The sequence below is a fragment of the Phyllostomus hastatus genome, unplaced genomic scaffold (assembly GCF_019186645.2).
Source record: "Phyllostomus hastatus isolate PE091 unplaced genomic scaffold, TTU_PhHast_1.1 phas_scaffold_46, whole genome shotgun sequence".
NCBI lineage: Eukaryota > Metazoa > Chordata > Mammalia > Chiroptera > Phyllostomidae > Phyllostomus > Phyllostomus hastatus.
The window spans coordinates 44,682,570-45,712,425 of NW_025334032.1; the positions used below are offsets into that span (position 1 = coordinate 44,682,570).

A 1,029,856-nucleotide genomic window follows, 5' to 3' on the forward strand; every position below is an offset into this window, starting at 1 on the left:
TTTATATAAGCTGAGAATTATATTTTAAGAATTTGGTTCCATGCTAATGCTTGAGAGTATGAAAACAGGAAAAATGCACTTTCTTAGAGAAGCATTATATTTTTTTAATTCCTGAAAGTCAACAGGGAAGGAATCCTACAGGGTTGCAGGGGCTAACAATCCCGTACCCGCCATTCATGCACCAGCCTGCAAAACGGTCACCGGTAAAACGTGGACTGAGAAAGGAGCTCGTGAAATAGCATCCGACAGGGCCAAAGGGCTCGTTGTTTTACGAACTGGAAACAATGCTGTTGTTGGAAAGCTCCCGCCAGACGTGATGTGGCTGTGTTCACGCGGTCGCTGTGCTCGGAAGTGCGTCGCCGAGCGAGCCCCCCGGATGCGGAGGGCGGGCTTCTGTGTGGTGATCACGGAGGAAGTTCTTATGACGGACAGCCAGCCCCCCTCACACTGGGGGGTGTGTCTGTCCCGTGGGCGAGGCCCAGGACTGAGCACTGTGTGCGGGGTGGTGGAGACCTGAACTGCAGTGCTGGGGGACAACCTTGAACCCCTGAAATGGCCCTGAGTTGTAAGTGGAGGTAGATTACTCTTAAGGTAGCAGAGAGCTAAGAGAAATGGAGGAGGGTGAAATGGAAGAGGTGCATTCACGTCCCGAGGTGAAGGGCACCGCCCTGGGGGAGGGCTGTCTGGGTGGGGTGCTTGGGGGGGGGCCCTGCACACCCCGAGAGGGTGGCCTCAGGCCAGCCTGGCCCTGAGTGCAGTAGGAGAGGCTCTGCCCAGGAGCACACGTCACTGAGCGCATTCCTCTGTGACGGGTCGAACTTGCCCCGCTCCCGCCCCTGGCCTCGGCCGTCCCGAGAGCCCCGGTGCAGAGGCGAGGCTGGTGTCTTCTGAGCTGAGGCCGTGTTGAGATCTAAACATCTTAATGCATTCTCTTATTATCCATAGGGTGCAATTATTAATGTTTGCTCATATTGAGAAATTTTTCTGCGATGATTTTTGAGTGTACCTTTATTATGCATATATCAGATATATTTTAGAACATTCCATAATTTAAGAATAACAAGATACTTTTAACTCCTGGTGATTTTTTTCTTTTTTTAAAAATTTATTGTTGTTCAGTTATAGTTGTCCCTCCTTTTCCCCCATTGCTCTCTCCTGCCCCATCCTCCATCCCCACAGTCACCCCCTGCCCCGGTCGTCCATGCCCAGGGGTCCTCTGTCCATGTTCCTTGGCTCGCCCCTCCCCCTTCTTCCCCCCATCATCCCCTCGCCCCTCCCCTCCAGCCACTGTCAGTTTGTTCTTTATCCCCATGTCTCTGGTTCTATGATCCTCATCTGCTTGTTTTGTCGGTTAGGTTCCACTTAGAGGTGAGATCAGGTGGTGGTTGTCTTTTGCCGCCTGGCTTCCTTCATTTAGCACAAAGCTCTCCGGTCCATCCACGCTGCCTCGAAGGGTAGGAGCTCTTTCTCTCTTTCTGCTGCGTGGTATTGATTACTTCAGTAATTTTGTGGCACGAACAAGGACTTGTTTACAACACGTCAAAGTAGCATAGAGGAGAAACAGTTTTGTGTGAGAGAGAAACTTCCGACTTTAGAATTACGACAGCGGTGTTTGTTATGATCTAATGATAGTGGGACTGGACAATGGTGCTTTTCTCTAAGCCTGATTAAGGGGAGGCCAATGAACTGTGTGTGCATCGCTCGAGTCTTCCAGCACCAGTGGCCTCCCGACAACCCCGTGATGCCCGTGCCCTCGAAGGACCGCGCACGCAGAGCGATGGGGAAGCTCCAGGAACTGGGGAAAACGACAGGACGCCGTTTGTGAGGAGTGGACGTTGTTACTCCTCACATCTTAAACATTAGTGCTGAATTGTTCAAGCCGGGGTATTGGGTTCCAGTGAATTATTTTCTGTGTATTTCTTTATGCTTCTTTTCACAAGAAAGAGCAAACAATGGGGACATGCTTAATAGGTACTGATAATTTGTTATGTTTATTTCAAAACTTTCCATGTAAAATGAGGCCGTTTGTCAGGAAGGTATTAAGAAGCGTCACGTCTCGGAGTAGAAAGTGGAATAAAGCTCCCCCCGTGGGATGACCCGTCCGGAGGCCTCCGGGAGAGGGCGCTGCGCCTGTGTCTGGCACAGCTGCCTGAGAGAAGAGCTGCAACTCCTGCGTCAGGTTCTCGCTCGCCCTTTGCACGCCCCGAGAGCTCCTCAGAGTCACCATGGGTGCGGCGCGCACTGCCTCCCATCATGGGGCTTGTTCTGCCCTCTGACACTAATACAAATGAGTCCAAATGTCTGTTTCCCCCACCATAACCTTGCCCATAATTGGAGACAGAAAGTTGACTTCTCTCACCCCAAGGTCTGCTTTGCTCTGAACGCATCCCACTGGGTCCGTCTTCCCGGACTCATCAAAGCTTCGGAAGCAGAACAGCAACTCCGCACAGACCGGGCTGCACCTGCCTCATGCTAAATCCTGTATTTCTGCCATAAAGCCTCGGATGAAAATACCTTTTTCCGATAGCTACATCCCAACACTAGCTCACATTGGGTTTGGCTTTGTTTTTTAATGAAAAAGTCCTACACTCTTGCCAACTTATGTTGAAGCCGGGTCTTCCATCCCATCCTTCTAAAGGGTTTATTGTTAGTCGTTTTTTCCTTGAGTTCCCGGGCATAAACTTAAGTGCAGAAAGACACTCCTCCTGTGAACTTGAGCTCATTGCGCTGACCTTACAAAAACTGGGGGACTCATATTTCCTACCAAACAGAGTCATAAGCTCTCCTTTCCCCGTGTGAAGGAAATCTCACCCTGGTACAGCCCAGAGTCAAGGAAGCATAATTGTTTTCATTGAAAAAATGGGCTCCCCCACCTGTGAAATGACCACACACAGCATCTGGGATCCCTGCGTCTCCGAGAGCTCTCCAAGTTCCACTGCATCTTATGGAAGTCCAGGCGCACACCTGAGCGCTCGTGGAGCAGAGGTGGTGAACAGGTGACACGCGCTGACCTGCCTTCTCAGGGAACAGGCGGTGGGCGTGGCAGACTGGGCGGGAGACAGACAGGGAGCAGCTGGGAGAAACACATCTATTCTTCACGTCTAAGTTCAGCTTGTGTGGACTGGTTGTTCCTCATATTTTAAACAGCAGGGAAAACACAAACTAGATCTTACGTGTCAACAAACTCTATATTTTTCAGACCATTTTGAAACCATTCAACTCTAGAAAATCTGTGTTTATCTTTCAGTAATACCGCAGATTAAGTAAGTCAGGACCGAGCTCCACCGAGACCTTCACTCACTCACACACACACGCACACACACACACACGCACACACAAACCGGCCTGTACTGGAGGGTGTGCAGTGTGATCCACCGACTAGGATGTCAGTTCTGGAGGGGCTCGTCCGTTCTGATGGGTAAAATTAATATTTTTTCTCATTATAATGCTATAAGGCCTGAAACTTGAATAACACCAATGAAACCCCTTCCTGGAATTTTGGATAAAAAGGAAATGGCATAGTTTATATATAATTTTCTAGCAATCTAAAAGATAAATAGAATCAATTTTCCATTTTTGAACACTAAAAACAGATCGACATGTTTTATTGTAAGTATACCAGAAAGTCAAATGATGACGTCACTCAATAATCCGACTGTCTTCTGTCTGAACTTCACCTTAGTGCGGCCAACAGGCCTCCGGCCGAGGGGACGGAAAGTCATGTTGGTGTTTGTAGAGGTGATTGACCCTCCTGTCTCTGGCTCCTCATCTTAGCTGCCAGGTGAGGCTCTGGCAGTGCGTTCACGTGTCAGGCAGCGTGGTGAAATGTAACGTACTTAGATACCGAAACTGGAAACGGTTGAGACCACCGGCTCTTCCCAGTCCGGCTTCCCCATCACCCTCCACCTCGTTCCGAGTGGCCAGGGGCTGCGCCGCGGGGCTGCGTGGGCTGGCGTCTCCTGGGCAGTGCGGCCGGGGTGCTCAGGGGCAGCACCCACAGGGAAGGCTCTGCCGGGTGCCCGGGGCGCAGGCGGCTCCCAGGAGCCCTGGTCCTCGGCCGGGTCGACAGGCCCGAACGCACAGAGCCTGGGGCTGCGGCGCGGGGGGCGTGGCCTCCAGGCTCCGGCTGCGGTGGGGCCTGCACGGAGCAGAGACCGGACTCGGGTCTGCGGAGCCAGAAGCCGGTCTGGGGAACCCTTCTGGCCAGCCAGCAGCCAGAAAACGATAAGCTGTCAGAGATGTACTTGATTATGGGTCACGTGTGATTATAAACGCAGTATAACTTTTTCTTTTGTGTGTGTGTATAATGACACTTTTGATATTTCTCCAGTACGAATGATAGTAGCTATAATGACACTCACAAATCCATCTTATTGGCGATTTGGGAAGAGGCTACGGGACATTCCGGTAAATCAGAGGAACAGCTGTCCGTTGGGTGGCTGGGAGAGGACCCCCTTTCTCATCGTCAGAACGAAACGTATTTACTAGAGAACAGAACAGTCAAGTGTCACTAAGATGGATAGACACCAGTGTCTAAATCAATGAAAATTATTTTTAGATCGAGAAGTAAATAATGATAAAAAGTTAAGTTACACAAAATCAAAGTTTCCTTAAGAAGAGATACGTTTTGAAAGGGAGAAAGCAGCAGGCTCCTGTATCGTTAAACCAACAACAAAGGGGAGTGAATTACACGCCTGAAAGGTATTTCAATTTATTGCAGAGTTAGCTTAAAATACGTAAAAATAATAACAGTATTTGAAATACATTACAAAGACATCAGCCAAATTGCCATCAATAAGCGTCACGGAGTATTCACGATTAATCATCCTACAGAGGAGCTTGAAAAACCCTAAAATAAATGAAATATTAAAGCATGAAACCCTAGAATAGTACGAAAATAAAGCTGTGAGAGATCCTCCCCAATCTGACAACGTAAAGAAGTTGTCGCCCTAGTGTGGGACGCCCCCTCTCCCCCCTGCGGAGCTGTCCCTCCCCCTCCCGCGCAGATGCTGACAGGAGACGGTTTGCTGTGTCCTCCGTCATCGTGCACGTTGGGGGTTGGGGTGCAGACACTCTCAGCACCCCCAGCAGCGCTTCACGTGCCCCCAAACGGGAGTGTCCTCCTCAGCAGCCCCGCGCGTGAGGGTCCCGTCCAAAGCCCAGCCCTTAGGAGAAGCGGAACGCGGGCGGCCAACAGCGCCGGCCGGCAGGGTCAGAGGGCATCGGGGTCTAGCGCAGCTCCCACCACGGAGCAGCGTGAAGGCCCCGGGACCGGCGGTCTCTGGCGGTTCGCAGTCCGCGCGCTCCTACGCAGCGCCTTGGCCTCGTTTCCGTCGCGGGAGGGAGGAAAGAGACCGTGAACCAGGGGCCGTCTGGCGGCGCTGCAAAGGCAGCTGGAGTGTCGGAAGTGCTGACTGTCTCCGTTTAACCCCTTCCTTAGCGCGCGTGGCTCCCTCTGTCCCCGCGCCGACTGCGCTCTGAGCCTGGCAGCTCCTTTGGGAAGCCGCCCTCTGCGTGCGGGTGCAGAGTGACTGTCCAGGGGTAGATTCCCGCCCACGTTCAGGGGGGGTGCCTTGGAGACACTAACTTCGCCCCTCCCCCCAGGAGTGCTCAGTCTGGGCCTGCCAGCCCCCAGCCTCCTGGGTGCGAGGCTTTGCCTGGAGTGCGGGCTGCCCGCGTGGCCGAGGGCCGTGGCCCCCGGGAAGGGACCCCTAACCATTGATTTTTCCTTCCGCGCAGGGTTTGTGTTGTTTTTCCAGCAGTAGAACGTATTGGGTTTGCTAAATGTCCTCGGTGGACTGTCCTTTCTTGGGCTGTAGGGTTCAGGTTTTTATTTTCACTTTCACGTTTGGTCTCTCCAGCACTGTTCCTCGGTGTGAGCCGAAGGACGGCCGGAGGCCGGGTGGGAGGGAGGGAGGAATGGGACGGAGTGCCTTCTTCTATTTCTGATGATGTAGCTTCAAATCGACTCTTTAAATACCAGAGTGTCTCTAATTATTTTCACTTGGGCACGGTTTTTCCTTTTCAAGGGGCGTGGTGGGCGTTGGAAAGGCGCAGGGAGACCCGGAGTTGGGGGAGCCGCTGGGGCCTCTTCCCCGGGTGGGTCTGCACCCCGGCTGCCTCTCCAGGCTGCGTCTCCCGCGGGCACAGGGGTCTGGGGCCCCCTAAACGTCGCTGAAGCCTGCCTGGCGTCCCTGAATCCTGGGGGACTGGGGCACAGTTGGAGCCGAGAAATGGCTGCTCAGTTTCCAAGGCGCCAGGGGCTGAACCCACACACATGCGGAAGGGACTCCATTGCGTGGGAGCGGGCACTCAGCCTGCAGGTGCTGCGCACATGGGATGTGACTCTCAGGGGCGGGACTTGCCGGCTTCTCTTTCCGGGGGCGGTGGGGCGGGGGTGGCCAGGGGAGCAGGCCGCCCGGACGGGTCTCTTTCCGGCAGCACAAATGAAACCCAACAGCACTGCGAGGCCTGAATTGGCAAAGTTATCTCATAATGAATGGGCTATCAAGGGGAAGCTTGCATAGGCCCTGCCCGCGTGCACCTGCAAGGCCCGGTGAGGGCCTGGCGTCTGCACCCCTGGAGTGTCCAGGCCAGGAAAGGCTCCAGAAAATTCGCACGGTGACTCCTAGGGCGTTTTCATGTGGCACGGAGGGTTCTGGAAGCTAGGGAGGAGGTGTTCGGGTGTTCGGGAGGCGGTGTGCTGCAGAGCTCCATCTGCAAGTCTGACCAGTCCGAGTGTTTCCTGGGTTCTGCTGCCTGACACTGTCGCAGGCTGGGTGCTGGGCGCCCTCCTGGGGTCTCTGACCCCCGGACTCCTGCTGTGCTGGGTGAGGTGGAGAAGGGGGTGTGCACAGCCCCCAGAGGACGTGGGCAGCTCCAGGAGCCAGCAGGCTGCCCGAGCTTCCCTTCTGCTTTGCCCTGTGTTCCCCTCCCGGCCCCGCCTTCCTCTGAGTGTGGTCAGTGTTAATATCCTTATTAGCATTGCTGTTGTGGTTTCTCTTACTCTTGATAGCTTTTTTTTGGGGGGGGGAGGGGGGCTCGCAAAGCATGTCACGTTACAAGAAAAGTTAAGAAACAATGCAGTACCGAAGTCCCACAGTCAGGACACCCTGTGGGGTGGGCCGCACCCCAGGAACACTGAACCCCTCACAGAGGTCCTGTCACTGTGTGTCCTGGGCCGCCGCCCCCGGGCCTGGGGAACTCACCAGCAGCAGGGATGGGCTGACTGTGTTTCCTGCTTTATCCCTCACACCGATCAAAACATTCATTAAAAATGTATTGAATGAGAGGATGAACCCAGGGATGAGTGGGTGGGTTGAATCTATAATGTGATAATAGCCAAATGGGTATTTTTCCCCTTTCAAAGGTAGGCTGCCTCAGTGAATCTGCGAATTTTAAACGACTAAAGTGCCCTCTGCAGTGGGAAAGATGAAAACTGCAGAGTGCCCCAGGCACGGAAACGCGAGGACACGCGGCGGCTCCAGTCCTCGAACAGGGGGCAACCCGTCCCGGGAAGAAAGATGCGAGGAGGGTCCCAAAGAGGGAGGGTGGCGAGTGACCCGGCCCAGCACCAGAGACACGGCGGGGGGGGGGGCTGACCACTCTCACTGAGGCAGGCGCTGCCCCCACTTCGCAGCCACACTTGGAGGGGACAGCCCCCCCCCTCAGCCACAGGACACTCTGTCCCGTAAACAGACCGCAGCCCGGTCACCAGGAGCCAGGGCTGACGGGGCAGGACCTCGGGCGAGTCCCCGGCAGGGCAGACCCCTGATTCTTCGTTGATGGGGGTCTTGAGCCCAAGCGCTCAAACCAAGGACGAACACGCCAACACTCTCCCAAGTGACTAAAACCCAGCCGTCCCCCAGGTGAGAGCGGCCGCCCCGCTCCATCCAGAGACGCCCGACGACCGAGCCTGAGCCCGCCCCAGAAGGCCTTTCCGGCGAGGTCCGCGCCCCACCAGGCCCTCCCTCCGGCCGAGGGCTGCGTGCGGCGTCGGGCGCGGGAACGACGGACCTCGGCAGTTGCCCGTCCACTCCCTGCTCCCCGGCCTCTGAATCTTGGAGCCCTTGGAGCTGCCCCGTCTCCCTCAACTCCTTTCTATCCTCGAAGTTGGAATTGATTGTAAATGCATTTTCATCTTCCCCAGCTCTTCTGCACAGCCCCACATATTTCTATCGGGTTTGGTTTGTCTCCTGATGGATGACACGTCTCCAGAACCGTCCTGGGCTCTTCCTCCAGAGGAAGTGTCCCTCCCGATCTCCCTGTCCCCTCCCCTCCCTCTCCGCACGGCGGCCGAGCTCGGGTGCTCTGGGAACCCATCCAAGTAATTTCAGATGCTTGGAAACGAGGGGGGGAGGGGTGATGAAGATGTCATCCAGTGCTTTCTGCTCAAGGGCCATCAGGAGGGTAGTTAAAGACACGAGTACGGCAGCGACTCCCGTCGGCAGCCTGTGGTTCAGAGCGTGAATCTCTGGGGGTGGGGGGGGGGGGGCTCACCAGGCACCGCCCAGAGCTCACGCCCAGGAGGCAACATCTGAAACACAGGAGTCAGAGCCCCAGCCCGAGTCTCAGAGGCCGAGGAGGATTTCAGGCTAGGACTTCTGAAAACGGCTCAGCGTGCAAGGTCTCAGGTGTTCACTGTGACTGCTCGGGACACGCAGCCCTCTGTGAGCTGTCCTAGGTTTCGTGTTGTACGTCAGTTATGAACCCACCCCCCACAGTTGTGTGGGGAGCTCGGGGGGAGCCAGCGCTGACGAAGCCAGTGGACTGGGAGACCAGTGGTCAGTGCTGTGTTTTCAGACAGACGTGTAGGCAGGTGTGCATGAGTGTCGGTGTTCTGGGGTCTGGGGTCGGTGTTCGGGACTGAGGTCTGTTTTCTCTTTCGGAAGATGGATCATTGTCAACAGCTGTAAAACATGTGGGTGTTCCCCCATTGCAAGGTAGACGTCCCCCCCGTGGACACCTCCCCTCGGCTGCCATCCTTGGCTCCGCGCCCCCCTCTTGCGGCGCTGGGAGGGGCGGGTCAGTGGTGGCTCTTCCCCTCGCTTTCTCCTTCCTGCGCCCTCGCTGCTGGCCTGGCCCTTCCCGGAAACCGCCCCCAAGGGGACCGCCAGTGACCCATTCTCTGTGCTTACCTCCTTTCCTTTCCCGCAGAGTGGGACCGAGTTGGAACCCCTCTTTCTTTGACAGTGTCTTCATTCTGTCCCCTGCGTCCCCGCATTCTCGCCCTGCTGCGTCTGCCGCACAGAGTTCCCATGGCTGAGTCTCCCTCTGCGTCCCGGTTCCCCACGCGGGAACGCCGGAGGCCGTGTAGTCACCTCTGCTCTGCCGACATCCCTCTCATGGGCGGTGGTCACCCAGGTCCCCACCGACGGGCTGGCTCCTTCCACCCACGGTCACAGCCCCAGGCCCACCTCAAGCCTGAGCCCAGCCGCCCCCAGAACCCCCGCCTGGGCGGCAGGCAGCCCGGTGCCCTCCTCAAACTCCCCCTTTTGACACCAACACCCCGGTTCTCCACGCGGCCGTCCCCGCCCCCCACTCTGTTCCCCTTGCCCTCGGGGAACTCGGGCCCCTTGTCCCCCAGCGATTCGCCCTGGAGCAGCCTGACTGTCTTCAGTGGCCAGCGAACTCCCAGTGTTCTGTCCGGGAGACGTCTGGAAACCTTCACCGAGCACTTACCTAAACTTGCCCCGAACAGAACCGTGTAAACCAGCGACCCGGAAGAATCTGCTACCTGGGAAGGTAGTGAAGTCGTAACCAGTTGTGACTCCCTAAACCAGACCGGTCTTGAACTCTGCTTAGGAGTGGGGAGGGCGCACGGCGCACGGGGCACTGTTCCAGGAGCAGAAGGGTGTGGAGACCTGGGCGCTCTCACCAAGCCGGTGATCGGGACTCGCCCGTTCGTGCAGCGCCCGAAGGTTCAGTGAGCACTTACTGCGTGCCGGCTCCGGCTGCACGCTGCCACCCAGCCGGGAGCGAGGCCTCCGCGGCTTCGGCCCTCAGCGGCTCGCGCCCTGGCGGCCTCGAGGCAGAGGAGGCGCAGGCGTCTCGTGTACACGGTAACAGGGGCCGAGGCAGTTCAGCAAACAAATGTTCTGGAAGAGAGAGTCGCAAACCTGTGTACAACACCAATATTTTATTTTAACCTGAAGCAAACATATGCAGGGATGTTGATCCCGCTGTCTTAAACAGAGGGCCACAGACAGGGCACACGCCGGGTGCAGAAGCTCAGCCACTCAGGGCACTTGGAGGGAAGGGCGGGCGTTAGCTGTGGGGAGGAAGGAGGGAGGGGGGACTCCTGCAGGGAGAGCTCAGGGAGGTGGCTTTGAGCCTGTCTCCTCGTCTCCTCGGGTGGGGGGGACCTCCCCGCAGGGGTTCACTGGGCAGCAGCACTGGGGGATTGGGGTGGGGCGTGAAAACCCGACCCCCGGGCAGGTGTTAGCACTTGGATGGAGCTCAACAAACAACACATCTGTGCATGGGGGGTCGGCGTCGTTTTTGGCCAAAACCACCCCCACGGCGCGTCACTCCAAGTCGTGATTAACGGGCCCAGTCCTCCTGCACTCTCGTCATTTCCCTCTGTCTTCCAGACTTACCTCTCTCCTGGGCCAGGGGTTATTTATACGTGGGATACACACAGGATGATCCCCAAGGCTTTCGGAGTAGAGGGTTACTGTTGGTTTGAAAGTGTTCTTTCCCGTCCTCAGTCCCTGGGTGTCTACAGCACTCGATTCGATTACTTAACCAGAGACACAAACCTGACCGGGGCGACAGGGTTACCGCGGGAGCTGAGGGGCCCAGGTGGGCTGTGGGGTGGCTGCCCCCCGCACATCAGCCGTTTTCTGGGGACGGCGAGGGCGCCGGCCTGCGGGCCGAGGCGCAATCGGTAAAGAAGCTTCCGGTGGGAGGGCCGGTGGGTGGCCGTGGGGCCGGCTCCCTGGCCTTCGTCAGGGACTAGCCAGCTCTGTCGGATGTTAACCCAAACTGCTCCTCTCAGAAATTCAGTCGCGTGCCTCCCTGCGGCTGTTCCAGGGCGCCCCGAGGTGGGGGCTGGTTTCCCCTCTCTGCCTCACCATTCTGTCCTTCTAAACACACACGTGCCGTTCTCAGGGGAAGTTCACGAAACGCCCTTTGCTCCAGGTCTTTATATTTACAATACCGACTTGAAACTCGGCGTTTTCCCAGGGTCTCCCGTGCCTCGGCCCTCCCAGGTCCACCGCTGCGTGACTGTCACTGTGAACACAGGGCGGGCAGGACTGGGGCAAGAAAATGTGCCCCCATGGCTGCCCATGCTGAAGGGCCAGTCCCAGGGGCCCGGTGCAGACCGGGGGGTGGGGGGGGGGCAGGAGCGGGGGGGGGGGGCCGGATGCTGGAGCACCAGGAAGTACTGGTCCCGGGTTCCTGTTTTAGGGAGGTGTGGGTGGCCAGTCCCCCTACGCCTCACCTGTCAGGGATGGGAATGACCCTGCCCTTCTGGTCAGCATTGCCCAGACCCCCCTGGAGGCGCTGCCCCTCCCACGGGGTCTCACTGGAGGAAGGCGGTGAAGACGCGAGAGGGTCGCGGACCCCGGGGAGCGGGAGCTGCCGTGCCAAGGCGGGCGCTCTATTTTTAGTGGCTCAGAGAGCGCAAGCTTTTGGTCATCACAGCCATCTTCGGGGAGTACGAAAGGCTATTTTTAAAAGAACACACTACCACTTCGTTCCTATTTCCACAAAGGGTCGAAGAAGGCAGAAAGCACGGCAGGGACACGGAGACCTCTTCTGAGCTGAATGCTGGCGCTGGGGCCGCAGCTGGTGCAGCCGCAGCTGGGGACCTCTGGCCGGCGGTCAGACCGGTGCTCGGTGCTCCTCGGCCGGGAGCCAAGGGCCGGCCGGACGCCCCCGCCCCCTCCCCAGTCTCTGGCCTCCTCACCCCCGCCGTCTGTGCACTCTGTGTGTGTTTAATCTGCGCCAGCCCCTGGTCGGGCCGTGAACTGGCAGTGTGCGGGACAAACCAGCAACCACAAGTCTCTCCCGAAGGAGGCTCCGGGGACTTACCCGATGTCAAAGCTGATGCTCAGTGGCCGTCACTCCTGGGTGAAGCATGCCGTGGGCCCTTTTGTTTTTACCACCGAGTGGAAAGGACCCTCTGGGGGAGGCGCCCGGCTCCGCACCGGAGTCTGGAGAGGCGGGGCTGGAACTCCCCTCAGCGACGTCTTGAAAATGCCCCTCCGTTCCAGCCAGCCACCTAGAGGAAAATTCAGTGCAAAATCTGTGTAACAAACTTTTAAAACACATATTACATACCTCAGGACAAACTGTTGCTGAATTATTTTGCATAAAGGCAGATGTTTTCTTCACTACCAAAACTAAGTTTGGAGTTTCCATGAGAACACAAAACCTGCGCCTCTCGGCTGCATCCACTCCAGGGGGCTCCCCTGGAGAGCTGGACGTCTCAGAGGCCCGCCTGCCACGTCGCTTCTGAAGTTCGAGGCGCCCGGTGCATCAGCTGTTGCCAGAAACCTACTGGAAAGGGAAACATCCAATGGAAACCTCTTTGGACATTCCACTCAGTGTATGAGCTCCCATGACTACGTTTACTTCTGATCTATTTTTTTTTAATAGCAGAGCAACAATAAATACTGTACTTTGCCTATATTATTGTAGATTCATAGGCAAAAAAACTCATGATCTCCGTCATCTCCATCGTTGACTTTGCTTGGACGTCCCAGAACGTGATGGCACCACGAGTGTGAGACGCAGGGAGAGCTGGCGGAGAGGGGAGGGGGGTACAGCAGTCCCGGCCACTCGGGGCAAACCACACACCAAGGACTGGCACTCACGACTCTCAACAGCTTGCAACGGATTCTTTAAATTAATCTTCTAATCGTTGTTCTCTTGTTTTCACGTTCATTCTGTATGTTTTTGTCACCTTTATAAAATGAAGAGTACTTCGCAGATGAGCATTTAATTCAAAAAGTCAGAATCGCAAGTAGCAAAACCCACCGATTTCCTCTTCTGTGTTTCCAGTAGCGAGTGCAGACAGGCTCATAGGTTCTTCCGACAATTCTCCTTCATCCAGCGTTTTATGGACGTCAGCTTAGACGCAAGTCATTTCTATAGCGGTCATCACCTTATTTGCTCATCTACAGAATTATTGTTCCGCTTGTGTTACATCGGGAGTTCTACCAATAAAGTTCACTATTGTCAGATTTCAGGTGACACGAGCCGGCTTTTCCCCACTTGCGCACATAACGTGATTCAGACGACAGACTTCACTTGCTCTGTATCTGAACTTCAGCCACGTGCCGAGAACGCGAAAACCCGGTCCTTGCTGCATTGTGTCTGGACAGCTCAGTTTAGAACAGTGTCCAACAATGTTAACTAAAAACACCAGCCACTAAGTCTTTGTGTGAAGCCGACATTTATTTTCATTTTTCCAAGCCACCTCACGTGGTGGGTGGCTGCTGTGACGGACTCTCCAGGCAGACGGCCAGGTCCCCGCCAGGACCTCAGTGGCAAAGAGGGGCCACAGCCACTCCGTCTGAGACCATCACTTCCTCATCCCCGTCTCATTTTCCATGAACGTGTCCCCCACATGGCCCAAAACAGGAAACATTCTCGTATCAGAAAGATCATCCTGAGTTTTCCACCTCGTCAGCGGTTCTCTCGGTCTTGACGATAAATATGCACAACGTGATTCGGACTTCGCTTTTTAAAAATGACTCATGTATTGGTATTGATTTTCCAACCTGAAATTGCTATTTTTACAGCTGCCGAGTCAAATATTTTGTGTGAGATGGTGGTAATTGTCCCAAGAATCATGAAATGACTTCTGAAACATGCATCTTTTATTTTTTCCCAAGAGGAAGTCTTATAGGAGAACACTGAACTGTGGCGCCTCCCTGAAATGCAGATAGATTTTTTCCCCTATCTTAGGCCCTATGAAAACGATTCACTGGCACACCTCGCCTGAGGCCTGGTACAGCAGTCGAGTGTCAAAAGCACGACCCCCTCGCTCTCCGAGCCCGGAGGCCTCACCGTCCCTCCCCGGGCAGTCCCTGAGGCCTTCCTGGACACGGCTGCACAACCAGGAGCAACCCCATCCCCGCACCTGCTCGGGAAGACGGGTGCGCTTTGACGCCTCACAGGCCAGCGGTGAGGCGCTCACCACTTTTCTGGATTCTGTAGCATGTTTTATACTTGGGGCTTAGATTCTTACAAGAATCACAAAAATTCTTTGGTGACTTTGAACTATGTGTATTTGGTGGGCGTGTTCATTAGGGTTATAGAAATACGTGGTAAAAACAGATATTTCACCATTCGCTAAGCAACCTGCTAAAGCAATTATTATTTGTTTTTCAGATTCTCTTTTTTCATAAAATGTTTAACATTAAGCATTTATTTAGGACTAAATAAAACGCATCCCATCATACACGGGCATGGGTCCTACAAATACAGAATGGACAGTTTGCGAGGTAACCCCTTGCGTGTGCTGAGTCACGGGAAAAGCGCATTTCACATACTTGTCTGCTCCAAAACACTACACTCGTGTTTTCAGAAACGGCAGTGAGCTTTCGTGAGTTCAGCCGGTCGGTCACCCGGTTTGGGGACCCACCCCACCCCTGCACTCGATTCTGCGCATTGCAGATGTCATAATTGGATCGCCCCCAGTTAGCCAGCGAGGATGAGCTCACAGCACCGCTCGGAAATTGCCTGGATGCCTTTAAGAGTAGCCGTCCGCAGAATTACCTCCTAGCATGAGACCCTGTAATGGATTCCATCTCCACTAATGCGCTCGAGCAGGCTTAATGGTGTCGGGCGTGCGTGCCGGAGGAGAGGAGGCTGCCCCTGTCCGCTGCTGAGAGCCGACCGATGCCGGTGCCGGCGTGCCGGAAAGCTCACCGCGGCGTCCCGGGACTCTCCCGGGGAAAGGGGCCGGTCCCCGCACTTCGGGCTGAGGTCCCCCGAGCCCGCGTCTGTGAGGATCGGCTGAGCACACGGAAGAGAGCACAGCGGGTCACTGTGTGCAACAAAGGACGCGTCCTTGACTGTCCATTGTCCTTGGCGGAGATGGCCGAGGCACTGCTGAGGCAGCAGTAGCCGCCAGGCGGTCCCAAGGTGGGAGAATGAGAGCGTGTCTGGGGGAGGAAAGTCGTTGACCTTGAGTTTCATTTTCCTGGCGGAGGACCCACTGCCAGGTTTTCATTGTTGTTGTTGTTGCTGTTCTGTGAAATGACCACTTCGTCACACTCAAGTTAAGAAGGTTCCTTCCCAGCAAGAACAGCAATGAGCTATGGAGACCATCACCCACATTCCTCTGGGCTCCTGTACCCTGGGTCTGGGCTTCTTCCAGAAAGGGGGACTAACTTCTAAGTATTAAGTGTTGTTTGGAAAATCCCCCCAAGTCTGGGGGTCCTGCCGAGGAACCCCCGATCCTCGCATGTCCTAGTGGAAGTGGGACAGTGACTCAGGACGTGGGGAGGGACAGGAGGCATTTTCCCGCCTTTGAAAGAGAGGACGGCGTTTTTAACGCAGTCTGGACGTGAACAGCATCGTGAGGACAACTGGGTTTAGATACTTTTCTCTGGGTAAAATTAAAACCTGTAAACGTGTTAATATACCAGGTGACCTTCTGTCCATCAAAAATCCTACGTATTCCCCAAGGTGGTTCAAAGTCCGAGCGCATCAGAGTAGTCAGAGACACACTGGTTTCCACCGGATCTCACTTGGCCCCTTGATGTTCTCAGCTCTAAGCAACAAAATAAGGATAGGGTGTTTCTATTCATCTCAACCACCCAAACTTTGGGTTAGATAATGACGAAACCAAATGCACCTCTTTCTTCATTCAGTCTGTTGAATCTGACTCTCGACACTGAGACACATGAGTAACGAAAACACCATCCTGTGCCTGAGTGGTTTACGTTTGCGGGGCCAGCGATACAGATTTCCATGTGCAGTCCAGTAGGATTTGTGCCGCAGGCCTGCATGTGTGAGTGGCATGTGTGAGACTCCAGTATCTCGTCCAGACTTCCCATCTCAGTCTAGTGTCGATGCAGAGGGGAGGTTTGTTATACTATGGGTGCATAGGCGAGCTTACACACTGCAAGGTGTGACTGTATACTTGCATTCAGTTCCAACAAAAGTAGCCTTCCTGTTCTCGCAGGCAGGGGAGGCCATGCCCCCAGGGCGTGGGGCTGTCACCACGCTGGAGGAAGGCCACTGGGTGTCACAGATGACACGGTCTCCCGTTGGGCTCTGCGTGCTCTTCCTGCCGCCCTACACGGCCCCTTGTTCATTTGTAATAAAATTCTAAGTCACACAGTGCTGGCCAGAATGACTGTTCAGAAAGGTCGGTTTATAAGGACTGCAGCTAAGGGGATTCATTTAATATGATACGCCAGGTAAGCAGTGACAGCTGCTGGCTCTGCATTTAACTTCCTCTCCCCTGTTCTCTTTAAGATAACGTATGGTACCGTGTTCCTCCAGTGGCATGAGGGTTTGGCTTTGAGAACCCAAAATCCAACAGTCCGAAGCATAAACCAAGAGGTGGTACTTTGCACTAAAAAAGATTTTTTTTTTTCGTTTTATAAGAAGGTCCACCCCAGGACTTCTTTCTTTAGAAGGTTTAAGGATCTGACAATAAGCATTTGAACTCGGTGAGAACAGCTCATTATTTTTCAGGTAAAATATGGAAGACGGCCGTTTCCAGAGGAGGCGCCCATAGGGCTCCGCGGCCGGAGCAGCCGGGCCTCCGGCGTCGAGCGTGTCCCTGCAAGCATGTCCCTGCGAGGTGCGTGTCCCTGCGAGCGTGTCCCTGCGAGGGGCGTGTGCGCGCGCAGGCGGCCTCTTCCGTGCTTCGAGTCACTTTAATGAGACACAGTTTTATTTACAGACGTGGAAGGCAGAACTTCAAGGCTTGGCAGGCAAACAGTAATTTAGCCTTTCAGAATAACAAACGTACACCGGGACGGCTTCAGGTGATTTAAAATTCCCTAGCTTTCACTGAAATTCATAAATCAATCTGCTTTTACCTGGGAGTACAAAATAAGTGGAAAGTTAGTTTCTCATTTTGGAATAAAATGAGAAAAGGAGCCAAATTTTTCTTTGCCTTAGCCCTCAAAAAGCAAACTTGTCCCAGAACTCTAGAATATCTTGGAAATGTTCCATATTTCTTGAAAATCATTAAGGACATTGTTTGGTAGTTGTTGTTTTTTTGTTTGTTTGTTTTGTGTTTTTTTTTTGAGGGCACACTTAAACACATTTGAAAGAAATGAAAGACCCAGGTTCAGAAGAAATGAAACAATGCATGCAGAATTCTCATAAGAACACTCTTAGGGAATTAGAAAGAGGCGGCAGAGGTGGGGAGAGAGACACCGAGGGAGAAGGAGAAACTAATATCACAGAGTCAACATTTTTATTAAAACTCGCTGATGTATTTCTTCAGTCATGGCAGTGACATGCACAAAATCTAAAATTGTCCATTTAAAAATGAGTGCAGTGCTGTCTCTTTCCCATCCCCCCATCTCCCCCACCGCTTCTCGGGGTAGTTGTGACCGAGGGGCCCCAGGCACCCACCGGCACGTCCCTGTGGGCAACCCAACGAAATCGGCACCTCGTTGTTCCTGTGACCATTTCTCCCCCTTCACCACCCCCACCGGCCCCCGAAATCACCACACTGCTGTCCACGCCCGTGAGTCCTTTTTCCAAGCTCCTTGCTTCACAGATAACATAAGACAAACTTCCTCTTTACTGCTTGTTTTCCTCACTAACAACTCATCTGGAAAGCATTCTCAGTATTGGTATTAGTGAACACCCTTGTTCTTTTTATAAAGTTTCCGGAAAATGTCTCTTCCTTCATTTATGTCCTGACATCTGTAGGGAGCATTTTAAAATGTCCTTAAGTCAGCCTTGTGTGAGTCTCGTTAAGTTTATCGCTTCCTATTTTAAGTTTTTATAGCTGTTGTAAATAGATTCTGGTTTTCCATGGAATCTTCTAAACTGGCGGTTGTTATTTGTTGAAAGCTAAAATTCTTTTAAAATAATTTAGTCCCCTTTTTCTTGTTAATTTTTTTCTTAATTTATCATAGCTATTTTAAAAATTGATTTTATTTGCCTCTTCAGTATATAATCATACCATAAGCAAACAGAGATATATATATTGATCTTCTCATCTTCATGGTTTATAAAGTTTACTTATTTTTGTCTATATTTGCCTTGACTAGCAATTTTTGTAAAGTGTTAAGCAACACTGGAGATATTAGCCACCCTCGTCTAATCACTGTGCCGGCGCTGAGGCCTCTGAGCGCGCTCTCCAGCAGGCGACGGGATGTGGGGGTGAGCTAGGTGCCCTTGGCCTTGTTAAAGAAGGGTCCACTATGAAAACTTGAGTTTTAGCAACAACAATTACGGAATTTTTAAAATATAAGAAGTAAACCCATACATCTGTCATGAATTTGATCGCTCTATAAACTTTACCACTTCCCTACCCTTTTGCTTACACTACTTCACATCGATACTGAGCAGAACCACTTGTGACTAAGATGCGAGTGGACAGGGGCTGGACGCCCTTGGACCTCCGGGGCCCGGCGGGTCCTGGAGGAGTGGGCTGAGCCTTGGGAGAGCCGGTCGTCCAGGTCCCTGGTTCTTCTCCATCTGAAGACGCTCTTCCTCTCGGGAGACCAGCGGCTCCCTCCAATAACACCTGCTCTGGTGAACCTGAGACCACCGACACCTTCTGGACCCAATGGAACCGTGCGACCAACGTTTCAAATCCCCTGTTCCTTCACCATCATGGAACGGGAGCTGCTTTCCCCCCCCGATGGCCCCTCCCCCCACACACACGTGTGTCTGTTTCCTGGCACTTCCTGTGGCCGCTGTTGGGGCATCTCAGCACTCTGCACGTGTCCCCTCCTTATTTCCCCCCGTCCGCACGTTTGCCCCCTGGAGATTACGTGCCTGTGTTGTGGCGGAAATTGCATTTTGAGGCAGAGAGGTGACAGGGTAAGTTTTCTTTTTCTTGCTGATTTTTATGGCGCTCAGGATTAAACAGAAGGCCGGTCTCCGTCAGCCTTGCTCATATCCCAGAAGTCTTCATTTTCATTATCTGAGTTTTTAAATAATTTTTTTGACCAATTGAATCTCATTTTTACAATCTAGATGCTAATTTTTCTTCCACGTTCCTAAAGAATTGATTCCAATCTATACTCACAATATTTGTTTGTTGGTTTTTTTTTTTGACATTTACGAGCGGCTAAGAGATGCCCAGAAATGGCGCAGAGCAGCCAGCCTGACCTTCTCCCTCGGTTCCTCGGACCGCACCCAGCGAGGGTCCGTTCTCCCGCGAGGACAGGCTCCGCTCGCCCTGAGTGACTGTGCTGACCGCGTGTGAATTTACCGCCCTTTCCTCACACAGGGACTAGACCAAGACTTCAGCAGACTTTATGCTAATCCTTGTTCCGCTCGCTGCTCCTTGGCTGTAAGAATACGATGCATTGATGCATTGTAGCACCCAAGGAGTCCGACTTAGAATTTTCTTTCGTCTTCTGGACTCCCTTGTTGCTTCTCATTCTGTGTGCATTGTCTCTCCTCGCGCTCGTGTGCGTGTCCGTGCGGCGTTGACTAACACGCCTTCTCTCATGGCCGCCCCCCCCCCCCCGGGGCTGGGTGACAACGGCCTGGACTTCTTCACAAAGACCCTTGGACTCCGTGACGCAGTGAGCGCTGACTCGCTGCCCACTGCAGGGAAGAACGGCCCCTCCCGGCTCTGAAGGCCACAGCGTCTGCTGCCGGAGGATGCGAACGCCTTCCGCGCCGACCGAGGAATGCAGACTCCCTGAGACGGGGGACTGGTCCAGGGGACGCCCGAGACCCCGCTGGGGGCTCCTTTGGCCTCTGCTCTCTTCTCGGAGCGGCTTCTAGGACGTTCTGGGGCCACGACCCTCCTTAGGGGGCCTGAGTGTTCAGGAGCGCTGCCTTCCCCACCTCGGGAGGCTTGGGGGGGCGGTCAAGGAGAGTCTTGCAGAGGAAAAGGGCTCGCTCACGGGTTTAGGCCCTAAACTGGTGTGTGTGTGTGTGTGTGTGTGTGTGTGGAGGGAGGGGTGGCCCAGCGGATCCCTGGCCCCTGGGACACAGAGCTGGGGTTCACCCCAGGAGACCTGGCGCCCCTGGAGGAGCCCAGGTCTAAGTCTCACGTCCGCCCACACTAGCGGCTTCTGCTCCACCTCAGCATGTGGGGGGAAGCGGGCAAGGGAGTGCGTGGCCACTCGCATACCTAAATGTTACGGTTTTCAAAACGCGTTTCTCAGAGCACTGCTTGTGGAGGTACTGCACAAACCACGTGGGGCGTTGGGGAGCAGGCAGGCACTGAGAGCTCCCAGCCCTGGCCTCTGTTTTGACAAATTCTACTTTTTTATATTCTTTTGTGAAAATGTTACAGACAAAATCTACTGACTAACAAAAAGACGGAAGCCGCTGGGAGACCTCGGTTCTTTGAGCCCCCCAGTTCTCTGCAAACCAGCTGAAGCTAGCCTCGCCTGCCTGGCATGCTTTCTGTGCTGTGCTTTAAGTAATTGGCTAATAAATCTGAAACTAATTTAGACTAAAGTGTTAATAGCTGATAATGATTTAATGTGTTTCCCCACTCAGGGAACACATTTGCATTTTAATAGAGGTCTTACTGGTGATTTTCTTAACTCAAACCAAAGCCTTTAATGGTGGGCTTTTGAGGTGCAGCTGGGACCCATCTCGGAGGAACGTTCTGTACCCTCACGTCGCACCATGTGGTTCGGGCAGCGCAACGTCCCTGCGCTGATAACGCCAGCGGACTCGCCCTCGTGGGGAGCGGTGCCGCTTTCCAGAGCCTTGCATGTAGGTCAAGAGCGGTTTCTGAGAGTCAAGTTCGCTCCTCCGTGACGCGGGCAGTCGTTAATCTACATCCGCGTCAGACCTCGCCGAAGTACACTCGTGGGAAGTTCCGTCGCGCGTGCGCCTCCGCGCAGGAGCAAGGGCCAGCCGTCCTGAAAGATGGGCAGGAGCAAAGCACGTTGGCCGTTACAAGTTAAAACAGAGGGAGGCGTCGGCTATCAGTCATTGTATTCCTTTGTGAGATTTGACTAGTTGCTGGATTAGAGATAGAATTCCGTATACCTCCTTCTCGGAAATAAAGAATTTCGTGTTCTGAGTGGGTTAGTGTCCGGAGCCGGTCCCGCCTGTTCGCTTCCATTCTCTCTGCCTCACTCCCATCCCGCAAACTGGCCCCGCCCCCGCCCCCAGCAACAGGCCACCTCCGATTTGACATGGGGGGAAAAAGATGAATTAACGCTTCAGAGTGAGAGCGGGTCGTCTTTGCCGCCCTCCGCTTGTATTCTCACTTGGAGATTGTTAGGCGGTTCCCCTCCCGTGAGGGTCTCCTGGCGGCCCTTGAATGTTGGAAGCGCCCACCGTGCAAGGCCGGTCCTGGCACTCAAGTGCACTCCCGCCGTGGGGTGTGCTCAGCTGGTTCTGAGCAACGAGGTGGTGCTGGGAACCGCGAGGTCAAGGGCGAATGGCCTGGCAGGTCGCCAAGCCCGAAGAAATGAAATGGGGGAGAGTCCGTGGCCCAACCAGCAACCGCGGTCACGGCCAGCCCCGCTACATGGCTTCCAAGGAGTCGGTAATTTCCTTTTTATGGCTCTTCACATGCATCTCCTAGCATTTCTCGTGGGAAAGTGTCCTCCGCGGCACCTTAGTGAGTCACGTGTTGTATACCGCTGCCTCGGGCTGGGGTCGCTGCCTCCAACGAGCGGATGCGCGATGCGCCGGTGGGCCACTCACCTCGCCACCGTCTGGGTAGTCGTTCCCAGGGCCACTGCTGGGGCGGGCGGGGCCCAGCCCCGGGCCCAGGTGCGAGCTCAGGTGTCTGATACTGTCCTGCAGGGTGGGTGCGGGGGAGAGGGGGTTGAAGAAAATTCTAGGAGAACTTTTTTTTAAATGTTTCTAGGCTCCAAGCCTGCACCCGAACTAAAAGAGAAAATACTACCCTCAGTGGCCACAGAGGTATTAACAACGGTCTTTCCTGCAATAAAAATATTGAGTGATATTTTCCATTTCAAATTTAGTACTCATTTTTTTTCACATTTTTCTTGGTTGACACATTATCACATTTTCCTCTTGGAACCATTTTGGAATGGTTGTCTCAAAAACAGCTTCTCTGGTAGTTGATTTTGCTTTCCCAATGCAAAGCCCTATCTGCTTCTCTGCGTGAACAGTACAGCTGAGACCAAGACCCCCTTTACCCAAGAACAAGCGATAATGGAACGAGGCCCCTTGTCCTCAGTGACAGTCAAAACAGAGGTCCCTAGGTCCCTTTGGCCTTCACTTTGTAGGACAAACAGAAGATGCCGTGAGTGAGTATTATTTCATGAGAGTAGTTGTTCGGGCAACCTCACTTGATGTGCATGTTTGACTTCCGGCTCGGCTTTTGGGACATGGCGAATAAGAGGGCCGTCCTTGCTACCGCTGAGCTGAACTTGACCCGCTTCCCGAAGAAACGCCTCGTACAGTAGTGGGCCATCGAAACAAAATTGTTTCCTGACGCTCCTCACCATCACTCTCCATCGTTTTCTCTTCTCCAGTGGCTGATGAGCCCCGTGCCTGAGGCACCCTCACCCAGCATGCTCTGTGTCGTTCAAGTTCACATCCACCGTCTTCCAGACCTGGCAGGCATTTCAATACAGGGAAATGGGCCATTTCACGGCTATAATCAATTTTTTTGGCCATTTTATCATTGCATATTGCTTCCCCCTTGATATTTCCCTAGCACACTTATCAGGTATATTTAGAAATTGCTCATTTTAGCCTCCAAGTCTTCTACATGATTTTAAAAAGTATTTTCTATCTTGGTTATGGTGTTTGGGGCATGTATTTTGTGTGCTTTTCTCAAATTTTTTCCAAATCCCTATTTTTCTAGTCAGCTTAATTGTCTATCCAAATTACCCAAGGATATTTTTACTTAATTAGCTATGTTTTCATTGCTAGGATTACTAAATTATTATGGTATTCTCTTAGGTGGCTTTGTTTATTCTTACGGTTTTGAGTCTTTCAAGGCTTCAGCAATTTCAAGTGTGTCTATTTTTAACTTCTGTTCAGCTTTCCCTGTTGTTTCTGGCTTGTGCTGTTGCTTGTGGCCTGCGTGGACAGTGCCGTTCTTTTCCCACCTGCCACCTCCCACGCCTGGTCAGGGCACGCAGGGCTCACCTGCCACAGGTGTCTGGCTGGGTGCCCCACTCGTACGTGCCGTAGCCTGCGGCCTGGCACTAGTGTAGGGGAAGTGTTCACCTTCTTTGGGTCTCCAGGTGCTCTTTGTCTCTGGTCTTCGTATTTATTTCATGCCTTTGGCTCTCTGCTTCTAGAAACTACTGCAGATTCAGACTCCACACTCACAGCTAGCCCCAGCGCGGGCCCCTGCTGCCCTTCTCCTTGCGCCCGAGGACTGAGGTAAACCTCCTCACCGCACCCCCGAACAGAGTTCTTCAAGCTCCTGATCGAGGTCGAGCTACTCTGACTGACCTGAGAATGTATGGGGGTCCGGCGGCTCCACATTGCTGTGCTATTAGGGTCTACAGCCTAGACCCCCCCACAGAGGCCACAGATCCAACCCCCCCTTTCAACACTCCCCTGCACCCACAGGGACGCAGTGAGCTCATGCGGTTTAGCTGCCGTCCGGTCTGCACGTCTGAGTTGTCTCCTTGTCCCACCAGCTCGCTGTGCCTCCTCTCGATTGTGACCCCAGCTGGGCCTCACATGTGACACTGCTTTATTTTGCTCAGAACTCCCTTGAGATTAGAGTGCGAAGACATTCCTTCCAGGTGGATTCAGTCTGCCACGCGGGTGGGGGTGCCTGTTTCGTTGGGCGGCCATAAAAAAGCATCACAGACCGGGACTTCACGGACAGAAGTTATTCTCTCCCCCTTCGGAGAGCAAGGAGTCCAAGGTCAAGGTGCCAGCGGGATTGGTTTCTTCCGAGACCTCCTTCCTTGGCTTGTAGGTGGCACCTTCCCTCTGTGACTTCATACCGTGTCCCCTCTGTCTGTGGCTGTGTCTCATTCCCTCTTCTTACAAGGACATCTGTCCTGTTGGACGAGGGCCCTACCTCATGACCTCATTTAAACTGAGTCACCTCCTTAAAGTCCTTTCCCCAAATAGAGTCACGTGCAGGGCCCGGCGGCAATAATGCCCCTCAGTGCGGCAGGTAGGGCACGCGAATGTCTCGCAGGAGATGGACAGCAATTTGTCCATCAGCTTGAACAGTTCACCTAAAATGTCCTGTGGTGTGCTTGAGGGTGAAATTGTTATGTTACAGAATTGCATGTTTATGATTTTGTAATAAAATATTTTTTGTGTAATAAAAAGGGGATGCTATTTGTGCTGGACCCTATACTTACGTACTGAGTGCTAGAACCTCAACATACGAATTGTGGGGGAACACAGTTCATTACCTGAGCAGTCTACCCAAGAAGTCTGTATCTCACACTTAAACATAATCGACCTTGCTAAGATGGTTTCCATAATAACAATAATATTAAACCCTGGGAATTTAATCATCCAGTAAACCCTTTTGGATGGCCTACCAAATCCAGGTCGCTCAGAGACGGAACATTATGTGGTCGGTAATCCGTGTCCTTTGACTTCACTTTTAAGAAGGCAGGTCCAGATGGGTGACGCGTGGTGCCACAGCAAGGTGGCAGTCCCCCTCCTCATCGCTCCCATGGGGCCCAGGGGTCTGCCTCAGGGCCCCAGGGATCAAGGAGCTCACGACCCACAGGCAGGAGAGGGAATGCGTGTTTACCCACCGTAGTCTGCACTCGGAAGGGAAGAAAGCATCAGGTCCAAACCTGTGCTTTCTGAGGAAGTCGTTGCGACCCGGGGCTGGGCAAAGCCTCCCTAGACGTGCTCCCGAGAGCACACGCACACGTATGCAGAGGTTTGCTGGGGGACCCCTGAGCTCAGTAGGAGGCCCTGCCCCCACACGGGGTCCCAGCCGCCCAGCGGAGCTGGCGCTGCACCGGTGGGCCCGGGGGTCGCTGGGCCTCAGCGTGCTCCCGGGTGATGTGGACGCAGCCGGCGCGTGCGGCCAAGTTTCTCCCAGGGCCAGGCGCTCTCCCGGGGGGAGCTCGTCAGTTCTTAGTTCCAGTCACCTTCTGAAACATTAGTTTTAACAGACTGCAGATTGCGTAACTTTCAAAACAAAGCGTGCACTTGTGTGAAATCATGCGGCACTTGTCCTTCTCTGACTGGCTTGTTTGTGGCATCTAATGAGCAAAATGAACTGACGAGCAAAGAGAGAGACTCATAGCTGGAGAGCAGGCTGCCAGCTGTGGGGGGTGTTGGGGACTTGGTGGGGGTTGAAGGACTGAGCAGAAAAGAACAAAAAAGGAGAAAAAAACTCACAGACACAGACAGGAGTGTGGTGACAGCCCGAGGGGAGGGGGTGGCGGGGTAAGGGGGGGAGTGGTGACGGACGGACACCTGCCTTGGGGGGCTGGGCACGCACCACAGTGCGCAGGTGCTGTGTTGTGGAACTGTGCGCCGGAAACCTGTGTCATTCCGCTAACCAGTGTCACCCCGACAAATTCAATAAAAAGCAAAAAAAACCTGGAATCTTATGAATAAGATATTTTTTCAATCAAATACTTTGTGATTGAAAGCACGAGGCACCACATCCAAACGAAGTAAGTAAATAAACGAAGAAGATTCTCGCTGATTGCAGTAAGTGCTGTAATCAAGGCCCAATTATTAGGTGTGAGACTTTGAGTGGGTATTCAGGAAGGTGTCAGTTCACTTAGTGAGTAATAGTTGATCACCGAGAGAATAGAGTAAGATACCACGTGCTGCGCAGGCTGGAAAAGAAGCAAAGATCTCCGTCTCCCAGGCCTGCTGCAGACAGCACAGGGTTACGAGTGGGAAGTAGTTGGGTGACGTCATGAGGCGCTACTGACATGTTACATGAGACCAGTAGGTCCGTTGTAAGTGCTCTGAGGGCTGTGGTGGGAGGTGATACTGGGGACTGGGGCTTGGGCGCCCGGCCAAGGGTCAGCCCACTTCTTACCCTAACTGACACCTTCTTGTGTTTGCACGCAGGGACTGTGCGTAGCACTGCCTTGAAGTGTGGTTAGGCGATCTTTTACATCAAGGATGTGGAAAACCTAAGTCTGCCGTTACTGATCCTTACGATTTACTTCTCTGGAAATACACAGACACCCCCAGCCCGGAATGACTAAAATACCGCCTGGACGCCACATATTTAACACTGCCTTTTGTGATTGCACCTGACTTCTAACTCACTTCCGAGTGAATAAAAGGAGGTGTGCACCTTAATAACTCCAGTGCAGTGCAGGTGTTCGAACTAAGTATAACCCCCCACCCCACCCCGCGCCCTGCGTGGTGCTGGCTGCGGGACAGGTGGTGGCTGCACAGTCTGAGTGATGGATTGAAGGGGACTGGAGGTGGTTTCGCTCACGTCTCCTCTTCTTCCCTGGCCGGTGGGGACAGGCAGGTCCCTGCAGAAGGGGTGTGGGCGAGGTGACCTGGCAGTGGCCTCTCGGTGCCGTGGGCGACTCTGCACACACACCCTCCACGGCCCCCCCACACCCGTCCCCTCCTGCGCCCGCGCGGGAGGGCCGCGGGATCGCATCTGGTAGGCAGGAGGGTAAAACTCTGAGTTTCTCAAAGAAATGTCAAATCCCTTGTAATGGATGTGTACGAGAATTTTTTCCTGCCAGATGTTAGCATTCAATCGAGATTTTTTAATGTGGCACATCAGTCAGATGCAAATTATAAAGGATATAAGATGATTCAGATACTCATAATATGTGCCCATCGGAAATAAAAATGTCACCAGATTTTTTTTCAAAATTTCAAATAAGCATTTAGTTTTAGAAGCATGTCTTTTAAAAAAACGTATTTTGAGACACTAGGGTAAATTTTGTATTTTAAAATATTTTTAAAACTGTACAATCTATGATGGAAATGAAGAATTAACTTTCAAGGTACTTTCTACTGACAATAATAAAGTTGTTTCAATACTGCCAATTATAGTGCCAAAATGGACGAGGATATGATGAATCCCTAAATGATTACTCAACTTGCTCCCTGCCATTTCTTTTTTCTGGAAATGACACTCTGTCTTTCATCCCGCAGAGTGGACAACAAATTCTGTATGAAAGAATTTTGAGTGGTTCGCTTAAGAAATAGGGTGGAGTAGCAGCCACTAACGAAGTGCCCTGGAGACGCTTATTTGTGATTCTGAATTTGTTGTTGCCCGGCAGTGAGGCCCGTTTTGTAACGGGCAGAGCGACCTCATGCTAAATCTGTCCCCTGAGTCATAATTCATGAGTGTTCTGCGGCATTTCAGGCCCATAAATATGTTTATTTTTCATGCCACTAAAACGAACTGTTCCGACTGAATTTGGATCGCTCCAGTCTGGCCTGCAAGACGGCGTCTTCCTCAGGACAGTGGTGCATGGCTCTTTACTAAGAAGCGGCCCTTAGAATGGTTTCTTCGCGCTGGAGATCTCGGATGCCAATCAGATGGCCCGTGGCCAACCAGGTCTGAAAAGCAATGACGCCCACTGATTCTTGGTAGAGTTTTCTGGGTTTTTAATCCAGAGGAGAATAGGAGATTATCTGTTTTAACTAAGTCTTAACCCAATGTTTACTAAAATTCATTGCAAGAAACTAATAGTAAGATGTACTTAGAAAAAAAAAACTCTTCTGAATTACCAACACCATCCACTTTTTTTTTTTGAGGAAAAAGGGGGGACTCGCAAGGGAAATAGGCAGATGTCATGGAGTTGTGGTATACCGTGTGATATTCTCTTGAAGAAAAGACAACCAAACAAAATAAACCAAAAACGTCTACAGATTGAGAAAGTAGTTTTTATTTAACATTTTTGGAGCTTTTAAATATGTTGATCAAACCATTACAATTTCATAATGTTGTTTCTTCTATATGCACATTAAACATTCAGCACAAATTAAAGATGGTAATGAATACTTAGATTGAAGAGGCTCTGTTTACCTTGGCGTGGGCCAAAACTTTAAGTGTGATTGGCTGTCGAAATTATTCTGAAATTAGGAATATTCTTTCACATCTTCCACAAGACGCTGCAAACTATTAAGCTGTTTACTAATTAGGGAATGGAAGCTGAGTGTTCGCTGCGTGTGGCATGTTCGTGGCGTGTGGCGTGTTCGTGGTGTGTGGCGTGTTCGTGGCGTGTGGCGTGTTCGCTGCGTGTGGCGCGTTCACGGCGTGTGGCGTGTCACCGCGGCTGCACTTCGTCACGGGTTACATGCCAAGTACTAGTCCTCCCGTTCGCACTCGGAGCCGGTAAGCAACGCCCACGTCTCAGAACGCTCGTGTCCAGGGATTAACACCGCCCAGGGAGACAAGGCCACCAGCCGCTGCTATTGTCCCTGTTCAACTGCCTTTGGTGTCATAATCTGAACTTTCCAGCTGGGCCCGAGTCAGCGGTCCCGGGGATCACTGAGTAGTTCTGATCAGCGTTCCCTGCCCCTGAACAAATGGCGCAGCACAGAGCGTTCCTTCCGCCGCCGATTGCTCTGCACCCCTGGACTTGCCTTGCTCTCGAGGTGGTCGTGCTAAGTGCTGAAGCCAGCTCACCGGCCCGAGGGACCCAGCCAGCGTGCGTGTGCTGGGGGTGGCGACAGCCTCAGGAGTGTTTGTCAGAACCCAGAGTTTGTCTGCCTGCTACAAGCCTTTTTGGTAGGTTTGTTTTCCAATTCTCAGTTTCCAGAATGAGGTCTTCAGTTCTGTTTGTGGTGGTGCTTTGTGACATTTATGGAGTGTGACACGGGGCATTTCCGGACAGCCACGGGTTCGGGGACGTGGCCCCTCGTCTGGGGGCACAGTGGCGTTCCCGGAGGCCAGCCCCTGCCCTGGGCACTGGCGCGAGAGCACAGGGGAGTCCCTGACCCCGTGGTTCCACTTCCTATTGGGGCGGAGTGAGAGAACAGGAAAAGACACTCCGAAGAAAGGGGCACGTGGTGGAGAGTGCCGTGTGGACCGCCGAGGAGAGACGCAAGGAAGGGCGTTGCGCTCTCGCCTCTGCACGCGCCCCGAGCTTCCACCCCCGCCACCAGGGAGTCGGGCTGGCCCGGGCAGGCGCATTTCCCTGCAGGGGTCTCTGGCGACGCCGCTCTCTCTTTCTGCCAGTGCACACGTGCCGTGGACCCCGAGTTAGCCACACGGGGGCAGGCGGCTGTCGGGTGACGGACTCAGTGCAGATCCTCTGTCGCAGAGTCAGGCTTCCGGGCGGAGTGGGTGGGCTGAGCAATGACCTCTGTCTTTGACCTCCACCATTGTTACCAGATCTTTCCCCCAGGGGACGCACTGAATTGTTCTTGGTCTCCTTTGGAATTATCAAATCCTTACGTCCCTCTTGTATTTATCACACCCCTGGACTGAAAATAATTCACCACCCCTAGACGCACCGATATTTGAATTCACTGAGGGACTGGCGTGGACCAAGAACGGTGCCTGCATCATTCTTCATTAAAGCCTCGTGACTGGCCGTGAGGTGGGCACTGTTACACTCTCCGTTTTCGAGGTGGGAACTCCTTACCTCGCCGAGGTCACAGGGCTAACAGGTAACGACCATGATCGAACGCAGGGACTTGCCTCTGGAACCCGAGTCCTTAGCCACTCACCTGCGTCCACAGGGATCCTCTTGAAACGTTCTCAAATCTAATGCGTCTGAGGGGGCTCTGATGCTCAGAAGACTTGGAGGCCGCCAGTCCGGATGACCCCTTGATGGTCGTTTTAAAAATAAGAGATCCAGGCAAAAACATTTTAGGAAATAAGTAGTGAAAAGTATCAGGCCCACGTGAGATATGGTCAGATGTCACGGACCATCCATGAGTAACTGAGACGGACACATCAGACACTTGGTGTGTGCCTCGCCGCGTGAACGGACAGCAGAGACGAGGGAGATCAGCCTGCGGACAGGCCGTCTCAGCCCTTCCGGCGGAAACCGCTGCAGCCGGGCAGAGCGAGACGGTCCCGGGGCTGGTGGGCCGGCCACAGAGTGCCCCCAGAAGTCACGGGGAGACTCTCCCCGCACTTGGCAGACACGCGGGAGGACGGACGCGATGCCGAGGAAGAAAGCGGAAATGTGTCCGGCGTGAAAAGGAGAGCCCTGACATCCCAGAGGGCCAGAGTGAAGGCCCTCTGTTCAGGCTTGGTGAGGAAGCCAGCTGGTGGCACGGGTGGTCTCTAAAGGAGGGTCCGAGGTGGCCAAGCTGGAGAACGTGGACGAGAGGCTCATTATGGGCTGCACCTGGGCCAGGGCACCCTGACAGCTTGCAGACACCTGAGCTCGGAGACGGGGCGAGGGCCGCGAGGGCTGCAGAGAAGGCGTTCTGGCTTCCGACCGGGGGCGCCTTGCGGTGCGGAAGCTCTGGAAGGCGAGACTGTGGCCGAGAGGCCAGCCTAAACACTGCGTGTGTGCGGCGGCACAGGCAGTGGAGAAATCATGGGTGACCCTTGAGAAAAACTGTGAACCCTTTTATTAGCGTGGGAAGCAAGGCCAGACAGCAGAGGGTTTGAAAGGAGTAAGTGCTGGGAAATGGACCCTAATGTGAAGGATCACACATTGAGAAGCTGTAACAGGAAAAAAAAAACCCCATACGTTTTATGACCTCAGTTCCATTCTCACGAAAGATGTCTCAAGACCTGGGTGTGTCTAAGATGAGTGTAACAGTATCAGTGACATCACAGACGGTGGCCGAAGGAAATGAAGAAGAGGGGGGCCATAGGACCGGTGTCCCCGCGGAGTGAGTGGAGGAGAAGGGGCCACAGGGCTTGGGGTGTCGGGGTCAGCGAGGCCACCCCGACCAGGGCGAGCTGGGAAAAGTCCTGGGCCCCGTGTTCTCCCCTCCCCTGGGCTCGTGCACCCATTACCTCTAGCCCACTGGGCCCCCTTTTCTGGGTTTTGCTCCTTCCTTTCCCCCTCCTGTCCACCGCCCGACGAACGTGACCTTGCTGTCGGCCGGGAGGTGTTCTTGCTCATCCGCGTGCTCCGGGACTGCACGCAGTGTCTCACGCTTCAGTGCCCAGAGCCTTGCTACGGAATGAACCAGAGGGGCTCCAGGGCAGCGCAACCCTGAGTCCAGAAGTTTCTAGTGGAAATCGGGAACTCCTGAGAAAACACGTGAGGAAATGCACGTGGTGCGGTCACACCACCAAGGACAGGTCTGTGCTGGACAGACGTCTCCGCGGCTGGCGCCCAGGGGAAGCCCTCGTCCCCAGGGACCACGGGGGCAAGAAGACGGGGACCCAGCAGAGACTGGTTCAGGACCCACGGAGCTGGGCTGTGGGACTGGGGGAGTGTGCAAGCACTCGGCTGAGGCGATCACTGCGGAGCCTTTCCTGGCAAGGAGCATGCCCACGAGTGAGTGGTTCAGGGTGGCTGCGGTGGACACTTGGAGACCTGCAGTGCCCAGGAGGGACTGTTTAATAAGAGTCGAAAGGACGTAATGTGTTTGCTGTGAGGTCATCCTGGTCAGTGTGTTACTGAGGGCTTTGAAACGGGCACAGTCCCAGGCAAACAGGACAGTCGGGAACCAGGTGTCTGCTTGGCCCCACTGGCCCCATGTGACTCTTCGCTGCTCTGCCTAGGAGCCCGGGGCACACTCATCCCACGCTCCCCTCCTCCTCCTGGCCTCCCTTCCCCCTGGCTGCCTTTGACTTTTTCCCTCTTATGAACTCCCTCCACTCCCATGCCCCCGGGACAGCCATCCGTGCCAAAGGAAAGTTTCATGACTTAGAACTTAGCCAGAAAAAGCAACAAGGGTTTGTGTTCAGGAAGGAGAATCGGAGATTGTTTTTTCAGTACTTCATCCTCCTATGTGTTCTTCAGATTTCCCTTAACGAGTTTCTCACAGTGGTGCTCTTACTTTTGTTCTTCAAAATGGACAAGAAATTCTACACTGACTAATTTTTAGTGGCTAGCGTAAGACATATGGCTGTGTGAGAGTCTATGAAGAATGTTTCTGGAAAATCCATGTCGGTGACTCTGCATTTGTCGTTGTCCAGCTGTGAGGTCCATCTTGTGGTGAGCGGGAGGACCTCCCAGGGCAGGGGTCCAGTGGGACAATGATTCAGGGGTTCATCACATCCTCTCTTTGGTCTAGAGTGTTAACTGGTGGCTTATTAAACCAAGTCATTACTGGGTTTAAGCCTCATTAACGTGTGTGTATACTAAAGCTTGACTTTTGGGAGCAGCCTCCAGGGACTTGGTTATGGTCAGTCAGCTTGATGCCCCACGAAGGGTCAAGGCCAGGGGCTGCCAGCTTCCGGGGGGAGAAAGGTGCTCCACAGGTGAGACCGCTGGGCAGGAAGGCAGACCAGGTCTGAGGACTGACTGTGCGCCTCAGGGGGCCGTCTCCAGGACGGTGTCACTACACCCCAGTGGGCCACAGGCCACTGTGGGTGGACTTAGGAGATGGCAGAAGATGACAGTGGCAGTTTGTTTGTCGTAATCTGATGATGGGGAGTGAGGAGAGAAGGCCCTCCAATCGGAGCTCCTGCTTTCTGCCAGTTTACTAGGACGTGTGTGAGAAACCTGGAGACGCTGGCTGGCTGATTGAAAACCTCTCTGACTTCGTGTGTGGTGGTCAGAGCTGAACAGTGATTTAAATGTCAGACCCTCAATACTCCAACCTGGGCTCAGGCCCAACACTATGGTGTGTGTCGTCCTCGTGTAGAACGAGGGGGAGAAAGAGCAGAACGGACTTCTGCTGGGCCCTGCGTCGCTGGGAGTGTGTGGCTGGTCCGCGCATTCTTTTGGTAACATTCTTCGAGTCCTTGTTTCCCTTGAGCCCCAGGCACAAGGCCTTTGTACCCCAAAGCCAGGTAGCATGCCCTTCCATGCTGTCACAAAGATGGGAAATGTTTGTTTAAACACATCCAGGTTCAGTTTTAAAGGTGCATGTTTCGTAGTGTAATAGAACAATGATTTCAAGATTTCAGATCTGTATAAAAGTACAGCCATCTAATTATGTAGTCTATAAAGTGCAATTGCAGATGCTGGACTGGTTCTCTGCTAAGTGTATTTACATCATTCATAGACACGTGCATTTCTGCAAATAGAAAATCCCTTGAGCTAGACTTCACCCTGCTTCTGGAACTCACTATCAGAACACAGATACAATTTTCCAAAAAATGTCAGACAAAAATCCTCCTGTATTAACCAGCAGAAAGTTTAAAAATAAAGATTCTGGCATCTCCTCAAAGTCTGCAGCCCTTTGGTCTCTCTCCCCACGTAGAATGCCGAATGTGCTAAGCACACTCCCCAGTTCAGGAGTTGCTCAGAAGTAACAACAGTAAAAAGGAACCAGTGTTAGTGTCCATGCTGCTTTTTACTTTAGTAGCTGAAAAGGTGCTGAAGGTTCTTTTCTGGGAACGGGCAAGGGGCATCTCTGTTGGTACTCACGCTTTTCTTACCGGACTGCAAATTCTGACACATCCCAAAGTTGAGGAAAACCCGAGTGTGTTGCCCAACAGACGCACTGCAACAGTCGCCTTCAGCGAGGAGTGTGGCGGGACGGGCTTTGCCGTGTGATGCCGTCCTCCGAGACGGAGTGGCGACCCCGGAAGGCTCTTGGTCCGCTCTGTGGTGGTTCACGGTGCATCGTGCTCGCTCTGTCCGCTGAGCCCCTTGCTTGTGTTTATGTGTTTTCAGTGTGTTTGCAGGACGTTTAATGTGGTTATTAATAAACCCCACTTCCTGGACGGGGGGAGGTGACGACATTTGTAGCTAGCCCTGGAATGGAGGCTTTCCTTTCATTCTTACCAACTTAGGATGATTGAGGGAATGCAGGAGCCGCGAAAGGCCCTAGGGGGTCTCCATAGACGGATTCCGTGGGGAACCAGCTTGAAACCACTAACAGGTTAACGGGAGACCGCTGTGAAGTGGACAGGTCCCTGTGGCAAACAGGCACGGTGCCATGTCCTGTGGCCAAGATGCCCGAGAAAGGCATTTGTCAAAAAAAAAAAAAAGGATTGCTTTGCTTTGTAACACCAAGCCCGTTATTTCTCTTACACCTTTTTCTCTCCTGAACGACAAAGGATCATACTGAGTGTGTCCTTCAGCTTTTCAAAACATGTATTCAAAACATGACTGTGAATATTCATTATAACGCAGATGGTTCTTTAAACATTGCCGAAGAATATGTCTGGGAAACATCTCAGAAAGAAAAGCCTTTCTTCTTAAAAAAAATTATTTATTTATTTTTAGAGAGGGAAGGGAGGGAGAGAGAGAGAGAGAGAGAGACATCAATGTGCGGTTGCTGCGGACCATGGCCTGCAACCCAGGCATGTGCCCTGACTGGGAATCGAACCTGTGACACTTTGGTTTGCAGCCCACACTCAATCCACTTAGCTATGCCAGCCAGAGCTAGAAAGGCCTTTCTTAACCAAACCTATTCTATTATAATTTATATTGAGTAAAACAGGCTTTCTAGTGTCTTACGGAATGTGTACACAAGTTAAAACTGACACCATGGCTCTTCAAAGTTTAAAAAAAAATTGCCCAGGGAAGTGAGTATCGTTGATATCAAATCTTAAACTAGCAATGCCCACATTTTCTTTTCTAAACATCCAAAGCTGAGAAGCTGGCAAACTACGGTTGTGTGGACGCTGTTATCATCAGTAGAACATGCGCAAAATGCCCCGACCATGGGGCATCAGAAGAAAGCGCACCCATACTGAAGTGTCCAGACTCAGAACCTGCCACGTACACTTGCTGAATCCAGGAATAATGAGATTAATAAATTTTCTTGAGTTTAGGGCAGATTCATCAATGCCCACTGAATGCATTCATTTGCTACTTCAAAAGGAATTATGCTGTGGACACCAGAGTATTGCATTCATGTGTTCAGGTCATTTAGTCCCATAATTTACCATTGGCCATTGATGTCAGAGTCAGCAAAGGGCTATTTCCTGAAAAATTGGAATGTGAATGCTTGAATGGGCAACCATTTGTGTGTGCATGTGTGTGTGCTGTTAAACAGTGTTGTAAGTCAAAGAATGTGTACCAAACTGTATTTCCCATCCAAGACCCATGCCATACTGGACCACTGCGGTGCTGAGACAGCACCAGCCTCACAGAGGACAGGACAGGAAGTTCTGGGTCCTGAGCCCCACCCCAGCCCCTCACCTGACGGGCTGTGCGAGGTAACAGATGGTATTTGTAAGGCGACGCCCGCATCTGCCATGACAAGAGCTAGGTGCATAGGAGGCGTTGTTGCTGGTGGAAGCCCTCCCCCGCCATCAGCTTCCCAGTCAACGTGACATTCAGCTGAACGCAGTGTAAGGAAGGTTCATATTTTGACTGCTGCTTAGCTGGGGACCATTTAATTAAGAACCCTTTTGGAGGACTTTCCTTGTTGTTTTAATGAAATTCAGCGGATCCCGCTTGTTATCACAGTGCCCATGCTCATCCCCGCCGGTGACACGGGACACGGGCGATCGCCAGTCCTTGGGATGGCCCAGCCGGGGCCTGTGGTTAGAGCAGAATCAATGCCACCTGCAGCCTCGTGGACAGGGACAGCCTCTCAGACTGCCTCTGGGCCCCCGGCCCAAGTCCAAGTCCACGTTCATTCATCCGCCCTGGGAGAGGTGTTCTCTGTCAGGCCAGCGCGCGCCCGGGAGGGGGCGTCTGAGGCTGAGAATGAAGCTTTGAGCACTGACGTTTCAGATCCAAAGAACAAAGGCCCTTCGGGTAAACGGGGAGCCTACTTCAGGAGTCAAGGGCCTGGGAAAGAATAGGACAGTCCCTCAGCTTCTGTGACATTCTTAGAAGACCGTGGAGCTGGGGAAGCAAGTGAACAAAATCTCAGGGTACTGAGTAACCAACTACATGTCTTCTAACAATGGGGCCGTGTTTTGAAAGGCACGCCGGAGGAAACCAGGCAGAAGTGAACAACAGCTGTGGACGAGCAGACGTATGTCATCAGGGTGGGAAACATCGGCCATCCCATCTCACGGAAGACCCCCACGGATCCAGGGGGCCCCCTGCCACCAGGCCTCCCGACAGGGGACAGGGTGTGTGTGTGTGTGTGTGCGTGCATGCATACTGAAGACATCTGCACAGAGGCGAGGACCAGCCGAGGGAGCCAGACAGGGCAGAAGAGCCCACAGTGGAGAGGGCAGGAGGTGTCTCAGGACGTGACTCCCCGAAGCAGCAGGGAGGGCAGCGATGCCCTGCCTGCCTACACCTGCCCCCCCGCTGAGGGGCATCTTAGCCATGTGCCGAGAAAGCGGTCACAGATCAGGCACCTCTCTCACTCATTTCTCACACTGCGTGTGTAAGACGGGTGCAGACTTTATTCCAAATAACCCCAAACATGGTGCCAGCACTCGTGACGTCTGGTGTATCCTCCACAGTTCGCTTCTAAATTGACTGTAAATCATCAAATTTGTATGAAGGTCCTTTATTTCCTTTCAGTTTGAATTGGCCTCTTGTTCTGGGACCTTTACCGGATACAGCCTATCACGTACTCCAGTCGAGTCCAGTTAACTCTGGTTTCACCAGCACCCCACCATCCCCATCCCCCTGCCTAATAGTTTGCACACAAGTCTTTAGTGAGGTGCCCCCGACCCCTGTGCCTTTGGTCGTGCAAACATCTCGGGGGGCCGGGCTGGCCCGGGGCTGCAGACGGCCTGTCTTGGTCCCTGATACTCCGCCAACGGCCGCTGCCTGCTGGTTGTCAGGGCGCTCATTCCCGCTGGCCTGCATCGTCTGCCGCTACAGGAACTCTCACAGAGCCGAGAGTCGGCCTTCTCCGGAGCTGGGCCACCTGACGCTCAGGCACAGCAAACACTTCCCACGAGTGCAGAGGATCCTAGCAGTGAGCCACGTGCCAGGCCCACGGGTGGACTGCCACCTCCTCAGGTGCTGTCCAGGACAGGACGCGGGTGGCCCCTGCCTCCCAGGGCCTCTCCGTCACCCCAGTGTTGGACGGCACCCTCTCCTCTGGGCCCAGGGTCCCCTCAAGTGTGCTCTGCCCCCCACATTCATCCGCATGGAGGCTGCCGCAGTGCTGGCCTCCCAAAGAGCACAGAGCCAGGAGGGGCGTTTCTGTCGGTGCGTACCTGTTACCGGGCCGCTGCAGAGAAAGACTTCACTGTCTCCTTGTACCTGGAGAAAGGAAGAACTGAGACACTCCCGTCGGAGAGGTTTTACTGAGTCTGTGGGCACAGAAGAGAGGACGTAGCCTCGACTGTCTGTCCTCGAGAGCACAGCAAAAACAACCCTCTGCCTCCTCAGTTGTTCTGCCGCAAGACACCGCGCGGAAAGGTGCGGGCGACTGCTGGAGTCCCCCAGGCGTGATGGAGTCGCCAATCAGTCCCCTTCGGAAATGAACAGGGTGAAATTGGATTGGAAACATAAGGTCGAGAAATAAAGTCTTTACGGCCTTAATTCTTATTTATGACAAGCGCAACCCTGTTGAAGATGACGTTATCAGATCGCTCCAGACAGCTCTGCTCTCCGGGAGACAAAGTACCCGCAGCCCGGAGAGAAATCAGCCTCTTACCAAACCTATAAATAAGTGTGTGATTCTCGCCAACGGATTTGAAATACGATTTTTAAAAGATGTGTTTCAGAATTTTCGTTAGGATTCCACTTCCTTTTACTAAATTTAAAAAGGTAGTTGGTTCTGTCATCTTCTCTCAAAAAACATCATTGACCAGACTGTCATTATGTGACGTTCACGTCGCCATGTTGTTGCCATGGTGCGCGAGTCTGCTTACTTCCTTCTGCCCACTAATTCCCTAATGGCTTGTGATCCTCGTTGCGATTCCCTGTGCCTTTCGTCTCCCGCTAAGTGTGTTCCCGACATACACTGTAAGTTTCTGCCTTCCCCTTGGTGCGCTTTTCTGTCACTGATCTCGGAAGGCGAGGATGTGTCCGTCACCAGAAGGAGGCGTGCGGACTCACGTGTGAGGCCACTGCTGTCTGCCTGACTTCTCAGTCCCCTGCTCTCCCTGCGTTAGCTCCTCAGTGTTCCCCACTGGGGGGCGGGGGGGGCAGTCTTCCCCCCTCAGAAGTTGGAAGTAATTGATAAAATTTAAAAGGCATCATTACTGCTCAATTTTATAATTTTGTTGAGTAATGTAAGACGAAAACTGGAGGATTGTTATATTTTACAAATGGATGAGCAATTAATCCTTTTTTTTCCACTTAATGTTTTCAAGAACTGAAAATGCAACACCAACTTAGGGACACTTTATGGTTATTTACAGGTCGAGGTAATTTTACACCATCCCTCCTCTTCTTATGAAAGCAGGAACTAATGTTGACGATACTTCACATACATCCTTTTACTTCATTGCGTTAGCAATCCTTAGGCCCTGGTAAAAATTGTCCTCAATTTACACAAAAGTGTCCCAGTAGACCAAAGATGAGCTGGGACAAAGCGCCAGGCGTGTCCGCGGTGAAGCCTGGGTCTGGGGGTCATCGCTCTCTCCGTACAGATGGCTCCTCCTTTCAAAAACCGTTGCAAAATGCCCTGGCTGGCATAGCTCAGTGGATTGAGCGCGAGCTGTGAACCAAAGCGTCACAGGTTCGATTCCCAGTCAGGGCACATGCCTGAGTTGCAGGCCACGGGCCCCCAGCAACTGCACATTGATGTTTCTCTCTATCTCCCTCCCTTCCCTCTCTAAAAATAAATAAATAAAATCTTAAAAAAAAAAACGTTGCAAACTAACCTGATCCTCAGAGAAGATCATTGCATGTGATCTAAATAATGAACAACGCACAGGCTGTGGTACGAACGTACGTACCCACCTGTACGAGCCAGGTGCCGCTGTGTGCCTCGGAAATGTGTAGACTGGGTGGGGAAAGAAGATGGGGTGCCGGCTGCGAGACAAACAAAAAACCCATTTTTGCCAAGCCGTCTCTCCTATTTTTTTTATCAAAAATCAATACACACTTTTTATAGAAAGCTTTTCAAACTGTTAAGAAGAAAACAAATGGTTTCTGCTTGTTCTTCCTCAGAAGTGAGTTGCTGTCATGTAAGCTTGTTGCGTTCCTTTATTTCCTGGTACCTGTGTGTGCGTGAAAAAGTTTATATTCTGTGTTTTCACTTACGCAAATTTTCCAGATTTTAAATGGTTTTTAAAGAATTCTTTTAAAACTAATAAAATGCTCTCCTGTCGATGTTTAATCATGCATTTGGCCTATATCTAGTCAGTAGCATTGAGTATCTCCTGGAACTTACTGCGACGAGTAACCCTTTCTGCAAAAACTCCCCTGTGCACGCCCCTCCGCCCGCATTGCCGGTTATTTCCCCGGTGAGACTGACAACCCCAAAGGCACAGACTCCTGGTCGGGTGGTGGGTCGCTGCTTGCTCCCCTTTGTGTTGTTGTTTTGTGAGAGCGTCAGTCAGCTCAGCGTCTAGAGAAATGCGGCAGTAGAAACACGTCCGAGCTCATTGCACGGAAACCAGGGCCTCCGCCTCTCGGTGGAACCTGTCTCGGTGACCTCCGATGGGCAGGGGCCAGCTTCAGGTGGCTGGCGGGGCGGCGGGAAGTTTGCGGGTGTTGCCTTGACTCCTGGAGGAAAGGCTGTGTCTGCCTGGCCGTGAATGGTCAGCGGGGCGACACACCCTTCGTGCGTGGCCACACGCGCCCTCCCCACTCAGGCGCCAAGGGAAGTCTGCGGGGCTGTGGGGCCTGGACTCCTCCCTCCGGGGGTGGCTCGGGACAGACCCAGCTGCGTCAGCTGTGTCCCTCCATCCTCGTCACACGTGTTCAGTGTGCAGACACGGGAGTGCACTCCGGGCAGGACAGGGGGGCAGTGTGGGCTTCCAAGGTGCCTCCCATGCCCCGTTCCTCTCGCAGGGTGTGCACGAGCCATCCCCTCTGCTTTGGATTCTGCCTTTTCTGTGAAGCACGAATATTGTACCTGCCTGCATGGCGGTGAACGGATCGTGTGCTCTTTGGATGCGTTCCCTGAGAAGGAAATCAAGATTGTCAGACTATTTTTAGTAGCACTCTTTTTCACGGGCATCTCATCCTGAGAATAAACAAATGTTGCTGAAACATATTAATGGATCAGAAATAGGAATCTTCAAGCATTGGTTTTTGGTCCCATGCCCATGAAAAGCACTACAGATGGATTGAAAACTTTGGTTTGTTTCTAACTTTTGTCCCGCACGGAGGAATTGAGCGATGTGACCGTCTTATACCTGATCGGAGCTGAGAGGTCCTGAGGGTGTATAATATGTGTAAGAGTCTGCGTACACTAAACCACACTTAATTTTCTAGGAGAAATGGAACTTTCTCTGAATACTTGCCAAAGTTATTAGACACAGAATGAAAGAGGCATTTAATATTTATTAGACTTTAAATAGAATATTTTAATCTATTTGGCACGGTACGAAATCATTATTATTATACACATTATTCATTTACATGCTTTTATGGAACCGTTAGAACCACTGTTTTCAAGAACACAGCATGAACTGAACCGATATTACCAAATTCAGGCACTCTTTTGTCGGCGTAAAAAGCTGCACACCGTTGTGACCTGTCGTGTCCTGAAGGCCGGAATTAAGAATCCTTTCTGAAAGCCTTTCCACTTGTATGGGGCTTGACAGGTAGCATATGCTCATGTACAGTATCTTATCTGCTTTTCACGTTTCCCAGATAGTAAGCACACAAACAAGCATGCGGAAGAAGTGGTTCTAATTTGACAGGCACCGCACGTGTGACTGTCGTAAGTGTAGGAGCACGTAATTTCCTCCATGCTGACTCATCCCAGACGTGCCCAGCAGGGATGCAGTGTCGCCAGTCCCAGGCCCCTGGTGGAGCTTCCGCTGAGCAGCAGGCAGCCTGGGGCAGAGGCCCCAAGACCTTCTCGGAGTCACTGACACAGGTCGATACCACCTGTCCATCTGTCCCACGGACACTGCTTTTCCCACAGTGCTCTCCCACTCCTCTTTGCTATTCTGCCCTCAAGGTTGCTTATTTGGTTTGGGGAGGGGGAGGGAGTCATCAGGCAGGATTGATCTACAGGCCCAAGGAGGTGGCATCGTCATCGTAGGCCACCCTGTCACTGGTGCTGTGCTCAGTGGCAAGGATCAGAAGTCGCACCTAAAATCGGCTCAACCCGCAAAGGCAGTCCGGTGGCTTATGCGACACCCGGGACTCGGACATGGCCGGAGCCCAAGGCCCATGGTTTCTTCCGGGCTGTGGCTCTGTCTCTCTGGGGCCCCTTCGACGCTGCCCTCTGTGTCAGCGGAGAGTGTCTCCGCGGGCCTGGCTCAGGGTGGAGCAAGGGCTGCTGGGAGCTCCAAGAACCACAGGGCATCGCGCACACAGGCGCAGGGGGCGAGAACTCTTCTCTGCAGCCAGCGGACACTGGCCGTGGGCTCCCCGTGGGGGGACCTGCTCAGGCCCCACTCCTCGTCACGTGGACACCCAAGCACCACAGTCGAGAGTGTGGCGACTCGGTTGGACAGAGGCCACATCACAGCGCCGTGGGAAGGCGCGGCTCCCCTTAGCTCTGCTCTGCCTGTCCGTGGCACCCGGGAGGCTCACGTCACTCATTTCGCCGAACCCACGGACTGGAGGGGCTGGAAGGAGAGAAGAGGGGCTGCCTGCAGGGGAGGTCGCAATGACACCCCTGAGATCGCGAGTCACGCTGGCGGCTCCGCCTGTTCCCGAGTCAAACGTCGTCGCACCTCTCGACAAATTGGAGAATGTGAAGTCGGAGCGGAGGGTGAACCAGGGCAGATTCACCCATCAAGACATGCAGGGTCTTCGTCAGCATTGTGTTACCTCTCAATCCTAACCACAGCTTCGTCGTCAAGGGCGGGTTCGGTTTTGAAGAACCCGTATGGGCAGCCCACACCTCCGTCAAAAAACCGTGTGTTTCCAGATGAGATTTCCTTTACCTCGATCACATGGTCACAGCACAAGGGGGTGTTTCTGAATTTAAAGAACAAACACACACACACACTTGGAACATGTGTGTGTGTTCCTGGGTCCACTTTGAAAGGAGATCTGAACCCATGCTGGCCCCTGTCCCGCCGGCTCACCGCCCATGCTGTGATGGAACTCATTTGCCCAGAAACGTCGGGTGTGTTGGCGTGATGACGAGGAACACGGTTTCGCACCGCACGGCACTCCCGAGGGCAAAGGGAAAATGCACAGCCAAGTGCGTTCGTGTTGGAAAAGAACAGGAGGAGGGAGTGGCTCGAGGTTCAGACTCACGTTACTTTCCAGCCTCATTTGGCGAAGCGGCTGTCTCCTTGGGAACCTGCGTGACGCGGTGACATCTGTTTTTCAGACTCAGCCCAGCGACTGGACACGCAGCCTGCGTGTCTGCGATGCGCAGATGGAGGCGAATCCATGCTGAGCTCGGCACAGGTTCGGCACCCCACACATCGGGTCGTCGTGGGGTTGTCATGGGGTCGTCCTGGTACCCAACACCCTGCGGCTTCCAGTGATTCAAAAAATAGAGTCGTCGTTTGAATGGCGTGTTATTTTACTCACACCATTTGCAGAGGCTGTCAACGTGGGAAGGGCTGAAGACTCTTCAAAACAGCTTATAAGCTGTTTTATGTACAATTCAAGAAGTGAGATTTGAACCCTACACTTTGAACCGACATTTTTATATATTAAAATAAGCAGTGGCTAATTTGAGAAATGGCCATCTACTCTTGAAATCAAGAAATAGGCCTTTCAGCTTCAGACGCATTTTATATCATTTATGCACACATTATTTATCCCTACAGCTCCCTTTAAAGAAATCAAATGGTTAAGGGAATCAGTGCATTTCTGGCCCGGCAAACGTTTCCTGCGCATCTGGGCCCTTCTAGGTAGTCCCCCACTGCACCCTCTGAACTCCTTAGTGAGACGTCTCCTTGCAGGAGGATTGTCGCTGGAGAAGCAGGAAGATCAGGAGGCTTACAGCAGTTGGCTTAGTGCGAGCACACTCTCTCTGCTCCACAATTAGAGTTTGGGGCCTGCTGTCAGAAGAAAATTCTAGAATAGCGCCGGGTACGTGTGGGAGGCGAGGAAGGGTGGTCTAAAAATAAACAGAGTTGAATTCCTTTGATTGGTTAGCAAGCACGACATCTTCTGCATGTTACATTTCAACAACACTCAGGGAAGGCTTGATATTTCGGTGCTGATCCAAAGGGAGGATGAGCTAAAGCGGGTTTGGAGGCACGGGCGAGGAAGAGAGTTGCTTCTAGTGTGAAAACCGCCCACTCGGAAAGCGTGTGCGTCCCTACATGGGCGGCCGCCCCCCCGGGCAGGGGTCTGGGACCTGCCCCTGCCCTCACCTGCCCCTGCCCTCACCCACCACGCACTGAGGGCTGCCTCTTTGCTTCGCCCTGCGATTTCGCGGTGGGGTGCATGTGTCCCGAGAGACCCCTGCAAAGGACCGTGAATGCGAGGCCACCTGGGTGGTACTCGGTCTGTCCCAGGTCTGGGGGTGGGGTTGGAGCCGTGCCGACCCCCGTCACCTTGGCTGGTTTGGCTGGGGCCACCTGGGTCCCTGCCATTCATTCCTTCCCTGAGCGTCACCGGTCTTCGCTGCCCTTGATGACAGGATTGGACACGCTGGGCCAGGACTCGGGCACGCCCGGAGCAAACTGGACCCTTGTCACATACCTATCACGGGTTACTGGTAAAAATTGGATAAGGAGACAGCCTTGCTATTGACGTTGTTCTGAATTAGCTTGCGTTGTGAACAACGGGCTTCCTCAGCGAGCTTCGGCTTCAGATGCCCGGTGTTGCCCTGTCGTCACGCCACCTGTTCCGCAGAGAACGTGCGGACAGCCCACCTCTGCGCTGTGCGCCCTGTGTTTCATGTATCTCCCCACTTTAGCTCCTGGCCGTATTATCAGATCCCTCCGACACAGAGCCTCTTCCTAAAGTTCGCTGATCGTGAACTCCACCGTAGCATAAAAACCGCCATGCAGAGCTGTCTGGCTCATAAGCAATACTAAATACGCGAGAGTTCTTACATGGTGACGCCACGCGACTTGGCAAAACAGCTTATTTAGTTTGAGCGTGTGTATACTGTCACTAGTATAGTTACCGTGCACTCCTACAGCCATTTAGTTATCATTGTCACTGGTTGCCAAAAAGTGGAAGGATTGTGTCCCTCTCGTTGTATCGTCCCGAGTGCTCTATGCCCAGAAAGCCGATGCACGGTTTCGTCAATCTCATAGTTCCTTTGCAACATCGAGATGATACGTTTTAATAAATTTATCATTTTAGAGACTCTTTAATTTCTTCCCTTTCTCCCTCTTTTCTTTCTATCCTTCTTCCTCCCTTCCTTCTTTCCTTGCATTTCTCCCTCCTTCCCTCCCTCCCTTCCTCCTTTCTTCCTTCCCTCCTGCCTCCCTTCCTCCTTCCCTTCCTTCATTCCCTCCTTCTCTCCCCACCCCCCACAAGAACTTAAGGGGCACCCATCACCTGCCAAGAACTGTAATGGGGCTCAGGAGCACCATGGTGATTAAAAGCAGAACTCATGCAATTTGCAGTCTGGTTGGAGAGAGACGTTGATTCACGGTCCCAGGGAGGAGTGTGAATCACTGGAGTGTGATCACTGCGGCAGCGAGCACTGTCACGGAGACAGACCAAGGGGGCCCCGCGAGGGCCTGCCAGGGGGTCTGCTCGGTGGAGCCTGGGTACAGCGAGGACCTTCGCTCGGGACGCGTGGACTGTGGGAAGGAGGGTGGGGGGAGTCGGAGGGAGATGGGGCGGGGTGGAGGGGGGAGAGTCGGAGGGAGATGGGGCGGGGTGGAGCGGGGGAGACCCAGGGAGGGAGATGGGGCAGCCCCACGTTTGAAGGCATTTGAAACGGCGAACACTGTGCTTAAAAACAAAAGAGGTTCTTCGTGGCTAGAGAACCGCGACCCCAGGGAGGAAGCGTGGGGGACAGACGGGGGCGTGGGAGGCGGAACGGCCGCGATGGGCTGGGTGGCCTGTGAGGACACACTGTGCGCTCGTCCTCGGGCTGTGGCTCGGACCGGAGGGCGTGCGGGGGTGGGGCAGGTGTGGCCCGCAACTGTCTCCTGTCCATCCTCCCGAGTCCGCCCTCACTTTGGGAACGCTGACAGGCTCGCCCCTCCTTTACTGCCCGCCCCCCAGTCCCAGCTGGTCCCCACCCACCTCGCAGCTTGGAGCCTCAGTCCGGGGACAAGCACTGGGGAAGTTTGCATCTGAGAGATCAAAGATTCCCGAAACCTGCTCTGATTGAGGAGGTTCCAGCACAGCTGCAATGTCCCCTTGAGGCTGCCGTCCGTCTCCCTTCCTGGAGCCCCGGGACCCCGGGCCAGTGGGGGCCCGGCAGGGGCCACCCAGGGGGCCTGCTGTCTGGGTCCTCGTGGCGCCGGGGGACCAGCCCCCAGACCCGTGTGCTGCAGGAGCCTGGTCCTTTCAGGGACGCTTTGTCTCCCACGCAACAAGGAGGCCGCCCCGCCCTGGGTAAGCGGAGAACTGAATCGCGCCCCCAGATCCACGAGTCAGAGCCCTGGCCCCTCTGTGTGACAGTGTTCAGAGGAGGAGCCTTTGGGTGGTCATTACCTTCAGACAAAGTCCTGGAGACGGAGCCCTCCTGGTGGGAGCGCAGTCCTTGGAGGAAGATTCTTTCTGTGTGTGTGTGTGTGTGTGTGTGTGTGTGTGTGTGCGCGCGCGTGCGTGTGTGCGTGTGTGTGTGCACGTGCATGTGTGCATGTGTGTCTGTGTGTACATGTGTGTGTGTGTGCGTGTGTGTGCGTGTGCATGTGTGTGTGTGTGTGTGTGTGTGGTGTGAGGGCACAGCAGGGAGGTGCCATCAGGAAGCGAGGGAACGCGTCCTCATGAGGGAACCAAATTGGCTGGCACCTTGACCTTGGGCTCCCAGCCCCCAGGACTGGGGGAAGTGACTTTGTCCAAACCACCCCACCGGCGGTGTTTGGTCGTCCCAGCCCTCACCAAGACAGCGGGTTTGCTTCTTGACTGTCCCCGACACACAGTTCCCAGCCCACTGCATCCCTTACCTGGAGGGAACGGGTCCCACTTTTGTCGGCCGCCATCGTGGTCAGAAGAAAGTCTGCCACTCAGCGGGGCCACGGGCATGGACGGCAGCACAGCGGCCAGTGAGAGCCGCGGCGGCGGTGGGGTGAGGTCCACGCCTGTTCTAAGTTAGTGACGTGAGTGACAGGGGACGCGGTGGCGGAGATACGGGGGGAGGGGCTCTCGGCAGAGGACACCGCCGTGCGGTGGGTGCAGCGCGGGACACGGAGTGGGCCTCTGACGGTGTGCAGTCTCCGCGGAAAGAGCTCCAGAGAACAGGCTCCTCTGGCCTGGCTCAGCGCACGGCGGACCGGGCGCAGCTGCTGCTGCTCAGCGTCTCCGATGCTTGTGAATCTTCCAACCCCGGACTCGCACGGACGAAGGAGCGCAGGACACGTGGGCCCTGTCTCTCCTGTCTCTCCTGTCCCTTCTGGAAGCCTCAGGGGCCCAGGGAGATTCTGTGACTTGGCCTCGTGTCCACATTTCTGCCCGGATGCCCTTCCAAGTGTTTCCGTTTGAACTCTCCTCCTTCAGGAAAACCACTGCAGGGCCCCCACCTCCCACCCTAAGAAGATGAAAAGAAAAAACTCTATAAAGATAGTTTCATAAAATAAACGGGAGGCATGTTCAAGTCAAAAAATAATTGACAGCTTCATACCCTAAGTTTTTAAAAACTTAGTTCACAAATGAAAGGTTCCCCACAAATGCGTGCGTTGTGTCTGCCGTGTGCTTCTGGGGCGCTGGGGCGAGCTGGCCAGCGAGGGAGGCTGACGGAAGAGGGGACGTCTCGGGAGACGCATTAGAAGTGACGCCAACTCAGTTCGGAAATGGCAGGCGCAGGAGAAGAGCGGAGTCAGAGGAGCGGCGTTCGCGGGGTGAGGACCGAGAAGCAGCCGCCGAGGTGCTGGGAAAGACAGGGACGAGCACGGGCGAGAGGGAGGGCGTGGGCCGCGGCGGGCCTGCCGAGGGGCCCTGGGAAGCGTATCTCAGTGCCCTCTAAATGTCCCCGCGGTGATGCACAGATGACGAGCTCTCCCAGGCGACTCCGAGCTCCTCTCTTCTCGTCCTCCGGTGCAAGCGACAGGGTGGGGGAGCCCTGGCAGGGCCAGACGGAGGGCAGCTCTTGGTCACAGCGGGGCTGCTCCCCGACGGAGCCCCGCGGGCAGCAGACACGGCCAGGCTCACGCCCGGGAGCCACTGTCCCCGGCCCGGGCCCCCCTGGCCGAGCCGCTGCGGTCCGGTCAAGGGGTGCGGTGGAGGAGCCTGTCAGCTGGCCCCGGGCCGGTTCTGTTGGCTTGTGCGCCGGTGTTTCTGGCCCAGGCAAGGGGCCCGGTGCGGTTCCGAGGCCCAGGGGTTCCCTCGGAGAAGGGGAACGCTCCCGCGCTCCCCAGAAATGGTCGCTCTGCCCCTTCACTCTTAAAGTGAGGGGCTCTCCTCGGCGTTGCAACTGTACTTAGGACGTGGGTAACGCACGAAAAGGTGCTTCACTGACGACAGCGTACAGACGGAGAACAGGCCCGTGAGACGGTGCCTGACGTCACTGGCTGCGAGGGAGAGACGGACCCACAGGACCACACCGCTCCCCATCTACGGTCGGTGAGAAGTGCAGTCCCCCCCGCCCAGTAAAGAGAGGGTTTTGTCTAGGAGGTTCCCCGTGCTGCAGTTGTGGTGTGTGTACACTGGGTCGGCCGAAAAATTTGTTTTTCCGTAAGAGTTCTCTAGTAGTGTTTAGTTGTCTTTAACTTCATTCAGAACAATTTCATCAGATTGTATTGTGACAGCTGTCGTATCAATGTGCACTTCAAAAAAAACTTACCAAAATCGGTGTATTTTTGTGTCGCCATTTCAATATTGACGATGGAAGAAAATATGCAAACATTGTTCGCATAGTATGCTTTATTATTTCAAGAAAGGTAAAAATGCAACGGAAATGCAAAAAAGACTTGTGCAGTGCGTGGAGGAGGTGCTGGGACTGAGCGAGTGTGTCAGAGGTGGTTTGTCACGCTCCACGCTGGAGACTTCTTGTTGGACGAGGCTCCGCGGCCGGGTGTCCACCTGCAGTTGATAGCGATCCGATCAGGACATTAATTGAGAACAATCAACATCATGCCGTGCAGGAGAGACCCCACAGGCTCAAAACATCCAGATCAATCGAGTTATTGATGAAAATGAAAAATGTCTTTTATTTTAAGGAAAAAACCATATGGACTTTTTGGTCAACCCAACAGATCATAAATAATGAGAAGTAAAAATAAGGCAGGGATAATGTGGTCAAGGCTGGCCTCACCAAGACCAGGTTCTGCAGGGTCGCATGGAGTCTGCAGTGGGCATCAGCACAGTGGCCTTTGTCCGCATGCCCCCCCCCGCCTCTCCCCCTGCCCTGTAGCCGGCAGCTGGGCGGGCTGTGCTGTTCAAGGTCACCCCAGTATTCCGGAATGAAGCACAAATACTCAGAGAGAGAGAGGGAGAGAGAGAGAGAGATGGAAGGAAGGAAGGAAGGAAGGAAGGAAGGAAGGAAAAAGAAAGGAAAGAAAGAAAAAGAAAGGAAGAAAGGAAGAAAGAAAGGAAGGAAAGAAAGAAGGAAAAAGGAAAGAAAGAAAGAAAAGAAAAAGAAAGAAAGAAAAAGAAAGAAAGAAAGAAAGAAGGAAATAGAAAGAAAAAGAAAGAGAAAGAAAAAGAAAGAAAAAGAAATGCCTTCTCTACGTGGAGCAGGAAATAACGTGGAGTGAGATTCCTGGTGGGCGCCTTCTTTGCCGTGCTTTGTTCTCTCGCTGTGGGATGCACACTGTCGCCTGGGTTCCGGCGCCCGAAGGAGTGGCCCAGAGCAGTGCACGATCACACACGCAGGGCCACAGTCCTGTCAGGAGTGGGGGCCTCCGGGGAGGGGCGGCGCGCACTCCCCCGGGGAATACGCGGCAGGTGGGCTGGCGTGGAACCTGACAGCGCGGCGTGGAGGGTCCCTGACCACAGCTCACCGAGAGAGAGGAGTGACTGCTGAAAGGCAGCTGGTATTCCTGGGAGCGCCACGTGAGAGACACTGTCGGGCGAGAATGGCATCTCCGCATTGGCGTTCACCAGGGGCACCCCCGACAGTGCCTGCGACAGCAGATGGGCTCTAAACTGGGGCCGGCCCCGGGCTGCAGCGACAGAGTGCTTCGCTGAGAAAAGAGAAAGAAATGAGTGTCGTTCAAAGAAGAGTGTGCCAATGCAGTCTTTTCGTGAAACCTAATCCTTTCCCTCGGCAATTTGCAGAACAGTGCACGTTCCTGAAGACTGTCCCCCGTGTCTTCCCTTATTTCCCCCGCGTGATGCAGCCTCTTATTTTTAGAAACCCCTTATTTGTCTACCAAGTAAGGTTTATTAAATTTGCTATCAATTATCAAAGAAAATTATTCCAGTGTGACGTTGAAAGCATGCCAAGTTATTAGAAACTATTTATGGGTTTGTTGGAGGGATGTTATTTCCTTTGCAATGTACACATGTCATCTCGGTTTATTGGAAAATTCAGGAAGTTTAATTTGTGTGCGGTGTGTCTCCGCCCCCACATTTCTCTTCGGTAAAGTCTGAACACACTTGCTCGTTGGACCTGCACGTCAACGACGGTTGGTTAGTGAGACGTGAGCTGACCAGACAGGGAGGGTGTGGTGAGTACATCGCAGTAACCCTCTGCGCTGGTAGGACTAACCGTATCAGTGGACGCGTGTGAGTTCGTTCTTACTGAAACACACGCTCTCTCTCCACGTCGGTGCTAACATTGGATTCAGACCGTTTGTGGTGCCCTCTACCAATACATTCTCACATCTAATGTGTGTTTTGGGGGACTTAGGATGACCAGAATTTAATATTCTTATGAGAAAGAACTTTGCCTTAGTCTGTCTATACTTTCCTCGTTTTTTATCTGGAGGTAGATGAGATTCACCCGCAGTTACAAAAATTAACGCAGATGTGTCTCCCTGGCCTTTCCTCAGTTTCCCCCGATGCCGACGTCTTCAAAAGCCACGTGCAGTGTTGCCGCCAGGGTACTAGGGGCAGCACAGCCAGGGCGTGGAATGTTCCTGTCCCCACTGAGACCACAGACCCACACCCACGATCCTCCCGAGCCCATTCCCACCTCGCCCAGGGTGACTGCCCACCTGTTCCTCATTTCCACCATTTTTAAAAATCTCAGAATGCTACATGAATTAAACCACGAGGATGTAACCTTCTGGGATTTTTCCACGCAGCACAGTTTGCTGGGAATGCTCCCAGGTGGACGCAGGGGAGTCAGCGGTCAATTCGTTTCCATTGCCGCGTGCTGCCACCCGCTGCGGATGCACCACCATTTACTTAACCTTTTACTGTTTACGGTTCCTCGGGGTTCCAGCTCCTGTCTGTCTGCAGTGGAGCCGCTGTAACCTTGGTGTGCAGGTGTGCGTGTGAGCCTGCCTGCGCATCACCAGGCATTCCGGGTCCTTCGCTTGTCCTGTGTGTGGTACAGTGCTGTTGCCTGTAGGTAAAGAAAGTCGTGCTGGGATCCCTAAAGGGATTTTGTTAAACCTACCTGTTAATGTTGGGAGAATTGATATTTTGACTACACTGAGTGTTCCGACAAGGCCTGTGCCTCCGTTTACTCACGTTCCTCTCATTTCACCACGTCTTGTGTTTTCTTGGGTTTCCACCCGATTATTTTGGATGACTTTAAGTGGCACCGCCTCTAAGAGTTGTCCTGTTCATGCTGCAGCCTTGCTAAGCATATAGACTCCTCCCAGGAGGTCCGTCGCTGTTGTTGCTGATTCCTTGGGTTTCTCTGCGGAGACAGCCAGGTCATCGCCGAATATGGACGCTTGCACTTCTCCACTTTCTCCATTTCTTACCCGCCTCACTTTAATTTGTTTTTTTTTTTTTTGCCTTATTCCACTGGTTGAGGACGTCTGTCAGTATGTTGAATGAGGGTGACAAGAGTGGATATACCTCCTTTATTCTGATTTTAGGAGGATTTTAAGAAATGGTCTTTCACCATTAAGTATAATTATAATGATACATTTTTTATAGAAGCTCTTTATCAATTAGAAGAAGTGCCCCTTGCTTCCTCAGGTGGTTTTATCCTGAATATATGTTGAATTGCATAAAATGGGGGTTTTTTTGCATTCATAGATATGATTTTATGATTTATGTGATTTTCATACTTTAGCCTTTTAATATAGTAAGTTAAACTGACTGATTTTTTAAAAAAATTCTTTAACTTAAATACACACAGAACACATGTGCCATTGAAGGCAGACTCTACACATTTGCTGAATGCGGTCATGAATCCTAGCCATCGTTGTAATCCCGATACTAGGAGCCCAGCTCCACCCCGAAACGCCCCCCCAGCGACACACTCTGGAGAGAGTGGCTGCCGGGATCCTTTGACAGGGAGCCACGTGAGAAACTCCAGTCCCCCGAGCAGAGCTCGGCACTTGACAACACCTGCTATTTGAGAACGCTTGAGTCCAACTTCAAAACGATATTCGGCGTGCTTTGGGGTGCCAGTGAAATGTGTCTGAAAACAGATTTCCCTCCGGTGTTTCCTTCTTGCCACTTGTGCTGTGATTCTTTTCAGCCTGGGGCACCTTGACTGCCCAAGTGTCATACTGAGATCAGAGCCCCCCGCGGTGGCCCCGGCGCCGCTGAGTGGCTATCTAGGTCTATTGTAATGCTCGTCATAAATCACAACGAGAAGTTTCTATTCTGCCGCCAGTAGACACACTCATGAACGCGGGTTGCTGAGGTCTACTTCACAAGCTCTCCTTCCTGCATTTGCTTCGTTGAAAGCTCAGATTGTAGAACTTGCCCAGAGAGGAAAATAACAAGTTACTATTGTGAATTAAGCCACGAGAACGCAATTTTCAGTAGCAGAGAATAAATGCTGCATTTCCTGTGCTCTTGCTGTTGCCTGAGAAGAACCATTAAGCTTCTTAATAATCTACTAATAGCGACACTTTTCATTTACCTGTGCATTAGCGATGGCCGCTCAGCGGCAGGGTTTCCTTAGCAGTGGATCGCAGTATCTCCCCCCTAGGCGGAGCTCTGCGGAGCAGAGAAGTCGCTTCACGTCTAACACCGTCAGATGGCCGCCCCCCCGGTGGCTCGTCTGCTCTGGGAAGTCCTATCAGCCCGCCTCGCGTGTGGTGGTGAGGACGGGGCTCTGTGTCCTGTGAGCGAGCCCTGGATCTCTGGGTCTTGCGGGGTGATGGCGGCAGCCTGCCCGCTCCCCTGGGCTCGGTCGGCGCTCAGCCCCACCCGCCGGGAAAACTCCTTCTTTCCTTGGGGGGCGGAGGGGGTGGGCCCTGCCAGCCCGCTCGGTGGCCGTCCCCAGCTCCCGCCTCACCAGAGAGGAACAGGCAGCTGAGCCGGAAGGGAAGGCTCACGGTCATAGCCAAACCCTGACTGATCCGAAGAAGTCAGAACAGCAAGGCCACACTGTGCTTCCCAGTCACCCTGGTCTCCAAGTATAACAGAGGTTGGTTTTGTTTTCTGGCAGCTTTCATTTTCTTGTATCTTCTTTTGAAGACTCTTATCCATGCAATTCCTTAATTCTTTATTATTGGGACCAGAGTCGGTCGCTTCTCCCCCATGCCTCCCCTCGTCCCCTCTGCGAAAGGGGACGCTTCTAAGGCTTCCTCCAGGACGTGCTGCCCCTGGGAACTGCCTGAAGACGTCAGTCCTGAAACGCCCTCACGCTGCGGGAAGGGCCCTGCAAGCCCGGGTCCGTCTGCAGTCAATCGCTCTCCGGGTAATGCGGAGCCTGGAGTAGCTGATGGATGAGACCTCGAGGACAACGCAAGGTGCCCTGCGTCTCTGGTGTGTCTGCCGCTCCACGCGGCGCCGCCCTGAGCGGGAGACGCCCGCTCCCACCAGCAGACTTGAGGGGTCCTGACGCTGACCTTCTGGACCCCCCTACACGCAGGTGCTGCTCCTCTGTCCCTAAAGAGAACGAACGGTGCGAGTGGAGACCACGGTGCCCCGGCCGCAGTCAAGTCTCCTTCCGTCACCACGTGTGGGGCCCCCGTGCCCTGTACCCCCGCCCCCTTCCCTCTGGCCACCACCCTACTGCTGTCTGTGCCCGTGAGTTTTATTCGTTTTTCTCATTTGTTCAGTTGTTGCTCTCAGTTTTATCTCCCGCGTAGGAGGGAGACCACGTGGTCCTTGTCTGACTTGCTGCCCGTAGCGTGGTATTCTCCAGGTCCAGCCACGTGGTCGCAAACGGCAGTATTTCTCCTCTTCTCGTGGCTGAGCAGGGTCCCAGGGTGTATACGCACCACACCACGACTGACTTTCAAGGACAAGTATGCGACATGTTCACGGAACAGCGGAAGGGGGCGTGGCACAGGACAGGATGACCCCTGTGGTTCCCGAAACCTGTCACACAGCCTGGTGGGGGGGGGGGGGCCGTGTGTGCCCACCAGGAGCCCTGCTGCTCACTGAGATTCAGGTCGTCCCGGGTCTCCTCGCCAGGCAGGGCGACCTCCTGACCCTCCCCGAACAAAGAGCGGTACCGGCCGAGCGAGTGAGACACGGCCTCGGCCCGGTTCCTGTGCGGGCTGGCAGCCTGAGGTGTGGGAGCACGCCGCCCACCCATCACACCTCAGCCCACACGGCGTCCCGTGAAGAGCGTGAAGTGTGGACTAGGAAAGTGGTCGGAAGGTGACGGCAACATTGTCTTCGGCCACGGGGTTGTGAGTGGTTCTTACGTTTGCGGATGCTGCTTCGTGTACCCTTTTCCCCGCGTGGCATCGATTCGTTACAAAGAAGGGCCGGGGCTAGAGTCCCGGGATCTCTGGGGCCGTCGCCGCCTTGCGGGGTGGTGGGAGTGGGTCACTGCGATGATGGGCGCCGGGATCGGGAAGTCCTTGCAGCGGCGGACAGTGTGCCGCGGGCCGCACGGTGCTCGCCGCTGGTGCTGCGGCTGTGACCTGGAGGGACGGACAGTTTTGCTCGGTGTCAGAAGATCCCCCTCACTTCCAAGTTCATTTCCACACCCATGAAATCACGCGGACCTGCTGTCACGGGCGACTGAGACTCCGTGTGAAAACGTGTGTGACAACACCCCCTCCTCGCGCCAGAAGTCGATGACAGACTGGAAGTGACACGTGATGGCTGGAACCCTCTGTGCGGACGTGGGGTGCTGGGGTGTCTGGTCCGGGGGGCATCAACACTGAGTCAGCCCTGTGGGTCCCCGAGTGGAACGTTCTGCTCACTGCTGCAGGTTCAGACCAAGTATCTCAGGAGGCCTAACTCCGCTGCTAGGTGGTTTAGCCATCAGTCCCCAGGTTCACGGAGACGGAATCGATATATAACATCACCGTACGCCGCTTCCTAAAAATTACAGCGTGCCCTGAACTGTGTGATGGTGGTTTGTGTGAATTACAGAAAAGAAAAACAACTGTGTGTACATTTGCATGTGTTTGTTTCCGTTTGATGTGGGTTTATGGTGTACATGCAATCTACATGTATGCTACTTACACACTGACCAGCAGGAGGAAGGCCGGCCTGAGTGTGGTTGGCAGGGTAACAAATAATACGGGCGCAACAGTTTATCGTTGTAATTTGAACATTTCACCTACAGTGGCATAGGGTATGCCTGAATGTGATACTGCGATGCCACAGAATTACTGCTTATGACTTTATAATACAAGGTTTTGTCATTAAAGGGGTGTTACTTGTGCCAGGCTGTGTATGGGGGTGCTTCCGATTCTCTCACTGGCTGTGGTGTTTGGAGGTAACTACCGTCATCGGTCCCTGTGGAAAGACCCTCAGACGTTTTCTTCGGCAATAATTGCATTTTCAACCCTGTAAGGATAACAGAGCATTCACTAGCAGATCAAAATGACCGCCCAAACCCCGTGGGTTCGTTCACCGCCCTCGGGAAACACAACTTACAGACGCCCTCACAGCCAGCTCCCGCGGAGCAGTATGTTGATGTGTGACTGTACTTGCAGGATTTAAAAGTCTGTTCACTGGCATCGCTTCCAGTTCAAACCCTCTGCTGCTCTGACGCTCCGCCCGAGGCTGACGCTGACATCCAGCGCAGATGTGAGCCGCTGACAAAGAAACCCTTAGTAGAGCGTTCGCGAGCGCTCCGTCCCAGGCCGGCGCCCCGCAGGGTGGGCGCCCGGAGGCGGAGGCCCCCCAGGGCAGGTGGGCTCGGGTCTCCGCTGGGGACGGTGTTCGAGGGGAGGTTGACACTTCGGCGTGCGCTGTGGGGGTTGGGGGCGGCAAGCCCCGAGCTCTGTCGTCACGGGAGAGCGCGGGAGCGACCCGACAGTGCGCACCGATGCCGTCTGCCACCTGTGCACCCTCACCCACGGACGCACTTCATTCAGCTGGAAGTCCTCGCCGCCCCGAAGCCGTCTGTATTCCAGACAGAGGGCGAGCAGGGTGCCTGGACTCAGGCGTGGTGCCGATGGGGAGCAGAGGCGGTCCACCGTTGACACACACCCATCAGAATCACTGTGCAGCTTGGGGTTTCGTTCGGAGACAGCTGTAATTCAGCAGTACGTGGCATCGACCTTGACTGCTGCGAGTGCGTTAGGGAGCGTGAAGCCGGTGCGGACCCTGAGAAGCCGAGACCCAGGGCTCCGGGGGCGCGGTCACTCAGCGGGCGCCCTCCAGCGCGGCGTTGGCACAGAGGTCACACGGTGCTGCTACCCTGCGGCGCGCTGGGCAGTGCCGCTGTGGGGCCATCGCTCATGCAGGCGGTTGTTTTCATACGGGGTGTTTTTGACTGAAATCAAGGCGTTTTCATAAGGCTGGAGATACTGACTAAATAGCAGAACTGTTGCACGTTCCTGGTGGGACCGAGCGTGGCAGGGGGTGAACGGGCGTTAGGAGGTGGGGGCTTGTTCCTAAAAAGAGGGACCAAAGAAATCGGTTTTGTTTTCTTTTGTCTCAAGCTGCTCTTTCCTTCCAGCTGCAGGACAGGGGAGGGCAGCCGGCCCCGGCCCGGGGACGGGGGTCAGAGCTGCAGGGTCGTGCCTCCCCCCTCCACGGCCGGCCGGGCCCTTCCCAGCAGAGGAACATGCTCCTTTGACCCCGGATCTCCAGCCGCCCGTGACCAGCGTCTGCCCGGGTGTTCCCTCATTCTTACTGACTCGGGGGTTTTCTTCGCCGTGTCACAAATACGTCACTCGTTGAACATGCGCGTGGTAAATACGCCCTGTTTTCCGGAGTGCCTCACCACCCGTTACCTTTATTGTTTTGTTTACTTTTATGTATTGCCTTCTTTCCTTTTACAGTGACTCTGGGTGTTCCGTCGGAGACACCCTTGCTCACTGCACAGCGGCGGAGGTGTTTTTCCCGTTGTTTCTGTCCGGAAGTGCCGCCGTTTCACACCTTACGGGAAGGTGTGCGTTCATCGGGGACGGAGGTCCGTGCGCACTGGGGGGGTCCTGACGCCTCTTCCACCCGGCTGGTGATCGGCAGCCCCGTGTGTCGGGAAGACCCCTGTCCCCCCGTGCGGGTATGTCTGTGGGGCTCTCTGCTCCGTCCCCTCAGCTCTCCGTCTAGGGTCGCACGGACGGGACACCGCCTGGGTTACTGTGGCCTTAGAGTAACTCGTGCTGTTAAGTGGCATGAAGTCTTCCATTTCGCCCTGGCTGGCGTAGCTCAGTGGATTAAGCGCAGGCTGCAAACCAAAGTGTCACAGGTTCGATTCCCAGTCAGGGCACATACCTGGGTTGCAGGCCACGGCCCCCAGCAACTACACATTGATGTTTCTCTCCCTCTCTCTCTTTCTCCCTCCTTTCCCTCTCTAAAAATAAATAAATAAAATCCTAACAAAAAAGCCTCCTGTTTCATTCTCCCTCCACGCTGTCTCGGGTGTCTCTGGCTCAGCCCATCCACATCACAGTGTTCCTCAGGAATCGATCCTTCAGAAACTCCTGGGCTCACTGCCACATGCAGTCTCCCCGGACCTGTCAGGGGACTTTTGAGATGTTCGAACGTTTTTAACGGGGCCTGTGCAGAAGTCCATCCAGGGATCAGAAGTGACTCATCCTGCAAAACGCGCTGTGCTAATTGGTCCCCAAACACCGCCTGGATGTTATTCCTCGGAGAACATGTCCGTTTCTGCTCGTCTGTCACACCATGACGGGTCCACAGCAGTGCGTGCTTTCCACCTGACACTTCTTCTGTTGAATTTGTTTATTTTTTTCCTCCAATGTATAAAATCAAAGCTTCAGTTTTTGATTTACAGTGAAGCGAGAATTGCTAGATAAACCAGGAAAGCTGTTTCTTTTTTTAAAGACCTTTCAAAATCCCACAGCTTTAATATCCACTTGTTACAGGGTTATTCTTAGACTTAAATTCAGTGGAAAATGGGGTTATTAGTTCTTGGGTTTTAAACTCATAAATCCCTTTCATTAAGCCTTTTTTTATGAAGATTTAGCACGCCCCCACCAACGTTTGATAATATTACTGCGAACAAGTTGCACTCACTGAGAGCTACTACTGTGAAAAATTTTTAAGTGTAAAATGCAGGTGGAAATGATTTTATATTTCCAATAATAAAGGCTGGGATAATACACGTGTTCGGGTACATACATTGCATGCAGTAATCTGCATGTCCCTGGGTTTCTTAAAAACTTTCTTATTATTCTTATTATTATTGTTAAAACATTTAAGTTCAGGTCCTTTGCCCATTTTTTAATGAATTTGTTTCGTCTCTTTGGTGTTGCATTGAGTAAGTTCTTTACAAATGTTGGCTATGAACCACAAAGCAACCCGAAACCCTGGTTTGGGGGGGTACATGCGCCCCTGTGTTTAGCGCAGCGTTGTTTACAACGGCCAGGGTTTGGAAGCACCCACGGGCCCATCGGCAGCTGAGTGAATAAAAAAGCTGTGGTCCATCCACACGATGAAACACGACCACACGTCCGCAAAATGAAGGGAACCTCACCTTTTGCAGCAGCACGGATGGGCCCGGAGGGCGTCCTGCTAAGCAACGAGAAAGACGAACACCACGTGCTTTCCCGGGCATGAGGACCCTCGTGAACAAAATGAACTGACAGAGTAGAAATAGACTCAGAGATAAACAGGACAGCTGTCAGGAGGGAGGGGCTTCGGGGGGTGCTGAAGAAGATGAAGGGGTTGAGAAAACGGAACTCACAGACACAGACGGAAGTCTGGTGGCCGCCAGACGGGAGGGGGGCGGGGCGGTAGGAGGGGGTAAAGGGGACGCGTGGTGACAGAAGGGGACTGGACTTGGGGCGGTGAGCGCACAGCACAACCTACGGGTGATGTGTAATAGAATCGTATGCCTGAAACCTGCGTAATGTTATTAACCAGCGTCACCCCAATACATGAATGATTTTTTTAATTAAAACAATAAAATCAAACAGAACATGTAGATTCGCGTAAGCCCGCTGGTGGGCAGCGGCCAGGCGAGGAAGCAGTGAAGCATTGCAAACGGGGTTTGGGGCCCCTCGGGGCCCACCTCGGACACACTCATGCTGGGACGATCAGACGGGGTTCCTTTGTCCCCTCTCACGGGGGCAATATTTGTAGTTCACGGGACTCAAGTGCGTTCCTGCGGGCAGTTCGGATGATCCACCCGTCTCGATCTTGGTCCCTGCTCCTCTTTGTCAGCCTGGGTGACGCAGCGGTGGCCGCGGCAGGCCCACTGTGAGGGGCAGCAGTGGGATGGAGCGGGCTCCAGCACAGGAGGGTCCAGATCAGCGTGTCCCTGGGCATATCTGCAGGGAGGAGCCCCTGGGGCGGGGAGGCAGGTGGCAGAGCGGCGGAAGCAGGCAGGTGGAGGACGGAGGCGGAAGGGAGGCGGGTGGGTGGGTTGGGAAGGCGGGGCTTTAGAGTGTGTCTCGGGGTTGGAGTGCAGTTGGGGGGCCCGGTGCGTGGCTCTTGCGAATCTCCCGGGTGCCCACCTTTCCGCAGGAGATCCTCGTAGGAGTTCTGTGATTTACCAGAAAGGTCCCGCTCCAATATGACCTTGCAAATGTCCTACATGCTCCTTCTCTGTCCTCTCGGCACTCTTGTGTTGTTGTTGTTCTCTGTCTTTTAGTCCTGGAGGAGACTACTGCGCTTTACCGTTCAGTGCGGTGGGCCAGCAGTGGGGAGGCAGTGGCGACTGTGGAAAGTAATGCGGTGATTAGTCAGCACTGGGACAAGAGTAAACTGCTCTGCACACTCACAACTGGGAACCCACTATTGCCCGCCCCCCGCCATGAAGGACCACAAAATACGTCATCGTAAAGACTGGAAAACTAGTTGGAAAATATTTTTAAAATCATAGATTAACAATAGCCAAAATACTGTGCCGATGTTTGACCGATTTTCGCGTGTGTGTTCGTTGTTTCCAGGTCAGAGCTGCGGGGGGCTGGTCCAGGGCCCCAACGGCACCATCGAGAGCCCCGGGTTCCCGCACGGCTACCCCAACTACGCCAACTGCACCTGGATCGTCCTCACCGGGGAGCGCAACCGCATCCAGCTGTCCTTCCACACCTTCGCGCTGGAGGAGGACTTCGACATCCTGTCCGTGTACGACGGCCAGCTGCAGCAGGGCAACCTGAAAGTGAGGTGAGTGTCCGTGCTCCACCCCCGCGCGGAGGCCGGAGCCCTGTTTGACTTAGATTCCGAGGCGTCGCTGGAGCTGGTATTTTGAATTTCATTGGAAGGAAAGAACATTTTCTCTAGCCCCTGTAAAAGAAAAAGCCGTAGGTGCGCACGCCATCCTTCAATGGTTAAAAACGTAACTTCTCCCTGAAAGCGATGGTGGACTTCGCTGGCGAACACCAGAGTGTTCGGGGTCCACCGCGCGGCGTCGTCAAGGTAATTGCAGCAACATGATCAGGTCCCATTGTTTTTAAGCCACGGTGGCTTGGCGAGAAATGACACAAAGACAAATGAGTCCGGCTGAGTACTCAGAGCACAATTCAGGAAAAAACAAAAGCAGCCTTTGTGTTCGAGAAAACATTCAATGACAACAACACAGGAGGTGGGAGAGACATGAAAGACGGCGGCGGTCCTGGGAGAATTTTTGTTTTACTCAGTGCATGATGTATGCCGTTCCCCCTTAGTTTTCTCTATTGATCTATGATTTTCACCCTGAAGAAAGAAAAATGTGTTCTGGATGGGTTTTAAGTTACGTGTTTTATTTGTCAATGTGAGAAATTGCACCTGTACAACTATTCTTTTTTTTTATTTTGCAAAAGAAAAAGGACTATCTTTTCCAAGAAATCAGAGTTTCTCAGCTAACCTGATGAACATATTTAAGTATATACATACTTGCAAATAAAGCCTTATGCTCTGGTGTTAACATTTAGCGTTGACTAGAAACGAAGTTTGGGGCTGTATGGTGTCACGTAGAAAAGTTGACAGTGGGCAGGAGAAACTACTGTTCGGATAAAGGAAATGACGGAGATGCCAGGGTTGGCGCCAATGCACACAGAACAGGAATTTTGGTCGTAACTGTGGAGACTGAGAAAAACCTCCAACTCTAAGGCTGTATAATGATATCTGTACACTTACCTAATATAGAAATATGTATTTATTGTTTATTTAGGGTGTTGAATATATTAGCACATTCCAAGCATGCTTTATTTGCATTTTATTTATGGTGTCAAACACCTTCTAGTGTGTTCTGGATCACCCCCCGGCGAACGCCCGCCATCCGTGTGTAGACGTGCTTCTCCGCCGGCCCTTGCTCCTGCGCCGCGTGGCACGCAGCTGGCCCCCGGAGCCCCTGGGGAAGCTGGCTCTCCCCGGCGAAGGTGCACGGCCCTGCACGTGGGCGTTTGTTTGCACACGCTGGCTGCGTAGCTGCCCTCGCTCCTGCCGCGCAGGCGTTCCTGTCCTCTCGGCCGCTCTGCTGAGGACCAGTCGCTTGTGCGCCTTTATTCCAAATAAGCGATGCTGCTGGGGACAGCGGTCCGTTGTGATGATACAGAGAATTGTATTAGGAACTGCCGAGAGCGATGGCAAAAAGGAGAATACAGTTTATTCGCAGGTCAAGCCACGTGACCTCGTGTTAGAAGGAGCTCTCTCTCTTTCCGGTGTGAAAAAAGGCCTAACAAACAAGTCCTCTTAAAAACCTCTTCTCGTTTCCAGGTCCTTTCATTCTATCCTCCTCTAGAGGAACCTTCTCTGAAATATTAACGGGATAGACTACCTGTTTTTGGACAGCCTACTGTCCTCTTATATTCTTACGGTGACATGACGTTCCCTTTCTGGGTTAGTGAGAGCGACAAAGCGTAGGGACCAGCCCCCTGCCCGGCTGGGGAGGTGCCGGCGTCAGCACCGGGTGCACTAAGGTCGGAAGGCTGGGACTGGGCGCACGTCGCCTGAGGCCCCGTGAACGGTGTCTGAACCGACACCTGTGCCCCAGGGAGCTCCGTGAGCGTTGGTGAGTCTCACGGGTGCCGCCACACTCCCAACACTCACCGATATTTGCACCGGGGAAAGCAGGGGAGGCTGACAAGAGAGAAACGTTTTAGGTCCATGCACTGTTACGTCTAGTTTATTCATCTGGGGCAGAGGACCAATAGGCCACACTTCTGCCCAGTTCTTGTCCTTAAAGCACAGGTGTCCAACCTGTGGCCCAGGATGGCTGTGAATGCAGCCCAACACAAAATTGTAATTTAATTAAAACGTGATGAGATTTTTTGTGATTACGTGTCACAATGTATTTATTTAATGTGAGGCCCAAGACAACTCTTCTTCGTCCAGTGTGGCCCAGAGACGCCCAAAGTTTGGACACCCCTGCGAGGTGAGGGAGATGCTCCTACCCCCCACGAAACTGCACCACCTCCCCCCTGTCACTGCGCTCAGCACGCCTCGCTGCATGGGTGCTCTGTGAGTGTGTGGGGACCGCTCCGTACCCAGACGCCACTGGCCCGGGTAGGGGCCACAGAGGCGGGCGGGGCCCGTGGGAAACAGGCTTCCTCCAGGGGCCGCTGGGCGCTGTGGGTCTCACTCCTACAAGACGGAATAAACGAGGACGGGGAGTAAGAGCCGGCGTGTTGCTGGAGCCGACACTGAGAAGGTTGCAACCTTTCCACAGCAGCTGACGGGTGGAAGAGTTAGAATTAGCAGTAAATTCTCCTTACAGGGAGACTCTGACGTTATTTGTTTCCTGTTGAACCTTGGGCCGGTGGTTGACTTCCCCCACACAGTTAACATGCAACACTCACAGGAGGTCTGGGGTTCGAATGAAGGACCCCTTTGTCTGAGGGTTCAAGCGCCAGCTGCTGATGCGCCGTCCCACCCCGGCGGTTGCCGCCAACGCTGTCCTGGGCTCTGTGGTCTCGCTGTCGCCCAGAGGTGCCTTCAGAGGCAGAAGGTGCACCAGCAAAAAAATCAATAGCTGTTCTTTTGAAACAACTTGAGCATTTTATTATAAAGAAATTTCTTTTGTTTAGCCACAATAAGAAATAGTTTTCTAAATAGCTTAAGACTTAGATTTAATCCCAAAATAGCAAAACATAGAATTTGGAGGCTAGCAGTGTTGATGGTTACATCGTAACTTGCTCTCTAATGCAGCATGTATTATTCACTCTATTAAAGATTCTTTGACGGGAGAGAGATAATGCACAATTTGTGTTATCATCTTGGACTATTATATTAAAAATACACAAACACATAAGTGACTTTTGCCTCCATCAGCAAATTGAAATTTAACATGTAGATTTTGAGACGTAAGGGAAGACTTCTCTTAAGCACAAGAAAAAAGATGTGGCTCACAGTGAGGAATCGAACTCCGTTGAGTTTCCTGGAGTTAAAGCCACTCCCGTTCGAGAGCCGTCATGTCCCTGCTGCGTTTCTGTCCCCGGCCTTTGCCGACCCTGCCTCTCCCCTTGCTTCCCACACGGGGGTGTGGGAAGCCTTGTGGTCGCAAAACCCTGCCCTCTGGACCTTGCATCGTCTGGTCATTAGCTGCGACCTGTTGCAGCCCTCGCAGAACATGCCCCCGGTCCCTGGCAGGCGGGCCGCCCCTCGACTAGGACCCCAGTGCCCTGCCCTCCCTGCCCGAGCTCGCCCCTCTCTGACCGGAGACGTCTGTCCCAGTTCCGTGCCCCTCCTGCTCTGACAGTGAGGTGGACAGTTCAAGGACACACCCCTCTGATATCCAGGGGGCTCTGCAATTTGACTGCGAACTACGTGCTCCCTTCCACCTTCCCCATTTCCTCCCCCCGAGTCTCAGCCCGGTTCGGCATCTCAGCAGACGCCGCGGTCTGGGGAGGGGAGGTTGGGGCTCACAGACATCTCTGCCCCGGTCCTGGAGGCCGGAAGTCCAAGAGGGCCTTCGTCTTGGCTCCCAGGTGGCGGCCTCTCACTGCGTCTTCACAGGACTCCTGGGGCCAGTCCCCCCACTGGTGAGGACCCCGCCCTCACGGCCCAGCACCTCCCAAAGGCCCCACCTTGAAATTCCATCACACGGTGGGGGGGGGGGGTAGGGCGTCTCTAGTATGGGGGTAGTATTGTGCGTGTGCTGCGCGGTCATTCCCACGGCTTCCTTCCGAGGTGTCGGTGAAAATCTTCCAGTGACACACAGTACGTGTTACGGATAGCTTCTCCCAGATTCCTCTCTTGAATGGTGCACTTTGAATGGTACCTGTTTTTAATCCAGTCTGAGTCTAATCTATCAGTGTTTTTATTTTTGTTTTATGGTTTTCTGCAAAATGTCAGAAATGCGTGCGGACCCCGAGGTCCCAGATATTTTCCTCTATGTTTTGTTCTAGAAGTCGGTAGTCCAGCCCCTCATCGTAGGTCCGTGTTGCCTTTTGAGCTAATTTTTTACATAGTGGGAATTAAGGTTATACATTTTTGTCTTTGCATGTGGATACCCATTTGTCTTGGAACCATTTTTGACAATGCTTCGATTCTTATAAGGTTGATTTTTTGTGTGAGACAAGTGTTGACGCCCATGTTTTTAACATCCCGGCGATCTGACCGCATTTGTTGAAAAGAGTTTCTCTTTCTCATCTGACTGACATGGCACCGTGGTCAAACCCAGCTCCCGGTGCCCGTGAGGAAGGACTTCTGCACACTTTTCTGTCTCATCGGTCTGCGTGTCTTCTTGCTGGATTGACTGTGGTAGCTACAGACGCACACCTACTCAGCGGTCAAGGTTGTAAGAAGTAAAAACGAGCACATGTAAAAACAAACTCATATGTTCCTGCCTACTCACACACAGTCATGCTTGTCCAAACCAAGTCTGCAAAGAATGCTGCTTACAAATCACTCTGCGTTAACTTCTCCCTGTTCCAGTGGCCGCTCTGCTCCCTGTCTCCCGGCCCGATCTTGCCTGACGCTTCGCCGTCACGATACATTTTTCATAAATGTTCTCGCTCCGTTTGGGAAAGTTCTCGAGTTTTGAAATCACGTAGAGTAGCTCCTGCAACTTGCTTCTTTCGTGCATGTGTTTGGGTTATTCTAGCCCCCTGGCATTTTGAATAATTTAGAACCAGCCTGTCAATGTCTATAAAAATCTGGTTTTCAGTGGGATGGCTTTGAGTCTATGAATTTGGGAAAAAAATTACCATTTCAACAATAGAATTTTCCAACATGTATCTGTAAAATCTCTCTCCCTTTATTTCGGTCTTCCTTCATTTCTCTCAGAAAATGTTCAATTAGATTCATTCCTTATAACTTTTAGTTTTTAGTTTCTATTATAAAAGCCATTGTTTTTCGAATTTCATTTTAGTCGTTTATTAAAATTTCATTGCAATTGTTTACAAAAGTACAAGTCACCTGTCTTATGTTAACGTAGTACCCCGAAACGCTTCTAAATGCAGTGCTTCGTTCTAGTGGCAGTTTTGATGACCCCGTGGGGACTCTTTGGAAGCGAGAACAGTCCTATCTGCGAAGGGGGCCGGCCGTCTCTCTTGGGGCCGTGTCGGGATGACGGGCACCCGCAGGACAGCGCTGCGGAGAGGCGGACATGGTGTCTCTGCCTCGGGTCGGGACACCGGGCAGTGCTGACTGTTAGGGACGATGAGCTGTGGCGCAGGCAGCCAGTGTCACCTCCCGGCTCCGCCTCTGCCCTTGACCCCCACTGCGTGAAACTGGTGGTGCCCCCTGCGAGCCACGCCCCCTTTGCTGCAGCGGGCGTGGGGGGTGGGGGGGCCTCCCCGCTTCGGTGCCACTCGGCTGTCAGCCCTGTGGGACACCCGGGGGCCTCACGTTCGCTCTGCAGCTTAGCGGGGTCCCCTGGGGCGGTTTTCCAGGAAGGTCAACAGCACGCAGGCAGACCCAGCCCTGCTGGACCTCTGGACCGGGACCCTCGCTGCCCCTCCCCCGCAGGCCGGACGGTGGTGGGCGGGGCTGCCCTCTCTATCATCACCCACCCACCCTGGGCACCTCTCAGCCTCAGAGGCGTGGCTGCCCTCAACTTCTGCTGTTCCTGTGTTCAGGTTTCTGCGTATTTTATAATTTCTCTTTGTGGTTTATTCTCTGCACATGCGTTTCCCCCCTTCTTGTCTCAAAATTAAAAGATGCCGTCAGGTAAGGCCCTGAGTTCTTCGAGTTCAGAGGATGGTTGTTAAAGACTCAGACCTGTTCGGGCTGGCGTGGAATAAAACTATGGAACATCACACTTTTTGTTTTTCTGCCTGCCAGCACCACGTAACGCTCAGCCAAGGTGTGCTGGGAGAAGCACACCTGGGGAACCGGTCTTCGCGGTCACTTTTCCCATCCAGGTGGCGGCTGTGGCAGAAACCTGACCCGACCTTGGCTGGTGCACTGACTGTGTGCATTTTCCGTGAACGTTCTTTATCAGTTTGAGAGCGTTTTCTGCCATTACCAGTTCGCTGAGGGCTTTATTACCAATACAGCTAATTTTGTGAACTGGTTTTCCTGCCTCCCTTTAAATCATGATCTCTTTTATTTTTTCCTAGTAATATGGTCAGTTACATTCTTTAGTATTTTCGATGTGAATCTAAACTTGCTTTCTAGGATAAAGTGTACTTGGTCATCAGATATTATTTTCTATGTCATTGGGTTGAACTTGTTATATTTTATTAAGAATCTCTGTATGCACCCGAGTGATTTGGGTGTGTGGTTTTTCTGTAATCTCTTCTGGGTTTTGCTCTAAGAGTTGGGGTGATCTCAGAAAATGGGGTACAGCCGTGTTCCCCTCTCCTCCATGGCTTGAAAATTTGTATGATGTCGCTGTTATTTTTTTTTTGACAAATTTCAACAGAGAAACATCTCTCAATTTAGTGCTATTTAGATTTTCTATTTCGTCTGGTGTCAGTTTTGGTAAATTGCATTTTTAAAGATACTTAGCCACTTAATCGGTTTCATCAAATGTGTTGGTAAAAAGTTGTTAATAGTGTTATTTAAATCCTCTTAAGGTCCATAGAGCCTGTGGTAATAAATTATTTTTCATTTTAATATTGGTGATTTATATTCCCTTCCTCTTTTTTTTTTCTTTCTAGCTAAGGGCATATAAATTTTCTTGATTTTTCGAAGTCCAAACTTTGGCTTTGTTATATTCCCAGTTATCTATTTTCTATTTTAGTCATTTTTTTTCTTATTTCCCTCCTTCTGTCCATTCTGGTTGATTCTGCTCTTCTTTTTCCGAGCACTTCAAGGCAGAATGTGAGGTCACTGAGTTAGCTCTTGCTTCTTCTATAAGATCAATAGTTAAAGCTATAAGCTTCCCTCTGTGTACTACTTGACCTGTGTTCCACTGTCTTGCACTAATTTAACAGGGCACACTTTTTTTTTATTTCGTCTTATGATTTTATCTCCGACATACGGCGTACTAAGGAGAACGCGTTGACCATGTGGAGTTCCCGGCAATTCTGTGTCAGCTCCTCCCTCATTTGACACTATCGTCTTCAGAGGATGCACCCTGTGTGACCTTGACCCTCTTTTGTGCCACCGGAGTGTGCTGTGTGTCTTCCATCAGCTCTCCCACACCTGCGCCGTTATTGCATTGCAGAAAGCACCACCCAGACCATCCTCCAGATTTTAGACTTCATGCAAGGCACTTAACTTTCCAAAGTACATAATATGTAGGAATATTTGTTGTATATGTGTATATATATATGAGCTATATACATATAGACATATTCTATATTTCTTAAAGCAGAATAGATGTTTATTAGAGTAGTTGTCATTCACATATTTAATTTTACTTAGTAGTTGGTGTTTCAAACATTCCTGGGCTCTGCCTAAAATCACCTTCTGGACACCAGGCGCAGCTGACCCGGAACCGCAGAGACCTGCTGTCACAAAAGGGAAATCCCACGTTCCCATCACTGAAAACACGACTCAGCAAACAGCAACACTTCTTATTTTATTAATTCACCCATAGTCATTACAATTTAATGAAAGGTGTAGGGGAAAATCAGTGTTTGTGAACTCTCCATAATTATACCTCTTTTAGCCATCTATTCAAATTTCCCAGTATATAAACATAATTCTATTCTTCTTATGGAACGTTTTTATCTTACTAGCTTAGTAAGAGTTATGCTATCCATATAATTTGTCTCAAAATAATGAAGCAAATGACTTGCTTTGTTATGGAATTATTTAACCCCTGACAGAACATGTTCCGCACCTGACCGGTGACATGGAGTTCCATGTGACGGCACCCAGGTGACGGAACCCAGGTGACCGAACCCAGGTGACAGAATCGCCTGGCTCGCCCGGAGCTCCCTCTTGGGAAGGGAGTGGAGAAGGATGTGCCATCGAGGCAGGAGGACCACCGTCCCCAGACTGTTTATCAACGTGTCCCTCTTACCTGGTCACCGGGGAGCCCCCTGTGACAGGGACGCTGAGTGCATGCAGGGACAGGGGAGGAGTTAGGAGTGGATGACTCCCAGGCGCCTGGATGCTGGCTCCAGCTGCGGGGGCGGGGCTCAGAGGGCAGTTCAGGCCGCAGGTAGGGCGGTGGCTTGTGATTGACACACCCAGTGGGCTCTCCCCGTGAGCCCGAGTTAGTCCTTCCACGGGGAGAGCAGAAGCCCACTCCGAACTGAAAGCCAGTGCTGGCGCTACGCTGTCGGTCCCCGAGCAAGCACCTGCGATGGCCTTCGTCTGCGGCATGCCGTGCGGCATTAAACTCACCATTTCATCCAGTCGAGAACGTTATAACGTATCGATAGCCCAACATGTCCCAGTCTAAAAAATGAACAATTAACCTCGGGAAAACGGATAATCTGGACATTCTGCCTTCGCTCCCAGAGGAGAAGCAAGGGGCCACTGGTGGTTTCCTTCTGTGCCTTGAACCCAGAACAGAAGGCGATCAAAACCCCAAGGGCCATGTGTCGTTGAGTGTGTGGCCGGCACCGCTGTGAGGAGGGCGCCCTGGAGCAGGGAGGTGCGTCGGGAGACGCATTTGGAAACAGAACGGCATCACTCACCCTCCCTCCGACACCACCGACACGTGCGCCGGGTCTGCTAGAAATAAACCCCGGGGACTTGCTCCCGCAGCGCCCTTCGTGAGGGCTGGGCTCCAGCCCCGGCATCTCTCTCGGCGCGTGCACGCTCTGTTTTAAACGCCGTCGACTCTCTGTGAGGTCACGGGGAACACTCTGATTGATACTTTCTCAGAAAAGCCATGTCGGAGATACACCTGGGGCTTCTCTGCGACCCCAGGAAGCTCGTGACGACGCCCCCCCCCAGTTCTGAGTGTGAGGTGTGCTCCATGGCTGCGTTTGGGCCTCCTCCCTAGCTGCAGGCACGCCCGGCTGAGATCTAGCAAGTACTTTACCTGCTTCCCGAGGCGGTGCTTCCAGCCAGGGGGCTCAGCAGACCGTCAAAAATGTGCGTCTGTTGGCTGTAAAAGTTAATAAGAATTGGGGAAAAAATGCACACAGAACTTCCCTGAGATTCTGGCCCAGCTCCCCAACCAGTATATAAAATAAGCTCTAGCCCTGGCTGGTGTGGCTCAGTGGGTTGAGTGCTGGCCTGCCGTGGCAAGGGGTCCCTGGTTCTATTCCCAGTCAGGGCATAGGCCTAGGTTGTGGGCCAGGTCCCCAGTAGGGGGCGCACGAGAGGCAACCATGCATTGATGTTTCTCTCCCCTCTTTTTCTCCCTTCCCCTCTAAAAATAAATAAATAAAATCTTTAAGAAAATAAGCTCTAGCATAGAAATAACACTATATCTGAGTCTTGGACACTTTTCTGCTAAAGTCTTCTGGAAGTCTGTCTGCCTTTTCGAGGCGGCCTCATTGCAGACCACCTGGCTAGACCTGTCCCCCCAGTGACGCCAGGGCCCCCGAAGTTCCTACTTCTCAGGAGATCCCTAGACTCCTCAGGCTCAGCCGTGTCCCCAGAAGGGTGGCTAGGGAAGGCTGTTCACAAGAGCTGGACTTGAGTCCTGTAAGACGAATCTTTCTGGATCGGGGAGGGGGTCCAGTCGGTCACAGAGAAGACAACTGTGGTGGTCTGCAGTCCTTCGTTTTGTCATAGTGGACAGGAGCCTCTCCCATGGCCCTTGGCAGTGGGGCAGTCTGTGAAACATCAAGTCCAGGGGCATGTGGTGGTGACCTTGTCGTCGGTGAATCAGCATATTCTGAACGGTTTCTATAGATCCCGGACACTGTTCGAAGACACACTGACCGAGAGTAAGCCTACAGAAATAAGAAGCCACCAAATTATGAACCTTTTAAAAGATCGGTGCTGGTTTTTTATCCAGTTAACACACATTGACTTGTGACCAGTTTTGCTGGCGATGGTCTAGGGGGTTGGGGTGGGCTCTTATTAGCTGCTAGGCCCTGTTTCTGACACCTTAGAATTTTGTTTAACTGTAGTCCCCTGAACATAGCCTGTGAAAACTCCCTTTTATCACAAACAGTGGTAACACAGTGATATCACAAACATTCCCTGCAGCAATGAGAGGAGCTTTTCCACTTGGTGAGTGTAGCTCAGGTCTTCGATACAGAGGGTGCATAAGAAAGACTGGTTCGTAACCACCTCAAAATGATGATGTTTTTGCATGAGAATTAAGTGGCCGGCGCCCTTGGGCTGCAGGGAACATGGGCGGTTGTCTCGCCCACTCCCATCAGCTGTGTGACCGCCAGGGGCAGCGGAGGGATGGGCGGCGGGCAGCAGCTCTGCTCCTTCCGGGACGGGGCGTCCCCTAGAAGTTCGGGGTGAGCATGTGGGAGGATCGGCCGTGCTGGTGCTGTTTCCGGCGCACAGCCCTCACCTGTCTGGGGGGGTGGGGCCTGACCACGGAAACAAGGCATCCCGGAGGGCTGGCTTCGGAGTCTCTCTCCACTGCCAACAGAGGGAGCCCTTTGCAGGATGCCTTCCAGGCCCCCGGGGCTCTGACCAGCCACACTGGGAGCAAGAACCCTCCAGACCGTGGGGTAGAATTCCATTTCTTTCGTTCCAAGATTGTTTCAGGGATTGTCAGAACAAAGAGTGATGTGTAAACACACACACACACACACGTTTACATCGCCATTTGGAAATACGTGAGGTTAGATCCCCCGTGTAAGCTTAGAAAGGCGAGAGAGACACGTTCCGAGGGACTGTGGATCCACCGGGCGCAGCCCAGCAAGCACCCTTTCAAAACACGAGACGCGTCAGCGAGGGGGCGGCCGGTGTGTCAGCGGGGACACGGCCGAAACACGCGAGTGCGGAGCGCTGGGAGGGGGTCGCATTTCCTCGTGAAGCTCCTGGCAGCACGGGACTGACGGTGTCACGGAATCAGCAGCGGTGCGGCCGCGGAGCGCGCCCGAGTGACGCGGTGGCGTCTCCCAGCCCTGCCGGCCGTGCGCGCGCTCAGGGCTCTGGTGCTCCTCTGGACCCGAGTGAAGTTCCCGCCCGCGGTGTGCGAAGCCCCACAGTTAGCGCTCGAAGACTCCCCGTCTGTTGACCAAGAGAAAGTGGCTGGACAATCTAAGTGACCCCATAGTATTTTGGTGACCTTATAATTAAGGATTGGAGACTTCCAAGCAGCCGCATGGCTGTGACCTGCTAACTGAGGAAACTGGTCTGCGTGTCTAAGAAACTGTCGCATGTGGTGCCGCCGGTGAGTACCGCCGCTGTCACGGGCTACGTGTGTCTGCGTGCCGACGCAGCCTTTGGGGGAGACGCTGCGTGTGTCTGATGCGAAGAGACCGTTTAGTGATACGTTAGCTTCTGTGCTGAGCTGTATATGCTCGTGTATGTATGTGCCCACAGGTAGGTGTGCAAATGCACGCTTGTGCACACACACACACACACACATCACTTCAGTGTCCCTCCTTGCACCGAGGGTCCGGACGCAGTCGTGGATTTGGGATAGGGAAGTGCGTTCCTCTCTGCTGCGCCCCGGGGAGTGGTGCCTCGTGGGGCTGTGGGGGCGCGGGCAGCGTGCAGATTGCACGGGTTTGCGGGTCTGCGGTGAATAGGCCCTCGTTCTTATCTGGAAACAAGTGTGAAGTCATCACAGTCCACCAGGGCTAACGTTCGGGCTAAATTACTTTGTGCCGCAAGTATGATGGCTCTACAGATAAATCAGAGGAAATTAGAACCGTTTTAGGACACTAACTGAGATTGGACAGTTTGTACCTTAATGAAAATATTTAGCCCTTAGTTTCCATGTAAGACAAAATTATTGTTTTAAAAGAAAGCTCATTATTTGATTTTTAGTAAGATGAATGCATTGTAAATGCTGTAGGTAGGTTGTATTTTAAAATATCCTCTTAGGGGAGAAACTGTATTCTTCCAGCTCCATTGAATATTTTTCTAAATCCTCACTGGAGGGTATGTTTTATTGGTTTTAGAGAGAGAGGCAGGGGGAGAGAGAAGCATCCACCAGTTGCCTCCCGTATGCTGCTCCCCAACTGGGGATCGAACCCACAGCCTTCGGGTGTACGGGACAACGCTCCAGCCAACTGGACCGCTCAGCTAGGGCTCTGCTGAGTATTTCGGGAAAGTGTGGGCCTTACTCTCTGGGACTGGGTGTGTGAGCGAGTGTGCACGTGTGTGCGAGTCACGTTCAGCTCACTCTCGGCTGGCGGTTTCTAGGGTCGGTGTTTCTATGTTCTAGACTCTTCCACGTGAGTCATCTTACCCAGCAATGAGGGGCTCAGGCTCGGGGGGGGAGGGGGAATTCAGTTACGAGCCTGTGGGCAAGGAGCGAGGGAGGCGGCTCCTGGTCCCGGGCGCCGGGGCCTGTCCCTCGCCCACCAAGCCCCCTCTCCAGGGGGCGTGCTGCCCGCAGGGTGGGGGGCGGTGCCTGCAAGAAAGGGTTTTCTGCCAGGTGTCAGCCTCTGACTCAGTCTGCTGGGGCCCCAACTCGAAGGTAAACAAAGCCAGCCTTCGGCCCATCGGCAGCGCCCCCGGCTCTTCCCTGGGGCCCGGTCTCCTTCTGAACAAGGTGTTTCTCGTGGAGCCGATCTCCTGTTACTTTTGGAACTTACGGGTTTATGACCCTCACTGCCTCTCACAGAGGCCAGCAGTAAAAATCCGTGCTCTGTGCATCAGCTATAAATGTTCGTGTACAGCTTTAGGGTTTTCCCTCCTTGTTTCCCGTGAGGACGTTTGACGGTTGGAGCCTGTGATGCAAACAGAGTGCCGCAGGCACAGCAGTGGGCTGCTGGAGGGCGTCTGTGGGAGGAGGCAGGCGTCGGCCTTCCAAAGCAGCTCCCCGTTCTCCCGCGCCCCGCAGAAGCCCCCCCTCCCCCCGACTCCGTGTGGCCCTCCTGCCGGGGGAGCACGGCCAGCGGAGGGCCCACCGCTCACTCCCCTCCACTTTCCGCTTGCGAGTGACTCCCTGGGGCCGTGGGACAGAAAACGGCCCCCAATGAGTGGGGTTCATCCCGGGGCCCCAGCAGCCTCGCTCAACTCGCCTCGCCCCAGGACACCGGGAGCAACCCCCGGCAGGGCTGCGGGTGGTCCGTGTGCATGTGAATGCGTGTGGAGTGCACGCAAGTCCTCGGGCGACACGCGGTACGTTTGGGCGAAGGGCAGAAACCTGCCCCAGCGGGCGGTGGACCCAGGGTCCCGGTCTGTCTGTTTAGCACAGGGTGGGCCTCGCCTCTCCTGACTCCTCGCTCGCTGGGTTGCCTCTCTGTGTCGGCGTGCCGGGGTCTCGGCAGCCAAAAGGCTGCCAGGGTGACTCTTCGCGGGTGTGGCTGCTCGGGAAAAGGGGTGCGCACCTTTCGCAGTTGCCTCCCTGAGGTTCTCATTCTCCCAGGCGAGGGGCAGTGGGCTCGCCTGTGTGTCTCCCACTGTGAGACGGGCCTGCGAAAGTAACGGCCACCCCCGCCCGACATGCCAGGTGGCCAGCCCACACACGGATGACGGGGGGGGGGCGGTTCAAGGGAGCCCGTTGGGGTGATGAGCACACTTTTGAAGTGGGACCTTCAGCCCCTCCGCGGGGCATCAGCGCTGCGCCCCAGACACGCCCTGTGCCCCGCCCCACGCAGGAAACGGCGGGCTGAGGGTCTCGTGGGCCCCACGTCAGCCAGACCCGTGAGCTGTCTAGCCTCTTAAACGGTGCCCAAGACAGGAGGGGTCACTTACTCATCGTCCGAGCCCCTGCCAGTGGCCACGGCAAAACACCCAAACCGAGGGCCCCGGCCCTCGCTGCTTCCGGTCGGAGTGGCTGACCGGGGTCCGAGTGTCGCTCACGCAGCCGGCGTCACCCCCTCCCCCAGCGCGGGGACAGCGGGGCTGGGGCCGCAGGGCTGGAGAGGGCCTGGCCGAGGCAGCAGGTGCCCCCAGTCCCCGCGGGACTTCCCGGGAGGTCTGAGGCCTCTGCACCAGGGGCGGGGGGCGCAGCACCCAGCACCCCAGTGGGAGGGGTCTCACGGCCTTGCCTGTCATGTCCACCGGCGTCGCGATGGACTTGGGGGAAACGGGCATTCTTTCCATTCTCATTAGATTATTGAAACGTTACTTTTTCGGAACTGAGCATGCCGAGGGAGAAGAAAGGCAAATTATGCCAAATTCAGGACTACGCTCACAGGCAATTTGTTAAGAATGTGAAATGAGAACCGATTTCGGTCGACATGGAGGCTGCAGAGGCAGCGTGGGAGGTTTTCTGGGGCCGGCTGCTGCGGCGTCACCGCTTCAGCCTGGAACTGGGTTAGGCTGTTGGCGCAGAGCAGAAGGGACCACTGAGGGCTTCCGCTGCCCTTCGGGAGGAGAACAGACGAATGAGGGAACGGGACACTGTGAATAATGTAAAATACGGCCTCTTCCGTTCTGATGGACACGCGCCTTAAGTGGCTATGAGACGGCCTTTTTCCCTTAACGAAATGATGTGCGTGCCTCACAGGTGACCGGGAGGGCGACGGTCCTGCAGGGGCCTGGGGAGGGTGTGGGCCCCTCAGGGGGCCCTTGGCGACAGGTCCGAATGCGCGTGGTGAGTTTACGCAGAAGTGTGCTCCGCACCAGGGGGGGCGAGAAGGGCTGTGTTCAGGCCCCACCCCCTTCAGTGCTGTCGTGAACATTAAATTAAATCTGTGTCAACACACCGGACAGTGTGGTGTCCTTGGGCCAAAGGGGGTGCAGTTTCACCTGTAAGACTGAGAAACCTCATAGTCATCAACGTGAAATGATTTTCACCACACATTGCTAGGGAGCAGTGAATTAGCACATCATACCTGCAGTGCCATTCCCTTCGTATTTAAAACTCACATGTGTGTACATGTGTGGACACACACACGGATGCACGGACAGAAATCTAGAAGGCCACGCCACCAAATATCAGCAGTGCAACAAAGCTTCTGGGGACGGCAGGGCATCCGGCCAGCTGTCATGCCTCTCGCACTTACCTGACCTTTGTCATGAGGTGGAATAAGGGGGCCTGGAACTCACGTTCAGGAGCTCCAGTCACCTGCCACCTCCTCCACAGAACCTCTCCTGACCACACTGCCCATCAGCACCTGCCCCTGTCCCTCACGCCCTAAACCCCACATGCCGACATGCACACCGACATGTCCTCAAAGACAGTCCTCTGCTCTGCATTCCTTCTGTGTGTGCCCCTGATCGACCAGCAGAACGACGTTGTCCTGACTCGTTTGCTGACCACCCACCTGCCCCCCCTCCGGCTGCCTCTGGGAGCCAGGCTCTCTGGGTGCAGGGCCTGTCCCCTCCTTTCGCGGAGTCCCAGGGCCCACAGAGCGCCGGAAGCCCGGGGAGCCATCCCCGACCACCCAGATGGGGGTGGGGGGCATTCTTTTCTGCATTCTAGAGACCGAAGGGGAAAAAACCATGGGTGAAAACACAATAAGAAACATTTTGAAAGCATCTGTGAGGGCAGGGAATGTCACGGTTGGATTCCGTGGGCTATGAAATTGTCCGTGTTGCTGCTGACCCCCGCTGGGGGAGGCGTCGTTAGGCCGCGTGTGACGGCAGCTTTTCCGTGGCCGCTGTGTGGCCCCAGCTTCACTGTGCAGACCTCCCGGGGGCTTAGGAGGGCTGACAGCGGGGCCCGAGGTGAGCATGAGTGACCGCAGCCAGGACTGTACCGGGCCCTGCGGGCCCACTCCCCGTCCAGGGCGCTCTTCCCGGTTCTGGTCGGCAGGGCCGGGCGTGCGGGGCTCAGCCCGAACTTGGCTCTCGGCCTCGGACGTTCGGCGTGAGCACAGACGTGGGGACCACAAAGCCGTCCACAGGCGTCCTTCCGTTCCCTGCAGCCCGCGCCTGGCCTGGCGGAGGGGCTCTTCCCCCGGGGGCGGGGGGGACCGACTTATTAGCGCAGACACGGCGGCCGCGAGGAGCAGCTGGCGACGGCAGGTGCTCTGGACTGAGAGCAGGTGTCATGGGTTCTCACGCTGACCTTCGTCTCATTTTTCTTAATTTGTGAGGGCCTCTGACAGAGCCCACCACGAGGTAACCGGCTCCGGGCGCAGAGGATCCTGCACGGGTTCGCTGCTTACGGAGAGCCGGCCCTGTGAAGACAGCCGTTCGTTTTCTGTTTTAAAGCAAGCTCTGCTGGGCGGACATTATTGGTTGGGGCCCCGGGCCCTGTTCATGAGGTTGGCATGCCCACGGTGGCTGGTTTTAAATTCACAGTGCGTTTGTGAGGGTTCTCGCTTTGTCCTCTGAAAATCGTGACGCCACGGGTAGGACACGTATCTCAGTCATTAAACATGCATGCATAAATATTTGCACATGTCAGGATTCATGCGCACGTGTGGCCGAGGCCCGCGTTAGCTGAGCAGGAGGGAGCGGGGCTTTGGGGCCAGCCACCGAACGCGATGCAGGTGGTTACTTAAGCGTTCCAGACAGCCCCGCGGGGGCCCCCACTCGTCTCTGGCACACAGCCCAGAGGACACAGTGCGTGTTTGGCCAACAGACTGGCAAGCGTGGCCATGACCGTGAGCCCCAAACACCATCGAGAGTCCATCTTGCATGACTTCCGTTTGCTATCAAGGATGTCCTGTTCTTAACGTACTGTTGGCTGGAAAAAAAGAGACATATAACTAATTGCCGATGAAGGACTTCAGAGAGGCAGCTGCAAACAGGGGTTTGTGCCCAGGTGTTCCTGTGAAACGCGCGCACTGTCATCGATCCCAAGTCTGAGTCATCCTTCGGAAGGATGACAGCTGGGTGGGCTGTTAACGGTCTTTCCAAGACACAGGACTTTAGTTCCGCTGACAAACAAATAGGACGCCGTCTAGAGCATGCTTAGGGTGCACGCAAGCGAGGTTTTCTGTGGCCAAGTTGAAGGTCGAAAGACTTTCATGTGCTTACAGCTGTTGTGGTCAGGGTCAGGCAGAAGAAGCCAGTAACCGGGAGAAACGGACCCCACGAAGGTGGTGCAGGAGCCCGTGACCTTGCCCATCGTCCGCCGCCCAGAGGGACGGACTAGGCTTCAGCCCCGCCGCGACCTCTCACGCGCGAAGGGTATTCGGTGCAGGTGCTTGCCCTGCACACAGGCAGCAGGGCCGGCCGCCCTTGGCCTCCCTGTGCACTTGAGACGCGGATACTAGGGAAGCGCAGCCGAGCGCCTCAAGGGCAAAGCGCCCCCGTCCGCTGCTCTGATGATCTGAGGACGTCGGCACCCGTTTGCCGCCGGGAAGCTGAATTTTGAATATAAACCCAAGTACAAAGAAAACAATAAAAATCATTTCTATACCCATGACCCAAAGTTAACAACTGTCAGTAAATGGATATGTGGCCTTCTGGTTTCTAAAAAAAAGTTATATAGTTAATAGATTATAAAATGTGCTTTGTAAATGGTTCAGAAACACACACACATCTGCAATAGCATTATTTCAGGGAATCTGGTCACTTTGGAAACTCAGTGATGTCCACCGTTCTCAAAAGCAGGTCCTGTCATGCACAACCGCTCCCCTGCACGGGTGTTGGATGTGTGGGTTTTCTGTCAAACGTAAGACGTCGTCGCGTTTCAGGCTGCTGTCACCAGCAGCCAGCGTCATCCCTGGTCTTCTGACGAGCACGCTTCCTGAGGAGCACCCTCACCGGTGTTCAGAAACTGGGAAAAATGACAGTATTTGATGCCAAAAACGTTTTGAGGTGATTTTGACCGAAGTGATTTTTTTCATTTCATTTTTCTATTTTGCACTAAATTGCAAAGCTAACTTGCTAAATGGTGAGGGCTCTTAACTTTATTTTTTCCTTACCCACCGAGTTCCTTACGAAACTGGGATAGGCTTGCCTTTGTCATTTAGGCAGAACTTCTAGGGGTCAGACACGTAGCTCTGGTGCATTCTGAATGGAGGTTTGCCTTTATGGATAAGGTTTTAGTAACAGTTTTTAAAAGGCTGACGCATCCGAATTTTAAAAATAAAATGAATGCAAAAACAGTTGATCAAAATATAAAAATAAAGTGAAAACTAAAAAGTACAGTGGTCAGCAGGTCAGGACCGAGGGCTTCCCTCTGCCCTGGGGTACGAGTCGGTATTTCACGGCCCGTGGTTGGAGTCCATGTTGGTTTCACTGCATAAATGCAATTAGAATTGATTTGGTTTCCATTCGTAAGTGTAGCAATGTTTCCGTAAAAAAATTTGAGTTCAGATTGGTCTTACCATGTGTAAATTCTTAGTCCTTCGTTACTTAGAGTTATACACATGGTCAGTCCTTTAGCATTTCAACTTTAGAACCAGCAACATTTAATTATTGAAATACGTCATTTAGCTTTTAAATATTTCCAGTATCCTCGTGGTGCTTGCTCTCCCATCCGTCTTTGTAATTCTCACCGTAATGAAAGATGATTCTTCTCGTCATCCTCCGTGGACGCAGGACAGAGGCAACACCTCTACACCACAGCGGTGGCTGCAGGGGATCAACCGGAAAACGCTCACTCTGGGTTTCCCTGCAGCCGCCGCTCTCTGAGTGCCGGCCACTCCCTTGTGGGCCGCAGGAGCAATAAACATATCAAACCCAGACATTCCAAATCAAGAGGTCGTCCCATGAAAATGAAGGAGATCTTCCAATGTCTCTGAGCTTCGTATACGCGTCTTTCCTCGGGAAGTTTGTCTCTAGCCTATCCCAAGAACCCCAGCGACAGATGCACCCCTAAATATTCAGAGTGCTCTCAGTCACGTGCCTCAGGGCCCCGTCGTGCTCCCGACCTCTCTGCTGTACTAATTAAGGCCTCACCGTGTGCCCGGCGAGCACAGCAACAATCTGTTCCTGTGTCCGCTCCTTGAGACCACAGATCAATAGCCAGTTTCTGCTTCTTGGTGATCATTTGCTCTGGCAGGAGGCATCTTCAGCGCCTCCTCGTCCGGCACCGCTTTCTTCTGCCCTAGTGAGAATCTTCACCCCAAGGAGCAGCCGCCCAGGACATCTCCCTGGGGTGGGGGGAGGTAGGGTCCCCAGGCAGGCAGTGAGGAGGGTCAGTGTACAGCGAGGAGCCAGCTCTCCCTCAGGAGCAATGGGGTGACAGCCCTCTCCCGAGGCCCTCATCCCGGCGGAGGCAGTCGGTCCCCTGGCCGCTGCGTGTTCTTGATCTGTGTCTCCTTCCCGGCCTCTTGGGGAGTGCCTGCCGGCCAAGGTCGCTGTGAAGGGGAGCAGCTGCTGGAGGCCCTGCCCTTCCACCTGTGGAACCGGCTTCCCCAACCCTCCCGTGTTGCTCCCGGGTTGTGTGGTGTGACCCTGGGGGGGCCGCGTCCTGCTCCACAGACTCGGCCTTCAGAACCGGGGAGCGAGCACTGCCCAGCCCTGGAGTCCAGACCTGGGGTACGCCCTTCTCACCTGGGCCCCGCCGCTGCCCAGGCAGAGGCTCAGAGGCCACGCGTGAGCAGAATCTCAGAATGCGCCTCGTGGGTTTTGCTCAGACGTGGGTAAACCAGGCCGCCCCCCTGCAGGGGGCAAGGCCAAAGGGCACGCGTGCCTCTTCAGCCTCCAGGAGGGGCTGTGGGCCCCACCCCCAAGGGCAGGCTGTTGTCCCTCCACCGGGGCGGGCGCGGAGAGGCAAGGGGGACGAGCTCACACTTTGTATTCCAGCCACGCTGAGCTCGGGTGACACAGGGGTGACACAGGGGTGACCTCGGCCTCAGCAAGGTTATCAGCTGATGGCCGCATGATGTCCCTTCACCCCCCTGCCCCTCCTTCTCCTCTTCTGCAAAGTCACGCTTGTCCCGCCGAGTAGCCGGGGCAGGACAAGGGGGATGGTGGTGGAGGAGAGGGTCAGCGGCTGCGAATCAGGGGAACGCCCACGCGCGCTTGCCGGGACTTGCGCACTCGCTGGCCAGTCGCCGCGTGAGTCTGGGACCCAGAGACCGGCTGTCCCTGAAGCGCGGCCAGTCAAATGCGCCCAAGACGCAGGTGCGGCCATCCCGCGCACCCGAGGGGCAGTTTAACCCGGGCACCTGTGCCTCTCGGAGCCAAGCGCCGACTCTGCCTTGTGAGGCTTGGTGGGGCTCCCCCAAAGCACCCCCAGCTTCTGATGTACCGTTTCTCCCTGCGCTGCCCTCGTGGCTTTGTCCACTTAAGAGGGAGACTGTCTTGGGAAACATTTGCATGTTGCCAAGATTTTTTTTCTTATTAGGAGAGACTCCTCAAAATTAAGTTATGAGTGGTAATAAGGACATATTTTGCTTAAAAGTGAGATAGACTATTTTTTCAGACATGTAAACTGGCTAATTTGGAGAACATTTTTGCCCTAAAATTTGAGGCTACCATCAGCTTACCTTATGCATGAATTTCCATAAAGAGCAGATACATCTACACTTTTATCTCTCTATGAATAGAGGAAATTGTATGAATTTCTTTAAAGAGCAGATAAGTCTACACTTTTATCTTCCTGTGAATAGAAGAAAATATATGAATTTCCATAAAGAGCAGATAAGTCTACACTTTTATCTTCCGATGAATAGAAAAAAGTGTCAGTCCCCCCATCTTGGCGAAATAGATTTGTCAACCTCTCGTTCGGTTTACGGTAATGTTTGGTATTTAATTTGACAAACACCGTTTGATGTTGAATTCCACCCATAGAACTGCTTTCTTCAGGATGAAGAGCACATTGGGAAACAGTTCTAGTCCACGGACTTTGCCAGAACGCACACGCGGAAATGGGTGTGATATGTGTTTGGCGCATTAGATCCGGTAACGGGGTTTAGGAAAAGGCACGGCCGACCCGCTGAATTTCCTTCGGAAAGCAGGGAACGCGCCCATTAATAGCCTCCCCTTGTGCTGGTGCTGACGCCGATGGCTGTGCATTACAGCCACGTTGTGCTGCCTCTCTCTCGCTGTGACTGAATCTGTGTCTGTAGCCATTACTAGGTCATCCAGGTAGAACTTCAGAATAGTCCTGCAGGTAGAATCCAGCTGCCAGAAAGGAAGGGGCAGGGGTGGTGTGCCACTTGGAAGGTTGGTGTGGCTAGTTATGGACGGGGCTGTCACTCCCCCCCCACCACCACCGCTGGCCTTCCCTCAGCCCCATGGCCCCAACAAAGCCGGGAGCACCTGAAAACGCAGCCCTCCGCAGGCTCAGGGGACAAGCCAGCGACAGGTCCCGGTGACCTCCGCTCCACGGGCCAACACCCCCACGTCCGCTTCCAGTTCATGCACGCGAACGCCTCCGTCCAGGGGAGCGAGGGGTGGCCAGGAGCCCGTGCAGGTGTAGGACCTCGTGCAGGTGTAGGACCTCGTGCAGGTGCAGGACCTCGTGCAGGTGCAGGACCTGAAGACAGCTGGGCTCGTACCCTGAAGCCACCACCCGCTGGTTGCCTTGGGAAGTCCATGCACAGTCAACTGAACGTAAGTGAAGTCTCCCGAAAAGGCGTGTATTTGGTGCACTTGGTGGGGGGGTGCCGTGGTGGATGCTGGATTAAAAGCACCTCGCCCTCGGCATCCACTCTGCAGACAGTGACGACACTGAGCAGTGCTGCCGTCTGCCAGGGAGGGACATGCAGCCCGTCTCAGCCTCTGCCAGGATGGCACAGGGGGACCCGGCGGTCCGGGCTCTCAGGGTCCCTGCGCGGGCCGGCTGGCGGCCAGGACCATGGCTGTCCCTCCCTCAAGTAACCGTATACATGAACAAGCACAGGCATGGAGCTCTGACGAAGGAGCCTCCATTGTATCTCCACTGACCGAATTTCTCAACGAGTTCTTAAAAACTACGGACTGACTACCTTGCCGACCTCCAGTGTGAAAACATCAGTGTTCCCGCTGAAACTTGCGCTCCCCTCTTCCTTCTGCAGGTGATGTGGCTTCTACTTCCCCTCGGAATGCTGGGTCCCCCCCAGGGTCCCCGGGCTGCCCTTGCTCGCGGCCTCTGTCATTCCTGGTGAGCAGGCGGCCCACCGGGTCCGTGCCCAGTCTGTCTCCCCGCGGTGGCACCAGGCGGACCTCCTAACCTCACTCTTTCCCTCTGACTCATCTAGACCTTCCACTATTGTAAATTTTACCATCTCCCTGAAGATTTATTCCTCTCTTTTAGACGACCGTCCTCAGGAATGTTCTTTCCTTCCTAACCCCGACACGAGAGCTTGCTGAGAATTAGGGCATCTCTGATGGACTCCCTAGACATAAATACAAACTGTGATAAATTTAAAAATTATTGTAGGATGTATCTGGCAGATTTATAATCTGCTTGCAAGACTAATTCATTGAGATGAAATTTGGGTTACATCCAACTGGCATTATGGCTTATTTGAAGATCTTCATCGAATCTCAGAAACAAGGCGTTTTCTTCCACCAGCAATGGTGAGAGCTATCCCTCATTTAGACGAACGGCACTCTTCCTAGTTCAGAGTCACCTGGTGACAAATACTCTGGCTGGACTCCTGTTTTGTTTAGTCGCTGCAAAGCTATGTTGGTGTCCCGCCCATGTCTGGGCTGGCTGTCCGCATGTGGCAGGCACCGTGGAAGAGGGTGGCTGGATCCGTAGCCCGGTTAATTTTTGTTTGAGATCATTCAACATGGCAAGAAGTAGATTCAAGGCAGATCTCGTATAGTCTTCAACGACTTTAAAGTTCCCCTGGAGTGTCATCGGCAGATGCGTAGGGATCAGAGTCGAGGTGCCGTCCGTGGTGCCGTCCGTGGTCATGATGCAGCCACCCCCACGGGACAGCTCCAGGTTCACAGCCTTGCTGACGGTGGGGACCTCTGTCTTCCCACATCACCGGGCGGCAGGCGCCTGCGGGGGCCGATGGTCCCGCACGGGGGACCACGGAACTCCAGGGCTGTTTCCAGCCCTCGGTCCTGCCGGGGCTCGGAGCAGCGATCGTGGTTAGGGCAGAGGATGCCGGGCGTCGCTGTGGGGGGCAGGGTGGGTGCGGCGTGAGTCAGACGGGAGCGCTCGGGCGTCTCCACAGTGACCTCTGCTGGGACAACCCCGTTCTGCAGCAGCCGTGGTACCCAACGTGCGTTTCAACTGGGAGTGGATGGGCAGGCAGGGCGACGTGGGGAAATTTGAGTGAGCCTTTTCCTAGTTTACTTCTTTTTGTGTGCTGTGTCCGTAAGGTTTAATAAACACAAGAGGGTTCCATAAAGACCTTGTAGAGTTCCACACACACGTACAGGATGGGGCAGAGTGGGCGTACAGTGGTGAGTGTGCAAAACAGACCTCACTCTTAGAGGATCATTTGTTATTATCGCATTATTTCCCATACAAACACCATAAACCTACTTTTGCCCCCCTGCATATTGTATAATTTTACAACAATAAGTTAATTGTGTTATTAAAAGTGGTCAGAGACGCCGTGACCGATGTGGCCCAGTGGGTTGGACGTCGTCCTGCGAGGCGAGAGGTCCCGGTCCCGTCCCCGTCAGGAAATGTGCCTGGGGCGCGGGTTCAGTTCCCTGTCGGGACGTGTATGGGAGGCAACTGAGCGATGTTTCTCTCTCACATCAATGCTTCTCCCCCTCTCTTTCTCCCTTTCTCCCCTTCTCTCTAAAAATAAATAGGTAAGGGCCCTGGCTGGCGTAGCTCAGTGGATTGAGCGCGGGCTGCAAACCAAAGTGTCACAGGTTCGATTCCCAGTCAGGGTACATGCCTGGGTTGCAGGCCATGACCCCTAGTGACCGCACATTGATGTTTCTCTCTCTCTCTATCTCCTTCCCTTCCCTCTCAAAAAATAAATAAATAAAATCTTTAAAAAAATAAATAGGTGAACTCTTTCAAAAATAGATAAAATGAGATAAACATGATCAGGGCTGACCCTGGCTTTGCTCCACGAGCCCCTGTAATGTTGGTAGGTGCTCCGTCCCCCACACAGTGGGGTCTGTTTGTCTCGCTCACGAGACCGCCAGCTGCGGGTGGTCAGGGGCCTGCAGGCCCGTCTCCGTAGCCCGAGTGGCAGAGCTCGCTGATTGGCTTGTTGGGGCTGGCCAGTAATCTCTCTACTGAAACAGGGGAAAAGCTCAAGCACATAATTTTTCGTGTGATTATACCATGATGGTGCAGAGAAGTTAATGGCACGCTTTAAGCAAAATGAGTGTTCTGGCTGTGCAGATACAGTGTGCTGAAAATATAAGAAGTACGTAATTTTGATCCAAATTGTACTTTTTGTCATTTCTGTATTTTATTTCACTCTTAGTTGCGTGATTTGGCAGAGGGGAGTTCTACTTCAAATAGAATTGAAAGGTAGGAACTCAGAAAATGCCTGAGCATATTTTTAGAAGAGAAATAATGTAAATTAGGGGAAATCAATTAGAAGAAGTGGTTTCCATGAGAACAGAGGAGGAGCAGGTTTTGGGGTGCCACGCATAGCATCCGTCAGGGCGGTACCCCCCCACCCCACGGCTGCGGGTCTGTGCCGGGGAGGCCATCTCCTGGCTGTTGGGAGGGGAGTGCTGTGTACGGAGGGCCCAGGAAGACGCCCCGCCCCCACGTGGTTCTCCGGTTAGGGGGCTGCTGTTTTCCGTGTCACCACCGTCGGTGGACGTCATGTGTCCATCACACTGTTCAACGAGCACGGCCCCTTCACTGACGGCACAGGTCCACCGAGGAGAGGGAGCAGCTGGTCGTAGCGCCCGAGTGCCGGAGACGCGTGTGTGAGTGTCTCTCGGGCGCTGCTCGCCGGTCCTCTCGCAGTGGGCTTCCTGGGGAAGAGCGGCAGCTGGACCCGGCCGAGAACCAGCAGAAGTCAGCATGATAAAGAGGGAACAACAATAATCGCAAGGAGTTAGCCGAAAAATGCCACGTGGACTCTGGAAGAAAGTATCCATTTCAGAGAATTTCTAATTTTTGAAAAAATATTTTAAAGGCAGGTCAATATTTTGCTTGATGACAAAATGATGAGTGTTAAGCAATGATGTTCTATGTGTTATGCATAAGATTTTAAGTGTTATAACTAGACAAAGGAGAAAAATCTCCATATTTGTTTAGCCGTGAACAGAAACGCGTCCGTCAGGATTCCTTCCAGACGTCCCTTCTGCAGAAGGCTCCCTGGGGCCCTTTCCTTCCTCCCTCTGTCTTCTGTCTCCGGAGTGTGGCGTCACCGCTAACTCCAGCCGCGTGAGTTAGCGCTGTTCCCCTGCACCTCCACGCGGGCCTGCTCCAGCGGCTAATTAATGACCCCCGTGACCGCGGAAGCTAAACGGGCGCCGTCAGAATTCCTCGGGCTCTGGCAATGCCGGCTCCGCTAAAGCTGTAAGACCGCCACGCCGCTGCGCCCCGGGTCCCTGATCTCCGTGCAGGGGTCCCAGCGACGCATCGCGGGACAGACGCCACCACAATGGCAGGACAGACACCACCATGCGCCCCCCTCATCTTACTCCTTTGGCATCTAGTTTCAAAGAGAACCCATCACTGAATTATAATGTACATGTCAACATTCAAATTACTGGATGTGCTGGAATCATTTGCGTTTTTGTCAGATAACCAGTTCTATTCAGCGCGATCCATCGTCACTAAAAGCGGTGCCCTAGGCACTGAGGTACCGCGAGGAGGCTCCGATCGTACCTGAGGCGATGCACCTGGCTGGAGATGCCCGGAGCCTGGGAGGGAAGCCGGCCAAGTGAGCAGGCATTTAACGCCTTCAAATGTTGAGGTGCAAGGCACACACACACACACACAGACTTTATGATGAGTGTGTGTCACGGGCAGCAGAGCAAAATGCAGGCTTTGAAGTTGAAAGAACAGGTTCAAATATACATTTGCTTCTTATCATCTCTTTGGGTTGGATTCCATCCCCCCTAAAACAATGTGTGTGGAAGCCCGGACACCCAGGGGCTCGGAATGGGGTCTTACGGGGAAACAGGTCTTGAGGAGGTCATCGTGTGAACTCGAGGTTGGGAGGCCAGGCCGTCGGCCAGGGGGCTGGGGTCGTGGGAATCGGGGGCCGACAGGCGCGGAGGGAGGCTGGCCAGGCGAGGCTGGTGGAGTGTGGTGACGCACCTACTACGTGCCATGGCCGCCGCGGGGCGCAGGCAACCACCAGACAGGAGCTGGAAGAGGCAGACCTGCCGTCAGAGCGAGTGTGTCCCTGCGGGCACTTTGGCTCGAACTTGGCTCCTGTGGTCTGAAGCCAGCTGGCCCGAGGCTCTCGGTCGCCGTGGCGGCCCAGCCCAGGGGTGCAGGTGGGCCGGGAGAACCCGCGTGTACGAGAGAGCCAGGGCGCGTCCGGGGTTCATTCACCAAGGTCATGACCCAGGAGCTGTCCCAGGGAGACCTGCTCAGAGCTCTGAGAATCCCGACCACAGGAACTCAGGAAATGTTTTTGCCGTGTGTGACTTTGTGTTCCATTATGAAGGGAAGTGTGATTATACATAAACTTTAATTGCTGCAAATAGTCACTTTACAAGCTATTTATAATTGACAATTAACCGGAGACTCTAAAAGCCTTCTCTTTTATTTTGCACTTCCATTAAATAACCATTTTCCTATGCTTGAGGATATTTCTATTGAGATGACACAGGATGCCAAAGACACATAATTAGCACCAAAATTATTACACTCGTTTTTTCATCAGGACAATGGCAAAACTTGAGCAATACCTTGGCGGCACTTAGTTGATTTGCTACATACCTGTGAAAAGGAGGGGAAGAGATGGGAAAACCATAGTCATGCTCATGCTTCTGCAGGAATTCTGTTCACCTCGCTCCCAGCAGCGGTGACGCAGCAGGTTTTGGGTGCCCATTTGCATTCATGGGGAGCGATCCCCTGCCTCTCCCGGTGGTGGTGGAGCTGCTCCCCGACAAATGTAATAAGACCCAGGACTGGCCTGGATGAATTATTTAAGACACCCAAGGATGCTAAAACCTCCTCCAGCATATCAACCAAGTAAAATGATTTTCTAAATAAAATTTCTGAATTTTACACTTATAAAAAACCTTAGAAAAGACATATAAAAGGGGAACTATAGCAAATCTCACATATAAATGCTGGTTCAAAATATCTAAGTAAATATTAATACACAATTTGGGAGCACATTAAAAGATTAATGGACATAAGGTAGAAGAGTCTCATTTTAAACAATGACAATGGATTCAATGTTAGAAAATTAAATATATCATTAGATTATAAAAGCCATATTATTTATCTTTACGAAACTTAAAGACAGTAAATACAATTTAGCACTCATTTCTGACTTTTATAAACTTAGTCAAGCAGATACTTTTTAAAAAATTAGCACCATTTTAATGGAAGACTTTCAATGCACTCTCACTAAATGAAATAAACCATTTTTGCTGCTATGATGGAATAATGATCCAGAAATCTTAGTTATGGCAACCAATAGGAGAATAAAATGCATTGCTACTCTGCATACCTGAACAGACTTAGGGATTACTGTTGGCCCTGGCTGGTGTAGCTCAGTGGACTGAGCGAGGTCTGGGAAACAAAGGGTCACCGGTTCAATTCCCAGTCAGGGCACAAGCCTGGGTTGCGGGGCAGGTCCCCAGTAGGGGGCGCCCAAGAGGCAACCACACACTGATGTTTCTCTCCCTCTTTCTCCTTCCCTTCCCCTCTCTCTAAAAATAAATAAAATCTTTAAAAAACTAAAAAGAATCCGTTTTGGGCGACTTTGGTTCCGTCACTTTGATGTAATGAGCCCGAAGTGCTTTCAGGACGTTGAAGCGATGCCTGAACAGTCAAGCGCGGGAACTTACCGTGTTCTGGGCGGGACTGGGTTTCATTCGCTCCTCTCCGCCCCCCGGGGTGGCCCTGTGACTGCGGCCACTGCCTCGTGTGGTCAGGCGGCCCTGGCCAAGCACCGCTGGCGGGGGCGGCGGGGGGCCGCTAAACAACAAGCACCTGTTGATGCTCGTGGTCCTGGACACTGGGAAGCCCCAGACCGTGGCCCCGACACACTTGGAGTCTGCTGAAATCCAGCTGTCTACGTGGCCGTCGCTTTGCCGGGTGCCCACGGGGTGCGGGGGAGATGGAGAGTGCCCTGGGGTCCCTCCATGAAGACACTCACTCCATTCATGGGGCCCCATCCTATGACCTCATCACCCCCCCCTCAAGGCCCCGCCTCTGAACAGCGTCACACTGAGGGCTAGCGCTCCGGCGCCCACTGCAGCAGGGTCGCGGGCATGACCGGTAACAGTCCCTAGGATGACTGGGGATGGTCCCTGCGGTCTCCGGATGGCCCGGGAGAGCTTCCTCGGCAAGACACAGGGTAGGTTAGTTATCTCGGTCTCCTCTCAGGAAGAAAACGGCCTCAACAGCAGCGGTGAGAAAGAGGCGCTGGTATCACGGAAAAGACGTGTGACTGTAGAGGCACCCGCGAGACTCGCAGTGACCACACGTTCCCAGACGGGCGGTTGCCATGGACACAGCGTGAAGACAGGGACACGCACTTGCCGACGCCCGGGCGCCTGCAAGAGAAGGCATGCCAAGCCTCCGGTCGGCCAGGGGCCTCGCGGGCAGGCGAAGCGCGGTGGCGGGCCACAGCCACCGACTTGGGTGACGTCCCGACCCAGAGGCGACCTGGCGCCTCCAGGCCCCGGTCACATCCCAAAGTCGTCCCTACGCTGCACCCCAGGACCTGGGAGCACATTCTTGGTGCCCGCCGATGCCAAAGACGGATTTTCTTCCATGTTGGCAATGACATTGTTTTCTTCTTCGCCATCGTGTCTGCCCTTTAAAAGTCCCGTATTTGTGACTGCAGTCCGTACGTGGTGCAGGTGCTGTTCATGCCCCGTGTTCTCAGTGGGAGCACACCTGCCCCCCACGTGGGGCGGTGAACACACTCATCACGTCGTGAGGGACGAGCTAGTGGCCAATGGTGCATTGAAAGTCTCGTGATAAAGGCAACTTCGGTCCCCAGTCACGCACTCGGTGACCTGAGGACTGGCCGGTGACGTGTGCGGCTCCGGTTCTTTCCCGGGCGCTAGAGAGCAGATGGTTGATCACCTTTCATGAATCCCATTCGTGTTCAATACTGGACAAAAGTAGGGGCCCTCCTGCTCACCGTCAGTGATTTTTTTTCCTCTTCCAAGAGCCTCAGAGTAAGACGTTATGGTTAATAGTTTGAATTAGGCATAGTTGGAAAAAACATGTATAAGAAAAATGAGTAAGTGCTTTTATTGGCATAGTACATGCAGAGGGGAAAATATCCACTTAGAAATACACAAATTTTGCTCACATCTAATTATAGACAAATTTCCTTCTTTCGGATTATTACAGTTAGGCTATTGCCATTTTCCTTGTTGCTGCGTCCTTTCTTTCTTCTGTGAGAGCAATGACAAATTCCAGGTTCTCTTTCTTGTAAAAACACTTATCAATCAGTGATAGTGTCGGGACCGTATACTTTCTATTTGTTTTTGCGCTGACAGCACCTGATGCCCTTGACCACACTGTTATGCATAGATGGGAAATGGGGGGCTGTGGCGGGTGGGGCATGTACTTCACAAGAAAGAAGACACCCTGGACCATCAATAGCCACCCCCCCCAACTCTGTGCAAACAGGGGCCGCCCCCAGAGGAGAGAAGGAAGCTTCCGGAAGGGCGGCCGTGACTCTACCCACATGGGAGGGGCCCGAGGAGCTCTTTCTGCTCTGTATTCCGGTCGGTGGTCCGACGTGCTGCTGCTTTCTCCTTTTTGGCTCTATCGGCATGTAGTTGAGCCACGGAACCCCTGCCTCCTCGGGGTGGTCACGCATGGTCCCAAGTGCAATACAGTCCGTCTTCCTCTAAAGCCGATGGGCACGGCTGTCGTGACAGTGCCCTCAGCTCGGCGGACTTTCAGAGGAGCTCGGCTTCAGAGTCCTGTCTCGGTACATGGGCAGGCCCTCGTTTATTCACTCATCAAACCGCGTGCAGGAAGCCCCGCTGTGGAATCGCGTGCCTGGCACCCTACGCGTGAAGTCGTAAACCGCGCCCTGGTCCCAGAGCGAGACAGGCCTGCGCGCAGAGCACCTGCAGCGCATCACCGCCGTGGAGATGCGCGTGAGGAGTCACGGCAAACGCGGCTCTCCAAGGGGTGTCCGTCACGGGCCCGGGCCCGGGGCTCTGGTGCGGGGTGTCCAGTGGGAGTGCCGGTCAGTGTCGGAAGGGGTTTTGGTGATGTGTGTGGGTGACGTGAATCGTCAGGGGAGAAGACTGTCCATCCGAAAGTCCTGGGGGGAAGGAAACGTGAAACAAGACACTGAAAGGTGCACCCCGGAGGTCTTCCTGAAGAATCACGAAGCTGTCGTTCCAGCTTCGACAGAGGACTTGGGTGTGACTTTGATCATGAACACAGCGGGTCCCACGTTCCCGTGGGGGCTCGTGGCTGAGCATGTGGTCAAGGACAGGGTGCCGGCGTGTAAGGAGAAGGTACACGTGTTCCTTGGTGGGTTACGCATTTTATAACTCTTATATACACACCCCTGTCTCTCTCTCTCTCTCTCTCTCTCTCTCTCTCTCAGTCACCTGTTTTTATGTAGGAATCGTTGATGGAATATGAAGCACAGAGACCGTAGAGAGAACGTAAGGACCGCGCCTATATTCTCAAGCTGCCACACAATCTCAGGAGAGCGTATAGGAGAGGGCCTCTGAGACTCAGGTCCGTGCGGTGTGGTGTGAGCACGGTGTAAAATCAGTCCGAATTTATACACGAAACGAATAAAAGTCACGAGCAGACAGTCTTCACAGTTTGCTGAATTCAGTGTTAATTATCTGTTCACATGTTTCTACCCGCAAACATGAATTTCGTCATTGCGTAGACTAAAGATGCACTCACGTTTAGCCATCACCTTATTACCTGTTCCCCCCTCCTTTCCGAATCTCCCGCCATTGCTTTTCTTCTCCCTGAAAGGAACCACCAGGGTTTTGTGTCTGTGGATCGGAAGATGTCTTCATTTTTTAAAGGTATTTTCCCAGGGGCGGGCTTCTACCCTGGCAGTCATTTTCTTACCGTCCTTAAAAACACCCGTCTTGAGCGTCTCCCTTCCACGTTTCTGCGGAGAAACCCGCCGTTGGTTTCATCGTGCCTCTCCTGACTGTGTTTTCTGTGACTGATTTGCAGATTGCACTCTGAAATTGGATTTTCTCTGTATGTGTCCTACCTTTTCGCTTTTGTGACTTGATGGCTTTAATCAATTATGACAAATTACCTGCCGCTGTCTCTTCAAATACTGCCTTTGCTCCATTTTCCTCGTCTCCTTATGGAGAAGCGTTGTTTGCTGTCCCCCCCAGGAGCCCTCGTCTCTCTGACAGCCACCCTCCAGCTCCGACGGTTCTCTCTCTGTTTCTGTGCTCACCTGCCCTCCCTTCGGGTGCGGGCACGATGTCGGGGGTCCGCGAGGTGGCCTCACCAGGCTGCCGGTGTGCCGCGTCAGGGGTCCCCCACCTTCCCGCGCCTCCGTTTCCTCTCCTGCACAGTAAGGGCATCGGGACCTGCCACTCAGGGTCACGGCAGGAGCTAAAGTAGTGCCTGGTGCACAGTAGGCGCCATGTAAGAGTTCGGTGAATGTTGAGGAAGAAGCTGAACATGTAGCGTATCCAGTCTCTCTGTCTTCACACACGACACCCCGCCCCCACCCGAACTACGAGATTCCTGTGGTGATCTATGACAGATGGCAAGGATGCAGCCGTCACAATTTAAAAAACAAAAAATAATGTGTACTTTCACAAATACAGACATAAAAGACATGGAATAGAACAAGGCAGCCAGAGTTACACACTTACCATCAGCAAACGTACACAGATTAATGCCAATCCCGCCGTCGGGGGAGTTAACCGAGGCCCGGGGTCGGACGGAGAAGCCGACCTGGGGCCGAGGCTGGGGCTCAGGCCGTGGGCCCCCCAACAGCCCCTGCAGGGATGAGGCCTCTGGGTTCAAACGTGAACACCCACACCGTCTGGAAGCCTCACCTTCAGGACACCGGCCTGGCCCCTTCCCCGACCCGCCCTCTGTGGACTTCCCTGTGCCTGTTCCCTCCTCGCCGGCCAGAGGCCCTCCTACATGTTCTCTGTGGACCGTTGGAATGGAAATCTCCACCGTGCCTCACTCGCGGCAAACATGGAAATCTGTTTTTCCTGTGGCGTTCATGAGAAGATGCTATTTTAGGTGAATCGTGTAATTAAATGCACTGACTTAATATTTTTTCCATAAAGCAGCTTCCACGTGATAGTTTAAAAATGAGGACCTAGTGAAATACGCTTTCTGCCTGTCTCCGTGCCTGGCTGTAGAGACAGACTTTATAACGGCAGAAGCAGGACATTAAAAACCCCTCTGAGGGCCTGTGGGGAGGTTTATGGCGCTGTAACGGGCGCCGGAGGGCACGCGCTGGGCAGTCCCTTTAAAGTGCTCCTGTTCCCCTCATTATCGCATGTGAGAAACTTCGGACACGGAGGGGCAAACGGGGGCGATCACAGTTGGACTGGGGGCGCTGGCCACGTACGCTGTCGCTGATGAGCAGTCTGTTTCAGAGCCAAGGTCCTGGCGTTACACCCACGGGTGGTCCCCCCACGTTCACGTGTTTCCGGGGACGGGGTCTGCCCGCAGCTCTCCGGCCGCCACCCACCGTGGCTGAACGGAGGTCTGCTGCTCGCGACTTGAAAAGCTTATACTCACTCGTCACGCGGTTATCGGGGCCTGCCCCGGGCCAAGACTTTGCGAGGTCAGGGCGCGGAGCTCTAAGGGAGGCCCATTCTTGGTTCTCCCCGAGCCCCCGAAGTCGAGTGCAGGCGCGGGAAGAGCAGAGAGGCGCCGTGGGGGCCTGCTGCCGACCGGGCCACACGCGCGCTTTGAAGCGGCAGTTGGTCCTGTCTGCGTCCGGGGAGGCTTTCGGGGCGGGGGGGGGGGGGGGGGCGGCGAAGTGCCTGGGGTGAGACTAATGAGTCTCAGGCTGCTGGGAGGGGAGGGCGGCGGGCTCCCGCCCGAGGGGAGAGAAGGCTGGGTCGGCAGGCCGCGTCGGAGCTTGGACGGGCGTGGACGGCCCGCTGGCCCCCTTGGCAGCCGGGCAGGGTGTGGGGAGGGGCCCAGTGCCTCCGTGGATCCCGAAGAGTTCGGAGGACGGGTCGCTGAGCGCAGTGCGTCTGGGTCCGACCCGAAACCTGCCCCGGAGACGGAAGGCCCCCTGCTCGGAGGAGAGTTAAGGAAAGGCAGCCCACACTGAGAGGTGGTTCTGAAACAAACACTCCAAATCACGGGGCGGGGGTGGGGGGGGCATCTCATTATTATAATAAATCACAGGGTCTTCCGAGAGGGCGGCCGAAAAGTCAGCCGACTCGGAGAGCTTAAGAGGGTATTACATGAATTTGTTTCCTCTCACCTCATATATTTGACTTGGAGACATTTAAAAAAATTAAAGAAGTGAAAAGCAGGTAAGTACAAGAGAAAACAAGGAAAAGTTAGACAGTATGTTTTACGAATGCTGGATGCAAAATACAAAGTCTCCTGTAATTCTTGATGCCCCCCGTTCGTAACAATCAAAGCAATCCCAAAGAAATGGCACCCGTGAGCCGATGTCTGTCGCCATGGAGACGGGTCCACACGGGACCACTGAGCTGGAAAGCCCAGGCAGAGCTTGGAGATGCATGCATGCGTAGGTCTGAGTCATCCTCCTTTAGTTCTTGAGTCTTTAATCACAGCGGAAATTGGACTCCAAACATGGGGAAGCGTGAAATAAGAGTAGATTGTTTTGAGTATCAACATTTAAGTAAGTTTCTACAGGCACCTCGATGTCACTTGAGCTGGGGTGTATTTGGATAGATAGCAACCTATTTGTACATATGGGAGAGAGATACCTCTGGGGAACTAGTTTTCAGTCTCCTGGCTATTGTACTTACACTTGAAAGCAATTGTTTTATGTACTTTGCTTTTATTTAGTGAGCAGTATTTATTGAGCACCTACTGTGTAAGGTTGACACTCAACCCTGACATCCAGTGACCCCGCGTCCCCGCGGCCACCACGGGCTGGCCTGTTGGACGGGGTCCGGGTGTCCAGGGAGAGTGGGGGAGGACCACTGGTCGGAGCCTGTGAGGGAAAACACGGACTCTCCGGCCGTGGGGAGGGCTGTGGGGGGAGCGCTGCGAGGAGATTTGCCAGGAAGAACTCCTCGACCCTGGGCGGTGGGGGGGGGGGGCGGTGGGGGGGTCTCTCCCTGCCAGGGGTCCCGGGGGGCTTTGGACGGGAGCAGGGGCACCAGTGAGCACAGGAGGAAGACACCAGGAGGCCGACTCCACGTGGGCCAGACCCCGCGGAGGCAGACGCTGGCACGTTTGCAGACAAACCCGAGAGGCGTCTGGGCGCAGGTGGTGGCGAGCTGCACCGTGGGCAGCAGCCTAGGGAGCCAGGAAGGGCCCGCGCAGCTTCTACCGAGCTCCGGGGTCCTCGGGACCCGCATTCCAAGACCAGTGATGGGAGGGACCGCCGTGAAGGGGAGAGACTGCATCACGGAGAACTAATCAGAGAACGGAGTGGCTGAGGGAAGATCGGTGACGGATGACCCCAGGTGTCCACCCCGGAGGTGACCGCAGCTGGACTGGAGAGGCGAAGGCGGAGGTGGGCGGGAGTGGACAGATTTGGGCACCGACCTGGTGAGGTGGGCAGGGACACTGGGATGGTGACGTTTCGAAGCCCTCTGTGGCTGAGATGCAGTGACATACAGAGGTGCAGCTCTGGGCCACGCTGGTTCGGAGCAGGTGCTCGTAAGCATTACTGACTGAACACGTGGACAGTGCATCTCAGGGTTTCTTGCATCCTGGCCACGTCCCGCCTTACGATGAATTGTGAGCAAACTTTAAAGAACTCGTTTTCCAGGGGCCATTTTTTTCCCCATGGTTACCAATAGTGCACAATGTTAAAACACAGTTCCATTTAACTAATATAGTAGCAGTCACAGAGAATTGCTTATGTAGATTAGATACTCACCTGATATTCTGAAAGTGTATACATTATTGTATCATAGAAAAGAGTCTTGTAGATTGCACTTGGGACCAAGAGGCACTTGGATGTTGACAGGGCTGGGTGTTTCTGCTGGAATGTTCTCGACGGCACCATGGAGAGGCCGCAGGTCTTGTTTCTGCAGTGATCCCCAGTGTATTCGTGAGGACGGCCGTGCCTTGGTTAGCTTTGAAAGGAAGGTGCTTTCCCCCCAAATCTGGAGGAGCTAGTGGTGTGAGCTCATCGGGTATCTGCAATTCTCTCTCCCATTAATGCCTTCCCAAGTCCAGAAGTAAGAAACACAGCGCGTCTGGAAGGGGAGCAGGCTTTTGCCCATGAATATTTTATTTATTAAGTGAATGTTTGCTTCTTATACACTAGCACTCGGGTAAGGGGCCCGTTTGGAATGGGCTCTTGGAAGAACTCTGCACCTAAAGTTGAGTAAGAGCCCTGTGCTCAGGGACTCTCCGCTGGAAATCAAAGTGTCATTTCGGGCCATTGAACAGTGGAACACATTAAACATTAATAGGATAAAAACTCTTACTAAGCGCTTTCATGTAGCATCTGGAGTGATGGCAGTGGCTAATTGGCCTCTGTAGTCTCCTTCCTCCCCCTTTGCTGGGGTCCAGGAATTTCACGACCAGCAGTATGTTTCAATAAGTGCCGTGTAGGTCACCCATGCTGTTAGCAGTGTGACCCTCCCCGCTCAGCGGTGCCAGGCGGTCACGGGCTGCCCAGAGGGGCCGTCGTGGTTCCTGGGGACAGCACAGGGACAGAGGCCCCCAGTAGCTGCCGAAGGCCTCTTTCTGTGGGGTTGTGAGCTCCGTTAAGTGATGAATGTAGACACTCGGTTGAGATTAAAGGTGTGTTTTCACAGCCTGCCTGCTGCGGTAGGCGTCGGTGAGAGATGCAGTAAGTGGGCACCGCTCCTGTCCCCTCCAAGAATGGGGGGCGTGGGGAGGGTGAGGACCCCGCCTCATCCCCACGTCTGACACCAGCGTGTCTCATGTCTGGGGTGGCGCAGGTCTCTTCCAAATAACTGCTTACCGAGCTCTTGTTTCTTTTCCTTTCTCTTTTAATAAATATTGTGTGATTTTATAAGCACTGTGAAATGACACAGTTATCTACTGTCCTTAGTAAAGTAATCGGTTTATTCACTTACCTGTTCACCACCTCGGTGACTTGGTGCATCGTGCAATAACTACAAAGCACCTGTAGGAATACGCCTGTAAGCAGTCATTAACCACTCTGCGTACGGCCATGATGCCGGGGTCTACTTAAAACCATCTATTTGTAAGTATTGGTTAAGTAAGATTTTTCCTAATAATTTGACCATGAGGTTACCTTTTAGTTGCTTGAATAATACATCCAGGGTTTGACTTGGGAAAACCATGCTTTTTCTGTGGTTTTCTTGAGTCTTGCTTTCGCTCGAGTCAGCTTAAAGTTTTAGATATCACCAAAATTGCTTTTTTCTGAAGGGGAATTTCTAGGCCAGTTGATATTTGTGAAGAAATTATTGAGCCATGTTGAAATAATAAGACCCAGTGATATATTTAATGACATAATCTGCAAAGAAATTTATAACCAGATTTTAAAAAATGAATTTGTTATATTTATTAAATTGTATGTTTCACCCAAAGTATTTGGACTAGCGCTTTTCAATATTAAAACTGTTTAACACTGAAGTTAAATTTCTTACAAAAGAGTCCACTTCGATGGATTCTTATCATTCTTTTGATAACATATGCCCTGTTTTGGTTTTAGAGAACCCAGTTTGTCATGATCTTACTAGGCAGTGCCAGCTCTCAGTGCTTGAGTGGCGGGGTCCCTACCTGTGCTGTGGGGAATCTGTGTATACACTAGAAGGTTCTAGTGCAGGAGAATTCACAGTGTCACTCAAGGAACAATTGCAAAGTGCTGCTTACGTTCAGGTAATGTAATGTGTACTCTTAGAAATCGTAATTTTCGGTAATTACCTGAAAGAACATTCAAGTTAACATAAATAGTAGGCAGAATAACAGTTTTCCTAACATTTCTACACGGAAGTTAGCATTAAAATTCAGAGTTGGATAGACCCAAATATAGACTATACTATGAAAAATTAGAAACTTTAACGAGTAATAATTTCCTACCCAAAGTAACAATGGCACTATTTCTCATAGGAAAAATTAGTATGCCTTCCTACAGAAGAAGAAATTCTAGGATGACTCAATTAGGTTCTAAATCTTTGCTTTGCCCGGAAAGGGCCCGCTGGACTGGACGGCGCCCACCGCCGCCGCGGAGGGTGCGGAGGGCGGTGCGGGAAGCGCAGCCCTGCGGCCGCGTCACCGCCCCTTGCAGGCGGGCAGGGTCCCGCGGCTGCCGAGGCCGGTTTAGGAAAGTACAGGCCCGCGCTTGCGCACGCTCCGTGTTCTGCAAAAACCCCGCGAACGAGCTGTTCTCTGTTTAATTCCCCTGAAACCACTACGGAGGACATAGGTGAGAAAGCAATGGCCACCCCTGCCCTTTGCATCATGGACGTAAGTCAAATCGAGACAGGGTGCTGAGGAGTTGTGCTTAGGGTGAAAATTGGAACTAAGGAGGTCTGGGGGCAGGAAACACTCCAAGGAAGCTCTTCTTGAGTGCACTTCTTGAACACGGGCCTCAGAGTCCGTTTTCCTGAAGACGGAAAACATCTGTCCTTATAGTAACCCCAAGACTTCCTGTGTGAGCGCACACTGTTGGGGCGGGCGTCTCTGAAGTGCATGAAAACGTGAGAATGTGGCCATTAGCCGCAACAGAGAGAGAGGAATAAATTAAGCTACATGAAGAAAAGACAAAAAATCGTAAACAGCAAGCAATTGTTGGGTCCATTGTAAATGAAGAAAAGCCAAAATATTTTAGCTTCTCAGTGCTGGTAGAAATTATTCTGTGACAGTTTTCAAGTGCTTTGTTGGTTTTTTTTTTTTTTTTGGTTGTCCTCACATTGTACTGTCATATTCAGATATGTCAAAATGCCCTTCGGATCAGTACTGTATGCTTGTGTTTTTAAAGCCCAATCAAGTGACACAAGACTTAAAATTAGAGGCTTCCCTGGGACACTTGTCTCATTCAAGCGAAACCGACCGGCTCCCGGGAACGCAATGGGTCGTTACCTGCAGGTCCGCACCGTGCTCTTCCTGTGGACCACAGCTCTCTGCCCTTCTAAAATGTGAAATATCTGTATTTCCAGTATCAAATACAATAAAACATAAATACTATAAAGTGGTCGCTGCATATATGCAGACTTAACAGATTTTAAAAGTTAGAAAAATATTGTCTCTGAGGATTGCTATTGTTTTGTTTTCAAAAACCTGCAGACTATGAGACTGTAACAAGTTTATTAAAAATGAACAAAATTATGAATCTTCCTATACCTCAGGTGTTTTTATTATCTTCACGAGGTCATTTTTAAGTGCTTGTAAATAACAATATAATGGTTAATTTATATGGGAGATAATAAATTAAAAATGGTGACAACAAAATGTACAAAAAGTAGTTTCTAATTATCAAAGACATTGATTGATTGATTTTTCTTTTTTTTTTTGGATTATTCATGCACTTATTTAAACTTTCATGTCACCGTTTTCTCGGTGACGTGTCGGGGGGAGTAGGTGAAGCCAGGCGATGCAAAGGGTCACAAGGCTTCATCTTCCAGGCCTTCCCTGCATGTTCATCTCGTGTACACAGGAGTCCAGAAGGTCCGTCCGGGCATCTCACACGTGCTGGCCACACACGGGATGCAGCAGGCAGGTTGGGAGATCGGGGGCACGCCTCCCGGTTTGCTCGGGAAGCCGCAGAGCGCTGCCGGCTGAACCCACGGAGTGCGTTCGCCGCTCCTCTGGACTCCGACGGTGGCGGTGCGCGGCAGAAGAAACATTTTTGGGGAAATCGCTCTTCTTCTTCGTTCCTCCCCGACTCCAAGGCTCCTCGGCAGGGACCCCAGACAGTCTCACCCTTGGTCACATTCAGGAGTGGGCCTCCCACTCTGAGCCTGCAGGGGTGGCGTGGGGGTGGTCACACGTGCACACGTCACGCTTTCTACAGCCGTGGCGCACGCGTGAAAGAAGGAAGCGTTCCCTCCGAAGCTGGCGCCATGCAGCTCTTTCTACCTATTGTCAGGTTTTCTGTCTTGAGCAAAGAAAGCTTTGTTCTCAGGAAATGTTTCGTTGATGTTAGCTCGTTTCTAAGCGGCCCGGCAGGTTCAGGGTGAGGACAGAGGGCGAACCAGGAGGGGTGGGGCGGCGACGTGCAGGAGTGGGTGCCGCGCTGGAGCTCCTGGGGCTGCTGTGACTGTGTGCGAGATGCCGCCACTGACCAAGGGGCTCCAGAACTCTGGACTCGTTTGGAAAGCCCCCCAGATTCAAGCTGGCCAGACCAGATCAAGCGGTGTTCACAAGGCCAAAGGAGGCGTCACTGTGCAGGCTACAGGGACCGTGTTGGCGGGACAGGCTTTGCCCACGTGTGGGTCCCTCTGCAAAGACAGTAGCGTTGATTTCTCCGTGTGCGTGTATTTTCACTGTGAAGGAAGGTGGGCAGCTTGTCCTGCTTTTCTTGGGCCCTTGGGAGGGCACACAGGTGCGTTCTGAGGGTCTCAGGGAATGGTCTGTGCGAGCTACGCCCCCGGATGGAGCCGATGGGAGGAAGAGTCGGCGGCTGCCTGCCTGCCGATCAGGGTCAGGGGCAGGCGCACTGCACCCTCGCAGTCCTCTTCCGGGGCTGGGTGCCGACAGGTCTCACCTTCTGCGCCCGGCATCTCTGGCATGCCCTCAGCTCCTTAAACTGAGCTTGTTGTAAAGTATTGTTTTTAGCTCTGGCTGCTGTGGCTCAGCGGGTTGAGTGCAGGCCTGCGAAGCAAGAGGTTGCTGGTTCGATTCTTAGTCAGGGCACATGCCTGGGTTGCAGGCCAGGTCACCAGTAGGGGGTGCTGGAGAGGCAACCACATATTGATGTTTCTCTCCCTCTCTTTCTCCTTCCCTTCCGCTCTTTCTAAAAATAAATAAATGAGTAAAATCTTTTTTAAAAGTATTATTTTAATAATCAAGATATGTACTTTTTTGTTCCATTTTAATAATGCATTTGCCCCTTGCTTGCTAAGTGACTCATCCTATAGCTGCTAAGGGAATATGCAGATTTTGAAGGAAGCCCATTTAGGTGTGAGTTGAATTATGGCCTCAGGTTCTTCCCGTGAAAGAGTTAAGGTAACCCACCCATTCCGTGGATTTGGTGCTAGTCTGACGTCTCAGCCACAGGCTTCCGGTTCGTCTTCTTCCTGCTTTTATCCCCGTCTCCTCAGGGCCCCATGGGTCTCACGGATGTTCCCACAGCAGTGGGCTGGCAGGCGGCGTTTCTCTGGCCGCGCGCATGGTGACCGACTTCCTCCGTGGTGGCCCCCAGGGCCCCCCAGCGCCCAGCTTTGCTCCCCTGCCGCCTGCACCCGCACCTCTCCCCGCCCTTCCTGCTCTGCTGGGGGACGTCCCCAGCCCCCCAAAGCACTGGCCTCTCCTTTCAGAATGCGCTGACTACTTATGGCCGGTCCATTGTCCCGTGAGTTCAAGCATCTCTAAGTCCCTGCGTTCACAAGGGGGCAGCTGGGAGGGGCAGGCGGCTGTGCAGGGGCCCGGCATTGGTGCACGAAGGGTGCTCATACGTCGTCGTCGGCTGCGTGGCTGAGAGCAACCCCGAGTCTCTCGCTGCCCGGGTCCCACCATCGGTGGGGGAACAGGGCATGCTCAGGATGACTGACGCCCGCCGCGCTCGCTCAGACGTGAGAGTGCAGGTGATGCGTCTGAAAACAGTTCGCACTTGGCGTTTGCCGTTGATACTATCATTTATATTGTCGCACAGTCATTGGTGACTCATGCGCACAGTGTGAGTTGAGTGTATATTGCGCACAGGGCCCTGCATTAAGGCGCGGGAAGTGCAAATTAAGAAGAGAGGGCAGCACACTTAATCTCAGGCCCCCCGAGAGCCAGGCCGCAGGAGGAGGTCGGACGAGCCAGCTGGCGCCCACTGGGGAAGACAGTGGGGAGGGAACCGCAGCGGGGTGGGCGGTGGGGGGAGCCTGGGACTCCGTGTGGGTCTGACGCGTGTCCCAGGACAGAGAAGAGGGAGGCCTGGGTGACAGATGTCTCCACCCCAGCGCGGTCCTGAGAAACCCGGTCAGAGCCACGGGGCTCCCTGAGCCAGCGCCGTGCTCAGAAGGGGTCCATCCGCCGTCCCTGGCTGGAGGTGACTCGGGGGACAGCGGCCTCAGGGGGCAAGCTTGGCAGACCCACGCGGGTGGCAGGGGAGGGTGTGTCCATCAAGGACGGTCCCACGGTGGGTTCTGTTGAAGATGAGCCCCCCTGGTTGAGACAGACGTCGCCACAAAAATGGCTGGTGGTCTGTGATCGAGGAACCCGGGGCGAGAGGGAGCGGCGTTCCTCCCGGGGCGCAGGGGAAAATTCCCCTGAGGTGGGGGTAAGTGGAGAAGGGGCAGAGAAAGAGCATTCGTGTCCTGAGGGAAAATACAGTCACGGGTGTCTCTGCCGAGAGTGAGCAAGGGGGAGTGACGGTCGGGGCCCTCAGGCCGGGCCGGGACCCTGAAGGCTTTGACAGGCTTGTGTCGGGGGGCCGGGGGGAGCAGGAACGGGAGGGACAGACCGGGAGGAAGTCTGGGGGGCGGGGGGCAGGCCGTGCGGGGTTGGCAAACCACCTGGAAGGCTTCACACTGGAACGAGGCCAGGGAGGGAGGCCGGGCCGGGGTTCATCTCTGAGGCTCGGGGGTGACTTGGTTTGTAAAGGCTTTTTCCAGGGAGGAGCGGGTGGGTCAGAGAGGGCTAAGACCATGTGGCCGGTGCGGGCTCCCAGGTGGTGACGGTGGCTAGTCCTGCGTGCTGGAGTTAGGCAGACAGACTGAGATAAATTGTGTTGGGTTCGTCGTTGGAGTCTGTGCCCTGAGGAGGGGGGAACTGTGAGGTCCAGGCGGCCCTGCCAGGGGTGCTGGTCCTCCCGGTGAGAAGGGCCAGGTCCCCAGCTGTGGCAGTGGGTGCCCATCATGCCGGCTAGCTCCTCATGGGGGACAGAGCATGACGGGATGTCCCCCCCCCAGCATCTGTGTGTGTTGATGTTGCCGACCTTCCTGTCCAGGCGACGCAGATGGGAATTATTTATAACCTGGTGACATCCTTGGGCTTGGAGGGTGTGACCTTTCGACAACATGGAGGTCATTCTGCAACTTCCTACCGGTGGCTTAACAAAGAAAACAACTTTCCCAACAAAACTGGATATAATTTTCCGGGAACTTAATATGAGCTCTCATCTTCCACCTTCATAGAGGTATTTTCTCTCTTGTTTTTTCCCAGGCTCGCGTGCTTAGCCCCTTCTGTATGAATATGACCTCACACCCGCTGTATTTTATCATGTTGATATAAGACAGTGTAAGGGTTTAAAAAATCATTTTGTGACATAACCAAAGAGTGGGAAGCAGGTGACAAAAAATAGATAATCTATAATTTCACAATTCAGCTTAAAACTGTGGTTTCTAAGTACTGTTTTAGACCCCCCCCCCCCGCTGTAAATGTGCCCACTGTGAGACCGGAACAGGCTACGGCCGCGTGCCGGCAATGCGGGGGCCGTCTCCGTCAGAAGGGAGTACCTGCATAGAGACTCCCTCCCAGGAAGTGCCCACCTGCACAGGTGGGATGAAGCACGACTGCTCTCTGCCTCCCACGTGTGAGGTGAGGCCTCACCGTGGGGTGGGGGCAGGGGGCGCACACGTCACTCTAAGGTGCCTGCACGTTAAGTCAGGAAACAGCACCATCCCCATACATTAGCTGAACTTGGGCCGGGCTCCAACGGCGGTGCCCCCGGAGGGGCCGCCAGCATGGGCTGGCTCTCCAAGGCCAGGCGGGCTCGCGGGCAGGTGGTGCCTGCGTCACGGCATTTCGGGTGCCGACTGCAGTGGCGTCTCCCGCGATGAATCTGCGTCCTGACTGGGTATTTCTACCAGCTTGCCACCTTCTCCTAAGCCAAGTCTTAGGTTAAAAAAGGAGAGGTTTTGAAGTCGCTATCTGTGTTTCATAAACAGTTCGATGGACAGTGGGGAGTCAGGAGACTGTGGGGTCACGCACGCAGGGGGAGACGCCCCACTGGGTGTCTCCGTGCGCCCAGCCCCCCGCGTCAGGACTGAGGCCAGCTCACCGTGTCCGCGGCTGAGGCCGGCCCTCGCCACCTCGTGCCCCCACCCTGATTCTGGGGCAGCCCCTCGCCGAGCACCAGATAGCATCCTCCGTGTCTCGGCCATAGGAGGTTTTCAGCAAGTGTTTGCTGAAATAGCTGACTGCTCACTCCGTCGGTACGGTAACAGTCTCGCTAGCTTCCGCTCGGAGATCTGAATTTTGAGTCAGCGACCGGCCGCTGGTCCCTGGAGTAAGGCTCCGGCCTCCTTATCGGCGATCGGCTCCCTGAACACAGTTCCTACCTCTGGTTTCTAAAGCAGGAAGGGAGCCGTAGAAGACCAGATGTGGGTCCCGATCGCATTATGTGCCCCCCCCCCCCCGCTAACACACTGAACATAAAGCAGGACTAGGGGACGTGGTGAGGAATGGGGGGATGGGGAAACACAGGCCATCTAGTGGGGTCTGTGCGATTTTACATACAAATATCTCTGAACCTGACTCCCTGGTGTACGGAGATGGATTCAATCTCCCCCCCTTCCCCTCCCCGCCTCCCGCCCAGCATCCCCTCCCCCCCTCCCCCTCAGTCTGGCCCCCCCGCCCCCCCCCCCACCCCAGACCATCCGGCATCACAGCGCCGTCACTGTCTGGCTCCATCTCCATGTCGAGACAGACACAGTGCCCCTCCGCACAGAGCACTTCTGCGACGAGTTAGGTGACAGCACAGACGCGCCTTTTAGGAACACGAGTCGTCTCGTTTCAGAATGGGTTCCGGGAGGCTCACTCGACGCACCTGGCGTTCCGTGGCGGCGCGCCGTGGGTTTCCTGTAACTTGTGTAGAGCCTGGAGCCTGTCGACTCTCATTGACACGAGTGTGGAGAACTTGACGGCTGCCGCTTCGAAGGGCTAGGAAGCCACAGGAACGGCGTAGAGTGGCGTGTGTCCCCCGTCAGGGTCCAACTCAAGACCCCAGACGCACCCCCAAGCTCCAGGCGGGCGAGTTAACCAGGAAAGGGGCATCGAAACGGACCTTCCCTCGCCGCTGCCCGGGGCGTGACAGAGATCGCGCTGTGGCAGCATCTCCTACGTCGTGCGCGTGTCTGGACCCACCCGTGACCGTGAAAAAACGGTCGGTGCACGGAGGTGAAATGCGGAAAAGGCTGCATCGTCGGGTCCAGGTTTGGAGACCGTCCTGCGCGCTGGCTTATGGGAGGCTGCAGAAAACAAACACAAGCTTGTCTGCCGCGGTAATTGGTTACACAGCCTCAGGGGCAGCGTGCTACTCGTTTGCACTTCACCAGGAGCGTCCTGTGCAATGCATTCTGGGGGAAAATGAACAGGACGAATTCACCGGACAGTGCTTCTGTGCTCTACCCCCAGTCGAGCAGGCATTCCTCTAGTTTCCAGAGAAGCACAGAGCTTGCAGCACCACACAGTTGCTCAGGGTGTCCCTAGGTCCCAGGTCCCCAGGTCCCCAGGTCCCCAGGTCCCAGGGAGCAGGCCAGGTGAGCGGAGACGGGTGCGACCTCCCCGCCCCCTCCACGGGCTCCCCCGGGTCTCTGATCCTCTGTCAAGAGGTTTTAAATTGTTACAAAAATCATTCTCGACCTTTTTCCTGACCTCCAGTGTTATTTTAAACAAGTTATTATAAGCTATTTTACTATTGAAATTTTTGAAGATGGCCAAGATTCCTTTTGAGAGAAAAGTGTGGCATAATGAGTTCTATTTCCCAAGAGAAATCATAACTTTGCCGTGACTTGGGGAAAAAAGCATGTGTGATAAAATGCCCCAAATTCAAAAGAATGAATAAAAAATTAGCTTTCTAGATAACACGCTAACTCGAACTAAATGTGTTTTTCCCTTTTCTGAGTTGAACGTGCCCTAGGTACAATAGGCAGATGATTTTAATTTCAATATATTTTAATCCATTGACTCTTAATGGAAACATTTTGAAGTCTGAAAAAATATACTGTGGCCTAGAAAGGAACTAGCTTCATATACTGAGCACAGATTTTCCTTTTTAAAAGTAGGGAGCCTTTAAAAATTTGCCTCTTGGTTCACATAAGTCCCCTGCCCCCTCCATCCGCATCTGAGGTCTTCAGGTGCACTGGGTCCTTCCACCTCCCACTAGGCTGGCTGCCCCACCCCGCCCACGGGGGTGGGGTCCTTCGTTTCTTTTTTAAAAGATTTTATTTGTGTGTTTTTAGAGAGAGGGGAAAGGAGAGACAGGGAGAGAAACATCAATGTGTGGTTGCCTCTCGCACCCCCCCCCCAAGTGAGGATCTGACCTACAACCCAGGCATGCGCCCTGCCTGGGAATCGAACCAGCAACCCTTTGTTTCACAGGCTGGTGCTCAATCCATTGAGCCACACCAGCCGGGGGATTTCTGATAATTCCCTTTCCTGGAGCAGAGCCCCCCACACCCACGGACACGTGCACGCCGCCATCACCTCTGAGCTCCTTGCGGTTTCTGCCCGGCTTCCGGGCCCCTGAGGACGTATTCAGGGCAGACCAGCCGCCCCCTGGACGGGCTGGGTCAGGACATGCAGCTGGCTCACAGGCTGTGTCAGCAACAGGTGGCACCGGACAGATCTCAAATAAATAATTTTTATAAAGCCTTGAGGACCCAATATCCCCGTGTTTACAGTGACCATATACAAGTACATGCACAGTGCGTTCACCACTGAAGGCGAGTGTCGAATATTGATTTCTGCATACGGTACAGCCGACACACACGGAGAACTGCATGTGCGCTATGTCTGCGGTGCCTTTTAACTGTTGTCATTGACGGGTATTTTTCTAAAGCCTCACAGCAGTATGTAAAAAGGGAACTTTATTCCGGGTCCTCAACTTATGCCAATAATACATAACAATATAGAAACAGTAGCACCCAATGATCAAAATGGAACGTTTTACTGAAAGCTGACTGAGAAAATAGCGTCCAGAAGCCACTGGTAACCGTAACTGCCAAGAAGGACGCCGTGTCGTGGACCCATGAAACCTGAGCGCGGCCGCACGGCAGCGACCCCACGGCAGCGACCCCAGCAGCAGCAGCAGCAGCACCGCGAGCAGCCCCGCCCGGTTGCCTGGTTGCCTCCAACGAGGACTGGCCCCCGCGGGCAGACTGGCCGACCGACAGCGGCCCAAGGGACTGGGTGACGCTGAGGTCACTTCCAGCTGAGCCCCTCGTCTGATTCTGCCCGCTGGCTCCTGGCAGCTCGGTCTGGTTCGTGCTGCCGGAGCCCGGCAGGCCGCCAGCGCGCCGGGCGAGCCCCTCGGGAAGCTCCCGAGCTGGGGCCCAGGAGCCACAGTGCAGGAGGGGGACGGAGGCGGAAGGTGTTACCCGGAGCAGAGCGCGGGGCACCGTCTGCGCAGTGACGGCGCCGCGGTGAGGCCAGCCCGTCACTCCGCGCGCGCCGGGGCAGTGGGCGTGGCCTCAGAGGCGCTGCGGTCTGCACCAGAGGGGGCGCCTTGGTTTCTAAGGAGACCAAGGAGAAATAATCCCGTCTCAGAGGTTGAGTGTGCTCTTCCTTGGAGAGCCGGGAGACTCATCGCAAGGAGACGAGCGGAGTTCTCGTTTTCTCTCTCTGCCTCTCTCCCGCTCGCACTTTTGAACAGCCCGGTGCGCCTTGCGGGGTTTTCCAGAAATTGGTTTGCCGCGTTCCAGGGCCTCCTGTATCGTTCGTGGGGACAATAGTGCGGCAGGTGTGCCCGCAGCTGGCAGGCGGCTCGGACGTGGAGCGCGGGGCTGAGCGTGCGGGGCGGAAGGACCTGCGGCCCTGGGGACGCGGCCGGCACTGGCCCGGCGTGCAGAGTGGCACAGCGCAGCGATCTCAGTCGGAGCAGCGGGGAGGGCGGCAGCACAGACCTGGACACCCCTGGGCACTCTCTGTGGGCAGAGGGTGGAGAGGCATTTGTGTGGGACGGGAGACAGGGATGCCCTCGGGACTGGACAGCGGACCACCCCATGCCTTGGCAGCCGGCCACCTGTGCAGGTGCGGACCCGGAGGACACGTCGCTGGGCGGCCCCTCCAGGTGAGAGCCGGCCTGGAGCCGGCTGTCACTCAAGGAGCTTAGAAGCCGCACGAAGGACTGGAAACCTTAGTGTCGGGGCAGTGACAGCATTTCAGAGAGGGATTCTTCCAGGCCTTTCCAGGCCAAAAACAGGGCAGTTGCATCGCTCACCTGGAAGGAGGGAGGTCTAGTCAGATGTGATCTTACCGTGGGCATCGCAAGACTTAAAAATAACGACAATGATTTCTGAACCCCAAGTGCCTCCCGAGGTGCAGCGTCCGTTTCCGTGGGAACGAGGCCGCTGGGACACCTCCTTCCAGCATGGACCCGCGGGGACAGCGAGGCGTGAGCTGAACCGCTGAGGCTTCCTCCCAGCCTCTTCTGCTGCCAGCAGACGTGCCCGAGAGACTCCGGCCGGACCCTGTCCTGGGGGCGGGGGGCCCCTCCAGTGAAAGATCTATAGTCACAAGTCCGTCTCTGTCCCCGTCAGGCCCGAGAGGTCCGCAGGGTCTGTGGGGATCTGAGAAAAGGCATAGCAAAGGCTTGTGGTCCGCGTGGCCTTGGTGGGCAGGAAAGCTGAGGGACCCCACCCCACCGGCTCCCGAAGCCAGAGGACCCCGGAAGGGAAGGGGCTGGATCGCACCGGGGTGCGGAGGAGCCTGAGCCAACTCCGTTCCGCGTGTGCGGAGGCGGCGGGGCTGTGGGTGGCGGCCCTGTCCAGTGGAACAGGCGTGCGGCCACGGGCATTCGTGGAGTGCCGGGGACGGAAGGCACCCGCCTGCAGAGCCACATGCGGCCAGAGGTTTCTCCAGGTGATTCCAGCCACATTCTAAGAACATTCCCCCAACGGAACCTGGTAGCCTTGAGAGTTTGTTCCCAAGAGCTACTTTCAAAAGTCCGGGTTTTACGGATGGAGCTATAAATCCCCACGGGCGTGGTTCAGCCGGTCTCTCTCCTGTGATCACACGCCGGATGTCCTCACGTTCAGAAGCTCGGGCAACTGCCTGGACGGAGCTCCCGGCTGCCTCCCTCTCTGGTGTGACGTGGCGAGATCAGACTGTGTCCGGGAGGGCTGGAGCCCCAATTTCTGCACCTGCCGCGGCCCGAGCTGAGCACCGTGGTGAAGCTGCCTTGGGCTCCGAGGGGAGGATTGTCCGGATCGATTTGAAGGATTTGACCCCGTGGGCAGGATAATGGGAAAGGAGGGAGGAAGAGTGTGCTATATATGGGCTGCCCTGGGTTAGGTAACCTATGAGACTCCCTTTTCAGTCCATGTATCTGTGGGCTTTCACTCTGACACAAAAATGCCCCCAAAATTAAAATAACTGTATCCTGCAAAAATAGTAGAAGTTTTTAGTTGACACCTCTCTCTTCACTGGTATCTGAGCGAAACTAACTTATCAAAGAGAACAAAAAAAATACAGTGGCTTCCGTTTATTTTTCCTTTAAACAATGCTGCAGACGTGAGCCATGCCAGGCTGGTGGGGTGTGGGTGCTCGTCCCAGGGGGCCGTCCAGCACCCGGGGTCCTCTTGGTTTGCGTTTCTTCAGTTCCCAAAGGGTGCTGTATTCAAATGCATGGCCGGAGCTGGCTCCCCAGACTGTGTCCGTAGAAGTGGGAAGAAAGGAATCCTGAAGGCCAAGCTATATAAACAGCCCTTCCGTTGGCGTCCTGCTGGCGATGCCTCAGCCCTAGGGCCAGGCCCGGCAGAAGAGAAGAGCTGGCTGGGAAACACGACTTGCTAGCGGGTGGCCTGTGGCCCGTCCAACCTCGGAGACCTCCTGCCACTGGAGAGTGGCAGGAAAGGGTGTCCCAGCCGCCCTTGGCTCCCCCCTCGGGCTGGGTCAACACGGACGCACGGCTCCAGAGCCACCGTTGCCAGAGTGTGCGGTCACCGCCCCTTTAAGGCGGGTTCCTGTCTCCCCGTGAGGCCCAGAGGCGCACGGGCAGAGCCGGCTGTCTTCTCGGGGAGGTGGGTGGACATGCTCCTCTGTAGATGGGGCAGCTGTTGGAGTGTGGCCGCCGGGAGCCTCATGATAAGAACAAGGCTTCGTTTTTCTTATTTTGAGAATGATTTCTCCCTCCTCCTTCCCTTTCCTTCTCTCCCAAAGACCTTTGATGTTTGGTCTTCCTTTTTTTGGAGGGGGGTAGGGGTGGGGGGTATGGAAAGATACCAATCGATGAAATCGCATTGCTGCCAGGAGGACACTTGTCAAATGTCCAGCCCGCTCAGCGGTCCCCTCCTGACTCACTCCGCGGAGGACGGCATCGGGGACAGGTTTAATTTCTCTAACTTCATTCACTTTTATTAAACCACAAGTTCAGGGCAAGTTACAAAACGTTTTTCAAAACTTAAGGCTGTTAGTAGAGTGGGAAAGAGCAAAACCGACTTAATGACTCATCACAAACCTGAAAACACAAAGTAAAATGGTGTCTTAAAGCTTCCTGCAAAATGAATGCACGGGGGTCAAGCCTGGGCTAGACCAATTTTCCGGCGTCGCGGGAGCTGCGTGGCTGTCTAAGGTCAGAGCAGGCGCTCTCTCCCGCGGGCCCCGGGATCTCACGGGAACCGACAGGGACACACCTGGAAACACACCTGCTTTCCAATCGGGCCTGAGATGACACAATCGGGGATCAGCTGAAACAGGGAAGTGCTTTTGTAGCTGGGTAGATGGGAAATCAGATACCTAATTGCAATGATTTTTTAAATCATTCAGTGGGAAAAAAGCCATTTGCATCTATTAGGAATCTAATCACATTTAATTATCTTATATATTTAACCAGACGAGCTTGTGCCTCGAGTTCAGCGCGAAAGGGAAGGCACCCGTGCCTCTCGCGCATTTCCATCCTGCGGGCCCGTCTCTTCCTTTCTGTGAACGCAATTAGATTGATTCTGTGTTTATATGGAAGTTGGGAATGTTATAGCATAACAGAATAATAGACTGACTGCATCTCAGCGAACAACATAAATATTCAGCGAACAAGGGAAAATGAGAGGGAGCTGGTGTCTCGTGGTGGGATCGTTAAAATGAAGACGAGAGAGGTGCAGGAGTAAACAGGAACGTGCCTCTCCCTCAGTGGTTTTCACCGACGGAATTGGTGGTTTTTGTGCTCAGCAGAAAGCATTTATTAAGCACCAGTTTTGCAGGGTGGTATTAGACCCAACACTAGCTCTCTTAGGAGTTACGATCCTAGTGGTTCAGCACGTTCCAGTACACTATTGTCAAAGCAAATAAGCTGAGAATAGTTCCAGTTCTTTCTCTAAACTGTGCCTTTTGTTGAATGAATGGCGCCACTAGGCCACGATTCCTGGAGTTTTAGGCAGGGAGCGGTGCACTGCTTGGGAGTGTGTGGCCCGCCTTTGCTCGATCGATGTAATTGCTGCTGCTCTGTTTCCCAGGCCCCACACCAAAGTCTTTGCAGGCCCTGGCGTTGCCCCGACTGAACAGCCGTCTCAGGGTCCTGCTGGAGAGCCAGCCCGCTTTTCCACCCGGTGGCCACGGCCCGACAAAGCAGAACATGCGCGTTTCTCCTTCTCCGCTGCCCTGCTGGCGCCGTCCCTTACGGAAGGTGGGGGTCTGGTGTGTCGCCTGCTTCGTGTCTGGACCTCTTTTATTTGAACCGCCTGCCGGGAGCCCCCACTCCAGAGAAGGTGCCTTTTCTGCGCCATTTCTGGAACAGAACGCAGTCACTCATTCCACAACCACTCCTGGAGTGTATATAACACGTCCAAGAATTTCTTTTTTCTTTTTACCCCTGGAGAAAGCGGGGTGAGCGGACCTGGCGCCGTCCGAGAGGCCGCCATTGGTCCGGGGTCTGACAGCAGCCCCAGCCACCACCGACTGCAGAGGAGCGAGCAGGTATCCTCCGCCCCGGCGGCGCGAAGGTGCCAGCGGGACGCAGGACACGGGCTCCTCAGTTACCCTGGGAAACAGGTGTTACCCAGCAGTCACCGGCCCATAGGCAGCAGGCAGGTGAGGCTTCCAGGTGTCAGCCGTGGCCGTGTGGGAGGGGGACAGGAGGAAGATGCAGGGGAGGAAGGCGCCCTGTGGGCGGTCAGTGGCGAAGCACGTGAAAAGCAGCCGTGTGGGGCACTCAGGGAGGAGTGTGGGGACGCGGCCCCTGAGGCAACAGGAAGGGCCTGCTGGGCCGGGGCTGTCCTGCCCGCAGGTACATGGCTTGGGGCAGAGACAAGTGACAGTGGCAGCTTTGACGGTGTCATTTCGAAATGGGCGAAGGGGGCCCCTATGTTGAGTCTTCCGTGACTACGACGTGTACACACGGACGACCCCCAGCGGAAACGGGACGTGAGTTTGGAGCTCAGGGGGGAGGGGGGGAGGCCTCACGTGGAACACGGACACTGAGTGAGTGCAGGCGAGCGGGTGCCGCTTCCCGGGCTGGGTGGGGGGCGCTGCTGCGGGGGTGCAGCTGCGAGGGGTCGTACGAGCACTCACGGTGCCTCCAGAAAGTCTTGTGTGAGCTCGGGAAGTGTCAGTGGGACAGGGGACTCTGGTCCCAGAGAACGGGGGAGAGGAGGGGGGGAGCAGGGGCAGGGGAGGGGCCGTCAGAGGGGAGGCCGGGGACCTGGGAGACGTCCCCATCCTGAGAAGGGGTGGGTGCGAATGCACCGCGGGTGGGGAGGGGAGAGGGCGGAGCCGAGCACAGCAGAGGGACGCCTGGTGGAGGGAGCTTCCCAGGAACCTCGCCCGGTGTGGTCCAGACAGCGGTGGGCGTTTGCACGGACTAGAGGGGGCACGGCGCCACCCTGAATCGGGTCTGAAGGTGGTGGCTGGTGCTAGGGACTCGTACGTCTTTCAGGGAACGACTGAGGCTTTGAGGCTCTTCCCATGTGTCGGCATGGGTTTTACTGGGGAAAATAGAAAGTGTCCCGCAGGGCAGGGCTGGGGTCCCCACAGGTGTCCTGTCCTGAGCCTCGGACCACACACCCCCTGCCTGTCCCCAGAAGCTGTTACGAGCGTCACTCTGGCCCAGAGAGCCTCTCGTCTCTGCGGTCCACTTCATAAGGCCCCCCACCCGCTCACACTGAAAATACCTTGACGGACAGGTGCTAGTGTCCTCCCTTCCATCTTCAAAGAGCTTCTAATATTCAGCACTCTGGCTAAGCCGTGCATCCATTGACGATTCAGTGCTTGGAAAGCCCGTGTTCGGGGGAGAATGACACGAAGAATACTTAGTTATGAAGAGCTGTCCAGGCGCTGGACACTGTTGAGCCGGAATGCAACAAGCATTTCATTTTGAACTCACGGTAACCCTGGGCCGTAACCACGCATTTCCCTTCCTCTGACAGCCAACGGAACTCCAGCTCAGTTACCCCGGCTCAGCAGCTGTCACTTGCAAGTAGGATTTAAGCACAAGTCAGTCTGGCCTTAAAACCCCTGCCAGACTCTCTGACCACAACATAAGCTTTTATACATGTCACACACGCTTGGGTCCAGACAGAGCTTTAGCGTGTGTATGCACCCACGTACACGTGGGCATGAAGACTGTGCATTGAGTAAACACATTCCATGTACGCTTATAGTCCATCAATGACAGATCATGATGTCAAACTTTTAATTTGGTTTCTGAATCTCAAGGCGGAACGTGCAAGGCCCATGGAGTGGTTCTGATCCTTGCTACTTACCTAATGCCACCCCCCCAATGCCGGAGGCGATGGAGCACCACTGTGTCACCGGTGGTCCGGCGCGGGTCCGGAGTCCGCGTGGGAAGAGCGATGCAGTGGGTTCCCTTCAAAAACGGATTCGCTCTGTCCCGCGAGCCTACGACCCAGCACGAGGTTAAAGGGTGCCCTGCAATGCATCCTGTTCCGGGTCAGACAACGGACATAGGAATTCATTTTGCCACGTGTAACGAAGGTGCATTCTTTCATTCCTAAAAAGAGATTTGTATAACTGTTTTTTCAAGGATGGACATACATGGTTTTTTCTGCTCTTACGCTCTGAAATCTGTAAGCCAGTTTTAAAGACCTTCGGTTGACCACAGTGTAATATATATTCACAGAAATTGAAGACAATTTCTTTTGTTGAATTGCAAGGGGGAAAATCGGGTTACGGATTGTCAGAATGCCACAATTACAACTCCAGGGAGTCAGGTGCACCAGTAAAACGCTAGAAAAATGCGTGAATGCGCTACCTTTGTGTTGGGATTTTAGAAATACTCGCGGTCCTGTTGTTTCTTACGTTGCTAATGTTCGGTACAAGGATCCTGGTGTAGCTCTGAAACACTTAGGAAGTGGCTACAGCTGCCAGATTTGACCTTGTGCTTTATTTTCCTCACAACCAACCACTGAATTGTTTCTAATAGGAACACGTACTTGCTTATTTCTAACGGGCCCCCATTGTGTTCCATCAGGTAAAATACCGCTGGTCCATCATGACTTATTTATCCTCCCCCTCTCTGCTTGGAGCAGAGTGAAAGAAAGTCGCTGAGAAATAGCATTGGTAATAACACATACAGCACTGGGCTGAGTCAACACCGTCCTTCTGCACTGACTGCAGAAACACGCCGTCCTGAAAGACTTGTTGAGATCTCTGTCTCAGGGAGAGACTTTGAAGCCGTGGTTGGACAGATCGTGGTGGGCGATCTAGTCAGTGTCTGCTTTTCCCCCATGAGCGCCGTGGGGCGTTTCCCGGGCCATCGTCCACCACACGGAGACAGCGTTAACAGTGAGTGTTCTGGAAGCAAAAGCAGTTGGACTTTTCCTGAAGCGTAGACATGCGCATCCTCTCCTGGAGAGTGACCCTTCATGGCCCCGTGTTCACGGCTCTGCTTGACCTGGGTCAGCATTCCTGCACAACCTAGCGAGGTCCTTACCCGGGGACGAGCGTGTGTTTCGGAGGGAGAGAAAGTGGAGAGTGCCCGCCGCAGTGTCCCAGGTGTGACCCAGCAGGCAGGCGTGTCAGCAGCTGTAGTCGCCCACTCGTCATTGCCCCACTCACCACCATCCATCCGTCTCATCAGAGCAGGTGGAGTGTGGCTTGTTGCTGTCCCGCCCTCATGCTGCTGCCGCCTGTGTGGCTTTGCGAGTTTTACTGAGAATGACGCTGACATCTGTCACAGCGGTGATGGGAAAGCCATTTGTTCCAGCAGGTGGCCGCTTGGCCCCTGTAACGCCCTTGGTGGTGCGGGGGGTCAGGCATGACGTTATTGAGGAAGGATTAAGGGCACGGCCACACGCATCACAGAACTGAGGGCTGCAAGGGCTCCCAACGTCACTGCTACAGCACACACAGGGCGCCCCAGCCATCCCGCCCTGGTTTCCGTCCACGGCGTTGAGCGGGTGCCACGGCGGGCTCCTCTGGGTGGCTGCAAGTCAGCTCCCGTACATCTCAGCCCTCCAGGGAGCCGCAGTCTGTGCTACCCCACGTGTAGAACGTGTTATGTCGTGCAAAGCTTTTAAGGAGTTTTTGCTGTCCCGGTGTCAGGTCCCCGGGACCTCCCGGGAGTGGCCAGGGCCACCACGTGTGGGGACTGCACCTGCTGCTGCCTTCAGATGCGAGCGCGGTCCCGTCGGAGGCCGGGCAGCACACGGGGCGACGCACAGTCGGGCCCCGGCGTCTCTGCGTTTCGGGCAAGTCCTCCCTCGGTCGGCCGAGTCTCAGCATCCGTCGCGGGGATGGTCACAACACCGACCGCGCCGGGCTGCGGGATGGAGTGCGGGGAAAGGACACACGTGGCACCAGCCTGTGACAAGTGACCGACTCGTGTCAGCAGCTGCGGCGGACGCAGGGTGGTCCAGAAACCGCGGGGAGCCGTTTCTGGTCTCCCGGTGTCGTGATTTGCCCCCTGTGTCGGCTCGCCGACGGCAACGTTCTCGCGTTCATAGGACGGAACGCTCCTTGCCTTCCCCTCAGCGCGAGCTGGTTCCCTCTCTGCCCTGCGCCTTCCCATTTGGGAAGTCTCCGGTTCAGGGATCAAATCCCACTCCCTGTTCCGCCGGAACGTTCCGTACTGTCTGCCAGGAGCCGAGGCTGGACACCTGTCACTTCCTGTCACACTCGTCCTGCCCCCGACTTGGGCTCGGGCGCCCCAGCCGCCCGCCCGACCACCCCCGGCATTTGTGCGCTGGCCGGCGCGGAGGCGGAGATCCCGGGAAAGCGCACGAGAGGGTGTCCCGTGCGTCTCCCCCTCCTGGGTGAGCATCTCTGGAGGGAGCCCGGGCTTCTGTGCCATTTCTGCTGCGTGACTCGTGTAACGATGCAGTGAATCTTGTCAACATGCCTATTGTTTTTGCCTCCGTTCGGGTGTCAGCCTTGTATTTTTTTAAGAACCGAGGCCGAGAAGCGTCGGCATGAAAAATCGCCCTCTGCCTGGGACCCTGGAGCGCGCACAGGCCGTGCCCGCTGCCAGGCCGGGGCGGGGGGACGGGGAGCCGCACTTGTCGGCAGAAATGCGCACAGTCGCCGAACTGCCCAACCCTGGACGGTGTCACCAGTGTCACGGGGCTGGGACGGGTGCCGCCTAGGGAAGTATGGGCACACACAAATTGTGACGTTGTAAGGAACAGCTCCCCTGGTCTGAATTTGCTGTACCCTTCCTGTCAGGTTCAGAGATATAGAGCGCATTCGCCTGTTAGGGCTGCTGTCAGAAAGTCCGCCAGGATGGAATTGCTTAGACATTAGGGATGGATGCATCTCCTCGCTGCTTCCGAGGCTGGAAATCTAAGCACAAGGTGTGGGCAGGGCGGGTTTCTCCTGAGGCTCCGCCCTGGCTCAGGACAGCCGCCCCCTCGCCGCGTCTGCCCGAGGCCTGTCCTCTGTGCAAGCACTCGGTGCGTGCATGCTCTCTCTCTCTCTCTCCTTACAAGAGCACCAGCCAACCAGACTGGATCAGGGCCCGCCAACGGGCTTCATGTAAACTCATTCACCTCTCTGAGGGCCTTATCTCCAAAGAGAGCCTGGTTTTGAGGTCCTGAGCGTTGGGGCTTCCCCATATGAATTTAGGGGGTCACGCGACTCAGCCCATCGCACAGAGTTTGGTGCACGAAAGTCAAATTCTTATGTTACTTTTACCAGGAGAAAATTAATACTTTACACAGGAACTTGGCCGTTTGGGGGTTGTGGTCGTCGTGAAGGCTTTCACAACATATATTCATTTATGCAAACGTTTTTGATTGCGTGACCACTCTCAGGGGCCGAGGAGGATGTACGGAGAGGTAAACTGTCGGTCCTCACCGTCAGCAACCTTCTTCCGGCCGAGCAGGCGCTGGTATGTACATGGTACACGTGACTGTGAGAGGCGAGAGGTACGCCACCTTGGGGTGCAGGTAGCGGGATTGCAGGGTGCAGGGAAGAGCTCTCTCTGGGGGGTTGGGGACGGGACAGGGAACGTGTAAGTGGAGTGGGGTCTTAACGAACGGTGAGACCTCCGTGTGTGAGTATTTAGTGGAAAGGTACTAGAGTATAGAGGCAAGAGACATAGATAGGATACGAGGGACCAAGAGCACATTTCCTAAGGACAGGGAAGTAGTCTCGTTTGGCCAGAGTTTGTGAGGAGACGTTGCTGAAAATTCCAGGTTGACCCAGATGGAGGAAGAGTTGGGTATCCACGGGAAGGAGTGTGAAGGGTGCTTGTTAGACAACATGACGTTTCTGAAGATTTAAAGCCGAACGTTGGTACGGACCCAAGAGCTCGGGTGTGGGAACCTGGGCTGCAAGGGTCCCGCACTCCCGGCCTCCCTCTGTGGCCCACAGCCTGGGGCCCGAGTCAGCCGCCTTTTAGAACCGTAACCTTTCCAAGTCTGATACGTGTAACCCTGAACCCGCATGGGGAACCAACTGGATCAAAAGCATCCCCAGATACTGTAGGTTAACTGTCTAAAGATAAAAACTCTGTCCCCTAAAATCTCAATCATTCCGGGAGAGAGTGAGGTCGTTTTTCCCTGTAAGTGACTTAATAAGCAGCAGGCTTGACGATTTAATCGTTTATATTTACTCTGCACTTTGGATGTATCAGCTCGATCAGCTCGGCGTTCTTAAGTCTCTCTAGCACAATTAGCTGGTGTATTGTCAAGCAGATGAGGTTGGCCACACATTCTCCCTCCCCGAGGCTAATAACGCACCTGACATTTTACTGGTAGCAAAGTTGAGGGGAAGTTACTTGCTGACATTTTTCGCACACCTTTGCAGACGAAGGAAGTTTCAGAGGCTGATGACAAATGTCACCCGTCCCGCAGGAGAGGGCGTTCCTACGGGCACGCTCCCTGAGCTCCGCCGCCCTCCACGGGCCTCGCCGCGGGGATGTGATGTGCACGTCTGTCTTTAGTCTGAAAATGTCTCAAGGTGTGCCTTCCGTCCCGTGTACGCACACCACCTCCCCCAGACGCTGCAGGTGAAAACACAGTGCAATGGTTAGTGCCTGGTGACACGGCACTGGCGAACCTCAACCGCAGAAACACGGCCAAATAACTCCGACCGCACGCTCACGCACAGGAAATCCGTGTTTGCTTTCTTTTCAGAGAATACACGAAGCTAAAGGTCATCATATAACATTTCCTAAAAGAAAAAAAAAGCCAAATATTTCTCTGGCACCTAGACACTTGTCAGTCATAGAGGACAACAAGGGTGTCTGCGCAGGGAGCAGGCTCTTGTATTTATTCTAGCTGGATTTAGAACCGGAGCCAGAATTATTAGCTTTTTTTTTATATCTGGGCAAGGAAAGCTTTCTATATTCAATATAAATTTTCAGATCCAAGTATAATTTAAACATAAAGGGTAGCTCTGGTAACTGGCAGACGTGCATTAGGAAGTCATTCCACTTCCTTCCTAGCTAAGTAATGTGAATTGAGTCACTTTTTTGAGCCTTAACAATCTTATCTTTCTTTAAAAATTCCAGCTGATTTTATTCAACCTTTTCCCATCACCGTTTATCCCCCCGTACCCTCTCCCACCCCCGTCTACCCCCACCCTTCACGATTACCACACTGTTGTCTGTGTCCCTGAGGTTTTTTTCCCTTTTTTGTTCAATCCCTCCAGCACCCCCAGCCCCTGAACCAGAGCTGTTGGCTTTATGTTTAAACTGTGGACGAAAATAACCACGGAACTGCTGGGGAGAGTAACTGATAGGGTGCGTGTTTAGTGTGTGAGCCAGGGGCTGGCCCAGGGTCATGGCCGCTGCTGCCTTGTCTGTAGTTCAGGCCGCGGAGACCGCCCCAGCCCAGGGAGCTGTGGCGTGAGCGGTGCTGTGGTCGTCGGGTCAGGAGGCGACCTCGGAGCAAGCGGGGCAGAGAAGGGTGAGGACACTGGGCAAATCAAGGTGCCAAATAACAAGGTAAAGACCAAGAAATGGAGCCACCGCTGAGGGGGGCACCAGAGCCCTCAGCTCCCTGGGCCGAATGGCCACACACCGGGCTCCTGGTCATTTTACTGAAGATGTATTGGTAGGTAGCAAAAGCCCTTTGCAGCATCACCGGAACAAGGAGGCGATTGACAGCTGTCATGCATTCATCCTCAGCGATACGGTTCAGATGAAAGGCGTGACTGGGGCGCCGCGTCTGCCCGCGAGCACAGCTGTTACAAGCAATGGGGTCTGCCAAGGCGAGGGGGTGAACTCCAGGCCTTTCTCACAAAATAGCCAACAAGAAAATGAGCGTCCTGGGTTCTCCGCGATGCAGCCCTGAGAGGCAGAAGCTCCGCGCAGCCGGCACTGTCGGGCAGACGCAGCCTGGAGCGTGAGCACGGCCCGGCCCGCGGTTCCTGCCCGGTCACCTCTTCTTCCCCGCGTGCCTGCAGCTGTGCTCCGTGGCCGGTGCCTCTGTCCAAACGGAAGCTGCCGGCGGCCTCCGGGGACAGGGGCGGTGGGGCACACACACCCACGTCTCGCTGCAGATGCGCACGGGGCAGGAGGGACGCGGTCCGAGGATGGCCCAGGCAGCACGTCCTCAGCAGGATCTGGAAACGGAATATTTCATCAGAGAGAACAAAACAATTTTCTGAGTTCGCGTACAGTCGTTCTGGAAAGTGCAACTATTGTCCGTATACAACATAATAAGAACATTGCAAGCAATAACAGTGACAAGAAGAGTCATAATACAAAAGCAGAAAATCTATAGAATATATTGCATTGTCCTCCAGAAATAGGATGAAGTTTCTTACCTCAATATTCTGGGTTTCACACACTTGCAGACCCTATCAACACTGGCGTGCGTAAAGGTGTAAGCGAGGTACTGTACACGCTACTGCATTTTCATAAGCACATGCTGCATGTATGCTGAGTTGCCTCCAAACCAAATGTCTTCCAGTGAATTAAAATTTCCCTAGATTATTATGATTAAATAATGAAGTTTTACTTTTGAAAAGTACAATAGGACCCACAGTATAATAAAATGCTATCTACAAATAAATGCACATTTAAAAATGTCATATTTCTTTGTTTCCATTAAACTGTCTTTCTTTGCCATGTCTGGTTGAAATAATCCACTCCTGTTTCTTAAAGAACTCATCAAAAAGCATATAGTCCATTAAGGGAAATGCCAGTTGAGATGGACAGGTGATTTCTTGCTCACCGGATTGGCAACGACACAGGTTGCCAACATACTCTGCTGGTCAGGTTCTAGAAACCCGAGCCCTCAGACGTGGCTGTTGAGCCTAACAAACACCACACCCCCGTGAGAGGAGGTGGGGCCACCCCTTCCAAACTGCACCAGCGTCATGCTCCGACACAGCCAGCTCTCGGGAACCTGCACCCAGGTGTATCCCGGTGAAGGTAAAGCTGATATGTACGCACGGCTTTCCCTCCCAGCCCTGTTTATGAGCGTGCAATAGAGATCGGCCAGTAAGTAACCCGACCAGATTCTAAATACCCGCTCAGAGAGCCAGCAACCTGGAGTGCGCCCGTGATGGCGCGATGTGGGGAGTTCTCCTTTACAGCAAGGAGAGCCTCCCCAACACGGGCTGTGTCGTGGGTGTGCTCCCGGGTAGTGAAGAACTGCTTTTCACGGTATGCGGCTATAAAAAGACACATGGAATATATCTACCGTGCCGTGACAGTCAAGACTCGTTCCCTGAAGCAGACAAGAGGGGAATGCTGTGTACGGGATGAGTCTGCAAGTCGATGAGGGTGAGGGGGTGCCCATTGCCTGTCCCCATTCCCACTCTGGTATCTGTCAACATCCTTATCCGGACCTGGGTCCGTGTGGATTGAAGTATAACGTCGGATGGATAAACAAAACCAGCCACAGGAACAAGTGTTTCCTGCGGGGGACGGATGAAGGCTGGATTTGCCTCCGCAGGCGATGCTCCGTGGCTCTGATGGGGCCCCTCGTGGGTCATTTCACGTGCTCATCACATGCCCGCGTGTCGGGCGGGGCGGCCGCCTGCCCTGTCGCCCTGAGGGACGGCCCAGACGGAAGGTCCTGGTCTCCGAAGTCCAGGCGTGGCCAGCTGACCGGGCTTCCCGGTGACTCCTCCTCTTCCTGTCGTTTCAGCCCCCAAGCCCCCACGGATGCCATTTTGAGGCAGTTGAGTGACAGATTCAGGTTATAATCATCTCTGTCTCTGCACGTCCGCATCCCCCTGTTCACTCAGGTCCTCAGACAGCCCTTGAGATCGACTTCCAGAAGCTCCAGTCCCGGCACTTGTACTAGAAGGTTCGCCCTAAGGAACAGAGGAGACTAACATTTTGGAGACATCAAACCCCGACAAGCTGCATCTTTCTCTAAGCTACAGCGAACGAGCAGAGGACCAGGAGATGGAGAGCGACAGGAGCACACGCAGTGCGCTGCTGCAAGGACCAGGAGATGGAGAGCGACAGGAGCACACGCAGTGCGCTGCTGCAAGGACCAGGAGATGGAGAGCGACAGGAGCACACGCAGTGCGCTGCTGCAAGGACCAGGAGATGGAGAGCGACAGGAGCACACGCAGTGCGCTGCTGCAAGGACCAGGAGATGGAGAGCGACGGGAGCACACGCAGTGCGCTGCAGCAAGGACCAGGAGATGGAGAGCGACGGGAGCACACGCAGTGCGCTGCAGCAAGGACCAGGAGATGGAGAGCGACGGGAGCACACGCAGTGCGCTGCAGCAAGTGAGCCCAGGGAGGGTGCTGTCCCCGCCGCCGGTGTCCTCCGTTTCCCCGCGGTGGATGCTGCAGCGGACCAGGCGGTTCAGTTCTGGAGCCTGCGGCCAACGCACTGCGTGCGGCACAGGTTCACCTTCCTCTAGGTAGTCCGCCACCCTAGTCGGCCCGCCTTCCCGACACCCCTGCTCGGACTCGCTGCCCGTTTCAGGGAAACGGCGGAAAGGGGCCCCGTTTCCTGCCCGCTGCAGGTGGAGAGCCGTGGAAGGCTGGGTGTTACGCCCGTCTAGTCAAAGGTGAACGAGGGAATGTCTTTCTCTAGACTGCAAAGTGAAGTGCCAAGTTCATTGACAGTCATCTGTAGTAAATCTCTCTCAGGGAGAGTTGTATGGAACTTAAACTTCAGGAGTATCGTTTGGCAGGGACGCCCACGAAAAGTCCCAAACGCCTGGATGAAATAGGAAAGCGGACAGTTGTCCCTGGGCGTCCACGTGAATACGGAACCCGGGCCGGGCTGAATGATTGCCAGCTCTACAATTTCACTGCTTTAGATGAACGTGAAAATGAAGGCCCCAGCCTCATGTGCAAGTGGGATTTATTTTAAACTTATCTAAAAGAAAAATTTTGAGTGCCAAAGTATAGAATGCATTCTAATTCACTTGTAGGCATTCTCTTTATTATTTCCATGACAACCTTTGTTGGAATGAAAAACGTGCAGACAAAAAATGGATACAGTGGGAGGGAAGACACATCTGCCCGGCACCGTCCGCCCCGAGATCTGAATCCTCCCGGTCGGCCCCGCGGAGTCGTCTGCCCTGCGCTCCGCTCGGCCCTGGGAAGCAGAGGCCCCTCCCCTCCCCCGTGCCCGCCCAGCACCTTGTGGCAGCTGCTTCTGACGCATTGCGCATGGATTGGTTCCGTGTGCGTACTTGTCTCCATGCATTGCTCTTGCTCTTGTTCATTTTTATTATTTCCGTTCATAGTGTCTTCGCCCCCGAACCCCGAGCTGGCTCTCCGTGCTCTGCTGTGCTCCCCCACTCAAGAGATGCGCTCTGGAGCTGGTGCGATCTAGCAGGCAGGCCCTGGGCGCGCATGGCGTAGTGAGACAGACTCTTCCCTGGCCTTCCAGGGACTGATAATTGATCGGGGCACCCTGATGGTCAAGATGTGAATACCTGAACACATTAATGTTACAACACATCAGCCACGATGGACGTTAGAAATGAGGTTCTGGGCGAGGACCAGGGTGAAGAGCCCGCCCAGGCAGAAAGTGAAGATGGGCTCTTGCGTTCAGAAAGATGGGAAAGGTTACCCATAGGGGATATTTACCCCCCAAAATGGGTTACAGTTTGGCAAGAGAGAAAGTGGGGCGCTTCTTGCTAATAAGGAAATGAATACTGTTAACTCTAAGCAAAAACATTCTTTAACTCTTTTATTGTGGACTTAGGAAGTTGGCTTGAAGATTTTGGAGAGTGAGAGCTTTCCTCCCTCCCCTGCAGACGGCGCTGAGTGGCCGTCTCTCGTTTACATAGTTTTGTTTGGATATGAAAAGGTTAGTGGTGTTTTCATCTCATGAGATTTATCTTTTTCTTTCCATCGGATTTATCTGCTTTCCTGTCAGAAAGCGGCAGTGCGATGCGGTGTTCATGCATCTGTTTAGAGAGTCCCAGGTCGCCAGGCAAAGCCTCTCCTTTGCAGTGAGGGTTTCAGCTTTGCCGCCTCTGGCACCGCCACCCGCCATCTCCTGGGGCACCGGCTGTGCTCCGCGTCGGGGGGAGTGAGCAGGGGAGGCTGGCTGTGCCCGCAGGGACACCGTCGGTGCCGCTCCCTGGCTTCTTGTCTTGTGGCAGCTCACGGTTCCTCAAAGACGTAGGACTGTAAATGAGAAGTTTTCAGCAGACTTTTGCATGATTTTAGATGTTTACAAATTCTAATGCGATTTCCAGTGTGCCCTGCAGCATTCCCTTTCTTAGACGGGCTATGTAGCCATTTCATAGAAACACACGGAATGCAGGACTGGGGTGTTACAGTAGCAACTCAACGAACACGCATGAGAACACGCAAGCAACATGAATAACCTTAGGATGCGAATAAGCCCCCCACTCAATGCAAGTTTTATGAATTAGGCAATATATGTGCTTTTTATTTAACAGTTAATGAATATATATTTCAATAGTCACTTTAGAACTCAATTTTTATAGTGTAGAGTAAATTCAGCTTTGATGAGAAGTTCACTGGAGCACTGGGATTCTTTCTGTGTTGCATAAGGCTGCCATTTAAGGATGGGAGCCCTGAGTGTGCTATATTTGTGACACCTATTCACTCCAGTGTATTCCGTTTGAGTAACACGCTGGCCCCTTGGGTGTGTAAGAGCTCACTCGTGTTGAATATGATACATGTTCGGGGCCCGCTCTGTAAACTGGAAATGCTTTGGAGCAAGTGAGGGAAGGGAGGTAGAAATCAGTATTGGTTAAGCACTTCTCATGCCCCGGTTACCGTTTTCAAGGGCCTCGCCTCTGCACCCGCGGGGATTCTCACAGGTGCGTGGCGGGGCGCACTGTGTTGCTGCGTGGTGCGCACCGTGCGCGGGAGGAAGCCGGGCTCGGGGACTGACTGTCCAGCCCGCGGTCACACCGACCGGAAGTCCGTCCCGCGGGAGAGCAGGACCCCGGGCGGCGTGGGCGTCACGCTGGAAGACGTGCCGTCCGCACCCGTGCGTTCATCTAAAATGACGTCGTGACCGAACGTTTCACCACTCGCGTGCAGGGCCTTGTTCCGTTCCTCCGTCACGACGTTCCCCGAGCCACAAGCTTTCTTTTTTTATATTCAACAATACTTTATTTTGTTTATTTTTTAACTCATTTTTATTGCTGATAGTTGTCCCAGTTTCCCCCCTTTGCCCTCCCCCACCCACCCCATCCCACCCCTCAGTCCACCCCACTCTGTTGCCCACGACCGTGGGCACGCGTACATTTCTTCGACCAGCCCCTCCCCCTCTTTCCCCCGTCACCCCTTCCCCCACCGCTCTGGTCGCCGTCGGCCTGTTTTTTGTCTCTATGTCTCTGGTTCTATTTTGTATGATGGTTTATTTTATTCATTAGGTTCCTCTTATAGGTGAGATCATATGGTATTTGTCCCTCACCGCCTGGCTTGTTTCACTCAGCACAATGCTCTCCAGCTCCACCCACGCAGTCACACAGGGTAGGGGCTCCTCCTTCCTTTCTGCTGCACAGAGTTCCATTGTGTAAATGTGCCACAGTTTTCTGATCCACTCCTTTACTGATGGGCCAGGTTCCAGCACCTGGCTACTGTAAATTGTGCTGCTGTGAACACTGGGGTGCATGGGCTCTTTTGAATTGCTGTTTCGGGATTCTTAACATATATTCCCAGCAGTGGAATTGCTGGGTCAAAAGGCATTTTCATTTTTAGTTTTTTGAGGAAATCCCTGCTGTTTCCCACGGTGGCCACGCCAGTCTGCATTCCCACCAGCAGGGCACCAGGGTTCCCTTTTCTCCGCAGCCTCGCCAGCACTTGCTGTTTGCTGACTTATTAATGATAGCCATTCTGACAGACGTTTTCTTATATGAATTACTTCATTTAATGAACTATGTGGTCATCCATTTTTTTCTTAATTTTATTTTGGCAGTCTTTCAGAAAAGCCCAAATCATACCCTGAATTTCTACGTTCACAATAAAATGGGGAAAAAAGAATGTGGATGCTCAGCATTCAGAACCCCTGGCTGTATCAGACATACTCTGTTTTGCTTTTCTTGGATTTTCATTTTCCGTCAGGAAGAGCAGCAGTAGACTGAATGAATAAGTCTGTGTCATGAGATTCAAATTCATATAAAAATGTTATATTCGTACTCACCCTGGAGCTACTATAAAGGGAAGGATTTTGCTACATCTTGCTGAAAATACCCAGAGCAAATGCATTTAATAAATATACTCTGGCTTGACCCACAACACATTTGCATGAATTTGTGCAAATGCACAGGTACCTGGTTGGTCGTGTGACACTCATTTGCACAGATGGCAGACAGTGCGTAGGGAGTGTGAGGGATTTGGGGCTGACCAGAGGAAAAGGGGTGGCCCGAGAGGCCATCCTGGGCACAGCCTTCAGTTAATGCTCAGACCGAGTGGTGGCCTGGAGACCCGCACCTCGTGATTCTGTCCACGGCCAACGGCAGTGACGAGGGGGGAGACCCAGACAGGGAAGAGCGTGAGGGATTCCTGGAGCGAAGGACAATGGAGGTGCTTACATGTCCGGGTGGTGCCCCGCAGTCTTCAGAATGGGTTGTCCGTCTGTAGTGTGACCGTGATGGGTCTCGGTCATGAGTGACGGACGGTCCCAGACTGACCCAGCCCGGGCCCCAGAGGGTCATCAGGGTTTGCGTCTTCAGGCTGCATGTCCTCAGGAGGGACGGCAGACACAGGGACCTCGTGGGCACATCCACAGAAGCCAAGGCAAACTGCCCACCGCTGTGCTAGACTCCGACCTCACTGCTCACCCCGCCCGAGTCCGGAGCGGGGTTCCCTCTCACAGGACTCGATGCCGTGTCCCGCTGGTGCAGAGGGGGTGGGGGCGGGGGGTGTCCACCCTTGTTCCTGAGTCCTGGCTCACCGAGCAGCCTCCCCTCATCTCTGGGACGTCCTCTCCTCTCAGCACGGCAGGTGACAGACACCCCCGTCTAGGCTGAACCCCAGCAGCCTGAAGTCGTTGTAGCTCTTCCTTTCCATCCAGCCTCCTAAACAGGGCTGTGCGTTGTTCCGCTGAACCTCATTTTCCAGGACGTGTCTCCTCCTTTTCCTCCGCTTCCGTGTCCACCGTCCTCTCCTGCCCCACGGAGCCCCTCCCCTTGTCCGGCTTCTCGTCTCGCCTCCCCACCCTCGTCCCCTCCCCTGGACCCGCCATGTGCAGGGCTCACACGGGACCAGCCTGTCCGCTAAGCAGGCCGTTCCCCCTGCAGAGTCTCTGCGGAATGGGAGGGCCACGGCTTCTCCTGTAGCTGGGTCATCGGGGCCTGGCTGGGGGAGGACCCCGCACCCATGCCGGATCGTCCGGATCCCTGTGGGCCACGGGCAGGCCCCTGAGAAGCTCTTAGACCCGCCTGCAGGTGACCTTTACGCCGTCCTGTGGGGCGTGCTCCCCAGGTCCCCTCTTGGCATCTGGGCGTAGTCTTTAACACAGAGATGCTTCTGAAAGCCCCCACGAAGCTTTGCATTCCTAAAACCACTGAAAGCACAAGTTAATATATTTAAACAGTGGACATAGGATGGCTCACTGTTTCGACGTCCCACTGACATCATTTGTGATGGTTTACATTTTATATTTATATCGGATTACATCTGATCCCTGTGTGACGCAGCTACACCACCGTTCCAGACCCAGCGCCAGCTGTCATGGGAATAAGGATCCTCCTTTCGGGGTGGGGACTGCGGGCCTCTCCCAATCTCTGGTTTGCTTGTTTCTGAAAGACGGCCTGTCCCTCAGTGCTCCAACCTCATTAATGCACAGCTGAATGCAGCTTGCAAACCTACAGGGCTTGGGTCATATTGCCAAAAAAGGAAGAAAGTATTATGGGATGACATTCTAAAGTAAGACTTTTTTACTTATTTTATTGGCATTGAATTGGGTTCCTTTGACTTTGAAGCATAGCAAAGTATTCTATGTATGACTCTGTATCAAAATCAGGAACACTGGTGTTTGAGCCGAGAGGGAGTGACACCCTGCACAATCTTGTCGCTTCCTTGGGGACCAAGCCTTCTGTTGTCCCCCTCCGTCTGCCCCCAGAGCACGTGACAAACAGATGCACACAGCTGACGGACAATGGACACTTGTTACACGCACTGCGTTTAAGCGGTAGCTGAGAGGCTATGAAAACGACGCATCCTAGGAAGTGACCACAGAAAATTCATTTATTTTCCACTGCCTTCTAGATTTGCAGTGTCACGGTGTGCGCCCCCCCCTCACCCCCACCCCGGACAGCTCTCCACCTGCAGACGGCTTTTCCACGGAGGCAGCTAAGGTCCCTGTGTGACCGAGAACAGTGCAGAGTCACACGGACGCTGGGTCTTCAGCCCTCCCTCCGTCCCGAAGGCACCCCGATCGCTAAGACAAACGGTCGCACATGGAAGTCCTGTCCTGTCCTGTCCTGTCGCCGCGTGTGCTGATGACGCTCACGGTGTCTCGGGACAGGAGGGTCCCTGCCTCTCAGCGTGAACGCGCCTCCTCCTCCTCCTCCTCCTCTCCCGCCCGGCAAATACGTGCCTGTGTCCGCTGCCCTGCCCAGCCGCACGCGGGCACCGCACGCACACTGGGTGCCTCGGCACAACACAAAGGTGCCCTGTCACCGCCGGGAAGCCGGAACCTCGAGATCGTGGTGTCGTCAGGACCCCTCGCCCTCTGACAGGTCAAGAGGGGGTCTTCCCTCCCTGGTCCCAGCGTCTGGTCCCAGCCATCCGTCCTGGGCCCCCCTTGCCTGTGGGCATCTCACCGCAGTCTCCGTCTGCGTCTCCCCATGGCTTCCTCCCCGGGCAGGCGTCTCTGCGTCTTCTCTGCTCTCCCCGGAGACACGGGCCTAAGGACCATCCAGCACGACTGCACCTTAACCACACCCGTGGAGGCTGTGATTCCACGTGAGGCCCCAGGGGAAGTACTGCCGGCGAGGACGCCCACCAGTCTTCGTTTGGAGGCCCAGTGGGGCGGGCCGGGGCGGGGGCCTGCAGACACAGGCTCAGCGCCCTCAGCCTTGGTGGGCAGCTGCGCTGTGCACAGACCCGCGGGCACGACGCACACTCAGGGGGCCAGCGGACATGTGACCAGTGCTCACTGAATTGTCTGTTTTCTCCTCCAGTTTTCAGAGGGGTCGCTTTGCATTTGTCGAATTTTCATGACATCCTCAAATGATTTTGACGTATTGTCTTCTTGTTAAAATTTCCAGAGAATTCTCATGGGATTTGGTGCAACATTAAATATAACAGAAATATCAATTGCTGGCCGATCCGTTGATATTGATGCCACGCTGGTCTTTTGCGTGGTTCACAGGCACGGCTAACAGCTAATGGAGTGTGTGCTGTGGTCTCACTGTCCCCAACGGGTCACACTCTTCTGTCACATTGTCCCCGGTTTCTCGCTCTTTTCACTCTTCCCTCCCTTCAGCATCCTGACCCTTCCCTCCTCCCACTTTTCTGTTTCCTTTCCATCTCTACCATGTGTGTATACCTGCATTTGTTTTTCCTTTCTGCCAATTCATACTTAACAATGGGAATTTTAAGCTTTTCTTTCCATATTTCTGGTAAAATTGTTACCTACTTTGTCTTTGGTTCCTGAATGTATTCTGTTTCCTCTGAGCTGTAGAAAGAAACATTCACCCTAGAGAATAGGTAATCAGGGAGACAATGCATGCATCGTTCTCGCATATTTAACCCAACTGATTGGGATTCGACAAATTTATTTTTTTATATAGTAGGAATAGTGATGAGGTTTTCAAGTAATGTGACTGTGAATAAAGTAAACTTTCTTTTAGAAACTGTATTTTAATGCAATTTCTGAAGTTTTGCCAACTTCTCATATTTTTAAGCCGTAGCCCAGATAAGTCTCCAATAATGTCTAGTGGGTTGGAGTAATTTATTTTGATAAAATCTGGAGAGACCTGTCTTCCAGTGAAAGCAGCGATAACCTTGTACACTGACATGTGCCACAAGCTAATCTTAGGGAGCCCGGCTTGCGTCTGTTGAAAATGAAAGCCTTTTGCATTCCGCACTGAAGAGTCTAACACTGAACCGGGCAGTCTATGCTGGGTGTGCCCGGAGCCCCGGACCTACCTGCCTGGGTGCGGGGAAGCTGCGGGAAGAGAAGAAATGGCATTTTCCTTCCTGTTTGTTTCGTTTGCCCTGAATCCCCTTTGGGGTGGGAAGTCCCACCCCAAAGCTGGTTCCTTAACACGCACGCGGGGACGGGAACATTCTCTCCAGGAGCTACGTGTGGTCCCCCAAGGTTCCGACTCCCCAGCTCCCCCCCCCCCGCCCTACTCCCCGCCTTCCCGACCCCCGGCTGGACCCTGGCTCCACGGACCGCACCCAGGGTGGCGGTCCCCTTTCTGCTCCCACGGGCTCTGACGTCTCCTCTCGTACCTGCACCTGCTGGGGGCAACTTTAGACTTAGTTAAAGGGGCACACAGAATCAAGTGGACTTATTTTCTGACCTACCAAAATAATTGTTAAAGATCAAGTCCGCTTGTCATGTCTGTTAGTGGCGTTTCTTGGTCAGGGGCCCTGTGCATGGCATTCAGGACACAGGGTAGTTAGTCCCTGAGCGCAAAATGAGTCCTGTTCTGAGACATGTTGTTTAGTGGGGCCTCCTGAGCTCAGGGACATGCTCTTCGTGGCACAGCAAGTTCTGTTTACACTGTCTGTGAGGCTCTCCAAGGTGTTTGTGTCAGCCAATGCACATTAGCAGACAGACCCCCCACTATCCGTCAGGTGAACACACCCACCCCCCCCCACACACACACATGCACACTCAGGCACACTTAAGATTTCTAGATCAACTCAGAAAATGTATAATGGCGATTACTTGTCAAAGCAATTTTAAACAGGCTTTATTTATTGTATCTTTGCACATCAAATGAAGGTATATAGTTATTACTGCACGAGCCAAGAAATATTATCGCTATTCTTCAAAAAAAAATCCCACATTCCTGTCACAGCACCGGCCTGCCTCTCCCTGCATACGGACGGTTCTGTGTGCTTCTGTAGCAACTTAATCTCAGAACCAAAATACTGGATATTGATCTCGCTGCCTCTGGCCTTTATTCTGACACAACTCTGATCTTAAGATTGTGGCTGTGTGTTAAGCCTTGACTAGATGAAAATCAATTTTTAATAAGAGTCTTCACTGTTGGCGACAGTTTCTCCTAATTGGTAGCACAGGCCCGTATTACAGGAAACGTGTTTGCAGGCGTGTTCTCTGTAGCGGAGCACGTGTCAGTGGCCGGGATTGGACTGGATCCCCACGCGTGCTGAGTGGGGATCGGGGGCCCCTGGGGAAAGAGCTTCAGGCCACACAGGTGTGTGTGCACAGCACGGGGTCTGCCGGCCGTTCTCGGGGGTCTGCACGTGCCCCGTTCTCAGAACCCTCGTCACCTCTCCACGGCCTCGGTCTTGGTTGCACATAACTGCAAAAGCAAAGTGCCTGGTGGGCACCGTTATACAAAAGCATGTAATCCTCCTATTAAAATGCTTGATTATTTTCCTTTCGCAGAAAGGCAATAGAAGCAGATCGTGTGGGGAATTACTGAAAGAGGGTCGATATTATAATTACCCGACTCAGTTAAAAAAGAAAGACATCAACCTGCCACATCTCCGGGGAGAGCTGAGCTCATTCACGTCCGTGCTGTGGAATAAAACGGGAACTCGTCTTTCTGCCCTGCTGCCTTCTCCAAAATGTCACGTGGCTGGACTCACACGGTCTCTGTTCATCTGGAAAACTACATGTAAGCTTCCTCCACATCGTCTGGTGGCCAGAGGGCTCACTCCATTTGTTGAGCCGAGTGGTATCCCACTGTTCGGCTTTCCCATGCTTTGTGTATCCATTCACCTGGGTCACCTCCAGTTTTGGACAATCAGGAAGAAAACTGCTACAGACATTTTGGTGCAGATGGTGCGGGCACATCATCTGCGGCCGATTTGGGGACAGGCCCGGGAGTGTGATCGCTGGACCCTCCGGCCAGATTCTGCGGAGCTCGATCGGACACCGCCCCACTGACCTCCAACGCGGCGGCACCGTCTGCACCCCCGCCCGCAGGGGCCGAGGGTGCCCGTGGCTCCACGTCGCCGCCAGCATCGGGCGTTGTCCCCGTTTTGTGTTTTCGGCATGCCAAGGGCTCTGTCACTGCGCGCTGCTGAGCATCTGTCCGTAGGTGTATCTGCCACCTGCGTGTCTCTCTCTCGAGGTGTCTGCTGAGGTCTGTCGCCCCCTGTTGGTGAAACGTTGCTTTGCTGTTGGAAAGAGCAGAGAAGCGGGCGGACCCGGTGGCTCACCGGAGAAAATCTGTAGCTGCTTAACAGTCCTTTGCACAGGCAGTGTGCAGATCTTATCCCAGGCGGGACACCGGGTTAATTACATTGTACGTTTAAGGCTGAAATCAGTGAAAAAGCGTCGCTGAGAAAAGCCGAGACAGGGGCATCTCGACTTGTCTGCTTCCAGATAAAGCCACATTCCGTGACACATCAGCCACGGCCTCCGGGCGCCTTCCCCTGACCCCGTTCCAGACAGCGCTGTGGCAGGTCCGTGCGCGCTCCTGCGTCCGTCCGTGCGCGCTCCTGCGTCCGTGCTCGCTCCTGCGTCCATCCGTGCGCGCTCCTGCGTCCATACGTGCGCGCTCCTGAGTCCGTGCTGGCTCCTGCGTCCGTCCGTGCGCGCTCCTGCGTCCGTGCGCGCTCCTGCGTCCGTGCCACTGCGCCCGCTGTCTCCCCGGAAGTGGCAGGATGGGCGGTCCCACTGGAGAGGCGGGGGGCAGGTCAGAGCCCGTGGTTCGCACTTGTCGCCCCGTGTGATGGCGCGGTCCCCGGCTTCCTTGGCTGGAGGATGGAAGGAAGTCCCTTGCTGCCGGCTGGTTTGTGTGACGGCTCAGGGACTTGAATCTGCGGAGAAACAGTCCGCTCGCAATGTGTGCCTCCGCCACTCCTTGTTGCGTGTGTGCTTAGATCAGCTGCTTCGCATCAGCCTTCCACGGGATGGGAGAAATGATCCCCCAAAACAGTTAGTACAAAGACTAAACGAGCTGCTCTGCGTGAAGAATTTAGACAGTACTTAGCTTGTGTTAAGCTCTGTACAAATGTTAGCTACCTGCATGGTTGTTTTAAGTAAAAGTCTTCCACCAGGCATTTCAGTCCATGGGGCTTTCTGGTTTTTGTTTCATTCACATCCACGTGGGCACTCCGAGCATGAAGGGTCTGACTTTATGGTAAATGGAGATCTGTGCTCTGCCTCGCTACGTCTATGTTGCGTAAGTTAATTATTTCGGTGAGTGTACTGAGGGCCTGCATCTTTTTAGAGTCATACGGAGGTGAGGCTGAGTGTAGTTATTTTCACATTTTTTGGACAGGTCCTTTCAGACGATTTTTAAAATTGATTTAATCCCTGAAAAAAAAAAAACCTGTTCTAAAACAAAATCATGGTTTGCCTTATTTCAACTTTAATTTGGAAGCGCGCATCTTTATGTTTTTATTATACCTATGTTACACAGTTCCTTGTGCAATCTTCCCTGAGGCTAAAATGGCCAGAAAATGTCCAGCTTAATTAGAAAGGGGGAGTGCATTAAAATTTCCTTCTGTGGGGTTTTCTGAGGCACCTCAACCCATCAACAGAGGAGCTACAGGAGGTCAAGTAGGAGCAGCCATTAGCTGCGGCATCTCTTTCGGAGCCACGGGGGAGGGCCCCGCCCACTGGACACGCTGTAATTAAACACTTCCTCCCTTGGAGGCAGCACTGTGAGCTTGGAGTGTAGTGGACAACAATGTCCAGGCAAAACTCGGGCTGCATCTTCCCAGGTAGGCAAGGGGAGCTTTAGGAGCATCCACGACTCTGGTTCCTTGTGTCGGAGTCTGCTTTCGTCCATGCGTGCGATTTCCTCTGGACTGCTTGCTTTGAGTTGCGATGTTTTTCTTAATTCTACCGTGTCTAAGCTGCGGTTTCCCGGTCTTCAGTTCCTTCACAACGTTCAGATCACAGAGTTGCCTTTCCTCGACCCCAGTCCCGAGAAGAATGGCTGGTGACTTATATATGCATTGCTGGTCCTTTAATATGCTGCCTGCAAAACAAGATTTTAAAGTGAACATGTACAAAAACATAAAAGCATAACTTTTAAAATGAATGTCCATGTTTAAGAAGAAAAATTTTAAACGCATATGATACAATTCTTTTATAAAGAATATAACTTTTGTGTGTGTGTGTGGCTCCTGGAAGTGAAGTGGGCGGGTTAGACCCGAGACACCAGCCAGAATCGCATCAAACTACCGTCTGTGTAACTCGACAGAAGTGTGCATGCATGTGAGAGAGCAAAACATTTAATATTTGGGTATTATTACTTGGCCAAATCAGGATTGTTAGAAATCAACAATTATACTTCATCACAAAGTCATTCAGAAGTAGAATTTCCAATGCCTATCAATACCAGGGGGAGGAATTCTGTGGCTACAAAAAGCAAACAAAAAACTTCGAAAGACATTCTTGGCGGGCAGGAAGTCAGTGTTTTCCTGTTGGTCAGAGAGAAATATCACCCCAATGAGGATTTTACACTTGTGTGTATACTTGACCACCTTTTAGAATTTGTTTTCTTTTACCGCCAGCAGATGTGTGTATAACATTAACCCCCACACACACAGTCATAAATCTCCAAGTTTGGAAGCACAGAACTAGCGAAGTACTCGGGACAGGGATCATGGACTTCGTGTTAGAAGCTGCTAATTTGTCAGCACCCTGATGGCCGTCGGCCTCAGTGGTCCCGGCCGTGCAGTCGCTCACAGATTCATGCCGGCGGGACAGAGGAAACGTCAGACCCCCAGGAAGGGCACCCCCCCCGCGGGAGGGCAGGTGCGGGGAGCAGAGACAGAGCAACCTGGGTGCAGGGACGGGAGACGTTCTCTGGCTGGTGCGAGAGCGAGAGTGGGCGCCGCCCAGCCTGGACTTGCACGCGAAAAACTCGTGGAACAAGGACAGATTGTTCGAGAAGCTGGTTTGGCAAAACTGTTAACCGGGGATACATCTAGCGAATTTCTAAATCTTACCGTTGGCCCGGTTTGCGGAGATGCTTTGTTCACGTGCCGCAGTGCGGGGTGCGGGGGCGGGGGTCCGGGAATGGCTTCCTCAGGGAGGAGGGTGTAACTGATACCCTGCGCTTAAGGGATTAAAGCCCAGCAACCTCGGGGAGCGGGGAGGAGCTGTTAGAGGCAGTCTCCCATCTGCAGACACAGCAAATCTAAAAGAACAAGGTCCGGTCCGGGCTCACACCCGTTTGGAAATACCCCGTGGGACCAACTGTGCGTACAGGAATCAGTGGAAGACGAGGAGGGGAGGCCCTGCCGTCGGGCCCTCTGCTCACCTGCCTGCCTGCGCAGAGCTGCCGGGGGAAGGCCCTGTCCTTCCCTCTGGCGACTGCCTTAGCGGCTGGCACCTCGGCCACGAGGCCCGTCACTGCGCCAATGGGTGGCACGTCCGCTCACTCAGAGACACTCCAGAGACGGGCGCTGGTTGAGGAGAACCGTGACAATTTGCTTAAGAGCCCTTTGTTCTGTTTTGTTCCTCCTTGAGGTTATCTCTGGCAAAGGAGAAAGAAGAAGGAGGGAGGAAGGAAGGAAGGGAGGGAGGGAGGGAGGGAGGAAGGAAGGAAGGAAGGAAGGGAGGGAGGGAGGAAGGAAAACTTGAAATCCTTATGATGATTTTTGGCTGTGATACATTTAGTGAAACAGAGATTATTCTATTAAATAAGTAACAGTAATTATATTTTTAGTTACTAAAACTACTCTTTACTTTTCTTACCGTGTGTTAAAGTTTTAAGAATTCCACAGACTTTACACACAGAACCTACGGGGACAGAAGGACACTCCCTCTGTTTGCATGGATATTAGGAGCAAAGTTGCCCACAAGAAGCGGGGCTCCTTCCCTGACCTTGACCTCCGTCCAGCCTCTCTGGGAGGAGCCGAGATGCAGGCTGCAGACCCCCGGTCGTACTGGTGGGACCCCAGGCCCTGGCTCCTCCAGGTCCACACCCTCTCACCAGAACTGACAGGGAGGCAGCTCGGGGCAGCCCGGGAAGCGCACGCCAGGCCCAGGGGTTCCCGCTGGGGGCACTGGGCCGGACGGAGTGGGCGTGCCAGCTGCAACTGCAGCCCCCGGAGTTCCTGCGGGACCGCTCGGGTCAGCCCCAGTGCGCCCCAGTCCTGCCCACAACCAGCAGCTCGCTTGCACCGATTTTCCGTTCACCCTCACGGTCGCACGTGTCTAGACAACATTTCTGACATTCTCTGAAGTTTCTGGACATTCTCACAAAACCACGGGACCACATTATTGAAGATTTAAATGCTAAAGCAATTACCCGCTATTTCTTTTCTTCAAGAGCATCTGCTGGGACTGCGTGATCCTTTCTGTCTCTTTCTCCATGACAACCCAGATCGGTTTGTTTTCAGGTAAAAAACGTGTGAGATGTCTCCTTCAGCCCATTAATCATATTTCATTGTTGGAAATTAGTCTCGTCTCCACCCCGCGCTCCTCTCGAAAATGAGGTGACACTTCGATTTCAATATTCATGATGGAAACAATGATCAGTTTAGTTCTCCTCGTTACACACGTTTTATGATTGTATCTCTTGCATTAGTGTTTTAATGGCTAGAAGTTTGTTATATTAAAGAATTAATTTTTAATGGCAATTGTTTTGTCTTCATATGTAATCAACTAACATTAGAACACACAACATTAATTAAAATACTTTATTTACTGCGGAAATTCTTACCTGATTCTTCTAAGTATTGTTATTGCCATTATTTACGATGCCATTAAATTACCATACTATTACCATGCTGTTGAAAGCAGCAAAGAAACACTGTATTCGGACATTTTCCTGACAATGATGTTGTTCCTTTCATGAGAGTGAAAAGAAGTAGCAAGTCACGACTCTTGTCATTGGCCGATTTACATCAGCTGACAGTGCGGACAGGTGGGCAGTCACCCCTGCCCGGAGCGACCCCGCCGGGCAGCTGGCGGGGGACTCTGGGCACAGCTCTACTGATGAAGGCCGAGCAGTGTGGTGGCCTGGAGCGTGCATCCCATAGCTGGCCTCCCTGCGCTTTGTCACCTCCTGCAAATCCGTCTTTTCATGCCGTGACGTCCTCACTTCTGAAACAGGGGTCGGTGACCACCAGTCAGTCCCATCTGTCAGGCGATCAGAGCAGTGCCGGCCTGCAGGGGGCGCCGTGCCCCGCTGTGCACCTTCGGGCAGTCAGAGTCCGCGGCATCCCTGGGGGGAAGCCCAGCCCCGCGGGCGCACTGGGCCTTGACTGGCGCAGCCACAACCCCTGCGGCCTTCGGTCCCCAACGCCCCTGCATTTTGGTGCGCCGGGTCGCTGAAACGCTGCTTGCGGCAGATGATAGATAGGACCCGGGAGGGGGGTGGGTGGAGGAGTCACCACAGCAAAGCAGGAGCAAAGCAGGCTGACGCCTTCTCTCTTCAAAGCAGCCAGTGGCGATTGGATCAAAGCGAAGGTGTCTTCTGTGCTGGAGAACATCGTTATTTTATCGCCCATACCGAAAAACAAACAAACAAACAAAAAGCGCTGCCCATTAAACTCTGGCCCAGCGTTTTCCTGACCCCGAGATCTGTCACTTATATTGATTGCAATGACTTTCTCAGATCACGACGTAGACTTGAGTGTGTTATTTTTGCACAGACGTAAAAGAGTGAAAGGCGGCAGCCCCTTCGGGCAGCACGTTGGGGAAACTCACAGCCACGCCCAAACGAAAACCTGGGCCTGTGGTTGGTAGCCTTGAACTCTGCGGGCGAGCAGGCAGGGCCAGAAAGCACAGCGCACGGCCGCCCAGACCTGGTGCCCGTCCTGACCCTCTCAGGTGCGTCCCCGAGCTGCAGAAGCCCGTGTTGGCGAAGGCTGAAGGGGACCGGGAGTCCTTCATTCAGGGCACACGTGTGTACACTCCGTCCACTCGGCCTGCCGGGACAGAACGCCTCCGCCCGGCCGGCGTAGGGATGGCAGAGACGCATCTCCCCCCCATTTCTGCGGCTGAAGCCCAGGCTCAGGGTGCAGGGGGGTCCCTGACGGTGAGAATGGGCTTCCCGGCCCACGGCGGCGTCTTCTCGCTGTGGCCTCACACGGTGAAGGGGGCGGGAGCTGTCTGTGGCCTCATGACTTTGTAAGGACACCGATCCCCGGCCTGAAGGCTGCGCCCCCGTGAGCTGACCCCGCCAGCGGCCTCAGGGACGCAGAGCTGAAGTGGGGCTTCGTTCCAGAGATCGGGGTGAGGCTCTGGGAGTCTGGGGTCCTGCTTTTTCTACGGCGGGAATTTGCTGCTTGCGTTTTTGAGACAACCGTATACTCTCCCAGCATCGGACGAATGCTGGGTTAGAGCATTCGGTCGCCGTGGAAAGCGCAGGGCAGCCTGTGCGTGGGCGGGCCCAGCTCTGGACCCGTCCCCGAGGGCCCGCCAGGCGCACCCGGGGCAGGATGAGCCGGGGCGTGTGACCTCGGCCGTGTCCCTGGCCAGCTGTGTGTTCTCCTGGCTCTTCGGAGAGGAGACCCGGCACCACAGCAGTGTCTCTTCTGTAATTCTTCTCCTGCCGGTACTGGTGAGATGCCTTTACTGTGACTCATCGAACGTTGTCAGCGTTTCCAAAATTGGGACTATCTTGTCGAGGTCTTGTGACAATATATTTTTAATATTGTAAGATTAAAAGAAAAATAAATTCGCCCTAAGCCAAGCCCCAAACATGGAGTTGAATGCCCCCTTAACGCTGTGTGTCCCTTCCGTCTCCCAGGGAACACCGTTGGCTCAGTAAGGTGAGAGACCGCTTTTGCAGGCAGAGGGCAAGCGGGTGACGGTGATGCACGTTATCAGATTATTACCATGAAAACCGACACCAGTTTTTCCCTGGTGGCGTATCGGTCACTGGGCTCATTGATGCCCCATCGTGTTTAGAAAAAAGGATGTTTCAGTTTCCTTAGCAAGCAACCAAGATTAAATTTACTGCATAATATTAAATTTTTTTCTTAATTTAAAAATTCTGGTATTTTAAAAAGACCAATTGGAGTCCTTGGAACCCTTTTTATTTTATTCAATTATTCTTTGTGTTACTGCCTTGCAATGTTGTAATAAATCTGTAATAAAGAAAGAAATACAACCTTACAGTGAAATTGGGCCCTGGCTGGTGTAGTTCCGTGGACTGAGTGCCGGCCTGCGAACCAGAGGGTCACGGGTTCAATCCCCAGTCAGGATACACGCCTGGGTTGTGGGTCAGGTCCCCAGTCGGGGGTGCATGAGAAGCAACCACGCATCGATGTCTCTCTCCCTCATTCTCTCTCCCTCCCCCCTCTCTAAACATAAATAATAAAACCTTTAAAAAGTGGGATTGATAACTGTTGGAATGGCACACTGCTGCCAGGCCAGGAGAGTGCAGACTAACCCTGACACACGCATGTGTCTTTCCTTCCTTACACGCGGATTGCCAGGTAGCAGGAGTTAGATATTTCCAACTATTAGAGAAGACAGTATTTCAGGCTGTGCAAAAACGTAATTAAACACTAAGTGCTTTATTGTACTTTAGATAACCTGAGATTTTCCACGTAGAAGAGGCAAATGCTATCTAGTGGGATGACAGTGTAGGGAAATCTTAACCGAGGGCGACCCTTCACCACGATTCGCCAGCGCTGAGGGCGCAGGAACGGTCTTTCAAAGCCATTAGCTCCTGGCTGCGTGGAACAGGTTCTCCGGTTCAGTGTCAGACCCGCGTGGCGTGTCCGATGCTTGTGTCTGGAACACTCGGGGGAGACGCTGGTCTTCGGGGTGGTGGAGACCGCCCTGCGCCTGGGGGAGAACTCCCCCGCGCGGGTTGCTCCTGTCTGAAGGCCGGGTGCAGGGGTCTGGTGTCGCTCTGCACGGGAAAGGGTGTTAGGTTCCCATCACGGGGACGCTGTCCCCCTGTCCCCCTGTCCCCCTGTCCCCTGCTCCGAGTTCACCCCGACTCTCCCAATGGTTCCTTTCCTCCCCCGCCCCAGGCAGCAACGCAGCTTTCCAGCCGGATCACGTTTTCCCGACGTCCCCGGCTCCCTCCACTCTCGGGGGAGCCTTGCCAGGTCCTTCCGTTACTTCCCTTGTAATCAGGGCCCGGCCCTCGAGGGCCCCCTCCCGGACCATCGCCGCGGCCCCCTCTGAACAGGCCGTCTTCACTAGAGCCACCCTTCTGCACTCTGGTCCCAGGGAACCGAGCCACCCTGCGCCCCTCCGGCCCCTCGGCCGCGTCCCCTGCCTCTGCACGGGCCGTCAAGTGGCTGTGGGCCGGCTGCCTGTCGTTCTCGGGCCGGCCCGTCTGGGGACCTTCCCCAACAGTGAGCGACTGCCTGGCCCGGGTGTGGCTGAGAGACCAGCTTCCTCTCGGCCACCACGGTCCCCTCCCCGGGCTGCTCCTAGTGACGCGGTGACTTTTGGGACAAGGCATTGTCCCTCGTTGACTGAAGTAGGACACTGCTTTTGTGAGCCCGGGGACACACGGCTCTGTTGCTTGGGCTCTGTTTCTGTGGGGCATTGCTGGGGTCAAATCGTGTGACATCTGTCCTGTGAGACAGGTGCAGTGCTGTTCGCAGGTAATTTTAAAAATAATGTGTGACCACGCTTTTAGACAGACATAAAATGAATGTGCCCAAGAGCTTATTAATGGGTGGACAAGATGTTTTAAATTATTCAAATGAGAGTTAAAAGAACCAGCGGTATATAAGCAGGAGGTACTGCTGCACTAAATCACAAACATATACGAAACCGGTTTGTTACGGGACAGAGAGCGAGGACCCGTGAGGGCATCTGTGTGTGTGTGTGTGGAACAGAGTCACCCGCGTGGTTAGGATTTGTCCACAGTTGGACATTGCTCGAAGCAACGACAGGATCGGTCCCAGGGGCCCCAGGGACTCCGAGCAGCCAGCAAGGCTGGCGCGGATGGCCGCGGACGGAGGGCTGTCCCTGCGTCCACATTAGTCATCTACAGTTTTTCTCTCATTTCACCTCTGGTGGTTTGACCCTTCCTCTTCCACCCTGTTATTCCCTGCGGTTCTCCCAAGCGAGCGGTCTCGTGACTCACTCGGTCCGTGGTTGGGAGCGCAGTTGGTGAGCTGTTGCCTGTGCTCCAGTGCGGACCTCTGTATCCGTGCCTGGTTCAGCGCATGCTCTCCGCGCTTTGGAATGTGACCTTTAAGTCTGCATGGCCTTCCTTTCGCTTGGCGCAATTCACTGGTTTCCGGGGGACTGGTTTCCGGGGGAGCAGGGTCCTGACTCCATCCACTCGTGCTTCCATTCACTCGTTGTACCAGTAAGGGCTTACGGAGGGCCCACTGTGCATCTTGTGTGTCTAAAACATGGCACTTCTCATCTTTCGGGGGGATTATTCTCAGGCAACAGTTCTGCAGAGAGAAAAGCCCCAGCAAAGGCTGACTTAAACCCGGCCGTCAGGGGAGGCCGTGCCGTTTGGAGGAGCCGCCGCGGACCACAGGGGGCCGCAGACGAGGGGGCACGTGGTCTGCGCGCGGAGGAGCGGGGCCGTGGGAGGCACGGCCTCACCCGAAGAAGCGTGTGCCGGGCGGGGCTGGGACAGATCCAGGGGGCCAGAGGCCTGGGCGGGAAGGACGGGGGAGACCGATGAGCCGAGACAGGGAAAACCAAGGGCCAGATCGTACGGGCGCCGTGAGTTGCTCCGAGGACGTGGGTTCAGCCCCGCGGGATGCAGGAGGCAGCGCCACGATCCCGTGCGTTTGCGGGGATGTCCTGAGTATACTTCCGTGCATCCTCTGTGAAGGGCAACGACACAGGGACAGACCGGCCCTCTGACGACGGTGCTCACCTCAGGTTGACAGCGGTGGGGGGGGGGGGGCGGCGAGAAGCCAGACCCTGATGATAGATTTGAGATACCAGGGAACAGGGTCACGGGTGACTTCCAGGTTTCCCGCACGCGGTGGCGGACTGCGTTGCCCTGGCTGGGAGGGGAGCCTGCAGGGGGGAGGGGGTGGGAGCTGCCTCAGGCTGCTCGCCTGTCCTGATCTGAACTTGCTCTCAGCGTAGCCAAAGCCACAGTGTTCAACCCCCAGATGGCCCCCGGACCTGATACCGTGGCAGGATCGGGAACCAGCCTTGTTGCTTTCTCCCTCACGGTCACGACCCTTACCTCCAGCACAGCGTCACCACCCCTCTTCAACCCCACTGCCTGGCCGGCCCCACAGGCTCCGTCTCACCCTCCTTCCCAGGCTCTCAGAGGGCGTGCCCCCTTCTCCCTGGGCACTGCGGACGGGTCCCCGGCCTCTTCCGGACTGGTTTCCGGGGGAGCAGGGCCCTTCCCCCTGGGGCCAGCAGCCTGGGCCCCTGAGAGAGCTCTGGAGGGGGGGAATGGCGTCCCCATCGGCTGAAACAGGCCATCCCTCTCTTCTCTGTAAGAAGCAGCCGTGGTTGCACCATGGCCGAGCCAGGTATCGTCTGCTCCGCCTCCCTCTCCGCCAGAGTCTCTGCCTGGAGCTCCTCGCCCCCGTGGCACCCAGACCCTTCTCCTCGCGTTCCAGGACTCACCTGATTGGCCCAAGCATCCTGCCCCATTAGCCAAGACGCCCCAAACCCCTTATCCTGTTCTAGTTTATAACTAGCTCAATTGATAATTGAGTTACCCATTGGGCTAAACTCAATTCAATAACGATTGATTATTCATTATGTGCAGAACACAGGACATGCTAACGTGATTAGGACACAGCAGGAGCCTCGCGGGGGCCTCCCCCAAGGCGGGGCTCTCAAAGCCCTGTCAGCGCCATTGTCACAAGTCCCACGACGACGGGGCAGGCGGTGGAGGAAGAAGCATGCATTCACCGTTAGAAACCTATGAACCGATTTTATTTTTTGCTTTTTCTTCAGATTTAGTCTGGAAAAGTCATTGGTGGCCGCATGAATGAATGAGAGAAATAGGATTTAGCTGGAGGGTGGGAAGAGCGGCTAAGTGCGTTCCCGTAGGAAGGGCGAGAGTGATCCCCCCGTGCTCAGAGGATACCAATCAGTCCCCCAGATCTTAAAGCGACGGGTTTGAATTTCAGCTGGAGCCTGATCAAAGCAGGTCTAGCCTGCTGCGCGGAAGACTTCAGAAAGTCTCTTGTTCTTTAATGATTTTTAAATGCTTTTGTGTAACTTGATAATGCCTTAAAAGGGAACCGTGACCCAATTAATAGCAGAGGAGATCCTGTCTCCGGCTCCCCTGCAGGAAGGCCGCCCGTCTCTTCCTGGCCCCGGGCTCCATCCGCGCAGCCTCCGCACTCCCCGGGCCTCCTGGGGGGTGCCGGGCGCAGAAGGTGGGGAGCAGGACTGCCCGGGAGAGGGCCGCCCTGGACAGATGGGCGCCCTAGGTGGTTGTTTTGAGCCCGGTTTGAGTCACGGAGCAGGGTGCGGAGCCAGCCGAGACCAGAGGCCGGGCAGGAGCGCGCAGGAGAGATGGAGTTCGCACCAGACACTCTCGGCCCAGAGTCCGCCGTCCGGCCTTGCGCCCTCGTCCTTTAGCGCAGGAGCTCGGTGCCTGCCGCCCTGGCTCCAAGTCAGAGTCCAGTCGGCCACACCCTCCTGCTTTCCGGGCCGCTTTTCCTTGCTTCCTCTCCAGCTCCTTTCCAACGCGTGCAAACACAGCTGTATAGGCGGAGGGAATGTCCGAAAATGTATAAAATACTAATATGTGTGTGTGTGTGTGTGTGTGTGTGTGTGTATATTGAAGCACCAGGCTTGAGATATTAAAGCATAAACCCAAGTTTGCCCAGATCTACCATGTTTTCCTTTGTACCTGGTTTGGCCACTGTGGACGGGAAATGTGAAATGACAGGATAGTTCAGAAAACAGGAGAGAATTGCCCATGAACGGGCTGAGGAAGGAGAAAAGGGCTTTAAAGGTAGTTTCTCAGTGGGTTTGGGGTGTGAACCGAGGAAGAAGTTGTCCTCCGCGAGGCGGAGCTCTGTCCCCCTGGGTGGGGCCCAGTGACCCGCTGGCACGCACAGCTGGACTGGGAGCCCGGAGGAGCCCCGCACAGGCGTGGGGAGGGGCGAGGGAGGGGCCGGCAGGGAGCGGGACGGCTGATCTGCTCCAGGTGCGGGAATCAGACGTTCACCGATGGGTCAATTAAATAATCTGTGCAGTGACTCCTTGTTTCCTTGCCATGAATTGGTTTAATTGAATATGAACTGAGGTTGATCATTAGCTGGAACTGACTCCCAGGAGCTCTGCGCAGACACGTGGAAATCGGCAAGGACCTCCAGCACTGTTTACAGAGGGACTTGTGAAGATTTCTTTTTTTTTTTTTTTTACTAAGTGTCTGGGGCAAGAATAGGTAGAAATGTGAGAGGAAATCAAAGCTAATCACTTTCTTCTTTCCACTCTCCTGCCAAGAGACAGACTTTTTGTCGCCTTTCAAGGCCAGTGGAGGGATGTTCAGAAATCACTCACAGCTGAACGTTTCCTAATGGCTAAGGGACGGCGGAAGTTGTCACGGGAAATTCTGGTTTCAGTGATGTGAAAACATCCTGTGAAGTTTCATTAGAATTAAAAAAATAACCTCAGAACATCTCATTGCTGAAGTAATCTTGAAATAATATTTCTACTGTGCAAAATGTGTTCTTTGGATTTACATTTTGAATGGCTAGTTAGTTTTCTACAGATTTTAATTTACTTGAATTAATGGTTATTTCATTACTATAATTTAACATGTGATGTTAACTTCGCACATGATATAATTTTATATGATGTTAAATATAGTAGAACTATGGGATATTTGTTACACTCAGTATAAAAATTTTTTAAATGTTTACTGCATATCAGATTATCACATTAGAAAGGTAATTTGTAATACTGACACTAGGAAACAGTCTATCATTTTAATAGATATTTATTATCAGCTATGTGACCGTTAATGTTTGGTACATCTGTTTACCAGAGTTCCTCTCCCGCCGAGTGTACTTCTGAAAGCCTCGTGCCTGGTATGTAAAAGCAGTGTTTGCACAGGCTACCGTTAGTGCAGCATTAGTGCCAGACACAGCAGCCTTGGATAATAGAAGCGGCAGACCTCTTACAATGAAACCGATTGTTTGAATGCCCTTTACAGAGAGAGAAAACCGAAAATTGGGAAGAAACTTTCAGCCTATTCACAGCTCGGGGAATAGTGTATTTTGCACATTTTAATAAGATCATACAGTAAAAGCAAAAAGGGCCATTGTGTGTCACCTTTCACCCTGACGCTTACATTTATGTGATGATCTGGAAGTCTTCCTGATATTAGCGCCTCCAGAATGCAGTTTTTTGAGCTCCTACAGGAAGAGTTGGCAGAAAAAAAAATGGGTTTACATTATTTCCGTCATTGGTTTTCTGTGATCCAGTCTGGCGTCAAAGCTATCCTTATAGCAAAGTGAAGCAAAAAAAAACTGACTTTCTTCGAGACCATCGCAATGAAGGAGAGAGGCCGGCACACACTCACGAGCCGCGTGAGGACCGGACACCTTCTGCGGGTGGCGTCTTTGGGCGAGTTCACGGTCGTACCGGCCGTGCAGAGGCGCGAGCGCACTGCCAGGCGGTCCCGTGCGCCGCCCGCTCCTGGTGCAGCCTCCGCGCCCGGGCTGCGGGCCGGTCGCTGCGCAAACCTCCCGAGTTGACTCCGAGCAGGAGAGAAAATGCTGTGACAGACACAGACGCACGCAGCTCCCACCAAAGAAACGGAACACGGCTGAGCGGCAGACTTGTTCACCAGTGGGAGGGGCGCACTCCACAGGGACGATGAAGAGTGCGATGCAGCACGTGCGCGAGCCGGCACCGTCCTTGTGGTCGAGTCTGATGTAAGGAGCACAGCTGTTCACGCGGTTCTTTATCCGCCCGCAGCGCGGCGTCCCCGCAGACCCGTGGGTCACCGGTTGCTCTGTGACGTTGTGATAATTAGTGATTAAGAGGCCATTAGGTGATAGGACGCTGCCAGCTCCACTGTTGCCTTCTGGGGCCACCGTTGTGCGTGTGGCCCGATTCATGCCCCGCCGAACATCACCAGGCCCTCACCTCCCCGCGGGGGCCCTATCCTTGGTGATGGCATTTCAAGAGAGGAACTCCCAGGCCTTGGAGAGAAACCTCCCTGGTTACAAAACTGACAAGAGGCCTTCGGAGTCCTTCAGTCTTCCTGAACCTGTTCCCCTGCTGAATCAGGAGGTGGGGTGCCTTCCCCCACAACGGGTCTGGCTTTTCATATCAAGTGGTCACAGAAATGATAATTGGTCGCTCTAAATGTCTTCATACGTTACAAGTGCCGACAGCCTGGAGGGAGTGGATGCAGGAGCCACGGAAACCGTGGCTGTCGACCTGGCCGTTGACCATTCACCTGCCTGCACACGGTCCGTCTGTGTGGTCGTGCACACGTGCGGGCGGGCGGGCGGGGCAGCCCAGGAAGAGCGGAGGCAGAGGGGGCGCACTCTGGGCAGGATCGGGGTGGGGGCGGGGGCTGGGGAAGAGTCCCCTAAGTGAAGTGGGCGGATGAGGAACTCTGGGTGGAGGGGCAAGCTCGCCGTTTGAAAATGTTCCTTTGGAAAACCAAAAAAAAAAAAATGGGCCTTTTCCAGTCTTCTGGCCATTTTTCTTCCTTCATTCCCCTGCAAAGTGTTGCAGCCGTTGTCACTCATTTCCTTTCATCCTCACACTCAACTACCGCGGGTGTGGTTCAGCGCCGGTGTTCTGTGACCCGCGGTGGCGCGGAGCTGGAGTCTCAGTGCTCCCCATTACTGTCGGTTCTGCCGCCAGAGCTGGTTTTCCAGGTAGTAACCACCACGCTGAAATCCCACCCACACCACAAAGTCCGCCCATTTAAAGCGCACAAATCGATGTTGGGTAACACAGCCCCAGAGTCACACAGCCATCAGGGCGCTCGGTTCTAGAGCATTCCCATCACCTCAGCGCCCATGCGCAACCGCTCCCCGGTCCACGCCGACCCCCTCCAACCCTGGCCGGGGACTGCCCTCCCTACTGTCCCTGGATCAGTTCACGTACATGCAGTCACACAAAGCACGGTCTTTTGTAACTCGCTTCTTTCATTAGCCTAACGTGTTCAAGGCTAATGAATAAGTAGTTTTTCTGTGTGTTTCTGAATAGCGTTCAATTTTATGGCATGTGCCCCATTTGCTCACCTGTCAGTGGATGTTTGGGTTGTTTCCACTTTTTGCAATTATGCATAATGCCGCCCTGAACAGGTGTGCGCACGCTTTTGTGTGGGTGTAGCCCCCCCCCCCGGGAGTCAGTCTAGGAGGAGTGGACCCGCTGGGTCCCATGGCGATGCTTGGAGGAACTTCCACAGCGTTTTCCAAAATCCTATTCCCACCAGCTCCGTGTTCGTGTTCCAGTCTCTCCACATCCTCGCCAACACTCCTTAGTAACCATCGCTTTGACTGGAACTACTCTAGTGTATGTGGACTAGTATCCAATCAGGGGCTTGACTTGCATCTCCGTGATAGCTAACGGTAGTGGGCGCTTTTCCTGTGCCCGTTGAATTCCTTCTTCGGAGCCCTGTCTATTCAGATGTTTTGCCCCCTTTTTAGCTGAGTAATTTGCCCTTTTATTAATGTGTTGTAAGTGATCTTCGTATACTGGGGTATAAGCCTGTTATAAATCATAGGGTTTGCAAAAAAAATGTTCTTCAGTGGAGTGTGTTTTTATTTTTGATGTTATTCTTTGAAACACAGAGTCCTTCATTTTGAAGAGGTCCAATTAATTTGTTTTGTTTGTTATTATGCTTTTGATGTTATGTCTAGGAAGACAGTTAATTTGAGGCTACAGGGTTTGCTTGTGCGCTTGTCTCGGAGAGTGGGCAGCCGTACTCCTTGCGGTCCAGCCGGTGACTGACCGCACGCTCTGGCTTCCTCCGGTGCGCGGGGGGCCGGGCCTCACTCTTTCTCCCGTGGGTGCCCACCAGTCCCGGGAACATTTGTGAGTAAGACCCTCTTTCTCCACGAAACAGTTTCGGCACCCTTGTCAAATCAAGTGACTGTTAACGGGAGGCTCTATTTTTGAGCGCTAAATCTACTTACTAGTCCACACATCCGTTCTTCTGCCAGTAGAATATGGCCTTGATTACCTCGGCCGTTTGGAAGGCGTTAAAACAGAGAGGTGCGCTCCACCATCTCTTCTCCGTGTTTTCGGAGAAGAGATGTTGTTTGGACTGTCCTGGGGCCTCCGTGTGTGTGCGTGACTTTCAGGGTCATCTTGCCTCGTTCTGCAAATAAGCCAGCTTTTCTCGATTAAGTGTTTCTCCTTCTGCTGCATGTTTACAAGACGATTTCCGGGCACTTTTACAAATATTTTCCTCATCCTTTTCACCCGTGGCTGTGGGCCGATATCCTGTGCGCCTGCAGTGTTCTAAGGCTGTTAAAGCGAGCGAAGTGCCCCCCCATCACACGTAAACACGTGTGGGGTAATCGCTCCTCGGCCTCTGGGCTGCGCTGGAGCGGAGTGAGCGCACACAGGGACGCGCACGCAGGGTAGCTCTGCAGGTGGCGAAGGCCGTGCACGCCCGCGTCCGGGGCACAGCTCACATCCACGGCTGGGAAAGACCCGTCATGACGTTAGAAAGTGTGTGGCTCACGCCGAAAGAGTAAACATGTAAAAACACTGACCATCATTTAATCTTGCTCTGTGCTGGGGGTCTGGCGCTTCGCCCCCCCCCCCCCCCCGCCACCCCAGCCCTGGGAATCAGCGGTTACCACGTGGATGTTGACGCAGCTCCTAGAAACCTCCTGAAAGAAGAGGAGTTGCCTGGCTCAGCATGAGGGGCTGGTGGTGGGAAGAAGTTTCAAGGGGGGGGGTCTGCCCACTCTGACATCCTTGGCCACGAGCCCGGCGGTCAGGACGTATCCAGCCGGCACCCACGGGGACCGCCTTCCCACTTAAGAAGGTGGTCAACTACCCCAGCCTTGAGTTAGCTCCACCCCCATAGTCCTGTCCCCTCCCCCAGCGAGCCCTGCTGGGGGTGAACAGGCTGGCCAGCAGGGGGCGCCGGGTCCCTCTCGCCGCTGGGCTCCGGGCTCCAGGCCCCAGGCGGCTTGCTGGGCGGGGTCCCGCTGTCCCCTGACGGAAGTTAAACATCTCAGCTCCCAGGTTCGCAGTTTGCTACAAGCCAGCTCTGCTTTTGCTTCTGTCCAAAGCAATGCAGCTACAGAACCGCCCACCTTACGGACTCACTGAAAACCCCTGCTTTCCAAGGGCTACGCCCAATAAGGGTAGACGGTTATTATTATTATTGTTTTTAATTAAAAAGTGTTTCATTGGATGTTTTAACGGTATCCTTATGGGTGACAGGGTCACAGAGCTTGCCATGCCACCCTGTGCACCCTCCACCCAGCCCCCCCACGCCCCCCCCGGCCGTCCCCACTCTGTGCCGTCTGTGGTCGTGGGGCACGCGTCCACGCGCTCTGGCCGGTCCCTTCCCCTGCTGGTGACAACTGCCTCCGGGTGAAAGAAGGCAACTGCTGTTTTACCACCCTCGCTGTGCTCACCAGCCAAGAGTGAGCAAGGGTTTGCACTGAGTTCCTCTTTCATCCTCGGTTCTATCCACTCGGTTAGGGGCAGATAGAATGTTTGCACCCGGAGTTCCAACTCCATGACGCAGAGAATTTTTTTTTTTTTGGTATTAATGGAGTCTTTCTAAAAGTAGGCCTCCAGCTGTGCGTGCGTGAAACACGGCTTATTCTCGTCTTGTCGTGTACTCATAGCGGCATTGTTTTCCATGCGACCCACTGTAAACCCGCTTTGGCCCCAGCCCGCGCTGTCTGCAGCTCCTACACCACGAGCCCCGCCCTCCCGGGGCCCCGCTGACTCGGCGTTTCAGGCAGCTTTGCTGAGAGAGCAGCCCCGAGCTCCACAGTCCCACGGAGTGCGGAGCCGCCCCCTTCAGAGACAGGGGCGCAGCCTCTCGGCTCCTGGAGGTGTGCCCCGCCCACCGCATGCCCCGCCCACCGCGAGCCCTTCACATTTCAGAAGAACCCACTAGAAACCCGTGAAGGGCCAGATCTGGTGAGGGAGGGAGCGGCACCCAACCCGCTCTGCAGCCCGGTGGGCTGTCTCCAAAACGGGGGCGCCCTCCCCTGAACCCAGGGCCCCAGGGGAGCCGCTGGGGGCGGGTTGCCACGTCCTGGTTGGACCCGATGCAGTGGCCGGGAGGGGTGACCGTGAGCTCTTGGACATAAGGCCGTGTTCGGGCTGGGGGGACCCCTGAGTTTTTAATCCGTGGTTGCACCGGCTCAAGGGGCTGGTGTGGCCGAGCGCGGCCTCTGACGGCGGTCACCCTGTGGGGCCGCCCTGCGCAGGGGTCTGAGCAAAGCTGGTCGTTCAGTCCAGCTGGACATCGAGTTGGCACTCCTGTACACACGGCAGGGACCGCCTGTCCCGTTTTGCCTGGAATGTTCCTGCTTTCAGCACCGAGTTCTGCACCAGAAACCCCGAGTTCCCCGGGAAACCAGGGCAGCTGGTCCCCGGTGGAGGTAGTTCCCGCTTCAGTGTGTGCGAGGGTGGGAGCCCCCTCCTGCTCCCCACTGGACGGACCCCCGTAGATGGTGGGACCAACGTGCCCGGGACTCAGAATCACGTCCCGCCCTCTCTCCCTGCTGTCTGCCGTGGGGATGGGGGCGGTCCCCGAGAATCAGCAACGTGATATTAGTTTATCTCCACATGTTACTCTTCGGGGGACTGTGAGAAACTGTGGGCGCGACTACAGGACTGAACGTTCAAATCGGAAACGCACGTCGTTCGGTGACGGTGGAAAGGCAGCCCGCAGCCCGCGTCCTGGTTTCTCTCTTCCACGCCCTTTGCTGCTTGGCCTGGTCCCCACTCTCAGTGGGTTCGACTGTGGTTCACTGCCCCCTGCCCGCACCCGGCCAGGGGTTGGGAAGGAGGAGGGGACGAGTCGGCAGAGCCCAGGAGACTCTGAAGGCAGTGGTAACACGTCCTGTCGCTGTACGGTGGACGTGTCATTACATGGTCACACGAGGCCACACGCCCACTGTGAACCCCAACAGAGCGGTGGACTTCGGTGACCGTGACGCGTCGATGTGGGTTCATCAGCTGTAGCCAGCGCACCGTCTGGGGGGCATGTGGGTGTCTGGGCAGGATTTACGTGTGTGTATAGATGGGGAAGGGGTCTGCCTTTGCCGTGAACCTAAAACTACCCTGAAAAAGTACTTTTGTGAAACACACACACACAAAATACGACATTTCCCACCCATCATCGTCCACTCTAGGCGCCCACGGTGTGAACGGTCGTGGTCCACCTGGACGCCAGTGCGGGGATGGGCCTCGGCGCCCTCGGCCTCCGGCCGTCAGGGGAACGGTCGTCGCTCCGAGGTCGTTGGGGCCGATCTGGTCCCGCTGGCTCTCCGCGTCCTCCCCGGCCTTCCCGGCGGCTTCCTGCCGCCCTCGGGCCCTGCAGAGGCCGAGTTCGCAGTCTCCTCTGCGAAAATGCGGGGGAGCACGGCGCCCGCCCCAGTGCTGTCGGCGGGCTCCCAACACGCACACACCAGCTTTTCCCTCCGACTCGGCCCTGACTCGGCCCTCTCACAGGGCTGCCCAGGCCCACGCCCTCGTGTGTGTGCAGAGCGTGTGGGGCGGGCCGCTCAGAACTTGGAAGACAGTGACTGAGAGGTGCTGGCGTGGGGGACAGATGGGAAGGAAGGGAGACAGGAGGCGTGGGGATCACTGGAGACACGGGGTTGGTCCCGGGACAGGAGGCCCTGGCTTTGCAGGGGAGACGCGTGGAGGAGGTCAGGCCCAGGGAGCGTGGGCGTGGACAGGGGCGAGCGGAGCCGCAGTGGGTGGGGCGGGTGACTTCTGCCTGCTGGGGACGGCGGTGCCCCCCGCCCAGGGTTCTCCATCTGGTCCGGAGGCTGCGGTCGGTGTCTGAGTAAAGAAGTCAGGAGCCATGAAGTCACTCACTGAGACCGGCGGTGTAGGACGCACAGACTCGGAGGATGCATTACGTAAACTGCAAACATAGCTGCTCCCCACTTCCCGCCACCCTTGCTTCTCTCCCTCCCCCCATCCCTGTCTCTCTCTCTCCAACCCTCCCCCCTCCTATTCCCTTATTTCTTCCTCCCCCCTTGCTCTTCCTCTCCCTCTCCCCCCAAGCCTCTCCTCTTGGTGATTATCTCCATGACTTATGCAGATGGCTCCGAGAGAGATGTACTCTGGCCACAGCTGTGACGGTGGGTGACGTCTGTCAGGCAAATGGCTTGATGATTCCAGGAGGGGCCGCCCTGGCCACGCCCCAGGGCCTTAGACGGGAAGCCTGAGGGAGAACCTGACGACTGGCCCAGGTCACGTTGCACTTGGTCACGGCTTAATGGCCGGATTGTAAGTAAAAATAGAAAAGGTCGTGAACCTGTGTGCACTTATGCTACAGGCATTCACAGCATCCTTATTTTCTAATAGGGCCAGAAATGTTCTAAAAGGAAAATGTGGGGGAGGGGCCGAAAGCCGGTGAGGCACAAGCCCATTGGACCGTTCCCCTGCCGTTTTCTGGAGAAATGCCTCTGAGCTCGCTCCCCATAGTTACAGCCCCAGCTTGAAAAGGCATATTTTCTCTTTGTAATTCGGAGGAAATGGAAGAAAACTCTGTTGTGAAAGAACATACTTCTTTGCAGGGTCTGAATAGACTTCATCAGCTTGTGGCTGTTTTTTTCCTTTTTTTTTTTTGTAAATCCCTTATAAAGGATTCAACCTCTTTAGAAGAAGGTTTACAATATCCCCACCACAGCCCCTTTTAGTTGAGAGCCGTAAATTAAACTAAATGTACACAAGGAAATCACACAGACTAAAATCAATTTATGGCTTAAGATCCAGAGGAGAAAAAGGGAAACCAGTCATTTATCAGTGAGTTTTAAAATCATACGAATGAGCCAGGTATTTCTGCGAGTGTTTACAAGTAAACAAGAAAATGAGAGCCTCTCAGGCCGAGGGGGGCGCCACCCTTTGCGCCGTCCCGACGTCCGGTTTGTGCCTCCCCCTGTCACTCGTGGACGACAGCCCCCGAAGGCTCAAACGGGGCTGTCGGCACGCCGCCGAGGAGGAAGACCCAGGGGTGGCATCCAGGTGGCAGGAGCTGCGGGAACGTCAGCCACCGTGTGCATCAGCTCTCGCACCTGGAGGGGGAGCTGCGCGGGCGGCGACAGACGTGGGAGGCGGAGCCCGGCGATCGAAGGGGGCGGGATGAGTCACGTTCTTCACCAGCTGCTACACTTGTCGGTTGAAGGGTACCAGGACTTTAAATTATAAGATGCACAAAAGGGAAAATGTCAGAGGTCTGGAAGGACTATTTGCATGATTGGAATGTTGTTATTGGAATTATGTGTACCTGAGCTTTAACAAAATGAGTAAGGTCCCTGCGAGCTGTTGTCTGAACAATTAAGTCACACAAAATAACCCCCAAGTGGAAATCTCCTTCAACCTGTCGTAAGGAAGGCACGCAGAGTCCCTCACAGTGGGAGGCCGTCCCAGCGACTCAGCTGCACACGCAGGCGGCGCGAGCTTAGACTCTGTGCTGAGGGCGGCGTGACTGCTCTTTCCTGAGCTGCGGGGGGGCCGGACCACTCCTCCCCGAGTGAGTCTCCGTGTTCCCCAGAACGGCACGCCATGTCTCCAAGCATGAAGTACCCCCCCCCCGCCCCGCTGAGCGCCGGGTCACCGGTCTCTCCCCCAGGTCTGGTCCTGATGGATGCAGCACACAGGGAAACCTCGGGACGAGAAGAAAAGATCGGCCCTCATGACATCCCGCAACCCAGCATGAGGGAATGACGAGACAGCGTTGCCGCGATCTTCTTGGAAGAGCATTTGGCTCCCTTCGTTATAAAATGAAACCCACCCTTTAGGCGAAGGCCAGTGTGTGTGCGTAGTGACGGTGGACTTCAGCTAACTTCACTGACTTTACTTTCCAGTAAATGCCAACCTTCCGAACAGAGAGAGACATCTGTGCTGGTGCCTGGGCACAAACTGGTCTTGGTTCCCGTATCAGTTACACGTTCACGGTGACCCCCTGTCCGTGATGCATCTGGGAAAGATCACCGCCCTGAGAATCCTACGCTTCAGACCAAGAAATAAGATACCGGTGCCGCACTGGCCATCCCTTCCCACCATCCTTCCATATCCTTAGTTATCGGCATCCCTAGTTATTGGCAATAACTAAGGGCCAATTCTACCTAAGGTGTTTTTTCAAATAATCTTATACTCCAAATGAGAACTGAAACAAGAAGCTGTGGGTTTCAGAGGGTGGAAAGGCCGGCTCAGCGACAGGACTTTGGAGATATTCACGAAGCTGCGTGTCCGTTGCTACCCGGCAGAGCGGGCAGGCACGTCTTGGCGTCATCCAGTACCAACAGCTGTGCCCCTTTATGGCCTCCGTTCAGCTCACGGAAAGAACAGCAACGGATACATTCCGGTTTCAGAAATTAACTTCAACAAGTTACTTGGATTATGTGCGAACATAACATATCCACTCAGCCTGGTACCAGAAAAGACAGTTTTTAGGGGACTGCCTTTTCATGACACTGAATAAGGGGACACCAACTGGGTTATAAAAATACCTGAGCGTCCGCAGGAGAGCAGTGGGCTACCTTTCTAGTAACGTCGGGGAGGAGCTGCAGGTGAAGTGAAATGAAACATCGTTAGGTGCATCCATTGGTTGGAGCTGGTCTTCTTGGTCAGCATGGGACACGCTTCTGCACAAGCGTGTGAGCACACGTATTGACTGCAATGAGCTGTGCGTGCACACCCGTGCACGGACCTCAGAGCTCTGACACACGGCTGGTATGAGGACTCCGCAGCCGGCGTGGGTGTGGGGCCGATTCTGAAGAACTTCCACCTCGTACTCTGTGCCTGTTAGTGCTCTAACTCTGTGAAGTTTTGTAGTACCCTTATAAAAATAAAGAAGGAGCTGTACCACGTTTTGTTAATGCACTTGGAAATGGTCCCAACTCTGCATATGATGTCATACATGACAAAGAAGGCACATCACAGCGCCGGCTTCCCATGCTTGCTCGGGGCTGTGACCCAGGCACCTCAGCTGGATGGGGACAGCAGAGAAAAACGTGGAAAGATAAAGAATGTAGGTGCACGCCTCAGTCTCTCAAACTCTTGTCAGTTTATGAACAAAACGGTTTTCCAGAGCCTCCTCGAAAGAGGATGGTCCAGGGCAAACTCTCGCTCTGGCTTTTATCCTTTTGTCGAAGACTTACTTTGCTACCGAGTTTGCCCGCGCACCTGCGGATTACGTCAGAGGCTGAAAACAGGACTTAGAAAGACATTCCCTACCTCGAACAAAATGGCTGGCGACGACTCGGGGGGCCCCCCCGCCCCGGGTTTTCTGCTTTCCCCCTTGTCCCTGGTGATGCCTCGTCTTCGGCCCGCGATGGAGCACGGCTGCCGGCCGAACGTGGGAGAGGCTCCGAGCGAGCCAGTGGAATGGGAGGCGCCGCAATATCTGAATAAAATGCTGTTTTCCTTTAATATGCCTTTGATGTTTTAATTAGTATTTTAATAAGTCTTCTAAATAGTTTATTTTAGAGCAAATTGTGACTTGCCTGAGAGACAAAATTAAATATGTAGGTAATGAAGAACTTTAACAACATTATCCAGGGCATTACATAGAAATTGCTTACATAAACTGCATAGAAATTGGAGTAGTTTTATGTTCCCATCAACGTTGCGACAGTTAAATTAAAAGAGTTTTTCATAATGCTAAGCCGCATTCTCCTCCTTGCTAAGTAGCTCGTGTGTAATCAGTGGCAAGGCATCTGTCATCATGATAAGGAAATCATCTTAAAGATAGCTTGTGTTCCGCATAGTCACATGGTCACAAAAATTTTAAAGTATTGCACATAGTAAAATTTAAATTAGATACATATTTGGTGCATATTTTTAAATACTCAGTTTTTAAAGTAATGCATTCACATGATGAACTTTTTCACAAGTGGCAAGAAATGAGTACAACACCATTGTGTTTCCCAGGGCGCCCGCTACCACCTTCTTCACTTCAGAGCCAATCGCTGGCTGGTGAGAGTGTTCAGCAGCTCCCTGAACTGTACACACGAGTGTGTCCTGGCCATGATTCATGCGTGTGCAAATGGCACTTCTGCAAGAAGGAGTGTCTCTTTTCCAACTTCCTCGTTCACACGGCGTCGGGAGCTGTTGGGCAGTGCTACTGCAGACATCTTGTCTTCCCACTGAAATTTCTGAGTCTTGTAAAAATAAAAACGGGCAGAAACATCGAGCGTTGCTGAAGAAGTGCCCGTCGCTGCGTATCAGTTCGTTTATGGAAACTTCCAAGTGCGTGTTCTTGCTCACTGCGTTTGCTAATCGTTTTGCATTTTTCCTACAATCTTAATATATGGCTTTATTGTCTTTAAGAGAGGGTAGCCTCTGAGTGCTTTCCCTCCTGCGGCCCGGATTCACAGCTCTGGTCCGAGTCGGTGTAGGGCTCCAGGCTGTTCCGTCGGTGAGCACGCCGCTTTGTGCCGCCCCTGGCGCCCCAACGGGGACGTGGGCTTCAGGCTGCGGCCTGCCTTTAGTGGGTCGGTCTTTGGGATGCGCAGTTCGGCACAGCTCCTACTCCGGCTTGCCTTACAAACGCTGCCTTTCCTTTACCTTGAAGTAGGTAAATACAGAAATACACATTTCTTCTTGTTAAAGATTTTATTTACTTATTTTTAGAGAAGGGGAAGGGAGAACGAGAGGGAGAGAAACGTCGATGTGTCATTGCCTCTCACACGCCCCCTACTGGGGACCTGGCCCACAACCCAGGCGTGTGCCCTGACTGGGAATCAAACAGGCAACCCTTTGGTTCACAGGCCAGTGCTCAATGCACTGAGTCTCACCAGCCAGGGCAGAAATGCGTATTTCTTTATAATGAAAATATAGAGAAGAAAGATACATTCTTTTCAATATTTGCATGTGTATAGACAGGTACTTCCAGTGTACCCTTGAAATGGGTGCACGTGTGTGCAACCCTGTGCACGGCAGTCTCGGATCAGGGCAGACAGACCCGGGAGGTGCTGCGGGTGGGGTTCCGGGCCGCCACAACGGAGTGCCGCAGTGAAGTGAGCCATAAACCGTGGGCTGGTGGGAGTCTGGCCTCCAGTTTGTAAAACACACAATGTGTGTGGGGCAATAAAGCAAGGCAGCCGGTTTCAGATGTGAGAAAACGGAAACATTGACAAGAGCGTTAGAAAGAAATTAGATGAAAAGCATCACTGGACTATTAAAAATTTTAAGTAATGAAGTTGTGTGAAATAATTTAGTCATCCATAAAGGTGTATAGTAGTATTATTTTTATAACTTTTGTAATTTGGGAAAAAATTACATGTGGATTCTTTTTGTTAAATTTGGCACCGAGAAAGGTTATTTTCACATTTTAATTTGTGGAAGAAAAATTATATAATTCAAACAACCCTGAAATATGATTTTATTAAGTGACTTAAAAACTCTTAGCCAAGCAGAAAGGAGGGGATGTACATGAAGAATTGATCGTGTGACTGATTAATTAGCGTGACGCACCCCGCACTGAGGTAATGAGGATGGCACCAGAACGGCCCGGAGGAGCCAAGATCCCCACGCGGGATGTCATCTGTGATGTAGCACCAGGATGAAAATGGCCCTCCAGCCCCTGGGGCTGACGGAGCGAGCGCCCGGGCCGGCGCAGCCACTCGCGGATGCAGACTCCTGAGCGTGCATGGCCCCTCATGCATACCGAAACGGGGCTCGAACAAGTGTTTGCTGCTTTAATGCTTTTAAGAGACTATAGATCCAGATAATGCATCCTTTAATTTAATTTCAGAAACGAGGCCTTGAATAGTAAGCGTGCCTTTCTGATCCTCCAAATGCCTCGAGAAGGAGGGCAGATTATGTGAATGGTTTCATTTGTCGCCAGATATCGGCGGCTAATTGCAGGCCGTCTCGCCGGAGCGTTAAGGCCGGGGGAGCTGGCGAGGTGGCTCAGCCCCCGGGAGCTCCGCGCAAACAGCGGCGGCCCGAGGGGATAGTGCGGGTCTGAACTGACGGCGGGTGGAGCGATCACCCACCGTGCCACTCCGCAGGGCTCCCCAAACTCCTTTCTGCTCGGGGACCTGAGTGCAATGCGTGAAACAGGCTGGAGCGTCCGCCTGCCTCTTCCCGGGGCTGGTGCGGGCCGGCCTGGTGTCCTGCTGCTGCTGCTGCTGCTGCTGGCCGGCTGTGCGGGGTGGATTGTGCGAGGATCTGCCGCCGGCGTGAACGGTGCCGGCCACTCGGCAGCGTGTCCCAGCGGGAAGGGGCGATGCGGGAAGGGACCCTTGGGCCGGAGACCGGGGCTGTCTCGGGTGCCGAGGCTGGGAGCATCTAGGCACATGACGGGCCCTGAAATCCCAGGGGAACCGAGGGGACAGCGGCATAAAAAATGAGGCTGTGGAGCAAGACTGTGTCCGGAGTTCCCTGGTCACCTGGCCGAATGTCCATGGCGTGCCCGCTTTATGGACTAGCAGCATCGGAACGGACCGGTCCCTGCGCCGCCGTTTGCGGCGGAAGGCCGGCCCACCCCACCGGGGTTCCGGGAGGTCGTCAGGGACATCGTCCGGGAAGGAGTCGGAGCGTTAGTCCGGGCAGGCTGGCGTCCAGCCGGCGGCCGCGGGGCTCTCAGGCGAGGCTGGGTGAGCTGCAGCATGTTGGGTGGGCTGCACCCGCACCCCTGCTCCAGGAGGCCCCGACCCCTCGGCACGGCTGGTCCGAGGAAGAGATGGGACCCGAATCGCGTGTAAAGTTGTAGAATAGGACTGCGTTTGAGGCTATTCTGCTCAGCATTTAGAATATGTGCATTGATCTGGGTCCAGTAAACCTGAGAGGAAAATGTTCGTATTATTTACTTTATCAGGAACAGGTGTCCAAATGTTACGGCTAATTCAATCCTGACGACAAAATGTGGCTGAATTACTGCACTGTTTACTCCTAGGGTTTCCAGAAGACACCTTACAATATAGTTCCTTTTAAAAAATCCAATTAAGCCCTGGCTGGCGTAGCTCAGTGGATTGTGCATGGGCTGCGAACCAAAGTGTCACAGGTTCGATTCCCAGTCAGGGCACATGCCTGGGTTGCAGGCCATGGCCCCTAGCAACGGCACATTGATGTCTGTCTGTCTGTCTGTCTGTCTCTCTCTCTCTCTCTCTCTCTTCCCTCTCTAAAAATAAATAAAATCTTTAAAAAATTTTTAAAAATTAAAAATCCACTTAGATTTTTCTCTCAAACCTTCATAATCCAGTTACCTGAAAGAAAGATGAACTTTCCTTCCTGTTTTGAGAAACATTTCTTCCATTTAGATGCTGGCCAGTCATTCATTTTGATTTGTTTTGCTGAGAGAGCAAAGTCTTGCTTTGTTTTGTTCACTTGTTTGTGCCAAATAAGATATTTATTTTATCTCCTGAATAAAATACCAAAAAGAACCCTTCAGGGTGGAAACTCTAACGTTATTTTTTCTACAATTAGCCCTTTCCTAGAATGTCATGTCTAAAGACCCTGAGGAGGAAGCCCTAGGCCCAGGCCGGTGTGGCTCAGTGGGTCGGAGCATCGTCCTGTAAACTGCAAGGTCATGGGTTCGATTCCTGGTCAGGGCACATGCCTGGGTGGCGGGTTTGGTCCCTGACCGGGGTGTGTACGAGACACAACTGATCGGTATTTCCCTCCCACACCGATGTCTCTCCCCACCTCCCCCTCCCTCCCCCTCTCCCAAAGTCAGTGAGCGTGTCCCCAGGTGAGGACAAAGGATAAACAAAGCAGCCCTGAGACTCGTGCCCGGGAGAACGGGAGAACGCTGGGCCCAGAGCCGGGTGGCGTGGATGTGAACAGGGAAGTGAGAAGCCTGTCTTCTGTCCACAGCCAGACCCAGGCCAGACCCAGGCCGGGCAGCGGCTTTGACGACCCCAGCGATCAGCTCTGTGCATGCGCAGAGAGGGTGACCGTGTCACCGCACGCCAGCAGAGGCCGCTGGCACGCAGGTGCCCCCCTAACACAGCCTCGTGCAGGGGGACCATAGGATGACCGGGCGCAGGAGGGGCCTCATCAGCGAAAGCCAGTCTTGTGCAGCGGTGGCGTCCGGACATTAAACCTCTCCGTGTCCGTGGCACCCGTCCCTGGAGTCCCGGAATGAAGAGCACGTCCTCCCTCGGTGGGGCGTGCCGTGGCTCCCCTGGCCGGCGGGACGCATCTGTGCACGATCTCCGTCGGAACTTATCTTTCAAGAAGCTGTCACAGGCGGTGCTCACGCAATGTTCCTGGTGACAGAAAAAAGGGAAATGGGAGATGGTGGTACGCGGGACTCAGGGCGAGGAAATGATAGATTTCGGGTAAAGTTCCCAGCGTTTCTTACCACGCCTACCTCTGGCACGTGCTTTCCTTGAAGGGAGGGCCTCACCAGTTAAACTGCCCCCCCCCCCAGTGATATGGACTGTGGGGTAAGGCACGAGCCCCAAGGGGGGTCTGGACATGGGTGGTATCTCCTGACCCGTTTGGTGCCCCAAGAGTGTGGAGACACACCCACCATGCCATGGAGACATGCGATGTCCCTTCAGCAGCCATCAGCTGCCCCGCTGTCCCCTCCCACACAGCCCCCACCCCAGGGCGAGCCCCCCCTCATCCTCCGCTGGTGCAGGGCGGGTGGTTGATGGAGCCACCTGCCAGACACGGGCAGTGGGGCTGGTGCCCCAGCCCAAGGGGGGCAGCGGGAGAAGTCAAGGGGGAAGGTGCTGAGGATTCGCACCCCACACGAGGCGTCCCCGAGATTTTCTGCGGGTGCCGGGATGACGCCAGCAAGATAAACGAACCGCAGATTCTCGCCTCCCTCGGGTCGCTGCGGGTCCTCCCAGTGGGCACCGTGGGTCTCACTCACGGGCGTCCCGGGGCCGAGACGGGTCTGAGACGGCCCTCGGCGGGCGTGCAGGTGGATCCAGCAAGTTTCTCATAGAGGGTACACTATTTCAAGGTTTATTTTTCCAGCAATCAGAGCGGCTGATATTTGCCCATTCGTGTACACCCTGTACTGGAGTCCTGGTCCCTTCTTCAACGCGAATAGGTCACCCATTTGAAAAAACTCATTGTTCCTTCTTATTTCCAGCACCTACAGTTCTGTACACCCACAAAATATTAATAGAACATGATCTCAATTACACTTATGTGTAAAGGGCCCTTAAATTTCTTCAGGAATAGATGAAAGTGTGAAAAAACGGGTGCTTAGAATATATAGGTTTTTCGAGGGGAAACCGGTGGTTTGAACATCTGGAGTCATTTTTCAGCATGCAGAGTGACATGGCAGAAACAACAACGCGTTTCCTCGAGGAAACAGCCTGTCTCCCCACCCCCACCCCCCACCACTGCCCTGGAGAGCGGCCTGTGCCACGGGGGCCCTGGCGCATGCGCACGCGGCCGGCCGAGGCGGTGGGGGAGGGTGTGTCGGGAGTGTAGCCCCCAGAGCGCGGGCCGAGCGTCTCGGGAGCCTGCGCCTCCGCTGTGACCCGGTCCGCACCGTCCGACCAGAGACCAGCCCGGTACGTTCCACGGGGCCTCCGCGCTGCTGCCTTCTCCACCCGGGGGTGCTGCGCCGTGCGCCCAGGCTCCCCGGGCACCCGGGGCCTCCGCCCTCCCGGGGCGGCGCAGCGAGGGCCCCTCTCACACCCGGGTCACAGCGTGGGTGAGGGGTTCCCCCTGCAGGGGTGACTTCTTTCCGTGGGAGGCGTGGCCACGTCACGGCCGTGGGCAGTGTTCCTCTCTTGGAGTAACTGCGTCGTTGTTTGATGACGGGGACGACGCGCCTCTGTTTCAACGTTTCCGCGTCGGCCTTTGTGACTTGGGGGCCGCGCCTTCCGTTCGGGGTGGGGGGGAGGGGGGAGGGGGGAGGGGGAGGGGGAGGGGAGGGGGGAGGGGTGGGAGGGGAAGAAACTTTGTCCCCAGATGCCACCCCTGCGCTCCTTCCCCTCCAACACGACCGCGGAAGGGAGGGGATGGAGGAATCCTCAGCTGGCGGGAATGTTCAAAGCCTTTCAGGAGCTCTGCGTGACCCCCCGCCCCACCCCCACCCCCACCCCCACCCAAGCCGGAGGGCAGCAGGTAGAAGAGCTTCCAGGAGACTTCCCTGGGAATCATCCTGATCGACTTCCTTCCAGAATCTTCCCTGTCGTTCCACTTCGCTGTCGTTCCCTGTCGTTCTACTGGCTTCCACTTTACACCGAATTCCTTGAACGCATGACACGTATTAGTCATTAACACATCGTTTAACAGACGCCCAGTAAATACTTGGAATGGATGAAAGGTGAATTCTGATTATCCAGTATAAAAAGTCAGGCCCAAAGAGAGCACCGAGAGAGACCACGGTGTTCCTAAAATTGTAATAACAGCCATGAAATACAGAGTTTTTGAAAAACAGTAAGTCCCGTATTTTACTCCACGGCCTGGAAACTCGTGCGGGCACACGCGCGGGCCTGACGCCTGAGCACACGCAGAGCTGGTCCCTGAACGTCTCCGTTAGCAGGGAACCAGCGGAGCCGCGGACTGCCTGGCGCTCCCCGCGGTTCAGCCCCGGGAGCACGCGCACAGCCCAGGGCGGCGGCTTCCGGACTCGCTCGCGGAGGAGACTGCTGTGATGGTGGAAGATGGGGCGATTGAACACCCCCGCTACCTCCACGGGCACGACTCTACTCTCACTCGTGATGCTAGGCTGAGCCACTTCATACGCTCTCATGTAACGGTACCAGCATTAGCGTGAGGTATGAAGCCGTGCTATTAAACACTGAGTATTAACGTGAGTTGGGCAATATTTGGCTCTACAGCGATTTCTTTTAAAGCAATTAGTTCACTGGCGTAAGATTTAACTTAGTGATTTTTTTTCCTAATTTACTTAAAATGTACACTTGACATTTTAACTGAACCGCAGCTGTAACGACGTCTGACATTTTACGATCACCAGCGCTGCAGATGATGCAGTGTGTGCAGCGAGGAAGAGGGCGCTCTGTGTAATGGGATTAGACCTTCCCCGGCCGTTCCTGTGATGTGCACCGCGCTCCCGCCGGCCCCCCGCCCCCGGGTCTGCGCGGCTGTCCCCGAGTGCCTTCCCACCTTTCCTTCCGCACTCCCGTTTGCAGTAGCGAGATGGTCGCACTGGTGTCAGGGCCTGGAGCGTCTGGAAGGACGGCGCCGTGGGAACCTCCCAGGAGCCTTTTCTCAGCGCAGCTCACCCGGGGCGTTTCTGGGGACCCAGGGAAGGAGGAGCGCGCTCCGTCCCGAAACTCATGTCTCCGCCGGATGACCCGGGCCCGAGAATGTGGACGTGCTCCGTGCTGGCCCTGCTTTGCTAGTGATCACTCCCTTTGGCAGGTCTGCCCTCGCGTCCACCTGGACTGCCTCCTCCGGCAGAAAATACGGTCCACGGGAGTCGATGGGACCCCGGGGATGCCACCGGGGGGGGGCGGGGACGGGAGGGCGCGATGGACAGACGGAACTGCGGCTCGTTTCTGCTGTCCTCAAACTCCACTGCCCTTTCCAAACAGCCCCCTCTCCCTCCCGCCCATAATGCAGGGAGGGTGTCAGGTGGCGCCCTAACACTCTGCATACAGTAAAATAGGGCTGTTTTCTACGGGGAGACCATAACCGCGGGCCAGGCGCGCAGACGCAGCTCTGGGGTAAAACAGACCCCTCTTCCAGCTCAGCCTTCGGCGCCAGCGGCCGCCCCAGTCGCCCGACCACTTGGGGACCCCGGCTTCGTTTTGTAGGCCGTATTGTTGGAGAAAACACATGGTAAACGGCTACACGTGTCTCTGTGGCTTGGTTTTTACCCCGGTCATCTCCAGGCGGGTTAAAGATGTTATCACCTTCCTCCAAGACCTCAGTGCCGCTCGGGTCGACGGAGAGAAGTGGGGGGCCGGCAGCCGCCTGCGTTTTCTCTCCGTCTTGTTTTTTTCCGCCCGCTTTGCCGACACCCTGGCTGGTGGTGCCCGGGACAGGGCGGCTCCCGGGGACACGAAGGCCCGAGCACTCCGCCAGGCCGGTATCGGCAGGGACGCAAAGTGTGGAAGCTGGGGCTGCTCTAGGTGTTCCCACGTCGCCCGGGAAAAGCCAGCCACGCGGGTGTACGTCTTCTCGCAGTCGACACCGAGAGATGTGGGCAGCACCGTGAGTTACGGGGGTCACAGACAGGCCCGTGTTCCTAAGAATGGGTTTTCCTGGAAGGAAGTCCGGGGCCGTAACGTGTGTCCCCAGGGTCCCCGGGGGAAGCACGTGAGTGATGCAGCGCAGAGCACCTTGGGCGGCACATCCGCAGACACCGGACGTGTGTACCAGGTTCCCCGGCTCTCGGGCGGACAGGGTGAGGCTGTGACGCCCGCCTGGAGCTGCACAGGCTCCGCCCTCCGCGCTGCGCCCCTCCGCCCGCCCCTGCGCCCTGCTCGTGCAGGCCGCACCCCGCGGTTCCCGGCTCAGCCGGGAAGGAGACCCGTGAGCAGGCCAGCAGTGCGGATTTCGTCTGCGGTTGTGCGCGCTGGAGCAGACCGCCCCACCGCTCGTCCGCCGCCCTGTAGCGGGGATTTAGGGCTTCTAACACCGTGTCTCTCTTCTTAACCACGATTCTTTAGGAAACACCTAAATTAAAAGAAACATGATGAATTTGCGTTGCAAGTGCTCTCCCATTATTTGATGCATACACTTACGCTAATAAATATTTGAAGCTTCAAAACAGATGATTGCTAAATAAAATGAATGTCAACCATTTTTGTTCCACTTACTTATGGACCCCGAGGGAATGTTTTGATATGAAATACTGTTTTTTTGTTTTTTCTACTGATTGTAGGTTTACACCAAGTTGTAAGAAAGAGACAGATTCCGGGTACTCTTGGCCCGGTGTCCCCAAAGGTGGCATCTGGCAAAACTGTCCAACAAGGACTGGCTGGGGTGTTGACATTGGGACAGAAGGGATACAGAACGTTTTCTGTTGCCACGACAACACCTCCCGTGGTCCTTTTATAGCCACGCCCACTTCCCTCCTGTGCTCACCCCCTCCTTAACCCCTGGTCGCAAAATATCCGTTCCCCTTTCCAACAACCTTGCCATTTCAAGAATGCTAAGAACATCTGGTTGCACAGCACGCAGCCTTCCAGGGCTGACCTTCCCGTGAGGCCCAGTTCTCTGCAGAGTCACGGGGCGGGGGCGGGGGGGGGCGGGTGCACAGGGGCACTCCGCTGTCCTAGCGGCTGAGAGGCACCTGGCGTGGGAGTGCCACGGCTGGTGAGCCACTCACCCCTCACGGGGGTGAGTTATTTCTAGTTTTGTTACAGAGCACAAGGGGCCAAGGGGGATGGAGGGCAATCTACTATTACCGAAAGGAACCCCCCAGTTTTGTTAAGTCGGCCGCCTCATAGGAAAGACGTCTCTCAATGCCAGAGAGTCATGAAAAGGAAAGGAAATGTTTATTTAATGCTTTACAGACTTAAAGTAGTGACCCAATGTCTTCATCAAAATCCCAAAGTCCCTAAAACACCCACAAACACACACCGTCCTTCCTTAGCCCCTCTGTCCAGTCTGGGGTGCCGTATCTCAGGGAAAGAAATAGAAGTCCGTGGCTCAGGCAGCCCCCAGTTCTTCCCAGTGATCCGTGCTAGGCTGGTAGGCCTCCCTCGGTTCCCAGCACCATCAGCTGTGTCGCCGGGACCTCTGCTAAAGCTGGGTGGTGGTTCCCCCTTCTAAAGCTGCGGGGGTCCCCACTCTGGCAAAGCTGCGTGGTCCTCTCTCTGCAATGGCTGCCGTGTTTGGGTTTAAATCCCCGCGCCAATCTTCCTCTGCAGCCCCATTTCCGTCTCCTCCCACAATCGGCTCCACCTGCCAGCACTCTCATACGCTTCCAGCTTTCCTGGGCTGCCATGGTGAGTCTGGGCAGGTGTGGCCCCATGGCGAGGAGCCAATCTTCTCCAAGTTCCCACACAGGTGCTGTAACTCGGGGTACCTGCCCCCCAGTCATGTCTTGGTGGGGAAGTTACTTCCATTCCCCTGGCTCAGAGCATGGCCACAGCTATGTAACATGTCTGTGCAACCAGTTAAAGGTTACAGATGTGTTAAATGACCACACTGAGGTCAGCTGCAAAGCTGCTGCTATGCAAAACAGCTCTCAGTGGCCTGTTCCATGTGTCCCTTCCCCCAACCCACACCTGTGTGGGGGCAGGACGGGAAGTGAGGACATCCTAATATTTCGTGGACACCCTGAGTTCTGGGCCCCATTCCAAATCCCTACTTGGGGCCCCCCTCTTGGCTGCACCCTGTCACAGTTTCTTTGTTATTATTGAGACTAGAGCTGTCACGGACATTCGTATCCAGATGCCATGTGGCCGTGTGGCTGACGCGCATTCCGTTTTTTAAGGAACCGCCCAGCTGTTTTCCAGAGGGGCGGGCCCCCTCTCCTCTGCACGTTCTGCCAGTGCTGGGCGTTGTCACTGACGGTCACTCCAGCCATTCTGCATAGGAGTGCCACGCTGTTTCTTTGTGGTTTCCTGTGCATCTCCCTGCCAGCTCACGATGTGGACCGTGTCTTCTGGTGCTAATTTGCTGTCTGTGTTGCAACAGTTTCTGTGCCTTCTGCCTGTTTTCTAACCGGGCTGTCTGGTCTTCTACTGCTGAGTGTTTCAAGGTCTTCACGTGCCCTAGACGCTTGTCCTGGGTCAGATGTGAGGTTTGCCAATGTTCCCACCGTCCGCAGTGTGCCTTTTCGTCCTCCTCATGGGGTCTTCCGCAGAGCAAACTCTTCCAATCTTCATGAAATCTGATACATCCATTTTTTTTTGCTCTAATGGGCTGGGCTTTTGCTGTTTAGTCTGGAAGCTCTTCGGCCCTAAACCCTAAAGATGCCCCCCCTCTGTTTTTTTCCTCTGAAAGTGTGAGTTACATTTCACGTTTCTGTCTGCGATCCATGAGGAGTTAATTATCTTATGCTGACTCGGAGCTGAGCTCATTTTTGCCGGTCTTTGCCGACATTCGGGCGTTCCGGCGCCGTGTGCTGGGAGCCTGCCTTCCCTCCACGGGCTGCCCTCGTGCCCTGCCCACAGCGGGGCGTCTTCATCCGGGTCCCTCTCTGGGTTCTCCGTCCTGGTCCACTGGGGTGTGGCCTATTCCTCTGCCCAAACCGTCCCATGGTCTTAACTTCCGTAGCTATAAAGTAAACCTTAAAATTGGATAGACCGATTCTACCTAGTTATTTTTAATTAAACTATTCTTCCTTCCTTCCTTCCCTCCCTTTTTTTTTTACTTTTCATATAAATTTTAGGAGAATCGTTATGTCAGCAAAAAAATAGCTGGGATTTTAATGAAAATTCTTAAACCTGTATGTGAATTTGAGGAAAATAGACATGTTTACAATGCTGAACCTTCCACTCTATTAGCACGGTGTATTTCTCTATTTAGTAGTGTACTGGTTTCTTTCTTCAGCATGTCTGACATTTTCAGGGTATATTCTGCACCAGTGTTGTTCCTGCTAAGCGTCTTATTTTGTTTTTTCGCCAATCACGAAAGGCACCGTGTCTTCCGTCCTGGCGTCCGTGAGTTCAGTGCGAGTCTGCACAGCAGAGAGACAGGGGCACTTTCATGTTCACGGCGTTTCCTGTGCACCTGCTGCTTTCACGGCTTAGCTCCGGGGGTGCCCCTACAGACCTGCTGACACAAGTCACGTGCCCGGGTGTGTCACCCGCAAACGGGCCCTTGTAATCCACCCTTTCTGGCCGGTACGCGCCTGCGGTCGTTTCTCAGCCTGTGGCACCGCCACGTCTTCCCGCCCAGCGCTGATGAAAGTGGGGAGCCCCGGCCTGTGCCTCCTTCTCCGTCTTTGGGGAGCACTCAGTGTTTCCCCACCGAGCATGTGTCAGCTGGGGGTGCTTCGTGGGCACGCACCGCCGCGCTGGGGAAGTTCTCCTCCACTCGCATCTCCCTGAAAGGTTCTTTTCATGACTGGATGGTTACATTTGTCAAATGCCGTTTTTTTTGACATAGATTATTACAACCTTTGAGTTTACTCTTTAGCCTGTTATTATGGCCATTACATGGATTGATTTTTCAAATATGGAGCCATTTTTACATGCCCAGAATAAACAACACTCGGTCATTTAACGAACTCTCATTACACGTTGCTTGCTGCTGTTTTCTTTGGTTTTGTTAAGGATGTTTGCACCTGCATGTGTGAAGGATATTGGTTTATTCGTACTTTTTTAGCACCGTTGTTGTCTGGCCTCCGCATCAGAGGTCTCAGTCGGCTCGTCTGCTGCCACGAAACACCGTGGACCGGGAGCCTCAACAGCAGACACTCACGTCCTCGCAGTCCGGGGCCGGGACACCTGATGCCCGGGTGTGGGGTGCTCAAGTGTGGGTGAGGGCTCTGTCCGCTGGCGCACACCTGCACGCCGGGGGCTCATGTGACCTCCGCTTGGTGCGTGTATGGGGGTGCAAGAGAGAGGTCTCCTCCTCCTCTTCCTCCTCCCTCACGGCCACCAGTGTCACTGGGTCAGCCGCCCGCCCTCACGGCCTTCTTTGGCCTCGTTGGCCCTCTCCCAGCCCCAGGTTCAAATGCAGCTACATCGGGAGTCAGGGCGTCACCGTGTGGGTTCGGGGCAGCAACTCCGTGCATAGGGTGACATCCGTGCCGCGGAACACGCAGGGGGTGCTCCACCCACTCCCACTCCCCTGGGAGGCTCCCTGTGAGGTTGGAGCCCATTGTGTAAAGGTTCGGTAGACGTCTCAGTGCACATGGGTAGTTGTCTTGGTGCCTTTGACAGACGCCAGAGACCACTGTCGGGCTGCAAACAGTAGAAACGTATCCGTTCCTCCCACTTCTCAGGGCTGGGGAGTTCCAGACCGACGGGCCAGTGACGCAGTGTCTCGGAGGGTGTCTTCCTCTTTCACCGGGGGCGTCTCCTTGCTGTGTCCCCCTGTGCCAGAAGGGCGCTCTCTGGGGTCCGTTCCAGAAAGGTGCCCATCCCATTCACATTCACGAGGACAAGGCCCTGGGGACCTCATCCCCTCCCGGTGCCCCACCCTGGGGGTCTCATCAGGTGAATTCCGAGGGAACACACACACTCAGTCTACGGTGGCAGAATCCTCCTGTGGAACTCTTGGGCTGGAGATCTCCTCGGGGGCAGTTTAATAGTCATGGGGTCAGTCCCGTCTCCTGTGTCCTGCTAGGTGACCTGTGGTCGTGTGCTTTTAAAGGAGGCAGCCCCTTCAGGTCAGATGGACAAGTTTACGTGAGCAGTCGGGCCGCACGCCCGAGTTTGTTTTGTGTCTGTGGTCCCCTAGTAATGTTCGCCGCCGTGCGCCTGCCAGCAGGCGTCTGTAGCTCCTCCCAGCCCTTTGTTGTTTTGTCAATCCTTTCCAAAGACTTAGCTCCTCTCCAAAAAATTGTTTTTCTCTGTTGTTTCCCTGCTTTCAATGTGTAATGATTTCTGCATTTATCTTTTATTTCGTGCTTTCTGTTTGCTTCAGATTGATTTTCTTCTTTCTTTTCTGAGTTCCTGAAATGAGGCTGGGGTGATTAAGATGAAATTTTCTTCTTTTCTGATGTATTTTTGGTGCTATTAATTTTTCTCTCAGCACTGCTCAGCCGAGTCCCAATTTTGACATCTTGTATTTTAAAGTTTATTTAGTTCAGTGTATATTTTTTTTACTTCCCTTGAGACTTTCTCTTTGATGCATGGGTGATTTAGAAGTGTGCTGTTTAGTGATTGGTGATTGTTCTTTCATTTTTTCTTGTTAGTTTCTATTTTGACTCTGCAACCTACAGAGACTGTAATTAAGTTCAATGCCATAGACTAACCGGCAGGCCAAAATCTCTCCTGTGGGGAATGAGCGTTCAGGCTGACATATTCTGGCATCGGAGGCTTGTGCTCAGACTAAATTAAACCACACATCTGTAGACAAACTGCCTAATTAGCAAACTTCGGGTAAAATACAAATTGACAAAGCATCTCTTTGACCTTTTCGAAAGCTGTTAGTCATTCAAGTATTATGCATATTATTATACTGGTTTACGCATTCGGAGTTCTGACTTCACCATCATTAAAGTTTGTAAATAGACCCAAGCCCAGTGATACGTGAAAAACACCTTTAAAATTCAAAGTGTGTGTCATGAAATCCAAACACTAAAATCAATGTATTCGACCTCTGCTCAAGGTCATGATTGATTTTTGGTCCCTCCTCTGTGACTGGCGTGTCTTCAAGAGGAACCGTGGTTTACTGTAGGGACACGACACCAGTACGCAGGTTAGCTACGCGCTGTGGCCACCGGCCATCACACAATTCAGGAGGAAGATCGTAAACGCAAGAGCAGACGCAGCAGCGTCTGGGTTCGTGCAGCACCTGCGGGGAGACTCCCCGCCGTCTGCCGTCCCGCGTGCTCCCTTTAAGACAGCGGCGTGTTGTCCGCTTCCTTCAAGGAACAGCGTTCCCAGAACTTGTTCAAGGGAGCAGACTCTGATGGCCGAAGTCGCTCAATTGGCCGGCGACACCTTGCGCACGGCCGGGTCACCCTCCAATGCCCTGTCGCAAACAAGCGACCCACCGTGACAAGAGGAGTCACGGGTGTTTATCAGACTAGCTTCAGCAACACATCCCTGCTTTTTAACCGTCTTCGTGTTTTGTTTTGTTTTTTAACCCAGGCTGTCGGGATTTCAGCTGCCCTCCTCCATCGTCAGCACGGGCTCCATCCTCACCCTGTGGTTCACCACCGACTTCGCCGTGAGCGCCCAGGGCTTCCGAGCGCTGTACGAAGGTAGGCCCCTCGCTGTGTTTGCACGCCCGCTGTGGGCGCTGCGCCCGCCCTCTGGGTCCGCGCGCACCGCTGCCCGCTTGCGGGCGCTCCGGGTTAAAGGCGTCAGTGTGCGCGCAAGCTGCCGATCCGCCGGTGCGCGGGGGCGGGGACGTTCGACCCTCGCTCGAGTGGCGCAGCGGCGGTGGGAGAGCGCTATTGGCTGTCGTCGCCAAACGTTCTAGCGCAAGACGTGTGTTCTCGACTCTCCTCGACTGGTAGAGCTCTTTGTATTGGAAGAGGGGTCTGTCTTCGGACGTCCGGCAGGGAAGTTTGGAGGACTTCGAATACCAGGCGCCGGCGCTTTCTCTCTGTGAAGGATTCATCCCAAGGCAGATGGGCTTTGCTGGGAATTGGGTCGGGCGATGACGCCGGCCGCGCTTAAGCGAAAGGCGTTCTGTGAAATGAGCGTCTGTGTCACGGCTGAAGCCGTTCACTGAGACGACTCCCTTGATCCCACTGCCCCGCCCCTGCGAGGCCTCGGGGTTGCGCTTTGGTTGTTTCTGGGTTTGGGCGTTTGCGTCTAGGAGGTAACTTGGGGGTCGTGCTATCGGTTTTGAACCACGTTGGAGCGAACATTTAAACAGATAAAAGAGGGTCCAGCCTCGGAGAGGAAAGGCGACACAGATGGTCACGCCAAGCACGTGGCGCTCAGAAATGACGAGAGTCACACGGTAAGTGCAAACGCCGGGGCGTGTCTATTTTGGTCTTTTTTTTTCACTTAGACGCCCTAACGTTTATTCCACGTGCGACACGGAGGCTGTGATCGTGGACACAAATAAACTCCGCAGTTAGCAGAGTTTGCAGAGCACTTGGTGAAAGACTGGGTCGGGGTTTAGGGCCCTCCCTGTCGCCAACACACGCCTGGGACGGTGGGTGTCCCCGGGTGGGAGTCTTACCCGTGCGTCCTTGTTCCGGGTACTCGGCGCCCTCGGGCAAAACCCCTTGTGCAGAACTGGGTCTCCAGGCGCCGTGCGCCCCTGAACGGAGCTGCTGTGCGGTCGCGGAAAGGGTCAGGATGGGCCGTCCTCTCTGCACGCGTCCAGACAGACCAGCCGGCCCTTCCATTGCCAGTCTCGCGCGCAGTGATCCTCAGGGCGGTCCAGGGTCCTGACTCCGGTGGCGGCGAGGCCGCGGTGTTTCCGTGGCAACCAGCGTCGCTGGCCTGCGAGGGTGAATCACCGTCAAGTCCGGCATTGACCGTGGGGAGTCACTTAACGTCTGGAGAGTAACAGGCTCCTTTAGGATCCCCAAGTGCTGTTCTCTCTCAGATCCTCTTGTACCTGCCACTTCCTATGTACCTTAACTTCACACAATCTCCTTTTAACAATAAAAAGGGGGTTTCTAAGGCAGCCTGCCCCAGTGAGCAGTGTCACTTGTGAGATACCATCACGTGGGGCCTGTGCGGAGAAGGCGGTGACGCTGCCCCATTTGCCTGACCCCCCCCCCGCCCCCCCCCCCACGGGAGGCTGGTGCTTGAGTAGCGTGTCTGCTGGGTGTCCCGGGACCCCGCTGTGGGGACACTGCCGAGGGGTGGTTGGCTGCCAAAGGAGCGATTCTATCCAATCTCCTCGCCGAGCTGTCGCTGTAGGTGTGGCCGCTCACCATGGCGACACAGCAGGGACAATCGGGGGCATTATCTCTGTCGGGCAAATATCGATCCGTTTCCTAAAAACATTAGAAAACCGACTTGAATAGTGAAGAGGAGTGTACGTACGTGAAAGGTGCGGCGTTCCCAGCGTTGGCCCTTGGAAGCGCTTTCAGTTTGAAACTTATGTTTAAATAGGGACATTCAAAGACAGTCTGTGTGCAAGCAAATGCAAACCTTTGTTTTCAAAGGGAAAGAGCTAATCACAAAAGTGCTCCATCAGCAACACCAAAGTTGTTTACAATGTTTAATATTGGCATTAAGGTATTTCTTGATTAGCTTAAAGGTCTCCTGAGAAAATGGGTTTGTACTCTCTGGAGAAAAACAGTAATTATCGTCTGAACAGAAGATGAAAGACTGGAGAATTTATCCAGAAGAGTGTAAAACTTTCATCCTAAGCACAGCGGTTTATGTACAGCGGTCCCCGGAGTGAGTTTAGATACAACTCCAAGCACCAAGGCGATGCCGCTGGAGAAAGTGAGACATCATTATAAGCCACATGTATGAAATATGTGAAATAATCATTAAACATAACATAAAGCAGCCCCGATGACCGTCGTCAGAAGGACGCCTGTCATTCTTTTGGCACCGAGGCGCCGAGTCATGGGGACAACTCAGGTCCCCCCCCCCTCACATCAGGTGTCACTGGGACGGGACCGCCCACCGACCACTACCATGAGCTAAATAGTGCAACGGAAGGTTGCTCCTGCACCCCAGACACCAGGGGGAAATTTAATTTGTAGAGAGAATACTAAATCAGCATGTACAAATGTATGTGATTTACTCCTTGATCTAGCATTGTTTTCTTCCAATTAAAGTTAGAATTTGTTTAATATCATCGGATTGATACCTAATTTTTTCATTTAAATTTATTAGCCTGACTTGGAGAAAAGCTTCCAAACTGCCAATCTGTCTGAACACTATAACCTTGGTAACAAACTTAATCTGCGCACGGGCCTTTTCAGATTTCCGGCAGTGCTTTGGAATTGTTATTATTTACATGAATTATTGTTGACTCGTGGAAAATTAATCTGCATGATGAGCATGAAAACAATAAAATATTCTAATAAGTGTATTCATTGAATTTACCCCTGGAAATCAAAGGGGAACATTTGTAAATTTCACACTACCTTACTAAATATGGGGCCCTTCAGGGTCTTACCGAGTAAGTTCATAGATTGTTGGTGAAAGGAACGTAGGAATAATGACATTGAAGCTACTAACCTGACAGTGTTTTGTATTAATTTACATACTGGCTCCACCACTAAACATTCTTCTCCACGACAGACCAAAGAAGTGGCAACATTTCCTTGGAAAGTTTATAAAAGAAAATACTGATGAGTAGGCATAATTTCCAATAAGACAGGGTGCTACCGAAATTCCTGTATCTGCCCGACATTAAAGTGCAATGGATATGAATAGCATATATTCCCGTACTTCTATTTGCTGGCCCTCTCTCCTCAAGATCTAAGTTATGAAAAAGTGATTTTTGTTTATCGAGCTCATGAGACTGAAAAATCACGTGGGTCGGAACGTTGGCGTGGCGTGCCAGCCCTGGCAAGCGTCCTCATAACAAGTGCGCACAACAAGGCGCGGCAGCCGGCACGCCGGGGCACAGGTGCGCTTGGGGCACGTGATCATTTAGAGGTCGTGCCCCGAAGAGCCCGTCGCTCCGTTCTCTCCATTTCTTCACTTTTACAAAGAGAATCCCTCGATTTCCCGGTCAGTTTTCTCACTGGTGAAACAGTGAGCTGCATGTTAGAAACACCGGTGAGTGTCGGACGGAATCTCTGCAGCTTCAAGTTTCAGCGACTCTGGCTCTGACGTCCGATTGGCTTTCAGAGGATATTTACTGTGTTAACTCATATCACTGCGTTGGTCCTGAGCATCGTTTCAGATGCCTCATAAACGATGCGGTGGTCCTTACACATTGACCTTTAGTAAGACTTGGTTATATTTTAAACATTTAGTTTACAAGAATTGTTTGCCATAATTTAGTGGACTACTTAGACTTTTTTCAGGTGAAACAACTTTGCTTTGACACTGATTGAATTTTTTTCACACAGTACTTTGTGTGAAGTGTAATTTTCGTACACAATACACCTGCGGGCACAGACAGCACCAGCTCTGGGAGACAGGTAACAGGTCCCCGGTGCCTTCGCCAGGACCAGCACTCTCTGCATACAGAGCGTTTCTCAGCAGCGTGGGGGGCAGGCCGTGCGTGGGGAGCCAGACTGTCTTTGAACGCCCACCGAAGGCGTTATCCGTGGAATAACAGGTTTTATAAGGAAATTGGAGTGAAAATCATATGCATATTTCAACATAAATATTCACTTTTGCAGTAATTGTTTGGCAGGGCAGAAGGAAGGTTAATTAGATTATTAAGACAAAGCTGATAAGAAAAAAGAAACCTATTCTCTTTAAAATGTCTTTTAAAATGCTGGCAGACACGATAGTTAGAAAGGGAGAAAATAATTTTTTTTAAAAAGGAAGAAATTTTAGCCGCATGTGTAGCAGTCAAGTATGTTGATCAGAAAAGACTAATTGCACACCCTCAACATTTATCTCAGGCCTCCCAGGCGCCATCTTTGGTGACATGGCCTCACATTCTGTGCGTGAGATCTGCCGGAACGTGGGAGCGTTGGACCCTGTTCTAACGGGGGAGAAGGCGCACTGGGGGCGCCCTGAGGGGCACTGGGCACTCCCGGCGGCAGCGGAGCGCTGCCCGTGGCCGGAAGTTGCGCCCCACGCACAGCAGCTCATTAGCTGGAGAGAGAAAAGCAATTGCCCGTGAAGAGGCCCGGGAGACTCCCCGGGGTTACAGATGCTCTGCAACACATTTTTGTCTCTCCAGTGCGTCTTTTTTTAATCTTAGAATCATGCACTCCATCAGTCACGGCATTATGTTCTGCTTGCTAAGGCATGCGTATCTTTGTGGGTGAGAAATACAGAGATGGATGGATAGATAGATGTGCCTAGAATGATATGAAATCCTGTTTACATTTTGTCGCTAAATCCTCCCTCACAAGATTTCTGTAAGTGAAGTGAAAGCAGCTAATACTGCCAGCTGGAGGAAGTGAGGGAGCGACTTTGCCGTGACCTAACTGGCCGGGAGCTCACAGCTAGTAAACAGTGAAAGGAGAAATCACACCCGAAGTCGTCTGTCTTCTTCTCCAGAAGTCGTCATTCTTGCCCAGTCAATCACTCTGTGTCTCCTTACATACCTCAGTGCACTGGTGTATGCGCAGACACGCAGTGCAGAGATACACACACCCGCGTGCACACGGGCGTATGCCCAGGGAACTGCGTGCACACGCAGGGTGGGTGTGGTGATGCAGGGAACACCCCGCCCTTCTCTCCTCGGAGCGCCTCCCGGGGACCCAGCGCCGAGCTCCGCGCTGCTGGGCACGGAGAGGCCGGCGGTGCCCGTCCCGAAGGGCTGGGGGCAAGGGCAGGCTTCCCTGGGCTCGGGGCCCCCACCTCTGGGCCGGCGGTCACGGAAAGGCTGACCCCCCGGGTGACTGGACCAGCGAACGGCAGGCGGCGTTTTAGGTTGCGCATCTTCCATTTTACAATTCCGCCCCCTTTTGACCTTTGGAATCGCGGTGTGGCGTCGGAAATGTAGACAGAGATGGCTGGGGGCGGGGACTCCCCGGCTGGAGTGGCTTCTGAGTCCTCTGCGCTCTGAGGCCCGGCCTTCCTGGTTTTCCTGCTGCAGACGAGCCCCCCCCCCACCCCAGGTCGCTCTCCTCCCCCCCACCCCCCGGAGCGCAGGGACCGGCTCCGGGAAAACATCGAACCCTTGGCATCTGGCACAAAGCAAATACTCAAAAGCATTTTTTGATTAAAAAGAAAATCTGCTCTCGGCCTCAAATTACTTTCGTCCAGGAGTTGGTATGTCTTCCCTGAAAACCTAAAAGGAACACTGCTCATAAGTGCCACCTCTCGCTAATGCGAGGAGGACTCTTCTCTCTGGTTAATAGCCCCTCCCATCCAGAAGTTTCCCCCAAAAAGCACTAAAATTCACTCAAAACAAAGAGGTTGTGTGATCCACAATATGTGTCCGCTGCCTCTCTGCAAAAATAACGGGCTCTGTGCAGGTCATTAAGTTAAACCCGTAAAAACCTGAAATGCACCAATCTCACCGATGACACATTTTCCCTGTGCAAGCGAATGGCTCACGTTCCCTCCGGCGCAGGGCGCGTGAGTCTGGTCCACGGGCAGACCTTGGCTAAGCAGCGACCGACCGCGGGGGCGGGGCGGGGGCGGGGGCGGGCGGTGAGCACCTCCCCCAGGAGCGGGTTCGCCTCGCTGGGTGTGTTTGGCATTTCCCGCTGACACATCTCACGGGCGGAATTTTCGTTCCTTTCCCACCCAGGGCTGTGGATTTAAAAAGAGCAGCGAGATGATTACCCTTCAAGCTCCAGGCTTTATTTAGAATGTCAGCACCGGTTTATTTCTCCCTTGAGGTGATTATCCAAACTCAGCCTGAATTAAGCCGGGCGGCGCGGGAGGGACCCACCTGGCGGGGCGGCGCTCCCTCCCGAGGGCAGTGAGGACGGCGACGGGGAAGGGGCAGCGGGCGGCTGTCCACCAGAGACCGCGCTGACACGCTGAGACACGCTGAGTTCACCCTTTGTCTGGGCAGCACGCCAGTGCACACCCGTGTACTCCGATCCTGTTGTAGCGCAACCATTTGGAAAGGGATGCTTGCGTAGGTACGTAGACACACACAGGTGTGTGCACGCACGTGCACAGCACACACACGTAGAGATTACAGAAGTGCTCTGAAGAGCACTGAGGGCTACCTCGGGTGTTCATACGTGTCACTTTGGGGAAGAGCTGCCGCGGCCGGGACGAAGGGTCACCGGGTGCTGCCCTGTGAAATTGCGTCGTTTAGCCGGTTGCTACGAGCACGAAAGACCCAAGTAACCAACACCCTAAAGAGAGACATCTCTGAAGATGGCGGGGCACTTAGTGCTCGTCGGCGGAGCTCGGCCCTTCCCCAGAGACTGAGAAGCGACGCCAGGGGATGAGAAGTCCCCAGTGTCCTTCCGCATGGCTGTGTGTGGGCTCTGCGGCCAGCACCGCCGCTGAGAATAACAGGAGACTGCGCGTGTCCACCAGACATCGCCTCAAGAAAACGGCAGCCCGACTCCATGGAATGGAGTCCACGGGCAAGTTAATTCCACGGAAAAGGCGTCTTCAAGATCTTTGTGCAGCAACAACACACGTGCTGGTCGACGTTTGTCCTTGGAAGTCATTCCCAAACCAAGTCCGGCCACCCCTCGGGACTCGCCGGCTTCGGAACCCGTCAGACCCTGTACTCACTGCATTTTGACGAGAATAAAAATGTTTCCGCCTGCGGTGCTTGCTGGGGGCTCGTCGCACTCGCTAGAACTTCCGCGGGTCACGGTGACGCCGCGCAGGACAAAACGCTCCATCGCCAGGTGCTCGTCGCGATCCGGAACGAGTGCCACAGTGAGTCAGCAGGGCCGGCCCCTGAGTCCCGGACCGGGGGCTCCAGAACCTGTCACGAGTGGTACGGGGGTGCCACTGTAATCGGAGTTGAATTTCCTAAAACATTTCCTCTGGACCATCACTCAAGTGTTATCCTTTGTACCTACTCCTCTCCCAAGACTGTTTTGTTACTTTTCATTGATTTTTGTTTCTTAAAACTATCTTGTGTCCTAGACAGACTGCTCCGAGTTCATAAGTGTATGCCTTTGGTAATAAGTGTTCTCAGGTGATGTTTGGAAATAAACGTTGGCTGTTCCTCCAAGAGAACTTCTGTGGGCAAAAGCCACGAGACGCGGTGACTGTGTGGGCCCCTCCTCTCCTCTCGGCTGCCACACCCCCTCCACGGAGCACTCTCCATCGAGCCCCAGCGACCTCGGCGGTCCACCGTGCGGGGGCCAGGAGTGACAGTGTCGGGGGCGTGAGTGATCCCAGTGTGTGCGTGGGCACCAGGGCGTGGTCCGAGTCCCCATGATCCGGCCCTCTGTCACTATGCCCTCGACCCCGGGGACGTCACTCCATGTCTGTTGCATGGTGTCCCTCCCTGTAAAAGGAGGGAGGCACAGCCCCCCGCCCCGAGCTGTTAGGGTCCCACAGCGCATCGGTGGCTGCAACCGCTGGGCTCCGTACCTGGTGCTTACACTTCGAACGTGTTCTTCTGGCTCCGCGGCGCTGGCCCAGGCAGCGGCGGCGTGAAGCCTGGCGTCTGGCTCTTCCCGCCCGCCCCCTCGAGAGTCACCGGGCGCTCGTCTTGGACGCCGACACCCCTCAGTGGGTGCTGACGTCCCCTTTGCCGTCTCACTCCCGGGACACCTGTGTCTGCCTGCCTCCAGCCCACTTTCTCTGTGCTTTGGGTCGCTTCGTCTTTTTATGTCGTTAAAAAAAATGACAAATCCTGGATGAATCTGTGCTTTGCCAAGTGAGCATGCCAAAAAGAAAGAAAAAAGGTCCATCCCGGCTCACAACGTGTGCGTGGAACTCGGTGGGTCATCGCGAGCTGGCACGCTGCTCGTGCGCTGCGGCCAGTGTGACTTCGTCTGTTCCTCAAGTCTCAGCGCGTGCGAGGAGGCGCTTTTTCTGCTGTTTGGTCTTTGATTTATTCGTCCTTTATTCCAACACAACAAGCCTGCAGGACAGCGCTCACTGAGGGGAGGGAAATTACATTCCTTACCCTGGCTCCCCGTTATAGATGGGTCCTTGGAGGCGAGGCAGGGACAAGTGACAGATGAGGTGGACGGGGACGGGGGGAGGGGGCGGTGCTGGGGGGGGCAGAAACACGGGCGTCGGCGGGGGCCGGAGTGCGAAGGACCCGAGAACCCTGGAAGCGAACGTGAGCGATTTAAATCTTTAAATCAGGACAAAAATATAGCGCAATTGGGCAGATAAATCCAAGTTGTTTCAGTTTTGGAGAATCGGAGAAACACCTCTCCTCCTCAGGCCTTTTGGGGGAGATGGGTCCCTCCCGTGAAACCAGCCCGTCCGCAGCCAGATGGAGTGAGTGACGTTTTAGCAAACACTTCACCCTGAGCAGTGAGATCAGGGCCAGATGATAGAGAGAGAGATGAAAATGACAGAGAGAGAGAGAGAGACGGATGAAAATGACAGAGAGAGAGACGGATGAAAATGATAGAGAGAGAGACAGATAGAAATGACAGAGAGAGAGAGAGAGAGAGAGAGAGACGGATGGAAATGACAGAGAGAGAGAGAGAGAGACGGATGGAAATGACAGAGAGAGAGAGACGGATGAAAATGATAGAGAGAGAGACAGATGGAAATGACAGAGAGAGAGAGAGAGAGACGGATGGAAATGACAGAGAGAGAGACGGATGAAAATGATAGAGAGAGAGACGGATGGAAATGACAGAGAGAGAGAGAGAGAGAGAGAGACGGATGGAAATGACAGAGAGAGAGAGAGACGGATGGAAATGACAGAGAGAGGAGATCCAGATGTTTGGTCTTCTGCGGAGTTCTCGCATCTGTCTGCAGGAGACTCCGAGCTCATTTTCATCCCCAACTTTGCACTCAGTATCTCAAAACTAAATCTGCACACGCATGCACCGCCATCCCCGATACTCTTGCCGCCGAAGGTCAGTGGGTCACTCAAGGTCAAACAGGCATCCGTGTTGCTAAATCGAAGCTTATGTTCAGAGGGCCCATTAGTCTAAAAAGTTTCCAAACTTCTCAGGTAGTTTTTTTCTCCTTTCCCTTTTATTGTTTTCTTTAACTGTGGCCAGAAAACAGCCGTCTCCCGTCTGTCTTGAATAACAGGTGTGGCGCTGACCCTGTGGGGTCCGTGACCTGGGAGACAGACGGTCCATCACGGGTTTATTCTCATTTCCAACAGAACGAGACATTGGTTTTATCGATGACCTGGAAAAGGCATCCCGTGGACTTGCACTGTGAGTCTGCCTCTTCTATAATCAGTGACTTCGTATCATTTCGATGGCTTATTTCCCTCTATATTTGTCAGTGCTAATCAGAGCAATGTAGACCGAACTAGGAAACACCTCTCCTTGTGTCCGAGCGTTGACCAGAGTAATGACGCTCGGAGGTGACACTGAACTTGCGAACAAAGAAAACTAACGTCCGTGCCTTGGTGCCTTGGTCTGCGTCCTCCCTAGTCTTCTCTCTAAAAGCCAACAGCCGAGGGTCAGAGCTGCCGCAGCGCCCCCTCGTGGCCGCAGAGCACGGGGCGCCCGTACGGGGCGCCCGTTCCGGGCGGCCTCTCGGCTGGTGTCCCCAGCTTCCCCCCAGAATCTCTGGCCTCGGTTCTCTCAGAATATCGCCTTCTCCTTCTTTCCATCCCCGACGAAACGGAGGAGACACCGTTTACCGAGAGGAGAGGGGCCTGCGGGGGGCTGTGGACGGGCCACGGGCATTCGTTCGCGTCCGATGGAGTTCCAGCGGTCGTTGTAATCCTACGTGTTTGTTTCCAGCGGACATGTATTTTGTTTCCTACAGTGCGCTCCTGCATGCTAGACTCGTGGGCCAGAAGCCGCCCTGGGGAAGGTGGGGGAGCCGACAGCTGGGGTGCGGGGCCTCGGTTTTGGGAATCGGCAGAGCAGCCGTGGCTTCTCACCTGAGGGCCGTGACGAGAAACCACCGTCGTGTTATTTTATGTTCCCCGAGTGGAAGGGACTAGCTAACGTGTGTTCACATGGAATCCTATACAGTGCACTTACCGCCGGAGTTCCTGAACCCTTAAACGAGGTGTCGCTTCCTTTGTGAGCTACCGCATAGAATTAGCACAAACTGTTTTCGATCTCGGTGTAAACAGCGGGTGGGACACAACATCACGCTGCAGCATCACAGGCACTAACGTGTCGTAACGGACTTGAGGCGGCATTGGAGCCGCATTTAATTCTATTCTTCCGGTTCTCAACAACCTCGGTGCAAGGTGCCATCTGAGCCCGTTAAACCGGGACGCCCGGTTAACACTCGGCGACAGGAAAGACTTCAGCGTGCATTCACTCTCCTGGGACCCTTCAAACTGTACAAGCAGGTGCTTCCTCCGTGCAGCGCTGCCCAGGCGGCGAGGCGGCTGTCCCGAGGTCAGCGCGCTGCCCTGTGGGAGCTGCACCCAGGTGTGGTGTCGCCGCAGAGATCAGACCGGCTTTTCCTGTAAGGACCCGGATGGTGACCACCTGTGTCTCTGCAGCGCCTGCTCCTTCGGCGTGAAAAACAGCCCGAGACGGTGCTCAGGCGACCGAGCGAGCTGTGTTCCAATAAAACTTTATTGACAAGGGCAGACGTCCGCTCCTCCAGAGGCAGCCCCTCCGCGGGATCTGTCATCCTCTGTGGTCTGGTGCACAGTCGGAACAGCAGGTGCACGGGGGCGGGGGGGGGGGGGAAGGGGCCGACACTCCTGCTGTCACCGAGTCCCACACCCGGCGACTCGGGCGTGTCGGGGAACGAAATCACTTTCCAGCCGGCGGTCAGCACGGTCCGTGCTGTTACCTACGCACAGAGTCCCCTTCAGACGTGCCCTTTGCGTCCGTGTGGCCGGCACTGCCACGGAGCGCGCACTCCCCGCCTGCGCCCACCCGGTCCCAGGCGTCCCTTGCTCTCTGACCTCGGCGCCCAGGCACTCCTTAAACTCTCAGTTTAACCTGGAACGCCAGCCACCTGGCCCGGGTCCCTATTTCCACCTGCCCATGCCCAGGGAGCGGGCAGCCGGCGATTTATCACCAAGACGTGGCTGCTGAGATACAATTTTTATATGGTTGGAAGGAAAAAAGGAGTTGAGCATCAGGAATAATTTCCATAGAACATGTACTTGTCCCCACTTAACTGTCCCCGCCTTGTGTCACTTGGAGTGCGGTGACGAGGCCCCCGGGGGCCCAGCTGCGGGCAGCGAGTGTGGTCACTGGTTGTGTCCCCTGAGGACAGAGGCACCGTGGGCGTCACCGGCTGCGTCTGCCGGGGACGCGGAGCACTTTCCAGTCCGAGCGGAGCCCGCGGAGGAGCCCGCTCAGCAGAACTCGGCTGCAACCGGCCCGGCCGCCACCTGACAGCTGTTTGGCTCCTGGGCAATGGATCAGCGCCCCCATTTCACTAACAGGCCACAAATAGGATCGCTGGCGCCGGCTCCAGCCACGTTCTGACAGAACCCGCCAAGCGGCCGGCGCTGTCCCGGTCCCGGCCACGCCTGCCCAGGCCGGGCGGACGAGACCCAGGCTCGCGGAGGAAGCCGAGTGCTCCCGGGCATGGACCCGACTCAGGCCCCACGGAAAACCAGCAGCCACGGCCCCCTCGCCGAGCCCACTCGGGAGAAGGGCCGCGTGTCTCCCACAGGAACAGGGCCACACGGTGCCAAGCCAAGTTACGGCTTTTGATCGTGAACGAAAAGGACGGATGTTTTGTGTAGAATGATCTGAAGCCAGGGAGGTGGTGCCGTGACGTTTACGTTACAGTCACTCACTAGTCTGCGCGGTGCGCTGCACACCTCGCGTCACCCTTGTGAGCACACCAGCGTCCGCGGGCAGTGCGCTCCGCATTTCGCACGAGGAGCTGCAGCGAAACGACTTGTTTGTGCTCACACCGCCTGCGGGCGGCCGGCGCCCAAGTGTGTAATCACTGCTGCTCCGAGAAAACGGAGAAACAAAAGGACACATGCAGTCTAAAATTAGGCGACATTCCTCCAATCTGGTAAGGTCATTATTATTTCCCTGTTTCCCTTTTCCAAGCCCAGCATGGTCGGCTCGTGCAAAGCCATCCCTTCAGATAACCGAAGGACCGGAACGCCCCTTTGGGTCAAGTGCGCCGTGTCCGTGGGTCTTGTCTCTTGTACAAATGCCTTTGAAACACAAACCTTAGAATGTTACTGAACATGAAGTCCGACGCCGTCCTCCGCACCCAGCATCTCACGGTGCAAGAGTCAGGCACCTGGTCAGTCCATCCTCCTGCCGTGAAACGAAACTGTACTTCAGGGGACCTGAGAACCTTTTAAAAGCATTTGCACATCAAGACATTTTTAAAAAGACAAAAATCCGCAAACTCTGTATCAGAGAGGTGCTCACAGAACAAAGTCTCCATTAAGAAATCAGAATAAGAGGCAGATTAGTCTGAACCAGCCGACAAGATGGGTGACATTAAATTTCTTTTTTTTCTTTTTTAACATTTCTTATTGTTGCTCTTTTACAGTTGCCCCAGTTTTCCCCTTCGCCCTCCTGCGCCCATCCCCCCGACTCCCACGGCCCAGCCCCACCCTGTTGTCCGTGTCCGGGGGTCACGCATGCATGTTCTTCGACCGGCCCCTCCCCTTCTTTCCCCCGTGACCCCCTCCCCCCCCCCCGCCCGGTCGCCCTCACTCTGTTCCGAGTTTCCCGGCCTCCCGGTCTGTTGTGCTCGTTAGTGTATCTTACTTACCAGATTCCTCCTACGGGTGAGATCACATGGTGTTTGCCGTTCACCGACCGGCCTGTCTCCCTCGGCATCACGCTCTCCGGTTCCGTCCACGCCGCAGCGGGGGGCCACGACTCCGGCCCACACAGGCCGGGCTGGATGCCAGCCGGGAGCCACCTGCACCGGCTCTGGTGAAGGTGACCGCTGACGTGGCCCCATGCCCTGCGTGGGAGCAGACCGAGGCCCTGGTAGTGACCGCATCTGGGCCTGTAGAGTTTGGGCCTGAGAGTTTACCGGGATGAAGGACGGGGTCTAGACCGCACGTACGTGTGTGTGTGTGTGAGCACACGTGCTCGGGACGGCGTGCACAGCGTGAGAGCACGGAAGGAAACCGTCAGGAAGCTCTGGCACACCTAGAGCGAGGCGTGTGCACTGGTCTTGATGGGACCAGTGGATCCCAATCCGGTTGTATGTTGCTTATTTTAATTTAATTCCTATTGTAATGCCTAGAACCGGGGAGACGTAACTCTGTCCCTGCCCTCACCCTCCCCACTGCTGTCCTTCTAAGCAGCATGGCGACGGGGCTGTGACCAAGGTACTGCCCCCAGCACGGCGGTGGGCTCCCCGGGTACAAGTCATGCCGGTGCCACGTGGTGCTGCCACATGCTTGAGTCCTTTATGTGGTCGCCTGTCTGTCTGCACTGCGTGGTGTGGGAAGCCCACTGCGTGGTGTGGGAAGTCCACCGGGAAGGCAAGCTCGCCAGCTGGGCGCTCTGGTCCCTGGCACAGAGATCTGTGCTGGGGGGCGAGGCCGGCTCACCCGCCCACAAGGCCGACCGAGGAGCCAGGCCTCAGCCGGGGAGATGCCTATCCAGGCCAGTCCCCGCGCCTCCTTGACTGGACAAACATCCTTTGACCGCCTACTGAATGCTTTCACCTTTTCAACACAGACTCGTTCTAGCAAACGTCAAAACCCAAAGCACAAAGCGAGGATGACAGTCCGTCACTTTACAGTGAGACACACGATGGTCCCAGGGTCTCCAGCCCTCGCTTCTCCCGCGCCAGCAGACAGCACCGCCGGTCCGAGACGCAGATGTGAGCGGCGCTGGGAGCCCAGGTCTCGTGAACCGGAGTGAGCAGAATGTGGCCAGCCGACGGGGCAGGGCTGTGTTTGAGAAAAAGAATACAGTCATGACTCTAAAGTAACCCATTAGCGTGAGAAAAGTCACAACAGGAAGCACATTTTAAAGAGCAAACCAATAGCAAAGTCATCAGAAGCAACATCACACACAGGAAATAAAAACCCAGTAATTTTATTAACTATAATACTTTGAAAATTGTGTCCTTTTCACAGTGTTTCTGCGCCCGGGCCCTGGGCCCTGGGCCCTGCCCCCTGGGGTGGGTTTGTCCCCCGGGCAGAACTGAGGCTCCCTGGTCAGCTGTGGGGTCGCTGTCATTGTCCTCGTGGGTGTGGGGAGGGGTCCCCCGCAGGAAGGGACGCGCCAGGCTGGGCCCTTCATGGCCACGACTCGTCAGGCTCCGTAATAATAATAACAGTTCTCGGCTTAGGCTCTCTCCCTGTTGGAGACGAAGAGCCTCTAGGAGTCTGAGAATTTACGGAGCGAGATAAAAGTCGGGGGCTGGAAGGTGTTAGCCCCCGCTCCCCACAGCAAACCCTCTAAGGAGTGCAGGGATTCGGTGCTCAGCCAACACTGGTGGCCATGCCTGAGGGAAGCTGTTTAAAAAATGTCCCCCAGAATGCATTGTGTAGCTTTGCAAATGCTTCTGCGACCTGGAGACTTTGCTTTGATAAGAATGCCAGTCTTAATGTTCTGAAGTTTCCAAACTCCACACAGAGAGACTCTCAGATGGAAGAGAGCCCCGTGCAAGGCAGATTCACGGGTGAGAAGTCTATGCAAATCATGGGCTGAATAAGTGAGAAACTGAGCAACAACTCTGTTAGGACTCGCTGGGAAAAGATAGCTAAATGTTGCAGCAAGACATTTTTCAAAAGAGGCAGCCGAGAGAGTTCGGGAGCTGCCAGTCCTGCCCAGCGCCGGAGGCCTCTGCCAGGAGCAGGGCAACGTCCAGCGGTGGGAGACCCGCTGACCTCACGGGAGCATGAGTCCCTTTCTTGGTGGTGGCTCCGCCCTCCTTGAGGTTGGCCGCCTCCATCCGACCTCCCTGGGCCTGGAACCCAGAACCTGCTGCTGCCCCCACGCAGCCAGATGGGGAACGAGGAGCAGGAGGATTGCAGACCCCTGGTCTGAGTGACGCTGACACTGCCAGTAGGTACTTGATAGTTCCAGGAAGATCCCAAGTCACAGACCACCAGCAGTCTGTGTGACAATTGGCCAGGGCTGGGACCGTTCCCTACACTGTCCCCGACATTCCGGGGGCCGGTGACAATCCCTTCTTCCCGCTGTAGGGTGTTCTAAAGAGTCTCCTTAACACAGGGGCACGTTACAGCATTAGCTGCCTTTATACTACTGAAAGGAAACTTCTCTTGTTAGAAAAAGCATTCTGACATTATTTCGTGATTATGAGTATCACACGACTCCATGTAATGTCTAGATACATGTGATCACTAAAGGTTTTTTCATTCATCTATTTGCTAAGTATTCTAAAACGTTTCCTTTCTACCGGTGTCCCTAGCGTCTGCTGTGCTTAATGAAATTATCTTTCTTTTTATATTTGGATTGAGTTATTAATTTGAAAAAGTGTTCGTATCTGTTTCTTCATTTTATCGTGGCACAATTCTGAGCATAATTGTAGGAGGAGTGATGTATTGTGTTTCTGGTTTATTGCAAGAAAGTGAGTCTTCCACAAGCACTGCCTTTGCACACGTACACGCGGGGGCGGGCGAAAACACCAGGACCGGACCCGCACACCCCGATCCCCGGTCTAGTGAGAGTTCCTTTCTGCCAGTGTGCCCAGCGTCTGCTGCACTTAATGAAATTATCTCTCTTTTTATTGAACATGATCTATCTGTAGATTTTCTGTTCTATGGGCAAATAATCTGCAGTAGAATATACTGACAGGTAGACTTAGAATATAATAATTTAGCACGAAAGCCATTCACGCTCGGTTTTTACGACTGAGTCCTCAATGCAGAGTAAATGCAACATCGACGCCATTCTCACTTAGCACTGAGTGATTTTTACATTCAGTTGATTGTGGTTGTTATTGTGGAAGCCGACATTCGCAAAGTTAGCGCAGATGGAGACGGCCGGTCGAAGACAGGAGTGAGTAACCGTTGACAACCTGATGGCAGATTCCCGGCCGTGTTCCATACAGCCCGCGGCAACATTCACGGTCAGACGTCGCTTCATCGTAAATTCTCAGAAGATAGCCAAAACCGTCTGTCTAAGGAATGATGTAACTGGGTGAGTTTCATCGTTTTCCAGGTGGCAAGGTTGGGAAAACTGGGAAGGAATTCCTTTCAATTGCACTTATTTTTGACGGAGTATTATTTGGACCCTGATTTTAATGCTTTTTAGCTCTACTGGCTAATGAAAGACTTTTTTTCCTTTATGCTACCATTTTCTAAGTTAATGTATGTGTCTGCATTGAAGCTAGACCTGTTCTCTCTCTCTCTCTCACACACACACACACACACACACACACACACAAACTGGACTGTGGTCTGTTTTTCCTGTCACCACATTTTCAACAAACGTGCACACGGCACACTCGCTCGTGCTGGTTAATTCTCTCTGCGCCCGGTGCCTTGCTGGTCCGCACGTCTGCACCGCTGTGCCTGCTGCACGCAGGCAGGGCTCCTCGTCCCAGCGTTCCAATGTGGGCAGTCCTGCCATGAGGACGGCATTTTAAATTTTCTCCTGGAATTACTTTCGGGGGAAGGACGGAGAGAGGAGATGAGAAACAGCGTTTGCAGGAGACTGTCCATCCAGCGTGTGACTTCCTCTACCTCCGGCCGAGAGGGGAGGCGTCCTGTTCGGAACTTGAACGGAAAGCTCTGTCCAGCACAGCGTGGGGACTGTGCCTCAGAGACCCCTCCCCTCGTGCGTTCCTGCACGGCAGCCTTCCACGCCCCTGCCCCAGGGGCACCGTGACTGGGTGGGAAGGACGTCACAGCCAAGGTGGCCATGGGCTCCCTGGTGCAGAGGCCAGAGGGCCCGGCAGGGCCCCAGGATGCTCACAAGGCCATTGGAGATCAGGGGCAGCTGAGTCAGCAGGGAGAGGCTGATGGGTCTCCGCTGAGTCCGGAGAAACCTGGAGATGGCCTGTGGCTGTCCTCCAGAGCCCAGAGCAACGGTGGCCGCCGGCCAAATGCCCAGGGGAATGCGGGGGGACCAGAGACACTCCGCCGGTATCACGGGATTCCCTGGCCTCGGGGACACGGGTAACTGCCCGGAAGCTACACAGGGACGCGTCAAAGGACAGTGGCTGGACCAAAGCCCGTTGCCCCAGGCAGGGAGCTCAGACTGGAGGAGGACCTGAGACTTTCCCAGCCGCGACCAGACCTGCTCAGAATCTATGAGAACTCAGCAGCTCTCCCCGCCGATGGCAGAGGCCCCCACAGGTGGCCTCCAGGACGACGACGGCGTTTCTCTCGTCCCGGTCTTGGGGCTCACCAAGAAGCCAGCAGCACTCGGTGCCCGTCAAAGTGACTGTGTTCTCTCCTCAAATCAGAGTTCAGGAGGGTGAACATTGTACCTATATCATTACGTACGGCAGGGTTTTGTTTTTTTTAATAATTGAGTTTTTCTTTAGCACTGAGAGAGAGAAAATAGAAGTAGGATGTCTTTTCGGAACCAGGGACCCCTCTCCTCGCGAATCACGCAGCCCGTCCATGTGCACCTGACGGCCCTTCACACTGACCCGCTCTCAGGCCCCGGTGCGGGTGCGCCGTTCGGGAACCTCACCTCCGGGGCGCCCTGGGGTCGGGAAGTTTGCTTTGACGTTCAGGAGGGGGCGGCTGCCGGGCCGGCCCTCCGTCGGGAGCTCCATGAGAATGGGTGGCCCGTTTCGTTGCTCTGTCACCGGGCAAACCGGTGGTCACGTGTTCCGAGCTCCGCCCTGTGATCCGGGCAGCACCCGGCAACTTCACGAGAAGAAGCAAAGGGGCAAGTTACGTTTCGTGGTCTGCGGTGGCTTTGCCCGTGGTGTCTGGTGGAGAGTGGGGCGCGTCTAACTGTCGAAAGGGACAGAACCTGAGAGAGCACGGGGCCCACAGACACCCCCCAAGGTGCCAGGCTCATCCGCTTTCTGAGGCCATCGATGTCCCTTGAGGACACGGTGTGGGGGTGGCTTCTCAGCCTGCCCTGGAGTCCCAAGCTCTCGGTGAACCGTGTCCGTGTCAATGTCTGGCCACCAGCAATGGACTCAAACCTTGGCCTTTATCAGCTTGGGCCACTGGAGAAGCTGGGAGCGAGTGTCCCCCTGGTGGCCAGCCAAGAAGTCGGTGCAGCCCGAGTCCAGCGGGCCTCCCGGATGAGCTAAGTTTGCTGAGACCTGTCACCCCCACATCAACACACGCGGAATATTTACGAAACGGCATCTCTGTTCTTTGGTTTCCCTCCACAAATCAGTGACTTTACTACCATCAGTGGATTCATGCTTCAGTTCCTTTGCCTTTGCATTTCAGAAAAAGCGTCATTTGATTCTTCTAATGCCCTCTGTTACTCATTTTTCTTTCACTTCTAATAAGTCCCCTAATAAAAAGCTTCTTTTATGTTTGTCTCACCACCTATTCCATTGATAGAAAGTGCATTCTAATTTGCTTGGGAGCAATTTCTACAAGTTTTCATCTCTGAAGTTACTAGTGACATTCTGACTAATACTTCTCTCTCTGGGTTTTCCTTTTATGTGGGGAAATATTTTGTTGGGGATAATGTAATAATGTTTAATGAAGTTATAAAACTCCAAATAATTAAAATATAAAATTGGGTGCATCAGAATTTTCAAATTAAGTCAGAAGACAATATAAAACAGATTATATAAAGAGACAAATGACATTCTATGATATTTCATTTGCAATGTATATTTATTGTATATTGCATATATTATGTGTTATATATGTGTGTACATATATATATATATAATGTAAATAACTACAAGTCAGTGAGCCATGTTATATTCCAGTATAAAAATGAATAAAGAACAAGGCGCAGAACGAGAGCCCGACTGATAAAAACACGGCTAAACCTTCCCGACTGAGCACGTGCAGACTTGGAAGGGGCAGGGAGGGCGGGAAAGGTGGAGGGAGGGGTGTGGCCCACGGAACTGCGGTATCCACATTCCGTGGGTATGAATACTGTTGCCGTAATGTGGACCCACAACTAACGTGATATTGCAGACTAACGATCCCTAAACAAGCCACGAGAGAACGTTTCATCAACACCAAACTGGCAAACATTAAATACGTGGGACGACGGAGTCCCCGGTGTTTAGGCGGAATGCGTGGGGGGGGGGCAGGGTAACTTCCCCAGCCGCCCACGCGAGTGCAGGTTAGTTCAGCACCTTGGAAAGCAGCTCGGCGCTGCCCACCTGCGCCAACCGGGGGCCTCCTCGCTGGGAGGGGGGCGGGGTCGCTCGTCCAGGCACCGCGGGCGGTGGTGAGAGATCGCAAGCACCGCCCCCCCCACGTCTGTGGCCAGGCTGGAGGTCTGTAAATCCCCTAACACTTGTGTGCACCTGCTTTGGAGCCGTGGAAGTAAGGAGTTGCGCAGCTTTCCGTTTGAGTAGATTTCAAAAAAGGATTAAAAGTGGCAGGACAATCTGTGGACTGTTGCGAATGTTAGGAATGAAACCGTAGATGCTCAGGAGACACTTGCGCCCCCGGTGGACAACAGCACGGTCCCTGCGCCTGCCCCGGTTCAGGGAGGGAAGGTGGGGGGGAGGATTTGCAGAAGGGGAGGCTGGCGCGCTTGACCCCCCCCCTCGAGTATGCTTGCCTCCCAGGGAGAACCTGGCTCCTCTGGTGGGAAGGGAGCATTTAAGTTTCTTCTTCTGAGTGTGTGAGCGATGTAAGGAGCTTCCCGTTTTCTGGTTAACTCTCTTCTCTGCGAAGGACGTTTTTCTTGTTTTCTCTGCGACACTTGACTTTGTGTCCTCCGCTCTAGTTCTGGGGACCTCGGTGACGGTTACTTTCAGACGCCTGACCAGGCGACAAGGAAACTGGGTCCCTGGTCCCCGGCGGGGGTCGCACCCCCACCTGGCCCACCGCACTCCGTGACAGAGACCCCGGACACAGTCGCGTGTGGGGGTTGGCGACAGGCGCTATAGGAAGGGGGCGAGGCCTTTGAGCAACCCGCTTGACGGACGGGGCCGGGTGGGGAAGAGACCCTCCAGCCGTCTTGGAAGCTGTGCGTGGTTCTGGGGCCAAAGCCGGGCTCGCGCGCCGCGGGTGTCGGACACCGCCGGGGGCGGCCGGGGCCTTGAGCGCGCAGGAAGGCCGGGCTCTGATTCGCGGAGGGAGGGCTCCTCCATCCCCACGTTCAGCTGTGCACACACTGAGGCCGCCCGGCGTGGGAAGGTCCGGGTTTGGTGCCTGTGACTTCCCCTTCTCGTCTCAGGTTCCAAACTTCTCATTTGCCAGACAAAATCCAGGCACGTCGCTCGCTCGTGTAGTTTGTGCTTTATCTAACCCCGGCAGATAGGATTTGGAATGAGAGCATTAAAGAGGTTTTGCTGGCAGCTGTCACCGACGACTATGAAAAGGAACCCGCCGTTTTTGAAGTACATATTCAAAGCCCTTCTCTTTAATTCTTGTAAGCTTTCAGATACCCTTCCAGATAAGTTGAATAAATACACCCAGTTTGGCTGAAGCGCGTGCTGTTGCCTCCAAGGTGCCTCGTGGGGAAATATTTTAATTGATGTAGGTTTTTATTTTTAGTCGCCGCGAATAGTGTTTCACATTAAATCCTTGAAAAATACTACCAAACATTCCATTTTTTTTTACCGGCTTGTATTTATAGCCTCTCCCGCGTGTTGTAAAAGGTGAACTCGCGTGGAAAGATCTTCAGTGAGCGCCCGTGCGAATGTGGTCATAAAGGAGGCAGTTTTCTCATTATGGAAATCAAACACATCCTGGCGTTTAGCTTTGAATCACAAATGAACCGCTGTAAAGTGTTTTTGAAGTATTATTTGGCAAAAACCATGGGGGAAACTTGTACCGTTGAACATAGGCTAATACACCGTGCATTATACATTTTTTAAAGAGTCCACACCAAACATTGGAGCTGCTCCATTAGACAAGAATCTCCTCGCACCGCGTGGACAAATAAGAACTGAAACCCACGTCATTTAAATGTGTTCAGACGCAGCGACCCACCCTGCTGCCGCCTGCCTTCCCGACGGCCTCCTGTCCGTTCCCGTCCCTCACCGAGCTCTCTCCCTGCTGCCTGTTCCGCAAAAGTCTGCGGTTCATGCTGAACCCAGCACGTGCATCTTTCATTTCGCCCAGCCATGCTGTCTTTGGAACAGCTGCCCCGCCGGCATCTTGAACACAGCTCCGGCAGGCGGAGCCTGTCCCAGCCCTCCGCTCCCGGAGGCCCCCCGCAGTCACCCTGCACGGGTTTGTTTCTGTTCATGGTGCCGCGCGCCCGGGAGGTGCCTGTTCACATGAATGAGTCCATCTTTCTCTGGGCCAACCAGGACTCAGAATTGGATTCCACCTTGCCTTTTTCTTCAACTCCAAGAGCCCTGGAGATTTCTTTAATTCCAGCCCGGCTGTTTTTGCCCTCCTGAAAACCTTCTTTAACTCTTCCCGTCTAACCAGCCTCCTCGCCCGGGCCCCTTGTCTGAAACAGACGTCAGAGGCCGCCAGGGGCGTCTCCCTAAAAGGCTCCGAACCGCCCCCCCCCCACCCCCGGTCTCCGGTGTCTCCGACTGGATGCAAACTGCCTGCCACGTCCTGTCTCTCTCTGTCGTGAGCCCAGTTCCCCCCCTCCCACCCCAGACTTGTCTTGGGGTTCCTCTGCAGAGCAGGCGGCCTGGGGTGGAGAGGCCAGGTCGGACTCGCAGGGACCAGTGGGTCTGATGGCCATGCGCCGAGTGAGTGGGGGGCGGTGGGGGGGGTGTTGTTTTAGTGGGAGGGCAGTCTATGATGAGAACGTGCCGACCCCCTGGGCAGAAACCCAGGTTGTCCCTGAGGCCAGAGAGCGGCCGGCAGAACAAAGTGTCCCAGAGAAGCCAGGACAGAGGGGGCGACTGGCTGTCTGTCGGCCGTGGGGCCAGACCTCGAGGAGCCGCTGTGACCTCGGAAGGCGAGGAAGGTCATGGGGCCGGCGAGCTGTGAGGAGAGAGGGCGGGGTCAGAGGGGGCGTCTGGGCTTGGGAAGGGAGGGGGTGCACTTCGGAGCTGCAGGACCCGGCTGAGAGCAGGGTGCGTGCACCTCTGAGGGGCCTCGCCTCCCCAGCGTGGGCGGCTCCGCTGTGTGCAGGTGCAGCCGAGACCGGGTTGGCGAGTGTGGGGGTGGACACACCGTTTGTTCCGTCTGTGCTGGACAGAGGAGGTCACTTTGAGGACAGCACACGTCCGTCCACCGCAGGCTAAGGTGGCCCTCAGGGGTCAGTGGGCGAAGCTGCGTGAACAGGACGCCCCCCCCCGCCTAGAGAGCGGCTTCCTCCAAGAAAACGTGTTTCTCTCCACAGAGTCACTTTAATAAAGAGACGAGGGTCTGAAACGGGCTCAGGAAGCGATCTGCCTTTTGAAATTCTGTCCACGTCCGCACTGCTGTTTCTAAGTCCCGCTTTTGCAAATACTTGGTATTAACACGTTTGACTTTTGGAAAAACAGTGATTTATCCCCGAGAAGACCATCGCCTGTCCTGCCCAGGCTGGGTCTCTCCTGGGGTCTGGTATTTTCTCGACTTCCCACAATGCAGCGTTTCAGTTTCTCTGGGCGACACGTCTGCGCACTGGAAACACGGAGCTGGCTCCCGCCCACCTCACGCGGCGAACACCCACTGAATCCATCCCCTTGTCCGGGCCATCTCCCGGGACCGGAGGTGCATCAGTGTTCTCAGTGCTCTCGGTGCCGGGGCCCCTGGGCCGTCAGCCGTGCCTTCCGGGTGCCCTGGGGTCACATTACGGACGACTCGTCGCTCCAGTCTAAGTGACATCAGGAACTGCTGGTGAGTGCGTGGTCTCTGGGTAGACTTCCTGAGACGGAGGCGTGGATATCTCAGACGTCACCCCCAGGGGGACAGCCTGAGCCACACGGCCCGTGAGGAAGAAAAGGAATCATCTCTCACTGCAGACGGTCCATCTTCCCGGCGGTGACTCCCCCTCGCCTACCCTCAAAGTCTCTTTCCCTTTGAAGGGCATACGGCCTTTATAGGACTTTGGAGTTTGGAAAGCTTTTCCACGGCCACCGTTAACACACCACACCCATGTCAGAATCGTACAGCCCTGCGTGCCACCTGGACCCAAAACGAGGTGTTAGGGAACGAAGGAAGCATCGGAGCGTCCAGTTCAATCACACGGAGACACACAAGGGCAGGCGGTAGCATCGACTAGTCACGGAGCAGGCGCTACCCCAGAACTACGCGTAGTCAGGGTCCAGAACTTTCCCTGGGTCTCCCTGCAGCCGCCGGGGGCACACGGATGCTGGGGACCCCTCTGGCCTGTGTACGAGGCTCTGTGTGTGCAGTTTCAGTGATCAAACGTAGGCTGGACCGTTCACTAACGGTGTGGTCTCAAACGACTCCCGTGGTCTTCCTGAGCCGTGCGCTCCTCACGGGCGAGCGTGTGAGCCTGCCGTGAGGACTTGCCGAGGTCCCCTCGGAGGCACCTGGCACCCAGGAGCCTTCCTTTACACCCAGGAAGTGTGCGGACCCGACGGTGTCTAACGACAAAAAACGGTAAATTCAGATCAGTTTTAATTTATGCATGCATGCTAAGAGCTGACGCCGAGATTTCTGTTTCCACACTTAAAAACAATGGCAGGTAACATCCTTAAGGTTGAGTAGGCACCTGAGTTTTCCAACTTTATCCGTCAAGGAGTGTCTGTGCTCAAAGCCGTTTTATCCTGATTCTCGCAGCGCCACCCCAACGGCGGGCTGTGAGCAGGGAGTGGGGGCGTGGTCTGGGGGTGGGGGTACGGGGTCTGGGCTGGGGGGATGAGGTCGGACCCATCACTGCTCCGTGGGTCCCCATCGGGCTTTCTGGATGAAGAACGCTGTGTGCCCCAGTGCTCCTAAGTCAATAACTCACATCTTTGGTAACATTTGTTTAACGGAATTGAGTTTCCGTTTGAGGGACGTTTTCGTTGTTCCCAGTGACACCACAGAATGGCACCAGAAACACGTCCTCCCCTTTCACCAGCGTGCTCTGGACCCCCGACCTTACGCTAATTGTCGTGCCGTTGGTCGGGAGAGACAGTGCAGGCCCGGGCCCGGGGTCAGGAACTCAAACCCCGGTTTCCTTTTCCTCCCCCTTCTGCTGGGGGGTGTCGGGGAGGTAACCCCATCCTGCGCTGGTGTCTGTGCAGGGGAGTGTCTGTGCGTACACTTACACGTCCTTCCTCTCGCACGGGGACCGCGAGGCCCCGCACCGCCCAGTCAGGGCTCCACAGAGTCAGTGGGGCTGGGCCCGCCCTCCCGGCGACAGGCAGGGGAGTGCGGGGCGCTGGCGGGGCGGGAGGGGGAACGTGGGGCTCATGCACCCCAGAAGAAGACCAACCGGAAACACTCAGTGTCACGGCCAGTGCTGGACGCGACACCCGCGCGTGTCGACTCTGGAAACGTGGGCGTGGCCTGCTGCCCACCAACACAACTGCGGGACCGGGGTCCCGGAGGGACTGACGGGGGCAGGGTGGGTCCGGGGAAAGGAGCAGCAGGGGGTGTGGACGGTGAACGGTGGCATCTCCTTAGGCAGAGGACTTGCAGCGGAGTCCCCACAAATACGGCCTCTTCCCCTGCCCGCCTGGGAGCAGCGACCCCAGGAGGGCTGGGTCACGGCCCTAGCAGGGCGGGGGCGGGAGCAGGAGCTGTCCCCCCCGCCGGGTCCCCCTCAGGGAGCTTCCCTGACACTCACGGGCACAGAGTCCCGGGTTCGCCACCCGCCGGTCCTCAGCCACAGACATGGCCGCCCACCCCCGCCCACCCCCAGCAGCAGTGGGGACGGTTACCCCGGAACCCGGACGGCGGTTCCGCCTCCCCAGCCTCCCAGCCCGCAACCGCCCTGAGGGGCGAGCTGCCACCAGGCCCCCGGTTCCACCAAACCCTCACAGAGTCAGGGGGCACGTGAAACCTAGACTCTGCACCCGTAAGCCACTGACACTTCAGGACCCCAAGTGCTCACTGCCGCTCAGAGTTAACCCTAGGTGGTCAGGTGTGTAGTGGCTGAAGTGCGTAATAGCAATCCATGAACGCCTGATCAATGTGATATTAACGACAATGTATGAATACATTGGTGAAATTATAGTCTGTAAATTAACACATCCGTTCATTCAAGCTGTTATACAGTAACAATACTGATATACTACTAAATCAAGTCTTAAACATAGAGTAGCACTCTAAGTAAACGTGGCTTCCCAGATCTAGTTTCTCAAATAAACTTTTTCTTTCGAATCTCTTACAAAACGTTGTGAGGACCAGACAGAGCGTCCGCCAAGAGCTCACGGCCAGTTCCCCCGCCAGCTCGTCCCACGTTAGACCAGCACCTTCCCCCCCTCCTGAACCGGCGCCGGCCCCCTGGGGTTCCCTGAGGTCCGTGCCGACACCCCCGGTCCCCAGCAGACGCCCCCTTCGGGTCTGGGGCCCCACCGCGCGTCCCCGGTCCCCAGGCTCTTCCTGGCTAAGACTCTCCTCCTGGTCGGCGGCGACCTGGACAGACTTGAGGCGCACGGGTCGGGTCTTCCGTGGACTGTGTCTCAGCGGCGATCTGTCCGACTCTCCTCTCATGGCTGCACGTGGGAGTCGTGTGGGGGGAGAAGACCCCAGAGGGAATGCCCCCTTCCGAGCACACCCCCCCTGGGGGGCATCCCAGCGGCAGACTCACCGCTGTCGGTGTGGGCCCGGGTCCCCTGCCCGAGGGGGAGCTAGCCCCGTGTCCCCGCGGTGCAGCTCCTCCCCGTCCGCCCTGCCCGGCTGTGGTCCCCGGGAGGAGGCGGGTGCCGCGAGCGGGGGTGGGGTGGCGAGCACCCGGGGTGGGGTCCCTGTAAGTCCCCAGGAGTGCGTCCGCACGGGGCGCCTCTCTCCCCTCCCGATTACTGTCCAGTCACTCATTTCTACCCGCGTGGGTGCACAGGGAGTTGTTCTGTGCCTCGGGCCCCGGATTCCGTCCCCGTCCTCCCCGTGTCCACACCGACACGGACGCCCTCCCGACTGTCTCCCCCAAAGCCGCGGCCCTTCCCTCCCAGCTGCACGGCGGGCATCTGCGGGTCAAGGTCGCTGCGGTGGGCACCGCGGTCCCCCAGACGGACGCACGTAAACACCGTGGTGTCCCGGCAGGGACCACAGCCCAGGAGGGCGGCACTTAGCCGACACAGGGCGGTTGGCTGTGTGTCCCGAGGGCCTGGGCCTGCTCTCCTGGTCGGGGATGGGGGGCTCACCGGCGTCCCCGGCCACCCCACCCCTGGGCCCTTGTCCTCCTTCCCGGCCCCCGGCACAGGTCCCCACAGACCCACGGTCACTCCAGACGCGCTACGTCTCCGGCCTCAGCAGTGCGTTACTCGTGAAGTTTCCATCTGAGACAGCCCACACGACCTTCGCCCTCTTCCCTCCAGAGCCGACCGCGCAGGTAACCAGGCTGCAAGCGTCAGAAGGAAGACATTAGTGTCAACACGAAATCATGACTTAAATGTGGGGAGTCCCCCAGATTTCCCACCGTCACGTTCCTGCCCCAGAATTCCTCCCACCCAGGCAGGGCCATCGCGTCTCCGTGGGCTCCCGCCTGGGGACGCGTCTCGGTCTTTCCTCGGCTGTCGTGACCGTGACGATTTGGAGGGTCGTGGCTGTTCTGTGCCGTGTCTGTTGGACTGGGCCTGGCTGGTGTGTTTTCTCCAGGTCTGTCTGACGCACACACTCTGGGGGCAGAGCGCCGCGGCATGGGGAGCCCTTTCTAGCGCAACTCACGGGGGACGGGACCTGGCGGTGCCGTGGCCGGCGGTGTTGGACGTGTCTCTTGTGAAGTCACTCGTGTTACTTTGAAATCGATGAACGTCTAGAGGGAGATACACTTCATTACTGTGCATGTATCCTGTTTGTCTTCAACCTTTTCTCTTAGCATTGAAAAAAGATTTTATTTAGAGGGAAAAGGAGGGAGAAAGAGAAGCAGAGAAACGTCGATTGGTTGCCTCTTACTTGTTCCCTGACCAGGAATCGAACTGGTGACCTTTCGCTTTGCAGGACCACAGAAAGAGAGAGAGAGAGAGAGAATAATTTTTCCCAGGAATTTCTCCAAATGATGCTACATTTAAGCTTATGTTTTAGATCAACGTGTAGGCAAATTATGCAACTAATTTCTCGTGGTTACATGTCACCTTATGTTCACTAAACAGGTAATATGTAAATGATCACTGAGTAATTTATAGCAGCTACATTGTGCATGGCCTACACGGCATAGAGGTTTTGGAACAAACAATCTGCTTACCAATGTGAACAGTGAGCAGAGGACACCGTAAAAATAAAATCTCGGCACGTAACCCAGGGACTCTCGGAAGCCGATCAGAATCCCATGCCATCCAGCAGGTCTGCACCCAGCGACACCTGTGGCACCCACAGAGGTGGGCCCCTGCATTTTGCATCCACCGCCCCCCCGCCCCCGCAGGGTGAGTGATGGGATGCGTGGTGGGAGTTACACTTTCCTGGAGCTTCGAGAGAGTGAGAACGAGGGAATTACAAAGGTGTTTAAACGTTGCCGAGAGTGCGGCTCCGCTATCAGCATTCGCCACTACCCGCGTTGTGAGAGAGTCATTAAGTGCTTTTCTCTTTAACGTGATACAAAGTAATGCATGATAATTTGGGTATTTCATCCGGCCCTAACCACAGCTGCAGAAGTGTCCTAATAGGGGCCACGACCCCCATTCACGTAGATGGACCGTGTTGTAAAACTTAGATTTTAGTCGCTGCCAAACTCCCCTTTTCCCTGATAGCTCTGTGGTTATTATGGGCCACCTGAGAAGTGTTATAACTCAAAATTATGGAGTGGGTGGAATTTTTAAAAGCTCGGTGGAAGGACTAGGAGGTGGGGGAGGGTGAGTAGGGCGGGGTACATGGCGGTGGGCGGAGACTGACGTGGGTGTGAACCCACGATGCAGTGTCCAGAGGCTGTGCACCTGGAGGTCGTGCAACGGTGCACCTGAAACCCGTTTACGGTACAAAATTAATGCACACATTGGCTGCACTGGTGAGCCAGTCTCACCCCAATAGATTCAGTGACAAGGGAAACACTGATTTTTTTATTTATTTGTTATTGTTGTTCAAGTGCAGCTGTCTCCATTTTTCCCCACCCCCATCCCCTGCTCGTCCCCGCCTCCCACCCCCACCCCCACCCCCTTCGGCTTTGCCCAGGTGTGCAAAGGGAGAACATTTGAAAAATAAATGAAAGCTTAGTAGAACGACACGCAGACACTCAGCTAATCTTCTAGATAATTTCCTCATGCTCTTAGATTTGCAGATAGTGGAGCAGAAGTGCTGAGAGTATACCTGGCCCGTCCCCGGAGTGACTGGCTGATCACGCAGCGGGTGCCCCGTGTGCGGGCACCTGTGGGACAGACTCGGGCGGACCCCTTCCCGGGGGCCGGGGGTGTCGCTTCCCCGCTCCCTCTGCCAGGCAGACCAAAGTGGGTTCGGAGTAGCTTCGATACAACCATGAAACGGAGAGATAAGGAACAAAGCCACTAAAAGCGGAGTGGAATGTGCCGCGCCCACCACCCACTGGGACAGTCCCTGCGGGAGGTGCACCCTCTCCAGGCTCCAGCTCCCACCAGGCCCCCTTCCCTGTGCCCCCAGCCCCCGCCGCCCAGGGTCGCCCCCCTCCCCCGCTGCAGCCCCAGGGGCGGGAGCTGCCTCCTGCCGCCACTGGTCTCTGGTCTGTTCTCCCTCTGGCTCCCCGGGCCCTTCCGGAAGACAGGCAGCCGATTCCGCGCTTTAACACCCGCCCGCCCTTTCAAGCCCGTGACTCGGCGAAGGGAAAAGGGAGCCCCTCTGGCCCGGAACATGGAAGGGAGACGAGGTAAAGGCGCGAGCGCAGCAGACTCAGCGGTCGGAGGAGAGGGCTGTGGCAGGACCTGGTGCAGCCCGCCCCTCCCTGACCTCTCCAACCCGCAGGATGCCCCACACCCCACCCGTGGGTGCCCAGAGGCTGGTGTACACCGAGGGAGCTCCGTACGAATCCACGCGGCAGCCGGGAAACCTGAACAAAGTCAAAGTCACTGCAGACGGGGGGGACGCACCGGCCCAGATGACACGCTGCGTCCCCCAAACCGCTCTGCAGATACCGGGCATTCCGTAGTGCAGGCGGCCCCTGAACTGGCTCCTCCAGGACCTGCCGTCGGGAACCCGGAGCGTGTCCTTGCCTCACGGGGGGACTCCCTTCTGTGCCGCCGTGTTTTCAGTGCAGGGAGGGTTTGACGGCCTCGTGCGAGTCTTAAACCCTCTGGCTGCACTACCGCCCGCCGTGCCCGGGCGCCGTCTGCGAGGGGCTCGCCGCAGTGACCTCGCCTGAAGATGGGTGGGTCACACAGCCACTGCCCCGCCTCTCTCCCCTTCTCCCCCGGTTCCCCCGCCGCCCCAGACCCGCAGGCCAATCCCGCCTCCAGCTCCGCCCGCTCTGGCCCTCCCCCGGCTTCTCCACTGCGTCTGGTTCTCTCCCTCCCGGCCCCACGGCGGCCAGCCCAGCCCGGGCTGCCCCCGATCAGAGGAGAATCCTCAGCAGCCTTTCGCCTTCCCACCGGCTCCGCTCCCCCCTCCCACTGACCCGCGATCTCACTGTCACGTAGAACCACCTCCGCCCTCCAGCCCCTGCTCCGAAGCGTTCAGGGTGACGGCTGCCCTCCCTTGCCCGGCTCCCCAGCCCCTCCGCCTGCCCCCCCTGTGTTTTCTCACACCAGGACAGCAGCGCCCCTCGGGCCAGGCCCAGCAGCCCTGTGTGTCTGGACTTGCTGGGGTCCTGGCCACCGCGGTCAGCCCAGCCAGCTGGCCCTCGGCCCCTCCTGCTTTCTGCCCCGACTCCCCCCCCCCAAAGGGTTCCGGTGGCCCCAGCCCCGCGGGCACGTCCTGTCGTTCACCCCAATGCCCAGCGGTGGGCGCCGCAAGAACGTGCTCCTCTCCGGCTCTGGCCTCTGGGCTGTGTCAGGGTTTGTCTTGTGTCTCCCTCTCCATGAGAAAAGGGGGTGATTCGCACGTCGCAGCAGGGCCGGTGCTGGGGGCCTCTGTCCTGTTGGCCGTACACTCCAGCGGATGGGGGAGGGGCAGAAGGAGCCAGGGAGGGGACACCGAGTAGCCGAGGTGTTGCTTCAGTCACCCGCGCCGTGCGCTCGGAGATCGGTTGGGTTGCGCCCGTCACACGCAGCCGGCCGCGCCTCTCCGCCGAGGCTGCTTCTGGGATTCTCGCCGAGAGGGTCGGCGTCTGCCCCCATGGTATGTGTCAAGTATGTCGAGAAGGGATATCAGAGTCCTCTAAATAAACACAGAAACGGAGAGTTCCCTCCTTAATGCCTCAGTAACAGTTTCTGACTCAGAACACAAGAAGAACACTTGCATGTGTGTGTAAAGGAAATATCCTTCAGCGAGGCGCACTTCCAGGGTTTCTGACGACAGCAGATTCATCAAAGACGGGGACGAGACGAGGGCCCCAGGAAAATCCCGCCAGCCATCCCCTCCCTGCGGGGGGAAGAAGAGAAGTGTTTCCTTCTGACTTAATTGAAATGAAATGTCCTATTAAACTTTCATGGCTCTGCAATATGTTTAGACAAGAAACACTTGCTATGTCCATGAATCACTCGTGTACACAGGAAAATTAAATAAGATGAAATTCAATGATAATAGTACTTAATAGAAGGGGGCAGGCTGTGGCGTAGTTCTGGAAGTTTGTATTTTCAGTCGACATTTTTTAGGACAGTGTTGGGTTTACGCCTTGCACCAGGGCTGGTGTTGGAGGTGCCTCGGTCCTGTCCCGCCCTGTACTCTAGCTTACGGGGGTGGGGGGGGGGCCCAAACAGAGCAGAGGAAGGGGACATGTTTGCAGCCAAAGCTTCGTTTTCCAGAGAACTGCACAGACATGCAGAGACTTTGTCCTGGCTGGTGCGGCTCAGTGGGTTGAGTGCCGGCCTGCGAACCAGAGGGTCGCCGGTTCAATTCCCAGTCAGGGCACAGGCCTGGGCTGTGGGCCAGGTCCTAGGTGAGGGGCATGCTTCTCCCCGCCTTCCTCCCTTCCTTCCCCTCTCTCTAAGAAATAAAGAAAATCTTTAAAGAAACATAAAAAAGATAGTGCAGAGGTTTTATATGCGCCCCCTGTTCCTTGTCCCCCACTAACTTCTCACGTCAGCACTGAATACCCCACATACCCGCACACCACTGTCACTGGGGCCCCCTTTCCCCAGCGCCCCTCCCCTCCCCAGCACCCATCCCGGTGGTCACACCGCCCCCCCGCCACCACTCCCCCCGGGGCCGCCCTGGACTGTCTCCGTCTCCCAGACTCGCCTTGTCCTCGGGCGGCGGGCACTGTGGGAGAGGGGCGTGGGGCCCCTGCGGAACGTCCCTAGATGAGGGTTTGTCTGGCGTGTTCGTTGTGGTGAGTCTGGGGTCGAGGACTCGGGAGGGGGGGCGCCCGCAGGGGTAAAGCGCTGCCTTGGTGCCGCGAGAGCGCCCAGTCCACCGGAGGCAGCGCGGCGGTCGGCCAGCGCCGCCTCACCTGGCGGAGGTGCGTTCAGTCCCCTCTGCTTCTTCCCTCCCGACCCTCACAGGCATCTCCCCCGATCTCTCCGCCCGCCCACCCCTCTCCTGAAGCCCTCACTGCCCCCCTGGGCCTGTCTGGCTGCCCCGCACGCGCAGGGTGCCCGCGTGGGGGGGGGGGGGGGCGGACATCTGACATCAGCCTCGTAGGCAGCCACAAAGCGCAGGCCTTTGAAAAAGGCACACACACACGAACAAACATACACAATTTTGAAAATCACACCGTTGTAATTCTATTAACTTTAAGGTACAAGAAAGACAATAATCTCATTTGCCCGATAGCATGCTTTTTTTATGAAGAGTTAAAAATAAACACATTCAGCCTGTGGGCGAAAGATGCATTGTTTCAACAATTTGTGGCGGGCCCTTCCTTGTCGAACAAAGTGTCTCGTATCTAAACATTGTGGCTTTTCCCCCACGTGCATCCTGCTCCAATTTCCTCCACAAAAGCCCCAAACTTCGTTCATCCAACAAGTAAAAAGACATTGAAAACAAAATGTAGCAAAAGGCCGGTTAGAATCTCCCACGTAAAGCACTAAAGGAAAAGGACCGGGCGCCAAACAAAACTACCACGCCCGTAGATTGTTAGGGACACCGACCTGACAAAGCCCAGGAGGGAGGGATCCGCGTGGGGGCCCACAGGACCACGAGGAGGGCCGTGGGAAGCCCGGCCCCTGGAAGCGGAGGTTCCACCCCAAGCCTCCGCCCGCGCCGCCGGCCCAGGAGGGCGGGGCCCCGTGGGATGCGGGGGTCGCTCAGGATTCCCCGTGGGGGCCTGCGCTCCCTCTCCCCTGTGTTCAGGGCGAGCAGAGGCAATAGGGAAACGAGTGTGCCCACCTGACACCTTCACCGGGAGGCGAGGTGGCAAGTAGCCGGTGCCCCAGGGAGCTCAGCGGGAAAGCCGGGCCGTACAGACCCGAGCCCCCACCTCGAGGGGAGAGTCAGAAGCCGCCCACACGAGAGTCGCCCTCTCTCCTTCCTCCCCAGGCCCCAGCCGGCAGAGATCGAATGTTAAAGAGAAGCCCAGAGTAGAGGGACACGGGGAAGAAAGGGTGCACGGTTTTGATCACCCGGGTGGTGACTAGCTGTGCAGTCTTCGAGGGCTGGGTATAGCCCTAACTGTACGTGGACGTGTTGCTCTTCTCTGAGGAAGCCCAGTTAACGTCCGCACTGCTTACGGCGTAGAGCATCAACGACACTCATTTCTTTGCATTTGCACACAAGGGGCAAAGGGGGTCCTCGGAGCCCAGGTCCTGGGTCGGAGATGAGCGGTGAACAGCCCGCGCTCAGGTCCGCTTCCTCTTCCTGGAACCAGGGAAAATGCCGGGTTCTTCCTGCAACTTCCTGAAGCCACCGGTCACGATGGAAAACGTCCTCCCACCGGAAAGAGGGCGATTGCCAGTTTCACAGCCCGGGACCGCCTTTCGGAAGAACTCGGGCGCCCCCCCCCCTTGAAATGCGACCGTCCAGGGAGGTGCGGCCACTGTCCACCAGGACTCCCTGGCGGTCCGGCGACCCCACTCCTGCGTCTGTATCCGAAGGACACGAAAGCAGGACACAGACGCGATGTGTGCACTCCCGTGTGCGCTGCGGCATCGGTCACACCCGCCGCGACACGGAAGCCACGTGGTTGTCCGCCGGCAGGTGGGTGCGGGAAGAAGGTGTGGTCCAGAGCACCGTGGGGTGTTGTCGGCCAGCCACGAGGACGGAAGCGTGCCCTTTGCCACAGCGTGGACGGACCCCGAGGGCCTCAGGCCAAGTGAGCTGCGCCGGAGAAGGACGGACACTGGGCGCCGTCACTCCGCTGTGGGAGCTAAAGGCCCGGCTCACCCCCTCGGAGCAGACCGCCGGTTTCCAGGGCCGGCACGCGGGGCGGACGAGGCGGCGTGGGTCCCCACGGACGAGGTCCCAGGCTCCGACGTGCCCCGCGGCGCCTGCAGTTCACGGCACCGCGTCCTCGACAGCGGTGAGGAGAGCGGACCTGAGATGGTCTCGCCGCCGCCAGAATAGGAGCGGTCACTAGGTGCCGTGATGGAGGCGCCAGCGACCCCGGGGCGGACGGCGTCTCACAGTACATACGTGTGTCGGGTCAGCGTGGTGCACGTCTCGGACTCACACAAGGAGGTGTGCCAAGTACATGCCCGTGAAGGTGGAAGCATGTTTGAAGCACAGATACACACGGTATCTGTCCGTGAACGGTGATGCCCGTGAACACTGATGCTGCATTTATGCGGCATTACGGCTCCATGGGGGGGGGGGGGTAGGAAAGCACGTCTGAGGAGACCCCGTACTGCGGCGACAGACAAGGAGCTGGAGAGAGAGATGGAGAACCGCTGGCCTGGGTCACCCTGACAGACGGGGTTCTGCCGGGGCCTGTCGGAAGCGCCCTCTCACCTTCCGTGTCCTCTAGACACACGGAAACGAGGACGCCGACCCGCCCCGGGGTGCGGGCAGAGCCCACGGCCCCGCGGAGGAACCCGGATTCTCCGCTCTCCGCGCCAGGGGGAGCAAACCTGTGCCATCCTGGCGACGCCTACAGGGCGCTGCGGGGCCGCCTGGTCTAGTTTTCAGAGGCTCCGTTTAAATGGCACGATCACGCCTCGGCTGATGGTTTCAGAAACGGGGCTCCGCGCGTGAGCATTTGACATCGTTTCTGTCACTGTTCTGAGCCGTGGGTTTTAGACCTTGACGCCCGCGTTTGGCCGCGGGGAGAGATCTCTCATCTCGTAAACTCAACGCGCCAAACAATGCCTTTCCATTGTAAAGTTCGGCTTCAAAGCCTGTAAATGCGTGTCTCTTTCCATTGAACACATGTGCGTGACGGCTTCCCCTCAAGTGGGAAGGCTCACACGCTCAGTAGGGGAAAACCGGTTACAGAACCACACCAGGAAGCCGGTTGTCCTTTCGAAAATGCCCGCCACTCTGTGACCTCCTTGTCTTGCGTTTCCTCTGTTTCTACTGGGGGCGGGGAGGCGAGGACCGCAGAGTGGGGCTAGGAAGGGCATTTATGGAGCCCCCGCTGTATGCCCGGCACACGGCTGCGCCGCCGGCTTCCACAGTAACTCCGAGTCGTGCTCGTTTCAGTGGACACACTGGAGAGCAAACAAAGGAAACGGAAGACCACCCCAACGGGAACGGCGGTATATGCTCAGCTCGTGCCCTTTCCGGGGCCGCCAGCCCCTCCCCCCCCCCCCCCCGGCGGGGAGCCCAGCCTGGCCCTCTGGCTGGGGACCGCGGACCAAGGCCCCCGGGAGCCGAGTCCGTGCCTGAACCCGGGCCCGTTTTAGGCCCCGGTGTTTGAGTATTCGTCATCTCCGAAGAGGCTGGGACGCAGAGGGTTTAATAAAGGCTTTATGAGTGCACATTAGGGAGATAAACTAACTTTTTCAGAGCAGTAGAGCTATGATTTCTGAAACTTTACGGTGGCCTAAGAATAATTTCCTCAAGTGCCAGAAGGACTTGAGATCCCTTTTTTCTTAAGGTGCTATTAGGATGGCTTCACGGTGTCTGGGAGCGCAAGCTAGTAGTCAAGGCACGGTGCCCCGAGCTTACCCTCTCTGCCTCACGCCTGTTGCTGCTCGGTGAGTGGGACGCCGCGTCTGGAAGCCCCGCCTTCTCGTCCTCGGGTCCCGTGCTAACGGGGCACGGTCGCTCGCTGAGCCTCGCCCGGCCCTGCAGGCTTTCCAGTCCTGGTGTTTAACAGGCGTCTTTGGACGTCCCATGGAGTTTCGTTCTCCAAGGCCGCACCCCAGGGCCGGGCTTCCCTGCGGAGGAGGGCAGCGTGAGCAAGTGGCTTGCGGGGCACCGCCCTGAGCCTTCCAGACGTGAAGGGGACTCCGCCTCCTCCCTGCGTTTTCCGGGAAGCACTGGCGTGTTCTCCGCATGGCAGGCGGTACGTTGTCATGGTCTGGGCGGCCATCACGTCAGCCCTGATCACGAGAGAAGGAGGTTTTGAAATCACGCGTGAGCGAGATCAGCACACGCAGAGTTCAGGCAGTCAGAAATGGGGCTGATAACCCTCCGTTTTAAGGAATTCGAAGCAACCCTCGTATTGTCACGGCAAGTGCACATGTGTACTTACACACAGACACACACATGACCACATACACGCGTCAGTGCTCAGCTGTCCATCACGTGGTTGGCTGCAGACATGGGGGATGGGGGTAGGGCCACTGTCCCATCCCCTGAATGCACACTGTTCGGTGCTCATTCGTTATTATCGTTAGGAAATCAGCACTGTTATTATAAAATCACTATCGAGTTTATGTATAAAGGGGAAGCAGTACATATTCTCTCACAAACATGAGTGCAAGTGGAAAAGTAGTTAAATTCCATTTGACCCGGAAATGTCGGCGTTGAAATGGGTGTTAGACACCGTCTAGGTCAAGCCCTCAGTGGCCCACAGACACGGAGCGTGGGACGCGCTGTATCAAGGTGACCGAGGTTTTCTCTTGGTTTTCTCCGTTGTTGCACATTAAATGTTGCGACCCTCTCCCCATGACTTGACTTTCCAAACGTCATCAGTATGAGCACGCTCCGTCAGGAGTAAAGGGACGGGCCGTGCGGACGCAGCTCACCAGGGGCTCATCCTTCTCGGGGACAGAGGGTCAGTCTCAGGGCCGTCCGCACAAGTTTCATTCTTTTCAGCGACGACGCAGCGCCTTTCCAGAGAGTGCCCACCCCTCCCCCTCCCCTTCGGCAACACCAGCTTGTTCTCTGCATCTGGGGCTGCGTTCCTGTTTTGTTTATCCGTTTGTTTGTATTTTTTCTTAATTCCACATACATGAGATCCTACGATATTTGTGTTTGTCTGACTAATCTTATTTGGCAGGATCTAGGTATACGGGCCCATCCGTGTTGTTGCAAACGGTAAGATTTTATTCTTTTTCGTGGCTGAGTAACATTCCACCGCGCAGATGCGCCCCATCGTCTGTACCCACCGTCCCAGTGGCGGGCACTCGGGCTGCCTGCGCACCCCGGCCGCTGTGAGTGGTGCTGCAGGGAACATGGGGGGGCACGCATCTTTCTGAGTTAATGTTTTTGTTTTCTTTCGATAAATGCCCGGGAGTAGAGTTGCTGGACCACGGGGTAGCTCCATTTTTAATTTTTTGAGGAGCCGCCTTCCTGTCTTGCAGAGCTTACTTTTCGCCTTGGTCGCGGAGGGTGTGACTTCCTCCCCTACAACATCTGTCCTCTGTTCGCTCATTCCCCCTACGTGCTGGGTTCAAGGCCCCGAGCACCAAACGTCTCCCACAACACGCTGGATGTGCATCTCGACATCGCACGTGAAAGACCCTCCCCTAGCGGTGGGACTGGCTGCTTCACACGTTTGAGCCTGAAACATGCCGCTTTGACACACGACTTTGTTCTAAAAAAAAATACGAGGAAAACAGGGATGCGGTTGCCGGCGCCATGGCAACTTGCCTCGCGCAGACTCCAGTCCCCGAATATAGACGGTCCCGCCCACCCGTTCAGAATGTGTAGCTGGGCCTGTTACCTAGGCAACAGTGCCCTGGAGAGGAGGCATCGGCGTTCCCGCAGATTTTTCCTCCCAGTGTTACCTTTCACCTCGCTTTCGAGTGTGCATTGTCACGTGGTGTGTATAATTTTCAGAAAAATAGGGGGACCAGGACAAGCATGAAGTCTGTCCGTGTGAAACAAAACCCGCGTGTACAGACTAGGCCCGCCCAGGCCCAGAAACCTCGCCTTCTGATTTGCCCTTTGAGCTGCAGACTGTGCTGGTTAGGAGCTCACCCCAAACCTAGCCGTCAAATCAGAAGCCAAATCACCGAGACTTCAGAAATGCAGGTAGAATGAGGGAGATTTTCCCCCATAAGTGACTGCTATCACGTTGAGTGACAGCCGTCAGATTCAGGACTGGCGCAGGCGACAAAGAAGAGCACTGATGTGGACAGAGTTCATCTCTGAGAGTTTGTGCAAACTTCCCCTCAGGGGTCTGATCTTCCATCTGACCGCCCTTCCGGTCAAAGAGTCCGATGACGCCCTTGCCACAGGGCCCGCGTGACCTTCCCTCTCCTCTGTGTCGCTCGTGCTTGCGGCCGGCTGCCCGGGCTTCCTCGGCGTCACTGCCCAGACTCTGACCTGGGCTGCGCGGGGGAGACGGGCCCCCACCATCGTGAACCAGCCGTGGCTGACGGCCGTGGCCTTGAGCTCGCTGTGGCCCCTGATGGAACAGTGAAGACCTGGGCGGAGCTCTGCGTGTCCCGGCGAGAGGCAAGCACGCGTCTGTCCAGGGTCCTGGCGTGTCCTCGGCGAGTGCCCCGGGCTGCGGGCGAGCAATATGTAACGTTTGTCAAAGGGGTCGACGGCAGAACCGTCCGAGGGCTGGCAATTCTGGGGCCAGAGCAGCCACGCCGAGTTCTCCGAGTCTCTCCCTGGCCGCTCCTCCGCCACCGAGCCTTGTGGGCTCTGAGAAGGAGTCTTATCCGAGTCCCGGGGGGGGGGGGGCAGACCCGGGGGGGGGGAGACCCGGGGAGGAGCTCTGTAAACAAACACGCCAGCATCTCGTGACCAAGGGGGGGCTCGTTTCCAAACCCGAGGATCACAGAGGAGCCGTCGGGATGGGAGTGAGACGCTCACACGACGTTACTATGACAACTTCTTCCTGCCTCTAAGCCAAGTGCCTGGGAGGGGGGGATCTCTGCTGTCATGAGGAACGCAGAACGTCTTTGCTTCACTTCGCGTGTGTGACGGACGTGACGTGCTCCTTCCTCTCCCCGGGCCCTGCGAGGTGCAAGGGACCCGGCTCCTCACGGCCCCCTCCGCCCTCCTGGAGCTCAGGCGGCCTGGGGGAGGGACCGGGAACACCGCCGGCTGGAAACCCGGAGACGTCTCTCCCCCCTCCGTGTTAACTCCCTTCCAGTTCCCCGTCTTCTCCGCATCTCACACCTTCCTCTGCTCTCTCGCTGTCTCGCTCACTCAAGCCTGGAGAACGACCTGCCGTCCGCGTATAACGTGTCGAAGGTTCTGGTCAGTGTTCTCCTAATCAGGTGGCGAATCATCGCCCCAGATCCCCAGACTGCCCTCCGCTCCCCGGTGACACAGCCGAAGTGGCCCGAGAAGTCGCCCTTCGTCCTCACAAGTGTAGGACGGAGGGCGACGTCCTATCCGTTTAAACTGGGCCCCCGCCAGGCTCCGAGCTCCTGCTGCCCCTGGGCCCTGCAGCTGATGCCCACAGCAGGCTCCCGTGGCGCTCATTTGCATGAGAGAGAGCCGGCTCCTAGATTAGCACAGGGCAGGACGAGATAAAAAATAGATCCATTCTGTGACCAGCTGAGGGCCCTGCCAGGAGAGCCTGTGAATGTAAATCACAGAGTGGCGCACGCTGGAAGGGTTCGCAGTAGTTATCAGCTCTCTGCCTTTGTCTCCAGGCGCGGCCGCGGCTCAATTATTTCCCGTAGATGACGGCCCGCGGCGCTCCTGCGGCTCTCACTCTCGGAGGAGATAAAGCCTGGCTTGGAAATCCATCCCTCGGCCGATAACCCTCGGGGGTCGAGTGCTGCTCTTGGAGGGACAGGAGCTCTTCGGCGAGCGGTGGGAGCCCCGCCCCCACGCGGGAGCAGGGGCTCCTGATAGGGGGTTTCGGGACTCTGAGGCGCGGCCTTAATTGAGTTCGCTTCCCGCCCCCCAGTCTCAAAGCGGTTTTTAATAGTTTATTGCCCTTGCATTTCCTCCTGTCACCACTCATCCCCTCACACCACACCCACACCCTCGCCCCCAAAACCACCACCTCGCTGTCCGTGCCCGTGAGTCCTCTCTCCCTCTCTGGGTCAATCCCTCCGCCCCCAGAGCTGTCCGCCTGCCGTCCGTCTGGGAGTCTGTCTCGGTTTTGCTGGTCAGTTCAGTTTGTTCTCTAGAGTCTACATAGGAGTGAAATCGTATGGTATTTGTCGTTCTCTGGCTTATTTCACTTAGGATAATACTCTCCAGGTCCCTCCATGCTGTTGCAAAGGGTGAGATCTTCTTCTTTTTAGTGCTGAGCAGTATCCCCCTGGGTAGATGTCTCACAGTTGTTTCACCCGCTCACCTGCCGGTGGACACGCGGGCTGCTTCCGTGTCTTGCCCCCGTACACAACGCTGCCGTGGACATGGGGTGCTCACGGTCTTTCAGACCCGTGTGGGGGGTTCCTGCGCATAGACTCCCAGAAGTGGAATTGCTTTTTGACCGCTGACTGTGTGACCAGAGCTAAATTCAGACAGATGTTTACTTTGTACCGTTGTATCACACCCCGGCGTCCAGCGCAGGGAAGCTAAGCACTGAGACGGTGCAAGACGCTGCAGCCCAGAGAGAATGTAAACACGGTTTAATTGGGTTTCAGGAGGTTTAATATTTGGCTGCGGATTAGGAGGGAAGGAAGCTGAGGCGCGCAGTCCCTCTGGGCTGCCGAGGGGGGAGCCGGCGCCCTTGGGCAGCTGCGTTCACGACGCCCGTCCCCCCGGCGTTGCACCTCTGTCTGTTGTTCCTGCTGGCGTTCACCAGAGGCCGCGTCAAACCCCGGCATGCGCCGTGAGGACAGGACAGCCTGGGAGAAGTGGGGGGCTTCGGGGGTACGAGCGCGGCCCCCGAGAGGCCCTGCGCCAGGCCTGCTTGGGACCCTTTGCACCGTGACATGTTTTTGTGTCCCTCCTCCTTGGGAGAGGGGCCGAGTGCTCCCAACGTGTGATGCGTGTGTATGGATAACGCCACTCAAGTTTCCCCTTCAAATATCACAGTTATGCAATGATAGACTATTACGACTGTTTCTATGCAGTGTTGAAACATACAGGAAGCACATTTCATGCACACACACACGTGTGTGTGTGTGTGTGTGTGTGTGTGTGTGCAGGTTTCTAACGCCGCTTTCAGCACTGGTTAGTACTACACTGTTGTCACCCCCACTGCCGTACAGCGGGGTGGCAGTGATAGTGACTCTCGGGGTAACTGCGGACCCCAGTTAAACGCGGACGTGCATGCAGGGAAGGAACTAATTTGATCACCGAAGCCGACGATTTCCCTAAATTCTCCCGTCTAACACTCAGAAGGCCTCTGTTTGGTGGGAACGGCCAAAACGACCATTTTTGTTTGAATTCACCTAGGAAGCGCTTGTGTTCATTGAAGTGTCGGAAATAGCTGGCACGCCTTACAGTTCTGCCGTGTGCGCCGGCTCTCGTAGTTTGATGTGTTTGGTTTTGTTTTCTTGAGGAGAGGGGCTGCCCTGCGCACCCCCTCCCTGCCCCCCAAGATCTGGTGTAGACAACAAAACATCCTCGGCAGCGGACCTTACTGATCACTCGGTGCCCCCCGAGAGCAGCTCTGTCTGCACAGAGCCCCCACGCCTCTGCCACCCTTGGGTGTCGAGGCCTGGGCACGCACACCCCACACTCGCACACCCGCGTCACTCACACGCCCGCGTCACTCCCCGCCTCCAGTCAGTGACGGTGTTTTCTGTGCCCTGTGACCACACGTTTGCTCCTCCCCCAGAATCCAGTTTCTGGGGAGCGGACGTTTTTTTGTTCGTTTCTTTGCTCGCATTTGTCCTGTTCTCTCTGATGCGAGTGAAAGGCACGGTTTGGAAAAGAAAAGGTGCCTGATTTTATGAAGGACAGAATGGGTCAAAAAATGAGAAAAAAACGTCCGTGTTCCTCACTCTGTGAGCCTATGACAAAGACGTTTTACTCAGGAAAAAAGGAAAATGCCCTTTCAAAGGCGAGGCCAAAGCGGTTTTCTCTGTCGGAGGGAGCGGCCGAGGCTGGGAGGCTGTGGGCCGGGACAGCCCGCTGGACAGGACGGGCTGTGGGCTCCGGCGGGTGCTGGGCCGGGTTGCGTGGCCCCGGGGGAGGGAGCGGCCAGGGCCGGGCTCACACACACTTGGTCCTGGTGGGTCGGCGGGAGCCCACAGCTGGCCCAGCCGTCCGTGGGGCCTGGAGCGGGAACTCGGAGGGTCTGCCTGCCGCCGGGCCGATGCACAACCAGACAGGCCGGGTGAGCCCCGTCTAGCTGACTCGGGGAGTGTGGTTCGTGGCCATAAGCCGCTCCTAGACACAAAAGGCATGGGGACACGTGTCACCTGTCCGCTGTCCCCGGGCCCCGAGAGCTCTGGTAAAGCCTAAGGTCACCAGTAGACGCTCTGGGACTCGGGGCGGGGGGGGGGGGGGCGGTAACAGGCGTCAGCCTTCCCGCCATCAGCGTATGCGCATAAGCGCCTCTGCGCTGCGGTTGCAGGGGGCCCTCCCGCGTCTGCGGCAGTCAAGGCTTCCACCCTCGCCCCTACGTGTCCGCTCCCTCCTCTCCGGAGCCACCGCCGGTGCCACGGAGCGTCCTCGACGCGGGGCTGCTGTCGGGGACAAGGCCGCCCCCCGCGGCCCGCGGGGCTGCCGGCGGACAGCCGCCCGCGGCTCCCCCACCTGGAGCGGGGAGCGGGTCTTCCCCCCTCCCTTCAGCGGTGGCGCCTCGCGCCCATCTCGCGCTGTGGTCGCCCGTGGGGGCTCTTGGGGCTCAAGCCCCCGCCCCCCCAGCCGCCGCTGCCCGGCCCGGCCTGCCTCCCCAGGTGAACGAACGCTGGGCGTCCTCTCGGCTCCGTTCCGGGGCCTGGAAGTGGCCGGTCTCGCCGCGCCCTAACGTGTCCATGAGTTCTGGCCTTCCCTTTTGGGGAGCAAGTTGATAAAGGGGCTTGCCGCACTTGGGGTTAAAAAAGGAAACTCTGTTTCAAAGTAGATTCTAGTGCACATTTGTAGGGCGTCCCCTTGGCACTCCGCACTGTTTTGTCCGGAGTCCGCAGACCCCCAGCGCCAGGCGCACCTCCTCAAGCGAGCAGCCCCCACCCCGTGTCGGTGGTGAGCCCCGCTCGGGCAACGTGGGCACGCCCCGGTCCCACACCGCGGCTGCCCCCACCATCCAGGCATCAGTTTCAAAAGAAGAAAGCCAGCATCCTGTGAAAAGGGGTGGCCCCATCACTCCACTCGACATTAACATGATGGGCACTTTTGGTGGGTTAAGAGGCTCTTTTCGTCAAATCCTGGAGGGAATAAGGTGAAGTAGAGGCTGAAGAAAAAGAGCCACGTGATTTCCGCAAGGCTGATCAAGACCAAGTTGTGGGTGCAGATACTATTGAATTGTATTGTTGTCCACTACAATATTATTCACTTATTCAATATCCACTTATTGAATAAACGCAAAATGTTCATTTATTGACCACGTATGCAGTGTTTTACAATGTCATTCATCGGACACACACTATTTTCCAGAGAGTCCGATGGAATCTCCCGGTGGAGATGTTTGTTCGCTTCAAGCCGGAGAGGTTTCCCAGCTGACAGGTGCACGGCCTGGGTGTGCCCGACAATCAGAGGGATCTATTTCTACACACAAAGAGGACGTGTGATTGAAAGGGAAAGTAACACTCATGCGAAGCCCCTGAAATTACACGGATAAAACCAAACTTGAACCAGGACGTGCCCACCTGTTAGCAGGGTCACGCGGAGAAAGCCCTCGAGTGGGGGGCGTGCCTTCTCCGTCCGTAGCACCGCGGCGATGGCAAGGGCTCCCGTCGCTGCACGAGCTGACCATGACCACTGGGATGCGTTAAGAAGTAAGTTCAACACGGAAAGTCAATAGCTTGTGTGATACATTCCAAAGTGTACGTGATCCCACTAATGAAGAAAAACCTCTGAACTTGGCGGCTCGCAAGGCCCTTCGTAACTAGGTTACGGCCGGTGTAAAGCGGATGCTCACCCAGCTGGGCCGTCTCCTGAGCGGGAGCTGGTGCACGTCCTGCCTGTTGGGAAGTTCAGGTCACAGCTCCCATCGTGGTTTAGAGCGGGGGTGGGGGAGGGGCAGGCCAGCCAGGGGGCCCTCAGGTCTCCCCCTGGGCTCTCTGCCACCCTTCCCCACTCCCTCACGGACGCAGCGTCCGTTCAGGACCATAGAGGGACAAGGGGGTAACGGGGAGGCATGGAGGCGTGCCAGCAGGCGCCTCCCTGCGCCTGCAACGGGACACCCATCGTCATCGACCCAGGAGCGTTCTCCTCATGTCACACGTGGTCACCGCAGAGGCAGGGCAGGCTGAGCGGGCTCCTGTCTCACGGGTTCAGGGACAGACAGAGGCGGCCAGCGTGTGAAAGGTGCCGGGAACCACAGGGGTCAGCGTCGGAACGCAGTGAGGGCGTCTTGCTCGGTGGGTGATTTATTTTACGTCATCGACAAATCCCTTAAGGATTTTTGGCCTCTGTGGTAAGATGCTAATTTTTGCCGCCCTTTCTGAAAATGTTTTCCCGGTCCCTAACTATGACTAAGCAAATGTTATCAATATTGCCTGTAAATAACTATTTCCTCCAAGTGGAAACCTCAAATCTGGAAGCACGGGGCCTTTGCTAATGCGCCCACGAGTGCGGCCCAGGGCATCCGGAGCCTGTGTCACCTGGAGAGAAGCGTCTGTGTCCTAGAGAGTCTCACGGTGTCCTCTCATTCTTTTTAAATCACTCAGAGCTGTGCGACATGACATAATAGCTCATACCAGCCTCCTTTTATTCCGTCCATCCATCATAAAAATCCCCCCTTCATCATGCTCTTGGACTTGGAGTACACTTGACTGCACTTGGTGGCGAGGTTCTGGAAATATGAACATCCATCAACAGAGCGTCTTTCTTCTCCCCCTGGAAAGAAAACCCGCCCGTCCATCTGAGCGGCGCGTCGGCCTGAGACCAACAGCCTCACAGCTGGGCCCGCCGCCTGCCCTGACCTGGCACCGGCGGGACCCGGTGGGTCACGGTCCAGCTTGTGGACAGCAGGTGGTGGCTGCTCTGTGTGGAATCCTCTGGGGCTGCATCTGACGGTCAGCAAGAAGCTGCGCGATCTAGCAAGAGGAGGACGGGGAACGCCCGGCACCCGCGAGCCAGCACAGTGGGGGTGAGTGTCCGTGGGCGCTGACTGGCTGCTGGTGTTGACCTTGGAGTCAGACGACCCCGTGACGGACAGAGCGGAGGGGTTCTTTGGGTCCTCAGTCATTTGACTTCTCACCTTCCTTTGCTAACGCAGTCTTCTGATCCGCTACGTTTTTGGCCGGCGGTGAATGTCACTCACAAAGCAGCGCACAGCCATTGTCAGCGTCTGGGACGGCACGCTCGGATGCCGGCCTTGACCTGGCACAATGGACCCGGGACCCTCTGAAACGCGGGACCCCTCGCAGCTGGCGGGTCCTCACCAACACCAGGGTGGCGGAGTGGCGTCCCCACACACAGGAGGTCCGCAGCGGCTTCAGGGTGGCACTGAGACCGGAGCCCAAAGCGGTCAGATCCCCAAACCCCCCGTGACTCTCGATGTGACACATTCGTTCTCAGCGTCAAAGAACGGGAGTCACCACTGGACACCGGGAATCAGCCGGCGGGCCCTCCGGCCGAGGGGGTCCCAAGGGTGTGAACGTGGCGCTCGCTCACTCTCGTGGCTCGCCAGGCTGAACGGACCACGCCGGAGGGGCGCACCGCCGTGTCCCGTCTCCCTCTGAGGGTCCTCCGGGTCAAAGAGGCTTTCTTCGCGTCGCACCGAGTTACCGGGCTCTGCTTCCCTGCGGCCCGGGTAACTTCGGAGCTGTCCACGTCATTAATGGCTCCTAGACCTTCAGAATATTTTCACGCGACTCTTTTTATCTAATTCCAGTCAGTATTTCCGTGGCCCGCAGTGCCCCGGAGCACCCCCCACCCCGTCTCCTCTGTCTCTGCTTCCTAAAGCTCGCCGTCCCCGCCCCTCCCCCCCTCCGTGCCGGTCCCCTCCTCACTCCCCCCCTCTCCCACGCGAGGCTCTCTAGTCTAATCACTTGGGTGTGTATCCTTGGGTAATTCCATCCTCTAGACGACGAGTGTCGTGACATCAGCTTTTTAAAAAAGACCGAGAGTCTAGAACAGACCCGCTGCGAATCCAGCCCTCCATAAGTATTTCTGCACGGACGCGTTCATGATGCCTCGTCCTCACCCCCCGCCAGCGGAAGGCTGTGATTTGGGAGTCTTTAGAGCCGTCACAACACACCCACCGGGGTGTGAGCCCTCGGGACACCGCCGACACTTCTCCATCCTTGTCTTCCCGGCTCCCAGCCGGGGGTCTGGCACGTATTAGTAAAATTATAGCTATTTGCTCGCTCAATGAATCCTGCTAAAAAGAATCCAATTTACCTGCTTTTTATAAATAGTAATTCCTCCGTCCTCCGCATAATGAACAGTGAATGATTCTCAGCAGCAATAACGAATCTCTTTCGGAAAAGAGATTATTTAAAATGTTTGAATATTTCACCTTTGGCCAGGACGCCAGACGCCATGCAATTTCACGCCCTGGCGACAGCCCTCCGTTTCCGATCGCTGTTGGGCTTGGGGAGAAGCCGCGGGGCCTTCAGGAGTTCCCACGCACCTTCACAGCGGGAGGCACCTGAGCCGTGCGTGTGATCTGTAACCGGTCGGACGCCCGCCACTTCCTGCCGTGGCAACTTCTGGCACCGGGGGCCTGAATCCTCGATAGATCCTAGTCCCTGGGTGGGGTTCCCAAAGGGATCTGGCTGGGGGCGGGGCGGGGGGGCGGCGCTGCAGACCTCGCACTGGGGAGAAAAGAGCGGGGTGGCCCCGAGTTTTGGTAAAGACCCCTCTTCTTGCAAAGGGGAGAGGGACAAACACCCCATTTGAAGGGCGTCTCGATGTGGGTGGCAGACTAGCTGCCCTTGTGTGATTCCCGGAGGACGGTGTCTTCCGTCTGGAGGGCGCCTGGAGTCTCCACGGTGGGAGGTAGGTGCGGTGGGCAGGGGCGAGGCGGCGGCTGTGTGACTGTTGGGGTCCCAGACCAGGGAGGGGGGGCGGGAGCCGCACCTTGGGCTGGGCAAGGGGGAGGCGCGGGGCTGAGACGAGAGGGGAGAAGGGCCCCCGGCACCGTGTCCGAGAGAAGTCGGGATTCGCTGTGGGTTCTCCCTGCGCAGACCTGCGACAGGCCCCCCGGCGGGGGGAGGGTGGGGGGAGGAAAGAAGGGCCGGTGGGTCTTCTGGAATCATTAGACCTCACCGAGTCACCGTTGATGATCAGCTATATTTTTTCAGGGTTTTACTTTACCAGTGCTTATTACAGATAAACAGTGTTATGAAGTTACATGGTTACAGTAGGAGAAATATCCAGCTTCTTTGCTTATAGGCAAACTAAGCTGAAACAGAGGGTCTTATTAAAATAACCTAAAATTTTAGTATTCTAAGAACTAGAAATATAAATTCCTGTCGTGTCGTTCTGAAAAGTCTATCAGGCGTGGTTCCCAGTTTTAATTTTGTCTGCGACGGGGTGAGCTCGGACAAGTTTTTCTCCCCCTCGTTGGCCAAACGGAGGCGACAGCGATAGCTCAGCACGTGTGACGAGGACCCCGAGACAGGACACGGCAAGGACGTGGACCCGCGCCCGCCACAGAGAGTCCTCAGTGGGCGTCCCCACCCTCACCGCCCGCCATCGGGGGGGAATGGAACCCGCTCCACCCTCTGGAGTTCTGGCTTTGTAGCCTTAGGTCCGTTTGCAAAAACGGCTGTGAGATTACCACGCACCGCCAGGGGACGGGGCGCCCAGACCTCTGTCGGAGCACAAATGGTTTGCGACGCGCTGTTTCGTCCGCCTGAGACGCACAGCCTGTCTCAGGTGCTGACCCCCGGAAGGCGGGTGCTGACTCTCCGTGGCACTGCCCTGTTCCAGGTGGCACATGGCACCCGGAGGGCGAGGGTCATTGCCAGGCGACTCCTGGGGGCAGAGCCAGGAAATCGGCCACGGCCGTTCCGGAAGGACCTGAATCCCGATTGTCCTCCAAGAACGCCCCACCCACACCGTTGGTCCAGGTCCAGGGGACGGAGCACCGGCATTCGCAGAGGGTGTCCAGGGCTCTGGGAACCTACCCGGGAGACCGCGCAGGGCGTCCCTCTATCCGGGGTCAGCCCTCCAAAGCCCCTCGGGTCCCCAGGGATCGCGCTGAGCCTGCCAGCGGCAGGAAAGCTCGGAACCCTGACTGTAAAGATGACTTAGGGATCCCTGTTTGCTTTGCTTAGATTCTTCTAAGTTGCATATTCTCAGAACAAATGCGTAGTGAAAACTCTCTATGTGGATATTGATGGAAGGCCTCCTTTAAAATATAGGGCAGAATTCTGAATAATCAGTGACCGTTATAATCTATTTTATGGGTGATACATTTAAAAATGCACCTTATCGTCCAAGTACAATATTGCAGCATTGCTTAGATCTGGACAGACTCCTTGATTATCTCTAATTTGGAAAATTATAAGTCTGTTTTTTTCGGATTGTGTTCTTTAAAATTACAGCAAGAAAAAAGAATGTTTAGACATATAAATACTAATTTCTAAGTATTTGTATAATTAATTCATTTGGAAATTTCCTGGCCCTCACTCTGGCTAACGGTGTAGGAGTTTTGCAGTTGCTCAGCGTGGTCAGGTCTGGTCTGTTAATTGTGAATCAGGGGTTTCCCCAGAAGTAATGTCAGCGGGGCGCGTTTGTCGGGGGGCTGGCCGATTTCCGTCCTCCACCTCTCGCCTGCGCTGTGTCCTCTGCGGCCTGGGGAAGTGGCCTTCGGGACGGCATCAGCATGCACGCTGCTTCCTGGCCGGTGGGCCTCAATGGGGGCTGGGAGGTGCTGGGCCGAAGTTGACGTTGGGGAGCCCCCCGTCCAGCCCCTCCCCACCTGGGTGCAGGCCAGGTGCGGCTGTGGCCGTGGACACGGCTCTCGCTGAGCAGACCCCCTTGGGGGCAGGTGGACCGCTCCCCACCCCGCTCTGGCCGTAAAAGGAGTAGAGTGCCCCCCCTCTGCTCAGCAGGGCGCCCTCGGCCCTTCGCTGGGTTTCCTCAAACCTGTCCACACAGTTGCAGAATTAATACATTAATTATGTTGAAAAAGTCACCAACCAAGATGTCTTCAGTGGGTGACGGACAGACAAACGCGGTCCCTACAGACAGCGGGACGGTGTCAGCACTAAGGACAGAGGAGCTCTCGAGCTGGGAGGAGATGTGGGGGGACCTGACACGCGTGTGACTGAGTGAAGGAGCCGGTCTGGAAAGGCCACACGCTGTGAGCCCAGCCCCGGGACATCCTGGAGAAGGTGAGACTGTGGGGGCGGGGACAGATCGGGGGTTCTCCTGGGGCTCACAGCACAGGGGAGCCCAGAGGGTCTGGGGCAGGGAGTCTGCTCTGTGAGACGCTGTGATGGTGGACACGTGTCATCATGCATTTGTCCGAACCCACAGAATGTGCAACCCCCAGAGTGACCGCATGTCACTGGTGGACTCGGGTGACAAGGACGTGCCAGTTCAGGTTCACCAGCTGTGACACATGCCTCGTCTGCTGGGGGCGCTGATGGTGGTGGGGGCTGAGGGTGTGCGGGCGGCCTCCGTCCCTTCACCTCGAGTTGGCTCTGAACCTACGACTGCGCCTAAATAGTCGTCTCAGGTTGGAAAGTCCCCTTGAGTGAACCCGCTGGAGCTTCTCTCTGCGCTCTGCAGGGCGCTGGCTCAGAGAGTCTGCCTCTGCGGTGCCCGTGTCTCCCTTCGGCGTCACTTTCGTGGGGTGACAAAGGCCGCGGCTCAGCATCCAGCGTCACCTGGGCCAGTTTGGTCTTGACGTGTTATCATTACAACAGCTGCAATTAGCGTTGGAAGATCAGTCTGAACAGTGACAACAGTGCTCAGAGGCCGGACCTTAGGTCTACAATGGAGAAGAACAGACTAGGACATGTTTTTTCAGTTGACATGTCCCTCTATAGAAATGGGTGCTTGTGCACAGGAGTTATTGGAAGCAATTCCATCAGAAGTTCTCTCTGGCTGGCGTAGCTCAGTGGATTGAGCGCGGGCTGTGAACCGAAGTGTCGCAGGTTCGATTCCCAGCCAGGGCACATGCCTGGGTTGCAGGCCACGGCCCCCAGCAACCGCACATTGGTGTTTCTCTCTCTCTCTCTCTCTCTCTCTCTCTCCCTCCCTCCCTCCTCTAAAAATAAATAAATAAAATCTTTAAAAAGAAAAAGAAGTTCCCTGAGAAGCAAGGCACAGGGGCCCGCACCCCCGACTCAGGGGCCTGCTGAGAGGGTGACGCTTGCAGACTCCGAGGCCACTGGGGTGCAGGGCACCCGGCCCCCCTTCATCCAGGGCAGCCCCCCGGCGGCCTCTCGCCCGGTCGGGTCCCCACCCCTGCCCCCGACCAAGGAGCGGCGGGTTCACGGGAGAAACGCCGCGTCCCCCTCGGGGTGGGGTCCCTCTTCCCGGACCCGGCTGCCGGCACGCTTTCCCACGGGCGGCAGAGAGTCCGTCCCTGTTCGGGGCGAACACCAGAACGGCCAAGTCCAGCGGACATCAGGCTTTTAGATGCAAATGACGGAAGTGGTTCCGAAATGATTTCCAACTTTGGAATTATCTCAGAATTACTTTGCAAAGGACGTAGAAAGTGTAAGAAGTCAATATTACTTCATTCTGTTTTATTACTTAAAGGTAATAGTCTAACAGTCTCTATCTCACCCTGTGATTAATCCGGCAGGGCTAATGAATTTCATGACCCAATAGATAAAGAATCCATTCATATTAAAATAAAAATATTTTGCATTTCAGAAGAAAATACATCATAGCGGAAAGGAGCAAAGAAGTAAAACATTGCTTTTAGCTTTATTAAATTTCTGCATTGAAGCTATTTTCTTTTATAAATAAAATGTGTATTATACTTCATTTTTAAAAAATAATGATTAAAATACAGCGTGTGGAAAGGAGTGGGAAACAGGGAAACCCTACCCTTCCACTCCGCCCATCCAAAGGGCACCACGAACTAGAGGGCTTCTTTTCACTGTGGAGAGTTCCTACATGGTTTTAAGAACACATTCATATGCTGGTTTTGTAGTTAACATTGAACAGAAGTGGGGAACTATCATGTCCATCACCTTCAGTTTTTGATTCTTTATTTCTTTATCAGTCGCAGGTGATATGCCGTATTGTATTGATTTGGGATGTGGAGGTGAGGATGCGACCCTCACACAACTTACAAGGGGATCACCTCCGTCGGGCCCATGTGACACCACACGCAGTCGTCACCGTGTCACCGACTGTACCCCCTCCGCCCTGCTCCACGTCTCCGTCACTGTCCCCTAGCCGCCATGCGAACACTTCTCCGTCCTCGGCTTCTCCTCTGTTGACCTTTAATCCGTATTTATCGCGTTAATCATTCATTCCTTCACAGCCTAGCGTAAACCTGTTTCTAAGTATTTCAACGTTCCTTTTTTTAAATGAAGACCCCAGTAACATAGTTGACAGCCACACTAACCAGAATTTAGATAATCTCCAAACCATGTTCATTGAAAGAGTATAGAGTCCTATGGTAGCAACACTTAGGAGTTGGCTTTTTATCACATAGAACAAAATGTGAAATCCACTTGCCATTCCGATCACGTTTTGGACCAAGACACAAGTAGGCTCTTATTTTGACACTGGGACATGTCGGTTGAGCGGGCACTGCAGAGAGGTGGACCTTCATCCCTGTGGCCCCCCGGGGCGGCGGGGCGTGATGGGCGGCCCGGTGGGACCCCAGCCTCCGGGGGCGGGGCCCAGAGGACAGAAACGCAGCGCCCGCCCCTGGCCGCAGAGCTCACGCGGATGGGTGTTTCCTCTTTGTTTTACCATCTTCTTCTTTAATTACAAACACAGTTTTCTGCCACAGATAACTCTGAGCTGACAGGAGAGAAACCTAAAAGAAACTATAGATACGTAGATAAAGCTAATGAGCGGCGCCTGCATCCTGTGCTCGTTATTCGCTCATTGAAGTTGCTATTTAAACCCGGGTGATAATTGCGGATATAATTCTGCCAAAGAAAACGTTCCCAAACACGGTCTCCGCCTGCTCTTGGCAAACTGTCAGGGAGGCAGGCGGCAGAAGAGTCGTTAGGGTCTCCCTTAATCTTTGCTTCTGCTTTCACGAAACCCAGGGACAGCGAAAACAGAAATCGTTTCTGGTAGGGATAGAAAGTCCTGGGGTACACGTTTCCATGCTGTAAAGGATGCTTTCTGGAATCCTCAGAAATCAATTTGCTTGCTGGATTTTTTTTGCCCTGTAGCACAGTGTCCGAGCTCAGACCTCAGGTGGGACACCTGTCTACTCCGGCCACTCCCCCGCCTCAGCCCCGCCCGCCCCACGCGGAAGTCCCAGAGCGGGGCTGTGGGGTGACTCCTCCCACAGGCCTGTCTCGGACGCCTGGCACCTGTGCTCCTGAGGACGAAACTCACGCTTTTCTTCTCACAAATGCCACCCGCAGGCACAAACAGGTGTGTTTTTGCGGGTAGACACACGCGTTTTCTCAGGTCGTTGTGAGCTTCCACTGGCCCCCACTTTGCCAGACAGGCTGCCCTGTGTCTCCCCTGGGCGCACCGGATGCCCCTCCCCTGGGCCCCCCGCAGAGGGGGCTCCGGCACCGCTGTGCACAGCCTCGGTGGCCCGCGTGGGCCTCCGTGGCCCACTGAGACGTCGCAGTCTCGGGGAGTGCGGGGTCTGGCGAGCACGTGTTCCTTACACGCCAGGAGACGGCTCGGCCCCGGTGCAGAGCGGAGGGTTCCGGTCACCCACGGGACCGGAGCGCGGCTGGGCTCACTCTCCGCTGGCCTGGCCTTTCTGTCGCGAACAGCGGGTGGCTCCCGTGCAGGCATCAGCGGGTCATCGAGCCCGTGTCCCCGGAGTCGGAATGGATGGCTTCAGTCCCTTGCAGAGCTTCTCCGCGGCTGCTCTGCCCAAGAGAACCGGCTTTGTTCTCGCCCTCAGCGCGTGGTCCAGGCCGCAGCCGTTGGGCCCGGAGCTGAGAGCGGCCCGCGTCTCTGATTTACATCTGCGCGCGCCTCCCCGTCCCACACCCACGCCCGGTGCGTGCGATTGATCCCCACGCGTGCACCGGGGGCTCTGCGGCTGCTTGCCCGCGCGACAGCGACAGCGACAGCAGCAGCAGGAGGCCCGGGGAGCCCGGCTGCCCCCTCCCCCCCGCCTCCCCCACCCCAGCGAGGGCACGCGAGCGGGCGGGGCCGGAAACCGAGCGGGAATGGGGAACCGGGCAGAACCGAGTCTCTTCCCCCGGGGTCTGCTCCAGGCCGCTGCCTGCACAGAACGGCGGGGGGGGGGGGAACAGTAAGAAACGGGGGTTTGCGGGGAGAGCCAGCGGGTGGGCAGAGGGCGCGCGCGGTGGTCGGCTCTGGGGCGGCTCTCCGCACCAGCAGGGCCCCAGAGTCCCTCTCCGGACCTCTGTGTGGACACACTCGGGGACGGAAGGCGCCGCGTGACCCTGGGCAGAAACGGGGCGCGGGAGGAAACCACACACTGATGTTTTTCTCCCTCTTTCTCCCTCCCTTCCCCTCTCTCTAAAAGTAAATAAATGAAATCTTTAAACAAAAACAAATGGTAGCGTCTCCCCTCGGATTCATCCACTGACCACCGGTATCGTCAGCTGTTCTCCTTGAAAGAGCAGGTTCATTTCCAAGGAAACACCTGTCAAACCCCCAGGCCCCAGTCGCCCGGGCTTGTCCGTTCTTCCTGCGAACCAGCAGGGGGCCGTCCCACGGGGGCCGTCCCTGGAGACCACCGCAGGTGCCCTGGGCATAGGCGCAGGCACACACCCGGTGTTGTCTGTCCCACCCTGACTGACGAGATGGGCCACGAGGACCACCACCCCCCGCCCTGGCCGAGCGGTCAGGGCCCCTCCTGCTCTCCTCTCTGCTCCTGCGTCTGGATGCCTGCGAAGGCCCCAGATGCGGGACCCACGGCTGCTTTCGCAACGTCAGCGTCGGTGTCCTCGTGGAGACGTGGGGACGATGTCTCAGTGTCGCCACGGAAACAGTGTCGACCTTTGGTGCCACTGAGAGTGCCCTGGGGCCCCTCGGACAGCTGCTGCCCCAGCGTCCACCATCTCCTTGGCGTGAGAAGGTCAACGGTGTCGTGCGGGCTGCCGGACACACGTACACACGTCGGGCTTGGGAGTTCGGCCAGAGAGTGCGTTTCCGTCCTGGGCGGACACAGCACACAAAGGCAGCGCGTGGTGACCACGCAGCACTCTGGGCTGTCTCTCTTCTGCCAGCCCCCGTGTCTCGTTAAAGATCACGTTATTCTTAACAAGGGGGCGCCGAGATTTGCCAGAGCTCGGGGGTGAAAGTGTACGCAAACACTTCGGGGACGGCCTGGATGTCGTCGGGGTGTCCGACTGCCAGCGGTGTTTCTGGGAAGAGGGGGATTTTGTAGGTGAATAGAATGGAGGCTTTTTTTTATTTATGATTCTCCTTTTTCATTCTTGTCCGGAACTTTAATCGGATAAAATGTGCCTTGGATGCTTTTTAAAATCGAAGTGCTTCTCGAAAACCTCAGAGAAGTGCACACCAGCTGAGACGTGCCCCTGGGTTGTTGTCGTGGGGTCGCCGTGGGTCTCCGAGCAACTCACGTGTCCTCTCCAGAGTGTCCGGATCTGTGTGTGGAGGGTTTTGAACGAAGTAGGACACCCGTTGTTCTAGAAAAAAGTGTCGTTCTTAGGTATGAAAACCGGCAAAGTGCATTTATGCAGAGCGGGAGGGGAATGCACTTTTGGGAAGCGGCACCCGGGAGAAGGGCCCGGCTCCTGCACCGGATTCCCTGCAGGGCACGCCTGCAGGCCGGTGGCCCGGGCGTCTGCGTGCGCACGCCGAGAATCCAGACGCCGGCTGCCAGGGAAGCCCCCACCTCGGGCGCAGTTCAGGGTGGACAACTCGCATTAAAATTTTCCATCTAAACAGGTTGCCCAAGGTGTGCCTTCAAACTCAATTTAGAAGGAAAAATCATTGTTCAGGAATAATTCACATGCTAATGTTTTGAAAAGGCTCACGGCATTCTTCCCCTCAGCCAGCCATTTAGTATTTTCATCCCTGATGACGGTGAGCAATTTGCAAAGTCTGCTAAACACAGGACACGGCCATTAAAAAACAGCCCGTTTTTACCTGTGGAGCACTTAGAAAACGGACACGTGGTGGAAGAGAAACTGCGAGAGGGCGCGAGCCCCCGGCAGGAGATGTGGTGGGGCTTTTGCGGTCCGAGACGGGAGGGAGGGCCGAGTCCCCAGTGTGTACGCGGCACCGGTGGGACCGACCGCAGGAAGCTCAGGCGTCCGCGTGGAACGTCATCACTGTCTTTCGGAAACGGAAACGCCCGTCAGGCTCCAAGAGAAGCTGCAGCGAGTCCATGTACTTGACCCCGTTATGAAGAGTAATTAGTACAAAAGCTTTCAAAACACCGCTGTTTAAACAAACTACCCCCCGAAGTAATCAAAAGTGCTTCCCTCACACAGACTGTCAACGAGGTGTTGTTACAATGCCGTCACCTTCCACCTGATTCTGAGCGGCGCCCAAGTGCGTGAGCCCTAACCCACCACCGCTGACCCAAGATCCGTGTCCCTCGCTCTCCCTCTGGCTACGGCCAGCCGAGAGCGACCCGTTCGATGGTATTTGTACGGTGGTGCTCCGTAAGAAACAAAAGGGTTGGTTTCCCCGCTGACACAAAACGCAAAGTAGGGAGATCACTGTCTCAAAGTACACAGAACAGCAGAAATGGGCGTCACTTGCCCTCTGAACTAGGAACTGGCTGGAAAAGAAGGCACCCTTGGGGCGTCCAGGGGCTCCAGCACCCAAGGCAAGCAGGCAGGGAGCACCCTCCTCCGCAGCCCCCCCGCCCCGCCCCCTGCTCGGAGGGGACAAGTGCAAAGAGACGGCATTTGCGCTTCTGTGCAGCCCTGCGGCCCCCCTCCTGTTTCTACTGCAGAAGCAAACCATTGCTCTGTGGATCCAAACAGGTAACCTCTAAACAAATCCACTTTAAAGCAGTACTCGAACACGATGTTTTTAAAGGCTTACCCCGTTTCAGTAACAGCGAGCTTCTCCTTGTCCTGGCTGCTGGGTGTCGCTGTGGGGAGCTGGGCCGGGCCCTGAGCGCCGGGCTTGGCGGCCGCTGCCCCCCCCGCGGGTCACTCAAGCTTCCTGAGCCTTCACTTCGCCACTTGCCAACAAGGTCGTATGCGTGTCGGCTGTCTCCGTGAGGCTGTCACCGCAAATCAGCATCTTATACTTTTAAGAACATTAAATTAAGCTTCATATGATTATCGTTTCATTTTTCCATGAAGTGTTTTTAAGGCAAAGTGGGGACATTCATGTTATGGCATTAGAGGTTAACGCATAGACATTACATGTATATGTACAGCATATACACACACACACACACACACACACACATATATAGCAGGTAGCTGTTATACAGAATTACATATCAAGTGAGAAAGTCCATGCATGAATTACAAGCTCAAACTTCCGGCTTAAACTATTTTTTAGATTTGAAAAAATGCTATAGAAAATAAACACATTCGTCTAAGGACACACTTTCAAAGGCCCTTGATACGAGCGTTAATGAGGAAACTACTTCAATGAACTGCAAGCTGGACCCGACAAATTCACAGCCTCGCAGGGGAAGCTTCTGCTCTCCGGTGCCCCCCGCCCCCCCGCTGAGACTCCCCCGCCCCCCCCCCCACCGTCTCTGCGGTGCGAAGCTTCACGCTGCGGCTCTGCACTCGTCTCTGGTTCGGGACCCGGGGCCCATCAAACCCCGTGGAGTGGGCTCTCTCTGGGTTCCCAGCCGGTTCTTCCTTCAGTCGCCCTGCGTCCTCCATGTCTTCATTCTCAAACCTGCTCTGGAGAGACGGACGGTGGTAACTCCCTGAGGCCCACTCCAGCCGCCAAGTCTCGCCCACCCTCACTTCCACAGGCGGGCTGCATTCAGTTCACCCCAAAACAGCCTGGTCTGGGGCTCCCCTCAAACCTGGCACCACCCAGGGACCAGGCAGGGGCACCCCAGTCCCTCCCCGCGCTGGCCTGTGGGCTGAGCCGCGGTCCAGGCCCAGAGGGCTGCTGAGCACTTAAAATGCAGCTCAGGAAACTGCAGCACGGAATTTTTGATTTAATTGCATTTTAATCCGTTCGAAATTTTAAAAGCCGGTACTTGACTCCATCACTGTCGATTTTTAATTGTGTTTGGACAAACGTGGGTATGCGGATCTACCTTACCAATCGCAAAGTTTATGGAATCTGAGTATTTCCATGAAAATTTAGATGCGCCGTGGGCACGCAGGCCAGAAAGGGAATGTAACACACACACACACACACCAGTCAGTATTTAGCGTGTGGGTTGTAGTGTGAAATGATAATATTCAATATATGGTGTGTTAAATGTTATCAATATCAATGTCATCGCTTTTTAGATTTTTTTCTTGCGGCTTTAAGAAAATTCTATTTACATCGGTGGCCACACCGCCTCACCATGGAGCTTGTTTGGGCTGTTTCCGCCATCGGTGACCTGTTTCGTGCAAAGCCTAGAAATTTATCTCCCAAATTGCTGTCAGGTGTGTCTACGGTCCCAAGAACCCGCCTGCCCCGCAGTGGTCCAGTCTGGGCTTTGAGGTGGGTTACATGCAAGCTCAACAACCGTAAATAATTTTCCTGTGCATCTTTATTTTTCCCACTAAGATATGGAGAGTTTAATGAAGCAGTGACGTATCGGCAATGCAAGTGCCGAACTTGGTTTATGTTCCCACTCATTTTAAACTTAGATTTTATTTTCAGGTTCTCGGAGGCTGCAGAGACACTGTGTCCCGTGTACTAAATAGTTACGTACTGGAAGCCAACTTTTTTTGGTAGAATGTTTACATTCAAAAGGCTTGTATTATATATCAAGTCGTGAAAAACTGTGATAGGATTAAATATGCACTATGTGAAGCTAAATGTATTCCCAAAGGAGAAAGTAACCCTTGCCTAGTTTGCTGTGAAGAGATAGCAGCCTATCTTAAGTTCTTTCAATCAGTTTCAAAACAACGAAGAAGAATTTTAGAGGTAAAGTCATTGCCGGAAGGAGGAGAGCGCGCAGAACACGGGAACCCGGTCTGGTCCAGGTGGATGCTCAGGTTCCGAGCGGCCAGGTCACTTGCGTGTTAGACAGGACAGGGCGCTCCAGCCGGCCTGGGTGTGGGAGTGAACTGCGGCTCCCGGCGACGTGTCCTGCACCGATGTCCTGCACCGGTCCGTGTCGTTGCTTAACGGAGGCACGAAGAGGGGCCACCGGCCGTTGACGCCATCGGCATCCGCTTCAGACTCACTGTCACTGACAGCCGGTCATTGCCGGAAAACTCAGTCTTTTCATCATCGAAACTCGCAGCCCCGTACTTGTGGCCTCCTTCTCGACCTCAGACAGGAGGGTTTTTTGTTGTTTTTTTTTAAAGAAATGCTGCATTGAAATCTGACGCGCGTGACAGAGAGAATAAAATGTTTGTCCAGAGATGCCTAAGACCGTGGTCCTGATGCGTCCGTCTTACCTCTCGGTTCTCGGTGTGCATTTGGGGGTGGGGGGTGGCAGCAGCCTCGCACAGGAAGCAGTTTGGAGGGGGGTCAGTTCAAGTCGTGCCCCTGGCCCCGCACTGACGCTCAGTGACAACTCCCCCCCATTCCTGCTTTTGGAGAAACGCTGGAAGCGGCCCCCAGCCTCACGGTGCTCAAGGCCGACGCTGCCGAGAGTTCCAGAACTTCCCATTTCAGTGTGATCAACACCCAGCACGAAACCTGACCTTCAGTTGGAAGGCCCGTCTGCCCTCCCTGTCTCCCTGGTCCGGCGTGATCCTCTGGGACCCGTTTGCAGCGCTCGTCGGTGGGCGTTGCCTTTGGAAGTGTCTCCGAGCAGGGCCCGGGCCTCCGCGGCGCCGACCCCCCGCCTCGGGGGGCGGGGGAGGGAGCGCTGAGTCGCCTCGCGTCTTCCCGTCCTGCCTGCACGCCGACACGCTCAGACGTGGGAAAGTCTTCGTGTGAAGACTTTCCGTAGGAAAACGTTAGAGCAGGAAGACCCCTGAGAGGTGCCGGTGGGCAGGAGCCTGTCCCGCACTCGGGTCCAGCAGCGGGCAGTGGGCAGTGACGTCACCGCACCCCCTGACTTCGCGGGGGGCAGAGTTTTAGCACCCAACACGGCGTGGGCCGGGAGTGGGCGCTGCCTCTTTCGGGGCGGCGCCACAGGGACTTGCTTTTCCCCCGACGAGGCTGAAGTTAGGAATGGGGCTTAAAATCATCCGTCCCTTGAAGAGTCTAGGAGCCAGTTTGTGAATGCCGGAGATCACCGGTGCCGTGATCAGCACGCCGTGCTCCCGCGCCCAGGGTGCGGTCGCAGGTCCCGATCGTGCCGGCTGGAGGCTGCCCTGTGGGCGGGTGGGCGGATGGGCGAGCCGGGGCGGCCGGCGGTTCTCCCAGTCAGTCAAAAGCTACTCTGTTCACGTTAAATGTATAGAGCATTGTAGGATTCCTCGTGCATGATTTTATTTAGTCTTTTCCCAGAAATGGCCACAATTTTCTAACATCACCTTTTGTTTTACAAGTCTATTGCCAATCTACTGCTTTCATTTTTCAGGACATGATATTTTATACGTGTGTATGCTTGCCTCGCATTTAATTCCACTTCGTGAGCCAATGTATATCCACATGTTGTCACTGAGTAGATCAGTTCACTTACTGATTTGGAGTCACCTGTCAGCCACATTGCAGATTATTAGACGTTTTCACCGGCTTCTCAACACTCGTGAAACTCCAAGCTCCGCTCCCTGAAAACAAAGCTGGGTCTTAGTCATCACACACGACCCTGAGCACTCGGCCGGCCCAGAGCCCCGTGGGCACTGGGGCGACAGGCAAACCGTGCAATGTCGCCTGAAAGTCAAGACCGTGTTATGTCCTTGGGGAAGCTGTCTGAGCTTTAAGAGAAATGGACCCAGCCAGGACCCCATCAATGCAAGATTTAAGCTGTTATACAGTTGGTCGTGGCAAAGGTGTGATCAACCGTGTCAGCGCTCTAAGTGTGAGCGTTCCTGGGACTCGCTGGTGTGTAAATCCGCGCGCGCCACAAGCGAGCTTGCTCAGCGGAAACTGGGAATGAAGTGAGGCCGCGCGGTGGCCACCTGATGACCCATGTCACCCCGGCAGCCAGTGGCCTCGGGTTCCAGGCCTGCAGTTTCAAGGGCATTGTCCGGATATAAATGGGAAATGTGGCCAAGAAGGAAAGTGAAACATGCCTGTTGAAAAGAGCGCCTTCCGTTTGAGACGTGATGGAGAGAATGACGGAGAAATGACGGAAACACGTTCTGATGGGGGCGGGGGCGGGGTTGGGGGGGCGGGCAGCTGGCCGAGGTGAGCCAGGGCAGGTGGAGAAAGAACCCCGGTTTCAGCGCCCCCTGGGGGTTGCCCTCTCACGTGGTAGAGGAGCTATCCTCATCTGCCTAGTGATCCCGTCTCTTTCTTTGGATTTTCCTCTTCTTTTCTGTTATTTTTTAAATTAAAATCATTGGGCGACATCGGTTGATGGGATCATACCGGTTCCCAGTGTGCGTTTCTGTGGTCCGTGTCCGCATATTGCACCGTGAGCCCGCCGCCCAGAATCCAGTCCCCTTCCCTCACCATCTATCCCCCCCCACCCCCGTCCACCTCCCCCCACCCCCCTCCGGTCCCCACCCCCCCCTCCCGTCCCCACCCCCCTCCGGTCCCCACCCCCCGCCGTCGGTGCCGGAGCTCTCTCTGTGGCTCTCCTTCACGCACTTGCTGCTTCCAGTTTTCTGTCCCACGTGTGAGTGAGATCGTCTGAGTCCTGACTTTCTCCGCCCACTTGTTTCTCGGAGCGTGATATTCTCCAGGTCCATCCGCGTTGCCGCCAGCGGCAGCGTTTCACCTTTCCTGGGGGGGGGTGTCCCACTGTATAGACACCCCGAGTCCTCTTCATCCAACCCTCTGTCGACGGGGGCTCTTCCTTCGGCCGTCTCCCTGCCGCGGCCACCGGGAGCGATGCCGCAGTGAACACAGGGGCGCATGCGTCTTTGCGAGGAAATATTTTCGTATCTTTGGGCAGGTACTCCGAGGAGGGGTTCCTGGGTCCTGTGTCATATATTCAGGATACTGTTGAACAGCGCTTTGGAGATATTAACCCAGATATATACGGATAGAGAGAGGTTGGATACAGATATAATGATACATTCAACTGTGACTCTTTCTAGTAGTGTTTATAGAGGAAACAATGTTTTAAACACGGCCAGTATCACCATACACCATGGTACAAAGTGGATTTTCTGACAGCGTCTCGGTAATATTTTGAACTTTCTTTAACTTTTAAATCTATCGAGGATTCATGTTTCTCAAACGCCGGTTTTTGCGCTCATCTGTCACTCGGAGAAAATACCCTGCAGGCTGCTCCGACACGAGTTCCGGTTCTCCGTTCCCGAGTCTCAGTTCATTAGAGATGTTAATGCTTTAAATTAAATCATTTCCTGATTAGGAAGGTAAAACTTATCGATGTTATTTTTTAGCAGAGATTTAGTACCCAGCGAAAACCACGGCTACTTTGTGAAAGGTCACTTTCTTTCAAAGTTATTTTTTCCTGTGTATACAGACACGAGACATACACACATCCCTCTTTGGTCATTCATTTATTTAGTTTTATTTTTAACCATGCCCAGGGATGTTTTTTGTTATTGATTTTAGAGAGAGAGAGGAAGGGAGACAGAAAAACATGGATGTGAGAGAGAAACATCAACCGGTTGCCTCCCCCGGACACAGCCTGACCGGGGGTCCGACCCGCCGTCTAGGTGTGCGCCCCAACTGGGAAAGAACCCCGTAGCCCTTTGGGCACCGGAAGATGCCCCAGCCCACTGAGCCACCCAGCCAGAACTCCCTGTTTATTTTTTGAAGATTGGTTTCACACTGTACTTAAAGACTTTGTCTTACTATTTTTACTTAAAATTGTATCAGGATCATTTTCTTATCTTATTACACATTGATAAAATTATTTTCACCAACTAGTTAAAGTTTCATTTTGTGTGAATTGGCATTTAAATAATCCTCCATCGCCATGCACCAGGCTAATTTGTGATTTTTAAATTATATCTGATGCTTTGTGGAATGGAATGTCTGACTTCATTAGTATAGATCTTTAAAAATGTCAAAGGTTAGAGCGCTTCAGGGTTCTTAGTTCTGCGGCTCAAGTGTTTTCCGAAGAGTGTGTCCAAATTCATACTCTTCCCGGCAGTGAGTGAAAGCAGAACGAGTATTATCGTAGAAAAAGCTTTGTGAATTGAGACAAAGATGTTTATCGAGTTTCCTTTTACCTGCATTTTTACCAGGTTTTCTGTGTGATTTGTTTGTTTGTTTGTTTTGCACCCTGAGGTGTAAAGTGTGACGTTACTCTCACCTGGAGGTGAACGCGGACACCCAGAAGTTCCGGGAGCTCAGGGCCGCGTGGCCGTGGCGGTGCTGGTGCCGGTGCAGGTGTCTGCCCGCAGCGCACCCCTCCCTGCCGGCGTCTCCAACGGTAGGTGAGGGCCGGTCCATCCAGCAACGCATGTGTCCACTCTGCCGTCCTTCACGGAACGTGGACAGACGACTCCTCTCGTCTTGGCGTGGAACTTCTTCGAGCAAAAACACAGCACGCAGGCCTGCACTGTCCAGTCTTCCTCATTCCGCTTTTTGATAAAATGTGAAGGAGAGGTGGTCATCTTCACCTCCTTTCACCCCCCCGTGTCTGCTGATCCACAGCATCCGCAGGGAGTAAACCAGACAAGGGTTTCATGTAAATCTTGAGGGAAATGAAACAACCAGACGACAGAGCTACGCCCCAGCATCCGATCTTCTGTTGACTGTGCTCTGCCAGCTTCTGAGACCGGGGACATTTCATTCATCGTGTGACCTCGCTGCTCAGCGTTTCAGGAAGGGTCTGGATCAGGTGGCATTATGGACCCCCGATGCCGACACCCCCCCGTCCATGTGTGTGACCTGCACCGTGACCCCCGAGATAGCTGGCGCCCCCACCGGGGGAGCGGCCCGCCCAGGGGGAGCCCTGTGTGCAAACCTCTCCGGCTCTGACTCCGGGAGGATGACGTCTGGGAGGGTGACATCAGGGAGGGTGACGTCAGGGAGGGTGACGTCAGGGAGGGTGACGTCAGGGAGGGTGACGTCAGGGAGGGTGACGGCGGTGAGACAGTTTGCATAGCGAGGCAGACGGAAGGCCCGCGGAGGGCGCAGCGTTCCCCCGTCCACAAACACCCTGATCACCTCCAGCGCCCGTTACGGAGGCAGTTCCGCGGCACAAGGGACGGAGCGTTACGTGTGGACGTCAGACGGGGAACCTGAAAATGGGTCTCGGGTTGGTTTGGAAGCGGCGGCGCGTGGACCCCTGCTCCACAGTCGGGGGAGAGCCGCCGCCGGGAGGGGAGACCTGCCCTGGAACACGGACCCGGCGCTCGGGTCCGGGAGCCGGACAGGCGCGAGTTCGAAGAACGGTTATGTGCTCGGGTGGTTTGCTGATACCATGTGCTTGCAGTGGATCAAGAACGCGTTGCAGTTCAGGGCACCAGAGAACCTCGAACGTGTTATGAATGCTTCAAATTCTGACCTCCTGGTCACCGTTTAAAAGACTGAAGAGTATAAAAACACACCCTTGTGTTATTCCCACACCCACCAGGTGGGCGGTTTCCCTGGCCCGTGCCTGGTGGTAGGCGCCAGAAGGGTGGTAGGACCGGAACAGCACTCGTGCAGCATTGATGATTTCAGGGCTCCGGACTTCCAGATATTTCCTCCTCTTCCCATGCTGGCGCCCAGTTCAACTCCGCGGAAAACCCGCTAGTCTGAATGAGAGTAGCTCCTACAATGACGGAGGAGGCACTATTCGAGACGTTCGACACAGTCACGAAGTGTGCGCAGAATAAAGTCACGATTTCAGGCTTCCCCTCCAAAACTGCTGCCCAGCGACAAGTCGAGGGCACAATGGGAAGTGCGTGCAGTTGTCTGCGGCAGCGAGAAGTATCCTTTCACGGGCCCGAGTGCCGCTGAAGGACCTTCTGTGGCAGCGGAACTACGGTAACGACAGCAGTCGGCACTTGCCTTTGCTGAGTGCCCGAGTGCATGTCAGTGCTTCGTCTTCTCAAGACACGAAGGGGCGAAGGGCTGATGCTGGTGCCGCTTCACGCCTGCACGAACTGCGGCTCAGAGATCCGTTCGCCTGGCCCAGGCGTCAGGCTCGGGACCCCGGGGTCCGGCCCAGGCCCAGGCCCCGCCTCCTGCAGGGACACTGGCTGTGGCACTGTCTCGTGGAAAGCCGTTTCCCGAGAATTGTCGTGGGTTTCTAGGATTGCCAGATCAAATTTAGACAAACAAGGAATGGCAAATACTTACCTTAAAAATTCGTCGCTTGTCTGATAATTCGATTCAATTTCTTATTTGCTACTTAATTTTCAAGACAAGTTAGGCCATGAGTATAACTCCCCTATTAATAAAGACAAAGCAGTTGAAGATGGCTAGTCTCGTGTGAAATCCGGAAGCCTGCCCATGTGTTTACGACCCCTAAATATCAGTCAGCGCAAAGATGTTATTTCATGACTTCCGATATTAAAGAAGAAAAACAACACATGTAGGCATACTTCTGTGTGTGTGTGCACGGACACAAATACCCTAATCACATTTTTACAAACTCTTCTTTTTTTGTGCACAACCGCCATATTTTCAAGGTCACGTTCTTCCTACCACGTGTCGTTCAGATCTCTCTTTAAAGGGTGGGGGAAAGGGAAAACGGTCATTCTTCCCTGGCACTGAGTTCTCTCCGGTGTGCTCATGGGTGTGTTTCACGCACACTCTCCTAGCACAGTCAAATGAGTGCGGCGTTGAGATCGCCGATCATTTTAGGGGGTGGGTGATGTTTAGAACCTACCTGCACCTGGGTTGCTTCTCGGTGGGAAATGAAAGACAGTACCGGCTACTGACTTTATTTCTCACCAAACACCTTTCGTTTGGCTTCTGAATGTAAAAGAATTCAACTGCTTAAGGACGTTTTCTCCATCAGCCGTGTCTGTCTCTGTGCAGACGGATGCGTGAGCGACATGGCTGTGAACAGAGACGCGACGTGTGGGAGGCGGGGCCGTCGCCCCGATGCCGGTCTCACTTCGCCTACTGAGCGTTTATGGCAGAATTATCAATTGCAAACTGAATTTCACGCAAAGAAATTTTATATGAATCCACAATAATTTGGAAGTGTAATGAAGAGTGTCTTTATTTCTGGCCTAATTTAGCTGAAACACAATAGACTATCCTGACGTCATCAAGGCTATAAGTAAATCACCAATAATACCAACCTGAAACTAGCGATTTGACAGGCATGTGGTTTCTATGCATTATTTTAAAAATACATTAACTCTGGTCCCGGCCAGGGGGCTCAGCGGGCTAGAGTGTCGTCGCAATGCGTCCGGCTTGTGGGTCTGATCCTCGATCAGCGCTCCTATAAGAACCCACCCGTGAGTGACAGACGTGAGAGCAGCTAATCGATGCCTCTCTCCCCCTTTCCTCCGCTCTCGGCCTCTAAGATCGGTGAGTGCAGGAATCCTGCAGTCCTTGGGTCTGCGCTCAGGTGCTCTCGGAAGCCTGACTGTAACTGGCTTCCCCCGGTGAGTAGTGAAACACGCTCGGACTCCGCAGGTTCAGGGCGTGTTGGTGCGTGTGTTCGCACGGAAGGGCAGAGACACGTGTGTCGCGTGCTGCGAACAGTGTGACTTGTATCTGGAAATCGTGTGTGAGGTCATCGCCAGAAGGGCGATGATGATGATGATGATAACAATTCATTGTCCATTTTCATGCTCTTATAAGAGGATTGCTTTTGAGTTTCCGCCGGGGCACGAGAATGGATTCCCCTTTACTCCTTCCACACTTTAAAAGTGGAGCTTCCCAGCAGTTCCCTGGTGTGAGCGTTTGACTCTCCTTTGTGTGCCGACTACCCACAGAATGGGGACAGCGTAGAAACAGGCACCGTGTGTCTTCCGTTTCCGCACAAATCCCACAGATACGGCATGTCCCACCCGGTACACACTGCGGCGTCCGTGACGTTTCCTCTTCGTCCAGGAAAAAAGACTCGCAGGAGGCTGAGACCTCCGCCCCCACTGGGTCACGGGGTCGCTTATCGGACGCTCCCCTTCCCAGCGGGTCCTGCACATTTCCTGGGGGGGGGAAGTGGCCCCGGTCCTGAGAAGACGTTCGGAACCAACCCAGCCACGTGGTGTGTCCCTCCCCCCCTCTGGGCCCGAGGGGAAACCATGCATGGCTCTCGGGAGATGCTCGTTGTCCAGTCAAAGACGGGCACCCTGGTGCTCAGGGTGCCACCTGCTAGTCTACAAGGTCCCCGGGGGCTGGAATGACGGCATGAAGGCAGCGGGTAGGACAGTAACTGGGGGGTGGTTTCTAACCACGCAGAAACACGTGCCTAAGTGCTCATGTTCGGTGTGGAGAGCTCTCTGCTCGAGAACCCGGGCTGTGGCCTCAGTATTGCTCTGACACAGCAGGAGGTCCTGGGCGGCGGGGCCAGTGTCGGTCGTGCTTGCGACACGGAGACGTTTAGATCCGGGAGCACCTGCATCTCATTCACGTAAGCCGTTTGTACTCCTCGGAGTGGAGGTTTATCATTTTCTTCCCAGAAGTCTTTTCCTCTCAAGTTTATTACTGGGGCTTTGTCTTAATCCTAATTGCTACTTCTTAATCCTCATTGCTACTGCATGAGATTTTTCTTTTTTGCATTATATTTCCTAAATGCTTTTGGCTAATGTATGTTAAAATAGAATTTATTTTCTTACTAGCAACTTTGCAAAACTCATTTCTAGTGAGCAATTGTTCAATGATTCTTTTGTCTCACGGAATCAATGAGTATATTTTTGCTTTAAATACTTATTTGAAATAAATACTTCATTTTCTTAATGAAGTAATACTTATTTCATTATTACTTATGCATTTATGTATAAGTATTGAAATGAGCATTTCAATACTTATTTCTTAATACTTAATGAAATAATTACTTGATGAAATACTTATTTCATTTTCTTCTCTAATTGCACTGGAAAGCACTTTCAGAAAAAAGAAGGAGTTAAATAATGTGAATGGAAGTAGGCACCTTATTTGGGGATCTTTCCTAGGAATGCTTTCTGTTTCATTGTTAAGTGTGACACTGACTTCTGTTTTGTAAAATTCACATGCAGCATTATTTTCTTATATTTCTGCACTTCTTGATAATAATCAAGAATGGATATTAAATTTTACTGAATGTCTTTGATTACTACTTCATATATAACTTAAATTTTTTCTCCTCCATATTAACTTATTGAATTAAACTATTTCCAAATGTGGACATGTAGTTCCCATATTGGAATAAATGCAACGTATTCGTGATGCATTATGTCAAGTGTTGTCGAGAGTCTGTGTTCATAGGCACATGACCTGCAAATTGGTCACCTAATTTATAAGAAAGACTGGTGTCTACAAATTTTTTGATAACGTGTTTTTCTAAGATAGGATGTTTTAGGAATATATCCTAAAACGGTGAATGGAAAGGCTCAGAGCGGGGCCGGGTCATTTAGGTTCTCGCGGGAACACAGTGTGTGATCACGGCGTGTTCGCAGTCGCTTTTCTTGAGGAGGATCGCGAGGGTGAAAGTCATTTATTTTTAAATTGGGTGGACTCCTCTTCATAATCATATTTTTTATATTTGGCTTCTGTCTCATCAGTTATCAATATATATTTTCACATTGGTTGTCCATGATACTGAAAAAATGTATTTTCCCCCAAGTAAATTGTTCCTAAGACCTAAGTGGTTTTTTTTTAATAGAATAAGAACTTTACAAAGCTGTCTTACGTATTAATTATTTTGTCCACGTTGTAGGAATCTGCTACTACTCTTTCCATAAAGCGTAACACGGAAAGCTCTCCTCCGTGTGCCGAGTAGCCCCGGAACTGTGGTGCTCGCGCAGCTGAAACGGAACAGTGCTCGCGGGGACGATCTCTGAGCAGTCCCTGCCGGCCGGCCGGCCGGCCCCCGGCGCCTCACCCCCAGGAGAGCGGGTGGTTCTGGCGAGACCAGTGACGCTCCCGGGAGACAGACAGACGTGGGGCCCAACCAGCACCACGGCTCCCCGTCCCCGGGCCCTGGGGCGGGATTATCACTTCACGGTTCATTCTGAGCCCGCCCCGAGGTCTGTGTCCGTGGAGGGACGGTGGAGGTGTATGAACAGCCGTCTTCACGGTGGCCTTGGCGGCGCCCAAAAGGCGTGCGTGGGCTTGTCGAGGTCACTGTCACGTCGGGAGACCTCAGCCCTCACTTCCTGTGTTTGCGGTGACCCAGCGAACTGCGCGATTCCGTCACCGCCTCCTAAGCGTCACAGGCCTGTCCCTGCACTCCAGGGCCGGGCCGGGCATTCAGATGCCGGGAGAAGTGCTTGGTCTTTCTCTCCCACCTAAAACGTTACTTTTTATCTTATTATTTTTAAATAATAGTTATTTTATGCCACCAATACTACAGAAGTACACGTTCATAGTCCATAAAGAAACGGATACAATTTTGGAATTTCCACTCCGATTTTTGAACCGCTCTACGGTTTCTTTGTCTGATGGTAGTGATGGTCCCACCGAGTGAGAGGCGGTTTTCCGCTGGACACCTAAGAACCCCAAACACCGTGTGACTCTCGCTGAGAAGCAGCTTTGGGTCCCAGCGCCTCTGGGAGAGCCCTGTCTCCCACGGAGCCCTGAAGGGGACTGCCGGACCGCTGCCGGTCACAGTTTATTTATTCTTTTTCCCGACACGCAGGTAAGTGCTCCCCGGGACACCTGCTTCCGCGCCTTGTGAACTCCAGGTGAGGCCCGTGCCGACCCAGCCGCCCATTCCGCCCTGCTCCCAGTGTGGGGGCCAGCCCGTGAGCGTGTCCACGGGACTCACACCCACGCCCGTGTTCTCGCTCGGGTGCCGGGCAGGGTGGACCTTCAGGTGGCAGCCGAGGCACAGGGAAGGTGCCCGCTCACCACGGTCCGTGAAGCCATCTCGGCCAAGGGGGGTTCTGGGTGTCACCGAAAGTGTCACCCACTCCCGGGCTGCTGGCCGGCCTCAGTGTTAAGACGGCGGCTGCCTTGTTTGGGGAAGACGGGCCTGGGCAGAGACGGCTCTCGTAGGCCAGGGCAGGAGAGAAGGGATATAAAATCCCCACGGGCGTCTCTCCAAGCACCCGAAGGGCCCTGTTTTCTGGAGTGAAGCCGAGCTTGAAAAGCATAGAGCTTTAAAAAAATAGGAATTCTCGAATTCGGGGCACTGCCTATTCGTCTCAGAACTACACCTACGAGACGGAGCTGTCGTCTGGAACTTTTGTACCACTGGTGATTTTGTTACACCGGATGGAGACATACAATAACCTTCAGAAGTTCCCTGTGTCACTTTTTAAACGGTGACGGGGCAGGGACAGGGCCTCGCTGCAGACACCGTCAATGCAACCGAGTGCCTGGGGTGCGAACTGAGACACGGAGGGACACGCAGAGCGCGGAGCACGAACCAACTCAGGACGCACCCCCGGGGCCGCAGCCCCCGCAGCCCAGGCACGAACCCCCACGCTGCGTTCCGTGAACCACAAGCCCCACTTCTCACCTAGTTTTTTTTTTAAACTGCCAGGAACATTTTCATAAGCCTCTAATCTCTGATCTTGAAAACGCCACCGAAGGCACTTTGTGCATATCTGCATTCCGACAGGGCTCAGAAATATTAACATTGCCAGAAGTATATGCATTCTGAAAACTGTTAGAGAAGGAATGCTTAATTAATTTAAGGAGAGGAAGGGGGTGCAAATCCGTGATGATACAGAAGATGAAGAAAAATGGTAATATTTAATTTTCTAAAAGAGAAAGCTATTCAGCCCTTGAGTGGGTGGTTAAAAATAGTTATCATTTAACACTGTGCGTTGAGAAAATGAGCTGTGACAGAAAGGGCACCGTAGGACCAGTATAATAAAATTAAAATACACGGCAGAATGATATTAGCCTCTTTCCATAAAACTTCTCATGCTTAAAAACGCGGTTCCATCATTTGTAACTCAAGGTCAAACTTGCAGTCATTTGCCCTCAAGTTACAGATGTAGTGCGTATGGCTCACCCGTAGCACGGAGAACGTGGCATTGAAAAGTTCTAAGAGAGGGTCCATTTCAAGTTGATGACACAGGCAGATTTCCTAGGTGGCTGCGCCCCAGTGGCTTGTGCCCCTTGGGAATGACCTGCCTCTTCCAGAGGGAATGCCTGCAGCCCACACTGGGGGCGCGGGTGGGGGCGGGGGGGACCGCCTCCTCCAGTCCTAACCGCTCCTCTTTACTCGACCTTGGCCTTCGTGTCCAATGTGTCCTTTCCCCACAAGTGTGTTATGGAAGGTGCTAACTCGTCAGCTCCTGTCTCGACTTCCTGGAGGACACAATTGCTGCGGTGTCCCCTCTGCCCGTGAGCACGCCTGGAACCCTACTCCTGGAGAGGCGGCGAGGCGCAGCCGGCCCTGGGGTTTCCCTGGGGTCACGGCATCCGAGCATCCCCGAGACACCCGCTGGTCTCACCGAACCTCAGTGCGGTTTTCTCTAAAGGGGAGGTGACCCCTTTCCCCACTTGGTCTATAGATGGAAGTCAGTGGGGTTCTGTGTTCAACTGACACGTTCACTCCTAGTCATTTATTTTGGACTCTGGGCACCTCCCCTTTGGCAGCTCTGGGTTAAGGCGTTTCCACGGGTCATCTCGTTTAGTCCTCGCGGCGCTGTGCTTTCCAGAGGGAATGGAGACCTAGGCGGCTGAGCGATTTGTGCAAGCTCGGACACTCGGGCTGGAAACTGGCGCGGAGGCGTACGCGCAAGTCCGTCTGCTGAGTCGTGCGTTTCGCCCCCAAGTATCCGCGAGGCCAAACCTGGAGCATGATGCGAGGTATCCAGTGAAGGTCGGTTTCAGGCATCCTGTGGTTACAGTAACAGCTCAGCAGCGATAAAGCAACCTTTGCATAAGAAACACAACGGCCTACAGGTTACCTGTGTCCACTGTGATGCTCAGCAGGCTCCGTGCGGAACAACAACGTGAGGGCGTCCAGAGAGCCTCCAGGCGCGCCTAAGATGCGCGGAGCTGCCCGCCCCCCTTGTCCCCGAAAGGTAGCCTTCTTTCCAGGCAGGGGTGCGAAGCGACCCCTGCCCTGCTCCCTGTGCTTTCACTTCCGGCTGCGGGGCCCGGCTGGCGCTCAGAACCACTGTGCACCCCGTGCGGGTGGGTTTGCGCGCGGTTGGGTTTGCGCGCGGTTGGCGGGCACCTGGGCAGCGCCATCTGCACATGCGCGCCGCGAGAAAAATGAGCGCCACAGCAGCCGGCGCAGTGTAGGCCCGGAACGAACTCGGGCTTTGTTTAAGTGGCTGTGATTTATGAAAATAAGAAAGAAAGAAAGAAAGAAAAACCACCTTAGGTTTAAGTCTGTGCTGAGGATATATATTATAAGCCATCCAAATAACTTACAGCGTCTACGGCTGTTCCGCTATCTTCCTCTCAATGTCTTTGTCCGCAGTAATTGCAAAGTCCGAGATAAGCGATGCGCTGTGATCTCCTCGTTGATAAAAGCGAGTGTAACCACTTCTGCACGAAGCTCGCGCCGAGCGGGGAGCCCGTCCGGAAGACACAAAGAGCAGTGATGGATCGTTCCACCCAGGTTGAATTCGGGCGTGGGACTTTCTGTAACGAGCAAATCTGCATCGAATCGTTTTAATGTCATTACTTCGAATTAAGTGGAAAACGGTCAATTTGTGCTTGCCGCGTGCTGTGCCCTACTTCCTTTATTGCTCGCGTTCGGGCTCCAGGCTGAACAATGATCGCGTCTCCCAGCCGCTCTGTTCTCCCCGGACGTACCGAACAAGAGGCCTTTGGTAATTAAGGTGCGATAAAGAACCTATTCACAGCATTAAAAATTAAAATAATAACCACTGGGAAAAAGCGAGCCAGTGGAAATGAACCGCCGCCCACTGTGGCTCGGCCAGCCCTGCCCCAGCGGCCTCTGCCCCCTGCTCTGGGACAGGCGGGGGCTGGGTTGGCAGGGCCCTAGGGTCCCGCAGCGGTCAGTGCAGTGGCGGGGCCAGTGCTCTGGGACCAAAGTCCGGTCTGCAGAATGCAGGCCACCGAGAGCTGAGTCCCTGCCCCTGTAGTCGGAGGGAAGGCACGTACACAGGCTGACCGGCTCTGTCGGCCCGGCAGGGACAGAGGAAGAGGGCAGGGCGGGAGGACCGTGGTGCCAGCCGCGCGAGGGCGAGGAGACGCGCCGGAGACCGGGCCCGCCGGGTTGTTATGTCAGGGAGACACGGGTGACGAGGAGGAGGGTGGGGATGAGGGTTTGTCCCGCACACAGAGGCAGCGTTTCCACGAGCTTATTGTTTTTGGCTTCCACCCACGCAAGAATGTGGGTCACAAAGTTGACTGAAGGGTTAAGACGCACCGAGGAGGCAGACGGTGCCCTGCAGAACCCAGGACTGTTCAGGACGGCGGTGTGCGAGCTTGGCCACGCCCCCTCACCTCCGACCCCCACAGGCCACACCCCGACCGGCTCTAATTCTGATTCTAACTCCACCGGCCCTGTCCCGCCTCTGCTCCCCTGCAGGGGGCGCGCATTTTCTCTCCCGCAGAACTACTTGCCGGAGTCCTGCTTTCGAACCCCCTTTTCCCCGTGGATACTGCTCATCTTCTCATTCCACTGGTCTGAGTCACCCCAAACTGCGCGTTCACCGAGAGTAGCTATCCCCCCCTCCGTGCCCGGAACCCCAGAGCCCGCCCAGTGCCTGGTGCGTGGGGAGAGCCTTCGCCCGTCGGACCTGCGCGTCTTAGGGTTTGGCTGTAGCATCTCAGCTGTGCAGGCGCTGGGAACACCGGGCGACGGAAGTGCGAGCCTGTGGCTCGGAGGACTAATGAAGCAGACGTAAGTGCATGCACATACACACGCACTTAACCAGGACGCAGGGTGGCGGCAGGGCCATGGCAGGGAGGGGTGGAGCCCCGTGTTCGTCCCAGGGCGCGCCCTGCGTCGTGGTGAGCAAGGGGGCGGGGTGGGGGGAGGTGTGCCGGTTCGGAGCCCGGGAAGGCACCGCAGGCAGGTGGAACGCGGCCCGCCGGCTCCGTCCTTTCAGAAGATATTTACTCCGTGTCTCTGCGGTGCCAGACACAAGGCTCCGGCGTCTGGCAGAGCGTCTTTCTCCCCAGAGCCTGCAGTCTCGTCCTCATGGGGCGTGGATGCACAGGAAGTTTCGTTCGGGGCCTGGGAGCCGGCGCCTGACAGCGGCTCAGACGCTCGAGGGCTGTCCTCACAAGTGAGCTCCGGCTCTGGGGAGTTGCTGCCGCTGGTTGAGGGGCTCAGCGGGTCCGGGCCGGGCCCTGCGGCTCTCTCTGCCGTTCCTTCACGGTCCAGTGAGGGCCGCTGCCCGTCCCATCGTCCTTGACGTGCCCTTGGCCTTGGCCGGAGGGAATTGTCAGAAGAAAAGGCCGAAGTGTCACGCCGTGTCTGCCTGCCATGCAGGTCCCCCTAGAGCATTTCCACAATCGCACCGACGCATGCACCGTCCGATGGTGTCTCGCTGGCCCACCCGCACCACACGGGGTCCGCTTAGTGGGCGAGCTGGGTGTCACGTCCCCGAGTGCAGCCGTGCTCCGTTATCCAGAACCCAGCGTCGGCCCTGACTGCCGTGTCTCAGAGGGTCGTCCCGCACACCAAAAGGTTGCCAGTTCGATTCCTGGGGAGGGCGCAAGCCCGGGTGGAGGGTCTGGTGCCCGGTTGGGGCTGTGAGCGAGGCAGCCGATCGGTGTTCCTCTCCCACACCGATTTCCCCTCCCTCCCTTTCTCCCTCCCTTCCCCCTCTCCAAAAATAAATAAAATATTCCAAAAATAATAAAACACCATAAAACAGAACGGAACACCATAAAAAGTGTCTCCAAACTTTTGAGACGGGCTATTGGGTGGACAACTAGCAATTTCGGACAAGGGCTGAAACCGGGGAGCACGTTTCTGGCGGACGGCGAGGGGGGACCTGCTGCCGGCTTGTCGCGAGCCAGGCCCGGCTGCCCCTCCGGCGGACTTTCTCACCGAGTCCCCGCGACTCTGCTCCTGCCGGGCCTCGGCCTCCGCTTCCGTAGCTGGGGAGCGGAATGCGTGACTTTGGCCCCTGTTGCGTGCGAAGGCCGGGCATACACACACACACACGCCTTACACGGCCCACTGCAGAAACGGTGTGCCGCGGGAACGCTGGGACGCGGGGCCCCTTCAGCGCCGAGACCCGCGGCCGGCCGGCCGCCGCCCAGGAAGCAGAGGGCGCGCCTGCACTCGGGCGCCCGCGCGCTCCTCCTCCCCGCCTCCCCGCCTCTACGCCGCGCAAACCAGAACCTCCGCCCGCGTATCTGCCGCCTTCCGGACTATCCCCCGCCCACCGACCCCGGGGTCGGTGCGGACGGCCGTCTCCTGAGTGCCGCACACCCGTGGCGCGTCGGTCAGTGAGGTCTCTGGGCCCCAGCCTCCTCCCCCCTCCGACCTGCTCGCCTGGGCGACACCTCTCTGCCCTCCCCCTCCCTGCCCATCCCCCCCCCCCCCACTTAACCGTCCACGGTGCACACCCCTGCTATTCCCCAGCACCGCTGTGTGTGCGGCAAGCGTGCCAGCTGGAGAAGGAAGCCCTGTCGCTTACTTCTGGGCTGGGACAGACAGGGGGCTTTGGAACCGTGCCCCGATGACATGTGCTGGGGACCTTTGGGACCATCAACGCCCCACACCCGCTGTGTCCCCTGTGTGGGCGCCTGGGCCCCTCCGGGCCCTGGGGCCGCAGGGATCCCATTGGCTTTGGGGTCTGTTCTGGTGCGCGAGCTTTAGGGGGATACCCCTCAACACTAAAGCAATCCTTCTAACTTCTTGTGACGTGTGCATTAAACACGCAGGGGGGTTGTAAAAACTGTGGTTGTAAGCCAGAAAGATGCCTGCAAACCAGTGCATGTAATATAATTAGAAATAGGCATTCCATGTCCCCTTGTGCATATGGAGTGCACCCCCAGCCGGGGCACTTTTCGCTCATTGCAAACTCACCGATTCTTTTCTTCTGTTCTATGTTCTCTTCTCTGCTGGCCTCGGACACTGTTACTCTGTTCTCTTCTACTTAAAATTGATGCGTAGGTAGCCCTCCGCACACTGGCGGGGCACTGGTGAGCACAGCTTTCCAGCAGCACCTGTGTGTCCCTGGCTTGAATTTGTGTCCAGCCGCTGAAAACGCGCTCGCCGTTAGCTGTGGTTCAAGCACCATCGGTCGGTGTCTCATCCGCTCCGCCGCCCACATTCAGGGAAGGAGGGCGAGTGGCGGAAATACACACACTGTCCCCGGTCTGGTTCACTGTTTGAACATGGATCACACAGGTGACGTTTTTGCCGTAACGTGTAGGACAGACGTGCCCCCTGCTCTCGGGCGGAGAAATCCAGCCCGAGAGGCCAGGTGACTTACCGAGGTCAGGTGTGAACCTGGGCTGAGATTCCGAGCCTCGCAGGTCTGCAAGTCTCCGCAGTGTCGCTGCCCCTGGTGACCGGTGGCCTCTCCCTCCTGGTCCTGGCAGGTCCCCTCAGGGAACAGCCTGCCTTGGACTCGGACGGTGGAGCCCACACCCCGCGGGCTCACAAGCACCCGAGCTCTGCTAGTCTTCCCCGCCCTCCGCTCCAGCTGCCCTGCAGCCAGTGGGGTTACCTTGGGGAGACGCCTTAGAGGAGGCTTCTTGTTTCTGCTTGGTCTCCGGGGAGCGGGGAGCAGATGACCCCGGTGCGCGGTGAGAGTGTGACGAGAGCCGCGTGGTGACCTCGAAGTCAAAGATGACGCACCCCAGGGACCGTGACTGGGAGAAGACGGACAGTCTGAAGAATCGTAGGATGGAGGAGTAAATTGGGGGGGGGGGGCGCGTACAGAATGCCGTTAATGAAAACGCCATATATTTTTATTAAAAAAAACATGACTGCAAAACTGCTCAAGTGAGAGGCGCACATGAAGTAAAAGTTAAAAAATATATAAAAATGTATGTCAGTCGCATTTTCACCGGCTTTATTCCCATCTGCGTGGAGTCCTTAGCGGTCTGGAGAAGCCCCCCGGTTTCGTCTCAGGAATCCTTTCTCGGACTGAGAGAGAGAGAACCAGGAGCTCTTTGGAAACCAGAAGTCTGAGGGTCTGAAAGCATCTTGGGACATGTCGCACAAATGCTAACCACCGGTTTTACAGGGCGGACTTTATTAACCAGCATAATTGAGCAAATAGCCTAATTAATCACATGTCCAAAAAAGTGCATGCATGGTTCTACCGCCCTGAGAACAGTGCAAGTCTAACGAGCCTTCGACGGGAGGCGATTAGAGGAAGGCTTGCGTCGCGGGCGTCGGCGTGGGAGGGGCGTCGGCGGCATGCGGAGTGCTGGGCCGGGAGCTGCCTGCACTCGGGCCGGTCACCCGGGTTCGCCGCCTGTGGGTCCCCTCGTCCCGGCCATGGCGGGGAATTGGGAAGAGCTTGTCCCAGGCTCCAGGGGCCGCCCAAGTTCACAGACATACACCACCTGTACAGCAACTTAAACATCCATGACGATTAGAAGGGGCCCCTGGATCTTGGAATAATCGGTCCATAACGTTAATTCAAAACTGCCTAGAATTGTCCCTTGCACTCACTGAGCCGGACGCTGCGACTCCTTTCTGGGAAAGGGGAGGGGCCTGTGTTCTCACAACCCTCGCTGGCTGGCAGAGCAACACACACACACACACACACACACACACACACACGCATGATGTTCTGACGTGTCGGAGACTGAAGAGCACAAGAGAATGACAGGACTGTACTATGGACGCCGTTATCGCTGTGATGTAGATTGGTAGGCTTGTAACACGTCTTGTTATGAAAACATAAGGTGCTCATTCAGTCAACAGCTACTTACTGATTGTCACCACCAGCCCCCCTGTTTCCATTGCTGGGGACAGAGCACAGAGCAGACACACAGTCCCTGCCTTCTTAGCAGTTACATTCTTCTCCGGAAAGAAGGGGAAACAATATCGTGGTGACTGTTATGCTTGATAGAATCACAGTAGCACAGTTGGGGGTTGGCCCAGCCCAGGGCAGTGGGTCACCTCCTGTATCAGGTGGTGAGAAGAGACCTCTCTGGGCAGGTGGCAGGTTAGGGGAAAACAGGGGAGGTAGGGGGGGCGGGAGGGAGGGAGGGAAGGACAGAGGAAGGAAGGAAGGGAGGGAGGGAGGGAGGGAGGGAGGGAGGGAGGGAGGAAGGAAGGAAGGAAGGAAGGAAGGGCGGGCAAAAAGCCTGAGCGGCATTGTGGGTGGTTTTCTGGCTCAGACCTGCCCTCTGTGACCAAAGTCCCTTCCTGGCGGTTTCCTTCCCAGGGAGACATCTGACCCCGGAATCAGCGGTGCTGCCCCAGGGTCCCCCGCTCCCGTGTCTGGGTGAGCTCAGACTCCTGTCTCCTGCAGGGGTGACAGTGTTATCTGCGCCCTGTTACATCTTAAGAACTGTGCTTTTCCAAACTAAAGTAAAACTTCTAGCCTGAGTAAAAAACAAAAACTTTGAATCCCCACAGTCCTAATTACTCTTCCTCTGCAAACCCGAGTTCGGCACAGACTACGTGGGCACGGACCCTGCGGTCCACCCGGCGCCTTCTCCGTCGGCGCTGAGAGAGGCCAGCTTCCCACCGGCACCTGTCTGTCATTCGGGCCCGGCGCCGTGCCAGCCAGGTGCCGGACGCTGGAAGCATTTCAGGGGAGCTCATCTTCCCGTCTCCGTAACTTCAGTGTTATTCTCATTAGTGGAGCACGGGACGCTACAAGATGTGGGTGCAAAAACGCAACCCTGCTTAGAAGTCACTTGTTTCCCACCTACAGGGCCCACGGCCGAGCAGACCACCCCCCACCGCAGGTTCTGTTGTCATCGCCCTGCGAGATGCCCAGAGGACAGACATGCATGTTCTCTGACGTGCTTGTCTGCTGAACGAACCCTGTGTGTTTCATTGCATGTCTGCACCGTTTAGGAAGCATAGAGTTGTATGTGTAAGATGCTCTGTCGGAGAGAGACACATACTTTTAAACAGTATTTAGGGACCGACTCTCCCTGGAAGGTTGACGAATCTTCCACCTGAAGACGGAACCGCATGTAACCGCATCGATTCTCTGGTGGCGCCTTGTTGCCGGTTTCTGCCGAGACTGCCGAGCGCGCGGGGGCAGCTGCGGGTGTTTCTCCTTCGGGGGCTGAGGCCGAGATGCCCACTGATGGGAACGTGGGTGGCAGTGTCCGTGTGTCCTTCCGCTGTGACGCCAGGTCACCTGAGCAGGTGGAGGAGAAACACCCGCAGCCCACGTCTCTGGAGCTGAGATTCAACCGGAAAGGGAACTGGACCACGAGAACGGACCCCCGCACTGGGCAGGCACTGGGATTTCCACTGGACGCACACGCCCGCGCACGGACAGTTTTCTGTCGGGGCTGGTCGCCCCGCGCAGCGGCTTCCAGGGGCAGAGTGTCCCCGGAGCGCCCTGGGGAGACCTGGCCCTGAGAGACTGTCACCTAGTGGCGGTGTGTCACCATAGCACCCTTCCCGGGCGCTGCTGCCTCTGTCCCCACCTGGATGCCGGACAACTCCCGACAGACGGGAGGTGCCCAGCGGCATGTGACGCCCCCAGTGGGGCTCACGGGCGGCGTCTCCGTCACCGACGACCGGCTAGAGCAGGGACAAAACGAAAATAAGTCGCTCAGAGAGGAGTGGATGTGCATACACTTATATATAGATTGTAAGCATTTTTGGTGTTGTATCATTATTCTTGAACACGGAGTGATCACGGTGAAAGGCAAAACCAGCTCTCCCCGGAAGCCCGGAGGCCACACGTGCATAAGTCACACGAGGCATGTGAGGTGGCCTGCGCTGGGCCGAGTGTTCACATGGGACGAAGGCCTCTCTGCCGGTGATTCAGCGGAACGTGTCGAACGTGGCCGACCCGTGAAGTTTACCTCGGTTTCTCCTCTGCCGTAGCCCGGCTCCGCTCACAGCGCAGGCCCTGAACTACGGCGTGGGTCCTCGCCTCGAAGACGGGAGTTTCCCCAGCACTGGCAAAGGCCACGAAGGGCAGCTCCGGAAGGCTAACCACCCACGGGCTCCTGCCTCGGGAACCCCGTTTGCACACGCCTGCACGTGGCTGGGAGCTGGGCGGGCCCCGGGGCGCGCCTCACGGGTGGGATGCCCAGCTCCCGGGGCGAGCGGCAGCGTGGCAGTGAGGTGTCTCCGTGCGTTGGGAGTGGAGGGCTGGGGGAGAGGGGGCTGCGTCACATCCCCTGCTCGCCGTGGCTGGGCGCCGGCTGAAGTGACAGCCATTCCAGGGTGCTGGGTGGTGCTCCAGGGGTCCCCGGGGGCTCCCTCTGCAGGCAGGGAGCAAGGCGGCTTGTACATGCCGGCCTTCCACGGACGCTGCCACGTGGGGCCGAGGAGTCCTAGTGACCGTTCCTCAGCGTGGGCCTGGGACCGGCTTTCCAGAAACGACTCAGCTTCTTCAGAGACTCTCTGAGGCTGAGCTGGCGCCGGGACGCCCAGGGGTCGACGGTGTAAATTTACTCGGGGCCACAGAAACACCCACTGAACACGGCCAGAGGGCCGCCTCTTCGTCATCAGCGTTTTGCGGAAATAGTGGCACCGGCGGGGAGCTGGCTGCGTGGGCCAGGGGCGCGGCTCCCGTGATAAGCGTCTGTGTGGGGCTACCAGTGGGGCGGAAAGACTGTAGAGAATTTCCTGGAAAGGCTCCCCCAGTGGCCGGGCTGGCATGGGGCCGCTCGGGGGTGCAGCGACAGGAGGGAATGGAGAATGTCTGCAGGGACACACATTTGCGGGGGACACCGAGGAGCACTGCCATGCCGAGTTCCCCTCGGGGACCCCGGGGACCTTTAAACGCCCGTCCCCACCGTCTGCAAGGGGAGAAAGCGCACTCTCCCTGGGCCCCTGGCCTGGGCGCCCGTTGCTGTGCCTCGGACCGGTGCCTGGGCTGGGAGTGCTCTGCAGGTCGAACCCTAGCTGCTCACTTTCCAGACAGACGAACAAAAGACGCTGGGTGACCCCTCAGAGAGCAGGGCCGGAGGGGCTGGGACCGCACAGCCCGGCTCCTGGACAGGTCCCCTCCCTGCCGGTTCGTTCTTCTCCACCTGTCTCTGTGTTGGTGCAGGTGCAGGTGCAGATTCGGGAGACCCGGGGCCTGCCTGGCAGGTCTCGCTTCCCTGATGCTGACCCACGAGCGGCCGTGTGCACTGTGAAGCCGCGTCCCCAGTTTCCCTGGGCAGCCACCGGGTCCCCAGTTTCCCTGGTCAGCCACCAGGTCCCCAGTTTCCCTGGGCAGCCAGGCCGCCACCCCGGTGCCCGGGAGGCCTGGGTGTCAGTGCCTCTGGCAGCAAGCCCGTCCCCACTCCCCTGCACGGCCGTGGAGCTCCCTCTCCGGCCGGATGACGGATCGGAGCGTAGACTCCCCGCCGAAGCGAGCAACAGTGTCTCTCCCGCGCTCCCACCGATTTGGAGGTGGATGCCGAGGGGAAGAGCATGGACGCCCAGGGTGTCAGTCGGGAGACAGAGATAGATGTCCAAGGGACCAGAACTGTGTTTGCAGCTCTCGCACTCCCGGGTGGAGAGGTTAATTTACTGACTCCCAGGAGCTCCTCGGGCGGGGGAGGGGCCCTACAGAGCTGGAGGTGTCCACACCACAGGGGGCCGGGGACAACGGGGAGGGGAGGGGCCTGCTCTGCGTGGTGCCGGGTGCCCGGTGCCCGGAGCCTGCCGTCTGAGTGCTTCAGCTCACCCTCCCCTTCTGAAAGCCCGGACGTGTTCCGGACGGCGGGAAGGAGACTCCCTGCAGGGGGAGGGGGGTGACGGTCAGAGTGGAAGGCTGGCTGTGAGAGGCAGGGGACAGACACGTGCCCTGTCCCTGTGGGGCCGAAGGGGGACACACAGGAGAGCGATCTGACCGCCGCTGGAAGTAGTGACTGCCACTGGGAGGCACGCCTCTCCCCGTGAGAGGACACGTGTCCACACGCCTCTGCCCGTGAGAGGACACGTGTCCACCAAGCCGGGCCTCCCGCAGGTCCTGCCGCCCAGGGCTCCAGCGGCGTGTGTGTGTGTGACCCCGTGAACGGGAGCTGAACGTTCAGTAAGGGCAGATACGGTCGTCACTTCGGGCAGCAGGGACAATTGTCCTTGACCTGGAGGGGAACAGAGCTGAATAGCAGTTTAGGGAAATAAAGCAAAAGCCATTTATTGGGCAATGATGTTATTAAAAGGGCGGGGGGGGGGGGTCCAGGTTCCCGTGGAGACTATGCCCCGAAGCAGCGTAAACATATGCGCGGGATATAAAGTCACTCTGGCATCGAGAGAGTGGCAACTCAAAAACGAAATGGTTAGAAATGGCCCCGCGACATGCAGAGTTCCGGCACTCTGGCTCGAGGCACAGGCGCAGAGTTCCGTCTGGGAACAGCAAACTTGCCCGGGTCTCTGAGCTCGCGTGAGCCGGAGAAACGGCTGCACCTCGGCCGTCGCCGTGGCCAAACTCTGACTCATCGGCAAACCCGCACCAGGACCAAGGAACGGGCATGGATCCGGCGTGTCCGGTGCCGCTCTGCCGCGCCGACCCCTCCGACCCTGTGCTCCCCCGCCTCCCTCTCCCTCTCCACCCTCGGGGAGCCCCCCCCCACGCCCTCTGTCTCCCTTCCCCTTCACGGTTCGCCCTGCCCCCCGCCGTTGCGCAGGGAAGCCCGGCTGGGAGGGTGAGGTGTCCCCTGGGCCCCCAGCCCCGGGCTCTGGCTCACGACGCCGTCCTGGGAGTCGGAGGAGGAGGAGGGTTGGCCGACTGGGCCCCCACTGGGCTTTTCTCCCGGGCGGAGGGGGAAAGGGGAGCGGAGCCAGCCTCGTGGTCCCTTCGGGCTGGGCGCTGCCTGAAAACTGGGGGCTCGGGGGCGACTCGCAGAGCTCAGGGCGGCACCGGGCACACAGCGGGCGCTCAGCGCTTGCACGGGCGCGGCGCGCGCTGACGTCTTGCGCACACCCCAGACTCCGTACCCGAGTGGGTGTGTTTGGTTTCGTCACGAAGGGGAATTGTTGCTGCCTGCGCCCTCCCATTCACAAAGGAAACCCGGGGGTGAGGGGGTCCGCCGGAGTTCCCACGCGTCTCTCCCGCAGGAAGCCCCGGAGAGCAGCTTCACGCCCGTGGCGCTGGCGTGCCCACGTCTGGTTACCGGGTGTACTGGGCACGCGTGGGACCGCCCCGGCGAGTGGGCTGCGGGATGTAACCTCCCAGAGAAGCTGGTCGGTGCCAGGGAAAGCCACCCTTGCGCCGGGGACGTTTCTGTGTCGGGAGCTTTGCAGAGGGTCCCTCGGGGCCCTGGGCCGAGAGGAGGGCCCGGCAGCCGGGGCTGGGTGGGGGGTCGGGTGGGGGGCTCTGCCAGGGCCTGTGCTCCGGGACGCTGGCTTCCTCTCACACGTGTTCCGTGGGATCCACGCGGACGGCCGGTCTGGAGGCTTTTCCGTACAGAGAACAAAGTCTTAAAGGTGTTGACACCTGCGGGACGTGGGCCCGCTGCCCCCCCAGGAGGCCGGCGGCGGCAGGAAATGGCCTCGTTGTCACCAGCTCAGCCTCGCACCGCCACGCGGGATCCTCAGACCTGCCGCCCGTCCCGCCATCGCGGCGCCCACGGGGGTCTCTGCCAGCTCCCCGAGACCCTCCGGGGAGGGGCACTGTGACCTGGGGGACCCTTGGTCCAGTGGGGGTCACGCAGGGCAGACGTGTCCTTGCTGTTCCGTGGGCGTGCGACTGGGTGAAAGGCGGTGACATCGGCCAGAGAGGACACCCATGGCCGGAGACCCGAGCGGTGGTTCAGGAAAGACGGAGAGAAGTGGGCAGGGCAGGAGAGAAGTGGGCGGGGCAAACAGCGGGAGGAGCGGAGGGCTGGTGGGCGGGGCCGTGGGCGGGGCCGAGGAGGTGGGCGGGGCCGGCAGGGGTGACGGACAGGCTCGAAGAAGCCGCAGGGGTCACGGATACGCGCGTGCCCTCCCACACACAGACACACACAGGAAATGGGGTCACGCAGGAGATGGGGTCACCCCCGCCACGTGGCGGCCCCCAGCGGAGGAGCCCGGCGCGCCGAGGACAGTCCCGCGGCCCTGCCTCCCTGCCTGCGGGCTGCCGGGCGGCTCGGCGGCCGCCAGGAGTCCGAGGAGCTGGCTTCCGGCGGCCCAAACGGCCGCTCTACCCGAGGTCCAGTCCAGAGCAGCCCCCGGCGGGACCCGCGGCCTCAGCCCTGCGCGGGCCGCTGCCTTTGCTCTTCTGCACCAGGCTGTCTTGTGCGGGTCCGGCTCCGGCTCCGCCGGGGGCTGCTCTGCAGCGGGGCTGACCGCGCACACGCCAGCCCCCCCCCCGCCCCCTCCTCGGAGCGCGAGCCCCGGGGTGGGGGGGGGGGGCAGCAGGTGTGTGTCACCGAGAAGGGGAGCGTGCTCTCAAGGGGAGGGGCAGGAAGGGTCACCGTGGACATCTGTCGTGCCCCACAGCATGTTAAGGACTCCGGGGGGGGGGGCGGGGGGGTGCTGTGTTCTGGAACTCCGTTGAATGCCCTTACGTGTCTTTTCAGTCTCCGCATAATCCGAACTTCCCTGGGTCCTAAACATTATTAGTATTATTATGTATTATTTCGTGTGTGTGCGCGCCGTGTACAAACTGCAAGGGAAGAGCTGCCCCCTGCGGGAGACCTTGGGTTCTTGGAAGGAGAAGCTCTCTGCCTCTTTGCAGAAGCTCCGAGGCCCTGGGATCCTCTCCTCAGTGCAGAATATCCTAGAAGCGCTGGCTCTTTTATGGAAATAACGATGCAGAGAGGTGCCTTCGCCTGGATGCATTATTCATGTCTTAACTAAAAAGTTTCCAGAAAACTGCACTTCTGAAGGGAGAGGGGGTGAGGGAGGGTGTTCTTGAAGGTTCGGGTTGGGGCCGAGGCGGAGCCAAGTGAGGAACTGAGAGGGAGTGTCCCCCCCCCCCCAGGGCCGCAGGCGGCTGAGCCCGGGGCGGGGCCCTGCTCTGGGAGTCTGGGGTGCCCTGTGTCCCCGGAGGCCGGCACCCTGAGGGCTGACGCCTGGTCACGTGCTCGGTGGAGTGACGCCCCACTCTCCAGCCGGCCCGCACGGCGGGTTTGCGCCTCCTGTGTGAGACGTGCACCCCTTCGAGTCACTGCACGTGGGCCCCAGACAGGGCGTGCTGTTAAAATTCAAAACATGACATTTTAAGAAAGTGCAATTTAAGCCTGACGGCTGCAGTTTTTCTGGAGAATGTGTTTTTATTGCGTGAGCTTCTGTGGAGTGTGTACTGTATGTGAAATCCACGGCCCATGTGCATAGCACACAGATGGAAGTGTGGCACGTATGTGGCTATAAAGTTCCCTGCAATCTCTGTACACACACACACGTGTGTTCACATGCATGTACACACACAGTTCACATAAACACACTCACAAAATCTGTGCTCGAAACTCTAGCAAAGACTCCCCTCACTCCTAAAACTCCCCAAAAGCAAGCCTCGCTTCCACGCCAGCCCACTCACCGCGTCGCCGTGTGCTGGCGTCTGTCTCGGGGAGGGTGCGGGGCAGACGGCAGGGTGCAGCTCGGAGACCCGAGAGGCTCCAAGTCCCAGCTCCGCCACGCGGTCGGGGGGCTGGACTCCGGGGGGTTCGTGGGTCGGACAGCTACGTGTCACTTTCCTGCTTCTCTGTTGCCCATGGGCACTTCCAACACCAGAGCTCTGCCCTTTCTTTCCATGTATCTGTCTATTAAATATACAGTGGTTCCTTTGTCACCCATGACTATTTAAATAATAATTCATTTATCTATCCATTCATTCATTTGGGAAATATCGAGGGGCTGCCCCTGGAATTTTATAGAACATGTGTTGCCTGATTTTATAGGTTTTTAAAAAATTTATCTATTTATTTTTAGATAGAGGAGAAAGGCAGGGGGAGAAAGAGAGGGAGAGAAACATCACTGTGTGGTTGCCTTTTGCTCGCCCCCTACTGGGGACCTGGCCCGCAACCCAAGCCTGTGCCGTGACCAGTGACCCTTTGGTTCATAGGCTGGTGCTCAATCTAATATTGATGTATAGATGTATTAGAATAAATAAATAAAAAGAAAAACAAAATAAAAAATTGACCTTGGCTCATTCCAGGAACGAGCAGTTAGTTTGGGGTCTCTCACTGGTGCCTCCTACCTGCCCTTCCTTCCGTGTGCTCTCCCCAGGCCAGGGGCCAGGCGGCCCCCCAGGCGGCCCGCATCCCGAAGCCCTGTGCTGCCCCCCGGGGCCTGGCCCGGGTGACGGCAGCAGCAAGCTGCACGTCTCTCAGCACGGAGCCACGCAGGGGCCGCCTGCTCCTCATGGCCCCACCGCCCGGACCAGCCCGGACCAGCCCACATGTTTGCTGCTTTGGTAGAACACAGGGGTGCCAAATAAATATCAACACAGAGCGCATGGAATGTAGGGTTTTAAGAGTTTACGTAGAAACGAGTGTTAACCTTTCGGCTTTTAAACGAAGACAGGCGTTGCCTCTGGGCTGATAGGGAAATGCCGGAAAGTGCAGCACAGAAAAGTCCGGGTCCGCGTCTCTGCTGTTGATCTTAAGAAAAGTCACCGACGGGCAGAAGCTGTGACGCGTGGTCCTGAGTGGGTGTGTCTCGTGGCCTCCAGTCCTCGCCCGACTCTCACGCACAACTGTTTCCTTCCGTGGACAGATGCTTGGGGCAATGATTTGCATGACTTGCCATATTCCCTCTGTAACATGTTGTTGTGAGAGTGGGGACATTTTTCAAAAATGGTGAAGTGGACTTGGGAGGTGATGGCAGGAGAACAAGGAAAACGTGAAGGGAGACAAGAGATTCTCGGAAGCAGCCGAACCAACTCATTAAGGGAACAGGAGGTGGCCGAGAGCGGCCCTGGTGCCCGCAGGTACGAACCGATGAGTGATGTGGCCGCGTGTGGCTTCCAGGCCAGCAGTCTGCGGACGCACACCTGCAGAGGGAGCGCCACGCCGCCCACAAAGCGTCCACGCCGCCCCACCAGCCTGGGCGCAAAGCGGAGCCGAACCAAACCAGCTCTCCCCGCGGTGGCTTCCAGCTACCGGTTCTAAGTGACGCCCGCGTGGCACGGCGCGGGCTGCTCCGGCTGCCCGGAACGGCCTTCCCTTCGCTCCCGGTCGACCCTCTGCCTTCCCGCCCCCGCCTGCAGGCAGCTGCCACGCCGGCTGCCGCCAGAGAGGCTGAGGCGGTCTCCTCTGGACTCTGGCACCCTGTGGGGTCTCCAGCCTCTCACACGCAGCTCCTCTGACCGCCGGCCACAGCACTGGGGTGTGAGACGGTCACCCCGCTTGTTTCTCCCCGTCCGACCACCTGGGCAGCCCCGTCCCTCCCCAGGAACTGCCAGGACATGCCATCTCAGCAGGGCGAGCCTGCTGCCCCCCCCCCACACCGCCCCAAACCCACACAGACACCCCAGCGCCGCTCCTCGCACAGCCCAGGCCTGTGTTCGTCTCGGTTGCCAAGCAACAGCTCTCCTTCAAGTTTTAAAATTCATTAAAAACAGAGAGAGCTGGCGCTTTATTTCTCTTTCCACTTGTAAGAGGGGAGGCAGGCAAATGTCTCTTATTTCCAGACACTGCACCCTGTGTTTCTATCTCAATGCCACACTCGGTGTGACTTCACACGCCTCCCCGTCCCGGGAATTGGACAGTGCCCCCCCGCCCCCGCACCCCGTGCCCCGACGAGGTGAGGACGAGGTGTTGCCGGGGCCTGTCCTGGGGTCTGTGGCGCGGGCTGGAGCATTCTGACTCCAGACGAAGGGCTGCTTTGCCCAGGGCCCCCGAGAAGCGTTCCGGAACCCCCCACTGGAGCATGTCGGAGTGGTGCCGATGGGCCGACCCGACGGGACCCACGACCGTGGCTGACGGGACCCCCGAGTGGCCCACCTGGTTCACAGACCACAGGTCCCGTTGGTGACATGAGACCCGCACTCTGGCTTGGGTTCCCCCTCTGGTCTGCACCCCAGTGAGGGGGTTCCCGGTGTCATTCCGGGTGCACCTGTGCCCGGCTGCGGGGAGGGTCCACACCCCTCCTTGTCAGGGCCTGGGGAGCTAAGAGCGACCTCAGACCGAGTCTCAGACCAGCAACACCCGGTTTAGGACGAAGAGAACAAAGGCGCAGGGAGCAGGACTGGGCTGTGAGTCCCTGAGTGGGAGGAGGAACCGCCCCGGGACAGTGGGGAGGCCTCCTGTTCTGTCTGCCCCACCCCTCACCTCTCACCGGGGTGCGAGGGGGGCTCCCAGACCCCGTGGGCAAACCACCCCGTGGCCAGCATGTGCCCCCGCCGCCTGGGGGACGCAGGAGGTGAACGGGGTGATTTCTACGACCTTTCATATACATTCGTGTTGTTCTGCAAAACAGCGATGACTTTTGCTCTTATGCAAGTGTTTGTTCTTCTTTAACGAATGGTGGCGGTGGCAGCAGTGGAGGGCGTCACTGTTTGGGGGACACTCCGCACCGACTGTGTCGGGCCCTGGCTTATTTTCTTACGTTTTGGGAAAAAACCACATTCCATGAAATATAAAACATCCCGACTCTCTAATCTGCATGCACAGCAAGGTCTCTCACGTCTCCCACATTCCATGTCCATTTTTACTGTTTTCTCGAGTTCCGGGAACACGGATGTCGTTGCGTGGAAAGCAGAGCTCACTATTACGTGCGTCGTGCTCGATGCATGTGCTTTCCCACCTTAGTGAGATCCCCCGTGGTAGAGTGTTGTAACGCGCCGACACGTCCCAGACGTTATTTAATTATCTGCAGACCTGTGTGCCTGGGGGGGGGGGTCTCGGGTAGAAATGGCCTCAGCGGGGAGTGGGGACAGAAAGTGCGTTCACAGGGGGAGGGAGGTACCCACGTAACTGAAGGGCGTGGAGCGAAATAAAGACCCGCCCACGCACACTCCTCGAGGGCCCGGCTGGTAGGTTCATCAGACAACACCCGAGTTTCTTGTAATTGGACAGGAGCTTGTCACTTTATTGTTTTACAGCTGGCCGTTTTAAACAGAAGATAAACTGCGAAAATCTCTCCAAAAACAAGGGTGGACTTTCCTCCTCTCTGCTTCAAATGGTGTATTCTTGGTGGTGTTGGGGACTGTTCTCTGTGGGTCAGGTGTTTGGCTGTGGAGGCGGGTGAGTGGGTGGGGGCTGTGACCTTCACCCCCCGCTGAACGCCGTCGGGGCCCAGACACTCAGAGGCACAGAGGGAGGCGGTTCGGGGAGGAGGCGGTTTGGGGAGGAGGCGCGGGCCGCGAGGCCCTTCGTGCCCCCCCACCCCACTGGCAAAGTCACTTCGCTGCGAGTTCAGTTTGCCTCAGACCTTCCTTACAAAGTGGCGATGCTGCCGTTTTGGGGGAGTTTGAGGTAATAGGAGGGATGCTGCTCTTTGGAAGCAATTTATGGATTATCTTTTGCCCATTGAACAGAGCTTCTTTCTCCCCAATTTAGCGAAACTTTCCTTTGAATGCCCCAGAGTGTGCAGGAGATAAAAATGAAAACAAGTGCATCCAAACAGGAAGTAACATTTCCGAAAAGCTCCCAACCCTTCTTACATGTTATGAGGGGCTCAGTGTGTGGTGATTTGATGACCGTGATACTGTGACCTTGATTTAGGTAAAATGGCCACTTGCATTACTTTAATACTACAAAGAAACAGGGAATAAAGAAAGTTAAACGGACTTGAAAGTATGATGTAATGATAGTGGGTAAAAGACAAGAGGAAAAAAAGGTATGAATTTTTGGATTTTCTTCAATTAAAAAAATCTTCTGTACTTAATTCATGTTGGCTACGAAATGCGCAGTTTTTTCTGTAACCTATTCAGTAATTGGCACGTTTGGTTGAGGAATAAATTAAAACAAGCCGATGTTCAGGGTCTAAGTAATAATTCCATGTGGATATGAACTTCTTAGAGCAGGAAATGCATCGCCACGTTCACATGGCGGTGACCCTGTCACGTAGGCCGGGGCTGGGGCCCGTCTGTAGCAGTATTTCCTGCGGGGACTCTTCCCGTCTGGGGGGCCAGCCCGAGGCAGGCCGAGGCGTCCGTGTACCGGAGGGTCAGCCAGCCCCCCTTGCAGGAAGGGGTATCGGGGGGCAGCACGTGCGGCTCTGGGGAGCCGGTGCTCCAGTGGACACGCCCCACGCCCCTTTGCCCCTTCGCACTCCGACAGTGGTCACACCGACAGTGGTGACAGTGGTGAGGTCTCGGAGCCTCGCAGGTCACTGAGCCGCTGGCTGCTCACTAATGGAGCCGGAAAGGTCTCCCCACACTCAGTATGTCACGGAGCTACCGACCGCTGCTGCCCTAAGTCCCCCGGTGAACTGAGCTTGCACACGAACCAGCAAACTGACGTGGAAAAGGGCCTTATTCAGGCAAACATGGTGTTCTGGGCCACTGAAAAAATTAATAGGATGTTACTTAATTTCCTACTGATTTGTTTCCCTCTAACTCTTCTAGAAACCCAATCAGATACACATTAGGCTTCCCGTTTGTACGTTTATGAACTCTAAAGGCAAACCGGTATTTGTGATGGTCAGTAACGGAAGAAAACTCTTGCTAACTAATGTGTTTACAGTAGAAAGTTTGAAACGACTGCTTAAAATGACCGAGCTAAGAGTCGTCAGCGTCTGCAATGACGTAACCAGCAGGGCTTGGGTTTGAGTGCGGGGACCCGGGTTCCAGTCTGTCTGTGGCGCTGCGGATGCAAACGGGAAGCAGAAGAACGAACACAGAGCAACCCCCCTCCATCCCTCGATGGAGCGGCACCCGGCGGGCCAGCATCGGCGGGGGTGATGGGGAAGCGGCCGGCAGCTGGGGGGCAGCACCGGGTGTCCCGGGAGGCGTGACCAAGGGGTGCCTTCTCCAGGAGGGACGAGAGTCTGGGAGGAAGGAAGGCCGATGGAGGAGCCGCCGCCAGGGGGCGGCCGAGGCATCCGCGCCGCTCACGGCACCCACAGGAGAGGCGGCAAGTGGGTCAGTGGTAAGAAGATAGACACGAGGGGGGCAGGGGGGCAGCCTAGGAAACCCCGGGCGTGACTTGAGGAGGAGGTGACAGTCCGTCACAACACTGTGGAGGACGCAGCAGGGTCCCAGCGTTAAGCGATGGGACCGTATTTGCCCATGGGCACTCTCTCTGCAGGCAAGACTGGGGGGCTGGGGGGCCTCACAGCTGGGGAGCAAGGCCAAGCAAAGCGTGGAAGGAGGGAAGGAGCCCCGTGCATTTCAGGGACTCAGGCAACCGTTCATTCCAGGCCCGAGGCACGAAGCTGCATCTGGAAGGGACCCCGGGGTTAAACTTAGGGAAACCTGGACAGGGGCCTGTAGGGTGACCCACCGGAGGGCGAGCTTGAGGAGAGAAGGGAAGCAAACCCCAGAGCAGGGGGCTGGGGGCGATGGGGGACCGCGGTTTGCAGCTGGGGATGCAGCAGCTCTCACTCGTGGGTGTTCTGCCCTCTGCTGTGCAGTGGGAAAGGTGGCGTTTTCGTCCACACGTCGGCGCGGCGCGTGGGCAGAGAGATTCAGAACCGTCCGCCCTCTCCGGTGGTTCGAATGGGAACTTGACGCTGCTGTCCTTTCGCAACCTCAGAGTCAAAGTCATCGGCCGTGCCCCGGGGCAGCTTTCCGGACAGTCTTTCTCTCGCCTCCCTGATGTAACTTGTCCGCCGGTCTAATGTCCCAGTCTCCCCTGCTGTCTCCCTCCTCGGTTCTGGTATGTTTTTAGCCATGTCCTGACTCACGGTAATCTTTCTCAGAATTGGTTTTATCTCATTCCGTTGCAGATAGCCTGGGTTTTATGACTCAGCCTTCATTTTCTAAAGATCATTTTCAGTAAGTGAAAAACACAGAATGAGTCAAATCAATCTGATGCCGAAGTTAAAACATAATCCACTCTTACAGTTCATCTTAGAGGGCTAAACCTCAGAAGGCCAATGAATGGAAACATCCATTATCAGCCTTCTGTAGCCACGAAGAATTCTGAAAACAGGCATAATAGAGTTTTAATAACAAGGTAATTATAACAGGCCAGCAACTCAAATTCTTGGGGGAAATGCTCTTCTGGAAACGATTCCAATAAGACCTAGTTCGTTTTTATTTCCTCCCTGCCTTTCTTTCTCGATCGCTCTTCCTTCTCGTCCTCTGGGTATTTGACTGTGAGAGCAGTTACAACAGCCGCGTTTGCTTTGGAAAGGAAGAAGTTATATCTCTGCTTGATTGCTCTATCTATTTCCGTTTCCGAAACTCTCCACCCATGCATTTAGATATTTTACATTAATGAGGTCGTCAGGTGCCTTGACATTCATATTCTGACATCATGCTCAATATATAAGACACCTATTTTTAAGTATGGAAAAAACTCCCTTGCCCTGAAATACTGTCATGTGGTGATGAACCATTTCCCTGTGGTTTGGATTTTAGCTTAGGTTTTCTACTTTTCTCCATTTAAATATCATGCCGTAATAAAGTCTAAAGATAAATTTCTAGGGATGGAAAAATCAGACTAATCAGTATGAACATAATAGCTTTCTTGCCCCATTCTGACCTGTTGCTCTCACATATGAATTAATTCCTACCTAACCTCCTTACGCCTGAGAGTGCATCTGTTTCAGCATAATTGTCTTAGCCTTTAGCATTATCAATTTCAGCGGTTTATTATTCTAGAGGATTATGAAGTGTTACATTATCTGGATTGATTTTTACTTATTAATACATTCATTGTAAAAAGAGTTTTTTTATTCGACGCCAAGATGTGAATATTTAATAATTTCTGTAGCAATACATAAAAATCTCTAGTTCATAATAAAAATGTTGTTTCATAATTTTCAATTGAAGAAGTACTAATGGCGAGACAACAGTTTTAGATTAGGAAATGGAATGTAATTAACTTCTAGGTAGAGTTCGATTTCTAAAACAGCTGCATGAAAGTTGATCAAAGAGAGAATATGATTTACTTTTCAAAATACCCCTCGAGTGTGCGGAAAAGTCAAAACTGCCGATCTGCTTTGCTGGGCGCCAGGAGCCTGCCCCACCCACAGGCTGAAGTCGGCAGGGCTCGGGCTGGCAGTGACTGCGGAGTTCCCTTCTATCGTCTGAAAATTACAGTGATGCTAGCTGTGTTCGTTCATTATGTAGCTTTGATTTGTATCTATCTGATTCTGTAATTTTGTATCTATCACTGTATAGATACATTATTTTTGCCAATTGTACTGAGATCAAGAAAAATGAGAAAATGCTTTATGAACCTAGGGTCAATAGTCTACCTCTTCTAAATGTGAAAAAATAGAAATACATATTTGGAAAAGGGATAGTGTATGTCTTAATATCCAATAGTGCATCTTTTTTTCTGTTCGTTTGTTTTATTTTTATTTTTGTATTTTTTATTGAGGTAAAATTAACATGTTAGTTTCAGGCATACAACACAATGATTCGATATTTGTATATATTACAAAATGGTCATCACAGTAACTCTAGTTCAACATCCATGACCTCACTTTTTCCTCCCATCCCTCCCGCCCACCCTCGATCCTACCCCATTTGGCTTTGTCCATGAGTCCCTCACCCACGTTCTTTGATGACCTTCCCCTTTTCCCCCACGGTCCCCTCCCCCCTCTCCCCCCAGGTACTGTCAGTGTGGCTGTAATTTCAGTGTCTCTGGTCACATTTTGCTTGCCTGGTTGTTTTGAGGATTAGGTTGCACTTACAGGTGAGATCATACGGTATTTGTCTTTCACCACCTGCCTCATTTCACTTACATAATGCTCTCCAGCTCCCTCCATGCTCCCGTAAGGCATTTTTAAAGGGCATTAATTTTATAAATTTACGGCTTGGCCCATGTCTGTATAAAATACTGCTCCTTCTCTCATTTCAGAGGAGACAGTAATCTGCCAGAATCTAAAGTATAACCCGTGTAGTTTTTATAACTTTGGAAAATATTGTCACAGGTGATTTTGCTCTCGAATCACATGAAGTGTCATTCAAAACTCACAAACGTTTGTACAACTTACGAATAACCAACCCTCGTTTTCAAAGTGGTGCTGTTTTCTTGCAAAGAGTCGGAGATCCCAGCTTTTCTGAGCATATCGGCCTGCAGTAGGAAAGCGGCAGGAGAGACAGCTGGACTCCTCTCTCTCTCCCTTCCGGCTCGCTCTCCTCTGCTCTGCGGACCGGCCGGCGGTGCCGGGGAGGGAAGAAGTGAGGACACACTCAGTGAAGAGCAGGGAGCACAAACGGCCCCCTGGGTGGACCGGCCAGGAGGGCGGGGCCGGGGAACGGAAGGCCGTGGTTGTCGTCGGCACAGGACTGGGGCGGGGAGGGGCCCCCAGGAGGCTCAGAGGTGCCTCTGAGAGCCCCGGCGGAGGTGGAGGCAGCTCTCCGGGCTTTACCTGTGGGGGTGTGCCCCCAGCGAAGGATGTTCTGTCCTCGTGCGAGCAACACTGGGCACAGGCTTCTCCTTCTCTCCTTTCCCCTTCAAAATAAAAAGACAGCCGTGTAGCTGACACTCATCATCCTATCAGTTTTCCGTAGACAACGCCGCGACTCAAAATGTACGTGTGCCCGTGCAGCTCACACTGCCGTCCCCACGAGACTACCCACCGCCTGCCACACACTGCACAGGGTCGTTACGGAACTATGGACCGTACCCCTGTGCCGCCGTGTGTACATCACGCACACCCCGTTAGATTCCTGCTAGAGCCGGGAGGTCCCGCTTCTTCACCCCCTTCTCCCGGTCCACGCCTGCCCCCCGCCCCCCGCGCGGGCGGCCCCTCCTGTGCCCCGCGTCTCCGCCTCTGCTTCCACGCGCTGGCTCCCTGGCTCAGGCCGCCCACGCCGCCCGTCGCCCGCGCGCCTCCAGCCGACCGTCCCCGCGCGGGAGCCGCCAGCCGGTCCGCGCCGACACACCCGTCAACATCCCGTTCCCTCTATGGCTGCTGTGAACAGCGCCCCGGGGAGCCGGGGTGGCCGGACTGTCCTGAATCGGCGCATTCGGTTTCTCGGGACACACACGCAGAGTGGAACTGCTGGTTCGTCCGGCGGCTCGCTCTGCGTTTTTGAGGAGGTGCCGCGCCGTTTGCTCTGCGCCCTGCCCAGCCCTCGCTGGTTCTTGGGTCACTCTGACCATCGCCACCGTGAGCGACAGGCGCCCGCCGGCCGCCCGCAGGTGTTCCCTGGTAAGACGCCTGTTCACGCACGTCCTCTGCCGCCTTTTCACCGGGTGGCCAGTTTTCTGTGTGACGTTGGGTAAGTTCTCTGTGCAGGTCGGATATCAGCCCCCGTCAGATGTACCATCTGCAAACATTCTGCTCCATTCCATGGTCCACCTTCTCGTTTTGTGGGCAGTCTGCTTTGCTGTGCAGACGCCCCTCGGTTCCACCCCTCCCCTTGCTTGGTTTCTCCCCCGTTGCCCTCGCCCGCCCGGGGAGGCTGGCCCGAGAAGCACTGATGGGGAGACGCCGGGGAAGTCGCCGCCTGCTGATCCTCGAGGGTCCCTGGGGTGGCCGGCCTTCTGCTCACGTCCTCCGCCCATCCGACTCTGTCTCCAGAGGTGGGCTGGGGCAGCGCTCCTGTCCTGTCCGGCCAGAAGGTCTGCTTCCATCACGGTGGCTGGTGGGTTCAGCCGGAGCAAACAGCAGCGTTTCAGTTTCTTCCCCCGCCAAGTGGCTTACCAATAATTACCTCAGTTGGGTAGTTTGGGTAGCGACGCTGCATTTATAAGCAAAGAATCTATAATAGACTCTTCAAAAAAATTAGTTTGATGATATCGAACTAATTAAAAAGGGACGAGGCCAATGTCAAAGCTAAAATGATGTTTGCAGCTTGTGCCTAATAAATTTACCTGAACTTTTCATCTTTAATCTAAAATATTTTTGTAATAGAGTACATAAAATCCTCTGACAGGGACTATTTAAAAACTAATTGAGCAGAAAAGATATTAATTATTATAAATACTATTTTACTTAGGGTTTCACCAAATTGAAATATGAAATGGGATTTTTTCTTTTTTTTTTATAAGAGGCAGAAAGAGATGGAGAGAAACATCGATGTGTGGTTGCCTTTCATGGGCCCCCTACTGGGGACCTGGCCTGCAGCCCAGGCCTGTGCCCTGATGCGGACTCGAACCTGCGACCCTTTGGTTCCCAGGCCTGTGCTCAGTCCACCGAGCCACACCAGCCAGGGCCGAAATGGGATTTCTCTAAATCAAAGCATTTCTTCGCCAAATCCTCTATTCCAGTCAGCACACTCTCACCGCCGTCAAAGGCTAGCGGAGACTTCAGTCTTCAGTTCTAGTTCGTCTCACGTTACCACATCCCCACGCACGTGTGTGTGGCGCCTCTGTCCATCCGTCCATCCGTCCACCCCTCTCCTGCCCCCTCCCCTCGCTCTACGGAGAGGAGACCCAGGCTGGAGCGTGGAGCTGCTGTACACACGTGTCTGACCCCAAGTCCCCAGCTCCGGCCACGGCGGCGATCTCCGGGCACGGCCCAGCTGCCCCCGTAGCACGAGGGACTGTGGCCCACGGACGGTGGGCTCCTCCCCCTGCGCCCCGTGCCAACGCGCTCCCTCCGCGGTGGAAAGCAGGGGCGTGCGTTCCCCGGGGCTGCCGCCCTGAATCACCGCACACTCGGCGGATCCCCAGGCACCGGCAGGGACGCGTTTACTCACCGTTCCGTCGGAAGGTTAGCAGCCCGACACGGACTCGCCGCGCTGCGCTGCAGGCGTCGCAGGGCCGGCCGAGTTACCTTCCGAAGGAAACGGAAGAACCCGCGGCCTCTCCGGGCCCTGCGGCGGCCCACCTCCGCGTGCTCCGGGCCCTCGCCCCCCCCCCCCCGTCAGAGCTAGCAGCTGGCCGGGCGACCTTGCCCTCCCCACTGGGGCTGCCTCCCGTGACCGACCACCGCTGGGGAAGGCCCCCGGTTCACGAGCCCTGCGGCAGGCAGCGTTGGGCCCTCCCGGGTGGCCCGGGACAAGGTCCCCGCGTCCAGACCCTCAGCTCTCACGGCCGCCAGGCCCTTGGGCCGGGTCAGTCCACCCGGGTTCAGGGGTCAGGGCGTGGCCTGTCTGCTGGACGGTGTCCCTGGGCCCCACCGATGCTGGACGGCGGTGCAGGGCCCGGTCCCTCTGGTCCCTCTGGTCCCTCTGGTCCCTCTGGTCCCGGGGCGCTCCCAGGGGCCGCGCCCGCGCTGCAGACGTTTGTGCTGGTCCGCCCACCGGAGTGCAGCGAGCCAGCCTGCCAGCCCCTCTTCACGGGCACCGTCTGGCGTGCCGGCCCTCGCCTGTGTAACTGCCCGCCCCCCCCCCCGCCCCGTATCGCCCACCGCGTGATGATGAATCCAGTGCTCACTAACTGCGGCCTTCGTCTGGCGCCGCCCTCCCCACCGTGCCAGGGGCTCCTGGGGGTCGCCGGGCCCTCCCCGCTTCACGGCCCTCCCGGGACGCTCTGCCGTCCTCGTCCTTGGGGAGACCAACAGCTGCCTGTGCGCCAGCGCGCCGGCCGCGTGCTGAAGGCCATGTGCTGACAAAAACGTCAGTTTTCCATTTCCGTGTAAAAGTGAGATTTGCCGTGGAAGACCTCACTAAATCCACTCCACAAAACATTTCTAACATTCCCATGACCTCCATGTCTTTTTATCCTGGTGAAAACGGAACTTAAGAATGAAGTGCGAACATTGAAACGGATACGCAGAAAGACAGAGGAAGCCACTAAAATGCCGCAGCGTCCCGGAGCCCTGGAGAAGCAGGCAGGCGGCCTGATGCTCCGCGTTCTGAGGCACCTCCCGGGGGAGGAACGCCCCGAACTACCCCGGGGAGAAAGGGCCTCGTCCCTCCCGCGCTGGCACCTCCCTGCGCTGCGTCGTCACGGGAGCGAAGGTCCGGTCTCCCGCAGCCGGCCAGCCCCCCAACCCCCACCCTGGGGAGGCCTGAGTGAAGCCGTTTCCTCCGGAGGGAGAAGGCGCTTCACCCTGAACTTGAGAGGCGGCAGTAAGAGCCGTCCCAGCGGGAGCCGCTCCTTCCGGGGCCTCTGTTTCTTCCTTCCCCGAGTGGGGTCACCTAGATGTGAATGGGGGCTTTTACCCCTGTGTCGGAATTGCTCAGGCTGGCACAGATGAAACATCACCGAGCGAGGTGGGGGTGGGCAGGGGGCTGCGGCCTCCCCCCGACCCCCACGTGGGGTGCGGGTTTCCTCGGACAGTCCTCCCGTCGGAGGCACTCGAAGACGTGCAGGGACCCCTGCAGGGATTCTGAGCATCACATATACACACTCTTGTGTTGAAAGTCATTCTTCTTTGACCTTCCATTTTTGATATGCAGTTTGGTCAAATCTGAGAAAATTAGAGGCACGAATGGTCAATGGCTAATAAGGCCTCATTTTTAATTAGGATTGCAAATTATTCTACAGTTGTTTATTGCGTTCTATTTTTTTCAGAGTTTATTTCTTTTTAGAGAGGGACGGGGCAGAGAGGGAGAGAGAGAGAGAGAACATCAATGTGCGGTTGCTGGGGGTCATGGCCTGCAACCCAGGAATGTACCCTGGCTGGGAATTGAACCTGCGACACTTTGGTTCGCACCCCACGCTCAATCCACTGAGCTACGCCAGCCATGGCTATGGCATTGTATTTTGTGTTTGTTTCTTTGCTTCATTTGTTTGTCAGTTTAACTCACAGGACAAAGGAGAACACCTACCAATGTGTCTGTTTTCCCAGATCCTGAGCTGCTTACTCTGCACCAGTAACATTACTTCACCCTTGCATCAATCATCTGGATCATGAAAGACAATCTATTATTTATGTGTAAAGACTCATTTGCTCGTTAGGCACTGCCTCAAGGTCAAGTACATGGAAGGGAGTGGGCGGAATTTAAATTCCTCTATCTCTGAGTTCATCGGAATGTCTTAGATCCGGAGCAGTCAGTGCATTTCCCTGGACAGCATTAAATTCATTCTGTTCCGGCGGTTGGAGGGAAACACTGGAGCCCTGGCCGGGCAGCTCAGCTGCTTCCGGTGTGGCCCAGATGCGCCACGGCTGTGGGTTCGACCCCTGGTCGGGGCATGTACAAGGAGCAACCAAGGGATGCACAAATAAGTAGAATAATAAGTTATTGTCTCTCTCTCTAAAATTAATAAATAAAAACTTTTTTAAAAAGAGGATTATGTGAAGTCTCAGGCTCCTACACTAATAGAGGAAGCAAATCTCATTGAGGTGGTCTGGCTTAAAATAAATTATTACCAGAAAAATCATGATGATGATGATTTGTAGGTACACGGACTTAATTATTTTCCAGGTTTCACGGCATATCAAGACAATTTCCCAGACACGCAGAGCCCTTGAAATGTTAACAGTCACCATGTTTCCTTCAGCTTATTTCTTTCCCACTGTTTGGAAGTCACAGCCAGCATGCCTTGGTCATCAAATTTACATTTTATCTTGTGCTGAGGGCTTCAGATTTTGTCACCGCGAGACATGGTTGAGCAGAAACTTCTTTTTTTGTCCTCTAGTGACACATTAAAAAAACCCATCCAATTTCCTGCTCAAGTGCAGTGTCGCCTGCGAGCCTTGAATCTGTGGAAATGTTTTAAGAGGATCTAAGGGCCTGATCCTCGGAAATAGCATTGGATTAGCGACATTCCACCTGACTGGACGTGACTCTCTCCTGCTTCACGCGCGGAACACGGGCTGAGTCCTCGATTTATTCAAAGCACCGCTCGAGGCTTTGTGGGAGAACCAGGAACTAATTGGCGGGTCTGTCCTCAGCAGCGCGGTGCGGAGCAGGGAGGGGGCGATAGCGGCGAGAGCTGGTACTTGAACGGCACCTGGTGCTCAAGCACGTATTTTCACTTGATACTTTTCTGCAAGACCATACGCCACACAAGCGTGACAATGGGCCTGCACGGCCTCTGTCTCTGCCTTCGGTCTGAAACGACGTCCTTCCCCGTCACGTCCCCGGTGCGCTCGGGAAGCAGCTTGGGTCTGGCTCTCCAACGAACAAACGTCTCCCGGGAAACTGTTCCCGGGTCGGCGCCCAACGCAGGAATCGTGTGAATGTCACGCTCTCACACCTTAAACGCCGCCTCCTGTGCGGCGTTGCCACTGGGCGGGGTCGTCCTTCCTGCGGGCTCCTGCCGAGTGTTTTATAAGGTGCCTCCCCCTGGAGACCCCACACGGACGGGGGAGGGGGGCGCTTTCCGGAAGAGGGCCGACCCCGGGGAGGCCAGACACCGGCCTGACCCTCAGGACAAACTGTGTGTGTGTGTGTGTCAGAGCCGGGGGTGCGCGCCACCCCCGCCGGGCCCCCACCCGAGTGAACCGCACACGCCGCCAGCCCACGGGTGTGTCCAGCACTGTGGGGGCGGAGTTGCCTACAGGACAGGGGTTGAATTCGTTGGTTGGAGAAAGGGCCGCAGGAGGGAGCGGACAGCCCCTTGCACAAATGGGACGCGTGAGCACACGTCCACAGTCCTGGAGGGCGGCGAGGGAGAGACAGCTTTGACTAAAGAAAAGGAGGAGAAACGGGTGATACCCTGGTGCGTGTCCATGTAGAACTACGATTCCGTGCCCTGGGCCTCGAACGCGGCCCCTAACCCAGTGACGTCCGACCGTGAGCTCTCGCTCAGAGCCCCGTGTCCCGGGGCACGCAGAAACATGGGTCGCCAGGAAGGCGAGCCGTCTGGAATCACTCTGGCAGGCAGGCTGCTGTGGGGTCCAGAGCCCGGTCCGGGAACGGCAGCCCCGTGGCGAACGGGAACGTGACCCGCGCAGCCGTGGCCGGAGAGACTCACTGTGCTGGACCCCAGCAGCTGCAGGCTTACTTACGACGTTTCCTGGAAGACTCACTTCTCCACACGGGGAACGGGCTGCACTTTTCTTACTCCAAAATTCACATTCTGCTGAATCCCAGGTGTGTGTGGTTCATGCACGGTGCCGATCTGACCACCCGGGCAATTTGTGAATCCTCGGCGCCCCCTGCCGGGGGAGGGGGTGGGGACAAAAGCAAGGACGGTACTGTGCATTCGGTGCCGTTTCAGTGACAATACAGATGTGTCGCCAGATGCTTCCCGGCACTGCTGTCAGGGTCACTGGGATGAGGGGACAGACAGACGCGGCTCTCACGAGGACCTGTGTTTCCGTCCTTTACACATTTTTCCGTCCTTTTACACATAGAGCTGGACGTGCCCATCATCTCGCGGCCAAAGCCAACACGAGCGCCACCAGGGTGTGCCACTGAGGGTCTTCTCAAGTCTCGAAGTTCATTCTGTACAAGTGACCTGGTGGGGGTTGCATCTCCTTAATTAGAGTTTCTATACTCGCTCCTAGCTCTCCATGCTTATTGCTGGGCGAAATTCAGTCATTGGTGCCAGATGTTGAAATGCATCAACTTGCGGTTGTTGGACTTAGTTTTCAGCATCACTGGATGCAGGGCCACCGTGGGAGTCCCTGGGGCACACAGAGTGACTGACAGCAGAGCGACAGCACAGGGTGGTCCACGGTAGACGACTCTGGCGGGAACCTCATTAATTTAAGCGCACTCAAAGGCTGGTGTTGAGTTCCAGACCCCACTGCCTTTGGTTTGCAGGGCGCTCAAACGCGATGCCATGGGGGCGGGGGACAGCAGCGCGGGCGCAGAGCCCCGCCCCCCCCGCCCCCCCGAGTGAGGGAGGCGCCCGGCCTGCAGGGTGCGGCCGGGAGGGAAGAGGGCTCCCAGACGGGGCGTGGCGCGTGTGAGTGTCGGGGGCTCGCCTCGGCCGCGCTGCAGGGGCCGGTGCTCCGTGAGCGGGGTGCACCGGAGAGCAAACAGGGCTCCCTCGAGTGCAGGGGTGGAAACCACCACCACGCAGCGCGCACGTGCTCCTCCACACCCGACTCTGTTAGGGGCGGAGTCCGGAGTCCGGGGTCCAGGCTGCGGGGGCGGGGCCCGGGGCTGCCTGGCTTACAGACAGACCCCGGTTTCTCTCGGGTCGGAGGCCGGGCTCTGGTGAGGCCCCTCTCCTCCGGGCCGTGACTCCTGACTCGTTCTATCTTCACTTGGCGGAACGTGGGGGGCTCTCCTGGCCCCAATCCCGTTCACGGGGGGCTCCATCCCCACGGCCCAGTCACCTCCGAGGTCATCACCTCCCAGCGTCAAGACCCGGGGTGTGGTCCCAGCCCGTGTCTGGTCTGCGCTGCACCCAGTCCCCGCATTGCGAACGTTCCTGTTCCCCTAAAGTCACGCGGGGGGACGTGGGGTTCAGGCGGTGGCCTGCTGATACCCCAGGGACAACGCAGTCACAAGAGCCAGAGAAACTCGTCCTCAAAGACACCCCGATTCGCTGAACTGAGCCCCTTCCCAAGGCGGGGGAGGGGCGACTGCATGGAGGGCGCCGTGAGGCCGTGTTCGAGTGCATCGTCCCGACGGAGCGGCCGTGCCCAGGGCCGACGGTGTGAACCAGCCGTATCCCCACCGGGACCGCCCGCCGTTGCCACTTCAGTCGGGTTCTCAGCCACCTGCGGTGACTCAGCCGAGTGCCCTGCTCACGCGAAGACTCATCTTCAGCGCACCGCCCCCTTCTCGGGTCCGCTTGGGTCCAGGGGCTGTTGAGCTGAAAGCGCAAACCCCTTTGTTCCGGGAGACCCCGAGCCAGCGGGAAGCCGGAGGGCCCCCTCCCACCCGGCTGCCCCTCGGGGCCTGGGCGGGGCCTGTGCAGGGGCCTGGGCGGGGCCTGGGCGGGGCCTGTGCAGGGGGCCTGGGCGGGGCCTGGGCGGGGCCTGTGCAGGTGGCCTGGGCGGGGCCTGTGCAGGGGGCCTGGGCGGGGCCTGGGCGGGGCCTGTGCAGGTGGCCTGGGCGGGGCCTGTGCAGGGGGCCTGGGCGGGGCCTGGGCGGGGCCTGGGCAGGGGGCCTGGGCGGGGCCTGGGCGGGCCGGAGGAGCAGAGGGTGCCAGGAAGCTGGGCTGTTCCCGAGCTCCTGTTCTCCGCTCTTCTTTGGATCGGTGTCGGGTCTCGATGCCCCGAGGTCTGGAAACTCCGCGTGGGTGTTGCCGACTCACATCCCCAGCCGTCTGGTGGCACACGCGGTCGGCTCGACCTTGGACTCCGAGTGAACGGAACCGCCGTGGAAATGAAACGGCCCTCTGCGCGCGCTCACGCGGGAGCCAGCGCCTTTGGCTCCGGCGTACGGACCGACGTCAGCCCCGGGAAGGTGTCCCACGGCTCTTCATTTCCTTTCAGCTCACCTGAGCTGCTGTTCTCTCAGCGTCGGAGGCTTCCGGGGCGGAGGACCGTGATTCCTGGCCGGAGTACCAGCGTCCTTTTCGGTTCGGTCTGGGCAAGAGGCGTGCTTTGGGGACCAGCCCCCCACCCTCGGGCCCGCCCTGGAAACAGAGGGAGGGCAGCGCTCTCATCTTTAACTTGTCTGAGGGGTTAACTGTAGCTGCCCGTGGGGCTGCTCGCTACTTTCCCGTGCGTGTTTGTTCACGAGTTGTCACGGACACTCCCTCTGGCTACGAAGCCGAAGCTTGCAGACCCGCTCAGCCTCCAGCGAACGGCCCTGTGTGTGTCCCACCTCGTGCCGCTGCCCCGTCACGGAGAACTCGGGCGCAGGGGGTCTCCAGCCTCCCAGGTCAAAAGGCTGACCCTTCAAGGTGCACGTTCGGGTATTAACTTGTGTTTCCAATTGTATCGTTTTGCTTGTGGCGCTTACACAGTGTCCTGGGTGCGTCGGGCTCCAATCGAGGGCCTATGCCCGAGCGTCATGTCGTTAAGTGCCACCGCCGCTCTGCCAGGCAGCCGGGTTTTATGGGTGGGGAAACTGAGGCTCGGAGGGGGCCGCTTGCCCGAGCCAAACAGCCGTGCGGGTGGGAGAGATCGTCCTGCCTAGTGAGAGCCATCAGGTCGCCGTTCTGAGCCGTCGCACCAGGGGCCTTGTCTTCTGTCCGGAGAAGAAAAACAAGGAAGGGTTTCTTGACATGGCCAGACTTAACACTCCCGCGCTGCTTCAAGGCTGTAGATCACGCACCGACTGCACTGTAATATCTTAAAGAGCTGTGCTCTTTAATTGGTTCCACCCTCATATCTGGCAACATGATGGATTTTTTTCTCTGTGCGCCAGTTTCGGTTTAATGATGTATCAGCGTATTTTTCTTAATGTTATGAGTGGTAATTGGGAGACGCATAGAAATGACCATTAAACAGTGATCCCATGATAACGCACCGCGTTATGAGTAAGGGTCCGGGGCCTCGCCGCCCCTCCTGATGAAAGCGTGCGTGTTTTCCCTTTCTCTGCGTCATCTGAGTCGTTCATCCATTACATTTTATCTATTTTCCCTCTTGTTTATAATGGCTAGAGAGTTTAAAAACCATGTTTTGAAGAGTTTTATTTTCTGGGTTGGCTGAAAAGGATCTTACCCAGAAACTCCGAAGTTCACAGGGCAGAGCTCATGGAGCCAAAGTTCCCACCTAGTTCTGCCTGCATCGCAAAAAAACAGCCTCAAGCTTTTTGCAAAAACAAAATACAGAAACAAGCCAAGCAACCCCTAAGGAAACCCTGTCCTGACCAAGTTTAACGATAATTAATACCAAGACTCTCTTCCAGAATACAGCCCCTCATGCTTTACTCCAAACCTGTGTTTGCAAAACTCACCTCTGGCCACGTGCTGAGGTTTCCGCCTGGCCGGCCGGGAAGCAGGTGGAGGCAGGCCGCCCCGAGCACACCCCTCCCCTGGGCGCGGGAAACGCCAGAGCAGGGCGGGGAGCTTCCAGTACACGTGCTGGGGCAGGAGCGGCAGCCCAGGGTTCCCTGGCCGCCTTCTCTCTGGTCCTCAGAGTCGAGCCGCACTTACATCAGACTGCCCGATCTGCCGACATCGTCTCTAAAGGAGTTACGTGCCGTTTACACACTTGGAGATTGATGTGGCCATGTCTTAGAGCGTACATTTTTAATTAAATGTCGCGCATGCTGCCAGCGATCACATTCTGATTTGCGCTCAATCACCTGTGTGACCAGGAGATTTTTTTTTAATCTTTTAGCATCAGAGGAAATAAAGTGCCAGGAGCAAAAGCCCCAAGGGGTGGCGCTTACCACTTGTAATAAGAACTGTTTGTGTCTAACGAGCGAGCGCGGAGCAGCACCGTCACCAAGTGGGTCGAGGCCCCCGGACAGAAGACCCCCGTCTGAGACGGCTGCTTTCAGGGGATCAGCCCTGTCTCCATGTGTGACTGCCAAGGGGCCCTGCTCCACACACTGAACATTTATTGAGGTTCCCAAGAGCTTCCCCACTTAAATTTCTGATGAAGAGCAAACGATTTGTGTGCATGTGTGTGTAAGAGTGCCCTAAAGACTGCAGGGGACACGTGGTTTGTGTGCACGTGTGTGTAAATGTGCCCTAAAGACTGCAGGGGACACACCCCACTGAGACGTGCTCGGCTGGGACGTGACATGCGAACGGAGCTGGTTGTCCTGTGTTGTCCTTTGCTAAGGCTGACGCCCCTGAACCTGCTGCCCAGCCCTGCCCCCCGCCATGCTCCGGTTAGCAGAAGTGAGGCTCTGGGTCCGGCCCGTGGTCAACAGAGGTGGGTCAGAGAAGGCGGGGAAGGCCGGGGGTGGGGGCCCTGCTGCTGTGGATCTTCACCAGAGCCAGACCCCACGGGGGCTGGGGGTGCTGCTGGGCCCCGAGCCATCGGCCATTGCTGTCTCCGCCCGGTGAGGGGACAGTGCGGGCGGTGCCTGGGAGCTGAGCGAACGCAGCTGGGGCGTCCAGTGTGCAAACCACTGGACACATGGGCTGTTTGGACTTAAAATGTATTAAAAATTAAATTAAATCAGAAATGCGTGTTCTCATCAGTCACATTAGCCATCTTCCAAATGCTCCGCAGCCCCCTGTGCCCGGGACCCCCTGCGCCACCCAGTGCAGCTGCGGAGCCTCCTGGCATCCTTCTGGACACAGCCGATGGGGATCCCATTAGCTTGGTCCAGCACTGTAGCTTAGAGGGAGCAGCATTGTTTTTTAATTTATTGACTTTCGAGAGAAAGAGGAAAGAGAAACATTGATTTCCTGTTCCATGAACTGACGTATGCATTGGCTGACTCTTGTGTGTGCCCTGACGGGGGATCAAACCTGCGGCCTTGCTGTATTGGGATGATGTTTTAACCAACTGAGCTACCTGGCCCGGGCAGAGCCACGTTTTTCTCATTAGGAGGCACATGTACGTCTTCTATGCTCACCTTTTTGTACCTTAGGTAGCCGCTCGCCTCCTAAAATGCTGTGCCTGACAAACTGTCCCTGGTGAACCCACCCCAGAGAGGAGGCATCAAACATTGTCTACTTCTTTGGTGGTGTTAACTGTGAAATCCAAATACAGGACGCTGATTGTCATATTGTGCAGAAAAGAACACAAAGTCTAGTGTTTGCATGCCCCATAATTTATGTAAAAACATGCAGACATTGCATTGGAGTATTGATGTAAGTAATGAGAGAGTCACACATAATAGGCATTTTTAATAAATTAAGATTTAGTTGATTTGTCTCATGAATGAAGTTACTCAAGCAAATTGGACTGTGAGCAAACGCAATTAAAAAGATAACGCGGGGAGATGGAGATTTCAGAGGCTCAGCACACGAATACCGAGACAAACACCCAACTTGGCTGTAACTACCCCACCAAGGTGTCTGCAGGGGAAAGTGTCCTTGACTTGGGGGCGTGGTTTCGTGAACGCCGGCGGGAGTTTCCCGTAAGTGAGGAGGTGCTTGTGGGCGCTGTATCGCTCTGCATCCGGATTGCGGCAGGTGAGTGCATGTGCCCACGCCCACGAAAGTCACGGTGTGCGGGGTGCGCCGTCCGTCAGACATGGATCTGCTCTTACCCATCCCCCGGTTCGGTTCGGAAGGGAGCAGGAGCCCTGCCCGACGCGGTCAGTGGCCACGGCGCAGACGAGAAAGCGGGCCATGTGGCCTCGCCTCGTGATGTCTGCTGCGGGGGCGTGGGGGGGGGGTGCAGGGAACGCGGGCTCCAGGAGGGCGGGGGGTTGTTTTTCAACCCGCGGTGACACGGCGCCTGGAACACGGCCACGTCTACCACACGGCCACGGGAAGCACAGGACTCCACGGCACATCACGGCGTTTTTCTTTTCTTTTAAGATTTTATTTATTTATTTTTAGAGAGGGAAGGGAGGGAGATAGAGAGAGAGAGAGAAACATCAATGTGCGGTTGCTGGGGGTCATGGCCTGCAACCCAGGCATGTGCCCTGACTGGGAATCGAACCTGCGACGCTTTGGTTTGCAGCCCGCACTCAGTCCACTGAGCTACGCCAGCCAGGGCTACCACGGGCGTTTTTATAAAGTAAACTCTCAGTTACAGTCGGTCCTTCGCGTGCAGACGATTCTTCACGTTCAGCGGGTCACAGACCCTGACACCTTCCTGACGTAGCCAGGCTGCCGCTTCCGGACAGGCTGCTGACCCCGGGCCTCACGCGACACCACCACTCCCAACACACGTCTTCCCGCAGCCGAGTGTTCGCTGTTGGTTTGGGGAGAAAACAGGCCTCATGCGAGGCAGGGGCGTGCGAGTAAATCTTAGGAAATGTTAGATGCTCGCTTTTCTTAGCAGGGCCTCTCTGTCCCCAGGGTTTTCACCCCAGCGTCCGCAGAACGCTCACCTCTGGCCTGTGACGTTTCAGACAGGACCGTGTGTAAACTGCAGTCACCTGGCGACGTCACAGAGACGCACCGAGACGCCTCCGCCGGCACCAAAGGCCGTTCCCCAGGGAACCCGGCCCGGTATTCGGTGGAGACAGACAGTGATGTGCGGCACTGGGGCTTCCAGGCTGCGAGGGAAACCGAATTGTCTCCCGAATTGAAGGAAGCCTTTCCCCAGAACCAGGGGTTTAGGGGTTCCAAGCAGGGGGCCTCTGGAGAGACGCCCCCCCCCCCACCAGTTGAGGGTGAAGTGATGGGTGGGCAGGGACTCTGGCTCACGCGCGAACTTCAGTGTCTCGTGCGGACGTGCCGCTACGTCAGAGTGGCCTCTGCCCTCTCTCCTGGGTCCCCACCGCTCACCCACCTTGTCCTGGAGAACACCGAGTCGCCGCACTCACACCCGCCTGGGGGTGGACAGGCCACATTCCTTCCGGAAGGTGCTCTTCAGTATCCCAGCCACGAGGCTCCCGGGGCAACCGAGCTCTGGAAAGGAAACTAGTGGAACCAAGGAACTGCGTCTTGAATTCTACTCAACTCTTTTGGACTATAAGGCACACTCCCCCTGCCCCCCGCCCAAGTTTGGGAGGGAAATGGGGGTGCGTCTCATAGTCCGAACACAGCTTCCCTGGCTCGCTGGAGGGGGGAGGGAGCGGTGCAGTGGGGTCACAGGTTATTAAACATTTTAACACATTTTTTGCTTCAAATTTTTTTTTCTTATTTTCCTCCTCCAAAACCTAGGTGTGTCTTATGGTCTGGTGCGTCTTACAGTCCTAAAAATACAGTAGATAGATTTATGTTTAAAAAGAAATGCACTGTAAAATATTCTACCATTTGAACACGGTCGGTCATTTCAGTGGGACGACAGTTCACTTCGGTTGTGTAAAAGGTAGTGTCCAAATGCAATGTGCCACACTCCCACGTCACGTGTGCGGTGTTAAAGGCCTGCTGTGAGAAAAAGAACGTAAAGTATCTCGCTGGTAAATTTTTATATTGTGATATACTGAAATGGAAACATTCTGGATATAGTGGGTTAATTCAAGTGTATCATTAAAGTTAGTGTTTTCTTTTTTGCCCTCACTTTTCAGTGAGACAAGGGCAGCTTTGAAGCGGTGTAAAGTAGGGGCTCCCGTGTGGTCAGTGGGCACCGCCGCTCTGCACATCACCGTGAGGTGTGTAGTTAGCAGAGGACTCGGTGCCCAGGCAGCAGGACCTGCGCGGAAGCACGAGGCAGGGAGAGCGGGTGTCGGGACACACGGACCAAGGGAACCGCCGTTTGTCTCAATGATCGACATCAAAGTTAGCGATGACAGTTTGCACGGTTGTGTTTCCACTGAGTGTGTGTGTGTGTGTGTGTGTGTGAATCCGCTTGTGGGCGACCTCAGCCTGGGGCGCCATGGAGGCTGGGGCCCCGCAGGGGAGCAGGGAAGAGGCTCTTACCCGTTGGGGGCGCTCTGGGTGGGGGGGGCTGCTCCTGCAGCGGTCACCTGCGGCCCTCGGGTCCCAGAACCCCCGACCTGGACGTGTCTCCGGTCTCCCGCCACAGGTGGTCCACGACCTCCGTGACGAAATGAGTTTACGGATGTGTTTCCGGGCGGTCTGTCCCTACCATTTTTATGCATTTGGCTCAAAACTTCTGTTTTTCTACCTGCTCTCAAATGTCAAATATTTGGGCTTTTTCTTAACATGTTTGCTTCTAAAAAGGTGTATTAATTATTTAAAGTCATACAATAATTTTAAATATTTAAACTATAAAGTTTAACTTAGGATATAAAATATTAAAAATATTCTTCCTCATACTATATATACTTAACATATTTTGTTTTATTACTTATTTTGTTTCTGTCTTACATATATTTTATTAAATGCATTTGGGTAATATTAGTGAATAATATTGTATACATTTCAGGTGCACAACCTCATAGTAAAGCATCTGTGCCCTCCACCGTGTGCTCAGCACCAAAGTCCCGTCTCCTTCCGTCACCAAGGATTTGACCCCCTTTATCCTCCTGCGGCAACGGTGTTAGATTTCCGAGAATCAGACTGGTTTAAAGATTTTTGTAAGGCTGGAATTCACCTTTCACTCTACTCATTAACATCCTATCAACTATACTACATTCTCCAAGATGGCCTTTCCAGATAGCACTGAGGATATTTGCAGACCGTGGAAATTTATTTAACTAGCATAAACAAAATGTTGTTTGTAGTAATGCACATTCGTTAAACTCTGCTGAGTTTTATTAACCAAACATTATTATTGGAAAAGCTTCTGCAGTTTATCGAGGGATGTTTCTTAGATGCATACTGATAAAGTAGTGATTAAACACCACATACGGAGTTCTGGAAAGAAAATTTACTCAAAGCAGGTCCTGAAACTGATCGGGAGGTCCTCACTGGCTTAGTTTATTTAGAATCATTTGGCCATGTATTCCTTCAGTGTTTGAATGTTGCCTTAATGCTGGCTTGTTCATCGGGGTTGACATTAAAGAAAATTGCTTCCTTGATCGGAGCTGGACGCAGATGCACAGCAGGGAGTCAGATGCACAAGGCCGCCGTAGAGAAATTACCTCTACCGGCACGTCCTGTGCCGTGGCTGCTGGATGTTTAAATCCAGGGAGTGCAGTCTGATGAAGCCTTACGTTGATGGAGCGTTGTGAGTGACAGCTTCCAAAAATAAAGGCCAAAGGATTAAATGCCGCAGATAAATGACAGTGACGCATCTCCTAATAAACAGGTAGAAAACAAAACTCCTCCGTGTGACCCAGCTCAGACCTGGGATTTACGTGCTTGACAGTAACACCAGAATCAGTGCAGAGCACCGTGCCCACAGGTTTCCCTGTGGTGCCCCGGAGACCTCGCCTGCAAAATCGTAGTGGTTTGCATCGCTGCTGTGCTCATTGGGAGGAGTCTGTTAGGATTACCGACGTTTCCGAGCTGGGTGTGAACTTCCAGGCACCCTTGGGTGATGCCCCTTCAGGGGAGCGTGCAGAGGGGGAGGGGCGTACCCCAGAACAGGACGTTCAGCCTGAATCCTGTTCCTTTTCTTTCTCCGAGCCGAACAACGGCATGACCTTGAGCAAGCCATTTAACGTTTCTTCACTTTCGATTTCCTCCTCTCCGAAATTAAGGAGGAATGACAAGGTTACCGCTACGGCTCCTTCCAGTTCGCGGCTCCCAGCCCACATTCTTACAGTGCAGGAGCCCGGGTGTGAGTCCCGATGCCGCCAGTGAGCCCGCGTGTGCACGGAGAGTCCCGTTCCTGCGCTGGCTCATCTCCAGCCTCGGGCGTTGTTAGTGTCCGCCTCGCAGGGCTGTGGGTGGAAGGAAGTGAGGTGTGGGACAGGTCCCATTGTGGGCACTTCTCAGGCTTGTCCTCTGGGACCAAGGTCACCTGCCACGTCCTGGACACTCCTGGGAGGCTGGGACACTCAGGGTTCCAGCAGGGCTGTGATTTCCTGCACATGGGAAGGACCACGGGAGGGAGTGGAGCTTTGTGGGGGAGGGCAAAGGCTGTGTCTCCGTTCCTGCGCAGGGCGGTCCGTCTCGCGCGCACACCTACGATTCGGGCAGCGAAGTCGCGCCGTCCGCGGGGTCTCCCGTGGAACACCGTTGCGGTGCGATCTTTCTCAGAACTTCTGTGACAGACGGTACTTGACACGAGAAGTCCTGATCTTCTTATCCAGGTCGACGCGATCCCGCCAGCCTTCTATTACAGTCAGACTGATTTAGCTCCGTACTGGGCTGTGGAAAGTAATCGTGGCTCCCTGCCCACGTCAGAAACGCCCAGCCCCGTGGGGGGTTTTTACGAGAACTCATCTGAGCCAACAGAGGGCACGCCTGGAAGCAGGATCTCAACGGGCCGAGAGAAATGCCCCCGGAACTGGGCCACCGGGCTCCGGCCTGCATCGGGCTCCTTGGGTGGGTGTCACCGGCCGGCCATGGTGGTCCGGTGGACCCAGGGTGCAGACGCAGAGCCCCTAGGCCCGCACCCCACCCACCCGCTCGCCCCCGCGGCTGTCGGGGACACAGGGCCTTCTGGAGTGGCACTTCCAGTTTTGTCCCGTTTTACACGATTGCATTTAATTTGCAGCCTTGTCTGTTGCCATTTGTGGTTCTTAAGACGCAATCTGGGGCCGTGGGCCGGTGACGGATGAGAGCCGACACAAAGGGATGCCGGCTGGCGCCCCGACACGGCAGCCCCACCTCGAGCGGGAATTAGCCGCAGACTCCCTCCCGGCCGCTGCGACGCGCATTATGAACGGTCTAGCCAAGACCGCTAGGAAGTCAGATCTTGTCTTTACGGGCACGGCGACTGAGATGGCGAAGACAGAACATTCATTACGGGAGGCGGCGCACGACTTATTTATTTTTTAACCGTCTAAGCTTTGCAATTAAGACTGGTATTTGCCTCCCATTAACTAGCAGCATGCAATTATTAATCATATTTTCGTTTCCCCACCGAGGCCCCTGACAGGTGGAGGGGGTTTCTAATTAAAAAATGCAGCCGCCGGGCCCACGGCGGAGGGGCGGAGGGGGTGTGGCCGAGGCACTGAGCGGCCGGGGCCCATCCAGGCAGCAGGCCTGGAGTCTGGGGGGGCCGGGACGTGGCCCTGGGAGCTCAGATCCCTGGTCTCCGCCCCACACTGCACCCCATCACTGTGGCCACCCTCCAGCGGGCCTCGGGCCCCGTTGCCCGTTGCGGAGAGGACACCACGGGGCACGTTCCTGAACCAGGTCCTGCCTCTTCCTCTGGCGCAGGGGACAGCGGGTCTCGTGTGTGTGGCCTCTGTGAGGGCGGCAGGGACTGGTGCCCACACGCCCTGGACGCAGCAGCGAATGCCCTTGAGCGCCCCGCGCTGGGACCGGGGCTCTCCCCACAGACGGGTGCAGAGGGCTTCCCAGAGCGGCGCCGGGCCGTCCCTGAACCCCCAGCACGATCGATCGTGGGGGTGCTGTCTGTGGTGAACAGACTCGGGATTCGGAGCCGTGTCTCAGTCTCCCTCCTGTGGGTGTGCGCTGGGGCGCTCTCTCCGGCGGGAGCCCGCGAACCAGGGGCCGCCCCTCGGGCTGGGGCTGGGGCTGGGGCTGGGGTGGTGTCCCGTTGCCCGCCTCGCAGCCCCCGTCTGACCCCCTCCGTGCACGGCGCGTCCAGGCCTCCCCTGCGGGGCGTGCCGGGGGGAGCGCTGCACACAGGGTCTCCCTCACCCTTTCCATGGGGGGGGCCCTCGGGGGTCCGGGATGGAGCCACGGACTGAACACAGTCCTGGGGGGGGGGGTGACACGCACCCTCCGCAGCTCAGACTGGACCGCGGGGGACGCGCCCTTCACGGCCCAGCGGAGAGCTTCGTCCTCCCGTCCCGCTGTCCCCGCCGGGCCCCGCCTGCACGCATGTCTGGGGTTCTGCTGGCCCGCTGCCCTGCAGAGGGGCCCCGTGACCGGAAGGTCTGCGAGGCAGGAGGCCGGCGCCTGCGGAACGCCACCACGTTCATCCCACTCACTCGTTCCAGCGTCCCCGGCCGTGGCCCGCCACCTCGTGCTTCGTGCTCCGCACTTGACTCCGAGGCCGGGAGCGGAAGCAGGGGTCTCCTCGCTGAGCACCCCGTCATCTTCCAAACGCGCCCCCGAAACAGGTGCATCTGCTGAGCGTTCTCACGCACAGCGGCGGCACGTGCTGGGTATCTTCCGCTGATCCGTCGGCGTCTCCGACTTCTCTCCCCGGGGCCGACCCCCGTTTAAGTGGCAGCGGAGCCTCCTGCTGGTTGCAACCCGAGGTCTCAGCAGAACCCCGAGGGGCCGGTCACCGGTCATCAGGGTGGGCTCAGGTCGGCGTCCTCACACGTTTGACTGGCAGAGAGGGGGCACGATTCAGTGGGCGTTGTACCCGCCGGTGCGCAGCGAACCCTCCCTTGCCCGTGGCCAGGCACGCGGCACGGCCAGGTGGCTCCCTGCGGTGCTCCGGCTCCAGCGATTTGGAAGATATCTCCGTGGAAACTGAGCGTCACTAAAGGCCTTTTCTCTGTAGTGCGGGGCCGCCCCCCGCCCGTCCCCTGGGCACAGGCCTGGGACCGCTCCACAGCCAGAAGGACCGCTGCCCCCCCCCCCCGGCACGCCCCCCGTGGGGACAGGGGTTTGGATCTGGCGACAGTTCACAAAGGGCTTTTGTCCTTGGTAAACCCGTACGTCACTGAGCGTTTTCAGTCAAGACGAGAGTCACCGTTGCAAATAGAGCTGAAGATCGTTTTCTTCGCCTTTGTATACAGGCACCATTTTAACTTCTGCCGAAGTCTGTGGCAGCTATTACTTAGAATAGTTTCACTAGAGCAGATTGTGCCTTCAATGAATGGAAACTGCACTGACGCTTTTAAGTCAGTGAGTCTGCGATCTTTTCTTCACATCTGCGTGTGGAGTTGTGAAAGGCTGACACATAGGCCTTCCGATACGGGACCCAGCACAGGCGGTGCGGGAGGTCCAGACGGCAGTGGCTGACCCCGGGAAGCTGTGCTAGTGTGACCCGGTCCCGGGGGCTCTGGTGCCCTCCGACCCCTGCAGAGCAGGTCCGCCCGTGAAGAGTGCTCTCTGGCCCTTTGCTCCCGGGAAAGGCCCAGAGGCCCCGGCGGTCGGGATAGTCGGTCTCACGACCGTGGAGCTCACACGCAGAAGGGGGCAGCCAGAAACAAGCCAGACCTGCGGTCTGTGCCGCACCCTCTGTGCCGGTTAGGGATCTCCAGGGGAGAAGAACCAATGGTGTGTGTGTGTGTGTGTGTGCGCACACGTGTGTATCCACACGGAGGGCTCGGTTCAGGCATGCCCCTGGACCCATGGGGGCCGAGCGGTCCCGTGATCGGCCGCTCACACTGGAGCCCCAGGAGAGCTGGGGGTGCAGCTCCTTCCAGTCCACAGGTGGGGACCGGCGATGTCGGGGGGCGGTGTGAGTTCTGTCCAAGGGCAGGGCAAGGTGAGATGAGGTGCCCCAGCTCTGCCAGTGTGATGGGGAAGGGGCAGATCCCCCCTCCCCTCCCCCGCCATGGGTCCCTATGGGACCCTCACCTGGCGGCCGGTGCGCACCGGCTTCGGGGACGGGATCCGCCTACTGAGGCCCCGATTCAAGGGCTCCTCGCGTCCAGACCCCCCCTCTCAGCCACACCTAGAGACTGACCTGATCTGGGCGCCCCGTGGCCAGTCAAGATGACCCTTAAAACTGACCACCCCACTCCCGTGTGCTCATCCACGCACGGGACACGGGCTTCCCTCGTGGGGTCCGGGCACGGGCTCTAGGAGCCACCCCGGCACCAAGGGGAGTGCTGCTCCGCCCTGCATCCAGGCCGCTGAGCTCCCCCCCCGCCCCCCGCCTCCCGGGCCAGGGACCTTTCCAGGGGGTGTCGCGTTAGTTAGTGTGTGGGCTCGGAGTCCCGCGTGCGGACTGGGCCGAGCGGCGGACCCTCCAGGACTTGCCCAAGCCCTTACGTCCTGAGATCACCAACATCTGTACCTGCACAGTGGCCACGATGACGCTGTACGCGTCAGAAGAACAACGCAGCTTCAGATGAGTCAGTGTTCACAGTCAATCTCACACACGCCCTGAAACAGGGCAGGTGACACAGATCAGTTATTTTTATCGTCGCTGCTCCTGGGAAACAGGTTTATAAATTACTGGGAAAACACCGGGGGCGGGGGGCTACAGGGGAGCCAGGTAGTCCTGCAGGGCTTCCCAAGGAGAAGTGGAATTTTCCAGAAGGAGAGGACAGTGCGGGGGAGGGAGGGTGAGGACTGAGGCCTGTGCTGCATGGCGGGGGGCCGGGGGGTGGGGGGCAGTGAGAGGCGGGAAGGGGGGCTGGTGGCGGCCTTGCCTGTCTCACCGCACGCGCAGGTGACGAGAACCCCCGGGGGATTTTGAGCAGGGGAGCAGCCAGCCTGCACGGGTGTCTCGGTGTGTGTTGTGGCAGCCCCGGAGAGGGCTGGGGGAGGCCGGGCGAGCAGGGGCGGCGTGCCAGGGGGACGTGGGAAGGTCCTGGGCTGGAAAGGGAAGGGGTCAAGCAGCAGAGCTGGCTCAAGTCGGGGCAGACGGATTCTGGGAGGGAGGGGACGGGAAGTGCAGGACACCCTCTCCAAACTCCGGTGTCTGGGTGCGGGCATCCAGAAAATGGCGCCTCACTCGCTGGAGTTCGGGCGTTCCGGCTGCATAGCGCACATGACGCCCACCCTCACCCCTGAGCTGTGCAAACAGCACAGGAGAGTCAGCATTACACCGTCCGCTGAGCCACGCCCTGGGGGCGGGTCTCTGGGCCCCCTGGTCCATGCTGTCAGCAAGCCGGCTCCAGGTGGCGCTGACCCGGCGGGCCCCTCTGACTCTCTCCGCCACAGGGAGCTCGGGGAACGGGGACGGATGTCTGCCCTGCGGGACCTGTGGCTCCCACAGGTGGCCCTTCCTGTGTGGGTCTGGCCCTTCAGACGGGCTTTCGGAAGTCCCACATTTCCAAACCACACGGCCCTTCTTCTGCGGTGATGACAGCTGACGGCCCCACAGACCCGCGGCTCTGAACTCCCCTCCACAGGACACAGGGGAGGGTGGCCTTCATGCTCAGCCGCTGACCAGGATCTGGGATGAGGGCGTCTGAGGACGCCGAGGCCCTGGGCGGTCCAGGTCACCACTCCCGTTCCCTCTGCACAGCACGAGGCCACGCGGGGTCTGCATCTCCGAGCATATGTCCCCAGACAGACCTGCTGGGTGGTCTTTGGGAAGTTCCTCCTAAGCTCTTCTTAAAACCCATAGCAGCTCCTTCCACAGAATAAAAAAGGAAGAACCGGGACGTTCTCAAAAGAAAACATCACTAGTCTCTCTCTCTCTGCGGGCTCCGGTTAGAGCGATTTAAGCCATTTCCTCCCAATTTAGCACGAAACCACCCGCTCACAATGCCCACACTTAACGGTGCGGTGGGGTTTAGCCGAGATGCGCCTTCATGACACGTGTGTTAACTGTCACATCTGCCAAGTGCCGTCACATGCTCACGCGAGTTACTCACGCCCTTAAAGTGTTCTATTTCTGAGACACTTACGCTTTTTTCCCTAAAGGGGAGAAGTGGAGAGAGCAGGTTTTTCCTACTTGAGAGGATGCAGAGGACCCCGTCTCAGACGGCCCGAGTGGCCGTTCCCCCGTGGGGTTCTCAGATGCGGTGTCGGAGCTTCCCAGACTCCCTCGCTCACGCCCCGGCACGGGCGGGAGGCCCGGTCCTCGGGTCCCAGGAAACCGCACCCGCTGCCACCACCGTCACCTCCCGTCCCTGGAGTGGGTGGGCGCAGCTCCCCGCGCCCGCGGGCCTGCGGATGAAGTTACGGCCACGAGCCTTCTGCTGCTGCCACCTGCGCAGTCCGTCCGCCCTCCTCCTAGCACCCCGAGCAGGCTCTGGGCAGGCGGGGAGGCTCCGTGGGCAGAGCTGCGCGGGCTCCTCCTGAGTCACCATCCTCGCAGGCGGGGCACAGGTGACCCTCCGAGTTGGTTCCGTTTCAGAAACCTCAGCCCCTGTGCCGGCCTGCAGGCTGTGCACCCCCTGCCCTCCTCTCTCCGCCTCTCGGCCTCCCATCTCACGCCCGACCTCCGGGGGCCATCCACTCCCAGGCCCCTCGCCTCTTCCGGCCGCCTGGCCTGGTGCTCACTCGGGAACCTGTTTGGTTGCTCGCCCGGACGGATGTCTCATCACCCCCAGACCTCAGACGACTCCCTGGACCATGCTGGGTGTTCCCTTGCTTGTACCTGGGAAGACCTGCGCTCTCGGTCAAGTCTGCGATTCGCTCTGTGTGCTGCTCTGGTTCACAAACTGTCCCTCAGGATGAAGGGGGAGCGGGAAGTCCTGAGGTTCAGTGGCATCGCTGGCGGCACTGCCTGTCTACAGGGGGCCGGCCACGCCTGTGCCCCTCCCCGCCCCGCAGCCCCTCCCACTACCCGGAGCTCCCCTCACGCCCCCTCATGAACCCCACCCTCTTCCCTTGAACACCCCGACTCCCCCTCCACCCTCACCCCGAGGGAGACGCCCGTCCTGCGTGGAGCCAGCCCTCCCACCCGGGCCGCTGAGCAGGGCGGCCAGCCACCAGGTGAACCGTGGTCTGACTCCTTCCTTTCTCTCTGCAAAGTCCAGGACACAAAGCGTGGCGTTCAGACGCCCCAGGGCCCGCCTCGCTGAGCCCTTCATTCTCGCCACCCCATGGCTGCCCGGGGCCTCCCACCAACCCCCTATGCTGCGGGTCTCACGTCTCGCCCGTCGAATCCTCCTGCGTTCGTGTCCCGGTCCCTCTTTCTCAAAGGTCCCTGCACTGTCCTCCACCTGCAAATGCAGGCGAGTGACAGCCCCCCATCCATCCGTGTGGGCCTGTCTCCCCAGACCCCCCGCGCCTCCCGGGCAGCGATGGCGGCTCTTCATTTCCAGACCCCCAGCGCTGAGCACCGCGAAGGGGGTCCTCAGCCCCCGCGACGCGCCTGCTTGTCCCCCCGGGAGACACGATGCTGCATCTGTGATAACGTTCCCGAGTCCGCACGACAGCAGCCAGCACACCCACGGCTTCCGGTGTGCCGAAGCGGTAGGCGTGGAAGTCGGTGCAGATAAGGATGTACGTTCGGAAAAATCAGGAAGAATCCTTTAAACAGTAACCCTTAAAGACGTTCTCTGCAATTTCCTGGGAGTCCGTGGGCTGTTCCAGGGGAATTCTTTCTTAGTTTAAACGGCACTGACTTCCCCAAAATGTGTTTTTGAGGAGTTCGCACATGTGCACGCTCCGGCACGGAGCCCGTGGAGACGCCGGCTCCTCCCACACCCCCATGTTTCATGGGACACGCCTGTGGGGCTCGGCTCCCGGGACTGGAGGTGACTGCGGCCCGGACAGGGCACCCGGGGTGTGAGGGCGCCGGTCCACTCGGCCGTCAGCTGCGCGGTCTGTGCTCCTGAAACCTGCTGCGTCCTCAGCTGCGGCAGAGCCGGGAGTCGAAGACGTGCCCATCACCTGAGGTTTGAAAATCAGTCCCTAACGTAAGGCGTCAAAGGTAAACTTGCAAAATTAAATCTTTGTTGCACCACGTGAAGAAGAAAGGAATCTTGATGACAGAGCTTGGATTTTCAGTGGAAAGTTTATAAAATAATACTTTCATATAAAGTACAAAACCGTGCATTTCAGTGTCTTTATCAGTGTGATCGATGACCTTACTGATCTATAAGTGATTACTTTATCATCAGAATGAAGTTAAATTGAGGCAACTTGTAAAATGTGGATTCTTCATATTTGCGTTTTACTCATTTTTCTTCCTTATAGTTTAACCAATACCGCTGTCCTCCAACCTTGCCTCCCTCGGAGAGAAACTACTACAGATGAAATATGGAAACCACCCTAAAACATGTCAAAGGAAAACAGTGGTATTTTCCCAATAACTACTTTTCATAATCCTTAGTTTGACACCATACTGAGCTGAGCTATTATTATACTCAACGAGTAACTTTGGTCTCTGTCTGTTCTTCGTGGGGCCACTCAGCATCAGAACCCGGGGGTCCCTTCTGAGCAGGGCTGAGACTCCTCGGAAAGTGGGCCTCCGGGTCAGCAGCGAGGCTCAGCTCGCCGGGACCCGACGCTGCGTCTGTCACACGGCCCCCCGGCTGGGTGGGAAAGGGGCCTCCCTGAGCGAGAACTCCAGAGCGCCCTCTCCGGGCGAGATCAGCCTAAGGCTATTGGTAGGAGGAGATGCACGGGCCAGTGTGGCGTCTGCTGCAGGCGGACCATTTTCCCGTTCCATTTTTTCCCAAATAAGTGCGCAACCATGGGTAACAGGGTGGCGCGTCCCAGCCCGGAAGGGCGGCTGGTCACAGTCTGACAGCTGGTGTCAGAACAGCGCGGCCCCTGGGTTCGTCACTGACGCCTCGTTCATTCTGGGCCGGGCTTCTTGTCCAGTCAGCGCTGACAGGGTGGCCGTGGCCCTGGCTGCTGTGTCGTCATCTGTCTGCAGACGACCGATCCCGGACCAAAGCCCTTGGTCAGCAGACGCTGAGCTGGAAGGCTTCCTTGACGAGCTTAAAAGTCAGCGCAGACGGAGGTGATGAAACTCAGAGAGTCTGTGTGGACACGGCTCCTGGGGTGGCGTCCGGGCGTCCGTGGGGTTGCGAGGGGGCACGGGAAACGCGGCTGCTAACCTCCGCGGAAAGGGTTTGGCTTTGAACGGCTCCCCGCACCTGGGTCTTCCGACACGTCGTACGTGTGAGGCGTTTTCAGTTCTTTTGCTGCCCAGGAGTATCCTGTTTCCATGGGGGCCCTTATAATAACGTCTACCTACCTGGTTGGCCAGTGCACAGAGACCGGCTCTAAAGGGGACGCGTGGTGGGGACCAGCTGTACGTCACCCGTCCCACACGCCATCCCAGCGGTTTGTAGGTGGACAGCCTCCTTTCCCCTCAGCCGTGAGGGTTTTGTAATAACCGACGCATCAAGGTGCTGGTAGGATCTGGGGCTAAAGACACGGTCATTACTTGTCTCCGACTTTCTTCAACCTGCAAGTTAACAAGCGCGCTCCGAAGGTTCATCTGTGTATTTTTGACCGATTTCTGAATTCACATAATTTTTTGTGCATAGTATCTTTTCTAAGAAAATGATAGGGTTGGAGATTCTCTTGCTGAGGGGCTCTGTGCAAAGTTTTTACTGTGTATTTTCTGAGACAATTCACTATTTCTACAGAGTTCCATTTTAAATTCTGCTTTGGCTTTGGCCAAGAATTTAAAAGATACGCACCGAGTAGTTGATGAAAATGCCTGTAACTGTCAAAAGAATTGATTTAGAACCATTGGCTTAAAAAGTCTAATGAACAGCATAAGAAATATAGTCAATAATATTGTAATAGCTATTTATAATCTCTAGAACATTGTTAACTGTTTTTTCTTAGCCTTTTCTAAAATTTTGGTTTTATATTTTTGAAAAAATTTTTAAGGGATATTTATTTTGCTTCTGATCATTTCACTTCTTCTCTTTTTTCTCTCCTTCCATCCTTGCTTTTTTCCATTTTTAAATTTCTAACTCACAAACTCTGATGGTTGTTAAGAAAGACATCAGCTGTGGGGAAAGACTTCCCCTCAGGAGGCACGACTCTGCACAGCGTCAGAGCTGAGGGTCAGACAGACGCTGCAGCCTCCCCACGCCTTTCCCTCTGCTTCCGGTCACGTTTTCAGCGTGATTGCGCCTTCACACGACAGCGTTTTGTGTGACTCAGAAACACGTGTGCCGGTCTTCATTGAAAAATGTTATATTGGGGGGCTACTATGTGAAGGCACTGCGTCGATAACTTGAGAATTGGCCTCCCCGCATCAAATGGGGTCCCGGTGGGCTCCCGCCACAGGGCCAGGGGCATGTGTAGACCCCGAGGTGAGCACCCCCAGAAGTGAGTGTGGGGGGCTGGTGTCGAGGAGCAAGACAAAGAATAAATTAAATAGTGGCAGATCATTCCAAGTCTGCCGAGGTGCTTGGGGAGCTACCCCAGGAGTTGGAAGCGAGCAGCGGAACTCAGATAGTCTAGTTCAAGGGTAAAACTCAGATGAAATCGGCGGCTCTGACCGCCCTGCTGAGAATGGCTCCAAGGCGGGAGGGTCAGTGGGGGGGCTGGGGACTGACTCGGGAGGGGACAGCGGAGCAGAGTCACTGAAGCCAGTGCCGTGGCCCGTGACAGCTCTATTTTAGAGGCAGAATCAGAGAACCTGGTGGCGCGCGTGTAGGCTTCCCAGTTGGGAGGTGTGTGACCAAGAGGCACCTGTCACCTTCTGGTTCTAGAGGCCGGGAGTCTCCGATGGGGGTGTTGGGGGGTGGGCCCTCTGGAGACCACCCTCCTGGGCCTGCGGGGGCCTGTCTTCCGGCTGCGTCCAGGTGTGTCTGTGTCCAAACTCCCCTTGTTTAGGGGGACCGCCATACCAGGGTGCACCCTAAAGACCTCTTTTTAACTTAGTTACTTTGAAAAAAATCCCTGTTTCAAAATGGTCACATGTCTCCATTTCTCGGTCCTGAAGGTGAGAACTTCAACGTGTGACTTGGGGGGCGGGGCCACAATTCACCCTATGACAGTGGTGACCTGTCAACTACATGGAAACTACATGTAGTTTCCTGTGAACTACATGGAAAGAAGTGAACCTGACACGCATACAGTTAGTTTGTAAGTTAATTAGGGCCATAAATTCAGGTTGGAGATCTAACATCTGCAGTAATAATGATGGTAAGAATGGTAAGCTTCATTATAATATTAGCAATTATTCTTTACTAATGGGTAATCCTATTTAAATCTCCTTCAAATTATGCTCAGGTGTTCTGCCCCTTATTTTCTGTGTAAGCACCCTGAAGCGGAAGAGAGTTCGGTAAATTGGACACTCAAGCTGGAAAATGGAAAGGTCAAGATTCTGCTTTGTTTCCCCAGAGAACCACTTAGGTGAGATCTCTTATAAACTTCGGCACGTAGCACTGGTCCTAAGGGTGACACATGTTTCAAGCCTGTGATGAAAGACTCTCTCTGGAGTTCCGAAACGTCGCCTGGGCTATTCGACGGCGTGGACACGGCACTTGATGTGTTGCGATGTGACAAGACTTTACACGTCCGTCCCCGCACTCCCCTGGGGGCACGGGCCGTCTTTGTCGGCCCCGCACCCGGGATGCGTGAGCCCCCCAGGGCGCCCCCAACCCCCGGCCTCCTCCCCCGGCGATGAGGAGGGAGCGGGTGGGGAGGCAGGGGCACCGGGCGGGCTGTCCCTCTGCACCAGCTGCGGCGGTGCCCGGCGGTGCCGAAACCCTGTGTTTGGTAAATAGCACGTTCCCATAAATTCCCGTGAGGGGCATGCCACTGGGGCGGGGGGGCGTCCTGCCTGCTGCGGAGGGACCTTCGCCGAGTCCGGGAGGTGCCCGCTCCGCCAAGAAGCCAGGCCCAGCTGGACCCCGAGGCAAACCGGGGTCTGGGAAACTCTTAGCAACAGTGCTGGGCGTTCACCATGCTCCAAAGTTGTCGTGGCTACGGAGTGATTTTACAGAAATATAAAAATATATATTCCGTTATTCCGTATATTTTAGTTATATGTATATATGGCTTTTATATCTAAATCTACATCTGTATCTATCATCTATCTATTATCTACCATCTCTATTGTCTTCTATTTATATCAATCTATCACCTATCTATATCTGTCTATATCCATTGTATCCATCCATCCATCCATCCATCCATTGCTTCTTTATACTCATACCTGCTGTATTCTGTGCCTTCCCGAACCACTCACACAGCATCAACAGTTACCTCTGTCCATGTTTTGATTCCGAGCGGACGGCCGGTGAACACGGGAGGCCCAAGTCCAGGCAACGGCCGCCCGGGTGCCGTGAGGTGTGACAGGGAAATGTTTACCTCGCTCGGGGGTGAGCGCCAACATCCCTGCCGCCGTCGACTGTAAGGCACGGGTCATGCCAGAGCACACAGGGACTCACTCACTGTCATCTCTACGTGTTCAAATTCTACCCAGTGCCGGAGACGCACACAACAGAAGGGACTCAGCTACCCATGTCTTGTTAAAAGTGAAAATTAATCAGTGGCCTTTTGCTTTTTTAAATAACGGTTCCCTTAAATAGACATCATTCTCAGGCGCCGTACTGGAGAATGAGCATGAAGAACTGGCTTATTTTACAAGAAACACAGAAAAGGTTGTTTATATTCTCCTTAGCGTCGTAATCTGACTGTACCTTGAACGACTGAGCAGCGCCTGGGTGGCGGTTTCGTCGTCCAGCAGGAGAGGGTGTCAGAAGCCGTCCTTCCTCCTGGGAGAGAAACCGGGCGCTGGTTTCATTCAGCTACGTCGGCGGACAGGAAGCGGGCGGTTTGCAGAAGCCCTGCTGAGCGTCCTGCAGGCGCCAGGGACCACAGGTGACACGTGGCCCTGCTGGTCTGTGACCCGGCCGGCTGCCTCTCCCTTTCTGCGCCATCCCGGGGGAGACGGAGTGTCTGCTCCATGGGGCGTCTGTGTGCGTGCGTCTGCTCATAGGGGGAGAGTCCTGGTTGCTTATATACTATTTATATGGATCTAGCGTATCTACGTTCTAACCAAATCTCCCCATGTGTACGAAGAAGTGTGAAAGTCTGCAAACACGGCCCATCTTTGCAAACACAGGCACATTTGATTGTAAGGGAAAAAATAACCACGGGAAATGTCCTGGTTTGAGGTGACAGGTGCCACACTCCCTTTTATCTCCACCTACCGACCACTTCTTCCCCTGAACCCCATCACAGCTGCGGGTCTGATCAGGGAAGGACCGTGAGTTAAAGTCTCAAACCCACAAGGACAAGTGCAAGGGCAGAGGCGAGGAGTGTGATACAGTTGTACAGCTTAGCAGACAATGTCAAGGGTAATTGACTCAGTCCCAAGATTCAGGAAATCGGAATCCTATTCCGGTAGCTGAGAAAGTCTAGAGGCAAACCGATTCGCCCCAGGGAATCGCAGCAGGCGGGGAAATCAGCGGAACCAGACGCTCTGAGGGTGGGGAGGAAGGGGGGCGGGACCGAGTGGGAGAGCTGACTGAAGGAACATCTTATGAGGAGTTAGGGCTCCCCTGGGCGCCCCAAGCAGCCAGGTGGCTGGCCCTGTCACAGCTCAGGAAAAGCTAGGGGTTTATTCTGCGGTGCAGGTGGGAGAGAGGGTCTTTGGAAGAGAGACCCCGGGCACAGAGGAGGACCGCACTGGAGTGACAGCCTTGAAAGGCAAGTTCACCCCTTCCAAGGCGTAGACCTTCGGGCAGGAGGGGGCTCTGAGCAACCCTGGGGGAGAGTCAGCGCAGGACACCGGCTCCCCTTCCCCGAAGTGGACCCGCCGGGCCGCCCGCGCGGCGCCACTGCCGGGTCCTTCCCCCAGCGGGACAGCCGCGGCCCTCACGGAGCTTCGCGGGGCGGGCTGGCGTTTCCGTGACTGGACACGGGGGGCCGTGTTGCCGGAATCCAGGTCCCGCCTCACCACTTCCTGGAAGTGACCCATTTCCTCTATCGATCATAAGCAATAAAAATAGCAATCACACCACCTACTTTATACAGTCAGTGGGGGTTAACTGACACGAAACACGTGAACTCTTCAGAGCTGGCACATAGTAAATGCTTAATATTCCCTGTACTTACCGTCAGGTGAGGCCATAGAAGGTGCTGGAACTCACCGAGCTGTGTATGAACATAAACACGGTGCGGAGAGGGGGTTGACTCGGGACGCCTGCTGGGGGGAAGGGGAGGAGCCCGTGGGAAACCGAAGGAGCTCTGCAGGAGTGACGCACCCACGGGGCCGGGAGCGTGACTTTTCAGCAGCGCCTGCGAAACCAAGGGCGGCTTCCCCCAAGGCGTGTGGCTGCGTCTCCAGGTCGGAGACTTTGCCGGGCAGCTGTGGGTGAAGGAAATGGAGGAAGGGGGTCGCAGGTGCTGGCGAGAGGGAAGCATGTCCAGAACGTGACGTCTCAGGGGACAGGGAAGGGCTTGAACATGACCCGGGCTGGCGGGGGTGAGCGCTTGTCCCTGTGGCTGTGGGTGGGGGTCCTGCCCCGGGGACCCTGGGGAGACGGTCTGCGTCCAGCCCCGCCGCCGCAGCCTGAGAGAGGTCCCAGGTGGCCCAGGGAAGCCTGTCTCTGGGTGAGCCAGGTAACCAGGGGATTGATCGGATCAATAACAACGCCTGGGCGCACACTGAGTTCTGCCCAGCATGCATCTCTCCCTTGAACCCCGATGTCTAGAGCCAGACCATGGCAGCGGCTCCGCCAGTGGTCCCCAGACTCCAGTGTGCATCTGGGTCGCTGTTGTGGACACCTTGGGTCCCACGCTCCCCCCCACCCCGCCACCGGGTCTGCAGTGGGGCCCAGACTCTGGTGTGCAGCTGGGTCGCTGCTGTGGACGCCTTGGGTCCCACGCTCCCCCCTCCCCCCCCCACCACCGGGTCTGCAGCGGGGCCCTCACTCGGCTGCTCTGACGTTTCCCTGGGCAACGCCCACGCTCCCACAGGACTAGTTTGCGAGGGTCTTGAGGTGGACGTGCCCCACCTGGGCAGCACCCTTCAGAGCCCACGGGTGCGAGGGTGGAGGCCACTGCGTCCGGCAGGGAGGGGAGTTTGTTTGCTCGTATGTTGGTTTTTTGGCAGGAAAGGTGCGCCTCCGGGAGAGTGAGGGGTTGGATGGGTGATAAACAGACATGGAAACCGTGGCAAGGAGAGAGAAGAAAATGAAATACAAAATGTCCCCAAAGAGCTGGTCATCAGAAACTGGTGGATGAGACAGAGGGGACACGGATGGCCCCGTCCTGTGTCCCTGAGGCCGGCGCACGCTCCCTCCGGGTCTGGCCACCCGACCAGCCCCCCCACCCATCCCGGGGACTCATCAGGGGGCCTGGTGGAGGGGCACAGCAGGTGGGGGTGCTGAGAAACCCACTCCCCGCCCTTGGCTCTGTTTCCAGCCCATCCCGGGCACCGTCAGAGGAGGGGGCGCTGGCTGTGTGCGCCCCAGAGTTGGGGGGGGCCCTCTCCCCGAGAGGGACAGAGCTCGGACTGGCCCGTGTGCTCAGGGGGCCCCGGAGAACTCCAACGGGCTTCCTGTTCGAGGGTACACCCAGGGGCTCCTCGCCGGTCCCCTGCACGGAGACGAACCGCGGCGGGTTGGACCCGTCCCATCTCGGCCCCATCTGGGGACGGAGGCAAAGGACGAGTCCCCGCCCCCTTGTTTCATGGGAAAACAATCCCATGTGCAGGGGAAGGAACCCTTCTGTTCTGAGCCCGACTGAACAGAGGGTGAATGTGGAACCACGGCCTTGAAAGCCAACAGGACACGAATTCGCAGACCTAATGCGCTCGTGGGCAGTGACCCCAGCCCCCCACGCCCGGCCCTGCGGGCTGGCCTTCCCCGCCAGGCTCATTGCCCTCCCCAGTCCCCGGTCCCTGCAGGCCAGTGTCCCAGCACCAGCCCCCACCCAGCAGGCGGTGGAGAGGCCCATCCACCTGCCCCCCCCTTCCCCTGAGTTTCTCTGTGTCTGTGACAGTGTACGTTGTCTGTCTTGTTCTATAACACTATGCAGGAGGAAAAAATGTTAGACGATCCAGTAATATTTCATTTTTATTATTTGTTGGTAAATCAGAAAGTTCTCTTTAGGAGATAATAAAATCTTTATTTTCTAGGTGCACACGCAATCCAGTTATGTCTAATTTTTCGAATGTTAAGAATGCCCCAGATACTGCAGTTTCTTGCTGAAACTTAATTTTCTGTTGCATCTTGTTTCTGGGTCTCATGTGCTCAGCATTTGTAAATAAATACAAAATATGACAGCACAAACATCATATTCTAATGGTCAATGATATTCCTTTTTAAAATGCAGTAAAACCATAGAAATGAACATAGGATCTCCCCACTATAAGCGTTAGCAGTCCCGATTTCCAATATCACTCATCTAATAGATCCCCTACGGAAATTAACATGCGCTGATTTACTCAGAGCAGTTTTTCCACGTTAAACATAAACTACCTGGAAGAGATGTAAGTCTAATGGGTTCAGACGCCCAGAGGAGGGTCAGAGAGTCGAGTTGTGGGCGGTGCTCACCAGGCCCTCGCTGGCTTTGCCTTCCTCTTCCCTCCTCCTCCTCCTCCTCCTTTTTTTCTCTTAGATCAGAGTCTCCCTGAGATTATCAGCTGGGACACGTCTGCTCCGGGTGTTGACCTGGAGCAGTGTCTGTGCTGTGAAACAGTTACGAATTCTATACGCCCTAAAAGGTGGAGAAGGGGCAAGCGGCGAAAGCAGGGGGCAGGGAGGGGGGCAGAAAGGGGGAAAGAGGGGGAGCTTTGACGTGCGTGTGTGTGCGGGTGTGTGTGTGCGGGTGGGCGTGTTTGGACGCAGACGCGCCGAGCTGAGGTCAGAAGGGGCCAGGGTATCAGAGGCTGAGGGGAGAGACAGGGGAGGACATAAAGCTGGGAGGGACAGGAAGACATCTGTCACCTGCGTGCTTACCTCTGCCAATGCTGTTCCGTTTGTGAACACAGCCTCTCTCTGCTCCCACGACTTGGGGATCTCCACTCGCCACCAGCACGCAGGTGTGGGGTCACCCCTAGAAACCCTCCGCAGGCCCCCAGACCAATGCCGTTCATGCCCCCACGTTGGACCCAGGACCTACGTCTTATGTTGCACTTAGGAATGCTCCCACGCAATCAAACACCTGTCTCCTCCACCGGTGCCGGCCCTTGGACCCCCGCCCCCCCGGGCACGGAGTCCATGCACCTGTGTCGCCCCAGCTCTGGGTTTGGGCCATGGGCTGTATGATGAGTTAAACAAATCCACGCGAGTTCTTGCCTCAGGGAAGACTGCAGAGCAGTTTTGCCCTTCCCTGGGTTAGACCAGCTCCTGGTACAGGCTCCGCCTCCTGGCTGCTTCTAGGTTGACGTCTTGGATGTGAGTGAGTGAGTGGGCGAACGGCATGGACAATGGCCTTGAAAATCAGAAGAGCCCGTCTGTCGTGACGTTCTCGTCCCGTCAGGAATGGTCCCGACTGGAGCAGTGTCTGAAAGGGGAGAGCGTTGCGGGCAGGTGTACCGAACGGACACACCTGGGGATGGAGCGCAGGTAGGAAAATCGACCCCGGCCCGCAGAGAAGCCGGGCGTGTCACGACCCTCACTTCTTTGACCCTCTTGCGCGGAGGGTGTGGGGCTCCCCGCCTTCACGCCCGAGCAGCGGACTCCGGAGTCCACGACCTCGGGTGATGGGCTTCACAGAGGAGCACCCGCCCCCAGAGCAAGCCCAGAACCTAGAAACTTTCACAGCACAGCGAGACGTGAGGCACGTCCCGCCCGTCACAGTGTGTGACCCTGGGTGGGGGTAAGCTGGTTTAGGAAGAACCAACTTCCGTAGGCAAAGGAATTACGAGTATCAGAGTATTGTGAGCCACGTCATGTCTTGGTGTGACTCTTGAGAGAAAGCTTCGTTGTCTCAGAATGTCTTGCATGTGTTCTGCAACGCCGCTCCGTCCGAAACACTCTGTCCTTATTTTAATATAATTAGATTCTATTCAGAGTGCGTGTACGGAATCCTGTCGAAATGAGCTTCATTCTGAAGCGGCAAAACACAGCATTCTCACTTGTAAGCATGCGGTGTGGAATCCGATTAGTTAAAGAGACTCTTACTCCTGCCTTTGCTGGGGAGGTCTCTTATTTCACTGCAACTCCCAGGAGGCGTCGTGTGTCCTGGGTGGACACTAACTGGCCGCCTAGGAGCCCCCGCCTCATGGCACGCGGGCCCACCCGATTTACTGGTTGTCACGAAAAGAACGTCCCGTGGTCAAGCTACAAGTAACGTTTACCTTCAGATGATGCTTCTGGCTCTCAACATTTCAATCGATGAACTCCCGGGGGGAGGGACAAAGTCACACGCCGTTGTCACAGCACGGTGTACTGCGTACGACGGGCGGGCGGTTGCGGCCCGGACACAAGACGCCCAGCCGTGCGAACGCTGAGGTGCGTGTTTGCCCAGAGGCTGATAACCCCCTTGACTTTTCCTGACTCCTGGTCTTGGGTTGGGCGGGCTCGCTTCCTGCCAGGGGCCAGCTTCCTTGTACTTAGGATCCTCTTCTCCCTGGGGTGAGCTCATCAATATGTGTTATCGGGACTGCATTACACTGACTACTCTTCTAATTCACTCTGTCTTCAGCTTCGAATTTGGCTCACCGGGAGTGATAGTCGTTACAAGGGGATCTGAACCTTTTTTTAATCAGCGTGAGTCATCGCAGCGGCTTCTAATAAGAACCACTGCGTGTGGCATTCACTCATTCATGCCCCTTCCCGTGTGAGCTGCGTTAGCTCCTGTAACGGCGCGGTGAGGAGAGCAGCAGCCCTCGTTTCATCACAGACACGAGGCGAGCACGAACAACCAGATCAGCTTCACTGGGTTTTAAGAGATACACCGGGCCCGAAATCGCCTCCCCTGGCCCCAAGCTCGGTGCACAGAAAGGGGTGCTTTGCCGTGCTGACCGCTCCCCACGAGAGCGCGTGGTCTCCATTAGCAGCTCCCGACTGAGAGCATACCACGTCCCGAGACGCAGCCAGAAGCACAGGAGGAAGACGCGATTGCGTGGACTGCCGCCGCGCAGGGCTCAGGGAGGGACAGCTGCGGCTTCGCTTATCTCTTTTTCACGTGTTTGATGGCCTCCAGTTTTCGTGTTTGAGAGTCCCAGCAAAACTGGGAGGAGGGTACGGAGACCCCCCCCTTATCCCCCCTGCCTCCCACGTGCTCAGCACCCCCCCCCCGGCTACCAACACCCCCACCAGAGGGGCCTTGGTGGGAACTGGTGAGCCTCCACACAGGCGTCCCTGTGCCCCGAAGTCTGCAGCTTTCCCTCCGATGGGACCCGTTCTCTGGACTGAGCACACACGGTGGCCTGTGTCCGTTACTGAAGTGTCACACTGAGTGCTTTCACTGACCTACGGTTTTCCTGTGTCCCACCCCTGCCCACCCCCGCAGCCCCTGACCTGCCGCCGTCCCCCTGGCTTTCCTTTTCCGGAGCGCCCTGGAGTTGGGCTCGCACGGCGGACACCCTTGTCGACGGGCTCCCTCACTCGGGCCCATGACGCTCTCGGGGTCACCCTGCGTCTCTTCGCGGCTCGGTGAGACACTTCCATGTAGCCGGACGGCGCCCACTGTCTGGGTCTGTCACGGGGTGCCGGCCCGGCACCCGGGGAGGGCGTGCTGGCCGCTCCGGGTTCGGCCACCGTGGACACAGCGGACACACGCACATCTGCGCGTCGGTTTTGGGGGGGATGTCAGCTGTCAGCGCCTTCCCGTAAATACCAAGGAGCGTGATGAACGGCCGCCTGGCTGCTCTACGTGGTAATTAGGCAGTATCGGCTCATGAATAACAAGTTTTAACCCACTCACTTAATTAAAAAAAAAGATGGAGGATGGAAAAATAATCACCAGATGTTTCATGTCTGTCCATTTCTTTGGATTGATACATTGGCTCTTGCGTATAAATTATGTTCAGTGCGGGGGCTTTTTCTCTGCAACCATCGGTAAAAGTGCAGTCACTGAGGACGTTTGGTAGTGCTGGGTGACACTGGACCAACGGCTCACCCGAGACACGGGGCACCCACCGTCCAGTGTGTTAACGATGGCCAGTCTGTCGAGGTGCCACCAGGGGGCACCGCAGACCCCCCTCCTGGTGACAGAGAAGGACCCTGTGCAGGGCCCTCGTCCCGTGGCCGGGTGATTGACTCGGGGGGTGGCGGCGTTTCCAGGGCCCGGAGCGGTTGGAGGTACAGGTGAAGATTCTAAAAGTGTCTGTGGCTTTTATATTGTCCCATTCCAACACAGAGCAAGAAAAGTTGCTCTCCGATGATGTTCAAGACCAGACCTTAGGAGAGGATTTAAAATGCGAACTTTCGGGTCACTGCTGGGCTTGCATCCAGAGCCTGTCTCCGTGAAACCGGGAGGGACACCGGTGGGTGTTGGGGCTGCCTGTCACTGCCACACCCAGTGAGCAGTGACAGCGACTGAATCTTTATGGGCGCTTTTTTCAGATGGCCGGCGACCTGAGAAGATCGCGGGTTCATGCCCTAACAGACCATCTTGTCTTTGCTTCCCAGGACAAGATTTGTTTTCTTTTTAAATAATTTTATTTATTTATTTTTTTTAGAGAGAGTGGAAGGGAAAGAGAAAGCGAGGGAGGGAAACATCAACGTGTGGTTGTCTCTCGCACGCCCCCTACTGGAGACCTGGGCTACAACCCAGGCATGTGCCCTGACTGGGAATCGAACCAGCAACCTTTTGGTTCCCAGGCCAGCACTCAGTCTACTGAGCCACACCAGCCAGGGCTCCAGCCAAGGTTTTTACCGCAGGGAATAAACAAGGTGCGGTGAGGGGGGTTGAAGTTCAGGGAGGGTCAGGGTAGAAGAAACTGCAACATTCCTGTCCTGGGCGGCTAGCTGCTCCCAGGGGCGGGTGGTCATTTGCCCCTCCTGGAACACCGTGGCCCGGATGCCTCCAGTTGTCCCCAGGCGGTCATCTCTAGCAGCGCCCCAGGAGGTCGGCTGTTCTCCCAGGAGCCAGGATGGGCCTTACCTGTAGTTCCTGAAACAAAGCTTTAACGTATGCATTACTTGCTAGGCTTGTGACTGTCTACCTTAAACCAAGATTCTCCACATCTTCAGTCCCCTGTCATCCGCGGCTGCCTCGGCGGTTCCTGCTCCCCAGGCGGCGCTCCCCTGCTCTCCCGCCCCCCCCCCCCCGCCCACCCTGCATGCCTCGGGCCTGGTCTGCAGCCACAGGCGGCCCGTGCACCGATTCGGGAGCTGCCCGGGAGGATGCGGACCGTCCGGGCCTGGCGGGTCCGGCTCTGAGAGCGAATGTGGGATCTCAGCGACACCGCAGTCCCCAAGGGCCTGGCCTCCGCCACCCCCGTCCTCGCCACTGCCTCAGGGAGGGTCTGGGACCAACTCACCAGGGTTTGTCCCAGCGGCTCCCTTCTGAGGAGACGAGATCGGGCCCTTCTCGGCCGGCAGCAGAGCCAGGCCCGAGGCCGCCCTGCAGGACCTGCCCAGTGGCCTCCTCCTCATTCACGTTGCCTCTGACACTGCCGTTTCGGGGGAGAAACGTCTCTTTTCTCCTTTAACGCACCCCGTCTTAGCAACCCCACGCTCACGGTCCTGAAGCGAAGCACGCGGATTCGATGGCGCGATCCTGTGGCCCGTGGCTCAGCTCTCGGCAGGTTTGAGCTCTCGGTCGGTTCCAGCACAGACACAGGCAAACACACACTCATGCGCACACACTCGTGTGCACACACACCACCTTCCGTCGGACTCTCCCCCCGGGACCGCCGCTCCGGAGAATCACACAGCTCAGGAGAGGAAGCACGGGTGCACCTCACTGTCACGAGCTCTCAGTTCCACTTCCTGGGGCCCTCCACGGTTGAGTGGGGGCGGCCCCCCTTTCTCCTGCCCCACGGCACAGACACATCATATTTGATTTTCAGGTTCCTTGGACTCTTCCAAATTAGGCTGTTCTCAACGCTTTCAAAATGCACCTTTTCTTTAATACTAGCTGAGGAAGGGGGTGCACTTCTTTATCTCCAAATTCCAGAAAACAGAAACTAAACCGCAAGAGGGAAGGACGGAGGACGGGTAGACACTGAGTTTGAACCGGAGGCCCGTCGCTGCCGTCTGCGCCATGCCGGCGTTTTGCTCGTCTGTGTGTGACTTCCACACCAGCCACGGGCGTGCGCCCGAAGGCAGGCGGTTACAGCAGGGTTGGTATCAGCACCGAGACATTCTCATCCTCTGGGAGGAGACTGGGAGCCTGAGTGACCAGCCTGTGTCGGGGACCCGACAGCGTCGCACGCGAGCTAGTCTGTGTGACTGGGGTGTCCTCGGCCCGAGTCCGTTCACCCTCACGTCGGCGCCCCTTCCGGTCCCAGCACCAGTCCCTCGATCCCTCTCACTGCGCTTCCTGTGTCACCGCGTCAGCCCGAACTCTCGGTGACGCCTGTCTCTTCTCTCCACGTCGCTCTGCCTGTCGCTGTGCTGTGACAGGGCACTGTCTCCCCCACACTCCGCTCCAGCCTGGGCACCCGTCCCAGCCTGTGCAGCACCCCCCGCCCCCACACCCCGCTGGCCTCCTAAGCCCCAGAACACTTTGCCCAGGGCTCTTCACGTCATCCGCCCACCAACCCCCAGCACCCCCAGGCCTGCCTCTCGGGGCTCGTCCCCCAGCGTCAGCCCAGCACCTCGCTCTCCCCGTCTCCCGGCCGGAAGGAGACCCTTACCCACCCCTGAACGCCCCGAGGAGCCAGCTCTCTGTCCTGTGTCCAAAATGCATCTGTGCTTGGCGACTGCCACTGACGCGTCCCGACGTGTGGACTTCCTCCCCGGCTGCACTTGCACTTCGCCGTGCCTGGCGGACGTTTCCCGGGAGTGTCTGCCCCCCAGATGCCTCGGGGACGTGTCCAACCTGGTGTTTTCAGGTCCCCAGCCTGTGCTGTTGCTGCGCCCCGGAACCCAGACATCAGCTGGGGTCCCTCCGGCTGGCCCTTCCCCACAGCACATCCACCAGCCTGCCTGTCCCTCCGGCCTGGGTCTCAAACCCATTGCACCCCTCCGTAAGCCCTGTCACCTGTCACCCTGCCACCGGAGGGAAGGTAGCAGCCAGGCAGGCCTGGGTGACTTAGCACAGGAGGCTGCAGAGCCCTGCCCTCCTTGTCACCAGCACCCCCACGGCGTCACCCTGACTCCAGAGCGTTCCCTTGCCTCAGTGAAAATGGCCAGCGGTGCAGCGTGGACTCACAGCCCGACTTGTCCTCAGAGATGACAGCCCACCCTTGGTGGGACGCCCCCCCTCCACCAGATGAGGTGGAGACACGTGCACACTCCAGTGGCCCCAACACTCCCCGACACCCCTGTCTCACAGCCCCTCCCCGGGCTCCCCCGGTCCTCGCCGCCCAAGTTCGAACTTGAACTGCAGTGCCGCTCCCCTGTCTGCCCTGTGTGCCTTCTCCAACGGGGTCTTCGGATTCCGCAGTCGTGACCTCCAGCAGCATAAAGAATGTTCCCCCATCACCCTCCGACACTCCAGCTAACCGGCAAATCGATGTCGTTTTTCCGTTTACTTTCTCAATTCAAATTCAAGGGGATTCCGTCAAACGTGCCTCCATTTGTTGACTTCAAATAATTAATTTACCTTTCTAAACATCTTGTTAAATACGAAACTTAACGTTCACTATTACATTTGTATTTACCTCGGGGAAATTAAAAGCTGATTAATTTATATTGTGTAGGATAAATAATCACTTCTATGTAAATGCGACTTAATTTAATTAGGAACACATTATGCAAATGTATGTAAATTGCACTTTACATATTTACATAATGTGAAATTTAAAAGGTTCTATTTATTTGTTAAGGTAAGCCTGGGAACAGTCAATACGGCTTGCATAATTGATGGCTGGGGACTGTGGGGACAAGGGCATTCGTATTAATTATGTGGTTAAAACATTCGAAGGGGAATTTGCGCAAATGGCTGTGTGTGCGCCTTGGGCAGGCGCCGTAGACGGGACGCGGTCCGAGGGCCGCCGCGGAGTGGTCCTTCCTGTGAGTCCGCCCCGCCTGCGCTCCTCGGGGGCCCTCGCCCTGGAGCGGGGACGGGAGGGAGGGGCCCGGATGTAGCGGAACCCTGAAGTTTGGGAAGTCGGAATAATGACACGGGATTTACTTGGGAAGATCACCCAACCCCCCAAAGGGTGTCCATCAGAATAAACGTCAAAGAATGGTTTTTTGTTAGAGAAGGACTTCATGGTGACACAGTGAAATGGCAAGAGGTCGGCCTGAGGGTGGTGTAGGCGCTCACGAAGTTCTCTTGAGTTCAGTTTTAGAAACTGGGTTAGAGCAGAAGTCCCTAGAAAAAGTAGCAAGGGAATTATTGGTGGGCTTTATAAAATGATTTAATACAGCCCGTAGCCAACCCACTCTTCCCATAATTCCTTAAGACTTTATGCTAATTAGTAGCAGTATTGAGAACTACAAATCACATTAAAAAAATAACTCTCCAGAACGAAGCGAGTGTGTCTAATGATCATTTTGCCGAAGACAAGAGTGAAAACTCTGAGGTCTAACCCTCCCTCCTGTGACGACCAGTAGGAGACGTGGGGATTCCGGGGAGGGACCCCCCGGCAGTCAGGCCCCCGTGGGCCGGGGCTGACCTCCCCTCGAAGACCAGCCAGGTGGCCAGAGGACGGAGGAACGGGGGTCCCTGCCTTGGGCGTGTCATCCACGAGCTGGAACAAATTCGTGATGGGCCCCGTTTGTCCCTCCCCCGCCCCTCAGAGCGGCTGGGAAGCCTCATCAGGACGGGCCTGCTAATTCCTGGCGTGTGGGAATCGTCCTCTTTGCTGAAATCCGCACCGTGCTGCCCGGGGAGACGGTTTCCCTCACAGGGAGATCAGGGTCTTGTCTGTGCTCAGCCTCCAGGGGCGGCGAGCTGGAGATCAGCCCGTGCCCCGGGAAACACGCCGACCCCATTCTGCGGCTCCGCCCCTGCAGACGCACGCAGCCTGCCGGGCAGAGTGGACACAGATCCTCTCCCTGCGTGGCGTCTCTGGACGCAGAGCCAGGCATGTGGGGGTGTTTGCAAGCCTGCAGCTGTCCCAGGCCCGAGTCCCGCTCCGTGGTAATCCTGTTATTTCCTGCTCCATGAACACCCGCTCCGTCTGGGGAATGAGGCCCTTCCATGACCGCAGGCCGAAGGGTCGGAAACGAAACACCACCACATCGCACACATGAGCACGCCAGGGACAGCGTGTGCGCTGTCAGGGTTCACGAGTGTTCACAGGTGCCAGCGAGGGTCGCCTCGCGAAGAGCTGGGCGCGGGGCTCACTTCTGTCCTGGTGTCCGCGCATCGCCCTGAGTGCGGTGAGCGCCTGCCACCGCCGATGGTGGGTGGGCCCGCGGCGGCCCACGCTCGGGGTCCTCAGGGACCCTCCGGTGACCAGTCGCCGCCCGGCGCTGCGCACAGGCGGAGGCTCTCGGCCCCGTCGGTTCCTCTTGCACAAGGGTTTGCACTCGGAAGCAAACTTGCAGATGAAACGTGGCAGCACCTCGAACACTGACTGGTTTTGGGACGGTGGACCCGTCCTCCGTGGCCCCTTTCAGGATCTAGCGACGGAATTACTATTTTTCTCAGGCAAGTGAACATGGACCGAATCAGAAATGCACGGTAAATTCTGTAAAATCCTCCTTCATTCCTGTGCTTCTGTTCTCGCCGTGCCCTCACCACAGCGCCCCCACCGTCAGCTCAATGGCGACGACATTCCCCCCCAACGGCTCCTGTGTCGTCGTCCCACTTAGGGAACTTGATCTTCAAGCATCCCGCAGGGAGCGACGAATGACAATCCACTGTTACACACTCTTTAAACATGTGTTGCCCTAATCGTGGAAGAAACCTGATGTCCAGAACTCTGCTGGACACGGCCGGAGGGAACCCCCAGATGGGGAGGTCAGGCGCTCTCCCGTCCCCCGGTTCCCACTGAGAGCCGCCCACCCACCCAGCCAGCGAGGGGCCTGCCCGGGAGCCCTGGCGGCAGCCTGTGACTCGGACCTGAAGTCCATTCAGGTCTGCGCCCCGACGGCTCTTGGCTCGGGTTACAAAGAAGCGTGTTGCCGACGCCGAAGGGGCCTCCGAAGCGCTCCGTCGTGTGCCAGGAGCTGTTGTTTCTGGCCGTTCTGCGCGTTGTTCGCTGGTTCAGAGCCTCCTCGTTCTCCTTCCTGAGAAACCAAACCCCTTCCATCAAGGGCTGGGTGTTGATTGAAGCGGAGAGAGGAGGAAAGTCCGACAGTAATTCATTTCTAATGCGTGGTAGATCATGACTCGTGTTCGTTGAAAGCAACAAACAGCCTTACCTGGCTGCTGGAAGCGTCCCTGGTTAACGTGTGAGCTCAGTGCGAGGGGAGGCCCCACTCACAGCAGAGCCGCGCCCGTGCCGTGCGTGACCGACTGCCGACGCACATGCCCACACACTTCAGTTTGGCTGTGCTTCCCTAGAACCACCCCCCCCCATTTTCCACTGCACGTCAGTGTCACCTGTCATTCCTCCTCATGGAGGCGGGAGCGGAGGTCAGTGTCGGGGCACTGCGTGCCTGAGCCCCAGCGGGGCGTTAAGCAGCGTCTTGCGAGCAGACGCTGTGGACGACCGGTAACGGTGCCCCGAGCCGGTGGGCGACCCCGTGTCACCTCAGCACACCTTGCGCGGATCTTGGGGCGTCCTTCGGGGAAAGGCTGCTCCCAAGGCAGAACAAGAACGGGGACCGAATGCACACCTCGGTGAAGACTCTGCGTGCCCGCGAGGGCCTCTGAGGCCGCACGCGACGGCCGCTCTCGGGCAGGCGTGCTGGGGGCGGACCCACAATCCGGGCCTCTCTGCCGCATGGCACGTGCCGGCCGGCTGGCCTCTTCGGCCCCCGCCGCCCCCGCGCGAGTGGGAAGGGTGCCTACAGACCAGGCACTTTCCGTCGGAGCCAGGGCCACCGCGGTCTCACAATTTAGCAGGCGAAATGAGCAAGGGTCACCAGAAGGCTTGTAACCTCTTGACCTTGTAACTGTTGGCCAGTAGCTGGTTGCTTAAGAAAGGGGAGCTCCGGGGAGAGGAAGGTGCCCACCCTCTGTCACCTTCCCGGGGACAGACTCTTAGGCACAACAGCTCCCGCCCCCTTCTAACGCGGGAAATGCACCTGGAGACAGTGGTGATTCTCTCAGCGCTAGCGACCTGTCCCGTCGACGTGGGTGTCTAGTCCCGTGGCAGCTACTGCACAGAGAGTGCGGGGACGACAGAACCCGTTTCCCTGGAGAAGAGGCCGCACACAAGGGCTGACACGGCCACAGTGAGGCAGACACCTCGTTTCACCTCTAGTGCCCCCGCTCCCCCAGCGGTGAGCCTGGCCCTCCCACAGGCCCGAGTCCCCCACGGGTGCGAGTCCCCCACGGGCGTTCAACCAGCAGATGTCAGGCCTGGGGCCGGAGCTTGGGAGGCAGTGTGGTCTCCGTCACTGGCAGACACGCCGCGCCTGCGGCCGCTGGGTCACTGAGGGTCCCGGACGGTGCGCAAACAGCGAAGGGAAACCCTTAAGTACGTGCAGCTTCCTTCCACGGGGCGGCGTCCGCGCTGCTGCTGAGAACGGCGGCTCCCACGGGGCCGCCGACGTCCCGTAATTGTTTGCTGGACTGAGCTGACCCCGGTCCGCTCAAGGCCAGGGACAGAGCGACTTCTCAAACCAAGGTGTGCTGCGGCCGCATCAGAACAGGGGCAGCTGCCCCGGGGGCAGGCAAGCGGCCGGGGGCTCACAGAACACAGCACTCTCGGCGTGTGCGGAAAACGAGGCGCCGGCTCAGCCCGCAGGTCCCCTGAAACAGCCGAGGAGCTGAGCACAGCCGCCCACTGCGGCACAGAAGTCCGTCTCCCGGACGACCCTTTCCTGGGCGCACTGAACCGCTGCGCCTGCGGCCGAGGGAAGCGCAGGGTGAACGCGGAGATGGGGTGCAGGCTGGGCTGCGGGGGGACCTGACGGCAGGGAGGGACGGACAAGCGCGGTCACGCTGACCCAGACAGGGACCCGTGGCGGGAGCCGTGGTGGGAAACGAGCAGACGTGAGACATGGTGTCACGGAGGAGCCTCCTCGCGGCGACGCCTCCCTTCGCGCCCCAGTCACGCCCCGGTTTCCCACGTGACTTGCCCTGGGAAGTCGAGCTGGACCGCAGGGCTCTCCGACCCCACCGCTCCTGCGGCTGTAAACCCCCCCTTCCCGGCCCCCGTGGCAAACACCCACCCCTTTTTCAGCGTTCGACCTGATGTTTCGTGACCTTCCTGGAGACACGTCCTTTCGGTGGCCAAGAAGAAACGGTTGGGTTCTCGTCTGAGAGCCTGTGTCCGGCAGCACGTGTGACACGTGGCGGTCGGTCCGCACTCTTTCAGAGAACGACTCTTCGTGGAAGCGTCTCGGTTGTGAGTGGGCGCTGATTCGAACTTGAGGTCCCCACTCCCCCCCACGGTGGCCAGTCACTCGTGCTTTCCCTCCGTCTTCTGCCTCAGTGATGACTGTCTCAGTCCAGCGGGTTCCCGTCCCAGCATCCCCGCGGCACTGCCCCGCAGGCCCTGACAAACACGGGGACCTGCTTCTCACAGCCATACCCCGGGCCCAGCGCCGTCGGGCTGGGGTGAGGACCCTCTTTGGGGTGTAGACAAGCCACTCCCTGCTGTGTCTCCACGTGGCAGAGGGAGATTTCCCTTCGGGGCTCTTATCCAGTGCTCCTCACCTTCGTCGGGGCGCCCCCGCCCGGCCCGGTCACCTCCCAGGTCCCCGTGTAATGCTGAGTGCTGCTACCAGCAAGAAGCCGTAAGCCCAACCAGCAGAACAGCAGCCTCTGACCTGGGCCTGGCCACCCCTGACCTTCAGGACGCGGCTGCCGCAGTCGAACCGCTGGAAGGAGAACACATGTTTTTAATTGCGTCAGCTTCTCTCCGTGGGTCAGAACGAGCCCGTCGCTCTAGCCGCCCTGTGGAAGGCAAGCGAGGGTCTGCCAGGACGGAGCTGATGGAAGCCCACGTGACGCGGCTCTGCCCGTGCGGAAGACCCCGCGCACAAGAGGGGAGCCGCCTGGTGGCGCTCCGCTGAGACGGACGTCGGGAAGCCGAGCGGAACGCCGGGCGCCGTGGGCTACGGAGAACAGGCTTTAACCCGGCGGAGGGGGGCTGTCTGTTCACATCTGATGCGTCTGCTTATGACCCAGGTCCTAACAGAGCCCCACACTTCGCTGCACCCTTCATTCTGCGCGTCCCACCAGCAAGGGGACCCGATCCATAGCAGCCAGTGGCTCCTTATGTGAACGCCGGGCGTCCTCCCCTTTTAAGGTTCGGTAGCTGAGTTGCATGGCCTCGGACGCCACCTGGTTACGGCTCACCGTGGACACAGAGTGTGTGGGGCCGGCCCCCGAGTGGCCACACCCCAGAAACGAGGCATGTGACACGATGTCACGGTGGCTTCCGTCTTCAGGGAGACACTCCAGTCACTCCTGGGAGATCTTCAAAGGACTGAAATGTAAGCATGTGTCTTGCTCCAAAGCCATCCAGCAAATAGAAATCATTTAAAAACATCATCTCTGAGCAGGGAGGATGGCTATTTATTTTTCAAAAGTGTAGTTAGAAAGAAGTACGTGTGAAATATGGGGAAAAACTGAAACTACTGTATTTCACATATACGATTTTCTGTTAAAAATTTAATATCAAACTCCTTATGACAAAGCTACATGTAAGGTTATTAATTCATGGTTCGATTACGTAGTAAACGGAAATGTGTAGGAAAAATTACTAAATGGAAGCAAAAGTGCAACTAACCGAGGGTTGAGAATATTAACCTGAATTGCCCTTGGAAACGTGAAAGCTGCTTTTAAAGCCATTAGAGCACCTTCCGTGTCCATTATTTGAACGTTCCTCTTTTCGGCATGGAGTCACTTGTCACAGACGTATTTTTTCCTGCTCCCTGCAGGGGGTAGCGTCCCCTGAAACAGCACCATTTCTTCTCAGGGAGAAGGGAGAGGAACCCGAGAGCGAGGGGGACAGTGCGGGGTGACGCGCCCCAGAGAGGTGCTGGGACGAGGGCGGGGTCTCCTCTCTCTACGGGGAGTCAGTTCCCAGCCAGAGGGCAGGGGGCCCTCCGGGCTCCATCCGGTGTATGTCGCCGGGGACGCGTGTGGAACGGGGTGAGGCTGAGCTTGGGACGGGCCGAGCTTGGGACGGGGGGCTCTCTGCTCCGGGAGCAGAGGGTGAAGAGCACACTCGGGGCTTCTGAGAAGCAAGGATTCAACTCCGTGGCTTAGGCAGTGACGACGTGGGGAGGTCAGACCCAGCCCACTCTGTGGCCCAGGCGCCCCGAGGGGTCAGCAGTCCCGCGGCAGAGACGAGCGGTGGCCACGTGGGGGTGTTCGTTTTGTTTGACCCGGTGACTTCGATGGACGGCCGGAAGGTGGGCGAAAGTGCTGGGAGGCGGTCATCGTGATGCACCCAATTGCCAGCCGTGATAAGGAGCAGATGACCCGTCCAATGGCCAGGCGCTTCTGTCGCTGTTAAGAATCAGGAGCCACTGGGAGTCACCTGTGACGAAAACACTGAAATTCTGCAGCTGCACGTGGCGGGTGCCCCATGGCTTCTACGCAGGAGATCACCACCCGTGGGCCAACGTGGGCAGATGGGGGCCCTGGGCGCTCCAGCCCTTGGGGGCAGCTGTCCCCCACTCTGCGTGGCTGGACACGCTGGCCAGCTTGCTGGAGGCCACCAGACTCACACTGGATTGAAGTGGCGGCCTAAAACACCTGGGCGGCCTTCGGCCCGTTCGCCCGGAGGAGCAGGGCTGTTGGCCGCTCAGCAGAGAAGGGTGTGAGCGTGTGAGCGGCAGTGCGCCGCGGGCTGGCTGGGCTCGGGTCCCCAGCACTGTCATCACCCAGGGGCCACGGCGGTGCGGCGGTGAGACCTTCCAGCAAAGAGAGCTCTAGGGCCAGCCAGCTCTGTCGCAGTTTGTGCGTATGTTGGGGTGCACAGTTAGGCAGCTGACGTTTCTCTGCCAACCAGAACAAGTGGTGGCAGAGGACCTGGGACAGAGCAGCACCTCCCGAGGGGGAGTGAAGGCCAAGGCGGCCGTGTCCAGTCTGTCGGGCGGCGTTCTCAGCCGGTGCTGGGCTGGGGCTGGGGAGCAGCCTGGGTGGTGGCTCTGTATGGCCCCCGGCCGTGTGGGGTGGGCTGGGCAGAGCCCGGTTAGGACATGCTCTCATCAGGGGGTCGGCTTCAGGGGTCCTGCAAATGATAACGTGTGGGGGAGGGGGTGTGTTGGGAGCTCTCTTCACCCGTCGTTTTAGCTATTTGTGCCTGGGGGGTTCCTTCCGGGCTCCGTGCATTCATAAGTGTCTGTGTTCCTAACCGTCAGTTCTAGAACCTCACGCTTCGCCACTGTTAAAGCCCTGGCATCTCAGTCAGCTTGAGTCGCTACAACAACAAATGGCACATGAGCTGGCGGCAGCCATAAACCACAGGTGCTCCGGTGCCACAGACCCCGAGGCTGGCGGTCCCGGCTCAGGTGCCAGCTCATCGCGTTCCCGGAGCCCCTCTTCCTCGCCGTGGGCCACTGAGGACCCTCGTGCGCTTGCAGTGGGCGGGGGGGGGGAGCAGAGGCCAGGCCAGGAGGGAGCTCCCCATGGCTCCAGCGAGGGCACCCCCATTCCCAGGGCTCCACGCTCACCACAGACCCTGTCTGACCCCAACACCTCCCCGGGGCCCCACCACCTCACCCCCTCACCCCGTCACCCCATCATGCCAGGAGTGGCTCTCAGCCTCAGGACTTTGGACGGACTCAAACAGGCAGCGCCTAGCAGGAGTCTTCAGTGAACCAGGGGAATCTGTGCCTCCCTCTCCGCAATGCTGTCGGGCCTAAAGAGCCCCAGCCCCGGCAGAGAGCAAACCGTCACACAGTTTAGAGTGATAGGATGCTGGTTTATGTTCTTCACAGTATATACACGGGGCGATACATAATCCGCATTTCAACGCGTGGCCGAGAGCCGGCAGGGGCTGGGCGGCTCCTGGGGGGCGGCCTCGCTGCCTCGCCCTGGGAATAAAGGGCTGGACCCCCGCCAGCTCCTGGGAAAATGGGCAGCCAGGGGCCCCTCCACACAGACCACCGGGCACCTGCAAAGGGAACCCGGGGCTTTCAAATGCCCCCGGGACTGAGCTCATCCCCCTCATGCAGTGCGAGCTCCGCCGCAGCAGCAGACTCGCGTCGCCCTGGAAAGAGGAAATCCCCGTGTAATACCCCACCAACCACCCACGTTCTCCGAGGGGACGCCTGGCATCGTGAGCTCCCCGTGCCCACATGACTCTGCAGCCCCTTCATTTGATCCACCGCAGATTTTTGCTCAAACAGTGTACATGAGTAACTGTTAGTAGCTGTGAAACTCATTCTGGTGTTAGAAATAATAGAGATTTGCCCTGGCTGGCGCAGCTCAGTGGATTGAGCACGGGCTGCGAACCAAAATGTCGCAGGTTCGATTCCCAGTCAGGGCACATGCCTGGGTTGCAGGCCACGACCCCCAGCAACCGCACATTGATGTTTCTCTCTCTCTCTCTCTCTCTCTCTCTCTCTCTCTCTCTCTCTCTCTCTCTCTCCCTCTCCCCCCTCTCTCTCTCCCTCCCTTCCCTCTCTAAAAATAAATAAATAAAATCTTTAAAAAAAAGAATTAAGTGGCATGCAGATTTAGGTAGCGGCTGCAGAAAAGATCTGCAGCTGAGCTAAAACGTTATGCCCAACGCTTAGCCGGCCTTCCCTCTCTGCTCCTTGGGGCTCCCGAACGAAGTGTGTGTGTCTGACGATTCTGAGGCGCTTCTCGGCCCCCTGGGACGGGTTACTCACACAACATGCATACGGCGCTCGTTGGGATGGGTGGAAAACCAGCGTTGCCTCCTCTCGGGGAGACAGCGGTCTTGGAGGAGAGAAGGACGCCGGGTGTCTCGGAGAAGCAGACGTGACCAGAAAGTGTGGTGCTCCCGGGCCGGCGGGGAGGGAGAGAAGCGCAGAGAAACGTCCCTCGGAGAGAGCCAGGGGGCCCACCAGCGACTCCTCAGACCGCGGTCTTCCTTACATCACGGCCATTCAAGGGGCCGGGGCCCTGAGGTCTCCCTTCCCGCAGAATCTGAACCGGGAAGGGCCTGAGAGTGTCACGTTAAGGCCAAGCTCTCGCGGGCAGAACGGTCCTTTGAGATGATTTCTAGCTGAGGAGTGTAGTCAGATCTCTTGGCACCCCGGGGAATACTTCTTTACCCTGTCCTCAAATACCGCATTCCACAAAGTTCCCAGTTTTAGATTTGTGCAATGGGGCATCAGCAGGGTTTCTGGACAAATGGCGTTTACAGAGTAAATAATCGTGTGCAGTTCTGATGGCCGGCCGTGAAAAATCCAGCCGTGGTTTCCTGGCTGAGTACGGAATTTTCTATTCAGATGCTGACTTTCGTCCATCCGTCTTCTTCATTTTCTTATGTTGGAGGGCTCAGCGTCATAACTTTCTTCATAAAGACGTTGGTTTTTGCTTTTAGTGGGCCAACAATGTGGCGAAAGTATTTTATAATTTGACAGAATGACATATACCAATTGAACCAAGGAAGGTATACATTATGTCTGTATACACGTACGGTTGGCATGAGTAACTTAGAATCCATCTAGGCAGACTTAATAAATTGTTTTGTAGAATTGTTCTGCTACTTATCAAGGCCATAACAAAATTAAATATGCAAGGGTAGAAACTACAAATGCATCTTTCTTTTATGTTTTTAAAACTTTGCAAAGCCATCAGTGCACATTTTACTGTAGTGAGTTATCAAAGAAAACAATATCAAAAGTATTTCTTACATATTAAGACTACTTCAAATATTTGTGTAGGGCTAGATTTCATGCTGACTATGTGACTGAATTCAAACACTTTTAAAATACAAACTATTAATAACCAGGCATTTTAAAACCAATTAATAGTAAAATAAACCATGTAGCATATATTTTTATTGGGGTTAAGTTTCAAGTTTATAGATTGCTTGGAAAATGGAAAATAGGGCAGTGTATGTGCAAATCAGTATTTGTGCATTAATAACTTAATTATAAATCATCTAAACATAACTATACTTCAAAGAATCCATTCCTCAAATACATTCATTAAAACCCAACCCCTTTCATTTTCACCATTTGCCCGACAACTGAAACGTGGCTCTTTCCTTCCCTCACACTGGAGGGCAGCCCCAGGGGGCGTTTGCGCATCTGGGTCGGTGGGAGCCGCGTGGCGGGGCGGCGTCTGGGAGAGGGTGGGACGAGGGTGGCCAGGCAGGAGGAGAGACCAAGGCCTCAGTGAGACAGCCACACGGAACAGCAAGTAGTTCCCCAGTCTCCCCCAGCTTCCTCTAAACTCACTGTGTCTTAGCCTCATCAAGTACGGCCTCGCTCTGAGGGGGCTGAGACCCACCAGTTGTCACAACGCTGCGTTTTGTGTCACTTCAGCCAAACGTCCTGCCCCTCTTCACGTCTCATGTGGGCCTGTTCCATGTTCTCATCATGCAGTGTTCCTCGTATTTTATCTTTAACTGAAGCAGTTGTGGTGAGTTCTTTGCAGTGTTCAGTCTCAGCTTCTTCTAGAACCGATGGGACTGGACTGTCCCGCACGCCGTACCAGCTCCCACCAGAACGGTGATGACAACCAGAAAGGAGACACAGCTGGTAGATACTAAAGCGAACTGAGGGGACATTGACCCTATTGCTGCACCGCACTGACAGGCGGGGACTCCTTCGGGACTCGTGCAGAGTGCCCCGCGTCATCGCAGGCAGCGCTAGACGTCGTGGGCAACACTGACAGGGTCCTCAAAGAGTTTGCTGAGCGAGACGTTCACCAAGACCCCGTTGATGCGACTCTGTCCCCTGCAGAAGCGTCCGGGGTCGTGCGGAAGCGTGTGAATTACGGTGGTGGAAAACAGGGCTCTCAGGTGGCCCCCGCCCCCCATGCGGGTCACCCCATGCGACTGCACGTCACTGCAGACCTCTGCGTCACAGCAAGCTCGCGAGGACCTGCCCGCAGGGGGCCCGGTACACACGCCCCAGCCACCTCTGGGCCCTGTTCCCCGCCAGGCACCGGCTCCCGGAGGGCCCAGAAGGAGCGCCCCTGCCCGTCGCTGGGGCGGGCGCCCACCAGGGCACACCCAGACCCGCACACGCGCACGTGTGCACACGCAGGACGACGCACACGGGGCTTCACGTCTGACGACGCCCGTCCTCCCTGCAGCTTTCAGGAACCGTGCGGACTGTGGTTTAATTTTCTTCTCTACAAATTTGAATGTATAAAGCCTACGGTGTTTCCCAAAGTAATTAAGAATTAAAATGGTATAATTACCGAACACAATTGCCTCCTAGAATACAAACATAAAAATAAAGTGACTATTCTTAAAAACTAACATTTGTGTCAGGTGTAAGCAAATACCTGAGGCAAAGCAAAACTGTTTGTCCTAAAAATGCAGTTCGGGATATTGCAGATAAACTCCAACCTTGAACCGACCCTTCTGTCATTGCAGCTATGGATGAAATGTCAAAATAAATAAACTAAAGGGAAAAAAATCCCTGGTATCCTGGAGATTAGAAAAAGCAGGCAGGTGGTGGAGGCCCTGGGTCAGAACCGCTGATGGAGACGACAGCCTGTGGTGAGGCGACCTCCCGCTGCACTTCTGTCTCCTGCCTCTCGGGGTCAGTGCTGGGCGAGACGGGAAACTCCGGGGGAAACTCCATGCTCCTTCCGAACTGCAGACCCGGCGGACGGGCCGTGGAGCCCCCACAGTCCTTGGAGAGAAAGGGAGGGGTCCCAGAGATGAGAGACCCAGGACAGAGACCCCAAGCTGCGGTTCCGGTTCTCCCCAAGACGCACAGGCCGCAGACTCCCCACGGGACAACTGAGGACACAAGAACCGAGCTGAGACTGGCCCGCCGCCCGAGAGGCAGGTGGTTCAGTCTGAGTCCCGCCAGGTTAATTGCCTCCTGTAAAGAAAAAAAAATCAAACAAACAAACAAAAGAAAACCAATAAAATGTATCAGTGATTTCTGGAAGAATATATAATGGAATCCAGGGTTTCCAAATCTTTTTCACAATCCAAAAATAATAAAAAGTTACCAAAAATATTAAGTTTTAAGAAAAGAGGGGTGGTTTTAGCCAATTTTAGAAAGAGAACTACTGAGAGAGAGAGAGAGAGAGAGAGAGAGAGAGAGAGAGACTACTTAGGTGAAGCTCACTGGAAGCCAGGACATGGGAGGGGCTAGCGGACGAGGATCTGAAGCAGCTGCTAAGACCGGGCTGAAGGAAGTGAAGGGAACAAAGCTATTTATGGGGGGAAAATCTTTGAAATCTCAGCAGATTTAAAATAAAATAAGAACCGAATGAAAATTCGAGCTTTGAAGAGTGCAATATCTGAAATAAAAAATGTACAGTTCACTGGAGGGCTTCCCAGGATGGAAGTGACAGGACAGCCCGGCAAGTTCAAGTCGGACAGTAGAGATGACGAACCTGAGCAAAGAAGACGGACGCAACCAAACAAAAGCCCAGACTCCCTGCACACGGCCCCGGGGCCCTGGGGACCACAAGGGGCTGTCTGACTCGGTTTTAATCGGAGCGCCGGAAGTGGCGGGGGGTGGGGGGGGGACTGAAGCAGAAAGTCCCTTTGCAGTGATCACGCCTGGAATTGTCTAAACTTGGACAAAAATTGGAAACTCATCACGCTCAGTGAACCGAGGAAGGGTAAAGGAAAAGAACCACCGCAGGCACGCCGAGGTCAAACTGCTCAAAATGAGAGCGCGAGGAAGTGGCCGGCGGGCGGCCGGCGGGAAACGACACGTCCCAGGCCGGGGGGGGGGGGGGCGGGTGCAGGGGGGGTCCCTGGGCAGCAGCGTCCCCCAGGGCGGGGGGCGCAGCCAAGGACGGGATAACTGTCACCCCAGACTCCCACGCCATGTGACAAGAACCCCGTGGGATGGGACGGCAGAAAGAGAAACCCAGAAAGTCTTAGGGGACTTGTCCCCCGCAGAGCCGCGGCACACGACATGCTCAAAGGGAACGCCTGGCTTAGGGGAAGCAACATGGGCGACACTGGAACCCTCAATGAAGACTGAAAAGTCATGTGATTGGTAAACCCTTTAGGTAAGACAAAAGCATTTTCTCTTAATTTCTTTGAAGGACAAGAGATTTTTAAAGCAACGAGGACTACGTTCGTCGTCCAGGGTTGGTCACACGTTCAGCTGTAACGTCTGTGACCCCGCAGCAGAGGAGAGGGGCGGGGTCACGGCCTGCACACCTGCGTTCTTTCTACGGCCGGGACACAGTGGCACGGCGTCACCTCCACCACGAGGGACAACCGGGGTGTGCGTCGCAATCCCTAGAGCAAAACTAAGGTCATAAAGCAAGCGAATGCCGTTAAAAGAGCAATAAATGAATCGATGTGGAGCCGTAGCAAATCCATTCAAACACCCCAAAAGGAGGCAGGAAACGAAGAACCGAGGAACAGAAACTGGGTACAAAAAGAAAAGAAAATAAAAGACACGTGTCTGTGTAAGGTGGTAGCGAAACATCACCACCGACTGGAGCGGGTTTTCGCGGATGCCCTGCCTCTGCGCTCATCCGAGAAGACTTTCCCGAGTGTTTGCTCTCGCGCCGGCTCTGTCGTAGGGACCGGGAACATAAGAAGGGAGTGGACGGTGTCCCCGTCCTCCAGGAGAGCAGAGTTTAGTGCAGAGGACGAACATAAGCAAAAGGCGACAACGTCATGGAGTGAGTCCAGCTGTCCCGCAGAGGAGGTGCCGCAGGGGCGGGCGCGGGGCCGGCGGCCAGGGAGCGCGAACCGGACCTGCTCTCCTGGGCCCGCGGCTCCCAGGCTGCGGCCCCGGTCGGCGCTGGGGAGGGACAGGCCGTAAGAACAGGCGGTCGATACTAGCAAGTGCCACGCTGTCTGTGCAAATACTCGGAAATCGTCCTGAGTGTCAGGGATGTCTCTCTATGAACTGACTTAGAAATAACCTGTGGAAAACAAAACTGTACTCCATGTTTAAAACACGCATGCTCACTAGAGAAAACGCAGAAGACAGATCAAAGTGTAACGTGAACACCCTCCGTGGCCTCACCACCCAGAGATGAGCATTAAAACTGCCTTCACTTCCGCCAGGACGCACCAGTGATCAGCAGATCGCGGCCTTGTGCTGGACTTGGGGGTCTGCTTCCGTGTGTGTTTCTTCCAAGAACCCATGTGACTTTACCAAAGTCACTGCCCTCCTGTGCGAGGATTTCACAGGCTGTCTCGGCCCGAGGAGGACCCGGGCACCGTGAACATGCACACACGGCGACCTCGGCAGCGGTGCCCCCTTCTCCTGAAGCAAGTCCACACGGGGTCCGTGGCAGCTCCTCCTGGGACCGTTTTAGGGAGAAGGAAACCGTCCACAGGACAGGCGTGGCGGGTGGGAGACGGGGAGATCCACAGTTATCTTTCCGAAACGGTTCGTGCTGGAAGGAGGGAGGACTGTCGTCGTCAATCTTGCAGAACCGGCTCTCAGCAACGCAATAACCGTTTGCTGGTTCGTTGTGCGCGTGTTATTGCATGTGCATCTCCGTGCGGTGACGCCCGTCTCTGCCGCAGTAACTCACCTGCCGCCTTCACTGCGCGGTGCGGTCTCACCCGGGCAGGCGGCCAGCCCTGCCTCGTGAGTAACTACACACTACGGGGAGAGACGCGCTTCTTCCCACACTGGGTAATTTAGACAGCCTTTCGAAATGGGCTGGTTCTTATCTTTTCTGTCTTTTTTTTATCTTTACAAACTCGTAATTACTCTGCTCGTGTACGCTTATGTGAGCTGGATGTTTGCTAGCACCATTGCAAGCACCTAATCTAAGAACTCTCATGACTCCTGGAGGGGACGTTTTAGGTTCTGTATTTTGGTCTTTTAAAAAACAAAACCTGTGCTGTTTCTGGGATGGTGCTTTGTATCCGGATTCGCCGTCACCATAGCCTTCTCTCTGAAACACACATCTGATCTTGTGTGCCCACTGCTCTTCAGTGCTTCTCTGCCTCGGATCCCCAGTGCTCCCCACCCTGGCCGGACAAACGGCATCTTCGGGACTTGAACCCAGGCCTCACCGTGGCCTCTCAGCTCTTCCTACTTGTGTCCCTCATGACACAGCAAGCCCCTCCCCACACAGAATGCGGGAGCCTCTCGGAGTTGTCCCTCCACTTCCTCCTGCCCGTCGCCCTGCTCGGAAGAGCTTTCCTGCCCCCTGCTACCCCTTTCGGAAGGAAATCCTCTACGCCTTTCTGGGAACCCCCTCTGCCTCTCCAAGAGTAAAGGGTCACTCCTATATCCATCTGTAACGATTCTATTCATAGGAAAATGCGCATGTAATCAATGACCCGAACAACTGCGTGTAGCTTCACCTAAATTAGATGTTGCCTAGCCCTGGACGGCTGGCTCAGTTGGTTGGAGTGCTGTCCTGTGCACCAAAGGGTTGTGGGTTCGATTCCGGGTCAGGGCTCACACCTGGGTTACACGTTCAGTCCCCGGTCGGGACACCTACGGGAGACAACTGGTCAGTGTTCGGCTTGCTCTCTCCCCGCTCCACTTTCTCTCAGATCAATAAACATATCCTCGGGTGAAGATTAAAAATAATTAGACATTATCTAGTTTCTCAAATGTGGAGGAACTTTAGGATCCACATAATCATGTGCCATAGCTCGAGGTATTTATGAAATATAAGTGGCCCTTGTCACTTGTTTTAAAATACAATGCTGTTGCAGTCATTTTTGACCTGTGAGGCCCGGGGTCAAAGTCATTGCCTCCGAGGGCAGCCTTGTGTGCGGCCGCCTTTCTGTCGCTCAGCCTCTCTGCTCCTTTCCTTGCTTGCTCGAAGTCCAGGCCGCGTCTGAAGGGTGAAGGTCCCCTGTGAGGAGATGGGTGAGCCTGGTTCTTCTCATGCAGTCGGTCCATTTTGCATGGACAAGTGAATGAATACATTAATTAATAAATGGTAATGCTACAGTTGAAAATTATTCATGATTTATTCACATGTAAAGTTCTCCAATAAAATAGCTTAAAATGCATTCAATAACTGTAACCATTTGAAATAGAAAAAACCTTTTTTTATATATAAAGAAAGACGAGAGTAAAATTTTATAACAATATTAACCTCGGGAAATATTCGTTAGTTTCAAAAACACTACCTTTCTATCAAAATCTACTTTAATTCAATAATCACTTTCCAATCCCCTGCAGTAACCCTAGCTTGAAACCCTCATTGAGTACAACGCCGTGTGCAGGGAGTTGAAACGGGTCTTTCTGGCCGGGATCCTACTTGTCGTGATTCCCGGTCTTGCACGTCATCCTTCCCGCGGGAACACGGTGGTGCCAGGTGGAAGGACAGCGTTCTGGCGTTCTCTTCAGTGGCACGTGAAGCGAATCCACGGAGACACGGGCCGGGAAGGGGCCTTTGTCATCTTCACCTAAAATTGTATATCTGCCTTTAAGATACCTGAGCCCATGACAGTTGGATTTCACGAGAGTAAAGCAAACTTCACAGCCCGAGTTGCCTCCTTTCTCCAACGTGGAGGAACTTCAGGATTCGCTGAACTCTATTTCCTGCCTCAGGGAGTTTATAACATGTAAACAGCACTTATCAAGGGTTTTAAAATACGATGCGGTCACAGCCCCACACACCCCGTGAGGCCCTGTGTTGAACCGACTGCGGCGGAGGGCGGTTTCTGGCGCGTCCTGTCTCTTGGTGAGCAGACGGGACGTTAATTTTCCTCGTGGCCCCTTTCCCCGTTTGCTTGAATTTCAGCCCACGCCGCCACCTTCTCCTTTCCTCCGATCGAAAGACGCTGCCACGTATTTTCAGGTTAGAAAGAACAGAAACGAACGTCCTTGGTTTGACGAACGGTGAGCTCATTCACAAAGAGTTGTTCGTGGTCACTAATGCAGTAAATTTCCCTTCTGGGCGTACTTACATTAGAAAAGACGATCGCCACCTCCTGTGATGAATGTGTAATGGTACAAATTCAGGTAGACGGCTGGAGGGGTGCACACAGGACGCTGGCCGTGTGGCCAGTGGGTCCATTAACGATCGAATCATTCACTGGACCAGGCGCTCTGCCCGGCCCTGTGAAGTCACAGGGGCGCGGAGGCTCCTCCTGCCCACGGTACATTTAGAAATATGCACATGCCTGGACATACGAGGTGGAAAACAAAACCGTCCGGGTCTCCGGTGAACTAGGACACGGGAGAGAGAGGGGTGAGGCTCAGGGGTGGAGGGAGCTGGCGATGAAGGAGGCAGGGGCGGGCTCCACGTTGGAGCCCAGCTGCTAAAGAGAGGTCACGTGCCCGTGGGGAAAGGCCAACGCCATGCCGGTTGTGGAGGCCGCAGAGCCCAGAACCGTCCCAGCCGTGTGCTGGCGAGCGGACCCTCCGGCAAGCGGACCGGAGGTTTCCGTTGCCCTGCGGGGTCTCACTCTGACTCGACCCGAGGGTAGACAGGGAGGAACCCCCACGCGGAGGAAGACGGGCCCCCACGGGAGCCACCAGCCTGATGGAGGGCGGAGTCCCCGGCCCCTTCGTGCGTCACCGGCGCCGGGGGACAGAGAGGCACCTCCAGCTCTTCCTGGCTCCGGGTCATCGGCGGGCACCCTCACTGCCCTCCGTGTACCAGGGGCCGACAGTGAAGGAAGGGAGTTTCCATAGTAATACTTGAACACAGTTTGCTGGGCAGATACACCCTGAAGCGGCCCTGTAGTTTCGGGGGTCCCTACTTGCTTTACTCCCCCGGTCTTTCCTGTCCGTGCGGTCCGTGCGGTCCGTGTGGTCCGTGCGGTCAGGCCCGGGCTGGCCTCCCCTCCGCTGGGCGCTGCGGCTTCAGAGCCCCGAGTGCAGGTCCGCTCACTGCGCCTCCGAACGGGACGACCGGCTTCGTTCCCGGGGGCTCCCTTCCCGCTGCAGCTCATCGGACCCTCCCAGGGGTGCGCGGTCGTTTCTCTGGCCACACGCAGGACCGTGGGCGGGGACTGTCCCGACCCTCGGAGCACAAAGCCCGGGAGCTCGAGTTCGGCTTCTTCCGGAACCACAGGGAGAAAAGTGCTGCTTAACCAGCCTCCCCTGGGTGTCCCGGGCACTTCCTACTGCGGGGGGGCGGGCGGGCGGGCGCCCCCAAAACCCCGTCCTCGGGGACCGCTGTCCTCTGTAGCGCCGGAGCCGGGACACGGCGCTGTGTGACGCGTGCGCCCCGCCGCCCGCGGCACGGAAGCCGGCGCACAGCTGGCGGCGGCGAAACCGAGCTGCCGTCCAGCGACCCACAGCGCGCGTGAGCGCAGCCTGAAGCGACGGTGCGACCTTTGCACGGATAAGGCTCACTCAGCGAAACAAAAGCAAGCTTCTCTCTTGCATCCATCCAATTAGTCTCTCGCAGTTTTGCCAAACAAAAGGTGGTTAGTGGCTGAGGGCCATAAACCCTTCCCAACTGTGCGTGGCGTGGGCGAGCACTAGCCGTGTTCTGGTTGAGGGTCAAAGTCCCATCAGCCACGGAGAATTGTTCCCAAGAAGAGTCGACCGCCCTCGCCTCATCTATGTGTTTCGGGCTGTTGCTTTTCATGACATGCTTCCAGTGATTTCTGTCACTGGGGTGTTTTTTGTAAATAAATAGTGTCAGCAGAGTGGAATTTTAAAAGAAAAGAAAATCTGGAACTTTAAACTGCTTAAACCAGGGAGCAGCATTTAAAAACCGTCATTGCGTTCAGGTTTTGGACTATGACCGTCACTGTTTTTCTGGTGTGTTTTGATCGTCATTCCAGAGGGTCGTTTCTTTGTCTGTTTTTGGGTTTTTGGTGGCTGGCGTTCGTGTCTACCGAGTCACCACGTGGATTTGAGGCAAACTGAGCGGAAGTGTGTGGCTCTGTGGCCTGGGAGCCGGGACAGGAGGGAAGATTCCCGGTCGGCCCGGCTCTCGGCGGACAGAGGCCCCTGGGAGGGGCTGGGGGCTCGGCCACCGCGCACGGCCTGCAGGTGGCCGTGGCCGTGGCCGTGGCTGGGAGTGAGGAAGCTGGGTCCCACGCAGGCCCGGCATCCTCCTAGCGGAGGCACTCACCGCTCTGAGTGTAAAGCGGGGTCAGAACTTTGTGGGTGACAGGCGGGCTGAACAGGCCGTGGCCGTGGCCGTGGCCGTGGAGCGTGGAGAAACACGGTGCAGGAGGCTGCAGGGGCTGGGCTGGGGACTCCCCCTCTGCAGCCGCGGCCGCGAAGGCGAGTGCACGTGGGGGAGAAGAGGCCTGTCCCTGGGCACCTCCTTCCTCACGACCGTCACTCTGAGCTCTTCAACCCAGGGCTGTCCCTGGGCTCAGTGCGGCCCGGGGTGGCGCACCCGGGGAAAACACATCTTCCCACACTTGGATCTGGATGGGCTCTGGCCCGTCTGGCCTGCACCGTCCGGGGGTCCCTGCCTGCGGGCCCAGGAGGGCAGGGTGGGTCCTCCCGCTGTCCTTCCCCGTGATACCAGAGTCCCTGCTCACTCACTCCCCTGGCCTCCTGGGAGAACCGGCTCTCAGCGCCCTCTCGTCTAGTTCACTGACGTCACCCCGACCTTCCCGCCCTTCTCCCTGCTCTGCGTGCGGTGGCCTCCGCGTGCATGGTTGTGCCCAGCCGGCCCCGGGACTCTCGATAAGTGGCATTCCGTTGTCGCCACGGGACCCCGTGAGGGTGGCCTTGCCACGCGGCTCGGGGTTGGAGGCTGGCGCCTGCACAGGGGACATCCCTCGGGACAGAGGGGCCCGGGGTGTGAGGGCTCCTCTGCCTTCCAGACCGTCCTGGGTCGCCTGGTCCATGGGCGCAAGAAAACTTACTGTGAGTCCGACCCAAAACTAGAGGAAATGGCGGAGGGGGGCAGGGAGAGAAAGACCGAGTTGGGGGAGAGAAAGAGAGAAGGAGCACACGAAAGGGAGGCGGGTCTGGGGGGGTCTGCTCGGGGAGACCAGGGCCCAGGCAGCAGGATTCTTGTCGGCTGGAGAAGCAAGTCCGTGTTTCGTTCTGCATGCCTGCAGCTTATACCCGCTGCAGCAGAAATTAAACAGTTCTGGACAAAAACAATTTATATTAAAAGGTACGTCTGGCTGTAGAGAGAGGTTATAAAAGCAGAGAGATTTACTGTAGCTTTCCACGTTGTAACCACTCAGCATCACCCAGAACTGACTCCGGGCTCACGCATCCAGTGACAGGGTGTGTAACTTGATAGAAGACACAGCAACTTTTAAGATGCATTTGCTTATTACATACACTACATTTTGTGTAATATACCTTGTATTTTTTCTCAGAAAAGGCCTCTGAAATTAGACCTCCCATGACAAAATGCAGTTGTTTTAGAGAACTTCACTCACTGTTTGTCTTAGTCATGTAAATGCAGGAGATAAATTAAAACCCCGCCGTGTGAGGACCAGCCCCTGCCATCCTCCACTGCCTTTCAGTGTTTTAGAGCTGTGCCCCCTTTCCTAAATACCCTGAACATTCTCCGGGGGACGCAGTGTAAACCAGCAATCCCTCCGGTCTGAAGGATTTCAGTCTTTGAAAGCTGGCATTTCCTTTGGCCGCCTGGTGCCCTTGCCCAGGTGGGTCCCCTGCAGCAGGCCCAGGTGCCCACAGGAGAGCCGCTGGCTGTGGCCACCCCCGACCAGCGTCCCTTTGATGTGAGCCATGCGGCAACCTCCAGCCAACGGCCATTTCAGTCCACCACGCTCTCAAACGAGGGTAAACCCCAAGGCCCGCCCACGGGGCACCTCCGTGTCCTCCCACGCCGAGGTCAGGAAGCGCCGCCCTCCTCTGCCCCGCCCCTGAGTTGTGTGCTGTTCTGCCAGGTGCTGGGTCAGCTGACCACACACATTTTCTGCCTCCTTGAGGTGGAGGAGAGGACACCCCCTCATAGGACAAAGTGACGCAGGTAACTCAGCACACGAGCCACACAGAGATGGCATTTGCTCCGCGCTAGTTAATCACAACGGGCGTTGCGGAATTAATTTCCACTTTCGCTTTGCTTTTCCACAGACACCTGTCTTATCTCTCCCCTCCACACTGCGGGGAGAAGCTTATGTTTTGTCTCGTTATCGCGAGTGTTAGACACTCCGAGAGGGAGCGGGGGGGGGTTGGCATGTCTTCCCGTCTGGTGCCCTCACTGAAGGATGGGTGATCGGCGACTGTCTGTGGTCTGTCACCGTCCCCTGCCCACCCTCTCGGTCTCGGAGCCCAGCGTGGTCCCGGGGAGACAGAGTAATGCGGGCGGCCGTGATGCTGCGAGTTTCGCTTGCGTTTCTCTTCGGAGGGGTGAGTGCTTCCCTGTGTCCTCACTCACGGCGCCCGACCACGTGGCCGCAGGCACGGTGCCAGCTCTCGCCTTGGGGACGCCACCCCCCCACACCTGCCCGGCGAGAGGCCCGGTCCAGATGCCTGGGTGACGTCCTCGAGTTTCCTTTCCTTCGTCACCACGGCCGCCCTCGCCCCTTCCCAGACGCCCTCCCCCTGGGTCCTTCTCTCCCCGAGACCCAGCTTCTTCCTCTCCGGCCAACGGCAGAAGTGTCAGCAGTTCTCCCGTTCCGGAATGGAGACCTCTCGGTTGAGGACATTCTCCTCCCCAAAACCAGGGCAGCCGGGACGGGAGGCTGGCGGGAGGAGGGGCTCCAGGCCCAAAGGGGCCGCACCTCTGCAGGTTCTTATGGAAAGGCTGACGCGTTGCTAACCCTGCTGGCCACCTCCCTGGCTGCACACGCACCCACACGCGTCACTTTGCACTCGTCGCGTCTGAAACCACGGAGCGCGGCGCCAGGCTGTTGTCTGAACAACTCCCCTCTGCCCGTTCAATGCTGCGTCTGATGCAACGTCACGGAGGTGCAGAGTGACACGCGTGGGGCACTCTGTGTTTGCACGAGGCTTTTAACCGCCCCAGCCGTCCAGCCCGGCCGCCCCCCTCCACTAGATGAGGCCACGGGATGTGGTCAGCCCTCCGGCTGTTTCAAGAAATGGCATCCACGGTCTGACCGTGCCCTGTCCTGTCTGACGCTCGGAGGCGGACGAGTCTCGGTGTGGACCTTTGAAGCCGCGCGGCCGTCTCTGGAGGCGCTGCGGTCCCACGAGGCTCTCCCCTCGGGGGGCCCGCAGCTCTCCGCGCGGCCTCTCCGCAGGACCCCCGCCCGAGGCTCCTTCTCCCCTTGTCTGTCCCCTCGCTCTCCCTCCCTCTCGGTAAGACGCCAGGACTCAGGCCCTCGTGCTCCGACTCCTGCTGGGGGGCGGGGGGGTGTTCTGCAGGCCCCCGACTCCAGGGTGGCTCACGTCCTTCCCTCCACGTCCGTCTCCGCCCCCCCGGCCCCCCGAGCTCATGAGAGCTGCCTGCTGACACGGTGCGGATCGGCTGAGCACTCCCTCCCGGAAAGGCGGGCTGCGGTCCAGTCCTGGGCTGTGGGCGACTCTCTGCGGGAGGCGGGGCCTTTCCCGAAAGACGTGTTACGATTGGGCGTTTCAGGTAAAGTCTCCGAACTCCACGTCTGGGGGACTCAGGCTTCCCGACCCAAGGCCCCTGTGTGCGTCCATCCACGTGTTCTTCCGTGGGCCCTTTCCCTGCTGCGCAGGTTCCGGGGCCTGCGCCCCACACGGAGCTCCGCGGCAGCTGCCCGGGGGCGGGGGGGGTGAGTCAGAGCCGCACCTTCTGCTCCTTGCCAGCTGCGTCCCAGGGGGAGGGGCAGCCATTAGCCGGCCCACAGAAGGTCTCAAAATAGGAGCAGCCCCAGAGAGAAACCGTGCCGTGACGGGGCAGAAAGTGCCAGAAGGCAGGAAGGGGGTTATTTCAGGTCAGCTGAGCAGCAGAGGCATCTAAGAGGTGAGACAATGGGCCTGAGACGGGAGCCATAGGTAGTCGTGCTGCGGTCTAGGGGGCCTGCAGACGGGCGTCATCCAAGCTGAGGGGGCCAGGTGGTGGTGGGTGGGGTGGGCGGCTCCGTGTCCTCTGCAAGGGCGCTGGAGGCAGCCCGCGCAGCTGAGGCCCCGGCACCTCCCAGGGCCGGCGTTCGGGGAGGGGCCGGGGGTAAAAGCCCCGCGGGCACTGCACCCCCTGTAAGGCGTGTGGGTTGCGTGGTGTGCATCCCAGATGCAACAGGGGGCCGCGGCATTCTCACCGGGGAAGCGCCCACCCGCCCGGACCTGAGCTGTGCAACGCACCCCCACCCCCCAGGCTGTGCAGGAAGCGCATGGTCAAGTGCACAGGAAGAGGGATCAGGAGAGGAGCGCCGAAGGGGCTGTCACCACGGATTAGGGAAGATGGGGTGGCATGAATTCAAGGTCACAGCCAAAGACGTGCCGAGAAGGGGCTGGGCAGAAGGCACGGTTCTGCCTGATTTCAGAAAGGAGCAGCGTCTGTGAGGCTCTCGGGGCGCGGAATCCTACAAAGGCCATGAGCTCCGGCTGACGAGCCGTTTGTGTTCCCCCCACGGGGGTCCCGTCAGCTGTGCGGAGACCCCGCTGCGCCTGTGCGGGGAGAAAACACTGGGGTTGACCACGGCGGTGCTGGGAGCCAGGTCTGTCCCTGGACAAGCAGGAGGTGACAGGTGAGCAGGGAGAGGAGCCTGCCGTGACCGAGTGAGTGGTTACGGGCTGGAGTTGGAGACGTCCTGAACTCCCGTTCGGGTTACGGTGCTGACGCCCACCTATAGAAACACCTAGAGATACACCTGCTCGCTGAAGGTGGCGAATGCACGGATGTCCTCCCTGCTCTGTTATCTGCGACTCCTGAGAAGCCACGGCTCCCGGGAGCCATGGGCACGCCCAGCTTCCAGGCCTCGGTTGCTAATGCTGTCACAAGAGGAACCAGGGGTCCTCGGAGATGTGGCTGGTTCCGGGATGGCGCAAGAAATACCTACAACATGAGCCGGGCTCACCTTGTTGTACAGAAAGTTGGCAAGTGCCCAAGGAAGGAAGGGAGGGAGGGAGGGAGGAGGGAAGGAAGGAAGGAAGGAAGGAAGGAAGGGAGGGAGGGAGGAAAGAGGAAAGGAAAGAAAGGGAGATGACCACAGTGATGAAGGCACGTCAAAGGGACACAGAAGACGACTGAATGGAGACACGTCCTCACACTCCTTACGTGCGGCTGCCTGCAGTTGCTTCTGCCCGAAGGGGACAGGACAGAAAGAAGGAGGAAGGGTCACCGCACGGTGGGGACGCCTGACAAGCACTCCCCAAGTCGTCACCACCGGAGCCCTTTCCCACTGGTGACCTGTCCCCTGACTGTGCTGTGCTGAGCACGGCCCTCTGTGTCTGCAGTCTGCCTCCCAGCCCCCCGCCCCCCCCCCGTGGCCTCGCTCCACCAACAGGAAAACACCACACAACGTCCAGTCACTGGCACGTCTGCGAAACACCCGACAGTCCCACTCAGGCCATCAAGGCCTTCAAACACCAGGGCGTCCAGGAAACACTCACGGCCAGGAGACGCCAGCAGAGAGGGGACCGACAACGCACCGGGGTGTCCTGGGGGGGTCACGACGCAGAAAGAGGCGTCAGGTGAACACTGGGAAAACGCAACTGGACTTGAGCTAATGATGACGTCTGGGGATTTTTTCCCGGAATGTTTCCCGCATGTGCAAGATTGTTCTGCGAGCACGGGAAGGGCCCTTCCCAAGGGCTGTGGACCGAGGACCCTACTGTGCGCAGACCGTGCCGTCCTGGGTCTCCCTGGCCTCCTCACTTCCATGCCTGGTGCCCGGCGCCCGGCACCACTGTTCCGGTTGTTTCCGATGGACATTCGTGACGGGGTGAACCTCGACCCGATTGCTGCCAAGCAGCGGGCAGTGGGCAGCGGGCAGCGGGCAGCGGGCAGTGGGCAGGCCACCTGTGTCCCACCAGGAGGTCACAGTACAGACACAGGCTGCCCTCACGTGAGCGGGGGCTCCAGCTGCGGCCAGGGTCTGAGAGTCCGTTCTCAAAGCGTAGGGACTTCTAGATTAAAGGACATTTAACTCTGTTTCCGTGGACCCCAGGTGTTCCTCTGTTTGTCAGCTCTAGAGCCAAACAAGACCCATCGGGGGGACTTTCCCGCACGAGGGTACGGCTCAGGGTCTTCGCGGGACGAGGCAGGGCTGGCCAGCAGCCGCCGTCTCGGGCCGACCCCTCCTCCCCTCCTCCCCTCTGCCTCGTCGCCAGCGCTGCAGCTGCAGGATCCAATCAGAATCCAGTGACGCAGCATGGAAATGTACTACAGGTAGAGTTGCTCGCCTCCTCCCCGGTCTGAGAGCTGAGAAGTTTAAATATATATAGATGAACACACACACACACACACACACACAGAGGAAGATTTTTGAACAAAACAGAACAAACCTTCATCTTATAAGTCAATTTTCTACATACCCGCGTCCCTTGCTACAAGAGATTTGTTTAGCACCAACAGTCGGTCTTCGGGAAGTAGAACAAGCGGAGTCTACAAACTGTCAGCTTTGCTGGTACATGACAGAGAAGCATGCTGTACCCTTCGCAAAGGACTGTCTCTTTTTACTAAAGCTTGAGCCATTTGCGTGCATTCAATCACGGGAAAAGCGTTTAGGTTCCAATGAATACAAAAACCATAAATTAGTGATAGGCCCACGCCTGGTAAACTTACACTGCTTGTGGCCATAACTTTAATTCAAGACTATTTTTGGAAGGTAACCGCCCGCCCCGAGAAGAAAAATGGCATCAGGACAGGCTGAGTGGCAGCCGAGAACCTATTAATTAGAAAAAAGATAACGCCGCATGACTTTTATAAATTGTTGAACTCCTTTTATCATTTTCTGTACAAATATGCCTGAAAATCAGAAGCGGTGTTGAAGTTAACATCAGTTATACATCGAAATAAAGTGATGGAACCGTTTTGTCGGATGATACGCACTTTCCCGTACAGGAATCTAACACACCAGGTCTGAATTACTCACGTGTGCATTTTCCCATGCGATTGCTAAGACATACACACACGTGTGAGTACTGTACGCGTGTGTACCTGAGTACAGGCCAAATATCCCAATCGTTTGAAACCCAGCGGAGTGAGCAGAGCGCACCCCGCGAAGGGAAGTGGGGTGCAGACGCCGGCGAGCCGGCGCTCAGGGCGTCTGGAAGTCGCCTCCCGCGAGCGGCCGAGTCTCCGTGCGGATCGGGCCCCCCGTGAGTCCTGTTTTGTTCAGTCTTTGACCCCACAGAGGCGGCTCGAGTCCTGGGTCCCCTCTTCAAGGTTGCTGCTGCGCTCATGCGCTTCCTGGAGGCCGTCTGCCCTTGACCCGGTGCCCACTGAGAGCGCGGATGCTCTTGGGTTTGGTTCCTCTGAGGACCTGCTCGCTGAGGGTGCCGGGTGCCCGACACTGCTGCCTGGGGCCCGGGGCCTGCGGGCCGGCGGGGCCCTCACCTCTGCAGCTCCACCCGGGGCCACAGCTGTCACCGCCGCCCGGAGATCGGCTGGGAGGGGCGGGCGCAGATTCAACGCCAGCGTCCTGGGAACACATCCCGTCACTCACGGCCGACGCTCTTCGTGCCCGGCCAGCCCAGCCCAGCCCAGCCAGGACCTTCTCCCTCGGGCGCAGCTGGGAGAAGTGAGGCTTCTCGTCGCCCCTGCTGCTTCTAACCCCAGGGGACAAGGGGGGCACCCCGCTCCAGCCCGCCGCGTGGCCACGGCCGGGCCACAGGGACAGTGGCGGGTGTCACACAGAAAGGCCCCCACTCCCCCCACTGCCGACCGCCTTTCTGTCACCCCTCCCCGGCACGCGGAGTGCAGAGATTTTTCACGACAGCTTTTCTTGTAAGCCTGCAGGCTTAGGCACAATGGTGGAATCGTTACCCGGGAAATCAAAATGAACAGTGCGTGAACTCGATGGTCAATGGGAGTGATCTCAGATCCCATGGAGAGAAGGAGAAAAAGAGATCAGCGTCCAGCTCACACAGGGTCCGCTCACCTGACACCTTCTGCGGGGACCTCCGTGGCCAGGGAGAGGGACCGTGTCTAAGGCAGCATCGGTGCAGGCATCTGACAAGGGGGGGCCGTGCTGCTGGGGAGGCTGTAGCCTCTCTAGGTCAGGGCAACCCAGGGGCCACCCTGAGCCCAGCGCCCTGCAGAAGGCTGGGGCTTCTGCCATGGCTGCGGTCCACGGCCTCTGTCCCCTCCCTCCCCCCTCCCTGTCCCCGGCCCGTCCCGAGGCCGGGGACCTCTGCACCCAGATCTCCGTGTGAGGAGGCCCTCCCCAGGGGCCGTCCCTGGAGAGGAAGCTGACACCTGAGCGGAGCGACATTCCCAGGGCTCAGCCCACCCGTGGTCCCGCCACAGGGCGCGTGGCCTGACCGCCCAGAGCCCCTGTCCTGCCCCCAGAGGGCTGCGCCCCTCGACGGTCACCTGCACCCCTCAGCAGTCAAGAGTCTCTGAGGGTGGGGACAGGGGAGGTGCCGGGCACCTCGGGGAAGCCCGTCTGTGAGCCGCTCTCAGGGGCCGCGTCCCGACACCGCCTGGCGGCCAGTGCTCCCAGGGCCTCCTTGTCTTCAGTCGGACGTGTTTCAGCTTTTCTAACGCGGGAGGGCAGACCCACTCCCTGATACTGCAACGTGGCCGGGAGAAACAGGGTGACAGTGAGTGGGTCCTTTTGTTTGTTTGTTTGTTTGTTTGTTTGATTTTTATTTTATTTTTTAACCCGATCTGCCACCTCGGCCCTGATGAGGAAAGAGTTCAGAAGTGTTTCCTGGATTCCATCGAACTTGGTTTGCGCCCGGCCCCCGGCGGTGGTGGGCCGAGGTGCTGTCCCACTTCGGGAGTGGACGGTGCCGGCCTCGGGGCCGGAAGGCCGTGCTGCAGAGCACAGGCGGCACACACGAGGCCCGCGGGCCGAACCCGGCCTCTCCCTGGTTGTATCTGGCCCGGCACCTGGTTTCCACCCGGCGGCGGCGGCGCCCAGCTCCGTGCCCCTGGTTAAGGAGCGGTTCTGTGTGCACAGCCCTGAAGTCCCATCCGGCCCTCTGCAGGCAGCCGCGAGGCCAACGCGGCCCCGGGGAGCAGGAGTCCGGCGCCCGGGCCTCGGGGGGAGGGCCTGCAGCACGCTGGGGCCCTTCTGCGTGGTCCCGGCTCCCTCATTCTGGTCCATGCGCTGCCCTCCAGGGGGCTCTCCTCGGGGTGTTTAACCCTCCCCTTCAGATTTTAGAAACGTGTCCCCTTCTCTCTTTACAAACACCGAGACCCAGGCAGTCACCTGGACACCGGTTTGTCGAGCAGGGAGGTCACGTCTGAAGAGAAGGGGGAAGGGGGGACACAAACACCTTCACGGCCGACCCGCCCACCGCTCCCGGCGCAGCCCGCAGCCCACCGTGCGGCCGAGCAGGTGTCCCTGGGGCCACGCGGGTGCGGGCACCTTCGCTGCCCGGGCAGCTTGCCTCGCTGTCCCCCCTTGCGGCGCCCGTCCCGGGGTGGGGGGGGCACCCCTCACACGGGGGGGGGTTGGGTTGTTCGTCTGCCCGTGACGTCGCTGCACCCACGCTTCCACGTGTCCTCTCAGTGAGCTCCCGGCTCCCCGTTCGCCCTCGCCCTCCACTGTTCAGCCATTTTTCTGTTTTACTTACTGATCCCCCTCCCCCATTAAATTCACGTGCACCGGGAGATGTAAATCTGGGCTCTCGGTTTCTTTTATGAAGTTTTACGTTGACCCCACGGACACACTCCCAGCCGGCGGGGTCTGGGCAGGCCTTCCGGTCCTCGGCTCTCGTCTCGTTCGCTCCAGGACGCGCCCACGGAGAGGAACGCTTCCAACGAACTGTGTCCCCGCGTGTCAGGGTCCGTCTCAGCGGTGTGGGCCCACTCTCTCCCCCCCCCACCCCCCGGCACCGTCTCTCGGTTCCCCCCCAGGCTGCGCTTTCCATGCCTCGGCCGCCTCCCGGTGCCTCACCTCCTGTTCCTGTCGAGGTTTGGCCATCAGCTCGCGTCTGGACTGACGCCTGCGGTGTCTGAGCTGGCAGAGGCCAGCTGCCCCGCACGGCTCCGCACGGTCACGGCCAAGTCTGCCGCCTACACGCAGAACCAAGTCCCCGGAAGGATCAGCTGGAGCAGGGGACATGCAAGACCGCGGGGCTCCCCGCCGGCCGCGACTGCGCTGCTGCTTACCCTCCCCCCGCCCCCGGTCACTCCCCACCGTCAAAACCATTTTGCCCCCAGCAGGTGTGACTCCCCGCTTCTCCGAGCTGGCCATGCCCGCGGCTGCCACTCAGAATCTTTGGGAAATCTGGTCTACAGATTTCCAATCCTTCTGCCAGCTGGCCTTCTGGCTGATGTTAACTTCGTTGCCCCGTCTCTCCCGATGCCTCTCTCCCGACCTGCAAATCACCTGCAGGGCGTGAAACGTATTTTTTTAGGAATCAGGTGACCCTTTTGCCCTCAGATTTACACGAGATAATACCCCAGTCCTCCCAAAGCCTTAGATCAGAGCTCTCGTGAGAACACTGGAGATCTGATGGCATCTTATTATTATATCTTTTGATGCCGATAATCCTTTCATAAACGTTTTTACTGTGGTGTGAAGACGGACACGCTGGGTGTGCCCTGCCCAGTCCTGCCGGCAGTGCCCACCAGCTGCACGGTCGTGGGGACACTGCCCAGCCTCTTTGTGCACCAGTGACTTCTTCTCTGGAAAGGGGGTTGCATTCCTACTTACTTGCATTGCATTGATGGGCAGACACCACGGAAAACGAGGTCGAGACCAGAACACGGCGTGCGTGTCCCTCGCTGTCACCACCGTAGAACAGGACGGACAAGGTGGCCGGAGAGAGAACCCAGCTCCCCCCCCCCCTGCTCCCATCTTACTAACCGTCCCAGTGGGAGTGATGCTATTGGTGCTGACGGGCTTGCTTCGGTTTTATTGTTTTCGGAAGCTGGCGTATGTTAGAACAGTATCCCTTTATATATATATTTTTCACACGTGCATGACTGTCTGGTGGTTGTCGTGGTGCTCAGGCACCGGAGGGAGGAAGAATCTGAAGCCGGCTCGTGCGTACCGGCCCGCACTCCGTTCCAAGAGCCCTGCTCGCGGCGCCGTCTGCGTCATCTCGTTCGTGCCCCACAGCAGGACGGTCTGTGTGGGGCTTCGAGTCCCCGTCCCCGTGGCGGGACGCAGGCTCGCGGGTTGAAGGAGTCTGCCCGGTAGTTTTCAGGCCGTCTCCGGCGCGGGGACCCGCCTGTGTGACCCCCGCCTGAGCTGCTCTGGGCCTTTCTGTCGGCACTGGCCACCGTTTTGTCCCTCCTGCAAAACCCGCCGGTCCCTCTGCAGCTGGCCGGGGCTGTGGCTTTTCCCGTTTGAGCACACGTGGGGCTCGCCTGCCCTTGCAGCGGCCCTGCCCCGTGACTCTCCAGACAGCGGTGCTCTCCCCGTTCCTCCAGCTGGGGGCGGGTGAGAACAGACTCAGGAGGGTGGCGCCGGGGGCCTGGCGCCCACTGGGAAACCCTCGCTGCTTCCTCACGGACCCCTGCCGTCTCGGCCTCTCCCGCACCCACCGGCACTCTCTGCGTCAGTCGGAGAACAGCTGTCGGGTTTCAGCACGTGAAAATCTGATTCCTACCGTGTTCCCAAAGCCCCACCGTCGGATCTCTCTAGTTCCCGCCAAGGGGGGGGGGTGGGGGGGGTGGGGAACACAGCTGTGGCAGACGCCCATGGGCGAGCAGGGCTCGAGCGCCCAGCGCCACGCGGGCCTGCGAGCTCTTGTTTCCTTGAGCTGCCGGGAGACCCACGGAGAGTGTGGCACTCGCCCTGGGGACCCGGATTCCCGACCGGCCGTGGAGATGCTGTGCTCCTTCCTCTTCGGGGAAATCCGGGCTTCCGTTCGCTCACCTTTCGTCCCGTTTCGTGATGCGTATTAACGCCGCATTTTACTTCAGTTTCGTGTTTTCCGTTTCTCCCGGAAAAGGAGTGGATACGACAGCCTTTTCATGTGCCATCAGATGACACATGAAAAGATATGTCATCTTTTCATATGACAGCCTTTCAGTCGACTTCAGCAGTCGGGCTGGGGGCTTGTGAGGCCGCAGCCTGGTTCCGCCCCGGAGCTGTGACCCTGGCACTCGCCCCGTCCCAGTGAGTGTCGGGGTGGGCGGCGGCGGGGCGGGAGCTATGAGCATGTAATCGGAATGACAGCCGCGGCGGGAGCCCTGGTGCCCGGGCTCGGCCCCCTGAGGCCGGCTGGAAACCTGCCCGCCCCCTGCGTCCCCTTCCAGAAACCCTTCCGCACGAGCACACACCAGCTCTGGGCGCGGCAGCCCCGGCCCAGAGAGAATCCCTTTCCCGGAGCGTTGGTGGGAGGGGGGGTGTGACGTCAGGGGAGGGTGAGGGACACTAACAGTCCAGTGCAAGTCCGTGCTGCGAGCGTTTGCGAAACACTTAACGTGCGGACACAGAGGGAGAGCCCCCAACCTCAGGGAACGGGTTAGAAAAGTGCTACTTGAGATGAGATCGGCAGAGATGACAGTTGGGTGGAATTTATTCATTTTAAATGACTTTTTCCAGCCACTGAGTCTCACACTTTGGTAACACTCACGTCTGGACGTCCATCTGGACATAGACCTACACCCATTTTCATGTTTTTCACGACGGAGGGTGTTCTGGTCATTTTAAAAATAAATCTGCTGCTGCTTTCATAATATTGTGGGCATATTTGCTATTTTCTTTTTGCTACTGAAAATTAGTATTTTCATTTATTCTTGTTATTTCTTTTTGCTTGTTGACATCGATCCCATTAAAAGTTTAATTTTTTCCTAAAAAAATTGGTTGAAAAGAAAAATCTTCATTGCCTAAATCATAAATATCTCTTTCTGCTAACAACCAGTGATTTCGAACTTTACACATTAATTTTTAATCACTTCCCCATTTGTTAAATTATTTTACTTTTAAAATTATTAAATTCTTTCTAAGCCTCAGAAGCCTGTTTACAGTTTTAGCCAAATGTGGGGGTTGGGGGGGAGAGGAACGCGACTGAAAGTTATAATTTGTTACTGATTCATTGTTTCCAAAATGTGGATTCTGTCCCACTGTCTTTTGAAAAGCTTTTTTGATTTTCTCTGTGCCCACCCGGCTATTAAACATGTAAATCTTAATCACACACACACTCTCTCTAGACTACACATCACCCTTTCCATGAATATCTGTCGTGGTCATTCAGCTGATGTGTGTTGAGCGAGGCCTTGCTCAGAGCTGGACGCTGTTCCGGACGTGGTGGAGACAGAAATGAACATGTACCCCCCCCCACCAGACCCCGTGAGCAGCTCAGGGGTAGACCAGAGGCCATGCCTGCAGTGCCCCCCCGAGGACAGGGTGACACAGAGCGGATATCGGGACACCTGTGTCCTCCCCTCCCGTGCGCCCACCACACCGTGGGGAGTGAGTACCGACGAGGACCCGCTTTCAGTAAGTGAGCGGAGCCACGGGTGGGGGGCGGTCAAAGAGGAGTCTTGGATCCCGGTCCTTCCGTCCAATACCGCTGGCCGCTGGCAGTGAGGCCGTCCTAAAGGCGCTAAGTATGGGGTCAGGGTTCTTCAAATTGTAACGGAATTGTCCGGATGTCGAGGTAAAGACCAGCCTGTGGACAGGAGCGGAGCAGGGGGCCTTTCCCTGGGCCGAGAAGCCAGGGGTGGTGTGCGGAGGAAGGGGGGGCGGAGGAAGGGGGCCCCGGAAACAGAGATGGCCGCCACCGCCGCCGCGGGGGCTTGCTGGGCGGGGAGGGGGCGCGGGGCTGCTGATCGCCGTCCCGGGCGGAGCCCACCGCTGCCCCTGGAGGAGGGTTCCTGTGTCGTCGACGACCGTCTGAGGTACGACGGTAGCCGCAGGCGCAGGCGGACTCCCCAGCCCTCGCTGGTTGCTCGTTGGCACCGTCGATTTTAAACTCTGCCGCGTTTCCCGTTGAGGGCGGCTCTCCTGGCTTCATGGCGCAGGACGGCAGGGTCCTGTTGCTTTCTGAATTCCCCGTGGTCTGCGTTCCCAAACATGGCAGTCAACTCTGCTCGGAGTTTTAAGACATGGATTCCCCCCCACCCCCCAAAAGGCTTATCCTACTCGGGGGGACCCTTGTTTTCAGAAATGACATTTTCTTCTCAAAAGTTTGGAAGTCAGTGCAGTTTACCGCTTCCTGGCAATAGCGCCGCAGAGTTAGATTTTACTAATTGTCTATCCTTCGCTCTTTTTCAAGCGTATTAAACAGGCCGAAGATGACACAGTGAGATGTTGGTCCACGTACCGCCGGTAACTCGTGACCTGTTTCGTATCTCGTGTTTTTGCTGTGACGAGCTTTCTGCAGGCCAGCCTGTGCTAAAGACAGATAATTTTTTAAAAGCCAGTTCTTTCCATTTTCAATAGGAAAGCGGATAGGAAAGCTCTGCAGGCTTCGCTCGGTCTCCAGATCGCTCCTTTGTTTATCCCGTTACGAGGGCAAGTCCTTGCCGTGATCATCAAGAGCAGGTTGTGAGATATTTCACAGACGTGCACTGAGAACGCTCGTCTGTGGGGAAACTTACCTGGACACAGAGCAGAGTGAGGTGTCCTTTCAGATAAGAAGTATTACGAATAGCTCATGAAAGGGAATAAAGGCCCTTACAAAAGGGGAGGGGCTCTCCATTCCACATGCTCCCAGACAAGGGAGAAAAGCACCAAAGGCCTCCAACCCCGGGCGTCTGCCCGCGCCCCAGCCGCCCCGCCGCCCCGCCGGCCTCTCTCCACTCTCCGGCGCGCGATGGGAAGGCAGCAGCTGCGCGTCTCGGACCAGAGATCTGAAGCTCTGGCTGAGCCCGAAAAGCAACTGATCCCCAGGCAGAGCTGGAACTCTCTCTGCTGGGGAGATCATAGGCAGTTAAAGGTGAAAACGCTTAAAATGTTCCTGAATGGCATTTTTAAAAGACTTCTTGACTTAGAAATGATGAATACGGGGTTGAACAAAGAACTCCTTTTATCAAAGAAGAAAGGATGATTGTAAACCAAACTCAACTATTTTCTACTGCGTCTCAAACAGGTTTTTGCTGACTGTGTTCAGACATCATTTTTTTAAAAAACAGAACTGAACACCCTTTGGCTACGTAAATGGTGGTTTTGTCGATGTGTCAATGATACTCAGCGTCTAAACGGTAGCACAGTTTTGTTCTCTGCGTTTCTACAGAGCTGGCTTTGTTCGTAATTAATGGCACAATAAAATAATCTTAGAAGTGCTGAGCTTCCCTCTCGTTCCACTGGGAAAGGTCTGTCCCTTCCTCAGTTTGTAAACAAACAAAACAAATTGCACCATATTACACGTATATATCCAGCTACACTCGGTACCCATGTGAACAATTGGGTTTGGGTAAAACATAATTTAGTGTTATTCACTTGGAAATACTTCTGTGCTTGGAAGTCACTTCTTTTTTAAATGGTGGGATCCTTCGTTTGTTTGAATCCTACGTGACAGCTGCCGATGTACTGGGGACAGGCTGGATTTGAACCAGGAACGTGGGGGCAATGTCTCACGATCATCACCTCTCTCTTTATCACCTCTGCGCATCCATTAGGTTGAAAATTATGTTTTCTGAGTGGGGGTGGTGTATCGATTAGGTTTCAAGGTCATTGACGTAGGCAGAGAATCACAGCAGCACGAAAGGCGAGGCAGTGAGGAAGGGCCGGATTCACGGCCGTCTCCCCAGAATGCAGGTGAACGCAGTGTCTGGTGGTTAAACCTGGTGGTTGAAACTCAGTTGTGAATCGGACACTAGACACGCACAGAACCCTACAGATAAAATAGGGGGGCACTTTTATTAAAAGCTGATAGATGAGTGAATGGTCTTTCATCGACTCTTCCTGCTGTTTGTCCATCAAACACCCTTGACGACGCACTGGTTGGTGGTGGGCACCAGGCTGTGCTGGTCCGGAGTCGATGCAGCGTGGACGCCCATCGATGCTTCTCGCCTGTTCGGGTCACCTACGCCCTGCTCCGTTACAGGGGGCGGGGTGCTCGGGCCGCAGACTCTCACCACCAGAAAAGTAACCTGGACTGGGGCACTGAATCTATGCAGAACGGTGTCTTTCCCTCTCATCAAAATGCATCATGTATACTTTAAAAATGTTTTTACCAAAGTGCTGAACTGCTGATGTAAAACATGAATACATTTCTCTGTTCAATTTTCAGGCTAAATTAAACGACTTCGGTGCTGCACTCACTAGCTTTACTACTTCACAGGCGGGGCATGGGTTGTGCCGTGGAGTGCTGTGGACAGAACACCGTCCTTATCTTCTCCTTCCTTTCTTGTCCCCGCAGTGCTGCCGAGCCACACCTGCGGGAACCCTGGGGAAATACTGAAGGGAGTCCTCCACGGAACAAGGTTCAACATCGGAGACAAAATCCGGTACAGCTGTCTGTCCGGCTACGTCTTGGAAGGCCACGCGATCCTGACCTGCATCGTGAGCCCGGGGAACGGCGCGTCCTGGGACTTCCCGGCCCCGTTCTGCAGAGGTAGGCGCTGCGCAGGGGGTGCCCGGGACCGCACACCTGCTCCAGGTGCCTGGCTCGGGAGCTGACCTCGCGCGTTTCCCGGTGGTGACACAGGGGCCGTCCTGCTGGGTCTTCCCAGACCAGCTCATCCTGTTCCCAAAGGGCGCACTCGGTGCCTCCAGCGGAACAAGTGTAGATACGTGGTCCTTAAGTAGCCAAACCTGCCTCCGTTCTAGTCCTCAGACGCCGTGAACCGCTGCACCTCTCGTCGAACTCGTCCACGTTTTAATATACACCTTTATGTCCATCTTGATTTGATCGTTGCTGTTCTTCTTTTTCTCATTAGCAATGACAAATACCCCTGATAATTAAAATTCACGTTTTAAGGACCCTTTCAACCCTCTTAGCCTTCTGAAATAAAGCAGTCGGGAGGGAACGGGCTGTTACGTGAAGCGCTCAGCGTCTGAGTTGGGATACGGTTAGAATGACTGCTCCCAACGCCCCGTGTGTTTCAGCCTCTCCTATAATGTTAATTTTACTGATCAAAAAACTCTAAGAAAGAGCTTGCTTTGGGTCTTAGATTTTGGATTTATTAAGAAAAGTTCATCTTACAGTTTCAGAATTGTTTTCCAGATACCTAGTAGCGAAAAGTGTTCCAAAGTCCACACTTCCGTCCCATTTCCCATGTCTTTCCGTAGATTCCCTCAACGAATCGATCCTATTTACGGTCACCACCACGGGCAGGTCCTGCGTGCACCTGCCTTCCCTATCCCCACCAGCGTCTCCTCGGCGGCCCCAGCCCCCCTGGAGAGGCAGGGGAGTTAGTCCCCTTGGCTGCATTCCCCACTGTTGCCCACGTGTGACCTCTCCTTTCCCGGGGCCTCACGCCCACCCCCACCCCCACCCCCGTGTTCCGTTCGGTTACCCGTTTCCTCCCCCCACACCTCCTCTGGGTGGGTTACCCGCGCTCCACGTCGGGACCCTCAGCTCCCGGTTCGTTGTCCCCCCCACACCTCCATCAGGACCCCTCCTCTCTCCAGCAGACGGCACCAGCGACTCACCGCGAATTCAGTGCACGCGCGTCCCCGTGGCCCCGGACGTGCCCCGGAGCGGGGGCTCACCTGCGCTGGCTTCCCCTGCACCCCGCCCCTCTGCCGTCCCTGCGTCCCGGGCCCCTTCTGCGGGCAGGTGTCCACACCGCAGACGTGCGCAAACCCCGCCCGGGAGGAGGTCCGTGCTGTCTGCTCTTCCCTGAGAGCCCTCCGCCAGCGCGCCACGGCGCCCGCCTACCGACTCCCGCCCTCTCGTCCTGCCAGCGCTGTGGACCTTTCCCCTCGAGCCACAGATCTTACACGTCTGTCACCTTCGCTCTGACCTCCGAATTCAGTCCTTTCTTACCCGGGCGGCCCTTTCTTACACGTTATCTGTAACAAAAGGGTCCTTCGGTTTAAATCGTTCACGTCGTTGCTACTTGAGATTTTACCTTCATGTCTCAGAGCTCCCCGTACAGTGGGTGGCCCGGCAGCAGACAACGCGCCGTCATGGAAACGTCATTCCCGCGCCCCCGACGCCTCTCCCTGTGACACGGGGCCTAACCTGCAGGTGTCCCTACCGCCCCCCACCCCCCGCCCGTCCGGAAACAGAGACGCGGCGGGCGCGGGGCGTCAGATCACGAGTCACAGACTTGAAAATGCAAAAATAAACATCGACAGCAAGTAGGACAGCATCCTCCTTTTTAACTCTTTTTTGTAATAATTATTTAGTGTTTTTAGAGAGGGGGGAATGCAGAGAGAGAGAGAGAGGAGTGGAAAGACAGACAAAGAGACAGAAAGAGACATTAATTTCTTCTTCCACTTACGGACGCATCATTGGGTGACTCCCGTGTGAGCCCTGGCCGGGGATCAAACTGGCGGCCCTGGTGCACGGGGATGGCGCTCCCGCCAGCTGAGCCGCCGGCCGGGGCTACCACAGCTTCTCTTCTGCTCAGACTTCCCCCGGAGTCTTCTCCTTAACGGGTCAACCTTTCCTCATCCCGCTGTTATAAACCTTACAGAGCCAAAGTGTGGATAACACCACGGTCCCCATCTTTCCTGTTCTGTCACCAGTTTATTACATCTCAACTGTATCAAGATGCTTTGGTCCTGATATTTTTTCTTCTCTATGACAGCTTATGAAACTTATGCTTAAATATTGCTTTATCTAATGCTTGGGCTAGATTACCAAGGATGTTACATCAGACATAATTATTTCATGGAACTAAGTTGAAAGCTGCACCATTGTTACTCCCCGATTTGGGTGACTGGATCATAAAGGAAAAAATCACTGGTCTCGTTTTTGTAAATGCACAGATGCGGCTTGCTTACAGGAGACATAAATGAATTTCAGCAATATAGGCTTAGATGTTTTACAGAAATGAAATGAGTGAATTTCCTGTTCTCCCACGAGCCAGTGCCTCAGGTCCAGGGATCGCACGAGGTTTCTTCTCAGTGGCGTCCGCGACAGGAACGCCACCCCCTCCCTCCTCACGACGGTGTTTTGCTGGGGTCGAACAATTGACGCCTGACCCGAGGGCAGCGTTAGCCTGCAGGGTGGTGCTGAGGTGTGCGCGTCGTCTCTGGAGTCGCGGTGCCCTTCGAAGAAACACGATGCAATTTTATGTTCAATGCAATCAACACGTGAGAACACGGCAGGGCAGCCGGCGCTATTTAACTCGAGTTTCTGTGAACAGGAGGCCAGCATCGGAGGGACCTCACGCAAGGATGGGCATTCGAATCTGTTCTGGAAGCACAGTATCTTCATCTCCTTCACTTATCCTTGCACTTCCACCTCCGCGTCCACATCCCCCTGAGTTCTCCTTCGTTGTCGTGGACTGGCCCTGTGGTCCCCTCAGCCTCCGCACGGGTTCACTGTGTCTGTGCCTGCGGGGACGGCGAGGGCTTCGGGGAGAGAGACGAAAGGGGAAGAGGGCGCTGGGCAGACTCAGGGGCAGGTGCTCTCGGGCCGGGCTGGAGTGCCTTCCCCCTTCGCCCTGTGTCTCCCGACTTTACTATTGCATCGCACAGACCGCAAGGCTAGAGGCCAGCGTCTTCCATAAACCACCTTGAGCTCCAGGATGCCGCAGGCCATCGGGGACCAAGTCCAAAAGAGGAGAGTTCTCGTTGGGTGCAAACCCCGAAGGGCAGGCCCTGTCTCAGGGCCCTGCAGACGAGGAGGAGGGGAGGAAGGAGGGAAGGATCTGCGGCAGGAAAACGAGCCTCTAAAAGACGCCTACTCTGGGGCCCAAAGAGGTCGCCCGTCCCTGACGTCGGCCCACGAGGTGGGGGCATTTCTCGTCCATCGCCGCCCTTCGGAGACCGTTTCCCTCCGACTCTCCAGTCCTGGATCGCGTTTTTGTCCGTCTGAGCGTGGTCCTCCGTCCGCCGCCGAGTTCTACCCGAGTGACCACTCAGGGACCGCACACGCACGGCTGTTCGGGCCGGGAGCCGGCCCCAGGCCTGGAGAAGGCGGCGCCTGGAGGGGTGACTGGACTTCGCAGGAGACACGCTCACCGCCGGGAAGAAGCCAGCTCTCAGCGCCTGCGAGTCCACGCCAGCCGGAGACCTGCGCCCTCTTCCCTGGACGCCACTCTCCCGAGGCCCCGCCTCCCTCCGCGGGGGCGGACTCACTCGTGCTTGCAAACGAGGCCTCAGAAACAGTCCTTAGCGGCCCTGGCAGAGCTGAGACGCCCGCATCCCGGACGTGCCGGACCACACGCTGCCCTAAACAGCATCTCTACACGTTCCGCACTCCACGCCTCGGCCTGGACTAACACGGGGCGCATGACTCGTGGGAACTCCCACAGGAGGGTGTCAGAAACCACACTTAGGTGGCGTCGCTGTGTAAATGCACCGAAGCTGTAAATGCACAACCCTGCTTGCACCTCCGACCCCCGTGACATGTGTGCAGGGGAGGCGGTGGCACCCTCGTGATGAGGGACGGACTGAACAGACATTTCTGACAGGCCGCAAACACAGGGCGCAGGCGGCATCATGAGGCCGCTGCACGCTTAACCGCATCCTCCCGCTTCCACTGAAATCCGTTTAATCTGCACGGCACGTGCCCGGGATTAATCTACACGGCACGTGCGTGCACAGGATTAATCTGCACGGCACGTGCCCGGGATTAATCTACATGGCACGTACACAGGATTAATCTACACGGCACGTGCACAGGATTAATCTACATGGCACATACACAGGATTAATCTACACGGCACGTGCACGGGATTAAAGCCTTTCACAAAGCTGAAGCGACACGGGGCGTCCCACCGAAGCGCCCACACTGTTGTGTGACAGACATTTCGGTGCCGTTTAACCTTTTCCGGGGGGGTTTGTCCTTAGTATTGGAAACCTATTCATGCTCTTCTCTCCTTCTTTCCCAACTTTGGATTTTTTAAGTTGACATCTCTCTCTGAGTTTTAATGTCCGGATATCACTCTGATTCACCATGTCTTGCTTCTCCCGGTTGCACTTAGGTTTCTGTGTGTGTTATCTGTATAAGTGAAAACAGCACACTTGACCTCCGGGCCCCGTCTCTGTCATTCTCCGCGCCACCCCTCGCCTCCCGCCACATCTGACGTCCCCCGAGTTGCCCCCACTCTTCCAGGACGGCCCCTAACCCCTCCCCCACCTGTGTCCTCAGCCACAGCAGAACCCTTGTGCTACTTAAGTCGTTAACATTTATGTTTTATTCTGTAATCATGGTTAAGTCCTCTTCACATGCCCGAGGGCTGCTCCTGACGCTGGAAAGCAGCACAGAACACGGACAGTCTCGTGTGGCTGCGACAACAGTGTCTGCCCCGCGGCCCCGGGCTCCGCCTACAGCCACCGTCCTCCCTGGGAGTGCAGGGCCGCAGTCCCTGCGCCACTCAGAGTTCGGGGGAGCCCCTTGCAGCCTCGGTGACTCGGGGTGACGCCGTGGGGCTGCGGTGCTTCTCCGGCCGGGGCGCTGGTTCCTTGGTTAGGGTGTGACGAGTGCTCAGACACCGGTGTGTAGCCTCTTGCTCTCTCTCTCCACACACACACACACACACACACACACGATACACACATGTGCATGTGTGCGCATATATTGCCTGTACAGTGTATACACACGTGTGTGTGTGTGTGTGTGTGTGTGTGTACACCAGGGGCACCCAACCTTTGGGTGTCTCCGGGCCGCACTGGAAGAAGAAGAGTTGCCCTGGGCCACACCTTAAACACACAAACACTAACAAAAACTGATGAGCAAAAACCAGGTTTTAAGCGAACTGACGGTTTTGTGTCGGGCCCGGGCGGCCCGCAGGCTGCGGGGTGGGCATGCCGCCGGCACAGCCGCACACACGGGAGCAGCAGACATCTGAGAAGGTCTCGTTCTCAGCGTCCGCGCGAAGCAAAGACTCCGTGGAACGGCAGGGGAAGCCGGTCAGGTGCCGGGAGGTCAGAGGGCTGCAGGGGCGGCCGTCGCAGCCTCCTCCGTGGACGCAGACGGCTTCCACCAAGCACCGGGTGGGGCCGCCTCCGGGCGCTTGGCAGTCGACGGGGTGGCCTCGTGGGTTTCCAACAACAAACCCACCCCCCAGCCCCCGCACACTGAGCCCCACGGAGTGTGGAGCCCAAGGAGGGCTGTTTCGGCGAAAGGCGACCGACACGCTGCAGCTGTACCTCCGCAGCCTGAGTCACCTGGGAGAAGACAGGGGAAGGGTCTCCCCCGCCCTCCCCCGCCCACTGGTGCCCCCCCGGGAGGGGCTGCTTCGCGCCCCTCAGAGCTCCGACCCGGCGCCTGTGCGAACACCTGCGTCTAAGGGGCCGGCGCACCTGGTTGTTTAGAGCGCACCACCCCGATACGTGGCAGTTTCACAGGACACGGGGGCGGCAGCTGTTCGTCACACTTTTCCAGAGGATTGGCTGGTTCCACCCGTTTCCAGGCAGTCTCGCGTTCCTGGAAGAACTGGTGACAGTCGGCGGAGGGGCCGAGAGCCCCCGAGTGAAGGACCGGCCGGTCTCGGTGACACCTGCAACCAAGCACGTAAATAAAACGCGGTGCTCACGCCTCGGCAACAGCTGTCTGAGGCCGCAAATTTCTTTAATTGACGAGCCTTGCGCGACGTGATGGGAAGTGACAGCATGTCACTCGCTGATGCTTGATGAGCTATCACCTGGAGGGTTTTAATTGCAGGCGCTCTGCTGCTCGCGAGGAGAGGAAGGGAGTGCCCGGGAGACAGCACTGCTGGAGGGGGAGGGGGAGGGGAGGGGAGGCGAGAGGCCGTGCTGCGTGGGGGTGCCCGTAAGTCCTGCGGCCGTGAGGACAGCCGTGGCCCCGCCGGCCACGTGGCAGAGGGCGTGCTGCCAAGCTGATCTCCGGGAGCTGCCCCGCCAGGGCCTGGACGCGCACAGTGAGATCCGCTGGGACCACCCTCGTGTGAGGAACCCGGCTCTAAAGCACGTTGGAGTAGCCGTTGACAGTTTGGTTTCAGCGCGTTTCTCGCACGCTGCGCAGTAAACAAGTCTGACGCACACCTTGGCCAGACTGGAAAAGGGAACCGCCGAAACGAGACGTCCGCTGGAGATGTGGCTGTCCCCGTTTCACCCCGAGTCACCGACGGGCCGGCGTGGCGTGAGAACAGAGGCCGAGGGGCCGACCCCAGCTCCGCGGCGCTCTCGGAGGCCAAAGCCAGAGAGCGATGTCCCAACGTCCCTTCGTTTGTCTACTTTCCGGGTGTTGCGTCTGCAGCATCTACTTGTAGCCGACGACACTTCGTCCTCCATGTCCTCAAAATCACGCAGACTAATAGTCTTCCTCTCCCCCTAATTCGACGTCCTGAGGGTCCCCCGTGCTTGCGCCGGCACACAGTGCTGCAGTCAGCGTCTCTGCGTGTGCGGCACTGTCCCCGTCTGTGTGGCGGTTTCCCAAGGACGGACCCGCAGGGGTGCTCGGTGGGCCTCGCAGACTCCGGGCCGCCCCAGTCTCAGCACAGCTCCTCTCGGCTTGGGTGTGTCTCCCTTCAGTTTGTGAGGAGCCAGCAGCACTAAAGCGACACCCTCAAGTTGCTCTCACGGCCCCTCGGGGTCCGGGGAACACGCCTGCTGAGTGTCCGTGCGCGCACGTTGGTTCTGGAAGGAGGCGTTTATCGGGGACCGAGGAGGCGTCAGCTTGGCTCCACAACAAGGTCCATCTACCGAGGGCTACTCAGCGGACACTCCGTGCCTTTCCAGCCGCACGGCAGCCACGTCTGCTGCCGCGGGCACCCCCGGGGAGCGGGGGTCCCCACAGACGGACCCTGAACAAACCGCGAGACCCTGCTCACCAAGCCAGGTACCGGGCCATGCGGGGTCCGCACGCCGGGATCCCCGTCGGGGAGTTCTGGGTACGCGGGCCACAAAGGGGGCGAACCAGGAGCAGCACCAGCTGGCGTGGAGGCCATGTCTTCACGGACGGAGCCAGGCCACACGAACCAAGAGATGAGGGGGGACCGGTCAGAAGGGCCACAGCCGACTGCAGCCCGAGCTCGGGGAGCTTCCGTTGAGAAGACCGTATCTGATGGAGAGCCCCCGCAGCGGCCGGCTGCTCACAGGAGGCTCAGGGCCGGCCTGCTTTAGGCGACCGACGCGGCCCGTCTTCGGCCAGAGCAGGATTCCGCGGCCCCTGGAGGAGCGGAGAAGCGAGGTGAACGCGGGCATCAGGCGAACGGCCCGGGTCAGGGAAACAGCCCGGGCTCTGCTCCTGAGACCGGAGTGCGGCGGGAGGGCGGGGCGGGCAGTGGCGTCCGGGGGCGGGGGGGGGGGTCGCAGAGGAGGTCAGAGGTGAGCAGGGAAGATCCCGCAGGGCCTGTGGGCCGTGAAGTGGACTTGCGCCTCCGTCCTGAGAGGAGGGGAAGACCCCGGGGGGTTTTAAGAGGAGAAGCGGCATCGCTGCACTTGGGCTTGAAGAGGATCCCCCCGGAGGAAAGACTACAGAGGGGAGGGTGGGGCGGAAACCGGGTCAGGACGGCAGGGCGGGCGTCCGGACGGGAGGGGGCGGTGCCTGGGGGGTGGGGGCAGCCGCGAGGTTGGTGCCACGGGCCCGCATGTGGGGTGCGGTTTAAAGGAAGGACCCCTGCGGCTTGGCTTCTCTGTGCCGTGGGGTGTGCGGGGGTGGACGTGGAAACCTGAGCGACTGTCTCCAGGCTGTGGGTGTCTCTGGTGTCCACACTGCTCCTTTGAAAACTGGTGGCGTGACGGAAAATGTCACCGTAACTGGTGACACCCCAGGCTTCATCGAGATGCTGGCAGTTGCTTTAGGAAAGTTCAGGGTTCTTCCCTTTGTTTTTATCAGGCACATTTTATGGTGGGGAAAAAAGTATCATCATCTATTACCAAATGTTATACATGTACCCAATTGCATATAGAGAGTAGATGAGTTTTTTTGTCAAATAACATGTTCTAAGACATGTCTATAAGTATAATTTCTTCCTTCCTTTCCCCTTCTTTCCTTCCTTCCTTCCTTCCTTCCTTCCACTACTTATTACAATGCTTATTGATACCATATATATTTCATCTTTATTGACTTATACTTGGTCCTTTCCCAAAATATTCCAGTTTAAGTCTTCATGCAACTATTTCCTCGTCGGAAACGTTTTATGAATCAAGGTGTCTCTATGATCATAACATCTTATGATACTATCTGAAGTTGAAAGACAAATGCACATTCCAAACTCTGTAGAAAATAAAGATGAAGGTAATTTCTTTCAAGAGCAGCGTTTTCTCACATGTACGTGTCAGGGCGTTGAGGCACGACGGCACCGTGCGTCTGGATCGTGAAATGTTGCCCAGTTCTCTCCACCTCCCAGGGTTCCGAGACGACCTTTGGAACAACCGCCCACCTGCCTCCAGGTGCCAGGTGTGAGGCGGTCAGACAGTCCCGGCGGTGGGGCAGCTGCGAGTGCACTTGTTCCCAGCGTGGCACTCGGGTGGGGTGGCTGACGCCATGTCACTGGGTGACGTCCGTCCGCCGTCCCGCAGAGCTCAGTTAACAGGTCCGCGCGGCCGGCCCCGAGTCGGCGGACACCCAGCTCCCAGCTGGCACTGCCTGTCCCTGTTCAAGGGAGGCCCCTCTGTCGACGCACTGGTGTGTGAGACCCCTCTCCCTCTGTCCCCTGCAGCCGAGGGCGCCTGCGGGGGGACCCTGCGGGGCACCAGCAGCAGCATCTCCAGCCCCCACTTCCCGTCGGAGTACGACAACAATGCCGACTGCACGTGGACCGTCCTGGCCGAGCCCGGGGACACCATCGCCCTGGTCTTCACCGACTTCCAGCTGGAGGAGGGCTACGACTTCCTGGAGATCAGCGGGACGGAGGCGCCCTCCATCTGGTAAGTGCTGCGACGGGGCCAGGCGCGTTCCCCAGGCGACGCGCAGTCACCTGCCTCCCCTGGGGGGGGGGGTCGTTGGCAGGCCTGGGGGTCGTTTCTCTGCCGCCGCGCTGTGCTGGCGGCGGGAAGGTCATCGATGCGCGTCACGACTGATTCCAGGGTTCCTAAGTTGTCTTTGCGCGGGCGTTTGGGGCTGGGGGGCTCTCCGTGCCCCGAGTGTGGCACCGGAACTGACTGTGCCCCAGTTCTGGACCCTTCCAAAGTCGCCAGAAGACGGCTCAGCAAGGTAAGTGTTGGATTTAGTCCAGAGGCTGCTGTGGTACCATCACTGGGGAGTAACGGTCTTGAACTGCTTCCTGCTCCGCGCTCGTGTGTTTAAGGGACCGGCCGCCCCTGAGCTCCAAGGCAAACCCTGAGCGGCAGGGCAGCACCGCGACGGTGCGGCTCCCGGCCCCAGGGCCCGCGGGCTCCCCGCCACCGCCCCCGAGGCGGACGCTGGGGAGCAGCCTGGGCGCGCAAACGCGAGTCATTTTCCAGTACGGTAGTCTGTTTTAAAACGACAGACTCGACAGGCAAGGGCACTCCAAGAAGAAGTTACTTGGAAAATTGTGAAGAACCATAATAGGATTAGCCCTATCTTTATTTAATTTGGAGGGAAATTACCAGCTCAGCTGTTTTCTGCAAGGTTGCCATGGTCACAGTCGGGGAGGTCTAAATCTGGTGACTGATGTCACACGCCCAAATTGTCCGCGTACCAAACGTGCGGGGCTCGCCCGTGAAACCTAGCTGGCGGCGTGTGCACCAGAGAAGGCCCGACCCGGCCCGACCGGACGCTGAGCCCGCGGGCTCTCCCCCCGAGCCCGGCCCCGGCGGGGGCCGCCGTCTCCAGCCCTCCGCGCAGTGTGCTCTGGCGCTCACGATGTTTCTCGCCGTTAAAGCCCCGCTCGGGGGAGCCGGCCACGCACCCTTCCTCCCAAAGGGCTTGGGTGGCGGGACGTCTGACGTATCGCTCTGGAAACAGCACGGAGAAAGGAAATGGATCTTGTTTCAGGTGAAGCTACTAGGGTTTCTAAACTGAGACGCGGAGGTTCGGCGGGGTCGGAACACATGGTCTGGGCAGGAGATAACTCCGGGGGCGTCGAAGTCTTCCAACTGCGTGATCCTGGCGATGGGAATCATTCTCGAGTCCCACCCCCCCCGCCACCCCGGGACAGGAGGACGGGCAGGTGCCTGGAGACTGCGCCTCGTTAGACCCGGGCGCACTCTGAGACCCCGGGTCTGGGAGAACCTTCCGTGACTCAGCCTCGGGCCTGAGGACGGACCCCACCTGGGCGCCATTTGTTTGGGGACTCTTGTCGCCAGCCCTGCCCCCGCCTCTGCCCACCCCTCTCATGGCGGCACCGGAGGTCTGGCCACGCTGACCACGTCCTTGTCTCCATCCTAACACACAGCAGACCCCCGGCACCTGGGTTCGGGCCCGTGGGCACAGGGAAACCCCACCCTGCCCGGCCCGGTTCCTGCTAAATTAAGACAATGCGCAGAGTGACACTCCCACGGCAGGGGCGTGGGAAAGCGGCACCAGTGGGCCAGGAGTGTGTGTGGTCTCCCCCGCCGCCGCCGCCACAGAAACGTCCTCGGCCGTAATACCTGCAGGGGCACCCGGGCCGATTGGGACCAGATCCGCCTCCTTCCTGTCCCCAGGCTCACCTTGGCCACGCCCTGGGCAACAGGGGACCCTGCCCTCACCTGTCCAGCCCGTGTGGGCGGGGCCTCACCGAGGGGACAGGCCAGTGTGTGGCAGCCCGTGGCCCTGTTCCCGTGAACCCGACGCCATTTCACCGTTAGACCGATGGCGTCAGAGGCTTGCTGGAGGCAGACAGAACTTCAGAGGAACCGGGGAAGCCCCGTGAGCTCCCGAGGACCCTCAAAGGGTTGGTCAGTGTCTGTGCAACTGGTCACGCCGCTGGTCACTGACGTGGTGCGTGTTCAGTCTCCGACGGGAAGGCAGGGTGCCGGCATGCGCTCGGCGCTCGGTCACGGACGCCCTGAAACCCAGCCTCCCGCCCACCTGCCCAGGTGAGAACGGGGGCAGGGCCTTCCCCACCCCCCGCCTTTTATTGTTAACCGGTCCTCTGAGTCCCAGTTTACAGAGAATCAGAAAGATGCTCAGAGAGTTGCTGGGCACCCCCCGACAGCTAGCATCTGAGACCACCACAGCATACTCAGGGCGCCAGGAAATTATCACAGGTCACAGGTGACTGACCGGGTCACACACCTGAACTGGATTTCCCCGGCTGCCCTGCTGGCTCCTTGTTCTGCACGGGGGGTCAGTCCGGGGGGGCCCACGGCCCGGAGGGGTCCACCCCTGCCCCCAGCCTGAGACTGTCCCCAACCCTGCTTTCCCTCCGTGGCCTTGACTGCCCTCCTGCTGACTGCCAGTCTGGGCCCGTCAACTCCACGGGAGGACCGGGGCAGCCGGCACAGGGGCCCCTGGAGAGCGCCCGCACTGCCCCTCCCTTCCAGGGAGACGCCGGCTCTTCCCCTCCCAGCTTTCCCTCCTCAGCTAGAGTCCGGCGGGCGTGTGGCACAAGCCTTTGTCAGACATGCCCCCCACATGTTACGGAAGCAAGTGTAACATAAAAAGAAACACATGTCATCCTGTACATGTGTGCACGAGAACACGTGTGCACTCATGTGAACGTCCGAGCACCGTGTCTGACGGCTCTGTCTGCCGTCTGACCGTCTGCCTTCCGTCCCTCTCTGCCCCCCCACCCAGCCTCTGCTCACACACCAGCTCGAGGTCTGAGGACACGATGGACCTCACTCGCGCCCTTTCCCTGGGCCCCCCTTTAATCACACGCCTTCTGCCAGAACTCGCTCTGAGTGAGGCCTCTCTGAAAACCGTGCTGGACGGGAACACGTGTGCTGTGTGTGTGGCGGGGGGACGTGGGGGGGACGGGAACGGGAGCCGCTCCTCCTGCCTCCCCGCGGCGGCGGCGGCGAGAAGGGGGAGCTCCAGGCCAGCTCTGGCCCCGCAGCAGCCCGGGGGCGGGGAGCAGCGGGGGTTCGCACAGACGCACCCCACCCTCGGGTGATCGTGCCCAGGTGGTGTTTCCGTGTCGGCCCGAGACCAGGGCGATGACCTTTCTGGTGCCCTTCATTCAGTGTCGCCCTAGAGTCCCTCCGGGGCAGCCGGGGTCAGCGGGCCCGCGGGGAGCGGCAGGCGTCTGCGATCCCGGGTCCAGCCCGGTTCCTCTGGGCGGTGCCCCTTGGAGGCCCCCCCCCTCGGTGTCGCTGGCCGTGAACTCGCAGAACCTTCGTGCCCCCAGTGCTGTGCTTGTGCGGGGGCGGGGGGGGGGGGGTCAGTGCAATCCCAGGGGCCAGGGGGCTCCTGAAAGGGGCAGAGACTACAGGTCCGGAGCGTCCCCGGCAGTGTGACCGCGGCAGCTTCCTGTAAAGTGTCGGCCCGTTTAAATCGCAGCAGGCGGGGAAATGTAGCCAGTTCAGGTCACCGCTGCCCCCCGCCCCCCGGCACCTCCCCGCCAACACTCAGTGGGAAGGTGCAGGGACACTCCCGCACCGAGGGCAGTTCAGTGGGACGGGGGACGGGGTTTCTGACCCACCGATGCGCGGCGTCTTTCACGTGCGGCGTCTTTCACGTGCGGCGTCCAGGGCGCACTGGTTCCGCTCTGGCAGGCAAGGGAAGCCTTGGGCCAGGCCTGCCAGAAAACCGGTCCCCTCTGCCTCCGGGACCACCCTCCAGGGCCCTCCCTCCCTCCCTCCCTCCCCACCTGGGAGGTGCCGTCTGCAGGAGCTGCTGGTGAAAAGCCTTCCGGGCCAGACTTCACCTTGAGGAGGCAAGTCGGAGGCCCCTGGGACGGGTGGCGGGGGGGTGGGGAGCCTCCTGCTGCATTGTCACCGCCCCCCTCCGGCCCACTGCTGTGCCTCCTGGCTCCGCACCAGGCAGCGGTCCCCGAGGGGAGGGGCTGAGGCCGCCCATCCCAGCCCTGATGGAACCGTGGCCTTGTCCACAGGCACCCAGCGCCTGTCACTGGCCCCGAGTCTCACTGCGTCTGAGAGAATTTTCATGTGGCGGAATCCACACCCAGGTTTCAAACGCACACGGTTGATGAGGTTGAAGAACTAATTCAATTAATGCGTGCCTCGAACAGCGGGAATTTGGATGATTTATTTAACGGTGGCAGCTCTGGACGAACTGCGATATTTCACCCTAGGACTACGCGCACGGTGACCAGGCTGGGGGGTGAGGAAAGACACAGACAGAAGACCCCCGGCTGCTGACCTGGAAGGCACGGGGGTGGGGGACACCAGCCCGGGAGAGCCCCAGGGCCCGGCCACGGCCACCGTCAGACAGAGGTCGCCTGTCAGACACCACAGCTGCGCCGCGAGGGTCCGACTCTTGTCTCTCGAACTCCCACCACGTAACCTCATTTTATTCAAAAGGCACTCGCTGTGAATTATTTATGTTGCAGGAAATGGGAAAAATTTCCCCCTGTAGGGATTTTAATTCATTTTACAGAATACTGGCTATCTTGTGTCCATACCGCTCTCTCTTTCTAGTTCAGTATTTCTTTTCCTTTTTGGGGGGAAGGGGCCCAAAGAACAACAAGTAATCACAATTAAATTCACACTTTTAAATGGGGTTGCCTCCTAAAACTGCACCCCCTTTTACACGGGCCCCCGTGCCAGCCCTGTGTCTGTGGTTCTCGAGGAACAACTGCGAACTCAGTGATTCCCCAAATTAGCCAATTTCTGCGTCGTGGTGTTTCAATATTTGCTACCTCCATTTAAGATTTCTGTCAAAACTCTGAATATCTAATTTTTCTCTTCTCAAAGACTGCTCACTTTCATGGGGAGTGGTTGGGAGGCTCAGACAGTTCTGTGCGATCCGGCCCCGCTCCAGCAGATGTGACGTTTTACCGCCCGGGCCTCGACCGCCGGCATGTCCAGGCTGCACCGGACACATTAGCGCTGGCGTCTTCGAAACTGAATGATGGAAGTACCGGAGTTACTCAGTCTGAAACCGTCTGGAGAGAGAGACCTGGCGTGTCTAGGGGTGCCGGGGTGTGTGCTCAGGGGTCACTCTCTGAACCTGAAATCTGGACGAGTGTTAACTGAACGTTTAGCAGCATGGGCATGGGTGGGGAGAAATCGGGGTGCTGTGAGCGCAGACAGGGAGGGCCTGCCCCCTCCTCCCTCCACCGCAGAGCCTCTCGAAGATGTTTCGGGACGGGGTCCTTGGCCGGCTGAGGACCCCTCTCATCCCCGCCGGTAGCCCTCCATGGTGATTCCTGAGTCCAGGCGGGCTCTTGCCTAAGGACATCGGAAAATAACTGGACTTGAAGAAACAGGGAAGGCCGGGGATCCCCCGGAGCCCGAGTGAGAGCCCGACAGGAGGAACGGCCGTGCGGGAGCGAGTCGAAGGGGGAGGACCTCCCGTCCGTGCGAACAGGGGAGACGCCCACAACGAGACAGGGCGGTGGGTTGGAAGGAAAAACCCGTGTGGCGGCCAGCCCGCCCGGGACAGAATCTTGGGTGGGAGGAACCCCCTCCTTCTCAGAGGCCGCAGGGTGACTACAGGCTCGTGGGCGCCTGGCGAGTCTGAGGCCAACAGCCTTCACACCCCGAAGGCGGCCACCCGCACGCGGAGCAGGGCAGCGGCCCCCATTCTCATGCGGAAGGAGAGCGGACTGGGCGCAGAGGCCGTCGCACAGTTCCTCTGGCCGCAGACGCTGTGTGGTGGGGCGGGGGGGGCGCTTCGGCGGCGACCTCACTCACCGTGTGTGTGTGTGTGTGCGTGTGTGTGTGTGTGTGTGTGTGTGTGTGAGAGAGACAGACAGAGAGAGAAGACTGGACGAGAAGGGAGGCATGCATTTTTTGGCTTTATTAAAAAAAGAAAAGTAAGGGTAGTGTGCAGCCCTAATTAATGTCTGTAAGCAGATATGTCTGCTTACAGAATTATTTATCATCAGAGAAGGGGCCCTGTGCATGGCGGGGGGAATCCTGCAGGAGGACTGGGGCTTTCATTTGTAACGCACCAGACAGGTCTCCTCCCGTCCCCTCTAATTCACCACCAGCCATGAGAGGGACCGGGGGGCCTCTGTTCCATCCGTCACACAGGGTCCCGGAGCTGGGGGAGCTGGGGGCGCTGGGGTCGGTGGGGCGCTTTGTCACGACAAGTGGCGCATAAGAAACACCCGGGCTCTGATGTTGGGACGCGACTGAGAACACGACCACGGTTGTGAGTGACCACCCAGAGGGACCGTACGGTGTCTGCTGTCACCTCTGCGTCCGGACACTCCGCCCTCATTCGTCATGACTACATTAGAGTCTGCGTGATTTTTCCGGGCTCAGCGTGAGTGGAACCTGAAGCAAAGCATGAACGCTCCACGCCCCGACTCCTGCTTTCTCCTCCTCTCTGGTTCCCGCTGTGCGTCCTTCTCTCCCGTTCCCTCCCCTCTGTTGTGTGTGTGTGCTCTCACAGGCACACACCTGTGTGTGTGTGTGTGTGTGTGTGTGTGAGACTATGCGTAATGGAGACACCGAGCCCTGGGCCCAAAGACACATGTTGGATTTTCAAGAAAAGATCAACACTTGGTTCAAATCCAACTCCAGCTATCATCTTTCTTCCTTTGAGTGAAAAATCAAAGTGCTGCACGTGTCTACACATTTTTCTTTAACGCACCTAGAGGACACATCGAACTACGAGCCTCGTGTGTGCTGTGACCCACACGCCCTCGTCATGATCGAACTCCGTGTTCCACACGTGGTGGAAACACACGGCGCCGTGTCTCTTCACCGAGTGCCCTCCCCTGAGAGCCGAGGGCCCCCCACTCTGAGACCAGACGCCCCAACCTGGGAGGGTCCGAGCTCCTCCCCGGCCGCGGCTCAGGGTGGTCTCGGGGCCCCGGGCCGTGTGTGACGATGCAGCGGGGCGGCCGCCTGGCGTCTGGAGTCACGCTGGCCTCTGGTCGCCGTGTTGTGTCAGTGCACGGACCGCGTTTGCCAGTGCGGTGTGGTCGTTTCCCGAGCGGGAGTCTCCGTGACGGTGTGGGGCTGCCGTTGACGACCTGCGAGGTGATTAGAACGTCCCCAGAGCGGGGAAAAACCCAACCAGAGCCACAAACGGTGCAGAACAGAGGCGCGTGAGAACGTTTACAGGAGTTTCGGCCCGAAAAGACCACCGTCACCTGGGAGTGTGAAGGGCCTGCGGCGAAGGTGACCGCCGTCCACGGCAGCCCGGGCACGGTGGCCGTGGGACAGCGGCATGGAGGAGTGTGTCTCCACAGCCCGGACCAAACCTACCTGCCGTGTGAGGGGGTTCGGTCGCTGGCTGGCCTCCCCGTCCTTGCTGTGCGGAGCTTTTGGAGGAAAATCTCGGGGGAGAGGAAGATCCCCGCCCCCCGGTTTGAAGGGCATGGACAGAAGCCCTGGCGAACTTGTATTCGAGAAGAAACAAATGGCAGGATAGCGCTGCAGTTTTTGAGCAGAGGTGCGGGACCCCCGGGGGTGACCGACAAAGTCAGTTAGTGGAAGGGGGGACCGTCCATCACGACGTTACACAGAGAAGCCCGAGGCAGCCCCTGACGGCCGACGGTGACGCCAAAGGCCAGCGGAGGACAGCAGGCCCAGCTGACGGCCGGCCGGCCAGAATCGCCTCGGAGGAGGCGTCCAGTGTGGAGGTGTCCCTGCCCCGAGGGCTGGGGACGCGTCACAGGTAAAACGCCGCAGCGCACCTGGGAGCAGGCCAGCCCCAGCCTCTGCCAGACGCACAGCGTTTCCCGTCCAGGTGAGGCTGCACCTGAGCGCCCTGGGCCGGGCCGGCTGCCTCCCCACGACCGAGTCCCACAGCGGTGGGGGCTGGCAGGCCGGTGCGCAGACCGGGTACTTCTGACCGGGTGAGCTTGAACCTCACACCGGCACATGCTCTGCAAGCTGTGTAGCCCGTACGATGAAAACCACGTATATGAAACATGCAGGAAGGAGAGGACAGGACAGAGAGGTGACCGAGGGGGAACAGAGGACGCCGTCGTGGTGAGCCGTGGGCACCGCGTCCAGGCGTTTCTGTGGCTGCAGAGGGTCCGAGACACCCGGGGGACCGGCTCCCGCGTGCCGCCTTTGTCACTTTGTCTCTGGCCGGGCCGGCTGAGGCGGTAGTGCTACGGCCGAGGCAACCGGCCCTTTTGGAGGACGCCCTCAGGTTACCGGGGTTATTTGAACAGCCTCTGACATTTAGACTCTGTCCACACTGCGCCCCCCGTCTGCTTGGGCTGCTGGGACGAAGTGCCATCTGCTGGGAGGCTTCTCATGGGTGGAAACGCACTTCTCACGGTTCTGGGGACGGACGGCCGAGACCCAGGAGGCGGCCGGTGCGTTCTGCTGCCGCTCCCTCCGGGCCTGCGGACGGCCGCCTTCTCCGTGTGCCCTCACGGCAGGGTGGGGGCGGGGCGGGGGCCGCTGGAGCCTCCTCCCCTCGCAAGATCCCTCCCCCCGCCCCGGGGCTGCGGCTCACTGACCCCCTCTCCCCACCACTGCCGCCTCACCTCCTCCTGTGGGTCCAGGGGGCATCGGGGCTGCAACTGGGGCATCGGGGACACCCGGTCCCCGAAACTGGGGCACTCGGTCCACACACCACGCCCGGAAGGTGAGAGTGCAGGGGCCACCCAGGCCTCCAGTCCCCACCTCCGTGGCCTCTCTGCACCTCCCACCCCTGGTGCCGTCCCTCCTCGCAGCACCATCCAGATAAGACCCGCCGGCGCCTCAGGCACGCCGTGCGGAGTGAACTGGGGCAGGCCACCACCTGCTCCCAGCAGAGGGGCGCCCCGAATTCCCAGCGCAAACTCGAGACCAATCGCTCGTGGCTCCCGTGTCTGAGCCGAGCGCTGACGTGTGACGGGGCCTGGCCCGGATCCAAGCGGGGGAAGGGGAGCGTCTGCCGCTGGGCACATCCGACCAGACCCCGGGGCTGGGGGGACGCCACGCCGCTTCTCCCCGAGGCATCCCCCACCTGCTGGGCCGCACAGCCTTCCGGGGGGCGTCTGACACGTGGAGGGCCCGTGGCCAGCCGTCAAGCGCCTACTAGGACACAAATCCCCTCGTGGCTCGTTGTCCCCGCCCGTGTCCCTCTCCTCAGAGCGAACCAGCGCCCTGGGAGGGGCCGGCCAGCAGACGCGAGCTCAGGGCCGGAGGCTGTCCCCCTTCCAGAAGGGAGTGGGGGCTGGGCGGGGAGGGGGTCTTCCCCTGGAAAGCAGGAGCACCACCTGAGGCCCCCTTGCAGTTCCCTGGGCGCAGCCCCTCGCACCGGTTTGGAGTGTTCGCTTAGTCATGGTCAGTGCCCGGCTGGGCCGGAGGCCTGTGAGGGAGGCGGGGACCCTTTTCGTCGAAATTCCGCCCCCAGCAATGAGCCTGAATCCACTCCTTAGCCCCGAGAAGGATCGGCATTGTTGAAACCTTTCTCGAACTTGCCTGTGTGGGCTGCAAGCTGCGTCGTACAGTGTATTGAACTGTTTAAAATTACAGATGCATCCAGGGGCTTCTTGCAATAACGCCTTTACTGGGAGGGACAGAGGTTCCATGCGTATGCGTAGAAAGAACATGGGTTGAATAAATCTGTGAATTATGAATATTTTATAAATAAGAGATAAAATTGTATATGCTTAGGGAAAAAAATAGACCGGGGTGAGGAGAGAAATGCGTGGGCGCTTGGTGTCACGGGGCCCGTGAGTTTCTGCGGCAGCTGGGTCTTCCCATGTCGCTGACGTGACCCCACGTGTGTGGGGTCCGGCCCCCGGGGGTTCTGGCCCAGGGCGGTCTGCCCCACGGGCACTGACAGTTACGTGTGGGTGGTCTGCCTCTGCAGGAGACGGGACGCTCCTCTTGCGATCAGACGTACCGTTGACTTTGTCGTGCCGCAGGAGGTCCTCAGGAGCCTGCTGTGTGACGTGCGAACGTTCAGGTTCCCAGCCACCAGGCTGGCACTTGTTCAGGTGCCCCGCGTGTTTGGGGGGAGCTGTAACACAAGGTGAACACGAGGCCAGTGTTCGCACGGGCCTTCTCTGGTCACGGGGTGAATGGGTCCTCAGGCCGCTTGCCATCCTCTCGGTCATTAAATTTATTCACGACCTGTGCTTCCGAGTTACTTCCGGTGCCCTGCTTGAACAAAACTCACGCAGAACAGTGTCAAGGAAGAGAAAACAAAAGCCAGGAGGAACCGAATTAATTAGCTGTAAGTGGACATGCGTGGAATCGCAGAAACCAAAATTAATATTTAATTTTTAATTTCCAGGAATCTATGGCATAAAGAGGGAGTTAGCCATTTACTCCGCTCTCATTAGCAGAAGAGGAAAGTTTTAAAATTTCTCTCCAGTGGCAGAGAATTTTTTTTTTCCCTGCTACATTTCAAAATAAAATTTAACCGGGGACTTTACACCTGGTCCCAGAAAAATGAAACGATTTGCTGTTTTGAACACAAGGATGTGAAATCCACCAGCAAATTACCTGTGCGTTTCCCTCAGTGCGATCCCTTAAGCCCAGCCCCTGCCGCCCCGGACAATTCCGACGGGCAGGAACACACACACACACACACCCCTTCACACCTTTCCTCCTGCAGCTAGATTTATCTGTGTTCCGTATTCTCCTCCGGGTGGTTGTTCTGGGCAGGTCAGGACCTCCAGGAGGAAGGGAACGATTTCTCTTCAGGGGTCCCATAGTCTAGTTGGACCGTCTTGCAGGAATTACTTGCCCTGCTGGGTAGAGCAGGATAATTATAGAGGGGGCCGGGCAGAAACAGGGTTACGGTTGTTCGTGTGGAAAACCCTACGGTAACCGAAGGGTAACAACACAGGAACGAATGCCGTGTTCTGTCGCTCACCTCGGTCAGCCTGCTTTGGCCCCGCCCTGGGGCGGTCCGACCGTGGATGCTCAGCCTGGGTGAGACGCACCGCACGGGACAGGAATTGCTATGGAGCTTCTACTCTACAGTTAATGAGATTCTTAGGTTTTCATTCGTTTCGGGCAGAAAGGCCCGGCGTGCGAGACGCAGGCGTCTGTCAGTTTGCGTGAAACGAGTCCCCACGTCCGTCCCCGTCACACTTGTAACTGGACGCCTGAGGAACAGGCTGCCAGTACCTTCCCGAGGCCGTGAGGCCGGCCCACTCCGTCCTGTCGCAACCCGTGAAAACACAGCGCTGCTTCGCTACTTAGACAACAAAGGGCAGCCACAGAAATACTACGTGAACGACATGTTTTTGGATAAAAATACACAAGCATGTTTTAGAAGTAGCTTACATGAAACTATTTTCGACATCCTGGCCCCACCAGGCCCTCTGTTCCTTGGTTTGCCCAGGACGAAGTCGGGGCGCCGCCGGCCCTGCGGGGAAGCAGCGGGAGTCTGGTGCACAGCAACCCCCTGGGTGTCCCCTGAGGTGAGCGGCCTCTGTCCAGCAAGGGGCTGCCACCGTCCCAGGCGGGAGGCGCCCTCACAGCCCCACCCGTGGGTGACGAGTCCCAGCGGACCCTCAGGCCCTGAGAGTCCCTCCGCCGTGACTTGGCCGTGTGTCTTATAGTCCGCTGCTCGCGGGGGAGTGAGGAGGTCCCCCCGAGGTGGTCAGAACAAGGAATGTCCAGTGTCACGCACATCACAGGGAGGCCTTGCGTTCAGTCCGTGCCCGCAGGCGTCTGGAGTGGTCCCCAAGTCACACTGTGTGACGGAGAGAGAAAGCAAGCCGACCGCAACCCTACGGACCTCGCGGCTCTCTCCATACGGCAGGACTAAGACACGGCAGGACGGTAGACGGCACGCAGGAAGAACCCAATCAGCACCAACGCCGGCTCGTCCCGAATAACACCCGCCGGAAACGCTCGTGACAGGGAAGAAGACACAGTCCGTCTCACGGCAAATGACACTGCCTGCCTGCCGTCTTCATTCAAGCGTCGAAATAGTTTTTTAGTTGCTAATTTTTTTCTAATTCCCTATTTTGATCATCTAGCTGTGTTCTCTACTTTATATTGGGTTGGGGTTTTTCCTCTCCTATTTTACCTAATCATGAGATCAGTGTCAAAGTGTATTTGCAAATATCCTTTTTTTTTTTTATGAAATAGATTCCTGCAATCTGCTAGGACATCGAATATACACATTTTTAATGATTTTAACTGGCGCTGTGTGTTTGCTCCTACGAACACGGTGCGAAAGAACCTGTGGGTAGTAGCCAGGCCGACAGAGTTGCACTTGCCGTCAAACATGAAACGCCCTCCACAGGAGCCCTGGTGACACGTGGAACATGAGCGTCACTGTGTACGCACACACGCGATGCAAGAGAGCCCCCGGGGCCCCGTGTGGGGGCCCGGGCCTCGAGAACCGAGTTCCTGAGGATACGGAGGTGACGACGAGGGGGAAGGGAGAGAAGGGGCAGGGGAGACCCCGGCCACGAGGGTCCAGTGTCACAGGAACATCAGCTCCCCGCGCGGCGTGGGGGGAGATTCAAGTAGAAGGGCCGTGAAACCTAGACTATCGTGCAGAATCGTAGTGCACACAGCTTTTAAATTCTCGTGTAGTTCGATTGCCTGGTATTTGAAATTCAGCCATATAAGAATGGACATGTTGGCTGACTGAACAGGTAATCTAAGATTCTAAACTCCTAATTCGAATAACCAACTCCCAAGACACACAGAGAGGACAAAGCAAAACCTGAAAAAGATCCCACGGCGGCGATTCAATGGAAGAGTCGTGACGCGCACTTCCCGGGCGTTACGGGACACGGGGCGCCTCTGCCTGGCAGCCGTGGCCTCCGGAGACGCGGGAGAGCGCTGTGGGGGGGGGTGTCGGGGGCACCTTGGTGCCCCCGGGGGAGCGCCCAGCAGGGCCACACACCCTCCATGCAGACCGGACGAGTCCCCGTGTGAGCGGGAAGTCGGCGGTGCTCTCCACGGAGTGCGCCCCGCGGCCCGAGTGCAGGGACACTCGGACGGGCCCGTTCCAGGCACCGCAGCGGTGGACGTGCGAACACGCAGGTGTTGTCAGAGATCCCACGGGCTCGCTGAGACTCGGGTGCTCCCGGGGCCCCGTGCGACGCCGATGCCGCCGGACCCGCTCCCGTCCTCCCCCGCTCCGCGCCCTGCCGTGTCCGTGTATCAGCGAGAAGCACATCCGTGAGAAGACGTGCAATCTGGCCTTAGGTCCTTAATCGTATTTCCGGAACCTGAAGATAGAAGATGGTGAATTCCCGCGCAGTGGCTTCCTGAGGAAGCAGAGAGACTGGTGTTCCTTATAGACATAAAATCGATACGGAGCCCCACGCCATGGGCCAGGCCCCCGCCGTGTCCCGGGGGAGCCGCCGTGGAACCTTCTCGTGGTTCCGGGGCCGTGGGCCTCCCCACCCATCAACGACCTCGAAGACCGCGGGCCTCCCGGCGCTGCTTGTCTGAACTGGTGACCTTAGGGTGCTCTGGGCATTCGCTTCTTTTCAAAGAAAATCCACAGCCTGACAGGTTTCTCTTTGACCACCACATGTCACAGGAAGTCATCGTTTTAAAGCATTTTCAGATATTTCAGGACTTCCCGTGAGGACAAACGTGTGTTTAGTTTCAGAGACGCATCGAGCGCGGCCGCTGTGCAGGCTGGGGACGCGACAGGGACACCAACTACATCGGACGCACAATCGCGTTTGTGTCGAGGAGCTCAGCCGAAGGCCGGCTGACAGCTCCTCCTGAGTGACGCGAGCGCCGGGTGCAAGGGTGCCAATAAAACGCGTTCTCCGAGTCACGCAGATCTCCGCGTTCCAATTGGACAGCTCCGCAGACGCTCCCTCATCGCGGACGCTTCGCTTAAAAACCCTCCCGGCCCCGGCGGCTGTGAGGTTTCTGCCTCAGTAAATTAAAGTAGTAATGTATATGATTATGTTGCAGGAGCCTCAGCTGGTTATTTTACTGTCAGAATCACCAGTGGACGCATCAGTAACACCCACTGGTGCCACAGCACTAACGCAGTTCAGACGTGAACAGGAAGAGGGGGCTGACATGTTCCCCCGGCTTCTTCAAAGACCCCATTACCTTCGGAACCTTTTTGGAGAGTAAGCTGCAGTCTCCTCAACACCGTCACCTCCGACACGGTCACCTCTAACACCATCACCTCCAACACCATCACCTCCAACATAACCACCTCCAACACCATCACCCCCAACACCATCACCCCCAACACCATCACTTTCAACACCATCATCCCCAACACCGTCACCACCAATACAGTCACCTCCAATACGGTCACCTCCAACACCATCACTCCAACACCATCACCTCCAACACCGTCACCCCCAACACTGTCACTCCAATACCGTCACCTCCAAGAGTCACCCACAAAATGGTCCCCTCCAACATGGTCACCACCCAACACCGTCCCCTCCATCACGGGCAGCACTGAGACAACACGCAGGGACCCAAGGGGCCAATCCGCACTGCACACTGGCCGTCATCTGTGTCCCGAGGACACAGACTGGACAGCAGTCTGAGGTGGGACTTCCTATTTAAGGAACAGGAGAAGTTGTCACCAGCCTCGTATTTTTCAAGGAAAGATGTCTCGGGGTCAGGAGTGCCTGGGGACGGGGAGCCCCCGCCGGACGGAGGGCACAGCGACGTGTTCCTGCGGTGGTGCGACGACGCCGGCCCCCCTCGGCTCAGCCGGGGCTCAGGGTCTGGCGTCAGGTGCTGGAGGCGGACCTGGCCTGTGTCACGGGCGGCAGGCAAAGCCGGTGAGGCCCCACGCCGGCTCCTCGCCCCGAAGATGCTTCGGGGGGGGTGAGCTGAGAAAACACCGAACGTCCGATTCACAACCAGGGAGGACGCGAAGGGCGTGAACCGCATCCCTGCAGCAGCCCTCCCCGGGGCAGCAGTGCGTGCACGCGGGCGAGTGCGGTGAGTCCCCCTCCCGCCAGCGGCGACGCTGCCGGGCAGCGTGTGGCTGCCCGTTCTTCTCGTCCCGGCGCCCAGGGGTTGGCATGGCAGCCCTCGGGCACAGGAAGGGGTGACGGCCACCCCAGCCTCTGAGGGGTGTGTGGGGACGCCCTCAGGTGCAGACCGGCGGAGGTGCTCACGGCGCCCACGCTTGCCGGTGCCGACCAAGGGCCTGCGTTGGGTCCACTCACTGACAGCATTTAAGGTCAGTCCCCACCTGTCCACGCTGTGGCCGCCAGCGACTGCACGGGGGGTCCCATGCCTGGTCTTCGCCGCTCCCCTGCCTGGGGGCGGGTTGCCAGCTCTCCGGGAACCCTCGTGCCCGAGCCGAGAAGGCTCCTGAGGCACTGCCTCCCGGGAGACGGTCCCCTCGGCCCCGGTGTGTCAACCTCTCACGACCGGCTGCGGGAGAGGATAGCGCTTCTCTGAAAAGCCAGTCTCTGAAACAGAGGCTCGGTGTTTGCAGGAGAAACACGCTTCGGGGGGACCCAGGGCAGAGCGTCTCGTGCCCCCGCCCCCTGCTCAGACCCAGGGTCTTCCTGGAGCTGACCCGTGCTGCGCTGTGGGCTTGGGGCCGCCTGCCGTCCACCCACTCGGGGAATGTGGCTCCGTTCCTCCGCCCCGGAAGGGGCCCTGGCCTGAGGCCCCGCCAACGACCTCGTGCGTGAAGTTTTGCTGTGTTTTCTTCTGTATGTGCAGTTCCCCCCGAGACAGTGCCTTCCCACCCCCTCTCCGTCACAGTGGGAGACGCTGCTGCGACCCCGGCCGGCTGCCCGCCCGCCTCTGCCTGCAGCCCCCAAAGTGGTTTTTCTCCCTCCGGTTGTCAGGCCCTTTCCCCTTCCCGATCTCCAGAAGTCATCACCATAAGAACCCCCTCTCCGCGTCTCCGGTGCCGCCGTCACTCAGGTGTGAAGTACGACCCGGCCTCGCTGCTCTGAAGCCAGTTCCGAGCGGGTCCCTGGGGGTGGGGACAGGTGAGCTCACGGGAACCGAGGCTGGGGAGGTTCCCGCCACGTGGCTCACAGCCGTGGTCACGGCCGCGGCTGCTCTGCGCACACACCTGAGCGAAGGCGGCCTTTGTGTCGATGGTCTGTGTGCCCCTTGCCCCCTCGACCTGCAGTAAAGCCGGGGGGTGGGGGCGCTGTACCCCAGGGCTTGGCGCTGATGCAAAGTGTGGGCAAGTCGCGTCACAGGAGATGACAGAGTGCTCCTGCGGCTGGGAGCAAAGTGTATTCGGAAGCAAGAAATTGGTGGTTTTCCGACATTGTCACCTGATAGGTTTTTGCCGTCATTCCCCAGTGAAATATGTCCAACATCCCAGGCAGGCATGTCAGCGAGGCTTTTAGGGAGAAAGAGAGAGATTCATAACGTTCCCGGGGAATTTTCGTGTGAGAAATGCTTCCATCAACTGAAAATACGAACAGTCGTCTAGTAACCGCGGGCAGACCTCAGAGATACAGCAGGTCCGGGTCCGGACACCACGACAAAGCCGCCAGCACGGTGGGGGGGCAGGGGGGGGCATTGCACAGGAACTTTCTGGTTTCCCGTGCACATGAAAGTTATGTCTACACCACACTGTAAATATGAAGTGTGCCATAGTACAGCATGGCTTCATCTAAAAATAATCTGTTGCCAGAAAACGTGACCTGAGAAAGGACATGAGCAAGTGCTGTCGAGAACATCGTCCGTCCCCTTAGGGCCGCCCAGGCAGGGTTTCCGGAAGCCTCCGACCTGCAAAAACCACAGCCTCTGTGGAGGGCGGTGCTGCACAGCACGGCAGGACGGGGCCGGCCTGTGTGCGTGTGCGTCCGTGTGAGCCAACCCACGCAGTTCCGTGTGTGAGTGTGAAAACATCGTCAGCAGGCGTGGCCCCATTAAGTCCCACGGTGGGATCATTGCACACCTGAGATCCCAGGTGTATCACACCTCGGGGCCCAGGGGAGGGCGAGGAGGCCGCAGGGCACTCGCACGAGTCCAGGGTCCCAGGGGAGAGGGGGCGGCCGTCTCGTTCACGCGCAAGGAGAGGAACGAAGAGCACAGCGGCGCCCCGGAGAAAAGGGGGAAAGACTAGATCGAACAGGAAAACGTGGGAAGGGGAGAGGAGGCCCCAAGCAGCTGAGGCACTCGAGCGAGCGGCCGGCGGGGAGACGTGACAGCGACAGAAGTGGCAGCCGGTCCGCCCGACGCCGGCCGGACGCCGTCCTCCGCGCTCTCCGTGTGTGTGTGTCGTCTCGGTGTCCACGCCCATGTTCGACGGGAGCCAGCGTCCCTTCATACGTGAGAAACGGCGGCGGCCTGGAGGGCGGCAGGGACGTGGCTCAAACCGCACGTCACACACGAAGCGGAGAGCTGTGCGTGTGAACGGTGCGTGCACTCAGCGTGTGGGAGCGTGGGCAGTGGGGAGCCACACACGTGCTGAAGGCAGAAGTCCCGCGAGTGGACACCCACCTGTGACTCGGTCTGTGGCCGCGCCAGGTCCCTCGCAAGGGACGGCTGTGTTTTGTGAGAGACTCAGAGTATTTTTCAGATTTCCGGAAATGTTGATTCTTTAATAATGAAATTATAAAATAAAACAGCGAAATCTCTCCTTCAAGAGGTAAATTTAAACATGTTTTAAACAAAGCAGGGGGAAGAGGTGCTCATGGGCATGCAGCCCAAACCCTGTGCCCAGCTCCGGACCCCGTCCACGTGCGTGCTGTCCCTCGTACCCTCCGGGGACTGGTCATCCGTGCGCCGTTGGCCTTCCACACCCGCGGACTCCCAGCCACGGGCCAGAAACAGCACCGAAAACGCTCAACGCAATCCCTGTAGGAGTGGACCTGCGCTGCCCACACCCGTGTTACTCAGGGGTCACCTGTGTTACTCAGGGGTCACCTGTAACCCGACAATTATGCCTGGGGTCTGAGCGGAGAAGGACGTGACCTTGGACGACTTGCTCCGTCGTCTGTGCCTTGGGCAGCCCAGCTCTCTCCGTGTCCGCCGCAGCACCACGGGCAAACCCAGCTCGGGCCACCAGCCCTGGCTTCTCCGCCCGCCCGCCCGCCTGCACGGCCGGGGTCAGAGCGGGCGGCCGGCTCCGAGTCACACGCTGGGCTCCAGGCACACGCGTGCGGGTCCCCAGTGCGAGCACGCACACATGTCGCGGGCAGGCCTGCGGTGCAGGGGCGACGGTGTCGGGCCCCCGGCCGCGCCTGCAGTGCGCACAGGGAGCGGGGAGGCTCCAGCGCGGGCTATTAGCCAGAGGTGCAATTTAGGAAATTACCCTGAATTACATAGGCTTTCAAAAAATGACTTTACTGTTTGTTTGTTAGGAGGAAAATTAGTTGTCGCCCTGTTCTGTGAATTTTATGCGCAACTTCCTTGCTGAAAGCAGGTTCCTTTCATCCTGTTGACAATCAAGTTATTCAAGCAAGCCGCTCATGCTGTGCTATTAATGAGAAATAATTTATGCAAAGCATGGAGTTTCTTTGTATATTATGGTAATGTTCCAGTCGCTCTGTTTGACTAAATCGCTTTTAAATTCAACAATCTTCTTCTCTAAGAGAGAGAAAATGGAGGTTACAATGAGTTAGGAATTTTTCCAGGAGTCAGTTAACACATACACCTTCATTTCTTAAACTGAAATGGTAAGATTCCATTGAAATTTGTTTAAAAGGAGAAGTTTCACGCAGTGCTTTCTTCAAAAGTATTAAGTTTTAGTCAGAGTTGGTGTGGAAAGTATTGGGGTTGGCACATAAGGCTAGTTTTGCCATCATACCTATAGCGTTTTTGGCTAGGAAGACACTCATTTTGCATTAATGTTTTTAAATATAACAAATGCCATGTACTTTGTTAAATATAAACCTGACAGAGGTGAAAGCGAGAAAGGGAAAAGGCAGAAGTGAAGGCAGGAAGAGGTTTGGTGACTGATGGGCGAGCGGAGGGGACAGAGAAATGGAGAGAGCAGCGAGAGGAGGCGGAGGGAGGAGCGGAGAGAGGGATGGAGGGGGCGCTGAGAGGCCCAGACTGAAAGAGGGAATGAGGGAGGGTGCGAGGGACACTGGGGAACGGACCTGGGGGGACGGAGGGGCGGACGGACACACAGACACACCCCGAGGGAGACCGTGCCTGAACGACGGTACGCGGCTGAGCAGGGAGGCGAAGCACCAGAGACGCAGAGAGACCGGGAGAGAGACACAGGTGCAGGGAGCGGTGGTCGGTGGGAGAGGGGTGCCGGGGGAGAGACCGAGGGTGCGGGAGAGGTGGGGGGGGGGTCGTGCGAGGGAGCGTTCAGATTTCGTCTATTTACCCTTCTTCTCACTGCTCTCCCCCTCCTCCCAGACTCCTTTGCTCCTTGGGCACGTTGCACGATTCTCTTTGGCCACAGGTTCTAGTCAGGCATGTTGTCGTTTCACGCACGTCGCGTCCAGGACTCGGGCGCGGTCGTCGGTTGTAAGCGGTGACAGTCCCCCGAGCGGGGAGCAGTGTGACACTCGAGGTCCCTGTGAGGAACCGGGCGCGGGCTGCCGTCCGCCAGCCCTTCCCCCCCTCACGGGTCCCGGTGCTTCCTGAGCTCTCGCCGCCCGCCCCCGTGCTCGGTCCCGTGAGCGCCGTGTGCAGGAACACTCGGTGGTGTTCCGTCCTCATCCTCGCGTGTCGGTCACTCATCAGCTCTCTCACTTCCTGAAAAAAAAAAAAACCACTTTCTCATGAAGGGGCTGCGTTACATTGACACTTCTCTGTATTTACAAGGAAAAGAAAGATTTGAATCGGGGACTTCTGTACTCCGACACTGCTGTCCACGGATTCAGCCGCGTCGTAAAAAACTGCAGAGAACGCCTGAAAAAAGTCTCGTTACATTGGTAGTTAAAATCTGCGTGGGTTCGCCATTTATCAGGGCATTTTTTATTTTCCCCCATTACGTCTTTTCTTTGTGAATTACTACATGCTTGTTAGTAGAGCTGGGGAGCTAGAACCGGGTACCATGGAAACCCACCGCTGCAAGAAAGAGCACATCAAAGTCACGTGCATTCAAATCAAACTTCTTTCAACCAGATGCTGCAGATATGGATTTGAAAGAAATTCAGTGTTTTTTCGGCAAATGAAACAATTTTTACAGTGTGATAGCTATGTGTGGAATTTCAAAAATTTTAAGCAATCATAAAGTTGCTTAATAATAGCTATCAATATTCATTATACAATACAGAAGAATTATAGTTGAAACAGGACATTTTTATCGAATCTAATTAAACTATTTATTTGGGACTTAATAATTTAGCAAGCTAACTTTAATTAAAATATGTACTATCTTTTAAAACCATGCGAATGCTGTTTCATTATGGAAGTGACGTGGCCGCATCACAAACACCCTGAGGGACAGGAAGCGAGGAAGCAGAGACTCCGCCCGGTGGGCGGCTGTGACCCGTGTTTCTGGTCCTCATTAGACACGGCCCCACCCCTTCCCTCCCCTCCCCCCCTTCCCTCTCCCCCCCCCCACATGCACCCTCCTCGGGCACCAGACCGGCATTCTGCCGGAATACTGAATATTTCACTTTAAAATGCGCTTTTCTTCCTATTTTTCAAAACTGATTTTTCCCTGTACAATTGCTAACATAACTGCTCAGATAGAAAAGTAAAGATTTTAAAAAATATTAAAATAAAAATGGCCATTATTAATATTTTGAGTCTGTTTTTTCCTACATGTGAAATTACATTGAGTTTATTCTCTATTAAGTGATTGGTGGTACAAGTTTTTAAAAAATCATATTCTAGATTGTTTCATAGTTAGAACACAATAGAAAGTGAAAAGTAACTTAGAAATACTATTATTTTATAATAACGACAGGGGACAGCTTATCTACATTTATGCGTTATTTATAAACCTACCCATCTCTGGTTTTATGTCTAAAACAAACATTTAAAGAGTGTTTTTAAAGTTTATGTTTTCCAGTCCGAAGGACACCTCTGTGCCGGAGTGCTTGGTGAAGTCTGTCACTCACGAACTCAGCTGGATTATTTATCCTGCAAGTGAGGAAATCGGCGTCTTAGTAAATCAATACGCTCCACAATGTATGTGTCTTAGGAGGTTAATTTATTCTGGTTGACGGTCGGCTCAATGTCTCCTCCACCCGAACGAAAATAATTTCACCATCAACGCAAAATCCCATTCCACCACACGCCATCGCCTGCCCCCTCCACCACACGTGTGTCTAAGCAGCAAAAATATCCCTGTGCTGGAAGACGGTAGAATACTGAACGTGTACTATAGATACACGGTTGCCACATTTCATAATTCGCCTCTCCTCTGAAGAATTTAATTTAGTGTGAAGAGAAAGATACATTAGGTGGCTCTCTCGCTAATGAAAATATTCAGATTCATCTGATATGGCATGTTCACAAAGGGCTCTGTGTTGAAACTCCATAAAGCCCGTTGAGGTGAGAAAAGGAGTTGACGTTGAGGTCTCTAATTGCTGCAGAGGAACAGCTAGCGCTGCGGACTGCAAAGAAAACCTTCTTAGCTGCTGCCACGCGGAGTGAGGAGAGAAAGCAGCAAGCCGAGGGCGGGGGGGGGGGGGGGACAGTCGGCTCCGCCCAGCCCCGGGGGCCCCACACCTACCTCCACATACAGACTCATCCACCGGTAACATTGATCACCTCCAACGACTTCCCAGCACGGCCCCTCCACTCCCGCCTCGCACATCTGCTCCTGCCCCACAGCGCCCCCCGCCGTGAGCAACTGCACAGCCGCGAGCACCTGCCTTCTTCCAAAGCTCAGGTTGGCACGGACTCTCTGCCCGTCCCGCTGGTCAAACTCAGTTTCGACCATGTTACTTTATGTACAATTTTATGTAGATGTGTGTGCTCCCCCGGCCCCGAACGTGAATGATACAAGGAAAGTTAGCACGTGAGTATTTTTTCTCTTGCACTCGGAAAGGACGTTATGTGTCCCGTAACTTGAACTTCCCCATGTAGCACAGCTTTGTAAGCATGAGCCTGTCCCCTGGGGAGCCAGACTCTATTGCCCGAAACTGAAAAGCAATGTCAGACTCACCGGAAATCAGTGTCTATTTCTGCGTAATGTTTCAGGTGATTTACAGTCTCAAAAAATGTTACATGTGATCTCATGAAAGTTTCCATATATTTGGGAGTCAACTAGAGAAGCATTTAATCAACTGTGTTGTAATAATCTGGGGCTGGTTCTCACAGTCGGCGGTCTAATTTGGGGGACCATGAGACACAGCAAAGCTCATCAGAATTAGTACCCGACCTGTCTCTCGAACTGACATTTGGTAGTTTCACAACCTGTTAAGCCATCGGTTACAAAGTTTCCTGGGAAGGTATAATTCAAGCAATGTTCTATGTGAGGCTCTCACTCTGTAATAAAAAACCACATCTTAATTGCTAATTTCTTGCATGCTGTTTTAAGAAAATAGGAGTCTTGCACACGTAAAATATCTATAGTTACTGCATGCACAAAATCTATCAGATGAACTAACCACTTGAAACCATTAAATGTAACTAATGTTTCACGCTGCTCGGGAGTGTCCTGAAGTATACACTGTAACTCCTCTGGCATCCCTCCATGTGGTAATCCTGCTACTGCGCAAACAGTTTCCGTGCCTTCTGCTGGTGCTCTCATGTTGCAGTCAGGACTGTCCTAGGGAACGCTAGGGGTCACGTCCTTGCTTTCTAAATCCCTGCCTCTGACGTGCAGGGAGCGTGCGTGCTGAGGGGCGCGATCGGAACTGTGAGCTGCGAAGTCTGCGCCGTGAGAAGTGAACGAGGCTAAGTTTGGGGGTGCAGCTCCGATTCCCCCGGGATGTGCACACGCACCTCTGAGCTCAGGTCTGGGCGCGGGGTACCCAGCTGTGGTGAGCACGGACTCCACCCGCCGCCCACCAACCTAACAGCGGTGTCCTTGTGGAGAAACCCCAGCAAACCACACGCTGAGCACCCACCTGGGAAGACCCGTGGGGTGACTCCCTCGGTCCCCGGCACAACCCTGGCGCGACAACCCGTCCCTGTGAAAAACTCCTGACGAAGGCAGCCCTGATCGAGCCTGGGGGCATTAGCTTCCCTTCGGTTTGGGGAAAAAAAAATTAAAAGACGTGATAACCAATGCCTCACCTTGTTCACTACTGATTTCAGCAGACACAAGGGGAGAGCTCGTGCAGGGTTCAGTGCTTCTCTGTGTTCCCTCTTCCTCTGTGTTAGCTCGCGGCGGCTGCCCAGCGGTGGTGCACTCGTGCCGGGCGGCGGGTGCAGGTTCAGTGCGTAAAGGGCAACACGGTTGATTCCTCCGAGACGGCGGATGGTCACCTCGTCCTCACGAGTGACTGCCTCGGATGCTGGCGGGGTCAGAGTCCTGTTTCCCTGGGACACCGTCGTTTCTGTAACGTTATGAGGCCATGTGCGCCGGGAGGTCGGCGATCACGTCAGGTCTGGGTTTTCAGTTTTCAACACGTACAACCTTGGGCGGTACGGCTAACTGTGAGTTAGTGCTCGTTCAGACCGCGGGGGGCTCCTGAGCGCGGTGAGTCTTTGCCTACAGGTGTTTCCCCTCCCCCCCCACCAAGATTCATTTTTCTTCTCGTCCTCAACCAACCCGCGGCAGGCGGCCATCGGGGTGGCGCCTCGGGCTGCGGGAAGTGAGGTAAATGGGGTCGGCTCACAGCAGCGCGTCCGTTTCGCACTAATTGGTCCCGAACGCAAGAACTAAATCATGAAAATAAAACGCGTGTGACCTGCAGCACACCTGGGCAAGCCGGACCTTCTGTCTCCACGCTCTGGGACTCGCTCAGCTTCCTGATGCAGGCAAAATGCTCAGAGCCGGACGCCCACCGTTTTCCAAACTCATTACCTTCGCGCTGAAGTCTCTCGACTCTGGGAAATGCCGGTGCGTCACCAACAGCAGAGCTTCCTAAAAGCCCCGCCCACTCGCCTAGCGTCCCTGCATGCTGCGTTGGGCACTGTGCTGAGGGGCCCAGGTCTCCCTGCTTCCAAGGCCCCCAGGCTGGTCCCCCACCCGGGAGGATAACGCGGAGAGAGGGGGGAGGGCGGGGGGTCCAGGGGCAGCCGAGAAGCACTGCCTCCCCCTGACCTCACACACGCCTCCCGAGGTGCGTTGCTTGTGCGTTTTTGTTTTAGTGAGGACCGGGCCAAAGTGCCCCCTACACACCTTAAATGGATCGAGGGGTTTCATAGTAACTTCAGAGGGAGAGGGAACATCTCAAAAGTGAATGAGGCAGAGTGTTTAGGTCCATCAATAAAACCCACAGTTGAAATCATCGCCTCCCTTTTTCTGCTCAAGAGACGTTTCGGGAGGAGGGACGCCGGTGGAGTTTCACGTGGGAGAGCGTCTCGGACAAACCCGCCGTCCGCTGCTCCAGGTGGAACTCCACACGGGTCGGCGGGGCGGGCAGCAGGAGCACAGGGCGGCTGCTGCTCCTGTCCCTTTCCTTCCAGCCAGGCACTTCGTCACAGTTATGTCAGTGAGACATTCCTCCTGCTCTGTGCGTACTAGATATTTGTAACCTGTCGGGACCTTAGGAAGTGGAAAGTTAAAAAAAATGCATGTACTCTTCTTTAATTTTAGTTATTTTTTTAACTAGATAGGAATGTGTTCTCATCGGAGTAAGAAACTCAAATGCATTTTCCAACTTCCCGGGGTAGTTCATCATAATAATTAATTATCATTTTATCACATAAATTGTTAGTCGTGTAGAGAAAACGTGAAACGGAGTATTTGACGTGGGGCGGCGGGCACGTGATGCCATTCACAGGTGGTGCACCCGAGGACTGTACATCTGAAACCATACAGTCTTACCAACCAATGGGACCCGATCAATTTAGTTAAAAATAAAATCTAAAAAAAATAAACGAATAAAGTAAATTGAACAAAGCAAGCATGAAATGCCTTATACCTGCACTTAACACTAAAATTCAGCTTCCGTCACCTTTGTGACAGCTACTTGTGGTTCATCACATTTCACGTTTCTTTTTAGCAATTAGAAGTAAAGCCACCCAAAACGCATCACGTCCTTGCTCGTTTGTTGGGCGGGCGCTTGGAGGATCCCGGAACAACCCGCAGTACGTCGGAGGGCATGTTTGGGGACTAGGATGCTCTTGCTAGCCACGCCGCCAGTCACGCTGCAGTACATTTGGCTCTAATTGTGAGACGGGATTGATTTAACAAGGGTAACACCTGCCCTTTCCCCGGGCTGCGCCTCGAGGCCCCCCTCCGCGCGGTGTGGGGACCGGTCCCTCGGAACTGTGGGAGCCCGGGGCTGTGTTCCCCGACCCCGGGGTGCAGCACGCGGGAGGGTGCATCAGCCCAGCGGGTGCATCAGCCCAGAGGACATGCACGTGCCTCCCTGCACCACAAAACTTCTGGAGAGTTATGTGCCAGCTGTCGCTTGGCGAGGAATGTGTGATCCAGAGTTTGCCCCCCGCTGCAAGATGGCCACACCGCGAAAACAGTGTGCGCAGTTGTCTGCTCCAGAGCCTCCTGCCCGCACCCCACCCCCGACCCCCCGACCCCCCGACGCCCCGACCCCGGGACCAGCCCACACCACACGGGGCCTGCAGCTCCAGAGGTCAGTCCCAGGGGCCTCTTACCTGGGGTCCCGCTCTCGGGGACAGGCGGGCTGGAGCGACGACATTCGGGGGCTCCCCTCCCTGCCCCACCCCTGGCAGCGGAACCGCAGCGCCTCCAGCTGATAAAACCGTGGCTCTTCCCTCCCGCGGTGACGCCCCCACCGTGTCTGCCTTCGGGTCTCTGCGTTCAAGGTCGGCCAACCTTCCGCTCGACCCGGAACCCACACTGTCCATTTCCTGTCACCCACGGAGCGGTCGCCTCTCTTGCCCACCCTGCTGGCTCCCGCCTGGGTCCAGGTGAACCCTCTAGCAGTGCCTCACTCTCTCACGCCGCCGCTCTGAGTGGAAGGAACCCAAACAGTCAGCCATCCACGGCGTCCGGCAGTGCCTGTTCCTCCGGTGTTTCTGACACTTGAGACCGAGGATTAAACCAATTAATTGCATTGCTGCTCTTGACCTTCCTCCAGACGAAGTTCATTAAACAAGCTCGATCTAATTTGCAAGGACAGAGTGGGGCCTGTGCATCCGTCATTTTTCAAGGAGCCACAGTCTGACGAGCAGCCAGGGTTAGAGAAATGCAGGTTTAGACCAGTCGTTGCGGGAGGCCTGGGACGGCGTTCAGGTGGCAGCCGAGGCGACGACGGAGGCTTGTCCCCAGCTGCCCCGACGCCCTAAACCCCTTCTGTGAGCATTTTCAGAAAACCATTTGCCTGAAAGCGAAATGCAGAGTGCAGCCAGAGCCTGATCGACTTCACGGTGAAACTCCCAGCTTGCTTAAACAAACGTGAGTGGGTGGTGCTTTGGAAGAGGCAGAGCGGTTGAGCCAAAATCGTCTGTGGGGCCGCGACCCTCAGACTTCAGGCGTCGGTGACTCGGCCGAGGACAGGGGGCAGACGTAAACACCGTTTGCTCCGGCAACCACGCCGTGGAGCGTGCCCTGTGGCGGTCGGCAGGGTGACCCCCGGACCTTCCGTGTCAGGAAAGGGCGCCATGAACTCGGCAGTACTTTGTTTTTGGGAAGCAGCTGCTGCCCAGTCCGGCAGCCCCTGGGCAAGGGGGAGGGCCCCCCGTTCACAGCCCCGCCCCTGGGGTCTGCAGGGCCGGGCGCGGGTGGAGGAAGGCATGGGGTGTCTGCAACGCGGCGTGCGGACGTGCCCCGAGGCCTGATCTGCTTCTGCCCCCCAGCTCTCTTTTCCCCCCTCTAAGTTGACCTTGTCCGCGGCCGGGTGCTTGCTTGTCCTGCCACCCCGCCACGTCGACCACCCTCTCTTGAACTGCATGCAAGTTCTAGTGGCTCGTTTCAACGAGAGAGCTTTTATCACGCATTTCAATAGTTTGCAGGCATGCCTAACGCTGCAGGGTCTGGCATTTGAATCTTTCTCATTACAATGGAATGGCGTGTCACGTCCAAGTTCACGGGACCTTGTCCTGTGACCTCACCTCCCCGGTCACGACGGCGAAGGCTGGGTTGGCTCTCCCTGTTTTATCGCTTCCCCACGCCTGCCCAGTGGAGAGCCCCTGATCCCAGCAGCTCCCGCCACCCACGTTATTGTCTCGGAGCGTCTGCGGGCTGGGAGCTCCGAGCTGCCCTCCCCGGAGTCCGCAAGTCCAGCGGGTGCCGGAGGGAGCTGCGGGCACAGACGGGTGCCGGCCAGCGGGGCCCCGGCGTCCACCGGGCGGGCCCCCACCCCCCTTGGTCTCCTCGTCTCTTCTCTGGAGTTACTGTCACTCCCGTCCCTTTATAATGGGATTTCTCACCGCTCACCCGGGCTCTCGGTTTGGAAGGACCCCCCCCCCTCAGCTCAGCCCCCTGGCTCTGGCCCAGGAAGGAAGGACCGCCTGTCGCCCTTGGCAGACGGGGCCGGGCACGTGGGATGTGAGGTGCTTCCCCGTGTCTGGGCAGTGGGCGTGGAGCGCTGGAGGCAGCAACACTCCGCGTGCGGTGGGGTCGCCCTCCGGGGTCACGGCCCCACGCCGCAAGCAGCGCGGTGGCCGTACGGCCTGCGTCGCCTTGACCTAAGGCATCCGGGGACAGGAGTCCGGCAGCGGTGCGGGGTGGGGGGTGGGGGCGTTTGGGACCCTGTGTCCGCTCCACCTGGGTGTCAGACCCGACCCTGCCACCTACGACAGCGCCACTCACAGCCCTGAGTGCCTGCCGGGCCACCGGGGACCTACAACAGGACGGGACGGGGCAGGACGGCAGGTCCCCGAGTGAGAATGTAACCCTGGTAACGGGAAATGTGGGGAAAACGAGGCTTTATACGCAGGTAAATGTTGTGGTCAATTTTAGTGTCTTCTCTGTTAGAGTCATTGTAGACGCCATCGTACAGACTCATAAATGAGTCAGTGCTCCCAGTGTGAGTTAACAGGTGACACAACGACCTCGCGTCCACACAGAACCCCCAGGCCCGTGCTCCCAGCGCTGTGCTCAGGGTCGCCGACACTGGGGAGGACCATGGCCGGCCCCGGCGGGTGATGGATACACCGCGGCCCCCAGACAGGGGAGAGTATTCAGCAGTAAAAAGAAGTGAGCTGTCAGCCATGAAAGGACGCGGCGGAACCTTCCGTGGATACTCTCCCACGCGGCTGCCTCTTCGCAGCGGGAAAGTGTCCCTGACGGATGGACGTGTCAGGCTGTCGGGGGTGAGAGTGGCAGATGACGCCTGTCATTGTGACTCCCGGACAGACGGCCCCAGTGCCTTTCGATTACCGGCGAGAGGAGAACCGTGCCCTCGGGGTGGGGGAGAACTGTGCCCTCAGGGGGTGGGGCCCCCCCAGCCCCGTGGTCACTTCCGACGCGGCCAACTCCCACGACTTGGAGAGCAATCGGTTTCCCACGCTCTGTCTCCCGGCAGACAGTGTCGCTTTGAAGTGTGGGGCTTTGGGCAAGCGTAGCCTTCTGAAGTGTGACTTAGGAGACTTCGGGAGCATCTGAAAGTGTTTGTGTAAAAGAGACCAAAAAAAAGAGTAAAAGTGGCCTTCTGGGGCTACAACTGTCCCCAGAGTGTACGCTCTAAAGGAGCCACAGTTAGTGACCCCGAAACTGTGTCCCCAGATTTAAGCGTGGTGACATGTCGCAGGAGAACGTCAGCTACGGTGCGAAAACATAAACTCAGTGGAATGAGAATCTACCGCAAGGTCCCCGAGGGGGGGCTCCTTTCTCCGTTGCATGTCCCCGTAACTGCGGGCTCGGGCTGGCATGTGGCCGGCGCGCGTGAGGCATGCGTTTAAATGACCAAAAAGCCTCTCTAAGCATACGGTAGGGACCGTGTGAGCGCTGCCTCGCCAACATCGTTTCCGTCCACCGTCTTCAAGGGTGTTCTCCTCGGAGCCCTCACTCCTTTGTTCACTCCTCATTGTCCAGGTCGACCAGCCTGCACAGCCTTGGGGAGAATCGGCCGGAGTCCTCTGACTGACTGCCGTCTCCAAGGACGGCTCCCGGGGCAGGGGCCGGCCTCATCGCTGAACGACAGGGTATCTATTTGATTGCAAAAAAAAGAAAAAAGAAAGAAAAAAAAGCACAACCAAGCAAGTTTAGATATCAAGCTGCATGTTCTCCTTGGAAAGCCTAGACATTTTTGCGGACTTCTGCTTGCTGTCAGTGACGTCACATTCCCCCCTTTTCCCCAAACCAGAGGAAGCGCCCGCCCTAGCCCTGTGAGCCCCAGCCTGCCCTTGGAAGGCCGTGCACACACACGCAGCCGCTGGAACTGGTCATCGCCCCCACTTGCTTGTACACGGGGAAACTCACACGCGGTCACCGACTCTGCGACCCTGGACACGGCCCGGAGACGGGGAGAGGGGCCCAGGAGGCGCAGTGTCTGACCTTGAAGTCAGTCCCTCTCCTGCTTCCTCCCGGAATGTATGGCGGACGCTGGCAGACAGAAGGGAACAACCGCCTGTTTATTGGCTCTGAATCGTGGGGTGAGGTTTCCCATCTTCTCTGATATTTCCCTGGAGGCCTTCCGAGAGACCCGGGCCCTCCCTGCCGGCGTCTCGTCCTGTGGCACTCGGCAGAGTGGCTGTCCCTCGGGAGGTGGCCTCCGCCCTCTCCCTGGCACCGCAGCCGTGATGCGTCCTCTCACCTGCCTCCGGCAGACGTCGGAGGATGGAGCTGAAGGTGGAAGGAAGCCCCTGGAAAGGGGGCCTCGCAGGACCCCCCACCCCTCCCCTCGCCGGCTGGGGAGCTGGGTGGGGGGCAGTCCTTGGAGCCCCATTCCTCTCAGCCCGCGCAGTCCTCGCCGTCCTGGCCCCCCCCCCCGGCCCCGCCCGCCACCAGTCTCCAGCGGCCGCACCAGCCTCTCGGGCAGTTTTATATTTTTAGACTTTTCATTCCGATCTCTTTCATCCAGCCTGAGTGGCCATGACTGCCATTTGAATCGTGTCACTTTTTTGTTCAGAAACCGATCCATTTCTCACCTACCCACTCTCCCGGGCCCAGCCACCGTCTCCGTAATAACTTCCACTTCGGATCCCGCCCCCCGCCCGCACCTTCCATCAGCTCAGCGGCCGGCGGCGGCCTCTCCGCTCTAATTGGATTTCGGAGCCTGTCTCTCTCGAGTGCCCGCACTCTCCACGGCTCCCCGCCCCTCTCCGCTGGCAGCGGCCCGCGTCCTGCATTGAACCATCTGGGGTGTCCCTGAGAGTCCTTCACCTCGGCGGCTCTGGTGACCTCGCCGCCTCTGTGACCCCTCGGCGATCCCTGATGCTCACTGGGGGCGGGGGGGAGGGTACGTTCATTTCTCTTCGATGGGTGTTCTTGTGCATTTAAAAAAATTATTTTCGAATCACCTCTCTGGAAACCGTATTCAGCTGAGGACGGAGCTTGTGACGTCTGCCTTCGTTGTCATTCCGGGGCCACTGTCCGGGGTCCGCGTGTCGCCCCAGCTGCCGCCCTGCGAACCCTCTGGGCCCAGGGCTGGCTGCCCTCCGCAAAGGCCGTGCTGCCTCGGTGTCCGGGCTCACCCCACCCCCCACCCGCGGGGACTGGCGCTTGCTACTCAGACGCGGGTCGGCGGCACGCGGGCGTCCTTGACATCGACTGCCGGCTGGTTAACGACGCGGAATGCCAGGCCCGTCGGGCCGCATGAGCTGTTCTGCATGAATTCGCATCATCCCGCTGGACGGTTTTAGGCTGGACACCCGTCGGCGCTCGAGAAGCGTGTTTGAAGGCGGGGTTTCCTCCTCCGGAAAACCCGGCCCTGTGTCCCCCCTGCCCAGTGCCTGGCCTGCAGCTGCTTCCTCCTCTCCCCTGAGCTGCGGAGGCGTAAAGTGGTCTATGTGGTCAAGTTGTTTTTCAAGGCTTTATTTCTTTATTTTTAGAGAGAGGGGAAGGGAAGGAGAAAGGGAGAGAAATACCAATGTGTGGTTGCCTCTCGCACGCCCCCTCCTGGGGACCGGCCCACATCCCAGGCCTGTGCCCTGACTGGGAATCAAACAGGCGACCCTCTGATTCCCAGCCCACACTCAGTCCTCTGAGCCACACCAGCCAGGGCTATGGTCAAATTTTAAGCTGAACAAATATATGACCACTCAGTGAAACGTGTCTCGATCATGAAATTTCACCTCTGTGGTTTTCTAAGTCACTTGGCAGTCTACAGCTGTGTTAGCGTAGTGAGCGCCGAATCCTTACTCATAACCAGAAAACCAACAACCGGCTTTTCCTCAGCTGCTCGGTGCATCGCATTGCGTTGTGTGTGACGGTAATGAAATCGGTATTCAGGGCGCCTCCCCTGTCTTCCACGGGCTTATAACCGATCGGTGTGTTTACTGATTTTATTCTGATGAAACAGGAAATATTTTATTTACCAAACGAGTGGGTAGGAATTCCGTAATTATTTCAATGATTTCTCCTACAGGGAAAGTTTTAACTGCTTGGGTGCAAACCTAGCAAAACCCCCCTCCACTCTGATGCTTGTAACTTAGCGGTCAAGGTCGTCGGTCACCCCCAGTGAAGGTCGTACATCTCTACAGAGAGAACCAACTGGACAACAGAGGCTGGTCTGCAAGTGCGAGGGCCGAGGAAGCCCACCCATTTCTCACCTGTCTTCGGCCGACTTCTCCGCCGCAGACGCCCCGAGTCGGATCACCCACGGGGTCCTTCTCCCCAGGCACAGTGACCTCCTCCTCCCTGACCGTCCGCAGGAAGGGGACCTGCCGTCAACGGCTGCAGCTATGTGACGCTTCTCGGTCATCCAAGTCCTGAAATTCCTTTCCACTTCGTGTCCAGTATCCATAAAACAAGTTAGGCTGAACCCTGTGAATTGCATTCTACTGCTTCCGACCTGTGAAATGCCAGTTCTGCAGGGTTCAACCGAGGACTCCTTACGTCCTTCCAGAACCTGGAGGTGAAGATTTGCGTCAGTCACTATGAAAGGAAGAAGAGCTCCGACTGAACCCCTTCCCTCAGCGGGCCAGTGAGCTAGTGCTGAGTGAACGGCATTACCCACTCTGCCAACGTGTGTATAAATCAGCACACTTGTTACAGAAAAACCCGTCCCTTGTCAGCAGAGTCTTCTCCTTTAATAGGAGACAATGCAAAACAAAGTTTGAGTAAATAGTGAAATAAAAATAAAATGCATTTAAATATAATTGAGATCTAATGATCTGATTAAAAAAAAAAAAGACTTCAGTCCCGCCCACTGTCAGAGCCCGCGGAGCCGTGGAATGGTTACGTTTCTGAGTGATGCAGGTGGTGCTCACGCACAGTGCCGCCGGGGGCGTGAAAGGGCATTCCGCGGCCCGGGAGGACTGCCCGCAGATGACGGACCTGGTAGAGGTCTGACGCTCAGCACCGAGAATGCTCACAGCTCAGCAACGACGTCCACGCACTCAACCACCGAGCCGAGGACGTGAGCAGACACTGCTCCTGAGGTAACACGTGACTGTAGATAAACAAACACATGGAATCACGCTCCACACCGTTAGTGGCGAGGGAAGGAGTTCGCAGCAGCCCCCGTGAGACGGCACTTGGTGCCCGCTCTCGGGGCTGTAGTCAGGCCGGTGACAAACAGGCGATGGCCAGGGTGTGGGCAGCGGGGACCCTCCTCGCCCGTGGCCGGTGGGAAATGGGTTTGCAGGTCCTCCCGTGGCTGGAACCTGTGTGACCACGTGACCCAACAGTGTCGCTTCCAGGGTTCCTACTCGACAGACCTGAAGATGCGCCCACACGAAAGCTAGAGCACAGACACGTAGACGGCATCGGGAAGCACGGGAAGCAGCCCCGGTGTCTGCCCCTGGCTCCTAGACGGACACAACATCGCTCGCACGTCCAAAGGAAACGATTTGGTGATGGGGAGGAAGGGGTGCTGACCCCGCCGGGATGCTGGCCGGTCTCCAAACCGTCACGCCGAGTGACAGGAGCCAGGCCCAGGGGGCTGCATGTCAGGGGGTCCCTCCGATAACAGTGCCTTGGGTGGGTGCGAGGGGTGACCAGTGACTGGTGATGCGTACGGGCTGGACTTGGGGGCGATGAAAATACCCTAAAATCAGACTGTGGGGATGGTTGCACAGTGCCATGTACATTTGCAAGTCCATGGATTTGTACGGTTTGTGTGGGTGAAATGAAGGCAAGTAAACTATACCTTGGTGAGACTGCTCGAAAAAGGCAGAATTGAAATAACCTTTGGTGCTGCCATAGTGCAGAGGCGAAGGGAGCCATCAAAGGCTGGAAGGTGCTAACCCAGAATCACCTTGTAGACCCTTAAAGACTTGCGTGGTGGAGACACGGAATCGGCGTGGGAATGTACGCAACAAGACTTCTACCGTGCCTTTCGCATAAAAAAAGCTCATTTATAATAGTCATTTTTATAATAGTTCTTGTTATGTTATATATATTGCATGTGGGCTTGTTGATATATTTAATTAATAAGCTTAATGTTGCATTTTCAAAGAGTCTTCACATGACGATGTATTAAATGCATTTTTTAATGAAAGCCGACGGCCTCGCACCAGCACCCACTTACCCGCGTGGCGTCCGTGGGGAGCCGCTCGCCGGGCTCGGTGGGGGATGCAGGCAGCCGAGTGAGCTGGCTACCTGCCCGGTTAAGGAGTGAAATACGGGCTCTCTGAGGACGTAGTCACGAACTATTTGTATAATTTTAAGACCTCAGTAATAAAGCAATTACAATTCTGTCATTTTTCTACTTTAACTGTGACCCTTCGAAACTCAATAAAATCCAGCTCTTGAAGATTTTCTTTATTTTAATTAAAAGGCATCCCAAGAGGGCACTACACAGGCCTGAAAGTTCAAAGCCCTGCTCCCTCTGCGGCAGCAGAAGACTCGGCCCGTCTCCTCCTCTGTCCAGAGGAGGGCCCTTCTGAGGGTCTGGCCGGCGCTCGGGAGAGGCGGCCTTTGAAAAGAAGTCTGTTATGACCCAGGAAAACAGGGATCATGGAAGGGCCCGCCAACGACTTGCAAACAGAAGGAAATAGTGGTGACACTTTGTAGTGCGAAGTTTATGTCTTTTCCGTTTGTGACGATGAGGAGAACAACCTCCAGAGGGGCTGAATTTTAATCGCGTGTGATATGAAAGAGCAACAAACAAAAAACCAAACACATTCACAGACAGACTGGAGGGGGAGGCGCGGGGGGGGAGGAAGACTATGGTGCAGGGGTCGGACGCATGGGGGTGGAGGGAGACTGGACCTCCTGTGGTGAGCGCACAATGGAACACGCAGGTGACAGATATGTCACAGGTTTGTACACTTGAGACCTTCGTGTTGCTATTAACCGGCGTCGCCCCGATCGCGCCGTAAAGAAAACAAGAATGTTCACGGGGAAGAATACGGTAGAAGCCACGCCTGCCTCCATCTCTGCCCCGGAGCGGAGTTCGTTCCCACGTTGCGCCTTCTTGGGGAGCTCCGTTGTAAATGCTCCCAGCGCAGCCGCGCCTAAGCCACAGCGAACCACGTGCGCTGCCAGCACGGACACGAGGGCCTCCTGCGCGCGCATGCCTGTCCTAAGCGTTCGGGGCACAGTGGGGTCTGGGGCCGCTCATTGCTTAAAGCTGAGAGTGTGTGAGCCTCACGGGGGTGCTGGCAGGGAGCAAACACTCGGCCGGGCGGGAAGGGAGTTAGAGGATGAGCCCACAGTGGGAACTCAGCCGCGCGGGGAGGTCGCTGGTGGAGAGGGTGGGAGACCGCCCCGCAGGGTACCAACCAATCCCCAAAGGATGCCGCAGGGAGGGCGGGGGCAGGCCAGGCAAGGAGAAGGCTAGGGGCGCGGGAAACTCGCGGCCTGGCCGGGTTAGGGCTGCTGTGGGCACCCGAGGTGGACGCCTGCCGAAGGTTCACGAACGACAGCCCCGCCCAGGGCGGCCGCAGAGGTGCAGAGGCTCAGGGGCTGCGAGGCTGGGACGGGGGCAGGCTGGGCAGAGGCCCGGACCAACCGTCTCCAGCTCCACCCTCAGGGCGAAGACGTCAGGGGTTTCCCTCCAGTAGCCGGAGACCGGGAGCCCCTGCGGAGCTTTGGTGGCGGGTGTGACTTAACCCGATTTCGGCTGGAAGAGCATCCTTCCTCCAGGCCTGCGGGGAACGGGCCTCAGCAAATCCCGCAATAAACGCAGCGCTGGGGCCCAGCTGGGCGGAGCCCCGGCAGTGGGCGGGGCCCTGGCAGTGGGTGGGGCCCCGGCAGTGGGTGGAGCCCCGGCAGTGGGCGGGGCCCGGCCGTGGGTGGAGCCCGGTAGTGGGCGGGGCCCGGCCGTGGGTGGGGCCCCGGCAGTGGGCGGGGCCCTGACAGTGGGCGGGGACACTGGGCATTTCACACCCGCCCTCTGCCTGGGTGGGAACCCGGACCACTGAGGGCCGAGGGGCACACGCTGGGGAGGGATGCGGCTCGTGTCCGAGCCCAGCGGAAACTCGAGAGCCTCAGGGAAGCGGCAGCACCGGAGATGCGGAGGGAGTGGCGTGCCTTTGCAGAAACAGGGAGGCGTAAGTTTTTTCCCAGAAAAATGAAAGCACTCTTCCTAAACTTATGTGAGTGAATATAATGGACTATGAAGTAACGAACTTGATCCCTTTGTTAATTTTAATGGTTGTAAAGCAATGACATGCCAGCTGCCTGTGAACGAGAGATGAGAAAGATGCAGCCAAAGGCCCAACTGGGCTCTTTTACGAATATTTTATCATCTGTTTAATGATAACCCCACTTGAGAATAAAATCTACCCATTGTTCAAAGTGTGAACTTTTAGAAAATGCGATTAGAAAGGGAAATACAAGACCCCGTTAGTTCCATGAGTTCCGCGCCCACGTTTTCTTCTGTGCAGTTTACCGTTTCGGGCCTCACCTTTGGGTCTTCGACCCCCGTTGAGTTCCTGTCTGCATGTGGGAACAACGACTAGGCTGCTTCCGTTCTTCCGCGTGGGGCTGTCCAGCGTCCCCCGCGCCGCTCACTGAGGGGCTTCCTGTTCTCCATCGTGTGTTTTCGGCTCCTCTGTCGAAAAGCACTTGCCCATGTACACGTGGTTTCATTTCTGGGCTCTCGGTTCTGTCCCATCGGTCCGTGTGTCTGTGTTCTGCTAACGCCATGCTGTTTTTGACTTCCATCACTTTGCAGCATAATGTGAAGTCAGGTTTTGTGCTACCTCTGGTTCTGGTTTTTCTTTCTTTTCTTCTCTTCTGAGGGTTGCTTTGTCTGTTTGGGGTCTTCTGTGGTTCCATACAAATCTGATGATTTTTTTTCTTCTAGTTCTTTAAAAAGTACCATTGGGATTTGAAGGGGATCGCCTTAAACCTGTATATTGCTTTGGGTAAAATGGCCACCTCAACTATGTTGATCCTTCCAATCCGTGAACATGGAATATCTTTCCATTTCTCTGTGACTCTTTCAAACGCTCCTAACAATGCTTTGTAGTTTTTCATGTACAGGTCTTCCCAGTTCTTTGTGAAGTGTATTCCCAGGTATTTGATTCTTTTTGTTGCAATTGCACAGGAGTCGTTTCCTCCCCTGCCTCTTTTGAAGCGTCTTCATGAGTGTGCAGGGGTGCGGGCGGGGGGGGGGGGGGGTCCGCACACTGCTTTCGTATCCTGTACGTCTACCATCTGCACTGCTTTCAACAGGTTCTAGTGGAGTCTCTAGGTGTTTCCACATAAAGAATCACGTCAGGGACCGCGAGTGACAGTCTTACTCCCCCTTCCCAGTTAGGATGCCTTTGATTTCTTTCTCTTGCCTGCCTGCTCCGGCTGGGTGGGGCGGGGGTGGAGTGACTGCGGTGAGTGTGGCCGTCCTTGTCTCGTTTCTGGTCTTAGACAAAAAGGTTTCAGTTTCTCGCCATCGGGCATGATAGCGGCTGACGGTTTGTCATCCACGGTCTTCATTATGTTGAGCGACTACCTGTGAAATACTTACTGCACTGGACCATTACACTGAGCCTTGAATTTCCTAACAGCCAAGAAACAAAGAAGATACTTAAGGCCTCATAATTCTTAGTATTGGAAGATGGAGACCCCCAGATAATAAAGAAAGGGAGGTGTTGCGTCCCTGGTGTGTGCTCCCGGCGGTGGCAGAGGTCGGTGACAGATGACCACCATCCACACTCGCCCCTCCGTGCCTGAGCCACGCTCATCTTCCCCCCGGTCCCCCGCTGGCCTTGAGGAGCTGTCTCCCAGTCACAGTGGAGGGCAGTCCCTCGGGGGCAGATGGCATTAGAATGCTGGGTGCCCATGGGGACAACCTGGACACCAAGAGACAGAGAGAGGCCGGAACGGCCCCCATTGCCCTGAGGAGGCCAGCATCTCAGAGGCGGAAGCCACAGCTGTCCCCAGATCACCCTTCTCTCAGAGGGCAGCCGCACTGTTCCCCGGGGTGCCAAGACCATGAGGGAGAAGTCCAGTGTCCCCAAGACCCCATCGTGGCCAGGGAAGCAGCCCCTCATCAGCTCCCTCCATTGTCTCCCCTCCACCCCAGCTCCCCCAAAACGGGCGAGATGCCCTTGACCCCCGCCTGGCTCCCCTAAAACAGACGAGATGCCCCTGAGGATCAGGACACACTCCCTGGTGCGGCATGAAGGACTCCTTGTTCACGTGCAGGGCACAGGAGGAGTCTCTCAGCCTCTGTCCCTCCCATCCCATGAGAGACGCCTGTAGCGGGGCCGCAGTCTTGGGGTGCCAGGGGATGGGGGGATCTGGTGTTTGCGCCCTCGCGACATGGTGTGTGGGCTTCCTTTCCTGCTAACTGTGTGTCTGAGAATCTCATCCGTTTGTGCCGCTGTTTGGATCTTGTCCGCGCAGGGTTGGTGGGTGGGCTCCCTCGCGGTGTGAGGGTCGGCATCCCAGCCCGTTCGATGTCCTTGAGAACCCACTTTCTCTGTGTGTCCCAGCTGCTCTCCGGGGGCGGGCCCAGCACCCAGGGGGGCCCGCTGCGGACCCGTGTGCTCCCCTCCGTCCTCCGACTCCGGGCAGGAGCTTGGTTCAGGCAGGTGGGGAGGCGTCAGCCGCTTCCTTGCACATAAATTGTTTCATTAGGTATCAGTGTGAAGTGGAAAATTGTCACTTGGCTTGGCAGTCTCTAATGTCTCTTTAAGTTCTGATACTTATTTTAAGACATTAAAGCAACCCAGTTCCTACCTAATCTGATCAAATGCAAAAGAAGAGTTAGGTTCACACAACAAGAGAGAGGGCTTGGGACTTTTTTGCTTTGCTTCGCTTTGCTTTTTCAAATCCTGGGGTAAATGCGGGCTGTTTTAATGTGGGTCAGGAGCCCAGTTTTTGTCCTCCCTGACGTACCCATCACCTTAATTCTTCGGATAATAGCTTTTCTGGAACCAGGTTTGAAAATGAAAATTCTAGCCAATGTGTCCCTGAGGCCCTGCAACAACAAAGCATTGTGTGAAACTCCGAAACATCCCTCAAAGCTCTGGCGTGGAAGGAAATTGCTTCTGTAATTGCCCGCTCGGAGACACGGGGCCTTTGTGTGTGTGCTCACACGTGCTCACACCCATGCACACACTCCCCTGGAATGGCGGGCACACTCGGAGCTGCTCGGGGCACGCTCACAGCCGGACAGGGACAGCAGCCGCACCTGGGGCCACTCAGGTGCGGGTCAGGCTGTCGCCTCCACACGTCAGTGATCTGGTTTAATCTCAGGGACGGGCCAGTGAGGTGAGAACGTCATCGTCACCATTCAGAGCTGGGAAAGCTGGAAAGCTTAATTGGAAGGTCGGGTACCTAGCAAAAGCTCCGTGGCTGTGACTTTTAAACACCAGGTAAAGTGCATTGGAGTTAGACTGTCCGGCTCGCTCTAACCCCCAGGAACCACTGAAGCTACTCGCAGAGAAACAGAGTAACTGTGACTTGGTCTAGCGCCATCTAGTGGTAGACAGACACCCGGTCGGCCGACCGGAGAGGACAGGCTCAAACTGCCCCTCCCCCTCACTTCATCCAGGGACCAGACCCCGGATGCTGGACTCTGGGTGGCCGGCTGGAGCGCTTGTGACGCAGGCGGTCTGGGTCGCCCTCCGGAGGCTCCCACCAGCCCCCGCCCCCCACCCCAGCCGTGCCCGCGCTCTGGCCAGGGTGAACTCGCCGGGACAGGGGTGACCCCGAGGGAAGGCGTCACCCTCCCTCACAGCCTTCTGTTGTCCCCGGGATGGTCCCCCATGTTCACGGCCCTGTCGGGACAGCCCTCAACCCACGATCCACGCCGTCGTGACTTTCCAGCAACTCCACCCACGAGACGCGCACGGCGAGAGGCGGGTTGCTTCTGCGCTTGGCAATGCCCGGGGGAGGGCAGCGAGTCCACTTGTCCACGCGCCCGCACCTCAGCGAGGGTCTGCCCGACTTCCTGGAAGCCGGGATGACAATCCAGATACCTCGGAGAGGGGCCGGTGAGCAGAACACTCCGTTCTGAACTTGACAAAGGGGAAGGCGGCAGGAGGTGAGTGAGCCCGGGGCCCTGCGGGCCTGTGGAGCAGGGCCATGCCGTGCGCCCTGGAGAGAGCGCGTCCCCGCGACTGTCTCTCCCCCGTGTGGGTAAGGAAAGATCATTAAGCCAGAAATGTCAAGTTGTCTTTGAAACATGAGTGCAATGTTATTAGTGCAGAGCTTAAATAGAGACTAATGATATGTTAATTGGTTAATTGCACATTTTAATAACAGACTCACAAAGCCACGGCTGCTTTCTGTTTAAATAACCTAACTGGGTGTCGGCTGCGTTTTTGGTAAACACTGGGGTGTTTCCACCCACCTACACAGCTCGATGTGACTAAGCTGGGTCTTTTCCTCCTCGGGCCATAACGGATGCTAATGTCTTCGTGAGACGGGAATCATCTGGGGGAATCTATTCTAGGCCCCTCTCCGAGGTATCCGGATTGTCATCCCGGCTTCCAGGAAGTCAGGCAGACCCTCGCTGAGGTGCGGGCGCGTGGACTAGTGGACTCGCTGCCCTCCCCCGGGCATTGCCAAGCGCAGAAGCAACCCGCCTCTCGCTGCGTCCTCACACAGAAGAACATGAACTCTAATTCTTTGAGGCCGGGCGGCTGGCAGAACTTGTCCGCTGAGACCCGCAGCCCAATTCCCATGTCAAGTGTGCCCACATCACCCCGAGCCCGAGTTCTATTTTTAACGCGCCTGTTCCTCGGAAGGGGCAGCAGCTGTCAGAGAAAACGGCTGGGCTGCGGAAGACCTGCTAGCCTTCAGCCGCGTCACTCGGGGCTGTGCGTCTCTCTGAAGCCATCGAGATTCTCTTCCAATACTTTAAAACACCCACTAAAAGGTGGCTCTGCAAAACCCCCTCCCCAGGAAACGCGCCAAGAGACACGCAGCTCACGACAAACGCCCGTGTGGCCGGCGCACTCGGGGAAACGGGTGTTGCTGCGCTTCGTGAGCCCGTGCTCATCGGAACCCCCCTTAGGACAAATCCTGGCAAACTCCGGAATTTAAAAAACTTGGAGGGTTGACTGGGACATAGAGAACTGTTAGGAAAACAACCTTTTTTAAATCTACTCAACAAAAACTCATTGGGAGGAATCTTCAACACTACCGGCAATTTCTCCCGTTAAAACTCTGTAAGTGTCCGCGTTGTGAACGAGGGTGCATAACCTGCCGCAGCGGGTGACTGCCCCGCGGGGGCGTCTCAGCGCCAGGGCACGGGCGGCAGCCCTGCGGCCACGGCCTGCCCCTCGCCGTTGCCCCACCAGGTTCTCCTGAGCCAGAGGTAACTCCTACACGGAGCAGGCGCCGCCGGCTCACAGGACCTGGTTTGTGTCGAGTGCTCCAGTGGTTCCCACCCCTGTTTCAACCTCCAGCTCTCCTTCTTCCCAGTGATTCAGTGACAGCAGCTCAAGAGCTGGCGTTCGGTTTGGAGTTGGCCTCAGAACAGGGAAGTCGGGGTTGCAGTCTGCAGCAGCGAGAGACTACGCATTTCCAAAGCCACCCCCCCCACCCCGTCCTGAACCCTGTGAGGTCATCTGGAGCACCGCCGCAGACGGCAGACCTTGGTGGACGTGCCCCCCGCCCTGGGGCAGCCGGCCCCGTGGAGGACGCCCACTGGCAGGACGGAGGGTTCTGTGATGAGGCTGCCTGGGTGAGGAAGACCCGGTGACCGGGGACCGGGAAAGGGCAGGGGGCGTGGCCCGCCCTCAAACAGCCCTCCTGGCCGGAACAGCCTGTGCAGCGCACGGCGGCCCGTGGCCCTGCTGCGCACCGTGGAGACCTCCGGGTGAGGCGGTGACTTGGTCTGGCGCCATCTAGTGGTAGAAGAGCGTCCAGTGGCCAGAGTCACCGTCGGGTCAGCTGTCACCCAAACCATCACCTACCTCACTGGTCACTGAGATGCCGCTTTACAGCGACACTCTGGAAGGTCCAGGTGTGTCCACAGGACCCAGGAAGGGACGTGAGGGCCCCCCCCGATCTGAAAGGGATGACGTGCCCGCTGCAGTCCCATGAACGTGCCAGCCCCGCGACCACTGGACACCCCCAGAAACGTCTCCATGGAGCAGTGCTGATCCTCACCCATGAAAATAAAAACGGGAGTCGGAAATACGGGGCCTCAGGCTGGGGACCGAGGGGTTCGGGACCGAGGGGGGAGGATGGGGTGGGGCTCCCGGGAATCTGTCGCCATCCTGTGGTCACAGCACCTCTGGTCGGTCACCCGGCAGCGGGCGGCAGGGCCGCAGCCTGCAGCTCACCAGGTCCGTGCTGCAGCTTCCCGGGATGGAAGGAGGGGCGTTGTTCTCCAGGGAGAGGGAGCAGGACCCCAAGTCTGTGCCCAGAACACCTGGGCTCCTCCCCGGCTGCGGCGCCTGCTGGGGTGGGGCGTCCAGGTCGGGCGCAGGGCCCAGGGGCTGTGCGCACTGGTCTTAACGGCGGCCTCGGGAGGTGGGAGCGTGGTCCTCCAGGTCCTGTTCAGCTCCAAACAGAGGCTGTTGTTCTCGCCCAGTGTGGGGGTGGGGGCAGCTCCGGCCCACAGCCCTCCGCGGAAGGGGAGCGGCTCTCACCCCGTGAGCGCATGGGCTGGGAGGCTGTGACGCCCGGTCAGGGGGCCCGTCGGACGTCCCCTGCTCACTGGCAGGGCCACACCTTTCATTTTAAAGAGCCGTCTTCTCGACGGCGTCACAGTGCCCGCCCTGAGGGCACCTTCTGTGTCGGTGAGAGTGCGGGTGCCTCGCTGTGGCCACCGCTCCTTCAGCGCTGCCGGCCTGGGGTCCCTCCTGGGGCCGGGGGTCTCGTCCTTAAGTACATGACTTATGTATGAGATGATTTATGAAGAAAAATGTCATCTCGTGTTTTATAGATATTATTACATGTGCTATTTTACAATTTTTGTTGAGTCTCCTGGGCTGACGTCGGCCCATTAAATGACGCGTTTGAAGCGCACTGTTCCACGACACAGGGCCCGAGTTTGCGTCGTGTGCCCACCCCCCGAAGTGGGGTCCTCTCCCGCCACCACGCACTCGGCCCCTCCCCCGTTTACTGCCCCCCCACGCCCCCTCCCTCTGGCCACCACCCCGCTCTCGTCTGTGTCCCTGAGTTTCAGCCTTATGTCCCACATGGAAGCAAAATCACGTGCTTCTTACCGTTTTTGCGTGACTTACTTCCCTTAACATGGTATTCTCAACGCGCGTCCATGTTGTCGCGACGAATGGCGGTGTTTTGTCTTTGCTTACGGCTGAGCGGCGTTCCGCGGTGCAGGTGCACCGGGTCTTCTTTCCCCGCCCCTGTGGAAGGGCGCCGGCTGTCCTCACGTCCTGGCCACCGTGACGAACGCTGCAGTGGACACAGGGGCGCACATGTCTTTGGGAACCGACATTCCCAATCTGTTCTGACAGCTGCCCGGGAGAGGGGTTGCTGGGTCACGTAGTCACTGGATTGTTAACTTTTTGTGGAATCTCCACACTGTTCTGCATGAAGTCGGTGCCAGTTTGCCTTCCCTCCAGCAGTAAACGCGGGTCCCTTTTCTCCCCACGACCTCTCCGGAACGTGTCACTTTCCGCCTTGTTGGGAAGAGCCATTCTGACAGCTGGGAGGCGGCCTCTCACCGCAGTTTTGAGTTGCGTTTCCCCGACAGCTGGTGGAGCTGAGCCTGTTTCCGTGTGTGTGCTGGCCATTCGTATGTCCTCCTGGGAGAGGTGTCTGTCCAGGCGCTCTGCCCGTTTTTGATTGGGCCGTTTCCTTGTTGTTACTGAGCTGTGAGTTCTTCACACGGTTTGGACCATGGCCCCTCATCAGAGTCGCAAGTACCTGCTCCTGTCTGTTTGGTTGGCTGTTTTATTTCTGTTTGTTTGTTTTGGTTTTGTTTTTGTTTTTGCTTAGTTGACAGTTTCCTTTGCTGAGCAGAACCTGTTTACTCTGATACAGTTTCGTTCATTCACCTTGGCTTTTACTTCCCTTGCTTTACGGGTCAGGTTCATAAAATTCTCTCCGAGTACCCACGTTTTCTTCCGGGTAATTTACCGTTTCGGGTCTCACATTTGGGTCTCTGACCCACGTTGAGTTGATGCTTGTACGTGGGACGAGGACTGTTCTCTGGTTTCATTCTGTCGCGCGTGGCCGTCCAACGTGCCTGGCACCGCTCACTGACGAGGCTCTCTCCTCTCCGCCGTGTGTTTTCGGCTCCCCTGTCGAGAACCACTTGCCCACGTACACGCGGGTTTGTTTCTGGCCCTCGGCTGCGCCCCAGCGGCCCGCGTGTCTGCCTTTCCGCCCCCACGGTGCTGTTCCGACTGCTGTCACTCTGCGGTGGAACTTGAAGTCAGGGGCTGGGGTGTGTTCAGTTTTGTTCTTTCTTCTGAGCATGGCTTCGGCTACTCAGGGTTTTCTGTCGTTCCGTAGAAACCTGATGATTTTTGTTCTATGTCTTCGGAACCTGCCATTGGGGTGTTGGTGGGGACGGCACTAAGTCTGTGTGTCGCTCCGGGTGATGTGGCCATTTTCAGGCGGCCACGTGGCTGCGAGTCTTTGTAAGAAAGAAGGGGAGAGTGCGAGCACAAAACTCAGACTTGGCGCAGAGGCGCAGGGAGGGGCGGCCGGAGGTGGGCTGGGGACCCTGGAAAACGGAGACCCCGCCGTAACTGCAGCAGCGAGCCGTGCTGGCCGGGAGCGGAGAGGGCCGGAGTCTGTCTTCCGGACGCGGCACCCGCACCAGACAGCAGCGCCCTAACAGGAGGGGAGCGCGGGGAAGTCGTCACACCAAAATGGTAGTTAAAACCTTCCCAATGGTGGGGTCCAGTGGTGGGACTAGACCCCGATGAGACCCCGGCCCCCCGCGGGCCGTGCTGTTTCAGAACGCTGAAAGCCGGTGTGTGGGGACAGTCCCAAAGTGAAGCTGAAATGCAGCTCTCCTGGAAACCTTGCTCGTGAAGGAATGGAGACTTCCTGGAGGAAGAACCGGGTGGAAAATTAACACACAACGGTACAGCGCGACGATGAGAAGTGGGAGGAGGGGAGACGGCCGGCCCGTGGAGGACGGCCTGACTTCTTGGTGCCCCGGAGGACCCCGGGACACCCCGCTCCCACAACCCCTGCGTGCCGTCGGAATTAACCAGGGGTCAGTCCACAGTAGCCACCGAGTGGACGGTCTTCCCTTCAAGGCTGGGCAGAGGTCCGAGGCATTCACTGACTCAGCCCCGGAATTAGCCGAGGAGGACCAGGTTAATGTCGCGCCTGTTCTGCTGTGGCCGTGCTGACGTGTTTGTGCTTTCGGGTGGCGTCAGGTGTCCGTCGCGGCGAAGCAAAGGGACGGTGCAATTTCTCGGGGAGGAGATCTGGAATAACCCTGAGGGCCACTTAACGGAGTAAATGTCACCGTCAAAGCTGTACCGGATCACATCTCAGAGGAACTCAGTGTAATGTCCCGAGAGAAACTGCGTCATCACCACTCCTGGAGCAGACCCCACGGGGCGCACCTGGAAATGCACTAATACGTTCAATCGTATGCGTCCGTGCCCGTGGTAAAAAAACAGGTGGGATCCGGTACGCTGAGCGGCACGGCGTCCTGCCCATGATTTGAGCCAAGTGCGTGACCTGAGCAATGGCAGGGTCTGTATCCGTCTTAGAGACTCGCACAGGAGTTATTTCAGAGACTTCTGTGAGCCCTGTGTTCCTTCAGCCTCGTAGGTTTTGGGGTACCGAGTTCAAAGAGGGGTGGTGGGATTCCTCTGCCTGGGGGTAACGAGCGTGGGTCGGAGCTTGAGGTTGAAAAGGCACCCATGTAACAGGCAACATTCTTCCAAGTGCCGGCGCCCTGCAGCCAAGAAAACACGCTGCTTGGAAACAACGTTCCGAGTGGCGAGGAATCCGGGTGGCTGGCCGATAGTCAAGTACCCAACCCTTTTCCTCACCAAACCGTGCATTTAAGAAGAGACGGGGCAGTGGGGGGGGCGGAGGGAGAGAGGGAGGGAGGGGACAGAAAATGAGGTCACTCTACCAATACCTTCCGCACAGACGAAACTTGAAGTCGCCTTCTCTAAAACTTGGACGTTTCTGTGTCTTCAGTAGGACAAACTAAAAGAAGAGGAAGAGGGAGAGGGGACCCCTCCCCTTCCCCCTTTGCCTGCTCTTCTTACATAACAAGTCTCTGCTTGCGGAGCTGTCTGTGACAAATCCCTTCAAGTTTAAACCGGGTGGCCTTTTCCTAAGTCCAAGAGACAGCAGTTTCCCAGATTTGCCCGACAGAGTAAAAACAGCCACGGTGGATTAAACTGATGTGCATTAAACCAGTCATCGTTATCCTGAGTGGCGTGCTGCAAACCCGCGGGCCAGGCCGCAGGCCGGCCCCCGCCCCAGCGGCTGGCTCCGTGGCCTGAGCCCCTGGCCACGCGCACACCCTCCCTGCGTTCAGGGTAGAAACGAGGTTTGGCTCCAGCTGGGCTCTGTCTGACCTGCTGCATCGGAGCCCAGGGTCCCTAGTTCTTCCCTCCCACCCCCCCCCCCCGCCCTGCAGGACCTGTTCTCGGGTCCAGGACGCCCTCCACCCCAGGCAGCCCACCCTTTGTGCACTGAGCTGCCTCCAAGTTGCCAGGGAGCCGCAGGGTTGCCCTGGCGACCGTGTCCCCTCCACAGGGCCCCTTAGCTGGGCAGCGTTCAGCGGGGGTGGTTCCGCAGCCCCGTCTGCGTGGGGCGCACCGGCCCGGGTCTGGGCAGCGTCTAGTTGTGCCAGGCACCCAAGGGAGACCCGTGAACGCGGAGCAAACCAGCCCAAGGTGCCGCCCCTGCCACGGCGGGGACCCTGTGGCCCGAGGGGACCGGGGTGATCAGGAGCGTGGCCCCGCCTCGCGCCGGGACCCACAGCTCGCATTCCCAGTGCGCTGTTCCGCCGGTGTCGTCAGCCCCCTCCTGATTCTGGGATTATTCCACACGAGTTCTAACACTGTAAAAACCCCACAAAACACGGCACTGGACAGACCCACCTGTGCAGATTACTGGACTGCCCAGCAGAGAGCCAAAATCCAAACGGTCAGGACTCGCGGATCCAGCGGTCACGTGAACAGGATGCTGGGAAACCGTGCAGTCCGCACAGGGTGGCTCCCGGGGGCCCTGCCAGACTGCGCCGGGGGCCGGAGGCAAGGGCCGGCCGAGGTGTTTGAGGACAAGACTAACTGTCCCCCGATGCCTGAGCAAGACAGTCTGTAGAAAATTATCCCAGAGGAGACATGTTGCTTAGTATGCCTCCCGGATACGGTGGCGGGGGGCTCTGGTTTCTGCTGAGAGACACCAGCACGGCTTCTGCTGGGATGGACTCCCTCATCCAGTGCCCCGGGCGCTGGGACCCCGTGACACCAGGCACAGCAGGAAGATGGACGGTTGGCTGTGAGACCGGGAGACGGGGTAACAAACAAAGCTCTCTGTCAGCCCCCTCCCCGAGGGAGGCCTGCGTTTTATGCAACCCCTCCCCCCCCACCGGGGATCAGAGAAGGCCACTAACCCTCACAGATGGTAAACTTAAATGTAGTAAGATTAGTTATGTTTATATAATTGACCTTGTCAGCATGTGCCAGTGCCTTGGATTTCCGTGTCAATATGAAAGATAAACTCTAAAATACGTGTATGGTCATATTGACACATGGTATGGAAGGCATGAAAGAAAAACGCGACGTTTTTGGAGAAACTAACAGCGCTCTGAAACTGCACAGGAGTTAATGTGGCTCCAAAGGGTCTGGAGCGGACGGACAGTTCAGGAACCGTTGCTGAAGAGCCACCTGTACTGCACACTCCCAGCCCGTTCCTACGGGTCACGATGTCTCCGTGTTCCTGGCTCATCCGGCACCGCCTCTGTCTCTTTGAACTTGGGGACTCTCCCACGCAGACTGTGGAAGGTCACACAGACACATTGCTCTTCTGATCCCCAGTAGCGAGTCAGCGGAAGGGTCTCGGGAGGCTGAACGCTAGCCTTTGAGTCACAGCAGGTGGCAGTGAGATTACAGTCAGCTTTACTCCGCACTTATTAGACAGAATTATCGTCCAAAGTAAATGGGAAGAGGAGAAAGAGGGTGTGATTCATTGGGCTAGAAATTTCATTTATTCCTCCAATAGGTCTGCTTGATTAAGGCGCGATAGCATCGCACTTGGAAACTTCGGGAAGTCCTGGCTGCATTATTAGTCTCCCTGGGTCGTCTCTCTTCGAGGAAGTTCTTGCCTTCTTGATAACTTTCATGCTGCACCCCCCCCCCACCACCTTTGAACCGAATTAAGTAGCAGCGATTGTAACGCAGGCCTGCGTTCAGGGGGAACTGGCATGGTAGCCGGTGTGGTTGCACACGACTGTCTCAGAAACCCTCTTCGCCCTCTCCCCCAAGTTATAAGTAACGGTGAATTAGACAAAAGGGCATGGCTTGTTCTTTGGTGGCCTCCAAAGTAAAATACAGAGCCCGTTACTATATTAGGTAGCTAATAGGTTGCCAAATAACATTTGTTTGAACACATCAATTAACGCAAGGGTGTACAATGGCTTCTTCTAAACAGTGTGTTTGTTGTTGAGCACGTAACACAAGCTGCGTCCACCGCCGGTTCTAACCCACTGAATCACTCTGTACGTAAAAAGTTCTCCAGCTTGAGGTTTCCTGAATGTAAGCATCACAGGCCCAATATCGAAGCAAACACGATTTTTAAAAAACCTTCTCTCGTACCAGGATCAGGAAGGAGCACAACTTTTCACCTAGCGGGGGAGATGTACTTCTTCCTAGCTGCCGTAAATGGTTTCCCTCCAGTAAACTGCGCTGCGTCTCACCTCCCTCAGCTGCTCTCCGACCTCCCCCGACCCCGCACCATCCAGGCGATGTGCGAAGGAAAAGACAAACCAACAAATACAAACTCCAGCCGTGCACCCCAGCTCCGTGCGAGAAAAGACTAGGGGGCCGCAAGAGGAAGGGGGACAAATGGGGGCAGGGGGCGGGGGCAGGGGGGCCTGTTGAGGGCGGGTGTCCCGGGAAGGTGCGGGTGAGAAGAACTCTGAGCGCAGAGGAGGGGGTGGCCCACAGGACCCGCCGACCGACCGGAGGCGTCGGACCTGCCGTGTCCAGACCCACAAAGTGGGGGGCCGGCGAGCTTCCTCTGGCCCTTGGGAAAGCACCCCGATGTTGGAAACTCCTGTGAACAAACGTCCACTCATCTGCTCTGGGGAGCTGTCCTACATGCCCGGGTAAAGAGTTCCTTGGAAGAACCTTCCCGAAAAGGGGTGGGAAGGAGTCCCAAGCATCTCAGAAGCGCCTTCCTTGGCCACCCCCCCCCCCCCCCGCCTTCAGTGCGAGCTGACCCCGCCCCTCTCGGCCTCGTGCCCCAGGAGGTGGAGCGAACCCGCCAGGCCCCGAGCACCGGTCTCTACGGCGTGTAAAGAGCTGAGCGTTGGCTTGCCCGGAAAAGGGGATTCTGAAGAAGCTGCCAGCCCCTTCCCCGTGGTCCGCAGTAGCCAGCCGGCACCGCGAAGGGCTGTGTGTGCTGAGCGACCTCCAGCCACTACTTCACCTGTTTAGGTACCACCTGTATGTAGAGAGTGTCCCACATATTTATGTACCTGGTTGGGGAAGAAGACACATTGCACAAAACTGCTATTTCAGCAGCTCAGAGCATCCCTGGCCTTTGCCAGTGTGATTTTTAACTTGAATTTCCCTGTGTCGCCGAGAACTCCCCAAGGGACTGTTGCATCCCTGACCTGTTCTCTGCGAGATCCAAGCCCCAGATAAAACTTCAATTACATCAATGAAATGAGCTATCCACGTGGAGCGATTCTCGCCATCGAAACCCCTTCAGACACCAGCAGCATTCCGAGAGGCAGGTGAACCTCCGTTACGGGTCTGGTTGCGAAATTCGTCGGGAAGTACATCGTCTGCCGCCTCGCCCTTGTCCACTGGGCAGCCACGGCGACTTGAATGGGAAAAGACTGTCCTGTGAACTGTGGCCGGTCCCAACGAGGCACAGCTGTGACGGCCGGCCCTCTGGTCACCTGCAGTGGGCGCAGTGGGTGCCACGGTGCGGCCGCCCTGAGGAGCCCGTCTGCCGGGGCATCGCAGGGAACGGTCCGGAGGCACAGGCTAGAAGCAAACTCGGGCCTCTGTCTGGGCATCGCCACACAAACAGGAGCCCCAGCGTGCGGAGTGACACCCTCGCGCCGGGCAAGACCCTCCCACTCGAAGAGCTGGTGGGCGGTGCACGCCACCTGCCACCTCGAGGTGCGAAGCTTCGTGCCACACGGAGCTCCGTCGCTCCCTGTGCGGCCCCTGTGCGCCGGCGGGCCCTGCGGCCCCCGGGAGCGGTCTGACTGGAAGTCCCTCACCGTGCACAGAGACAGCCCGGCCCACCAGCACTCCGTCCGCGGCGTTCCTGACGAGACACGGCACCCCCCCCCCCCGCCTCCAGGAGACGTGAACGATGAGGCCGCGTGAGTCCTCCAGGCGTCCCCTCCTCGTGCCCGTCCCAGTGGCGCGCACCCGTCCCTGTCGCCACCCGGTGACGCGACATCCGTAACGAAGGGTCTGTCGGGGCCCCCCCGACTGCCTGGGCCGGGGGGGAAATGCCCATTCACGTGTGGACAGATGCCAGCCAGCAGGGTCTGACTGGGAGTGGAAACGATGGAAAACAGATGAAAACACACCCGGGGCACACAGGAGAGAACGTGACCGTCATCGCCGTCCCCCCGCCCGGTGCGTCTGCCCTGCCTCGCCTCCGCACCTCCCGGGGCCCAGGTCTCTCGGGGGGCTCACCAAGTGTCCCCGCGAAGCCGCGGCCCCACCTGGGGCCCCTCCCCAACCTGCGCCTCCGTGTCTTCTCTCTTGGCCCAAGCACCTCCCCGAGAACCCCCCCCCCCCGTGCAGACCTCTCCACGGGTCTCCCCACTCCTGTCCTCGCAGCCCTTTCCCCTCATCGGCCCCCAGGGTCTGGCTCGGCCGGAGTGGGGGCCTGTCACTTCCCTGCGGGGTGGCTGGCCCAGCTCCCTGCTGGGGAACCTCCGGGGAGGACCGAGTTACTTGCCTCTGATGGCAGATCGTGGCGAGATCTGGTCCCGCCTCTGACCCACCGGAGCAGCCCCCGGCCCGGCCTCCGAGTCCCTGCCTGGTCTCTCCTCCGGCAGCGGGCACGCCCGTTTCCTTAGGAAATTTCCTAAGTATTTCCTGCGAAGATCTTGCTGTGACGATCGCCAGATCCTTCTTGCTGCCCAGACTTAGTCTAAACGTCCCCTCTTCCAGGGCGGGGGCTGGGGGGGCGGGCTTCCGCGACCATGACTGACGGCCGGATGGCCAGACGGAGGTAGGCCCGGCGACAGCTTCGGGTCCAGGTGTCCCGCAGAGCCCTGGTTGTCACTCGCGGCTGTCCCTCGCCTGCGCCCGAGTGGGACCTCTCAAGGTCAGGAATGGTCAATGTGATCCTCGCCGTAACCTCCAGCGATTCAAGGAGCGGCTGACAGGCGGTACGTGCCGAATAGCAACGCGCTGAGCGAACGAAGAATTAAAAGCGCTCAGCGAAACGCGCCTGTGGGGTCAGCTCGGCTGGAGCAGCGCGGGGCTGAGAAAACCCTCCTCTTTCTTTAGCGTTCCGCAGAGTGTTTGTTGCACGTGACTCGCCGGATTTTAAAGCGAGGGGCGGGGTTTGCGGGGTTTGCGGGGCCGAGCGAGTCACCCGTCCAGCCCGAGGGTGAGAAGGGCGGGGGCACCCCCCCCCCCGCGGGAGCCGCTGGGAAAGGGGCGGGGGCGGCTGGAGCGGACGCGCTCGGGGACCTCCGAAGGGGGTGGGGCCGGCCCCGGGCCCCGGCCCTCGGCTCGCGAGCCTGTCCCCCCCCCAGAACAGCCTTCCCGCCCGCTCCAGGTGGACCAGAGCCCCCGGCAGTCCGTGCGTGTTCGCACCCCCGTTCCCGCGCAGATCTGCTCCGACTCCTGGGCTGTTCCCGCGTGGGCTTCCTCCCCTGGGCTCCGCGTCCTCCGTGCGCGCGCGTCGTCGCGGCGCCGGAGCCGGCCGCGTGCCTGGTGCGGGCAGAGGCCCTGGCGGCCCGAGGGCACTCACAGTGTCGGGGTGTGGGGGGCGGTTTGCAGACACGCTGATGTAACATAACAACTCAGTGCTCCACCGCGGCCGACGTCCGAGTGCAGAGCGGCTCCGCCTGGGGCTCAGGGAGCCAGTGCAGTGACGGGCACTCCGCCCCCCCCGCCCGGTGCTGCGTGGGCCCCAACCAGCCGTCCGGGTGCAGCGCAGGCCGTGTCTCGGGGGCAGACGCGCACACCAGCGCAGGCGCTGAGCGCAGCGAGGTCGTCGGAGGCCCCCCTGGCGCCGAGGCCGGGTGAGGATTCCGGGAGCGTCTTCCTGGAAGGCCGCGGTGGGAGCCGGACCGGCGGCCCCTCTCTTCTGCCTGGAGTCTTCGGTGCTGAAGCTCTTGTGGGGGGAGTTCACGGGCGGACAGCGGCGCGCAGGCCGCGTCTGCTCACACGGAATGCCCCGCTGGCGCTGCGCGGGGCCGGGGGGGTCTGGGGCACGGCCGGGCAGGGGCATCAGGAGAGGAGAGAGCCACCCGCTCCGGAAGTGGAACCATTGGGAACTGGATCAAACGTTATTTCACGAATGTGTTTACGATCCAGCAGGAATCCAGTCTCTCCGGGGACAGCCCAGGGAGGGGTGGGCTTTGCGCGCCGCGATGGGAGGATGTCAGTCATAGTGTGGGGAGGGTCCGGTTGTCAGCGTCCCCACCCTGTGGGAAGCGGACCATGGCGCACGCGGCATCGGGGGACCCACCACTGCCGACGCGGCCTGGAATCCTTCAGGAGCACTCGATGCAGCGGGTGCCTTCTGCTGTCACTGAATGGCACAGCGCAGACGCCCGGAAATTACCATCAGGCGGATGGGACGGGGTATTACGTTAACCCGCCCCTCTGCTCCCTGCGCAGACGGACCCTCCCACACGGAGGAAACCTCCGTGTCACTGCGCCCTACTCAGCGCGGTGCTTGCGGACTCCCTCCAAAACCTGTGGGTGACCAGGGACGGCCTCTGCTGACAGTGGGTGCAGTCACGACTGAACGTGGGTGCGGTCACGACTGACGGGGACAGGGTTCAGATGCCACCCTCGGTGTCAGTGCAGCCGGCACCCCCAGGGCCTGCCCTCCCGGAGAGTCAGGGCGCGAGGCGCCATCGAGGAGGGCCCGGCGGGCTGCTGGTGACTCCCGTGCGTCCCCGAATCTTCCCCGTCAGTTCCGGGGGGGTGGAAACACCGAAACGCCCTTTGCCGTCGTCCGGCTGGGGGGAGTCTGCGGGGTGTGCTAGGGTTTAACGCCGTGAGCCGCCGTGTCCCTCTGTGCTGCCGCCCGCGCCAGCCCGCAGCAGCCAGGGCCCAGCCCCAGGCAGGGTCCTGCGTGGTGGGGGGGCGGGGGGGGCAGGAGAGCCTGCTCCCCGAGGGGTGCCGTGAGCCCTCGTGGGACAACCGAGGGGACGCCCACGTTACCTGCACCCCCCAGAGCTGGGCTGGGGAGGTGGTTCCCACGCCCTGTACCCCCCATGCCCCCCAGCCTGGCGGCCTCCGCCCCACTGGCTGGCTTCCCCTCAGCTCTAAGCCGGAGGGGCGCGGCTGGCCCCAGTGTTTCTGGGACCTCTCCTCCTCGAAGTCGCCGCTGGGCCTCTTCCGCTCCCGTGTTCTCATCGCGCCGCTTTTCAGGGACGGTCACGAATGTGACCGTGAGCCCCAGTTGTTAAAGAGAGATGGGGCTTTGTTTCTTATCGTGAATCCGGGGCCGCAAGTCTCTCTTCCTTCCGGCTTCTTTCTTATCTCCGTCTTATCATCTTATGTTTCTGGACGGAAAGCATTCCGTGCTGGAGAACGCGTAAAAGGTCACGACAAGACGGGCGTTGGAAGGAGTCAGCGATCCCAGGCACTTGTCGGGAAACCGAGACGGAAGGCCGCGCTCAGCGCAGGTCCCTGATTAAACCTCGGGAGGAAGTAGAGATGGACTTGAACTTGAGAGGCTGCTGGTCCCTGGCGCGGGATCCTGTTTCTGACTTCCCGCCTGACCCAGACGAGAAACACCTTCTTCACTGCAGGTAACGCGAACCCTCAGCCTGTGCTTTTACAGACGGGAGCAGAGCCGGGTGCGGGGAGAAGAGGAGGAGGAGGAGGAGGAGGGTCTGAGTGCCCCCCCCCCTCGGGGAAGCGTTGCCACGTCTTCGGAAGCGCTTGTCAATCATCGGGCAGCTCACGCGACGCTCTGTATTCGCATTAAAGCGCCCACTCCTGAATCCATGCCGTGGCTGCCGAGGGCTTCCAGCTCCACAGTTAACCTTCCGGCATTTTCACAGCAGCTCCCACCAGACGGCGGGTGTCAGACAGCCAGTTTCTTCTCTTTAACTTTCCAGGAAAGTATGTAATCACAGCAGTTCATCAGAGAATGTTCACCAGTGTCTTGTGTTTCCTGGAACGCAAGCTTCGTTACACATATTTTTATTATGTATGTTGTTAATGTCTGCATTTTGTCATCACAACACTAACTTCTATTTATTTCTTATTTCTAATTTCTCTGCGTAAGAGTGTTATCCTAAGTATCTGGGAAATTTTATATAGAAACCATAATGTTCCATGTAAAATAATTTGTTATGTCCAACTCCCTGTCATACTTTGTTTTATAATTTTATATTACAAAGTGACTATTCACACTTCTTTTATAAATGGTTTCTTGTGTTCCTACTTTCACTAAACCTTTTCCATCTCCATAAGTATTTTCCATGACTAATCTCCTTTCCCTTTGTACTCTGTAAGTGGCGACTGCTTTGTGTTTCATCCGCGTGAGAAGGATTTGAATAATAATGTCCACAAAGCTCACGGGGCCGCCAACCGCCAGGACGGACTCAGTGCCGAGTCACCTGCCCCGTCCACTCACCCACATCGAAGTCATTTCTCTCTTGTGGACAGAACTTCTGAGAGCAACCCTCTGAGCAATTTTAGATGTGCACCGCATCATCGCTCACCACGGTCCCCCCGCCGTGCGTGCACCCTTATTCTGTCGGTGGAAGTTTTACCTTCGGCCCTTGGCCCACCCCACCCCCGACCCCTCCACCACCACCGGCAGCCACCGAAGCTCATTCATCCGTGAAGCAAAGGGCATCCTGACACTTGGGACAAGCTGTCTGGGTGCTGATGACATCATGCTCAGTGGGAGCAGTCGGACGGGAAAGACAGACGCTGCATGACCTCACTTACATGCAGAATCCAAAGTGCCAAGCCCATGGGATCCTCGTGAAACTCCACCTGTGCATTGCACACGCGCTCATCCAGTCAGCACCACACGCGCTGACCCCTACCGAGCAAGGCTCTGGCGCCCGTCTGAAGAGACGTCGTGAAGGCAAAACCGGCCGCGTTTCTCCCTCTCTGCTGCTCAGCCGCTGGTGGGAGGGGCGAACAGGAATGAGGCCATCTCCCAGACACGTGACAATGGCCTTGGGGACACGCTCACAAACACGACGGACCTGGAGGGCCTTATGCCCAGTGAGACCAGGCGGAGAAAGCTGGATCCTCATGGCCTCATTGGCACGTGAGATCTGAAAGAAACAAACAACCAAAAAAAAAAGAAAATCCCACTCAAAAAACAAGCTCTGGATACAGCGAGCAGATGGGCGGTGACCCAAGGTGGGGGTGGGGGGCGGCCGGCCGGAACACGCGGAGGAGGTACACGGCACCCACATGTGGCAGCTACATGCACGAGCCTCGGGCTGCCCGTGCAGCCCGGTGGCCCCGGTTGACGACACCGTGTGGCGTGGTGGACGGTTGGTACGAGCTCGGACCCGCTGGTTCTCACCAACAGTAACCCGTGACGGTGCCGCGGCGCGCGCTGACCAGACTGGTCTCAGTGACCCTTCACCACGTCACAGATACCCCCGCCGTGGCGGTGCGCGCCTGGGGCCGGTACCACGCTGCGTGTCGGTCGTGCGTCGATGATGATAGATAAACACAGACCATATTTCTTACATGGAGTGTGTGTTTTGCGAGGGGCAAGACGCCTTTCTGTAGGAGCTCATTTCCCCGCCGCCACACCCAGGAAGGACAGGTTCTCCATTGGGAGGCTCGCTGAGGAGCGAGTCTGAGGGGCCGTGCAGGTGGTGGGAGCAGTGGGCAGGGCCTTGGGGGTTCCGCTGCTCCCGGGCTGTGTTCCGCTCGCCAGGGCCGGGCAGAGCGTGGGGTGCCAGGGTGGGGGGCGAGCCCGTGCGGCCGGAGGGACGGTCCCCACGCTCTCAGAGACACCTCTGCAGGCCCAGGACCCCGGGCCGGTGAGCAGGGGAGGCGGGGAGCAGCGGCACAGCAGGAGCGAAGGCCCAGCCTCCACCAAGACCGGGTCTCCCGCCGTCTGGGCGGGAGGAAGACGAGAAACGCTGGCTTTGATGGTTGTGGGATCAGCCATCTCGCCGGGGAAACCAGGAGAACGACTCGCGATCTAGGGCTCTGCGGCACCGTGATCACAGCCAGGCCCCGTGTCTGATGTAGTCAGACCTCTAGACCGTCCAGCCAGGCCTGCTCCAGGGCCGGGGGTCGGGGGCACTTTGGAGTCTGGTGTGCAGTCCCGAATGACCTCCTGCCTGGGTTCATGAGTGGACGCGGCTCGCCTGCCCTCGCTTTGGCGCTGTCCCTGCAACCGGTGGCGGGGGTTGGGGGGGACCAGGGTGATCGTCTACGAGAAACATGTGCTCTGGCCTCCACTCGCACCCGCAACCTCTCCCCCTGCCACCCCCTCAGCCCCGCCCCCATCCGAACTCCACTGCTCCCGTCCCTGTGACTTATGGAGGACCCCCCCCCCCCGCCAGGCCGGGACAGTTCCCCCTCGAGTCGCATGCTCTGCGACGGCCTTGTCCTCCCCTTCCATTCCCCGTCTCCGGGCGTTTCTGGGCGGCTTCCTCTGGGCGGCCACCTCACGACGCAAGCACACCACTCAGACGGTCCCTGTCGACGGCGGTCCCCACACCCCCCTCCCCTCACTCCCTCTTGTTCCTGTACCCTTCCCCCATTCTCCGTCCGACCCCCCTCCCTTGGACTTGAACTTGTCTGACGGCCAGGACGTCCGCATGGCGTCCGACTCGTGCTCCAGACCTGGAACGGCATGGAGAAATCATTTGTTCCTGGACAAACAGTTCGGGCTCAGTGGATCTGTTGTATTTCCACCATTGAAAAGCGTCAGGCCACGTTGTCAGTCAGTATATCGAACCCCACGGCCTCACCCCAGCACCGGGGTGACCTCGGCCGTGAGGCCGCGGCCCATCGGTGCCACATCGGGAGCTGCCGTCGCTCATTTCCGACTCCTCCCTTCCCGGCGGGGAGCTGGGGGTTGCAGAGTGACGCTCTGACCACTGTAAAGCACTTTTCTGCTCACTGTAACGCGTGACCGTGGCCGCACTTAGTGGCCCTCGAGTGCCCACTGAGGAGCAGCGTGTGGGCTCGCCCGTGGGGTGGGGACTCTGAGGACCGGGGGGCACTGAGGGGGCAGCACCTTCATGGACGGGGTGTACACGTGCAAACACGGTGATTTCCTCCCGCCGTGGGTGCTTGCAGACGGACACAGTCAGGGTCCTGCCCAAGCCAAGCCCCCGGGATCCCTTTTCCTTGATATTTTAGTGTACGTGCAATTTTATGAGCGTTTCGTCACTGGTAGAAAGACCTCCTATGAACAGCTTGCTTCCCTCTATTTGATGTTTCTCCGCATGCCCGAGCCATCCTAGGGGCCTCCTGAAGCTGCTAAATGCTTCTGTAGCTTCAAATCTTAAAAACAAAAAACAGGCAACACGTCCTGGCCAAACGGCACAGCAGATGTTCAGGAGAGGCGGGGATGCTCGCTCGCGCAGGCCCTCAGCACGCCGGAGAGCGCCCCCCCGCCCCTCCCGGGGGCGCCCTGAGAGCCGCCCTGCACACGCGCTGCCAGGGAGATGGTGGTTGTGCTAAGTCAAGGGCACAAAGTTGTGCTTCGTTTTACTGTCTCAATGGCAAGAATTCTATTTCCATGAAGGTAGTGAGCATTCAACAGGTCTTTGGTTGAGTTAAAAAAGTTGCATGTGAAACCAAGCGGCGGAGTTGCATCCACGTACCTCAGTGTGGTTCACGAACTCCCGTGTGCCTCCCCTGGCTGCAGGGAGAGTGCGTGTCCGTGTGCGTGCGCAGGTCTGAAGCATGCTTCCCTCCGTTCTCTCGCTCGTGAGGGTTGGACTGTAATTTCAGGACACGTGCCGACTTCCACGGGCTGACCTGAGACCGTGCGTGAAGAGAGCCTGCCCTCGGCGGTCTGTGACTGTTTGTCACTCTCCTGGGGGGACGTGTTGGCGCCACGGCTGAAACGGTCCCTGTCTGTGCGATGGGAACACGTCTGGTAGAATGTCGACGACAGATTCGTGTTGCTTAGTTTTAAAGAGCTCACAATTTTGATCTTGAACGACCCTCAAAATCCAATTTGAAGAAAGAGTGCATGAGTGGCAACATGAACTGTCACCACACGCACATTCTGGGTGAGTTAGCCACACTTTCTCTCTGTGAGCCCCCAACCCACAAGCCAGAGCCTCTAATTCATTCCCAGGCGGCGTTCTGGCGTTCTTCCACGCGACAGAGCGGTTACCGTGTGGCCCGTCACTTTCCAGACTCCTCTGCGTTCTGCCCGGGGGGCCTGCGCTCTTAGAACTTCCCGCACGGCGCATGTGCGCATGCAGCTGCTCACCACCGAGCTCCCCAAACCTTGGCATTGGGTGAGCCGTGAAGGTTGGTGGCCAGTGTTTCAGATCTGATTCCTTTCGAGTTTAAAAAAAATCCCATGACTATAATTCTAATTTGGGGATCCCTTTATTAAAACACCGCACTAATGCCAGGCTGTGCAGATTCACTCAGCTTGAGGGGAATTGTACAAAGAACAGCGCTCACTCGACGTTCAGAGCTACCGATGTGTGCCGTCCGCCCCCAGCCTGAGTGCGGCCAGCAGCTCCTCACGGGCGGAGCCCAAGGACCGCTTGCTCCGGCCGCGCTGAGCCGGCGCCCGAGGACACCGTCCCACCTCGGCCGGTGCCCCCTAAGCACAGCGAACGGTGCTCTTCCCCCAAACGGCCCTTTCTGTAATGCTTCCAGCATGAATGTCACACTGACAGCTCTTCAGATCCCCTGGTTCCTAGGTCTCACACTTGCTGAGTCACAGAGTGAGTGTAACAGGAAAACACACGGGCCCAACACTGCCAGTTCAACCCTAACCTTCTGCTGTCTAAACAATTTCTTCTCCTTTTTTAAAACTTCCCACGGTGGCCTGGTTCTAAGTATCACCCGTATCCACGTGTCTGTTGTAGAACCATCCTCCCTTGTCAGTGTCGTCGTTAGAGATTTCACACCAATTCCAAGACTCCCCATGAGACGCTTCGACCTCTTATTCCAGAACATTCTGTTAGCACACCCTAAGTTAGGTTTGGACAACCATGCCAGCACCACACCCACGCGGCACTTCCACTGAAATCCGTCTGGCTGGTCCCGGGTGGGTCGTCACTGTCCTCAGTGCTCCGTGCCTGGGGCCGAGGTCAGACCCCTCCCCCGCTTTGGGGCACGAGGTGTCGGGGCCTGACCTCCTGCTTGTGTGCGTCAGCTCCTGGGGGTCCAACCACCTTCATTCCACATCGCGTCCCTTAAATGGGCTTCACTGTCTCTCCCTTCACTTCCCGGAAGAACCTGCGGACAACTCGCAGTGCGTGAGGACTCACCGCATTAACTAGTGTTTAGCTTCAGCTCAGGGGAGGCCTGGGTCCCCCGTGAGATTTCCGTCCGAGACGCCCGCAGCCCTGGGGACGCGGCAGCGGGAGCAGCACCCGTGTCGCCCGCTGCACGGACCCTACAGGGAGCAGACGTTGGCGACTGTAGTTTCTCTGACTTAGAGCGTTTGTCAGTTCTACCAGATTTCAAAGTGAAGTAGAAATGTAAACCAAAATGATAAGAGATTGGCACAAATTAAAGAAACAAGTCGAGATGCAAATCGGGAAAACAGCAAATAGCGCTCAGTGTCAGAGCTGCCTTTGAAAAGTGATAAAATGTGTCAGCTCTCAGAACTCCAGCGCCAGATGGCTACCGCCCTCCTGGGAATACGATAACAACAACCTTTATTTCACGAAGTTGAGGCTGAAAGTAAAAATATGAAGTGTCCTGACTGTGCTACAGGAGGCCCGAGAAACAAGAGGAGCCTCCGGTAGTCACGGGGGTTCACTCGGCTGGCTGATTCGCCCGGTGTGATTCCGGCAACGGCACGCGCACCCAAGGGCGGCCGTCACGTTTTACACGAGACTGATGTTCCAGCATATTCTTTATCTCAGCATCTCCCTCTTCACACAAAAAGACTGTGTATGTGATGAAACCGACACTTTCTGATGAAGTCAGTTCTCAGTGGTCCTCTCTGTGAAATCCTCTTCCACGTCCACCTGCCCGCTGTCTGCAGGTGACACACGTCCACCTTCTTCTCTGAGAATCTCTTCATCGCTTGTTCAGGATGTCCCCTGTTCATGCCGTTCTTGCTTGTCAAGCAGGAAATGCTCTGAAGGCCTCCGTTATTTAATATTTACTGGGTGCCTCCTCTGTGTCACTGCAGTCAGGAACGGGTGGCCATCCCAGAGTGCACATGGCAAACCCAGCCCAGACCCTCTGCACGTGACACGTATGACACATATGACAAAATAGGGAAAGTTAGAAAGCCGTAAATGGTATTTATATCAAAAATCAAAGTACTCTTTGGTTGATTGCTTTTGAACGAAAAGGCAGAATAACTCTGAGCCATGATGAGTGCTTCTTTGTCAACACGTCAATTTGGGAACCAAATCGTTGACTAGTAAAAAAAAAAAAAACACATATAATAGGATATCCTGGAACATCTGTATCTTTAGAAAATGAAGAAGGCAGGCAGCAAAGCTCCTGAAAAGAGCCCGCGGTGGCCAGCACCGGGACAGGCCCTGCATGCTGCCACGGGGTGCTGGCTGTCGGGGACACGCCTTCATCCGGGCGTCTCGGGCCCACCATCCGGGAGGCGGAGCTGACCTTGGAGCCCGCGGGGGGCTGTCTCAGCAGGCACACGCCGTGCGCCCGGGGAGCCAGGAAGAGGACGCCCACTGTGGGAACAAGGAGGGCAGTCAAGTCACCCGCCCAGAACGCTGCTTTGCATCGTCCCAGCGAGTCACGTGAGAGTCAGGAAGATGACGCCAGAGCCAATGCACTCGGAGTGCCCTGCCTGGTGCCCGGCGCCCGGCGCCCGGTGCCCAGCCCTGGGGCCATTCTGTTGTGATGGCCCCACAAGGGCATGACTTGGGCACCAGTCTCCCCTGCGTTACACAAGGTTACCTAAAGCCCCTCCCTTTATTACATCTCAGTTACATGCATGAGACAGCTGTCCTTTAGGAATAAAAATATATCTGATTTTTTAAAAATTTAGGAAAGGTCCGTTTTCATTTCTTCTCTCAGAAGGAGAAGGAGAAGGAGAAAGAAGGAGGAGCAAGAAGGCGAGTGAGCGTGGGCCTGGGCCTGGCTCACAGCTGGGATCCCAGGCGAGGTGGATGTGGGGCCTGATGAACAGGCGGTCGCCGACCAGTCCAGGCAAACTAATGCTGACTTTGGCGGACCCACGCACATCCCTGGTCCCTGGGTGGACGGGACCGACACCCTGTGCAGAGCCCCCCAGAAGCTCTCTCGGGTAGGCGTCTGCATACCTCCGCCTTCAAGCCGATCGTTAAAAAGGGTGGTTTCAGGACTCAACCCGGTGATGCACAGAGAGGGCGCCGGAGACCTGATGTACGTGCTCAGGGGGTACAACGCAGTTTGGCAACGTGACGGACTGTGACTTCTTCATTTTTTAGCAGAACTGTGCCTGGGAAAAAATTGGATTTTTAAGGAAGTGATAAGGAGAGACCAATGCCCTGTAGAAGGCAGGTGAGGAGACCTCATTTCCGCAGGTGAGGGTGAGCGCGGAGCAAGCCCCGGGCCCTCGGTGCTGGGGTCCGTCACTGTCAGGAGCCCAGCCTGCTGCGCTCGACTGCCCACGGGCGGAAATGTGGTCTTCGTTGGCAGGGAGGTCCTGCGACCTCAGCGCCTTCCAGGCGAAAATTCTCTGCCTTCTGAGACAATCAGAACAGAATTTTTTTCTCTCGAAATGGAAAAAAAATGTCTCTTGAAGGTTAACGCTGGTTAACATGATAACTTCTCCTGGAATTCTCACTTCTCAACACTTCTCTGTGCGTTTAGAAATGGAGGGCCCAAGGCTCCACTTGTATATTCAAGCGTGATCCCAAGGAAGGAACACATGAACGCAAACGTCAACAGTCCAGGAAAGAAGGTTGTCCGTGCAGCAGTGCCCCGATGGAGGGTTCCTGTGGTCCCGCGCCCGTGGGAGCGCACAGGCGCGCTGGGAAGTGAGTGTCGCGTGTAGCGCAAACCTGCAGGCATCGCCCCGGGGCCGGCGCAGGCTCCCGGGAATGTGGAGTCGCGTGTGCTTCAGAAGAGAGCACACGCGAAGCGACCCTCTCTGCACCTGGATTACACGGACGCGTGCCCACCGAGGGGAGAAGGTGGGCCGGGAAGACCTCCGCACGGGAGACGGTGGGCGGCGAGGCGCCCAGGGTGGACCGTGGCAGGGGTCGAAGGAAGGGCACGCGGAGGGCAGAGTTGGGCCTCGAATGCTAGAGGCAACCGCTCAGGCCAGGGTCAGAGGTCGCTTTACCTGCATGGGATGGCGACCCAGGAGACTAGGCGGGAAAGGAGTGACTCAGAGGTCGGCATGGTGACGGGGGCAGGTGTTCGTGTCTGGGATGCGATGAGCTCGTTCACTGCCCTGCGTGGGCCGTGCGCGGGCCCTCTGGCTGGCTCAGTGGGGGGCCCGCACTGTGGGGGGCCTCACTGTGGCGAGGTTGTGAACCGGTGACACGGGCTAAACAGAGGAGGGGACAGGGGACTCAAAATCAGATTCAAGTGTCGGAAACCCTTCTAAGAACAGTTATGAGGAACAGTAGTTTTCAAGACGAGGTAAGGAGGTTGTGTCCCACCACGTTGTAGATAAATGTTGGATTCTTGCCCTCTGAGGTCACCTCCTCGTGGATTCCAAGGGCCGTCCGTGTGACCCTGCCACCGTGCACAGGGTTGATGAGGTGACAGGTTCGAACCCAAGACTGCGGGACGAGCGGGCGCGTCCCCCGAGGGAGTCACTGCTGAGTCCGGCATGCCCCGTTTCCGGGGGTTCGCTCTGTGCACACAAGTCCCGCCCTGCCCCGCCCGCCCCTCTCGCCCACACCGAGTGCTTCCCTCTGGGTTCCTCTAGGCTCATCCCCAGACGTCAGCTGTTTATTTAGCTGTTTATTTTTAAGTATTTTTATTGGTTATGCTATTACAGTTTCCCAATTTCTCCCCCTGTATCCCCTCTCCACCCTGACCCCCCAAACCCCCAGTATTCGTCCTGCTTAGTTCATGTCCATAGGTTGCACTTGTAAGTTCTCTGAGTCCTCTGTTTCCTGTGCCATTTTTTGTATCTCCCCGTCTATTTTATGCCTGCCAATTATGCTGCTTCTTCCCTGTACCTTCCCCCATTCTTCCCTCCCCCTCCCCACTGAACTCCCTCCACATGATCTCCATTTCTCTGATTCTGTTCCTGTTCTAATTGTTTGCTTAGTTTTTGTTTTCATTATTTTTCTTTTAGGTTCCTTTGTTGATAGTTGTGAGTTTGTTGTCGTTTTACTGTTCATATTTTTTACCTTCTTTTTCTTAGATAAGTCCCTTTAACATTTCATATAATAAGGGCTTGGTGATGATGAACTCCTTGAACTTGACCTTGTCTGGGAAGCACTTGATCTGCCCTCTATTCTAAATGAAAGCTTTGCTGGAGAGAGTAATCTTGGATGGAGGTCCTTTCCTTTCATGACTTGGAATACTTCATTCCAGCCCCTTCTTGCCTGCAAGGTTCCTTTGAGAAATCAGCTGACAAGCTTATGGGAACTCCTTTGTAGGTAACTGTCTCCTTTCCTCTTGCTGCTTTTAGGATTTTCTCTTTATCTTTAATCTTGGGTAACTCAGTGATGATGTGCCTTGGTGTGTTCCTCTTTGGGTCCAACTTCTTTAGGACTTTCTGGGCTTCCTGGGCTTCCTGGAAGTCTATTTTGTCCATCAGATTGGGGAAGTTCTCCTATTGTCTGTTCAAATAAGTTTCCCATTTCTTGCTGTTCTTCTCCTTCTGGCACGCCTATAATTAGGATATTGGAATGTTTCAGGTTGTCCCAGAGGTTTGTAAGACTCCCTTCACTTTTTTCAATTCTTGTTCCTTCATTTTGTTCTGGATGGATGTTTACCTAAGGCCCCGCCCCCTATAACCTGTCAGCTGCACCAAGACAAAGAAATATGGCCCAAATGAAAGAACAGAGCAAAGCCTCAGAAAGAGAAGTAAGTGAGGAGGAGATCGCCAACCCACCTGAGAGAGAATTTAAATCACTGGTAATTGAAATGCTCACAGATCTGACTGAGCTTGGTCGAAAAATGAAAAAAAAAACAAAGGAAAGATACCCAGAGTGAAATAAATCAAAATATTCAGGGAACCAACAGTGACAGGAAGGAAACCAGGACTCAAAGCAGTGATTTGGAACAAAAGGGAAAAGGTCAGCTGTTTAAAACCCATCCCCATATACAGCGTAAGAGTGAGACTTCACAGTTTGTAAAGGCCAATCAAATAAACACCTCAGGAGTTATTAAAGGATAAAAATGGAGGTCATGAACTTGATGTAAAAGATACTGTGCAGGCATAAGAAAGAATACACTCCTGTTTCACCACTTACAGTATTTTCAAGATTTTATTTATTTATTTTTAGACAGAGGAGAAGGGAGGGAGGGAGAGAGGAAGAGACACATCAGTGTGTGATTGCCTCTCGTGCGCCCCCTACTGGGGACCTGGCCTGCAACCCAGGCATGTGCCCTGACTGGGAATCGAACTAATGACTCTTTGGTTCGCAGGCTGGTGCTCAATCCACTGAGCCACACCAGCCAGGGCTTTAAAGGAAATAGACTCTAGGAGTTTGTAACCTCAAGGAAATGGAAATTACTTATTTTAAGTTATTTCTTCTGAAATAAATGACAAATAAGCATAGTACAGGGTTGTGTTCAACTTAAATATCAATATGTTTGCTGCATTGGTGTTAATACTATAACTATCATTTGTAGACATTAACCTGCGGGGATTTTTTAAGTACCTAGGATTAATAGTTTTCCATCTACAATCAGATTCCTGATGGAGCCATTCACGACAGGATTCGTCTAATGTAAGTTTTCAAACCATGAACCGGGCCATTATTTTACAAGGTGGGACGTCCGACCACATGGAGGTTCTGTTTGACAAAGGTGTGTGTCTGAGCCCTGGAATCTCTTCAAGGACTGGCCTTTCACACCGATAGCACAGACACACAAAAAGTAGGAATAGTGTGAGTGTACACACACACACACACACACACACACGCACGCGCGCGTAAATGATTTTTCCAGAGGGAAAGGCCACCCTACCCACTGGCAGGGAAAACTAAACAAAAGCAAGGAAACACGAGGGCACTCGGAACGAAGGATGAAGGGCGTAAACCTCGGAGCTGCCGTCCTCCCGCAGCTCTGCTCCAGTTGGGAAGGGCAGTCTCGTGTTGAGGAGCTTGTTTTTTAGTTGCCATCCTGCCCGGGGGGGGCGTTCGTGATTCCCGCAGAAGCACGGATGGATGCGGCTGGAGTCGGTGCGAGGGCAGACGACTGACTCCATAACCCTCACGCTAGTTCGCCACGTGGAGCTCGAATCTCACCGCCCTGACGTCGTTACCCACCGCCGTGGCGCCACACGGCGATGCAGCCGCGCTCTCCTCCCCGCCCACCGGTTCCCGCGGGTCCCGCCGTCCGGAACCGGGGTCGGGGACTCTGTGAGCCGGGCTGCACGTTCTGCCGAGTTCTCACGTGGGCCGCGTGCAGACGCCTCCGCCTCCGCGTCCAGCGGCGCGCGTCACAGCCCGTGGGCGCGCGCTCTCGCTCGCCGGTCTCTCTACGTGCGCCGCCCCCTCTGCACGGGCTGCCCGAACCCCGGATCCGGGACGTGCGCGCGCGCTGAGTGGTGTCGTAACTCCGGTGTGCGCCGACCTAACCCTCCCCACCCTCCCGCCCCACACACAGTCCAGTGAGCGCTCTCAAACGTGCGCGCCCTCTCGTGGTCCCGTGCGAACACGCTGTCCCCTCGGCGCCGCGTTTGCGAGGGGCAGGGCAGCGGGGAGGCCCCTGTGGCTTCGCCCCCGGGAGCTGCAGGTTGCCCACGAGCTCGGAGCGTGTGTCCCAGACGCTGCCCCCAGCACCCATGGCAGGGGACACGTCTGCTCGCCGACACCCTCTGAAATGCCCACGGACGGGTGAAGGGGGCAGAGGGGGCACGGCGTTTGCTGGAAACGGTCCAGCGCCCTCGTGGGGTTGGCCGTCTCTGCACCGGCGGCTGGGCCCGGCCAGGTGCGCGCGACCTCCTGAGTTTTCCCGGAGAGAAGCTTCCCACGGGGGCGCGGCCGTGGCAGAGAGGGCCTCTGCGAGCCCCGGCGCTGCCCGAGCTTTGCCTCCCGCGGGAAGAGAAGCGGCCACACGGCTGTCGCTTCTGCCTCCGGGCTGTGCACCCGGGGGAGACGGCGGGTGTCACCCAGGCTCCGTCGGCCCGGGGCCCAGCCATGCAGGAGGGCAGATGGTGGGCGGAGAGGGGGCCCCGAGAAGGGCCCCCAACGCCAGGAGCAGTTTCCTGACCGGGGAGGTGAGGAAAGCACGACAGTTTACAGTTTACTAAAGAGGCGGACGCTCCCGTTCTAAAGAGACCGGCCTGTGCGGGAGCAGCAGGTGCGTCCACGAAGGCGTGGCAGCAAGGCAGAGCGTTTCGGGACCTCGGAGAACCCGTGGGGCGTGCCCCACTTCTGCACAGGGGGACACCCCCATGGGGGGAGCGGGGGGGGGGTGTGACAAGCCCCTGAGCCTGTGCCCTGGGAAGTGGTCTGGGACCTCCGTGAGCTCCACCTGGGGGGCAGGTGGCCTTCCTGCGGGAAGCGGGGACCGGACGGTGGCAAGCCGGATCCTGGACTCTCCGTCATCCAAAACCCCTGTGTGCTGATGGCTTTGCAAACGCAGCTCTCAACGTGGATTCCAGGCGAGGCTGTGGAGTGGCATGCGGCAGGGAACAGAATTCAGGCTGAGCCCCAAGTTGAAGAGAGAACGCAGGAGAAAAAAGCTCACTTTTTAATAGAAGCCCCGGGCACCTTGGGCGAGGAAAGGTCGTCCGGACTAACACGGATGATCTGCGTCCTCAAACACGGCCACCCTTCGGGGCCTGGCCCGGGCACTGGTGGTCTGTCTGCAATCGGCCCACACGCGTGTTGTGGGAGAAACGAGGGGCTCCACTGTGATGTATACAATGCGGAGAATGCACTAACCCCTGAGAAGATGTAATTTATGACTGTCAAATTGAATTCTAATAACTTCGATCTCGGCTAACTTTCTTTCATTGCAGGTAGAAAGAGAGTTTTTCTAGTGCAGTGATTTAAAAAAAAACACCGTAAATATCTTCACTCCCTAAAACCATCGTTCCACGTGAAAGCCAGGCCCTGTTTCTCTCGAACGTACTCCGCAGACTCAGGCTGGGCCTGATCAGACCCTTGGGGTTTCATTGATACGAATAAAAATGTCAAAGCTTCTCCCACACAGAACAAGGCCTCGAATGCTCCACGCCTGACCTTGGCTTCGCAACAGCGAGGTAAAGCGCACTCTGTCATTCTACCGGCCTCTTCCATCAGAGTGATTTTCTGCCTCGTTTCAGCAGAGTACACGCACCGCCTTATCTCTACCTGAGAATTCTTGCCGCTGGTGGCACTGAAGGGCTGCCTAGTTGTGAATAAAAGTTCACGGAATGAGGTTTAAATAGGTATGAATGAACCTTGTTGAATTGAAGAGGGCGGTTGAACTGTTCATGTTTCCCGAACGAACGCCCGTGGACGTGTTTAAAAACAACGTTGTCCCGTGCACCCAGGGCTGTGTCCATGGTCCTGAAAGGGACTGCTCACGTACCCCTGAGTGAGGACGGTCCGTAAGTCACGTCACGTTGTCAGTGTGACTTTGTCCGTGACACCCTGCACAGATTGTGTAAGATGCCACGGTCACGGAAGAATGGTTCCTCGTGTCTCTCCAGCAGAACGTTTCAGAGGATCGGGCTCTTCCACCTGGTGCGTTCGGATGTTTGACCGATGGGCTGGGGGCCGACTGTTGCCGGGTCGGGCAGGGGGAGCTGAAATACAGGCCGATGCTCAATTCTGTCCGGTGCCTCCGGGAACCGGTTGCCCCTCAGAGTCCCGGGGGCACAGTTGGTGGCTCCTGGCCACCGTCCCTCTGATTCCCTCCGAGTGTCTCCGCCGGCGTGTGCGTCAAGCTGCCACTGAATTCCAGCCGGAGACACGCACTGCAGTAAAATAAAATCATCAGTAGCGATGTTTACAAGCTACACCCAAACTGCATCAACACCTCATTTCTCCCAAAGCTGGAAATATCATTAAAATGATAACGACAGAGCATTTTACAGCCAGCCGCACGAGCGAGACAAATCTCCCCCACGTAACAAGAAAAGAAAGCATTTTTAAACCATTCCGTTCGGGGCCGTCTTCCAAGCCGGGATCACACTGCTCCGTGCCCGAGTGCTTGCGAGCGCGCGGAAGGTGTTACATCAAGACGCGACTCCACAGCCGCACGCCGATGTGAGCCTCGACGAGTGAGCCGTTATTCCGCCCTCAGACCTTCGGCCACGGCGTGTGCACGTCGCTTGCCATTACCCACACACCTCGGGGTTTTGATGAATAAATCCGTTTTCGGAGGGCACTGCTGGAGAAGCCTGCCTGAGCCCCGGCAGCCGCGTCCTGGCCTTTGAACGGGTTACAGAGTGGCACGGGCGTCTCCTCCCCCTCGCTGTCGGCTCCCCGTGCTTTCTGTACCAGACGGGGGCCTTCCACTTGGACTTCACTGACCTGAGTGGAACGCAGGTGGGTGGGCAGGTGGGATGCCCTGGGCACCAGGATGGCTGGTTGAACGCAGGTGGGGGGGGCAGGGGGGATGCCCTGGGCACCAGGATGGCTGGTTGAACGCAGGTGTGGGGGCAGGGGAGATGCCCTGGGCACCAGGATGGCTGGTTGAACGCAGGTGGGTGGGCAGGGGGGATGCCCTGGGCACCAGGATGGCTGGTTGAACGCAGGTGTGGGGGCAGGGGAGATGCCCTGGGCACCAGGATGGCTGGTTGAACGCAGGTGGGTGGGCAGGGGGGATGCCCTGGGCACCAGGATGGCTGGTTGAATGCAGGTGGGTGGGCAGGGGAGATGCCCTGGGCACCAGGATGGCTGGTTGAACGCAGGTGGGGGGGCAGGGGGATGCCCTGGGCACCAGGATGCAGCGGAGCAGCCTGCACCCGTCGGCCGGTGTCAGTCTGCAGATAGTCCCGTCAGGTCCGGGGGGCACTGCCCCCCAGAAAGTCTGCCCCTGCACCCTGAAGGGTCAGTATCTGGAACAGCACTTGGGGAACAGAAGCTCGGAGAAGCTGTCCAGGTCCTTCCCGGGCTCCTCTGTGGGACGGCCGGCCCGCAGCACGGGGAGCCCGGCGGGGGCCCGGGGGTGACTGCAGGCTCTTCCTCGGCGGGGGCCGTGGGCTCTGGCATGGGCCCCAGTTCTGGGAGACGTGGTCTGTGTGTGCAACGGGAGGGGCGCCTCCCTCTGCGCCCCCGGCCGCTTGGAACGGGGGAGCTAGCGTTCCCGCACCCCCAGACGCCTCGCTGAGGACACTGACCCACGATCCTTCGGTGAGCCCCCACTGCCATGAGACCCGTGGCGGTGGTGTGAGGCCCCACGGGACGCAGGCCTGCGTGGAAGTTTGGGAATGCCAGAGCTGTGAGCCAGCCGCCTCCCTCTCGGTTGGGTCCGTACATTTGTAGAAGTGCTGCTGAATTTCCATTTAAATTGAATCCCCCCTTTCTTTCCTAGTAAATGATGACAAGCATTTTGATGACATTCTTTGAAAACCGTGTCTGTCCCTATCCCCCCTCCCCCCACTGTAGTATCCAAGGGAAGGACAGGGGAGCAGTGGCTCACGTTCCTGCCGGGGGTGGCGGGTGGGTGGTGTGACCGCTGACGGGTGAGTTAACGACGAGCTCCCTGGCGGGAGAGCAAGGCCACACACCGAGGGTCTCGTCTAGGAGTGACCGGTGCGGCGACCAGTCCCACGGTCACCACGGTCGGCCAGCGGGGGGCGTCCTGCCGACCGCCTGCATCCGGGCGTTCCTTCTGGTGCGCGGTGCGCTCTCCTCCAGGCTTGTCGAGGTCCTCGTTCCCCAGTGGGTTCCCTGCGTCTCTGTCCGGACCACAGTTCACGTAACGACCCAGGAGGGCTGCCCCGGGCTTCTCCTCTCCCCCCGCCCCCCGTCCTGTGCGCGGTGCGCGGTGCCTGGCCTCGTCCTGCGGGCGTTTGCCCCTGCGTTTCCCTCCGGGGCTCCTGAGGTGGGGCGCCTGCGGTACGGAGCAGCCGGGGTGCATTCTGGGAACGCCTGCTGTCAAGTTCTCGTTCACCCATCAGTCCAATACGAGTGCAAACCGGTGTCAGGTCCACACACGGGGCGAGAGAAAGACTGGGGCCACGCCGGGCCCTGAGGTTGCCAGTGGCCGGGAAGAGGAGGCAGGAAAGGGGACGCAGGACGGAGGCAGGCGGGCCCCGCCCGCTCAGCGCCCGCAGCCCCCGCGCGCACTGGGCACCCGCGGCGGTGCTGACCTGGGTGCAGGGACCGCGGGAGTTCGCCAGGCGTCTCTCCCACCCGCCCGTCTCCCTCGCGTGCAGGCCCCCGTGAATTAGGCTTTCGTTCTGCACCAGTGGCGCTGACAAGGCGTCTGCATCCATCACCTGGTTGAAGGTCAGTGTGCCCCAGGGGTGACGCGAGTTTTCTTCGGGGGCAATCAGGGCGTGTCAGTCAAATATTTCACAGCTGCCGGACGCAGAACCACGGGGAAGAGTGTGCCGGTGCGCACAGGGTGAACACTGGGTGTCTAGGACTCTTCCGTCAGCGTGCGCCCTGGACCTGCTGCCTCTCAGATGCTCTCTCCCTTCCCAAGGACATGCTGAAAAGCCAGGCATCGCGGCACATGTGTGTCTACAACTACAGTCTTGACTAAAGTCTTCTCTGGAGGTCTAGAAAGATTTGTCATGGGCGAGAGGACCCCAAACCCCCCCACCCCATCCTGATTCTTACATGTCTAAACTTCAGTCACCTTCAAAGTGCTTTCTGTCTGATGCCATACACCTGTCGGGACGTTTTTCCCACTGCTCAAAACAGTTTTTCAACTCATTGATTTTGATGCCTTTTCGTGCTTCTGCTGTTTTCTGTTTCACCTCTTCCACGTCAGCAAAACGTTTCCCTCTGAGAACTTTTTCATCCAGAAAACAAAAAACAGTTGCCCGGGGAGAGACTGGGTGAATAGGGAGGGTGGGGCATGGGGGTCAGGTGATGTTCAGTCAAAACTGCTGAACACTCAGTGTGGTGTGGGCAGGTGCACTCGTAAACCACCCATCACGAAAGGGCAAATGTGTTGAGTCTTCAAAGAAAAAAAAAATCACTGAGGCTGAACTCAGCCTCTCACAACCACACCCGCTGGTGCCCTGGCACAGATGGGTCCCTAGAACACTCACTTAGCAGAGGACGCCTGCCCTACAAGAGGCCCGCCCTCCAGAAGATAACTCTGTTTTCTGGGGGTCCCCCCTCATACATGTGTCTCGACAAAATAAATCTGATGCTAAAAATCAATGTCTTTCATTTCATGGGCCTACCTGTTCGTCGTCCCCCCTCTGTAGGACCTCAGTGGCTTTGCCGACTCTGTGTTGACCCCGGCCTGGCAGTGGGGTGGCCAGACCCTTAGGGATGCCTCCTCGTTCCCCGCTGACGTGTTACATTGGAGTCACATGCATGTCTACACGGTTTACAAGTCTTTCTGTGAGATAAATTCTTAGAGTTGTAGTTATTGGTTAAAAGCAGAAGGGAAATTTGAACTTTCATAGGTACTGCCAAATTTCCCTCCCAAAAGTTCGTATCAACTCTCACCAATAACTTGTATGTGTCAGGGTTTGTTTTTGAAATGTAATCCTACATTTACACATAAATTATGTATTCATATATGCATATGCATAGATTAAAACAAACTGACTTCAGCTGTTAATTCAAATTAAGTTAAAATAAGTTCATACAAATTATATTATTTCATCCATGAAACTCGTCCAAACAACTATATGGCTTTATTTTAATTTTTGTTAGGAGGGCATTAGGAAGATGTCAACCACTATTTAAATTCTAAGTGAGTTGCATACATTCCTCTGGTAATGTCCTATTCTGCCCCTGGACCGTATATTATATGTCAGTTTAAACCACTCAAGTAATGTAGGATTACATTCTTATCATAAAACAAACAGGACAACGAAGTATTATCACTTTTCTGATTCCTGGTCTTACTCGACCGACACAGCTTCTTTTCCGACACAGGTTTCTTTTCAAGAAAAGACACGTTAGGAAACTTTTCTTCCGAGAAAAGCTTGGAGGCCCAGGCCTGGGAGGTGCAGGGAGAACCAGGAGAGGCGGGCTCCGGGGACAGAGGTTCCGAGGGGGTCGCCCGGCTGGGAGAGGAGCGAGACGGGCAGTCAGGACAGTGCTCCGCCCTGGCGTGTGGCCCCCGGGGCCTGGGGACGGGCCCCGCTGAGGCCCGGGCGGGCGTGGGAGCTGTGTGGCGGGGCGGTGGGGGGTGGGGAGCGGAGCAGGGTGAGACGATACTGGGAAGGAAGGAAGCGAAGACGGCAGCCCAGCCCGGAGGACTTCTTCAAGGGTCGTCGTTGGGGGGACAGAGAAATCCAGGGGGCCACTGGGGGACCTTCGGGGCGCGCAGGAAGAAGGGCCTGTCGGAACTGCTGACACATGCGCCGTCTCTTCCCCCGTGGTCAGACGCAAGCCACGGACCAGCTGCTGTTTGTGGGCGGGTGAGCGGGGACCGGGGTGCCGGGGGAGGGGGGGGTCAAATGTGTGGTTTCATCGGGAAAGGGGAGCGACCGTCCCGCCCCGCCCCCTCTAGGGCCCCACGAAGCACACAGGTCCAGTTCTCACCCCTGCATCCCATGATCTCGCACCTGAATTTTATGCTTCGGTGTTTACGTATCCATTTTGGTGTTTACTCTGCATTCACTCTGCTCATTCAAAACACGTTTTCATCAGTTCCCAGGAAATAAGCCATGAACCGCTGGGCCACCAAGGACAGAATGCGTTTTCTGAAGTCTGCAGGCCTCGGAGGGAAGTGAGGGGTGGGGTCCCTCTCCAATCTCCTGTGCCGCGCCCCGGAAGCCACCTTTTTAAATATAAAACCCACGCACTTATTATTTGATTTCCCTGTGAAGTTTGTTAAAGTAGGGAGGGAAAGAGCAGTACCTATTTCAAAGCTCAAAATAACCACGCTCTCAGCTTCTGTGTATAGCCTTGTGCTAGGGTCTGCGTTACATTTCTGTGTGGATAAGGTATTTTGCATTTAAACGCTGGAAGACACCGTTCTTTCTTATTGTTATGCTTTATTGGCGGGCGTGCACAGAGTTTACAGAGCCATTTATCAGCAGAGATTCACTCTTTTGTTTATTCCTGGAAAAATATTAATTCCGAAAAGAGGCAATAAGTTTTTAATATGCCTGGTTTATCATGAGTTATTAGAAGCAGAACAGATAATTCATAACTCATAACACAACCTTCCCGAAACCGTGCTTTATGTGACATGCCAGCCTTTTTCTTTGAAACGTGAATTAAAGTAGCATTTTTTTCCGCCTAGCCACAAAAGGAGTCTTTGGAGGGACCGCCAGCCTCACTTGGCTCAGCTCCCTCGTGAAGGGAGGGATTCGATCCCCACACTGCCCCGTCCCCCCTCCCCGGTCCCCGCATGAGGGAGGGAGGGTCACAGCGACATTTGGGGGAAGAAGCTGGGTGCTCAGCTCAGCACCTGCCCTCACCCCACCCCCGGCCATGCCCCTCCGCTCTCTCTGCTGGTGGCCCCGGGCTCCGCCCTGGGTTGGGGGTCCTGCCCCGAGTGCCTCAGTGTCTCCTGGGTCAGGGGAGTGTCTGTGTCAGGGATGCACTCGCCTCAGCTGCCGCCTCACCGCGCTCCCAGGGACAGGCGGCCCGAGCGGGTGTCTGGGGGCCCCGCATCTCCCTTTCCTGGGGTTCCCATCGAGGTGGAGGACAGGGGTCCGCGTCCAGCTGCCCCCAAGCCTCGACACCCCCACTCTCCTTCTCGAAGCCCAGAGAGACAAAGCGACTGTCCTGGGGCTACCTGCCTCCGTCTGGGACGGGCACCCAGGTCTCCCGCGCTGGGTCCCGGTCTCCGAACCTCGGAGCCCTGTTCACTCTGCTCAGTGCGGCCCTCGGCCTGCGTGTGAACATGATGTCACGTGCGGTGACACCAACAGTTAGCAAGCTGGACTATGAATAACTCAGCCTGATGCTAAGATTGAACGTGAAATATTAAAGTAATTACGGACACTATCGCGGAGGGTGTGTCGTCACAGAAATTATTGCAGCTCTGCCCGTTTTATCTAATAACCATGAACAAACACTGGTAAACCATTCCTAAGGAAAATATTAAAGGGAAATTACTTTAGAGACCCTGGACAGGATCGAAAGCTTAAAGCAAATTAGAGTGCACGCACGTCTGACATTTAGCCGAATGTCCCTGATACGTTTCCGCCAAAGACAGCGATTCCTTGTGCCCGTCTGGTGGGGAACGTGCCCCGATGGCCAGGTGACGAGTGACGGCGGCCACCCTTCTGCGACCCGGCCCAGAGGCCCCGGGTGTCTGGGCGCCCCCTGCAGGGAGGTGGTGGAAGCACAGAACCCCAGGCGGGGAGTTTCCCACGAAGCAAGCCCCGGGCAGTGAGAGAGAGGGGACGGCGGTGTGCGCCCGACTGCGCACGCCGTTTGCGAGCAGGGGCTGGAGGGGAGCTTGCGGCACTCGGCACGCTGTTTCTTACGGCGCCCTTGCACGTGGGTCTGCTCCGTGTGGCGGGCGGGGCAGGCGCGGGGGCTGCCCGGGGACGCCTCCCCACCCACGGTGACCGGAACAGCAGGCGCGGCAACCAGCACGCCCGCCGTACCTTCGGTCAGAAGGGTCAGCGGAAGTGTTCCTGTCGGCCAAGGACAACGCGAGCTAATTTCGTTCCCTTTGCTTCTGCGTGGTTTGCTGAGCGGGCAGGGTGGAAAGAGGAGACGTGTGGTCGGCCTGTGAGTTCTTTCGCACGCCTGTGTCGACACATCTCTGTCCGTGGTCTGTGCACCGGGGGAGACCCGGGGGGGACCCGGGCAAACACCTGTGCCGGGCGGGCCTGAGCTGCCGTTCTGTGCGGAGGGGGCTCGGTGCCCTCTGGGGAGGACGGGGGCCTTCCCTTCTGCGTTGCGCTCACCTGCGCCCTCTGGCGCTGAGCTAAGGCACTGACTGTGTTCGCCGTCACAAACTGTCTTCATCGCGTTTTATCGAGTGTGTCCGCCCCGCAGATGACAGACCACGTCTGAGCTTCACTCTTCAGTGTTGTCAGAAGTGGTGGCAGCCCGGAGAGAGTGGATGTGAAGGAGGGGACCGACTCTGTGCCTCCTCCAGCCATCCCTTGGGCACCTCAGGGAAAGCACCACCGCACCTGGTGCGAGCACTGACGCCGGTGCTGCATTCTTCCAGAACATCCCCTGCCTCCTGCTGGGTCTCTGGGCACGGGGACATGTCTTTGAGGTTCTCAGCTGTCCCAGCGTTTAGTCGTGTTCTTGACTCAAGTGGGCATTCAATAAAATCATCGTATTTTGCAACAGTTACCAGTTCCTAGTGAACTGGTAACTGTCACAGGTCATACCTGCCTATCAATAAGCAAGTTCCTAATGAATACAAAGCACAGTTTTCTCCATGCGGGAAAACACATACACATGTGTACCTAAACACGTTAACATACACAGCGTGTTGACTTCATCAATGTACTAGAAGCAAATCGATAGACCACAAGATTTGACTGTGGAGCAAAATCGCTCCACAGTTGAGTCTTAACCAAGAGGAACTTTCCGGGTCCCTCAGGATGGTCTCAGGATACCGCACTCATCAGACCCTGCGGCAAAACCCACGGATGTGTGTGTCGGGGGCCATCACCCAGGGAAGGCTCTGTGCCGTGTGCGTGTGACCTGGGACAAGTCACGTGGGGCCCCGGGGCCGCCTCCTCTCCCGTCCCCACTGCCATCACCGGAAGCATCACACAGGCTTCGGGACCCGGCTGGGGGCGTGCCGCTCGCTGGTGTCACGAGGGACGGAGCACAGATGCCTCCTCCTTCTGGGTGGAGACCCTGTGTTTCCAGGGACCTCACGGTTCCCAGAACAATCTGAAAGGCCAATGCCCGCAGTGCAAAGACAAGAAACTCCGAGTGTGGGAGACGGAACCTTTCATGCTGAATTACCAGGACTTTCTGATTCCGATACCTGCTGTGTTCTGTCTGGGGTGTGTGTGTGAGTGCGCCTTTGATCCTACGGCGGGACTGTTCCGTGCATCTCCACATCCATAGGAACGACACGGCTCTTGGTCTGTGGGGAAAACATACGTATTTGTTCCACGAATACAGTTGTATATAAGATAGAGAGGTTGAATTGTATATGAAAGTTACCGACTACTGCAAAGTGGGAAAAAAAAAAAGGTGTTTTTTAAATAGAGTTCCTAACCTAACAAGCATATTGCCACTTGAATTAATTTCCTGCCGTAAGTTTCCATTGTGACGCCTAATACATTCCTTCCCGGCGCAGAGCAAATTGGATTCCGGAACCGCCGAGAGAGGCAGTGGGGGAACAAGGCAATTTTAAGTCAATCTGATATGAATTACCTGCTCTGGGCGTGTGTTCTGAGTCGAGGGCTCTTGCTCTGTGTGCCGATATTAGGTTACCTCTCCAAAGCTCTCCCCGCACACCGGGCCTCCGCCCCCTGTGAAACGCCGTCTGCGGGACACGGCGGTCCACACTGCGCACCGATGATCTGCTCTGAGACCGGGGAGTTCCGCTGGCAGCCTCCCAGTGTGTATCCGATGGGCACTGTAATTCTCCGGCCATGTTTTTTCTGGTTTAACGTCCTTATCATTCGGACAGAGCACGGTTTTCTGAAGCGACATGCAGATCGAGCTGACTTTGTTAAAGGCTCCTAAGTGGGACCCTATGGAGTCAGGTGCCTTCCACTGAACAGATTCTGTGTTGTTGGGTGTCTCCTTTCCAGCCATTTCTGTCCCTTCTCAACCTTTTCTGTCGCATCGAAGGGAAAGAACTCGCTGCGTGTCTCTCCGCCCCAGACCCTCGTGGGAGCGGAGACTGTTCCCCGGAGGTCCTTGTACGAGGGCCGTCCTGGAACGGAGCTGGAGGAAAACAGCACGTCTGCCTTTGGGTCTGCACGGTGGGGCCACTCCGGAGTGACACGAGGGCCGAGGTGTGTTTGCAGGTGTTTCTCGTTCCGAACACAACCTTTTTATTCCTGCTTTCTGTCCCGTTCGGTGTAAGTGCAGTGTTGCCCAGCAGGCACGGCTTTGACCGCAAAGAACAGCCCGCTGTGTTTTTAAGCCTCGCAGCAGAAAAATGGAAACTGAATTTCAAAGCGGAGCCACTTAGGATATCAGCCAGCCTCCAGTCCTGGCGAGTGGACCTGAGGAAGGACTTCTGAGGAGGCGGCAGGGAGTGACATCAAGGATGGGACGTCAGGCACCTCAGCACCGCGCTCCGGGGGCGGAAGGCAGGGCTCTGGGAACAGCCATTCCCTCCAACGTCGGTCAGTGGGTTCACTCTCACCCTCACCCAGTGCCGGCTGGGTTTTCGTTGGTGCTGCTCTGTTTGGTCTCCCACAAGTGGGCATGCGGACGCTGGTTTCCCTGCAAAGACAGGAAGAAAGAGACTGAATGCATTTTGAAAGAAAAGCAAAGCTGGCCCCTAGCACTGCGCCCTGCCAGGACCTGTGACGGTAATGACACGGTTCAGACAGGAGTGGGTGGTTCCAGGACTGGCCGCTGACCAGTGCGTGGGACAGAAGCCAGCAGCAGACCCGCCCAGCTCCGTCCACTCGGGAAAGAAAAGACATAAATGCCCACCCGGGTGCCAGAAAAGACATAAAAGCCCTCGAACAGAGAAGAGATGCATACGGCACGGCGCGCTCGCAAAGCAGACCCCTCCGCGGTCAGGAAACTGGGCCGGCGGCAGAGCACGCGCCCTCCGGCGGCGGCGGCGTGGGGTGAGTGGGCGGCCGCCGTGGAGAGTCGTCTGGGCGCGCGAGGACTCCAGAGAGACGGCAGATCTGAAGGCGAAGCGATACCTTGTCTGGAGCCGAGCACCGGAGACCGTCTCTGCGGCCTCGGAGTGAGAAAACGAGTCTCAAACACAAAAGGCACCAACAATAACGAAAAACACAACAGGCTGGCCCGAGTCACTGACTTCGAGAAACGCCCTCCGTCAAAAGCCACCGTTGTCCAGACAGACAGCGTAGGGAAGTCCGCCTCGGACGCGTCCTGCTAAAATTCCGCTTGCAGCGCGTGTGAAGGGGCCTTCCGCACACGCCACTCGGGAAAAGGCGGACGCCCGCCCCCACGGGAAAAGGGCAGTGGACGAAAGACGCTTCGCCGAGAAAGGAATGAAAGGAGCCAGTCCTCCAGGACGTAAACCCCCACGACGGGAGGCCGCCGCACCGCCCGCGGCCAGAAGGGCTTCCGTGACCCAGGTGGGCCGTCCAGGCGCAGGTGACCTGGAGGAGCCACCGGACGCCGTGCACAGCCCGGCACTGCCCGTGCGCGCCGGCGCCCTGGGTTCCAGACCATCACCCCGGGAGTCCACTCTGCCATTCCGAGGCACACATATAATCAACAGGCGCGGGTGCATGTGTTCCCGTCCAGCAAAACATGAGACTTCGACGTGTCCTAAGGCAAGGGAGCCCACGCGTCGTGCCTGCGGCCGCGTCCTGCTCCGGCCGCCGGCGGCTTCTCGTCTGCCGCGGACACGGCGGCGCTGGACTTTATTAGGAGGCACGCAGGGGCGAGAGAACAAAGATTCCGCGTGGGAAACTGTTCGCGTTCCAGTGTTCCCGGAGAGCCCCGAACAGCCGTTAGGGTCGGACAGGTGCGTGAGTCACCTGCCCTCTCCCGGGGCTTGTCGGTGTTACGGGCACGCTTGGTGACGTCTGTGTGGTGCAAGGGGAGGACAGAGGCTGGGGGCTGCCACGCACGGAGCGACGCGAGAACAGCACCCCATCACGGAGCGCTGTGCATCACTCCCGCAAAGCCGTGTCACAGCGTTCTACTGCTCCCAAAGATGGAAATAAGTCCCCGAAAAACACCTCGACCCTAGTGTGCTCTGTCGTCGAGGAACTGGGGGGGAGACGGGGTTGTCACGCCGCCTGTGAGTGTGAGTACACGGGACCTCACTGATCGGCACCCGGACCCGCCGCAGTGTCTGCGCCGGGGGCTGTGCGCGGTGCATCTGCCAGCTGCGTGCTCGCCCCCGCCTCTGCATCTGCCAGCTGCGTGCTCGCCCCCGCCTCTGCATCTGCAAGCTGCGTGCTCGCCCCCGCCTCCGTAGCTGCCAGCTGCGTGCTCGCGCCCGCCTCTGCATCTGCCAGCTGCGTGCTCGCCCCCACCTCCGTAGCTGCCAGCTGCGTGCTCGCCCCCGCCTCCGTAGCTGCCAGCTGCGTGCTCGCCCCCGCCTCTGCCCTCCTTGTCCTGCCCCCCGACTCGGAGAAACACAAAACGGAGTTCAGGACACTGCGTGCATGCGCCAGCTCCCGCACACACGCCCCGACAGAAACCAGCTTATGTATGGCTTAAAACTTACTTTCTGACACCGTTAGTGATAGAATAAATATACGTCTGGCCTGGCCAAGCTCTGTATCAACAGAACAACTTGCTGTTTTGCTCGTTTTTCTACGGGTGAGGCTTGTTGCTGTTCTGTGAATCAGCATAAAATTTCAAACCCCCCAACGTAAGTGCTTACTTGAACCACACCACGGTTACACTGGTGTAAATCTAATCTCATCGGGGGCGATGATCTGTTCAGCATGAGAGCGGTGGTGTAGGATGACATCCATCCAGGGGACATTGCGTGCAGGGCCCGATGGTGAATGGTGGAGGTCCGTGGGCCTCACTGCCCTGTCACCCCCTGCTGTTGAGACGTGCTGGCGGCAGCCCCCCATACCCGGGAACGGCCGGGCGCTGCTGAGTCTCAGATTCGGTCCGCGGGCGGCAGTCTGTGAGTGACCCCTGAGACACACCTTGTGGTAGCTGCTGTTGTCCATTGAAACCCAGTCCGCGGCAGACACACGCTGACCCTCCACGTGGTGCCCCTGAAGCAGCCACAGCACCCCGCCCTCCCGAGGAGGCTGAGGTTTGCGGAGGCAAAGGGGGCGCACCTGCCGCGGTGGCAGAAACCGGGAGGGCGGCGCTGGGGCTGGGGCCAGGCTCTGCGTCCAGTTTCCGTCCTCGGTGGCGTCCCTCGGACTCTCAGGCTGCACTGACGCGCTGAGCGTGAACCCCGACATCCCCGGGGGTCCCCGGGGCCCTCCTCAGGGTTCTGCTGGAGTCGGTGGAGACACAGGGAGAACGTTTTCTTTCCTACGGATGTTCGGGAGGGACGGGACTTCCGAACCTCTCCGAGTCCGCCCCGCCCGTTCCCTCGCCTCCGCCTGGAGACCCGAGCCCGGCAGCCGAGCGTCTCGGCCAGAAAAGTCGGACGTCTCACCCAAACGCACTGAGCGGCTCCGCTGACCGGGCACCTGCCTGGTGGGCCTAGAGTCAGTCACCCGGGAGGCACCCAGGGCCCCTCCTTCCACCGCAGGTGTCCTGGCCTGAGGCCTCCAGGGCCCAGAACAGAAACGAGACCAAGCCAAGGTCACGTTCGGACGAGTCTGGGAGCAGGTGGCTGATGCGCACACACCTGTCAGTCAGCGTGTGCACAGAGCCCCAGCCGATTGGCTCACACCCTCCGGGTCTCCGGCCGGCGGAGGCCGCACCTGGGAACCACCTGGCGGTGGGCCACCCACACCGATGCCCAGACTCCCCTCTCAGCCACTCAGAGCGGCATCTCTGTGGGGCTGGGCAGAGGAGAATGGGGAAGAAAAAAAGGGAAGTCTGCAGGTGATTTTCGTGGGCAATAAGGGGTGAGGACTCAGTTCCAGACGCAGAATTAACACACAGCACCTCTGTAGCCGGCGAACGCAGAGGCTGCAGATTCTGGAGAAAGCACCTTCCTCCAGGGACCAGGGGCCTGGCACCGGTGCTCACGGCCGCGGGTCGGTGAGTTCAACATCATCACGCGCCCGTGGGGCGGCAGGAAAGCACGCTGCTTCCACGGGCCTCCGTTTCTCCGTGGTGCAAAGAAGGAATTGGCCACGGAAGGTCTCCTTCCCGCTTCTGGTGGCGCGAGCGCAATAGCGAGGACTCACGCGCCCCCCGTCGCAATGATAAAAACGACGCTTTTAATGGCAGGGTGCGGCTAGGGGGGACGGGGAGAAGCACCTGGGGGGTTCCTGTCTGGCCGTCAAGGCCGCCTGACCTCCGGGGAGGAACCGGGGCCGCGACGCTGGAAACCGGGGCCGGATGTGACTGTGCCACGCGGAGCAGATAAGGACAGACCGCCCTTCCTCCAGGCCGGGTCACATGGGCGCCGCCGCTCGCAGGAGACAGTGGCCACACCCGGAAGATCGTGCTCTACCAGACCTGAAATCTCGACACCGAAGCCCAAACATCAAGGGAGGGTGAACCTAACCGGGACCATGAACTCTCCGCCGCCACCTAGTGCTCAGGAGCCTGGCAACTCCACCTCCCGGGCGAGGCTTGGCGTTCAGCCGCGAACGCGGGTGACTACCCAGGCGGGCGGGCGAGCCCCCGACCGGCTTGGACAGGAGCCCGTTTCGTTCCCCACCGCAACCGCAACCGCCTCCCCACCTCGCTGCAAAGTTCACCGGCAAAGTGCCTAATTAACGCGGAGGGTCGTCGAGGCGCTGGTTACCGGCGAGTTCGAATGGCACGGGCGGATGGGCGGGCTCCCTCCGCCCTGACCTTGCCGCGGCGCGCGCGGTGCCCAGTGGCAGCTGCAGAAAGCTGAGCTGATAAAGGCCCAGCTGCACCATCGAACAAGGACTCTGGGATGCACGCAAGGTCAAGTGCCTGCCGGATAGAACACTCATCTCGGCGCGCTGCGGGAGCAAGAGGCTGCCGGGGAGGGGGCGGAGACCCCCACGAGGGGCGGCCCGCGGGTTTGGCGAGGCGAGATGAGCGCCCTTGTGGAAAAGCTGAGAAAGACGTTATTCTGGAGCTAATAATGATTGTGGGTTAATGCGAAACATTTCAATGTGCGTCGGTGCAAATAATTTGTGGCACGTAATTAAAGGCATCTTTACACCGTTTACTTTTGTACACGTATCAATGGGATTAATTGTACGTTACTTCAGTGAAAGTCCTCTCCCATGCACAAATGTGCGCACCAACCCATCCAGCTGCCATAATTAACGTGGTCCCGCACACCAGTTTTAAAAGGAGTTTGCTCTACCAACTATACACTTTATCAGCTCATCACCAACTATTGAATCCCGCCAGTGGGAAATGTAACTTCTAACCACTCAAAAGCCGAAAACCAAGGCTCAGAGAATTAAATGGAGCCTGTTGCTAAGGATGGAGATTTCTCCAAGACTAATGTACAAACAACAACACTGATGAAACAATGGCGATGAAACAACAATTAAACTGAATCATCATAAACTGAGGGGGTTCTTTCCAGAGCTTGATTTTCTAGTAAACTCTCGTCCTTAGCTGTAGAGGTTAAAGGGGAAAGTGCACTGCCGAGGTTTTTGCTGATAAAAGTTCTGATAATTCCCAATTTTTTTGCTGAAATAATAAATAGCATGCCCTAAAAGATAACCATCAGATGATAGGCTCCTGATCTTATGAAATCCTGAAAACTGCGTGTTTAGAGTCCACACAGAGGGAGTCTGAAAGGGACCGAGGTGGACAACCGCCTGTAAAAGGAGTCTCGGCCACCCGTGGGCCCGGGGGCGGGGTGCCACCCCTGTCATCGCCTGCGGCTGTCTCCAGTTCAGTCTCAAAGGGCGTAAGTACAGGCATGGATAGTCAATAGTCCTCAGCCCTGAAATCCATAGTTCCCTGCTGATTATTTCACACTCAAAGTTAAATCTCATCAAAGGTCAAAGACGCTGAAGTCTGCAGAATTCCTCCCTGAACCACCAAGTTGTTCCCGTGCTCCTGCGTGGCTCGTGGCTTCAGGGTTTCAGAGTAAATGAGGTGATTTGACAATATGCTCTTCTAGTGTATTAGGGTATGGATTACACTGTGCCTTACCTCGGAGCATGTTGATAACTAGAACATTGCGTTGCCCAAGGATACAATTTCACGTTTAATAAGAGACACGCAACAGTGTTATTGACCCAATTTGCGAAGAAAATCGGACCTTTTAATGAGCGTTATATTTAATGTGCTTGGAAAACTGTACAGATGGCGGAGAACTACAGCCATTCATTCGGCCGACACCGCTCCAGTACCTGTGCTCCGGCGGACTGTCCGTGGGACTGGAGGGGTAGACATGGGGACACCTGTCCCGTCTCGGAGAGGCCGGGACTCCAGCAGCCTGCAGGGCGCCTTCGGGGGCCCTCTCTGTGCAGCGCCCAGGCCACGGGGGCGGATGACCCCCTCTGTGCGGTGAGAGGGCTGGGGGGGGAGGTGCAGACATGCACGCCCAAGACCCTGGGCACCAGGAAGGTGAGCAGCCCCAGAGGGGACACTGGGCCGGCCACGGTGGCGGCGCTGGGCTTGGGACAGCTGTGTCTCTTGCTGAACATGACAGGCCTGCCTGGTCAGCCAGTCTGCCAGGACACGTCACCCCAGACAGAGCACCCAGACCCCCGGGATTCAGGGGTGCAGGGCCTGGATGGGGAAGTGACCACAGAGCGGTCAGCAGGCTGCCCTCTGCCCAGGCCTCCTGCACCTGCGTCTGCACGGGGCTCCTGTGCATGCTCCCTGCCGGCGGTTCCTCCTCCTCTCCTGGGGACAGCAGCCCCCCAGACGGGCCCACCCTCGCCCCTTGGCTCCGCTCAGCCTCCTGGCCGCGTGGTCACACTGAGGCCACGGCTGGGCTGCAGCTGCTCCGTCCTTCTCGGGGCCCCTCAGGCGGAGACTGTGGATGGGGGAGCCAGGTGTCCCCATGGGCAGAAGCTCCCTCCCCACCCTCAGACGGGCGCTTGCGCACGGTTCTGTGGTTCATTTTCTTATTCCGCCGGTTGGCTCGCAGCCTGCCTGGGCGCAGGGGCGACTGCGGCAGGAAGGAAATGTGCAAGATGCTTAGTCTGTTGGGCGTTTGTCTTGCTGTAGCTCCTCAGTTGGTGCCCCGGGCTGCAGGGGAGGGGAGGGGGCTGGGTGCGGGTCAGGGCGCGTGGGGACACGCTGGCTGGCTCCCAGCTCCTCGGGGCCCTCCTCCGGCCCAGGGGAGACCCACACGGTCCCCAGGGGGCTGTCCCCTCATCTCCTGCTCCGGGGGACCTGCTCTGGGGGACACAGCGAAGGGGCTGTTTTCCGACCATCAGAAAACAGGAGCGACATTAAAAGACGTTCCTGATGGGACCGTCATAGCCAGGGGTCAGCTGCAGCCAACGTGGGTGCTGAGAATTCCTGTCTCTTTGACCGTCAGCCCCTGGTGGACCTGGCACCGCCCCCAGCGTGTGCCCCCAGAGTGTCCCCAGCGCGGGCCCAGCGCGTCCAGACTACAGGCCAGCCGAGTGAGGAACATGGCCGTCGGACAGCAGGGGGCGGGGGTCTTGAACCCTGGCCGCCTCACGAGTGACGCAGCCGAGACCCTTCTTCCCTCTGTGAATCAAACACTTCTCTCCGAGGGTCCAGTAACGCCTCACCCAGGAGGGCTTCTCAAATTAGATTACGGGAACCCTAAAGCATGCGGCATGCGTTCCCACCCCGACATGGGGGCAAACGTTTCCAACCCTGAGGGGTAGCCAAGCGGCCCCCGCGGGAGTTTTGCCGCCGGGGGCAGTGAAGGAGCGACTGGGGCACGTCGTCCAAGTCCGCGGGGAGGTCCCACCGGACCTTTGCGCCACCTTTTGGGGCTGGCGGATCCCAGGGACTGAAACAGAGTCACAGTGGAGTAGTTTTTATGCTGAAACTGTTCGCATCCCCGAGCGTGCCGGCCGGGCGGAGGGAGGGCGGCGTTTCCGGGGTGCCCGGCAGGGACCGGGGTGCGTTGCTGGAATCCCCCCACCCCGGTGTCGGGGGTCCCTGCTCCGGGCCGGGTTAAGGCAGGAAAAACAAGGCCGGTCCCACGCGGAGCAGGTGCCGCAGCGAGGTCTGTGCTTGCACCACCCCCCGCGTGCCTCCGTGCCCCATCACCCCGAGACTAACCTCCGGGCTCCCAGCGCTGATCGGGTGGGGCGGGCCCGTGGGCGGTCCCCAGAAGCCTCTCCTCTCGCCCGCGGACCCGTGGGAAGGGGCCCGTTGGAGGCTGGCTATGCGTGTGTGAATTATTGCTGCGCGCGCTTAACTAAGCCTTGATCAGCACGCCACACACCAAAGACAGATGTGAGCGTTTCCCAATTAGTTTCCGAAAGCCTGTCACTGACGATTTTGTTATCAGTTCCGGGCAATATTAGTAACGTGAGAGCAGCAGAATGAGGTTCAAGTGCGTCGTGTTTAGGAAAGGTTCTACGGTGGATGTGCTGAGAAGTCTGTCTTCATGTTAGGGAGATATATATATATACACACACACACACATATATTCTAAGATGATATTAGCAAGTGACAGGTAGCAGCCCAGAATACACGAGGCTCTCAGGCTGCTGCGAACGTGCAGCCGGCTCGTCCAAGGTGAAACCGAGGAGTGGAGGTCAGGCGCCCCTCCGACACCGGAGCCCCACCCCCCTCTCCCCTCGAGGCCAAAAAGGGAAAATGTCTTCAACACCCCCGCAAGAAGACGCGTTGGGAGGGGGGTTGATGCTTTTTATATCTCAGCTCACAGCCGCACAGACCGTCAGGGGACCATTTCCCCCCGAGCGAATGACACCTCGGCTCCAGGACCCGTCACTCACTCGGCCCCGGGCTCTGGGAGAAGCCTCGCCGTGTGCGCCCAGGGACTGCAGGGCCGGGGAGCACAGAGCAAGATGCTCTGAATGTGCCTGGGCAAGACTGCCCTCTCGGCCCCTCGGACGCGGAGGGGACCTTGCGGGTCCAACCACAGGGAAGTTAAAGACCAGTTATTTCAGTCCGTTTGCGCAGTCGCCCTGAACCATCCGTCACGCGGCAGCCCAGGAGAGCAGAGCGCTGTGCTGTGACGTCGGTGGGGGCCGGGGCCCCAGGAGCAGGGCCAGCAGGGGGCAGTGCTGAGAGCGTGTCCCCAGTGCCAGGCCCCGGGGGCGGGGGCGGAGCGCCGGCCGGGCTTCCGCTCGCAGGGTCTTCCCCGTGAGCTGGGGCGCACCCCTGTGTGGGAGCGACCGAGACACGGAGGGGGAACGGCGTCGGGCCCCCTAAGCGAGTCCACGGAGCGCGGCAGCGGCCAGCGGCTGACTCTGTCACGCCCTGAACTGGCCAGCGGTTGCACGGCTGTCGGCAGCCGGGCTCGATGGGCTGGGCCAGCGGGCGTTAAAGATGGCACCACCACCCTGGGCTGTGTGAGGCCCCCGAGACGTGGGGAGGGAAATACTCAGTGTCGCATCCTAGCATTTCCGGACTCTTACTTCTCTCCTGCGGAGCTTCCTCCACTAGATTGTTCTGGGTATCTCGTGACGATGTGCAACTCCAAGCAACGGGACAGGACACCCAGGATTTCAGCACCGGACTGGGTTAGAATGGACACTTTTCTTATTTTTGCCTCTTTCCCCTCCTACCTCATTGCACTTGTTCTGTTTTGTGCTTCTTTGTCCCAGTTTTTTTCTGTACAAGTTTTGGTGATGTCACACGACTGTCTCCCTGAGTTCGTGAGGCCGACCTGACCTCGCTGTTAAGCGTTGCGATGACAGAAGTCGCAGAACAACCCCCCACCCCCCGACTGAGGCAGCAGCGTCACCTCCGATAACGTGGACAGTCGTGACCTCGAGACCTCAGGACCTCTTGACTCCCTCCCAGCAGCTCGAGTTCAAAGGGGCTCTTCTCGGGGCCCATGGCTGCTGGTCTCCTGCCCCCCAACCCCAAACTGCCTTACTATCCGCTCCTGTCACTCAACCACTGCCGAGAAAGGGGGCTCAGGGCAGAATCTTGGCCTCGCCATTGGGGGGGTGGGGAACGTCACCTGCAGCCCATTCTCCAGACTCTCTAAGGCACAACGTTCTCCTTGAACACAGTGCAGCTGTCTGCTTTGCGAGGCCTCATGAGTGTCCCTTTGCCTCACGCTGCATCTGGCCCGTCCTGGATGTCACATGGGGAGCAGCCGTATCCGACCTTCCATCCGTCCGTCTCTCCATCCACCGATCGCTCATCCCCCAAACCACCCACCTTCACTCCGGGGTTCCACTGGAGCCGAGGGCTGGCCCTGGACCTCAGCAGCCCGCAGCCAGGCCAACGCCCCTCCCACTCTCCTTAGTGGTCCCACAGCTTATCTGGTCCGCTCTTCCGTTAGAACGGCGTTTCTCTGAGCCCCGGGCGGCGGGGACCTTGTGGCCCCTGGCAGTGCCCCCAAGGCCAGTCTGCCTCGCCGGACCGAGAGCTTCCCCGGGTGTCCCTGGGAACCTGTTCTGGCCTCTGCTCCCTGCGAGGTGGTGCTGCGGGCCATCTGCCCCCGCCCCCACCCCCGCCCCCCAGGGCGACGCGGGCCTCCGAGGCGTACTGCCCGGCACATCTGGTCAAGGATGGGTGTCCAGCCCGGACGTTTTTAGAACATCCAAGATAAAAATAGCCTGTGCAGCTTGAAATAATTGTCCAGCCTACAGGGTTTAACAAAACAATCACTACTCCCTCACGGCTGTATCCCCGTGACCTTCCGTAGGCCAGTTGATGGACACCGAAGACACATCACCATGAGTGTCACACGGAACAGTGTCACCAAGAACGCCCGCGTGGTGTCGGCACCGGGAGCAGTGCGCTGGGCCTGCAGGTGCATTCGGTACCTGCTGGCACTTTGTCCTCTCTCTGAGTTTGAACTTGGAGATCATCATTACCTTCCTCTGGTGCCCTTTTGTCCACACGGCTCACTGCCGTGTTCAGCACGTCTGGGCAGCGTGTCAGGTAGCAGAGCCCTTCCTGTCTGGGGGACAAGGAGCTGTTGTCCGTCGGTCGCAACACCCTGAGTGACAACCAGCAGGACTCTGCCATCTTTCCGATCCCGGCTTTGCCGCCACTCTGTTGAGGCAGCGTCTCGGCCTCCTGTCACTGTTCTTTCACTTCAGCCCCGGGGGCTGCTGGAACCTGCGGGTGGTCTTGCTGATGACGCAGCCATTGGCCCTATGTACCTGCGCAGGCCAGGAAGCTCCCACCCTCTGCACGCCCCTCTGGTTCGCTGTTTCCTTCAGGTTGACCTTGGAACCGGGACGCCCCGCCCTGCCACCCCACAGCTGACGTCCTTCCCTCCTACCTGTCTCCCCGACATGGCCCGGCTGCCCCTTCCTGCCACCGACGGCCCAGCGGGCCTGGCATCTCCACTCTGAAGTCAGTCTGCTCACAAACCTTCTGGACGATGGGGTGGCTCCACCTGGTGATATTTGTATAAATACCGTGTCTACTTCGCTGCAATGCCTGTTTCCTGAGAACCGGAATCAGGTCTCATTCTGAAACATCACATGCATCACAGGACCGAACTCTGAGACAGCTTCGCACCGTCTCTTCTTCCCCCCAAATTCTAAGTTCCCTAGGGGAGGGGCTGACTTCCCTTGCGTCACCAGGCCGTATAGCCAAGTTCCAGGAACAGCGAAGAGCGGACAGCTGCCCACTAACTGTTTCACGGCCACGGGCCTACATGAGCGCCTCGCGGGCTCAGGTGTGTCCGGAGCGGCCCCTGGACCGTGTCAGAGTGCAGACTGCAAACGGTGGTTCTCAGGCTCAGCGTTTCTGGGAAGCTCGCCGCTGATCCCAAAGCTGCCCCTGGGAAGCTCACTCTGGAGAGCGGGGAATTAAACCATCTCAGAATGTATTTCTAACGCCTGACCTTTCGTGTCAATGAAATGCATGCTGAGCGGCCTGCGTGCCGGCCCCCTCCGCCGGGACCTGTCCCGGGGCCTGACCTTCTCCGGTTTGCGTCTCCGCGGGGAGCTGGAGAGACTTCCTTGACATTTTGTGAGAGATTAAGGGGGAGTCCTTCCATTTGAACAGTTACCCGTGATAGGCAAATACACAGCCCGTGTGTTCGCATGCAGGAGGGCGGCCCGCCCTCCCCCACGATCCAGACGCGTTCTTTCCGCCCGCAGAAAAGCGCAGGTGGGTTGCGTCCCTTCGCACACAAGGCGGGCAAGACCCAGAAAGAAGGTTAATGATCTCGGGCTGAGGGATTTAAACCCACAGAACAAACAGCGCTGATCCCCCGAGAGAAGTGTCCCTGGCGTTTTCTCGGTGACGGTGAGCAGAGCCTGGAGCACAGAGCCAGCCCGGGCCACGGAGGCGCCTCCGGTGCCTCTGCCTGCCCTACACACGGTGACACTGCCTTCGCGTCTACCGCCCAGGGTGCTCAGTCTTCCCGGGGGGGCGGGTCGGACAGCCCTCGTGGGGCCCGATCCCAGAGACGCGGGTGCAGTGTGCCGGGGCCCAGCACTGCCGCTGGAGCCCCAGGGGGTGCCTGCGCTGCTGGACTCCCCCTCACCCCCAGCCCACCTCTCTGAGAACCGGCTCCTGGGGCCCCTTCCCCACACCCGCCACTGTCCAGACGGTAACGGGGGCGTCTCGGGGGTGCGGCTCCATGACGCCCCTCCCAGGTGCAGAGCCCCTTAGTAGACGCTTCTCCGGTGCATCAGGCCCAAAGCCCTTGGTCAGTCAGTCAAACCCCTGACACTGGGCCCAGTTTAGTGGCAGTTACCACCTCTTGTTATTGATTTCCTCCCTTGCGGTGGGCCAATACATGAGGGCTGTCTGGGAAAAGTCCAGCTACTGCTAGCATCACGAGAACGGTTTGTGCGGCATCGATGCGACCCGGCAGCCGGGCAGAGTGGACTGGAACGCACGTGCCTGAACAGTGACGACTTCACTGCACTAGTCGGTGGGGGTGGCAGACACCATCGAGTGAGCATGGGTACTGCGTGGCCGTCACATTCAAAATGACCCAGCGAGTAGAGCAGTGAATCTGCATCAGATTTTCCTCTGACCTTGAACATTCCTCTGCAGACACTGTTGCCATGGCATAGACGAGGAACATGATGGAAAGAGGTTAGGAAAGTTCTCCCATCTCACCCACTGGCGAGCAGCCAAAACGGTGTTCCGATCGTGCATCTCAGACCCCAAACCCCGGCCCTCGGGCCCCTGCTGTGCCCAGGAATGGCTCCGTGCATCACTCTGAGCAGCAGCAATGCGCACCCCGGGAGACCGCGGGTCGGACCCCACACAGCAAGTGCAAGGTTGGCCATTTGTGCTGGAAAAATAAAAGAAACAAGCCCTGTTTGGTCCCAGTGCCACAGTCTCTTGAAGAAGGGCATTCAGTCAGTGGACGCGGCAGGCACATCCAGGACCATGACGAAACGTGAGATGCTACAAAACACACATTTCGTGTTTAATAAGAGTTAGGATTGGAAACACGTCAAAGCTTACTCTTACGTGGATTATCTAAATGTGGTCATTCAGATTTTCCTCTGTGTCTCCCTCCATAGCATCCTCCGGGCCCGCTGTGCGCGGTGATGCGGGGTCCTGGGGCACACACACTCGTCGGTGACGGCTCGGCGCAGCGTCTCCGTGGCCTGTGGAAGTCGGTACCGGGCACTCCCTGTGCCGCCAGTCTCTGCTTTGTGTGCGGGAAGCGCCCCCAGCGGGGGGGGAGGGACAGGGGACGACTCCACCTGGGAATCTGCACCTTCCTTGTGTGACTCCAGGGGTCCCTGCCCCAAACGTTTTGGGGTGGGGAGCAGTGGTCCTGGGTGAATCTTCGGGGCCAAGAGGTAGTTGGGAGAAGGGGCACCTGATTCTGGAGCGGTTGTCGACTCCGGGGATGTGAGAAAGAAATCTCTCAAACTACGAGGTTTCACAACCCTTCTGAACAGTGTTTGCAGGAAAACCGCTGGACGAAAGCTGCTGGAACGAGGGCAGAACAATTACGATCAATTCCTGCACCGGAGCTGCGTGCGGTCGCGTCGGATAAGGAAAGCAACTGGTTTTCTAAGAGGTGCTCCAAGTGGAGGGGACGGGAATGTTGTTGTTTTTTTCCCAATAATTACCTACCTTTTGCTCCAAACAGAGGCACTGGGAGAGCCCAGGTCCGATGCTACCCTGGAGGGGAACTGGGTGTACAGTCAGGCTCACCACTATGTGAGTTTAGGGCTCATCTCGGACACATGGGGTAGAGCTGGGGGAGGGGAGGTCAGTACCGCCGCCAAAACCGTTTAAACGAGGCCCAGCGTGTTTCTGTGTGGGAGTGCACACGCATGGGGGTCAGCCCGGGGTGCGGACGCTCGGCCACTCCACAGCCGGCACAGAGAAGGCGGCGGAGTCCAGACCGCGCCCCGGGGGCCAGAGAGCAAAGGGCCGGCGAGGGGGGCAGCTGCTCGGAGGCCCTGAGGCCTGGGAAGAGCTTCCTAAAGTCACGTGACTTCAGCTCGCTGGTTTTATCGATAGTAGGCTACCTAGTGTCCTCGTGAGCCAAATAATCGCAATGTTACCAGCAGCAGGATTTGCACGATGCGTCCAGAGGAACCGGAGCAGGGTTCCTGCAGACGCATCGCCAGTGAGGTGCTAAAGCAGCAGAGACAGATGATTTTAATATAAAGCTGTTATGGGCAATGAGGACACAGACCAGTATTGCTAATTGCGTAATTTATTTTCCTCCTCTGTTATGCGGAGATGCTTCTCGCTCGCGCCACGGGGGGTGTGGGAACCAGTCCAGCGCGGCGTGAAGGGGGCATGCAGGCGGCCCCCAGGGCACGCCGCTCGGAGTCTAAGCTGCCCTCGCAAAGCCCCCGGAACAGGCGACGTCTCTCCGGGCTCTCTGTCTCCCTCGGGGAAGCGGGTTCCAGCGGAAACAGAAACGTCCTGTTTCCCCCACGTTGCCTGCGCCGGTCGGCGTCAGCGTGATTGACAGGGGTCACGCGCACCCGCTTGCGCTTGTTTCCGGGCTACTTCCTGGTGCACGGGCCAAGTCCTGCTCATTCCGGGCTCCCCGCTGGCCCTTGGGGACGCGCCTGTGCTCCAGAAATTGGAGAGGACCAGGGCACGCTGTCCGGTGACCTCGGCCACGGCGGCTCGCCGGACAGGGTGCCGGGCTCAGCCTTCAGGCGGCCCCCGGAAAACCACGGCGCGCGGGGCTGCCGGAAGCGGGCTCTGGGCGTCCCAGCGGGCTCAGGGGCTTAGTCCGGGATTAAATCACGCGCGAGATTCTGGAGGTTTTTCTGCTTGTGTTGAGTGAAGTCTCTATTTCTGTAGGTTCCGAGTGTTTCTCTTTCTCCTTACTAAGCAGCCCTGTGTGTGCGTGTGTCTGTGTGTGCATGTGTGTGATGCAGGGACAACGAAGGGTTCGGACACGTTGACAGTGAGGTGTAAGTGCTCATCCGTGTGCAGGTGCTGAGCTGAGTCTCGGACACGTTTGCTGGGGCTCCGAACAGACATCGGGGTGAGAGTTAACAGGCGGGGCTTCCTGCACTCCGATGGTACCGAGGACCCTGGAGCTGGTTTTCTCAAGGACGCTCGGAGGACCAAGTGCCTCCCTGCTGCGCAGAGAAGAGCTCAGCCAGCCAGAAGGAGGTGCAAGCAACCGAGGGAAGGAGCGGCCGGGGCGGCGGAAGGAAACCCCAGGGGTGCAGGGACAAGGCTTTTGTGAGCGGGTGGGTGGACCGGTGCAGAGGCGGGAAAGGGCGCTCCCAGTGGCCGGGTGGGGTGATGCGGGCGGCGGGAAGCGGGGGGGATTGGGACGCACCCCTTCAGGCCGTGTGGGTGGGCGCACCCCGGCAAGGGGGCCGCTGGCGAGGGATGTGGGTGGGAAGGGGAGCAGCTAAAGACAGAGGTGCCCAGCGTGCGTGTGAAGGGGCGGAGTGGGAAGGGGGTTCGCAGAGGAAGCCGGGTGTTCCGCCGGGAAAGACAGCAGAGGCACCCCCTTCTCGGGACCCTGGGGGAGAGCGGGACGCGGGGCTCACGGAGGGCCCCGGTCCCTCGGGCAGACGTGACGACGGCCGCGTGCAGATGGAAGCCCCTGGGGGGGGGGGGGAGGCGGAGAAAGCTCCCCTCCAAACCGCCCGTCTCTGCTGCGAGCCCTCAGGTGGGACCCTGTCCTGAGGAAGGAGGACGTGGCTGTCACGTGTAGAAAGTGCAGCGTTTGCAGCTCGTCACGAAGGGTCGCAGTCGAGATGGGAGGTCCCTCCGTGTGGTTCAGGCGGAGGAAGAAGACGGCGCCACTCTCCCAGAAGTCGGCTCTTCTCCCGCGCGCCGGGCCAGCCCTCGGTGCACGCGAACTCCGTGCGGCCCCCAGGCGGTGGACCTCTCTGCTTCTCCTGCTCCCTGTCACTTTCTGTTCCTTCGGCGGGTGTCCGGGGTCAGCTCAGCCTTCGTTCGCCGCCGGCCGGTCCCTCCGGCAAACGCGCACACGCAGCACCCGCTCCGCCACCTGTCCTGCTGGGGGTTAAATCCGTGCAGGGCGCCGGCCGTGCGGTCCTCAGCGGGCTGCTGCCTCAGCCTCGCAGGGGCAGCTCGGGCACCGCCGGTGGCGTCAGCAACAGCGCGCTGGCCCCCCAGCACGGGGAAGCAGAAAGCGGAGGGAGAAAAGTCTGCACGGACTGAAGGTCTGGTCGATTCCACGCTGGCGTCAGGGCAGGTGGCGTGGAAATGGCCGTTGGCCGGGTCCACGGGAAACCTCTACTGTCAAAGGGAGGAGACTTTCGGGGGCGCGGTGGGGTGAGAAGACCAGCGTCGAGCAGTTCTGCAAAGGGTCAAGGACGGGTAAGCAGAGGTGCTCACGCCCGACCTGCCCCTCGGTGAACCTCTGAAACAGGCCTTGCACGGGGTGGGTAAGCATGGAATTCCCTGAATGTTCAGTAGAATTCCGACTAAAACGTCTGAAAAGATTACCCTGTGATTACATCTAATTTTAACATAAATAGTGTGCTTAATAACTTATTAACATCACTGAATATGTAGACCCTCATCCGTCTCCCTCGTAATTTATAGGGTGAACCCTAACGAACTCTCTCCGTTTCCACGACACCTGTCCCCATGAATTTCACATCAACTCTATTACACTCCCCAGCTTGCCTCCCAAGGTTCACCATTCCAAATGCCACCCCATCTAGGAACTTGTATTTGTTTTGGAATTGAACGCCCTATGAACCGTCTCCCTGAGTTATTCGAGGCGGAACAGGGGAGCTTGCTCGGAAACGGGGGGAAAGAGCTGAGAGTGTGGGAGCGCGGCTCCTCGGGCCGACACAAGGCCGTTAGTTAGTGGGGGATGTCACGGCGGACAGGAGGTAAAGGAGCGACATAATACTTCGCTTTTCAGAGAATCTGCTCACTCAGGAAACGGCTCTGACGCCGCGACTCTGCCACACAAGCCAAGGTGCCAGCTGACTTCGGTGGAAACAGAGCACTAACCGCTGTTGCCACAAAGCACACGGACACGGCCCGTAAGCTCACCACGTGGGGCACGGAGACCCAACACCCAGGGGCCCCGGACCCGCTGCACAAGGTGTCACCCTGGGGCTGAGTGTCACCCTCCTATCGTACTGGTTACTTCTGTGACACCATACCTCCTGATCACTAACGTTGATTTTAAGAGTCTAGTTTTAGCGTAGTTGTGGGTCTGCAACAGGCCTGCCTGCAAGGGAGGTTCGGCGATTCTCCGGGTGCCTCTGCCCCCACACACAGGCTCGCCCGCGAGCAGCTGCCCCCCCACCCCCACGGAGTACGGCCTTGTTGCGATCAATGAACCACGTGGACACGTCGTCATGTGTCCACCAAGGCAGAGTCACACTGAGTGGTGACCCGCCCCACACACTCGCTGTGCCTCCCTGTCTGTCCACCCCTCCCCCTCTGCCCCCACGACCCCTGCTCTGTCACTGTCCCCAGAGCTTTGTCCTCTCCAGGATGTCACAGAGCGGGGGTCACACAGCGGTGGCCTGTCCAGACTGCCTCCTCTCACCCAGTCGCATGCGTTGCTCAGGGCCCGGACCCTCTGGCCCCCTCCCCGGCCCTCTCGTGTCAAAGACCCCACGTTTGTTTCGCTCGGCAGTGACTTCCGTGACCGTGACTCCTGGACTGAAAAAACCTGGGCGCTTTCCATCCAAGCCACCTGGATATCAGAAGCTTGAAACAACTAAAAATGGCAAAAAGCAAATCACAGCTACTGCCTCTCTCTATTGTATGGGCTCAGAGAAACCTTTGATAGGTTGTCAATGTTATATTGATAGGCTGTTATTGCAATGGGCGGTTATATTATAAGCCTCACATTTTTAGACACACACTGTATGCTTAACCCTGTCATCACCGTCATCTTCATCATCATCATCAGCACATGCGGGAAGCCGCACCCAGTGGGCACTCGTGACCCGTTTTTGATTGTTGCCTATTGTTTGCCATCAGTGACACAGATGCACATGCCCCCCCATAAAGGGTCCTGCGTGGGCAACACTGACGGAGAAGGCCCCTCAGAGTTATGACAGCAGTCACGGACCTATAAGGAGGAAGAGGAGCTGGGGGGGTTTCATTTTCATGTTTTACACACCAGGGGGCCGCTCCCCGATGCCTCCATTCAATGCACTAATTACGCGTCTTCCACAGGATTCCGTCAGCGCCTCCGTGGCCACTAAACGGGACAGCTTCCACACTGCCGATAAACGCTAAGTCGATACTCATGCGTGCCTTCCTAGGCAATTTTGAGTTTTCAGCATTTTATGCCTTAGAGAGTCAAGTCCAAGAATAACCGAATTTTGCAGCACCCTCCAGTTGTGTGGGCTTTGTGGAGTAAGTGAGCAAAACCATTGCCTGTGATTTAGAGTATTAAACGGTATTCCTAAAAACGGGACGGTCGTGTTCCTCATCCGTGTGCCTTGCCCTCAGTGCCAGCAAACACCAGCAGATGCGTGTTACTCCCCTGCAGATGCACCAGCAGATGCATGTTACTCCCCCGCCCCAAGAAGGGTGGAGCGTGCGGTGAAAGTAACCCGGGTTTGGGCCCTGAGGAGCTGTTCCAGGCTCCGGCCACCTCCCCTCTGGGAACCTGGGTTCGCTCGAGCGTGAGATGGGCGTTACTGTAGTATCTACCGCGCAGCACCAGCGTAAAGGTCACATGAAGTACGGCTGTAGTCCGTTTGCTGTATGCGGTGACCCTTCCTCCCTTTCCACACCTATCAGGTCGTGAGGGTCACCCTTGGGTGTGAAGGTGCTTTACAAATTAGAGATTGCCCCCGAGGCCTGGGGGTATGCCCGCCCCTGTAGACGCAGGGACCTCTGTGTCCGCCCCTACCACCCTCCGAGGGCCTTGGTGCCACAGTGCGTGTCTGCGGGCCCTTCGGGGGAACGGGATGGATGCCCTCTCGGCGGGCTAGAGGCCGGGTGAGTGGTCGGCTGTCAGGGGGAGTGAGCTGCAGCTCCCAGCTGACCGGGGTTCCCGGCTGGAAAGGAGCCGTTGCCGAGTGCCAGTGGGGTCCCGGCGTCTGCTCTCAGCCACCGCGGCGGCTGTGTACCCTCTGCCGGGAGCCCTGGGGGGTCTCAGAGCCTTGGGCAGGATGTAGAGGAGGGCGGGCCCCGCTCAGGGGATCTTAAGTAGCATTCCTTAATCTCCTAATGTTTTTTTTTTAGCAAATTGCTAAGATAAAATCTATCCAGGAGGAGAACTGCTAAGCCAGTCACGCTTTAAAGAATGATCGCCCCAGCCCTCCCTAACCACGGCTTACGCCTATACAACACGCGTGCTGCTTCTGCCTCAGGTTTCCTTCCGGCTCTCGGGGGTGGCGTGGGGGGCGTTTTAGAGCCGAGTGCTAGGAGGAACCTGAGAATCCTTCCCAGGAGCCTGACGGATGGGCTGTTTGGCTCAGGGCGTGAAGCTAACACGTGAGCCAAAAACCTGCTCTCTCTTTTTTTCTTGAACGAAAAGCCACAGTCCTCAGTTCACGGTGCCACGATACCACGATTCCCTGCCAGGCCCCCACCCTCCCTCCTTCTCCCAGCCGCATGCGCTGCTTTGATCTGCGTGACTGGAACGGCACCGTTACATCCCAGCACTATTCCTGGCTGCAGTGGCTCGGTGGAATCGCCTTCTAGAACATTCCAAGTGCCAGAAAGTTCCAGTTCCATGCTTGCACAACATTATAAGAGTTCCCAGCTTGCCCATACAGGGCCTCTGTTTACCGTATAAATACGCTAGAGATTTCTAGTTGTCTGAAAGCTTATAAAAATTTGTGAGCAATATTGCACTGGAGTTGCCAGGCTCCTTTATTTCTCCTTGGAATACACATAATTACACAGCTCCGACTGTGGTAACAATCCTATCTTTAATTAAAGTACCTGGAAAATCTGTAGCGTCTCCCATGTTCGTGGATATCAATTTATCACAACTGCTCTGCGCCTCTTCTGACAATCTGACGTTCCCCTTGATTAGTCATTATTTTGTTTCCACAGGAACACATAAACCATTTAGAAAAATAATTGAAATTCATGGATTGATGACATGTGAGAACCCGGGTTTTATGCTTAGGAAATTGGTTTGGAAAGGCAAACAGCCCCCAGCACGGACGGAGCTGTTTCCGCTGCAGTTCCAGACCCAGAGACCCACACATGCTACTTATCCTATAAAATGGCGTGCAGCCCTTGTTACAACCCCTGGCTGTTTTCAAATGCTTTTTTAAGATTTTTTTCTCTTCAACAAAAGGAAATGAGGGAAAGGCGTCGTACAACCTGGAAGCCCCGCGTGGCTCCCTAACTTCGTGGTTCGGGTTTCAGCGTCTCCGACCAGGGACTTGTTCGGTGGACAGAACGGAACTCCGTGGGCAGGGGTTCACACCGTAAGAAGTCGAAGCGTCTCTGTGTCCCCGCCTCCTCTCCGACACACCCGTCCCTCGATGGACGTGGTGTCTGAGGTGACAGTCCCGCTGCTGGCGCCTGGTGACAGCGTTAGGGGATGAACTTGGGTGCGGAATGTACTGGGAAGGTGCCGCTGGGCACATGGTCCTGAGAATCTGAGAGAAAAGTGGGGTAAAGACTTAAGCCTTTAAACTCCGGCGCTTATTCCTGTCGTCTCCCCGCTCCCCACACCGGCCCCACCCCATCCCTGTGGGGCGCTGCTGAGCTCCCCCTGTGGGAGAGCCCACAGGGGAATTCCACGGAGGAAGGTCAAGGGCGGAAGGCTGCTGCCAGGGGCCCGGCTCCTCCCAGGTACACCCCACTCCCACCCCCGGGCAGCCCCTGGAGTCCCTGATTGCGTGGGAGGCCTTGGGGGAGAGTTGGCAGAGACCCTTCCCTTTGTGAGTGAGGGTGTGTGGGCAGGTGACCCCCCAACCACGCACCCCAACTCAGGGCCACCCTGCAGCCCCAGCAACCCCCCGTTCACCCCAGGGGCTCCTGAAGACACAGCCTGGGCCGCTGGGCCGCAGCCCAAGTCCGCACTAAGTCAACACGTTTTATGTCGAGTGCCCGGCACCGACGGGAATGCTATGCCCCCCGGACCCTCGCCGGGTCAAGGGGACGAGGGACGCAAAACCGACTGCGGAGTGTGAGCCTTCTCTTGGTGGGACACACTCTGGTCTGCGGACACGCGCGGCGGAAGAAGCCGCGGCACTGTGCCCCAGGTGCTCACGTGGCGCCTGGAGTTGAACAGCCGGGAAGTCAGCCTCGCGCGGCTGCCGGCTGCCGGCTTAGCCCGCACACTCCCGGGAGCTGAGGCTGCACTTTCGCCCCTCACTCCCGTCCTCGGAGCCACGCACTTAATAGGCTTACGCCGACTTGCCGCTTGGCTTTGATTGGCGCTGATTGGATTTAAATTTCGGTTATGAAACAGTGAATACTTCATTCCAAGCCGTCAAACAAAATGCCAAGGAGATTTTAGGGGCAAGCAGCCCGCTGTCTTTAAAGCTGCCGCTTCGCATTTGGAAAGCTACAATCCCATTGAAATTCTGTAACGCTGCCCAAACCCCTTCCGCATTCTGTAAACCGCAAAATGTCCAATAAACAGAGTCAATTATCGGGGAAATTGTTTCGAGGAAAAACACCAGGGCCAGCTGATTGAATTATTCTCTCTCAGATGGATCTGTCTCTAAGAATGTCGCCCAAGAGATTAAACGGCTCCGTGTGACAGGCGCCCGAGCCTTCCGCACCCGGCAGTGTTCTCTCTGGTGCCACCTGAAATGCTGTCACAGGGAGAGGTCCTGTCGTCACCTCTGGGTGCTGCAGAAACGTCCACTTCGGCATCAGCTTCAGTGAGTGATCAGATGCCCTTCACTGTGAACTTGGCGATGGAAATGTGTGCTGCCCCTTCCCACTGCGATTCCGTCCCAACAGCTGACGCAGCAGCGGCGTGGTCTCTGACACTGGCCCCGGGCTGTGGTCTGGGACCACGGACACTGAGCCCCGCTCGCTGCGGCGGGTCCGCAGAGCCGGCCCCGGGACGCCGGAAAGACCACCAGGGGCCCGGGCGGCCCTCAGTGGTTCTCGATGACCCACCCCCAAACGTGTCTCCGAGGAACAGCCGTGGCTGCCGCGGGCTCACGCGAGGAGCCCGACCCAACCACCCGCCCCCGTCGGTGGCGTTTCCGCGCGAGAAAGGAAGCCAGGCCGACCTGACGGATCCCGGTGTGCGTGCACAGGGAGACAAAGGATGCTCTGACGTCCAGCTTCTGGTGTTTGCCTTGCGCATGTAAATTCTGATCCAGATGGTACCATTTCCCATCAGAATGTGCCTCATTATTCGACACTAAGTGGAAAGGGAAGAGGATTTAAATGATACAAAGACTGCTTTTCAGAAAAGTGGGAGCGGGTGTGAACACCAGACCGTGTTTGCATCGGGAGACAGAAGCTTGGGGTCCACTTCTCTTTTTTCCTGTAAAAAATAAATGAAGATTTCTCAGTTTCCCAATATTTAAAATGTTGAGCATCTAAACCCTCAAAATATCCAAGAACACTGTGAGCAATCATTTTCCATGCTCTCTGTTAAAGATACCTTTACATGTGACTACTCAAGTTCCTGGACCTTGACGGTGCTTCTGGAGTGAGCGTGAAGATGGGTCAGCACAGCCTTCCGGTAACTTCCGTGCCGTCCACGCGGTGTGCACGCCGTTCGAGTTCATCTCGCTGTGCCCATGTCTTTGTATTTCAGCTCACGTCATGACATTGCGTAACCTGAAACAGACACCCTGCCGGCGTCTCTGTCTGATTGAAATACCGACCGTCCGCCAACATAATTGCTCTCGGAGAGCTGAGCATGACCCCGCCACTGCGCATGGCTCGCCGAGGAAAGGGTGCGCACACATCGAGTGCGAAAGGAGACCAGTGAGTGATACAAAACGATGGCTTGAAGACACAGAGAGTCCCTTGCGAGTTTGCCTAAGCCCCCTCTCTCTGGCGGGTCACTAAAACTTATAGCTGCACGGCTGCTTTCCAATAACGAGCGCGTGTAAAATCACCGGAAACCGGGCGCTCCGCTCTTTAAAGGCTCGAGCGGGGAGAGGGCGCCCTCGATTTCCCCGCAGAGGAGCGAGCCCACTGTCGTTTCTGCGCAAACGCACCGCCCAGCGAGCAGTGGAACAATTTCAGTTCTCTGGACACCAGACTTGAAGAGTCCTTTACCATTCGGAGGCGATAGGAACGGTCCTTTGTCCTTGTCCCCATCGGTAACACCGAGGGTCGGATGGGAGACGTGGGAGCTCTCAAAGCGGACAAGCCAGGCGGAGTCCAGTGAGCGCATGAACAGCTCACTCCCAGGCCGGGGCTCCCAGGGCGCTCCCCCAGGCGAAGGGAAAAGCCCGCGATGCCGTGTGTGTCCCCGTTTCCCCCGCGCCTGGGCAGCGGGGGGTCAGTTCAGGTCTGCCCTTCCCCGGGGGGGAGTGCCCCTCCCCTCCCCTCCCCTCCTCTCCCCTCCCCTCCCCTCCCCTCCCCTCCCTGCGGCCCCAGGCTGAGTCCTCCGGGGGCGGAGCTGGGCTTCGGGGCACTGCGTCTGCGTCCCTGCCCTCGCAGTGCTGGGGGGAGGGGGGCTGGCGCTGCCCGTCCACCCGCCCCGCCCCGCCCCGCCCACACCAGCGCCGGCGGCGGGATTCCTGCTCACCTCCCGGCGATGTGGGGGGTCCAGCAGGCGATTGCTGTAGTTCTAGAAAACATTTTTGACACTAAAAAATAAGCGAGTTATAACACAACTTGCCTTTTGTTAAATGAGCTACTCAGTGGGTGATGGGGAAAGAATACGCAAAATGTATTAATAGTTACAGATGGGCCCGGAGGGGGGTGGGCGAGGGTGTGTCAGTTTCAGGGACGCAAAGTTACAAAGTTACAATGTTATGGAACGTGGACCAAAAGGGTTTGGGATGATCCGTCTGCAAGGGCAGGGGGAAAAAATCAGAACAATTCGCCTGCCAGATCTTTCAACGGCCGGTAGGAGCGCCTTAACACTTCCTCCTACTTGCTTTTTCATCTGGGACTCAAGGAGCCCTGTGCGGACCCGTACCACTTGACAGGGAACCCCACGGAGGGCGCGTGCTGGCGGCGCATGCGCCAGGGGAGGCAGCCTGGGGACCCCCCGCCGGGAGAAGGAACAGAGTCGGGGCGGAGCGCAGAGGCGAGCCCTGCGCGCTCAGAGGCCACCGGGGCGGGGCCCGGGCCGGAGCTCAGTGAAGGTCGTGGCACAGATCACAGAGGCCCGTGGAGAGGCTCTCCCGAGGCTGAGTCCTGTGACGGGGCGGCTTGGCGACACGCACACGAAGGTCTGGACGCGCACCCCTTCTGACCCAGACAGAACCTTCCCTCCCAGGAACTGACCCCGAGGAGACGGGCGCGCCGATTCAAGATTTACTCGTCGCTGTGCGGCTTATTATCGAGTTGATCAAGATATCGGAAGCAACATCCAACAGCCCCCCCGGGCGCTCGCTGACTCAGTAACGGCGCGCGCATCCAATCTGGCAGGACGTAAAATTCACAAACGATGTGCATTCACGCAGCAAGAGTGGTAATCCTCTCCTAAAGAGGAAAAAGTAGGTTCTTAAACTGCGTGTAACTAGGCATGCTGTTTTATACCTACCTGCACTGGGAAACGTTTAGAATATTGGATGGATTATTCATTTATTATTATTATTATTATTTTGCTTATGTACGCTTTGCTAATTAATTTTGGGAAAAAATTCATTCAGGACGTCACTCTGAGCTGGATGTCTCTGAATATTCTTTTGTGCTAGTGAATGTTTTTAAGTGTACTATTTACTGGATGTTTTTATCCACTTTGGTGCAACTTTATTTTAACAGTCTTTGAACTATTCTCAAAGGTGTCGTTACTAAAGACCACTATTTGACGACGGTTTATCTTGTTACTGACGTGCAGGGAGGAACCACAGGGGGGACCGGGTAGAATTAGGGCCTTCAGTCTCACCAGCGTCTCTGTGGGTAGTCAGGTTCGTTGTAAGACAGGAAGAAGAAATACGTGTATAAGTACTCACCGTTTCGTAATCAGTCTAACTCTGTCACGCTTCGTAAGGAGAAGCTGCGTCATTAATTGCTTCCCTCCACTCCGCTCCTCCTTGTCGATGCCCAGCACCTGCCATCGCCGGCGTCTCAGCCACTCTGCTCTCCAGGTGTGACGTGAGCAGGTACCGGGAGCCACCACGCGTCGGCTGTCCTTCCCCTGGGTCCGCAGGTGCCTGGTTCTGGAAAGGCAGGGAGGGCTGAGCAGGCCCTCCCCGGCCAGAGAGAATGTGGCGGCATGTGTGTGCATACGTCTGAAATGGGGCACACTTCCAGGGGTCAGATGAGTGAGTTCCGGGGCTGGCGAGCACACGGCGTGGTGGGGACAGGTGACGACTCTGTCTCGTGTAGCTGAGATTCGCCGGGAGAGTAGATTCCCATCGGTCTCAGCCCACACACACACACACACACACACACACACAGGAAACTGAGCCGATGGTGTGCTCCCTGGCTCGAGCGTGGCACTAGTCTCACAGGGCACGCCCGCACGGAACCACCACGTTGCACACACGAATTACACATTTCATTATTCTGATGCCTCGGTCAGGACACGTGGACAACATACAGCGGCAACACAGCAGCGGTTTAAAATAAGGAAATTAACAGGCAATTCTAGGACCAGTGTCACCGGCAAGATGACCCACTGTTCACTAAACAGCTGCGCAAAGAATCAGGTCGTCCCCTTCGGGAGGTGTCCGCATGAGAGGTCCCAGGAGAGGATGTCAGTGGGAGGAACGATGTCGTCTTGGCGGCCAGGTCAGGCCTCTCTGAGGACGTGACACGCCGTCCGAGATCTAAAGGGTAACTAGGGACTCCCAGAGTCACAGGTGGGTGGGGGGGGGGGTGCCAGACCCAGGCGAGGGAGCCGCTGTGCAAAGGCCGTGAGCAAGGAAGGGCCCCAGGCGCCCTGTGGGACCGAATGACATTCAGCACATCCGAGCCGCTGGGCCAGGCTGCCAGGCCGGGAGCCGTCACTGGAGGGGGACCGAGGGCTCACGGGACCACAAGTTATTTTTGCAAAAAGCATAGATGGCGTCAGGGCGCACAGCGGAAGTCAAGGCGATCGCTGGCCCCGACCGTGGACGGAGTTCCTGAGACGGAAGGCAGAGCCGTTGGTGTCCAGGAATGGCAGAAGCTCACAAAACGCCTTGGGGACAGAGAGAGTCACAGGGAGAAGCACGGGGCCAGGAGAGGGCGGGGCTTCCTGAGCGCCAATCACAGGCGAGCGCCACGCCCCCCCAGGAAGCGTCCAGGGGGAAGTATTCTCTTCGACAAGAGGAGGAGCAGACCAGCAGGTGCTTCCACATAGGCCGTGGGTGTTCGGTTTCGTTTCTGTCTGCGTGTCGCTGTGGCTCCCAGAGGGCGTGTGCTATGATTTGGGCTGTTAGAGTACACTTGTAGAAGGATTCGCGTGTAGATATGTAACTGTCGCGTGTGTAGACAGACCCATGTGCCCGTGTTTGTATACGTGTACTTATGTGCACACGCTCGCGCACGCACGCACGCACGAAACTCTCCACTGCTGTCGCGTCCTCCCCAGGGGAAGGCCGGCCGTCCTCCGCGTGCCGCTCTGCGGTGCCCGCAATCATGAGACCGCGCGTCGCGGGGTGGGAAACGCCGTGCTCCTTCACCGGGCAGCGGGTTCCCGAGGGCCGTGACGGAGGGCCAGCTGGAAATAGGACGGTCCAGCCGCACGTTGTCTGAGCGGGGCAGCCTGTTTCCCGCCGGCAAAGCCACTCGGCGTCACGTTGACGACACGCCCACCGGAAAAAGCAACACAGCTTCTCCACGCTGGGGAGGGGCTCGCCCTGAGGTTACATAAGAGAAAGGGGGGAGGTGGGGGGTTCAGTGAGGAACGGCGTCAGGAATACGGTACAGATAGAACCCCAGCGTTTACGGGGAAGCTATTTGGAGCGAGTGGAACAGACTGGCCTTTTCTGTTTCGGCTCGAAGGAGGTCATCTCAGTGTCCAAGTTACGTGTCCCGAGAGTCCTGTGTCCACTCTCGCCGTGGGCAGAAGCGAAGCCTTGTTGAACCCTCTGCAGGAAGTGGATGTGCCGGTGGACGAACCGGCTTCCTCTGGCGCGGACAGAGACAGAGCGAGAACCGCCCACTCTCGCGGGCCTCTCCGTGGGGACCGCCCTGCAGCCTCGCTGTCCGTCCCCCGTCCCCGCAGAGGGACACGTCCCTGCCTCTCACCGGCAGGTGTGCTTCTGCCTCACCGTCTCCCTCCGTGTGAGTCCAAGCATCTTGGAGTCACCTGCTTTCTCCGGCCTTTGTCCTCTGTTTCTAAACATCCAGGATTGAAAACGTCACCGTGTGCTGAACGGCAGACACAGAACAGCTGCTGTCTTGCAGCTCTACGGGTTGTAACCCCCCCCCCCCCCGGTTTGGGTGGAATAAGACCCGCATGTCGGCAGGGGTCTTGCTGTAGGGGCCCTAGTGAGAGCCCGTTGCATGGCCTGTTCCAGCCTCCAGAATCCCCTGTGTTCCCGGGCTCACGGCCCTCCCTCCACGGTCGAGGTCAGTAGCCCCAGGTGGAGGTCGAGGTTGAGGTCGAGGTCAGCAGCCCCAGGTGGAGGTCAGGGTCAGCAGCCCCAGGTCGAGGTTGAGGTCAGCAGCCCCAGGTGGAGGTCGAGGTCAGCAGGCCCAGGTGGAGGTCGAGGTCAGCAGCCCCAGGTCGAGGTCCTCTCCGTGCACCACACAGCCCTCCCTCCCTAGGTCCCTTCTGCTCCCTCTGCCCCTCCTCCTCTGCCCCCGTCTTCCACCGGGACGGATCTTTCTCATTGCATTGGACGGCCGGATAAGCCAGGGAAATCTCTCCATCTCAAGATCTGTGACTCCGCCCCACCCACAGAGCAGCAGCCTGTGGCCTTGCGACGTGAGGCAGCCACGGGCTCTGGGGTCAGGAATTCGCGGGAGGCCTGGCTTCCCGGGGGTCCCGCCAACTCCTTACATCTGAGTCTTATCTGCACCATCCGCGAGCTCAGTAAACCCACACTGTCCCCCCCGCGCTGGTTCGTGTTTAGTCAGCTGTCTTCTGATCGGTTTGCAGTGAAGGGCCAACGGACTGTACAGGAGTCGTGTACTTTGAGAAACTTTAGTTACCGGAGTGCGCTCGAGGTGCGGACGCCATCTAGTCATCTTCCTGCCCAGCATTTTCACAAAACGCCTCGTTCATGCTGCAGCAGGGTCAGCGAGCCGGGCCCATGAGCTAAGAATGAACTTTACCCTGGTAAGTGGTCAGAAAAAAAAATCAGAAGAAAGTATTATGTGGCCTAGAAAAAATACAGATTTCAGTGTAGATAAGTAAAGTGTTCCGGAAACCCAACCACACCCACTCGGGGGCGGGGCTTGCGGAGGGTGGGGTTGAGCGGCTGAGCAGACTGTGGCAAAAACCCCCAAAATATTCCTCTCTGGCCCTTTGCAGCTGCAGTCCTTCCAGGGATTCCAGTGCTGGGCATGTCGTTCCATAAAACACGGGCGAGCTGCACAGGCTGCGCTGCTGAATCCAGAATTGGCTCCTCTCGGCCATTGTCAGTATTAGGCAAAGACGCAGGTGACCCACTTCTAACAGAATTTGTAACATAATCTCCCCAGGACAAAAGAGGGGCAGGGAGCTCTGTAACAAAACCCTAGAGTGAGAAAGCGATTTTTGGAACCGGTCGGTACCACACATAAGCCCCAGCAAGCAGGCAGCTCTGAGGAGCCGTTCCTCCTACACAAGATTATTTCCAACAGGGGTATTAACACCGTCACAATTGGTCACAGTCAAGGTCTGGCTTTGAACTTCAAATGGATACTGCTCGTTTCTAAACCTGACACGGGAAAGCTCGGCCACGCCTCTGTTGGATGCTGCTGCTTCTTGGGTGGTGGAGGAGAAGGGACGGGCTCCTCCCAGCCGCCGGGGCCCCCGGGGTCCTGGGCCAGGAATATGCTCTCCCTCGTGCAGGTCAGGCACCCCAGGGCTCAGCCACAGCCGCCTGCTTAACGCCTTACATACCGTCTGCACTCACGAGCATCACCTTGAAAACAGATGTGTGGGCAGAGATGCCAGCTAGTGGCATGACGCCCAGCCACACGTTAGGAACATGAGAAATGTGCTTCAGAGAGCTTTGCACGCGCATCTGTGTGACCGCTTCCAGGGAATCATTTTCCAGTCCAGGTCACAGACGGGGAAACTGAGGTTCAGGAAGACCACCGGGCTACAAAGAGACTCAGCCAGCGCAAGTGCGTGTCCCGTGGTCTGCCCCCTCCCAGCCCAGGGACGGTCACACCGCCGGCCAGGGGGCAGCATGGAGGTGCCCCTCCTGGCCAGCCCCTCACCCCCTGAGGAGGCACTGACTCCTCCGTGCCCAATAGCAGGACTCGAATGACTGGGCTTTATTTTCTGACGACTAGGCTACCCCTCTGTGGAGTGGGCGGATCTTCTTCTACACGGCTGGACCAGGATCGATCCTGGCTGGTGTTGGAAAGGTTCCATTGTGGTGAAGATGCTCTTTTACTCCAAAGCAACTTTATCTGGTTTCCAGTCTCTGCCAGTTCTTCCCCTGGCCGTGTGGCGCCGTTGGTTGGAGCATTGTCCCATACACAAAGGGTTGCGGGTTTGATTCCCGGCCAGGGCACATGCCTGGGTTGTGGGTTCCGTGTGCGGTTGAGGTGTGTGAGAGAGGCAGTCGATCAGCGGATGTTTCTCTCTCACGTTGACGTCCTTCCACCCTCTCTAAAATCAACAAACATATCCTCGGGAGAGGGTTAAAAAATTTTTTTGAAGCTCTGCCAGCTGTTGTCCCCAGCCTCACAGACTGCCCCCGTCGTCACGGCAGTGGGAGAGGCCCCGCCGTGAACTGTGGCGCGTGGTGCTCAGCACCCGGTGTAGTATTTACCAAGCGAGAAAATGGTTTATGTGAGTCCACTCCCGTGGAAGCGTCGCCCAGGGCTCAAATCGTGAAGGGCAGAATTTCATCATTCGCCAGTTTCTTTACCTCCTAGAATTCATTATGATTGAGGTTCCAATGGGGGGAAAAAAGGAAATGAAAAGGCCGTTTTCTCATTTGTGGATCACTAACGAAGAAGAATCAAAATGTCAGACATTTGTGAGAGCCTTCCTGCCGTCGGGAGTAAACACAGACTCTGACGGTGGGGGAGGGAAATTACCGGAATCTCCCCGAGGTGTAAACGCAGCTGCCAGCTCCCCTAGTCGGCAGCGTCTCCAAGCGGAGGCTGCGCGGGCCACTGCGAGGCGGGTCTGAGGCCGGACGTGCGCGCTCTGGGTTCACGGGCGTCTGCTCTTTCCCCCCCTCCGCAGGCTGACCGGCATGAACCTGCCCTCTCCGGTCATCAGCAGCAAGAACTGGCTGCGGCTGCACTTCACGTCCGACAGCAACCATCGGCGCAAGGGGTTCAACGCTCAGTTTCAAGGTAAGGACGCTCCATCTTGTAAGGAAAAAAAATATAGCAGACGACCTGCTGGTCCTTTCCAGTCCTGAAATTTTGGGATTCTCTGGCTAAAAATGGGACAAGAGATATAAGCTTGAAAATGCTTTCTATCCCTTTGTGAACAGTTGTCGTTAGAAAGGCTACAGTTAAACACTAGCAATTTAGCAAAGCGTTGTTACCGTGATGTATGCAGTAAAGTTTTTCTTATTTTGCTGGAATTTTCTTAAGTTTTAATCAATAAGCATTGATTAGCATTCACTTTAATTTCCATACCTCTAACCTTTAATTTCCATACCTGGGTAAATATCCCAGTGCTGTGGTTATTTTCTCACCCACATCTTAAGAATGGCCTAGCATGCAGTTTGCATGAAAATGCGTAAGTACGCCATCCTATCGCTTTTAGTTCTACAACGCACACTACACACACCCAGTTACCTGAGCTAGCGATTTACATATGAATGAACCTCAAAGCAGGAACGCTGACGGAGCGTCTGCAGTCAGTCGTGCGTGGGGTTGGTCCTGAAACACTCTCTTTGTGTCCCGTTCCTCGTGTTTATGCCTGTACAGGGCTGTATCGTTCCCTACGTCTATCTGATAATCAATAACCGTATCAATACCACGAAAAGAATTCTACCCATTAAGAGGGCCATTGAAAATAGTTCCACTTTCACTTGCAAATAAAACTTGTATGGCTGCACTAGAAAGCGGGCTAGTCTCCCAGGCAAACTTCCCGTGTGTCCCCGAAACACGACCCGGAGGATGTCAGCTTGGAGGCTGCACTCTCCGACACGTGCGGCCAGGGCCCCACATGAGAACGTTAAGCACATCCCACGCTCCGCCGCACACTAGGAGGCCGGAAGGACTGTTTGTAAGCAACTCCCGTGAAAGGCGGAGCACAAACAAACAGAAACCGCGCCGGCCGCCCGGGTAGAGTTTAGTAACGGCCCTGCAAACCGACCTGAATCACACACAAGTCGATACCGAGACGCCCATGGGCTGGCCACAGGATGAGGTGGGCGAATCCAGTGAGTGAAGTGGCTTCTGAAGCACTGATCGGTCGTCTCCAAGGGTGCCGGTGATTTGATTGGTGCTGAACCGCAGAGGAATCTCTAGGGGTCGCCCTGGACGCCTGACCAGAGCAATCAGCATAGGTGCGGGTGATTGCAAGAAAGGCGACGAAAGGGAGAAGAACATCGGAGTTGAAGGCGCTAGAAATTGGCAGATACGAGAAGCGTACCAGCTGATGGAAAATTGCAGGAGCCTAAATGCGTCAGCCATTGATTTTAAAAAAGAATATGTATATAATTGAAGTGGTGAGCAGAAACATTTGCCCATAAGTCCCAAGAAATAAAAAGATGCTAGACTCAATGCAGTGTAGACGGGGCTGAGCAGCGATCGATCGGCAAAGCTGTGCAGGCTCCCTCGGAAGTTCAGCTCAAGGCCACGGGGTGAGAGGGGCTGCCCGCCACGGATTTTTCACCGGCATCGCGCCGGCCTCGCCGTGCGGGAGGCATCGGCCTTCAGCCCACCCCCCAGCAGGCTGAACACAGAAGGCTGGGGTCCCCCGGAAAACTGACCGCACGGAGAGCAACGGGGTGTTGGCAGGAAATACTCCATAGAAGGCCCAGGTCGCTCCCCAGGAGGGCGGTAATTCCAGGCAGGAAGGTCTTAATCACATGGACCGTGGTGGCTCCACAGGGCAGAGCCACCGCCCACGACAGGAAGCTGCAGCCCCTGCGCGGACACAGAGCACGCCTGAGGGCAGGAGACAGAGCCCCTTTGAAGTTCAACTCCAAGGCCACTTGGTGATACGGGCCTCTCCGAGTCCCCACCAGCCTCCCGCCGGCCATGTCTGTGCAAATTGCCGCCTGACTTGGAGCAACCAGGAGCCCTCCGGTGTTTATGCCGGGGGGGCCGGCCAGGAAGCCTCTGGGGTTTCACAGGAAAAGCTTTGATTCCTTTGTCTCTCCTGCCTGCATGGAACACTGAACGCCACCGGCCCCAGCTGGTGCTGCGCTTTTTTTGTTTCAACGGATAAAATGAGGGAAAATGAAACACTGTTGCCATTACCAGCACAACTGCAAAAAATAAAAATAACAAAAGCCCAGATCTAGAAAACCAACACAAACAGCAGTAACAATAGTTGTGAAGATTTACAAAGTATTTCCCAAATGCCATTTCAATATCTATGCAAACATTCCGCCCAGGAATCTGAATTTTGGGTTCTTTGGAGGAGAAGGGGACCTTTTTAAAAAACACATTTCTATGGTCGCTGCCATTTTAACATCATTGTAGTCGCATTTATCACTGGTGGTTGCTCGTGAGGATGTAAAAATTCCATCTGTGGCACTGGGAGAAAATACGGCTGCAAGCCGTGTGGGCTCCCTAGGCAAACTCCCCTGGGGCCCCGGGACGCTGACACAGCCCTCTGATGGCCTCTCCCCGGGAAACTGCCTCTCTGTCCGACAGTGCCATGGCTGCGCCGAGTCTCACAGCTCCGAAAAGCAAGGAACGCAGTCTTTTTTTAACTTGGCCAGATAAACAACCACACCACAAAACATCTTCCTTCTGTTTCTGGATGTCTCCGGCTTTTATCTCTGCGTTCTTTATTCCCCGATACTTGCCCTTTCTTCTCTGGCTTTTATCTCCTCAACCGCCCCAACAAATTTTGCCAAAAGTAGTCGTAAAGGTTTATTGACAGGAATGCGGACTTTGCAGTTGCTCCTCCTGAAATACGCTCACTTTTAAAACCGCGCTGCGCTCAAAAGCAGCAGCAGATGCAGGAAGAGCCACTGGGTGGATTTGCAGTATCTGCATCCATATCGAGCTCTCGGGGAATGACAGATTTATGGAGGGAGGGCACTCCATTTTTTTTCAGATCAGCTGAAATTGAGCCCATTCTTTACATGGTTGCCTCCCTCATTAATTATAATTAAATAATCACCTTGTTAGCGCCGTTTGTCATCGGGGCATTTTCGACATCGGTGAGACGGGTTTCTTAAACATAAATTAGTGCTGACCCGTAAGTGCCGCCTCACTCTGAAGTAGCCGTCTGCATGTTGAGCCCCAGTTTTACATACATCTCCCTGGCTATTTGTGAAAATACGATCTTCACGTGGATTTCTGTAACTGATAAATCACCTTGAAAGTGCGGGTAGCAAATTTCCCATTCATGGGGAGAACGCCCTGTCTCGTAAATCAAGGGAAAACCTGACCGTGGATTTAAATCTTGGGTTGACACAAATAATTAGCTTTCCTGTTAGGCGAGGGTTCTGTGTAGCCATTGATTTTCCCTTTTATTTAAAATGAAGACCTTCGTGGAAAATGAAGACCTGCATGTTGTTAAAAAAAATGTGTTTTGGAAAACCAGGGGCTTTATCTTTCCCGATTAGTTTGAATTTGGATATAGCGGATGCATTCCCCATTCCCGAGTGCTCCCACTGTCCGCGACCCGAGATGCCGCTGCCCAAGCTCGGCCTCAGAGGGGTCGGAGACGCCCGGCCCCCGGGCCGATAGGGGGGTGTCCCTCTCCCCTTTAGAACACACCTCTGCAGAACAGCGAGGGCCGCGAGCTGGAGCCTGGAAGGCACTGGGTTACTGCACGGGGAGGAACGGAAGGGAATCTCCGCCTAGGCTCCCCAGGGCCCGGGGACCACCTAGCAGAACCCGCGAGAACCCTGCAGGTGGCGCTCTGGCGCACTCTCGGGCAGTGGACGCCTCCGCTCTCCACCCAGGGCACCTTTAGGTCAAGTTCTCGGTCGATCCGAATGAATCCGCAAAAAACCCGGCCTCGTAGGCTCTGAGTCAGTCCCGACACCTCTAAGCCTCTAAAAGAAAGAGAGGTATTAGCCGATATGAATTCACTGAGATCAGAAACACACGCCGCTTTCCCTAAACACTCCCGTGACATTCCCGCGGACCCCAAGGGCGCGCGGAGCGCCGGGCCTGCACCGGGAACGACTCAGAGAAGACGCCGGCCTGGCCTCCACGTCCTCACTGACGACTTATCATTAGCATCCTTTCCGCCCGGTGCGTCTCGTTGCTCCTCGCTCCGTGAAACGGGAATAACACCGCCTGCCTCCCGCGTCCCTGCGGACGGCTAATGCACGAAAGGGGGCGTGCCAGGCGCTTTGCAGGCTGCGCGGGGTGTGAGAGCCTCCGCCGCCCCCTGGGACCCCGCCCCCAGGCCGCGGATCCTCCTGGCCCAAGTCCACGAAAACGCCGTGTCTGTTCTAACGAAAGAGTAAATAAAAATTGGGAAAAGACCAGCTGGGCCCGCACGCAGCAACGGGAGTGACTCCCGCAGGCTCACACGGAACTGAGCGGAGGAGCCAGACACAGACGCGCCCACCAGGGGGCGCGCGGGAGTGGGGCGCAGGGATCCGCAGAGCCGGCTGTTGACGGGGCGTCTGTTCCCGAGAGAGGGGGCAGGGTGTGTCTGTACATTTCCACTTAAAAAGTGGAATTCTGAAGCATGGTCAGGACAATTCGCTTCCCCCCAAAATGACACGTTTTTTAGAAAAGCTTTCTTGCCCACGGGGCCAGACAAAAACACCCAGAGGCTCCTCCACCGTGCCCCGGCGCTGCGGCCGGTCCGACTCCTCCGGGGAGGCCGGGCGCTCGGGGCGCCGAGGGCACGGGGAGCCGCCCGCACGGCCCACCCCCCGCAGGGCCACGACGTGAATATTGCAGCTCTGTGTCATCCTTCCCGGCTCCGTTTCTTCCCCGATGGGCGAGCTGCCCCCCCCCCCCGTGCAAGCACAGCGCCCTCCTGGGAGCAGCGGGGATTTATCCTTGCGCCAGTGAAACCTCCGGGACGAGAGCAGCGCTCCGAGGCAGCTGGGAGCCCCTGGCGGCTCCGTCCGCTTTCCCCGTGGCGCCTGGGAGGTGCGGGAGGCCACGGGCCGAGATCGCAGGTGGGGCCGCCGTGACACACCGTCCCCAACGCGTGTGAATGGGTGAGCGCGTGTGTGAATCTGTCCAGATGTATGTATGTGAGTAAAGGGCAGCGTGAGGGCGGAGGCCTCGACCCCTGGGGAGGCAGGGAGAGACGGGAGACGTGGCCCGTACCCCCCTCCCACCACCGTGGGAAACGTTTGGGACAGCGGAGACGGCGCCCCCTGCAGGAGCGTCCGGAGCTCAGACCCTGGAGCTCGCAGGGGCCTGGATCTGACCACAGCTTGGGGGACAGTCCCCGCCGCACGAGGCAGTCCTGAGGCACCTGTGTGTGTGGGGGCTGAGGAGTGGGGGTCCCCATGGGCTGACTGCGTCGGTTTTAAGCCGAAGGCACGGCCCCCGAGGCTGTGCATGCAGAGGAAGTTGTCCAGTCCCGGAGGAGCACCCCCACCAGCTGCACTGGCTGTCTGGGTCACAACTCTACACAGGAGCACCCCCTCCTCCGCCGAGGGAGGGCACACCTGATCCACACGTCAGTGCACAGGCCTCCCGGGGCGCTTGCATCCTTCTCCCAGACCCTGGCCATTCATGGTGTCCAGCCCCCAAGGCGGAGGGCACAGCTGAGCTGGGGGGACGAGTGTAGTGCCACTGGGCACAGCTCCGAGGGGCCACCTGCCTGCGAGGCTGGGGCTGCCTCAGGGTGGGACACCCAGTGCTGGGGTTCCCATTTGGCGGAACCCCTCTGTCCCCCAAAGCTCACCTTCTGCACCATGCCAAAACCCATGCTGGCTGCACAGTGAGGACTCCGTGGGCTGTCCCTGCCCGCCCTGCAGGAGGTGGTAACGCAGGTGCACTTAGGTGTGTGTCTCCGTGTATTCAGAAACCATCAAGGTAGCTGTTCATTCTGAAGAGCTGTGTGCTGTCTACCAGAGAAGATACTTGTATTTCAGGGCTAATGCGCCCTCAGAGAGTGCGCTTGTGTTTCAGGGGTAATTTTTTGACTAGACATTCGAGGTGATTTCTTACTAACGCCGAAACAAGAGAACATATGTCTTGAGAAAAGTATGCAATTACGGTCATTAGGGATGTGAAATTAACAGCTAGGCATCTCACCTCGAGGCAGCCTAATGGGGCAAGTGATCTTCTGAGCTCGTTCCAGACTCTTGATTCAATGTATTTTCATGTATTGATTTATTTAAAAATTGCATTTAAAAAATTAATACGTGATAAACTGGGCCATTATATATAGAACCACTGAAACTAAAAACCTTCCTTTCTCCAGACTTCTGCATGTCTGAGATCCACACTGGCGGTTGGGAGCCAACAATGTCACTCAGTAAATGACAGCCATTTAAGACAGATTAATATGTGGCCACAGCAGGTGGCTGTTATGTTCTCATGCTTGAAGAATACAAAAAGCTTGGGAGGGTTATTATCCCCTTGGTGAATTGTCTTGCTGCATTTTTTATTTATGAGATAAAACAAATTATTCTGGCGTTCGGGTTAGGGACCCCTGGCTGTCATCATTTTTCAGGTGCTTCTCCCCTGTGGCAGCTGAGTCAGTCGGATGCACCGGCTACGCTTCGAGTGTATTTGCTAAATGTCCACATTCGCCTCTTGTGGGCAGCCTGTGCTTTGCGACTTAAAGGGCCACCCTGTACGGTGGCCATTTCCGGAGGGTGCCCCCCAGCGCTGTCCACATTTGCAGGGAGGATGGGTCACCACAGTGGAACTTCTCCTCCTGTCCGCTCCTGCTACCCGGTCAGCGAGCGGCTGTGTTTCCGCTCACCCAGGGCGTGACCTGCCCGGGGAGCCGTGCGTAGGTCCTCGGAACCACCGCGCGGAAGCCGAGCCGCGTGAGAACACACGAGCCACGTACCTTGTCCTCTCAGTCGCTGGGTCTGCGCGTTCAGGTGGAACAGTGACACTGTGGCTTTGCACAGCAGGTCACCCAACCAGTGGTGATAATTCAAATTTTAAGAACATATAAGTCAGACAGAGCTGGCAGATGGCAAGCATTGGCTATAGAAAAATGATTAATAGCACACTCACTGTCTCTGCCTTCAGGATTTTGTAATTTGACTAATAGTAGCTCTCGATGTATACTTGGTCAGTAGCCCCATTGGAGATTTAATGAGAGTTATGGACTCGCCATTCGTACTAGAGTTCACAGGCATTGTCTATGAACTTCATGTTTACAGGGGTCACGGGTGGACTCCAGGTTAAGGCTCGTGTGTATTTACACGAAATGCAGAGTCAGACGCCCACTCTCCGCGAATGGCGGGCCCTCGAAGACTCGCCGTGTGGAAAGGGGTCGGCACAGACAGGGAAGGCGGGTCAGGAGACACGGCAGTCTCGGCAGCAGGCTGTCTGCGGAGTGGGCCGTGAATGGGCTGTGGGTGGGCGGGGAGCTGAGGGGGAAAGGGGACGGTTGAGCCTGAAAGGGACACCTGGGAGGTGACAAAGGGACAAGGGAAGAACGCTTGGAGAACGTTGAATTAGCGTTGGCTTTTGCAGGTGACGGAAAAGTGTGTGTTGGCCAAAATGTGACTGCATGATAAGGAACTTGAACTTGAACTATGTTGTTGGGGACGAGAGGTGGGGCAGAGGCCTGGGCAGGGCTTGACCTCACAGACAGGGCACAGACCTCGCAGGCTCCTGCCACGGATCAGTTCCAGGGCTGAGGACACTCGGTCTCCCTGCAGAGGACGCTCCATCCCAAGAACAGCCGTGCAGGCAGGTGGTGCGCAGGCCCCGCTCGGGAGTCTAGACGGCACTTCCCGTTTCGTCTCCCGTCCGCATGATCCGACGAGCAATCCAGGGTTTCGCAGAGAGCCAGCGCTGAGGTCAGAGGGTGCGAGTCCTGGGGGTGCGGAATGCGCCCGCCCGCTGGCACTGGGGAACACGGACCCCGAAGTCCGGTTTCTGAGGAGACACCGGGTGAAACCACTGTCACGGGCCACGGGAAGTGTTCGGGTGCCTGGGAACCTGGACTAGGGAACGCAGCCCCGTGAACCCCCAGGTGACAGCACTGTCCCTTCTCATCGTCTGCTGTCAGAGCTCCTGGGGGTGCCTGGGCACCCCCTCCGCTGCGTGCACCCCGCTTTCCCTGCTGTCCTCAGACGCTGGCCCGACAAACCCTGCCTCATCCACTGTGACCCCTCACCTTCTCCTCGGTGTCCGCGGTTCCTCCAACCCACAGACAGGACCCGGGGGAAGGCTCTGCCACCCCCTGCACACCCCTCGCCCGGCGGCCACTGTCCCCCGGACCGGCCTTGCCGAGCTGGCCATCTGCAGCTAAAGCAGAAGACTGCTTTGTTCTGCCCACTCCGCTGCACTCCCTTGGGTGCGGCGGGGGCCTCTGCCGACGGCTGCAGGCAATGCAACATCAGTCTTGGAAAATGAAACCTGGCGACCTGTGCTGACGTGGGTGAGCCCCGCACGACCACCTTCCAGGGCGCACGGCAGAGGTGAGAGCGGGCGTCGGAGCAGAGCCAGCCCAGCTGGGCCTGCGCCGGTCAGCCCTTGCCCTGAGCGGGGGTGTGACGGGTCATATCCCTGTGAAGACCATACATTCCTTTTCAGAACTCGCTCTTGGAATGTTCCTTGGAGAACTCCACTTGGATTACAATTCTCTTAATCGACAAAATGGCCTGGACCCTGGGAGCTAAGTCCTCACTCGGTTGAAATAATTGACATTACCACTTAAAGCCTTTGAAACAGCAGTTACTGCCAGGGCTGAGGTTATGTAAAATTTAAGCTCAGTGAAATTAACACCTTCGCTGCATTTCCTTTCACTCTGACAAAGGAGCATTTTGTAAAGGGTTCTGTTTCTTGGAACTTCTTTTGTGTTTCGTTGATTCCTTCAGTGGCAGTAGGGAAAGTCCAGAATTTTCATTACGGGTTTTCTGAAAATAGAACAGGGCTCTGCCGTCAATCTTTCTCTAAATTTTAGGGAAAACACCACCGCTGCCCAAAGAACGGAGTCGGCACTCCTTACCTCGTGAGGGTCTTCAACGTGCCCACCTCTCTGAACCGCCCCCCCCCCATGGAAAATGTCTGTTTTTTTATTGCTACACACTTGACAATACTTTTTGACATCGCACTCCTTGATCTGAACTGGTTATGAAATCTACTGCTGAGGTCTCAATGTGTGTGGATCGTAACCGAATACTTTACAACGCACATCATACCACTCAGAGTCTTCTTAATGTTACTTTCAAACCTCAGATGATTTGCAATTTTCTTTGCCCAGGAAATTCTATTTTCAAAGTCGTTTCTTGTGAAATGAAGTTTTCACTTGGATGATTACACTTTAGGTCTTATTTCATTAGCTAATTTTAATCTGATTACTTCTAGGCAGGAAGCTTATTATTTTGCTTCTTTATATGTTTTTTTCAGCAACAGGTGTTCAAGAAATCTGTAAACCACTTTGTACATTTTGACTAGAGTTTAAAAGATGGGTACTGAGACGCACAAAGAAAGTAACAGGAAATAAAATTCATTGAACTTCCAGGAAAAGTTTGCTTTTTCTAGTTGAAAGATCAATGTCATCTCCTTTGTTCTTCTAGAAATTAAATCACATTTTAAAAATGATAATCAGGAATTTTATTCCTCAAAAATTTGAAATCATGCCCACCCCCAAAAAAAGATTAACTTAAAAGATCGCTCAGGGACAACACACATAAAACATCCCACTTGGAACGACCTCCGTTCTCTGCGGTGAACAGAAGCCTTTTCCTGGTCCTTCTCTGTGCTGGGGCGTGCACTTCCGGACCGGGGGGAGTCCGGGACGAACGAGGGTTCCCATCTGGCGCCTCCAGACCAGGGTCATGTGCCCCAGGGCTTTGTTTTGTCGTCTTGCCCGGGCGGCTCCGGTCTCTGCCCCCACCTGCACGTCTCCGGCTCTCACGCCTGCCTGACGCTTTACCTCGGGCCCTGGGAACTGGCCTTCTGGGCAGCCCTGTGTCCGGTAGCCAGGGGCGGACGGGAGGTTACTAGGGCTTCACACATGTCTAGGACGTGAAATATTTATGGGGCAGAATTTCAAGGAATCAGCATCCCTGGTCGATAGCTGTTGTAGGTGCAGACCACGGTGGCCTCCTGGGCGGTGGCACCCCCGCACCACAGGCTTGTGTAAGTTTCTGAGCTTATTCACTCTCGTGTGTATATCTGGGTACACACACACACACACACACACACAAACTCACACATGTAGACACATTCACACGACTAACCAAGTTTGTCCTTAAACGATTCCCCGCCCCCTGAACCCCGCCGTGAGTAAAAACATGAACTGGATCACACGTGTCTCGGTTTGACCACACACGCCCGAATGACGTCACACACCTGGGCACAGAGGTCTCTTCCGGCCCCCACGCCCCTGACTTCCAGTCACTGTGGTGAAGCTTTGGGCTACTTGGGTTTCGTCCCTGAAGCTTCAGGGTATTTTTTTCTGTATTGTTTGCGTTCTGTCTTTTTAAACAGCTAATTTAGGATCCAACGTGGCTCACACCAGCAGTCTAATTAGAAAGGCCTTGCGGGGTGGGGGCGGGGGTGGCAGACACCCAGACTCCGCGGGCCGCGGCCCCAGCACTAGGCTGCTGTCCTCCATGAGACGCGCTGAGGAGTCGCACAGATTTCCAGCGAACGTGTTCCGTGCATCGCCATCGGGCTTGTGGCTCTCTTTGCTTCCTCCCTTAAACTGCTGCCCTGAGAAATAACTTGGTCGGGTATGACTCGCTCATTTTTAATGTCGTGGAGAGAGACTGTTCGGAGCATCCTTGGGAAGGCAGCCTCCTCGGCTTATTGGCCCTGAGACTGGAGTCCCCGAGGGGTAACTGCTGGCTCGAGGTCCCTTCCCGCAGAGAGGGTTTAAGTGCTGCAGCATCCCGCCCGGCCCGGCCAGCGCCTGCGGGGCGGCCCCAGGCAACCGCGCTCCGCCAATCCCACCCCCCTCCTCCCGAGGCTGCGGTTCCCCAGGCGGTTGCCCAGGGGAGCCTTCCTCCCAGCCCGCCTGCGGCGTCCGCCAGGAGCGCCCGCTCCCAGGCCCTCTTTCCCGGGTCATCCCTATTTTTGTTAAATTCCTCTGGTCCCGGGAAGGAAAACTCACTCCACAGCCTTAAGAAACAAAGACAGCTCCCTGGGACCTGGCACCACAGCCACCCTTCCCGGGGAGACCCTGGATGCTGCCCCTTGCGGTCAGCGCTCCCTGCGGTCGCCGGTTCTCAGGGGTCCACAGCTGCAAACCGTCCCCACGCCGAAGCAACCTGTTCGGGGTGGCCTGCCCTGGACCCCTTCCTAGGCAAATCACCATGGGGTCTGACCTGGGCGCAGCCTCTCCCGCCTGCCCGGGACCCCGCAGCGCGCCGCGCACGCACCTGCAAGCCCTTGTTGATGCGCATGTGCGGGACCCCTCTGCCCACCTCCGCCCTCTGCGGAGACCCAGGCCCGTGGTCGCTGGCGGGGGGCGACCCTCCTCACGCACGCCCCTTCTCTCTGTGCTTCTCCACATGGGACCCCTCTTTTTTGGCTCTGAGCTGGCCAGGCCCACAGCAGCCCAGAAGTGCTGGAATCAGGAGGTCCCCTCTGCCCAGGAGAGGACGGGACTGGTGGGGAACTCCCCTGGCCGGCGACCCTCAGAGGTCACTCTGCATGGTGCCCTGGGGGCACCCAAGAGCCCAGGGGTCCCGAGCAGGGCCCGCACTCCCGTGAATCCGTTTTCCATTCTCGTCCCCTTTCCATCCCTGGCTCGTGCATCCCAGGCCCTTCCCCGAGTAGATGCCATGCACCCAGCCCCTGCGGCAGCCCCGTGGGGGAGGGGACCACCCGCTCTGTCCTGTTCACCTGTCCGGTTCTGGGGTGGCCGACGTGATGATGGTATTATGGTCATTAACTTTCAGAAGCACCTTAGTTCTTTCGAGAGGCAACCTGACGCATTTATGGGCTTACGGCACATTTACGCACTGATATCTGCATCAAAACAAGGGGGGCTGGGAGGGAAGTCTGTAAAGGGGTACGCCTGAAAAGAATAGCTGAGAAGTGTTGCGAAAGACCGGCGGGTAACATGGGTTCCGCAACTTCTACCTGTGACTCAACGTTGGAAATAATGTTTCCCGCTGAAAAGATAGAGGAAACACCAACCCTTGGCGGGAAGGGAGGCTCCGAAGGCGCACATTGTTCTGCCCATCACACTCGCCAAAAGCACTTTCCCTTATCGCCTCTGGAGTGTTTTCCCCAATGCCCAGCACAATGGAAACGGTGTCGTTCTTGAACCTGCCATGACATCGGGCTAAGAGCTGCGGCTCCGAGGGACCGTCCGCAGAGCATGGGGCACTCGCGTCTCCGCCCGTGCAGTGGGGGCGGGCCGTGCTCTCCGGAGGGGACCGCCAGCGCTGATGGAGCTTCCTTAGGACCCTGTCCTCAAGGGTCAGCCTGTGGCAGCCTGTGGCCTCACTTCCCTTCTGTTCCAGGCTGGGCAGTATCCCACTGCGTGGAGAGACTTCCTTTCGTGTCTGCCTTCATCCTGCCACGGGCTCTGGAACTGCCCCCTCCCTCGGCTTACGAACGGTGGTGCTGTGAGCGTGGATTGCAAATATCTTTCCAATACCCTGCTTTCTGTGTCTGGGTATCCGCCGGGAAGTGGAGGTGTGGATGGTAGGGGGTTCCACCCTTGGCCGGCTGAGGGACGCCACCGCCATTTCCGCCTGCAGCACGCAGGGGGTCCCCTTTCTTGAACTTCCCTACGTGCTGACACACCCATTGGCATCATGCCCATTTCCGTACGTGAGACAGGAAGAGCCCACAGTGCGGATGGAAGGGGGGCCCCCAGCTGCCTGACGGCCCCCCACCCCGCACACACACCCTGCCCGGGCGTGGACACCGGCCGCTGTCCTGCACGCGTGTGCAACACCCAAGCACATGTTCACTTAGAGTGGCAGCCAACCTCCTAAATTACCACAAATAATGAAAATAACTGCATTCTCCATGAGCAAAGACAAAAAGATAGTGGGAAGGGTGGACCATTCTACATTTTTGTAAAGCGTTTTCCCATCAGCCGTGGAGGACGAGGCTGGTCTCGTGTCTCCTCCTGCACCCGGCGTGCCATGCACGGCAGTTTTCGGCGAGACCCATGTGCACCGCCAGGGCCCACACGGGGAGGGGGCCGGCGAGTAGAGGGACATTTCATTGATCCTCAAGCACGGAACTTAATAGACGGCTGTTTCTCAAAAGTGAGTCACAATGCGGAGCCTGAAACCTGTAAATAATTTTCACACTCAACTATAGTTACATCGATCAATCCGCCCTGCATTTTGAATGGGCCTTTCACCCTCGAATGACTCTGTGGCCACACACCTGGACCATTGTAAAAGTATTGGTTCACTGACACGTCCAGATTTGTGTTTGCTGCTGTCAGTATCTAATAGATTTTGTACAATATCTTTTAAAAGATCTGTTAGTATCACTACCTATGCCATCAGAAAAACCTTTCCGTACTTGAAAGTTGTAAAGATTGTAGAGGGAGATGCTAGTTTTCCAACATTTTAATATTTGCTTAAAAGCTAAAATTTTATCAGTAAACACATCATCCAGTTATTCTTCATGCAATAATTGCCGATTGTTTATGCCAGAGGAAGTGTCACCAAAAACACCACACTGTGACATCTGACGCCGTGCAGCAGTGGAGGTCTGCAGGGCCCCAGCAGCGCCTGGCCGTGCAGGACGCCCCCCCCATCCCCACCCCCGCCCCAGTGAACTTGTCCCCCCCCCCCCGGGCCCTCAGCTGCGTGGTTCAGCTGCGTGGAAGGCACCAGCGACATTGTCTTCAGCGGCCCCGACCTACTCGGGGTGGGGAGGGTCTGGGGGGCAGATGCCACCGGAGGAAGACCCCCACACTGAAGAGGGAGGGGCCGCACAGCAGGAACCTTGTAGTTCGGATCCGTGCGGGGGGTTCCGGGCACCTTGGAGGGCTCTGTGCGGGGACTGAGGTTTCCAGCAGTCGGGACTCCCCTCGCTGCGTTCCTTTCTGGGGTGGATGGCGGAGGGCAGTATTCTGGGGATGGTGTCGAGGGGCGGGGGTTTGCAGACCACGTGGGATCTTAAAGATAAGGAAGCAGGTCCCCTTTTACAAGAGAATCACTTCCGATCCGCCTCGGGTTGGAGGAAATGCTGCCTTATGTTTAGTCAAGATTATCAGCACATCAGTCGGTCGACTCCTTGGCTACGGCGATCTCCAACCATTAAAGCCGCTTTCAAGTTCATCGCATTTTTTTGGAAGTTCAGTGCCATTCTGTCTGAACATTTTTGTCTCCAACTGTTGGCCTCCCAACATGGGAGAGGTCCATGTTTTGGTCCCTTACAACATCTGTGTGCATCAGTTCCTGCCCGACCCCTCCACGTAAACACACACCGAATCTGCCCCCTTTCCGCTGTCGTGGGAGGGTCCCGGTCACGGCCGGAGAGGAGGACAGAGGGATGAATGCGTCTGCACGCATCGGTGCCACTCGCCTCCAACAGCGTTTTCCGTCGCCGCCGGCCAGCTGCGAGACAGGGTCTCCGCTGCCTCCTTCCTTCACGCAGCACCTCCCTGGAAGTGCCCTGCGGTGGATTTCTCAGAAATGGCTTTGACAGGTTACTCACGGAGAAAAATTTTTATTCCCATGTAAAAGAAAGACAACTCTGTCTTTTTTTCCCTTACCGCATTAAGTTTGATTTAATATGCCATTTAGTGGAATTAATGAAGCTTTTTCCAAAGCACTGGGGGGAAACAGCAAAATAATGGCACTTAGAAAATAAGAATAATTAAGGTAGAAGTAGGGAAGGAGGAGACAGGTTTACACCGAAAACGCCGTGAGGATTCAGAACAAAAACATCTTACAAACCCGTTTTTCTCTCCTGCGCCCGGCACCCAAATGCTGGGAGCGGTCTGGGGGTCCGGTTATGTCAGCTGGGCAGGAAGTGAGCTCGGGCCAGGGGGCGTGGTTCGCATTCGGGTGGTCTGCCGTGTCATCTGAGAGGCCTGATGATTAACATCGAGGCCGCTCAGGACTGAGAACCCATCACCACCCCCACCCGCCCAGTGTGAGCCTCACGGTTTACCCTCGGGACAGGGATGAGCTCGGAGTGTCGCCGGGAAGCAGCGTGTATTTGAGGACAGAGCAGATGCCCCGGAGAGCAGCGGCTGGGGCCTGGCTCCCGCACCACCCCCCCCCCCGCCCGTTAGTCCAGACGCACAGCTCCCGGGGCCGCTCGGATGGGGCCGCTCGGATGGGGTCGCTTTTGCAGGTGTCACGACTCCACCTACGAAATCGGTCTCCCGGGCTGGGTTCCCGGCCTGCACCAGGGGCTCTCTGAGCTTCCCCGAGGGTCATGGGAAGAGCAACATGCTTTCGTTCTTGTTCTGTCTCGTGGGAGTAAAGGCCTGGGCACCGGCGCCGTGAGCTCTGTCCTGCGGTGGGTCCCGCCGTGTCCCGGAGGGCCGGCCGGCCAGCCGGCAGCGGGTGTGTGCACCGCTGGCAGGTGCCCGGTGGCCAGGCGCTGGGACAAGGTGGTGGTCGCAGAATTGACTGTCCTCAGGTCCTCGCCGCTCTCAAAGGTCCCGCCTCCTGTTGAAGAGCTGGCCCACGCCGTTGCGTGGAGGCCCTGTCCTAGCAGCTCCTATCAACCGAGCCAACGGGCAGGTGCAGGTGGGGCCAGCAGGCCCTCCCCCTGGGCTCCCCGTCCCCCCTCAGCAAAGGCTCGAGTCAGCATCTGCGCTGAGCTGTCTGCCGTGGACCAGGATGAGCGAACCGCAGGGCCGGCTCCTGAAACCCAACCCCTTCATCGAATAGACACGGAAAACCGAGGCTGTGGCTCAGGGTCTCAGAAAATTCCAGAGGGGAGACCGAGCTCAGGTCTCTGGGCTTCTGGAGCAGCCGCCTCTTTGCGGGGCCGACAGTTTCTGTAAAGCGACCCCACCCGCTGCGGGCGGGCAGGTGGGCGCCCGGAGCCCGGCCGGGGCCACGGGGAGCAGCAGCAGGAAGTCGTCGGCGCGGAGAGAAACGGACGAGAAGCGTCTGTTACAGGAAGGACAGCGGAGTCTGTGCCGGAAAGAGTGGGTTAGCGGAGACCGTCGTGTTCACAACCCCCTGAAAGGTCCCCACGTCTCCGCACAGGGAGGGCGGCGAGGAGACCGGCTGAGACTTGTTTGGGGGCCACATCATCACCCCTCTTCTCTCTCCTCTCCATTTCCGCACGGTGTCCTCCCCCATAGGTGCCCCTCTCCCCCCCGCCCCGCCCCCCGTGTCTGGCGGCCCCTCCAGGGCCCTCCGCGTGGGAGGGAACGGCCTGAAATTGCTTCTGTGCAGTAACCCCGCCAACCCCTGCGACGCTAACCCCTGCGACGCTAAGTGAAAAACCTTTTAATCCCCAGGTGTCCCGAGTCAAACCCTGAACGGTCTTATCTCTGACAGCTTAAATCACAGGAGATACATTATTTAATGATTTGTTAAGCGCTCGGAGACAAGTGCTGTAAAGCTAATTGCCTTTCTCCTCACAAAGCGTCTGGCTGTGATTCCCGTTACGTTGGTGAAGAAGCGGAACCCCAGTGTGGGCGGGTGCCCCCCACCCATCCTCACCCCCCGCAGCCAGCCTTGGCCGTTCCCACGGGGACGCAGCTTCACGCGGGGAAGGTGCCTCGTCTCGCCGCAGAGTGACCTGCAGAGACGTCGCCCTGGAGGGCTCCGCTAGCCGGTCAACAGAGCAGACCAGCGACAGGAATGTGCACGTTACACACGTGTAGTCAGCACGTGCATGCGGCTTTCGGGTGCACGAGACCGCTCCCAAGGCCCAGCGTGAAAAGGGCGCAAGCACACTGTCTGGCTTAAGAGTAAAACTGAAACATAATAATCTAGTTCCTAAAGTGGTCGCCGACTTCTCTCAAGGGTCCATGTTCAAACACCTCATAAAATCTAGTAAAAAGCGTCAGGATGCCTGAACACGGGCAAGCCCACAGGGGCGGCCGCTGGCAAAGGAGCCTCGTAAAGAAAGGGAAACAATTACTGCCGGATTAGGAATTATTGCAGTCATAACTGAGCTCCCCGTAAAATGACGTACAGACCACGAGACCAGGACACTGAGGTTTATCTCGAAGAATCAGTGAATACAGTAATTATTTTAGATGCAAACCCCGGGAAGATGGCATTTTCCAGCTGCCGAGTCAGTAAGTATTTTCGTCCGTGTGCTAAAACCCAGCGCTGGCCAAGGTGCGGGGGTCAACACCCGCGAGGACACAGCTGGGGACGCACCGGGACAGGCTCTCTGGGCACCAGCCCGGCCCTGCGGACAGAGCCCGGCCGGGGAGCCCCGACCTAGCGACTTAGTGGGCGGAAGGATCGGGGCTCGGTGAGGCGGCCGGAGGGGGGCGCTGCTACGCACGACCGCCCAGGGTGAGAAAAGCAGCTGACGCCTCATCGTCGCAGCGTGGAATGTGTTATGTCTGGTCCAAGAAAAACACGTTCAGAAAATGTTTCATGACCTCAGGAAACGGTGCCCAAACATGCTATGTATGTTATGAGGGACACGCGATAAGGCAAAATGCTAATGCCGCCGTGGGAGTCTGATGACGTGCATTTGCAGTTTTGTTTCTGTTCTGTAAATGCCTTAAGTGTGCCCCTACCTTTATGCCCTATTGGTCTCCTCATGTGAATGCGCCCAGGGTGGGAAATAAGCACCTAGAGATGGTGACACTGGTCGTGTTCCGGTGAAGAGACAGCACCTTTATTTTCTCCTTGATGATGGTCGGGTCTGTCCCAGACTCCCCGAAACGTCCGTGGGGGGCTGCGACCCTGCGTAAAGGCGTCCGTGGGGAGGGAAAGTGATCGGCGCTGCCGACTGGGGGCCAGCCCTCCGCTGCAGGCGGGTCCGTGAGCACACACGTCCAACCCCTGCTCAGACACGCAGCAGGGCATGTGCGGCTGACTGGGCAGCTGGTGGTGGAAGGTGCGTGTGAGGAGGCAGCACCGTGGCGGGCACGGGACCGTTCCAGCGCGACGTCTGTAAGGCGGCAGCACCCCTCAAGGAAGGGAACGAGGTGCGAGGTGCCGTCAGCACCGGTGGTTCAGTCTCCAGGACGACGGCGCTCCCTGACGGAGCCGCAGGCAGGTTCCGGGCTCCGAGTTCACCCCCCCCCACCCCCGGCGGCGCTGCGCCACCCTGGCCGTGTTCCCTGGGGTGACCTGCTGACCTCCGCACCTCGGGGTTTTCCCGTGAATTCCTGGAATAATGGCATAAATCTTAAAACACGGAGCCAGAACTGAAGAGGGTGTAGATGAAGCGCTTTGCACAGTGCCCAGGGCACAGCGGTTTCTAAAAGTATCACTCGTTAAGAATAACAGGAGGACTGTGTTTTGTTCCATGCCAACACTGCCGCTGGCGGGGGGCCAAGGGGCTCCCCCGGACACTGGGACCCGGTGGCGGCCTTAGGCACTAAAGCGCCACAGGCTGCACTCAGGCCTGTGGCCGGCGGGGACCAGCGAGTGGGGCCTGGGGGGCTGGGCAGAGCCCACTGGGGGTGGGGGGAAGGGGTTCCGAGGATTCACCGTTTTTGCCGACGAGTTTGCTAAGCACCGTTAAAACAGGAGAGGGTAGTGAGCTGCTGGCCGTAACAGCGAACGTGCTTGTGGTGGACCGCGTCGGTGGAATCGTCTGGCCCGGACTGGCACTAATAAAATTGTGACGATCCTCTGAATCAACAAGAAGCTCGATAATCAGGTTTATATTTTTAATTCCAAACCCCGAATTCTTCCAGTTTGTCAGTCATCGGTGTATTTACGTGAAACAATTTCTTCTCTGTCTGAGAAGTGGCTCATGGCCTCCATCCCCATATTTAGCAAATTAAGTTCATTTGAAACGACTTGCATCCTGTGTGTTTACAGGAGATTACCTGAGCTCTTATTATTGGCGGGGGGGGGGGGTGGGCTTTGGATGCTGAGCTGCGGGAAGCTCCAGGGACCTCAAATTTTCAGCCGACCCGAAGAAAGCAGGTTTACCCCCAACCTCGGAACCACGGCGAGATTATACTGAAGGCAGCTGATATGAGGAGGGGGAGGAAGGTAGGGAAAGGTAAATAAAAAAGTTCTGTTCCTTGTCTGTGATTACTGCAGTATCTCCGACCTTTCTCGCCCTCACCGTGCAGGCGTGGCCCCCAGAGTGGCCCACGTCTCAATGTCGCTGTAAGAAGGGGGGTGCCCCTCTGTGCTCGAAGCTGTTGAACCCGAGCCACTGGGAAAAGACGCCAGAGAGGCCAAGTCAGTCTCAGACAAACACTGTAGCATTTCTTGAGCATCCCCGCCCCCCAAACACAGACTAACAAAGAGAAAAGGGACAGAATGAATTAAACAAACAGATAGCAACCCGGGCAGCAGTGCTAACCACTGAAGCTGGAAGACCGGACCCTGCCCTGCGGCTCCTCGCTCAGCGGGTCCAGGGCTGGACGCAAGCCTCAGCCGCTCCGTCAGTCGGCAAGGGTGACTGCATCGTCCACTCCGAGACTTCCCACGGGATGGGCGGAAATGCTTCGATCCTGGAAAGCTGCTGGAGGAACGCACCCTGTGCCTGGTCCCCCTGGGGGTGCACACACCCGGTTCTCTGTGTGGGGCGCCCCCCCACCGCCTGCCGCGAGGACCCCCGGGTGGGAGTGTCTGTCCTGCCGGGAGTGCAGCTCTCCAGGACACACCGGCCCTTTCCCCTCCACCGGCTGCCCCGGCGTCCCCCCCCCCAGGCAGACGCCACAGCCCCCGGAAGCAGGTGAGGGCTCCTCGCTGGGGACAGGCCGCAGCAGGAAGGCGCCGTCTTAGGGAAAAACAAACAATCCAGACCCCCTGGTGGGAGTGGGCTTCACGCAGCCCCCCACACTCACCTGCAAAGTCTAAGGAGCGATGAGACGTGTGGCGAGGTTCCCTGTATTCTGCCGCCCCCCCGGGGACAGCTCCCGTGCTTCTGCTACTTCTCGGAGCCTGCGAGCGCGCTGAGCCCCGTGTGTTCTGTCTGTTTGTTCTGGGCGACATTTGCTTTGAGTCGATTATCTCCCGTCGATTCCCTGTTCCTGGTCCGTGGCCCACGCGTCCCCTCCCTCCTCAGTGAGTTCAAGATGAAGGTGTGTGAGCACGGGAAGGCGGCCCTGATGGGGCACGAACGTGGAGGCCATTTGCCGGGTCCCGGGAGAGCCGTCGGGGGGGCCAGAGAGAGGCCGTGAGCAGCCAGCGCCCGGGGCTGTGGAGCCAGGGCACCTTCCAGTCTCGCTGGGTCTGTCCGGTGGCCGTGCTCACAGTGCGGAGACGGGTGGGGGGGGGGCGGTGGGGGGGACCCGGAGGGAGGGCGGGCGGGAAGGAGAAGGAAGGCGTCTACGCTGCTGCTTCTCCGGGACGGCCACCGGGGCAGGTGCTCCGTGGGAGCCCCTTTGGGGCGACTGGCGTGAAGGGGGCAGGGAAGGGCAGTGGGGAGGAGGAAAACAGGCCCAGCCTCAGGGGCGACGCACAGGAGGCTGGAGCGGAAGTACATCTCGGGCGGTGCCGCTCTGGACCTGCGCCCTCCCACGGGTTAGTCCTTGGCGTGCCCGCCCCGGGAGGTGTGACTCGGCAGGTAGCGGCCAGAAGCTGGGCATCCCGTTAAAGGCCTGACAGCGACCTACGGCCACGTGCCTCTCCTTCCAGGCAAGGGCATCTTCCGTTGTCTCCGAGGCACGGCTATCTCCACGGCCACCAGGGGCGCCCTCCGCATCGGGAGCACGCTGGGCCGGTCCGGTCCCTCATCCGCACTGCAGGGGTGCGCTCTCCCACGGGCAGAAACGCCCTTCACACTGCCCCCGGGGAAACACAAAGGCAGAAGACGCCTTTGCAGAGATGAGACAACCAGGACTTATCGCAGATACCTGGTTTGTCAGGTTACAGGACGAGACTAATCACCGCCCCAGGCCAGCCCCCGCCCCCCATGGACTATGCCGAGAAGGGAACGAGGGTGAACGCCGCTCTCCCAGTGTGGGAGGGGCCCACGTGCCACCCGCCTCGGGGCGGAGGAGAGAGTGGGCACCGCAGTGTGTTGGAAGGGGCCTCCCGGCAGACAGCAGAGGAGGATCAGACGAATGCGGCCGTGCGGGGGAGGCTTGAGAAGTGGTGAGAGGGACTCCGAGAGGTGGGGTCACAGAGACGTGGTCCCCGGGGGTCACGACAGCCAGTGACCTGAGGGAAGGGAGGGCGGAGAGGGTCGTCAGCCACGGAAGGGCCCTCCCAGAGGTGATCCCGGGGCACGCCCAGGGCAACCGTCCAGATGCCGGTGACAGGAAGGTGACGGCGGATGCTGTCGGGGGCTGAGCCTCGCTCTTCGGGGTCCTCTGCCGGAGACGGCACAGTCAGTATGTCCGGACCGCCGGCAACCCCGTGCCCTGCACTCGGGGCACACTCGCCGTGTTAGTCGGGGCCCCCAGAGCATCGGAGCCAGGAAGGTCATACATAGAACATGCGATGGGCCTCGAGAAACACGCTCCCTCAGTGACGGAGGCCGAGAAGCCCCAGGATCTCCAGGATGAGCCGGCGAGCCGGAACCCCAGGAGAGCGGATGGTGTGGTTTCAGTCAGTCCCAGGGCTGTTTCAGCCTGAGTCTGAGGTCAGGGCAAAAGTAATCCCCCAGTGCCAGCTCAGCCATGCAGGGAGAACTCTCTCCCACCTGGAAGAGTGGCAGCTTTTTGTTCTGTTCGAGCCTTCGGCCAGTTAGGTGAGGCCCACCCACCCGAGGGAGAGCAATCTGCTTTACGAGTCTGTCCGTTTAAATGCTAATCGCATCGAAAAAGAGCCCTGAAGGAAACACCCCAAACATGTGTTTGACCAAACATGTTGGCACCGTGCAGCCCTGTCGAAACCAAAACATTATCCATCATACCCGTTTTCCAGAGAGATTAACAAACTCTGAGTTCAGTGACTTCCTCAGGCCACAGAGCCACCACGTTTTAAGAAAGATTTGAACCCAGACCTTCCTGCTTTCAGCTGCTCCAGGTCTAATATCACAGACATAAATCAGACGTTGAAATTAAGTATTATTTTATTTTTATTTATTTTTTGAGAAAGGGGAAGGGAAGGAGAGAGAGAGAAAAACATCAGTGTGTGGTTGCCTCTCATGCGCCCCCTGCTGGGGACCCGGCCTGCAACCCAGGCCTGTGCCCTGACTGGGAACCAAACTGGTGACCCTTTGGTTTGCAGGCTGGCGCTCAGTCCACTGAGGCCCACCAGCCAGGGCTGAAAATTATTTTTTATTCCTACAATAATATAATAATTTTAATATTTCAAACAAAAACATTTAAATTGAAACATTATTTTCTAGTTTCTTTCCCCAAACACATCCCCACACTTTTTTTTTTTTCAGAAGCGATCAGAAGAGTGGAACTTCTTAACACATGTGATTTCGTAGAAAAATTAGAGAACTTACTCCCACACTGCACCCGAGCCCGCGGGTGTGGGAGGGACTGTGCCCCCGACACTCAGGACACGCTTCCCCACACCGGCCGTCTGTCCCTCTGCGCGTGCATCCTCATGCAACTCCGCATGACAGGATGGACATGTGAACAACTGAATGAGCAACTTTCCTTTCCGTCTGAGGTGTTTCATGCCTGCAGCAAATTGGGGGAACTCAGTGCTCCCCGCACCTGCGAGCGGAGTGGGTGCAGGACCCTGAGCCGTGGAACCCGGCCCCGCGGGGGCCCCGCGCCTGCGCGGCCGCGGCGGTAAACAACACGCGTTCGTGTCGGCTCTGACTCTGCGGCCGGTCGTAGGACGGACACGCCGCCGCGGTCCCGCAGCCCGGGGTCACCTCCCCTCCAGCGCTCACACTCGGGGCGCTTCCCACCGTCACCTGTCACCTCGCGGGCCGTGGCCCACCTTCCAGAGCGCGGCAGGGACGACGCGGTGCAGCAGGGAGCCCCGTGCGGGCGTGGACACTGTGCTGTGGTCTCTCTCCCCCTGCACCCACACCCGCTAATGGCTGTGTTTTCCTCCCTCCAGTGAAAAAGGCGATCGAGCTGAAGTCCCGCGGGGTGAAGATGCTGCCGGGCAAGGACAGCAGCCACAAGCACTCCGTCCGTAAGTCCCCTCCCGTCCCGCGGGGGGCGCCGTGCCGGGTGGAGGGGGCGGTGCCCGAGGGGTCCCGGTGCGCGCCGCGCCCCACCCCCACTCTGTCCGCGGTTCTTCTGCCCCAGAAGCACTTCCCGGGAGGGGGAACGTCCCTGACGTCCCGGTGTGGGTGTGTGTGTGTGGGGGGGGGGTGTCGTGCCGACCGTCCCGCCTAAGTGCCGCTCAGATCCGTCGTCCCGCTCCGCCCGCGCCGGCCACCCCTCCGCCGGGGGTTCTCGCCCCTTTCCCCCCGCGTTCAGTGCCCCCACCCACACACACTGCACCGCTCTGACCTCGCGGATGTGGGAGTCCCCCCTCCCCGGTTTCCTGTTTAACTACCCCGGCCTTCCGTGGCCTGCGGAGTCGGGCAGCTTTGGGGCAAGGTCCCCGTCTCCCCCCTCCCAGAGAACCAGAGCGGGGGACCCACCCGTGGGGCCCCGATTGGGCGCGCCCAGCTCGAGGCAGGCGACACCGGTAGCTGTTTGAATACGGGAAGGGAGCCCCTGCGGCCCCCTGCTCTGGGGGCTGTGCCCCTCGCCGTTACGCAGCTCCGCTCCTGGGCCCCGCGGGGTGCTCCTGGGCCGGGAGTCCCCCCCCCCCCGCCTCCACTGGGTGCAGAGGCCCGTGGGGTAGGGAGACTCGCCGTCTGCGGCTTCCCCTGACTCCCCGGCTCAGGGAGCTCTTCCGCCTGCTGTGCTCTGCGGCTCAGGGACCCCCGTTTGGTCCCCCCTTCCATGTTCTACCCTGTCCTCCTCTCGCTGTGGGCTGCCTGGCCCACCCCCTGCAGGTCAGCGGCTTCCCCTGAGATGCCCAGAGGGGGGACGCACAGCGTGGCTCCTTCCCACGCACCCACGGGGCTCTTGTCTGGACTTCCTTCCACCAGCTGCGTGGCCTTTGCAGCCTCTCCTCGGGGTCCTCCTCCACCCCCGCCGCCTCCTGGTGCTCCCCTCCCCCGCGTTTGGGTCTGAGTGTGCTGTTTTGGGGCGTGAGGGGGGCTGTGGGCAGAGGTGGAGGGCGGGCTCAGGATGAGTGTTGGAGCGCCCCCAGCTGGAGCAACTGTGTTTTCACCTGCCTGGTGCGTCGGGCTCCTGCACCAGGTTCTCTCCCTGACGAGTCTCCCACTGAAACTGACGAATGAACAACAAACGACAATAAACGTCCTCTAACCATCACACCGTAGGGTGACCACCCGTGCTCCTCGGTGTCCCCACTTAAGGGCTTCCTTCCTTCCAACTGTCCGTGTAACGGAAGTCCGGGGACCCTGCCCCCCAACACCGGGAGGGGGCAGAGAGGGCCCCCAGACCCCCGGGACACCTGCGCCGGCACAGGGCGTGGTCTAGACTCCCGAGGCGACTCTAACGAGGTGCCCTCGCCGGAAGTGGCTCTGGAGGCTGGCACGGCCGACCCCAAGGGGGAGCAGGTTCAGCATCTTGTGAGCCCTCCCCTCCTGGCGCACGGGTGGCGGTCTGCCTGTGGTCGCATCTCCAGAAAGGTGGGGGGGGGGGTCGGGGCAGGGGAACAGAGACAGAGAGAGAGAGCGAGAGAGAGGGAAGGAGCGGGAGGGAGCATCTTTTCTGCCCCCTCCTACGAGACCACCGGTCCCATCGCCAGGGCTCCGCCCTCGCTGACTGACCACCCCTCAGAGGCGCTCCTTCCAGATCCCATAAAGGTGTGGGTTAGGATTCCAATACATACGTGTTGGGGGTGTGCGAACATCCGCCTACAGCGGGGTGCGTTCCCCGAGCCCTGCCTGAAACTCGGGCCCTTAGACCCCCAGGAACAACACCATCCATCTGCAAACGTCCCCGCTGAGCTCCCGGTCTGATCCCCCATCGCGGGCAGAGTCCATCCAAATTAGGCAGGGCTCGTGAAGGAAGGAAACAGCTGAGAGAAGAGGAAGGGAGGACGCCATTTTTTTTTTAAGTTTTAATATTTTGTTATTGTGAGCGTTTAATTCAGGATACTCCATAGAGAGGGAGCTGTGGTACTTCTAATGATTGCGGAATTAATGTCTGAGGGTTAAGAACCCTGCAGAATGATCCACGGTAACGGGGAAGCACCCATCAGGTGAACCCTGACATCCAGCCGATATTAGAGCCAATAGCAGCAGATCAATAGCAAACCAGACTTGCCGGCTAGTCTAACATATAGACAGGAGTCTTTTGGAAGGAGACAGTTCTGTTCTTATCTGAATGCAAATGCACAAAGAAGTCATTACTCATTTGGTTTTAAGAAGTGTTCTGCACTTTCCCCCAACAGTATTAGACAATTCTTTTTTCAGACATGAGAATTAATCACTAGGGAAAATAAGGAATAGAAGAAACGGTGAGCCTTCTAAGACCCATGGGAAAATAAATGGTGATGTTATTTATGCAGAAGGTGTGACCAAACTCAATTAAATGTTTCATAGAGACAAGGACAGAGGCTTTGAAGCCAGAGAGACAAGGATTCAAGAGCTGTAAAATTATGTATCTAATTCCGGCCAAGTTTCCTCATTTATAAAATTAAAATAGCAATGCTCTTTGTCGAGCAGGTCAAGCCGGTTATTTGTGAATTCCTACGCCAGTGGGTGACGTCCGGCAGAGCCGGCCCGTTAGGAAGTTTCCATACAGAGACAGCAAGAGGCAAAGAGTGTAAGCAGTGGGCTCACCAAGCATGGCAAAGGTCTCTCTTCCCTGAACTTGCTTTCTCAGGTCCCAGGAAATAGGCCGGTCAATCTGGGTGGGGGACCCAGAACCCGGGCCCCCAGATCCCATCCAGGACAGGTGCCAGGGGGCGGGGGGCGTGAGCCTTGACCCCGGAAGCCGCAGGCCCCTCCTCTCTCTGAGCAGTTCACGGCTCTCCTGCCACCTCCGTGAGCCAGGAGGCCGCACGTGGGAGTGACGTGTAGGTTTCCTACGCGCTGATGCCTGCTGTGTGGACCTCAGTGGGAGTGGCCGTGTCGAGACCAGCTACGGATTTCAGCCCGTCGTCCCCATCGCACGTGGGGGCCTCCGGAACGGGCCTCACCCCGCTCCGTGGACTTCAGTCCCCAGCACTCGGGCTTGACCCCGGGAGCTGACCACAGCCGAGGACGGTGTCCGGCAGTTCCGAGGACACGAGCAGCTCTGGCACCAGCCGCACCGTCCGCCGCCCTGGCCCTCCTCCCGCCGGGGCTGTGAAGGGCACAACCAGACGTCCCTGAGACATGCCCGGCCGGGTCTGAGGGCCCGTCAGCCCCTGCCCCGCATGGCTCCTGCTGGCCTCCGTCCCAGCTCTCTCCCTCCTCCGTCGTTCCTTCCTCTTCCGAGGCCCCGCAGAGAGTACGATGTGACCGCAAGGCCCCGGGGTCATCCTTCCTGCCAGAGGTTTCGCCCGTGCCCACCCGCAGGTGCTGGTCCACGCCCTTCACTCAGGCTGGACTCGAGGACGGCGGTGACCAGTGTCTTCCCACAGAAGGCCAACAGGGACCCGAGGGAAGTCGGAGCATGAGTCTGGCATTTACCCCTCCCACGGCCTGCCAAGTGCCCTCACACCAGCCGTGCCCCAAGGCTCAGACACCAGAGGTGCAGCTCTTCTCACAGGGGCGAACCTCTGCCACCCCTTTTCTCTGGAGTTCAGCAAGAATTTCTCCCCTGCCGCCTCCTACCATCTCAGCTGGGACTCACCCCAATGTGACCGCCCCGTGCCTGGAGGCAGCTGCACAGTGACCCTGCCGTCACCAGCCCCTTTGGAAGAGGGCCCACTTCCCATCTTCTCCCCCCGAGTGGCTGGGTCCTGTCGGGACCCTGTGAGGTGACAGAAGACGTGGAAGGCCAGCATGAGCCGGAGACAGCAAACTCCACACAAAGACCCACAGTTGAAAATGAGACAAACACTGGACAAGGCGAGGAATCACGTCTCCCGACTCCGTCAGCTCCCCACTAAGGCCCTTCCGGTGGGCTTCCCTGGACCGTCCCAGGGGCCTCGCCAGGGGGACCAGAGGGTGCGGGACCGCTGCCCAACTGGCAGCGTCATGATGGGGACCGACCTCACCACCATGGCCAGACCGTTCCGGTCCTGGAATGTGAGAGGTACTGGGTGCTACAACAGGGTAGGTGGGGACTCCGTGGCTCGTGTGCTTCCAGCGTTTGTGCCGACGCACCACAGGGGCGGGCACACTCGTCAGCAACAAGCTCCGTGTCTGTGTGGCTGACAGACAAGCAGCGTCTGTGTCCGGACACCGCGGCGGCCCGCTGTCCCAGCCTCCAGCCTCCCAGGAGCCCATCTCCCCGCCGGTCCACCTGCCTCCTCCTCCCAGACCTGCCGGGGCGCACAGCTGGTCTGAGACGAGCTCCTTGCAGGCTGAGTCCTGCTCTGGGAAGGGGCCCATGTGCTCCCCCCACCACGGGGACTCACTCACCGAGCCCCCTCCCCGCCCTCCGACCGCCCAGGCCAACAAGCACTCGGCCAGGGCTCCCTGGTTGGAGGCAGGAACGGAGGGGAAGCACCGGACTCTCTCTGTGCCCTGGAACAGAACCCCACAGAGTCCCTCTTTCATCCCTCCCCGCGGCGTCTGAGGGGCCTCCGTGCGTTCCTCTCTAGAATCGCTCCGTTGGTCGGTCAGCGTCTCTATCCAGCCCCGATCTCGTTACCCATCAGCCCCCCGGCGATCCTCTTAGCACACGGAAAGGTCGCCGCACAGGGTGGGACGGTGGCAGGGACCCATGGGCGCACTTCCACTCTCGTACACAATGAGGGCGGTTTCCTCTGCTGATAAAGAATGAAAGATTTACAACTTCAGGTTTTTCACCAGTTTAATTAGTTATCGATAAATAACGTTTTCAAGGGAAAAAAGCAGATAATGAAGGCACTAATTCTGTGTAACGCTCTAACTTTCTGATTGTTTCCACCTGCGGAAGGGGATGACCCCCAGGGGCACCTGAGGCAGCAGAGAACACTTCTCTGAAAGGAACACACTCAGAAAACGCCCGCCCCCAGACCCCCTCCCCCCACCCAGCGGCGGTGGGCCCTCTGTCTTCGTTCTGAGATTGGGCCCCCACAGCCCCGAGGGCTCCCTCAGTCCCTGCCCTCTGTTTGTAAATGATGGCGACCCTAGACGTGGTTTCTTCCTCCTCTTCTCGGCACTCTCCCGGGCGTAAGGCGGTGTTCGCACAGTGGGTGTGGGCATCACTAGGCTAGAAGACCCATCGGTGCCTTCTAACGCCGGAGAACAGAAACCTGCAGGGAGGAGGAGGAGGAGGAGGAGGGAGCCCCGGCTGTCATTTTTCAGCTGGAGCTCGCGTGCCCGGGCCGAGGTAAAGACGGACGGCTTTGCAAACACAGCACTGCTTTGCCGTAGCTCACTCGGGGGGGGACGGGTGGGCCACGCGGCGTCCTGGCCATTTGCAGTTACAGCGGTGTGGGCCCGAGCAGGGCCGGGTATGGGATTCAGAATCTTTGTTTAATGGGAAGCTGAATTAAAAAAAAAACAACTGCAGGAAAGTCGAGCAATAGAATGCATCATCTTATACCCCCTTAGGAAAAAAATAACAACAGGACATTACGGAATAAATGACCCTAGAATTTTTCCGCTTTGACTATCAGCCATCCCTTTCATTGCTCTTTGTTTCTGGGGGCAATCCTTTTGTTTCTTTCCCCTCCCTTAAAAAAAACACCTGAAGCAAAACAGGATGACACTCGTTCCCCGCTGCCAAAGAGACAGTCCGGCAGTGAAGAGCCGCTGATTGGACATTGTGCTTGGAAACGGCTCCAGCAGCTCCGTTTCCCTGGCTCCTCTGTTGTGCCAGACATAATCATTCGCGAGGGCAGATTTCAAACTTTTGTAGCTCCTTTTTTTTTTCCAGAATGAAACGGCAAAATGATGTCTGAACAACTTTGCACAAAGATGCAATCATAGCCACATAATGTTCGAGTTATCTTTGCAACATGGTGTGACCAGTTAACCCAGTTTCTAAAATATGCCGTTCCAGAGATCTTTAAAAATATGCCCCATAAAACGTTCCTCCTCCTCCTGCCCGGGGTCATGCTATACTCTCCCACTTACCGCAGTAATTGCTGTGTCCGCAGCCATTGTTTCCTTCAGTGCAGAAGGGTTTAAGAACACATGAGATACACTGGTGTGTAACACTCTCTCCTTACCTACACCCCCACATGCCAAAGGAGAAAAAAATAACGTTCATCTCGTGTCTCTGCTTCTTCACTGTCCTCTGAGCCTCTCAGAAACGTAATCACAGCGTGGGCCGTTTCTCTTCAGCTCCAAGCCACCCCTGCTCCTCGTGGGTGTGGTGGCATCGGCCTGGCCGCCTCGCCCTGCCTCGGTTTCCCCGCAGTCTACCTTCACACACAACACACCCCGTGATCGTGGAGGAATGTCGGTGGAATCACACCATTCTGCTGCTCAAAAAACCTTCAGCGGTTTCCCTTCACGGCCCAAGTCCACACTCCTTACAGACCACAGACCGCCCCCTCCCACCCCACTGCCACCTGCCCCGCCCCTGCCCTTGTCCTGAGGCTCAGGGGCTATTTGATGACGGCCGCAGACGCCCTGGGGTCCCAGCCGTTGCTCTCTCCTCCCTCCCTCTGCGGAGCGCTGCCCAGGGAGCCTCGCCCCCGCCTCCCTGAGGTCACCGACCAAGGACGACCTTCTCCACCGGGCTCTCGCGGGTCCCCTGCACTGACTGTGTCACTGTGGCCATCCACCCACTACCCGGTGTCTTCCTGTGACCGGCTCCGTTTCCCTCTGTGTCACTTGCAATACACCATGGAGAGCATGTATAGACACGTGAACTTGTGCATGTTCCTGGGAGCGTGCACACACATGTGTTCGTACTTATGTCCTACCCCCAACGCCCCTGCAGACTCCACGAGGGCAGACGTGTTTGTCCGTGTCCTTCCCTGGCAGATGCAGTCACACAAGCACGGCTGCCCACACGTTCGTCCGTGCAGCGGCCGCGTGTCCTGGCTGTGCGGTGGCCTGCGGGACAGTGACAGAGCGAGCCCGTCCTTTCCTTCAGCCGGGCCTTTGTTCTCCGCGTCCCATTCACGGGTTTAGCGGCCTGGCCCTGAGGAAACCCACAGCTGTTTTGTGGGGGGGGGGGGGGGGGAATTCTCCCCACGCCCTAGAGGGCGCTCCAGCCCGCGGGCGTGCCCGCGTAGGGAGGGGTGTGTCGGGCAGGGTGCCGGAGTGAGGGCGGCACCGTTCACCGAGGGTTGAGTGGAAACAGATTTTCGCCCCTTCACGGTAGTAGGGCGTTCGACCCATCGAAGGCGAGAATGACGGAGGAGGGACATGCCAGCGGTCAAGCCCAGCACCTCCGTCCCGGACCTCTTCCGAGCCTGGGCCACGGGGACGGTCCACTGAGGTCATCGGCCACTGAGGTCATTGGCCACTGAGGTCATCGGCCCTTTGCCTTTGCTTAAGGCAAAGTCACGGAGGCTCAGATAAAGAAATAGCCTGCCAATTTATAGAATATCATGGCCTCAGAGTCCCTATGCCTACCACGCGGCCACATCCAAACCCTGAGGAATTAGTCACGGTTTTCAGGTTTGCCTGCTGGCGAAGGGTGGCAGAACCTCCTCAGCCGCGCGCAGCCTGTGCTCTCCGGGGCCGGGAAGTTCAGTCACCCCCGTTCACAGCCTCGTTACCCGTCACCCAGCCTCGGCCCAAACCCTTAAAAGGAAAATTCCGGGGATAAACAACTCGCGTGTTTTAAATCGCACCTGGTTCTGAGTAACGAGATGAAATCTCGAGTATATAACACGTTTTTGCAGGCGGGTAAATTCGTTTTGTATTCCTGATACGAAATACATAACTCGTTTTGCTTCCCGATATCCTCGTCGGTCACTGTGCGCGCTGCCGGTTGCTAGGGACGCCGCCCGTCGTCAGGCTCTCCTTCCGGAGGGCCTGCCGCGGCAGTGCCATTGCTGCGCGGTGGGTCTGGACCGCCCTGGAGCAGGGGGTGTGCGAAACCGCTGCGGAGCGGAGGCGCTCGCTCCTCCCCGCGCGCGCGCCCATCTCTGCCACCGGCCACCCTTCGGCAGGCGGAGGAAGAGCCCCGTGACCCTCCGACCCCCGCACGGAGGTTTAATAAACCACGAGGTGTGATTGCTCCGGTCACTTTGTTCCTTTGTCGTGAAACGCAATAATGCAGTTTTGCCATTGTTGAAAACCCTTGTTTTCTCAACAAGGGCCCGTCCCCCTGGGGCAGGAATGCAGGCGGTTGTATAAACCGCTTCATACTCCAGGGGGGTGAGTTATGCTCACACTTTGTCAGCGTGCCCTTGTCACCGCCGGAGCTGAAGTGGCGGGAAAGGGCCCCCCCGGGGGCCCTGGCCGGGGAGGGTGCTGCGTTTCCGGCCCGCGGGGAAGGGCGGTCTCACCGGAGCTAGGAGCAAAGCTAGCTGGCTCGTCCGCCACCTACCACGCCATTCACACGTACCGTTCCTGCAGCAACTAGGAAAGAGCATCTGTTAAAGTATGCAAAACCAAGGTAGAGGGTGACTCGACCACACACGTGAAGTCGTGCGGGAACCCGAGTGGGCAGGAAGCGGCTTTGTGGGGGGTCTCAGTCTGCAGCCACCGGGCATAATAGATCCACGATGTGAAAACTCACTCTGGAAAGTGAGTGGAGAGGGCACGCCTCCACTGGGGGAAGTGACTGGAGGGGCACCACCCACGGTTCCGGAAGTGTCAGTGTCCCCCCACATGCCCACCCCTCTCTTCCAGCAGCCCAGGCGTCATGACCGACTCTGCAGAGTTATAAGACAAGTAAGTCTCCTGGTCGGACGGGGTGCAAACCTCAAGCCCTGGAGAGCACGGGGTTCGGGCGCCGGGCGGTCGATGGCTGAGCCCACGGGCCGTCAGGGGGGCAGGGTTGCTTCCTGCGATTAAATTATCCTCTGCGATCGAAGATGGGTCCGGGAGCAAGGTCAGTCAGGAACCGGAACGATTAAACCGATTAATCACGTGTAGCTTCCTCACGAATTGGATGAAAGTCCCCCACTTCCGACACGAGGAACCTCAGTGGGCAAGTGAACTCCATCAGCTTCGACACGAAGACGTATGGAAACGGACTCGAAGAATCGTGCACTCAGAGCACCAAGGGGACTTCAGGAAAACGCCCACCCCCCAGTCTCACGGTTTTCTTTCGGACGCCTTTGAATGGAGGAGTCAGGAGAAGCCTGAAAATGTGTCAGCCTCCGTCCTGTGAGGGGAGCCTGTGCAGTCACGGAACAGCGGCAGGAAAGTGGAGTCCTAGGCGATCCCTCACGGAGGGGGAAGCTGGAGACACACGGAGTGGGTGGGCCCAGCGGGGAGGTGCTGGTGGCTGAGGCTGGACTTCAGGAAGGGAACCCGTGTGCTGGCCACGCGGAGACGTAAGGGGTGTGGCAGCTGGCTGAGCTCCGGGGCAGAGGGACTCTGGACCCTCCGGAGATGCAGGGGGAGCGTCGCGCATGCTGCCTGGTGCGTCCCGGACACGGAGGAGAGGCGGTGACCGCACATCCACCTGCATCCCAGGTGACCCTCCAAAGATGGCACCTGCCGTGCGCCCCCCACACGGCGTCTCTGACAGGTTTTAGGTGGTCGCCACGCCCTCTGGCTCACGGTGTGTGTTGGAATGACTGCAGATTCTCCGAAAGTCTCAATAAAATCCGCGAGGAAGTCTTACACCTGTGTGCGGCCGCCCGGCAGGTACCGGCGTCCGCGGTCTGAACTGGCTCCTCCCGGGGGCCGATGGTGCGAGGCTCAGGTGCACGCAGGGACCGGCCGTCCGCATCCCCTCCGGGGACATGGTGGTTTACGGAGGTGCCCACGTTACATGGGACTGTCTTTCTCTCCTTCGCTGCTGAGGGTTGGTTCCGTGTCCCGGATGCCCGCCCTCTGGAGGGCGTGCAGTTTGCCGACATCGACTCCCCCCATCAATAACTCCTCTCTGCTTCCTTTCAACCGGCCTTCCTTTCTCCGAACCCATCTCTCTTTGAACGGCTGGACTGTAATCTAAGAGAACATAGGTTCTAGGGTTTGTGTTTCTTATTAAACCAGGAGGCACTGGCAGCCTCGGCCTGAGATTGTTTATGGCGGCCCCAGGAACAGCTGGGAGGGGGGGCAGCCGTTCATCGGAGCGAGGCTCTGTCACTGGAACCCCCGCCCCCGCCCGGCTTGTCACCGACAGGCCGCCCCAGTGTAGTGTCCTGTCGCAGGTCAGTGGACCTGCACTGGGGGGCGGAGGGCTCCTCAAACGCCCCGTTCATACCCCCCCCCCCGACTGATCGAACCTCTCCCTGGGGACCCCAGGGAGACATGCTCATCTTGAAACAAGGGAACTTAAGTTACGACCGTGAAGTTTAATCCAAATGATAAAGGGAAGGAGAACTAGAGCCTATAAATTCTTACCGATTTCTTCCCTCCCCCGTTCTCAGTCGTCTGTCTCCAGCGCAGCTGCGAGCATGCAGGGCTGAGGGGGACGCCCTGTCCCCCTCTCCTCCTGTGCTGTCCTGGCCGCGAACGGAGCCGCGTCCGCGCTGACCGTCAGGCGCGTGCCCTGGTGACGGTCCGACCCCAGGAGTGCTCGTGTCTCTGCCCCGGTTAACCACCACACTAATTAGATTAATTCAGATGATTTAATTAATGCGAGTGATTAGGCTTGTTTGGTATAGTGGTTATTTGGTCATGTCCCTTGAGTTCCGTGCATTTACCTTATTTTCGTGGAGAGAGAGCCGATGAAGAGGAGGGCCAGGAGGAAGCTCACGCCAGAGAAGGGAAACCAGCCATGTTCTCGGATGTGCGAACGGTAGGGCACGTCCAGGAGGTGAGCAAGAGTGACACAGGTGGGGGGTGGGGGGCTTAGGGACGTCCTTCCAGAGGCAGGCGCCGTGTCTGGGGGCCCGGTACAGCGCAGCTGTTACCGGACTGCCCGAAGGGGGTGCAGTTCGCTTCAGAGTGAGCTGTCCGCCTGACAGGTCAATAAGACGGTAGAAGCCACACCCGAACGAGCCGCGTGCATCTGGGAGAATCGTGGCTTCCGGGGAAAACCCAAGTTCACTTGTCACTACGGGAGGAAGAGTCCGCACTGCACCAGAGAGGGTCTGTGCGGCGTTCGCGTGCAGGTGTGCCCACGAGCGTGCTCCGCCCATCTCCGTGGGCTCTGGCGTGGGGAACGTGACCCCGTGGGGCTCCTTGCACTTTTCGGACGGGCTGATTCATGGGTTGTCCGTGAGGAGACAGGGACGGGTTAGAAGAACATCAACCTTGCTGTGGGAATGCGCCATGCAAAGAACACAGCGGTGCTTTCCGGGGAGTAAAACGGGGTCCGTCGCACCTTGAAGCCGTGTTTGCGATCGGCCGCCTGTGGAGGGTGCTCAGCCAGGACCCAGCTCCCACCCTCCCTCCGCCCGCACCTGCGCTTCACCTGCCTGCGGTGCAGTAGTGCTCTGGGCTCCACGCAGCGGTGGCGGGTGACACAGCTCCACTCCATTTTAATTGTACGTGCATGCTGTTCAGAGCACAGCGGCACGTTTGAACTTGCTTTAGTTGAACAAAGGGCTTTATTTCCGTTTTCCAGTCCTGTTGGCTATGAAAGTGGCAAACTAGCACCTCTTCTCTGGGGTTTCTTCTGCAGCATAGGAAACCTTTCCCCCAGGACTGTCGTCCGTCAAAACAGCCTTCTTCTGTCTGGCGGGGAGCAAATATCCTGTTGGTGCTCTCTGCCCCATCTGCGATGCGCAGTAACTCTCAGCTGTAAAGCCAGACTAGTGCCATTCACTCACGACTTTTATGTTGCTGTTCGTTCTATGAGGAGGATTGATGGGAGTGAAACTCGTTGGAATCAGGCTTCGTACACACACACAAGACGGCCTGAGCCATTCCTTTCTTATCCTCCGTCCGCAGCAGTTCCTGCTGGGCGCTGGGTGTCGCTGGGCGCACCCCGATCCACGTGACACCACGGCTTTGCTTGGGTTCATGCCTTTGCCCACCGTTCCACGTCTGTCATCTTCTGTGGCGCCTGGGAGGTAGCTCTCATTGCTGCCAGCGTCCTGCCGGCCCCCTCTGCATTCTCCGGGGGGGCCACCTCTCAAACACCCGCGCCCCCCGCCTCAGCAGTCACCACACACACGGGCACATGCACCCCACACTTTCCAGTCCACTGCCTTTTCTCCCTTCTCTTTGTCTCTTTTATTACCTAATGACCATATTCGTGTGTGTGTGTGTGTACATTTATATTCATGTCATTTATTTTCTCACAGAAATGAGGGTGGGGACTTTAAAGTCCTGTTCACTGTCCAACTGTGCTTAGCACCTGGCGGGGACTCAATAGATAGATGTGGTGAATGGGTGAATGAGTGAATGAATGAGTGAGCGAGTGAGTGAGCAAAGGAATGAGTGAGCAAAGGAATGAATGAATGAAAGAATGAGGAATGAGTGAATGAGGTAATGAGTGAATGAATGTGTGAAATTCTTGCAGCTGCATCCTCCTCACTGTTTAGACCACGGTCTCAGACCCCCCCCGCCCGGTGCCCTGCAGCAAGCGCAGCCCCCCTTGCCGTCCTGACCAACGCCATGTGCCACGTCACCCTGGTCTCTTCTCTTCCATGACGATGTCAACGGTCAAAAAGAGTTGCTGATCCGTTTAGGCTGTTTTTTTTAGGATATACGTTTTTTGAAAAGGGGCCTTAACAGGTACGTGGCTGTGCCCCCAGAACACACCAGGCCCCGCACATAGTAAACACCTGATCGGAGTGCGGCTCGCTGACCCCCTTCCCGTGAGCTCACCTCAGCGCGGTGTCTGGCGCAGAGCAGGCGACTCTGCCCACCTGCTGTCTCCCTGCTGTGCATCATCTGTCATCCGTCATCATCTGTGTGCCCTCCACCCCCGTCACTCATCTGTCTGACATCTGTCAGTGTCTCCTGCATCCGTGTCCATCTGCCATCCATCTGATTATCAGCCTATCACCCACCTGTCTACATATCTGCCATCCGTCACCTGTAGCCATCCGCTACCCATCACTCATCTACCTGTCCATCATCTCTCTACGCCTCGTGTGCCTGCCTACTGCCCACCTATGGTCTGTCTGTATTTGTCTACCATCTGTCTCTATCTTACGTAGCTATTGTCTGTCTATCATCCATCTATATATCTGTATCTATATCTATCCAAATCTACCTGTTAATCACACGGAAAGGGGGACCACCGACCCTATCTTAAAGATACACAGAACAAAGCGATGTGCTTGCAATGCGCAGTAAGGCCCCCGATCTCAGACCATCGAGCAGCAGAAGCCGTGTGAGCGTGAGTCAGATTCCCACCTTTCCCTGGGAGCCTTCCTTCCCGAGGGAGAGAAGGAGTTTATACCCAGAAAGATGGGATTTACACCCAGAACTCTTAATTCAACTGCAAATGCCAAGTCGTGAACACACAGTGCAATGTGCAGATGGTGTATTACAGAGTCGTGCACTTGAAACTGCATACTTTTATTAACCAATGTCACCCCAATAACTTTAGTATATTTTTTAAAAAAGAGGTACATTTGAGCTGACAAACTCCACAAAGAAACTTTTCCTGAAGCCCCTCCCCTGGGGAGGGGGCCGCCCACGCCCAGGGGGGATAAGGATGGGAGAACCATGCCCCTGTTGGCTTGTAAGGAATATGTATGTGCCTTATTTTTACTTCAGGAAGTAGGCTTCAGTTACGTTGACCCTTTTGTTTCCCGGTCAGCCTTACTGGGCTGCCATGGGTGTGTGACGCTGTGTGAGCTTCAGGTTTGCAGCTTAATGGTTTGATACAGGTGGACGTGATGAGCGGGTTCCCTCTGTCCCCTCCCTCCGCTCCCTCTCTGTGCGGTGGTGACACTCAGACCTACTCTCCCAGCAGCCCGTGAGCACGCACTGCGTGCTTGCCGCTCGGTGCATCAGATCCTCAGACTCCTCCACCTTCTTGCAGCCAGGAGCGTGTAAGCTTCCACCTGCACGTCCCCATTTCTCCCGCCGCCTCTTCCCTGGCGACCACCGTGTTGCTCTCTGTTACACACGAGTCTAGCTTGTCACATGTCTACCCATACAGATACATTTCACATGTAGGTGAGGCCGCGTGTTATTAGTCACTCTCTGCCTGGCCTGTGTCACTTAGCGTAACTAACGCCTTCCAGATTCATCCATGTCGTTGCAGATGGCAGGGTTCCCTTCTCTTTCTTGTGGTTGAGTAGTACTCCACTCTCTCTCTCTGTCCCTTCCCACGGTGACACCCATCACACCTTCTCACCCCTCACCTGCTCTTCTGTGGAGGGGCGCGCGTGGTCTCCCCGTCTCGGCTGGGGCGATCGATGCACGCCGCAGTGAGCGTGTGAGTGCAGGCCACTCTTTGGGAGGGCGGTTTCGTTTTTGGGGACACACCCGTGGAAGTGGCAGGTGGCAGGACCTCATGGTGGGTCTGTTTGTGACGCTCTGCCGTGGTCACCCCACTTCCTGCCCACACGTGTCGGCCCCTGTGAGTGGCCCGTGCCTGGACCCAGGACCGGGGGTCCCCACACGAAAGAGCCAACTGAGCTTCATCCCAAAGGTCACTTGAGGGCGGACGTCGGCCGAGCTCTCCTCTGCATTTCAAGTGGAGAATCGGAGCCGCGTGAAGCCTGCAGACACGGCGACCCGAGGGGGTGCTGGAGCCCGTTCGGTGCACAGCCCGGGGCTCTCGGAGTCTGGCGAGCCTGCCGGGCTGCAAGGGGCCCCGACCCTGTCCCCCCCCCAGATTGTCACTCCAGACCGGGGCCCAGAGAGAGCGAAGTGGGGGGGGGTGCGATCGGAGTTCGGCCGACAGGACAGGGAGGGAGGACACACGCACGTCATTTGGAAAGCCAGAAAAAATGCGACATCTACACCCAAATAGGGTTGTTAAGCGCCAAAGAGCCATTCGGATGAAAAAACAACGTCGTGTTCCAGTTGTTTATTCCCCGTGTGTAAACAAGGCATCTGCACTTGAAGATGGAAAAGCGTGACCCGCTCGGTGTGAGCGTGTTGATTCGATCGGGTTCCCGCGAGCTCGGGTCCTGCTTTCCCTCGCAGGAGCCAGGAAGGACAGGTGTCAATTACCTGCCGCTCGGCATTCCCGCGCTGCCCACCTTTAAATCAGTACACAGCGTCAAGCACACCGGCAGCTTCAAATGCGCGGAGATACTGTTCATCGAGCCCCTCCGGAAAGGCGTTTTGATAGGAAGCCGAAGCCAAGCCGAGGACGTGCCCGAGAGATGCCGGGATCCGCAGGCGGAAGGCGGGGTCTGAGGCGAGCCCAGCGGCTGGGGGGCCTCCCCCGAGAACCCCCCCCCCGCCTCTCTGAGTCCCGGTTCCCTCCCGTGGAAAACGGACGGGCCCCCTCCACGTAATTAGAGGTGTTAAATCAAAAGAGCAGGGAAGCGCCCTCCGTGGAAGAAAGATCAGGCACAAACATGATATTCAAAGGAGGGATTGTTCCAACGCTCCCTTCCTCTCTCGACTTAGGGCGGCCCTTCCCCCGCTGCCGGGGGCCCCGATTTACGGGGACACTGACGTGGGCAGAGGCGCGGCGCTGCGGCCCTGGCGGGGTTGTAATTCCCAGTCCCTGCGGGCGGATAGTCTCGCTCCATTACGGGTAATTGCTTTAGGGAGGGGGTGGTGGCGAGGCGGTGCCAGGGTACACGGCTCACTTGTGGTTCTCTGGAAAGCTATGGAAGGGAACACAGTGAAACAGCTCCCTCCGTCTTCGCTGGTCTGTTCCGGGCCCGGCCCCACCGCTGGTCCCCGGGGTCAGCGTCACAACTGGCGGGGATTTTAAAGAGGGGCACACACCCCGGGGGAGACTGCTAGGGGGCACCCTGATCTGGCCTTCCTCTTTTTCGAGCTCAATTCCCTCTCCTTTTATCTGATAAAGACGGTTGTTTGGGGGTGGGGGGTAACTGATGATGAGAGAAAAAGATGGAATGGAAAAAGCAAAGTGTCGGGAGTCAGATCATTTGATCGCAACACTGCGTTTTGCATAATCTGCCAGTTCACAGAAGTATGCGTGTGTGTCCTGAATAGAAGCTCACAGACCAGGTGTGCAGAGATCAGGACAGGTGTCCGGAATGACAGCGGTCAGCCCTCCACGTCCGTGGGTCCTGTGTCCACAGATTCAACCAACCACAGACTCCTCCAACCTCTGACTGGGATTACCGGGGGTCAGACAGTGCTGTACAGAGTGTCCCCTGATCGTGGGGCTCGGTGACAGTCTACCCGTCACCAGAAAGGGGCTGGGCCCAGAGCGGGTCTGTCTCCGGCCGGCCAGTGGTCAGTGCGCTCTGGGCTCCGTGCAGGAAAGGTGTCACACCACGGTCCAGGGGACTTTGAGAGCACGTTTACTAAAGCTGGGGACGGTGACACGAAGGAAGGGCTTCAGATACAGGAGCAGCAGGAGAGAGCCTGGGTGGGCACCTGCTCGGGCTCCCTGGACACGGGGCAGGAGGGCAGCAAGCCTCGCTGGGCAGTGTGGACGCGCTGGGCCGCACGTGACGGGAGTGAGCCGAGGCAGGGCTGCGGCCGCCTCGCGGGAGAGTCAGAGGAAAGGGGGCCGCCTTGGAGACGGGATCGGGGCCCAGCCCGGGACCAGCTGCCACGGCCCACCGCTCCCCTGGTCGCAAGTCTCCGGGGGCCCCTTCGAGTTTAGGAGGGAGCCCACACCTGAGAAAGGAGAGGCGTGGGGGTGCTCCCAAGGGAGCCCGAGCCGGGTCTGTTGTCTCCGGGCTTTTTCTCTCTGTTCTGTGCGCAGCTCTCTTAGCGGAGGTCCCGGCGGGTCACTCATCTGCGTCCCAAGTGTGTTCTTTGGCATGCCCATGCGCCAAAGTGAGTTCCCAGGGGGCCCAGGGTCGTTTTCTGGTCAGCTCTGTCTCAGATGTGTCTGCTTCTAATTGGATTTTTTGTTATCTCTTCCCCTGACTTCACCTGTCCTTGGGTCTGGCCAGCACTGACGGCACTCAGTGGGTCTCTGTTATCTCTCCGCGAGCGGGGAGATTTGAGCGGCTGGCTCTCTGGTCAGGGAGGAGAGGAGGGAACCATTCGCTCTCAGGTGCCCTTGGTCCGGGCGGGTCAGGTCTTGCGGTTCACCAGCTGGCCGTAAATTGCTTGGCTTGTTCGACCCCATTTGTCTGGCCATCTGCTTCCGATTCCCATTCCCCTTTGTCAGAAACTCTCCTAACACCTACCTCTCCCGCCAGGTAGTGGCCGGTAAGCCGTGCCCCTGAAACACACACAAAATAGCAGCACCTGGCTGGCGTGGCTCCGTGGACTGAGCGCCAGCCTGGCAACCACAGGGTTGTCGGTTAAAATGACAGCCAACGTAAACTGCAAATTAAAAGAAATAAATAAAAGGGGAAAAATTTAAAAATAGCGAATTATTGAAAAAAAAAAAAAACCTATCCAGGTGGGGAAAACATTACGTTGTTGCTGGCGTGCGCTGCGTAGTTTGCCCGCAAATGGTCAACTCTGTGCTGGACGCGTACAGAGATTTTCTTTCTTGATGTTATTCCGGAAACAGTGCACCATCGGGACAATCTCCCGGCATCCTCCAGGCGTCATGCACTGCCCGTGGTCTGCAGGTGACGCACCGTACAGGGACGGTGCGGGTCGGCCATCGGCAAATACTTGCCGGTGTTCTTAATCCTCGTCCAGGGTGAGGGCGTGCTCACTGCTTTGGGGGGGTGGGGTGGGGGGAGAAACATCGAAGAGCGAGAAACAACACGGCCTGGCTGCCCCCCGTACGCGCCCTGACTGGGGTCGGACCCGGAACCCTTCGGGTTATCCGGACGGTGCTCCAACCACCTGAGTCGCCCAGCCGGGGCGACCCTGGGACATTTTACATGAGGGACTTGAGCACCCTTGAGGGGTCCTAGAACAAACCCCAGGGGCACCGAGGGGCAGCCCCCGCCCTGGCCCGAGGAGTCCCAGAGAGAAGAGCTGCTTCCAGGCGGAAGTCGGAGGCTGTGGCAAGAGCAGGGGCGGCAGCAGAGGGGGAGACAGCGATGGCGTTTGCTGCAGGCAGAGCCCCCTCCGGCCCTTCTGGGGCGCGCTCGGAGACTCGTCGCCACGGAGACCCGCAGCAGCGGTGCCGGACGTCCCTTCTGCGCCGTCCCCGCTGGTGCCCAGGTCGGAGCACAGACCAGCACCCTGCACCGGCCGCCTCCGCGACAGGCCCACGGGCAGGGCGTTTGTTTCCATTGTACATGGATGTATGTATGTGTGTGTGTATGTGTGTGTGTATTTCCGCAGTGGCCTCGGGCCGGGTGTGTTTCCTTGCATGGAGATAAACAACAGCGTATTTATTCGAGAATTGCTCTTGAACAGGCCTCGCTGGTTATTAAGTCCTTTTTCTGCATGGATAATTAGCTTTAAAGAGAAATTTCTGGGAGAGAAATATCGGGTGCACACCATTAATCCTGCACTCTTGAAGAGCAGCTTTACTGCGTTTATTTGTGTGGCATCTGTACACACGTGTCAGTGATCTCCTGGCTGTTGGAGATGCTCCCTCACTTCGGGGTGCTGAGCCGGGTGTGTGCGCACCCAGCCCCACAGCCCAGGGCCCGCGCCGGCGTGCACAGGGAGCCGTCCCCGCACCTGAGTCATCGGAGATGTTTGTCGGGGACGTGTCCCATCAGCACACATTTCAGAGACTTCCCTCCAGCACTCAAACCCAGATGACTTCCTGGCTGCTTAAGAGACAGAGACGGAGCCGTGGCCGGTGTGGCTCCATGGACCGAGCACGGGCCTGCGAAGCGAAAGGCTGCCAGTTCCATTCCCAGTCAGGGCACATGCCTGGGTTGCATGCCAGGCCCCCAGTAGGGGGCGAGAGAGAGGCAACCGAGTGATATTTCTCTCCCGCTCTTTCTCCCTCCCTTCCCATCTCTCCGAAATAAATAAATAAATAAATAAACAAATAAATAAATAAAGTCTTTAACAAAAAAGAGAGATACCGACAGAGAGAGATAGAGACGGAGGTGCCAGTCAAATGATGTGTTTTGCATCGGCGACGCCACACAAATGTTCAACAAGTCCGGTGTCCACTCGACAGGGGCACTGGCGGGCAGCCGGTCGGGGCCGCTACTGCCCCAAGGCTGTCGGTGCTGAGAGAGCAGCAGCCGGGGTAGCGAAAGGTGGCATCGGACCCACCAGGGTTTACCTGGTGTGGAAGCCCCGTGTCCGAGGCTGCGGGGGCTGTTGGAACAAAATGTAGTATTGACACACAGACCAGACTGGGGGGCTCCTCGACGCACCCCGACTTCTCACAGGTTGGAGCCCAGACGCCCAGGATCCAGGGGAAGGCACACCTGGGTCCTGCCGGGGGCCCCCTGGCCTGTGGCAGACGTGCCCTGTGCCCACGGGTGGTGGGGGGCCAGGGTTCTTGTCAGGGCAGGAAGCCCCCCCAGGGTCAGGGTCACAGCCCAATGACCTGCTCTAACCCTGGTCACGACCCAAGGCCTCGGCCTCACCCTGCGAATGTGGGGCAAACGTTCAGGGAGGAGAAAACACCTCCTCCCACGTTTGCGTTTCTTCATTCGGCCTTGAGTGGCTGGCTCACTCACAGGGTGGGAGCAAGCACGAGTGGTGCCCCAGACCCCCTGTGCTGCGTGGAGGCCCCTGTGTGTGTGCGCGCGAGGCTCTGGCGACACCAGGACTGACTTCGGTAGCATCCCCCCCACCCCAGGAACCAGGGGGCGTGCCCTAGGTGCTGGGATGCAGGCGGGGTGGTGGGTCCCGCCGCACCTGGGCTGGGCGGGGGCAGGACGTGGGCCCCCCGCCCCCGCCGTGGGCGCGGGAGGAAGCGCGAGGCGGACAGTGAGGACGAGGAGCCCCTTGCGTCTCTTCAACGGAGCGTGTTGAGTGGCAGGCGGTGCTCCTCGGGTTCCAGGAGGGCAGCCGACCCGGCGCCCTCTGACCCCTGGCTCCCTGGGCGCCGAGAACCTTGCGTGCCCAGTGAGCCGACCCTCACGTTTCTGGCACATCTGTGTCGTCTGCCTGTTCGACCTCAAGAGGTCAGGCGATGCCGAAGACGTTCATCGTCTTCGGAAAGAAGAACCATTGTCTCGACGGCTTTTCCGTGTGTGCTCACTCACGCACAGTGTCCTTCTCGTAGCCACGCCGGCTTGGAGAATGAGCTGCTAATTGTTCTGTACAGAACAGCTTCCACAAACAGCTGTGGAAGGCCCAGTGGCCTGTGAAGACCCAGTGGCCCCCCAGCTGTGCCCTGAGGGGCACCCGCAGTGGTCAGGATGGTGCTCCGACACAGGCAGCTGTGTGGACACTGGTCATCTGGCCGGACCTCCTTTGCCTGTTTCGCCATCAAATGCCTCACACACACTGAGGTTTCCAGTCTGTCCTGAATGCACCTTGGGGGTCCATTTCCACAACTTTGCAATTCTGCAAGCTCCCTCTGGGACACTGTTCAGGGTGCCATTTCCCTTCCCAGAGCCACCAGAACAAAGCAAGGACGCAGGGACAGACCGGTCCTCTTCCCTCCGACCTCCTCCCCCTCCCCCGCTCCTCCCTCACTGGGCTGCAGCCACACTGGCCGCCCGGGGGGTGACAGCCCACAGAGGATGGCCCCCCCAAGCCCTCTTCCCTGCTTTATTTTCGTCACATCACCTGACGCACCGCAGAATAATGTGTAGCAATGCGAGCACGCACACCCGTGTCTACAGGTCAGCTCCCTGGCAGCAGCCTCGTGTGCAGAAGCAGGCTGCCCCGGAGTCTGAGCAGCACACAGCAGCCATGACCAGGGCGGTCCCCGTTTGGGGGTCACTCGCTCCGGGCCGGGCCCCCCGTGCCGGTCACTAACACCCGTACCCCTCTCGGCAATGCCGTGGGGTGGGCACTGTGACCGTCCCCCCTTCACGGGTGGGTGACAGAACACAGTCAAGACCCCGCGGCTCCTGAGCGGGAGAGGAGGATGCGGCCTTGGACGCCCGACCCCGGAGCCCACGTCCCAAACCACCGCGGTGCACGGCTCCCTTTGTCGAAGGAGAGGGCGCTGGGTGCCGTGTGTGCACCCGGCAGAGTGTCGGCACGTGCGCCCCGAGTGCCCCCTACTTCTGGGGGGCCCCGGGGAGCGCAGTCAGCACCGAGGGAAGCGCGAGGAGGTAGAGACGGGAGTTGTGCCGTCCTGTTAGACTGCACGGCCCAGACGGGCTTTGACTTGGGAGGTTGTTTTCGTATTCTCAGTGTGTGTGTGTGTCACTATCTCTCTAAAGAAGTGCGAGTGGCGTAGCCCACCTGGGAATGCCGTCGTCTGCCGTAGGTTCTACTCCCGGGGTCTGCGGCAGGTTGGGCGTTCCGGACAGTCGCTGACGTTTGTCGTGAAATGCGGTGTTGAGAGAACTAACATCACGGAGTTTGCGGCTGACTCGCGCTCGCTCGGAAAGCCCCACAGTCGGTACAACCAGCCTGGCCGCCTTCTCTGCCTTACTGCACCTCTCACCTGGGAGGCCCAGGCGACAGAGTCACGGCGGGCACGTCCGTTCTGCAAAGGAGGAGTGTAGGGTCACCGAGGGGAGGTGGACGGACAGCACTGCCTGGTGCGGGCTGACTGACGGGAGACCCCTGCCGGCACGTGTCAGAGGTCTGCAGACCAGACGGAGTTCTGGGCAGTCACAGAACAGCTGCAGACACCCAGACTGGTTACCTGGCTCCCAGGTAGACAGGGAGGCAGGGCGGCCGGCGGGTGGATAACCAGACCGAGAGCCCCAAACCACGGTCCTCGTAGCACCGACCGCGTGCTCGGTGGACAAAGGGGGCCGAGTCTCTGACAGTCTTTGCCGTGGCCTGTCCGCTTCTCCGGAAGCGTGAGGGCCCCCTGAGGTCCCCTCGGCGCCTGCCGCAGGGGACAGCTGGGCGGCTCCCACCGACTGCCGAGACCCGCCACAAGCTGCGTTTTATTTTCAGGATTTGTATGCTGTTTATTCATGCAAACTGCTCCGAACGCGTCATAGTACCACCACGGAAATTAGAGCAGGCTTCAAGTGAACGCCACTGTTGCGTGTTAAGATGAACCTCAGTGCTCTACAGACCTGAAGTTTCTCTGGGGGAATGCTCTTCTAGTACCACGTGATCTAGCATCTGAAAAGTGCGCTTGAGTGGGCATTCTCTCACGGATCAGGGGTGGAATTCCTAATTTAAAGAGCAAAACATTCAGAACAGTCCCCCCCGGCATTGGTAGGAAATCCTCAAAGTTACAGGCAAGAATTCACTCGAATTTGTTGAAAAGCTGTAAGTTAAGAAAAAAAGAATCTATAATGAAAACATGTCATTAAAACATTACTAAAATTCACTTTTAAGATCAAAATGATCCTGATTAAGAAATCTCATTAATAATTCAATTAATCTTATTAATAATTCTTACTCATAAGTTTCATGTGGATAAAGCAGCGATCGCAGTGAGTCCGTGGGCCTGATCATCCACTTATGCGCTTAAATGTCATTGTTCATAAGAAGCAGCTTCACTCCGCTTCCATATTCCGCACACTTGTCATTTATTTTTAATTAGATGAGCGTCACATTTAACTCACGTAGGAGAAGCCTCTCTCGGGGGGGGGGGGGGGTGATAAGAGAGGCGGCCTGCCGGAGCTTCCGAGCCTTCCTCTTGTGTCGGTGGCGACAACGGCGTTAGTGCCAGGCACTCGCGGTCCACTGTGCACAGTGCTCCTCCCGTGCCCCCACGCCCAGCCCCGCGCCGGCGTGCGTGCGGCGGGACCGGGGCGGCTAAGTCACCAGGTAAAGAGGTCGCTGCCGCTGTGGCTGCTGCATGAGAGACCTCCCAGAAGGGCCGTCACACGCTCCCCCACCCGCGAGTCTCTGCCTTTGTCCGCCAGGGCCCCCAAAGCCGCTCTCGGGAAGTCCATTTCTTCGGGGTTTAAAGACTTTCTGTTCTCATGAAGAGGTCGACAAATATGCAAATGAGTGAATGAACTTTACACAGCATTCAGGGCAGCTGCCTGTTGGAAAAGAATGTGCTTTTCTGCCCAACGTGCCTCTAAGCGCAGTGCACGGCAGCGGGCCAGGCTCCTGAAAGTAACACTGATGGCAGCTCGTAGGAGGAGTCAGTCAACGTGCTTTCAGGCGCCATGCGCAGACTCGGTGCGTTGTCCTGGCACCTGTTGAGAACGCAGCGCTTTGATAGGCTGGTGATGTGGCCTGACGCATTTGGCTCTCCATTCCATTTGGATATTCCGTTAGACATGAATTGGAACTTGTAAGGAAGCTTCTCAGAAAACCCACGGCAGGTTCATTTCTGAGCCCCCACACTCTGTGGTGCAGACGTAAGAAGAGAGTTAGCGGTGTTGGTAGTTATTAACCCCGTTCGGCCGAAGTATTGTTGTTCTTTTTCTTCTGACTCTGTTCGTATCCTTGTTCTCGTTTTCGCACGGCTGGTCTCCTGAAGGGGAGTAGGGGTTCGGGCAGTTTCTGACCCCCTGGGAGCGGCGGGCGCAATGCTTTGCAGGCCGCTGGGCCTTTGCCCTGCTGGGACGCGGGCAGAGGGGGCCGTGGGGGCCCCGGGGCCGTGGGAGCCGCGGGCGCCTCGCTTCTGCGCACGGCTCAGGGGCTGGGGGGGCGGCTGTGTCGCCAGGCAGGGACTCGGGGACGAGGGCAGACAGTGGGGCGAGGAAGAGCTCCGGGGGGTTCCAGATGCTGGCAGAGCGAACCGAGGAAGGGGGCCCAGGGAAAGAAGGAGAGAGGGAAGCGGGAGGGATGCAGAGAACAATGAGACGCAGAAAAACCTCATCCAAACAGCCAGGCAAGGAGAGACATACATACAGCGGTGGGGTGGGGGGGGTGCATGGGGGGTGTCCCAGGTGCCACAGGATTCGCTGCTGCGTGCATTGAAACGAGGACGGCAGACCTGGCCATGGCGAGAAAGCGGCCGATTTACATGTCGAGCCAGAATGCCGCGTTTGTTTTTGGAAACAGCTCCTTGGCCGCCTTCCTCGGGCTATTTCGGCTTTTCCCCTGAGGAACGCTCCAGACTCCCTCCCGCCGCCCACGAGTGTGCCCGAGTCGCACCCCGTCTCCCCAGGACGCGGTGTGAGGGTGGCCGAGCCAGCAGGCCCCAGCTGATCTGCCCGGCTTCCAAATTGCTGCCGAGGAGAGGCCCGCCGCTGTCCAGAAGGGCCTCACTCCCCGCTCACAGAGGGCGGCCACAAGGGGTGCATTTAAACAGCCACCCGAAGAGTCTCCAAGTGCGTGGCCCGTTTTAAAGCTCGTGCTGTGTATCCACACGTCTGGATGGTGCGGAGTGCCCCTGGGTGCAGAGGAGGCCGCGCCTCTTCGTCAGGTTCGCGCAGCCGTGCGAGGAAGGGTGAAGGGCGATCGGTGGAGGGAGCCGGTTTCAACACAGCCCCTGGGCCGGTCTGGAAACCGGGTTACGGATGAGCGTCTGGGGCAGAGTCGCGGGAAGGGCGGGGGCCGCTCAGCGGGCACGTTTGTGCGGGGAGTGGCAGAGGCGTAGTGACCGGGGAGGGGCAACGCACACGCGCTTCCCAGCCTCCAGGCAGCGGGCCCGGCCCCTGCGGCTCCGGGACCCGCCTAAAATCGCTCTCCCGCTTTACCGGTTACCTCGCCGGAGGCCGGGGGCCTCCACTAAACTTTTTCAAACCTCCTGCACTGCCCCCCGCCCCCGACCAGACCCCCGGGAAGCAGGGCTGCCAGGTTGGACACTCTGGCTGCCGCAAAGAAGGGCTGATGAGGTGTGGAAAGCAGGCAAACCGGGCCCCCGGAGAACACTTCCGGCGGGAACCGAAAAGTCACTCATTTGTAGCGGTCTCCTGGCCGCTCTTGGGGGCCGTTCTACAGCGTATCGGGGTCTCGGGGACGTGGGCCCACACGTTGCGAGCCCCAGTTCCTGAAGCGCAAGCCCCGCATTTCCATTCCGAGGGGCAGCCGTTATCGTCGTAATGGAGGCAGTTTTCCCTGATTTTCAAACCAGGTGCTTGATTTTTAGTATTAAAGTAGATTTTGGTTCTCATTCCTTATTACACAGCCATGCAGGCCCAGAAAAAAATGGCAAGTGCAAATAGGAAACAAAGTATTTAACAAAAGTCTCTATTTACGCAATGCAAAAAAATTACAGCTGACATTTGGAAATAGAGCATTGCTTTCTGAATACGTGCGTGTGATATTTTTTCAAATATGACAAAATACTGTATAACAGTTTGGGGGGTATTTCTTTTTCACTTCATGCGTTGCGAATGGTTTTCCAGGTGGACCAACTGTCTTCGAAACACGTCTTGCTGGCCGGAGAGTTTTCCGCTGCGTCGCTCTCCGACCGTGCAGTTCACTCCCCGTGTCCCCTTGCTCGCGCAGACTATGTCTGGGTCTTCGATATCACCACGCGGACATTGTTACAGATATCACATACCCAGCACTTCTAAACACGTTCTCTTAATTATCCCTTTAGGGCAGATTGCAGTATGTCGAATTGATGCGTCAGGAGGTAAAAGGGAGACGTCCTTTGAAGACGGGGGGATGCGCGCCCACACTGCCCACCTCGTGCGTACCCACCCGTTAGACTGCGGAGTCCGTCTGCTCTTGCAGGAACGTTGTTTCAACGGACCTCTTCCTTTTAGTGTGCGTGCACTTCCCTTTCTCTGTTTTTGTTTCTCTGAAAGTAACCCAGCCTTAACTCCGCAGTCAAGTGCCGGAAGAAGCCTGTCGTTTGCAAAGTCAGACTCGCCACATTCGGCTGCAGAGCCTGAGGCTGCCCCCCCCACACCTCCCCCATCTCCCTGCCTCCTCTGCATGTGTAGACTCTTGCTTCAAAGTGGCCCCCGTCCCTGGGACCAGCCTCCTCCTGCCTGCACGCAGGACCCGTCCGAGTCTCCCTGCCGCCGTGTGCTCTCTCCCCTCCGCCCTCAGAGAGCGGAGGGCGGGGCACTGGGAGTCAGCCTCCCCCCAGCGGGTTCCCCCGGGCTTTCTCCTCTCCTCTCCTGGGGAAGGACGGGTCTTTCCTCCCAGCCGCTCAGAAAACACACCCCTGTCTGTGCACGGGACTTCCAGAGGCAAAGGCATTAACACCCATCGCAACGCTGGCTGGAGAGGTCTTGAACTTGAGTACGGCCCGTGGCGAAGGGAAATAGGGGAGCTGACTCCGGCAGTTTGGTCTCGCTGTCCAGGCAGGACGGGAGCTGGACGGTTCGAGGGGGTGAACCGGTGGCCGGGTCTTCCCGAGCCGGACGCCGCGCGGTGAGGAGACAGCGGGGCACCCAGGCAATGGGCGAGCGCGTGACTCGTAATTTCCTTCGGGGGCTGAGACCGCGGGGCCGGCCCTTCGGGGAAACGGGCGAGACCGCTCGTGCTTCGCTCCAGGTCCCGGCATCCTCTCCTGCTGCTGCTGCGCCTCAGCCCCGGGTCACTCAGCTCCGCCCTGGCCCCGTGTTCATCCTTCTCCCCGCCTCCACTCTCCTGTTTGCACCAGGAGGAGAAGCCGGGGTGCAGGGGCCTGGCGCGGCTCACTCACCTCCGTCTCACCCCTGCCCCTCGCCGAGACGGGGACCGCAGATGGGCGACCTCAGACCCTCCCCCACCTCCCTCCCTGTCGACCCCGGCCGGGCACCTGTCTGCTTCAGGGGGAGGCGCAGCTGGGCCCACTGGCCCCAACACCAACGCCTTCGGCCACACTGGTCCCAGACGAGAGCTGCCGTCCTTGCGGTTCTTGTTTCCCGGGGACAACGGTTCTCCATGCCGGTCGCTGCAGCCCCTGGACGGAGAGTGTCTCAGAACCCAGAGCGCCGAGTCCCGTGCCAAGTTTCTGGCTCTGTAGGTCCAGGATGGGGCTTGAAGGTTAGAAAACCGGCATTTCTAATGAGTTCCCAGGGCTCACGGAGGCTGCTGGCTGGTCACCACCCCCGGGAGCCCTGCCTTAGAGAAGAAAGTCCAGAGGCTTTGACTCCACGGGTTGCAAATGCTTGTTTCCAGCTGTTTCTGAAACGAGGGCAATCAGCACGCCCTGGCGTCCTCCGTTAGGGACGCCATCGGCACCGCAGTCCCATCACCAGCGCCCCTGCCCACATGCCAAATCAACGCAGCTCGTTAACTTTACCGCTAGACAATTAAACGGACCGACTGGATTCACCTAATAATCAGTTGAGTCTGTTGTGGTCGGGCCCTCCCTTCTCCGCCTCCGGAGGATGGACCGTGACTCCAGCTCGAACTGGAAAAGGCAGAGACGGTCCCACCCCCGGCCTGAAAACGCCTGGACGTTCCGAGCCCAGTCCCTGCGCCGCCGTGTCCCACGACCAAAACTCAAACGTCGGAGCTCGGAGTGAGGCGCGGTGGACGGAACCGAGAAGGGGGAGACCAGCGCTGCCTCGCGTCCGTCTTGCTCGCTGGGGTCTGGTGGGCCCGGGGCGCGGCCGCGCTGGTGGACGAGTTTTAGCTGGAGGCCGCGGAGCTCGGCCATGAATGGTCACGGGCGTCGGCACCCACTCTTCCTGGACGGCAGGTCCTTGGCTTCTCAAGGGTCCAGTGTTTGAGTCCAGGTTCTTCCTGTGCTTTGGTTTCCTGGGGGGGAGGAAGGGCGGGGCTTCGGTTCAGGCCCGGCCGCAGGTCCCAGTTCTCTCCGCTGCACCGGCTCCGGCCGCCCGGCCTGGGGCTGCATCCCGTGGTCTGTGAGCAGCAGCTCAGCGTCTCGTTGAACGGGACAGGACTGGTCGGAGCTGGTTCTCTGGCTGCACAAAGAGCCTGCAGGGCTGCTCTCAGCTGGCAGCTCGGCGGGTCACCCCGTGTCCTCTTGTCCTCCCCTTCACTGCCGACCACCCCCCCTCTTCGGCTGCCCTGAGGGTCTCGTCCTGGCCTCGCTGCCGGTCCGCAGAGGCCGCGTCCAGATGGTGACCCTGCGGGGCGTCACAGAGTAGCTGGACGTGGGGTGAACAGGCACCGCACCCTCCAGCATCACCCCTTCCTGGCCTCCCGGCCTCCTGGCCGCCTTCCGCAGCCACAGGCCAGACCTCCTGCCGCTGCCCAGCCCTCGGGCCCTAAACCCTCCCGTCCACGGCTGTCCAGTCTGGAGCAGACACTGTCCTCCCTCCGCGCTGTGTCCGGCATCTGTCCTTCTGGTCTGTTTCTCCGGTTATTAATTCGGGGTCCTGCCTGCCATTCCTAGTCTGCTGTTTTAACATCCTGGAATGCACAGCGTGTTTTTTAACGACTTGTTTCTATTGTGTTGTTATCACCACTTACCCCCCATGCTGCCTATCTTCTACTGCCACCCACCCACCCACGCCCCCTGCAGTCACCACACCCACCATGAGCCCTTCCCTGTTTCTCCTCCCGTTTCTGTTTCCGCTCCACCCCACCCCCCCCCCGACCTCCCCGGCCCCACCCCCCACCCCTCCACGGAGCCGTCAGCCCGCTCTCCATCACTGGGTCTGTCTCTGTTCGTCCCCCTCTGACCAGCTCAGGGTGCCGCCTCCAGAGCCTCCGCAGGGCGAGTGGAAAAGCCTTCCTCCGGCACACGCTCCCCGGGCTCCCCGGTTCCTCCACTCACAGGCTCACGGGGGACACGCCCCCACTGTGGCTCGTTCCCGACGGGCCCACGCCTGACCTCTGCGGGCCCCTGCCTGATAACCTGCCGCCTCACACGTGTGTGGCCGTGTTCTTGCTTGACTAGCGAGTTGCTTCTGTGTTTCCCGGTGGCCTCTCACTCCCGGACCTCGGCCCCCTGGGACCCTCCCAGGCCCGCAGGCTGCCATGCCACTGCACAGGGCTCCGCTGGGCCCAGGCCCCCACGGCCATCGCTTAGACACAGCCCAGGAACTGCGGCCTCAGGGCCACAGGAGTCCCGTGAGTTCATTTGGGAACCTGTAAAGTCTCTGGCTGAGGGCAGTGCGGTTCCACACAGAACCGGGGCTGGAGAGGGCAAGACTTGTCTATTTTCCATCCTTTTTCACGGTGGGCTGATTCCTTGTCAACTGTCGCACAGTGTGCGTGTCTCTGCGGGACCTGCTCACGGCATAATCTCCTATAAAATACACTTAAATGTAAGATCTGTGTTACTGCACATTCTGTATGTGATATGTGTGATATGCTGTATATGTGTATCTACATGGCATGAATGGATTATAGATACAGTACGTGTGTACTGCACACATAACACACATGTACTGTGTGAATTATACATGTGTGTGATACACGTGTACTATATGTATTTATACTCAATCAGGCCTCCTGTTTCGGGGGGTCACAGGCTTCGTCCACTGTGCCCTGTGTCCTGAGCCCAGCTGCCGGCACGGACACTCGAGGTGACCGGCTGTGCGGGTTCCGATCTCGCCCACCTCTCTGGGTTTCCATTCTCGTTTTTGTCCGGAGTTCGCTTGTATCATTGCGGTTTAACTGAGATACATCTAGAAGCTTTTGGCACTTCTTTCATTAAAAAATCATGTCTTATTAAGATGAAAGTAGCCCTGGCTGGTGTGGCTCAGTGGACTGAGCGCCAGCCTGAGAACCAAAGGGCCGTCGGTCCGATTCCCAGTCAGGGCACATGCCTGGGTTGTGGGCCAGGTCCCCAATAGGGGGCGTGGGAGAGGCAGTCACACAGTGATGTTTCTCTCCCTCTCTCTCCCTTCCCCTCTCTATAAAAAAATAAATAAATATATTTTTAAAAAAAAAGATGAACAACCCCCCGGAACAGTCTAGCTTTGGTTTAATGACTCGGTGTGAGGGTGCAGGGGGAGAGGGGAGATGACATCAGGTCCGAAGTCCCCGTGTTTGACGCTTTGAAAGACCGAAACTGAAAACGACAGTTTGGAGTAAGGAAAGGTTTACTCATCTAGAGGGCGTCGAGCATGTCCACTTCGAAGGGGGGGTCCCCTGCCGGCTCCTCAAATCCTCCTTAAGAAATTGCCTCGGAGCTCAGGCACCCTTTGCGTCCTTAAGAGGACACAGCAGAGGTCGTTTTTGTGAAACCGAAGCCCCAAGCAGAGATCTCGTAAGGAATGGCTAGCATGTGTGCTCGCAAACACCAAGCACACCCGTCAGCCTGAAGGCCCAGGGGGCCGGGCGGGCAGGAGCAGGATGGGGCCGGAGAGGCCAGGCATCACCCGCGGTTTCAGGGTTGGGGACGGCGGGGGTGGGGGTGGTTCTCACCGGGGACAGGACCGGACGCCCCCGCCAGCACAGTGGACCCGAGTCTTCACGTTCCCGTGATAACGTGGCTATTCCACCCACCACAGACTGAAAAGCCAGTACTAGGAATCCTAGTCTTTTCCAACCATTGCCTGGGTATTTTTGATCTTGCAACATCGTTTTGCTTTTTTTATTCGTTTTCTCTAGCGAAGACTTTAAAAGCTTGCTCCGTTTCCTCCTGATAGCAACACAAACAGTGCGGAACTGCACAGGAGATGCTCATTTCCCCAAGGCTGTAGGCTCGGCGGTGTCACCACTGGGCGGCCTGCGGGGGGCGCAGGGAAGGCCCTGCCTCCGGACGTGCCGTGCTGACGCCAGCCGCGCCGTCTTCGGAGCCGGGGAAATGCAAGCTTTAAAGACGGTTTAAGTAGTTCGGGTCATTTGTTTACTTGTTAGTGGCTAAGGCAGAAAAGTCCCCATTCTCTTCAGAATAAACCCTCTGAGACAGGTGTTTTATTTACTCGAGAGCTGTCCCCGGAACACTCTCCTTGAGCGATTAAACGGGCTGCCCGCCCTGGAGGGCTCCAGCCTCTCGTCGCGCGGCGACCTGGATCCGACTCGCTGAAATCGCCGGGGGTCTCCGGCGCCACCAGACCCAGGGCTACACGTTAATCTATTTACTCGGCTTCCCGGCACCTTTTCAAGCTGCTCACGACTTCTTACATCTTGAAAAATTCTCTTATCTCGGCCACCTGGCATGGCACACTGCCCCCCCGCCTGCGTCTTCCCGCTGGCTCTGTGCTTTTGCCCGCCTCTCCTTGACCTCAAAACATTCTCGCCGCTCCAGACGCGGCGGTGGGTCGGCCTCCGCGGTTCCTCACACCAGCCGCCAGCTAATCTGTACTGTTCTCCTCCTGTGTGCCGGCCCCCGTGCAGAACAGTGAGCAACACGGAAAAATCTGTTGGCCGAGGGGCTTACCCTGCGTGGGAGGAGTCCCAGATAAATAACTCGCATGGCTTCTGGTGTGTTCAGTGCCGTGAAGGAAACAGCACGGAGCGCTGTGCCAGACCGGGGTGCGCAGAGGTGGTTCTCTTCCTCGGGGTGTCCGGGAAGGCTTCTCCGGGAGGTGACGTTGGTCTCCGTGTGCTGAGCCGAGGGCAGTGGTGGGCAGGTGGGGCGGAAGGGCATTTCCCAAGGCGCAAGGACGGCACAAGCCTGGAAGTGCACCCCGGTCGTTCAAGGACGGGACGCTGACTCTCACTCAGGGTCACGCCGGCGTCCCACAATTTTAAGTCCTACGTGTGTGACAGCAAGTCCCGTGCTTCTGTACGAGGTCAGGTCTCCCGGCCCAGACGCGGGCACCCCCAGAGCAGCTGGCGTGTCCCCCAGGCTGCCTACACGCACCTGCCGGGCAGCGGGTGGAAGGCAGGTGCTTGCCTTCCGGTCTGACCCGCTCTCCCCGCGCACCCCGCCCAGGGCTGAGAGCGCCCCGCGTCAGCCGCCCCTGACAGACGCGCCCCGCTCCTCGGCCGTTCCTTAGGACCAGATCGGTCACACAAGGTCTTCCCACTCTCTCCCCGCGCAGTGCGGCCCGTCCACTGCTCTCGGTCGCCCGGCCCCACGCCTACCCAAGCCACCACCCCGAGTCTGGACTCTGAACGCTCCCACCGCCTCTGTCCGCCCTTGTCCGGCTGCCCGGTGGGCGGGTGGGCACGGGGGCCTGCGTGACGTGAACGGGGCCTTCTCCTCGGAGCGTGTCCGGAGGTTTCCCCCTTCCGCTGCGGCGAGGTGGGTGCCCGGACCCCTGTGCGGCCGTCGTTGGAACGCTCCGGTCTCTCTCCTTCCCGGGGAGCCCGGCTCTGCTGTCCACCCACACGGTCACTCCGCTCGCGATGCCCTTCGGCTCGCTCACCCTCAGGTTCCCGCTGGCCCGGCACTTCCCCTCAGGGCCCCACCCGGACCCCCACGCCGACCCCGGTGCTCCCCCCTCTCCGTCTCGCCCCCTGACAGTGTCCTGTCCTTGGCTCCTGCCCCCTGGTCCACTTGGGACCGGACGTGTCCTTTGGGTGGGGCGGTCTTCTTGTGAACGCCCCCCCCCACCCCAAGAGTGAACCCCGAGCCTCCCGTCCCGGGCAGAAAGGATGCCGAGGGCCTGACTGGAAGGGGCCGTCTCCATTACGGGGCCACTTCTGTTCTCAGCTGTTACTTCCGTGGGGATTCCGACTGTCCTAACCCACCAGGAAAACCACGCTGGGACGCTGGGACCGTTTGCTCCTGGGCACACGATTGCACGGTCTGTTGCAGAAACACGCGAACACCTCCCGCCAGCTCTGCACCAGCACACACTAGCGCCTCGGGAAACCCGCTGCAGACCCGGTGGAAACGGAACCCCCGGCCCACCTGCGTCCGGGGGACAGGCGTGCTTGCCTGCGGTTTATCTGCGGGTCGGTGCAGCCAGCCCTGAGGTCTGGGAGGACAGTGCCAACCTTATGGCTCCCGGCCTCTGTTTACGCGGTGCAAGCAGGCGCTCTTTCCTCCCTCCCTCGGTGTCAGCACCCTACCGTTTATTCCCCTGCCCTCTGTCTGCGGCCGGCGTGGGGCGCCTTCCAGCTCTCCAGCCTCTGCTAAAGCAAACCCCTGAGTTCCGACCTCCCCACACGGACCCTCCCTGAGGTTGGGAACCACGCACAGACGCAGACTCGCAGGGCCCTGGAGCCGCAGGAGAGCACGGCTGAAACCACTCCGCTCGAGGTGCTGGCGGGAGGAACAGCAGAGGAACCAGTCCTTGCAGGGCCGGGCTCTGTCCTGAGCCAGGCTGGCGGGCTGCGTGCGCGGTCACCACGTCTCCGCGGTGACGGAGCGCGGGGCCGATCCGCGGGAGCAGCGGGGCTCGGCGAGGGGAGCCCACGCGGCCCACGGCCCCGCAGCGCGACACCGTCCTGCTCACTCCGGCCCCCACCCGCCGCGGCCTGAAGGACGCCCCTCCCCTCTGAACCTCAGCCCCCGGAACTGAGACGTGCGGCGCTTCGGCTGCATTACGTCATTTTTCTCACCGCTAAATTCTGTGGTTTCTCTGACACGCGCCTCTATTGAAGCTGGCGCGTGTATCCTCTGATAACGCCTGATTCCCCTCGTTATCTTGCACCCCTGCTTCTTTTCCCTCCTTGTCAAAGTCGCGTCCCACGCTTTCAGGGGCAAAGGCGTCGCCCCAGGAGCCCCGACGCTCCCGTCTCACCGCGGCCGCAGCTCAGTTTCTCGAGGAAACAGGGAAACGGAGGCTGAGCGTGCTCTGAGGACGGCGGGCAGTGTGAAAACAGCAAAATAATAATAATAGTAATAATAATAATAATAATAATAATAATAATAATAATAATAATAATAGGTATGCAATTTAAAATTGGAGTGAACTATTTCAAAATAATATATTTGACTGTGCAGGCCGCATCCCAAGTTCCCCACTGCGACCGCGCATAAGGACGCGCACACGCGTGCAGAGAAGTGGGGGGCGCGCCTGAGTGGCGGGAGGGTGTTCACAGGGAAGGAACCGCGGGAAAGGAGCGGGGGGCGTGTCCCAGCCAGAGCCCCGCCCCGAGAGCAACGGCCGCGCGTGCGTCCTGCGCCTCGGACCCGACTGGGGGTCCCGGGGTTCACGCACGAGCCCTCCCCCGGATGAGCAGGTGCGCCCGCGCTGCGTGACCCCCGCGTCCACTGTGACCTCGGCTGCTCAGGCCTCGCCCCGACTCCTCCTCCCGAAGGCGGGGCCCTCGGCCCCCGAGACGAGACGTTCACGCAGTTCAAGCAAAGGTTAGACCTCTGACCTCGCGCTCCGCATCCGCCCCTCTCCCTCCTCCGCGCCCTGTTCCCCTTGGGCGCGTTCCCCTCCTCCTCCTCCTCCTCCTCCTCCTCCTCCTCCTCCTCCTCCTCCTCTTTCTTTCTTTCTTCTGCTCCCTTAAAGGTCGTTCTCAGAGCGGGGTGCAAGGACACGAGGGGAGGGTGCGGAGGCCCGTGCACTCCGGGTCCTCACCCCCCAGCACAGGTCCCTGGTCACCGAAGCCCCCCACCCCCACCAGGCGGGACGTTCGCCCCGAGGAGGGGCCTGCACCCACACGTCAGCAACCCCCCCCCCGCGAGTCCCCGGCTCCCACCCGGGTCACTCTGGGGCCGCGCGTTCCGCGGGCTCGGACACACGGACAGCAACACGCGTCCGCCCTCCCGGCCCGGCACAGGGCAGGCTCCGGCCCTGCGACCCGCCGGCCCCCTCCGTCCCCGTCCCCGCCCCCAGCCCCGCAGCCGGGCGCAGTCGCTTTCGTTAGCTGTTTTCGGAGAAATCCCGAGTGATCAGCAATCGACACTTTTATGCGTAAGACATGGCGTCCCCCGCTTTCTCCTGCCTCCAAAATGTTGCCTTCTCCACAACGCTTAAACACTCTCTTACTGAACAAATGCTAATACATGTTGTGTAGTGTATTATAAAACCGTGTATAACACACAAATCATCTATATAAAATAATATGCGTTTATTAATATTACAACTATTTCATATAAGCAAAAGTATAGCTATTAATATTCCGTCGAATATATTTACTGTAAATTTTCCTAGTAATTTAATCATATATGAATACACATATAACATACATAAGTGACAAATATGTAAAGTGTATTCTACATGTTGGTATCACTTATATTTACTATATTAGAATGTACCTAAATATAAGATCCTGAAATCGCTTATAAACTCTTGTGAGAAAGGAACTTTCTGTAGGTATTTATTACTCAATTAATATTTCCTATTTTTTAAATGTAAGGTTTAAATCTAAGGTTCTTGGCAAATAAGGTTTTACAATTTAAATATGAGTATATTATCTTTAAAATAAAATATTTAAATGTGTGATATTTAAATATAAATATAAAATATTTATGTGTGTTTTTTCCTGAAACCGGTTACATTATGCATTGCCTGTGAGATACTTCCATTTCTTTAAATCGTATGTGGAGGTTATTGGCTGGGTGTTTTCGACCTATGCGAAGTCGAAGAAATCCGCCTGGTCCAGTGCTGGCTGGGCTGATGGGACCAGGAATCTTAGGTGTCTAGTGCGTCCTCTCTGAGTCGGCCCTCAAAATCACTCATGAGTCCTAGGTGCAGAGCCCTTACACTTGCGCAAACAGCCCCCGGCGTGAGTGCCAGGCCGTGAGACGTCCGGGCAGCCTGCTCCCGGGTGCCGGCCAGCCGCACTGCCTCTGTGGGACCAGGGACCCAGGGGACAGCACAGATGCGGCTCTCTCGGCCGGCCAGCGCACACCCGGGGCCCACTCGGAGCCGGCTGTGGGCCCGGACGCCCAGCAGGAGGCCCGGGCCCCGGGCTCCGGCCCAAACTGGCGCGCTGCTGTTTTTGCGGGGAGGTCGTCGTGCTGGTGTGGGAGCCGCACGCTCTTTCTTCTCATTTCGTGTGAGCAGCACACGTCTCCGTGTGATTTGAAGGCACACAAGGCAAGTGCTCCCTCTCCGAGCAGTTGCCGCCATGGTGACTGAGCTTCTGGAGGATAATTACTAATATGATCGCCTGGAAAGAAACCCGCTTGTGTCTCTCCCTGGCAGAAAAACCACTCAGAAGAGGAACGTGAAAGGGGAGAAAAGGCTGCGCAGTGAGAGCATTCGGGGTGCTTAAGTTTGCCCAGACCGGAACGGCCCCGCAGGCGGCAGCGGGAATGATGCCGGGGCGGGGGTGGGCGGGAAGAGAAGGTTTCCTCCTGCCTTCCAGGTCCTTCCGGCTGGACCGATACGCAAATCGACACAAGGCCGGGTGACAGGAGAAAGGGTTGTGAACAGCCGGGGTTCCCTGCACACAGCAGCCCCGAGGACACCCTGGGCGGCGGGGGAAGGGCCCTGCGAGGACCGGTGCCCAGGAGGAAGGGGGCTGGGCTTTGGGAGGTCAGAGGGCGGGAGGGCCGTTCCCGGGAAGACAGACGGAGAAGCCAGCGTCGGTCAGTTCGTGTCCGCTGAGCCGCCGTTAGCCCCGGGACCCGTGAAAGGCCCACGGGTCCCCCTTGTCTGTCGCCCCTGGCTCATGTTCAATGACGGGTATCTGTCGGGGCAGCCCCCTTCCCGGAACAGGCCCCCTGCCTAAATTCTTCAGGAGTTAAAGTCTGTTTCAGAAACTAAATTCCTGGACATTGGGAGAGATTCGATGTGACGCTCACGGCGGTGGGACTGGAAGAGGAGAACGTGGGTACAACAGAGGCCACACTGAGGACAGCGGGCCTCCGGTTTCCACGGTTTCAGAAGTCGGCAAGTTAAAGTGGCCGGGAGCAAAAAGAGAGCCCGTCCAATGTGCCAGGCGCACTCGGCGGCTTGGAAACCCGCCCACGCCCCTCCCCCGAGGCCTGCGCGGTCGGTCTGAAAGCCAGCTGCTGGTTTCACGGGACCTGTTAGTCTGGGACCCAAACCAACTCAGGTCAGAGCAACGTGCTTCTGACGGCTTATTTCTGCGTATGCGGCGTGGGACCCTAGTGTCGTCCGGTCAATAGGAATTTATCGCTCAAATGTCCACAGCTCCTGTTTCACCTATTTCTGTACATTTGTAAATATTTGCACGCTGTTCCGGGATCAAACCCAGCAACGGCTCGGGGCTGTGCAAATGTTCTGCAGAAACAGAAAAGCAGAAGAAATTCTGTGATGCGTGTGGGAATTTCCCAGGTGATATTCTAAATCAAAACAATCCCATGACAGCTAAAAGCAAACCCAAAAAAGGGTGTTACTACAAAGGCAAAATGTGGTTGAAATCAGGTTTTCATCACAATATCGGAGTTCCAGGAACGGGGAGAGAATGGGTGAGAGTCAGCCCTGCCGAAATAAAATCTCTTCGCAAATCTGAAAGAGGGAATGCGGTGAGAACTAGACTGCTTTTCGTTTCCGTAAAGAGATACAAGTCTGGCCCTGGCTGGTGTGCTTCAGTGGAATGAGCACCGGCCTGTGAACCGAAGGGTCGCCGGTTCGATCCCCAGTCAGGGCCCATGCCTGGGTTGTGGGCCAGGTCCCCAGTAGGGGGCGCACGTGAAGCAACCATACACTGATGTTTCTCTCCCTCTCTTTCTCCTTCCCTCTAAAAATAAATGAATAAAATCTTTAAACAACAACAACAAGAAGAGAAACACAAGTCTGTTAAATGCGGAAGGAGCAAATGTCAGAGTTCACTTCTTTCAAACCGAGTACAGCAGGACGCTCTGCAGCTCGCAGCTTCCCCAGCCCCCCACGCGCCCAGTGGGGCATCGGTCTGCTGGGTCAGTGAGAGGTGGTGCTGCGACTGAGGGGTTTCAGCCGGAAAGCGTCTGTGTGCCACCCCTCCTCACCGCCACGCAGCGAAAACTCGCCGCCGCTCTGAGGGTCCCAGGCGACCGGGAGCACACCCCAGACCGATGCAGCCAGAGCACGTCCTCAGGTCTCCAAAGCATCAACTACAGACAACAAAAATGTGCCATAATAAACCACAGGAGCAGCGTCTCTCAAAAGCGTGTTTATTTAAATGGGGCTTGGGCTGGATTCTTTATCCCAAAGCTATAAACTAAATTTTAGCTCAAGGAAATGGCATCCTACATGAAGATTTAATAGCAGGCCAATGCGGAGCTCCGGGGCTTAGCAGTGGCTGGCGGGGGCGCCTGTGGGCGGCCTGTCCGTCTGGTCTTTCCAGGAAGAACTGGCCCCGACGGGATTTGGACTGAAGCCTCCTGGTGTTCCCACGTGTATGTCTGGTTGGGAAGACAGACAAGCACACTTTTTCCTTCACTGCTGATGCTTAATGTTGTTTTTCATCATAAAATAAGTTTCATTATTAAATGAAGATATATATATATATTTTTTTAAAAGCCCCACTTTAATTTACAGAGTGCTTTAGCACACAATGTTTCCCTGGTCAGGACACATGGAATGCATAAATACATGGAATCTCTCTCTCTCTCTCTCTCTCTAAAATCAATCAATAAATACATTCTTCCTTGTACTTCATTTTTAACTATTTCTGATTAGTACGCTCATGTAAACCTGTCTCCACTAGTGGGTTTTTCTGTAATTTCCTTGGTCAGAGAAGTGGAGTTGTCCTTGGAACAGTGCAGGGGTGAGGGGCACGGACCCCACACGGTGGAAGTCCTGTGTGAACTTGACCCTCACAACCACAACCGCTCACCGCCTCCCGTGGCCCGGGAGCCTTACCGATAGATGACTTGGTCGATCAGCACGCATTTCGTGTGTTGGGTGTGTGCTTGCTGTGTTGCTGCAGTGTGGGGAGCCAGAGAGGGAAGGTGGAGGAGGCCAGAGAAGAGAAAACGCAGTCGCAGACTGCGCCGGGGCCCGTACCGGCCCTTGGCACAGGCTGCGCCCTCCGCCGCCGCTCAAGTCCAGCCGTGGAGCTCACTCCCAGTGAATTCACGCTGGGTTCTCGCCGCCGCTCACAGGACGTGTCCTCAGAGCACGGGAAAGTGTGGTGGCGGGAGAAGCATGTCCCCCTGCCCCCCCGCCCCACACACACCTGTTGCGGTCCTGAGAGCGTCTGATGAGCTGTTGTGAGCCAATGCGCTTCGAAAAGGCCATTTAAACATACGTACAAACTACAACGTGTCCATTTTCCATCCTCCTTCAGAGCCTTTTGCGACTGACTGGCACCGGTGCGTCCCCTGGAGGGACCTCCCGTCTCGGGCTGGCGTCCGTGGGTGCCACCTGACGGGTCCGCCCGCCGAGTCCTTCCAGGGCGGGGTCTGGGCTCCAGGGTTTGGACTGGAGTTTAATATATTTATGAACAGCTGTGGTGTGTGTCTTCTGAGATTGGGAAAGCTATCATTCCACCAAGTTCGCGTCAAAGCGATATTAAAGTCAGTAATTTCTCTCCTGTGCCGCGTTTCTCCGAGGCGCTGGGGACCCCGCGTGGCGCGGCCTCGTCTCCCCGAGCCCCCCAGCCCTGCAGCGCTGGCTCCCAGGGAAATCAGCCGCTCGCGATGCGGGGGGGCTGGGGGGCTGGGGGCTGCGGGCTCCCCGTTTCCTCGTATGTGTTTGTCCCTGCGTTTTCTCTGCTGTCATCCCATTGAAAGCCCGTCTCTGTTTCAGGAAAGCGGCCACATTACAGACGATTTTACTGAACGGGTTGGGGTGACACCGGTTAACACGATTGCGTAGGTTTCCGGCGCACGTTCCGTGTGCATCGTCTGCACACGGTGCCGTGCCCGCCGCCCCCAGCCCAGTCAGTCTCCTTCCGTCTCCGCGGACCCGCCCTGGCCCCATTCTGCCTCCCCTGCGCACCCCCCCTCTGGCGGCGGCCCCACGAGTGTCTGTGTCTGTGACTATTTCGTGCATTCGGACCGTCCTCACTTTCCGCTGCTCTCCCGCCACCTGCGCGCCGCGCCGCCTGGTCTGGCTCGCTCCGTGCGCCCACAGGACTCCGGCAGCGAGCCCCCTCTCCTTAGCAAATGAGCCACTCTGACACCGCCTGTCAGAGATCCCGAGTGTTTTCGTCCGACTTGGATGGGCACCTCCAACTTCTGTCGTTTCTTTTGACTGCTGGTCGCTGCTGGAAAACTAGAAAAGGGGGCCGTGAAGGCTGACACCTGTGAGCCTTTACGGCGTGTTTCGGACAAGTTTGCGACTGCGGACAGCGTGGCGGGAAGCCTGCTGTCGTCGGCTGCTGCGGACACAAGCACAGGGCGGGCCAGTCCCCACCGTCTCCGTTCTCACGGCCACGGACACCTTGCTGGCGGAATGCAGGGAACCTCTGACGGACGACGGCAAGGGAAACAGGGCGGAAGCGACACCGGCATCGGGGGTGAAGTGACTGACGCTGGAACCCATTTGGACGAAGTTGAGCAGATCACGTAGCGGCCCACTGCCCTCTGGGGAGTGGTGCGGCCTGAGCCCGGGGGCCGGAGGAGAACGCTGCAGGACTGTCGGACGGAAGGGAGCGGGGTCACAGGTGGGCGACGGACGCAGGACCTGCTGGAACACAGGCCCAGTGTGAGACGCACGGAACACGCAATCACCATGCAAACCATGTTAAACGCCCAGTCCCGTGGCATCAGATGCGTTCACGTAGTTGGGAACCCAGCACCACCAGAATGTTCTTATCGCCCCCGCCCGCGTCTCTGCACTGTGAACAGGAAGTCCCGGCCTTTGGCCCCAGCTTCTGGCAGCCGCCGCGGGACTGTCCGGCTCTGAGAATTTGCTGCTCTTCCCGTGCGGTCTCTCCGTGCCCCTCGGTCTGCACAAAGTGAGTCTTCTGTGAACAGCACCTGGCTACACACGTAACTGTGTCCTGTTCCTTTCTTTTCAACCCCGTGCTGCCACTCGGTGCCTCTGACTGGGGAGTGTGTTGGCCTGTGAACGCTGCTACGCCGAACTCCTGCAGCCGGGCAGTCACACAACAGGAGGTCACTCCCTTGGGGCCCCGGGGGCTGGAAGTCCGAGAGCTCGGCGCTGGCGGGACTGGCTCGTGGGAGGCCTCCCTCCTCGGCTCGTGGGCGGCCGTCGTGCCCCGTGTGGGCCTGTGTTCTCACCTTCTCTCCTCGTCAGGACACCAGTGATACTGCACCGGGGTCCATGCTGATGACCTCGCCTTGACTCAATCGCTTCTCCAAAGAGCCCGCCTCCAACAGCAGCCAAACTCTGGGGCGCAGAGCGGCCGGGCGTCAACACAGGGAGTCTGGAGAGGTGCGTGCAGAGAGTAGCTCCCGTGCACGCTTACAGACGTGGCAGGCGAGAAAGCACCTGACCGTGACCACTGCGTCTGTGTGCTGCATGTCGCACAGCTGTCTGTCCCTCCCGCCCACCACCACTACCCTCCTCCGTGTGTAGTTGTTTTTTGGGGGTCACGCATCGTGATTCTCCTCGTTTCTGTCTGTGTACAGTCTATAGATGTGATCTTTGGGGTTGCCGTGGAGATTGTACACACACGAAAACTCTTCTTTGCGGCCTCCCCGGCAGGTCGCACTACTGATGTCACAAACGACACTTCTGGCACGGCCCTGTCAGCGTAGGTGTGTGACGACGTTTATGCGTGTGTCTCTCCGTCCTGCAGAAAATGAAACACGTGGAGTTGCAAGTCAAGCTTACAAAATACCATGTCCTTACATTCCCGTCTGTGTTTGTTGTTAAGGGCTACATTTTCATACGGTTCTGAGTTGCTGTCGACTGTTCTCCCCTTTCAGCCCGCAGCGATGTTCCCTGCAGTGTTTCTTACAGGGTCGGCGCCACAGCGACGACATCACTCAGCCCCCGCTGGTCTCCAGTAGTGAATTTTCCCTCCCTTCCCGGGGACCGCTTGGTTGGATTCAGGATTCTCGGCCGAAGGCATTTTCCCCTCAGCAGTTCCAGAGGTCCCTCCCCCGCCTCCTGATCTACAAGGTTCTTGCTGAGAAACCCGCGGACGGTTTTACTGGGCATCCCTTGTTTGTGATGAATTTCTTTCCGCTTTCCGCCTTCAAGGCCCTGTGCCCTTGTCTTTGATGTCGTCTCCAACCGTGGTCTCTCTGGGTTTTCCTGCCGGGGGTGTGTTGAGCTCCTCGGCTTCATAAATCCGCACCTTCCCTCAGATGTTGACAGTGTTCCGCTCTGACGGACTCGCCTTCGTGCCCGAGAGAGCGGCTCCAAACCTTCGCGCCGCGGGTCCAATGCGTGTGTCTCCTGGGGGACCGCTCCTGGAGGTTAATTTTGTTCTTTGGCCAGGCCACCCTTTCTTATTTCCTGGTACCCCTTGTGACGGATCCCACGAGCGGGGCACTGGGAAGGCCCAGAGGCCCTCCCTGTCTCTGCGGAGTGGAGGGCCCCCACTGCGTACCTGGTGGGTCCCCGAGGCTGGGAGCAGCCGCAGACGGAGACCCCGGATCCACGGGGGCTTTCCTGGGTGCACATCCCGCCGAAGTCTGGGTGTGCGCCCCCTGCCCCCGCCACTTGCTCTGAAATGTCTTCATCTCCCACGGGGCCTCGCTCTCTCTCCTTCCCGCTGGGTCCTAGGTGTTCCGTCCTCTGCCCCCCCGCGTCCTGCCCCAGGGGTGCCTGCGGCCGCCATCCCTGAGCGCCCTTTAACTGCAGCTGGGCCCGCCCCGGCACCCAGGCTTCGCTGGCCCCCCTGAGCACAGAAGCCGGCCCCTCGGGCGGCCCCCGGGCAAGCCGGCGCCTGGCAGACGAGGTCGGCCCAGCTCCTACCCCCCAGGAGGAGAACCAGGGCAGGCCACTTCCTCCCAGCCGCCCCGGGACACAAAGACTTGGAAGAAATCCGAGACGTTTCCTGCCTTCCTGAATGTGGACTCGCCTCCCGGGCCTTGCTCGGCCGGCCGCCCTGGACCCGTGAGCGGTCTCCAGGGCTCCGCACGGTCATTTTCGTCCGAGGTCCTTAATTGGATGTTCGCACCAGAGCCCAAGGGCATGGAGATCCCCACCCCGACCCCGGCTAATGCCTCCCCTGCCCCCCGCGACGTGCTGGATGAGTTTTCAAGGACGCGGAGCCGAGGCCCTTCTGTCTGTCTGTCTGTCCACCACCTTGCTGGGCTTGCGCTCAGACCCTATCCCGTGCACTGAGGTGGGGCAGCGCCCCGGGAACGCGTCTCTGTGTGTGTGCTGGCCGGGACCACGCTTCCCCCACTCCGCTCGCACCTGGTGTGGACGAGCGGGGTGGGCCGAGGAGTGTGGCCGTGGCAGCCACTGCATCCGACAGGCCCATGAGCCCCTCACAGATGGCTGGGTGACTGGACACCGTGCCGCCGGGAGGAGGGGCTCTCGGGGGCCAGGTTCAGGGGGCCAGTCAGCACCTCTGTACGAGGAAGCGAGCGCTGCTGCTCGCTCCCGGGGGGACGGGGGGACGCGTCTGAGGTTTAACATAGAACGGGTCGTTCTTGGTGAGATCTCTCTCGCCTCGGGCTGCACGGATCATTAACGTCTGCAGCTCACCCACGGGGCGAGAGCGAGGTCTGTCTCCTGCAGAAACATAGACATCTTCACCGGGAAACTGCCTTTTCTTACCACGCTGTTAATTGCAACCTCCGTAAAGTTGATCGTAATGAGCAGATACGGTTTTTTTAATCAGATTTTGACCTCTTCCATGGAAGAAGTGTTCAAACTAAAGAATACTGAAATCCTTTCATGGGATAAGGAGTCTGTGTTTCTCAGGGGTAAGAATAAATGTGTGTTTGAACGGGGCTAAACTGGCTTCATTCTTAAATCACATTTCAAGTCGGAATATTTTAAGGGCCAAACCTGCCCAGTGCCAATGTACTCCCCGGGCCTGTCCCCAGCAACGACACGGGATCGTGACGGTGTTTTCTCTGTTGTGTTGCAGTGAGTCAAGGGGGCGTCGCTTTGGTCTCCGACATGTGTCCAGACCCGGGGACCCCCGAGTACGGGAGAAGAGCAGGGTCCGACTTCAGGTAGGAGACGAAGGCGTGATCCGCGGTCACGGTGTTTTCTAACACACGGGCGATCTGAGCGTGTCCTGTGCGAGCTTCTTGTCCTTCTGATGGGAAGACACAGCCCCTCAATTGTTCTGCAGCTGCATCATTTCTAGAATTTCAAGTGTGCACTGAGAATTTCCAGGTGCTTCATAGTATTTTTCACCGTATGACCCCCTCTTACACATTTAACTTGAAATGTACGTGATCAAAATGCGTTTCCAGGGGGGTTTTCTTTTCTGTTTTAATTTGTTAATTTCCAATCGTCTAATGTATGTGGGTTAATGTTTTTTAAAAAATAGATGGGGCAAAAATTTAACTATAGCTTCATAATTATTTTGCTAGATACACTTTCGTAATGAGGAATGTAAGTGAGGGTGCCCTTTATTCCAGGAAAGGTTACGATGCACTTTACGAGGGTCGAGATGAACTAGAGACGGCCTTCCAGTTATCCCGTTATTAATGTGGCCGCGATAATAGCGCTGTTTCTGTGGGTTTCCGCCTTTCTCCCCGTTAGCTCAAGAAGCGTAACCCTTTTCCAAATAACTCAAGATGGAAACTCATATTGGGAGAAAGCCTCACAATCAGAGAGTAAAGGGGAATGAGAAATGCACTTTTTCCTTCTTATAAGCTCCCCATGTTTAGACGGAGAAACAAAAGAGGGTATTTGTTGAGAGGCTAGCCTATGAAGTGAGCTAAGAACTGGTAGAAAACAGTGGTATTTTAGAGAAGGAAGGAAGATGCATGTTTCATAAGATTTTCTCCCTGGACAATACTGTCGAGGGCAAATAAAGGCAGTTTTAATTGTGTCTTTCCCATCTGGATGTCCTTTATCTACCTTCCTTGCCTGAGGACACTGGCCAGGACCTACTATTACCCGGCTGAGTAGAAGTGGCAAGACATTCTAGCCCCACCCCGATCTCAGGTGGGGGCACCCGCGCTGTCATCTCTGAGAGTGACTTCAGTTTTCAGTTTCCCATAGACTCCTGTAATCAGGGTGGGGAGTGCCCTTTCATGTTTAGTTTGTTGACAGTTTTAAATCAGAAATGGAGATAAAATTTTATCAAAAGTGTATCTTCATAAATTGATGTGATATTTTTTGTTCATCTAGTTTATTACTATGAATTACATGGTTTTCTGACGTTGCATCCTGGGGTAAAATGTATTTGGTTTCGATGTATGTCTTACATACTGTTGGATCTAATTTGACGTGTTTTAGTTTGTTTGCATGGATGTCCATAGGAGTCCTCGGCCTACAGACTGTCCCTCTAACGACTTAGTCTGACTTCGCTCCCAGAGCACTGCTGACCTCGTATGGTTAGTTAGGAAATAGTCCCTCTCCTGAATGGCCCAGGAGAGTTTGTATGGAATCAGCAATATTTCTTCCTTAAAATTTTCAGAAATTAATCCGTGAAGCCATCTGTAATTACATTTTCTCATGAGAAGGGTTTTTAATTACAAACTCACCTTCATTTCTACTTTCAGGCCCACGCAGGTGACACATGGCTACCTGAGCGAGCTTTGACAGCTTACGTATTTCAAGAAGGTTTTCAACTTTAAGGTGTCAAATGTATTGGCATAAAGCTATGCATAATGTTCCCTTCTCATTCTTGAAGTCATTGACAATATCACAGTTCTGGTTCCTGATACTGCTAACTTCTGTTTTCTCTTTTACTTGATCCATCTGACTACAGAAGGTCAATGAATTGATCTTCTCAAAAAAGAAAAAAGAAAAGAGAAGAAAAACCCCATGTATCGGGTTTCCCTGGCCTTCTTCTGCCGGCTTTACTTGCATTGCAGTGGTTTCAGCTCTGGTCTTTCCTTATTTTCCTTCTCCTGATCACCATACGAGTTAGTTACTCTTCTTTTTCTCACCTCTTAAGACTGAAACTGTGATGTCAGTCCTTTTTACTTTTCTACTGTGAACTTTTAGTGCCATAAATTTCACTCTAAGAACTGCTTTAACTGCATTCCCTAAGTTTCATGTTTTCCTTTTCTGGCAGCTCACGATACATTCTATTTTTTTTTTCCTGTGATTACTCTTAGATCCACGGGTTACTTAAAAGTTCCCAAATATCCAGGGATTTTCCAAGGACCTTTGTGCTCAGAGAATGTATTTTGTATTCCTCTTCAGTCCTTTGGAATGTATTGATGATTGTTTTCTGGCCTAGAAATTCTTCATCTTGGCAAAAATTCCGTGTGCCTGGCAAAGAACATACGTACCTGGGCGGAGTGTTGCATGAATGTCCGTCAGGTCACGGAGGGGGAAGAGCGGTTCAAGTGCGCGGCATTCTCACCGATTTTCCTGCCACTGACTCCGTTTCTGAGAGCGGTGCAGGCAGTCTCCCGGGACAACTGTGGATTTGTCAGTCCCTCGCTGCGGTCTTGTCGGTTTCTGCTTCGCGGCTCTTGCTATGTTATTAGGCACATGCATGTTTAATATTGTTATGTCTAAAAATTTTCCTCTCTTTGACACTACAAAGGGACCCTTTTTATTCTTACAACATTCTCTCCTCTGAAACCAACTTTGCCTGTATTAGCATAGCTTCCCCAGCTTTCTTTTGATCACTGTTGCTAGGGTAACAGTATAGCTGGACTCTTACATTTGCTTTTGCACCCAATCTGTTGTACTGCATTTTTTTTGTTAAAATGTTTTTCAAAAATATTCTTCCCTCACATACTGCTGAAAAAGGAGTGAATACTTTAGTGACCTTCCCAAATAAGTGTGCTTATTCTTATTCAATACTATCATAAAAATTGGCAAATGATATTTTCTTAAATGTTACCCGCGGTGTGGGACATGAAATAATAACAATAAACATCCCATACTTCCTTGTACTAAAATAGGTTGATCTGGCTTCCGTCTTGAATTACGCTTTACACGTGTTTTTTGTACCATTATGCATGGGTCACTGGCAAGTAACGATTTATTGAATTATGAGTTCTTTCAAGTGTTCATACATTTTAAAGTACGATATCAGCAACATCACACATGTTACTGTCACTCACAGCTCATTGGAAAACGCTTTAGAGATCATGAAGCTGTCAGTCTCCTGACGGCAGTCTCAGAATTTCAGAAATTCTAATTTTCAGTCAGCAGCTTGAATCTTACCATTGGCTGCAAATATTTTCCATTATGTTTCTCGAAAAAAAAGGGTCATTTGCTCATTGCTTAGCATAGCTGACAAATGTCTGATGCTAAGCAATAATAGCTTATCGGCAGCTCTTCAAATAGCAAGGCATTCCGTGAAAATAAAACAGTTAATTCAGTCAACTATTCGGCGCTCTGACACATGGTTTTAATGTGCATCAAAGGTGTGCTCCATAGTCAAGGGTCAAGGTTCATTAAAATTAATAAGTTATTCTGCTCAGTCAAGGAACTAGAGTGAGGTTGGCTTTTTCCTTTTCTTTTTCTTTCTCGCTGGTGCACGGCGCCAGTCACCGTGGCCGCGTGAGGTCACGTCAGCTTCGCTCACCGTCGCTTTTACACCGTCCGTGCGGACGCCAGCACGTGGGGAGAAGCCTGTCACCTCTTAGCGTCAGCAGAGAAATGTCCCCCCTCGGACAGGGTCTGGGGGCCCCACTGTGAGAAGAGGAGCCCTCGACCTGGGAGCTGACTGTACGCAGAACAAACATTATTGTCGGAGTCACAGGGAGAAAGGACGTGCTGTTCGGATGTCTGATTCACTGCAACTGAACAAACACTCGGTGTCACTGCTGCGGGGAGTCCGGGGCGGGGTGGTGGCCGTGGGCGGCAGACGTACAAGATCCACGCCCGAGTTCCGGCCGCCTGCACCCGTGTGAGTTCACGCTGAAGCCCAAGGGCGCGGCCACGCGGAGCCACCTGGTGGCCGTTACCTGGAATGACCTGGGAACGCGCCTGGCATGGAACCAACTCACTGCACAGGCTGGTGTTTCAAGCAGAGCGGGGATTGTCTTAATTGTTTAACGCCTTCTTGAGGCTTTTTAATGGGAAGCAATTCCATTTTGTCTCCATTCTTATAATCACAACAAATGCCTAACACAGAATCCAAACTAATGGCCAGCGTTGTCAGGATGAGCGGGTAGAATTCATTTGTCGTTAGCACTGTAATTGTATGTAATTGGGGGATGTTTTTATTTGAAAAGACGTCACTTTATTAAGTTGGAAAACTACTGCTCATCTGACTGTATTTATAGCATTCTTCTTCTTTCTTTGGAATTCTCCTTTTTTCCATGGACGGTCTGCACGTTATCTTCAGTATCACCCATAAAAACTGTGGATGAAGGCATAGCCTTCTTGGTTGAGCTCAGACACACGGGGACAGGTTTCTTCACCACTGACCACTCCCTGGAAGACAGGAGCATGTTCCTTAGAACCGCAGCTTTAGGCAGAGACGGCTAGAAAAGTTCAGACGCCGGCCTGTGGGGACAGAGCTGCGGCAGGAGCGTGGCCCACGGAGGGACCGCAGCACCGGGACGCGCCTGTTCCCCGTGCCAGTGGGGTCCGGCGCTACGCACAGGCAGACGCCACTGCCTCCGTGTCGGCAGCCGGAGCTGTGGGCACAGGTACTGAGATTTGAGGCCGGGTCTTCCTGACCCCCAAGCCCCCGTCGACCTAAGACTTCTGCACAGTAAGAAGAACTTCGTTCTGATGAAGGGCTCGCACGACGGTGATGCGGGAGGACCCCCTGAACGGGTGTGAGGCGTGTGGGCTCCCCGAAGCCCGTGCCGTGAGTTTGGACGTCTGCGTCCTTGGCGTCCGCGGGGGCGGCGCGAGCGGCCCTTCCCGGCGCCACTCTGTTCTCGTCATGGAGGCTGCGGGTTCCGGGGGGCAGAGGACAGGCCCCCCGGTCCCATTTGTCACCGCTGTGCCCCACGGGGCGGGCCCCGTCTCCCACCGCAGAGGCCAGGCCTGCCCTGGAGACGCGAGCTCACGGCCTCGCCGGTGCCCTGCCAGACCACTTACGCCAGCCTCCGGCGTCAGAAGACGCGTCATCGGCTTCCTCTCTTCACCCCCCTTTTCTGCGTTTTCTGCTGAATTCGTCGGGGTGCGTTGATGAACACAGCTGTACAGGTTTCGGGTGTGTAACTGTACAGTGCGTCATCTGTGTATTTTTACACACACACACACACACAGTGTTGTGTGTTCACCGCCCAAGTCGAGTCTCCTTGCTTCACCCTTCACCCCCCTTCAGCCCCTTCCCTCTGGCCAGCACCCCGCTGCCGTCTGCGTGCGTGGGTGCCTCTTTGGTCTCTCTGCTTCGTCCCTTCACCCTCCCCGCCCAGCCCCCACCCCACCCCCGACAGCCATGGGCCTGCTCTCCGTGTCCGTGAGTCTGTCTCCACTTCCTTGGTTTGTTGTGTTCGTTAGGTCCCACGTGCAGGGTTTCTCAGAACACGGCCCACACTGACACGGGGGCTGGGGAGTCGGAGGAGCGGCAGCTGTGGCCCCCACAGTGACCCCCACTCTGAACCCACCGTCGGCCCCAAAGTGATTGACACTTAGGAGTCACCATTCACGGTGACCGCTGCTGTTGTTGAGTCTCAGCACACGTTTCCTCCGAGGGACACCGCCGCCGGAATACACACCCACTCTGTGGAGCTCAGGGGTGCCCGCTGGAACCGGGGGAGCCAGGCGGGAGGGGAAACCGAGGCACACAAAGGGACGACTACATGACCAAGGCGAAGCAGGAAAGAACCCGTGACCGGGGCCCCAGGAAACCGCTGTGGGTGCATCGTCCTCGCCCCGCACGCACCTGCCTCGCCGCCCTCGCACCTCAAGCATCGCCACCTCGCAGCCGCGCGGACGGTGCTGCGGGGGCGCCGCTGTTTCTGCACCGAAGTCGATGCCAGGGACGGCGGCGGGCCTGCCTGCCCTCGCTCTGTGAGCCCGCCGGGAGCCGCACGGACGGAGAGAGCACGGACCAGAGGATGAGCGCGCTCGTTCTCCCGAGGAGCGGCCTTTCCTTGTCGTTCCGCGGAGCGTCTCTCCCCGAGGTGGAGGAGCGAGAGGCCCGCGGGCCCGCCGTGGGCGACGGGGCTTCCTCTGCCTTGTCTGGGGTGTGCCGTGCGGCAGACGGCGTGTCCCCGCCGCGGCGGGGGCGGTGGGGAGGTGCCGGGGACCCTGCCCGTGACCGTTCCGGACATCCCCCGCCACCGTGTTCCTGACTGGCTGACCCCCGCCCTGCTCCCTGCCCTTCTCTAAGCTGCTGTGACGGACACCTCAGTTGTCCTCCGAGGTTGGGGCAGGTGCGTGACCTGGAACCCTGGTGTTCCGTTCCCTGCCACCCCGCCAGCTCTTCCTCGTTCCTGGGACTCTTCACCAGCGTGGCCCCGGGACGTGAGGCCCCGGGACGTGTGGCCCTGGCCTCCCCCCTCTCCACGTGCTGAGAGGTGTCTTCCTGCACATGCACCGTGGGCAGCCGGGTCTCTCCTCCATGCACCGCCTCCTCCCCCTGCGCCTGCCCCCGGTCTGTCCTGGCCGCGCGCTCTGGAACGGGCCCTCCGACGCCCCCACCCCGAGCTCCCGTCCCTTCAGCGTGGCTCCGGGAGGCTCCTCCGTCCACGGTGACAGACGTGTCTGTGCTGAGATTTAATCTCACACACATGCGTGCGGACCCTGTCTCTGCCCACAAGAGCATGAGCCCCGCAGGGAGGGGGCTTGGCCGTCTTCATTGCTGTGTTCCCGACACCTGAGCGCACACGCCTTGGCCGACGGAGTGAATATTCATAAAGTCGTTTGTGTTTGCTGTTCTATAAGGGGTGCATTCGTTTTTCCATATTATAAGGCAGTGACACATGTTGATTTGCATGCAGAATTGTGGCTTGTGGGCAGATCTCCAGGAATCTAATTATTCCAGAGAAGACAGCAAGTGAGCGAGTTCTCCCCGTGACCGCCTCCCCAGGTTAACGGGGGCCGTCCCGTCACAAATGCAAGTTCCTTCCTGAGTGGGACGAGGACGTCTTCACGGGCGAATCTGGGAGCTGTCCCAGCACCACGCACCGTGCAGCGGAAGCCCGTGGTTGCGCAGAGGCGCTGGAAGGCGGCGGGCAGGCGGCCCGCACCCGGCCCCGAGGGCTCTGCCCCCCACCCCTGCCCGGCAGCGCCAGCCGGCTGTTCTCTGAGGGCGATCTGAGTGAGCCCGGACTGAGTCGCCGGCTCGTCCACGGACATCTGCTGCGGGGATGGCGCAGCACGGTGGCCCGTGCAGGAGGCCGTGGGAGACGTCGGGGCAGGTCACCCCCCGCACGGCTCACTGGGGAGCTCGGCCCCCAGACCCGAGTGTCCATCTGAGTGTCCGGGCGGCCTCCTTCTCCGGCCCCCGGCTCTGGTGTGTGTGCAGTTTTTGTGGTTGTTGTCGCCGTCACTGAGGAGTGAACACGGTAACACGTAACGCACTTCTCGTGGAGCGGCACCCACGCCTTGTGGCTGGTGAACCACAGGCTGCCGAGACGGAAACAGGGGTGCTGGGGCCCCCGTGTCCGTCCTCGTATCCGACCCGCCGCTGGGAACAGCAAACCGGCCCCGCTCAGGAGGGGCACAGAACGGCCGGCCCGCCCTCTGGACCCGCTCCCCTCCCCCCCACCCCGGGCTCCCTTCCCCCGTTGCCCCGCCCACCACTTGGGCCACGGCGGCCTTCGGAGCGCAAGGGCCCTCCCTCGGGCACCACCCCCCCGTCTGCTCTGTCTCCTGTCACGGGACTTCGTCTCCCCTCCAGAGGCCAGAAAGGGGGAACGGAACACGAAAACTGGACCCTCGGTGGACACAGAGCTCGGAAGGTCGGGGCCCAGCCTGGAGGACACGGAGATGCCACAGATGCTTCTAAAGAACACATACAGTTCATGTATGTAGTGTGGCCCCAGAGCCGGGAGGAGGAGAAGCAGAGCCGCAGAAGTCATGAAAAGGCGTGTCTGCGGAGGAGAGCCATGCCGCACCACCGGCGTGACAGGCAAGCACACAGTGTGTCTGCGTCCCGGCTTCTGCACGCCCCGCGTGCGGACACCAGGCGTGCGGTGCCCTCCCGGCCCCGCTCCTGCGGCGTTTCCGCTGTCCCAGGGACTCGGGGAAAGCGCCCCCTGGGCCGGCCCGTCTGGGGAACGCCGCACACTCCGTGCTCCCTCCAGGAGGCAAAATGGTGAGCCTGGGCGACCCGCGTGTCGGCACAGGTGAACCCCTCACTCGGTTTAGTCCGGACGTTTTCGCCGCGTCTCCCCGACTCCGGGCCCTTGCCAGCGCCCACCACCACCTTCACCCCGCAGGGAGGGGCTGTGTAGGGTGTGAGCGATGTCTGTGTGGTCTCCCTCGGGGACGCCCGTTCTCGGGCTGCGGAGGAGGACTCCTCAGGGAGCCGGACGGGAGCGCGTTTGCTATCTTCCCCTCCCCCCGACCCCATCTGTGATCCCAGACTAACTTCCTCTACCGCAGGGGCAGCAGCGTCTCCCCCAGAGGGCGCCTCTCACCCCCATTTCCCTCAGCCTCAGCCTCAGGGCTTGTTGGAGGGGAGACTCGGCTGGAATCTCCTGCTGCAGCGCCGGGCTCGTCCGATGGCGCTAACTCACGGGGCAGACGCTGGGCGGACGCGGGCTCGGGAGCGGCGCTGGGCGCCTCTCCCAGGTGCTCGCCTGTGCACCTCTTAGACCTGACTCTCCGGCGACCTCCCGTGGCTGCTCCTCACCTAGGGCCTCGGGCGCTCAGGGGCCGCTTGGGAGCCAGAACCGTGGCTCAGCTAACTTGGGCTGGATGGAGCGCCTTTTCTACAACAAATGGTGCCCCCCTGTGAGATGCATTTCTGATGCAGGACGCCGCCGGCCTTCTGCGGAAATAGTTTAGGGTGATGATAGCCGTGCAGACTCTGTACTGGGGGTCGTGTTTCATTTTCTTCTTGCGTGGGGCGAGCGTTCTCTTCTAGGTTCTGCTGGAACACGGAACACGAGGTGTACCTTCTCAGAGATCCGTCAGTGCGCGTCACTTCGGGCAGGGCGCGCGACGCGTGGGGCAGCTCCCGGGGCTCGCCCCTCTTCGACTTGACGCCTGTGCGTTACTGACTCCCTCCCCTACCCTCCTTCCCCCCCAGCCCCGGCAGCCACCGCCCGGGCTCTGCTCTCCCGAAGCCGATGCTGTCCCTCGCTCAGAGAAGCAGCAGGACGCAGCTCCGGTCCCTCTGGTGCTGAGACTTCTTCCGTCCTCCTTTCTGCTGGCCCACGTGACTGACATCCGGCTTTGCTCTGTCCTTAGGACACGCAGTTCACTCACAGTGTGCCCCCCCCCCACACTGAGCCACAGGCCGCAGGGCCCCTTCGTTAGGCCGTGCATCTCGGAGAGGTTGCGCCAGGAGGCCGCAGAGCGGAACCGGCACCCGCGCCCTGGGCCGCACCCCCGGGCGGCCCTCGAAGAGGCTGTGCTGAGTTGCTCGAGGTCTATGTAATGTTGCTTTGGAAGCAGGGCCCGGGGGCAGCGCCCGGCGCTGTGGTGACATCCTTAAGAAGCCGCCGTCACTAACCGGGTTGTCCTCTGCTCTGTGCCCGCGCAGGGTCGGCTCCAGCGTGCAGTTCTCCTGCGAGGACAGCTACGTGCTGCAGGGGTCCAAGAGCATCACCTGCCAGCGGGTCACGGAGACGCTGGCCGCCTGGAGCGACCACCGGCCCATCTGCCGAGGTGAGGACCGCGCGGCGGGGCCGTCGCCCACCCCTCGCCTCCCGGGCGGCGGGCGGTCCGCGTGTTTTCCTGAGGCACCACGAGATTCGGGCATGAAGCGCAGCACAGGGTTGGGGCAGAATTCGGTCACGGCGGTGTGGGTGCGAGACACATACTTTCGTGAAACCAAACATTTTCAAGGGTGTTTGTGGTTTTAAAATTGAGAAAAGAGCCCTGACAGAGGTGGCTTGGTGGGTCGGGCGTCATCCCACAGAACAAAAGGTCGCCGGTTCGATTCCCGGTCAGGGCGCGTGCCTGGGTTGTGGGTTCAGTCCCTGGTTGGGGCACATGAGAGCGAAGACCCATCGGCGTTTCTCTCTCACCGTGAAGTCTCTCTCCCTCTTCTTCTCTCTCCCTCCCCTGCTCTCTAAAAAACAACTGAATGGAATATTTTTAAAATTTAGAGAAGATGGGAGAAGATCGAGTCATTCAAACCTGTACACACACACACTCCGGACCTTCCTCTCTCTGTCTCTGGTCACACACGCATTTGCACGTGCGTGAGAATGTCACGTATCCAGGTCCCCGCTGAGGTGACGATGACCCCCTTCCGTGAGGGTGGAGCTAATTGTAGGGCTGTGGCGTCAGCGACAAAGGGTTTGTTAGCAGGATCCCACCTTCCCGTTTCATGACGATGACGTATCCTAAACTCACCTCCGACACCGTCACTGGAACAGAGCGTCACGCCGTCCTGTCCTTCACAGGAGAGCCAGGACCGAGATGTCCTGTCCTCCCACCCTGTGGGCACTCCCGCCTGGACTGCAGTGGCCTGGGGGGCCCGGCGGGAGGTTGTGCGCAGTTTCAAGGTGGAAAAGTTAACGAAATCCAAAGAAACACTGAGATAAGTTGGCTTTGCATTTTGGCCGTAAAATAAGGCATGCAAATTGGTGGTTTTGAGATAAGAAGGAAGCAGCACTAAATTGATTCAGGACCAAAAAGGAAAGTTTCCAGGGTGAGAAGTCTCATCCTTCCTTAGCCTTCGTCGGGTGAATGGACTCTCGTACATCTTTACAGCAAACAGCGTCGGTTGAATCTTGCCGAACGGAGTTGACACCACGTGCGTTCTCGGCTTTATCACAGGAAAAGCACTGTGTTGCAGGGTTTTCCACCCTGGGCACCTTACCTGTGGCTACATGTGGCTCCTCAGGCACAGCACCCGTGGGCTCCGAGTGCAGAGCAGGGGGTGGCTGTGTCCTGCAATGTGGGGGGTCTCTGTGGAGAAGCCCCCGCCCCCCGGGGAAGCAAACGTGAGTGGCCGGGCCCTGTGCCTTTCTGCCACTAGTCTGCTTTGTGTATCGTGTGATCCCAAAACGTGGTGTTATTAGGTTTTTAAAGGACCCTCGGGGAAACGAGTGCTCCCACCAGGTGGCGGCGAAACCCAGTGTTCTTGCTGTGAACGAGCCCGAGGGACCGGCACTCTAGGTCCCTGAGGAACGTGACTCCCCCCTACTCTGCGACGCCCGTCTTGTGCTTCTGGCCCGGTATCGGCGGACTGGACGGAACCACTGACCTCGCCCCTGTTTTGACAGGTCCGAGTCACATGCAGGGATCCTGGGCGGGGGTGGGGGGTGGGGGGGTTCTTGATTCTCCTCTCACTTGCTAATCCACGACGTCCCCCTTGTTTGGCCCCGAGTCTCGCCTTAGACGCAGTGGACTTCTCCGTGTCCCGGCCCTGAGTCCCGGCCCGACTGGGTTCCACACCCTCAGGCACTGCTCCCTCAGCGGACAGCTTGGGGGGTGGGCGGGGAGGCGCAGGATGGCTTCCATCCTGCTGTGCCCCAAATTCCTGTTCTTGGGCGTGCGAGAGGACCCCTCTTCCACCCCCTGCTCTGCTAGGGTCCTGTCCTACCCAACCAGGTTTCAGAAGAGAAAAGCTCTCCCCCAGGGTCTTCCTGCATGGCCAGGCTCCCGCAGGCCCTCCCACCCCCCTCCGGCCCTCCAGCTCAGAAGCAGGGGCCAGCGCCGGCCTCTGCTCCCGTCCCCTCCCAGCTGGGGGGCCCCCTGCTTTGCGTCCACTGGAGGCCCCTCCATTTCTGTGGACGGATCCTTTACAAAGTTCCCGTTCCGTGCATTACTCTGACCTCCTGAAACAATGAGCAGTGACAGCTGGAAGTGAGTCCTCAGACGGTGTCTTGGTCAGAGACACGTTTATCAAGGCTCCGTGCCTGCGCAATCAAATCTGCTTGTGTCTGGGGGGCCCTGACAACTTGCACAGCTCTGAAGAAGTACATCTCATAGTGCAGTTGGAGTAATGCAGCGTTAGACAGAAACGTTGAAGCAGAAGCCTTGACGTCTCCCTCGCAGAAGGACCTGAGATGCACTGTGTGGAGGACCCAGTGATGACCATCAGGCGGCAGCTCGTCAAATCCCGGGGGGGGCTTCACCCGGACGGGAGGGGGTTCCCCTCTCGTGGGGGGCCTAGAAACGTCCCGTTCCCTCTGGGTGGGGCTTCCGTGGAGGAAGAGGAGGCTTCAGGGGGAACGGCCGTCCCTGCCTGCACAGACACGGAGAGGCGTTGGGTGACGGCCACTGTCCCTTCGTGTCCCCCCATGTCCCCAGTCCGCAGCCTGGCAGCAGCCGGGGACCCCGTGCCCTGGGCGCTGGGGCCGCCCTGTCCCTCGCCCGTGTGCGTGTTCGAGGCAGTGCAGGGTTTAGTCGTGAGCCGCGGGGATGAGAAGACGCCTAGACCTGTGTGTGCGCACAGGTGTCCTGCGTCCCGGCCTGGACCCCGCGTGTCCGTGAGAGGCACAGTGCAGCAGGAGCCCTGTCCTCCGCCTCCCGGAGCTGCCTGTCCCTTCCCCACCCCGAGGTCCCCTCCGAGGCCTGTGGCCCCTCACGGGAGGGCGACTCCCGCCTCAGAGCCACATCCCGGCCTCTCGTCAGGAAGGTCCAGGGTCCTGGGCGACTCCGTGTGGTCACCACATGTCGTTACATGCAAGGACGAGTGGCCGACGTGCTCCTGCCCCTGGGGCTGGCCCCGGAGAGGAGCCCCCTGCCGGGAGTTTCCGGCAGCCGGACTCAGAAAGAAGTGGGTACGGTCAGTGGCAGTAATACATTCCACGTAGCCCCGTGTCCCACCAGTGTTGTCGTCCTGTCCCGTGGTCGGTGCAAAGGGAGCAAGGTGGCCCTTCCCAGCCCGTCTCCCCCTCTTGCCCGCCCCAGCCCAGCCAGCCTTCTGGCACGTGGCGGTCACCGTGGGCTGCTCGAGGCCTCCTCCTGCTCCCCCTCCCCCGTGTGCCTCCGCACCGCACGGGAGGGAAACAGCCCACGCCCTTGCATGTGGGAGCGGGAGGGAGGGGCTCGGGCAGCCCCACCCCGCCCCGCCGGCTGCCCTCCCTGCGAACACGACTAAAACCGGAGACTTTCCAGGATCACCACAGGGAGGACCCCCGAGCCCACTCTCCTTCCCCGCCTGTAAATGGCGTCTCTCCCTGCTCTGACAACTCATTTGTCCACTCAAGAGGACCGAAACACCGCCACGAGGGAAGCTTTTCGCACCGGCTCTCTGCAGACACGGCTGTGGAGATCTGACGTGCAGGGGGGCTCGGATAGCGGGACACTCAGTGGACGCCACGCGCTGCCCCGACGGACGGACGGTGGGAGTGTTTGCTGGGCTGTCGCTGGGCCCCGGGGCCACGTGTGCTCGCTCTCCCAGTTCACGCTCCAGCCGGCGCTCTCACCGTGATAGATAGTCGGCGAGGAGAGAACATCATCGCGGGGTGTGCCGATGCATCCCGAGCCTTTAAACAGCCTTCATGTTGATCACGCCGCCGCGCGTCCATCACCAGCAATAAGACGCCGCCAGTGGGGGCACCGCCCACATCACGAGACTGCCGGCCAGTGCGTGCAGGGAGGGCCGCCGATGCGCACGGCCCGTCTCCGGGAGGGGTCTCCGGGAAGGCTCTCCAGGAGGGGTCTCTGCGGCCCGAGCGGTCGCCGCGCCTGCGCCCGGAAGGCGTGTCTCACGGCGGCGCCCGGTCGGCGCGGGGAGGCGAGCGATCCTTCCCGTGTGGACGCGTGTCGTGTCGGGGGCCGCGGCTTCCCTGAGCTAACCAGCTGTGAGGACGGGGACGCTCCCTCTCCTTCCTGATGCCAAACAGACGAGCGAGTGGGTGTCGCGGCTCGGTAGTCACCCAGCGACTTTGTCGGAAAACGTGCCGGCCCCGTTCAGGGACGCGGGAACGGCCGCGCCGGTCGGTCCTCCCGGGGGAAACGCCCTGCGCTGTCTGGCACGGGTGAGGCACCTTTCCCGGGCAGTAGGTTTTGAAAACAGGGAAGGAAAAGGAAGAAAAACACCGCTTCGCTATTTGTTTAAGTAAAATGGTCGAGCCGGCGCCTGGTCCCGTCACGTTTAGGGGGTTCCCGGATGGAACTTCCAGTGCTGCGGGCTCGCTGCGGCCTGCAGCGTCTATTAGGGCTTCTGTCCCCACCGCGCTGCACGTGCGCAGAAGTGCTGTCCTCGGGCGTGGCGGTGCGCGTGCGGACGCCAGCTGGAGCCCCGAAGGTCCCAGGATAGAGTCCTCATCGCCTTGGGGTTCCAAGTCACGTTAGCTAAAAATTGTGCTTACTTAACTGTCACTGACGGAGACTTTTACAGCTTTTTCTTCCGCCCACGTCTCCTGTCCGTGCTGAAATGACTTTTTAAATAGTAATGAAACAACTGTTTGTACCAAAAAAAATGACTCTTTATGCCACCAGATTAAAGGTCTAGAGCCAGTTGGGAGATTGCATTTTATGTCCCGATTACTGAATCCTGAGGCAGTCGTCTCAGAGAATTGAAGAAACACACACAGTTCTAACTTTTACTTTAATTCCATTACTACAGAAAAAAAATCTGTTGTTGCTTCTGGACTCCTAAGGTTTTATATTCTTTATTTCAAGTCACTGGGGAGAAAAACATATTTTTCTGTTTCTTTTTATTAAGTTTTTGGAAATCGTAAGGCTTTTATTGTTGCGCTGCTTTCACATGGTATTGACACAAAAGGACCTGAGACCCAGTTAGTTAATTTGGTGCCAATGACGTTCCTGGAACAGGCCGAGGAGGAGGTCTCCGCCGTGGCCTCCTGGGACGGTTTCCCTTTTGCCCAGAACACAGTCCCCCAGACGCCCCCGTGGCTCCCCATGCTGCGACCTCATCTGACCCCCGTTCTTCCCGGACCCCACCTTCCGAGGCAGACCCCCTCCAGGCCCCTCCAGAAGCCCCCCACCTGCCCTCCCGGAAATGCTCCTCTGGCGTTAGATGCTTGCGTGCCCAAGGTGGGGGGCTGAGCTGCGTCCTCTCTCTGGATCCTTAACACGGAACATGGAACACGGCGCCCGCCTCTTAGTAAACCCTGCGTGCGCACTTCTTGAACCCGCGTGCTGTGGTATGCCGGGCCCCGGGCTGCCCACGGGACTTGCACGCTTCCCTTCAATGCCCGTGGCGGTCCCAGAGGCAGCTGTGACTGCCGTGGTGACCGGATGAGCTGAGACGCCGGAAATCACAGAACCTAAGATTAGATGCGGAGTCACTGCGTGAGCCGGCCAAGACGCAGGTGTGGCTGAGGGAAGCGAGCCCCTCGCCTCGGCCAGCTCCCTGTGCCCCTCCCCCCGGGTGACACCGTGGACGTGGACGTGACATCTGCCGTCGATGAAAAGACTTGCTCCTCAAAACGTGCGAGAAGTGGATTATGCAGCATATTCATGGATTCTCTTGGAAAAGAAGCTTCAGAGGCGAGTTTCGACGTCCTGTTAATTTAAACTTAGTCAATTAGAATATAGGTTATTTGATTAGTTATATTAGAATGGTAAAGATTCCTGAACATGAGTTTACATAAATAGATCAATGAGTACTTCCTATTACGTAAGACAAATTGGGTGAGACAGAGATGTTTTGTGCTTAGTAAGAGTATTTTTCATTAAACGTAGAGAAGCGGCCTATGTTGGCATTCAAAACCCCTGAGTCCCTGACCCCTTATACTTCCCGTCTTGATTTATCCTTTCTCCAATGACCGTTCTGTAGATCCTCATCTCACTTTTGAAACACACAAGACCTCACTGCGTTTTCAGCTGGCCAGCCTAGCGCCTGTCGTAGGAGTGACGTCAGCTGAACGTTAAGTCACAGCTATCACCCGAGACCATTTATCAGGCGTTGTTAAGCGTTTAAGTGTGCGTTACTTCATACTCGATGCTACAATTTTCCACGACGATCTCGAGGAGGGAGCAGGCCTGTGGTCAATGAGGTGGAAGGTGCACAAACGAACCCTCGTTTCCGGTGCGGGAGTGTGTCTCCCTCTCGCTGCACGAGCTGCGTGGGCACCAGCCCACTTCCCCGTGGTCACGTCGGTCAGTGGGACACTCCGCGGACCGTCCGGACACACGCCCCGCCCAGAAGCTCCTTGTCGGCAGGAAGCCCCCGACCTCCGCGGACCCCGTGACGTTGCCGGGTCGCTGTCAGAGCAGCGTTGCCCCCGGAGGTGTGAGCGGCGACCTGGTCCACTCCCGGGCGGCGCGAGGGCGGAGGAGCCAGCGCGGCGGAGTCCAGGAGGGGGAGGAGCCGGGGGCGGGGGGGCGGGGGGAGCCTCGGGCGTCTGACTTCTGTCCGCGCCGCCTCCCCCCGCCTCCTCCTGAATGCAGGACACACGTCCGCGTCCCGTCACAGCACAGAGGGGCCGGCAGAGCAGTGTACGTGCGCTCTGTTGAGAACCTGGCTCCGACCGTTTCCTCCTCCAGAAGGGTCTGGAAGGGTTGGCCGAGTCCCTCCCCAGCCCCTCTCTCTGCCCGTCCCCCCACCCCGGCCCCTCCCCAGGCTTCCTCCGCGCACCCCACCACCTGCGTCTCGGCGGACCGACCGGGGCCTGGGATCCGCCCTCCGCCCTCCGGCGGTTCTGCGTCCCCCCGGGCTCTCCCCTCCCCGGGCACCGAGTTCCGAGGCCAGTCAGCCAGCCTGGACTGGACTCGCGAACGGTCCCCTGCCCGTGTTCGGAGCCCGCGGAGGCAGACGCCCTCGGGCACGCGAGGCGGCGCTCAGAGGGGCCGGTCTGACCCCGCCCTCCCCGCCCCGAGGCTCGGCCGGACAGGGGCCCCGGGGGCAGGCCGAGCTGCGGAAGCTGCCGCCGGTGATGAGCCGTCCCGGCGGCACGCAGCTCGCGGATCCGGAGACTCGCTGGGAGGAAGCGCCGCAGCTCAGGGGGCACCGCCGTTCCACAGAGATCACACGCACACGCACGACTGAGGTGTGAGCGTGGCCGGTGGGGGCCGCAGAACCACCCGGGGGCAGCAGGAAGACTTGATGGCAGAGGGCGGTCCCTCGGGGGCGAGATCGGGGCCTGCTGGGAGAGGCCAGAGGCGCCGGCGGGCGACTCCGAAGGGCAGAGACGGACTGAGGGGCCAGCGGGAGGTTTCAGCGGGTTCTCAGAAGGAGGTTTACACCAGCGCAGGCAGTCAGGTCGCGTTCTGTGCACTCACTCGTGGCACCTATTCCGAAACTACACGCACTTGTGCGGGCAACGACCAAACGCCAGGCTGGTTCTCGCCGTCGGGGCTACACGCGCGAACAGAGCAGGAAGCACCCCTCCCCCGAACAGTTTCGCATGTTCCCTTCCCGCTGGTTATTTCATCGGCTTGGTGAGCGCCGCTGGCAGCAAGAGGTGAATGTATCAGGAAAGTGTGTGGTAAAGGCAGGGATATATTCATGAGAAGAAAGAGCCCCGGCTGGTGTGGCTCAGTGGGTTAAGCGCCAGCCTTCAAACCAAAAGGTCGCCGGTTCAATTCCCAGTCAGGGCACAGGCCTGGGTTGTGGACCAGGTCCCCAGTAGGGGGCGCACGAGAGGCAACCACACATTGATGCTTCTCTCCCTCTTTTTTTCACTGTTTCCCTCTCTCTAAAAATAAATGAAATCTTTGAAAAGAAGAAGAAAGAAAAACTTTTAAGAATCATTTTGGTGACCTCAGACTATCTCAGAAGGGACTGGATTTGTAACTTTATGTGAAGCGCAGTACTGTGTGTGGGTGCAGTGTGGCAAACCGGCCGGCTGGCTGTGACGGGTTTGCTGGCAGTCACCCCGCTGGAAGTCAGAGGCCCCCGAGGCCAGGATGAGAGGGATCCTGGGGGCAGCTGGGAGCCGACTTCAGCCTGTCCAGCTGGAGGTCACACCGCAGAGCCGACTGCCGGGGCGCAGGCCACGGGAGGGGCGCCAGGTCCACCGAGGTCCCAGCGGGGTGGCAGCTGGCCGATGGCTGCGGGAGCGCAGAGTGTCACTGGGAATGTAGCCACGTCGCTGCTGACTGCACACTCTTCTCAGAGCTCGTGGTAACTTAGAACAGTGCTTCGACAATATCAATTCAAAATTAAGTCAGCAGGTCTCTTTTGAGTAAAACTATGTTGTGCAGAACGCCAGCCGTCCCGTTTGAAACGGAACGAAGTACGAATACCTACTATGAAGGAATTGTAACTCCGATTGCATCGATGGAAACTTTTCTTCTAAGATTTCCTAATGAATGCTGTTAATACCTGAGAGCTTTCAGAAACTGTCACATCTGAAGTTCACGACCCTCTCAGACACGTTTCTAAAAACAGACCCATTAGCGGGCGAGCTGTGAGCGGGTCAGACGTGTCCAGGGCTGTGTGCCCTTCGCCGAATGACCTTGTTGGCGATGAAATGCCCACTGAGCTTTGAGAACCAGAGCATCTTCGATCCATCTTTAGGCAAGAATCGTTTGTCAGGGAAGGAAATGCCAGTGTTTTAAAACTCGCGTTTTTGTGTTTCTGTCAGCCAGTGTGCGGTGGGTTCGATCGTGGCCCATCGTGTCCGCAGTGGGCAGGTGTCCGGCAATGGCAGGGGGTCTCGGGGACCCTCCCGTTCTCGTAGGTCAGTAGCTGTGGGCGCTGCGCTGGTGCCCAGGACGGCAGGCCGGTGAGGGTGGATGCGGCCCCCAAGGCCGGGAATTCCCGGCTCACACGCGGTGGGTCTGTGAGTTCACGATTACCGGGGAGCAGGGAAGTGTCACCCAGAGTGGGAATAATCTGTACTGTTTGTGAGTCGCTACAAAGGGGACAGAGAAACGTCCTCTCGTGGGGGCAGCCGGCAAGGAGAAGGGGGAGGGGCACGGTGAGGATGGCCCCTTCCCCGGGGGACACCTCCATCGGTGTGCTGACGCGGTGTCTGGGGAGAAGGACCCGGACTTTCTCGTACATCAGTTCCTACCGGGGAAATGCGTTCCGTGTTTTCTCCGACCAAGTTAAGTTTTCGGTCACAGCTGGGCTGCAGGCCGACGTTCCACTTCTAAAAATCGTGATTGATTTGAAGGAAGAGACCCTCTTCCTTCCTTGAGGGCGAGGTCAGCTGAGCTGCATTCTGAGGTCCGTCGGAGCCTTGGGCTGTGCCCTTCCTCCGACCTGCATGGCCTTTGAATGTCAAGGTGTTTTTGGTCCCTTCAGAGTCTCTGTCTTCTTTCTTTAAACGCTCACGTGTACCGGAAGCTCCCTCTGCACTGTGCTGTGGAGAAGTCGGCGCGGTTCACTGCAGAAGGGGCTCTGGCCCTGGAGGGGGGCCCCAAGAGTCACCTGTCCCCGCAGCTCACCGCAAAGTGCAGGGGGCGGGGCTGTGGGCGGGGCCTGCCTACCGAGGTCACGTGCCCTGTGGTTTGGCTGGCACGCCGACCCCGGTCTGCTGAGTCTCGCCACACTGCGCTTCCGCTCTCCCCCACGCATCCCAGTGCCACGCGCGTGCACGCACTGTGTCCGCATCAGCGCGGGGTGTGACAGGGACACACTGAGGTGACACTGTCCTCGGTGCCGTCAGCCGCCAGGCCCCCTGCGGGCGGTCGTGCCTCCCCCGGCAGAGGAGTCGGGACGAAGAGTTCCGGTTCCACGTTGCGGCACACACCGGGGCCCCGAGCCCGGAGCGTGCCGTCCAACCCGGAGGGTGCACGGCGCCCCGGGGTCCGCACGCGCGTCGGCCCTCCCGGCGCGGACCCACGCCGCAGTGGAAAACCCCTCTCCTTGTTGTCTCCGCAGCGCGGACCTGCGGCTCCAACCTGCGCGGGCCCAGCGGCGTCATCACCTCCCCCAACTACCCGGTGCAGTACGAGGACAACGCGCACTGCGTGTGGGTCATCACCGCCGCCGACCCCGACAAGGTAAGGCGCGGGGGGGCGGGGGCGGGGGCGGGGCCGGGGGGGGGCGGCGGTCGTGCCCGCGCGCGCGCAGCTGTTTGCTGGAGGCGGTGAGTGCTGCGCATGCGTGGTGCCTGCACGCCCCGTGGGGCGGGGGGGCGCCCATCTGGAATTCGGGGAATGAGCGAGTGCTCCCCGTGGGGCCGCCCCCTCGTGAGCCACGTCACGTCTGTCCCTTCTTTGGGGTCTCACTGCGGTATCATCCACGTGTCTCACTGCGTTCGTTCCAGGGGTGCCGCGCTGCGATTCGGTACCCGCGTGTCCGTGCTGTGGAGCGGTCACCACTGTGAGTTTCCTTAACGCCCTGCATCTCACATGGTCACCAGTTCTTTCCTGGGGGTGAGAAGTTTTAACGTCTCCTCTCTTGGGTGCTGGTTTGTTTTGTTTCTTTTGTTTTGAGAGAAAATATTGCGGAAGGAATTCATTGCCGTAACTGAAGGGAGGGAGGTAACACCCCTGTGTTTGTGGGTCTGTGGAAATTCCACGAGCGTGCCCCGAGGAAGCTCGGTGTGGAAGCAGAGGTGGTGTGAGGGCCGAGGAAGGCCAGGGGCACGTCCCGTCGGCCGCCCTCCCAGCCTGTCCCCACAGACTGGGCACCCCCCCCGCCCCCCTGCTTCTACAGTCTCCGCTCTGCCCCCGCAGCTGGGGTGCCTTCAGGGGCCCCCTCTGTCAGGGCGATGCAGGCAGGAATCGAGGTGGCAGGGGGTCGCCAGCACCCTCAGCCACAGAAGCGTGTGTGACTCTCCCCTCCAGTGCGTGCCCGGCAGGGTGTCCGGGGGGGTGTCCAGGGGGGGTGTCCGGCAGGCCGGAGCCAAGGGCCGCTGGGGGCCGCTGTACGATCACACTGCAGACGGGCCTTGTCTTCTCCCCCATCCCTCAGCCCCCTGCCGGGGACCCCAGCAAGGCGCTGCTCCGGGGGAACCCAACGGCCTCAGACCACTCTCTCCGGGGGCCTGGTGCAGGGGGCCCCGAGCCGAGGGGGACCGCTCCCATTCGTTGCGGCAGGTCTGGTCCCCTCGTAACATGCCCTGTCTAGATGTCCCGAGTCTGCACTTCATCACGTGACTCCTTCCCGCAGCGCCCTCCGAGAAAGCATGTCACGACCGCACCTCTCTCGGAACAGACCAGTGTGTGGCGGTGACGCCGGCCCCCGGCCCTCCCTGTAACCAGGGCGGCAGGCCCTCCGTCTGTGTGGACACCAGCGCGGCCTCTCCCGGGCAGACCTTTGGTCTCTGGGCGTGGACACGAGCCACCGTGCGTCCGGGGGGGTTGTTGCTCGGTGAAAGCACCTGTTCACTGGGGAAGCTTGTTGAGTGTCAGCGCCCTTTCACCGCCCTTGTGGGTGCTGAGACCTGCTGACGGAGACAGCTTGCCCCAGAGGCCGTGGCTCGGCTGACTACAGAAACCCCCTCGGGGCCACGCACCTGGTCACCGTTATGTGGACAGGCACATGGGCGGGGGGCAGAGCCCCGAGGTCGCTCACGCTGCGGCTGTCCTGGGATTCTCGCCCCACACACACACACTTACTGCATTTCCCGTGCAAATCGGGAAGGTTCCACCAGCCCTGCCTTTCCTGGGTCTGGACCGCACGTTCTGCTGCTAAGTGACTGGCTCTTTGAGCTTTCTCACCGACTCGACTTTTGTTCTGGTGTTCGGTTTTTCTTTTTCTTTTCGTTTTTTTAATGGTTTTTTCAACACGGCCCCACTCGGATTGGGGTTCCAATCGCCCTTTAAAGCCACCGGCGCCGTCACCCGAGGGAGGCCCGTGGTTTACAGGAGGAAGCATCTCCCGTGCCGCTGAGCTGGAGCCGGGCGCACGCGTGTTCTTTCCTCACTCACGCAGCGAGCAGGGCGATTCGGGTTCTGGGGGCAAAGACCCTGATGAGCCCCTTTCATTGTGACGACAACACCCTCGGGGGTCCGAGGTCCCCTTCGTCCAGAGAAAGGGCACACAAGGCTGCGACTCCTCATCACTGACCTTGCCAGGCGGGTGCGCAGGCCCCGCCCACCGAGGCCTCTAGGGTTTCACCCCGGTCTCCAGAAGCGGCCACTTTGGGCCCTCGGATCGGTGAGCGGGACCTGGGTGACGATGAAGCACAAGACCCACGGGCAGCGCACGCGGCCGAGCGGGCAGACTGGCAAACCCCAAGAGCCTCCCACTCTGTGCCGCTCCCTGCAGACGTGCGGGACCCACGCTCGGCGGCGTGCAGAGGACCGCAGAGCGCGAGGAGGGCCGCTGGCCGCCGGTGCCCAAACAGGCCTGCTTCAAAGCCAGCGCGGGGGCTCCCCACTCCATTGCACAGTGGGGCTTGTTTGTGTAGCCCATCGGCGGCGTGGCGGGAAAGTTGGGGGAGGGGGCTCGGGAAGACAGGGGACTCCGTGTCCACCCGGATGGGCGCAGGGCGCAGGTCCAGGTCAGGGCGCAGGGGGAGGCCCACCCACAGGGACCAGCTTTTCCGATGGGAGGGCAGGCCCCCTCCGACGACTCGGAGGGTTTGCAGTCCCGTGTGAGGCTGGGAACCGGCCCCTGGCAAGGCGGACCCCTCGGCTCCGCCGAATCCCCACTCCCCTGCCCGGTCCCGTCCCGGGCCTGTCCTCACAGGGCTCTGCGAGTTCCGAGCACCTCCCCAGGCAGACCGGCCTTCTCGATGCCGAAGGGGCATGGGGATCAGCGGGCGCCCCTGGGCCCAAGGGCTTCAGGCCCCCCAGGGCTGCCCCAGAGGGGACACCCTGCCAGGGTGGCCGCTTCCTTCTGGGACTCAGGGGCTGCATTTCTGGGCACCGCCACTAGGTGGCAGCGACAGTTCACACTTCCCATTAGAGTTTCTGCTCCTGCCAGGCTGGAGGGAAACTGGAAGCATTTATTGAGTTTCTACTATGCGCCCTGCTCCTGGTGGCCCCCGAGGCTCGTCCTGTGGAGGAAACGGGGCTGCCCCCACTCATCAAAGGGGAAGCTTCCGGCCAGAGCCACTCAGCCCACCGGTGACCTGTCTCCTGAGTGGGAGCCCTACCTCTCCACAGCCGCCCAGGGCAGACTCGGGGACAGAGGGCCAGGGCGCCTCCGAAATCTCAGCAGACAGAGAGACGCTGTCTGCCTTCCCAGGGTGACGGGCATTTTCTCGGCTCTGTCACGGGGGCTGGGAGTGGAGAGCAGGGGAGCGGGAGAGTGGGGGAGGGGGCAGGTGCCCCCCCACGGGCCCCTGACGCCTTCAGGACAGGTGATCTCTGCCTCCACCCCGGCAACCAGCCCGCAGAGAGGGGACTCAGCCCTGGACTCGCTGGAGCCAGGCCGTGTGTGCCCTGGGCTGGGTGTGTGTGTGCGCATGTCCCCACCAGCAGCGTGGCCGCTTCCGGCCCACCCGGCACCACCTCGGAGCCCCCGAGGGTGCGGAGCCCCGGCCGGCGAGGCAGGCTCTCTGCCGAGGGCCGCACACACACCGGAGACGGGGGTGCCGCCAAGCCGTGCCGTCCTGTGTTGCTCAGCGGGCTCCTGGGAGCTCACTTGGGGTGCGGGGGAAGCCCAGGGCCTTGGGAGTACAGGAGGAGGGAGGCTCCTCTTGGCTTCCTGGCTGTTGGCCAGGGTCACTCTCAGCAACCTGAGGGCACCACCTTCGGGGGCTGGCCACATGACCCTCTCTCCCCACGGCCCCCTGCTCCGCCGTGGCCAGCGGAAGGTCTCTGTCCAGGGCTGCAGTGAGGTCACGGAGCCCAGGGCCTTGGCGGACCGACTCCCCTGCCCACTGCACCCTGTGCAGCCACCTGGTCAGGCTGGAGGCCACCCCGTCACGCTCAGGTGGGGAGGGTGGCACCGGGCGTGAGCACTGGGGGGCCTTCAGGACGCCCCATCTTACCACGGCGGCCAGGGCAAACAGGAGCCGGAGAACGCCGTGGCGGCCTCAGCGCCTCAGACCGGAGGGTGTCCCGGGAAGACCCTGACGTAGGCCTCGGGTCCGAGGAAACGGGTGGACTCCGGGAGCTAAGAAACGTGGCGTGCTCCTGGGCATTAGAAGAAAGTCACTTTTCTGCACCGTAACCCGGAGGCACGGCGTGGGGTCTGCGCCCTCGTCCACTCTCTTATCCCTGCGACTCACGCTGACACTCTCACCGTCTCCCCCCGTGCTCTGGCCCAGTTTCCTCTGTGCCTGTAACCTTGGCGGGCGTTTCCATCTCTTCACACCCCGGGTGTTTGTAGCTTTCCTGCTGGGAACGGTGCTGTTTGGAAGCGGGATCCAGGGTGAAGGGAGAGGAGTGAGTGAACGAAACAAAGTGTCTGTGTCCCTGCTGCTCAACGCAGGGCGTTATACAGGTCACGTGCCCCTCCCCCAGCAACAACCAACGGTGACAGTGTCTGTGTTTTCCTACCTGGCACCTTCTGGGCTCTGCACCGCTCAGGCCCCTGCACCTCCAGTGCCTTTGGGACTCCCCGGAGACTGCAGGTGGGTGGCAGTGGACCGGAGACACGTGTGTCCCCAAGCTGTTGTTGCGAGCATCCGTCTGGAACTTGGCCCCTGGGGTTCAGGTGGCAGCTGGCTGTGGAGTGGGCATCGCCAACTTCGTGGGGTTCCCACTGCTGCCTCTGTGTCGGCCACCCCACCTGTCACCTGCTCAGAAGGAGCCACCTCCTTGGGAGGCCATACCGGGGGTTGCAGGGGGCCTGTCCCAGGAGGCAGCGGGTCCCTCCAGTCCTGATTGGTTTAACTCGTATCAACTTGCAGAAACACATACACATATTTTTATTTTAGTCAACTCTACCCTTTTCTTTCTACATTATGTTAATTCTTTAGGTCATTACTTTTATATTCAAACAAAAGCCCTTTAGGTAATTCTTTCAAATTGATCCTGTGGCCGGAAGTGTTTTTGAGTCAAGGCGAAGATAAGGAACCTGCTCACGCAGTACCTGGCCCATTTACGTAAAAGTCTGCACGAGATTTCCCTCCCTTCTCACGTGATACAACCTCTTCCATGAACGAACACGCTAAAAGGAACGCCCTTTTCCTTCCCATCCCAGACTCGGTCTGGTGGACCCACGATCTCCCGGGTGTTGCTGCATCGGGAAAAGGCAGAACACACTTGGATCCGCAGTTTCCGCAGACACAGTCCACGAACTCTTCTGGGGTTGTGCACGGGTTTTCAAGGGGCGTTTCTTCGCGTTAAACAGGTCTGTGAGGAGATGTATTCCTATTTTCGGCTTTCGGTAGGTTTTGTTTAGCTGGGTCCAACCATTTCTAAGCGCTGTTCCCAACACTAATCAGCTGCCGAAAACACACCTCCCATGATTGCTCTAATTGTCCATCCGAACCCTTTGGTCCAGGCCTTTTTATTTTTATTTTTTGGCAAATGTCAATATCTCTGCTTTTTTCTGCAGAGGTCTCATTTCCTCCTGCACCTCTCCCATCTTCTGGTCCTTCCAACCTCCAGCCAGGTGACCCCCCACCCCCCGTGTCTGCAGCCGATAGGTTTCAACGCTCCGTCGATGTGAGTTGTGCGTTTTACCCCACGTAACGACGCTCTGACCGGCTCTGCGGCGGTGATGGTATTGATTCTTAAATTCCCAGTCTCTCGTCTTCCATACATCGCTAGCCTCTTCCCTCCGTCGAGAATGTATTCTGTAATAGTTTCCAGAGGACGCCGGCGGCTCCATCTCCGGCCGCTTCCTCCCAGGACCGGTACAGTTCTCCGGGAGCTCTCTGCGGCCCGGCCCCGTGTCTGACCCGGCGAACGAGTCAGCGTTTCTCCGTAATTGCTCCGCGTCCGTCCCTTCCCTGGTGAGCGGGCGGCTCTCCGGAGCGGCGCCGCGAGCCTGCCACATCCCGGACCATTTCAGTGGCATTTTGATGAGTTTTGCTGGAGGGATGTCGTTTCTCACGCGAACCCTGGTCATCTCCTCACTCCCCCGACCTGCTTCTTGCGGAAAATGTCGAGGGTCTCTCTTCCTTCTTTTTTTTAAAGATTTTATTTATTTATTTTTAGAGAGGGAAGGGAGGGAGATAGAGAGAGAAACATCCATGTGCGGTTGCTGGGGGTCGTGGCCTGCAACCCAGGCATGCGCCCCGACTGGGAATCGAACCTGCGACGCTTTGGTTCCCAGCCCGCGCTCAGTCCACTGAGCCACGCCAGCCAGGTCTCTCTTCCTTCTTGAGAACCTGTGGTCTCCGTGACCAGGCCTTGCGCAGACGAGACGTCGGGTGAAGCAGTCGCCTCTGCGCGAGGCTGGAGCCAGGCGCTGCTGTGTGGGAGGGAAGAGAGACGCTTACGCCCAGGGTCCCAGGCTGTGCGCCGGCCGTGGCAACGCGTGTGCGTGTCCGAGGGAGGCTGCGTTCACTCCCCGCGCGACGTCCCCACCCGCCCCCAGGTCCCAGGGTTCTGTTCCGTCGAACCCGCCGGTCTGCACAGCCGAGCAGTCTGTCTCTGTCGGCCCCGCCCCCACGAAGGGAAGGGCGCCCGCAGTGTCTGCATCAGAGTGGGGGCGGCGCGCCCCTCCCCCGCGCAGTCCCCTGCACGTCAGCCCGGTTCTCGCTTCTGCGCTCCCGCGTTTCCCCCCGGTTTGCGCTCCCGGGAGGTGCATTCTCGCGCTGGCGGCTAGAGGGCGCTCTAGAGGCGCGAGCGATTTGCCAAAACGCTCAATGGCCTTGCTTACTTGATCGATTTTCTAGGGAAAATCGGTCAGGGCGGCCCGTTTACCCAGATTGAGGCAGACCGGGGTCACAGCCGCACCGTCACGGCCGCACACATGCACCGATTTTATTTTTTCTCCGTTCAATTCCCTCTCCACGCCCTTCGTGAGAACCCCAAGAAGGAGGCGAGCAGTGGGCAGAGCGGGCGCTTTCGCCGGCGCCGCGGACGGCGTCGTCACCGGGAAGCCCGTATCTCTCGGTGTCACCCTCTGTCCTCAGTGTGCCTCTGTGGAGACGCCCGCTGGGTTTCACATGGTCGAGTTCCGCAACTCTGTCCTTTCTTCCCCGGTTTCTCTGCTGTCATTCAGAAATCTTTATCTGCAGAAGTGAAACCTTCTGTGATGACTCGGTGTTTACCGACCGCCCCCGCGCCCACGTGGAGGTGTGTTGCAGGCCACGACTTGTGTCCTTCTCTGCCCAGTGCGGGACCGGGCAGGGCAGGCCCCCAGGGCCCTGGAGGGTGGGCTCAGGACCGCCCCACCTCCGGCCTGCAGCTGCCCTCCTGGCGCCCACAGTGAAGACGGGGCGGGGGTGGGGGGGGGACATAGCAGACCACGTCTCCAACTCTGCTTCCCGTCTTTCTTCGGGCATCAGTCACTGAAGGGAGCGTCTCCCTGTCAGGACGGAAGGACCCTGTGCGCTGCGGGAAGACGTTCGTGGGAAATACTGGTGCGCCGGAGAGAACCCAGCTGTGTGTGGATCCCGTGTGCCAGCCACCGCTGCCACAGGAGTGTCGTGTGTGACAAGGAGTAACACCCAAGGCTCTGCAAGGCTAACTGGGCAGGACAACCTTCTAGTCTCACAGATTCTTTTTCACATGCTAACGTAAACAGCTCCACGAAATACGCACACGCCACTCTAAAAGCATTCATTTGACGGTGTTCTGGGTGTCCCTAAAATATATTTCATTAACTGTCATCCACAGTGATTTTGCTTATCCTCAGTTATATTTGTGTCATTCCCAGTTACTGAGACCGGTAGAGTAAATGTCCGACAGACATTTAACTTAAAGCATCACATAGGCTAACATCATTTTTACAGCTGATGGTAAATGTCTTGGGTGTGGTAGGGATTTTGAGTTCCGTGAACTTCTGCAGCGAAGGGCTCTCAGACGCACCCAGCTGTCTGCGTCCTCCCTTACAGGGCAGCCGGGTCGCTGGCCCCCGGGGAGGTAAGGAGCGGAGCACCACCCGGTCTCCGAGTCCTGGGCCGCTCCCCGCCCCCACCCCACCCTCCGTTGCCCTGACCACGCTGAGTCGCTCTCTTTGCGCCCAACACAGGTCATCAAGCTCGCCTTCGAGGAGTTTGAGCTGGAGCGCGGCTACGACACCCTGACGGTGGGTGACGCCGGCGTGGTGGGCGACACGAGGACCGTCTTGTACGTGTAAGTGTGGCTTTCCCTTCGCTGACCCCCGCGGGGTGGGCGCGGGCGACAGGGGCGGGCGCCGGAGGTTCTGGGGCAGACCTTCCCTCCTCCCCGGAACACATGACCAGCGCCGCGGGTGCCTGATGCCGTGGTTTCCGCATCTGAATTCACGGGGACACTCACTCGGGAGGGTGCGTTATTGGTATCCGTGGTTTTTCTCCAAAGTGTTAAAAAACGTGGCACACAATTCCAATTTGCAGGAGGTAGGACTGATGAGCTTCTCCCCTTTCTTTCCTTCTACTCTCCCGGGTCCGGTGCTGTCCTGTTCTGTAAGCACACGTGTGTTCTAGAACAATGCCACGTGTCTTCCAAAAAGCCCTTGCACCACCGGGGAGAACCGTGTTGTCAGCTGACGGGGACTGCGGGGGGATGGGGGGCCCCCCGGCTCCCTCACCCCCTCTCCGCGGAGCTCAGGTCTGGAGTCCCCGACCCAGGAATGACCGTGAGGGCGGTGGCCACTCTTTGTGAGACCTGCTCTGTGGAAATTAAAAATAGGACGTGGGGGTGTCGTTGCCAGTTGGCACTCCCAGCACAGAGGGGGCGCCTCTGCAGGTTCGTGACCGGCTTCTGCACGCTGCTCACGTGGCAGCAGGTGGCGGCACCCAGAGCCACGCAGCCGCGCAGGTCTCCCACTCCCGTACGTCGCTGTGCTGGGTTCCACCGGCTGCTTCTTAGTCCGCATGCTCGTCAGTGAGGCTTCCCCTTCGTGGTGAGAAAGCTGGTCCCCGCTACTTCTACACGTGATTCTGCTACAACACACACACACACACACACACACACACACACACAAAACAGAAACCAGCACGGCGACGGCGCTCAGCAAGCGAGTTCTCTCATTTCCTGCTACTACCAATAATCAAGCTGTGTCGCCGGCCCGCGGCCTGGGACAGGCGTCCCAGTAACAGCACCAGCAACACCGAGGCGGATGCTGAGCATCTCTGAGACGCCGCACGCTGCCAGGTGCCTCCTGCTTCTTGTCTTCCCGCGCGCTCGCCGAGGTCTGGGGAGTCAGGGGCCGACCACACCTCCACTGCAGACGATGGAACCAAGGCACAGACGGACGTGCCCCAGGTCGCTCACCTGGGGCAGGAAGGGGCCGGGGTCCACACTCAGAGTCTCGGCTGTGGGGCCCCTGGTCCTCGTCTGTCGGCGGACAGTCTGCCGCGTTCTACGATCCCGCCCCCGTGTCTGGAGGCCCCCGTTTCCCCAGCCCCTCACCAAATAGTGTTTCTTTGTTGCCAAGTGACCAGCTAAGAATTGCATTCATTCATCAAACTGCAGACTCACGCCAGGCACCGCCCAGACGGAGGCGTGGTCTGCAGCTGGGCGCCGACCGGGCAGTGCCGGCCCGCTGCGCCCTGACACCCCGCAGGAAGCCCCTGTACCCCTCCGCGCCCCCGCCTGCCCGGCCGCAGAACATGGATAATGAACCCTTCCCGCCGGCGGCCAGGAGCAACGCGCAACAGCGCGCGGGGACGCGCCGGAGAACGAACAAATGCGATCCGCACGCGAAACCGCTTTGTTGCGACCAGCGCGCCCATTTACGAAAGGATGCCGCCGAGACAGAGGAGGGGGTTTTCCAGTCAAGGCAAACACCACGGAATATAAACGCAGCGGAGTGGGGCCCGAGATGGTCCCCGAGGTCACCATTAAGGCTCTGAAGCCGCGCGCCCATTTTTCCATGTTGGAAGAGAGCGGCGGGCGGGCGGGCGGCCGTGGGCTGCGCGGACGCAGGGCGGTCAGAACCCCCGCTGTCGCTCAGGCCCGTGGCCGCAGCCGGAAGGCCAGCCAGCGAACCAGACGGCGTCGCCCTCTGGGGACCGTGATGCAGCAAAGATCAGCCGGGCGTGTCAGCGGCTGCCGCGAGGAGGACAGGGAGGCAGCTGGTGCGATCCCTGAGCGCACAGAACCGCAGGCAAAGGAGGGGCGCTCCGAGGTCACAGCCGGCTCTCCCGGGGACCAGGTGATTTGAGAGAGCGCGTCAGCGACGGTCTGGGCGTGCTGGCGCGTCGGGCGCTGTCCTCGGCGCGGAGTGTGGACCCTCGTGGGAGAAAGGACCGGCTGCCGGGGCACCGAGCTCGGGCAGCCTGTGGGGCCGGTGACCCTGGTCCCTGAGAAAAACAGTCCGCGTCCGGAACCGTTTCCAGGGGCGGCGGGCGCGCCTGCCGCGGCTCAGGGTGCTCCCGGCCCCCTCTGCTGGGGGAGGGGGCGCGAAGCTCTTTCCAGGCCTGGGTTTGCAGGAGCCGCTGGGGGTGTAAGACAGCCCAAGGGGCTTGTCCTAAACGTGCTTGTAAACATTATGATCCCTATTGATGGATGGCTTTTCATTTTCTTAACTTTCTTGGTAGAAGAGCGAGGGTGAGGGCGAGAGAGAGAGAGAGAGAGAGAGAGAGAGACTGATCGCTCTGCTCTGATCTTCCCCGAGGTGGGTCAATCTGTTCGGGCTGCTTTTCCAGAAAGCCGGACTTCAGACGAAATTGAATAACTTATTCAACATGTCTCCACTGAGACCGCTCTAGGAGTGTATATTGACGATCCTCTCAAATGTAATTTGCCGAAGAGCTGCGTCTGGGAATGCTGCCTGCCCGGCCCCCCTGGCCGCCGGGGTCATTAGCAGCTGGAGATGGGCGGGGGCGCTGACCTTGGGGGGCCAGGGACCCACCCTGGCTGCAGGTTTTAAATGCTCACCCGCTGAAGTGGGTCACTGGTCGGCTTGGGGGAGTCGGAGCAGAGCAGTGTCGCCCCCGCCTGACGACCTCAGGGGCAGACGGATGAGGAGACCAGCCCTTCCCTCCGGCCGGCTGACCCGCTGCCCTGGACGCTGACCCACTCCCCTGGACGCTGCCCACTCCTGGATGCTGCCCACTCCTGGACGCTGCCCTCGCCTGGACGCTGCCGCAGCCCCTGGATGCTGCCGCAGCCCCTGGACGCTGCCCACCCCTGGATGCTGCCCGCCCCTGGACGCTGCCCTCCCCTGGACGCTGCCACAGCCCCTGGAGGACGCTCACCGCTGCCCCCGGCTGCTCCTCTGAGCCGGAAGGCGTCCTTCTCTTTCTGGTAGAAGATGGTGGAACAGCCACTACAAAGCGGACACTGACAACCGAGTGTGTTTGCACACGGATGGTGTGGCTGCGGCACTGTCCCCGCCCGCCCATCGCAGGGACCTGGAGAGGAGCCCGAGCCGGCAAGGTGCAGACCACCCGCATGCAGGTGGCCTCGTGGGCTGTCTGATAGACTGCGGCAGGGGCACAGGACCAGCTCCGCTGGGGCCTGCGCCCCCTGGACTCCATCCACTGCGAGCCTTCCTCTCTGCTCCTCGTCACCCGAAATGTCTGCTTGCTTCTCTGAAGACACGGTCCCTGAGATCCAGAAGGTGCAGCAGGACTCGGAGGGGGCAGCGGCCTCTGGGGCGGCGAGCAGGGAGAAGTCAGCACCGGCCCAAGTGCACCCCCCTGGGGAGCGGGGTGAGGGGCAGAGCTGGCCCTTCTCCAGACCCCGTGGCATCCAGGTTCCCCGGTTCAGCAGTCCTGTCAGGGGACATGGGCTCACCGCTGACCGCTGGCATTTTAAGGCTGGGACACCGGCTGTGTCTGGGGTGGCCAGGGAAAGCACATGGCCCAGCACGTGGGGCCCCTGGAAGTTGTCTCTGGGGACAGCTTTCCTGCAGAGGGCAGGACGCCGCCGCTGGCCCAAGGGAAGCGCCTGCCGGAGGTGGGGGGCTACGTCCAGCTAATCCGGGGGCCAGACAACAGGAGTTATTTTCCAGCCGACCTGCCCATGACATCACCCGCATCGACCACTGTGGCTGTTTCCTCCAAGGAGCTGAGAAACCCACGCCTGTCTTCACACGCTGTCGGCCACGGCCTCTTCCCCATGACCCATCAGTCAAGGGCACTTGCAACTGCACTGTGTGCTTTTGACATTCAAGTAACCTCAGAGGCGAATATTCTTTCTGGGGGGGCGGGGGCGGGGAGACACGTGTTTCTAAAACAGTGATGGCGGGCATTTGCCGAGCGGTGAGCATCGCTGCCTCGTGTCTGCCGTTCGCCCTCCAAGGACGGTCGAAGAGTCAGGTAAACTGGCAACAGGAAAGGCGTTCCAGACGTTGAACTCGCCGGGCGAGGAGAAGGCACTCACTCCGGCACCACGGCTGTCTGAACGCGACCGGCACGCAGCTCACCGTGGCCTCTGACGGGGCGCGTGCCGGGACGAACGGAGAGAGGTCACGGGGCCGCCGTCCCCCGGGTCTGCCTGCATGGCCCGCCCGCTGTGGGCGGGGGTTGGTTTCACCTTCTAGACGGAAACCGGGAGATGCAGCCTCAGTGCGCTCCGAACCCCGGTGTTCACACGAAGGGGCCCCTCCCCCCTGTGCCCCCTTCCCCCCACAGCCCCGTTTGGAAAGTCTGTGATACACGTCACAAGCAGGGAGCTGACGTGGACGCGGATGGCCCCTCTGAGCTCACCCTTCCTCACTCTGTGTGTGTGTGTGTGTGTGTGTGTGTGTGTACTGGCATCCACACGATCGGCCGTGTGTGGTGTGCAAGGGATCTGTCCAATCAGGAGTCAGAGCCGGGAGCCTGAAATTGCTCACAACCCTGAAGCAGGTCTGCTCAAGGCCCCTTGTTAACTCAGGGGCGCACGGACTTTCCAGTTGCACTGTGGACCATTGAAATGCGCATTTTAAATGTTGCACATAAGACTTTGCTCCCAGGTCACTGCCAGTGGGCAGAATGCAGGTTTAACTAATTCCAGGGGCTCCGGGACATCAGCTTCAGGTTGTGACTGACAGCTGTGTGACACGCTCAGAGTTAGAGGTTTGGTTTTTTAATCTTCAGGTTTTCATTTGCTAAGTGTACAGTAAACATAAGATCTCGGTGCACAGGTTTGCAAGGACTCCTGCATGCATCGGTTGGTACAGCCTGCCCTCAGATCAGGGCCTAGAACAATCCTCTCACCCTGTACCCGAAACCAAGGTTCAGCTGTCTGCCCCAGCGAAAGCCAGACTCCGGAGGCAGGTGCTGTTGAAAACGGACAGAGGTTTTACTCAGGTGCCCCTGAGACGATGGGGACTCGTGTCTGAAAGCCCGTCCCCACCTCTCAGTGCAGGCGGGGGGTTCACGGGGGGGGAGAGCGAGCAGAACAAAGAGATCGGGGGCCACGGCGGGGCAGAGAGGCTGTGGACCTGCACGCAGGGTCCTCGCTGGCCCCTACGTGGACCTTTGACGTCAGCGTCCCGGCGGGTGCTGGGTGCCGGCCACACCGCAGGCCTGGTGCCGGCTGCTTCCTGGACTAGCGGAGCCGGCACTGCCGGTGCTGCCCTACGCGGGTGGAGAAGCTGCCGGCCCGAGAGTTCCCTCACCGGCGTGCTCAGTGCGTCCTGTTCTAACCCCGCTGCACGGCAAGTCCGGGGGGCGTGAAGAGTTCACTCCCTGTCGCAGCCCCGCAATCAGCATTGCCGTGCCTCAGGGTCCTCCACCCTGGGTCCCCAGCCACCAACCTGACGTTCGTCACCGTAATCCTGGTTTTGAGAAGGTCACACACGTGGGAGCATATTCTATACGGATGTTGGGACCGCCCCTGGGAGTTTAAAACCGTTCAGCCATTCCGAAAACCAGGCTGGTGGTTTCCAGTGACGTCAGACATCCCTTTATTGTGTCCTCTGTAGCACCCCTCCCCATCGAGTGGTCACAAGCAGACAAACCTGACGCAGAGGAAGAGCCTTTCAGCAGATCTGCAGAGAAGCACCCGTGGTGTTCTCAGACGAGGGGATTCTGAGCGGCAGCACCAGGGAGCAAACTCGGACACACACGGCCCAGGGCGCGGCACAGGCGTCAGGCTGGGTGAAGGGTCAGTTCGACTCGCACGCCCGCTCCTAGCAAACCCGCCCCCCGTACAGGTGGGCGAAGCCGTGGAACCCCTTGAGGGGGCCAGAGCAGAGAGCCACTCAGAGACCAGACGCGCTCACCAACCCCGGGAGGCGGGGCCGCGCCGCCCTCGCTGAAACCCGTCAGGAAGATAATGGAATTCTCGACGCGGATAATGCCTTCAACATAACTTAATACCCTCGCTTCACGATGAGGAAACTGCCACAGAGGTGGAGCGCCACCCCCGAAACAACGAGATTTGTTAATGGCACAATTATAACAGAGCCCCCAAGGCCAAGGCCTTGATATGCTAAGAGGGAGCAAAGGTGCAAACCATTCTTTGGGAATGTTCTCATACATTATACATGTGTGGTTTTTGCATACATGCATGAATGAAAGTATGAGGTAATCATGTATGCATTTATTCAGAAAACTTTTGCATGTCATGTGCCAGAGTCGGGGCAGAAAAAGACCGAGAGACAGGAGCTTCCGCTCCAGGGAGCTGCGCATCTGGTGGGAGACGCACGTCGACAGAGACGCTTCTCTGGGGCTCGGCAGTGACCCCCCCCCCCGATTCCGGCAAACACCCTCGAGCCGCTGGAGGAAGGGAGGACCGTCCCACTGTGAGCGCTCAGAGTCCTCCAGAGCTGCTGGCCATTTTCCAAAAAGAATGGGACCCTCGTTGGTGGTTTCCGTGTTTGCCAAAAACCCCGGGCAGAGGGATGCCCGTGCTGGGGTGGGGAGAACCGAGCTACAAGGTGCAGCCTGGCTGGAGCCCGAGCTGCCTGGGCAGGCGGGGACCCCCGCTCAGAGGGGCCTGGTGGTGGGGTGCTGCACACCACCCTGGGATGGTGGCGCTCCTCCCCAGCAAAGCTTCGTGCCAGCTTTCTAGCGGAGGGGCCACGCGAACCAGGGTTTCGTGAGGATAAGTTTACTTCTAAGTTTAAACCAAAACATCACACACTATAAAGTTCATTTGGGAGGGAAAAAGGCTGTTTTAAAGAAAGCAATCCAGCATGTGCATTATGAGGAGTGTTAACGTGCTGTATCAGAATAAGCACCTGTTTTATTTTTTAGCTGCAAACTGTTGATGAAAAAAACCCTGTTTCAAGTAGGGTAGCAATAACACTGGTTCCTTTGCTTTAAAGAAGTCGTTTCTGAGGGCTGGCTGGCTGGCTGGAGCAGTTCTGGGAACCTGAAGGAGAAACCCATGGGAACATGGGCTCCTTGTTTGGAATCCAAAATAATTTCTAAAATTAAAAAAAAACACCACTTACAAAGCTTTACATTCAAGTAGTTTCACTGCCCCCAAACCCTCTGGGCTCCCTCCCCCCACTCCCATGAAAACCCCCGATCTGTCCCTGTCCCCACAGTCTCGCCTTCTCCCTGAGACTGTCACAGGGCTGGGCCCACACAGCGAGTGGCCTTTTCAGGGAAGCCGGCTCCTTCACTCGGCCACAGGCGTGTCAGGTTCCCCCACGTCTCTTCCCGGCTGGAGAGCTCATTCACATTTTGTTCTGAGCGCTGGTCCCCCCCGTGACGGGTTCCAGAAGGGACTCTGTGTGGACGTCCGTGAGAATTCGGGACTGGGCGGCCCCGCGCTCTGTGGGGGGGGCCAGGGCGTCTCTGGGCTGAGATGTGCTTTCAGGATGAGGAGTGACGGGACGCGGCCACACGGCCGTGAGCTGTCACCGCCCCTCACAGAGGGCGACGCCCTGCCCGCCCCCCGGCGTCCCAGAGCTGTCCGGTGTTGGCGCTGCAAGTCCTGCAGCGGGAGAAGCCCTTCCCACGACTCAGGCCCACGGGACAGGTGGTCGCCCCACACTGGCTTCTAAAAGAAAAGGTCCGAGTGGGCGGTTGTGGAGCAGAACACCGACTGCGACGCCCGTGGGTCTGAGGTGGACAGAGGGACGCAGGCCCCACGTGGCTGCGGGTTCCTCGAGGGAGGGTCTTACAGCGGAGCGGCGGCCTCTTTGTCCGGGCCTGGAGACCCCCTCGGAGGAGGCAGGAGCGACGGCCAGCCCCTAACGAGCGGTTCTCCCTTTCCCGCGCAGACTCACCGGCTCCAGCGTGCCGGACCTGATCGTGAGCATGAGCAGCCAGATGTGGCTGCACCTGCAGTCGGACGACAGCATCGCCTCGCCCGGGTTCAAGGCCGTGTACCAAGGTAGGGACGCCGGCGCCCCCGTCTGCGCGGGGGCGGCGCCCCCGTGCGCTCGGCCCGAGTACAACCGGCGAGTGTCCGCGGTGCTGAAACGGGGGCCGGGGTGGCCGCCGTCCTGAATGACAGCCCTCGTTACCTGCGGAGGAGGTTTGCTCGCTTGTGGGAAGCTCGCGGTGTGCGTCCTTCTCGCGCCAAACCTTGCGCGCTGGGACGCACAGCGACGCGTCCGCCCCTCCGCTTTTCCCTGAGCGCGCGGCTGCGGGAGGCTCGCTGTGAGTGCGCTTGGCGTGTGCACAGCGTCCTTGGGGGGCACGTGGGGTTTTTATGGAAGGCAGGGGACTCCGCGTGGGGTGGGAGCAAAGCAGGCCGAGTGCCGGTGTGGGAGAGGAGCAGCTCCTTGCGAGGGTTCCGAGGGTTCCGAGGGTTCCGAGGGTCCCGAGGGTCCCGAGGCGCAGCGGCTCTGCAGAGGGGCGTGTCCGCCCCCCCCCCCCCCGCCCCGCAGGTGACTGCGGCTCCGACCCACCCACGGGGAGGAGGTGGCATCTCGGTGACCAGGGGGCCCGCGGCCGGGGTCCTGCTCCTGAACACCCCTCCCTGTTGCCCCTCGAGTGAGGTTTCACCCGGGACTGTGTCTTAGGGAGCAGATACCTCTAACCTGGGGATACTGATTGTATTTTAAATATAGAATGTGGAAAATTTCCAAAAGATGCGCAGAAGCAGAAAAACACTGTAATGAACCAAAGTGACCTATACTGGTGGATTTTTGCAAGCCACTCCCAGACACCTTGCCCTGTCCCGGGCGCAGGTTTGGGCCCGCCGGCCCGTGGGTGGGTGCGCGCACACCGGCCACCTTCCTGGAACACCTTCTGGGAAGCCGGGGACACTTCCTGCTCGCTGACACCCCGGCCGGTTCAAGGCTCCCGGCCACGGCTCCTTTGAAGCCGCCTCCCACCTGATTGGGGGGGGGGTCCTGCTGTCGTGAATTCTCGCCGCAGTCAGGACCCTCTTACACTGTCCCCCAAAGGACCGCGGCTGCCAGTCATTTTGTCCGGAGAACCGGGAAAATGCGTTTGGAGGCACCCCCCCAAAAAACTCAAAAACTAGTTTATTTTCCTGTTTCCTTTTTTTTTTTCTACTTTTTTGAAGACTTTTTTTCCTAACTGGGTTCCCTGAACAGCTCTCCTTCTGTCTACACAGCGAGCAGCCCCCCTGGAAGCGCCTGCGTGTCTGTGGAGCTGAAGTTAGGACTAAACGCGTGTTGATCCAGCTCTTGCTTTCAGGTGTCAGGGCGGCCACCAGCTCCGCACTCACCTCCCGACCGTTCCCGTCATTCTCTGTGGAGTGGGGACCAGAACAGCGGGGGTTTTGTCTGGACGAGCCCCCCAGACAGAAGGCTCCTCGGAGTCCGCGGAGGGTCCCCCGGGGGGGCTGTAGCAACCACAGGGCGCTCTGCAGACGGGCGAGGAGAGTGTGCCGTGCGCCCGAGGGCTGCTCTCGGGACGGGGAAGGTCGCTGGTTTGCTCGGGGCGGTCCGTGTGGTTCGGAAGTGGTCCGGTTCCGCTCAGCCCCCCTCTCCGCGGTCCGGTACTGCTCTAGAGAGCGGTTCCGTGAGCCCCCGCCCTCCCCCGCCCCCGCGGCTCTGGCGTCCCCTTTCCTCGCGGCGATTCCATTTCAGCAGACTTCTCAGCCTCGTCTGCAGGCCATGTCCGCCTCGCTGCTGTCTTCCCACACTCGCCACCTTCTTGTCAAAAGTGCAGCTGCCCACCCGGACCCTGGACGGCAGTTCGGACTTCCCACGACGCCCCTCTCTCCCCCGACGTGCCCAGCACAAGCGCATCTCGGTGTCTCCTCCGCGCAGGAGCTCGGCGCGGGCAAACTGCCGCAGCGCCGCTCCGTGCTCCTCTTTTCTCCGTGACGTGCGGAGCTGAATTCCGCCGTCTTGGTCGAGGGCATAACCCCCTGTTGCCGTTGCTCTTCCGCCGCAGAGCGTGGCCCTCTCCCTGTCCTGCTGCCCTGTGCGGAGTCTCGCGGACGTTGCTGCGGTAACTCAGGGACCCTCCCCCGCTCCGTGGCCCCGCGTCTCCCGGCCTCACCCTGGGAGACGCGTGTTCCTGCCGGTTCTCCCAGGTTTCTCCCACAGACGCGCCCTCTCCCGGCTTCCCCTCTGGGCGTCTGTGTGCAGGTGCATCCTCCCCCCTCTCCCAGGTTTCTGCTCCACTAAAAAAAAAAAAAAAGAAGAAGAAAAGGAAAGGAAAGTGCGGTGGGGAGAGCCGCGGACACCGGCCTCCCCCGTCCTGAGCTGTGTGCCTGTCTCAGGGATCCGGGTGGTGGTCCGCTTCCTCCGTCCTGGGAGAAGTGGGCGTCCTTACCTGCCCCTCGTAGGCTTTGGGGAGAACAACATGGTAACACACGTGTGCACCCATGACGACCTCTGAAGTACATACGACGGGCACTTAGCACACATCAGCGCCCATTGTGGCGTCACAGGCCCACCGCGTCTGCGTCCACCGGCGAGGCCCGCGCCCCGGCCCACGCTCCTTCTGCACCGTCCCGACCAGCTGCAGGCGCTCGTGTCGTTAAAAACTCATCGCTCGGTGACGGTGGTTGACGATACGGAAAGTATCTTACTTTACTTTCCTGTGTCTGCTTTTTGCTCGTGCAGTTTGTTTGTGGAAGGAAGAGGATGAGCTGGCCTGTGGCGTTTGCCACAGGATGCATCCGTCTGACTGCACTCCCTCGGGGTCGAAGAAACTCGCCCCCAGCTCTGGCTTTGCCTCCGGCCTCCCTGTCGCATTGGCTCACTCTCTCTGTCTCTCTGTGTCTCTCTGTGTCTCTCTCTGTCTCTCTCTGTCTCTGTCTCTCTGTGTCTCTCTGTCTCTGTCTCTCTGTGTCTCTCTGTCTCTCTGTCTCTGTCTCTCTGTGTCTCTCTGTCTCTCTCTGTGTCTCTCTGTCTGTGTCTCTCTGTCTCTGTCTCTCTGTGTCTCTCTGTCTCTCTGTCTCTGTCTCTCTGTGTCTCTCTGTGTCTCTCTGTCTCTGTCTCTCTGTGTCTCTCTCTGTCTCTCTGTCTCTCTGTGTCTCTCTGTCTCTGTCTCTCTGTGTCTCTCTCTGTCTCTCTGTGTCTCTCTGTGTCTCTCTCTATCTCTCTGTCTCTCCCCATCTCTCTCTGTCTCTGTGTCTCTCTGTGTCTCTCTCTGTGTCTCTCTCTGTCTCTGTCTCTCTCTGTGTCTCTCTGTCTCTCTCTGTCTCTCTCTCTGTTTCTGTCTCTCTGTGTGTCTCTGTCTCTCTCTGTCTCTGTCTCTCTCTGTCTCTCTCTGTCTCTCTGTCTCTGTCTCTCTGTGTCTCTGTCTCTGTCTCTCTCTATGTCTCTCTGTCTCTCTCTCTGTTTCTGTCTCTCTGTGTGTCTCTCTGTCTCTGTCTCTCTCTGTCTCTGTCTCTCTCTGTCTCTCTCTGTCTCTGTCTCTCTCTGTCTCTCTCTGTCTCTCTCTCTGTCTCTGCCTCTCTCTGTCTCTCTCTCTCTGTGTCTCTCTGTCTCTGCCTCTTTCTGTCTCTCTGTGTCTCTCTGTGTCTCTCTCTCTGTCTCTCTCTCTCTCTGTCTCTGTCTCTCTCTGTCTCTCTCCGTCTCTGTCTCTGTCTCTCTCTCTGGCCACACAGTGTTCCACAGTGTAGATGGATGGGCTTTAGTTTATTCAGTCTGTCTTCCAATCTATTGAAAGTTTATTTCCAGTCATCTGCTTTAAAAAATAATCTTGCATAAAAGCCTTGTGAATTTATCTCTTCACATATTCTTCAAGCAAAAAAAAACCGCTGGAATTATCTTCTGAAGGGAGGGCCCCTTGTAGGACACACTTCCCCACCAGGTGCGTGTTCTAGGAACCCATCTGGATTGGTGCACCAGCCGGCGTTGTTGTGAGAGGCTGTGTTCAGCTTCAGTGAATTTTTCTTGAAGACTCTTTCAGGGAGTTCGCCCATTTCATGACGGTGATTTACGAGCGCACCTGCCCACGCCGCACTGAATGTCCAGCAGTTTCTGACCCAAACCAGCGTGACCCCGGTGCCCTGCCCTCCCTGTTCACCCGATCTCACCCCGAGCGACTTTGTCTTGTTCCCTGGATGAAGGAGTCCTCCCAGGGAAACGTTGTGTCAATGTGGAAGAGGTGAAACAGAAAAACAGAAGCACTAAAAAGGCGTCAGAAGCGCTAAACAGGCATCAGAATGGACGAGTTCAAAACTGTTTTGGAGCAGAGGGAAAAAGTCTCCATAGGTGCGCTGCAGTGAATGGGGAGCACTTTGAAGGTGACTGAGGTTTAAACCCAGAATAAGTACATGATTTTTATAAGTAATTTCTGGGGTGTTTTGGGGTGCCTCCTGATGTGCAGAAAACACTTCCTTCTTGGATCTTCTAAATTAGCTTTTTCTTGCATGGAGCATCATGGACATAAACACGATCTTCGATTTCTTTTTTTAATTGACACTAAATGCATAACTAATTCATTGTAATTATAATTTCAAACAAATATTTTGACTCATAAGGGAAAAGAGCCATTTTAATAATTAAAAAGAATAAAACCTATTTAAAGAGAAATTGACACCAATTCTGCACAATCACTTCCAGACAATTGAAGAGAGAATACTTGTCAGTTAATTTATGGAGCTCCATTCGTCTGGTGCCACACCAGATGAAGACATCGCAAAGAACGAAATGGCAGACCAATGTCCCTCGTGAATATTCATGTAAAACCCTTAACAAGATATAGCCGACAGCATTCGAATATATATGTAATTATGTGTGTGCGTAAATATACACATATATATTTATGACAAGATGTGGTTTTCTCCAACAACGAAAGACTAGTTTGGTGTCTGAAAGCCAATCACTGTCCTGTTGTAATACGTCGTGCTAAGAGGACAAGGAAAAAGCACATGATGGTATGAACTGATGCGGAAAAAGCATTCGACACAATGCGGCCCCCACGTGTGTCCGTTTCCAGAGCAAAGGTGTCCCCGCAGACCTGGTGGCCGGCCCCCTGGGAACGTGCTTTCTGACCCCTCTGGGGGCCCGGGCGGGGGCCAGGTCGGGCCGGCGAGCTGCGGTGGCACGGCCGTGCCGCTCCGGCGTCTGCCGGGCCCTCACCCCCTCCTCTCCTGCGCGTCCCCTGCAAAGACCCTTGGCGTGGGGCCCAGGGCTCGCCCTGTGACGGGGCAATCTGCTCGTCTCAAGGTCTGTCACCACACCGCAGGGACAGCGGCCCTCCTTCCAGGTGGGTTCACACGCACTGTCCAACAGTGAGGAGTTGGGTGGGTACTTGGGGGGCCACCGTTCCAGCAGCTGCGGCACCCACGGCACCCACTCCTGATGGAAACCCTCAGAAAAGCATGGGAAGAGCGAGGACTGGGCTCCGTCCGAGGGAGAGTGTCCACAAAGACCGTCCACAGCCAGCACTGGGGCTGAGGGGCGCCGCGGGGCGGGGCGGGGCGACCGGGCGAGCGGCCCACTGTCCGCCGTCCGCACTGCGTCCGCCCGGCCCCGGGACCTCCGGCCACTTCAGGCCGGAAGGCGGACAAGCCACACGTGTGGAAGAGCAGAAACAAAGCAGACTCCATTTTCCACTGGCGTTCTGTCTGTCTGGAATGTCCCCGGAAAACCCGCAGAAAAACTGCTAGGACCTGTGAGCCGGTGTGTGCATGGTCGGGCCCACGATCAGCTGCAAAACGCCGCTGTGTTTCTGTCTTCTAGCAAGGAACGTGCAAACACCCAAACCGAAACCTCAGCGTCCTTGACAGTCGCTCAGACAGTGAAACGCCTCCATGGGCATTGGCAGGGCGTGGAGGACGCGAGTGCCGGAAAGTCCGCGGTGCGGCGGGGATGCTGCGCGCGGACCCCCCCTGCAGACGCGGACCCCCCCTGCAGACGCGGACCCACGCAAGAGGCCAGTTCTCCCCGAATGGGCTCCACAGAGTTGCCGTCACTATCTCAGCACGGTTTTTGTTCTTGTTTTTTCTTTTTGGTAGAACTAGACAAGATTATTTTAGAATGTGTGCAGAAAGGCAAAGGACCCGCCGTAGCTAGAGTAAACTGGAAAACTGGTGGGTGGGAGGCGCAGCGGCCCACCTGGAGGACGCACGGGGCAGGGACAGCGATGAGACCGTGAGGCGCGGGTGGACGGGGGGACATGTGGATCGGAGAGATGGCTCCCGGAGCCGGAAACGGACCGCAGGGGCGCGTCCGCCTGGCTTCCGACCAGGTGCAGGAGCAAGTCAATGTGGAAGAACATTCCTGTCGACGGACGGCACTGGATTGCTGGGACGTGAATGTTGAAAACCCTTAATCTGTGTCTTCTACTTTACACAGAAATTGACTCAAAGGGGACGAGAGAGTTAAGCATAAAAGGCAAAACTATAAAGTGTTAGAAAAAGATGGGAGACAGATTTGGGAACTTGGAACCTGGTGAGTTCTTAAACTTGGCACCAAAACTCGGTGCGTAAACTGAAAAGTGGACAGCACAGACCCCATCAGGGCGGAGAACGTCGCTCTGTGGAAGCCGGAGGAAGGAGGGGGAAGACAGGCCGGGTGACCAGAAGATCGTGCTCTCAGACCGCGTGCCTGGGGAAGCACAGGCATCTGGAATACACTCTGAAGAGCTTCAAAACTCAACCAAACACACACACACACACACACACACACACACACACACACACACGATTGGCACCCGGGGAGAAGACGTGCAGGGACCCTCCTGCAAGGTGACGTGCAGGTGGCAGAGAAGCACCGAGAAGCGTGTGCGACAACGTCCCTTCCTGCCCGGGAAGTGCAAATTAACACAAAGCTGAGATGCCCTTCCACACCCGTCGGAATGTCTGTGATGTAAAGAACAACTGTGACCAAACCAAGCGCCACCGGGGATGCAGAGAAACGGATCCTTCCGGCACTGCGGGAGGGGGTGTGAGGGGCGTGGTCACGCTGGAGAGCTGCCCAGCAGATTTGTGGTCTCACGGCAACCAAGTGACCCAGCAGCAGTGCGAATGGGAGTGACTGTAGTGGCTCCATTCCTTGGTGGTGAACACCCACTGGAAGCTGCCCAGACACCCGTCACCACGCGAGTGATCGCAGAAACCACGGTGCCTCCGTGCAATGAAATACGGTTCCCCAATCACAAGGAGCAACCCCCTGACATGCACAGGGCTGGGCGCGTCTGCAGAGAGCTGCGCAGGCTGAGCCGGGAGCTGCCCCCGAAAGGCTGGGAGCTGTGAGATGCCCCGAGAAATGGCACAACCGTGGACCAGAGAACAGACGCGGATGTCGGGGGCGGGGGGGTGAGGGGAGGCCAGCTGGGAGAGGCGGGGAGGGACCCTGGAGCTGGGGGTCCCGCTCTGCAGTTTGTCTGTTTCAGTGTCGATATCAAGGGACGGCTGTTCCCTCGGGGCCGGGTGATGGTTACGGGGCACCTTTCTGTTTGGCTTCTTTCCAATTCCGGTGAACCTGCACTCATCTCAAGATACAAAATCTAGTTAGAAGGGGTAAAATCCCACGGCAGCCCATCACCACATCACAGATGGCGACTGAACACGCACACCTCACAATGTCCACCTGCACCACTTTCCTGTTTAGTGAGCTCTCCCACGGCCCACACGTGTGAGACCCTGCTTCGTTCCGGAAACACGCTTCCGTCAGCTGCCTCTCGTCGTAGCCGGCGGCAGCTCTGCCGAGGCCCCAACCTTCTGTTTGCTTTAACTGCTGCTGGGGCAATCGCTAATGCTATCGATACAGTGTAACTATGTGTGACATTAGCTTTGGATACAATGTAACTACAGGTCATATTATATGTGAAGGTAGCTACTGATACAATGTAACTGTGGGTTGTATTATATGTGAAGTTGGCCATGGGTACAATGTAACTACAGGTCATATTATATGTGGATACAGCTATCAATACAATGTAACTGTGGGTTGTATTATATGTGAAGTTGGCCATGGATACAGTATAACTACAGGTCATATTATATGTGGATATAGCTATCGATACAATGTAACTATGGGTCATATTATATGTGAAGGTAGCTACCGATACAATGTAACTGTGGGTTGTATTATATGTGAAGTTGGCCATGGATACAGTGTAACTACAGGTCATATTATATGTGAAGACATAACCCACGCGGGAGGATGAATGACTTTCACTCAGGACCCGGGGCTGCTGTCTCACTGTTCGCTGGGGGCGTTTCCTCTCACTGGATTCCCTCAAGCGGCTCTGCAAGCTGCTGGGGTTGATTTTACTTTCCACTGTCCCATTGGAATGGAAGTTTGTTTAACCGTGTTTACATATTTCACAGCCTATGGAATTCAGCCCCAGGAAGAGCCAGATCTGTGCACGTTGTCAGAAAGTGTGTTTTATACAAAAGCAAACCCTGCCTCACGGGTGAAATCTCCTGAGTGGAGGCCAACAAGGACGGGGAGGGGCTGGCACGTGGGGAGCCTGTCCATCCCCCAGGATGCTAACCTCGTCCTCGGTAACGGTGGCCCCAGTCAAGGACACATGCACCCCAGGGAGCAGCAGGAAGGATTTGTGTGAGTTCCCCCTGGACCAATGGTATGACCGACCCACACGGTAGCCCTTGGTTCCCACCCTCCCTGCAAGGGATCAGGCAGAGAAAATGAGTTTGCCCTCAGCCTTTGAAGCGTCCGATGCCTGACGACCACAGTCTGCTGAGGAGGATTAAGCTCCACTCTTTAGATGAGCAGCTTTCCAGGCTGCCTGTGTCGGCGCTGCTGCTGCTTATCTTCTTTCCTTTCTCGTTTTTAGCCTCACTCTGTTTTTTAATAAATTTATTTTTTAGAGATTTTATTTATTTTTAGAGAGAGGGCAAAGGAGAGAGAAAGAGGGAGAGAAACATCGGGCATGGTTGCCTCTTGAGCGCCCCCTACTGGGGACCTGGCCCTCAGCCCAGGCACGTGCCCTGACTGGGAATCAAACTGGCGACCCTTTGGTTCCAAGGCCAGTGCTCAATCCACTGAACCACACCAGCCAGGGCTGATAAATTATTCTATATGTGTACATGTGCATACGTATACTGTAACACACTCAGACACCAACGGACTGACACAGAACTACGCAATTGGGCAGCAGCCACCGAGCCCAGCGCCCTGGGTGCTTCTCCGTGCAGCTTCCGTGGCGGGACCCTGCGGCTGTGGCTGGGGCTGCGTGGTTTGGGGTAGCAGCGGTTGGGACTATCAGTAACTCACTCAAAAACTAAGATGAGAATTGTACATTTTGGAGGAGTAGGTGAATAACACCCGCCTACGTGGTCTCATGGCAGGCTCTGTACTGGACATGCGGCTGAGCGCCTCCCTTCCAACTCCCCGGGGCCTCTGCGCCCCGGCTGGGGGACGCAGCCTGGAACCCCTGTCGGATTTTCCCAGGAATCTCTGTGTGTGTGTGTTCCATTTGTCCTGGGCACCCACCCACCTAGGTGTGGGAGGGTCGAGTCATCTGCCGATGCCTGTTTCGTGCTTTCAGAAGCCGCCGGGTTGTCCCCCCCAGAGGGGCGGTGGCATCTCCGTCCCCGCAGCCGTTGACCAGGCCGCCGGCCGCGCTGAGTTCTGGCCGCCGTTCCGTGCGGTCAGCCCGTCAAAGCCCCGCCTTTCTGGCGGGTGTGGATGGACATCCCCCGGCCTCCCCACCATCATCAAAGTGCCCTCCTGTCTTTGGGGGCTCAGCCCGCGTGCCCGCGAGGAGCGAGAGGGAAGCCCGCCCCCACCTTTGCTCTCCGGCGTCCTTGTCGCCGGCTCCCGCCGGGCCGTGTGGCGGTGGGAACGTTTGCTGGAGCTCCGGGGCTGTGGCCCGGACGCTCCTTGCCCTTGGAACCCGCGTCAGGACGCAGCGCCGAGCGGGGCCACCCAGCTGTCCCTGTTCATTGCCACGGGCGTCGTCCCCTTTGCCTTGAAGGACGGCGGGACCCTCCCGGCGCACGTTTGCACGGCATCCGGCATCCGGAGGCCCCCGAAGGGTCTCGTGGGGACTGTCCGGGACTCCTCGAGCGCACAGGCGCCAGCAGAAACCCAGGCGACGTCCGCCCGGCAGCGTGCGCCAGAGGGCGGGTACCTGTCTCCTAAGGACGCGCAGGCCCAGGACACGGCAGACACTGGCGCCAGACACCCTGATTTCCATAATCGCTGGGTTCTTGAGTGAATGAGGCTTAATTTCACTTCTGGGTGTTAAGACTCTTCTGCTTATTACTTCGGGTCTAAGGGTCCTCACCAGCGTGTTCTATCAACCGCTTGGCAGCACAGGCGCGCTCGGCTCGACTCTGAGGGCGACCAATCCGCATGCAGACTTCACCCCCCACACCCCCTGCCCCCACACCCCCGCACCCCCCAGTCCTGAAAGAGCCCCTTTCCCGTCTGAATCTGATTAAACCAGCTTATTAGCAGCCCGGGTGTAGTCAAGACTGTCACGTTCCCGTGACATCTGAAAACATCTTTGAGAGAGAGAAGTGGACTGAACAGAAGTTCCCTGAAAATCCTGAGTTTGCAGGGCCGTCTTAGACACGTTGTTTCAGGTCTAACAAGTCCCATTCTGAACATTTCCTCACAAACCGTGCTGATGGGGAAGGCTTCCATGGCGAGGGAAACAATCTCCATAGGCGAGAGTCGGTGAGCACTAACAAGTCCCTTCCTGTTCACCCTGATCAAACACGTCACTAGTTGATTGTGGAGGGTTTACACCTTCGTTGTAAGTCTTTCCCTAGGAGATCTGTGGAAATGGTTGGACAGCTTCATATTATTGGTGCCATTAGTTTTACTTCCAGGTTATTGCGGAGGAGACAGGGTCACCCATGTATTAGGAGCTTGAGCCCTGAAGCAAGGGGCCTGTGTCTGTCTGCATTTCCAAGTCCCAGCTGCGCGTCCTTGTCGTCGGGGCAGCTCAGGCTGCGGGCTGGGGAAGAGTGCCCTCGGCGGGTCAAGCCCGAGGACGCCCGAGGGTGGTCGGTCACCCCCGGCAGCGTGCAGGGGGAGCGGAGCGGGACACACAGGTCCCGCGTGACTCCGCTGCAGCTCCTGACCCCAGGCCCCTGCTTGTGTCCCTGGCCACAGGCAGTGGGGCCTTGACTCAGTGGTTTCCCACGTGACTATAAAATGTTGCGGGGACACATTTTTAAAAAACCTCAGACTGTCTCGCCTCTGGACGGGCAGGGCCGAGGAACGAAAACAACCTGGTTTTGCCAGGCGTCATGACCTGTGCCCTGGTTCAACCAGGGGACACCACTGCAGGGGACACTGAGAGGCGAGGTGGGCCCCGGCCGGCGAGGGCCGAGGGGGCCTCTGTCCAGCCGACCCGCCCGCTGGCCGGTGGGGAGAGCCGCGGCCGCGGCTGAGCCCGGCCCGGGGAGGCCGAGCTCCCAGAGGGTCACACAGGGCGCTCACAGGTGTCTCCGCGTCCGACGCCAGCCACCTGCGTCCGATCCTCGGGACAGAGTCACGCCGTGTGTGAAATAAAAGGGTGACCGGAAGAACCGCAGACGTCGGAGGAGTCACGGGACGGAATTCTCGGGAGCCGGGGAAGCTCCCTGAGAATAGAACCCCGGTCTCGGGATTCTCAGGTGTCTGCTGATAGGGGTCGCTTCACCCTGAAGCAGTGGCGAAGGAAGAAACGGTGCTTCTTCACAGCAAGAAAAAAAGCACAGCGTTCTCTTCAGTGCGCGAGGAGATATCTCCTGCCCACATCGTGATGCGCTGGTGACACTTGAGCTGTGTGTAATTACCACACCCACGAGGACGCCCACGAACGCACCTTGCTTTCCCCGCTCTCCGGGACCTGGGACACAAGAGTGAAGCTGCGAGTATTTCTGTGCAAGCCGCCTGTTACACAGACTTCGTGATTGTTTTACTGACTTCCGCCCAGCGACTGCAGTGACCGGGCGGCGCAGCCAACCAGTCAGCGTTGTCCCGAATGTTTACTCAGAGAAAACTGAATTCTCAGCCCTGGCTGGCGTAGCTCAGTGGATTGAGCGCGGGCTGCGAACCAAAGTGTCGCAGGTTCGATTCCCAGTCAGGGCACATGCCTGGGTCGCAGGCCACAGCCCCCAGCAACCGCACATTGATGTTTCTCTCTCTCTGTCTCCCTCCCTTCTCTCTCTAAAAAAATAAGTAAATAAAATCTTTTAAAAAAAGAAAATTGAATTCTGCATGAATAGACTAAACTCGGCCACATCTGGTGCTATCAAACAAATGCAATAAACCTTTTTGAAATCGCCGTATAGTTACATTTTGCACTTGCAGGCAAATTGGCTTCCCAGTCTGATAAGGATGTGCCCCTATTTATAAAGAATAAGTACGTTAAATCAAGTATTGTTACTCTTAATTTTATTTTTCAATTACAGTTGACATTTGATATCATTTTGTATCAGTTTCAGGTGTCCAGCAAGGTGGTCAGACAACATACAGTTTACAGACTGACCCCTGGTGTTCCCAGCACCCACCTGGCACCGTACAGGGTTATCCCACTGTTATTGACTCTGTTCTGTGCACTTCTCAGTCCTCCCCCACTTTTCCACCCGCCCCTCAGCCCCACCCCTCTGGTGCCCATAGGTCTGTTCTCTGTGCCCACGAGTCTGCTTCTATTCTGTTTGTTTGTTTTCTTCTTTGTATCTCACACATAAGTGACATCGTGTGGTGTTTGTCTTCCTCTGACTGACTTCTTTCATTCAGCATAATGCTCTCCAGCTCCTTCCAAGCTGAGGCAAAGATCCCCTTCCTTTTTTCTGGCCAAGTAGTATTCCGCTGTGTGACTGTATCCCAGCTTGCTTGTGCCCTCCCCTACTGGTGGGCCCCTGGGCGGCTTCCAAATCTTGGCCGCTGTGAATAATGCTACAAAGAACACAGGGTAGGGGTGCTCATACTGTTTCAGATTGGTGTTTCAGGATTCTTAGGACCTGTTCCCAGAGGTGGAACCCCTGCGTCAGGAGGCAGTTCCATTTTTAACTTTCCGAGGACCCTCCATACTGGTTTCCGCAGTGACTAAGTCATAAAATGTTTGTTCTGAAGGACTGTGGGAGAGTCTGCGTTTTCATCAGCCAGGAGTGCCGGTGGTGCGCCCAGGCAGACCACGTGCCGGCTCTCCCCGCGAGGCGCCGGTGGGCAGAGCCACGGTCCTGTCCGGCGGCCGCGCCGGCCCGCCCCGACGCACAGAAAACTGGACGAGCAAGTGCCCAAATGCGGCGCCTCCTCGTCGAGCGACATGAAAAAGCAGCCGCGGAAAGCGCTTGCGTCCTGCCCCGCTCAGCGCCCGTCCGCGGCACCACGTGGTACTCGCAAAGCCCGCGCAAGATGTCTATCTCAGGAGATGCGGCGAGGCTAGAACACTTACCCTGGGTGTCATGTAGTAGGAACTATTCAGTCACGTTGAGTAGAGACACTGAACATAAAGTACGTGTCCTAGAAAAGGGCACGTGTCGCCCATCCAGCCCGGAGAAAAACGGGCTGCGAGACCCCGCGGCGCAAGGGTCGGGTTTGCGCTCCGGGGCCGGTGACGGAAGGCGCGCGGAGCGCGGTGAACACGGCGGCGCTCGTCCTGGTCCAGTCAGTGTCTTCTTGGGAACAAAGTGGACAACGGGGCTGGTCACGTACTAAATCTGCTCCCTCGTTTCTGAAATTAAAATTGGCCTTTTTCCTCGAATACGCACGCCTTTCTCTTCCTTGGGGCCAGCCATGCAAACACGCTGTGCGGTCGGCGGTGGCCCCGGAGTTGGAGGCGCACAGGCCGCAGCGCACCTGTAAGCTGCCGCCTGGGCCAGCCAGAGGCGCCTCGCGGCTTCGTGGGCTTTGGGGCAGAATTCGGAAAGAACGGAAACCAATAAAACGACTCTCGCTTCTTACCCAATTCAAGATTTTTCTAGCTGTGTAAAAAGCATTCTAGTAACACTCACATTTTGTCTAAATGAGCATGTTTAAATTTATCTTTCTGTAACTCCCAACGTATTCCCCAAATAATTTAAAGACACCTGTTTCTACTTTCCTCCCTGAAAACTAAACACAAAGTGGCCAAGGACTCGGCCGCGGCGCCGGCCGCCCCCGGCGGGCGTGCGGAGGGGCCTGTGTGCGCGAGGCGGCCCGCGCCCTCCGCGGCGGCGGATGGATTTCTGGGCCCGCGGACAGTCGCGGACAGTCTGTTCACACCAGAGCCTGCTGGTCACGGACCGGTGTCAGTTACTCGCGGGAAGTGAGGCGTGGGCCTCACGCCCAGGGCGCCGTCTCCTGGGAAGGCGGGCTGGTCGGGGGTACGCGCGCCCGTCGGCCAGTGACGGGGCGGTTTCTTCTCTGCGGCTGGCTGCGCCCCGGATTCCGGTCAAGTTCGTCCCATTTGCAGCTGCGTCTGCAGAACGCTCTGCTGCACTTTAACGTTTAGCACGGAGGGTGTTTGCTAAGGACCCCCGACCTGGGGCCCTTGTCCTGTCCGACACGCCCCCCATCGGCCCCTTCCCCTCGGACTCCGTCTGGCTTCCCACGGCCCATCTGCCTCTGAAATTGCGTTCATTTCAAATATTTTGGGTTTTGCCTCCAAATGTTGCCACCGTCAGGAGAGCATGGATTTTGTCGCCTTCGTCTGCTCACCTCACTGCCCAGACCAGGGTCCGCGCGCAGCCGGCCTCCCGAGAGCAGGCTGTGCCCGAACAAATACACCGACTGCCGGCGCTGCTACGACAGTCCGCGCAGCTCACGTCGAAGGCCGGGCCACGTTTGCCTTTTCTGTGGAGTCTGGTGCCTCTGCGCCCGTATTTCACGTTCTAATGAAAAGAGGTGCGATTCTGCGTGTCTTGTCTTTAAATCTGGAGACATGTGTGTATTCATGCTGTTTCGTAAGTGAGTGTTAGCACGCACTAAAGGGGGAGCGCACCCCGGCGGACGCAGGGTGCGAATGCTCGGCAGCGAGCGAACAGTCTCGCCTGCGCCGTTCGCGACGGGAACCACGTGGGTCGAACGGGGCTGCTGTTTGCGGTCCGGGGACACCAGTGGGGACAGGCAGCCAGTGCGTGGCCTGGAAACATCCGCGTCGTCAACACCTGGTGTAGCCGCGTGCGTCCCTTACAAGACCTTTCTCTCCAGTTTAAGTGTCACCTTCTCCGGCTTCTGTCACTAACTGTGGGGTCAGCGGAGGAAGGACCCTTTTCCAAAGCGCTCGTGAGGGCGGCGCTGAGACCAGCGAGCACAACGCACGTGTCCGTTTTCGGAACCGTCAGCGCTGTTCCCTGCGGGTTGTTCACCGTCCGCTCGTCTCTCCCGTTTCCAGAGATCGAGAAGGGGGGCTGCGGGGACCCCGGCGTCCCTGCCTACGGGCGGCGGACGGGCAGCAGCTTCCTGCACGGCGACACGCTCACCTTCGAGTGCCAGGCCGCCTTCGAGCTGGTGGGCGAGCGAGCCATCACGTGCCAGCGCAACAACCAGTGGTCCGGCAACAAGCCCAGCTGCGTGTGTGAGTGTCGGCGGGCACCGCCCCCTGGCGCGGGCGCGGGGGCGGGGCGGCTCCCTGAGGCACCGACCGGCACCCGGGGGTCCTCCGGCTCCCCCTTCCCTGGGGCCGGAGAGGCACTCGCGGGGGACAGCCGTGGGGAGCCTGGGCGGACCGTGTGGGGCCGTGTCAGCAACTGCTGCGTCCTCAGAGCGCAGTGTTGCGACCGGGACAGGAGGGCTTCAGGGGCCATTTGCAAACGGGTTTGTAGCTACACACAGCCGTGGCCAGGAGATCCAAGTGAGATTTTGTGGGGTGAGAAGCAGAACCACTCCCTAGAAGTAAACCCAACAGGCGTTTTCTACAGGAAAGAAAAAAAGTATATGTATATATATGAGTGTATATATATATATATATATATATATATATATATATATATATATATAAACACATGTGTATGTATTCATGTCTGTGTATTTATATAAGACTTTAAGTGCACATTCTTAAAAGTAAACTTTCCGTAAGATTTTCTAGCGTCCACCCCGAGCGTGGTCTGCCTCTCCGAGGCATCATTTACCGGCAGTTACACTGTAGCTGATCGAACAAGTGAGCAGTGCGCCCAGGGCGCACGTGAGCCGCGCAGTGCCCGGCGTCGGAGCAGAGCGACTCCAGCCGCTGCTGGTCTCTGCAAGTTGCTCCTGTGACACAGACAGAGCTTTCCACGCTGACGGTCCGAAGGCAGAGACGCGTCACGGGAGTGTCACTCTCCCCCCCCGTCTCAGTCCCCTGGAGGGACCAGGTTCCCATCCAGCCTGGGCAGGGTTCCGTGCAGGCCCTGCTCTGTGCCGCGTGTGATGGAATGTTCTAGTTACAGCAGGGGGCGAGAGAGCACGGGCCGCGGTCCATAGTTAGCCATTGGAAGAGCCGGTCAGGCGGGCTGGGGGCGTGGGGCAGGGACGGTTTCCCCGCCCAGGGGCCCCGAGATCCATCCGCGCCGGGCGCCGGTCCCGGCGCTGCAAACAGCGCCGGGACACCCATCCGTGTCTCCGCAGTCTCCTGCTTCTTCAACTTCACCGCGGCCTCGGGCGTCATCCTGTCCCCGAACTACCCCGAGGAGTACGGGAACAACATGAACTGCGTGTGGCTGGTCATCTCGGAGCCGGGCAGCCGGGTGCACCTCATCTTCAACGACTTCGACGTGGAGCCGCAGTTCGACTTCCTGGCCGTCAAGGACGACAGCGGCTCCGACGTGACCGTGCTGGGCACGTTCTCGGGCAACGAGGTGCCCTCCCAGCTGGCCAGCAGCGGGCACGTGGTGCGCCTGGAGTTCCAGTCCGACCACTCCACCACCGGCCGCGGCTTCAACATCACCTACACCAGTGAGTGCGCCCCTCCCCCGCGCCCCGCGCACCCGCCCCCACCCCCCCCCGGGGGAGCAGCCGCGGGACATGGAGGCTGACGCTCAGAGGGGCTGTAATCCTAATTAACAGATGACAATGGCTGGATTGTCTGTCGTCATCCTGGTAACCTGAAAACACACTACACTGTTCAGGTTAGCGGGTCGGTCACTGCTATAGTAAGGACTGGATCTCACAGGCCTGCTCTTTCTTTCTGGCCAGCCTTCCTTCCTTCCTTCCCGGCCTCTCTTCCTCCAACCTGTCCATCCACCCATCCACCTACCTATCCATCCATCCGTCCACTCACCACCTGTGCGCCCCCTATGCACAAACCAACCAACCAACCAACCAATCACAGTGCAGGAGCCAGGGCTGAGGCGTTGGGGCCGGCCCCTCCCGAATTCACCAGTGCGGGTCTCATACTCGCCCAGTGACTGGGATGAGACAGCTCACTTTTCTTTAACTCCAATTCCTCACCTGCAACACAGGTCGTATTTAAGAACATCCACTCAGATGCATCGTTGAGGGAATCAGGCAAGATTATGATGTGACCCACGAGTTATAGTTCATGGCCTCCCGACTTCCCCTAGGCTGGGTGCCTCCCCTAATGAGCCGGTAACCCCGGGGAACGGCCTTGGCATCTCTCCAGCTGTAAACAAAGGCGGTCGGGCTCCCCCGACCATCAGAGGAGACTGCCCACGGGAAGGACATCAGGGCAAGAACCGGGAGTCTGGCCAAGATGCGCCGCCTGAACCAAGATATGAGGAGCACAGCCAGGCTGTTAGAGGCTCACAGACACCAGTCACTTCTGTGTGTGTGTGTGTGTGTCTTTCTCTCTCTCTCTCTCCCCCTCCCTCTCTACCCCTCTCTCTCCCCCTCTCTCTCTCCCTCTCTCTCTCTGTCTCTCTCTCTCTCTCACACACACACACACACACACACACACACACAGTGTCTCTCCACCAGGGAACGGGTGACTGGAATCTAGGACCACAGGCAGCGTTGTCCGCAGTTCCCTGTCTGTTCCGGACGCCCGTGCACTAACAGTCAGGTGCGTGTCCCTCTCCCTCCGCAGCGTTTGGCCAGAATGAATGCCACGACCCCGGCATCCCCATCAACGGGCAACGCTTCGGGGACCGGTTCCTGCTGGGCAGCTCGGTCTCCTTCCACTGCGACGACGGCTTCGTGAAGACGCAGGGCTCGGAGTCCATTTCCTGCACGCTGCAGGACGGGAACGTGGTCTGGAGCGCCGCCGTGCCCCGCTGCGAAGGTGCGTCCCGAGTCCCCGCCGCAGGCGCCCCCCCACGAAGGCGCCACCTCCCTGGGGCAGCCCATGACCGAGCGCGCAGACCGGGGGCCCGGACGACAGAGGTCGCGGTCTCCCAGGCCCGGGGGCTGGGCGTCCGGGTCCTTCAGGGGCTTGAGGGAGACGGCAGGCCAGGGCACTCGCAGCTGCTGGCCGTCTGCTGGCCACCTCCACAGTGCCTTTCTCCCCGAGGGATGCGTCTGTGCCCCGACGTCCCCTCCTTCTAAGGACACAGGCATATCGGACGGGGCCCTTGCCATGTCGCCTCAAATAGTGTCCTTGTACCAGGTCACTGCATCACCTTATTTCCAAATCATGCCACGTTCTGAGGTTTGGGATCAGAAGTTCAAAATGTGAACTCAGGGGGAACAGAATGTGAATGGGGGGCAAGCCACGGGAGGAGTGGGTTCTGGTGAGCCACCGTGACCTCCTCCTCCTCGGTGGAGCCGGCACAGGTGCGGCTGAGTTTCCGCTTGGCCTCCTGGCTCCGGTTACCTGTGTCAGGAAAACAACAAAACAAAACAGCAGCAACAACGAGGAGGACATTGATTCCCTCTCACGTTTACTAGAGTGAAATAAGTTTACCAGAATACCGACTCCCACCTTCCTCAGGAGCACAGTTCAAGCACAAAGAGTGAAGAAAAGCTTTTTAAAAAAAAAGCATCTCCAGCAAATGCCCCGGAAGTTCAGACTGTGCACAGTGACCGTGCGGCGCAGTTTCAGGGTGACAGTGAAGGGGGGCGGCACAGAGACTCCCCACAGACTGACTCCCTGCCCCCCACGCACGCCCTCCCCCACTGCCGACATTTACCGAGTTCGGGACCGTTGATGAAGCGGCTACACGGTGGGCAAATGGATACGGACACATGGCGTCCGAACTGTGACACACGAGTTTGGAGCCGAAGGTGAAACACTGACTTTTGTCCACCGCGTGGGGGAAGGTATCAGCCAACCGACAGGATGTGTTGTTGGCGAAGCCGTGGAGAGACGGCGTTTCCCGGCTGCGCTCTGGAGGCCGAGAAATCGCAGCATCATCGTGGTGGAAATTTATGCAACAGGTCTCAATTCTTTCTTACCCTTTGAGCCATAAACTGTACTTCAGGGCCCATAACACAAGGACATCGCCGAGAGGCTGTGAAAAGGCTTTCGTTCAAGAATGTTCTGGGCAGCGGTACCTATTCCGGCCCGCGCTAGAAAGAACCACATTTTGAACAACAGAGAATCGGGGACATCCGTAAACCAGGATAACTAAGCGAAGACCGCACCCCAGAGGGGCTTGTTGCGGGTAAGCCCGGGTGACACAGCCACGTGGGTTGTGACAAGGCATTCTGGAAATTCACACATGCACAGTTTTTTAGAAAATGAGAAGAGAGGTTCACTGGAAAGTGCCCATCGCGTTTACGGGTGGTTTTTACCAACGTTCATTGGCATTCTCTCAGGCGTCTTCAGTCAGGGGTGTCCCTTCTGTCATGAACACGTAGACCAGAGTCACACATCGGGCAGAACCTGCGGTGGAGGAGGCCCCTCCCCTCCCTGGAGGGACGGACCCCACCTCCCCAAGACCCAGGGTCTGGAGGGGAAGGTGGACCCTCGCCTGCCGACCAGGGCGGCGTAGCAGGTTCCTCGCAGGGCGGCCACCTGTCCGGCCCCCAGCCCTTCCCTGAAGTTTCCAGCGTCACCTTAAGGACCAGCATTATTTTAAGTCAGCGTTGGCTGACTCTGCAAAAATTACCGGAAGGTGGCCTGGTTTCCACCCTTTCGTGAATTGTGACGACGACTTGGTGGACTGTGAGCACCCCCCAGGGGTGGGGAACGCATCGGTGGAAGGGCAGAAAACAGTGGACGAATTTTTATTTTACCCATTTTACCATGTATTTTGAATGTACGGCCTCCGTGTTCTGCATTTTATCGATGTTAGTTAATGGCCGGGTTATTGTGAGTGATCAAACACCATCTCGCCAGCTGAGACGAGACGTCTCAGCCGCACTGCGGGCTCACCGTGCTCGCCGCCCTCCTCCTGCCACCTGCCACAGACACGCGCGGTGCCCGTGAGCTCCGGCAGGTGCGCCCCTCGGCAGTCGGGGAGAGGACAGGACAGACGCCAGTGGCAGGTGACAGTTCGAACGGCGTCAGAGATGGTGAGAAAGCACCGTGCCGCCTGAACGAGCCGTCCCCTCGCTGTCTGGAAGAGGCCTGTGGCTGAAGTTCAGTGCAGACCCAGCTGCGGGCTGTAGACGAGGAAACCCTCAGCACAGAGGACGAGTTGGCAGTGAAGGATTTTTACAGTCGGTGTCACCGAGCACAGGTGCCCGAGAGAGGGCAAGTGGACGGGGCAGGGGCACTCTGATGACCGCTGGGCAGGCGCCCCCATCGGAGCCCCCGCTGGAGGGAAGAGAATCCCGCCGCAGAGCCTGTGCAGGGGCGGACGTGCCCGGCGTGGAGCAGAAAGACAGAAACTAGATTAGAGTGCTGCGCTGAGAAGAATCTGCGTGGGAACCGGCAGTTCAGCGCACCAGCGAGTTCTCTGTTCCTGTTGATGAAACAGACAAACCCCCTGTGATTCTGATGCGGAAACTGGCGAAAAAGAGCCGTATGGGAATTTAGCCACGTCATCACGGACAACGACGTTGTGTAAAAAGCGACAGCCTCACAATAAAGCAGTTGCTTAAAAATCCAGGATGTGTATTTATTCCGGCAGAGTCTTCTGGGGGCCCACCCATGACAGGGGAAACCCGCGTGGACGAACGGTGTCTCTGTCCGCGTCCTGCCGCTGAGCCCACTCAGGCTCTCCAGCCCGGCTGCACGTCCTCGGCTCGCGAGGGCCCAGGGGAGACTGACTGCACACGAACGCGTCACGAGCCCCACGGCAAGGAATCTGTAAAGTGCAAAGGAAACTGGCGATTTCCTAGCAAAGCATCAACTACTTAAATTAAAAGTGCAAAGCGTGCGTGAGCAAGCACCACCGAGAGGCCTCCTGAGGGAAGGCTGAAGGTGGACAAGGACCCAGACACCAAAGGCTGCCCGAGCCGCTCACTGTCCGTCGGCCACAGAGGGGGTTGGTGTCGGGAGCTCTCCCCCGAACACGGATGCGGTGGACTGAGCCCCGCATGGCATTTTGTAAAGCCGGGGTCGACAGAGTATATACCCAAGCCAGTCATCTGCATCACAAACGAGGCCATGGAAACAGTGCGTGTGGTCCAGCAGGGCTTGTTTAGGGTTGCAGTGCCCGGTACCGTGTCTGTGCACGCAGCCGGCGAGCCCCGGGAGGAGGGCTCTGGGACACCTCACTCCCAGGTCCGCATCTTGTCCCCACGCCCGCGAGCACGGGGGTCTCTGTCCGCCAGCCGCTCCGAGGTGGGGCCCCGCCCAGCCGGGCTCCTCTGCCTGCCCCCGGGGGGCGGTGAGACCTGGCTGGGGCCAGTGAGGGTCGGCGGCGGCGGCACCCCGCCCCGGCCCCAGCTCCCGACATCATCGCCTGATGCTTTAGGGTGTAATTAGGTCGGTGTGCTCCGCAGAGATGAGTTAACGTGTCCATTTCAGCAGGACAGAGAGGGGTGCACGTGCTCAAGGACACTAAGGTACACAGTGAGGTGCAAAGACGGGACACTAGTAAAAAAGCCATGTGCGACAGCTCAGGCACATTCCACAAGACAGGACAACTCACAGACCGTGGAAAACTTTCCTAAAGGAAACGAGTTTCTGCGTTTATGTGGGAAACGAGACTTTCACAAAATACTCATCATGCAGATTCAGAAACAGCTTACACTTCAAAACAGTTTTTACATCTGTGTGTGCTGCATGTCTTTCCCAGACGGCATGTCCGGACAGCTCCCTAAACATGAAACACGTGTGCTCACATGCTTCCTAGACACGCAATGAGCTGCGTGTACTCGGGAGTGAGCTGCGCTCCAGCCCTGGCAGACGGCAGCCCCCCGGGGGCGCTGCCCGTGCTGGGCGGCGGCGGTGGAGGCGTGAGCAGCGCCCGCGGCCCCCGCCTCGCTGACCCCTCTCCCCCTTCCAGCCCCGTGTGGCGGCCACCTGACAGCGTCCAGCGGCGTCATCATGCCCCCGGGGTGGCCAGGGTATTACAAAGACTCTTTGAACTGCGAATGGGTCATCGAGGCGAAACCGGGACACTCCATCAAAATAACGTTCGACAGGTAAGGAGAAACCCTTTTCTTGCTTCATTTGGACCTAATGACCGGTGCAGGCTGAATGTTTTTATTCACACAGTTCTGGAAACTTTGAAACAGGTCCTCATTGGTTCCCCCAAAGGAGTTTACATATAAATAGAACAGGCACCTGCCCGAAAAGTTTCGTCCTGGAGCCTCAGCCTCTGAGTCCCCAGCTGCTTCAGCAGGGGAGGTCCCGGGCCCCCACCGCCCGGCTCCCGGGGCTGCTGGCCCTCGTGCGGGGGGCCTGCAGGTGGGACGCACTCCACTTGCTCGGTTGCGCAGGGCCCCTGCTTTGGACGGAGCAAAAAGCTCTGGGAGGCGAGGAGAACCACCCTTCTCTTCCGGTGGCAGCCGCGGGTCCCTGGAGGCGGCTTTAGTCCCCGCAGCCGCAGTGACAGATGGGCGGCCTGTCAATCAGCCTGCCCATCGTCTATGGGCGAGAGCCCTGGCGTGCCGGCTGGCAGAGCCACTCGGCGGCGCGTTTGACAGCCCGAAAAACTCGTGCTCTCCGAACGTCTCGCAGCGAAACATGTCACCTCCTGTCTCCAGAAGTAGATCGAGTGGAAGATCAGAAACCGAAAATGTTTGGAACGAACCATGTGCTTTAACATCTAAGGAGGCACCGTATCTGGTGTTGCGGGCTCAGTCTTTCAGGGGCGTTTCTCCGACGACGAGTGACCGCTGCCTGACTGGGCAGGTCCTGGGTGTTGATACTCAGACACCGTGATGTCTCGAACACAGATAAAGAAAATTGCTATTTCATTTCTGTTGTCACCCACTGTCTAATAACTGAGGGTGACCATACAGAGAAGGTTTTGAGCAGGAGGTGCATGATCTCGTAGTCACTCTTTGCATTTGAAGTCACAGTTTCTGTTACTCTTTGCTTCGGAGGGACAATAGTAGCCTCCGCAGGATTCTCTGCGGGAGTGAAAGGACACTTTGTGTCTGCCGCGCTGGAGAGAGGCCCGTGCCCGCCCCCTTCCTCCTGGGAGCTCCTTGCCCTGCAGTCTCTCCGCCCCTGCTGCCCCTTGAGAAAGATGCGAGAACTCCGTGCAGATGTTTCCAGTGAGGATTATTCTGTGCTTGTCCAAACTTTCGGAGTTTGAGTTCAGATAACTGAGAAACCGCAGGGTTGCAGAGAGCACTGAAACAGTGAAGGATAAGGCTGCCCGATTCAACCCAAACGCCCAGCCCGCGGGCTCATCCAGCCCTGCCACGTGGTGCCCTGTTGTCTGAACCCCTCTTCAGGGGGGATGGGGGGGGCAGGGGCCCTCCTGGGTCCGTTGGAAGAACACGCAGTCGTGCATTCGCACTGGGAGAAATCGGGGCTGAACGGTGAGCCGGGTTCGAGTCTTTCCTCTGTTCATCTTGGCCGGCGCATTGCCTCCCTCCTCCTCCCCACGCACACGCGGACGCACACGCAGACCAAGCGCAGCGGTGGGCTGTGCGGTTTTCCTCCGAGCGAGCCAGGCCCCCCACGAGCTCGCGGCTCCCTGGGGCCCGCCGGGCCCTGGAACCAGGCCAGCTCCGCCGGCTCCGCCGGGTGCGTTGGCAGGTTATCTCGGTGCCTGCAGCGGCACCTCCCTGGCCTCCGGGAGGACCCGAGTGGGAACCGCTGTGTATAAACCTCCCGCCCCCACTTTCCAGAAGCTCAAGTCCTCCTCGGAAGACAAGTGAAGCACTTTCTGGAATCCTCTCTCCCTTTGCCAGTCTTGAAAGCAGCGCCCGGTTGCTGCAGCGGCGCTCGGCTTGGTCTCCCCAGACCTGCGCCGGCTCCCGCGGCCTCCGAGGCGGCGCGGACTGATCCGCGCCAGGAGCGTGGGCGCAGCGGGCTGTCCCCCTGCAGGAGAGCGGATCCTGCCGCCCTGCCGGTTTCTGGGCGTCCCTGGCCGCGCCACGCAGGCGGCGGTGAAAACGATCGAGTTTCACTATCGTTGATTAGGGATCTAGCCGTCCTCCTGGTCTTTGAAATCACTTTTTATTTCACAATTACAGTAGCCATACCGCACGATGCGAGTTTCAGGTGCACACTCCCGTGACCCGCCGGGCAGTCAGCCCCCCAAATCCCGCCTGCGCCCCCACACCTCACAGAGCTGCCAGAAGACCGTCGACTGCTTGCTCGTGTGTGAGGGCTGCCCCGGCGGAGGGCGGGCTTGTTTTGGAGCCCGTCGCCGCCCCGTTTGGAGCCTCTGACCTCCCCGACGGGGCACGCGGTGGGAGGGCGGGGTGCGGGGCGTGACTGGACTTGCAGAAAACGCGCTGCTCTTGAACACCCCGGGTGTCCAAGTTCATGTAAGCACACGGACCTGCGCCTACGTTGTCTGCGTTGCGGGACACGGGTGTTTCACCGGTGGACGCGTGCAGCCGTTGCAGGGGTGCCTGAAAGTTAACAGGCCACGCGTTTGTTGCTCTTCTGACCGACGCCCACGCGCGCAGGTTCCAGACGGAGGTCAACTACGACACCCTGGAGGTGAGGGACGGGCCGGCCAGCTCGTCCCCGCTGATCGGCGAGTACCACGGCACGCAGGCGCCGCAGTTCCTGCTCAGCACCGGGAACTCGCTGCGCCTGCTCTTCACCACGGACAGCAGCCGCGCCAGCGTGGGCTTCCTCATCCGCTACGAGAGTGAGTCGGGCCGGCCCAGAGCCCTGCGCCCGGTCCCTGCGTGCCCCCACCCCCCCGTGCGTCCGGTTCTCTTGCACCCCGTCCCCTGCGCCCCGTCCCTGCGTGCCCCCACCCCACCCCCGTGCGTCCGGTTCTCTTGCACCCCGTCCCCTGCGCATCTGCCTGCAGTGCCCCCACCCCACCCCCGTGCGTCCGGTTCTCTTGCACCCCGTCCCCTGCGCCCCGTCCCTGCGTGCCCCCACCCCACCCCCGTGCGTCCGGTTCTCTTGCACCCCGTCCCCTGCGCATCTGCCTGCAGTGCCCCCTGCGCGCCACGTCCCCACGTGCCTCCAACCTGGTGCCGGGGGAGCCCAACGGGCTCAGTCCCGGCGCGCAGGGAGCTCTGCCCCGCGTGACCCCGAGAACTAGCTGGAACGTAAAATGCTAAAGGAGGGGGGCAGGGGGAGACACGGAGACAGAACCTGAGACAGGACTTCGACTTCGTTCAGGGCGCTTTGACTGACTTTCAAATGAAGGACAGTGAGATCCAGAGTGAGCGGGATACTTCGGTTGGCACTCTTAAGTACCAGCCGGTGAACAGCGGAACAATGTACATCTCCACGGAGAGCGCGGTCGAACCGTGGGATGGTACAGTGTGCGCACGGATACATCACTGGAGCCACCGGCGTCCTGCCCGGGACTGACCACGCCTGCGGGTGTTTCCCGCGGGCCGCGGCCCGGGTCTTCTTTCCCCGCCGCCCGGGCAGGTCCTGACGCGGTGTGTCCCCTCCGGGCTTGTAGGTGTGACCCTGGAGTCGGACTCTTGCCTCGATCCAGGGATCCCCGTGAACGGGCGGCGGCACGGCAGCAGCTTCGGAATCAGGTCCACCGTGACCTTCAGCTGCGACCCCGGCTACACGCTCAGCGACGACGAGCCGCTGGTCTGCGAGCGCAGCCACCAGTGGAACCGCGCGCTGCCCAGCTGCGACGGTAGGCGGCGCCCGCGGGGCCGGCTCGCGCACGAACGCGGACGCGCGCGCACTTAGCTGGTGTGCAGGGCAGGTGTGCTCCAGGGGCGGTAGATACAAACGGGAGGCGGAACTCCTCGCGCAAAGGTGTTCTAGGCGGTAGAGCGCGCGTTCAGAACGGAGCCGCGAACTAGCATGGGCTGCCCCTTCAGCTCTGTCCCCCGACCCTCCGACGTGCGGAGCTGAGGTGCACACGCAGCTCGGCACACGGCACTTGCGGAGGCAGCGCGTGAGGCGCGGTGGGAAACGTGCAGGTCCCACCTCCGCAGCCCCGGGTTTCCTCCGGTCCGGGACCTGCCTCCGGCAGCCGCCGCTGCTGGGCCCTCACAGCTCGCCCGGCTGCCCCTGACCTCGGCCCTGAGCTGCTGCCGCTGCCGCTGCCGCCTCCTGGGTCCGGTCTGGCGCCCACACCCGCACTCACCGTACCGGGTCCGCCCTGGTCCCCTCCCTCCTCCTCCAGACCGGTCCGTGGAGCGCAGGCTTGGGTACCCAGTGCGCACGCCAGCGTTTCCGCCCGGATGACTGGTCAGCATCGGGTCTCACGTGTCCGTCACGGACTAGTTCTCGGTCAAACCGACTGGTCCCAGAATCTTCCTTCACCCCCTCAGGCACGTCACACTCGGGCTTAAAACCTCCCGGTCACCCGCTCCTCCTTTCTGGTCGCGGTGCCCGAACGCCCGCGGGGAAGGAGGAAGCCCTCCTGGCTCCACCCTCCAGCCCCAGCCAGGCCTGGCCTGGCCGCCGCCCTCCACCGCCACTGCGCGGTCCCTGTCCAGGGTGCTGACCCCTCCGTCTCGCCACCCAGCCCCGCTCTCACCGAGCAGCCGGGCCAATCAAAGGCCCCTGGAAGCGTATCTGATTCTAGCTGCCGCTGTGAACCGAATGCTCCAATAACACTGTCTTACTGTTTCAAGCCCTCTGCGGAGGCTACATCCACGGGACGAGTGGGACGGTCCTTTCTCCGGGGTTCCCAGACTTCTACCCCAACTCTCTCAACTGCACGTGGACCATCGAGGTGTCCCACGGAAAAGGTAAGAGCCCGGCGCAGACTCCAGACGCACGGCCCAGTTCTCGAGAGAGAGGCGAGCGGAGGAGGGAGGGGGCGGATGTCCGGATGAGCGCGATAACAGACCTCGTGGTGCGTGGTGTGGTCTGTCTGTTACTGTTTGTTTTCACGAGACTTGAGAAGGTCCGAGGTCTTTAAGTGGTGAGCGCTGCAAGCGAAGGCCGATTCCTTGTCTTCCTCTCTGGTTACCAGCTAACCTGGCTTTTCGAGCTTGAGTGGGGCCTTGAAAGTGGGGTATAATGGTGAGGAAAAGGGGCAGAGATTCTGTAAGATGTGGGTATCGGTTAAACGGAAGGAAGTAAGAAGAAGTGAACTAAACCTCTGATTTCCGTGGTAGATCTAGGATACCTATTTGTACGGGCGTGTTTTCTGGTTGCCCAGGACCGTCCCTCGTGATAAGTCGCTTCATTCGCACAATCCAGTGAGGACCTGCGGAGTGGGTTATACTCACTCACTCACTTGATGGGCAAGCACGGTGCAGACCAGGGAAATGTCCATTTTGTACAAGAAAGGTAGTTTACGAACATTCGGTTTAGGAATGGGTCTTTTTTTTTGTTTGTTTGTCTGAACTTGCTGTTTTTCACAGAGTAATCTGGAACTTTGGTCACATGAGCATTATGCAGACTCTGTCTCCCCACTTAGACATGAGCCCTGCTCGATGCTAAACTGATGTATTTAGTTTCGTGTGCCGAGTTACAGTATGCCCTCGGGAATGCGTGTTAAAGAGAGTGTGGCCTTGAAGGGAATTAAGAGTAAGGAGGAAACAAAGTATGACCCACCAAGGTTTGGTCGTCATAAACACAAATGTCTGTACCCAAAGAAGTTACTCATAGCTAATGCTGCTGACTTGGCCCTGGGGACGGAGAAGCAATCCTCCGTGGGCGCAGTTCGTGGGGGCACGTCAGCCTGGGGGCCCGCAAACTGGGGTTCGGAAGACGTCTTCCCTCAGGTGTGTAGGTTTATGCGCGGGGCGCCCGAGCAAAGCTCTTCTAAAGGACATGTGTTTAAAGTAAACAGGAGAGCTGTCCGGTCCGTCCTTTCTTCTGCTGTCCCTCGGGACCGGGTGACCGTGTCTGCCGGCAGCCTGCTGTCCGCCTCCTTCCCCGTCTCGCTGCCACAGTATCTCTGTGCAGCATGTGTGTCTGTATTTCTGTCTGTGTCTGTAGGTCTGTAACTGCATCTACATCTGTGTCTGTATCTGTATCTGTATCTACACCTGCATCTGTATCTCTATCTCTATCTGTATGTCTGTAACTGTATCATCTCTATCTGTACCTGTATCTACATTTGTATCTCTATCTGTATCTACACCTGCATGTGTGTCTTTGTCTGTATCTGTATCTACATCTGAATCTATGCTTACATCTAACTTTATACTTCTATATTCTTCAGCATTTATTCATTTTTGCTGTTCCTTCTGCTTATTTCTCTCATTCCTAAACCCACTCTCTCTCTCCCCATTGTCTGTATCTTCATTTTTAAACTTCAGGGTTAGGTGTACGTGTTAAGACTGAATTCCGATTCAAGACCGACGTCTCTGAGCCCAGAGGAAAGGGTCCCTGGGCAGCTGGGCTCCCTCCCCCCCCCCATCTGCCTGGCTCTCATCTCTCCCTCTCCCTCTCCCTCTCTCCCTCTCCCCCTCTCTCTCTCTCTCTCTCCCCCCCTCTCCCCCCCCTCTCCCTCCCTCTCTCCTTCTCCCTCTCTCTCTCCCTCTCTCCCTCTCTCTCTCCCTCTGTCTCTCTCTCTCTCCCTCTCTCTCTCTCTCCCCCCTCTCCTCCTCCCCCCCTGCCCCTCCCCCCCCGTCCCCCCAGGCGTTCAGATGATGTTCCACACCTTCCACCTGGAGAGCTCTCACGACTACCTGCTGGTCACGGAGGATGGCAGCTTCTCGGAGCCGGTGGCCCGGCTGACCGGCTCGGTGCTGCCGCACTCCGTCAAGGCGGGCCTGTTCGGGAACTTCACCGCCCAGCTCCGCTTCATCTCCGACTTCTCCATCTCCTACGAGGGCTTCAACATCACCTTTTCAGGTGTGCCGGGCTCTCCCGATGGAGGAACAGTGCCGTGCGGGGTGGGGGGGATCCGTGTGCAGTGCGTGGGCCTGGGGGTGTGACGGCAGAGAAGGGGCGCCAGGGGATTGGCACTGGTTGTCCGGGGAGGGGGAGGCTGCGCACCCCGGGAGCAGGAAGGCGTCTGCGGGCACCCACAGGCGTCGGTCTGCAGGTTCTCGGTGGACAGGAGGCGCACCGGCACCTTCTCCGGAGAAGCCCTCCCCCTCCACCCCGGTCGTCAGCTCGGTCAGGAGCCCCGCGGGGACAGTCGGTGCCTGTCGGGAGGCGTCCTCGGGGCTGCTGTGCTGCGGTCATTTTGGCCGCTGCCCTCCGGGGGCCGGTGCTGACCCTTCACCTTCAGGGTGAAGAACATGTGAACGCACGCAACTGAGGACGCGTCTCTGCTTGACCCTAACGCAGACACACGGTGACAAAGTGGTTCCCAAAACCGAGTAGCCTCTTCCTTTCTAGTTACCGGACACGGATCACGTCCGGGAGGGATTTAGGTTGCTCTAGACACTGTCTGTGTGGGTTCAGTGGTTTCGTTTGAGTGGTTCCACGAATGGCATGGCTATTTTTCACGGATGAAACGACGCAGACCCTGACCTGATCGAACACGTACGACACAAACCTAACACCACAAGCACTTGCTGTTCACAGAGCACACGGTGGCCAGGCGGCCGCCGGGCCCCAGGGAGACCCCGGCCAGCAGGGAGGGCCTCGCCGCTCCGGCCGGGCATCGACGTGCATCGGCAGTGCCAGGGTCCGATGTCCTGCTCACTCGGCGGCCCCACCCCTGCTCACGGGCGGTCTCTTCCCCTCCAGCTCCCCGCACCCCTCCCCGAGGCCTCACCCGCTCCGCAGAGCCTTCCCTACCACACCCAGTGTTCATCGCGGCTCCTGCTCGACGACTGCAGCTCTCGGTGGGAGGGTCGCCGCGCTCCGTCTTTGTGTTACCCGCGGCTTTTCCCCGTGTCTTACCCATCCTGGGCATTGATCGGTGTCTGCTTAATTGCTAAGTAGCGCATCATCATTAGCAACATACCAAGTAAAATTTTTCTCTCCGCTTTGGGGAGGTGGCATTGACCAGTTGAAATAGCATCTAAACGAAGGGTTTCTGGTGGATTTTAAGATGCCCTGAACTGTTGTATACTTCCTGTAATCAGGACCCATTGCCATTTATTTTCATCTGACTTTGTTGACTTTCCCTGGGGTTTCATTGCATTTGTGGGGCTTTTAGGGTGGGCTCAGACCACTTGATTTCTTGCACATTCGCCGTAATCAGCGGTAATCATAAAATCGGCCACCTCTTACATGAAAGACATAAATGTCCCCAGCACTGACACCCAAACCCTCTCTCTATAGACTCTCCCTCAGCGGGGCTCAGTGAGACCCTCCCCCCGCCCCCGACAACCAGTGCCGACCACCTGGCGCCCCTCAGCCAGGTTCTCACCCTGAGAACGAGGCTCCCTCTGTCCCTTCCTGCATCTCGGTCCAAAATGAACTTGAACAGAATCAGCAAGGACAGAAGGTGTCAGGGATGCAAGCCCACGATCTCCTCTGTCCAGGGGCGTCCAACCTTTTAGCATCTCTGGGCCACGCGGGGAAAGAAAGAGTTGTCTTGGACCGCACATTAAATGCACAAACACCAATGAAAACGGATGAGCAAAAACAAGGTTTTCAGTAAATTTTCGGCTGAGTGTTGGGCCGCATTCACAGCCGTCCCGGGCCGCGGGGGGCCTGCAGGCTGCAGGTGGGCCTCCCCTGCCTTAGCACCCAGGCCTTCCTCCCGAGTCTGCGCGGCTCCCGTCTGTCCTCTGTCCGCATCGCCTGTGCCCGGACACTGTCCCTCCCTCCCTGCCCAGAGCTGACCAGCAGCCTTTCCGTCACCAGAAATCGAGTGCAACTCTGGGGCTTTCTGCTTTTATAAACTCGCTGAAAAACAAACAAGCAAACAAGAGCAAAACCCACTGTTCGGGGTCTTCGTAGCTTTGGGGGAGGTTTGAAACCCTGATAAACGGTGAAATGAGCAGAGGAACGGTTTTGAACCTGGGGAACAGCCTGTTTGCCCCTGGCGTGCAGGGCGTGACCTGAGGCACCCGGGTCCCTGTCACCGGTGCTGCTCCATGGGCTCAGGGACACACACCTAACAAAGCAACACACCTTCGACTGCCCGGGCAGCTTCAGGGCGAACTTGTCCTTTGGGTGCGCCTGAGGAACAACGCCGTCGAGACGGTTTTCTCTTGGAGGGGCTGCAGATTGTCCCCAGTGACACGCATACGATGCAGGCGGTGTTTTAAGGGTTCACGTACGTAGTGACTTCGTTATGGAGCGTTTGCCCTCCCGGGTACTTCCCTGACGTTTGTGTGAAATCAGTACACTTTCAACGGCAGTGTTTCCCTGTTGGTCCAGTTTATGTGTCTTTCCTAGACGGTTTTATTAATGCGGCTCCCCCGAGTGTGTCTCCCCGCGAGTCCCCCGCAGACGCCGAGGGGCACAATGTGGGCCGCATTCTGCACCCCTTCTGCACCCGTCCCTGAGGGGGTGAGCCCAGTGCCACTGCCTCCAGCGGCCCCCCCGCGCCCCAGGCCCCCTCCCACACTTCTCTGTGGTCCGGCGTCCCGAATGCCAGCTTCCCGCGATGTCGCGTCACGTCCCGGCCTTTCTCTCCAAAAGATGAGAGTTTGGACAGACCCGGGACTCGGCCAGAGCCCCAGAGCAGCTGTGTCACCGAAGCAGGACGAGGGGGCTCTAAAAGCCTGTACCCCAGACGCCGACCGAGAAGCGAGATGGGGGAGAAGCTGGGGCGCAGAGCCCCACTTGCCGAGGGGCTGAGACGCCAGTGACTACGTGTGTGGATGACGGAGACAGGCAGGGAGGACTGGACCTGGCCGTCCTGGGGGCAGAAGCCGGGCTGGACCGCACACGTGCACGGGGAATCCCGAAACCAAGGTGTAGAGCTTGGGAAAACTGGGAAGATGCAAGTGGGGAATCCGAGAGGGGGGCCGATGGGTTCTAGAAATCCAGCCCAGCCCCCCCCCCCGGGGAAATAACACCCACCGTCTCATCTACCCTCTTCGAAGCTCCCACCACCACCCCCAGCCCCTCTCGGTGGCCGAAGGCTCAGGGACCGGGCCTGGGGCCGGGGGACAGCCAGGGAGCCCCTGGGCCGGGAGGCAGACACCGGAGGCTGAGGCCCAGTGGCCAGCACACGAGTCGCTGTCCTCAGCGTCCCGTCCTGCGTCTTCACCCCCACGGGCAGCCACTTACTGCCGCTGCATTAAGCGCCCTCTTCCTGAGCGGACCCCTAAACGTCTAGAAGCTGGCTGGGTGCTCGGCACTGCGCTTCAGCGGAACGTGGCTGGAGATTGGGAAGGGGCGGGGCAACCCTGTGGCTCCTCCCCGCAGCCTGTCGCGGCGGAGGTGACCCCGGGCCGGGAAGCTTCACGGGGTGCCTTTGCGGTGGGTCTCTGAGGGTTTGAGCTCCGTGTCCCAGTGGCTCGGCGCCACCGGGAGAGGAGGACAGTAGCGGACTTGACGCACTGGAAAGAGGAAATAATTTCCCTCTGCGGAGGTGACGGCTTTGAAATGGTTCCTTCGGGTTGCTGCGTGCCCGCGTGCACAGCCCTAACACCCACGCCGCTCGTGACAGGGGCGACCTCCGAGTGCGGAGGAAAACGCCCTCCCCCCCCCGCGGTTCCAGCAGGGTTTGCGAACGAGTCACCGCGGACGAGTCACCGTGCACCGAGTCACCGCGGACAACGGCGCGGTTTTGTCTCGCGGAACATCGTTCCGCGCGGCCCCGGTCCCCACGGCCCTGCTCTCTCTCCTCCCGCCAGAGTACGACCTGGAGCCCTGCGACGACCCCGGCGTCCCGGCCTTCAGCCGCAGGATCGGGTTCCGCTTCGGAGTCGGGGACGCGCTGACCTTCTCCTGCTTCCCGGGGTACCGCTTGGAAGGCGCCACCAAGCTCACGTGCCTGGGCGGGGGCCGCCGAGTGTGGAGCGCACCTCTGCCAAGGTGTGTGGGTAGGTGGCCGCACACTTTCATTTCATTCATCCAGCGGGACGGGCGCGGCGTGCGGGGCCGGGATGCGGGCTCGGAGGGGTGGGGGCGGGGCGGGGCGGGGGAGGGGCGGGCCAGGGCCGGGTGCGGCCGGGGCTCCGCTGTCCGGGTGCCAGCCTCTGGCCCTGCTCCTCCATCTGGAAGGTCAGATCCTTTCAGCTCTAAAACTTCGTGGCTGGAGGACAGTGGAACGCGAGTTCAAGCACATTTATAAAGGGAAAACACAGACAAAACAACCGCTGGAAACCGTGCTGTCACAAGGCCACTTTTGACCGGTTATGTTGATGGAAGCAGGGAGTCGCATCCTGGCTGGTGTGGCTCAGTGGATTGGGTGCCCACCTGGGAACCAAAGGGTCGCTGGTTCGATTCCCAGTCAGGGCACATGCTGGGTTGTGGGCCAGGTCCCCAGTAGGGGGCGTGGGAGAGGCAGCCACACATTGATGTTTCTTTCCCTTCTTCCCTCCCTTCCCCTCTCTAAAAATAAATAGTTTCCCTGTTTCCCTCCCTCCCCCTCTCTAAAAATAAATAAATAAATAAAATCTTAGGGGAAAAAAAGCATAGAGTATCTCCCAGTGCAATAGCAGCAACAACTTAAAATCTGTAGTTTTCTGTCCCTTTCAGTGTGCTTCCGGGCCCCTCTGCCCTGGGGCGTGGCAGAAGTCTGAGCGCGGGGTTAGCTTTTCCAGCGTGCTCTTGAGGAATTCAGGGATGCTCTCCACCAACCCACTCCTAAGTGAAACAGAAGTACCACATTTACCTACTGGTCTTAACATAAAGTCAGAAAACAGTGGTGACCACAGGCACACACGTCCATCGGACTGGTGTCAATTCAAACACAATACATTCTGAAAATCGAGGGAAGATACAAAAGTTATGCTTTTAAGAAAAGAAACTAGTTGCATGGTAATTCGCACGAAAGACTGAGGAATATAAAGCAACACAAATATAAATAAAATAATAATCATGCCTACTTTATGGATGCATAAAATAAAACACTGCACTAAAACTGATTTTTAGAAAACTAACATACCAAATCTGCACACTGCATAAGCCGTGTGTCATGCTCTCGGAGGGAACTGAGCACCCAGGAGAGTAGGGGCTCTCCGAACTGCGCTGGGGTCGTGCAGTCCTGCCGCCCCCCATGTCCCAGGGTGCCCGCGTGGGCTTGCAGGGCTGGGCACAGGTGCATGCTGAGTAAACGAATCGTGGTTGGCTGTGTGCCTAGAACTCGTACCTTGTCTCCACGTGGTGGATAGTAGCATCGACACGAGTGCGGACTTCATTCCCGAGGGGCGGGGGCGCAGTGGGGCGTGGGAAGGACCCCCCGTCGCTGGAGGCGGGAGCCACGGTGCTGCTCGCCCACAGGGGCCGACCAGCCACCTCGCGTCAGTGAAGGTCCCGCACTTACTGGTTCTGTTCACCCCCGGCTCGCCCTTCATGAGCACCACTCAGGACGCACCGCTTTTTAAAGAGCCCTGGAATCCAAGTCCTAATCAGAACACAGGGGAAATTACGTCTTCAGGTTAATGTTTGTCTTCCCTTGCATCCCAATGCTGAGAGTCCGCTTTCTAGCCCTGCCTCTGGCGTGTGGCCGAACCGCGCCAAACCAGAGCGCACAGCCGGCCACGGCACCTGCCGGCACCCTCCTGGGTTTCCCTCGCACCGAAACCATCCGTTGCTGCTAGGGTAGTGATCTTCCCCTCTCGAGGGCGAGGCATTTTCTTTCAAACTTTAGAAGGAATGGCTAAGAGGACCTGAACTTGATTCTTGCACAGTGTCCTTTATTGATCACTATCCAATTTGATTTTGAATTGAAACCCCTCACATGGCGATCAGACTCCAGTGAGTTTCCCCTTCTTTCTCCTCACGTCTGACATTTGTAACTCGTTGGAACCCCTGCAGCGCCCCCCACTGAGCGGCCGCAGAGGGACACTGTTTGCTTTGCTGTTTGATGTCTTTTCACTTGTTTGGGCTTTAAGGTAAAAACACCCTCTTTCTTCAGGAAAGAGAAGGAGTGAAGGAGTGCTCCTCCAGGCCCCTGGATTGCTAGCCTCTCCCGAGGAGGGCACTTACCGAGGGCCGCGCTGAGTCTGAGGTGCAGAGCCGCAGCTCTGCGGGCGTAGGTGCCCGGGCGTCCTCCGGGTGCCCCGGGAAGGAAGAGGGGTCCCCGCTCAGGGACCACCGAGCCCCGGCCTGAGGACGGGCGCCTGGCGTCAGGCAGGGGGCACACCATGCACCGCTTTCTCTGTGAAAATGTTTCCTAAAACAGTGTTGTTATAATGTCTCAAGTTTATGAACAGAGTAGTGAGTATGGCTGCCATGTTTAAACAATTGTCATAAAACCCCGTACCTTCACCGGGTCCCCAGTTTCTGCTGGTCCTTCCCCACCTCTTCCCCCCGGCTCCCCACCAAAGCCTGCGGCCGTGTCCTCACGGGAGGAGAGAGGGGGCGGCTGACCCAGGCGCTCCCCGGTGTCCCCGTCTCTGCTCCCAGCCCTTCCACGTGGGGACACACACGGCCCACGTGCACGAGCCCCACCAGCTGAGCCGGACTCTTCGGCCCGTTTCTTCTGGCCGGGGGGCTCAGGGCCCCGGGGGGCGGGGGGAGGCTGGTTCCGTCCACTGTCCGTCTCCCCCCCCATTGGACAGCTGCGCCGCACCGACTCTCCTGGTCCAGTGGGGTCGCGTATCTGCAGACTGGAGCTGGCCTTGTTGACCTTTGCAAAGGCACTGCTGCTGGCGTGGGGTGTGGCCGATAAACTGTGCGATGGGACACCCCGCGGGGCGCTGTTGTCTCACACACAGGCATGCACGCGCATCAGTAGACACGCGCCCACCCACGCACACCCGCACACCCACATTTAGCGACTTCTCTACTGTATGACCGACCCTTTGGGCTCCCAGAAGTTTAGAGCTGACGGACTTCTGACCTAACCTGGTCGGTGACGTTTCCAGGTGAGGGAACGGGTGCCGGAAGGCCGAGGGACCTTCGCCCGTTGTCACAGAGCGGGGCGCGGTGTTCACGTCTGCCTGGACTAGAGGTGCTTTCATGCAAATGCGGGCACCAGCGAAGTACCCTCAGGGGGCGGCAGAGGGCGCCCTCGGCCCGGGGCGCCGCGCACGGAGCTCGGGGCGGTGCTGCGAGCGCGGGGCTGGTCTGTCCTCAGAATTCCGGAGGCACGCGTGCAGCGCGGCGGTGCCTGCAGCTGGAAACACGGGGCAGGAGCACGGAGGGACGTGGGACGGGGGGCCGTTTCACGAGGCAGGAATGAGGCGAGGAGAGGAGACGCGAGGCCCAGGGAGACAGCAGGGGCTCGGGACCCACGGGCTGTGCCAGAAGCCGTGGTGGGACGGCGCCCCGCTCCCGCGGAGTCGGGGCGTCCTGTTAACGGAGACGGGATGGCTGGGGGTACCTCTCCTGCCCCCCCGCCCAGTCTGTGGTCGGTCAAACGCTACTCCGTGAAAACAGTGCGGGAATGACGCGCCTCGAGGGCAGAGGGGCGGCTGCCACGACTTTGAAATGCTTTTCCAGGAGAACCGGCAGCCCCGCGCTGAACCCTCTTCCCTCTGCGGTGCCCGCTTTCTTGCAGCCGAATGCGGGGCGAGCGTCCGGGGCAACGAAGGCACGCTGCTGTCGCCGAACTTCCCGGCCAACTACGACGACCACCACGAGTGCATCTACAGCATCGAGACGGAGCCCGGGAAGGGGGTCCGCCTGCGGGCGCGCAGCTTCCGGCTCTCGGAAGGGGACACTCTGAAGGTACGGGGGCCGGCCGCGGCCGCGCTGGCGTCCGCCCGGCTGCGTGCCCGGACCCGCGCGCGCGCACGTGTGTTCGCGTGTTTCTGTACGAGCACACCCTTCCATCTTGAGCTGGAAAGGGGGGGTGGGGTGGGGGGCACTCAGTGGAGTGTTGGCAGACTTTAAAAATACCGTATTTTGCACGGCATAATGTGCGCTCTTTGTCCAAATTTTTATGGAAAAATAAGGATGCGCATCATACATGGGTAGTTACCGGGACACAAAATTTCTCGTACCTGGTCATCTGTCCTGGTATTTTGTCATCGTTTGTCCCATACCGTTTCTTGCACCATAATTCGTTCAAAAGTAAATTCTAAAATTCCTTTATAACACACAAAAACAAGTATCAAAATATAAATAAATAATTGGATTAAAAGCTAAAACAAAAGATTGCTTTTTCTTTCCTGAAAGTTTGGGCCAAAAATGTGTGTGTGCATTGTACGCGGCAAAATACGGTATCTCCGTCCGGGTTCCTGGATCTAACGTCATCGGTCTGTTACTTTGGGGAGATGACTGAACACCTTTAAGACTCGGCTTCTGCTGCGTCAAAACACGCGAGGACGCCCGCGCTCCGCAGTGCGCTGAGGGCGGCGGGACGTAACCAGGCGCGCGCTTCCAGCCCGCGCCCTGCGGGCGCAGCAGCAGGGCAGCGTCCTGGCTCCTGGGGCGCGGCCCTCCCGCAGCCGCCCCCACCTTTCCCACGGTCTCCACGTTCAGAGCTACAGTGATTCGGATGCGATGGTGGGAACGAGCTCGGCCACTGTCACCGGGCCGCAAAGCGGGGCTCACGTGGAGAAGCCCCACGGGACAGGACACAGTCTCCGTGAACTGCGGGACCCAGGGACGTGCTGGTGGGCGGTGCAGCAGCCCAGGGGCCGTGACGCAACGTCTGCGGCTCTGGGAACGCCCACCGGGTGCCACGCCCACCGGGTGCCACGCCCAGCGCACCGCCCACTCCCTACTTGGGGACCCCTAGCCCCCAGGGGCCCGCCTGGGTCTGTAAAACCCCACCTCCACAGGGAGACGCCCTGCAACCTGTGCAGCCTCTGATGGAGCCCCCACCTCTCCTGGGGAGATGGCAGGGAGCGGGGGACCCTCCAGGGGCCGGGGAACAAGCGTTTGGAAACCAAGCCTCAGGGCAGGGAAGGCAGAGGCCTTGGACAACGGAGTCAGGGTCCGGACGTGACCCAGTCCTCGCCCTGCCCGGTGTCCTGAGAAGTGGCCAGTGGCTGGTGTGTGGCGGGGAGAGGGGGGGCGCTCTCTGCTCATTCCCCCTACGAACCTGGGGGTGGGGTCCGTTCTTACATCTCACGGACGCTCCGGTGCGTCCGCGTCTCGGGCTCTGCCGGTCCCGCTCTCTTTACGCTGCGAGCACTAAGCGAATATGCAAAAATCCAGCTCCAAGGGGACCGTTGGCGCCCTCCCGTTGGTCACCCACGTGCGCAGGGCCGAAGTGGTGCCCGGGGCAGGCGCCCTCGGCCGCACCAGCGGTGCGCGCAGGCCTCCCGAGAGCCTCACGGACGGAAGCGCCGTCCTGCTCCACGTTCGCCCACGTCTCCGAGCGGTCGCTCGGAGGGCGGCTCGCTCTGGGCTCCTGCGTTGGGTAGGTCTTCCGGAGCCTCCTGCCTGCCCGCCGCCCAGAGAATGGACATTAAGACGCTGGTCTCAGACAGGAAACCAGCATTTTCTGGGTAGCTAAAAAAAATACGTAAAGTGTGTCGTAAGGAACCGCTTTCTGAATCCTTCGATAACCCGGAGCTCAGACGTCGGACAGCCTTCAGGCAGACTGTTCAGAAACAGGCACCTGCACCCCGGGGGCAGGCGAGAGAGCGGGGACCCGTGCGAGACGCACACGGGTGAACGCCACCGCAGCGGAGGAGGCCGCCCCTGTTCACCCGGGCCGCGGCAGCTCTCGCTCGCTGACTGGAACCAAAGGCCAGCACATCTCGCCTCCACATTTACCTGCGGAGACGCGGCCAGTCCCCGCAGACGCCTGAATGGTTCTCAGACAAATGTGTCGCCGAGTGTGCTCATTCATGTCTCGGGGACAGAAATGTTCCCAGAGGCGTCGTCCTCATCCTGGGTCATCGGTGCCGTCCTCTGCCCTCCGCGGGGTCCCCGGCACCGAAGAGCAAGTTCACAGGCTCACACCCCTGCGCACACAGGGGCTGTGCCCTCGTTCCACGAGGGAAAGTCGTGGGGAGAGAAGCAGCTCCAGTGACAACGTCCCGGAGGGACGCACGGCGGGGAGAGGGGTTTCTCGCAGACACAGGAGCCTTGGGCGCTGCTGCTCGCGGGGAGCGGGGCCCAGCCCCCAGCCCTCCCAGCCCCGTCCCTCCGGGATGCCGTGGGACGCTCTCCAACCTGTGAGCGCCGCCAGCCGGCTGGTGCGCCCCCGGAGCTCAGGGCAGGCCCAGCAGGGGAGCCCCGAGGCCGGGCGGCGAGCACCGAGGCACAGCCAGCCTGGCGTCAGGGTGGGACTCGGGGCCTTCTCGGGGCCCAGCAGGGGCTCCGGCTGCGGCTGCCGGCGGATGGGGAAGGGCCACCGGCAGTGCTGGGCCGAGCTGACAGCCGTCCCCGATTCAACCGCAGTCAAACAGCCCGTCGCCGACGTCCTGCACCATCCGGGCTGTCGTTTGGGATCAACACCCACCCACGTCGCATCCAGATTTCAACCCCGGCGGACGCGGGAACGGTCCCTGTGGTGGGTCCGTCTTCGCTCCGGGGCTCCGCGGCCCGGCAGAGGTGGGCGGCCGGGGGAGGGGACCCACAGGACAGAAGTACCTTCTGGAAACCCGGGCGGCTTCCTCCCCAGCGGGTGTAGCCTGGGAGTCTGTGAGCCCCATGCCGTCCTGGGTCGCGCTGGTCTCCGTGAAGCGCTCCGTCGGGCCAAGGCCGGTGGGGCCGACCTTGACCGCCCTTCAGAGCTGAGGAGTGACCTTCGGGTCTGTGTAGCGGCTCGGCGGCCCCTCACGGGATTACAGACGACGGTGACGTGTGGCCTGACCGGCCCTCTCCGTGGAGACCTGGACGCTCCTCTCTGAGCCAGGTGCCTCTGGACGTGAACCCGTATGGAACCTGGACTTGAAAACCTGCTGTGTCTAAGGCGCCCACCCGTGAAGCCGAAACAGGCTCCCTCCTGGGACAGCCGCCTGTCGCTGGCCCTTCGTGGGACGCCGCCGGCACCGGATCCAGCCACGCCGGCACAGCTGTGCGACGGGACGGGAGCGGCACAGCGACCCGTACAGTTAATTTTTGTGAGCACGCCCCCTGCTTAAGGGTGTGTGCGCGCCCGTGGGCAGCGTGTGTGGTCTCCGTGTTCGTGGAGGCCGCGCAGGAGCGTGAGACCGGGCCCAGGTAGCGGGAAGGGGGGGAGAGAGAAGCGGATTCCCCAGGGGCGACAGCGGCCTGAGAACTTCTATTTAATGAAGATTTTTCTGACGAGAAAAACTGGCTATTTTTTAACACAATGTAACATTTTCATTCTCGCTTCTGGAAAACCCTCATCTGAGCCACAGGCCCCTTGCTGTGAGCCACCCAGAGTGAGGCAAAGCGACGAATGGGCTTCCCGCTCCCGAGAGGCATCCATTCATCCTCGGGCATCTGCCCGGGGCGGGGGGGGTGGCGGGGGGGGAGGGACGGGGAGTCGCTGTGACCCTGGGCCTTGTGGGGGCAGGGGGGGGGGAGTGGTGCTTGCTCTGGCTTCCGCAGGAAGGGGTGGGTGCCCCGGGGCCACCCCGCGGTGTCCCCGCCCTGCAACCGTTTGACACCGCCCTGTCCAGCGAGTGTGGCCGGCACCCGCCCCTCCCCCAGGCCGGAGGAACTTGGAGAAGCGCCGGATCCTGTCCCCAAAGCCTCCCCTCGAGTCCCCGCATGCCTGCTCCTCGCCGGGCCCCGTGGGCCTGGCTGCGGACCCCTCGGGGCACCCACCCGGCTTCCCACGCGGGCGGCTGGGACTGGGGATTGGGGTACTCGGTGCTCTAGAGCAGGACGGCACGGCCCCCCGTCCGGTGTCGCTGCCCCGGGGCCACTGTTTTCTGTCACAACCCGCCCAGGACTGCGGGCACTCCAGGGTCTGTGGCTGCACGGCGTGACGAGGTTTCAGCACGGGGCCTTCCGGAACTTCCGGACAGACGTTCGGAAGGGAGGGGCGTCCTGCACAGGCAGGGCAGCTCGGAGACGACCCCGGGGGCTGGAGTGTCTGTCGTCCGTCCTTCCAGCCTTTCCACGTGGGTGAGGGGCGCCCGGGGGTGGGGAAGCGTGAGCCGTGGGACCCGGACGTGCAACCACGTGTTTATTCAATGTTCAGCGAACACAGAAGAGGCTCTCCCGGCGGAGAGCGTGAAGTGCTCTGCACACAAACAAATTTTCCGTCTCCCACGTCAGCGGGAGGAGGGGGAGCGGACAGAAAGGGCTGGCGAGCAGCTCGCGCAGGCGGCTCCCTGCAAGGGGCACCCCCTGAGGTGCCGTCCCTCCGAGGCCGCTCCTGGCCGGGCCGGCGAGCCAGAAGCCGCCCGCCGTGGGGCAGGGGTCTCACGCTGCGACTTCTCGCGCTAGGTCTACGACGGGAAGGACAGCGCGTCGCGCCCGCTGGGGGCCTTCACCAAGAGCGAGCTGATGGGGCTGACGCTGAACAGCACGTCCAACCACCTGCGGCTGGAGTTCACCTCCAACGGCTCGGACACCGCCCAGGGCTTCCAGCTCGCCTACACCAGTGAGTAGCCCCTGGCGCCGGCCGCCTCCCGCCTGTCCTCAGGGTGCACCTGGGGCCTGGCTGGCGCGATCTCTGTCCCCTGCCGACTTTTCCCGGGCGTCCCCACCGTGTGCCGGGCGGCTGTTTAACGCAGCACACGGCTGGCCAGGCAGCGCATTTAGAAGCCTTGCTGGAGGCAGCAGTTTGAAGTGTGTCTGTTTGGAAGTCTGATGTTTTTAGAGTCCAGTGGCAGAAGAGAAAATAGCTGACGATGTTCAGGGCCTCTGGACTGAGAAGTATTGATTGCGGTGCAGGCACGCGGAGGAAACTCCTGCACGCGTACGGGAGGCAGGAGCTGCGTGTGTGACATGTTGACGGGGTAGTCTTCGCCTGCCTGCCACGCATCGACACTTCGCTGTTGTGTTTACTTAGTACATGTATTCGACTCTATGTTAGAACATGTATGATCATACATGTGCATAATATATCATTACATATCCATATAAAATTACAAGGGGTACCCCAAAACCCAGAGTTATCTTCTGAAGGGGGGGCCCTGGCAGGACAGGCTTCCCTGCTAGGTGAGTGTTCTAGGAACCCGTCTGGATCAGTGCGCCAGCTGGTGTTGTTGTGAGAGGCTGCGTTCTGCTTCGGTGAATTTTATTTGAAGACTCTGTCACCGTGTTTGCCCATTCCCTGATGGGTGGTTTGTGAGTGACCGCACTGAGCACTCAGCAGTTCCTGACCACAAACGGCGTGACCCCCGTGCTCTACCCTCCCTAGTCACCTGGTCTTGTCCCAGGTGACTTTTTCTTTTGTTTCCGCGGGTAATGAAAGCCCTCGAAGGGCAACGTTTTGCGGATGTGGAAGAGGTGGGACAGACAACAGCAGAGGCACTGAGAGGCACCAAGACTGATGAGCCCAGTTGCCTCAGATGGAGAGTACTTTGCAGGTGACTGAAGTCGAAACACGTGAGAATCAACACACAGTTCTTTATAAATAAATTCTGGGTTTGGGGTGTCCCTTTTCACACACACGTGCCCCACACATGCGTGATACAGCCCTGTGCAGTGGGGCCCTTCTCCCACCGGGGATTTCCTAGCGAGAGAACGGCACACGGATAGTGTGTGTGTCTGCCCAGGGCTCTGCGACTCCGAGACCCGTGCGGGGGCAGGGCCTGACTCGGTCCCCTTCCCCTCCCTGTTTGTCACATCAAAGTGGAACGTGACTTTTTACGTGGAACGGGAAGAGGACACAAGATGGCCAAAATAACCGAGGAGAAATGGTGCTTTCAAAAGGGCAAGTTTGCCAAGTGGCAGCTGTCGTTTTCAGCATGTCTACTTCCCAACAAATGAAGTAAAAGGATGTGGCTAGTTGGTGTGAATGACCAGTTAAAATTAAGTAATCAGTGAACGAAAATGGTTAAAGTGTACGAGTCAGTCGAATTCTTCATGAGCCTGGTGTTCAAGAACCGTTGAGACACCAAATATCGTGATACAGGAAATTAAATGTTTTGGAGCCTTGAGCACTAATGTATGTGCCGGTGATCGTGAAGATGAATGTATTTGTTTGACAGAGAAGCAAACAAAGGCCTGGAACAGATCACGGTTGTCCTAGATGCAGAGCTAACCCAAGGACCGAAAAGGAAAATCAAGTGTCTCAGATCCCACTTCGCAGGGTAAGGGCAGCCGAAGGAAGAACTGTCCGACTCTGGGCAGAAACGAGACTAAAGCAGCTGGCGTCCTGAGAACGCCTGCGCCTCGCTGTGATGAGAAGAGCCGTTCGGAAGGCTCGGAAACAGGAAGCTCATTAATCGGCGTGCCTGCGAAATACAGCAGCAGTCGGCGTCACAAAACCCCTTCCGGGATGTGTGTTAACCGGCGTCGCACTTTGTTGGACTGAGCGCTCTTCCGGAAACCGCTGGCCCTGACTGCGGACGCAGCGCCCGCGGGCACAGCGCGGTCTGTCCTCCCGTGTGTCTGATCTGGGTGCGCCATCGACACGCCGGCTGTGCCCTTGTTTGCCCCGCCCCCGAGTGTGTTACCCCGCGTCCCTGGTCTCGCCCTTGCCCCAGACCCTGGGGGGGGGGGGCTCCGATGCTTGAGGAGGACACAGTGAGACCCCAGGCGATGACTGAGTTTATTGTCACTAGTGGAAGTTCCACCCACACCCGGGTGGTTCTTCGCATTCCCATGTGGCTTTCCCTTTGCCCACAGACACCGCCTCTCACTGAGGTTTGTCAGCAGGAGCAGAGGCCTTGGCCCGGCGCCCCCCTCCGCCCCACGGGCGCTTCTGTGGCCGCGTCCGCGGGGCGGCTGCGAGGCTGGGTGTCTAGACTCGGCCCATCTCTCCCGGAAACCGTGTCGTGTGAGCTTCTGCTCTGTTTCCCCGTCACCCTCCCAACCCTGGTTCCCGCCAGCCTCCTGCTTTCCCTCCAACTCTCTCCCCTGGGGGCAGTGCGTCACCGCCACCGGTGGGCGCCGGTTCCTGTCTCGGCACGGCCGTGCCCCAGCCGCCCAGAAGCAAGCCCTGCCCCCTCGAATGTCAGGTCACAGGATCTGCCCTTGAGGGGCAGCTGCTGAGCTGTTTCCAGAGTCCTGCCCCCCCTCCCCCTGCTGCTCCCCAGCGGTCAGTGCAGAAGGCCCAGTGAGCGCTCTGGCCCCCACCCCTGGGTGGGACCCAGGGGCTGTCGGCTTCCTGTGGCCTCGCTCACCTGCCCTTGTCCCGTGGAGTTGCCCCCAGGTCTGTCCTCAGCCCCTGTCGACCCCCCCGGGTCTGGTGCACCCCGAGTTTCGGCACCGTCCCCAGCCCAGCGTTAGGACTATTGCTGCCCGCCTCCCTTTTCTCTGGGTAACATCGGGAGACCTGGGATCCGGGCACTTATGTCTGGGCACTTCCATGATTTAAGGACTTTTTATTAAGTATCGCAGCATAAACTATCTAAAAATTAAGAGAAAGAATTATCGGTGATAATTTGGTCATTGGAATTTACCTCCTAGTGTAATCAATTTGATGAGAGTGGTTCTCTTTTCTGCCCATGTTCCCACTTTGCCTTGCCTAAAAAAAAAAAAAAAAAAAAGGACATTCCCGGGCACCAGTCTCGCTGTGGGATTGGCCTGGAGAGGGCGCACTGCCGGACGGGAGCAGACATTCACCGTACAGCATCGGTGCTGCTGACGGCTCCGCGACCCAAACATCACTAACTTCACGTTAGGTTCTTAGGCTCAAACACTGAGTGATTAACTTTCAGAAACCCCAAGTGCCCACAATGTGAATCGATGTCTAGATGAAATGTTGATCCCTAAAAGATGGTGTGGGAATGATGGCTGTAAAAAGTTTTGAGCAAATTATTAAAGCTTAAGACTATGTAAAGATACTTTCAACTACATTGTAAAGGCTTTGTAATTGCCTCTCGCTAGTTAATTGCATTACTGAAGGAAACCTTCATATTTAAATGTTTGAGATCCATAATTAGCCCACACACCAGAGTGGATTACGAAATGTCAACAGGGAGTAAGTATATAGTTTAATAAACATCCCCAAGACTCTGAGATGGTTGCAAATAGCGTTCGTATATTCTTCAGTATTTACAACACCCTCTCACGCACCTTCTAATCGCACCCCATGGGCGGTTCTGGGTCTTGGCCCCTAACTCCTCTCTCCATTGTCCGTGACGTAGAAACCGAGGGTCCACCTCTTTAGGTGGTTCTCCAAAATTTTCGGATTTGAAAGTGGCGCAGCCAGGACCCAAGTGAGGTCTTCTGGCTGAAGCCCAGCGCTCTTGATGAGGGTATTTTCCTCTACGTCCGGCGAACCCCCTTGGGTGAGAACCCCGTGTACTGATGGGTGTTTATGTACCTGCCGCCAGAGGCCAGGGAGTAAACCAGGCATCTCGGCACAACTGCAGTGCAGAGAACAGCAGGCGTCATGAAGCAGCACAGGTTTCTGAATGGCAGGTAGGGGCAACCCACTGCTGACAGGAAAAGTTTGCGTCCGTTGCAAACAGCGCTCTTTGTCACAGATGGGTCTGTTGTCCTACTGGCTCTGTGATGCCTCAGCAACTGAAGCAGCCGATTGGACGCTTCACCCGCGGCGCTCAGCGAACGGGGACAGGTGTGTACTCATGCTGATGATTCCCCTCTGCACTCTGCACAGACGTCGGAGCTGTAGTGCAAACAGCACGAGATGCACGCCCCTTGTTGTTCCGCCGCCTTCCGTGGCGCCCTGGACTGCACAGAGCTGGCCGGGGCGGCCTGCAGTGGGCCAGCTCGGCACTGTCCCAGGTCCAGGCGCTCCAGGTCAAGGGCGTGTGCGGACCCACAAGGAAGGACGGAGGGTACCAGCCGCTTCCAAGGTCCGAGAGGAGGCTGGAGTCGGCCGCGGTTCTGCAGGACCCTAGGCCGCATGGCCCGTGCACCGATGTCTGAAAGAGGAAGGAGGAAAAGCCAGCACCTTCAGAGCTCGCCTCGCCCCGGAAACTCCGAGGGGGACAGACCCGCGGCCTGGGGTCCAGGGGGCGGCCGGTTGGAGCCCGCGTCCCCGCCCCGCCCCGCCCCGGGCGGAGGTGAACTGGGAAACCCGGAGACAGGGGCGGAGACAGGGGCGTTCGCGGGTCTTTTCCCTGCTGCCCGCGGCCACAGCCCTCGCAGCTGGTTCGAGTCCCTTCTTCGCCTCCGGAGAGCGCCCCCCTCCCCCACCCGGCGTGGTCTGTTGGGAACCCCAGAGACACCTCCACCTCTCTGGGAAGGAGAGTGGGGGTGGGCGACAGAGCGGCCCAGCCCCCGCAGCCTCTCTGGGTGTCCTTCCTCACTCCTCCAGTGGGGGGCAGAGGCGGGCCACGCCACGTGATTGACAGCGGAGCCTGAACCAAGCACAGCAGCGATGTTCAACCTTCTTCCCCTGACGGCATGTACACAGACCGAGTACCCCCATTCTGCAGCACACCAAGAAATACGCATACTCTGCCTGTCTGACAGGAAACAGGTGTGCCTTTGATCCACTCACCGCAGACAGCCGTGGTTGTGTTGGCTGCCGTCATTGTTACTTTCTACCCGACGACGGTCGGTCTAGGGGAAGAGGAGAGTGCCCTGACTACACAGGCAGGCAGCGCGTGTGTCAGAGAGTCTGTGGCGCAGCAGCTGAAAGTCGCTGGGCTGCGGCGTGTCTCGTGGACGGGAGCGCTAGGGCCCAGAGCCGGGCGCGGCACCTCGATCTCGTCAGCACGCCCACAGGAGGGGACGACGCCGGCACCACTGCACCGGCGGACGAGAGGGGGCGGCTCGGGGAGTGGATGCAACCTCGAGGCCGGTGACGACGCGCTGCGCCGTGTCACCCCCGAGCGGCAGAGCGAGGCGGGGACATTGCGGCACCCGGTGCAGAGACGCCGTGAGCAACCAGCGACGGCAAACACACCTGGGGATGGGAGCAAGGGTAGGGGGAGCCCTTGAGTCCTGGACTGACGAGGACGGCTGATGCTGTTTCTGTGCAGGACGGGTGGGCGTTTGCACAGGCTGCTGGGACTGCCGTTTTCTCGGGTGCCCCCCCCCATCAGTCAGGGGTCTGCTTCTTCGTTTCCCCCGGCTTCCTGGGGAGGTAATTGACACACGACACTGCAACATTGTGTAAGTGTAAGGGGTACAGCGGGCTGGTTTGATACATATAAAAATGTCTCCCACGTGAATTTAGTTAGTCACCTCCGTCACTGCACCCACTTATTCAGTGTGTGGGGGCCGGGGGGGCGGGGAGACCAGCCTATTTCTGACGGAGGCCCCCTGGGACAATGACTGAGCTCTCAGTGCGCCATGCTGTGCTCATCTCCTTACCGGTTCCTTTCTGTAAACAACTGGGTTTGGGGGTTCTGGGCAAAGGAAGCGGCAGCTCGCAAATGCAAGTTCCAGAGCCGGCCCTGACCTACGACGGAGACGTCCCCCAGGCCCGCAGGCAGAGTTGGCTGTGCTGTGTGTGCGGGCCGCGCTCTGCGAACAATGGCATTTGTCGCACTCTCCGTCTTCACAGTGCGCTCTAAAAAAGGTCAAAGCAACGGTTCCTCCAGTGGGCACCCTTACGATTATTCACAGCTGGGCTGCAGCCCAGGGCAGAGGGGAATGGGGCCGGGGCGACAGGCAGCCTGCACTGAGTCCGCACCACGGGCTTTCAGTCCGTCTCCACCAAGGCTGATACCGTGGCGGAAGCGTCCTGCTGGTTTGGGGTCTCCCGTGCGACTGGAAAGTATCGATGTGCAGTTTTGTTAACAAAGATTGTGGAGCAAGACTTCGACCTTGGGTAGCCATTGGTCCTTCCTTCGGCAGGTTAGGTTTCTGAAGCATATGGGGGCAGTGTCCGTGTTTTCGCACAGCTCACTGGGGTCGGCGTTCCCCGGGGTCGCTCCCTCCGGGTGTTTGGAGACACTCCCCAGAAAAGCACTTCACGGAAGGAAACCGTTCCCAACCACGGAGAGCAGACGGTTGGGGCGGGGGTGGGGGGGGAGCCTCTGTCCCGGACAAGGCCCCTCGGCTGGGCCCAGACCCCGGGGAGGCCCCGGGGGAGGCGGCCCGTGGGTTTGGGGCTGAAGTTCCCTTCCTGGGAGGCGGGTGTGGTAGGCAGACTTGGCGACAGCCACAGACTCAATTTTAATGGTTTTACTCTGCTTTGAGTGCAGTGAGGTAGAAACTGGCCTGAGTAGCCCAGGCGGTGCCTCTGTCCCCAGCTCCCCGCTTAGATGGCCGAACTTCGCACCGCAGGGCGCCGCGCAGAGGAACAGTGGGGCTGCACGGCGCTCCTCGCCGACACCCTGCAAACACCCCCCCCCCAGCCCCCAGCCCCGAGTTCTCGGCCCAGCCTTCACTTCCGCCCTCTGTCCCTCTGAGTCTAAGAGCCCTGCTCGGGGACACGGTACCGTGACTCAGCCCCGGAGCTTCTGCTGCGCACGGAGCCACTCGCTGACCCCCGTGCTGCGGGCCGGTGGCCACTGGTGACCCTCGGGGGTGGCCGGAGGCCCTGTCTGCTGCGGGCAGGGACTCCATGTCAGTTCCCCAAGGAGGGGGAGAGCACTGGCGGAGCAGCCCCCCAGAAGCACCCTGTCAGCCCGGTCAGGGGGGCTGCCCTGCATCCGGAAGGCCCCGGCGGGCTGCAGAGGGGAGGTGGGGGCGGGACAGGCTTTGAGCTCTCTGGAGAGCCAGCCAGCCCCGTGGCCAGAGAGGGGGGCCAGCGACGGCCGCCTGGAGCCCCTCGGGATGCGCCCTGCTGGTCCCACCCAGACACGGGGGCAAAGCAGGGGTCAGAGCCCAGGGAGCAGCACACGGCTAACACGTCAGCCCACCCGCGGCCCCGTGTGTGTGTGTGTCCCCTTCTCAAGTTCACGGTTGTCATTTCTGCCCGCACGTCAAGGGCCACAGGGTCTCTCTCCTTGGTAGCCGACGCTGGAACCCGCAGGTGGAGCCTCTGCTCACTGCCCTCTTTCCTCCCAGGCTTTGACCTCGTGAAGTGTGAGGACCCCGGGGTGCCCAGCTACGGCTACCGGCTCCGGGACGAAGGCCACTTCGCGGACACCACCGTCCTGTTCAGCTGCAACCCGGGCTACACCATGCACGGCAGCAGCACCCTGACCTGCCTGAGCGGCGGCCGGCGGGTGTGGGACCAGCCCTTGCCGTCCTGTGTGGGTGAGTGGGGACCCCCGCTCCCACGGCCATCCCTCCGGGGCTCCCCATGTGTCCCCAGCATTGGTGCAGGTGCTGTCAGGTAGAAACGGCCATTTTACCAGCACCGTTTCACTGAGACGATGTGCAGAGAATTGTGGGAATTCTAACTCGGGTGCCTCTCTGCTCTGCACTCCCAACTCTCATTGCTTTGAGGAGGGGCCTGTCCCTCTGGGTGACGCTGGGAGCAAGTCAAGGGAAGCGGCAGAGACTGGGGGGGCGGGTGCTGACACGTTGTGTCTCACGCATGCAATGGGTTCGGCGTTTCGTGGCCCCATCGGAGCCCGTGACGCCCAGAGTGACCGTCCCCTTGTCCCTGTGTGTCCCCTGTCTGCAGCGGAGTGCGGCGGGCAGATCCACGCGGCCACCTCGGGGCGCCTCCTGTCCCCGGGCTACCCGGCGCCCTATGACAACAACCTGCACTGCACCTGGGTCATAGAGGCGGACCCGGGGAAGACCATCAGGTGGGAGTCTCCCGTCGGCCAGAGGCCTGGGGAGGGGCGCGCCTGCCGCTGGCGCAGAGGGGTCAGGCGTCTCTCCGTCGCTCTCCAGGACCGGGGTGGGGGGAAGGCGACGGGACGGCGGCAGCAAATTTCCACTGGCTCCCGGGCTCGCACTGCGTGAGGACCACATGGGGCGGAGGAAAAGAAGGGAGAGTGCACCAGTCAGCTCCCGCTGCGTAACAAACCGGCCCCCGAGCTCAGTTGCTCCAGACAGTTCTCCGTGTGCCCACGCCTTCCCCGGTGGGCTGTCCGGGCCGGTGTGGTGTGGGCGGGGGTGGCCGGGGGGCCGGCTGGCCTCACTCAGATGCGCGGCCTCAGCCAGGTGGTCGGGGAGGAGGGAACTCTCCAGCCCAGGTCTCTGTTCCGTCAGCGGGCTGGTCGCCGAGGAAGGTCCTTCGTGGGAGGGGGTGACGTGCACACTCACATCCACTCTCATCCTATCGGCCAACGAGCCCTTCGCCGAAGCAGAGACCACGATCTCACGGGCACGCGGGGGCCTGGAGACGCCTCCCCGCCTCTCAGTGGGGGACACGTCAGGTCCCACTGGGTGGGGCTTACCTGCTGGCCGGGAGGGACGTGCGGTCATCTCGTGGGGCCCCCAGGTACGTGTGCGGTAGGCCGGGGCGGCATTCCCCCCACCCAAAGGTGCGTGGGTGACTGGCCCGCACAGGCCTGTGCAGACACTTTTAGAGAAAGTGTTCTGTTTCGGCCGAAGGGTCTGCGTTATTGGGGTAAGTTCTTAAAACCTGCTGAGTAAACCCACAAGAGTCACGTTTTTAAAGTGAGTCCTTCGTGCTCTAGTCGGGAAGCTGCGTCGAGAGCCACAGGCAGAGGAGTCACTCCCAGACAACGTGCCCCTCCCTTACAGCTCCCGGCGGACGGGGTGGGGGAGCGAGCCCCCCTCAGCAGCACCCCTAAAACCCCCTCGCTCCTCCCGAGAACTCTCCTCTGCCATGTAGTCGGCCTTGACGCCCCCCACAGCATCTGTTCCCTTCCACTCTGCCCACACCTCCCCCCGGCCCACGCCCCCAAGTCTCCAACCCTCACACCCCTCCCTTCCCACTGCGCCCACGGAGACTGAGCACCCCCGGCCCCCGGCCCCTTCCTTGCAGCCGTGACGTTGACAGGAAGCAAGAGGGGAAGCTTGTCCTGCGGCCAGCGGGCGGGCGGGCACCTGCCCAAGCTGATGCCTGTGGTCCTTCCCTGCCGGGCGCCCAGCCAACTCAGTGACACATGTGAAACAGACTCGTCGCGCTGTGACCGTGTGACTTCCCACAAAGAACACGGGAGGGGTGGAGCGAGGAGATGCACATTCTGTCCCGTGCCGCTGCGGCCCCTTCTCCTGATAGCCACCGTCGCCGGGACCGCCGGCCCCTGTTCCAACCCGGCCCCCCGTCCACGTCCACACCTTCCAGTGACCTAAACGCACACGGTGCGGTGTCCTCACTTTCACACCTGAGGGGACGGAGTCTCACGGCCTGCCAGGGGCAGAGAAGGAACTCAGAAGAAATATATATACACACACATATATTCAATGCAAAATATTATTTTATAGTATTGAACCTGGGCCGTCAATTAAGATAACTGCTTATGTATTTATTGGTGTTTCGGGACAAAAGTAAGCTTTGTTTGAGCAACAGAATGTAGGGTTCTGCATTCTTCACCAAGACAAACGCGGTCCCTTGTCCAGGGAACTAGATACAATTAAATGCCGGTTCTCCACTTCGAATTCCCGAAGGCTGATCCGTGTAACCAGAAGCCACGGCGTGGGCCTGGTTTGGAGAGAACCCTGGGGGTCACGGGACACGTGGCTCTCCGGAGACAGGGTGCACTTCCCACCCCGGCCCCTCGCGGCTCCTTTCCCGAGAGTGGGGCTGAGCGAGCGAGTGGCTCTCAACGCGGACCCGGCGAGGCTCTCCCCTGGGCAGCTGCCTCTCCTGCCTCATGAGCATGCTGATAAGGAGAGAGAAAAGAAACCAATACATGGTGAGTGAGGCACTAACAATGCATAACTTCTGCATCAGGAACTGACTTCCATATTTAACCAGCAACATGCTAGGAGGAAAGCGACCTTGTCCCACCAATTTCCTGTTCTGGGATTTTTTCTTCTTCTGTTACATATCTTTCCAATCTGAGAGTTCACCAAATCCGTTGTCCGATCTCTTTAACGTACGGCCCCGAGTCCTTCCTGGTGAGGAGGCGGGGAAGGCGGCACAGGTTTTGGTGACTCACTGCTCGGTGCTCAGTGGACACTCAGCTGCACCCCCGGGCCCCCCGGGGCTTCCCCTCGTGGACGGCCTGGAGGCTGGGCCTGAGCACGTTGGTTTGGGGAACGGCGTGCAGAAAGGCGCATGACACAGTGCTGCAGGCTCCAAGCGGCACCGATGCTGGGAAAAAAAAAAACCGGGTCTAGTCTTGGCTTCGGCATCTGTTGCCTAGGTTACTGAGGCTTGGTCACTCAGTGGTGAGAAAGCCAACACATTACTTCCGCTCTTTGCTTGGAAATGAGGAATCTGTCCTTTGTGTAATCAGGAGTCCAGGGACTGAGGTACTAAACATTCCGAATATAAACAGAATTCATTATTACACATTCGCACTATGACTTTTTGGTTTTTACTGTAAATGTTTTTTTCTCTTAAAACCATGAAGAAGCACCAGGACCCCGTGCAGGTGACGGACGGGCCGGCTCCCGCATGTCGGTCTCTCCCTCCCGGCCGACCTCGGTGTCACTGAGGCCCGGAGCAATTTCCGGGTGTGTTTTCCTGTAACTTTTTTTTTAAAGATTTTATTTATTTATTTTTAGAGAGGGAAGGGAGGGAGAAAGAGAGAGAGAGAGAGAAACATCCATGTGCGGTTGCTGGGGGTCATGGCCTGCAACCCAGGCATGTGCCCTGACTGGGAATCGAACCTGCGACACTTTGGTTCCCAGGCCGCACTCAATCCACTGAGCTACACTTGCCAGGGCGTTTTCCTGTAACTTTTTACTCAAGGTAACGGGAGACCCCACAATGCTTGTTGCGGGGCACTGGGGTCTGGGAGGAGTTCGCAGCGTTCACACTGAGGCTGCAAAGCGGTCACCCGAGCAGGAGGTAGTTAAAACCGACGCAGTCCTCTGGCCTCATCAGGAATCACACCTGCAGGCCCCCCTGGGACCGGCCCGGCCCCTGCTGGGCGCGCCTGTGGCCGACCCAACGGCGCGAGGGCGTCAACTCGAATAACTGTGCGTGCGTGTCGCCCCCGGTCCTGGTGGCTCCTCGGCAAGCTGGGCCGTCTGGGCAACGGAGGGGGAATGTCTTTCCGCTTGTGGTCCAGACGCAGCCTCAGGAGGCCGGCCGAGGGGAAGGCTGTGGAAGGGTTCACGTGGCCCCCAAACACCACAGGCCTGCACCTGCAGGTCGCAGTGGTCTCTCTGCGCAGACGTAGACAGTGATGAGAGGGCGGGCCCTGGTGCCCCCGGGGTGGGGTGGGGCGGCTGAGTTTGTTCCTGGCCCCGAGGGTCTGTAGCGAGACAGTGCGATCCGGCTCGGAGAGCTAGGCGTGCTCTCGTTTACGCTGACCACACGTCCAGGTCCCTGTGAGGGAGCGCCAGCCAGTGTGCTCCTTGTGGGGCGTCCTCACGGTCTCCGTGCGGAGCCTCCGGCCAGCCCACGCCGGCGCCCGCGTCCCAGGCAGGCTGGGCCAGGCACCAAAGCCTCCCAGCCTCCCTGCTCCCACCGCAGCCGGGAGGGGGCGTCCCCTGCCTTCCTGCACGGATGAGGGAGTCCCCAGGGAGAGGCGTCCAGCCGTCAGAAGACAGGGAGCGGTAGCAGCAGGCAGTCCGCCCGAGCCCACGGCTGGACTCCAGCCCCTCTGTGGCTGCAGGGCCCACCGCTGGGCTCGGGGCCCCTACCCAGCCACGCAGCACCGTGAGCGAGAGGGGCTGACATGCATGGTCTCACTGACACCAGTCCCCCAAGCACCCGTGACATTGTGGTCACCCTGGTGGATGAGCTGGGAGAGACCGTGGGGGGGACCAGCTGGCCCTAGGCCTCCGGATCCCGAGTCCCCGCCCGTCACAGACAAACACCCCAGGCCCTGGCTGTGCCCGCGTCTTCCCCTGAAGCCCCATCACGGGTCACTGCGGCTCACGCACGGACAGCAGCGTCACCTCCCTGTCCACCGGGCAGAAACCCAGGTGACGCTTCGTACACAGGGGCAGTGACCAGGGGAGCTGGCACGAGGGGGGGAGCGGGGGAAGTGCTGGCCTTGGAAATGACACCGGAATTACGGTGACGTTGGTTCGCAGCAGGACGGCGGATGGGGACCTGGGCGTCCCCTCCCTTCCGTCCCAGGACACGGCCAGCCCCCAGACGCCCAGGCCCCACGGCGTCCTGCTCGGGTCCCTGTGTCTCCCGGCCCGGTTCCGCCCCACGGCCCTGGTCTGCTGGCGCCGGTGGCCCTCCTGGGGGACTTGCACTTTCAGTATGAACTTCACTTCTCCTCTCCCCGTCCCCAACCTCCGACCTTTGCTGACTCAGGAGAAGCCGGGATCCCATCGCGTGCACTGCAGGGTCCTCAGGGCGGACGGCCTTCCCTCCCCCCGGAGAGGCAGCGGGAGGAACCAGCAGCCTGTGACAGCCCAGCTCAGGGCTCCGGGCTAATCTCTGCTCCCGCCTTATCTGCCGCTCCCAGCCGGGGCGCCCCTCCCTGCCCCCCAACCTTAATCTTCTCCCGAGTGACCTTTCCAGGTCCACCCTCCGCCTTCTCCCGCTCTCTGAGCCCCTGCAGACCTGCCCGCCGGGCTCCCTGCTGGGGCGTCACACCCCCCCTCCGGGTCCCCCTGGCGGAGCCCTGGGGGTTTATCTGCGGTGCCCGCCTGCACACGCTCTGTGTCGGCGCAGAGACGTGCCCACCCCTCTGGACCCGTCCTCCCCGGTTTCTCCTCGCTGCCCCCCCTCCAGCTCCCCACCTTCTCCCCGCTGGCCCCCCCTCCAGCTCCCCCCTCTTCTCCCCGCTGCCCCCCCAGCTCCCCCCTCTTCTGGGACTCAGTAGTGAACAGGTCAGCCCCCCAGCAGAAGCGCCCTCTCACTATCCCGTCTGGAAGGCAGGTGTCATCTTCCCTGGACACCACCCCCATCCCGGGGACACAGCTCTCTGCCTCCTGAGCCGGGGCTCTGTGGTGGCCACGCCACATGTCCAGAGGCCCAGGGCACCCCTCCGGCCCCCGGGCCCCCGTCCCCCCACGCTACCCTGGTCCCTGCTTCTCCGGACCTCTTCCCCGGAAGCCTTCCCTCCCCACTCCGCCGGCGCCCGCCCCACTGCCCCTCCCTGTGCCCACCCCCACCCCCCCACGTCACCAGCCTGCCGACTGAGTGTCCTGCACGGGCACTCTGGTCCGCCACCCCCACCCTGGGGGGCAGCCTTATGCTTTTTTTTTTAAGATTTTATTTATTTATTTTTAGAGAGGGAAGGGAGGGAGAAAGAGAGAGAGAGACATCAATGTGCGGTTGCTGGGGCTGTGGCAGGCAACCCAGGCATGTGCCCTGACTGGGAATCAAACCTGCGATGCTTTGGTTCGCAGCCCGCGCTCAATCCACTGAGCTACACCAGCCAGGCAGCCTTATGCTTCTTCATTAAAAAATCATTTTAGGCCCCCGCTGGGTGGCTCAGTCGGTTGGAGTGTCACCCCGTGCACCAGAGGGCTGTGGCTTCACCCCACCCCCGTCAGGGAACATGCCTAGGTTGCAGGTTCCATCCCTGGTGGGGGCACGAACGGGGGGGGAGGGGCAGCTGAGCGATCGGTGTTTCTCTGTCACATGATGCTTCTCGCTCCGAGTTTTGTTCGTGTCCTGAGACTTTTTCCAAAGCGGCACAACTCGGGGCAGCAGGTGTGTGTGTGCGCGCGTGTGGGTAGGCTTCTCGCTGACCTGTGACATGCGTGTGCACGGCCCATCCTCCGTACAGCAGCCCGCCTGACCAGAAGCAGGGCGCCCTCTGGGCTCCGCCCACAGCCCGTCTCCTTGACGACGACCCCCGCCCTGGCTTCCCGACCGTGGGCCGCTTTGACCGTCTCCTGAGTGGACCTGTGCCGTGAGGTCGTTCCGCGTCTTCGTTCCCTCGGCCGCACTCCCAGTGGCACAGCGGGCTATCCCCGGGGCAGTGCACCGGTCCCTGCCGGGCGTGGGCGGACGCGCGGACACTTGAGCCCACTCTGGGGACGCTGCAGGCGGTGCTGCCAGCTGCGGGTTTGAGAATCACGCGGGGAAGGCGTGCGTTCCTCTCGGGCACGCACCCAGCACCGCGGAGCTGCGGGTGGCGCGGGCCCTTCCTGCGGCCACGGCGGGTGCTGTCGCAGCGTCCCAGGCGCTGGCCCCGGGCGCACGCCCGTCCCAGTGCCGGCGATTTCCGGGTGCCACCTCCCAATGGCACGTGGCCGGGGCTGTGGTCTCCCCGTGAGCCGGGCGGGCGGGCGGGGTCTGCGAGTTTCCAGTGACTGACCGCCGCCGGCGCCCCCTGCAGGCTGACTGGCCTGGGAGCATCCTCTCTGATGAACTCACTGTGTTGCCTGCACTGGGCTGCCTTCCACTTCTGATTCGCGCAAAAGTTTTGCACACCTGTGTGCAGTCTTTCGTGGATTATATACAACACTTATAACACTTACATATAATAAATAACACACATAATACAAGAATATAGAACATCTTCTTATACTCTGCGGTCAGCCCTTTCAGTCTCCGAATGATGTCTTTCGATGCACGCAGACTCTTAATTGCAGTGAGTCCAATTTATTCTGACACATTTTCTCTTACAGTTTGTGGGTCTCTTATTGGCACTTATAGTAGGTAGCACCGAATGTTTTGTTGAGAATGCTCTGAGTGTTCTTGTGTCCAGATTTAAAAAAACAAAACAAAACAAAACAAAACAACTCTTGCCTCCCCAAAGTTGTAGCAACATTATCGTAGGTTTGTTTTTTTTTAATGGAAGATTTATTTTACCTTCTTCATCTATGTGTCCAATCCGTCTGGAAGTAACTTTTGTGTGTGATATGAGGAAGAGTCAAGGAATCTTATTTTGTCCAGGGTAAAGTTTAATTGTCCATTCGTTGAGAAGTCAGTTTTCTCTGCACTACCCTCTGACCTTTCCCAGAGAGAATTCCATATACTTCGGTCCATTTCTCAACTTAATTCCGTGGATCGATTTGTCCATCCGGCATGGTGTCCTTCTATATTTATTACTTAATTACGTTCCCACAAGCCCTGGAACCCCGTACCATGACGCTCCTGCGCTGATCTTTCCCACTGGGCTGCCAGGGCCGTTCTCGGCCCCTTGCGTTTCCACGTGCGTTCCACAGACACTCGTTCCTTTCTGCAGAAGGACCTGCTAGGGCCTCTGCTGGAACCACGCTGCTCCAGTGGGTGAACCTGAGGTAAACTGAAGCCGACTGCAACACCGCACCGGCAGACCCCTGGCCGGTGCATCGTCCGGTTTGCTGAGACCTTACGCAGTTTGTCTCGACGTTGCGTGTGGTTTTCTGGGCAGAGGACTCGGAAGCCACGGAATTACTCTTCACCACTGCGTGCTTCCTGACAGCAATGCAAATAGTCCTTTTCGTTCCATCTCCTGTTTGTGGCTGCCCCCAACGTGACACTTTTCAGGGTGGAGGAAGTTCACATACTGCCGAGTACAAAAAGCAGCTGGGAAATGAGACCAGCGCACACCAGCACGACATCCATTATGGGTGATTATTGTGAGACACACACACGAGGCTGCACCCCGCGTGGGGAGAGCAGGAGCGCACGCCGGTCTGAACATCGTCAAAACACGAGTGGAACTGCCCCTCTCCGTGTCAGGGGGCGAGTGGCAGGGAGGGCAGAGGGCTCAGTGGGGAGGGGTCTGGCTGTACCTGCAGGGTTTTATTCTTTAGAAGGATCTGAAGCAGACGGGGTGGAGTGTTAGCGCGGGGGGGGGGGGCATGCTTGTGTGTGCTGTACTCTGCTCTTCTCTCCATAGTGAAAAGATTTCACGTTGAACATTTTAAAGTAAACTGTCTATTTTATACTTTATGCAGGCCCAGATAGGTATTTTTGAGTACGTAATGCACACAAAATAGCCAGTTAAGGTTTACGTACAGGTTTTTGTATGCCGCCTACCCTGATTTTTTAATCTCCCTTACGATTTTGTGCGTGGAGCAGTAAATAAAAAACCTAGAAATCGGCACACACAGGAGGCGCAGGTCTGGGCTGGTGCCTCGGCTCCCCCCGATCTACTCCGGTTGCCGTAAACAGGACCCGAGGTCTGCTGCCTCCTCCGCAAGGCGCTTCCTCAGTCGGTGATTTCTACGTTGCTCCAGAAAATATCTGCAAATCTAATAAAAGTGTTTTAAATTTCATAAAGGAAGGAGTGTACATTACACATCTCCTCCTCTGTGTTAGAAGTCTTTCACGTTCTGTGGAGGGAAGCGTTTACAGTTTACACTTCCTCCCTGGCGTCGGTATTTCAAATAACTGCATTTTTCTGAAAGTGGAATTGATAGAAGCAAATGCAACACGAGAGCCCATCAGAGAGGCAGGCGAGCACATTCCGGCCCGCAGGGCCGCCTCCGCCTTTTCTCCGGCGCGCACGCTGCCACCTCGTGGGCGTCGCGAGAACAACAGCGGCACACAGTTACAACCTGCCCCTGTGAACTTAAAGCAAAGCCCCGCCGCACTCGACCTTGAGGTGTGTGCGGGGAAAGCTTTGCACGACGGAAAGAGCCCGCAGCCTCCAAAGGCACTGTTTCACCCCTGGAAGGGGCTCGGCGCAGGCCTCGGTAGGTGGTTCTGCGGAAGGCGGGTGTCCCCTCGGCTTGCGCAGGTGCGCTGAGGGCCCTGCGGCTCGGCCCCCACCCACGGGTCAGGTCGCAGACAGGCGCTCGTGGGCGGGGGTAAGCCAGCGCCACGAGCCCGTGTGCTGGCGTGTGCTTCGGCGTCCTCGCGGGGACGCGAGGTGACCCTCGCGAGCTGTGCTCTCTCTGCAGCCTGCACTTCATCGTGTTCGACACGGAGACCAACCACGACATCCTGAAGGTGTGGGACGGGCCCCTGGAGAGCGACGTGCTGCTGCAGGAGTGGAGCGGCTCGGCGCTGCCCGGGGACATCCACAGCACCTTCAACTCGCTCACGCTGCAGTTCGACAGCGACTTCTTCATCAGCAAGTCCGGCTTCTCCGTGCAGTTCTCCAGTAAGTGCGCCCGCCACGCCCCTCGCTGTGCCCCACCCTCGCCACGCCCCTCGCCCCGCCCCGCGCTGTGCCCCGCCCCTGCCCCGCCCATCGCTGCGTCACGCCCTCGCCACGCCCTCGCTGTGCCCCGCCCCGCCCCTCGCTGTGTCCCGCCACGCCCCTCGCCACGCCCACCCCTGTCACGCCCCTCGCTGTGCCACGCCCTCGCCACGCCCCTCGCTGTGCTCCACCCCTACCCCGCGCCTGCCCCGCCCTGCCTCGCCCCGCCCCGTCCAGCGCCACGCCCCGCCCCCCCAGCCTCAGGGTCCTTCCTGGGTGTCACAGCCAGAAGACACTTTCTTAGGGCACTTCTGCGTTAATCCGCAATGTCAGCGCTTTCCTTCGTCCCACGTCGTTCGCCCACTGCCTTCGCTATCCGGCTAAAAGTCTCTGCGGAGCCCAGAGCGGGGCTGGTTCTTTCCGTGCCGCCGGGGCTGTCATTTAGACAAACCGCTTCTGTCTGAGCGAGCACGGAGCATTGCCCCAGGGTTTCCCGGGGCAAACAGAGCGGGAAACTCAGAACCCAGGAGGCGAAGCCCACCCCCAACTGCGCCTCTGCGAGCGCGAAGATGGGCAGGATGATGGGGGGGGTGACGCGCGAGTTCCCTTGGCTCTCGGGGACCCTGGGCTCTGTGCCCGGCGGCGTCCTGCGGGGCAAAAGCGAGAGTCTGTCCCTCCAGCAGGGACGAGGAAGAGAGAGCTCAGGATTCCAGTTGAGGGGAAAAATGAAAGGAAAAAAGACTTCTCCGTTCTGGGCCCTGGTGTTTAGTGTGAGGCAGTCTGGCACACAGCAGCTACGGAAATTGGAGGAGACCACCAGGGCTCTCGGGCCGGGACGTTTCAGGGAGGCGGTGGGATCTGGGATTCTGCTGCGAAGTCTGGTGACCATGTCTTCGCCGGCGGGACCCACACAGGGTTGGTGGCCCCCCGTGGGATGGGACTGGAGGTGCACACTTCACCACACACTCCCCAGGTGTTTGCCAGAGTCCTGTCTCCCAACGCCCGCTGTGTCCAAAATCAGCCCCCCACCCCACCCAGCTTGCTTGGAGGCGCTGGCCGCTCCTGGCCCGACCCGAAGTCCCTAACCCTTTTATTGACAAAGAGGCGTCATTGCCCGAGTGTTTGCTAAAGTCAGGGTCACCGTGTGATTTACTGAGGACTCCGTGAAGACAACAGCACCTCCGCCTGGCGCCCAGCACAGCGTCCCCCGAGATCCACTGGTCCCCTCGGCCGGGAGGGCGCAGATCTTGCAGGAATTTGTTTTCTTTCATTTTCCTCGCCGTTCCCGGTGGCTGGTGTGCTGGAAGCCGTTTAAGTTGCGGTGCGTGTTTTCACTGGATCATGCTAACCGAAAAACTCAGAGGAGAGTGTGTGTGTGTGTGTGTGTGTGCGCGCGCGCGGGAGAGAGACAGACAACTCGAGCCCGTTGCAGTTCTGGGTGTTCTCCGTAACCGGCAGCATTTCCAACAAGACTTTGCTAGAATCTGTTCCAAGGAAGGTCACCCAGACGCCCATGTCTTTGGGAAAACAAACCCCTTCTGGGAGTTCCCACGAGAGGGAACTCGCCACGCCGGCCGAGAGTGCCGGGCCCCCGTGAGCGTGGACGGGCCCCCTTCCCGATCACGGGGCCTGCCCTTGTCTCGTCCCTGCAGCCTCGGTGGCGTCCACCTGCAACGACCCGGGTGTGCCTCAGAACGGCACCCGGTACGGCGACAGCCGAGAGCCCGGGGACACCGTCACCTTCCAGTGCGACCCCGGGTATCAGCTCCAAGGGCAGGAGAAGATCACGTGTGTGCAGCTGAACAACCGCTTCTTCTGGCAGCCGGACCCGCCCACCTGCAGAGGTACCGCGCCGGGGAGCAGGGGGTCCCCCGGCTGGGGGTGGGCGCGGGCTCTCAGTAACCCTGCCCTGCAACTGTGTGGTCGCTCCGGGGCTCTCCCGCGTGCTCGGCGGGTCCTCTGAGCCTGTCTCGACACTTTATTGTAAACCTTTAAACTTTATTAGGTGAAATAAAGGAAGCAGTCGACTTAATATACAGTAATTGACATTTATCTAACACTCCCCATCCTTAACTAATCCTATAAAAATAAGGATCAATCAAATTACTGTAATTTAAAGTTTTCGGAGGCTAAGAAGGCATCAGCCTACTATCGATTTTCTCATATTTAATATTCAAACTTGCCTGTAGGCAAAACCTACTCAGTAAAGAGTGCTTTCTCCTTTTGGATGGTTTTCCTATAATGGTTCTGCATTTTAATAGAATTCTGAAAACTGGGAGCTGTGCTGCTTTCGTCAAAATGAAGATAAAAGAGAAAGTTGTGTCTGAAATTCACCAGAGTTTTCACAGTGTGACCTTATTAAAAGGGTGACGCTTGGCTTTGCAGACTGTAATTTGAATAATGATCCCAGGTCTTCTGTCAGAAGTACGTTTTCAAGCCAATGCATATTTTTCTATAAAACAGTAATTTTAGGTAGACTGTCCCTTCATCCAGTTAAGTATTTTACCATACATACCTATTTGGAGTATTTTGTCTCAATTTCACAAAGAAATACCACCAAACTTAGTTGTCCTCATGCACTGTCACAGTCGAGTCTGTGTTTCTTTAAAACGTCTGGCGTGTGCAAGATTTAATCTGTGAGGAGAGCACGCGACAACAGAATGGCAGGTACCTGGTGGATGGCTGTCCTGCGTTGGGCGACCTGGGTGGGTTCATGATTTACCTACCGGGCGGGGGTCCTCACGGACACAGCCGTGGAGAAGTGCTCTGTCTCCCGAGGGGCTGAGACGAGATTCGGGGCCCCTGGCCTGTCACAGGGACTCAGGGGACCCCCTGGGCGGAGGGACGGGGGCAGGGACATGCTCCTCCTGTCCGCTCAGCCCCGTCAGCGACGACCGTGTCTGCCCCTTTAAGGCTTGGTGCCGCGACCTCAGTGCAGGCCCGCCTCGGGCACCGTGCTCCCCGCCGAGTCGCGGGGAGACCGGACGGGCGTCTGCGTGCTCCCGTGTTAACGTGCGGAGATTACCTGCACAGGCAGCCATCCTCGCAGACCCTCGCCCTGCTTTTCAAGTAGGACCGGCCCGTCGCAATCCCCATTTTGCAGGACTTTCAGCTCCCGGAGAAGGACATCCCCAATCAATGCCACTAACCGTTAATCTCTGTAAAGTGACTTCCCAGTTGACATTGCTCGAAACGCGTAGGTGTAAAATTGGCCGTCTTTCCCACTGAGCTGCCGGCTTTTCCTGGTCCCTCCCCGGGTGAGCTGCTTTCGGCTGGAGACGAGGTAACCTGTCCTCCGCACCGGGAACAGCTCCCACGTCTGATCTTTGGTCCTCAGTGTCAGGTCAAGGACGAGCTGCCCTCACTTGCAGACAACTGGCTATCGGGATGTGGGCGAGCAGACCTGCCCCCCCCACACACACTGGGGTCACGTCACAGAAAGGCGGCACACTGGGGAGGAGGCGAGTGCTGGTTTTTCATCGCACTGCAGACACGTCCCCCCCCAGGATCGCGGCCCGTGGCCTCGGGAAGGACCTCGCCCACCGGGGTCCGGCTGACGGACACGCAGCCCTTCCGGGAACCCCGTGCTGCTGACTGGAGACACTCTCATTTCCTCCCGCTGTCCCCTCATTCAACACGCGCCTGTTGAACGAAGGAGTTCCGTAAGCTGCCGTGGCTGGGAGAAAGAGGAAAACGCTGTGGTCTTTGCGCCCAGAGGCCGCTCCGGTGAACCTGAACTTGCCGGAGGAGACTTGGCGCCCAGATCGTCTGTGTTCAGCGCGTTCGGACTGGTCGCGTCCTGGTTGATTATTCCGTAAACTGCGCGTTCTCCGCACCGCCGCATGGGAGCGGTTCCGTGACGCCCCGTGTTCGCGATCCCGGGGCGCCGTCCCCGCGCAGGCCCGGGCGGCCCCGCGCCGACCCCGCAGCCCCTCCGTGCTGCGCGGGTTGGGGCCCTCCAGGCTCTGCTCTGCCGCGGCCACACTCGCGTGGGAAAGCGTCCACGGTTCCACTTACGGGCGGCGCGTTCCTGCAGACTTCCGTGCTTCTTCTGGGGCTTGAGAACCGTTTCTTCGAAACTCGGGTGGGTCACCCAGTTTGCTCCAGCAGCAGCCAGGTGGGAGCGTTTACTTCTGACCGAGGAAGAGGACGGAGGAAGCTGCTCAGTCCGGTCGCTGCACTGGAGCAGAGCAACGCGGCGCCCCCTGGCCGTTGCCGTGGGCATTTTAAATGACCGGCGAGGTCCGGCCGGTGCTGACCTCGAGCTCTTTCGGGCATCTGCGGTGTTCTTCCCCGATTCGCCTGCTCGTTCCTGTTTCCCTTGTGTCGTGAGCGCACCGCCCCCCCCCCGCCCCCCCCCGCTCCTGTTCGCCGGCTCTCCCTCTCTCTCTCTGCTTCACCGAATCTCTCCACCTTTCACCTCTCTGTGTGTGTGTGGGCGTCGTGCATGTTTCCACCAGCTTGTCACTCGTGAGTCTGCCTTCTCGTCTGCTCGGATGCGCCGCTTTTCCCCACTTCCCGGAGGGTGCCCGCGTGGAGGCGCCCTCTTTGGGCATTTTCGGCCGAGAGGTGAAAGACCACCTCTCCCGCCCAGGGACCGCCACCACCTCCCAGCTCCGAGCCCAGCGCCCTGGAAAGTCGGAAAGAGCCCGCGACCCCCCGTCCCCACGTCCACACCGGCAAGGCTCCGACGAGCGGAGCCGGGCCCCACGCTCGCAGAAATCCACTCGGGGGCCGCGTCCTGCTCCGGGCGGCCGGGCGGCCACCTCGAGACTGTTTGTTCCAGCTGATGGTTCCGAGTGCGAGGTGCCGTGGGGGCCGGGGCTTTGAACACCGGACCGTGGACTGATGCAGGTCTGTGAACTGTCTCCGCGCCCGCTTCCCCCGCAGAATTTCCTAGGGGGCCACGTGGCATTTTGGACCAAGTTCTAGTCCTACCCAAAACAACGCGCAGGCTCTCTGATTAGAACCTAACGGAGCCGCAGGGAAGAGGACCCGCCCGGAAAGGGGCACGAAGAAGACAGCGCTGCGTCTTTCCACTCGAAGTTCGAAGTAACCTCCCCGAGAACGACCCCCCCGCCCCCCAGGATGCGGGTGGGCAGACCCCCTTCTGTCTTCCGCATCCGCCCTGGGGGCTCGTCCCTGAACTCCCCGGCCTGTGCTGCCCTGTAGCCAGGGCCCCCAGATCTGCCGATTTTCATCCTCCGCAACCCCTGGAGCAGCGGCTTCTCCGACCCTTGGCTGGTCCCTTCTCCTCCAGCTCCACTGCTCCCCCCCCGCCCCATCCCCCCACTCCCCCAGGCCCCCCAGCTGCGCTGTGAGCCGCACTGGGTCCTGGGAGGGCCCGTCAGAACGTCCTTCCCACGCAGTCCTTCCCACGCAGTCCGCTACGGTGACGCCATGGCCCAGGAGAATGTGGGTGAACGTTGCATCACAGTGCTCCCGAGTGTCTGTCTGGAGAATTTATTATAAATATTTCCTATGCGGAGTTCGCCTGTGACGGGACTAAAATTACAACAAAAACACCGGAATTTGTTAATAGTTCTTCTCATGGAAAATTAAGTTTTCAGGGATGTTAAGTGGCTATATGAAGTTACATCCATCACAGAAAACTGCCAAGTATGTTACCTTCACCTTGTTTACAAGAAAGTCATTTTTGTGTGTGTGTGTAGGAAAAGGCCTCCCATCGGGGTGTGCTGTTCCCTACTAATGTTTTTTCTAAGTGCATATACAATCAATAATATAAAACTGGATGTAGCTTGGAGGAAATGCCATCACCTAATTGGGGTGGTTTCTAAAATCAACTGGGCGACAGACACAGTGTCAGGACAAGGAACAGTGACTGAGGCTGGCACATCCGCACAGGCGCCAGCACACTTACGAATTTTGCAGTGTTCTCGCACCTTCCACCTGACGGAAGCTGTCGCAGAAACCCATCTAGTAAATGAAACCGCCTCACACACTTCCCGCTTCAAGACCAAAAGCTGGCTTGCCCGTTAATAACTCTGTGCTGGGTGATCATCGCCTTCCTCGTATGCGTGTGAATGGGGGCACATTCCACTAAAATGGAATGACTGGGAACCCACCCAATTTGTGTCTGTCTGCAGCGCTTCCTTCTGGGGGTGGGCACGGGCAGGTTCACATAATACAGAGGAAGGGCAGAGTCACTGGTGAACAACAGCACGAGAATACACTCCCTTTCGCACACTCAACCCTGTGAACCTACTTCTGCCCACCCCAGCGCACTAAGTGCTGTGACCAAGTGTCACTTCCAGGGGCCTTTGTCCCCGCTCCACCGCTCCTCGGACACGTGTGCTGGGGGACCAGTCACCAACGCCGCGTCCGTGCGTCACGGGAAACTTGGGGAAAGTGACAAGCTCCCCCAGGCACCAGCGGCGGGAGGAGCACTCGGGCCTGCCCACCGTGTCTGCCCTTCAACCGCACGGCCCACGGCCTGAGTGCCGAGCGCCCTCCCGGCGGAGCCGAGCGCCGGGGCAAAGAGTGAGCAGAAGTGGTGGGGCCACGGGCCGCTTCCCTGGGCCGGCGGGCAGCAGCATGGCGTCGGAACCCAGGAGGAATGGGAAACTAGTGCGCAGGGCCCCAGCGCGCGTCCGTGGGGGTTGGCGCCCCTGCCCGAGTCTCTTCTCTGTGACTCGGCAGTGTGGTTCATACGCCTGCGGGGCGATTAGGTAACCTGCTGGTTTTAACAAAGGAAAGTTCGAGATGACGGCGAGAAAAGATCACCGGTCAGCCGTTTGAAAACCCTCCCTGAAAGGGGGGAGGGGCGTTATGTCAAATGTCTTGCCCACCGGCCGGGGGCCCTACCGTTTCCCCCGGTCACTCACTGGTCCCGGGAGGTGTCCTTCCGTTCCCGCTGACCGCGCTCGTTTCTCTCCCGGTTGTCCCCTCTGCGGCAGCTGCGTGCGGAGGGAACCTGACCGGCCCGGCGGGCGTCATCCTGTCGCCCAACTACCCGCAGCCGTACCCCCCCGGCAAGGAGTGCGACTGGACCATCACCGTGAACCCGGACTTCGTCATCGCCCTGATATTCAAAAGGTACCGTCGTCCCCCGAGGGGCAGTCTTTTCAGCAGGGTGGCGAATGTCCGCCCTAAGGCTGCCTCCCCCCCCCCACCCCCACCCCACGGTTGCCCGATCTTGCATCCAGCGCAGCGCGGCTCCCGTGTCGGAGGGCGGCGGCCTGGGCCGCGGAGCCGCACCCGAGCCAGCAGCCTCTCCCGGGGCCGCCCCGCGTGCTGTGCGCACGCCCGCGACCAGGCGGGCGCCGCTTCCGAACTGCGTGCCGCACGCATCGCGGTCCAGGCGAGGAGGTGTAAGACGCTGAATATCCGTAGAAAGTGATCAGGCCGTGGCACAGGTGTTACGTCCGGTGATTTCCCACCAGCCTCGTCTCTCCCCGGAGGAGCGAGCGCGGACTGAGTTCCGTAGTGCATCTCGGAACCCCGAGAACTCCTTCCTGCTAGAGGAGCCGATGGAGTTTCCAACAGGGTGATTATTTCGTGGAGATGAGTTCCGTAGAGCGACCCCGTTGTCACCGCTGGGCATGCATGGTGATCGCCTTTTTGGAACTTCCAAGCTCCTCTCCAGCCTCAGCGTCCCAAGGCCGAGCTTTGCGAAGCGCGGTGGTGGACGGTGCGGGTCCCTGAGGCCGCCCCTGGCGCGGAGGCCCAGCAACGCCGGTTGGTCGGGCAGGGGGCGGGCTCCCGCTCCTCCCGATGCCGGCGTCAGGGTCCCCATTACATTCCCAAAGGGCAAGCAGTCACGGAGAACTTCCTTTGAAACTGTCAGAATAGTCAGTGCCGCCGATGGTGCATGTTTCCTTCCCAAACTGCGTGTTCCCACGGTCAACAGCTCCCGGCGCTAATTCCCCGGCCTGAGTCTGGAGAGAGGACGTCCTGTCTCTGTTCCTGGGCTCATTCTCTCGTCGGGGTCGTCCGTGTTAACCCGGTTCTGAACGTGAGGGTCACGCAGACCCTGGGCAGCAGGTGTCACAATTGAAACCTGCTACTGTCAGTTGTGTTTTCACACTGTAATTACCTCTCGCGTTCGGACTGTTGCAACCTTTATACCCGACACCGAAGCCTGGGGCCGGAAGGCGGGGGGTGAGGGCGGGGGGCAGCGCGCCGGGTGCCTGACCCCCCAAACTGCCCACCCCGCACCCCCGTGTCCGCAGCTTCAACATGGAGCCCAGCTACGACTTCCTGCACGTGTACGAGGGTGCCGACTCCAACAGCCCGCTCATCGGCAGCTTCCAGGGCGCCCAGGCCCCGGACCGGATCGAGAGCAGCGGCAACAGCCTCTTCCTGGCCTTCCGCAGCGACGCCTCCGTGGGCCTGTCGGGCTTCGCCATCGAGTTCAAAGGTACCGGGCCGGCGCCGGCGGGGCGGGCAGCCCCGTGGGGTCCCGTGCGCTGTTCGCGTTGCTGTGTGGAGCCTGGCCGCCTGCGTCACGGCTGACAGGCCGATGTCCGCCCGTCCGTCCGTCTGGGGCAGGGCGTCCGCCCTGGGTGGGGGTGGAAACCCAGACCCATGCCCCCCCCCCGCCCCCACGCTGAGGGAGAACAGACGGGAAACGGTTCCCCAGACCCGTGGTCGCTTACACACAACGGTCCGTGCAGCGGCGGAGCACAAGGTTTGTGGGTGGTCTTCAGCTGCGCTTCCACGCTTCCACGGTGTGTCTTCCGGTCGACTCCGTTCATGTGCATCGACCACCTTGGTCTCTGCTCCATGTCTGTCCCTGTGAAACACCCTGGGCATCGGGTGGCGAGGGCTCTGGCCGGCACGGCTGGCTCCCCGGTCACCGGACCCCCGGGACCCGCCTGGCCCTGCCGGCCACACCCAGCGGCAGCACACAGACCAGTGCCCACAGAATGCGCCCTAACTGCGCATCTTGCTCTTAAATCCATGGAAGCAGATCATTCCTGCTCCAACCCGTTTCTCGTGAGAATAAAGAAAAGGCAAAGAATCAGGGAAACAGACTTAACAACATACCAGTTCATCGCCGTGAGCGCTGTACTGAGAATAACAGCACTGTGTGCTTTTACTGAAACTCTGGAGTGAGTTACCAGTCATTAGACATTCAAAATACATGCTCCATCTCTCTTAACTCTTCCGCAGGCTTGTCTTTCTCTGTCTGGTTTTAAGTAGGAAATTGACCTATTTCCCCCAAAACAGCAAAATCTACGAACGTGTGGACCCTCACGAGAAGGCACCGTGAAAACGCAGGCGCCCGGCGGTCGGAGGGTCCTGGGCTCGGGGTCTGCGGGCGTCCTCGAGCGCCGAGAGAGAGGGCTCTCCGAGGGGGCGTGTCCTCACACAGCTTCTGCGCGAACAAGGGTCCCCTGACGTGTGTTCCCCCGACAGCGCTGCCCGGGAACAAGGGAAGAAAAGAAAGGGCGCACCTCATCTGCACCAGGGACGCGCCGTGACCCTGCCTGCCAGCCCGGTGCCCTGGTGCCCGGTGCCCTCGTGGATGAGGGTGCGCGGGCTCCCCGGCCTCGAGTGTCCACAGGAGGAAGAGCCGCCCTTCTGTCTGTGGCCCTTCCTTTCCTGGCCAGGGAGCCGTCCAGTCAGGGGCCACAGCGCTTCATGGTTTACAGTGTCCCTGGGGGCGTCTGGGCCCAAACAGAACCCGAGGAGAAGGAGGAGGCACCTCGGTGGTGAGATGGTGACGATGATTCGCGTCCAGCAGGGACGGGCCCCTGCAGGTCCGGGGGCAGCATCAGGGCCCGGCCTGCATCACCACAGGACACAGACGGAGCCTCAGGCACCCCTGCCCAGCGAGGATTGGGGGCCTGGCACAGTCACCCCACTGGGCCCCTGTCCGGACCCCCGAGGGGTCCCGAAGCGGCAGGGGCGTGAACACCAGTGAAACATGCCACTTTGTGAAGCCATCTCGCTAGTGAGGGTGACAGGCTGTGAGAAAGACGACCCCGTGATTGATCACCAGGCACCCTGCAGGGGCTCCTGGGTGAATGCTGCCAGAGGCTTGGGAGAAGTTCATTTCTGGGCGAGTTAAACACCTGCCGTCGACAACTGAACTCAGCGACATGGAGCAGAAGACGGTGTGGGTGGGACTCGACCCAACAGAAAGTTGAACCAGAGGCTGATCACAAAGTAGATGATGACCCACAAGGCTGACGGGGGGACAGCCACGGACCGCGGGCGTCTGCCGAGAACTCTTCGCTCTTCTAGGAGAGAGACAAACGTGCCGACAAGCACATGGATTGCCAGGTGCTCGGAGCGTCCCATGGGCCACAGAGAGGACCCCAGCCCACTCTGGGGGCAGCTGTGTCCCTCTGTCCCTTCCCGTCGAAGGGAGTGTCCCGGGTCCTCTAGGGGCTTGGAGGCAGCGACGGAGAATCGTCAGACTGCCACCTCCCTTGAAATAGCCACGTCGGTTTGCAGTGAAGCGACTGGAGAGACCCCACACAAACCCACCGACAGCCGAGACACGGAGCCCGCAGAGGGCGTCGTGGTGGTGTGTGTGAGCATGTCCTTGTACATGCGGTCATGGAACTGATATGACCTCTTGGTCCATGTGATTTATCCTGTGGCATGATCTCCGCATACGTCACCGTCATAAATATACGTGAATACTTACGGGTGCACATTGCGTGCATCTGTGTGCTGTGGTTAAAACAAACACACGAAAGTACGTATTATGCGATATTTGTATGTGTTGCATTTTAACCACAGCACACAAGCAGACGGTGTGATGTGCTCATGTTTGCTCGTGGACATTGGGATATGCTAACGGAAGAGCCGGCACTGGCCGAGGAGACTCTGCCCGGCCGACTCGGACACGCGGATTGTCACAGATAAGATGGGAAACAGGTCTGCTTCTCCTCCCGTGGGCCCGCCCCGTGTCTGGGCTGTTTCCCCTTCTCTGCGCTATCCGGTCCTCGGAGTGGGGTGCAGTGGAAGGTTCTCGAAGCTCCTGCGTGACGCCTCCCGGGGCGGCCTCCATCCCAGCGAACACGGTCCACGCTGATCACCGTTAAAAAATGAAATAACACCCTGCCCCCCACATACACTGTCTGGAGGTACTTAGACGTAGGCAGCCACTGGGTTGTCTACCCGCCGTGGAGGGATGGGCGCACAGAAGCTTCCTACAGGGGTGAGGCCCAGAGGAAAGAGCAGAAACTTTTTATTTCACCCGCTCGAGTTTTCCTCAAGCCCACATTGGAATCACCAACCCCACCCTCACACATACTTCATGAACTGTAACGCACGAAGAGGAGCATTTCAGGGAACGTGTGTGTTGACCTCGCGGAGACCAGAAACTCACTGGCACCGGCTTCCCATGTGGCGAGGGGCTTTGCCGACGGAGCGAGGGATGTGGAGAAGCAGCAACGAAACGCAGTTCGAGTGATGGGACTCCCTGCAACCTGGGGACACAGATGTCCTTCCTGTGCGGAGATGTCTGGGGAGGCCTGTGGATACAGGACACTGAACACACTAAGTCTGCGGAGGGGGAGCTGGATTTGACTATACCGCAACAAGACTCGGAGAAAAAATAAAGACGAAATTTTGAATTTATATTTGGGAAAACAGAGGTTTCCGGTAACTGTCTGTCCTCTTGAATGGATCCACAGGTGGACAGGTGGCCCCAGTGTTTTTCCTGAAAGTTACATGATTTTTCTGAAGTTCGTTCAGACTCTCAAAAAAGGAATAGATGTATAAAAATATATCCAGATGAAAGTAATGCAATAGCAATTCTGTAGGAAATGTAGTTTGAAAACTTTAGAGATACAATTTTATTAAGAGTTTTTCCTATTTTCTAGGACATTTCATTATTAATTTTAAGTATGTTTTAGTGATCATGCTATTACAGTTGTCCCATTTTTTTCTTCCCTTTCTCCCCCTCCACCCTGCACCCCCCTCCCACCGGCATTCCACTCCCTCCTTAGTTCATGTCCACGGGTCAGTCGTACATACAAGTTATTTGGCTTCTCCATTCCCTGCACTGTTCTTAATTTGATAATTAGTAACTTCCTAGTTATTGCTAGTGGGTGCAGCTATTAATTTGAAAACTAATGAACAACCTGGTCATCAGCCAATTGATAAGTATTTGTTGAGCGCCTCTCAAATGTTGGCTCCATCCCAGGCACTAAAACAATGAATAAATGGGCAGCCAGGCAGCCGGACACGCACGGAAGTTGAGACGCCCGATCTCACGGAGCTCACGTCCGTTCCTTCCGCAGAGAAACCGCGGGAGGCCTGTTTTGACCCTGGAAATATCATGAACGGGACGAGAGTCGGGACCGACTTCAAACTGGGCTCCACCGTGACCTACCAGTGTGACCCTGGCTACACCATCGTGGACCCCTCGTCCATCACCTGCGTGATCGGGGCCGACGGGAAGCCGGCCTGGGACCGGGTCCTGCCGTCCTGCAGCGGTAGGTGCCCGCGCGCTGGTCTGGCCTGGGAGTCCGAGCTCAGTTTGCAGACGGCGCCCCACTGCCCCCGGGAGGCCGCGGTGGGGATCGCTCAGAGCTAAGGTGGGTGGTACCTGTGCGGAGTCCCTCCCGCATTCGTTTACTTCACCGGGCTCTGAGCCGTCCCCCCAGGCCCTGGGCTGGGTGGGGGGCTGGGTGGGGGGGAGGGGGGCCGATTCCCTCACTGCACCGCGGCTCGGTGTCGCCCAGGCCTGACCCACAGGGCAGGCACCCGGCGGCACCCTTGGGAGCGCTCACTGTCTCTGCCTCTGTTTCTCCTCCCCTCTCTCCACTGACATGCGTCAGCCATGCACGTGTCATATATGCGCACACGTAACAGCAAAACTGGGGTGCCACTCCCCCACGTATCAGCGGCTGTGACTCACTGTGTAGACAGGAGATTAATACCATAGCCCATGTGAAGGCAGGGTCCGCCTCTGAGAACAGAGCAGTCTCACCCCCGCGGTGGACGCCAGACCGCGGGGGGCGGTGCGCCGACCGGCGGGGCCAAGCGTGCGTTTCCGGGTCCTTGGCCGCCGTCCGGCCGGTGGCTTCGTGGGCGGCGTCTGCGCGGACAAACGTGCCCCAGCCGGGGCCGCGCGGCGCGCACCCCTCGCCGTGCGGGCTGCACGTGGGGACGGAGACGGCAAACCCGGGGCTGGCGGGACGCCGACCCCGGGGTCGTCCTGGGCTAAACGGAAACACCACTCCTCTTAAGTCACTAAAAAGTAACCGAAAACTCCTGTTTATCTACTACTGTTATTGCTTACAGGTGACATTTTGAAAATCACATTTTATGTACGTAATTTACTCTTTAAGTATACATACACATATACACACATATAAAGGGAAATATATATGTATTATATATTTAAGTAAATAGCACATAAATTATTCTTTAAGTATATATACATATATACATATAAAAAGGGAAGTATACATGTGTTATGTATTTAAATCTATACCAAATATATGCATGTCATACATAAATGCATACATATGTAAATAGTTGCATATGTCCAAAAAGTAAAGTGATAAAGGAATTTTGTGAATTTGCGGCTCTAGACAGTGTGTTATTTTCACATTTAAACCACAGTTATGAAGGCCAGCTTATAAATTGGTGCTTCTGTTGGTCTGTTTAATGAAAACATTGAACAATTATGAATGCAAGTTGTCATGTTAGGTGTTTTAGGAGGTTAATAAGACATGCACATTTTATTTTCTGGGTTTCATGATGGAAAATAAAGACCCACACACTCACACACACACTCACACACACAGAGCTCTGTCTATAATAATCACCTACCATCGTATCTGCCCTAATTTTCTAGGTTTTGGTTCCTTCAGCTTTAAATCGAACTTTTAGGGAGACCCCTGAAACTTCAGTAATTTGCTCTTGAACCAAACCTATGAGATTAAAAGTTTAAATAACAGAAAAACTATAAAGAAAACTGTTTTCTCTTAGTCCCCGTAGTAACACAAAAACAGAGGAAAACTGAAACAATCTGTGCGTCTCTTACGTTAACATAACAATGGGCGCCATCCCCGGGGGCCCATGAGACTTCCGGACATCTCAGAGGCAGGTCTGCACTGAGCCTGGTACTATTCTCAGTATTATTGTTGGGGCTGTTTTCTTGATTATTTTAGCAGGTCGGGGAGAGGCCCTAAGACAGCATTCCATCCTCCTGCTGGTTAACTCACCTTTGTTCTGTCCTAGTGAAGAGTCGTCTTTCTCTCCATCTTGCTTTGGGCAGCGAAGTGAATTTGGGCTCTCACACTCTGCTGAGTGTTTGGGTGACCCCCGGGTCCCTGTCGCCGCGGCCCCTGCCCCTGGCCGCCCGCCCGCGTGGCGGGCACCTGACCCTGGTCGCTCCCCTTGCAGCTCCCTGCGGAGGTCAGTACTCCGGGTCGGAGGGCGTGGTGCTGTCGCCCAGCTACCCCCAGAACTACACGGCGGGCCAGGTGTGCCTCTACTCCATCACGGTGCCCGAGGAGTTTGGTAAGGGCTTCTTCGTGCGTGTGTGTGTGTGTGAGCTCACCGTCGGGTTCGTCGGGGTTCACCTGTCTGTCACTTCACAACACGGGGTTCCCTTCACTGTCACCCCCAGCTGTTGGCACAATAAACCCACCTGAAGACAAGCCAGGCAGAGGGCAGGCTGCCCCGCTCGTCCCACCCAGGACCCAGCTCCGTCCTCCTACCTCTGGGGCCGAACGGCTCCCCTGTCCTCCCAGGATCCTGGCCCCGAATAATCGGAGAGAAAGAACGGGTCTGGCTTCCTCCTTACTTTGGCCACGAAGCACCTTTCCAGTGGGTCCTTTCCAGGACTGAGGGAGGGCCAGGGAGCCGCGTGGGTCAGGGACGTCATCATGTGACCTTGAGGGCCGTCCCCGGGTCGGGGAGCACGCCTGTGTGAGTGATCGGAGGTGAAGGGCCGGCCGTGTCCCGCCTGACCCCGGACACCGGGCGTCCTGACCTTCCCTCCTCGACTTCGCTTCTGACCGGAGCCCGAGCCAGCCTTCCTGGAGGGCTGCGTTCCCAGAAGGGTCTCCAGGGCGGCCCGCCCTCGGTGCACTGGGCACTGGACACGGGCATCCCCCCACCCCGCCGGGCAGGACAGTGTCCCTTGTGCGGTCCCCCCTCCCGGAGCCAGCCAGAGAGTAGGTGTCATCGCTGTATCAACTAGCGCTCTTTCCCCACAGTAAAACCGAAACCCTCCATCGTCTGGCTTTTGCTTCGCATGCAAGTTAGCAGCCGCCCCTCATAGCAATAAAGCCGATAAAGATTGTAATGTCAGGATCCATTTGAGGAAAAACATTTTTTAAAATTCAATTCCATGACAAGAACATCGATTGCTGGGCAAGAAACTGGCTTATGGGAGAAGTCAAACAATTTCCGTGAAGTTCTGTTATTTATTATTTATTTTCTATCGTTTTAGTTTATTCCACATTTTTATTGAGTTGGCGCAACGCAATCATGATTTTTTTCAGCAGAAAAACTCACGCCCCCACCCTGCACATTGATCTGACTTTCTAATCTGAAATGCTCAGTGATGTGAATGTGCAGGACATTTTTGCTGAAAATCTATACTGTCTCAGCTTTTATTTCCCCTTATTTCCTCATTCTCTCCTGGGGAATGGAACAATTCGACGATTGTGGTCAGTGTCAAGATGAATGAAAAGTGGCCCACTCCCCAGACGTGCCACCAAGTCCTGTGAGAGGGGGTGGCGGTCCCGGGGAAGTGACAGCTAGGACAGGTCTTCAGGTGCCGGAAACATCTCCCTCCCACGTTCACCCACAAGCCTCCCCAGAGCGACCTTCCTAAAACAAAGACGGACCGTGCAGACCCCTGGGTGAGCACCGCTCACCCCTGCCTTCGCCCCAGAGCGGACCCCGGGGTTCAGCCGGGCTGGCAGGACCAGACGGTGAAGCAGGAAACTGTGTAAGGGAGAGAGAACCTTGCAAACCTGGTGTCTCCTCCTCCTCGTGCTGCTTGTCGGGGAGCGCCCCATCCCTGGGAACGCCGCCCTTGCCCCCTGCGTGCACCCTTCCGTCCTCGAGTGCACCCGGTGCACACGTTCTGTCGCACGTGCACGGAACTTGAGTGTGCGATAGAGCGTGTGCCGCGTGCACCACTGAACACACACGCACACGAGCCGCAGGCCTCCAGTCGCCTCATCGTGCCCACGCTCCCCCCAGCTCCCTCGCTGGAGTCCTGGCGTGCACGGTGGGTGTGCACGGTGGGTGTGCACGGTGGGTGTATGCACGCCCCCGCGCCCTGCTCAGAGTGGTGTGCGGGCTTTCAGCCGGAGGCGGGCACGTAGGTGAGCCCGTGCTGCCCGTGGCTCGGGAATCGGCGCTAAATAAACCGCGGGTGTCTGGGAACCCGCAGGGCCTCCTCGGTCAGGTGCGCGGTGGGAGAGTCCGCGGCTGGGGCGCCCTCGGCGGAGGTGTGCTCTTGCGACCTCACGACCGGGAGGTGCACGAAACGTGCAGAGCGATGACAAGAGACAGTTTCCACCCGTGCGGCTGAGTCTCACAGGAATTGGGCGTGAAAATGCTCAGAGCTTCAGGATCTCCGACTCCGCACTGAATCGGTGTGCTTTCGAGACCAGAGGGCGTCCTGCTCCCGAGCTGGCTCCTCGGGCCCTAGACTAAATGGGGTGACTTCCAGGGCCCCCCCCCCCGCCCAGAAGTAGAATGAAAGGAAACCGCCTTCACCGGTGTTCGAACTGTGCAGAGAGCACCAACCCCGCTCCCTTCCGTAAGAACCGAAAGCGGAAGGAACAAAATCCAATCGTTTCAGCAACTGGAAGGTTTCAGAAAGCAGAGAGAAGCAGTTCGTGGTTTGTTACGGGGTCCTGGGCCGGTGACCGTCCTCGGGATCGCGTCCGTCCGCAGCCCACGCAGACTCCCAGCCCCTCCCCACTCTGAGCCTGTCTTTCTGCCCCCCCCCCCCGCCCCCGCAGTGGTGTTCGGGCAGTTCGCCTACTTCCAGACGGCGCTGAGCGACGTGGCCGAGCTGTTCGACGGGGCCCGCCCGCAGGCCAGGCTGCTGAGCTCGCTGTCCGGCTCGCACTCCGGTAACGCTTCCCGAGCCTTCCCTTCCGCCCCCGCTGCGTCTCGGCGGCGCGCGCGAGGAGGTTCTGACTGTGTGTGTTGGTCCCGGGGGGCGTGGGGGGGGAGGGGGGGAGTCAACGACCTTTGCACGTGCTTGTTTAGTGCAGTCTCACCTTGGATATGAAGGTTCAAGTGCACTCCTATCCCGTATGCACGGACCACCTGCCTCTGTCACGGTCCTCACTGAGGTGACGGAGAAGGGGGTGTCCGTCTCCATAGAGACGGCGAGTACCAGGAAGAGGGGGGACGGTTCTGTTCCGCGCGTGGGGTCTCCCTCCTGGGGCTGAACGGGGTCGGCGTCCTGCACACATGTGTGGAGCCACCACGCCCACATGCGTGTGGACAGAACATGTGTTCACACCCACGTGCACCCACGTGTGTCTGCGTGTCAGCGGCCTGGGGCTCCACGCACCACGGGATGCGGTCTCACAGCTGGTGTTGGCTCCGCCTGGCCGCTGCCCGAGGCGTGTTTGAGTCTTTCCCCGGGAGGGGGCGCGCGCGAGCCGGCGCACACAGCACGGGCCGCGGCTGTTCCGCGGGGTGACCGGCGCGCAGCGAGCTCGCCTCGGCCCCGCGACCTCACGCCTGTCCGTGGCGGCGGCACCGCCGCGTCCTGCCGGTCACCGACCGGAGCTCAGGGAGGCCCCTGTGAGCACCACAGACCGGGCCACCCAGGGTGGGGGGTCTGGGGAGCCTCAGTTTTCACTGTTACTGACCAACGGCCTTCAGACCGGAGTCCCGGTCACTTCCCCGTGCCCAGAGACGGGGTCCAGGCGGCCTCGGAGGACACGCGTGTAAAGCGTGGACCTGCATTGAAAACTCACCCCCAGAGGTCATGCCGCCCCCACGCCCCTCGCAGGGCCCGGCAGTGACCCCTCGGGCACAGCACCTGCGCGTCAGTCAGAAGGTGGAAAAAAATGTGCTTCCTGAGGTTTTTCCCCGAACCCTGTAATTTTTTAAACCAGCTTTGGGTTCAGAGACCCTTTGTTGAGTGTAAGTCAACTCTGGGCTCGTAATTATCAAACGGAGTTGGCTCCGCCCCCGGGGTCCACCCCCTTCGCTTTCCCGCCTCATCGGCCAGCAGGCCCGGGCCCGCGACGCCTTCCCAGAGGGGGCGGGCGTGGGGTCGTGGTTCAGGTACCGCTACAACGGAGGGGGCCTGCCAGAACAGAGCTCGCACGTCGCCATGGAAACGATGAGTCTGTCCTAAACCGGCAAGTGGGGTTCCCTGAGCATTCAGCAGTCACGCGTCAAACCCCCAGTCGGCCATTGTTTCCCGGAATACGCCTGCCCGCCTGCCACGGTGCGGTGCGGTGCGGTGCGCCGCGTGGGCCGCCGCGTCAGAGCTCCGTTCCCTCCGCAGGGGAGACCCTGCCTCTGGCGACCTCGAACCAGATCCTGCTCCGGTTCAGCGCCCAGAGCGGGGCGTCCGCCCGCGGCTTCCACTTCGCGTACCAAGGTGAGTGCCCGGCCGCGCGGGGCCCGCCCGGCGCCCGCCGCCGTCCCGGGGAGGCTCTGGGAGGGCCCGGCTGCGTCCCCGGGTGTTCGGGAAGTGGAGGGCGCGCGTTTCTCCGCAGGGCGGTTGTTTAGCGAGAACGTTGACGTGTGTGGCCTGACACACGTCTGTCTGGGCCGCGGAGACAAAGCCTCGTCCCGCTCGTCCGGCTCGGCCAGGAGGCTCCGTCAGTCAACTCAGTTTCACGTCGCGCCTCACACGTGGCAGAAACAGCTTCAGATGCATTATCGTTCACCTAACTAAGAAAAACGTTCCATAAAAGTTTATGTTTTGGTAACTGTGTGGAGGAAACACTCGTAAAATAAGCTATCGGTTTCCGCATCTCACTGCCGACACGGATGGAAAAGACAATGATTGCACAGAACCAAACGAAACAGCCCAGCATCTGTCCCTCTGTAAACACCTGCTGTGTGTTGTTTGTGCTCTGCTGACTTCTGGGGTTCCAGCGCTTCTGTTCGTTTTTGAGTTGGGGGCTCATGCCGCAGCGCGTCTGAGACACCTCGAGGTTCCTGAGGAACGAGGGCTCTTTCCTGTGGGTCACCCGCGCATGTTTTGCGTGTTTGTCCGTGAATGCGGGGTGGCAGCGTGCAGCCAGCTCATGTGCTCCCTTTTGGGGGCGCGGGCGGGTCTGCGTCTCTGGGGTGCAGGGCGGCGGGGCCGGGATCTGGGAGACGCCGCCCTCTCCAGCGGCGAGCGGAGTCTTCCGGGTCAGGAGCAGCACCCCCTCTCCCTGGTCCCCGTCTTGCTCAAGGCCGGAGATGCTGAGCTGCTCCCCCACGTTCTCCTCCGGAGCGGAGGGGGGTCCCACCCCGGCCACGGCCTCTGCTCCTTCAGGAACACGCTGCAGGAGACACGTGAGGGCACCGTGTGTTTCAGGATGGGGGGGGGCAACAAGCTGTCCCATGACTTGTTCGTCGGGTGGCCGCACCCTGCAGGTCCGCCCCGCCCCCTGGAGACCCCGGTCTGCCTTCACGGGCCGGGCGACCTCAGGGAACGGCGAGGGAGGGGGCGGGCGGGCTCGAGGCCAGCCGGAGGGGAACGCCCCCCACACTGGTCCCAGCAGCGGCCGGGCAGGAGCAGATGGACTGGAACCGGTGGCGCTGCTCTGCCGGGCGCCTGCGGTCGGACGGGAGGCGGCAAACCCCCGTGTCCACAAAGCGGGCTCGACCGGAGAGTGGCCAGTTCCCGCGGCTCACGCCTTACCCCCCCCCTTTCTAAAAACAAGCTCGATGTGACCTTTTGCAAAAGCCTGTTTACAGACGGAAGTTGGAGAGACACGAACGAACTGGACCGCGTGCTGGAAGTTCTCATCCTGGGAAATCTCAGATTCCAAGTTCCTGCCGTCACCTGCCTTGAGAACAGGCGTCCTTGGGGGTGTTTTTATTTTTTTTTTATGAAGACTGGAAAATCGATCAGCTCACGATATAAAATATCTGAGGCCAACGACCCAGCGTGTATCCTATTTTCAAATGCTACGCTTCAAAGCCATCCTTTTAAAAACATTCTTTCTCTCTTTAAAGTTGCATGTTAACATGGACCTGGCCGAACCCCGGCAACAGAAACAGAAGCCAGCGATTTGGAGGTGACTGCGCGTCCCTGGTCCTAGAGGACAGGCGATGGCTCCGGCACCCTCGGGGTCGCAGGGAGTCCAGCACACCCTCCGTCCTTGCCGTGCCCCTGCGCCCAGTCTGTGCAGAGACTGGCGGCTCGTGTCAGCGCTAAGCCCTCGGGGTGGGGAGCTGGGACCGTGAACGCTGGGGACCAGTGCTGGGGGTGTGACAAAGCACAGGAGCCCCTGGGGACGTTTCCAGCACGCGGGGAAAGTGGAGTCAGACGTCGCCCCCCGGAGGAGAGGGCTTTGTGAAGCCTAAACTGTGTGCGCGTCCCTCTGTGAAAACATTCTGAGTGGGCCCTTCACCCACGGACACGGCTTCATGCTTTCCCGGTTCTGAGGCTCGGGGTTGCTCAGGGGCTGGGTGAGCTTGGTGGTCCCAGGACACCAAGCCCTCGAGGACCGAGGGCGTCGGGACGCCGAGGACCTGCAGGGGCGCCGTGATCGCCATCACGTATCACTAACGGAACACCCCAGTCCGCCTGCTTGTGGCCAGAGGAGCACACAAGTCTGGTGTCTCATGAAGGCTTAACTGCAGCCACGAGACAGGAGACAACGCTACGAACTTTCGCCTTCCGATCGGAAGTCAGTCACAACGCTGCCTTGAAACGTAGTTCAGTCAAACCAATCTCCCGACGTCTTCAAGTACGCGCGCTGCTGTACCAGAGGTTCCCACGGGGGGCCCGCCGCGGCCGAGGTCGGTCTGCTGCGGAGGCCAGTGCGTCCGCAGGGGCAGCGTGCAGGCGGGGCTGACCCCCGAGGGCGCGAGCCCGAGCGCGCATGCAGAAATGGAGGCGGGGAGGGACGGGGTCGCCGACACAAACACAGACCCAGTCTCACCGCAGAGGACGGAGGCCGGGTTCGCAGGGCCCCCGCTGCCGCCTGCTGCGTCTGTGTGTCCGAGTCCGTTCGCCGGGACCGCCCTCCTGGCCGTGAAGCACTTCCCATTCGGCACCCCCGGGCCTTTCCGTGAGCAGAAGACCCCCGGCAGCCAGTGGATTCTGAGCTGCCGCCGGCAAGGGGGCACCTCCCCCACCACGCATGGCAAGGAGTCTCGGTGGCCACTGCCGCCCCCACAGACCTGGAACAGACCCACCGTCGAGCAAGCGTGGGTCTCCTTCGCTGCATCTGTGGGGGCCACGCAGTGTGGAGACACTGGACGTCTCCGCAGGGAGTGCCCGCCGGGGTGGGGTGCGGGTCGGGCTGTGCTGGCTGCTTCTGGGGGGCGGGGCTGTCCGGGCGGTGGGTGGCCAGGGGTCTGTCTGTGCCAGGAGGACGAGGAACAGAGCGCAGACGCAGCTGTGGTTAGGAAATCACTCATGTTAATGGGAAGAGTGGGACTCGGGTCTCTTCTGGGGTTTGTACAGATTTCCCGAAAGTGCTTGTGGTCAGCCATGGACTCACATCAGGCTCAGAGGCCATGTGTGGTCAGCAGGAGGACGCGTGGCCCAGCGCTCAGGCCCGGCAGCCACCAGGTGGCAGGTGCCACAGCTGTCCCGGCCACCCTCACACCTGCAGGCTGAGCGATGCCCTTGCCAGCAGGATGGGATTGAACCTGCCTTTCGTTGCTGCATCCGTTTTTGCCATTGCCGGACACACAAGTGCACATCCTCTCCAGAAGTGTGGGGGGCCGCCTAGGGAAGCGGGGTCTCTTCTCTGTCCCCAAAACTGCTGCGTGCCCGTGGGGCGGGGGGCGGTCCGAGAGGCAGACCCCGGGGAAGGAGGCGGACACGAGGGTTGTCCCATCACTGGCTGTCGTGAATAAAGAACGCCGCAATGGCCATGCTCCGCGGGCCGATTTCTGTTGTTCTGGGTAAATAACCAGAAGGGGTTGCTGGGGTTTTGGGTAGTTCTTTCTCCAGTCTTGTCGTTGTTTCGCGACGACCGTATCACAAGCAGTCCGTGACGGATGGCAGCCTTTCTCTCTGGACCCCAAGGTCCCCGAGGGTGAACAAGCTCAAGTTGCTAGTGATCTCAGTCCCCCTGGGTGCTCCGGGGCACTGGTCCCCCGCCCTCCTGCCACGGGCCCCGTCTGAGATGACATGGGAGGGATGAGATGGGAGGGCATGCCCGGTGTCAGCCGGAGGGGGAGTGCGGGCGGGACCGTGCCCCCGCCCCTCCCCCGGCCGGGGGTGGACGGCGTCCTCAACCCCGCGGTCGGTCACCGACACTCGGTGCCGGCCCGTCTGGGCCTCCATCCGCGGAGACGCCGACGTGTCCGTCTCGTGCGTTTTGCCTGCAGCCGTGCCCCGGACCAGCGACACCCAGTGCAGCTCCGTCCCCGAGCCCCGCTACGGCCGGAGGATCGGCTCCGAGTTCTCGGCGGGCTCCGTCGTGCGGTTCGAGTGCAGCCCCGGGTACCTGCTGCGGGGGTCCGCGGCCGTGCGCTGCGGGGCGGTGCCCAACGCGCTGGCGCAGTGGAACGACACCGTCCCCAGCTGCGTAGGTAAGCAGGCGCCCCCCCGGGGCGGAAGTCCCCGCGGGCGCGAGGCTGCTGGTCCCAGCCGCCTCCCGGCGTCAGGGAGCTGTCTGTCCGCGCTTCTGCCCAAGTCCGGTAAATCAGTCATGCTCCAGGCCGTTCCGAGAGCGGTTCACAGCCCTGGCTGGCATAGCTCAGTGGACTGAGCGCGGGCTGCGAACCAAAGCATCGCAGGTTCGATTCCCAGTCAGGGCACATGCCTGGGTTGCAGGCCACGTCCCCAGTGGGGGCCACATGAGAGGCAACCACATATGGATGTTTCTGTCTTTCTTTCTCCCCTCTTCCCCTCTCTAAAAATAAATAAATAAAATCTTTGAAAAAAGGTAAAAAAAAAGAGCGGTTTACGTTAGTGGAAATAACTGGGCAGCAGCAAACCCTGAACATTGTTACTGTTTCTCAAAAGCACTGATCAGATAACAAGTAGGAATCATGATTTCCTCTCCATCCTCACCGAGAACCCTGTGGACTCCCAAGCCCCGGGCACACGACGTAATTTCATTGTGGGGGGGGTGGGAGAAATCATTCTCCTGTCACTTCGCGGAATGCCCCCCCCCCGTGCGTGCTGATGAGGTTCGAAGGCACCAGGTTCGGGCGGGCTCAACGGCAATGACATTGGGAGTCCTCGTTTCCCTGCTGCACGTGTGGAAGACCCGTGACGCAGCCGGGGTCGGCCCTGGAGGTCACGGTGCCTTCCGGGCCCCCCTCCCCCTCCTGCCTTTGCTCGTGAGCCACACAAAAATCACCTGGAGTTGGATGCAGGTCTGCCCTTGGAAACGAACGGTCTGCAAAGCTCCTGAAACGCGGCAGGCGAATCCTCCTAAACGGGAGTCACCGCTCAGACGCCCTGGGCGGGCACAGCGCCCCCACGGGGCTGTGACGAGGCTTCTCTACGGAGACCCAGATCTGCGCTGGGCAGTGCTGTGCGTGACACTGACGCGTGTCGCTGGGTTAAGAGAGCAGGTTACCACTGACCTTGAGAGCCTCGCGGTCCCTGTGGCGTTTCTCGAAGCCGTTGCTCGCACAGGCAGAGGACGCCCGGCGGCGGGGGGGGCCGCCCTTCCCAGTGCTTTATCCCCCCCCCAACCCGGGGTCGGCTCTGTCTTCCAGTGCCCTGCGGCGGCAACTTCACCCAGCGCCGGGGCACCATCCTGTCCCCGGGGTACCCGGAGCCCTACGGCAACAGCCTGAACTGCGTTTGGAGAATCACCGTCACCGAGGGCTCGGGCGTCCAGGTGGGTCCGTCCGTCCCGCCCGGCGTCCGCGGCCGGCGTCTCGCTCGCTTTTCCTGCTTTGACTCGGTTCTTTTAACCTTTAACCTCATGCATCACAACCAGTTTCTCTTCTTGACTGTTTCTGCGCAGTGTCTCTAATCACGCTTCTATAGGCGAAGTTAAAAGAACAGATCCCTAGGACAAAATCTGTCCAAAGAGCCCTGTGCAGGAACCGTTGGGTGTTTGGTCTTGCCTTCCTGGCACCCACAGGCGTTGAATCTCACAGAGGCCTCTCCCCTCCCCTGCCCCCTGCCCCTGCTCCTTTTAACTGCGCCTGCCGTCCCGCAGGTCCAGGTCACACGTTGAATCTCACAGAGTCCCCCCCCCCCGCTCCCCCCAGCCCCCCGGCCCCGTTTAACTGCCCTGCCGTCCCGCAGGTCCAGGTCACACGTTGAATCTCACAGAGTCCCCCCCCCCCCGCTCCCCCCAGCCCCCCGGCCCCGTTCAACTGCCCTGCCGTCCCGCAGGTCCAGGTCCTCAGCTTCGCCACCGAGCAGAACTGGGACTCCCTGGAGATCTACGACGGCGCGGACGCCTCTGCGCCCAGACTGGGCAGCTTCTCGGGTGAGATGCGCCACCCCCCTCCCTGCACCCCTGGGAGCTGGGGGGTCACACACGAATAAGGCAAACGGCCCGAGACTCCCCGGGAGCCACTCCCTGTGCAGGAGGCCCACGGGTGCGGGAGGTGCCCCGAGTAGGAGGCCTTAGATCAGAGCACCAGCCATGGGAGGGGGAGACACACACACACACACACACACACACACACACACACACACGCACGCTCTGTGTGCGGTGAGCTGGGCCGCCCTCGGCTGGACCCCCGCTGCTGGGAAGTGACCGGTGTGGTGTGCGCACTGTGGGGGCTCCCTGGGGCGGGAGGCAGCGAAGGCTGAGACCCTGTCCCAGCCGGCCGGCCCCTGCCCACGTGCCGTGGAGGGTCTGGCACGGGTGGGGGCGGAGAGCAGGGTGGCGGCTGCAGCGGGTGGACGGCTGGGGGGCGCCCGGGGACCGGCCCAGTGAGGCTGTGAGGAAACAAGGGGCCCACGAATGTATCGTGGAAAGGGAGCGAGGCGAGGGCCCCGTGCGCGGTGAACCGGAGGGCGAGGTGCAGAGAGATGTCATGCCTGCTGGGGCTGTGGGGCAGGGAGAGTGGGCGGCCGCCCGCGGCCCCCAGGGAAGGAGACGGACTGCGAGTGTGAGGGTCAAAGCCGAGACTCGGGCGGGTGAGGGCGTGGCCGTCAGAGGAGCGAGGGGGGTTGGGCGTGAAAACACGGGTCCCGTGTGTGGGACGCCCGAGGAGCACGTGTGTGTCACGCTGAGCCCCTTCTGCTCCCCTGCAGGGACCACGGTGCCCGCCCTGCTGAACAGCTCGTCCAACCAGCTCTACCTGCACTTCCAGTCGGACATCAGCGTGGCCGCCGCCGGCTTCCACCTGGAGTACAAAAGTAAGGCCCCGCCGCACCTGCCCTCCAGGGGGCGCCGGGGAGTTTCTCGCCCGAGACGTCGCCCACCCCTTCTTGCCCCGTGAAATGCTGGTCTGAAAACCCGCGTTTCACAGTTGAATGAAATCGGGCCGTACGAGATCCTTCTCTAGGAAATACGTATTATAAACGACAAATTACTGGGGAAAGTGGATGTTAGTATCTGGAATAATTAGAGGAAGTAATGGCTTTCATTTCGGGTTATTTGTATTAAAAAACATAAAAAGTAACCTTACAAAGTAACCTTTTGTAATAGTATTGGCTTTCTTGTGAGAGTAAATACTCTTATTAGCATCCAAAAAAAACAGAAAATTATAATTTCCCGATAGATTATGGCTCCACGCCCTTCCCATTTCCAGCCTCTCAGGCTGTTAGCTGAGGACCAGCAAAGGCGGCCGCTGTGCCGCCTGCTTCTGCGTGATTTTTCATGTTAATTGGAAGAAGGTATCACGAAGGAGCCGCTAACCTTTTAATAATGGATGCGCGACTGAGTTAATAGTCTGACGAATGGATGGCAAAGGCCAGGCCCACCAATCTTCCGTGGCGTTTGATTATGCAGGTAAACCCTGTAAAAGCGAAGCCAGAATTCCCGATGAGAGCGAGGTTTATTTTGGGACATGTTGCCGAGCACTAAAAACGCTTAATGCTGGTATTCATCTCCTTTAACAAGCAGCTGCAAAGAGGCGGACTCGTGGCCGGGCGGTAATGAGTGGTCCTGTGAACTGAGATAAACAGTTCGCCGGGGTGGGAGGCTCGCGCGGCTCCGAGAGGCCAGATTTCCAGCTGATGATGAATATTCTGCGCCAGACACAAAGCACAGGGCCGTCTCCCCTCCCGAGTTCATTTCCCTGCTTATTTGCGGGCGTTTGTATGCAAGTGTGTGTCCGCGTGTTTGAACAGGACTGCTTCGGCGACGGTGGGAGACGGTGCCGTGGGTGTGGTTTACGTGGGACCCGCGCCTGGAAGAGCCCCGCTCCTGTGATACATCCTGTGCGCAGTGGGGCTGGGGAACTGTAAAGCGGATTTGTGGGCGTGTTAATGCATTCACTAATATTTGCAGAAGTGTTGGGATTGATGAATCCTCTTACTTTTTCCTCTCAAAGTTACCTTGTGTCTCCTGGCTCTCCGCGCACTTCCTAAGGAAAGAAGTTTCAGTAAAATAACGAGTCTGTAATTAGCACCATGCCCGCTTGTCCACGGACCTGCAGGTCCGGCCGCAGAATTACCTGCGTCCCCTTCCTTCCCAGCCAAGGTTGCTCCTTAAAACGGAGGAGGGGAGGGACTTCTCACCGATGTGACTTGTGTTCAAGAACCCGAGGCCTTGTTTCGTTTTGTCGTGCATTTACTTACTGTTCTTTGGGCAGCCGTGACACTGTGTTTTTATCGGTCGCTTTTTGGCGTGGTTCTTTTCCGGCGCCGACTCCACGCGGGCAGCCCCCAGCATCCCTCTCCTCCCTGGACTCTGAGAAGACCATTTCTCGGCCAGAATTCCCCGTGCCGGGGTTCAACACATGGGTTGTGTGACGTGTCTGTGGAATTAATCTTCCTGAGGTTGGCGTCCCGCACTGTGAGGGCTGCCGAATCGAGTCGCCAGAAGATGGCGGGATATTTGGAATCTGTGAGCGTGGCCCCGTGCCCGCCTTCACGTGCGTGCGGCCGGTCCACAGGTCTCTGAACTGGGATTTCTCCCCGACACTCTGTCCGTGACATGGTGGTACAATCCCCAGCAGGCCCGCACGCTGGGCCAGGTCTGCACACAGGTCTGCACGCGTCCCGGACGGTAACGCGAGTGTCCCCAGAGCAATCCCGTGGGTGAGGTCTGCCCGGGTCTCAAAGGAACAGAGATGGGAGGACATGGGGTGCTTCCGGTGGCCCAGGTCTCAGCCTCTCTGCGGATGAGGGGCCCCTGGGCACGGACCCTGAGACCCTGTGGCACCAACATGGCACTGAGAGCCCTGGCTGCTGAGTGGGGAGGTGGCAGGTGCAGAGCCTGGGCGTCAGATCCGGCTGGTCTGGCCCCGACCCCGGAGCCCCTCCGGGGTGGCCGCACCAGCTCCCGCCGAGGAGTCCCGGAGGTCTCAGGTGCAAGTGCAGACGAGGCTCCTGTCAGGCTGCTGTGCTGATCCGCAGGAACGCTGCTGGGGCTCCTCGGACGAAAGGCACGCCCTTGGATCTGCTGGGCTGGGCTGTAAAATGCTAATGCAAGTGAAGCGATTCTCAGGAGGCCCGGCCTGCTGTGGGTGATGCAGGTTTTCGGGGGATTCACACAATCGTGCAAAAGCCGGAAGGTCGGTACCTTGGAAGGCTCGGTGCCTCCCTCCGCCACTGAGCCCTGCGGGAACGAGGGTAGTTACGGCAGAAAGCTTGCGCATCCCCCCGCCTCTGGGCTCTCCATTCAGTGGCCAAACCAACACAAAACCAACCAGCGAACAAATACCTGGGGGCCTCAGATCAGACAGACATGCAGACACTCCCCATACCGGTTCATCCTGGAAAACGCAAACTCAGACCCGGAGGGGAGGGAGTGGGACCTGCTGCTGGGGAGAGCGTGGTGGGAAGCCTTCCTGAACCAACAGGGGAAATACTGCAGGTAAACGTGGAACCTTAAGTGCCTTCCTGTGTACGGATGCGTTAACACAGACATTACCCTAACGAGGAACCTACTGAATTTAGCCTATTGAATTGAAGGTGCCGTTGCCTTGTCTCCGCGTATGCTAGTTTACGCTGACAGGCCAGCTGTGTCCCTCAGGCACCTGCCCCTTTTCTCCGGCTTCCCTCAAGGTTCTTTTGCAGCTTGCACTTCCATCGGGTGGACGAGGAGGGGCCTGGGTGGGTGGGTGTGTCCGCTGATGCACACTCACTGCACACGCACCACCACAGACCCCAGCAACCTTGGATCTGTGGCTTTGTGGGTTTCGTTGCCTGTGAAAATCCTTGACCGCTATCCCCCAAATACTTCTTTTGCCCTGCCTTCTCCTGCTTCTTCGGCCACCCCGCCCCCTCCTCTGCCCATGCGCTGGACCCTGCGATGCTGTTTCACAGTTCCGGGCGCTCAGCCCGTGTTACCCCCTCACTTCTCGTTGTGTTCCGGTGTGTGTGATTGCGGTCAACCTTTCTCCCGAGCCACCGAGTCTCTTCTCAGCCACGTCAACTCTCCTAATGAGCTCGTTAAACCATCCTCCGTCTCTGATGTTGTGGTTTTCCCCCTAGAATTCCCATTTGACTCCTTGTGTAATTACCGTCTCTCTGCAATAATTACTCATCTCTTCACGCGGGCCGTCCTTTCTCCTGGACCCTTCAACATGTTTCTCATAGTTATTTTATTTTCTTTTAAAGATGTTATGTATTTATTTTTAGAGAGGGGGAGGGAGGGAGAAAGAGAGGGAAACACCGATGTGTGGTTGCCTCTCACACGCCCCCTACTGGGGACCTGGCCCGAAACCCAGGCAAGTGCCCTGACTGGGAATTGAACCGGCGACCCTTTGGGTCACAGGCTGGCACTCAGTCCACTGAGCCCCACCAGCCAGGGCTCACAGTTATGTTCATATGATTGTTTACTATTTCCATCGCACAAGTGGGCTCTGAGTCTGGTTCTGTTATTCGCTTTATCTCCAGGTCAAAGGTTGTCTCTTCCTTGCGTTTTTGCTTGTCACAGAATTTCCCGCCAGAGCTGGATGTGGTGGGTTAGACCGTGGAGACGGAGGCTGGTAATGTGTGTGGCCGGGAAGGGCTCCGGCCTCCCTCAGGTGACGGCTTCTGTCAGGGCACTGCGGCCGCCCGCCGGGAGTGGGCGGGCCTGAGTCCGCCGTTGCTATGGCTACTCCCAGGGCCTCCCAGGCTTCAAACCCGTCCAGCGGGGAGCTGCCGTGGCCATGTGCTCAGTGTGGTGGCTTTTCTGCGTGTCAGCGCCCCGCCTCCCACGTCCGGCCGTCCGCAGACCCCTCTCCAGTCCGCTGGTCCCCTGCAGACCCCCGCCGCACCCTGGGGGTGGGGGTCGCTGCTTGTCGCTCACGCCGGAGCCCCGGTCGCTCTGGTCTTCTCTTCTGACGCGGTCGGACACCGGGGCGTCTGCACTTGGGCGCGGGGGCACCTGCTCCTGGCGCTCCCGCCCTCCCTCCAAGGCCGTCACGTCCCAGCTGTGCTGGGACTCGGGGGCATGCGCTGCCTGTCCCCAGGCCTGGGAGGCTGTGGTCTTGCAGTGACACCGGGTCTGAAGCTCACGTCAGCTGTCTCGCCATCTGCAGGCAGGGCCCCCTCCGTCCCTGTCCCCGAGCTCCTGGACATCTGTCCTTGGAGGGTCCATCAGGCGTCGGTGCCGGTTCTTCCCTGTGAGCATAGTGGCCGTCGTCTGCGTCTGAGGTTCTGGCCCCAGACAGCGGGGACCGTGCAGGTGGAGGGGAGTCTGGGCCGCCCGGGCCGTGGCAGGGCCCGCCCACCTACGGGGGGGGGGCGGGTGGAGGAGGGAGAGGGAGGAGGGCGAGCAGAGTGCGGTGACGCCGTTAACACACAGCGGGAGCTTGAACCCACCATTTGCAGTCCTTGGGGGAAAAAAAAGAAATTCAGATAAAAGTAAATGTAGCCACTGTTTCATTACTCGAATTGAATGCTAATTCTTTAAGGGCAAGAGGTAAGTGGAGATTTTTTTCCCATGTTAGCTTGCTTGCAAGTTTGATGTTAAAGTCCTGATTTGTGATTATAAAGTAAGTATAAGATATTTTACTCATATGCTAGATTTCATTTCACTCAGATTTCAATATTTTCCAATGTTTATTTATCCAGAGCTGGCTGTGATATAGTTGTTACTTCAAGTACAAGTTCAAAACTTACTATACACAATCAAGTCTTTCTTCTGGGTATGCCTGCCATTGCTAGTTAGGTACACAGTGAAAAAATTCTATACCGTGAATCGGTAAGACCTCCCTGGGAAGCTACGTAGTCAAATGAATTAAAAATTAAGGTTGCTTAGATGCAGAGAAGCAAGAGGTACCCTGTGCACTCTGCAGGTATTTGACACAACTTAAAATAAAAAATATGCACTCAGCAAGGAAGTCGTTAAAAGGGAGAAACTTTTAAAGAGAAAGGTAGTGAGTGTAGGAGCCGCTATTTTGAAAGAATCGCTATGATCAGGCATCCAGTGCAGCTTTGGGTTTCCGGGAATGAAAGGGAACGTGGGAATAGAACTGATCTAATCAACTCCATGTAAAGAAAGGAAATACAGTAGCCAAACGAGACGACGCCCTTCCTCGTTCCATGTTCCGAGTGGCGTTTGCAGCCACAGGAAGCTGTCTCCAAAAATGGTTCTCCGGAACACGCAGCGGTGGCCGCCCGTGACGACCCGCGTGGGTCTCTGATCTAATGCCGAGGGCCTGCCCGCCGGCCTGCACTGCCGTCTGCCGGGGTCTGCGCCCAGGGTCCTCGGGAGGCGCCCTGTGAGGCCAGGTGACCGGGGCTGCACCTGGACGCCCCGCCCCTCCCGCTTGTCGTCACGACCTCGTCGGCTTCCTCCTGTTCCTCTGCGCGTGCCTCTCGCCGGCCCGGGGTACGGCTGAGTGAGTGGGGATTCACGTGCGTGCGGGAAGTGCCTCGGGTCTTCCGGAACAAAGAGTGCTCAACGCGCTGAAAAGGATGCTCTCCTAATGGAACGCTGGCAACGTGGATTGCCCCTCTGTAACTATAATAACCCTCATAAATACACGCAAATGTTAGTACGTGGTTTAAGGGAAACGAACTCTTACTTTAATGATGTGAATGAGGTGTCCTCCCCCTGAATGGTGGCATGAGTGAAATCACAGGAAACCACAGGACAGAGCTGGGCCCCCCCCCCCGCCCCCAGAGCATCAAAGGGCCCCAGCCCCCCTGCCAGCATCACGCCCGGACCCGACCTCCTTTCGGGGCTGTGCTGACGTCATCACCTTCATGGCGGCCCCTTAAGCCCTTCTCCCAGTTATCGTCCTAGTACTCATTCGTTGACCCACACGAGTTTTTCTAAAGGCGCTTAGTGCACAGACTCTCCTGAGGCTGCCCGTGAACTCCGCAGTTTGGTGGGCGGAGAGTGTGTCCCCTTGCTCTGCGTTTCCTAACAGCACTTGTGTCTCCAGCCCCGACCGCTGCGACGACGTGGGTGGTGCGTTAGTGGTGGAAACGTGTGTCTGTCCCAGACCACCGCTGGGGTCTACGTGCGTCTGAGAATGGTGGGGGCTAGGCGTGTGTGTGGCGTGTGCGTAGCGTGTGCGGCGCCCCACGATTCCGGGGCCCGTGCTGCGTGTGAGTTCGCTCACTGCCGGGAAACACTAGCGTGTGCAGGGGAGTCTAGCTTCTGACGGTTATGGAAAAGCGAAATCACAGAGTCACAGTGGGTTTCTGAGCCCCGATGCAGAAAACCTGTGTGGAAGATATTTACCAGATGTTAAGGAGATAGTATCTACGCGCACGGATTCTCCGTGCGCCCCGGCTGGGGTGAGTCCAGAGCAGCTGCCTTCTCTCTAAGACGTGCTTCAGTAGAAGCGTGCAAAGAAAGTAAAGTACAAAAGCACGTTACTTTTTTGACAGCCTGTGGTCATTTGAAAATGATGACGATTCTATTTTTAAAACTACTCCTTTGGTTCCAGGATCTTCTTAGCTAGCCCAAAATTCGAGGTGCTGTTTCATCAGACGCACCCTTGGGTGCTGCAGCCGGGAACGTCTGTCCCGTACGTAGTCGGTCTTGCAGACGTGCCTGGGGGGGTGGGGGGAGGGGGATCCAGGGAACGAAGGTGCTGGAAATGGAGCGACTGGGGGTGTCTCGCTCCACGACTTAGCCCGCCACCCACCGGCCACCGCGGAGGGCCGCAGTCCTGCAGGGCTTTTGATGGGGTCTTTGAGGACGGGCGTGGCCCCGAGTCCTGTAAGTGGACTGAAGTGTCTGGTGGGAAATGCTTGGAGCGCCAGAACTGGAAGCACTTTGGGGAGGAGGGGGGGACGGGGCTGTCGCCCACCCCAGACTCTTGGGTCCCCTCTGCCCCCGCACCTCAGAGCTGCCTGTCTTCTGTCCTGTGACCTGCGAGGTCACCGACAGTGGGGCAGAAGTCTCCTCCCCCCCCAGGGCTGCCACCCCAGGAGCCGCCGTCACGCAGCTCCTCCGGGGGGGGGGGGCGGTGTCCAGTGGGGAGGGCCTCCTAAGGCTCCTCGTTCGTTAGCTCACTGGTTTTGTTTTTAAATACCCGTCCCCCTGAATCTTGTCACTCTCGTGAACGAAGGCCGTGACTTCCCACGGGATTTCCTGTCTGCCTTTTCCCACGCAGAGCCGCGCTCGGGCTGGTCCCCAAACGTCTCTCTGAGCAGAACCGTGCCTCCCGCCAACCCCCCCCCCCGGTCTCAGGCCCCCCCGTGACGTGGTGTCACCCCGCCCGTCACCAGTTGTCTCCCCTGAAAGCCGCTGCGCCCGGTCAGACGGAGCCCAGCGGCCCCCCGTGTCCGCTTTCACGGTCCCACCAACACTCCCCACTCCGCCGTGCCTTCCGGAACCCTCCCCACCGGCACCCGCCCAGGACGGCTCGGCCCCCACTCAAGTCCGTGAGCCCTCCTTTCTCTCCGAGTCTACCGCCCGTGTGCTTCGGCTCCGCACACCCTCACTCTCGTGGCCTCCACACACGGCCAGGTTCTCAGTCCCCTGGACCCCGGGAAACACCCAGCACCCCCACGGCCCGCTTTCCTGCATCTCGCAGCACAACGCGATCCGCTGTGTGGGTTCACCTGTCTGTCCTCAGACCATCTGGCCAGTGGGTTATGATGTCCAATTAGGGCAAACGGAGATTTTAAAGACGTAAGGACATCTTCCTTTCGGTACTCCGTTTTAAACAGAAACCCCCATGATTTGCAGCCCCAGGATGTGAATGATCTGTGACCCCCACGTACTTAGGAGCCGTCTTGCACTCCCTGTAGCCGCGGGCAGGCAGAGTCCGCGCGACGCGAAGTCCCGTCCAGTGCGGCCGCTGGTCCTGGAGGGGGAGTGCGAACGCCCATGCGTCTCGCGGTCGCGCGCGTCGGATGTCCGTGTCCCAGTGGGTCACTGTCCCCATTGGCCCGCCCCACACGCGGGTGCGGGGACTGGAGGGGACTGGAGGCCGTGGCTGCCCTTGCCCCGCGCCACCCCTGGGGGAGGGGCCTTGTGCCCCCGGGAACGCTGGGCGGGCCCGCAGCCGCCCCCGCCGTAGGACGCCCCTCTGGGCCCCCGGGGCTGAGCTGGAGCGCGCAGGTCGGCCGGGAGGATCACGACCCGCAGTCGTCGCGCGGGCGGGGCCTGGGGACCGGGCGCAGGAAACAGACCCTTTCTCCCCGCGGCACCGAACTCGAAGCACTTTTCCCTGGAAAACCGCTCCCTGAGGAACGGAGTTCTCTCCGTGGGCGCCCTTTGTCTCGTGGGGACACGCGGACTCGTCTCGGGGGACGGGGGACACCGGCGAGTTCGCGTCGCTGCCACCGTGACATCCGGGCCTTACCTCGCGGGCCGCCGTCAGCCCCCGCGACCCCTCCCTGAGCGGACCCGTGGCCTCCCTGTCCCCCGGCCTCCACCTCGTCGTCCGCCGCCGCGCCGTTCCCGAGCCCGGGTTTGCGGAGAGGGAGCGTGAGCAGCGCTTCCGGCGGCGGCTGTGTCGGACCCGGACCCGCAGGCGTGCAGAGCGGGGGCGGTTTGTGCGGACGAGCAGCTGCTGTTCAGTTGGCGACAGTGCGCGGCGTGCGCGGCACATTTCTCAGAAGTCAGAGGGGCTGCGTGCTCTGCAGCGCCCGGGCGCGCGGGCCGCCCTCCATCCGATGTTTGTCTGCGTGCGCGTCCGCGACTCCCCCGCCCGCCCGCCCGCCCGCAGTCCGCCTCGGTTCCCCTCTCCTTGGCTCTGCGCTCCTCTCTGTGGTCATTTTCTTCCTTATCTGGAACTCCCCCCCTTGGGATGTTTTGTCTTTGGGCTGTGAAGGCCGAAAACCATGCACCAGGGCGTCAGAGTCATTGTCACCGGGGCCACAGCAGCCTCGCCGCGGCCTTCCAAGGGCCCAATGTGATTTTAGGGCTGTGTAAGTGCAACCGCCCCTTGACGGCCAAGCGAGAGCTGGGCGCCGCTGCGGGGCAGAAACCAGGTGCCGGTGGGGGCGGGGGGGTGATAAACAAGGTGGAAGACTGGATTTGGCCCACGGGCCATACAGTATACCAGTCAGAATGGGGCCTCGCTAAATTGAGAGAAAAGACTCAAAGGTATTTCAACTGCATCTACAAAGGTCTCGTTTTTCCTGCTCAAAACGTCTGACAAAAATTGGGTGTTTATTATGTTTCGAAGTCATTCTCATTTTCGAGGTGTCAGCAAACCGTTCTCCGAGTTGTGCTGAATGGACTTAGAATAACGGACCTTTAGACAAAGGCCGGGTGAGGGGAAGTCTGCAGTGTGAGCTTCGCACTCCTCGGTCAGACGGGGCCTTGGCCTTCGGACGCCATTGTTCCCACCGTCCCCGCCCCCACGGGCTCCCATGGGCACCGACATGAAAACCACTCCCGCTCCTTTCTGAATGTGACCCCAGTTTTCTAAATCAGCACGTTTCTAGAGGTCCCAGTTTTTCCATTTGAAATGACCGGAACCCACGTGCACAGATGGGTTGGCGTCAGCGCCGTGGTTCACGAAACTCCTCTCTCTGCCGAGACGTTTCTGTCCAGCAGGAGGTCTTCCAGGTTTGACCTTCCAGGTCTGATCCTCCAGCTTTGACCTTCCAGGTCTGATCCTCCAGGTTTGACCTTCCAGGTCTGATCCTCCAGGTCTGATCCTCCAGGTTTGACCTTGCAGGTCTGATCCTCCAGGTCTGACCTTCCAGGTCTGATCCTCCAGGTTTGACCCTCCAGGTTTGGTCTCCAAGTGTCTATGCTTCTGAGAAGGAATCTGGGGTCTCCCCAGCAGATGCTGGTGTTTTACAACCTTATTGTAGGAAGTCTCCAGATCAGTTCTTTCATTCGTGTGTATCTTTCCGTATGTCTGCTTTCGTGCCGAAATAAACGCTCTTCAGTGACGGGGTTCACGGCCCTGTCTGTCACGTGCCCGAGACTGCCACCCAGGATCGAGCCGCATCGGCGACCGGCGTCGCTCACCTGAAGCCCGTTCCCCTAAACCTCCTCTGCCCCCCGCGAGGGTCTGTGCAAGTTTGCCTCTTTCCGGGTGTTTTAGAGGCCGACACGCACAGGGTCGCGCTGAAGGCGACCTCCTCTCCAGCTCACGGGTCTCGCACCGCCCCCCCCCACCCCGTCCCACCTGCTCTGCTCACAGCTCCCAGCTGTGTTTCCCGTTTCGGTTGGAATAGTGATGAAACGCCCATAGTGCCCCCTCTCTTCTTCCCCCAGAACTCCTCAGCATGCCCCCTTCTGTCCGCCGAGGGTCAGAAAGTTAGCGGTTCTGACTTCTAAGTTACTGAGGCTCTGCGCACCTTGTCATTGCGACCTCGCCCTCCCCCCTCGTTTTTGTGTTTTGGGCTGTAATGCACACGGTGGATCTTTCTCTGAAAGGACTCCCCCCAACCCTCCCCCCCAAAGCACAGCCTAGGGCTCCGAGGTGCCCAGCATGCACTGTGTCTGCATGTGTCCCCTGTGCCCGAGGCGAGGCTTCCAGACCGAAGGTGACACCCCGCTCGTGACATAAACCCGCTCTCACTGCTGCTGGGTCATTCCCAGTGCTGCCGGCGGATTTGGGGATCGCAGGGCACCTTTGGGGGATAAATCTGACGTTTGGGAAACACTTGGGCTCTAGTCCGGGGTGGCTCGGCCATTCACAGGTCTTTGTGGGTCATCACGCCACCCCTCCTATTCTCCGCACGTTAACTTCTGGATGGAAACGCCTGTTTCGTTGTTTGCTCACACGGCGTTACTGGGAGCTGTTGCTACAAATGCCAAGCAAGCATCTTAGTGCCCTCAGCTGCCAGCGTGCCCTGAACACACAGGGACCGTGGGCGAGGCTGGGAAGGGAGGTGGTGCTGTCTGCACTTCAAATGTCAAGGCCTGCAAATACCCACTGCCTGTGGTTTACCCCATCCCACGCTGATTAAAGTAGGTTTTCAAGTACGGTTTTCATTTATTCAGAAATCTTATGATAATCCTGCAAGTACAGCTATAAATGCGGGTTGTGTTTTCACAGCTGAGTTGGATTTACGTATACATTTCCAGGAAGAAGAAAATAAAAATAAATCAGTGTACAATAAATGCAGTTAAATTAACACATAATAAACAAATAGAGTAAGTAAGTAAACACCTTTTACTTGTAATGCAAGGGGGGCTTAGTAACTAAATCTAACTTTGAATTATTCATTACAGTAGTTTTGATGTCGAGATCTCTTTTCCGTTCACTTGGTGCACTCTGGGGCTCCCGCTGCTGCTGCCCGGGCTCCGTCACGGCGGATGTGAGCGGGAAGTGTCCCCGATGATAATGTGTTATCCACACGAACCAGCCTCGCGCTGGTCCGACGTACAGTTGGAGATGTCACTCCGAGAGAATCTTAAGTGCACTTTTCTCAGGGTCAAATTAAAATGGAAAGTGATGACAGTAGCTGATCTTGCCAATACCTGATGGGACAAAAACGTGAAGTTAAATATCGCTGCAATCTGGACTCTAAGGTTGGAAAGATGGATAAATGAGACACGTTCCAATGAAACACGGGAGAAGCCTGGGCAGTTGTATTTCTCTCATACTTAGTGATTTTATGGGCTATGAAAAGCCCGGAATGTGCTAGGAATAGAAAATATTGCCACTCACGGATACGGCGCGTCCTGCTTATTAATGTGCAGCCTTTTAGGGAGAAATCCGTTTCCACTTACAAAAACGTAGTTAACACCACACAGACCAGGCAGGGCCGCGGGGCTGCGGGCCTGGGATTAATCACCGGTTAGCACAGCCGGTGGGTGGGGGCAGCCCCTCTGACACAGGTGGCCCGGAGGACCGTCACCGCCACCACAGGGAGTGAAAACACTTCCCCCTCTTTGGTCTTTCAGGTTTGAGGGTAAAGCAAGGCCAAGAGGTGGGGCTCACGCTTGACCGCGTGCAACTCGGGGGATGGAGTCCTGCGCAGGGCGCACTCGGCGGAGGGATGGGGCATCGCCTCTCCACCAGGCAGACGCACCTGTGCGCCCTGCCTGCCGGGGCACCTTACCTGTCACCACCTGGACCGCTCTCGGCCCTTTCCTGCGTCTGTGGTGCCGGAAGCCTTGCGAGGATTAGAGCGCGCACAGTCTCTCCGCGGCGACGAGCCCCTGGTGTGCTCATCCCCGGCTGGGCTCCGGTCCCTCCCAGGGCTGCCGGTCCAGGCTGTGCAGCCCCGACGCCCGGCCTGCCTTCCAGATGGGCAGAGGAGTGGGCTGGCGTCCAATCTGCCACACTCAGGGGCGCCCTGTGCTTGCCGTCCGCAGTCCTGAAACCGTCAGTAATTTTCTGTCTGACTTCGGGGATTTTCAGTGAAGTACGATGTTGTGTATTTTGTTTATTGGTATGGTGAGGGTTTGTACGGGCAAGCGTTAAACAGGGGTGACTCAGAAATAATTTCTATGGTGTTTTAGGCTGAATCCCGGAGTTCTGTGATATATTTAAAGCACTGTTAGTGCCGTAACTAAAGGCCATTTCCTCCAGGAAAGTGCCTGGTCACATCTTTTGGGCCGTACGTAGTGGCGCTGTTTACTGAAGACGGGCCTGGCCTGCTCGTGAGAATTGTCTTGTGCTGTCTTCGAATGAGCGGGTGTGAGCGTGAAGCACTTCTTCCCGTGTTAGTTTCCTCGAAGAGCAGGGTCCCCAGATTCACACTGAACATGTTTGAAAAACAATAAATGAGAGAAGTATCACGGGGCTTGCGTCTCCTAAGGAACATAATACGTCTTTAGGGCTCCTCGAATTGTGTCTGCATGAGAATTTAAGTGTTTTATGTGAAACGTGGATGTCACAGGTTTCATTTCAAGAAACCAAGGATAAAATCAGTATTAAGAGGAAATAAAACAGTATCTAAGACTTAGCTCAAAGCTGGTTAAGTTAGTTCAAGCCCTCCCGGCAGGCGAGCAGGAAAGAGGGAACGTCTCTGCCCCTCCTGCAGGGCCAGAGCAACGAGAGAGAAAATGAGTCTGGAGTCGGGCGCAGCGAGGGGGCGCGTGTGGCTGACTTCTCCCCGTGTCTGCCTCCCACAGCCGTAGGCCTGGCCGCGTGCCAGGAGCCGGCCCTGCCCAGCAACGCCATCAAGACCGGCGACCGGTACATGGTGAACGACGTGCTGGCGTTCCAGTGCGCGCCCGGGTACACGCTGCAGGTAGGTCTGCGCGGCCGCGCGCGCGCTGGGGCGCCCTTGCGCGCGCGCACCCGGCTCCGCCACGCGGTTTGCCTGTGAATGCAAGGCGCCACGCTCATCCTGCGGGTCGGCCGCCTGGCTCGCAAGGTGGAAACGGCTTCCGCGTGGGAAAGAAGTCCTCCGAGGTCGAGGGTTTTCCCTTCCTAGTCATTTTCCCTCAAAGCGGGAGTTCTACTGGAGGCTCCGCGGACGAGACGTCAGGGGCGCAGTCGCCCGAAGCCGCACCCGCGCGGCCGTGGGCGCGGCGTGAGTGACCTGCCGCCTCTCTCCGCAGGGCCGCTCCCACATCTCCTGCATGCCGGGGACCGTGCGGCGCTGGAACTACCCGACCCCGCTGTGCATCGGTAGGGACACGCCCCGTCACCGCTCCCTGGGCGCCGGCACCGCCTCCATCGCCACGGGCTCCTCCTTGAGACAAACAACCTGTGTCCCGGCTTCCTCCAGTGCTCCGCAGTTGGGCCCTGGGACCGCACCTGTCCCTGCGCCCTGTCCCCCACACTGCATGGTCTGCCACAGGCCCCACCCACCCCCAGGAGCCCCCGTGCCCGACCCCCTGCCCTCACCCCGTGCGGCGCCCCGCCTGCCACGGAGGCCCCCAGCGAGAGGGAAGGTCCGTAATGATGCTTGATCCCTAATGATCCGACCTTTCGCAGACTCTCTGCGGTGGGTGTGCATCTCTGCGTGTCTGCATGGCTTTCGATCCCCCCAGTCACGCCCCCACTCACCCCCCAGCGAAGCGTGGTTTCGCCTCCCGGGCCAGGGCCTCCCCCTTCTTACCCCCGCCTGTCCTGTCCGGGGTCCCCACTTCCGGTGGGGCAACCTGCCTCTCGCCACCGTGTGAGAGACGCACGTTCTCCCGTGCCGATGTCACGTCAGGACATTCCCCTCCTCACGCCCCGCAACATGACGCACAGTAGGCCCACAGCCATTCTCATTCACGAATCGGTCAGGACCGATGATCACAGAGCATTGTGACAACGGTCACTCGGTCCCTCCTCACGGGCCCTCCGGCCTCAGGCCTGAGAACTCCCGGGGACCCACACAGCACCCTCCCGGGCCGCGGTGGGGAGACTTCGGGTTCTCAGTAACCAACGACCGAGCCCCCTCGGACGGGACACAGGTGGGGCTGCGCACTCGAGAAAGTGACACTAAGCCAAACCACTCAGGCCGCCCAGACTCCCACCCCCAGGAAGGCCTCGCCTGGGGACAGACACCCCACGTCTGTTCCAGGCCACGGCTCCCTATCCATCCACTAGTAACAGTGCCCTCCGTGGCCAGCACGTTGCGTGTGTGTGCGCACACGTATGTGTGTGAGAAGGTGATTTCCCGGGAAAGAGGAAAGGCCGAGGCGGCCACGCCCCCTGGGAAGGTGGAGCGCACTGTGTGCGGGGGTGTGACAGCTCCCAGGGGACTGACTTGGGGGGAGAAGGGGTAAGGGCCCGACAGGGGTCACCGGCTGGCGCCCTGCTTTTTCTTAGGCAGAGCCTCGCTCTCGTGTAGTTATAGGTGGAGACCGTTCCCTGGAATCGGGGGACGAAACATTTACACTCTGACCTGAACACCGCTCACGAGGGGCGCTCATTGGAATAACGCCAGAGCTGGGACTCTGCCTTATGTAGCAGATGTTTACGTGAACAGGCAGCCTCTCTCAGCCGGCCGCAGTGGATCTTGTTATCCTGTGTTTCACGTGCCTCACACAGGAACCAGTCCAAGACGCAGCGTCTTCCCTGGCACCTGCCTGCTCCTGACGCTGCACGAGGCACAGAGAAAGGTTTTTCGCTCAGAAACTCTCAGGTGGCCCACAGTAAATATCAAGACCTGGTGACAGATTGGAGAGATGGGAACATGGCTGTTGTTGTAGCTGGTTGCTTCCGATTAATCTGAGCTGGGGATTTGAGGACTAGAAATTCATGCAGAGACGATATTTTGCCTGAAAATCTGTAGGCCTATTTTTTTTAACAATAACACTGACGAGGAGATTTTATATCCAAACCTTCTCCCTTTGGCAGCGACGTGCGGCGGGACGCGGAGCAGCATGGGCGGCGTGATCCTGAGCCCCGGCTTCCCGGGCGCGTACCCCAACAACCTGGACTGCAGCTGGAGGATCGCCCTGCCCGTCGGCTACGGTGAGCGAGGGCGCACCCGGTCCCCCAAAACTCCGCTCTCTAACTTGTGTCTCAGCAAGAGTCCAGCTGAGTAGACACGGACCTTACTCTGTGCATGCGTGGGGTCTGCAATGGGGGGTGGCCTGCAGGTTGAAGGGAAGCTTGGGCAGCCCTGGCTGGTGTGGCTCAGTAGATTAAGCGTCGACCTGCAAACCAAGGGGTCGCCGGGTCGATTCCCAGTCAGACCACATGCCTGGGTTTGCCAGCCAGGTCCCCAGTAGGGGGTGTGTGAGAGGCAACCACACACTGATGTTTTTCTCCTTCTCTTTCTCCTCTTCTTCCCCTCTCTCTAAAACTAAATAAATAAAATCTTAAAAAAAAAAAAAAGCCTGGGTAGAAGGGCCTAAAGAACACAATTATTGGGAAAATCGGGTGAGCTATGCGGCTGCTTCCAAGGCAGATGGAGTTATCTGAACGGTGACACGTAGACACACAAAGCACAAAGCTCTGCATCCCACACGGGGTGAGCGACGTCTCATTGACAACCCGCCCCCTCCTCTGTCCTCTCGCCGCGGGAGTCGGGGACAGGCACTGTTGACTTCAAACAGTTTGAAGGCCTTTGAAGGGGGTGGCACATTTTAGTATGGTTTTATAATTTTCTTCAAATGTGTGTATGTGATATCTGTTTGTTAGAATGGCTTTCTGCGATAGTTAGTCTTGATAAGAGTTTTCAAGTGTGGCCCTGTGAGTTCCGGGACATTCTCTGAACCAAAACTCTGACGCCTGTGTGTGCATCCGGCAGGAGCACCTTTTAAGCCCTTTCCCTGCTATTCGACCTTATTCCCAAGCGTGGGACGTGTTGTGTCCGAGCCCTGCCCTGGGTTCCCACCCTTTCTGGTCCTGTCTGTACAGAAACGGAAACGTCAGTGGTTCAGTGACCGTTTCTGGCTGTTTCTGCGTCTCTGTCTGCATTCTAGTTCCTGGGGACAAACACGATGGGCATTTAGGGAACCGCAGGCCCCAGGGGCCCTGACACAGTCTCTCTCACACACACACACACACACACACACACGCATGCACAGGATGTGTTAGTGCTGTGTATTTATTAGTAGCAAAACTCTCTCTTATCAGCTTTGGGGACCAGGCTACGAAAGATAACTGTGCTTATAATTCAGCAACTGGTGAGGAATAAATTGGATTCCAATGTGCCCCCTGGTAAGGGGTTGAGTATCTCACCCACCACAGCTGTAGGGGGGCAGGCCAGACTGGAGGGGCTCAGAGGGCTGGCTACTGGCCTGACCTTCCTCCCTCCTTCCTTCCCTCCCCCAACTCGCCTGCTTCTCTCCCTCCCCGGTCTCTCAACCGCGCTCTCTCTCTTTTTGTCCTGCTTCCAAATTTCTTTTGTCCGAACGTATTTGCTGGAATTTAGAAGAACATCGATAGCTCATCGTTGGCTCTTCAAAGAAGAAACATATTTGATATTTTTTCCTTCTGCTTTTTTTATCGAGTATTTTATTGTTGTTCCGTTACAGTTGTCTCAAGTTTCCCCTCTCAGCCCTCCCCCGCTCATCCCACCCCCGTTCCCGCAGCCCGTCCCCACGCTGCCGTCTGTGTCCGTGGGCCATTCACACACGTTCCTCGTCGAGCCCCTCCCCCTCCTCTCCACCATTCCCGCTCCGCCCTCCCCTCCGGTTGCGGTCCATCTGTTCTTTGTCTGCAGGCCTCTGGTTCCTTTGTGTTCGTTACTACATTGTGTTCATTAGGCTCCCGTTACAGGTGAGATCGGGTGGTGTTTGTGCCTCACGCCTGGCTTACTTCACTCAGCATGATGCTCTGCAGCTCCACCCACGCTGTCCCGAAGGGTGGGAGCGCCTTCTCTCTGTCTGCTGCGAGTGTTCCGTCGTGTGAATGTGTACCACCGTTTTTTGATCCACTCATTTACTGATGGGCGCTGAGGCTGTTTCCAGCACTCATATTTGACATTTTTTCATGATCACAGAAGATTTAAGTGTCTGGAGTTGTTCCACATCAGTTGTGCATCGGGCCCCGTGTTAGTGTGGCCCAGACCCCCAGCCGGGACCTGCCTCCCTGGCCTGGCTGTGCCGTGCGTGGGTGTGCGGGGCTGCCCCACGAGTGTGGACTGAATGAACCCCACGTTCTGAAACGGTCCGTAATCTGGGCTGACTTGTTCAGGTCTCCGCTTCCTCCCCCCTCTCCTGAAGAACGCCACACTCCAGCTCTCCTCCTTCCTCTCATGACCTCGGTTGAACACACTTCACACAAACTGTTTTCTCCAAGAAGGACTGGAGTGCCTTCACGTCCTGAGTGTGCTGCTCTGCCGTGAGCACCTGGCGCGAGACGTCCACAGACGGGTGGGCTTCATCCATGGGGGGGGGGGTGCACCACACTGCCCCCCTCCCCCGAGTGTGGGGACAGAGCACCTCGCCTTTCTGAGGCTCAGTTTGCTCACCTGTGGAAGGGTCACGATAGTGAGGACGACCTTCCTGGGGAACTGGGAGGAAAGCGAGTGGGCAGACAGGGTCTCTGCCCTGCCAGCCAGGTGACGTGACGTCACTCCGCTATCTGCCCCGCACAGAGTCTTCTGCCCCGAGGACGAAGCTGGGTGTTGCGGGTGACCTTCCGTTTTAGCGGGCACCTTCGGGTTTAGCTTCCCTACTGCTGTGTACATGAGGCTCTCTCCTTTCCTTCCCCCCGGCTTCTGGCTAAGGGTGACTTCACACCCCATCAGGAGCCAAGTTGATACGCTTGCTCTACATTTCCCCGCACTCGCACTTAAGTAGGGGACCGTTATCATCAGTTTCCACACCGCGGAGGCAAGCGTGTTAGACAAAGAGCGAAAGGAAAGCTCCTCTCATCTGCCAGGCGCAGGAGAGGGCACCAGCAAAGCCTTTCTGATGCGCTGGCAGGGTAGTCCGCGATGGCTCCCGCAGTGCGCGATGTCGGCTCGCCACACCGCAGTTAACTGTCTCGTTCTGCGTACGAGCGCACACCTTTGGAGCGCCGTCTGAACTGTCCCGGTGATTGAAGGACTTCAGACGCGGCAGTCAGATCAGTGTTCCAGAATGCCACCACGCCCCAGCAAGTGACTCTGGGAGATTCTGGTCTGGCTCTGCTTTGAAGTCGTCGGCCGCGGCTCGTCCGGCACACAGAGCCACGCGTCACTGGCCATTTGGGCTGGGCAGGCTGCAGTGCGTCGGCCTGTGCCAGGCTCTCAGACGGGACCCTGGCATTCACAGTGAGGATTGCAGCATCATTCCCTCGCTTTGCACGCAAAACAGAATCAAAAGAATCACCTGCGGAATAAATAGACCTCTTGTGCCGCGGCTGGACGACCTACAAGCCACCTGCAAACTTCCTTGCATTTACTTTGGGGCTTCTATCGGCTGCTTCCTCGGTGAAGCCGTACTTGCCTTCTGGAAGGTTTGACATGCAGTCACAAACTTGTGTTTACGGGGGCATTAATCAGGGTGGCAGCTGGACGGCGTCACCACTGGGCGTGGGGGCAGCAGCCAGCACCCCCAGCGTCAGGCCTGCGTGTCCCTGTGACACAGTGCCGGTGCTCCTCCTGTGTGACAAGGAAGCTGGCGTAGGGACACTCGCTGCACGGAGGAAGGTCACGCAGCCCCTAGGTACGCGGTGAAATCGAACCGAGGTCCTCTGCGATCCCAAATGGGTGAGGGGCTCCCCGTGCCCCACAGCCCGCTGTTCTTCCGCCTGGAGAGACAGGGCTTGGGGACGCTCGCGAAATCTCGCTCACCTTGCACCAACTTGATTTTGTGCATCCCGATGTCGACGTTCCCTAATTCCCCCGTTTCTCCGTAGGCGTGCACATCCAGTTCCTGAACTTCTCCACGGAGGCGAACCACGACTTCCTGGAGATCCAGAACGGGCCGCACCCCAGCAGCCCGCTGCTCGGGCAGTTCAGCGGCCCCGACCTGCCCGCCGCGCTGCTCAGCACCACGCACGAGACGCTGGTCCACTTCTACAGCGACCACTCCCAGAACCGGCAGGGCTTCAGGCTGGCGTACCAAGGTACGGGGGCGACTCGGGCCCGGGGTGCTTCTCGCCGACGCTGAAACTGCACTGGAACGGGGACACCCCCCCCCAACCGGTTAGCACCCGGACAGCTGGAGGCGCGGTTAGAGGGAAACTCTGCCGACCGGCAGGTCGTGGGGTCATTTCCGTCCTTGTCCTCGCCGGGGGACGCAGGTTCCCAGGGCACAGTCTGCCCCACTGCCGCCACAGCCCCCCCCAACTGCCCCTCACCCTCCGGGGCCACCACCACGTACCTCCAGGCCACATAGGGGCGTCATCACTCTGTCTCCTCATTGGACGCGGTGTCCTCCCCGCCACTCGGAGGTCTTGACCCTCCCAGACAGCGGGGGGTCGGGGGTGGGGGTGGGGGGGCCCTTCTGCGTGGACGGGGCCGGCTGCCTCTCCGTGCAGTCACGTCCCCTCTCAGCCCGAGATGGTGCCTCTTCTCAGCCGCGTTCCAGTTAAGCCAGAAACAATTCAGTGGGTGAACTTTACTCTTTTTCAAACTATCAGAACGTGAGACCGGCAAGAAGAGCTTGGGTCGACCATTACAGCCTTTTTGACGGGTGAAAAAGTTCAGAGATTTCGTTTCACACAACCCAGTTTGTCCTTTTCCTGACGGTCCTTGAATCAGATGACGTGGGGGGTGTCAAGGCCAGGGCCTTTTCCTTCCAACTCGGCTAAACCACCCGTTTCCTTGAACTTCGCCGGCTGCCCCCGAAAACAGAGCTTTCGTAGCTAAGGATTCCAGGAGGGGCGGAGTCTGTGCGGAACCGGTAGACAACAGCACTAAAGTTGTGACTGTAAAGTGTAAATGCGCATTTCCGGTCTCTGGGAGTAGAAACCCAGACAGGAGGGGAAAGCAAAGAGGGTCGTCGAGGCCGGGCCAGCGAGGGCTCGACAGGGGAAGCGGGCGAGAATGCCCCCCTGAGCCCCCGTGTGCCCCCGTGCCTGCCGTCACTCCCCAGCCCGACGGTCACCCCCACCCCAGAATCCCAGTCTGATCCGTTCAAAGTAACAAGAGTGACGGTCTGAGTCACATCGGCTTGGGTTCAGAGGAAAGATCAGGAGGAAGCGGTTCCCACATCTAACAAACCACATTCTGGTGTCCGATAACTTACCAAATTCTCCGCAGTCTGAACCGGTCGAGCTGTAACTTAATGTGTTTTCCTGAAGGCCCCCCGTTCTGTAGGCTGTGCCCAGAATTCCGTTTCTGGGCTAAGAGAGAAGGATTAAAACGGGACATCGTTCTGCCTTAAACAATGTCACTAATTAGAGGGACGTGCGGACCTCGGACACGAAACGAATGCCCAGCGTGAGGTACTCTGTCCCTGGGGCACTTGCGGAAGTTCAAGGGCACCCCCCCCCCGTGCGCCTGGCAGGAGAGGCCCACCCAGCAGGCGGGCCCGGAGGAGGCCATGTGAGGAGGCGTCGGGGCCTGTGTGGGGGCACTGGACACCCCGCTGTGGCAGGTGGCGCAGTGTCCGAGCCAGAGCCTCGGCAGGTACAGAGGACCGGTGGCCGAGGGCATGCAGTTACAAAGTGGTTCGCTCCCCGTGTGAAGAGCTGGACCCCCTCTCTCCAGAGCAGTGATTCTGGAACCCGAGGGATCCGTGGCTTGAATGACATTCACGCACGGCAGATGCCAGGCACATGTAGATCTCTTCCGCCTGCGCGGGAAGTCACCGAGGATCGCACACGAAAGATACGTGGCTGACGTTCAGAGGATGGACCGCTGGGGGAGGGGAGGGCAGGGGACTGGGAGTGCGCCCGCAGGTGCCCGGGGGGGTGTGGGTGGGGCCCCTCGTCAGCCCCCCTTCCTTTCACTTGGCTGCCTCCGTCGGCCCGTGCGCCCACCTCAATTTTGGGTCGTGCGTGTCTGCATTCCAGGCTTCGCTCTCACATTCCTGTGCCCTCTCCCCCCCCCATCCCCTTTGAGGTGTGTTCTGCGAGGAAAATGAACATTTTACTCATGATTACGGATTATACTTGGTTCATCCAGGTATTGCTTCATTGCCGTAATCTCAATATCCAAGTCAAGTAAATCATGCACAATTATGTATCTCGAACCATAAGCTGCCACGTAAGTGGTCATCCGCAGTTGACCCGGAGAACTTGGGAGAAGTCTCCCCCATTTTGAACACCTTAATACCGTACTCAAGGTTTGACTTTTCTTTCCTCATTGACACTGCAGAAGTCGAGTAAAACCCCCGTGGGGGGGGCACTTCCTACGGCTCGGAAACGTCCAACCACATGTCATGCGCCTGAAACTAATACAAGCTAGCAGGTCAGCTGTAACTGGGAAATAAGCTAATTTTAAAAAATAATTTAACAAATTCAAGAATTTAGTGCTCACATCTGAAATAACAATAAAAATATGATGTGGAAGAAAATTCACGAGGACATTGTTTGCCATGTAGTTTTGAGACTGTATTTTTATATTACACAATGTTTAACCTCCATAGTTCAAAAAAGTGTATTTTGTTGTTGTTGTTGTTTTACTTCTCTTGATATTTTTCAGACAGGGTTACTAAGGCCATGTCTACATAGTTCCAAAGTCACGGGTTCGTTCAATATTTAAAAATGGTCTAAGAAAACCTAGGCCTATGCAGGAATCATCCAGGCCAGAGGTCACACCATTACTGTGATCGGTTAGCCAAACATTGATGTTTTCCAAATCGTCAATTTTTGGAATTAGGTTTCACACAATCTGCGAACTACCCACAGATCTGCTTTCCTTTCCTCTCCTGCAACCTTGGCCTGCTCACCCGGGCCAGTCCCCTGACAGGTGGGAGTGAGGACCGCCCCTCTGGCCTCCGGAGCTTCCTGTCGCCTCCGGAGCCTGTGGCCCCTCCCATCACTGGGCAGCTGGCTCCGCCTCCAGGCATCTGGACAGGGTGTCCTCAGCCAGACGGGACCTTCGGCTGGCCGAGTGAATGTTTTATTTAGCTGACACCTGACTCTAAGTTTAGTATCCACATTTTTTTAAAATCCCGAACAAAATACTTTTATCCCAGGGATGAATCTGCTGTAACAGAGAGAATCGGAAGTGAGCAAAATGAGACAGAAGGAGAGCCTGGGGGTGAGGCCCGCGCACGACCGGCAGGGTGGCACTTCCTTAGGTGGTTCGTCATCTCACAGAAGTTGCACGTGGGCAGAGCGACACCACGGTGGTTGCCCGCCACTCCCACAGCCCCAGGTTCCACTTGAGATTGACAAGGGAAGCTCAGCCCGCGGTGAGCGGCTCCGAAGACAAGGCACAAATCGCGCGGGAAACTCCTGTCACTCTCCGCGGGGCCGTGCCGAGCGTCTCATCACCAGACCTCGTCGCTTATTTATGGCCCCTTCAAGGTCAGACACGAGACGGGCAGACGGAGCCGTCTGGCCGTTCAGCGGCTTCAGAGCTTGCGCAGTGAAGGTCGAGGACACGTTAACTGAAACCAAGTTCATGTGCCTGATTCCTAACTCTCAAACCGGAACTCGGATGAGAGGTGAAGGCGGGCGCCAGCTCGTTAGCCGTGAGCCCCGGGGCATCGCGGGTGACAGACAGGGGAGCCGTGACCCCACGGGCTGTGCCTGCACGCACCGGTCACCTGAACAGCGACACAAGTGCTGCCCGCGGCCGGAGACCTGGGTGGCGGACACTTGCCCACCTGCGAACCCAGGCTGTGCCGGAAGGACCGGGGTCCACGCACCAGCTTACTCCGGGGCTCTGGTGTGCGCTTACCGCAGCACTTCGATGTTTTTTAAATAATATTCCTGGAATTGCGGCGTATGGAGAATCTTAGTGGCTTTCTTCACTTTTTTGTTTTTTGTACTTGATCTTTGGAGAAACTGAGTATTTATCTCCCTCCTTACCCCCCCCCCGCCCCCCGCCGCCTCTTTCCTGCACTATGAAGCACAGATGCTCGAAGCCGACAAGCTTAGGTCAGGCTTACCTGCTCGGCCTCAGGAGGAGGAAATGTGTGTGAGACAGACCCTCGTGCTGGTCTGACCAGGCTGCGTGGGTGCGCACCGGGCCCCCGTCCCCCAGTCTCGGCCCCCCCAACCGGCCCCACCCCACACGTTCCCGCGTGTCCCGCAACTGTGCACCCGCTGCCGTGCCCCCTGTCGCTTCGTCACCACTGCCCTCGCTCGCTGCTCCTTCACTCCGTGTGACTGATGCAGAGACAGACGGCCCGACACTCCAGGAACCGCCCGGCCAAGTCCCAGACCACGTGACTTTCCAGCACTCACTTGGGGATTTCAAAGTCAGACGCTCGCCCCGCTGGCGACCAGCGGGCAGACCACCGGCAGGTGCGGCAGGAGTTCCCACCGCCCTCTCTTCCCCGCTGCCCGAGGCCCCCGGGGCGGCCACTGGTCCCCCCCCAGCGCCAGCACGAATCTTCAGTCCACGGCCCCATGGGCCCGGGTCTGGGCCTGCTGTCAGCAGGGGTGCGTGGCCGGTGGACGCTGAGCCCCGCACCTGGGGTGGGGCCTCCGCTGTGTGGCTCTGTTGGGGAGCTGAGTAACTCCCAGTCCGTACTGAGAGAGCAAAGCCCGGCAGGGGGCCAGCGCTGCCTGGGGGGCTCCTCCCTCTTGGGGGCCTCGCCCTGCACCCCAGCAGCCGAGGGTGTCGCTGGGTGGGGCTCACCTGGTTGTAAAATGGTTGATGGCATCTGGAGGTGACGCGCAGTTCACAGACTAGTTGACCTTTACTAACTTACGTACCCACCTGTGAACCACACAGTCTGCTGTCCACCTTCCTACCGGGAGCTGCTTCTCGGGAACACGCAGGGTACAGTAACTGTTACGTAAAGAGTGCACACGTACCAATTCCCACTGTAACGACATTCCACAGTGTGTTCTTCAGCTCTCTTTCTCAGTTTCTCAGTCGGCACCCAGTGTGACTCTGTGCTGGTTTCGGGCGCACGGCACGGGGGTGAGCCCGTCACACCCTGTACCAAGTGTCCCCCCGACATGCCCAGTCCCCGCCCACTCTCCACATCCTTATTGGAAAGTTATTGATTACATTCCCTGTGCTGTGGTTACATCCTCGCGACTGTTTTGCAGCCACCGAGGCCCACATCTTAACCCCTTCACCATTTTCCCTCCATCCCCCGATTCTACAGTTTTAAAAAAATGAAGGAAATGGAATAAACTTCTCTCTGGAACAGTAATTAAAATGAACAAAACGAAACAGCAGCCGCCGTGAGAGGCACGGAGACTGGAGCGCTGGAGCGGCGTATTCTCGGTGGAGGGGGACAGGGCACCCCGATCTTCTCACCACCCACCTCTGCCTCGTTCTTTGTCAAGTTCACCGCATATACGACCTTCCACGGCGCACGTTGCCGGGGGTGTTTGGGGTGGGGGTGACATCACTTCTAAAGCGCACAGGAAGTGTGAAACGCAGAGTGCTCTAACCACCCAACTAATGATAACTGTTGTCTCACTTAGCGCAGTAACTGGCGGCCCTGGAAGATGCATTCTTCCAAAACTGACCCCGAACGTTCCCCTGAAGAAGCTGAATGCAGTCTCGCCCCTGCTCCCACTCCCAGGCCCCCCGCCCGGCCGTTCACGCGCTCGGCTCTGTGTGTCTATTCCAGCCTACGAGCTGCAGAACTGCCCGGACCCCCCGCCCTTCCAGAACGGGTACGTGGTCAACTCCGACTTCAGCGTGGGCCAGTCCATCTCCTTCGAGTGCTACCCGGGGTACGTGCTCACCGGCCACCCGGTGCTCACCTGCCAGCACGGGACCAACCGCGACTGGAACCACCCTTTCCCCAGGTGTGACGGTAGGTGGGCCGCTCCCCCCGGGCGCAGTGGGGCTTCCTCGCGCGGGACGGTGCGTTCCGCGTTCAAGGGGTGCGGCCCGGGAGTCGCTGGTTCATTCGACAAACGTGTGTCGGGACCCAGGGACGTGAGACTCCTCCTGCTTAGTGTCCGGGGCTCCGTCCTGTGCCGGGACAAAGTAAAAAAACAAAAAGATGAGTCGATAGGCCTTGCCCTCAAGGAAATTACAAGGATATCGAAATGATAAGTGCACAGATTTGTTGGGCCAAACCAGACGCCAGCAGACAGTGCTGAGGGGTTTCGGGCACGGAAGACAGAGTTTGCTGGGGAAGCGAGGGGCGTCCGGCGCGAGGGCGGGGTGGCCCCACGGTGGCTCCGCAGGACTGAGGGGTTAGAGGTGGGAAGCGTCTTATTATCCTTACCTGGGTGTTTTTGTGGCCGACCTCCCCCCGCAACAGCACCTTGCTTCTGCGTTTGGGAGCGCTGGTTTCTGTTCCTGGCGGGGTTTGAGGTGCACCCTGCTGGGAGACTCGGGGGCAGAGACTGTCCTCAGCAGGCAGGAGAAACGGTGGGAGCCAGGGCAGCGTGTGGGAGCCCCGTGGGGAGACAGCAGTGCCAGGCAGCGGTGCGCTGGGGCTGACGGGCTCGGGGGGCGGGAGTCAGGCTGGGCTTGCGGACAGCCCCCACCCCCCGGTCGGCGGGCCGCCCGGCTCTGAGCGGGGGTCACTGCTCCGCAGCTTGTGCCTGGCTGCCCGACACTGGCCATCGCTGGGGACCTTTGCAACATCCAGTTAAAATAAATAGACCGAGGACTTTGTTTAGGAAGAGTGGACATCACACAGAAAAGCTGCTGTAAACCAGGTGTTCCAACGTTACACACACAGTAGCTTTGAGTGGAAAGGCCAACGCAGGCGACCTTTGAAATGCTAAACATTTACGCCCAGCAGCAAGACAGGGACTGGCGTCTGGCTGTTTTAATTTTGACTGAAGAAGGGAGAAAAAGCCAACCACATCAGTGAACTCTTTAAATCATGTTTTCATCTGTATTTTTCACTCTATACCATTATAGAAAAAACTATAAGGGAATTTTAGCTGTATTTTTAAGATTATTTTAGCCTAATACAAATTTAATAATGTAAAAGTCGCTAATAGTGTGATTCAATGCAAATGTAAAATAGCATTTTAAAATTATTGTATAAAACTCAGAATAGCAGTTGCATGTCCAGTGTTTTTTCATTAAAACACTCAAAAAACTTTCATACCATTTTCCGTTTTAAAATTCATATATTTATATGTATAAATTACTTGACTTGTCAGGATTAGTTTTTTTGCAACTTTTACCAGATCCTTTGTATTCATATGTAGATGGAATACTTCTTGGCTTGATATAAAAAATAGCATTAAGCATTTAATTAGATTTCATTGCTCTTTCAAATCCAGTTTTGCAATGCGGAAATAATTGCTGGCTCAGCCTTAGTTTACCAGCGTGAAGACAACTAAATGTATCTCTTCTGATGTAGCTTAGAGGTGATGCCATTTTCTGACAGTGCATCAGACATGATATCTTCAAAATAAGTACATAAAAGAGGATATCTGAAAGTGATGAGAAATTCAAGACATTATTAATTTTGCCAGGAACTTATACAGAAGCCACGGTTGTTTTAAAAAATGGGTTATAATTATTAGAGTGTGGCTTAAAACACTATGGTTTATCGAGTTACTACATGTAATTTGATAATTAAATAGGTATCTATGCTTACAAATATAGCTCAAAATTTTCAAATATGTTATTGACCTGACAGCCGTTTATCACTGAAATATTTGTGTAGCTACCCTTTTAATGTCTTTCAAAAAGTTTACCCCCGTCCTGTGACACCTCCCTTTAAAATGCACCAGCACCTTCGGTGCGGAGGCCTGGGGACAGGTAACCCCCAGATGACCTGCTACAGGTGGGGTGTCACCAGTGCCTTTGCAACGGACAGATTTTATAAGCAGAAAACAACTCGGTTGTGTCACTGATATGAGAAGTCCAAGCAGCCAAAGACAGGATACGATGTACGTACTCTTAAAGTGAAGGTTGGCCAAGGCGGTCGACAAACACAGAAGATGATCTCCCCAGGCGTTCCGACGCTGGGGCGTCTGTCGGGTGTCAGTTGGGCGGAGACCCACTCACCCTGGGGCGGCGGTGGGGGGTGGGGCGGGTAGGAGAACCGGCAGGGTGAGCGATCGCCTCAGGGGCAGCCGGGGGAGAAGTGTGACAGAGTGAGATCCCGGGGCCACCAAGGGGCTCTGCCAGGGGCTCTGTGGCCCTCTGCCACCGGCTGTCATCCTCTGCCTGCCTGCGGGGTGTCCACTAACGTCTGCCGGACTCCGGACCCCACCGGGAACGACGCTGAGAAACGTGCCCCTTTTCCCCTCGGCCCCCTCTTCCGACGAATTCACACCGAACTCACCAGGGTCGGGCCCTGCCGCAGGCTGGCAGGCACCTGGGCGGTTACCTGGGCAGGGACCGCCGCCCCCGTTTCCTCCTCACTCTTCCTCACTGTGTCTGAGTTTTTCTCTCTCTCCGTCTTTGCACGCATATTGGCCTGGTCACTCTGCCCAAACTCTGCGTCTTTCGGGGCAGGTCCTTAGAAACCCCCCAGGATTCGTGCCGGCCACACGCACTCACAGCACAGCTGTTGGCTTTTGGTTCGATTGAAAAGTCCGCTTCCCTTACACAGTGGAATTCTGTGCAGCAGAAAGAAAGACGGAGCTCCTACCCTTTGCAACAGCGTGGGTGGAGCTGGAAAGCATTATGCTAAGTGAAACAAGCCAGGCAGTGAGGGACAAATACCATGTGATCTCACCTTTAACAGGACCCTAAACAACAAAACAAAGAAGCAAGGAAAATACAACCAAAGACACTGAACTAGAGGACAGGCTGACAGTGACCAGAGGGGAGAGGGGAGGGAATTTCAGGGGACAGTGGGAAGGGTTTGCAGGGACGAGTATAAAGGACACACGGACAAAAACTAGGGGGGGTGGAAATGGGAGGGAGGGGGGGAGGGAGGGGTGGGTGGGTTGGGGTGAGAGTAAAGGACAGAAAACTGCACTTGAACAAGGATTAAAATAAATTTAAGAAGAAAGTCTGCTTCTCTGTGGTGCCAGTGTCCCGTGCCCCCACGTGAAGTGAGAATACACGTTAGTCTGCTAGTAGGTGGCGGTTTCGTTTTCCGTAAACAGGAAAGCACTGCCGCGGCAGCTGGCAGTGTCTGGGAGCCCCAGACCCGCCCGAGTTAACCGGACGTGGGCGGGTCTGTATGCACGGCCTCATGGAGCTACACGCGTGAGGTCTGGCAGGGGGCCCGCAACATGCCCCGACATACGTGCATCTCCGTCTTCCACGCGTGTAGATCCACGAAGGAGGGACGACATCTGTGTTTCACAGCAGGCAGACGAAAACGCCACTTTCAGACACTTTAAAGAGGCTTTGGAAGTCTCACTTAAAACAAAATCGTTTCCTTTTTATGCGTGATTTCCACACAGTCCCTCGCATGGGGTCGAGCACTGACCGGATCGTCAGCTCCGCACAGGACACGCTGACTGCAGATTTTTTCTTCTTAATTGCATGGGGCTGAGATTCCCTCGAAGGTGTCGTGACAGGTCGGCGAATGCATTGAGAGAAACAGACAGCGTAGACAGAAGCAGCATCCTCCTGAGGCTCTGAGGCTTGAGGGGGGTTATTCTGACAGAGCAGTTCCCGGGGGCATTTCGCAGTCATTCCTGAGGGGGCCGTGTCGGCCGAGGGCCTTCAGAGCCCCCGAAGGTTTGCCTGCGACCCTTCTCGGGGTGACCGCGGGGCCCGCCTTCTCGTCGCCCCCTGCAGCTCCCTGCGGCTACAACGTGACGGCACAGAACGGCACCATCTACTCCCCCGGGTTCCCGGACGAGTACCCCATCCTCAAGGACTGCCTGTGGCTGCTCGGCGTGCCCCCGGGCCACGGGGTCTACCTCAACTTCACCCTGCTGCAGACCGAGGCCGTCAACGACTACATCGCCGTCTGGTAGGGCCCTGCCCTCGCGGCCGCCCTCCCGGCCGCTCGCGCCGGCCACCGAGGCGCCAGGCTGCCTGGGGGGGGGGGGCCGTGGACACCCCAGGGCACACGCACAGAGAACGGGTGTCAGGTGATGCGTCTGAGTCCCGCCACGCGGTGGGTCCCTGCGGCGTCGCTCCGAGGGCGGGAGCGCGTCCCCACGTCCCGAGGTTACCCCTTTGACGCAGCTCAGGGCGGTTGCTTTGCTGGAAGGGCAGCCGGCAGGCTCCTTCGCCACCAGGAGGATGCGGCGCCACTTCTGGGGCTCTGGACGGAGTGTGTGCACGTGGCCTCCCTCCCCCCACATCCTCCGTAAACGAGGAGGAGAAGCGCCCAGAAAGGGAGGGTGTTGGGGGACGCCCGGAGCCAGGCTCAGGGGCGGCGTGGGCTGCAGCTCCCGCCCCCGTCCAGGGGGCTGGGTGGCCTTCCTGCGTCCCTGAGAGTCCCCTCGGCTAAGCGTGCGTACCTGTGGGGACCGCTCACCCCGCCGTTGCTTCGGAGGCGAGAGGCTGTGGGCGAACAGAAGATGCCGTGGCCCTGGGAGCCTGGGACCGTCACAGGCGGAGGGCACCGCCGGGTGCGGGGGTCGGAGGGGGCCGGATCTGAGGGGCCAGGGCGTGCTTCTGCGGTAGACGGCCAAGAACACCGGAGGGGTGAACCCGGTTATCAAAGGGGTGTGAGTGTGTGGGTGTGAGTGCACGTGTGCACAGAAGTGTGTGCATGTGTATGAGTGTGTGAGAGTACATTTGTGTGTGTGCACAGGTGTGTGTGTGCGTGAGTGTGTGAGTGCATGTATATGAGAGTGTGTGTGAGTGTGTGTCGGTGAGGTTGTGGCGAAGGCAGGGCTGTTCTGCACACTGGGTCGGAAAGGCAGAGGCAGGAGAGTGCTGGCCCTGGCGGCTGGACCGTCTCAGGTGTGTGGGGCTGAGCCGGGGTGGGGGGAGCCCCCAGAGAGGCAGCGACCTCCCGGGAAGCAGGGCCGGTCACCCAGGGCCGGTCACCCAGGGCCTTACAGATGACACGGGGGACCTAGGGCTTCCTTCTGGGAGCCAGGGGGGTCCCCAGGCGGCTCTGAGGAGAGTCGTGAGAGCAGATCCTGGCCTCAGCATGCCCGGTCCCCCTGGGAGGGAAACGCGATTTCCGAGGGCAAGCGGGCAGCCTGGCCTGGCCGCAGGGGGGCCTCCGGGGGAGTGTGGGGCCTCGCACCCGGGGCCGGGAGGGACGGAGACCCTGGAGTAGTGAGCTGACCGGGAAAAGCTGCCACTTCAAAAGCGAAACACACGCCAGCCGCACAGACTGGCAGCGTGAACCACCGGCAGTGTGAACCCCCAGACTGCCTGGTGGGTCTGGGAGGGGAGGCGGGGGTCCTCACGGCTCACTGCGGCGGGCCGGCGCCCATGGGAGGCGCGGACGGGACGTCCCGGCAGCTTCCGGGGCATTGGACACACGTCCCGGCGGGTCTCAGCACAGTGTCCAGCGGATGGGGACGCTTCACCCAGGCGTCAGACTCGTCGAACTCAGCAGCAAGGCCTCCGCAGCTCTCAGCGCCCACACGGTTGAACCCGGACGTCCGCTGTGGGCGAGGGTGTGCGGCCGGCTGGGCGCCCCCGGGAGGGCACGCCGCCCGGCGCCTGGAGCCCGGGGGTGCGGGCTGCGTGTCTGTGGGCGCCGTGCGGGCACCCCCGGCTCAGACGCCGCCCCGTCCCCGTCCGCAGGGACGGCCCGGACCAGAGCGCCCCGCAGCTGGGCGTCTTCAGCGGGAACACGGCACTGGAGACGGCGTACAGCTCCACCAACCAGGTGCTGCTCAAGTTCCACAGCGACTTCTCCAACGGCGGCTTCTTCGTGCTCAACTTCCACGGTCAGTGGGCGCGCGCCCGCCGCGGGGGGTGGGGGGGCGGGGGGGGGGACAGGGTTCCGTGTGAGTTCGCTCCGGTTCTGACCGGCGCCTGAGCTCCAGAGATCTGGAGAAGGAACGCTAAGTGGTTTAGGAAAACGGTGTAGGGGCCCCTCGCCCCTCCGGAGGTCTGCCCCCACGGGGGTCCCGGGCACAGACAGAGACTGCGTCGCATCCGGTGTGGACGCGGGGCGAGGCCGTCACGGGCCGTTTCTCACTCGTCCAGAACTCCCTCGCAGGAGGGGCTGCGCCCCCAGGTTCCCGTCGCGAAAGCGCACACTTTCCTCTTTGAGGTCCGATGCCCCAGACCTTGAACTGTCCTGTGAGCGTGGGTGCTGGAGGACCCTATAAAACCACGATTCACCAAAAAACGCAGACCTGTTTGTGAGCCTGGGCGTTACAACAGCGTAGAAAGAACGCCTTCTCAAAGAGCTTGTTTATTCGGCAAGTGTGATTGTGGTTTTGTGGTTTGTTTGTTTGTTTGTTTTCCCATGAACCGTTCAGCGTTCCAACTCAAGAAGTGCCAGCCGCCCCCGGCTGTCCCGCAGGCAGAGATGCTGGTGGAGGACGAGGACTTTGAAATCGGTAACGAGTTTCTCATCACGAGGGACCTCGTGAGCTTCACTCCCCGCCCCACCCCGCTGGGACGGGGTCGGATGTGGGGTAGCGTCGGTGCGAAACCGCCCTGCGGTGGCTGCGGCCCCTGCGGCGGCTGCAGGCAGAGCTCACGTGTCGGGCAGAGATGCATGCCCCTTCCTCCTGCCCGTGACTTCTGGTTCCGGTCAGGAGAAACTGTTTTGTTTTTTTTTTTGCTTTGAGCATGTCTCCCCAGAGTTCACGCTTTTTTCTCTTGGGTAACGTTTTCCGAGGAACCAGATCCGTGTGTTGAGTTAGGGCCACGTAACCGCAGACTAGAACTCCGTCACCCGTGGCCACAGTAATGAGGAGGGTGACCCCGGCCTTTCTCGGACACCGGGACGTGACCGATGGGCATGTCCTACGATGACAGCCTGTTTCCTCGGACACCCGTCAGGCCCCTGGGGCAGGTGTGCAGGTCGTGGCGACCAGGGCTCCTCGGTCCCCGTTACAGGCGCCCCGTCCTGCTGGGAACCCCCCGCCCCGCCGCCCCGTCAGGCCCCTGGTCAAACCAGGGACCCCAATCCTCCGACACCCAGACTGGCTGAGTGAGGGGCCTGGGGGGCGTCAGGCCAAGGCCTCTCCGTAGTGTTACAGCCGTTCTGTCCTTCGGCCTGAAGGTCCGAATGTCCACTTCACTTTCCTGCCCCGCCGTCCTCAGGGGAGGGGACGGGACAGCGATGCGCTGGGCGTTCCTGTCCCAGAGGCTGGCTCAGCTCCAGGGGGCCTTTCTGTAAATGAGGGGCGGACACGGCAACGTGTCGTCGAACGGTCTAAACCGAGGGCGGGCGTGGGTTCAGGGGCAGTCTGCCCGTGGGCCCCCGAGGCCGGGCCCCCGTGTGAGGCCGGAGGAGCGCCGTCGCCAGCCGCTCTCTGCCTCTTCCAGGCGACTTCGTGCGCTACCAGTGCCACCCGGGGTACACGCTGTCCGGGGCCGACACGCTCACCTGCAAGCTCCGCGCCCAGCTGCAGTTCGAAGGCACGCCCCCCACGTGCGAAGGTACGTGCGCCCTCGGCCACACGTGTGCGTGTCCCGTGTGGAAGACCGAGAGACGTGTTGTTGCGAGGAAGCTGCCCATCACCAGCTGCCCGTAGCCATGGCCTTCTGCGTTGTCCGAACAGCTCCTGCAGAGGACTGTTCAAGCTGAACGCAGAGCTTGATGCAGATTCGTTGCTCTACCTGCTCAGTCGTTGTGAATGTGGCGGCCACACAGCGCACGTGCTCACTCACTGGCGTCTACCGCCCCCACTGACCAGTGCAGTGAAGTCGTCACTGTCCACACAAGCGCATTCCAGTCCACCCTCCTCGGCTGCCGGGTCACATGGATGTCATGCAAACCGTTCTGGCTGTATTAGCAATGGCTGGACTTTTTCCAGACAGACCTGATGCACGTGTAATTCTCTTACATCCTCCACCTGCGTGATCCTCTTGTAGGCCACAGGGCCGTGCCACAGTGTTGCTGTTGGTCAGTGCCGGCGGCCTCCGGCTGAGTCTGCAGCCCGCCCCGAGCGCAGGCAGAGCTCAGGAACACCCGCACCTTCCCCTCCCCGGGCACAGGGGGCCGACGCCAGCCCAGGGAAGCCGGCGCCTCCCGGCTAAGGACGACTCGCACTTTCCTCCTTAGCACAATGCCCGGCCAACGAAGTCCGCACGGAGTCGTCGGGGGTCATCCTCAGCCCCGGTTACCCGGGCAACTACTTCAACTCCCAGACCTGCTCCTGGACCGTCCGGGTGGAGCCGGGCTACAACATCACCGTCTTCGTGGAGAGCTTCCAGAGCGAAAAGCAGTTCGACGCCCTGGAGGTGTTCGACGGTGAGTTCGCTGCCTCTGCCCCCGCGGCCTGGGGAACGGGGCAGGACGCCCTTGGGACGCTTTTGTCGCACGGGAACACGCATCTAGTTTTGGGTTAAAGGGCATCCCCCCCCCCACAGGAAATGAGTCGCACTGTGCAACCTCAGAAACCCAGTGCCTTGTCGACCGTTAACACCTGGTTAGTGTGGCAGCTTTCAAACGATTAGAATACAGGGGATGCTCTGAAATGTGCAGGCCTGCTTTAACCACCTCTGCTTCGTTAATGTGGGGTCCAGAACCAAACTTTTCTCTGTAAAAATTACATAGATTGAGAGGGTGTTTTAGGGAACTCAAGATTTAGGCAATAATGATACTTTATTCCATCTAATATTTTACTAGGAATATACAAAATATGATGGCTCACAGAGGTTTTTACATGATAAATGCTATAGAGCTTCTAAGAAATATTTTTTTAAATTAGCCTTATACATTTTTATGCAATTCTAATAAGGCTTTTTACATAGCAGTGCTATGCCTGAAAAGTAACGTGTGGTTGAATTGTCAATTTGCAGTGAAACCGATACTCACATCCTTCTTCGTCGTACCCCCGAAAACGACCAACGTGCAATTACGGCTGCTCGTAATGATAGGGTTTTCCCGTGTTGTGACAGATCTGTCCTTGCGTTCGATATAAATTACAATCAAGTCGGTGAAAACAAACAGTTGCTGTAATTGGTTCTGTGTGCGCTGACACGCCTCTTGCTGACTGGTGCGTGCGACGCCACGTTGCCCACACGGCCGGCGCCGCAGGCCTCGGTGCGTTTCCAAAGAGGAACTGCTGAGCCGGAGTCACACTTACACTTACGTCCCCGGAAACAGAGGCCGGAGAGAGTGCTCTCACTTTCAGAGGTCTGGGCCCGGCAGCCCTCCCTGGGCCACCTTCCCAGTCACCCGCGGGCGACTGCGCCCCAGAAACACCAGGTGGAGACCTGTACGAACAGACGGTTTAAGAGTCGTGAGGGGCACTGTCTCCGCAGCAGGGCGACGGACCCTCCAGGGTCCCACTCACCCACGCTGCCCGGCACACGAGACGTGTCCCTTCGTCCAGCGTGTCCGTGCCCACCACACACGCTCCCCACCCGCTGGTCACTCAGCAGCCGTCGGGGTGGCCGGACCGACGAGGCTGGCACCCCTTCCTGTCTTCCGCGTTTTACCCAAGGGCGGCCCCAGAGCGCGAGAGCGGCGATGCCGGCGGCTCGGCCGTGCCCGGAGAACCACGAAGCGCCCCCTCCCGGTGGAAGGGGGGTGTGTGTCGGGGAAGCACGGGGGTCTCGTGTTCCCCGCGGGTGAGGGGGCGGCGGCCCCTTAACACACGGGCTGTCGCGCTGCCCCCCCCCCGTCCTCGGGAGGGAGGGGCGCAGGGAACCAGCCAAGGGCCGAGGGGGCTCTGTTTTCAACGGGGGGCCAGGCGAGCGGTTCTGCGGCCACGTGGGTGTCTGAGAAATAAACCAGGCGAGCAGCCCGCCGCAAGGGGTGTGCGTGCGTGCGTGCGTATTTGTGTGTGTGTCTGTGCACATGTGTGTCTGTGTGCACGTGTGTTCCTGTCCTGCTGTCTGTAATGGGACTTACTTAGTCATTATTTTACGTTTGAGGACGCTCCTCTGGTCCACCTCAGCGGGCCCAGAGCCCAGCCGACACTCTCCCGCATCGCTCACGACCGGGAGGAAAGTCGTCGTCGATGATTTGCCCTTTCAGTGCTTATGGTCTGACCTCCCCCAACTAAGGACAGGTCACAGCCCTGGTGAGCCACCAGCGAAGCAGACAAGACAGACGATTCCAAGGCAGTCGCTGTCGAGGTTATCGTAGCTCTGCGACTGGCTGTGTTTTCGTCTCAAAGATTTTTCTCTAAAACGAAAGGTCAGCGTTTCAGGGGCTATTTTCCAGGCGCTGGAAGCTCTGTTTCAGCAAATGTCGTGTTCACTGTGTGTCTCCCTCTGTGTTTGGGAGGTCAGGGCTCTTTTACAGCTCCTGAGTGGGCAAAAAAAAATGTCGAACATATTGATTTCAAACTCTGTTAGCCTAGGAGCCTCTTACTCCCTCAGTCCCCGCAGTAGGTGTTTCTCAGTTAAAAAATAAGTTTACGTCAGCACAGGTTCCAGCTGACAGCGGTGTCCCTGGTAAAGGCCCAGTCGCCTGCGTCCGGGTGGCAGGGATGGGCGCGGGGGCGCTGGTCTCCCGGGCTCGGCCGCCGCGTGTTTTCCGGAGCCGCCCCCGCGGGAGGTTCGTTCCGAGGCCGCCAAGGGAGCAGGCGGAAGCGACGCGGGGGCGGCGTTAAATCGCCGGTACCCGGACCTGCGCTCTGGCCACTCAGCATGGAGACATTTTCGACTTTCACAAATTCAGGCTGATGACTCCCAGCAGCGTCTGTTGTTGGAACGCAGGCCACCTCTGTGCACGGCGATGCCAGGGGAGCCAGCCCCGGAAACACACTGCCGTCTCCTCCGTTGTAAACACGCCCGCCCCGTCCCGGGGAGCTGGCCCCGGGACCACCTTCCATTTTAAGAGGCGTTTCGTCCGGCCCGCCTTGGCGGTGACGAAACACCGCCCCTCGTCCCCCATGGGCTCGTCCGGTTCTGGTGCCGGGGGCCGCGCCAGCCTAGAGCCAGCCGCTGGGCTGCTTGCACATTTACTCCCCGCTGTTCTGAAACGGGGGGCCGAGACCGGGGGGGGGGCAGGGCTAACTCCCCCAGAGGCCCTTCTCCTGGGCGGGTGGTCACCCTCTTCCCCGTGTCCTCACACGGGCATCCCTCTGCGTGTGTCTGCGTCCCTGTGCCTCTGCTTGTGAGGCCCCCAGTGTGAATTGGGTCCCACCCTGGTGGCCTCGGTTAACCTTAAGGATCTTTTCGAAGACCCTATTTCCTGACAGTCATTCAGAGGTCCTGAGGGTCGGAGGTTAGGGCCTCAGCATACATGTGGGCGGCGGGGAGATGAGGCGCAGTCTGGCCTGAAACAGCTCTGTCTGGAAATAAGTCGCCGGCACCGCTCTGACTGGGCCTTACGCCGAGAGTGGAGCTGCGGTTTCTCGGAGGGGTGGCCCCAGTAAAACGTCTGCGTCCGGTCCTGCAGACGTGTCCCTTGACCTGGCGAGGCCACAGCCTCCTTCCCAGGACGTGTTTCCTGGGCAGGAGCCGCGTGGTGAAGGAAGGCCGTGAGGCTTTCAGACCAGAGCCAGGTCAAGTTCACTGACAGCAGATGAGACCCCCAGGGCCGAGTTCAGTAACAGCAGATGAGACCCCAGATCAATTTCACTAACAGACCATGAGACCTTGGGTCAAGTTCACTAACAGCATGAGACCCCAGGTCAAGTTCACTAACAGCATGAGACCCCAGGTCAAGTTCACTAACAGCAGATGAGACCCCAGGTCAAGTTCATTAATAGCACATGAGACCCCAGGTCAAGTTCACTGACAGCAGATGAGACCCCAGCAAGGTGACAGCAGCTCAATATGTGGCTTCTCTCAGGAGCTGACATTGAGTCCTGATGGCGAGGAACAGAATAGAGTGAACAACAGTCTCCATTTGCTGTTTCAAAACACTTTTTTCAAATTAAAAAAAAATGTAAATGTAGGTATGAACTCATTACTGGGTGTAATGAATTTTAGGATTTTATTAAATCTACCTTACTCTGTTTTTGTTTTGTTTTGTTTTGAGGAAGCCAGGAATACAGGTAGATTCGGGGGACCCTCCCACATCCGACTCCCGCTGCGCCCCTCGCAGCGGCGCCAGCACTGTGTCCCATGCTCCTGCCTGTCCCTGCACTCCTGCCCCCTCCCTCCCTCCCCGTCACCTGCCCTGCGCCACCCTCTGCCGTCGGTGTGCACGCACACGCTCACACGTGCCCAGTACCGCAGACCCCCAGGCGTTCACCCAGCGGCTACTGTTCTGTACGGACCTGCGGGCAGACGTCTCCGGTGGTTGTGGTCCAGGTTAAGAATCACCTGGGACGGGCTCGTCTCCTCAGCCGTGGGTGTCGGTGCTGTCTGGAATCCCTTTCTCGTCATAGCACTCGCCGACCTCATTCACAACTCCAGACTACTGGCTAGTGGGGATCTAAACTTCGCCACGAGAAGCAAGGCGGGGACACAGGTCGTGCTGTATGAATAATGTGTCTGCACGCGGGCTGTCGTTTATAGCGGTAGAGTTGACTCTCCCGTTTCACTGGGTGTGTCCAGGGTGCCCTCCAAAGTGACCGTGTTCGTGCGCAGGGCCACCAGGATTCGAGGAAGCTTCCATTTCTCCAAATCCACCCAAGGATGTGGATGCTACTGGTGATAAAAATTCTATTTTTTCAGTTACTACTGCTTTATAGATAAGGTTCGTTGAACGTAAGCATGATGCTGGTAATAGCGTGAGCACCCGACACTGCCCTGGGTGGTTATTTTCATCAGGAAGCACAGCTGTTGCGATACCCACTGGTTATTTCTTTTCTTCACCTTGGAAACAAGTAGCCGGGTGCTGTTCGTTGACGCTCCAACGCGACGAAAAGCTACAACGTGTCTGCCTGCCGTGCAGGCCCGCTGAGCTTTGCTCTCCTTGGTTTCCGGCAGGGCCTTCGGGGCAGAGCCCCCTGCTGGTGGCCCTGAGCGGGAACCACACGGAGCCGCTGAACTTCACCAGCCGCGGCAACCAGCTCTTCCTCCGCTGGTCCACCGACCACGCCACCAGCAAGAGAGGCTTCAAGATCCGCTACGCAGGTGAGTGGGGCTGGCGTCCCAGCGGACGTGAGCCTCGCCGCGTCGACGGGTCGATAGGCGTGCACGACGCAAGTCCACGTTTCGAAGGTGGACGGTAAACCGCGGTGGACATAGTAAGAGGGGAACTCTCCGAGGGGTACTTCTACATGAATTTAGGGGAATCAACCATTGGTGGGCAATTCAAAAGTGTATCGTTCACATCATACACCGCTGACTTGCAGGTCATGGGAAGCAAAGACATTCCCCCCCCCCCGAGATATAAGTGCATAAATTAAATTCGAAATATGTCGAAATGCTAAGGGAACAAGCAGGAAGATAGCGTCATCGTGCTGTTAGTTTTACAAGTGATAATAATGACTATCAGTAGTTGGTCTTTTCCCGGATCAGCCGCCTGCTGCTTCCTCACGCGGTACGCAGACACGGTGTAAACAACATGTGGCACGTTGGTTCCCGTGCACACCTGTCAGTACTGTCGGAGCCCCCAGATGTCCTCACTGCCTGATGTTCTCTGTGAGACTGTTATTTTAGCATATCCTTGTCTCTTATTAAAAAAAAAAAAAAATCCCCCCCAATGTGGATAACAAGAGCCACTGCAGGATTTTCCTGACCTGCAGTGGTGCGTTTCCTTCAGAGGTCTGCTCAGACCCCAAATCTGAACAAGAACCGCAGCGTCCACGTCCCCGTGCAGTGGGCCACGAGGCCCACTCAGCGGCCACGGCACGGAGGACGCTATGGCCCTGACTGTGACGTGTCACGCCCTCCACTTTCCTCCATCGTAATGATGCGTCTTCCTCCTGCTGAGAGTTGTTTGGTCTCCGACTTGGAGCCCAGGGCGGTAGCTCCGCCTTTCTCGTCCCGAGACTCAGGAGCTCCTGTGAGTGGGGGGCCAGCCTCACAGAGACGAGTAGAGACCCCCCACACGACCCTTCCGTGCACTTCTGTACAATATTTCATCAGAGCCCCAGCTGGTGTGGCTCAGTGGATTGAGCACCAGCCTGGGAACCAAAGCATCACAGGTTCGATTCCCAGTCAGGGCACAGGCCTGGGTTGCAGGCGCCAGGTCCCCAGGAGGGGGCGCGTGAGAGGCAACCACACATTGATGTGTCTCTCCCTCTCTTTCTCCCTCCCTTCTCCTCTCTGAAAATAAATAAATAAAATCTTTTTTTAAAAAAAAACAGTATTTTCCCCAGAAATTCAGGCTTCTGCCATCACATTAACGCACAGTGGCAGGTAACCCCAACTGGAAGGTGAGAGGCCGGACTGTTGGCTCTGGGTGTTTCTGTGTGCTCTTTGCTCTCTGTGACACCTGCTTTCTCAGAGATGTGCAAGGTTCACCACGAAACTGAAAGGTACAGAGATTTCCCACAAGTGTGTAATGACACGTGTCCACCATCACAGCATCTCACAGGGCAGACTTGCCCCAAATCCCCTGGGCTCCCTGGTGCACTCCTCCCCCCACCCCCATGAGAGCCCCCGACCTGTCCCCGTCCCCACAGTCTCGCCTTCTCCGGGACGTCCCGGGGCTGGGCTCACACTGAAAGCGTGTGGCCTTCCCAGACCGGCTCCTTCACTCGGCCACACGCGTGTCAGGTTCCCCCACGGCTCTCCCCGGCTCCAGAGCTGCCCTGTTCTCAGTGCCGACACCGTCCCGCTGTCTGGAGGGACCTTGGTTTGTCTGTCTGTCACCCAGTGACGGGCGTCTGGTTGTGTCCAAGCCGTGGCCCCCGTGTGCGGGTCTCTGTGGGGACGTGGTTTTCCGTCCCTTTGGGTGAGCACCCAGCAGCAGGGGCGTGGACCCCAGGGCAGGAGCAGGTCTGGTTTTGTGAGGAGACCCCCCACCGCCCTCAGGGGGGCCGCCTGTTTGCGCCCCCCCCGCCCCCGCCCCCCAGAGGGGACTGAGACTCCCGCCGCCCCGCGTGCTCCGGGCCCGGGGCATCCGGGCAGCCGTCGCACCGCAGGCTGACACGACAGAGGGGCCCACTCGCCGCCCCCTCACTGAGGGGGAGCGGGGAACACCCCGGCCCCGAGGACCGGTCCGCACTGTTCCGGTTTTGTCTGCTCTGACGCGTCTGTGTCTCCGTGCCCGCAGCGCCCTACTGCAGCCTGGCCCACTCCCTGCGCAACGGCGGCGTGGCCAACAGGACCGCGGGGACGCCCGGGAGCCGCGTGCAGTACTTCTGCAAGCCCGGGTACCGGCTCGTGGGCAGCCGCAACGCCACCTGCCGGCGGAGCCCCGGGGGCGTGCACCAGTGGGACGCGCCGGCGCCGCTGTGCCAGGGTGAGTGGGGCGGCGGGTCCTCCCGGGTCCGCTCTTCCCGCTCCGAGCGGGAGCGCGCTCCGCGGCCCCGGAGCCCTGGCCGTGCGAGGGAGGTAAGGACAACGCGAGCGCGCATTCACGAACCCTCCCGCCGGCCGTGCACACGGCTCTGCGGCCGGCGCTCGGAATTCGCTGGACGGCCCCGAGGTGCGCACGGTCGTCTTCTCCTACGTGCTGGCGTTGCCTTTTGAAGTAAAAAAAAGAACGTGTTCTCTAATTTAGATTCAAACTAGCTTTTCTTGGCAGTTGAAGTCATTTAAAAACTCAGTTACTAATACCGGCTTTCCTTCTTTTGCAGTAAAAACGCATTGTTTGAGCCTCATCCTGCACTTTTTATTTTCTTTCCGTCTTTTAAATCTAGGGCTTGTTCGAGTTGATTTCCGTGTTTTATGTCTTTTTTACATTCTTTCTTTCATATGCATAAAAACCAGGTTTTCAAAGATGGTGTTTTAACTCCTCATCGGAGTTCTTTGAGGCCGTGACGTTCTCGTGGTGTTGCCTTACTGAGGTTTCTGTCCATCACGACAGATGCTGGCTGCTGGAAGCTGGTGGCGGTTTATAAACAGAGGCCCCCCCCCAGCGGCTTCCTTCCTCCCCCTGCCCCCCGTCGTCAGACGGCGGCCACGCTGGCCCCGCTCCCAGAGGCAGCAGTCGGCCTCTGCCCCACGCACCGCACACGCGTGTACCCGCAGGGAGCGGCCCGCCGCCGGGCTTATGGTGTTTAACTCCTTCCTCCAGAAATTCTGCTCTAACAGCAGATGAACAAGCAGGGCCGATGTGCTTGTTTCATTAGGAATGATGGGTTTGTTTTTTTCTTTTGGGACAAACGTATTTTTTGTTTCAAAAGAAAAATTGCTGTTCGTTTTCTTTAAACGCTCCGCGACTCTGTGCCTGTGGCGTAGAGCCGCCTGCTCCGAGAGCAGCCCTGCGGGGGTGCCCAGGTGTCCGTGGCCCTGGGGACAGGACGCCAGTGGCTAAAGCAGCGGCCTGAACAGCGAGCGACCTGCCCCAGGAAAGCAGGCCGGGAGCAGGACGGGCAGGCGCTCCCGACGCCCCCGGAGGCCGGCTCCCGCCACAGAGTCCGGGGGGCGGAGTGTGCTCTCGGGGGGCCAGCCCAGGAAGGTACCGGGAAGAGACCCCGTGCTGAGGGACGTGCGGCCAGGGACCGTCCAGGCGGGAGTCCCTCTTCCGGGAACACCAGGGGTTCAGGAAGGCGTTAGCCGGAGGGAGAGGTGACGTTTCAAGGGAGACGGGAGGAGGAGTCGCAGGAAGCAGCCCGGGGTGTTGTGCTCTGACCGCTGACCTCCCTCTCGTCCTCCCCACGCCTCCCCGGAAGTTACTGGACGCTGAGCAAAAGGACCCCTGCATGGGAATCGTGCACCAAACAAACAAACAAAAATAAACAAACAAACAAACAGTCCCTCTGAGATCTGTGTGGTTTGGGCCGGAGGGCCCGAGAGAAGGAGGTGGTGAGCAGCGCCCCTCTGCCCCACGGGTCCCCCGCAGGCGAGCGGCACCGATGGGGGGGGAAATCCCGACCCCCGGCACTCAACGCGCGAGACGGAAACCCACCAGACTCGGGCGGAGCACGCGGGGCCGAGCCGCGTCACCCCCCCCCCCAGGCCACCCTCTCCCAGAACAGTGCGTCTCCCACGGGGATGGTTCGTGACCAGCATCGGGAAGATTCCGGACGGGACTCACAATAAACAGGAGGCTACGCTGATGCTCGCCTGTGAGTGACAGAACGTAGCGGGCGAGACGCAGCGTATCGGCTTCAGGGAACTTCGGGTGGTTCCCCCCCCCAACCGCCGCTTTGCCTGACCTTTGTGAATTGCTTCTCTCGGAAAGCTGAGTCAGTTTTCACACTCTGGATAAAAGCCGGGCGCACCTCCTGTCCTCACGGCCCCATTTCCTGCCGCAGAGCAGGGGCCTCGCCAGCAGCTGTCCCGCTGTCGGGACACCGATCTCTCTCGTCTGGAGGGGCGAGGGCTCCCGCTCCGGCGCAGAGGCCCAGGGAGCCGGCGGTGCATGGGGCGCGCCGCTGTCGGTCGGCCCCCGTGCAGAGGGGACAGCTCTCTGCTCCGAAGCCGTGACCCTCAGAGCCAGAGGTTGGGGCAGAGCCGCGGCTCCGGCTGGAAGTTGACTTCGTTGTTTGTGCTTTGCTTGCGATTTGCCGGCTCTGAAGAATCAGAGAAATGATTTCCACGAGCACATGATGAGCTTCCGCTCCTGAAGCCAAACGTGAGGATGGAGACGTGGCCTGCAGCCTGCGCCCTGCTGGTACGCGCTGCGGGGCTGACACAGAGGATGCGGACGGACAGACGGACGGAGTGCGGGGGGGCGGCTGGAGTCCCCCCCCCCCCCCACTCAGGGGCTGGGCTGGGCCTAGGAATCCCTAATCCTTGCAGCCACACGGGTGTCCACCAGAAGAAAACCATTTTGTTGCTGGTGGTGTTTTTTTTTTAATTTTTAAAATAGCACAATAATCAAAACTTAGGAGGGTGGGCCTGTGTCCTGGCATAAGTGAATTAATGGAATCATTTCATAAACCTTAAGAGCTCTCACTGGTGGGCATAAGAGCGATGGCAACCGTGTGTTGACTTTTCCCGAAAATACTTCCTTGTTTCTGTGAAACAGTCGAGCTCCCCTGGGCCCTGACACTGGTGTGGTGCTTCTCGAAATTCAAATGTGTCTTGAAAACATCAAATCATGTTATGATGTGTAAGAAAACATGCACATATGAGTGTGGGTGTGTACGTATACATTATGGGCATTATGTATATTAGCTATGCTCCAAGTCATGAGGTCCCGAATCCACACGGTTCGTAGAGCCAGCGCGCGCCAAATCCCACTAAACCTCGTGTGAGCTGGGCTGCCCCCAGCCGCCCCTGATCTTCCGGCGGCGTTTGAGGTGACCGACGCTGGGACAGCATGTGCCCTTCAGGACATTCCCAGGCCCCGACGAGTCAGACCCTCCGCTGTCATTGACCGTGTGTGTGCTGACAGCGCCGGGTCACCTGCCCTTGCCTGGCTCCTTGGTTGCGAACTAACAGATGCTGCTGTTCGCTCCTTCCTCCGGCTACCATGTGCCAAACACCTTCAGGAGGGTTAGGGCAGCTGCAGAACCTTCCCCGCGGAATCTGCTCACCCCGGGTTTTCCATTTCAGCCCCGCCTGGTGCCCCTCTGCTTGCTGCAGGTACACACGGGGTGAATGAACACTGGAGCCAGCCCGAGGACACTCAGGCACCCCATTTTCTCCCTCCGGACCCCAGTTTTCTCTCTGTCAGAGTGCACGCTCATGCAAACTCTCCCCGCCAGGCTCTGCGGCCCCCCAGGGTGGCTGTGGGCTCCCACGGGAACGGGGTGGGGAAACCGCGGCGATCTACACTTGGAGTCCACGGCGTGCGTGGCTGAAGTGTCGGCTCAGCAAACGGACGCCCTTCATCCCGTCCTCGCAGGGCGTCTCTCCCGGGCACGTGCGCCCGGGCCGGGCACGTGCTCTCGGGGGGTGGGGGGGGACACCTTCTGCCTGGCCCTGGTTTTCGCGCCCCGCTGCAGCCTGCAGCCACTTAAGTGGAGAATTCTTTCTTGCCTCGCCCTGGACAAGCCTGGGCCGGAGCCGGTCCATTCAAGAAGGAAGGTTGATCATGGGATTCCGCCCCCAGTCCCTGTTTTACAAACCTCCTTCCTCACTCTCAGCGTCTTCGTGCCCGGCCTGTCCCGTCAAAGCTGATGTGCGGACACCTCCGGGACCAGCCTTCTGACCCAGGGGTCTTCCCTGAGCACCCCAACCCCTGTATCCCAGTCCCTCAGGCCCCGCCCTCCGACAGATAACGGACAGATCCTAGAGGTCGTCACTGTAGAGCTGATGGTCGCAGCCACGTTGTTGGCCTCGAACAGAACTTCCGGGAGAATGAGTCCCTGGCGCTGGGGTGGGGGGGCCCTGAGGTGGCGACAGACTGCTTCCAGCCCCCGGGGCTCAGCACCTTCGGTGACTTGCAGTTGTGAAGGTGTCATCATGTCCCTTGTCCGACCTTCAGCGGGCAGAGGGTGCTGCGTGCTCTCCTGCTCCCCTGTGAAGCGTGTGGGGGCGATCGAACTGCGCCCCGGCCCCCAGACGTGCCCTCCGGGTTCCTAGCCACGGGGCATTCCGTGCTGACCACCGTTGTGACGTTTCCGGTTCCCTGACCCTTCGGACACGTGTGCTCTTGTGCGGCATGTCACAAGTGTCAGCGTCACCAGTGCGTGTGTGAAGCGTGTGAAGTGAACAGTGGGGGGGGGCACGCTTCCTACCGCCTGCCGAAACTGACCCCGCCTTGTCACACCCCCAGCTGTGTCCTGCGGGATCCCGGAGCCCCCTGGGAACGGCTCCTTCTCGGGGAACGAGTTCGTGCTGCACAGCAAGGTGACCTACGAGTGCGACGAGGGCTTCCGGCTGGACGCGGGCCACCCGGCCATGGCGGTGTGCCAGGAGGACGGGTCGTGGAGCAACCGGGGGCGGCCGCCTCCCTGCAAACGTGAGTGCCGCCCGCAGTCCCGTGTTTTATGCCCTCTGCGCCGTCGTCCTCGGGCGCACGCGGCCCTGGGTGGGGACTGCGGATCCCGGGGCCCAGAGCCCCCCGCCCCCCGTGTGAGTGTGGGGTTGCCGCGTCGTGGCGGCATCCCGACCCACGGACGCCACGGCAAACCCTGCTGCTGGCCACGACGCACGCCTCGCACGCCGGGGGGCCGCTCGGGCCGTGCGATCAGCCATCGAGACACGGCGCGGGAAGCGTTTCACTGCACGAATCTGCCCCTGGGGGGTCCCCGCTGCCAGACGCAAGGGTGTCTGGTGACAGTCTGGTTTGATACCGGTGGTCTGGCATCAGGGAAACTCGGGGAGTGGGTAAGGTTCCCAGGTGTGCCGGGGCGGACGCCGGCCCTCCCTCACTTGGCCGCCACGTGGTGCGCCTGCGGCCTCTCTGAAGGGCCCCGCTGGCCCTGTCCCTCGCACTTTCAGGGGTTTCAGCTGAGACATTAGCCGAGGGGAGGCAGGGAGGCCCCGCCCCACCCCCCAACCCCCCCACCCCCAGTCACCACAGGCAAACTGGAAACACGTCATCAAGCTGCACAGGGAACTCACAGCCGGGGGCCGGGGGGCATGTCTGGGGGTGAGACCTGGGCCCCCGTCCCTGCCTTCCCAGGCCAGTCGCTGGACGCTCTGCAGAGGCCGACGAGACCGAGGGTCAGTGTAATGTGGGCGAGACACACAGGGGCCCCTGGGAGGTGTCCCGGCGAGGTCCAGCCCTTCCCCTGGCCACTGAGATTCGGCCGTACCCAGCACAGCCCAGGGGACGGAGGGGGCAGAGGGTGGAGGCCGCTGCAGGGTGAGAGACTCACAGGTGTGAGCTCACCATGGAGCCGGGCATCGGGTCGGAGCCCCGGGACCTGGCGTGGCCGCCACCCAGGGTCTCGCTCCGAGGGAGAGGTGTTGGTAAAGGGTCAGGGTCTGACTCGTGACCTCCGCTGAGAGTGACCACAGGGGCGTCACGACAGGAGGCCTGGGCAGAAAAAAAATGTCTGGTCTCCCGAGGGTTTCGGAAACCTCACTGACGGGAAGGGCAGTAACCACCGGCACGGGGAGGAACCCCAAGACTCCAGGCCCCCAGACTGTGCGTGCCTGGGGTCTGGGTTCAGCCGGGGATCTCAGGGAAGAGAGACTTGGGGGCCCTGAGGCCCTCATCTGGGGCCTCTGAAAAGCCGGTTGGTTCTTGGGTGAGCTCAGAAGTTATGCCCTCGAAGTTCACTCCTCGGCCCTATTAATTCACCCCTTTTATTAGCCCCACCCACGCTCATTCTCAGCAGCTCACACACTGTGCACTGGGTCTGGCCCGGGGCTCAAACAGAAACCCCCAATTTCTGTCTGTAGGACCCCACGGTGTCACCCCACAGTGTGGGCCGGGGTCGCTCATAGACCCGTGTTCCGGTCCGATGGCGTGAAGTGGGTTTAAGTCACCTCAGTACCTGCTCCCCCCGGTCCGTCCTTACGTCCCTTCTTTGCCAAAGCGGAACAGCCTGGTTTTCCTGCTTCTGACGCACCGGACTGCCCGCAGCACCGCCCCCCCGCCCCCCGCCCCCCCAGCGAGCCGCCCGTCTGAGGGGCCAAAGGCTGGGCTGCAGGATGTGCGGGGGGCGCAGGGCTGAGGCCCACTGAGAACTCTCAGGCAGCGGCAGCAAATGGGGGAGCCGCAGATCTGATCAGACGTGCTCCGACTGAGCCAGGTCGTCCAGGGCACTCCGCCCACCGGGTGTGACAGGGCAGGGTGGGTAAGAATCTGCGGTAAAGACGAGAGCCCCCCCCCCAGCATCTCGGGCTGATTGCACACCCCCGAAGACCTAGGTCAGGGGCCCGTGACGGGCGAGGGGCAGGCTGGGGGTGCCCTCACCGGGGCCGCCGGTCATCGCCCGCAGGTCCCCCCGGTTCACCGCCGGCTGAGCGGGCCTCCGGTAAACCAGCGTCCCTCCCGGTAAAACGGAAGCCAGTGCGTCCTGAGGAAAAGGCCAGCCATGCTGTGTCATCACGGTGAAGAGACGACGCGTCTTTTCTGCACGTAAACCTCCCTGATTTGTGCTGTCGTCCGACCGGAGGAGCATTATTTAGGGACTTTCAGTAGAGAGCGGTCAGCAGGCCCAGGCAGCACCGGGGGCCGGGGCGGGTCCGTGGGCCTGGTCCACGGCCCGAGTTCTCTTGAACTTGGCGGAGCAGAAGGACGCGACCCCAGGGGAGATGTGTTCTCTGGGGTGATGGAGCCGGTTTGCGTCTCCCTGAGACACGGAAGGGCCCGAGGGCAGCGCTCCGGTGGAGTGTTTCCTGTCGCCCCAGCGACACCCGCGTGTTTCCGAACACGTTTGACTTCACTGGACGTGGTGATCCGTTCATTCGTCACCGTCGTAAACGTGATTTAAACCGTCTACATAAACAGGTTCTTTTCCTTTTGCTGCATCCCCCAGATGGAACATTTTAAAACATTCTTGAAAAACTGCGTCATTCTTGACGCTGTGTCCACTGCCGGTGTGTCTGGAATCCTCGTGGACTTAGTTCCGAAAACACGTCCCGTGTCCCCCGTTTCCATCATCTGTGGAATGAGCGTGGTTCTGTCACTTTGTTTCCAGGGCAGAGAAGGTCGGGGCCAGGGGTACCCCAGGTGGGGACACGCACGCGGGACCCCAGCCGGTTTGGGGCGCGCTCAGCCGACAGGCTCGTCCTTTAAAAAAAACAAGTGACGGCACTGACACCCGTGCCCGTCTCAGTGCTGCTGTGAGGACCCGCTCAGTGTGACGTCACCTGTGTGTTTGCAGCCAGGTGTGACGGGGGCCTCTTCCAGGAAAACACTGAACCGGTAGCGTCTGAGAGGCCGTGCCCGCGCGCGTGCAGGGATGGGCGCAGGGTGGGGGGCACACGGAAAGCCGGGGTCCAGCTGGAGATGTCTGCATCGGGGAGGGCACCAGCACCGCGGCTCTCAGGTTGGGACCTCAGTGCAACGTCGTCCTCGTGCGCCCCAGGGAGAGGCCCCGGCCACCGGGCTGGCACGCGGGGCCGGGGCACGGAGCCAGCTCCTCGTCCGGCCTCCCTCTCCCCGGGCCCCGGCCCCCCGGCCCCCCCTCCCCGACTCCCTCCCACGGGTTCTGCTCTGCTCGGGGTCCCGCCCCAGCGCCACGCGGTCCTCCCTGGGGACTCTGCGCGTCCATTTTTTTGTTTTCATTGTGCTGAGTGCGTGCGCGTGTTCACAGACGCTGGCATCGTGTAGACAGACCATACCAGCAGGGGCCTTCCCCCCGGCTTACAGGAAGCTGCCTTCTCCCTCCCCCCCCCCCGGGGTCCCGGCTGCATCCCTGGGGGTCTCACGGCCGGGTGAATGCCATGCCTTGTTCAAACTCGGGTGTTTTGAGCTCTCTCTCTCAGAGCCTCTTTGAAAACATTAAATAAAACCCCGTTGTCGGCGTTTCTGGGAACCTCCAGCCCCCCTCCCCCCCCCACCCCCGCTCTCCCTCCCGGACGCGGAGAACAGGACGGACTCCACGGTAAACGTCTGTTTCGGTCCTCACCTCCCTCTTCCCCCTCAGCCTCACCCGTGTGCCTTCGGTGCGTCGGTGTCCGTGTCCTGGCGCCACACACACCAGTTTCTTGGCCCGTCGTGTTTCAATGCACACGTGTGTGTGCAAACACACTCATACATGCACACTCGCTTTCCTTAGTGTGGCATCAGCGCCTGCTTGAAGGCAGACATTATTTGTACACACACACACACACACACACACACACACACAAGAAAACCTGTGAAAAGACGACAGTGTTTGGGGCAAAGGAGCTGAGGGCCCTGCAGGGAGGAGGGGGGAGGCCGAGACCGAAACCAGAAGGAGGTCGCTGGCCGCGGACCGAGCGCCGTCTTCACGAGGAACGGGGGGGCCGGGAGTGTCTGGGAGTCAGCGTGCAGGTGGCAGCCAGGAGCTCCAGGGAGCCTCGGACCCCGCAGTCCTGGTGCATCAGTGAGAGGAGAATAAAGAAGGTTTTCGTGACCTTCCCGATGGGTCTGATTCGGTGATAATTAACTTGCCCAGAACCTGGAAGTGAAACGTGTCTCTCAGTGTCCTGGCAGACACTGGGGTTTCTCTCACTCACGCCTGCAGGCCCGGCACGTGGGTCGATCGGGGCCATGGCGCGGGCACCCGGCCAGGCCCTGTCAGCTGGGCGGCTCCGTGCTCACACCAGCGGGTTCCGGTCCTCACTTGGCGAAGTCACGTTCCGTGTTCCGGTGCTTTTCAGAAAACCCGTGTGGACTCCCACACGTGAAACTCTGCATGGACGGCACATGTATGGGTTCCTTGGAGTCCACGCTGGCGGTGGCTTCGTCAAGGGCTGCTGTCGCTGCTGCTGTGACCGGTGCCGACGCCCTTGACCCAGGCCCAGTCTGACTCCAGGCCTTTCTCTCAGGGCGTCAGCAGACGACCTGCTTTGATACCCGGGACCCGTTTCCCTGCACGGTGTCAGTGCCGTGTGTGCATACGTGACCCTGTGTGCGCACACGTGACCCCACATGCACACACGTGACCCCGCGTGCTCAGGAGCCGTCGTGTTTCACGGGGAGGAGGGCAAGTGCTTTTCTGAGAACCGCTGTCCCGCCGTTTGCGACTCGGAGCTGCCCAGAGCATGCGCAGTGACAGTGTGTGAAGGGCGTTTTCACACGGGTGTTCGTCTCCCGGGAGAAAACCCCACCTTCACACGCACACGCGCCTGCGTCACTGGCTGGTCCCCTACACGGAGGTCTCTACGTGAGGTCCCCCCGCACGCACACACGCCGAGGCTCCGGAGGGCACTGCGCACAGGAAACCGCAGGGGTGCCGAGAGACCCCGAAATCACGGGGACCCCCTCGGAGTCGCCGGGCCAGACTGCTCGCAGGTGGAAGGGCTCTGCCGCCCGACGCGGGGCCTGACGCGACCCCCCCCCCCCCCCGGGACAAAACGGAGACTGACACGCCGTCTGCTTCCTTTCCAGCGGTGACCTGCCCTGGCATCGAGACCCAGCTGTCGGAGCACGTCGCCTGGAGGCTGGTGTCGGGGGCCCCGGACGAGTTCGGGGCCCAGGTGGTGCTGAGCTGCAGCCCCGGGTACTACCTGGAGGGCAGCAGGCTGCTGCAGTGCCGCGCGGACGGGGCCTGGAGCGCCGGCGAGGAGAGGCCGCGGTGCCGAGGTGAGTCCGTCCGCGGAGTCAGCCCCACGTCCAGGCCGGGCGCGTGTCTGGGAAGACAGCCCGACGTGCCGGCAGCGGCTGCCGGCCCTCTCCTCAGGACCCCGCGGGCCTCGGCGTTTGCGCTGGGCCGCCGAGCTGCCCGGCCCGGACTGCGCTCCGGGGGGAGGCCGTCCTTCCCGCGGGGACACGACAAGCAGGGCTTTGAGTCGGCCTCGCAATAAACACGCGCAAACGGAAACGCAGAGCAGCGTCGCTGCCGCTGCTCCGGGCTCAGCGCGACCCCGGCGTGGGGAGCAGCCGGCCGTCCCCCGAGGGAGGGTCCGCGGGAAACCGCCGCGCCTGGAGTCAGGGCCGGGTCCGGCCGGGGTCGCGCGGCTGAAGCGCGCAGCTGGGCAGGACGAAGCAGAGGACAGACGGGAACAGAGCGAATGTGCTTCCTGCTCGCTGTGGTTCAGCGTCTGGCGGGACGGCGGTTCGCCAGGAACTCGGACACAAATAAGGGCGGGCCGGTGACCTCCGTGGAGGTCAGGAGCAGCCCGCGCCCCCGGCCGGCCCTGCCGGAGCCTCCGTTCCGGGGTCTCCGTTCCGGGGTCTCCGTGCCGCGGAGACCCCCCACCCTCAGCAGCGTCCCGGGGCGACCGTCGGGTCCCCGGATCCCTCCGCGCTGCGCTCCTGGGTTAGTGCGCTCCCCCCGCCCGCCCCGCATGGCCGAGCAGCTGACCGCACGCACCCACGCCGTGACGCTCAGTTTGGAGACTCGGATACTCGGTCGTCCGGGTCGAGGGGAGAATGGAGGGGGAGGAGTGAGGGGCGTTTACCCCTGGGCCACGTGGGAGGGTCCCCGCCAGAAGCGGGATCTTCAGAACCGGCACAGGAAAGCTGCTCGGGGTGGGGGTTCCCGCATCGCCGGAGTTCCGGGCTGTCCCTCCGTCCCGGCTGCTCGTTTAAGCCGCTCGTGTTGGCCCTCGGGTGGAGGGGGCAGGAGGGGCTCCGTGGACCTCCCGTGTGTGCGAGGAGGGGCCCGGATTGATCGGTGCGTGCTCGGGCACGTCAGCCCATCAGCCTGCCCCTCCCACCTGCGCTGGGGAGACCACGGAAAGGCGTCCTTGCCGCCTGCCCTCCACGTTGGAGCGGCCGCGGCCGCCACTCAGAGCAGCCAGAAGTGACACTCTCGGGACTTACACATCAGTGTGCGGCCCGCGTCAGGCAGCCCCAGGGACACGCATCGCCCCGGGGACGGCTGAGGACACACTTGCACCCCCACTTCCGGAGAGGACCTCGTGCCCACTTGCACCCTGGAGCATTGGAGCCTGCGAGGGGGCGCTCCCTGGACGAGGGCAGAGCAGGTTCCCGAGGCCACTCCGGGACCTGGGGGGAGGGAGGAGCCTGGAATCCAGGCTTTCCCGTGCGTGTCGGGTGTTCAGGGCATTTCTCCGTTCCCGTTCCTGCTGGGGGCCCCCCTTCCAGTCAGGCAGCGCCCCCCTCCTCCCCACAGGGCCTCTGCACCTGGGCCCCATCACCCCGCGGCTCTCACTGGACTACACACCCCACTAGTTCTCCTTTACCATCCACGGACCCTCGGAGGGTGAAGCTCAGACAGCCCCGCCACCGCCCCCGAGAGGGGCACTTCTGACGGGGACTCGAGCACAGAGCGCCGCCGGGGCCGAGCGGGCCTGTCCGTGGAGCTGCCGCGGGACCTGCGGGAGGAGGCGGCCTCGCGCTCCCTCGGCCCGAAGCATGACCCCCGGGCCAGCGACCCCGCGTGGGTCCAAGTGGGCCTTCAAACGTCACGGTGAAGTTCACGCTGCGTTTGGGAAAAGGCTTCACGAGAAGTTCACGCGAACTGGGGAGCCTTGATCCTGGCCGGATTCGCGGACATCGGGCACGGCAGCCCTGCCGGCAGCGTCACTGAATGTGCACGACACGACCCCCGAGGGGCTCAGCCGTCTCCGGCGCTAGTGACCCAGGGAGCCGTCTCCTCCACAGCCACGTGCCGGTCAGGACACGCTCCGGGCGGGACTCCCCGAGTTTCCGGGGGGCGTCGCCCCGCAGAGCACACGCCAGGCTGTGCACGTCGGCCGGTCCGTTGCACAGGGCCCCGGGGGCACCGCACTGGGCGGTAGGATCCGCCCGTTCGAAAGGCTGGTCCCCGTGGGAGGGGTGGGCGTGTTTCTTCCCGTGAACCACCAGCGAAGGCCCACACTCCAGATCCGGCCCTGGTGGTGGGTAAGCAGGTCCCGAGACAGAGCTCGCTGGCTGAGCCCTGCCTGCTCGGGGCCCCTGGGGCTGGGGTCCTGTCCACGGGCCGGGCGCGGCCAGGCGGCAGGGCGAGGGGGACAGGCCCCCGTGTAAGACACGCTGCTCTCACACAGGGACGAAGGGCTCACTCCCGGGAGCCACGGAGAGAAAGGACAAACGGACGACGGTTTGGAGATGGTGGTGGGCCGGGCGGGGGAGGTGGGAGACGGTGTAAGGGGGATAAATGGTGATGGGAGAACTCAATAGAAGTTGTTTATAAAAGAAACGACAGTTTCAACTACCCGTACACCTAAGAAGAAAGCTGCGGACAGGAGCAAACAGAATTGTGAGGAAAATGGACAAACGTGAGCTGACCACCCCAGACCCCGTACCCCTCTCTCGGTGACCGCGAGGCCCGTGGACAGAGGGCCGGCGGGGACACGGGTTCGAAGCACGGTGCCGTTGGACTTGACCTGCTGCTGACGGGTCCGCCGTGCCGTCCGCAGGGCACTCCCCTGGCCGGCAGCAGATCGTGCACGTTTCCAGGGTTCACCCGGAACGTTTCCTGAGAGGCATGCGAATTTACGAGGGAGCCTCCGTCTGCAAGGTGTCCCCCGCCCGGCACCAGGGACGGGGGCAGGTGACTCACCTCCAGAAACCCTCGTCGGTGAAGACGGCACGGATTCGCCACCGAACGCCTGCTGAGCCTGGCCCCGCAGCCGCCGCCCTGGCCGCCGTCCTTGCCCTCTGGCTGCAGACGGGGCCCGAGGTGGCTTCCGGGCCGGGTTGGAGAGCCACCCAGCATCCCCAGGTGTCTTCCTCACACGTATCCAGGAGGCGGCCGTGGTCCTGGACTTCTGTTTGCTTTGCTGCTGCTAGGCTGTTACTTTTCTCAGGCGTCTCGCCGAGAACCTAGAAGGGTGGGCAGGAGTTACTTTTCCTCCTCCACCGGCTCGGCCCCGCCAGGTGCACCCACGGGGCCCCGAGACTGCGGAAACCGGCCAGTGTCCCTCGCGGGCAGCTGCCGAAGTGAGGTCAGAGCCGCCGCGTAGCCTGTGGCCAGGAGCGGCGCCCTGGACCTCTGTTTCCCCGCGTCTTACCGGCTCGCCGTCAGCAGGGACTTGAGAACTGTTAGCTCCCTGCCGGCCTGCCCCAGCCCTTCGCACGTGGTGACCCTGAGCGGCGGTGTCCGAGTGCTCCTCTGGGACAGCCTCCCCTCGCTCCATCCCCCCCCCCCACCCCCGGCTGGAAACACACTGCGGCCTCCGACAGGCGCGTGATCTTTTCCGCCCCGAGACGCCACGGCCGTCTGGGCTCCTGGGCTCCCGCTTGTGGAGCCCAGGGAACCGGGTGGTGCCGTGCGCGTCTCCAGCGAAAGGGACCTTTTAATTTAGCTCCCAAACGGCGGGAGTGGTCGTGGGGGCAGAAGGGGACGCCGTCAGCAGTTATGTGGGGACAGCAGGTGTGCCCTGAGGACATGCGGTCACCCGAGCTCCAGCCACGCAGGGCTGGACTTCCTCGTTTTGTAATTGTTTAGAAAGACTCCACACGCCAGCTGTCGAGTCAGCTTTCGTATGGAGCTCAGGGTCCCAACAAGTCACGCAAGTCCCTGGGAGAATAAACGAGCCAGTGCTGTCACTGGGGCGGGACTTCCTGCCCTCCCTGACCCCCAGAGAGACCACTCTGAACTCCGCGGGGCACACGGCCGTGTCCAGGGACGGGTGCGAGGCTCCGTGACCGAGGCGGGCGGAGGGGCGGACAGGAGGCCGGCGCGGCTGGCTGGCAGACGGGCCTGGGTGAGAACGTTGTGGGTGCTGAGCATTTTCTCAAGAGAGGCTTAGCGTCCTGTGAGGGTGGGGCCCCGGGCAACTGAAGGGACCCAGACGACGTCGGGGTCCACTCTGAACTTCCACGCTTTCGTCTCGAGGAGGAGAATGAGGCTTCCCAGCGGGCTGGCCCCCCCCCCCCCCCGAGCAGGCGCCCAGCCCCGCGTTCCCGGTGAAGGTTAAGGCGGACGGTCGGTTACTTGCAGGCGGCACGGTGACCCCGGAGCTGAGGTGAGAGTCACAAGGTCACTCTTTGTCTCACAGTCATCTCCTGCGGGGGCCTGTCCTCGCCCCCCAACGGCAACAAGATCGGGACGCTGACCGTCTATGGGGCCACGGCCATCTTCACCTGCAACACGGGCTACACGCTGGTGGGCTCGCCCGTGCGCGAGTGCCTGGCCAGCGGGCTCTGGAGCGGCTCCGAGACGCGGTGCCTGGGTAAGCGCCCCCTCCCCCACCCCCACCCCCACCCCCACCTCCCGTGGGCAGGTGGGTCGGGAGCCCGGAGGCAGAGCAGGGCCGGGGCAAGCACGGGGACGGGCGCTCCAGAAGGCCCCGACCCCGGGGACTCCTGAGTAGCTGTGGGGTCGTCTCCAGTCTGGTCGCCGAACAGTCATGCCGTGCCTTAGGTGGCGTGACAGTGTTTTATAAAGTGCAGAGGCTGTCACGATACAGCACGGAGAATTTAAAAGAGCCTTTGCATTCAAAGAATTACAAATTATGGCAACAAGTTGGAGAGAGGGCTTGAGGCGAGCGCCGTGAGTCACTTTAAGCGACAAACGTGGGCAACGACTTGGTCCTCCTTCCCGGAGGTTAAGATGTTTTGCGTGATAATTGTTAAGACTCGAGTTGATAACGTTTCTCTTGAAAAGCCTTCTGAGTAAGTGTATGCAGACTGTTGAATGGGCAGCTTAAAGTACAATGACTTCAGTGCTGCTTTTCGGGCTCTGCGTGGTTGGTGAAAGGGGTCGACTGCCTCCACGCTCTCTGTGACTCGGTGACGTTCTCATCACGAGTCACGGCCGTGGACGCAGGAGAGGGGCCGCATCCGGCTCCCCCGCCCCCCGCCCCCCCGCGCTGGGACCACTCTCGGGACTGAGCCGAGACTGGGGTGGTTTGGATCGTAAAAGTGTGTTCTTCTCACTCCGGAGAATTCGCAGAAAGACTCGGGAGAACGGGCAGACAGGGATGGAAGCAGAGTAGTGACCCCAGAGAAAGGCCACCAGAGGGAGCCAGGGGCTGTCGCTCTCACCGAGAAACAACGCCCCCCCCCACCCCCCCGTAAACCCCACAGACGCGGGCGACCCAGGAAACCCGTGTCTCCGCCGCGAATTGCAACGCCGGGAGGAATGAAAACGCAGTTTCGGCCGCGCCTTGCTGGTTGCGAACCCGTTCCTTTCTGGTCCGTCCCGTGAGCGTGAGACGCAGAAAGGGCCGGGGCCTCGGGCAGCTTCGGCGCCTCCTTCGGCCTGGAAGCCGCTCAGTCCTGGGCTTCGCTGGGGCCGGCGGACCCCAGAGGCGCCTTTCCCCGCGGCGCGGGGTCGGACCGCGGGCTCGGCCCCGAGGTGGGGAGCAGGAGGAATGTTCTGAGTGGGTGTCTCAGCCCCAGCGGGACGCGTGATGTCTTAGATGCTGCCGCACCGGGGGGCGGGGGGGGGGCGGCGGGGGGGCGCCTCGGGAGGAAGTCCCGCTGAAAATGGGGAGGAGGAAAGGGGCCGGACGGTGGTGTATGGTCCCTCGCGTTGTGGGACCCGGACGCGACCCACGAGGGGTGACGACATCAAGGGAGGCGTGGGGCCCTTGAAAGGAAAAACTGGAAAAGGATCAGCAGTGACATCTAAGCACACGTTTCTAAGGCCCCGCGTGAAAAAGGGGTAGGTAGTACACTTAGTGTGAATATTTAAACCCGTTTAAAACGCAGTAAATGCAGTTTCCCAGCTGCCAGCTGAGCCGCGGGCCGGCACCCCTCACACCCCTCACGGGCGGAACAGGACGGTGACGTGCGTCTCTTCCAGAATAATGGACGGCCCGTGGGCGCCCGGCACACACGACCCGCAGGAGCGCGTGTCCGCAGCCCCCGGGGTGGGGGTGCGGGTGAACGGGTGACCGGGGTGGGGGGCAGAGGGACGCCCGCGGTGGAGAAGACCCTGAAGCGCTCGGGAGGAAAGGGGGGGCGGCCGCAGCAGGGCACCCGCACGGACATCCGACCGCACGGACAGAGGGCGCCTCCGCACCCCAAGAACTAACCAAACCAGGTGCCTTGGTAGCGCGCAGTGACGTAGAACAACATGGTCTGTTGATGACTAAAAATGGACAAGGCAGCTGTGAGTTTATCTACGGAATCTTCACTAGAACTATGGAAAGTGTTTATTATTCCTACTTACAAATAAGGAAAAACAGCCTTCCAGAAATGAGGAATTTGCCCCACGTGGCGAAGCTAATGACTACCAGAAGCCGTACTGACACCTGGGCAGCGTGGCCACCGAGCAGAGACTCTGTGACCCTAGGGACACAACCAGCGTGCCGTGTGTCTGAGGGCATGTGGTGCTGCAGGGCCAGCTGCGGGCGCCCAGCGGGGTGGGGGTGGGGGTGCGGGTGCGGGTGACCTGCCCAGACCTGCCCCGGGCTCCCACCGGAATGGGGCGTCGTGCCCAGCCCTGCACCGTCCGGCCGTGCCCCTGCCCACGCTGCCCCTGGGGCTCCTGCTCACCGATCCTGCTGCTATTTTCCTTCTACTGCCTCTCACTGGAGTCGTGCCTCTCTTCTTCGCGTGGTTATGAATCCCTTGAAAATCACTCTGGGTTTCTGTCAAGTGAAATGCCCTTGGGTGACCTTCCAGCTTGCCTGGGCCCCAAGAGGGTAAACTTCGTAGTCACGGAGGGAAAATGACTTCAAACACGATGGAGGCGTTGGCGAGGATCATTGTTTTAAAATCCAGGAAACAGCCGATACAAACCCACGGCTTCTAGTCTAACAGAGACGCCCCCCAGTAACACCAAGCCACCCCCAAACTCAGAGACACAAATCACCCCAGGGCAGGGGGATGGGAAATTACCCGAAGAAACGGAGGCGGTCCCGAGTTCCCCTGGAAGAGAACTGCCTCCCTTCTCACGCGTCTCCCCCGGGTCAGGCAGGCGGCAGACGCAGGTGGGCGGCCCGGGCCCCTGCTCTTAGGGCGTGAGCAGTGGAGGCAGCGAGGGAAGAGCGTCCTGCTTCTGCCCGCCCCCTTCAGAGCCGGCGGAGCCACACGCCCCCTGGACTCCGGGTGCGGCCCGTGGGCAGTGCTGGCAGGACTCCGTCACACACACCCCATAGGAACACTCCATTAGAGCTGACAGCGCCTCGGGGACGCCGTCCCCCTTTCCGTTTGTCGGCGCTGGGCTGTGCAGCCTGTTCGACGCCCGTGCCCCCCTCACCGGCCAGACCCCCGTCGGTGCCGTAGCCCCCGTAGTCACGGGGCAGCGCTCTGAGGTCTGGCCCTTCCTCTTCCCGGCCGCCTGCCGCTCCCCCCGCGCCCGCCTGGCCTCGGCCCCCCAGAGCCCGCTCTGCGTCCTCGCGCCCCCCCCCCCCCGGCTCCGGCTCCCCCTGCAGCTCCGTGCCGGCCGCGCCCACCCAGACGCCACCCAGTGCACCCCCACGCGCGCGTCCGAGGTCGAACTGACGTCCTGGCCCCTCTCCCGCCTTCGAAATTTCATGAAGTGTTTCGTAGCCTCTCGCCGTGGAAGTAGAATAACCGCACAAATAACATTCTGGTGCAGGAAGTAGGCGGGAAATCGTAATTGTGGAAACAAACCCATTGACAACTTCTTAACGTTAGTGTGTTACCCACAATCGTTGAGAAAATAAACGAGTTAGACAGAAGGACTCTGGGCCGTAACAAGCAGAAAGGGGGAGTTTGGGGGAAGGTTAGCCTCTAGCACGTTACCTGCTCGGCGATGGAAGCCCACACATCTCTGATACGGTCCCGTCCCGAAAAGACTCCCGAGGGTGCTCACGGGTCTCCCGGTGTTTCAGCGGGCCACTGCGGGTCCCCGGACCCCGTCGTGAACGGCCACATCAGCGGCGACGGCTTCAGCTACCGGGACACCGTGGTGTACCAGTGCAACCCCGGCTTCCGGCTCGTGGGCACCTCCGTCCGGATCTGCCTGCAGGACCACAAGTGGTCGGGGCAGACGCCGGTGTGTGTCGGTGAGTGGCCCCCCGGGGCGGCGGGGGCCGCCCTCCTCCCGCCCCTCAGCCTCACGTCGGAGCACGGACCCACGTGGAGACCCCTCCTGAGAGGGACCACCGGGCAGCCCGTGTCCTTTTGTTCCCAGTGTCCCTCCCGCTCCGACTCCGTCCCCCTCCAGCAGACTCGGCCACTCCCCCAAGAGGGACCCCTCCCCTGGAGGATAGAGTGGAGGGTGGTGCTCCCTCCCCTGACGGCCTCACGGGGCGGCGGGGGGGGGGGGGGGAACAGGGGTGGAGCTGAGTGCCCGCAGCAGCCCCACTCCCTCTGCCCCCCGCACCCCAGTTCCGTGTTTTTGTCGTGGCCCCTCACACCACAGAGGGTGGGCACCGGTCCTTCCTCCCGGGGAAAGAGGTGACTTGCATGTGGTGACTGTCCTCAAACTCAGTGACTCCCCAGGTAAACACAGAGGGGCATTTTCAGGAGAGATTGCCCCCGCATCACAGATGTGGTTCTAAACCACGTTTCCTCACGCCTGTGCTCCATGAAACAAAGGGAGTGTCTGTGACTGTGGCAGGGGGACAGGTGTTGTCTGGGAGAGCCAGGGGCGGAAACCTTGCTTAGAAGGAAAAAACACACTGGCAAGATGGAGGAGAAAACGCCAGTTTCCGGGCGGTGGTGTGCTTCTTCTCTGCGAGGGCCAGCACAGGGCGTCTCGGGGCTCGTGCTCCTGTTGGATCGGCCTTGACCTGATGGGAGCTCGCTGCCCCGGGAGGGGTCACGCAAGAGGGGTCGGCAAAGACGTGCCGTCTCGCCTGCACGCGCATCTTTGCCGATTTCACGGTGTCAGAGGGGCGTTGGCATCGTCTTCCGCACACGGTCTGGACGGTCGGCCAAGCCCCGTGATGTTGCAAAATGAGGCTCCCACCGGCGGAGCTGGTGTTCTGAAAGAAAATACTCAGAACTCGTGATTAGTGCGAAAATTTCAGCCTCCCTCGTTTTCATGGCTTTATTTGAAAATTACTTGTTGTTCTGTCATAACGTGAGAGTAAGACGTAGTAATTATGATGATAAAAAAAGTACATTTTGGGTGCATTTTCCACAACTTGAACAAAACCCTGTGGACTCAGCCCATGGTGTTTCCCCAGTGGCTCCTTCTAACCACAGTGTCTGGTTGGCTGTAAACCCGGAATCCGTCCGTTTGACACACCTGCTGCTTGTCACTGACGAACTCCGGGTGACGGGGTGACCGCGTGCTCGCTGACGATGACACCTACCTGTCCTCCCCCGCAGCCATCACCTGTGGCCACCCCGGCAACCCCGCCCACGGGCTCACCAACGGGAGCGCCTTCAACCTGAACGACGTGGTGAACTTCACCTGCGGCACCGGCTACGTGCTGCAGGGCGCGTCCCAGGCCCAGTGCCGGAGCGGCGGCCAGTGGAGCAGCCCCCTGCCCACCTGTCGAGGTAGGACAGCTCCCGGGGGCGAGGGGGCGCTGCCCGGGGGTGGCAGGCTCTCACACGGCAATCCACTCCTGAGGGGAACACATGGGTCTCTCCGGGGCCCGGGTCTCCTGTGGGACGGACATTCCGTCAGAGCTGCCCAGGGGCTCCCTCCTTCCAAGACGGAGCATCTCCCGTCCCTCCACCCACTCACTCCTCCTCTGCTTGTCTATCGCTGCCGTGTCTGCGCAGCCTCGTCGGCCCGTGAGCCTGCAGCCTCAGGGAGGCACCGGAGGCGTTCCTGTTGCCTTGAGACCTTCCCTCCTGCCATCCACCCCTTCCCCACCTGCCACGGAGACCCAGACCGCAGTCTGCATCTCCGGGGAGACGCTGCTCTGTCGTCTCGTACCTCCAGGCGTTCTGGCTGAGGGCAGCCGAGGCCTCACTTCAGTCCCTGTCTCAAGACGCCCTTGGGTGCAGGGGGAGTCACGCCCGAGGGTGCCGGGGCGCTCGACCTCCCGATGGTGACGGGGGACGCAGGCCCGACCCCCGTGGAGGCCCCTGCCCCAGCAGTCACCCAGCTGCCCCGAGGGACCTGCCGTCCCGCGAGGCCACGGCAGGGTGGAGTACAGGTAGTTTCCCCCGACAGCACCTGGGCTGGGTTGGGCCACCAAGCCGACCGGAGCTGGCCCCAGTGCCCAGCTTCAGCTCAAGAGGGAGCGGAGCCTCCTAATGCCATGTCCAGAGGAAGCGTGGACGTCCGGCCCGGGATGCCCAGACTCAGAGCAGAAGCCCCAGGGAAGCCGGGTCCCTGGGCCGACTCCGCCCTGGGCTGCCCACAGGGCACCCGCCCAGGGGCCCAGGGTGGGCGGGGGCTGCTGCTTTGTTTGCTTGTTTCAAAGGAAACTGATTACTCTTCTACCTGAACAACAACCTCCCTAAAACTAAGGAGCACACAGCCCGTGGACTGAGCTAGGGCTGAGACTGTTTCTGCACATTGGCTTGGGGATCACAGCAAGAAGCTCAAGGAGACCCCAGGGGCTCCACTGTGTTCTCGCGGTAGCGTCATTCTCTGCAGACCTGGCCCTGAGCCCCCTCCCCCAGGGGGCAGCACCCAGTGCTGTTGAGTGAGTGCAGGTCAGGGACCGGGGCGGGGCTTTGGGCTCGGCAGCCTGGCTGGGACTCACCATGAGGTGCCCGGGCCAGCATGCACCCGGCAGAGGTGAGGGGGGCCACCGAGGACGGTCCCGGTCCCTGGTTTCAGAGTGATCGGAGTGAAAACTCACCACGTTTTCAAGGCTCCCCTCCTGCGGCCACGGCGGCTCCCGGAAAACACCCCGTTTCTGCACAAAGCGGAGGAAGCAGCTGGATCTCTGTTACCCCGACAGTAACCACTTCCCAGCCGATGACGCCCCTTTTCTTCCCTTGTGTCTCCAGCTGCCCCTTCCCTTGAGCTCCCGGCCCCCGGTGGCCCCTGCTTGCTGGGCGCCCTCCTTCTCGGCACCCCCACATGCCTGGGCCACCTGGGGGACAGCTGGGCCAGCACATCAAGCTGCAGGTGCAGCGGGGAGCGGCTCACAGGGCAGCCCCGGGAGCACTGCCCCTCCCGCGTGGCTTCTGAGGGCGTCCCGGGCTCAGGGCCTCGCGCTCGCGGCCGAGCGGCCCCTCTGCCGTCACGACGAGGAGACCCCGATGCCGTTTCGGCCTGTCCCCAGACGGTCATCGGCCCCAACTCGGGCTCCACACTGTCTCCGGCGTCACCGCTAACGCAGGAGTGACACCAGGCGGCGGCGGCTTCTGGCCCCCGGCCGCCCTGCGGCTCCAAGGACCGGGGGCCCGCACGCGGTGTTACAGGTCATGGGACGACTCCTGTCCCCGTCCAGGAGACCTTCTCCGGGCAGTAACTCCTGTTATTTCCGTGTGTGCGGTTACACTTCTCCTGTGGAGACAGGGAGCCACGGAGCCTTAAAAACACCCGTCCGTGCTCCCCAAACGTGTGACCCCAAAGCACTGGATCCTTCCCGCTGTCCACTCAGGGCTGGCTTTTAAAAAGCCCAGAACCACATTCCACTCAAGGGCACCTCTGCGGCCCTCGGGCCCCTGCCTTCCACCCGGGGCTGAGACGCACGCACGGGCTGCCCCAGAATGAGCTGCCGGGGCCGGGTGGCCCAGAAATGCCTGCGGGGGGCGCCGCTCCCTCGCACAGCTGCCGGGTTCTCGCCATGCTGGGCTCTCTCTGCCTGCGGGCTCCTCTCTGCCCCCCCCCGCACCTGCTCACGCAGGTCATCTTTCCACCCAGAGGCCACGGCAGTGCCCCCTGCAGTAACCAGAGTCTGCAGCCCGGCACCCGCGGGCTCCTCCTGAGGGGGCCGGCGCTCGGCCCACACGTCTGTCGGGCCGACGGCAGAGCCGCGACTGCGTTTGCATGGATCGGACCCGCGGCCGGGACTGGGGGTCATTACTGTCTCACAAGGTCCAGAAACAGCACCCGTGGGTGAAAATACTCAAACGAGCTTCCGCTGGTTCTAGGTTGTTTTCATAGCATAAAAACTCACCCAAGAAAACTGAGTCTAGACTCTCCATGGAAGGAGCCCATCACTAAGAAATAGTTCGAGGAAATGAGCCTCGTGTTGCTAAAGTTGCTGCAGTCGCCGGCAGACTGCTTGGCCTGTTCAAGCCCCAGCGGCCCGAGGCAGCAAGGGGACGGCACAGGGGAGTGGATTGTGTGATGAGCCGGCTGCGGCGTGGTCGTTTCCACAGCAAAGAGGGGCTCTCCCACCCCCCCGCCGACCTGGGTGACCAGGCGCGGCCGTCTGACCCCCGTGTGCCGCTGTCTCTTCCCAGTGGTCAACTGCTCGGACCCCGGCTTCGTGGACAACGCCGTCCGCCACGGGCAGCAGCGGCCCCCCGAGAGCTTCGTCTACGGGACGAGTGTCTTGTACCACTGCAAGAAGGGCTTTTACCTGCTGGGCTCGTCCGCCCTCACCTGCACGGCGGACGGCGTGTGGGACCGCTCCCTGCCCCAGTGCCTGGGTGAGTGAGCCTGTCTCCTTGCCCTCGGGCCCCAGGGTCCCCCGAGCACCCCACACGGCAGACGGGTTTTCTGTCCAGTGGTCGGTCGGAATGCGTTGGTTTTTAATTCTCTCTAACCCCCAACCCCCGTGTCACAGACTGTGTGAGTTTTTATGATGCCTCTGTGGATCGGCAGGAGGTCACCAACAACAACACAGACTGGTTTTGGGGGGATAAGAGGTGGGGGACTTTGGCAGGCTCCACACCCCTGGCCCCAGGGAGAGAGGGGCCCAGACAAGCACCCTCGGGGGCCGCTCCGTCTCGTTGCTCCTCACGCTGCTGTCGCCGCTCCAGCCCAGCCGACGGCTGAGTCCACACGGCCAGACGGGGTGCCCAGCTCCATGTGCCTCTGGCTTTGCCCCGCGCCGGCCCGGGTTCAGAAGTGGGGGCCGAGGCCCTGGCGGGGACAGTCCTCCCTCCCACCTGTGGCCAGAGAGGGGAGCACTTGCAGGGACTGATTTGGGTGTCGTGGGCACCTCTGGTGGAGTCACCAGTAACTACAGTAAAGAAGACGGTGTCTTGACCGTACCTTGCTGTCCACCTGCCGGGTTACCTCGGGGGCACGCAGAGTGCTCTGAGGAACAGGGTGCCTCCGTGAGCAGACGGAACCTGGGGTTCCCACGGTAGCCCCCCGAAAACATTATCATCGGTGCACCTCATACCACATGGATTAATGAAAACACTTTTTTTAACCTAAGTAGTTACCATCTTTTTTTGCCTGAGAAAGCACGTTCTCCTTGCGCTCAGAGAGCCATGTTACTAAAAAAAGGCCTGAAACGTAGGAAAAGGGGCTGCCCTCCTTGGCCCTTTGCAAATCGGCCGGAAAGCCGACGGCCTCTGACCCGAGGATTTGGTCTCCTCGGTGCGTGTCCCCCGTGCAGGAAGGACGCGAGGACTGTGAGCCCCTGGCGGGCACACGTGGTGAGGGCAGGTGGCCCGCTCCGCCCCTTGTCACCTGGCAGCATTTCCGCACCTTCCGGAAAGGCCCGGGGCTGGAGACCCCTGTTCTGCTCGCCCTTCCCCACCCCGGCCGACCCCTGCAGGGACGCTGCGTCTCTCTTTCTGGCTGCGCCAGCCGTCTCCACGGAGAAAGCGCGCAGGGAGGCACCCAGCCCCGTGGGACCGGAAACGCCCCAGCAAACGCACTGGGGTCGTCATCCGGTCTCGCCCGCTTTGTGGTTTTCCGTGCCTTCACACGAGGGGATTTTTCTGAGAAATCGTGTTGGTTTCTTTTTCTCCCCAAACATTCCTTGGAAGCCTTCCTTGGCACGTGGGAGACTGTGTTTGTTTTTGTAACGGTGCCGAGGTGCCCCCGGTCTCGGGGAAGCAGGGTCTCACTGGCTCGTGAGTTCCCGGGTGCCTGGCCCCCCCCCCCGACCCCACGCTGTCAGGAACCATGGGAACTTGCGAGCTGCGGGGAGCAGAGGTCCCCCTCGGGGTGGTCCGCTCCCGCAGGCGCCTCGGCAGCCCAGGGGCCTCGAGGGCCTCGCCACGCTGGTTCCCTTGACCCGCTTTCTCTCGTCTCACCGGGCACAGGTCATGTGCGCGGGCTCTGGCTGGGGCGGCTCAAGTTAGCTGCTTCTCGGGCCCCCGTCTGCGCAGATCAAGCTGCAGTGAGCGGTCTGCAGGGGGCGGCTGCCTTGTTCTCCCGGGCACGAGCCGCGGCCACTCCGGCCACTCCAGGGCGACTGTGACCTCGGGATGCGTCACGCCCTCCCGCCGGCCCTGGGGCCGCTCCCCCGGGGCTGCCACCTGCCACACGTGCTCACCCCTGGGAGGCAGGTCGGTCACCCCTGGGAGGCAGGTCGGTCACCCCTGGGTGGCAGGTCGGCAGTCTCAGGAAAACCTGTTGAGGGCTCGAGTCCCGTTAGCGGTTTGCAGGCAGCATCAAGTTCGCCTCGTTAACCCCCATTTGGGGCTTTCTCAACAGGGAGAGAGAAATCTTTATAATCCCCTGTGAATCCAGAGTCCAAAATACGGCTTCTCGAGGGATAATTTCTGAATATGTGTGGGTCCGATTTGGTGTGGTTTTAAGAAAATGAACAGGGTGAAATCATGAAATCATGTCCTAGAATAACTTGAGAAACAAATCAATCAATAATTCATGATTAGCTTTTGACAAACATTCTAGACTGTTCCCTATTCAAGGGAAAATTGCTAGAGCTGTCTCCTAGCCGTCAGAACTCGAAGAGTAAGCATATTAAACAGATTTTCCCCCAATTACTATACGTGATTGTCATCTCACTGAGGAAAGAGTGGAAATGGTTTTGAGGAGTCCACATTAACTTCTGACATTTTGAACAATACCGCTTATTTGGGATACAGTTGAGGGCAGATGGAAAAAGTCTACCGGAGTGACTTTGTCTGGAAAACCTAGAGGTAACTGTGTATCGTAGGCAAAGCTACTTCAGTTCCAGGCTCATAAAACCTCTGCACTGGCAGGACCCCCCAGCCTGCAGCGGTGTGTGGGGGTCCTGTGGGGGGGGAGGCCTGTTCAGGAGACGGTGTCGCTCACTCCAGGCGGCCGTGGGGCCCCGCCGGCATCTGGGGGGGTGTGGGTGGGCGTTTCTCACCGACACAGAGGGGTGTGACGGGGGCGGCACGCCCTGTGGTTCCTTTGTTTCCCTTCAGCTGTCTCCTGCGGGCACCCAGGGGTCCCAGCCAATGCCGTCGTCACGGGGGAGGTGTTCACGTACGGGGCTGTGGTTCACTACTCCTGCCAGGGAGCCCGGAGCCTCGTGGGCAACAGCACCAGAGTTTGCCAAGAGGACAGCCACTGGAGTGGGGCTCTGCCCCACTGTACAGGTGGGTGGTGGCTGTGTGTGTGTGTGCAGGTGGGCAATGGCTGTGCAGGTGAGCCATGGCTGTGCAGGTGGGTGATGGCTGTGCAGGTGAGCCATGGCTGTGCAGGTGAGCCATGGCTGTGCAGGTGAGCCATGGCTGTGCAGGTGTGTGATGGCTGTGCAGGTGGATGATGACTCTACAGGTGGATGATGACACAACGGGGTGATTGTGTGATGAGGGTAGAATTATTTTGAAATTATTAATAGTTCCACTTCAGCCAAATATGCCTTTATTATTTATCATCATCTTTTCAACTAGTTTCAGTATTTTACTTTATTTTTTATCACCGTTTGTCACCCTTATGCCCTCTTGCACCTCCACACCCCCCGCCCCCACAATCGCCTCGCTGCTGTCGGTGTCCGTGGGTCCTTCCCCTTTCTCCTTGTCTGCCCCACCCCGACCCCCAGCGCCCGCCGGAGCTGACAGCCCGCCCTCTGCCTGCGAGTCTGTCTCCGTTCCGTCCTCTGCGACCCCGCAGCTCACCCCCTGCCCGCCCTGTTCCGCCCTGCACGGAGCTTCCCCGTCACCCGCGCCGGCGCGGGCGCTGCTGCGGCCCAGTCTGTCCCCGTTTGCTCCTGTTCCTCTTCTGAGTCTCCTCTGAATTCCCCCACGTCCCCCCTGCCCCTGGTCTCTGCCATGGATGATTCCTCTCACCTTCCTTGAAAAGAGACATCGTCTGCATTTTCCGTGAACGTTTCTCAAATAAACAGGCACAGAAATGAATGTGCAGGGAATCAGCAACTCAGGGGTCATCCTGAAGATTCAGATTCAGATCCCCCTTTGACTCACGTTTGAGTCCCCCCGCCCGGCCCCGACCCGACGGCCCCTCCGTGCTCACACAGACACTCCCGTGGGCGAGCCCCCCTCCACCCTCCCGCTGCTTAGCAGCAGTGCCGACGGCCGCCACAGCCGAGTCTCGCCGGCGGTTGGTGTGCCGGTGACAGGAGCCCGGTTCTGCAGGCCCTCCATTCCTGCCCTGCGACAGAGGCTTGCGCCCTAGCCTGCCGCAACGCCGTGTGACCGTGACCCCCGCTCAGCACGCATTTCGGTGACTTTGCATCTCTGTTTTAACCAAGTCTAACCACGCTGGCTCTGCCGCGTGTGTTTACCCTCCACAGGCAACAGCCCCGGGTTCTGCGGGGACCCGGGGACCCCGGCGCACGGGTCCCGGCTGGGCGACGAGTTCAGGACGAAGAGCCTCCTCCGCTTCTCCTGCGAGGTGGGCTACCTGCTGCGGGGCTCCCCCGAGCGCACCTGCCTGCCCAACGGGTCCTGGTCGGGGCTGCAGCCGGCCTGCGAAGGTGCGTGAGCCCAGGCCTGCGCGGCGGCCTCACGGCTAGCCAGGTGCCTCCCTCCGGAGTGACCGGGGAGCTCGCCTGGGAGCCGGAGGGGAGGTTTAGAGGGTGTGCACGGAGAGTCTAGTTCCCCCTGCCTCCCCCCCGCCCCTCCCCCCACCCCCGTGTCGGAGAATCGGAAGGAAACAGACTGCGTAGACGGAGATCCCCGGCGAGTGGTCCAGAAGGCCCCGTGAGGTCCGCTCGCACCCTCTGAGGGCGTACAGCCCGAGCAGCTCCCGGCCACCCGCCTGCTGACGCCAACATCGGGTGCTCCTGGGGCGCCCTGGGGCGGCCGGTGGGGAGGAGCTGAGTGAGGGGCCGGCCAGCCGGAGGGAGCGTGGAGGCGCCGACGGGGTTTCCACAGCGAAGCAGGCCCCTGTGCGCACACGCTGGCCCGTGTGCGGTGCCCCGTGCCGCAGGACGCTCCAGGGATCTCCTGTGCCCTGCTTTGGAGGGAACGTGGTGCTTCACCGTGACCACACAGAGGCACAGCAGGAACGGGGGGGGGCGGGGGGGGGACACCCAGTGACAGCAGCAAAAGGCCCCTTTCCAGACACCGCGTCACGCTCAGGGCTCGGCTGCCTTCGTGTGGTGGCCGGGGGCACAGGGGTCCGTCTGGGGTCCCAGAAACCACCGGTGCAGGTTTCAGGCGCACAGGACGCTCCGTGCAAGAGGTTTTCTGCATGCAAACCTCTCTTAACTTCTGAGTGCAGAGTGGTCACACGAATTCAACAGCCATTTCTGTGTGGATGAGATGTTTGTCATATAAATCGAGCAGCGTGAACAAGCTGGCAGGATATGGATACAAGAAATGGAGTCACGTTTTCCTTAACTGCGCCTTTTCCACTCCACGGCGCCCTCTGCCCTTGCCCCTGTGTCTTCTTCTATCGCACGTTGTGCAGAGCGCTACAAAGTAGCATCTCTGTAAATGATCTAAGTGCACTGTGTCTAACCCAACGCTACAATGCAGGTGATGTAAAGTGTAACACGTAAGATGATGGCGTGAGTCGTAAAGGGAGACACACATCATCACCCCCCTCGGGAGGAGCGTGGGCCCTGCCACTCTGTGAGCACCCTCCCCCTGTCGCTCTGACGCCCCCTGGGGCCCCCGCACCCCGGGAGGGCTCACTCCCCGTGTGCCCCGTCTCTGCCCCTCGCAGCCGTGTCCTGCGGGAACCCGGGCACGCCCGCCCGCGGCACGATCGTCGGCAGCGACGGCGTCCTGTTCTCCAGCTCGGTCATCTACGCCTGCTGGGAGGGCTACCGCACCACGGGGCTGACCACCCGGCACTGCACGGCCAACGGCACCTGGACCGGCTCCGCGCCCGACTGCACAGGTCAGGAGCCGCACCCCAGCCGCGCGGGGGCCGAGGCGCTCAGGTTTATTTCTTCAAGCGCAGCGTCAACTCCTGAACCCAGAGAGGAAAAGCCCATGCCTGGCTTGGCTGGACATTCTGGCCCTGGTTCTCGGTCACTTGTACCGTTTCTCTTCACTTTCTTACTTTCGTGGTTGACACTACCCTAAATGGCCCGTTGGGCTGGACAGTGTCACACCGAGGCCCCCAAAGGCCCAGGCCTGTCCTCTCCTTGACCACGCAGTCTGCAGGGGAGCACGAGGGGCACCAACCAGGTTCTGTGACACAGACTCAGTCTTTCTCCCTGGGGTGCGGTCGCACCCCTGCCCAGCTAGGGGCCCTCAGGGGAGGCAGCCAGCCTCCAGCGGAGTCAGAAAAATGGTTGCAAACGCCGGTCGGCAGCAGAGCTGTCTGCAGACGGTATTACCCCAACAACAGTTCCCGGTGAATCGCTTTGAGCAGACCTCGTGGGGCCGGGGGGTCACCTGGCCGGAAACCACGTAAGTAAGTCACTTCATGACATTTTCATGTTTCCCCACGTGGCAGTGGTGAGCTGTGGGGACCCAGGGACCCCAGCCGACGGCGTCCGGTTTGGGACGGACTTCACCTTCAACAAGACCGTGAGCTACCAGTGCAGCCCCGGCCACATCCTGGAGCCCGCCGAGGCGGCCACCCTCCGCTGCACCGCGGACGGCGCGTGGAACCACAGCAAGCCGGTCTGCAGAGGTCTGTGTCTCGCCGGGCGCCGGCTTTCTCCTCCCCGGGAAGTCGTTCCCGAGTTTCCTCTCACTCCCTGTCGCCGGCGCGCCCAGCCCTTCTGCATGCTGGGAATCCCTGTGGGCTCACTCGCCAACGTTAAATCACCGGATTTTCTTTTCTCTTCCTTTCTTTTTTTTTCTTTTCCTTTCTTTTCTTTTTTTCTTTTTTCTTTCCTTCCTTTTTCTTTTCTTTTCTTTCTTTTTTTGTCTTTTCTCTTTTTCTCTTCTCTTCTCTTATCCTTCCTTTCCCTCCCTCCCTCCCTCCCTTCCTCTCTCTCTTTCTTTCTTTCTTTCTTTTGCAAAACAATCAGAAAACATGTATCATACTGAAATGTGCACACCCTAGTATTAGGAAGCAAAGCAGCACGTTGGCTCGTGCTGAAACGGAGCTGGTTTCACCGGGACAGGCTAGTGCCCAGCACCCCTCAGCATGGTCTCGAGTGTGATGAGCTTTTAATTATCCTCACACCGACGAGGAATTCCAGTTACTCACAGCTCAAAATGACGTGTATTGTCCCATAAATCCTGAGAGTCAACGAGGAATGCTAACTAGACAAGCAAAACTAAAGCAAGTAATAAGTAGGCGCTCACTCCTTCCCCACGTGATCGGCACGGAGAGGGTGGGCCGCACACCGGCCGGGGGGTGGGGGGACAGGCAGGGGGAGGGCCTCCCAGCAGGACGCTGTCCCGCTTCCGGGGTCTGTAGGGGTCGCAGACCTTTCTCAGCCCAAGGCGGAGACATTTCCACACAGGGCTGCTCCGCGTCGCGTCCGACCGCCCCCCTTATGAGTAAAACACAATGCAAAGCTCTTCCCCACCGCAGCGGTGCACCTGCTGGGAGAGAATTTAAATTCAAACTGACTCACTCCTTTTCTGCCTGGAAAAGATAAGGATCAGACGATACCTTCAAAACCAAGACACCTGGGCAAGTGGACAGAGACGCCCTAATTAAAGTGGAACTGGAGTTTCAGCACGAATTCGGGGACGCGACTCCATGGGCCTCACGAACGCTCGCGGATGAACTCCGGGGAGGGCTTTGGTGGAGGGGAGAGAGGGATCGTGGGAAAGCTGGCGGAAGCGGGGTGCTCCTTTGGAAAGGGGTTGGCAGGCCAGCTCCGGGTTTGCCGAAAGAGGCCGCCTCTTCGCAGAGAGAGAGAGAGAGACTCTGATGTGGAGTGTGACAGAGCCCCTGAACGGCCCCCGGCGGGTCACTGCGACCGCACTCGCGTGCAGGATTTGAGAAGCGGAAGGGGTTTCCGTGGCACGGTTTGGTGTTTGATTGGTGATGTCTGGCGTTCCAAGATTAACTCCACTTGGTTTCCTCAAGGCCGTGGTCTCAGCGTCCAGACGCGAGCCTGGCTCCCAGAGAGCCTCGGCAGAGGTCAGGGTCTCAGCTAAGGAGTTGCAGGGGTCAGAGGTCAAAGGGCAGCCCTCCGGCCGCCAGGCCTGGGTGTGGAGCCCCAGGGTGTGGAGTCTCTGCCAGTCTCGGTGAGCGCGTGCTTACCGGCGGGGTTAGGTCTCAGGGTCGACAGGGTGGGTCCAGGTGGGAGTCAGGTCAGAGGGAGGAAGGGCAGGGAGCTGCAGCTCCTGCTGCCGAGACTGTGCCTGGCAAACGCCCTCCCGGGCGGCCAGTCCAGGAAGCTCCTGGGCCTGCAGGGGAGGCTCCCAGATGGCGCCCCGCCCCCGCCCCCACCCCCGGCCTCTGAGGCTGACAGCTGCAGTGCGGAAGGCGGGTGGGGGGACCAGCACCGCCCGGCACCTGGTCTGTGACAACTGTGTTTCCCACGCAAAGTACACATGCAGCTGCAAGACGGCTGTGAACCTCTGGCAGGTGGTGTGTTCCGGAATCCTCTTTAACCATTCAAGCATTTGTTGTTTCAATGACTCAGCAGAGGGATCAGCCGTCTGTGTCTCTGGGAAGTGCACCACGTTTACACAGAGAAACACACGGACAGCAGAGAAGCACTGACCCCCCGTCTGTGTGAATCCACAAGCCTGTGCTCCAGCCCCGTGACCGAGCCCTGCCCCCCTCCCCTTGGGGCCGCCGTGCAAGGCCTCAGAACGAGAGCACGTGTCCCTTCCCCGGCCTCGCACGCACTGAGCGCGTCCCCTTCGAGTCCCAGTTCCTCACAGTGTGACTCGTGCTGTCGGGTCCCCGGTCTAAGTCGACCCCTTTCACACGAGGCACGGCCTTCTACAAGCTGCGGCGCCTGACTGGCAGGGGCACGGCCTCTGTCCCCTGAGACTGCCAACTTAAAAAATAAAATTTACAACAGCCCACATGGCAGTAGCCGTCCAGTGTGAATGGATCAAAATTATTCCTATTTTTTGTCGCTTGGCCACAAATATCCTTTCTGGCGAGCCGCAGACATTTAGGGATTAGTTTGCATCTGCCGTGGGGTGAAGGGGTGGGAGACCGCCGATCTAAAGAAGGAAGAAACGCTAGGGAAACCGTTGATTGTTCCCACTGACCGCCGCCTCAATGATTCCAGTATTTAAATTAAAGACCACTCGGCAGCTGGCCCTGGCCGCCCCGGTGAGGCGACCGCGTGCGCACCGCGGCCGTGGGCGGGGGGCCCGCCCCGTCTCACCCGCCCGTGCTTCCCCCGCAGCGGTCCTGTGCAGCCCGCCGCCCCGCGTGCCGCACGCAGAAGTGGAGGGAGCCGACTTCCGCTGGGGCGCCAGCGTCAGTTACCGCTGCGCGGCCGGCTACCAGCTGGCCCAGCCCGCCATCCTGTCCTGCGAAGGCCGGGGCGTGTGGAAGGGGGAGACGCCCCAGTGCCTGCGTAAGTCCCCCGGCTCGTGTGCCCCTCGGGGGGTCCCTGCGTCCGCAGCAGCGGGAGCCCCCGAGGGTGTGTTCCAGGAGACAGCCGGCCCTTGTCGTGCCCAGCCAGCGATGATGGGCGGCTGTCTGCTCCGGGCCTGCATGCCCAGGGGGGACTCCATCCCGTTGATCTGAGAGTCGGACAGAGAGGCGGCCCAGAACGTGGGTGGGGGGGGCGGCAGTTAGGCCACCTGACCCGGGCCCCCCCCCACGGCTGACTTCCCTGTTGTTCCCTCCGCAGCCGTGTTCTGTGGGGACCCGGGCACCCCCGCGGAGGGCCGGCTCAGCGGCAGGAGTTTCACCTACAAGTCTGAAGTGTCCTTCCAGTGCGCGCCGCCCCTCGTCCTGGTGGGCTCCCCCAGCAGGACCTGCCAGGCAGACGGCTCGTGGAGCGGCGTGCAGCCCACCTGCATCGGTAAGGACGGCGAGGCCGCCCGGGGTGGAGGTCGGGGGAGGATGCATCGTTCTGGAACCGTGTCCCCTGTGGGCACGCGGTGTCCCCGGGGTGGGCGGGGGGTCCCTGTGTGAGTGCGGACGGGACCCCACCTCCATCACACAGATGAACTTGGAGTGCCAGTTAGAAACCAGCCAAGGTAGCTCCTAGACATCGGTCCCTTGCTGCACAGTCCCCACCCCCTGCCCAGGTCGTCTGACACCTGCCCGCACACTGAGGGGTGCGCCAGCGGTCGTCATTGCCGTTCTCCAGAACAACCAGCCGCAGCCAGGAGGGCAGGCGGCCGGCCATGCCACTGCCCGTCTGTCCCTTCGGTCCCCGCAGAAGCAGCCAGACTGGCAGTGATGTCGGTCAGAGTCACGTGGGCACTCGGGTTCCGACGGCCTTAGGGTGTGGGGACGAAACTTGCAAGTCAGAAGAGACCGTCCCCCTGTCCTAATGTCCCATGTCCTGAAGCCCCCATGTATGTGTAGGTCGAGTCCCTGCTCAGACAGGAATTCCCCTGGTGACAGTGTCAGCCGCACATGAACCAGAACCCTGACTCCCCGCCTTGGGGCACAGCCGCTGCCGGGGCCCCGAATCCCAGCCGGACGAACCTTGTCCCCGGCTCTGCGGGCCGGAGCGTGGGTGTGCAGCGCGTCCGTGCCGAGCCGCTGACCGCCTGTGGTCGTGGTGGTTCTCTGAGCAACCGAGCGGTGTCGGCCGGAAAACAAAGGCACAGGCACTAGGCAGATAATTCCAGTGAAGCGCCCAGCCTTCAGTGGCTAACAGAAAGACTCCCGCCGCTGGGTTTACGCGGCGGCTGCGTGGTAGCCGTCTCCGTGCTGGAAACCCATTTCTCCCCCAGTGGCCCAGTTTCTCTTGAAGACCATTGTTTCCCTGTAGCCGCTGAAGAGGCTCGAGTCGTAAAGCTTTGTGCTTCTTGTCTTGACGGCGGAAGCCCCTGCCTCCGGGAGAAATGTCACTGTCCGTCTAGCAGGGGCTTGGGTTCTGAAGCATTGCGTGTACTTCCCCCGTGTTGGGGGAAATGGATTTAGGAGAACCAAATGATGCCGTGGGTGACCGAGGGAGCTGGCCGTTCCGTGAGTTGTTTAAAAGCTGAGGACTGTTACAGGCGGTCATTGACGGCAAAGCATCATGAGCCAGCCCGGTAGCGTGTCAGGAGAAAAACGGAAACCAGAGCGTGAGAACCGGTGTGCCTGCTCTGACACAGAAAGCCACACGCACAGCAGTGCAGAGTGGGAGGGAGCACTGCCCAGTAACATCTGGAAAGACAACAGGGCAGATGAGAATAGCAGTTTACTTCCCGGTTGCCGTACAAAACATCTTGGACATTTGCGGAAACACAACTTCTGAACGCTGCAAGACCTGGGAGGGGAAATGGTGGCGTTCCTGTCAGAGCCAGCGCTCTAGAGGGGTGTTGTTTCTTTGATCTTGAATTTCAGACCCCGCCCATAACGCCTGCCCGGACCCCGGCACGCCGCCCTTCGGGATACAGAACAGCTCGCGAGGATACGAGGTATTGCATGTTTGCTTCCCGCGTCCTCCGGGAGTGTCACACGCCATCGGTAGTAAACATGTGTGCACATTTTCATGTGCCGCGTCCGATCCCTGTCCCGCTGGCCCACACGGCATTCATCCCGCCAGAGTTATTTCCGGGGGGCGCTGTTCCACCTGAGATGGTCGGGCTTGTTTGCCCTACTGATTTCCGTTTCAAAGCACGTGTGCGTTGCTTTTTTTTTTTTTTGGAATGTGGAACTGATGTGTCAGTTCTCGAATTAGCACGCACCCCCCCCCCGCCGAATAGCTCCATGCAGAAGGGCCCCATGTGGCGACCCCAAATCCTGGGCCAGTGTTTCGGTCCACGCACTCCCGCCCCCGAGGCGGAAAAGACTGTGTCTGTGTGGGATCTCTTCTCCACACGATCCCGCAGAACTCGACGAACTACCAGCAAACTCAACACCACTTTCGAACACCCGTTGGACTTTTTTAAAGAAAAAGCACATTAACATTATTAGTGGAAGCATTAGAGGAATCACTGAACATGGAGGGCCATGCAGCTTCACATGCACCCTGGTGACCGGTCGGTCACCGAGGGACCCGGGCCGTCCGGTGGCCGGGCCCCGAGAGCAGTGAACGTGCTCCCTGCTTGCATGGGGGGAAGTCTCCCTTTCTCTCCGGCCCTCCTCCCTCCCGTCCCTCCCCAGACCCGAGGCCCCCTCCTTGGATCTCAGGGACGCACACGCCGCCTCCCGAGGGCGCTCCTCCCGGGGCGAAGGGACCCCTTGCGGCCCCGGGGTTGAGTCGCGCCCGTCTGCTGTCAGGTCCCGCAGCCGCCCCAGGCCTCGGGGACAGGCTGTCAGGCCCTCGGCAGGCCACGCCCAGGAGGCGGGAATAGAGAGAACTCGGCAGACGCTGTCACTCCCACGTCCCACTGCGGCGCTCCGGTCTCGGCCCGCGGGGTCCCCGCGGTCCCTCGGCTGCCCGCGTGCAGCCTGCAGACAGGAGACCAAACGGGGGCGGTGCTGGGCGCCATCTGTGCTGGGTACACTGTGGTCCATCCGAAATGAAGGGGGACGCGACACCCCTCCCCCCCCAGTGATGCAGGCACAGGACGCCCACACGAGTGACAGGTTGGGGCCCAACGCGAGACTCGCTGGTCACGTAAAGGAGGGGCCTCCCCTCCACGGGGCGGGGCTCTGCGGGTCCGAGTGCAGCGGGTGAGCTGTCGCTGGTGTCCGCCCGCGCCCTGCGCTGCGGCTTCACGCAGGTGAAGGGGCCGAGTCAGCCTCAGACCACCCCGTGTCCGTGCTGCTGGCCGGTCACTCCGTGCAGGCAGACGGCTCCCCTTCCCCGGCCAGCCGGCCGGGCCCCGTACACTGACCGACCCCTGGCAGCTGGCGCCGCTGCACCCCCGGGGCCAGGCGCATCCTGCTGAGAGTGCCCCCCTCCCAACGGACCCCCTGATCGTCCCGGCGCTGACCCCGAGGGCCCTGCGTCTCCCTCCTGCCGGCCCCCCATCAGCAGGTCGCCGGAAGGCCCCCCTGGACTCCCAGCCGGAGTCCAGGGGAGGGCGGTGGGGACCACCCTCTGATCCCATCTTGAACTTGCAGCTTAGTTATTCTCGTGAAGTTCAGATAAAGGTGCATTTTTTAAAATAAACCCCAACCTCACCGTTGGAGGCCGGGGCTGAGAAGCCGCTACTGTTTCTGACTCTCGCCGTCCCTCCTCCGTGGGGCGACTGTGTCCAGGCGTTTGCTGGCCATCACTGCTCCCAGAGTCCCAGGAGGGAGATGCGGGCTGGCCAGGGGGCAGCCCAGCGGCAGAGGGTCTGAGTGCCCCCGTGTGAGGAGTCTCAGAGCACAGAGCAGGCACCACGGTGGGCGGTGAGCAGGGCACTCACGTGGCTTTGCGACAGAGCCTCCAGACGCAGCAGGGTCGCAACCCCACGCACAGGGCGGCGAGCAGGCCCAGACGGCCTTCCGTGGGGGGAGTCTCTTCACCCAGCTCTGGTCTCGTGTTCCTGATTTGAGTGACCTCTCCACACGTGACCGTAACTCACTCTCTGAAAGCACGTTTACTGGCCCCTGGAACCTGCCAGGGCCCCTCCAGGCCAATCCAGGGACAGGACAGCAAGCGCAGGAGAGACGCAGTGTGGGTGAGGCTGGGACACGGAGAAGGCGCATCCCTCCGCGGCACTCTGGGATCACGGGGCGGGGGGGGGGGCGGGCAGGGGGTAGAGCGCGCTCGGAGAAGGCGAGTGTGGCGCCGTCTCCAGGGCGAGGCGCGCTCCCCTGGCCGAGGTCCGGCGGGACGACGTGGCAGGGAGCAGCCAGGCGCTCAGGCCGAAGCTCCCCGTGCAGACGGGGTTTGAAGGAAGCTCGGATGGAACAGGGTTGGCCAGTGCCTGGGAGCGTCAACAGCAGTAATTCGCTCATAAATATCGGTTGGTATGGCAGTAGCAGGGGAAAATGGGGGGAAAAGATGATGACAAAGTGAAGAGAGGTGAGGCAGAAACGAAAGGAAAACGACACGTTCAACACCCAAGTGAGTCGCCTCCGGGCGCGCACGGCTCGCTGGGTGTAAGAGCTCGGCGAGGCCTGGGCGGCCGCCGGGGCTGGGGACCCGCGCGCTCGCCCGCACACGTGGGTCGGAACGCCCGGGACCACCCTCCACGGCGCCCCTGAGCTCCTGTCCGTCTCCCTGCCAGGTGGGGAGCACGGTGTTTTTCAGGTGCAGGAAAGGCTACCACGTCCAAGGCTCCACCACGCGCACCTGCCTGGCCAACCTGACCTGGAGCGGGATCCAGACCGAGTGCATCCGTAAGTGCGGCCCGTGGGCGCGGCCGGCGCCCCCGGTGTTCCCGGGGGCTGGGGAGGGCTTCCCGGGGGCTGGGGAGGGAGGTAGTGAGGGGCCGGCCTGTTTTCGCGTGATTGATGGTTTTGAGTTCCCTAAACTAGTGTTTCTCCAAGTTCCATTCCCTAGAACCAGCAGCGCCAGCATCCCCTGCGGGTTTGGTGGACACGGGGTTCTCCGCCCCCTGCCCACAGCCGCCAATCAGAAACCCCAGGGGGGGCGGGGCGAGGAGGGACCGCGTGCTGAGGCTTCCCAGGGATGCTGGACATGAGCGTTTGGGAAGTCCCTGTGGTCTGACCATCCCCGCGGCTCCTCGGGTCAAAGTTCATGTCCTGACGGAGCCGTGGGCGTTCGGAGACGTGTCCGCCCTGCTGGGTGGACGGTTAGCGAGGCAGCCTCTCACCCCCACCGCCTTGGCATCTCCCCCCCTCCCTCCGGCAAACCTCACCAGAGCAGGCGGTTGTAAAAACTGCCCCGGTGGTAGTAGACAAGGTGCGATCTCCATCACACGGGAGCTCGCCGGAGTCCGAGACACAACGGTGCTCCCAGCAGCTGTGTCCACAACGTGGGTACCGTAAACGCGTTTTGTAATGACCTGCCGAGCCCTCTACTCGAGGGGTGCACCAGTGCACAGACTTTACAAAGGACGTGAAGTTACTTGAGATCTAAGCAGCAAAATCTTGTTGATTCCTAACTTCTATTTGGACAGGAAATGAGATCTCTAGTAATTCCATCACTAAACACACGTCACATTTTTACCAAAAATAATTACTCATTTAACTGAATAGTCAGTTCTCCAGTGGCCTGGAGACAAACATCAAGGCACATTTCTAACCATGTGCCAGGCTGTGCGTGTGTGCAGTTTATAGGACTGGCCCTTTAAGGAAATCCAACATGTTACTGATCTTACTGGTATCTCCAAAACAATCTGTTTATTCCAAAGCTGTGATTTCTATTCTAAATGTCTCCACGCAATCACACATACATTAGTCGAGAGGAAGCTATACATGCACACATACGGGGTGGGCAAAAGTCAGTTGCCAGTTATTCATGTGGGAAATAATACAACAACCATTAAGTGATAGTACGAGGATGAGTTCTGTAGTTCGCATACTCATCACTGTAAACTACTTTTGTGTGTGCATATGTACACGGATGGGGGGGAGAGACAGAGAGAGAGAGAGAGGAGGGAGGGAGGAGGGGCAAACGCCAGCCTTCCCGCGTGTTGAACGGTGCAGAGCGAGAGGGGGATATCGGTGATGACTCAGTCGATACTGTACTCATGCTTCTAAAACACAAAGTAGCTTGGAAGCCCCTTCCAAGGTGTCGCCCCATTTCCCCCCGTCTTCAGCCACCTGGGGTAAGCGCATAGCAAACCGCGCTTCCGCGCCCCCTAACGGGTGAATGCTGTTGCAGCGCACGCCTGCAGACAGCCGGAGACGCCGGCGCACGCGGACGTCCGGGCCATCGACCTGCCCACCTTCGGATACACCTTAGTGTACACCTGCCACCCGGGGTTCTTCCTGGCCGGGGGGTCCGAGCACCGCACGTGCAAAGCCGACATGAAGTGGACGGGGAAGTCGCCCGTCTGTAAAAGTAAGTCACCGGCGAGCACGCCTCCCGCAGAGCGGAGAGGAGGCCCCGCCCACCAGGCTGCGGCGCCGGCGGGAGGCCCCGCCCCCTGCCCCCTTCTGATTGGCCTAGTGGGCCCCGACTCTGTCCGTGCTTCCTGTGTGTGTGCACGTGTGTGCACGTGTGTGCAGTACGTGTCTGGCACTGTGGAGGCGTAGGCGCAGGAGAGATGCAGGCGCTACTGCGTGCTGGTCACATTTTAACCCAAGTAGAAGAGCTGTTTGCTTAAAGAAAACCAATATGAGTTCAAAGAAAACAACGTATTTTGGAGACACATGTTTTTTAATGAAAATGAACAAGTATCACCACGTATGGGTGCGCAGTGAATTAAACTCTGTCGTTGGTAAGGCCGCAAGCTGCGTGGTGGTGGAATGGAAGTTGACGTGTCCTTGACACTGGTTCTGTTTTTTTAAAATTGCAAAAACAGTGACCAGGGACAAGAGGCATGAATGACTCACACGTTTGTGTGCTCACGAGTGAGAGTGGGAACGCAGGCCAGACGGGGCGGCAGCCGCCCTCCCGGGCTCCTCCCCGCACTGACTCTCTGCACACGCACTGGGCACGGAACGCCATTGATGGAGGTCGCGTGCATGCGTACGTGTGTGCACGGTAAACCCCACGACCTTAGTTTTAGTTTCCTGGAGCGCGTTTGTAGTTCTGCAGTCAGGAACTCCTCACCCTCACGTCCGTTCCCCTTGCCCTTCCCTAACCCGAAATCAAAGTCAACAGACCAAAAAAAAAAAGATAATTTTTAGTTTGATACAAAACTACGAAAAGCTAAGAAATCGTGAGTTCAGTTTAACTCGAGAGACCAAATTCACTGTTCTGCAGGAGACACGATTTGGCGTTACGCGGTGGGCACCTGCAAGGGCGCTGGCCTGGGCAGGCAGGGACCTGTGGAGTGAAGGGAAGTTCTGGAATCCGAGTTGCTCTATCACGTTTCGGCCAGGGGCAGCGCATCCCGAGCAGGGGTCGGAACACGGACCGCGGAAACCCTGCTTTGCAAGGCTCTCTGTTGTAGCACGCCGAGTGGAGACGCGCCGGCCGGGCGGCGCGGATGCGTCCCCAGAGGCGGAGGGCGTCTTGGGGCATTCAGGGGTTCCAGTGGACGGGGGTGCGATGTGCCTCCTCCGGACACGCAAGGACTCTGGAGACAGGAGAACTGCTTCAACTTGACGTTTTTTTCAAACTGATTCCAAAATACCTGTTTTTGAAAGTGACGGTTTGTCTTTTTACTTGTAGGTAAAGGAGTGAGAGAAGTTAATGAAACAGTTACTAAAACTCCAGGTTTGTATACCAGACCAGCTATAGATCTAAGTCACATGCAGTGATTGGTTCTCTACTCTGGGCAGCGAGACAAATTTTGGCGTGCAATCTCTGACCCCACTAGCCCATGACCGAGTTAGCGTGTCGGTGACCGAAATCGCCAAGGCCACGCAGCAAATTCCTAGCGCTCTCACGACCGCGGTTGGTTAACAGAACAGCGGTGCTTGGAAGGAGGGGCCTCCGGCGTGACCGCGCACCGCGCCCCTAGAGGCGCCGCGGGCACTGTGCCGCGCCCGGGGCCGGTGTTGCCGACAGGAAGTGATATAATGGAGAGCCTTATAAAGAGGGTTGGGGTCCTTTCCTCTCCCCGAGGAAGCGGGCCTGGGCGACGCCTTTGACCCCGAGTTGAGCAGCTCAAACCTGGAGCCTGCTCTCCCCAGGATTCTCCGTGCTTCGGGAAGCCTCTGCCCCTCCCCCCATCTCAAGAGTCGAACTAGCGCCTTCTGGTGCGGGCGTGCGATGCCTGGCTAAACGCACCACGGAGCGAATAGAAAAGACGCAGCCCCGCCTCCTAAGGAAGCTATTGGTTATCTCTCCCAATCAACTGCCCTGTCTTATCCAGGGTATTAACTCCAGACAGCATTTAAATGATACAGTGTGCCCCAAGTTGTAATTTAACTCAAGCTTTTTTAAAACAGCGGTAGAAAACCTTTGTAATTACGTAAGGCCCCTTCCCTGGATGTCCCGCACTCGGGTTTCAGCGCTGGTTTCTTAGACTGAAGGACCCAGCACCGTGTCCACTGTGCAGAGGGGTAGAACACCCTTGCTGGGTCACATGCTGGCTGGGTCACACTCAGAAATCCTTAGAGGAGGGAAAAGGCACTACGTGTTACAGGAATTTCTGCGAGTGCACCGCAAAGTGTAGAAACTCCCTGTATGAAACCCACCTTCCCAGGCTGTTCTAGTTAGCTGTTATTTACGAAGTGAACACGCCTCCTCTACAGGCTACATTGTCTCCCAGGGAAGGAGGGAAGGAAGGCAGGAAGGAAGGAAACCTCCGTGGTGTCGGGCTCCTGTTTGCTTAGTTCTGTTTAAGAGACCGAAACAGTGTATCCGTCTTGTTTGCTTTCTGAAGTGCGCTCGTTGCTATTGTTAGACCGGATCTTGTTCGGACACGCCTGCTGTCTGGCGGCTGCGCTGCTGCACGCTACCCGCTGAAAGTCCCATGACAGGGACCCAGAATGACCCATCCGCCCCTCACGGTCACATGTGAGCGAGAACGAGCCACTTCCGAGGCCCCATTCTGAGTCTCCCCCAAAAGTCCCTTCAGTGACGGCCTGGGCAAGCACATTAGGCGCCCCGCCTGAGTGGGTGAACTCTGATTAGGGGAATCAAGCCGTCTTGATGTTATTTTTTTGTTGTTTTTTTTAAACTTATGTTGTTAGGGTTTGTTTGTTTTTTTAAGATTTTTATTTATTTATTTTTAGAGAGGGAAGGGAGGGAGATAGAGAGAGAGACATCCATGTGTGGTTGCTGGGGGCCGTGGCCTGCAACCCAGGCATGTGCCCTGACTGGGAATCGAACCTGCGACACTTCGGTTCGTAGCCCGAGCTCAATCCACTGAGCTACGCCAGCCAGGGCTTGTTATTTTAAAAGCCACTCATCGCCTGGCTGGTGCAGCTCAGTGGATTGAGCGTGGGCTGCGAACTAAAGTATTGCAGGTTCGATTCCCAGCCGGGGTTGCAGGCCACGGCCCCCAGCAGCCGCACATTCAAGTTTCTCTCTCTCTCTCTTCTCCCTCCCATCCCTCTCTAAAAGTAAATATATAAATCTTTTTAAAAATAAGCCACTCATCTTGGTAAAGGACGCCACGTGGGGCTTGCGGGTGAAGGCCTGGAGGCCGTGAGGCCGGTAGACAGAGGCGGCGTTCAGTGTCGTTCCCAGCGAGCAAACGCATCGGACACGGGCGTTGATATCTCAGGGTTACTCTGGTTTCATCTGCTGAAGTGTGGTGATTCGGAAGTCGGGCCCACTCAGGACAGGAGGGTGGGAGTCCCTCTTCGACTCTCCCGTGGCCAGGGTGTGTCCTGCGGGCCAGCCTGTCTGGGAGGACAGGGGAACGGCCAGCGGACCCTTTGGGCCCTGAGGAGCCAGGCGGCAGGCGCCGTGCCCCTGCGTCCCCAGCATCGGCTGCTCCGCGTGGGTCTGCGAGAAAGGGGGCCTCGCGCAGCCTGTTTCCTCCGGTGCCGCTTGTGGGGGCTCCTGTCTCGTGGGCCCCGCCTGGGGCACGTCCGAGGGACGAACAGCGGGGCCCCTGGCCCAGCTCGCCTCGGGCTCCCCAGAGCACCCCCGCCAACCCGGGGAGGGGGCGGGCGGAGACGTGGGGGAGTAAGTTTAATTTTCACGGTCGGTGCACACCAGGAGAGAACGCCTCAGCGGTCCTTCTGAGCTGCCCTGTCCCCAGGGAATTTTAACGTTTTGAACAGACTTCTTGCCTCTTCTTTCCGAATTCATCCACGCCTGCGACACGGGCCACCTTCCATCTGGCCTTCTTCCCCGGGGCCGGGGGGCGCAGAGGGGAGGAACGTCTCCACCTGGAGAGGGTTTGGCCCCCAGAGCGCAGCGGGCGGTCTCTCCACGCGGGGCCGGGCCGCACACGCTGCCTGAGGGCGGGCGGGACGTTCCTGGCTCAGGCCCCACGTCTGTCCTCCGAGCCTCCGCCCTCCCGAGCGAGAGTCGCTGGCACGCCGGCAGCCATCTCCCGGGGCAGCCTGCTGCAGGTCTCACCAGGCACCAGGCAGCCGGACCTGGTGTCGGGGGTCCCGGCGCCCCCTGCATTCCGGCCGCGGCCGGTCCACTCTGCCTCCGAACTCTCGCTCCCCCAAAGGGACGAGCGCGTGTCTGCCCCTGCGGGGCCCCCGAGGGTGCGCTTGGTCTCACAGGCGCTGCGAGGGGCCCGCGTGGGCCCGTCACCCTCGTCCTCGTCTCTGTCCGCGTGTGTGGCGTCTCCCCCAGCGAGTCCGCCCTCTCTGTCGAGAAGGACCCGCGTGGCCGGGCCCCGCCTCGGCTCACCCGCGCTGTGTGTCCTCCCCACAGTTCCCCCCGACGTGTTCTTCGTCAGCTCCGTGTGGCAGGGCCACTACGAGCACCTGGGGAAGAGGCAGCCAGCCACGCTGACCGTGGACTGCTTCAACGCCACCAGCAGCAAGGTGAACGCCACCTTCCGCGCCGCCGCCCAGGTGGAGCTGAAGCTGACAGGTAGGCCGGGCTGTCCTGAGGTGGGGTCCTGGGCCGGCAGCCCCCTGACTGTCCCCTGTCCCCCGGAGTGGGGGTCACCCTGCACTACATTAGCACCTTTCCCACGACGCTGGCTTTGACTCCCGACAGTCGCATCACCCCAGGGCCCAGGCCGGGCGATTTTCTGCTTCTGCAGCTCACAGACCAGCCCAGAAAAGTGCGCCGATTTGCTCAAGGTCATGCACGTGACATGTTAAGTCAAAGACAGGAGATTTGAGTCCAGAGAGGCAGGTCTCTGAGAGGTGTTCTTTGATAAATGGGTTTTTTTTTTCAGCCCAAACCTTAACTCTCACTCTAGAAATTCTCTTTGCTTTAATGCATTTGCTCCTGGTTTTGCGGTGGTTCGGTTTTCTGAGGGTTTCTTGGGGGGATCATCCCCCTGTTGATAAAATAACGACAGCTTAGACTTGCCGGCAGAAGGTTGCTCCCTCCAGCCGCAGCGTGCAGAGTGGGTCAGAGTTCGAGAGGTTCTGTGGATGCAGACGTCCTGGCTCTGAGGGTGGGAGGGGGCCTGGCCCACAGGCAGGCCCTCAGGTGCCCTCGTCCGCTGGGACTTGAATGGCGGCCCCCCGCCCTTCCTGTGCCGACGGCAGCTGGGATGCGAGGGGGTCGCTTCTCTCGTTTCCGTCAGAGACCGAGCTGATGCGGGCTCTGAAACAGACGGCGGCCCTGTCCCCCGTCCTGTCTTCTCCGCACAGAGGGACGGGCTCACTGTTACGTGTGTGTGTGTGTGTGTACCTGGGCCCCCTCCCGCGGACAGGGGACTCGCTGTGTGGCCATCAGGCCCCCACCTGTGGGTGCTGACGGCCGAGTCTCTGGGCGAGAGTGTGGGACCATCCCTCCGCCTTCCCAAGGAGCCGGGCAGTGTGACTGTTGCGTCACTTGGGCCCCCGGGGGTGTCCGTCACCGCGGCCACCACACTGCTCACGTCACCCTACGGGTGGATCTCCCCTGGGTACACAGCCGTCTTTCAGCGAGGTTGTGGCTGTGGGGTGCGGGTCAGACTCCCGTCCCCGTGAGTACACCGTAAGCAAAAACATGTTGGATTTCAAAAACGAGTATAATTGAAAGCATGTCAGTTTTGGTTTTTTTCCTGTGGGATAGATAGGTTGAAATGTTTCCCCAGAGTGTAGTGGACGATGCCCAGCTGAGACAGACGAGGACTTTAGCAGGAGGTGATTTTAAGGAAAGAGGTGCACAGCTCAGATTTGAAAACGTAACAACAGTTTCTCTTCTCTGGGGTGTTGCCGCCTCTCGGCCGTGTCCCAGCCCATGGCCACACGCCGGTGTCACACGGTCACACAGGCACTGCCCTGGGTCTCTCCGCAGGCGTGTACAAGAAGGAGGAGGCCCACCTGCTTCTGAGGGCCGTTCCCACGCACGGCCCAGTGGGCATCTTCGTGGGCAAGCTGGACGACGGCACCTGGGGCCTGGACGGCTACGTGAGTGCCCGGGGGACCGCCGGGCTCCGAAGGGTGCCCGAGGTGCGGGTGGCAAGGGGGCGTCTGTGAGGCGAGCGGGGAGGGCCGGTGCTTGGAGGGACGCCGAGGCCCCTCTGCGGAGTGACCTGGCCCTGCACCCCTCATCTTAGCCCAGAAGAAACCGAGTCCCCAAACGAGATGCCGATGGGCCAAGGCTCAAGGGCCGTCACGGCCGGGGCCACAGCAAGAACGCGGACTCGGGTCCCGAGGCCGCTGACGGCCACGCCCAGAGGAGCAGGGAGAGAGTCAGGACGCCCCTCGAAGGGGCTTCTCTGCAGCTCCAGCGTGTGTTTGTGCTGCGACTCGTCCCCCAACCCAGGGGCACAGCCTCCCGTGACGCATGCCAGCCCACTGCGGGCGGTGACCAGGGGCGTTTTGCACAACTCGGGCTGGGTGTGGTTTCCTGCCTTCGTCCCTTTCACAACGGACAGCTCATTCATCCACGCGTGTGCTGTGAATTTACGAGCCACTTTTGAGGTCAAAATGCGTCAGCATCTGTGTTAGTTGAACCTTACATCTGTATGCTTAAATCTTTAACTGCCCAGTCTCACCGTAGGGCACGGCCGAGAGGAAGCCTTAGCCTGTCCTCTCGGAGCAAGAGAGCCAGCGACCTGGGGGGGGCATGCCCACCCTCATTCCCGCCGTCTCCCCTGTTCCCGCGGCAGGTCTCCTCGGGGCTGGAGCGGGGCGGGTTCACGTTTCAAGGCGACGTCCGTGGCAAAGACTTCGGGAAGTTCAAGCTGGAGAGGCAAGGTGAGCCGCTTCCAAAGGGAGGGAGTGGGGGGCGGCCGGCGGGCCTTGGAACCAGGGTGCCGGGAGTGCCCGGGGGGCCGGAATGGGGGACACCGTGGGAAACAGCGGCGGCGGCGGAGGCGAACAGGTGTTGTAGCTCGGTGGGAAAACGAGAAACAAATGGCGACACGGGGGGGGAGAACTCGGGCCTCGAGCACCAGGTGTGGCCCTGCCGCCCTCACTGCGGACACTGGGGGGGGCGGGGGGGGGGAGAGCCGAGCACTGAAGAGCTCAGCAAACTCATCACCTGAGAAAGCTACACGTCAGCGGGAGCAGAAGTCCCCAAAGAGCCAGGGGAAGAGCATCAGCTTCAAAACCATATACCACAGACTCGAAGATCGGTCACCACTGCTTATCAAGATGTCCAGGCGTTTCGGAAACGATTTGGGGGGAGAGCAGAACGGGCCCGTGGGTGTCTGTCCGCTGGGTGTCACGAGTAGGTGCGCAGCACCCGGCGACGCCCTCCCACCGGACAGCCCCGCCCCAGAACGCACGGCAGACGGGGTCACGGCTCCCGTCTTCCTGTCCCGGTGCGTCCCCAGCGGGGCCGGCTTTAACCGCTGGAATCGGAGACAGTGCCCCCCCCCACACCGGGATCTCGAAGGACCCGCGGAGAGAAGTGACTTCAGGCCGAGTGCCGGACTGCACAGAGACCAGGGAATGATGACTGCGTGTAGCGCGCTTTGTGGGGGTGACGCCGGCTGTGTGCTGGTGCGCACAGACGCTCGTGCACACGCGCGAGAAAGCCTGCCAGAGACGGACAGACAGACCGACCGGCGGATGGGCACGCCCCTCCTTCCTCGGCCTTCGCCGTGCGGACGGACCACGCGCCGCAGGCCTGGCGTCCGGGTGGGGGGCGGCGTCCCGTCCCTCCCTCGGGAACCGCGGCACGCCGCGGGAGAGAGGCCGCTCCCCAAACCCGCGCACCGTGTGCGTCCCACTCCGGGGAGCGCCCAGACCAGGCCGGTCCACGGGCAGGAGGCAGATGCGAGTGTGCCCGGACGAGCGGCAGGGAGGATGGGGGGCGTCTGCTCAGGGACCCGGGGCTATCCCAGGGGAGGGGGCAGTGGCCCCAAAGTGGGCGGTGGCCGTGGCTGCAGCCCGGGAAACAGGACGACACACAGCGAGCCCGCAGACCTCGGCCGCCGTGTGTGTGAGCTTTGCACGGGGGCTGCACGGTGTGTGAGCGCCTCGCGAGGGCGCCGCTTACACACGGAAGGGCCGGGGCCGCGGCCGGCGAACCGCCTAGCGCCTCACTCCCGAGCGAGGAGGTGCAGGCGGGACAGCGCCCACGGGTGCTGCGCTGGGCGGGAGCGCAGCCAGAGCGGCCGCAGGGGGTCTGCTTCAGTGGGAACTCGGGGGGTGGGCAAGGGGGGGCAGGGCGGCGAGGGGAGGAGGTGGCGGTTCCACGCCGCACGGGGGCGCCGGCGTGTTTGACACGGCCCCCACGAAATAACGCTGAAACGAAGCCGGACCGCCGCCCTGGAGGGCAGCTGGGGAGGGTGCGGGACCCGGAGGCCACGAACTCGGCTGCACTCCGTCCCGCGTGGCGGTCAGACCCTGCTGGCGGGCAGCCCCGGCCCGGGGTCTGCTGCCTCCTCAGTGAAAATCGCCGGGCGGGCCCGACGGCCTTGGCAGTGGGCTGGCTGGACAAACTGCGGCCCGCTCCCCGAGCACCGCGCAGCACCGCACGCCTACAGCGCTAGTGGAGCCTGAGCGCTGCGTGCCGGCGGAAGAACCCCCCACACACAGTGCGGGTTGCAAAGCCGCATGTAAAGCCTGTCGGCCGCCTTCCCACTTTCTAGAAAAGCGATCAGAGAGACACAATCGTGTGCACGGACAGGTCTTTCCAAAGGTCGCTGCCGACTCCCCGAACCTGTGGCGTGCGGGGGCCTCAGGGGCCTCCGTTTCCCTCGGCCTCTGGACTGTTTATGTCCGTGCCTTTTCATGCCGCTGTTATTAACCCCGCGTGCGTGCATTGCCCTTCAAGTCGCTAAGACGAGGTCAATAGCTGAAATTAACCAGGAGCTTCCCCTGGCCTCGGGACTTCTGGGAAAGGCGGGGTGCATGATTCACAGCACCCCCTCCCTTGCTGCGCCGTGTTGGGGTGCGAAGTCCCCCGGGGTGCGTAGATTTTCCAGGGCGTTGTCGACCCGGAGTCTGACACCTGTCATGGCCGAGAGTGTGTAGTCTTTTTTTTTTTATTCACTCATTTTTAGAGAGGGAAGGGAGGGAGGGAGGGGGAGAGAGAGAGAGAGAGAGAGAGAGAGAGAGAGAGAAACATCAATGTGCGGTTGCTGGGGGTCATGGCCTGCAACCCAGGCATGTGACCCTGGCTGGGAATCGAACCTGCGACACTTTGGTTCCCAGCCCGCGCTCAATCCACTGAGCTACGCCAGCCAGGGCGAGAGTATGTAGTCTCGTTGCAGAAAACACTTCGGTGAGTTTAAGCAGAACACGAATCTGCGAGGGCGAGGCGAGGCGAGGCGACCCCCAGCGTTGTAAAACCTGGGACGGGCCGCAGGGCAACTTCCTGGGCGCCAGGGGGCGCCGGTGTGCCAGGCACGCCGCCAGGTTTTTATTATGTCACGAGTCTGCAGCCCAGCACCTGCTGACCCAGGCCTGGCACAGGCCCCGGGGTTCGGGAGGAAAGCTGCCCAAGCCGGCCTGGCCTGGCGGCACTTCCGTCCCGCGCACGCTGCGCGCTGACCCTTGTTGCAGGCAGTAGAGATGTCCGGGTAGGTGATCTTCACAACAAAGCGATGAGGTGGGTGCCCTCGGGGCACCATGCCCAGGACACCCCCCCCCTGCACCCCGCCAGTGGTGGCCAGGACTCCCCGTAGCCCTGCCTCTGCTCAGAGGACGGCGCTTGGTGCCTGTTCCGCCCTCAGCTGGCACCGACGCCAGGGGCATCCGTCTTGTCCCCACAGCCACGGGGGGCAGGTCCCAGCCTGCGTCACTCCCTGCAAGTGCAGTGTCCAGGGTGGGAGTGTCCGCGTGGCCCAACCGCTCACGTGCCCACCCAGGCACGAAGATTTAGAGACAGGCGCCTGGTGTGCAGGCGTGAGCGCGTCTGAAGATCAGCCATGACGCCCGAGTCCCGCGTGCTCCGGGTGGGGAAGGATCTCGGAAAGATGCCGCCGCGCGACAAGGAGCCGGCATCGGGCGAAATCGGTGCGCGTCAGAGCTTGGGGCGGAAGGGCGCAGCCGCGTACCGCCTCCGTTCAAGCCAGGGACAAGTCTTACTTATACCTTTTTATGTGGACATTCAAGGATTTTTATTAAAAAGCTGTTTAAGTACTTTAAACACTTCATTGTTTCTTTGCGCTGAGGTTCGTAGAAAGAGACAAAACAAGGCTTCTCTTGCGGTCCAGCGTCCCGTGCGTTCGGGCACTGCGCTTCTGAAAACGGTGGCGCCGCCCACGCGGCGCTTCTCGCCATCGCGGGTGTCGGGAGCTGTGCGCACAGCCAGCCCGCGCCAGGCCCGTCGCCCTCCGCGCCCCGGGAGCGGGACACTTAGTCAAGCCCCGCCGGCCGTCCCTCAGACGGGTCGGGGTTTGTGTCTCGGTCCCGGAGACGCACGTTACTGTCTCTCCGAAGGAGTCTCGGCGGGTCCTGCCAGCACCTCTTCTCCCTGGGGAATTTACACTCGCGCATAAAACGTGTCTCGCGGTGTGTGCTCACGGGCGCGCGGCTGATCTCCCTTTCGTCTTCCAGATCCGCTGAGCGCCGACCAGGACCCCGCGCGCCGCCCCCCGGGCACCAGCAGCGGCTCCGTCGCCGCGGCCATCCTGGTCCCCTTCTTCGCTCTGATCCTGTCAGGGTTCGCCTTTTACCTCTACAAACACAGGTACGGTGCTGCACCGCGCGCTGGCGCACGCGCCAACGGCCCCAAGTCGGTGCTGGGGCTGCGCGCCCTCCCTCTCACACGCGCCTGAGCGTGGCATGCTGTCCGGCGTTCGGCCGAGCGTGCAGGGCGCTCACACGTGGTGCCGCGTCGCTCTCGTTGGCCTTCCCGGTGAGCCCCTCCGAAAACCAGCGGCAGGGGAACCGGTAGCGGGGTTAGGAGGTGGCCGCTAGGTCTCACGTTCTGGCAGGGGAGCTGGATTTCCGTTCCCAGCGCCCCTGGCAGCTACGGGGGCGCGGAGAGGCCGTTCCCAGAGCCCCCCGCAGCTGCCTGCCGCTCCGGCAACTGTGACTTAAACAAGGTGTCCGCTCCTCGTTCCCTGTAACGAACACAGAGGAATCCTTACCAGGTGCGCAGCAGCGCCACACGCTCCGTCTCGTGAGAAAGGGTTCCGAGTATCTACTAGTTGCCATGTGTCTCCCAACAGGAAAATGGCAAAATTTAAAAAAAACTTAAATGGAATTGATCCTTTCCTTGGCATGGGCATGGAGGCAAAAAAAAAAAAAAACCCTAAACTAAATTTTGAAGAAGTTATAGATTCACTTACATTTTCTCCCTACAGAAAATGTTTTACCTGGAGGAATTTGGCCCATGCCAAAGTTCTTAAAATATTCTTTGGAATCTAATTAGCATTCCTACAGGTAATAACAAAAAATATATATATGATCCTATGTTTAAGATCAAGGTATGTTAAATGTGTCTTCTGTTTATTTATGCTGGAGGTTTCCTTTTAACAGGAACGTATACACAGCCGTTGAACAATGAGTCTAGCGTCTTCTCTGTAACTTGCTTGCTGGAGACAAAGTTGCATTCCCAAGCCTAGCTCACGTGCAGTGACGTCAGTGATGGCAGCGAGTGAGACGTTACATTTGTGTTTCAGTTCAGTTTGTCCGTAGTCCTAGCGGGCGGGCGCTTAGTGGCGAGGACCACTTTCTCAAGGTCGTCACACTGAGGGTAGGCGGACACCCACGCACAGTCTGCCCACCGCCCACATTGGCGACCTTCCCAGTCTACCCAGATTATTGGTTGGAATTGGATAATTCTTTGATTTGGGGAACCACTTCAGTTTTTCGAGTTCTCTTGGTAATCTCAACCAGCCACTCAAAAGAGGGAGCCCTGCGAGGGACAGCTGTGTGCCCCCCCCCCACCCTCCACCCCCCCCATCCCCGCCGGAGGATCTGTGGCCTCTTGTGGGCGTGGCTTCCTGCAGACGGAAGGGCCGGCGCAGGCCCCGCCCCAGGCGTGGGGCGTCGGGGCTCTGACCGCGTCCGCTCTCTCTCCTTCCTAGAACGAGACCCAAAGTGCAGTACAACGGCTACGCCGGCCACGAGAACAGCAACGGCCAGGCCTCCTTCGAGAACCCCATGTACGACACGAACTTGAAGCCCACGGAAGCCAAGGCCGTGCGCTTTGACACGACTCTGAACACGGTGTGCACAGTGGTATAGCCCCCGGCCCGGGGGCCGACTCATAGCCATACCTCTGACGGGCAAGCAGTGATTCCTTTGGTGCCATGGACCTCTCTCCCTCCTCCTCCTCCCGGCTCCGCCGCGCGCCCTCTCCCATCTCGTACCGGATTCACGCCGCGGGGACGTCCAGAGCGCGTGCAGAGTCTCCTGAGGACCGGCCACACCTGGCCCCCGTCCGGCTGCGCCCGCGTGGGGTCAAGGCGCCCTTGAGGAGGCCCGCCCGCCCACCCGCCCGGGCGCGCGGGCACACCTGCCTCAATGCCTCGGACGCCCAGTCTCCGGAGGCCGCGATGCCTTCCGATGCAGCCTCCTGGGCCCGCCGCCACCGCCTCTGGGCGCGGCGACAGCGCGGCAGCCCGGCGACACGTTCTGCGTGTTTCTTCTCACCCCCACGAGTGCAGATACTCTGGAAAACGGCTCTCGTGAAGGAGACACCGCCCCGGCCGACGCACACACCCACCCACGCCCCGCCGGCCCGGCCCAGCCCTGGCGCGCCTCCAGGACCCCGGCCCCTCGGCGCCCGCGCCCAGGACGGTCCGCAGATCCCCGGTCAGCTGTTCTATTGCAGAAGTTTTGATGCACAATTTTTTTGCACTAGTGTGTTACGAATGAGTAAGATTCTGATAAAAATACACTATTTACACAGGGTTTATACACACTGCGCATTGTATATAACCATCCCCTCATTTCTCACGCCGAGCATCTCACCGTCAGGTTCGTTGACGTGCAAGAGAGAGAGAGAAATCCCCCGATATGGCACAGGTTTTAACAGAAGTACGGTATTAAAGAGATTTATTTTGTTATTGCTTCTTTTAGCCACATATCTGTGTTGAACTCATTGAGAAAAAAAAAAGAGGCCTTTTATTTCCCACATGTTTCCCCCTCGCGTCCGCTGCTGTCCTGGTAGCGCCCGGAGAAGGCCGACCTCGGTCCCACCTGCCGTGTACAGATGTGAATAGTATTTATTTCAGAGGCGCGTGGCCGCGTGGGCGGGCGCTCACCGCGCCGCCTTCCTCGTCTCGCTGTGTTTCCCGTGGCCACGCACCCCGGACATCGCATGGAGGACGGGACCCCCCAGGAGCCCGGGACCCGCCCCCACCCGCGCTGCGTTGCCATGGAGGCCGGAAGACGCGACTCACGCTCTCCTCTCCTGGCGCCACGTCTTCCACGTCAGTTGGCCGTTGGCTCCGCGCCATCCCACCTGGAAGGAGAGTCTCGGCGACGCTCCGGGTTGGAGGGCGCTCCGGGCAGCTTACACGCCGTGGGACGGAGGAAGCAGGTGTGGTCCCCGGTGCGGGCGCGGTCGAGTGTGACCCGGACAACGAGGTGGCGGGACTGTTTATGTCGCGAAGGGGAACCGTGTTGGAGTCACCGCGGGGCAGGAAGAGTCTGCAAAGGGAATTCTTCTTCTGTCATTTGGGTTTCGGGGACCTTTTCCACGTGTGGAAAGCTCCCCTCTCGCCACGCACGCAGACCGGCACCGGGGAAGCGCTGCAGGTTCGAGTCTCCCGGCCGCCCCTCGCTGGCGCCCCGGGTTGTCTGCTGCGGGCGGAAGTGCAGGCTTCACGCGTGGAAAATGGGGGAAAAACTGTCAGGGTAATGGCTCACTGTGTCCAGGCCACGCGTCCTGCTGGGTGCCCCCTGCTCTGTCCTCGGTGAGCGGCGCGTGTCCTCGGTCGGGAGGGCGTCGCCAGCCCCTCGCGGTGGCGGCTCGGCCTGTGGAGTTCCACGGTCTCGTGCAGAGTTCCCTGCACGTCCCCTCGGCCGGCCCGGCCACCGCACAGGGGCTCGGCTTGGCCACCGGGAGTTCGCATCCCCGCCCTTCAGCCCAGACGAGGTCGGCCGCAGCCCGGATCCCCGCACACCCCGGCCCAGACAAGGGCCCGGGGTGGGGGCGGGCTCATGTGTGCGGGGCACGGCTCACCCCCACCGCACGTGTGAGTACACGTACAGACACGTACGTGCACTGTGCACGCTCGAGTGGGAGCCGACCTCGGAGTCCGACCCAACCTCTCCGTCCCGCGTGCCCGTCCTGCTGGCCGGGCAGTGACCCGTGGAACCCCAGGAGGACAGGGCACAGGTTCTGGGCGCCGGGGGTCAGGTCAGGCTCAGCTCCCCTCGGCCGCACAGGGCCACATGGCCCGCCGGGGTCCGTGCGGAGCCCGCGGTTCAGACACACACGGCCGCTCCCCAAGCGGGCCCTCCCAGGGTGAGTGCGCGGCCTCAGAATTTGCCGGAAGACCCTCCCGGCCCGCGGGGACCCCGGGAGGGAGCGCCCACGCTCACGCAGGTTATGTGCTTACAGCTCTCTCCAAGCGCTGCTTGTCTCACCCATCTTGCCTTCCTTCAGGCCAGCTGCAATAATTTTTTTCTTCTGTAAAATGTTTTGTAAACAGCGACAAACACGCTATCATAACAAAGGGGAACTCGAAGGCTGGCGTCCCGGTCAGGACCCGCGGCCACCCCGCCCGTCCGGACACCCCGCCCCATGCTGCTGACTCGCATTAGGTGCAAAAGACCTTTTTGTACAGAGATATATTTTTTATGAAGAATTTGTAAAATTATTAAATACGCTGTAATTTTTTGATTAATGTAGGTAAATTGTTAAAAAAATAAATGTTTTTACAATACGACACTGTAATTTTCCCAATAATGTACCTTGAACCATCTCTAGCTGATCTCCAGTCCTGACCCTGTCACACATGTGTTAATATTACCGTGGCCTGTTACAAGGAACAGTATCTTTTTTTTTGTCAAAAAAAAATTATAAAGAGAGTGTAATATAGCCTGTGCATTGCCACCTATCTTTAAAGCAAATCAGAGTTCTAATTAAATATTTAATTTTACATTTCTGCTTTCTGGGTGACTCTGTTTGGGCTGTCCCACGTGGGTGTGGGGGGAGGGGGCAGGCCGAGTCACGGATTTTACCGTGTTTTCGGCAGGGCGGGGGGCGGCTGCCTGTGTCCCGAGGTGTGAACGCCACCGTCCCGCTATGAAGTGCGCAGCTGACCCAGGAGGAGCGGCCGTGCAGAGCGGTGACGTGGGAGCTGGCAAGTTTCTCAGCCGCTTGCCTTAAAGTCAGTGGGAGTTTCGTTCCCCTCCAAACCAAAATCTGGCCTTTATTTTTATGATAAAAAAAATGTTAAGTTCTTTCTGTAAAGGTTTTTAAACATTGTATTTATTTTGTATACTTATTTATTTTTAGAGAGAGAGGAAGGGAGGGAGAAAGAGAAACATCAGTGTGTGGCTGCCTCTCATGTGCCCCTTACTAGGGACCAGGCCCGAAACCCAGGCATGTGCCCTGACTGGGAATTGAACCAGTGACCCTTTGGTTTGCAGGTCCATGCTCAATCCACTGAGCCGCACCAGCATGGGCAGATTTTTTTTTTTTTCAGAGAGAGGGGAAAGGAAGGGAGAAAACTTTGATTGGTTGTCCCTCCCACACCCATGACCCGGCCCCCAACCCAGGCAGGTGCCCTGACCGGGAACCGAACCAGTGACCCTTTGGTTTGCAGGTCCATGCTCAATCCACTGAGCCACACCAGCCAGGTGGCACTTTCTGTAAACTTTCTCAGCACTGGAAAGTGACCCAACAAAACCGCTTTTCAAGGAGCATTTCAAACCCCAGCCTTGAGGTAGGCCCACAAGCAGCACCTGCTCCTCCGCGGCCCTCGCAGCCGGGAGAGGCTGCCTTCCCCCCATCCCCCAGTCTGGGCGCTGAGAGCCAAGGGCCTCCCCTGTCCAGGTGGGGCCCCCCCCACAGCAAGCAAACGTCTTGCAGTTCCACGGAGTGATATGCTAATTCCTCGGAGAGTCCGCTTATTACGAAATGGAAAGCAACCAATAAAAATGAGTCCCACGGTTGCTTCCAAGTGACGAAATGCCACCACCCATCTCAGGAGGCGGGGTCTCTGGGGAGCAGCAAACGTGGGTCACGCCCAGCATTCAAAGAGCCTCTCCGCGGGTTCGGCCGGTTTCACCGTCTGATGACGCAGCGGAGGTGCAGAGAGGTTAGCCCGTTTACCCAAGAATGCACAGCCAGGCCGTGCTGATGATTAGAGGTCAGTTTGCTCTTTTTTCAACATCCTTTTTTTATTATATATATTTTTTTACGTGATGAAATTCATCAATGTTTTTCTTTTTCTGCAACCAAAATGTTTCTACCCCTCTCCCATTATTTTTGCATTTCCTTTGGTTAGCAACGAGCGCAGTTAGGGAGCCTAGGGGAAAAACACGCCCTGTCCGCGGTTTCGGCAGTCCCCGGATGACGCCGGGGTGATCGGCCGTGGAGCTGGGATGGGGGGGGGCTCTGCCAGGGTCCCGCGGCCTCCGTCCCTCACGCTGAACGGCTCGCACCTGAGCTTCCCTCTCACGTGACCGCCTGCCCACCTGCGAGGGAGGTTGCCGGCCGCGGCCAGAACGCTGGTCTCCGGGGCGGCCCCTGAAGCCCTGGAGTTTTGAATCTTCGTGCCCCCCCCCCCACCTCCTGGCAAGGACGCTGCCCCCTCTGGTCCGCGAGGCTGAGAATGACCCCCCCCCCCGCCCACGTCGGCTGGGGACAGGAAGGCCGGAGACAGAGTCCGAAACCCAGACCCTGAGAAGGAGGCGCGGACGCCCCACGCCCTGCAGGGGGCGCTGCAGACCCCAGCACCTCTGCTCGCTGCGCGCTCCACGCGTGGGTGCGGCGCACAGACGGTTCCCGCCGGGGGGGACGCAGGCCACCCGCCGCCTCGCCGGAGGCGCCAGGTACCGCGGCCGCAGGTGAGTGCGCTGCGGGCCTGGGAGCAGCCCGGCTCCTGGCGCGGGGAGGCACGGGCCCCCTCCCTCGGCCCCACGGGCACCTGCCCGCGGAGAGGCGAGGGCCTGAAGCAGGAACACAGGCTGTTCTCCCAAAACTGCAAAGAGTAGCCGTTTTTAAAATGTCGAAGAAATGGAAAACGTCCATTTTATCTTATTTTTTTTTTACTCGGTGGGGAAAGTGGGCACGGAGCAGGCGCCCTCTGGTGGCTGCTCGGGGGACTTTCAGCGGGCCCGTCCCGGGGTCCGCCGGGAGAGCGGGTCTCCGGCGTCCTCCCCGCGAGCGAGCGGGCAGCCGCGGTTACGTGGCGGGCGGAGGAACTGGGTCGTCACGGTGGCCATGCTTTGCGGTCCACGCGTATCGAGTCAACCGGCCCTCCCCTTAAGCTCGCGCAGGGTTACAGGCCAACTGTATCTCCGTGAAGCTCAGCACCTCCCCTGGGAAGGGAAGGGCAGGCCAGGTAACGCTGCGCACCTGTGTCCTCCACGGGCCTGGGAGAGCGGGGCCTGGGCGCAGGTGAGGCCGGTTGGGGGGATTAAACACACGTGGCGCATCGACGTCACCGCGCGTGGCGCGCTGGGGAAGTTCGGGGTGGACCCGTAGCTCGGGTTTACTCCTGGGGGAGAAGCGGCCCCCAGAGCCCAGCAAAAGGCTGCGCGCCGGCCGTGGCGGGGTGTAAGGGGCAGGAAATTTGGGAGACGGTGTCAGCCTTCGCGCTGCTGCGGGCGCCTGAGGGGGTGAGGAGGGACGAGAGAGAGACCTGCGTTTCGCCACCGCCGACTCCGCAGCCTGGAAATGCGGTGAGTTCCCGGCTCAGGCAGTGGCACCCGCGCCCCCGACTGAAGAAAAGGCCGGCCCAGGCGCCTGCTGTGAGGTCGCTGTGCCAGTCCCAGACGTAGTTGGGTCACCCGCACAGGGAGGTCGGGAACCCTGATCTCGGACCCGGGATCTCACTGTGGTCTTAGTTCTCAGAAACCAGCCCAAGAGGACCAGGGAGGCACGGCTCACAGTCTGTGGTCCCTTAGGTGAGGAAGGGCCTGGGTCCATTTAAAGATCTTTTTTTTTAAAGGTTTTATTTACTTAGTTTTAGAGAGGGAAGGGAGGGAGGGAGGGGGGGAGAGAGAGAGAGAGAGAGAGAGAGAGAGAGAGAGAGAGACAGACAGACATCGACATCCATGTGCAGTTGCTGGGGGCCGTGGCCTGCAACTCAGGCATGTACCCTGGCTGGGAATCCAACCTGCGACGCTTTGGTTTGCAGCCCGCGCTCAATCCACTGAGCTGTGCCAGCCAGGGCTCATTAGAAGATCTTATTGTTTCTTCCCCAAATTGGCATGTCTTTCTCCTCCATTGTTCCTGGAAGTTCATGTTCATTGGAAAAACCTCACTAAACTGTGATCATTTTTCTGCTTGACAGTCTATATCCTGAAAGATTAAAGGCAGAATTGGGAACAAAAAATAATGCTCAAAAGATATTCAAATATAGCTCTTAGAAGCAGAAATTGGGCCAGCCGATAACATAAAAAAGTAATCCGGATTAAGGTTTGTTCTCCATCGGGTGTTGGTGCTTTTTACCCCAGAAAAACGCCCAGACTGGCCCCAGCTAACCCTGCGCAGCTCTCTGGAGGGGCGTCCTTTAGGACTTGCGTGGGGTGTCGAGTCCACTCACTTTCCAGGCAGGGCGCAGAGCACCTACCAGCTGTCAAAGCCCGGAGTAGAGCCAGAGAGCTCAAAACAAGTAGAGCTGGGTCCAGGCTCCCAAGAAAGTCGTAGACCGGGCAGAGAGGCAGGTGCACAAGGACGCGGCCGCAGCCGGGTGCAGCCGAGACCCCTTCTGTGCTTGCACAGCGGGCGGAACGGGAGGGGAGGGGAGGGCTTTCTCAGGGGCTGCCAACTACGGCAGGGGCACGCCTTTCATCGTGGCCCTCGTGCTGTTGTGGTTCCTCTGTGGACGAGCACAGCTGGAGTCACACTCACATGGACCCTCAAATTCCTTTTTTAAGATTTTATTTATTTATTTTTAGAGAGGGAAGGGAGGGGGGGAGAGAGAGAGAAACATCCATGTGCGGTTGCTGGGGGCCGTGGCCTGCATCCCAGGCATGTGCCCTGACTGGGGATCGAACCTGCGACACTTTGGTTCGCAGCCCACGCTCAGTCCACTGAGCTACGCCAGCCAGGGCTGGACCCTCAAATTCTATTCACTCAGTGGCTCCCTCCTGCAACTTTTCAGCTCATTCGAGTCCTGAAAACCATAGACTCTGGATATTTGGGGCATCCTTAGAGATGACACATCCTTTGTGTCATCCTTTACATGACACGTGTTTCCGAGGTTGTCCGTGTCATCCCATATTCTGGGATGTTTCTTCACTTCTCTGGAAACTTTTTATTAACAGCTCGCTCATCTAAGTAGAGAGCAATGCTCTCCCCAGGCTCGCCTTTGCCCTCATGACTGCAGACTGGCTGCCATTGCTCCAGCCATCACAGCCATGTCAAAGGCCAACAGCCCCAATGTGTGGAGTAGGAGAGGGCTGACAATGGCCACACTTTTGGGGCTTTGCTGTGAAAGCCCCAAATTTCACAGCAGATCCCTAGCTCTGTCATGCCCCTTATTGGCTTTCATTTTCATCTCATCAGCCAGAATCTGGCCCCAAGCCCCTCCCCAGCCCCTCTGCCACAGATGCAAAGGAAGCTAGGAATACAGAGAAGGAAAATTTTTAATATCATAATTCATCACCTGGAGAGGAGTCAGAAACTCCCCAATTTCACCTTGGGTTTTGATGATCACAGAAGGGAACTGAACTGCTTTAGAACATGTTTCCCTCTGAGGATAAATGAAAGACCCCACGCCTCCCCTCCAGATAGAAGCCGGCCCTGCACCCGTAACCGCGGGGCGGGGCGCGCCTGCTCCCACACGCAGCTGCTCCGCCTCTTTGTGGGTCTCCTCACTCCTTCCACTCGCCCCTGGTCCTTTGGTTAACTCGGAGCTCTGGAACACGGCGGCCCATAGAAACGCTCAGTTTATGGGTGCCCACGCTCGCTCACACAGCTTTCCTGTCGGGTCGGGCAGCAGCGACTCAGGTGTGCCCCCAGCTTGCACTGGGGAGGACAAACGGTTCACACTGAAGTCAGCTCTGTCTTCACCTGTAGTTCTGAGGAGGGAGGGGTGTGTGTGTGTGAGTGTGTCGGAGACCCACGCAGACGTTCGGATGAGAAGGGTAGAAGCGTCACAACAGTGCACGTCCCCGAGATCCTTCCTGTGGGTAGCACGAGGCTTTTACTCCCGAGAGCAAGGCGGCAGCTCGTGCAAAAGCCAACGCGCTGTTGCCGCTGTCACGGCGTCGGCCGCAGGCCCTGAGCGCGGCTCCTTGGGCGTATGTGTCTGGTCAGTGGGAGCAAAGCGAGTCTCTGCCCTCGTTTCTCTGCGTTTGACCCAGGTTCTCACGGCAAATCTTCAAGAAGATGGGAAAATGAAAAGGCCTGAGCTTTAGAACTTTGTATCAATTTTATTCTGATGTTTTTAAACGTTGAATTTTTAAAAACTTAACTCAGTATGCCCTTATGCAGGCAGGCATGCTGTGCGTTCCGACGGTGTTCAGCCGGAGCTGACTCTGACGGCACGAGTGCCTGCGGGTGAGCTGGCCTCCCACCCCGGCCGCGTGGAAGCGCAAGCGCGGGGAAGGAGTTCCCGCCCCGCGCAGAGGCGCCGAGACAGGAAGGCAGCTGCAGGTGGTCTGTGGAGGCGCTGCCCTGACCCATTCCGTGGACACCGTGGACGCCGCCCACCCGCGCCCAGGCTGCCGAGGCTGCGGGCTCTCTCCGTGTGCCCAGACTGGGCAGGCAGGTCAGTGTGGGCACCGGTCACCAGAATCCTGTGGGCGGAGTCTGGCCTTGCACATTGGAGAGGAACACAAGTCCCCAGGTGTAACAACTCTGGGAGAAAACCGCAGGCAAGCCGGTGCACTGACTGGGTGGGAAACACACACACACACAGACACGCGGGTGTGACCCTAAAGAGCAAAAGCAAATGGGTGTCTGTGAGGCACAGTGTAAAGTAAAATTGGAGAAATAAGCACTGTGCATCTGTGAAAGTGTTAAGTGTAAAGGGCTGCTGGCAAGGGTCAGGAGGCAGTGCAAAAATCAGCACCGGTTTGCACTCCCCACACACCGGGAGACCCGCTGCCTGGCACAGCACAGACAGCCCGGGCTCGCCCGCACCATCGGAGGGCAGCGGGTTACGGGTGCTCTTGCTGCCTTCTTTACTGTGCTGTTTATGGGGTTTGCTACGCTGATGTGCCCACATGGACATGGGAGAACACAGAAAAACCTTTTAAAAGGAGTGAAAGGATAATCACTCCCAAACACCAAACACATTCACAACCGCTGGAAATTTGGTTTCCTGTCAAAGATACGCCCACGATCCTCGTTCCCCAGGCAACAGCAACCACGGCAAACTGCACGTGGGTGGGGTGTGTGTGTCCTTTTCACGGAGCGGTGTTTGCAGTTGAAATGCAGGTGGGCCCCTGCCGGGGTAACAGGGAGGGGTTAGGGTGTTCGTCTGCTGCTGGGGAGGGTTTAAAAGGTGCGGCCAGTTTGGAAAACAGTTTGACGGTTTATTAGTACGTTAGAATACGCTAACCTGTGATTTTTATACCCAGGGAATGGAAACACAGGACTCCCCCGTGCATGTGTCTGGCAGCATTCCCCACACCGGCCCCCGGCCGGGGAGCATGCAGTGTGGCCCGTGAGTGGATACATCAGAGAAGGCATTCTCTCGCAGACGCGGGCCCGGGACGGAGAGACCGACGGAGAGACCACCGGAGCATGCGGCAGAACGGTGAGCCTCGAGAACATCACGCCGGGAGGTCAAAGGCAGACGCAGAAGCCCCCGGATGGTTCACCCTGTGAACACAGAGGGTCCGTCTGGCCACGGGGGGGTCTTCTCACACCGCGCTGTGGTGACACTCCACAGCGTGTACACACTCACTAACCCTCCTTAAACCGTACATGAGGTCAGCCTGACAGAACAGAAGTCACACTTTATTCAGGAAGGCTTTTGTGAAACCATTGGAACAAAACTTTTCCTTTTCTTTCTAGGCTCTGCACTGGCCGGCCGTTGCGTAGCCAGAGCTGAGGGTGGCCGGCGTTCCCACGTTAAAGGGCGCGGATGACGAAGACCCCCTGACCGCAGTGGACGCTGGTGTTCGCGGCAGGATCAGCGCATGGTGGTGGTGGCCCTGCGAGCCGGCAGTGTCTGGTGGGCACGTGTGCTTTCCAGCGGCTGCAGCCACTCGCTGAGGTTTCGCTGCAGTTCCCAACCCTCCTGGGGGAAGGAGACACCTCAGACACCTCCCTCCGAAGCCGCCGCTGCTGCTGCGTGGGTGCGTGCGTGCGTGCGGGAAAGGCCACAGGGAGTGCCTGCAGGGACCACATCCCGGGCAGCCGAGGTACAGACGCAGGCAGCCAGGGGCGGCGGGGGGTTAACGTGACTTCCCGTGAGCCTGGAAACGTCTGAATCGGAGGCGCGCGCCGTGCGTGACGCGTGGCCAACAGAAAGCGGTCCTGCGTTTCCAGTGGAGAGCACCGGCGGCTGGAAGAAAACGCTGTCTCGTCGGCCTCTCCTTCAGCTCCTCCGTCGGGCAGATGAACAGGTCGGGTGGTTCCTCCGGACTCCCAGGGACGCAGGCAAACGAGGGAACCAGTGACACTGTAGACGCCGCAGCAGAGACTGGGGAGCTGTTGGCCACCAGAGGACTGTGGGCCCCCCCCACGAGGTCTGTGCGCCTCACCCCCGCCCCCTGCCCCCCACTTCCCGCCCCCTGCCGGTGCCTCGGTCCACGACCTTCGCCCTCTGGGTCATTACAGGGGAGGCCCCTCAGGCAGGGACATCTCGGGGTGGGGGGGCGGGGCTTTCCCAGGGTGCTCAGCCCAGAGGTGGCCACACACTTCTCCCTGAGCAGCTCAGGGTCACCTCGGCAGGTCCGAGGTGGTGGGGGGGTGGGCGGGAGCCACACTCATCTCCTCCGGGGACTGGGCTGGAAGATTTTTCTGCTGAAATGTAAAGAAAACCACCCGAATAACCAACCACACACTCGCTGGAGAGGGGCCTTCCGGCCAAGGACTCGGGGAGGAAGCCGCCTCCCCACAGTGAGGACGGCGGGGCGGGGGGGGGTGCGAGGGGGCTGGCCGGGCTCCGGTAGGGGGGGCTCCCCTGGGGAAGTGTGGGGTCTAAACCCCACGCCGGGCTCCCCAGCCCGGAACGCCAGCACCAGGGCAGGAGCCCAGCTAACGTGCATCTGTGAAGGCGGCTGGGGGTTCCGTCTGCCAGGCAGAGACGGCAGAGACGCAGACGCCCTCTTAGGGGCCCCACACAGGTCCGCTGCAGCCCCGTGGCCCGGACCCGGCAGGGAGGACTAGACAGACACGCCGGAGGGGCGTCTGGGGCTGGCACCTCTGGGGAGAGAACCGAGGGAACAGCCACCAGGACCCCTGTGCTGAGTCACTCCCCACACGCAGCAGGAGCGCCCCCCTCTCCCAGGCCGCGCCGTCCCCTCCTGGTGGCGTCGGCCTGAGGGGGAGCCACAGCCCCGCCCTCGGGAGCTGCTCTGGCCCGCCCTGTGCAGCTGAGTGGGGCGCCGAGGGCACCGCGGGCGGCAGGGTCAGGGCGCAGACCCAGCAGAAGGCTTACCGGTGGTGGAGGCAGGTCCCCGGGAGCTGAGGCGTTCGCTGATCCTCCCCCAGGGAGGGTCTGCACACACACACCCAGGCCCAGCAGAGGGGGCCACGAAGTGCGGGTCACTGCGGGTCCGATCCGAAGAGGTGGCCCAGCGCCCGTCCCAGGCAGCGTCCGACAGAGGTCGGCCCCGGGGTCTCTGCAGACCCACCTGAGACAGAAATACACACACACACAAAGGGGAAGACGAATGAACAGGCCCCGAAGGAAGGAACGAGAGGCTCCCCCAGAGGAAGGGCTACATGAAACAGCAATGAGCAGCGTAGCAGGTAGAGAGGCTGGTGGTTGTAAGTAAAGATACGCAATGATGTGAAAAAAGACCCAGAAACCATAAAGAAGGGGCAGTCAGAAGGGAAGACCGCGGCATCTGAGATAAGTGACACGCTGGAGGGAATGAACAGGCGGGTTAGTCAGAACAGAGGGCCCACCCCGTGGCTGGGAAGGTGAGGGGGGACACACTCCCTGGCAGAGCAGCAAACAGAAAAGGTAATCAAACGAGGAGAGTATAAGGAACTCCCAGGGCAACATGCACTGTGACCACGTCTGAACGGTGGAAATGCCAGAAGGAGAAGAAAGCGAGCAAAGGGCTCAGGACCTTTGTGCAGGAACAATGGCTGAAAACGTCCCTAATCTGGTGGCGGAAAAGACACGCGCATCCAGGAAGAGCAGAGCATCGCACACCCGAGGGAACCCAAGAGGCCCACACCGGGACAGAGCAGCATTAAAGTGCCAAAGCTTAAAGACAAGGAGAAAATCTTAAAAGCCGCCAGCAAAAAGCTGTTACTTACCCACAAGGCAGCTCCCATTAGACGGTCGTCTGATTCTCAGCAGAAACATTACAGGCTGGAAGAAGCGGGCAAGAAATAGTCAAGATGATGAAAAGCACAGACCTCCATCCAAGGCTACTTTACCCAGCAAATCTATCGTTTAAAATTGGTGGAGAAATAAAGAGCATCTTCCCAGACAAGGAAAAGCTAAGGCAGTTTGTAAAAACCACCCCAATATTGCAACAGATATTAAAGGGCTTGCTTTAAGAAGAGGAAAAAAAAACCAGAAGGAAACAGTTAAAAAATAAAGTGGTCATAAATACATCTCTATCAATGATCACTTTAAATGTAATGGCTTAAACGCTCTCATTAAAAGACTCAGGGTTGCTGAGTGGCTAAGAAAACAAGACCCACACGTGTGCCGCCCCCAAGAGACCGGCCTCAGACTGAAAGGTGCACAGAGAGAGGAAGTGAGAAGAGAGGAAGTGAGAAGAGAGGAAGTGAGAAGGAGCGAGGAAGTGAGGGGCAGACAAAGGCATCCCACGCAAACGGGAGGGAAGCGAAGCTGGGGTAGCAGTGCTTCCATCTGACAACAGGCTTTGAAATCAGGCCACAGTGCGAGACAACAAAGGACACTAACTACACAATGATGCAGGGAACCGTCCAACAGGAGGACACAGCCCTTGTGGACACTGACGCACCCGACACAGAGCACCCAAGTGTGTGAAGCAAATCTGGGTGGACACAAAGGGAGAGGTCGACGGAAATACAGTCACACTCCAGGGTCTCAACACCCCATTGACATCCACGGATGAATCTCCCAGATGTAACATCCACAAGGAGACAGTGGCCTTAAGTGACCCATTTCACTGCTATCGAAAGAGTATTTTACTAATAAAGCAGCAGAATATACATTCTTTCCAAGCGCACATGGAATATTTTCTAGGATAAACCACATGTTAGGACACAAAACAAGTCTCAGTAAATTCGAGAAGATGAAATCACATCAAGCATCTTCTCTGACTACAGTGCTATGAAACCAGAAATCAATCACAAGAAAAAAACCTGAAAAGCATGTAAAGAGGTGGAAGCTAAATAACATGTTATTAAATATTGAATGGGTCAACAACGAGATCAAAGAAGAGATCAAACGATACCTTGAAACAAATGAAAATGAACCCACAACCAACCAACATCTGCGGGACGCGGGGAAGCAGTCCTAAGAGGGGAAACGCATAACACTACAGGCCTATCTTGAGAAATAAGAAAAAGCTCAAACAATCTAACTTTGCACTTAAAGGAACTTGAAAAAGAACAACAAACAAAGCCCAATGTGAGCAGAAGGAAGAAAATAATAAAGACCAAGCAGAAATAAATGAAATAGAGTCTAAAAAATAGATGCAAAATATCAACAAATCCCAGGGCTGGTTCTTTGAAAAGATGCACACAGTTCACCGAGAAAACAAGAGAGAAGACCGGACAGTTCACTGCGGGGCGAGGCAGGGCGCTGGGCCCCTCCCGCACCTCGCCAGTCTCCCCCAAGGTCAGCCAGGGACCTACCCCGTCCCCGGCCTTCCCGCTCCCTGGCCATCTTCCCCCTGCTAGGAGTAACCCTGCACCGTGGTGGAACCTCCTGGCCCTTCCAGAACCGGTTCAAACAGTGTCTTTCCTGGGACCCGTCCTCCACAAATCCTGCCAAGGCTGCTGCACGCACACAGCCTGCCACACACGCACACAGCCTGCACACACTCACACAGTCTGCACACACGCACACAGTCTGCACACACGCACACAGTCTGCACACACGCACACAGTCTGCACACACACACACAGCCTGCCGCGGGGCGCAGTCTCTCTCCTCCAGCCCCTGAGGCTCTCTGTGCTCCTGCCCAGGACTCCGGAACTCGGGGGCGGGCGGGGGGGGGGCCTCACCTCTAGATTCAGAGCTGGGTCTCCACCTGGGCAGGTAGCGAGTGCTCAATACATTTTACCAAAACATTTAAAAAGTAGGTAGGGGGCTCCTGGCCCTGGTTGTAAAACACACCCCCACATTTCTGCCCCAGACAGAGTAACACGTATAAAGAAAGCACACGGTCAATCAAACCCATGACGGTCCGCCCTGGCTGGTGTAGCTCAGTGGATGGAGCTCAGGCTGTGAACCAAAGCATTGCAGGTTCGATTCCCAGTCAGGGCACATGCCTGGGTTGCAGGCCACGGACCCCAGCAACCGCACATTGATGTTTCTCTCTCTCTCTCTTTCTCCCTCCCTTCCCTCTCTAAAATTAAATAAGTAAAATCTAAAAAAAAAAAAACCTATGACAGTCCATACTTTTCATTTTATACTCGTTGTATCTTAGTTTCTATTAAGTTTTGTGTTTTGTATTCCTACTTGGATATATATTTCAAACAATGTTTAAGTCAGTTACACTTTGTCTCAGCGTGATTATGTTTAACTGTAACGAACGTCACGTTTAATGAGTTCGAGTCAGCTGGAAACGCCAGCACAGGGAGCCCCCACGGGGCCCTGGGCCAGGCCCACCCCCGAGAGACAGACAAGAGGAAATAAAGCTACACTCACCCCCAGGGCTGAGGCTGAGAGAGAGCGGGATGCTGTTTACTGCTGTGACCGGGGACGGGCCGGCCCCTGGGTGGCTCCCGGACAGGAAGCAGTGACATCCTCTTGGCTGTCAAGGGGACAGCACTGCCCTTTACCCGGTGACTCTGTCGCAGGACATGGGTCAGAAACACAGAGCGCACTTCTCCGTGTGACCGTGGAGAACAGGAGTCTGCGTCTGTGGACCTGCCGCCACCCACACAGGGAACCCCCTCGGGTCTGGGGGAGGGTGACTGTCCATCTGCTCACGGAGAGCTCAGGTCGTGTCGGGAACTACTGGAGCAGCTTACCCGTGTTACCCGATGACCGAGCACCCTCAGTGCACACATAAACCCCTTCTCTGCTTGTTTTCCTGCAAATCTACAAGCTAGTTAGCTAATTAAAAATAAATGGAAACTTCCAGACCTGGAATAGAAAGGACTCCCCCCTCTAGCTGGGCGGTTTAAATGACATTGTGTAGAAGTCATTGCCTTCAAATGACATACTTTGCTATTCAACTGGAGAATTTCCATTATTCATCGGTTGACCTTTTTATTTCATTGTATGCTAATTAGCTGCATAATTTAATTATGCATACAGCTCTAATTGATGGCATTCAGGATGTCCAAATGACTCTATCAATCAGCAGGAACAAATTGTGATTATCACACGGTTTTGTTATGATTTACTCCAAATAAACAAGTATATCTCACGCAGTGTGTGGCTTTATTCCTAAAGAGAATCGAGATCTCGGAGTTATCCCATGAATTTTCATGAAGATTCAGACCTGTGCTGGTCACTCGGGCCTATGAACCCAGCGATTAAACAGGTGTTTGCACACGCTGCCGTCAACATTCTGTCTTCCCAATGCTCTCACTGTACTTCACCAAACCTTTGAAAACTTAGACGGCTCTGTCGTGTTTCTTTGATCAGCATCCACAAAGGGAAGTGAATTTGAGTTTTAGGGAATAGAGGAACTCTTTGTACCCATAAGGGTATCATTGCATTCCTTATTGCTTCATTTTTAATTTGCGTGTTTATTTTTAGTAAAATTATACTTGCCCAGAATTTAAAGAACCAATGCGTTTGCAAGGTACAGCAGCTCCTACAGGCAACCACCTTGTAATATTTTTATATTTACCTCTGTAAGCATAAATATTTTTAATTCCTAATTATTGATTTTCATTCTGTGACATTTATTTTTATTATAGAAGATGGTTGGTACCTCCCTCCCTCCTTTCCTCTCCCCTACCTTATCCTACCCTCCCCCACAATGCATTCCCTTTCTTCTTCTTCTTCTGTTTCCTTTCATTTTAAAAAAGATTTTATTTATTTACTTTTAGGGAGAGGGGAAGGGAGGGAGAAAGAGAGGGAGAGAAACATCAATGTGTGCTTGACCCCTACTGGGGACCTGGCCCACAACCCAAGCATGTGCCCTGCCTGGGAATCGAACTGGCGACCCTTTGGTTCGCAGGCGGATGCTCAGTCCACTGAGCCACACCAGCCAGGGCTCCCTCTCCTTCCTGTAACTTCACTTCGACCAACCCTGACTGTGTCCTTGTGGCAACACAACGACAATTCACCGCCCAGCCGTGCACATCACCGGGCCGCCTTCCGTTTTCCGACCGTCTCCCCTCCACCCCGGACAGACTTGGCGCCCTGTTCACGCAGCGCGGTGATGGGTGATTTCCTCTCGCCCTGGCATTCCGGCAGCTTCCTTTTGGACGATAAACGTCACCCAGAGACTTCGGACCTGGTCCCGTGTGGGCTGCTGCCCCTCTCGGCCAGCTGCACTGCTCGGGCGGCCCCTGGGTCTCCGGGCCGTGGCTGAGGCCCACCTCCCCCGGTTCTCTGATTGGTTCCCAGGCTCCCCCAGCCCCGTCCTCTTCCCTCGGGGCTCACTCGCTCGATGGGAGTGTGCACCCCCGCCCCGTGCACCCCCAGCATGAGCATTCAGGGTCCCACTGTGAGAGCTCACTGTCCCAGACTGTCCCTGCCGCGTCACCAGACTCACTGACTGCAGCTCTGTGGCTGACTCTCGTCAGCCATGGGTCTGCCTTCACACTGTGAAGGCATCCTCCCCATTTCTGCGGGCTCTCGCCGACGTCCCTGAGAACCTGGTGCTGTGTGCCGATTCAAGACTCAGACCTTCGGGGAGATACAACACTTACACACACACACACACACACACACACACCAGTCAAGAGACCCTCACAGCACTGAAGGTCAAACCGGCAGGAGCGAGAGGAAAACAGACAGTTTCACAGCAGCAGTTCCAAAGTCGGTGCCCTGCGTCAACGTTCAGCAGCAGCAGCAGCAGAAGGCCGAAGGCCAGCCAAGAAGCGGGAAGACAGCACTGGAGAACAAGCCCGCCTAAGGCCACGCTGGGGACCCTGCCCAGGGACGCACGGACGCACGGACACACAGACACAAGCCTCTCCAGGGCACACGGCGGAGCGCCCACCAGGAGGGATGCCTGGCCAGGCCGCAGAACAGTCCCAGTAAACCCAGGCAGACTGAGACACAAGCATCTTCCCTAACCTCAGCGGAATATACTGCGTTTGGTTGTTTGTTTTGTCTCCTGTAGCAAATTTTCAAATTAGTATCAATTTGGCGTGCTCTCAGGACAGCCCCCCCCCCCGCCCCTCTGGATCAACACTTGCGTGGCACAGCTCAACGGCCCTCATCGCACATTCAGTCTGTTTGCATCTGGGAATCTGAAGCGTTTGTTACTTTATTGGAGCCAAACTGGCGACAGTTGCCAGGAAGCAGGACCTCAACGAGCTGAGAGAATGCCGCGGAGAAGGGCAGTTTTGCTCCAGAACACACGGCAGTCAGAAGCGGAGGCACGAGGGGTTCCGTGAAGCCCACTGGGGGTGGGTCAGGGAGGCGGGAGGAAGCAAAGTGGGGAGACCTCTGTGGGATTGGATAGGAGGTAAAATGACAGACACATCTTTCGAGCGGTGGGTGCAGGGTAGTGACAGCCCACAGTGACCACGGCAACAGTAACAATGAGGGGAGTGGTGGTCCCCGCCCTCCACCGGTGCGGTGCCCGTGCTTTGAGGGGTCGCGAAAAAGGAAATCTGGCATCCCAGGGGTGTGGTATCGCAGGTGCAAAACCACAACAGACAGGCTCCCTGAAGGTCCACCTGAAGGTCAAGGCTGACCTTTGTTAGGGAAAGATACCAGCCTAGGACAAGACTACCGGCCACGACCCGCTTTCGGTCAGAAAGTTTTTAGCTTCAGACCCTCCTGCGTGATTACGTTCGGTCCCTGCGTCTGCAAGGCCGCCACACAGGCCCTGCTGAGCTGGTCAGTTTGGTGCGTGGCCGCTTTTCGCCCCCACCAGGTGCCCGGTGATGGGCCCGACACCAGCCTCCAGGCGGCTGTGAAGGTGCCGCCGTGAGGGCGGGTCAACGTAGGGTCACCTTGTCCAAGTTCGTGAACAACTCTAACACTCCTTAGACCTGCGGCGTCAGGTTTTACATCAGCCTCAGACGTTTCTCGGCCCTCGCCTTCTCGCTCTACCTGCCTTTCTTCCTTTCGGTCTTTTTAAGCAGATTGACTCTGCTCTGCGTTTGTAGATCACGTGATTTGGCTTCTGAATACCTGGCTGGTCTTTTTCTATAGCATGTTTTGCTTTAAAAATTCTTACTTTGAAAAATAAGCATTTTAGAACAGTTTTATATTTGCAAAGCAAATGAACTGATAGTCCCCAGTTTTCTAACCCTGACACCCAGTGTCGCCCCTGCTGGACCCCCAGGTTAGGGGGCCATTGTTACAACCAAAGAGCCGTCGCCGATAAACCCCTTATCGGAAGCTTACGACTTACTGCGAGTTCCTGCGTTTCAGTTCCCGTCCGTTTTCGGCAGCGGGGTCCCACCCGGGAGGGGACATCCTGCTGCACTGCCTAGACGGCCACTCGGGTTTCCCTCCTTGTCCGCGAGCTCCGCTCGGCCCGACGCTGCGGGAACCCGACGCCGTCTCACGACAGCCCTGGGGCTGTGGGCCTGGGGTGCACCGGTGGCAGAGGAAAAGGGCCGTTTTCACGGTGCCCTACACCACACTGTCACCGCGCGCGCAGCACCTGGGGCCCTGCTGCCCGCCGCCCCTCCTGGGCAGAACTGCAGAGGCCACGCTCTGCTGCTGAGGGAGAGGGGTCTTTACCCCCGGGCAGTCCCTTCGGCCCGTGGAGTCTGGCTCGAACCGCCTCAGCCTACCAATTAAGGCTAAACTCTGACACCTGAGTGCCCCTAGCGGTTCGCGTGAGCCGTCAGCTATCCCGCTCCTGCAGGGCTAGTGTGCACACGCTCAAACAGCACAGTCTGCAAAACGACGCAATTTTGGACGACGGGCAGGCTCCTGCCTCCGAGCCTGTTCCCTCTAGGACCCCCAAAGATAGCCCTGCCACCCCTCGGCCAGCCCAGCCCGACCCCAGGCTGCACCTGGAGCTCCCTCGCATCCAAAATACCGTCCACTGGACGACGCCGCTGCAGCACGACCCTCCGGGCGTCCTCGAGGAGGAAGAGCCGGGGTGCCAGGGAGGTCCCGGGGGCCGGAGAGAGACCACCCGGAGCCCGCGGCCCGCGAGCCGCGAGCCCGCCCTCTCCCTGTTCCCATTGGCTCTGCGGGCCTCGGCTTCTCAGCCAACCCCGTCCCAGGCCGCCCCGGGTCGCTGCGGCAAACTCCGCCCACCGCCGCTCCCTGCTGCCCCCCAGTGGTCGGAGCCAGTATCGTACATCCCTCTGTACCAACCCAACTCCCAGCCTCGGAGAGGTTGACCTTGACCACCTGCCGAGGCGGTGTTTCTGGGTCTCTCCACCGCGTGAGCGTTTCCCCAGCCTTCCCCACGCTGCTCTCCGTGGAAGGGAGTCCCGGTGCACCGCACACACCGCCGGGGGGTGGTAGGCTGCCCTCCTCCTGAGGGCGGCTGCCCCCTAGGTTACAGGAGATGCTCCCGTTGGCACGTGCACACGCGCCTAGGCGCACGGAGGCTCACGCTCTGTTCTCGCCCAGCGCTGCCTCATTCTGCCGCTGGAGTCGCTCCAGGCTGGGCCAGGGGAGGCTCTCTCGCTTGCCGCTCGCACACACTCCCACCGCGTCTTCTCCGCTCGTTCCTCTCCATTCGGGGGCCACCGCCCTGGGCTCTGGCACTACTCGTGGCTCCAGACCCCATCACCCCGGGCCCTGTCACCAACTCGGCCACGTGGCCAAGGGTCTGGAAAATGCTGGCGGAGACCCAGACTGGGCCCCGAGTGTTTAAGTGCGAAAGGGCATCTGTTCTTGTAAGCTCCCTCAGAAGGAAAAGTGTAGGTGCTGACTCGTGCACAGGCACACGCCCAGGAATACTTACCTACATCTATAACCACGCGCATCCCCAACACGGGGCCATGGCGACATGTCCAGCTCCAGCTCCTGACCATGCACGGGGGTCACCCCGGACTGTTCGCCTGGCTTGCCGGTAAATGCCTTCTGCCACAGTGAGAAGCCTTCAGCCATCTGCTGTCCACTCGCGTAACTGCTCCATCCCAGGACGCCTGGGGAGCACCGGCCGAACGGTTAACCTGTGCGGCCTTTGTTCACGGCGTTATCAACTCGGGTGCAGCTGTCCCTCCCGCCCTTAATCTGTCAGGTTTCGCTCACTCCACGACCGCCAGGGTCAGCACCTTCCCCCTCCTTCCCCCTCCTTCCGCAGCGAGGCTGGATCTTGTACTTGAAACAGTTCGATTCTGGTATTAAAGCCTGCGTTCCTTCCAGGGACTCCTTGGCCTTCTGGATGCCCTTCAAATATTTTACTTATTTATTTTCAGAGAGGAAGGGAGGGAGGGAGGAAGAGAGGGAGAGAAACATCAGTGTGTGGTTGCCTCCCATGCGTCCCCTACTGGGGACCTGGCCTGCAGCACGCTGGGCCTGTGCCCTGACTGGGAATGGAACCAGCGACCCCTTGCCTCCAAGGCTGGTGCTCAACCCACCGAGCCACACCAGCCAGGGCAGCCTTCTGGATGATTATAAGTTACATGCAATAAGCTTCGCTCTTTGGGCTGGGTTTTGAGAAACACGTAATATCCTTATCCACCTTTACGGAATCGTGCAGAAAGACTCCCAGCCCTTAAAACCCCGTCTTTCAATTATTTGTTGTCTGACCTGCTTCCCAAGCCCCAGGCCACCACGGATGATCTCATTATCTCTACAGTTTTCCGCTCCCAGAAGGCCATGTAGTCGGAATCATACAGAATGTACATTTTCAGGCTGGGTCGTTTTACTCAGCAACAAGCACAGAAGGTCTCTCCATGTCCCCTGACGGCCTGGCAGCTCCTTTCTGACTATCGCTGGGAATACACTCGTGTGCAAATGCACTGTAGACTGTTCGCTGTTCACACATGGAAGGGCATCGCCTGGCTGTCCGTGTGGCGAGGGTGAGTGAAGCTGATGTGAATACGAGTGTGCAACTGTGTGTGTGAGCAGAAGTTCGGGGCATGCCGGGGCCCGTGGCTACGCACAGTGAAAGTGATTATATTTGTAAAGCTGAACATCTGTCTTCCTGCGTGGCCGTACAACTTGGCACTCCCGCCAGCAGTGAACGAGAGTTTGCTCCATACCGTTGCCAGGATGGTGGTATTTCCCACGCTTTGCACTGTAGCCCTTTTTAGTAAGTGTGTAGTGATAGCTCACGGTTCATTCCATTTGCAGTTCCTTCATTTGAAAAAACTTCCACCATCCTTTTGCGTGCTTAGTTGTCACTTAGATGTCTGTTTTGAGGAGGTGTCTTTCCGGGCTTCTGCCCACTTTCTAATGGATTGATTGTTTTCTTACGGGTGAATCTCAAAACTTCTTTGTCTATTGGGTTAGACATCTTCTGTCCGATAAGCAGTTTGCAAGTATTTCCTCCCAGGACATGGATTCTCTTTGGATTCCTCTAACCACGCCTTTCACGGAGCTGAAGTTCTTACCTTTAATAAATTTTGCTTCTCACTCATCAAGCACTTGATCAATGCTCGTGCCCTCGCTCCGGTGGTTGGCCAGGTGGTGGTGGCTCCCTGCAGGTGAGCCCGGCGGGGCAGAAAGTTCCCAGATAAACACCCTACTTGCTTCATGATGCAGCTCCGGGCGGGATCTGATTCACAAAACACATCACTCACACAAACCCAGCACTAATATTGTCATGGAACAACCAAAAACTGCCCTTGAGAAATACACAGCTAGAGAAACCTAAAGTAGAAATGTTCAGGGAGCAAGTTCACGTTTATCCCCCCCCCCCCCATTACCAGCCTCTCACTCTGGTGACTTTTACTGTGATTTATAACAGTATTGCTGGTTTGACTTTGAACTCTGTGCGCCCAGAGCCACAAAGACAGGCATCCAAGTTGTTTCACCCACTGGAAAGTTCTTGCTAATATATGTACTTTTTGGATTCTAAAAGATATGTAGATATTTTTTTCCACACAGAATATGTAGAAACCAACCATCAGGTGAAGAGTATTTCCAAGGGCGCTGGGGACATGCAGAAAAAAGGAATCTTGAATGAACCGGTGGTTTAGTTTTAATTAGCAAGGTGAACTTTCATGTATCACACGCCCAGAGCAAAGGGACGGTTTGCTACAGCACAGGCCCGCCGCGGCTCACCTCCGAGGCGGGACGCTCTGCAGGCGGGTCGGGCGCAGGCTGAGAGGCATCTGATGGACGTCACCCCACTTACTGACGCCCTGCGGAGCTGAAGCCGGCTGGGCGCCCTGGCGCGGCCCCTGCGTGGCCTGGGCATTGCGGAGCTAGACAAAGGGGAAGCGGGGAGGCCCCGCGCACCCCACAGGGTGCCCTGAAACCCAGTGTGCCTGCTGGGTTATAGCTTCGACGTCGGTTTTCTTTGTTTTTGCGGGTTTGCTTCTGATTGAACTTGCGTCCTCAGGTGCGCGGAGATGGCCTGGCTAAGGAGTCTCTCCAGGGGCCGGCCGGAGCCTCTCCACGTCCCCGTCTGGCCTGAGGCGGAGCTTCAGCTGTTCCCGGACTCCGAGATACGTAGCCCCGGCGGTGGGAGTCCTCCTCTGCCCCCCTCGCTCACGGACCGTCTGGGCCGGGGGCAGAGCTGTGCGGGTCCGCAGGGCTGCGGCCGCTCATCCCCCAAAACTCCCAAACACGGTCTTGCCGAGCTGTCCGCGCTGAGATGACACATTTGTTCAGGACAGGCACTTTTAGGGGCTGCCACCGCGCATGCTTCTGGAAGGAATCGTTCGGGTTTGAAAGCGGCTCCCTCGAAGGCGAAGGCGCAGTCCCGGGCCCAGCAGGGGCCTCCTGGAAGAAGGGCCGTTGCTCTCACCTGGTTCCGGTTCTGCGTCAGCGCAGGAGCCGGTTCTGCCAGCAAACGCTGGGTTTGCCGACCCTCCCGCGGGCCAGCCCGCACATCCGGTCACATCCCGAGTCCAGCCTCCGGCCCAGTCTCAGGCCGCGCTCGCCTCGCGCACCGGTGGGCGTCCCGGGCTGCACCGTCTTCCCCACGTCCAAACACCGCCGTCTGCGCGGCAGGTGGCGGCGGCGCCCTCCTGTCTCCGTCCGCAGTTGTCACCGCAAGCCTCGGAAGGAGAGCTTCTGCAGCGTGTCCTCCTGCACGGGGACCTGGTGCCAGGTCTTTCGCGTGCTCACGCGTCTTCCCGGTGCCCGAGGTCCCCCCCGGAATCGCTCCTTCCGTGGCCGGAGAGCCCGCACTGGTCTTGCTCGGCGGCCACGTCTCTGTTGGCAACAGTTGCTGCTTTCCTGCGGTCCGGCAGCGCGCTGCGCTCCCCGCGGACGCTGTTGCACGGCGCGGAGTTGCAGGTGACGCTTCCCGCGGCAGGGCCCCTGCTGGCGGCTCCGGGCCGCAGCCGTCTCTGCCGAGCCGAGCGGCCCTTCCCTGAGGCTCGCATCTCACCGCCCGGGGCCCTAAGCACGACGAACAAAACCCGCGCCTTCGCGAAATGATCTTGAAGATGCAACAAAGAAGATCCGGCCACGCAGAATGCCGAAGAGGGGCACAGAGGCCACCCCCCAAAACTTCATCCGTGACATGCCTACTCGCTAAAAAAATAAAGTTAGTAACGTTAAACACTATGAAAAACTTACGGAGACAAATGCTTCCTGTCCCATGCTTATCACACCGTATCGCCACGATGCTGTGATATGTTTTTGCACACTTTTGCTAAACTTCGGGAATATAAACATTCTGAGAAGAAAATGACCCAGACTCCAATGGTTATTTTTCTTTTGAATTTTACTATAAGTAAAGTTGTAAAGCTTAGATTAGTTTAAAGTGCATATTACTATTTCTATGTGACAAGTAAAATTACAATCTTCCCTTTAAAAATATATGTGTGGGGGTGTGTCTACTGATCAGAGCTTTCCATGTACTGCAAGAAGTTGAAATTCCTATTTCTGTATTGTATCATAATTTTCTTTACAGGGTGAGAAAATAAGTCCACAGCAATGATTATAATTATAGTGGATTATGTTTTATAATATCCACGTCCTTATGGAGATAACTTCAAAAGGATAAACATCAAAGAAAATGATAGCTTAAAATTTCACAATAGAATGCCATAGAAACATTAACCAATGCAAATGAATAGTTTTGGAAATGTCTAATTAGGCAAATACCTAAAATATAAACTAGTTAATCGTCCAGAACAAGCTTAATTGTCCATTTCAGTTTAAGACCAATTAGCTATGGATAATTTAACAATAGTTGTAACCATATGTAAAATTCCAAACTAGATATTAGAAGATAAACTGTCATTCCATTTGTCTATGATTTTTTTTCTGAATTTAATACTGGTAGAAAAGAAATAATGCAGCTCAATTTTCCAAGTACATCTTTATGAAAACTGAGTGAGCTTGTTGGGGTGACTTTGGTTAATAAAACTGTACAGATTTCAGGCGCACAAGCCTGTAACACGCCGCCTGTAACCCTGCACAGTGTGCTCACCGCCCAAAGCCCAGTTTCCTCCCGGCACCACTTAGCTGCCCGGGCACCACGCCCCCCCCCGCCCCACCCCCTTCCCTCTGGTAAAAGCACCGTGTGGTTACCCACGACTACACGTTTTTTTCTTTTCTCAGCCCCTCACCCTTCCTACCTGGCCCCCCCAACCCCCTCCCGCCTGGCAGCTGCCAGCCAGGTCTCTCCAGCCAGGCCTCTGCTGCTGTTTGGTTTGTTAGACCGGTTTGTTCATTAGATCGCACATATAAGGGGAACCGTGTGGCATTTGTCTCTCTCTGACGGGCGCACTGCACTCAGCATAGCGACATTTGCTCATTTCAATCCATGGTTTGTCTATTTGTCAGGCACTCGAAATCCAATGAAAATGGAAATCCTTTCACGGCACAGGCCACCCTGCCATGGCCTCTGTCAGCGAGACGGGTAGACGTCTGATGCCTTCCCTGTGAATGTGGAATGCTCTCACCTCCGTGCCGGCTGGCCCCTCTGCAGAGAGAAGTAATTTACGCATGCAAATCTCTGCTCTTCATCCCGGTTCACGAGGGGGGCGGGGGGGTGGGGAGTGGTGGTGAGCACCTTTAACTTCGCCTCGGCTGTGATTGGCCCTGGGGGCCTCTTCAGGGGGTGGGTTTCCGGAGTGTTAGCATAGAATAAAGCAGAGTCCACATTAATGAGCATGGCCGTATTTCGAAAAATTATGGAACAAAAAAGTCACATCTAAAAGGAAAATGGGATGCTGTCTAGCCCAGGAGGCACCAAATATTGTGGTAGCGGAACATTTAAATAAAGTTAAATCTTCCAAACGTGATAGGAGACTGGTACCTGCCACTCACACACACACACACACACACACACAGAGGCACGCGCGAGTGTGTGCGAAGGAGTGTGACGTACAGACGTTCTTCTGCATGAGGAGGGCACAGCGCATCGTTAGCAGGGGAGATATCACTCCTCAGTAAGGACTTTGTTGGTGACTTGCGACAAAATGAAGCACCCTGAGCTTTACTGCACGTAACTGATGGCCAGGTTCCGCACACACAGCTGTTGCGTGACCTCCACCACCCCTCTGAGCGTCCCGCCCTGCCCCGTCTCAGGGAGGAAATGCCCACCCGAGCCTGCGTGTGGTTCTCACAACCCACCTCCCCCACCCCCGCCCCCCACTGCTCAGAGCTGGGACTGACCGCCTGTGAAACGAGGCCAACCAGGGCGCATCTCTTGCCGTCGCAAAGGACTTGGAGGGAGGGAGAATCAGGGACGAGAGCCTCCCGGGCTCACAAGTCCCGGGGCTGGGCGGTCAGTGCCTCCCGCCCGGGGAAGCCGGAGAGCCGGAACCCGGCACGCGGAAGGAGGGGCGGAGACGACGAGGGCATGAAGATGGAGGCCCGAGGGGTCAGGTCCGTTCTGAGGAACAGTGTGTCCTTCCCTCTCTGTGGTTCTCCGTTCCTTTTCTTTTTTAAGCTTATTTGAGTTGGGCTCTGCCACCCACACTCTTACACATCCAGAAACCCTGACACGTGTCCCCAGGGCAGGAGCCAGAAGCCACAGCTCCTGGGTGGGGGGGGACCACAGAACTAGAACTGGTTCCCACTTTGTTCCTCCAGGTGGGAGGCGGCGGCTCCGCTGTCTGCTTAACGCGCGGAATCTGAGGGAGACAAGGTGCTCGTACGGCCGCAGCTCAGCGCGGAGAACGAAGAGGCTGTCACCAGACACCGAGCGTCCTGACGGCCTGGGATGTTGGTCGAAGCCGACCCCTCACGAGGGGCGCACAGGACACCGGACAAAAAACCCTGACGAAACCGCTGCTCTTCTGCTCTTGGGGTGGTGACCGGTGAGAAAACGGAGACAGTCCCCAGAAACTCACCCCCACCATGGAAGACCCCCGGCCCCACTGCAGGCCGCTGCAGACCCCCACCTGCGCCAGCACCCTAACTGCACCGACGGGAACCGAGTGGCCTGTCCCGGGAGGGACACCAAAGGCCGAAGCTGGCAAGTGCATTCGGTCACCATCACGCCAGTCAGGCCTCTCGGGCTGAGTTTGCATTTCCGCCGCTCCCTGCACCCCCCATTCCGCTCCCAGTTCACCAAATGCACGGGGTGGGGGGGTGCTGTCCATCAGAAGACGCCGATGCCGGGCGGGAGCAGGCCTTTGGAGGCCCGAGGACACTGGAGGTTCAGCCCTGAAACTGCCATTTCCTCCAGCAGCTGCCCCCAGGCCTGCTGTGCGATGGGGTGGCCTCAGCCCCGTGTCCGGGTCCCTCAGCTCTCGGCCCCTGAGACCCCAGCCTCCACGGCAAACGCACTCAGAACCCTCAGCAAAGCTGCGTGGGGGTGGGGGCGGGGGTGGGGAGCTTTTCTGTGACTAGAAGGAGAATTCTGCACACAGTAGGGATGGAATGCAGACGAACCCCTCAGCAAGCGCTGCGGAGGGGCCCGATCTGGCTCTTGGACCCGAGGCCTTCGCCAGGCTAACCAGCGAGCCCCTGCCAACTGCAAACAAGTTGAGGGATTCCACAGAACGCAGGAGGCGCCCTGGTCCTCAGGCCAGTGGAAAGGACGTCCTCGGGGTTCCCCCCCTCGGGGCGGTGTCCTTACGGTGCGCGGGTGTTTTCAGGCTCCGAGTGCACAGACCATCAGAGTCGGAGCGGGGCCGTCGGCCGACTCCCGCTCCCTGAACAGGGGAGTCGTGACTGCCAGGAACCCAGCTGAGAACACTCTCGCTCTCACTCCCATTCTCACTCTCACTCCCATTCTCACTCTCACTCTCACTCTCACACTCCCACTCTCACTCTCACTCTCGCTCTCATTCCCATTCGTGGTTCTTCCCCCGTCTCCCTGCCAGAGGTCTGGTGTTCTCCCCCGGTGCTCTGGCCGAATGGGCTTTCCACAAAGGCCTTTCCGGAGCAAAGACAAGACCCCGCAAAGTAACAAGCTTCTGTGATCCGCGGTCTCCAATTTATTCCCGGCCCCCGCGGTTCAGAACAGGGTCTCCGAACCCCACGGTGCCCAGCCCACGGCGTCGGTCAGATACACACAAAATGCGGGGCGGCCCGCTGACCCCACTCCGGGGGGAGACCGAGGTCATGCATCCTGGGACAGGTGTCCCAGGCGTGTCTCTGAACAGACGCAGCACCGCCAGCCTGTGGGGTGTGTCTTCGCGCACGAGGGCCCGGAGAAGGGGGTTTGGGGAACGTGGGGAAAAGAGATGAGGATTCCAGAACCACGCACGTAATTTAGCGATCTTGAAAATCACTGGGTCCCTAAAGGATATACCAGGGTAGAGCAGTGCATTATGGGCTGGGCCGCTCAGAGGGGCCCAGGGCTCCAGGGTCCCCCCTCCCTCCCTCCCTGCGGAGGCCAGTTCTCAGGGCTCCCGCAAGGACGCCAGGTGGCCGTCCCGAATTTCTGGCAACGGCGGAGTTTGTCAAGCACCTAGAAATGCCCAGGGCTGCTGAGGGGCCTGAGTGCACAGGTTCACACCCCCAGGGTTTCATCGGCCTGTGAAAGGCTCTCGGTGGAACCCCCGATTACCCCGGGGAGGATACTCAGGGCGGTGAGCCCCTCAAAGGCCGGCCGGTCCCTCAGCCCCAACCTGCCCTTGCTGCACTCACACCGGAGGCCAGAGTGTGGCTGAGCTTTCGGGGATGTTTTTGGTGTCAGTGAAACCAGCGGGACTTCAGATGTGGGTTAGGAGTGATGGGCACCCTGCCAGGCCCCGGGACACCAGGGGCGGAGTCTCTGGCCTTGCACTTGGGTCTAGAGGCCGGTGACCGTGGGTCCCGTCCCACCACTCCTGAGCTCGGCCCCCCTCCGACCCCAGACCTCCTGCTTCCTCACTGGGACCACGGGGCTTGCAGGTGAGGAGCGGCGACTTCCCGGGCCAGGGCAAGGGGGGCCTGGCTCAGGTGGTTCCCATGTCCTCACCACCCCCACCACTCCCCCCGCTGCTATTCAACGACCCCCCCCCCGGCCGTGCTGGGGTCCTCCTCCTGGGCTGGGGGCGCCTGGAGCGACGGTGTGGATCCTGGATCCTGAGTTCAGGACGGAGACGCCCACTCCCCACCCCTCACACTCCAGGTCCAGGACACGCACAGGGGTCCCCGCCCGCGTCCCGTCCCCGGGCGCCCGGTGCAGAGAGCCCGGCTGGAGGCCAGTGGACAACGGGGCGCCCCACCCCTCACCCACACACCAGCGTCCCAGCTAGGGTCCCTCTCACGGGAGGACAGGGGGAAAAGTGTCCCCTTGAGACAGGCCGCCCTGTGCATCCTGGCCTCCCTCTCCGGCCCCCAGCCCCCCCACCTGCGAGGGAGCTGGCAGCTTCCGTAAGCCCTGGGGGTGCTCAGGATCAAGTCTTCTCCCCCCCCCTTCCTTCCCGTCCTCCTGCTGCGCCGGCTCCTGTCTCCCCTCCCCGGTGAGGACAGCCCACGGGAAGAGGTGGCAGGGAGCCCCCCCCCCCCCGGTCTGGTACGAGGGCTGCGTGTTGCTCACCTGAACAACGTCCGAGCGAAGGCCCGGAGACCCAGCCTGCTGGTCCCGGGGGACTCGACCTTGAACCCTCGGTGGCCGAGCAGCTGCTCGCCCCTGCGTCCCCCACGCGCCCACGTCCGGACGCTCGGACAGCAGAAGTGGGCGTCTTCTACACGCCCAGCAGCTCTGCGGCGGCAGCAGCGGGCAGCCCTGCAGTTAGTCGAACCAGCCCTCACACTGCCCTCCTACCCTTGGCCTCCGATCCCAGGAGCTCAGGGCTCCGTCCCGCGACACCGGCCCCTCTCCCGCCCCGCCCCCACAGCCTTCAGACACGGCCCTGGCCGTCGTCACCTGCGCTCCTGGCCGAAGTCCCCAAGATCCACCCCTTGAGCTGGATTGGCCAGAGTGGCTCACGGGACTTGGGAAACGCCATACTCACCAGCTCAGGGGCTCCTTCCAAGAGGCTGTAGCTCAGCACGGCCGCATAGAGCGGGGAGGGAGGGGGAAGGGGCCGGAAGCTTCCAGAACCTCTCTGGGCTCACTCTGCCGGCACCTCCACAGGTCCACTAAGTCCCAGGCTGGACCAACCCTAACCCTAACCCTCTCTTCTGGGGCCTCCCAGTGCCAGGATGATTGATGAGGTCATTGGCCAATGGAGGTCAAGTGAGTCCTTCTCCCCGCCCTGGAGGTCGGAGGTGGGCCAGAAAGCTCCAGCCTCCTAAACACAGAGTCCCTTCAGCAGGCCGCCACCCCCATCCTCGGGGGCCCTGCGAAAACCACGTTGGCGTGTGGGGAGCTCTCTGCCGGAGACGGGGAGCAGGACCAGACACGCCTGTTTACTTCTTATGAGGTACCCCAGCACCACGGGGCAGCACGGGGCAGACAGATCTGCCTCAGAAACGGGGGGCGGGGGGCTTCCTGAAAGCAAAGGAACCCCCTCTTGTTCAGAGTCATGGTCGGGGACCCTCGTCAGAGGCCTGCCGTTTGGGAAGGATGGCTCAGCTGCCCCTGTGCTTCTGCGCGAGACGTCAGGAGAGACTGGGAAGTTACGCAGAAGTGCAGGGGTCTGATGGGGGCGGGAGGAGGACCCACGGGCCCCCACGTGCCATACTTTGGTTTCCAGCTCCCTCAGCCCTTTCCGCGCCGCCGCCATCTGGGGCTGCGGGGAGCCGGGAGCATCCCCGTTCACCAAGTGAGGGCTGGGCGGTCCCTAAGGCTGAGCCTGCTTCCCTTCGGGCATCGCCAGCTGCCTGGGGGCCACGGCACCAGACCTGGGAGAGCCGGGCCCCTGGCCCTGTCTGCAGGACACAGGACGCAGGACAGCGGCGGGTCCACAGAAGGGGCCGCCCCGTGCGTCCGTGTTCTTTGTGGCTCCGGGGGCCGCACACGCGTGAAGATGAAGGTTACCTTCACGCTATTTCTGGCTCCTCACAGCTCCCACAGACTGAGATCTGAGTCAGTGTTTATCTCCTAAGACTGTTTTTTTTTTTAAAACTGCGTTCACGAAATGCCTTGCTCAAATGTCATCTCACCCAGGTATCATTTTCCAAAATGTCAGGTGCGAATCCTCACGGTCGCCGTGGCCGGCGTTGGGCTGTGAGCCGCCTGCTTTCATTCTCAAATGCAATATGAATTTCCTCCAGAGTGCATCACAAAAATAAATCAAATGTGCGTGATTAGCTCCCTTTTCATTCACATGGACACGTCCCCAAGACGCGCTGTCATTCCGAAAACTGGAACCGGCATTCTCCACAATATTCAAAACAGCAGACCCTGTCCCCTCTGAGATGTGGTGACTCTTTCAGAAAATGAGAAATCTCCGCTCCCCGGACAGGCCCGCTCACAGGTTTTAACGGCCGTGTGCACTGCCTACAATGAAAGTGGCATGATTCGAGGGGCGCTTTACGCCGACAGCGCGGCTGCCTTCGTCTGAAGAATAATGGCCTGTCGGGGAGGCGGCACACAGAACGAACATCGGTAAGTGGGTGGGCGCACGTCCTGCTTCCTCCCGGCACCGGGTGCTTAGACGCAACATAAAGCTGAGGTCGGGCCAGAGGTAATGAAGACACTAACTGAAACACAGTTCGGGCAGCTGGAGTTTTTTTCACTGGAGTAGGTGGGCAATCACAAGTGGGGAAATTCTCCGTAAGTGCTACAATTCTTGTAAAAGAAACATGGCAGCTGAGCATCACAAGACCTTCCCTGGACCTAAAGCAGCTACCGGAGCTCTGCATCTGGAACCCACACTCTCCCACGGGGAAGCGTGTATCCAGTTTGCACCTCAGGCCCTTCAAAGCCCCAAGCTCCTGAGGGTGTAACCAAATCATTCCTTAAACAGTGTGACCTGCAGCCGCAACGGTTTCTTTTAAAAATTAACACCTAACACATCCAACTCCGTGTGAAGTGAGTATCCCTAACGCCTCTGCCTGTGACATAGTAACGTGTACGTCTTACTCTTCGGAGTGAGGAAGACGGCTAGCCAGCTCCAGGAGCATGCCTGGCAGAACAATCTAGGTGTCTGTGTATCTAGGTGTCTGTGTGTCTGTGTATCTAGGTGTCTGTGTATCTAGGTGTCTGTGTGTCTATGTGTCTGTGTATCTGTGTATCTAGGTGTCTGTGTATCTAGGTGTCTGTGTGTCTGTGTATCTAGGTGTCTGTGTGTCTGTGTATCTAGGTGTCTGTGTGTCTATGTGTCTGTGTATCTGTGTATAGGTGTCTATGTGTCTGTGTGTCTGTGTATCTACTTATCTCTCACCTACTAACCCTGCCCATCTGTATTTATTGAATAAGGAGGGACAACTTGTGTCCATGAGCCATGTATCTAAATGTAAAAAAAAAAAAAGCATTTGAAAGGAAACCAAGTCATCCCTGATATAAAATGAAAGTCTCTCCGAGTAATTAAAATAGTAGACCATAGTAGAAACATTTAACGATCATTGCACTTTTTATGTAACAGTCACTGGTCTAAGTCATGTATGTGCATCCTCTGAACTAGTGGGGGAAGTCAGCCAGTGGTTCACACACCGAGGGGTCTGCACAACGAAAGACATGTACACAGTCTTAACGATCGGCGAGACTGGTTCTCAATACATCAACGACCTCCGTGTCCCATCCCACAAAGAGCTAAAAATGTCACACAGAGGGTGAAACGCACCAGTTCGGAGTTTTCTCCTCACTCAGCTAAACGTTCTCCATTTCCCCGCGGTCAGCAAGATCTGGGGGCCGGGGCCAGCCTGTGCGAGCACAGATAGAGAATGTCAATTATAATTTTGCTCATTTTCCCAAGGATCAGACTTGAGGTTAATAGAATCACACTGAATAATGGAGGAGAATGTCCAGACACATTTTATTCAGATAACATGACCCCCTAAAATTCAATTATATACGGCCTCAATAAAGAAGTGTAACCCGATTATCCTGACTCATCAAAACAGTGTAAAATAGATCACTCCGGTTTTCGTGTTCATCTCGGGTTGTTCCGAAGCTGGCTCGGTTTTGCACTTACGCCGGAAAACACTCGGCTGCTCTTCAGTTTGACATTGACCTTTTAGACCAGGGGTCAGCCAGGATTCTTGCAGAGAGCGCTGCCTCGTTTGAAGTGGTAATAACCCATTAACAAAAGTGTGGAAATATTTTCTCTGTTACTCTCAGGTGCACAGGAGAGAGGGGCCCGATTCGTGGCGAGTGACACACAATCGTCACATCTTACACGCCTGTTTTTCCCAATGTGTCTCCATGTTTCCATGGCAACGCCATTCCGCCACCCATGCGACCCCCCTCCTTTACATAATGGGGTCTCCCCCCCGCCCCCCCCCCCGTCACCCGCCCTCTGCTCTCTTCGCCCGGATGTGCGCCTGCTGCGGGCACCGCCCAGTGCCGTGGTCGGGTCCCTCCTGCACCTTCCAGCCAGGAGTTCTCCCCTCCTGCCTCTAAGGGCCCTGGGTCTCCATTGCAGCTGGGAATATTTCCACACCCCCCTTGCCCGGCTGAACCCCCAGCTTTCATCCGGGGTTCCATCAGGAGAAAACCTCCTCTCTCCCCAGGAAATGTCCCGGCCCCCGCGCTGAGCTCCGAGGCGGCGGCGGCCTCCCCGTGAATCCCTCCGCTGGGCCGGAGGGTGACGTGTTCACACGGAGCCCGTTCACGTCCATGTCCTGAGCTCCCTGGGCCCTGCACCACTCGGTGCCCGGGGTCCTGAGTAGGTGGCCTGGTGCCACACCTGCCACCTTCCAGCCCCGCAGTGGGCGGAGTGCCCGCACCCAGGGGGCTCGATGCGTCTGATGCGCACAGGGAGAGCGCGTCTCGGGCACCCCCTGATGCACCCCGGCATCTGCCGGCACTGCCCCCCACCCCCGCTGCCTTGGGGGCCCGTGAGGCGCCGCCTGGCTTGAGCCTCACCCCCACCCCCATAACAGTTACACCTCCACTGATCTGAACTTGGACTTTTTCTTTGTCTCCCAGCTAAAAGTTCAGCTCCATCAAAAGTTATTCCGTAATCCACGCACCGAACATATTCAACTTCAGAAATGCTGAGCAAGTAATGGTTTCTGACAAAGAATTATCACGAGAAAGGCAAGTCATTATTTCCCCTTAAGGTTTTTGGAAATTACGGTTTGTACCTATTACATTTGTATCTCTAAATGCCTTTTTGAAAAACCACGCAAAGCCCCACACATGAAACAATGGGTCTCACACACACGCACACACACACACACACACACACACACATATATATATATATATATATATATATATATATATATATATATATATATATATATATGGGCATTTATTTTACAGGTTCATCACAGAACAGACGCTTCGGCACCAACGGCATCTGAAGCTCTCTCTTTCCTTCCTAAGCGTCACTGAAAAGGGGCGATTTTCTTGGAAGGACTTTTTCTCTCACTTGTTTCCCCACGGACACTCCACTCCGAACGTCCGTCTGGAAGACAAAGGCCCGTTTGAAACTGCATCTGGCAAACGACCGCGGCTGCTCTCTCCTCGCAGCAGCTGCTGGGGGAACGCCCACAAAGCCCCCTGGGGGCTCCAGCCACCGGCTCCGCGGGGGGAAGCGGCCCTCCTGGATGCGCCCGCCCGCTCGTCCAGCGAACCGACAGGAACCCGCAACAGTCCCGCGGCGGCATCTCAGGTCCTGCTCTTCAGGCGGAAGGCGCCTGCGTCGTGGTGCCGGGTTCGGGTATGGCGCGTTTCCCGGTAACGTTCGGGGGAAGGGAATCTCACGTCGGAATCACACAAAGCTGGTCCCTGAGGACTCCCCTGCACCCATCCGCGCCCGTCCCCGGTGCTGCAGGACCAGGGCGGGGCCCCCGGGACGCCCTGGCTCCCTAGGGTGCCTGCCGGAACCCTGCTCTGTCCCCTCCCCTGTGCCGGTCCCCTCTCCTCGCACAGCACAGCCCGCCGGGCCGGTCGGGGCCTCGGCACTCGCCGGCCCGTGTTTCAGCAGACTGGAGGCCCGCACCTCCTCTCTGCCCCCCCCCTCCTGTTCCAGCCGCACAGCCCGGGCCTGGCCAGGGAGACTCAGCCTCGGCGTGCTCCCCGCCATCCCTCCAGCAGGCGGCCGGGCCTCCCGCCTGGCTCAGTGGTCTGGCGGCTGCGTGGTCTGGTGGCTGCGTGGTGGGTGCCCACGGCCGGCCCTGGGCAGGCGGCCCCCAGGGAGCCGCCCTCACACCACAGCAGCTGCTGAGGGCACTCCAATCTGGGGCCACGGGCAGGCAGCGGGGGGAACCGGCGTCTCCCCAGGACAGGAGCGCTGAGCTGCACTTTCTGAACCCACGGGTCACAGTGCCCGAGGGGGGCTTCCGGCGCTCTCTCAGCTCTGGGCAGGGTGGTCCTTCGTTGCCAGCTTGCCTGCGCACTGGACGGCCTTGGGGACCAGGCAGAGCCCCCGAACCAGGCAGCAGGAGGGAGCGCAAGCCCGGAACCTCGGAAACCTCTGGAAATCTCTCTCTGCGAGCATCGGGGTTGGCCACCGGCCACTCCCATCGGCTCGTGGTCCAAGCTGGGAAACCTCGAACGTCCCTTCCAGCTCTGAGCTTCTGAGAATCCGTGAACTGTCAACACGGGGGGATGGTTCCCCCAAGGGGACGTGAAGCACAAAGATTCTTAATTATAACTGTTAAGTGCTATGTGTGATGATACATTAATTAATCTTACTATTAAACTTCAAGAGCCCAGTTGACGGCATTAACATATTCTCCACAATCCTTTGAAGGATTGTGCGTGCACAGGGCTTTTAATTCATCACCAATGGTCGGCTTTTCCCCAGATATTTTTATATAATCCCCATGCACATTCTGTTGTGAATTAATATTTAATTAAAACATATAATCATGGTTTAATCCCTTGTTTGTTTTCCTAAACTTGTTATTTATTACTATATAACAGAGCATACTATTTGCATTTTAATTAACTCTCCGTACTTAACACCCGTTTGTCACTGCCTTCAGACCTGCTCACCCGCGACGACTGAGTCTCTGATCTGGTCATCTGCACACCCGCCCCCGGTTGCTCTATCTCGTGACTTCTCGCTGTCCCGAGAAAGCACTTACAAAGGCTTTCCCTCCTCGCCAAGTGCTGCTTAAAATCATTACTCCAAAGCCCTGGCTGGCACAGCTCAGTGGATTGAGCGCGGGCTGCGAACCAAAGTGTCGCAGGTTCGATTCCCAGTCAGGGCACATGCCTGGGTTGCAGGCCACGGCCCCCAGCAACCGCACATTGATGTGTCTCTCTCTGTCTCTCTCTTTCTCCCTCCCTTCCCTCTCTAAAAATAAACAAATAAAACCTTTAAAAAATCATTACTCCACACTTCAGAAATGCTCACCGTATTAGGCTGTAAAGTCCATTGATTTGCTTAACATGTATGGAATTCGGGGAAACGCAGCCACATTAGAAATCGGTGTGAACCGAACCCCCACTGTGTGAGTGAGTTAAACACGTTGTCACCTGTCACAGCGGAACCCGCTCAGGGCGCCCGACGCCAGGCCGCTGCCGCTCCGATGCACGTTCCACGTTCCCATCCGGAGCTCCCGTCTGGGCACTTCGTCCTGGTGACGAATCAGCGCTGGACGCCCCTACACACGACCTCGCAAGGCGCCCCGACCTTGGGGGGGAAGGTCGCACACAGTGAGTGCTGCCAGCACTGGAGCCCAGCCCGCCTGCCCACAGGGGTTTCTGTTCAGTTTTGGAAGACTTGCAGGGACAGTTGCGTTTTAAAGGATTTTGGTAAAGTGACGTGGCCTCATTTAACTTTAACCTCTCCCCATCCTCGCCACGCCGATGCAACACGAACCCACCCCCACCCCCACCCCCACCTGCTGCAACCGCCCTCCGGGCCGCTGTGGCGGGAAGCACGCACCGCGCTGCAAGTTCACACCCAGTGACAACGTGGTCGCCGCGCCTCTGCTTCCTGTCAGGGAAGTGTCACCGTTCTGTGGCCGCCGGAGTGGCCGCCGGTCAGGCTGCGGGTGGCCGCTCCCGTGAGGACGGGTGCAGTCACTCAGGGCTGCGCCAGCCCGAGCTGGGGTCGCTGCTGAGGGTGCAGCGGTCTGGATGAGGTCAGGGGGTGAATCCCTCCCGGTCCTGGCTGGGCACCCACCCCCCCACGTCCTGCACTGTGTCCCCGAGACCCCAGGATGGAAACGAGGTGCCAGCCCACCCACCAGTCTTTCTGAGAGGTTCCAACACCACCAGCTGACGACCTCTCGCTTCCGTTCAGGTTGGTCAGGGGCTGAAAGCTGCTCCCTCCTCCACCTTAGACGTGGGGTCTCTGCCCCCCACCCCGAAAGGGCAGGTCCCGGGACTGGCACTACGGCCGACACCTGGGCTGCTAGAGACGCAGACACTCGGGCCCTGCCCATGCCTGCGGGGTCCGCCGCACTTGAACGAGACCTCCAGCCCACTCAGCAGCTCACCGAAGTTTGAGAAGCACAGACCTCAGGAGGTCAAGAAACAGAGCAATCCAACCGCCGATTGTCAGTGCACTTTTCCCTCCAGATTCATCAGTTTCAACAGTTCCCCATGCCCTGGACCGTCCAGTCAGACCCACTAACAAATTCACTTCCTCGAACATTAGTGCTGGGTCCCCATTTTTTTGTCTCGTGAATGGAAGTGTCCTCGTTTAACCCTCACAGGAAAACGAAGACAGACCTCACACCCCCACTTCACGCAGCAGCAAACCCAGCAGCAGGAAGGTCACACGACTCCCCAAGTCCCACCTCCAGCCTGTGGCACCGCGGAAAACAAAACAAGGTGAGCAGACTGCATCCCGAGCCTTTCTCTTCGCCTGCGGTACCTGCAACATGCGTGAGGCCTCACCGTCCCACCAGGAAAGGAAAGTCTAGTCCCAGGAGGGGCCTGTGTCACCATGGCAACATGCGCCCAGCACAGGCACGGGGCCCCAGGGTGGAGCTCCCACCCTGAAGTCCCTGCCCCCCGGCATCGGCAGCGGGGGCTCCTTGCGGGTTCCCGTCTGGAGCTAATAGACCCACTTGACTTCTCTTAGAAGTACCTCTGCGGTCCCCTTAGGGCGTCCGAGTCCCTCGGGCCAATTCTGAGGAAGGAGAAGGCGGGGAAGAGAGTCGAATCGCTGATCCAATTTGCAGATAAAAGCCCCTGCCACTTCCTGGCTTTAACCTTTTAAGACCATTCATCTCAGAAGCCAGCCACGCTGCCCTCCCCAACGCCGGCCATAAAGAACATCTTCAAACATCAAACTTCCAAGGACTTGCATTGTTATAAATTCGCTTTTCAATGAGTGTTTCTGAAAGATCCTATCTACTTGGAGCTTCCCTGCCTTTCAATAAAAACGGCTGCAAAAATTAACGTCTCTGAAGAGAGACTGCAGCTGGCACCAGGTTAATTCGGTTCCGTCTTGCTTTGAACGATGTCTGATTGTCCCCAGTTCCTTTATTGAGGTTTTTTTTTTAAAGAGGAATTCACCAGGAATCTCAGCCACAAAATACAAATCTCTCCAGGCTGCTGTACACATTTGATTTTGGGGGGTTTTTCCCAAATAAATGACAGAACTGACTACAGGAGACCCCGCCCCCACACACACTGCAGCGTCCAACCCCACCCCACCCTGCGTGATCCTTTCCAGAAGGTTCGCACGCTCAACAAAGTAGGCTCACGCTGCATTTCATGCCCCAGAATCGCTTAGAATAACTGCATTCGCTATTATTCATTGTGATTGTAAGGAAAACATTGCTGTCTGGAAATTTAAAAGATCTCTGAAGACAAATACGCATTAACCTTCCAGAGAGTTGGGAGAGCCGGCCTCCCCCCTGGGTAATACCCTGCAAGGGGGCTCCGGTGCTCCGACCTCCGCGTGACCCGCAGGCCCCCGTGGAGGCCCGGCCCGGCTGCCCTGGGCCCCCGGGTACCGGCAAGAGAAGGGTGCAGCAGGGCTCACGTGCACGGGAACATCCCGCGCGCTCAGCACCGGGTCTCCGCCCGGTTATCTGTCACCAGTCTGCGCTCGCCCGGCGCAGGGATCCGCGACTTCGGCCCCGCCGGGGGCAGGCAGGGCGCGCTGGGAGAATCGGGAGTTTTAAAAATTACAGACACTTCAAAGGCATGCGCAGAAATTCACGGAAAAGATTGCAGCTTTCAATGTACACACGCACACACACACACACATAGTAACTGTTTAAACCGTCCCTCTAATCTCAGGCACGATTTTCTGAACACAATTAATTCCGCCTCCCACTCGCCCGCGGGGCGCTGAAAAGACCCCAAAGTTGACTGCGGCGGCCGCTGGGCTGGAGGCGCGAGGAGCAGACCGTTCCCGCCCCCGGGAAGGAGGGGGTTTCCTGCGTCTTCCCGGAAAGTCCTGGCGCTGGGGGTTCCTTGAAAACAACCGATTCTGGTTGTTTTCCAACTTACTCTGTTCCCGCTGGAAACAGGCTCAGACCTCAGGCTCACGAACGTCCCGGTAAACCCCAGGGGGTCGCCTTCTTGGGGCTCATGATTTCACGCCCTTGTCTCCTGCGTTTCCAGCCACCGAAGGGTGAAGAACGCGTGTCAGCGGAAGCCCCCGCGCCCAGGCGCAGCGGTTTCCGAGGAGGAGAGGACGGGGCCGCGCGAAACCCGGCCTCAGAGCGGCCAGCTGGGAACCAGCCCCAGGGAGGTTCTCGGTCTTAACCCTGTTTCTCGGGGACCGGATTTCTGGGACCCGGCGACCCGGCCTCCGCCCCCGCGGAGGTTTCTGCCTCCCCCACTCCTGCCCGCGCGCAGTTCTGCGTGTGGGGAGCCAGGGGGTCCCCCCTACCCTGACGACAAGGAACGTGACCACACTGAAAACTGGTCGACTCCGAGCCCCGGGGCAAACAGCCCCCCCCACACGGGAGAGAGCCAGGGGGAGCGCGGGGAGCCCCGGCTCAGCTCCGCGGCCCCAGGCGGACCGCGAAGCCTGGGTGTGCCTGAGAAAGCCCTGGGGGACCCCCACTTCGTGAGCTTCACCTCGGGGAGCTCAGCCAGGCCCCCCCACACAGGGCTGCACCACGCAGAACGTCCACACAAACAGCCCGCAGACGTCTTCTGTCTGCACAGCCCGGGACAGGGAGCGGCCGTCCCTGACCTGAGCACAGGAGTGACCGCCCGGCCAACACCGAGAGAGAGCCGGTGGCTCTGAGCAGGGGACCCGGGCGGGGGGTCGCGCCCTGGATTCTCCGGGGCCTGGGGCGTCTGGTCCAGAGCCCAGCAGCGCTGGACGCCCCGAGCACGGCCCCGGCCCAGGCCTGCTCACAGGCCACGATGCTCCGCGGTTCGTGTAACACTTGGCTTCTGGGGATTCCTAAGGTGAACTGGAAGTCACTGGAACTGGAGAGGAAAACCCAGTTTTCGGGTGTCAATTCCAGCTGTACAGACACACACAGTTATGGGGGGAAGTGACGAGGACCAGGCGCTGACTGCTTCTGAGAACCGGGCTTCCCTGCAGAGCCCCCGCGGAAGAGCCCCGTCACCGGGACAGATTCCCTGCACACGCGACCCACACGCTCCGCCCTGCACCTGGTGAGCGGCCCCAGGGCACGGCGGCTTCCCCCAGTGCCGTGCCGGAGGTGTGCGCCCCGGTGACCCAGATTACAGAGGAGGGACCCTCCGGATGTAGAGGAAACTGCAAACCAGGCCAAAAGTGCGATACCAGTAAAAGCTGCGGCTCTGGGCCTGGAATGGTGAGCCCTACGTGGTAAAAGATACATGGTAATAAAAGCACAAAACATCTATGAATTTTAAAGTGCGCTGGTGAGGACAGCTCACCCGCTGGCATCGTGTTACTGTCGGCCTCCGCTGAGTCGGCATGAAGATTTTTCCCCCTGACCCAGGGCGGCGCAGGGGGCCGAGGCCTGGCAGGCGCTGGGGCGCGCCCAGGGCGACTCCAGCCGAGCGCACGGGAAACCGCCCGACTCAGGACGCCACCTGCTGGCCGTGTGTACACCCGCGTGCCCAACACAAACGCCGGCGTGTCGGCATTTCCCGTGAGCCCCACATCGTGGCGCCCGTTAAAAACACGCAGCCCGGGAGTGCCCGCCGGTTCACCACTCCACTGAGGGCGCTGGGTTAGGGAATGGCCGGTTTTCGCAATGACGCCGCGCGGCCTCGGGCTCCCGGGAAGGAGGCGCACGGACCTGGAGAGGTTCTCTCTGCTCACCTCGAGCGGCGGAGGGTTCGCCCCGGGTCTCTGCGTCCCGGAGGTGCGTCCCGGCCGCTGCGCATCCGCGCGCGGGAACCCGCGGCCCCGCTGCGCCGTTCAGCTCAGCTGCGCGGGGCAGGCTCACCTGCAACGGGCTCAGGTGAGGCGTGAGGGCGCCTCCCACCCAGCGGAGACCAGACTTGAGTCAGATCCCCAGACCGCAGCCGTGGGCGCAACCGACGCGACCCCCAGGCCGCCTTACAGGTGTGGCGGCGCCTTCTCCCTGGGCCTCCCTGTTTGGCGTGACTGTTTCCCTCAGGCACACAGAGGAGTTTAGGGAAACCGAGAACCCGGCCTTTCTGCCTGGGAGCCGGCCTGACGCTCTGTCCACACGCACCCCGCCCCCGCCCCCGACCCCCCAACCGCCAGCCTTGGGAAAGAACAGGCCAGAGGTGGGGGGGGGACACGGGGGCAGGGCGGAGCGGGGGTGGGTGGGGGGGTTGGGAACTGGCTGCAACAATTTCAAGGGGCTGAGCCCGCCCCCCTGCTGCCCGGCGGCTGCCGGGTGTGAACCGCGCCTGGTGCGACTACCGTTGGGACGGCGGGTTCCACAAACGTCTCCTGCGGAGTCTGGGGCTGACGTGACGGCGTGCTCCGGGACACGCCGGCTTCCCCCCAGGTCGCCCGTGAGGCTGGAGTCAGCAGCAGCCCATATGGGGCTAAACCATCGTTCCCCCAAGACTGAAAATGTTCTCTTTGTCGGCTGGCCGCAGGCACGTGACCTAGCCAAGGTCGCTGTCCCAGAATACGGTCGCCGGGGCGACTCCAGCAACAGACACTCCCGCGCCCAGTTCGGGGGTCGGGAGCTTGAGCTCGGGGGCCAGCCCAGCCGGCTCCGGCGAGACCCCCTTCCTGGCTTGGGGACAGCCACCTCCCTGCTACAGCTTCCCTCCACGAAGAGAGAACGGGGGTGTCTTCCTCTTCTCATAGGGACGCTGACCCCGTCACAGGGGCCACCACCACACCCCCCCGAAGTCATCACACACACACACACACCCCCCCCCAAGTCATCACCCCCCTCCCACCCCAAGGTCATCACACCCCAAGCTTTCCTGATGCAGTCACAGGAGGAGGCTCAGGTTCCAGCACACGCATTTCAGGGGGACGCGGACGTTTAGTCCCCAGGAGGGAACCCCCTGGGGTTCTAGGGGAGACGTCAGGACATATGAACACCTGTCGGTGTGGCCCCCAGCACCTGCTCTTGCCTCCCCTGTCCCCGAGGGGCCACCTCCGACAGCACGTGCAATGCCCGCCTGACCACACTGGGCACCACCGGGCAGTGGCCGTCCGGGCAAGCAGATCTGCGGCTGGTCCTCCCAGGCCTGGAAGCAGCTGCCCGGCGTCTGGGCCCACTTGGCCCTCACGGGCTGCTTCTCCGAGCTCTCGGGCGGGGGACACGCCGAGATTCCTCAGGGGAGCTGCAGAGACTCCACCCAGGGCTCCCGCCTGGAACACCCCTGTCAACACCCCTGAAACTGAGGAGTTTCGTAGGGACCACCGGGGCGGCTGGCAGCAGAGCCGGGGCTGCTCCGGGGACATTCTTGCCGGGTCCTGGTGAAGGACGCCAGCCTCCCAGCCACCTCCCGCACCAGTCACAGCCGCACGCTCAGCGCATCGGAGACAAGGGCTGCCGCAGACCCTAGGGAGGCCCGCCAGGTGTCGGGGTGCAGGTGCATCTGGGTCCGTCCTGTGCTGCCGCACAAGGGTCCCCGCACACGGCAGGCCGGGTCCTTTGCCGCCATTCGGGTCAGGGAAAGGTCATTAGGACAAGAACGGGGAGCAGGGTCCCTTTGTCACCCGGCTTCCACTCGGCTGCACCCCAGTAGCTTCTGCCTCAGGCAGCCCCTTGCCCCTCCCCGCCCCCCGTCAGGGAAAGAGTTCCTCAGTCCTGTCGGACTTCCTTTCCTCCTATGTTTGGAGCACGACCTTTCTATTTTATTCCAATGTCACCGTCTTATCACCCAGACCCTTATCGCCTCGTGAGCAGGTCATTTCAAAAGCCACGAAATAATGTGAAGACGGCCGGTGCACAGCTGCTCCCTCTCCATTATAATTTCTCCCGGACGCAATTCTAATGCATCCGAAAGTCAGGGCCAGAGCTGCCCCCACACAGCACTTTCACGACGCCGACCTCTTGCTGACTGCACTGGACGGCGTCCCATTTTCTAAACGAGAAACTTGTTCTTCGGTTCTCAGCAGTTTCCGTGAGCGACCTACAGCCTGGCTCTCCGAGTGCATCTGCTCCTCCATCGCCACCAATTTTGTCTTTTCCAAAAACTGTGCCCCTTGTTTGAGAAAAAAAAAAAACCCACTGTGTATTCCATCGCCACACCTGTGACCGTGAAAGTGCTCTTCAGTCTTCACGCCTGACGTGTTTCCCTCCTTCCCACGACCGGGAACTGCTCCTTGGGAGCCTTTTCTGAACCAGCAGCCTCGCTCACTTCCTCCAGGAGCCAGTCCAGGGTCCCGAACACGCACACTGCCCATTCGGCGGGTGAGCGGGACCCGGCGGGGTCGCCCCCGGGTGCCTGAGCCTCTTCTCCCCTGAGACGGGCTGCTCGAGGGGGTTGAGGCTTTTTCCAAAATTCTGCAGAATCAGCTCCCTAGCAATCAGGAGGACCTGCCGAAACAAGTTTTACTGCCTTACTTCATGCAGTTTTTATGCTCTCTGCTCAAGTCCAAAGCTGGAAAGTAAAAAAAAAAAAAAAAAAGTTTTACTCATATAAAGTTTGTGAGTGGCACAGTAAATTTCAAAGGCCAAATTTCAACATTAATCTTGTAGCCAACACACCTCATAAAAATAAGTGAGGTAAGTCAGAAGGGAGTCTGAAGATGAGAATGGTGTAAACTATTATTTTAGGGTCCTGAATGTCTTATGGTGCATTTTTTTTAGCATTCAAGTTGTGAGGAAAAAAACCTTTTTGTGATACTGTCTCCAGGGAAAGCGTAACATGCAACTTGGAGGCTGCACGCCGCACCCAGGCGGCCCCCACGTGTAATTTTTGTTTCGAGGACCGTGATTGGACCGTTCTCTGTCACGATCGCCAGCAGAGGAAACACGCCCAATTCTGGGTTTAGTGGCCCGTTCTGTCCGACTCGGTGCCACGGCCGGGACCACGGCGTGAGTGACGGAATGACGGCCAGAGCCCCGGGCGAGCGAGGCGTGACCTCCACCGCGCTCGGAAGTACGGAGTGGAAAGTGCAGGAACTCTCCGGAAGCGAGCAGACACTTCCAGGGAGGGCAGGAAGGAGTCGGAACTGGGGACCACTCCGGACGTGGCCCTGCCTGCCCCCGTTCCTTATGGGAGAGGGACCCCGCGCCGCGCCCCCTCCCTCCTGGATGATGCTGCCGCCGCCCTGGTGTCTCGGGGATGCTCTGAGCGTCAGGGTGTCGCCCTCGGTTGTGGCACTTTCTGGTGGGTGGACGGACCCAACCTCAGTGCTTCATTCCCCTGCGGACGGGGCATCTTCCTTGTGCCGTGTGTCACGGACAAAACTGCCGTCAACTCCTGTCCGAGAGGCAGGCAGACAGACGCCCCTGTTCCGGACGCGCAGCAGGCGTGCACCTGGTGGGCCCGAGTGGACCCCCGTCTGCTCAGCGCCCGGTGCCCGGCGCCCGCCGCCTGTGCAGCGCGTCCGGCTGCGCGGTCCCCGCCAGGCAGCGCCCTCTGGTGCCGCGTGGCTCTTACTGACCCGAGGGTCGTTCAGGGCGAAGTGCTGGAGACGACAGGCCCGGGACCTGAAAAAGCGTTTTCATCAGACAATACAATTACCGTGTGGACGCAGGAATTCATATTTTTTTCCTTTTGAAGAGGTTTTCATTATCAGGGAAATAAGCCATTTCATACTGGACCACCCGCAAATCATGCTGAATTTGGGGCTTTGTTCCATACGTTTAGTGCATTTTTGTCCCAGGAAAGACCCGCAGAGCAACAGCTGATTGTGCCAAAAAGCACTTTTAAAAGCGTATTGTAAATAAGAAACACCCTGATAGTTTATTCAGAATAGGGCAGTTCGAAGTTAAATTTGATACGTATAATGGTGATGATTTGAATAGATCCACACAGTTATAATACATTCTATTTTGGGCATAAAACGTAGAAGGAAATATTAATAGGAAAATCTTAATAATATTTTTTGCTCCTTCTGAGGAAGGAAAATTCCGATGAAAAGACTCTTTGCGCTCCAGTGCCCATGGAGAATATAAATCTGGGCACAAACAGCTCATAACTGCGGTGGCAGAGGCGCCCTCGCCGGGCATCGGGCCAACCCATGTTCGGGGACAACCTAGCAGGACCTGCCCCACGCCCCGACAGACACGGGGCTCCCCCGCGGCCAAGGGAAAACCACGGGACACGGGGGCCAGTCCACGGGCCCTGGAGAAGGCCGTGGCCGCGTGCCGAGGCCGTGTCTGCTGCTGCCCACACAGAAATTCCGGGACGCTCAGGCCGGTGGGGCCTGCCAGGGCTCACGCCGCCAGACACTGGTGATCGAAACACGAGGGGAAACGGAACAATGGATTCGCTGGTATTGTGAACTCTGGTGTCCATGGAAACATCACATATGTACGCACGGGGTGCACCAAGGGCAATGCTAACTTATAGCAGAAATGCACGAAATGTGGTCTTCCTTCGAAGTCAGCTCATCCTCCCAGACTTGCTACCATTTAGGCGCTTCGAAAAGAGGCTAAATTGGATTGTGATAAACAGTTAAGGAAAATCTGTGTATTCTTCATATACCATAGCCGTATTTAATTGTGGTTACTTCCTAATGAGATTAATAAAGAATGTTAATTTGTTTTTAAAAACAGAAATGAGTTTTTAAAATTTCCTAAGGAATTCATGCCATTTTTTTTTTGAGAACCATCTGTCATTGTCCCATCTCTAAATGAAGCATGGAAGCTCACCGCGTGACAGTTCTAACCTCTGAAACACTCGGAAGGGTGGCTGGGCAGGCCCCCCCCCCCGCCCCACAGCCCCGAGCTCCCCACACGCGTCACAGGACGTGCATGCGTGATGCCGCCTCCGCGCCGTGACTACCGACGACGTCTGTCCAGGCTCACTGTGTGGGTTGACGTGTTCTGTCTGGAACGGATTTATTACAGACACGCGTGTGTAACAGTCTTTTCTTACCTGACAGCATGACCTTTGGGGGAGAATTTTAGAAGCACTAAGAAAATGAATGAAAAATTCCAACTACTTTCAAGGATGATTTTCAGCCATCTGAACAGGACTTAAAAAAAAAAAGCTGAAATAATTACATACAAGTTTTTAAGGCCCAGAGCCGTGTTGCTGAATCACAGGATTGTCACCTCCCGTTACGGCAGGAGGCTCCCCCCGGTGGTCCCAGGGCCGAGCACAGAGCCCAGCTCTGTGAGGCACATCGATTACTCTGCGGAAGCGTCCGGAGCATAGGAATTCACAACCCGCGGGGTTAAAAATAGTGCTCTGAGCCAAGAGAGCTGACGGTTTCGTGGCTGTGGCCCCACGGAGCAGCTGGTAGCTATTGACTCTGCCTGTCAAAGCAGAAGAATTGATTATGCGTAAGAACTGTTCTCTCCAGAAGCCGCCAGCGTCTGAGCGATGACTCACCGGGAATCTTAACGAAGAGCAGTGATTCTCGCCGGTGCTGGCCTTCCCGTCGCATGTCACAGGGCGCAAAGACGCGCACCTTTGACTCCTTGTTTAAACAGCCGCCGTGGCCGCGGCTCCCCGGCTGACCTCAACACGCTCTCCGGACTGTAAATCTGTCCTGCCGGCGCTGAGAGGGCTCCACGGAGGAGCTGCCATTTGAGCGCACGGGTGGGAAACGGGCATCTCTGACACCCCTCCCCCCCGGGGAATGCTTGTCCCGCTACCGCCCCTCGAAAGGTCAGCTGGGCCATGACCCCTCTCCGGCTCTCCCCCGGGACCCCACCCTTCTGACACGCAGTCTGTATCTGGACCCAGTTTCTGTCTGAGGTCGTTTCTCGGTTCTTGCCAAGGCTATCGGATGGCTCACAGTGGGGAACCCAGGGGGACAGCGGAAACAAAAACCCATAGCATGTGTGCGGGTGTGTCCTTGAACGTGGCTGTCACGTGGCCCAGAAATCAGTAAAATTTGGTGTCTTCTGAGCCCATAAAAGACGGGTTCATGAAGACATGTTTCTGGGAAGGTGCGTTCCAGGAAAGAAAGAGAAACCAGACTTCAGTCGCATCTGCAAGACGAGGTTAAGTCTCTGCCTACCTGGGAAGACGAGACTTGCTGGGCTGGGGCACCCGGACAAAGGGGGGTGCGAGAGAACACTGTGGCAGGTAGAAGCGACACCCACCAGCGTGCGTGTCTCAGCGAGAGCGCGTACAGGGCCCCAAAGAAACTTAAACCCATGCACTAGCACTTAAACGTCAACACACCATGTGACTTTCAAGATTCTGGGGTCGTCTCTTCTTCCCATCGTTTTCCTGAGCGCACCCCTCAACAGTGATGCTGTCTGCTAGGGGTGATTCCATGCAGAGGGTGAGTCGGCGCTGGTGGAGGGAGACGGACGCGGAACCAGGACATGCAACCCAGGACACACGTGTCTCCGCAAGACTTCGCCGTGTCCCTTGTGTGAGGAAGAGAGGAGAAGCAGCAGGCACTGAGAGACATTTGAGTGCTTAGATATCATCATCATCATCATCATCATTATTATTACATGAAAAGGGTCATACAGCTAAAAAATTATTGACCAGATTGAATTTCAAGAAACAGGAGTTTTAAATGTTAAATCATGTATCAGTTGGAATTCTAACTTTGATTTTCCCTTTTCCCCTGGTTTTGTGGCAGCTGGCAGAGGGCGTGCAGAGCCAGAGAGGAGACACTTCTGATTACTTTTAACCTAAAAATAACGTGTGGTTTTCGCAAGTGCAGAAACACACTTCTACTCCTGCTCTGGAAGTTGCTAAGCCCCACGGTTTCTGGGAGCGGCTTTCCCTCCAGAAGGTTTTCCATCTCTCCGTCTGGGCTTCCTCTCCCGGTGACCCCGAGTCTTGTGGCCTTCCGTGGGACCTCCTGGCGGGTGTGTGGTCCCGGCCCGGGCCTTTCTCCTCAAGTTCACACTGAAGAGCCAACCATCTCCATGAGAAGTTCACTTCCCAGCTCACGTTCAAATGTCTCCATCACAGACACCCCGACACAAATCTGTCGGAGAAAACGAGTGTTCTGCAGTAGCTAAACACCACTGAGTCACTTTCAGCCATCATGTACTATTATTGGTCATCTGTCCAGCATTTTGTGGGATTCTTTAATAAAACTTTGAGAAGTCGTCTACTCCTTTATGCTGAAGAAAAGAAAAAATGACCCATTTCCCTTTAAAATCGTGTGGGGGTGATGATCTGTAGTCACAGTCGCACTGTTAGGAAAGAGGGGGTGCAAAATGGCTGCCTTGTGGTCTCCTGTTTCGTGAAAACAGACTTTCTCGAGACCCGATTACCCTTGCCAGCGCCGGAAGGACAGTTGGGGAGTCAGACAGAAGGAACTGCTGACATGCAATACGTGTGAGTGTAGAACGGAGTTTCACCGCAGAGTGAAGGAAGAAAAAACGGCATGCTCCTTCCCGATGAGAAACGTCTTCTGAAGCCCTGGCTGGCGTAGCTCAGTGGATTGAGCACGGGCTGGGAACCAAAGTGTCCCAGGTTCGATTCCCAGTCTGGGCACATTCCTGGGTTGCAGGCCATAACCCCCAGGAACCGCACATTGATGTTTCTCTCTCTCTCTCTCCCTCTCTCTCTCTCTCTCTCTCTCTTCCCCTCTCTCCCTCTCTCTCTCTCCCCCTCCCTCCCTTCTCTCCCTTCTCTAAAAATAAATAAATAAAATCTTAAAAATAAATAAATAAATAAAATAGCAAATTTCTTTATAAAAAAAAAAAAGAAACGTCTTCTGAGATAACGAGACCGATGCTCGCGGGACCAGAGCCGGTGCGGGGTGGGGGCTCCACGCGCCTGCTGCCCCGGGACCTCCCCCTGGTCTCCCCCCCCCACCCACCCCCCGCCTGCATCCTGGCCGCGCAGCTCAGCCCACCCCGTCAGCCCGAGATCGCCTCCCGGACCTGCACACGGGGGCTGCATCTCGGGAGACCCCCCCAGAGCGAGTTCAGGGTCAGTCCCAGTTCCTCTCTGGTCTTCGTCTGGAGCGCGTCTTACCTGTTGTTCCTTTCCCTCCCTGCAGCCTCGGCCTACCGAAGGCTGGGGTCTTCGGTCCTTCTCCTTGTCCGTTTCTGAAGCTCTCCCCTAGCACCCTGCAGCCCGAAGGGTCAGCGGACGAAGCAGCAACTGATGTCTGAGACTGGCTTGTAGGTGTTTTCACGCTCAGCAACCACGCGATGCTCTGGTCCTCAGACCGGCAGAGAGAAACCGCACCCAGTGGAGGGCGGAGCCAAGGGTGTGTCCTGTGGGCAGAGGGTGTTTCTCCTTTGAACTTCCCTTTAGAAGTGCATCTCTCTGGAGAGCCTTCTGGGGTTGCTGTTGTTTTGGTCCCGTCCAAGGCTGTCCGGGGACCTGGAGAAACATGCGTCAGGCCGCACACACTTTGTCACCCGGGTACGAGGGGACAGGCAAGTAGCCCCCGTGGCTCACGGCAGAGACCCGGGGAGGGGACGCTGCCCGGCAATTCGAGGTGCAGGGAACGTGAGTGCGAGGGCCCCCCGAGCTCAGCCAGGGCGGGAGCGGCTCCCCTTCTCCAGGGCAGGATTTCGGGTCTCAGGAAGCACCGCCGCCTCCCCCGCTCCCCGCTGTCTGGGGGCCGTGGGTTTGCCGTTGCCCACGGCTGTCAGCACCGACGCACTCACGGACCGCGCCCAGTGTGGCCGCACGGGCCTGCTCCTAAAAACAGCATGTCCCACGAAGAAACCAGCCTCTCTGAAGGAGTGCACTCGTCTCTCTGTGCAGTGAGAACCATAAATACGAACACGCTTCTCTAGCTCTTTTGAGAATAGTGATCGGGAAGCTCTTTTTTCCATACATTTTTTTTTAATTATAAAACTGCAACAGTGACATCCAGTGTCTGGTGGAATTAACGGCAGGTTGTCCCCGAGGACACACGGACCTCGTGTTTTCAGTAGAGATGTTTGCGCTTGTTTTTCCGCAGGAACGTGTACACAGAAGTATGCTAATCGTTCAATGTGGTTTTATTGATTTGGGGGGGTTGCAGCACCCCTTGTACAGGCACCCAGATGGTGGCAGCTTGGTGGGCGTTCACACCAAAAACTTGCCCAGAAAACACACGAAACTGCCATTATTCAGAGAAGACAGATTTGTACGTGTCGACATCGCTCTTGAATTTAGTAAAAATAAACCACAGGCACTCACAAATTAGTTCGGCGAGATCATAGAACACAGAGTCAGTTTATAAAAATTAATTATATTTCTATATGCTAGCAACTAGTTGGAAAGTATAATTTTTAAAACACACCATTTTCTGCAGCCTGAAACTGAATGCCCCAGAAACTGTTCTAAATAAGTGCTCAAATTAAAAGTCCAAACAAATGAAGAGAAACACTACTTTCGTGTCTTTCTTGTCAATAGTTGGGAACTAACGGATCTTTCTGAGATGTCGGTTCTCCCCAGCTTGACCGGCCGAGGGAAAGCGCCGCTGACCACAGCCCCTGCGGACTTTTCCGAGGGGCCGACAGGGTGGGTCAGGGCCATGCGGAGCAGACGCAGGAGCCTGGGACAGTCGCCATGACAAAGCAGAAAGGCGGGGCCTGTCCTGCAATGGTGACTCGGTGGTGCGTGCCGGGTCGCTGGGGGGACAGACACAGGCCGGCGGGCCGGTCCCGGGGCGGACGCAGAGCCACGCCTGTTTCCGGTCAGCTGGTGTCCGACAGAGGCGCGGAGGTCACCCAGTGGAAGTGGCCAGGAGGTGTTTTAATTAGATGGAGCCGGACGGCAAGATGCTGGTATGGAGTGAAACATTAGCCTTGACCTCTAACCACTGGGCACATAAACCACCGTTGCTGAAAGTGGACTGGAGACGTCAACACACAGTCAAGGACCCCAAGTCTTCCAGAGAGACGCATCGCGACTCCGGCTCAGGTGAACGTTTCTGGGACGCACACTCGTACACACACACAACCACTAAAGTGAGTACGTGTGTCTTCACCGGGATTTAAAATCTCTGCCCTTTGCCCCTAGGAAAGGAACAGGCGATCCACAGGTTCGGAGGGCGAGGAATTATCTGCAACGTCGTGCTTGTCTGAGCGAGGCTTGTCTGCGCCCAGAGTGTCTGAAACACGCCGACGAGTAAGTTTCAAAAACCCTGTAACCAGCGAGTCGGCGCATGGCTGAAGCAGGACTTCGCAAGGAGAGGCACACACAGGCCGTGAGCCCGGGACCAGGTGCGAATGAAACCCACCCGGAAGCCGCCCCTCCCGGTCACCACGACGGCTCGGCTCGCGGCAGAAGTGCGCGCGCGCCAGGCCCCGGGCGGCCCGTGGGACCAGGACTCCCGCGCGCTGCCCTCCGGACCGCGCCCTCCAACGTCAAACACGCATCTCACCTGGATCCTGGCCCCCCGCCGCCCCCCACCTCGGGAAGGTGTTCGAGAGACGGGAAGAGCGAGGCGCAGACGAGGACTTGCAGGCAAACGGTCGCGGAAGCCTTGTTCCGGCGAGCCCGCCCTGGAAAGAGCCCAGCGCGCACTGTCCCCGCGGAGGTCGCCGCGGGTCACGGGGCAGCAGCAGCAGCAGGTGCATCGACGCCAACTGCGCGCCTCGTGGACGAATGCCCACGGCGGCGGGGACGGCGGTGGGGACGGCGGCGGGGACAGCGGCGGGCGCAGATAACCAGATAACCCGCGGGGGCCGGCCCCTGGGCTCCGCGCCCAGGGGCCCTGATTCGGGGCGGGGGCGGGGCGGATGGAGAGGGTGCTTCTGGGGCAGGTGCTGGGTGGCGGCCGCCCGAGGAATCCTTACGGCTTCACAGAAATGTCCTGCGCCCGGCTCTCCGCGCTGTGCCCACTGGCCGAAACCCGCCTGATTCGGTCTCCCGTCTTCCCTCCGTGAGAAACGGGGATGGGCGGGGCCAACGCCTCGAGGGCCGGCCTTCAGCTTACGGATGTTTTTATCCCAGGCACGGGGACTTGACCACCCTGGACCTTTGACGATGTCCGGGGACGTTGTCTGCTTGTCGGAACTCGGGCGAAGGGCCTGCTACGCGGGCAGAAGCCAGAGACGCAGCCGGATGTCGCAGAGGCGCGATCCGCCCCCGCGTGGAAGGACGACCGACCGCTCTGCGCGCCACCAGCGCCGCCCTCCCCCGTCGGTTCCCCTCTTGCTCTTCGTTCCCGAAACCTGTTACCTGCAGGGGCGTCCCCCCGGCCCCCCGGCCCCCCGGGCGCATGCAGCCCAGGGGGGCTGTGCTGCGGCCCAACACAAAATCGTACATTTACTTAAAACCTTTTTTTTTTTTTTGCTCGTCAGTTTCTGTTAGTGTTTGTGTGTTTAATGTGTGGCTGGAGACAGCTCTCCCTCTTCCGATGCGGCCCGGGGATGCCAGAAGGCTGGACGCCCCTTTTTACGCATCTGCGCACCTGCGGGGTGACTTGTAGTATTTAACTAGTTCACCTGCGCAGGAAGCTGCGACCCTTGAGAATCCGCCCCGGCGGATTTTCCCTTCCACTGGTGACCGATCTCGCTGACACCACTTCTCAGGGGGGCCTTCTTGTCCCGCTGACTTCCGGTGGCACGCCTTTAATAGATATTAACTTCTACTGTAGGGTCTGTTTCAGAAGGATTCCATTTCTTTTTAGAAAGTTCGTTGTACCATGCTTTTAAAAAGTGTCACTTTTTTCAGTGTTTTACTTTCCGGCAGGGACTCGGATGTTTTTATGTCTCGAATACGCTGCACACACCATAAAACTCTGGGTCGCATTGCATTTTCATGACTGGCACAGAATCACAACTATCAGATGTTAAATTGCTTAAATGATCTTTGCAAAAATTTTCTTAGCTTTTTTCCTCTTTCATCCTTCCAGGTAATTTAAAAATTTTGTCACACATCAATACTGAGCATTAACAGAAATCCAAACGTATTTTAGAAGTTGAATAAGTGCATTTTTTTGGTACACTAGATTTAAAACTTGCACAGGATTTATGTGAAAATGAGCAGACCTAAAATGCTTGCAAAAATTTATGCTAAGTATTTTGAACCTTTTCCCCCTGAGAGCTTATCCATTTGCTTAGGGAACGTTTTTCTGTTATAGTTAACACAAGGCCAATTTAGCTTCTGTCTGAGCGATGATTAACTGTAATTATCGGGCTCCAAATAAATGCTGTCATTAAATTCGATTATGAAATGAATTGAAAATATTTCTGTCTTGTTTTATCGACAGAGACATTCAGTGGGACGTCTTTGGCCTCACTTTTGAGGCTCAGTAAGTTTTGGTGAAATCATAGGCCCGGGGCAGCCTGTTTGGAAAGAAATTTCTGAGCGCCAATGATTAAGTGGATAACCCTTGGAGGAGAGTTTGCATGCCAGGTCTGGAATAAACTTTTCCCCAGACTCACTGTGAAATGTGGGTTTTCTTTAACGTTTCTAACGCCCCCCTGAAACGCTGGGGCCCCAGGCGCACCCTCCTTCCTGCAGACTGACCTGCCCCCGGCCGACTCCGCAGCCTGCGGTGCCGTTTCTCATGCTGCCACCAGGTGCCGCTGTTCCAACGGAGAATTTTGTGCCGGGCTTGGCCGGTCTCCTCTTGCCCGGAATTTTAAGGGGCTGTGAAAGGGATGGTCACGACGCGTGACCCCCACCTCCCAATCTAAGCGAGGCCCAGTGTGCACCCCACTGGGGACCCCAAATCCCACAGATCTTCTTTGATTAGCTGTTTAACTTCACAGTCCAGCGGAGCTGGGCCGGGACCTGACCCCACAGGGTCCACTCCTGAGCCTGGCAGCCCCAGGTCAGCTGTCCCGCACGCGGGAAGCGCTCCGTAGACACCTGCGGTTGGTCCGCGCCGAGCGGGGTGGCTCCCTCGGGATGACACATCGGGTCCCCCTGAGCATCAGCGTCGCTTCCACCGCCCCTCGCGCGCACGGACCCAGCGGCACTGGGGCAAGCCCTCTCCCCTGCACACGAGGGCTCCCGGGGGTGGATGATTCCCCCCGAAGGGGACATGGTTCCCGGCCTGCTGGGGCGGGGCGCAGGAGGGCCACGGCGCACCGGTGAGTGGTTTGGTCACTGCGTTCAGTGGCCCGAAAGGGTCGCCGTTGGTGACTCCACATTCGCCGTTTTGTCGTTTCAACACCTGGTTTCAGCCGCTGTGCGTGGGTCTGAAATGAAACCTCTGACCGTTCAGTCCCACCTGTAGGGACGGCTGGGCGGCGTGAGTGGCCGAGCCGGGGAAGGGCAGACGGGCAGCTGGTCAGAGACCAGCCCCCTCTGTGTCTGGGCTGAGTTCCGGGATGGCGAGGCTTCCGAAGTGCCCGGCACACCTGTCAGGAGGCCTTGCCAAGAGGCTGCCCCCGAAACCTCCTGCCCAGGGCGAGGCAAGAGCAGGCCTAGGGCTGTTCGTAGGGAAAAGAACACAACGGTTAATAGTCGTAACCGAGAGTGAGTCCCGTGTCACATACTCGCAACGGCAAACCTACCACCTTCCTCTCACCAGCGTCTCACGGCGCCCCGTCGGCACACGGCCTGTTTTACGGGCGAAGCCGCGTCCGCAAAGCCTCCCGCTAAAACCAGAAGCACAACTGTGAGCTCGTTCCTGCCGACCCCCATCTCCCGAGGGCTCTCGGGAGAAGCGGAATGTCCCGGTGACGTCACCCTCAGGAGCCCTGGGCCCCAGTCTTGCCGGCTTTGACAAAAAGTAATTACTTCCTTCATTTTGCCCAAGGGCTACGTTTCTAATGAGAAAAAAAAAAAGGAAAAATAAAAGTCTCCGCGCGTGCGTTGAGTTAACTGTGGGAACGAGGGGGGGAGCTTTATTTCTAAACAGTCACACAAACTCACACCGAGATTAATTGCTTGCTTCCACGCTGAAATGAAGAATAAAGAGAAGTGTTTTTTTTCCATCTGAATTGCTGCTTTAAATTATAACACACATGCCCACACATTATGTTGTTTTAAGAATTATGAATAATTCAGCTCCACTTCACGATGATTAAATATTTGAAAGGAAAAAAAGGGAAGGACGTGATATTTACTGAGAAGCGGATTTTCGTTGCGGCAAATGCTGGTGCCTGAGATAGAGGTCAGGCCGCCTGGGGCTTCCCGGCTCAGGGGCTGCCGGAAACTCTCGGGGCCGAGGGCGAGTGAAGGCCCGTCGGCACGCCCGTGTCTGGAGTGTCCGTGGCCCCGGGAGGGAGACCTCCGTCCGCCCTCACAGAGGGGAGGGACGAGTGTGGGGGGGACCCTGTGCTTCCGCACACCTGGATGCTGCACGCTGACACTCAGGTGACGCCGGTGTGACTTGGGGCCTTATTGGTGCCCCGGTGGGGACAGGCCGCACACACCTGCATGACTGCATCCACTGATGGTCTAGGGACCTGGCCCAGGAGAAAGACCGCGGGCCCAGGGGAGGGCTTCTAGAGCCTGAGCAGAGACCGAGAGGACAGGGAGGGGAGGAGCCCTGGGGAGCGGTCCCTGGGAGAGGCCACCAGCTGGAGACCCGGACAAGGCGTGGAGCCCGTGAAAACCCACGGAGAAGACACGTCAGCGCGGGGAGAAGAAGAGTCGAACAGGATCCAGAGCCTTCCAGCAAAACCGGGAAAACATGTCCGCGAGTCGATTACAGCCTCTCCACGAAGAGCCAGGGAGACTCCCAGCCGAGGAGTGGAGTGACCGCTGGTGCAGGGCAGCACCGCGACGAGCGGAGTACCGGAATCATCCCACTGCGGCCTCAGGGCCTCCGTGAAGAAAACGCTTCAGCCAGCCACTCACGGAAGTGCTTCAGGCAGTGGAAATAGAAGGCTTCAGCCAGGAAACAGTCTCGGCAAAGACACACGGAACCAACGCACACTTTAGAGCAGAAAACAGGATAATCAGATTCCAGTGCTCCGTGGACACGTTCCCCCTCAGAACTGGAGGAACAGAGCCAAGGGCCGGCCAGCCGGAACAGGGAAAAACAGAAGTAACCTAATTTGAGCGCCCGAGAGAAAAACAGGCTAACAAAATCTCATTAACAGAACTGAGCCTCAGGAGCATGTGAGATGATAAAACACATCTAACATTTGTGCCGTCCAAGTCCCAGAAGAGGAGAGAGAGGCTGGGACTTAACAAGAGCCTGAAACACGGACGGCGGGGACTTCCCCAATATGACAACACGCAGAACCCACAGACTCAGGAGCGAGCCAGCCCCACACGGCAGGAACACAACAAACGTCACGACAAAGCATCATAATTAAATTTCTGAAAACTAAAAAGTCTTGCAAGTGACAAGAGAAAAAAATCATACTTTTTTCTATTGGTGAGAAACAATGCGAATGACAACAGTTTTTATCAGAAACGAAACAATCCATACGTCAAAGAGGAAGTTGCAAGGTAAGTTTAAAAATACACTGACCTCCATGCAAAGTAAAAATGCACGACCTGTTCAAACTGGGGGACACAGAGGAAGCAGAACGTCAGCAGCATGAACGGCAACACGAGACACTTTCGTTAGAGGAGGAAACGTCTCAAACCCAGCATATCACCCCGAAACCCTAGAAGAAATGCAGAATGCTCTCAGCGAAGCCGAACATCGCTCATGATACAGACAAAATGGAAAGCGATGAAGCTGATAACAGCAAACAATAGGGAACACCAGAGCCGGTTCTTCGGTGAGATCGACAAATGCGGCAGTCCCGCAGTAAGACGTGAAATCCAGGACAGGGAACAGATCACCGAGACGAGGAAAGCGAACGGGCGGTGACGGCGCACATTCCGTGATCGGCTGCAAAAACGCCCTCGCCAAACTGGGTGCAGAGGGGCCGCTTTCTCGAAAAACGGAAACTACCTCCATCCCTCCAGTGCGGGGTGGACAACGTAAACAGGCCTATGCACCTTCTACATTGGATTTGTGACTTAAAATCAATAAATAAAAGGAACCCACCCAGACAACTTCGCTGGAAAACGCCACACACGTTTCACAGAAAAACGACCAAGCGGAAGAGGCAGGAACTTCATTTTACGTGGCGACACCCCTCCCCCACCGCACCAGGCCCAGAGCACAGAAGCTGCAGACCCCCGCCCCTCCGGAACCCGTACGCAGACACGCCCAAGTTCAACCGTGACAGACGGCTGAGCAGGCTTTGGAGCATCCAGTCCATGAAACACTGGTTAGCAATATAAGGGGGAAGTACGAAAGCAGCAAGCCAACCAACCAACAAAAACCAAAATGCCACAGGCCTTCGGATTGCCCTTAACAACCCAGAGGGCGAAGTTCTGGACGCGGGGAGCAGGTGTGGTGGCCTCGGCCCCGGAGCAGGTGGGGCGGCGGGCGAGGCCCGAAACGCCGCTGTTTGTCACGGGTCGGCGTTCACGGCCACTTCAGGACGCTGTTCCGTGGACATGCGAGACACCACCCCGGGGGGGAGGGTGTACAGAACAGGCCACGGTCGGCATTCTTTCCCTCAGCTGTGTGTGAGCGTGCCATTATCTCAAAACACAAAGCTTAATTAGAACAGAAAGGGCTGTCACTCCCCTCCTGTAGCAGTGTGCCCTGCAGCTAAAAGCACCAGCGAGTTGTGATTCATACGCCACACGCCACCACCCACCACCACACAGCACACACGCCATCACACAGCACACACGCCATCACACGTGCCACCACAGGTGTGTCCTCCAGCGCCTGGGAGTGGGTCCTCCCCCACCCCCACCCTCCGTGTTCCTGTCTCCTTGACTTCCTCCTCCTTGCTTTTGCCTGCTGTTTAAAAACATCCTGATTAAAATTTAACATCTACTCAGCTGATTTTTCGTTCATATAATAGATTTGTACAGTACACTTTTCACGCTAGGGTTTTATTTTCAAACCAGAGCTTTTTTCTCAAAATGATATGTAATAAATACAGATACACGTAGGTGGCTTCTAGCTGCAAGTCACGCTTAGAAAAACCTCAATTAGAAATATTAACGACCTCTGTCTGAAAATTAAGAATCTGATTTTACTGCAGTGAGACTGCGGTCGGTCGTCTGCTTTACAACAAGCAATGTCCTTCCTTGGGAACGCAAGCCCGGGCCCCCCCACCACCGCAGGGTCCGGACAAGTACGTGACCGCCCCGTCTGGGGGTCCACAGACGAGAACCGGGAGCAGCAGCAGCACCTGCCCCTGGCGCTCGTCGGGGGGAAAGGATGAGAAAAGGCTGGACGAACACCCGGGACTGTGCCCAGCCCTGCGAAGGCTGTCGTCAGCGCTGTTGCTGTCGACGGAAACAGAATAAGCGAACCAAGACCCCTTTCCTTGCCCACAAATCTGTTCCGTGAACAGAAAGGCGTACTGAGCGCCTTAAACACCATGTTCCTTCATGGCGTCGTCGGTCCCCACGGCGGCTGGCGTCCGAGGCCTTCCACACGCCGGCCACCCTGCCCTTTCCTGACCCTCAGCCTCGGAGCGACGTCCCCTGGGGCACGTGGCGGCCGCCCTGGTGGCCGCTGCTCTCCTGCACCGAGGGCCTGGCCGCTGTCTGCTGGCCTGGTGACCTCCTTCTCAACCTGTCCCCGACCAAGTCATGCGCGGGCAGATGGCCGCTGAGAGCCTCCCCAGGCCTCCCCCTGCCCGGCTGCCGTGGGATTCACGGTGCCCGATTCACGGTGTCCGATTCACGGTGCCCGATTCACGGTGCCGCTGGAAAGCCCCCTTCTCCCCACCCGGAGGCCCACTGCACCAGCGGCCGCGCGCCACGCCCCCTCCCAGTCCTGCTGTCCGCCCTGGGGCACCACCCGCGCCACCCCTGGAGACCCTCCCTAGAAGGCCGCCCAGCCTCGTCACCCCCCTCCCCGGGCCGCCCCCCACCCCCCCCGCGGCAGGCGGACGGTGTTCAGCCGTCACCGCGGGTCGAGAGCTGTCCGAGAGCCTCGTGTGCGTCATCCGGCCCTTTGAATGATGCGATAGTTCCATGTCCAGAGGACTAAGTATGATTTATTTTCACATTTTAATAGTCTGTGTAAGACGATTCAAGTAGATTCGAAGAATCTTTGGCGGTTTACCCCTCTGACCCCTGACCCGAGAGGACGGGCCTGGGTTTTGCATCCACCGTGGGTTCCGGAGCCGGTGGCCCTGAACGCCCCTCTGTCGCCACCCAGTGGTGGAGGCGGTCTCTTGCAACACCGGGGCTCTTCCTAACCTCCCCCACCTCCGGGGTCACGTACAGAGACTATTTATAGAATGCCACTAATTTAGGATAATGCCGAGACAAAGGAGTGGGAATAGACATCAGCAAAGTAACTACATATATTTGCAGAAATTGAACCTCTGAAAGAATATAAAGAAAACCACGTTGAAAGTCATATGCTAGAGAAATAAACAGGTCATTTAATTCAGAACTTCTCCAAATGTATTTAAAATACATGTATTTCCCAGGGACTTAATTTTTTCCCTAAACAGAATTAATTTATAAAAGCAAAACATACTTCACGATCTATAAATATTGGTTAAAATAAATATATCAGACTTTTAGATACTTGCAATTAGAACAAATGGTTTTTGAGTCTTACCTGCCCAAAAGGGTTTTGTACTTTGCTGTTTTTTCTAAAAATTATTTGGGACAAAAACGATATTGAAGAAGTTGATAAAAACCCACGTCGACTCGTAAAGTAGAAAACTACCGTCTCTTTGTGTGGCGTAAATGTGTCGGCAGGTCAGGGTAGCGTGTCTGGGAGCAAAATGGAAGTTGCCCACAGGACCGGCCCGCGGGGCGATCGAGCTTTTTCTGTTATGATTTATCGAAAGCATCATGCGCCTGCGTCAACGCCAGGGCAGCTCAGGTTCAGCTTCCTGGTGACTCGCAGAAACGGGAAGTTCAGGGAAATTTAAAGGGAAACCCCAACTCCGTTTTACTCACCCGTAAATGCTGGCCGCGATGCGGCACGTTGAAATGGTCTCATGTAACCCAGAGTCAAGTTGGGCAGCCCCAGTGCGGGGCGGGGGGTGGTATGCGTGCACCCACACTTTCTCTCTCAAGCCTACACTTCCAGAAGTCACCGATTGTTTAAAGGGGCAATCACTATTTTTGGAAATGCTCTCGTGTTCAACGTTTACGTTTTCTTGGACGTTTTTAAAGGTTCGAGTTGGCGATGTGGAGCGGCCGGGGAGACTCAGCCCTCGCTTCCTGACCGGAGGAGTGCCCGGGTCCCACGGCAGGGGGCCACGGGGGGCGGGAGGTACCAGAACCAGCCTCCTGGGAACCCAAACCGGCCCCTTCCTCCCTGCCCCCTGCAAGCAGAGTCCTGGCGCAGAGGGACAGAGCCGCACCCGGCCCGTCTTCTGTGCAGCCCTGTCCTGGGCGCCGAGCACAGATGCCCAGGCCGCCGGCAGAACGGCCCGGCGCCCCCTCCCCGGCTGTTCCAGTTCACCCTTCAGAAGAGCATCTCGGCTCTTTACCAAGCGATGCAGCCCATGGAACACAGTACAGGGCAGGCCACCGGCAAGGGAATAAAAATGTAAGGAACGACATGAAACATTTCCATACCACAGGCTAGAGTCAGTCACTGTCAGTGAGTTCATAGACGTTTGCTGTTTGAGAGATCGCTCACCAGACGTCCTTATGAAATAAAATTGAGTGTTCTTAAGTGGTTGTGCCCTTAGCACAGTTGTAAGTGTTCTCCCCTCCTTTAGCGTTACGTGGGCGTTCATTCACACAATTTAAAGCTCTTCGTGGATATAATTTTTATCGAGTTTGGTCCAAGATATATGCCAAGAGCAGTTTGCTGTGTAGCATGAGATTATAAAGAGGTGGGAAGCTAACTGCAGGCATCAGTAGTTACTGAGCACTCAACGCGGGAGACAAGCCACGTCCCACTTAGACGGTTTGGGGCAGGTGCCGTGCAGGGACGGGATGAAACCCGCCCCCGTCCACCAGGGGCGGGGGGTTCCCTGTTCTGAACTATCTATTCAACGACTTCATTTCAATGTCCCAGGCCGGCGGCAGCGGGGACAGTCCTGCCCCAGCAGGACCCGTGCAGCCCCGCAAGGACACGCCTGGCGCGCGAGCAGAACTGGGAGCAGGACGGAGCTCCTTTCAGAGGGGCCGCGGGCTGAGGGGGCCTCCCGACAGAAAGCCGCCACTCGCCCGCCTGGGAGGCTGGTACAGGCTCCGTGTCACCGAAGACACCGGAACCAGCTGTGGCCGCCCCCTCGCCCAACACCCGGAGTGCCCTGGATGCAGTGCCGAAGACCACCGCGAGGTGGCGCCGTTTCCCCGGGCCAAGGCCAAGGCCAGGGCCAGGGCCCAGGCCAGCGCTCCGTGCGCCCTAGCTACCACGATGGATGCTGCACCGGCGCGCGGGCAGGTGGAAGGACTCGCGCGTCACACGCTCCCTTTTCCCCGGCACCTCGGTGACAGCGTGTTTCACGCCCATGCCACAGGGACCGGCGTCGGGAGCCTCGGCACGCCCGCCCGCCCGGGGTTCGGTTTGCTCGGCTGCCTAGCCACCCCCCCACGCCCCCCACCCCAGACTCAGGGCGCAGCCGGGGAGCAGAGGGCCCCACCGACGTGGTTCTCTCCGCCGCCGAGCGTCTCCGGGGTCCTCGCGCCTTTCTCCTCACGGGACCCGCGAGCACAGCGCAGCCCCTCCGCCGCAGGGAGCGTCTGGGGCTCCGGCCTCGCGCTGGCTTTTCCCGCGGGTGCAGCTGGGCCGGCTGCCGCCGGGTCCTGCTCCCACGGCCCCCGGGGCCCCCCGCGGGCCGTCCTGGGCCAGGCGCCCTTGCGGCTGGAAACCTGGGACTCGCTGGGAACCGAACTCCCAGCCCGGCCAGGGCGCTCCGCGGTCACCACGCCCTCAGGGCCACTTGGAGCCGAAATAAAGTCCAGGTGAAGCTACTTCAGAACATCCAGCTTGAAGTGTCTTTTGAAGACGATTTCCAAATGCATAAATATGTTCCTTTCTTTCTTTCTTTTTTTTACTCAGGTACTTGCGCGGGGTCTTTCCACAGCGGGAATCTATCACATATTTTATAAAACAGTTGATTAGCTAAAAAATCATAATAACTTTCCACAACCACATATATTCATGCATTTTTAATTTATATATAATTAAATATGCACCGCATAAGTAAACAGAGGTATACTTAATTATATGAAATGAGAATAACGCACATAACATTGAGGAATAGGTATCGCTTCTGACCCCGAAATTGGACGCCCACTTGACCTCCCAGCGTGTTTGCTCTCCTCACATTTTCCCTCAAAGGATATTTCACACGGGATCACGAAAGACGATTGGAAACTATTAATGCTTTTTTCCATTGTGAAAATAGAAATGTTTTTCTCTTTAGAAGTGTCACTCTGACACAAGACAAATTGTATCTCTCTTCACAATATAAGACCCAGATGTTAACATGGTCATTAGATCATCCGCCCATCACCGTGGGTACAGCTACACAGAAGCCTTCCCACGCAACCTTTAAATATATTTCAGAGAGTTTATGCGTGTCGGTGTCTGTATTTCCAACACACACGAGCCGGCAGCAAGGCACATGTGTTTGAGCCACTTATTCCAGAGCAATAACGGAGTGTTTTGTGTTCTTCCTTCATCAAGGTCTATTTTATACTCCAGTGCATCTAATGTCTCATACACGTAATCGTTCTGCCCGCACAATGGGCAGAGAAGAGCAGTCTAAGCAGGACTGAAATGAGAATCATCAGCCTGAAGCTGAGAAATCAATAGCACGTTCATCTGAACCCAGAATCACACACCCACCCCACTGCACAACCGTCCGGCCTCTCTCGCCGTCGGAGATGGGCGTGTGCCGCGAGCACGCGTGAGGAGTGCAGAATCTGTCACATAACTGCTTTAAAATATCTCTACTACCAGGAAAAGGCACATTTGGAGAATTTTACTCCTTTTTACAGCTGTCTCTATGGAAGAGTTTACCTTTCTAATTTGTTTTTGTACATTTATTTCCCATTTAAAAATGCCACAACATGGAAAGGTTTGCGATGAGGCTTTGAAAGTAGAATAAAATAAGACTCATCATGAATACAGTTTACAAGCTGGAGACCCCAGGGTTTGTGGGTAACACTCACACTGCTCCTTGACGAAGACAGTGCGTGGAACTGAGAATTCAGACCGGTTTTCAGCCGGGCCGGGTCTGGGTGCGCCGTCGCTTCTGCCTAAGTCGCTGGTCAGAAACCTCTACGTGGGCATCAAAACAAAGAGAATTGGGAAAATGAAAATTCTGCTGTTCTACGAGAGCTTCACAGACCAAACGCCTGAGTTATAAAAGGAAACGCAGGCATCTTCACCTGGTTCGTTAGTGTGTCTGGAGAAAGTAGGAAAGAGCTCTTTAGCATGAACGATAGCAAAAACTATTACCTTGTTCCCTTTTTAGCTAAAAAAAAAGCTTATTTTTTTTTTTTGATGAGGAGACAATGCTGTGTGCATCAATGAAACGAAGTCCCAAGGAACTATACGGCGCCTGAGTAGGACCCTGTGGCCCAGGGCACAGTGACAACAAAGGCAAACACTGATTTACTGCCTACTGTGCGCTACACACAGGGGACATCAACAACCCAACCATGAAGAGGGACAGGCTACAACACACGTGCAGCTTAACGAACTGCTGACCCTGTGCCCAGACGGGTCGGCTCGGGACTCGAGGAAACAGCGTCGTGCAACCCACCGACGCGCCCCCGCTCCCCCGCGGTGAGCTGCCACTCTCAGTTGTGCGTCATCCCACTCCTTCTTCACCCCATCCTTTCCGCGTCTATGCCTGGTGCACCTAATAGCACGACTTATCTCTAAAACAGGCTTTCCTGTGGTAGAGCAATTTCAGGTGCCCGGGAATGAGCAATGAGCAGGGCTGGCGGCAGAGGTTGAACCTCCTGCCCCGTCAGAGGCCCACGCCCTGTCCGTCCTCCCAGCTGCTCCAGGCAGGGGACCCCGGTAGCAGGAGGCCTGGGGATTATCGCGTCAGCAGGCAGAATGGAACACGGGCTCTGGCGCTTTGCTACAATAATCCATGGGCTCGGGCGCTTTGCTACAATAACCCACGGCTGCTCTCCAAGTCTGTGCTTGAGTCCTACAAGCAATGTGGCTTTCGGCTGTATATTAATTGAATGGTACTCAGGCCGTGTTATCTACACTCTACTGATTACTCTGGATATATTAAGACTTTCCCTGTGGCCTATACATGGTCAACAGTAATCCATGACCCAGTGCCCTTTAAAATTAGATGCATTCATTTCTATTCATTCAGTGACATCTTGTACATTTTGGGCATAAATACTCCACCTATGCCCTCTTCCTTCAACAACACAAGAAGGTAAAGGTGAATTAATTTTTTTATCTCCTCACTGTCATCACCCATGTTTTTCTGGTATTATAGATTCATCTTGTTTTATTTTATTTTTATAGGTTTATTAAGATATAATTGACATATAACATTGTACAAATCTTTCCAAACATCTTCATGTTTTACCTTTTAAAAAAGTATACACTTGCCCTGGCTGGTGTAGCTCAGTGGATTGAGCACAGGCTGTGAACCAAAGGGTGGCCGGTTGAATTCCCAGTCAGGGCACAGGCCTGGGTTGCAGGCCAGGTCCCCAGCTGGGGGCACATGAGAGGCAACCACACATTGATGTTTCTCTCCCTCTCTTTCTCCCTCCCTTCCCCTCTCTAAAAATAAATAAATAAAATCTTTTTAAAATAAAAAAGCATACACTTAAACCAATATAATAATCATTTTTACTAATTTCTTTATTTCTTTGTTCAAAAATACTTCTTATACGACGACCCTCTGAGTCTGATTTCCTGGCAGTTAAACTTGACCGTTCGGTAGGTCTTCTGAGGACATGTGCACAAAATAAAATTGTTCAGTCCTGACGCATCTGGTTCTGGGTAAGAAGAGCCTTCCTCCCAGACGGGCTGGCCCAGGAGAGGGAGGGACAGCCAGCATCTCGAACAAACCACAGAATCTTCCTGGTTGTTCTCGTGTGTGTTACACGCTGGTTTTAATGGTCCCCCTTATGTTACCATTTCAGCCCCTTAAATCTCAGTCCTTCAACTTGACTCTGCCCTCCTTGACTGCCTTTTTAATTGATGTAAATCTATTTTGCATAAATAAGTCATACAATTGCACCAAAAACAATTGGTATAAAAGAAAATAGTATTTACAAGTACAACAAAACCCTCTCAAAGCTGAAAATGTAACTGGAAGTCAGGTTAATAATTAATTAGCACTGTTTGAAGTTACCTTATCTAATAAGTCCTCTTAAAATAGGTTTCCTCTGGATTAATACAAGGGTTATCACATTTAAAAGTTCCATTTTAAAAAGCCTGTCTTTTGCTCTTGTAGAAATTGGATTTGATTTTCTGTTTAAAAATAAATATAGCACAGTGAAAATGGTTAACTTCCTGCCAATTTCATCCAATTTTCAATGTGATTTATTTCAAAGCAATATATCATCTCCTGTCCACAAGACATAATGCACACCTCATAAAATTTAATAAAATACATTATTTCCTATCACCATGTGGTAATTGCCAAATTAACTGGCATTACCACTAAGTCGTCTTCTTCATTTTCTCTTCGGCTGTTTTTACGGCCGATACTTGTTGGGACTTGACAGTTTGTAGGTCAGATTAAAATCTCAGGAATTAGTTGACAGAAATCCAATTGCAGTATAAAATAGTTCACTCGAGGCTTGCATCTTATCAGAGCGGCAGAGCGTGTGAAGTTCGGTCTCGGACTTCTGCGGCCTGGAAGGCGACTGGGGCCCACGCGGGAACTGTGCGCGCAGTCTGGGGGCGGGCCTTCACCAGTCGGACCGTGAGCCGGCTTTCCCCAAACCGCGGGAGAGGCACAGTCCTCGTGAGAGAAGAAAGCAGTACTTTTACAGAGACTGATACATATACTTGAGAAAGTAATTTTTCGTTAAGCGTGTTCTCTGACACTGGCTAATAAAACGACGCCGGTTTCGGGGGTACATTCTATGACGCCTCACCTGCACACCGTATTATGCGCGCCCACCACTCAAAGCCAATAGCGGGCGGGCGTGGAGAGGGGAGCGCCGCGGCGGCCCCGCACTGCAGCCCCGCCCCTGGCCCCCCGGGGCGGACACACACCCGCCGGCCTGCCCACGCGGCACTAACGCCCGAGCGCGCTCCCCTCTGCCCGGACCCCGCTCCCCGCCCCCCGGGTCGGGCGCGTTTCCCTCTCTCCGTCTCTCTCTGTCGCACGGTTTGCTCCGCTCCCGCCCCATTTTTAAGTGCCTACAGGTCGGCGCGTAGTAAGGGCTTCACTTGAAAAATGAAATCTAAATTAGCTCTACGGAGAGTTGGGGGGGTGGGGGGCTTGCATCCTCAGGCCTCCGTGGTCCCCAGGGCGGACCGCCACGTCCCCGCCCCCGACCCCGAGGCAGGGCAGGGCCTGCGCTCCGCGGTGTGCACGACGCGCGTGCAGGGCGCAGGGGCCGCGTCGTCCTCAGGCCAAAGGACCTGCCCTGCCCCCCGACCCCCCACCCCCCGTCTCCCAGACCCACTTTGTCCTCAGTGTGTTGGAAACACGGCATCGAAGCTGCCGGGGAAAACGACAGACCGCTTCTCAGGATTCCTCTGTTCTTACAGGACTTGGAGGGCGAAGCGGCCGCCAACAAGGGTTTCCCCTCCCACTGAAAGGCCATCGGTTAATTACAACAATACACAATGGGTCCGTTTTCCTGTGAGAGACGCTCAGAAAATTTGAAGGTGAATAGTTTTGTACCTTCGTATCAAAATACTGCCTATTAATTTGAGGAATGAGTTGAACTAGGAGATGCCATGATGAGATAAGTAATAAAATAGCAATATTATTGCAGCATTATAGAAAATGAGGAAGTGTGTTAACTGTCGCTATAAAACAAAGATGACTCGCTAAAAATGGCATTTTCCTTTTCATATATTCTTTTTGCTAAAATTAAAAAAATATTTCTCATAGGATAATGCTCTCCAGCTCCATCCACGCTGTCGCAAAGGGTAGGAGCTACTTCCTTCCTTCAGCTGCATAGAATTCCATCGTGTAGATGTACCACCACTTTGGATCCACTCATTTACTGGTGGGCACTTGGGTTGCTTGTAGCACTTGGCTATTGTGTGCAAAAAACCTCAATAAAAAGGTTAGCAAGTCCAATCTAATATATATATGTGTGTGTGTGTGTGTTCTTTGTATTATTACACTTTTTTTAAATAGTAAGTTTTTATAAATGGTAGAGCCTGGAACAGAGACAATCACATAACAACTAAAAGTAAAAAAAAAAAAAAATTGAGAAGAACTTACACAACATTTTTGTCCTTTTCTCACTGAGAAACACATTAAAGAGAAGCAGGTGGGGGGCGCACAGTGAGGCCGCAGAGCCCGGGCCGCCGGCCGGGCACCAGGAACGAGGGTGTGTCTGTGTTCGAGTCGCCCCTTCGGGCACGGAGATCGGTCCTGTTGAATCAGCGCCCACCCCCGGCCCCGACCTCACGGTGAAAGCGATTCTTTCTATAAAGACGGTATTTGCCCTAAGGTCACATTTTGAGGTACTGGAGGTTAGGACCCCAATTGGTTTGATAGGGGAGGTCACAATTCAACCCAAAATAGCAATGGGCAAGAATATGAAGATTAATTTATCTATTATTTGCCCTGGGCATTTCTGCAAGCTAAAAACAAATTTCCTATATAAACCTTTTAACTTAATATGTTTCTATTTCATAAGACAGTAACTCGTCATCAGTGGGCGGGGCAGGGATGGGGAGACACGAGTGGGTTTCTGTCCTTGAAAGACGTCCTGGGAAGAGACCTAGCGAAGGGCCCGAGGGCAACACTGACTCACGGTCACCTCTGCGGGGTCGCTGGGCGTCTCGCAGTGACTGTCACCGGGTGCCCCTCCGGACCGCGTCACCGCGAGGCCGGGCCACGCGGAGGCTTTCCCCGGTGACAGTGTCCTCAAGACCTGGAGCTGCAAAGGAGTGCGTCACCAGTTCCGAAAACAATGCGTCGATCACCCAGACCTACTCAGGCACAACTGTGACGCCCACTGGCTATACAGCGGCGGGTTCCTCAGGGTGTGCAGGTACTGCATGCACTTTTCTCTATTAAAAATCTTCTTTGTGTAAAGTTTATTTTCAGACCTTAAGAACGGCTCCAGCATAAAAATGCAGTTGATGACTAAATCATGCCCATAGCTAACCTTCCCCTGATGAGCAGACATCACTAAACACAGAGCAGGTGTGCCTGCGGAACAACCGAGTGCCCCGGGGCACAAACAGGGGGCACACTTCCCTTGGCCCGTGCGGGGGGATCAGAGGACCGTTCGGAAAACACTGACGTCCCGTCTTTATTAAATCAGCCAACAAGTACGGAGCGCAGCTCCTGCAGATCCAGTGTAGTCCGTGTGCGTGCTGGGAACGGACACGTGGAAGGTCACGCTGCCACCCACAGGTCCCAGTTAGCTGACCGCGTGTGCGGCTCCGGCTGGAATACTGCAGTGTGTCGCTAAGACAAGACCAGGCGATTCCCTGAGAGAGGGCGGGGTCCAGTGAACACACCCATTAACGTGTGTCCCGCCCCCCAGAAACGCACAGAATCGGTGACTTTCACGACAGCGGCAGTGTGTCACCCCCGGCGAGGCCTGTGTTCAACTGCGGGGAGATGTCAGCCCCCCTGGGAAGCTGTGCAGGGCCGGCGCTCCCCCGCCCGCTTCCCCGGAGCAGGAGTTGACCCTGCGTTGCAGAGGGTGTTGGGTAGTGTCTAGCGAGTTACTGAAAGCATCTACTTCGTAACCTGGCACTTCGGTCGCCAGCCTTGTGTGCTCCAGAGATATTTCCTCGAGTGTGAACACCCTCGCAGAAGGAGGCGGCACTGTTTGCATCGGGGACGCGCTAGAAACGACTCAGGCGCGCACCCCAGTTCAACAAAGCACAGCACGCTGCAGCGCGTCCCCGCAAGAGACCGGCAGCATGCGAGACCGTCACAGCAGAGCGGACGCTGGCGGAAGGACAGCTCTGCACACGCGAGTCTGTTCAGGCTCCGGCCGCCCGGTTTGCTCGCCTCTCCCGGCCACACGTCTCCGCGGGCGGCGGGGCGGCTCTGCCCACCGCTGTGTCGGGAAATCGAGCTCACGCAGCCGCCGCCGCCGCCGCCGCCCCGATCCCCTGGGCGCCCCTTGCTCCTTGACACGCGGCATCGACCACAGGACCCGGGGAGGCGTCACGTCCCTGACATTTGTGCACGCGAATACATTGGCATTTCCACGCCATCTCCATGAATCCCCTGGACTCTCCCAGGATAAACAACAGCAATTAGGACCGGCAGACCGGGGTCAAAGGCCCGCACACGCTCAGATCCGCATCCAACTCGCTGACACCGCCGAGCGCAGCCGGGTCTCGGGGCGGCCCCGGACTGGGGCGCAGAGGTCCTTGAGCGCGTGTTTGGTTTTCAGAGCACGGTTCCCTGCCCCCGCTGACATCGGCCCTCCCTGACTTACCGAGCGACCGGCGCTGGGGGACCCCCAGCAGGCGGAAGCTCCGTGCGCCGCGGCGCGGAGACGCCCGCGAGGTATTTCCAGCGGGAGCCCGGGGGCCTCGAGTCCTGCGCTCTCGTCCCGCCGTCCACACAGCGAGCGCACACGCCACCCACCCGAACCCAGAAATACACACCCGGGTGGAACGCATGCGCCCAGGCACACGGGGCTGCCCTCCTGCTCCTGCAGCTCAGGCAGGTGGAGGTGGTGTGAGCTGGTGCCTGCAGCTGCACCACTCCCGCCCGAGAGGAGCGCACCTCGGGGAAGCAGCCACCAGCTCCCAGGGTCCCGCGGGTTCTGCAGGCCGGCGGCTGGGCTCGTCGGCCTGGCATTCCCACCTGTCGTTCCTGCCGGAAACACACTTCAACCGCAGATGCCCGGGCACACACCCTTGAAGGGCCGGGAGAGCAAATCTACTTTCACACACACGCAGCGACCCGCAGGACACCCTCGAACTTCACTGGAATAGCCCGTTGGGCGTGAGTCTGGTCTTCATACAAGGAATCACGCAACTGTCTACCTGGGAACAGGGACACCACATGGTGGGATCGGAGAGGCCACTTTTTCTTCGGGACGGGAAGTCACCTCCTCAGGAGGCTAAAGACAGACCCCGCCCCCAGGCTGGAGACATGTGCGTGTAAAGATACACGTGCACATATATAATTAATGCAAACATGCCTCGTGGTGCTTTCTAGTATATGCTTTACTACACGTTTCATTATACGCTTTATCAGTGAAATGGTAAATGACGGACCTCAAACAAGACACGCTCACTCGTATAACCCCAAACGATACACGGTTACAGCAAATACTAGTATGTTATGTCCGAACGTACTGCTGGCTAAGAGTAAGTCTCCATTAGTAAAATAGATGTGGACACATCCCTAAAGATCAGACAGCGATAAAATATTTGAACAGAGTTCAGTGTAAGCAGAAACAGAGCATTCTGACAATTTTTTTAATCACCAAAGTTCCAGGAAAGTGCAGATGCGTAGCTTTGAGAGATCTCACGTTGGCCGTGGCGTGAGGGACGTGCTTAAAACACACGTGGTGACGAAAGTGACACACGCGTGTAAGTGGGAAGTCAAACGGGAAAACGCATGGACTCCAGAGAATGGGGGTGTGGTAGTAAATATTACAGCCACGTGCAGAGTGACAACTAGAGGTTTCAGGAGCACACTATACAAGCTGCGATGCGTTCACGCTCACAGTCTGCATGTCGGCGTAAATCACCAGCCAGGCCCAGGTCCTGCGGCCGAGTCAGGGGTGACATGCTCCCCGCCGCCAGCCACCAGCCGCCAGCCGCCAGAGGGGTGGAGGCCAAACCCCCACTGAGACCGCGCCCCACGCCTGCCAGAAAGACCATCGCCAGCACATCAGCAAACCACCAGTGCGGGCGAGGATGCGGAGAAAAGGGACCCTCGGGCCCCGTCGGTGGGAGTGCCGACCGGTGCAGCCACTGTGGAGAGCAGCGTGGAGTCTCCTCAAAACACTAGAATGCAGCTGCCTTCCGTCGGACCCGGCGATTCCATCTTCGGTTACCTCTCTGAAGAAACCCCCTCACAAATGTGAAAGGACAGGTGCACCTCTGCGTTCACGGCAGAGTCGTTACAATAGTCGAGATTCGGAGGCTGCCCAGGTGCCTGTCAGCTGACAGTCAGATGAAGCGGACGAATGCACGAGTCGTCATGACGACGGACAGGAAGCTGCCCCCAGGATGAAATGCCCGGGAGCCCAGAGAGGCTGTTCGCTGGGCGGCGACCCCTTTGCTGTTCGACACTCGTCGCCACAGGTGGAGTCACCGCGTTGCACCGCTAGTAGGTGCAGTGCGCGGGGGTGGGGGTGGGGGCTCGGGCAGGGGTGCGCTTGAAACTGGTCTCGTCGCCATGGAGACCGCCTCCCCGCCCAGGCCCCCGTCCGCACTGTGAGTGCCCACGTGACTGATACGTTGCGTTTTGGGGGTGGCGGGCAGACCTGTGGCAGGTGTGCGAAGAGGCAAGGCACACCCCCACCCCCGCCCCCGCCCCCGCCCCCGCCCCCGCCGGAGCCCGAGTCTTTCATTCTCCTGAACCTGCAGGGGGTGGGGGGAGAGGCCAGGGAGGGTCCTGTGTCCCCCTCGGGCGCAGGGCCACAGCGCCAAGGGTCCTAGCGTCTGTGCCACAGGCGGTGACAAGCGGAGCGTGTTACATGGTTTTCTGTCTGAGCTCAGCCCTTCCTGATGGCTCACTGTGCTGTTTTTTGAGGGTTTTTGTTTTTAAACCTCTCACCATTAAATGAGCCATTTTCCCTCTCCCGTTCTCTCTCTCTCCTACAACACGTGTCCCCTGAGCGGGGACCCCGGCCTCCCCAGCTTCTCGGCAGCCACCAGGCCCCACACCCCCTGGAAGGAGAAGCGGCAGAGCAGAGGACGAGACGGCTCTTGGGTTGGCGAGGGGAGTGCATCTTCTTCCCAGACGGTGGTGAGCCAGGGAGGACCTCAGCATTCATTGTGGTGCTTCTTATCTGCACGTTTATTTATTGTAATCTCCACAGCATTTGCAGTGCTGGGGTTCTAATAAATAACCTCACTTTCCATTACTCTTCTGGCATCTTCTCATTAGTGCGGAGCATTATGATCTGAGCGACTTCAGGATATTAATTGGACGTTATATTGATAATGTATTATTCATGCCGCTCTTTTGAAGAGGAGAGCTGGATTTCTAAATATGCATTCATTTATTAAAAGGAGATTGTGTACACAAAACCAAATGCCAAATATTTTCAAATGAAATTACTCAGAATCAAACACTGGTCTAATTTTCTGATTTCTCTCCTTCTGGGAAGCAAACGTTTTATTGCCAAACAGCCCAAGTTCTAATATGACCACAATTGCTAGTATTAAATGTTCTTCTCTCTTTTTATCTTCCATGTTGAGAGCGACTCGGTGTAACCTAATATCTTACCATTGGATGTTCGAGCACTGCAGCCCCAACCTTTTCTCCGCCCTCCGCTCTGTTCGAACTGCACGTGGCCCTGCGTTCCGAAGACAGTCAGATCCGTGACTGCAGCTGCCGGGCAGACGTGGAAGCATGAGACTCAGGAGAGGACCGTGGGGTGCAGGTGGATTTGGGGGTCGGGAATGTGCGTGGCTTCCAGAAAAACACAGTGTCAAAGGCGTGTGTGATGTAAAAGGACCCCGAAGGGCTCACCCAGAGTGCAAGGTCAGGGCCAGACTCCGGGTGGGCCCATCAGCAAGGTGGCGACTGGGAACCGCTGCTTCTGTCTGTGAACCGGGAGTCACGGGTGGCCTTGCTGGTGTTGGGGGGGTGGGGGGCAGAGCTGTGGGGCATAGGGGGGTGGGGGCAGGGGCGGCGCAGTGCACACAGGCCTCTGCCTCCCGCAGGTCCCCGTGAAGGGGAGGAGCAACACAGAGGCCACAGGCAGGGCCGTCTGTTGGGGCTGTGACCAGAACACGCCACCACCGGTGACTCACAAACCGCAGGAGGTCACTCGTCGTAGCTCCGGAGGCTGGAAACCCCAGACGACGCTGCCACTGTGGTCCTGTTCTGGGGCGGAGCCTCTCCCTCTGCCCCCTCCCCCCCGGGGTGGGAGATGACGGGTGTCTGCCAGGCTGACCCGTGCTCAACACGAGCCGTGGCTGGTCCCCAGGTGGGCGGCCCAGACGCCCCGGGGGTGGGAGCCAGCTCGCCTGGTGACGGTGCGTGTCCGCTCCTCCGGGGTGCTCAGACGGAAACACGCCTGCCCCATGGTCCCCAGGACGGGAGGGGGTCTGCACCTCGCAGCGAGCAGGTGCCCACCGGGGCGAGGCCCCCAGCCAGACACGGGACGTGGGCTTATCTCACGAACTGTCCGCTTCCAAGAGGGGCTCCCGGCCCTGACGAGGTTGTTCCTGGGTCACCGAGCCGGCGGGGTCCTACAGAATATTCGGAAGAATTTGCGTTATTGTACGTGCAGGGCCCGGCCTAAATAACGCCCTTGCTTTATGACAAAACCTGTTATTACAAAACCGCAGTCAGGCAATTCTGCAACAGCACAGCTTCACACTCAAGCACACGACGTGACACCTGAGGTGACACGTTCAAGTTAAATCTATACGTTGTTGCGCCCGTATGGTCACCCTACCGACCCCACCCAGGCAGGCCCTGGATACAATGTTACACTAAAGGAAAAGCACTGACAGGCTTCCTAACATAACCTGAGAAAAAGGGAGGGGGTGGAGACTCTTCCTCGTGTCCCACGGGAGAGCTGACCCTCTGACCTTCAATGCGCAGACCTGAATCACAGCGACGAGCGGGAAACTGCACGACAGGGGCAGCGACGGAGACGCACCGGAGCTTCCAAGGGGCCCACGCAGTGAAGACCCCAAACTCGGGGTCCGGCGGGAGCCCGCTCCAGCCAGCGCCTCCCAGCGCGGACACCTGACCCCAGCGCGGACATGTGACCCCAGCGTGATCTCTGCAGGACCGCGGTGTTCGGCCGCCACGCCTCCCGACGCTGACAGCGCGCAATGCCGGACTGTTCCGTCCGGGACCGGGCCCCTCCCCCCTCGGACCGTCCAAGTGGCAGCAGCCAACGCAGCAACAGCCTCTGCTGCAAGTGTATCTCAGTTAGACCCGTTTTTCGTCAGATCTCGCAGGATTCTAGTCCTCAGTTCACGTCTGCCCAGACAGGAACGAGGCTGGAGATCGCCACTCCCGGGGTCTTGAGGTTGTGGGGCGCGAAGGTAGCCATAGCAACAGCAGCAGCTCCCAGCACACACCCACCTAGAGGGGTGCACACCGCACCCCCAAGGCCCAGCAAGCAGAGAAGCGGCCACCTCGGGACACACAGGCTGTCCCCTCGGCCACCACCGTCCTGTGCGGCGTGTCTGTCTCCGAACAGAAGCACCACGAGGCACGTGACAGCCAGGAACACAGCCCACCAGCAACAAAGGGATGATCAGAAGACGAATCAGACAAAAAGATGTGGAAATAGTGAAAACAGCCAGAGAACAAAGAAATACCACGTCTGGAGGGAGAAGGGTAAGGATTCCTGCGAATTTTATGTCAGACTCCCTATCAGCAGGGAGAGGGCTAAGTTACACGTTTAATGCGCCATACCAGAAGAAACTGCCCACCCAAACTCTATGCCCAGAAAAGGCCTTGCAGAAATGACTGAGAAATACAGTCTTTCTTAGGAAAAAAAGTTTTAATTAAAAAAAAAGAGAATTAATTTCCAGGGACAGGAGACCGAGTCTGTAAGAAACAGCAAAGGGAGAGTGATGTAATGGGTCGTCCTGAACTTGGATCTGCCCAGGGAAATGCAGGGCATGGAGATGGGCCGAACACGATGGAATTAAGTGTACTGGTGCTCTTACTGCGAAGTGCTCTTACTTAAAGAGAGCTCGCTGAAGCCCAAACAGCGGCGTCCGCATGCGTAGGAGCGGAGGGAGTGAGAACACAGTTCGAGTGCTGGGAGGCAGAGGCTGAGAAAATGCGACTGTGAGGTCTTGGCTGGGGGAGCACGCTTCGTCCAGGACGTCTGTTGTCACCCCAGGCGATACCCTGAAAAAGCAAGTAAGTAAAAGATGTGTGCATAGTAGGTCCGTCAAGGCGAGAGAAAGGATTCGAAGCTTATGCATAAGTAAAATAAGAAAAGGACAAAAAAAGCCTGGCTGGCATAGCTCAGTGGATTGAGCACGGGCTGCAAACCAGAGTGTCGCAGGTTCGATTCCCAGTCAGGGCACACGCCAGGGTTGCAGACCACGGCCCCCAGCAACCGCACATTCATGTTTCTCTCCATCTCTTTCTTCCCCCCTTCCCTCTCTAAAAATAAATAAATAAATCTTAAAAAAAAGAGTCTTAAAAAAATAAAAAAAGAAAAAAAAAGAAAAGGCCAAAAAAAAAAGAAGAGAGAGCTCAACAATAACAAATAACAAAAACAACCTAAGAAAGGACAGGCTTTAATCCGAACCTCTGAGCAATCACATCACAGGAGAATGGCATAAACACACCAACAAAATAAAGTCAGATTGGGCTAAAAAAGCAAGACTTCAGGCTGCTTCCAGGAAACCCTTTTCGATTGCAAAGAGAGAGGGCGAAGGAGAAGGGTGAAGCGAGACAGGAAATGCACACGGGAACCGGAGGAAGGCAAAACGCGCACCCGAGTGGGGAGCTGGTGAGAAGCAGCGTGGGCATTGGCACGAGGAAGACTGGGGTCTCCAAAACGACGGGGTCATATTAAACCGGTGTCTCCTAGCAACCGAGCTCCCAAATCCCAAGGCGGTGACGGGGACCTGGCAGGAGAAAGGGGGGACCCAGTGAGTGTGAGGACCTGTTCTTCCATCAGGAGCTGATGGACAGTGAGCCGGCCGTCGCCGGGGCGGGGGGCAGCCGAGCCCCCACCAGGCCGCTCAGCCCGACCGCACAGAAAACACTGTTCCTCTCAGAGTCGCAGGGAAATGCCCCAGGCAGCTGGCGGTGCCGGGGGCGGGGAAACAAACCTCACCATGTTTAAAAGGAAAAAAAAGTCTTTCAAGATCTGTCAGCAAACCTTCATGGACTTAAACTAAAAAATCAATGATGCGAAGTATCTTAAACATCCCCAAATATTTGGAAAGTAAACGCACAACTCCCAACTCAGGGGAGAAGGAAAAAAAATGGACTGAATGCAAATCTGAAAACAGCCCAGGATGCAGCACCAGCAGGGGCCGCGGGGGCTGCAGGGCAGAGGCCCGGCGACCGAGGGGCCCAGCATCCCCAGGACAGAAGGGGGCGGCCCAGCAGCCCCGCAGCCCCGGACGGCTCAGCCCGAGGCTGACCGGCCCTGGAGCGGGAAGGGAGACGGCGGTCCCCAGGCCTGCAGTCAGAAACCAGAGAAGGAACCTGGGGGTTGGCAGAGGACGTGAGCGAAGGAAGGCAGCCATGGCCCGAGGGGACGGGCTCCTTGGAGAAGCAGCTGATCCCAGAGCTGGAGCAGGGAGTTGAGAAGTTCGGCTTTCCACATCGCGTTGTCCCAGAAAATAAAATCTCGGTGAACCACGGGGACACGCCGCAAAGACCAAGGGGGTAGCCGGGAGGGGTTCCTGCTGACCACATCCGGGGGAAACGAGCGTAAAGAGAACAGTAACAGTGCAGGTTATACCGCTGGGTAAAACGGATGTAAAACAGGGGGATGGTGAGATAGGAGCCCGGTGCCCACTCCGATGTAAGTCAGTGCTACAGTCCCCCCATAAACGTGGAGAATCACCAACGCAGCCTGAAACTAGCAGGTGACGGTTTGAGCACAAAGAGAAGGAGAATGTTTACAGCATTTCAAACCACCTTTCCACCAATGACTCATTGATCAAAAGGGGAAAGCTGTCACTTTATCTATTCACCACTTGGCACCGAGAGGCACTCAACACCTCCCTCGAGGTCTCTTGCCGCAAAGACGCCGCCTCTGCTTGCACCCGAGGAAACTTCACACAAGCCTACACTGTGGTACATCCCGCAAAACAACTTCCAGTGGTCCTCAAAAATATCCTAACAGCTGACGAAGGCAGGGGAAGCTTGGGCACTTTCTGGGTGGGGAGAGGACGCCGAGCCCGGAGGTGCGGGGAGGGGGGCGGGACGGAGCTCCGAACGCTGTCCCTGAGGCCCGAGGACAGGAAATGACGGCGAGTGGAGAGCTGCTTTGCCCCCAAACTGAACCCCCCCGTCCCGGGAGCGGCTTCTGGGCCTGGGAAACACGGCCCTGGCTCTCGGGAAGCACACACTGAGGAGAGAGAGAAAGGACGCGACCACGGCAGCTCCGAAGTGGTTCAGAGAATGTGAGTGTGTGAGTGTGGGTCTGTGGAACTCTGCGTGCATGTGTGCACGTGTGTGTCTGCACGTGCATGTGCATGTGTGAGCGTGTGTGTGTTCAGAGGCAGAGAGAAGGCGAGAGCAAGAAAAGGAAGCAGATAAGTGAATCAGAATCATCTAGGTAAGGGCACGTGGTCTCCCTGTACCGTGACTACAACAGTGGGTGCGCCGAGAATTTCTTCAGAGCACAAAGTCACCAAGTGGAGGTGAAGCACCAGAAGGAAGCCCCAAGCCCAGCATCGACCAATCCGGCCGCCACACGTCCGATTTCTAGCCCCCCTTGGCACTCCTGCAGACTGGGTTGCGTCATCTATAAAAGTTCAACTGTGTGGAGTGTGGCGATCAATGACTGGGGTAGATTGCCTATCGGTTATGTTGATGGATCGATGAGTGGCTCTTACGGCAGACACAAAAATCATTGAAGGCCAGATGTTTTATATCAAACGTCAAAAATATAGTCACTGCTTAATGACAAATAATGTTCTTGGGGTTTAGCTTTCTATTAGATTTTTTAGAATTTTTCAGCTTTCTCATGACATAAATTTGACTGAATACATTAATTTAACATGTCTTTTCTGGAAAACTCAGCTGCCGTATTTACGGGCTTCTCTCCCAAAACAAGTCCGAGTTCTCTGCCTTTTCAAAACCATCGAGCACCACCTCAGCGGAGCACTAACTGACGCTCTGCCTTGAGTGGGCTACCCTGTGTCTCTTTGCTCTCTTAACTCCCTTCTATTTATGGCACAAAGTCGAGGGAAGCCCATTATCCCGTTGTTTACGTGAAATCAGACCATTTGTTCCGACGCAGCGTGGGGTCTGAAGAGAGACACTCCAGCCTCACCCTTTTGTCCTGATTGCACAGCAGTGTCTTTCTCGGTGCTGGGAGGGCTGTCGGCAGCCTGGACACACAGAATTTAAAACAAAAGCTTTCCTTTAACCCTCCGTGTTCAGGGAAAGTGCTCAGGTTCCAACGTTTATGCACCATCTGAAGGCCGGGGTGGATGGAAAGGCGGCCGCAGGGGTCTGGCGTCCACCGCCCACGTGCTAGGACCCCGCCCGCTTCTGCAGCCGGAGATGTGGCCCGTGTGGGTCACACCCCCAGGGTGCGGACTGTCCGGAGCACCAGGGGTCAGCCGTGGGGTGGGTACAAGTGGGAGGGCTCCTGCCACACCATCCCAGGAAAAAAAAAAACTCCTTAAGGTCCTGAAGATCGAACCCGTCTATGAAGCAGAAAGAGTCAAAGGACTGAAATAACCACTTATGATAAGAACCGTCTAAGTTAGAGATTTTCTGAAAGCCACACGGGGCACACGAGGGAGCGGTGTGGACCCCGGCCCCCGGCTGTCCGAGCCGCCGGTGCAGAAAGCAGCAGTGTCCTCCGCGGTTCCGGCCGGAATCGGCCTCGCTGACCGACCTCTGAGGCTGAGCTTCTGAGAAAGGACGGCCCCGTGAGTGTCTCTGTTCTCGATTAGACGTGAAGTCGGCAAATTCAGTCAGAAGCGGGCTCTGACGCCCAGACCCGCCCGCCGACAAGGAGGACCCAGGAGCGGAGCGCTCACACCCCCACCGCTGCACGCAGGCTCGGGCTGCCGCGCACTTTTTCCCGCACAGCAGGAAACGCGCCAGGACGTGTCCCCGATCGTGCACGGGGCTTCTGCACCGCACACGCTTCGGGCACCCGTGTGTGTCAGACGCTGTGGGGGCTCGTCCGTGTGCATGAGACACACACAGAAGTCAGAGAAATAAGACAGGAAACCATTCCAACACGCTGTGACCCACTTAATGACAAACCCCATCTCGGACCCTTCCCTTCCACGGGAACCCGGTGTGGGGGCCGGGGACCCTCTCTCCGAGCATCTGCGCTCTGTGCTCCCACTCCACCCAGGCCAGCAGGACGCACTGGCATGCGGGATGTCCCCCACGTGAATGGCCTGGCCGGCTGACCCCCGGTCGGGGAAGTGAGCGGTTCACGTGAGTTTTCAAACATCTCCACGCTGCCCCCTGCTTTACCCTAACACGCTTCGCCCCCCCCGCACACCACACCCTCCTGGGTTCCCCTCCAGGCACGCGGCTCCACGCTGACCTGGGAAACTCTCGAGCCGACCCGGGCAGGTCACGGGACTCTGCTAACCCGAGGGAAGGAATCCACGCACAGAAGCAGCAAACTTCCGAAGGAGACCGAACAGCAGCTGGGAAAAATCACAGCAGTTGCTTCTTTCCTCGTACAAACTAAGAATTGTAATTAATTCCTCTGGAAACTCAATTTTTCAGGCATACTTTCTGTCTCGCACACTTCCTTACAGCCACAAAACCTGCCAAAAAGAGAGGAAAGGGTTTGAGATAAGGTTCAGTCGATACCCATTATCTTCTTCCAGGAGACCCGTCCTGACGGCCCCCCACACCCACCCACTTCCGGAAAGGTCAATGGCTTTGAATGAGGAGTCTCTCGAAGTCGCCGGGTAGGGAGATCTTTATCGGGAGCCGGGGATGTGATTCTGTGCGGGATGAAAGGAAGACCAGGTAAGGCTGCAGATGCCTGCACACACAAAAGGACAAAGAGATTCCCTTTGAATAAGAAGATTAAAAAACGCTTTTAAATTTTACCTTCCACGAAATGAGAATTTAGGGCAGCTTTCCAATTTTCGGATTGACCCTGCACGGTGCTCGGGGTCCATGTCCAGCAGCCTTTGTTTTTAACCGTTTCGGGGGAAATGCATCATCATCATCATCATCGCACCCGAGAAGGCCTGACCTCTGGGGAAGCCACAGACAGATCTTCACTCGCTGACGAGACAGCTTCTCGGGGGGCTGTCCTGGGGGTGCACGGCCCCTCCCCCGGGGCCGCCCTCCAAAGCCCTGGAGTCAGCTAGTAGCAGCTGGGGCGTCTGCGGAAGGCACTTCTTCCCAACCCGGTCCCCAAGGTGCCTGCCACCACTCCCGGGCGACCCCACTGAGGCCCACGGGAGCCCCCCCTTGTGGTGAGAAAGGAGGAATTGCAGTAGCAACGAGGGTGGGTCCGCAGGGAGCGACCCGTTGGGGACGCCCCACCCTCGGTGCCCTGCAGCCGACCTGCTGCAGGAGATGCGGGCACCACTGCCCACACCGTCAGGGCCGCCGCCCCGCCCCCCGCCCCCCCCCGCAGCACCCCCACACCCACCGGGACAGGGTGGCTCGCACGCCCAGCACCCTGTCACGAAAGGCAAGGACCTGCATCCAAGATGGCTCTATCCTGCAAAGCTCTCACTTACAATGGAAGGTCAGGTAAAGTGCTTCTCAGATAAGGTCAAGTTAAGGGAGTTCATCAGCACCAACCCCCTATTATATGAAATGTTAGAGGGACTTATCTCAGAAAAAGAAGATCAAAACTAGGACCAGGAAAACAAACTCACAGCTATCAACACCCGAACGTAAACAAGCAAAACAAACAAACAAACACACATTAAGCAAACGACTAGAACAGGAACAGAACCACAGAACTGGAGACCTCATGGAGAGGTATCAGTGGTGGGGTGGGAGGGGGAGAGGGGGAAAAAGGTACAGAGGATAAGCAGCATAGATGGTAGGCAGAAAACAGACAGGGGGAGGGTAAGAATAGTGTGGGAAATGGAGAAGCCAAAGAACTTACATGTAAGATCCATGGACATGAACGGTGGGGGGGGGGGGACCCAGGTGGGAGGGGGTGTGCAGGGTGGGGGGAAAAAAGGGAGGAATGTAACAACTGTAATAGCATCATCAATGAAATACATTTTAAAAAGAATAAAGAAATTCCAGGTGAAATTTATTTCACACGATACTGATGTCCTTGTGTCTGGAGACACTCTCCACCTTTTTAACTTCCTACCAAATTCCCTCACATTTCCCTCCGTTTGCTTCTCCTCTCCCTCACTGTGATCGGGCGAACCTCACTCCGGAACCACCCACCGCCCCCGCGCGGCACCGTTTTACACGCTTTCGCCCCTCTCTCCGCCAAAGCAGGGTGCGGATGCTTTTCGGGGTCCGGTCAGGGCCGCCCACTCGTGCGGGTTCAGCAAGTCCTGCCGCGCGTCACAGCGCCGCGCGCCACCCCGCACGCCCCGAGGGAGGCTGCGCGAGGCACCCACACACACCCCCGACACTGGCGGCGGCTCCGCAGCGCAGAACCGGGGCCCAGCGCCAGAGAAACGGGCCCGTCGGAGAGCGAGGGGGACCACGTGACTTCAGGCCAGTGCAGAGCCCGATGGACAAAACAAACCAGCGAGCACCGTCGAAGCAGACTCCCAGATGCAGAGGACACTCCGACAGCCGTCAGCGGGGAGGGGAGGGGGCTGAGGGGCCGGGTGGGAAGGACGGAGGGGGAGGGGAGGGACAAAGCGCTCACGGACCAGACCGCAGGGCGCCGGCGAGGGAAGGGGGTGAAGGGGGTGGGCAGAGACCCGACTTGGGGCGGTGGGCTCACCGCGCAGTGCACAGATGCGGCGTCACAGAACGTACCCCTGGAACTTACGTAATTTTATTGAACAATGTGACCCCCATAAATTCAATTAAAGCAATTAAAGAAGAAATTGCCAATGCACCTGAATCCAGTGGGGAAAAATAATAGAGATATTGCAGAAATTTTCCAGTTACTATAGCAACAAGGATAGATTTTTTTACTATTTATAGATCACACGTACTAGGCTTGATTATACATATTATATTTCTACTTTCAAATATCCAAATTGATCACACTTTCCAGCTGAAATTTTCCCCTTTCCTGCTTCTATCATGTGGGAGAAAATGAAACTAGTTTTAAAAATTAGGATTAAATGAGCCTTTACATTATCGAAAAATAAATGCAGAACTGGTGGGCGGATACTGCGCTTTCCCAGGAAGCCTTGGCTGCACAGCGGTGCACCCGTGTGTTTGCGCCCGCCCACGCACAGCGCACCTGCGTGGCTGGCGCGGTCCCCCCGCCGCCCCCCCCCCCAGCCTGCTGCCCCGGCCTCCTGCTGCCCGGGCCTCCCCTGTGTCCAGCGCGCAAGCACCTGAGCGCAGGCACAGGGGCCCGTTGGGGGTGGAGAGGGGCGTGCGCAGGCGTCAGAGTCTGAGCGCTCAGCTCCAGCCGCTGCTCTGCTCCAGGCGGGCCTGGTCCGCAACGGAACGGCTCCGTGGACAGCGGTTTTGAAAGCCTCGTGCTGTGACGCAGACGACGAGAGGACACGCCCAGCTCCGGAGACATTGAGTAACATCCTTATTATTCAAATTTATAAAAAGAAAACATGCGCCCTGGCTGGCGTAGCTCAGTGGATTGAGCTCGGGCTGCAAACCAAAGTGTCGCAGGTTCGATCAGGGCACATGCCTGGGTTGTAGGCCATGGCCCCCAGCAACCACACATTGATGTTTCTCTCTCTCTTTCTCCCTCCCTTCCCTCTCTAAAAATAAATGAATACAATCTTAAAAAAAAAAAAAAGGAAACATGCAGTTTCTTTGGGCCTAATTCATACCTCCGTCCAGGGTCCTAAATGCCCAGCGGAAGAGATGCAATATAGCTATGCCTTCACTTTGGGGGGGGGGAGGGGGCCGGATAAGATACAAATATCACCTCAAGTGTGTGCCTGAGTTGAGCAACAGATTAATTCTAGATAGAGACGAAAGGGAGGCCCTGGCCAGGTAGCTCAGTTGGTTAGAGGGTCGTCCCAATGCACCCGGGTTGCAGGTTCGATCCCCAGTCCCGCCACTTACAGCAACCAGCCGATGATGCATCGGTAAGTGGAACCACACACACCAGGGTAATTTCTCTCTCTCTTCCCCCGCCTCTGCCTCTGCCTCTGCCAAACCAAGAGATGAAAATAAACAGGCACAGCGAGAGCAAAGGGAGGCTGCCCCGCTCTGGGCGCACGAGGGAGTGGGCGGGCAGACCGCTGCAGCTGCAGCTGGTCCCCACCCTCAGCCACGGACTCTGCCCAGCTGGTGGTCGAGCTGACGCCAGTGCTGGACCCGTCCACCCCACAGGGTCGCTTCCCCATAAAGTAAGAGTGGATGAAGCCGGACTGTAAAAAGGACGGACAGAAACAGATGGAGATGTGCTCACACGGTACGCGGTGCGTCCCTAAGGCCGCCGTCTGACTCTGAGAAAGCACAGGGCGGCCTGCGGTCCGCAGCCCGGGGCGGCGCGCCCCCGGGGACACGACAGGAAGGGGACGACCCTTGGCCTTGCCCGTGGGTGAGGAACTTGAGCCCGAGCCCGGCTGCGATGGAGGGGTGGGGGCAGCTGCTCCCTGCCCGCCGCGTGGCTGAGCAGCTCTAGCTCCGGACACTGCGAGCGCTGGACCCCCAGAGGACGGGGGGCACGGCAGAGCCTCCCACCTGCAGACACGCATCACGGTTTCGGCACCCGAGAGGTGGAAAACCCGCCCTGTCCACGTCACACGTCAAAGCGTGTCGTCCAAAGCATGGAGTTGCAACCCTCTTCTCCAGAGTTCGACTCTCCCCAGGAACTCCCGGCATTGCTTCTCCGTACGTGTTCTGGCACTTTGAGACGGCTGTGAATTCTTGGCTGCGCCCCCCACTAGGAAGAGGGGTCTGATTTTCCTCTCTGGAGCTGAGCTGGCCTTAAGGATTATTCTCTGCCAACTGGCAGTGGCGGATGGGACACCGTGGAGTTCCCAAGCTGGAGCATGGACGTGCCGCCCAGAGCTCCCTCAGGACGGACGCCTGGGAGCACTCGCTCGGAGTGCAGCCGCCTCCGTGGCCATCAGGGTCCAGACCCCGTGGCGCCGTGGCAGAGCACAGTGGGCTCGCACAGGGAGCCCAGGCCCCAGGCAGTGGAGGGGGAGAAGCCAGTGGGGCAGCCGCTGTGCTGGGGGTGACTGACGTGCAAGCCTGCACATAGTCAGTCTACACACCTGGGCAGTTTGGATGGAGACGAAGACCCCGGAAACCACCGCCACAGTCAGGGTCGTGGCCGTGTCCCTCACGTCTGCAGGGTTCCCGGTAGGTGCTTCTCTGTGTGCTGGACTCCGTCTGCTTTGTCGCCGTAAGAGCGCAGCAAGAGACCCGCCCACCTAACCCGTGTCTGGGGCACAGTTCACTTCAAGGCTGGATGATGCGCCATCTTCCGCGTGAGCCGCATTTTCTTTGTGCACTCGCCCGTCCGTGGACACGTGTCCCCACCTCGGCTGCGGTCGGTCAGGCTTCCACGACACAGGGGCGCGGACACCTGGTCAACACACGGGTTCCGGTTCCTTCAGGCGAGCGCCCAGGGACGGGACCGCACGATCACGCAGCAGGTCAGTTTTTGGGGTTCGGGGGAGACTCCCTCCTGTCTTCCACAGTGGCGGCCCCCCTTCTTCAATCCCTCCCAACCGTATACAAACTAAACATCAGGGAAGTGGCTTTCAAAACCACGGCGAGGCCGCCCAGAGCATTCCGGAGTCAACGGACGCAAAGTGGAAAACGGGAGAGCCATCATCCCCGCAGGAGGCCTCGCTACCACGCAGGCGGGACAGGGGACAGTGGACACGGGGACACGGGACGGGGGACAGGGGACAGGGGACAGGGGAGAGGGCGCGGTGACCTGCTGAGCACTGCCCACCGTCCCCCCCCCCCCCCCGCACAGCTGGCGTTGTGTCCTGAGACAGGGTGGTTTCGCTCCTCGGCGTGGGGCAGCTCTAGGGCACATAACCCGGACCCCACCTCCGCCCACACACCGGCCCCCCCCCCCGCAGCACTCCCTCCACAGAAAGGACCGTCGCCCACCTTCCCTCTCACCGCCGAGGCCTGTGTCTCCGCGGCGACTTCTCATCCAGAGGGCGCATCGCCAGCCTCCCCGGCTCCTCGGGGTGTACACTCTGTGTATGAGACTGCGTGTGGAAGGCCCCGCACGTATTTAGAGGAAATCACTGTTTACCATCAAGAAAAAGTCTCGTTGTCTTCTCACGTCTGACTTCCAACAGTCGAAATCCTGATGGAAGACAGAACCACCCAGCGCCCCAAATGTGTTCCGGTCACGGTCAGTTAACACGCCTGCGTCTTCAGGCTGCCCCTCGATCTCCTCCGTCGGGTGAATTTGTGTTCTAAGACTGCGATTCCCCTCGCCGCCCCCTGAACCCCATCTGCTGCGTCCGCGAGCCTGCAGGCCTGCCCTCGCTCTCCCCCTCGGGCTGCGCCGCCCTGGAGTCGGAGCCACCGCTGCGCTCCGGGGGCCAGGACTGGGGTGGGGGGGGGGCCTGGCGGCCCCTCGCCCCGTGTCGGGGGGCTGCCTGTGTGCTGGAGGCCGGGCGGGGGTGCGTGGGGAGCACGCGGGAGCGTACTCTGAAAGGAAACGAGAGACAGGTTTTAATTACTGCTGAGAATCAACGCACTCAGACACGCTGCCAGTCACAAGTGCGGCCTTGGTTCGTGTGCACCGAGAACGCGATTTCACTGCAGGGTCGCGCGTCTCAGAGGCGGGGGCTGTGACACCGACACTCACACCAACCGTGAGAGCGAGGGGCGGGGGGGGGGGGGCGGTGCACGATAAACTCAGTGCCCTGCCGGCGTTAAGGAGCTTTAAACGGTATTTCAGAACAGAACGTCCGTGCAGCTTCTCGCAGAAAAACCGAACCTGGGCGCTTCGGTGTAGCGAGTCTGCCACCTACCGGCCGGTTCAGGGCCTCCTCCTCCTTCCTGCGAAAGGAGATGCCGCCTGTGGCTGCTGCGGCAGCATCTACAGGAGTGATGCGAGTTTCTTAGAGCAAGGCCGTTCGGGAAGAAGCAGCTGGTACCCGGCCCTCGGCAAACGCAGCCTGGCGGCTCCTGCCCCCCATACCGCCCCCCCCGTCCGGCAGGGAAACCGAGACGCCCGCACGACTCCCCTGAGAAAGGACAGATGCGTCTTGGTCCGGAGGGAGGTGCTGGGGCCTCGGGGAGCAGCAGGCCCACCCCTCCCCAGCTCCCCGTTCCCATGGCAACTTCCCTGCACCCTGTCCCCGAGGCCTTGTGCCGGGGTGACAGGAAGGGCCACTTCAGGGGGCCGTCTGGTGTGACCGTGTTGGACGAGGCACAAACAAAAACTCCGGTGAGACCAAGGACCCCCACAGCAGGGGGACCGGCCCCGCCGGGAGGAGCCAACCCGCGTGCCCCTGCAGCCTGCAGGGGCTGCGCACCAGTGGGAGCCGACACCCTCCCCGCCGGCGGGGGCGGGGGGTGACCCACACCGCACCCCACCTCGGAGCGCACACCATTAAGGTGGCTGCTCGCCAAGTCTGATTTCTTACTGCTCAGTTAGAACCAATGTTTAGCCACGTAACCCTTCAATGACTCTTCCCGGATCCTTGTAACTGGGCGGCCAGGGGCCAGGGCCCGCCCACGGCCTCCTCCGTCTGCTGTTTGCAGACTCGCGCATCTACACAGACAGGCCCTACAGAAACAGCGGTTCACACTGGGACTGTTCCAGTTGGTCCGGCGACAGATCGACTGTCTGCGTAAACCAGTAACAACGTAATGCTGTATAAAGGTCGCCCACATCAGGGGGAACCCAGGGGTCCCTGTCGCTGCCCGGAGTTTCCTGCGACCCGGAAAAAAACCAGCCCAGAAGGAGCAGCGAGAACAGCACCTACTGTGTGTTAGGGGCGCACAGGTCTCGGTGTGGGAGCCAGGGGACCCGCTGGGCTCTGTGTTGAGGGGACCCCTCGCAGGGCAGCCGCAGCCTGGCCGGGCCCTCCCTGGGGTCCTTGGAGGAAGCTCCCGCTGACCCCCCGCCCTCGCTGGGCTGAGGGTGGGGCTGGGAGCAGGAAACCACGCCCCTTCTCTCCTGGCCCCTCCCCCTCCACCAACAATGCCTGAACCCTGCTCTGGCCCCAGGGGACCCACTCCCCTCTCCTCCAGCGGCTCCACCCGCGTGTTCATCGAACCACTTCATGAAAACCCACAGCCCCCCGTCACACGCGCATGAAATCCCACCTGCCCTGTTCTCTCCGTCCCGCACACTGGAAAATTCCCAGGGACCCCTTCAGTCTGACTATAGATCTTCCCACGCTTTGCCCTGGCCTCTGCCTGGGGCTGCTGAAGCCGCCCACCACCCCTGTGTGAGCCCGTGTGAGACTTCAGACGCCACACACCCCCAGCCCCCCCCCCGGGGGAGATTCCCCACGCGGTCGCGGGCCACCTGTGTTGCGCTCCTCGTGGGCGGGGAGAGTGGCTGCTCCGACACCTCCCCCGCCCGTCCCCACCCCCGGGTTGCGTGCAGGGGAGAGCTGGCGGCCCACCCCCTTGCCGTCGGAACCACAGTCTGTTTTATTAGCTCTCCAGGTGCGGGGAGATTTGGGACCCCGGCTCCCACAGCGCAAAGGGAGGCAGGTCCTGAGGATCCGCCCGTTGCGCCTCCTCCTGCCTGCCCCGACTCTTTCGCCGGCAGCCCCGTCTCGGTTCAGACCTTTCGTCTCCGACTCACCTGCTCTGGGTCTTCCTCACAGGTGTGCTCTCCGAGTGGCCGGTGGGGGACACGGACGGGGAGATTCGGGAGTCCCCCCCCCACCCCAGGCCCTTCACCTTCCAGCTCCACCCCCCGGGGCACCCGACCCTCCCTGCCCTGGGTTTCTGGGTTTCCCAGACGGCCTGCAGGCGCCGTGCGGTCCCCACCAGTTCCCTTCCCGCTGGCAGCGGGGCCCACACTGCAGCCAGCTCAGGGCTGACGCCCGAGGGGAGGGTTCATTTCCCATGCCTTCTCCCAAAGGGGACCCCCAGGAGCAGCTGCCTCATTCCGTTCACCCCCCTCAGCCACAGCAGGAGGAGGTTTTGTGTGAGGGAGGGGGGCAGCCTGGAGGGGCCTCCCGCCGCCACCCCAGCCCCCTCGTTTAGAAGCGAAGTGTTTCAACTCAGAAAGGCCCGCACCTGCACCCACCGCCCCCAGCTCCTGGGCAGCAGACCCCAACTGAACACAGGCCTCCGTCCACCCCATTCTCCTCGCTGGGCCCCGATATTCACTGCGTGAAGCGACGGAGACGCCGTCCCACGGGGAGAACGTAAGAATTTCCCTGATCGATAACCTTTCGGGAGGTGCATTGATAGCCTTCTCCTCGCGTAAGGGATTGCAGAGAAGGACGCCCACTCCTTCTCCAGCAATTATGTGGCTAAGTACCAGCGGCTTATCCCTCACGCACCAAATATTTTATAAATGCTCTCCAAACTGCCGTAGCCCAGTCACGAAAGGGGAAGCTGGGGCCGTAATTTTAACGTCATCCCGGGGAGGGGGCGGCCCCGCTCAGACAGGCACCCGCGGAAATGAAATAAAGCCGCCGTGGTCCCCCGCGCGGTGCCTGGCCCGCGACGGCTCTCATCTCGGCAGCGGTGCCTGCGAGGTGACATGTTTGCCGTGCGGAACTCAATTATCGCTTCCCTGCGGAACGTGGCGATTTAATTACCTTCTCTGTCAATGAAGTCTGGGCAGATAAATTGGAGACGACAGTGCCCAGTTTGAACAGTACGTGATCCCGTAAAACTGTACCTGCCCCACCTTACAAGTCCACCACCTTCCTGAGCACAGAGACCAGGAACAGTGACCGAAGCACAGTCACACTGGTCACCAGTGCCCGGACAGCTAGTGACGGGTTTCGTGACTGCGACTCTGAAAGTGTCGCGTGTTAACAAAGACTTTCTTCTCACTCTTTGCTAACATTTCACATGTATGTATATGGATACATCGAGCTAGGGGAGGCCCTATTGTCACCTCGGGTCGTCGTTACTTTTATTGTGACAAGACTTTCGGGACACATTAATCAAACGTTAGAGACCGTGGATGTGTAGCCCTGGTGGGCCGGCGTGGGTCAGTCATGTCGTCCAAAGCCCACCTTCCATTTTGCCCGATCACGTGGTCAGCGCGGATACTACCTGTGTGTCCAGCATGTCCTGGGATCGGAAACTAGTGCACACTGGAAACACCAGGGTCCAGTGGGTCTGATGCAGGCAGGCGGCCCGGGGCGGGGCCGGGGCCCAGCCCGCCTTCCTCTCCCGCGGAGCCCGTGGGTGGACTGCGGTGCAGGCGCAGGCGCGGCCCCCGGGGCTGACCCTGCTCAGCTCCGCAGAGGGACTCCGCGGCGCCGAGGCCGATCCGGAGACCGGCCGCAGAATCACGGCGGGGGGTGGGGGGAGGCGGGAAATGCGATCTCAGACCCGGGGCGGGGGGGGGGGGTGCCGGCGGAGGAGGGAAGCCGCCCTCCCACACCCCTGACGGCTCGGGGAGGTGGTCCCGGTGCAGCGGGAACAGGAAGCACCGAGACGCAAAACCACGGGCTTCGCCACAGCCCCGAGCAGAGGACGGCCCCAGGATGCTCACGCCCTGCCCAGGGCGGAACGGAGCCCTCGTCTCTGCCCGCCTATCGAACACGCAGCACAGCGACGGAATCCTGGCCACGGAGATCGTTTTATGGTTGCCAGAGGGGAGGGGTGTGGTTGGGGGGGGGGCAGGCAGGTGGAAAAGGCGAAGGGGTTAAGGAGGACAAACCGGTAGTTACAGAACCGCCATGGGGGTGTACGCACGGCGCAGGAAAGAGCGTGGCCAAGACCTCACACGCATGGCCCGTGCACAGGGACAGCAGTGGGGGGCTGCCTGAGGGAATGGGGGCCTAGGGGGGGAGTTTGGGACAACTGCCATAGCATGAACAGTAAGTAATTTTTTTTAAAAGAAAGTGAACACAGAGCCAAGACAAACACCAGTGTGAGGTGGTGACTCTGGCTGAGAGGCTGCCCACAGGCACCAAGCCCACCAGCAGCCGAGAGCCGAGAAGAGATTCAAGCCCCTGGTTTCTCGGCAGGGGGTCACTGGCCGTTTAACCACGGACATCTCCAGGCGAAAACAAGGACGGCCACCCTCTTCCTGGCTTCGGAATCAGCTTCCCTGTCTAATACCTTTGAGAAATGTGCGCCCAAAATAAACAGTATCTTAATTTCACTCTTTCTTTTATCTCTGTTTGTATTTTTCTTAGAATAATTTCCATCAAATTGAATTGGACCCTGGAGATTTGACCGTGTATCATGCCCAGTCCTACGTTTGTTAAATTCTGTCATTTTTCTATTTCTTTTGTTGTTGCCGCTGCTTTCGCTGTGTGCTTCCACTAGAGACTCTGCGACTTCTTTGGTGAGTGGTTGGGATCGCTCACAAAGTTCTGCTCTGAGCTTTGTGCGTGCCCACCTGGTGTGGTGCGGGTGTTTGGACGACACCCCTGGGACCCATTCTCACAGAAACGCCGTGATGGATTTTCGGTCCTTTCCAGTGGGGAGGCACGCCCGGGGGAGGAGCCAGGGGAGGAGCCCGGGGGAGGGGGGGGAGGGGGAAGACAGGTTCCGAACCCTCCTGTTCTGGACACCGGCCCCTCCCGCCACCGGGTGAAAGGGCCCGTCGGTCCGTCAGCCCCTCTCGGCAGAGCGGGACTGCGCCTCCTCAGCAGGCTTGCAGCGGAGCCACAAAATGCTACTCCAGCCTAACCTTTTGCACATCAGGTTCCATTATGTCTTTTTTACCACAAATGTGTCAAAATAATTTCGTTTATTGCAGGTGCAAACTCAATTTCTTCGGCGAGCCGCTGTGCCCGGTGGAGTCCTTCAGGTTCGGAGAAGCCGCGTGGACTCCGTTCTCTCCCCGGGACGGGGACACGGACAGCAGCAGAGCAATTTAAATGCAATTTTGTTTTTTAATCACATTATTATTGAGCATATAATGAAAACTCAAGTATTCCAGGTGGAATAGGTTTATCAGTTCGAGTGCTTGCCTCCGGTCTAGATACGGAACTCCCTCATCAGCTACCTGGGTAATGAAAATTCCGTTTGCAATCCGATTACCTCCTCCCCACTCGCAGCAGAGAGGCTATTACCGCGGCGCCGCCTGCATTTTTATTTACTATTTTCCATTGCTCGTGCTAGCCCCTTCTCTGGAAATCTGAAGTGCTGATCTGCAACTTCACTACTTACAAAGTAAGCAACCAGTTAGACTATTTCCAGTCCTGTAGCATTTCGAAGGCACCGTCTTTTTCTTTCTGGTTCACCACTCTGCACTGGATATAAAGCCTTGATACAAAATATCAAGCTGGGCTCGGCCGGACCACACGCCACCTTGGCCGCTTAGCCTGAAACCGAGCCCTCGGTGTGGCTAACCCCGGGAAAGCGGCCCCTGACTCCGACGGGAGCTCCTGCAGACAGACACGGGGGCTCCAGGGCTCAGCTGCACGCTGGGGACTCGCAGCGGGCGGGGCCAGGGCGGCTTCCTCCCGCGGCTCCCGCTGGGGCTGGGCTCGGACCTTCCCGCCTGCGGAAGCCCGACCTCTGTGGGTTTGCAAGCCGCCCGGTCTGCAGCGCGGTGGCAGAGCCGCCCCCACAGGCAAAGGCGCTCCGGCAACGTGCTTCCCCTGCCCCCGTCAACGGAGGCTCGGCACTGAGTCACGCAGGGGTGAGCTCAGAGCCCCACGGACGAGGGGCGGCTGCCGATTCCTCCTCCCGCTGCCGGACCCCCTACCCCTTGTTGGGCTGCTGCCGGACCCCCTTGAGCACACGGCGGTAATCGTGTCTCGAGTCCGTGTGTCCGTGCGCCCCAGGGACAGGCGCGGGGACAGGACTGCTGGGTCCCGGTGTCTCCCGGTGCCCCCGACGCCCCTCGCGTGTGTGTGCGAGCGCTCGTCCACGGGCCCTGGCGTCCTCCGGACGGGGGGCCGAGCTCCCCTGGCCGAGAAACACCGGACGCATGTGCGACGTCGGCCAGCCCCTCATTCCGGTCTCCAGTCTGTGGGCTGGGGCGGCGCACCTGCTACGTCTGAGCTTGCTGGGCTGACCAAGCGCCTCAGTTTCGGAAGTCTCCCGGAACAGCTTTCCGAGTCCCCGCCCTCCCTCTGTGGCTGGACGGGGCAGGCGAGTTTCTCAGGAGGCCCCCACCCCCGCCGGAGCAGGAGCACTTTTGGGGGCCTGCAGGCGCTGCTGCGTCTGTCGCAGGACGGGCGGTGGGTGGCCTGGCTGCGAGAAGCTGAAGACGGGGGACGGAGCTGTTCCCCCGAACCTAGGACGGCCGAGGCGACGGTGCCGCCTCCCTCTGTCCCCTCTGTGTGTGCGTGTATCCCTCCACCCCCGTCTTCCTTCCTCTGAAAGGTCGTTCTTCTCTGTCGTCAGTGTCTCTGGGAAGAGAGGCCTGTCTGTCCCCGAGGCTGATGTCCATCCACCCGAGCCTCGGGCCACCTCCCTGCAGCCCCCCGGGCATGTGCACCCCCGCACCCCACCCCCGCTCAGCCCGGGGACCCCAGCGTCTGCTGGGGGCCTGGGTCGTTGCGGACGAGAAGCAGCAGAAGCAACACGTGGACGTTGGGGAGAGAATCGAGGTTTGTCATGGTCTTCACACTGACTCACTCCGGGGGAGCACCCTGAATTTCAGGGGATAAGACAGACAGCAGAGTACTTCTTTGTCTTCACATCGATGCTTCCTTCCTGCTGGAACCTCTGCGTCACGCTGAGGTCTGATTCTCAGTTATAGATTTCAGAATGGATGGTGGTTGGTGGTGTATGAGTTGCTGCATCTTTCAAATTGACGTTATTTCCATATTGTCGTTTGTAAGTGCTGACCGTTGCCGGGACTTGGGCCTCAGATTGGGCACTTCCCCCAGAGTGATGGTAACCAGCGTTTGCGGCAAGCGCAGCGCAGGGCAACCAGCACAGACGCTGAATGCACTTCCTCTGCCCAAACGGGTGCTCGGAGGCCGTTTCTACCCCCGGCGCAGTGGTGACCTGGGCCCCGGGCCCCTTCGAGGCTGCTCACCGAGAAGCGACCACCCACGTTGCCCGTCTCCGCTCACCTGTGCCCTGAACGGAGACACGGTCCCCTGTCGGCCCCATTTCATCAGCCCCATTGTCTCCTCTCGGGGACCACACGGCAGTGCCTGGCCGGCAGCCCAGCCTAATCAGGGGGCGATTGTCTCCGGCGGCGGAACATTCTCTGGAGGGTCCCAGCCACAGAGACCCGTTCTGTGGAGGCAGAAACGGAGCCGATGACGATGAGTCACCTGCGGTGGGACGGGCGGGAGGGCCATTCGTTCCGCACCCAGTTCGGGAACCGTGCCGGTGGCACCCTCGTGGGGACGCAGAGACACGGACGTTGTCACAGCAGGGCTGGCGTGGGGGGTGACCCGCAGATGAAGGCCCGGTTCCCTGCCCCCAGGGCCTGGCCCCCTCCCCGCGGCGGCCCCGGGCTCCCTGGAGCTGCGGGGCTGCGCCCAGGAAGGGCCAGTCCCCTGCGAGGGGCCGTCCGCACGGGAGTGTCCCACGAGGACCGAAGAGAGCCCAGCAGGCCCCAGCACCGCTCCGCGACCCTCACACACAACTGTCCTTCTGAGGAGACAGAGCTTCAAGAACGTCTGCCAGGCCACCAGCTTCGGGAGAGCTCGACCCCCAGCCGGAGATTCGGGGGGCCCGTGTCTCACCCGGCTTCCCATCCAGCGCGTCCCCAGGCGAGCTCAGCTGTGTGTGCTCAGGGCCCTGAGAATCCTCCGTCATCGACCTGCCCCCCGGCCCCCACGGGCCTGCGCCCACACTCTCTACCTACAGCCCGAGATCTCCCACCGGCCTCACCCCCACAGACGTTAGCTCAGACGCGAAGAGCGGGCGTTTCCCCTGAAGCCCGAGCCACGTGGGGGCCCCACCCCAACCCGGCGGGGTGGGGGGGGCTGGCCATCTGGGAGCCCCGTCTGGCCTGGGCCGGGACTGCCGTGGGGCCGAAGGTGCCGGGCGTTCCTTCCAACCCGGAAAACCTTCCTCTGCGATAAGACACGTGAGCGGCAGGGAGGCCCACCTGGAGAGGGGGTGCAGAGAGGGGATGACACCAAGTCACCCAGACCAGTCAGCTGCCTCACTAGACAGACACGTGTGTGTTCCACCTCGAGTTCTGCGGTCTCACCGGCGTCGCGTCCGACCATCCTGCCTCCGTCTGACACTCTCGGGCCCTGCACGCCCCCTGCCGGTGGGAGACGCAGGTGACTGCATGACAGAGGCCCCACCTAACCTCGGGGAGCCCCGGAGCCACCCCCGGCCCAGGCATGTCCCCTCCAGCACCGCAGGGCCCTGGGCCCGCACAGGGGTCTCAGCAGGTAACTTGTCAGGGGGCTGGCTTCCCCCCGCACCCCCCGGGCTTTTCCGGATGTGTGCACCGGGACCTGCGGGGAGGCGGGTGCTGCGGGTAGCCGTCCTGGGGCCGCGGGGGGGTCGGGAGGGGGTCTGCAGGGGTCTTTCTGTGAACGCTGCAGAGGGACGTGCGTGAGGCTCGGACCACCACCGTTTCAGCGACCGACACAATCCAGGCAGCAGCTCAGCGTCACCTCCACGACCCTGGATTCCCATGAATCTGAGGGCCCGAGACCCACTTGGAAACACCTCTGAGCGAGGGGGGAGGGAGGAGCGCTGACAATGGCTTTGAATCGGCGCCGCGCTGACCCGGAGACAACACGGTTCTGAGCGACGGAGACCGTCTGCCCGGGGGCTGGCGTCGGGCGCCCAGGGCCGCCTCTCGGTTCCCGGGGTCCCGCGCACCACCGTGGGGCGGACCAGTTATTTCGGACGGACGAGGTGGAACGCCAGGCTCACACTCACTGGCCATTGAAAACGTTAGGAAATAATACGCTGACTTTCCCTCCTCACGGAAGCCCGCCTCCCGGCCTTCGTCAAGTCTGCCCCCCTTGACTGAGGAGGGGTCCCCGAGTCACCTGGCGGGCTGCCCCACCCTGTGGCTGCCGGAAGCGAGGGGATGTTGGTGAGGTCCCAGCGCTGGTGGCACGGGTGTGTGCAGGGCCCCCCCACCCCCACAGCATGCCGGCTGCGACCCCGCGGGCAAGGCTGAGCGGAATCCGCTCCTCTGGCGAATGGACCGGCCCTGTGCTCATCGTGTGACCCACAGGAGGGGCCTCTGAACCGTGCCTGTGAGCCACACGGTGACGCCCCAGGGGCTTGGGGCACCCATCAGGTCCCCGGGAGGGTGCATGCTCGGAGGGTGACCTCTGGATGGCTGTGGGCTCCATCTCTCTGTGGCTTCCGCTGAGAGTTCACTTACAGTCCCAGGGTTTCTGTCGGCCTCCCCCCCCCCCCCCCGCCACTCCAGGGCCAAGGCCACTCCAGGGCCAAGGCCACTCCAGGGCCAAGGCCAGAGCAGCCTGGGCAGGGCTGCCTCCCAGCCCTTCCATCCGCGTTTCCAGGCTGCGGCCTCCTCTGCTCCAGGCGGGGGGGGCTAAGGAGGGCACAGAGGACCCAGAAACCCCCATGTCACTCCCGGTCCCCTCAGGCCTGGGCAGTGTGACTGTTCTCCCCGCGTCTCCGAGCCGGCGTCTGTCTTCCCAGCCTGGGCTGCCCTTGGGGGGAGGAACAGGGGACAAGAGTCTGCACACCACTCCCTGGTGTGCAAGCCCAGAGAGGGAATTAAAAGGCACCAAAAAAAAAAAAAAAACCCTAAATTTAACTCAACTTAATGCAGGAGCGCGCTATTTGCATCGTTTGCCGCCGTTTTGAATTGCTGATCAGACGCGCGGGGCTCCACCCGAATTAACGAGCGCCTGCCGGAGGACGTAGGGGACGTAAACGTTAGCTCTGCCGAAAGGTGACTCGGGAGGCAGGGCCCAGCACGTCCACGGGGGGCCCTTCAGACGCACGTGTCGATGGTTTCGGGGTTCGCGACCACCTCTGGGATCCGGTGCAGGCTCCGGAGCGGGGGTGCTCTCCAGTGTGCACAGGTGTCCTCGTCTCTGAAGGCCGTCTGCTGAAGGTGGGAAAGCGAGTGGGGCTGGGGTCTTTGGAAGGGCACTGGTTGAAGTAAGTACGTAAACAGGTAAACCAACAAGTAAACAAACCAACACAAGCACCTGATCAGAGGGGGTGCCAAACTCGGAGGGGCCAGGTGTGGGCGGTGGGCCGTGCAGAGGGGCAGGGGGCGGGGGCGGGGCCCGTCAGCAGGCCGGGCAGAGAGGCGGACCCCGTGAGTCTCCTCCAGGACCCCGGCAACCGGCGGTGTCTGTACCGAGGTCCCAAACAGAACTCCACTCCCGGGCTTGGAAACTGAGTGAGTTGCAACACGGTGGCCTTTCGAGTGTTCAGAACGCTAGCGCGGCCCTGAGGTGATTTGTGCGGCTGCCCACAGCGCCCCTGAAAGGTACGAGTGCTCTGTTTTGAGAACGGGAGAGGTCATTCCTGAGCTTCATTGCAAATGCAAGAGGGCACCGCCAACAGTCACGCTAATTGCCATGAATTATTCATCCAAAGGTGCTCCTGTGCCGACCCTTGAAGGTCCAGTCCCACACCTGGGCGCACCCTTGTTGACAGGAAAAGGCTTAACTCGTGTTTAAGGTGTGATCAGTGCGAGGCCAAGTGTCTCGGTAATGGGGAGCGATCTGAGCCCACGGCCGATGCGTGGCTGCGGCCCCCTCGGAGGTCCGGTCCGGTGCGCGACCCTCCGGCATCCGGCAGCGTCCGCTCGCAGATCACGGGGGACGTCTGCCCCTCCCACGTGGAGCTCGAGGCCGTGGCCGTGACCGTGGGCAGGACGTTCACAGAGTGCAGGCTGGTCTTCTCGACCCGCTCCCGCGGCAGACTTCCACGCTTCTCCTGCGACAAAGAAAATCCTCGCCCGCAATTCACTGTCGAACAGCGGCTCCTGGACGTGAGCGGAACCTCCCAGGGCCCTCTCTCGGGGACGGACAGACAGACGGACCCTGGCGCTCCTTGTCTTTGCGCCGCCGGCCCTGGCACAGCCTGTGACCGCAGGGAACCGTCAGCAGGGGTGCGGCGTTTGCAGGACACGGGAACGACCTCGCGCAGGACCCGGACCAGAGGTGTCCCTTCGCTCCGCCCCCCCCCACGGGCGGCGGACAGGGCACGGGAGAGGGAACCCGCCCCATCTTTCTGACCATCAGTGTCAGAGACCCAGCGTCCTCCGTGCAGCCCTCCGCCTGGAGGGAAAACGCAGACTCGGTCTCATTCCCGCAGACTCGGTCGGCACGCAGTGGGGTGAGGACAGTCCGTCCAGTCAGCGGCGCTGGAAACAGGACAGGTGGAGGAAAACGCTGACCTAGACCGTAGACCGCCTTCTGACACCACACACAAGGGTAGACTCGAAATGGATCCAGGGCTTAAATGTTAGACCCGAAGCCGTAAAAGTCCTACAAGAAAACACAGCCAGTAAAACCTCTGACGTTGATCATGGCCATGTGCTTTCCGATACGTCGCCTCGGGCACGGGAAACAAAAGAGTATTAACAAACGGGACTATCGCAAACTAAAGGGTGTTTGCACAGCGAAGGAAACTACCGACAAAGTGAAGAGACAAACCTCAGAACGGGAGAACATACTCACCGACACGTCTGATGAGGGGTGAACATCCAACCGTGTATAAAGAACTCACGCAACCCATCACCAAAAACGCCCAAACAATCCAGTCGAAAAATGGGGAAAGGCCCCAAACAGACTCTTCTCCAGAGACAAGCAGATGCCAGCAGACACATGGAAAGACGCTCCGTGTCACTGACCTCGGAGAGACGCACGCTAAAACCAGACCTGTGAGCATGGCCACCGTCGACAAATCAGCCAACAGCCAGGGCTGGCGAGGGCGTGGAGAAAGGGGGCCCTCGTGCACTGCTGGTGGGGGTGCGGACGGGTGCAGCCCCTGTGGGGACAGTATGAGGGTCCTCAGAAACTGAAAAATGGATCTGCCTTGCGATGGCACTTCTGGGACTGCATCCACAGAAGCCTGAAGCAGTCATTCAAAAGGATGTACTGCATTGTGCCATGTACACTGTGACCCACGTTTCTGACCCAAACTCTCATAAAAAAAATCTTATATTTTAATTTTTTTAATTCAATATTTTATGTATTTATATTTAGAACCAAAACCGATTCTCACATTCCAGGGCATTATTCTGAATACAGATGTCATGACTGCTTTCCAGAGTTACACCTTTAAACATAAACGCAAATAAAAGATTTAAAAACATTTATACAGACGTGCAATTAGCACTACCCATGTATAATGCTCATCCTTATTTTTCCCTCAAAGTCTTGGGGAAAAGGGGCACACAAGTATGGCAAGCACCCCTAGGTGCACCGCCGTGTCATTCACGATCGCCCGGGCCCGGAAGCCACCAAGTGCCCGCGGGGGCGAGTGGGTGAAACAGCCGCGGCAGCTCACGTGGCGGAAGGCCCGTCGGCCCTAAGAGACGGGAACCTTCCCTCCTGCGGCGGCGTGGACGGGCCTGCAGGGCAGCTGCTCAGGGAGACGAGCCAGTCCAATCAGAGGGGGGCCCCACCCACCGCGGCCTCCAGCCCCACGGCACCCCCCGCCTGCCAGCCCACCCTGCAGGTGTCAGACCTGCTGGGGCCCAGAGCCCCGGAACCGCCCGGACCGGTGTCTTGCACTAAACCCGAGTGTGCAGATGGAGCTGCAGGTCAGAGGACAAACGAGATCTCCCTCCACAGAAGCACACCTGTGTCCGCGGGCGAGCGGCTGCGCGGATGCGGAGAACAGGAGGGGGAGGGGAGAGACGCTGCTTCACAGAAAGGCCTCAGGCGCCCTTGACCCCCGGCGGGAGTGCTGAGCCCCTCGGACCCGCCGGCGTCGTGTGGGGGAGTCTGTTCAGGGGGCGCGTGGGGACCCACGGGATCCGAGTGCCCTGGCATGTGCGGCCAAGCACGGGGGCGGCTGGGGTGTGGGCGGGCACTCACCTCCCCGTGCCGACCGAGTCACCGTGCCGGACTCTGTAGAACCCACGCGAGAGTGCACATCTCTCTCCTTTCAGCGACTCGCCCGTAGCGTTGCCCCCTCGCCTGCGCCCAAACACAAAACAAAACAAAACGAAATGAAAACGAATGTCGTGAAAAGTGGCGTCGTCACATTCCACAGACTCCGGTGACTCAGCTGTAACTAAGTATGAGTCACATTCACTCTGTAAAGGGGCCGCAGGTCCGATCTGAGCCCTTTTTGGAAGCCACTGGGTTGATAAAAATAAACCAACCTTTTCACGACTGCGTCTGGCCGTTGTTAAGCATCTGGGACCCTGTCGATGGGGAGTGGTCGTTGCTCCAGTCCCACCCCCCCCACCCCCGCCCCCGAGGTCTCCGTCAGGACGGCGATTCTCGAGGCCGCCCCGTGAGCACCGGCCCAGGGGGCTCCTGCGTCTCCGTGGCTTCCGAGGGCCCTTCACCTCCAGGGCCTCTGGTCCCCCGAGCGGGAGCCCCTGGGTCTCTTACGGCCTCTGGAAACCGAAATGGAAAAGACAAGAACCACCTCAGCGGCAGAAAAACCTCCTGGCGATAAAAACAAGCTGAGCACCAGGCTTTATGAATTTCGCTGCTTGGGAGAACGGGCTCCCGTGAAACACGGTTTTTACACGGACCTCGTCTGGGGAGTGAGTGGCACCGCGCACGGCAGGGCTGTGTGTGCGGGACTCGTCCCGGACGGGGACCAGGCCGGCACCGGGACACCGCACACAGAAAACCCCAAGCCAGAGAGCTCCTCCACTGCCTGGTCGCTGTGCAAATCCCTGCAGAAAATGAGCGATTCCCGGGAGTTTTCTGGATTCCGATAATCAGACAGACGTCCCCCAAACCCTTCTGTTTGACGGCGTCCCCGGACCCAAGTACGGAGTCCAGAAAACAGTCAGTCACTGAGCTTCCCGGTTCCTGGGTCGTCCCATTTAACTGGAGCCCTTCGCTGAAGCACTCGACACCCCACGGCGCCGGGGACGGACAGCAGTTAAATGATCCGGGAGCTCGCAGATCTCCAGGTGCTCGCGGATCTTGCAGGAACTCTAACCGAGGAGGGTGCCGCCTCCTCGAAGGGACAGTGACCAGCCATCTCACCAAACCAACAGGTGAGGAGGGTCCGAGGTGGGTGCAGGAGCCCCGCCTCCCCACACCCGCACCGGTGCCGTCTGGGTCCCGGGAGCCTTCTGGTCGGTCCCGTTCCCCCCGATGGGGCCACGGTTCAGACAAGTCGGCACGCGGTGAGCAGAACTGTGGGGAATGTCCATACCTCCTCCTTGGGTGTCCAAGGTGCTTGCAAACACAGCGCTCGCCATCTGAACTATCACAGAATCGTCAACGCAGTAGTGCCGCTTGGTTCCACCGTGCGTCGGCGTTAAAAGGCTTCTTGGGAAACAGACCCTCTAAGACCCCCCGCCGGGCAGAACACTCTGGGTGCCAGCGAGGATTTTAAAGGGGACTGCGTTTCATTTCTTATTCAAGCACTGCTGGATTTTATTAGAAATTCCGAACTTGTTCTTTTCAATACACAGAATTAAACGGCCACGTATTCCAGCCAAACACACCAGGATTCACACGCAGACACTCACAGTATCATCCCTCGATTATCTAGAATAGCAGACACTTTAAATTATAGACCCCACAGAGAGGGGTCGTTGAATTATTTATCAGATAACCACAACAAAATGTACCGTGGCTTTAAACCCGACACTGCGTCAGTCGGCGGAGAAATGATTTCTGGAGCTCCGTCTGCGGCCCTCGGGGATGGCGTCCATTTGTGTTCCTTCACACCGGGCACTCCGAGGGAGGTGTCACCCGCTGGCCCGAGAGCGAGGCTCAGACAGACTGCGGATGGAGTCCCGGGCCGAGAGCCGTTTGCCGTCCGGCGTTGGCGGGCTCTGGCTCCACGGGCTGTATGACGGGTCTTGGCGACCCACACTGGAGACCACTCCGATTCAACACCAAATTTTTGGTTCTCCAAAACACGTGGGCTGAAGCTCGTCTCCCGCGCTGCGTGCGCCTGGAAGGCACCGGTGAGCGAAGGAAGCAAGAACATGTGTCAGTCTCTCCCTTGTTACCGGCAGCAGCCCTCGTGACTCAGGGTCTGCCGCCCTGCATCCGTCTGTGTTAGTTTGTGTCTCCCGTTTCCCGCCTGCATCCCGCCCCACTCCTCCCGGCCAGCCTCCCCGTGCCAGTTCCGTGAGGACACTCTGCGATGACAGGCACCTTTCAGCTGATCTCAACTGCGCTACGTCATGTGCACGAAGTGCTGTTCAATTGGGATTATCTCAAACAGCTGTGTCTCTATCAATGTGCACAGATTGCTAAAAAGTGAAAGGTATAAAAATATGAATCTGAGTATCTTGGAAAATAAGACCGTGACTGACACAATTGTACTTATTTATTTTTATGTGACCCACTTCCCCCGAATAATAATGTGCACGGTCAGAGTTACTTGAGATGCGGGGAGTGTGAGCACAGTCGCCTCCGGTGCCCGAACGCTGTGGTTCCCTGAAGGTGCAGGGCCAGCGTCCGGCCGGGATCGCCCAGCTCCTGGGCACGGACCAGACCGTGTTACCAACGCCCCTGGACCACACACACACGGCCTGGCCGGCTGCCCCGCCGTGCGGCACGGGCTCTCCTGCAAAAGGGGGCGCATCCCCTGCGGCCACACATGGGTCTGTGACGTCTGCTGACTGTCTCCTGGCCACAGGCTCCTGCATGGCCACCTGCACTTGTGAATTCTGGCCCCACCCCGACCCCTCCTCCAGGCAGGCCTCCTGGCCTGACTCCTCCATCTCCACCTTCCTACAGTCATGATGGGGGCCGGGGGGTGTGTTCTGGAGGGGGGATGCAGCTGGGAAAAGAAGGTGAAATGGCATCACGGTCACTGGGTGGGCTGTGATAAATGATACGGGTACCGCAGGGCCCGACAGAGATGTGTCCAGTTGGGTGATGGTTAGTTAGACTCCTTCCTGTGGTTTGGGTGTAAAGTCCTTCATGATTAAAATGTATCTTGAAGGTGCCGGTCACAGGACTCTGAGAGAGGTGCCATGTGGACTCATGTTTTATACAGACAGATGCCAGGTGAGCTATCCATTTCGTTTATGCTGCGGAAATTGAGGATGAGAAGCAAGAAAGATAAAAGCAAAGATCCGTTGTCCAGTTTGCTCTGGCTGCGATCCACGGCGTCATTCAGCAGACGAACCCCAAGCCCAGCTCTCGGGGACGCCCTCTGCTGGGGGGTTTTACACTGACGGCTCGGAACGAGCAACGTGGGCGAGTAGGACGCGGCGGGGGGCGCTATGAAGTGAACTCATGAGGTTCCCGAAAGACGGCCGTGGTCCCGCGGCGCGCTGCTGCCAAGTATGTTGCTCACGAACGACAGACTTTTGAAACGGGGCTTCACTGACCCGGCAGACACAGGCGGGAGCCCCTTTCGAGCAGGTGCAGCCGGAGCGCAAGACGCAAACCCAACGCCGCACACTGTTCCGGACCGCGCGCACCGAGGGTGTGCGGGCCACAGACAAGCCTCCGTCTTCCTGCCTGCAAGCTCCGGCACCCTCTGGCCGGCCCTGCCGGCAGCTCTGCAGCTGCGACTCTGGAAGAAGCGGAACTGCGGCTCACGCGGGGTCCCGAGCCTCTCTGCTCTAACTCTCCCCGTATCACGTCGTCGGAAAATAGGGCTCCGCTCTGTCTGCGGTGAGCGGCCTTGCCCTGGCCGGGGAGGCACCTTCGGGGGGCGCCAGCGAAGAACCCACAGGCGTCAGACGTTGGCCTCGGACCTGGTCTTCGCCGGGGACTGCGGTCCAGGGGCCATTGTCTCCTGCTTCTGGGATGTTCCTCTTGTTCGAATGCACGGCTGGGCTCTGCTTTCCAGAACCGGGGATGGCTTTTGCAACTTTCTTTGCTTAAGCTTTGCAGGTGTTGGAAGAATTCTATTCTTCAGGCTTCCGAGTGGATGCCTGCTCCGTGGGCACTTACATAATGCTCGTTATTCTAAAGAACCGCAAGTGAGGATCCTTTGTGAGTCGCTCGAAGTTCCAACAGTACCTTACAGAACTAGAATAAAAAGCGATGAGAATGAACAATTGCTTAATTGTTTGGGCCACTGTTCATTGACTTTTTGCAATGGGGCTTTCCCATCGTTTTCCCTGGTCTCCTTAGAAAGTGGACCGCGAGGGTTTCGCTCTGGAGTCTGCAGCGTGCCTCGGTCCGCCCGGCGCCCACGCCACCAGCCCCGTTCCGACTGATGACTGAGCGACCGAATAATGCCGTTCCTCCCATGAGAGAATCGCCGCTTCATTTCTTATTCATAATCCTTTTAATTCAGCAATATATGACTTCTGCCTATGAACTTACTTATTAAAGTCAAATGGAATTTCCAGACACGAAGTGTGCATGTATTTGCATAGCCAAATTGCTGTTAGCAAAATACTACCATGGAGATAAAATAACAGTAAATAAAGTCGATGGATGACATTTCTGAATTTTCGAATTCTTAAAAATAAATAACCAATGAGGTTTCCCAAAGGAAGGCGCTGTGTGCACATTAGAACTCTAAACAACACGGCAAAACACGCTTCGTCACAGGTGTGTGTCGCGTGCACACGGTGGGGGTGAGATTAAGACAAGAACACACGTCTGGGTGTGTACACGAAGGTGTATGTGTGAATGGACTAAATGCATACACACCCATACCAAGTGTCTCCTTGAACACACACACACACACACACACACACACACACCACTGACTCCGGAACGCAGTGAAGAGGTCAGGGTGCAGCCCCCCCCCACCCAGTGAACATTCCGGTGGAGTTTCTGCCTCCCCCAGACTTAACTGTGACCAGCCGACCACTGGCCAGAAGCCCTACCTCTGACACAAACTGCTGACGAACATGTATGCTGTATGTTTCATATATACACATATGTATTATATACTAGATTCTTACAATGCAGTAGCCAGAGAAGAAAATGTCGTTAAGAAAATCACGAGGAGGAGAAAACACGTTTGCAGCGTTAACTGAGAACGCCCACACTGAAGTCGGCCCGCAGTGTCGGAGCCCTGGCTGCTCCGGGCCACCTGTGTGAGTGCAGGTGAGAGGGCAACTCCGCACGAACACAGAATACGTTTACAACAACCAGACGGACAGACAGACAGAGGTCCGCTCGCATCTCTGGGCGACGTGCTCCGGAAGGAGCTCAGAGAACGGCAGTCAGACCTGGGTCTGACGGGGAGTCGGCGCCCACCCCCGGCCCCCCCCAGGGGGCAGCACCGAGACCCCTGCAGGCTTCAGGGCCCCGGGAATGAGTCCGTTTGTCAGTCCTTGCCCCCACCGTGCTGCTCTGAGAGCAAAGCTGGCGCTTTAGAACTCGGGATCTCACACTGCGGTTACTCTGTGCCAAGAATCTCAAGTTCTACTAAACGAACGCTGGTACAGAAAGATACAAAAACAAAGAAGTTACAAACAGCTTGAAATCTGTATACCCCCTAAAGAGCATTAAAAACCAGGCAAACGTGTACCTCCCTGTGGTCATGGGAACTGTCAGAAGGGACAGCGCCCCCCGGTCCATGGGGCACCCCAACACAACCAAAAGGGTGAGGAGGGAGAACTCACGTCTGCCTGAGCCGGGAGACCGCCCCCCCCCCCGCCCTCGGACGCCGGTGCCCCTGGGCTCCCCCGGCCTGGGGACCCGGGCCGAGTCACTCCCCGAGTCACTCCTTGGCTCCCCGAGTCCTCAGCCTGCAGGTCAGCCGGCTCCGCAGGCTGCACAGTCGGCGTGAGCCCCTTCGCCCTGCAAAAGTGAGCAGACTGTCCCTCTACGTACTTGTCATTCCTCTGCGTAGGATGCGTGCACGGGGTATGCAGGGTGGGCCGGACACCGTGCTGGCCGCCGGGGTGCACGGACGACAGAAACGCTGGGGTTGAGGCCACAGCGAAAGCAGGGCGAGCCAGCCGGAGCGCGGACAAGCCGGGAGGTGAGTTCTGTTACCCAGCTGCTGCACACAGAGCTGGAAACTAGCGGGGGCAGCAAATCGAGAGAGGCGTTCTATAAGTGTGTCTCCAGCCGTATTTAAAGGGGGAAAAAGACATATTGAAAGACAAGTGAAAGGCATTCGAAGCAAAGCAGGGAATACGGGCCAAGAAAAGTCTCCAAACATACTTCAGGTAGCAGGGGAAAGGGAAACCGTCGCGGAATTGCAAAGAGCGCCTGCGGGGAAGGTTCAGTCTCCCGAAAGCGGTGCGGGCGGAACTATGTGGCAACACGCTTTAGGAGACAAGAAGTTGCATGCCTTTCCCGATACAATGCTAATCTCCGAGTTACATAATGCTGCGCCTGCAGGATTTCCGCTGGAAACAGAATTCAGTCGATCCCAGAGATTTCTATTAAATTTCAGTTACGGGCAAATCCAACATACGTTAATACCTGCGTCTCCCGGACACTCTCAAAGCAGGCACGGACACCGAATTCGCTGAAACCCATCCAGCGTGAACGGGGAAGGCGGCTGGTGATTCGCGCAGCCGGCGGCCAAAGGCGTCTTGGCTCCCGCTGACACACACGCACGCCCGGAAGCGAGTGTGCGAGGAGGAAGGGCAGCTGGGGAGCGCGTCGCTAAGTGGGAGGACATCCCGCCCGGAGGCGGGCACGGAGATGACCGAAATGCTCGGAACATTTTCCGTCCGGGGAAAGAAGAGCCCTCGGGAGGCGAGCACCACAGATAACTCGTCTGCACCGGCGTCCACCTCGGCCGCCGCCGATCACCCTGTCCCGTGCCCACGCGAGGCCCGGGCCCCCTGCTGCACGCACACCGCGCCACGGGGGACACACGTGGCCTGTCTGCGCCCAGGCGCAGGGGCTGGAGACGGGCCATGAGGGCTCCGAGCCGGGGTGTCTCAGGAGAACACGCCGTGTCAGGTGAGTGTGAGAACCCCGCTCCGACCAGCCCTCCGGGCCAGCGTGCGGGGCGCGCAGGGAGAAACGGGGCTCCGCAGATGGGGCCCCCCCCGCAGTCGGAGCTCGGCCGGTGCCGCCCTTGGTCACACGCACACCTGGCCAGGTGTGCCCAGGCTCTGACTTAATTTCGGTGCGGCCGGGCCTTCAGTGCCTCCGCGGGGCGGTTGGGGATGAGGGCCCCCCTCACCGAACAAGGAAGGACGCGGCAGGCGTCCCCCACCCCCAGAGCTGGGGGTCGTTCCACGAAGAGACCACGTCTCGGAGGTCACGCTTCGCTCTCCTTTCCCAAACTTTTCTAAGAGTAACAAACAGGCTCTGCTCCCAAGTACAGAGCACGGGCCTTCCCGTGTGGGTCCCTGTAACGCGCTCACACGGGACCCCTTACGCAGCAAAGGGACCCGGGGCCTACTCGGTCGCCTCCTGTCGCCGCTGTTGGAGTTAGTGTGACAGCCCTCGCCCAGCCGGGGACAGGGCGCGGCACGTCGGCGCCCGAGATGAAGAATCTGTAACAAATCAGACACCCCAGGCACAGTTCCCCTCCCCCCCCGCCACCGTCTACGCCGACCTCAGCGACAGTCACAGAACCGGAAAGCATTTCCCCGGACGCCCGGACGCCTGGACGCCTGGACGCCTGGAGCCAGAACCCTGCGCCATCGACCTCCCGGGAGCACGGAAGTCCTCGTGCACAGGACGGAGGACTGCGCACCAGCCCCTGCAGACCCCACGGGGCCTCCCGGGTGGGCGGCTCCCCTCACTGGGAGGCCCCTAAGCCCCTCGCCCACCCAGCCCCTCAGGGAACGTTCCGGGTGTGCCCGACACCGGCCGGGCACGGGCCACGCAGACGTGCTGAGGAGCTCGGGAGGGAACAGGCGAGTGCAGTGCAGAGCTCAGGCGTGACGACGCACACCTGCGAGGTGACAGGGACCGTGAGCGCAGGCACCGCCGCCCTGGCTTTGACGGCACCCGTGCACTCAGACTAGCCCGGCTGCCACTGTCCTGGTGCTGGGAGAAGCCCGGAGCAGCGGGCGAACTGGGACGGGACCTGCGAGTCTCCCAGCGCCTGTCTGCTGGCGAGCGCCTCTCCCACCGAGCCCGTGTCGCTGGGCACGGGCCGAGGAGAGCCCGGGGAACCAGGGCATGAACCTTTTCTTCTTACTGGTTTTTAGAGAAAGAGGGGAGGAAGGAGAGAAAGAGAGAGGCATTGACTGGTTGCTCCAGCTATTGAAGCATCCTTGGTTGATTCTTGCACGTGCCCTGACCGGGGATCGAACCCTCAACCTTGGGGTATCAGGACGACGCTCTAACCCACCAGACCGCCCAGTCAGGGTGACAAACTCTTTCCATAGAATTACTTGATGAAGTAAAGCCGTTATTCTGTTGAAATCATGTTCCTACTGACAACCAAACCATCTCTATTGTGACGTGAACGCAGAGTAATACGCTCACCACCGCCAGGAAGTCAGAGGCGACGCAAGGGGCATATCCCCGAGCCCCGGGGCCTGGTGCCGGTCCTCGCTGAGCGAGCCTGGCCTGACCTGCCCGCCTCCTGAGCCACTGGCAGGAACAGGAGCAGCACCGGCTGCCGCGACGTCCGGGGATTAAGCTCCGCCTCCATTCCGCAGATATCGGGGCTCCCTGCGCTGACTTCATAACTCAGGCGACTGGAATCTACGACTGCAGTGCCGTGTGGTTTTCCTGCAAACGTTAACAGTCCAGACGCGTTTCAGAGGGAACGTTTGTGTGAAGCCACAAACTCACAAGCCCCGGGCTGGCCCCGGGTTGGGAGCTCTGTTGAACGAAAGCTGTTGGAACCAAACATCTCCAAGTTCCCCACGGCCCAACTTGACAAGGTGCCCTTGTCAGGAATGTCCCTGGTTCTGACCCAGAACTCTGGGTCAGTCCCCAAATCAGGGGCCTTGGGAGGCTGGAGAGATGGAAGTCGACGCCTACATGGTGCAGACCAGCGGTCCCCACCCGTTTGGGCACCAGAGACCGGCTACGTGGAAGACAGTTTTTCCACGGACCGGGGCAGGAGCCGGTGGGAGGAGGAGGTGGCGCTCATGTGGCAATGCCACGGGCATCCACGGATGGGGAGGGGGGAAGTGGGGGACCCCTGGTTTAAAACACACCCCAAAATGCACTACTCTCTGGTCCCTTTCCCAGCTGTACTGCCCTCCACAGGACTTGCCCGTGACCAGCCTCTCAGAGGGGTGTCTTACTGGAGTTAAGGGTCTTACCTGAGGCAGGTGCCGGCAGGAACTGAGGCAAATTCCTCTGGCCGGAACTCTCGGGGTTGGGCTTTGCAGACTGTCCCCAGGGAGGAAGTCCTGGTCCCGTGAGGTGTCTCTCACCTGCTGCCCCGGCCGGCTTCCCTCTGACAGTCTCCCCAGCGGTCAAGTCCGCTCCAGGGGCAGCCACCCAAACAGCCACTGACCAGCACGTGGCCCACCCAATGGCCTGGTGGCCCCTTCTGTCCCCACCTGCTTCACCCACGGGCTCCCCGGGGGCGGCCCACACCCCAGGGCGCGGGCTCGGCACACCCCGACCCCCTAGGGACCACAGTTGCTGCTATTACTTGAGGAGCAAATCCTCTGCACACAATTATTGATCTTTGTAGTATTCCAGTCTCAGTGTAGTGAGTCTTCTTTCCTCTGAAACAAAATCACCATAAATTCCTTCCATTTCTATAATTCTTCTGTAAACTTTCTAGTACTCTCTCTTTCTCAAACGAACTCCTCAAACTTCTATCCCCTGAGCAGACTTAATCCATCTCCACTTAAATATGCATTACCGCCCCGTGTCTCAAAAGACATTCTGTAATATCCCTGTATTAGAATATGTATTAGATATTCATTAGATCGGTCCCGGTTAACCAGCAGGGAGAAGTGCAGGGATTCAGATCCACGCCGGTCCTTTCCCCTGAACTATGAAAAACCTTATCGGGAGAGAATCTTATTACACGACTCGGGCAGCATTCAGGTCAAGGCAGCGAGATAGAAAGCCCGTGCGTGCTGAGTGCTCGCTGAGTGCCGAGGGGCCCGACCTGATCTTCCCCGGGCCTGTTCGGTCCCCGAGAACCATCAGCACCCCCCCCCGGGCCCTAAGACAGTTCTCACAGGTGGTGGGCGGTTCTGCCGGGGTGGGGGGGGGGCCCAGCACGGCTCAGCCTCTCCGATGACACTGGCCAGGACCCAGCGGGGGTTCTCACTTCCCCACCTTCCGCAGAACCGCCACGCACAGGCGATCCGTGAGGGGAGGTGTCTGTCCCCCTCACGGTGACACGGAGGGGCCCTGGCCCATGCGAGCTTCTCTCGAGTCCCAGGTGGACACGCCCAGAGGAAACCACACGGGGCTTCTGACCAGCCACAGAACGGGTGGGTAGACCCCGGAAGTCCTAGAGAAAAGAGCGGGTGAGTTGGCCGGGCAGGGGGCGGGGTGGGGGGGGACTCCAGAAGGTGTCCCGGAGAAGGGGAGTTTGGAGCAGGAGCTGATCAGTAAGCAGCAGCTGGTCGGGCAGGAAGGGTGGTCAGACACCGTAGACGGAAAAAAGTTCCTGGTCAAAGAAAAAGACATCACATTCACTGGGCCCGCAGACTGGGGCGGTCCTGTCTCTGAGGCTGGGGAAGGCGGGGGACAGGCTGGGGGGTGGGGGGGAGGCGAGGCCAGGCAGCTAACCCCTGAGTCACTGTGTCGGCACTGTGGGCACACGTGGGCTGCGCCGCATGTCTGGGCGATATGTTCAACTTCATGCTGGTCTGCGGTCGTGGTCAGTAGTGGGTCAGCGAGGCGCTCACGGCCAAGAGCCACCTTCAGGCCGGGCTCGTGATTGACGCCGAGCGTGGCCAATCCCAGCGGAAGGACACCTCCTCCTTTGCAAGGGGCGCACATGCTCTCTGGCAGTGGCTCTGTGGACTGCGCCTGCCGTGGGGGAAGGAAGAGGGTAGGAGACGAGGCCTCCGTCTGAGCGGTGCTCAGCCGGACCCCCCAGGCCCCCCAGGCCCCCCAGACCCCGGCACGGCGTGCACCCCGCTCTCGTTGCGCACGAGCTGCAGAGCCAACACCAAATGTCCCCGCAGCCTCACTGTCCCCGGCCCCGCGGGGGCCGCGCCTTCTCTGTGACCGAGTTCGGGGAGGAACGTCATTGAGCAGCAGCACGAGCTGGGCCCAACTTCGACAATCCAGGGGCAGGACTTCAGTAACAATGCCATCTGCCACCGGGTGAGTGACTACACAAGAACTACGCATCCCTCAACCGACGTGGAAGTAAAAACGAGGGAGAGACGGATCCGCGGGGGTGGGGGGAGCACGAACAGCCCGTGCATGTGTCACATTCAGGAGAGTATACGCCGTCGACAGGTGATTCTGAACACGGTCTCCCCCCGACCCCCCGCGATCTGAATGATTCATGCGTTTAAAGGGGCCCGGGAGCCGCATTTCAAGCCGCGTGCGTTCTCTCTAGGGCGACACGGGCGAGGACGGGAGGGGCGGCTGCGTGCTGTTGCCACCCGGAGGCCAGGTGAGCCCCTCCGCCCACCCCCAAATGTCCCCACCTGCTGGCAACCGCGCCCCTTCTCTGCCCTTTTCCCTTAGGAATTCCGTCCCGCCGCACCCCACAGCCCCACTCACCTCAGACCTCTGCCACCCGATCCCCCACAATTTTGTGGGTGACACCTGCGTCCTGCCGACTGCCGGGCCTCCGTCCCGAGCCCACAATGCCCTGGGGCGTTCCTGAAGAGTCCGTTCCCGGCTCCGTCCGTCACCACTCTGACATTCGGCGTCCCAGACGCGTCCGCGGTCTGCAGAGGGCCGGGCAGCTCGCGCTGCGTGACGGGCCGTTGGTGTGACAGCTGCCACCTTGGAAGGTCCCCGGATCCATGTCACAGGGCTGCTTCCGTGGGGCAGGACTCACCCCGACTTCAGCGAGAAAAACCAACCAACGTGTGTTGGCCGTGGGCAATGCGGCGGCCCCTTAGGTCCCACATCAATGAGGTGCCATCAGCCACGCACACTGGTGCCAGTGCACCTTGGGGATGGGGGGGAGGCTGTGGGGGGCTGGGGGTCTCTCTGACGATGAATTTGGGCTCCTTCCTGCCTTCTCTGGAGCAGGGTCACGAACTGGGCTCCCGTGGATCCTGGGGCTGCGCGGACCCCTCCGTGGGTTGTCACTGTGACCGCGCTCCTTCTCAGGTGCAGATGCGTTCCGCTTGTGCTCACCTGGGGGAGTGCGGGCCTCTGTCCCTGAGGTGACGGGGCTGCATTCTCAGTCACAGGTGCCAGCCCCCCTTCCAGACACACCCCCGGTACCCTCGTGCGCTCTCTGCCTGGGAGTGTTGGAAACTGAGGCGAATAAAATATAAAATACTGAGTCACAATCACGCGAAATGCTGATGGCCATTCAACAATGCTGAGTCTTGGTTATGAACACACTGAGTCATGGCGATGAAAAATGCTGAGTCATGGTTGCCCAAAAACGCCGGGTCATGGTTACGTAAAATGTTGAGGCGTGCTTGTGCAGAAACGCCGAGTCGTGGTCTCATACAACCAGTCCTGGTGTGGAGAAGTGCTGAGTCATGCAGTCATTAAAACGCTGAGTCATGGCCGAGTGAATGGTTGCCAAAACGCTGGGTCTGCCTGAGAAGTGTTTGAGTCTGGAAGTAGTAATACTACTACACATAGAAGTGGCTCGTGTGTGAGCGCACAGAACCTGAACGTCACACCTGGAAACGGCAGACAAGCACCAGCCTCCAGCGCCCGCGTGCGCTCCGGGCGGGAGACCAGGCGCCGGCCGCCGAGCCCCTCCCAGCACCCGGCGGTGTGCCCCGGCGGCACGGGCTCAGTCACCGCGCGGGTCTGCCCCGGTCGCTCGGCCACTCTCTCTCGTTCGTTCTCTCACTGGGCACGACTCTCAGGTGCACCAGCACCAGTGGTGGACTCAGGTGTTCGGGAGGACTGGACAGAAACGGTGCAGTTACAAGGAGGCTGCACCGGGGGGACCGGACGTTTGCCCCGTCGCAGGCCCTGGGGACCCCACTCCACCGGCAGCGGGGCCGTATCCCCCCACGATCCGGTTTCAGGCGGGAGAGCCGCCTCGTCGCCGTGGGCACCACCAGAGAGAACAACTCTGCAGCCTCCCGCCTTGCTAAACGCACAGACGGACGGAGCAGCTCACCCCGCGTCCCCACCAACGCGGCCCTCTGCAACAGGAAACCCATTTTTAAAAATAAGTCTGACACTACCCGTGATTCCGGAGGGTTTAGACGTCCCAGTGCAAGGCTGGGCGCCACTCTCTCACTGTCTACCCCCCCCACCCCACCCGCCCTTCCCACAAAACCCCAGAGCCCCAGACGGACTGGGCCCGAGGCCCGGGCTAAGAACCTTGTGGCTGGTGGGGGACACCGGGGTGACTCACGGCCCCACGACACCAGATGTGCGGGATGCCCCGCGCCAACAGTCCTCCGGTTCTCCAACCCCCGCTGTCAGCTCGGCCGCGGCTCCGACAACCGGAAGGAGCTCAGCCCCCGCAGGCGAAGGGCACAGTTTCACGGGACGGACCCCCGGCCCCAAGTCCCAGGCTCCCGGGCCTGGGGCTGACCAGCTATAAAGCAAGGGGTCCTCCCACCCTCCCCAACTCGACAATTTACTAGAACGATCACAGAACCCAGGGGAGCACTTTACTTACGTTTACGACGGGGAGGGGGGGACAACCTGGGAGCAGCGAGGTGGGGGAGGCGCCAGGACGGAGGCAGCAGATGCCCCATCTCAGGGCCCCTCCCTGCCCCCTGCCGGCCGCTTCTGGCAGATGCCTGCATCCATGCGGAGGGGGTGCCACCAGCCCGGAGTGGGAGTGGGTGACGCTCCAGGGCCCACGCGTGCCCGTCCCCGTGCGCGTGTCTCCAAGTCAGGATTCCCAGCTGACCTCTCGGTCTCAGCCTCCGGAAAGGAGGGCGTTGGCCCCACGCCCAGCCCGCAAGGCTTCCCCGCCACCTGCGGGCCAGGACAGGGCCGTGACACCTCCGTCCCCACTCAGCACCAGCGGGGAGACTCCGGGGGGCGGGGGGGACACCCTGAGGAGACGTGCACAGAGCCTGACACACAGACGGAGCTGCAGGAGGAGGACCCATCCCCCTGTGGGCGCTCCCAACCTCCATCTGCTCCCCCAGCCCCAGAGCCTCAGTCCCGCGTCGGGGAGGTGGCCCCCGGGTGTTAGGGGTGGCAGAGGAGCCGAGGCGAGAGCCCAGGTCTGGCTGCTGGTGCCCTCGATGCAGAGAACATTCATGTTGTTGGGCAGACTCTCGGCCCCGTCCAGCTGTCCCGTCTGCCGTGAACACTCAGACGGTCTCCAGCGTGCTCCTGCGGCAGCTCTCTGGGGCACCTTTGTCTGTGGGTTTATTCGAAGAGGTCACAGCACCCTTAGGTCCCACGGTCTTTTGTATGACACACACAAACTATGGTTTACGATACAGGGTTTGTAGAGTCAGGAGGTCCGGTCCAGTGACCACTGAGATGCTCTCACCTCTACAGTTCTGCGATTCGGAACCTGGGATTTGGGGTGAAGAAAAGAGTAAAAGGGAACAGGACAGGGTCGATGAGGCGTTACAAATGGGTCCCCGCCCGGCCCCTGGGGCGACGCCTACACCGTCGCAGCAGCGGTGCTCGGAGAGCTGCCCTGTCTGGGCCATAAATCACCTTTGGGAGCTGTCCACGCCCCCACCATAAATCTCCAAAAGCCGCCCTAATTGACAGCCAGCACAGATGCATTATTCATGGGAGCTGTCAGGCCACCGCGACGTGTTTTATGTTACTAAATTATAGTTCAGTCGACTTGACTGATGTTGATGCACAGCTCCTGAAAGCCAGGACAATTACCATTCCATCCAGTTTTAATATGCAAAGTATCGCTGCTTAACTTTAGCAAACGAAATGGATCACAATGAACATCATAACCGTTACATTTGGATATCTGAAAAAATATGTAAATCGTAAAGGTGAACACAATGTGTTTTGCCAAACAGTGATTTTGTAAGGACAAGAGAGGGGCTCTTCCGAGTCACACACCCCCTCAGCCCCTCCCCCCGCCAGGGCCTGTACGGCTGCCTGTGACGGCAGCTCCCTCTTCCTCGGCGCTGAAGTTCCGGTGCCACCGGAAAGAAGCCGTCTAAGAGTATTCCACAGGGGCTACCTCCTTAGCATGTTTCCTGTGGCTCAGAAGACTCCCTGGCGTGCCCTCAGCTCCCCACGCCACCCGACCCCTCGGCAAAATTAAGCCCTCGTAAATTCTATTGAACTGTTACATGCACAAATGTTTTTCAGTCATGAGTAACATACAATCCTCTAGAAGGAGGAGGAGGAAGAGGAGGAGGAGAAGGAAGGAAGGAGGGGGGAAGGAAGGAAGGAAGGAAGGGAGGGAGGGAGGGAGGGAGGGAAAAGAAGAAGGAAGATCCAACCCTCCGAGAATCTTCCCTGAAGTCCTGACGATGGAAATGCCGACTGCAGAAACTAACGTTTGGTTCTTGAACTTTGAGTTATCACTACAAAATATTTGTTTAATGTTTTATTATCATGAAAATAAGCACGTGCTAGTATTTCTCGGGTAACGCTTAGACTCTCCCCCCATGCTTTGAGTATGAGGACCGATCTTTAATGCCAGAATTAGATCTTCCTCAATGGGAAAAAAGTGGTATTTTTTAAGGAAAAAAAAGATGGAATCAGTGACCTCCCCCAAGAAATACGGACTCACCAGCAGCTCCCTGGTCTGCACCTCGTTTTCACCCGCAGGCCCTGTCTGGCCACCATGGAAGGGACCCTGTGACTCTGTCCCCTGTCGATGCCTGAAGTAACGGCCTCCCTGTCCCCTTTCGTCACCAGGCCTTTCACCACTGGACGGCGCCCGTGGGTCACTGCCCTGATCGCACTTGGAGCCCGTTGGTGTCTGCGGCTGCAGGTCCCGCGCCCACGGCTCCTTCCCGGCGGCCCCGTCCCCCTGAGGTTCCACGGGGCAGAGAAGCCCCCGACGCTGGCCCAGGCCAGTGGGGCCCAGCCAGCCTCCCGCACCGCCCGAGCCACGCGGGCTGGGATGGGTCTCGGGGTGGGAAGGCGGGGGCACGGGGTGACGCTGAGACTGGGTGAGCTGCACCCCCACAGGTCCGCACCTCGAAACGTAACCGTGGGTGGAGATCAGGCCTTCAAAGGGGCGAGAAGGGACACAGCGGGGCCCATACTCACCTCTCACTGGTCAGGACACCGTCAGAGGGTCGCTGGAAACCACGGTGTCTTCACGGAAACACTGTCAGCGGGAACAGAAGTCGGGTCTCCCCAGTTCGGTGCAGAGAGAGGAGGGCTCCTGGGTGGGCGAGAACCCAGTGTGCGAACACAATAGGGACGAGAAGTGGGCTCTCGTCCACGAGGGGAGGAGAAATGCCGCCACAACCTGGGCGAACGCTGGACTCGGCCGGGGACTGTCCTGGTCGCTCAGAGTTTGCTGTGTGTGTCCCTGGAAGTGTGCGGGGGGAGCCCGGACATGCGTCGCCTGACCCTCACCGTTCTGCTCCCTGGCAGCGGCCAGCCGACCGGGGGTCCCGCCCGGGACTGCGGCTCTAGTGCCGCTGGGACCCGAGGCCCCGGCCTCCATCTCCGGCCCCGCCTGACGGCAGCCGTCCCAGACCTCAGACTGCCTGGGCGCCTTTCTCGCCCTCCCGCCGTCACCCCTGAACCTGAGTGCAACAGCCCACTGGACACGTGCTCGGACCCCTGAGCATCTGGAATTAGTATCCGGAAGCCCACCTTCTCCCCACCCCTCGCTCCCCTGGGCTCAATGGCGACCCTTCTAGAATTCCATCGCGACTGTTTGGTTTTATTTAATTCTTTTTTTAAGAGTGTATTTGTTTATTTTTAGAGAGGGGGAAGAAACATCCACGTGGGGTTGCCTCTCACACGCGCCCCCCCCCCCACTGGGGGCCTGGCCTGCAGCCCAGGCCTGTGCCCTGACTGGGCATCGAACCAGCGACCCTTTGGCTCACAGGCCGGCGCTCCATCCACTGAGCCACACCAGCCAGGGCTGTTTGGTTAATTTTAAGAGAACAACAGCCGTCTTTAGCAAAACTGCTCTGAAAAGCCGGAAATCCCACTGGAGATGAAAAAACGCTGGCACCTCAGTTATCCTTCCATTTATTTTGTAAATACTGCCTCCTGGGAGTCCACCCCCTGCTCTCCCCGGGCCTCCCCTTTGACGCAGCGAACGCCCCCGGCTCCGGCGGAGCCTCAGGGGACGCGGACTGGGAACCGCCCCCCGCGGCGGCGGCAGGAACGCGTGTGGAGCGCCACCCAGAGGCCTGCACAGACAGCGAACGAGAGGGCTGTTTCCTGAACACCAGGAGTGAGCCACCTGCGGAAATCTCCATGCTTTTCTACGGAAAACAAAAGCAATTCCCTGTATCATTCTTTTTATTAAAAAAGAAAAAGGAAGAGAGAAACCAGGCGAAGCTTTGTTTCAACTCCCAGAGTCCTTCCACCTGAGACTCGGCAGACACAGCACGGAGTCCGTCCTCCGGCTTCATCAGAACCTGCTCCTCCGCCGGGTCCCCTGGGCAGGCTGGCAGGCCCCCACCGTGGGCGAGGAGGGGTGTTGTGCCCCTTCCGTCCCACAGCGTCAGAGAAACTTCAGGGGCCGGACACCTTTCCCGACTGCATTGGGCGTGGGAGTGTGACCGTTCATCCCCACCTTCGGGAACGAGGTCGTGACAGCGTCCGAGGAAGCTGGGCTAGTTAGCTTCCTCGGAAAGGCCCACGGCGGACACCCTCCTCGAGGTGCTCCGGCCCCCCTGAGGTCCCAGTCTTTCCCACGGCCAAACTCTAGTCGTGGCCGTGGAGACAGGTGACTCGGCCACACCTGCGTCCCAGGGGCCCATGCTGTGCTCACTCGCCCGCTCTGGTCTGTGGTTCCCCCCAGAGCCACCACGTGAAGCCGAAGCCAGTTCAGGGAAACAGCGGCTTTGGGGAGCTCACCTCCCCACAGGAGGGCGGGTTATAAACGTCACATAGGTGACGGGACTGCGGATGTAATTTCCAAACAGCAGCCTGCCGGCGTGCAGCCCCCCCAGAAGGCGACTGCAGGAGGACATCTGCACACCACCGGCCTCCTCGGAATGCGCCCTGGCCGTCGACCTGCACGACTGCCCAGGCCGCACGGTTGAAGGTGAGTGTGGCCGCCTCCTGGAGAACCGGGAGGGTGTGGTGAGGTGCTTTTCTCTGATTCTTAACCCAGGATCAACGGCTCTGCTCGAGGTCGCAAACCTTGAGTGTCAACCCTGATAAGTGTTTACGTGTGACTCCTCCAGTGGAACCCCCCCACACACACACACGCACACACACGACTCCCTGTGTCCGACTCCAGGAAATAATCCGCCTGCCCCGTGGGGACTGCTGTCCCCGTCTCTGTCCCCGGACATCGGCTGCCTGTGCGTTGTGGTGCCTGGCCTCCCTCCTGGTCCTGAGAGCCACCCGGACCTCAAAACGAGGAGCGGCAGGCCCCTCCGTCCCTGGGCAGTGCGCTATTCCACGACAAGAACACGTCGAAATCGTTTGTCTCTTCTCTCCTTGATGGGCATTCGGTTTCTCCCCGCTTTGGGCTAATACGAACAGAGCGGCTACAGACGCCCGGTCGTGCGGTCGTGCGGTCGTCCGGTGAACAGCAGCGTCCGCTGCTGCTGGGTGTGACGTGGGGCGCTGTCGCGGGCTGGGGTGGGGGCCGGGTCCACTTTCTTAGAACGACCAGTCTTTGGAAGGGGCGAGTGGCTCCCCGCCTTCGACAACACACGAGTGTGGGTGAGACACGCGTGAGACACGCGTGAGACACGGCCCCCGGGCTCAGCACAGAAGGGGGGACGGCATCAGAGAACACTGCGGTAGCCAGACTTCCTAAACGACGCAAAGCACTCATCGCAAAAGACAAAGTGGTCATTACGGTACATTAAACCCGGAGGCCACAGAGCGGTGGGCCGGCACAGAAGGGGGCGGTCTCTCAGCAGGCCGGCCGGCCTGTCAGTCATCCCCAGCACGCCCCCGCCCCTCCGCACGCCCCACCCAAACCGCCCTTGCTGCCTGGGCGCCGAACCCGGTCCGGCCGCGGCGGGAGGCGGCTCACGCACGGAGACTCCCCCGCTCCGTCGTCGCACGAATCTGTGCGCACACACTTCCTGACGGGACGTGGGGAAAGCTCCCTGAAACGGAGGAAGCGAAGCCCACCGAGTATCCCCGCGTCACACCCCTCTTCCGTAGAGAGAGGCAGCGCTCCATCAGACCCCTCACGGCGGACGCGCCCAGAAATCTCCAAAAAATCCTTTTCTCCTAATTAAGGAGATAATGCCAGCTCTCACACAAGACGCCTTCTTGATGAGCAAACTAATTGAGAAGCGCACTCTGCGCACGGGTCTGTCTTCCCGGGTGGAAGTAATTACCTGGGCCTTTCATACCTGTCTCTGGGAGCCTGCTTGTCTCTCTTTAATTTACAGTTTAATTTCCACATAATTTAATAGTAAGCTCTGTTTTGTCTGGCAGGAATATTCAAAATGAATATGTATTGATCACCTTGCTTCCCCGATAAGCAAACCTTAATTAAGTTCCAGAATAATGAGAGTAAGTTCTCCATCTTAACATCGCTTTGTTTTTATTTTCATGGGGGGCCCCCCCACAAGGCCTTGCCCCCCCCCAATGCCGCCCTGCGGACGTGCAGGGCAGGGAGCACTCGGCCCAAAGGCGCTGATTGGACTGTGTTTGTCTTCTGCGCCCCTGCCTGAGGAAGGTCAAGGCCACGGCCACAAGCGGGAGGAGAAAATGAACGCCCCCGGCCTCCGTGCCCTGAGGACGGAAGAGCGAGCCGGGCACCAGAGCAGCTCCGAGTACACAGGAGAGGGTGTCAGCCAGCGCCGGGCAGGAGCCTCCTCTGCGGCAGAAGCTGCGCTGGACCCTGGGGACGGTGCGGACAGGGTCAGGGAGGAAGCCAGGCCCGGCCCCACTGCGGACTGGCCACCAAACCAGCCGATGCAACGGGGACTCGGGGGGCTCGCCTCACGACCTGCTCAGTGCCCGTGTCACCACCGGGACTGCTGATGGGACAGGGACAGAGCTGGCCTCTCCCCGCAGGGCTGCCCCTCACGGCCACCCCAGGCCAGCAGTCCAAGACCCACCCAGCTTGTGCATGGACAGGGATCTCGTTGCATTATGACGTTCGTGAGGAGAACCACTGGACTCCTTAGAGGGGGGCATGGAAAGCGTTTCTAAGATGAGTCTTTACTGAAAGTCTCGGGTTCCACACCGGGGTGGGGGGGGCTCGGGGGGGCAGAGGCGGAGTCAGGCTCCGGGGTGGGTGAACGCAGCCCCAAAAATGAGAACTAGAATCCACTCATAACACACACACATGGGGGGGGTGTGTGCATAGAACATATGTCCCATCGCTAATGTTACACAGCACATATAATCACGTGGTATATAGTACAGTATTACATATAGTTACACAGACAAGTTCAGCTTGCCCTTGAACAGGCAGAGGTACAGCCAGGGACCAGCGGGGGCCGACCCGGAGAGACCAGAGCTGTGACCGGGCGTCCGTGGCCAAGGCCACCCGTCAGCACGCAGGCCAGACGGGGCTCCAGGCCGAAAGGCCGAGGCGAGGGAGCAGGTTTCGCCCTCGCTAGGATTAGAAAGGAGAGCGGGAAAGGCGGGGGCAGGAAAGGGGAAGCCGCGGCAGGGAGGGGGGAGAGCAGGAAGCGGTGCATCAGGGCGGAACCCGGCCCCATCCCTCCACTGAGGGCTGTCTGGAGCAGGGCTCCCTAGGGTGCTCAGAGGAGGGAGGGGGAGCCTGCCTCAGCCGGACTGCGGCCCCTCCCCCCCGCGGGCTGCTGGCTGCCTCCCTGCGGGAACTTCAGCAGAAGCCAGACAGACGGAGGCCAGGGCCAGAGGGACGCCCTGCCCTCTGCCTCTCCGCCCCGCTCTCTTGCTCCGGGACTCTGTCCGGCCCTCCAGCAGGGCAGAGGAAAGCCGGTCTCAGCACTGTGGCGGAGCACAGACCTGCATGCGTGCGGACGTACGGACAACCCACAGGTGAGCCCAGTGTTTCCCGCACTGCTGAGTGTGTGGAGTGGAGTCGCATCGCCAGCCTATCTCCAGTGGCAACGCAAACCCGTGGCATCTCCACACAAGCTCCCTCGTGACCTGCCTTGAACCCAGGCCACCCACAGATCGCAGCCGGCGGGGAAAGGGGGGTGGGGAAGCACCCTCCAGGTAGACGCACCGCAGGTGCGAAGGCCCAGGGACAGGAGCGTGGGTGGGCGGCACAGACAGTGGTTTAGGCAGAATGTCCGGCGAGGCTCAAAGGAAGGAGTCCCAGCAGCTGGAGGAAACTGTGAAAAACAGATTAAAAGTAGCAGAATGCACGCTCTCCAGATAAAAGAAAACCATGTATGGAAAATAGTTGATAAAACATGAAGCTCTACGGAAATGCTGAACCCTTCAAGAACACCGTCAGCCGGTCCCACGAATCTGGCGAGTGGGCGGGTGTGTCGCCCACCCCCACCAACACCGCGGCTCTCCCTCCCATTTACAGAAGGAAGACCGCCCCTGCTCTGCCCGCTCTGCGCCGACCCTGGCCGACCCCCACGAAGGGTCGTCCCCGCACATCACCCCTCTGTGGAGAACCCTTCGGGCGCGGTGCCCGCCCTGTTCAGAATCACAAAACGCAACCCACTCTTTAGCCTGGCCCACGAAACCCAACGACGGTGCCGCCCAGCAGAACCGAACGTCAGCCGCATGTGTCCAAAATGACACAGGACACAAATTAAACACGGAAACCCAAACGGGGGGAATGTCTCCGGTGGGACGCCTACTGAAGCCCATCATTGTGTAGTCGATCTAAGAATGCCGACGAGATGTTTTACCTCGCACCCTGTGCTAAAAGTTATAAATCTGGCGTGCATTTTACCCCTACCTACAAACAACCAAATGCAGCACCTTCACCCGGGCTGGCCAATGGGTTTTTAATTCCGTGCCGCAGTGCAGAGGGAAGCCACGGGTTGCGTCTCCCGAAATAACGTGCTCCCGCTCAGCAGCCACCCTGCAGGATTCAGATGCAAGGGCGTGGGGTGCGGGGTGTGCCCTGACTCAGGTCCAGACAGAGTGCAGTCTACACAGGTAGACGCCCGGATGACAGTGAGGAGAAGGAGGGAGGGAGGGAGATGCTGGAGGTCTAGATAGATACTCAGATGAGAAAATGAGAAAAAAGAGAGGGGGGGGAGGGAAGGGAAAAAAGAGAAGAATCAAGCAAACCAGACCTATCTATACCTCGGTAACCTAGGTATAGGTACCTAGGTGTAACATGATGTAATCCCATTGTAATATGTAATCCTAGGTATAGGATACATTATCTAGATGTTAATTGGCATTACGGTTTTGGTAGACAGAAATCAAGACAGAAATCAAGAGGAAGGAGGAGTCAAGAGGCCACACGAGAGAAATGGAGGGGCCGGTTTCCTTAAGCTCAGGCTGGAGCACCCGGGACGCAGCCCACCGGCTGACGGAGGGTCCTCGAAACGGACCTGCGAGAGGCTCAGTCCGGCTGCTTCGTGAGCGGGACCAGTGGGCTCCTGAGACGGTCAGGGAGCAGAATTACCCGTTCGGGGTCCAGGCTCGAGCTGCCGCCTCCTTCGATGACGGCTTGCCCACGACCACCGCTCCCTCCCCACCCCCCTCCCCCACCCCCCCACCCGAAGACCCTGGAGCCAGCAATCCTGCCCGGGTTGCACCCGGGGACCAGCGGTTTCACTCCGCAAGCAGATGGGGGTTTAGGCGCCGTGCAACTGTTTGCATTTTCCGCGGGGGGTGGAGGGCAGTGCGTTAGCTCTCCCAGCCTGGTCTCCGGCGTCGGTAAAGCGGCCCGATCGCACCAGACCGCACCAGTTCGGGACACGCGGAGACCAGCTCCCCAGCAGCTCCGCTCGCTCCAACGCCAGCTCCTTTCCCGCCGCGGCGGGCCGCCCACGGCCCCACAGACCACGGTGCGTGGAGCACACGTATCACATGCAGTCTCGGGGTGTGAACAGGGACTGCGAGCAAAACCTCTGCGTGCGTGGCGGCGAGGACCCCGCGCGGCGCCCGGGTGGGGCAGAGGGGCTTCCGGGCACACCGGTGCGGGCCGTTTATAGGCTGACGGCGTCCGTCTTTATGCTAATCAGCTACGGCGGGCAAGGCCATTGGACGGCTCGCTGACGGGGAAACGCGGAAGGCGAGGGGGACACATTCCCAACCTCTGTGCACGTGGTGCCTGACCCGCAGTCAGAACAATTGTAACTTGAGTGTTTTCTGGAACCCGGAGGAGCCAGAGGCAGGACATACCGGCTGGAAACAACTGTCCACGCCCCTGGACGTGTATAAAATGTGGGGTTGTTTTTTTTTAATATTATTAATGTTAACCTTGTAAATAAATCAGCTTACATTAGCTAAGGATGCATTTCGGTGGGAAGCCCACTCCTGGGTGCTCCCGGGTGGGGGTCTCCACGCTGGGAGCCTAACTCAGCAGAAACAGATGCGTTGGTACCTAGACCGCTTTCTAAATATATTGATGTTTTGTTGCTGCTGTTTTTTTTAAAGCAAAAAAAAAAAAAATGCTCATCAGCATGTCGGCTAGAAGCGAGACAGAAAACAGCGTCTCTGAACTTATCTTGCAAGCACTCCAGAAATAGCAGGGAGAGGGGGACGTGAAGAAAGTCCAGGGAGCTTGGGGGAAGCGGAGGAGCGGCGTCGCCTTTATCAACAAAAGACAAGGGCAGAGGTCATCTGCTGAGTCAAAGCCACAGAGCACAATGGAAGAAAGCCCTCCGGCTGCCGGCTCAGCAGCGGGGGAGGGCGTCTGGGAGGGCCCCCCCCAGTCCAAGCTTCTGCCTCAGCAGCACCTGCCACTTCCAGCGCCGGCGGCTCAGCAAACTTCTCGGCGCTAAAACTCAGTCCCGCTTCGCGCCGTGGAGGCCGCGCGCACTCCCAGGAGTCCGTCCTGGGCCTCTGGGTCCGGGGCGCCCTTCCCCACCCCCCGCACCTGCTTCCCCTCGCTGCCCGGCCTCCAGCAGGTGTGTCCTCCCGCCTCTGCCCCGGCCGTGAGTCCGCGGCTTCCAGCCTCAGCTCCTGGGGGACAAGGCTGACTTTTGCTGCCACCTGCAAACAAACCCCCTTCAGGGTGACAGCGTGGAAGGGGGTTCCCAGCCCGCCGCGGGTCGGGTTACCCCACTCCTGTCTGGCGGACGGGCGCCCGGCCGGTGAGCGGGACCTTCCTCAGCATGGGGGGGGGGGGGGACAGACGCGTGGCCGGCGTGGAAACCTCTGTAATTGAAGATCAGTAAGAACGCGGCGCAGAAGCAGCGCCAGACTCAAGAAGCAATTAGTCTCCACCGCTTCACCGTGATTTATGTGCTTAATTACAGGCTTGTAAAAATTCATTAACAAGTTGCATAAATCGTCTTTATTCCCTACATCTGGATTACTTACACATACAAACTCCTGTTTACGGGAGAAAAGGGAGGCGCTCCGTCTCAGCTCCGGACTGCCGTCCGAGCCCGCGTGGGCAAGCCCGCCGCGGGGAAAAGGATTCCTCCGCGTGGGGCGGCTTTAGGAAACCGGCGGTCCGCTTCGGGCTCGTGCATGACGTTTTCATCAGGGACGGTCTATGATGTCATGGTTTGGTTCTCAAGGGGCGCACAGCTGACTCACGGAAGGCGGTTATTCTAGATTTTAAAAGGTCTGTGATCCTCAAAATCCAGGTTAAGTCCAGACCCCTAAGGGGATCCCACTGGGGGGCGGGGCCTTGGGAGGGGGCCCAGAGCTCCGCCCCCGCGTCACTGAGTGAGGGCTCAGCGGGGGGGCGGAGTCTGAGACCGGGAGGAGGGGCCTCGCCAGACTCGGTGCAGGAGTGGGCATGGTTTGCAACCCCCCAGTCCCTGCTATTCCGCTCCAGTGACCCCACCGGACAGGACAGGGGTCACCCGTCACACGCAGCTCACTTTGTAAAAAAGCAGATACGACATTTGAAAGAGGGGACGCTCGCGCCTGGCACCGAAGGGCGTCAAGGGCCCTTAACGGCCTCAAACGCTCACCCTCTCTCACCGGCCTCGTTCGGCGCGTTTGCAGTGACTGCGGCGCGGGCGGCTGAGGTCCGGGGTCCCGCGGGTCCCACCGTCCCGACAGCAGAAAGCAGCGAAGACTCAAAACGAAGATGACTTGTCCTCCAAATGTTTGACTTGCGGATGTTTGCTTTCTACATTTAACAAGGCCACGTACAGTGTTTAAAGTGACTGCTATGAGCCCTGGCTGGCGTAGCTCAGTGGGTGGAGCGCGGGCTGGGAACCAAAGTGTCGCAGGTTCTATTCCCAGCCAGGGCACATGCCTGGGTTGCAGGCCATAACCCCCAGCAACCGCACACTGATGTTTCTCTCTCTCTCTCTCTCCCCCTCCCTTCCCTCTCTAAAAATAAATAAACAAAATCTTTTAAAAAAAAGTGACTCCTATGTTAAATAGCCAAGCAAAATTCAATCCAAAATTGGTATCGATGTGTGGTTATGCCAGGTTATGGACCTGCAGAGACCCAGTGCCGAGAGGCCTTGCAAACGACGACAAGAACGGGCCCCAGCCGGCACGGCTCCAGGGGCAGGCGGCTCTCCATCCAGGACGGACGGGGGTCTTCAAAGTCTGAGCTGCGGGACCGTCGACTGAGCGGAACAGTCCACCCTGGTCTCTAAGTGGCCCTGGTAACCGTCACACCGCCCCGTCACCATTCACGGCCGCTTTTCAAACAAAGTCCAGTGCACACGAAAGTGCACGGAATTCACCATGGCAGAGAGAGTGCGTGTGTGTGCGTGTGTGTGCGCGCGGCTGGCGGCCCCGTGACCTTAAACTTCTGCCCCGATAGACACAGACGCCAATTCCCTTCCCCCAGCTCCTCCCTAGAGCACCAGCAGCAGCAGAATGTTTTCCATCTCGCTCAAAAAAAAAAAAGAAAAAACGGAAAATCATTCCATTGTTCCCGGGAAGTTTCTATTTTTGATCAACAACTTCATCACACCTGACACAGAACTATGACGCCCGAACTTTTCACCATCCACCCAATGGTTTCCGAGAGTGCTGAGTGGGTACCCGAGGGAGGCCGGCATGAAGGATTACTTCCCTCTCTCCGAAACAAAGCACCATTGTCCAGGGCTCCGTCATTTCTTCTCACGCGAATCCATGTCCGACCCTGGGGACGTCTGAGCCGTGCCAGCCCCACCTGCCGCACGAACAAAGGCCTGCGGACCCCCAGCTGCACCCGAGAAAGTCCGAGCAGCACCCGGTCCCCCTGAACTTGGAGGGCGGCTCGGCTCGGCTGCCCCTGGGGCCCAGTCTCTCTCTATTTAACAACGAGACGCTTTCTGGGCCGGGGAAGCCGTTCTGGCTGGTGAGCCTCGCCCGTCAGGTCGAGTGGGGTTTTGTCAGGGAATCTCCAATGGCAATACTGTAGGGTTTGGCTTTTCCTTCTTTCCTCTTCACACCCACTTTGTCCACCGGGGGTCTCCCAGTGTCTGTCCTGGGGGCACGCCCGTCACCATGGATACTCTGGTGGGAGGGGGGCTGCGAGAGGACGTGCCCTGATGTGCTCACAGAGGCTGGGCCTCCCCCCCCCCCGCCCCCGTCTGCCTGTTTCGGTCTCTCCAGAAGCGAACCCACCCTCTCCTGGTGGCTGGTGGCGAAGCAGGGAGCTGGGAGAGAGTCGCTGAGCCTGGGGAAACGAGGAGGGTACGTGGGTCCCCGCTTCCCCTCCAGCGCTCCGAGGCCCGGCCCCCGGGCCCCCCCCCCCCGAGGGCGACACCAGGACTCTGGACTCGGCAGCAGGCCAGCCGCCAGTCCACCATCCATCTTCAATCGTCCGGAAACACTTTCCCTTTCTTGTTCTCCGCTGTCAGGTTCTCTCCTGTTCAGGCGGGCATGGGTGTGGCAGCCTTGACCCTGAGACCCCGGGGGCCCCAGACTGGAGACCGGAGCGAGGTTTCTGGCCCGGGTCTGGGGGCAGGAGCCCGCCCCCGGGAAACCTGCGTCGTCCCGCGGAAGGCCTTCGCCAGGGCAGAGGAGGGTCGCCAGGCAGCCGAGAGTCACCTGCTTTACCTCAAGTCGTCTGATGCACACGGCAGTCGTCCTCTGAAGATATAAGCACACACATCGCCTTTCAGCAGCATCGGGAGCAGGGTCTGCACACTCCTCCAGCACTGAGGCCAGCGGAGCGGGCGCACGGAACCAGGCCCCCCCGCCTGTGTCTGCCCGTCCGAGCCGAGGCCTTGGGGTCGTCCCTCCCTTGGGAAGACCCAGAATGTTGTTGCTGGTGGCCACGTGGACCCTGAAGTCAGGTGACGTGGGCAGCGCCTTCACAGAGAAACTCGCCCCAGACCATTCTGCAGTGAGGTGGCATTCTCCCCTGAACGTGGGTCGGTATCTGCATACAACTAGCATCTCTCCCGGAGAGAGGCGGGCAGGGAAACTGAGGGCCCCAGCTCACACAGCAGGGTGGTGACAGAAGACTGGGGGGGGGGGGGATGGCGGGCCTGCTTCCAGGGGGACGAGTCCAGGCTGAAATCCCCGCCGACGGCCCACCCTCTGGCAGGGGTCTGAAGCTCACCGTCTGCGTGCTGGAACCATGGGATTTGCTCATATTTCTGAGTCCCTAAGCACAGCAAATAGCTTTCTTTCTTTTCCCGCCAAACTCCTGAGCGCACACAGAGGGGTCCTCTACCCACTTCCAAGATGCTGGCGCAGGATGGGGGGGGGGGCCGCAGGAGGGGAAGCCCTTTCGGAAATCTGCGTCTGAATGTTGACGGACATCGTGTTCACGGAGGAAAGAGTGGGGTCCTTCTTCCAAAGCAGCTTACTTTACGGTTCTTTGTCCCGGGCACAGGCGTCAGGTTCCGGCTCAGCTTTAGACCGCCCCTCCGTGAAACACACTGAAACACTCCTCACTGAACCTTGTTCAGAAACGAATAGGACTCAGTTCCTTTGAAACTATATATTTGTTTTTTAAAAAATGTACTATCTTAAGCCCTGGCTGGCGTAGCTCAGTGGATTGAACGCGGGCTGCAAACCAAAGTGTCGCAGGTTCGATTCCCAGTCTGGGCACACGCCTGGGTTGCAGGCCATGACCCCCAGCAACTGCACATTGATGTTTCTCTCTCTCTCTCTCTCTCTCTTTCTCCCTCCCTTCCCTCTCTAAAAATAAATAAATAAAATATTTTTTAAAAAACTGTAGACCTTGAGCACAGGACATGTGGCTCAGCCAGGGGAAATGCAAAAGGTCTAGACGGTTCTTATTAAGGGAACAAAGGTTTAAACTACGCCTTGCATCCAGCATCTTAAATACACAGGGAGCATTACAGTTAACAAATGGACAGTGAAGAGATTGTAAGTTTTGTTTCGTCCAAATAACATCGAACATCATGAAATTCGACAGAAAGGCCTCAAAAGAGACGTTAACTTGGGCAGGAGGAGGGGGGCATTTTCCACGGGCCTTCGAAGACCCTGAGCTTTGGCACCTCCGGGAACACTGGGCCCGGTGAAGCGTAGACCATCCCTGAGCTAACCTCGGGAGCCGGGCGTCTGCCGTGGGCAAGCCCGCCGCCTGCGGAGGGGGCCGTTTCGGGTGTTCGGAACCGGGGCCTGGTCTTCCAGGCGGAGCTGTGGGAGAGGAGGCAGCCCCTGTCTCACCTACAGCCCTGCAGGAAGCACCTGGGGATGGGGATGGGGGGCTTGTGAGAGCCCAAGCCCTGCCCGTCAGAGACTCTCGCGTTTGCCGGACGATGACCAGCGCCTGGCCCGCCGACCGGAGTCGACAGAGGCCGCGCCACTTTCGGACGTGTCTGAGCTTGTCCTGTGCTCCTCGGTCCACGCCGCGTCCGCCCGGAGAGTCTGCCAAAAGGAGGCGATTTTTTAAACCACAGTCTTTAGGTCATTCTTCATGAAATGTCCTCATTAAAAAGTTGGCAGTTAAAAATTAAATCTTTTTCCCTTTAGTGTTTTTTTTTTGTTCTGTGCCATTTTCAATTATTTCAAGCTCTGTTTTTAAAAGTGTTTCTCATTACAGGAAGGGACGGCGCCTTGAATCTGTCTACCTCTCGTTTACTAAGCAGCCCACGGGGGCATGGGGTTTGGGGTTTTGTTTCTCCCCGGGTTGTGAGAGCCCAGGCCTCCAACCATGAAATATGCATGGGGGGGAGGTTTCAAAGCAGGCCCTGATCTGCATGCAAACTCCCCTGCCGAAAGTCGTAACTGTCTGCATCAGATACAAAGTAATCCAGGAAAAAAAAAATAGGACATTGAACACCGCAGAGACCTTTCCCAGGTAGCCTTCTGGGGCCCGTACATCACTTCTAAAAATGAGCTTTCGGTGACGGCAGGGCGGGTGGGGTGGCAGCCAGGGCATTCTTTCTTCCAAATGGGAAAAAATACAGCCCCGTTCTAAGTTAGAGGAAGGAGGAAAAAGAACTTATTGCCTTGAAATGCTTTTTGGTTCAGTGATAATTCAAAACCAGCCTCAGCCATCACACTTTTTTGTTAGCATAGCTTGTAGCTCCATCTTCAAATCCTCGTTTTTTGGTACAACAGCCAGGAAAGTGGCCATAACTTATCGCAAACCCCTGTCCCCATGGATGCCGACGGCCTGGCTTTCAAACTAAACCCCACAGCAAACTCCCTTTCATTAAGGTTCATCATTACCCACCATCTGGGCTGGGAAAAAGAAACGTGTTCCTGACCCGGTTAAGGCGAGCACCGAGTCTCCACCCGCCGACCTCACGCTCTCCGGCCGCCCCAACCCCCACAAACGCCAGCACCACCAGGGGCCCCATCCCAGCAGCGCACAGGGCGCAGGGGGACCAGGCGGTTCCCTGACCATCCCACGCTGACCCGGAGCGTGTTTCTTTGAGGAGCCCAGCCGCACAGGATACATGCCCACGAGCAACGAGGCCGAGCCACCACGTCCCAGTCCCGTTTCGTCTGCGCACGGTTCTGACGAAGGGCCCCCACCCCACGCGGAAGGCCGCGTACACGGCCTTGCTTTCGTGTTCACAGAAGGGGAGAAAGAACAGGCGTGGCGCGCACAGCCAGTCTGGACTGGGGGCTTGATAGCCACGGAGCAGAGCCCCCCCGCCCCCCCCGCCCCGCCTTCCCCGGGTCGTGACCGTCGATCCCGCAAAACACCGCCAGGAGGCGCTGCGCTCCTCCGAGGCCCGCTCGGAAACCTCTCTGAAACGTCTTTCCCCCACAGCCCCTTGGCACCCTCAATTTTGCTTAAACTCCATCCGAGAAAGAGTGCTCTCTCCGAGACCTAGAGTTTAATAAATAAAAGGGAGAACGTGGCAGGAAGCGAAAACCGGCTCTGTGGGTCTCCTGCCCAAACACGCGAGTGTCGGGGGCGGGGGGGGGGAGGGGGTGGTCACCGCGGCCCGGCGCGCTGCCACCCAGAACGAGGTAAGCGTCTCGCTGGGGTACCCCCCGGGACGGAGGCGCACGGGCTAAGTCGGGGCGCACGACTCCAGCCAGAGGCTCAGAGGACCGGAAGTCTCGGTCCCGCCGCCGGTCCCCGCCGCCCCGCGCCGCCGCGGCCGCTCAGCCCGAAACGTGGGCCCACAGCGGCATCTAGTGGCGGGACCAGTTGTTGCCGCCGCTGCTGCGCAGGGGGCGCCGCGTTGTCCAGGAGACGTCGGCGCACCGGGAGCGCCAGGAACGGCCGGGCCGCCGCTCTCTCGTTCCAGCCTCCGGGTTACGTTCTGAGTCCATGCTACCACCGCTGGCTTCAACGCCCTGAAGAGCTGTGTCCGTGGTTCCTTCCATCTGTGAGTGAAAAGCCTCATCAGAGAGCCCGATGCTGCAGAAGGCCGCGCACGCCAGCGTGTCCCCCTGCGCCTCCGTCCACCACCTATTTGTCTGTGAGTCCCAAGGGCGCGTCACAGACCACGACACCCTGCAGCCAGCGGGTCGGATGACACACTGTCGTCGCAGAAGTAGTGAAAGGCACCGTCAGAGAACGTGAAAGGGGGCGTTTGTCTCGTCTTAAAAACAAAGCAGAGACATGCCAGCCTGAGGTGGCTTTGCAGACTGGGGGTCAGAGCGTTCGTGGGGCCGGCCGCTGCCCACGTGGCCTCGCCCTGCAGGGGGACGGCCCGAAGGACAGTCCGTTCGCTCCGACTCCCCCTGTCCGGCCCACGAGACTTCTGGTTCCCTGGGATTACTCGCCTGAGGCGCAGCAGCGGCCCGCCCCTCCCACAGGTGTGGCTGCACGGCCTGTGTTCTGTGCGCACATGTGTGCATGCATGTGTTCTGTGTGTGTGTGTGCATGTGTGTGTGTGTGGTGTGCATGCTCGTGCAGCACACCTGTGCAGGTAACAAATTCCGTCCACAGCAGCAGGGTCCCAGGCATCGCCCACACCACTTTGCCGGCTTCCTCCTCCCAGTAACACACACGAGGGGCAAAACGAGAGGAGGGGGGAGGGGGAGGGGGGAAGCAGGGACTGGGGGCCTGTGGAACACAGGCAGCGCCGCCCCCACACGGAGCCGCCTGCCTGTGCGTCTGCTGGTGGCGGGCCCTCTGTTCGCCCGTTTCCCCAACGGGGATGACACTCGACTCTCCCCCTCGGCCCGCTGCGAGGGTCAGACCAGGCGTGTGCAGGGAAGCGCCGACTACACTGGGATGACCCGGAAGCACGGCCGCTGTTGTGGCCCCCGCGTGCAAACACCTGCCAGGGCTTTTCTGGCCGTTAGTGGCCGGCCCCCGCCCCACCTCCGGCCCGGAACCGAGGCCCACGTTTCCAGGGGGTGTCACCAGAGTCGCACTTATCCAGCCGGGCACACCACCAGCAGTTTAACGACACCCCACAGGGTCGGGGCTCCGGCAGCCTTTCCACCCGCAGGAAGGGAGAAGCGTCAGCAAGAGGCGGCAGCTGCCAATCATGTGGCTAAAAATAAAACTTCAGATACATTGTTGGGAAGGGAACAAATTAAAGTTCTAGAAAGACACAGTTTGCCAAGACAGTATTCACAGAATTGTGTGTGTGTGTGTGTGTATAAGTGTGTGCAAGTGTGTGGCTCGTGTCTGTGCACATGTGTGTCTCTGAGCATGTGCATTGTGTGTTTGAGTGTGTGTACATGTGCGATTGTGTCTCTGTGTGCATGTGTGCTGAGTGTGTACACGTGTGTCTGGGTACAGGGGGCAGGGGAGGGGGTGTGGTGTGGGACTACGCTGTCGGTAACAGCAAACCCCACTCGACAATGTAAATCGAGGTCACACGCCCTCCTTTACCTGAGTCTGAGCCGATGCCTGGAAAAGGTCGGCGGCAAGCTGGCCCTGGGGCCTCTCAGTGTGCCAAGAGCAGAGAGACCAGGCCCGTGCTGAGTGAGGACGACAGGCTCTGAACCCGGCGCCCAGGGGACACGGGGAGGGGGAGCAATGGGGGTGGGGGGCGGCCTCTCAGGATGGAGCTCAGGGGCGAGGCTGGTCGGACAATCAGAGACACAAGCCATTGTTCCCACACTCACGACCCACCCAGCAGCTGCAGTTTGAAGGACGATTATTTAACATTTATAATCACAGCATTGCTTAAGCTGGAAGTTCTTAGGTCAAAAAAATTTTTTTAAATATTAGTGACTCTCTTACAGAAACGTAAGAATTTCTAACTCTCGGCACGTCTGTCATTGGTACGTAACCACAACGGTACGGGAAAACGTTTAAAACTACGCGACCGACCACGGAGACACACAGCCCCTCCCCCCCAAAACTAAACATCCCTCAGGCGTCGGCCCTGCCCAGCGACCAGACAAGCAGGGAGAGCCGCCAGCGTGAACGCGGAAACCGCTCGCAGCCCGGGGGCACGGAGTCCGTGCCCCACAGTTCTCGGTTTGGGACACGACCATCAGAGACGGAGTCGCTGCCGCTGGGGCGCCTTGTCTGTGTTGGAGCGTCCAGCGCTCGCCACAGAGTCAGAGCGCCTGCAGAGGAGCGCGGGATTTTCCTTCAGTGCCGCTTTGGAAAACCACTCCATCTCACAAACACTTTTTTCTGTTCTAACAACGATACTGAGGCAAGTGCTTTATCCCCTTTTCATGAGTAAACATGTGTTTTGAAGTCTGCTAAAACAACTAAGCGTACTTAAACTCCCCACTTTCACGACCACGTTCATCAGAGTGTAAGTGTCCAGCGCCCCGACGTCTGCCTGGGGTGAAACGCGCTCCCGGACGAATTGTAACTTCGCTGGTCACGCGGGCCGTCTGCTCGGAGCAGAACACCGGGTGTTCTGTCTCCCCTTGTCCACCCCGCACACCCCCCCTCCCCGGGGAGCCAGTAGCACACGGAAAGTCCGGGCCGTAGTCCCAAACCAGCCACCCCGCTCGCACTGGTCACTAAAATTGAACTTGGGAGAACACTCCCCGGCTTCCCTCCCTGGCCCACAGAGTCAGAACGCGGTGAGCCCGGCTCCGCCCGGGAGCCCTTCTTGGGAGCTGAACTAGCTACCGCGGCAAAGTGTCTGGCGCGGGGAGGTCACTGACTTAACGTTCAGTGCGGTTTGGGGAGGGACAGGGGCCCTCCGTGGTGGGAGGACTGAGGCGGCTCCTCCCTGCGCCCGGTTTGGTCTGGCCTCTCAGACTCCGCGGGGTGTCCCTCCCTGCAGCCCGCACCGCCCGCACGCACCTCCCCGCCCCCCTCCCCGGCCTCCCTCCGCCCACACCCCCCTCGCCACCCCCTCCCCCGGGCCCGCCTGCGCTCCGCCCGCACGCACCTTGCAGAGACACAGACAGGTGTGCAGAATGGAATAAACACGGAATGGGATTGTAGCCATGTCTGCTACGCGTGCACTACCCGGCTGCGTAACGCCGCGTGTTACGAAAAATCTATGGAAACGTGAACAGCGACTCCCAGGACGCGGAGTGAACCCGGCCCGGCGCGGCAGGGCTGGGGAAGGGAGCGGCGCACCCAGGGCCGCGGGGCCGCAGGGGGTGTGTCGCGCAGGCGCACCGCGCGCCGGTTTGAGAAGAGGCCCCCGTTGTGAAGGCCTGCTCGCCTGTGTCACCGCGGACGCAGCGACAGTGGAAATAAGAACCGTCGGTGGGAATCTCGGCGTATTACAGAAATCCGGTGTGACGCTGATGGGCCGTTCTCTCTGTGGGAACGGCCTCTAATGAACGTCAGTTCTCCCGCTTCTGCACGTCAGCATTCCCGTCGTTTGACGGAGAGGGAGACTTCCCTGACGACTTCTTTGCGTGCTTGTCGCCAGTCCGTTAAGGAGCCGGGCTCGCTTCTCGGCCCGCCCGAGCCTCGCGGCGTTTGGACCCGCAGAAGCTCTGCAGCCGCTGAGCAACCTGATCTCCGGTGAAAGCACGAACCCGTCGCGTGTCCCCGCGGTTCCCGAGAAGAGCTGGGACCACCTTGTGCCGCTTCATTTGATCCGTGAAGCTGAGGTCACGCCTGAAACGTGTACCCACTTCTTCACCTGCTCACCTCTCGAAGTGCAGGTCTGCAGGCACATGTGTGCACATGCATGCACACAGATATGTTCGTGCACATGTGTGCACATGCACGCACACACGCTGAGAGCTATATGGCCATGCATGTGCTTTATGCGCAGGCCCGTGCAGGAAAGTATGTGCACACGCGTGCATAACCAGGTATGTCTGTGGGTGCACATGTACACGCACATGCATGTGCGTGTTGTGCACACGATCATATGTGTGGATGCACGTGGGCATGTGCATGGACATGCACGCGCATCTGTGTGTGCAGGGACACGTGTGTCCGAGCATGTGCACAGCTCCCGTCAACCACCGGCGCCTCGGGCCGTCACCGAGGCTGGGGTGGTGCGTTGTGAGGATTCTGGTGGATGTTCCCGAGACTCACGCCGCACACAGGAAACGGTCGGCGTGGTCTATGTTTCCGTGCAGACATGTATGGAACACGCCGCCCCGCCCGCGGCTTCTGGGGCTGCGACCCGAGAGTTGAGCCCAAGTTTCAGACACCAGGACGCACCACCTCCTCTGAGCACGCAACTGCCTCGGACGAGGGCGCCCCCTGCTGGGGACACAGGGGTCACACTCGCGTTCTTAGTGCAGCGAGTTCCCTGCAGAGTGCAGAGTAGGGGGCTGGGGAGGGCCCAGGGGCCCCGTTGCGTGCAGTGGCCCCTCCCCCACCCCACCCTGGGGACAGAGGCGTTTAGGGTGGTTACCACACCTGCAGGAGTGGGGGTTGCTGGCGGAGCAGGGACCCGGGACCGGGAGGAGGTGCGGCTGGTCGGCGCTGAGCCTCCCAGTGCGGTGGGCGGGTCCTCGGGCAGGAACCGAGCGCACCTTCCTGGTGACCCAGCTCCAAGCCGCGCGCCTGGCTCTGGGGGAAGCGGGCTCCGGCAGAGAGTGCGCAGAGAGCGGGGGTTTGCTGGGCCCCAGACCGGTCAGCGGGTTCGGTGAGACTGCGCCTACACATGCCCCTCCACCCACACCCGCCGCACCTCCCAGGGACAGCAAGACGCCGCCGCCTGCCCAGGAGGCTCTCGGCCTCCCCAGGCGTCTGCCCCCAGCCCTGGGACACGGCCACGCTGACCTCCACGGGCACGTGGGTGACCTTCAACTCAGCCAAGATACGCCCATGCATCTTCAGGTCGAGAGTAAGTCATAGAGCTGGGCGACCCCCCTGACCTTCTGTAACCAGTGAGGAGAGCGTGGGGGGCAGGGAGGTTAGGGTCGGCAGATGCACACACACACACACGCACACACACGCACACAGAGCAGGAAAGCAGGCGGTGTGTCCAGGGCGTGTACGCACACACCCCACCCGTGCGATGCAGGGTAAACACAGAACTACGGGGATCACATGCGCCTGACTTTGGACATGTGAAGCACATGTTTCGAGTTCCCAACTACACAGAAACTAACGGGCAGGAGGGTCGCTCTCATTCCACCCGACGCAGGTGACCTCCTCTGCTTCACATGCGTAGGCACACGTGTGTGTAGACAGGTGGACAGATATCGTATCTGTGTGTACATGTGTGCATGTGTGTATATGTACAGATGTACATGTAGAGTCTGTGTGGGTGTATGTGTACAGGTGTGTGCAGTCATGTGTGTGCAGGCACACGTGTGTGCACGTAGGTGCATGTGTGTGTGCAGATGTACACAGAGAGCGACTGAAGAGTGGAAAGTGGCTGAGAAGAGAACACGGCCATCGATGCGTTTCGTCTTCCTTGACAGAAACTGTGACTCTGCACCGTGACCACAGCTCTGGGTTTCTCCGTCTGCACAGGCGCCCGGCTTCCTGGGGACGGTCGTCCTGTGGGTGCCCCTCGGGCCAGGTCCCGTCACCCCACCACCGAGCCCTGAGGGGTCAAGGTTAGGAGGGGCCTGTCCAGAGGGCAGATGGCCCCCCGGCTCCCCCCTGCTGTGACCCTGCTGTGGGACGACCGTGATCAACCAGGCGAGGAAGAGGGTGTAGTTCGCACGACGCAGGACAGGAGAACCACGACAGGCTGCCTCTTGGAGGTTTATTCGTTGGAAGCAAGAGAACACACAGTGACCGGGTCACGCCGGCCCACGGGGCTCCAGCCAGGACCTCGTTGGCCCCGGGAGGCCAGGCCCAGGCGAGGACAGGGTGCTGCCCAGAACCCCCGCCGTCCGCCCAGGGACCTACACTAGCACGGAACCCACGCCCAGGCGAACGGCATCACGGGGGACCCCGCGCCCCGCGCACAGCAGCACTCCACGGGCCTGGACGTCGGGGCGCCCGCCGGGCTCACAGCGCCGCGGGGGCGGAGGCGGCGGCCGGGGGCAGGCGCTGGGGCGCGGCCTGCTGGGGCGGCTGCAGGTCCGGGACCTTCTCGCCGTGCTTGTACACGCTGACCGTCACGTCGATCTTCTCGCCGCCGTACTTGTTCTTGACGTGGATGCTGTACTTGCCCGAGTCCTCGGCCGTCACCCCCTTGATGCTCATGCTGACGTACTTGGCCTGCTCCACCTTCACGGAGAAGTGCTCGTTGAGCTCGATGTCCTTGTCGTTCTTGAACCACACGACCTCGGGGTCGGGGTTCCCGAACACCGTGCAGGTCAGGTTCAGGGTCTGTGGGAGGGCGGGCGAGAAAGACGAAGGTCAGGGCCCCGCACAGCACGGGCCTCGTCACGCTCCTCGGTCCCTGCCAGCCCTTCGCACGGTTTCCCGAGTCAATGGGCCCTTCACGTGCGGAAGCACCGCGCCAGGCACCCTGGGGCCCGGAGAGCGGGGCGCAGGCCGGGCCAAGCCGGCGGTGACTTTTCCACGCCGTCTCCGCTGCGACCCGCGGCCGCGCCAGCCACAGACCTGGAAGGGAGTCGGATGCCGCTGGTCTCACGGCTTCCTTCCCACCAGACTCAGGGGGCCTCCGGGGACCCGAGCCCCACCCACTCTGCCTGCGCCTGTGGCCCAGTCTGGCCGCCACGGACTCCTCAGTGACGCCTCGGCCCCGAGCCTGCGACCGACTGGCCCCGGTGCTGGGCTCTCTCTAGCTGCTGAAGGAAAGGTCTACCGACCTCTGTGTTCCAGCTACTAAAACCCCCTCAGCGCCTGTCCCGTGACATCGAGCTAGAACCCAACACACCCAGAGGCCCAGGCACTCGGTGTCAGCAACCCCCGACAGGGGACACGAGAAAACTCCGGGAGGGAGCTCCCAGCATCGCCTGCGAATAGAGCTTGAATCCCGGAGAGAGGTTTCTTTTCCTCTCTCGCTGGAAGAGGCCGCATGTCCTGTGCGTGTGGCCCCCGCCCTCGGTCAGTTATCCGCCTGACCGGCCCTGGGACGGGGACAACAGACCCCGGTGGATGCCCCAGGACGGGACCGGCAGCTGCCCCGACGCAGCTGAGCGGTGCCTGAGACACGCAGCACGTCCCCGGGGGCGTAAAGGTTGTCGTGGGGTCAGAACACGAGACACCAGGGTGACCAGAGGCAGCGGGACAAGCAGGACGTGGCCAGGGCGCCCCAGTCCCCCCGGGAACGGTGACTCGCCCCCACTCCCAGGACCTGCCCTGCCGAGCGCCCCCCCCACCATGCCGGGGTCCTGCTGTCCGTGTGTCCGTCCTCACCTTGCCTTCCATTATGGTCACCACGTCAGGCAAACCGCCGATCACCTTCCCGCGGTCTGCAACACGGAGGGCGTCAGCTGAGAACGGCCCCCACCAGGGGATGCCCCCGCCGACCCCACGGTGGGCAGTGCACGTGGTGGGCCTGTTCCTGGCTCAGGGGGAGGGGAGGGTCCGTGCAGGGGCGGGGGCTGAGCGGGGCTTTGCAGACGGGTGGGCGCACCCCCGGCCCACGAGGGGAAGCTGGCGCTGCAGTTCAGTCGGGAAGTCTCCCTCCGGAACCACCCCCACCCCGGCGCCGCCCGGCGCCGCCCAGCACGTCTCAGGCCCCACACGTGTGGGAGACACCCTGGTCTCGGCCTCTCCTGCGTGTCCTCCTGTGGCCACACCCAACTGGCCGTCCCGTCCACTGACACAGAGCAGGTGGGCCAGCGCAGGAGGGACAGAGGTGGCCGAGGGGCGTGCTCAGAGGGGCGGACGTGGACAGGTGGGGAGGGTGCCCGGCGGGGGCAGGACCATATGCTGTTAGCACCCCCCACGCGCACTTGATCCTCCGAATCGCCCACCCCACAAGGTAACCAGCCCTGGGCACTCACTCTTCTCCGCAAAAGCAGCCGCCCTGGACGCACGAGGGGCAGATGGGAGAGAAGAGAAAGAGCCGTGAGAAAACCCACGGGCACCCCGCACCCCTGCACCCCGCACCCTGCTCCCCTGCACCCCACACCCTGCTCCTCTGCACCCCGCACCCCACAGGGGCCAGGCTGGCCGAGAGGGGGTGGGGGAGGGGAGCCCCTGCTTTCTCCCGGGAGGACCGGCTGGCGGGCTGGGCCCTGGTTTCCAGGGGACAACCTGCGTCTCCCCCGAGCCTCCACTGCCCCATTTGAGAGGGGACGCCCCGTCTTCCGGCTGCTGGAACCCACAGAGGAGTTTAGGGTTCAGACTCAGAGGCGGGGGTGAGTTTCTTGCTCACTAAATTCACCAGGCTGCGCGGGAGAGCTTCAGACACTTCTGAAAATGCTGGTTTCTAACGTATCGCCCATTCGCTCACTGGACATTTATTGAATGACGCCGTGCGGGCCCACGACTGTTCTGTTTTGGGTGCTCTCAAATTCAGACACACGCTTAAAACCCCGAAGATATGTTTTTAAAGCTGCTCTGAACAATGGAGTATTACTCAGCACTAGGAAGAAATGAGCTCTCGAGCCGGGGAGAGCCGTGGGGGAACCTGGCACGCGTGTGGCCGAGTGAAGGAGCCGGTTTGGGAAGGCCACACGCCGTGTGAGCCCAGCCCCGGGACGTCCCGGAGAAGGCGAGACTGTGGGGGTGGGGACAGATCGGGGGCTCTCATGGGGGTGGGGGGAGGGGTGCACAGGGGAGCCCGGGGGTCTGGGGCAGGGAGTCTGCCCTGTGAGACGCTGTGATGGTGCACACGTGTCATCGTGCACTTGTCCGAACCCACAGAATGTGCAGCACCCAGAGTGACCCCGATGTCACCAGTGGACTGTGGGTGACAATGGCGTGTACTTTCCCCTCAGTTTCACTCTGAAGCTAAAAATGCTCTTAAAAACCGAAGTCTTGACCAGAACCTAAATATGTAACTTTCTAGAAAATTGCTCTCCGTGATGTGTTGCCGTAATCGTGACTTTCTCAGAAATCCGTCGCTTCAACCACGTGAGCCCACGCGGGTCATCAGGACTCCGGAGAGTTAACTGACCGACACGCCCACGGTGGGCTCGCAAGGCCGCCCTCCCGCCCGCGGAGCCGCTGCGGTCCCCACTGTTGTCCCCGCTCCCAGGAAGGGACGCGCCCTGGGCCTCCCGGGCGCCCCAGAGGCCCCCACACTCGGCCAAAACAACTGGAGGCCACGGAGGTGCCCCCCGGGGGGTCAGCCGCCCAGCCCGCGCACTCACTTGAGCTGCTGGAACTCGGCAAAGGCGTCCTCGAAGGCTGCAGGGAGACGGTCAGGGTCAGTGCCAGGGCGGCCAGGCCGGCGCTCACCCACAGCGCAGCTGGGGGTGGGGGGGGGCCCCCCGGATCGGCCTGACGCAGCCTGGCACGCCCTCGAGCTGCCCTCCGCGGGCCCTCTCCCCCGGGGAAACCACAGCCCCCAGCTGCCTCCCTCTCCGCGTGGCATGGCGAGCGCCCCCCTCCCACCCACCGCCCCAGGCCCGACCCCCGGACGCCGGCAGCAGCCCTCACCTTGCCCAGACAGGTCCAGAGAGCGCTGGTGGTTGTCCTTGCCGTCGAAGATCTCGAAGGTGTACTTGCCCTTGTCCTTCTCCGAGGGCTCGCAGATCTGCAGCCAGGCCATCTCCTCGCTGCCCCCGATGCGCATGTGCTCGCTGGACGCGACCTTGGCGTCTCTGGGGGGCGGGAAAGCGGTCGGTCGGGTCGGGTTCGGAGCCTCGGGGGGCGCCAGACGCCACGGGCTGGGGGCTGGGGCTGGGGGCTGGGGGCTGGAGGGCCCCGTCCCACGGCAGCAGGCTCCCCCGGGCGTCAGCGGCGTGTTCCCGGACCCGGAGCTCCGACAGGGAGCCTCCGGCATCTGAGACGACGCGCGGTCTCTAAAGGCACGCCGTTTTCCAACAGGCGCGCGTTGGCCGCAGCGTGACGGGCTCTAAAGTGCTGCATGCCGTCGGGCACTGATTATCTAATCGTGTGTAACCCAGCAGCTGCGGTCCCCGCGGTAAACCCGACGGAACCGGAGGCAGGGACGGCACACGGCTGCACTGCGCACGGCGGCCAGCAGGGGGAAGCACCGCCCACGCCCACGGGGGGCGGATGGATACACAGACGGGGTCGCTCCCTTCACTTGGCTTTAAAAAGGGGGGGAGGGGGAGGGCGCAGCAAGGACGCTCGGAGTAGCCTGGGGCCGGCCCCCCCACGTCCCTCAGAGCTCCCCGCTGCAGCCTGTGCCGCAAATGCAACCCGCTAAGGGCACGTGCGCTGCTGGGGCGGGGGTTGGGGGGGACATGGGCTGGGGGGGACATGGGCTGGGGGGGACAAGGGCTGGGGGAGACATGGGCAGGCGTCTCCAGCACCGCCACCCCGCTCAGCTCCGCGCTGAGACCTCAGGGGACCCCCCCCCACGCGGGGAGAGTTTCGCCGGGAACAGCCTCCCCCGTAACCCAGTCTACGGGGGACCGCAGGCCCTGCGTTTGGAGCGCGGCCTCTGAAGCAGGTTCCGGGGCTGGCTGTCCGCTGAGTTCCCGACACCAGGTGTAGTCGCCCGGGAGCCGCCATTGTGTCCAAGGAGACCCTGGGGAGGTCAGTCCCGTCCCCTGGGCCCCGCCCTCCCCGCCAGAGCACCGGTTCTCGGGAGGCTGGAGCCCAGAGGTCCTGGGCCCTGCCGGGAGCCCTGAGGTGCCCGCCGCCCACCGGCCGGGGGCTGGGTGCTCACTTGTGATACCAGTTCACGCGCATCTCCTCGGTGAAGTACTTCAGGAAGCACTGCAGCCTGATGCCCTCGGGCGTGCACAGCACCTTCAGCGGAGAGGCCGACAGGCCTGCAAGGGGGGGGGGCACTCAGCTCGGGGACCCACCGCCGCCCGGCTCGCCGGAGGACGGAGGACGGGGTGCCCAGCAGGCGCGTCGGCCAAGAACGCGCCCCACCCCCGAGCGTCCCCACGTCCACCGGCCACAGACCCTTCACGTGCGTCCTGCGTCACATTCGCGCACTCAACAGGCTCGGACGCCGGAAGGATCTGGAAAGCCCTGCTGAGTGCTGTGGGGGACACGCCGCTTTGAAAACAGCACCCACACCTGCCTGGGCAGCACTGTGGCCCGGCGAGCCCCGTGGGGGCCGACCCCGAACCCCAGACTGAAATTCAGCGACAGGGAGGGGACAAAGGAGCAGAAACGACCCAGGACACAGGGGTCCAGGGGACGCAGGACAAGGCGGTAGAAACTGGGTAGGAGGAAGGAAGGCGGGAGAAACCACGGGCACAAAGGAAGCCGTTCCAGCGGAGCACTCAGTGGGCGAGTGTGGAGTGGAGGGTAGACTGATCTGCTCGGGGTGCACGGTTTCGGGGGGCGGGGGCAGGAGGTCAGGAGACCAGACCATTAACAAGCAGCCCACGATTACGGCCAAAGCCCCGGCCTTGCACCGGGGTGCATACAGGGTGTGAAACTGCACGGGGGTGACAGGGCCCCGGGTGTCCCCTCACGTAGAAGGTGACGTGTGCGGGACTAGCGAAGAGGAAGGGACACGAGACGGTGACGAGCCGTGGACGGGGGTGTGACGGAGGAGGGCTCCTCAGGGCCCCGCTCCCTGATCCCCGACGGTGGGAGCGCTGGCCGAGGGCGTGTCGGGCGCGGCCCCCCGAGCCCGCACCGCGGTGCCGGCGTCGCACTGTGGGGGCGCGGCCAGAGGGGACTCCCCGACACTGAAAAGGCCCGTGCGCGCCCACAGCCGTGCGCTGTGTGGGCGCTGGCGGCACCGCGTGTGGTTTGTGCACCACAGGGCAGGGTTCCACACCGTGGTGCCGGGCTCCCAGGCCCGGGGCCGCGCCCGCCGCGGGCCGCCCAGCTGCCCGCCCCCCGCCCCCCGCGCTGTCTGTCCCGCTGGCAGCGGGCGCAGAGACGGGCAGAGGAGGGGCGTTCACGGTGGGAGAGGGGAGCGTGGGCGATAGTGGCTTAGAAACGCGTGTTGCGAGGCTGGGGGACGATCCCTGAGTCTGTCGGAGGGGCGGCGAGACTCCGGCACCCAGGAGGGGCTCTGGACCTGCTGGGAATCCACCAAGGGGGCCGGGGGGGGACACACTGGGCCTCTCCCGGCAACACGGCTGGCCCTCGGGACACTCCGCAGGGTCTCCTCTGAGGTTCCGCGGAAATCGGCGCACCGCCCACCCCGCCCTGTCGTCCCGGTCAGCTGTGGCTCAGGGGACGCCGCACACATCCCGGCAGCCCCTGGGGCCCCTGCTCCTCCCTCGCACGACAGCACGGTGAGCGCGGAGACGGAAACGGCACATTCACGCCCCCGGGACGTGTGGAGTGCGAGCAAGGCTGGTGAGACACGCGCCAACAGAACGCCGAAGAGCCCGTCACAAACCACCACTTGGGCCGGCAGGTGGCTGCTCGGCCACGTCATCGGGGCCCTGGGGGGCGGCCCCTCGAGCCCAGCGACCCCCGCCGTGGCCGACGCCCACCCGTCCCGGGAACCGGGGGAGGCGACCCCCGGAGGCACTCGGGAATCAGCAGGCACCACTTACCGCAGACTCTGCTCATTGCCAGGATCATGTCCTCGTACACTGGGGGAGAGAGCAGACGCAGCGTCACCGCACGCAGTCCCGTCGGAGAGCGGCTTGCGCACACGCCTAAACCGACGCAGGACGCGTGTCACTTCTCAGCGGCACGGGGAAGGTTCGGTTACCTTTGCCGGATATCTCCAGAATGGACACGTCTTGACCTCTGTCGTCCTTCAAGGTGGCCTTGTACTCGCCGTGGTCCTTCTTGGACAGCTGCAAAGGAAGCGTGTCTGTGCGTAGGTAAAACGTGGCACACGCTAACAACACACTTTCTCTGCAGACTGCAGGAATGCGGGGTGCCAACTGGGAGGCGACGCAGGCCTGACACGCCCTGTGCACGCCCCACCGGGTCCGGCCCCGGGGTCCGTGGGTGTGGCGTGGCATGGCGTGGCGTGGCATGGCGTGGCATGGCGTGGCGTACCTTGGGGATGAGCAGCTCGCAGACGCCCCTCTCCAGGTCCGGCAAGGTCTCGGTCTCATACAGAGCATCGTCCTTGAGCCACTTGAAAACCGTCTCCTTCTTGGTGTTTGCGACCTGGAAGTCAGAACCCGAAGGTTTGGTACGGGAACCACCCTGGCGCCTAAGAAGAAAAGTCTCTTCTGGTGTTAAAGCACAGCCCTGAAAAAGAACTGGCTTCTACTACAGACACACTCAGACAGAGGCTCCCGGAAAAGCCGTCGGGCGTAACGACGGCAAATGGTTTCCCAAGTCCCGGCGCCTAAAACAGCCCAGCTCGCACTCGCACACAAGGAAGGACTCCGCACGCTGCAGCCCACGGAATCGGGCGGGGCGTCTGGTTCCCGTGGGACGTCGGTAACAAAAACAAGTTGTGAGCAACTCAGGGGCCCGTGACAGGGCTAGGGGCTGCTCTTTGGGGCAGCATGACATCTCAGATGCGTCTACAAGGAAGGAAAGACGCCTTCTCCCGAGAGGAGCCCAGTGGGGCTGAGACCGTCCCTTCCTCTGGAATCTCTGACGTCAGCTTGGACTGGAACTTGAACCCCACAGAGCTCCAAAGGCACACGGCACCTCAGGTCCGGCACCCCGAGGCACACGCCCAGCGGCAGAGAGGAAATCCCGGTTCCGTCTGAGTGGACAGTGCTGACCTCACTGGACGCTGCGGGACTGAGGACCCTGCAGTCCCACCCACGCGGACTCCACACGGTGAGGGCCAAAGCGGGTGCAAACACCCGGCAGATTTCCGTGTGGCGCCGCCGTGCGTGCAGGCGGGGCCCCCAGACAGGCGTGATTCTGCGCGTCTTACACGTGTGCCCCGGGCGTGGCCGAGTGCCGGACGGAGGAGGGGAGGTAAGGCCCACAGTGTGTGGGAATCCGTGCAGGGACCTCCCCCACCGGCCTGGGAGTCGGGCGGGTCTTCCTTCCAACCTCAGAACGACGGTCGGTGATGGCTTGGTGAGAAACTGCAGGACGGGCTGTCGCCCAACAGTCCCAGCCGGCGGGGCCTGGAGCCCGACATTTCAAAACCCTCCCTCCCGTGTCCGTGTCACGGCCACCCAGCCCCCGCCTGTTCCGGGTCGTGACCTGGCACCACGTGGTCCCGGGCGCCAGGGAAACACCGTCCCAGCGGCCCACACGCCCGTTCTCTGAACCAGGTGTCCCCGACGGACGTGTCTGTCCTGTCGCTGGGGTCCTCGTGCCCCTGAACAAGGCACCTGTCGCCTGCCCCGGGAACCCAGACAGGACTGGGAGTCTGGGGACGAACCCATCCCCGGGCCCAGGAGTCCCTGCGTCCGCCCACACTGCACCCAACACCACGCCCCGCCCCCCGAGCCCCCCAGCCCCCCCACAGGGGTGCACGCACACAGTGCGAGCCCACCACGCCCTCCTCTCGCCTGCCCGCCGGCCTCTCACCTTGCACACCAGCCGGACCTCACACTCCTCCGTGACGTCCCAGTGCAGGTACTCGGCGAAGTGAGGGCCTGGGGGGGGTGGGGGGTGTGAAGAAGTGAGACGGAGCAGTGTGTGTTAGACATGTGGACACACGCATGTGTATGCTACATGCATATATGAATGTGGGCGCGTGTGTGCACATACATGCAGGGTATGACGTGTGCATGTGTGCCTGCATGTATATGTGCACATGCACATGTGTGGACTTGTGCGTGTTCCAGGCCAAAGGAAACCGCCACCCTGCGAGAACCGAGACAGCCGCTCCCAGGCTGAAACCGACACGCGTGCGGCCCTGACGCTGCCTGGGACCCGCGTCCCGGGTGCGGCCCACCGGCTGGTCCGCCTCTGCCGCGGCCCGCCTCTGTGCCCTTCAGGGGAGGGCCCTGCTTCTCCCCCCAAGGCTCGGCCGACCGGCACAGACCTCCCACGGGGACCAGCGAGGGGGCGGGGGGCAGGCCGAGAGGCCTGGCATGTGGGCAAACGAGTGACATCTTGAACCCGAATGCGGCTCTGACGCCCCAGCCGGGGCAGAGGCGGACCACGTGCTGGTGGCAGCGTCCTGAGCTCGCTCCCTGGACACAGAAGGACGAGGCGGATTTTAAAGTTCCTACTGATTTCTTTCACATGAATGTATCTATAACGTTGAGAAACTCATGATGTAGAAATGAGTGAAACAGAATATCTTTGACTAGAAACAAAAATAACTAAGAACAACAGAAGTAAGAAGAATGTCTTGAGGTTACAGTTTATAACCCCCATTTGAACCATTCCGAAGGCACGGAAATCCCATATTTAAAAAATTTCAGAAACATAAGCCCTTGGCTACTTTTTCAGGCTCTAGAATTGATCCTTTTTTTTGTATCTAGTGAGTGTGCATCTTAAAACACCGTGTATTTAAAGTGTATTGTCTGCAGCCAAACAGCTAAACTATTTAGAAGCTAACACAGTCCCAGGACGCTGAGTAAAACAGCCAGTTCCTGGCGACTGGAATAGCTCCTGTGGCCCTGTCCCCATCTCAAAGCCTGTCAGCGACCCCAACCACCCGCCGCTGTCCTCGCCCCTTTGTTGCCAAAGTGCTGGACCTGCCCGACCGAGCCCCGCCCTCCCCCCTGCCCTGTGGTAACGTGGGCTCCCCCCAAGTTCACGGGTAAGAACTGAGCTCCGCCTACGAGAGGTGCTCTACAGATGCTGCAAGAGGCCCACGCGCTTAAGGTCCAAACGGATGCAAGGGGAGCCAGAGGAGCTGGGGGCCATGGTGGCCGCGGGACCGCCCACTCCGAGCTGCGGTGGGGGGAGGGGGGGGAGGCTGGCCCTAAACGCAGGCCCAGGTCCCCAGTCTCGGCCTCGCGCGTCTGGGGGGCAGGCAAGTCTCACGCCTACCTTGCTTCCTGAGAAACTCTTTGCGCTGGAATTCGGCCTCTTCTAGGACGGCCTTGAAAGCTAAGTTCGACATGTAAGGGGGGAAAGACAAGAAGCACGTTTGCGTCTCTGGCCAGCAGAACCCGCCAGACGCCCCTCCGCGGGAGCACGCGCGGCCCCGCCCACCGGGGCCCCGCCCTCCGGCCCCGCCTACCGTCCCCGATGAGCACCAGCGAGGACTGGCTCTTGGCCTTGCCGTCCTGGATCTGCACCGTGTAGGTGCCCTCGTCGTCCACGGTGAACTTGTCCATCACCATCTCGATGACGCCCGTGGACTTGTCACACTTCATCCTGTGCACCTGGGGGCCGGGAGGGGGGGCGTCCCACAGTGAGGCCCCTGCGGCCGGCTCACCCCTCACCTGGAGCCCCCACGTCGCCTCGGGTCTTACGGGGGGGGGCGGGGAGGTGGGGTTCTGCGCACGGAGACCCAGGTGCGCATGCAGTCCCACCCCCAACCCTCCCAGGGGCCGGACACCAAACGGGACACTGATGTGCGCGTGGAGAGACGCCCGTGGGGTGTTTGCCCGCAGTGGGGGGGGGGGGCTGTGGCACCGGGGCTCCAGCAGAGAGACGCGCACCCCCGGACACACACCTAACACAACGAAACCCTGTGCACCCACAGCACCACAGCAACGCCGTCCCCAGCTCCCGAGGCCTCGGAGCGCCAGGGCCGTGCCGAGCGCCGCCGCTGACCCGGTGCAGAGGCCCCATGGAAGGGGGCGGATGTTTCTAGAAGGGGCTGGAGGCGGGGCTTGAGCGTTGCCACACCCAGTGTTTCGCGAGTCCCTGAGCCCCAGCCCAGGGCCCCCTGCCCGGCACCCGACGCCCGGCGGCTGCACCGGAACACCAGCCCCGTGCCCCCGGGTGAGCCCCAGGGGTCACTCCTGGGCTTGTCCTTGGACCTCGGTCCGGCACACGCCCCCCGGGGCCCCCGCAGCCCCCGCCCCCCCCACGGGACACCGGGTCCAGTTGTCGTCTTGCTTCCCGCCCATCTCGCCGGAGGGCGCGTCCCACGGAACTGGGACTGTGTCCCCCACACGGCACCCACGCAGGCCTGCCCACGGGCCGTCCAGGGCACCCGGCTGGCCGGGTCTCCGGAGTATACTGAGGAGTATACTGAGTGAGGCCGGCCGGTCCTCACCCCGCCTTCCCACCGAGCCCCCCCCCCACACACACAGCAGCGAACGCGGTGCCGGCCTTCTCACTGACGCAGCCTGCGGCCGCCGCCCACTCCTACAGCGTCCAGGCCGGGCGACTGGCCGCCAGCTCTGGGCGCCTGGAGACGGCGGGGTGCCCATGCCCCCATTCTCCCTCCTCGGACGCACTCCCCGAGCCGCCTCCCTTGAGATCCCTGCGAGCGGCGCCGCCGTCTCCAAATCTCAGCGCCCTCTGGGCTCAGACAGCGCGCTCTGCCCGCACTGACTCGGCGCCCTCCCTCAGTTCCTCCCGTTTCCCCGCGTCCTTCCCCGACTGAACCCGGGTCCCTTCACCTCAGAGACAATCCCCACGAGGCCGCGCTCACGTCTCCCTTCTCCGTCCAAGGGACAAGCAGCGCCGGGCGGCGGGAGAGAGGCTGACACCCACCCCCACCGGGAGAGGAAGACGGGGCTCCAAGTCCCCGGGGTATAGAGGGGGGGCCGACTGGGAGCCCCAGGGCCTGTGTCGTCCAAGACGGCTTCCAGGGTTTGGGGGCGTGGAGCCCCAGCCCCCGCCCTGCCTGGACCCCCGGCAAACACAGAAACGCCGCCTGCCCCGTCGGAGACGCCAGGGTCATTCCGCACGTGCCGAGCGCCGCCCCCTTAATTCACACTGCCGACCTTCCCCTGGCCCCCCGCCTTCCGCGGGTCGGACGGGGCCCAGAGCACACTGGGTGCTGAGGGCACGTGAGCGGCCGCCACAGCAAAGCCGGGGCCAGGCCCCAGGGAGCCGGGCGCCCTACCCCCACGCCCAGGAACGCACCTGACTGTCAGGGACCTCCTTGTCGTTGATGACGAATCGGTAGCTGGCGTCCGGGGACAGGTGCTCCGCCTGCAGCCAGAAGCGCACCTGGCCGTGCTCGAACACCTCGTAGGCTAACTCCGACTTCAGGGGGATGGCTGTGGGGCAGGGGGACACAGGTCAGCAGGTGGGAGCCCCGGGGGACAGACAGGACCGGGGCGCCGTGGGAAACATCCACGCTGGTTATTAGAGTTTTCCAGCAGGGGACCCCAGCACACTGAATCATAAACTCCCCCCAAAAAGATGAAGCCCAGCGGCCTGTCGCGTCTGCAGCCCGCGCTGGGGGAGCTGGGTGTGCGGCGCCCAGCTCTCCCCCTGGGCCCAGCGAGATTCTGCAGTGGGGGTCCCATCTGACAGGCAGCCACACGGACCCCCAAATCCAGATCACGCCCAGGCAACGAAGATGTCAGCAAGCCTGGGGGCCGGAGCGGGAACGGGCCCCTCCCCCGCTCGGGCGGCCCTGGAGCTCCGCACAGGGTCCGGCCCGCCGGCCCTGAGCCGTCCAGACGCCAGGCCCCGGCCCACTCACTGGGGTTTTTGATCTCGTTGCTTAGCGCCATCAGACGTTCAAGCTCTGAAAGGAACAAACACGTGTCCGCTGAGTTTCCCGGGCGCGCTCGGAAGCTCACGGACAGTCCCGCGGCCGCGGCGGGGGCTCACGTCTGCAGACGGCACTGCGGACGTGAGAGAAACCGCCCCAGGAGGGAGAGGGTGCGGGGCGACTCTGACCCGGGAGCACCGTCTCCGGTGGACCAGAGGTCCGCCCCTCACTCATGGGACCGTACAGGACGCGTTAGGGCAGAGGTCTTGGGTGGGGGGGTGGGGGGGTGGGCGGGTGGGCGGGTGGGGGGGCCCCCGGGAGGGGGGTCTGCCTCCAGATCCCCACACACCACCTCGGGGACTCTCTCCTCCAGGGACCCGGCTGAGGGCGGCCAGCAGCCTAGGGCTGCCGCCCCTTCCGGTCAGGACATCCTTCCTCCGCATCTCTGTCACACTCACACACACACACCCTCCCTGGTGTGTCACACCCCCCACTCTGGCGTGTCACGCCCCCCCCACCCCGGTGTGTCACCGTGGAGGGTCGGCTCGGAGGAAAACCAGCCCCACAGCAGGACGCGTTGCTCCCCAGACAGTCCCAAGAGCAGCCCAACACAACTGGAAGGTTCTCAGCTCTCCCTTCCTTCCTCCCTTCCTCCCCAGCACGAGAACCCAGAATTCAGACAGCGGTCACAGAGCCGTGTGTGACCACGTTTGTTTGAACCCAGAAGCAAAGCCAGGCTTTTCCTGACAGGACGTGCCTCCATCCAGGTGACAGTCGGGCGGCGGGCTCGGACACCCCCCCCCAGACCCGACGGCCGGAACGTCCCCAGACCCAGTGGGCTCCCGCCGCAGGCGCAGAGCGGTGCCCGAAGCACACCGAAGGTCCTCCAGGCCCACCTTCGACACGAACTACGCTGGAGACGTTCACCCTTCCCAACGAACGATTTAAAACCAAAGTGAAAACGTCATCGGCAGCCTTTACGACGGTGCAGAAGAGTGTGCCAATTTAAGCAACCGTTTCAGGGTGTTTGAGGGTAAAAAAGACTGTGTGGAGGCCACCCGTGAGGGTCAGAGGAGGCGGCGGGAGAGCAGGGTTCGGGGCCCGCCCCCCGGGACCTCCCGCCCCCTCTCCAGGCGGACGGCCCCCAGGGCCGACCGCGGAGAGCGCCGCGAGCCCCGGGAGGCCCGCCCGCACCGCACCACACGTCACCTTCCTCGTCCAGAACGAAGCTGGAGGACACGCCGTCCGTGTCGCTGACGGACACCGAGTAGGTCCCCACGTCGCCTTTCTCCGGGTTCTTGAGGTACAGCTTCGAGCTGCAGAGGGGGAGGGGGCGGACGGGGGGGGGGGTAACCCTTGGTGTCTGCGGGCGGCGTCTCCCAGCGGCCACGCCCTTGGCCCGCTGTCCAGTGTGACTCACTGCTCCCCGACGGTCTCCACCTCGAACCGCGGGTCGCCCGCGATGTCCTCGTAGGACTTGCACCAGGTGAACTGCGAGGCGTCCGTCACGTCGGGGCAGTCGAAGCTCAGGTAGATGTTGCCCTGCTCGTCCACGCCGGCGCTGACCTCCTTGGTGCCTGCGTCGCGGAGCGGGGCAGCAGTGAGCCCGGTGGCGGGCGGGGCGCCCGGATGCCCTCCTCCTGGAGGCGGGGGCACCAGCCCGCGGGCAGCCCCTCGAATCTCCAGCCCCCCCCCACCATGCCCCTCGGATGTTCCGGGACTCGTGGGGGAGCCGACGCCCCCCGCAGCCCCTGCAGCCCGCTGGGGGCAGAGGGGTCGGGCTCTGTTTAAGTCGCCGCGTCTCTGCGTCCCTGTCCCGCGTCCTCCTCTGCGCCAGGACGACGGGGGGACGCCTGGAGCCACCTCCCCTGGCCCTGACGCCCCTTCTCCCTCGGAGACCCACCCCCTCACTGCTCCCGGGGCCCGGCAGCCGCCACCACCCCCGTGGGTTTCACCAGCTCACCCCCGTCCCTGTGCCCCTTTGTTTTAGTGGGAAAGGGAGGGGTTTGTTACTTGTCGACCAGGTGGATCCACTCCCAGGAACCAGGGATTGGGGGCGACCCCTCAGCCTCCCCACGGAGTACCACCTGGGTCAGGCACCCCCAGACGCTGGCGGTCGCCGTGGAGATGCCGGGGCAGAACAGAACAAAACGCAGCAGGTGCCCAGCGGCCAGGGAACGAGAGGCGCCCGCGCTCTCTTGGCGTCTGGGAGCCCCACGCCGCCCACCCCACTGGTCCCGAGCGCCCCTCCACCCCCACCCCTAGGAGGACGCCCCTGTCGGCCAAAATGACGCCCGGGCCTTGAAGCTGCCTGCCCCAGGTCCGGCCGGGAGCTGGAAGGCCGCCAGCCCTGCGCTCGCTCCTCTGCTGCCCCCCGAGAAGACCCTGCCCCTGCCCCCGCCCGGGGACCCGCCCGGCCCTGTCCCATGAGGGGAGCCAGCGAGAGCCCCGGGCCCATGGCGACCTGCCGACCCAACCGCTCCGAGAACCCGACGGGCCGTTCACACCCCCGGCACCACGGCCGCCCCCCGCCCCGCCGCCCCGCTCACCCGGCCTGGTCTCCAGCAGCACCGGCTCAGACGCGTCCGATGGCGTGCCCACGCCGCTGGCGTTCACGGCCCGCACGCGGAAGACGTAGCTCTGCCCGTGGTGCAGGTTGCACACCTGCGGGCGGGGGAGGGGACGTCACGCGGATGCACGCGTGAAGGTGCCCGCTGTTTTCACGTCTGATGACGAACACGCGTCCTTCCTTCAAGAGAGAAGCGTCCCCTCCGGTCGGAGTCCTGTGAGTGCCGCGCTGGGACGGGCGCACCCAGGGCCGGACTGGGCGGAGCGAACAGATCCGCGGAGGCTCTGACACTCCCTCCGTCTGCTTGTCTTTTCTCTCTGCGCGCGGGAAGGCGGGACCGAAATGGCCCCATCTCTCTCGCTCCTGGCCTCGCGTGTGCAAGCACTGCGCACCCCTTCCACGGGGCCCCACACGGTCGTCTCGAGGTGAGTCCGGGCTGTGCAGGACGGCCCGTCATTGGGACACGTCGAGACTCCAGCGAGGTCCCCTCGGCCCCTGCACGGGCCGTGTTGCCGTGACCCGCGCTGACACCCACAGAGAACACACACATTGGACACACTCCTGACGCGTTTGTTTGGCTCGACCCTCAGCAGCAGGCTTATTACTCATCCAGAGAACACTGGTCTTGTTTCCCGGGAGGCGGCTGCCCACTCGCTGCCTGTCCCGGCTGCCAGGGGCCCGGCCGGACGTGGCCTGGCTCTGCAGGGGGTGGGCGCCGGTCCCCTCGGTCAGGGCCCAGAGGAGGTGGTTTCCGCAGGGCCACCAGCCAGGGAGACGGGCTCAGGACGGCGGGCGCAGCCGGCCCCAGGGACTGGTCAACTTCAGGGCCGAAGCAGAAATATTTGAGAGAGGACAGAGCACGTCCCTTTCCGGCTCTGTCAGCGGCAGGAACGCCGGACGTGCAGGTGTGCGCACGCCTGCTGCCAGGTGGCGACCCCTCGGACTCAGTGAGCGCAGCGAGGGGCCTGCACCGGGGAAGGCACTTGGAGACGCACCACCCTCGGGGGGTGGGGGGGGGGACGGGACACGCACGCAGGCCTGCGCCCGCCCGGCCGGCCCAGCGCGGTCCTGGACGGCCGACCGCGTGCTGGGGAGAAACCAGGCGAGTCGCCATGGCCCCTGGCCGCAGCTTCCTGAGGGCCCCCCAAGTCCCCTGACAAGTGCCCCCACGGGTCTGCGGTGGGGGTCAGCGCTCACCTTCAAGTAACGGTTGGCAGTGGCCGCCTCGTTGGCGGTGGTCCACTCCTCGGAGCCCTCCTCCCTGTAGTCCACGAAGTACCCGGACACGGGGCCGCTGCCCGCGTACACCGGGGCCTTCCAGAGCAGCACCAGCGACGTGTCTCTGACCTCGCAGAAGGTCAGGTCGTAGGCGGGGCCTGCAACGGGGCTCCCGTCAGCGCCCGGCACTCGGGGGCCGGGACGCTGCGCCTGGTCCGGGAGGGGCCGCTGAGCACAGCCCCGGGGGCGGGGCACAGTCCGGCCCGAGTCCTGCAGCCCCAGGGGCAGGCAGCCCAGCGCCCGTGGGGCTCCTCGGGGCAGCTCCCGTGTCCGCCGCACTCACCTGGAGCAGGTGCGCGTCAGAGAGAGAGAAGGAGCTCAGCAGAGGTGGGCTCTCTGCCCCCCACCCCTGGGCGGGTGCCTGTCTGTCCCTGCCGGCCAACCGCCCGCCCCACCTGGTCCGCCACCGTGGCCCCCTCAGCTCTGCCCAGAGCCTGGCCCAGCGGGCCTGCTGCCGACACTGTGGGGGGCTGCATGGATGCAGGGCAGTCCCCTCGGGGGGGAGGCGCCTGCACTGGGCCCCTCACCCGGTTCGGGCGCCGTCCAGGCCTGGCACTTGAAGAGCTCGCTGGGATCCGAGGGCTGCCCGACGCCCACCAAGTTGGTGGCGGCGATTTTGAACTCGTAGGCCGAGCCTTCGGTCAGGCCGTCCACCTGTGGGACCGCGTTTGACATGTGACGTGGGAGCTCCCGTCCCCCGGGGCAGAGGGTCTGCGGGTCTGCGGCCGGTTTGTGGAAGGACGGCCGCGGGGGGACCTCGTGGCTGAGTGACGCCTCCCGGGAGGAGGTCCCCGCCGGCCTGCCACGTGGCAGCCTCTCTGTGGACGCTCCGACAGGAAGGACGGGGTGTCCCCTGGCAGAGGGGCACACTGAGCCTGCAGGACACGCCCCCCGACAGACGCCCGTGCCTTGGGTGTCACGGGAGGGGACGCGAGACACCTGCTCCCCGCACACCGGCCGCAGGTCCCGAGGGGGACGAGGCTGCCCAGTGGCCACTCCCAGGCCCGCGCTGCCTGCCCGGCCCCACGGAAGACAAGGGCGGGGGGGCTTCACCGGATCCGCCAGCCCTGCCCCCCCCGCAGGAGCCAGAGGGCCCCCCCACCTGCACGGTGACGTTGACCCTCTGCTTTCCCTGCGCAGGGCCCACCCTCTCCCGGGGGTCCGCCTGCCGGGGGCAACGAGGCACTTTTCTCAGGACCGCGGGCCTGGGAGGGGAGGGCGGGCGCTGCCAGCGTCAGAGGTCGACAGAGGACAATCCCTCGTGCCACACTCGGCCTGAGTTCGGGCCACACGTCACACACACGTGTGAGGCGTGTGAACAACACAGATGTTACTTCCAAACAAACGCCAGAGTAAGCAGAGCCCCCTGCTGGCGGAGAGGAGACCCTGCGAGTGTCTCCCCCAGCGCGAGCAGCTCCCTGGGGGGCGGGGGGTGAGCCCAGGGCTGCACTCACAGCCTCCCCCCCACCCTATGTTTCTGCCACAGGAGGGGGGTGGGACCCTGGGGGCAGACAGCCCTCCTCCCCCACGGCTCACGGGGTGCGGAGGTTCTGGACTTGGTTCCGACCCTCCTCACCCCAAACCCGAGTTCCTTCTGCTCTCTCCACCTGGAGACGTCTCCACCGGGGACTCACCCGCAGGCCTGGACAACGAGCGTCTCTTGGTGGGGGGGGTGGCCACCGAGCAGCGGCCACACCTTCCTCACGAGACGCCCCCTGAGCACGGGGGCTCGGGCGGAAAGGCCCCGCCTGCCCGGCGCCCATGGCCACGGCCACGGCCACGGCCGGGCCACAGCAGCGCCACGCCCGCCCTCCTCTCTCCTGCTTCTCGGGGAGAAAAAAGCTGCTCGGTCCTGCGGCCCCGGGACCCCACGAGGCTGTGACTCCCTGAACCCCACTGTTGTTCCTGGGCCGAACCGTCTCCAGTGGCCGAGCCCCTGCCCACCGCGCGGGGTCACCCAGGGAGGAGCCCCGACACCCACCGTCAGGATGCGCTCCACAACCGGCGTGGCGTTGACCTCGTGCCAGCCCCGGTGCTGGGCCTCGCGCCGGTCCACGAAGTAGCCGAGGATGGGCGAGCCCCCGCTGAACCGCGGCACCTTCCAGCCCAGCGTCATGGAGTGGCCGTCGCAGTTGAGGAGCGTGATCCCGTAGGGGTGGGACGGGACGGCTGGGGGTGGGGGGACCCAGGAGTGGGTCCCAGTCTCCATCCCGCCCCCGGCCCACGGGGCAGCCCCGGGGTGCAGCAGCCGGAGCCCTGGGCCCTCGGCCTCTCCCTCCTGCCAACTGTCCACGTTTGCATGTCCGTTTTTAAGGAAGTTTGAAAAATTGTGTCTATTTACGGCTATTTCTAAGTACCGTATTTCCCCGGGTACAACACACTCCCGTGTATAATACACACCCACGTTTTGGGCCCTAACCTTCAGGGAAAAAATTTTTTTAGTTTTTCAGTTCAATGATTTATTTGTTTATATTTTGATACTTGTTTTATGAGTGATAGAAGAATTCTATAGTATTTTGTCTTATAAAAACCTAAGCCTCAGCCTCAATAAAAGAATTAAAAACATTCATATGGATATGGAATCAGTCCTACCCATGTATAATGCACACCCTTATATTTCCCTCGGAAATTTGGGCAAAAACACGTGTTGTACACGGCAACCCAGGGTGCCTCTCCCACGGCCTCAGTGACGCCTGAGCGGCCACTCCCCCCGCCGGCCCGCGCAGGCGTGTCCAGGACCAGGACCCACGGGCGAGAAGCTTCCACAGAACCACATGTCCTCCGTGGAATGGCTCACCCCTCCTCCTCCAATGCCCCCCACGGCCCCCCGAGGGTGTGTTCGTGCAGAGGGCACACGCCCGGGCCCAGGGCCGGTGCCGGGCGGGGGCGGCACTTACTGAGCGGGGCCTGGACCCTGATGACGTCGGACTCCTGCGAGTTCTCGCTGGTGCCCACGGCGTTCACGGCTTTCACTCGGAAGATGTACTGCTCGCCGGGCGTCAGGCCGTGCACCACGAACCTGGGGAGCAACGCAGGCGCCCGGCTACCAGGGGTGGCCTTGCCCCCAGCACAGCCCCAGGGGCGGCCTTGCCCCCCAGCACAGCCCCAGGGGCGGCCTTGCCCCCCCAGCACAGCCCCAGGGGCGGCCTTGCCCCCCAGCACAGCCCCAGGGGCGGCCTTGCCCCCCCAGCACAGCTGTGGAAGGGACTTGACTGCTCGGAGAGCCTCGCGTGCTCATCACGCACGTCCACGGCCCGTTCCCAGCGGACTCACCCCCGGAAGCAGTGCTCAGGGGCAGAAACCAGGAGGCCGAGCCCTGGCCACGCCCAGGGCCCTCGCTTGGGGTCAGAGTGGCCGCCCTGTGCCCCCTGCGTTCCCGCGTGTCCAGCGTCTGTCTGGACCAAGGGCTGGTCACAACCGCTGCCGCACTCCTCACCGAAGCGACCCCATGCGCGGCAAACTCAGAGAGAAGCCCTCAGGCGGGAGGGGCCACGGGCCCAGACGGTGAAGTCAGACCCGGCTCAGGCCTCGACGGCCGACAGACACCATGCCGGTCACCGACGTCGCCTCCGTAAAGGACCGTGTCCCCCTGGGACGGGGCTGCAGGGTTGTCCTCCCCCCCCCCTGCCCAGGCACACACCAGCACCACGCGGAGAGCTGAGTAAATGTTCTGCCCGTGGGGGGTGCTCCGTCACCACCCGAGTGAGAATTCAGGACCAGGACCGAGAACAAGGCCCTTGAGCTGCAGCAACGGGCCGAGTGCCCGGCCCTCAGCGGCCCTGCTGGGTGCCGGCCGGAGGGGGCCTGCATGACACCGACCCCCACTGCCCTCCATCACCCCTCGTCTTTCCCCAACGACTGTTTCTAGAAGAATCGGGTGTGCAGAGGAAGGAGTGGCGACCGAGGCGTGATGGACGACCTGTTCCCAGCGGGCAGCTGGTCCGGCAGCCGCCTCCCTGTCCCCTCCCCCCACCGTCCTCCGCGTCCCGGGGGGGTGGGGAGCCTCGCTCGCTCGCGGCCATGAGCCGCACGCTCAGCAGAAGGGGGAGAAGACCGGGGCCGGGAGCGGACGGGACTCTGCTCGGGCATCGGGGGGTGGGGGTGGGGGCAGGGGGACTGTCAGCCGGGCAGACGAGGCAACTGGAAAAGCTCAGAACGCCAACATGGAAAAATGCAGCACCTTGCGCAGCACGGTCACCATTCCAGCCTTCCATCCCGAGGTCGGTCCGGAACGCCGATTGGGCCGGAGAGCCAGAGATCCGGACCCCCCCCTCCCTCTGCGGAAAGCCCCCTCCACCAAGCACAGGGGAACTAGCTCACCGGCCCCAAAACCCCGCACCCCGGCGTGGGAGTGAGAAAACCGGCACTCGCGTGCACGCTTCCCAGGTGTGCGTCCACCGCGGCTCCCACTCCAGCTCCGCACCTGCCCTGCACCTGCCCTGCACCTGCCCGGACAGTGGTCTGGGGCCCGAGGGGCGGGGAGGGGGCCGCACCTGTTGTAGCCGATGGGCTTGTGGTTGCAGGGCTCCCAGAGGCCGGTCCCGGCCACGCAGCAGTCCACGTAGTAGCCCAGCAGGTCGTCCGCCTTCTTCGGCCGGTCCCACTCCACCACGACCGAGGTCTTCGTGTCCCGAGACACCAGGACCTGGCCCGGCGCAGACGGGGCGACTTCGGGGGGAGACACAATCACACGCACACACGGTCAGATGTCAGGGCTGGAGAGACGCCTGAAGGTCTTCAAGCCCCTTTACCCGCAGGGAGGGGCCGCCCAGCTCTGGGCCTCAAGACGGAGTTTGGACGAGGAGGAGGGGACGAGGGCGGATGGGCCACCACGGGGCCCGGGGGTGCTGGCCAGTCCTCGCTGGCTGCCCGAGGCCCCAGCGGACTGCGGAGAGAAGGAAGAGCCACCCGGAACCCCCCCGCACCAGGACCACTCAGAAAGATCCCCCCAGGGGCACGCCTGCAGGGCTGAGGGGCAGGAACCGTGTGGAGCAGAAAGTCGCCGACTGTAAGGAAACCGCATTTCCCTCACACTCGTCAGACTGCACGAGGGGTTCAAGGTCAGATCCTGGTGTGACCACGGGTCTCCTCACCCAGCCTGTGACGTGACGCCTCCAGAGCGGAGCCTCAGCCTCCCCGGGGAGAGACTCTGGCATCCGAGGGGGGCGTTGTTTTAAGTGCCCGCTGCCCGGGAATGTCTCTGACGCGGGGCTCCGTCTCATGAGAAGGAGACGGACCTCGGGGAGGGGGGATGCTGAGACACCTGACCAGCTGCTGGGCAGAGGGGCCGTCCGCTCCCGGCGGCGGCGGGATTTTGAGGCGCCCTGCGTGTCAGCCCCCGTGCGGCGGCCTCCGTGTCTCCATCGATGGACACGACGCACCGACTGCTCAGCGCCACCTTCCCTGTCCGGGGCCGTCCCGAGTCCCGCCCGCGTGCCGCGACGGCTCACCCAGGGTGTCCTGCGCCTGGACGGGGGCGGTGATTTCCGAGGGGTCGCTCAGCCCATGCTTGTTCGCAGACAGGACGCGGAACACGTAGGACTTGCCCTCCGCCAGGTCGAACACGGCGTAGCGGGGGGACCTCACGGCCGTCTGGGCGTTGACCCGCTGCCAGCTGCCGCTCCCCACCACGGACTGCGGAGAGAGGCGGGGCCTGAGAGCCCGCCCCCCCCCCCCCTGCGAGCCGGCAGGGGGAGCCCGTCTGGGCCTATGGAGTCGCACCGTGGGGGTCCGTCTGGCACCCCGAGCCCCGGGCCACCCGGGGGTCTCTTCCGAAGTCCATCAGAGGGGAGGCCCATCGGGAGAAAAGGGTAAGAAATCACTTAAAGTTGAAAACGCTTACTGATAAAGTTCTCTCTCGAAAGGGAATAATTAAACCATGGGAAAGGTAAAGGAACCGGCACGCAGGTGGCAGGTTTAGTGCAAGGCGGTGAACGGTAAGGAGGTGAGAGGCAACGCAGGAGCATGTTCACGAAACGCCATCGTGACCCAACTGCTCACGTCCGGGCTCGCAGCTGTCACTCTTCCGCAGCTGCGACGGTGGTAACACGTGGCAGCATCCATGTAACAGCGGCAGGGTAGGATGCAATTGTCACGCATTTAAAAATGTACCCTTTTATTATGTGAAGAGCCTTAATAGGATGACAATTGCATCATTCTGTTAAATGTAATAAAGGATGCAGATTGTATCCACGATAAATCACGTACATAAAAACCTACAAGACTGGAAAGCCCTGGCTGGCGTAGCTCAGTGGATTGGGCGCGGGCTGCGAACCAAAGCGTCTCAGGTTCGATTCCCAGTCAGGACACATGCCTGGGTTGCAGGCCACGGCCCCCAGCAACCGCACATTGATGTTCCTCTCTCTCTCTCTCTCTCTCTCTCTCTTCCCTCTCTAAAAATAAATAAAATCTAAAAAAAAACCTACAGAGGCAAAGATGATAAGTACATACCATTTCTTCTCAATAGTGACTATTTCATATGATGGTGGTTTCAGTTTTATTCTATGTGTGTCTGTATTTTTCAAATGTTCTATACTGCATGAGTGATTTCTGTCACTGATAATTACTTTTTTAAAAAATTTTATTTATTTATTTTTTAGAGAGGGAAGGGAGGGAGAAAGAGAGAGAGCGACATCAATGTGCGGTTGCTGGGGGCCATGGCCTGCAACCCAGGCATGTGCCCTGACTGGGAATCGAACCTGCGATGCTTTGGTTCTCAGCCCGCGCTCAATCCACTGAGCTACGCCAGCCAGGACCTGATAATTACTTTTAAAGTTTCAATTACATGTTTCTTTTTTCCCTATTGAAAAAAAAAATGTTTGAAAGTACCCCGGAGGCAGTTGAGGCCAGGTGGCCGCCACCGCCCTGCTGAGAAGCCTGTGGACACGTTTCCAGGGACCATCCAGGTTCCGGGGTCCGACTCGTGTCTGAGGGGGGGTTTCTCCCATTCGGCAGAAGCCCCCTCTTGGAGCCGGCAGGCGGCCCCTCGGCCCCCGGTGTGCGTTCTCTGTCTGGGGAGGGGGTGACGGCTGGCCGGGGGGGTCGGAGGACAGGCCCCTCTGTCAGGGGAGGGAGGGCAGGGAGTGAGGAGAAAACTGCACTTGGTGCCCGGACCCCAGGGACCCCAGGAGCCCAGGGAGGCTGGAGCCCAACCACGTCCCCAGCACGTGTCACCCACGCAGGGGCTGCAGGAGCGTGGGCGGGCAGGGTGGGGGGGGGTCTGCCCAGAGCACGGGACATCGGGACACCTGGGTGCCTGGGGCAGGGGACAGCGGGACACCTGGGTGCCCGGGGCAGGGGACAGCGGGACACCTGGGTGCCCGGGGCAGGGGACAGCGGGACACCTGGGTGCCCGGGGCACGGGACAGCGGGACACCTGGGTGCCCGGGGCACGGGACAGCGGGACACCTGGGTGCCCGGGGCACGGGACAGCGGGACACCTGGGTGCCCGGGGCAGGGGACAGCGGGACACCTGGGTGGGCGAAACGGGGCTGCACGTCCAGGGCCGCAACACACCAGGTGCTTCCTTGGCGTCCAGAACTAAGACGGTCCCACCCTCGGCTGCCCACAGCAGGGGCCCCTCCACGGGGCCGCCCCCCGGGGCCACACAGCTTGAGGACCCGAAGGTTAGCGTCACCCGAAGGTCGGCCCACCCCACCCCCACGTCCCACAGCCCTCAGGTCCGGAGCCCAGAGCAACTCGGGGGAGGGCCGGTGCGAGTCCCTCGGTGCAATGGGGACTCGGAGCCTGGAGGCGGGGCGTGGGCTCGCTCTCACGGGGGTGGGGCCGGGCGGCAGAGCCAGAGCCAGGACAGCTCCCGGATGCCAAGATGAGCTCATCCGGTCGTTCACCGGGCAGCCGGCGCCCGCAGCCTCCTTCCTGTGACCTCGGTGGTGAGGCGGCAGCCGGGATGGGGGTGCGGGAGCCGCTCCTCCGCAGGGGGCACCCGGGGACTGAGGGGACGCAGGCGGAGCCGTGGTCTGGGCGCCGCGAGCACTGTACCTTCTCGATGAAGTAGGACAGGGGCTCCCTGCCGCGCGGGGACGGGGGCTCCCAGCTGAGCACCACGTAGGTCCTGCTGAGCTCGGAGACGTGCACGTTGGTGGGGGGTCCCGGGATCTGCACGTCGCCTGCGGAGGGGCCAGCCGCGTGAGGCTGGGTGACGCCGGGCCAGCCCTCGGCTCCACCCACCCTGGCGCCCGGCGCTGGGCACCTGGAGGCCACTTGGTGAGAGGCAGCAGGGGGCCGGCCAGAGATCGCCCCGAGTGCCCAAGCATGACACAAGCTGCTCCCCAGGAAAGGGATCGCACCCCAGAGGGGGCTACAGCGGGAGCCAGGGGGAGCCGTCCACACCCATTGGGTCCGCGCTTCCGTCGGCCACTTAGGAGCTGGCCCCAGGTCGGCTTCCCCGGACCCTGGTCCCTCAACATTTCTCAGCACCCCCCGCCCTGGTTTCTGAGTCCTCCTGGGGTTCACCAGACCCTGTAATGGGCATAGCCGGGGGCGTTACCCGTACTTTCTTAGGCACCCGAGAAAAACCCTTACGGGGACAGCACGTGCGATTTGGGGGGCCGTCTGGGGGCCGACATGGGAAGCAGCCAATGAGCTTCTCCTGGTGTGGGGCTCTGGGGGGGGGGACTCTTGGGACTGAGAGGTTTGGAGGAGGTGCCCAGAGCGCTTCCTTGGGCGGCGGCCCCGAGCTAATTAACTCCTTCTATTTTTAAATTTCCACTCGCTCCCCTCGGTGAGCTCTAATCGTAAGTCCCCATAACACTCTTCGGACTTCTGACTAACAACGCCAGGTTCTCCCTCTGAACGAGTCGCTCTTTCTGGGTTTCTCTGGCAGGAATGGTAGGAAGTAGCCATGAAATCCGGCAGGGGCACTGTGTGGCAGGTGAGACTCGATCCATTTTTGCTTGAACGAGTCCCAAATCCTGCCCTCGGGACGGAATGTGTGGGAAAGGCGCCTGGCCCCGGCCGGCCTCCGGGTCTTGGCCTCGGTGCGGTTTCTGCTCTCTGGTCCCCAAAAGGACGCCCGAGCGGACCCCACGTGAAAACAGTGACGCCCACAGCGCGGCCGCACCGGGATTCCTGCCCCGCCCTCTCCTTCTGTCCTGCCTTTCTCCCCGAGCTGCAGAGACCCCGAGCTTGCCGCCTGACCCACGGTCCCCGTTTCCACCTGTAGAGGGCGCCCCTGTCCCGCGGGCCCCCTGCTCTCGCCGCCCGCCCCCACCCCCGCCCCCTGCCCCCCTGCATCTCCCAAACGCCTGGGGAGAAGGGCGCCTCACCTTCCAGGTCCTCATCATAGATCACGATTTCCTTGTCTCCCTCCAAGCGCACCGCTGCTGAGAGACAGGTGGACGCTGAACGTGGCCCAGTGGTGTCCCGAGAACAGCGCCCCCCACCCCCCACTGCGTGCGAGGTCTGCTTCGCTCCCTTGGCGGTGGACCCAGCGCAAACCCCACCCCCCGTCCCAAAGGCCTCGCCCGGCCGGACACCTCGGAAACGGTCCGGACGGTGCCCAGCGCTTCCCTGCAAGCGGGCACGCGGGGACAGAAAACAGTGTCCGCTGAGGACCACCACCAGCGGCCCAGCCCCACGGAGGAATCTGCGTGACGCGAGGCTGACACTCCAGCACAGACCGGCGGGGTCTCAGCGCCTCCCGGTTCCCATGAGGGGCTGGAATTACGTCACCGACGGACCAGGGAAAGTCCAATCTCGCACCAATTTACCTGGGTCTCAGCGAAGAGCCGCAGGAAGGTGTCAGTCTCCACCTGGGCCGCCCACCCCTGGGGGGGCGCGCTGATGGTGGGGCCACGCCCCAGGAGGTTCGGGCACCGTCCGGGGGGTAGAGGGGGAGGAACACGCCCCACGGCAGACCCCCGAGCCCCGGCCCAGCTGGAACGGGACACGTCCGCGACCCACCTTGTAACCTCCTGAGGTCGACGGGGTCCAGGGCGGCCACGGGCTCCGAGGCGCGGGACGGCCGGCTGACGCCCGCGCTGTTGACCGCCCGCACACGGAACTCGTAGGAGCGGCCCTCGAACAGCCCGGTCACGGGGTACGTGCAGATTTTCAGGGGCGAGTCGTTGCACTGCACCCAGTTGTCCGTCCCCACCTCGCACCTGGGGGCAGCGGGCCGGAGAGTGGCAGCGGCTCAGCCCAGTGCTCGCGGGGGGGGGGGGGGCACACACGCGTTTGTGCACACGTAGTGTGTAACAGCTATCATGGGAAGAGGGTGCAGCGGGCACACACATATTTGTGCACACAGTGGTGTGTAACCATGGTCACGGAAGAGGGTGCGGCCGGCACACACGCGTTTGTGCACACGTAGTGTGTAACAGCTATCATGGGAAGAGGGTGCAGCGGGCACACACATATTTGTGCACACGTAGTGTGTAACAACCGTTACAACGGGAGGTCTCGCACTGGTGAGACCAGCACCTTCGGAACGCTGACACAAACCACACGAACAAGCGGTGACAGGCAACTCTTGAGGAAACACGTGTATTCCTGAGCCTTGGCCATTTACAGGCTGAGATTAATCCCCGACTTCAGACCCATTTGGGGAAAACCTCCTGCACGAGCCGTTTCAGGGCCGTCCGTGGTCGTTATTTAACAGGCCACGTCGCAAAACCTCGGGACCCCGCAGCCGCCCGGGCTGGGAAGGGGGACCGCCCTTGGCTCTACGCCCAGGAGTGCACCCCGAGGTTCTGGCTCGCCGTCTACACCTGTAACGGTACGTTTCTTTCCGCGTGGTTCCCACGTTTCCGCGTGGTTCCCACGTGCAACCCGGAGTCTTTGAAAATGTTAAGTCCTGGCCGGAACTCTGGAAACGCACTCAAGTCTAACCTCCAGTTTCCAGAGGCCGAGATATTTAAAGACCACGCTTCCTGCCGGACTCCCAGGAGAGGAGAGCAAAGGGAGCACATCAGCCTTTCAGAGAGCTGCACGGCCGTCTCGAAAAGAATCCGTGTTCTCTTTTATCCTGATCGCCCCCAGTTGTTCGTGGAAGTCTCTGCCCCCCCCATCAGCCTGCTCCAGGCAGAGCTCCGTGTTTTCATCTTTCCCGGGGGGGTGGGCGGGGGGATTGTTAACCTAGGCGGTGCCTGACACCGTTCGGCCAGACGGCTGAAAAATCTCCAAATGCCGCGGGGAAATACAAATCAGCTTCTGCTTTTTGTTTTTTAATTCCAGGTAAACCCTGACAGACCCTGACTGACCACTCTGCGGCCTGACTCGAGCCTATCGAAATACTGCCTGGACGTGAGCAATTTAGCTAAACGGGGAGCTTTGTTGGGGCAAAAAGAACTTAACCGCCAGAATGCCAAAAAAGAAAAAAAAAAAGAGCTGCTTGACATTTTTTCTCAACCATCGCACGTCGCTGTGCCTCATACACGTACACTCTCCAGTCCCTGCACCGGCTCAGAGCCCACAGCGGGCCCCTCCGGCCTCACTCGAGAGTTCGTCCCCCGTGCCCGTCACTTCCGCGGTGGCGGGCAGGCACACGTCGCAGGCCTGGGAACTCCCACGTTCCAGTTTCCGTCTCAAAGAACCTTCCCAGCTCCTGCCGGTGTTCTCACTCGGAAGCCGGAAGAAACCCTCATCCAACAGGGCATCAGCGGGGCATCGGCGGGGCATCGGCGGGGCGCCGGGAACCGTGAGCCCAGGTTCCACCCCACCCGGCGCCCGGCCCTCCAGAGGGACTCTGCCCGGCCAGCCCGGCCCCAGCCCAGGCTGCACCCTCCCCCGGACGGGACTTGAGTGACACCAGGTGCTGCACAGGTGACCACGCAGACGACCACAGGGCCCCGCCTGTTCGGTGCCTCCCGCCGACCGTCAGGAGCCTCACCAACCGAACCGCGAGGACCTGGCGCCCGTCAAGACCCGAGTCGTGAACCTGGGCCTGGGGAGGTGCCCGAGCGCGCCGCCAGCCACGAGGACACGGGCCCCAGGGAGGCCCCCACCCCGTGAGGGAGGACGGATGCGGCGGGCTCTCACCGGTCGACGAAGTAGCCGAGGACGGGGCTCTCGGTGGTCGTGTTGGGCGGCTTCCAGCTGACGATGACGTAGTCGCGGTTGGCATCGCGGCACTGCACGTCCATGGGCGCGCCGGGGGCCCCCGTGACCAGCGGGTCGGCGTCTGCGGGGGAGGGGTGGGGAGGACACACGGCCCGGGTGAGGGTCCCCGGAGGGGAGCCCCCTCGGCCTCCCCGCCGCCCGCAGGGACCCCCGTCTGCTCCTCACGTCCGAGGACGCGGCTGTCCTTCGACTGTGACATGTCATCGGTGACGAGAAACGTAAACACTGCGTGGATCTTCTTCATGTCAACACCTCCCGCCCTCCGTGACCCGCGCCCTCGTCACCCCGGAACCCCGCGCCCCGCGCACCTCTGACGAAGAGGAAGGCGCTGTGCTCGCTGACGCCCCCTCGGGACACGACCCTCAGGGTGTAGAGCCCCTCGTCGTCCTTGCTCAGGCGGCTGAAGCACAGGCAGGCCTGGCCCTCCCCGAAGAACATCCTCGTCCACTTGGACTCCTTCAGCAGCACGTCTGGGGGACAGTGCGGGGGGTGGGGGGGGAGTGCAGCTCAGGCGCGGCCAGAGCGCGGCACGGGCCCGGTGTGCACACCCGGGCAGACGCCAGACCCGTCAGCTCCCCTCCGGGAGTCCCACGGCCGGTTCCCAGCTCCCCAGGGCACCCCGCCCACCCGTCCCCCGCCCCACCGTGTCTGCTGGCCCCAGCCGGGGGCTCCCAGCAGGCGAGGGCGGACTGCTGTGTTCTCGCCCCACGGGGGGCCGTGGGGTCCCGGGGCCCCGCCCCCCTCCCCCCGCCGTCTCCTCCTGAGGGCCGGCTCTCCCTCCCACGGTCCCCTGCACCGCAGCCTCCGGGCCGGCCCACGTTGCTGCCTCTACGGAGCACGCAGGGCCCACCCGCCCGTAGCTGACAGCCCTCCCGTCCACCACGGCTGCCCCCTCACCCCGACCTGCGCCCCGGGCCGACCCCGGCCGGTGCGCCTGGCAGCGCCTGTGTCTGGCCAAGCACCACGGCCGGTCCTGGTCGTCCCTCACGCTTTGAGCAGATGCCGGCCAGCCCGCCCCGCTGCCCCTTCTCCGGCCAAGACCCCGCACGTCTGGGCAGCGGGAGGAGCAGGTGCTGCTTGGCCGCACTCGCAGGGTGTGGGGTCCTGACCCCAGAACCCCAGCCGCCCGTGCAGGCGGAGCCCAGAGGCGGCGAGGGGGCACGTCTCCTGGCCCAGACGGGGGGAGGGGGGCCGGGGGGGACAGCGCAAGCCTGAGTGGGACCACCCCACCCTGGCAGGAGCCTGAGCAGGGGGCCCCCCGGCCCCCACCCATGGTGACGGGAGCTGACGCCACTGGTTCCTGCGCAGACTGAGCCGTCACACTCGGAACCAGCCGGGCCCGGCCCGAATCCCACAGACGCTGGCCCGCTGCTCTGCGTCGTTTTCCCCACACAGGGACCCTCTTTACGGAAATCCCCGGTGACTCACTAAGTTCTCCCCTGTGAGCCTCCCCACACTCCCGGGCAAAGTTCAAGGTCACAGGCAGGCCCCACATTCTCTCCTGGCTTTGTCCCCTGCAGCCCCCTCAGCAGGAAGAGAAAAGCCAAGTTAACACCTTTACAACTCATTCTGCCCAGAGTGACCAAGGTCAAGTTCACAGCTTGGGGGGGAGGTCTCCAGGGCAGGGGTGGGGGAGGGGCGGTACGGCCCCTGCACTCACCGTCCCGGTACCACTCAACCCGCGGCTGCACCCTCTTCAGGTCCGGCGTCACCAGCAGCGTGCACTTGAGCGTGACCGTCTCGCCCTCTCTCCTGAAGGTGACCCCGAACTTCTCCAAGAACTGGACGTCGAAGTGCATGTACGGCACGACGGAGGGCAGGGGCACTGCGCAGAGCGAGCGAGCGGGGCGGTCACAGGCCGGCCCCCTGCGCCGTCGGGTCAGAACCCGCCCGGGGCAGAGGGGCAACGTGGCGGGGAGTGGCGGCGGGAGGCGGAGACACGGGTGTGCCCACGAGGCAGCGCGCGGCCCGTGGCCGTGGGGCGGGCCTGGCGTCCACCCCGGGTCTGCGCGGCTGCTCCTTACGAGGGAGCGGCCCCTCAGGGGGAAGTAGGAGGCCTGTCCTTGCAACGGCCCACGTTCCGGTCAAGGGTTAGGGTTCACGGACTCCCCCCCACCAGAAATGGGAAGTGTGGTCACCGGCGTCTAAGGTCGCCACCTCGTCGACCCCGGCCGGGTGGCTCAGCCGGTCAGAGCCCGTCCGGACCCACCAAGGGTGCGGGTGAAGGAGAAAAGTGTTTAAACGTTTAAATGCCGCCTCGCCGAGGAATTGCACCCGGACAAACTGTCGGCAGACCGACTCTGGCCGGGGAAAACCAGGGGAGCCCTTTGGTCTTAAAAAAAAAAAGATTTGACCTTAAACAAATAACTTTTGTGATTACGTGCTACGCCACAACCCACTTCCCCGCCCCCGAAGGAAACAGTCGACTCACGTCCAATCGGGAGGCCCACGGAACGCAGCGGCTCCTCCTCCCCGCGGAACCCTGCGGGAGAGTGGGGTGAGCGCAGCCGGGAGAGCCCAGGGCCCCCGCTGGAACCCCCCCACCCCACGCCACCCCACCCCACCCCGGGCGCGAACTCACTCTTCACCACCACGGCCGCACTGGTGGACGCCTGCCCGTGCGCGTTCGTGGCCACCGCAGAGTAGGTCGCCGTGTCGTCGAAGTCTGCCCTTGGGGGGAGAAAGCGGACGAAGGTCCCGCACCTGCTATGGGGCTGCTCCGTGAGAGCCCGTGACCCGAACTTGGACATGAGCCTTCCTGAGCGCGGCCCCTGTGACCTGGGGCCTTGCTCAGGAGAGAGCAATGCCAGGTCTCCTCCTGACTGCGATTTTTTTTAATTTCTTTTAAAGATTCCATTTATTTATTTTTAGAGAGAGGGGAAGGGAAGGGAGGGAGAAAGAGGGGGAGAGAAACATCTGTGTGTGGTTGCCTCTCGCGCCCCCTACTGGGGACCTGGCCCGAAACCCAGGCACCTCCCCTGACCGGGAATCAAACCAGCGACCCTTTGGTTCCCAGGCCAGCACTCAGTCCACTGAGCCACAGCAGCCGGGCCCTGGCTGTGACTTTTCAGTAAGTGAGCAGCCTGCACTTGAAGCTGCTCAGCTGCACCCAGGGAGCCCCTACGCTTCCTTCGGGGCGGGGGGGGGGGGCGCGTGTGATTAGATAAAAGTCGCCTCGGAAAACGCTCTGGCACGCCACAGCGCTGCGTGGGGCCCGCCCAGTACAACACTCGCCCGCCGCACTCCCGGACAAAAAGCCCCTCCTCCTCCCGCACCGCCTTCACATCCCCCCGCAGAGCTTCCCGGGGAGAGCTGCGGGGACTGCGGCCCTGGCCCCCGAGGGGGCGGGGCCGAGGACAGTGGGCCAGCAGGAGCAGCAGGCTGCCTGGCCTGCCGTCCACCTGCCAAGGCCCGGGACAGCTAGCTCCTCCCAGGGGACTTGAACCTCACTTTGCACTTGACTCGCAAATTAGAGCTCATTAACATCCGGCGGAGCGGCCTCACACTTCAGCACTGGACCGCTCTCCAATTAGCACTTGGGGCTGCGCGGGCCAGAAGGCTGGAGGAGGGCCGTCCCCTGGGCTGGGGGGGTGTGTGTGCGCCCAGGAGAGGCTGGCCTCCGCTCCCCTCGGCCTTGGGAACCGGGCCGCAGCCCCCAGGTCTGCAGACCCCCTGACTGACAGCAGCCACCCCTGTCCCCGCGGCAGCACGGGGTGTGAGGGGAAGCTCCGCCTCCTGGGCGCGGTCCCTCTCAGCTCGCTGCATCTGCTTTTCTCCTCTGCACACACGTGTGCCGCACGGTGTGAGGTGCCCTGGCACGGGGCACGCACACAGGTGGTGACACACCTGCCTACGCACGCACACACGAGGGGGCCCCCACGCCTCGCCGCGTCCCTGCACGGCCTGTGCTCTCTCCCTCCCCGGGCCGCACGAGCCTCTGCTGCATCACCCCGTGACGAGGGGAAGAGGGTCCCCCTTCCTGTCCTGTGGGGACCCTAGAACAGGGAGGTGGCTGTTTACAGACCCCCCCCGCCCAGGGGGCACCCTCCTGCCCCGGAGTCGCCCCGGGAAGCGCCCCGGATCCGCCCCCCCGGGGCAAACCACTGACGACACCCTGCCCCTGTCCGAGGGCGCGGGCTCCTGTGCCTCCTGCCCTCCTCCCGGGGAGTCAGGCCCTGTGTCCTCAGGCTGGAAGCTGACCTTGGATTCAAAATCTCACTCTAGTTAGAATTTGAGTGCCGCAGTCTAAAAATAAAGTTCCAGAGGAGGGTTAGGCCGACAGGCCTTCGGTGAGGGCGGGGCCGGTGTGGCCGATAAAACTCGGGGCCATGGCCCTCCGCTCTCCCGGGGGCACTTGCGCCGCATTAACATTCCTCGGAGAAACCGGACGCCCCCCGCGAGTCCCCGAGGGCGTCTGTGAGCGCGCAGAACAGCCCGCACTTCGGCCGGAATTCTCGCGGCCCCGCGGGCCGGGCCCCGCGCTGCCCTCAGCACTTGAGAATCCGGGGACCCGGCCAGAGCACATTCCCAGAGACGCACGTCACCCCGTAACCGGAGGAGAGGCTCCTTCCCCCCCGCCACCCCGCCCCAGCAGCACGCCCCGCCCCCCGCGGAGCCACCGGGGTCCCATGACGGGGACTCAGCACACGGGGACCGACAGCTGGCGGCAGCCGCCGGCGCGGGCTCCCCCGGGGCCGCTCCCCAAAGGGTGGCCCCGGGTCCTCCGTTCAAAACGCCCCGGCACAGCCAGGGAACCGCAGGGCCGGAGGCAGACCCAGCCCCGACCCCGCGCCCAGGGCCCCAGGCTCCTCCCGTTCCACAGGCCGGCCCTGGCCGGCAGGCCGCGTCACCCCCACTTGGGCAGGGGAAACGGCCGTTCTCTGTAAAACTGAGACAGCTTGGGGACAGGTCCCTCGCTGACTGCAGCTGACCCAGCCGACCCCGACGGTCCCGGGCAGCCCGGGTCGGAGAACAGACTCTCCATAACGGGGGCGAGTGCCCCCCTGTGGGCAGCGGGGCTGTGACCGTGCCCACCCCCGTGGGAGCCAGAGGTCAGGGACTCGTGCTGGAAAGCGCAGCGAGGGGCCGCGGGGCGGGAGGAGACCCCCCAGCTGGGCCCCAGAGTTCAGCTGCCCCTGGCGTCCCCTGTCGCTCACAGCCCGAGTCCAACCCCCGACCGGTCCCCTCGGCCGTGCCCTCGGGTCTGTGCAGAGCCAGCCTCGCGGGGGCCCCCACCCCAGGCCTGGGCCTGAGCAGAGCCCCGGCTGCCCCCTGCCCGGCTGCCCCTGCCCGGCTGCCTGGCCCCAGGGGCCCTTCAGCGCCCAGCTCGGACCCGTCGCTCCCCGGCTCCGGGGTCTCCGCTTCACCCCCCAGCAGAAGCCGACGTCCACGCACAGCCCCAGGGCGTCTGTGGTCACCGCGGGCCTGGCCTAGGCCTCCGGCCTCCTGCCCTGGGACCCCTGCGGACCTCTGCAGCCCAAGGCCTGAGGCTGCTGCCGAGAGCCTCTGCCCAGACCTGACCCCCCCCGCCCAGAGCTGCCCCCCTGCAGGCCCCGCTCACAGGCAGGCCGACCGCCCGCTCCCTTCCACACCCGACCCGCTCTCCACCCCCTGCACCCAGCCTCTGGCTCCCTGGACAGTTCACTTTGTGGGGGGCTCCTGGTTCACCTCCGCCGGACATCAGACGCAAGACCCCCAAGTCGGGGTCTGGGTCAGGGCCCGGGGTCCCCACGGCCGGCACTCAGTAGGTTCTCTGCAGACGGTGCAGAGAACCCCACCTGTCAGCGCCCCTCCACGCCTGTGCCGACTGGCCTGCAGGTGGGCTTCTGGCTCTGGCTCTGGCTCTGGTTCTGGTTCTGGTTCTGGCGGGAACCCCACGGAGCCCCCATGAGGCTGCGTCTCTGGCTGAGGGGAGGCGAGGGCCACACTGCAGGAGGAGGGGCGGCGCCGGGGAGCAACGCCCCCCATGGGGGCATGGCCTGGGCTGCAGGCGAGGGGTGGGGGCACCCGGAGGCTGGGCCTCCCCCCGGGGGTGCAAACAGAGCTGGACAGTGACACGGTCACTGCCACCCACGCCCGTGGCCGTAACATCTCGAGGGTGTGAGACACGGCCAACTGCTGACCAGGTGTGAGCCAGCCGACCATCCTCCACGTTTCCCCACGGCCCGTTGGCACGCCCCTCACCTGTTGATCTCCAGCATGTGCACGTGGCCCTCACCTGCAGGTCTCCAGGTGCACACGGCCCTCACCTGCAGGTCTCCAGGTGCACGCGGCCCTCACCTGCAGGTCTCCAGGTGCACGCGGCCCTCACCTGCAGGTCTCCAGGTGCACGCGGCCCTCACCTGCAGGTCTCCAGGTGCACGCGGCCCTCACCTGCAGGTCTCCAGGTGCACGTGGCCCTCACCTGTTGATCTCCAGTGTGTGCACCCGGCCCTCACCTGTAGGTCTCCAGGTATGCACACGGCCCTCACCTGTTGATCTCCAGCGTGTGCACGCCGTACATGCCCTCGATCCTGTACTTGCCGGGGTCCGCCGCCTGGCAGATCAGGTTGCCGTCTTTGTACCTGAAGGAGGGGGCACCGGGGTCCGTGCAGGAAAGGCAGGGATGGTGGCCCAGCCACCCCGCCCCGCCCCCCAGGAGGCCACCGCCCTGCCCCCACACATGCCTCCTGCGTCTCAGACGGTGGGCGAGGGGCAGCGGGGACCCCAGCCCCACAGTCATCGGCCTGTGAGGGGAGAGCAGCTCTGGCTGAGCCCCAACTGTCAGTCACGCCCGGACCTGGGACAGCGAGCTCGGGACCCGCCCTCCACAGGAAACTCGATGGAGGAACCCAGGTCAGTTGGTCCGGGCCCAGCCACCCTGGGCCCAGCACTGCGGGGACGCACAAGGGGGCTCGAAGGTCCAGCCACCCTGATCCTGGCTGAGGGCAGCTGGCCACCCCGCCCCACCCGCCCAGGACAGCAGGCTGTGCCCCAGGACCACACCAGGGGCTCCGAGACGTGACCCTGCACTGCCCCGGGGCTTGGTGACGACGCTCGGCGGTCCCAGCGCCTGCACTGCAGGCCCCACCCGGGGGTCTCTGTGGGGCTGGGAGCAGCCGCCGGAGTGCGGGTCACTCAGAGCGAACGTCCTCTGGCCACCCGGCCAGCCCGCCCCCCTCCCCACCGAGGCCAAGGGCCTGGGTATGGTCACACTGGACCCTGCACGTTTGACTTATTTTTTATTTTTTCTCCCTTTTTCTCCCTGTGAGTGTTATGAACGCGTGCCCCCCGTGGTCCCGAGCTCGGCCGAGCTCGGAGTGGCTGTGGGACCCCGGAGGCCCTCTGCGCCTGGACGCCGTGCCCGCCCGGCCCACTCACCACTGCACCACGGGCGTGGGGAAGCCCTGCACGGTGAAGCAGAGCTTCACGGCCATCCGCTCCCAGACGGTGTGGGAGCGCAGCCGCACCAGGATCTCGGGGGCCCGCCGCGTCCGGTCCGCGAAGGTGTCCTGCTCCTTCAGCCAGGCCAGCTTCTCCTCCACCTGCCCCCGGACACAAGGCCGGTCCGTCAGGCGGACACACCGAGGGCCGGCGGCCGCCCCACCGACGGGCCCCGCGGGCCCCGCCTACCATCTGCTGGATGGAGAACTTGTCCAGCGTGCCCCGGGCCTGGGTGCGGGCCAGGCGCACGTCCTCCTCCAGGTCGGCCAGCTCGCCCAGGAAGCGCCGGCGCTTGGTCTCCGCGTACGAGGCCAGCAGGGACCGGTACCTGCGGGGACAGAGCAGCAGGGGCGCCGCCGCTGTGGCCCCGGGACGGGACGCAGTTGCCGGGGGCCAGAACCCCCCGCCTTGTCTCTGTCTCCCTTTGGAGGGTGCACCGGGCTGCGTGAGCACCGCCCACGGGTGCTGAGAGGGCGGGACGGGATTCAAAGACGAGGCAGACTCTCGATGATGACGCCCGGGCCCTGCCGGGACAGTCACCGTCACCGGGGGCCCTGCGCCCTGGACGGCAGCTGTGAGCGGCCACGTGGGCCCTCGGCCCCGCGCCTGGGGTGTTCGAGCAGGACACTCCCTCCACGCGGGGGCCACAGTGACGACCGGGCCCTGGCCTCGGTCCGCAGGGGGGCTCCCTAAACACGGGGCTGCTCTCGTCTGCCGGGCCTCCCTGCGCGGCAGCTGCTCAGAGCTGACCAGGCAGCCGAGAGCCCGTCTCGCAGCCCTGCCAGGTGCGGTTGCCCCCGGACGGCAGGGCACGACGGCGGTGGCTGCCTCGGGCCTGAGACTCGTTGGTCAGGCCCCGGGCTGGGCTGGCGTTGGTCAGTTCCGACGGGACAGTTTAGGACGGCCAGGCCCTGAGCCTCGCTCCACACGGCTGCACACAGAAGCCACGTGTGTCCCGGGCAGGCGGCCCCTCCGCAGTGAGTCCGAGGCTGAATTAGAGGCTTCCGAACCCACAGAGACAGAGGGGAGTCAGTCCGTACCCCAGAAGGATGCAAAGGTGAGGTAAGTGATGCAGCCAGACGCCTGCACGCCCCTCCTGACCTGTCCCCCCCGTGGGAGGCACTGTGACCCCTGACCCCCAGGGACATGCGCTGTGATCCCCTGACTCCTGACCCCCGTGGGATGTGCTGTGACAACCTGACCCTTGACCCACAGGGAGATGCGCCATGACCCCCTGACCCCCGACCCCCATGGGATGAACTCTGACCCCTGACCCCCCGGCAGGAGGAGGGCGGACAGCCGCGTACCTGCTCCTGTCCTCCTCCTCCTCGCTCTCCTCCTGGGCGGAGCTCACCCTCTTGGCGCACAGCCTGCAGACGGTGCCCCCCGAGGACAGCGAGGACGTCCGGCCGGCCGCCCTCTGGGCCGAGGCCACCTGCACCAGGGACTGCTGGGAGGAGGCCTGGGTGGAGGAGCGCCTGAGGGAGGGAGGGTCCGAACAGAACACGCAGCACCTCAGAGACCCTGGGGACGCCTCGTAGCAGACGCCCTCCACGCCTTCTGCACGCCACACCCACCCTTGTGGCACACACGTGTGCACGTACACACATGTGCAGACCCGTGTACACGATGCACTCACATGCAGCTCACATGTGTGCACGCTCACCTGTATAGTGCATGGAATCACACGTTCACACATGTGTGCATGCTCACGTGTACATGCACACACCCAGGTGGGCACACGCACACACGGGTGTGCATGGGCGCACACTCAGCCCACGTCCCTCCGCACCCTGGCGCCCCCTCTGCACAAGCCTGTCCGCAGGGGGCGCCTCCCCCCACCCTACCCCACCCCCACCCCCGTAGCAGCCTGCGCCGTCCACCGCTCTGGCGGGACGCCACGGGTATATATATCTCAAGGGCCGCCGGAGGGGCTGCGAATGTTTGGCTTCGTTTGCTACGGGGGTGGCAGCGGAACTCGAGGACCAGGGGCACCTCTAAATATAGAGACGCCGTGTCACCCGCTCCGAAGGCCGAGCTTGCCACCCAGCAGCGCCTCCACACCTCCACCCAGCCTCCTCATCGGGGCCCAGAACTGTGCACCCGCCGCCCCCCTGGGGTGAGAGCCGCAGGCCCCTGCAGAGAAACCGCAGCTCGGGAGAAAGTCCCGGAAGGAGGTGTGGCCCGACCCCGGGCTGAGACTCAGAGACAGGGCTCACTTCTCGCTGCACCTCCTGCGAGTGCAGCCAAGTCTCCCCTGAACCGGCTCCCACCCACCTTTCCCTGCCATCCCATAACGCCCGTCCCACCGACACCTCTCCCTTCCGCCCCTTCCCACCCCCCTGGCTCAGGGGCGACTTTCCAAACTCCGGCTCTGGGAGACAGACGTGTGGAGAGCAGTCAGGTGCACGGGCACTGAGCTGACCAAGAAGCCCCCACCCTCCTCTGCTCCGACCCAGGGCTCAGGGGCCTTCTCCCGGGGTCTGCCAGGGTCCCCGAGGGTCCCACAGGGCCCCCCATGGTGCTTTGCATCACCTCACGCACGGTGTGCTGTCCAGCGGGGCGGCCACAGGCCCCTCCGGGAGCAGAGCCCCCCCTGGACGCCCCAGAACAGGTCTCCAGGTCTCGGGCCGTGAAGGCCGGACACCCACGGTCGAAGCTCCGCGCCCCCGGCCGGCGGACGCCCACTCACTTTCTCGCTGCATACTCGCTGAGCAGGTAGCGCGCCTGCGTGTTCCGGTAGGACTGGTCGAAGTGCTTGTGCCGCTTCTGGTAGAAGGGCAGCGCCACCAGCGACATCGCGGGGCAGGCCTGCGGGGGGCGTGCTGAGGTCCTTCCGGGGCGCGGCCCGGGGTTCCTGCCCAACAGGGCGCAGCGGCGCCGCGGGGAGACCAGCTCCCGTCAGCAAGAGCCCCGGGCGGGGAGTGGCCGACCGCGGGCGTGGCGGTCACCGCAGACGAGGCGCCCCGGGGCCGGCTGGGCTCCCCGGGGCCGGTTCCGCTTTTTATTCGCTTCCACAGGATTCGACAGCCGGGCTCCTGCACGCTTCCCGCAGCCGAGAGCCCAGCACGTGTTTACAGAACGCCCGGTGCGTCCCAGGCGGGGCCGGGGCGAGGACAAAAGCAATCGGAGCACAGGTTAGCTACGTGAACACACACGTCGACCACGAGAGCGGAGGGGCAGAAGCACTCGGGGGACCGCGGAGGGTCCCCTGCGGACAGGCAGAGGAGGGGTGCAAGGTAGGGCACCCCCAAACACATGCAGGGGGCAGGGGCTCGGGGGGTCCAGGTGGCCTGAGGAGAGACCCCTCTGGAGAGGCCGACCACGCGCGACCACTCTCCATGTCCACCCCGAGAGCTCGGCGTTGCCCCTGCCCCCAAGGGGGCCTCGGGAAAGGGGCCGGCCACCTGCACCCCACTCGGTTGGGGTGGGCAGGGAGTGGGGGACAGGGGACGGGGTGGGGGGAGTGAGCAGGACTTGGTCAAAGTCTCCCCACAGGAGAGGGAGCCGGGCTCCGTCCAGGGCGGGGACCTCGGAGCTGAGAGCAGTGTGGGTGCTGGGTGCACTGCCTGCTGCTGCGCCCGCTCCCCCCAACTAAGCGAAGTGCCCGCCCACTGGGCCGTTGTGGGCCGTCTCCGAAAAGGGCACATTCCTACGTCTCTGAGAGTGCGACTTTCTCCAACGAAAAGCGAAAGGACGCCTCCAAATCTGCCCTCCGTCCTTGCCACCTGTGTTTCAGTTGCAATGACTTGCCCTAATTTACAGCAGGGGCCCTGCGACACCGCCCCGCGGGATGCGGCCCACCCCCGGGACAGGGCGGAGATGAGCAGCCAGCACTGCTCTGGGAGGGGCCGTCTCCCCCCTCCCGCCCCCCAGGGCACAGAACTCCGAGGTCAGAAAACCTCCCCAGACGCGCCTCAGGGTCAGTCTCCTCTGGGCTGAGAGGCCCCAGAGCCACAGGGTTGCAGAGCTCAGACAGGCCGTGGGGAGGGTCCGGGTCCCCGTGCCCAGGGCAGGGGCAGGGGCAGGGGCAGGGGCAGGATGGCTGGAGAGGGGAGGGCTGGGCCCCAGAAACCATCAGGCCTCTATTTCCTACCCCCCCACCCCCACCGCCCCTGGCTAGCTCATCTCGGTATTTCCTCCCAACAACCACCCGGCCGGCCACCACCCCCACCCCCACAGAGGGGCCCGGCGCATTCTGCACGGTGCTGGCGCAGAGCTGATTATAAATATAGCACGGAATACTGCATGCAACGGAACAGCCAGTGCCAAGGTCAAGGTCAAGAGCTTTGACATCTGATGGACCAGGACCAGCTGGCTGGGGCACTTCTCCTCCGCCTCCCTCTGACCCCCGTCGAGCCAGCACGTGCTCGGGGGCCCCTTGCTGCTCTGCGGTCGACTCTCCGAGCATCTGAAAAAGCACCTCTGCCGCTTTTTAGGGTCCCACCGGCCTGAGAGGGGATCCCAGGGCCTTCTCCAGGGACCGCGGGCACGCCACGCCCGCCCGGGACCGTCCACGCGGTGTGGGCAGAGCTCAGGGACCTGACGTCAGACCCCGGTGCGGGGGGACATGCTGCGCCCCTCCGGGCCGGTTTCGCGCCTGCGCTCGGGGGTGGGGGGGAGGAGCAGCCGCCGCAGAAATGCAGCACCTCCCGTGTCCCCGTGCGGATGCGTCCTCGACGCCACCGGCCTGCGCCAACTTCCAACCCCACACCCGGACCGGTCACTGCGGCAGGACGGGCAGCCGCGCGCCCTCTCCTAGGCCCCGCTCCTGGGAGGACCGCACGTGTCAGGGCTGCCGGCTGTCCCCAGCGCCCGGGAGGGGTGACGGACGAGCTCCCCGGGAAGCCCTGGGGTCGGAAGGCCACCAGGAGGGGCCACGGGGAGACCCGGCCGACTGGCTCAGCTCCGGACGACGCCGGAGAGAAGGGGAGCAACGGGCCAGCGGCAGCCGGAACCCTGACGTCCCCGGGACAGCCGCCCCCCAACGCATCTCCTCCCCCCGCACACACGCACGGCAGCACGAGGCGGGCAGCCTCCCCGCACCCGCCGCGCTGGGCGCCAGTCCCCCTGAGAACGGGGGGTGGGGTGGGGGGGTGGGGGGGAGGCAGCGGCCGGGTGGCTGTCCGTCCAGCTCCCAGGCCCCCACCCCCGCCCGCCCCACCGAGAACTGGGGCTCCCAGTGCGTCAGCTCCTGCAGCTGCGTGCGGGTCCCACCAAGCCTGTGGGAGACGTCGGAGGCGACACCCCACTGCCCCCAGGGGTGGGGGCCGGCTGCAGGCTGGTTTTGTTTGTTTCCGGCAAACGGCGCCCGAGTTCCCCGGATCTGACAGAGGACGAGCTCATTCCGTCCCGGCTGGAGGAACACCACCTGCCCGGTCGCCGGCGCGCCCCCCTCCCCCGGGCACCCACTCTGCTCACCCTGCCTCCTCCTCCTCCCTCTGCCCCTGGACACCTTGGGGTTTAGGGCAGCGGCGGGGGTTGGGGGGCAGGGGGGGTGGCCTGTCCTCACGTCCCGGCACCGAGTGCCTGCCACCACCGGCTCGGGCCTGATCCCTCCCGGGATGCAGGATGGGAGCCGTCTTCCTGGCACCGACAAGGGCGCCCATGCCCCTTGGCCACCGCACACTCGCTCCTACGCAACAAAGACACCGGAGCAGGTGCAGCCGCAGCCGAAGGTTTCTCAGTCCACACACCCGCCGAACCAAAGCTCCTCCAGGGGAACGGAAGGGTGAGCGGCCTGCAGGGGGCCGTCCCCGGGAGGCAGGCCCTGGCCCCCGGCCCCCGGCCCCAGGCTCCCCGGGGCTCACCTCACGGTGGGAACCGCCCGCCCCTGAGGATTCCCCAAACCCCTCAGCACCCCCCGAAAGACAAGGCCAGGAGCACAAGGTGGGACTTAAAAACCGTCACCCGTGCCAAGTCCGGGACAGCCTGCGGTCCGGTTTCTGGCGGCTCCCTCGTGAGCCCTCCCCCACCTCCTCCTCCTCCCCCACCCCCCACCCCCGTCACCCTCGGGGCCAGGCCAGGCCGGCAGCGGCCCAGGCTGTCCGGGCTCCAGCTCCGCGCGGCCAGAGCCGCCGCCTGGCTCCCGAGGGCCCCACTCGCTGAGGCTTAAGGGGATCAACCCAGACGAGGAAGGGGGGGCGGCGGCCTCCCAGACGGGAGAAGGTTCCAGCAACCAGCTGGCTTCCCCTACCGAGGGAATTAAGACCAGATCAACGGTCACAGCGGCAGTTCCTTCTCTAAGTTCCCCCGACACACACAACCACACACACACACACACACAACCACACACACGCAGCGTCTCCTGGTCTCTGCAGAAGCAGCCCCGGAGGCGGCAGCCCCCATTGGACCTCAGCTGCGGGGCGTCCCCTCGAAGGCAGCGCAGGCTTGGGGCCCGAAGGCCCCTGGGCCGCCCCTGCTCCTCGGTGCCCGGCTCCCGCCCAGCAGGAAGGAGCCCACGACCAGGGGAAGGGACGGGAAGCCGCCCCCGGCCCCGCCATCCGGGGTGGGGGACCCCACCTCGGGGGTGGGGGCCGGAGAGCTGGCGGTCGGGAGCCCGACTGGGCGTCTGCTGGGTCCGCGGGAAACAGCTGCAGGACCGACCTCCTGGGGGGCGGGGGGACCTGGACACATGGCCAGCAGCACCGTCCTCTCCCCTGTCCACCCCCCCCCCACTCCAGGGCTACCACAGGTGACCCCGGGCCTCACTCTCTCAGGAAAGTACCCGGCCTCGGCTCACGGCTTCGCACGCCTGCACGCCTGTCCGTCCAAGACTCACAGAGAGCTCAGGCGCCCGTCACAGACGGGGGGACCAGCGGGGAGCGCCCACCGTCGGGCTCCCCGGCCGCGCTGGCTACGAGGGAGGGGTGCGGGGCCAGCACGAGCGTGAAGCCCCCCCCCCCCCCGGTGATGGGGACCACGGACACGCAGACCTCAGGTCCGGTGACCCGGGTTTGTCCCGCGCAGGCTGGCTTCTTCAGGCTGAAACCGGTGCAGCCGGGGTGCAGCCGGCCCGTGTCCGGGGGGCCGGCCCTCCCCCCGGAGCCTCGAGTCAGCCAGGGGCCGAGAGAGGGACACTCACCGAGAGGACGGGACCACAGTGAAGGGAGGCAGTGCCCCGGCTCGCCCGGCTGCGGGAGGAAGGCAGAGCCCGGTCTCCGGCAGAGCCGCCCGCCCCATTTATGGCCGTGGGGCTGCTATATATAGACCGGTGGCTCTCGCCCAGGCGGACGCCCACACCGTGAATCCCAGCCCGTCTGGGCGGGGACCGGCCCCGCTGCTGCCGGGGAAAGTCACACGGAAAAGGGACAGTCACGGCCTGCTCCTCTCTCCCCCCAGGAGGCGGTGGCACCCCTGCGGGGACCCGGGGAGGGGGCCGGGCGAGGGCACGTACCCTCCCGCGAACGTGCGAACATGAGTTCTCGGACGCACCCCCCACCCACCCGCCCGGGCAGCAGGCCGCCACGCACCTGCAGGGACCCAGCCAGCGGTCTTCCGCGGCGGCGCCGAGGCGGCGCGGCACCGGGCTGGGGGCCTCCGGGGCTGGTTCTCCCGAGTTCGCTTCAGTCTCAGAAGTGACTCAGCTGGGGCTCGGCTTCACCCTGGGGTGGAGTCCTCGAGACGGGCCTGCCTAACAGGGGCCCCTGCCTCGTCGGCAAAGCACTTGTATCGTTGCGGCCACAGACTAACCCCCGGAGAACCCAGGGAGCCCTCTCCGCACACGGCACACGGCACACGGCACACGTCCACACACAAGCAAGGCTAGACCGGCAGGGCCCCGGGCTGGGAGCTGGTGCGTGCCGCCCAGAGGAGGGGCCGGGGGGACGCCCGATCTTCAGAGGCTTTGCACACCCAGCTCAGCGCCAGGAGGCCCGCAGGTCACCCTCCGCGGGCTGTGCTCCCTCACCTGTAAAACCTGTGCAACAGCACCTGTCCTGTGCGTCCCTCGCAGAAATCAGAGGAGGTAATCCACAGGGAGTTCCCGAGAGCCTAAAACGTCTCCTCTCTCGTCTACCGGAGACACGGCCGGAGACCAGCAAAGCAGGTCAGCGACCCAGCCCCTCGGGCACCCACGACGAAGGCGTCCTCGTTCCCCCTCCGAGTGCCGCCCCCCCCCCCAGCACTTCCCCGGGGGTGACAGGTTTCCATCCGGCACCAGCTCCCCCCGCCCACTCGGAGGGGCCGGCGCTGAACTTAGAGCCCCCAGTGGGCAGCAAACACACGCAGCAGTGGGCGTGTGGCTTCCGTTCGCCCGCGCCCCCCGCTCGGGGGCCCAGCCCCGCCCCCCCGAGGCCCCAGGACGCAGAGGGGACGAGGACGACACCTGTCTGCTGCCCAGTGGCGTCTCCGTCACCCGGGCCAGCTCCTGGCTTCTCGTGAGAACAGGACCCGCCTCCTGGGGAGGACAGTCTCCTGGGGGGACACACCGAGGGGACCACCAGCCCCTCACCCGCACTCGGGGTTCAGGCCCCGGACGCAGGGGCTGTTTCCTGGAACCCTGGGGCCTTGGACAGGCCACACGGCTCACGCAGCTGGGACCGAGCCGGCCCCCAGCAAGACCAGCGCCACCGTCGGGACACGGATTAGCGGGTGGACACGGCCCCAAGGTCTCTGGGTGCGGTGAGGCCGGCGGGCCCCACACACGAGGAGATCGTCCACCCCGAAGCCCAGGCCACAGGAACCCAGACCAGGTGTCGCCACCATCAGTCACTGCGAACCAGCGACTCGGGGGCACACTCCCGGGCAGGACGAGGAGAAAGTCACGTCGTGTCCAAGGGGGTAAGGACAAGCACGGCAGGAGACCTGTCATCAGAGATGCAGCACAGGGGCCCTGGCTGCTGTGGCTCGGTGGGCTGGAGCGGCGTCCTGTAAACCAAAAGGTCGCGGGTTCGATTCCCAGTCAGGGCACGTGCCTGGGTTTCGGGTTCAATCCCCGGTCGGGGTGCGTGGGGGAGGAAACCAGTAGATGTTTCTCTCCCACAAAGACGTTTCTCTCCCTGTCCCCCTCCCCGCCCCTTCCCCTCTCTCCAAAATCAGTAAGCATGTCCTCAGGTGAGGATTTAAAAAAAAAAAAAGAAAGAATGCAAACCACAAGCAGTATCCACAAAAGAAGATCCTATGACCACACAAAGAAACGTTCAGAAATGAAGGGGACACCCTCCCCGCAGCCAGGCGAAGGGGGGCAGGTGACAGTGACGCAGCAGTGGCCCAGCCCCCAGTGCCTCCCGGGCAGCCACAAGGGGCCCCGGGAGGCTGACGGGACGACCCACGGAGCTCGGTGCCACGGCAGAGAGCCCCCAGGTCCAGGCCACGAGCCGGCACCACTCCTTCCAAGGCCGACGCTGGACGGGGGGGCCTCTCCCAAGCCCACACGTCCCTTCAGCCCCGCGCACCCCCTGCCGACCCCACCGGGGCGCCCCGACAGCCCCAAGGCACCTGCTCCCTGCTCAAGATGACACCCGGCCTGCTCAACGCACTCCCCTCGTCTGTGTCCCCCGTACCCCAACGAGGTCACGCCCCATGGGGGGCCCATGGCGGGGGCGGGGGGCAGACGCCCGGGCCAAGCTGGGCTTTCTCTCCCGCCGCTGCAGCCCCCTGCTGAAGGGCAAGCAGCCGGTCAGACATGACGTCTGGGCTCTCCCTGCGGCTCCCCACCCGGTCTCTGCCCGCTGTCCCCCACGCCGTGATTGAGTGGCCACCTCCCTCGGGCCCCAGGGACCCTGACCCTTCCTCCTCCCGGACACCCACAACCCCGGCCTTCTCTGGGCGACTCCCAGTGCACGCGGGGACACCCCCCTCTCCTCTCCTCGGCACATCCTCTCCAAGTAAGTGCCACTCTGCTCGGTCGCCCCCACCCCTGAAGCCACTTACACTGTGAATGGAAGCCCAGCACACGGACTGTGGAAGCCCGTGTCCGGCCAGCAGCACGCAGCCCCCCCCCGGGGAGCGTCCGGTCCACCCGTCTCACGGACCAACCCCGGAGCCTCGCTGTTGGCCCCTCACGCAGCCCCGGGGGCGCAGGACGCCCGCCCGAGAGAGGCTCCCAGCAGCGCGAGCGCCCGGCAGGCACGCGGCCAACAGGTCAGCAGGTGGGGCTCCTGCAACGGGGGCTGGAAACTGGGCAGTGGCCACCCTGCGGTCCTCCCCGGACGCCAGGGTGACAAGGTGACTCGGGGCATCTGTGACAGAGCCCGGAGTTTTTCCGTGTTTTGAAAACCCCGGCCCGTCCTGGGAGGCCTGGCAGCCGCGGCCGCTCCGGGCCCTGCAGATGGCCGGTGCGTGCTTGGCACGACCTCCGCGGACTCACCGACGCGTGGGGGTGGGGAGCGACGTGCCGGGGCCACGGGGACAGGGGCTTACGCAGAAGTGGGGGGGCTCCTCTGGGCCAGGCAGGGGGCTGGCTCCGTCCTCGTTTCTGGGTGCAGATGTGGCCCCTCGTCACCTGACAGCCTGTCCCTGCGGCGTCACTAAGCAGCCTCGCCAAGGCCCCGGGAGCGCCCTCCCACCTGGGCCCGGGGCTGCGGTGCAGGGCGCTGGCAACGGCCCGTCTCACGTCTGTTAGGCTGGGGCGGCGTGACCCCGGCACGGCCCCCTCCGCCGGCCGCCCTGGGCCTGAGCGGCCCCACTTGTGAGGTGAGCGCTGGGTCAGAGGATCCTCGTCGGAGCCCCCACGCGCTACGATTTCCCCCTGGGAGGCCGGGCACCGGGAAGGGGCATTAACACTCCGGGTCAGAGCCAGGACGCAGGAACCAGAGCCCAGGCCGGCCGTGCCAACAGGATTCCGTTCTGACGGTGCTGAAAGCCCGAAGATTAGGGCCGAGGCCACGGGCGGTGTGCTCCCGAGAACAGTGAGCGGCTGGAATGAGACACAGATGGGGGGGGGGGGGGGCCGGGCGCAGGCAGCTGGCAGGGCACCCTGTCCCGGAGAGGGTGGGCGTGCTGGGGAGGCAGAGATAGGCCGAGGGCCAGCCCCCTGCAGGCCTCTCAGATCCGGCCGGGACACCGGCCCAGAGGACACCCGCCGACTGAGGCCCGAAGTGGGGAGCCGATCGGCCAGGGTGACACGGGTCCACGGTGCAGTGGGTTTGGGCCAACTCACCTTCAGAGTCTTTCCCACAGGCCTCCTGGTTTCCCCTCCAGAGGGGGCTGGTTTCCCCAGGGGGAGTTTGCAGCCTGGCCAAGGTCAAGGTGAGGGTGAAGGCTGGGATCCAGTCCAGCACGTGACTCAGCCCAAACCCCACTGGGGGTTGGGCAGCCGCAGCAGGGGGAGTCCCGGGCCGCGGTCCTTGGGCCCCGGTCTGCTGAGCGGCTGCTCCTGACCCGGCGCATCACGCAGGGCTCTGGGGCCACGCCCCCCTGCGCCCACCGGGGTCGGAAACAGGCTCCGGAATCCGTGGGGCCTCGCTGGAGAGTCTAGTCACAGGTGTGCGGCGCCCTCATTCCCGAGAGCAGGCAGGGTGGGGGGCAGGGCTCGGGCCAGACCTGGGACCAGGGACTCGCTCTGCCAGCGACGGGGGTCTGAGCAGCTGACGCGGCCCAGTTTCCCCGAGACACGGAGTGCACTGGCTCGCTCTCCCCGTCTTCCTGGCACGCCCGCCCATCACGCCGGGGACCGGGTCCCCCTCCCCCAAGTGCAGCCAGGAGCCAGGGCTCCTCAGCCAGCGACACGATGCAGAGGAAGGTGTGGAGGAAGGTGCAGGGTTAACCCGAGGCCAAGACAACGCTCACCCATCGCCGCAGGCAGGCGAGCTCTCCACACCCCCCTCGGGTTTGGAGGGGGGTCAGCCCACTCCCCAGTCCTTTCTCAGGCGCCTGGGCGCCTCCAAATCCGGTCTGCGCTGCGGGACTGGGCACCGAGAGCGCCCCCTCCCGGAGGTCCTGCAGCAACCCGCCCGCAGGGGCGCTGACCCGGCGTCCTGGCCCGCTGCCCGTCCCGAGTGCGCCTGCCGACCCTCGGGCAACCGGACTGGACCACGAGGCCCGGACGCCACGAAGCCGCGTGGACCCGCACAGGACTGAGAGGCAGGCCGCGCCCTCGAGGCCGCGGTCCGCCAGCTTGACGCCGAGCCTGGGGCACAGATCGGTTTCCATGCCAACGGACTCCTCGAGTCTCTGTCCCGTCGGCCCCTCCTCCATCCGTCCTGCGCCGGGAGCGGGTCCTGTTCCCACACGCGGTTTCCCGACCTCGCGCCCCGGCCCCTTGGGAAACGGCGGTCCCTGAGTCACACAGGCCTTCTGAGTGCCGCCCCACGACAGCAAGAGCACATGCGGTCGATACAGCCACCGACATCCTCAGTGATGAGGCCCATTTCGACCCCTAGACTCCCGGAGGTCCGTCAGAGGTCGCGGGGACACGACCCTGGAACCTCCACGGTTGACCTTCAGGCTTCAGGCTCTTCCCGAAGCGAGTGTTCAGCTTCTGTCCACTAGAGGGCGCACGGGACACGCAGAGCCGGCTTCCTCCCCCTAAAAGGGGGGAAAATCTTCTGTTAAAAACAGCTCGGAGAAGATACTCGAAAGCGTTTTACAGGAGGCAGTAAACACTACAATCAATCTTAACTAACTGCGCTACCAATAACCTTTTGCAATTCTGGAAAAAACTGCATCAATCCGAACTTGGCTCCAGCTCGGCCCAGTAAGAGTAACTGTATCGCCCCAGCCACAGGGTGAAAAGACCCACGTGGGGTGAAGGCAGTTTGGTTACTTGTAGCAACTCTGACGTCAACACCAGTTTTCAAAAGTCTGCAGGCGCGTGCCTCTGTGTGCGTGGGTGCACGTGTGTCTGCGTGTGTCTGCATGGGTGTGCACTGGTGTGGGGCGTGTGTGCCCAAAGGTTTGCTCACACACCCGTCCAGGTGTTCGTGTGCAGGTGCGTTCAGTGGGGGAGTGGCTGCGAACGGGCTCGGGGTTCTTTGGGGGGCGACGGAGGTTTCTAAGACTGCGTGGTGGGCGCACGGCCCTGTGAATGCACTGAAACCAGGGGGCTGCGGGCGTTCGGTAGGAGACCTGCATCATGTGTGAGCCATACCTCCACCGAGCTTCAACAGAATGCAAACCCCGTTAAAATGTGACATGGTAAAAGACAGTTCTGGCGATACCTGAGATGATACAAAACCACAGAAAGGATTTACCAAGATTTTAAAAGTAGCTAAGAGAGCTTCTAGAAACAAAAATTACATAAGCAAAGACAAAGACACAGCGGATAAATGTAGCTGCAGGCACAGCCGCAAGAACCGGAGTATGCGTCGGAATAGATCATCCGGAGACAGACACGCTACGCATCCAGAGAGGAAGTGTGAGGGCTGTGGAAGCAGCGTGAGACCGTCTAGCACACACTGTGTCAGAGAGCAGCAGCCAGAGGCGAAGCGTGAGGAGACGACGCAGCGCCCGCCCCAGAGCTGCTGAGGAATGGGGGTGCATGGGCTCCAGCTTGTGACCGGCGTCCAAGCCGGACAGAGGAGGGGTCCACCCTGAGGCGACCGGGGAGGAGCCGCAGGGACCAGACACCGAGGGAATCTGACCCCCTGCGGAGGCTGTGAAGGGGTTGCCCTCGGGGCCGAGAGTTTGAGGACCACAGAAGCTTCTAGAGCGAGCCCCACGCACGCCGCAGGGAAGCACCTGCCCGCCCGGAGCTCCAGAGAGCGTGTCCTGTAACAGAGCCGGCGAGACTGGGAGAGGCCCCGTGGGGAAGGCCGCCTCCAAAAACCACGGAGGACAGGAACGGGGCGCAGGAGGCCAGCCCCGTGCCCGTGCGTGCGTGCAGGCTCCGTGGGAACAGCGTTTAATCGGGCGACCTGAGAGGTTCTTGGCAGCTAGTGAGGTCCGCGCCCCCGCCCACGCGTGGGGACTCGCCTCCTGCGGGACGGGAGGGACTCGCCGCAGAGGACCGAGGGGGCCCGTCCAGTGCACACGGAGGAGCGAGCGTCCCGGGGCCCAGGCCCGCCCTGGAGACGGGCAGCGCTGACACTCTCCTGGGCTGTGAGCACGAAACAAAGCGGAAACAAAAGGCGTCGGTGAGCAGGAGCCATGGGGGCCTAACCCGCAGCGTTCGCTGCCCGGCCCTCCACACAGAGAGCCTGCGGGCCCGGCCGCGGGTGACCCAAACACAGGGGGCGGGGGCTCTCTGGCTTCTGGCGGAAGCGCAAAAAGTTTGCAGTTCCGGGAGCAGCCTGCTGTCCGCCGGCAGAGGACACGTGGGAGGAGTCTGGGGTGGGAGCCAACGTGGGCACGAACAGCCCAGGTCACGGTGAGGGGCACCTGGGCGGGCTCACCTGCTCCCTGGGCCCTGCCCCGCCTGAATAGCAGCGGCTGTCCAGTCCTGGGCTTCACTGTCTCCTGGCGCCTCCTGGCTCCTGCTTGGACAGTGCGGCTTTCCAACCCCAGGGCCCGCGGCGCCGGGACACGGGAGCTTGTCGTGTGAAGGAGCAGAGCTCAGAGGCCCCACAGCGATGCGTTCACTCCAGCCGGGTGTCCTGCTCCCCCGCCCCCAGCGCAGGGTGGCCTGGGAAGCCACGTGCGGTCTGCGGCCGTCCCCCCACGCACTGGGCCTCTCAAAATAATCTGTAAACCAACGAGGCCCCCATGGCAGAAAACAATGGGTAGGTATGAGTTCACACTTGCAAAGGGAAGTTTTTAGAGGAAAATGCTTCTACAACGTTTGAAACTGAGACAGGAAGTGCAGTACAAACTATACAGATGTATTTGCTCACATGTAACATTTGCTTACAAAGTTCCTGTACGTGTAGGTAATAGACAGACACAGCAACTCTGTAGCAAGTTGAGGAACAGCCTCGACATTTCCCGCAGGAAGTCAGGCCGCCGCGGAAATGCACCAGAGCACTCACTTCCTCACTTTTAACCCTGGTTGGAAACTTTTCAGAAAACGGTGCTGGCTCAGTGCAGACTGACAGAGTCAGCTGGGGAGTGGGGGCACTGGGCCCTCTGCTGGGAATTAGCCGTTTCTGGTAAAACTCTACCCGCATTCCTGACCGTGGGACTGCCGGGTGCAGGCGTGGCCGGGAAAGGAGCCCTGGGGGACGCACCGCAGGGACCGGGCGGAACCTGGCCCCGAGGCACCCGCCCTGTCACACACCCACGCCCTGGGGGCGCAGCTCCGGGCTGCAGCCGGTGCGCGTCCCCAGCACCAAGTCCGGCCCCGCTGGGTCCCAGGAACCGGGCTCCAAGGTCGTTCACAGGAGGGGCCACGGCGGGAGCCCCGAGCTGGCAGGGGGGAGGGGGGGAGTGGGACGGAGCAGGGCGGGGACACAGGGACCTGGGGGGGGGGGGGTGACGCTGCTCCCTCTCAGGCGGACCACTTCTAGGCTGCAAATGCCAGACGGGACTTCTCTCGCCGCCTTTCATCCCCGGGCCGGGCTGGGGTTTTCCAGGGGCTGAGCCCCCTGCCCTGGGTCACCGGAGCCACCCTGGTCGGCCGCCGGAGTGACCCAGAGCACAGGCCAGCGGGCTCTCGGGGACGGCGCCCGTCTGCGTGACCTCACGAGCACAGACCAGACGGTGTCACCCGGGGATGTGCCCCCGTCACGGCCCGCTGCACCACCCCCGAAAACACAAACGCGGGTCAGTTCTGTGAACGGCAGGCGCTTCCCGCGTGCACGCGCATCGAGAGTGAAGTTAAACGCAGAGAAAGGGTCTGAGTGCAACCTGCGGCCCCGATCGCCTCCCAGAGGCAGCAAAGTCCGGGGGACACGGTGGCTTTCCCCTCCTTCGGTCTCCGGGACGTGCAATGTGTCGTGTCCCCAGCAGGTGGCGGTATGGGGCACACACCGCACAGGCCGCACAGGCCGCACAGGGGGCCAGGATGGGTGTGTGCTTGGGGTCCCGGGGGGTCTGGGAGAGCAGAAGTCAGACCCCTGGCCCCACCTGGGCCATGGCTGGTCTCCGGGCCCAAAATGCAGGGGCTGCAGCGGGACTCGGGGGCGTCTGAACTTGACCTGAACGGGAGGGAACAAACGAAATTCCCCCAACACACTCGCTTGAAAAGTGGGTAGGCGCGCGGATGCACGGCCTCCCACGGAGCCTCCGTGTGGAGTTCACGAAGGGGAGCACCTGGCCTGCATCTCTCGGCCGAGCAGTTCCGGCCCGGGAGGGGCCGGTCCCTGCGCTCCCGCCGCCCGCAGGGCCTGCCTGCCTGGGCCCCCCGCCCGGCTCGGGGCTGCTCCGTCCTGCTCTGTGTATCCACCCCGGTGACGGGTGATTTTGTGACCTGCCCCCGGGGACCCAGACACAGCTCTGCGCCCGGGCCTCGGGGCCGCGCTCCTGGGCTGGCTCTGCCCCTCGCCGCCCCCCCCCCCCCCGCCCCCTAAACAGTCAGGAGTGGACACTTCTCAGACCGACACTCTCATGTCACCCCCCCATTCTCTCATGCGTGTACCCCAGGTGCAGGGGCATTCGAACCCTGCCGAAGGAACACCCAGTAAGGACACAGAGCGACAGAGGGGGAGGGAGGGCGTCCATTCCTGGGGCCCCGAGCCGGAGGGCGACTTGCGAGCTCGCGGAGAGCGCCCAGAGCCGCCCCGCTTCCCCAGGAGCTCCGTGAAGGGGCCCCTGTGACCCTGAGTCAGCAAGTGGGGAGTCAGGAAGGGCGCGTTCTCTCTGCGCTGCAACGCCCGCTCCGGGCGGCAGAGGGCGCTGTGCGCTGCCCGGCCCGGGCCCTGGACGCGCGCCCGGGGGAGCCAGGGCAACCGCGAGGAATGCAGCCCCGAGGCGCGAGGTCAGCGGGGAGAAAGGGCCTTTGTGCGTCCGGGCTCATTCCCACGGTCACTGTCAGACACGCAGGAGGACAACGGACACTTGTCCTCCTTTCTGTGCCTCCGCGTCTGCGGGGCCGGAGGGGAGGGAAGCGTCTTGGACGCAGAGCCCGGCCGGCAGCTCAGCGATTCGGTCTGTCCGAGTCCTGCCCGGGCGGGCGGAAGCGGGGACCGAACCGCGGGGAAGGGGGCCGGCCGCTGGGGAAACGCCGGGCGCCGTGAGCGGGGCCAGCGCCCCGCCCCCCCCACCCCACCCCCGGGGCTTGGGACCCCGTGAGAGCGCTCCCAGGGCGGGGCTGCCCCTCGGGGGAGGACCCCCGCCTCCCTCCCGGCCGCCCCCCACCCAGCCCCTGGCTCCTCCGCAGGCCCCTCCCCGCCGGGGGAAAGCACCCCCCCCCCCCGCCGTCGGGCTCCCAGACCACACGGGAAGCTGAGCTCAGGGCCGCAGAGGCGGCCCCGACCGTCTGGGGGTCAAACCAGTCCCCGCTGGACCCAGAGTCACATTTTTCAGAGTAAACACGTGCAAATAGCAACCGCTGTTAGGCAGGGACTCGGCTGAAAGAGGAACCTAACTCTTGACCCCGTAGTTCCCAGGGAAACGGCGTTTTCAACCTCAGGGCCCTGAGGCCAGGCTGCCCGCAGCCCCCTCCGGGCCGGACTCCGGGTGCGGTGCATACTCCGGGCCCGGTGGCGCCCAGGGGCCCGGTCGCCGCCAGCTGCTCCAGCTTTGGTTTCCAGGCTGTGCTGTGGCCGCAGAAGGAAGTGTGCTCCGGTGCACAGGGCAGATGCCCGTCCATTTGCACAAAAAAGTGGGGGGGGGGGTGTTGGATTTGAATCTCACTAGCAGGCGAGGCGGCAGCGTACCGGTTTACCTGGGCGGCAGGTCGCTGGGCGGGCCGGCGGCTCCGTCAGGTGGGAGGGGCGCTGCAGGCGCAGCCCCCCCCACACACACACAGCAGAGCTGTCCGCCCACAGCCCACAGACGGGGAACACAGACACCCCTCACGGGGCGGAGACAGTGAGAAGGGCAAACACCAGACACCCGACAGCTCCGCCCACCTGCGCCCCCCATGCGACACCCACGGACACGCGTCCTCCGCGTGAGCCAGCCCCGTGGGGACAGAGGGACAGACGGACGCACGGACAGACGGAGAGGGGGCAGTAGTCACCCGGGGCGTGCTGGGCCTCCGCCCCAGGAGGAGGTTGGCTGCAACCTCCGTCCCCGCGGTCTGTCACAAAGTCAGTCACGCTGACTCGTGAAACTAATTTAAATGTTAAATTCTGTGCAGAATATCACATGTGCACGTGTGTTGACGGGGCAGGTGGAGAATGGGGGGGACTTGGGCTCTCGGTGCCGGAGCAAAGGGCCTTGTGTCTGGTCTGCACCCCGGGGACATTCAGCCACCCCCCACAGCAGGCGCCCAGCCATGCTGCGTCCTCCCGCCCTGGCCCGAGTCCGGCTGCGCTTCTCAGGCCTCAGTGACCACCCTCCCGCCGCATCTCACACAGGAGCCACCACGGGAGAGGAGGCGGCTGGGAGGGCAGGCCGGAGGGTCAGGGCAGGGGGCCGCCCCCGTCCGCCCCCCCCACACTCAAGCCTCGGGGCTGCGGCACCTGCAGAGTGGGCTTCCTGCGGCCCGGAGGGGGGCTGGGCACGCGTTTGCGTGGGGACGCTGCCCGTGGGTGGCGACCGCCCAGCAGACGAGGAGCCTGGGCTGCTGAGTCGGTGCCCCTGGCCGCCGGCTCACGGCCCAGCCCAGGCCACCCGCCGTCAAATCGCCTCCTTCACGAGGTGTGGCCGACTTCCCGCCCCACCGAATCCACCGAACGAACTCAGGCCAGGTTTCTCTCCCCACGTACCGGGCACTTCCACGCTGGGCACCTCAAAACATGCAGCATTTCCCATCAGGCCCTGAGGGTTTGCACTTTGGAGAACAGTTAACGCTTTCCAGATTCACGGCTTGGAAACTTTCCACCCTTATGATTGTGTTTACGGTACAGTGCGATCACGTCTCTCTGCGGAATGGAAACCAAACCACTGCGCAGGAAATGCCGCGCGCACGGTGATCCTCCGGGCAGAGCGGGGTCTGCAAACACCGCCCGCCGTCCACAGAGCCGGTGCGAACGGACGGCCCGCTCCAGGGACCCGCCCAGTCCCGGCGAAGCGGGACCGTGAGGACGTCCCAGCGCAGGGGCGCCCCGAACCCTGACCGCGCGCCGGGGCGTGTCCGCCCTCCGCGCTCCTCGCCGACGCGCCTGCGCGGGGTCAGGTGCTGCAGCACGGCCGGCCTGTGACCCTGGGGGTGGTGGACACACGGGGTGAGGAGAGCGGGGACAGGGAAACGAAAGCCAGGAGCGAGAGTGCGAGAGGCAGCTGGGGTCGGGGCAAACTCTCTGCGAACAGCCAGGCCCGCGCCCCGGAGCAGGCGCTCCACCTGCTCCTGCACCCGTCCGCGTGTCCCGGGAGCGGGCGTTTGGGACGAACCCGAGGGCCGTGTGAGCGGCGGTGCCGCGGGCCGTCTGGAACCTTCTCCAGGACGGCGTTCCCTCCTCTCCCTCCGCTGGCGCCTCTCCGTCGATTCCGGCCGGGCCGTGGGGAGTCCCGCCCGCAAACCGCGTGGGCGCCTGTCCTGGCCCAGCCACAGGCCGGGAACCTGGGGATACGGGGGACGGGAGGAGGCCCGGATCTTCCCGGAGCTGGGTTTCTGGGGAGGACCACGGACACGGCGCACGAGCAGACAAAGACGTGCTCCCCGTGGACAAGGACAACGAAGCCACGGTGCGCAGGACACTGTTAATGCGGACGTGACCCGGCGGCAGAGTCACGAGAACCGCCGTGAAAAACCGAACGGGCCGCAGGAGCCGCAGGGCCCGGCCGGGGGCAGGCCGTCTGGACAGGGCCGAGGGGGTGGGCGGTGGGCCCTGGGCCGGAGCGCCGGGCGGAGGGTCACCGAGCGCAGGCTGGGGGACGGGTGCCCTCGTGAGGGTCAGCGGTGGCCGGAGTGGCTGGGAAAGCGCGCCCGCGGGATCGGTGGCCGGAGGCGGCGCGGAGGCCCGAGCGGGGCGGAGCCACAGAGCCCGCGGGCCAGCGGGGGAGTCTGGGCTTCCTGCTGCTAGGGACCCGCAACCGTGGTCGTAGTGGGCGCACCTGCCGATCCGCACTGAACGCCGGGACCGCTGTCGGCGTCCCCGTGCGCTGCAGCCCCGTCCCGGGGCCCTCGGCGGAGCGCGAAGATCTCTTTCCTGGGACCCGAGGCGCCCTGGACCTCGGGGGTCAGTGCCGGGGCGGCCCGGGCCACACCTGGGGGAGGAGAGCGGTCCGGGCGCCCCCTGGCGGTGCAGGGGGGGATTCCCCTCTGTCTGCGAGGGCCTCCTGGTGGTGGGGGGGGGGGGGGCGGTGCCCGGGGGGGCTGGGGTCAGTGAGTGGCCGCCTGGAGCCCAGAACAGAGCCCGGCACCGCGCAGGCGCTCAGCACCAGCCGGCCACCACCTAGAGGAGGTTTCGGGGCGCTGCGGGGGGGAGCTCTGTCCCCTGGGTCCACATGGAGCCCAGGCACTCATACCCGCACCGGAGTCGGGGAGGCTGCCGGGTGCGGGACAGGTTGTCCGGGCCAGGGGCCCAGCACGGGACACCCGCCACCAGCAACTCGGGGCGCGGAAGGGAGGGGGCCTCTAAACCATCGGGCACCGCGAACTCTTCCCCACAAACATCCGTGTGCCGGGAGAGTTCACACCGCAGCCCCCCCCGCCCCCCCCCCGTGCCGGCTGACAAGAACACCAGCGCAGGTGAGGCGCGCTCCTCCCGCTCCCCTCCGGGCCCCGACCCCCGCGGGAGACCCCTCCCTGGCTGGCCTCAGCAGCCCACGTGCTCTGCGCCCTGACAGCTGCGCCCGAGGGTCCGAGGCGGAGCCGCACTCCGACCGACCGTGGAAACCCCGATCTCAGCAGAGAGAAATGCTGAAGCTGCAGGAACGTTCAGACACTTAATCACACGTTTGCCAGGAAACGCCGCCGACGGAACTGTGGGAAGCAGCCAGTTCAGGTCGCTGAGCTCCTACCTCCACCTTGGCCTAGGAGTATTCTCTTCGCGACACCCCCTCCCCCACCCCACCCCACCCCTGCCGTGAATGAAGAAAGATGTCACGAGGAAAACAAATACGTTTGCGAAGAACCTTCATGACTTAACAGGAACCCCGGGGCCCCTGCTCTTGCTGAGTGCAACCTGGGACAAGGAATGTTTGGGTCAACACATCTCACGCCCCTCGTGGGTGGGAGGCTGAGCGTGGACACGCAGGGGCGCTGGGTGTCAGGGCCTGAAGGGCACCCTTGCAGGACACGGGGAAGGGGACAGGGAGGGGGCAGGCAGAAGCATGACCCTCTGCCCCTCAGAAGGACTCCAAGTCCCTGTGACTCAGCAGCTGTCACCGGAAGGACCCTCGGGCCTCGTCAATGTCCTCCTCACAGGTGGGCAGGTGGACCTTGGCTGGCAGCGCCGCCCCCCCACCCCACCCCACCCCCAGCCCACCTTTGAGTCTGTTTTCCGTAGCGCACGCCTCGCCCGGGGCGCTGCCTCGGGCCCAGGCAGGGACAAGCCATCCACACAGACTTCAGGAGCACTGGCATTTTCCAACGATTTATTCACCACGGGGGAAACGGACACACACGATTTACAGCCTGGGACGGGGGTCAGCACGTGGCCTGCGCAGGCAGCAGGGGCAGCCGGAGCGGGGCCCTGAACGGGCCGGTCAGTCTCCTACGCGGCCACACCGCACGGTGAGCGGGCCTCAGTGCGCAGCGCGCCTTCCGCTCGGCGTCCCTTCAAAGGAGTCCCTCGGCCGCAGGAAAGCGCCCGGTTGCCAGGGCGGCGCCGGGGGGCTGGGGTCGCGTGTGGTGCAGGCACCGCCTTGGGGTCGGGTGTGGAGAGGACGCAGCCCCCGACAGAAATTCAGACGCAGCAGACAGGCGTGCGCACGCAACCCCTTCTGAGCGCTGGTCCTCTCTCGAGCACAGCAATAATGCAGAGGGGAGGGGAGAGGAACATCCACTTTTCAATGCAAAAATAAAACGTTCCATAGTAAGCGAGGAAGGCACCTGAAATAAGACCGAACACCAAGGAGCGCTTCCGTGGACATTCCCCCGCGGAGGTGTTACCACAAAGAGGCTGGAAGGCTCCCGGCCCCAGGGAGAGGGGGCACCCAAAGAGCATTCCCTTTCAAACGCTCTCAGAGGAAGTCACCCAGGAGACCCGCCCGCAACCTGCCGCCCCCAGAACTACCAGCGCTGACAGCAAAGCGAGCGGGCAAAGGACCAGATGGTTGTTTTCTCAGGCATTTGTAACCAAGCTGATACAGGTGACCGTTGCAACTAAGTAGCCAAAGGATTTCCACAGCGTTGGTTCTCCTGAAGGAAAAGAAACTCAGAAGTAAAATCACCAAGTTCCAGACACAGCACGGGGGCCGTTCGACAGAAACTGAAGGCACTCCCGCCATCCCCTTGGGTTCCACGAGAACCTCGGTGGACCACAGAAGAGTCACCGCTGGTCCTCGGACCCAGAGACCAAGCCCTCCTGCGCCCCCGTGTCCCCTTGCCTGAGGGCTGGGGCAGCTGTCCTGAGTGCATCCGCTTCGCTCCACGGCGGATCCCAGGTGGAGACCGCTTTGCACCAACCGTGTCCCAGCGCAGTGTCCGGTGCGGACTGAGAGCACCACACAGAGCGTGGAACGTCCTTCCGCGGAACCGCGGTGCCCAGGCCCCTCCCCCACCCAGCCTGTCCAGTCTGCAGTCCTGCTCCGGCCGCTCTCCCGTCCGTGTAAATCGGTGCCAACCCCGTGGCTTCTCCCCGAGCTGGCCCGCAGAGCGGAACAAACTGGTCCCCGTGGCCTGCCGGGTCCTCCAGCGTTGGGTGTGACATCCTATGCAGACGTGTGACACAGAACATTCCACGTCCTGTCCCCGCCCCGCCAGGTGTCCGTGTGTGTCGAGACAGGTGTGGCCGCCCACACCCGACATCCAGCACTTTGTCCGAAATGGTAACCACCACGGGAACGATTCCCCAGGTGCAATCACAGTGACACCAGTTCACGCCTGACACTCAGGCAATGAAAAGGTCAGCCCGGTTCCGCGTCCTCTGAACACTTCGGCCCAGATCATAAGAGTCTGCAGACACGTGCACTGCGACACGGAACACACACTTACTTTAAAAGAACGTGATTTGTTTCCTTGGGCTCCGAGTCCTCCTCCCACCAGGACTCCCCCTCTCCTGCGACAGGAGGCCCGTTCCGTTCCTAAGACGAGGAGCCCATTTGCTGAGCCATCTCCTCCTCGGGTCACGAGCCAGCAGCATCCGAGTCCCCTGAACTCCCACCGAAACTGTGAGGGACTGCGTCCCTCCGGCCCGGGCATCAAGCTCGAGCTGGTCACTTGCAAACGTGAGTCACGGGGACTCTCAGGACCGCAGACGCCTTGTCCGGGGCACAGCCCGGTCCCCAGCTGCCCGCAGCCGCAGGGTCCCCCCTTCGCGGCACGGACCAGTGAGAGACACGAAGCTCCGTGTGACGCCGCCCGGTCTCGCCCCGGGAACTGCCACCGCGTGATGCCCAGTGCCAGCAGAACGTGACTGGGCACAGAATCCAGGTGAGCACGCATGTTGTCCTTGAACTCTGAATAGTCAGTAAGCCCCGTGGGTCCGCATTGGCAATGTACAGCGTTAGAACAAAGGGGTCGAGCTGGTTGTGGTTAGCCCTTGTGCCCGTCAAAGTAGTTCCGTGCTGACTCTGTGATGGCACTTCGGAACTCACAGCCGGGAACACACAGTGTTGACCGGACGAACCGCATCATGCATGCCTGCTCTGTCCCCTTAGATCCCCATGTCACTCTGCCACGTGCTCTTAGAAGGGTATTGTATAAGATCCGCTGCCCTCACCAGAATCCCACGATGCTTGCTGACCACAGCAGAGGTGGAGGGTTCACAGGGAGCTTGCCTTCAGCTCCGTCAGCAGCGGTGAGTTTAACCTTCCTTGGGGCGGGGGGAGTACTTCCCTCCTTGAGTCCGTTATAAAGTGTGCAAGTGATGAGCCTCTTCTCTGCCTGCCAACGGTTAAAACAGGCCAGCACCTTGGCTGCCGCCAGCGTTTCCTCGCCCAGATATGCTCTTGGGAAACATTCAGCCTCCAAAGATTTGCAATCCAAGTAACAGTCCGTCGTCACTCCACCACGGGGTGTAATTATTAACATGCCTTAACTCGAACACGTGACACCCGCCTGAGTCGACAGCGAGCTGGAGCCTTTTGGGGCGTGGGTGGGGCCGCCCCCACCTGCGACCAGCGGGCGGCAGAGAACGTGCGGCCGCTGCTTACTGGACGAGAGCTCGAGTCGGTCACCAAAGGTTTTTACCTCGAATGCGTGTGCATTTGGAGTTGAGCCAACCAAAGCCCGAGCCCGCGGTGGCAGGACCCTCCTCTTGCGGCGGTGGGAGGGCTCTGCTTCATGTCCACCCTCCAGCCAGAACATGCGCGGGTCCCCGTGGTCGCTGATGGGGCTCACCTAGGCCCCCTTGCCGCACCAGCTCCGCCCGGCCTGCTGACGGCCGGTGAGCTCCGCGGCCCCGCAGGGCTCCACCTGGCCGCCTGCCCACTCCACTCCACTCCTGGATGCACCGTGGGCCCGCCGGCCCGCCCTGAGGCTGCTTCTTTTGGTCACCCCTCCCCAGGGTACCTGTCCCCTTGCATCCCCCGTCTCACACCATCTACCCGACAAGCAAAGCGAAGCGAAAAGGAACACGCGAGGTCGAGAAGCGGTTCTTCCGCCAGCGCCGCGAACAGTCTGGGAGGCCCCGCCACGCGCTTCTCACCTCAAAGCCTCAAAGGACCCGGTGGCCCTCAGCCCGCCCCGCCCTCTCCCCTCCCCTCCACCGCTCCCTCCGCCCCTTCCCAGTCCGGACGCTCTGCACTCTGGTTTCTGCTCCCTGGCGTCCTCCCCGTCCTCCGCTCCCAGGAGGCCTTCCCCGTCCCGGGGCCGCCAGAGAAGACGCCCGGGGCACCCCGGCTCGCCCTAATCGGGGCCCTCCTCGCCTCTGTCTGGCTTCTCCGGCAGGTTGAGCACGAAGGGAAAGAGCGCGCCACGGACATCCAGGGGGGCGCCCAGCGCCTCGGCCTCGAAGCTGCCTCCCGCAGCCTCCTCCGCGCCGGGCTCGCGGTCCCGCGGAGGCACGAAGCGCCAGGTGCCGGCGCGGCTCACGCAGTAGATGCGGTCGCCCAGCGCCGCGCAGCGGAAGGGCTGCAGGCCTGACGGTGCGCCCGGGGGCCGCAGGTGCGAGGCGCAGCGGCTCCACTGCTTGGCCAGGCAGTGGTAGCGCAGCACGCTGACCCCGCCGGCTTGTCCCGCGGCCTGCGCGTCGCTGCGGCCCCCGCACAGGTCGAAGCGGTAGATGAAGCCGTCCAGCGCCACCATGTCCGCCGAGCGCTCGCGGCTGCTGCTGCACGGGCACTCCTGCCACTCGTCGCGCCGCGGGTCGTACTTGAGCAGGCGGTAGAAGAGCGAGCCCCCGGACACGTAGATCTCCCCGTTGCAGGTGGCGGCCTCGTGCGCCACGGCGAAGGCCCCCCGCGGCAGCGGGGCCACGGCGGCCCAGCGGTCGGCGCGCGGGTCGTAGCGCTCCACGCTGAGCAGGCACTCGCCGCCCACGGCGTACAGGTGGCCGTCCAGGGCCAGCAGCTGCAGCTGAGAGCGCGCCTGGCGCAGCGGCCGCACGGTGCTCCAGCGGTCCGTGGCCGGGTTGTAGCAGAAGACCTGGTCCGAGGGGCGCGCGCGGCCGTCGGGGCCCGCGGGCGCCACGCCGCCGGCCACGAAGAGGTAGTTGTAGAGCACGCACAGGCCGCAGCCCCGCGCGGGCGCGCCCTCCGGCAGCCGCGTCAGCTCGCGCCACTCGCCGGCCTCCTCCTGCCAGCAGTACACGGCGGCGTCCCCGCGGCCCTCCGCGTCCCCCGACGGGCTCTGCGGCCGGCTGCCGGCGCGCTCCCCGGCGGTCCCGAGCGCGGCAGCCAGCAGGTGGGCCCGGCCGGCGCGCAGGCGGCGGCGCAGCAGCAGGTCGCGCTCGGCCCCGGAGAGGCGCCCAAACACCGCGGGCTCGCGCAGCACCTCCAGGTAGTGGTCGCTCATGAAGCGGTAGGCGGCGTCGCGGAGCTCCGTCAGCCGCTGCCTCTTGGCCGCGCTCAGCACCTCCAGGCAGTTGGCGAGACTCAGCTGCGGCGCCACGGCCTCGGTCGCGCGCTGCGCGGCGCAGGGCAGCTGCAGGCGGCGCGCGCCCGCCACCACCTCGGCCACGTTGTCGGGGCGCACGCCCGCCATGCGCCCGCTGTACGCGTAGGCCAGCAGCAGCCGCAGCGCCGCCCAGCCCACGCCGGTCACCCGCAGCACGTCCCGCGACGCGCGCGCACGGAAGTAGTCGCTGCGCGCCGCCAGCACAGCCTTATGTGCCCGCAGCCGGCGGCCCGACACCTCGATGACCAGGTCCGGCTCCCCGTGCGCGGGCCCGACGCCGGGGGGCACGGGCGCGGGGTCCTCGGGCTCCTCCCAGGACGCGGGCTCCTCCGGGGACGCGGGCTCTTCCGGGAACGCGGTCTCCTCGGAGTCCTCGGGCGACAGGGCGCCGGAGCTGCTGACTTCCCACTGCCTCTCCACCACCCGCTGGCCACTGCGACAGGAGGGCGGGGAGGCCGCTGCGCCCTCCGGGGCGGAGGCGCGGGACTGCGGCGGGGACTCGTCCCCGGAGCTGAAGCACAGGGACGCGCTGAGGCTGCAGGGTGACTGCGCCGGGGACACAGCGCCCCCCCCCGCGGCTGCATCCGGCAGCTGCAGGCTGCCCTCTCCCGGAGCCTCGGGCGCGCCGCTGCCCCCAGCCTGGCCACACACCCCCTGGGCCAAGAGGCCCCGGGGCTCGGGGCCGCCGTCGCCCCCCGGGAAGAGGACACAGGGGGCCACCGGATTCTCCATGGCAGCGCCACCCTCCCCTCAGGAGCCCACCATGACTTCGGGCTGCTCAAGGTCGAAGGGTCCTCTGTGGCCTCGGGCCGTGGCAGGGGATCAGATTTTGCTTCTGGGTCCACTCTGGGTTCTGTTCACACGCCGCGCCCCTGGCGCCCTTCCCGCCTCCTCTCCCGAGAAGAGAGTGCGCCAGCCCCAGGTGCCTCTCCGAGAACCCAGGGAACCTGCCGGCGTCACCCTTGGCTAGCCACGTGCTGAGGTCGCAGTGCTTGGTCCCCAGGCCGGGTCGCGCTGCCTCGGTCGGCCCCCAGGGCAGCCCTGCAGCCGGCCCCGCTGGGCGTGTGGCGGCTGCCTCTCTGCAGAGCCGGGTTTCAGGAGCACGGGACACGCCAGGGCGCGCCCTCTCTCTACATGCCAGTCTGCACTCCGCCACCTGGGTGCCCCCGGCACCCGCAGATCGGAGACAGGGACCTCACACTTCAGGGCCTGCACTTTAGCTCCCTCTTCCGTGAAGAGCCACCCCCCGGGTGCTGTCCCTTTTCGTGACCCCCACTTGTCACTCAGGGTTATGAGGAGTCAGCAAGGGGCGTGTCCGTCGTGGGTCCCGCCGTCCGCGGCTCTGGCGATGCAGTGGGGCCGGCCGTTCACCTGTGCGAGTCTGCACCCCACTTGCCAGGTGCGTGCTGGAAAACCAGGGTCACTCAGTGGGGGGCCTCGCTCTGTCGCTTCCTCCGCCGGGCGGTCAGCAGCTCCCTTATCAGTGCGCGTCACTCGCCGCCGGTTCCTGTGGGTCAGGGAGAGAGAGGATGTTGAGCCTGCGTTCCCGGGGACCGTCTGTGCCGGTGGCTCTCGTCCCACTTCCCGCCGCAGGTCTCGGGTCACAGAGGTCAGCCCGGTGGGAGGGGCCTGGCGTTTCCTCTGGACGGTTCGGCGATCAGACCTGCCCGAGCAGCAGGAATCTAAAAACCGCCCCTCGCTGCCCCTCCCCGGGCGGTGGGGGTCTGTGGGGGGAGCTCAGTTCAGGGGGCCGGCCTTCGAGGCGCCGGGCTGGGCTGTGGGCCGCGACCCAGCGTGTGGGACAGAGCAGGCGACGGTCCGGTCTCCCAGTCTCACCCCGGTGAAGCGCACACAACAGGAAACGGAGCGTGCGTGCCTGAAGGGCACAGCCGGTCCCAGTCGCCTCACCGTTTTATGGCCCCGGGGCACGGCCCCCGGATTCTCCCCCAGCCCTTATCTCACCTCCGGCAGGACAAATATTTGGAGGCAGGTGAATTAGACCAGGAGACAGGTGCGGGCGGGGGGGGGGCGGTCCCTGCGGCTCCAAAGCCGCCCGGCCTGCTCATTTTTGGACTCATGGGAGTGGAGGGCCTCAGAGAGGCGACTCCCCGGAAAGTTCTCGTGCAGCAAAAGAAAAGCCAAACGACTCGGCCGAACGGCGGTGGAGACTCCGCAGCGGGGAGGGCTCGGCGGCCTCGGGCCCCACCGTCCCGGCTTTCCCAGGAAGGAGGAGGGGGAAGACCCAGGGCTCAGGCTCACGGGCCTCCCAGGGGATGCACTTGCCTCTCAAAGGAGACGGGATGTCCCTTACCCACCCGCAACGCCTGCCGATTCCCAGATCATCTCACTTCATGCTGTGACCTGACGCCTGAGCCGGGTGTGTGTGTGCCTGCGTGTGCCTGCGTGTGCCTGCGTGTGCATCTGCTTGCCCAGCCCTCCCTGCTACAGGGTCAGTGAAAACCTCTCTCTGATTATTCTCAGGCGTGAGATGTTCAGCACCCCCCCTGCCCCTCCCGACGCCTTGAACGATTTATCTCTGGGGCGCATCCACGACGGGGAGGCGCTGCCCGAGGACCCAGGGAAGCACCGTGAGAACTGCTGAGAGTGACCCCAGCCCTGGGCCCCTGGAGGTGGGGCGGGGGGGGGGGAGATGCTGAGCAGCTGCTGACAGGACGGGACGGGACGGGACGGGACAGGCTGTTTACTCAGCTGCCCCGCTGCCCCCGCTGCCCCCGCAGCTCCCCGGGGGCCGCGTCCCTGGAAGGGCAGAGAGCACAGGCCCCCGGCGCCGGAATGTGATGACAAGCCGGAAACCTGCGGGGGTTTTGCAAGCAAAGCCGCTGGCACTGTCCCAAGGGCTCGGCTGAGTCACCCTCGGGAGAGCCGGGCGCGAGCGAAGCCCCGCTCACCTGCCTCCCCGAGTGCGCACGGCCCCGCGCGTCTGAGACAAAACCGGGCAGCGGGCTGTCGCCCGGCTCTCCCCTCACGCTCCTGCACCACACGGAAGCCCTCGGGCCTCCGGAAATGTGGTGTTTGTCTTTCCCTCTGGCCGGGGCCAGGGGCCCAGAACTTCCCGTGCTCTCTCTGCTGTGACTCACTAGAAAGGGCGGGAGCCGTGGCGGGAGAGCCGTCGGCCGGGCGGCCCCCACAGGGGCGCAGGGGGCGACCAGCACCTTCCCGCCGTGGCCGCCACGCTCCCCCGGAGGATGGCGCTGCCGGGGAGAAGTGGCGCCACGCGGTGCTCACACCAGACCGTCCGCGCAGCACGCCCACACGCAGACGCACACGTGCACACGGACACACGCAGACGCACACGTGCACACTGACACACCCACACGCAGGTGCACACTGACACACCCACACGCAGACACACGCACATACACTGACACACCCACACGCAGACGCACGTGTGCGCATGGACACACCCACACGCAGACGCACACATGCACACGGACACACGCACACGTGCACACAGACACACCCACACGCAGACGCACACGTGCACACTGACACACCCACACGCAGGTGCACACTCACACCCACACGCACACACACACACGTACACGGACACACCCACACGCAGACGGACACATGCACACAGGCACACCCACACGCAGACGCACATGTGCACACAGACACACCCACACAGAGACGCACACGTGCACACGGACACACCCACATGCAGACGCACACGTGCGCATGGACACACCCACACGCAGACGCACACGTGCACACAGACACACGCAGGCGCACACATGCACACTGACACACCCACATGCAGACACACACGTGTGCATGGACACACCCACACGCAGACGCACGCGTGCACACGGACACACGCAGACACACACGTGCACACTGACACACCCACACGCAGACGCACATGTGCGCATGGACACACCCACACGCAGACGCACACGTGCACACGGACACACACACTCGTCCCCACCAGACGCCCGTCCACGTCTACGCCCCTCGGACTGCGCCGCACAGCCGCCGCCTCCGGCCCCCTCCCTTCACGTGCGTCTCGCGGCAGGAAGGGCGCCGTGTCCACCCTGCTGCCCCCGAGCGGCACCGGCCTGCGGAGGTGATGGGGGGGGGCACTGTGCAACAGAGAATGTTCGGGGCGCTGCATCCCGCGGCGAGCCGTGGCCCGTGTCACTGCCGGACTCCAGCCCGAGGCCCCCGGCTGAGGGGACGGGACGTGAGCCCCAGGCTGCGCGGTCGGCCGCGCCGGGGCTCCGACGGTCTCCCTGCCGCCTGCCCCCTCGGCCACCCCCGCCGCCAGCTGTTTGGGGGACTGGGAAGGGCGGCGGGGTTAAGGGCACGTCCAGCCGGACAGCCGGCCGTGAAAATCCGCCGAGATGGCTGTCAGGCCTCCTTCGCCGGACCTCGGACACTGTCCAGCTGGGTTCTGAGAGCCGTGTGGAGCTCTGTGGCTCGGACGTCTCTCGGTGGGTGACGTGACCACACGTGCGAGTAGGGGCCGGTGACAGCCGCTGCCGGCCGCCCAGGGAGGAGCGCTGTGCTCCCTGTGGGGACCTGTCTCCGGCCGGGCCGGCCAGCCTGGCCTCCCTTCCCCGGGCCACCTGCACGGTCCCAGCCTTCCCGGGGGCTCTGGCGACCTGTCCCCCAGTGACTGGACCAATGACAGAGACAGGAGCTGAACGAGGAACCCCGTGTTCACGGGGCAAAGGGGGAATAAAGGGACCAGGCCTCGCGGGGGCTGAAACCAAACTGTTCTCCTTCCCAGCCTCACAAGCGGGCAAACCAGACAGCTGCCCGGAGCCCAGGGGACAGCCATCGGGGGCACCGTCACACCTCGGGGCAAGGCCACACAGGAGGCTGGGCGAGGCTCTGCAGGGGGAGCCTGCCGGTGCTCGCAGAGAGCAGAGCCTGCGTCCCAGACGCAGACAGAACTCCTGTCCCCAGGTCCCCGGGCCAAGTGGGCGGGGCCGTTGTCCCCCCGGGGAAGGACCCCGGCAGGACCCACGGGAACCCCGGTGTGCAGACCCCCGGTGCGACAGCAGCAGCCTGCCAGCGGGGCCGGGCGCGGCAGATGTCCCGCGACAGGAAAGCAGGTGCCTGGGCCCCAGACCGCCCCGGGGGGCGGGGGCGAGGACGCAGAGAGCAGAGCCAAGAGCAGATGGCTCCCCGGATCAGAACCAGCGCTTTCCAGGCACCTCAGGGCCGCCTCGGCCACGCCCCGTGCTGGCCTGTCCCTGGTCGATCGGGGGGGGGGGGGGCGGGACGGGGGGACTGGCTGCTCCCCCGTGTCCCCTGGGCTGCAGGGACCTGGTCAAACGCCGGGCTCACGGGGACGGGGGGGCCTGTTTTACCGGAGAGTGACATGGAGTTGGAACAAAGCAAACGAGCCTGCAGGATTCGGGGGCACGGGTGGGGGGCCTCGTGGGTGGAAGAGGGACACAGTGGGTGGGTGGGCCCCCCCCAGGAGCAGGGACTCCGCCTGCAGACGCCTTGGGCCGCAGCTGCTGGGCCGGTCCTCCAGGGGGCGCCCTGCCAGTCACGGCCCTGGTAGTGTCCGGCTCGCCAGCTCCCATGGCTGCAGGAGCCGACCCTGCAGCGTGACCCCCTCCCTGTGCACGAACACCCACGTCCTCCCGGCTCTAACTTGTGGCTCCGTGGCAGCCGCCCCGCCCTGCCTGTCCCTACATGTGCTGGGTGGCTGGGCCGGGGCCATCCCTCCTCGGTGAACGGGTCTTCACTTCCAGGCCACTGAGCCCGGGGACGGATGCCCGCGAGTCACTCGCACCCAGACCCGATTCCAAAGACGAGACGCTGCACCTGGTGCAGGGACTCCGGCCACAGCAGGGGCGGGGAGCCCAGGGGCCCAGGCACAGGGCGTCAGAGCCCCCCAAGGCCACCAGGGCGTGTCCCCCTCAGCAGGACCTCCTCACCGTGATGGGGACACACGACAGTGCGACTTCTCAGGGGAGTTAGGGAGGAGGCACAGCCTCCCCCCACCCCCCAGTCCACAGCGCCTCAGCCGCCAGGCTCCCCAGGGAAGAGGCCTGGCCGCCCCGAGGCTGCTCCACTCACCCAGTGCAGGGACCCCAGGAGACAGAGACGCTCTCTGGGGGGGGGGGGCAGTGTCTAGGCCATCCAGCAGGGCCCTCAGACAAACCTCAGGCGACCCAGGGGCAGCGACAGGAGCTGCACACCCCCGGCCCGCCTCCCGGCCCCCTCAGGCTGCACACTAGCAGGCAGTCACATCACTATCCCCGCCACTCTGAGTGGTGCAGGCGGCCTCGCGCCGCGCACACGCTCATTTGCGTCTCAGCTCCGGAGCCTGGACGGCCGGCACCTGGGCGTCCGCAGAACCCGGGTCCGGTGAGGGGTCGCCGTGGCCGCCTGGGGGTGGGGGGGGCGGGGAGAGGGGTGTCTTTCGTGAGAGCGCCGGACGCACTGCAACACCGCTCGCCTCCACGGGGCGCCTCCGACACTGCACACAGGGGCTCAGCCTCCACACGCGTGTTTGGGACTGCAGACCTTCCGTCTGGGGTGCGGGGACTGTGGGACCGCTGGGGGCGGGACGGGCCAGGCTCTCGCTGCTGCCACGGTCTCGGGGCGGGGGGGGGCTCTGCCGTGTCGACGGGAGCCCTGGGCAGCCCGCTCCGACTCCAGTTCAGGACCCGATCGAGGGACAGCGGTGACACGAGAGCCGGCACAGGAGACAGCCCCAGCCCTGACAGCGCAGAGAGGGGGTGGGGCAAAGGCGGCAGGCTCGGGGCCATCCACTCAGAGGTGCCCCGCGGCTCGGAGCCTCGGGGGGACATGGTAACAACGGCGTCGGACAGTGGCACCGTGAGGGCCACCGGCTCCCGGGACAGCGAGCCTGCACCCCTCCGTGGGAAGAGGCCTCGGTTCTGCAAGATTGACCCACGTTCTGGGTAACCCTTCACACCCTGGCACCTGCCCCTGCACCAGAGAGAGCCACGGTAATTAGGGATAGAAACGAGGCCAAGTTAAAACTGTGCCCCTGCCCCAAGGGTGCTGCCTGGCCCCGGCCGGCTCTCCAGGGAGCCCGGTCCGCGCTCCGGGGCCTCTGCAGGTCTGTACCCCTCCTCCGCGTGCGTCCAGGCCCTCGGAGATTCGTCTCGGCTGGCGGCGACCTGGGCGTTCACTGGATCCCACGCCGACACCCTTCACCTGGTCGGAGTCGAAGCTGCAAGGGCTGGCTGGGGCTGGCTCTGTTTCACCGGGCACCCCGGCCCCTGGACTGTGTGCCCGGCCGTGGCAGTGGGCACTCGGCGAGTGTCTGTGACGGGAGGAGATGGACGTTCGGCCACCGGAACCACGTGGGCTTCGGTTCGTGTTTCTGTGGCCTCCTCTCCAGCAGAGGCCGGGCTGTTGGCAGAGAGGAGCTGCTCGCAGTCCCTGCTCTGGTCTCAGAGTTAATCCTCCTTGTCAACGCTTCTGCCGCAGCGCCGGGCGCCCGCACCAGGGCTGTGGCCTCACGGCAGTCCACGGAGGCCAGCGAGGAGACGGCGGTCCCTCCAGCTCCAGGGCAGGGTGGCCGCCCCCTCGGGCACCAGGGGCAGGTGTGCTGTCAGCAGGGCCAGGCTGGGTCCCGATGGGCCGCCCACTCCAGCCCACGGGCGGCCCGGCCTCGGAGCCGCGGGGCGTGGGCACCGCTGCCTGAGTCACGGCAGCTTCCCGCTCCGCCGCGAGCAGCTGCTGGCATTTAGCAAACAACGGAGGCGCGGAGGCGTCCGCAGTGCGCGGGGCCTCTGTTCCCATGTGGGGACAAAGACGCCCCGCGTGCTCTCCCAGCCGAACAACAGAACCTGCTTCTCACGCGGAAGCTGGGGGTGGAGGGGCAGGAGCCGCGGGGACGAGGGGGTGGGTGCTCGGGAGCGCAGCCAGGGCTCGGCCACCCCCTATCCAGATGCTTCCCTCCTCCCGGTGACAGGCCAGGTGCGGGGCGGCGGAGGCAGGACTCTCCCTGCGAACGCAGAGTGCGGGAAGGCGGTCGGGCCCCTGGCACCCCTGGAACACCTCCGACTCCAGCGGCTGCAGCCTGAAACGGATGGCCTTTAGCTCGGTTTTCCTCACCCCCCCGCCCCCCCCCGGGCCCCAGGCTGCCGTCTGCACCGCACTCGAACCCTGCAGCTGGCGCTCACTCAGCGCCGTCTCACGATCGCCGAGCCGTGAACGGCGGACGCTCAAAGGACTTCCCGCCTCCTGACGGGAATGCCAAGCACCACGGACGTGCCGCCTGGGCGGTCCCTGGCGCCGTCCACGGATCCTGCAGGGGGACTCTAGGATCAGGACACCGAGAGCTGGGGGGGAGGCGCGGGCCACGGGGCCCCCATCCCGGACCCCAATCAGAGGCCCAGTGATTGCCCCTGAGTGAGACACAGAGCACAGGCGACCCTTCCGCCCTCCGTGCTGGGGGGGGGGGGGACGGGAGAGGCAGGAATCCACAGTCCAAAGGTCACCTCCTGTAGTGCATGAGGCCCCCCACTACACTGGCTTGTTCTTCCCCCTCAGAACAGATTCGGGGGAGGGTGGACGCCCAGAGGATGGCTGTGCAGGAAGCTACGAGGTGATTAATTGTTTTATTATTGATTTGAGAAAGAGGGGGAGGAAGGGAGGGGGAGGAGCAGAGAGGGAGGCAGAACGTGGATTTGCTGCTCCGCTCATTGATGCGTCATGGGTTGACTCGCCTGCGTGCCCTGACCTGAGGCTGACCCCGCAAACCTGGGGTACCCGGAGGGTGCTCTACCTCACTGAGCCACCCGGCCAGGACCAAGAGATGGTTAATTTTTAAAACCTCCTTTATGTAATGTTCCAGACTCAGCGGTCACGCGTGAGTGAGGGACCCCAGGAAACCCCGCCCTGACCGCGGAGCAGGCACGCCCCCTCCTCGCCCCCACGTGGGGGCGGGGCGGGCTGAGGGGCAGCCGCAGAAATGCGTCTGAACTGCACCCCGGGGCCTGGCGCAGTGGCGCTGGGCTGGCCACTCGCGGGCTGTTCCGACGCTGCTCCTCTCGCCCCCCCACCTCCCCACCCCGTGCCACCGTGACGTCAGACACGTGCACACGCGCCATAGCATCGCCACGGGCCATCCACGCGGTTGGTGGGGCAAAGGCTCCCCGAAAACAAAGCTTTCAGTTTGCAGGAGCCCCGAGTAATCCGGGGCTCAGCTGGGGGAGCAGGGGCCGGGATCCCGCGGGCGAGGGCAGAGCGCCCCCGCGTTGCCCGCGGGCGCAGAGGTCGGCCTCCGCACGGACTCCGAGACGTCGCCCAGGACCGGGAGGGGCCTCTCACCCCCACTTCCGTGGCCCGGAGACGGACAACCGCAGTCCCGGCCCGGCATCGCGAGCAGAACGGGCACAACATCGGCCCGCCGGCCGCCGCCCCGGGAGCGCTCGGCCGGAGCGCGGGGCGGCTCCTCCGGGCTGCGCTCAGATAGGCCGGGCGCAGTGACGTGCGACCGGTGGTGGGACAGCGGGTGGCCGCGGCGGTGTCTTCGGAGGCGGTCGCCGCGGGGGCGCCCGCCCCCCCCCGCACGCCTGCAGGCTGGCTGTCCCCGAACCCCGCGGGAGCGCACTGCGGGACCTCGAGGTTGCCCAGAACCGAGGTCCGCGCACCCCCTGACCTCCCCCCACGCGCGCACCGCCACCCGCGCCGCCTCCTTGCCTGAGCGGCCCCCGCCCCCACCGGCGCTCCCTCACCCCACTACCGTCACCCCAACCCTCCCGCGCCCCCGCGCCCCTGTCCTCGGGTTCCGGGGCGTTTCGCCGCGGCCTCCCCCCGTGGCCACCCCTACCTCCTACCTCGCCGCCCGGCGTCTCGCCCGAGCAGGGGACAAGGCGCCTCACTGGGGTCTCCGTGCGCGTGCGCGTGCGCAGGCCTCCGCCCGGCACCTGTGCGAGCGCCCGCGGTCCGCGCACCTTCCCGGCGCCCCCAACGCCCTCGCCCCCGGAAAGCGACCGCAGCGGACCCCGCACTCACCCGCGCGCGCCAAGGCCCAGCCGCTGGGAGGAGCGCGAGGCTGCGCGGGGGGCGGCTCCGAGTGGAGCGCGCCGGCGCGGGCCGGGGGCGGGGGCTGGGTCCGGGCCGGGTGGGGTGGCCCCGCGGTTGACGCTGAGGCCCGGCGGGAAGGGGGCTCGAGGCGGGAGCGCGCCCGCCCGCGGCGCGTCACCCTGAACACCTGCTCCCCCGCGAACCGCGCGCGTGAGCCCCCACCCGCGGAGGGCAGGATGTCCCTGCCCACGGCTTCGCTCTTCTGCCCCCGCCCCCCGGCAGCCCACCCCCGCGCCCCAGGAAACGCAAAGTAAGGGAGCTCCCGGTTTACACAGGTTTGTAAAGCCAGGGACGGACGCTACGCTGTTGGCATCTTCCGTGACGAGAAACCTGTTGCCCACGTCCTCAGACTCCAGAATGAAGAAGAAAATGGACCACACATCGGAACTTGCTCCCGGTTCTGGAAACGCAGCCTCCACTCCGGCGGCCCCCGCGGGCGACCACGTCCCCGCGGACCCGGTGCCGGCAGGAGCAGGCCCCACACACCCGCGAGCCGCCAGAGACCCCCCGGGCTCCGGGCCGGGGCCCCCGGGTCCAGGTCTCAGGCTGGACCCCGGTGGTAAACGCGGTTCTTACACGTTGTGTCCGACACAGCAATCGGGTTCCCGCAGGCTCCTGGGGGCGGAGTCCTGACTTTCCCTCTTCTTAGGCTGTGCGTCTGACCCCCGGGGCCGGCCCCCCGTGTCCTGAGAGCGGCCGCACGGCCGTGTTTGCTCAGCTGCCCAGTGGGGCTCTTTGCCTCGAGTCTGGGTTCAAGGAGACAGAGAAACTGCCCAATTGTTGGGGTGCATGCAGGGGGGCCAGAGGGGGTCACAGCTGCGGGGGACGATCTTCTGAGTTGACAGACCTGCTGTAAGAGGCCTGACCTGCAAGTCCGTTCCACACGGACACCTGTGGGCCGCCTCTGCGCGCCTCGGCCTACATAGCGGTCAGCTCGCTCCAGCAGAAGCGCCCCCTCGGGGGCTGAGAGGTTGCCCTCGAGCTCCATGCTTTCTCCTCCCGAGTGTTTCACAGTCTCCTGGGGCCTTTTCAGAGTGTCTGCGGCCCCTCACCCGCGCCTGCCTGTGGCTCCGTCACCCACACCGGGGACTGCAAGGGTCTGGGTGGCGTTCGAAGCCATTTCCCAGCCACGCCTCCACCCCCGCCCCCACCCCCCAGTCCTTCTCCAGAGCACCTCTGGGTGGGTGGGCCCGCAGCTCCCGCTGCATCTGGGTCCCCCGCCCCGCTCTGCAGGTGAGCCTCCAAGGCCCCTCCGCTGTCCCCGGTCCTGGAGCCGTCCGGCCTGGCCCATCTTCTCCGCCCCTCTGCGACCCGTCACGGGGAATCGTCACAGTGAACTCTTCTTGCCACTGGGTTGGCGATGCTGGCCAGGCTCCAGGTTCTCGGCGAGCGTTCAAGGACGGAATGAGAAGATGCGTGGGGTCGCCTGGACCGCGGCTCCGCCCGGTAGGTGAGGCGAGCAGGACGCCCATCTGGTTTCGGACTCGGAGGTTCCGTTGGTGCGTGCGCTGTGTGCCGACGCGGGCCGCGGGAGCCGCAGGGGCCTGGAGTCCCGAGGGGCGGCCGTGCTGAGGAGGAGGGTCCAGCCCCAGTGTCCAGTGTGTCTGTCCAGTGACAGCTACGTCAACAACAGTCTTTCACAGTAACGATGTTTCACTGGTTCGATGCCCCGCCGACCGGAAGACTCATGCACACGCGCCGGCGTGCAAACCACACTGAGGCTCACAGGGTCGTCCTGGTGTGGCGGTGACCGCCCCCACGTGCGGCCGGCCCGCAGCCCGGCCCGGGTCCCGGGACTCTGAGCTCCACCTGGAGGCCGCAGGGGGGCGTGGAGGGTGCCCGCTCTGGACCTCGGCAGACGGGGCTTCAAAGACCAGTGTCGCCATTCGCAAGTCTGGTGCACTTCGGACCCCTAACCTCTCCGTGCCCGGCCACCCTCTTCTGTGAGTGGGGGCGGGGGGCGCCCTCCCCATGGGGCCGAGACGGTGCGGGCACCCCACTTCAAGCTGAGGACCCCAGGCCTGGGGCAGAGTGATGCGTGGGTCCCGTCCGGTCTCATCACTCACTGCCCCCCGAGGGAGGGGCCGCAGGCGTGGTCACCTCCGCACACGGACTTCAGATTTCACGTGCACGTCCCGGGCATGGACACCCGGGAGGGAGGTGGCTGGTCAGCCACCGTCCCTGGCTCTGAGCCTGGCGGGCCTCCCTGTGGGCCCAACACCGAGCACTGGGAAGTCTCCCCGAAGCTGCTGATAGTCCCTACGAGTTCCTGTGCCCTCCCCCCGCCTTCCAAAAAGCAGCAATTAAATCCAGTAGCTGTCAGGAACGGGTCCAATTGCTACAAAGTACTTCGAGTCTCTTGGCATGAAAAATTCATTAGCTGTCTGTGAGCTGGCGTCGGAACAGCATTCACTGTTGCACCGGGAACTTCGGCCCTTTCTGCGTGGAGGGAAGGCCGTCGTCCCTCTGGCTCGGCCCTCCATGGCCCCCGCCTCTGGCGCTGACGAACTCGGGGTGCCCCTGCCCCGTGTGAGCTGCTTCCTGAGTACCCTGGGCTCTTCCCTCGTGTCCGAGTCGTCCCAAACGTCTCAGGAGCCCTGGGCTGAGAGCCTCCTGCCGGGAGAGCGCTCTGCTCCTCCGAGACCTCGCGGCCACCCCGGGCAGCCCATGGGGGCAGGGAGGCCCCGCGGCCCTGGTCTGGGTAGGAGACCAGAGAGCCGCCTGCTGACCGGAAGCCCGGGCCCGTGTGGAGAGGCAGCACAGGCGTGCTCGGGGGTCGTGGGGTGAGGGGGCACACGGCAGTGGGGACCGTCTGCCCGCCCGCCTGTCTCCTGTCACCCCAGCCCGTGTCCTCCATGGACCAGCATCAGCCGCACACCTGACGGAGGCCACCAGGAGGCCACGCGTGCTTGTCATGTGAGCAAATGTGCGGCCACCGTGTGGCCATCAGGTTCCCTGGTGTCAATCCTGACGAACCTTCTTCGAAAAGAAATGAAAATAAAAAGTTAATAGTTGTCAGCCCTGGCTGGTGTGGCTCAGCAGATTAAGTGCCAACCTGAAAAGCAGAGTGTCACCGGTTTGATTCCCAGTCAGGGCACACGCCTGGGTTGTGGGTCAGGTTCCCAGCAGGGGGCGCACAAGTGGCACCCACACACTGATGTTTCTCTCCCTCTCTTTCTCCCTCCCTTTCCCTCTCTAAAAATAAATAAATAAAATCTTTTAAAATATATTTTTTAATTTTTTCAAAAAGCTAATAGTTTTTACACTAAAGTGGCACCTCAGCACTCATCGTGAATTCGTTCTGGAATGCGTGAGGAGTGGCGATGAAGCCTCGTCCCTGGCGGGACGGCGTGTGACTCACACGGGTCCCAGCGAGTGGGGCGAGGCCCCAGCAAGCGCCAGAGCCGAAACTCGCTTTCCCCGTCAAAACTCGAGGAGTCCGGGGTGGGACGAGGCCCGGCGCCATCGAGTCCCCGGCGGGACTGCGTTTTTCAAGGCGCTTCGACTCTCTTCGCAGCCGGGTCCAGACAGCAAACCCTCAAAGGGACACGCTAAGTGAGGGCCCCCGTCACCCTCACTGAGTGTGACCAGTGTCCTCGCAAGAAGGGGGAGTCGGGCAGACGCACGCGTGTGACCGTGGAGACAGGCTGCGGGGACGCGGCCACAAGCCAAGGACAGCGGAAGGGCGGAGGGGCGCGGCGGGCACCCGGAGCTCCGGCCCGGGCCCCGGGCTGAGAGAGAGAGAGGACTCGGCCCTGCTGTCTGAGGCACCGCCCCCCCCCCCACCCTGGGGCCCTTCGTCACCGCGGCCCCAGCACCCTGGTGTGAAGGCGGTGCGTCTTTTCCGCAGAGGCAGGGCCTTCACGCCGCCCGTTCCGACGCCCAGTCCACTGTTCTCGTCCTCGCAACCCCAGGAGTGCGTTGCTGCACAAATGAAACAACTTGTAAAATCCCAGGAACGACAAAGCTGTCTTCTCAGCGCCAGCCCGGCCCCTGCAGGCAGGCTGGCTGGCGGCACCGTGGCCCTGAGCCGACCACCGGCGTCCACAGGAGGGAGGCGGTTTTGGGTGGTCTCGGGGACCCGCCGGGGGCACTCCGCTTGGGGGAGACGGGCGGCGGGAAGCAGGGTCCACGGGTCACCGCGGCCCTGCGCGAACATGGCGGCCTGTCTGGCACACGCAAACACCGCCCCTGACGTTACTGTTTCCCCTCCGGCCACCCTGCGAGCTGGTCCCAACCGGCCCACTCCCAACCCACAGGGCGGGAGCGGAGGCTCAGCCACGGGCCCCGGGGGTCTTCGGGGCCGGGAGCGGCAGCCTTGCCGGACGGAGCCTGTCCCTGGGGGGGCTCACCGCGGGGCTCTGTGCGAGACTCCGGACGCCGGGTGTGCCCGTGCCCAGTGCGCCAGCAGAGGATGTGGCGCCGAGTCCTCCCTCCCGGCCGGGTGTGACCTCTCGTCTCCCGGGAGACGCACCGGGCGCTCTGGCCACAGCCCCGGCTCCCACCTGTGTTCCCGTTCCGTGACAGGCACACGGTGGTTTGTACTCAAACCAGAACGGCGGTGCGGCCACCGCACAGGCCCAGACGAAGAAGCCCAGGGCATCTGCGGCTGCGGGCACGCCGTGCTCACGCCGGGGAGGCACCAGCACGGGGCTTTTCTCGGGGTGCGGTGGAGGAGATGCACGAGCCCCCTCCCTGGGGACCAACGGTGCCCCTGCCCCGTGCGCTGCGGGGGGTGCGCGCCCGCATCCCGGACCCCACACTAGCAGCTCCCGGTACGCACAGCAGGGACGACCACACGTCCCCAGACATTGTAACTGCCCCTGGGGGGAGGGACACGGCCTGGGCAGACGGCGACGGAGCTAAAGGCAGACGGAGCAGGAGCCCATCTGTCAGCACCAAGAAAATGAAAAGAAGGAAAAGAGCAAGCTGTTATTTTTAGAGGAGTCCTCTCACTTACCCGCCCGCGCACGGCAGGTCCTCCCCGCCTGTCCGCGCAGGTGCCAGGCTGTCCCCTCGGCTCCGGGCAGCCCGGCTCTGCGCCCACCTGCACCGTCCTCCGCGGAGCCCGGGGCAGCGGGGGTCGGGGACGGAGCGGAGGCACCGAGTCTCTGACTCTAGTCGCCCTCCCGCCCTCCAGCACCGGCACCACCGCGGCCACCGAACTGCATGCCGGGACAGAAGGCGGCCCGCCCGCAGGGGTCTCCTCGCGGCAGGATGACGGGGTCCCCCAGACCTCACGGGTGGGCCGTCTGGCCTCCCATTTCCAGCCGGCAGACCACTGGGCTGCGAGCTCCGTGGTCCCTGAGATGTGGGTCGACCCCGCGGGAAAGCCCCGTCTCGCAGGACCCCCCGGTTCCTGGGAGCCCTTTCTGTGTGTCTGCCTCGGCCGCCGGCCGGGCTCCAGACCACTCGCTTACGCAACCCTGGCCGGGCCCCCAGTCCCAGCACGGGGTCCGCGTCTCAGCCCGTCCCCACCCCCCCAGGCCCGGCCTGTCCTCCGGATCCTGGCCGGTTCTGCCCATGAGTGTGGGCTGGCTCCAAGTCCTCGGGCTGGCACCGCCCGCACGGGCAACGCTCCTCGCAACGGCGCTCACCAGCGGCCACCCACCTGGGGCCACCGCTCCCAGCATCGCTGCTCCCTGGCAGAGTCACCGGGGACCTGACGCCCAGCCCGTGTCCCCGTGCGTGAAACGGGAGGGTGGGGCGGCGACCCCAGAGGGCGGAGGTCCCAGCAGAGCAGAGGGTGCGGACCCGTCTTCACCGTCCAACGGTGAGACAGACGGGGGACCGGCTGGGAGCGGGCGGGGCTGCCCGGGACACACAGCCACCCTCCCTCGGGTGCAGGTGACGGAGACCATGTGCCTGCCTCCTGCCCGCCCTGCAGGTTCCCAACAGGAGAACTTGGCAGTGCCCCCCCCGCACCTGGTTCGCCCTCTGACCTGCAGCTCAAGGGTTAACTCTCCCCCGCGTGTTGGCGCCGGGCCCGGGAGCCAAGGCAGCCAGGCCCGGGCCCTGCCAGCTGTCTCCTGCCGCTTCCGCCCGAATGAACACTGTCCACACGGCCTGCGGGGGGGGGGGGGGGGCAGGATGCCCGGAGCAGTGTGTGTGTGTGTGTGTGTGTGAGTGTGTGAGTGAGTGTGCATGTGAGTGCGCGTGAGCCTGGAAGAAGTGGCTTCTGAGCAGGAGCCAGAAGGGCTGTGGGCCCCGAACGGGCCCTCCCTCAGGCTCTCAGAGAGGGAGCAGGGCCGCCCACCCCCCACCCCGACCTCCACGTCGCTCCCCCCGCCCCCGGGAACCCGCCCCTCTGAGTGCCTGACGGGCGTTCGGCCTTGACAGGGCCCTCCCGCTTCTCAGCCCCGGATCCCGGGGAAACGATCCAGCCCCATGCAGCACGTCCAGGCCCCACCCGGAGGCGTGCCCCCCCCCCGGGAGGTCCCTGGGCTCCGATGAGGTGGGGAGCTGTGGTGACGGAGGGGCTGGAAGTCCAGACTGAGGCCAGCAGCCTGGGTGTCTGGGGAGGGCTCCCTGTGACCTCCCACGGTGGGAGGGTCCTGTACAAGGGACGTCGACCCCATTCAAAGAGGGGGGGGCTTCGCCTGCAGCACCTCACCCCCCGGGGCCCCGCCTCCTGGCCCCAGGGCCTTGGCCATCCGTCAGGGTGGCGCACAGGAAGCTGGGGCACACTCGGCCCACAGCACTGCCCCGGGCTCATCCGCGGCCGTGGCTTTGCCGTCACCTGTCCGGGCTGCTGCCGGGACGCTGGGTGCCGACCCCATCGGCTGCAGGGCACTCAGGCTTAGGGCGGTGGGAGGGGCCGGCGCCCACGTGGACCCTGCTCGGACCTGGGCCCTGCGAGTGCGAGAGCCCCCGAGCAGGACGGGGCCCAGCAACAGACACCAGCCCCGGGCTCCTCAATGGAAGGCGCACCCAGGGCCCGGAGCTCTCGCTGCCCCAGAGGAGCCCGGGCCGTGCAGGAGGAAGGCATGTGGCAGCCCAGAGGGCGCTGCTGCGGGCATGGGGCTCAGCAGGGCTTCCACACGCATGTGTGTGTGTATGTGTGAGACGCAGGGACAGTTGGCCGCTCCCAGGCCACAGGCCCTTTGGAGCACCGAGGTGCCCTCATGTGGGCAGGGATGGCTCCTGACTCTCAGGACTCCGTCACCTGAGAAATCGGTGAAGACCGGCACCTCCCCGCCCCACCTCGGGGGCTGCGGCTTCGCCCAGCAGAGAAGACGGATGTCACCGGCTTCTGTCTGAGGACCGGTCCGCGCGTCACGTCCAGCCGGCTCCCCCTACCCCCAGGCCCCAGGGACCGCGGGGCAGAGGGTGTGCGTCTCTGGAGCCCCCCAGCCCCGCTCCAAACCCCCGGGGCTGGCTGTGCCCCGAGCTCCCCTCCAGCCCAGCGACGGGGACGCCGGCCCTGAAAGGACCGGAGGCCGCCCCTCGCTCTCCAGGACGGAGCTGCCCCTTCGCGCCTCGTGGGAGGAAACGGCAACCCGGACACTGCGTTTTCAAGTAGAAAGGCTTTATTTGTGCAGGGAGGCAGCAGCGAACAGTCCGGGGAGGCCTGGGGCCCGGGTTCTGTCGCACGAACAACAGGTGCACCTTGAAAGTGTTTGGCGCAGTCACAGGGTTAGCGGGTTTAGTCGCCTGTAAAGTGCTCAGAAGAAACGCATTTCTGGCGCACAGACGCCGCGTCCGTGTTTCGGGCGTCCAGCGCGCAGCACGCGGATGGCTGCGCCCACGTGGAACAAGCTGCCCCTCGGACCGTCCGCCCCGAGACACCGCAGCCGGCCGCTCGGCGGCAGGGGGCCGGGCCCGCGCCCCACGGCCACCCCTGCAGAGCACACGGCGTTCCGGGCGCACAGGCGCCAGCGAGGGCTCCGCAGATCTGGCCACGACCGTCGGCACCTCGCCCACCGGACTGGGGGGACCCACGCCCGCCCGACGGGGGCACATCTGGGGTCGGCTCCGGAGCCTGAATGGGGGCAGGCACCGGGCGTTTTGGTTCAAAGCCAACATCATTTACAAAATATAATATGTTGACTAAAATATTATCTGTTAATTTCTAATAGAGAAAACGCAGTATAAAAATACTACTTTGTTAAAATACACAATGTGCGCACTGTGTCGCTTTGGGAAACCCAGCTCAGGTCAGAAACTGCGTAACATCCGCCAACGGGCCCCGTTACCCGGCTTCCTTCACCGTCGCAAACGCTGCTCTGGAACCGAGGGCGCACGGCACAAACACTATGCGCAGGGGGCCTGCGCCAGGAAGGTGTGTTCAGGACCGCTGACAGACCCTACAGCGCTGACCGTGCTCTGGTGCCCCACACGCCCGTGGCTGCGGACCCCTGAGCGCCGGGCCGGGGAGGGCTGCGGCGGCCAGGCCCTGGCAGCTCAGGCATCGCCGTCTCTGCCCCCTCGAGGAGCCTCGCCTGGCGCTCCGCACGGAGAGGAGGACGCACGGACAAAGGACGCCGTCATCGCGGCCCTGCACCCGTCTTCCCCGGAGCCCGTGCGGAGCGGTCCCTGGTCGGTGCAGCCGTGGCCGGCCGCCCGGCCTCACACGTGGAGCAGAGGGATCTGCCACACCATGAGGGAGGAGGCCAGCTCCTCCGGCCGCGGCTGTCGGGCCCTCCTGCCCACCCGCCGGTGGCCCTGGCCCCCGCACGCCACCAGCACCGAGCTGGCCCGCACCGTCCTGGCCCGCCGCCCGGGGCCCGGCCTGGCGCCGGGGTGCCGCAGGAGGTCACAGACACCGCCGTCCTCGGGCCTGGGCTCCAGGGACCCGGAGGACGAGCACGGCTCAGCGCCGTGCACCGCGCAGCCCGGCGAAGGCCCCAGCCACACGGCGTCCGGGCTGCCCGGGCTCAGGCAGGGCCTGGGCCCCTCGCTGGGGGCCGCTTCCTTCCGGTCCTCATCCTGGGGGTCCGTGCCGGGGGGCGGGCTGTCCCCGGGCCTGTCCTTGTCTGCCACAGCGGCGGCGGCGGCCGCGACCAGGAACTTGACGGGGCCGTTGTGCGCGTGGTAGGAGACCATGCCCCTCCCTGCGGGGGAAAGGCTCCGCGTTGCCGGGGGCAGCAGGCAGGGGCGGCCGGGCCCGCCCACCTGCCGCTCGCACAGCTGACAAGATCCAGCCGAGAGCCCCGACGACACTTGAGTGACAGTTAACACAGAAACCGCGGCCAGGCTGCGCTCTCGGGGGCGTTCAGTTAGCGCGCACAAAGCTTTCACGAGGGGGGTCTGAAACGGGACCGGCGGCCGCGCCTCTGCGCCCAGCCTGTGTCTGACCGCAGACCCCCACAGGTGACGGCAGAGGCGAGCGCGGCTCCCTGGCCACCCGCAGAGACGGGCGCCGAGGCAGAGGAGGGCTGGGGAACAAAGACGCTACGACACTACGACCCATGCAGTGAGACCCCTGCCTCTTCCGTTTCGCCGTAAGTTACAGTGTGTGTTCTGTGACACTGCCAAACGGGAAAAGGTGGCTCAAATTAACAGACGTAATCTTTACAGTAGACGAAAAACGTTACTGATTTAAATTGTTTAAGCAACTGCCCGGACAGCAACAGGGCCCAGGCCAAGGAGCTCAAAGAGGCCCAGGTGAGAGCCGGGAGGGGCCCCTTACCTGTCACCTTGGGGATGCCCTGCAGACGAGGGACGGGCAGGGCCACCACGAGCCCCAGGCTGGTGCCGACCATCAGCAAGCCGTGGCAGACGAGCAGGCTGGTCGCAGACAGCCGCTGGTGCCCTGCGGGGCAGACAGGCAGAGCCTGGGCCTGGGGCCAGGGGCCGGGGGCCGGGGACCGGCGTGCCGTCCGGAACCACGGCAGACCCGGCCCGAGAGCTCACGCCAACGGCAGCCTCCCAGGGAGCAGGGTCGCCGGCGCTCAGACCCCCCCCACCGGTGGCACTTCCGTCGGCTGGACGAGGAGGGCCAGGCCGAGGGGTGGGGGTGCGTCCTGGCACGGCCCCTCGGCGGACAGCAGACCGGGGGGCCGCCTGCTCTGCCCTGCTCAGCTCTGGGGCCCTGGGTGCACACACATATACACACGAGCACACACACGCAGACATGCATGGGAGCACATGTGCACACGTGAGCACAAACTCGTGTTTGCACATGTGCACATACCCACACATGTACAGAGACACACGTGTGTGCAGCTGCCGGTCCTGTGTCAGCAGGAGACACCTTCGCGGGTGCGGCAGAGCGCGGACGAGACCCGGCTGCTTCCGTTCAGAGCGTGTTCCAGAGGTGACCCTCCGTGCCTCGCACGTTTGCACCCACGGACGAACGGGGTCTGACTCCCTGTCCCGGCCCCGGCTCTGGGCTTTGCCGTCGGGGACACCCGTGCTGAGAGGCTGGGGAACCCTGCTCGCACCCTGAACGCACAGCGAAGGGAGCCGGCCGGCCAGGCTGCCGGTCACCTGGGTTATCAGCCCAGGAGGGCGCTGGGAGCCCAGGGGTCGTGCCCCCGAGTCTGGCTACTGCTCCCGGAGTCGTAAACCACCTCGAGTGCGGTTTAATCCACTCCCGGAAAAGGTTGAATCCACTCCCGGGAAAAGTTCCGCTGGTCTCTGAGAGACAGAGGTGTTGGCCGACCCACCCGGCCCCGCCTCCCCTGGAAGAGGGTGACGCAGAGCAGACGCCGAGGGGCTCCTCTAACTGGGGTCTCGGCCCGTCCCCCTTAAGGACCCTTCTCAGAACAACACCCCGAGGCAGGAAACAGCGGGGCCCAGACGCGGGTCCCCGGGGCTGTCTGCGGCTGGAGCGGCTCCTGCCCCTGGACCGGGCCCAGCCCTTGGGGACAGACGGGGCGGCTGACAGGCAAGCGCTGAGCCTGCTCTGGCTGCTGCGGTCCGGGCGGAAGGGCAGAGTCTTCCAGAACGAAACTCCGCAGGGAGGCGTGGCCCGCGCTCAGGGCAGTCTCGGGTCCCCCCTGCCCCACCCCACCCCCCATCTCGCGCCCAGGGCGGCCCCAGCTAGTGTGGAGTTTGCGGCTGGGGAGGCCGCCCTCTCGGGAGCTCCTGGGACCCGGCCCTCCGGCGAGAGGCCACATGCACACCCACCCGTGTGGGCGCCCTCCAGACACGCGGGGACCCGAGCGCCCGCCCCAGGGGGCCTCCTGGCCTGTCTCCAGCTGAATCCAGGGCCCTGCCCAGGGCCGGCCTGCCAGGGGAGACGCCGAGGGGCGCCCTGGGCCAGACCAGGGGATGGCGCTTCAGTGCGGGTCTGCACAGCCCACAGCCGCCGGGTAAACGCTGCGTCTGGGCCCGAGGACGCGGAGCAACCCAGCCCCCCAGCCCCACCCAAAGCCGAGAGACAGCCTGAGCCCCCCACCCCGGGCCCGGCCCCTCCCCCTGCCCCTGCAAGACCCTCCTGCCTGCCGGTTACCTGGCAACATGTGGTGAACGGGGGTGGCTATGTTGATGTCCTGCAGGTGCTCCAGGGTCTCCGTGTGAAACAGACGCAGCGTGGACCCTGAGGTGAAGGCGACCCAGATCCCCACGCCAGCGATGGCCATGTGCGAGACCACCATGCCCTCCTCCTGGTGAGCCTCCAGCTGACCCTGGGGGGTGGGGGGCAAGCAGAGGGGAGGGTGGGCACGGGGGGCACTGGACCATGGCGGCCGGCCAAGCCCTGCGCCCTCTGGCCCGCGTGGAGCCCGGGTCCTTCCTGCGACTCTCCTGCCTGCGAGCGTCTGGCGGGCACCCACACTGTCCACGCACCCCCAGGGGTCCCCACGGGGGCGCCCTCCCAACCCGGCACTCCAAGGAGACGGAAACACAACACCCATCTCATCTTTATCGCCCCCCCCGCCCCGCCCCGGGAGACCAGCAGCTGGAAAAGCGGCGCAGCAGCCGCACAAGAGGAGGGCCGCGGTCGCCCCGCGGGGCGACTAGGGCCGAGGACACGGTTCCCGGCTCCTGCCAGAGACCCGGAAGAAGGGCTCTTCCTGAACGTCGGCGTGCCTGCGGACTGCACCCGTGTTCCAACTCAGGCACTTTGTTTTTGAAGAAAGGCGCTGCACGAGCGCAGGGCAGACAGCCGTAAGTAGCTGGGAGAGAAAAAAGCAGCCCCCTCCCCTCCCCCCAAAACCCAGGGGCTTGAAGCTGTCATCATGAGACAACTCAGCATTTCCCTGTTTTCCGCCTGCACCTGCGGACCCGACAGGGGCGCGGGGAGGAGGAGCAGGCACCGGGAGTTTCACCCCTGCCCTCCGGCTCGAATGGCCCGCCGGACCCAGCACCTCCGGGTGGCGGGCCCAGGGCTGCGGGCCACACCAACGTCCCCACTGTGACGCACCACCTGCTGCTCAGGAACGAAGTCACGCCGACACCGTCAGGCTCTGAGCGGCTGCCTCCAGCAGTGCGGGCGCCTGGCCTCCCGCTCCGCCCGGGCTGCTCTGCCCCCACCCCACGAGGCGCATTCGGGGCATCCCCCTCGGCGCCCCCACCCCTGTGGGGACGCTGCGCCAGCCCCTGCACGGTGCCCCTCCTGCGCAACAGGGGGTCACCGAAAATCTCATGTTTTTAAGGAGCAGCTTTCTGCTCCTCCCTCTGTAAACGCGCTCGCTCGTTCCAGGACTACATCTGCACAGAGAGGAGACTCGTACTCAGAGCCAAGGCGACTCCTTCCGAGTCTTCAAGATTCACAACGTGGGAAGGCTCTGGGGCCCGAGGAAGTGCCCTCTGGGTTAGAGTAAGGCCACGGCGGAATGTTCCGTCCGCCGGGCAGCGCCCCGGTGCGAGGGGTGGGAACCGCCCTTCGGCCGTTTGGCGTGAATTGTGGGAAAACCAAGGCTCTGTTTTTGCAGAAACGTCTCAAAGACAGACCACTGTATCGCACTGTCTCCTCTGTGAAAGGAAACCCAACTGCAGGCTCACGCGCCATTTCTGGCTCTCGAGTGTTACACTTGCTCAAACGAGAATTCATTGCACTAATGAGTAGCAGCCACTGAAGGCTACGTTTCTGCTCGGTACTTCTGTAAATTTTCTTTTAATAATAAAGCACACGATGTAACTACAAACTTCCGAAGGACAGTGAAAACCGACGTTGCCGTCTGTCAGCCCCTGCTGAGAAGTGACAGCTTCAGACGGGCCCGCAAGCAGAGAGAGGGGGACGCCAGCCCTGGACGGCGATCCGGCCAGCGCCCCTCCGCCACTCACCTCCACGGCGTGCGTCTCCGCGCCCACGACGGAGACCTGGCCCCCGCACGCGGCCCACAGGGCGTCTTCTGTGGTCAGCAGGCTCCTGACCGGCAGCACGCCCAGCCTCACCACTTCCTGCGGCTCGGGCTCCCAGGACCCGTCTTCAAAGGAAACACCTCTTTCAGCTTCGTCCGCGGGCAGTCGCCCCGCCGCACGGGGACCGGGGAAGGACCGCAGACGACGGACCAGAGGGCCGCCCGCGGCTCTGACGCTCCGGTCCGGTCTGGTGTCCTGGGTTCCCCGGGAACCCAGCGACGGGGCACGCAGACCCCAGCCAGCAGCCCCGCCGACCCCCGCCCCGCGCTCAGAGCGCCCCGCACAGATCATTCACCCCAAGCCTGCGCTTCCTTCTCGGCGAAACGGGGACCAGGGTGCCGCGTGCCTCACAGGTGGCCGAGAGAACTCACAACGTGAGGACGCGATTAAAAGCCCAGCGGAGCCCCTGGCAGCCAGAGGGCGGTGAGCCCTGCTGTGCGCGGTGACAATGCCCAGAACAACCGAGTTGCCACTACGGGACTCGCACCCACAGTGACCGGGCAAGCCGTTCCATGTCCCCATCGCTGCCTGCACCTCACGGCGTCCCTGGATGTACACCGTGTGGCACGGGGAAAACGGGGCTTCGCTGACAGCCGCGAGCTTGCTGCTCCCCTAAGGCCCAGCGCACGGTGGGCGTCCTGGTGTGAGAGCATGTTCAGGGATCCGCCCCTGAGGTTTATCAGTTCGCACGTGGTGCGGCCAGCACGGCGCAACTCGGAGAGCAGTGCGGACCTAGTTAGACCGAGGTCAACACGCACCCTAACGGTGGCTGGTGTAATTACCCTGCGCATCATGAACGTCAACTCCTTAACTTCCCAACTAACCACTAACGAAGCAACTGCGCCTACAAGCTGACTGGCCGCTGACCCACCGGTGCCCCCGGCCCCTTCGGCCAGGAGAACAGGCCGGTCCCCGGGCAGGGCGTCCCTTCTCTGCTGGAGGCCTTCCACCCGACCCGGCTGGGGACAGCCAGGCAGACCTGGGCAGCCCCCGGGGGCGCAGGAGTGGGATTCCATCTGCGCGAGTGGGGTGGGGTGGGCGTTCCTGGCAGAGGAGGGAGGGGGTGGGACCTGCCCGGGAGGGTGTCAGGCACAGGAGGGGCACACCAGCAGGAGTGAGGAGGCCTCGTGGGTGCAAAGGCAGCCGCTGAGGTGAGGGGGACGGCTGGACGCAGCGGGCAGTGGGAGCACCGCGTGTCCAGCTTGTAAACGGCAGCACCGCAGTCCCACTCAGGGTCAGGTGGGGGCCCAGACAGACGGCTGGGTGAGAGGCGGAGCAGCAGGCCTGGCCGTGGCCACTCTGGGAGGGGGTCCCGGAGGCTACAGGTGCGCCCCAGATTCCTGCGTGGTGTGACAGGGGGCCCACCGGGGTCCCACAGGGGTCCCACACGAGGATGGGGGCCCTCGTGTGCACGGGAGGAGACCAAGCCCTTGCTGCCGCCGGGGGACGCAGGGAGAAGGCCGGCCTGCAGGCAGGATGCGGCCTGGCCAGACACCACGCCCGTGGCACCCACGCCCGTGGCACCCACACCTGGGACGCCCAGGTCCAGAGCTGTGACAGAGCGCGTCTGGGGTGGCAGCGCCCTGCCGTGTGCGCCCTCACCTGGTGCCTTGGCATAGGCGGCCACGGCCCCGTCGACCAGGCCGGCGTACAGGCGGCGCGGCGTGCAGGCCAGGCTCAGGACCGCGGCCTTGCCGGGGGCGAGGAAGTGCTGCAGCCGCACCTTCTTGGCTCCGGGGCTGCTCTTGTATATGGAGACGCTGCGGGAGAGGGGCGGGCTGTGCGCACGGCCACCGCGCGCGCGGGGAGAGCCGGTGCCTGCTGCCGGCACCGCACCGTCCCGGTCGGGGTGCCCGCCGGCCCTGCGTCCCACCCTGCACCGCACGCCCCGTCCTGGCACAAACTCGAGCTGCCCCTTGACCCCTTCCTTGCACTTTAAAGGGAAAACCCTGGGCTACGAAGCCGCGAGTCCTGCCTTCGGACAGGGAAAGTCGCGCCAGGAAAACAACGTCAGCTCCTCTAAGCCGCGTCCGTGGGGCTCGGTTCCGGCCAGGCTGCGACTGTCTGTCCCCAGACGCAGGAGCCACGCTCTTCGCCAGCACGAGGGGGACCCCGCCCCGTCCGTCCCCTGAGCCCACCCCTCAGGCGGAAGGGACCGCCGCCCTGCACTGGGCCAGCGCCGGGACTGGGACCCACCTTCCCTCCTCGGTCCCCAGGCAGACCGTGGGGACGCCCAGCGCGCTCCCGCTCCCGGCGGGGCTCCCCGGCTCCGCCGCGGGGCTGGGCTCCGGGCTCCGCGGCGCAGGGACGTGCACCATGCACAGGACGCGCGACTCCACGTTGAAGCACTCGGTGACTTTGGGGCTGGAACCGTGCAGCGAGACGATGGCGATCTGGCCCATCTGACCGGTGCAGCTTCCCACCTGGCGGGGGGCGGGGCCGGGGAGAGAGGCACGCAGGTGGGCCACGGCCCGAGGAAGCCCCGCACGGCCCGCCAGGCCCGGAGACGGCCGCCGCGCCAGAACCGAAGGGAGGCCCAAACAACCTGCTCAGAGCCCCCTTCTCCGCATTCTAATCAGGACATTTTTTCCCTTTAATTTTGATAAAAACAGAGTTTCAATTTTTTTAAAATCACGCATTACATGCTTTAAAAATCACACTCCTCGTCCCACACAAGGGCGCTCAGACACGAGGCAGAGTCTCACAGAGTGACTGGTGTCAGCGCTGGGTCCCTCCCCCTGGAGCACCCAGCGCTAGCGGCAGGAACACTGCTGCCCTTCCCCCCCATGGGCCTTGCCGCCCAGGGTGCATGACCCCGAGTCTCCTACTCCCTGGGTCACCGAGGCCATTAAACTCAGATGCAACCCTTTCTGCCAGGGGCGGAGTCAGATCTGGCCACAGAAAGGACTGTTTCTGGAAGGACAGCGCCCAGCTGGGGTGCAAGGGAGCAGCGGGTCAGGGTGTGGCTGTTTTGCAGAGTTTGTCCTGCGGGCCAGCCGGTTCCGAGAGTGTGGTGGCGCCCCCCTGACTCTCACCGCGTCTTCTCCCCATTACGTAAGCGTCCTGCCTTGAGGCCGGGCCGGGGAAGGGCGGGCACACTGTGCCCAGGGGACAGGGAGTGTGACCAGGAGGGGGAGGGGGCCCCAGTCACAGAGGCGATGCACGAAGACAGCATCCCTCTTGAAAGTCCCGAACCCTGAGGGCAGCGCGCCCACCCCCCCTTCTCGCTGGAAGGCAGCGGCCTCGGGGGACAGGTTACTCCTTCCTGCCCCCCCCCCCCGCTTCCGGCAGCCCTGACCCCGCAGGAGCTCTGCTGAAGGGCAGGACACGGGGGTCCTCGGGGAGGGGGTCCTCCGGGGGACCCCTAGGGGGCGCACGGGATACCGCAACACAAACCATGGGAGGAATCCCTTTGGTGGGCACCAACCAGAAATGCCCACTGGCAATGTGGCATAATTCAAGGGCAGTGTTTTATTTGGAGCAAATCCACTCCACGGCTAAGTTCCCAGCGTGAGAAGCCTGCAGGGCCTCGCGGGGGCGGGGGGACCCCGTGCAGCTGAGCCGCCCCAACCGAGGAAACACTGAAGTTACTGCTCTCCCGTTCGTTACACTGGCTGTCTCTGGGCCGAGTTTCTCCTGGCAAAGCTTCCAGTGGAAAGAGAAGAACTACACGCTAATTCCTGAGAACCCCACTTCCTCTCCAACAGCCACAGCTCCCCGCCAGGGCCTGTGACCTCGAGTTTAGACGTGTGGCCTGGGGCACGTCGGCCAGGGTGGCTGCCCCAGCACCAGGACTGGGCTCCCCGCGCCTGGGCAAGGGCCGACCCCCAAGGCCGCAGGGGGACCAGCGCGGGGCGTCTTACCCACAGGGAGCCCTGGGTGGCGGCTGTCGGGTCCGGCCGGGCCCCTCGGCCCGGGAGGGGCTCAGGGTTGTAGGCGGCGCATTCGATCTGCGGGAACAGGGAGGGACCGGCAGCGTCAGAGCCGGACGAGGACGCGCCCCAGACGCAACGTGTAAACCAACGACGACGTTCCCGCATTGGGGTCCCCACTGACCCAACATCAGCACGCAAAGGGCAAGGCGCGGGTCTCAGAAATCAGATTTTCAGGCACAAACGCCTGAGTGGGCTGCTTCCGCATTTAGTGTCTTCACCTCCAGACCGCAGAGCCCACAGGGACGGGCCCAGAGTGCGACCCGGGCTCGGTCCTGGAGGGAGGAGGGGGCGAGCCCCGGCCCTTGCCCCACCGACCACCCGCCCCTCCCTCGGGGAGGGGGCCCCTCTGCCCCCACCCCCCGGAGTGGGTGTCGCCACCGAGCAGAGGAAGAATTAACGCCTCTCCTCTCCTGCAGACACACTGCGCGCCCGAGCCCTCCCACGGGGGCATGCTGCAGACACACTGCGCGCCCGAGCCCTCCCACGGGGACGTGCTGCAGACACACTGTGCGCCCGAGCCCTCGCACGGGGAGGTGAAAGAAGCGCTGCCCTGGAGACAGCACCCACATCATGCAGCACGAGGCCTCCGACTGGGCCCCCGGATGCCAACTGGATGCTGCCCACCACTCACACGATAGGGCGCTGACGGCGTGACGTGTACTCTGCTTCACGCACACACCCCACACGCCCCGCTCCACACATGCTCCCACTTCACGCGTGGCCCCAGCACCGGCTGCAGCTGACCACCCAGAGCAGGAGGGCCCCGCCCCTCGCTGGTCACCCGCTTCCCCCGCTGGACCAGGACCTCCCGCCCGTCACCTTGAACTCCTGCTGCTTGGCCACCGTCACGGGCACGTGCCCCACGAGGAGGGGGTGTCTCTCCTTCTTGATCTGGTTCCCGTCGTCCTCCACGCAGAACCAGCCCATGTGGTTGTCCTCCTCTGGCCGCGTGCGGGGAGGGGAGCAGGGGCAGCCGTGACTGGCAGGTGGCACGGGGACCGGCCCCAGGTGGCGGGAGGTGGGAGGGCTGCTCTGCCCCATGAGCAGCGACAGCCCCCCCTCCAGGACAGGCCACGCACCGCGTGCACTGCCACCTGCTTGGGACAGCGCCGTGGCCGCTGGGAGTGACAGAGGCACCGACACCCAGGGCCCGGACCTCGCTGCGTGAACACCCAGGGCTACTTCTGTCCTTTTTGTTTTTTTTAAGTGACAGACACATTTACATTCAGAGCTGCTTTCTAACTCGGGATGAGATTTCGCCAGCAAAGCGAGTTCTCCCTCCCGGCCGCGGGCCTGGGACCCATGTAGGGAAAGGAGCTTATTTTCAGGCTCGACTGACCCCCCTCGGAGAGCGGCCGTGCCCCTGCTGGCTGGGCCGCCGGAGCCTGGCTGGTACCGCCCTGACCTGTCCCGGGGACGGAGGGGCGTGTGGCTGTCCCTCCCACTGGCCACGGCTCCCACGGCCCCTGCCTCTCCGGACTTTATTTTCCGTTAGTAGTTGACTGCCAGTGTGTGTGACCGCGGGCATCTGAGAGAACTCCGCACACGCACAGGCACACGCAGACACGCCCGGTGTCCCGAGCACTCAGGTCTGTGAGTACAAATCACAGAACTAACACGTCAACACACACCAGCTTGTTCCACGCACCTGCCCACACAAGGACAAGGCTAGTGGACGTGGGAGCAGGAACGTGATGGCGGAGCCACCCCCACTGCGGCTGGACCGGCCGGCCCCACCTGCCCCTCGGCTCACACACAGGTGAGGGGGCAGCAGAGGCCGGGACGAGCCCTGGCCCTCGGTGTGAGGACCTGACCTGCTGGGCCCAGGGCTCCGGGCTGTGCGCGGCCTCCGCTGGTGCGGACGTTCTGTCACAATACCAGGGCGGGCCTCGCTCTGCACCCCGTAAACCACCACACAAACCCCGGCCGATCCCGCGTGCTGGAGTCACTCTCCTTGCACCGCCCCCCACTCGGGCACACAGGCCGCCCCATGCGGAGCCCTGCAAGGGACCAGGACGCGCCCGTCCCCGCACAAACGCCCGCCCTCGGGGAGGCGGGGCTGCTCTCACCGAGGGCGAGCTTGGCCAGCTGCAGGCTGCTCAGCCACGACTCCTTGGCGGCCGGCGTGAAGGTGCTGAACACGGCGGTGAAGAAGGTGGGCCTCCCAGACCTGCGGACAGGGACACAGCGCGTGTCACAGGGGGACGCTCCCCTCCGCGGGCCCCACCTGCCACGTGAGGCCGGCGGCCGCGCCCACGTGGGCAAGCGCCTCCCGCGGGCCACGCGGCCGCTCTGAGCCGGGCGCTCACTTGTCCTGCTTGCCCGGCAGCTGCAGCTGCAGGCGGCAGCAGTCGGCCGCGCGGATCTCCTCCTCCTTCTGCAGGACGAGCCGCTGCAGCCCGGCTGTCCAGTCGTGCACCACGGCCTGGTTCAGGTTCTGCGGAGGGAACAGGGAGCGCGTGGGGGCGGGGGCGGCGCTGTCGCGTGGAAGCCCCGTGTCCGAGGACGAGGAAGCCGCCCCCCGGGGGAAGGGCCGCACGGTGCGCGCCCAGCCAGGTCTGCGCGAGGGCGGGAGGTCCCCCGAGATGTCGTCCCGCGACCTCCAGCGCAGGAAACACAGCGGGATCGGTGCCGGCGCGCACGGGAGCTGACCGTGAGCCAGAGGCAGCGGGAGCCCGCGGGGCCCAGGGGCTGGGCGGCGGCCACCCACCTGGTAGTGCCCCTTGAGGTCCCCGACGAGCTGCGCGATCTGGCCGACCACGTTGAGGTCGTGCAGCAGGTTCTGCAGGTCCTGGTACAGCTGCCCCGGCCCCACGTGGACCTTGTCTGCGAGCAAGCAAACCGGGGCGCCGCGCTCAGGCCCGCGCGCCGGCCGCCGGCAGTGGGCAGGGGGCCCGGGGGCCTGGGGAGGAACTCCGGGGAGTCTCGAGTTCTTAAGAAGTAGGTGTTTTCGAGCATTTGGAGTTTTTTGGTAACTTTTTATTCTAAAGTAACTGTAGACACACAGAAAAGCTGCAGAAACAGCAGCAGTCCTCTCCAGTGCCCGGCCCCCACCCCCCCACCCCCGAAAGGCGGACCTCTGCGCTCCACCAGGAAGAGACAGGCCACCCCCCGAAGGTGCCGACAAGCCTGGGTGCTGGGGCAGCCGGAGGGCCTTCTCTGCCCAGCCCCAGCTCAGGAGGTCGGTGGAACATTTCAAATCGCTCCAGAAGACCCACGACATTTTGCAGCACAACCGCAAGGGTCTGGAAGCTTAACTGACCCCCTGCAACGCCACAGGACCAGCAGACAACCGCGGACCGAGTCCTCCAGGCCTGCTGAGGAAAGCGCTGCCCCCAGCCCCGACTCTGCCCTCTTCTTCCCGCACAGACGGGTCACAGGCCTCGCGATGTGTGTGTTTTCCTCCTGCAGCCCCGCCCTCGTCCCCTCGGCGTGGACCGCAGGGGTCACCGAGGTGGGGGAGGGGGGCCTCCGGACAGGAAGTCCAACGCAGACGCTCAAATGCTCCCGTCCCTCCCTGAAGAGCGAGGCCGCCGGCCAGAGCAGAGCCGGGCCCCCCCACCCCAGCCCAACGCGACCCGGGGGGAGAAAGAAGCCCCTCGGTGTCGGTTACGTTCCTGCGGACGGGACTGGACCCCACGGACAATCCGGAGGGACCGCGGCTCTGAAGGTGCCCGTCACCCCTCCCACCCCCTCCCCACACCAAGCCCTGGACACCCCGCTGCCCCTCTGCTCCGGGCCAGGTGGACCCCAGACTCGGCCGGGCTTCCGCGAGTCCCGGTGAGTGCGCCACCGAGGGGGCGAGGTGACGGTCTGCACGGCGCCGTCTGAACACGCCAAACCCAAGCCCCCGGAAGGTCGCCGAACACGCTGTTGCCAGTGTGTAACGCCCCGCGGGGAGCTCCTGCCCACGGCATCTCAGGGGCCGCAGGGGCAGAGGCCCCCGGGAATGACACCCCCCGGCCTGGTTCGGTTTGGGTCGCAGGGAGAAAGGCGGAGAAAGGGGGGCGATGCGCACGGCACCAGGTGCGGTCTGCAGCCCATTTAGAGCCGTGCGCACGGGGCGACTGTGGAAGCACCTCCGAGTCCCCTGACACCCGTCCCTCCCGTCACCTCGTCAGGGACACGGGCACCGCCGCCGCCACCGGGCGAGGGAGAGAAGGCGTCGGGCGGCCCAGGCCTCGCCCTGCACCGTCAGTGCCCACGCGGGACGAGGACCTGGCTCCTGACTGCTCGCGCGGGACCTCAGGGCAGAACCAGAACTGGGGGAGTGGGACCGGCCCAGGTGCAGGGGCACTGCACCCAGGGGTGCCCACTGCCCTCCACCCCTCCCCCCGGCCCGTGACAAGGCCAGCAGACGGTGACGACTGGGCCGCCCGCAGCTCCCCCCTTTCACGGGGTCTGCGTACAGCGTTAGAGGCTCCTTCTGCCCCAGGTCACCACGGGGGCGGGGGGCATCGGTGGCATCACTTACGTGGCTTCGCGGTGGCCACCACAGCCAGGCTCTCGGGCGGGTGCTCGGCCGGGCCCTCGGGGCTGCCGTACTCCACGACCGCCGCGTGTCCCAGGGGCACGCTCCACTTCAGCAGGTGCCTCTGGCCGGCCGAGAGGAGGGCGTGGCCGTCGTGCGAGGCGCTGCAACAGACAACCACGGGCGACGGCGTGAGGACACAGGACTCCCCGACCTTCGACCTCCCGTGGGAACCCGGGAGCTGTCCAATCCTCACGCCTCTCCCTTTCCCCAGGACACGGGCGTGCCACCTGCCCACGGGGAGGCCCCCAGTTAGAGGAGCTGGGGGGGCGCTGTCCACCGTCCGTGCCGGAGAACGCAGGAGACGCGCTGGCCGGACCCGCCCCCCCCAGAGCTCGAGGGGCACCCGCCAGCCACTGCCTGGTGGCTGTCTGAGTGGACGCCAAGCGCCCCAGCCAGTTCTGCTAATGGGGACTCCCCAGCCTGGCTACAGTGGGTCTCAGGTTGCTTCCCACGGGTTAACTCTGAAGTCCCCTCTTCAGTCCCGGGCACAGTGCAGCCCTTACGATAAAACCAAACCCACAGTAGTGGCTAAAGTACGCATCGAGAGCGTAGAAATTAAGTGAAAAAAGTCCCACGGCCCACACAGGTCATTTTCTCCCGTGGCACCCGGAGCCTGCAAGCGGAGAAACATGAGCCTTGCTGGCCGGCCAGGTGGGGCCGGCCAGGCGGGCGAGAGACACCTCCACTCCTTCTCCGTGTGACGACAACACCCGATTTTTCCTCAAGGTGTGTGTGTTTTAATGAAAACGTGCAGAGAAAGGCATCATGCTGGGTGCTGCGCACCGGAACCCCTGACTTGCTGGGAGCCTCGGGCACCAGCCACCACCCCCCCAAGAGTGCAGGGCTCAGCTTCCAGGGCCACTTCCAGTCCACGGGAGGGGCCACTCAGACACGGAGCCCAGGTCGCACGGGCTGCGTGTGAGCGTGCGTGTTTATTCCGACACGGAGCTGCCCACAGACACGGCTCTCCTCCCGCATGAACAGGGGCCTGTCTGGGGCCTGGGGGGCTCCGGGGGCTCCACTCCTCCCAGGCTGGACGACCGTTTTTACAGAGTCGCGGGAAGGGGGCACTGGGATTGAACTCTCAGAAGATCGGGGTGACCGGCCGCCATCATGGCTGGACACCGCCCCTGGGTCCTGCCGGCCGGGGCGGACGGGGTGGCCCAGGCTGGGCCCCTGGAAAGAAGCCCGGTCGGTTCGGGCGTCTGCACACGGGTGGGGGTGGGCCCCCCTCCCCCCCCCAGCCTCCAGACCGCTCGAGGACAGGGCCGCCGCGCCCTCACCGGGCTCCGGCCGTGACGCACACCAGCGCGTCGTTCAGCATGAGCAGCCGGCGCTCCTTGGTCTTGGTGACCTCCCCTCGGTCGTTGTACACGGTCTCGATCACGTCGTCCGAGCGGATGAGGTACCGGCTCCCGCTGCTGAGGAGCTGCAGGGCGCACACCGTCACCACCGTGAGTTTATCGGAAGCGCGAGAGGACCAGCGCAGTCCCGGTGACCCCCGCCCGCCGTGGCGGGGCCTGGCAGGCAGGCGTGTTCCCGTAACACGACCCACAGGCCACGCAAGCACTCGAGAGCTGGGAAGGCGGCTTTTTGTAACAGGAAGCTGACGGACGGGGCTCGGTGACTCCAGGCGGGCGGGACCTAACCCTGCGAGCACACTCGGGAGGCCGAGCCGACCCGACCCCCCAGACGAGGGATCTCCCTGCTCTCCATCCCCGGAACGTGGGCAGCACTCGAAGGACACTCGCCCTTCCTCCCGCTGGCCCGCGGCCGAGGCCCACCCGCTCCTGCAACACGTTCCGGAGCGAAAGCGCTCTCTTCCCCGCCGACGGCATGGCGAGGCAAGCCCCGGGGCCCGGACCCGTGAGCTGCTTTCCTTCCCGGAGCCCCCACACACCCTGGGCTCTCTGGGGAGGTCTCCGCGCTCACCGGTTCAACGGCATACCGCGGAGGGGCCGACTGTGGCCCCCCAGGGAGTCCAGACCCTCACTCGGGGCAGAACCTCCCGTTCTCACCCTGCAGGGCCCCGAGCCCCTGTGCTGCGAGCCTCTCTCAGCCGCACGGCCTCCTGACGCCCCAGGACCGCAGGGCGGCGCGAGGCTGCACCCACACTGCCGCTGGATGTGAGCGTCCGCTCGTAAAAACTCCTGCAGAAATCACCTCTCGCTTCGGACGTATTAAAGCTCTCACATTACCGAGCGTCACTGCATGGTAGGAAATGAACCCCAGTGACAAAAAAAAGGGAGACTCGGCAATAAGGGATATTCTGTGCAACTACTTAGCACAGCTCAGATAAACCAGCCTCTCCCCGCGGCCCAGGGAACAGCAGGGGGAAGCGGCACCGAGTCGGACCGCTGCCGCGGACAAGCGGCTCTGCGAGCAGGAGGCTGGCGCCCAGCTTCGCCCCCAGCGTCCGCCCTGCGCTCTGCCCGGCCTCACGTGGCCAGTCCACTCACCCCACGCACCGACAGGTACCAATAAAAAGTGTGAAACATGCAGGATGCGTTACTAGTGAGCATCTAAAAGGGGGCCCTGCGTTTGAATGCACAGCTTGGCTGAAAGAGTTGCTCTTAACTCTTCTGGGGGTCCTGGGTCCGTCTGAGGAGCTGACGAACCCGTGACCCCCTCTTCCGGGGAACGCACAGACTCTGGAGCTGAAGCCGTGTCCGGTGCCGGGACCTGCCTGCGGCCCCAGCGGCTCCGGGGGCCCTGGGCGGAGGGCCCTGGGCCGGGGGAGCCGCCCCCACCGCCGCCACCCTCGGAGGCTGGCCGTCAGCGGCCTGTGAGCAGGAGCAGGAGTAGCCCCAGCCCCAGCCCCAGCCCCAGCCCCAGCCCCAGCCCGGAGACGGACGCCCAGCAACCTGGTTCAGGTATCTCTCGTTGACGGCCTTCGCGATCTGCTTGACCTCGCAGCGCTGGTCCGCCTCCCTCTTCCTCTCGTTCAGCTTCTCCGCCAACGTCTCCAGCTCCGTCAGCGCCATCTGCAGAGGCAGCCGGTCCGGGTGCCCCGGGCAGGTGTTCTTCAGCATGTCCTTCGGGAGAAAGAGGCAGCGGTGACCGCCCATGGGGGGCCACAGCCGTCTTCCCTGCAGACCCCCGGCCCCACCAGCCTCCTTGGCGAGGCCAAGGAGGGGGCAATGACTCAGCTGCTTCTGGGAAGGACAGACACACTCGGGGAGCACACACGCTGGACCAAACGCGACGTGGCTGAACCCTTCGACAGCTCCCTCCGCAGCACAAAGCCCCCTCACACCGCAGGGCACTGCCAACGATGAAGAGTCCTCGGACAGCGGGGCACCGAGCCCCGGCTGGCACAGTGGGTCAGCCAGGCCCGGGGCGGGGCCTCCCACCTGGCTCTGCGCCAGGACGGAGGGAGGGGACAGCCTTGTGCCCGGTCCCCCGTGCAGACAGCTCCCGGGGCCCCGAGCTGCCGTCCTGTAAAAACCACCCTTGGCTTCCCCCAGGGCAGCTCTAGGCAGAGACCCTGACCCCCTGGGGTTTCTCAGCAATGGGGGGAAGGGCCCCTTCCAACCACAACCAAGTTTATGCCGATGCGGGCGACTCTGAAAGGGCCCTAGGTGGCTTCAGGGTGGGGAGACCGCAGTGGGGAACTGAAGTGACCAGCGATGGCCAGTGACCTATGTCTCACTCACACGCCTCCACAGGGCAGCCCCCCCGACCAGGAAGGGTCTGGCGAGTCCAGGGTTGGGGTCCATACAGGTGCTGGCAGCCGCAGGCCCTGCCCGCTCCCCGCCCACACAGCCGGTGGCCCCGAGTGGCAGCCTCTGTACCAAGCCAGTGAAGGTCGGTGCCTTCCCGGGTTCTGGGAGCCCTTCCAGCCTGAGGAGGGGCGCGGGGGCCCCAGCGTGGTGGCCACGCCGGACAGAACTGGCCGACCTGGGACCTGCCACTGCGTCCGGCATCTGAGGTGGGACAGGCCCTGGGCCCCCGGGCGCCGGCGTCAGAGCTGAGGCACCGGGCGGACGCAGGCAGGGGCCGGGCCGGGGCCGCAGTACCTGGAGCAGCAGGATGAACTGCGGGAACCTCTGGATGGGCCTCGTCATCAGGCTGTAGAGCGTGACGCGGTCCGGGCTGGACTCCTGGGCCTGCTGCGGGGAGAGGCGTCCACGCTCACCTCCGGGCAGCGGAGCGGGACGCCCCGGCCGGGGACGCCCACACACGGGCCTCCGGGAGGGGGTCGGTGCTGCTCAGGGACCTGCACCTGCGCCTGGGGGCCCTCGCCCCACCGCTGCACACAGGTCTCCACCCCCCACCCCGTGCCCTCAGGCACACGTCACGCCACCCGGGCCACCCGGGCCACGGGGGCCCTGGCTGCTGTGCCGGGGCGTCGGACGGCTGGCTTTGTGAGTTAGTCTCGGTCCTCTCAGGACTGAGTTCCTTTCTGAGAGTCAATAGCCAAAGGAAAAGCGCAGTGACGAGGAGAAGGGAAGGGGAGGGGAGGAGAGGAGGGGAGGGGAGGGTGTTAGGGGAGGGAAAACGATGCGCAGAACCCCAGGTCGGGGCTGCAGGCCTGGACGGCAGCCGAGCACCGGAACCCCAAGGGCTACTTCTGCTGCCCCGGCATTTCGCTTGAGGTCCGACCTTCACTCTGTGACCGTCCAGCCAGCTGGCCACCCATTTTACGGGTGTGACAATAAAGGGTATTCCTAAAGGCCACCTGCAGCGTCCACCCGACACCGAGAGCACCGCCGGGACGGAGATCCTCGTAAGGAGCGAGGTTCCACACAGAGACGTCAGGTGCGCAGAACTTCGTCGTCGTCGAGTGGCGCGACGTGGAACCTGCCGTCGGACACTACTGAACCCCAAATGGGGGGGGGGGCTGCTTGCCTTCAGAAACTCCAGGAAGGCGGGCTTCGCGGCGCAGGTCTTCTTGAGGACGGCCACGGCGGCACTGAAGTTGTTCACGTACTCGCTGTAGGCGTCCAGCACCATGGACTTGGAGAACTGGAACGTTGGGGGCGGGGGGCCGAGACGAGTCAGCGCCCGCAGCCCAGGCAGGCCCTGCCCGACCCAGCCGGCCTCCGTCGCCATGACCGTGACCCTGACGGTCCCGAGACAAACTTCGTCTGGCTGCGTGCGACGGCCGAAGCCAGCCTGTGAGGTGCTACATGGCTAGGGACCGCACTCCGCTGACCCCAGCGCCCCCGGGCACCCTGGTTCCGAACCGCGGCAGGCTGCGTGCAGAGACGGCCGCTGCAACGCCCCTCCTCAAATCCCGCCCCAATCCCGACCCATGCTCCCTGGGCACCCCCCCCTCCCCGCTCCCGGGGCAGCACAGAGGGGCCCCGACTCCCTGGAGACACTCAGACAGTGGCGGGGGGGGCGGGCAACTCCCTCACTGAAGCAACGAAGACGTCGCCGATGGTCTCCACGGCGTCCCACTCGGCCACGCGGCTGGCCAGCGCCATCTGGAACAGGCGGTGGCACTGCAGCACCTCCCTGAGGCGGTGGAACACCACCTTCAGCTTGCGGTCGCTCAGCATCCGCGGCTCCATCTCGGCCAGCGGCCGCTCGTACTGCTGGCGGGGCAGGGGGCAGAGACGGAGGTGGAGGCACCCGCGGGCGAGGTGCAGTCGCTCACGCGTCCCCTGGCTGACGTTTCGGGTCGGGCATGCGGGTCAGAGCGTGCCTGCGAGGGGAACCACTTCAACAGCCTTACGTGTTTCGTTCTTCAGAACGTTTTTTCAGTCAATGTGTCGGATTTGAAGGGGAAAACAAGAGAGCCATTGGAAACCAAGGGTTCCCTGCAAGGGACAGTCGGGTTCCCCCCCCCCCCGGTTTGGACTGGCAAGGACACGGACTGGGGAGAACAGACACTCCACACTCGAGTCTTTCTAGAAGCGCCCGGCCGCCGCGGCCCTGGGGGAGCAGCCCCTTCCCGGAAGAAGTGACACAGATGTGTGCAACACGCTCATGACCCCAGTGTCCTGTGCCCGAACGTCTCCTGTGAACTTTCCATTGGTATCACTTGACCTTTGACATCAGTATACAGCACAGGCGGCACACACCAGGCCCGCGGGCCGAACCCGGCCTCCCCCTCGTTGTGTCCGGCCGGGCACCTGGTTTCCACCCAGCGGCAGCGCCCAGCTCCGTGCCCCTCGTTAAGGAGCAGTTACACTCGTACAGTCTTAAGGTTGCATTCGGCCCTTAGAAGGCGACCGCGAGGCTGATGTGGTGGCCCTTGGGGAAAGTGAGTCTGACACCCCTGGTATACAGGCACAATTTGAGATTCTTCTGAGAATCCTGCAAATTCGAGCACTCCATGATTCCTGCATGTAACTGCACGTGTGTGGCAGACACACGGAGGGAGGGAAGGCTGACCGGACACGCAGGGGGCCCTGCAGGTACCTCCAGGATCCTGGTGAGGGCGTCCACGTAGCTCTTCTCGCTGTCGACGATGGAGCCCAGGATGCATCTCCTCACCACCTGTCGGGCGGGAAAACTCAACGGGCGGGAAGCTCACCCAGGTCCGTTTCACTCCTGTCGGACGCTTGCTGATCAAGTGTTTCGGGTTTGTTTTCAGGACAGCAGGTGAGTGGACTCTCCAAAGGCTTACGTAGCCAGCGTTACAGGCCCAACCGTACGTCTCCAGCTGCTACAGCGACGCAATCTTCAACCTCAAATTATAAACTGCAACACCAGCAAGACACGTACGGCCACAGCAGCCCTAAGGGGTTCGTTCACTAGTGCAACGGTAACGAGCTGAACTCACTAATTGTCACGTAGGTGCCCAACGCTGAACTCACAGTTTGTGTGTAAATAAGATTAAAAACTGCTCGTCTTGAGCTGTGCTGTTGGAAACAACTTGTCCAGTAAAACCGCTGCGCCAAAACCGCAAGAAAACAGGACTTTTGGGAGGTGGGGTGGGGGGACACTCTTGCGATGACCTCTGACCTCACAAACACCCCCCCGCAGAGAACTGGGTGAGTGAGTTGCTGACGTCATTTCCAGGCCCGGAGCTATGGCCTTTGAAATGCTGACCCCACTTTGGGCTCCGGTTTCCCTGCCGAAGGTCGCCCGTCTCCGGCTGCACAGTGCCGGTTAGAGCCCGTGGTGACACCTGGCACTGCCGTCACTGCTGAGCAGTGTGGCGAGCTCCTTGTGCCAGTGAATGGAAAATGGATCAAGTCACAACCTGGCTGGTGCTAAACCACACGCACGGGCACAGGCACAGGCGAGCATGCAGGTGCGCACACACCCACGCCCCAGCGCAGCCACCCCGGGGGTGCCTGCCCCTCGCGGTGGCCCAGCGCCACCTAGTGGCAGGGGCAGCACCTCGCACGAAGAACTATTGACAAGGCAGAGGGGTTTTTCTTTACTCCAGTCACAAAGTGGAGGGAAAAGCAACCTCCTGGACACTGAGGGAAGAAACTGGCGTCCTTCAGACAGGGCGGCTGCATCTGGGGTTGGAAGTCATGCACATAACTCACGCCCCACAGCCCCACCCCGCATCACCCCGCTGGGTCTTGGGCAGAGACGGGTCCCCAGAACGGAGTCGCTCCCCACACACGGACAGAGGGTCAAATCTAGGCCAGCCCTCCCCCCAAATCCAGGTCCCAGACTAACTACCTCCAGTCTGGGGTGAGACCCTTGGGGGTCTGATCTAGGAGTCACATTTATTTTTTAAAGTCCTGGGACAGTGCTAACACATCGGGTCAAAGGACCTGAAACTGGTGTAAGACCGTTTAACAAAAACACAAAAACAAAGCCCAAGAAATCCGGCACACACACGCTCTCCTTGTAAAGCACCCCCCATGGTGTAATTAACCTCCCCCAGCACCTAAGTCCCACACACGCTCATGCAGAGTTACTCGGGGCGCGGCCCCCAAAACACTGAAGAGTCCCGCACGGATCGGGGTGCCCGAGGCCCCTGCCGGGTTAACCCCACACCCGCCAGGCAGCACTGGCAGGGGGAGGAGCCCAGGGGAAGGGGCGGGGGAGTGGGAGTCGGGGCAGCAGGGGGCGCTCAGGCCCCGCGCATGCGTCCCACCTGCTGCTGGGACAGGCCATCGGGCATCGGGGTCAGCACGGCGTCCGGGTGCCGGCAGTCCACGTCGATGAACAGGCTCTGCTCGTCCTCCCAGCCGGGGCTGCGGTCTGCGCGACAGGCGGGCGGGCGCCGGTCCGACTTGGAGGCGAGGTGCCCCGACGCCGCCCCGCGCCCTCATCGCAGGAGCCGCGGGTTTCTGCGCTTCCTCCCGCTGGCAGCGGCCGATGGGCAGCTTCCGGAGGCCCGGGAAAACGCCCCCCCACCCACCCCCCGCCCGAGAGGCGCTGGCCAGTGTTGAAGTTTCCCAAGTCTGACTTCAAAGGGCCCAGGTGCCACGCGAACGTCTGGATGGTCACGCGGGGACCACCGCTTCCGTTCACGGAACCTCACTCCCACAGCCAGGAACCAGGAGAAGCTCCGCAGGACGGCGGAGAGCCGCCCGGCCCCCCGGGTCAGGGACCCCCAGGGACCTCCTGCATCTCGCGACCCGTCCCACCACGAGTCTGACGAAGCACAGGCCCCCGAAATCACAAAGTCTAGACAAAGACTCATCAACTACCGGTTCCACAGAATGGCAGGATGCGGGGCCCCACATCCCAGCCCCTGCGCCGCGGCCCAGCAGGGAGCAGGCTCCCAAGGGCGCAAGTGCAGCAGCCACCCCCCCTCGGGGCCCCCCCACCCCCGGCTGCGTGGGGGCCGGGCAGCCGCCGCCGACCTTGAGAGATGAAGGACTTGGTCCTGATGAAGGAGCGGCCCCTCTTCACGGCGGCCTTGGTCCTCTCCAGCCCGTCCCTGGTGCCCTCCTTCGCGGCCTGCACCAGCTTCTGCATCTGCGGGGGGCGGGGGGGGGCGTCTCTGCACCACCAGCCTGAGCCCTCTTCCCTCCCCTCCATCCGGACGGGCCCGGGCGAGGGGTGCGGCCTGAAAGGGCCCCCGGCACTGGCTGTTGGGTCGGGGGCCTCCGTGGCTGCATGTGTGTGCATTGCAGCCGGTTGGTTGGTTTTTAAAGGGGGGGGACCTGGAACTACAGAGCCCGCCTTCGACTCGGTTACAGAAGCCCCTGCTCCGCTACAGCTCAGCCCTTGGCTTTACCGGGGCTCTGACAAACAGACCTGCGGGGCGGAGACGGAGCCCCCAGGTGACATCGGCACCTACCAGGAAAGGGAGGGCCCTGCAGACACCTGCCAGGCCCACCCCTCCCCCCAACCCCGGGGCCTGAGTCGCGGAGTGCCAGCACCCACTGCAGTAAGGAGACACAGCTCAGTGGCCGCAGACAGACAGAGGGACAGTGGCGGGGTGCCGGCCAGGCAGACCGCCCCCCCGGGGGAGGGGCCTCTGCGTCACGAAGCCCACGCCCCACTGCTGTGGAGTTTGCCGAGTGCGCTTCCCGTGAGCCTGAGTCCCCGACCGGGGATGGTCCTGGGGGCGGAAGACAGCTGAGGGCCTGGGAGAAGCGAGCGGAACTCTGAGCGGTCGCACTGGCCACCACACACACACACACACCCACACACACACTTGATCGTGCTGGAGGCTCGTGAAACCAGTTTCTGGGATAGGGTGGAGCTGAGCAACCCACGACAGCCTAACCGGGCAGACACCGGGAGGCCGCCCCGCCAGTCCGCGGGTCTGGTCCCTGAGTGCGCCCAGGGTGGAGTTCACGCGCGGATTCGGCCGCGACGGCGAGGCCTTAGGTCACGGGCTGCATCTACCGCGACCGGGCCGGCCCGCCCGGCTGCCCGTGGCTGCCTCCCACCCTGCACGAAGGGCCGAGCACGGCGACACCCCTGCAGCCCCCGCAGCTGCCGAGGCCCACCGTGACGGCATGGGGGGCACAGCCAGTGCCCGCAGAGGGCCCGGGGCCTCACGCAGACGCCAGCCTCGGGGACGGGCACCGCCCCGTTCAGAGCTCACGCTCAGCCTCTGCGCCCCTCGCCAGCCTGCAGCTCGGGGTGCCCCCTCCCGGCCCCTCGAAGGGCAGCTCGGGGCGTCCGCCCTTCCCAGCACTTGTAACGTGTTCTGTTCCACACCTCATTGCACGTGCCGGAAACCCTGAGCCCCAGGCACCCCCGGCGTGGGTGCACCCCCCGGGGGACCGTGGCGGCATCACACCGGGTCGTGGGCGGACCGGCACGGGTCCGTCGGCGTGCGAAGTGGGGTCCGCGTACTACACAGCACGCACACGCACTCCGAGAAGAGCTGTTGACCGTATTTTTCAGACTAGAAGATGCACTTCCCGCCCCAAATTTGGGAGGAAACGCAGCAGCAACCCTGCTCCTGCCTCCTGTAACCCCGCTCTACCGCCGGCCCCACCCCCACGGCCAGCCAGGTAAGCTACACTCGGACTGTAAGATGCATCCCCTCCTTCCCTCCCGAATTTGGGGGCAAAGTACGTCTTACAGTCCGAAAATTACGCTACTTTGTTAAAACACCGAGGATGGCTGCTTCCTTAGGGCTCCCCAGCGACTCGGCCGGCGACAGCAGAACCGCCCTGCCCTGCCGCGGCCACTCACTCTCCGAAACGGGCACCCTCCCTCCGCGGCATCTGCAGCCTCCCTCGGGCCGCACGCCCCGCCACGCCGCGGGAAACACTTCTTTAGACGCCACGGGCAGCAATGCCCCCCGGGCGGGCGGCCCCGTCCTGCGCCCGCAGCCGACGGCGCACTCACCTGCCTCCGGCGGCTGCTGCGCAGAAAGGACCCGGGGACCCCGTTCCTGCACTCGGGGTCGCTCTGCTCCTCGTAGCTCTCGAACTCGCTGGAGCTCCAGCCGCGCTCCAGGGAGCTGTCCCCGCCTTCGTCCCCATTCTCCACGTCGTCGTAGATCAGCTCACCTGGGGCGCGAAGGCCACAGCGCGGTGAGCGGTGAGCAGGCCACTCGCCACCGTTCACACCCGCCTGTCACTTCCCACACGGGCGGGAGGGGCGTGCAGGCGTGACAGCAAAGCAGAGGGAGCGGCGGAGCAGCCTCAGGCCGCCCCCCCCCCCCGGAGGGCAGGGCGTCGGGGGGGCCTGCCAGCTTGGCCCAGTGTCTGGGAGCTCTGAGGGCCCCGCCCCCGTCTGCACCCCGGGCCCGGGTGCTCCCCAGAAGCCACAGCCGTGCCAAACGCCCTGCCGGCCACCGAGGGCTTCCCACAGCGGGCGACGTGTGTTCAGACGAACGGACAGGTGGACGGACAGGTGGACAGATTCGACTATGAACAGAGAGGCTCACTGCAGACCAACTGCAAACTCTGCTTTTGTGCAAACAAACACACAAACAAACAAGCAAAAGGGCCCATGGATACTCGTGGGCGACCTATGACCGCACCGAAACGGCTGCTTCGCACCAGTCGCCCCAGAACTGGTGACGAACACGCCAGGCCCGGTGACAAAGGCCTCCCCACGGAGGGGTCCCTCCTTGGTGTCCTGGCCTCGGGGGCCCCAGCCGCCCCCTCTGCGGGCAGAGGCCGCCCTGGCCGGTTGCCGGCCTCGGTCACGCCCACACCGCGTGGGCAGTGTGGAGGTGGGCGGCCGCCGGGGGCGCGCTGACCCGCGAGCACCAGAGAGTTCTGTTGGTGACGAGGCCCACGGGTGGGTGTCTGTCCTCCCGGGGTGGGGGGGGCACGCAGCCGCGTCCACAGGCCCCAGGGGACCAGTACTGGGTGGGCACAAGCTTCTGTCGGGACGTCTGCGGCAGGTTTCAGGGCCGTGACCTCTCCCCGGCTGTTCCCTCTCGCGCTCCCGACGCCGAGTGGCCCCTGACCTGCGGGGGACTCTGAGAGGAGGCCACGGGTCCCTGCCGGCAGCCGGCTCCCGGGGGCGCTCCAGGGGCAGCGGACAGTGCCTGCCGGTGGGGGCAGGGGGACCCCAGTACGCAGAGGGCTCTCCGGGCTGGCGTGGGGACCGCTGGCCCAGACTTCCTGGCATTGTCTGGGGAATTCGGCACCAGGCTTCCGGCGGCGGCGGGGTTGTAAGTGTAGGCTGACATCCTGACTCGGGGGGGCTGGCGTCCCCTTCCTGCCACAGGGGCCGGTGTCACAGAGGGGCCGCCCCCACCCAGCAGGCTGTGGTCTTGGGGGGGGCACATGCGGGTCTGGGAGGGCCGGCTGCTGGCTGATGGGCCGAGCGGTGGACTCGACACCTGGAGTCGTTAGGAAGCGTCTAATCTGCTAAGTGTTTCAGTTCATCCACAAAAAGTCTATAGAATCCTCTCTCCTGGTTTCCCTCCACTCCTCCCACAGCTACCCCCTCCTGGCCGACCCCTCCCTGACCCCCTCGGCCCCCCAACGCCCTGCGGGGCCCCCTTGGCTCTACTCTGCACCCTCCTGGGAGCCACTCCTGCCACTGCTGGTGGCCCCCCGGCTCCGCCTCCCGGCTTGGGGCCGGGTCTCCCTGACTCCCTCCCTACGCACTCCCCCTGGGCTCCTCTTCCGGGGGGGGGGGGGCCCGAGTCGGAGTCCGAGCTCCTGGTTTTCCACCTCCTCTTCTGAGCAGCTGCCGCGACCTCTCTGGCTCCTTACCCGCCGAGATCCAGCCGTGAGATTTTACGCAATGTTTTCGTGATCATTCGAGTCGAAACGCTCTCCGGTTCCTGCTCTGGCGTCACCCTCGGCCGTGAGTGGTGTCGGGGCTGACTTCTCATCTTCTAATATTTGGGGCTGAGTTTTACAGACCGGGTGTCCCCCGGGGAGTGAGGCCTGAGCACCGAGTGAGTCTTCGGCACCTGTCGGCACTTGCGCCGGGACCCACGCCACGCAGGCCAGGGTTAGAAGCGCCCTGTGCGCTTGGAAAAATGTGCGTCCGGAACTGCCAGCTGCAGGGCTCCGCCTGCGCCCTGTACGTCGGCCGCCTGCCGTGTCCGTCTGAAGTTTACTGACCTTATACCCCTGGGGCCCCGTCTCCGGGCCCACCGACTTTCCATCACGGACCCACCGACATCCGACGCCGTCTGTCCTGTGCAGCTCATGTGCTCTAGGCCGTGTCGGCAGGTGCACGCGAGTCCAGGCTGTGACACGCCCCAGCGAAGGGCTCTGGCGGCGTCTGGTGCACAACACAGCACAGCCTCACCGGCGGCACCGCGGGCAGGACTGGCCCACGCTCCTCGTGCACAAACGCCCCGTGTGCTCACGCAGCCTCCGCAGCACACGCCTGGCTCTGCCACGCCGTCCGACCTGAGGACTCCGTGTGCCGGCGCCTGGGGTCCGTCCATGGCTACCGTGAGGGCCGACGCCTCTGGGCTAACTCTGCCGCCTTTCCCCCACACAGTGCGCCCTGCTTTCTTACTGCATGTTCTCTCTCCGTCTGCCCCTGGGCTTTGCTCGGCCAGCTCACAAGTTTACCTATTTCCACTCTCTCAGTGCTGACCCGCGACACGCACACCTGCACCACCGCGTACAAAATCAGCCCTACGCCCTGCCCCTGAAGGACGCCCACCCGAGGACCCAGGGGCAGCCACCACGCCCGCCGTCACCCACCTAAGTCCGGCCCTTGCCGCTGGGTGCTCAGCGCCGGGCCGGCGCCGGGTCCCACCGACCCACAGACCCACCAGCTCATGCGCCCGCTGTTCTGCACCGCCTCCCGGTGCTGCTCGTCTTTCCAAATCCTGGTCCCTCCGAGGGCAACCTGCTCCCTGCCTCGTGGCCTTTCAGGGCTCCCCGTGGGGGCGGAGCCGGGAGCACCCAGCGCACGAGCCCCGGGATAGGCTGACGGATGCTCAGCCCCCTTCAGAGCTGCACTCAGTGTCTCCACAACCTGGGGACTTCCGTCTTCAACTCCAGGGAACCTCAGTGATCCCTTCTCCTGTTTCCTCACTGGTCAGACGTACGCTGGTCCTTCCCGGAATCCACGGTTCCACCTTCTCGGTCACACCTCCCGTACCTTCAAGTCCTTCTGCCTCTTTGGGGGACTAAGGCAACGACCCTCGAAGGGGTGTTGTGACACGGACACGCACATGTGCGCACACAGCACACGGTAGCACCGAGACGCAATAACGCACGCAGCACACGCCCGCAGCACACAGGTGTGTCCATGTGCCCAGGGGGAGCCGCTGCGAGGCCGCGGCCCCCACGCTCGCCCCGGGCAAAGCGCACCTGGCTCCGAGTCGGAGGTCTCCCGCGGCACGTCGTCGTAGACGGCTTCCTCCGGGTCTGGAACGAGAGGAGGGAGACTTCCACCACCGGGCAGGGGCAGCCCAGCACGCGTCACCCGCCCCAGGGCCGCCGCCCATCCCCCACCGCGCCACGGTCGCCCGACGGTCGGCCTGCGGGGCAGCCACGGGGGCCTCCCCAAAGTGCGGCGCCCTGCCCGGCCCAGGGCGTCCCCCTGGGACCGAAGGAAACCGCCTGCAGGGGCCGCCCCGAAACGTCTGCAACAACAGGGAGCTGCACGGCGTCCAGGGCGACCGGCGCCATCGCGGGAGGGTCGACTGCCCCTCTCCGTGTGGTTCTTTCAAGACCCTCACGTTCCCGACATTAGCGTGTCCTGACCTAGAAAACGCGGAGTGTTGGACCCCCGGGGCAGCCCCGCGCGGCCATGTGACGGGGAGACATCCCACAGACCGGGGACCGGCCGCGAGGCCCTGTGCCCAGGCCCAGGAGGCAGCCACGCGGACGTACGGGAACGCTGAGCTCTCGGGACAAGACTTCCCCAACTGCGTTACGTGGGGCGCTGGTTCGCTCAAATAAACGCGGGACCTCCCCCCTACCCGCAGCCGGCGGAGGGTGCTGGGTGGGGACGCCTGGGTTGGGACACCCGGGTGGGTGCGGAGTTGTGGTGAACACACGCGCACAGGAGCACTGAGCCCCGACTCCGGGCACCAGGCTCCTCGAGGACCGTGACGCCGCGGCCCCCCGGGCTGGCTGCTTACTCTCCATCCACGCGGTGTTGGCCGGGTCCGCCACCCAGCGGGCGAGGGCGCTGTCCTCGGCGTGGGCCCGGTCCTCGCTGCGGGAAAGCAAACCGTCAGTCACCACCTGGCGACCCACCCCCTCGCCGGGCTGCTGCGTGTCCCCAGAGGACACGGATGCTCCCCCACCCGCCGGCTGAGGGTCCCAGGTGAGCCCCGGCTCAGGCAGAGTTAAAAACGTGCTTCCGGTGGAAGGGCTCTGAGCGTCTCCCCACGGGAGTCCAGGGGGGCCACGCGCCCGTCCCTCGTTCCCACGCGGGGTCACGCCCGCCGGTGTCTCCCCGAGTCCCGGCGCTGGGAGGGGGGGGCCCTGGGGACTGGGCGAGGGGGCGAGTGTCGGGCGCACAGGGAGGCGAGGGCCGCCAGGGGCCCAGGGCAGCGCCGCGCCCGGCCTCCAGAGAAACCCTCGGGCGCTCGGAAGGCCCCCGTTGAGGCAGCAGGCACCTGTTCGCGGGGTCCTCCGAGCTCAGGGGACGGAACTGGCCGTCGTCTGCCACTTCGGGGGCTTCTGCCAGGAGAAAAAAAAGTGTGTGCCACTCGATGCCTACGAGAACGCTCGTCATCAGGTTGATTTTCCTCTTTAAGACGATTCGCGTTTTGTTTTCCATCCACCATAAGCTTATCCTAGCAAGGAGACGGCGAGGTGCCGGCATCCAGGTTTTTCCGCTTCCCGATGAAGTGTGTTCCCGAGGGGATCGCAGGACAGACCGACATCCACGGTGCTCATGGAGCCCCCCCAGCGAACAGAGACAGAAGCGTCGGAGGGAAACAGCGCCCCCTGCTGACCCGCTTGTGCAGTTCTCCCGGGAAAGGGCGACGGCGACTGGTTTCAAAGTGGGTCTGCTGGGGAGCTCAGCAGAGCTCCAGGGAGAGATGCCCACGTTTGTGATGTCTGACAACCGGACCTTTCCCTGCTCTCCCGTGGGCACGCACACGCAGGCACACGCGTTCCCGCCTGCGCACACGCCCGTGCACACGCGCAGTCCCTCTCACGTCCGGTGACGGCGGCAGCTCGGGACAAAGGCCGCGGGGCTCACCCACCGGCGGCCACAGCAGGGAGCGCTGTCCCACGGCCTCTCAGAAGGAACCTGCTCGGTGCCAGGAGCCATTCCCGGCCGCTCTGGGCCCGCTCCGCAGGGGACCTGGGTCCAGGAGAGCTTGGAGGGCACAGCCGCGGGGACGCCCCCGCACCCAGTGAGGGGGTCACCCGTCCCCGGCAGCAGGGGTCTGCCAGGCGGCCCATGGGGAAGCTTAGGGCGTTAACTCGATGGTTCTCGAGGCCCCTGAGTGCTCCGGCGTCTCCCCAGGGAGCACAGGTCTGTCCGAAGAAAGGCCCCGGGGGAGACCCAGCCTTCTGGTCTCTGCAGTCCCGGGAACGGAGACCCCAGCCCCGCAGACCGGCCCTGGCAGGCAGACTCCCGGTCAGGGGCCGGTATGGGAGCGTGTGCGTGTGTGAGGACTCTTTACAATAAAAGGAAATAAATTCGCCCACGAACACAGGCTTGGGGACCCTGGGTAAGGGACAAGGAGGCCGGGCGGGGGGAGTCCCACGTCAGACTCTGCCTCAGGGTTTCCCGCACAACGGGCTCCGAGACCCCCCTGCACGGTGATCCTGGCCCAGAAGGAAACGGCCGGGGCCCAGCGGCCACCTTCGTAAGGACAGGACGGGCGCAGGTCGCAGGGGTCGCAGGGGTCGCAGGGGTCGCAGGGGTCGGGGGCCTACCTTCCTCGTCCGGGGACGCGGCGCGCACGACCACGGGGCTGGAGTAGGCAGGCAGGAGGGCGGGCAGGCTGGAGGGCACGGCATAGCCGCAGGGCACGGGCACCGAGTACCCGCTGGGCACCGGCGGGCTGGCGCCCTCCTCCTGGGCCTCGGGGGAGGGGGGCGGGGGCTGCTCCTCCTGGAAGGGCGTGATGTCGATGACGGAGTAGGGGTTGACTCTCGCGGGGACCCCCAGCTTGGTCGGCTCCACCAGCAGGGCCCCGTCGGCTCCTGTTCCGGCTTCCCCTCCTGGAGGCAAACACGGCATCAGGCCCCCCGGCTCCTGCAGCGCTGACCCCCGACCCCAGCGGGTCCCAGGTCTCTGGGCGTGGACGGAGCACCCGACTCTGGGGAGGGCACACGCCAGGGCAGGTGGGCATCGGGCCTGGCAGCTCCCGGAATGCCCACCCACAGACACGAGCGCGTCAGAGCTGCCGGACGGCGGGACCGCTGGCTCCCGAGGGCCCGCTGCACACACAGCGCTGCAACTCCGCCCGCCCACCCACGGGCCGTGAGTACGCCCGCCGGGCCCCCCTCCCAACACCGAAGCAGGACTGAACCGCGGCACTGAACTCCTCTCCAACCGCGTCAGTCTGACACTATCTCGGGGGCCACCGGGGGGCGCTGCTGAGGCCGCCTTTGGGACAGGCCAGGCACACCTGTTCCCTCCAAACAGAAAACAAGGTACGAAATCCTGGACACGGCACGAGTCGGAGAAGCTCCGCCAAGGTACACGGAGTCACCTCCGCTCCGGCCACGGCACCGAACCGTCACAGCCCTCCCGGGGGACACCCCCTCCCCAGTGGGGCTCCACCCGCCCGGAGATGGGGGTGTGGCCGGGTCCCCGGGACTCACCTGAGCTGGCGGTGGCGGCCGTCCCCGCAGGACTGGCCACAGGGGCGCCCGGCGCACACCTGTCTGCCTCTGGAGCCTCGTCTCCGCTGTCGAAATCGAACTGCTCTCCCTCCTCCTCCTCCTCCTCCTCGTTCTTGCTGGCGTCGAACTTGGCTTCACCCTCTACAGTTGAAAGAAAGAAACGACGCGTTCACACTCGTCACCAGCAAACCCGATTTCACACTCCTGAGAGAACGCCCGCCCGCGCGAGGTGACCGAGCCGCCCCACCGCGCCCCTCCGGAAGCCACGTTTTGCAGCTGAACTTGAACAATTACGTCAATACGCCTCAAAGCGATTCTTACGAAACGAGTTTTTTAAAAAAGCAAGGCCGAGGGGCGCGGAGGGTGGACGGCCAGCACCGGCGCGGGAGGGCGGAGCGGCGGTGCACGCCCTCGCTGCGGGGGCTTTCGGTGGACCTGCGACCCTGCGGTCACTTGGCCAGCGGGTTTTCTGCGAGGTTTGCTCCCAAATCACGCGTGTGACACACGCTGACGTGGCTGAGCCAGCACGGGACAGGCGAAGCCCTCGCTGACCCCGGGGCTGCGCCAGGAGGAGGCAGGGACGGACTGACCGGGAAGCCTCCAGCTGCCCACGGGCCCTGCGGCGGCACGGCCTGCTCCCCTCTGTCCCCCCGGGAACGACCTTCCTCTGGAGGCCAGAAACTTCGCTCCCCTGACCACCCCCTGGACTCGGCAGCCCCAGCACCGGGCATCAGCTGGTCACCGGTCCTTCTGCTTCTGATGCCCAGAGAGTCCCCCACCTCGGGCGCCTGGCGGCTTGTGACGTCCACAGCAACCACCCAGCCCTGTCCCTGCCTCCTGGTGTGGCTCCCAGGTTCCCAGGTGCAGGACCCGGCCGCGCTCCGTGGGTCGGCCCGGACTCCAGACCTCAATGCTGCCAGTCCTTGCACGGGCCCTCAGAGCTGGAACCAGGGGCCCCCTTCCCGGCCCCACACCTGCAGGCCCCGTTCTCTCCCCACCTCAGGCTGCGGTCCCTGCCGCTCCCCCCGCCCAAACACGCCAGCTGCACCCTGACCTCGTGCACCCAGGGACGCGGGTGCCACCCTCCCTCACACCCTTAACCCTGAAGACAGTGCAGCCAGAGCCCACGGGCACCCACTCTGCTGCCTTCGAGCTGGCGTGCCCGGCACAGTGCCCAAGGAAAGGAAGTCAGGTGGCCTATTTCAGTGACAGCGGTTTCCCCTCTCACTGAAAGTCACACAAGTCACAGGGCGACGTCTCGCACCCGGTTGGACGCGAGTCTGTGAGGAGTCCAGGCTGCCAGAGCAGAGGGAGCAGGGCGGGGGGTGAGCCCCCGTCCTCTGCCCTGAGCCCGTCCTGACCGCCCGCAGCCCCCAGCCCGCCCAAGTGACCCGGGCCTGCCCCCGCACGGGGGAGCTGGCTGCGGGGCTCGGACACACACCGCCCCGGGGACTGCCCCAACCGGGAACAGCCTCCAGAGACGTGCCGCCGGCGAGCACCGTGAGAAGAGACCGACAGAACGTCCACTGCTGAGGCCAGAGACAGGAGACGCGCGTTCTGTTCCGGGGCCCTGGGAAGCAGTGGTTACAATGTGAGCGCTTCATCTGGGACAGGGCGTTTGTTTCTCTTCTCTCCCGTGCAGGCTACTATTTGTTTCTCGTCTAGTTTCTCGTCTCTTGTTGTTTGAAAGCAAAGACGATGAGAAGAGAAAGTGTTTCAGAGGCGGCAGCTGCCACCCCTCCCCCGACAAGGGGCTGCTCACAAGTCCCTCCTGGCCTCCCCCTGGTTCTGGGTGTCACCGGAGTGGCCTCGGCCTGTGCTGGACAGTGACGTCCCCTAGAACAAAGGCACCCCCTCCGAGGCCACCTCCCTCTGTCCCCGTCACCTGTGTCTCTGAGGCTCCCGGGTGAGGTGCCAGCGTCCCCTGCGTGTGGTCCTGGCACAGACAGAGGCACACGGGCCGAGGGGACAGGACCAGAGCCGGGGACGCACGGCTCGGACACGGCCCCTCGGACGAGGAGCGGCCAGCCCAGCCCCACAGCCCGCTGACCGAGGGCAGGGAGTCCCCAGAGAGAAGCCATCGTCGTGTCATCTCCCGTCACAGCCACTGCCCCCTCGCCATCACCACACTGTCACTGGCAGGGCCTCCGCTGGCGGGCCTCCTGCACGGTGCAGTCCTTACCTTGGGGCGCAGGGGCGGGCGGCTCCGGCGGGTCCATGCCGTGGCTCTGAAGCCTGGGGCTGGGGCAGGCCTGCGGGAGGAGACAGGCAGTCAGAGCAGGTCGGGGAGCTGCCCAAGGCCGGCAGGGCACCCCAGGGATGGCCCAGGGTTGGGGGGGACGCTGGCTCCGGGTCAGGGCTCCGCCTGCGGGTCACGAGGACTAGGAACCTCCCGGAAATAACCTGGGGGCGAAACCCGGCAGAGTCCCGCCGGCCAGTCTTCAGCGAACTGGCCTTCACCGGGCATGGGAGCCAGGGCCTGCTTCTGCCCCTGGGGTCACGGCCGGACCGGCCCCGCCCACCCCCCCCCCCCAGTCTCCTGGGCACTGGTGTCCTCTTCCTCCTCCGACCGAAATCGTGGGTTCTGAACGAGGACTGGTCAGGCCGACGCGGACCCCTCTCCTAGACCACCCTCTGCGCGTCCGCCTCTGCCTCTCTTCTCCGCACGTCGTTGTCCCCCGCATGCCGGCGGGACACCCGTCTGTCTGCGCGTCCGTGCGGCGCCAGCTGCGTCGGCAGGAGGTGGGCCCTCGCCCCCGGCTGCCCTCTCGGAGACAGGCAGCGCCCTGCTCCTGGGGCTGCACCGTTGCACCGGCCCAGCTCCCCGAGGGGGCTGGCACGGTCTGCTCCCGAAGCCTTGCCCCCAGAGGCCGCCTTCCCGGACCTCCAGGGACCCCGACGGCACAGCAGCGGGCGGGGAAAAAGCACAGAGGGCCGGGGGGGGGGGGCACTGACCCCACCCCCCACCTGCCACCGGCCTGCCTGCGCCCTCAGCCCCCACCTGCACGCTGCCCCGCGCACCGGTGGGGCCAGGCTCTGGAGTCCTGGGCGGCCCGCCTGGGTCTGGGCGCCCACCAGCCCAGCGAGCTGCTGCCACCTGATGAACCAACGGGAGGCTGAACTCCGCCTGCCGCACGCCACTCACCTGGCCCGTCACCTGGCAGCTGCCTGGGCTGGCTGGGGGCCAGGCTCAGACCTGCACACCGCGTGCCTTCCGCCAGAGTGCAACACCTGGACGCCAAGGTGCTCTGGCCTCTGAGCTGCGCTCGTCTTGCGGCGCTGGGCTGAGGCGACCCACGGACCCCACGGCAACCCTGTCCTGGCTGCTCTGCTCAGCAGGTGCCCCGCACTCCCAGGCTGAAGGCCATCAGCCCCAGCCAAGCAGCCCCATGTGCTCAGCCCCAACTGCAGCTTCCGGAGACCCAGGCCCGTCAGGTCCGGGCCGCACACGGGTGTGAGGACCACTCTACTGTCAACCCTCTCACTCCAAACACGCCCACGAGCTCCAACAGTCAGAGCCCCGGCAGAGGCTGCAGCCCTTTCCCCACCAGAGAACAAGGCAAACGAGGCACGCAGCAGCTGTGCAGAGCACACGCTCACCAAGTGCAGCCCTGGCCTCTCCTGTCCACTCGGCTCTTCCTCCGTGCCACTGAGGGGCACAGGAGCCCAGCGCGCATGCGCGTACAGGGCTCTGGAGGTCGAATGTGCGCACTGCTTTCCTTACAAACAACAGTGACGGCCCATGTGAGGGTCTGGTCCCCACAGCAGACGCCACGCGCCCGGCCCGGGTCGGGAGCACGGCCTGGGCCCGGGAGACCCCGGGGCCTCGCTGCCCGGCCATCAGGGTGGAGAGGACTCGTTCCTTTGCTTCCCCAGGGACTCACGGAGTCGAGATCCTGGGGCCTCGACTGCACCCCGAGTAGGCAGCCCCATGGGAAGCCGGTGCCCGGCTGCTCCCCCAGAAACACAGCGCACCCCGCCGACCTCGGACCCTGAACGTGCAGCCTTGTCCACGCCCCCTCGCACCAGGGCAGTGCTCGGCCGTGACAGCTGGGACAGTATAGTCCACTTTAAAAGTCACTTCTAGTATCACAAGACGGTTCACGGAAGAGAAAAGTTTTAAACCTTAAAAAAACTCCTTTTACTATGTTAAAGTCTTTAAACACTGTTTAATGAAAACAGAAAACATCGGCAGCCCACAGAGAGCCCTCTCTGCTGGCAGGTGTGCACACCTGCCAGGATCCAAAGACGGGCAGGAGGCAGAAGAATGGCCGGCGCCCCTGGGACCGGTCACCTCCACGAAACGACTGCTCATTTTGAAAACTCACACACAAAAGCAAACCAAGAAGCAAACGCGACCTGCTAGGCCTGGCAGCTCTGGAAAGGCTGACCTGGGTCAGGAAGAACAGGCAAGGGGGGGCCCCAGGAGAAGGCCCTTTGCCAGCTCTGCACCTCACCTGCTCTCAGGCGGGGCCCACGCACGACACAGGACGCCTGAGCCTGCACCTGAGACTCAGGACAGGCAGGGCCACCCTCTGGGCCTGGGCCTGGCCCCGAGCCACACCCCCTGCTGAGCGAAACCGCGGCCTCCTCTCTGGGACCTCGCCCGGTTTCCCTGGACCCGGAATTCCCCTCGCCCGCGAAGCTCCCCGAACACCGTCCCCTCGTTCCCCCGAAACCACACTTCCAGGAGCCGCACCGGGGGCGGCGATCCGCCTCGTGAATGTTTAACGCCCGCGTCCCCCGTCTGCCCTGCGCCACTCCACCGCCTTCCCACCTGCGCCAGCGCTGCACAGGTGCGCGGTCTGCACGTTTCGCTGCCGCACGTCTAGGATCCCTGTGCAGCAAGAGAAGAGCGTCCCGCACAACAGGGCTCCTAAGTTTCTAGGACGACGTTTTCACGGAGTGGCACCACCATTAAACCACCGCCTTGTTCTCTCTCTCGCTCTCACTCAGGCCGAGCATTTCCCAATGGAAGAGCCTTTTCGTGCATCGACCTCCCGGCCGCCCCGAGAGCGACCAACCCGAGGTGACAGGGGGCTCCGCCCAGGCCGCCTCCATCCTGAATTCCCGAGGAGCTTTCCTCTAACCTCCCCCCAACCCCCCCCAAAAAAAGAGAAAATGTGCATCCCCAAATATCAAGATGACGAGTTTGGTAAAACTGCAAAGTCAGGCTCAGCTTTTACAAGACAGAAAGCTCCTTTGAGCACGTGCACCGCACCTCTGGCCTGACTGTCTGAACTCCGAAGGAGGCACTCGTCAGTCACAAAACGGGAGCTGGGCGACTTCTCTCGCCGCCCAGAAGCCAGGCATAGAGGTCTGTGTCTGACTCCAAGGCCACGGGGTCCGGAACCGCAGATAATGGCCGCCCGGCCGTGACCCAGGGCCAAGCAAATACATGCCGTCAGGGCTCAGGGGGCAAATTATACTTTAAAGTACACAAACAGTTAACCGCAGCACTCTGGTCCAGTACGAGTCACTTCCCACAAAAGAGATATTTAAGCTATATTTTAAGCCTTCCGTGAACCGAGGAAACGTTATCTCCTGCAGCGGCCCCGCTGGAGGGACACTCAGGAACTCCGCGCGAACCGCAGCGACTCCACTCGCCCTGCGGCGCACCCGGAGGGCGGGACGGAAGCCCACCGCACCGGCGAGCGGAGCGCGTTTCGCCTCCTGCACAGGTCGCTGCTGCACGGAACACGGCTGCTGCTCTCGCAGGGCACTGACAGCCTACGAAAAGCCGAGGCGCCCACTCGGGTTTCTAGGTCCCACACCTGGGGTCCCCCAGAGGGCGCGGGGCCCGGGCGGAGCGCCAGGGCGCCTGCCGGCCAGCGGCTGCACCCCTTCGGCTGCAGCGGCAGGTACCTGGGAGGGGACGCCTGGCGCACAGGAGTTCCAGCAACTACCTCCGTCTCGAGCGGGCCGCGGACTGCGCCCTCACGGGCCACTTCCAGGGACGGCCCCCACCCAAACGCCTCTGCTCATCCCCACGCCGCGCCAGTGGGGTCGCGCTTTCCCCCGCCTCCAGCGCCGGGGTCCCGACTGCACGTTCCCCACTGTCCTTGGAGTCTCGGGCCCATCACCGTGGTCCCCGGGGGACTCGGACACCCCGCGAAAAACGGGGGGCTGCTCCCAGGGCCTGGCCCATTACCTGCACTGTGCCCGGAAGACAGGGGCCGCCAGCTGAAGTTGGGGGGCTGCTCGCGGCCCCGTTACCTGCACCGTCATTGGTGGGAACAGGGGGCACCCCACTAAAGTTGGGGGGGCCGAGCCCGCGACCAACCGACGGAGACTCCCGCTCTCCCTCCCTCCCGGCCCGCACTCACCCCGCCCGGACCCCCAGCGCCGTACCTCCGAGCGCCCCTCTCCCCGCCCCGCGTCCACCGCCCCGGGATGCGCTCCGGCCCCGCCCAGAGGGAGGCGGCTCCACCCCCACGTCGTGATTGGCCTGACCTGACGATACCAGGAGCCCATTGGCTGAAGTGCCTGCCCGTTCCTCGGCCTCGCCCCGCCCCCGCGCCCGCGCATTCCTGAGAGGCCACGTGGCCGCCCGAGCCCCCCCCCCCAACCCCGCGGCCCAACGCCCCGCCCGGCCGCGCACGCGTGGGCGGGGGGCGCGGGATCGATCACCCCCAGGGTGCCGCCCCTTCCCTCCTCGACCCGCCTGGCCGACTGAGACGTCCTGGCTCCTGGGAGGGTCCCCTGCCCTCGTCCCGCCAAGTCCTGGGCCTTAGGGAAAGCACTGATTCCCTACATTCCGAGGCGATTTTTAAAGCTTGCTGTAGCCGGAAGCTCCTTCCCCCCCCCCCCCCGCCCCGGGTAACTCCCCAGGGAACATCCGTTGTGGCCTTCCGTGGCTTGGCAGGGCCGGAAGGTGCTGTCGCGGGAGGCACAGCCTCACCTTCCAGCTCCCCATCCCCCCCCGCCGCGCGTCCCCCAGCCCCACAGTGCACAGCACCCAGCCCAGCCAAGGTGGGCCACAGGGTGACGGGTGAGTGGATCCAAACAGAAGCCCAGGGCCAGGGCCAGGGCCAGGGCCAGGATGCTCGAGAAGCCGCCCTTCCGTGCCCAGAACTCTTTATTTACTTTATAATTACAAAGGAAACAAAGTATCGCTACCGTTGCTGCCGAAGGGAGAGAAGTCAGACAGAGCATCTTCAACACCAAGAACAACACAAAGAAACCCAAAGGACAGCTCAGGAGCCTGACCTGTTCCCTGGCCAGCCAAGCAGATGTGTCAAAGAGGCTACACACGTCCCTCAATCTCAGTCTGCAAGTAACGCGAAGTCAGAACTGCGTACATACAAAATAGCCAAATGTCACAAGACTAACTTCATGACACAGGAGCGCCCTTAAAACCCTATGCTCAAGAGTTCTTTCCTGCACGTATTGACTAATACAAATATACAAATCGTAGCTCACTCGCAAAGGCTACAAAGGTCAGCAAATAAATAACATTAAGTGCATAAACGAGGCAACATTTCAGCAGTGTTTATTATTAGCATTTGCTTGTTTTATGGAAACTGACTAAGCTACTTTTACATGTTATGTCAGACCTATCGTGCAGCGCACCGCAGAGATACTAGAGCGTGAATCGGTCAGGAAAGATCTTCCCTCTCAGGGACTTGCATATCAGAGAAATCATTCTAGCCCCTGTTCTGAGTGTTCTTTGACTGTTTTGTTCTAAGGTCTTCTGCCCAGTCATCATAGTGGTCCTGACTGACAGGCAGAGAGGTGAGTGACATTTGCTGTAGCGTGCCACGCAAGAACACGCTGATAATTGTGACGTTTTCTGGCCAAGCAGCAGAAATGAGAAGGAAATACACGGAGTACCATGTGTGGGCCCAGCAAGGGATTTGGACTCAGTTCGGACATCCTGTTTTGGTTTCTGAGACGTGTAAAACCTGTGTGACTCATGCAGGCCCCTGAGCTTCCACCTAACCACCTAGAAAATGTGACTAGTGACCGGGGTACCCAACCTGCGGGCCCCCATGCAGCCCAGGATGACTAGGAATGTGGCCAGACACAAAATCATACATTTACAGACATTACTAAGTTTTATTACTTAGACATGTACATTTTCTATAATCAGTAATGACAAACTTGGGTCCTACTCAACAAGTTTAAAAGATTATCGAAAGGGCCGCTGCGTAATTAGGGTTATTACATGAGCACTTTTTTGGCGTATCTGCAGTGATGGATCTCGTGAAAACTACGCACAGACCTTTTTCTTGCTCATCAGTTTCCATTAGTGTTTGTGCCTTTAACACAAGGCCCAGACAACCCTGCTTCTTCCGGCGTGGCCCAGCGACGCCGAGAGGTTGCACACCTCTGCTAGGTCCTGGGTGACTTGGAAAGGGAGAACTGTGCAAACACCGTCACGGTGCCCGGGAAGGGCGTGTGTGCTCAGGAAGCCAAATAATAACTTGGGTCCATCTTTTTTTTTTCTTTTCAGAAGAAAGAAAATAGATTGAGCCCATGTTTCTCATAGATGGTTCATGAGTTTGTTTTCAAACACTTATGGTCAAGAATCTGCTCTTGTGTAATTTCTTTTTACCAAGAAATCGTGTTGTTTTGGGGCCCGTGGGGACAAGGCGGAAACCCCATCACACGGAGCAGCAGAGTGCAGCTCCCACATTTCCCAGCGGCCAAGCGGCCCGTCAGCTCGGGGCCCCCAGGAAGGACAGCGGGGCCCCCGAGGCCACACCCTGGGCGGGAGACTCAGACCCACCCGGGTCATTCAAGTCTCTCAGGGAAAGGGGTCGCCACTTTCTGTCCGCCTGGCTGCGGGAAAACTCGAATTTCCACGGTCTTCCCTCCCCGACCCGTGAGACACTTGGGAAAGTTAGGTTTGACCTCCCAGCATCCAGGGCCTTCCTGGTTTTCTTTTTACTACGTACGACGGCAGCTTTGCCCTGGGCACGCCTCCCGCATTTCAGAGCTGCGAGTCAGCCCGCACACCCCAAAGGCCAGTCCCTTGCCACAAATCTCAGCACCTCCTGGTGACTGCACATCTCCCGGCCCCTGGCCGGCGGCCACACCACAGACCTGTCACCAGAGTTGAGGCAACACCAGCAGAGAGAGAGGGAGGCTCACAGATGCGCCGACTCAATAGGTGGCATTGTCCGCTGGCAAACACAGCGACCACAGGCTTGGGAACTTGACCTCTGGGTTTATCTGCCGGCCGCCTAGCCAGGCCACACTTAGTCTCCCGTGTGGACAGGGTCTAGGACTGTCCCAGCACAGGCGCCGGGCGTAAGGGGGGGCCTTGACGAGGGCACCGCCCTGCCCGGCACTGCGCCCAGAGCAGCAGGGGAAGTGTCTGCAGACAGTTGTGACCGCGGCCGAGTGGCCGTGCACACGGGCGATGGCGGGCTGGTCAGCAGTGTGCCCCTCATCCCGTGCCCCTCACCCCGTGCCCCTCGTCACGGTCCCAAGTGAAGCGAGGGGATGGCAGCCGCTGCTCCGAGGAGTCCCGGGGACAGGCAGGGGACAGGCCTGCTGTCGAGAACGCTGGGCACTTGCTCTGATGCCCTGGCTGCAGTCACAGGGCTCCGAGACCAGGGGGCCACCCCTGCAGCCCTCCCGTGTCTGCGGGCCCCTCCCCAGGTGCTCTCAGAAAGCGCCAGCCCCTTCTGACACCAAATGCAGGGCTGTGCAGAGGAGTGCCTGGGGGTAGACGTGACCTAGCACGCCCTCCACGGCCAGGCCCCATTCAGCTTTCCTCCCGCACCCGGGCCCTGCCCGCTGCTGGGCTGTGCGCCTGCCGCCCACATTTGCCCCACTCCCCAGGGGACAGGCCTGGGGACAGGAGGGGGCTGCAGACAGACTGTGGACAGCCACCCTGCGGAGCACATCCGCCGCCTGAGGACAGAGCTCCAGACACACCCCAAGGCGACTGCTCGGCTGGCACTCACAGTTCACCGGGTGGCGGGGTCCTTTCCACCCAGCCGATGTGCGTGCATCTTCATGAAGGCCTACAATAAAACAAAAACAGCTCCATTAGCGGGCACGCCCTTCAGACTCCTGTAGGACTGGCTGCCGGAAGACGGGTGGGTGGTCCCGAGTGGGGGAGGGATATGCGGGCTGCGTGCCTGCGGTGGCCGTGGCCGTGCAGACTGAGGGTGTCAGGGCTGTGCCTTTCAGTCCGCGCAGGTGCCCCAGGGACGGCTGCACCGCGGCAAAGCCGTTCCTGCTAAATCACTGAGGACCACCCAGCAGCCGGCCTGTGGCGGGCGCCTGCCCGAGCCCACCAGAGCTGTCCGGTCTCACGCACCATGCCAGGCCGGGTTCCTTCGGTTTCCATGGCTCTGTGCGTGGGGGCCCTGGCCTGTGTGCCCACAGGTGAGGCGGAGCCGGGCATCCAGACCCAAGAGCCTCCCACAGGTGCGATCGTGCGGGGACCCTGGTCAGCAGTGCAGGCGGGCACAGACGCTGGGCGTGGGGAAGCTGCCCAGGGGGCGGGCCCTGCAGCTCTGGGCTTCAGGAGCTGACTCACAGTTGCCCTGCCTTCAGGCACGTTTGCCAGACTTCCAGCCGGAGGGAACAGTGGGGAGGCATCTCCCGGAAGAGGGGCGCGAAAGTTGGGGAAGCGGCGAGGCAGGCGAAACACGCCACCACCCCCTGGGCCAGCTTGCCCCCCACCCCTTACCAGCACCCGGTGGTCCAGGCCCTGCCAGGGCTCCTGGCCGACTCCCAGCCCCCGCCCCAGCACCCCACGGTGGTGTGGGTGGCCAGGGTGCCTCTACTTTATTCCCCAGACACCAGCGAGTCCGTCTGGACAGGAACCACCCGTGGAGGCGCCCACCAGCCCGGGGCCGGCCGAACTAGAAGAGGGTCACCAGGACGCAGCGGACGGTGGACGGTAGATGGTGGACAGGGACAGGCACTCAGGCCAAGTCCCGGGCACAGAAGCTGCCTTCTCAGCCCCTTCCTCCACCTGCCCACGCCCCTGGGGTGGACGAGGGAGAGCAGGCCGAAGGGACGAGTTCAGGGACAGAGGAGGGGAAGCCGAAGCGCTAGGAGGGGCGGGGAAGGCACGGGGCCTGGGCCCGCAGGGAGCCCGAGCCCGTGGGGCTGGGGAGCCGCAGGGGCTGGGGGAGGAGGCATTGTCCCTGCCCCACAGAGGGGCCCTTTGTTCCCGTGCACTCCCGACAATGGGCCTGTTTTCTTGCTTTGCTCCTCCTCCAGTGGGCGGAGGTTGGGGGGGGTCTCAGAAAGGAAGGCGGGCCCCCCCCAGTGAGGGACCGGCACAGGGCAGGCAGGAGCGGGGTGCAAGAAAGGCCTGAGCAGAAATGAGGGGTGTGTGGGCCCCCTGGGGCCCCGCAGGCTGAGTGAGGAGGGGGAGGGTGACCAGAAGGGGCTTGTCTGTCCCCCACCTCCCTCCCCTGTCAGCCCCCCCACTGCCTCTCCTCCCCAGAGCCCAGAGCCCTCTGGAAGCACAGAGTCTCGGGGGGGGGGAGGGGGGGCTGTCCATGGGACGGAGGGTCAGGGCTCCCGTGGGTGTTCCAGAAGGTTCTTTCCTGCTCCTGCCACAACCAGCTCCACCTCCCCGCACCTCGGAGCACGACAGACAGGACGGTGCCGTGGTGCCAGGGACACGGACCTGTGGGTGGGCGCATCTGGGGTCCCCGTCGGAGAGCAGGGCAGCTGGGGCCCGGGCTACGAAGAGCCGGCACCCCTAAGGGCCAGCAGCGGACCGCGGCTGCGTTGTCCTCTGAGGACGCTCGGGGAGGGCCCCGGGGGTGGGGGAGGGAGAGGATGGACGGATGGACGCGGGCACAGAGGGAGGGTGCTGCGCAGGAGGGGACGCAGGCCGAGGCCACGGTGGCTGCGGTGAGCTGCCAAGCCACCAGTGGGAGCGTGTTTCCTCTGACCCACTTCTGCCCCCTCAGTGGCTGCTGCAACCTTGACCCAGGCCCCTGGGCTGACCGTGAACTTCCCTCTCCTCCCAGCGTGAGGCTGCCTCCCTCCAGTGTTATCTGTCAATGCCGAGCCCCGGGGTGGCCCCGCCGCCCACCCGGCCCACACCCACCCAGGGCACGAGAACACCTGTCCCCCACTCCTGTCTTGGGGACTCAGGAGTTCCGGCTCCTGGCGCCCCTGTGAGGCCGGGCGCAGGACTTCTGTTCTGTGGTCTGTCCTTGGTGCCACAAACCTGCGAGGCCAGCGCTGCACTGCAGGGCCCTGGAGCCCGGCGGGGACGCGCAGGCCAGCCCCCAGCGCGCAGCCTGCCCCCGGGCCTTCACGGGAATGGACCCCAGGGCGGGTGTCCGCACACCCAGGTGGAGGGGCTGCGGTCCCGTCCCCGCCTCCCGGTGGCCCTGTGCCTTTCCAGCCCTCTGTTACACGTGGGACCTCGTGCGCAGCTGGGCCCTGACACACGGCTCCGGAACCCCGGGACTCCCTGGGGGACAGGCACGTCTGTCCTGATGAGGGGACTCTGGGTGGCTGCAGGGCAGGGCGTGGCCACCAGAAGGGGCTGGGGAGGGAGGCAACCACGGATCGTGAGGAAGCCCCAAGAAATCCAGTAGCAGCACCCAGGAGGGAGGGCGCCTCCCCTGGGAGGCGACAAAGCCCACCTCCATCCAGGGGGCAGAAGCGGCTGGTGGGCCACTCTGGGCCCCGCCCTGGGCACCTCCTCACCTGAGGCGGCGGCTCACCTGTGCCCTTCAGCACGGCCTCTCATACACCAGTGAGCACAGGTGTTTCCCTGAGCTCCGAGTCGCCGCAGCGCATCAGCCAAACCCAGGCAGGGGCTGGGGGCCTGTGACCTGCAGCTGGGGGCGTGGGGGAGGGGGTGCGCAGGTGACCCGTGGGGCCCACTCTCCCCCACTGCACACAACGTTTCTGATAAAGAGGGGCCCGTCGGCTCCCGCATTTTCATTTTTTTTGTCAAAGCAGGAAGTAAATACTTTAGAACTGGTAAATACATAAGTAAGAGGAATAAAGTTTAGTGCTCTGCATGGTAAAAAATGTTTTAATTAAATTTAATTAAACACAAACACCACCCACTTCCACCTTCCCTGAAACGGTGGCTTCACCGTGATCAAGGGAGTGGGAACCATTAGACCGAAGTCTTCATCAGGCGGCACGTGTGCTGGGGCACGTTTAGGCACCCGGCAGAGGTTTCCACGTCCGGCCTCGAACCAGGAGCTGAAAGTGCGAAAGTGCTGACGCCACCTCGCTTCTCCCCGCGCAGTGCAGCGCGAGCTGCCGAAGCCCCGTCGGACCTGACGTGGTCCCGCGCCTCGGAGTCCCCGGCGCTGCGGTCGCCGCCGTCCTCCCTGCAGAGCTGCCCGGGCTCAGGAGCTGGTCCTCCGGGGCCAGGAGAGGCCAGCTCCGCAGGGTCCAAGCGGGGTGTCCGTCCCGGGCCTTGCACGCATCCGAGATCGTGGCCGGGTCCCCGCTGCGCGGGGCCTGGAATTCCGTTTGTACCGGGGACCCTCCTAGGTCGGCCCCCAGTGACAGGGACTCGCGGGGTCCCCTGACTCCCAGGGCGGCCACCGACGCACAGCGTCGGGCCTCGGGCCGGGCTTCCGGCTGCTCCCCAGCTCGGCATCCCGGCCGCGCCGGGGAAACTCGGGCTGCTCGCGGCGGTCCTTCCCCCCCGCCCCCCGGCCCGAGTCGGCTGAAACAGTGCCCGGACCGCTGTGCGGGGCCGCGCGGGGCACTGAGCGGCGTCTCGGCGCCGAGCTCTCGCGGGACGGGCCGAGCCACCTTCCCGGATCCCTAAGGACGCCAGGGGGTCGCCAGGGCGAGGCCGGACGGGCCCCTCGGCACCTCCCCCGCCAGCCCAGCCCCCGGCGGGCTCCGCCTCCGCTCCGCAGGCCCTCGGCTCCGCCCGTCCGCCCTCGGGTCTTTCCGTCCGCGCCGCTCGGCCCTGCCCGCCACCGCCCGGCCCTGCTCGTCAGTGCTCGGCGCTGAGCGCGCCTCGGCCCCTCCGCGCGCAGTCGGAGCTCCCCGGGTCCTCTCGCCCTCTCGCCAGCGCTGGGCAGGGAGGGGGACGCGCCCCAGCGGCCGGCCTCACGCGTGGTTTCCGTCGCGCCGGGGCCGCACGCAGGGCCTGTCACGCACAGCAGGGCGACTAAAATGAACGACACTTTATCACATACTTGAAAGTTGGCCAGAGTAGATCCTAAAAGTCCTCATCACAAGAAAAAATGTGTGTCTACGCGCGGTGACCGACGTCAACCAACTCCGTGGGTGATGGACGCGCAAGTCGTGTCCATATCGAGTCGTCACGCGGCTCACCTGCAACGAGCACGGTGGGGTGGGGTGGGGGCGTCCCTACCGACCTGTATCAGGACCGAGCGGGGGGGGGCGGGGGAAGTTCGGGGGCCGGGAGGCGTGTGTGTCCCGCGCCCCAGGAGAGCCGGGCAGGGTCCACTGCCGCCGGGGGCTGAACCCCCAGCGTCGTTTCCCCGGCGCTCCAGCCCTTCCCGACCGCCCGCTGGTGGTTTGCGAGGCTCACCGCGGTCCCGCCTCCCGCGGGTGCTGCAGCCCGCGTGCGGCGCGCGGGCCTGGGGCAGGCCGCTGGGACATCAGCCCGCAAGTGCCCTGTGCCGCCGACCACCTGCACCTGCACCCGGCTGACCAGCGCCCCTCGCGGCCCACCCAGGGCGGTCACCGGCTCTCACCCCGCTCTGCAGCCGCCCCTCCGCCCAGGGCTGCTCCTTTCTCCAAACCCTGCGGGTCGCGGGGGCTCACTCAGGGGCGCTTCAGTGCCCCAGGGTGGGGGGTGGGGGGTGGGGTGCCGGGTGCAGCGGCTCCGCAGGTCCGCCCACCTCGCCGGGGACTCTGCGGCCAGGGCGAGCGACCTCTCAGCCGGGGTCCCGCCCGCCACGCCCAGGGCCGCAGCCTCCGGGCCTAGCGCCATCGCGGTGACTTTGGAGCGTGGCCGACTTGCGAAAAGGCGACTCCGTCTCGCAGCTACAACAGCCTGCTCAGAACCGCGCACTCGTTCGTGCCAGAGACGCGCCTCGGGCCCAGGGCGTCCCCAACCCTGCATGGAGGCCCCAGGGCCAGCGTGCAGAACGGCCGGGGCAAAGCAGAAGCTCCACACAGCCTGGTCTTTAAGACCCGAAGTCCGCGGTTTTTCGGCCTGTGACTGCCGTGGTTTTAAACTCGCCCATTTTTGACATGCAAATAGTCATTAGTTGGTGGAAAGGCTGGCCGCTAGGCACGCTGGGGCGCGCCAGGGTGCTCCAGCCTGACCCGGGGCATGCCCGGTGGCCGCTCCCCACCAGGTCCGTTCACGGAACGACCCCGCACACGGCGTCGTCACGGTATTCGGAAACAGCAGAGAGCATAACAAGGTGCTCCCGAAACAGTCGTCCAGGGAAATCGCACTGTGCTGTGGTTCCCTTTGCCGTGGCGTCTTACTGTGACGTGCAGTGCACCGGCAGGAGGAGCCGCGCACCCTGACTCCCACGGCTGCGCGGCCGGAGCCAAGGTGAGGACACGTGAGGGCCCTGCTCTGACCCCAAACCCCTTCTCCCCCAGCGGGACCACCGAGACCGAGTTCGACTTTGTCTGCAAGCCAACCCACAGACTTACCTCGTATTCCAAGAACATCCCAGGGCTCGACAGGACTGACCCACTGTCTTTATGGGACATTCTTTGCAGCCCCGGTCCGAAACACTCTTCATTTCTGAGATGCCTGTTCCCAGTTCTTGTCTGGACTTCATATGACCAGAATTTCCCTCATGAGCCCGTTCTTCCAACTCCCAAGAGATCAGGTTTTTAAAAATGATTTTATTTATTTTTAGAGTGAGGGGAAGGGAGGGAGAAAGAGAGGGAGAGACACATCAGTGTGTGGTTGCCTCCCATACGTCCCCTACGGGGGACCTGGCCCAAAACCCAGGCACCTGCCCTGACTGGGAATTGAACCAGCGACCCTCTGGCTTGCAGACTGGCGCTCAGTCCGCTGAGCCACACCAGCCAGAGCAGAGGTCATATGTTATTGGAAGACGGGGCGTGTATGAAACGTCAAACGCTGGAGCCGAGAAGTCGGCTTTGTCAACAACAGGGAGTAAGGCAGGAGCAGGAGGCTCTGGGAGCTGTGGTTACATGCGGAGACTGGACACCGGTTCACTCCCACTCCTTCCTGGAACCGCCTGAAACGCCGCGTTCAAACGGCGCAGAGAGGACACACCTGCAGAACAAAGACACGAGGAGCAGGAGGCCACAGCCCAGCCTGGGCGCTGGGGCCTGCAGGTGGGCAGGTGGGGAGGCAACCAGCGGAGGGTGATGGACAGACACAGGGGCGGGGCCAGGAGGGGCCCTGGGCAGGTCCCTCCACAGGCAGGACAGCAGGCCACGCCCCCACCCCAGGGACCGCGAGGACCCTCCGTCGGGCGACATGAGGCAATGAATGGAGACTGACCCAGCGGAGGGGAGCCGAGTCCACCCCTGGGGACCCGGGGGCCACAGAACTCACAGAGACCGTCCTTCAGGCCCAGCAGGGGGCAAGTGTCAGGAGGAAGGGCAGGGAGCTGTGGCATGGTCCAGGGGCGTGGCCCCAGCAGGCAGCAGGCCCTGGCTTTCCTGCGGAGCCCACGGGTCGCGGGACTGTTGGAGGTCACGGCCGGCCGGCGCCTTGGGCAGAAAGGCGAGGTTAGGTGAGCGGGAAGCAAGGGAGCAGGCCCCGCACTGAGGCAGAGGAACCGCGTGGAGGAGCAGCCTCGGTGTTCCAGGGACGCGTACGCCTGAGGGCTCAGACCCGCGCGGGGCTCCGCCCACGGCACGCCGCCCAGGGCGTTTGCCTCGCGGCATCGCACCAGCAGACGGCATGCCTGGTGACGGGAGGGTTCTCTGCCGGCCCGGAGCCAGCCTCCGCGGGACGGAGCAGACGTTACCTGGCTGCAGTGGCCGGGCGTCCCAGTTGGGAAACCTACGCGGGGCACAAGGTGGCCTTCCGGAACAGTGCTGGATGCAGGAGGCCACCTCCGCTGCCCGGACGCCGGTTCTCTGCGGTGGCTGTGGTCTGGTGGTGCCCGGTCAGGCGGACTCACCCACGCCGCACGGTGTCATGCCGTTTCTGTGGGCGGCATGGGGCTGGGCTGGGGGACCTGGGCGTGGGCCCTGCTCGGGCCTCAGGGGCTGGCTGTTTGGTGGGAGGACCCGTTTCCAGCCGGGGCAGCAGCCGTGAGCGGTCGGAGCTCTGGCGGATGGTCCGGGGCCCACTCACCATGCTCCAGAAGCCCCTCGAGGCCAGCACGCTCCTCCTGAGTCTCGGCATGACGTGACGTGACGTGACGTGGCGTGACACCCCCCTGGGACGGGCACCGGACGCTCCACCATGAAAAGCCACTGGGGCTGTTACAGAACACACGAGGGGGGGCCCGGGACGATGCACTATGACTGAAAGAAGCCCCCGGGTCCGTTATGTCCGCCGCCCTAGGAAAGACGTCTCTCAATGCCAGAGATTCGTGCAAAGGAAAGGAAATGTTTATTTAATGCTTTACAAATTTAAAGTAGTGACCTAATGTCTTTATCAAAAATCCCAAAGTCCCTTAAAACACCCACAGACACAGTCCTTCCTTCCTTCCCCCTTTGCCCAGTCCAGAGTACCGTATCTCAGGAAAGGAAATAGAAGTCCATGGCTCAGGCAGTCCCTGGTTCTTCCCAGTTAGTCCTCCATCTCGACTGGGAGACCTCCCTGGGCTCCCGGCACCCTCAGCCGAGTCGCCGGGATCTCTGCTAAAACCAGGTGGTGGTTCCCCTTCTAAAGCTGCGGGGGTCCCCACTCTGGCAAAGGCACGTGGTCCTCTCTCCCTGGGCCACGGGAGTCCCCACTCTGCCAGAGCTGCGTGCTTCTCCCCCTGCGCAATGGCTGCAAGGGGGGGGTCTCCACTCTGCCAAAGCCGCATGGTGAGTCTCTCTCTCAGGGCTGCGGGAGTCTCCACTCTGTTAAAGACGCATGGTTCTCTCCCTCGATGGCTGCCGTGTTTGGGTTTAAATCCCCGCGCCAATCTTCCTCTGCAGCTCCATTTCCGACTCCTCCCACACTCGGCCTCACATGCCAGAACTCATACCCTTCCAGCTTTCCTGGGCTGCCATCGTGGGTCTGGGCAGGTGTGGCCCCATGTCATGGAGCCAATCATCTCCAAGCTCCCATGCAGGCGCTGTAACTCGGGGGACCTGCCCCCCAGTTACACCTTGGTGGGGTAGTTACTTCCATTCCCCTGGCTCAGAGCTGGTCACAGCTATTTAACATATCTAAGCGACCAGCCAAAGGCTATAGATATGTTAAATGACCACGCCAGAAGTTAGCTGCAAGGCTGTTGCTATGCAAAACAGCTCTCAATGGCCCTGCTCCATGTGTCCCTTCCCCCACCCACACCTGGGGAATGGGGGTGAAGACATCTTAAAATCTCCTGGATACCTTAAGTTCTGGACCCCATTTCAAATGCCCATTTGGGGTCCCCCCTCTTGGCTGCACCCTGTCACAAGGCCAGACTCGCTGGGCATCCCGTCGGCCCTGGCGTGGGACACAGGCGACAGTTACAGGAAGTAGTTTGAGTTCCCCAGCTGCTTGGTTTTCCTTCCAGGCTGAGCGGAGGAGGGGCGGGAGGCCAGGCACCACCGGATACCAGCCCTGCCTGCCCGGAGTCTGGCCACGGCCGTCGTCTCCTGGGGGTGCTGGCACCCACGCAGGGCGGGCACAGGGGCGTCTGGCGACAGCCAGGCCTCTCCTGCCACGGGAAGGGGCGCAGACCTGCCGTAAGGAGGCAGCCGGTGGCGGGGACGGAGCCGGTCACCAGGCCTGGCCGCTGGCCCACCCGGGGGAGTGAGGCTGCCGCCTCCATCCACAGCAGGAGGCCCCGCAGATGGAAGGGGCTGCATCTGGGCAGTGCGGTCACCTGCCGTGGGCTGGCCTGCCTGAGGTCGGACCTACCTGTGACTCTCCAGCCGCCTCATCAGTGGGTCTTGCACGGATGACACGAGCTGAGTCCTGTCTGCTGTTCCTGCTGTCTGTCTGTCTGTCTGTCTGTGCTCGCGGAGGGCTGGAGGCTGTGGGGCCCCCAGAAGGCGCAGGCCCGGCCGGCAAGGGGAGGGCGGAGGTCCAGGGCGGCTGCCGGGGCCACGTGCCCCCCGGGGCCGTCTGTGGCTCGGGGAACCCAGTGCCATCTTTGTCCCCAAGTCCCCTGCCGCAGGCCGCAGGGTTGTTCTTGCTGGAGGTGCGCCCTCCGCTCCCTGCCAGTGCGGTCTCAGAGCTGCTGGTGTCACGCTGAGACATATGTGCCCACGGTGCAGGGAAAGCGGGGTGACTCTCACACCGTGACACAGCCGGAGTGGCATGTGAGGGGGAGACGGGCCCGCCTCCAGCCGACCACGCAGAAGGACACAACTCAGACAGGACCGCTCTCCCCAGGGGCTGCCCTCAGGACCTGCTTCAGGGGCCGCCTCTCCCGAACGCCTGCTGGTCGTGCGGGAAGAGCAGCAGTGCCCTGAGCACGGGGTCCCTGGACTTTCCTCCAGACCCCGGAGGGAGAAGGGTCCGGAGGGCCGGATGCCCTTGGGGTGGCCAGCCCAGCCTGCAGACAGGAGGAGGGCCGGGTCCCCCGGGGTCCTGGAGGGACAGAGGCCCTGGGGCCTGTGGGGCAGAGGGCAGTGTGGCCGTCTCCTCACTGGCCCGCAGGTGAGGCCCCGGCTCCGCCTTGCAGACAGGGCGGTGGGCGCCGGGGGCCAGGTGGGCTGTGGCTGCGTCAGTGGGAGCCCACGGAGCCCACGCCAGGGCAGCCGAGCCAACTCCCGTCCTTCAAAGGGGGCGGCCGCCTGTGCGGGCAGCAGGTCTCTGGGGGCGAGACCGGCCCCCTGGGAGTCGGCTGCGGGGTCCTCGGAGCAGGACTGGGAGTCGGGGACACGCCGCCCTCCGGTCCGAAGGGTCCGCCTCGCCCAGGCGGAACTTGGACCGGGCTCCTCGAAACGCCCGACCAACCGGGCCCCGGCTCTCGGGTCCGGGCTGCCCGTCCACTGTTCAGACCGAGCAAAGCCCTCGCTGCACCACCGCAGCCGGAGTCCCCGCCGGCCACCCGCCGTCCAGTCGTGCCCCCGCAGCCCAGGCGAGGTCTGCTGCCCTGCTATCCACCCTCGGCAGGGGCCCTCGAGGCCGGTTCAGCAGGAGCCCTGCTATGGTCTGTCTGTGCCGGGCCAAAGTCATCCTAACTCCTGACCCCAAGGTGCCAGGCCAGCACCCCCTCCGCGTGCTGCCCTGGGGCCCACCTGCGGCTGGAGGCTCTTCCAACCCTCACGGCCCAAGCAGGAGGCTGAAAGCCAGATGGGAACCTCGTGGGACAAGAGTGAGGTGGAGCTGTGGCCTCCAGCCCACGGCACACCCAAGCAGGGCCGAGTGAGAGGACCAGCAGTCCTGGCAGTCCCACCGCGGAAGGTGAGACAGAGCAGGACGTCCCTGCGCCAGGGGCCTGGGCCGGCCCGGCTCCGCCCCCTCGGCAGGTGAGCCCGGAGAACACAGGTCAGCACAGGTCAGCGGGCGGCACAGCAAGGGCACCAGCCGGGACCTCGAGCCCAGCTCTGCCACAGGGTCTGTGCTGCACGGCCGTGCCGGCGTCTCCCGTCCTCTGTGGCCCCTCCCCGCGCCCAGTGGGCCTGGTCACCTGGGCCAGGCGGGAGTGTGCAGTGCGGTGCGCAGGGGCCCCCCCCCCCGGACAGCAGTGCGGTCAGGATGGGGCCCAGCCACAGGAAGGCGGAGTCAGCTCGCCTGCTGCGGGTCTGCTGTCCTGCCGCCCGACCCTCGCTGGGACGTGGGCGGGGTGGCCGCAGTCCTCGAGAGGTGGGGTCGGATGCAGGTCTAGCTGTGCAATCAGACCTGCCCTGAGCTGCGCATGCGCGGACCGGCCACCGTGCCCCCGCGTCCAGACCGAGAACACTCACAGCAGCGAGCGGCCCGAGAGGCAGGAGCGGACATCGTCTCGGGTGCTGTGAACATCAGCCACTTTATTGTCCTTCGTTTCCTGTCTGTCCCCCAGACAGACGGCCTATCCCCCGCCCCCGGACCCCGGGTCAGAAAGCACAGGCCACAGGGCGGTGGCTCCGGTCAGCGGTCTCCGAAGCGGCCGGCTTCGCTGGGGAAGACGCAGGTGCTTCTCCAGGTGTGGTACGCAGGGGTCACGTGATCAGCGCAGCCCAGCCAAGGGGTGACGAGGGGGCGGTGATCTCGGGGCCCCTGCTGGCCACAGGCCCAGGCCCGCTGTTTCACCACCAACAGGTGTCGCCAGAAACACTTCAAAGGCGCTTTTGATAAAAATAAACTCTCGATTTTAACTGCACACTCGTGGCAAGGACAGTGCTTGCACACCTGTCAGTCAGGGTGCTGGGTGGGCGTGCAAAGCCCACCGGGGCTCGCCACCAGGCAGCCAAGGAAAGGGGGGGGCGGTGGTGCTGAAGGTGCAGGAGCTCAGGGCCGCAGCCTGGCGGGGGGACACTGCTCACCACCCCCCTGCAGCCCCCCGCGTCCTGAGAGCCACAGAGAAAACCAGCTGCGGAGCCGGGGCCTGCGTGGGCCCTGCCAGCAGCTCCGGCAGACGGAAATGGCTCCGAAATGCAGACTCTCCGGATTAGCGAGTATCTTCCTCACTGTGTTAGCTGAGCGATGCGATCTGAACAGAAATTCCTGTTCTGTGGCCGCCTCCTTGATGAAAAGTCTGACAGGACTTCCTGTCTCCTCCCCTCGTTCCCAAAGGCAGACAGGTGACTTCTGGGCTGGCTGCTCCCCAGGAGCTCCTCCCGCCAGGACAAGAGCCACTGGACCCGCCCACCTGGCAAGGGAGCAGTTTCCGCCTCAGGGCAATTCTTCCCAACCGTGAGGCTGTTGGACAGGACGCAGCAGCTGAAGGTGTGGCTGGGAAGGATCCAGCTGGCTTGCCCACTTCCGCAGGTGGCATTCCTGGGTGCAGCCGCCCGGTCCAGGCCCACCCCGCAGGCCCGGCAGGGCAGGCTGGGTCCCAGGCCGCAGCAGCAGGCAGGGGCTGCAGGACAGCTCGCCTCTCGGCCGGGCCCTTCCGGACGAGCAGCAGGCCACCGTGGGTGAGCGCCAGGGCAGACAGCGGCATCAGCACGGCGGGACGCTGCTCCGCCGGCACAGCAGGGCCTGAAGGCCTTCAGGGCACCTGGGAGACCCACACCAGTGAGACAGCGAGTCAGTCTGCAGGCCCTCGGACCCACTGCCGGGCACACGGCCCCCTCGCCAGGACGCCGCCCCGCGGGGCGGAGGGGGGCCCGAGCGGCTACTGCCCCTTCTTCTGGGGCCCGTGGCCGTTGGTTCTGGGGAGCGCACTGCCGCCCCCGGGCCGCGGCGCCGCGAAGTTCCAGTCCACGGGGTGCAGGAGCTGCTGCGTCTTCTTGTGGGTCCAGTACGGGTTGAGCACGAGCGTCAGCAGGCCCATCCCGCACAGGAAGAGCGCCAGGTGCGGCGGGTGCAGGCTGCGGCGCAGGCCGTCCCAGTGCCGCAGGCACACCCACCACATGTGGTAGGACAGCACCATGCGGCAGTGGAACATGTGGATCATCAGCCACTGGTTCGCCCTCCAGAGCAGCGAGTCCGACCAGCCGGCCTGCGGGGACACGACAGGGCACAGCGCGGCGTCAGCGCGGCGGCCGCGGGCACTGGCAGCCCCGCCCCCTCCCCGCCCGGCCTGCCGCTCAGCGCCCGCTCCGTCCCTGGGCACTGAGCGCGCCCCCCGGGCGAGGCGGCCGGGCTGGCGGCCCCCGCTCCTGCGGGCAGACGCGCAGGGTGGAGGCATCTCCTGCTGCTGTGCTTTTCGGCGCTGGGACCCCGGCGGCCCTAGCACAGGCCACAACGAACCTGCCTTGCAGTCACTCTCTCTACGTTTATGTGAAGTTGGTACACGTCCCCCCCTGACCACCGGGCACTTTCCCTGGACGCCAGTGCTGAGTTTGGCTGGCACAGGTCACAATAAAACATGACAGGCCCACCCCGGCTGGTGTGGCTCAGTGGGCTGAGCACCAGCCTGCGAACCAAAGGGCCACAGGTTTGATTCCCAGTCAGGACACACACCTGGGCTGCAGCCCAGGTCCCCAGTAGGGGGCGCACGAGAGGCAACCACACACTGAAAAAAAACAACAACACAACAGGCCTGTCCTGGGCTCCAGCCCTGGGTGGGTGGGCACCGCAGGCCTCCCGGGGGCCCTGCACCACTGAGGTGTGACTCAAACCCCCACACAGCACAGCACCTGCTTGAAGGGGACAGGCGTGGACGGAGGGCAAGCTGACTGTGACAGTGGGAACAGTGGGAACACACCCAGCTGCTGCTGTCACTCGTTCCATCCCACACCTGGCACGTCCCCCCGCCCAGCAGAGGTGCCAGTCTGAGGGAGACAGCAGGCCACTCTGCCCACGGGCCCCCACCAGGCCCCAGAGCGGCCGGGAGGGCGCTGGGTTCCGGCCCGCATGCGGCATTGGCCGGTGAGGCCCAGACCCAGGGGGCGCCGCACCACGGTGTCTCCATACCGCGGTGTTCCCGCTGCGTCGGGGCTCTGAGGCCCGGTGCAGGTGCCCCCGCCCACAGCAGCGTTCTGCAAGCAGCCAGAGCGGCGAGCAGGCTCCCGGGGGGCTGTGGGGCCCAGCCCGGAGGTGCCACCAGCCCCGGGGACGTGGGAGCCGGCAGCCGGTGCCGATGGCCCAATGGCCCGGCAGCCGGGGACGACGGGACTTTCTCGGGACTCTTTCTGGATGGAGCGCGGCCCTCCACGGCTGTGTCTGCACCGCGTTCCTGAGGGCTGGTGGAGAGGGGTCACAGCCACAAGGAGGATGCTCCTCGACACGTGTGGGGACACTCCCCGACACACCTGGCGCGAGCTGAGAATGCAGGCGGCACGCCTCACCTGCCGAGCGGCACAGCCTCTCCTCGCTCGCCCTAAACATGCCGGGGACACGGCGTCCCACCCAGGGTGCGCCGTGCAGTCGGGGCGTCCGCGCTGCTGATGGGGCTGCCCAGGGGCACGCAGAGGGTCAGGCCGCAGCGCTCGCCAGGGAACCGCCGCTGGTCCGGACCTGAGGTCCGGTCTCTGCCGGGCGCCTGCCACTGTCCTGCCCATGTGAAGGCCGCACCACGGGCGTCCATGTCGAGAACCATCCCCACGGCGAGTCCAGGGCACGCCCGTCACCACGCACGGCCACCACGCTTCTGCTGGACTTGAAGGTCAGGGTCTGCACCCCCTTCTGCTCCCCTGAAACGGGCCCCGGGCTCAGGGCGGGCTCAGAGAGAGCCGACCTCACTTCCTGCCCTTGCCTGCATGTTTCCCGCGGTCCCCAGGTCTCTGTGAGCTAATTCCGGCCACCGCCACGGGACCGGGACTTCCGTCCTTCAGGTGTGGCACAGAAGTGCCGTGACGTGGGCGGGCTGGGTCTCTGGCCGGACGCGGTGCCTGCGTCACGCAGGAGCCGGTCCCCCCGACCGGACGGGGGACGTGGGCCTGAGACGCCAACAGGACCCAGTGCCCAAACGCGTCCCCCGGGCACCGAAGAGCGGAGTGGCCCCCGGTCGTGCTCCGGCTCACAGAAAGGAAGGCCAGTCCTCTGCGCTGAACCCCCTCCGACAGGGGCCAGAGGGCGCTTCCCAAAGACCTCCCGCATTCGAGTGACGGGCGAAACAGGTCGGCGTTTCCACCGTCCAACGATGGGGAGGGAAGGTCGGTCTTGGGGTACGCGCCTCACGCGGCTCCAGGTCCGACCTTTTCGGTCAGGAGGCGAGGGCATGGAGCAAACTTGTGTTGACCCCGTGTGACACTTCGGCCGGATTTATTACTAAGTCACACGTTTGTCGTGCTCTGCTCTCAGCTGAGGATACTTCTCACTGTTGACTGTTCTGTTCCTGACCCCAGGACGTTCTCTCTCTCGTGGCTTCCAGAGGGAGAGGGAGAAGCAGCGGAGGGAGAAACAGGGAGCTGGTGGGGAGACGCATCGTCTGGCTGTCTCCCGTGAGCGCCGGACAGGGGCCGGACATGCAGCCCGGGCTGTGCCCGGCCCCGGGCTCAAACCTCGACCTTCCGGCGCTCAGGGTGGCAGCTGAGCCCCCGGCCGGGGAAAGTCGTTGTTTTGCAGCAGGTTTTCACGTCTGAGTGCAGACATTGTTGGAAAGCAAGTCCCTTGAAAAGGCCATTGTTCTCACCACCACAAAGAACACCCAGATGGAATTCAGCTGACCGGGAATGTCCCCCAGGGTGGACACCAGTGAGCTGGACGCAGGCCGTCCACGCGGCACGGCCTGCTCGGGCCGGGGCTGTGCGGTGGGCACTGGGCTTCTGCCGGGCGCTGCCCCGCACGCTGAGTGTCCCGTCAGTAGCTCTGGGGAGGAAGGCAAGTCTCCCGTCCCCCGACACGTGGTGTGAACCCTCACTTCTACTGCGACTGTCCCCCCGCGTCAGTGACAGCCTACCTTTCCGTGTGGACGGTGTTTCAATTCTAGAAGTAACTGCAGTTCATAGTAAGCACGGCTCACAAGTTACAAAAGCCACTGGGGCCAGGATCCTGGAGAGCGACCAGGCCCCACGGACGGGGGAGGGGCAGAGAGGGTGCAGGGTGCACGCCCCACGGAGCACTGCCCAGCTGCAGGAGGGAGACACCGCGACTCGGCCAACCTGGGCCAACCTTCAGGACACGGGGCTGGGGCTGGGGCAGAGCGCGGCCACGGAGGGCAGGGCTGCGCGCCGGCGCTCACCAGGCGCCTGCAGCGGCCACGGTCCCAGCCAGGCCCAGCAGTTCCCCGGGTCCCGGCGGGGGCGGGGGCCGGTGGTGGTGAGCCGCCAGCTGGAGCGGGGGGGGCACAGAGCCCCACGCAGAGCGGGGGCCTGAGGTCTGGACGCGGCTGCCGTCCCCCGTGCCGCCCTGCGCGCTGCGGGGTGGCCGCCAGGGCGGGCCGCAGGTTTCACACGCAGCCCGGAACACGGCACCTGTCACAGACGTGTGTGTAGGCAGAGGTGCCGCCTCGGTCTGTTAGAAAAGCATGTCAAAGAAAGGGAAAATCGAGCCTTCTGGGGCCCACACACACTGTCCGTGGGGTCGTGGGGTCCCGGGGTCGCCGAGTGTCCTCCGGTTCCGAGGCCGGAAGCCTGAACAGCTCGTCTGCCACGAGTCGGGTGGGGCTCCCACCGCGGGGCTGTCCCTGGTGCCGGGGCCGCCCCTCAGCCTGCGGACGCCGCCTCCTTCCAGTCATCTGTCTAATCCGCACCCAAGCGTGCGGTTGCTGGTTTCAGAGACGGGTGGGGGGAGGGAAAAACGTCCACAGGTCGCCTCCCATACACGCCCTGACTGGGCACCGGACTTGCCCTGACGGGGGAGGGGAGAGCGGTCCTCTGGGGCACGGGATGAGGCTCCCATGGAGGGAGCCGCCGGCCAGGGCCATCTGCGGACGCCCGTGGGCCCGCGAGGAGCTGCCCGGGGCACAGCGCACACTCACCTTCAGGAGCATCCAGGACACGCAGGTGAAGGGGGTGCTCATCTCCAGAAGCAGGGTGGCCATGGCCAGGTAGTGGCCGGCCTGGAGGTTGACCAGCAGCCCCAGGAACCCCAGGAAGGCGAAGAGGTGGTGCAGGGCCAGGAAGGGGTCGAAGGTGCGGAAGCGCGCGTTGGAGAGGTGCAGGGCTGTGTTCTCAAAGAAGAAGAAGCCGGTGGCTGTGGTGATGTGGAACCAGGACCAGCCTTGCTGGGCCCACACTTTGTCAGCGTGCAGCACGGGGTCCCCCAGCAGTGCCCACAGGCCCGCCGCCGTGCTCTGCACCCCGAAGACGGCCCGGGTGGCCGCCAGGTTCCAGAAGACCTTCTCCTTGGCCACCAGGGAGCGGTAGGTGGCGTTCAGGGAGGAGGACAGCTGGTGGCACACGACGAAGACGCCCAGGTAGAAGGCAAAGCCGGCCACCGCCAGCGTCGAGCGGACCTTCCACGAGGCGTAGTCCAGGTCGAAGACGCTCCCGGACGCCCCTCGGTCACCCTCGGGGCCCATCATCTCCCAGCCTCTGTCGCAGCCGACCCGGGGCTGGGCGCCCCCGCTGCGTCTCGTCCGAGGGAACGGCGCCCGCGCAGCGCTCTGGGGCCCTCACGCATCCGCCTCCGACCTGCAGGGGAGCGGGAGGACGGCTCACTGTCGGGCGCTGCGGCCCCAGCCCCGGCCCACCCCAGTCACGGACAGCTCTGGCTGGTCGCCGTCCCCACGCACGGTCACAGACGCGCACACACGGCAGGGAGACACGCCCTGGCCACGCACAAGACAGGAAAGCACGAGCGTGTGGCGTGGCCACGAGCGGGGCAGGCACGCGGTTCCGACCCCGGGCACCCGAGCCCGCGGGACCACCACGCCGGAACGCGAGCCCTTGCGGCCAGAACCCAGGGCGAGAGCCCTGCAGGCCGGCACCCCAGTCTGTGTGGCCGAGCTGCTGAGGAACGGGACCAGGGCCCCCTCGGGCCAAGACGTGGGTGGCCAGGATGCGGGTGGCAAGCCTGGGGGGGCGTGGGTCCTGCGGCCGCCAGCCCCACCCTCGTCCCCACACAGCTCCCCCCATCCCGGCCGCGTCCTTGCCAGGGACCCCCGCCCCTCCCCGGACCCAGTAACTCGATGGCCGTCTCTGCCGCTCCTTCTAACCACGAGACCGGCCCCTAAACTAAGCACACAGACGAGGGCCCGGCCCAGGGCCCCGAGGACAGTGTACGGACCGTCTCAGAGTCTCTCCCACGCCCGGTGGCCGCCCGCCGGCCAGGGAGTCCCGGGGGCGCGTTTGCCCACTCACGAAGTCGGCTCAGCTGAGTGAGTCCGGAGCCTTCCTCGGGGCCGACAACGCGAACACCGGAGCCCGCGGCCTCACCGCCCTCGCGCTGGCTCTGCCGGCCCACCCCGCGCACCGGGGGAAGCCCGAGGAGGCCGCTGCCCGAGGTCTGAGAGACGGGGACGCGGGTGTCACGGGTTCCTTCCGGAACACCCAGGGCGCCGCCGGCTCCAGGTGAGGCCGTCCCAGCAGCCCCCCTGCCTTCCCGGGGAACCCCAGGAACGGCCCTGGCCCGTCTCCCTCACTCCGCCCCCCCCGCCTGCGCTCCCCCACGTGGTCCCCTGGGGCCGTGGGCTGTGGCCCCCAGAGTGCGACACGCGGTGTCCGCCTGCGGCTGCCCCTGAGGTCCCCCTCACAGGCGAACACACGGCCCCCTGCCTGTGCCCCCCGCCCCGCCCAGGCCCGGGAGGGGAGACAGCCTCCCAGGGCCGTGCGCAAAGGACGCCTCACCCTCGAGAGCCGGACAGCGAGCGACCCCGAAGGGCTGCCCCGCACAGGACCGCGCACCGAGCTGAGAGGCCGCTCCTCCGACCCCTCTTCCTGTGCTCCTCCACAAGCCGGCCACGAGAGCGGCTAGTTCCCGTTTTGTCCCAGTTGCATCAACAGCTCTCGGCCGAGCCAGCGAGCGTCCGTGGAGCCTCTGCCTACCCCGGGAGAGTCCTGCTCCGCACGGGGCTGGGGGGCTGGAGCGCCGGCTGCACTCCAGGAGGCTGCAGGCTCCATCCTGGTCCGGACACAGGCCGGCGCCGGCTCGACCGCCGGCCGGGTGCGTCCTCGCAGGCAGCCCATCCATGTTTCTCTCCCTCTCTTCTCCTTCCCCTCTCTCCAGAATCCATAATATCCTCAAATGAGGCTCAAAAAACACGCTTTAAAAAGATAACATAAAATAAAATAAAATAAAACAACGGGAGCGTCCCGGGACTCTGAAAAGCAGACTGAAGAAGCCTCGACGCCAGCCCTGCCGGGGCAGCTCCGAGCACCGGGCTGTGTCAGGGCGGCCGGTTGCGGCGGGAGGGGCTGCCGGGCACGGGGGGCCGAGAACCAAGGGCGGTCCAGCCCTGTGAATTCCAGCTCTTGGTTCTGCCACTCAGGAGCTAAGAAACCAGGTTTCTCCGTGCGCTGGCCCCCCGGTCTGCCCACGGGAATGAAAACCGGGCACGCACAGCGGGGCCCGGGACCCCGGTGCTGACGGGACACGCCAGCTGTGTGCCCGGCACGCTCGCCCAGGCCGTTCTGTCTCCACCCACACGCGGTGCTCTGCTTCTCGTTCGCCTGGAGAGCTGAGGCTTGGTTATCTGCCCCAAATCGCAAAGCCCCTTCCAGGGGGCCTGCGTAGCAAGGAGCTCTGCCCCAGGGCGTCCACCTCCCTGCAGAGCTGCTGCTGTCTCCCCACCGCTCCCACACCTGTGGGAAGAGCCCACGCGGGGCCACCTCCAGGGCCTCTGCCCTCACTGTCCCAGAGCGGGGTGGCGGCCGGGCTCAGGTCCTTCTGAGTGCCCAGGCGCTCAGGTGGGCACGAAACTGCTGCACTGGCATGACCTCCAGGTGCCCCTGGATCTTAAACCTTGTGACTCCGAGGGGGTGGTTCGGCCCCTCCCTCCCTCCCCCAGGCTAGCCTAGCTGCCCCACAGCGCCCCGGGTCTTCCCCAGAACTTCACCTGTCAGCCCGATGGCACCGCCAGCCACGCCCCCGGTTACCCTGGAGGGGCCGTGAGAGCAGGCCTCCCTGGGCCTCCTCTCTCCGCCCAGCAGCACAAGGCCGTGGGGCGCTGGGGGGCGCGGGCAAGGGCTGGGAGGGGCGGCCGAGTGGACCACCTGGGGGAGGGGGCGGAAGAGCCGACCCACACGACGGGTGACGGGGAACACTGACTGACCGCCCGCCCGCCCAGGCTCCCGAGGACGCGGGGAGGGGTGGAACAGGGACCCTGTGTCTGGGCCTGTTTGCTTCTGAACCAGGATTGAGTGCCCGGCGGCCAGACGCCCCAGACAGGGCGGGAGGGACAGGGCACAGCGGTGAGGCCCGGGAAGGACCGGCGGCAGACGGTGCCAGCACTCCCGGTGGTTCACAGAACCGGCTCTGAGCCTCAGAAACCCAGGAAAAACTCGTCCTTCCAAAGGCATGTGGCTGAGAAAAAGCCAAGGGGGGCTTCCCGGTCCTCCGGCCTTCCAGGTCACCTTGTTGAAGATAGCGGCCTATCTCCACCACTGCAGGCCTGGGCGGGCCAGATGCTGACGCAGATACAGGCCAGCCGCCACCGCCCCAACGGAGAAGGGCCCACCCTCGGGGCAGGCCGTGGGGGCCGAGCGGGCAGACGGAGAAACTCTCTCCAAAACTCAGCACTTGTCACCCCTGTGAGCCCGTAACCGCTACCCCGCTCTGGTCCTTGCCCAAACCCCCTCCCTGCCTGGGTCCCGCACAGCCCCACGCACGCACTTCCGGGAGAGCTGGTGCTGTCACTGCGGGTCCCTTGGGTCTGGCGGGCGCCCCCACCAGGGAGGCCGGAGCCCTGGGGCCGGGAGCCAGGGCCGCAGGGGCAGCCCCTGAGCTGCGGGGCCCACGTCTCTGGCCCGCGCCCCTGGAGGCCGCGGCCATCCTGGAGAGGCAGAGCCCCAGTTCCTCCTCCCGCGCTGGGCGGTCACCTGACCACATCCCTCTCAGGCAGGCGGGTCACAGGGACATGGGTCACCGCCTCGAGGGCCTTGTCCCGAGACCCGGACTTAACAGCTTCTTCCTGTTAGGCTCCTCACCCTAAAGGGTGATGCGCAGCTGCCACTGTCCCCTCCCCGGGAACCCACAGGCCCAGCAGCAGGGGCTCATCCCGCCCCTTCCCTGGGCAGGCTTCAAGCCCAGGGCCCGGCCCCTTCTTCACCTCAGCGGGGGGACGTGCAGGCGGGCGGAGGTCCCGACCCGGCTCTCCGCGGGCCGTCATCTCCTCTGGGAAAAGTCTGCTCCAGGCCACATGTCCTCTTCGGTGAGGCCTGGTGGTTTAGGCTGCCGGCTGCCCTGCACACGGCGCTGCCACAACCAGGGAGAGCATTAGCTCCAGAGCAGCAGTGTGACCCGGGCCTCCACCTCCGGGGGGGTGGGGGGGGCTCAGACCCCGGACCCCTCCACCTCGCCCTGACACACACGTGTGAGCTCACCAGGGCCTCAACTGCTGTGGATGCCGGCGTCTTAGGTAACATAACCGGCCCCAAACTGGGGAATGAAGTGAAACCCAGGAAGAAGGGACGTGTGCTCTAAGTGCCCCTAGAGCACTGCTCAGCACCCCCAGGATCACCTGGCTTGCTGGGGAAAATCACCCACCACGCGACTGACCAGGGAGGGGGCCCAGCCATCTCGGTCTGCGCCTGCGCGGTCAGGGGCTCGCAAAGTGCGACTGTTTGCCCTCCGCCCAGGAGGAGAGGCCCGCAGGCCCCCAGCAGCCTCATCTCAGCATCCCCTGCCCCCTCTGTCCACCTGCTCTGGCCTCCTGCTGGGCGCTTCCCCGACGACCCACCCGCACCCGACAGGAGCTCGCGGCCGGCCTAGGAGCTCTGTTTCTGGCATTCTGGGAGTCGGCTCGGGCAGCAAGTGACAATCTATCTTCCCAAGCCAAAGAAACACATGCGCAGTGAACAACATTCAGGAAACAAAAGCAAGCCTAGAAACAGAAACGTAGAAACCTGTGGTCCCGCCCAGCTCTATGAACTTCTACTATACCTTGGCGCCTGCAGGGTCTCCTAAATGGAAACTGTAACTTTTTTCAGGCGAAGGGGTCCGCGAACACTTGACGAACACTTGCCGCCTTGACGGCATCCCCTACGAGGCGGCCCCAAGCAGCCTCCGCTCCAGCGACCCCTGGGGCATGACCCGGGAGGCGGCGCCGGCCCATGCCCAGGTGCGTCCCCGGCGTCCCCGCATACCGACACCCTGCGGTTTCAGCTGCAACGGCGCAGGAGACCTCCCCCAGGGAGCACTGTTTCTCCGCGGAGGCACCCGGCCGGCCGGGCTGCGGCCTTTCCAGGTCCCACCCACCCCGGGATCGCGGATCCCTCGCCCCAGCCCTGGCTCCGATCGTCCAGCGCGGAACTACGGACCCGAACCTGCAGGAACCCGGGCCCACCGAAACCCCGCGGAACCCCTCGACCCCGCTTCGGCCCCCAGACCCGGACCCCCCGGGCGCTCGGGCCCCGGGCCCCACGCGCGTGCAGTGCCGACAGCGCCGCCCCCGCCGCGCGGCTCAGGCGGGCGGGGGTCCGCGGGGTCGTAGGGCGGGAGGCGGCGCCCGGCCGGCCCCGGGCGCGAGCCACTCACAGCCCTGCCCACCCCGCGCGCCCGCGGCCGGCCCATCGCAAACTTGCCTTTCGCCCTTACCTGCGCGCGCCTCGCACCACAGACACCGAACGCGCGACCACGGTCCCCGACAGGCAGCTGTCACCCGCCCCCGGCCCCGCCTCTGCCTGTCCCTCGCCGACCACGGCCATCGCGACCCGGCCGCAAACGCGGGCGCGCATGCGCACCACCGGCGGGCGGGGCCTGCGCGCGGCGGCCGGGCGCGCCCATCCGCGCGGTGCGGGGGAGCGGCGACTCCGCGGGCGGAACCACGGGCTTCGGGCGGGGGGAGACCGCGGCTCCGCGGGCGGAGCCACGGGCGCGGGTGATCCGGGGCCCCCCTGGGAGCGCACTCCGCCCCCAAACCCCTGCTCCTCGTCCGGGTCCCCAGCAGGGCCGGAGCCGACCCCGCCGGGACCCCCAGTGGCATCTCGCTGAGCCCCCTGGAGCCCGCTGAGACCCGGTGAAGACCGCGGCTCAGCTGCACGCGGGGCTGCCCTGGCCCCAAGGGGACCTCAGCGACTCGGCCTGCAGCTCGGGTAAACCCTGGACGCTGGCGGCGACGCAAACCCTGGAGGCGCCTGAATATTCGAGCAGGAGTTTCACTTCCCGGGTGACCCCGTGAGCTCAGGCAGATGACCCAAGAGCTTTGAACCCCAGTTTCTGTTCCGCGGTCGGAGGAAAGCCTGCCGTCCCCCGAGGCTGAGTACACGAAACTCCCTGAAAAAGCACTGAGCGGGGCAACCGAGGGGGTGCCTCCCCTCTCCAGCTGGACCCCGGGGAACGCGGTGACACGGGCTGGTGCCTGCCTGAGGCTCGGGCGGGCCGGTCCCTGGCCTCCTCCGGCGCGCAGATGTGCTGCAGCAGCCGGCTCCTCGCAGCTGGCGCCCCGATATGCTGCAGCCACCAGGGGGCAGTGTGTCCCCGATGTGCCGCAGTCACCATGGGGCCGCGCGGGAACCCCACCTGAGTTCTGAGTGGGGGCGGGGGGGGGCACGTGCACTGAGTTGGAGGACACGGTGCGCACTCCGCGCACTGCCCAGAGAATCCCATGGTGTGATGTGGACAGCAGTTCGCATTCAGTGCACATTACTTAACAAAAAATAATAATTGCGACATAAGGTCGTGAACCAGCTTTATAAACTGTGCGCGAGGTTTGCAAGGTCAGCCGCCCTGCCCACCACCCCCTGAGGAAAGCTCTGGAGTGGGAGTAGGTGGTGCCCCCCTCCCATCAACCCTCCTGTCGAGCCGGCCCCCGGAGCTGGGGATGATGACCCAGCGGCCTGGCCCCGGGGCTTTGATTTCCCCGGCCTTGGAGAGCCAGGAGCCTGAGCCCCTGGCAGAAAAAGCCTGGTTTTGGAGTCAGACCTCGCTCTGCCTCCCAGCTAGGACCCCCCTGGAGACCCCCCACAGCCACACCTGGAGGGGTGTTCGGACCTCTGGGCCTTCCCGTTGGGGTGCAGACGTGCAGCTGGCCTGGGGCTGGGGACTGCTCCTGAGTCACAGGGCTTCAGGAGCCTCACCCCGAGGCTCCTCTCTCCTCCAGGCAGTCAGCACCCCGGGTTGTGGAGTTTTAGGTCTTCGTTTTGGCTATTTGTTTGCTTCTAACTAGAATGTGAGCTGCAAGAGGGTGGGACTTGGCCTCGTCCAGTCCTCCACGCCCAGCACTCGGAAAAGCACCTGGCACACAGCTGGTGACACAGCTGGGAGATCCCGGGTGAGGAGCGTTTGGACTGAAGTGATCTTCTTCCACCCTGCCTGCACCCACCCCCGGGCCACCCCGAGGCCTCCGTCGGTTCTGTGAATTGAGTCAAACATCTGACACACCTGAGACGCCGGCTCGCCTTTGCTGGGACGTGGTGGCAGACAGCCGCCGCCTCTCCCACGTCTCAGGGGACAGGATGAGGGGCCTCCGTGCTGAACGGCCATTGAAAATAAAGGGTCCTAAAATGACTCTGTCCGGCCAGCACGCTGGGAGGGGCTTCCACTCCTGTGGCAGACCAGCTGTTTCTCCAGTGAAGGTCGCGCCCTGCCCTGAGTATTGCGTGAACTTGAGGCGGAATGGTACGAAGTTCGGAGAATTCCTTGGCAAGTGCAATGGGGAAGCTGAGACAGCTGGACAGACCGGCCGAGGAATTTACGGCCACATGCAGGTCACCAGGGTAAAAGCCCCAGATGCCTGGCAACAGGCGAAACAGGGGCCAGAACCCGTCCCCGGGGTCACCTCTCCTCCCCTGGCAGATCACTGGTCACGCGGTGTCGGCCCCTGACCTTTCGCATGGCTGGTCATGCAGTTCGGATCCTCCCCTGACCTTTACCCCCTAGAGGTGAAGCCCAGGGCTCAGCTGTGTTTCAGCGCCAGGCCCCGAAGAGCAGCAGAGCCAGGCAGTTGTCCCCAGGACCAGCCGCAAGGACCAGCGACCTTCTGCCCCGACGCTGACCAGTCAATGGAGCCCAGGACCCCGAAGGGACGCAGCTGGAGAGCTGATGCGCAGCCCGTTGAGACGTCCCCTGGGACCTCCCCCGGGGCCTCAGCCAGCGCCCCCCTGCAGGGAGCGTGCCCAGGCCTCTCCCCGCTCCCTCTTCCCCCACCAGCCCACGTCTCCTAAACCCTGAGGGCCCTACGAGACTGGCCACCGAGACGGCCGTCCCCAGGGCCCTCTTTTCTCCATCTCTCCCGGGAGCTGACGGCGGCCAGCGCGGCTCAGTTCTTTCTCTCGGTTTCCAGGGAGCCAAAGCAGCCCCCACCCAGGCTCCCTCCTGTCGGTTCTTCTTTCCGAGCCCTTCCTCGTCTCACCACCCCCGCTCTAATGAGTGGACCCCCACGGTCACAGTCACCTGGGCCCGAGGTGTGACACCCTTCCCGCACGGAGTCGAGAGCCCACAGACCCCAGGCCAGGCCCCCTTCGTGGCACCAAACACCCCAGAACGCCGCCGCCACTGTGTGCAGGCCCGGTGCCGGCGGCGGCCCTGGGTGCCCTCACTGCGCCCTCTGTGCTGGGGGCAGGTGGGGGTGAGGGGGGTGCTGTGTTCTGCCGCACAAACGAGGGGCTGAGCTGGGCCAAGCAGCTAAGTGCTGGTTCGCTCAGGGAGCCGGTGACTTCCACGGCCCGGGTGCAGAGAGTCAGGGCTGCGTCTCTGCCCTCTGCCACCGTGAGAGGACAGTAATAAACAGCACCCCGTAAAAAGGCGTCGGGGTGATGAACACCCACGTGGCCAGAGACGCCTGACTCCTGCTCACCTGCCCAGCCAGGCATCAGGTGTCCCCTGGCCTCTCACCCCCTCCCTCCTCCAGAGGGGACCAGCACCTTCCGGTTGCTCGGGCACCTCCGGGCGCTGGGGCACTGGGCCCACCTTCTGTAGGTAAGAAGCCAGCTCCCTGCCCCACGGAAGGAGAAGCTGAGCTGCAGCCAGACCCGCGAGGGCTTCCAAGACAACCGAGGCAGCCCGTGCAGAGGAGGTGGGGCGGGGCAGTTGTGCCACTGCATTTTCCGTGATCCCATCAGTAACGCACGTTCACTGTTCGCTGAACCGAGAAAAAGACCGACATTTAAAAGACATCGGCAGAAGGGGGTGACAGTCCTCCTCTGCCCGGTTCAGGTGCGGGGCGGGGGGGACGCTGGGCAGGGAGCAGGCCTCCCTTGGGGGGGTGTTCCTCAGGCTGCGCATCCAGAAGCAGCCTCAGCAGGGGCCGAGTTCAGGCTCAGCCCACAGAGGACCACAAACAGGAAGCTCCCTGCAACTCGGCCCTGACCCAACTCCAGCCGGCCCCTCTCAGCCCCAGGCCGATCTGGGGCCTGCCCTTGCGCGGTGAGCCCCCACTCGGAGGTGGGACCAGACCCGAATCCTGCCGAGTTTGTCTGGCAGGCCGGCCCTGGGCCCTGACGCCTCCTCCCGGTCGGTCGTTATCCGCCCACCCCTCCCACGCACTCGCTCCTGCGCTGCGAGTCCCCCCGGTTCCCGCTGCGCCTGCCGCACACCCACTGCGAGGTCCCCGGCCCCGCCTGCAGCCCCCTGGTAAAGTCTGCCTTAGGGTTCTCCAACAAGTGTCCGGAATAATGTTCCCTGTAACAACGGCGGCAAGACGAGGGCCTTTTAGGAAGAAAACAATTTGTCAGAAGAACGCATCTTCTAAGCATGATTCTTGCTTGTACGAGTGTTCATTGCTCCGCTTCTCTTTTCGGAGAGCCCGCTTTGAACCACGACACGCGGCGCCTCCTGGTGGGACCCCAGGCCCTCGGAGGGCGTGGGGAGCTCTGAAGCCTCGGCACTCTTTCCCCCGTGGGCGCACGGGGCCTGGCTACCGGCTGCGGTCCATGCAGGGTCTATGACTCCCTCTGAGCCACGGGGTAAACAGACGCCGTGGGCCACCAAAGTCTCTCGGGCCTCACCCTCTCCGACCCCCGCGGCTGGGTGGCCAAGGGAGTGTCGGCCCAGAGCCGGGGACCTGATGGCTGCCATGCTCTGGGAATGCAAGGAATCCTTAGGTCACGGTGGCTCAACGTCAGCACGACAATCGGGTTTTAAAAGATGCCTCGATTAGATTAGATTAGGTCAGCCCGAGGGCTGCCAGACCACACAGGGCCTACACCAGCCACTCCTGCTGGGGGTGGGGGGTGGCGTTTGTCCAAGACCGGTTTCCGCAGCTGGCGGGGGGGGGGGGGGAGGGGGCAGGGTGGGAGATGGCACCCCAGGTCTCAGACGCCGGTCCCGCCGCCCACAACAAAGAGAAGGGAGTCCTGCGAGGGCTGGGAAGCCTCCGCAGTCACGGCCTACAGCTCACGCCCAGACAGGCCTGTCCGGTTCCGTCCCTACCCCCGGAATGCAGCAAATGGCATCAGGAGACCTGAAGCGCAGCTCCAGCGACCCCGGATTCCTTTCTGTGGCGGCAGCGGCGGCAGCAGGGGCGGTGGTGCCCCTTGCTGGGTCCCTCAGCCCCCGAGGCCCTGTTCCCGGGAGCCACTCCACAGGCTCCCGGCCTGCCCCGCCCCCGGCGCAAAGCAGACCCGGCTCCCAAACCAAACACAGGGCGCCACGAGACCTGGGAGGAAAGCGTCGCGAAGGGTCAAGGGGGGCAGGTCCAAAAGCAACAGGAGAAGTGCCGGTTTGGGAAACTGCCAGTGAACATTTACCTCCGGAGAGTGTTCTTTCCAGCTTTCCTCCTGGGCAACCGCAGGGGCCTCGACGGGGAGACCAGGATGTGAAACCCCAGGTCAGCTGACGAGGAACCTCAGGCGACGGCCAGGAAGCCCCCGGCCCTCCCTGTCCGGCCCCTTGAAGGGGCTCCTCGGAGACAGTCCCCAGTCCTGGGCCCGGCCACCGGCCAGGATGAGCAGGACACGGGCCACCAGGCCTCCCCGTCGGCTCCCGAGGGACGAGTCCGGGCGCCGGGGCTGAGCTGATCCCAATAATCACTTGGCCGGCAGACCAGGTCTGAGTCACGCACCACGAGGAGGGCGTGACCCCGTCCCACAGGGCGCCCGCGGGCTCCGATGTCCACATCACGCCTGGTGTGAGGGCCTGGAATGGGGCCCTGCTGACGCGCGGGGGCGAGCCTGTCACCGTGCAGACGGCTGAGACCCCCCAGCGGGAGGACACCGCAGGGTCCCCACGGGGGAAAGGCCGGCACCCTGTGGGGCGCACCCTCGCGCCGCCTGTTGGTTAAGAGCCCCGCTGGGGGCCCCCTGCACTCGGGCACTGCGGCTCCGTGCTCACCTCGCCGGCACACGCTGAACGTGCCCCGTCACGATCGCTATGACGGGAGGATCCGTCAGCTTCCGACCTCCGGGCAGCGAGGGGCCTGGTTCTTGCTTCCGCACAACTTGCTGACAGCAGACAAAACAGTCGGCGCTTGTGTTTACAAACAGCAGGGAAAGAGGCCGAGGTGAACCTTGGGGTGGTTGCTACATACTGTAGAAAACATTCCCGTGTACGCAAAGGTTTCGTTGTACGTAGTGTGGTGTCTTTAAGATTTTATTTATCTATTTTTAGAGAGGGGAAGGGAAGGAGAGAGAGAAACAACCGTGTGTGGTTGCCTCTCACACGCTCCCTACTGGGGACCTGGCCCACAGCCCAGGCCTGTGCCCTGACCGGGAATCGAAACTGCGACCCTTTGGCTCGCCGGCCAGCGCTCAGTCCACTGAGCTCCACCAGCCGGGGCTGCCTGGTGCGTCTCCTAAGTGCATCAAAGGACAGTGACGTCATCAGACCCGGCCCCCGGGGCGTTACGAAGAAGCTGCAGGGTCGCCGCCTCCTGAGAGGCACGGCCTCCTGCCCACAGTCCCCTGCTGTGTGGCTGGGAGACTCGGGAGGACCTGGCACCCTCACCGGGTGGTCCTGCGCCCCGATCACCTGCCAGGCCTTGGTCCTCCCCCAGGAGGCGGAGGAGCCCCAGAGAGTGGGGCCGGGTGGGCGACCGCGTCCTGCTCCCGGCCCACATGGCCGTCCTCGCCAGGGGACGGCCCTCCAGTGTCTCGGCAGCTTCTGCTCTGGCCGTCTGGGAGGGGAGAGGCCCAGAGGAGGCCCCCCGCCACGGGGACTGGAGTGGACCCGACTCACCCACCACGTCTCTCCACGGTGTGTGCCCTGGTGACCGGAGGGCTCTGGGCGGTGACCGTGGCCCCACACCACGACGTTTGTCCCAGCAGAAGCCGCAGACCCAGAGCCCGTGTGGGCCCAGCCGCAGGAATGCACTGAGCAGTTCATTGTTGGGGCGGGGGCTCCCCAGGTTTCGGGCAGAAAGCACCTCGTGGGAAGTCACAGCAAAAGGGATGTGGGTCCTCGCACAACCCCCGTGGCCTCGGGCACGGTCGGGTCTGCGCGGTGCTTTCCCACACCGCCGCCTCCGCCACCTCCTTCTCGGCAGTTTCTCCCCACTGGGGCGGGGGGCGGGGAGCAGCAGCTCAGCTGGGCGGAATGGAGAAGGAGAAGAGAAAGCCCGCACTGGGGGGGCGAGTGTTTCCAGGAACGCGGCCTCAGAGCCCGGGGTCTGCCGCCGCTGGGGCTCCGGGCGGAGGGCGCCCGTCCCCAGGGCCGGCGCCGGTCCGGCCGCCACTGCCGCGCCGGGGGTTCTGGGCCCCCGGCCGGCGCACCCGGCCTAGTTTCGGCCCTCCGGGGGTCAGGCTCGCCGGCTTCCTCTCCGTTCGGCGGGAAGCCGGAGGTTGGCGGTGGGGCCTGGTCACGGTCTTCCGTGACAGACCCGGGCCCTGTGCAGAGTGCAGAAGTGAGAAGGCTCCAGTGTGACCAGGGCGGCACGCACGTCGCCGACACCACCGCCTGAGTTCTCGGAAGGTGCGAGGAGAGCGGACCTGAGAAGTCACCCAGACGAGAAGAACACTGTAGCCTCCTGTGGTGACGGCAACGGTCAGCCGGACTGCGGAGGGGTCGCTGGGCAGCGCACGCAGGCCCTCGTGTGCTGCACCAAAACCAAGGCGTTTATTCGTCCTCTGCCGACTGTGTCTCGTGAGAAGAGGCCCAGGAGAGGGTGCACCTCGCCACCCTCCTCATTTCCCCCATCTGGCTAGGGTCAGCGGCTGACTCGGCCCCCACGGTGTCAGGGCTGGGGCTCCGCATCAGGGCTGAACCTGGGCCCCGCGCCCCGGCTGGGGCTCCGTGGGAGACCCTTCCCGCCCTGGAGCAAGGGAGCGGGCGGGCTCCAGGCCCTCAGTCACCGAGCCCTCCCTCCGAGGTGGGCCGGGGCTTCTCGGGGGCACGCTGGATGCCACAGGGACCTGCCGGCTGTTCCCGAGGTCCCTCTGCACTCCCCACGGGCGCCGGGCCCTCGGGAGAGGCGGGGACGAGGACACATGACCACGTGGCTGCGCCTGGACGCCAAGGGGGCTCCCACGCCGGCCACTGCCCACGGGACCCTGACGAGGGGTCCCCGAGCCCTGCTCCCCCTCCTGCACGCGCTCCGGGGGTCTCCCTGCGTACATGCCGGGGGCCTCTGCTCACGGCTGACCTTCACCCGTGGGCCTCTGCTCATGCTGCTGCCTCTCCCGAGGCCCCTGCTGGTCACCGAGACCCAGCCGCAGGGCCGCCCTTGTCCTGCGTCACCCTGGGTGTCCCAGTCCCGCCCAGCACGGCTCCCTCGGGGTCCGCCCTGCCCTTTCAGGTCACTGCCCCCACCCTGACCACAGCTCGTGTCACTCTCATGAAAATGACTCAGCTGCCTTCACCGCCCCCCTGGGCCCCCCCACCCTAGTGACTGCCTGCGTCCCCCCAGTGGGGCTGGGCCGGCGTCTCTCCCAGTCCCCTCCCCCGGTCCCCTGGGAGGGGAGGGCAAAGGGCAGAAAATGTGGGAGCAGAAGCCAGACAGCCGCCGATTTCGACAGACTCCGTTGTTAGAACACTAATGAGAGACCTGAAGCCCCCCTCCTCTGAGGGCCAGCCCCCCTCCCCCCGCAAGCCCTGCCCCCGCCCCGCGCCCATGGCTGCTGAGGTTCAGGCCCAGAGAGAAGCCGAGGGCAGAGGGCAGAGGAGCGGGCCCGCAGCAGGTGCCGGCGGGAGGCCGGAACCTGGGCGTCCCGGAGCCCGCGCCGCACACAAACCGTTGTGGACACCCCCAAGGCCCGCACACAGCTGGGCCTGACCTACCCGCGTGGCCGGCACCGCCCCACACGCAGCCTCGTCCCGGGGGCCACTGCGCTGCGCACCCCTCGCTGTCCCGGGACAGCAGTGAGGGGAGGCTCGCGGAGAGGGTCAGAGGGTGCGGACGCCCCTCCGCCCACCGTCCGGGGCCGGCCGGCGGTCATTTGGCCGTCACGAGAAGCGGCTGGTTAGAGGCATGTTCGTGGTTTTTTTATTTTAAACTAAGGTTTAAAAAGAACAGATTTGTCACTTCCTAGGCTGGGCGTCCTGTTATTAACGCGGCATAGACGTTGCTTTCTGAGTCACTTCCTGCTGGTCCAGAGGAGGGTCTCTCATTACGCAATCGAACTGTTTCCCGTCGAGCAGAGCAACTGTAACCTTGTGACGGCTCGGCTCGCATCCATGGGCTCCCGAGGTTTTCCCAGCCCCTGCTTAACCAACCTTCCCTGAACAGAAACGCCGGAGACCCACAGTCTTTGGTGCTGGCGGGCTGCCCCCTGGTGGGCAGTCTGGGTGCTGCGATGCCCTTCCCCACCCTTCCCCTGGGGGGTGGGGGGTGGGATCTGATTTCATTTGCCTGAAGCCAATCATCTCCCCAGGCAACTAGGAGCTGTGTTTCCCTTAGAAACAAGCGGTTTCTGAAGTCCCTGGGCCCCTCGTTCACGCAAAAACTGGCGGGGTGCCTGCCAATTTCATCGTCTGGGGGCTCCCCGTCCACCTGCATGCTGCTGCAGGTGGCAGCGGGTGGCCGTCCCGAGGGGCCGGGGGTGTGGGCACTGCTGAGCCCCCAGCTCTCAGCCCTGCGGGCGCTGCACCCCAGAGTCCGGCTGCGTCAGCCCCAGACCCTGGCTGGCCTGGGCCGTCGTGCAGAACCACCTCCTCCGAGTGCAGAGGAGCTAAGACCTGGACACCCTGCGCAGAGTCCGACAAAACCTCGGGCTGGATTCCCCGCGTGAAGGCAGGTCCCTCTCCAAGGCCGGGCCTGGGGAAGGTGGGGAGCTCTGAGGGGGGGCCCCCGTGTTCGTGAGAAGTCGCCTGCCCATGGCCGCAGCCCCAGGCAGGGAGCCCTGTGTGTCCCGTGGGAGCGGCCAGGCCCACCCCCCACAGCGGGCCCTCGAGGGTGTCCGGCCTCCCCCCACTCACCGCGGGGCCCAGGTCGCTGTGGCCCACAGACTGGGCACAGCCGTGACCTCTGCCGGGGCAGCGCGGGCTCGGGAAGGACGGAGCAGGGCGTGGGGGGGGGTCTAGGACAAACCTCGGACGCTCCGGAGCAGCAGGGGCACCGGGGTCTCCACAGCTTCGGGGCAGAAACTCACCTGCTGCCGGAAGGACGTCCCGGTGCCCGGCGGGCGGTCCCCTCCCCCCTTCTGTCCCTGCGGGTGCGGCTGGGACACAGCGCACGGCCGCCTGGCCTCCCGGCCTCCCGGCCCTGCGGCTGTCAGAGACCTGGAGGGGCTGGAAGCGTCTCCCCGGGACCCACCGTGGCCCCGGCTCAGGGTTCCTCACTGTGTCGGGTGCCAGGGCCCCCGCACCTGCCCGTAGTCTCGCACGGGCCCCTGGAGTCAGGGGTTTCCTGCGCATGGCGGCCCCATCTCTGACCGGTGTCCACTCAACACAGCGGCCTAGCTTTAGACCTCGCAGGAGTGGAAAACAAAGGACAGACAAAAAGGACGTGACCTGTCCCCCCATGTCCCTCCCCGAGGGTCCCAGCACGGTGTCCGGGACGCAGAGGCTGAGTCAGCGAATGGCCAGGAGACGCACTGGGCCCACCCATCCCCCCACTGGCCGCCAGCGTGCCTGTGAGGACACGGGCAGGTGTCTCAGCGTCCCCGGCCTTCTCCGGAGCCAGAGACGGAAACGGGAACGCAACATATTTCTCGTGCCCCAAAAGCTCACGATCTGGCCCCAAACCAGTGGGCAGATAAATACCTTGCACCCCGTGTGAGGTGTGGCGGTAGCTTCAAGGTCGGGCATCTCTGTGGGAGCAGAAAGGAGGCCGTGCCCAGGGCACTGGGGAAGGCCAGGGGTCCCTCTGGGGCGACGGTGACTGGGGGATGCCCACGGCGGCCAGGCCACGTGACGCCTCCGTCAGAGTGTGCGTTCCGGCCGCCGAGTACGCTGACCGGTGTGTGCGTGCGGGCACCGCGGGCCACCGCCTTGGGCCGGGGGACGTCGGCGGCACAGTTGGCAGCAGCAGCAGCGGGAAGACACGCAGCTGGAGGTGGCCGTGGGCTCGGGTGACGAGGGCGAGCCTTGGGAGCAGCCGGGCGGGGCCTGACCGTGGAGGTGGCACGCCAGAGGCCGCAGCAGGGGCAGCGGGGGGGGTGGGGGGTTGATGCTGCGTAGGACCGAGGAGACCTCGAGAGAGAAGGCTGTGGCAGCCAGGTCCCCGAGGGCTTCTCGGCACAGGGGTGCCCGTCACCCAGGCCGAGGGGAGGCCGCCGGGCTGGGGCCACATGCAGAGGGCGTGCGTGGTCCGAATCCCTGCTTTGCAAAGGTTTGTCAGTAGGCAACGAGACACTTCACACTCCGAACTGAGGGCGATCAGAGTGGGGCCTCGGGGTCCTCAGGAAGTGGGTTCCCATCGGCTCCACCTGCACTCGCGCAGGAGGACCCACCTGGTCGGCTAAACCTGCAGCAAACGTGCTCAGGGCCTCCCTCCAGGCGGGCGCTGCTGCGCGGACGGAGGGGCGCCGGGCGCCAGGCTGGGCTCCGGGCTCTGCCTCTGAGAGCGTGCCGTGACTTGCTCTGCGCCTCCACGAAGAAGCAGGTGACAGTTCTCTGCGTGTCCCCGGTGCCGCTCACCCACACGCACCCACAGGAACAGGAGCCGAAACTCCTGACATCCAGACTCGAAAAAGGGGCTCATTTACCAGTCGAACCGCGGGAGCAAGCTGCCCGAGCCCGAGTCGCTGCTTCTGCTTCTGAGCGTGGCTTCTCGTTGGGGTGTGGCCACCGCGTCCCGTGTGCAGCCTGTTGTGGGGGGGGGGTGTTGTGGTTTCCAGGCGGAGTGGAGGCCGGGACGGCGTTCTCACGTCACGGGTTGGTCGCCCGAGACAAGCATCATCTGTCTGCGGACTTGAGCTGACCCCCGGGTGGAAGTATGCAGTTTTCAGGGAAGTGCCAAGTAATTTAAAACTCTCACGGAAGGATTATAGGCTCCAAAAAAGAGAGAAAAATTTGCAAAGCCTTCTTCCTGCCAGCGTTAAGCGTGTTATAGGAGGAGGTGGGGTCAGTGGAAGATTAAGGATTACAGCTCGGGCCGTATATTCCCGGCCTCCCAGCCGCGGCCGTGGCCTCCCCTGACCCAGCACCGCACAGGTCGCTGCCGCTGGTGCAGGTGAGGTGGAGGGAAGGGACCCGGCCCGCCCAGCAGCCCTGCACGGTGTTGTGGGTGAACTCGGTGGGAATTCCCGGCTCACTGTGGGGAGTGAGAAAACAGACCCTGACTGGAGACTTCTCCTCCGCCTCCCGCTTCCTCCACACCCCTCACGCCCTCACAGGGACACGGGGGCACGGGGAGAAAAGCGCAGGGAGCTCGCCCCGCTGGCCCCCGGCCCTGGTGTCCCTGCGTCCTGGCGACCACGGCAGGGCCGTGACGTCACAGTGCGCTTCCTGAAGCCCTCCGTTCACGCCTCCCCAGGGGCTGGAGGGGGAACTGGAAAGGGGGCCGCTGGCGGTGACAGCTGCAGGGCAGGCAGGAAGGAGGCCGTGGAGGCCGAGAGAAAGTGGACGTTCCGGCGGAGGCGGCCGGGCTGGTGGCGACGGTGAGAGCAGGTGCACTCACGGGGGGGGGACACGGGCCCAGCCGGGGCGGTGAGCGGCGGCCGGGCCCACCCCCAGGACCGGCCACCTGACAGGTGTCTCTTCTCGCTGCAGCCCAAGGGAGCCTGGGGCAGCCGTGAGCCAAGTGCCGGAGTGTTTGTCAGACTCGTCTTCAGTCTCTGCCGCGTTCGCATGCCTAGGACATGGGAGCCTTGGTAAGCGTCCGTTTCTTCTCAGCAGGTAGAGAAATCGGGGATTTTCAACAATGAAATGTACAGGGTGCTGTGATCTTCCGGATAAAATTTTCCGGACTCTTCGGTCTGTATAGTTTTTCTGAGTTTAACATAAATAACGAGAATTCATTCCACTAGAAAGTAAACATTAACTTTCTCAAAACCTCTCACCACGGGACGACGCACAGGAGCGGGCGAGAGCCGCACGGAACCCCGGAGTGACCCGGGCAGAGTTCACGTCCTCGGCCGGGGGGGAGAGACCCCGTGGGGGACGAGGGGCTCGAGCCAGGCCGCCCGGAGACGGCTCCGAGGTGCCACGGAGCAGGGGCCCGGTGGCAGGACGCGGCACGCTCGGCGCAGGCACCCGGCCCGCTGCGCGCCAGAGGCGTCCAGAGAACCGCGCAGCAGGCCGGGAGAGGAGGGTGGGGCCTGGCCCGGCTTCGCGAGGATGGGGGGGTCTGGCACTCGGTCCTCCCTCTTCGTTGGTGCGATTTCACACGCATGTACATTCACATGAGCATTTAAGTGGGTTTTTAAAACGTTAACGAAACAGCCAGTTTCCTGGTCCTCGCTGTCCTTGAAGTCTGGAGACGGCGTCCCCGTGGGTCCTCGGGCCACACCGGGGTGTTTGGGCGGGTGACCGGGAGGGGTCTGCATTGGTCCCCGCAGAAAGGCCGGGAGGACAGTGGCTCAGCCTCAGGAACTCCAAGGTCAAGGGCACCCCAGGACCCGTGGCTTGGGAGGGGCAGCCTTTCCAGACGCAGCCAACCAGCTGCCAAGTCGACCCCTTTGAAAGTGAAACGACCCTAACACTGAACCCACTGGGGCTGGGTCGTGGTGGCGAGTTGGGGTGAGAACGGCTGGTGGCGTCGTCACTGCACGGTGGCAGCGGCGGCCTGGCTGCCCCCGTCTTGGGCGGCGTCCCACCAACAGGGACGGCGGTCGCTGCAGGGGGCCTGGGCACCGGGGCCTCCCTGCACAGGAGCCCGGCGCGGCCTTTTCCTCCACTGTTTGCCCCTCCAGCCCGGAGGTGGGAGCTGGGCTCCTGGACACTGGGTTCGGAATAAGCACCCGTGATGGGGAGTCACGGAAAACCCAAGAGAGTAGGGCGGGATCCCCTGCGCCTCTGGGTGAGTGGGTACACAATCTGTTAAAAAGCAGCGTTCGGGGAGGGCTAGGGTCAGGGCTGCGCCAGCCAGGGTGCGGGAGGTGGCCGGCGTTCCCTCTGCGGAGCAGTCCTCTGCCGGGGGTCGGGACGGAGACTCAACATACGTCCCCTCCGCGCGGGGCAGGCACGCCGGGGTTGGGACAGCGGTGGGCACCGTGGGTGGCGTTGGCCCGTGTCTCGCCCCCATGGAACCTCGCGCTCTGCAGCGGGACGCGCCGTGGCCGAGGGCTGGAGAGAGGCCGGATCTCGTGGCCCGCAGCGCGTCTTGTCAGCCGCACCCAGCTTTCCGCTTCAGGCCGCCTCTCCTCCGCCCGCCAGCGTCCAGCTGCACACCCCTCGTTTCCACTCCGACGCTGCTGAGCTCACGTGCAGTGGAAGCATCGCCTAATTCCTGTTGGCACCTGCCTCTCGCTCACGGAAGCAGCTAGAAACATGTGAGATCTCAGCCAGAAGGCACCGAGGGGCGGCCCGAGGGTGCCTCTCCACCCCCATGCCCTCAAGCCCCTGGTCCGCCGTGGGCTGGGGCTGAGACCCCACTCTGCAGAGGGACCCCGAGCCTGCTGGCCCTAACTCCGAGGGGTTGTGGCCTGAGTTGACCTTGCACCCCACACCCGTGGGAGGGCGGCACTTGAGAAGGGGACCCGGGCACCTCGAGGAGCCACCTGCTCCCCAGGTGCACAGAGGACTTGGGAGTTGGGCGTTGCTGATCTGCACGCTCTGTGGCCAGAACCGGGGACAGGGGCGCCATGCCTCGGGGTTCTGTGGCTGACTGACCTGCAACCGGACACCCTGTGGTCTGACGGCCGGCTGGGCTGGGGAGTTCTGGGCACCCCGTGGTGCACCCCCAGACCGTTCTGCGGCCACCGTGCTGCCGGGCGTTCCGCCCGCGGTGGGAAAGGCCGCCGTGCGAGCCCCAGCCTATCGTCGGGTCTCCATGGCCGCAAAGTATGGCAACTGCCGACGCCCTCCTGCCGTGGAGGTGCAGGGGCACAGGCAGACGCGACCCCCGGCACGGAGACGGAGGCATCCAGGGATGGAGCACCGGGCGCTGAGTGCTCATCCCCGGCCCCACCCCCGGGGCTGAGCCGCTCGCTGGCCGGCAGCCAGCCACTCACCTGAGGCCTTCTGCCTCATGGTCACGGTTTGGAACCATTTTCCACCAAAACTTTCAATCCGGTGTGAACAAAGGTGCCGGTAAAAACAAAGAGCCCTCGGCAACTTCCGAGGGGTGTGTGTGGCACAGGCCCGACCCGACCAGCGGGCTGAACTTCGGTGAAGAGGGAGTTAGGAAGGGGCCTTGAGGACAGAGGAGGCAGGAAGGCGCATGCACTCGGGGGACACGCGGAACGGACCGTTCAGGCCTGCTCCTGGGGCCTGACACCGCACCCCTTGGCTGGGGTGCCCCGGCGATGCGCTCCCATCCGTGGGGACCAGTCATGCTGCCCCTCTGTGAGCTGCCCCCGGGGCCTGGGGACCCACGGGCGCCGGAGACCCCAGATGCGGCACTCGGAGATTCCGAGAACCTGGCAGAGCTCCGGACCAGGCTGCTGGCGGCGTCTCCCTGGGGTGCCCCTGGTCCTCCATGTCCCTGGCCCCAGGCCGGTCTGACGGAGTGAGTCACAGCCAGTGGGAACGGACATCCTCCTCCCTCTGCCCCCTCCCTACTCGCCCCCCCCCCCAGGTGTGCCCAAACCAGCACGCTAGGGCGGCTCCGTGGTCGCTCTGACAGGAGTCCCAGCAGAAGTCCACCCCGGGGGGCGGGGCGGCAGGGCCCCCAGGGCCAGCAAACACGGGCCACCTGGGTGGACACCTGATGACGAAGGTGGTGGGGGGGGGGCAGTGGCGGCTGCGCACGGCCGGGAAAGGCAGGAACCAGAGCTGCAGTCAGTCGCGCTGTCTGTGGCACGGGACCTTGGCCGCGGCCCCGGAGCCTGCCCCGAGGTTCCCTCTGCATTTCGGGTCCCCACCCTCGGGGCCATTTTTTCTAAAAGCGGGAAGTTCAAGGAGATCTGTTTACTTTTCCTAAGAATAGATGGTTCTGTTTAATGCTGCAAGTCTTTAGCATCGGTCTTGAGGTGAAAACATTAATCACACTTTCTTCTAAACACAAGTGTGATTTTCTTTTTTTTTTGGTATTATGTGAGCCTTAGATTTGTGATTGCGGTTCTGGGACCGGCACACGAGCCTGCTGAGGAAAACAAGGCGGGAACATGACAACGAGAGAAACTCCCTCCCGTTCAACACGGGACACCCAACGCGCCGGCGGGAGACGCATCACACCGTAACCAGCGCCGGCCGCCTCGCCCGGCTTGGCCAGCCTTCGGGTCCGGTTCCTGCGCTCGCGCGACCCCTTACGCGGGCCCGGCTGCCGCGGTGCCGGAGGGACCGCCCTCCAGCCCAGAACCCTGCGCCTGCTAGAAATGAATGCGCTGCGCTGGCTACCACGAGTATTCTAAACGGTTTTATTTGTCTTTACATATAAATATGTAAACATGGCTTATCTCTGCATCGGGGGTGGAAGGTCGCGGCGCGGGAACGGGGTCCGTTGCGCGGGGTCATGTCGCGCGCGCGCAGGTCACGTTCTTTCGGGTCCGGCGTCCGCTCCGCCGGCCGCGACCTCCCCTGGGACTCGGCGGGCCTAGCGCGTCCCTCCACCTTCCCCACCTCCAGTCCGTGGCTGCTGTCATGGAGCTGAGGGGGTGGGTGAGGCCAAGACTGCGGGGGCGGTGGTTTAGGATAAAAATGACTGTGCAAAACATTAAAAAAAGTGAATCCCAATCCAGCGAATACTTTCCTTCAAGTCGGGATGAGAGAGTCTGGGATCCAAGATAAATAATTATTGTCTAATTTTATAATTTGTTGTTGCGTTTGTGCACAGGAGGAAGGACAGGGGAGAAGACCTGGGGGGCCCGCGTGGGAGCCGGCGGGCACGGCGGGGTTCTCACTCCTCTGCCGGGAACCCACGTCGCGGGGCTCTCCGTGGGTGGCCCCCCGAGGGCCGGTCGTCGCGAAGAGTCCGTCTTTGAAGTCTGCAATGCCAGTACTCGCACACACACGTGTTTGTGACATACTGTAGTGAGCACAGGGAGAAGCATCGCATGGGACGCTACCCGGGATTCAGGTATTTATTTAGGTAGAAAAAAATGCTTTGAACACTCTGGGGAAATAGGGTTCGTTATAGAAGAATATTTCAGGGAAACTTTTTTTTTTTGCATTTTTCAAGGATATACATTCGTACTGATT

The 1,029,856-nt window shown here is 59.2% G+C and overlaps 6 protein-coding genes and 1 long non-coding RNA gene across 28 annotated transcripts; 2 read left to right on the forward strand and 5 right to left on the reverse strand.

Moving 5' to 3' along the window:
- Nucleotides 1–46,125: 46,125 nt before the first annotated feature.
- CSMD1 (CUB and Sushi multiple domains 1) lies at nt 46,126–733,753 on the forward strand. Its single transcript, XM_045821269.1, has 72 exons — nt 46,126–46,170; nt 46,316–46,460; nt 59,101–59,175; nt 59,399–59,615; nt 169,370–169,482; nt 338,486–338,680; nt 347,817–348,024; nt 455,608–455,720; nt 478,661–478,738; nt 522,159–522,246; nt 531,780–531,904; nt 541,941–542,062; nt 550,053–550,156; nt 558,117–558,229; nt 573,508–573,690; nt 574,719–575,045; nt 576,136–576,330; nt 580,388–580,526; nt 582,978–583,165; nt 583,946–584,134; nt 585,087–585,203; nt 587,050–587,265; nt 591,126–591,314; nt 594,941–595,110; nt 599,707–599,863; nt 607,309–607,500; nt 607,874–608,000; nt 617,035–617,237; nt 618,929–619,120; nt 624,194–624,332; nt 625,469–625,656; nt 629,501–629,695; nt 631,617–631,733; nt 634,202–634,315; nt 635,716–635,811; nt 639,723–639,926; nt 641,067–641,191; nt 641,698–641,794; nt 642,571–642,675; nt 655,877–655,995; nt 656,309–656,378; nt 658,044–658,160; nt 661,983–662,192; nt 667,781–667,969; nt 671,836–672,013; nt 673,759–673,904; nt 674,445–674,525; nt 675,463–675,576; nt 676,202–676,390; nt 680,977–681,123; nt 683,213–683,401; nt 687,773–687,958; nt 692,975–693,169; nt 697,498–697,671; nt 701,248–701,421; nt 702,695–702,868; nt 705,689–705,877; nt 708,548–708,721; nt 709,879–710,061; nt 711,258–711,434; nt 711,999–712,178; nt 714,823–714,996; nt 715,276–715,449; nt 716,934–717,007; nt 719,699–719,810; nt 721,261–721,440; nt 722,719–722,763; nt 725,839–726,000; nt 727,369–727,481; nt 728,186–728,273; nt 732,030–732,162; nt 733,508–733,753. The coding sequence occupies exons 1-72, from the start codon at nt 46,126–46,128 to the stop codon at nt 733,665–733,667; spliced, it is 10,875 nt and encodes a 3,624-aa protein (XP_045677225.1). The 3' UTR covers nt 733,668–733,753.
- LOC123807588 lies at nt 609,570–612,660 on the reverse strand. The gene is made up of 2 exons (XR_006783672.1): nt 612,543–612,660; nt 609,570–609,992 (listed from the first exon to the last, which is right to left on the reverse strand). It is a non-coding gene; the product is annotated as an uncharacterized LOC123807588 (long non-coding RNA).
- Nucleotides 733,754–750,482: 16,729 nt separating the features above from the next.
- Nucleotides 750,483–753,354, forward strand: LOC123807453 (extensin-like). Its single transcript, XM_045821270.1, has 3 exons — nt 750,483–750,539; nt 751,923–751,975; nt 752,868–753,354. Exons 1-3 carry the CDS (start codon nt 750,483–750,485, stop codon nt 753,352–753,354), a joined length of 597 nt encoding a protein of 198 aa, XP_045677226.1.
- Nucleotides 753,355–869,361: 116,007 nt separating this feature from the next.
- Nucleotides 869,362–915,440, reverse strand: MYOM2 (myomesin 2). Of its 2 annotated transcripts, none has more exons than XM_045821349.1 (37): nt 915,283–915,440; nt 908,102–908,220; nt 906,717–906,887; nt 905,599–905,737; nt 905,347–905,510; nt 904,458–904,550; nt 900,569–900,657; nt 900,419–900,469; nt 899,648–899,812; nt 898,296–898,457; nt 897,907–898,048; nt 895,831–896,030; nt 895,194–895,247; nt 893,908–894,035; nt 891,357–891,540; nt 890,400–890,574; nt 888,804–888,925; nt 887,888–888,075; nt 886,434–886,560; nt 885,826–886,004; nt 884,609–884,723; nt 883,480–883,636; nt 883,269–883,375; nt 882,048–882,092; nt 881,480–881,616; nt 879,675–879,819; nt 879,482–879,541; nt 878,063–878,130; nt 876,611–876,724; nt 876,315–876,402; nt 876,154–876,192; nt 874,344–874,449; nt 873,143–873,306; nt 872,854–872,890; nt 871,540–871,562; nt 870,947–871,002; nt 869,362–869,950 (listed from the first exon to the last, which is right to left on the reverse strand). In XM_045821349.1, exons 2-37 carry the CDS (start codon nt 908,206–908,208, stop codon nt 869,627–869,629), a joined length of 4,425 nt encoding a protein of 1,474 aa, XP_045677305.1. In that variant the 5' UTR covers nt 908,209–908,220; nt 915,283–915,440; the 3' UTR covers nt 869,362–869,626. The 2 variants fall into 2 exon arrangements, with proteins under 2 accessions (XP_045677305.1, XP_045677304.1); XM_045821348.1 differs by lacking the exon at nt 915,283–915,440 and adding an exon at nt 912,494–912,634.
- Nucleotides 915,441–926,794: 11,354 nt separating this feature from the next.
- Nucleotides 926,795–947,261, reverse strand: KBTBD11 (kelch repeat and BTB domain containing 11). 8 transcript variants are annotated; one of them, XR_006783661.1, is made up of 2 exons: nt 928,373–933,075; nt 926,795–927,577 (listed from the first exon to the last, which is right to left on the reverse strand). XR_006783661.1 is itself a non-coding variant. In XM_045821443.1 (2 exons), the coding sequence occupies exon 2, from the start codon at nt 932,165–932,167 to the stop codon at nt 930,227–930,229; it is 1,941 nt and encodes a 646-aa protein (XP_045677399.1). In that variant the 5' UTR covers nt 932,168–932,942; nt 947,100–947,261; the 3' UTR covers nt 926,795–930,226. The 8 variants fall into 8 exon arrangements, 7 of the variants coding, with proteins under 7 accessions (XP_045677399.1, XP_045677400.1, XP_045677398.1 ...); XM_045821443.1 differs by adding an exon at nt 947,100–947,261 and having other exon boundaries at nt 926,795–932,942; XM_045821444.1 differs by adding an exon at nt 947,086–947,261 and having other exon boundaries at nt 926,795–932,942.
- Nucleotides 947,262–948,999: 1,738 nt separating this feature from the next.
- On the reverse strand, nt 949,000–990,681 carry ARHGEF10 (Rho guanine nucleotide exchange factor 10). Of its 8 annotated transcripts, none has more exons than XM_045821380.1 (28): nt 990,660–990,681; nt 982,925–982,994; nt 980,722–980,883; nt 979,828–980,115; nt 978,549–978,612; nt 978,066–978,142; nt 977,290–977,346; nt 973,889–974,052; nt 971,938–972,052; nt 971,223–971,329; nt 969,581–969,658; nt 968,572–968,751; nt 968,060–968,176; nt 967,228–967,320; nt 966,073–966,243; nt 964,492–964,637; nt 963,149–963,309; nt 961,385–961,500; nt 960,984–961,111; nt 960,744–960,844; nt 959,494–959,615; nt 958,603–958,689; nt 956,936–957,162; nt 956,342–956,499; nt 954,662–954,804; nt 952,887–953,061; nt 951,120–951,242; nt 949,000–950,541 (listed from the first exon to the last, which is right to left on the reverse strand). In XM_045821380.1, the coding sequence occupies exons 2-28, from the start codon at nt 982,959–982,961 to the stop codon at nt 950,057–950,059; spliced, it is 3,882 nt and encodes a 1,293-aa protein (XP_045677336.1). In that variant the 5' UTR covers nt 982,962–982,994; nt 990,660–990,681; the 3' UTR covers nt 949,000–950,056. The 8 variants fall into 8 exon arrangements, with proteins under 8 accessions (XP_045677336.1, XP_045677334.1, XP_045677335.1 ...); XM_045821378.1 differs by lacking the exon at nt 990,660–990,681 and adding an exon at nt 987,094–987,148; XM_045821379.1 differs by lacking the exon at nt 990,660–990,681 and adding an exon at nt 987,069–987,118.
- Nucleotides 990,682–1,001,683: 11,002 nt separating this feature from the next.
- On the reverse strand, nt 1,001,684–1,018,231 carry CLN8 (CLN8 transmembrane ER and ERGIC protein). 7 transcript variants are annotated; one of them, XM_045821277.1, is made up of 4 exons: nt 1,012,901–1,013,026; nt 1,011,414–1,011,559; nt 1,007,184–1,007,838; nt 1,001,684–1,003,319 (listed from the first exon to the last, which is right to left on the reverse strand). In XM_045821277.1, the coding sequence occupies exons 3-4, from the start codon at nt 1,007,727–1,007,729 to the stop codon at nt 1,002,993–1,002,995; spliced, it is 873 nt and encodes a 290-aa protein (XP_045677233.1). In that variant the 5' UTR covers nt 1,007,730–1,007,838; nt 1,011,414–1,011,559; nt 1,012,901–1,013,026; the 3' UTR covers nt 1,001,684–1,002,992. The 7 variants fall into 7 exon arrangements, with proteins under 7 accessions (XP_045677233.1, XP_045677232.1, XP_045677235.1 ...); XM_045821276.1 differs by lacking the exons at nt 1,011,414–1,011,559; nt 1,012,901–1,013,026 and adding an exon at nt 1,017,991–1,018,231; XM_045821279.1 differs by lacking the exons at nt 1,011,414–1,011,559; nt 1,012,901–1,013,026 and adding an exon at nt 1,014,296–1,016,947.
- Between the last annotated feature and the right edge of the window lie 11,625 nt (nt 1,018,232–1,029,856).

Coding starts and splice junctions, on each gene's coding strand:
- CSMD1 (XM_045821269.1), top strand. CDS start 46,126: ATGGACGGCAGCACAGCGGCCAGTGAGAGCCGCGGCGGCGGTGGG. Junction 583,166..583,945: donor CTTCCTCATCCGCTACGAGA/GTGAGTCGGGCC, acceptor CCGGGCTTGTAG/GTGTGACCCTGGAGTCGGAC. Junction 687,959..692,974: donor GCGGCCGCCTCCCTGCAAAC/GTGAGTGCCGCC, acceptor CTTCCTTTCCAG/CGGTGACCTGCCCTGGCATC.
- CLN8 (XM_045821276.1), bottom strand. CDS start 1,007,729: ATGATGGGCCCCGAGGGTGACCGAGGGGCGTCCGGGAGCGTCTTCGAC. Junction 1,003,320..1,007,183: donor TGTCCTGGATGCTCCTGAAG/GTGAGTGTGCGC, acceptor GTGTCCCCGCAG/GCCGGCTGGTCGGACTCGCT.
- LOC123807453 (XM_045821270.1), top strand. CDS start 750,483: ATGGGAGTGTGCACCCCCGCCCCGTGCACCCCCAGCATGAGCATTCAG. Junction 750,540..751,922: donor TGAGCATTCAGGGTCCCACT/GTGAGAGCTCAC, acceptor CGCCCCCACCAG/GTGCCCGGTGATGGGCCCGA. Junction 751,976..752,867: donor GCGGCTGTGAAGGTGCCGCC/GTGAGGGCGGGT, acceptor CCGCTCCTGCAG/GGCTAGTGTGCACACGCTCA.
- ARHGEF10 (XM_045821380.1), bottom strand. CDS start 982,961: ATGGACCCGCCGGAGCCGCCCGCCCCTGCGCCCCAAG. Junction 961,112..961,384: donor ACCTCAAGGGGCACTACCAG/GTGGGTGGCCGC, acceptor TTCCCTCCGCAG/AACCTGAACCAGGCCGTGGT. Junction 951,243..952,886: donor CGTTCACCACATGTTGCCAG/GTAACCGGCAGG, acceptor TCTGCCCCGCAG/GGCACCAGCGGCTGTCTGCG.
- KBTBD11 (XM_045821443.1), bottom strand. CDS start 932,167: ATGGAGAATCCGGTGGCCCCCTGTGTCCTCTTCCCGGGGGGCGACGGC.
- MYOM2 (XM_045821349.1), bottom strand. CDS start 908,208: ATGTCGCTGGTGGCGCTGCCCTTCTACCAGAAGCGGCACAAGCACTTC. Junction 888,076..888,803: donor CAGGGTCCAGGCCCCGCTCA/GTAAGTGCCGCC, acceptor CCCCACCCCCAG/CCGTCCCGTCCCACCCCTAC. Junction 871,563..872,853: donor GCCGAGTTCCAGCAGCTCAA/GTGAGTGCGCGG, acceptor TCGTGCGTCCAG/GGCGGCTGCTTTTGCGGAGA.